This window comes from Lepidochelys kempii, chromosome 12 (genome assembly GCF_965140285.1).
Source record: "Lepidochelys kempii isolate rLepKem1 chromosome 12, rLepKem1.hap1, whole genome shotgun sequence".
NCBI classification, from domain to species: domain Eukaryota; kingdom Metazoa; phylum Chordata; order Testudines; family Cheloniidae; genus Lepidochelys; species Lepidochelys kempii.
This window is the reverse complement of record NC_136391.1, coordinates 34,017,381-35,146,102: the sequence shown is the minus strand read 5'-3', so window position 1 is coordinate 35,146,102 and position 1,128,722 is coordinate 34,017,381. Positions and strand designations below refer to the sequence as shown.

The 1,128,722-nt window shown below is 41.7% G+C and overlaps 2 protein-coding genes across 5 annotated transcripts; one reads left to right on the top strand and one right to left on the bottom strand.

Annotated features, from left to right (window-relative positions):
• Window positions 1-25,919: 25,919 nt before the first annotated feature.
• Window positions 25,920-27,699, top strand: LOC140896549 (uncharacterized). The gene is made up of 2 exons (XM_073308474.2): window positions 25,920-26,430; window positions 27,011-27,699. The coding sequence occupies exons 1-2, from the start codon at window positions 26,019-26,021 to the stop codon at window positions 27,424-27,426; spliced, it is 828 nt and encodes a 275-aa protein (XP_073164575.2). The 5' UTR covers window positions 25,920-26,018; the 3' UTR covers window positions 27,427-27,699.
• Window positions 27,700-233,354: 205,655 nt separating this feature from the next.
• Window positions 233,355-1,019,526, bottom strand: CDH13 (cadherin 13). 4 transcript variants are annotated; one of them, XM_073308069.1, is made up of 14 exons: window positions 1,019,389-1,019,526; window positions 871,777-871,888; window positions 757,942-758,150; window positions 717,107-717,226; window positions 656,539-656,691; window positions 564,552-564,696; window positions 468,370-468,548; window positions 371,623-371,763; window positions 325,891-326,073; window positions 325,214-325,467; window positions 285,397-285,539; window positions 261,237-261,470; window positions 259,037-259,255; window positions 233,355-239,074 (listed from the first exon to the last, which is right to left on the bottom strand). In XM_073308069.1, exons 1-14 carry the CDS (start codon window positions 1,019,431-1,019,433, stop codon window positions 239,067-239,069), a joined length of 2,145 nt encoding a protein of 714 aa, XP_073164170.1. In that variant the 5' UTR covers window positions 1,019,434-1,019,526; the 3' UTR covers window positions 233,355-239,066. The 4 variants fall into 4 exon arrangements, with proteins under 4 accessions (XP_073164170.1, XP_073164171.1, XP_073164172.1 ...); XM_073308070.1 differs by lacking the exons at window positions 233,355-239,074; window positions 259,037-259,255; window positions 261,237-261,470; ... (4 more) ...; window positions 468,370-468,548; window positions 564,552-564,696 and adding an exon at window positions 592,107-592,245; XM_073308071.1 differs by lacking the exons at window positions 233,355-239,074; window positions 259,037-259,255; window positions 261,237-261,470; ... (4 more) ...; window positions 468,370-468,548; window positions 564,552-564,696 and adding an exon at window positions 636,940-637,041.
• Window positions 1,019,527-1,128,722: the final 109,196 nt, after the last annotated feature.

Below are 1,128,722 nucleotides of genomic sequence, written 5' to 3'. Positions count from 1 at the left end.
AAGGAAATGCTCACCGTATGTTCTATTTAATGGGGCAATGGGCATGTCATTGGAGAGGTTTTAGTCTATTCTTTTGAAATGCAGCTTCATTGCTCAAAATGCAGGGATAACACCTCCCCCCTCCCAGTTTGTGGAACCTATTCTGAAGAGCACACAACAAAGAGGCTGTGATAAAAGCGTAGAACAGTAAAACTTGGGTCTCCTTCCAGTGTTTGTCTGACACTTGGCAGGGCACAGTTCTATCTTAGAATGTAAAAGGTAAATTTGCAGTACAGCGCCTCAGCAGCATGACTCCCGTTTGCTTTTGTCAGTTTCAGCTAGCTGCTGAACGATGATGCTTTTTTAATGATGATCTAGAAAATATTCAAAATAGAAACATGTATTGTGTAGCCATCGTAAAGACAATTTTCTGTTGACATTAAAATGCGATTGTAAAATCTCCAAATGACAGAGACCTCCTCCCCCTCAATATGAAAAGTAATGTTTAAAAAAAACAACACTCTGGCTTCTTTCTCCTTCTTTGGTCCCAAGCTGAGGAGTTTTCATGTGCTGTCCTTTTCTGATAGCCTTTTATGATGCTAAAACTCTCATTGGGCTGAAGATTTAAACACATGCTGAATGATGCACTCCTGCAGTAGTCATGTGCTTTTGTGTCCCAAGCATTTAACCTGTACAAATTAAATAAATATGTTCACCGCAGAACCCTCTGATGCAACACAATCGAGAGAATAATTGTTAGTTGTCAGTCTGTTCTCTACACACTCAATCCATGGCTTCCCCATGAAGGGGTCAGGTCCTGTAGTCTAGTCAGGGCCAGAGAAAGATGTATGTGGGTAGAGGGAGGGCAGCAAGGCAGCAAAGTGGCATTAGTCTTTGTATTTCCTCAAATTCTGGCACCAGGCTATTCCTAAATGGAAATCAGAGCAGACTTCAACTAATGCCTAGCTGCCTATGTCCTGGCCCAAAGGTCCATTGTTGCAGAACAGCATTCTGGCCCTGTCCTTTATACCACGCGCCATTGAAGGATTCCCTGAAAGGGGGGAAGTCACAGTAAGTTCGCTAAAGTACCTTTACAGCTGCTCTGGCACAAAGCAGACAAAATGTGGGTTGTCTGGTGCAAGGGAGCTAATGAATAGTGATTGTATTAATGGGGTATTTTGTGCATGTGCTCTAAACAGCTGCCCATGCTATACTGGATGGAGTCTACAGACTCATTTCAGCGAGAGCTATGGGCTGGGTAATGACTTTTAGTCACTATCATAATGAACTGGGTGGAAACCATTAACTCAGAGAGGGTTAATGCTTCTCTAAGGCTTTCCATTGCAAACTCAATTTGTAAACCATAGCTGGTTGTTTCAGAGAATATATTGCTAAATCTGGGCCTTTTACAGGTCCTCTATCAGCCCAAATACAGATTTATTTTAAGGGGGTGGGGCAGGGCGTAAATTGATTTTTGACATGTATTAGTCACAAATTTGCAAAAAATATTTTTATACACAGTTTCAGATGCTCAATTAAAAATAAACATACTGAGAAAATGGCTTGAATTTTACCTAACGCTTTATAGACACACACTCCTTAATGTGGACTGCTTCTTTTTGTTACTATCATTACCATAGTAATAAACAAACTGGTCTTGATGGAAGAACGCAAAGAACAGCTATCAAGCAAAGTTTGTCATATTTTTATGAATGGAAAATGTTTGAAAACGAGTAGATTTGTGTGTGTTTTGTAAAGTGCCTAGAACCAAATGGTCTGCAGGGAGACATGTTTTGTAGGTTGCTGTTGTAGACAAATATAAGAAACTACCTACACCACGGAAAAGGCAGCAACTTTATTCAGTTTCAAGAAACACTTATGGCGTTCTTTATAAAGGCTTTTGTGATGGCTCAGTATGTGCAACTTGTGTCTTCAGTGTCCTGTCTTACATTATTTGCACCTTATAAATAGTACATTGGAGTGATGTATGGACTGCCACCTATTGGGGACCCACATAAGAACACACAAGCTCCCTAAGTGATTCAACTCTCATGGAGGGAGTTGGACTTCATTTCAGTGGTGAGAAAAAGAGTGATGGAAGTGGATCAGAAAATGGTCCTAAGCGGCAAAGTAATGTAACTTGCCTTGATTTGGTCTCAGTAGTGGGGTGTAGCTGTGAAACTATGATGCCTTTGTTTTAGGTACAGCACAGTAGCTCAGCCAGCCAATGAACCGTTTCCTTGGCACACAGAAGGGGTGGAGGCCCTGAGAGAGGCCACCTGGACAATTTAGTGAGAGCAGAGGTCCAGGGAGGTGAAGCCAAGCTGCCTGGAAAATTCAACAATAAAACTCATGTTAAGAAATAATGGGTATTTCCCAGTATGAGACCCAGCTAGGTGTGTTTGCATGGGTAATAGGGTATTTCATGGCAGTAGAATAAGTTAATGTTGCCACACTGTCTAGTGTGTGGTGCTTTGGAATGTGGGTGCTTTGTTCCCTACTTGCTCCAGCAGACGTGAGATGCTGCACACATGCAAAAGGGTCCAAAGAGGAGGACGGTGTGGCAAGACAGTGAATGAGGTGGAAGAAAGCCACTGCCCCTCCATTAATTTATGGTTACATCGTTCCCATTATTTTTCTGAGGGACCAAGTAACTCCTGGCATGAAAGTTCAGCTCCTATGGACAGCAATGGATGTTGCACTCATTTTAACAGGTGGGTTTGGTTCCAGGAGAAATGCCAGATTGAGGCAAGTTACCCCAACATATACCAACTTCTGGGCTAACTTACAACTCATTTTGGCCAAGAGCTGTATGTCATACATGAGACTATTACGTTGAGCAAACCAAAGAAAAGTTTGTGCCAACTTGCCTTGTGCATCACCGGCTTGGTTAGGATGTCAAAAATAGAGATGACATGATGGCTGTGCTCGTTATGTTCCTCCAGTAAATAAGTGAAACGAAGCACTATTTTGATGATTATGCTGTCCGGATAGTGGCACTATACACTGCTGTGCAAAAAGTCACTGATAAAAAAGGAGTTATCGGCTCAGATCCTTGGGAGGTATAAATCAGTGTATTTCCATTGACTACAATGGAGTTACACCACCTTACACCATCTCATGATCCGGCCAGTAGTCTCCAAGGCCCAGATCCTCAAAGGTATACAGGCTCCTCGCTTCCCTTGAAATCTGTGGAATTTAGGAGCCTAAATAGTGTTGAGGATCAGGGCCAAAGGGCTTGTCAATACCAAAACTTGCACTGGTGTAGTGTAAACTCATGTTGACCATTATTTTGGATTAATTTAAACCTGTTCCAAATTGGCTTAAAAAAACATAAAAAGCCACTCAGACTAGAATAAGAGTGTGAAAACAGGAGTTTACACTGATGTAACTATATCTGGTGCTTAATTTGCACCAGGGGGCTTGGCAGTCCATAGCCACGGCACCTCTTAGCTTGCTGCATCAGTTATGAATGTAAAAAAAAATTGTGTCCTGGCACCTCTTTCATTACAAATGAAGCACTGACTGTATCTGTCTAAATTCACACCTTAGGTTATACTAGTACAACTTCCCTGTGTAGACAAGGGCTCAATCGTGTTAAGCACAAGAAAGAAGCCCACCAAGGCAAGGAAATACAGAGCAGAGAGCCTTTGCAATTGGGGACTGAGGCCTATGGATACAGTACTGCAGGGAGTGTGCGCTGGTAGCACCATACCTGTTCTGTGCATAAAGAGGTGTTTGGCACCTGATCGTGTGAGATGCTAATCAGGGCACATGCTTACAAGTAGTTCAGGAAAATTCTCTGGGACACTTCCATTGATGCAGGGATACTGAAACCTCATTGCTGATTTAAAAAAAAAAAAAAAAACAGTATGGAGACTAGCTACTGAATATGCTCTGTCATAGTTTTTCAAAGATAAATGTCTTCTAGACGTGTTGGTCTCCTCCCACCAAAATACCATAAGACCGCATGGCTCAATATACCTCACTGCATTTTAATTGGTGGTGGTATTATTATTATTTATTATTTATGATTTATTATGAACCACGTTAATTACAGCAGTGTCTAAGGGCCAGCCAAGAATGAGGCCACAGTGTGCTGGGTGCTATAGTGGGTAGTCCCTGCCCCAGAGAGCTTGCAATCTAAACAGGCAAGAAAGACTGGGTAAGAGAAGGGGTATAACATGCAAGCAGAGTGAAAATGTGATGGCAGCAAAAGGCATGTTAGTCCATGGTTTTTAAATTTTAATTTAATTTTATTTATTTGATGGTTTTACTTAGGAGGAGATAAGCTAAATGAACAAAAAAGGAACAAGAAGAGGGTAAGCGGGGCAGATGTGGAGTGAAACCAAAGTGAAGGAGGAGGAAGGTTGGAGCAAGGAGCCAATCAATGCACAGCGGAGAAAGTCCAGTCAAAACTAGAAAGCTCTCTGAATATCTCTGCTTTGGCTGCATCTGCCCCTACTGGCTGGAGTCTCTGGCTGGCTTCTCTATGCAGTTTTCTCCCAAGGCCACATGATGTGTGGGTAGGATGTGTGCACCACCATGTAATGCCCCCAGAGTGTGGGAGGTCTGTTTTAGATCAAGGAGGGTGCTGAGGGAAGGAGTGGCTGGGCCCCATTTTATCCCCTCCCCCATAGTGCAACGGTCCTTGATGGCCCTGTCTCAATGTGACATGGTTCAGAATTGTATTGACAATCAATACAAACCATTCCATGCTTCCAGCTTTCATCAGACTCTTCCCTCCTATGATGAAGATTTGAGGGCTGAAATGCTGCCTTACAATTTTTCTTGGTAAATCTACAATAATTATGGTCTGACTTCTGTGGGTTGTATTCAAACATATGACCATGGTAGTCGATGGGAGTTTTACTGAATTAAGGACCCCAAGATTTGGTCTGATACTGATTGTTTTGTAAATTGCAATCTGAATGTTTGGCGTTCAGATAAACATGGAGAGTTGAGCCACAGGCTGACAGGCCTATAACTGATATAAACAAATACCGATTTTCTTGTGTCTAAATACTTCTGGAGAGTCAATGGCTTGTGTACTGGAAAGTAACAAAGGTGTGCCTTTCATTTATATTACAATAGCATGTAGGAACCTCCATCATGACCCCTTTGTGCTGGACGCTGTACAGACGTAGCAAAGACATTCTTTGCCCAAAGGAACTAACAGCCGAGGGGTCCGAATCGACACAAGGTGTGGATGAAATAGACAAAAAGTGCTGCAGCTGTGTCGGCAGGATGAAATCAGAATAAGCCAAGTAGCCATTAGCAGAAGTGTCACATTACCACTTGCCTAGCCAATGCCAATTGATGCGATGAAATAAAAAAATTCAAAGAGAGCTCCTTCCATTTTCAAAAATGTCTGAATTGATAGATTCATTTTCAGCTACAGCTGTTCTATCTAATGAAAAAAAATTGCTGAAACCATTGCAAATATAAGGGGAAATGAGGGTAACTAATTTGCTGAAACAGGTACACCAAATTCCAACTTAGCGTGACTTTAAACCAGAGGACTCCTGAACCCCTGATTATTGGGATTACACTAGGAACACTAACCGAATCTTAATTAGAGCTGGAATTTGGAAAGAGAGAGAGAATCAAAATGACTTATCTTGTTTCTGCTTAATTTAGAGAAAAAGGAAATGATGTAGAAACTTTAAATAGTGGGGAAAAAAAAATCATTAGGCTCCTACAATCTGTATCTAAGATTATACTTAAGTGGAATTTTTGTTCTAGTAAAGTCTTTAAAATGTAATTAAAATATCAATGATATGTTTGCTTTTTTTTAATCAACTATTTTTTTCAAAGAAGCCTTTTTTTTCATGAAAATATCTTTTAAGTTTGAAAAAGGTTACACTGCGTTCTTGGAGGGTATTTTCCTCTATGGATGAGAGTTTGGTGGGAAAGGATGTAGTTATAAATATACTTCTGAGTATACTTCTAAATATGTTGAAAGTATACATTACACATTAGGCCCTTGCTTATTTTAAACTCATTAGCCAGCACCCTGTTTTATGAAATGCGGTCATTTCTTCTTCTTACGTTGGAGTTTTAACACATTTTAAATAAAATCTGTCATTTGGAAAAAGTACGTGAAATACTGAACATCCAGCTTGGTACTAGGATGTTCATGCTTGAATGTACATGCTTTTCTCATAAACTGGGGACTTCTGTATTACCACCTGCAACTTTATACATCTCAAAACCAATAGGATTATTTAACTGAAATGTTGATGTTCTCAGATGCAGGCAAATACGCGTTAACCCCACTCCCCCAAACATACAGAAAACAACATTAAAAGAATGTTAATATTGTAAGGTAAAGCACTCAAAAGTTAGGAAATGCCAGAATTAAGGTTGCCTATGTAACCTTAATTTGGGCCCTTGTGCATATGCATTTTGATACCGTCTTTAACTGCATGATCATAGACTATATTTTCAGCAGAACCTCATTCAGTGCACAGGATGTGAGTACTCAGCACTTATGCAAATCATAGGCTAGCTGTCTCAAGTTGGGCATGCAGAAATGAGGAACATAGTGTTAATAGCATTTGTAAAAAGTTTGGTTGAAGTGAGTTGCCCAGCATCATATAGGAACTCTGTGGCAGAGGCAGGGATAGACTCCAGGTCTATAGGATGGCATTCAATCTCCAACCCTGCTCTCAGAGGAGAGCAGGGTTGGAGATTGAATGCCATCCTATAGACCTGATTAGCTGAACATCCCAGTCTCCCCCTTTTCATCCCCCAGGCCTTGCTCCTGATTCCCCTATATTCCAGTCAAGCTGATTCATTTCTTCACCCTGCGACCTGGACACCAGGAGCACTGAGAGCACAGGGGCGGTAGTTCATGTGCCTTAGCTCCAAGAGAAGCAATGCAGCCCTTGGATGGAGCATGCTCCGTACAGATGGACTCTTCAGAGAATTTCGCTGCCAAACTCTTACGTCTCTACTGAGGCTATAATTTAGCCAAATTTGGGAAGAGTTTCATGGGAACAGCAAAAAGCACTTCGCTGTCACGGAGTGAGGTCCTTGCTCCAAAACCTGGAGGCATCAAAGCTGATCAATGAATCAGAAACTTCCCCCTAACCTTGTGCTGAGAAACAGCTGAACCGTTTTTGCTATAATTAAAAAAAAATATATTGTAAACCAGAGGCAGACGTCTGGCATAGAAAATTTCAGCCTGAGCAGTTATGTCTGTTAAAATTATTAGCCTTTTTTAATGGCTTATAATGAAAAGTGATGGCAACCCTTATCTACAGACTTCACTTTTGTATGTCACCTACATTGACCTGGCTCGCAATGTGAGATCTGTAAGCACAGCTGTAATTTATGACAAGTGATTATTTTGTGTCAGAGCAGCACGAGTTTATTTCCGTGTGTGTTTCTGTATGTATCTGATCAAGTAAGAGAGTTGTTAAGAAAACAGTTGAAATGGCTTCTGTAGCTGCAGACTGATCAGAGGACAGATGTTAAGATGGGAAAAGCATTAAAAAGAATGAATGATGAGAGAGTGGAGGTGTTTAAAATAGAACAATGGTGGGCTCACTTTTGAACAGATTTATCATTGCTTTTCTGGAAGGAAATGACACAGAGGGATTTGTGGATATTCAGGCTGAAACAAGTTGCTGTGTTAGGAGTATTGAAATTATAGGTATGCAGCGTAAAATGTGTTGAAATAAGACATAATGTGAGCACTTTGGGCTTCGCTGAAGTGCATATTTCAACACTTCTTATGTCATTGTTAAAATGATAGGATTCATCAAGAGGAATTGTATCCACTCTGGTGTGTGTGTGTGTGTGTGTGTGTGTGTGTATGTATAATATGAACACATACAGACTATCAACATGTGTTTTATAGGTTTTGATGTATATATAAATAGAGAATTGAAGGGAGAGAAAGCACTTGTGTATTATCTTGTTTGCAGAAAAGTCCTTAATAGGAACACCCTGAAATATTAACCTGTGATGAGTAAATGTGTGGTGGTATTGCTCATAGAAACCAAATAATTTTACTTCTGATTTACAAGGGATTTGTATGTAAATGACCCTTACTGAACTCTAAGCTTAATACAGTTTTGTGTAAGAAAAGAGATGTGTGCACAGGGACTGAGCCAAGTCTTGATTTAGCATGTTGCACTTTTTTTAATTCTCTCTGCTAAGTCCTGCCAAGCCTGCAGACTTTATTTACTAGCACTCCATTGAAGTCAATGTCAAAGCTCCCATTGATTTTGACAGCATCAGGATTTCAACCTATAGGTCCTGCAGCAGATAATGGTTTGTCTGTCATCTTCATCATTTGCTGTGGCTATCTTAGTCTGTCTCAGTTTTGCCATCCCTTCATGTGTTTATTGTTCTTAATGCAGTGCTCAGTGAAGCCCATTTAGGCATGTGATCTCCTCTGTTAGCTCTGTGGAGAGCTGGCTGTTGTACCCATGAATTTGTTCTCAGATAGATGTCTGTTGTATTTGAGCCTCAGTCTGGGAGGGAGTAATGGCTTAACACAGTGCCACGATGGCAAAACAGCTGTTTTCATGCAGTACTGGTGAATAGCATGAATCCCTACACACCGAACATGGGATATTGTTCAAAATGGGGACACAATAGACAGAGACGTGCTCAGCTCTGTGAAAATAATTTAGGAGGCTGACAAACTTTTTTTGCTGGTTTACAAACACTGCTGTTAGCTGAATCTTCCCATCGCATCTATCTGAGTCCATTATTTCTGATCAGGTGCTTTGTATGAGAATAAAATAGCTTTAGGGTTCATTCCAGTGCTCTTTTACCCTGCCAGTCTTAATCTCTCACAACCATTGCTTATTCCTCTTTACTTTAAAAGAAAGGTGAAACACATGCCTATTGACAGCTGAAAATCCCTGTTCACAGAGAACTAACCTCTGGTAGTAAAGCCAAAAGGACACCCAGATTTGTGTCATTTGCATTTGTAATGGAGAAAATAATCTTGTGGCTCAAGAAGTGAAGCCTGTCTTCTGCTCCATCAATGGCAAAGCAGACAGTTGTAGATAGCCAGAGACTGATCACACACATTGTAAATCCATTAGGTGAAAACCTGGCTTTACTGAAGTCAATGGGAGCTTTGACTTTGATTTTAATGGGGCTGGATTTCACTCACTGACTTCAATGGAATAACTCCCGTCTTACCTCATGATAACTGTGATCCGAATCAGACCCAGTGCATCTAGGGTATGATTGCAATGAAAATGATACTTTCTGTGTAGCCCATACAACCCCTACCCCCATATTAGAAGAACATTAGAGCTGCAAAGTAAAAAGCACAAGTCAGGAGACAGTATTTTAGGCTGGAATTTTCAAAGGCTCTCAAGGCATTAGTACTCTAATCTTACTGAAACAGTGGGAGCTGGGCATCTGCCTCCCTTAGGCTCCCAGTATAAGACCTAGATCCTACATCAAACACCCCACAATGGGCCTCCACCTCCATGCAGAGTCTTATTGACTTCAACAGAGCACCTTGCAGGAGCCGGGGTCCACTTGTATGGAGTCGATTACAGGAACGGAGTCTGAGGTTGACTTGCCTTAACTCTTTCCCCCGTGTGCACCTGCATTATGATACGGGCCCTGATTCTTAGCTAAGCTCTACCTGCTTTGCACCTCTCCATGGGTACAAAATGACCAAGGATTTCACCTACATAGGGAGATCTATTGTTGGTGGCACAGACCTGCTGTGGCTAGCATGGCTTTGGCTCCCCTGAGTTCTACAAGTACCTAGCTTCCTTTTGTCAATGGGGCTGATTAAAGCCCCTCAGGATAGTGGAAAGATGCTCTTAGCAGGCAGGAAAGAGTCCAGCTTGATTTTCAGATCCCGAGTTGAGTTTACAGGGGGGCATCTTTTTTCTGGTAAGCTGAGCCAATGGGATATGCACGTGCCATTGTTAGGTTATCACTTACTGTTCATCGTCATGCTACGTTTCATTGTAAAGGCCACACCTATTGAACTGGCTACGTAATTCCAGCAAGGGGACTTGTCAGGGGATCCCATTCCCCACAAGACAGAAATGCTACTGATAGCTTGGCTGAGCAGACACTTCAGATGTGTTGCCATCCCAGTGGAGTACCATGAGGAGTGCTTGAATGTGAAAAGGAATAAGCATGTAACTGTAAAGACATAATGAATGAGTAATGCCTATTTGTTGCTGTGCTAAGCTTGACTGAAACCCTAAGTGATAGCTCCCTGTTAAATAGTGTAATAAATTAGTCACAAATTGGTTATGACTCAGGGAGATCAAACTTTTTGCTACATACTGTCAGACAGTTTCATTTACAGGATATGCCAAAAGTGGTGAATTTTTTGTCAAAGACAATTTAGCCAGCTCCTACCTGCACTTGTATAAAAGCACATCTCAGTGACGAAGGGGTGTCAGGAACCAGGGTCTGCATCTGGGTCAGTCTGGAAGCAGGCCCTACAGAGCAAATCTCTGGGCCACCTAACGGGCACAAACAGTAGTGGACTGTTTGATTGGCAACACAGCCTGATTGGTCGGACGAATCAGCCGACTGGCTCGTAAGCCCAGCAGCAGATGTAGTTTGGTAGCTGCTCAAAGCACTCGCCCATGGCTGTGATAACTTCTGCATCTGCTTGTTCCCAGTCCTGCCCCTACCATGGACCCAGCCCCTCTCCTGCCTTACCTCACTCCAGGAAATCTGGTCCTGACCCTCAGCTCAAATTCCAGACTTTGGACTGCAGCTGTGACCTTTGGCTCTGGCACCTGGCCCCCAACTCAAGCTCTGACCCTAGGCACTGATTCCTGGCTACTGACGCCTGCTCTAAACACTAGACATGACTGCCTGTGTCCCAGTCGCTGCCATGGGAAGACTCTCACTTTCTCACATGCTGTTACAAGTGTCAGTCACGTGAATGACATTTTTTATTATAATCTCTGAGAGTATCAATGCCCTTAACATCAAGCCAAGACATATTATTGCAAACTTCCAAGGAATTGCCCTTTAAAAAACAAAGAAGCCTATGGTTACCTTCTTTCACTAGGGAATGCTTCCACATAGTGAGCAGTTCTCATACACTTGTTCTGTGTATGACACATACCCTATGGTGACAATAGCCATATAAGCAGGCTTGGAAAGTTTACAGTTTTACTGGTGAATGTAGGTAAATGTCAATTTCATCATCCACACACAAATCAACGGGAAAATATGCCCATTAATAATCTAAATTTAGATAGGAAAAGTAAGAAAAACTTTTTGCTTGAGAACTCACTAGAGTTTGACTTAAGGATATTTTTACAGCCTTGCACAGATACAAATTTATATCTGCAGATAATAAATTGGAATCTGTGGAACCACAGGGGTCTCCCGGGAACCGCAATGGCGAAAGGAGCAGAATGTGGGGCTGCTGCTCCCAGTGCAGCTGAACCGCCCCTAGCCTGCCCCGGTCCCTTCCACACAACTGTCTGTGTCTCCTGTTTTGGGGGCAGTGCAGCCATGCCAGAGGAGCTGCTGGCATGGGGCGCTGGCTTTCTGCTCCTTTCGTTGCTGCCGTTCCCAGGAGAGCCCTGCGGTTCCACGGATACTGACTTATATCTGCAGATATCCGCATCCATGGATATAAATTTGTATCCATGCAGGATTCTAGATATTTACTGTATTTTGACAATTTATGTCTGAACAGTTACAAAGCTTTAACTTTTTGAATCTCCGTGTCCATTGTCATTAATTAATTCTTGTCTGGCCCCCTCCCTCAGAATTTCCTGCAGCTGTGGAAAATTTAAATCAATAATGTTTGGGAAAGAAAATGCTTAAAACCCATAATTCTGTGCAACTGTAAACTTTAGATAGATAAAAAATGGGAAAAAATGCTTAAAAATAAAGATATTCTCTGTCAAAACTATAAAAAAAAAAATTGAATTCTGCCAAGCCTACAAGGCAGCATTTTGAGGGTTGTCATAAATATAAAGGGAAGGGTAAACACCTTTAAAATCCCTCCTGGCCAGAGGAAAAGCCTTTTCACCTGTAAAGGGTTAAGAAGCTAGGATAACCTCGCTGGCACCTCACCAATATGAGGAGACAAGATACTTTCAAAGCTGGAGGTGGGGGGGAGAAACAAAGGCTCTCTCTGCCTGTGTGATGCTTTTGCCAGGAACAGAACAGGAATGGAGTCTTAGAACTTAGTAAGTAATCAAGCTAGAGATGCGTTAGATTCTGTTTGTTTAAATGGCTGATAAAATAGTTGTGCTGAATGGAATGGATATTCCTGTTTTTGTGTCTCTTTGTAACTTAAGGTTTTGCCTAGAGGGATTCTCTATGTTTTGAATCTGATTACCCTGTAAGGTATTTACCATCCTGATTTTACAGAGGTGATTCTTTTACTTTTTCTTCTATTAAAATTCTTCTTTTAAGAGCCTGATTGCTTTTTCATTGTTCTTAAGATCCAAGGGTTTGGGTCTGTGTTCACCTATGCAAATTGGGGTGAGGATTTTTATCAAACCTTCTCCAGGAAAGGGGGTGTAGGGTTTGGGAGGATTTTGGTGGGAAAGACATTTCCAAGTGGGCTCTTTCCCGGTTATATATCTGTTAGACGCTTGGTTGTGGCAGCAATAAAGTCCAGGGGAAAAAGGAAAATAGTTTGTACCTTGGGGAAGTTTTAACCTAATCTGGTAAAAATAAGCTTAGGAGGTTTTCATGCAGGTTCCCTCATCTGTACCCTAGAGTTCAGAGTGGGGAAGGAACCTTGACAAGAGTGCTGGGGGGAGATTAATTAGAATTTATTTTGCCAAAGTGGCTTAGAAAAATAATTACACAGAACCTCTTCAAAATCCATTCAGGCAAACAATGAAAACGTTGCTGTGTTCTGGGGTACCACATTCAACAATACAATAAAAGTCTGAATCCAGCCTATGCAAGCTCCAGCCTAAATTGTAAGCAAGCTATTTTTATTCATCAGATGTCCATGTGCTGTATCCAAACGGCTGGTTTTGAGATGAGGCAAAGTTTCACTGCAGAAAGATCATGGTTTTAATATGGAAGCAGGGGCCACCTTGTAACACTTTATTAAAAGATCTCAGCAGATGTGATCATATGGGTACAGATTGTTAAAGAGCCCCACAGTCTCTATGGTAGCCCTTCATCTTCCTTAATACCTGCAATTTTCTGCTGTGCACAGTAAAGTATTAAATTGCTACTGTTTCTACCCAGATTTAGATAATTGTTTTATATAGTACTTTACATATTAAATTCTTTCAGTATAATGGTACAAAATGTCATTTTCTGGGAAATTAGCTACTCTATTTAATCAGCCTCTGGGGACAGCTACACGCTCATAAATAAGGAAATCATGGTTCATATTTTTAGTGATGTCTGTCTTTTTCTCCTCTGATTTAATCTCTATTTCTTGAGCATTTGTTCGGCCAAGTGCAAATGGCGGAAGTCTCAAGAAATAGCAAAAAGGCCTTAGAAACATTTGCCATTCAAAGTAAGAGAAAAAGTAACAGTGGAGAGGAACAGCAAATAGTGCTGGCTGAAGGGGACTGGTTTATTAGTAAAGGGATGACTTGTTTCACTTCGGCTGGACACTCCCAGTTTTACATATAATGTGCAAGGAGCTTCTTTGAGGACACCTAAAACGTCCCATTTTTTTCGTGTAAACAAAGCATTTGTTTCAACTACAAATTATTTGATTTAGATGTATTGCTACCACGAGTAGAATTTGCTCTGCATTTACCAGGAACACACAGGTCACTGGAATGAGCGATCAGTGTCATCAACGGTGTTTGGAGTGGAAAGTCAAATGGTTATAGTCCCTGTTGAAGCTGTCCTTTGCATTTGTTAACAATATACATTTGCTGTTTCACAAGAGACTCATCCATAGCACGTTCACTAAGGGGACTTAAGCATTGCAACATTTAACTCCTAGCCAAACTGCTGCCCAGCCCTGAGTTAAGTGTCCAGGCTCCCGTTGCATTATATGGGGAAATTAGGTGCCTAAGAAAGGGATTCTCAGAAGCCAGCAAGCTGAGTCGGGAGCCCCCTAAGCTAGCTAGATGGGACATGCAGAGGAAAGGGCAGTACTTAGGATCCAGATCCACAAAGGTACTTTAGGCGCCTAACTTTCACTGTGCTGTTATCTTTCGTAGAACTGTTTGATGACCCTATAATCTGCCACCACAGAAGTGTTCTGGTTTTTATTTTGAAAATACTTATGACAAAAGGCTAAAAATTTAATATGTACAATTTGTCAAAATGTTAGCTATTGGATGGAGGACCATGATGGGCCAGATTCTCAATGCAAATTGGTGTAATGCCATTGACTTCAACAGAGCTCTGCCAGTTTATACCCACTGAGGATCTATCCTGATAATTAACCAAACATGTTGACCTATTGGAGGACACTGGATTGTTATTCTTGCAATGCTTAACTAAATTGTTGCTATTTTGGGGGGAAATGAAGGTATCTTAAATGCTTCAAAGGGACCATGAGCAACCAGACACCAAAGTTGCCAAGCAAGAAAACATAAAAGAAACCTTCAACATTCAAATCCTTCTCTCTCTCTAATCGCCAGTTTTCCTCTCTCACATTCACTGTAATCCAAGTATGTCCCCTTTCTTTTTCTTTCTCCACTGTGGTGGAGTTATGTTTGTATCCATACATAGATAAATGTGTACACCACATGTTCATGTTTGTTTCTCAGTAGAGAAAGCAAATTCTTTTAAATCTATTTAAGAGATTTAACCAGCATATTAACATGAGCCAGAAGGGATAATGATATTATTCAATCATGGAATCCTTTAATATAAGGTAATAGGGTATACTTTATACCTCACCTTTGCTATATTTTATTATTTCCCTCTCTCGCTTGTTTCTTTGCTTCCACTGTGGAAGGCTAGCCCCAGTCTGTCTGTCTCTCTCTTCCCACATAGGATCACTAATTACACATAGGATGATAATATCCAGTATAATCCTGTTCCCTCAAACAGAAGGATAGATGGAACTAAAAACTCCATCATGGGACCCTGAGTTCTTAGGACTATAGGCTACAATACAGCAAGGTACTTGAATGTGTGTCTAACTCTACTCTCATGCTTAAAGGTAGACACATGCTTCAGTACCTTGGTAAATTGAGGCCTTAATTGGAGAGGGCAGGAGATGAAGCTGGAGTCAGCTTCCTTGGATAGCTGCCTCTCCATGCAGCTCAGCTAGTTCTCCTTTCCCCAGGCATTGCCACTCCATCATGAACCCCAGGTCAAGAACCCGTGTCCTACATAAGACTTGGGCCTGTCCACGCTGCTGACACTGGAGTTCTGAACTCGGCTGATGATGTGCTGTTGTAATTCTATGAGGAAACAGTTAAAACAAGGATGCACAGGTGTAAATCAGAGATTTGAAGGGAAAAAGGAGAGCTTCAGTATCCTGGCTACTCTCACATGTGTACACATCCTAATGGCCAAGCCTGGGTCAGAGCAAATCATTAGTACTGCAGAGCTGCCCCGTCTCCACAACGTATGTACAGCTGTACTCTGAATATCCATTCATCACCTTGTAAAGCTCTTTGAAATATGCGGAGTGTGAAACCAGAGGAAATATGCTGTATTCATGCCAATGTCTCTGAAAAATATTACCCATTATCCCTTGTGGCACTGGGCACACACCCACACACCCACACACACACACACAAAAGCTGGCCCTACCTGTACTTATCCCACCAGCTCCCAAGACAAAATGGCAACCTTATTTTTGGCTGACTCTTCCTTACCACCTCTTAGAGATTCTGCCCCATGTGTAGCTTATGCACCTTGTGTGTTCTTATTTCTCTTTCCGACGACGTTTCCTCCACTTACTAACCTTGCACATTTCCAGCCGACTACGCTGTATGAGCCCAGTTATGAAATGCATCCTTTCATTTAGTTTTACCTTTGATTGCTCCGCCCCACACACTTTTTCCCCCTTACCTTCTCTGTTACATTTCTGAATTATTTAAGAAGAGTTCTGTACAAGCTCAAAACCTTGTCTGTCTCTCATCAAGAGAAGTTGGTCCAGTAAAAGACATTGCCTCACTCCCTTTGTCTCGCTAACCTGTAATGCAACCTTTTCCTGTTGGACTTTTTCCTTTCCCATTCACACTTCTAAAATTCCCTCTGGTCTTAGTATAGCTGCACCTCTTCATCATTCTCTGATATCCACCCACTTTAATGCATGTACTCTTTTTTCCCACAGACCTCTGCGTTCCATATTCATGTTTATCTGGATAATATACGATAGGCATTGAGAGTTTGTATGGTATTATCCCTCTGCAGAGCAATAGCAGATGTGGAGAGCCTTGCAGTTCAGTTTTCTATTGGAAGAGAAATCAGTGACATTGTGTCTGGGTATGTTCTTAGGGTAAAGGGAGGGATAGCTCAGTGGTTTGACCATTGGCCTGCTAAACCCAGGGTTGTGAGTTCAATCCTTGAGGGGGCTATTTAGGGATCTGGGGCAAAAATTGGGGATTGTTCCTGCTTTGAGCAGGGGGTTGGACTAGATGACTTCCTGAGGTCCCTTCCAACCCTGATATTCTATGATTCTAAATTGTTTTATTTACACCAATCCTGGAACAGAGGTTGTCAAAAACAGCACACAGGCAATCCCCCACGCAATACTCAGCCCAGTGCCCATTTCCAAGTCATTGTACCCCAAGAATTGACTCCAGAGAGAGACTTTAAAGCAGAAAGCAAACTCTCTTACTGTTGCCACAGCTTCCCGCAAAGGAAACCACATCACAAAACTCAAAAATTTTTCAAAGTTTTTCTTCAAAGATCGAACACGGCTCACCCGGCTCCATGTGCTTCGGGGCCCGAGCTGCTACTTCAAAGCACGGTCTGTAAAGCTATTTTTAGCGTGCCAGCGTGAGCCCTGGTAACCCGAGTCTGTCGACCCGAGGTGGGAGGCTCTCTCTTGCTCGGCCCCAAATACTGTGTAGATGTACCCTGTGTCTCTCTCAATAAACATATAAAGTTAGATCATCTTTGCTTTCTACCTTTCTTTCCCCTGGCTGCATTTTTTCCCCTTTATGGCTCATCCCTGGAGAAGGATTCATGAGTGAAAAATCATTGCTAACTTCATTTTCTGCCTTCAGTGTGCATTTCTTTCCCAGTGCAATAATAAGGAGTAATAGGTAACACTATTTTGCAGAGCCCATAGTATGTAACAAATTGTCGATTGTTGTTTTTAGTTATTGTTGCCATATTTAACTTATTTGAAGTGTATTACTTTTTCTCTTTGTCTTACCAAGTTGTGCTTACGCTTACTGGTCCTTTCAACCCTTTTGGTAATATTAGGAGCCAGAATTTCCCTAATGATAAGAGCTGGGAAATGGGATTTGGGTCTTGAGTTTCTCCCACTGTCTTGCTATGTGAACTTAAAGTAGTTCTGAGGTTTCAAAAGTGGCTACTGGTTTGAGATTTTGGATGTCCATCTTGAAACACTGGTTGCTGGAGCTATCGGTGCAACTTCAACTGCAGGTTCTTAGCACCTCTAAAAACCAAGCTCATTGTCTCACAAGCTGAACCCCCCAAATCAGTGGCCATTTTTGAAAATCTTGTCCTTAACCCTTCTGTGCCTCTTGTCAGAACTCCCTCCCTCCCTTCCTGTAGTGCCCAGTGAGGTCTCCAATCATCACCTGTCTCTGGACAGGATCCTTTGTCCACTCCTTTCTGACTTGGGATTTTATAGCTACACAGCTCCCTACACTGTGATATACCCAGCAAACCCGTCTGCCTAACAGCCAGCATCTGTACTTTGCTCTCTCTCTCTCTCTGAGTGCTATGAAGAGTGCGTTTCCAGCAGTTAAAAGTTACCACACACAACTCTTTCTGAGGGCTACCAGGGTAAGTCAACCTAAGTTATGCTAGTTCAGCTACATGAATAATGTAGCTAGAGTCAATGTAATTTAGGTCGACTTTACCCTGGTGTCTTCACTGTGCTGCATGGATGGGAGATGCTCTCTGGTCGACTTGCAGTGGGGGAGGTTTAGATTGGATATTAGGAAAAACTTTTTCACTAAGAGGGTGGTGAAACACTGGAATGCGTTACCTAGGGAGGTGGTAGAATCTCCTTCCTTAGAGGTTTTTAAGGTCAGGCTTGACAAAGCCCTGGCTGGGATGATTTAACTGGGAATTGGTCCTGCTTTGAGCAGGGGGTTGGACTAGATGACCTTCTGGGGTCCCTTCCAACCCTGATATTCTATGATTCTATGATTCTATGACTTACCTTACTCTTTTTTGTTCTGGTGGAGTACCAGAGTCGACCTGAGAGCTCTCTGCTGTCGATTTAGCTTGTCTTCACTAGACCCACTAAATCAACCCCTGCTGCATTCTTTGCAGCAGCATTGATCTCCCTGTAGTGAAGACAAGCTGTAAGCAAGCACATTTATTCATAAAGTAACAGCATTACAGAGAAAACATACAAACCAATACAAATTTCTATTTGCATGCTAAAAGCTTACCAGAGGTCACTTGGAATTATTACTAATGTATTAATATTATTATTACAGGACACCACCACAACACCAATTTAACCAGACATGCCTTTTGTTAAATTCAAAGGCCAAATGGTATTTATACAGCTGCTCCAAACATGCTGTAAATGCCAAAATAACCACACCCATTTAATAACAAGCAGTTATAAGTATGGATCAGGTGCTTACAAGAGGACTAGATCTGGGGTTCTCAGACCCATGTTGTCTGGCTCCAACTTGGTCAGGCAGCTACTAGTAACAAACCCTTCAGGAGTTCACCCTTTTATACCTTACCTATTGGTCTCTACGTGACTGAGAATTTCTTTCTTTGCTTAAACCAGTTGGAACAACCCTTGGAAATTGAGGCCTCTTCTTCAAGGCCTTTTCCTCCTATCTTACAGTTACCTTCCAGGTCCAGTTTTTCCAGTGAAGCCACATTCTTTCCAGCAACTGCTAACAAGGCCTGCAGATTACACAAACTGCAAAGCATATATTTTCTTTAGTCAACCTAATTTTATCCTTTACATACCTATCTAATCCTACAGTTACCCATCAGTCTTATGGGGTCCTAGGAAACCAAATTCTTTCCAAACCTTCCCTCAAGAGTTGTGGATCCCTTAGACAGAAGGCCCTGTCCATTTGTCAGATCAGAAAGAAGGCCCAAAGTCAGTTTAAACACAGCCTTTTTATGCCAAAAGCCCTTTCTTTGCCTATTGGTCTCTGGAAAACCCATGTGTTCTTCATCATGAAAGTGTAGTTCTCCTCTCAAAAGGGACTCCATAAATAGGGCAGCATGGAGGTTCTATTATGGTGTGTGACAAAGTGTGAGCAGCCTAAGGCTGACCCTCCACTTTGTGCACTTGGCAAGTGTCTTCACATGGGCCAAACTGAGAAGACAAGTAGTTAAGGACTGCATGATTTACCAGTTAACAAGATGATTTAGCTAGTCAGTGGAGGACAGTTAAAAGAGAGATAGGAAGAGAGGGCAGACCTAGTGTTTTCTCCCAGTGCATGTGGATGAATTTCTTAGGCCTTGTCTACACTACGGGGGGAGATCGAGCTAAGTTACACAACTTCAGCTATGTGAATAACGTAGCTGATTATACTGCAATGTCTTGATTATACTGCAAATAATTGAAGACCTTCCCCGCCACCCCCGTGATGTCCGTGCAGGTTCGCTTTTATATCTAGAAAGCAGAATAGCGGCTTGTGTGGCTCATCCAACAAAGTGGCATTTCCAGGGCTGTACGGCTGTGGGAGGCAGTAGATTCTCAGAGAAAGGGAGAGTCAAGGACAGTTGAATTCAATCATCTAATGGCCAGAGCTGGAAGGAGGTGCTGTGTATTCTGGATTCTATTTCTGCTGTGACATACTGAGATCTGGAAATGAAGGATGCTACATAAGTGCAAAACACTCTTACAATTATTATCTTAAAACTACAAAGGGACAAACATAATGAAGGGTGGGTCCAGGTTTGGAAGTGGATTTCTCAAAAAATCAAAGGATTTTGGAGGGGAGTATTCCAGACTGGATTGTTCACTTCTCAAAACCCTACTGTATTGTACTTGAAATTTAGAACACTTTTGTACTTCATCCAGCAATGCCCAACAAAATGGTGCCATTCCTTGGACACCAGGGTTTGAGGGCTTCAGTTGGGCGACAGTATTTGATAAGGCTAGTCAATTGTATTTCTTGCATAGTTCCCATGCGTAGCTGAAAATATCATCTTTCCCTCCACCCCCAGTCAGTTCACGCAGTGTAGACTTTGACAGCAGTGCATTATAATGCAAATATAATATATAGCATTGACCTTGTATGAACTCACTATTATATTTTATAATCCTCTCCATTTCTACGTTTCTTTCCATAGCTGTGGAGCAATTTTCTTTCTTTTCTTTGTGAGTATTAAACATGCATTTTACTGTATTGATATTAAAAGCCACTTGTTTCATTGGCAATGTAAACAAAGAATGGTTGCTTTAAAAAGTATGTCATTTGCCGTTGGTTTCCCTGGTTTTCAGCTACCAGTAATCTCTCTTCTAAACTGCAAAAATATTCATAATTATCTTCTAAAAAGTTACACATGTCACCAATGTACATTTCTAAATATGATCTACATTTCTGCTGTTGCCGTGCTGATGGTTTGGCACACGTAATCATTTTAGAACTTATAAAACCATATGTCTCAAGCCAACAAGCACACAGCTGTTTAAAGCAGGTTTTAAATTATGTTCCTGGCCTGTAGCTAACATCATCCTTACAATATATAACAGTAACAGTAAATAAAAGGCAAATCACGAACTGGGAAATATAATCAAGAAACAAGAAAATAATCTCCCTTAATAAAAAGGAGATTGCATTGCATAGTCATGACAGCAAGTGCCATTAAGATATCAGCACTCCATTATCTACAGTACCCTGACTATTTAATTTGCTGCTCTGAGCGATCTTTAATATACAGAACAACAGGGCTCATGCAAAAGTAATTTAAATGTATTCCAAATCCTCAACTTTTAGTTTATTTATATTTTCTCATTTGTGATCACTCTAGTTTGGAATGTATTTTTCAACTGCCAGATTCTTCATTTATTTATTGTGTTCTTTCAACTACTGGTTCCCCTACTTCCCCTCTCTCTGTGAGACTACACCAAACTCATTACTTGCAAGTTGCCGCTAAAGGGGGGATTGCTGCCTTGTAAACAAAACTATTGTGAAGTCAGGAACTCAATCACGATACCACAAAATGTAAAATCTGGAAATTCAAATCAATAACAAAATATCCTAGCATGTATATTGAGAGCATGATTTTCTTCAAAGGCTCACTCTGGCAAACTCCTGGCTTGCATGTATATTGGGGGTTGCACATATAGAAGTGAACCCCTGAAATTCCAGCATATAATACTAAAAATAGAGTAAATGGGAAAATATTAGGGCTGTCGATTAATCAGAATTAACTCACGCTATTAACTCAAAAAAACTAATAGCTATTAACTCAAAAAAACTAATAGCTATTAAAAAAATTAATCACACTTTTAATCGCACTGTTAAACAATAGAATACCAATTGAAATTTATTAAATATTTGTGGATGTTTTTCTACAAACAAACAAAAAAATCCACATTTGTAAGTTGCACTTTCATGATAAAGAGATTGCTCCTCAGTACTTCTATTAGGTGACTTGAAAAATACTATTACTGTAACACTTCTCTATCTCTACTGGAAATACCTCTCCTGACCAGTCCCTGAGGAACTCCACTAGTAACCTCCCCGCAGCCTGACCGTTCATCTTTCAGTATGATCCATTGTAGTCTCCCCTTTAACCAGTTCCTTACCCGAATTTGGTTCTTGTACTAAACCCTATCTTCTCCAATTTAACTAACGATTTCCCAAGTGGAACTGTATCAAATGCCTTACTGAAATCCATGTAGTTTAGATCTACTGCGTTTCCTTTGTCTAGAAAATCCATTGTCTTCTCAAGGAAAGAGATCAGGTTGGTTTGATATGATCTACCTTTTGTAAAATCATGTGGCATTTTATCCCAGTTACTGTTTACCTCTATGTCATTAAATACTTTCTCTTTCCAAATTTATTCTAAGACTTTGCATACAACTGAGGTCAAACTAACAGGCCTGTAGTTTCCCAGATCACTTCTTTTCCTTTCTTAAATATAGGTACTATAATTCTCCAGTTGTTGTGTACAACACCTGAGTTTACTGATTAATTAAAAATCTTTGTTTTGGGGGCTTGCAATTTTGTGTGCTGGTTCCTTTAATATTCTTGGATAGAGAGTATCCAGGCCCCTGATTTAGTCCCATTAAACTGAGTTTGACTTCCACATTGGATGTGGTAATTTTGACTTCCATATCCTTGCTCCCATTAGCCACGCTGCCACTGTCCCGAAACTCCTCATGACTCCTTGTCAAGGTTCCTCCCCCACTCTGAACTCTAGGGTACAGATGTGGGGACCTGCATGAAAAAACCTCCTAAGCTTATCTTTACCAGCTTAGGTCAAAACTTCCCCAAGGTACAAAATATTCCCCCCGTTGTCCTTGGACTGGCCGCTACCACCACCAAACTAATACTGGTTACTGGGGAAGAGCTGTTTGGACGCGTCTTTCCCCAAAAAATACTTCCCAAAACCCTGCACCCCACTTCCTGGACAAGGTTTGGTAAAAAGCCTCACCAATTTGCCTAGGTGACTACAGACCCAGACCCTTGGATCTTAAGAACAATGAACAATCCTCTCAACACTTGCACCCCCCCCCTTTCCTGGGAAATGTTGGATAAAAATCCTCACCAATTTGCATAGGTGACCACAGACCCAAACCCTTGGATCTGAGAACAATGAAAAAGCATTCAGTTCTTTACAAGAAGACTTTTAATAAAAAATAGAAGTAAATAGAAATAAAGAAATCCCCCCTGTAAAATCAGGATGGTAGATATCTTACAGGGTAATTAGATTCAAAAACATAGAGAACCCCTCTAGGCAAAACCTTAAGTTACAAAAAAGATACACAGACAGAAATAGTTATTCTATTCAGCACAATTCTTTTCTCAGCCATTTAAAGAAATCATAATCTAACATATATCTAGCTAGATTACTTACTAAAAGTTCTAAGACTCCATTCCTGGTCTATCCCCGGCCAAGACGACTACAGACAGACACAGACCCTTTGTTTCTCTCCCTCCTCCCAGCTTTTGAAAGTAACTTGTCTCCTCATTGGTCATTTTGGTCAGGTGCCAGCGAGGTTACCTTTAGCTTCTTAACCCTTTACAGGTGAGAGGAGCTTTCCCCTGGCCAGGAGGGATTTCAAAGGGGTTTACCCTTCCCTTTATATTTATGACACTCCTATTAAAAAGTGAGGCAAAGTATTCATTTAGGTGGTGGCTATGCCTAGATTGCCTTTAATCTCCAAATCTTAAATGATGAGAGAGCAAATAATAAAGGAGTTCAGATACTTTACTTGTGCGGGTGTTACGAGGCTTGACAGAGGCCGCCGCGTATGAAATGTTGCAACTTCCACACACGACGATTTACATATGGACTTAACTTCAAACACTGTGACTAGTGCCACTAACTGCACCCATGACCCAATGCTAATTATTAATCAATTAGTATTTCCATAGCACCTGGATCCCTCGTCATGGACAAGGACCCCTTGTGCTAGGCACTGTACAAACTCAGAACCAAAAGATGCTCCCTGCCCCAGAGAGCTTACAGTTTAACTATAGGACAAGAGAAAACAGGTGGATACAGACAGACGGGAAAGCACAAAGAAACAATGAGACAACACCGCTCAGCATGATAAGCAGTGGTCTCTGGCAGCCTCTTGTCAATAATTTTGTAGATTTCACAGCACAGGAGAGTTTTAAGAGGGTTTTGAAAAAGAATCATGATGAGCTCCAGTCCTCCCAACTGAGGGGCAGCATGGGAGAAAGCATGAAGATGCTTGTTCGAAGTGAGAAATGAAGGATGAAAGTTAAGCAGCCATGTACTTTTTTGCAGGATCAGAGCCTTAATGCATAGGGCGATTTTGCTTGTATTTCTAATTATTTCTTTGACTTGTACCGGGCCAACTCTTATGTACTCAGCACAGTTTAAATAAAATTACAGATCAAAAAAATGTTTTCAAAAATCCTAATCCTGAAAAGGCAGAGTTTTTAAACTTGGGCAAGTGCTTAGCAAGCACACACAGGAGCAATGTTTGAAGAATTTCATGAAGATTTGTTCTGCTCAAAGGAAACTGTAGCTTTTGCTGCTTATAACCCATCTCCCCACCTTCTATCTATGCAGTGTCTTTGATTTTAAAAACATTTCCTGGTATTTTCTTGGTTTTTTTTGTTTTTTTTCCCTCTCCCAGTCATTCTCTCTGAGGCACAGTTGAGGAATTGCTACCATTAATATTTCATAACCCCTGGAGTATGTGCTAAAAACATGGAAATTTAGACACAAATCACATATTGGTGTTAATGTCATGTTTTGGTGTGTGACTTTCAGGTCTCTGAGAAGGAAATTTAGATGCTGTCTCTCTCGCGCACGCTCAAAAAAAAGAAAAAAAACTATCAGTAAAAATATATCTGACAAAAACACACTGAGAGTTTTCCAATGGTTTAAACAATTTTATCACATCCTGGAGTGACTTATTAGAAGTGTCTTCAACCTTTATATTTTCCAATAACAACCTGATGTCTTCACCATATCTTATGGAACTATAATTGGCTGAATCCAGATACCGGTGCCTGGAGGGCATACAGTCTTACAGACTTTAATGGCTCATTAGGTATTTATTCACTTTACCTTAAACAGCTCAGCCATTTGTGGAAAATGAGCCTTTAAAATAGAATTAAGGCTTTTTTCCTAAGCGTAGTGTGTTACCTGAACTGTCGCTGAATTTAAATTTCCAAATCTGCCGGTTTAATTTGGCTTTCCTGTCTTTCTTTTTCAACAGGAGTTATAGCTTTATAATAACCTCTTCAGCTTTAAGCTTAATGTCAACTAAATCTGCTTGTATGACATAGAATTGTTTCTTTGTTGTAAAAAAACCCACATTTTTGGTCCGTATTTTGACATGTATGTGTCGTTCATTTCTCTGCTGCTGACCTACACAGGTCATGGCTGAACTCTTTAATCATCCGAGAAATAAGGAAGGCAGGATTGAGACTGATGGGAGCTTAAGCAATGTGAATTTTTGCCATGGTGCTGGGTGGTTTTGCATCACCATGTAGAAGAATGGCTCAAACCTCTATGCACATGGTGCATTTTAAATTGGTTCCAGCAACATATGTTTATTTAAACAATTGCTTGTGAGTGAGGGAGACAGACAGAGCAATGAGGATGGGGGAGGCTGGGGCAAATATGAGCTGAATTGAATAGTGCCAGTTAAACTGTGCACTCTTCAGCAGGACCAATTAGAACACAATGAGGCAAATCCAGTTTCCTCTGCCTCTCACAGGCACAGAGGACCAGAGACAAAGCAGAAGTTGTATGTCTGATTCCTGGCTTCACGCCCCAGCCCAGTGAGCCCTGGTCTACACTAGGACTTTAGGTCGAATTTAGCAGTGTTAAATCGATGTAAACCTGCACCCGTCCACACAATGAAGCCCTTTATTTTGACTTAAAGAGCTCTTAAAATCGATTTCCTTACTCCACCCCTGACAAGTGGATTAGCGCTTAAATCGACATTGCTGGCTCGAATTTGGGGTACTGTGGACACAATTCGATGGTATTGGCCTCCGGGAGCTATCCCAGAATGCTCCATTGTGACCGCTCTGGACAGCACTCTCAACTCAGATGCACTGGCCAGGTAGACAGGAAGAGAACCGCGAACTTTTGAATCTCATTTCCTGTTTGGCCAGTGTGGCAAGCTGCAGGTGACCATGCAGAGCTCATCAGCACAGGTGACCATGATGGAGTCCCAGAATCGCAAAAGAGCTCCAGCATGGACCGAACGGGAGGTACGGGATCTGATCGCTGTTTGGGGAGAGGAATCCGTGCTATCAGAACTCCGTTCCAGTTTTCAAAATGCCAAAACCTCTGTCAAAATCTCCCAGGGCATGAAGGACAGAGGCCATAACAGGGACCCGAAGCAGTGCCGTGTGAAACTGAAGGAGCTGAGGCAAGCCTACCAGAAAACCAGAGAGGCGAACGGCCACTCCGGGTCAGAGACCCAAACATGCTGCTTCTATGATGAGCTGCATGCTATTTTAGGGGGTCCAGCCACCACTACCCCAGCCATGTTGTTTGACTCCTTCAATGGAGATGGAGGCAATATGGAAGCAGGTTTTGGGGACGAAGAAGAAGATGATGATGATGATGATGAGGTTGTAGATAGCTCACAGCAAGCAAGCGGAGAAACCGGTTTTCCCGACAGCCAGGAACTGTTTCTCACCCTGGACCTGGAGCCAGTACCCCCCGAACCCACCCAAGGCTGCCTCCTGGACCCAGCAGGCGGAGAAGGGACCTCTGGTGAGTGTACCTTTTAAAATACTATACATGGTTTAAAAGCAAGCATGTGAAAGGATTACTTTGCCCTGGCATTCGCGGTTCTCCTAGATGTACTCCTAAAGCCTTTGCAAAAGGTTTCTGGGGAGGGCAGCCTTATTGTGTCCTTCATGGTAGGACACTTTACCACTCCAGGCCAGTAACACGTACTCGGGAATCATTGTAGAACAAAGCATTGCAGTGTATGTTTGCTGGCATTCAAACAACATCCGTTCTTTATCTCTCTGTGTTATCCTCAGGAGAGTGAGATATAATTCATGGTTGAAATAGAGTGCTTTTCTTCAGGGGGCACTCAGAGGAGCCCATTCCTGCTGGGCTGTTTGCCTGTGGCTAAACAGAAATGTTCCCCACTGTTAGCCACAGGGAGGGGGGAAGGTTGAGGGGGTAGCCACGCGGTGGGGGGAAGCAAAATGCAACCTTGTAATGAAAGCACATGTGCTATGTATGTAATGTTAACAGCAAGGATTACCCTGAAAGAGTGTAGCCACTGTTTTATAAAATGTGTCTTTTTAAATACCGCTGTCCCTTTTTTTTTCTCCACCAGCTGCATGTGTTTCAATGATCACAGGATCTTCTCCTTCCCAGAGGCTAGTGAAGCTTAGAAAGAAAAAAAAACGCACTCACGATGAAATGTTCTCTGAGCTCATGCTGTCCTCCCCCACTGACAGAGCACAGACAAATGCGTGGAGGCAAATAATGTCAGATTGCAGGAAAGCACAAAATGACCGGGAGGAGAGGTGGCGGGCTGAAGAGAGTAAGTGGCGGGCTGAAGACAGGGCTGAAGCTCAAACGTGGCGGCAGCGTGATGAGAGGAGGCAGGATTCACTGCTGAGGCTGCTTGAGGATCAAACCAGTATGCTCCAGTGTATGGTTGAGCTGCAGCAAAGGCCTCCTCGCCCGGTATCGCTTTGCCAGGTTCCGGTGCTGCATATACTGCTGGATAATGTGTGTGGTGTTTAATGTGCTCCTAAGTGAGCTGAGCGGCCTCCATGCTTGCCTTGGTATGGCGTCCGCACAGAAAAAAGGCGCGGAACGATTGTCTGCCGTTGCTCTGACGGAGGGAGGGGCGACCGACAACACGGCTTACAGGGTTGGCTTCAGGGAGCTAAAATCAACAAAGGGGGTGTCTTTACATCTGCCTGCCTGGTAGAAGATGGTACAGTACGACTGCTAGCAATCCGTATCGCCTGCCTGCTCACCATAAGACGGTTATGCCAGGAGCACCTCGGACACAACGAGGACGACTACCAGTCATACTGCACCGTCTGCTGCCAGAAGGCAATGGGTTGCTGCTACTGTGTAGCAAAGCCGTACCGCGTCTGCCAGCACCCAGGAGACATAGGGTGACGGTTACCTGAGCGGGCTCCATGCTTGCCGTGGTATGGCATCTGCACAGGTAACTCAGGAAAAAAGGCGCGAAACGATTGTCTGCCCTTGCTTTCACGGAGGCAGGGAGGGAACGGGGGCCTGACGATACGTACCCGGAACCACCCGCGACAATGTTTTAGCCCCATCAGGCATTGGGATCTCAACCCAGAATTCCAATGGGCAGCGGAGACTGCGGGAACTGTGGGATAGCTACCCACAGTGCAACGCTCCGGAAGTCGACTCTAGCCTCGGTACTGTGGAAGCGCTCCGCCGAGTTAATGCACTTAATGCACTTAGAGCATTTTCTGTGGGGACGCACACACTCGAATATATAAAACCGATTTCTAAAAAACCGACTTCTATAAATTCGACCTTATTCCGTAGTGTAGACATACCCTCAGTCATGGATTAAAGCTAGAGCTGGGTGAGAAATGTTTTTCCCATTCAGCAAATATTTTCATGATTTCAAAACTTGTTTTCATTCTCCATCGAGACGAAACTGAGATCTGTCCATTTATTTTTGTGTAAAAAACCCGAACTTGCCTCTGTGATGTGGAAGACATGGGAAATTGATCCCACTAACCACTCTCTTTCTCTGGCCAGAAATAACCTCCTGGACCTTTTCAATGAAACTATCAGCTAAACCGCTCCTTTCCCGCAAAAACCATTGCTTAAATGGTTCCAAACTCCTCTAATTATACTCCACGGGGTCCATATGACTTAGCACTGGCAGGGACACAATTATGAAGATGCATCTGTTAAACCACATACCCCCTACCCCTGTTATAGGGAAACTGGGATATACTGACTGGGGGACTATTTTCAGAGTAGCAGCCGTGTTAGTCTGTATCCATAAAAAGAAAAGGAGGACTTGTGGCACCTTAGAGACTAACAAATTTATTAGAGCATAAGCTTTCGCGAAAGCTTATGCGCTAATCAATTTGTTAGTCTAAGTGAGCTGTAGCTCACGAAAGCTTATGCTCTAATAAATTTGTTAGTCTCTAAGGTGCCACAAGTCCTCCTTTTTTGGGCGGGGGGGGGGGGCGCGGGGACGGGACTATTGTGTCCCTGTGACTGAAACTGAGACTGTAGAGGAGTTCTTCTGCCACTTGGTGGCTTGGAGGAGTATCGACTCTGTTGCAGCCTCAACCTCTCTCCTCTCCTGCATTTGCAGACCTCCTCCATGAACAGCCAAAGCTACTAAGGCTGAGAGTTGGCCCTAATGTATCAACATAATGTACGTGTATGTTTGGGCGCATGGTAGCAAAAGTACATTTGCTTTCTGCTGTTTACTTGTGTGATGTGTAACTATGGAGACAATATTTGTATAAATACAATAAAGTTCGGTAGTTTCTTGAATCGCTGTTTGTTTGTTTGTTTGTTCGTTTGGAAATTCAGCTTATAGTTCAGTAAAATTGTAATGTATCCATGTCTTAATAATAGTATTTATTTGCAACAATTACTAATGCCTGTGAAAGCATGCATGCTTTGGGGACTCAAAGGAAGTTCATTTCTGTGATGTGGTTAGGTAACGTGGTAAGGTTGTTGTAATAATAATCAGTGGTCATTCCCTCACCCTCACCGTTGTTGCAAACACTTTACTACCCACATTGCCATACCAACGACAGTGTCTATATGGACATACACCGTGTAAAGGGAAGGTGTCAAATGAAGGTGAAAAGAGGTATTACTTGTAGTGTTTTTCTAGTTTTAAGTTTCCCTATTGATAACTTTTTCAAAAATGTACCTGACTTTATTGACACATCGCATCTTGCTCAACACCAAAATGGCTTGGTCTAGAAACTTTGTTTCTTTTGTTCTGCTAGCCTTGTTGAGGAAACATGCCATTTAGTAGGGTTTTGTTGGTTGTTCGGCTTTTGGGTTTTTTGCAGGACTTAGAGGAGAAATTGAAGAGATGTATCAAATACAAACTGCTTATGATGGGGTGTATAAGGCAGGCTGGGAAGAGATTAAAGGGAGTCATTTGAGCAGTGATAGAAAGAGGAGGCAGTGGAAGCTCAGGAAAAGGAAGTAGAAATGCTTGCCCTGCCCTGCATTTAGGAGGCAAGGAGGAACTGGGATACTCAAGGACTCTACTGCTTATAAGATAAACTGTAAAGGTAAGTTACTCATGTTCACTTACATGTAAAGTGGTAAATTAAGTATTGATTGTTCCTGATCCTCCCCTACCAGCTGAAGCAAACCATTTTCCTCTCTTCTCCTCCTTTTTCCCCCCGAGACAGGTTGAAGGAAACTTTGCCCTCACTCCACTTAGACTAGATGAGGGACGAAAATGCTCTGGCAGAGATGTATGTTACTTCCAGTGGCACGATGCAGTATTTTATCTTTCCCTCTCTTTCCTGTTATCTGTATGTGTATATAGAGCAATTTTTAAGTGTTTATAAATAATAAATTGACCAGCTACTGATTCCAGGCATGAGCAGATGTCAGGACCTGATGGCTAACACCACTGCTCTTAGGAAAAAGTGCCATGAGATATTTAATTACCACAAGCAGTTGGGAAGGACCTCAGGTTTTTTATCTCAGTTGAAAGATAGCATATCCAGTGCCAAATTAGGATATTGATTCCTTAATGAGTCAGGGAAGATTGCTACCTGCTGAACTGACAACATTACTTCTTACTGCACCTAGGTTTTCCTTGGAGGTCTTCAATCCAGGCCCAACACTGCTTAATTTGAGCTAACTGTGTTGACATAACATACGTAGACTTCTGCAATGCATTTAACTTCGTACTGCACAACATTCCGATAAAAAAAAATTATCACTGTACAATATAAATATAGGACATATTAAATGCATTCAAAACTGCCTAAGTGATTGCTCTCCATAGGTAACTGTAAATGGCGAATCATCATCCAAAAGGGGAGCGTCTAGTCCCACAGGGATCTGTTCTTGTCCCAATGCTAGTCAATAGGTTTATTAAAGCTTTGCTGATTAAAATTTGCAAATGACACTAAATTGGTGGAGCGGAAAATAATGAAAAGTTCATGTCATTTCTACAGAGCAATCTGGATGTCTCAGTAAGCTGGGCTCATTTGAACAACACGTGTTGTAATGTAGAAAACAACAAGGTCATACATCTGGGGGGGAAAAGAATGTAGGTTACATTTAGAGGATCGGGGATTATATTCTGAAAGCAGTCACGCTGAAAAGGATTTAGGGGTCCTGGTGGATATCCAATTTAACGTGAACTCCCAGAGCAATGCTATAGCAAAGGGGGCTAATGTTTGGCTGTTTATGCAGGGGAATATCAAGTGGGAGTAGGGAGGTGTTGTTACCTCTGTAATTTGTGAAACCAATACTGGAAAATACTTTGTCTAGTTTTAGGGTTTCCACTTCAAAAATAATGTTGACAAACTGGAATGGGTTCAGAAAAGAGCAAAAAAGACTGGTTCAGTGTCTGGAAAACCTGCCTTGCAGTGAGACTAAAGAAGCACAATCTATTTAGCTCACGAAGAAGAAGGTTAAGAGGTGACTTGATTGCAGCCTACAAGTACGTACATGGGGAGAAGATTTCTAATAGAGGGCTCCTTAATCTAGCAGATAAAAGCAGAACAAGATCCAAAGGCTGAAAGCTGAAGCCAGATAAAGCTGAAGCCAGGTTAGATATAAGGCACTAATTTTTAACAGTCAGATTCAAGGTAATGAATCATTGGAACAACTTCCCACAGATCTGGTGGATTTTCTATCACTTTAAGTCTTTAAATCAAGAGTGGATGTCTTTCCAGAAAAAAAAAAGTTTTATCTCAACCTAGGGCAGCCTCCATTATTAAACCAGACAGTCCTCTTTTTGAGAGGTTTGTCCTCCATCTGGTACTGGGACAAAACTGCACATGGTTTTGTCTGGTATCGGATGGGGATGCCACTCTGCCCCTTAAAATGATGCCTCCCCGTGTGATGTGACCACACACACACTGTCACACCAAAACGTCCTTATCTCAACCACAAGTTATGGGCTTGACACAGGAATTACGAGGTGCCATTTTCTGGCCTTTGTTATACAAGAGGTCAGACTTCATGATCATAATGATCCCTTCTGGAATAAAAATCTATGCGATGAGATCACAGCCCAAGATGTTATGGCTGACTGTTTCCCATGCATCACAAATGATTGAAAGCTGAACTATTATATGGGAACTTTCATGTGAGAGAACCATATTTTATGACTTATTCAAATCCCATGATAGTGGAAGAAACTGAATGTGAACTATGAGTCAGAGCAGGCTAGGAACCTGCTTTTGGAGTGTCTTTCTGTGACACTGATTTGACTATAAGGCATTCTTTAAATACTTATACAGGTAACAATTTTCTTGCCAGTATGATCACCTGGAAACTGCACAGAACATTTTACCAAGGTGAACATTTAGCTGAGGCCAGAGCAGACTGATGGCCTAAATGTCACCATGAAATGTGCCCTTTTTGTAATGTTAATGAGGGTGGTAATGACTGATGATGAGTACAGGATGGCTGTTGTTTGACCAGGTTGCTGATCTCAAACTGCAGGTGTTCACATGGAAGTTAGCAGTAAGCTTCAGCAGGCAGATCAAGCAATAGAATACTCACTCATTAAAGAGTGGGTGGGTGAGGTAATATCTTTTATTGGACTAACTTCTGTGGGAGAGAGACACAGAGCTCTTCTACTGGTCTGGGAAACTAACTCAGATTTTCCCAGATGTGAAGAAGGGTTTTGTGTAAGCTTGAAAACTTGTTTCTCTAAGAAATAGAAGTTTGTCCAATAACAGATATTACTTCACTCACCTTATCTCTCTAATCTCCTGGGGCACAACACTTACGCCTTAAAAACATTCTCACCTTCTCACTATCCAGATCAGTATTGAAGACCGAGGTGGGATAGGCCAAGGACTAAATTGACCTTGTCTTGTACCTGTGATGTGGTGACAAGAGCAACCATTAACTTTCTATTGTTGTCAATTTAATTTTTTAATGGGTACTAAATTCACTTTAAAATGAGTTTCTTGTTATTGTGTAGCTTCGGTCAAATTAACCCATGAATATCACATCTTCAAAGGTTGTCATGTTCTAATTAATGTAGCGATATAATGTCTTCAATGGATGCGTGATTTGCCCCAGGGTGCATAAAGAGCTAGCCAAGCAGTATTTCCAGATGTTTGATTACCATGTTGTTACTTAATGGGCTGCATGTGATCTCCATTAATTAGACCACGCTCAAATCTTGATAAAATGTGTGTTCTTATAGAATAGCATAATGGCTTCAGAAATTCCCTACAAACAATGATTAATTACAAGCTCGTCATGATTTTGGAATTCAAGAGAGAAGATTAGACACTTTTTTATGGCTATAAAATGGTTCTGAAAAAGAATCTTCCGTGAAGTGAAAGTGGGGATGGTGGTTTGGAGATGAAATGATTTGGCAGAAAAAAACAATTTCTTTATAGCTCTATTCAATGAACTTCAAAAACATTTGTAATGGCACAAAAACTCCATCACATTTATTCACATTACAGGGCCCAATCATGTAAATGGGGCCCTGTTTCCACTTCATAGAATCATAGAATATCAGGGTTGGAAGGGACCTCAGGAGGTCATCTAGTCCAACCCCCTGCTTAAAGCAGGGCCAATCCCCAATTTTTGCCCCAGATATGTAAATGGCCCCCTCAAGGATTGAACTCACAACCCTGGGTTTTCTGCAATTTGCATTTCCCACTAGTCATTGTTGGCTTTAATCCCTTTCAGTTCTAAGCTCTCCTCTGGATAAATGTTGTTCATGGTTATTTTTGATGGTGTGGCAATACTGTGTACAATCTTCAGGCAGAGGACCACACCTGTTCACTATGCAGATATAAGCTACTTGTCTACAGACACTAAAAGGGGCAACATCAAGATTAAAATAGAATATTAAAGAAAATTATTCAGCAATTGTGCATGTGAACATACCTGATAGTTATTTGTGTATGTGCAACTTAGATGCATAAGTGGGTGCTTAAAGCTTCTGACAACCTGTAACAGAAAATCGAACTTTTTACCACTAATGAAGTTTATTTGCTTTATTTTGCTCTCCCCTCCACTTGAACTGTGAAACTGATTGATCAGTCATAGTCCCCTCTGAATTTCTCTTTCTGTGCCTTAGTGCAAAGCTGTTGTGTTTGGTGCAGGATGCTGCAGGGGAATGTTCAAATGGGATAATAAATGATTTTATTTGACTAGTTACAAAAAAATCCCATCCCTTTCCCATGCATATTGGGCCAAACGCTCAAGTACTTAGCCCTAATTTAGGCAAAATTCCCATTACATTCCATAGGGTGGTGGTGACATGGTATTTAAGTTAAAGTATTTTCCTCAGTAATACATTGTCCACAGTCAATCCGCAGTGTTAAATTATCCCAGATTTATACCTGAGCAACACAGCACCGTGTCCCCCTGCCACAGAATGATGGATTATTGCACCAAGAGACCAACACAGCAGTCATCTTAACATTAAAATATAACATCAAAGCAAATCTGAGAGGATTTTGTTCATTTGTTGTCTATCCAAGTGATTTTTACAGTACTTGAAAGGCAAACTGCTTCATTTCAGGAGTGCGATTTCACTTACAAAACATTTTGATTAAGATATGTAGCAAGATTTGTATTTGCACATATCTTTAAAATAGTGGCTGATCATAACCATTTTACTCTAATATCTGATCTACAATTACCAAGGGGAAATGTAATGGTTGGTGGATAATCAGCAGAAAACTACATCCCCAAAAGAAGGTATGCTTCAGTAGGCTATGGAAACGGTAAGATTCTTTTTAACTCAACAGGAGTTGAGGGAACACGATATTTCTTGTAAGACAGCAACGAGAATCGTATTCAGCTTCCTTGAATCAAAACATCTTAACATAAATGTCAGTGTCTTGTAAAAATAAACAAGAGAAACTTTCCCTTTCTCTATAGAAACCAGCAAAAGTGAGGCAACACAACAGATTTCAGATTATTTTTAACATATTGGAATGTGGCCAGTTGATGGACATAGACCTAACTACACCATCTGCCTACAAAAGACAAGGAATGTTTAGTATTAATGTAAACCAAGCATGCGACAGGGAATTATCTTCTGTTTCCCATATTACAGGAAATACACGACAGCTAACAATAATATGAGAAACAGAGTGTGCCTGCAACTAGATGCATGAAGGCCGACAACTAATATGAATAAGAAGGAAACATTGAAGAGGATGGGGTGGGGGGAGGAGGAAGGAGTTAAATTTGGGAGGTCTTTATGTGCGGGGTAAAGTTCTGTACCAAAACAAGCAAAAGGAGCTGCATTTCCCCCCTTCCCCCGCCACTTGGCCAGTAGATGTCTCTGTTATACACATAGATACTCCTTCAGCTGTAACTTCCTTCCCCAGTTAAATCACATTTTGTCTCAAGTGAATCTTTCAGCATAAAATGTATGCACTATGCCTCTTTATTTTGGGGAGTAGTGTCAAACTTTTTCTCTTTTTTCCCCAGCCACCACATATAATTAGGAAATTACCATGACAATATAGGAAACTTTCACATTTGAGTTAGTACCTCCTAGCATATGGGATAAAGCAGCATTCGATAAGCTAATAAACCAGGTAATGCTTGACAGATTGATGCAGAGAGTTCTGCTCAGTTATCAGTGTCAAATATCTATATCTAATTTATATCTATCTCAGAAGGCCAGTCAAAGCCTTATGTTGAATGTACCATAGATGGTATATTTCTGCTAACAGAACAATATGGTATTGATGGATCTTGTCATTTTTGCCTATAAAGAGAGGTTTTAAATGCTCACAAATGCCTGCCAAGTACAGCAATTCTGTTCTACACCAAAGACCTAGATTAGTTTTGTTCGAGTTATAAAATGCATTAATTTAAGATTATATCCCTGTATGCCGGGGAACATATGTAGGTACAGCACATAACTGACAATTTGTCAGGCCTCTTTCCAAGCCTTTTACGTGAAGAATGGGATCCAATCTGGATCAGTTACAACTGAATAAACATAATCAACTCAAAACTATGCCTCTGTTGCTTAACAGTGCAAATTATTTTTCTGCAGTTCTCTTGCCCTGTGCCAGTGAGCCGAGTGTGAGTTCTAACTCCATCTGGCCCTGATCCACGGCCACTCCACATGTGGCTCTCAGGATCCTAATCTTTCCTTTCTGGGGATCGAGGCCAGTTTTTATCCTTCAACATCTTAAGTCTCCCCTATGCAAACACAAACATGGTTCAGGTTGTCAGTGGCCTTCTGCAAAGTCCAATGCTGTTACCATTTCATCTGTCATACAACAAAGGGTATTTGTTTCATGAGAGGCTATATTCCTTTCCCAAGCATGTAAGATCCAAATCTATGTCTTCTACAGCTTGCTGCATGGTCATACTTCAGCAGGTCAAGTTGTTGTTTTGGATCTATAAAACCATTTATAGTCTGAGGCCTGTGAACTCTGTATAGGTTCTTATAATGTGGTCATCCCTGTGGTATCTTAGCACCTTCCAGTAGTGCATTAACCAATGTTTCCAACATCTGTCAAGAAGTATTTATTCTCCCATCCTCCCCCAGGAGGAGAAATGTGTGCAGGGGAGTGTATTGTTTTCACTGGGGGTGGGTGCGTGTGTACACATGTTCTGTATATATTTGATAGAGAAGGCAGGTCAAAGAAAGGCACCTGGCACATGGAGCAGAAGGTGGTGAGATTGGTGATTAGTTCCTGTGTGAGTTTTGTGACAGACATGGCAATTTCCTGCAATGTCCTTGAAAGACCTTAGGGTATTAAGTGTATGTAGTGTTGTGGGCTGGGATTGTATGTCATTTCATCATAGGAGGCATGTGACAAATATTGCAACACCATCTTTGGGTCCGTTGGTTTAAATGAATGGTTTATGTAAGATTGGGTTTTACTCCATGGGGAAGGAACTCCTCCAGGAACAAAAAACATTGGCTGGTGATTAAGACCAATCAGCTAGATTGTAACGCCCTGGAGAGGTACACGTATACTAGTTTATACTAGATTCTCTGGAAACCAACAGACAAAGAAGGATTTTTGGATAAATAGGTTAAGTTTAAATCTACTCAGTGCATCCTTTCTGATCCACTAGGCGGTCAGGACCTTCTGTCCAAGAGGAGGTCCCAGTCCTTCCTGAGAAGGGTTGGAAGGCCTTTGGGCTACTGAGGCCTTATAAGACTGATGGGTGACCTCTGGTAAGATTTTAGCATGCAGTTAGAATGCTTATTGTTTTTCTCTGCAATGCTTTCACCTTAAGAATAAATGTATTTGCTTTTAAAAGTCTTTGTCATAACTTATTATTGTTGGCAATTACAGCTGTTCATAGTCTTCAAAGAGAAAGCAAAGCATGGCTTGTTGGAGAATTCACAGTGCAAGCAGGGAACTGTGCTGCCTGAAAGTAACCCCAGTAAGGCAGGAGAGCGATGTTAATATCTACCCAAGAGAGTGATGGCTGAGGAGACTGGACTTTAGAGTGGGTGCCCTCGAGGGACAACAGAGGAAGAATACAGGTGCAGTTGTACTGAACTGTGACAAGTTCATTTCACAGTCTCAGACCAGCCCTGGGAAAGCTCTGTCTCCTGCACAGCTTTATCCTTATGGTAGAAAGTTCATTGTGCCAGAGGAGAGAAGCTGTTGACCAAGGTCTTCATTCTGGATTTTTAGGTATCATGCACCCAGGCCATTGAGCACACTGAAGATACGGACTGAGACCTTGAGCATTGCTCTCTATGGCAAGCTTGTGTAGAGACCGGCGGACATGTTTGATGTGCAGCATTCTCTACTAGTTGGAATTTCCTAATGGTTCAAAGTGTCATGCCCAGGTATTAGAGATTAACTGTCTCAGGACTCTGGACCAGATGGAAAGCTCAATTTGACGGACCTTAGATTTAATCAACTGGGGGCACAAGGTCAGGCAGGAGAGAGATATTTGTGGAAGAGCCGTGACCTGGAAGCTCACTCTCCACTCTTTTCCATTGGCGTATGCTGCTTTTCCCAAGGGAGATGGCTCAAGAACAGAGAAGTTTGTGGTAGGAGCGGAAGTTCTTTGTTATTAATGAACTTACTGTATTGTTTTTGTCTGTAGAGGTCACGATAGATGTAATCTTATTTAGCAAAGGACCAGGGATAGATGCTACCTTCATATTGCTTCATCCTATCAAAATCTAGGGGTATATGACTATGTACTGTCCTTCCTCAGGAATAACTTGGAAAAGCTGCTCTACGGGCTACATAATATAAACAATTGCTAAAATATGTAAATCAGGAAAACTAATGATGTGTAATACCCCCCTGTTTTAAATGTCTTAATTTAGTTTGTAGACTAGCCCTCAAAAAGTCTCTTAAGGAGAAAAGCATCAATAACATGAACTCTGTGTTAGCTGAGTAATTACTTCTCAGAGCTGGATTCTTAAATATTAATTTGCTATATGCTATTCATCATGTGGAAAACTGCATCTGTAAAGGCAAAGCAAAACTGAGGCTCCAACTCTGAAGGTAATGGAGGAGAATGTTTTTTTGCGGCTAAGTTAGTGCTTGCTACGTGCATCTTTTCAACTTACCAATAGGTGCGTATGTGACACGTTTGCCTGTTGCCTTTTGCATGGCAAGTAGAAATGTTGCATTAGCAATGACAGATGCTATTCTACAAGCATTGCTGTAGTTAGTCACCCAGGCCGATCTGACTGCTGCAGGAAAAAGATGCTCTTTCCAGGCGTCTGACATGGCCTTGAATTATTGCAACGCAGTTTTGGTTCCCAAATAACCTGGCCAAAGAAATGCCATATGTGCTATTTTGCCCTCAGCCAAGTGAGTGCAGCTCCAACTAACTTCAGTCACAGAGCTCAGTGAATGGCTTCAAGGAACAGCACCAACATAAGTCAGGATTAGAGCTCACTTGCCCCTTTAGATCCTGGGCCAAACATAGAGGTGAATCTAAATTACTGTAATTCACACCTTCTTCCAGTACTCGCAGTCTGTAAATTACACCCGTTTAGACTTGGTTAGACTGCCTTAGTCGCTCCTGAACCAATTAGGAGAGGTTGGCTGAGTGTAAGGGTGTTAAACTGAGTGCAGTGTGGTGTAATTTACATGTTGTTAGGGGTTGGTAGTAGAGATAAATTGTGCCAATGTGGAGAACTTGGTGCAGGCTACTATCTGTTTACTGGAGTGGCTATATTTTGCTTCACTTTTACACTGTGTTGCTATGTTTATGCAGCTGTTGCTAGTTACAGTGGCTACTAATCTAACTGATTTTTGGGATGCACTGTGGCAAGCATCTGCCCAGTGGAACTCTCTAGTACCAAGGTCAAGGACATCACTGCAAGGAAAGTGTTGCCTAGTGCTTAGCCGGTGGGGGGTGGCGGGGAGAGATTTAATTCCTACTTTTGCGACACAGTGTGTGATTTTGGGCAAGTGATTTAACAACTCTGAACCTTCATTTCACCATCTGTACACTAGGGATAATAGCACATACCTCACGGGTATACTGTGAAGTTGCATTAGTAATCCTAACATATTTTGCAATCCCTGCAAAGTGTGATACTGAGCTTGTAAATGGAACTGTAAATCCATGTACCTATATTTGCAGCTGCCCCAAGAGGCTTTATGCAGCAGTGCTAGATTACGGTTCAGTGCCCCCGGTGGAAACTGTAGATATTTTTTATCCTCTGGGAGTTCAAGGCTATGTGTAAAATCCATGCAGAAGAAATGACTCAGCTCTTGGGTTCACTTTAACACCTTGTTGTTTTTCAGTCAAGACCCAGAACATGTCCACCTCCCCTACCCAGACATCCCTTCCTATCCCATGTCAGCAAGAATACTCCTGGAACATGTACATGCTAGGAATACACTCCTGCTTACTGAGGAGGAGATAGTTGACAAGCATGTATGTTCTCTCTCATCATCTCTGCAAAGAGCAGAGTCCCCCTGGAGGCTAGCCTGAGAGCCCTGCAGCATATTGAGGTATGGACTTCCCACCAGCTGGATAAAAGCAGATATGTTATTCTTACTGATAAGTATTAATGTGGCAACTAGGAGCCCGAGGCCTGGCTCAGGACCCCATGGTGTTAAAGTGCTGTACAAATATACGGGGTGGTCCTCCAGCCATTTCTTCTCTTCCCATTTTAGGAATTGGTTAGCTTTTAAAGTGAAATTTTAAATCAGACTTAATCGCAACAAAGAGCTTTCCTTTCCTCAAACAAATTATATATTTACACACAATTCTCTAATTGCTTACAGTATGTTGCCTTCCAAATGTAACACCTGCTTGGGGATGCTGTTAATTTAGATATAATAAGATAAATGCAAAAATTCTATATTGTACAAGGCAGGAGAGATGTAATGTCTTAAAAGTAAGTCATTGACATTACAAATGAATAGGAATCAAAAGAATTTTTTTTTCATTCACAGCAACCTTTACATCAATGGATTTCGGAGCACTTCACATTCACTTAATTCATTGTTGACTGGGGGGACTGTTTTAGCAGCCTAGCAACACTGCATGATGGTTTGGGCCAAGAAGTGAAGAAGAATCATGTACCGTATTTAAAAGGCATGGGGATTTGCAAGAGACCGAGGGTCTTGTTTTAAACATGAGTACATGCCCCACAAAAGTGAACATACATGGTTCATGTAAACAAACCCATGAAGGTGTGCCGGATTCTGGTAACAGTGCATGCAAGTTTGCTCCATGCATTTTGGCTGTGTGCAATTCCACATTTGCATCTTTGAAAACTCAGGGGAGATGGCGTTCTCTGCCTCCAGGAAGCATAGCTCAGGGCTTTCAGCCCAGGGGGAGTGGAGGGTATGGTGACTTTCTACCACCATTGTGCTTTCCTGCTCCTGGGCAGTTCTGGGGACTGGCAGAACCCAGCATCTGCACTAAACCTCTTTCCATTGACTACAAAGAGTTTTGGATCAGGCCCTAATTCCCTTTTAAAAAGATACTTCATTTAAATTGCAACAGAGACCAGAATCTCTATATCACTCTCAACTCTGCCCCTAACGCCTATCGCACAATGTCCTGCGTTGTCTTCAGCACCGATTTTTTTTATTTATTTATTTTTTGCGTATTTTTTTTTTCTCCTGCCCCGAGACATTTTTACTGTATTATTTTCTTGGGATCTTCAGCATAGCTATGGAATTCAGCTCTGACAGCTGGGGTCAGAGATTTCCTTCTCGTTTAGTACTTGTTTTGAAAATGGTGAAAGGCGACAATAGAACAAGCCGTCGCTTTTTGTTTGTGGCTTTTGAGCCAAATATTAAAGAGCAAATGAAGATCGAATGTGGAAGCCACTCGAGAGAAGAACTACTCCAGCTTGAATTCTGATCCAAGTGAGCCTAAGAGGATTGGAGAGTATAGACTGTGCGACAGTAAAGAAGCAGGCAGAACAAGAAAGCCAGGCTGAAAGCAAGGGAGGAAAAAAACCAACAGCAATACAAACCAAAGCAGATGGGCAGGCAGAAAACACCCAGCAAGGCAGTCAAGTTAAAAAGGGCTTAAAACAATCATATTATCACTAGGTTGGAAACCCCATCAATATATTTGGCAGGAGAGACTTATCTAGATATAACTTCAGAAATTCTCACAAAGACCCAGTTTGACATGCAAACGCCTAACATTGTCTATGAATACCCAGGTGGCTTTTGGATGCAACATGCTGTATAACAGAGGCCGTGGTGAGGGTCTCAGAAGCCACTGTCTGTACATTCATTTTGAGCCAAGTGCTCTGACAATGCGGAAGATTTGGGAAAGGCTGCTTGGCTAATGCTCGTTTTGTGAAACAAGATGTTAGAACAAAAAATCTGGATTTTTTTCATTGGTTATTAGAGCATCTCTTCAGTAGCATTCTGTCTACTGTTCTTAATCCCATAAATTACTTAATATAATTGTGGAAATTGAACCATTGCAAAATAGCCCTTGTTCATATTTGTATATATATTGACACCAGTGTCCAATTTGGTCTTTGGTGCAAGTTTCATTAGCGCAAAATGCATCAACAAGTCTCAAACAGCAAACAATTCTTCACTAATATGCCTTGAAGTGCTGTTCCACATTTCCATAAACGATTAAAAATCCTGCTCTGCTTATGCATCCAGACTTGGTGCAGTGCAGATAAAAGTGCTCCACATATGGTGTTTGCTAGCATTGTCTTTGGCATTATGGACTTCAGAGATAGGGTTCAGAGAACCATGCTAAAGTACAGCCATAGAATGAGTGTGCTTTGCAGAGAATACTTCCATGAAATGCCAGAACACTAGTCAAGAAAATAAATAATTTTCTCTTGTTTTAAGGAAGACAATAGCCAAGAAAGCATAAGCAAGTGGAGAAAAGGTTGCTTCATTTCTGGACATTGTTGTGTTTAGTTATTTGCAGGGATTCTGTGGCAAGAAAGGTGTTGGTGCTATTTCAGTGATCTACAGTTTGAAGATGTAGAGAAGGAAAGTTGAGGCTCTGTCACAAGTGAAGGACTGTAATGCATGTCTTCATCGAAATTCCACTGGCTCTGGCTCATTGAGCGTCCTCCTCTGAATTCCAGGGACTTAAAAATTAATGGTTGTATTGACATAGATATGAGTAATAGTGTTTATATTAGTTACTGTGGGTGTGTGGATGGTGGTGTAGATGCTGTGGTGATGGGGGTCCCAGAGTTAGGTAGTCTGATAGACTAGATAGGCCTTCAAGATAGTCAAGGTGAATATGGCTCTGGAACTCCAGGGGCCTGATCCAAAGCCCATTGAAGTCTTTCTATCTATATCAGTCAGCTTTAGCTCAGACCACAAAAGTAAGGAATTTATCCATCTATTTATACAGTCCCAATCACCATAATGCCAAGCACCTTTGCAGCATTTAAAAATACGTAGAGATGTCTATTGCTATTTTTCTTCCTCTCCGACCTATAGAAGAAATAGTTGGTTCATTTATACAGTGTTTGTTTTGCTTGTTGATATTGTTTTGTCTTCTTCCATTGCATCATTCTGCTGCAATCAAAACAGAAGGGCTGAGACCCTACAAGAAATATTGTTGCATAATACAATGGTCCATAATACTACTCAGTGTCAAATACCAGGTCAATTTAAACTTGAGAATCTTGGCTGTAATTTCCTTTGTGAAGACGGAAGGATGAATATGAATTTCTGGCTCTGACTAAAATATTGCTACACTACCCCTATAAAATACAGAATCTCCTCTCTGTCTGCCTTGCATTGCCACCCTGCTAAATAGAATGCAGTTAGGCTCGGCATTGTCAAAGATGTAAATCTAGTATATTCTCACATGGGACATGGTAATGTAGTAAGTCAGGAGAATTGCCAGTATTTCTGTAACATATTCTAAGATGCCTTTGCTCAGGATCCCTTTAAACTAACGGCTGCAGAGATGATAAACCTCAGTTAGGAATGTTGAAAGTTCATCTTGTGATATGGAACAGGGCACATGCCAGAAGACAAAGGTGGACTTCTACCACTGTAAAACATCTGGATAGTGATTGTCTACTCTTATGGTATGTCAGCATAAAACAGCAATCTTCAGGAGGGTTAAGCAGGGGACATTTTTTGTGTGATCTCCTGCACTAGAAATACTATGTGCTAAATGCTCTGCTGGAGTAAATTGATGCATCTCCGTTGACTTAGGCCAAGCTGCAGCAGTTTACACTAGCAGAGAATTTGGCCCTATTTGAGAACAAATGACTAAGGGTCCTGATCCAAAGCCCACTGAAGTTCATAGTGTGACAAAGTTCCTCCTCTGCCTTGGTGGGTCCTGCGCTTATTGGCGGATTTTCTCGCCTCAGAGGTTCATGGCAGGCCTCAGTTTGGCCACTTTTGTGGCTCAAATCTGTCATTCACTCAGTTAGCCTCATCACTGGCCAGCATGGGGAAAGGAAGAAGAACAATCCCCACAGTCTCTGCTGATCCACCTACTGGATCAGGGAACAGGCCACAGACCTTTCCCTCTGGTGGAACCCACAGTCCAGTTCAACTCCTCCGGTATCAAGTAGGGAGTTGGGGGAATGGAGGGATGGGGGGAACCCGTGCCCACCCTTTACTCTGGGTTCCAGCCCAGGGCCCTGTGGAATGCAGCTGTCTACAGTGGCTCTTGTAATAGCTGTGTGACAGCTACAATTCCCTGGGCTACTTCCCCATGGCCTCCTCCCAATACCTTCTTTATTCTCACCACAGGACCTTCCTCCTGATGTCTGATAATGCTTGTACTTCTCGGTCTTCCAGTAGTACGCCTTCTCACTCTCACTTGCACCTCTTGCTCCCAGCTCCTTGCACACACACCGCAGACTGAAGTGAGCTCCTTTTTAAACCAAAGTGCCCTGATTAGCCTACCTGTCTTTATTGATTCTGGCAGCTTCTTGATTGGCTGCAGGTGTTCTAATCAGCCTGTCTGCCTTAATTGTTTCCAGAAAGTTCCTGATTGTTCTGGAACCTTCCCTGTTACCTTACCCAGGGAAAAAGGGACCTACTTAACCTGGGGCTAATATATCTGCCTTCTATCACTCTCATAGAATATCAGGGTTGGAAGGGACCTCAGGAGGTCATCCAGTCCAACCCCCCACTCAAAAGCAGGACCCATCCCCAATTAAATCATCCCAGCCAGGGCTTTGTCAAGCCTGACCTTAAAAACTTCTATGGAAGGAGATTCCACCACCTCCTTAGGCAACGCATTCCAGTGTTTCACCACCCTCCTAGTGAAAAAGTTTTTCCTAATATCCAACCTAAACCTCCCCCACTGCAACTTGAGACCATTACTCCTTGTCCTGTCCTCTTCCACCACTGAGAATAGTCTAGAACCATCCTCTTTGGAACCCCCTTTCAGGTAGTTGACAGCAGCTATCAAATCCCCCCTCATTCTTCTCTTCCGCAGACTAAACAATCCCAGTTCCCTCAGCCTCTCCTCATAAGTCATGTGTTCCAGACCCCTAATCATTTTTGTTGCCCTTCGCTGGACTCTTTCCAATTTATCCACATCCTTTTTGTAGTGTGGGGCCCAAAACTGGACACAGTACTCCAGATGAGGCCTCACCAATGTTGAATAGAGGGGGACGATCACGTCCCTCGATCTGCTCGCTATGCCCCTACTTATACATCCCAAAATGCCATTGGCCTTCTTGGCAACAAGGGCACACTGCTGACTCATATCCAGCTTCTCGTCCACTGTCACCCCTAGGTCCTTTTCCGCAGAACTGCTGCCTAGCCATTCGGTCCCTAGTCTGTAGCTGTGCATTGGGTTCTTCCGTCCTAAGTGCAGGACCCTGCACTTATCCTTACTGAACCTCATCAGATTTCTTTTGGCCCAATCCTCCAATTTGTCTAGGTCCCTCTGTATCCTATCCCTGTCCTCCAGCGTATCTACCACTCCTCCCAGTTTAGTATCATCCGCAAATATGCTGAGAGTGCAATCCACACCATCCTCCAGATCATTTATGAAGATATTGAACAAAACCGGCTCTCCTGTAGCCATCTGGCCTGACCCTCTCACAATAGAAAGATTCCCATTGACCTCCAGGGGCTTTGGATTCGGTGCTAAGAATTGCTCATCACACCTGTCTTTGTGTAACTTTACCCTTATTATTAATTATTTTACTGCATACAAAATAACGCCGTATTGAAACAGTACCTCGCACAATGTGTGCTACAGCTGATAAAACATCAGCAAACTGGTTAATGAAAAGGAAAATGTATTTATTTTCCCTGAAGAGGTGGGCTGAGATGAAAGCCCCATTATCAGCCACCTCTTGGGGTAGGCAATTAACAAACAGCAGCATACTATTCACATTCGGAGCTTAATTCAGTAAATACATGCTGCATAGTCACATTCCACAATTAGTAATTACAGACAGATGCAATCAACAGGTCCTTTTCAACATCTTTATAAACCTCCGTGTGAAATGCTGAGAGACCTCAAACCGGAGCGAATTCAAAGGTACGCCCACGCCTCAAACACACTGTTCAGATGTACTGGCTTTTTTTTTTTAAAGTAAAGCCAAAACAGAATTGGAAAAGGCCTAGAGATAGGAACAAGAGTGAGTGGAGGTATGCAGCCAGGGTGGATTTACATGTGAGGAGGAGAGAATTGAAAGCCTCGGATTATTCAGGTTGGACAGGAGAGGTGAAAGAAGAGTCAGGGTCTATGAAATAAAGCATAGTCAAAAGTCCATTAGCTAATGGCTCATACCATGAGATAGACTCCTGCTGAACCTGAGAGGCAACAGCTTTACAATGGGGAAAGCTAAATATCTGCTACGCTGTATATAAATGACCCATGAGGTTGGCTGCCCTGAGAAATCATAAAAAGCAAGTTAGAATATTTTACAAAGGGCCTACAGGTGTCAGGCATCCAGTTCCCATAGGGTCCTTTGAAGATCCCATCCTGGATGTTTGTATGAACACAAATAAGGTTTTCAGTTACAGTCACAGAGACTTAAAACTCCTGGGGATTTCCTCTCCTACAGGGTGGATTTCCTGTAATAGATACATCCTGCGTACCCGCCAATTGTGGATACCAACGCTTAAGACACTTGGGGTCAGATTTTCACAAGTGCTCAGCCATCCGGCATGTCCCAGTGTGACACTTAACAGCAACGACTGTGTTGCAGCTTGTGGCGATTCCTTGATGTGAAGGCGATAACCCAGGAGCAGCCCTGAAAGCTATGAATGTAAAGCACTTGGGAAAGGAAATATAAAGAATATGTGCATGACCGTGCATGCAGGTTTGTGTCTTCCTTCTCTTTGCTGTCATGTGCTATTCAGAGAGCACTTACTTACTAGGGGTGGGGAAAAATGCAGATTTTTTTCATTACCCCTGGATATAAAGGAAATGAGGGGAGGAGGGAAGGTATGGAAAGAGGAAGGGCAGCTGTCAATCACTCCTGAAAAGCTCTGTTCCCACTGTCTTCCAGTGAATATCACCCTTCATCCCAAAGTGCTTTACAGTCTCTACAGCCATACAGGCAGCACCCCCATGACACTGAACCACGGCTAGGATGGAACGTGGCCACTGCTCTGCCACGAATAGCAACATTATCGAGTGACTGGCGGAGGGCCAGGCAGGGCATCCCTGAATCTCAGGGTCTGTTTACACTGCAATTAGACACTTGCAGCTGGTGTGTGCCAGCTGACTCAGCTCGTGGGGGCTTGGGCTAAGGGGCTGTGTAATTGTGGTGTAGATGTTTGGGCTTGGGCTGCCGTCTGAATTCAGGGACCCTCCCACCTTTCAGGTTCCTAGAGCCCAGGCTCCAGCCCTGAGCCTGAATGTCTACTCTGCAATTAAGCAGCCCCTTCATCCGAGCCCCATGAGCCAGAGTCAGCTGGCATGGGCCAGCCGTGGGTTTTTAATTGCACTGTAGATGTACCACATGCTATTATTACCGGGGAGGAAGATCAAGCTCTCCTAGAAATAACTCACACCGCAGTTCTCCCTAAATTAAAACACAGCCAACCAATGAAAGGGGTTTTCTTCACTGTTCAATGGAAGTGACCGATGGGCATCTTTGATTTACATTGTTTCAGAGTAACAGCCGTGTTAGTCTGTATTCGCAAAAAGAAAAGGAGTACTTGTGGCACCTTAGAGACTAACCAATTTATTTGAGCATAAGCTTTCGTGAGCTACAGCTCACTTCATTTACATTGTGACATTCACCAGGAGTGTTTCAGGCTTAGAATGATGAGGGAGTTTAGGGGGGAGATTCAGTGGTCGCTCTGGGCCAACATTTAAGGAGGAGCACTACAATTCATTGTCGCTGTAGGTTAAACCAAATTCCCATTTACTTTAATGGTAGCAGGGTGGGCTCAAAGGCTCTCATTTTGTTATCACTTTTTGCTGAGTTTTCTGCCTTCTGGAGCCACCTCTGGGTATGTAGCATTGACCCTAGAAGCTTTAATTTGCCACAGCTCATCTTTTCATGTTGGATCTGCATTTCCCACATCTCGTCGCCTTTGATCCATTTTGTTTCCCTTAATGCAACCAGCTGTGTGTTCATATACCCTGGTTTACTCCAACAAGGAACCTCTTAATCTGCGTGCTACAACAGCATTCAGCAAGCCACAAGAGACAATGATTTTCTGCACTGCCACTTCCAACTCAGGTTTCAGAGTAGCAGCCGTGTTAGTCTGTATTCGCAAAAAGAACAGGAGTACTTGTGGCACCTTAGAGACTAACCAATTTATTTGAGCATAAGCTTTCGTGAGCTACAGCATATGCATCCGATGAAGTGAGCTGCAGCTCACGAAAGCTTATGCTCAAATAAATTGGTTAGTCTCTAAGGTGCCACAAGCACTTCCAACTCAGCTTCTTTGCTCGCCAGCGCTTGGGCCAATTTTTTTACATCTTGAGGAGTGGTGGGCTGCAGAAGGAATAAAGGTGGCAGCAAGAGCAAACTGACTTTTTCCATGTTCCGCTTCCATCTGATTTTTGATTTTGAAATCTAAGCACAGTGCCCAGCTTGCTGCTTTTCAGCTCCGTGAGTTAATAATTTCCTTCTCTGTGTTGTCGCCAACAATCATGGGAGGATGAAAGGGAATATCTCCCTACGCTGCCACGTGCTTGGCAAGCATAGTAGAAGCCTTGCCTTATCGACGAAAAGGTGGCTTGTGCATCTACTTATTTTCAGTTACTTTGGCATGAGGATTTTCTTTGGAGAACAAAAAAGCAGTAAAATTTGCATCTATAGCATCCTTTCGAAAAGCAGCAGCATACTGAATTCTTCTAAATCTGAAGTGTGTTATGCAAACTGCTTGTCATGGTACTTACAAAAGCCCCTTTAGTAGCTAATCTAAGCAGTTCTCCGAAACATTGACATGCCTGGGTCAAATAAAATACTGAGCACAAGGGCTTATTTCATGTCCTAGCTGCACTGCAGCATTGGGTGGTATTTTCCCTTATGTGGAGACGGTGGTTATGATGATAGAGGCAAGTTGGAGAAATTTCCTTCAAGTAATAAAGTGTGTGGTTTAGGCTGGAGGGATCCGAGATTGAAGAGAGACTTAATTGTGTGTGTGGTGGATTAAAGGGGAATGAAATTTAGTGAAACCCTGAATAGTGTGTGAGGAATTCTGCCTCCCCCCACTGCAACTCTTCCACTCCACTGTGATAGCACAGAAGAGCCATAAACAGCCCACAAATAGCCAAGGTAGAATTCTTCATGCACAGCTGGGCTGTAGCAGGTGGCAAAATGCAAGCCTTGGCATAGGGAGCATGCTAGGAGCAGCCTGGGATGAGGCATGCTCACAATCCAGGGGCTATGGGGACTCTGGGCAGCACCAGACTACAGAGCAGCCCATAGGCAATCTCAGAGCAAATTAGAGCAATCCAGAATCCTGAGGGCACAAAAATGGTTCAAAGCATCTTTACCCTCCTCTCCCTAAGCTGCACCTTCTGTGCTGGGGGCTTTCTGGAAAATGCCAGTCCATAACCAGATAGCTGTCATGGGAAGAGAAAGAAAGAAAAAGAAAGAAAGGCCCTTGTGAGGGGGTGCCCACCCCACACAGGACTGGACCGGGTTAACATGGCTAGATGGGCTTATTAACTCCATAGGCTACACCTGGAGGAAAAGCCAAGAAGATGGCAATAGACAGAGGCTGCTGCTGGGAAAGAACAGTCACTCCCTGGGAAGAGGGAGGAGAGTTTGGAACTGGTACACTCAGGGCAAGGAGGGAAACTAGGAGTTGTAGGAAGCAGTCCAGGGAAGCAGCATTTAGGGCTGGAAGAGGAAAGCCCAGAACTGCTGCATTGAGGGTCCCTGGACTAGAACCTGGGGAAGAGGGTGGGCCTAGATTCCCTTACCAGACACCGAGGGCATGGCATAGACCGGTGGGGCAGTGAATGGGAAGACTGCCTGGGTCACTGTGGGAGTGACAGAGAATTGAAGGACTGTACCCCAGGAAGAGGGAAACGCTGAGTAACCTAGCTGGAGGACTGAGTCATGAAGAGAACTCTGCAGTTCCTGGGATGAGAGAGGAACTGCAGACTGAGAGAGACACAGTGTGAGGGCATGCAATCATGGGAAGGGATATCACCCTCGAGAGCTAATCTGCAGAGTGACCAGGAGAAGGCACTGAACAAGTGGTGAGTGGAGAACTCCTGTCATAGCCCTTGATATTCTTTGTGTTAGTGGCTTTCTATAAATTACGTAACATAGCTTTGGGGGAATTTCAAGGCCCATCCACCCCCTTGTAACACTTTGTAACATTGAAACAAACATGCAAAATTAAGGACCAACCCCCCCTCTCCCCAATCCATTATGTAATTTATGGGCAGCCCCATAGCGACACCAAGCTACCAATAGATGCTCTTCGCATGGTAGCATTTCTGAGTTTAATGATTAAAGATGCAAAAGTAGTTTTTTGTGAAAACCAGGGCCTCCGGAAAGTAAGGATAAATGGCTAGATCTCCAGGACTGTAATTTGAGCAGGTTCCAGACCACTGACCAGAAGAAAATTCAACTCCTGAACACAAAGACATGTTTGCAGCCATGCACGCCATCTGACAAAGTAACTAGATTATGTCAGATTTTGCTAACAGGCAACCGAATGTAAATAAACCTGAAAGATTACTCCGCAGTGTTTGACTGTAGGTGGTGAAAAATACCACTCACGAAGAATTATGGCCTAAACTATGTTTATGTTCCTACCTTTATGTTCCTAATCCGCTCTCAAGGCTTGCTTTGTGTCTTAAAAAAACAAAACACAACAACCTTAATATTTCTTATATGTCAGCTCAGACCCCCCCCCCTTGGGTTAATACATTACACAGTCTTGTTGTTTACTTCTCATTAAGCTAAATGTTTTATGCAAATCATCTGACATAAAGCCAGACGACCAATCTAGAAAGGCTGTAATTCCATTTGATGAGTTCATTCAACTGAAATCTGTACTTAATTTCCATAATTATACTACCCTATTCTCATAATGTGAACTGATTGCTGAGAAAACACAAAATAACTAAAATGCATTCAGATTTAAAATATGAAAATGATATGTCCCTTTGGGCATAAGAATTATGTTTTACAAACAGTTTCTCTATTTTCTTATTTCTCCCCCCTCAGATAATATCTCTTTATTTAAGGCTATGCCAACCTAATTTAAAGACTATTCAAATAATACCCATTTCTGATGCACTTTTGTCTTAACAGGGGGAAAAACACATGCCCACGCGTGCGCACGTACACACAAAACACAAGGCATTAGCAATGGTATTAATGTGTTATGCTCAGGAGCTTGAAGACTGCCATTTTCAGAGTCATGCAGCTTAAACCTAGAACAAACTGGTTGCGTTGCTGCTGACAAGTCTACGCAATTTCTTATTTATAGAATCAGCCAAATTAAGTCACCGCTGCACCAATCAGTCTGTAAAAGAACTAGCATGGCTGCTCCTCACAGGGCTTGAAGAAACCTAGGACCAAAGTTTTGAGAAACTTTGGTCATTTCAACTACATCTTTCTTGGCTCCCCAGAATTAGCAGACTGCTGGCTTTCATTTTTGCATTGTGTATTCTATTGTTCAGAGGGCTCTTACTATAATATTTGGTCATATTTATTCAGCATGCTTTATCCAAAAAGGATCCAGAAGTGTTCTACGCTATGGACCTAATGTAGTTCCCATCAAAGCCAACGGATGAACATGACCAGGGAGGATCAAGCCTTTTGGCCCAGATCGTCAAGGGTTATTTAGCCACATAACTGTCACAATGGCAGTTCCGTATCTAAATAGCTTTGGAGATCTGGGTCTCTCTGCGTTTGGGGATTTCAATTTTCATTTTAAACCACGACAAACCGATAAAGCAAAACAAGTTCTAATCTACCAGTGTCATTTCTAATGCCCACATCACCCTAGCAAAATTACAAGTTGGGTTAAGTGTGACCTTAAGGGACTCTGCTCTCCACCATTTCTTTATGCCTCATAAATAAGAAAAGACTTTTGGCAACTATAAGTTCCAGGCTTGGGCTTGTTCTGAAAACACTTGCATGAGTTTTGCCCTGGGCTCCACTATCCAGAATGTTCCTGTTGAGCACTGGGGTGCCTCATGAATGGAGAAGTGACCACTAACATAGCCATATCTTATCTCATTAAGTGCCTTTCAAGGTAAGGCCCCAGACAATGACCTTGAGGAATTATTGCTGGTACAGTGGCATCTTTGGAGCGTCTTCTGATGGACTTACTTTTTCTTCTTCTTGCTTAAAACATGAGTTGCTGTGTGCTGCACACCTTGGGCTCTCTCAGTTGGGATCCTACCTCAGAGATAGTCCTTTAAAAACAATAGCATCAGTCATTTACTTCCTATGGAAATTCTCTGCTGCAAAAAGTTTGCTTTTTATGCACAGCAACATCACAGGAACCAGCACAGGAAGGAGTCTGTGTGCACAAGTACCTAGCCCCCAAAGACACTAGGGCTAAAATTTTCAAGCCAGGGAACCTAATGTTAGACTTCATAACCACATTTAGGTGCCTAAATATTGCTGCTGATCCCACAAGAGGGCATTGCTCTGAGTGCTGCGGTAAACCAGTCCTTAGAAGTTTGGTAGCTTGCTGACGTCCCATGTGCTCAGAGGCAAGTGCTGTAGATCAGTGGTTCTCAAACGAGGGGCGCCGCTTGTTCAGGGAAAGCCCCTGGCAGGCCAGGCCAATTTGTTTACCTGCTGCATCCGCAGGTTCGGCCGATCGCGGCTCTCACTGGCCGCGGTTCGCCACTCCAGGCCAATGAGGGCTGCGGGAAGGGCGGCCAGCGCATCCCTTGGCCTGCGCCACTTCTCGCAGCCCCCATTGGCCTGGAGCGGCGAACTGTGGCCAGTGGGAGCCATGATTTGCCGAACCTGCAGACGTGGCAGGTAAACAAACCGGCCCGGCATGATAGGGGCTTTCCCTGAACAAGCAGCAGCCCTAGTTTGAGAACCACTGTGCTAAGGCCGTGCATTAGAGGGGTAGTTAGCCAGGATGTCTTAAGAAATAATGATAATTACACTTTGCAATGTCTCATTATATACACAGGAATCATGCCACCCACGTATGAAGTGCAGTCACCTCTGGGATGAAGTGCAGCGGTACTTAACAGCACATGGAAGTTGTATGCAATGGGTCAGGACAGCAGGTGCCTGATTCTGAGATTGTCTGATCACCCACAACTTACCATTGACTGTAGCTTGGTGAAATTTTTCTGATCACCCACAACTTACCATTGACTGTAGCTTGGTGAAAGTCGTGGGTGCTCATTCTGACTCCGGATCTGGCTTGAAAGGGAAGAAGGAAGCAGAGGAGGAATTTAGGCTGGCACAATGTAATTTACTAAGCAGGGTTATTGATCAATTTCCTTAGTGCACACTATCCATCCTTAAGGTGAACAGCTCACACACAGTGGTAGATGAGATCTTGTAATTATTTCCTGTACTAAGTGTAGGGGGAAATATGTTATCTCAGATACCACTGTATGATAACTGTTGGCAAATGGAGATGACAATGCAGATGACACATAGACAAAAATAGACATAGAACTCAATCTTGCAAAGGGTTGAGTGCTCTGGCTCCAATCCAGCAAAGCACATAAGTATATGTAAGCATGTGAGTATTCCCTTTGATTTCAATGGGATTCCTTATTGGTGGAAAGTTAAGCCCATGCTTAAGTACTTTGCTAGATCAGGATTATAATAACCAAGAATCATCCCTTTCCATTTGACCACATAGAGCGTGATCACAAAGAAAGCTGGATCTGACAAATACAGCACATCCACTATTTGGAACTAGGCATATTTTTATAGTTAATGCTGAGAACTTGTAATTTGTTTGTAATAAAAAGAAATCTATTTTTTTCAGTCTCCTGATTAAACTAGAACACTTTCTCCCACAGATGCTAAAAAATGGAGTAGCCACACTTGATAAAAGGCATACACTCCCTCTCTCACGTTATGGCAGTTTACCCATTAAGAGGAGGGCCCAAATTTTTCTCCACCATCCAGTATTGCCCAAGAGTTCTTCACTGTCTCATAACTCTGTGACCGCCCATTTTGCTGTCACCCCTAAATGTGTTACTAGGTCAAAGGTTTCCAGGGGGCACTGTTCCCTCTAAGCTGTGGGCATGTGCGCTCGCTCACAGCTCTTAAACCCTGCGCACATGGCAAAACACAGCGTGCGCTCTGGCTTTGGCGGGTTTTTGGTTGTTTTTTTTTTTGCTTCGGCAGCAGCACAGAAAAAATTTTTTGGGCACACGGCCTGTTAAAAATTAGAGGGAACATTGCTAGAGGGTATACATCCTTGATTTGTATCCCTGGAATAATCGCGAGAGTATCAAGAGACAGTTCAGCTTTGCTAATGGTGGCCACAATTCTGCCGTTTGAAACCCAGGCACTACCTTGAGTTTAGGAGTATTTTGTGTGTGTGTGTGTTACTCCTATTACATTTTTAAGCCCTCTAAGATGTTTTCTCTTCATTTAAACCTTCCCGTCATTTAAACCTTTTACAATTCGCTGAACTCTACACGCTCTTAACTTACATGGAACTCAAAATTGTAGTTCACTTGTATGAATTCTTTCCAAGGCTTGAATGTGTGGTAGACACTTATGTATGATTGACTGATGGTGAAGCTGGTTTAATATGCAATACCATGTTGAGTCTATGCAGTAATATTGCTCCAGGAGTTCTAGACAATGCAGTCACCCCTGCAGTTACCAAGATGGCCTTTCCGAAAAAAAGAAGCAGAATCTCATTACCGTTTTTTATAAAAGTAAGAAATAATCCTGTTAAAAATTCAAACTTTCAAATAAATCAATTTAGAAACTTTCCCACATATCCTCCTTCAAACATGCTAGTCTTTCTTCCTTGAAATGACAAATAGTACCACTGAGAACCATGCAAATGGTATAGTCTCAGTATGTTTGGCAACAAGAAATCCTGCTCAAATAGGGCCTGGTCAAACTCTTATTTGAAGTCACTGGGAGTCTTTTAAATTCGGTTTCAAAGCCAATTGGATCAGGCTAATACTTGGCAGGAATGGGTGAATCTGAAGAAGTTCAGGTTCCACTTTTGACCATGAAGTTCAACAAACTCAAACTTCAACCTTACAGGAGAGGAGTCCCACTCTAGTGTCCACTTCAGGGTCAGCCACCTGGAAGCTACCATCCCTCTCCCGCCACGGCACTCTGAGAATCGGACCCTAGGGCACAGGCTCTTCTGAATCACCTTTTAGCCTCATACATCATGGGCCCAATCCATAGCTGGTGTATCTGTGCCTTGCTCCATAATATAGCAGTGCGGAATTCAACCAGCGTCAGGATCTGACCCAGCAGAATAGTTTTGCAAAAAGCTCCTCCTCTCCCTTCCAAACCACATCCAAAATGTCCCCCCGCCCTGCTTCCCCAGTCATCCTTACTTTCCCGATTAACATATTCTATCGTCCCTCTTTGCTCTGCCTGCCTCAGCAACCCCTTACTTCACCTCACTTCTCTCAGCCTCTTTCATCCCTACTCTGCCAATCATAGTGAAACTCCTTGCTCTGTTCAAGTAAAGGTGAAAATTCCAAGGATATTAGGACCTTTTTAACAGGATTGTAAAGTCTCCTTTGGCATTTTTTGGTTTATTTGTCTGATTTACTAAACTGACATAATTTGTGGGCTTTATTGTATATATCAAATCTTTCATATAGTTCAAATAATTCATAATTGTGCCCTATATTGATATAATGTAGCACCTGAAATCCAAAAGATTCTAAAGCACTTTATTTAATCAGGGATCTAATCCCCATGTGGACCAGTAGCCTGAATTCTGCACCACAACAATACTGACTTGAAGCCAGTCACATTTTGGGGTTTGGAAGGTGGAGGGAGAATTTACATATGGACCAGGTAATTGCTGGACTTGGCATGTGGCCAAGGCATTGGGGTAAACACCCCAAACTTTGTGAGGCAGTGGACACAGGAGACACATGCAGCAGGAAAATTCCCTGCTGCATATTGGAAAACTGGCTCAGTACTGATTCAGAAGAAAAAGTGTCACTCACTGAATTATCAGCATCACTTCCTGTAGCAACTAGTTATTCCATAAGAATGAATTCTCACTAATTCAATTAAAGTAATGGACAGAAAGAGTCTAAAAGCTAAATTCTCATTCATGTTAGTTGAAAAGAGTTATTCAGCAAGTGAATACAAAGGTTGTTCACAGGCTTATAGATTATTAACTTCATACTCTGTAAACAAAACCCAGAAGAAAATATTGTCCTAGAACCAAAATCCTATTAATTTTACAGCTGAAAGAAGTCCCTTTAAGAAAGTAAATCGCCTTTTACTTGAATGTAGCTTACAACTATCAAGCTCCATTGAATTAATGTCTCATGGCAATGGAAGGGCTAATGAAACCTATTTGAGAGAAATGTCATTTGTTCTGAAAACTGACGGTCGTTGTAGATTTCTTCATCTGATTGAGAGAATGACCTAATTTTATAGAAGATGAGACTGATTGGGGAACCAGCAGTTTGTATTTGCATACACCAAAGGAAGCTGCTTTTTACTGTGCTTATTTGCATGAAGCAATTTAGATGCAGTTTGGTCATAAAAAGGTTCTTCTCTGAGTTTCAGTGGGTCTTTCTGAAAGGTAAAACACAGTAATTACTTAATGAGAAATGTAAGAATACTGTTCGATGTCTATAACTTCCTTGAATTGATACCAGCTGGCTAATTTAATGGCTTAGGGTCACTGAACATATTTCTAATGTCTCCCTCCACCTCCAATTCAAAATAGATCTCTTAAGTTTATCTAATTTTAGTTCACTTGAAATGTCCAAGGTTGCCAGAGTTGATTTACATACCAGCTGAGCAATAGAAACAGTTAATACCATTTTTATTAAGTGGCTATATAGCTGCTGAGGACTGTCGCTTTCACTGCTGTATGAATGCCGCAGCTTTTTTAAAATCTCTAATTACATTTTAATGAGATACATTAAATGTAGAAATAGAACTTGGTGTGACAATTATTTTGCTAAGATGCTCTCTTATCTATATTCAATATACTGGGCACGTTTGTATTAATAATGGCAAATGCCCTCCTGTGTGCTTCTTATTATTTGTTCTGTTAATTAATTTGCTGGATATCCAGGCAAAATAGACACAAAAATACAATAATTAAACATTGGGTCTTACGGTCCAGCTACAGATCCCCTAATACCTTTGGAAATGGAGCATTCCACGTGGTAGTGGGTGATTAGATCCCTGATTATACAAGTGATCATGGACAATACAACCCAAAGCAGGATTTAAAGTAAATCTGAAAACAGCCACTGAGCGACTTTGTTGGACCCTGTGAGGGGTGTTTAGCCCACACTTGCCCTGAAAGGATTAATGAAGAGTGAGAAGGGGGCTAGTTAACCCAACAGGACACAGCAGAGACAATCAGGTGGCTAAGCAATCTCCTGATTGAATGAGGGAGCCCAGCTGAGGAGGAATGAGCTGGGCTGGGACTATAAAGGCAGGAAATTGGCAGCAGAAAGGGGCTGCTAGGAAAGTCTGCAGTCACTCTCTGAGAGAAGGGAGGTGTATTTACACAAGCCTAGAGAGGGGAGGTACTAGGAGGGTAGGATGGGGCTCAGTGAAAGGTAGTAAGGCCTAGAAGGGAACAGACCTTGAGTGCTGGCTAGAGGGTCCCTGACCCAGAACCTGGAGTAGAGGGGGAGGGCTTGGGTTCTTTCCCATCCTTGAATGATATGGGAAAGACTTGAATGGGTGACTGCCACAGACTTTCACCTTGGGTAAGTTACTGAATTTCTCTAGCCCCCAATCCAGCAAATCACTTCAGCATATGCTTAACTTTTAAGCATGTGCTCTAGTCCCTTTGGAATTCAATGATGCTTATGGGCAACCCTTAATCTATAAAACCTTTAAACCTATGCTTGAGTCCCATTGGCATCAAATGGAATAGAGCGCCGTCAGAGGGATCTCCACAACTACAGAGAGATTGTGAAGGGCTGGTGGGAAAAACAAGGAAGGGAGGAAAAACGTTTAAAGCAAAAATAACTATTTTGTGTCCATGCAAATATAATTGTAGCTGCATTTATGGGGTATCACTTGTTGTTACTTAACATTTTTTTTCCCGCTAGAGTAGAATTTAATACAGAGCATAGTTTTAGCTGAGCGAGCTAGCTTTTAGGGAAGAAACAATGGAGTCCTCTTATGGGGAGGAAAGGAAGATAAATTTCAGGGACAATGGTTTGGTAACACCACTAGTTTTCAGACTTCATAATTAGTTCAAGAGATTCAGGAGACCTTCAGCTCCAGGAGATTCATCCCTGATTAAAAGTTTGAAGGGGAACAACACTTGATGAATACTAGATGAGTAATCAGAGATCACACCTTGACTACTAATTGGGTAGCTAATTAAAATACTGTAGCTCCTCCCAGAAAGAGATGCTCTGGTGGTGATTCGATGCAAGTTACCTACCGTGTTCACAGATTCTAATCAGCAAAGAATCGTGCAGTGCAAATATTGAGCATACAGAGCATGTTGCGTTCCCCTCTGCTCTGTCTCTAATATTACATATTCTGAATAAACTTGACTTTAATTTTCTCAATCTAATGTGGGAATCCAGAAATATTTACCATATTAAAGGGGCATTGTAGCTGGGGGTTTTATAATTAAGTTCAAATGTAGAACCGACATATTGGGTCAAAATTTCAAGCATCAGACTTGTGACCTTAGGCAGAATTCTTATTTGCACAATGCAAAAAAAGCATTTAAGCGCCCGCTAAATTAGTGCACTCTTGACTAACAAATTTAATAATATTATGATAGAAGGTGTAATATAAATGTAAGGTATTATTTGAAACAGTGTAATGAGTTTAGCCTCACAAATCTCTGAGTTATGAGATAATTGAGGCACAAGGATTTTCAGTGGGGTCCACCTGACTGGAGTTAGGGTCATACAAAAGGATGTGTGCAAGGTCCATTTTAACACTTTCATCTGCAGATGAAAGCTTCTAATATCTGCGCACAAGGATGATGGAATTTTCAATTGGACAAGATATGATGGTTGGTATTTGTTGTTGTTGATAAAATATCTTTTATATACCACTCTTCATCTGCAAGATCACAAAGCTCTTTACAAAGGAAGTAGGTATCATTATCCCAATTTTACAGGTGGGGAAACTGAGGCACAGAGCAGCAAAGTGATATGCCCCAGGTCACCCAACAGGTCTGTGGAAGAACCAAGACTGGGACCAGGTCTCTTGACTCCCGCTCTAATGCCAGTTGTATGCTCAGGCACAGCAAAGGCTGGGTTTTGAGTATTAGGCTCCTCAGAACAGATCCTCAGAGGTATTTAGGCACCTAAGCTCTGTTGAAATCATAATTACCTTTGAGGATCTCTACCCTCATGACTCCCTTAAAGCTACACAGGAAGTCTGTAGCCGATGCAGGAACACATTCTTTCCCAATTCTTACCTCCTCTACCTTCATCATAAAACCATCCTCCCTTGCCATGCCTGTTTTGATGCACAAATGTAGGTTTTGCATGCTCAGGTGGCCCACACACAAACAAAGAAATGTACGCCATTTATGTAAAAATGCTGTCCAAAGAATTTGAAAAAGTCGTGTGGACACTGCAACATTCTATGTTGCAGGAGACCACGTTCCTGTTAACTCACCCCCTTGGTTCATGGCAAGAATGATTGAATTATTCCTGATAGATCAGTGTCAAGTATTAGTCGGGGTAGCTCCAGTGATGGCCAATTCCACTTCTCCTCTCCGCAACTTCTTATATTGCTGAGCTGATCTTCCAGATCAAAAGATCTTCCTAATATACAAATGTTCTAGTCTGAAGCTTAAGTCCATTATTTCTTGTTCGGTACTGACTGATTAATGAGAACATTTGATCCCTGTCCTCTTTATGTAATCATGTCTCCTCCTTGCTCTAGGACAACTTTCACATCTCTTAAAGGTGCCTGCAAAGGCGTTTTAAAAAATTGGTTTGGGCCCTCTTTGTTTTGATGGTGTATAAAGAAAGTCCGAATATTCCTCCCCACACACTTTTCTTGCTGCTTTTTTACCTTAAAATTAACTCAAGAATATTGCAATGTGCAGGAATAAGATACTATCAGGTTAAATAACTGGTGAATCCTCCAGCGGTGCTCACCATGTTCCATGCATCAGGAACCTCTTGCAACTAGCCAGAGCAGCAGAATGTATATAGCTAGGCCTTACATATTTGTATATGGTTAGTAAATGTGGTTGTCTGGAACCTAGCTGGGCTGGTGGGTTTCTTATAACTTTTCTTAAGTAGAGAGCAAAGGACACAACAGATATCAAATCTGATCTGTAACTTATTATCTATTAAAAAATCCTAGCTCCTCCTCATGGTGGTTGGTACTCTTTATAGACTCAAGCCAAACTCCATTAAACTCAGTGGGAGTCTTTGTATAGTTTTCAATGAGAGTTAGAATGGGCCCTCTGTGAATGGTGGCTGTAGAGGGGGGGGAAATGCACCTTCCTTTTAATTGCTTGTTTCTGCAGATTTGGCAGTTATGCTTTGTAGGCTCACTGTCCGGTTCCATGAAGCTAAAACAAGGACATATTACCAAGTTTTAGCCAATACCCAAATTACCTTTTGATATGGTTCTTAATGATGCTTCATTCATTTGTCAAAGAACATTCAGCTGTGAGACTCAAATGAACAGGGTATTAGAAGCCAGAAATATTCCATTCTGATTTTCAGACAGATGACAAGCCACAGGAGGGCTGCGGGTGGCCGGCATGCACTGGTTAGTTACCAAATTACAGTCAGGGAGACGTGTAATGGAATCAGGTTCAAGCCAGGTCAGGACACCAGGAAGTCAGGGTCAGGCCCTGAGTTGCAAGCTGGAGTAGTCAGGGACAAACTGGGGTCAGGAACCGGAATCAAAGGTTCACAGTAAGAGGTGGTCTGCAGAAGCAAGCAAGCAGTCTTCATCATTGCTCAGACAGCTCCCTGTAATGGCTTCCTGGTTTATATACATTGGGGGGGCTATCAGTGGGCTCCGGGGGGCCACCACTCAGGCCCCGCTGGATGGTACTTCCTGCAGTGTCTAGCTTCATAGGGTTCCACAGTGGAAGCTCAGACTGATCTTCCAATGGCAATGCAACAGTGTTAACAGCCCTACACCTCCATGATCCATAGGCACTGACTCTGTGAGTGCGCCGCGGCTGGAGCACTCACAGGGAAAAATTGGTGGGTGCTCTGCACCCACCGGCAGCTCCCCCACCTAGCTTGCCTCCCCAACCTCCCTCCCCAGCTCGCCTCCTCCCCTGAGCATGCTGACACATCCTGCTTCTCCCCCCGCCCAGCGCTTGCAGCGCAAAACAGCTGTTTTGCGGCGCAAGCGCTGGGAAGGAGGGGGAACACGGCGTGCTTGGGAAAGAGGCAGGGTCAGGGCAGGGATTTGGGAAGGGGTCCAATAGGGGCAGGGAGGGGGCAGAGTCGGGGTGGGGCTCGGGGCGGGGGCGAGCACCCACCGGCACCAAGGAAAGTTGGCGCCTGTGCCATGGTCCCATGTTTCACTCTGGCAGGTGCTTATATCCCTTGTATAACTTGAATGACTCGAGCAATAAGCCTCTATAGCAGCCTATATTCTAGCTCTAGCCCACTGACAGTCTACAATATCTTCACTGTAATTTGGCTCAAACACTCTTTTTTTAATAACTTGTATTGATTTTACATTACTGTTCCTCTGGAAGGAAACTTAGTGCAAGCTTATGCCTCTGTTACCTATATACAAATGAATTAAACATATTCTTTTAGTTCTCCTTTTTTCTTTATTGCCTATCATGTCTGGATGCCAATCATGTATGTGTGTGTGTGTATGTGTATATATATATATATATATATATATATATATATATAAAAATATATATATATATAATGAATTGCATTGCTGCTTAGGATATTTTCAGTTGCTTGATTGCATCACTGATTTCTATTTATTAAAATATAATAAAGATGAATATTGAAAAAGATACTTTGCACCTCACAACTAGAAAAAAAATGTGAATCAAACAGAGTACACCGATTGCTGCATCAGTGGCTATAGAGATTTATTGTTGGTGTTAGCTCGTGGAAAAGGAGACAGTGATTGTATTGAGATTGTTTTGGTTGGTAGCTGTCATATCGGGAATAGATAACACAATGATTTCCTATGTAGAGGGAAGGTGTCATGGCTCTCTGAGGGGTCAGGGACCCAGCCTCCCTGTGCCAGTCTCTGCTAAAGAGAAACAGCCAACCACATCCTCGTGGGGATGATTAATTGGATAAGTAGCTGGATGGCAATTAATTTTTATAAGGAACCCCTGGCCTTATAAAGAGTTATGAGTGCTCAGCAAGAGAGGAAACTGCAGAGGAGAGAGACTGCGAACTCTCCAGGCAGGGAGGCCTGCATGACCTCCTGATTCAGCAGGGGAGAGACTGCAGAGCTCCAGGCAGTGGAACAGCCTGCTGACTTACAGCAGAAGGAGAAGGTTTGTTTACACAAACATTTGGCGGTTGATTAAATAAACTAGACCCCTGAAGGGGCATTGTTCACTTGTGTACGAGCCTCATTAAACTTACTGAAAACCCTCTAAGGGAAACTGAGCAGGAGATGTAACCACAGTTCCACACTAGGCCACCAGGGGGGTGTTCCAGGAGTGAGTGCCTACCATTACAAAAGGATTATGGAGCCTCTTAGGCCTTGGTTTAGAAAAGAGCTTATGTCCATGCGTAAGCACACGAGACCTCCAATTGACTTTGATGGCTCTATTGCATGTGTAAAGTTAGACACATGCTTAACTATCCTGCTTAATTGGGGCCTTAGTTGGGAGCTCACCCCTGGCTGTCACAGACAAGCCTTCCTCATGCTAAGGGCAGGTGGTAGGAAGGTGACTCACAGCCCTGGTACCCCTGGGAAACGCCACCATGGTTTGTGTGGCAGAACCTATGCCACCTGCCCCCCCCCCCATGGGTCACATAGGGGATTGGCTGAGGGAAAAGGAGTGTGGCTAGATCTTCCCTGCAACCCAGTGATCTCCAGCTGCCATCATAGTCCATAGGAACTATTGGAAGTTGGCATAATACAGAGCAGCTCTAAGGATGCTAAAACTGGTGCTGGCCACTTGTGTGGGCACATAGGCAGTCCAGGTTCAAAGAAGGACAAAGATGACTTAAAGCCACGTTGGCCCACCGCTTGCCGTGCTGGACTGCGTGCTCCTCAGCTGTAGGTTGCAGCTAAAGTTTGTGGTGTCGGTTAGTTTCTAGCAGTGGACCCTTTGATCCAAACAGATTGTCCTCAATTCCTGAAACAGTCCTAGAATTACAGCCCCAACTCATTATTTCATTCCCGCTTGGCAGTACCCAATCAAAAAATGGACAACCGCCCATCTGTGGTTCTGCTCCTCTGCGGTACAGTGCTATGCATCTAATCCTAATACACCGCATTACCTATCTTCTGAATGGGCTCACACAATACATACCTCAATAGGAAAAATGCATTTCAAAGGTGGGCTGAAATGCCAGACCTCCGAAATGCATTTTTCTCCTCTAATGCCATTCAATAACAAAACAGTCTTCAAGACTATCTTGTCGTGCTGGCTTTTATACCCTACAGTCATCACACTCCTCCCTTTCCCTGACCTCATTTTTGGATAGCGGCACTATAGAATTTAATTTTCAATCTTACAGAAGCAGATTCTCCTTCTATCACTGTGGGTTTCTATTAAGGAAACTGCTAAATATTTCTTTTTTTGGTAGCAGGAGACAAAATTACCTCATGCACAACCTGATGTTATTCCATCTAGTTGGTTTGACATACACTGTGTATTTCAAAGGATCACGCCTCTAAAAGATGAACCGTGTTTAATAAGGACCATAAAAATCTGAGGTCAAACAGTGCCATGAATTCAGCAGCGCAATGCTGTATCACAGCACAGACAGTTTCAGTCAGGGGACAGCATGCAGCAAGAAAACCCCAGAGACCTTTTTTGAAATTTCATAGAGGGCATGCCTGGTGATTTAATAATCATATTAAAGGGAAAGAAAGTCCTGGAAAGATAAAGGTAGAGACAATCCAGATCTGTATGGAAAAAGCTGTTTCCCCAGTCCCTTAACGCTACTAGAAAAGCAGATTTGCTGTGAGTGGAGAAAAGCTATGGTCCAGGCTCCATTTTAAGGGAAGCAAATTTAAAGACAGAATTCAGAGGAGCCCGTTATAGTCCACAAAGGAGACTAAGACCGAGTTTGGAATAGCCTATGAAGGAGGAAGGATTCTTGTCTTCCTTGACTTTAGCTCTGCCATTCCGTCAAAAAGCAAAGATCTGAGAGCAGTTAACATTTCACAGCAGAAAAGGAGAAGAAACAAGTTTAATGTAGCATCCAAGCACTGAGGAAATCTTTAACTGAAAAACATAGCGTCTCTGAGAGGAGGTGGTTGTGGAAGAGCCTATGAATGCATCCGATGAAGTGAGCTGTAGCTCACAAAAGCTTATGCTCAAATAAATTTGTTAGTCTCTAAGGTGCCACTAGTACTCCTTTTCTTTTTGCGAATACAGACTAACACGGCTGCTACTCTGAAACCCATGTACGTAGGGTACACTGCATAAGTAAAAGATGAAGAATTACACTTTTTGATATTGAAATGGCTATTTTAATTGGCTGAACACTTTGTTCCTGGAGCTGCATGGCATGGTAGTACTGAAGTAACATGCTTTTTAAGGACTCCCTTTTCATATGAAGAAATTTCAGCAAAAAAAATTTTGGAGGTATCTGGAGATTGATATTCTCTTGGACTTGTTATAGCAGACAGCATGACAGTGAAAGACAACAGATACCAGCTGTATAAATTCTTCAAATAATTTTCACAGAGTTTAAAGCCAAAAGGGACATTAGATCTCATCTGACCTCCTGTATGCCAGAGGACATAACCTTTCACCCAGTTATCCCCGTACTGAGCTCAGTAACTTGGGTTTAACTAAAGCATTGTACCAGAAAGGTATCCAGTGTTGATAAGAGATGGAGAATCCACCTCTTCCCTTGGTAGTTGTCCAAGTGGCTAATCACTGTCACAGCTCAAAATTTGTGCAGAATTTCTGTTTTGAATTTGTCTGCCTTTAGTTTGCAGCCATTGGTTCTTGTTATGCCTTTCTCTGCTGGATTAAAGAGCCTTTTAGTACATGGTATTTTTCTCCACCTGGAGGTAGTTGCACATTGTTGTCAAGTCTCCTCTCAACATCTTTTAGATTAGCTAGATGGAGAGACCTCTCAAAGTCTCTCACTGTACGGCATTTTCTCTAGCCCTTTAATCATATTTGTGGTTCCTTACTGCACCCTCTAATATTTCAGGTTTCAGAGTAACAGCCGTGTTAGTCTGTATTCGCAAAAAGAAAAGGAGTACTTGTGGCACCTTAGAGACTAACCAATTTATTAGAGCATAAGCTTTCGTGAGCTACAGCTCACTTCATCAGATGCATATCGTGGAAACTGCAGCAGACTTTATATATACACAGAGAATACGAAACAATACCTCCTCCCACCCCACTGTCCTGCTGGTAATAGCTTATCTAAAGTGATCATCAGGTGGGCCATTTCCAGCACAAATCCAGGTTTTCTCACCCTCCACCCCCCCCCACAAATTCACTCTCCTGCTGGTGATAGCCCATCCAAAGTGACAACTCTTTACACAATGTGCATGACAATCAAGTTGGGCTATTTCCTGCACAAATCCAGGTTCTCACATCCCCCCCCACCCCCATACACACACAAACTCACTCTCCTGCTGGTAATAGCTCATCCAAACTGACCACTCTTCAAGTTTAAATCCAAGTTAAACCAGAACATCTGGGGAGGGGGAGAGGAAAAAACAAGAGGAAATAGGCTACCTTGCATAATGACTTAGCCACTCCCAGTCTCTATTTAAGCCTAAATTAATAGTATCCAATTTGCAAATGAATTCCAATTCAGCAGTTTCTCGCTGGAGTCTGGATTTGAAGTTTTTTTGTTTTAAGATAGCGACCTTCATGTCTGTGATTGCGTGACCAGAGAGATTGAAGTGTTCTCCGACTGGTTTATGAATGTTATAATTCTTGACATCTGATTTGTGTCCATTTATTCTTTTACGTAGAGACTGTCCAGTTTGACCAATGTACATGGCAGAGGGGCATTGCTGGCACATGATGGCATATATCACATTGGTGGATGTGCAGGTGAACGAGCCTCTGATAGTGTGGCTGATGTTATTAGGCCCTGTGATGGTGTCCCCTGAATAGATATGTGGGCACAATTGGCAACGGGCTTTGTTGCAAGGATAAGTTCCTGGGTTAGTGGTTCTGTTGTGTGGTATGTGGTTGTTGGTGAGTATTTGCTTCAGGTTGCGAGGCTGTCTGTAGGCAAGGACTGGCCTGTCTCCCAAGATTTGTGAGAGTGTTGGGTCATCCTTTAGGATAGGTTGTAGATCCTTAATAATGCGTTGGAGGGGTTTTAGTTGGGGGCTGAAGGTGACGGCTAGTGGCGTTCTGTTATTTTCTTTGTTAGGCCTGTCCTGTAGTAGGTAACTTCTGGGAACTCTTCTGGCTCTATCAATCTGTTTCTTTACTTCTGCAGGTGGGTATTGTAGTTGTAAGAAAGCTTGACAGAGATCTTGTAGGTGTTTGTCTCTGTCTGAGGGGTTGGAGCAAATGCGGTTGTATCGCAGAGCTTGGCTGTAGACGATGGATCGTGTGGTGTGGTCAGGGTGAAAGCTGGAGCGGAAACCTACTGACCGCTATTCCTACCTGCATTCCTCCATTACTCATTTCTCCTATGTTTATTCATCCCAGGATCACATTAGCATATTTTGCCCAGCATCACACTGGGAGCTCATATTTAGCTCCCTGTTCAATATGACCCCTAGATCCTTTTCAGAGTCACTTCTTTTCAGGAGATAGCCCCCCCCCCCCATTCTGTAGGTATGGGCTGCATTCCTTGCTCCTAGATGTATAATGGTGGCTGAATTAAAATGCATTTTGTCTGAATGGGCCCAGCATACCAAGTGATCCAGGTAATTTTGTATTACTGCCCTGCCTTCATCATTATTTAACACTCTGCCAATCTTTGTGTCATCTGCAAATGTTAGCAGCAGCGGTTTTATATTTACTTTCAAGTCATGGATGAAAAGGTTGACTAGCATCAGGCCTCGTAATGACCTCTGCGGAACCCCTCTAGAAATACCGCCCCCTCCATTCAGTGATGATCCCCCATTGTCAGCTGCTTTCTGAGATCTATCAGTTGGCCAATTCTTAATCCATTTAACATGTGTTTTATTGATATACTAGAGTGCTCATTTTTAATCAGAATGTTGGGTGGCACCTGACAAAAGTTTAAGTATAATGTATCTATGCAGTTACCGTTATCAACCCAAGTTGTAATCTCATCAACGGATGAAATCAGATTTGCTTGACGAGGCCTATTTTTGGTAAACCCATGTTGAGTGGTGTTAATGATATATTCCTATCCTTTGTCACTTGAATTCCATTTCCGCTTTTCCATTGCTTTGCCAGGAAATGGTGACAGGCTGACACAGAGGGTTGCACTAAGAAACTCTGCAGAGGGGCGCGTGTCAAAGACACAACTAGCCCCGTAGCTGTGACAGTACTAAGTGAACATCCCATAAATTAATTGGGCATTCCCAGTATATAGGGACCTTCTCCAAAGCTGACTAAGACAATGGGCTTTACTTTACTGGGCTTTTGATCAGGTCCTCAGTGTAAGAAATTATTGTTATCATGTGGTTTATACTATTCCTTGAATTCAGACTGATGGCACCTCGGCTCCTGGGATTTCACAGGAAGAGCTTCAGGGCACAGGTTAATGGCTTTTAGCAAATAATCTCCTTTGAACTGAAGAGATCTCTACTTGATCTGTCCTGGGAGCATTTAGGGAAAGGAAAAGAGGCTCTTGCAGTGATGCATCATAATTGGTTTTGTTCCTGCATAGTCCTTCAGAAAGCTTTAAAATGTGCAGAGACTGTTTTCTGGATTTGGTGACAGCTGTCAACAGTCTCTCCATTAGCAAAAAGGTGACAAACACACGACCCTTATAAGAACAGTTAATGTAAATGTGTTTATCTATCTTCCTGCATATTATCTTTATTGAAATTCCAGATGTGCTTTCATTTCATAGATCTTATTACCTCCATCACCTGTAGGATTTGCACCACTGGGTCAAATAATGCACCATATTGGGTGGTCACACTTCAGGTGGCAAGATATGGAGGTAGGCTTGGCGGGTTTAATAGTCATCTCTGATAAGCAAATACGAACTGGTAAAAGGGCCCCTTTTCTTCTCAAAGGTAACTACAGCTTCATCATTAACATCTTCGTTAAACTTCAACTTGCATGACAATCCTGCTGAGGTTTAATACAGGACCGGAATTGGAAGGGAAACAAGGTTTGCTTTCTAATTACCCTGCTCATTTCTAGTTTATTCTCATTTATAAAGCACTAAAACAAAACCTTTCCCGAGCAAGTGCTTCATAAACCAACATGACAGCACTTAACCCTGCTCTAGCACATGTGTGTCACTCAGAGAGACATCGCTCTGAAAACCTGTGTAAGCAACTTCACTCTTCCATCAGAAACCTCGCTGCTCCCCAGTCAAAACAGAAACTTGGGCAGAATATAATTGTTATGAGAACTCATTCCACTGTCTCCACGCTGCAATGCTGGACTAATTTCACTGGGGAAGAGTGGTGTTTTTATGGGGCTAAGGGAACCAGTGTTCAAAAATTACTTGTGATTTATATGTACCAAACAGTACTTCTGGCAGCCTAATTATTCCTTGTTTCATTATCCCTGGATTCCTGGTAGCTGACTGATTCACAACTTTTACTTTTCCTTGCTGTAAGATAATAGTGGGAGAAGTAAAGCAGCCACTGTTTTCAGCAATAGCTGTCATGAGGGAAAATTCTGAGTACTGCCTAAGGGAGTTCTTTTGAAGAAAGTCTATTTGATATGCCAGGTTCTTTTGAGGAGTTGTAGAATACTTTGAAAATTGGTTTAATGATGCTTGCTGTTTAGTGGGAGTGACTCACTGAAAAATGCAGTAGCGGGGGTGCCTAATTCCCTAATTACTGTGCGGCTAGGAAATATGAACTGCTGGTGAAAGGCTAAACATATGGGCACTGCTGCAAACAGAGACTTACAATTTCAATGGCTTTCTCTGTAATAAGGTGAATGTATAGCAATATCTGTCATATTGGCTGAATTCTGCTCTGAGGTCTGTATCCATATTCACTGTACAGCTCTTAGCTATGTATTGTATAGATCTGAAGGCTGAGGTACAAACATCAATCTCTCATCTTCATTGGTTCTCTTGTGTCTACACTTGTGGTTTACTTGGAGTGGATGAAGTCCAGTGAATTAATTTGAAAAGGAAAGGCCCATCATGCACTAAACAGGTGTCTGCTTCGTGGAAATTGAAGGTGAGGAGAATGAGAATTTGCAGGAAGAATGAGACACTTGAACCATGTGTTTTATTCAGAATTCAGTGGGGTGTCATTGAAAAGAGAATTCGAGTCCAGGACTCCAGAGCTCAAGGAGTCCAGAGTTCATGACTGTTTTGCATTTTATGAGGATCTGGGAAGAGGAGGTTAGGAATGAGTAGGCTTTGGAGCAGCATGGTGTAAGTCATACAGTGAAGTTGGGAACTGCATGATAACCAATTCTGGTATGGGTTGAATGTAAGTTATAGGTCTCATGCTGGAATTTTTGGATGAGGTGCTCTACTCTGTGTCATGTAGGAGTTCAGACTAGATTATCATAATGGTCCTTTCTGGCCTTAAAATCTATGAGTGAGTTCTTGTGCTGTTTTGAAGTTGTATAAGTAAGATTTGGAAGACTGGTTAGATTTCTGTCATACATATAAAACTGTCATTCATGGTTGTCAGAACTCAGTTCTGTGTGACTTGACCAAGCACCTAATTTAGAAAGATTAACCAGGATTGGCATAGCGGTGATGTCAATTTTTGATGAATGCTTCTTTTTCTCAATCTTCCACTCTTTTTAAATCACTCCACTTTCTTTGCCAAACTGAGTTGAAAGGGGTTCAGAGCAGGATTCTTCTGTTTCGGGGAGTTTCTTCTCTTCTTGGGTTTCTCGGTGTTGCTTTCCATTTGCTTGTCGTGGGACAGCTGTAGTAGCTAAACTAGATTTTTAGTGATCAAAGGCATGTTTCTTTTTTAACATCTTGACTTGTCAGTAAAGTGGCAATAAGAACTGGTTGACAGTTTTCCATCAAATCATTTTATATGGACAATGCCTTTAAAAAAAGATGTTAGTAAAGATATTTTTTCATGAATCTTTTTTGGTTTTCTTAAAACTGATTTTTGCAGGTTTTTTGACAAAACTCCCCCAAAATTCAGGTAAAAATGTTGACAAAACAACAAAAGTAGTTGTCATGTACATTTTGTGCATGGAGAAATTTTTTCCCCTCAACCAACTCTAATAAAAACATTTCCCCAGTTCAGTAAAAGACTTTGAGATCCTCCAATGAAAGGTATTACTAAAAGGCAAATTATAACCTTATGGAGTTAATATTTTACATAATATTAATTCACCAAACACTGCTGGTGATCTACCGCGAGAGAGGCTACATGTGTGCTGAACAGTAAACACAGAAATTTAGAACCGAGCCCCTTAGCTCTCCCAGTGTTTTGGGGTCTATCTGATTCCCACCATCACCAAAAAAAAAAAAAAAAAAAATGTGCCAAACCTCTGCCTCTTCGTACATTAAGGATTCTCAAACTCGGATGAGGTCAATCTTCCCACACAGGCTTTGTCACCCTACTCGTTTTGGTTCTTGTGTAGCAAATAATGTTACTTAAAAAGGTAATGGGATCAGCTAGACCCCTCAATGTTAACTAATGGGAGAAATGAAAAAATTACATTTCCAAGGTCTGTGAGGGTCTCTTGAACCCCAGCCTTTTACAAAATTTTAAATAAAATGTGATAGGCAAACCACTGCCTATTCTTTCTTTAAATATTCTCAAACTATGATGAGGACAACTGTTAGCATTGGTTTTGTCTGCATACCTGTTGTGGTTTTAGTGAAGTGAAAAAAAATCAAAGTAGAGGGTGTCCGACCCCAAATAATTATTCCAGCATCAGATTATTTTTATTTTGAGGCAGCAGCTATATGACTATGTGAATCTTTCAGCATTGATTTTATCCTCATAGTTCCAGGTTTTTTTTAAATACACTTCTACGATCTTAGGGGGTCTCTGAGACCCTGGATAACATTTGCCTCAAGTATCATCACAATTAACCAGCAAATTGAGTTTCTTTGAAAATAACTCTGTCAGACTGATTTTCTGGGAAGCCTACACTTGCTAGCAAGAGTTTCTGGTAGGGTGGCCAGTCCTTCAGGATTGTCCTACAGTCTGCAGGAATTGAAGATTGTGTCATGTGATGAAACCTCCAGGAATACGTCCAACCAAAATTGGCAACTCTAGTTTCTGGGGAAGCCACAATTGTCAGATACATTTTTGAGCATGCCTGTGCTTGCTAGATGATGCTGTTGGGGCAAAGATTTGCTGTTGCATTTCACATGCACATTGCATCTCTGAATGCATATATCGTTCGGATTTTGTTGACTGGCACTTAGGATAATAAATCTTTCTCAGGGACCTGGGCACAGAAATAGCGCAGGAAAGGAACACTGCAGCCATTGCCTCAGGCTTCTAGGGAAGTAGCATCTAGTGTGTTGGATACTGATACTGAGCCTAAGAACCAGGGAAGATATTACATCTGTTCCAGAGAACAAGGCAGAAAAACACAAAAAATGTGGGAAATATAAAAATGTTGTATGCTCACAACACGTGTCTTGTATTTGCTCTGTTTGTTCAAAGGAGTAGGCCAGTTGCTGCCATTTTGCTGCATTTGTGCTTTCTATATCATTTCTGTTGCTATCTATTTTCATTGTCTAAACATGGGGTCAGTTAGACTTTGATCACCTATATAGGGTTTGATCATGGGAGTCAGTTAGACCCCAACCCAAGTACTGCGTAGCGTGCTTTTGAATCTAGGAAAATGTTAACTTGTTCAGAGCGTTATGGTTCGCTGGTTACAATCAAGTCAGTTTTAAATGCATCCCATGTGTTTCTCCCCCCAATTTTGACATAATAGGGGTCTCCAAGACCCCAAAACGGAAATAGTTGGGTGATTTTTGGTCCAGTTTGAGGGTTCCACTCTTGGTAGATTACACTGTAATTCATTAGTTAAATCCAGACTCTAGCATTTATTTTTTATGCATATCAATACTGTTAATTCTCGGTATATATAGGTGTGTCATCTTTTAATTACCAGAGACTGTCATGGATCTCTTCTTTCCATACTTCGTTTTTTTGTTGCAATCTTTGGAGCCATTGATTCCATGTGATTTACATTACAGCGATTTTTTTTTTTCAACCTGTAGTCAAAATGCTCTCATTGCTGATCAATAGGTAATATCAAGGACAAAACATCACGGGTATTCTGCAAGTTAATTTAGAAGTCATATGTGATTTCTATGTCCTCCGCTGCCTCCTTTCCACCCCCCCTTAAATGGGCACCTCATTTGTTCTCTTTCAATCTATATATTTTTGCTCCAACTTGTGGAGAAGTGTGTTCCCTTCCTCCCCCCACTTTGCACATTGTTATCTGCATATCACCTGTAAATAATTTATTCAGACTTGGACGGTTCTATTTATAGCCAGGTAAAGCTTCTCTATCACATTGTGCATCTTCTTTTTAAGCAAAAGGAAATTTTACATTTCACAAAACCCAGAGACTATATTATGGATGTACAACCTGATGAAAATAAAATAAGAATCAATAAGAGCTTCTGTTTGAAATTTGAAGATGAACCTGGAATGAACTTTTCTGGAGGTTCAGATATGTTCAGAGACCTCTTGTCTCCAATATTCTCCACCGTGTGCCCCTGAACTGCCTGCTTCTTGAAAGGACAAAGGGTGTGATCCTTAGAGCAGCCGAGCACTTACAAGCATCTCTGGCTTTATTGGAAATTGCTAGTGTTCATCTATTCTTAAAATTAAGCCCTGAGGATAAAGTTCACAACTATACAGACAGCCAGCACAATCCAATGCACTATTATTTCACCTAGACCCTCAAAATTGGACTTATATGTTCCGTAAGTGGTGGTCTTCTGCTCAGCAGTGATATCTACCCTAAAAGCAGAAATGCCACAAGGAAAGCTTTCTTCCTGCATCGGTAGACCAAACAGACTAGGCATTTTGAACTTTTATGGGGTTTCCAGCCAAGTTTTGTTTCCCCAAGAGATCTGGGTGGTTTGGATAAAGAGCTGCACTTTTATGAACAATTATTCTAATTGATTTCATTACACAATGCCATTGATATGCATAGTACCTTACAGAAACATAAGGAGACAACATCCCCGTGACAATGAGTTTACAGCCCAAATTAAATATAGTAACAACAGAACTCCCAGAACATTTGGGTACCTCTGCAAACTGATCCCCTCCAAATTCTATGAGGTTCACCCATCACAAGGCCACATGCAGTTCTTGTATCTGATCCTTGTCTTGAATGGTTTATCAAACTGACATCCACCAAGCTTGTTGTTGTTTATTGTTACTTGCCACTAGGGCTTGTTTCATGTGTATTGATTTGGGGCTTGATCCTGCAACCCTTACTCACTTGAGTATTCTTCCTTTTCCCTAGGTGTAATCCCAGTAGTTCCGCCGCTCTGAGTAAAGTTGCAGGCTCGGACCTGAGACTGCTAGAATATGCCACAGATACCTTCTGTGCAATAACAGTTTTCCCCAGTACGCCCTCTTGCAAAAGCAAAACCCAAAGACGTGTCGTTTTAACGTGCTGCTTAAATTACTTTTTAAAAATTTCGTTGAGATGGTTTTAAAAGGGTGTACAGATGTAATCAGGCATTGCCAACCCGCTCTAAATTATTCAAACTCCTGCTTAGAAAGGGAAGGGGAGGGGGAAGGAAAAGGATTTGCTAATGTTTCTGGTTTGTCTTGTCTCGCTGTGGAAATTATACTTTCAAATATGATGCGCAAGGACCATGTGCATAATTGATTGATTGGCGAATCGGAGAATGAGCTACCTGTACTTCACTAGTTAGGCTCTCGGAGTGTTACACAGCCAGAGAGAAGGTTTCAGAATGGCCCCAGGGCTGACAGACACAGCGTGATCTTGGAACACCCCTGACTCCGAGGGGAGATCTTTTCAGTTCCTCACCTAGAGGCAGTTGACAGGGAGCCATCTCTTTCTGGAACAAGTCTATTATTTTAAAGGAGGAAAAGCTTCTGTTTGTTTTTCTTTTTTACTTTAGCAAACTGCGCTCAACTTAAACCCCAACACACAACAGCCAAGCAACACAACAGATCACACAACAGCCAAGCAAAAATAAATAAATAAATAAATAAATAAATAAAAAGAATTGTCCAGGGCAAAGGCTTTCCAGCACATCGATCGAAAGTCTGACCTAAGTCAGTTCTGGGGTCACAAGAGTGGTGTCAGATACCTCTCCATAAGGGGAAGCGATGTGGAGACAGCTGGATCAGTAGCTAAGCCTAGGAAAGCAGGAAACAGCCAGCTACACCTGAAAAACTGGACTGGCTTAGGCATGCCTGGGCAGCTTTGTTATCTGGGCTTGATTCTTTTAGAAAGATTTGCTACAAATCCACAGGTGCACTGCCCTCAGCTCTTTCGTCTCCTTCCCTGCGCTCAGGGGCAATGGTTGGCCAATGGTGGAGCATCTGCCTTCCTTTTTCCCGCTAACCAATTACCACACAAGCCCAGCGCGCTCTGTTTCCTTGTAGACTTATGTCAAGGTTCCTCCCCCACTCTGAACTCTAGGGTACAGATGTGGGGACCTGCATGAAAAACCTCCTAAGCTTATCTTTACCAGCTTAGGTCAAAACTTCCCCAAGGTACAAAATATTCCACCCTTTGTCCTTGGATTGGCCGCTACCACCACCAAACTAATACTGGTTACTGGGGAAGAGCTGTTTGGACGCGTCTTTCCCCCCAAAATACTTCCCAAAACCTCGCACCCCACTTCCTGGACAAGGTTTGGTAAAAAGCCTCACCAATTTGCCTAGGTGACTACAGACCCAGACCCTTGGATCTTAAGAACAATGAACAATCCTCCCAACACTTGCACCCCCCCCTTTCTGGGAAATGTTGGATAAAAAGCCTCACCAATTTGCATAGGTGACCACAGACCCAAACCCTTGGATCTGAGAACAATGAAAAAGCATTCAGTTTTCTTACAAGAAGACTTTTAATAAAAATAGAAGTAAATAGAAATAAAGAAATCCCCCCTGTAAAATCAGGATGGTGGATACCTTACAGGGTAATTAGATTCAAAACATAGAGAACCCCTCTAGGCAAAACCTTAAGTTACAAAAAAGATACACAGACAGAAATAGTTATTCTATTCAGCACAGTTCTTTTCTCAGCCATTTAAAGAAATCATAATCTAACACGTACCTAGCTAGATTACTCACTAAAAGTTCTAAGACTCCATTCCTGGTCTATCCCCGGCAAAGACAGACTATAGACAGACACACAGACCCTTTGTTTCTCTCCCTCCTCCCAGCTTTTGAAAGTATCTTGTCTCCTCATTGGTCATTTTGGTCAGGTGCCAGCGAGGTTACCTTTAGCTTCTTAACCCTTTACAGGTGAGAGGAGCTTTCCCCTGGCCAGGAGGGATTTCACAGAGGTTTACCCTTCCCTTTATATTTATGACAATTTATTTTAAAAGAAGCCCCGCTGCATGCATCATTTAAAAGGAAACTGCACAAAACACTACAAAAGATCCTGGATGGAACAATCCCCCTAGCTTGGTCAGGGTGTGGAAGTGGAATATATGATGTAATACGGTGAATTTTTCCCATCTCCATTTGCTAGGACTGTAGGGATGAATCACAAGTAGTGGTCCCATAATTCTCTGTCCAAGCTAATCTATGCCTTTAGGAGGGCTTTTTCAAAGGTGTCTAACAGAGTTAGGCACCCAGCTCTTGCTGAATTTCAATGGAAAATTCACCCTTGTTGTACAGCACTGTCAAAGTTGTCCAGCCAAATCTGCCCCAATTCCCTCTCTCCCTACCATTAACCTCTGGGAGGGTTTGTCTCTTGTGGCCTGTGTTAGAGACGTTTACTGGAAGCAGAATGTTGGTTTGAGCATCTGATTCCCTAGCTCTTTAGATAGGCAATGGGCCAAATTCAGCCCTGATGCAAGTGGGTGCAATCCTGCTAACTGCAAAGGAGTTAACTTTGCCGACACTGGGAGCGAATTTAGCTTGATATCTCTTTCCCTTTGGACTGATCATATCCTGCCTTTTGTTCTTCTTTGATAGATTTATTTCCTGCTCTGGAAAGTAAGAGGCAGGGCTAGGTTATAATGAATATAAAAGGGTTTATATATTAAGTCTGCTGGACACAGATAGACCCTGCATTTCCACTTGGCTTTCTAAGCCGCTAGAATGACGACCACCAGCCAGTGCTGCATTGTGAAAACATTCAGAATCTCCCTGCATCTTGGCCAGGAGTTAGCAGTCATAGAAGGGACTACATACTTCTGACTGGCCTTGCTTCTGAGATTGAAGAGTTTCTAGTCCCTTATAATTGTTTTTAATGTCTCTTTGGGGATTTAATACATAATATTAAATTGAGTGTTTTCTTTTCCTCCAACTGCCAAGGATTCTATTTCATGGCAGCAATGGAAAATTAATTTCCACTTCAGAAATTGCTTTGAAATAGACAATACAGTACAGTATGATTTTTGGTAGACCAGTTTTCCTACAAACTGCATCCCAAAGCACTTTAGTGAGTTAAATAATACAGGACAACGGATGGTATAATTTATCACCCGCCTCCTTCCCACAGTTCTTTCAAAAGTTAGAAATAGCCCAGGGAGTTAATTCTTCTGACCCACCGTTTAGGGTCATTATCATTGCATCTTCTGCAAAGCTTGTAAAAAAACAGGCATTATCCTGTCTTAGCACCACTTAGAGAGATATAAACCACTACGGGGTTAATAACATAGAGCAGGATCTTGCCTAGCACAGACTTGATGATTTCAAGGTTACGGACAGAATAGTTAAATGACTCAGTTATACTCTCATCTCCATAAAAAGGGATTTTCATGCATTACTCCCAGCACTCTGAGATCTGAATGTACCTCAGTCTACATTTTAAGAAGTCCTTGAGAAAGTTTCCAATGATGGCCTGTTTCGATCTAAATGCAACAGAAATCCATTATACATCTATAACCACATGTAACAAAGAGACAAAAACTGTTATCCTTAAAGTTGATGAATATATTTTATGTATTGAGATGGCAGATCCAGCAAATGAGATCTCACAGGTAGCATCACTGTTGTCTCATGGTTAGAGGAGAGGAGCAGAAATGCTGGATTCCATTCTCTGACACTGACTTACTCTGAAAACTTGGTCATGTCACTTAACCTCTCTGCCTCAGTTTCTTCATCTGTTCAAAAGCAGCAGTACTATTTGCTTAACTCACAGGCATGCTGGGATGTGTAACTGATGACTTATCATGCCCTTTAAGATCCTCTAATAATGTCTGGGTGGGAAGCACTACTATTAACATTTCAGTCCAAAGCTGTTTCAAATTAAATTAAAGGAGTAAGAAAAACACAGAGAAAGGTATTGAAGAATTTGCAACTGTGCCGATAGCACAAAAGTGAGAATTAGGGTGCAAAGCTATGGGTAGGGGGAGACATAGGGGTGTCCTGTGAGGGGAAAATCCCAACAAATTCCATGATACTAAAAATTGAATGTAAAAGGATATCCTAAAATTGGAGCCAGAATGGTATCAGACGTGTAGAAATGGGGAGATCTCTTAATATGTGTATTCAAAGTGGGGAGGTAATTACAAGAGCAAATAAAACGTCTGGCTGAATAGCTGGGGAATTATTAGAGTCTGCATGGCTGAGGCTGCACAATGCTCTGGCAGACCTCAATCAAAGCGATAAGTTCCAGTCACTGCATTGCAAAACACATTACAGCACTTGAAAAAAACCCCAAACCCATAACAACAGAGGAAGGCACCGGTATTGTTGCCTTCAGCTTTAGAGGAATGAGTTATGAGGACAAGTTAAAAAACCTTAACCTTAGAAAAAAGTCAACTAAGGGGATCTAATTAAAGAGCTCAAACTCTATAACTAATGTCAGCATTATTCATAACTCCATGCAGAAAATTTGACAAAAGAGCACAAACGGAATTTAAATTAAAATAAAGACACAAGGGAGCATCTTCTCTGTTTGAAAGTAATAAATGTTTGGAACGAACTACCTAGCGAGGTTTTGGAGGTGATGACACCAAGGGCATACTCAAGAAGCACCTAGATTTTGCTCTGTGGAAACAAGGTATTAATATGGATGATCTGAGATGAGCCAAATGCTAATTCTCATCCCAGCCAATGCTGAGAATGCCAACAGCTGCTCGATTTCTAATGAGCACCTGAATGGCAATGGCAAAGGCAAACTGCTTCCCATTTTAGGATGGTGGCATGAGCCATCCAAGGGACAAAGGGCTGTTTACCTTGGATTGGCAATAGATGACTAATTTATTGTGATCTTTATGCAACTCTCTATGCCAGTGGTTCTCAAACTGTTGGGATCCCAAAGTGGGTTGCAACCCCCTTTTAATGGGGTCGTCAGGGCTGGCTTAGACTTGCTGGGGCCCGGAGCCCGAGCCCCACTGTCCAGGGCAAAAGCTGAAGTCCCAGACCAAAGCCCTAGGGTGTCAGCCCTGGATGGTGGGGCTCAGGTTAAAGGCCCCCTGCCTGGGTCTAAAGCCTTGGGCTTTGCCCCCTCACCACCTGGGGCAGTGGGGTTTGGGCGGGCTCAGGCTTCAGTCCTCCCTCCTGGGGTTGTGTAGTAATTTTTGTTGTCAGAAGGGGGTCGTGGTGCAATGAAGTTTGAGAACCGCTGCTCTATGCATTTTCCCCCCTCATTGGGACTGGTTTTCCACACCATTTTCCAAACTCCTGCACATGGTCCTGAAATATTTAGTGCTAGTGTAAAGAATTTCTTCCATTTGCTGAATAGCTGAAAATAAACAATTCACTGTTTTTTATTGATAAAACAAGTGGAGGGGGATGGTGTTGGGTGAGGTTTGCTGAAAGGCATTTTAAACTAATTGGTTTTTACCTTCTGTTCAGCCTTACTGAGATCTGATCTTGCACATCAGAGTTCATCATCAGTCCCAAATGAAGCTTTGCCCAGATTGGCATTTGGTCTGTCTCTTAAAATGAACACTTCTCTCATTCTTCACTGGTTTCTGGCTGTCTCTGAACTGATGGATCCTGTTCTATTTTTGAACATCCAGCCGTTGTTTTTTTTCCAAAGGAGGCCAGTGCTAAAGTTTTAGGAGGGTCGCAGAAGGAATTAAATTTAATATCATGTCAGAATAGTCATTGTTTTGACAACCTTTTGCCGAAACAGCGTAAATCCAATAATTCTGTGGGAAGCGAAGCGTCATCCTCATCCAAACAAAGTAGTGAAAATTCATAATTGTTAACCAATAATCCAGGAGCCAATGCCAGCCCCTTCATTAAAGGAACACATGGCTCACAAACAGGATACCCAATGTGTTCTCTGGATTCCCTAAATAGCCCTCTTAACCATTTTTAATCACGACTGGAATTTTTTTAAAAAAATCTGTTTCAGGAATTATTTCAGGGGAAGTTCTAGGGGTTGTGATATACAGGAGGTCAGACTAGATGAACACTATGGTCCCTTCTGGCCTTGGAATCTATGAAATAATTACAGTAGCAATACAGTAATACACAGAGAATGTGCGTCATGGGTACAAACTTTCAAACTGGATCCATGACTTTTGATTGCCTCCTTTTTTTGCAAGTGCAGATGCTTTAAAGGCAGCTGATTTTCAGAATGTGCATGCTCTGTGGCCCCTTTATGTGCCTCATGCTGGGCACCCAGACATTGAGCCATCCACATGACTGTTGAGACCATAGATACGCTCAGAGCCTGCTTGGGTCTAATGGTTTGGCAGCTATCCTGAGCCTGTGCCACATGATAGTCATGGTTGCTGGCCTCCATTCTATTCTTCAATGTCATTTTGCAGACCACTTAGCCACTACTTATATTCCTTTTTCCTCCCTCGCTTTTTCAGTAAAATCTCAACTTTCTGACCTGTTGAAGTGTGAACCCCTGTGCATGCAGTAAGATGCTCACAGGGCTGTCTAAAGTAATAATCAAAGGAGCTGACAAAGGAGGTGCTGTAGTCATAATGAACAGGTCTGATTATGAACAGGAGGCTGCCAGGCAACTCTCCAACACCACATTCTACAGGCCATTATCCTCTGACCCCACTGAGGAGTACGAAAAGAAACTACACCATCTGCTCAAGATATTCCCTGCTACAGCACGGGAACAAATCTACATGGACACACCCCCAGAGCCCCGACCAGGGATTTTCTATTTGCTACCCAAGATCCATAAACCCAGAAACCCTGGATGCCCCATCATATCAGGCATCGGCACTCTTACAGCAGGATTATCTGGCTATTTGGACTCTCTCCTCAGACCCTACGCTACCAGCAATCCTAGGTATCTTCGAAACACCACCGACTTTCTGAGGAAACTACAATGCATTGGTGATCTTCCTGAAAACACCATCCTGGCCACCATGGATGTAAAAGCTCTTTATACCAATATTCCACATGAGGATGGACTACAGGCTATCAAGAACAGTATCCCTGATGAGGCCACAGCACACCTGGTGGCTGAGCTTTGTGACTTTGTCCTCACCCACAACCATTTCAGATTTGGGGACAACTTATACCTTCAAGTCAGTGGCACTGCTGTGGGTACTCCCGTGGCCCCATAGTATGCCAACATCTTTATGGCTGACTTAGAGCAATGTTTTCTCAGCTCTCGTCCCCTAGCGCCCCTCCTCTACTTATGCTACATTGATGACATCTTCATCGTATAGACCCATGGGAAGGAGGCCCTTGAAGAATTCCACTAGGATTTCAACAATTTCCACTCTACCATCAACCTCAGACTGGACCAGTCCACACAGGAGATCCACTTCCTGGACACTATAGTGCAAATAAGTGAGGTCACATAAACACCACCCTATACCAGAACCTACTGACTGCTATTCTTACGTACATGCCTCCAGCTTCCATCACACGATGCATTGTCTACAGCCAAGCCCTAAGATACAACCACATTTGCTCCAATCCTTCAGACAGAGACAAACACCTACAAGATCTTTATAAAGCATTCTTACAACTACAATGCCCACCTGGGGAAGTGAGGAAACAGATTGACAGAGTGAGACGGGTACCCAGAAATCACCTACTCCAGGACAGGCCCCACAAGGAAAATAACAGAACACGACTGGCCATCATGTACAGCCCCAACTAAAACCTCTTTAGCACATTATCAATGATCTACAACCTATCCTGGAAAATGATCCCTCACTCTCACAGACCTTGGGAGACAGGCCAGTCCTCGCTTACAGACAGCCCCCCAACCTGAAGCAAATACTCACCAGCAACTACACACCACTCCACAGAAACACTAACCCAGGAACCAATCCCTGTAGCAACCTTGTTGCCTACTCTGTCCCCATATCTACTCTCGTGACCCCATCAGAGGACCCAACCACATCAGCCACACCATCAGAGGCTCATTCACCTGCATGTCTACTAATGTTATATATGCCATCATGTGCCAGCAATGCCCCTCTGCCATGTACATTGGCCACACTGGACAGTCCCTATGTAAAAGAATAAATGGACACAAATCGGACATCAGGAATGGTAACACACAAAAGCCAGTGGGAGAACACTTCAGTCTTCCTGGACATTCTATAAGAGATTTGAAAGTAGCTATACTTGAACAAAAAACCTTCAGAAACAGACTTCAAAGAGAAACAGCAGAACTAAAATTCATTTGCAAATTTAACTCCATTAATTTGGGCTTGAATAGGGACTGGGAGTGGCTGGCTCATTACAGAAGCAGCTTTGCCTCTCCTGGAATTGACACCTCTTCATCTATTGTTGGGAGTGGACTACATTCACCCTGATCAAATTAAACTGAAGAAGTGAGGTTTTTACCCACGAAAGTTTATGCTCAAATAAATCTGTTAGTCTTTACGGTGCCACCAGACTCCTTGTTGTTTTTGTGGATACAGACTAACATGGCTACCCCCTGATAGTAATAGTCGTTCATCAGTTGGACTTGAATGTTTAACCAAGACAGGTATCTCCTTAATGTAATCAGGAATGTAGATGGGAGCTTTGTAAGGTGAGCCTCACTGGTAGGAAAAGGTGATGGAGGTCCGGCAAGTTTGGACGAAAGGGGAAAGTTTAATCATTACCACTGGAAGTTGTACTTTTGGGGGATACTTCTTGTGAGAATTTTGGCATTAAAGATGGATGCTGGCCCCGAGGTGAACACGCAGGTACTCTACCTGGGGGTAGATGCTCAGCAGGTGTTCTTTGTCAGAGCTCCACTGAAATTAATGGTGTAAATTGCTGTAGTACTGGCAGAGAAGCTATTTCTTGATGCCTCTCTGAGTCTCCAGATCTCAACTGGGTTCAGATGCCCCCACAATTCTACCAGATGTTAATGGGGTGCATGAGAAGCTGTATAACTTCATCACACCAGTTTGCTATTGTGCTCTCCTACCATGTCCCACAGCTCTATTTTCTTTAGCAAAAGTCCCCCCTAGCCCTGGACTTTAACTTAAATTGTACCTTTGTCAGTTGGCCCCTTCAATTGTGCAATTTCACTGCTTTCGTAAATTTAGTCCTTACTGAAATCCTTGGAAGCTATCACCAGAGTTGGGGAGAGCCAGTGAGAGTAATAATCAGCTATTTAAAAAATCAACCTTTAAAAATAATTAACTCCCTGAATGCCATATTCATTGGGCTACTAAAGAACGCTGCCTCTTTTGCACTAATAAAGACCTCTTTAACAATGAAGACTTGCTAAATGAAGCTATTAACATCATGAAAGAACAACTTTCTTGATCTGGAGTTCTGTTTTTAACAAATTTCTGCTTCCAGTGTGTAGGATTGGAACTGCACCAGCAGAATTGGAGTTATGCCTTAAATTAAGCCAATTCAGTCATGCTAATGTATTCACATTGGCCTGAGCCAAAAGTACGGAGCTCTTTAATTAAATGATAATCTCACAGGATGAAAAGAACATCTTATGCACAAAGGATGCTGACTGTGATGATGATGATGATGATTATTTTATTTTTTTATCACCTTTTCTTTCATTCATGAGAGAGATTTTCAAAGCCACTAGAGTCACTTATGGGCCTTTCACACTGAGTAATTAAATATCCTACTTACTCTTCAGGGGCTCATGAGTCCCTTCTCCACCCTCTCCAATGTAGAGAGAGTGAGTGGCATCGCAACCTGGTGCACGGGGTTGCAGTGGCATTCAGGTTTGGCCAGGCCACAATGTGGTTGGCTCATGGCCTGGATGCCTCCCCCTGTGGCTCCATAGCCAATGCTCTTTAACAAAGCAAGGCATGCTCCTTACTCGTGTTGAGCAGTAGCTTACTCCACTAATATGTCCATTGTAGTCAATGGACAGACTTCTGCCAGTGTAAACTTGTATAGCTCCATTGCATCCAATGGAGTTACACCGATTTATACCAGCTGAGGCTCTGACTCGTTGGGATTACTTGTGGGGTATGTTGCTACACAACATGAGTAAGGATATCGGAACCTGCCCTTCAATGATGAGCCCCTATGCTGAATCTTGGCCCATGGCACATCTTCTCTTGAGGTATGTATGCTCTAACCTGCCATGAATCTCAGAATGTTCTAAAACCAGACTCCAAATCCTAGTCTCATCATGCTGGAGTATGGAAAGTAAACACTTCATGGAAAATGGTGATCCTTGGTTGGTACAAACATATTCCAAGCATGATAAGCTGGTACAGTTGCCTGAAAAGATTCAGAACCATAGTCTGATGCTAACCACTGAAACACAACTGCAGCCAAGATTTTGTTTAAAGAAAGGTTAGTGAAGGCTTGTTCTCTTTGGAGTTTTGTTTCTGAGCTGTATTGTTCATCTGACCACAGATATAATTTCACAGCAGAGAAGGAACAGTCACAAAAGAATGTGATAGACAAGATAACAGGCAATGTTCAGGGAAGGTTCTAATGTGCTTTGAAATACCATAAACAGAGAAATATGTGTCCCTTTAGCCCCACGGTAGCACAGGCCCCTGCTTAATTCATAGTGTGATACCAACTTGTTCTGTGATCACATTAACTAAACAGGGTTGAGCTAGCTCAGTATTTGGATGGGGACTTGACTGCTATCATGATGAGTGCCTTAGGATATGTCTACACTGCAATAAAAACCCTACAGGATTGAGTCTCAGAGCCCAGGGTCTGCTGACTTGGGATCACAGGGCTCAGGCTGCAGGGCTAAAACCTGAAGTGTAGACAATCAGACTTGGGCTGTGACCTCCGCAAGAGGGGAGAACGTTCAGAGCCTGAAAGTCTACACTGCAGTTTTTAGCCTTGCAGCCCGAGCCCCATGAGCCCCAGTCAGCTAACCCAGGCTCTGAGACTTGGTGCCATGGGTGTTTCATTGCAGTGTAGACATACCCTTAGAATTATCTTTGGTAGGCTAGATATAAGAACAGCTGGGCAGGCGGCATTCAGGCACCACTGAAGTGCTAGAGGAAGTGATGGTGGTTATTCAGTAGCGGGGCAGGCCATATTAAATTTCCAATAAAAGCAAGAAGGCATACCTCTTGACCTATCTGCCCTGAGCCCTGTGTAGATCTGTGACCACAGAACTCTCCAGGCCCCCAGGAAAGGACATAGACAGCTGTGATCCCCTCATCTCAAAAAAGATATACTGGCATTAGAAAAGGTTCAGAAAAGGGCAACTAAAATGATTAGGGGTTTGGAATGGGTCCCATATGAGGAGAGATTAAAGAGGCTAGAACTTTTCAGCTTGGAAAAGAGGAGATTAAGGGGGGATATGATAGAGGTATATAAAATCATGAGTGGTGTAGAGAAAGTGAATAAGGAAAAGTCATTTACTTGTTCCCATAATATAAGAACTAGGGGCCACCAAATGAAATTAATGGGTAGCAGGTTTAAAACAAATAAAAGGAAGTTATTCTTCATTCAGCGCACAGTCAACCTGTGGAACTCCTTGCTTGAGGAGGTTGTGAAGGCTAGGACTATAACAGGGTTTAAAAGAGAACTGGATAAATTCATGGAGGTTAAGTCCATTAATGGCTATTAGCCAGGATGGGTGAGGAATGGTGTCCCTCGCCTCTGTTTGTCAGGGGGTGGAGATGGATGGCAGGAGAGAGATCACTAGATCATTACCTGTTAGGTTCACTCCCTCTGGGGCACCTGGTATTGGCCACTGTCGGTAGACAGGATACTGGGCTGGATGGGCCTTTGGTCTGACCCAGTATGGCCATTCTTATATTCTTATGTATAAATTATGGTCTAGTGGATTGAATTTGGAAATTAAGAGAGCCAAGAAGTCAGATGAGTTCTATCTCTGGCTTTTCCACTGACTCACTGTGTGATTTTTAAGCAAGTCACTAAGGTCCAGATACTCAGAGATTTCAAGGGTTTGGGCTTTAACCCCTTTGGCCTTCAATTTCCCCATCTATTACATGGGATTAAGTGGCAACTTGGAAGAAAAGCATCATATACAGACAGAGCATTATTTAAATTAACATATGGGAAGAGTGAACTAGCCTGTGTGTCAACTTACACATTTTATTTCGGGTGGTGCCCTACAAAAATATCATGTCCAACAGGCAATTTATCTCCTGGAGTCACAAATTACTTCCCATAGAATGGATTATAAATCTCAAGTAAAGCCTAGTCAATTCTACGAATGATGTATTTCTATCATTACTGACCCGTTTATTGATGCTCTCTGTTTCATATCTATCTTTTCCCTTGGGCAGAGACAGTGCCATAGTGCATTAATACATTAATCTCAACAGCTAGTCTAACATTCCCCATTGTCTTTCCTTTTTGCATGCAGATACTTGAATCTAAACATTTTGGTCAATATTAGTTTACCTAGGTATTTAATAACATGATTCAATGACCTTAAAGATATTTAGAAGGACAGGTTCAACATTTTTGGATGAAACATTTTCCCATAGGAACATGAGCATTCATTCAAAATTGAAATCTTCCTCCAGAAAACATCAATTTCAGTTTTCAGAGTAACAGCCGTGTTAGTCTGTATTCGCAAAAAGAAAAGGAGTACTTGTGGCACCTTAGAGACTAATCAATTTATCTGAGCATGAGCTTTCGTGAGCTACAGCTCACTTCATCGGATGCATACCGTGGAAACTGCAGAAGACATTATATACACACAGAGACCATGAAACAATCCCTCCTCCCACCCCACTGTCCTGCTGGTAATAGCTTATCTAAAGTGATCATCAAGTTGGGCCATCTCCAGCACAAATCCAGGTTTTCTCACCCTCCGCCCCCCCCCCCCCCCCACAAACTCACTCAATTTCAGTGGAATTTTCCACCAGGAAAATCAAAGCAAAACATTTCAATTCAGGAACATCAAGATGCTTTGTTTAGATTGAAAATGCCAAAACAGAGTGGTTTGATATTTCAAAAAAAAAAAAAAAATTTCTAGAAACTTCTCATTCTATGAAAAGTTTTGTTGTTTCAAGTTTTCATCCTGACTCAGGATGAAAAGAGCGAAACTTTCCACAGCACAGAAAATTTGTTTTTTCTATCAGCTGCAATATTTACACAGCAATTTGTGACCAAACCAATCAGCTGCAGCTGGAGGAACAGTTTTTCCAGGCGTGATCAGTGTGTGCAGGTCAGGCCAGTCCATGCTTTTTTTTTTTTTTTTTGCACATGTCCATGTCCAGTGACAATTTCAGAGGCACTTAATAAGTGCAAACCATAGGACAATTGATCCTGAGGATGCATGTAGAGAACAGAGGTAACTTTACAGACACAAAGTGTTCATTACATTGTGAGTGCACAAAAACAAAATACACAAATAAATTGGTTAGTCTCTAAGGTGCCACAAGTACTCCTTTTCTTTTTGCAAATGGAGACTAGCACGGCTGCTACTCTGAAACACCTCTTAGTGGTTTGTATGTATCAGTTTAACAACCTGGTTTGCTCTTTGGGCCTGAACAATCTGAAGCTCACTGTAAATTAGATCAAAGGAGGCATTGAAACAATAGAAAGAGCCCAAACTCTGCCAAGCAGCAACATAGCTAAAGAAGGAAGAAGCCAAGATTTTAGTTCCAGGGTGTTCAGCCACTGTATGGCTTCTGTGTCATGGAAGACGACCCTGAGCCCTGCCTGGTGACAGGCAGTAAAGTACTGTAAGTCACTAATTCAGTCCTTACTGTTTTGATGTTTGAATGGAAAAATGTCAAGAAACAAATATATGAAGCATGCTATGCTGGAAAGAAACAAATCCGTCCTATACCCTCAGGGACTGAATGCAACTTACAACTGCTGAGTGAATAATTAGTTGTAATTAGCACTAGAAATTGATGCCTTTGGAGATAGTCTGCCAAGTTTTTAAGCACTTTAATACTAATGGATTTTTTTTTCCTCAGGAATAAATCTTTATAGAGGAAGCAAGCGCAAATTGATTTTTAAAGAGCCTGTCCAATGCTGAATTTATCTTTCAAAAACATTAGATTTAAAAACAATTACATTTACCTTTACTGTGTTTTAATGTGTTTTCAATGGGCTCATTTCTCTTTAAATATTTTTTTCTGTCACTTCTTGTCCATTTTCTTGGAAAACGAGCATATAGAATGCATATACATCTATAGAAGGTATTAGGATAAAATATGACACGAACTACCGCCATTTAGTTTCTGAATCATTTTTCGTTTATGAAAAAGTAGCATACTTTAGCAATAATGGAAGTATACTGACACTTTGAAGTATATGAGTAAAGTTCACTTCCTTTTTATAAAAAGAGTTTTGAGTAGGGAAAAGGCAAAGGTGTAAATGTTAAGAAAATAGTGTGCGCAATTTCATACCTACTCTGTATTTGTATCTTACAGATCTTAGCCATGCAAACTTAGAGGCAAGGCAATGGGAGTTTGAACCAATAACTTGGGGAAAGACCTCAGAGTTTAGTCCTATTCAATTGCATGAGCAATTGCAGCAATTGTGCAGGCAAATGACCAGTTGTACCAAGTATTAAACAAACTTTGCCACAGCTGGTGGACTGGACTTTGCACAGCTGGTGGACTCAGGTTCTGATCTTGCAATTGGCTTTGGGTGGAGACGGTGGTATGCTGACACTGAGCCAATTGCAGGGTCTGGGTTCGAGTGCCAGACTGGAATGTCAGAGATAAATACAAAACACTGATTTCTCAGGAGTGCTGAGCACCCTCCAATCACAACTGAAGTGACTGGGGGAGGGAGGTGTTTGAGGCTTCAGATCATCAGATCCCAAAAGGTGAAGATACTGTGTTTTGATTTAAAATAAATTGTTTATTTTTTTTGTGTTGTGGTAGTAGCTAGATGCACCACTGAGGAATCAGGGCCCCATTATGCAAAGCACTGTACAAAAATAATAAAAATGTGGTCCCTTCCTCAAAGAGTTTACAGTCCAAGTAGGTTGATGGGTGATGTGGATACCTCTAACATAGACAGATTCCATAGCAAGAGATACTGTACGGTAGCTAGAAGTCAGTGCACTAAATAGTGCAGCTATTTGTGGTTACTACCAGCAATAAAATGAAGATAAAATAATAACCATTACTGGAAAATCAGAGCTAAAAAACCCCAGTTTGGAACATACAAACATTTCAATATTAAATGCATTAACTACAACAACATGATCTATCTTTTACAACAGGTGGTGTGTGGACATTAGGATTATAGAAGCAGTCTGTTGTGGATTTTAACTCTGAATCATGTCATGCAGACATCATACAAATCAATTTAATTTCCTGCAGCAAGAAGGTGAATTTCCTGCAGCAAGAGAGTGGTCCTTTTTCACTGCCAGCTTGAGTGCCCAAGCATTTGTTCATGGCAGTGTAAATATGAGTGTGACATAATGTACAAAATTAGAAAGCAGACTCCCTCCATACCTTTGGAGTAAATATGTTTCCTTATGGGACCTGATGCAAAGCCATTGAAGTCGGTGAAAAGGCTCTCATTGATTTCAGTTGGCTTTGGATCAAGCCCTGTTCTGAGACTGACTACTCACCTCACTCTGAATCATCTAAATTCCAGGTACCTACTAAGGGGCCTAGTATTGTGCTGACATGTTACCGGTGCATTTCCTGTTAATACCAATGGAGCTTTCATGTGTCAAGTGTATAAACAGGAGGACAGACCCCAAAATGTACATCATGGACCATAAAAACCTCAGATGAAATTAAATTTGCAAGAAAAAAACTAAAAGACTTCTTCAAACCAATCCTCTTTCAAAGGACCCTGATTGAATATGCTAATATCATTCTGACAAGTACGCATTTTGGTTATGTGCAACCAGTAGGTGAATAGCATGTGTACTGCAACTTCAGGTTACATCAGTAATATCGGCAACATATAACATCATGCGAGAATGATGGCACAGTGAAGTAATATGACCAACAAATATGTGTTGTGGTGTGCTGGTTTGCTCATGGCTGCTCTGGTCTATGTGCTATTAGTAGTCAATGGCTTATCGACATTCACATCTCTGTGCACAATTTTAATTAAGAAATTCAGACATTTCCCAGGAGAACAGGTACTGTGGGTTCTGCCAAATTTATGAGATTTTCACCCCTAGGATGGAGGGAGCTTTCATATATTTCTGATGTATGAAACATGCAAAATCTTCAGTAAGTTTTGAGTTTTGAACATCTTGCATGGGAACATAGGAGTGGAAGGATCCACTTGAGTCATTGATTCCCGTCTCCGACTATCACATGAAACCACATCATATAATCCTGTTCTTAGATAATGGTTTCTATCCTATGTTTTATTTATAAGAAAGAAAGAAAGAAAGAAAGTGTGTGAAGTGTAAATGAATTATAAAAGATTTTTTAGCTGGCTATTCTCCCTCCCAAACAGTTTATGAACAGTAGAGATACTACTGCATAACTGCCTAGTGTCTCTTCACTATTCATTATTAGATGGTTCAGACACCTGTAGACAAATGACCAAGGTATAGTAGATGCATGCATGCTCACTGCTTTGCCTTGTGGTCTGGAAGGAGCTCGGCTTTGAACAAAGCATCAAAGTGAACAAAGAGTTGGTGCTGAATTACTTGTGTTTACAGCTGCTAACATCAAAGGCTAAATGGGGGTCATCAAGTCTTTGCCTGTAACTCTGAGGGCACCAGACCTTGTGTTGCAATGCCAACTGTACTTAGTCGTTCCTTCTTCCTAGTCGAAAGGAACATTTGTGCTCATTGCCTTCTTCCACACTGAATTCCTTGTTTTCACTTCACACACTACTCCACAGTGGCCTTTGCTTTATGGAAACAATGAGTACAGCATGTTTAGTTTGGAGGTTACATTCTTTTTCTTATTGTGTAGGGTGCAGTATCACTGTTCATTAGGGTATCTTTAACTCGGCACCAGTTACTCCAGTATTCAATGCTGGCTTGAGGGGGAAAAAGCAAGGTTTCTTTCCTCTTTCTGTTGGCTTTTGAATTATTGCCTTTAGTTGATTTCTGAGAAAGCAAAGCAAGCCCGCTTTCTGAGATAAAGGCATTTAGTTTGTGAGTTTTCTTGAAGGAAGTTGTTTTTGGTCTGAACTTGGTAGCGTGTTTTTCATCCTGACTATAAAGTAACTCACATCTATTTTGGGAAAGTACCAGTGTGAGTGAGATTTCAGGAGAAGAAAAGAACATGTTTTACTTTCTCCTTTCAACCGAGGTTCAATCCCCCAAAAGTCCCCATAATTGCTAGTGAAGGTACCAGGAAGGTGACAATATCCACTGCTGTTATGACGCTGAGCCAACCAGCAAGCTGAGTGACTGATAAACAATCTTTAAGGACATATTAGAAAAATATTGAAATGGTAAACAGGGCCAATCCTTGTAGATAGTTAGCAAAGCCATGTTAAGTAGACTAGAGTCCTTAAAATATAGGCCTCTATTGTTAGAGAATCAGGAATAGATACTAATTGTATTTGTTTGTTTACCTATATCTTGTTAGAAGTTTAACAATGTGATCTAATTAGTTTGTAGCTGCTAAACTTCTGTTCCTGCCTATAATGTTTTATTATTGTAATCTGTTGATTCAGAGATCAAAAGGGGATATTGCCATTTAGATGTGGTGCAATCATATTGTTGTCTTCATTTCTCTTTGAAATTTGTAGGAAACTACCTGTGAACTGTTGCCCTATGCTAATGAATGCAACTAGTTACTAGTGTATACTTAGGAAACAGATTAGTTTCAAAGCAACAATATACATTACCTATTCTGCAGCCAAGGAGGGCTTTCTCTGACCACAACTGAACTTCAGCTATAAAGAAAGTTTCAGGCCTGATCCTTGCCATCTCCGATCTGCTTAAACTCGGACAGGGAAAGTCTAAGTCCGTAAGATTAAGGTCTCCACTCTATTCTGAATTAACTGCTGCAATTTCTCATGGAAGAAACTCAGCGGGTGGACCCCGGACCCACACAGTGGATCCAGGGGGCAGCTTGGACCCCGCTGCAACCCAAGACCCCAATCCTGCTTTGTGGGGCCAGGTGGTAGCCAGGACCCCACAGCCTGACCCTGCCGGGCACCAGCCAGAACCCTGCAGCCCAACCCTGGACCACGACCCTGCTGCCCGACCCTGCCGCATGGCTGCTGGGACCCCGGCGAGAATGCCCACTGAATGGGAGAGAAGAGCCGTGGCAGAAGAGTGGAGCCCTGTCGCTTGTCACAGATGCAGGGATAGACGGCCAGCTTGGAGTACTTGACATGAAAGCCTGAAGAACCAGTGCTTCCGTTGCACATTTACTGAGTGTTCTGCACCGGGGCTATCCAGAACAACCCCACGCTTCCAGGGGGATGGACTACATGAACTAACAAGTGTGTTCCATTTTCCTGGTTCTATGTATGTTACCGATGTATTCCAAAGAAAGAAAAGACACACCGAGAGAAGCCTCATTAAAGGACTAGATCCACAGCCCATTGAAGTCTATTGAAAAATCGCCATTGACTTCAGCAGGTTTTGGGTCAGGCCTGAACGAGAGCAGCTATTACTCTTTCTATTTTCAACTCTCCTATTATGCCCCTTATCCCTTCACATGTGAAGAAAGTTATAATTCACTCCAGGATGCACTCTGCAGAGGCAGAAAAAGAGAATCTGGTCACAGCCGTGTTCCCCAGGTCACAGTGGAACATTAGAGTCATAACCTGCTGCCTGTTGATCTTTTCACTTCTCAGTAACAAAGGTATATGAATATTTCAGTTGTTTTATAGTTTTCTTTTTTCCGGGAGAGGTGGAGAAAGAGGCCGAGAATCCAGACAAGGCAGCCATTGTGGATTCATGCAAGCAAACTGGTTTTCTTAGCAACAGACGTTCTGTGAGAAGTTGCACACTTATATCTTTCCATTTGTGCTACATGCCTTACTTTGGGGATGGCCCACCACACTTAGGTGGACAATCTCTATTCAGAGACCTAGAGGGGAATTTTCAAAGCCTTGCATAGAGCATATCTAACCCAAAGGACACAACCTGTCCTTTGATGACTAAATTAGGATGTTCCTTTACTTTGAGGCAATCCGGCAGCCAGACCAGGGCTGCTCGCTCATCTCCAGAGCCTCAATAGGTGCACTGGCCCATCCTGTAACCACAGCCTGCAGTGACTTAGCCCTCAGGCATGCTGCAGAAGCCTATTACTGGGCAAGACCCGGGCCAGATGGTTCCCAAGCACAGGTATTTCACAGGTATCTCACAAGAGCTGCAAGCTAATCTATGCAACAGCAGTACCCGGCCAGGAACTCTCCTGCTGCCTTGCAGTGTTACAGACTCCCTCGGCTTCCAGCCTGTCCCTTGATCCAGTTCCTGTTCCAGCCCCAGCCTTGCTGAGTCCTCTTCCAACCTGCTTCAGCCTTGTTCGTGTCCTACTCCAACCGTGCTCCAGCCCTGAAGCCTTCTTGTGACCCCTAGACCCTTGGACTGCCTCCACTCTGGCTTCAACCTGACTACAATCCTAATTTGGCTTGTCTGTGGATGCTAACCTCAGTTCTGACCCACAGCCTGCCTGCTGGACTTCAGTTCAGTTCTGACTGCACGGCTGACTCCAATCACCAGACCTGACTGCGTGCAACACAGAGCCTGACACTGTCCTATTTTGAAGATTCACACACCTACCCGGAATGTAATTTTCAGAAGAACTGAGCATGCAGAATTCTACCTGGTGCCAGTGGAGGCTGCGGATGTTTAGTTCAGTGTGTATCAGTTCAGATGCTCAGCTTAGCACATCTGAAAATCAGGCCCCTACAAGCTAGTTCCCAATAGGAACACAACCCAGCTTCCTTTCGTACGGGCACAATTCTGTGCATGAAGAAAGCTATATTTGCACTTTTCAAGCACTAGCACCTGGAGGTAGAGTGGATAGATTCTGTCCATGCATGTCTTAGGACTTGAAAAGGTTATATTTGCATGTATGAAGTTGTATACGCACAAAGTGAATAGAGAAGCGTTATTTACCTTGTGCTGTGTATAAGAAAGGGAACCATTTATATCACTGCTGTTACCACTATTACCCAATTACCAGACATTTTGGATAAAGTGCATCATGTAAGGTGTCAATGAAAAGTTAGTCTATCAAATAATATTATCCTGGTTAAATCCATGTATCATCTTTGTATCTAAAGTTTTGAATATTGGCTATGATTAGCATCTCAAACATGTGTTTTGTTCCTGGGTGACACCCACCAGATTAGTGGCTGGGTCACTACAAAAAGTAATTTTCCCTCTGTTGATACTCACCCTTCTTGTCAGCTGTTGGGAATGGGCGACGTCCACCTTGATTGAATTGGCCTCGTTAGCACTGACCCTCAACTTGGTAAGGCAACTTCCATCTTTTCATGTGCTGTAATGTATATACTGCTTACTGTATTTTTCATTCCATGCATCTGATGAAGTGGGTTTTAGCCCACGAAAGCTTATGCCCAAATAAATGTGTTAGTCTCTAAGGTGCCACAAGGACTGTTGTTTTTACCCACCAGATAGATTTACATCAGGGATAGGGTGACTTTGTGATGATGGCCTATTAAGGACACTTGACTCTCACAATGGGCCATAGAAGAAACTCATCCTGCCCGGGTAGCTTTTTCTGTGGATGCCTCAGACAGCAAGGAGTCAGTGGCTACCCTTGTGATTCAGCAAATGATATAAGGACATGTGACCTAAGACTCCATCTTTTACCAGTAACTTTCCATGCTTATGTGACCCTGGACTCCATCTTGGGCCAGTAATTTTTCATGCATGTGAAAACTAACTTGCCGTTCACCAGGACCAGGATTTCCTCTAAGGTTTTTTTTTTCTTTAATTTGAACACCATCCCTAGAGAAACAGTGGGCCATTCATGCTAAATTGAAACAATGGTGAGCACTAACTATCTGGAGCATGTTAAAGCCAAACCCCTAAATTCTCCAGTGTCGCTAGCAGTGTTCCAGGTTAGACAGTGGATATACCATGAAGCTAATTACAGAATCTGCAAGTTGAAGGGAATTACATCTTTGTGCCACGAGGGGAAGAATATGATGTATGCAAAAAATTAAACACATTGGGGGAAAAAAGACAAATATTGAATAAGATATACCAGAGAAGTACAATTACATTTTTATTGATCAGAAATTTCCAGGCTGGGAGCCCTTTGTTATTGAGAGATGTGCTAGCTGAATTCTTTACAGTTTGAAGATTTTGCTGTGGATTAGTCAGCTGACAGTTTTTGGAAATCCCTATGAAAGCTATTTCCTGTGTTATGGGTTTCTCTGACACTTTCTACTGGTAAATAATATCCTGATGTGCTGCTTCTTTGTGCTAACATTTAAAGACTTATGCATGGAGTAGCTAGTAGTCAGGGACTGGGTAGAAGGATTGGAAACAGCTTTTTCAAAGATTAGGAATCTAGGCCCTGATCTTCAAATGCATTTATGTGCCCAACACTCATTGAAATCAACAAGCAACTGTCAACTAGTAGTAGGGGTGAAAGAGAAAAGGCTGAGGTTAAGTAGAGATAAGCAGTTGAAAGTATGCATGCTTATCTGAACTACACCATGCTATCCAGATCTTGCAAAATAGGGTTGGAAATTTCAGGAAAATAAGCTCCTTAGTTACAGTCCAGAGGTCCTACTACTGGCAATAACCTGAGGTCCTGAGTGCCTAATGAAAATCTAAGTGCTCAGTGTTGAGTTGAGACAATATAGTTGGAGGTTGAACTAGATGACCTCCTGAAGTCCCTTCCAACCCTGATATTCTATGATTATATAATTTTCTCATGCTGTTCACTGCAATGATCATAGCATAGTGATGCTTTCCCAATACAAGTGATTATGGCAAACTACGTTCATTGTTACTAGAACAATCATTCATATTATATTCTGATTCATAGCAGTCATTGACAGATTTCCTGCAGGCTTTCTTTTCTTTTCCCTCGGTTATAATCAAAATCAGCAATTCACGGCTCCCCCCCTCGCAAATTTTGTTATGGCTGTTAACACCAACACAGCACAATACCCACCTCTGCTTATTCTGAAGTGATCTTTAAAAGATGGTTATGTCCCCTTTTCTCCCTCCTCCTTTGATCATAGCAGGAAACAAGCCCTCCAGTGCGGAAGTATAGTTGTGACAATTCCTTAGTCTGTTGCCTCTACTGGTTGAGAGCCTGATCAAAAGCTCATTGAAGTCAGTTGGAGTCTTGCCACTGATATTATGGGATTTGGATCAGGCCCTGAATTTTTTTAGATTATGTCCCTAAACTCTCCCTGATGAGTAGGCAGGCTAGGTGCAGTGCCCAAGGTTTAATCCTGTATTAACCATATCGTTTGTAGGATTTAATATTTTTCCCTACATTTTGATATGTCGGGAGTGTTTATCACACAAACAGACAAATTACATTTTATTAGTCTCTCAAATGCCAAGACCTTTTGTGTTCTCTCTGCGTGCGTATCCAGAATAACAGTGCTGCAATGAGCAATGCTAGGAGACTAGCCAGAACACAGCTTTGATTAATACTATAAATCTATTCCTAGATTAAATATATTGAAAACATTTAATAATAACCTTTTTCCTGGATGAGATGATGTGCTTAGCATTTGATTCTTCTGTGTTTGGAGGCTACAGTTTTGATTTCTGAAGGTTACATTGGAAATGCTGCATTTCTCAAGCCGCACAGATGTGGGTGTTATTTCAGTTGATGAGCTGTAGAAATATCTATTTGCAGCTTTATTACGGAACAGCTATAGCAGCAACACAAGTTATTATTCACATAGTCAGATGGGGATGTGGTAAACATGACCATAAGTTACAGTTACAGAAATCCTTTGTGCAGATGCAGTTAGCTCCGGGACATTAAATAGCCTCTGCAAAAATAATATGCATTTCACAGCAACTAATCTAACTTGCGTAATTTGTATCATCACTGCAGTTCATGGCTGGCTTTCTTTCCAGTTGAAATACTCAGGAATATTACCTAGGTGACTAACAGAAATAAGCTCTTCTATTGTGTGCTCTTGCATGCAGCATGAGCCATGGAATTCCCTGATGCAGGGAGTCAGGTCAAATAATGTGGCTGGATTTTTCAAAAAGACTGGTTAATTTTATGACCAGAAACAATTTTGCAGTAAATGTAGCTAGTTAAGTGAATATGATAGGGTTAACTGGGAGTAATTATGGGATGGAGCCATGCACCACCCTTCTTTTATTTCCTGCTTAGTCATTGGGAGTTTTCTCCCTCACTTTCTGTGATGCAGTTAAATAAAGCAGCAAGTTCTCAGCCTGCAGTACTGTGAGTAGATTTATTTTTGTGGCACTGAGTGGTCCCTTTCCAAAGTAAGCATGGTAAAATCTTATGCCTTCTGATGTAAGTAGAGTACGTGAAGGTAAGGAATTTTCATCCTTGCACTGCAGTGCCCGGATGGAGAAGTGCCTTTATAATGTGGGGGACAGAATGCATGTAGAGAGTAGAGACCTATGACACTGTGAGCTAGGTGAATGCAAGGCTGTCTTTATTTCCTGTTGCCTTCTTACCTCCTTTGTATAGCCCCACTGGGGCCACACTAAACATTCACAACTAACATTACAATGGGACACATTGTCTTCTTCTGAATCATGAGTTAGGGCCCACTTTCAGAGCCAGAATATTGGACTTTAGGCCCCTATTCTGATTTGGTATGGCACATCAGTGGGAATATACTAGTCAGGAAGTCAGGCTGTTCCATTTATTAAATATTCTGGCTAGGCAATGCTGCTATTTCCTTTATTAAGTATTTTGGTTAATTTCAGATAGATGGGGATGTTTGTGTGTAATTCTGTGCTTCTAGACAATAACTCAAGAGACTCTCCTGCTAATTCCAAATCCAGGTAGCATGTGAATTTACCATTTCCATTCCCAAACCTTTTTAAAAATTTAAAATATTAGACAAGCCTAAACAAAGCAAGGAGTTCATGGATTTGAAATGAAGACTGGAACACTTGCTGGAAAGAAACCTTAACAATATTATTTCTTCACTGATAAGATCCCCAAATCCCTTGCAGTTGAAAAATTACAGAGGATTTAAAAGACTTCATGCTCCAGGTTATAAACCGACAGTGAGCCAGTCACTCTGAGGAGTTCTGTCTTCCAGGAACATCGAACCACTATTTCTTCAAGCTTTCTAATTCTCTGCAACCCGAACTTTGACAGATGACTGCAAAGAGAAGGCAGAAATGTCACTGTTCCACCCCCTATCATGATTTAATTATTTACTTAACTGCTTCCCACACCATCCTCCAAGAGAGAGGAAAGTAGAAGAAAGAACTAAAGGAAATCTGTCTTGAAAGGAAACTGAACTCCTTCCGAGAAACTGTTTCAGTGCACAATAGGGATGGCCTCTTAGTGGGGAAAAAAATCACCCAGATGTTGTAGTGATGGGGAAGCTGCAAAAGGTGGAGATCCTAATTTTTCCTCTTGCTTTGTATCTTGTGCAGTTATTTCCCTTGGTGAAAAATGATGGCAGAGCAGCTGTGTGGACTCCTGCTATGGTACAGCCCCTCTGTGTGCCCTCCTTTGCAAATCTTGCCTTTAAAGCTACAATCTGGCCCTAATTAATTACAAAAATGCTATTTAAATATCGAGTTTGTGGTAACCAGGCACTACTGATGTGTTAACAGTTCTTACTGATCAGTGTTGTCTAGTGGTTAGAGCAGGGCCTAAGAGTTGGAACTCTTGGGGTTCGGGTTCTGATTCTGGCACTCATTTGCTTGGTATCCTTAGGCAAATCTCTAGAATTTAAAAGTGTGATATTAGCAGGCTTTAGCTCATGTGTACAAACTAGAACGTTTGAAAAGTCCAGTGCAGAAACGGTCACACAGACTTAGGCTTTAAATCAACCAGTTCAGCACACATTAAAGGTAGCATGCTTTGTTGACGCTAGACTACAAACCCTGCTATTTGGCACGTCCTAGCTAACATGCCAGCATACCAGCTTAATTTCTAATCTAGACAAGACCTTGGGACCTGACTTTCAAAAAATGTGGGTGCAATTTTGTGCTAATTGGTATGCATAATTGCGTGGCTGCATGCATAACTTCGTATTTGTGCACACAAATGGTTTAGTTCCATGTGTAACTGGCCATATGTATGTGCTGCCTAATTTGTACAAGGCGATCATTATAAATGCCTGTGCAATTGCAAACACATGCACTTTTATGTGCCTGTGACGGGAGTCCCAGAGAGCCACACTGAGGTTACTCAGTTAGGGTAAACTGCAAAGAATGGGGGCAGACAATCCCCAAAGCTGGTGGATATTCCAATACTTAGATTTACTAAACCAGCACAAACCAACTTCTATAATACCTTACTGGTTACCCAGAAGCCAACAACACAGTTCCCTTAAAGCAACCCAGCCTTAGGCCTCCACCCGGCCACCCAAGTCAAATATCAGGAGGATTACTGAAAATCTTATTCATCATATAAAAAAGTTCTACCATTCCCAAAGGATTGGACACATTACCTTCCAGGTTCATGAATATTCCACATCTTACACAAATACATATTTACAGCCAATTCTTATTAACCAAACTAAAATTTATAAAAAAAGAAAAAAGAGAGAGTATTGGTTAAAAGATCAGTATATCTATAGACATGAGTACAGTTCTGAGATCAGTATTATAGTAGAGATGTTGAGCACTGTAGTTGCAAAGAATTCTTTCGGAATTATTCCATAGTCCAATGTTCATATTCAGGGTGATCCCGGTGGGACTGGAGATCTCAGTCTTATGACTCAAGCTTCCCTTGCATAAAGCATCAAGCAGATCTGACATGAAAAAGGATCAGGACCCAAGACACCTTCATACAGTTCCAGGCCTTCTCTTGACAGCTCGGAGTCCTCAGGCGAACACTAGCAATCATTGAGGCTTTGAAGTAGACCCATTTCCTAAACATCACTGGTAATTAGCTACAGGGATTAACATAAGGCAATTGCCCGTTTTCTACCATTCGCAGGTGATTTGCTATACATTTCAAAGAGAGATGAATACAGTGATATCACTACGTTTACACTATGTTTACAGGTTTCAGAGTAACAGCCGTGTTAGTCTGTATTCGCAAAAAGAAAAGGAGGACTTGTGGCACCTTAGAGACTAACCAATGTACTTATGCTCTAATAAATTGGTTAGTCTCTAAGGTGCCACAAGTCCTCCTTTTCTTTTTACTATGTTTACAGTTCATCTAAATGTTAAGATCGCCTTTTGACCTCTGAATTAACAGAATACAGCATGACAGGGACTATTTGATTTCATTGTTAACCTCTAGCAATAAACACACAAAACACAAACATTATTTACCAATAATTCCCTAAAGGTTGAATCTGGGTCAATTAGCCAGCAAGATGCTTAACCCATTCTGGCCATGTGTCACAGTGTCCAATTAAAAAAAAAAATAGCCTTAACCACTTTGGGCTCCCATTTCCCTATCTGGGATAGTAAAACTTTCCTACCTTATAGGAGTATGGTGAGACTTAATTAATTACTAATCAGAAAGGGCAAGATTCTTATCTCTGCTCCACGCTGGTTAAAGGGACTCTTAAAGCCCCATGCGATGCTAAGGGAGAGTTTCCTTAGTGCAGGAACTGAGGAAAACAGCCCTTCACAAACTCCAATGTAAGGAGTATGTCAGGAAGGGAGTAGTATTTTGAGAGTGGGGCTACAGCATGTAACATTGCAATGATTTTGGACAGTGCTGCACCTCATAGACAACCAGCGACAGGATGCTATTATGCCACAGTACTCTTTGGCCAGCAGATCACTCCAGAAATATGGTTTAGAGACACCTTAACCTCCCCACACACTGCCCTGTGAATTCTCTGCTGTGTTTCTTAGCGGCATAGCACAGAATCTCACCCAAAGTATTCTGGGCTCCTCAGACGAAAGCTAAAGTATTAAATAAAGTATTATCATTTTTTAGTGGGCAACTACCCTTGTAAATGCAGATGAAATTCACAGCTAAGTGGATTTACAATAGTTATTTTAAAGTGTTGCACAAATCTCTCTAAAGGTTCTTTCACTTCAGATCCCAATAGCTTTGAGAATAGAGTAAAATAGCTGGAAGAATCTTCCCAGACGTGAGGATGTTTTAAAATGATGTTTGGGGCTCCTGTTTCTCCTAGGAAAAATAACAGCCCAGAGCCAGAATAACTAGATCCATCCCTGCCTAAAAGAGGTCCCTACTGATGCGGGTTTTTGATCAGTTGCTGACTGTAGACCGGATCCTCTGCAGGTGTCAGCTGACATTCCCTTGAAGCGAATGGAGCTACGTTGATTGACGCCAGCTGAGAATCAAGCCAGATATGTACCAATGATTCCTTTAATCAAAACAGTGTCTGGTACAGAGGAGGAATGTGCTTTCTCTGGAGATGCCTAGAAACTCCAGTATGATCATTTCTTGCTGCAAGCATGGAGAACTATCTCATACTGCATCTGAATAGCAGTCTCGGAAGCACAGTGAGATCTTCAAGGTAGGCCTCCAGAGTGTTGAATCAACACATCAGAACCCATGGGTACACTATTAATCCTGTGCAAGAAAGCATAATTTAATGATGCAAAACTGCAGAGTTTTGCATCTATGAAAATGAGCCATACTAATTTAATGAACGTATGTGCTTCCAGATAGTTATGGTTCCCTCCCTGGCTATTCCTGTTGATATTAGCTACACTCTTAGATTGTTTTCTTAAGCTTATAATTATTATTATAAGTCTATCAGGACAATTTTATTCATAATTATTTTGCACTTAACAATTTCATGTGTATATAGGAGGCAAGTTTAGACCTCCCTAAGGATAATGAATCAAGGCATTATTTTCCTTTTATCTAAAATACTCTTTTTTTCCCCACATGAATTACCATCTAGCCCTAATCAGTTATCAGAAACTCAACTAACTCATAGCCTCAGTACTTCAGAAAATGAATTCAGCACAATGTGCTAGCACTTTTCAAGCCTTAATCAAGCTTGTGTGTTTTCTCCTAGCAGGGGTGTTTGGAAACACTTGGATCAACTAGTTCAAATACTGTTAATAACCTTCAGGTCATCTGTGGAGAATACACTCTCTAGCAGGGGTTCTCACAACAAAAAAATTGGTGGCCTCAGAGTGTGGCCACCAACTCTTGCTAGTGGCCGCTCTGACAATTTTTCCTACAATACTTAATTAACTTTAAAAAAAAAAATAAATATGCACTGTGACAGGGTTGGGCTGCAGATGGCTATAGGGGAGTAATAGAAGGCAGATATATAAGCCCCAGGCTAAGTAGGTCCCTTTTCCCTGGGTAAGGTAACAGGGAAGGTTTTTTGTTTTTTTTTTTTTTTTTATTTGAAACAGAAAGAAAATTTATTGGTAACGCTTACAGAATTACCAAAGGAAACGAAACAACTATGCAACAAAACAACGCAATCAGAAGGTATAACACAGCAGCTTTCAGGAGGGAGAGGTGTTCAGGTTAGCCCGGGCCCAGAGCGGGGGGGCTTCCTCGACACTCGTGGTCTTCCACCCCCTCGAGTTACCCAGTGCCGCGCCCAGTGTCACCGATCCTCCCCCTCCTGAGAGTGCCCGGTAAGATGGGCATGGCTGCGGGGTGGGCAGGTTAGGGAGGGGGGGGTTAGACACCCATGTATTGTAGGACCCCTCCTAGATGACAGGAATGATGGTATCCACAGCGGCAACGGCTGGGGCTGGCGTCTCTCGCTCTTCCCCTCAATCAAAGGGTCAGACGGAGGGAACCGGACGGGGTCACCGAGCAGAGAACCCCAGACAGCGCCCACCGCTCCTCGAAGGCTTCAAGGGAGTCGGTGGACGCCGCCCAGAGGAACTCCGCCCGGATACGTGAGTGTACTGAGGATCGAAAAACGGCCCCACAATCGCAGGACACTTCATGGGCCAACCTCCTCTCTCTGGTTTTATAAATGGCTGTTTTAGTCAAAGCTAGGAGGAGGTTGACCAGAAGATCCTGCGACTTTGTGGGGCCACGAATGGGAAGTGTATAGATAAAAAGGTGGGGGGAAAAATGAAGCCAGAAGCGTAATAAAATATTTGTGAGGAGCCGGAAAAGGGGCTGCAATCTGGCACACTCTAAATACACGTGCGCCAGGGTTTCCCTCACATTACAAAAAGGACAAGTGTCCGGAATGGGGGTAAACCGTGTCAAAAACACGCCCGTGCTCACAGCTCCGTGAAGGAGCCGCCAACTGATGTCCCCGACGGGCCTTGGGACCAGGGTGGAATACAGGCTGGCCCACCGAGGTTGCTCACCCTCCAAAGGTGGCAGGAGATCCCGCCACTTTGTATCGGGGCGGGACACCAGGGTGTGGGCGTGAAGGGTGTGAAGCGTAAGTGTATATAAGTATTTCCGTGGAGCAATTTGAAAGCTAACCGGCTGCAGTTCGTGCAGCCGGCTTGCAGTGAAAGGCTGAGGGGTTTGTTGGGATCTACGGGGTGGGGGCCCGATGGAAAGGTCCGGCGGGCCCGGGGTAAGGGATGGGCGGGGTGCGCCCTCGCACAAGGCTCGGCTAACATAAGCCCGAGCAGCGGGGGTCAAGGCGGCCTTCACCTCCTGAAGTACGCGCCGGGGGGTACGAAGGCTGGAGAGCCCCATGCGCCGAGCGAGCATCAGGGGATCCAGCCAGTCTCTCCGGTCGTAGTCCAGGAGGTCTCCGACCCTCGTGACTTCCGCCAGGACCAACCTCTAGCGCACCGAGCGGGACTCCGCCACCTGCACACGGAGCTGGGGGTTGTGTAGCAGGGGCTCCGTGAGGAGATCTGCCCCCACGGTGGCCGCCACGGACCTGGTTGTTAGAAACAATTTCCAGGTCCGGAGGAGGTCCTGGTAGAAGACCGGCAGCCCGGAGAGGTCTCGCGGAAAACCCCTCGGAGAAAGATAAAAGAGCTGCCGGTCATATCGAAACCCTTGGAGACGGCGCAGGAAGGCGTGCGCCAGTATGCTCCACGCCGAACTACTTGCACTATAAAAGAGCCTCTGCAGGGCCTGGAGGCGGAAGACGCGGACCTGAGTGTACAGACACTTCAGGCCCTGCCCTCCTTCCTTCAGGGGTAGATGAAGAACTCCAACAGGGGCCCAGTGCATTCCTGACCAAAAGAACTCTAGAATCAATCTCCGGAGATGGGTCAGGAAACCCGGGGCCGGGGCCAGGGTGTTGAGCCGGTACCAGAGCGTGGACAGGACTAGTTGGTTAAGCACCAGTGCTCTCCCTCGGAGGGAGAGACATCGAAGAAGCCTCGTCCATCTCCGGATCCGCTCTATCACCCCGCCCTCTAAATTTTGCCAGTTCTCCGGCGGGGAAGGATGCGTGGCGGAAAGGTAAACGCCGAGATAGAGCAGTGGACCCGCACTCCACCGGATGGTCTGAAGTGCGGGTGGGAGGGAGCTCACCTGCCGCCAGTCCCCCACCGCCAAGCCAGAGCTCTTGACCCAGTTGACTCGGGCGGAGGAGGCTGCCGAATAGATGGCTTGGCATGCCTCTACTCGCGCCAAGTCGCCCGGGTCCTGGACCACGAGAAGTACGTCATCGGCGTACGCCGACAGGACCAGCCGCAGCTCCGGCTCCCGCAGCACCAACCCTGTCATCCTCCTACGGAGGAGACAGAGGAAAGGCTCGATCGCCAGAGCATACAACTGGCCCGAGAGGGGGCACCCTTGCCGCACTCCTCGCCCGAAGCTGACCGGTTCAGTCAGGGTCCAGTTGAGCCTAACCAAACACTCCGCGGAGGCATACAGCACCCGGAGAAAACGCACAAACTGAGGTCCAAATCCAAACGCCTGCAGAGTGCTCAGGAGGTACCCATGGTCTACTCTATCAAACGCCTTCTCCTGATTAAGAGACAGGAGGGCGAACGATAGACCATCTCTCCGCCCGAGTTCCAAAAGGTCTCGGACGAGAAAGAGGTTGTCGAAAATGCTGCGACCCGGGACAGTATAGGTCTGGTCTGGGTGGACCACGTCCGCCATCACGGACCCCAGCCGCAGCGAGATTGCTTTCGCTACGATTTTGTAATCCGTGCTAAGGAGTGAGACGGGACGCCAGTTTCGTAGATCGCGGAGGTCCCCCCTCTTCGGCAGCAAAGCGAGCACCGCTCGCCTGCATGACAGAGGGAGGACCCCGCTCTGCAAGGACTCAGCCCAGACGGTGACTAGGTCTGGGCCGAGAATGTCCCAGAACGCGCGGTAAAACTCCACGGTCAGCCCGTCCATGCCCGGAGATTTATTGGTGGGCATGCGACGGAGGGCTTCCGAGAACTCGGCCAGGGTGAGAGGCAGCTCTAGTCGGTCTCGGTCGCCCACGCTGACCGTGGGGAGTTCCTCCCAGAGCACCTCGCAAGCGTCAGGATCGGTCGGGTCCGGGGAGAAAAGGCTTGTGTAGAAGTCACGGGCCCTCCCACACATCTCCTCCGGACCCGTGAGGGGGGTGCCGTCTTCCGCAAGAAGGCAGGTGACGTGTTTCTTGGCCCCCCTCGTTTTCTCCAGGGCATAGAAGAAGCGGGAGCCGCGGTCCATCTCCCGAAGGAGGCGGATGCGGGATCGAACGAAGGCACCTCGGGCCCGGTGGTCCTCAAGGGCCCGGAGCTCCTCCCGCTTCTCCCGGCACGCTCCGCAGAGGGACGGGTCCTCGGGATCGGCGGCCAGGCGCCTCTCCATCTCTAAGACCTCCCGTTCCAGCTGCTCTATTGCCGCATTTCGCCGTCGGCTGGTGCCCCGAGTGTAGTCACGGCAGAAGATCTTGGCGCGCACCTTCCCGAGATCCCACCATCGCCGCACCGAGGGAAAGGCACGCCACTGCTCTCGCCAGGCCAACCAAAACTCCCGGAAGGACATCACAAAGCTCTCGTCCTCCAACAGGCTGTTATTAAAGTGCCAATAGGCCGGCCCCGGTCTCTCTGCAAGGAGGGAAACCGTTACAGCGACTAAATGATGATCGGAGAATGGGGCCGGCCGAATGGCAGAGGAGTGGGCCTGTGAAAGATGGAAACGGGATAAGTAAATACGGTCCAACCGAGAGTGGTGTGACCGATGGGCCTCCACCCGGAAAAAGGTAAACGTGGAGGTGTCATCTGGGTGATGGTCACGCCAGACGTCCACTAGGGAATGATGGTCAACTATCCCTTGGAGAATATTCGCAGCGGCCGGACTCGGTTCGGCCCCTGAGCGGTCCCGTTCCTCGAGGGTGGTGTTAAAGTCCCCTCCCAGGACCAGGCACTCGTGCGAATCCAGGGTGCCGAGAAAGTCGGACACCTGCTGATAAAATTGTGGCCGCCTGGAGCTCATTTGCGGGGCATAGATGTTAACAAAATTAACCACGAGCCCCTCCATACGGACTCGAAGGTGCAGCACGTGGCCCGGCACGGCCTCATTGACCCCTAGCACCTCAGGCCGTAGGTTGGGGGAGAATAGGGTTGCCACTCCAGCCTGCCAGGTCGCAAAGTGGCTAAAGTATACCCCGTCCCCCCACTCCAGCCGCCACCTGTCCTCGGCGGCCGGGTCTGTATGGGTCTCCTGCAGGAAAACTACAGAGTACCTCCCCTCCCGAAGGTAAGAGAGCACCTGGGACCTGCGGAGAGCCATCCTACAGCCCCTGGTATTCAGGGTCGCAATAATAAGAGGCGTCATACGGAGGGCTGGGGGGGTGGGGGTCTCGTATTGGCGGGGGGGTTCAGGGCCCCCGGCGGGTTGCACAGCAACCCATGACCCATCCCGTAGGTGAGTAGATCGCTGCGGAAGCTGCGGGCTCGCTCGTAGGCCGCAGCACCGCGCTTTCCTTGCCCCCTGCCCTCCTTTATAAGGGCCTTTGTGGCCTGGAGGAGTTGATCAAAGTCCCCCCATAGCCGAAGAGCCAGCTGTGCCCTATCGCGGGCGCCACGGGAGTGCTCTAGGAACTTCCGTAGCGCATGCCGCAGCTCATGGGGGGGTGGGGTTACAATTCCCAAGGTATTCCCTGATGGGCCTCTTAATACAGCCTCGTGGTCCGCTAAGGCAGGTAGACAGGGTGCGGACCACCGACGGGGCGTCTGACAGGCTGGGGTTATTAAATTCACTTCACGCCTTGGGGTGGAGGGGGATGGCAGGGGAAAAATTGCCACTCCTAATGGGTCGCGACTAGAAAGTGCAAAGACTGCTCCCTGGGGGGAGTCTGCAAAAGGCGGAAAGGAAATAACCCCAGGGGCGGCATTAACATTGCAGGAGGAGGGACCTTGGGCAGGGGCAGGGGTGGGGGCAGGGGCAGGGGTAAGGCTCTGGGGTGCAGGAGGCGAGCAGCTAAAGGAAAGTGCCTCCTGAGCAAAATCAAGGGTTAAGGGGGAAGGGGAGGGGCTCCCAAGAATGCTAGGTGCTGGCTCCATGGTGGTTTTAGCGGTCACGGCATCAGGTGGTGGACCGCCTTCTGCAGGGTGCTCACCCGGAAAGGCAAAAAGGGGGAGGGAGCATGGGGAAAGGGAGGCTGGGGTAAGGCTGCCCAGCTCGAGGCCAGCCGGCAGCAAATCATCCCCTCCCTGGGTGACCGGGGTCAAATCTAGGGCCTCAATCTCCGCATACACGGAGGAGAGGCCAACTCCTGCCACCCCGGGGGCCTCTCTTCTAGGGCCCGCCTCAACGGCCGCCTCGGGGTCTGCGGGGGGTTCGGGTAGCGTCCAGGCAGAAGGGGTGTCCTCAGAAGTCTCGGAGGGGAGGGTTTCCCGTGGAGGGGGGATTCTGCCCTCCAATGCCAGTCCGTCTTCCCCTCCCGACACCGGTGGATGGATCTCGCTCGCGGCCGTGGCGGGAGGCTCGATAGCAGTGCCTCCTTTCCTGGTCTTCCGGGGGGCTTCCGCGTCGGGTGGATGCAGCGGAGCTCGAGCCTTCCGCTTGCCTCGCTTCCCCTGGACTAGGGTCCAGCCCTCCATAGCATCATCTGGGGGTTGGTTAGCAGGGGTCGTGTCGGGGGGCGGAGGCGATGGTTTAGGGGTTCGGGGAGGTAGCGGTGGGGCAACATAAGGGGCGGGGGCTTCTCCTTGGGGAGGGCCCTCTCTTATACCCGATAATATCCTTGCCACACCCTCCTCCATGGGCTCTATTGGGTTGGTACTAGCAAGGGTGGAAACCCCTTGCTCGCCCGGGCATTGTAGGGAAGATATCTCCTGGGCCCGGACGGGAGCAGCGATGGGTCGAGTAGGAGGAGGGTTGGTTTCAGGTACTGGGCAGCCAGGGGCGTCGGCAGCAACGGGGCCGATGTCCTGCCGGGTCTCGGGGGTTTCGGGTGCCCCTCCCCCTCGAGCCAAAGGGCAGTCTCTGCGGACATGCCCCGCTGAGCGGCAGAGGTAGCACCGGGCCTCTCCGGTAGAATAAAAGACCCGATAGCGGGCTCCCTCGTAGGGGACTAGAAAGGACCCCTCAAGCGCCTCTCCGTCACGCGCCCCTGCCGGTGGTAGGAGCTGCACTTGCCGGCGGAACGAAAAAATGTGACGGAGGGTGGGGTCCTTGCAGCCCAACGGGAGAGGGCTGATGACAGAAACAAATTTCCCCAGGGTGGAAAGAGCGGGTAACAGGGCAGCATTGGGTAAGAAGGGAGGAACGGAGGTAAGGACGAGGCGAACGCCCAGGTCTTCCAACGGTTCTAGGGGGACAAACACCCCCCCTACCGTCAGGCCCCTCTCCACCGCCTCCTGGGCGGCATCCTCCGAGGCTAAGAAGAAAACGACCTTCCCATACATCTTGGAGGCCGCCACAATAGCCGTGGGTCCCACCACCTTCGCCAACGCCTGCACGTATGTCTCCACGTGGGGCGAGGCGGGCACCAGGAGGCAACGGACGCCGTGCTTCCTGGTCAAGGCGGGGAAAGGGCCTCGGCCGCTGGTGATGGTGGCAGAGGCGGGAGGGGCGAGATGACGAGGCGGCAGGCAGCGGGGAGCCCGCTGCCGCCCGGGCATACGTCCTGGGGGCCGGGGGAGGGACAATCGCAGAGCTGGTGGAGGGAAACGCTGGGAGGGGCGCCACGGTTGATGACGAGGCCGCAGCGGTGGGGGCAGCTCCCGCCATGGAGGGCTCAGTGGTTTTAGCGGGGCCCTTTCCCTTCCACCCGCCCTGGCCCTTCTTGCGAACCGGGGGGGGGCGTTTCCTAGAATCTGGGGGGGTGGTGGGTGCAGCAGCAGCAGCAGCAATCACCCTGGTGCCTCCTGCTACCGGTGCCCCAGCAGGGGGGGTGGCAAGTACCTTAACAATAGTAGCAGGGGGGGGACCTTGGGGGTTGGGCAGGGGTGGTGGTGGGGAAGGGACAACTAATTTTAATAAAGCAGTCTCGCCCCTCTCGTTCCCCGCCATTGTGAGCAGGGAGAGACAGGGAGACACCGGAAGGAGAAGGGGGGAGGGGAGAAGGCAGAATAGCCCCTCCCTCCGCTGGCTGCGGACGGGAAGGGAAAAAATGCCGAGGGAGGGGGGCTGGGAGGAAGGAGGGAACAAAATCGGGGTCCAGTAAAAGGGGCAAATTGTAGGATAAGCAATCCGGGGGGGGGGGTGCAGACCCACACACGTTTGTCCAAAGAGTCTCGGTTGGTCGGTTGTTAGGTCCGGTCCGGAAGGCAAAGTTCAAAGCAAACAGCTGGATCCGAAGGGAGATGGCAGATTGCCAGCAGGGACACACTGCGGGGGGGCCGTGACAGTTGTAATAACGATGGGGGGGTAGGGGCACCGATGGATCGGGGGTGGGGGTCTCCACGCCACACCCCCTGTGCCGCCACAAACGCAAGTAATCACAGTCAAACTCCCCCCTACGAGAGTATAATTCAGAAAGTTACTCAGTCTTACGGCCTCCGTCACGATGATTTATATTATTTCTTCTGTCCGATGGAATCTCCGTCTCCGGCTGTGTTGGCTGTGTTCCAAGTCCTCCGGTATGTTAAGAATGCTATAAGGTCCGAGCTACTGGCGAAACGGCTGGGTCTGGGGGTTTCCACTCCCCCCTCCGGACAGCAAAATCGGCAATCTTCCCCCCCCCTCCTCCGGGGGCTCAGCTGAGGCAAATAGCTGCGCCCGAAAGCAGGCGTGGGGGGGGGGGTGGCTGGCGAAGGACGTAGACGGAAAAAAACACAAAAAATAAAAAGAAAAAACAAAAAAGCGTCTGGCCCGGTCGGGGGGGGACTAAGGCAGGTGCAAAAAGGAAGAAAAATCCGGGCCAGGGGGCTTTAGGAAAGAACAGAAAGCAGATAGCTGAGGAGCAAGCAAAAGACGTTCCGTTTCCTAACAGGGAAGGTTTTTTTTTTTTTTTTTTTTTTTTTTTTTTTTTTTTTTTTGAAACAGAAAGGAAATTTATTTGTAACAATTACAAAGAATACAAAAGGATAAAGAAAAACTTAGCAACAAAACAACGCAATCAGAAGGTATACAACAGCTTTCAGGAGGGAGAGGTGTTCAGGTTAGCCCAGGCCCAGAGCGGGGGGGCTTCCTCGACACTCGTGGTCTTCCACCCTCCTGAGTTACCTGGTGGCCTAGAGCGGGGGGGCTTCCTCGACACTCGTGGTCTTCCACCCTCTCGAGTTACCTAGTGCCGCGCCCAGGGTCACTGACCCTCCCTCTCCTGAGAGTGCCCAACAAGATGGGCACGGCTGCGGGGTGGGTGGTTGGGAGGGAGGGGGGTACACCCATGTATTATAGGACCCCTCCTAGAAGACAGTAATAATGGTATTCACAGCAACTAACGGCTGTGGCCGGCGGCTCTCGCTCTTTCCCTCATTCAGAGGGTCAGACGGAGGGAACCGGACGGGGTCACCGAGCAGAGAACCCCGGACAGCGCCCACCGCTCCTCGAAGGTGTCAAGGGAGTCGGTGGACGCTGCCCAGAGGAACTCCGCCCGGATACGTGAATGTACTGAGAGTCGGAAAACGGCCTCACAATCGCAGGACGCCTCATGAGCCAACCTCCGCTCTCTGGTCTTATAAATGGCTGTTTTAGCCAAGGCTAGGAGGAGGCTAACCAGGAGATCCCGCGACTTGGTGGGGCCACGGATGGGGAGTGAATAAATAAAGAGGTGGGGGGAGAAATGAAGCCAAAAGCGCAAAAGAATATTTGTGAGGAGCCGAAAAAGAGGCTGCAATCTGGCACACTCTAAATAGACGTGCGCCAGGGTTTCCCTCACGTTGCAAAAAGGGCAAGTCTCCGGAAGGGAGGTAAAACGCGTCAAAAACACGCCCGTGCTCACAGCCCCGTGAAGGAGCCGCCAACTGATGTCCCCGACGGGCCTCGGGACCAAGGTGGAGTACAGGCTGGCCCACCGAGGTTGCTCACCCTCCAAAGGTGGTAAGAGATCTCGCCACTTCGTATCGGGGCGGGACACCAGGGTGCGGGCATGAAGGGTATGGAGTGTGAGTGTATATAAATATTGCCGTGATGCAACTTGAAAACCGACCGGTTGCAGTTCATGCAGCCGGCTTGCAGTGAAAGGATGAGGGGTGTGTTGGGATCGGCAGGGTAGGGGCCCGATGGAAAGGTCCGGCGGGCCTGGGGTAAGGGATGGGCGGGGTGCGCCCTCGCACAAGGCTCGGCTAACATAAGCCCGAGCGGCGGGGGTCAGAGCGGCCTCCACCTCCTGAAGCACGCGCCGGGGGGTGCGAAGGCTGGAGAGCCCCATACGTCGAGCGAGCGTCAGGGGATCCAGCCAGTCCCCCCGGTCGTAGTCCAGGAGGTCCCCGACCCTCGTAACTCCCGCCAGGACCAACCTCTGGCGCACCGTGCGGGACTCCGCCGCCTGCACACAAAGTTGGGGGTTGTGTAGCAGGGGCTCCGTGAGGAGATCTGCCCCCACGATGGCCGCCATGGACCTGGTCGTTGAAAACAGTTTCCAGGCCCGGAGGAGGTCCTGGTAGAAATCCGGCAGCCCGGAGAGGTCTCGCGGAAAACCTCTCGGGCAAAGATAAAAGAGCTGTCGGTCATATCGGAGCCCATGGAAACGGCGTAAAAAGGCATGCGCCAATATGCTCCACGTCGAACTACCTGCACTATAAAGGAGCCTCTGCAGGGCCTGGAGGCGGAAAACGCGGACCTGAGTGTACAGACACTTCAGGTTCTGCCCTCCTTCCTTCAGGGGCAAGTGGAGAACTCCAACAGGGGCCCAGTGCAATCCTGACCAAAAGAACTCCAGAATCAATCTCCGGAGGTGGGACAGGAAACCCCGGGCCGGGGCTAGGGTGTTGAGCCGGTACCAGAGCGTGGACAGGACTAGTTGGTTAAGCACCAGTGCTCTCCCCCGAAGGGAGAGACATCGGAGTAGCCTCGTCCATTTCCTGATCCGCTCAATCACGCCGCCTTCCAAATTTTGCCAGTTCTCCGGCGGAGAAGGGTGCGTGGCAGAAAGGTAAACGCCGAGATAGAGCAGAGGGCCGGCACTCCACCGGATGGTCTGAAGCGCGGGTGGGAGGGAGCTCACCTGCCGCCAGCCCCCCACCGCCAAGCCAGAGCTCTTGACCCAGTTGACTCGGGCGGAGGAGGCTGCCGAAAAGATGGCTTGGCAGGCCTCCACTCGCGCCAAGTCGCCCGGGTCCTGGACCACGAGGAGGACGTCATCGGCGTACGCCGACAGGACCAGCCGCAGCTCCGGCTCCCGCAGCACCAACCCCGTCAACCTCCTGCGGAGGAGACAGAGGAAAGGCTCGATCGCCAGAGCGTACAGCTGGCCTGAGAGGGGACACCCCTGCCGCACCCCTCGCCCGAAGCTGACCGGTTCGGTCAGGGTCCAGTTGAGCCTAACCAGACACTCCGCGGAGGCGTACAGCACCCGGAGAAAACTCACAAACTGAGGTCCGAATCCAAACGCTCGCAGGGTGCTCAGGAGGTACCCATGATCTACCCTATCGAAAGCCTTCTCTTGATCGAGAGACAGGAGGGCGAACGACAAACCGTCTCTCCGCCCGAGTTCCAAAAGGTCTCGGACTAAAAAGAGGTTGTCGAAAATGCTGCGACCCGGGACAGTATAGGTCTGGTCTGGGTGAATCACGTCCGCCATCACGGACCCTAGCCGCAGCGAGATTGCTTTCGCTACGATTTTGTAATCCGTGTTAAGGAGTGAGAGGGGACGCCAGTTTCGTAAGTCGCGGAGGTCCCCCCTCTTCGGCAGCAAGGCGAGCACCGCTCGTCTGCACGAGAGAGGGAGGACCCCGCCCTGCAAGGACTCAGCCCAGACAGCGACTAGGTCTGGGCCAAGGATGTCCCAGAACGCGCGGTAAAACTCCACGGTCAGCCCGTCCATGCCCGGAGATTTATTGGTGGGCATGCGACGGAGGGCTTCCGAGAACTCGGCCAGGGTGAGAGGCAGCTCTAGCCGGTCTCGGTCGCCCACGCTGACCGTGGGGAGTTCCTCCCAGAGCACCCCGCAAGCGCCAGGATCGGTCGGATCCGGGGAGAAAAGGTTCGCGTAGAAGTCACGGGCCCTCCCACACATCCCCTCCGGATCCGTGAGGGGGGTGCCGTCGTCCGCTAGAAGGCAGGTGACGTGTTTTGTGGCCCCCCTCGTTTTCTCCAGGGCGTAGAAGAAGCGGGAGCCGCGATCCATCTCCTGAAGGAGGCGGATGCGGGACCGGACAAAGGCACCTCGGGCCCGGTGGTCCTCGAGGGCTCGAAGTTCCTCCCGCTTCTCCCGGCACGCTCCGCAGAGGGACGGGTCCCCGGGGCTGGCGGCCAGGCGCCTCTCCAGCTCTAAGACCTCCCGTTCCAACTGCTCTATCGCCGCATTTCTCCGTCGGCTGGTGCCCCGAGTGTAGTTGCGGCAGAAGAGCTTGGCACGTACCTTCCCTAAATCCCACCAGCGCCGCACCGAGGGAAAGGCACGCCACTGTTCCCGCCAGGCCAGCCAAAACTCCCGGAAGGACATCACAAAGCTCTCGTCCTCCAACAGGCTGTTGTTAAAATGCCAGTAAGCCGGCCCCGGTCCCTCTGCACGGAGGGAGACCGTGACGGCAACCAAATGATGGTCGGAAAAAGGGGCCGGCCGAATGGTGGAGGAGTGGGCCTGTGAAAGATGGAGACGGGATAGATAAATACGGTCTAACCGAGAGCGGTGTGACCGACGGGCCTCCACCCGAACGAAGGTAAACGTGGAAGTATCATCTGGGTGATGGTCACGCCAGACGTCCACTAGGGAGTGACAGTCGACTATGTCTCGGAGAATGGTCGCGGCGGCCGGGCTCGGCTCGGCCCCCGAGCGGTCCCGCTCCTCGAGGGTGGTGTTAAAGTCCCCTCCCAGGATCAGGCACTCGTGTGGATCTAGGGTGTCAAGAAATTCGGACACCTGCTGGTAGAATTGCGGCCGCTGTGAACTCACTTGCGGGGCATAGATATTAACAAAATTGACCACGAGCCCCTCCAGACGAACTCGGAGGTGCAACAAGTGGCCCGGCACGGCCTCAGTGACTCCTAGCACCTCGGGCCGCAGGGTGGGGGAGAACAGGGTCGCCACTCCAGCTTGCCAAGCCGTGCAGTGGCTGAAGTATACCCCGTCCCCCCACTCCAGCCGCCACCTATCCTCGGCGGTTGGGTCCGTGTGGGTCTCCTGCAGGAAAACCACAGAGTACCCCCCCTCCCGAAGGTAGGAGAGCACCTGGGACCTGCGGAGAGCCATCCTACAGCCCCTGGTGTTCAGGGTTACAATAATGAGAGGTGTCATGCGGAGGGCTGGGGGGGTGGGGAGTTCTCAGTGGTGGGGGTACTCATGGCCCCCGGCGGGTCGCGTAGCAACCCGTGTCCCATCCCGTGAGTAAGTAACTCTTTCCGGAAGCTGCGGGCCCGCTCGTAGGCCGCGGCACCGCCCTTCCCTTGCCCTCTACCCTCCCTCATAAGGGCTCTCGCGGCCCGAAGGAGTCGATCAAAGTCCCCCCATTGCTGGAGAGCCAGCTGTGCCCTATCGCGGGCACCACGGCATCGTTTCAAGAACTCCCGTAGTGCATGCTGCAGCTCATGGGGGGGTAGGGTTACAAGTCCCAGAGCAGTCCCTGGTGGGGCTTTTGATACAGCTTCGTGGTCCGCTAAGGCGGGTAGGCAGGGTGCGGACCGCCGACGGGGTGTCTGGCAGGCTGGGGTTATTAACTCCATCTCGTGCCTTGGGGCGGACGGGGATGGCAGGGGGAAAGGTGCAACTCCTGGGGAGTCGCAACTAGAAAACGTAAAGACTGCTCCCTGGGGGGAATCTGCAAAAGGCGGAAAAAAAATAACCCCAGGGGCGGCGGTAGCCTTGCAGGAGGAGGGAAACTGAACCGGAATAGGGGTGGGGGCAGGGGCAGAGGTAAGGCCCTGGGCTTCAGGAGGCGAGCAGCAAAAAGAAGGTGCCTCCCGAGCAGGGTCGGGGGTTAAGGGGCAAGGGAAGGGGCTCCGAGGAATGCTAGGTACTGGCTCCGGGGTGATCGTGGCAGCCATGGCCTCAGGTGGTAAACCACTTTCCGTGGGGTGCTCACCCGGAAAGGCAGTCAGGGGGAAAGAACATGGGGAGAGGGGGCCTGGGGTGAGATTGCCCAAATCGAGGCCGGCCGGCAGTAAGTCATCCCCTCCCTGGGTGACCGGGGTCAAATCCAGGGCTTCAATCTCTGCGTACACAGAGGAGAGGCCAACTCCCACCACCCCAGGGGCCTCTCCGCTAGGGCCCGCCTCGGCGGTCACGTCGGGGTTCATTGGGAGTTCAGGTGGTATCTGGTTAGAAGGGGCTTCCCCCGGGGCTTCGGAGGGGAGGGTCCCCCGCGGAGGGGGGATTCCACCCTCCAATGCTGGTCTATCTTCACCTCCCGACACCAGTGAATGGATCTCACTCGTGGCCGAGGCGGGAGGCTCAAGGTCGGTACCTCCCTTCCTGGTCTTCCGGGGGGCTTCCGCGTCAGATGAATGCAGCGGAGCTCGAGCCCTCCGCTTGCCTCGCTTCCCCTGGACTACAGTCCAGCCCTCCATGGCGTCGTCCGGGGGTTGAGTAGCAGGGGACGGAGCGGGGCGCGGAGGCAGAGGTTCAGGGGTTTGGGGGGGTAGCGGCAAGGCAACATTAGGGGCGGGGGGTTCTCCTTGGGGCGAGCCCTCTCCTGCACCCGGTAAAAGCTTTGCCACACCCCCCTCCATAGGCTCTGCCGAGGTGGTTACGGCAAGAGTGGGACTCCCGTGGTCGCCCGGGCGTTGTTGGAGGGGTGCCTCTTGGGCCCGGACGGGGGCAGCGGTGGATCGGGTGGGAGGGGGGGTGGTGTCGGGTGCCGGGTGGCCAGGGGTGTCGGCAACAACAGGGCCGATATCCCGCCGGGTCTCGGGGGTCTCAGGTGCCCCTCTCCCCCGGGCCAAAGGGCAGTCCCTGCGGACATGCCCTGCCGAGCGGCAGAGGTAGCACCGGGCCTCTCCGGTGGAATAAAAGACCCTATAGCGGGCTCCCTGGTAGGGAACTAGGAAGGACCCCTCGAGCGCCTCTCCGTCACGCACCCCCGCCGGCAGTAAAATCTGCACTTGCCGGCGGAACGATAGGACGTGACGGAGGGCGGGGTCCTTGCAGCCTAACGGGAGAGGGCTAATAACAGAAACAAGCTTCCCCAGGGCAGAAAGAGCAGGTAACAGGGCAACATTAGGTAAAAAGGGAGGAACGGAGGTGAGGACGAAGCGAACGCCCAGATCTTCTAGCGGTTCCAGGGGGAGAAACACCCCCCCCACCACTAGGCCCTTCTCCACCGCCTCCTGGGCGGCAGTCTCCGAGGCCAGAAAGAGAACGACCTTCCCATACATCTTGGAGGCCGCCACAATGGCCATGGGTCCTACCACTTTCGCCAACGCCTGCACGTATGCCTCCACGTGGGGCGAGGCGGGTACTAGGAGGCAACGAACACCGTGCTTCCTGGTCAGGGCGGGAAGAGGGCCCCGACTACTAGTAATGGCAGCGGAGGCAGTGGGAGGGCGAGATGAGGAGGCGGCAGGTGAGGGGGGGCCTGTCGCCACCCGGGCATACGTCCTGGGGGCCGGGGGAGGGATGGTCGCAGAGCTGGTGGAGGGAACAGCTGGGAGGGGTGCCGCGATCGATGACGAGGCCACTGTGGTGGGGGCGGCCTCTGCCACGGAGGGTCCAGCGGCATTAGCGGGGCCCTTCCCTTTTGGCCCGCTTCGATTTTTCCGTCTAACTGGGGGGGGGTTCCTAGAATCTAGTGGGGCAGGAACCAGAGCAGCAGTAGTAATCGCCCCGGTGCCTCCCACTGCCGATGCCCCAGCGGGGGCGGTGGCAGGGGTTCTAACAATGGAGGCGGTGGGGAAATCTTGAGGGGTGGGCAGGAGGGTAGATGGGGAAGGGGCAACCAATTTCGGTGGAGGGGCCTTGCGTCCCTCCTTCTCTGCCATTGTAAGCAGGGAGAGACAGGGAAACACTGGGAGGGGGGGGGCAAAAATCGGGGTCCGGTAGTAGGGGTAGGCTATGGGGTAAACAATCCGGGGGGGGGGGGGGAGGACAACCCACCACAAGTGTCCAAAGAGTCTCGCTTGGTTGGTTGTTATGCCTGGTCCAAAAGGCAAAGTCCAAAGCAAACAGCTGGATCCGAAGGCAGATGGCAGATTGCCAGCAGGGACGAAGCAGCGGGGGCCGTGATAGTTGTAATAGTGGTGGGGGGGGTTGGGGGCACCGATGGATCTGGGGGTAGCTCCCTGCTACACCCCTGTGCCGCCGCAGGCGCAGCTGAAATGCAGTCAACTCCCCCCCCCGAGGGTAGAAATTCAAAAGAAATCCCTCAGTCTTACGGCCTCTCTCCACGATGATTCATAGCTGCCCGGGAGTTCTCCGGCCTCTGGCGTCTGCTACAGCTGTTGGCTCTGTCCCAAGGCTCTCGGAAAAAGTCCAGGCAAAAAGCAAAACAGCTGGGTCTGGGGGGGTCCACTCCCCTCTCCGGACAGCAGGTTGGCAGTCCCCCCCCCCTCCTCCGGGGGTTTCAAGTAAGCAAGGAGCAAAGTCCAAAAGCAGGCATCGGGGGGGGGGGGGGTGCTGGCGACCGGCCAGCACACTGACGCAGCTCAAAAAAACGAAAAAAAACAAAACCAAAAAAACAAAGCGTCCGGCCCAAACGCGGGGGGGGAAACTAAGCAAAAGGAAAAGTATGAAAAATCCGGGCCGGGGGGCTTTAGGAAAGAAAGGAAAGCAAATAGCTCAGGAGCGAGTGAAGAACGATTCCGGCTCCTTAACAGGGAAGGGTCCAGAACAATCAGGAACCTTCTGGAGACAATTAAGACAGGCTGATTAGAACACCTGCAGCCAATCAAGAAGCTGCTAGAATCAATTAAGGCAGGCTAATCAGGGCACCTGGGTTTTAAAAAGGAGCACACTTCAGTGTATGGTGTGCGTGTGAGGAGCAGGGAGCAAGAGGCACTAGGAGCTGAGAGTGAGAACGCGGACTGTTGGAGGACTGAGGTGTACAAGCATTATCAGACACCAGGAGGAAGGTCCTATGGTGAGGATAAAGAAGGTGTTGGGAGGAGGCCATGGGGAAGTAGCCCAGGGAGTTGTAGCTGTCACACAGCTGTTCCAGGAGGCAGTCTAGACAGCTGCATTCCACAGGGCCCTGGGCTGGAACCCGGAGTAGAGGGCGGGCCCGGGTTCCCCGCAAATCCTCCCAACTCCTGGTCAGACACAGGAGGAGTCGACCTGGACTGTGAGTTCAGAAAAACGGCCAAGCTGAGAGCTGCCGTGAAGCTCCAAGGCGAGCAAATCTGCCAATAGGTACAAAGACCCACCCAAGGTAGAGCAGGAACTTTGTCACAGCACATATACAGGTCCAAATCAGTGTAATTAATTTATGTAGGGTTCTTTGCAGACCTAATAATAAAAATAATGTATAGTTGTCTGTTTTCTTTACTGGATCTAAACAGAATAGAAACACAAAGAAGGTACTTTGCATATTATTGTCTTTTGTACTTTTTTTGGTTGCTTTTTTATGACTTGCTAGCTATCAAGTCTGCTTCTGTGAAAAGTGATATGTGTATGTTTGTTAATATCACTTTTCACAGCAGCAGACTTGATAGCTAGAAGACAGTGAAAAGTGATATTAACAAACATACCACTTTTCACAAGAGACTTACTCAGCCCTGGCAAGCCCAAGGACAAATTAAGCCCTGGATGGGGAGGTGGGTAGGGAGACAGCGGGGGCCAAGGGAGGCAGCAGGATCCAGGGGCGATGGGGTGGTGAGCCCAGGGCTGGGACCAGAGGCAGAAGCTCCTCAGCCGTAGTGGAGCCTGCTGCCGGGTGGCCGGAGTACAGAGCCCTCCACCCCAGAGATGAAGTTGAAAGCCTGAACCCCTGGGAAGGTGGGAAACTCACACTGGCTGCCTGCTCCTCTGGAGTTTGTGGCTCCACTGCTTCCCCACCCCCGATCACATGGGCAGAGGGTATAATAGGCCAGGGGTGTTTGGGGGCCAAGTTTTTGCTTTATTATGCCCCATGCAGGTTCTGGGGTGGCTGAGGAGGCACAGACAGTCCGGCTGCCTCAGCCTCCCCGGAACCTGCATGGGCCATATCAAAAGTGTCTTCTAACAGATGATTTTCACCTGGGCGGGCTGGGTCTGGGGAGGGGTGGCACGGCGCAGCTGTGTCCAGCCCCAGGCTCCTCCGGCTGTGGGAGAAGGCTCAGGGCGGTGGCCAGCCCCGGGCTCCTGCAGCCGGGGGGACGGTTGGCCAGGAGTGGGGCCCTTGTGGCTCCGGCCATGGGGGTCTCGGGGCTCCGGCAACGGGGAGGGCATGGGCAGAAGGGGCGGATCTAGGGGCAAGCCTCCCCAAAGGGGGGCTCCACAGAGCTGAAACAGGAAAAAAAAACCCAAACTACTAGCCAAAGCTCTTTCAGTATGAATCTCTTTGTCCATTCTCCACCAGCCTTTCCTGAAGGTTTCTATTTGGAAGAGCAGAAGATAAAGTTGCTCATGGAGAATTCATGAACTAAAGCTAACCACTGAATATTCAGATTAAAGGTTTAAGATTCTGCAAAACAATGTAATGAGCTGAACAAATACTGAAGACATAGGTGCCCCACCCATGCCAATCATGCTCAAACTATGCTTAATTAAATTTATATTTTACATTTTAATGGCATCTCATTATTCCATTAATGGTCTGCAGCAGGATTATCTGTGTTTGTTTTCCACCAGCATTTATACATCATGGCATGTCTCAACAAGTATTAAAAAGCTGCGCGTTGCATGGAAACATGGAAGACTTGGGTGCATTCTACTGAATTCTTTTCAATGTGCATATTTAAATAGTAAGCTCCAATTTACGTCTGCTTTCTGCTCCTTTGGACTTCACTCTTTTAACCTCAGGCGTCATTTTAGTGATTGTCGCAATGTGTTTATTTCTGGGATATTCAGATGAAAAGAAACGGTGTTAATTACAACTATTACCATACAACAGGCTACATTGTCAACTATTATAAAACGAATATGTCACCAATTGATGTCAGTGAAACTATATTCTTTTACCCCAGCTAAACATCTGTTCCTACAACTCTAGGGATGCTTCAGTTGCCCTACATGGGTTTGGAATCCCCTGTACATGAAGCTACTTGATCCTTGGATAAGGCAGTTATTTCCATTGGTGATAGGTGAATAAGCTCAGGTTGGGTTTGGCGACACACTTAAGAAATAGAACACTTTTTCAGTACTGATTCCCAGGGAAGATCACCGTAGCAGTACCTCTTGGAGCTCTCTGGATTTTCCCTTGTGGTCTCCCAAGCAAGTCCTGACGCAAGTTAGGTTATGAGAACCAATAAGTTCACCAAAAGGCTGTCTGAAAAGGTACATGGATTCAAGTTAAAGTGTGATACCCTTGAAAATGTTTCCCAAGTGTGAATTCCCCTTTAGAAAGCATTTATGCTGACACATTTTGCCGAGAGGAGGGGAGGAATGAATGTATCTTGGGTGACCATTTCAACTCAGCAATGCTAATAGTTGTTTTAAGGTTGTCATGCTGTGAGACTTAAACCAGCCGGCGACCTTAACTGCTTCATTGTCATCAGACAAAAATAACTTGTCATTTCACAAAATAAGGGGCTGTGGCTTTTTCAGAACTGGAAAGTAGTAATGAAATATGACATTTGATAAATGGGTTTTATGTTGCATGCAATTCCTGTTTTCTCCACATCTTTTTTTGGTATCATTTACTGTTCCTGTTTTCTTTATCTGTTTCTCCTATTGTTCTGAATGTGCATTTTTGGCCAACTGTTAACCTTCTCTTAGGCAACTAGGGAGCTGAGACTTAGACGCAAAGCTCTCTGGGGGAAATGTCTTCTTTGCTATTCCTTGTTTGTTCATACCAGATTATTGCAATGTAGTTTTTGTGGGGCTGCACCATAGGTCAATGTGGAACTTCTGTTGGTGCAGAATGCAGAAGCCAGCCTGTTAAGCCGTGCACCTCAGTGGCAGCATGTGCAACCAGTGCTCCGTGATCTGGATTGAATTTAAGTTGCTGGTTTTGAGCAATAAAGCTCTACGTGAGTTGGGACCTTGCTACTTGAGAGACGACCTCTCTCCTTGTGCCACACTGCCACGGTTGGGACTGATGTAGGCACTTGAGCTGGCTCTCCATTAGTTTAAATAATCCGGGACACTTGGTAGAACATTTTCCATATAGGACCTTCAACTCTGGAACAGGCTTCCACCCTGGTTTGAAATGGCCCAAGTCTACTGACTTTCAGGGCATATGGCAAGATGTCTGTTTATGTGAACTGATGGCTGGGGGGACTTTAGAAAAAGCTAATCTGTGGGGGAAAGGGAAGCCTGGTGTTCTGCCAGTGAACTAAATTGTTTTAGTAGTATGTGGCAGGAATACATAGAGTCTTGAGTAGGGGGTCCCTTTATATTTTTTGTATGACTCTAACAGGAATAATTTCTCTCCTACACAGTGGAGTTCCTGTCCTTTATGGGGATTCCCAGGTTCAACCGTAATGAATGATTATACTGTGCTTTATGATCTCGCTCATGAACTCATTGTAAAAAAATTCTCAGTCACATCAGCCCAGATCATCTCGCCTTGATGTCGTTGGAAGCAAAAGGAGGACTTTGAAAGACTGGAGGGCCAACTTCTCAGCCAGCTTCTGAGTTTTCATGCCCATGTTTGTGCATGTGCCAGGAAATGTGGGTTCTTGCCAGAGCTGGTTGAATAGCCAAAACAAAATATTTGCAAATACCTCACAAATACTAAGGCTTTGGTTCTACTGAGCCACGTTTATGCTCTTTTGTATTCATGGAGCTTTGAAACTGGTATGCCTGATTCAGTCAAATACATTTGCCATTGAATACGTGTGTGTGACCCACTAGCTGTCAGGGTTGAGCACCTTCAGCTGAGCCTGAGTACTAGCCAGCTAGCCTCCAGGCAGATTAGTGAGCTCAGCTGTCTGTGGGAGGGCTGCCTAACTGGCTGAAGGGAGCCAGCAGGCCTACTTTTAAGCTTAGCAACAGCAGTGGATCGCTGGTTGCTCAATACTTCTAGCCACAGCTGCAATCAATCTTGTTCCTGCTCTGCTCCAGCCTTGCTCTGGTCCAGCTCCAGCCCTGCTTTCCCTTCCTAGTTCCTGGCTCCTGACTCTGGCTCCGATCCTTGTTTCTGGTTCCCTTTTTCTGACTCCAGTTCCTGACCCCCTCAGACTGGTTCTAACCACTAAGTTTAATGGCAGGTCCCTAGGATCTCCTAAGTTTCATGAATAACCAACAGGGTGTCAATTATCTGTGTATGACATTGATCCGATTTTGCATACCACGTTGAATAAAAAATAACAATATTGGGTTAATCTTCGCATGCAGTGACTAGTCTTCCAACAGCCCTTTTGTATAGTCATTTTGCACAATCAATTTGGAGAGTTGGGTGCTCGCTTCTATGGTTGTTCACAAACAGGGCATGCCTATTTAGCTAGCAAAATCAGCTGCATGTGGAAAATTAGAGGCCAAAAAAGGCAGTTCTCTTAACGAGTACCATCAAGTAATTAAGCCCCAGAGACGAATGTTCCATGAAGGGCTTCAAAAAACCTTGTAAGACTAGATATATTTCCTTTTTGAAAATTTGGATGAAAAGTCTATTGATTGTTCCCCTGAAGTGCTAGAAGCCCCAAATCCAGCAGTAATATGCAAATACACGAGAAACAGAAAGCAAAACTGATCAGCTGAGTTTCATTATGTAAGCTGAGTATTGTAGAAAAATAAACAAAATAAAAGATGAAAAGTGAATTTGATTCTTTCACTCATACTAGCCTGAAGGAAGGATGTGGGGCCAAAGTTAGTTGTATTCTCTAGCTGCTTTGCGTCATGCTGATGAACTTGGGTCAACTGTCCATCTAACCCAGGCATGGGGCCAATTTACTCCACTGGCGTGGAACAAAGATTGCAAACCCTGATGATGAATCTGGCTCTTGGTTTTTACCTTAGTAAAATATTTATTAGCAAATGACCTGTAAAATATTTGCACCAGTTTTTCCTCCTGTCATTTCACAGTTGTATCCTACAGTATTTTGTTCTCCAGATATGTCTAAATCCAGCTTAAAACTATTGATACTTTTCACCTCTGTGGCTTCTGACTAGTTTTTGGTAAAGAAATTCCATTGGGGCCTGGCCTTCCGTCATCTCTGCTCTTCTGTCTGAGAGAACCTCAAAGTGCTTGATAAATTCTGTACTCCCCAGGTGTATCTATAACAAGAGGAAGTAAGTTGGACAGCTCAGCGAAGAAAGTATAAAGTAATGTATTGGTGACAGTTAGCAGTAGTTAAAGTCTCACTTGCTCTTTGGATCAGTTCAGCTATTTCCAAAACCATGCACGAAGCACACCAGATAACCAGGTCATGGGTACTGGATGCTACGTTGTTTATGACGCCAACTAAAAATCATGGGACATTTTACAATTTTGTGTATCTATTTGTGGCACACAGACAAAATAGCCTTATGTGCACTTCAAAAATGAAATTGCTTTCCCTTGCACAGAACAAAAACTCTGAAAAAAGTTGTCTGTGCAGGGTAAAACTCTTGTACATCTTTACCTTGTTTCTTCTAAGGGTGCCTCTTCACTGCCAACTCCTTACAGTGGTATGTGGAGTACATTCGCTGCCTACTTCCCTAGCGTGGGTATAAATAGCAGTGTTGCGGGTGAAGCATTGCTGAGGGGAGTAAAGACACGCCTGAACCCTCTGTGTATGTCCCTGAATGGCTCTCTACATGCCAAACCACAGCTATTTGTAGCAGGGGAGTGTCCCTCTGCCTCCCCATGTCTGGAGTCTTTCCCTGTAGACTTTCCTTGCCACCAGAACCTTTCCCTGACTCGTGTAGCTATATACCTCATAGAATCATAGAATATCAGGGTTGGAAGGGACCTCAGGAGGTCATCTAGTCCAACCCCCTGCTCAGAGCAGGACCAATCCCCAACTAAATCATCCCAGCCAGGGCTTTGTCAAGCCTGACCTTAAAAACATCTAAGAAAGGAGATTCTACCACCTCCCTAGGTAACGCATTCCAGTGCTTCACCACCCTCCTAGTGAAAAAGTTTTTCCTAATATCCAACCTAAACCTCCCCCACTGCAACTTGAGACCATTACTCAGTGTGGATGCCGTTGCTTTTCCCTGCGTGGTGTAGCTACAGATAGCCTACATGCCGCCATCAGTGGTGTGCATGTAGACAGACACACCCCAAGACTGTCCCATTAACTCTCCCTTTTCTTCCTTTCTATCATCCCTTCTTTCCTTCTTCTTCTCCTTCTCTTCCCTTGCTTCTGATCGTTCCTCCCCATCTTTATGGCAACCGGAACAATGACTGGCCCAGAGGCTTATTTCTCTTGCTTCTAGAGTTGTGATCATTCAAAAGCTTCTTTCAGTCCAAATGGTCAAGTGGTTTAGAACACTGAGTTTGAGGGAGGGGCAGGATTGGGATTAGCATTGGGCTAGAGAGAGCAAGGATGACTCTATCACCTGGCTCTTAGCACATTCACCTGGGAGCCCCATGTCTAGTCTCCGCTCCAATGAATATTTAAGTAGTTATACAACATAAACAGCTCCTAAAGGAGAGATTGAGAGTGACCCACCCCAGAATACTCTACAGCCCCTGGGGCAGGCAGGAGAGCTGGGTTCAAGTCCCTGCCCCAAATCAGGCAGAGCAGGGATGCAAACCTGGGCCTCCCACATCCCAGACAAGTGCTCTAACCATGGGGACTCACCTCTTCCTTGTGTTGTGTGGGTTAGGCATGATGCCTATTGGATTGGGGTCCCCCAGGCAATGTAGGTGGCGGAACACCTAGTTTGTGACTCCTGCCAGGGCTTAGGTGTGAGTTAGGTGCAGAGAGTCTCAGCCGTGTCAAGAGTGAGGCAGCTATGTATATCTGCACTAACAGGAGTTTAGATGCCTATAAGATTCAGCAGCAGCTGAGCTGGGGTTGTGAGGATCTAAATTGTGGACTTTGTGGCTGTTAGGCACCTAACTCCCTTTGTGCATCTAGCCATCAGTCTGCTTGACTGGCTCCTAAATCATTTGGGCACGTTTGAAAAAATGTATCCCTTATCTCTTATGAATATCTTCATATGGGGCCTGATCCAAAGCCATAGAAGTTGATGAAAAGCCTTCCAGAGACTCTCAGTGAGTTTTGCATCAGGCCCATCGTGTTCTTTTATGGGTTGATCGGAGCAGGTTCTATAGGATTTTTAAAGCCAGAAGAGACCATTGTGATCATAACACAGGCCATAGCATTTCCATATTCCATTCCAACCATCCCATAATACTGTGGTGGAATTACTTCTTCAATCTCCCATTTAATGTATGAATGCAACCTAGCATTTTGTTGACTTTCATTTTAACTGCTATGAAGAAATGTTTAGAGTTTTATCTGCTTCTGCTCCCAAAGCTCTCTCCCTCCCAGCACTTGACCATTTGAGTTATCTTCTCTTCCTCCAAATTGTCTTGCTCATGCGTCTCTCCAAGGCTTCAAGCCACCTTCTTTGATAAAGAAAGAATATATCTGAGACACAGAGAGACTATTCTGGGATGGGAGGGGGACCAGCATGGGAGATGAGACAGAAAATGAGAACAAAGGGTGAAAAAGCACTTTCTGATTAAGTACAAAATTTTCATTGCATATTCTGAAGGAGTGGATATAGTTGATGGGTTGAATCAGAGGACTTGAGCTGAGGACTCCTGGTTTCTGTCTCTGGTTCTGACACTGACTTGCTGTGTGACTTTATAGTAGTCCCAGGAGAGCAAAGTCAAACAGATTCTTAGACAGCTCTTTTAAGTGATTCTTCTCCTTTGTAGATTTGATTTGTTTTACAATATTTCTGAGATTATTTAGAAAGGATCCAGAAGGCCTTTGCACAGCTGTGACTCAGTTGTAATAAGCAGTAGGAAACCACTAGAGAGGCAACTAAAGCAGGCACTACGAGGAATATCATGCAAATTACATTCATGCATAATTCCTATTGATTTTGATGGTGGTTCCTCACACAGAATGATGGTAGCGTTTGGCCCAATGGCCTGTTTATATTAGCTTTGGTGGTTATGAAATCCACGTTTGATAGTTTCTATAGTTACTAGAGCCATAACACACTTGTGCGTCACTCATGGCTTCATTCATTCCTTCTCCAGGGTTTTCTGATGGGTTAGAGAAGGTTCTCATCACCTTTCTACGTAAAGCCGCACTGACCTCAGAATCTTAGCTGACAAAGTTTGTGTTCTTTCTGGTATCAGTCAATCTGCCAGCAGTGTTTGGAGATTCTGTGACACAGTGGGGGATTTTCTTGTTTTTTCTTGTTTTTTTTTTTCAATGGTTTGCATGCAGAGGGGATGGGACACAGTTTCCCTGGGTGTTATTGGTTTTACCAGGTGATGGGAGAGGGATTTTGTTGTTACAGAGGACCAGCGATGGAACTTGGGACCCCAGCCAATGGCCTGGAGAATGGATACCCCAGCGGCTAGTGATCTGGTGACCGGAGGGCCCAGCTCAGAAGTCACAGCCAGTTCTGGCCAGTGGGAGGACAATGGGCTGTGAAGATGTGACAGATTTCTGTTACTAATCTGCCTGAAGTATCAGGTGGTCAGTCTGAGGCCACAGGATCGTTAAGGGAGGAGATGATGTAACACACCAAGTGTCTAAATTTTAAAGCTTTATTGATAAAATAATAAAATAACAGCAGAGAGTGATGGGTGCTTCCCATGTCACTCAGAGGAAGGAAGAAAGCGTTAGTGTCCCGAGCCCTAACCCACTTTCATACTCACACACGCACTATCCGAGGCTGGCCAGGCCTGGGTGTAACGTAAGAAGAAGAGCAGGGAGGGTGGACAGGAGTTCTGTCCTGTGCGCACAGGTCGTCTGGGTCCACTGTGATCTCCAAGTTGCTCCAGCTATCAGGAAGGTTTTAAGTCCCAGTCTCCTTGGACGGGAGGGGGAGTGCTTCGTTCAGGGACCTCTGCTCCTGGTGCCCTCTGTGCCAGTCCAAACTGGCTTTCCATGGTGTCTTCAGTATTCTCAAAACACCCCAGCTCCAGGGACGCAAGGCTCGGCTCCCCCGCTTGCTGTCTCACTGGTGTTTTCAATCTCTGCAGTCTTAGAACTTGTTTTCTTCTTTGCTGGCCTCAGTGCCTTGCTGGTCTGTGCTGCTGGGTTTTTCTTTCTCACGGCTGCTTGGGCACATTCACACCCCAGTCTTTCTCGGCTGTCCGCCAAGTCTCAGCTGTGAGCAGCATCCTTGGGCTGGGGCCAGCGTCTTATCGTTGGACTGAGCTTGCTAGCTGCAGTATTGAGTTAACCCGTTCTCTGCTCTCTTTCTCCTTCCCCCTTTGGCCTCTTGCAGCCTGCAAAAGAATCTTCCATTCCACACTTACTCACACCTTTGACCCTTCCCAAAATATCCTGCAATGCTTGCAATAACATTAGCAATATACAATGCTGATCTGCCTTCCCCAGGGGACCACTTGAGGGAGGGAGCCATCAGGGTGTGACAAAGAGAGGACCCCGGTGACCTGACCAGCTGGTTCCAGCCAGAGGGGAAGAAAAGAGGGCTGAGAGGAGAGGAGGCCCAGGCGACCCTGTTTATCTGGATAGAAGACAATAGACAGAGGCAGGTATTGGGGGGAAGGTGATATCAGATGCCCAGCTGGAAAGCACAGGGGCTCGGGACTGGAGAGAGAGAGAGCAGACAGAGCCCACCTGGATGCAGGAGTGACTTAGATCCGCTGTGCTGAGGGAGGCCAGGCCTGAGGGCCTTGAGAGTTTCCTATGCTGTGTTCAGACACTTAATAAACCCTCCTGTTTTATGCTGGCTGAGAGTCGCTCCGGTCTAGAGAACAGGGTTGCATTATTCCCTCTGGGAGTGAAGGCCCCAGGGGTCCAGAGCGAGTGGACTCCCTGAGGGGGCCCACAGCAAGAAACAGACATGCTAAGTCTTAGAGAGATATGGTTCCAGGTGACGTCAGGGCTTAAGCCCCGAGAGAGAGTGGACTGCAGAGAAGGGCTGTTGCTCTGAAGGGGATTCCCCCCAGGGACCATATAGGACCAAGAGTGGGCCCAATCTATGAGTCCGTGACAGATGCTATGATGTCAACTTGCCCAGAAGGGAAGGAAATGTTTTAGTAGAGCTTCTGGGAAATTTTCTGATGGAAACCAGTCAGGCAGAATGGCCAGAGTACCCACATGGATTCCTGCCAACATAGGCTCCTCTGGGCACCTGCCTTTCCAGGCTACCCAACTTTCCAGGGAGCTGGTAGCGTGGCAGTGGAAAGAGGGCACTGCAGGCAGCCAGAAGCAAGCTGAAGAATTTGGTATCGGGTACCCTGAAATGAAATTCTTCAGAATTCTCCTCCTGTGAAAAATTTTTAAATTTTCATCGTGATTCAGGATGAAGAGTTTAAAAAAAACAACCACCCATTTTCCACCCAGCTCTACATGTTAGTGTCACGGATAACTTATTTCCAATGCAATAAGTCAGACTGTACCTGCATGACAAGATTATCTGGAATGTTTTCTTGCCTTTTAGTGATAAGCCAGAAATAAACATGCATTTGTTATAGACATTAAGAAAGGATAAATCCCTCATGGAAATGTTTCAGCTCTGACACAACTGGACACAGTCATCAGCCAAGCCACTCTATTCTTTATAGCAGTGGTTATCAGACTTTTTTTTTTTTGCGGACCACTTGAAATTTGCTGAGGGTCTCGGAGGACCACTTAATGATCTTCCCAAATATTGTTTGTACCATTAGCTAACTATTGTAAAGCGCTTTGGATAAAAGTGCTATATAAAAGAAAACAATAATAATTAATGTTTTTTTGTTCTACGAATAAAAGCACACAAGTCATATTTTAAGATCAGTAGTCTTACCTTTCTAATGCAATGAATGTTCCCTCTCTCCCCTGCCGTGGTAGCCCCCAAGCTGGGGCTGGGAAGGAGCGGGGAAGGGTCTCTTCCCGGCAGCCGCAGCCCGGGAGCTGAGGAAAGTTGTTTCTTTCTCTGGCTGCCGCAGCCCTGCACATCCCAAATTCCCCCCACCCCCTCTTCTCACTCCATTTCCCCCTACCACCTACCCCGTATTCCCCCTAAGGCCACCACCTGACCTTACATGTGCATCTTCTCCAGGGTCCAGACTTCTAATTAGTGGAGCCATGCCTGTGTGGCTTCACTAATTATGTGGGTGGCCCTTCATTCTTTTGTGTGTAGCTGCCCAGGTGCACACTTTAGAGGGAACTGTCCGTGGACCCCCTGAATGGAGGGTCTATCGGACCACAGTTTGAGAACCTCTGCTCTATAGCAAGAATATCTAAAGCATAAGAATGTGAGCTCTCCCTTGTTTCAACTGCATTTGCAATGCAGATACACTCTGTTCCCTTCTTCCTTACCCCAAGAAGTGCACAGCAAAATAAACCACTTGAACCCCATTTCCCCGATGCAACATACATATAACCCTCTGAAGGCTGGTAGACCGCCTTTGTCACCATCTAAGACAAAATCGGCCATGCCCAGTTTAGTTTGCAGCCTTTACCTCAGGGCTGTGTATTCCTCAACACACACACATACACACAAATGTGGAGCAATAATAAGAAGCAACAGTCCTGTTCTCACCTGAGATTGAGGTGACCTCTCGCCTCCAGTAGCTTAATGGTCTCACCCTTCCCGAGCCTTGGGGGAGAGGGGGTTGGGATTGGGGGCATGGTCTGCAGGGTAAACTGGTCTGCCCTCTCATAGCATTCTGCTGCATCCACTGTAGAGTATACTCCCAGCCCTCTTTTGGAGCCGAGGTGGGGGGGATAAGGGGCTGCTATTCACAGCTGGGAATCATCCGACCCGATCACTAGAAGCTGTCCAGCTGGGTCAGACGATTCCCAACACCTGCCTTTTGGGATCCTCTCCAGAACAGGGTTGGCTGCGCCCCAACCCCCTTGAATCGCCAGACACCATGTCATGCCCTCATTGATTCCAGTGGAGAATAAACCCTGTTGTACAGACCTTCCGATCCCAGCTTTGTCAATTTGATTCTTCCTCAACCATTCCTGCTGCAAACTTTAACAGCCCCAGTCCACCTTTCCATTTCTTTGGCTGTGCTTTAAAGGAGTGTCTTGCATTCACTGAGAGATTATTTTTACCCATCAATTTGCCAAAAGTCCTAGAGAAGCTGTAAGTAAAGAGCACACCATGGGGTACTGTGGAATAATTCTACCCTTACCTCCTGAGTAAAGAAGTCAACGTAATTAATGACTTCCCTCCAATTGGTCACGTGCAAAATAGTAATTTGGGTACTGGCAAACCAGGACTTACTGTCAATTCACAAATCCACGCATGCCAGCACTGCAGTTCTCTACATCTCCACTTACAATGGGGATCAATACTGCACTCACAGCAAGCCCTTGTATATTTTATTTATGGCGCACATATTTTGAAACTTTTTTCCCCTCGGTTGTTTTTAAGAATTATTGCCGCAACCACACTTGATTTACACCAGTCCAATTTTATTCTCTTCTCTCCTGCAGCCAGAACAACAGGTGAGGGTGTGTGTTTGTGCGTATTCATGTGTGCGCACATTTCTGTGTCTATTGGGGGTGGGAGGAGGTGCATAGCTGTATGTGTAATGGCATATGTAAATCTGTGGTTTTTATTCTCCACTAAACTAAGGCCTCTTTACACTGCTCTGGAAGTATATTTGTAATTTGTAGCCACGTTTACGCTACAAAAGTAGTGTAAAATAGCCTTCGTCAAGTGAGGATTGGCTCTTGTGTACATAGGTGTGTGAGCACATTTCTATGTGTATGTCAGAATACAATCTATGGAACAGGGATAGGTTGCAACCAACCCGCCTTTCTGACCTACCCCAAACTTTGAGGGAGGTCAATGCCATGTCCAGACTCTGACATTATAACTCTGCTCTGGCTCTAGCCCTGCGCTCTTACAAGTTACACTTGCTGTTGTTGGTTATGAACGCTGACAGGTATTTACTCAATAAAATGAGCAGAGTAACTTCCCAATCCTACAACCTGTTATGTAGTTATTTCTTTGGTAGACTCCAAGAAGAGGTACCAGTTCTCTGGTTAGATAACAGAGGTTTCTGGGTCACAACAAAATGATAATGCACTTAACTGTAGCAGGTGAAGGAACAAGGTAAAACACATTTATTTTAAAGTCTAACATACAAATCCCTGGCTAACTATGTACAAGAAAATCAGGGAATTTTAATATAGAAGCTGAATTACATAAAGTAACATGCACAGTCAGACAGGAAAATAACATAGTGTTATAAAACTCTTCAAAAATAACATTTTTTAACCAAAATGATCACTAGTCTTTACGTAGATCTTGTTTCTATAAGATGTGTGGCCGCTAGTATCCTATAAAGAGATCACTCCGGAGTCATCATTTGGGTGTCTGTTTATGGGACTCTCAAAGCCCATCCCTCTATTTCCTCAGGCAGGTGAAGTTTAGTTCAAGAGTTCCCTTTTTAGTAGCCCACTGAGGTTGGGACAGCTTAACCCTATCACACCTTCTGCCACCCCAGTGAGTCACAGCAGCCAAATATCCTCTTTTGGTGGCTTCCATCTAGAACATGAAACTTAGAATTGACCCATCCCTTTATCAATGATATGTACATCAATCAGTTGCCATATGGACATCTTTTAAGGTTGTGAAGAACCTGGCTGTAACCCTTTGACACCACGTTGTGCCCTCCATCAGGAAATGGACTTTAACCACCCAACCAGTCTATGTTTGCTAGTGGACACACATCAGAGGATAAACAATATGGGATGGATTTGATGCCTTGCCATAGTAATGAAAGGCTCTGTAGTCCAGTATAGATCCCCTCAGCTATCCAGTCCCCCCAAGATTGGTACCTCTAATCATTATTGTCTGAATTCCTCAGTACCTTATTATTTCACTTCTCAATCTTAACTTTGGGCATGAACAATGTGGTGGTGGTGGTGTTTTGTGCAGGGAAGATAATTGCATTACTGCTGTCTGTATGGGAAGGACCATTGTTATTCCCTTCCATTAAATATCTGTGAAATCTCTTTCTGCACCATGGAAAGAGAAATAACAGCAGAACCAAATGCAAATCAGGCACAGTTGCACTTACTCTGCATTCTTTATAATTAATACACATTCGTTCTCCAGGCCACTTGCTTAAATGGTCATAATAACTGTGTTTGTATTGGGCTGCAACATCCCTGGAGTCCACAGAGCACTGTATTTATTTATTTTGACTTCATACTTGTTTAAAGAGACCATTTTTAAAAAACTGAACTAAGCAAGCTTTTTTGGGGTAGGAAACTGTTCCTCGGTTTTCAGTGTTCTATAAACCATGGACCATCAGTTTAATCGTTACCTAAAAGGTAATGTGATGGACGACTTACTATAGATTTGATATATTGCAGGAAGTCTGCATTCATGAATTCTGAGTAAGAGCAACAATTTTTCAGATATATATTGTCAAAGCTATTTTCTCTCCAATAACATTCCACATAAAATGTTACAAGTGTAATGGCTATTTTACTTGCAGTTAAAAAGCACATACCATTGTAATATATCAGCTGTTGTTAAGATGACATCAGGGAATATATGAAGGTTTTTTTTTTCCTTATCCTATTTGAGCCTTCTTTACTACCAGTGTTTCCCATTAAATAGACTAGTATTAATGAATTACTAGAGAGAGTATACCGCCTATATATTACTTTTTTGTTCTCAGTAGATTTTAGTACCTACACTTAACATACATTACTATATATTGAAGGGCACAGTGGCATCTCTTTATAGACTGCATATCTGATTTTACTCTAGGACTTCACTCACATCTGTCAAATAATTAATTTCGTAATCAGCCTACGGTTGTTTTGAATGGTGGCTTGTTCCCAAATTATATTTAATTGGAGGGTTGATCTAAGCTGCCAATCCAAAGATCACAAAAGTAGGATGATCATCATAGTTCAGTACACCTGGGTATTAACAGGCAGCCTGTTGGAATAAAATGACAGCCCTTAAACAGCATGTGTTCACAACTGTTGTAGAATTAAATAAAAAAAAATGTTAAAGAGTTCTATGGATCTAGCAAAGAAATCCAGAGTTACACTGAGATAGGTAAATCTGCATATTTATACACACATATGGTGAAATTCTGGCCCCGTTGAAGTCAATGGCAAAACTCCCATTGCTTTGGATAGAGACAGGATTTCACTCAGAGTGTAGGGTTTTTCAAAATTGCTCAGCAGGGAATGGGTGTTTTTCAATGGACTTCAGTGGGAACAGAAAGAAAAGGAGTACTTGTGACACCTTAAAGACTAACCAATGAGCATAAGTGGGAACAGAGTTAGGCTAAGGCTGAATGCTTTTGACCATCCCACTGATAGCTGTGCTATTAAGCAGAGCATATAACAAACCTGTGTGGCATTATGATGTTCCCTTTACCCATTGGAGGATTGGGCCAAAAGAAATCTGATGAGGTTCAATAAGGATAAGTGCAGGGTCCTGCACTTAGGACGGAAGAACCCAATGCACAGCTACAGACTAGGGACCGAATGGCTAGGCAGCAGTTCTGCGGAAAAGGACCTAGGGGTGACAGTGGACGAGAAGCTGGATATGAGTCAGCAGTGTGCCCTTGTTGCCAAGAAGGCCAATGGCATTTTGGGATGTATAAGTAGGGGCATAGCGAGCAGATCGAGGGACGTGATCGTTCCCCTCTATTCGACATTGGTGAGGCCTCATCTGGAGTACTGTGTCCAGTTTTGGGCCCCACACTTCAAGAAGGATGTGGATAGATTGGAGAGAGTCCAGCGAAGGGCAACAAAAATGATTAAGGGTCTGGAACACATGAGTTATGAGGAGAGGCTGAGGGAGCTGGGATTGTTTAGCCTGCAGAAGAGAAGAATGAGGGGGGATTTGATAGCTGCTTTCAACTACCTGAAAGGGGGTTCCAAAGAGGATGGCTCTAAACTGTTCTCAATGGTAGCAGATGAGAGAATGAGGAGTAATGGTCTCAAGTTGCAGTGGGGGAGGTTTAGATTGGATATTAGGAAAAACTTTTTCACTAAGAGGGTGGTGAAACACTGGAATGCGTTACCTAGGGAGGTGGTAGAATCTCCTTCCTTAGAGGTTTTTAAGGTCAGGCTTGACAAAGCCCTGGCTGGGATGATTTAACTGGGAATTGGTCCTGCTTCGAGCAGGGGATTGGACTAGATGACCTTCTGGGGTCCCTTCCAACCCTGATATTCTATGATTCTATGATTCTATGATCTCCCCACTGGTTGTTGCTTTCACTCATTGCATCAGCATTACAGTTCAGCCTTGATTTTGCATCGGAGTGTGTTAGAATGGAGTTTGGACATTGGGCCAGATTAGCAGATCTCTGATCAGGATCATGACTTTAGAAGTAAGCTCTTCAGCACAAGGGATAATGGTGTCTATTTCTTTATCTGTAAAGCACCTCACTTTGGGTGCTGTGCATTTATTAAACAACTCTAACAAGAATTTCAATATATCTGGAGTTTGAGTTCAATTTACATAAGCACCGAAAAGATGAGGAGTCCGGTGGCACCTTAAAGACTAACAGATTTATTTGGGCCTAAGCTTTCCTGGGTAACAACTCATTTCTTCAGATGCATGGAGTGAAAAATTACAGATACAGGCATAGATATACTGGCACATGAAGAGGAGGGAGTTACCTTAGAAGTGGAGAACCAGTGATAACAAGGCCAGTTCAGTCAGGATGGATGGGGTCCACTCCCAATAACTGATGAGGAGGTGTCAATACTAAGAGAGGGAAAATTGCTTTTGGAGTGAGCCAGCCACTCCCAGTCCCCATTCAAGCCCAAATTAATGGTGTTAAGTTTGCAAATGAATTATAGCTCTGCAGTTTTTCTTCGAAGTCTGTTTTTGAAGTTTTTTGTTGAAGGATGGCTACTTTTAAACCTGTTATTGAATGTCCAGGAGGACTGAAGTGTTCTCCCACTGGCTTTTGTGAGTTACCATTCCTGATGTCCGATTTATGTCCATTTCTTCTTTTACGTAGAAACTATCCGGTTTGGCCAATGTACATGGCAGAGGGGCATTTCTGGCACATGATGGCATATTGCATTAGTAGACGTGCAGGTGAATGAGCCCCTGATGGTGTGGCTGATGTGGTTTTGTCCTATGATAGTGTCACTAGAGTAGATATGGGGAAAGAGTAGACAATGGGATTTGTTACAGGGATTGGTTCCTGCATTAGTGTTTCTGTGGTGTGGTGTGTAGTTGCTGGTGAGTATTTGCTTCAGGTTGGGGGGCTGTCTGTAAGTGAGGACTGACCTGCCTCCCAAGATCTGTGAGAGTGACGGATCATTTTCCAGGATAGGTTGTAGATCATTGATGATGTACTCAAGAGGTTTTAGCTGGGGGCTGTACATGATGGCCAGTATGTCCCTTGTTGGGCCTGTCCTATAGCAGATGACTTCTGGGTACTTGTCTTGCTCTGTCAGTCTGTTTCCTTACTTTCCCATGTGGGTGTTGTGTTTTAAGAATGCTTTATAAAGATCTTGTAGGTGTTTGTCTCGGTCTGAGGGATTGGAGCAAATGTGGTTGTATCTTAGGGCTTGGCTGTAGACAATGCATCGTGTGATGGAAGCTGGAGGCATGTACATAAGAATAGCAGTCAGTAGGTTCTGGTATAGGGTGGTGTTTATGAGACCTCACTTATTTGCACTATAGTGTCCAGGAAGTGGATCTCCTGTATGGACTGGTCCAGTCTGAGGTTGATGGTAGGGTGGAAATTGTTGAAATCCAGGTGGAATTCTTCAAGGGCCTCCTTCCCATGGGTCAAGTTGTCCCCAAATCTGAAATGGTTGTGGGTGAGGACAAAGTTACTTGAAAAGATGCTTCTCCACCCTCATCTGCTAAGGATCACACATACAAGTTTTTTCATGAGTTACAAGTCAAAGTCCATATCTGGCCCCAGCTGGAAATGTTGTCAGAAGACTCTCTCTCATGGTAATCCAGCCACAACAGTTCCATCCCTGGCCAGAAACTAGAAGGAAAAAAAAAGTCAAAGAGGTTCAGGTTGAGAGTAAAAATATATGAAGGTTCTTATTTCATCTGAAATGGATGATCACTCCCTAAGTCTGCTCTTAACTCATGCCATTGTGCCTGGGTGTTGTACCTTGTAATATATCACCTGCTGTTCTGAGATCTCTGGAACTAGTCACTATGGAGTTGGTTAAGTATTTAATTCAGACCTGTAATATATTTTAAAAGCTTCTGTATTTGATTTCCCTAGACTTTCAGTAGTGTTTGACAAAATTTCTAAATGATTTGAAATATAAGAAAAAATATATAATGACCATCTCTAAAATCAGCAATGACCAAATATCTTTAATTTGATCATTATTTATTATTTACGAGACATTTGCATTGGAATTGATGATCTATATGTCAAAATGCAGCACATTCTAATTTTTCTAGCACAATGGCTGAAGGCAAATCACAGGCGAGGTATTTGTACTCTTACCCCCCAGATAGATGGTAAAAATACCTTTTCTTGTCATGCTTAGTCAAAGCACTTGACTTTTATAGCTTCAAATCCTGCTAAGATAGAAAAGCAGATGGAGGTTGAGGTAATGTTGAGTCAGGTATGTGCCACTAGACAATAGTTTGTCACTGACAGCATCCCACTGCTTGAGGTTTAATTGCTCCTCATTTTATCCTGCACTCGTCTTCTTCAAACTAGTTCAATAACACCAGCCGTTGCCATTAAAATCACACTCAAAATATGGTAGAAAGGAGCACAGCTGCAATCAAAGACTTGTGGGGTTTATTGTCTTTTGTTTTCCCTAAGCACAATCTAGGCTGCATTTGATAGTAAAATCGTGCGTACTGCAGTCAATATGAAGAAGCTGCTCTTGTTTCTGTGTCACAGTGTTTTTAAAGGTGTCATTTAAGAATCGAAGGGTGTTTTGCAAGGCTAGCTTTGAATAATGTTTCCTGCCTCTCAGAATGTCTGCAGGTGACGTACCTCTTCCAGAGCAATCCAAATTAAAATTGAGAAGTACATTTTTAAGCAATGAATGGCAAGCTCTTGAAGGGGCTGAAAGAACAATGCAATACATCTGACCACAATAAAAGCAAATGTGGGACGATGCCAACCAGCATGCTTGGTGGCACGGAAATTGTGGACGCTTACTGTTTTTGGGGAGATGTTTCTACGCTCTTGCTTGCCGCAGTAAGCAGAAAGCCAGCTCCACCTGAAAGGACTGAAGATAGCTGCATGCCTGATTTTTGTCTCGCGGAATAGCTTTTGGCAGAACCTGATGCCGTGCCGTCTCTCATGAATGTGGTGGTGCTTTAGAAGACAGAGTAATGAAACAGTGTAATGGATTTGACTATCCCATTAGGTCAGTGAGTACAAGGGCAGCAAACACAGTGACCTGTTTCTGATGCCGTCACCTTTTCAGCAAGTGTTAAGCAGCCTTTTCTCTCTCGTCACATAATCAGTCAGTCTAGTCTGCGTACTGTTGTTCATTGCTGCCACTCTTACTCATGATGAGTTGTGCCTTACTCTTCAGACAGTCCAACAGAAATCACTGGGGCTCACCAAGCTGTTAAATAAAGAGGAGTAAAGGTAGCAGAATCGGGCCCCTTGCTGGCTATCTTGGATCTTGTCATGTGCATTAATAAAATAGACATAAACTGCTAGCTTAGAACATTTAAGTCTTTGCCAAGGACTAAAATATATTGTGTAGTGTTGAGAGAGTCAATGGCAGAGAAAGAAAATCTATAAAGTAATAAGCATTTTAAAAGGTCGGTATTATATTACTTAAATAAAAACGAGGCCTGGATTTGTCCTCTAAGAAACCTTTTTATTAAAGAAAGAGTAATTGACACTCATTCCTGAGCAACTGGAAAGCAATAAGTCATTCTAATTTGGGACTAAATAGAGAGGATGCAGAGGGAGCGAAGCAAAAGGTCTGTTCTAAGCACAGCTGGGTTTGTTCACAGATGCTCCAGGAACAGAGGATCTGTGGGATAGGGGGGCCACAGATGGAGACACTGGGAAGTTTAGTGGTTTAGAAATCCTGAATAGCCTTTTCTCTCCCTGACCATTTCTAGGCATCTGATATCCTGCAATCTCCTTCACAAACAAGCCGCAGTCAACACCGTATTTTCTTGGAACCTTAATGCTCCCTGCCTTTGTTGACGAAGGTGCCATGTGTCTGACAGACTCTGTGTTGTGTCCTAATATTTCTGAAGTCAAACATCACATGTCCCAGGACTCTATCCGTAGTCATCCCAGAGTGCATTGTGGGTTCGAATGCTCACTCAGGAATGTGGAGGGGCTATCAGATATGTCCTATGAACTGTCACACTGTCAACAAATGTAGGCAGAACTGAGGGGAGCGGAGCGATTCTTTGATTAGCAACAGTTTAAAAACAGTTCAAGTTTGGTTCAAATCAGAGAGCAAGCTGTGGTTCAAACTGCAGGGAGACAGCATCCCGGCACCTCTCAAGAGCTGTTACTCTCCAGAATTTTAGCTTTTTCTTTCTTTCTTTCTTACGTCCCTGGCTGTTATGGTTGTAAGGAAACCTCTGAAATGTGAACTCCTCATTCCTCTCCATGAGGGATGACCTCAGATGCACATATTCATTTCAGCCTGGTTAACTCAGTATTCCTCATGTAAAGGGATGGTGATGGTAGATTTGCAAAATTTATCTCATTTTGCTGCTGTCCCCTGAAACAAGATGCCATGTTTATTATAATAACGCTGCCACAAACGGGTGATGTTTATTTCCCCTCTCCTCCCCTTGCAAGGGACCAACCCAAGGAGTGTGACAGTTCCTCTGGGCATATTCAAACCCCACTGACAGGGAGACAATCTCAGGGAGCATGCATGGTCACCTTTAGAACATCTACACCATCGACTCTGAAGTGGAGTTCCATTTTGATGATTCACCGGGGTGGAGCTTATTTTGTGGGTGGAGCTTAGAAGAACATGGCCTCCCCCCTCCACCCCAATTCTACCCTGGATTAGACCCCCTTGATCCCCTCCTTAATGCTGACTGACATTATCTGTGTAAGAGGAGAGCCCCAGAAAATGATTCTAGCATCCTTTTTAATGACTCACCACTCATTGGCATCAATTTGCTACAATACGGATATACAGGGCAGGGGAAGCGGGAAAGTAAATATACAATTGTGCCTTCTCTTTCCAGCAGAAGAAAGACATTTTAGTTTTACAAGAACTAACCATCTTCAGAGAAAGGAGAAAAAAAAAGTTCAAGTAGCTAAAGGACTTAAAATTATGCTATCTATCACTAGGAGGTAAAGCAGAGATGAGCAGGACATTTCCACAGGGAATCCTTGCAACAGCAACTTGTATTGCCAGGAAAAATAGCCACAACAAATCTGAAAGTAGGTTCTGGTCAAAGCAGAGTAAACACATACTTATGATTGAATACACATCCCGTGGGAAGACATGCTTAGGAAAGCATAAGAATTACAGACAAATACTAGGAGAGCCTGAGAGGCGTGTGCAGAAATTGTGATGCTGAGCTAGTAGAAAAGAAGATACTGCTAAATCTAACTGGGGACAAATGTCAAGTTGGCACTTTTCCTTTGCATAGTCTACAGACACCACCTGGGTCAATAAATTGCAAGGAGATAGTACCTGCAGGCATCTGTGGATGACTTGGGGTTCAGGTTCTGCCATTCTTATGTTTCTGAGCACTTATTCATAGAATTAGTCCTCTTGGAGTCAGTGGGTGAGTAAGTGCTATGCAATGTGAATAGGGCTTGTGGGATGTAGCCGTTGGGAATGAAACTTATTGGCCCAGAAGTAATTGCTAGATAATCTACACTCTGGTTCAGTAGTGAGGGATAACGATGGTTGATTGACAAGCTTCAGATAAAAGGGAAACTTCCCCTTTATATTTACTTGACAGAAATCAAATTCGAGCCTTTTCAGAGATTCAGAAACCTAAGGCTATGTCAATGCACCACTGTAGCGCTTCAGTGTAGACACTTACTTCAGCAATTGAAAGGGTTCTTCTGTCACTGTAGTAAGCCCACCTCTCTGGGAGGTAGTTGCTAGGTGGACGTGTAGTTTTATGTTTGTATTTTGTGTAATTTAAAATAAAAAATAATGTAGCATGTGTTAAATGTACTGGTGTATGATTTAATCACATTCTGCCAGCCACCTTTTTTGAATAGCAGAAAGGAATGGCCTAATGGGCCATTTGGGAAAAAGGCATCAGCTGGAATCTGTGTCTGGGCTGATTTCAAGGCAGTAACAGATGTTTTAAGGTCACCACTTTGTTGTATGTTTAGCATTTTAAAATTAGTAAAAGAATGCCGTGATTGTTTTCTTGTGCATTGCAACTTGATGTTCCTGTGCAAAATGTCTTGTGTAAATTAATTCTGTTTTGTGTATGAATAAAAAAATGTATGTGTTCAGAAATAAATGTGAAGGCTTTTGCTGCACTAGATGTACGAGGGAGGAACCGGAGACAAACGCAAGGGCACCAAGACAAATGCAACAGCCCCCTTCTGTAATGTCAAAGGAGAGCAGATTGACAACTCTAAAAATAAAACAGGCACCTATTAATGGGGACAAGATAGCTGTGATAAAAAATAAAAAAAAACAATTAAAAAAAACAAGCACTCGTCAAACAACAATTGATGACAGCATGATGGTGCAAAACTCATTGATCCCAGTAAAGAAAAATCACTATATAAACAGGGTGCCTTGCCATGAAACTTTGGGTTTGTCCTGCCAAGACTTCCCTGGAGTATTGTGTTGTGACCGACAAAGCCTGGCTCCTCCCTACCCATGATCAACCTAGTTGGCCACTAGATGGCTCCAAACTCTAGACTAGGAACTATAACGTTGACTGGCAAAACAGTATGTATGTAGTGTAATTAAATGCATATGCTAATTGTTGTATCTTCAATAAATGCGGCTTATTGCCTTTTCCCAGCAGGAGCGGTAAGTGTACAGGAGAGCTTTGGTTATGGAAGAGGGGAGGCCTCCTCAGAAGTGTTGTTGTCGGGGGTGGGGGCGCGGAAGGACCTCAGGGAGCTGAAGGGAATTTTGTAGCTGTGTAGAAGTCTGTGACAGTAGAACAGTGTGAGGGCTTTTGGCACAGAAGGCAAGGTAATCTGGGTTCTAGCCTTCTGTGTGGTTCTGGGGTGCTTCCTGACTGATATGAGGATTTGCCTGATATTGGTCAAAGGAGCTGCCAATATCACCCACAGCAGGCTGGATGAGTGTGGTGCAGGGGATGCTCTGTCTGCGGCCTTCTCTTTGTTTTTCTTCCCCAGGTTGCTTCAGGGTTCCCTGGGCAGTCAGGTAGAAAGTTCAGATCCTTGGCAGCAGTGTGACACTGACGGTAATGCAGACAGACATGAGTCTGCAGTATGAACATTCTTATTCAGCTTAGGATGCTACACACAACTCTCATGGGTGACTCGAGACTAGAGAGCCACCTGAACTTCACACAACAGCCAGCTGCTGGAATCACTGTCATCTACTCCCTGCTCCTAACGCCAACCTGGGGGCGCATAGCTGGCCCCAAGGACCCAGGATTCATCTTCTGCCCCTGGGTCCTGAACCAGCAGCAAGTAGCTGGTTGGTAGCAAAGAGCTATACACTTCGCTGTCTCCTGCGAGTTATTTCAGCATCAGGCTCACTTCTAAGGATTTGTGGCTTAAATGCCAAGATCCTTCCCTATTCCTTGCCTGTATCACTCTTGGCTACCAGCGACTAATAGTTAGTCTGCTAGGGAATCAGAGTGCTCGTGACTCAGATTAATAGATCCACACTGTTAGAAAGTTATAGTGCTCTCTAGAGGCTGGATGGCTGTCTCAACAGCTTTCCGGAACTTTGTAACATACAGAAATATAGATTGAGCCTATGGATTTTACAAGTTAGGACTAATTTTGCTTTTCACCTTGAATTGTTCCCTTTATTGACACTGGAAGCTAGCATGGAGTAAATACATTTCAAGATAAATTCTTCAGGGAGGTTTCTTTGGAGCTCTGGCTTGATTGGAACTGCGTGGGTCCCGGTGAAAGGAACCAGGAAGATGAGTGAAAGCATCTGAATGTGACTGAAATTGCTGTTGATGTGCAAAAGAAAGGAGTGCCAAAAAGGGCTCCCTGTGAAGGGGCCTTGTGGTTTGAAACTTTATAATAGGAGCCAAAAAAGCAATGCTGTCAAACCAGCCTTAAGGAACTGAACAAAGAAGGACACAAACATCTGTTGATTGGTGATCTCATGGGTGACTGGCCCCTTTAAGGGGATATGGGGCAAACCACAACTGTGCCATAATGAATTAGCTGCTTCCCAGCCTGCAGGAGATGGGATTGATGAGGGCCAGATGATAGAGTAATGGACACCTGGGCCTAATAAAAAGGTTGACTCAGTGAGACCAGTCTGAGAGTGGGAATCGGGGAGTCAGTAGGTTCTCATGGAATGCCCTGAGCCCAGGTCTGCAGGATGCTGGGTGCTTTGGGAGAGCAGTCTAAGGCCCAGTGCTCCATACTAGCACTGGGAAGGATTCAAGGAACAGAGCCCAGCAGGGCCTGAGAATAAGACTGCAGGGGAACTGGCCTGAGAGCTGAGTGCTCTAACCTAGAGCCGTTATGACTCTCAAAGTTAGTTCAGGAAGGGGTGGGAATAAGGCCTACAGGGTGGGCTGAAGAGAAACCTGGAAGGGCAGGGGAACCTTCTGGTTTGGGACTCATTAGGTGGACTTTTAACCCCTTCTGGGATAGCAAGTTTATTTGTGGTTTTGCTGGAAGGCTAAGCCACATCACCAGCACTGGCTTGTATGGAGAGCTCAGGAGACCCACCTCAGGGGGCGGGAAACTGAGGCAGGAAGTGCCAGCCATACCATGTTTGGCCAGCAGGAGCTATGGGGTGGCCACATCTCCTCACAGGTGACATAAGAAAATGTTCCATTAATTCAAAGCTTTTTCTGTTCTTAGTGACCTAGTACATTACTAGAATTCTCCAATTCAGTACTTGGTAATTCAAATACTTCACTTATCCTTCAGAGCTGGTATTTTTGAGTAGTCAAATACGTGAATGAACCCCCAAACTTATAAATTACTCCCACTGTATTTATTTTAAAAATATTGTCTGTATTGATTCTCTTCCCAGGTGATAATATCTACAAACAAGATGTGCAAACAAACAAAATATGTTTTATAGCAGTTGGGTGTACATGAATTATCTCACCAGTTGATTATGCAAGAACAATTGGATGGCTAACAGGGCATCAGTTATATGCAAATACTAGTTGCTTTAGAACAGGGCAAAAGCTCAGTGCCAAAGGTGTTTTTCCATTTCATTTAGATTGTTACCAGTTGGAGCAAAGCCACTATAATGAGAAATCTATTAAAGATAAACTGATAGTCACTGGATCCCAAGTCAGTTTCTACTTTTCAATCCCCTTTAAATGGCTCCTTTCAGTCAAAAGCATCGGGAGTCCATCCTCCTTGGCTGTCCTTCAGACAGGGTAGGCTGACAGCTGACTCAGAGATTTATAGGTTTGCCTTAAGTCATTGGGCTGGCAGGTAGGAAGGCTGAAAATTATGTGGTCATCATTCTGACTGCAGGAACTGGTTAAGGAGGGGACTTGTTTGGTGTGGGAGCTGGTCACATTGGAGAGAGGTCCTCTTACAAGTAAGTTATTATAAAATATGTGCAGATCCATTTGGGTGTGGCCTCTTAGGACAGGAAGTATTTGAATAAAGGTGATTCTTGGTATAGTTTCCCCTGGAAATAAAGAATCAGTTATATAGGAGCACAAGATGGAAGTATTATTTTGATGCCCCCTGGCACTGTGCTGGCTCCCTGCCCAGTAGTGGATCTGGTTTAAAGAACTGGTCTTGCTCTTTAAGGCCATGAATCCTGAAAGCCCTGACTATCTCAGGAATTGCCTCTCTCTTTCTCATTGATCATGTCATCTCCTCAGACACTGGAATTGACTGTGCCAGAAACATGTACCTGGAGAGAAAAAAGTCGTCTTGGCAGCAGGCTTGCAGATTTCCAGGTTCCTTCTAAAAGACCTTAAAATGACCACTTGCAGGCTGCAATATAATATCCATCTTGGATGGTATTTTTAAAGATGCCTAATGAAGTTAGATGTGTGAATCCCAGTGACATTTAATGGGAGTTGGGTGCACACCCTCCATAGGAACTTTCAGTTGAAAATGCCAGCCCTCTTCTAATTACTCATCCCAAAGATTAAAATACTTCTAATCATTTTAGTTTTCTGAGTGCACCAGGAGACTATCGGGAGAATTAGCCCAGGGGTAAATGGATATTTTCATAGTTCTGGTAGAGACTCAGTAATGGCTGTGTTATGAACAGAGGAAAAACCAAGACATTCTATCTTCAACCTCTCAGGATCAGGGATGGTTTTGGACTACGATGAGCACATTGTTGGTGTATAACAGATAATAATAATTAATGAATAATGGTAAAAAAATTAGAAAAACTGCTCAATTTTTTCATTCAAAAACACTTTTATTTGGACAGGAGCCTTTTTGTTCAATGATTTTCTGCAGAAAATTTTCATTTCATTCACAATTTTCTGGATTTTTGATGGAAAAAAAAATAATCTGTTCAGTTTTTGGTTTTCATTTTTCTTTTTCTCCCCCCTTTCTTTCCTTTCCCCATTTGGAAAGGAGGAAAGAACAGGAAAAACAAAAAATTATTTAAATTTTTTGATTAAAAAAAATCCACACAAAATATTCTCATGAAAGTAAAAAATGTCCATGAAACACAATGACCACTTTTCAATCAGCTCTAAAAGATAAATTGAATGCAGGTCTACACTACAGGATTAAGTTGACCTAAGTTACACGATGTAGTTTAGGTCAACTTAATCCTGTAGTGTAGACCTGCATTCAATTTATCTTTTAGAGCTGGTTGAAAAGAGATACTGAACTGGTGATCCATAAGGAATCTGACTAGCGGAGCATATTTGTGACCTGCAGACCTAGTTGAAACTCTCCCGTCAATTTACCTTATGCTTCTCGTTCTGATGGAATACTGGAGTTGACAGGATAGCAATCGGCGGTCGATTTAGTGGGTCTTCCCTAGACCTGCTAAATTGACCCCAGGTGGATCAATCACTGCAGCATTGATCCATGCTCTGAATGATGAGCAAACCCAGCTCCTCATCACTCTCTGCTTACAGGAGATCAGGAACTAATGTTTCCCCTTTACTCTTGGGAAGAGTGGCAACTTCTCCTTACTATTTTCCTCTGTTCAGCTAGGGAGCAGTAGGGAATGGGATAATCTCCTTGGAAGGCAGCATTTGGTACCTGTCTGCTAGGAGATAATTGCAGCATTCCAAGGGGATTAGCACAGTGGAACTTTATTATAGCAGAGTGAAACTGCACCGGCTATCACTCACCAGATGGATGTCAGACTGTTTGTCACAGTAGACTCCAAGCACAGAATGGAAGACATGAGGATGAGCTGCAGATGAAATGTGGCCTAAGCTACCCTCTCTGCTTCAGAAGTGGGTGCAGACTTTCTCACTCACTCGCTGCCTTACTTCAGAACTTTTTCTCAGAATTCTCGTGTATAACTAAGTTTCTTGAGGCTCAATCCCAGGCCCATTGAAGTCACTGGGAGTCTTTCCACTGACTTCATTGTAGTTTGGCTATGGCCCTTCCTGCCTTGTGGCCCTACCAACTTCCAATTAAATTCAATGAGAATTTTAAAAAACCCATCCACTGAAAAATTGAAGCTTCCCTATGAGAGGGGTGAAAGGCTGTTGAAATAAACTATGCAAACGAGGACATTTTGTCCAGTTCACTGCAATTACAGTTTCCCTGTAGTTGGGTTCAGTACAGGCAGGGGGTATTGTATTGTGCGTATCTATAGATTTAGATCTAACGTATGTAGAGAAAGAAAGGTAGAAATTTAGCAAACAAATGCAGAGAGGAATGTGCTCTGCAGGTCACAAATATGCTCCGCTAGTCAGATTCCTTATGGATCACCAATTCAGTATCTCTAACTGTGAGTGAACGAGCAAGCTGACAGTTAGTACTGTTGCAAGCCAAGTGTGTTCTGCAACATAAAAATAAAGTGGTCCATTTTCCTTTCTATAGGTCCAAAGGCAGAATCAAGCCATATAATGTGAGTGATGTAATTGTCTTGTAGAAAGTGCTGAATCTCATTCAGATGATCACTTACTTGTAGTGAGTGGGTTAGCAATGTAATGGAAAATATCCCCCAACTTTGCTCTTCTATGACCTGTCTGTCTTAAATTGGGAAGATCCACATGTGGCAGAAATTAGAAACTATTTAAAGTCTTGCCTGGCAGTTTTATATTATACTGGTGTTAAAAGTGGTGTGTTGGCATTTAAATCACACAGTGCGAACCTCTATTTAAATCATGTTTCCTGCTGTAGAACAGTTTTTTGCTAAATATAAGTGTGTGTTGAGTTTGTTAGAACCTCAAGCAGTGGAAGTTCATGGTAGCAAAAGAGTTCCACTAAAAAACAGTAAACATTCTTTCCCAGTGTTTGGTTTTGTGAAGAAGAAAGTTGATACAACACAGTATTCAATATGCAGTACAGTCATTTTAGTAACGGGAGGGGGACATTTCTCTAGGTCTTTTAATGACTTTTCTACTTTAGTTACTGCTTCCCTATCAGTACAGAGCTCTAATAATACTCAGAAGGCAGAACTGTGTCTTGATTTACAACCCACTGAAAGGATGTAGATCAGGAGAGAACTTCCCCCAAAATTTCTAAATTGACTGAAGACATTTGGCTGATGGTGGTGAAAAGCTGCAATTTGGTACAGTACACGTTGAATGTATTGAGTTTGAGGCTGTATGCGTGGTTTGGGCAGTTTACATCCAGCATGGCCATTCTTTGCACAATGGACACTGTTTGTAAGCTGCACACTATTTAGTCTTAGAAGAGTGCTCTCTCAATTCCCTGACTGTTTTGTGAAGCAGCTTAAAAGTTTGGTTGTTTCAGCACTGCTCAGAAGAACTTTACCGAACAAAATTGTTGCTTGCTCTAGTTAACTATAGGGAGGCAGAGTGGTCTAGTGCTAGAGCACTGCACTGGGACTCAGGAAACCTGTGCCCTGCTCCTGGGTCTGCTGCTGGCTGACTGGCTGACATGTCACCTCTCTCTGCCTGCTCCCCTCCTGTAAGCGGATATTTATCTCATTTGTGCAGTGTTTTGAGATCGACTCATGAAAAGTGCTGAGAACTGTGTACTACTGTCTCTTTGAAGAAGACGAGCCCCGTAGTAGCTTTGGACAGTCCTGGTCCAAAGTCCTAGAATTCACAATCAGTGAAGAATCGGGGATCTAATTATTACTGCTATTTGTATTACAGGATTATCAAGAGCCCCACTGAGCTAGGCACTGTACGTACAATTAGCAAGAGACAATCCCCGCCCTGGAGACCTTCTGGTCTGTTTCCCCTCCCATTCTTTATCTGTAAACAGGCATGGAACAGTCTGTGTCAGGTCACACAGCAGATCAGTGGTAGAGGAGCGGAGTAGGACACAGAGTGAGAGTCAGCTCAGTGCCTTAAGCATCGGACAGCTCTGCCTCAAGTTAGTAGGCCCTAAAAGATACAGTTTATCAAACACCTAATACGTTGAGGCTGATGTGAAATTTGGAACCCCCAAACTGAGTCTGAAGACATACCTGTAGTGGGGAGCAGAAGGGCTGGCACCCCTGAAATGGAGGCCTGGCTATGTTTCCATCCCCGTCTGGGGCCAGTGGAGGTTAGAGCGGGTCCCAGAGGATGGGCTGTAGTGGGCTCCACAGCTCAGGAGTGGCTGCCGGGAAACAGGTAGCCTTTCCTCTCCCAGACACCATGGGTCCCGGTGAAGATACCTGACCTGGGCCAGAAAGCATGTGCCCGAGCTGCTGGGGTGGGGGACAGGGCATTGGTACCTGCAGGAAAGACAGGTTGCCAGACTCCAAAATGGGGGGAGCACTGGGAAGCAGCCACCAATACGGGAACTGCCAGGATGCCACTTCCCAGCCCGGAGCCTGCTGCCTTCCCCCCTCTCTACCTGCCAAGTCTCAGTAGCTCTCATCCTCTTGATTCCCTTTCTCCGACCCCTGCACTCTTCACCTCCCCAGCAGCAGGGAGACACGGTATGTGTGAATGAGGGAAACACATAGCGCAGACCAAAAGTACACCCAGTACTTCTGAAAATGAAAACTGTCCTAAATCAGTAACATAGCAGTTAACATAAATACTTGACAAGCCTATTTACAGGAGAGAACACAGTGATTGCCATGACAAAGTTGTTAATTAGTAGTTAATGAGTAATTATTGTTACTGTAGTATTGTAGTATTGCTTATACCCTGACAACCCTAATTGGGATTGGTAATGGTACCCGCTCTGATTCTGTCATGCAGATACACATGTTGATGATTGTGAATACTCCCCTCCCCCCCCCAACCTATAGCCGGGAAGACACTTTTACTTCTTCTTTTATTTGGGCTCACTGTGAATGTATTTTATTTTCATGATTTAGCAACGTTGTCTGGAGACATCCATCTCCTGGAATCTCCTAATAAAAGACTGGAGTGATGTTGGCTCCTGGTATTGGAAATGAACATCCGTAGGTCAGACAACTGCCCTTTTTTCCAGCATTTCTTGTTGATCTTGAAGGAGAGGCTGTCTCTCCGTTCCCTGCTATATTATAAGGACCAGAAGAGCGTAACTAATGCGTATTGCTAGAGAGAATTAAACCTATAATAAGTTTGTGACACCTCCAATATCTAACAGTTCTACTTAAGCTACATGTAAAAGCAGAATCTATTATTGTGAGTGTAAAAGTAGAATCTATTACTGTGAGTGTAAAAGCAGAATCTATTACTGTGAGAATATTAAATGCTAAGTGCTTCAAATATGAAGCAGGTGGACAAGGCTTAGAAGAAAAATAATTTGATCTCTTTCTAATATGTGTACTCTGCACATTAGCTAAAGATGGAACATGTCAAGAATCTATAGCATTCCAGATACTTTTGAAATCAAAGGACAAAAGAAAAAGGAAATAAATAATAATAATAAAAAAATTGAAAGCAACATGCCTGCATGAAATGATTGTACCTATGTAATAGTTCTCTGTGGGCCTCCACTACCTACACTAAGTAGTAACTTACCACAAGCAGTTTCAATGGTTTCTAGGGGACTGTTCAAAGAGTAAGGTATTACTCAGTGTGAGTAGAAGAGGTGGAATCAATGTGATCAACTGGTGGACTTAAAAGGCAATTCTCTTAAAAAAATTGCAGATGGAGATACTTTGTCATCTTGTTTTGAATTGCTAGAGTCAGTCCAAAGGCTGTGCATCAGTAAGAGGAATGGTGTTTTGGTAGCCTACGTCTACCTGCTGTTGTAATGCTTGTGGAAGTATTATACTGCTGCTAAAGTAGAAATACTTCAGGAGTAAGTCTCCAGGGAACAGCTGGCAAAAAACCACAAGATTTACTGTATCTTAAATGGAACCTGCTGCTTGGTTGAAAATCAGAGGTAGTACAATTGTTGCTGATCCTGGGAACTTGGATGCAAAGATCTAGTCTCTCTCTCTCTCTCTCCTCATCTTATCCTGAAAGAATCTGATCAGACAAACCCAGAGAAGGGGCAAGACAGTTTTACATGGCTTTGTACCACCCCTGCCAGAAGATAGGGTGTGGGTAGGTAGTGGTGTATTTGATGTATCATAGCACGTGTTGAGATGTGTAATTACAGCAGTAGGTGAAAAATGCAGTTAGTGCTCTGGATATAAATGGCAAAATATGTCATTCTTAGAGTCTTCTAAAGTGAAGTTTTTTCTTGATATGATTAACCCTCTCTGGGAGAATGGAGTATCTTAAGGCTTGTCTACACGGTGCCACAGTCTGGACTATGGAGGTGTAAAGTGCAGAGCGCTTAATGTCTTGCATTCTAACTGGTCCATGTAGACCCTGCTGGTGCAGACTAAAAGGTACTTAACTCTTTTTAACATAGCCCTGGTTCAAACAAGATGACATCAAGGTGAACTAAGTAACTTTTAGTTTGCACCAGCAGGGTCTACACAAGCCACTTAGACTGCAATCCGTTGAGTGCTCTACATTTCACACCACCATAGTTCAGACTGTGGCATGATGTAGACAAGCCCCCGGTATAGAAAAATGGTTCTCAACCTCTTTCATAGTGGTACTCCTGAGACTCCCCTCTCATCTCTTTGGTGTCCATCTGGGTAGCAGATAGCAAGTGTAAAAAATTGGAACGGGGATAATAGGTGCCTATATAAGAAAAAGCCCCAAATATCAGGACTGTCCCTATGAAATCGGGACATCTGGTCATGCTACATCTAGGAATCCCCTCCCGTTTAGCAATATGGAAAAATTAGGGTAATCACAACCCCATAACCTGTTCATGACCTGAGAACCCCCTGTATGTCACAGGTTGTCTTTGCAGTTTTGTGTGACATGTAGAATTTGACTTCACCTTTTCCTTTAATGTAGAGCATAGGTGGTTTTGCCAAAGATTGCTCTTGGCATTTGCTCTACCCTTTCTCCATTGTGCAATTACTGGAATACCCTTTATGCATGGTTCAGGTATGTAGACAATTAACTTCATACCATACCTGGTTAAATGACTACAGCACCATTCCACCATTTCCATATGAACCCAAACAACTAGAAAATAGTGGATGAGCTAGTCATCAGAATCAGCAAGTAGAGCTTAGCTCTTTTATCCATGGAGTGCTTGCCAATGCACTCATGTAGAGCTTTCTGCTGTTCCAAGAGCCATTTGTGCATATAATAATTAAAGTTCCAATGATCTGGAACAGCTTGATTCAGCTATTGTTTTGGCAGGTGGTTGAGCCGCTGAAGCATATTCAAACCGTGTTAGCCTTGATAAAGTAGCCACAGATTATATGCATGCCTGAAATTTTGGTATTGTTACAAGCAGTGAGAAATCAAGGGCGAGTCCACCAGCTATGCATACATAGCTATCATTGACGGCACATATATTACTTGCATGAATGAGTGATGGGAATGAGGGGGTGTGAAATACGTTATTCTGCATTTAATTTATTATAGAAGTGGGATATTTAATCTTTCCTCTATATACGTTGACATGTAATATACCTAGTGTTATCCACAAACCTGATTACCTGTGGGACTGTGCTTTTTACATGAGTCTAGATGTAAACACATCAAAAAATGAGACAATATCTTTTTACCCAGAGCCCAGGTTTACCTAGCCTTAAAGACCTTCCTTATTTCTTTGATTGAATGTTCTGGGCCTGGATTTGCAAAGTTCCATGAATGGGAAAATTCAAGTTCGCCACTGGATGCCAATTAAGAACTAAAGAACTACATTGAGGTCTTAGGTCGCTTGCTAAATATTGTGGCCACTCTTATCTGAGCAAGTAAAGTTCCCACCTGGAAAGTTTTGGGGCTTTGATAGACTTGCCTTGAGCGGGTGCAGTTTTTCTGCCGGGTTGCATAAGTGGTGAAGGCATCCTGCAGTCCCTTGCCCAAGCAATCTTCCCTAAGGCCAATGGGAGTTTTGCTTAACTAAGGTCTGCCAGCTCTGACATGCCTGAATTCCAGACCTATTCCATGAGAGTTATAGATATGAGCATAAAAATGACTTTCTGATGGGGAAGCAAAGGGAAGCCACAAGTGTGGTCAAGTGCCCCGCCCCAGCAGTGTGGGTGCGTTGTCTCAGCCAGCAGAGAGATAAATAACTGTGGGAGGGTGAGGGGGTGGAACAGGGCTGAGGATGCCTCGGCTGGTGCCGGGTCAGATGCACTCCCCATGCATCTGGACCCTCCATACCCAGACCTCCCTCCCATACATGGAACTTTGCAAGTGGAGCCCCTGCACCCAGACCCTCCCTGCTGAGCCCTACCTCCTGCACCTGCACAAGGTAGGGCTGGGGATGCTGGCAGGTGGCTTCTACCCTGTGCCAGGTTCAGCTGCTAGTCCATAAAATTCCCCTGGCTCTGTATCCCCCCAATTTCCTGTTCCTATCAGTCATCCTGTATGGGGGGAGGGGGTCACTATATGGGAGCCACTCCCCTGTTCACACAACCCCCATGCATCTGGACCCCCCATATCCAGACCCAACCCCCATGCATCCGGCTCTCTCCACTGAGTCCCATCCCCTGTACTCAGACCCCCCCCAGTGAGCCCCACCCTCCTGCATCTTAACCCTCACCCCTGCACCCAGAGCCCCCTGCTGAGCCCTCTGCACTCAACCCCCCACCCCAACAAGCCCCACCCCCTATGCACTTGGACCACCCTGACAAATCCCCCAGCACCTCCCAGCTCACCACCCCACTGATCCCCATCCAGCTGTATGTGGATCCCGCACCCCACCAAACCCCTCTCCTCTAATACCCGGACCCTCTTGCAGAGCCCCATACTCCCACACCCAGACCCCCATGCTGAGCCCCAACCACCTTCACCTGGACCCCCCATCCTCATACCTGGAACCTCCATACATCCACATCCCCCACTGAGCTGCCCGCACTCAGATTGTCCCACACAGAACCCTCTCACCCCACATCTGGATCTCCCCACACTATGCCCCTCCACACTTGGATCCTGCCTGCCCTAGTGCTACTGGTGCAGAGGGGCAGGGCTTGAGGGGGAGGTGGGTTTCTGTGTCAGGCCCAGACCTTGTGCTCTGTCAGGATCGAGTGCAGCCTCACCACCGAGTCCATGTCCTGGGGAGGGGAGGGCTGCAGGGTGATCTCCCACCTCTCTGCAGCCAGTGGCCTGTGTTCCCCACCACCAGGCTGGAGCCTCCACATTTAAAGTTATTGCCAAATAAAACATGCAGAATTTTAAACTACTGTGCGCAGAATTTTTGTTTTTTTGGTGCAGAATTCCCTCAGGAGTTCTTCCTAATGTCACATGGGAAGGCTGTGATGGAGCAGGGACTTGAATTTTGGTCTCCCAAGTCCTGGGGTAGTGTCTTGACCAATGAACCATGCTCACTCTCCAACTCTCTTTAAATAGAGCTCTTTTGGTGATGATTACTGATTGCTGATGATGAGTGAAGTGGGCTGCAACTTATTTACAGTTGCCCTTTGGTCCGTCTTGCCTTGCTAGTATCAAGATGGCTTCCTGCAGAATGCGGATTGGAAATGCCAATGGTCATTGGAGTCTTTTAAATGACATTTTCTGCTTTTAACCCAGGATATCAAGTGTTTCTTATTCTGCAAACTTGGGTAGGGCCGGGCAGAGGAAAACAAGTGGAGATTTCCAGTAAGTCTGTTTGCCGTCTGAAAATAATAAAAATATAGCTGCAGAAAGGATTATTCGCCTCCTGAAATGACTATACTGCTTAACGAGGTCAGTCACATCTCGGCATGCAACTTACAAGATAAACAGAACTCATTTTACCGTTTCTTCTCTACAGTAAAGGAAGTCCCAAACAAGTAGGGCAGTCCCAGTGCAAAGAATGCGTGCACAAGCCTCTTTGGCCTTCGCAGAGGGAACCGTGTCTGAGTCATGAATCATGGAGAAAGGGCAGAGAGACAAAAGCAGCTATGCAGTTTGGCAAAATAATTTCTTTGCTTCTTTCATGAGGTTCGAGCCACCGTGCACATTGTCAATACAAATACGACACAAAGGGCAGCTGATGTTAGCAAGGAACAGAGCAGAAGAAAAGAGGAAAATGATGTCCAGTGAGCTGTAGCTCTGCATTGCTGCTTGATTGTCCGCTTGTACATGTACACTATCTGTGGTCCTGCCGTTAACTTCATGGCCTGGCGCCTGGTCTACACGTTGATGCATTTAATCACGTATTCTTGTTTGTGCCAAAATATTTTGATGATGCTATTTGGAACTCAAACAGTGCCACTCTGCTTGCTGAAATCGAGTGATACCGTGAAAGAGAAGAGACATCAGTCCAAGGTTATTATTCCTCTTGGTGCCTTGCTTAACCAGTGTGCAGTTGGATGATGTTAGTTACACCCGGTTACTCTTTGCAATGCTGCTTGCATGGCTATCTGCTTTTGATACAGTGTTGGCATTTAGAAAGGTCAATAGGGCAAAAGTGGGCAAGCTGTGTTTTTTGACACTGAGGAGAGCTGACACTCAGTATAGGGACTACTGCCTGACAGACAAGTGAGCATAGTGCACCCATACAGATCTGCTTGAGAAATTGCAGTGGGAACATACTGTCTTTGTTCACAAGGATATAGTAGGGCCTTCCTTTAATATTAGGACCAAATTGTAATATTAAAATCCTAGAGCTAGATCCTTGTGTACGGGGAGACTTTGGCAAACCAGTAAAGTGCCTGAAACACTATGGCTTATTGCTAAAAGCAGCCAAGTCAGCAGGCTGTAAATAGCCAAGTCAGCAGGCTTAGCTTAACCAAGGCAGGAGGAGAGGGAGGCTTTTGGGTGCCACAGAAAGGGCAGCTTGACCCCGCATCCTTCCTGATAAGAATTGTGTTGAAATGGCTGATACATGCATCTTAGAAGAACAGGATGTGCCCCAGGAATGTCTATTGGGGCCTCAAGGCTGCAAACTCTGGAAAAACCCACACCTGGTTAATCGATAATCAGAGCCTTTTGCTTGCCCATTGGAACTTCTTGCTTAACAAGTTTTCTTTAAGGCGCATGTCATTCTATTACTAATGTATAAATAAGGAGGGAAAGTTTGAGGTGGTGGGACTCTTCAGGACTGGACTCTCTCTCTGGATGCATCTTGTGTTTCCCACCGGCAGACGGGCTGCCGCTGTGCCACTTGAGAGCCACACTCAGCTTTGGTAATTATCAAGGGTTGGGGGTGTTTTACTAACCTGTTGCAGATGTGTGTATAGGTGCTTGAGACTAAGTAAAGTTTAGCTTTAAGTGAAAGCATTCTTGTGTTGTCCTGTTTGTGCCAGCCATCTATCGGTCAGACGGCCGTGTCTCCCCTGATCTTTTTCCTGACACCACCTCGCACAGAGTAAAAGTTACCAAGAGCTTTGGGTTGAAAGAACCCTGGGTAACACGTGGGCGTGCTGAACTCTGCTTTGTGTAGGACCAGAGGAGAGGGGAGGGTATTTTTGAGCTACCTTCCTGATCCTGGGGCCATTTTTCACCTGGCACAATTTAGAGCAACCCCCGTTGGGTACCTAAAGGGGAGCTGGACTCTTTAGAAAGGCTAGCTGCAAGCTGTGGGTACTGAGCATTAGAAAATCTGACCCTTAACTCTTGTAAAATCTACTACTGGTCAAACATTTTCTGCTGGAATGTTTTTCCATTGGAAAATGCCATTCTGTCAAAATCAGAAGCTTCCTCAGGAACATGTAGATTTTAAAGAAAAGTTATTTAAAAAAAAATCAAAACAAAGCATTTTGACATTGTCAAAATTGTCCGTAGCCTCATTTTCAAAATGGAATGTTTCAATGTTTTGTTTTTGAAATAACTTTTCTTTTCAAAATTTATTTTATTTTATATTTAAAAAATTGAAATCAAAATGAAATGTTTTGATTTTTATTAAAACAAACTGTTTGAGCCAAAATGGAATTATTTTGAAAATTAAATTTCATGGGAAATCTTGTCTTTTCATTCCAATTCAAAATGAAGAAAAATAAAAGAAAATTAAAGATGTTGGAATTTTTCCACAGAATGGAAATTCTGATTCCCAACTAGCTCTGGTAAAATCCTTTTTAACACAAAATCTGAGTACGGGGCTTTGAAACTAGTTGCAGGTTTCTTCTTTAATGTGGATGGATTTTTACGATCAAGGATAGATTGTCAATATTGTTTTGATAATTGATGCAATATTTTGGAAACTGCAGATTTTTCTTGAAAGCATAACAAGTATATATACACTCCTTATGCTTTTCAAAGCAGGATTCTAACTATTAATTTTTGATGCAAGGGCTGGCCTTGCTTTTGTTGAAATGCTCATTGGTGGAAGCCTTGGAGTGCTTTGTCTGTCTTTTGTCAGCACTTGTTTTACAAAATCTAGCTAGTATGTGACCAGATGATTTGGGCTGAGGCTGTGGAAATTTCATCCCCAAAGAAGTGGTGATCAGAGAAGTTCTTTCTTTATCCCAAGCATATGTATTTGCTATACATGGCTGCACATGGATAAACCCCTCTACCTTCCCTAAGGCTTCTGGCCAAAGAACTTGCTTCCTTACCAGGGACATAATTAGTAACTGCAGGGGATAATGGTAGTATCCTCTGTACTACACACATTTAATTTCTATTAAATTGCTACTTTCTTGTCTTCCTTTTATTCTGCCACAGGCGCCTGCCTCATCTCCGTGTCAGAACCATCCCTGTCATGCTTAGCTACCACTGCTGTCATTTCTCTTGCAATCACCTAAGGAAGTAAGATGAAGTTTAGGAAGTTAAAAAGATCAGGTCTCAGAGTAGCAGCTGTATTAGTCTGTATCCGCAAAAAGAACAGGAGGATTTGTGGCACCTTAGAGATGAACAAATTTATCTGAGCATAAGCTTTCATGGGCTACAGCCCACTTCATCGGATGCATAGGATGGAACATAGAGTAAGAAGATATAGATATATATACACATACAGAGAACATGAAAAGTTGGAATTAGCCATACCAACTGTAAAAATCAGGAGAACACAATCAGTCTCGCTGTACTGCCAGTGAGCAGGCAATCAGCAGGTAGCTTGGCTGGGTTGTTTGTCACTTAATGGAAACCTCTCCTGCCTGTGTTTTATATCACTAGTTGCTGTGCTGAAACATCTAGTAAGGCAGTTTTCATTTTAAGATAGGGCTTTTGGGCATAACAACCCCCCCCCCCAAAAAAAAAACCCAACTACCAGCTCGTTTCTCCTTTGATGATGCATCAGAGGAATTTTCATCACAGAGTGAATTCTATTTTCATGCGCTTGCTCATCCTACATTCCCTAGAGTGGGCTGTGCCTCACTTGTACTGTGTACAAATTTCTCCCTCAAACGGAAGAAAGAAATCAACTTTATTTGGAGCAATTTACTTCACACAAAAACAGTGCTTCATCCCAAAACCAGGGTGAGAGCATGGATTTGATTGTGACATAAAGAAAAAAAATATGCTTTAGAAATAGCAGAGAGGAACTGCTGTTAGGACTCACAGAAGTATGTTGCTGCGATTCCTTTTTTCCCTTTTCATGCCCACAATAAAGAGGAAAGAGGAATAAAGTTCTATCTCCGTGAAAAATGCAGAAGTCTAAAAAAAGATGCAAATTTAAATCCACAAAATACAAAAACATGAAAAAATTAAAGGCTTCATTGCAACATTAATTTGCGCACATATCTCTTACTGAGACACTGAATTGCAATGGAACTTGAGCCCATAACGCCTTCCAGCTCCTTGGAAAATCCCAGTGTAAAAGTACTACCTCTGTACAATGTGGGTGAATTAATTTTGGATTGAACAACCATAACCTTTCAGGGCCAAATTCACAGCATATGTAAGCAGGTGCAACTTCTGTTAGAGGTGATGGCACCTGATTCTGTGGTGCTAAGCTGGTGTAAGTGGGCATGAGTCTAATGCAGATAAAGTTGGTGTAAAGTTAGGGGCACAGTCAAATGTACCTCTTACTGTTAAGAACCTGTGTCACCTCTGAACTTTCAGTTGAAACTCAGAGAAGACAGTTAATACTGAACAATTGAATGAAAGAACCCCACTGAGTTATAATGAAATTCAACTTACAAGCTCCACCATAGTATTCTCCCAATGGATGCTAGTGGGAAACACCCATGTGCTACAGGTACTCTTTAGTTTGTGATAGTTTGCTACTTTGAATATGTGGGACGGTGAAGAATGAGGCCAACTTTCTGTAGTTGGTGTTCATTTATGTTCAACACAGTGATGTCCTTAGCCTAGAAGTGTGTTTAAAAGTGTTAAACTGAATATTTTTTCCCAAGAGAATTGGGAGGAATAGTTCTAAATTGAACAGATTGGGGGCATCCATTCTGACCGACCAGCACCACGACTCTGGGAAGTATGAGAGTGTGCATGCGGGGATACGGTGTGAGACAACGGGTATGTCAACAGAACATAGAAAAGCCTGTGGCTGGCCTGTGCCTGCTGACTCAGGCTTGCAGGACTTGGGCTGAGGGGCTGTTTTATTGCTGGGTAGATTTCTGGGCTCAGTTCTGCGATCTTTCCACCTTGCAGGGTCCTAGTGCTTGGGCTCCAGCTGGAGTCTAGATGCCTACACAACAATGAAAGAACCTGCAGTCCAAGCCCCACAAGACCGAATCGGCTGGCATGGGTGTCTAGTTGTTGTGTAGACATAGCCAAAGGGGTTTGGTGAAATATGGGGAGAGTACTGGTCTTTTCGCTATGACTGGGAGTGTGGGGGGCTTTTCCCCTTAATGGTGAAAATTGCTGGAGAGTCAGAGAAACCAAGTGCAAAAGGGGTTCAGAGCACATCAAGACTAAGGAGAGCACTGCTGAGAAAGGAGAGAGAGAGAGAGTCCTGCTCAGGGAAATTAACAACATCCCTGGAAAAATTACTGTAGGCGGCAGTTTTGGTCCATCTTCCTTATTTTGTTCAGCTGCTGAGGTTGTATAACATTTCAATCCCTTATTTCTGTTAAGAGTGAGACACTTTCTTTCAGGATTATAATGTGCAGCTTTATGGGAAATTTATGTGTCTTTACCGAAGTCTAACTGAGGCTTTGCTAGTGAGAGAGACAAAGATGTTCAACAATTACCTTTAAACCCCTTAATGAACTACTTTTGCCAAGCCAGGATTGCAAGCCATAGATGAGCTTTTATTGTTGAGACTGGCTTCTACAGCTGAGGAAGGAATGGGTGATTATATATACAGTTAGGAAATCAATCATGAAGAATAACAATTCTAGGAATTATTGTCTAGGTTCTCTGCAGACCATAATTATACCCTTTAATGCATGATCATGCAGACCTTCTGCAAGCAAATTTCCCATTAAAGTCAATGTGATATTTGCTTGCTCAAGAACTGCGACACTGGGCCATTAGCATGCATTGATTTACAGGCTTCATTCTGCACGTGTTAGGTACACATAGAATCATAGAATAGCAGGGATGGAAGGGACCTCAGGAGGTCATCTAGTCCAACCTCCAATCCCCAATTTTTGCCCCAGATCCCTAAAGGGCCCCCTCAAGGATTGAACTCACAAGGCTGGGTTTAGCAGGCCAATGGTCAAACCACTGAGCTATCCCTCCCCCATGTGATGTACAACATTTAGAAATGGTAGTTTTGAGCTTTCAGTGTCCAAGTTTGCCTCTTCCCTAGAGGTCTATCATTTTGGGGGTAAATAAGGGCAATGCTGCCTTGTTCTCCGGACCATTAAGATGAGTCAGCGCACACGGTTCCTTGGCTCAGTTCACCCACCCCTGCTTTTGAATGATCATCTTCAGAACCTGCTCCAAAGGAATATGACTTTCCTGGGGTAGGAAAGATCACCATAATGCAAGGTCCTAAAGAGGGAGAAGAGAAAGCAAATGTAGGAGAAAAAGTGCTGAGGTTCCTGAGTGTCAATCTGGGTGAACGGGAGAGATTGGGATGATCAAAAGCTTAATAGCAAAATGGATCAGATTATAGAGGCTGAACAGGAAGGACACCGTTGAGTTGTCCTGAATCTTTATATTCAGGCTTCAGCAGTTATTGAAGATTTTTACTACATTTGATACAGGAAGTGGATAGTAGTGGAATAGCAGAGGGGAAGTCAATAGCAGAGATAAGTTTTTGGCAAATATTCATTGGTTCACAAGTAAATTTCAATTCCACTGCTTTTGCCACTTTCTCCATGAATATCTGAGTAGGGCAGATCAAAACATTTCCATCTGAATTTTTTTTCAATGGAAAATTGGGGTTTCTGTGAAACACATTTCAGTGGAGAATTTCTGCTTTCCTCAACACTTTTTTTCATCAGAAAACTGAAAAATGGAACATTTGGCAGGATTTTGGTAGTCTTTCTTTTTTTTTTTTTTGATGAAAAGTTGAAATTTTATGTTGATGGTTTTGATGGGAAAAAAAAAGAAACAAACAAAAGTTATTAGTCCCCAAAAATTCCATGGGGGGCAGGGGATGAAGATATTTTCTGACAAGTGCTATATCTGAATGCTGAAGTTTTGCTAGCATAAATACTCAGGGTAACACAGATTTTTAGATTGAACGTTCAAATATTCACTGAAAACAAATTTCAGATTTGTGTATTAAGTTGTCAAAAGTGCAAGTTATGCCATGCTTAATTTGGGTCAGGGCTGTACCCTGACACCTTTAAGCTTGGCAGTTCATCGCCCCTGCATCTCTGGGCTTGCTGCATCAGTTATGAGAGCAAAAAAATTGCTTGAGCCCCGGCACCTCTTTCAATACAAATGAAGCACTTGAGGTTATGATTCATACTAAGTTGGTGCATATGGGTCACATGGACTATTTCTATTCCCTGACTGGATGGTGTCTATAACTAACCAACATATCACAACTTTCAGCTGATTAAAATGAACGTATAATTCAAAATTTGGGCTGTGCTTCATTACATAAGTTACAAAGTGAACTGTGTGTTTCCCTGTAATATTTGCAACTTGCAATTCAAATGATCTGCAGAGCCAAATTATTCATGCAAGTAACTTCCAAATAACTGTGAATAATGAATACATTCAACAAATTTGTGGTCAAAACATGGATGGTTAGCAAAGGGGAAGGAGTAGGCAGGATGCTAGAATCCTGCATGTGGGATGTTCACACCTGGGGCTTCTTCTGTGCTGTTACGGGAGTTGTGAGGAGGAGGCAAAGAAGGTGTAAAGCTTGGCTGGTGGATGGACAAATATATAGATTCCCTGGCCTCTTCCTCTAGCAGAATGTGGAAGCAAACCAAACTGAGGCTGTTTTAGTCTGGATGCTGCAGAACTTGCTGATGCACTAGCTTAAGGGTAGTGGAGCCAGCCTGTCCCCTTACTGTTGCTGAGTTCTCACGGATCAATCCCTGTATTTGGGCTTGGCCCAAGCTTTACCTAGGGCCTTGTCTGCACTCAGGACTAACCCCAATTCAGCAGTCTGTGGCCACCAGCTAGTATAGCTGCACAGGCTCTGAACTCTAATCATAGACAGCCACAAGCTGGGGTTAGCCGTGATTGAATTTACGGGGGTTTGTTCCACCAGTGCAGCTACACTTCTCTTGGTTACTGATTGCTGAACCAATGCGATCCTCCATCATAGACAGGGCCTTATTAGAAGAGTTTATGAATCAATCATTCCCATCAAACGTGCTATCTTGAATCATGTTGCTTGGTTGCTAACCATTCTGCTCATTGTATTGTCTCCACTTTTATGAAAAACGTGCTTTCACAATAACAAAACCCAATAAAAAGTAATTTAAAAAGTAAAATACACAGAGTATATATCTATCTGTGCAGCAATATTGGCACGTTTAGCTGTCTTGACTTTGCAATTCCCCCAAATGTATTATAGCTTAACTCTACTGAGCCAACCTCCTCTGAGAGCAAAAAGATCTTATTAAGGAATGCAAAGTTCTTGTGTTTAAATTGGTTTTAGTTTTAGCCCCTGGAGGAAAAGAGGCCTAATGTTCCCAGCTACCAATAAGGGAATATTTTCTAGTTCTACAACATGCCAACCCTTGAGGAGGAAAATAAAAATCAAAGCATTTTCTTGAAACCAGAGTTTCTTTTCCTTTTGTTACATTGCTTTGGTTGACCTTGACAGAGAAGGTTTTGACCAACCACTTCACCGGGTCAGGATCAACAACTGCTCCTATTACACAGCGAATGACAAATCTTAGGCTTGGCTGCATGGTGCTTTCGGGTGCACCATCAGGGGCGTACAGTCTAATTTTCACGGTATGTTGTGCACTTACTGGCCCATGTACACCCTGCTGGCACACGCTAAGAGTTCCCTAGTGTTTATTATTGTTGTACTTTTGAAACAAAAAGGGCTGCATTAGCTCACATTAAGGAACTTTTATGGTGCGCCCGCAGGATCCACATGGGCCCATTAGGGCACCAGACACTGTGTGCATTAGAATTTACATCCCTCTAGTGTGGACTAAAACAACGTGTAGGCAAACCATTAGTTTTACTCTTAACTCTCTCTCTCTCTCACGCACACACAATGATGCAGACACACACCACACAGGGGCACACCATACGTATAGACGTTGACACATACACATTCAGTGCCCACCATAGCACAGACGCTCACCCGGGAACACAGCCACCATAATCACTGACACAAGCCTGGGCACATACCCACAGACGTACGCCCTATGCACAATACGGAACAAATAAAGGACTGCGTTCTCTGGTATAACCCCTTGATGCCCTGAGGACAAGAGCATTTGGCCCATATAACACAGGATACATAGCTGTGACTTTCCATTTTACAGAAGACCTTCATATTGAACGTGCCTGGGACTGTCCCGCAGCTTGTGCTGTCTGTTAAGTGGTAACATTTTCAAAGCCTTCTCAGGCTTGGTTACTGTGCTATACAAGGCATTGCACAGAGGATGTTCACACCCCTGCATCCAGCCACTCCACCATCTGTCTGCTGCCAAGGGCTACAGATGAAGGCTCTGCAAATCCACTCTTCTCATTATTGATTTGTATTGCGGGAGCACTTAGGGGCCCCAATCAGGAATCAGGGCCCTATAATAAAGACTGTGGCTGCCTCAAAGAGCTTAGAAGCCATGGATAAGCAGATGTCTATATTGCAACCAGTGGGTGTGACTGCAGCTCAAGGAGACATACCCCAGCTAGCTGGCTCAGGCCCTGGATCAGTGAAGCCATGGAAGTACAAGCTAGGGTGATCAGACAGCAAGTGTGAAAAATTGGGACAGGGGATGGGAGGTAATAGGTGCCTATCTCAGACAAAGCCTCAAATATCGGGACTGTCCCTATAAAATCGGGACATCTGGTCATGCTAGTGCAAGCTAGCCCCATGAGTATTAACCCAGGATTCTGGGTGGGGTTCTACAGCCTGGGCTGACGTTCATGCTGCGGTGGCTTCACTGTTCTGGCTCAGGCTAGTGAGATTAAAGCTATCTAGGGTGTGTCGGCACAAGCTTCAATCACACACCCTGACTATAGAATAGACATGCCAGGCGGATACAACAGACACACAGGGGAGTGCAAGGTACCAGTGAGATGGTTATAACAGAATGATAAGTCATCACAGTACACCAGCCCCTTGTTTAAAGCAACAACTTTAAAGCATCTATAAGCTTCCCACTGCTATTCTGATTAAGCTTCAGTTAAAAGCTACCTCAACAAGTTGATTGATTTTTGTGGCTCCTTCTTATGGTCACTTACTGGTCTAATGTTTTCTTAACCTTCTATAGAATTTTAGTTCCAGTTCTGAGTGAAGGCACCTGTTCACATCAGGTCTAAGGGCCAGATCCTGTAACAAGATCTGCCCTCTTCTGCCCTGGCAGATCTGCTCTAATTATGTTTCCAGTTAGTGGAAATTACAACTTGTCAGAAGCACGATTAAAGTGTAAATAGATAAAGGAAAGATAATTTTTTAGCATGTCAAATTGGCCCATTAAATCTCTGTGTGTTAAGAACATAAACATAAGAGTGGCAATAGTGGGTCAGATCAATGGTCCATCTAGCCCAGTATCCTGTCTTTAGACAGTGGGCCGTGTGAGATACTTCAGAGGGAATGAAGAGAACAGTGATCCATCCCTTGTCTTCCACTCCCAGCTTCTAGCAGTCACATGGGGTTGTGTCCCTGATCTTCTTGGCTAATAGCCATTGATGGACCTATCCTCCATGAACTTATCTAATTCAGTGATACTTTTGGCCTTCACAATATTCCATGGCAATGAGTTCCACAGGCTAGCTGTGAGTTGTGTGAAGAAGTACTTTCTTTCATTTGTTTTAAACCTGCTGCCTATTAATTTCATTGGGTGACCCCTGGTACTTGTATTATGTGAAGGGGTAAATAACGCTTCCTCCACACTATTCATGATTTTATAGATCTCCATCATACCCACCCTTAGTGCTCTTTTTTCTAAACTGAACAGTCCCAGTCTTTTTAATCTCTGTACTTTTCTGATTCTAATATATCTTTTTTGAGATGGGGTGACCAAAACTGCATGCAGTATTCAAGGTGTGGGGGTACCATGGATTTATATAGTGCAATTATCTATCATATTATTTTTTCCTTTCTTAGTCATTCCAAACATGGTTAGCTTTTTTGACTACCACCGCATAGTGAGTAGATGATTTCTGTGAATTACCCACGACTCCAAGCTCCCTGTCTCACATGGTAACAGATAATTTAGACCCCATTGTTTTGTATATATATTGTTTTCAAATGAGCATTAATGTGCATTTATTAACACTGAATTTCATCCGCCATTTTCTTGCCCAAGGCAGACAAGGTGGTCACACAGTTTTGTGTGATCTCTGTAACTCTTTGCAGTCAGCTTTGGCCTTGCCTATCTGGAGTGATATTGTGTCATCTGCAACCTTTGAGACCTCACTGGTACCCCTTTTCCAGATAATTTATGAATATGTTGACCAGCGCTGGTCCCAGTACAGATCATTGGGGACCCCACTAATTACCTCTCTCCACTGTGAAAACTGACCATTTACCCCTATCCTTTGTTTCCTATCTTTTAACCAATTACTGATTCATGATTTCCCTCTTATCCCATGACTGCTTACTTTGCTTAAGAGTCTTTGGTGAGGGACCTTGTCACAGGTTTTCTGAAAGTCCAAGTACATTATATCCACTAGATCACCCTTGTTCACATGTTTGTTGACCGCTTCAAAGATTGGCAAGGAATGATTTCCCTTTACAATTGCCATGTTGACTCTTCCCCAATATATCATGTTAATCTATGTGTGTGATAATTCTGTTCTTTACTATAATTTCAACCAATTTGCCTGGTACTGAAGTAAGGCTTACTGGCCTGAAATTGCCAGGATAACTTCTGGAGCCTTTTTCTAAAAAATCAGTGTTACATTAGCTATCTGCTAGTCATCTGGAACAGAGCCTAGTTTAAGTGACAGATTACATACCACAGTTAGCACTTCTGGAAGTTCATATTTGAGTTCCTTCAGCACTCTTGGGTGAATACCATCTGGTCCTGGTGACTTCTCACTGTTTAATTTATCAACACCTCAATATGGGACAGTTCCTCAAATATGTCGCCTAAAAAGAATGGCTCAGGTGTGGGAATCTCCCTCACATCCTCACCAGTGAAGATGGATGCCAAGAATTCACTTAGCTTCTCCACAGAGGTCTTCCCTTCCTTGACTGCTCCTTTAGTGCCTCCATCGTCCAGTGGCCTCACTGATTGTTTGGCAGCCTTCTTGCTTCTGATGTCCTTAAAGTTTTGTTGTTGTTAGTTTTTGTGTCTTTTGCTAGTTGCTCTTCAAATTCTTTTTTGGCCTGCCTATTTATACTTTATAGTTGTACCTATAATTGCAAAGATCCAATTATCATACATTTTGTGAACGGAGCGATAAGGTTTCTGGATTAGAAAGTGATAAGAGATAATAATTGCTTAATAATTTCTCTTAAAAGCTATCTAAGCCAAATGTATGATTCTGATAAGAACTAGAGGCAGATGACTTTAAATCCTGATATGTCCAAGTAAACAACATGAAGAAAGAGCAGAGGTAGAAATGCCATCATTTGGTGCAGATGTTTTAAACATATAAGACCGTTACTCCTGACAGTCTACCCACACTCCTCCTATACAGTGTGTGACCAAGTTCCTGCTCTACCTTGGTGGGTCTTGCACTTATTGTCGGATTTGCTCGCCTTGGAGCTTCACGGCAGCTCTCAGCTTGGCCATTTTTCTGAACTCACAGTCCAGGTCAACTCCTCCTGTGTCTGACCAGGAGTTGGGAGGATTTGGGGGGAACCCGGGCCCTCCCTCTACTCCGGGTTCCAGCCCAGGGCCCTGTGGAATGCAGCTGTCTAGAGTGCCTCCTGGAACAGCTGTGCGACAGCTACAACTCCCTGGGCTACTTCCCCATGGCCTCCTCCCAACATCTTCTTTATCCTCACCATAGGACCTTCCTCCTGGTGTCTGATAATGCTTGTACTCCTCAGTCTTCCAACAGTCCACGTTCTCACTCTCAGCTCCTAGTGCCTCTTGCTCCCAGCTCCTCACACGCACACCACAAACTGAGGTGAGCTCCTTTTTAAAACCCAGGTGCCCTGATTAGCCTGCCTTAATTGATTCTAGCAGCTTCTTGATTGGCTGCAGGTGTTCTAATCAGCCTGTCTTAATTGTCTCCAGAAGGTTCCTGATTGTTCTGGAACCTTCCCTGTTGGGAAACGGAACGTCCCTCGCTTGCTCCTCAGCTATCTGCTTTCTATTCTTTCCTAAAGCCCCCTGGCCTGGATTTTTCTCACTTTTTGAACCTGCCTTAGTCCCCGCCGACTGGGCTAGACGCTTTTTTTGCTTTGTTTTGATTTTTTTTTTTTCGTCTACGTGCTGGTCGGCCCTCAGCTCACCGCCAGCACCCGCCCCCCCACCCCCACGCCTGCTTTCGGGTGCAGCTATTTGCCTCAGTTGAGCCCCCGGAGGAGGGGGGGAAGATTGCCGATTTTGCTGTCCAGAAGGGAGAGTGGAAACCCCCAGACCCAGCCGTTTTGCTGGCAGCTTGGACTTTACAACATTCTCAGCATGCCGAAGGCCTTGGAACACAGCCAACACAGCTGGAGAAGAAGATTTCAGAAGACAGGAGAAATAATCCAGGAGAGCTATAAATCATCGTGAAGGGGGCCGTAAGACTGAGTAATTTTCTGAATTATACTCTCGTGGGGGGGAGTTTGACTGTGGTTACTTGCGTTTGTGGCGGCACAGGGGGTGTGGCGCGGAGACCCCCACCCCCAATCCATTGGTGCCCCTAACTCCTCCACCCTTACTACAACTGTCACGGCCCTCCCGCCATCTGTCCCTGCTGGCAACCTGCCATCTCCCTTCAGATCCAGCTGTTCGCTTTGAACTTTGCCTTCCGGACCGGACATAACAGCCAACCAACCGAGACTCTTTGGACAAACGTGTGTGGATCTGCACCCCCCCCCCCGGCTTGCTTATCCCACAGCCCCTATTACTGGATCCCGATTTCTCCCCCCTCCCAGTCCAACCCCTTCGGCATTCCCCCCCCCCCCCGCCTGCAACCAGCAGGGAGGAGCGGTTACTTTGCTTTCCCCCTCCCCACTCCTCCTTCCGGTGTCTCCCCCTCTCTCTCTGCTCACAATGGCGGGGAATGAGAGGGGCGAGGCTGCTTCAACAAAATTAGTTGTCCCTCCCCCACCACCCCCCCCGCGCGACCCCCAAGGTTCCCCCCCCCCACCACTATTGTTAAGATACTTGCCACCCCCCACGCTGGGGCACTGGCAGCAGGAGGCACCGGGGTGATCACTGCTGCTGCTGCGCCCACTGCCCCCCCAGATTCTAGGAAACCCCCCCCCAGCTGGCCGGAAGGGCCAGGGCGGGATGAAAGGAAAGGGCCCCACTAAAACCATTACCCCCATCCTGGATACTTGCACTTTTTGTAATGTGAGGGAAACCCTGGCGCACGTATATTTAGAGTGTGCCAGATTGCAGCCACTTTTCCGGCTCCTCACAAATATTCTATTGTGCTTCTGGCTTCATTTCTCCCCTCACCTTTTTATCTATACACTTCCCATCCGTGGCCCCACAAAGTCGCGGGATCTCCTGGTCAACCTCCTCCTCGCCTTGGCTAAAACAGCCATTTATAAAACCAGAGAGAGGAGGTTGGCCCATGAAACGTCCTGCGATTGTGGGGCCTTTTTCCGATCCTCAGTACATTCACGTATCCGGGCGGAGTTCCTCTGTGCGGCGTCCACCGACTCCCTTGACGCTTTCGAGGAGTGGTGGGCGCTGTCCAGGGTTCTCTGCTCGGTGACCCCATCCGGTTCCCTCCGTCTGACCCTTTGATTGAGGGGAAGAGCGAGAGACGCCAGCCCCAGCCGTTGCCGCTGTGGATACCATCATTCCTGTCATCTAGGAGGGGTCCTATAATACATGGGTGTCTACCCCCCCCCAAACCGCCCACCCCGCAGCCGTGCCCCTCTTACCGGGCACTCTCAGGAGAGGGAGGATCGGTGACACTGGGCGCGGCACTAGGTAACTCGAGAGGGTGGAAGATCACGAGTGTCGAGGAAGCCCCCCCGCTCTAGGCCACCAGGTAACTCAGGAGGGTGGAAGACCACGAGTGTCGAGGAAGCCCCCCCGCTCTGGGCCCGGGCTAGCCTGAACACTTCTCCCTCCTGAAAGCTGCTGTGTTATACCTTCTGTTTGCATTGTTTTGTTGCATAGTTGTTTTGTTTCCTTTGGTAATTTTGTAAGTGTTACCAATAAACTTCTTTTCTGTTTCCAAAAAAAAAAAAAAAACCTTCCCTGTTACCTTACCCACAGGAAAGAGACCTACTTAGCCTGGGGCTAATATATCTGCCTTCTGTTACTCTCCTATAGCCATTTGGCCCAACCCTGTCACAAGTGCTGTATCAGTGACAGTACAACAATGACATTCAAGGCCCAGGATGTAAGAGAAATCATGTTAAATAGAAATCTTGCATTTAATAATGTTGTCTAGGATTGTGTGATCTTCTTTAAAGTAATTAGAAAACCAAGACTTTAACCTACCTTAAAATTCTTATTTTCTATTGGTGAACTGTCTTTCAGCTTGTAATTATCCTACAGCGATTGCCAACTCCATAGGAATGACTATTATGTATATCGAAAATGTTGAAACCTTCTATAAATTCTTTTACAAAAATCTTTGGGGCAAGACTGAGAGTTTTGGTCAAACCACAGAACAGTGGAAATGCAGTCCTTGGGCTTGTCTTCACTACGCGGGTAAGTTGACCTAAGTTACGCTACTCGTTATTAACATAGCTGGAGTTGACGTAGCTTAGGTTGACTTACCCCGGTGTCATCACTGCACTGCATCGACGGGCGACACTCTTCAGTCGACTTCCCTTACTCTTCTCGGAAAGCTGGAGTACTGCGGTCAACTGGAGAGTGCTCTGCCGTCGATTTAGTGGGTGTTTATTAGACCAGCTAAATTGATCCCTGCTGCATCAATTGCAGCAGCGTCGATCTCCTCGTAGTTTAAGCACCGGCTGGAGTTGGTTCTCCGGGATGGGGGTAAGGGGAGCCTCCCATGCTGCTGCTATAGTTCACAATGGTAGCTGTTTGAATATAGGTGTATTGTCTAATATTGCCATTCTTTTTCATCTAAATCTTAAAAGCAAGAGCTGGAGAGGCTTTAGCAAGCTTGAAATTCAATTTGCAGAGGGGTGTAAAGGTGAGAGATTGTGTGTGGCACCAATAATTTTGAGACATACATAAAAGAAATAAAAGGACAGCCTTAAGAACAGGAAAGATAAAAGGATTGCTGTTATTAAGCAGAACTTACTTCACAGAAAAACGATACTGAATTGCCTGCTATTAGCGAGAAGGGGAAAAGAAAGGGAATATTTTTTTTCTAAGAACCCAAGAGGTTTTATCCATTTTAAAACCAATTCAGTGCAAAATAAAGGCAAGCGAGCATATATATTCTAAATAGCACTTCAACCTCCCTCCAAAGAAGTCATCAGTGTTAAAATAGGAGTCGTTACTGTGTTCTTGCAGTCCGTGGATTGCAAATGACAAGCCTGCTTTCTAATTACTTTTAGAACTGTACGCACAAAGTCTTGCATGTAAAGTGAAGGAAGCCAAATGTGGCTGGTTGCATGCAATAAAATAAATTAAAAAAAAAGAAAGAAAGAAAGAAGAAAGAAATCAATTTTGCACCCATTATAGTTTTCACAAATTTGGCCAGAGACTAAGAAATCGTTTTTGGTGACTGAGACCAAAGTAAAAGACTTTTGGCTTCAAGAAATTAAAACGTGAGTCACAACCAAGGGAAGGTTGAAGGTCAAGGAGTTACAACTGCATCTGCTCTAATGAGTTCTTGAGTTAAATTGTGTCCAGGCGGTCAGCGGCATTGACATGTTGAGTTGTAAGATGGTGGCATATGGAACAGTCATGACAAAAGGTGAGTCATTTATTTCAGTCTTTATTTTAGGACAGACTTAGGGATTTTTAGGATAATGTATTTACTTAATGAACAGTTAATAATGTAAGTCCCAGTCCTGGAATTGCATCTGTACAGATGTAGGGGGTCTGCCTGGGCAGATCTACTTGTAGGATCAAGGCATTATGAAGTAAACACTGCTCTGATGCTTCAGTAATCAAACCTAGGTGTACCTTCTGTCTCTGATTATGTCTACACAGCAAAAGCTGTGCATGGCCTAGCCTAATCAAGTTAGCTTGAATCCAGCCAGCATGAGTAACATGGCAGTGAAGACAGCACGTTTCAGGTGGCAGTGAGGGTAATACAAGCCTGGCATAGGCTATGAGTAAGTATTTGGCTCACTATCCCTGTATGAAACCTGTGCAGCACAATCCTCTCAACTGTTGTTGCCTGCCCAAGCTGGATTCAAGCTAGCTCAGGTAGGCTAGCCTGTCACAACTTTGGCTGTTTAGACATAACCTCAATCTCTATGATTGGTTCCTCTCGGTGTGTGTCTGTGAGGGTCAACTGGATGCGTGGCACTGCCCAGCAGCCTGCAGGATGCGAGACAAAAAGGAAGAAAGGGTGAGGCCCAGCCCTGGTTGTTGACTGAAGCCTATTAAATGTGCAAAAGACAAAATTAAGCCCCACGCTGAGCAGAGGTCTGCAGTGGCAGTCATAACAAACCCCCTGCCGGCAATTGTTCGCTCATCTCTGAACCTCATGGTGGCGAGAACTGTGATTTTTTGCCATCGCTACACAGGCGCATATGAAAATGTGAGCTGATCAAAAAGGAAAAGGAGGTGATTAAAGCATTCTTTAGTGTTGCTAGGGAATCAGAGTCCTGATGTCAGTTGAAATAACTCTGGTGCATGTCAGGGCACTACAAAGACATTGCCATGAAGAAAAATAGTCCAGCATCATCATTATCTCACCACAGGTTGGTACCTCAATGGCAGTGCTTCTAAAATTATAGTCCAATGGGCATAATGTTTTTCTGCTTTGTTCTTGCAAATGTTTGTCCACTTCTCAAAGGTTAAAGTTATTAAGGGATAAATCCTATTATTTTTAGAAAACATAAGCCACGAGGCCCAAACCTTCATTATATCATTTAGCTAAGGAGCAGGAAGATCTGTCCACATTGGCCTACGACCTTATATGGAGGCAGCAGCTTGCAAAGTGGGTGCATGGGGCATTCTGCAAAAGTAGGTGAATTCACACCGATATCTGGCCCAACTTTTACTTTGGGTAAATAGATCCTGCCTACCCAAATCCCCTATGCAATTTCCACTGGATATAGTACTCTTCTTTGTTCTTTGCCCAAAACGGAGCCACAATATTGCAAACACACAATCATGTGCATAAGGTCAATGAGGTTACTCACATGAGTAAAGTTATATACCTGCCTAAATATTTTCACGACCAGGGCCATGGTGTGCCGTGTTACTGTATGCTGTTAATCAGCAATCTCATTCTGCTTTAGAGGTAGCTGCACTTCAGCTCTGGTGAAGTGATTTGTGTATTTGCAAAACACTGTGGGATCCCGGGGAGTGTGTGTGAAATATAAGATGTTAGTAATACAATACTAATAATCCATGCTCAGTCACAAGCATCATCTGGAACCTGGATCTGATTGTTAACAAAAGCCTATTAAATCTGGAGAAAACAAAACAGTCTGCAGTGACAGCCATAAGAAACATGCTGCCAGAGAAGACAAAGTAGTCTGAAATGACAGTCATAACAAACACAGCGCTGTAGAATAATACAATCTTTCCTAAGCAATTTTCAAATAAAAAAAACCAACAAGTTTACAGTAAAGCCATGCACTTTGGGCACACTTTTTTGAAACACGTTTTTTTCCGGGGGGAAGTGAAGGATGACTTTTGATCACATAAACAGCTCAGGCAAGAGGGATCTGTAGGGAAATCAAATATTCTTGCAAGAAGACAAAATCCTTTCCCTGAGTTGCAGTGGCAAAAGGAGGGCTTCAGAATTCTGTGTCATGTTAAATGTTCACAGCAGGAAGAGAAGCCAGGCTCTTGAACTGACATGATGGATTTCCTTCTCACCTGCTGCCTCTGTCTCATTAAACCAAATTGATTAAAGAGTTATCAAAATTTGATACTTCAAAATGACTGCACAGAGCAACTTCTTTTTATGAGAAGCCGTCCTCACACTATGACACACAAACACATACACACACAGCGCCTTTTAATTGGTTGGGAAAAGTAGTAAAAACTTTTGCACTCTTGAAAGCAAACAAGTGCTCTAAATGCTTGTGAGCCCGTCAGGCATATTTGATATTAAGCCTCACTGGGTGCAAGAGGGCAGATGGATGAGCTGTGCCGCCACCAGCCATATTAATTGCATGCTAAAGATTTTCATTTTTTTCAGATAGAAAATATGGATCGGAATTAGCGCAGAATTATTCAGATGGCTCTGACAAGCTGCGGCTTTAGAGATTTATTGAAATAAATTAGTTTCTTTCTTTCTTTCCGATTACTTTGATCGGATAGTGAATTCTGTCACCCTCCTAGTTTTTAACACTCTACTATGCAGGGTCTTCATGCTTGCAAATTGCACACACAGAACGTATACAGCACATTCCAATACATATGCAGGTGCGGCCCTATGCATGTGATTGTGTCATGTATGATACCTAGCTCTTATGTTTCGCTTTGCGGCAGTAGAGCTCAAAGCATTTCACAAAGGAGGTCAGGATCATTATCTGCTTTTTACAGATTGGGAAACTGAGGCACTTGCCCCGGTTATCCAGCCAGCCTATGGAAAAGCCAGGAGTCAAACTCAGGTCTCCTGAGTCCCAGTTGTCCTTCCAGTAGGCTGCACTGCCTCCCCATATATACCCCATCAGCCGGAGAATGGAATACCTTAGGAGAAACGTAATAGATAGAACCATGGCATTTTGGGATGTATAAGTAGGGGCATAGCGAGCAGATCGAGGGACGTGATCGTTCCCCTCTATTCGACATTGGTGAGGCCTCATCTGGAGTACTGTGTCCAGTTTTGGGCCCCACACTACAAGAAGGATGTGGAAAAATTGGAAAGAGTCCAGCGGAGGGCAACAAAAATGATTAGGGGTCTAGAACACATGACTTATGAGGTGAGGCTGAGGGAGCTGGGATCGTTTAGCCTGCAGAAGAGAAGAATGAGGGGGGATTTGATAGCTGCTTTCAACTACCTGAAAGGGGGTTCCAAAGAGGATGGCTCTAGACTGTTCTCAATGGTAGCAGATGACAGAACGAGGAGTAATGGTCTCAAGTTGCAGTGGGGGAGGTTTAGATTGGATATTAGGAAAAACTTTTTCACTAAGAGGGTGGTGAAACACTGGAATGCGTTACCTAGGGAGGTGGTAGAATCTCCTTCCTTAGAGGTTTTTAAGGTCAGGCTTGACAAAGCCCTGGCTGGGATGATTTAACTGGGAATTGGTCCTGCTTCGAGCAGGGGGTTGGACTAGATGACCTTCAGAGGTCCCTTCCAACCCTGATATTCTATGATTCTATGATTCTATGGCTGATTCCTGGTAAGTGTCATCTCAAAGGAATTAGCAACCTAGAAAAAGGGTGAGTTAGCGTTGACTCATCACAGCAGCTTGCAACTGGAATCTAGAACCTGTACTGTGAAACCGTTGTCTGACGCTGGCTACTTTGAAGAGCCAGCGTCACCACTGGGGAATAGTGTGGTGGAGCCAGTGAGTGGAGCGCTTGAAAACGTGAATAGCTGGGAGAAGACAGATCCGCTGGGGGGCAGGTGGCAGGGATGGAAATTCATTTGGAGGATTTTTTTTTCAATCTCCCAAATTAATAAAGCAATACTTACTGTACCAGATACTTGTCTTCCCTTAAACCCCTCCTGTGTTGTTTGAGTGGTGTGAAGGGGCCATAACGCTGCTTTGGGGTAGCAGCTGAGGGATATTCTAGTGCAGGGGGAATCCTGAGCTGGCCTGGGGCTCCCATAGCCAGTTCTCGGCTGGTCTCTCTTGTTCCCCTTCTATCTGGCATATGGAGTGGGGATGGGGCATATCAGGGAGTGGAGCTGGAGTGCAAGAGCTCTCTGGAGATCTTGGCCAGTCCCTTGAGGACTACTATTCACTGGCACGTGTTAGAGCAGCCCTGAGTTTGCCCCCGCCCCCGCCCCCGCCCCCGGTAGGCTTGAAGACCAGGGGGACGGAAAGATGGGAGAAAGTCACTAGTACCTTCTTATTTCCAAAGCTGTGCCTAAGGTCTGCTGGGAAATAGCAGTACTGTCTTTTCCCTCTACGGTCCATAATTGTGACGTATGGGCTGGTGTGTTTTCATTTAGAAATGTAGGCTCTGTAGCCTTATAATTAATTTGGGATGCAAAATGATTTTGTCACTAATATCAGGTTTGTTCTTTGGTGGCTACTTAGAGACTAATTAAGACAATGATTGGTGAGACACACAGAGACTTTGAGTTTTATTTCTATCATGATTAATGTAAGCAAAATCAGAGAACTAGAAAAACAAGACAGGCTAACAGCAGAATTCACATCATGCATACTTACAAATCTGCAGGACTGTGGGGGGGGGGGGCTTAAAGTGACATTAAGTATTAAGGTTTTCACCATCCTGCTATCCCTGTGAGGGTGGTGTTTGAGTCTCTTTTAATGCATCTAGTGCTTACACCTCCCTATTGCGCTGAGACCATGTTTGATTAAGTCTTGGTATCTTGTTCATGCTTGTTATTCCTGCTACCCATTTGTCTACATTCCTGTTACAGCAGTTGTCGTAAGCATTTGCACAGAGAGAAGATTCTTTATACAATGTGGTTAAGGAAGTCTGACTAAATAAAGCTAGGGTTGCCAGGCATCTGGTTTTCGACTGGAATGCCCAATTGAACAGGGACCCTGGTGGCTCCAGTCAGCACCGCTGATCGGGCTGCTAAAAGTCTGGTCGGCAGTGCAGCGGGGCTAAGGCAGGCTGCCTGCGGCTCCTGGAAGCATTCAGCATGTCCCTGCAGCCCTTAGGCGCAGGAGCAGCCAGGGAGGCTCTTTGTATGGCCCGCCCCCACCCCGGGCGCCAGCTCCGCAGCTGCCATTGGCCAGGAACTGTGGCCAATGGGAGCTGCAGGGATGGTGATTGCAGGCAGGGGCAGCGCATGGATCGCAACTGGCCATCCTTAACCCCGAACCCTCTCCCACACCCCAACTCCCTGCCACAGGTTGGAACCCCCTCCCACACCCAAACTCCTTTCCAGAACCCACATCTTGCACCCCTCTCCCATACCTCAACCCCTCGGCCCCACTCCTGAGCACCCCCCCCGCATCCCTCATCCCCAGCCCTCCCCCCAGAGCCCACACTCCCAACCAGAGCCCGCACCCCCTCCTACACCTCACACCCCTGCCCCTTCGGAGCCTCCTCCTTGCCCCCTGAACTCCTCATTTCTGGCCCTACCCCAGAGCCTGCACCCCCAGCCAGAGCCCACACCCCAACCCCCTGTCCCAACCCAGTGAAAGTGAGTGAGGGTGGGGGAGAGCAAGTGATGGAGGGAAGGGGTATGGAGTGAGTGGGGGGCAGGGCCTCAGGGCAGGGGCGGGGCAGAACAGGGCCTCTGGGAAGGGGCGGGGCAAGCGTGTTCGGTTTTGTGTGATTAGAAAGTTGGCAACCCTAAATAAAGCCTTCATAGTCCAGAGAGTTTATCACAAGATCTATATTACTAAATCTTCTAACCCAAGGTTACTTACTAATGCTAACTTTTATTAGACCTGATGTGGAGTTATGCTAACTATTATTACCACTAGGCCTCAAGCTAAATGCTAGACTTCTGGCTTACGGCAAAGCCTATTTTAAAATAATATTTAATTTTCTTTCTTTATTTCTACTTGCATTATAGCTCTAGTTTCATTTGCACTAATTTAGCAAATTAGCTGAACGCTTTCTAAGATGTACATGATTATTTGCCTGATCACCCGAGTTCAGGTCATGGGTCAGAGTTCAAAAGGTCCAATCCTGCATCACTGATGTCACTAAGATCTTTGCCATTGACTTCAGTGGAAGCAGGATTCATCCCTTAAACTACTATTTGTGCATAGATCTGTTCTGTCCAGTCACCCCCGGTAACTTACGACTGGCTGCTTTGTGTATAATATTTTTCCATTAACCACAGAGGATTTCCCAGAGATTAATAATAAGAGAAAACCACAGGGCTCAGAAGAGGTGAAAACCTCCTGCATAAAAACAACAGCCTTACTCAAGCCTGCAGCTCTGCTTTCATAAGCGACAGCAGCAGCAGCATTCAGTAATTCACATCAGTGGATAACAGAGTAAAAATTCAGGGAAATAATTTAAAACAAAATAGCTAGCTCTTTAGCCTGGAATTTTGCATGGTATTCACTTGTTTAAAAAGCAGTTTTGAAAATTAGCCCATTTATCATTATAAATTATTATTATTATTGATTTGTATTGTGTAATGTTTAGGAGCATCGAAAGATGGTCACTGTCCCCAAACGTATACAATCTAACTATAAGGTGAGAGACAATAGGGGGATACAGACAGATGGTGGAGCACAAAGAAACAATGAGAGAGGATCCGTCAGCATGATGGACAGTTTTCTCAGCATACCAGCTGCCTAACTGTATCAAGTTTTTTGTTTGTCACAGAAAGTGAAGGTTTTTAAGGAGGGATGATAATGTTAATGGTAACATTATTGACATCTGTCTATCTATATATGTTTAACAGATGGAGAGGCAGATTCTTATCTACATTCATCAGTGTAAAGCTGGAGTAACATTTTCAACATCAGCCTGAAGAAACGCCCTTTGTGCCTTCAATTTTTTTCCCTCCAGCAGTAGAATTGCTTCAGATTTACACAGTGTAGCTGAGATCAACATATGCACCTGCATTTTTGTGGGAGTCCCACAAATTATTCTTGGCGGGGCTTTGGTGAGGAGTGCTGGAGGGATGTTGTGCTACTTGATTTTTTTTAAATATCATTAAAATGCTTCTTTCCCCACCCACCCCTCTTCTCACTGCTCTATGTCCAAAAAGGGAGGATTGCCAACCCAATTTGATGCAAATATATAGAAACATTCACTTCTGAGATTCCCCTCAAGTACATTAGCAAGTCCCCATGACTATGTCATAGGTGCCAAGATGTTACACTTTTATTTATTCTCACTGCCTGTGAAGGAGACACAATAAATACTGTGGCCCAAAGACCTCATCAGGCAGTGCTGAGGCAAAACACTTAGTACCGTTATTCAAGCTATGAGGAAAGCATGTCAAAAGTCGAAGTAATTAAGTTTACTGAGTCAGAGAGAGACAGCAAGGAGTAGTCATGCTGATGGATATCTTTTATACATGGCCACAATTGAACAAAGTTTGTCACATGATATTTTTTTACCTGTGTCAAGGTTCCTCCCCCACTCTGAACTCTAGGATACAGATGTGGGGACCTGCATGAAAAACCTCCTAAGCTTATCTTTACCAGCTTAGGTCAAAACTTCCCCAAGGTACAAAATATTCCACCCGTTGTCCTTGGACTGGCCGCTACCACCACCAAACTAATACTGGTTACTGGGGAAGAGCTGTTTGGACGCGTCCTTCCCCCCAAAATACTTCCCAAAACCTTGCACCCCACTTCCTGGACAAGGTTTGGTAAAAAGCCTCACCAATTTGCCTAGGTGACTACAGACCCAGACCCGTGGATCTTAAGAACAATGAACAATCCTCCCAACACTTGCACCCCCCTTTCCTGGGAAATGTTGGATAAAAAGCCTCACCAATTTGCATAGGTGACCACAGACCCAAACCCTTGGATCTGAGAACAATGAAAAAGCATTCAGTTTTCTTACAAGAAGACTTTTAATAAAAATAGAAGTAAATAGAAATAAAGAAATCCCCCCTGTAAAATCAGGATGGTAGATATCTTACAGGGTAATTAGATTCAAAAACATAGAGAACCCCTCTAGGCAAAACCTTAAGTTACAAAAAAGATACACAGACAGAAATAGTTATTCTATTCAGCACAATTCTTTTCTCAGCCATTTAAAGAAATCATAATCTAACACATACCTACCTAGATTACTTACTAAAAGTTCTAAGACTCCATTCCTGGTCTATCCCCGACAAAGATCAGCATATAGACAGACACACAGACCCTTTGTTTCTCTCCCTCCTCCCAGCTTTTGAAAGTATCTTGTCTCCTCATTGGTCATTTTGGTCAGGTGCCAGCGAGGTTACCTTTAGCTTCTTAACCCTTTACAGGTGAGAGGAGCTTTCCCCTGGCCAGGAGGGATTTCAAAGGGGTTTACCCTTCCCTTTATATTTATGACAACCTGATTGAGTAAAGGAAAGAAGAATGAGTCCTCTGCTTTGTATAGAAAATATCGCCATATGTCGACCTTCCCACATTAAGAAGGCCAAATGATAGGGTTGATACCAATAGTGGGAGCAGCATGCATTCTACAATGATCTTTTCTGTATAAATATCTTCAGTCAAAAAACATGGGAGTATTAGTAGGTAGTGGGTGATGAAAAACTATGGGGAAGCCATGATTGAAAACAGGCACAACACAACCATGAGCGGGGATTCGTGCACATGTTCAGTCAGGGGACAGAAACTTTTTCCTGACCCTGCGATCTGGTGGGTGAGCAAATTGGTTTTGTTGACATTATTAGCTTTGTTCATTGAATGCATGTAGTACCAACGATGTATGTAGATTCCTATAGACAACTATGTGGACAAAGTCCCCGTCGGCATGGCTCTTACAGTTGAAGGGCTTGATCCTGTGAGGTGCTGAGGACCTGCAACTCTTATTGATTCAACACTCTGCCCCTATTAGAATTTCACACTAACAACAGAAATGAAGGGTTTGAGTCTCATTTACATGAACATCCCTTAGCATCATTTTGGCAGTGTAATGGAATCTTGAACTCTATGTAAATTATCTTGTACAGCTCATTAAATGTACACCAACCTTAAAACTCCTTTATATTGCCAGAGCAGCGGGCCTTACTAGCTGCAAATAATACAGACTAATGCTACTAATACAGACTCACAAAAAAGTTATCCACCCATTATATATTTTGGATGAGGGGGAATTGCAAATGGTAGCCAAGAAGATCAGGTGGCCACATAAAGAAGGTTCTCACAGTTTGCTGAGATTGTGGTCCTGGCATGACATAGCAAGACACCCATTTGCACTTCTTTATTTGCTTCACTCTAACTGAAATTGAGAATTCTCTGCCGCTAACTGGAGACCCCAGCGCACTCAGAGCCATTGACTATAAATATATGAGAGCGGTAGCCCTTGTGCACAATAAGGAACTGTACAGAAGCAGGGAGAATAACAGTGACATGAATATGCAAGCAGCTCTTCATGCCAACATCATAATCACAGATGTTGTTTCCATGCATCTGGGGTCCATCCCCGAGTCATTCATTTTGCACGAGTTCCAACTCCAGTAGCTACTCCAAATATTTTCACCCAATGGGGGATGGCTGATTGTTCAGCCTTTAGCACATTTTTCTGAAGTTTACTTTGCTAACATCTGTGTACAGTCATTATGGAGCTGGCACTGGTTCTGAGACACTGCTAATTTTCTCTATTTTGGTGACAGGGAATGCTGTCCCTTTCTAGCTCTTTGAATAAAGATAGATTATAAAGCGGTCCGTGCACACAGAAACTGTCATATGCTAGAGTTAATCCGTGGTGGTCTGAAGTGCTGAAAGCTACCTCCAGTAGCTGTTCTCCTGGGGGACAAAGTGGGTAAGACTGGCCCCGGAGGAGATGGGGCGAGGCCAGCTTGTACTCAACATTGCATTGACTCACAGCAGCTTCTGGGCAACCAGCACACGCGAACAGAATGTGCAGCCTTCCTCCTACACTGGTAGACCCAGAGAGGGGGAAAGTAACAGCACTACTGCCATTACGTTTCTCCAGGGGTGAACCCCCTCCGGCACATTTGCCACGCAGGCAAAGAGAACAAGGGGTTGAATTCCATTGTCTGTGCAGATGAGGGTTGTCACAGTTTGGGGGTTAACTACCCCAAAGAGGACAGGACAAGGAGCAGTGGTCTCAAGTTGCAGTGGGGGAGGTTTAGGTTGGATATTAGGAAAAACTTCTTCACTAGGAGCGTGGTGAAGCACTGGAATGCGTTGCCTAGGGAGATGGTGGAATCTCCTTCCTTAGAGGTTTTTAAGGTCAGGCTTGACAAAGCCCTGGCTGGGATGATTTAATTGGGGATTGGTCCTGCTTTGAGCAGGGGGTTGGACTAGATGACCTCCTGAGGTCCCTTCCAACCCTGATATTCTATGATTCTATGATTCTATACCTCTTTCACCCTGCTCCTGGTCTTCCTCAAGGGCATCCACTTAAGGATTCAGGCTTCTAGCCATTCCTTCCTTTGGGTAGAGACCTGCAGCTCTCTCTCCCTCCAGATCGGGGGTGTGTGGGCTTGAAGTTCCTCTGTACTGTGATTTCCCCAGCCAGTCTGACCAGGGTCCAGCACCTGTGGTTAGCCTTTCTCCAAAGGTACAACCAGCCTCCACAGAACAAAATACATGTATTCTTAGGGTAAAAGCATTACAGAGAACACATATAAAACAAACTGAAGTTATTCTATGTATGCTAAAACCTTAGTAGAGGTCACCCATCAATTCTAGAGAATCCATGTAAGCCACAGTCTTTCCAGTCCTTTCCCTCCCCCACACCCTGGACAGAAGGTCCTCTCTGTTTGCTGAATCAAAAGAAGGCCCAGTGGGAGTTCAAACTCTGCCTTTTTATAACCAAAAGCCCTTTCTTTGTGCGAGTCTCTGGAAAACCCAGTTTGAACCCGTATTAGCCTTTGCAAACCTCTCCAGGGGGTGGTAACTCTCTAGCGTTGTTTAGTCTCAGTGACTCAGCTCAGTCACTCCCCACTGTTTTTAGTTCCTGGCGGTCCCCAAAGATACTGCATGGGGTTGTAAGAGCTGTTACAAGGGTACATTTAACATGAGTATAAATATGTGTTGTTATATTGGGGGGGGGAGGGGGGAGGGGAGGAGTTTTTTTAGTGTCTCCTGGTCTCTGCCGGATTCCCTTCCAGACTGAGGGGTCAGCTCCTCCATCATATGGCACAGGTCAAGCTTATGGGAAATTATACCCATCATAGGGCAGGAGCCAGTGGCCACTGAGCCCAGAGGCTACTCTTAAATGGACAAGGCCATTGTGTTGCATCTGATATGGACTTGCCAAATAATGTTGCCTATTTGGAAGGCTAGCCTAAGAAGGCAGCTGCTAGTATTTGCCGTTTCAAGGAAATTGTTCTATCTGTTGTTCTTAAGGGTAACACTGGGTGGTTTTTTTTTTACATTTTTGAACCAGTGGCAGGAGGGGGTAGCTTCTGAGGGCTGCGGTGGTCTTCAAAATGATGATCTTGCTGAACTGGAAGTGTTAACTGACCCATTATATAGAAGTATATTGAACACTAAGTTATTAATCATTGTGACTAAAGCTTTCACAATCTGGTCCATAGTAGTTATCCAAGTATTTGCTTGGGAGTAGTTTTGCAGTCTGGAAAGAAGGCAAAATACTCAGCTTGTTTGTTATGTTTTATTATTTTTTCCTCATGAGTGATAACTAGTACTCAACTTCTTTCTCTGGGGGGTGAGTCATTTATTTTATAGTAAATTGATATCTGTTGATATATGAACATTACTTATATATTATTTATATGTAGATCTGCATCCTTGAACTGAAAAATGTAATCCTTTATTCTGTAATTTACTGTTTAAAATTTAATGAAATTTTAATTATATATATATACTCACATACACACACACAAGATTTATGTAGCACAAAACAAGTGCTGTATATTACTGCAAATTGTTCATGCTGAACAAATTGTGTCACAAAGGGAACAGGAATAAATTACTGAGCACAAAACAAAAGCATCTGCAGTTGGCCTATCAATCCTATGTAATATGGCAAGTGTTATTTAGAAAGATGCACCTGAAGACAGTGTTACTGCTCTTGGAGATGGCAAAGCCAGATGAATTGGTATCTATCTCTGCCTCTGAATAGGGCCCAGTGGCAATGAGTTTCTGGACTCTGCAGCATGCTCTAGCAGTCTGGCATTACATTGTTTCATATCCCTGTGTCGTTAAAAGTGTTTGAAAAGTTAAAATTGGGAATTTTTGGTTTCCACAATGCAGTTATACTATTTGGCAGTGTCCCGATGACTTTAGGTGGACAAAGTAATTGGCCTGAAGGCCCATGTTATGACAATGTACCTGAGGCACCAACTGTAGTCTACAAAAGACCAGCAAAGCCTTTGAATTGAATGATACGGGGGCAGAGCATTTTGTTTCATATACTTTTAGTAGCAATACTAAAATGCTGTGTTAACAACTGATTACACTGTGAGGCCTCAAGTCACAGTCATCGCTTGATTCTATATTAATGTCTTTGATATTACCCGAAATTTTGTGTCCTGAACTGAATGACATTTCAGACAAATAACTGTATTTCCTTAGACAGATAAATCACCTTATGGCAATAGCTACTATAATTTGCTGCCATAATTTCTTAAGGTAATTTATTTGAAGAATTGTGTCTATGCTCCCAAGCTGAAACCTAGATGATTTTTTCACATTTCTATTTTAAAAAAAAGGAAAAAAACCCAACTCTTGCTTGTTCACTTTGAATAGTTTTGGTCAAGCTAATTTTTTAAAAAAACATTTTGACTGCACTGCGCTTTAGCCTTCACAAAACGGGTGCCATTAGACTTTCATAGCTTCCAGCACAAGAATGGTAGTTCTATTTCTAATGTGCTCTGTGGCTTTATAAATGGCAAGGTCATGTCTTTGTAGGATTTGTGACAAAGATGAAAGTTCTCTCAGAGCCTCTTCCCTGAAAACTAAATCCACCATAAATCCAGGGCTTTCAAGATTTTTCTAAGATGGGAAATGCTGAGCATTCTGATAAAGATCATACTTTTCTCACTGTAGCAAATGCAAAGATGAATATATATGTAGAGCATCTATGAATGAAATCCTGCTGGGATTGTCCTGTAACTATTGCCTTCTTTCTGCAATCACTTTAATAGGCTGTTAATTTTACATAGCACTAGTGATCCTTCCTATGCAAGCTACACATTCCTGCCAGCTGTTCGCTGACTGAGTGATAATGAATACTCTGTATCTCAGAGCTGATGATTCTTGCAACATCCTTCAGTGCTTTTGATTCTTAACTGTCAGTTCTAGTTGCTGTGCAGTAGGCAATTGTAAAATTTATGGAATGAGGACAGATAATTCTGGACTGTACTCAAACAACTTCCTAACAATACTCTCCAAAACATTACAAGCAGACGTTCATCAAATCTACTAGTCATGTGTCCCTGTTCTTTCACCTTGTTAGAGCCAAAACTCCTTCTAGTAGTCCATATATCTCTGCATGTACCAACAGGTCCAATGTAAAATGATTGTTTTCGGATATTCCATCGCCCATGTAACAGGAAAATTCTAGCAGGGTCCCTAGTAATAATTCAGGATGATTCTCATTTACTAGGTATTTGAAAATATGAAGATAATTTATCTATATTTCCTCTTTGTTTCTGTGAACATCCAAGAAGAGTGATGAATGCCACTTTATTAAAAATATCCTGTCATCTAGCAACACAAATAAAAAAAGTTAGATGTCTTGAGCATTATGTTATTTTATATTTCACTAGCAACATACTAAATGTGTTTAATACTATTAAAACTGGTGTGGTAGGTAGAGCAGACACTCTTTCACTGAGTCCAATTCAGTGTCTGTAACTACAGCAGGTAGCTCTGGCCGTAACAAACACTGTCCGAATATAGAGTCTCCACAGATGGAAGCAGGAAGTCTTTCATTTGGGCATGCGCTCTCATGAACATGTTAAATTAATGTATGCCTTTGAATGAAGATGTTCAGATATTTTCTTACAGGAATGCCTTTGGGATTCTCTGTGGTTGTCGTAATATTAACAAGTCCTTTGGAGTAGACTGCTTGGATCAAACAGGTTTTTACATCAGCACATAAAACTTGGAATTTACGGTTTGCCATAAGGCTCACAAAGTGAGATTTCAACTCCCTGTGGTGCACAGCACATCACGCATCAGGAATGTCACTATTCCTTGTAGCAGCTATTGCTCTGACCTGTTGCTAAAATGCAATTCTAAGCTGTACTTGGTGTATCTCAGAAGCTGGAATAGACACAGAGATAGATATATTGCCTTGGGAAGATGGCATAAAGGTGGCAAAGCTCATCACTTTCCCAGTTTCCCCCCATAACATGGCCATTTCTAAAACCACTTGTAAAAAGCATAATTGCTCGGATATGCATAAACAGAACAAGCTACACTGAGGGACTCAAGAAAAGGCCCAAGATACTGATCTTAAATGATAAAAAACACATTTGTATGTGTTCCCATTAGCATAAAATAGAAACCGTAAAACTGATCACAAAATACAATGTTTTCACATTTAGAGACTATTATACTATGTCTCCCAACTGCCGTAAACTCAACTGACAATGCCTTCCATACAGCAGCAAACTCACTCTAACTTGGAAAGTGTTTGTCTACAGTCAGGTAGAAACAACCTTTGATACAAATGAAGGTGGTGGAAATACTTCATATATATTGCAGTCAGTACAGAAAGATCAAATGAAAATACTCAGTGCACTGATGGAGAATCCACCCAGCTCCAAAGAAAAGCTACGCACTCATAGAATCAGTGTGTCACCTTTCCTTGGGTCTGGTTTTATTAACAAAAAGGTAACACTAAATGAACCTCAGCCTAAGCCCTCTCCTCAGCCTTGGCTGTTCCTAAGGTTCCTTCCTGTAAGATTCCGCTGTTCCCAGGCCCTAACTCCCACTGGTGAAGAGCTATTGCTACTTTCCTGTCTATTCAGGGAGAAAGCTAATGAGCCCCACTTGCTTTAAAGAATGTGGCCCTGAGCAACAGTGTGCAACTCAGGAGAGCTGTGTTCAGTTCCCACCTCCCCTGTTGGGTCACCTTGGGCAAATCATGTTGCTGCTGTGTCCCTCAGTTCCCCAGCCCCATGTAAAATGGGGATAAAGATACTAACCGCCTTTGTAAAGTGCTTTGAGAGCTGTTGAGAAGAAGCACTGTATAAGAGCTAGGTGGTATTATTATTATTTATTAGAGTGTCAGCAGTAATTCACTGGCAGCTCCCTGCTGGATTCCAACACTTTCTAACAGGGTTTGGCAACAGGAGACTTCTTCCACCTTCTTGCAATGTCAAATACTAAAGATTTGACAAGCATTAATAATTATCCCCATATTACTACTTTTTAAATGACAGAGAAAAATGTATTTCACATCTCAATAGCATAATATGGAATAACTCTCATTATTTGTATGGTGGTAGCCAAATTCAAGGTCCCATTGTGTTAGACATTGCAAATGCACTTAACAGGAACCTAGCCACTGACCCAAAGAGTTCATAATCTAAGTAAGTGGCTGTCTGTTGCATTTTTTGTACTCTTTAAATATGTGAAAATTCTACTGATGATTTTGCTTGGGAATCCGGTGCTCTATACTGAGTCCTGGAAGTTTTAATTAGCCTCGATCTACATTTTCTCCAGAAGTCAAAGGTACCATACCCATCTTCTGAAGAGCCCTTGTGTTGGACTTTAGAGAGTCCTGTTTTTCTTGGATGAATGTCAGCCTTGTTTCATTTTCATTCCATGCACTGATCTACAATCGCTTATCAGATTCTGCAGGAGTATTGATTTATAGATACCAAATCCAGAAGGGACTATGGTGATCATCTAGTTTAACCTCCTATATAACACAGGCCATAGAAGTGCCCCAAAATAATTCCTAGAGCAGATCTTTTAGAAGAACAATCAATCTTGATTTTTAAAGTGTCAGTGATGGAGACTCCACCATGACTCTTGATAAGTTGTTCCAATGGTTAATTACCCTCATTTTTAAAAATTTACACCTTATTTCCATTCTGAATTTGTCTAGCTTCAACTTCCAGCCTTTGGATCATGTTATACTTTTCTCTGCTAGATTGAAGAGCTCATTATTAAATATTTATTCCCCATGTGAGTACTTATAGACTGTTATCAAGTCATGCCTTAACCTTCTCTTTGTTAAATTAAATAGAATGAGCTCCTTGAGTCTACCACTGAAAGGCATGTTTTCTAACACTTAAATCATCTCATGGCTCTTCTCTGAACCCTCTCCAATTTGTCAACATCCTTCTTGAATTGTGGACACTGTAAGTGAACACAGAAGTCCAGCAGCAGTCACCAAAAACAGAGGTTAAATAATTTCTCTGCTCCTCAAGATTCCTCTGGGATCCCCAAAATTTCAATAACCCTTTTGGCCACAGAGTCACACTGGGAGCTCATTTACCTGATTATTCATCATCATGCATTGGCAAGCCAGAAAACTGAATGACAGGAGAACATAAAAACAAAATCATTTAAAATGTTAATGCTGGTCATGATGACTTCACAATGGATGGCTTTGGGGATGGATAATGAACTATTCTTGTCAGCAAGTTAAGGAAGTGTGGGCTGGATGAATGCACTATAAGGTGGGTAGAAAGTTGGCTAGATTGTCAGGCTCAATGGGTAGTGATCAATGGCTCCATGTCTAGTTGGCAGCCGGTGTCAAGTGGAGTGCCCCAGGGGTCGGTCCTGGGGCCGGTTTTGTTCAATATCTTCATAAATGATCTGGAGGATGGTGTGGATTGCACTCTCAGCAAATTTGCGGATGATACTAAACTGGGAGGAGTGGTAGATACGCTGGAGTGCAGGGATAGGATACAGAGGGACCTAGACAAATTGGAGGATTGGGCCAAAAGAAATCTGATGAGGTTCAATAAGGATAAGTGCAGGGTCCTGCACTTAGGACAGAAGAACCCAATGCACAGCTACAGACTAGGGACCGAATGGCTTGGCAGCAGTTCTGCGGAAAAGGACCTAGGGGTGACAGTGGACGAGAAGCTGGATATGAGCCAGCAGTGTGCCCTTGTTGCCAACAAGGCCAATGGCATTTTGGGATGTATAAGTAGGGGCATAGCGAGCAGATCGAGGGACGTGATCGCCCCCCTCTATTCGACAGTGGTGAGGCCTCATCTGGAGTACTGTGTCCAGTTTTGGGCCCCACACTACAAGAAGGATGTGGATAAATTGGAGAGAGTCCAGCGAAGGGCAACAAAAATGATTAGGGGTCTGGAACACATGAGTTATGAGGAGAGGCTGAGGGAACTGGGATTGTTTAGTCTGCGGAAGAGAAGAATGGGGGAGGATTTGATAGCTGCTTTCAACTACCTGAGAGGTAGTTCCAGAGAGGATGGTTCTAGACTATTCTCAGTGGTGGAAGAGGACAGGACAAGGAGTAATGGTCTCAAGTTGCAGTGGGGGAGGTTTAGGTTGGATATTAGGAAAAACTTTTTCACTAGGAGGGTGGTGAAACACTGGAATGCATTGCCTAGGGCGGTGGTGGAATCTCCTTCCTTAGAAGTTTTTAAGGTCAGGCTTGACAAAGCCCTGGCTGGGATGATTTAATTGGGTATGGGTCCTGCTTTTGAGCAGGGGGTTGGACTAGATGACCTCCTGAGGTCCCTTCCAACCCTGATATTCTATGATTCTATGATTCTAATGAGACTGTTATACTATTGGCCAATAGTTCAAATTCATTTCAGGTAACTAGTGACCAAATCATGATTGTCACCATCTGGCTGTTTGATGCTCTGTAATGGAAGGACAGGGTGCATAATAGGAGTACAACTGGACAGGTATCAATGTAATAAAAATTACCATTGTAATTGTCACCCTTATTGGCAGAGATTCCACTGCAGAGACGCCAGGGACTGAATGGGCATGGAGGGTTGATTACCTTCTCAGGCCAATGGTGAGCCTGCTATGGTGGGACAGCATGGAGAAATTCACACTAGTACTTCTCATGCTGTGCTTGCCCTGTGACTGATCAGAGGATTTCAGTCTCCAGCATTGTCCACGCATGAACTTTTCAAGTGTGATAAATTCACCGAAAATAAACAAGATTTAGAATTAGTCACAATTTCTGTACCTCTCCCTTCACTGACCTGAAAGTCCTGGTCTCCCAGTCTAGTTGACACTGCTGCCTGCAGAAAGGTACCACGGGCACATGAACAAACAAATAAACAAGGCTTGTGTCTTTCTGAGTTGTGTGTGCTCATCTGCTAGTTTCCCCAGGCCACAAGGGCTAGTTTTGCCATGGCAGGAGGGAAGCTGTCTTGATGTAGGAGAAAAAAGAAGTGAAATCAAATTGGGGCGAGTGTTTGTAACCAAAGCTGCTCAGGGAAATCATCGTTACCTACATTTGTACAGTGCTGTATGCATGCATGGCGCTTTTGTATAAGCAGAAAGTACCTAACAAAGAGTAGGATCTCTGCATTGAAAAACCATGGCTTCAGTCCAGCAAAGCACTTAACACTAAGTACTTGAGTAGTCCAGCTTTGCTGGATCAGGTCCTACAAGCACAGATGTATTCAGCACAGTGCAATCTAGACAAGAAAAACAAAGGAAAACATGAGTATCTATCCTAGCATTTACAGCAGGAGTTCACAAAAAAGTGGTGGGTTCCAGGAACTATGCCCCAGTCCGTGGATGCACTCTGGATGACTCAGGGTCATCAGTATGTCTACAGTGCAAAAAAACCCACAGCGGTGAATCTCAGAGTCTGCGTCAACTGACTCAGGCTTATGTGGCTTGTGCTACAAGGCTAAAAATAGCAGTCTAAATGTTCCTGCCCAGGTTCTGAGACCTGGTGAAGGGGAAGGGTCTCAGAGTCCAGGACCCAGCCTGAGCGGGAATGTCTACACTGCTCTTTTCACACTGATAACGAGAGTCCCGCAAGTCCAAGTCAGTTGTCTTGGGCTCTGAGACTTGCTGGGATTATTTTGCAGTGTAAATGTGCCCTCAGCCAGGAGACTTCTGAGACCTTGGTTTCAGTAAAGCAGGTTTTATCCAACTGGGTCTGCGGACCCCTGGGGGGTCCAAAGGGAATCCAGGCAGTCCATGGGCCTCGCTGATCAACTCCTCCCCTTCCCTCAACTTCTCCCCCTCCCTCTTAGTGCCTCCTGCATGCCAGGGAAGAGCTGTTCAGCGGTGTGTAGGAGGCGCTGGGAGGGAGGGGGCGGAAAGAGGTGGGGAAGGGGCAGGGCAGGGATGTAGTGGGGGCATGGCTTGGGGCTGAGTGGGGGGCTTGGTGGTCTGCAAAACATTTTAAATCAAAATGGGGGGGTCCTCAGGTTGTTAAAGTTTGAGAACCTCTGCACAAGAGAAAAAGGTGTGTTCTTACCCCGAGTTTGCTAAATCAAGGTCTCTAACGTGGTAAAATCCTAGGGAAAATAAGGCAGGCTGAAGTTTTCACATGTTAGCAGGGTGACTTAAAGACTACTGCCTTTAACTCAGCCTGTGTAGTTGTGAGAAAACGCAAATTGCCTTCCCTAGGATTTTCCCCTCAGGTTAGTTACCTCGTGTTAAGAACACAGCTTTTTTCCCTAGAGAAGACACTGCCTGAGAGGACTGCAGGATTGTGGCTTTGAATACAAAGCATCTGAGACACCCATCTATCTAGGCCTTCACTTTGACTGGTTAGTGTCTGTTACCCAGCTGCAGACTGTAAACACACACTAATGCTAGCTGGCAGCTGAGCTGCAAAGCACACCAGCTTTGACTCTTGGGCTCAGAGTTCGGTAGACATCCTGATTTTATAGGGATGGTCCCAATATGTATGGGAATGTGCTGCTTTTCCTTTTCACTGGGCACAGTAGTCTTCTAAGGCCGAAACACCCATCCTTCCTAAGGGCCAATCCAGAGAGCACACTAGGGAAAGGCGTAGAAAGAAAGCTCAGATGCTCCCTGTATTTATTGTTTTATTGTCATTGCCTCAGGCTGAGCGGTGCCAGCAGTCACACGTGGCTGGACCCTTCCCTCCAGATTAGTCTCCTGCTCCCATGGGTGGAACCTGTTGCAGGTTGGGAGCTGATGATCTAGCCCTAAGAGTGGTGTGTGGTTATCGGAGCTGGAATGCCTCATGGAACAGGCATCATTCGAAGAGGGTCTAAATGAAGCCTAATTGCAACAGTACTAAGACCTTTGTCTGTAGTGTCCTGGGAAAGGAACGCCCTGGGGCTCCTGACGAATCCAGGCAGTGTTTTATACAAGGCCCACTTGAAGCGGAAACAAGAAGCAATCAGGCCTAAATCTCAGCAATACAATTGCCAGTTCTTTTCCCCCAGTGCAGTTTGCGGTCACTGAAGGGGCCAGCTGAGACACAACAAGAGTCTGAACAAAATACAGACTCACAGACATTGGAATACTGGGCCAGATTAATCCCCAGTCTAACTCCACCTATGAATGTGAGGTCGAGGGGGACTCCCCTTGCTGGTAGTTAATTCCAAACTTCCATCCCTTGGCTTGGGGTGGAGACCATTCCTACAGCCGGTGGGGAGGCAGGAATTCACCCAGAAAGCACCCAACAAATAGCAAACAGGCCCAGTTCACACCCTATCCCACCCCCAATACCAGCTCCTCAGTCCCTGATCAGGGCACCTCTTTCCCACTGGCAGTCTCTCACACGTGCTGCAGGCTCACTGTGGCCGCACAGACTGGCAGCTTGCTGAGCCTGTCCTGTGACCCTCAGCCCGCTGTGTCCCTTGGGAGCATACACATGCCATTGGCAAGCCTATCCTCCAATCAGAGGAGAGCTGGACATAGGGGCAAGCTTCCTGCCAGCTCTCTCGCCAGCCAAGGCTCTGGCAGGGTGGAGCAACCAGCTTCCCTGTCTCATTGCCACACAATCTCAGGTCACCAGGGGAAAGCACCTCCATAAAAGGCGTTATTAGTGTAATGAACATGGCGTATTATATATGTCTTCTTCTTGATGACATTCAATTACAAGGGCCAGAGCATCATAGCTCACATGTAGATTTTCCCTCAGGGAGCATGGATTCCAGTATCACAAGTTAGCAGTGAAGAGGAAAAGTTTCCCTATTGTCTACTATTATATATAGTCTCTCTTGCTCATTTATTTAGGCATTGACAAAGCTGGAGGAGAGACCGGTGTATCACAGTTTTATTATTTGGATTGGTTTCCAAGAGCAACATAATGGATTGAGGTTTTCTGGTAAGGGCAGCTGGTGTGTGTTATTGCAAGGGGATTTCAACTAGTTTCTGTACTGGCATAGCATTCTGCTGCTCACACAGCCAGCGACAGCTTCGGAACGGTGGCTGAGGAAAGTTCAGGAAAAGCAGTGCCTTTGTATTGCCCTGCTTCAGGGGCTGTTCTGCCTTGAAGGCTGCTTTTGCACATTGCTTCTGCTGATAGCCCAACAATACGGAGCTGCTCTCAAAGCTAGTTCCGCTTGATTTTCTTGCTTTATGGCAGTTTAGCAGTGCAAAGTGCCCAAAGAAACCCAGGATCAGGTCCATTTTATATCCAGATTGAAATATCAGTCATGTTCATATGTAAATGTTACTGTATAACATAATCTCTTTACTGGATAAATGAAATCTGCAATGATATGGCCACCCAGCCTTCAATGGGGCTATAGAGGGCAACCATCAGACCAAGCACATTCATTGACTCTTGGATTCACAGTAAAATCCACTCGGTTTATACTGTGAATTAGTGCGCTTGCAAACTCACCGCCAGCCTTGAGGCAGCACAAGATCATTGCTTTGGGAGAGGGTTGACATCTCAATGGTGGAAAGAGTCTATTGAATGGCTTGGCAACTTCTGCGGAGAATAATGACAAGTTCCCAGCCAGGTGAATGCTGCAGAGCGGGTTTTTTTTCCAGGAGACTGTAAACAAAACTCTTTCATTTGAGCAAGCTTCTATAAACACACACAAAGAGCAGACATCTTCCCTGAGGAATGGAAAGCTTGCAATGTGTTAATCAGTCAGCCACAGATATAAAATCCGCTGTGCAAGTGCTAGGGATAAGCGGGCCAATTTAGACACAATAAGAACCAGTCTGAGCCATCATCTGCAGCTCAATTCTCGTTTTCTTTTTGTTTGGGGGCAAGGGAGTTGAGAAAGTTTAGTTAACTCCCTTTTACGTCTCTTTTTTTTTTTTGGTGCGTATCTAGTGAATATCCAGAAATCAAATCTGGGACTCAGTTACAGTAAAGTGGGGGTAGGAGGAGCAATGGACTTAAGAAGCATTATGCTTGCAGAGGCTGAGTGTGTCTCCAGGGACGGTCTGGGAGTGCGCTCACAGGGCCTCAGTTCCCCAGGACAAGGACAAGAAACTCACTGCTGTGTGTTGGGCCAGCCAAGTCGCATCTCCTCTCACGTTCCACTTTGTTCTAGTGACGTCAGTATGATGGTGCATGTGACTTTGTGTCCTGGGCAATGGCACCTCCTGATGCTTTGTTCAGCACCTGTTTGCAGAGTGGGGTAGGGGGTCTTATAACACTGTGTCATTTAAAATTGGCCCTTTCAGCAAGCAGTTCCTCAACAATGCAATCAAATTCTCCTTTGCTTGTGCTGCAACACATGAGGCTTTTTAACATTCACTTTTGTCTACACCATTGAATAACTGGGGCTAATCTCGCCAGCTATTAGTATTCTGCTAATAGAATTTATAGCTCACTGTCATAAATATAAAGGGAAAGGTAAACACCTTTAAAATCCCTCCTGGCCAGAGGAAAAACCCTTTCACCTGTAAAGGGTTAAGAAGCTAGGATAACCTTGCTGGCATCTGACCACAATGACCAATGAGGAGACAAGATACTTTCAAAGCTGGAGGGGGGAGAAACAAAGGGTCTGGGTCTGTCTGTGTGATGCTTTTGCAGGGGACTGAACAGGAATGGAGTCTTAGAACCTAGTAAGTAATCTAGCTAGAGATGAGTTAGATTCTGTTCGTTTAAATGGCTGAGAAAATAAGCTGTGCTGAATGGAATGGATATTCCTGTTTTTGTGTCTTTTTGTAACTTAAGGTTTTGCCTAGAGGGATTCTCTATGTTTTGAATCTAATTACCCTGTAAGGTATTTACCATCCTGATTTTACAGAGGTGATTCTTTTTACTTTTTCTTCTATTAAAATTCTTCTTTTAAGAAACTGAATGCTTTTTTCATTGTTCTTAAGATCCAAGGGTTTGGGTCTGTGGTCACCTATGCAAATTGGTGAGGATTTTTATCAAACCTTCCCCAGAAAAAAGGGGTAAGATTTGGGAGGATTTTGGGGGAAAAGACATTTCCAAACGAACTCTTTCCTAATAATAATAATACCGGTGTTAGACGTTTGGTGGTGGCAGCGAAAGTACCAGGGCAAAGGGACTAGTTTGTACCTTGGGGAAGTTTTAACCTAAGCTGGTAAAAGTAAGCTTAGGAGGTTTTCATGCAGGTCCCCACATCTGTACCCTAGCGTTCAGAGTGGGGAAGGAACCTTGACACTCACTCTAACATAAAATGATGTAGGGTTGCTAATGATGATGTGCCAATGTTCCCCAGTTTGCTGCTCAAGCCGTTTGCTGTTTGCAAAGGTTTGGCTCTATTAGAAAACACATCCTTGAAAATAAGTAAGACAGCAATGCCGAGTATAACAACTGAGTCCTTGTTATAAGAGCAGGGGGAGAAAGAGCGGGGTTTTTTTGAAAGACATTATTATTCTTGAAACCCTGCACACATCAAGCTAAGCATCAGATCCTAGACAGCCTGCAGACCATGCAAGCAGGAGTGCCAACTCCTTCCCATACCCAGGTCTTTCACACAGCAACAGAAGCTTTGCAAGCTAGTGGACAGCACTCTCACCCTCGCTGAGCTAAGGCTGTGCACAGGGGATGTGATTTTAGGGCCAAATCATCCTCATTTTACTCATGCAACTGGTCCCATTGCCTTCCGTGGGACTACCCCTGTGAATAAAGCATGCAGGATTTACTCAGGGGCATTAGAAAGGTAGAAACAACTGCTCAAACTGTGCATCACTTCATACTTGGCTATAGCAGCATAACTGACTTTTCCCTCCATTTTACTAGCAAAATCTTGTTTGATACATTTAGTCAACATTATTGGTTATGCTCATTCTAATCAATTAATTCCAACCATCCAGGAATACAAATAAAGCCAGAAGGTCTCACATCAACAGCTGCAAACTAACTAGGTAATGCAAGTCAGCTAGAAACAGGCTCACATAGTCTGACAGCAATTGCTGCATGAGTGACATTTACAATTGCAGAACATTTCTTTCTTAAGTCCAGTGAATTCCATCATTCCCTCTCCTCTCCCTTCCCCTCCACTGCCTGTCTCCAATCAGATTCTGTAGATAATATTGGATAACGGATTTTTTTTTTATCTTATCAGTGTCAACCACAGTACTTTTCACTCTAGGGAACTGAATTTTTGTCTCCAGCCCCATTGGCATGAGGAATTTCATGTTGATTTTGTTAATCATTAACTAATATAACCATACTAATATAACTAATATAATCATTAACTAATATAATATTACACCGCCATATTCAGAGTTGTGTTTAACCATCCATTTAAATGGAAGGCTAGGGTCCAAGTTGTCTTTGTCACAGGACACATGATCTGCTGAGGAATGAAGCATCTCCCTGAACCTCCACACAAGAGTGAAAATTAGTTCATAACCGTATGTTGTAGCTCTAGGCGTGCAGGTGCGTGATGATCATTTTAGAATCTTGCGCTCACATTTGTAGGAATCTCCATTCAGAAACAAAAACAAGTTAGAAACGGGCTGTTTGCTAAGGGACCTGGCATTGATCATGGTTGGAAGACAGAATATTGGGCTAGATGGACCTTTGGTCTGACCTAGTATGCCCGTTCTTATGTTCTTATGATGTCAGCTACCTACCAAACTGATTTGGGTTTCATTAAAATAGCTAAGGCAGAGTCTGGTTTGACACAGGCCAAAACACACTGAAAAGGAACAAGGAAGAAAGTGAAGGTGATACAGCTTGCATAGGTGAGGAGTCTAGGCCTTGTCTATGTGAGAAAGTTGCATCACTTTCATTTAAATACGTTTAAAAAGCAATTTAGTTTAATGAGTGAAACATCTGTATAAACATTCTTATTTTGGCCTAAGAGTGGCTTATTTCAGTTGAGCTTAAGAATCGACATAAGCTAAACTGGTATAAACTATTTTAAACTGAAATTGGTATCTAAACAGGGTTTTGCACTGGTTTGATCAAATCAGTTTTAAAATATGCAGCTAGTTAAACCAATGCAAGTTTGTGAGAAGATAAGGCCCTAGCGTTGTTTTGGGTACTGCTATTAGTTGTCAATCAAATAAAATACAGTCTGAAAAGATATTGGAGTATGTCTGATCTTTCTTGTAGCCCATCCAGAAAGAAAGCAGTACTGGGAAAACGGTGTGGTCGGTGCCAGATTCCTACCTAGCATTTCTTATTCACTATTGAGAGGTCAATTTCCACTTTCCATTGGCCCATGATGTCAGTTTCCATTGCCCACTTGGTACATTTTCAAAGGAGTGCCTTTGTGCTTTCTCTCATGCTTGGGAGAATCAACCTGTGAACATATGCAAAGCCACCTCATGGATTTCCTTCAAATCCCCCCCTTACTACTCTCCTTTGTTATGGCGCTGTTAAAACACTGTTAAAACACTGGTCAACAGCTAGGCCAATATTGTCTCATTGTTTCCCTGTACTTCCATGTGTGTCTGTCTGTATGCAACTGTTGTCTCTTGTCTTATATATTGTTTGTAAGCTCCTTGGGGTAGGAGCTGTCCTTTTGGTCTATGTTTGTCTAGCACCTAGCACAATCAGGTACTGATCCATGAATGGAACTTTTAGGTGTACTACAATACAAATAATCAATCATAATATGGAATATTATTTTCCACCACAAGTACTTCAATTGAAATCAGTGGGACTACTCACTATTCAATGTAAGGATGGGAGAATCTGCCTGTCAGACATCAAATGGAGCATAGAAACATCAACTGCAGTTTAAACCTACATTCTACAGGTGTCAGGAATAGATCTGTGTAAGACTTTCCTATTGGAACACATAACCAGGTGAGTCAGCCCAGATTTGCCTCAGTACCAAAGGGTTCAGAAAAGTCCACAAAGCTGGGCTGAGTTTCAAGTGAAACCTGAGGGATGAAATGAGGCAACACTTTGCAATTTTCATGACTTCCACTTTGAATTTTGGGGTATGTGAACAAGCATGAAACTAAGAAAAAGTTTACCAGCTCAAGCTGGATCCACTGTTTAATACACAGCTCTAATTAGAAGTAACCTTAAAGCAGAATCACCTAATTTAGAGCCTGATTTCAAAGCCCTCTTTCCATTGACTTCAACGGGCTTTGTTTTATAATTTAATCAGAGAATGGGTTTCCATGGAACAGGCCATGTTTGCTAGTACACTCCAAGTAGTATTTTAGATGATTACATTGCTAATATAATGAAACTTTCCATTTCACAGTTGTTTAATTTAATTGAGTGAGAATCAGATAATCTGCACATGCTTAATGGGGTATATGTGTAAGGCAGGTGCAAAAAATACCCCTATGGTAAATTAAACTAACTCAACAGTCAACAAAATAACTATGCTGTGGGAGTTGCATTTCAATTAAAGCCCACATGGATATAGCCATCTTAACAGAGGTAATTCATTAGCTTTGCTTGCCTTCAGTAGGAAGAGAAGACAGTGTGGGGTTCCATGAATGCATGACTGAGTTTGATGTGAAAAGTGAAAAATTTGTTTTAATGAAAAAGAAACAATTTCTCTCGAGTGATTTCCATAGTAACTGTCATCAGTTATCCTAGCTCTAAGCAACCTATCTTGCCCTGACTCACATTCCACAGACATCAACTTAGATTTTCACATCACTTTTTATGAAGGCACCCCATGTGGAGAATGATCTGTTTAAACCTTGCCTCATTGCAGGCATATCAGAAACTACCAATGTCTAAGAAATCTATATAGGGTATATCTACACTGGAAAAAAAAAACAAACAAACCCTGCCAGAAGTGAGTCTCAGAGCCCGGGTCAAGTGACTTGGGCTTGTGGGGGCTCATGCTACAGAACTAAAAATACCAGTGTAGCTGTTCCCACTTTGGCAGAGTCTGAGACTCTCCAGCCCAAGCAGGAACTTCTACACCGCTGTGTTTAGCCTTGCAGCATGAGCCCAATGAGACTGAGTCAGCGGACTGGGTTCTGAGACTTGCTGCAGCATGGTTTAGTTGTTGGGTTGTTTTGTTTTTTTTTGCAGTGTAGACATACTCTAAGACCACAGACCCAAAGTATGGGCTGCTCCTGCTGTGCTTGCAGTGGGTGAAGGGGATTGATCTCTAATGGTTTATCAGGCATGCCACGAATCATTTGGCAGTGAAGGAGCCACAGAGGCTGCAGGCAAAGCAGAGCTGTAGGACCATACAGCCAGGAGGAGACTTTTGTTTCAGCTTAGCAGGGGTCCAATGAGGCTGTTGATTATGGCATTTTTCAAAGTAATTTGTTACAAGTGGGGCCACCAAAGACAGAATAAAAACAACAGGGAAAAGATGCACTTATAGTGCCATTAACATAGCTTTTATGGGTCAAAGTCCATTGAAGTCAAAGGGAATCTTTCCACTGAATTTGGGGCCAATCATCTCTTTGGATCTGACCCCATAGCTCTTTCCCTTGGTGATAATGTTCAATCCTTATATATCCCCCATAGATAGCTTGAGTCCAGTAGTAGTTCTCTCATCATCAAGGTAATGTTCTCTGAGTCTGTAATGTTGTGTAATGAACTTCTTCACTACTGTCTCCTTCTTTCTTAGATAATGATGACACTCAATTATTTTACATTGGTTTTGGTGGCTGCATTCAAATACTGACGCCTGTAAAGGTCTCTTGATCCATAACTGCAGAGATCCTTTTATGTGCCTCTGTGTTACTAGTGTACCTCCCATGTAGATAGCATAGTTTAAGTCTTTGCACCTCTTCACTAACGTTTCTCTCCGCTGGTTAGCTGTGTTCCAGTAGGTACTCTTTATCCCTCTTCTATTGCTCCATTATGAGGCAGGCTTCTACTGTGTCTTTCATGCTAAGATTTTGTCCAGAACATCTTCATAGATTGTTTCCCTGTTGAGTTAACCACAGTGGTTCTTATGGCATTGGTCAGTAATCTGTCATGGTATTGCTCAAAGTTTGTTTTTATGGAGACTGGTTACCCCTGGCCTTTCAAACATTAGCTAATGTATACTATGTTATTGTATGGACCTAGGATAAAATCCTAGTCCTACTGAAGTCAATGGTAAAGTCATTGACTTCAGTGTGGCCAGGATTTCACCACTAGTGGCCACGGTCAGTTTCCATAAGTAAACTTGTCATGCAGTACTCTGAATGTAGTTCAGTTCTGCATCTCTTTTCATCTTAGACAGAGCTAGATTAGAACTGTAAAATTTTATTAATAACAACAAGTAGGAAGAGGAAATGGATGGATGAGTGATCTTCTGGGTAAGGCACTGTACTGACACCCCTAAGATCTGAGTTCAATTCCTGGCTCTTCCATGTAACCTTGGGCAAGACAGAATTTCTCTGTGCTTCGGTTCTGTAAAGGAGGAATAATAATACTTACTTTGTCTGACTTGTCTATTGAGGTCTCTGGATTAGGACTGTCTTCATACATGTACAAATAGCATGTAGACTAATGGGATCCTCATCTTGGTTGGGGTCTCTGGCAGTACCTAAATATAACTAGTATTAATAAATAATAAGGACAGTTACCAGTTATCTCCTTTATCAACTGGAGAGCTTTTCCTATGTATACTCAATAAAGAACCAGCCAAACCTTACATTACCTGTCAGCTTTCTGATTTCTGGCATGCAAAATTTCTCCAGGGTTAACATATCCCCAAATACTTTATCAAAATGATGTTACTGGGTGCTCTTTCCACCTTACGTATGACTCCATAAATCAAAACTGTAAGGGAATTATTTACTATAAATCTCTCCCTGCAATAAAGTAAAATTGATCCTCTTACACGGGCCACAATGAGACTCTGCCATCAAAGGGTTACACATGTACATTGTCTTCTAACTCAATAAAATGAGAGAAGGATTGCTTTGCACCAGGGAACTAAATTGCCAATCAACTTATTATGGAGCTTGGAATCTGCTGTTATTTTGTCAACCTTAATGCTTATACACGTCAATTTACGTAGGATTATTCTTGACAATTTGACCTGTTATTTAGTTTATCAGTCTTTTTTGTTATAGAAATTACACTATACACCATAAACAATTATTTCTCATAGCTGACATGCCATTGTGTAAAATCTTTTGAAGGCTGCCCAGAACAGATGCTACCTAAACACCTGATGGCATTAGGTTAATGTAAATTTCCTTATTTTCTATATAGTCTACACAAATTGCAATATTTCCCACGCCTATAATAGTTTCATCATCGTGGGCATGTCAACATGAAGTAGTATATTTCAACACTGTAGGATACAAAATACTGAATTGCCAGCTTATACCTTGGAAAAGTATTGTACTTTCTTTGATGGTACATGATTCTTAATACCAAGTTATGCACGAGCCTGTTATTGTTTTTTAACGAGGCTTTTGTTATTTTACAAGTGAAACTATGAATCTCAGCAATTTTGGTGTGTGGTAGACAGATCTTTTGTGGTAGGTGTTGCTTCTTTTCTCAAAAGACATTAAGGCTATGTACTTATTATGTTAATAACTGACTTTCTTAATAGATGGCAGAAATAGATTTTAAAATATTGATCTAGTCTGGTGCTGTCAATGAAGCAAACTATTTTCCAGTTACAGTACTCGCAGAGAGTTCAGGAAAACAGGTGTTTCAGAGCAAGCATATCTCTCCTTGATGAAGTGCTTATTTTATAGCAAAGACATTATCTGTATTACATCCTTGTACATGTTGGGGTTTGCATAATTTCTAGCACTCTTAGTGTCTGAATTCCTCTCCATTATGCATTCTGCTGGTTAATTTATGAAGTGTAAAGAATAAAGCTGGTTAAAAAATAAAGTGACTTTGGTGATACTTAATCTTTTTCGCACAATGTGTGTGGTAATTAACATATTCAGCTGTACCAAAACCTAAAAGTTTCCTCCTAATCACCCTTCCATATATTACATTTGACATCTCAGTTATTTTCAGTGGCTTCTCCTGGGTACATGAAGTGATGAAAACATGCAATGAAATCTGACACTTTAAAAAAAACACCAGACCCTTAAGTACTAAAGAAAAAGATTAATTTGATTTTTGTAAAAATAATAGTTGAAAAGAATGTGATTTAAATGAATTTACATGGATAAAATACCATTTGCTAAACGCCACCGGTAGGGAATAAAATTTGAAACTTGAAAATGATTATGTAACCGTTTAGCTACACTGAGCTATCTCAGCATGAGTTAACTGTAACACACTGCACAGGCACATTAAATTGCATCTTTATAGGGTACAAAAGGCTTACAAATCACAAAACCTGCCATAGTTTGAAAATAAATGAATAAATATGCTGGTTTAATACAACACTGGGTCAAATTCCTCTCTCAGTTACACTGGCCCCAATCAGCTTAGTTTACACGATGGTTTGAGGCAATCTAGTAAGATTGATTGATTGACTGTTTTCTTACAAAGACAGCAATGTTTTTGGATTTAAACTTTCTCCTAAAATGTTGTGAACTCAATGACAGCAGCATTGTCCTAACACATGAGCACTACAGAGTGAAAGAGAGTACAAAATGTCCAAGCTGTGTGTTATCCTGTACAAATCCCAGGGCCTACTTTGCTATTTTGGATGCCACTGAGTTTTTGGTAGACAAATACCAGTTCATTGACACTGCAAGGAGGACTAGTCACTTTCATGAGATATGGCATAGTACACAATTGGCCAAAATAATATCATGGTTCATGCCATTAAGTCAGGGGCATTTAAAAGGAGTTGGAGAGGCAGGATGCTACCCTCGGGGGCAATTAGGAGCCCAAGAGAGTCATTCATGATCCATTTCTACCACCTTCTTTTAAATAAAACAGCATATTTATGACTAACAGAAAGCTAAAATAATATATCTGAGAATAGATATCCCTTTCTATGTTCATATATACTTTTTTCAATAGGCAATGGAGCAACTGGGCAGAGCTAACTGGACACTCAGATTCATTTATTTATTACAAAAAATCTTTATGGTCAATGTTCAAATGAGCTCCATAGGCAAAAGCATCACCTCATGGTTAGGGAAGTGACAGTCCTTGTGGGAAGAAGGACCCTAGTATACTGCAAAAAGAAAAGGAGGACTTGTGGCACCTTAGAGACTAACACATTTATTTGAGCATAAGCTTTTGAGAGCTACAGCTCACTTCATCGGATTCAGTCCCATGGAGAAGTAAACAAACCGGTGTGGAAACTTGTGGAGAAGAACAAAAGTGAATAACAAGGTGTAGGAAATTGATCATGGAAAATAATCAAAAGAGTCCAGGGGAGCAATTTTTGAAATGATTTAGGAACATAAATTCAATTTACTTTTAATGGAACTTGTGCTCCTAACTCATTTAGGTGCTTTTGAAAACCCAACCCTTAGTACAGCTAGTATTACTAAACAATGACAAAGAAATAATTGTCTTCAAGGATGTTAGTGCCAAGGACGGAGTGAAATATTTTCAGGGTGGGCTAAGGAACTAAATGGACATAACTCGGAAGAATGGGATGAAATTAAGCAAAGAATAATTTAGGCTAAGTGTAAGTAAACATTTCCTAACAGTGAGGTTGCTCTATATATGTAGATTCCTTTATGACCTCCAACACCGTGATATCTGAATACTCTTAGACAGCAGTCGTCCCCAGAGTGGACAGTCTGTAGCAATACATCAAGATCAGGATGTCTATGAAAGACTCGCTACAATCTGTTGAGTCTGAATTGGTACAACAATTACCACATTATTAAGTGGCTTGGCATAATAGACTGTAAACATTCCTACTGCTCTTTCAGTGAGCTTTTTTTGCATTAAAAGTAAACCGGAAAGATTAAATAGCAAAAAGAGAAACTGTTTATAAGATAAAAATAAGAAAATAATCAGTGTACAGACATCGAAGGCCTGGAATAGAATGCAAAGGAAGGGATTATTTCATTTTGTCTTTTTTTAAATAAGTGGGAAGAATCAAGAAAGCAGAGGTAGCTTGACTCCAGTTTGTGCGCATGCATACTGAAAGTATGCAAGCCCAAGTCACAAGCACACAGTACTCATGAGAGACAATCTGGGCCTAAATTACTTCATGTGCTAGATCCTGCATGTTCAAATTAGGATCTAATGATTTTGCATTAGAGTGTAGCTGAGAACACAAACTTAAATCAGGGACAGTAACAAAAGAGCAATTTCCAGGTGAGGCAAATTTAGCACAACTTTTCAGCCATGAGCAGCTGTCTTCACACTATGGTGGACCCAGATCTTCCCTATAGTAAGAATGTAATAATATACAAGATGCCCAAAATTCCATTTGGGACCTCTACTGTCTTATCCTGTTGCCATACTAACCTTCACACAAATAAAACACAACGGTGTTGTGTTGTAACCTGTAACTTTGTTGTTATACAGTGGAGGCCATAAGATATGTTCTTTTGAGCCCTCTGAATCATAAAAGAGGAAGTTTTCTTGCCATGGGATGTATAGTATCAGATAGTGCTTGAACTCTAGAGTTCTTCTGAACCTATTTGTACCTTTCATGTGACACACCTCTGGCTAAGATCCGTGTTAACTTTGTCTTTGTTGCAGATTACACGATATCACCTAGTTTTATAATCCCCCAGCAGTGTGAAAAATGTACCTCTGAAAAATATAGATCTGGGAAGCCATGTTTTAGTGTCATACTTCCTCTACCCCTCCCGAGGTATTTCCCAGAGTGAAGTCTTCTGTGAAGGCAAATCTTCCTACAGGTAGAAATACAAGCACCCATAAGCACAGGAACTAAGGGTGTTGGGGGTGCTGGAACACCCCCAGGTTTTATCCAGGGCTCTGCTGCTGGCCTCCCACCCCTGGATCCCAGGTGTCGGCTCCACAGGGGAGGGCGGACAGAGGTAAGGGGGCTGGCTTTCACCACCCCCACTACTCGAAGTGTTCCTATGCCCCTGAAGCACTCCATGTTTGGCTTGCAGTTACAGCAGTTGCTTGACTGGCATTGGATTCTCTGCTTCTCTGGACATTAGCATTTGAAAGACGCAGCAGCAACTATCACCGTTCCTTTCGTGGTTAGTATTTAAGTAATGACTGGACCAGAAAAGACAGAGCGGTCCAGGATTAGAGTGATTATAATTAAAGGAGAACAAAGAAACTGAGAACAAAGGTAAAAAAAAAAAAAAGACCTAGAAGTGGATCTTTCAACTTCACTTATCAACTTGGTTTTTAAATTATTTTTGACTTTGGGTGTCTCATGGTTTATTTATTTATTTCTCTCCCCCCCCCCACATTCCTTTATGAACAGAAGGCACAAGTTTTGCTCCATTTTGTCACAGAGAAAAATGTATTGGGATTTCCTTGTTATCAGCCCACCAGTCCTGAGAGATGTTGTATGTTTTTTTTTAAGGTTTAATCCCCATGCTGGCATTTTTACACCTTCCACTTGTTGGTGGCTACTAGGAAAACTGATTTCATTTGTAATAGTGACTGTGTGACAACCTGCACGTCAGATTCCAATGTGCTTCAACAACAGTTTAGCTACTGAAAAGAAAACTTGTTAATATTTAGTATTAGACATTTGGTTTAAACCTTGCATATCATCTGTTGTTACTGATCACCTGTAATATCCTTGTGTCAGGGTTCCCTTCCCACTCTGAACTCCAGGGTACAGATGTGGGGACCCGCATGAAAGACACCCTAAGCTTATCTCTACCAGCTTAGGTTAAAAACTTCCCCAAGGCAGAAATTCGTCCTTGTCCTTGGAATGGTATCGCTGCCACCACCAAATGAGTTAAACAAAGATTTAGGAAAAGGACCACTTGGAGTTCCTGTTTCCCCAAAATATCCCCCCAAGTCCCTTCACCCCCTTTCCTGGGGAGGCTTGAGAGTAAACAAGATGAGCACAGACCAGCCCCTTGGGTTTTTAGGACACTAAAAACCAATAAGGTTCTTAAAAGCGGAACTTTATTATAAAGAAAAAGTAAAAGAAGCACTTCTGTAAAATCAGGATGGAAGGTAATTTTACAGGGTAATCAGATTCAAAACACAGAGGATTCCCCTCTAGGCAAAACTTTAAAGTTACAAAAAAAAACCCAAGAATAAACCTCCCTTTTAGCCTAGGGAAAATTCACAAGCTAAAACAAAAGATAATCTAACACATTTCCTTCCTATTACTTACAGTTTGTAATCTTAGATGCTTAGTTCAGGTATGGCTTTAGGAGATGTTTTTTCCCTGTCCTGGTTCCTTGCTGTCCCGGAGAGAACACAAAGAAACCCCAAACAAAAACCACCCCCCACAGATTTGAAAGTATCTTCTCCCCTTATTGGTCCTTTTGGTCAGGTGCCAACCAGGTTATCTGAGCTTCTTAACCCTTTACAGGTAAAGGAGGGATTTATGCTATCCTTAGCTGTATGTTTATGACACCTTGTCATAAGATGGCTGCCAAGAGCATGGCCCATTGTAAAGGACACCAACTTGGGGGTTAGACAGTTCTAATCTAGGTTCTAATCCACCATCTGCTACTCAATTAATTCTCTGTACTTCAGTTTCCTCAGTTAACCAGTAGTGCTTTTTCACTTTGGACAGTGCTTCAAGATCCATGGGTGAAAATCATTCTGTAAGTGCCGTGTATAATGTTATTCTTACAGATATTCCAATTGCAATTAAATAAAGACATTCAACTGAATTCACAATGAGATGCTTCCTGGCTTTTAAACTCTCAGGTTGCTGGGTGGAGTTTTCTTATATCTCTTTTGCTAGAATTAAATTAGCAGCAGTAAATAGCCAGGCTGGGTATTTGAACAGATTTTCACTACAGACCAAATAGATGGGCTCATCCTTCTAAAACATACACTTTTTGCTTAGCATCTATACAAATCAAGACATTTCACTTCTAACCTCTCTTTAATTTACAATATATCCTGCATATATCAGTTGAAGGCCACTTGTTCATTATGGCTGAAATCCCCATGAAAAAAAGAAGTGGGTGACTTTCAGGAAGCATAGCCTGGGAGTTGGAAGGAGGAGAGAAAAAATATAAAAATCACCCACTTATTTTTATATGTACTTTCATTGATTTTTGCTTTAACAAGGGGGGAGATAAGTTTCCTATTTTGTTTGATTGTTTCTCTTTCTCTAGTTAATGACATCAAGGTTGGTATCTTTTTACTGTGGGCTGTCTAGAGGAACACCCACCAAGCCCCAGAGTTGGTTCTGAAATACACTGCACATCTTTGAAACATAGACTTTCAAAGAACATCAGAGACCTGCACTGCCTGAACTCTGGTCTCTCATTTGCATGAGGCGTCTGGCTTAACTGAGGGAATATTTTTGTCACACTAATAATAAACCCTTTCATGAACTGCAGAACTGATCCTTGATGAGAGATGGTTCAGCAATATTGGTGGTGACATGGCTGATCTGAGGTGGGCCTGTGAAGTGAGGACACTGTGTCACAGAAATATGTCTCCAGAGATAAATGCCCTGAGAGCAGAGCAAGATAATAGCAGGGAAGGAATTGGGCAAAGTGGGATGAAGGCCAAAAAGTCACAGAGGGAGCAGCCATCAGGTGTGCAGGGTAAGATGCCTCTTCCCTTTTCTAAGCAAAGAAAACAAGAGAAACTTCCCATCTGGGTTTTGCTATGCAATTTGCAACAACAACAACAACAAATTCTAATTACCTCTGGCTTAGCACAGGACACTACATTAGGAAATGACATAGCTAATGAAAGATGAATGTGCGAGCCAATTTCCTTGAGCGGGTAAAGAAAGAAATGTCACGCCACTGGTCCCCTTATCTACCTCCTTTTCCAAAAATATGAAGAGAAAAAAAGTCTTTTATGGTTACCCCTCAGATTGCACCACAATCTGGAAAGCTTCTCCCCATGTTAAGCAAGAAAAAAGAGATACATTCAAGCATGGCACTCAAGCAGACATGAGAGGAAAAAAGATCACCCTACAATGAAAGCAGAGAGATAATGGCAGAATGTCTGGCAGTGGGCGCAGATATGAATACTGACCTTCTGGCCATAAAGAATAACAATAACTTGGAAGTCGGAAGGGCAGATGCTCATTTGGCGAAAATCAGCATAGTGCCAGTGATTTCCATGGAGCTATGCCAATGTACACCAGCTGAAGATCTGAGCACAATGTCTTCAGGATGGAGACCAGTGCAGGCTACAACTGGGGAGTTTGCGTTGATTTACAGAAAAGAGTTAGAGTTGTGGAAGCTATAGCAATCCAGTGAAAACTGGATGGCATTGAAGACAAGGAGGGGAGGAATAACAAAGAATATCTGAATCTTCTGAAAAAATGTTTCCTATTGGATTCATCCAACAGCTATAAAAAGAAACATTAGATGTCCAAAGTGCAGATGAGTACACTATTGTGGTACACACTGTCCTTCAAATGCTGGTCAAAGACCAGAGGACTTTACAATAAGGCTTCCCTATTATTAGCCAAAAGAAGCTATCATAAAAAGGGCAGTGAAATGAGTGGATAATCTTTTAAGGAAATTAGGTACAGGTCATTTTGAATGAGAAGAGAATAAAATGGAGAAACAGTTTCTGTGGGGAAACAGAGATTTGCCACAATTGAGACAGGATCTACATTTTTCTTCAATATGCGCTGTACAGTGCCTGTGTCATTAGGCAACATTATCAGCAGGGTTTTGACATGCCAATAGTTGTCCTCATATTTCTTGTCTCGAAGGCTTTCCAGAAACCTGGCTATTGTAGGAACATTCCTACAATATTGTAAACTTGAAACAAGGGTGGTGGCAGTGAAACCTCAAAATAGGGGTCTTAATATGAAGAATGAAGATAAAGTGCAGGAATTGCTAAAAGATACCTCTGAAATTGAATCAATAGTTTAAAACTGGCAACTAACAAAAGCAAAATAAAGAAAGCTGGACAAAGAAATACTAGTACCAATAAGGATCAGGGTTCCCAGGATAAAAAGGAATCAGATGAGGAAGAAGAGTTGGAGGCCGACTGAGCACATGTGAACTTTGAAAAGCATTTTCTAACAAAGTGAAGTTGGATTTCAATTGCTGTTGCATTGATGGGTTTAGGATTTGTATATATGGCACTCTATATTTAGCAACGTTGTTTTAAAGTTAAGGTGGAAAGAGTTCTATGTTGTAAGAGTTTCATAAAGTAAATATATAAAAAATTTTATAAAAAAAAAGAATTGCATCAGTAATCTGAGTTGTTAAAATAGGAAGAGAATGGCACTCATGGGAGGTGTGAGCTAAATTGCTCATAACGTTTGAAAAAGAAAAGTATGGGAATAAAAGTAACTAAAAACATTTGTATTAGAGGAAGGTCTCAATGATGAAGAATGAAAAGTCCTTCAGAGAAGACCTTCATCTGAGGTAAATTATAGCTCCAATGCCTTCCATGGAGCTAAGACAACTTATACCAGTTAGGGATTTGTCCTCAAAAGTACCATGTAAGGGGGAAAAGAAACCTTTGCAGCACTAGATGTTCCAGCTCAGGGATAATTGTAATAGGATGGTAAAATGTACCAAACTTGAACCTGTTAATGAGGGTGGTATAACAAATACAGCTGGTTGAAAAAGAGAAAAACTCTTTCACAGGAAATTTCAAAATGGCTTTCGTTTTGTAGGCTTTGAAATGGACCCATTTTCTATTTTTTCGTAAAAATTTCTGCAACATTTTTACTGATATTTTAAACCAAAACTTGCATCAAAACCATGTTCAGAATCATTATCAAATGGTTTTATTGACCAAAAATGCATTTTTCAGAAAAACAATCATGTTCAAATTGTCATCAAAAAATTTCAATTACTGAAAACCCACGTAAGCATTCAGTAATGATGTGAAACAAGTTTTTTTTTAAAAAATTTTACACTGATCCCCTAAGCTCAGGGAATTCTCTGTTGGGTATTTCTAGTTTCTGGTTCCAAAGAAGCTTGATCTCAGTAGAGAATTTGAGCCTGTAGGTTTATATAAGGAAACCTCAGGTAGGGGATATACTCAGTGGCTGTTACTGTGAAAAATTCCCATTGCACAGGCTTAGCAATGAGATGCTTTGCCTTCAAATTTGGAGGCAACTAGTTAATTAAAAGATATAGAGTTGGCCAATGTTTGCCAATTGCTAGCCCTTTGTGCACAAGACCTCCATTGCTGTTTGTGCCAGAGCAAACAGGGCAGTTAAACGAGAGATGAAAGGTCCCAGGTTTGCAGAAGTAGGGACTGACTCTTTGCTACTTGTTGCTGCAGCATGGGGAGAATGCAATTTCCTTTATCCCAGAATACCCTTCTGGATGGGAAGAGATATAACGCTGTCTGATGACCTTGACCCAGGAGTTAGACATCAGCCTTCCATCTGGCAAAGAGTGGAGTCAGAGGCTCTGGTCCTTTTTCACCAAGAAGACAACATCTATTGAAGCAATAGGAAGTTATGTTGCAAGGCATGTTGGCGAGAGGTGATTGGATGAGACAGCTGGCCTGAGGCATGTTGTGAAGTCAATAGCTTCAAATGTCAGAGGTTTTTATGTGTAATTTTACTGTGTTGACACTGACATATTGAATCCTTTGCTATGGAGCTCTGCTCAAGCGAGACTGGTTCACTGTGTGTGCTGAGTCTAATTTGGCTGTGTTTATAATGGTGGGACTTGCATGCTCTTTTAATTTTGATCCACTCCCAAACCTAGAAGCAGGGCACACATTTACAGCCACAAAGGAGAGAGACTGCTTCAACTGCAGACAAACAGGTGCTCAGAGACTATGCTGCAGAATGTAATATAAAATGCATACAGATTGGTGGCCAACACTAACACCTAAGGTTATATGGCACATGTGAGCTGTCTGTCTTCTCCTTACAGTGTATATCAGTGGTGGACAACTTCTGGCCTATAGGCTGCATGTGGCCCATCAGGGTAATCCGCTGGCGGGCTGCGAGACAGCGTTTACATTGACTGCCTGCAGGCACGGACACCTGCAGCTCCCAGTGGCCACGGTTCACTGTTCCCAGCCAATGGGAGCTGTGGGAAGCAGCGGCTAGCACCTCTCTGCAGCCCACGCCACTTCCCGCAGCTCCCACTGGCCGGGAATGGCAAACCGCAGCCACTGGGAGCTGCAAGCGGCCATGCCTGTGGATGGTTAACGGAAACACTGTCTCGCAGTCCTCCAGTGGATTACCCTGACGGGTCATGTGCAGCCCATGGGCCGCAGGTTGCCCACCACTGGTATATATCCAATGCAGAGCAAGTGTTCTCTGCAGCATCTACCCATATAATACATTCAGCACTACTCTGACCACATATTTACAATAGTGGGAAGGGATGCTGGGTGGGGGATAAATACATTGGAATGCATTGATCATCAATTCTTCTATGCTGGGCTGTGTACATTGCTAAGCTTACCTATGCTTAGGGTGAACTGTGAGTTTTCTCTGGGAGCCTGGCTTACTTAGGTGCTGTGGGTGATGAAAATGCAGGTCTCTGTGAGCAACTGTGGACATTGAAATTTAGGCGGCCTAAAACTGTGCAAAAAGTTACTGCAACTACATGGGGATTTCATATGCAGATGATCAGTTACGTAGCTAAAGGTAAAGGAAAAAAAATACCCCTTTGTCAGGCCCATAGAGCACACTAGAACCTCCCCCATCTGGCTCAGCTGTCCCGTGAAGGACTGTATGAAGCTAGAACTCTTGCTGTTGCTGTCTTGTGAGTATAGTCTAATTTGTTTGGAATGGCATGTGCCATTTTTCATGCTAAAATTCCATCTCCTCAGTTTGCAACACCTCCAAGAATTGTTGAGTAGGATGCGTTTTACCTCCCATTAATCACTGTTAGAAAATATCGCACTTTATTCACCCTGAACCCAGGTTCTGAGCTCCATCATTAACTGTCATCTGCTACTCTGGAATACAGTTGTCCTCAGTCTTCCGCCATCTGAGTCAGGTAAGAACTCCAGAATAGCATTACTAAAATCAGAGATGACTCTATGAGGGGAAGCATTGTTGGAAGCACAAAGAATGGATTTTAAATTGTGGGTTAGGCTGTTTACATTTTGCAGCTTGGCTTTGTTTGCCAGTGGCTGGTAATGCTAACATCCATCATGTCTGGCCTGTCGTGTAGTCAGCAGCAGGCCCTGCCACTACTGTGCAGGCCCAGCCAGGACATAGAGGGACCCTATCTGGAGAGAGTAGGCGAGTCTGGGAGCTAGAGAGAAGCAAAGGGTCTGTCTGTGTCCAGCAGCCTCAATAAAGAGAGCCTTTTTATAGCCTTTAAAACTGAGCACTGCCTCCTCTCTACCATGAACAGCAGTCCAGAGATGGACTTCGAAGGTGCTGAATACTTCCAGTGAAGTTCTCAAGCACTCTCAACTCCCACTGGCGTTGAGGGTGCTCAGCTACTCACAGGATCAGGCAGCATCAGTAAATATTCCAGTGAACATACAAAGCCATTGTATCCAGTGCTTCAGGCTTTTTAATATTAATGCCGTCCCAAGAGCAGCACCTCCTAAGAGTTAATGGAGATTAGATCTCATCTAGAAATATAGCTCCAATTCACTGAAACTTCCTTAATAAATTTTAGTATAGACTTTAGTTCAGAATTACAGAGTAGGTCTCTAGCTATTAAAAAATGACTTATTGCCACTGGTGTAACTCAGTACTCGCTGACAGAAATGGCCTGAGCTAATTCCCTCAAAGATTACTCTCTGTTCCTGGAAGATAAGTGCTTTTGCCTTGTTTCCTTATGTTGGATTTTATATAGTAACTCGACTAGCACTGCATCATTTTCATTTGCATGTACTGTGTTGTCAATATCAGAGCAGGTGTTATATCACATCAGATTTGAGAAGACTTTGTGAAGGTGTTCTCGGCCTGCAGCGGTACCACTGCTGGGCCAGGTATAGAGCTGTTAAAATAACGTGTAATGAATAATGTATATTGAAAATTTCACCTCTTTTTTTCTCTGTTCATTAATTGCTTGGGAACAGCTCTCAGATTTCTCCAGTTCAATCCGTGTTTAAAGTTATTTGTTGAGTAATTTCTGCCAGTTGTTTTTGAACTGTAGGTCATTGGCGAGCCGTTTGCTGTATATATTTGACATGCCAAATTCAATTTGCTTTGATTAGACACACAGGCCCATATGCTACAATGTCTACCCTTGCAAGTGGCTTGGGGCAGGTCTACACTACCGCTAAAGTCAATCTAACTTGCATCACTCAGAGGTGTAAAAAAGACACCCCCGAAGCGACGCAAATGCCAGAGATCTAAGCGCTGTCCCCACCACTGTCCACTCTCACTGACGTAGCTTCTGCCTCTTGCTGAGGTGGAGTAATTTATGCTGATGGGAGAATGCTCTCCCTTTGGCATAGAGCGTCTTCACTAGACGTGCTACAGCAGCACAGCTGTGCCGATTTAGCGCTTTTAGTGTAGACCTGTCCTGAGTGTAATGTTTAGAAAATCATTGGGTTTAGAGGAAATACTCATGATTAAGAATTTGAAATGCAGTTTACACATGCAAATATGGTGAACAGTAAAATACTATTCTAAAATATTTGCAGAAACAAAACCACAAATGGGGCAAAAGATGAATTATTTTAAAAAAAAATATGAATAGGTATTTGTGGATCATTCTTTGTTGCATTCAACCAAATGTAACCAGGAGGAAATAATGGGATTGCACATGCTCTTAGAGAGAAAATATGTACGGAATATGCTCATCAGCAGTCTCTGTGCAAACATTCCAGCAGCGGAAGGTGCATGACATATAGTGCTGGTCTACTGCATACTCGCAGGTTTGTCAGAGTAGCTAAAAAGCTAATATTATGATGTTCCTTTTCCCTTACAATGTCTGCTTCCCCAGCTTCCAGGCCCAGAGCCTAATTCTGCTCTCACTTACACAGGTGCAGCCCAGACAATGGCATTTCCTACTTGTCAAGTAAGGGTTGGGAAAATGAGGGAATTTTAATGACAAACATTTCCAGTGTTTCATCTCATTTGTCAAAATTTGCCAACCAAGGCAGAATGTGGACTGCTGAATCTTTATTGCTGGAGATGAGGCTGCACAAGCTGGAAAGCACATAGCTTGACTTTCAGGTGCCAAGAAGAGATTGCAGGAATGACAGTTTTTTACTTAGAAATTGGAGGAAAAAATGATGAGGGAGAAAAATAACTTAGAATCATCCAATGCTGCTTTTACAGAATCATCTTCAAAGCCAAGCTGTATTTTATGCTTCAGTCCATTTCTGGTTGAATTGGCTTTGTTTCCACTCTAAAGTTTAATATTTTCCCTTTTTTAGCAATTTTTCTATGTGGTGGTACTGGTGTTGCAATCTCCTGTGATTTTATCATAAGGATCGTGATATTTGGTGTTTTTCTTCAAGCCCCAGCTCCTGAACTCGAGCGATTTTGAGAAAATCTCAGCTTTCATATTAAAAAAAAAGTGAGTTTCTAGTCATCTTGGTGCAAAGAAAAGCTTGAAAACATGACTTGCAATGACGCTAATGGCTCAGAAATCCAAAGGCAAATAAAAAGAGCCACATTTATTATTTGTTAAAATCTCATGGTTTTAAACAAATCACGTGATTTGGGGCAGGGGGAGCTGGCTCATGATTGTTGAATGCTTGAGGTTGGCCATACAGTACCTTGAGTTATCCTGCACCCAGAAGACTCTGAAGAAGTAGACTATTGTTATGTGGCCTGTAGTCTCCTGATTGACAGTCATGCAGAGTCCTTGGTGTAATGACTTTGGCACGAGCTCAGTTTAACAACAGAACAGCATCTGGTACTTGCTTCTCTTCTGGGAGGAGCCACGCACTCTAGAGGCTGCTTGCAGATGTGTCAACAAACACCCATTCACCCAACTAGCACAACAACTGTGACGTTGTTCAATGAAGATGCTGTGAAGTGCTCAATCTTCCTAAATAAGCATTTCTGGAATATTTGCACTTTAGACATAATCTTCTAGGACATGGTTCACTGGAGTTGCTCTGTGGTGTGTATATATATATATATAGGCTTGTTTGTGTCACCAAATTTTGTAAAGCTCCACTGGAAATAGCAATATCTGATGCCAAGTAGCTGTAATTTCATGGCAGAGACTATACTAAGGTAACTCTCTTCAAACAGGGCAGTAAAGATGCGTTGATGTATTCTTTTCATTCTAGGCAGCTCCATCTTCATTTTATTAGCAGCAGTTTCATAGTAACCTCTCCCCACTTAGGGTTTTGGATTTTTTCCCCTTTAGTTAAATCAGGTTTAAAGTTGTAAGTTGTACCTATGCTACAATGCATATAGTGTACTTAATAAACATGAGATTCATTAATTAACATAACCTCTGGACAAAGCTCTTAATCTCTGAGTCTGATTCACGGAGGGAATACACAACACAACCTCCATCATTTTAAGTAAACAGGAATGACAGTCATTTGTACCTTAAATTAAAAGGAATGATTTGTAGCCAAATGGTATTTAATGAACAACTTAGTGGAACATCAAGATAAGCTTCACTTAGGGCCAGGTTCTGCTGTCCTTTTTCCATGAAGAGTAGTACCATATTGGCAAGAAGTCTCACTGATTTTACAGATCGCAAAAAGAAAACCAGTCACCATCGGTACCATATATATCCTTAACTAGATGATTTGGGGAAACAGATTCCATTATTTAATTGTCCCACAGGACCCAGGATATGGTATTATATGCAGTCTCACTACCTGGTATCTACAGAATTTGACCGGACTTGAAATCTTTGCTCTATTTGGGTATGGTAGTAGCTTTTATCAATATTTTTCTTCATTCAGCTGACTACACTTGTGCCACTGAATTGCAGGAAAGACCTTCTCTGCTGAAAAGGAAGATCTCTGACAAACAGCTACAAAGCTAACAAACAACAGCTATTGTACAGAACAGAGGTTCCCAAATTACACTCCATGGACTACTGGTGAGCTGCAGAGTGCTGGCTGCACGTATGGAGCTGATTCTCTCATTATTTCCAGCGGATACATTTTCACTAAAAGACAGTGAAAAAATCCATTAAATGTTTTTCTAATAATGCCAGAGAAAAAAATACAATCAACTGCAATCAGCTAAGCCGCTAATACTAAGCATGTTCTCTCATAGATATTCCCGTCCCATCACATAAGAATCTGTTCTGATAGAGTCTCTCTCTTTCTGTCCTAGGTTTAGTGCTGAGCTGCATTCAGCCACAATATAGTCACTTTTTGCTACAACCACATACTTTCCCCATTAAAATTAGTAGGAGCAAGGGAGGTGATTTTGCCTCCATCTGTGGCATTGGTGAGAGTGATACTGGAATACTGTGTTCAGTTCTGGTGAGCACGTTTTTGAAAGGTTGTAGAAAAATTGGAGTGGGTGCAGAAAATAGCCATAAAAATCATTCAAGGGCTGGAAAAAATGCCTTCCTTTGAGAGACTTAAGGAACTCAATCTGTTTAGTTTATCAAAAAGAAGACTGCTAGTTAACTTGATTAAGTGTGCATATCTTCATGGGGAGAAAATACCAGGTACTAAAGACCTCTGTAACCTGGCAGAGAAAGACGCACTAAAAATAATGCCTGGAAGTTAAAGCCAGACAAATTCAAATTAGATATAAGGTGCAATTTGTTAATCATGAGCGTGATTAACCCCTGGAATAAACTACCAAGGGAAGTGGTGGATTCTCTGTGTCTTGATATATTCAAGTCAAGCCTGTATGCCTTTTAGGCTGTTGGTGTACTGTGACCGTTGTCATAACATGACATATCACATTGTGCATTGCTATTACCGGCATGCCACAATATGATAGTCAAAATATTCTATTGATTTATTTTATACTATTTTATTTTTAAACTATTTTTAAAATCATCAGGGACAGCTGCTATTTAGCATGGATTGAAACATCTTATCTTATTTTATGTCTCTTGTTTGCATTGAAATGAAACTGTTTGACATTTTGTCTCTGTGAACAAGAAAAGAAGATAAGCCCTCAGCCCCAGGTGAGAATTAGATGCCCAAATACCTTTGATGATCATTGAATCATAGAAACGTAGGATGCCAGGTCAGGCCAGCAGATGGATGCCTCCATCCCCCTTAGAAGCGAGTCACCGACTGCCACCACTCTTTGTTTCTTCTTGAGAGTGGTGACCGTGATCCTCCCAGCCTCGGAGATATGTAGCTTCTCCTCCACCACCTTTGAGGGAGATTCCTCATCCCCCATTCCCAGGGCAGCATACTGGATGGATGGAGTGCTGGGACAAAGATGGAACACTGCATGGTGCCAGAAGTAATCAGCAGCCAGCTTCCTCCCTGTGAAGGAGCAGTTCCCTCCTCCCCTGGTGATGCTAGTGCAGTCCTCTCCAGCTGGATGGTTTTCTCATCGGTGGAGGTCTCTGTACACATGTTTTCAATGAATTGCTGATGTGAACTGATGCTCCTCAGCCTAGCCACCTCCCCCTGTAGCTCTGCACCCTGCTTCCTGAGAGAGTCTACAAGTGGACACTTCTCACATTGGATGTTCTTCTCAGCCTGGCTTTTTAGGGCAGGAAATGAAGGCCACAGTCTCTGAAATCCACCCCATGACATGGGTAGAGGCATCCATGGTCAGGTTTTCAGTCTGGACACAGGTGCAGGTTGTGGTGGTGCTGACCTTGGTGATGTGGCATTTCCATACCATGCTGACAAACTCCCTCTCAGACTCCCCTGTTTGCTAACACCACTTGATCACTTAACAGCTGTCTTCGAAGCCCTTCTTTCCTAGGAAAGCCCTGCCCCCTCCTCAACCCACAGGGAAGGATGAGCACAAGAGTGATCAAAGGACAGGAGGCTAGAGCCTTGCCATGTCCATTCAGCAAGCAGACAGTAGGCCTCTGGCCCTCACTCTCACACAGTCCACACAGTCAATGTTAAGCAAGCCAAAAGAAAATCCAAGCAGACAAACAAGCGTGCTCCCTCACTCCAAGAATTAGTCCCCGCACCTTCTTCAGCAGGGGCTCTCCCTCTTAAACTCCCCTGTTTGCCTTGGTTGCTTAGTGTCTGGCTTTTAAGCCCTTCTGTCCTTTCCCCTCATTAACACTGGGCTTCAATGTACTAATGAGATGAGCAGCTGTTTTCAATGTCCTTGTGTTAGCATGGAATCATTTTTCTAGGATACTAAAAACAGCTGGTCCTTTAGCTAGTGCACTGAGTGCTTATCTTCTTTTCCAGATCCAAGTGTCAAAATGCCAAACTGTTTCCTTACACCACAAACAGTAAACACATTGTTTTCCAATGTAGGATAAAATGTTTCAATCACTACTAAGCAGCTGCATGAATGACCTGCCATGTTATGCACTATTACCAATGTGTCATGAAATAATGAAACAATATATAAAAGTAATCAAAAATCAAAAAATCAAAACAAAAAAGGCGTTTGGAAACAAAGTTTCAATTGTTTTCTGAATTGAAATTACTCAAAATGAAAAAAGAAATTTTTTCCCTTGGGAAATTTTGTCAAAATCCATTCAGTTGCACAAAAACCAATTGGTTTAACCAAAATGTTAAACTCTTCCAACGAAAAATATCCAACCAGTTCTGCATCTTACCTATTCCCACCTCTGAAGGAGAAAGGATGGTTCAGTTTTCATGTTTATTCAAATTTAATTATCTCTTCTGACACTGCCAACAAAAGTATAAATAGTCTGCATCACAGAACCAATGCTGTCGAGTCCATCAACTTACCTTGCATACCCCGCTTTATGACTGTCACACAGTAATGACTTTTGGCTTATCACCCAGCTGTGTTAGATGCTAACCAGCAATCTCAGTTGAATGGCTCAATATCCTTGAGCCATTCAGTCACTTGCAATCATAAATAGTCTATTCTTTTATCTTCAAAAAGAAGTTTAATATTGTGGCAGGTTTCTTTTTAACTCAAACATCAGAGAAGAATTTATCTCAGCTGCTTCGCAGTTTCATTTACTCTTCAGAAACGTTCTCTTTGAAGGTTTAATCTAACAGCTTTCAGAAATGTTGCAATAAACTTGTTCATTTGTAGATTCACCAAAAATAAAAATCTCTTTTGTTTTTTGCATTTCAGTTGACGTTCCGTGCTTGTGGAAGATCAACTAATTAGTTTTTAGGCAAATTAATCTTCAAGTAACACTAGGAGGTGAGAAGTTAATTCTCTTGCATTCCTAATTTCTTTATGACTACTTAATTATTTGTGAATGTTTCTTGGGCACAGTTATAGAAATGGAACTCAACATGGGGTCAAGCAGTGCCCCAATGGAGGGAGAAAGGTAAAAGCTTTGCAAATTTGACATGCGTGTGGGTTGCTTTGAGATTGGCATTTACTGCCTGTCAATACCATCTTTTGTTTGGTAATTGTAAAGTACTAATCATCAACAACAATTTTCTTTATAGCCCTGTACATTTCCAAAGAGTGTTACAAATTCAGAAGAAGACACATTCACTTTCGTAAAAGAACTTACAATCTAAAGGACAAATTTTTGCCCTGGCTTAAATCAGTGCAAGCTGCTGAATCAAGGTGAGCAAAGAGGCTGGGAAAATGCTGTCAACAGAAATGAGAATGGAGATGTCAGTAATGCAAGATTTTCTAGGCACTTGTAGATGGAGATGATTAAATTTCAGGTGGTAAGAGATAAGAAGCCATTGGAGGGATTCCAGCAGGGGATGTTACATGATCAAAGAAGTGAAAAAGGAACATGAGTTTAGCAGGAACATTTGTACAGTCTGAAAAGGGGAAAGACAAGGAAGCAGGATAGGTAAAAACGTATGCTCCATCCACTGTTTGTTGTATCCATTTGCTCTCATGTTGTACTAGGTTGTAAACTCTTTGGCACAGAGATCATCTTTTTGCTGTGCATGTGTGTAAGTTATATACATAGGTTTTAACTAGGACTAGTCAAAAAATCCAAATGATTTTTTGTGAAAAATTTAGGTCTTTGTTTCCTTGGTGTTTTGAGAATGGTTTGAGTTTTGAAGAACAAAAAATAAAAACATGGATAGACTCCAATTTTACAAACTACTTGCGGATGGAGTTCATCAAATAACGTTCTAAAGCTGAACATCTCAAAATTACGCTGGGCCCGTCAGTACAATGCACTGCAACAATTTCATCTTCTCCTTCAAACCACTGCAAAGCGATTCCCAATGCATTGAAGACATCAGCTGAAGGCTCACTGACTTGCTCTTAATCAACATCACTTTTATTACATGATTTTTTTGCTTCCAGTCAGGAAAAATGATTCCTGTGACTGGGATTGGTGTTAGTAAAAAATTGAGGTTCTATAGTAAAGCTAAACTAAATATTTTACTTCATTTTGTTTTATTTCAAATTCTATTTGCATTTAGGTTTTTGAAAACTAAAAAAAGGTTTTTTTAAACTTTGTTTTGTTTTCTTGGTTTTTATTCTCCCTTTTCGGTGGAAAAAAATTAAAAAGGGAGAGAAAGTGAAGCAAAACTCCCACTTCTTTTCATTTTTCGCATTGGCGCACCCAAGTCTCATTAAAGCCAATAGAAAGTTCCTTGTTAATGTCATTGGCAGCTAGATCAGGCCATAAATATGGAAGGAGGTCAAGAGCAAAGAGAACAGGAAGGAGAGTCCGATTGACAATGGAGACAAAGAAAAGCAGAGGATGGGAACTGGAGAAGTAGTAGAAACCCAAAGTAGGTGCTAAATTCATTAGCCACAAAACTCTTCACTATCATTGAGAAAAGCAGAGAAGCAGTGTTAGTCCTACTTTGAGCAGGGGGTTGGACTAGATGACCTCCTGAGGTCTCTTCCAACCCTAATATTTGATGACTCTATGATTCTAACAGCAGGCAACGAAAAGCCCTGTACCATTCCAATAAGGCCCATCCATGTTGAATTTATTTTTCAGACAATTGTATCCAACCAATTGCATCACCTTCTTCTCCTCTTGACAAAATAAAAGCAATATAGCTTTACAAAAAAGTATAATATGCCAGTGGTTTCTTGAGAGATTTCTTCTTGCAGTTATAGGTGTCATAGACAGGGAATTGATGTATCTGGCTTTCTTCTTTGCATGTTCTTGGTACCACAAGCTGTGAACAGCAGGCTTTCAATTAATTTAAACTAACTTTCCATCTGCTCCAACAAATGTAGGATTTGAGTGAAAGACAGTATGATGGAGTGACATGAAATACGCAAATAGCAAGCACTAATGTGAAAGGCAGTCTTCTGTGGAAAATGTAATAACCACGGTGCATTCTTTCTACTCTATGGCAAAGGCTCACTTTATTGAAAAATTATTATTGTTCTCAATATTTTCCTAACCAATACAAGAGACGAAAGCTTTCATGAAGGAGATAGAGATTTAAATTTTTTACATAGCATTGTAATTTGAAGAACAGGATATGTCAGATCAATTTCTTGTTAATTGCCACTTTAAGCAAGCTTTATGTTATGGAATTATTTCATTACCTTTCTGCTGTTAAAACAAAACAACACAAATGCCAAATGTGCTTAGAACTCTGACAGCTTGGGGCCTGTTATCAACTTGATCAGAATGCTGGTTTGAAGAAATACTATGCTCGCTCAGCAAATAAAAGTTCCAACAAAAGGATTTAAATTTCACAAGCAAAGGCCACCGTGAAACAGCTACAATTCAATTACACTCAAGTAATGACAGACTAAATTACAGCAAGTACATACAACAAAAGCCTTTTGCTAGGAGATGTACACATTTCTCAGGCATTATTGTAGTCCTCTTAGTATAAAGCAGCAACCTAACATTGATTCTGACACTAGCCTTTGAAGCAATGACTATTTAAAAGCTTGAGCTAAATAAATTCCACTGGAGGCTTGCTCCTGCTCCCACCAAACCCTATGGCAGCAGGACTGCACACTTGACTTCCAACTTTTATACAGTATGAGAATTTGCATAGCAAATCTTTTCAAATTCTGGTGCCTTCCCCTTAAATTGCTAGCTTTAAGATCTGTACTTTTCGCCTTGCTTTGACCATAGCGGCTGCTGGCATGGTTATCAAATGCAACTCGAATCAAGATTCTAGGCCTGGAGAGGTGGGTAAGGGTGAGGATGGTCCTAGCATTAATATATAGGAAAGGTGGTGAAAAAAGAAGGTTTTGATTCACATTTAGTCCCAGAATCTCAAAAGTATTTAGCAACCCAACCGCTATGGAGCTGGGCTTTAGTTCTTCACAAAATCAACCTAAATTTATACACACTCTTTCTAACTATGCATATATGGAGGCTAATTATATAGAAGCATAGGGAATACCATGCTGAATCACACCAGTTGACCATCTAGACCCATATTCAGTCTCCAATACTAGCTGCCTCAGCAGAAGAAATCTTATGGAGTAACCTACCCTCAGAGAAAGCTTCCTCCTCACACAAAATAGTTAGAGGTTGGCTTATACCCCAAATCTTGAGGATTTCCCATCTTTTCTAAAACTCTTGGTGTTTTGTAATATTTACTGTTATAAATCTGAACGTTCTTGTTATCCATAAAGGTGCGCAATCCTTTTTTATAGTTCTGCTAAGCTCTTCAATGATATCTTGTGACAATGAGTTCCGCAGGTTATTTCTACATTTTTCAGTGTTGCCTGTTATCAGTATTTAATTTAATACATTTTAATTTCATTGACTGTTTCCTACTTCTTGTATTAAGAGAAATTCCTGATTATATATATTCTATACGGTGGAGGTATTCTGAATGTATGTGAGTGTGGCAGGACTTCAATTCCCCCTAGACCATTAGATGTCGTAGGTCACGACATTTTTATTCAACAGGTAATAGTCCCCTGTTTACATATAAATTATTGGATTTGACCTCTGACCTAAGTGTCATGAGGTATTAGTCATTAGAATTTTCTGACAGTGTCCCTAGATTCCTTCCTAATGTCCACTTAAAATTAAAGAGCTCCCGAGCAAGGTATTTTCCTATAGAATACATCAGATCTTGTGCAGATCTCTGGCTCCCTCGGTGAGACTCATTCAGCAGGCACCATTCAAAAACAATAAGATTTGACAATAGTTATTGCATGGCCCATAGCCCAGAAACTAACAGCTACTTCTGACTGTACTGTGTGATAACTCTTCTGTCAAATGTTAACTTTTAAACAGTAATTATTGTAGAGTACAGCAATACTTGTTACCTGGATGTGACGGTGATAGCTGATTTAGACACAGAGATGAAGAACACAGAGATGAAAAGAGTCACTTTGGTCTCTGAAGGCCAGTTGCTCAAAGCCTTTCGCGCCTAACTCCCAATCAGTGGAAGTTTAGGTGCCTAAATACCTTTAAGGATCAGAACCTCAGTCCGTAAAGGAGCAATTCTTAATTCCCAACAGTCAACCCACTGTACGTTGTTCCAGAACCCAGTTGTCTTCAGTCTCCTCAATGGCCTTTCCAGTCTCAGTTTTTTTCTTTAGTCTTACAGATTCCCAGTTCCTCAAACTCCCTGAGAGATTCCTCAGGATCTCCTGAGCCAAGGTGGACCGTTTCTACCTTGCCTCAGGGCAAATGATCATATCCCTCATGAAGTATATTCTTGTAGACAAATATCCCGGCAGCTGTGGTGGGAAATAATTTAGTTTTCTTGTGACTTAAAGATGAATTTGTTCCCTACTCTCCAGAAACAAAATGCTGGCACATTTGACAACTGTATCACCTACTCCTTTCCCCTGTTATCTTTGTATTAACAACCATTTTTTTAATTTCACTTTCCTATTCCTTATTTTTTTGCATCTCATGTGTTATATCTGCTCTCTGAATTCATTACTGGGATGCCATGTTTCTTGTGCTCAAACAATTTGCTGTTAAAGATAAACATTTTAGCGCTCGCAATGCAGAACCAAGTCATGTGTGTCAGCCACGACATTAATATTAGCAGAAACATACTTTTATACTCTGCTTGTGTTTCATAATTTCACTTACTGCTACAAACAGATCAAATCAGGGTTGTGAAGTCTCTTGGTCAATTTTCAGTTAAAACTGTTACTTTTTTTTTTAAATGGATCGTGCTATGAATGTTTTACATGACACTTACACAGATACAGCAAATAATTTCTTAGAGAATTTATATGCTCACCCTGAAATCCTTGTCAGAGACGTGATTAGACAAGCTTAATTATAGGCAGAATGACAAAGTATGTGTCAGGAAAACTCAACTCTTCTGCCTGCATAAGCAGTTTCAAAGGACTAAGAATGCCCTGCCAATCACACTGATATTTCAGGTGTAGCTTGCTGGTATTTTTTAACCTGCATTAAAAGTGTTTACAAATGGGACTGTTTCATGCACAAGTTTAACATTTAATCAATATGTGTTGAATTTAGATACAAATTGAAGCTATGGCAGAGAGGGAAAAAAAGAATAAAAATGCATTGCCACATCAAGAAAGGAAATGTGAAAATGACAGATTAAGTAATTTAAAATGAAGGCCATTGAGAATGAATACGGGGGATATTTTATTTTATGCCTGAGCTGGATCATTGGTTGAAAATAATCATTTAGTGCAACAAAGACAATAATCCAGAACGGAGATGGAATAGTAAGTTAAAAGGGAAGGCAATAGGATGAGTAATAGAGTTAAGAGACCAAGAATGCAGCGATGCAGGGATGGTAATACAAGTTATTTAACACTGGGAACAATGGCAACTAATGTTAATTAGCACTAATGTGAACACATTTTCTCCTCATAAATCCATTCTTGATGTCAATGAGGGTTGCCTGCATGTAGATTCGGGGAAGAACATGCCCCTAAATTGGCTAGCAAGAAAGAAGGTAAGAGCACCACTGAAAGAAGAGGGCAGAAAGAGACAGGAACCAAAGAGGAAGGAGGAAAGGTTTCAGGGGGCAAATCAAGAAGGATGTGTAACTTACTGGGTAGTGTATGTTTCAGGTCTCCGCTGGGCCCAATCTGCAGAATATGTGAGTTTATCACAGAGCCTCTTAGAGAGCTTGAGTTGCAGCCGCTTGTGTGTTTAGCTCTGGAGGTTCCTGGTTCAATCCCTGTGGGTTAGCCAAGATGATGGTTGTCATAGACGCTCTTTGTTATGTGAAGGATGTTATGGCTGCAGCACTAGCTTCAGCAACTTGACCCCTGTCTGGTCTCACTAAGGGCACCCCCTCAGGTGTTAGGTGCCTGGCCTTCAGCTCCCTCGGCGGGCGGGGCGGGGCAATCTAGCTATTCTACCACTCTTAGACCAAGCCCTGGGCTACAGTATCCATGTACCACTCATTCAGCACCTGTAAATCTTCCCGTCAGGAACTGTGACCAGTGGTTAACACAGGTGACCAGACAGTTTTCTTAAAACAAAGTGTTGTTTTCTTTTAAAAGTAGGAACACAGCAAAGCACACCAGAAACAGGATTTTAACTCAATAAAATATCTATCTTACCTAAGGCTTACCATCCATCTGCAAGCTTAGGAAGGCTTAACTGCTTCAGATGCTCCTGCAGGATCTAGGTCAGTCTGTTCCTCATGAACAGCTCCCTGACAACTACTCCCCACTTCTGGACACAGAGAGAGAGGGGTTTTGTTTTGTTTTTTTACCATATACAATGCTTTTGATCTGGGTGTTCCCAGCATTGGCAAAACAGCTGTTAGCCTGGAAGTAGCACTTTCCTATCTAACAGACCAGGTATTCTTTCTTAACCTCCTGACCCATTTACCAGGGTTTTTTTTTCCCCCTGGTGCCATTGTGTTGTCTCTCTCTTTGTTTCATATTAAACTAAACCACATATGCATATAGTAAACATGCCAGTAACCCAATATAGCTGTACAGTAATATACCCAGCTCATATGTGGTATTCATCAATTATTGTAGATCATCCCCATATCCTTCACACAGGACAATGAGCAATCACATACCTAGAAGACAGGAAAGGTTATTCTGGAGTTTGCAGATGTAGCTGTTTATTTGCAGATTCTGTGTTATTCACTCATTAACTTGTGTTTGTTTGGAGGGGACTCCCCACAAAATTACTCGTGTGACCTCCTCCCGCTCACCCAAATTAGATATATGTATCAGTCCCGAAGAGGCATGGAATGGAAGGCACATAGGTGAGCAAAGCTTGAAAATGGCTCTATTCAAAAGTAAAATTCTTCTAATTTAATAGTAAGATACAAATATACTAAGCCCCTGTCAGGGTAGATTCTGGAAACCAGACAGTTAACTGCTTAGAAGAGCTGAGACAACGAAAGGTGGGTGAAAAAGTCAGCGCAGTTTGGCTCAGAGTGTGTGTGTCTGGAAAGTCCAACTTTTGAGTGAGCTCTCTGGAAGCCAGCTGAGAAGTTATCAGCCATTCAGGAAAACAAACAACAAACTAAGCTTCCAGCACACATGCCAGTAGCATGAGTGCATGGTGAACCAGCGAGCTTCTGGTTGATAACCCCCAATATGAACAAGTTTACCTACAGTCTCTGAGGTTCATTCTGTTTAGCCTGGCAGCCATCTCTAGACACTAGTGGGTCATTGTAATGGCTGTTTCCTCCCCACTTGGCAGAGCTACACCCCGTTCTTCTTAAAGGGGAAATACTCTTCAGCCTGGGAGAGTTACCGGAAACCTATGGATCTGCTGAACATTTACATTAAATTTTAATTGGAGCTTCAAATTTGCTGCAGCTCAAGCATTATGCCCTTAATCACAACGCGAAAGCTCCCCCAAAAAGGAAAAAATAATTTCTGCATCTCGGTACATTCTAAAGAACTTGTTCTCCAAAGGACTCATTCCATTAAATTCCCAAATAATTATTTTAAAAGACTGAAATGTTTGGTTAACCCCCACCACACACAGACAGATACCCGCCCCACCCCCGCACCTTTTGTAAAGATCTTAATGGTTCCCAGATCTAAAAATGTTGGCCATACATGTTAAAACTTCACTGCTTCAAGGTCTTTTTTTCTAGCACTATTTATTATTTCCTTTGGTTCAGCTTAGTTTCTTTCCAGTTTCTTATTTGAAAAAAAAACTATTCAAACCTTTTCTACAAAATTATAAAATCTCCAGATAATTATTCGGATTGAGAACCTGAATAAATAATAATGTGACTGCAAAAGATTTTGTTTTTAACTAGCAAGAGGGTCTGAGTTGAGAGTCAAATGCTTAACTTTTTCCTTTTCACATAGTTGAGGGTCTTCTGAGATCCTGACTTTTAAATGCCAAGTTATTCAGATTCTCTCTTTTTCATTAGTGGTAATTTTGCCTTGGCTTGAGAAAATTGGTTTTAAATTAGTAAACTGTTTAGCAACCCCTGTGACATGTCTTGGATGATGTGCAAGGAATCATGCTGTTCTATAAGACCTGCAAATTGAGTGTCACTTTAAGACTATTGCTTTTCGTTGTACAGGTGCCTTGGAAAAATACTTGTTATGTTCTGTGAACTTGATGTTATTGTTCACAGACTGTTAACAGGCCCCCCCAGGATCGTTCACATCGTTCAGTTCACACCTGGACTTTGCAATAGTTGCAACAATTCACAGAGTTCAAAAATGTCTAGAAGATTTAGACAGTCACACAAAATGTTAATGAAGAGAACAGAACAGAAATCTGAGCCAGGTTTAGAGTGTTGCCAGACTTCTTCAGTACTACATAATGTTGTCGTGAAATAACCAGGACTTTCATCAACCACAGGCCAACTAGGATTTTATTTTTTAAAACAAAAGTGGCAGACTGAAATACAAGGGAAAGTTAGGAAGAAACCCATTGTTTTAGGCTGATGGCATATGTCTTTCAAATTAACTGTTGTGCACCAATGGGTTTTACTTCACATAAAGAACTTTCATGACGTAATGATCCACCAGTAAGATTTGGAGCCTGATTCTCCATTGCCCTGCAGTCATTTACATCCATGCAAAGTGAGAGTAAAATGCTAGCAAATCAGAATGGTTGTGACTTGCACTCACTTTGCATTGGTGTGAGTTACTACACAAGAGGCAAGGCAGTGGAGAATCGACCTTTGGTCTTCTAAAACTTGAAAAACCCCTGGCCAGCCAAACCTCAGATCCAAAGAAGAATTTAGATTTAAAAAACGTTCAGTTCAGTACCTGGGATTTGAACTCACCCGTACAACTTTGGCTTCTGATTCAAATACCTAACCATAAGGTTCCCTTTTCTGGTTCTTATCTGGACCGCAATGGCAGAAATCTCATTAAAAACTGTGAAAGTCCATGAGATTCCCACCATTCAAGATGGCAGACATCTCACATGATCAGCATTTTTGTGAAAATGATGTATGAGTACCAACAGTGCCAAGAAATCAGATACAGAGCTCTGGTTGGGCTTTGAACCAGAATCTCCATCCCTTAGAGGTTTTTAAGGCCCGGCTTGACAAAGCCCTGGCTGGGATGACTTAGTTGGTGTTGGTCCTGCTTTGAGCAGGCGGTTGGACTAGATGTCCTCTTGAGGTCTCTTCCAACCCTAATCTTCTATGATTCTCTGATTCTATGAGCCCAAATAGTTCACCCTAGATTAAGCCTATCCTGGACCTGACTGTGATAGCTGTCTTTGTAGCCAATCTCTGGTTGGAATACTACCCTTCTGCTACTTAACATTTTGTGTGATGCTTTTACAGGAGGAAGTGAATAGAAGAAGCTCATGCTCTCAATTCATGATATGTCACCCTTCTTCTAGCAGGCTGAGTTTTGGATTAAGCAGTTTTGGAGACAGTATGTGAGACTGGAATTCCATCTCTCTGGAGCTTTGATAGGTTCTTTTTCCTCACAACTATCAGAAAGGTATGTTTCATAAAAGTCCAGTTTGTAACCAACAAACATCTTCTGAATCAGAAGAAATTGGACAGCTTGCAAGACATCTTCTTGAATCAGCGACCTTTACTGAGAACAAACAAACAGGGATCTCTCAAAGCTACAAGTTGCTACACAAACTGAGAAAGGGCCAAGAGGCTTGGGAGGCTGAGAGCTTCAGATTATTCTTCCTATTCCCAGTGTTTCAGATTTATTGGAGGGATGGAGAGAGCAGGAAGCCAAGAGATGTTCTTTTACAAAACCAAAACTGAACAAAGACTCGGGTTTAGTTCAGTGGATGAGTAACAGTTGGAGCCACTTTGCCCATCTCTGATTAAAATCCCCTATCAAACAAACAAAACAAAATGACCCCTCCAAAAAGCAAAATCAATCTTTGTCTAGCACTTCATTTAGAACCAAAGAACCAAGCCCTTTGTGTGATTCAGTGACTTGCTGGGCCAAAGTGTGATTCTGCTAGGCCAATGTGTGATTCTCTTATGTAATGACTTGCTGCCAGAAATCCCTGCTTCCATCCCAGTGTATGTCTATGAAGCTTCCTCACATAGCCTAATTCCCATATTAATTAGTGTGCAATGCAAATTAATTCCATTGTATTACTTTTTATTTTCCTAATGAATTGAGGTCTTACAGAGCACTCGCTATTTAACACTAAAGTAAAACGGGCCTCAAATTCTCCTTTTTGTGAAATTGAAGGGTATGTCTTTTCTAAAACTGTCTTCTTTGATTTGAATTACAATTAATTTTAATTAATTTATTTACGCTTGTTATAGATTTGTGATAGCTCAGTCAGAGGATATCATCTGAACTGCACATACTCCTCCCATTTAGAGTCAAAGCAAGAAAGAGAGGAGGGCACTTTTTGATTGTCCCATTAAAAAAAAAAAACAAACATCTTGGATTGCCCCAAAGGATGGAGCAATGTGCAGCAAAATGTTTTATTAGCTTCCTGTCCTCAGTGTTTATTTTACAAAAGAACAATGTGCAGAGTGCCAAGGAACGTTAATTAAGAGGCTAGGAAAGGGATGAAGACCAGGATCTGTGTAAATGGTCACAAAGAGCTACAATTAAAAGTAGGTTTATCTCTGAATTGATACAATAGCAAAACTCGCTCTTTAATGCGAAGGAATACAAGAAAAATTACTAGAAATCAAAGCACATGCATTAAATGTTAGGGTGCCTTAATGGAGAGGGAGATGGAAAAATCAGATAATTCTGTATTTCTTTTGGTGGAAAATATATGAACATATATTCAGCTCCAAGCTGTATTGATTGCTCACTAGCTCAGTATGTCAGGGATGGAATACCTATCAGAGCTAATAATCAGCAAGGTGGGGCAAAATTAGGCCATTTTTTTCCTGCTGTGCCTTGAAGAAACCATAGAAATTAGGGACTGAAAAGATTGATGTGGCCCATCTGTCAGAAAAATCCTATATTAGCTGGAGGATAGACAGGATGATCCAATAGGTTATTCCCTTTACAATCTCTATGGGCTGTACGCAAAGACTCTAGTTTGTCAAATGTTTATAAAGAATATCAGGAAACAGTAAACCTGGGGTGGGGTGGGTAGGTTCAAAAGCGCCTAAAGGGTGTGAGAGCACAAGTCACCTTGACTTTTCCAGGAGACAAAGTCAGTGGAACTTGTGCTCTTAAATCACTTAGGAGCCCAGGCTGAAGCCTGGTAAGTGGGCAAGGGATTCAGATCCCAACCTCCAGCCCGAGCAGGAACACTTACACAGTTATTCCTAGCCTGGCAACCCAACCCCCATGAGCCCAAGTCAATTGACCTGGGCTCTATGACTTGGTGCCGTGAGTTTTTCTTTGCAGTGTAGATATACCTGTAGGTGCTTTGGAAAAACACACCAATATTTTTTAAAATTCTTCATGTTTACCTTTCTTATTGAGGATATTTGTGTTGCAACTCTACCCCCCATCATTGATACCTGGCACATCAGCATCTAATATAGGCAAAGCCTCATGACAACTCAGATGGGTAAACAGTTATGGGCCGCCATCCTAGAATAAGGTCAGCATGGGTGATGTCCAGATGCTGCACAAAGCCTCATTCATTGTGACAGGCAGACATCTCTGCAGAGCTGATTGCAGACTGGGGTTTTGGTTTTCAACTGGTTCAAGATATCTCTTTGGTTGGAGACTGAGCCCTTTTCAAATTGAATAAAGCATTTGGTGGTACCTGGGATGAAGTCCTGGCTCTCCTGAAGGCAATGGCAAACTCAAGTTGACTTTACTGGGGCCAGGATTTCAGCCTTGATCTAGTTATTACAGTATGTAGTTAATAAGTATCAAATTGGGACGTATGAAAACACTGGAATGTGTTACCTAGGGAGGTGGTGGAATCTCCTTCCTTAGAAGTTTTTAAGGTCAGGCTTGACAAAGCCCTGGCTGGGATGATTTAATTGGGGATCGGTCCTGCTTTGAGCAGGGGGTTGGACTAGATGACCTCCTGAGGTCCCTTCTAACCCTGATATTCTATGATTCTATGCAAATGAACATATTGAGGCCTGTTGGGCTGTAACAGCATGACCTCCCCTGGGCTCTGTTTCCAGATTCTAAATATTTCCTTTAGCTTTTTAATTCCAATAATATGAGTTAATCTAATTACGAGAGTAGTGGTTCCCCAACTTGTTCCGCCGCTTGTGCGGGGAAAGCCCCTGGCGGGCCGGGCCGGTTTGTTTACCTGCCGCATCCACAGGTTCAGCCGATCGCGGCTCCCACTGGCCGCGGTTCACTGCTCCAGGCCAATGGGAGCTGCTGGAAGTGGCGGACAGTACGTCCCTCAGCCCTATTGTCCATTAACTTATGTAATTATTTTTTGAACCCAGTCATACTTTTGGGCATCACAACAGACCCTAGTAATGAGGTCCACAGATTGACTATGCATTGTGTGAAGAAATACTTTCTTATGTTTGTTTAAAATCTGCTGCCTATTAATTTCATTAGGCTCTTTTGTTACGTGAAGGGTTAAATAATACTTCCCTATTCAAATTCTCAACACTTATCATGATTTTAGAGCTCTCTATCATATCCCTACTTAGTCGTCTCTTTTCTAAGATGAACATTTCCAGTTGTTTTAATCCCTCCTCATATGTAAACTGTTCCCAACTCCTAATCAGTTTTTGTTGTCTTTCTCCACCAACAGATGCTTAAGAATAACCTTTGAAGAAAATTGGGAATAGTTTGCAAGTTATTCATTAACTGAAACAAGGGGCCAGCTCTAGTTTTCATTCTAACCAGGCCGTTTCAGCATGCCTTGCAAAAAATGAAGGAGCAACTTAGATTTGCCCTTCTAGTTTGGAAATGGTGCTGATTCCAGATCGAAGCCATGAAAAGTGCATCCATTTGCCATTATTAGGGGCACTCTACAACTGCATGTGATAATAGTGAAACACATAGTAAGTAATACATAATAAATCACAGCATAATGTAATGCTGAAAGCGTTGGGATATGGTGACTACTTCCCTTCTGTGCTTACAGGAGCATTGCAGGTCAGAGCATTTGGGGAAAAGGTTGTGTGTAGTTCAGCCAGAGGCATCATAGTTGAGGAAGACCATCTTGGTAGGAGGAGGAGGAGCAATGTCCCTTGTCCGATGTCTGCAGAGAAGGCCTTTGTTCTGAAGCCAGAAGACGTATTTATCTACTATTGAGGGAGAACTCTGTAACTAGCATGAGCAGTGCAAAGTTACACAGTAAAAAATGACGCCTCAGAGCAGAACTTCTAGATCGCTCCTATTAAGGGTGGTAGGGCAAAGACATCATTTAGCCTGATTTAAAAACTCTCAACATCCTCTACTCTCACTGCCAACCTTGTCCTGGCTTGTGTGTTAACCTTGCACTGTTTAAAACTGCTCTTTTAAGATACAGTATGCAGCATCAGCTTAGGTTAATCATAGCCACATTACGGGACCAAATAAAGTCAAGGGCAGGAGCCCTTTGTGGTGGCCTCCAGGTAATGGCCTTTTGCTAAATTTAACCTCAGTTTCCATGTGTTATTTGTTATTTGTAAAGAGCCCCATGCAAAGGTCCTTACTCACTTTATACGCAGTCTGCTCAAGTTCAGGTAGAACAAAAATTGAGGGTGAAAAAGCCAATGGGAGCAGGCCTGTGGGGGGTGAAAAACCACAGAAAGATGACTTCTGTGGTGTGCACTTGAACGTTTCCTTTTTGGAGGTGGAGTTTTGCTCAACCCCATAGAATAAGAAGTGGTTCCTGATGTTCTCTAAGATCTTTTGGACACAAAAGATTACTCATGTGGTGACCTTGAGACTACACCATCTCTACCTGCAGGGTGTAGTGTCAAATGCTTCCTCAAGCAGCAATGTTCCAGGGAATTCCACACAGGCAGCTGCTTCTGGATTCCCCCTTGAAGAGAGGCTTCCCCAACATGGAGCGCTTTTATGCAGAATGCAATACAGCCTGGTGTCTTTTGGATGGATTCAGTTTGGTACTTTCGCAAGAGAAGATGTGCATTCCACCTGACCCTTCCACTCCTGCTCTTGACCTCCATCCTATTCTATTATTACTATGATCTGTATTACTGGTCTTGGAACAGGCCCATCACCATGGTCTCAGAGCACCTGCCAGAGTTAGAAACCGTGGTGATTCAAGGCAGTAAAGTTTCCTCTTTATTCCACCCCACAGAGGAGTAAGTTGCATGAGAATTTTTTTTCTACGTGTGTGTTCCAGAGCGGTTTCTGGGTTATGAGTTGCTTTGTGGGAAATCAAAGTTACAGAAGAGAAGTGGTGAGGATTGTGAATCCTAATGTCCTGGGAAATCTGTTGTCATGCTCACATGAGGTTCACCAGTAATGTGGACAGTTCCATTGTTCCTGCTGTGTAGAGCGGTCAAGTTAAAATCCCAGTGGGTGTCCTGGGTCCAGAACATTGAAGGCCTAGAAAATCAGGACTTTAAATTTGGGGGTCTGATTTCTGAGAATCTCTGCAGTGGCATCATGGAGTTCTGGGGTGCATGGAATGATCTGGCTCTGAGAATAGGCCTCAGGAATGACCCCATACTAATAATCTGAACTGTAATTCTCTTGACGCATTGGCAGGAAGGATCCAGCAGAATTGCAGCAGGTTGAGCCCACTACCTTAACATTAGCATTTAAATATATCAGGCTAAGAAAAGATTGTGACGAGCAATCAATCCACATGGTGGGAGAGAACATCTAAGGGGTAGAGCCACTGTAAGGTAATTCCAGTATGGTAACTTTATTGGAAAACCCTTCCCTGAACCTCCCATGAGAACACAAGGTTAAACCATCAGTAAGATGCACATGGCAGAGCGAGTCTGAGCCCATCTCTTGCCAACTATATTATAGAAACAAAGGTCTGGGCAATTTTACCTTGGATGAGAATTCCCTTAGTTTTCTGGGTCATCTCTGGAGCTCAAGAGAAGCTATCAGTACTTGCTAGAGGACATCATCTTGGAATGCAAGTGGACTGGGAACCACTGCTGACACTCAGCACTGCACAGTGGCAGGAATCTAGTACTGCAGCTTCCCGTAGCGTTCACTGGTGAATCTTCAGGAAGCTGACTTATGGTTTTGTTGATCTTTTGTTTGGCATTTGATTTTATCATGGGTGGCTTCTCTTGGTAGCCCTTAACTGCCTGCTGATAGAAGAAGGTGATAAGGGCTAGTTGGCTGAAGCCAAAGGATGGTGAAGCCAAAGACCGATGAAGTTTCTTTGCGGCACATAGCCAAGAAATTTGGTAGGAGTGTTGTAACAAAACTTGGGCTTTGGAAGGCGTAATCCTTAACTGAGCTGGTGTATGCAAAATAATCCACTCACCACATTCTTATGAAGTCTGGTGAATGATCTCTAGATTTCTTCCATTCACTATACCCACCTAGTCCCACTCTATGGCCATTGTGTGACAACAAACAGCTCAATTCATTGCCTTAATCAGGGCAACTGGGGGAGGATCTTCAGGGATGACACCTGCCTCTTCCCAGTCAGGGGCCTGAGGTAGGCCAGACATAAAATTAGGTGGGCTATGCCCCCCCCCACTCACCATGAGGTCCACCCCCTCCATGGCCCCTCCCCATGGCCAGGTTGGAGGCTGAAAGCTGGAGCTGAGTACTGTGGGACGCTGGCTGCTCACAGCTAGTAAGATTTGCCCAAGTGGGGCGACCTGGCTGTGGGGCCAGCCGAGCCCTCGGGGAGTAGTGACCATCGGGGGTGTGGCCCAGGAGCCCCGGCTGGGTGGAATGTCCCTCCTGGCCAGTAGCTGCCGCTCTTTCCACTGTGCTGGAGAGCAGCAGCTGCTACAGGGTGGCTATGGCAAATTTCGGGGTGGCTATAGCCCTTGCAAGCCCCCTCCTAGCGCTGCCCCTGAGGCTCTTGCTTCTAGTTCAGTGTGGGGTGGGTTCAGACACCTGTGTCAGCCACAGCAGGGTGATTATACAGCCCCCTTGATTCATGCAATGTTGTTTCAGAAAGGTCTAAACCCAGACGAAAGGATAAAAGCCCAGACATCCTTTATTTGAGCATTTCACAAATAAATTACAAGTTTCTTTGCAACCACATCATAAATCAAAACGTTTATTTACACCTCAGAAACGGCAAGCAATTCAGCAATTAGGGCCTAAAGGAAACATTAACTGGAAAAGTAGCTGAATAAAGTATTCAAATCCAAACAAAAATTCCTGGTGATGACTGAAGGAGACAGAGTTCATTATGGGGCAAACGTGACGATACAGGAGGTTACCATTGGACGTTTCAATTAATCACACAGCATATCTGTACTGAATTCGCCACCATACACATTTTCATTTTACAATCCTAGTTCATGGGCAGGGCGCGTATGCATGCCCACGCATGCACTGTCCCTTTAGACTACATTCATTTAACCTCAAAACATCAAATACAGCCACTTATTAATGCAGAGGAGAAGCATAACTTTCAGAGGATGGGTATAGCTCCATATAGCCATCCTGCTAATACTGAAGAAAGTTAGGGTTCTTTCTGTATCCCCCTTCACACTGCTACTGACTTGCTGGTACATAGACAACTAAAACAAAAGGAGTCAGTAAACAAGTATGCATATCTTCAAATTATGTAAATCAATATAAAGAGCGAGAGAGCCGAGTGAGGCTTAAATCAATACAACATCAGAGGTGGGAATAAACTATTTATTTTCAGCAGTTTGGGTTGACCCTGCATAAACCACGCCCCTTCTTAAGTTGAATGTTCATCCATAATTCATAGAATTAAACTGCTTATTCCAAATCCCCATGCTGTGTAATCTCACTCTCCCCCTCTACATATATTATATATAGCTCTATATATGTATGTGTGTATCTCTATATATCTACATATATACACACACATAGCAATTGTGCAACTAGTAACTTTCACTGAGCATTTTTGTGTGTATTCATTTCATTTGGACATTGAGAAGTTAGCGATCATCAAAACTTGTGGTTAGGTAAAGTAGTCACAGCAATGGGCTGTACGTTTTACACAGTAAAATAGTTATCTGTATCTAGCTTTGTTTTCCAAAATAATTTGCATGTGAACTTCAAGGTTACAAATCACCAAGAGCTAAATGGGAAAGAATTGTTTTTGGTTTTGTTGTTTTGCTCCCTTTGGGAGATGTAGCACTTGGACAAAAGACGGTTCTACAGATACTGTAATGGGAATACATAATCCTATATTTTCCCTTGGACCTGCTATTCTTGAGCCAGTGTCATTTTTTATTGTCATTCATCTTTTATTCAACTTTTTTACATGAAATGAGATAAGCACATTTGGTAAGAATTTGGCTTCTGGACAAACAATAATGTGATCCGTGTACAAAACTCTGCTGTGTGATCAAATGGCTAAATGCATTGGTAGAAACCGAGGGGGCAAATTAGCAATCACCATGCTTTAGGAAACTAGTGATGCAAAGGAATGGCTAGTGGTAAAACAAGCATAACCATAACACACAGGCTTCTCTTTTTCTGTAACGGTAAAATAAAGCATTGAAACCAGGTCGCCTATCAACTGACTGGAAATCCTTAATTTAATAAATGAGTTTGTATTACAGTGGACCCTAGTTTAAATGATCACCAAAGAGACCAACAAGACTTGCTTGGCTAGAAGTGTGGTCATTCTAAATAAAAGTTAAACCAAATTGTGTTGGGGACCTTAGGGATACTTTAACGGGGTCAGCGAAGGAAGTGAGTCAGATAGACTTTAGGTTTCCCTAAGTTCAAGACAAACCTACAATAACAGATAAATGATTTCCAAGTGTCTTATGACAAGTTATGTTATTTTACTATGTACAGCAGACTGAATAAAGCAATGTGTTGAGAAATGAGATGAAATATCTCAAGGTATAGGGTCTTACGGACAGGCTGGATTTTCATCTTTCATCTCTGGTTAATGGAGTTATTCATGGAAATGTGATGAGAATCTGGCTCCATGGGTCTATTACCAAAACATCGTTCCACTGTAATCTAACTCTTATTTGATCCCCACCATGAAATTCAGCTGGTTTTCTTTTGTTTTGAGCTTCAGACCTGCAGTTACTGAACATAATGTACATTAATATATGCACATAGGCATAATGCGAGCACACTCATGAGGTGTATTGACAGGGCTTCAATTAGCAAGTACACTGAAAATGACACAATTACCCTGCTAATCAACACCATTCTTTGATTAACTCGATAATTGTCATATTGGATTCATGTTTTACCAGAAAATACAGGATTTTGAAATTAAATGATTTATACCGGCACTGCTTTGCGTATGCTTCAAAATGAAAATGATTAAATTCAGCGTCTTTCAAAATACAGACAACTTTGCATGTATTGCACACACATACACACAGAGAGAAATAAATGTTGTAGCAACTAAAATAGCTAAATTCATATAACTGATGGATTATGAAAATAGCAAGGCATACCTGAACAAGTTTTAAACTTAATCCAACATAAAAAGGAAGAGCAAAAGTTATGAGGTTTTTCTTTTTGGTCTTTTCTGATTTTGCATGACATGAAATGCTTCCAAATTCTGCTAGTTTCTGAGTTTCAGGAAATGACATCACTTTGGGCCTTTTCCCTCATGTAAGGAACCCCATACGTTTTAATGGGGTTTCTCTCTTTAATAATACTGTAAGATTTGCCCTATTGGGCTTCTTGATAGATGTTCTTTCTTGAATATGGAAACTTGGGAAATGAGGACAAAATATTAAGATGGCAGGTAGGTTTCCTCTTTTCGTGCCTCGAATGCCCAGAGGTTAACTCAAGCTGGAGCCTTCGGGCATATGAACAGGAGATGATGGGGACTGAGATTTCAGACCCTCCCACCCCAGTTTTGGATGAGAAAGTCAGGGAGGTATTGGTACCTCTGTGATCCAGAGCCTCCACTGGGGAATATCCTCATTGATAACCACCCCGTGTATAGGTCAATTTTTTTGCAATATTATTTGAGACGTTACTCTGCACTGTGGACTCTTATTGCACAGGTAAAGGGTAGGCAACTGGCTTTACCCAGTAGCTTGTTGCTAGGCCAGATTCAAACAGAAAATTTTTATTCCTGGATTTGGGCCCCCTTAGGAGGATCCATAATGTGCTAGGTTCTGAACAAGAAGCAGGGATAGCTTCTCATCATAACTCACACAAAGCCCAGTGAAGTCAATGGGAATCTTTTCACTGACAGACTTTGAATGATGTCCATATGCAGGGGGAGGAAGGATCCCATTAGAAAAATATATTTATGTGGAAGGATAGTCGTTGTTTCCGTTACATTCAAGTGAAAAGTTTAGTAGATCAAGGCATGGGATGCAATTCCTCTTTGGGAAAGATCCACAGTGTATTTAGCATTCATCTATTTTCCTTTTGCAAATTTTGCATTTAACGCTTGTTTATATATATAAGTGATTGGTGATTATAAAGCAGCAGCATTTGCTTACCACAATGCCTGGGGCAGACGGCATGGAATGGAAGCATGCCCATGTTCAGGTAGGAGTAACATTTGAGATCAGGCACTTCCTGCTTAAAGGCCTGCAGTTGCTTAATGAACCTTTCTGAAATTCTTTTCTAAAGAACCTCCCATTGACCTCTAAGTACTACTGTGGTAACTCAGACACCTATGACCTGTGAAAGAAGCAAGGTCAGTGAGAGTTTTTGCTGGGTGCGGACTTCAAGTGTTAAGCTCTCCGATTAAAAAAACCCAGCTTTTTGTGTCAAGGCAGTTTATATCTTATGAAGAAATCTAAAAATTTAGGGAAGTCCACAACATAAACTAACTTTTTTGCTGTCACCATTATTAATTATTATTATTATTACTTTACTTAAAAAGGACCTGTTGTAATATTTGGTATAATACAGGAAGTCAGAGAAAAGCTATTGTACAGCAATTTTTCACCACCAATACACATTTAATATCTAGTGTAACATCATGAAAAAAACTAAATGTGTGTTTGGAATTTATTTTTTATACTTCCAAAAAGCTTTAATACTGAAACATATACATGATGTGGAAGGTATGTGTATAATCTCACGGCAGTAATGACAACATACAGAATGACCCATAAGTACTGTAAAAACGCTAACCCAAAAACGCAGCTGTGACGATCTATTGCATAAGAAAGCATTGGTGTTTAAACTTTAAATAAGCAAGTTTATTAAAATATTCTAAGACATTTAACCTCACCCTAGTTACTGGCAAGCTCTAGTAAAAGCCACAGTCTGCCACTAGTATAATTTTTTGTGTGTGTTAATTTTATAAAAAATTTGGTGTGAGCTTTGATGGATCATTTACAATTTATTAACAGGATCATCATCTTGATACAGTTAGAAGTTTTTTGTTTACCTTACATGCTCACAGAATAAAAAAAGGATTAATATTCATACATAATGACACCTTTTAATTCCAGGTTTGCAAACAAGTTATTTCACACACACAGAGAAATGATCTTGTTACTTTTAATTGAAAACTGTGCGTACATGTATATGTATGTGTGTGTGTATATATATACTCTCCAAACTGTATATATGAATATATTTATACAATACAATTTCCTCACTGTGCTCAGGGACGTCAATGAGAGCTGTATGGGGACAGAGCGAGAACAGGCCTTTGTGGTCAGGGAGTCGAAAGAGAGATGATCAATGCATCTGAGAAATCCCTGTACTCCTACTATTCACACAGGCCTTCTGACACGTAAACATCTACCTATCTGATTGCCCCTGCAGATCAGGCACTAAGAAGTTTAAAATGTCCTCAGCTGCACCAGCAAATAATTATCGGCAGGAGCAAAAAGAGAGGCTGGGTTAAGGCCCCTTTAAAATCAAGCCCAGAGTGTCCCAATATTATATGAAATGACCCATAGTGCATTTGACTGCTTTCAGCCCCCTTGCAAATCACAGCCTCCTTATCTCCCAGGGCTGCTGTCATTGTAATGTGGAGTGAAAAGCTGCTTTCACTGCTGCTTCCTCAGTACTACCTGTGGCTGAAGGAAAGAAATCTTGATTGGAAATAGAGCACTGGGAATTTGCGTCTCTTGTACACTGAGCCTGAGGTAAATGAAGTGACCTTGTGGTATAGCTGGCACTACTGACATGGCAATTTTAATGGTATAGTTGCAGTTGCTCTCGTCTTTTGTGTTACACCATTGTATAAACAACATATACAATGGGTTTAGCTATGACAGGACAATTCTAACTCACCTATGGCCCTGTTACTCTGTCCTGTCCCTCCCCAGCTTCAGGCAAATGTCTCATAAAAGCTAAACCTATTGTGTATCTCTTCTCTGCATATAAATATATATATACACACATACATTCATACATATACAGATACCATCCCACAGACAAAAAAATTGTTTCTGAACAGTTGAATAGCAACAAGTCAACAGATAGAAAAAAATGGATTCATTCTATATTCAGCTCGCAGAAGGTCAAGTGGAGATGTCATGGTCTTTTAACATTCAGTGAAAATTCGCATAAACCTTGCATCTTGCAAGAGAAATCCATTATTGAACAACAGTAAGGGCAGAGGTTGCCAAACACTGACGTACAGTCGGATAGACTAAGTGAGGTTGCAAATTAAACTGAATCTGGAGCAACTGAGGCCTAGTAGTGAAGAACAGTAATTGTAAACTGCGATCTTCAGATTTGATGTTTTCCTTTTCTTGTTGCCATGGCAACTCGGTAGGACAGCTTCAAATGTCAGGAGTTCTTACAGACCTAGGTGATGGGAAATGTGTGTGGTTATTACTGAGCAGGATCACAGCATTCTCTAAATATTCCTTAAGGGAAAAATACATCAAATTCCTCATTGGGTTGTATGCATATTATTAAGCAGTTGCAGCTAAATCATCCTGGTTCGGAAGCAATTATTTGAAGGCAGAAATCTATGGGAGAAATGCCACTTCTGCCATTTAAGGATCTTTAACAGTGCATAGCCAAGAGGTCTGAGCTTAAAAGAGGAGACAGGAACTCCTGTGACCTGATCCTCTTGTACCTTGCACCTTAGTCAATTACACCCGTGTAAAGTGAGATCAAATACCAACCAGTACACTTTTTTCAACCAATGAACAGTGCAGGAAACCCAGGCAACTTTTTAAAGAACATGTACTTTAAAAAAATCATAATTCTATTGGCAGTTTTATGCTCCCTGCTACGGTTTGGAACAGCTGCTCTATTGATTGTGTGGTAGGACAATGGAAACAGAGGAATACAATAAGAAAAGGAGTACTTGTGGCACCTTAGAGACTAACCAATTTATTTGAGCATAAGCTTTCGTGAGCTACAGCTCACTTCATCGGATGCATACTGTGGAAACTGCAGAAGACATTATATACACAGAGACCATGAAACAATACCTCCTCCCACCCCACTCTCCTGCTGGTAATAGCTTATCTAAAGTGATCACTCTCCTTACAATGTGTATGATAATCAAGTTGGGCCATTTCCAGCACAAATCCACGTTTTCTCACCCTCCGCCCCACCCCCCACAAACTCACTCTCCTGCTGGTAATAGCCCATCCAAAGTGACCACTCTCTTTACAATATGTATGATAATCAAGGTGGGCCATTTCCAGCACAAATCCAGGTTTTCTCACGCCCCCTCCCCCCCCCTTTTTTTTTTCCCAAAAACCACACACACAAACTCACTCTCCTGCTGGTAATAGCTTATCCAAAGTGACCACTCTCTTTACAATGTGTATGAAAATCAAGGTGGGCCATTTCCAGCACAAATCCACGTTTTCTCACCCTCCGCCCCCCCCCACACAAACTCACTCTCCTGCTGGTAACAGCCCATCCAAAGTCACCATTCTCTTTACAATGTGCATGATAATCAAGGTGGGCCATTTCCAGCACAAATCCAAGTTTAACCAGAACGTCTGGGGGGGGGGGGTAGGAAAAAACAAGGGGAAATAGGCTACCTTGCATAATGACTTAGCCACTCCCAGTCTCTATTTAAGCCTAAATTAATAGTATCCAATTTGCAAATGAATTCCAATTCAGCAGTTTCTCGCTGGAGTCTGGATTTGAAGTTTTTTTGTTTTAAGATAGCGACCTTCATGTCTATAATTGCGTGACCAGAGAGATTGAAGTGTTCTCCGACTGGTTTATGAATGTTATAATTCTTGACATCTGATTTGTGTCCATTTATTCTTTTACGTAGAGACTGTTCAGTTTGACCAATGTATATGGCAGAGGGGCATTGCTGGCACATGATGGCATATATCACATTGGTGGATGTGCAGGTGAACGAGCCTCTGATAGCGTGGCTGATGTTATTAGGATCTACAACCTATTCTGAAGGATGACCCAACACTCTCACAAATCTTGGGAGACAGGCCAGTCCTTGCCTACGGACAGCCCCCCAACCTGAAGCAAATACTCACCAACAACCACATACCACACAACAGAACCACTAACCCAGGAACCTATCCTTGCAACAAAGCCCGTTGCCGACTGTGCCCACATATCTATTCAGGGGACACCATCACAGGGCCTAATAACATCAGCCACACTATCAGAGGCTCGTTCACCTGCACATCCACCAATGTGATATATGCCATCATGTGCCAGCAATGCCCCTCTGCCATGTACATTGGTCAAACTAGACAGTATCTACGTAAAAGACTAAATGGACACAAATCAGATGTCAAGAATTATAACATTCATAAACCAGTCGGAGAACACTTCAATCTCTCTGATCACGCAATTACAGACATGAAGGTCGCTATCTTAAAACAAGAAAACTTCAAATCCAGACTCCAGAAAGAAACTGCTGAATTGGAATTCATTTGCAAATTGGATACTATTAATTTAGGCTTAAATAGAACTGGGAGTGGCTAAGTCATTATGCAAGGTAGCCTATTTCCCCTTGTTTTTTCCTACCCCGCCTCCAAACATTCTGGTTAAACTTGGATTTGTGCTGGAAATGGCCCACCTTGATTATCATGCACATTGTAAAGAGAGTGGTCACTTTGGATGAACTATTACCAGCAGGAGAGTGAGTTTGTGTGTGTGGTTTTTGGAAAAAGGGGGGGGGGGGAGGGTGAGAAAACCTGGATTTGTGCTGGAAATGGCCCACCTAGATTATCATGCACATTGTAAAGAGAGTGGTCACTTTGGATGGGCTATTACCAGCAGGAGAGTGAGTTTGTGTGGGGTGGGGCGGAGGGTGAGAAAACGTGGATTTGTGCTGGAAATGGCCCAATTTGATTATCATACACATTGTAAGGAGAGTGATCACTTTAGATAAGCTATTACCAGCAGGAGAGTGGGGTGGGAGGAGGTATTGTTTCATGGTCTCTGTGTATATAATGTCTTCTGCAGTTTCCACAGTATGCATCCGATGAAGTGAGCTGTAGCTCACGAAAGCTTATGCTCAAATAAATTGGTTAGTCTCTAAGGTGCCAAAAGTACTCCTTTTCTTTTTGCGAATACAGACTAACACGGCTGTTACTCTGAAACGAGAGGAATACAATGTGTACCTCTTATTTTTCCTGTTAGCCAATTTAAAACCACAAATGTTTGCAGGTGTTGCTCCTTGAAGCATAACTCTGCCTTTTTTAGATTGTCACCCTTTACATTGTATCAGAGAGGTGCCTACACAAGACCCAAAGAAGCAGAGGCAAGTAGGATCTGCTCTAACACCCACTGGAGTTAATGGGAGTCTTTCCATTGACTCCATCAGGCATTGGATGCGTCCTTCACTGAACTGAAAATACTGTGTTTGCATTGAGAATGAAAGCACAAGGCTGTCGAAAGGATTCAGGTCAAACCATGCACGGTCCTGATCCTACAATAGTTGGACCCCATCTCAACAGGGCTCCAGGCAGAGGGAAGGATCTGCTTATGTGGAGATCACTGCAGGCTTGGGCCATGACGACAAATGTCATACACCCATGTCAAAAGAGATGAATGTGTTTACTGAATATGCTGTCTAACCTTTGTTAAATTTCTATTCCTTGATCACCTATTTATAATTTTGCCAGTTAACTATAAACACATGCAGTCTATTCAGGACACAATGGGTATTATTTAGATGCTGGAATACTATTTCTGTTTGCTTGTTTTTGATTATTTATTTTGTTTCTTTGAGGCAAACTGAGTTTAATATCAATTTTGGTAAAACTGATTTTGTTCTGACTAATTATTTGCTTGTTATTATTTTTGCATTATTTGAACTGAATTTAATGTTAAATTTCACTAACTAGGGAATTACATGCAGCACAACAAAGCAACCTGAAACAACAAAGAAACCTATAACAGCCTACCATCCCCTATGGCAAAATATAAATTATGCAATATATGTTTCTCTAATAAAAATAAGTGGAAGGAAATGAAACAAGCAAAAGAATCTGGAGAGAGGCTTTTGAGAACACACACAATCTCTAGAGCTGAAGAACCGAGTTCAGCCAGTGGCTATCTTCTGCTTGCCTTTGTATTCACCTTCCCCACTGCTTTCTCCTGAGTTTGCTTAGCTACCATCCATACTTGCTTATATTCTTTCCCAATTTTGAGAACACGCTGCTGTGTGATGTCTCCTAGGGCTTCACCTACCATTGAACTGCAGTCATTTTTGGGGTGGAATTTAACTGATGTATAAAGAGCACACAGTAATGCTACATACTAATACAGTGCAGAGAGGAGGATACCATATATCCATTTTAACAATAGAGTGAATTTTAGTTAGGAAGGATGCAATCACCTGAAATGGAACGTGCTAATGCCATCCCGATTCCAAACTACTACAGCATTTGGGATGGTTTGGTTTGGGTGTTCAGGTATGGTTATTAAAGGCAGAGATGCTAATTACAAAATTCTGATCCATGTTTGGATATGGATACTCCCTGAGCACCATCACCAGTGTTTAGATGTGTTTGGATGAGGGGTTCAGATTTGGGCCAATTTTTCATAAATACCTTGACCTACGGTGACAGTGAAAAACTTCTGGTTTAACTTGGATTTTAACTTGAAGAGTGGTCAGTTTGGATGAGCTATTACCAGCAGGAGAGTGAGTTTGTGTGTGTATGGGGGTGGGGGGGATGTGAGAACCTGGATTTATGCAGGAAATAGCCCAGCTTAATTGTCATGCACATTGTGTAAAGAGTTATCACTTTGGATGGGCTATCACCAGCAGGAGAGTGAATTTGTGTGGGGGGGTGGAGGGTGAGAAAACCTGGATTTGTGCTGGAAATCACTTTAGATAAGCTATTACCAGCAGGACAGTGGGGTGGGAATAGGTATTGTTTCATATTCTCTGTGTATATATAAAGCCTGCTGCAGTTTCCACGATATGCATCTGAAGAAGTGAGCTGTAGCTCACGAAAGCTTATGCTCTAATAAATTGGTTAGTCTCTAAGGTGCCACAAGTCCTCCTTTTCTTTTTGCGAATACAGACTAACACGGCTGTTACTCTGAAACCAGTGAAAAATAAATGTCACATCTCTGAAAGTCAGTTTGATGCCTCCCAGCATCAGGAAGTGGGTTTTATTCAAGCCTGACTCACAGGAAGTTGTGCTGCCTTTTGAATCAAAAATCTACTCTGAGTTTCTAGGAGTCTCTTGGAGAACTCCAAGCTAAGGATAGCCAGTCACACGTGGCAAATAAACAATAATCATAATACTCAATATCTGGATAATCCATAGGCTGAAATTTCTTCAGAAAATAAAATTTCAGGACACAATTATGAATACCCAACACAGTCAGGAAATTCATAGTTGGTTCATCAGCAGCTTGTGAACAAGAAATAGGGGATACATTTGTTGCATTAATCATTCATTATAAATAGGTTGCCCAGCTCTAGTTTTGACCACGATTTTTTCCACGCTAGTTTCTTCTATATTGGAGTCTAATACAACTGTGACATAACATATATTTCAAAACCCTGCTTCACGCAGTATTGACAGTTCCTACTGTGCTGTGCTCATGGAGAATAAAATATATAATTTTATGATGTAATGGTCATATTTTGAAAATTTTCTCTACCTGCAAACAAACAATAATCGCACAACCCCCCCAACCCCCCAAAAAAAACCCCCCACACCCCTCACCTTCTATTTCTGAGTGTGAATTCCCAGTGGACTCACCCATTTACCAGCTAGAATTTAGTTTTTCTGCTCAGCGACTCAAGCAGTATTTCCATTGCAATTTCAACCAAATAAAAGAAATGCATTTAAATGTGCCATGAAAAGTTGCATGAACTGCTCTTCCTAACTGGAATGTCACCAAACTGATAACAAGAGGAAGAGACAACAAAAGGTGGGATCCTGAACATATTCAACTCCCCTTGAAGTTGACTGGAGATCCCGGTGCTCAGCAACTCTTATGATCAGACTTACTGGAACGCTAAAAAGGTGATATAGAGATTATTAGAGAGTGCACATTGGCTTCAATTTAAGTGAGGGTTCCAGCTGAGGGCAAAGGTCCTGCTGTTTAGGGTTATGGAATTTAAGCTTCGATTTTGTGCATGGACACACACAGTCACAGACATACACACTTTTAAGAAACATTAGGGGGAAAAAAACCCTGCAGTTTTTCATCTAACTGTAGCAGGTGGAGATTCCATCTGTACTGGTTTTTTTGAGGAAAAAATAGACTTATTTTTTATCAAGAGAAATCTGTCAAGATTTTCAGTGGGAGTTAAGGTTATTTCTTTATGAGCCGTGTAGTCTATCAAATGAAACCCTGGCAACAGTGAGACAAAGAAAACTGTTCATTCCATAGGTTCCAGGGACAGCACAAATGATGTACTGCTTCATTCTCCTGGATTTTGATGTGACCAGAAGCCCTTGATGGGACTCTTTCTTTTTATCTTTTTTTGCAGGCTGTACACTTCCTCTGCATTTTCTGATCTAGCCTTCAAGACAGCCCTGTAGCCATCCTTAGCTTCAGCTGTGCAGATGACAAGGACAATCCTATTCTAAGCAGTGTTGGTTAGAGCAGCGTCAGCCATGCACTATGATTAATTGATTGACTTAATTTTGCTTCTTCTTCTGCATGTAAATTGCCTGTGAGCTGCTTTCAGTTCTCTCAGATGTATGTTTTTCCAAATTATGTGACAAACAATTTCTGCAAATAATTCTCTTCGGTATCTTGAGAGCAAGTACTCAATATTTGAGTGTCAGTTAATTTTGATTGCACACAGAGGTAACATGATCTGGTTTATATTCCCTGATTGAATTAACCCAACTCTTCTATTCCAGTACGAATATCAAAGTTTGCCAACTCAAAATTTGCTTTTCAAGAATATTCTCAAACAGTCACTTAAATGTAGCATTTTCAGAAACACTCAGGCCAGTAAAACTCATTTGCTAGAATATCTGCAGAAATTAAGAAGAGCCAAAGTAGTGGGCAAGATGCTCACGTGGGATAAATGGGTATAGACTCACTGAAATCAATAGTGCAATGCTAATTTAAATCAGCTCCCTTGCTGCAGACTAAGCCAACTACTTGTAGTCCTTCTTTTAGTGGACAGAGAACAATTGATCACCGTCCTCTTCATAACAACCTTAACATGGTTGAAGACTGTTATCACGTCCATCCTCCATCTTCTTTTGTCAAGTCTAAACATGCCCAGTTTTTTTAACCTTTCCTCATAGGTCAGGTTTTCTCATTTTTGTTGCTCTCCTCTGGACTCACTTCAATTTATCCACATCTTCCCTAAACTGTGGCTTCCAGAATTGGACACAGTACTCCAGCTGAACTCTTACATCTACATCTAACACTCTATCACTCTATCTTTAAAAGCGGGGATCAAGAGGACCTGGGGAATGATAGACTGGTCAGCCTAACTTCAATACCTGGAAAAATACTGGAACATATATTAAACCATCAGTTTGTAAGCACCGAGATGATAATAGAATTATAAGGAAAAGTTAACATAGATTTGTCAAGAAAAAACAACCAACCTAATTTCCTTCTTTGACAGCATTATGGCCTAGTGGATAGTGGGGAAGCAGTAGATGTGATATATCTTGATTTTAGTAAGGCTTTTGACACAGACCCACTTGATATTTTCATAAGCAAACAAGTTAAATGTGTCTAGATGTAATTTCTATAGGTGAATGCACAACTGGTTGAAAAAGCCATATTCAAAGAGTTATTACCAGTGGTTCACTGTCAAACTGTATCTAATGGGGTCTTGCAGGGTTAATATCTGGGTCTGGTACTGTTCAAAATTTTGATTAATTACTTGGATTATGGAGTGGAAAGCATGCTTATAAAATCTGTGGATGATACCAAGGTGTGAGGGGGTTGCAGCACTTTGGAGGACAAGATTAGAATTCAAAATGACTGACAAATTAGAGAATTGGTTTGAAACCAACAGGATGAAAATCAATAAAACTAAGTGCAAAGTGTTAAACTTAGGAAGGAAAACTCAAATGCAAAACTACAAAATGGGAAATAACTAGCTAAATGAAAGTAGTAATACTGCTGAAAAGGATCTGGGGGATATAGTGGATTACAAATCAAACATGAGTCAACGATGTGATGCGGCTGCGAAAAAGAAAAATCATTATCCAATCATAAGGGTTTGTCTAATGGATAGTTTTTAAAAACCAGCTTGCAAAAAGTAACAATCCATTTTAAACAGCCTACTTATGTGTCTGTGTTATGGATTTATACAATGATAGTTGCCACCTGTCTATTCCTAGAGGGTGAATCTCATGTTCACTGTATCTGAGGGTGTGTGATGGAAGAAAATGGCAAAAGAATACACATGCCATTCTTGAAGTCCAATATTTCAACCTGCCTTATCTTACCAGAAAAACCATACAGTTCATACCCTTGCCTCATTCACTACGGGCATGATTTCCAAGAGCTCATTGTCCAACAACTCCCATCTAGGTACCTCCAGCTTGTACTTATCACAGTGCTTTGGCACTGACTGCTTAACTTTGCAACCTCACCATTCTCATATCATGGCATTTTTCTGATGTCATTTCCTATTAGTTTTACTGTTCTGTTCTTTTTCTTTGAAACAAAATTACAGAATGCAGACCCATTTGCTAAACAGCCCTTGAATGCTTTGTTCCTCCCAAGAGACAAAATTCAGCCCTGTGCAGAGTGACAGCAGCACATGTCTTATACACCACTTAAGTCCCACTGAAACCCTCATGGGAATTAGTGGTGCATAAGCTTTGTGTTGACCCTCTGCATGGAGATGAACTTTACCCAAGATACGTGTTTGTACCAATTCTAATTTAACATATAGTAGAATCATAGAATCATAGAATATCAGGGTTGGAAGGGACCTCAGGAGGTCATCTAGTCCAACCCCCTGCTCAAAGCAGGACCAATCCCCAATTAAATCATCCCAGCCAGGGCTTTGTCAAGCCTGACCTTAAAAACTTCTAAGGAAGGAGATTCTACCACCTCCCTAGGTAACGCATTCCAGTGTTTCATACTGTACATATTCATAGTAGGATAGTTAATAAAACTGGATTCTAGAGTTCACTGCTCGCAAATGCCATTTTCTTCAGAGGGAAAGCTTCAATTGCCCTCTCATTGGAAACACTGAATTTAATCTTTGCATACTTAAAAAAAACACATTTACAACATGGGGTTTGTTGATATCTCAATACCGTTGCAGAGTTCCTAGGGAAATGGTATATAACATCAGAACCACAGTCACCTGACCAACATTCAGATAATTATTTCCTGGGTTTACCCTCTAGAAAAGAGCATGGATTAGATACATAGTTACTGCTGTAGCCTAAATGTAAATTATAATAATAACAAAACACCTTAGAAATTTTCAAATAAATTATTTGTTTTTTTGCCAGTGTCCCAGTGTGCATGAGTTTTCCAAATATCCAGAACTATGTTTTCTTTGAGCTTCCTCCAAATCTATTTCCATCAACTTCAATAGAAATTGGATAACACCCTTGGAAATTACTAATATTTCTCCAAGCACATAGAAAGTAATAATTGAATAGCCACTTCCTAGTTCAAATCTCAGCGTAGCAAGATATTCTATAAGCTTTACTGCAGGTGTCAGAAGATATAGGCTCCTGATCTTTGCCCAGCTGGCATTTGCTTTTCTTGGGAAAGAAGGGAAATATATTCCCCAAATTCTCACTAGACTTGGACAGATGAAACATCTGCCCCAGTTAGAAAATGTGTTTGCTCATCTCAGCAAGCAAGACACCTATTTTTTGCATGAGCCAGGAGTTGTGCCCGTTGTCAGGGAGAATGAGTGATCTAACTGCACATACATACAAGGGTGAAAGGTCTATCAGAAAGAGAAAGTAAATGATTTTTCAATGGAAAATATCCAGTTCACAGGTATACCCATGTAGTTAATTGTCATTTGCTTTAGTAAAATGACTTCTAGATCCTTAATGATTAAAAAAAAAAAAAAAAAAACCACAGCATGTAGTAATTCTGTATGCCTGAAGTGAATCTGTTGTAACTCTACCCACAACTCCACTAAAATCTTAAATACCAATGTCAATATTCAGTTTCATGAACTAAAATGACAGAAGTGCTATACAACTGGTTGAGACCAAGCTTGGCAAGGAAGTGGAGAAACATATCAGTTCAGGCTGATCAGCTACTGAAGGGCACACCAGGTCTTCCTCGGCTGAAATAATTTCCAAAGGAAAGTCTCTTTGGTACTATCAGCCTACTATAAAGATGTTTTCACTTGCACTGTGAAGTAATTTGTTAATTAAAAATATAAATTGGCCAGAACTTCCATTGGAGTAACACTACTTTACACTGGCTAATGATCTGGCCTTTATCTTTTTAACTCTTGTCAAGTTCCTCCTCCTTTGTCGAACCCTTTTTTCTTGATTTATTTGTTTGCTTTTATTCAATGGGCAATTCTTAGGCAGTGTAAAGTATGCATGTGACATCTACTTATAGCAAAACACATCAATCCTATCAGATTAGTAGTGATGCTTGTTTTGTGGTTGAAGGAAACTTTGAAATCTAGCCTTCAACTTTTTATTACCTAGTACTCAATGTGATTATACAGCTAGCTAATAAAGCAGGTTCCATAAACATCCCTGCTTATTGTTTGTTTAGAGTATATTAATTTGGGGACTATAATTCCTAGAGTAAAGCAGCAAACATATTCCAGGCCTTGGATATATTTTTTTCTTTAAGTAATACAGTCATGTCACTGTAGCTTTGATAGACAAAAATATAAAGCTGCACTCTCTTTCAGTTCAAGGGGGAAATAGGAGGAAAGGGGAAAATGTCTAGTAAAATAAGTACATAGGAAAGAATTCTCTCATGCACTGAGCTGTTAAATCCCACTGAATGGCTGAAAATATTCATTTAATAAAACAGACAAGTAAATATTTGAAGTAGACCAACTGAGTAGTTCTCTTTAAGTTTTCACACATATAGTACTAAAGTAAATGAAACATATCAAAGATCAGAGCCAGCCAACCTTTTAAAACAATGGAGACCTACTTAAGCAGTCTGGTCTCATCTTCCAAAGCAATGCAGCTTAGTTTGTGAGCAGTCTTGCAAAAGTAGAGCATGAACATAATTAGTCCAGGGACACTTAGGTCTCTAGGTAAACTATATCCCAACATGAAATATTGAGAGAATCCCTAAAAACTTGTTATTAAGATAGAATGCAAATGAGAGGAAAGTAATTTGCTCAGCAGCCATGGAAGAAAGTGAAATCAATTAGAAATTTGTCAGATTTGGCTGTGCTGATGCTACATATAGATAAATATTACTTTAAACTGCCCCTGAATTTTCATTTCAACCCTAAATCTTCAAAGCACTTTTGTACATGCCCAGTCTGTGCATGCATAACCCAAGCATGCACAGATCTTAATATGTGGACATGAATGATTCAAAGCCCCAATGGCTTCTTCAAACATAAGAGTTATCTTCATCCAATCAAGCAACACAGACAACACCATCTGACATTTGTGGCCAATCAAAACCCACCAACTCATCTTGAATTGTAGATACCACATACTGAATACCAGTAGCAAGTTGTTTACAATCAGTCTATATAGAAATAGATATGTGTTAGTAATTTTGAGGTACTCAGATACTATAGTGATTGAGAGAGAGAGAGAGAGAGAGAGAGAGAAAAGCATAGCTAGATAAAATAGCTGAGCTAGAGAAAACAGAATCATGATTTGTTGTGGACATTTTGTGAGCAGGAAAACAGCCTAAATTTGTCTAGTAAATTATTTTCTGTGAATCATTTGCTCAGCCCTCATTTTTAGGTATAGTCTATTTTAGAACAATTCAGAAAACTGTCTGAAGTTAGGTTTCAGAGTAGCAGCCGGGTTAGTCTGTATTTGCAAAAAGAAAAGGAGGACTTGTGGCACCTTAGCGACTAACCAATTTATTTGAGCATAAGCTTTCGTGAGCTATAGCTCACTTCATCAGATGCATTCAGTGGAAAATACAGTGGGGAGATTTATATACATAGAGAACATGAAACAATGGGTGTTACCATACACACTATAACGAGAGTGTATATAAATCTCCCCACTGTATTTTCCACTGAATGCATCTGATGAAGTGAGCTGTAGCTCACGAAAGCTTATGCTCAGATAAATGTGTTAGTCTGTAAGGTACCACAAGTCCTCCTTTTCTTTTTGTCTGAAGTTACACACCTGACGTTACAATGTTATCCAGAAAACAAACACGGTACTTTATATACCAACTATTTACCGGTGCAAAAAAAAAAAAAAGGGAAAAAGAAATTGTTCTTCTGAATGAACACCAAAGAAAGGGCTACTAGTTTAATCTCTTCAAATGTCTGTTTCACCTCTATGGAATGCCTGGTGGTAACACCACCACAGAGTTTAAGGAACTAGTTGTTTTTGTATTATCAAGTATTTATTTAACATTCCCAATACATATCTATCTATTTATATCTAGCTAGCTAGCTATATCTTCTAAACTGTCACATGTTTTTCAACATTTATTTTTCTGGAATCTTTAGTTTAAATATACTTAAAATGCCCTTTACCTATCCAAATAACTGTACTGATTCATTGAAATGTAGGCTAATGACTTACATTTTCATTAAGGTTAAGTATAAACTGTGGGTGTTGCTATTGGTCTTATTTATATAGCTAGGTATTAGGTACTGAACCTGCAATTCATTGTGTGTGGGCAGATTGCTGTGCCCATTCAAAGCCCTCTGACTTAATGTGTGCTCAGCAGTCAGTCTTCCCCCAATAAGTTGCAAGACCCAGGAGTTACATTGCCATTATTATCAGAGTATCTGAGCATCTCATAAACATTAATGAGTTAATTATGTCTCCAAGAAGTTGGAAAAGATGGAGTAAGTAAGATACAGAGATATTATATTTGCCCAAGATGTCTGCAGTAGAGTTGGGAACTGAATCCACATCTTCTGACTCCCAGTCAAGTGCCTTAAACATAAGAGCACTATTTTTCTACTAGAGCTTGGTCAATCAAAAATTTATGGGGCGCACAACAAAATGATTGTTCTCACAATACAGGTGGGCCTGTGTCTCCTCGCATTTCAAATCTAGGTATAATTATTAAGTAATTTTACAGCACTGTATGCCTATTGTCTTCAGTGGAAATATTTCTGATTTACACCAGTGTCAGAAGAGAATCAGGCCCTAAACAGCACTATTAAAAGTTCCTTTCATACATACAGTATGCATGCTGGAATATCAGAAAAGAGCCTTTGATGGCAGCAGTGCAAAACTGCTAATTTTCACATCAGAAGCATTCCTAAATTTCGAACGTAGTGAAATTTTGCTAATATATACAGCTCTATGTGAGGTCAATACTGAAATTCTATTTTTCTTTAAAAAATGAGTACTTGCCCTGGTAGAAATTTGAAACTTTTGCTAAGAAGTTTTGGCTTTTGTTTTCATTTAGCCAGCAAAATGTCAGTTCTCCTGTCTGTAAAACCTACTTATAAAAATAAAACCAGCCACAACACACCCTAAAAGCACTGAGTTGGGAATTATATATATTTGGTTTTGGCAAACCCAATAAAATGGAATGTTTTCTGCATAATTTCTTCCTCTGACCTCACAGAACAGAGCCAGATCTTTGCTCCTTTTGAAAAAAATATCCTCTAAAAATGAAACAAAAGTTAAACGATGAAAAGTTGTATAATTTGTCTGAGTCAACCTAAGCAAAGCAAAGAAATTCAGGGATAAGACTCAAAACTGTGCACCTACAGGTAACAGCCCTGCACTGGCAAAGGAAAAGACCAGAAGACCTCATAGGTCTTTTCCATCTGTAACTTCTGTTATTTGTCTTTGGTTCACACTAGATCGCATTGCCTGAATCTTCAGATGTTTGGTGTTCTTGCATAAAGTAGAATTTATATGCTGCAATTCCTTTGTACAATGAGGTGGGTTAAAAGTGACATTTCAGGTTTAATTCTGGCTCTCCACACTCAGGCAAGTTTAAATCTGCCAGTTAATATTATTTGAAGATTTTTTTATTGGTTTAATATCCAACATTTGAAATCCAGGGGAAAATAAGATGTTGTGTCTATTAGCCTTGAAGATGCATTCCTAAATGGGGATAGTGGGCAGCAGAGAGGAAAGGCTGTAGAGGTGGCAGTTACCATTTCAAAAGGAAGGATAGAGGAAATTAATAGGAGGTTAATTTCAAGGATCTCTCTCAGGCTTATCTGCAATCACAATAGAGGCATCAGTGCGCTACTCTTGTTTCTCAACACACAGAAGGATTTTCACACTTTAGTTTGACAAATGAATTTCAACACAGAGGCCACAAACTCATTTCATTTCTTCACAGCCACCTTTTTTTTGGTTTCTGTTTCTTTCTGTTCATGATCATGGAGTACTTTAGTTACATGGGCTGAAGTCATCTTTACAACTTTGTAGCCCACTTCCCAGACTGGATCAAAAAGAGAAAGGTTCCTATCATTTGTTTCCCATCAACTAAGACTTAAAAGGTTAAACATAGACATTTTCATTTTCACCTCTTTCTCATAAGTAAATTAAACCAAAATATTGTTACTGCTGTAATTAACTGAAGCCATCACGGTGCATGCTATTTGTTCTGGTTTTGACTATTGTGCTTTGAGGTCTCTCTTTTAATCTCTTGTTTTTAGTAGGCCTGGCTCTCATTTAGTCTTTTATGTTGATTTAACATACATTAAAATGTTGCAAGCAACCACCAGTTTGAGACAATGTACAATTATTTCAAAATCAAGTGAAAAGTCTAAATATTTAAATAATAATATTCTGGATAATGTGCATCTGGTCTTAAATCTAGAGCTGATCATACAGGATAGCTATATTTGAGTTCTTCACAGAGACGCCGGCTTTTGCCGTTGAGCTCACTGTGACTGTGAACACAGGTATGTTTTCTTCCTGATCCTCCTCTAAGCCAATGGGAAATAGCCTGATGGAGCTGGAGAGCATTTATACTTTACCCACTCTGTTGTGCATATATCCAGTCCTGAAGGTTCTTTGATGCATATCTGTGAGTGGGCTTGTTTTGATTAAGTTCATTGTGGAAACTCATTCTACCATGGCAATGAGAACAAATATTTCTATCAGGAGCAAAGTATCCCGAAAAACTAATAGTCTAGTGGTTAAAAGCTTGTTAGCGTTTATGTACACTGTCATTTGTTGTGAAATTAATAGTATTTAAAGTGTAATTTGTACAGGAAACTATGCTCCTTTTACTATCCACCCAACACCTGTGGAATGTGATCTACCAGACTGTCAATTTGTACATTGCCATAATGGGCTAATTCTTCTTCTTTTTTTAATCAGTAGGCCACTTTGTGGAGATCCTCTTAGTGGAAAGGCTGAGCGGTTTCAGTTAAAATGGTGAATAAGTCCATCATGAAATACAAAATGCTAAAAAATGTTTTGATCCCCTTCAGAATACCCCTCACATGGACTACATCAGCTCCCAAATTCAGATATTTTTACTGTGTGACATTAAAATGATAATTTTTTATCATTTTCCTTCTGCTGTAAATCTGACTAGCATACATGAGGGATACCTCCAATACAACTTATTTTGGTTTGGTGGGTAAATTAACATGCTGCATCTCTTTCCTGAAAGAAACAAATAGTTGACTGTAACTGAAAGGCCCTGCCTGGTCACCTGGCCAAATCAGAGCACTGAGAGACAATATGGTACCTTTAAAATGAGGCTTATGCGCATATGTGTCAATAGTGCACTCCTCCCTAGTCCTGCCTCCTTGTCCCAAGGCATTACTCTGTGTGACTGACATCCAACAGGCTTATTCCCCTTCTCTCTGGCTGGTAGCTGAGATCTATTTCTCTGATCAGCCCCTTCTCTTCACCCTACTGCCCGGAAGGAAACTCAGCTTCCTTTGTCCCACTCTCAATCAGCAATGCCCTTTTGACAGGCACCCTATTTCTGCTCTCCCTGATATCGCAGGGCCACAAGGAGACAGGAATAGCCAGACTGGATCAGACCCATGGTTGATCTTGTCTAGTATCCTGTCTCTAGCAGAGGTCAGCACCAGATGCTTCAGAGGAAGGTGTAAGGACACTGCAAAAGGCAGATTAGGAATAATGTGCCCCAATTTTAGGTCTCAACCTGGTCTCTAATAGTTAGAGATTGGTTTAAGACCTGAAGCATGAAATTTAATATCCCTTCCAAAATTTGTTAGCATTAACTATTGTAATCCTGGATGTTCTCGTTATCCAGATAGGTGTCCAATCCCTCTTTAATCTTACTAAGTTCTTGGCCTCAATGACTTCCTGTGGCAATGAGTTCCAAAGATTAATTATGCATTGCACAAAGAAGTATTTTGTTTTATCACTTTTGAAATGCCACTTTTCCATTCCATGGAATGGCCTTTGTTCTTGTTTTATGAACAATACACAAACCAGCAATCCCTGCTTTCCTTTTCTTGCCCCAACCATATATCTACTTATCCCAGGCTTCTGGACAATTGTATATTTCTTAGCCTGCCATTACTGAATGTACTCAGCAGCAGCTGAATATGCTGAACTGTTTCCTTTTGCTTGTCTTGAAGTTTTAATCAGGTCCTTCTGTTCTGCAGTCATTTCATTCAGAAATCTGCCACATATCACTTCTCCTGTGACTTACAGAACAGACATATTTTCCAAGTGTAGCTAATAATTGCCTTATTTAAAGATGTTTTGTACTGGCCAAAGATTCACACAGGGCATTTTTATGCTGAAAAGCTCTTTCATGGGATTATCCATCCTCACTCCAGATGTCAATTACAAAAATGAAAGATTTTGCCATGAACAGCAAAGTTCACCTGATTGAGGAATTTGCCTCCTAGGAATAAGAGCCTCATAAAACATAAGCACCAGGAGCAAAGTGAGCTACGTAAGGGGTTTTGCAAAAATTAAACCCATAACTTGACACTAGCAATGGGATATTTCATCTGTTCAATAAGCATTAAAGTTATCTGAGTTTTTATGGCACCATAATCTTTGATTACTCTGATAAATATTTGGACTACGCAAGACATTGTGATGGAACTAATGGTAGCTATAAAAAGAAAACCTACTTGTGGACATGAGTAGGAACCACCACTCTCCGCCCCCCCCCCCTCCCCCCCCTCCCCCCCATCGTCCCCTGGATATGACACCAGCACATTTTGCAAAAGTTCTGAGCCAGAGCCAAACTCCTCAGCTACCTCCTGGGCTTCATTCTCTACTGCCTTGTGTGGTCATGCACACCTGTGGAAAGTGATTTTAAAATGCTACCCGTCTGATTTAACAATGGTTTTCAGCCACTTTGTGCAACTATTAACGACTGTATGAGACACAAGACACTGGAAAATCAGGGTCCCCTCTCTCCATAATGGATTGAATCAGATTGAGCATCACTGAATTTTAGGAAAAAGTCTAAATTTGGTCTGAACACTGGCTGTCAGGCCTGTATTTGCCTGAGTGTACTTAACCCTGTTTGCTGAATTCATGCTCACATTCACAACTGTAGATAAAATCACCTAAATCTGGAACAAGGTGGTCTTTCCACATGTGTTTCCCAATACAGCTGGTGTTTCCCTGGCTTTTAATCAGTTGCCAAGACAAAAGAATGGAATATCTTTTCCTACCCAAACAAACCACACCTGCAAATCATAAACACATACATTATTTGTGCGGCTGTTTTGCAAAATTAGAGAAGAGGATCTATTTATAAATTTGACCCTTTATATTTTTTTGACAGGCAGCTTTTAAAAACAAACAAACAGGCTAGTATTTATGGGCTTGCTTGTGGCTTTTATGCCACAAGCCCACGTACGATGTGGTGCAGAGCTGCACCACGCCAGGAAGAGAGCCAGAGAGAGAGTGTGTCTTAGGTGGGTACTGTCTATCCAGAGCTGCACCTTGCATATAATGATGGAGCAATATGCTCCCTCCTCAGTATGCTGGCCTTGTTCTATGCCTTGGTATCGAGTAGTGGCAGGACCAAGCACCTACCATCTCCTACCCCTTCTCATTATATTGCTCCTTAGTGAGCGTTGGGCTGGGCGAGAAAGAACCAGCAGTCCCTGTCTTTCCCAGAATGCCAGGACTGTCAATGTGAATGGTTCTTTTGCAGCCACATAATGAGGGGGAATCTCACTGCACAATCCTTCTGTTCCTGTGCGCATGGGCCGTTCTCACAATCTGGGCCTATATATGGCTCACATTTTAACTAGTTACAGTAGCTGGGAAATGTACTCTGTGATGATCTGGATCCAAAAGGTAGAATGTTCCATTAGATAAACCTACTTCCCGTGATTCATTCCAAGGAAAAATGTGTTGACTTCTTAACCTGCTAGATAACAACCAGGTGGGTGCATTCAAAACCAAAACACTTAACCAAAAGATATTAAAACAATGCAACCCCTTCCTGTAATCACATCCTGTACAGACAAACCAACAAGAGTAAAGTTTCAGAAGGAATACTGAAAGCTCATCTAGAAATGCAAGGAGGTTCTCATAATGGGCCTGACTTATGCCTGGTATAATGCCATTAACTTCCATGTAGTTGCATCAGAAATGAATCTGAACCAATGAGCTGCATATTAATATACACAAATATGATTTTTAATGTCCTGCAGAATAGTTCTAGCAAACTAATAACTACTTAGGGCTGAATTCAGGGTGCAGGGTAACTGCACTGACGCAAGTACAGTCACTTCAGATGTCACCCAATGGAATCAAAAACAGGAATTTGCACTTAGCATTTGTACAGCTCTTTATCTTCAAAGAGCTTCACAAACATCAGCTAATTCTAAACTTCCCACAATGACTTTTATGCCAACCTTTGGGGATAAAAGTCATATATTCAAATAAAAAAGAAACTAATATGATGTATACTATATAACTCAAGCAGCCCCAAAATCCGATATGTGCAAAACTCTGCTATTCAGGCCTTTATCTCAGCATAATATCATATTGTACTTTACCCAGATTTCTAAGCCCTTTGGCAGTGCTGAGGTGTTAAATCCACCTATACAAAACCATGCATACATATGGTGACTGTACAAATTTTTTGGGACAAATAGTTTATTTGTCAAAAAAATGCAATTTTGGGTTGACCAAAACTATTTGTGAATTTGGGTTGCATTTGTCAAATAGTTTTGGCCCCAAATCCTCCCCCAGATTTTTTTTTAATTCAAAATGTTTTGTTACTACATGCTCAAACTGAAACATTTTGACCTTTCATTTCGAAGTGATGTTTTGGTTTTTAGAAATTTCGCCCGATTTATGTAAACAAAACAGAAAAAGCTAACACCCCCCCCAAAACCAAAACAAAAAAATGGGTGGGGAGAGGGTTTGGATTGACCAAAATATTTTGTATGACCTGAAATGAATTGAGGGGAGAAAGGGAAATGGAAATGAAAACTTCCATTTCAGGTCGATATGAAATTAATTTTATTTCCAGATTTTTTCGGCTCAACCACTGAACCGAAAAATTAATTATTTTCTCAGCTCTGCCCAAGACCATTAGAGCAAGCCAAGGGCAGAGCCAGCATTAGAACTCGGAAGTCCTTGTCCCCCCAGTCACATCACCTTTCAAGCATTAGTTTTGACTCTTAACCCTCCAAAATTAAATTGTACATTTGTAAGGTTTTTTTTTTTTTTAGAAACGCCTACTCGGAAGCATCAAAGAGAGACAATCTATTGAAAGTTATCCCAAGACATCAACTCCTGTTCTCTCTTTTGACTTGCAGTTCTCCAGACTATCATCTTAGATGTCTATACATTTAGATTCTTGAATGAATTCCCTGTGTACGGTTGCTTACGCACTTTATACGGGGGAATAGATTGGAGCAGACATGACTCATTTTCATAGTGACCCACAACAGCTGTGGTTACAAGAACACGTTTAATCTCCTGTTTCTGTTTTTGAATTGAATTCAGGCAGGGAGAGACGAAGGAAAATGAGTCACAAATGTGTTACTACTGCCCATGCTTCTAAGTTTATAATATCTCAGCTTTGATTTTCTTTGATTCTCCTTAAAACTCTTCCTGTATTTGCAATCACCTGGCATTTTCTACCCTTTTTCTGCCTACAGAATTTTTTTTCCCCATTCACATAGATATTTTCTCAAAATATTCAGATGTCACACTGTGGACTTTTAGATCACTATACAAATTAACTTCTGCTCCCGTGGGTAGGTTTTCTTATGAAGAAACACAAAAGATTCACTTCCAAGAACTTAGATAAATAATGCTTCACTGTTACTACTTGGAGTTTAGGAAAACTTACAAAATAAACTGAAGAGTGAAAAGAGAAGGATTAGGATCATGCTGATATGAAGGGCATCGGCTGCACTGCAGTCCATTTTGGATTTCTTGCAGGAACACACTTGTACTTTCAGTTCGGTATTGTTAGTCAGAGGTGGTTTTCCGGAATCTGTCACCAAGATTGGGATGTTGTAATTGGCCTTCTTCAGGTTTTGAAGCAGGCTGACCTGGGCATGAGTGTCTGCAAAGAATAAGGAGGTAACAATTAGGCAGCCACGGGGGGGGGGGGGGGGGGGGAGGGAAGGGGGGGGGAGAGATGTGGGAATAAAAAGGCACCAGTACGCCACACCACACATGCCACATGAAAATCTAGGGGGAAATGAGAGCACTCTACATAACTAGGCTGGAAGGATTTGTTGGTAAACGTCCAATTCTCAAACCCACAAAAAATTATTTCCATCAACAGTAATCAAAATTCACAGATAGGCGCAGTAAGAAAGTGCTTCTTGAGAATTTATGAGTTTAATATAAGGATATTTACTTTGTACATTTTGACAGGTGATGTGTTTTAACTATTATAAAAAGCTTTATTTACTTTTCTAATCTCAACATCTATTGTCATTAAATAACCTTTGTCTGACACCCCCTGCCCCTTAATTTTGTGGAACTGTGAACATTTAAATAGATAAAAGTAAAAAAAAGTGCTTAAAACTAAACATGACATTATCAGTCAAAATTCTAAAAAAATAGAAATGGAATTCTTCCAAGCCTATATATAACTGATTACAAAATGGTATTCAATCAACAACTCGGTCATAGGAATTCTTCCTCTTTGGCAGGAATGTAATTTCCCCCGGCTCTTTCTGCAATCCCATAAAAAAAATGGATTTTCCAGAGTTTATTTAGTTTAAAACTATGATTTGTCCGGCTGAAACAGGATGTGGGGCTGTTGTAACTTATCAGTACTCTATGTGACCTGGTTTGTGGCACAGTTACTGTATGGCTATATTGAATCATTGGGATGTTTCCTGTAAGCATATGTTGGTTGAGTTTTAATAGCAAGGCTGTTAGGAAGCAAGCAGGAAGACCACACAACGGCTCCAGATAAACAACCTGATAACACATCAGCAGGCATGAAGAGACAATGACTGAACCATTAGTTGTGAAGATACTGTTTGCAGGCTCCACCCAAGTTACAGGACTTGTTTTGTCAGTGCTGGAAGCCAATAGTCCAAAAGGATTTTAAAAGGCAGTTGAGAGGTAGGGGCAGTTGTCAGGGAGCTGTTCCTGGAGAACAGATAGCCACAGACAACCCGCTAGGAGATCTGAAGAAGCTAGGCCTTCTCCCAGGGGGATGGTAAGCCTTGGGTAAGACAGACATACATGTAGACCTCTTATTGTTTTAAAATCCTTTTTCTCTTATGTTACACTTTGTTCCAGCTATATTAACCACTGACCACAGGCTCCCGAAGGGTGGAACCACAGGTATCCAAGCCCGTTGGGACCTGCTGGAGGTAAGGCTGAGACTTGGTGTAAGAGTGGGAGAATTGCGGGATTCCACCCTGGAAAGATAAGGGCACAAAGCCTACCACCTGCTGAGCTTCATTCAGACAGGCCAGAGAAGGGGTCAGAGGAGCAGCTAGTCTGTAACCATGAAGGCCTACTACCTAAAATAATAGCACTTAAGGAGCTCAGAGGAGCACACAGGGAGGTCAATGGGGGGATTCCCTCATCCTACTTAACTGATTTTCTAGAAAGAAGCTATGGGGAAGTAGACAGTAGGCAGGTCCATGGCTCTGTATGTCCTAAGCAGTAGCCAAAGGAATTGCTCATTGGTATGCGGGGGAGTATGCCGAAACCTCTTATGGTGTACTGACCCCAAGGCAATTGGGCTCAGAGTGCTCCCCACCGGGGTGGAGATGGGCAGGAGGGAAAAGGAATGGCCCCATGCCACCCATCACAATGGGTTGTGCATTAAGAGTCACTGCAGTTTGTCATTCTGGGCTTTGGATCAGGCCTTAAAGGCACAATCTACTCATAAGTGATCTGTTCTAATCATCCAAAGCGCATAGGAGTACATGAGTGATAGTACACCTATCACATTATTATGCTCCTTGATCTCAGATAGAACTTATAGGAAGAAGGTTCAGAAGGGCAGTTAGGGAGAGGGAGAGACAGTCCGAAAGAATGAAGGTATAAGAAAAACAAATTAAAAGACTTACTGTTGATCTTGGCGATTTTCCACACTTTATCTGGGCCAGACTGTTTATTCAGTTCAAACTTGAATGGATCCGTGTTAGGGTGAAGGTCCTTATCCGATGCCCCCAAGATCACAACCCTGAGATCTTTTGCGTCATCACAGACTTTTGCCAATGTTGGATAAATGGTAGGGGCATTGTCATTGACATCTTCCAGAGTTATCTGTAAAGTTCCCGTGCCGGATGCAGGAGGGTTGCCTATGTGACAAACAAGCAAGTATTTATAAGCTTGAAATAGCATTGAACTTTCGTAATGCACGCTAGCCTCTAACAGGCACCCCTGGATGCTCACAAAAGGAGATCAGCGTCATTGACACAGTGCCCACTGCTTACCATCACAGGATGACCTTTGCCATTTTTTTTTAAACTCAAGGGTTACTTTTGCAAAGTTTTGATTTAGACACTATATTTTCCAAAATCCAGTAAGTGTGATTCTCTACAGTAAAGAGAGTAAATCTAAGCAAACCTCTGTTCAGGACGACTCTGTGTAGTACAAAGTGGGGTCAAAATTATATTAGAGTCCAAGTCTAAGTCTAGGGAGCAGCTTGCTGTACACAAAGTGAGCTGTAGCTCATGAAAGCTTATGCTTAAATAAATTGGTTAGTCTCTAAGGTGCCACAAGTACTCCTTTTCTTTTTACAAACACACAGTAAGAGATAGTCCCTGCCCCAGAGAGAGTAGACTCTAAATAAACACGACCCTTAAAGAATGAGAGGAGAAATGGAGTCATAGAAAAGTAATCTGCCCAAGGTCACACAATAGGTCAGTGCTTAAGGTGGGAATAGCACCGAGGTCTCCTGAAACCCTGGTTACTGGACGACTTTGGTTAATTTAGTGGAGCTTAAATCTGCCAGATTGAGAGTTTGTGAGAATGAGCTCTTTTATTTGTCCAGAGATGTACAGAATGAGCAATGGCAGTTCAAACTTCCACAAATTATCTGCATGAGCCTTGACCTAGAGGAATCAACTTTAGGGGTGACAGTGTTGTTTATTCAACATACCACCAGTACAAGCTTTAGCCTCTATTCTGTGACTGATGTACCACCTATGGTGATGGAAGCGTTTGAAATGTAGACATCTGGTCACAGGGATCAGGACTGAGCCAACCACCTCATTTTACAGAGGTCAATGAAAAGCTGACAGATGATAATATGTTTCAGTCACTACTGATTGTGTGCCAAAGCTGAACCAGAGACTTACTGTCCTGGTTAAAAGTTCAGTATCTCCATGATAGCTTTTGCCATCCAGTTCTCCATGATAGCTGGCCACAAAGGTTTTTAAAAGTACATCTCTTCTTTCATAGGCTGTTATACCTAATAATAATTTCCCAATCTAAAGGAAACACTTCTTGAGAGCCAGGTTTTCTTATTCATATCATAAATCTACCATCCCCTTAGTAGCAAAAATCTGAGATTCCTAAAGTCCATTCATCTCAGAACTCTCTGAATATAAAAAGGAAGCAAGGGGGTATGTTTAGCCTCTGAACTGCTAGTGTGGTTCAGCAGGAAAAGTGGTACTCTAATGTATAATTAATCTGCATACAATAACTCAATGAACTTGGGAATCACTGATAGATTGTGACACTGCATTCTAAGGAAGAAAGTATTCACCCCATGGTCTGGATCTGACAGAACTGTAACTGTAACATAATGTGATTAGTCGTTATAATGACAAATGTTACTAATAGTGACACTTCATCTGTTTCAGACACATACATGCATAACAAAGGCAGAATTTTCATAGTTCCCTTCGGTTGCTTTTCCTCACTCTTTTTGTCATGATGAGGGTTAGGGCTGAGTTCTTTTTAATTAAAAAGAAATTATTTTTCACTTTTTATTGGACTAATTGAATTTGCAGAAATATTCCAATACATTTTTTGTTCTTGATATATTATTAAGTAAAGTCATATGGCAGAATGGATGAAAAGACATTTGAGTATTTGAAAGATGATCGTAAAAGTCAGGCTTTCATGCACTTAATTAAACTGCTGTCTTTAATTTTGAATGCATTATTTCCACACTGGACTGATAATGTCTTGTGCATTGCCCTGCTTATCTTCCTCTGAAGTCAGTAATATTAAAATCTTCTTTTTGAAATTAAGAACCCAACAGCATTATGACTATACTGTTAATTGTTGAATGCAGATATGGCTACATTTGCTCCGCTTTGCTAGTTCTTCACTTTCTTCCTATGGCTTATGGATCAATCAACAATACACACAAAAAGAGAAAAAGAAAATTGCTTCTGTCCATTTCAATGATTTATTCTCAGACTGTTTTACTTGTAACTACTGTGACAAAATGTTTTGTTGATTTATAAAGACTTTCGAAAGAAGAATAGGCAAATGTCAAGGTCATAAATTGAAGCTTGTTAACAAGCATGCCATAAAAATGCAACAAAAAGCAAGTCAAAGTAAAATGGCTACAACACATCCATTGGAATTTTTATAAATTTTATAAATTTGATACTATTATGCCTTGGAAATAAGAAACATTCAAAACCCCATGATCTTTATTTGGCAATGAATTTGAACTAAAAGTCTCTCACTTGCATATTTTAATTCTAAAATAAGCCTTCCCTCAATCTATATTGTAAAATGTTGTAGCTAGAGGAAGAATTAATGCATTAAACAGATTATAAAAGGACAGTCCTACAAACCGTGGGGCAAGATTTGAAAAACTCAGCTTCCATTTAGGCACCTCAATGAAGTAGCTTGTCCCACTGGGTGCTGAAAGCTTTGAACCTTTAGGTGCCTGATTGGGAGCTGTTGACCACAGAGATTTTTGGACAATCCTGCTCTGAATCACGCTAGCTATATAACTGAACGTAATGGCACTATTCCATAAGTAATGGCTACTACTGTGTGTAAGAATTTGTGGATCGGGCTACAAAAGTTAGTTTAATTGTTTATGAAAGTGAAGAGAATAGCTATCAGATAGGGACATTACTATTATAAGGCCAAATCTTGAAGCCCTCATGAGTGATCTTCAATGAGACTAAAGATTATCCAAATTGAGTAAGGTTTGTGGGACTGGACCCTTCATTGGTAATAATATAAAGGTTTAGGCGAATATCAGATCATGCAGCAATGGGAAGTGTACGATGTACGTTAGAACCAATAATGTCTTCATAACCTAATATTAGTTTACATTAGAACATTCTGACAGCAGGTGTCACTGAGGCAATAGCTACTGCTGTTGTGAGATGCACCAGTCAGGAAATGGAATAGGTTGGGTAGTTATGTATCATACCTTGAGGAGGTAGATAATATAATGTATGACTAGGCCCCCTGCCTGAGAGCCTACAATGAAAGGGGCCATTACAATAAGCAAATAGTGTAAAAAGGTATTCTTAGCGAAAATAAGTGATTTGAAAATGAACAGTCAGGGAACATGTTTTTTGGACCTGTTTTTTGCTCTATCTTGCTACTGTATTCTAACTTAATACCATGCAGTATCATTTTAGTGCTTCTAGTCTAAAGCTGATTTTTAAAAAAAGTTATATTCAGCTACAGAAACCTTTTAGGTTAAAACTCAGCAAATAAGAGTTTAGGTTTTAAACATGTAGGCATGAATTTGGAATCTGGTTTCCCATTTTAAAGCCAGTCAAGTAGTTGGATACCTACCAGACATCAGGTATGCCTGATACAAAATTATGGACATAGAATGGGAAGACATTTTTAATATCAGGTCATATATAAAATGACACATTCACGCCCAGCCACTATCTTCAGATTGCTGGATGGCTGACCAATGTATTAATAGGAATGCAGAGTATTTTTTAAAAAGTTATTTTAGGGAAAACCTGGTCTCTGATTGGCTGAAGTACACAATAGCTCAGCTCACAAAACCATTGTGATGGCAGCAGGGAATAAATAACGATATTGTCAGCAACCGTCACTCAACTGTGCCAACATCCATCAAAAATAATAAATCTACATAAACAATTTTCTCTAATTAGAATGATGTTATTGTAATGCACCATTGTCACATGATCAGCGTCCCCTGCTTGGAAGACAAATGTTTTGGCTTGGCTTCAGTATTTATGTAGCTGGAGGGGATCATTATCCCACGATGAGATTCTATTCTTTTCATGGAATCATTTAAAGGGATACTGACAGAATAGAAATCTTATCACAAAATAAAATTCCTTTACTATCAATAAACCAAAAGGATTTTAAAATTCCAGGGTATTTTTTCACACTTCTGCCTTTATTTTACTTGGGTTCATTTGGTGTGAAGCCAGCAAGACAGTTTCAGTTTCTTGTTGTTTGCGTTCTCTGGTTCTCGTGCAGAAATGCAATGCTGCTGTTTCTGGGCTTCCAGCATGGCAGGGCTATGCTCAGATCAGTAAGTGCAGATGTTTGCTTGAAATGTCATAAAAATGAATAAAAACATTTTGACTCTGATTTGGATTTGGATTCTGTTATCCTCACGCTTATTCACTTTAAAAAAACAACAACAAAGCCTAAGTCTGGGACCTAAGCACACTATATGGGATTTTCAAAAGTGCCTAAGACAGTTAGAAGCCCATCTCCCACTTAAAGCCCTGGTCTACACTAGGACTTTAGGTCGAATTTAGCAGCGTTAAATCGATGTAAACCTGCACCCGTCCACACAATGAAGCCCTTTATTTCGACTTAAAGGGCTCTTAAAATCAATTTCCTAACTCCACCCCTGACAAGTGGATTAGCGCTTAAATCGACGTTGCCGGCTCGAATTTGGGGTACTGTGGACACAATTCAATGGTATTGGCCTCCGGGAGCTATCCCAGAGTGCTCCATTATGACCGCTCTGGACAGCACTCTCAACTCAGATGCACTGGCCAGGTAGACAGGAAAAGAACCGCGAACTTTTGAATCTCATTTCCTGTTTGGCCAGCGTGGCAAGCTGCAGGTGACCATGCAGAGCTCATCAGCACAGGTGACTATGATGGAGTCCCAGAATCGCAAAAGAGCTCCAGCATGGACCGAACAGGAGGTATGGGATCTGATCGCTGTTTGGGGAGAGGAATCCGTGCTATCAGAACTCCGTTCCAGTTTTCAAAATGCCAAAACCTTTGTGAAAATCTCCCAGGGCATGAAGGACAGAGGCCATAACAGGGACCCGAAGCAGTGCCGCGTGAAACTGAAGGAGCTGAGGCAAGCCTACCAGAAAACCAGAGAGGCGAACGGCCGCTCCGGGTCAGAGCCCCAAACATGCCGCTTCTATGATGAGCTGTATGCCATTTTAGGGGGTTCAGCCACCACTACCCCAGCCATGTTGTTTGACTCCTTCAATGGAGATGGAGGCAATACGGAAGCAGGTTTTGGGGACGAAGAAGATGATGATGAGGAGGAGGTTGTAGATATCTCACAGCAAGCAAGCGGAGAAACCGGTTTTCCCGACAGCCAGGAACTGTTTCTCACCCTGGACCTGGAGCCAGTACCCCCCGAACCCACCCAAGGCTGCCTCCTGGACCCAGCAGGCGGAGAAGGGACCTCTGGTGAGTGTACCTTTTAAAATACTATACATGGTTTAAAAGCAAGCATGTGAAAGGATTACTTTGCCCTGGCATTTGCGGTTCTCCTAGATGTAGTCCTAAAGCCTTTGCAAAAGGTTTCTGGGGAGGGCAGCCTTATTGCGTCCTTCATGGTAGGACACTTTACCACTCCAGGCCAGTAACACGTACTCGGGAATCATTGTAGAACAAAGCATTGCAGTGTATGTTTGCTGGCATTCAAACAACATCCGTTCTTTATCTCTCTGTGTTATCCTCAGGAGAGTGAGATATAATTCATGGTCACCTGGTTGAAATAGAGTGCTTTTCTTCAGGGGACACTCAGAGGAGCCCATTCCTGCTGGGCTGTTTGCCTGTGGCTAAACAGAAATGTTCCCCGCTGTTAGCCACAGGGAGGGGGGATGGTTGAGGGGGTAGTCACGCGGTGGGAGGAGGCAAAATGCGACCTTGTAACGAAAGCACATGTGCTATGTATGTAATGTTAACAGCAAGGTTTACCCTGAAAGAGTGTAGCCACTGTTTTATAAAATGTGTCTTTTTAAATACCGCTGTCCCTTTTTTTTTCTCCACCAGCTGCATGTGTTTCAATGATCACAGGATCTTCTCCTTCCCAGAGGCTAGTGAAGCTTAGAAAGAAAAAAAAAACGCACTCGCGATGAAATGTTGTCCGAGCTCATGCTGTCCTCACACACTGACAGAGCACAGACGAATGCGTGGAGGCAAATAATGTCAGATTGCACGAAAGCACAAAATGACCGGGAGGAGAGGTGGCGGGCTGAAGAGAGTAAGTGACGGGCTGAAGAGAGTAAGTGGCGGGCTGAAGACAGGGCTGAAGCTCAAATGTGGCGGCAGCGTGATGAGAGGAGGCAGGATTCAATGCTGAGGCTGCTGCAGGACCAAACCAGTATGCTCCAGTGTATGGTTGAGCTGCAGCAAAGGCAGCTGGAGCACAGACTGCCACTGCAGCCCCTCTGTAACCAACCGCCCTCCTCCCCAAGTTCCATAGCCTCCACACCCAGACGCTCAAGAACGTGGTGGGGGGGGCCTCCGGCCAACCAGCCACTCCACCACAGAGGATTGCCCAAAAAAAAGAAGGCTGTCATTCAATAAATTTTAAAGTTGTAAACTTTTAAAGTGCTGTGCTTAAAGTGCTCTGTGGCATTTTCCTTCCCTCCTCCACCACCCCTCCTTGGCTACCTTGGTAGTCATCCCCCTATTTGTGTGATGAATGAATAAAGAATGCATGAATGTGAAGCAACAATGACTTTATTGTCTCTGCAAGCGGTGATTGAAGGGAGGAGGGGCGGGTGGTTAGCTTACAGGGAAGTAGAGTGAACCAAGGGGCGGGGGGTTTCATCAAGGAGAAACAAACAGAACTTTCACACCGTAGCCTGGCCAGTCATGAAACTGGTTTTCAAAGCTTCTCTGATGCGTACTGCGCCCACCTGTGCTCTTCTAACCGCCCTGGTGTCTGGCTGCGCGTAACCAGCAGCCAGGCGATTTGCCTCAACCTCCCACCCTGCCATAAACGTCTCCCTCTTACTCTCACAGATATTGTGGAGCACACAGCAAGCAGTAATAACAGTGGGAATATTGGGTTGGCTGAGGTCTAAGTGAGTCAGTAAACTGCGCCAGCGCGCCTTTAAACGTCCAAATGCACATTCTACCACCATTCTGCACTTGCTCAGCCTGTAGTTGAACAGCTCCTGACTACTGTCCAGGCTGCCTGTGTACGGCTTCATGAGACATGGCATTAAGGGGTAGGCTGGGTCCCCAAGGATACATATAGGCATTTCAACATCCCCAACAGTTATTTTCTGGTCTGGGAATAAAGTCCCTTCCTGCAGCTTTTGAAACAGACCAGAGTTCCTGAAGATGTGAGCATCATGCACCTTTCCCGGCCATCCCACGTTGATGTTGGTGAAACGTCCCTTGTGATCCACCAGAGCTTGCAGCACTATCGAAAAGTACCCCTTGCGGTTTATGTACTCGGCGGCTTGGTGCTCCGGTGCCAAGATAGGGATATGGGTTCCGTCTATAGCCCCACCACAGTTGGGAATCCCATTGCAGCAAAGCCATCCACTATGACCTGCACATTTCCCAGGGTCAGTACCCTTGATATCAGCAGATCTTTGATTGCGTGGGCTACTTGCATCACAGCAGCCCCCACAGTAGATTTGCCCACTCCAAATTGATTCCCAACTGACCGGTAGCTGTCTGGCGTTGCAAGCTTCCACAGGGCTATCGCCACTCGCTTCTCAACTGTGAGGGCTGCTCTCATCTTGGTATTCATGCGCCTCAGGGCAGGGGAAAGCAAGTCACAAAGTTCCATGAAAGTGCCCTTACGCATGCGAAAGTTTCGCAGCCACTGGGAATCGTCCCAGACCTGCAACACTATGCGGTCCCACCAGTCTGTGCTTGTTTCCCGAGCCCAGAATCGGCGTTCCACAGCATGAACCTGCCCCATTAGCACCATGATGCATGCATTGGCAGGGCCCATGCTTTCAGAGAAATCTGTGTCCATGTCCTGATCACTCACGTGACCGCGCTGACCTCGCCTCCTCGCCCGGTATCGCTTTGCCAGGTTCTGGTGCTGCATATACTGCTGGATAATGCGTGTGGTGTTTAATGTGCTCCTAATTGCCAAAGTGAGCTGAGCGGCCTCCATGCTTGCCTTGGTATGGCGTTCGCACAGAAAAAAGGCGCGGAACGATTGTCTGCCGTTGCTCTGACGGAGGGAGGGGCGACTGACGACACGGCTTACAGGGTTGGCTTCAGGGAGCTAAAATCAACAAAGGGGGTGCCTGTACATCAAGGAGTATTTCAGGCAGGACTTCACGGAGGGTTCCAATAAGAAATGGTGCACCTAAGTTATCGTTCTTATTGGAACAAGGAGGTTAGCCTGGCCTCTGTTTGATACATGGCTAGATTTACCTCGCTGCACCTTCTCTGTGAGTGACTGCAGTGTGACCTAGAGGAATGAGTCCCCTAGACAGGGTAGGAGGCAAATGAGTACAAAACAAATCTGGTCTATTTCTTGTTTTGACCCACTCCATCTATCTTTTACATCTTTGGCTGGCAGCAGACGGTGCAGAAGGACTGCATGCCATCCACATCTCATGGCTGCTCGGCAGAAGATGGTACAGTACGACTGCTAGCCATCCTCATCTCTTGCCTGCCTGGCAGAAGATGGTACAATACGACTACTAGCAATCCTCACCTCTTGCCTGCCTGGCAGAAGATGGTACAGTACGACTGCTAGCAGTCCGTATCGCCTGCCCGCTTACCATAAGACGGTTCAATAGGACTGACTGCAGGACTAAAGAGAATGACCTGGTCAAGTCACTCCAAATTTAGTCCCTGCGCCCATGTCTGCCCAGGCGCTCCCAGCCGACGTGGCCAGGAGCACCTCGGACATGACGATGACGGCTACCAGTCGTACTGTACCGTCTGCTACCACAAGGCAAGGGGTTGCTGCTACTGTGTAGCAATGCCGTACCGCGTCTGCCAGCACCCAGGAGACATAGGGTGACGGTTACCTGAGCGGGCTCCATGCTTGCCGTGGTATGGCGTCTGCACAGGTAACTCAGGAAAAAAGGTGCAAAACGATTGTCTGCCCTTGCTTTCATGGAGGGAGGGAGGGAACGGGGGCCTGACGATATGTACCCAGAACCACCCGCGACAATGTTTTAGCCCCATCAGGCATTGGGATCTCAACCCAGAATTCCAATTGGCAGCGGAGACTGCGGGAACTGTGGGATAGCTACCCACAGTGCAACGCTCTGGAAGTTGACTCTAGCCTCGGTACTGTGGAAGCGCTCCACCGAGTTAATGCACTTAATGCACTTAGAGCATTTTCTGTGGGGACACACACACTCGAATATATAAAACCGATTTCTAAAAAAACGACTTCTATAAATTTGACCTTTTTCCATAGTGTAGACATACCCAAAGTCAACGAGAGTGAAATACCTAATTCCCTAAGGAACTCTAGCCCAGACCCTCGAAGATATTTAGACATCTTTGAGCATCTGGACCCCTATGTCTGTATGAGAGCTAGGGCTGATTTATGGTTCTATATACTAAGTGTAATGGCTGCCATTACCAGAGGGTTACATAAGCATGTGAAATTCTGTTTCTTATAGTTTCAACTTCAAACCTTGTGACATTGTCTGAGTTCGTTTTGAATTTTGGGGTTTGTTTCAAGCAGAGACTAAAAGAAACCCCAAGGAACATACTACTGTGTGTCTGTGCTAAGCCTGTAGTTTTTAGGTCTCTGAAAGTGTTTGCACCAATGGCTGGAGGTGGACCAACCCTGCAGGTATGACAGAACCTATAAAGACTTGATTGCACGAAGACTTTCCCATTAAAATACTTCATAATACTTTACTCTCTTTCTTTCAGGCATCCCTTCCCCATCAATTGATAAGCCCTGGGACAAGCCCAAGGCAGCTGAGAGCTGCAGAGAAAAGTTTCCAGATGTGCAAATAACCCCCGAGTATGTCTGCCAAAGTTTCACAAGCATATCCAGAGCTTTGTAAATAAACAAATTTGAAATTTAAACATAACGCAAAGTTGGAGTAAGCGTGAAGTTCAACTTGCATCTCTTATAGGCTGGGCTCTCTGGCTGGACTAAATCTCCCATGAGGAACACAGTCTCCCCTTTCACCAGGTGGCATGGTTCATCATGAGAGTCACTTGTTTGTAGTGCATCATGGGAGATATAGCTCAGACAGGGATCCTGGCCCAAATGGGAGAATGGGAGCCTCAGGTACCCGAACTACAAATCCCATGAGGCAATGTACCACTATAGGAAAATCCAGCTTAATCTTGTACAGACTTGAAATGAAACACTTCAGAATCAATTTTTTTCAGAACTTTTTACTCCAAGAAAAATTAAAATATTTCATTTTTTGTCCCAATTCGGGATGAAAACAAATGTTGAAATTTCAGAATATCCCATAGTTTGGAAATTCCAATATTTACTCAGCTCCAGTGTAACCAAATGAGACAAAAGCCAGGAAATTCAAAGTTATGGCTGAGAATGTGTTCTTTGCTAATTTGATATTGTCAGCTTAACTTTGACCTTGCTGAGTTTTGACAGTTTTTAACACACTTTGAATGCAATTTAAATGCACTTTTTCTTGTTTGGAATTAGGCATTTACACAATGTTTTTAACTAGAGGATTTCAAAGCACTTTACTAAACTAACCAAACCAGTTTGGACAAAATAAGAACCTTTGCTCAATTAACAAAGTGAATCAAACACAAACATTATTTTTTGTATTTCTGAAAACCAATGGGGGAAAAATAGAAAGAAAGAAAGAAACTAAATACATTTTATGTCATGCTGTATGGGCATTGGGCCAAATCCCAAGTGGTGTAACCATCAGTGCGATTGATATACAGGATATGGCCCAGAGAGTCTATATGTTAGACAATAGTATTGGGAATTAAAAGTGGAAAGATTTAAAAAATTAAATAAAAGGGAGATATGTATATTTATCAATACTTGATATCACATGAGAGGAGCAAGTTGTGTGGTGAAGACATCGGTACAATGCAAAAGGTATTTGACCATGTTACCATAGGCTTTGAAAGTTGGATGCAGCTGTAAATAATATAATTTGTTTAGTGGGATAGCTGAGGAACAAAGAACAGATAAACAAGACATAATCAATTTAAGAGGAAAATACGAGACACACAAATCAGAAAATGTTAAGACTGGGAGACAAGTTAATTAATGAGACTGCATATTTTTGCTTAGATTTAAAAACTTGTGATATTAAAGCACCAAATATATAAAATCTTCATTATTAGAGACATACGTTTTATAGTCTACATTTTTGTCATTATAGGTATGGAACATTTTTCTAAGTCCCTTCAAAAACAATTTATCAGTGACAATTAGAATAAAAGAGAACTTTACTGCTGAATTATATTTCAAGCCCATCTCAGACCTGTGCTCTGGAACTGCTTATCAAATTCACTGTCATAAACGTACAGCTAAGGGTAGCCTAGAATTCCTCCTTACCTGTAAGGGGTTAAGAAGGTCAAATAGCCTGGTTGGCACCTGACCAACAGGACCAATGGGGAAAGAAGATACTTTCAAATCTTGGGAAGGGGAAAGGTTTTGTTTGTGCTCTTTGCTTTGTGTGTGGGGGTTCTCTCTTGGGACTGAGAGGGGCCAGACAGAAATCCATCTTCTCCAACCCATCCCAATCCAAGTCTCCAATATTGCAATCCATATAGGGTACAGATGTGGGGACCTGCATGAAAGACCCATGAAAGCTTATTTCTACCAGCTTAGGTTAAAAACTCCCCAGGCACAAATTCTCCCTTGTACCTTGGGTTTAAGTAATGCTGCCACCACCAAGTGATTTCACAAAGAACCAGGGAAAAGGACCACTTGGAGTTCCTCTTCCCCCAGCAATCCCCCCCCAAGCCCTTACACCCCCTTTCCTGGGCAGGCTTGAGAATAGTATCCTAACCAACTGGTTACAAAATGATTAAAGACCCAAAACCCTGTGTCTTGGAACAATGGAAAAATCAGTCAGGTTCTTAAAAGAAGGATTTTATTAAAAAGAAAGAAAGGTAAAGATCATCTCTGTAAAATCAGAATGGAAAATACTTTACAGGGTATTCAGACTCAAAACACAGAGGATTCCCCTCTGGGGAAAACCTTAAAGTTACAGAAAAAAGGAATAAACCTCCCTCCTAGCACAGGGAAAATTCACAAGCAAAACAAAAGATAAACTGTTTTACCTATACTGGTTGCAATATTGGAGACTGGGATTGGGATGAGTTGGAGAAGAAGGATTTCTGTCTGGCCCCTCTCAGTCCCAAGAGAGAACCCCCACACAAAACAAAGAGCACAAACAAAACCTTCCCCCTTCCCAAGATTTGAAAGTATCTTCTTTCCCCATTGGTCCTGTTGGTCAGGTGCCAACCACGTTATTTGAGCTTCTTAACCCCTTACAGGTAAGGAGGAATTCTAGGCTTCTCTTAGCTGTATGTTTATGACATTCCCAAAGAAACTTCAGCCACTTTGGAGGATCTGACTATTATACAGGTCTCTAAGCCATAGTGTTGCCTGAAGCCAGAACCATATCAGGAACAACAGAGCAGAAAGAGTCTCACATCACACTGACATTACAAATGGTAGAAAGACTTGTGAAGTTATTTCTTTTGATTGCATTATGTTTACAGGCCTATCAAGTGAATCCATTAGCTATGTCCTTTTGTGCCACCATGCAGAAATTACAAAGCCATTTAATTCTTAGGACAAAATTCTCTCCTCCTATTGCAATCAGTGAGAGCTATTAACATGCATCTGAGGGCAGAATCTGGCCTTTAAACACAGATTTTCTTTCAAGCCAACAGGCTTAATACTCAGCCACTCATTTAAGTTTCACCAACAATGATTTCTTTCTCAGAAATTAGAGTATTTCTATCACTTCCTTTAAAAAGTCTTTTTCACCCATAGTTTGCATTAAACTGTCAACACAAGGCCAAATTCTGGACTCGGTTGCACTAATTTAATGCAGCTATAATTCTACTTAAGTCAACAGTTGTACTGATGTAAAACCAAAGTTTTGTACATCCCCAAGTGTTTGTTCACTTATAATAGTAAGAATTAACATTCTTCACATGTAAGCAGTAAAAACTGTAGTGATTTTGAAGTCAATAATTCTCAAGACAATTAACTTTCCATCACCCTGTCACGAATAAAGTTACTAAAAGCTGAAGTATACCTCTTTAAACACCTATGGATGAGATTCTTATCTCAGTTATACCAGCGTAACTGAAGGCAGTAGGGTTACTTGGATTTACACCCAAGTAACTCAGGCATGGTCTACACTGGGGAGTGGGGAAGGGAAGATCGATCTAAGTTATGCAACTTCAGCTATGTGAATAACATAGCTGAAGTTGACCTACTTATATCTACTCACCACAGTGTGTTCACTACGGTGAGTTGACTGCTGACGCTCCCCTGTCGACTCTACCTGCACCTCTCGCTCCGATGGAGTACTGGAGTCCACGGGAGAGCACTCGGCGGTCGATTAGATGCAATAAATTGACTAGACGCGATAAATCAACCCCCGCTGGATCTATCGCTGCCTGCTGATCCGGCAGGTAGTATAGACATACCCCAAGAGTACAAGATAAGCCTGAGTTGGGCTCTTTGACTTTGGGCTTTGACTTGGACTTTTCACCAACTCACTTGTGTATTCTTAGCTTCCGCTTTGCCTGAAAGGGAGGGTTTTGGAAGGGCTTACAAGCACCACAATATAAGCTCCCTGGATTGCTTTAATATATTCCTCTTGTTGCACTTAATATTTTCAAGAAGGGAAGAGAACAGAAGAATGAAAGAAACACTTCAAAGGTCCCAGAAGTGTTCGGTGTGAGCCAGGCAGTCACACAGTGTAACCTTTGGATGGGCTAAGTAGCACATTCTCTCTGAAAAGAGGATACTGCAAATTCTGTTTTTGAAAATAACATTTGAAAACCTGCTGTAGGACTAAATGACTTTGAAAGTTTACGGCAAACATTCTAACTTTCCTCTTGTTGCAAAATTCTTTACCAGCCTCTCTCATCAATATTCGGCTAAACCCTGCACAATACGAACAAGAGATTCTCTGCAAGCTGTTTCTCTAAACAAGAAATGTGTGCAGGTCAGGTGGTTTGGCACTGACCTACCTGATCTGCAGGCACGAATCCAGTTCACGGGCAAATTCTGTTATTGCCATATGCGGGCTCATATCTACAAATAACCCACTGAAGCCAAGAGGACTTTCTGAGAAGCAACTCTTCACAAATAAAGGTATCAAATCTGGCCACACTGGAAAATCTGGCCCATAAATGCAATCCTCTGTCATTTTGCAAAGAATAGCTCCCAAGGTCTCAATGAACAAGAATTCATTTTTTGTTTTTTTGTTACATTTCTCTGGTACACAGATATATTCTTTCATGATATATGGAAATAAACAGCCCATAAAAGTTATAATCCTTTATTCATTCCAATATTCTAAGCAGATCATATTTTTGAGTAATTATATTTCAGAAGAGCAAAGCTCTGTCAGCATATCAAGTTGCTACTGACATATGCATCCGTCTTAAATATTGTTTTCAGCAATTTAATTTCTTTTTCTAATCACCAGTCCATGGTGACAAATTTAAATAATATTTTGTGTGCAATTTATATTTTATTGAAATTTAAAATGGCAAGAAAAGGACAAGTATTAAATTTATTTTCTCTTCTCAATTAATACAGCAATTAAGATAAGAGGTGTAAAACTGGCTTAATTGGGTTGCCATAGCAACTAATAGTCTTATTTCTTCCAAAATAACATGTTTTAGGTGGAATCAATTGGTGGTAATTTAATTATATACATCATGAAGCAAGAAGACAGATTAAGATACATGTAAAGAGAAATTTTAATTGCAAATTGTCACGCATCCCTTTGTTACTCCAGTTTTTCCTCTCTTCTGGGTGCTGTCTGTTTCTGTTCATCATCAGACACAATACTGAATAATCATTTTTCTTTTTAATGAATGAGAATATTGGCCCTCTGCATGTATTTTGGGGTTCATTCAATCTGGCCACTGTAAACACTGAAAAGGTTGTAATTGGAACCTTCTTCATCATTTCTGATTGATTTTAGTTTGGAATGTTCCATGGAGAAATCGAAACTGTGCCATTCAGCTCACCTGTATATACATAGAATCACAGAAATGTAGGGCTGGAAGGGATGTCAAAAGGTCATCAACTTCAGTCCCAAGCATTGAGGCAGGACTTAGATCATCTCTGACAGGTGTTTGTCCAACCTGTTCTTAAAAACCTCCATTGATGGAGATTTCACAACCTCCCTTGGAAGCCTATTCCAGAGTTTAACTACCCTTATAATTAAGGAGCTTTTCCTAATATCTAACTTAAATCTCCCTTGCTGCAGATTACTTCTTGTCCTACTTTCAGTGGACACAGAGAACAATTGATCACCATCCGCTTTATAAGAGCCCTTCACAGATCTGAAGACTGTTCTCAGGTCTACCCTCAGTTTTCTTTTCTCAAGAGAACACATGCCCAGCTTTTTAAACCTTTCCTCACAGGTCAGGGTTTCTAAACCATTCATCATTTTTGTTGCTTTCCTCTGGACTCTCCCCAATTTATCCATATCTTGCCTAAAGTGTGGTGCCCAGAGTTGGACACAGTACTCCAGCTGATGCCCCATCAGTGCTAAGTCGAATGGGACAATTACCTCATGTGTTTTACATATGACACTCTGGTTAATACACCCCAGAATTATATTAGCTAGTTTCACAACTGCATCACGTTATTGACTCATTTCCCATTTGCAACCCACGAGAGCCCCTAGGACCCTTTCAGCGGTACTACCACCTAGCTATTTATTCACGGCTTTGCAGCTGTGCATTTGATTTTTCCTTCCTAAGCACAGTACCTTGCACTTAGTTGTATTGAATTTCATCTTGTTGATTTTAGATCAATTCTCCAATTTGTTAAGGTCATTTTGAATTCTAATCCTGTCCTCCAAAGTGCTTGCAATCCATCCAAGCATATTCTCCACTCCATTATCCAAGTCATTAATGAAAATATTGAATAGTACTGGACCCAAGCCTGACCTCTGCGGGACCCCACTAGACACACCCTCTCAGTATGACAGTGAACTACTGATAATAACTCTTTGAATATGGCCTTTCAACCAGCTGTGCACCTTACAGCAGTTTCATCTAGACCACATTTCCCTAATTTTCTCATGAGAATGTCACGGTGGGACTGCATCTAAAGTCTTAATAAAATCAAGAAATGTTTTGTTTACTGCTTCCCGCTATCCACGGCCAGTAATCCTGTCAAAGAAGAAAATTAGGTACACTTGGAATGATTTATTTTTGATAAATTGTTGCAGGCTATTCCTTATAACCCTATTATCCTCTACAAATTGATTGTTCAATAATTTGTTCCAGTATCTTCCCAGGTATCAGATAATTCCCTGCTATAATTCCCTGGGTCCTCTTTGTTCCCCTTTTTAAAGATAGATACTATGTTTGCTCTTCTCTTGTCTTCTGGGACCTCATCAATCCTCCATGAGTTCTCAAAGATAATTGCTAATGGTTCTGCGATTGTTTCAACTAATTCCTTAAGTACCCAAGGATGAATTTTATCAGGCCTTTCCAACTTGAATACTTCTACATTATCTAAACATCCTTTAACCTGTTCTTTCCCCATTGTGTCTTGTATTCCTTTGTTAATATTAAATTGTGTTGAATATTTGGTCACCATTAACCTTTTTAGTGAAGACTGAAGGAAACAGGCATTAAATCTCAGCCATCTTGATGTCATCAGTTATTAGCTCTCCTTCCCCTCTAATTAGAGGACCCACATTTTCTTTGTCTTTCTCATCTCCTAATATATTTCTAGAACCACTAATTATTGCCCTTTATATCCCTGGCTAGATGTAGCTCACTTTGTGCCTTACCCTTTCTGGTTTTGTCCCGACATGCTTGTGCTCCTCTTTTGTGCTCCTCTTTCATAGTTCATCCACACGTCCACTTTTTGTAGGGTTCCTTTTTGATTTGGAGGCTACTAAAGAGCTCCTCATGCTGCCATATTGGCCACTTACTATTCTTCCTGTCTTGCCTTCACATCAAGACAGTTTGCAATTGTGCCTTTAACATTGTGGCCTTGAGAAACAGTCAACTTTCCTGATTTCCCTTTTCCCTTAGATGTTCTTCCTATCAGACCTTACCTCTACCAGTCCTCTGAGTTTGTTGAAGTGCGCATTTTTTGAAGTACATTTTCCAAATTTCTGGTGCTTTTATGCCTTCTTTTCGTTAGAATCATGAAATCTATCATTTCATGGTCACTTTCACCCAACTTGTCTTCCACCTTCTGATTTGCTACCAATTCCTCTGTCTTGGTCAGAAACAAGTCTAAAATGACTGCCCTGGTTACTTCCTCCATCTTCTGAAATGAACAGTTGTCCCCAACAATTCCAAAACCTTACTGGATATTTTGTGTTTTCCCATATTATTTTTCCAATAGATGTCTAGGTGGTTAAAGCTCCTTGTGACTTCTATTTCTTTTGTTTTGGATATTTCTGTTATTTGTTCTAGAAATGCCTCATCCACCTCCTTTTCCTGATTTCATGTTTTATACTAGACACTTACCAGGACATCCCTACTGTTTTTTTGCCCCTTTTATTTTTACCCAGGGACTTTCAACTGGTCTGCCTCTTCAGCTCCTCCTGGACCTCAGAACAAGTGGATAAATTCTTGATGTCCAATGCAACAACTCAATTTTTAGCCTGCCTCGTCTTCCTGAACAAGCTGCACATGTCTATACCAATATTACAGTCACAAGACTTATCCCATCAAGTCTCTATGATGCCAATTAAATTTAGCTTATGTACTTATAGTCTGAGTTCTTTATGTTTATTCCCCATACTCATTACATGCGTAATTTATCACAATGTAAATACTGAAATCACATTGGATTTAGAGACAGTTCTACATAGTCCTACATGTTCTTTCCCCCTTACCACTGCTTATGGATATTTGCATAAAAACAGGGCACTCCACCTTGTTCCGTTGATGCAGACCCTATACTAGTTAAGTATCAGTTTAACATAGCCCACTCCCAATACTCCTCCTACCATGAGGAGAGAAGGGACAGGAACTGGTACACTTGCACCAACAGAGATTTTCTCTCCAATGGGGGAATCCTCTGCTGAAGATTTGTGGGCAGTGTTCAGCCCCTTTGCTTCTCCTGAATAGCACCTCATGAGTAATGCCAAGGGGCTGGAGCTTCTTACAGAATCAGCTCCAAATCAGAAGTGATGACTATCTGAGTTTTGTGCGCCTCATCGTGGCACCTACATCCCTGAGTAACAAAAGGGATATTCCACATGATATTATACTGACACATGGTAACTAGAAGCCATATTTTTAAAATAGACAACAAAAATCACCATACTTGAGAATTCATAGCACAAAATAACAGAACTTTGTCATTCCACAATCACACTGATAACGTCCTGCTTATTTTCTGGGCTGGGAATGGAAATTTCAAAATCCAATGAGAAAGATTGTACTTACAGAGTTTTCAGCATGAGCTAAAACAGCCAGCTGCTCTATTTTCTGGTAATCACCCAGAATACTCCAGTTAATAATAATGTCTTTGGGATGATTATTGAAGGATACTGCAACATATTCAAACAGGAAATACTAACATTTTCTTGAAAGTTTGTTCCAGCCCAGTTTTGCAAACCCAGTAGGCTTCTTGCCCTTACACAAATAAATAAATAAATAAATAAATAACAGTACAGCATCCTACAGTCATGGTGCAAACTACCACATTTTACAATAAGGACACTGCAGTGTCTGAGTGATTACCGCAGCATTTATTTCAATAAGGGGGCATCAGGAAGAAGCCTAAGATGTTTTCCAGGTTTACCTAAATCTGTATATTTCCCATTATCAGCCTGCTCTCAGATTAAACACAGTTCACTCCACTTATGTTAACTCTGCTCCAGGATCTTTTCCACCAGCATTTAATTTCTCCTTTGATAGACCAGAGTCTCTATGTCCACACAAGCCCTTAATAAAGAGTTCTCAGACTCTAAAGACACGGTCTTGACCTTTACAGATATCAAAGGAGTACAAAGAAAATTAGGATGTACATTCCAAAAAGTGAAATTTCTTCCACATAAAAGGTCATATTTTTTAATCTATAAAATTAAATACTATGACCATCAAATTCATTATTATCTATGTTGTTTCAATAAGTCCTGGCAGAGATCAGAAGGGCTGTTTACAACTGGAAGAAATCATTTCACACTTAACCAAATTTTTCCTTCTGATACAGTTATAATGTTCAAGAAGAATATCCTCAAGATATCTGACATAACTATTAATTATTTTTTTTCCTGCAATGAGAATGGCAGCCACAGCTCCATCTACTAACATCCTGTTGTTAAGAGCATCTTTGTGGTGGGCTGAAGAGAAGTGATGCAGATGAAGGTGTGGCTGACCAGTTTATGCACAGAACTGCCAATGAGAAATTCCTGAGTTATATTCCCAGCTTGCGACACACTCTATTTTACAGGTTGGGAAAAGTGCCCTTGTAGTAGTCATTAGCATTGTCAAATGACCTCAATCTAGTGCCCACTGGATTCAGTAGGAGATTTTCTATTGACTTCAGTGGGCACTGCTAAGAGGGGCAAAACAAAACAAACCTATCTCTGTGAATTTCATTCCTGTCATTGTGAATTTGATTCCCATTTCACCCCACCTTCTTACCCATAATCTACACAACAGATAGTGAAAGAACATGCTGGAATAACTGTAACACATTCTGTAGCTAAATATATCCCAGGCACTGTGGCTAGCAATGGTAACATTTAGGCTTCTCAACCCTTTATTGTATGACTAACTCTGATATACAGCATATTAAGGACAGGCTTGAGGACTCCAATTCTGGAGTCGAAGCACTACGACTGCCTTCTAATTGAATGCCTTAATTAATCATTAGTTTTGAATAAGGAAAAAAACCAACTTCCTAGAGAGTGGATAGCTGTAACCTAGGTTTATTAAACTCCAACACTATTAAAAATCAGAGGAAAAATCTACAGGTGCCTTCCCAAGGCATGTATTCAATTTCTCAGTCTTATTTTTATGAGCTTAAGGCCAGATGTTGAAGTCAATGAAAGTCAGTCCACTGACTTTAATGGGAGCAGGATCAGGCCCTTAATATTGGTCATAGGGGCTTGACTGAGAGTCTTCTAAATCCATGAAAGGCAAAGTCTGCAGCAGTTCAAGCTTCCCCAAGTTGATACGGATCAAACTTGACTTGGAGGTGAGAAGATAGTTCAAGTTCCACCCAATACCTAGTCAAAGCCAGAATTAAACAGATGCTACTTTTTAGGCCATATCAATCACAGAATAAAGAACCCTATGATGTGTTATTAATAGATCGAGAACATGTTTGCATTGGCCAGGCTGAAATCCACATTTAATGAAGAAGATCTAATAAATATCTGTTCTCTTTTCCTGGCAAGTGGCCACATACAATGGCTGGAGAAAAAACCTACAGCTTGTGCCAGAACACAGCCTTTGGATAAAAGACTCTGTGGTTGAGTATCTTTTACCTCTCCTTGCTCCAAGACTCTTGGCCACATGCATAATTTGAACTGGCTGAAATAACACTATGTTTTCAATTTACCACCCAATCTGTTTGGTCCTCTTTTAATCTTCCAAGAATAGCCACTATCACACATCATTCTAACCTTATTCACCAATTTCAACTAGAATATATTCAGTAAACTGAAAAAAATGACTTTTCCCTTTGGAGTTTATGGACACTGCAGCTCTCAAAAAGAACATATGGAGCATATTTTAATTTAACCTTCTTTTAAAGTCCTGGAAGAATTTTATATTCATTTTAGATTATTCTACTACCAAGCTACATATAGTATTTAGCCTGTAGGAAATGAAATAAACCTTTTCAAACTGGGCATTAGAGTTAATTGGCTAGAAAAATCGAGCAGAATCCAGCATGGCTGGTTAGCACTTTTTGGTGACCCATCAGTAGGGGAAAGAGGGGAGTAGTTGTGCCTCACTGGCAGCATGGACATATCAGCACCCCAGAAAAGACCGACTACCCAATGCAGTGCCCACTGAAATCAACGGAAACACTCCAATTGGCTTCACTGGCCATCGGATCAAGCCTTTACAGACCCTGGATTAACACTATACCCCTTTGACTGCACATACATGGTGGGACAACACTTGCTATGGCTAAAATGGAAACAATCAAGTTATAAGTCTATTGCATATTGTTGTACAATGAAGTCAGCAGACGCATTGCAGGACTTCCCAATAACATCAATAATGTACTCCTGAAGGCAAAGGGGCCAGCATTTCTCAGGCAAGGGTTGAGCCTGATATTAATGATATCAAAGTATCATCCGCTTAACTGTATTTTCATACAGGTGGTGAACATTCTAAATTAGCCATTCTCTCTATGATACACTTGCTGGCATGTTTATGAAGATGCCTAAGAATAGAAAAGTAAGTAGTTATGTAGACACTATCATGCAACTCTTAAGAGACACATATGCATATTACAATAGCCTTCTTTGGAGCTGATCAGCTCAAGAGTGAAGCTAAGGTATTATAGGCTTTTGTTCGTAGAACAGGGCTTCCTGGAATTCTGGTTCATTCTGCATGATCTCCAGAACAACTTTATGGTTCCGCACAAAACCTCAAGGAAACCTCCAGCATATCAAGTGGGGTCCTGTAGGGATCAGTTCTGGGTTGGTTCTGTTCAATATCTTCATCAATGGTTTAGATACCTCAATGACAACATAACTCTCTATGTTGTCATTGAGGTATTCAGGTGCTTCATAGCTGGGTGACCTCACTCTGTACTGAGGCCCCCAATTCCAACTGCCTTCTAGCATATCTTATTACCTGCACATGTTTGAAAGATGTTACTGATGAAGTTAATTATAAAAACAACAACAATTGTGCAGTGGTCTGTACAATTCCTTTTGCACACAGCCATGATGCTCAGATACTGCGACATGAGAACCTACCTACTTGTAGAATAGGAGAAAACAATCACTGTGACTGTGCCCGCATTCGCTAGTATCTGCACCTGCATATTTTCAAATGTTTTGCTCCCTCATTTCTCTCTCTCTCTCTCTCTGATAATTGGTGAGACAATTTCCTCCTGCTCCTGCATACAATTCTAAGCCTCTGCTTCCTGCCTCTTGAGTGTCTACAGCTTTGCCTTTGATGCAGACACAGCGGCAAAATGAGGACAGACACATGGATGGATTTTTAAGAAGCAGGCTGCAACTACTATTAAATTTAAATAGAGGGAAGGGGCACTACCCGCCCATCATCCATAATGTCCTATACCAATCATTTAATTGGTTCCAGTTCAGAAGTTACAGGGTTCTTACCATATGGCCCCCACTCCAGGTTAGATCCTGGGAACTGAGGAATGCTGGCCAATCAGTACCCCTCCCCTCCAATTGACCAACCAGTGAAAGAGACTCCTAGGGGAGAGGAAAAGAGCTATCCGGTGTTCCTCACCAAGTGTCTCCCTCCCTTGTTGAAGGGCTGTTCCCTTTCACTGCTGGCCCCGACAAGCTCCCCTACTCACTGAGGCAGGTGGGTGGGGTTTCTGAAAATCAAACCCTAAGTAATTTGATCCCAGTTTTCCTATTGGCTCAACATAACATTACAGGGGGGCCCTGGTATACCCACTTATCCGTCGTTTCATATATCCGTTGCTCATCAATAGGGGACTATGCCTGATTCACGTCGGTCCCCATCCGCATATCCGTTGCTTCACCTTTTACCTGGCTCTTCTTTGGGTGCTTCCCTCAGTGTCCAGGAGGCGCTGGGAGGGAGGGGAAGAAGCAGGGATGGGGTGCGCTAGGAGGAAGGTGCAGAACTGGGTGGGAAGAGGCGGGGCAGAGGTGAAGGGGGGCCGGGAAGAGGCGGGGTGGGCCACTATTTCTTATGGGAAAAATTCCCCAGTATCCGTTGTTTCAATATCCATTGCCCTTTTCAAGAACGCAACCCTGACAAGTACCGGGGACCCCCATACCTTTCTGATGCTATTATAATTAAGATACATTTTTCAAAAATGATTAGCCAGCAAACATAGGTAAAGGAGTAGGGTTAGAGCCACATTTCTTTTATGGACATTACACTAAGAAAGAAACCATTTATGAATATACAAGTAAATCGCTTCTGCGGAAGATTCTTTTTTCCTTTTGCACTGAAGGAGATGATTCCTTTTTCTTGTCAGACCTAGCAAATGTTTCCTGAGCCAAGTCATGTGATGCAAAAAATGTAAAATTAACCTCCTAAAAAGAACATTTTACAATTTATCACCAGGGCTAAAGCAGCTGCAGCTATGGGAAAGGGTTAGCATATTAGCTGTTATATTACATACAAAGCCTTTCTTTATTTTGTGCCCTCAGCTCTAGAGATTTGCAGGAATGTTCAGGATTTTCACTACATTTTTATGTGCTACAAAAGTCACTCGTAGTGAATTTTTGCAACATACTTTAATTTAGATTATACTCGACAGAAGAAACTTTAATACACTTAATATGTAAAAATATTGCGTTTTAACAAGGGGTTTTAATTATGTTTTTATTGTCACTGTCATTATGTGTTAAATAGGATAGAATTCACCATATCCAGGATGAGTTTGCTATTGGTGCCTTAGGCTTCATAACAACTCAAATATTATGAAGAAATTAACTCTGATAAAGATGATTTATTACTACCCAAGTACATTCATCACATGCATTGTTTACTATTAGCAGTGTGGGCTCTGTAGGATTAAATGTTTCCAGCCTGCCCCCAAAACCTATGCCATTCTAAGTTTGAAGTCTAATTTCCTCTCCACTTACTTTTTGACTCTATTTGTTCACAAATATCTTAGACACTTAGGTGCCGATTTAGCAAATTACTTAAGCCCAGGCTTAACTTTATGCCTGTGCTTTTTTGAAAAATGGGCTTGAAGGGGTAAAAAATCAAATAAATTATCAATCCAGTAGTGTTATCAGCAACCATTACTCACCACTGTCTATTGCCAGAAACAGTGCTGTATAGACGTTGTTGTGGACATAGGGTGATTCACGATCCAGGACAGCAGTGGTGAAAATGGTACCATTTGTAGGATTAATTTCCAGCCATCCTGCTGGATCCTTGTAAACAGAATACCTAGGCAAAAAGATAAAAGCCATCAACTGATCACATATCTAACCTTGAACTGATTATGTTATTGCAAAAGGAGAGCCCTTTGCACGGACTGCCTTTCTTAGGAGAATCTCTTAAGCACTTTCACAGACAGTTACTTCTTTGAAATAGGTGATTATAATTAGATTCATTTTACAGATGGAGAAACAGACAGAGAGAGGTGAAGGCCAACAGTTTCAAACACCTAAATCAATATTTAAAACACAGGCAACCTGGCTCTCATGGGTGCTGACTGCCTTCTGCTGTCTATCTGAGGGCTTTAACACTACTGCCCATTATTGTAGTATCAGACCGCCTTCACATAAAACCAATAACAATAGTGAAGCCCCTAGTGAACTTTACTGAGTCTCTGGCACTGTTCCCTTTTCAGGGTCAGAACTCTGTGGGGGGGAAGGATAGTACTTATTTTGTTGTCTTTTTGTTGGATATTTTGGATTTTATTTTATTTTATTGGTTGCTAAGGGGGTTGGAATTAGAAGGGAATTAGAAGGGTGTTTTAAATGCCATTCTTATGACGGCAAGGATTTTTGGAAGAGGAAGGTTTTGCAGTGTTTCCTAAAGATGGTCCGATGCTGGATCTGCTTGATCTCCTCTAAATGTTCGTTCCATATCCAGCTCCCCTCCTCCAAGGATGCTTTGTCTTCAGCTCTCATATGCTTCCTTCTGGGCTTTGTGATCTGCACTGTTGTGCTTCCAAGCTGTGGGTGCTCAGACTCTCTGAACAATCAGGGCACTTCCATAGTCACCTAAAAATATATATAAACTGTTGCCTTCTGGGAGCCCTGATACATACTTCACTACTGTAGACTATGCCTCCTCTTTATCATGATCATTTAGGTCCTGATCCTGGACAGATTTAGGCCAGTGCTTAACTTTATGCATTATGAGTAGCATAACTGAAGTCAAATTACATGTAAAACTCTTTGCAGGCCTAATTTTGTATGCAGTTAAATACATTGAAATAATCTAACCATAATGTGTTGAAATAACTGACACAAGTTTCCTTTTTAATTAAATATTTTAATGCATCAAGTCTCCAACTAAAGTGCCTATTGCACAATCAATATGCACTTTAGTGAGATGCTTATCTGCTTGAAATGGATTGCTTTATAGGTCATAACAGTCAGCAAGTCTACCATAGGTATTTTGAATCACTATCAATTGACATGAAGCCTGTTTATTGTTTTATGAGTATCTGTGAATAACCAAGTAATTTAGAGTGGCCTCCATTTAAAAGGTGCATTAGGCAGGTATTTCTGCCAAAAAATCATCTACCCACTGAAGGAAACAATCTAAAGCAGTGGATTGGCAAGAAGAAAATAGTGCCAGAAAAGAAAAAAAAAATGAATTAATGGTTAGCAGCCTAAAGAAGCGAGCACACTGAATGCCTGTTTCAGAGACTTGTCTTGGTTTCAGGTAACTGAGACATTCTATTTATTTCAGGTACTTATATGGAAACCATTGCCACAGCATTTGAGCACCTCACAATCTTTAACGTATTTATCGCCACAGTGAAATCCATTAACTTCAACCAACTTTGGACCAGGCAAAGGGCTCAGACTAAATCCTATCAAAGTCGATGGAAAGACCATCATTGACTTCCACAAGAGGTGGATCTTGCCCTAAATTCTGTCTTCCCAGCCTATATGAGTAAGGCCAGATTCTAATCTCATTTACACACGGTTAGCTCCATTGACATCAGGGAAAGTGGTTCTCATTTGCACTGGTGTAAGTGAGATCAGAATCAAACCTTTATTCTGATGGCACAGGAAATGGAATTTGCTTTTTGATCTCCAGCTTCCAGACCTACTAAGCTATAGCCTGATCCTATTCCCATTGAAGTCTATACATTTTCATCCTTGGCTTCTCTTGGAGTCCAATAGAGAAAATGTAAACAAAGAAATGGAAGCAAACACTAATGAACAGTGAGTGGTACAGTCTATCAAACGTGTATGCACTTCCACTTTAATAACCATTCAAACATTAATCAATAGTTGAGCTTTATCTCCCATAAAAATGAGTTGCTAGAATAGTAACAAGGCTGATAATTATTTCATTGTACTCCTTTGTTTTTTCTTTTATTGTTGTTTTTATAACATTGCAACAAAGGTATGAACAAACAAAATATGGAACCAGGGCAGTCTAAACAATTCCCAGTCTATTGTAAGGCAGCAAATTCTCAATTAACCCTGAAACAATTTAAGGGGATTCAACACTTTTAAAGTAATGAGAATTTAAAATGGATTTTTATTATCTTCCCTGATTGCTCTACAAAGCACTGTTGAATGTACAAATAATAACAATAATAAAAAGAATTGTATAGTCCGTGATTTGGCTTAGGATATTGTAAAAGCAGTACTTTGTCTTTTCCACCAGATGTTTTACATATTGTAAGAATATACTGTGGTATCGTTCAGATGATTGTTCTTTGTTCCTTTTTCAAAATAAGGGTTCTACTACCAAAAGGCTTAAACTAGACACTCATTAAGAAAAGCATTATATAAAACCATAAAAATACAGAATACAAAGACTGACTTTCTCCCCCTCTGCTGACTTCAAGGGTACCCGCTGGGCATTCAGCAGTTTTGAAAATCGTGCCATATATCCAGGTGCCTAAGTATGGACTTAGCAGCCTAACTTTAAGCACTGAATTTTGTAAGTCAGAGGCACGTGCATGTCGACACATTTACTCACCTACATATAAATGTAGGCCCATATTTTGTGCTGTGTCAAAGACCTGACTGCAGCTTGTTCTTGTTCTACATCAGCACTCATGAAACTTAGAGCAGCCTCAGTTTGTTCTAATCTGTGCCAGCAGACTGTGCCCCCGCCCCAGCATGTTTGTCAACGGGGATCACTGGAGTATAACCCATTTGGCTGTGCCTCTTCTCCTAGTGACATGCCCCTCTATGCCAAGAGCTGCAGGGAAGTGGGAGAGAAGCCAGCTACACCACCTCCCTTAGCTGGAAAATCCTCAGCTGAGAAGAGCTTCATGGTTTATGGCATCTCTGGAGAGATGTAGCAGAGTTAAATCATGGGAGAGAAAATCTGACTTAATGTGTGTGTGCTGGGGTGCCTGGCCCACACTGGGCTCTAAGGGGTTAATAGAGCCCTTGGGAGGCTGCGCAGGAGGCAGTCAATCAGAGGGGGCCTGCAAGGAGTAGCCAATCAGGGCCAGGCTGGCCCATATAAGAAGGGCTGCAGAGCAGAGCAGCTTCAGTCACTTCCTGGAGCTTGGGGTGGGGAGGCCTGCCTGCCTGCCTGCCTGGCAGGCTGAAGGCAGCATGCACCCTGGACAGAGCAGTGCTGCAGGCAGGGACCCAAGAGCTAAAGGCAGCTCATGGCAGGCTGAAGGTGTCTGCAGGCTGAGGCCCTGAGGCAAGGGCAAAGAGGGTGCTGCAGCTGCAGGGAAGTGGCCCAGGGAAATCTACCAAGGAATCAGAGGGGGCCCCGCAAGCAGCAGCCATCTTCAGGGTCCCTTGTCCCCTCCTCATCCCCACTCGCCACTGAAGAAGTGGCTGGACTAAGTGACTGTGATATTCCCCCAGAAGGGGGGGAGTACAGAGTGTGGTACAGACAGAGGGCTGTGTCCTGAAGAGGATGCCACACTCCTGGGAGTGACATGGGTCCCAGGAACAGATGTGACGGTGGCAAGACGCCACCAGAAGAGGGCACGCTGGCTAGCAGAGCTGATCCCCGAGACATCTAGGAGGGGGCGCCGCAGTGGTGAGTCCCTCCCCGTCACAAGGTGCAATTGGCTTACATGGCTAAAAAAACAAAACAAATTAAAATATTTGAAATGGCTTCATCTTTAAAGTAGTGTGTATGTGTGTGTATTTATATACATATTTTCTGGAAAGTATTCAAAGTCTTCCAAAGAACAGCTCCCAAGGATGTTTAGCACACACAAATAATATCTGTGGCTGGCAGCTGATTAGGAGGGAAGATCATTATACAAAACAGTGGAGACAATATGGACATGAAAATCTAATCAGTGTCACGACCCTGCACTTGCCACATAAAGAATTTCATAGCTAGGAGTGAAGTAGCCAAGGGGTTACAGAAGAGCAGCCAGGCATCTAGGCACAGACCCAGCTACTGCCTCTGGCAAACCATTCCAGAGCTTGGTAGCTGCCAGACACATCCCATGTGAGTAGATGGGTCTTAGCTTCTATGATTGAACAGAACGAGAAGGAAGGCAAAATGAAGCATATTGAGCATACTGAGCACCACCAGTGACAGAAGAAGGCCGTGCCAAATTAGCACTGAACTAACATATACGTGCCAATTTGATGTTGCAGCTCTTTTGCTAGGGTACATTTGAAGTTAGTAATCTAAATGAGCATGCTGGGATATGCATTTTTCTGTTACAGGAATCTGAAGTTACAACAGAGGTTACTCAGATCGTATTGCACAAAGATTGTATAACCAACAACATGCAACTGCTGGGAGGACACTGGAACAAGTATTGCAGTCTTGAGTAGCAAAATATCAGTTTGGCTGTGCAATTCAGCTCTGCTATGACAGCATGTTCCCAAGAGCGGGGGAACTTAGGCCCTGAAGCCCAGATTTTTAAAAGGATTTAGGTGTTGCTGTGTTCAGCATTGCAATGCATAACTGATTTAGAAGCCTAAATCTCATTTTCAAAAGTGATTTACGCTCTTAGGAGCTTAAATCCCAACTGTCAATGAGATTTGGGCTCCTAGGTGCCTAAATCCCCTCTGAAAATGAATCTGTTAGGCTCCTAAATCAATTGGGTGTTGCAATGCTGAGCAACTCAATGCTTAAATACCTTTAACAGTCTGGACATGAGCCCACAATATGATGGGTTGGAATGTACCTGTGGCATTCTCTAATGGGGAGGAATGACAGTCCAGTGCTTAAGTCACTGGAGGGGGACTTCAAAGACTTGGGTTCAAGTCCTGGCTTTACCAAAGATTTCCTGTATGGCATGAGACATTTCATCTACCCTGAGTCTCAGTTTCCCATCTGTAAAATGGGGAGATTAATCCCTACCTTGAAAAGGTGTGGCAAGGATAAAATCTATAAATGAATTTTAACAATAGCCTTTCATTGTTTGTACAAACTGAATTTGCCCCTGAAAGTATAGGGGCAGAAGTGCATGTGCATTCATCCAGTTAGGTCACAGAACACACCCAGGTGACTTATGTAAGCAATCAGCTAGTCAATAATGAATCACACTGAGGGTAAATAATGGAAAAGATGCAGTCACACCGATCTCAGGCCTGAGCAAAGCATTTTGGGTCAGATTTTTAAAGTTAAAGATGCAGCTAGGTCCTTTATGGGATTTTCAGAGGCACCCAAGTGCCTATGAGAGTTTTAAACCCCTTTAAAATCTGGCCCTTTATAAAAAATAAGACTAAACACAGTTGGGTTAAATTGTCATTATTTTCCAGACATGTGATTACTGGTTCTAAAAGTGCCTACCATGGATAAAAGCCATTTTTGCAATATTTCCACCCGAACTGGTAGCAAGAAATGTCACAAGAAAGTCTATTCATATGTTAGATTTCCACACTACATTTTCTGCCTTTAAGGGGTGAAATCTGGCTTACTGAAATCAATGGCAAAATTCTCATTGACTTTAATGGGCCCAGGATTTCATCTTAGAAGTTCAGCTAAGTGTTCACCTTTTGGGGGGGCTTATCCAAACATCTTGGAGGCTTCACCCATAGTTAGGTGAAATTCTGAAACAACTGTCTGTCCTTATCCTTGCTGGACCTACATTACATAAAGGCAGCTTCAGAAATTCTTCTCTGCACTTTTCACAAACTGTTCAAGTAAAAGGATCAGTGGGGAATGCAACTCCATATTTTCTGTGCTTAAGAATTCAGTATGAAAAGTTCCTTTTGCCCTTGAATGAAACATTCTCTAAAAATGGATATTATATGATCCTTGAATCACACCAATATACATTTCATACTATTAGATGAAGTACCCTCAAACAAAAGACCACAACTGCCTCTGAGAAATGCCTGTAGACATGTAAAAGAGACAAGTGTGGTAATTATAGCGGAGAGATATTTGTTCCTCATGTTTGAAAAAATGCAAATAGGTCAAGACAGTGAATACAAGATTAAATGTTTGGGCTGAAATGATAACTAATGCACATTGCATTTCGTGTGCTTTACCTTTGGGTCGCATAACCTAGAGCTTTTAAAATCGTAAGCTGCATGCCATCATATTCTCTGCTTCCCACTGTGCCACCGTTAGCATTAGACTGTGCTGTTTACTGTTGATAGTAGGTGATCTATCAGCAGTGTAATAGCCCTCAGTGTCCTGCAGCTAATTTTAGATTTTCTAGACGGCTCAGGGATGAGCAAATACAGTACAAGAAATAATTTATATGATGCATTTACACTGTATTTCTGCCCATGGAATAACTGCGAATAGATAGCAAGCTAAATGAATTTCTTTGATATCCAAAAGCATTTGACAAATTATTTTGTAACTTTTGTTTCTTTTTAAACTGTATGGTTTGATCAGCAAATATTTGCAGTTTGATCTGTGTTGGCTAATGGTGACCAGTTATAAGTTACATTGCACTTTTTCTGCTATCTGATTGGATGAAGGCAAAAGCACTTCCACCTGAATACTGTCTTAGATTGTAAGCTTTTTAGGGCAGAATCATTGAATCATAGAATATCAGGGTTGGAAGGGACCTCAGGAGGTCATCTAGTCCAACCCCCTGCTCAAAGCAGGACCAATCCCCAATTAAATCGTCCCAGCCAGGGCTTTGTCAAGCCTGACCTTCAAAACTTCTAAGGAAGGAGATTCTACCACCTCCCTAGGTAACGCATTCCAGTGTTTCACCACCCTCCTAGTGAAAGTTTTTCCTAATCTCCAACCTAAACCTCCCCCACTTCAACTTGAGACCATTACTCCTTGTCCTGTCCTCTTCTACCACTGAGAATAGTCTAGAACCATCCTCTCTGGAACCACCTCTCAGGTAGTTGAAAGCAGCTATCAAATCCTCCCTCATTCTTCTCTTCTGCAGACTGAACAATCCCAGTTCCCTCAGTCTCTCCTCATAAGTCATGTGTTCCAGACCCCTAATCATTTTTGTTGCCCTTCGCTGGACTCTCTCCAATTTATCCACATCCTTCTTGTAGTGTGGGCCCAAAACTGGACACAGTACTCCAGATGAGGCCTCACCAGTGCTGAATAGAGGGGGACGATCACATCCCTCGATCTGCTCACTATGCCCCTACTTATACATCCCAAAATGCCATTGGCCTTCTTGGCAACAAGGGCACACTGCTGACTCATATCCAGCTTCTCGTCCACTCTCACCCCTAGGTCCTTTTCCGCAGAACTGCTGCCTAGCCATTCGGTCCCTAATCTGTAGCGGTGCATTGGGTTCTTTCGTCCTAAGTGCAGGACCCTGCACTTATCCTTATTGAACCTCATCAGATTTCTTTTGGCCCAATCCTCCAATTTGTCTAGGTCCCTCTGTATCCTATCCCCACCCTCCAGCATATCTACCACTCCTCCTAGTTTAGTATCATCCGCAAATTTGCTGAGAGTGCAATCCACACCATCCTCCAGATCATTTATGAAGATATTGAACAAAACTGGCCACAGGACCGACCCCTGGGACACTCCACTTGACACCGGCTGCCAACTAGACATGGAACCATTGATCACTACCCGTTGAGCCCGACAATCTAGCCAACTTTCTACCCACCTTATAGTGCATTCATCCAGCCCACACTTCTTTAACTTGCTGACAAGAATACTGTAGGAGACCGTGTCAAAAGCTTTGCTAAAGTCAAGAAACAATACATCCACTGCTTTCCCTTCATCCACAGAACCAGTAATCTCATCATAGAAGGCGATTAGATTAGTCAGGTATGACCTTCCCTTGGTGAATCCATGCTGACTGTTCCTGATCACTTTCCTCTCCTCTAAGTGCTTCAGAATTGATTCTTTGAGGACCTGCTCCATGATTTTTCCGGGAACTGAGGTGAGGCTGACTGGCCTGTAGTTCCCAGGATCCTCCTTCTTCCCTTTTTTAAAGATTGGCACTACATTAGCCTTTTTCCAGTCATCTGGGACTTCCCCCGTTCGCCACGAGTTTTCAAAGATAATGGCCAATGGCTCTGCAATCACAGCCGCCAATTCCTTTAGCACTCTCGGATGCAACTCGTCCAGCCCCATGGACTTGTGCACGTCCAGCTTTTCTAAATAGTCCCTAACCACCTCTTTCTCCACAGAGGGCTGGCCATCTACTCCCCATGCTGTGATGCCCAGCGCAGCAGTCTGGGAGCTGACCTTGTTAGTGAAGACAGAGGCAAAAAAAGCATTGAGTACATTAGCTTTTTCCACATCCTCTGTCACTAGGTTGCCTCCCTCATTCAGTAAGGGGCCCACACTTTCCTTGGCTTTCTTCTTGTTGCCAACATACCTGAAGAAACCCTTCTTGTTACTCTTGACATCTCTTGCTAGCTGCAGCTCCAGGTGCGATTTGGCCCTCCTGATTTCATTCCTACAAGCCCGAGCAATATTTTTATAATCTTCCCTGGTCATATGTCCAACCTTCCACTTCTTGTAAGCTTCTTTTTTATGTTTAAGATCTGCTAGGATTTTACCGATAAGCCAAGCTGGTCACCTGCCATATTTACTATTCTTTTGACACATCAGGATGGTTTGTCCCTGTAACCTCAACAGGGATTCCTTGAAATACAGCCAGCTCTCCTGGACTCCTTTCCCCTTCATGTTAGTCCCCCAGGGGATCCTACCCATCCGTTCCCTGAGGGAGTTGAAGTCTGCTTTCCTGAAGTCCAGGGTCGGTATCCTGCTGCTTACCTTTCTTCCCTGCATCAGGATCCTGAACTCAACCAACTCATGGTCACTGCCTCCCAGATTCCCATCCACTTTTGCTTCCCCCACTAATTCTTCCCGGTTTGTGAGCAGCAGGTCAAGAAAAGCTTCCCCCTATTTGGCTCCTCTAGCACTTGCACCAGGAAATTGTCCCCTACGTGTTCCAAAAACTTCCTGGATTGTTTATGCACCGCTGTATTGCTCTCCCAGCAGATATAAGGAAAATTAAAGTCACCCATGAGAACCAGGGCATGCGATCTAGTAGCTTCTGCGAGTTGCCGGAAGAATGCCTCATCCACCTCATCCCCCTGGTCCGGTGGTCTATAGCAGACTCCCACCACTACATCACTCTTGTTGCTCACACTTCTAAACTTAATCCAGAGACGCTCAGGTTTTTCTGCAGTTTCGTACCGGAGCTCTGAGCAGTCATACTGCTCCCTTACATACAGTGCTACTCCCCCACCTTTTCTGCCCTGCCTGTCCTTCCTGAACAGTTTATAACCATCCATGACAGTACTCCAGTCATGTGAGTTATCCCACCAAGTCTCTGTTATTCCAATCACGTCATAATTCCTTGACATCACCAGGACCTCCAGTTCTCCCTGCTTGTTTCCAGAGACTGTAATTTGTAATTCTCCCTGCTTGTTTCCAGAGACTGTAATTTGTTCTGTATTTGTACATTGCCTTGCACTAAGATGTACCACAATCTAAATCAGTGGTGGGCAACCTGCAGCTCATGGGCTACATGCAGCCCATCAGGGTAATCAGATTGCGGGCCACGAGACATTTTGCTGACGTTGACTGTCCGCAGGCATGGCCCCCCGCAGCTCCCAGTGGCCGCAGTTTGCCTTTCCCAGGCAATGGGAGCTGCGGGAAGCAACGGCCAGCACGTCCCTACAGCCCGCCGCTTCCTGCAGCTCCCATGAGCCAGGAACAGCGAACTGCAGACACTGGGAGCTGCAGGGGGCCATGTCTGCGGACAGTGAATGTCAGCAAAATGTCTCGCGGCCCTCAATCAGGTTATCCTGATGGGCCGCATGCAGCCCGTAGGTTGCCCACCATTGATTTAAATGATAACAACAACGAGAATAGTTTTACATGAGAATTTGGCTTTTTATAATTAATCTTACATGAAGTTTTGACATTTGCACCAGTAAAATATGATTGTCAGAAAGTGTGTGGAAAACAGGGATGGTTGGAAAATTTCAATGAATAAATGGAAACGAACAGTTTCTCTCTCTCTCTCACTCCTTTTAGTTTTCCAATTTTCCAGCAAGCTTTGGTGAATAAAGTGAATGTGTTAAAACATATGAGTGAATAGACTGGTTGTACTGCATTACATGCCCAGATGTAAAGCCACTGTAATTTAATTCTCTATTGCAGTCCTTTAAGTCCATACCTTGTCTGTGCCATACAGTTCAATAGCAGAGCCAATTCTTGGTCCCTCAGTTTAGCATGATGCAGAGTGTGTGCTGTACCAGTAGAGATGAGACAGTACTAACAATAACTGAATTCTCCATTTCAACAGAAATATTAGTGATGAAATATGGAAGCCACGGATATGACCCGTATTGTAACTTTATCACATTAGTCGACAGGATACTACTAGTAAGCAGTTCTGGGGAAAATCAGTAATCCAAAAGGGCTTTCATATTGCCTTTCAAAACCCCTGCCTGATGTGCTTTCCCATTAGGATACATAAAAGCCATAAAACCCCTAAGAAATAAAAAAGGGACTATATATATATTTTTTTCTTTATGTCTCCTGAACAGCTCCATCTTTTATTCCTACATCCATACAGCAGGATGTTTTTACATCCTCTCCTATGTACTGAACTCAGAGGCTGGTAGCTTGCTGTTAAGTTGATAACGCTTGGATATAAATCTGCATGTGACCACTATGGTGTTTCATACCCTGTTGTCTACCTCTGTTGCTCTGTAGTCAGAAAAAGTGCGTGAATGCCAACTGCTGGACTCTGATACAGCTTGTTTTCTCTGCTTCACTTTTCCATGCCTGCATTTGTCCCTTTTTTTAAAATGAGCACACGTAGTAAGAGCTGCAGTATTGTCAGAATGATCTAATTATATATTATGCTGTGTAATCTGATGCACGAATCATTTGAGGATAATTTATAGTCTGCTATTGCTTAGGCTGTTTTGCTAAGTACATGTCTGTGTGTACAATAAATCCAATTTGAGTCTTTTTTCATAATTTATTAGCAATTCACATAAAATTTGTCCAAAACAATACAATGTCAACAGTTAAGTGGCCATATGTTAGCAGAAATGAGGACAAAAATTGTATCAATATTGCCCTTTGTGCATTCACGTATAGCACTGGTGTCAGCAACTGGATGTGCACCGCTGACCTGCACTGGCTAAACCCAATAACCCAAATTTCTTTCAACAACACTCCTTCACCCCATCATATTTTATGGACCTCATGCTTTTCTGATGTGCTCACTGATCAGTGTGGCAAAGGCAGATTTTGCTGTATTTATAGACATATTGGCTGCTCAGTGTACTGTTTGTACCAAATCCATGGACTTCATACAACACAACAGATTTAGTTACTGGTTAAATCACATACCCATGAGATATTTGGAGAGCTGAAACTAAAATTTGGGTGTCCTTAAGCTTCATACACACAGGCCTCTTCTGCCAGAGCTAATGGAGATCTCTTCTGGGTGGCAGTAGTGGTAGGCAATTATCCACCTTGTAGGCCAACCACTAGAGGGGACACCATTACAAGTACACACACAAAACTGGAAGATTGCATTATGTCTTTAACTGCACAGTGTGCTCCATTTCAACCACGTAACATAAGCCACATGAGAAAGCATTTGGATGACATGCAAGGGATGACAAGCAATCAGAAAATTTCACTTTATGGATGATACTCAGATCAATTGCTTTAGCACGCAACATTAATGAGTCAAAGCTTAGGCATTTTTTCTACTTGGCCCAAAAATCACAGTTCAAGATAGACATGTTACCATAAGGAGTAGTAATGGTAAACATACTGGCATCCTTTTTAAGGCTTGTGCATATGGTCTACTGCATAAAAGAACCACCACCTGGATTACTGATCCGTGAAGTCTGTAGGAACTCTATTGTATAAATCTGAGTGTGTGATTTTTATGATAATATGACTGTTGGTCACAAGACCCACTTGGAAACTTCACAATATCTGGATTTTTGACAGGAGCCCTTACATTCCATCACGTCAGAGCCCTCTTACAGGTACCTAAATTTGTGAATCAGTGGCAAGATTCTGCTTCTCCAAAGGAGCAATTACAGCCCATCATGCTAATACATCTTTAAGTGCTTACACATGAAGCTTGTGTGCTAACTTCTTTCAAAACATCTTTCATAAGAAATGTTACGTCTGAATGGTAAGCAATTTTCTCAATGAAATAACTTAGAACCATAGAATCATAGGGTTGGAAGGGACCTCAGGAGGTCATCTGCTCAAAGCAGGACCAATCCCCAGTTTTTGCCCCAGATCGCTAAATGGCCCCTCAAGGATTAAACTCACAACCATGGGTTTAGCAGGCCAATGCTCAAACCACTGAGCTATCCCTCTCCCTTACTTGCTTGTTGTTGTTTATTTAATTACATATTACAATCCCACATATTCTCACCAATTTTCCTTACCCTTCTTGGCTAACTTTGAAACCTGGATCACAATTATACAATCCTTCAGCCGAGGAATTCTAAATGCATGTTGTTTCTGCTGGGATGCTGGCCAGGGGAGAACCACTCAAAAAGAAGGTTCTTTTTTCCCCAGCATCTTCTAGTCTATGGACCAAGCTCAGGACACAACTTGAATCCCTCATTTGGTTAAAAACACCAATAATAATCCACCGGCAGCCTTCAAAATATGCTATTTAAAAAGTCATGTTTGCTCCATTATATTTTCACTCTTCTCATATTTGACTTACGTTGTTCAGGTGGGGAACTAAGAGTGGTGGACAAGCTTCTTTAATTAAACGTTTGACGATACAAAATGCATAAGTATGTATTTGGATGGAAATGCTTTTACCAAACCTATTATTATATGCTACCAGTGCGGCAGACCATAAAACACCTCCTGTAGTGCACACAAATTCTGAAGATACAAGCTCAAGCGGTCATGCTCTGGTGGATTCTTTGTTAAATCCATAGCCTTAAAATGTAATTAGGAAATTTAACCTAAATACGCTATTCTTTAATAAGAACAAATATACTGGTAACAACAACATAAAGCTTACTTAAATTGCCCTTTCTGGCTACCAAGGGATAATGTTGAGAGTGCCACTGGGTTAGTTGGATTTATAAATTGACTGCAGCATAATTGCATTGTAGGTACAATATAAATTGTATCATGTTGATATTGCTTTTGGAACAGTGTGCGCTTTCGAGGCACAGGCCCGCGTTGAATAGAATACAATACCCTCTGAGGAGTGCTGGGAAGCATTCAGCAGGATGCACAACCATCCTGGAGCCCTGATTTGACAGGGGAGATCACACATTGCTTAGGAGGTGTTCACTTGTGTGGCCTGCCAGCTCTGCAATCATGGATCAGGACCACACTTTACTAGGGGCAGTATAAACACAGAATGACAAGATGATCTTTTCCCCAAAGACCTTGAATTTAGACACCTTGCTTCCACTTTTTCCTTTGAAAATCTCCTCTTTAGCCACCATTCCTGCTTGAGGCAGAAGGAATAGAAAATACAGATTAAAAACAAATATCTTATCAATACCACATAGATTCATATGCCTCATGCCATGTTCTCCAGCTAGTATTTGTCAAGGCCATGCTAACAAGGGCCACAGGTAAAGCTGGTTGAAAAATGTATAAACAATTTCATACAAATATTTGAAATTTTGAAGTTGTTTCTGTTTTGTAGGATTCAAAATGGAACAATCCTTTTTTTTGGAAGAAAAAAAAATTAAGACAGTGCTAACCGAATTTTGAAATAAAATAAAAAACCTATACATCACTCCTGTTTCTGAATTCAAGGACAAGGAAACGGGAAATAACAAAAATCTGAAATTATGAATATTTTTCAGTTTTCAAAAAGAAAATGATAATTTTGGCTCAATTCAACAAAAAGAAAAATGGTGTTTATTTTTGAAATTTCAAGTAAAAATGGGGGGGTGGGAGGAAGGGTCAAAATGACATTTTCCGACCAAAATTTCATTTTTGACAAAATCTGTTTTTGGCAGGAAAAATTTCAAAAAATGTTGACCAATCACAAGGAAAATGTTCAATCCCCCTCTTGGCAAACTGGTATATGAATAATACTGAGTCTTTCCCAAACCCCCTCTTATGGCCCTCAAACAACCTGCCCCCAACCTTGTCAAGCTCATCAGAAGCAAGCTCCCCACAGACCAGGACCCACCAACTCAAAGCAGCACCAGACCCTGTCAGAACAACAGATGCAAAACCTGCAGACATATCTCCATTGCTACAATGATCAATATCTCCTACAACGTCATTGGGTCCTCCACATGCCTATCACCACATGTGGGGTACCTCATCCAGTGCATTAAATGCCCTAATAAGAACCACATGGTAAAACCAGACAATCCCTACACTCTCGAATGAACTCACAAAGAAAAATGATAAAAGACAATACTACCATGTTGCTGATGGGCAAACCCTTTTCACAAAATGATCACTTTATATCTGACCTCTCGTTCCTCATAGGAAACCTGCATAACACCTTCAAAAGGTGAGCCCGGGAGCTTAAATTCATAACTTTGCTAGACCCTAAAACCATGGTCTTAATAAAGATGCTGGATTTATGGCTTATTATAACAATCTGTAACCCATTAACCCTCAATTTTTGTCCTTTTACTGCAGGGGTGTTAACGGGCCACTTCACATTCATCTACTAGAGTAAGTGTTAACTATTTATGCTAAACAACCTGTTCCACTTTATATATAGTTGTGATACTCTGAGTACCTTTCCCAGACCCAAAGAACTCTGTATGGCTCAAAAGTTTGTCTCTTTTATCAACAGAAGCTGGTCTGATAAAGATATTACCTCACCCACCTTATTTCCCTATAAAACAGACACTTCTATGCAGAACAGATGGGATAATAAAATTCAAGGACTGTGATTAGGAATTCAAACCACTGTGGTAGCTGTCCTAACACAGGGTTCCCACTGGCTTAAGGGGTCTTTATTGCCAATGACAGATCAATAATATTCACCCAATATTTGCTCCTGCTTCTATTTTGATCATGAATGAGAGTGAGCCAGGTACATCAATTATACACAGCATAATGAAAAAAACCATGTTAACACTGTTCTAACTCATGCACTATGAGGGAAATTGGTCACTTTGCTTATAAACTAGAGCACCATTTTTGGTGCTCATGCGCTGTACGGGGAGACTTTGGCAAACCAGTAAAGTGCCTGAAACCACGATGGCTTATTGCTAAAAGCAGCCAAGTCAGCAGGCTTAGCTTAACCAAGGCAGGAGAGGAGGGGGGGTCTTTGGGTGCCACAGAAAGGGCAGCTTGACCCCACGTCCTTCCTGATCAGAATTGTGTTGAAATGGCTGATACATGCATTTTAGAAGAGCAGGATGTGCCCCAGGAATGTCTATTGGGGCCTCAAGGCTGCAAACTCTGGAAAAACCCACACCTGGTTAATCGATAATCAGAAGAAACCTCTTGCTTGACCATTGAAACTGCTTATTTAACAAGTTTTCTTTAAGGGACATGTCATTCTATTACTAATGTATAAATAAGGGGGAAAAGTTTGAGGTAGCTGGACTCTTTTTGGACTCTCCCTCTGGATACATCTTGCAGTCCCCACTGGCAGATAGAAGATTTGGCCACCGGAAGCCTGCCGCTGTGTCACTCTAGAGCCATACTCAGCTTTGGTAATTATCAAGAGTTGGGGGTGTTTTACTAACCTTTTTGGACGTGTGTAAGTGCTTGAGACTACGTAAAGTTTAGCTTTAAGTGAAAGCACTCTTGTGTTGCCCTGTTTGTGCCAGCCATCTATTGGTCGGACGGCCTGGTCTCCCCTGATTTATTTCCTGACACCACCTTGCACAGAGTAAAAGTTACCAAGAGCTTTGGGTTGAAAGAACCCTTGGTAACAGCACCAGCCACGTAACCTGCTCCATCTGGGCTGAGCCCTATGCTTGCATGGAGCAGTTTGTTGGCTGTAGAAACCTATTTTGTTCCTTTTGCATACAGATTCTGTAGACATCTTTTGTTATGCATGATGCCATGCCATGAAAGTGGGGACACTTATTTGTTAGAGATTTATGATACTTGTCACGTTAATGATTTAGAAAACTAGCCTTCATCACAATGCTGTATAATATGATCAAAACACAGCAAAAAGAAAAAAAAAAGTCAAAATTCAGCTTGCCTGTCCCTTGCTACTGAAATATATGAGTCACTAATTTATTGCTTGTGTGCAAAAACAAGAAGGAAAATAACTGATAAACTTCAGGGAAGAAACTGAAGAGTGATTGCGTGAAATAGGTGCTAAGCAGAATAACAACGTTGACCAATCAAATTAAAATACTATAGTGGTTCTCATCAGGTTGTTGAAGAATTCTATAATAGTGCAAAATATTTTATATTAGCTTTATTATATGGCTTTCCAAAAATTTCTACATTCCAAAATGTAATGTTCAGTTAGAAGTAATTAGGGCTATGGTTAAATAGGCCCAGAGGCTGTGACGATTTGTATTATTCCTACAGCCAAAGAATAATACATCATATCTGGGAATAACACACTAGCATAATCAGGATGTTACTGTTGGAAGATTTGTCGACATATGCAAACCAGTAAAAATGCTTTAACTGTAGTAATTGTGTGTCAGAAGCTAATCAACACAAGAAGAGCTGGAGGTGCTTTTATGAAGCACTTAGAGGAGGTTTGGGCTGTAAAACTCTATCAAACTTCTGCACATTGCAATTATTTATATCCATCCTTCCAGCTGGATCAGCTTTTCCTGCTACCTGTCCATTTGCTGGTTTTCCATTCCTTTAGTCAGGAGCCATGCAGTCTTAAAAGATGGAGGAGTTTTGATACGAGTCTAGCAGATTCACAACTACAATCTCACTATAAAATAAATAATAAATGACAAATTCTAGGACTGAAAAGGGAGTTATGGGGTTTTTTTTCCAGGGGGCAGGCAGAAAAGAAATGAGACATGGCACACTACTGCAAAGTATTGTTCCATTTGGATCAATAGAACTTCCAGAAGGTCAGCAGCACTTGCTGCTAGAAATCCAGTTGGTACCAGCATGAGATCCCTTAAATGAGCTGCAGTAAAAGCCTAAACTCTACCACGGTCTCTTAGAAGGTCCAGTCCTGCTCCCACTGAAGTCCATGGCAAAATTTCCATTAACCTCAAGAACAGACTCAGAGAGGCAAGATTAGAAGGGAATTAATATATTTCTATGAGTCCATTTGGGAGATGAAAGGGTAACTACTAAATGTAAATAATCATTTAAGTGCAATTTATGGATTGGGGTATATATTATAATGCATATTTAAGATCTGTGCAATATGCTCTTCATTCAGTAGAGATTAGCTGAAATTAGTACATGTTCCACACACACACAGGGCATTTTTTTTACTTTTGTGCCAGGCTTGCATTTTTCCTATTATGTTATTTACCACTGCCCTTTTTGCCACAGAACTTTTCAAAATAATTACAGTCCGCCATACATTTAGGAGACAAGGAAACTATTTTATCTTGGAGATTGGCGAGTACACAGATAAAAAAATCAAGTTTATAGCTGTTTTAGATCTTTCCCCTCACTGTCAGAGAAGCAAACAATATCAAGGGCAACATTTTTAAAAGCAGTTCCTGAGGATTTAGATGAATTATTTCCTCTGACACTAAATGGAGTCTTGTGGCTTAAATGAGTGCCACTTTGACAATTAACTTGAGATGTTCTTCGAGAGGTGAAGAACATTAGTGAATGAAACAAATGCGAAAGAAAGTGATGTTTAAATTCTGTAAACTCTTTCAGAGCATAAACAGGCAGAATCACTGGTATTGTATCCTCCAGCTACTCTCAAGTTCCTTGGCATTCAGAAGTATTAAGGGCCTGATTTTTCTCCATCTTGCATCTTGGGTAGTCATTCATTCCCATGAGAAGTGGATGTAAAATGCTACCAACTGCTCAAAGGATAGTGCTGAAACTAAGACTATTAAACATGGATGAAGTCAAATTCAACCTTTTCTTGCTTTATATGGTCTGAGTATTACATGGGAAGCAAAATAATTTACCAGAAGAAGTCTGAACTACTGTTACTCATGGGAAGAAAACTGTCTCAAACAGAAGTATTAATTATGATGTATATAACTGCAAAAGTATAAATTATGATGTATATATAACTCCAACTGTGGAGATGATGCCCCTTACCATTTTAAAAAGAGATCAGGGGGAAAATGTGAAGTTATTTCAGCTTCTTAATACCACATACAAGTGTTTACATACAGTGCATCCACCTGTTGAAGTATGAAATGTGCAAAAAAAGAGAATGAATTATAAAAGAGGTAGGAGAGTGAATGAAAGGAGAAAAGTCTATTAACTAAATAATCACACTCCAAAAAATCAATAAAACCAAAATCTTTTAAATTTTTAATTCTGAACCGAAAGGGACTGTTAGCGGCACTGAATGCAAACAGGTGAACATTACCTAATGTCACAGAGATCTGGAAAAGTATTAGAAAACAGCATTCATTTAGCATTTCCATGAAGTCTACGAAAAACTGGGATCATATCCAGGGCAAGAGAAAATATTCACAAAATGGACCTTTCTTAGAAAGCAAGTGATGGAATCACAACATCTGTCCCCCACACCAGCAGAAGACATTAGTTAAAGCTACAACAGAGATGCTATGAAGGTAATCTATGTTCAGTCTGTCAATTCAAGGTCAACAAAGATGGAGTGAAGAAGTTCTGGAGAATGAAGAGTGAGCAGCTGAGGGCTAAACATGATTAAACCTGGATAAAGCAGAAACTACAGTTATCCCTTGAAGAGGAAATATGGTTGAAGCATCAGCTATGACTGGATCAGGGTTTGACAACAGGCAAGGACAACCAGAGTGATTATTGCCTATGGAAGGGATATCATAACAACAAGTGAAACCTCCATTTTCTATAAAGCTACTGCAGTTTGCTCTGAGGGCTAAATAAAGTATTTCAAGCTATTCCAGATAACTTGGAATTCCCAGGTGATTCCATTAGACTTTTCTTAAGGAGGAAACACAATTTTAGGAATGCAAGCAGTGGAACAGCAGTCTGAGCAAAAAAATAAGAAATGGTTACTTATTTCAGTGACCCAGCACATTTTGTTGTATTCGCCTATTTTTCTTGGCTTCGCAGACAAAAGAACAAAAATCAACAACAAAAAAAACAACTGTAGAAAGCACAGAACTTAACACACAACATGTAATAACTGAAAAGAAAAGTCTGTAAAGAAGCTGATGTTGCCAAAAATTGCAATAGAATTAGTTTCCAATGCTGACTGAACTGGAATACGTCTAAGTTGTCTGAACTGACAAGGGACTCATTGCTAGGAATGAGCTATATACAAGGGAAACAGACAATACAGCAGGAGGAAGTGGAATAAGTATGCTATTCTCTTGACTCAGAAAGAGATTCTACATAGCTCAGTTTTTCATTTATAGACTTCATGCAGGTGAATGCAACACATTAAGAGGTAACACTAAGAATGATTCTGTGGCATGCCCCATTCCAGCTTGGTTGGCAGTTCTAATACTGACTTCAGTGCGAGTAGCATTAGGTCCCTGATTGGTGGTCTGAAAAGAACCAAATCCCAAAACACTTGAAACCTGCTCATTGTGTGAATATAAAAAGTTTACATATGATATATAGCTGGTGGGATTTCCCGCCCCCCTACCCAAGTTATATGTTTTTGTTAAATGCTGAAAGGCACAATTCCTGAACCAATGTCTATAATGGCATTTGTATGTGTTGGTGCTACTCAGACCCATGCCTGCAAAGTTCCAAGTTAGAATCCAAACTTTCCCAAAGCATAAGGGGAACACTGGTTTGGAGTTCTGTAGAAATAGGTACACAAGTTGTGAAGTTTGGATTTTCCAAAGTTTAGTGCAAGGCAGGGGCATGGGCATGGGCAGGGTGGTGGGTCTGTGGGGGTGAAGAGTGGAACATGTTAGCTTATATGTGGAGACTGTGTCCTTCACTTTTGAGTGTACACATTCTTGCCCAGGAAAAGTACAGGGGATGTGATTACATGCACAAAATCTATTTGTCCTCCTGGGATATGTGCATGGAGATTCTGTCACCTACACTCATAGGTGATGGACTCTATCACCTGGTGGCATAAGTGTTAGTGCTGGAAAAGTGTGCATGCAGGTACATGGAAATTAATGCTGGGTTGATATTGACAACAGAGGGGAGAGATAGTTAGTGGTTTGAGCATTGGGCTGCTAAACCCAAGGTTGTGAGCTCAGTCCTTGAGGGGGCCATTTAGGGATCTGGGGCAAAAATTGGGAATTGGTCCTGCTTTTGAGTAGGGAGTTGGTCTAGTTGACCTCTTGAGGTCCCTTCCAACCCTGAGATTCTATGATGTCCTAATAAAAAACAGGCCCCAATATTTAAATTCATATCATTTGTGTGTGTTCTCAGCCTTGATTATCTTCTGGCAGACAAATATGATAAAGTGGATTTCATGTCATCACTACACAAAAGGTGCTTGCCAAGTTTTCTGATCTTTGATTAATCGCCTGGCTTTATCCAGAGGAGTTGGTAATTCTCAAAGTGCTTCATGAATAAGTGGAAAGACAGCAAATGAATAAGATTGTTTCCATAGAAATAGATTCACTATCATGCCAACCCTTGAAAATATGAGAGTCTGGCACTGTGCCAGGAATTAAGATAATTTTTGGTTCTGTTTGTTCATTTATTTTAAATTTTGTTATTTGGGATTTTTAGCAGCAACACTTGTACTAGCTCTCCTTTTCTCTAAAATGACTTCTAGTTCCTTGAGGATGATATATGACTGCCCAATGCACCCTTTAAAAGCATCAAGTGAGTGAGAAAATCTGGTGGAAAACAAAGCCATCTTGATGCACTTAAGCATTTATGTAGCCCTGAGGAATACGTTCTATCCTTGTAGCCAGCAATAACAGAAGGTAAGCATAGGTGAGAAATTCAGCAAGACGTGATGACATGATGATATATGGTTCTAGAAAACCTCACACCAGAATTTAGTCAAAATATAACAAAAATGGAAAAATGTTCATTTGTATCTGATAACAAAAAGTGGGGAATACACAATGGAAGAAGCTGAATTATAGGGACTAATTTTGGGGATATGGTGCACCATATAGGCTGCACTTCTTGTGCCACAGACATCCAATGCTTTTAACCAACTCTCTTCTCCTTTTTCTTATTGTGACAATAAGTAGGCAAAATCCTATCAGATGTTTAGCTGACCAAGTCCATCCCAACATTCTGTACAGAAAACTGCACTAGGTTTCTATTCTAAATATTGTAGGTGCCCACATGTACAATGTCCTGCCATATCTTTTCTCTGACTTTAGACCAGTTGTCTTTGTTTGTCTAACTCACTATCTTTTTTCATTATGAAAATTGAAAAGGAAAATGTGATTTACCAATTCTGATCTGGATGAGATTCCCAGATATTCAGACAATTCATGCACTCCCTAAAAGACAAGCACTTACCATCTTTCAAGTTTCTGTGTGTCTATGTTTTAGCTGTTTTATTTATAATGTTATCAAGTCTAGTTTGTTATATTTGTTATTGCTTGTTGTGCTGAAAAGATTGCTTTTTCTGATTCTGCTGTCCCTTTTGGGCCTGTAGGAAAATTAAATATGGCTTCCCAGAAGTTGAACAAAAGTAGTCAGGGCCAGATTTCTACTGGCAGTTACCTTGGTGTAAGTTTAGAGTGACTTCCATTACTTTGCCGGTTTATATACAAACTGAATTTGATGCTGCATGTTTAAATATTAATGAAGAAGAATACTAATATAATTTAATTTCTGTTAGATTTGCCAATGGGTAAAGGGGCACAAGCTTTACCCATGGTGTGGGTTGAGAACATGGCACTTTGTATATTCCACAGCTATAATATACAGGCATTTCTGAACAAAAAATGTGTTTTTTTTCAAAAAAAAGGACAGGATATTTTCACAAGCAAATGATCCTTTGCAAGGGAGTGGGTACTGAAGACTTTAAGCACTGGAATAAATTGCCTAGGGAGGTTGTGGAATCTCCATCATTGGACATTTTTAAGAGCAAGTTAGACAAACACCTGTCAGGAATGGTCTAGAATAATTAGTCCTGCCACAAGTGCAAGGGACTGGACTAGATGACCTCTTGAGGTCTCTTCCAGTTCTATGATTCTATGATTCTCGCATCCTTCTAGCAGTTACAAAGTTTGAGAGTGTCTCACTTGTTAGCTTAAGTACACAGTGCAGTCATGAATATAGATAGGCTATCTCCGTTGTGATGCCTGTAAGAAATTAACTAATCACTGACAGCTGAGTAGAAGGGGGTGGATGGCGATATCTGACACTATTTCTTTTATAAATATGTAATTGCAAGCATGTATTAGTATGCTACATACTATTTCTACTGTGTTAACAGAACATAGCAAAATCAGGCACTCAGATGATAGGAAATGAGTGAATTAAGACTGCCTGTTCAGCTTTAATTTGTCACCTTTCTGCATATGCCTTATGAAACAAGGTGAAATCCTGGTCCCAGCTGAGTCAACTGCACAACTTCCATTGTCTTCTATGGGGTTAGGATTTCACACAGTCTTTAATTACAGGACCTCTTATTATTTATTTCACAAGAACCCTGACTCATTCAGTGCACAGGATATACGATGCTCACTGAGTGGGTGACTATTCAATTCTATTTTTTATCCTCATCATTAAATATCCAGCCTTGTTTACTGCACATTAAACCCTGCACTGAATACAAAATTATTAATTTCCCGATGGGCTTTTCTATTCTGGTCTGAACATAGTACCTGATTGCTTCACAAACATTAATGAATTTGTGCTCACAACACCCCTGTGAAATGAGGGACTATTATTGTCCATGTTTTATACATGAACAACTGAGACCTCAAGACATTAAGGCCAAAGCTGTCAAAAGTGCCCGCTAATTTTAGGTACGCAACTCAAGACACATAGGGCCTGAGTTTTTAGAGTATGTAGTATTTTTCTAGCACTTTATATCTTCAAAGCACAGTTAAAATTGCAAGATCAACGCAATCCTGGCATTTTCTAACTTTTGAGTGCTTGATTTTGCAACTTTAATGTTATTCTGAACATTTTTAATGCAAATTGTTTTTATTTTTTTTAAAAGTACATTAAAAAAATTGAAATACTATCAAGTGAAATCCTGCTGGCCACCACAGGGGCCATCTTCAGTGCTGAAACCATTAGATTCACAACACAGTCCATTAGGTAAGAGGAGTAAGAGGTAGCAGAAGACTGTTGTATTCTATGTTGGTCTAGCCACTAGAGGGCAATGAGACACACACTTTCCCAGTGGGTTTCACAGCTATTTGTTAGACAGCAGAGGAATGTTGAAACTCTGGAATCCTGGGTCCAGTTTCTGTTCTGGAGGGGAGTGTGCTTTATAACCCTTCTCCCCCCATTCCTCCCAGCCTTACCCTGTTCCCTTCTGCTTCTATCCACACTCCTGCTTGGTTCCTATCCAGCCCTTAATAACCTCCTATCTCTGCCCCAATTTGTTCCTATCTTTCCCCTACCTGCATCAGCTCCTCTCTCTTTCTTCCTTTGCTATTACTGTAACTCCCTTCAGGTCCTGTCCCAGAGCCCACCTCCTGGTCCCTATGCCCTCCTCGCCTGTCCACAACCCCGACCGCTTCTTGCTCCTGTCCTTAGCTCTGCTCATTTCTCTGCATTTGAGGGAGGCTGTTTCCTTCTTTTTCATCAAAACTCCCTGAGCACCAGCAGCAGGAGCACTCAAAACACAGGAGAGGCCATCATCCCAATTGTAATTTAAGTGTCTGGCACCCCAGCAGGCCCAAGCAGCCTGGAGGAGCAATTGCAGGAAAAGGCCCATATCTCTGCAGCCCTGGGATGGCATATGCTCTGTCGCTCTGTAGATGTAGTGTCCATTGCACAGTCCATTGAAACAGGAGCATACCCCATCCTCATTCATCTCCTATGCACTGGGCACGCTCCATCCCCATACATCTCCTATGCTCAGTGCATATGGAATCTTTAGAGACTAATGCTGCCAGTCTCCACCACACCTCGACTGACCATGTGCAAAATGAAATTTTCAGAGCCTTATAATTTGGCCAAATTTGGGCAGATTTTAAGAGGGACACTGTATGTGCCACATTTGTTACAGAAAACCTATTTTAGGAATGTTTTAAAGAGGTGTAAATATTGAATTGAATTTCTTTCTATATCCATTCCCCCATAAAGTCAAACACCATAGTTACCAGAGCCCAACTCCAACTTTACATGGCTCAAAGGAAGCTATGGAAAATTGTTAAAAGTACTTAAGATGTAACTCCGATCCTTCCAGGGCCAGAAGCAAGTGCTGTGTGTTCCATTGTGAAGCTGAAAGCCTCCTGTTCTGACAGTATAAAGTTCCTGTTGATAGCCCTGCAGAGTCATGAGGTAAGAAACTTTAAATCTGCAACATTTTATGTATTAAAAACAAATCTATCACTAGCTCAGGACTGAATCTCACCCAACCTGGGGTTTACGCTGACAGAATTATGTAGGAAATATCATATTTGCAAGGGAAAGGATGTAGCATTTATCTGGTGAGTTGATTGAAAAAAAATTGAATTTTTGAAATGGCCCCAGTGTTTAATAGGCCCTGAACACGCGGATGACTAGCCAGATGTGCATAATAGACACCATTATCATATGACTCTGCAAACAATGTACCACATGGATATTAATTACCTACGTGTTCATGGATTATGTCTCTGTGTGCACAGCAAAGTTGGTCATAAACCCACAGAAAGTTTGATTCATGGGTGAATTCTGTTTGAGCCAAGTGTGGAAGTGCAGAGTTGCCACTGCTTAACAAAGTGCATAATTTCACTTACATGCCAAAACTATTTTACGGAAACTGGGCCCCTTATTACTCAGTTAATAGGAAAATTCCAATTCAACTCTGCAAGATTTTTTCTATTACAGTAACTTCAAAGAGCTCTGTTCAGTGAAAAATGAGTGCTAAAACCTTCTACCCATTTCCTAGCGGAACTTAAATTCCATTCTAAGAATAGCCACATGTGATTTTGAAAGAAGATGGGACGCTTGATTCTGAGAAGTGCCCAGATCAGGGTGATTCATGGCTGATCAGCACCTGCAACACTAGCAGCTATAGTACTGTGTGCAGCATTGTGGAAGACCTGAGTTTCGGAACGGCTCTTTTCTAGACACCTGAGACCCGGCCTCGCTGAACTCAATGGGAGTTTTGCCATTGTTTTCCAAGTGGCTAAAATTTCAACCCTGACCTCATGGATACTAGACATGAGTGAACCCACATTTATCTGAAGGATATTGACACCAGCTGAATCTCTTGGATCTTCAAACCAGGCCAAAGAGATCTGCAAGAATTCCAACACACCTTTTGTGCACCTAGAACATGAATACCAGAAAAATAGCTACTCTTCTGTTATAAAAATTCTGATTATGGATCTGGTCAAAAGAAGGCAGTTGAGAAGTACACAATGATGACAAAGGGCTTATTGCATTTTTCTCTGACCACTGTTGGAAACAGTATTCTGCACTAGACAGACCATTGGTCTCATTCAGTATGGATGTCCTACAGCAAACTCTTGTTCAGGTTTTTGTTTTTACTATTACAGCCTGGCCTTTGCTTTACAATAACAGTGGTCTCGTGAGTTATCTTCTATACTTATTATCACACAAACACCTTTCCTTAAGAGCACAGTGGAAGTGTTTTAGAACTTTTCAACTATAATTTGGCTGTGTGGAACTCCAGAATTCAATGAAACACGAACTATTAACTGCAGTATATACCACCAGTTTCATAGTGACCCAACCACCTCACACAATGTCCCTACATTTAATATCCAAATATATAATAACTAAGATACTTTTCACCTCAGTGTCTTTCTATTCTTTAACCGTCATAAAATAATGACAAAGTGAGTTATTATCAGGATCTAACTTGCACGATAGGCATAACTTGTGACTTATATATCCCATTGTTTTATTTCTCTAGAACAGTATTTCCCAAACTAGGGCCACCGCTTGCTCAGGGAAAGCCCCTGGCAGGCCGGGCCGGATTGTTTACCTGTCGCATCCTCAGGTTTGGCCAATCGTGGCTCCCACTGGCCACGGTTCACCGCTCCAGGTCAATGGGGGCTGCGAGAAGCGGTGCGGGCCGAGGGACGTACCGGCTGCCACTTCCCGCAGCCCCCATTGGCCTGCAGTGGTGAACCGCGGCCAGTGGGAGCAGCGATTGGCCAAACCTGCAGACGTGGCAGGTAAACAATCTGGCTCGGCCCGCCAGGGGCTTTCCCTGAACAAGGGGCGTCCCAAGTTTGGGAAACACTGCTCTAGGAGAACTGCAATATTGTTTAGTCAGTGACATGAAAAATGTGCCCTATAATTTCATGGTTCAGAGCAATTTATTTCTCTGCACTGACACATTATGTGAAATAATGCTGTTTTGTGGGGGAGGGGGGAGGGTCTAATTAGACTCCCCTTAAAATGTTACATTCATCCTTGTTAATCAAGAATTTGGAGCTCTTAGGGAAATATCAGGGGAGGTTTATATTGGTTTTGATAGCCATTCTGATTACATGAAAACAAAACACATTCTCAAGTCTATCATCTGTAACTTTAACAACACATTAAATATGTTTATAGGCAAGGTAAGGCCGATTTCAGATTTTAGGAATGTAACTCTTCTGCCAGGTGTTACTGGCAGCAACAAGGGCTGAGTTCAAATAGCTAAGGGTCTCTCTTAAACCTAAAAAAAGATCAGCAGCTTCAACTCCCCCACCCACAGAATTTCTGGGATTACCGAACACTTTCTGTGGGCATGCTTAATAGGCAATGCTTCCCCACTCACAAGCACTAAGTCTGCATATGAAACAAGGACAACTTTAGTAGAGGGGAAAGGAAAACAGCATCAACCTGGGAAAACACAGCAATGCCATATCTAAATGAATGGTAAGTAAAACATTCCTCCATAGAGACTTTGGCAATAGTCCGTTAGCTTGTTTCCCTGCCTACCAGTGTGACTGTCCCATAGGCACATGTCTGTTATCACATCACTTCTCCCTGCCCCATCTGCTAAACCCCACTCACAGTTTGGTGTCAGTGGGTAGCATAGTCCCAGGGTCCTGAGGTGTGCTCAGGTAGGCCTGTCTCTAGTCCCTTTGGAAGTCCTGCCTGGTCCTGTCCTGAGGCTCTACCACCTAACCCAGCTATCATGATCTCAGCTTTATTTAGTAGCTGGTTACAAGGGTCCTCCCTAGAGTGCTACTGTCCTCTGAGGCTTTAGTGAAGAACTCTTCCTGCATTGCACCTCATCATGGAGCCACCTCTGCATCACCTCTCACAGTGAAGTCCCTTCAACAGCATAGGATCCTCTGGAGATAAACAGTAGTATATAGCACTCTTGAACAGAGTTCTTGCCATTACAGGTATACTCCTTGCCATAAGATAGGGATCTTTCCCCCTTTGCTCAGTCCAATTCTATTATCCAACCAATTCTGAGCTATTGTACCATTATGGTGGCTCTAGAAGAATTCTGGGTTAGAAAGTTGATGTAAATGAAGCTCTCTGTAGCTGTACATTCTCCCTGCTCACTCACAGCTGGGAACAGATTGCTCTTTCCCCTCTGGAGCTCGTTCGTCCACCTAGAGTTCTGGGTATATATCTTATGCAGATGAAGCAGCTCTGCAGCTGTTCTTCACACTGTTTCACCAACAGATGGAAGCAGAGAACTCCCTCTGCAGCGTTCATCCACAGGGCTTACAGGAAAGCAGACTGTGAGCCAGATCTTCTGGTTCACTAAGCCAGCTTTATGCTGCTATCCTGCTGGAAAACTGCCCTAAACCCAGTTTAACTACCACCGGAGGATTACCCTTCAGCATTGGGTGATCCTTGGCTGACAAGGAGCCACTGTGGTAGCTTCTGCACCATAACTGTGCTCATTGTAGCAAGTGCATGGGGTGTGGCCAAGGTAAAAGGGGCATAACTGGGGAATCTTTGTGCTCATAAAGGCCTGGTGCCATATCAGCTCCTCTGCTGCTGCTGTTGTTTGGAGCCCGGGTAAGACTGAAGACTGCTCTAATCTGCACACAGTGCAGAGCAAGCCCAGGATTAGGGAAGCTCAAAGGTGCACCCCCACCGCACCTTGACTTGTGCTGAGCACTGGTCAGTGGGACCCCAGGATCTGGCCCGCACTGCATTTTGGCCAGGGGCAATTTTTTCACGCATCCTTCTAATCCTTAGAGCAGATGTTGTTCTCAATTCCTTCCATGCTACTCATGAGGTAACTTCAGAACTTCAAGCCCGTTGTTTTTAAAGATACAAACAAAGAGGCCAAGTGGGTATCTGAGTCTGATCACCCCCTTCCATGGAGGAGAAACCAGCAAGGGTGGAACGGAGGGGCAGGCCATCTCAGAGAGGAGATGTGGAGTCTCTTGCCAAATATTCCCACAAGGGACTTGAGGCCCTGTGGAATTCAGATAATGTGAAGGTTCCCAGTCTATGAAAGAACCTTCCAGATCTATGAATCCTGCCTCTGCTACTGTCCCTCACCACTTCCAATGTGGCTCCATCCAGAGCCATGGTACCATCGGCTGGTTCCCCTCATGATTTGTCAGAAGCATCCATGGAGGAGATCCAGAGCAGCATTTATTCCCGCTTTGGCTCATCTTCATTGGAATCTCTGCAGCAAATGGCAGACAGAAGCCTATCGTATGTTCTTCATCATCTTTCCTTTATCCCTGGCTTACAAGCCCACAGAACATCCATAAAGGAGTACCCAACAATGCTTCAGGGAGTGTGGAACCACGGCCTCATTTTCAGGGCATGACAGTACATTGATAAACACAGGGCAATCTTTGTTTCCACAACAAATTATTCGTTCCCTTCTTGCAATGATTTAACCCTCAGAGTCTGGCTTTTTATTTGTCTGATTAATTAAGACTGCTTAATCCTTTACACTCTTGCAGGAAAGAGACTCTCATGCACTTGGGGTGAGATTGCCTCATGCACTTGGGGTGAGATTCGTCTCTCTGGTGGAACTTATCGCTTTGTCCAGCTCTAAGGTTGAGGAGAATGTCTGATGGTAGTGGTGGTGTGTGAAGTGCAGATGACATGTCCGGGTTCCTCACCTGTGTGGTCATTTTCAGCCTCCTTTCACAGCTCTGGTAGGACTTGAATTCCAGATCCGGCAGATTTTTAAATTCTCTCCATCCTAAGGATTTTACTCCAGCCATTAATTCTCTTCAGTTTCATTTCACTAGTTTGTTTCCACCAGAGAGATTCTCTTGCCAGCTTTTCCTCACAGTTAATTCAAAGTGTGTGATCTCTCCAGGCAGTGCCAGCCAAATGCCCCGTAGCTACAAATAATTCTCAGAACAGGAGAAACACTGATAGATATTGGACCCAATTTTCCTCTCACGCCTCATAACCCCACTTCAGTTATACATGTAAAAGTGGTATGTAAAGAGAATCAAGCATACCCATCCCTTTCTAGAAGCCGCTCCAATCTGAATATCTTCACTCCTTTTCTCATTTTACTGTTAGTCTAAACAGTTTGTTACACAGGGAAAGAATTGTATATTTATCTCACCACTTAATAAATGAAAGACACATGCCAGTTCATTCAGATTACCAAGGAGCAATGAACATGAATCTTTCATTCAAAGTTTCTCCTCTCTGAGTATTAGTATTACAACAATACCACAATACATCTCACTTATTATACTTACACTGCTACTATAACCACATACAAGAAAAGGTTTTCAGTGAAAATGCTGTTCTGAAGGGTGGTCTGAAAGAATTTCCTCTCTAGCATGAAGGAATGGGCAGGACTGTTTCTTTCAAAATGAGGTGATTCAAGCCTCTTCCACTCCCCCATCTCTGGATTCCACTGCTACAATTAGCTTCTCTGGAGGCAATGCTTTGTGTTTCAAAGATCATGGCAGGAAGGGGAGCATAGGAATTACTTGTACCTTAGGCCAAGTTTTCATGATTTCGCTCTCCATCTCCATTATTTTTAAAGCAGTTTGTACTCCCCAATATACATCATCTTCAGATTTAGAGATGCGCTCCGAATTCCCAGGGTGTGGATTTTGGACAGGCCATAAATACAGCTGCAGAGCTAACTCAAGATGCTCTTGGGTATAACTTAAAATGAAAAACCCTGGTGCTGCATACTGAGAGTATGGCTCAGCCATTAATTTTTAAAAATAAGATCTATTTTTCTATCTGTATAAGGAAAACAATCTCCTGATGTTAGGGGTCCAAAGACAACACTTTCTGACTCTAGAAGACAAATTTAACAAGGACTGCGTGTATTACTTCATAAGCATGCACTCTTAGCTTGAGACTTGCTGTCCCTCTCTCATTATACAGTACTTCCTTAAAATGACTGCAGTGCAACCTAAAGCAAGTTTATTGACCCGTGCCTACAATAAAAGTGTGTCTTAAAAAGACTCAGTATGCATCAGAGTATGCAAAATTAATCCCTTAACAGTTGGCGAGGAATGTTGTTTGAAGTCTCATCATTCTTGGACATAGGGTGCTCAGATTTGCTTGAAAAAACCCAACTTGCAGAACAGAATGAAATACATTTCTTGAATTAGTTTAATGATGCATGGCTTCTGATTTCACTACATATAAACTAGTAACTGGCAGCACAAATGGGAATAACAGATGTAAATCATTTCTTACTTTATTCCACTGAATTCTGCTTAGTTTCTCCAATGTTTGGGAGTCACGATGAACTCACCGAGCTTGCAGATTTCACATTTAATGTAATCTCAACACTATCTTACAGGCCTTTAGGAAACCACTCCATCTTTTCAAAGATGAAACATGGCAGTTTTCACTTACACCAGCATAACTCTGGAGGATCTCCACTGACTTCAGTGGATTGCACTAGGCCCTGACTCTAGGTTTCTGAAGATGGAACAGAGCCAAATCTGGCTCACTTCTAAAAGTAACCACCAATGGACTTAGTAGATACTACGCTGCCCGGCTGCACTTTGAACAAAGATATTAAGAAATGAGTATCATTCTTTAACTCATTGTCTGAGAAACTCAGGACTTGTCAACACTTACAGCACTGCAGCTGTGTAGCACTTAGTGAAGATGTTATGTGTGCCAACGGGAGGGCTTCACCTCTCTGAGAGGCGATAGCGATGTCAACAAGAGAAGACCTCCCATCGACCTAGAACTGTCTCAACCAGGAGTTTGGTTGATATCCCTGTGCTGCGTAGGGGGATGGGTTTTCCACATCCCTGAGTGACGTAGTTATACCAACATAAGTTTGTAGACCAGGGCTCAGCAATATTACTTTCACAGTCTGTTATTCAAGAAAGAAGCCCCATTAGAATTTGTCAGTGTTTTGCTCTAAGGCTCAAGTCCAGTATAAGAAGTAAAACAAAGTCTGTTTTACATTTCAACATAGACAGCTGTTGTTTGGAAATCATGCTATGAACTGCAAGTACTGATTATGATCTCAATTCCACTAATATAAATCAGGAGCCATACCACCAAAGCCACTGGAGATATTCTGGTTTCATATTGGTGTATTTCCACTGACTTCAAACGCATTGTAAGTGAGATCAGAATCAGATCTTAAGATTGTTAACATGTCAAATTTATTGTAAAATAGCCACATTGCCTTTCAACGTAATGCAGCTGAGACTTCCTCAATATTCTTCTTATTTATTAATTCATTTGTATTATTGTACTTAGGAGCCCAAGTTATGAATCAGGACCGCATTGTGTTAGGTGCTGTACAAACTATGACAGTGGGCCTTCAGCTATCTATTCAGACTTCCTTGATATTATATGGCATCAACTGGGATTGACTACAGATGAGTTGCCAAAATTACTGCATATAATTTTGACAAAGTTTCCATTCCTATGAGCCTCATTCTAGCATGGGTTCTATTTCTAAGCACTCCAGCTTCACATACATCTTTCAGATAGGAATTAAAGCCATTTTAATGTTGTTATTTAATTAATTATACATGCTGTATTCCATAAACTATTTTTTTTCCTGGAGATGTTTCTACAGCAACCAGTCACATCACTTACCAAGAATGAAAGTTGCAATAATATACTTACATAAATAATTAAAAATCCTAGAGCAGAGTAGGTAATAAAAATATATTGCCATGATAAAACATGAAACCAGAGAGCATTGCTTTAATTAAAAATTATAAGTACGCTGCAGTAAACAACTTATTTACACTTAGTTTGAAGTCTAACTATGGTTATTCCGGAACTTGTTGAATCCAAAGAGCAAAGAAATGACAAAACTTGATCTCTCCATGCAGACAAATTATTAAGGCTGGTAACTATGTTTAATTAAGATCTACTGTTAATAATGGATTTCAGAAAGCAAAGCTCTTCTTTTAATTTCCCAAGATAGAAAATGTTATTAAATTTGGCCTTTAACTTTGCATTGACACATACCCTTGAAACTTCTGATTAAAATTTCAGAGGTGGGAAAGAGGCACCCAAAATTAAACTCTTAAATCTGGCACAAAAATAACAGTAATCCCTGATTAAGAAATCAAATTTGAGAAACTTCATTATCAGTCTATTAATAAGTTGTTGGATTATAATTAATAAGGGGGCTTCTGGATTTATTATTATTATTTATTATTATTGTTATAAAAAGTTGGAAGCTGTAGAAGGAACTGAATACTTCAGAAGAAAATATAGGTTAATATAGGTTAATCAGTCTTAGAATTTCAATTGTACGTTAAATGGTTCCATTGCTTTCTCCCTGTGAACACAGAGGGACAAAATTTTGCTCTCAGTTACATTAGTGTAAATGGGGAGAAACTCTGTTGGTTTTGTCTACCGGTTCTTGTTTTGAGGGCTTGATTCAAATCCCACTGTACTCAAGGGGAGCCTTTTCATTGACTCCAGATCAGGACATGATTGTCCAAGGCCTGGCTTGAAATTAAAACTACTCTAGATCTAATCAGATGTAACTAAGGGCACAATTGGACTTGGATCCTGAAGTGTATGGTTGTGAGTTTTAGTTCCCAGTATGATGTTTATAACTCTAATAACTTCCCTTGAATGTTAATGCAGGTGCACTGCTAACCATATGCATACTGACATCTAGACCTACAGGTATATGGGTTTTGATTCTTGCAAATACTTGGAGTCTTTGAATACTTCAGACTGAAGAACTAGAAGGAAAATTGTCTCAAAAATACAGATGCCTATAGGAATCTTTATAAGGCAAGCTACGTTTTCCAAAGAGACAAGTCATTTAAATCAGATTCAGATATTTGGTGCTCAAACAATAGATTCAGTTTGATTTGGAACCATGATACAGAAATGTTTCTTTGTGTTATATTCATGGTTTTTAAAGTGTAGTTGTTACACTATGTTAGTGGTCATTACTAATAGCTACCAGCACCTCCTAATTGTAGGTACAGCAAATTGAAAATACCTTTTTGGCCCCGAATGGTCTCATACATTAGTTGCAATACACTGAAAACAAAGGTGGGTGACGTGAACAAAACTCCTCATACCTCTATCTGTACAGACATACATTTTGCAACTGACATATGTATTTTGTTGGGAATAATGGATGCATGGATCAGGGATGTGGGCATACGGTTCGCACAGACACATATGGATCAGGGATGTGGGCATGCACACACAAACTGAGACTTGCACTTGTCCACTAAGGCTTACTAATCACTATCCACTCTCGGCCCTCTACCTCATTGTTGTGCTTTTTCTGGATGTTCAGCATGAGAGAAGAAAACATCTCTTTTGGGTAAAAGAAAATTCCAATTTTTGGCAGTGCCAATATTGTCCACATTAAGTTGTGGGCTCTGGGAACCTTTCATTTAGCTTATGAACTATTATTATTCAGAATTTCAGGAGTCCTCTGCTGCAGGTTTTGACTAGTGGTAGATTGCAAAAAGATTTATGCTGTTTAGCTGCCTGCATACGCTATTTGAAAAGCAAACTAGAATTCCCAGTGATCCACTAATACCACCTATAATTTTCATTCCCAACATAATCATTAAAAAAATTGGCAAAATCAGCAAGTCTTGTTCAGAAGTACAGATAACAGATTCAGGATTATAAGAAAAACCTACTGCATGATTTTCTTAACCCATTTCACGTATACTCCCTATTCTCTTGGGGCTGCTCTCTTAGCAGAACAAGATCAAACATTGCAAATAATTAATGAGCCTTTTCTTATCAAATAGCTCCCATGAAAATACTTAAAACTGTCAATAAATTTAGCCCTGTATATGCTAAACTCAATACCAACACCAAAGGGAATATGGGACTTTTTTTCTACATGAGTCAGGCTTTGAATAATGCACGTGAGGGTCATATTGCTGAATCTGACGTGATAGAAATTCCACAGCTCTTTTCCATCCATCAACAGAAAGCTATGACAATAGTGAATGAAATAAGAATTCTCCGGAGCAAAGACTAAAATGAAATGAATGGCTAAAAATGCATTCAATAAATAAATACATTTAAAAAACAGGGGAAATGACATCAGTTAAGATCTATCCTTCAGATAATCTGATTTTTAAGTGACAACGTTTACAGGTACTCTTGATACAGAAAAACAAAATATTCATAGTCTATTAACTAGATGTTTTTGAGATGATGCAGGGAATTGAAATCTTTAATTATATGTGTTACCTTTCTCCCCTACATTAAATGTTGAGTACTCTTACCTGTTTAAATTCATCTTCACATCATTTTAATCCCCACCTCTCAGTCCAGTCCTTCACAACACTATGCTGATACATGCTTATTTACACTGAATTTCATTAATGACCCATAGACTCATTTTCCGTAAGAAGTGACCAGTCACTTCTAAACAACTCTTGTGATGATGGACAAATCCACACATGGATTGGCATTGTGGTCTCTACAGGTACATAAGAACATAAGAATGGCCAAACTGGGTCAGACCAAAGGTTCATCGAGCCCAGTATCCTGTCCTCTGACAGTGGCCAATGGCAGGTGCCCCAAAGGGAATGAACAGACAGGTTAGCATCTAGTGATCCATGCCCTGTCACCCAATCCCAGCTTCTGGCAAACAGAGGCTAGGGACACCATCCCTGCCCCTCCTGGCCAATAGCCATTGATGGACCTCTCCTCCATGAATTTACCTAGCTCCCTTTTGGTAGAGCCTGCGTGCCTGCCTTGCAATCACTGGGCACTCAAAGATTCAATTGACTTTGCCTGGAGTGTATGGCAAACAAGGAATACAGGAGCGGGCCAACCCCCTTGAGCTACAGAGCTTATCCATGGCCTTGTTGCTCCCTCTCATGGAAAAAAAGGAAATAGAGAAGGGTAAAAAAATGACTTCTAAACCTCCATGAAGTTTATCATAAAGTCAAAACTGCATTCTTCCTTCATGCAAATGGTGTTTGCAACCTCATGCGGTAAGGACTCGGGAGAAGGGGTCACAGACTGCACTGCCCAAGAGAATCCATAGGGAAATCAGAGCACAATGTTTCTTAATCCCTCTTACATTATTCTATGGCACCTTTCTGCCATTCATTTTCAATGCCCTGCAACAAGGCTCCATTTCTAACTGGAAATTCTTCTGGGAAGCATATTACAAAGAGTGGCTGCTCACTGATTTTTCTCCTCACATGCACCCTCTCAATCTTTAATAACTGACAAGGCAGCTGATCTGTAGAGGGACTCCCCAGGCTACAGCCTCTGGTCCTCCTTTCTGCATTCTACATCCTCGCTCCACCCAGTTTTGCTTCCCTCATCCAGCTCAAGTGTCTAAGCATCTGATTGAAACTCCTCCTCTGATATGCAGGAAGGTAGAGTTAACGTTATTTCAAAGAAAATACGATTTTGAGACTAACATCATTGTATGACTTGTGTGTTCTTTCTAAATTTTCATCCAGTTCACCAGAGACTCCAGGAACCGTTTTTAACTGTAAAAATAATCTGCTTTTTTGGGCTGGAAAAATTATTTCCCTCTTTCCACACGAGCCTTCCCAGAACACTGGTAGATCATCATCATAAGCTGCCTAATATAGGCTGTGGTCTCAAGAGATTCAGACCAGAAAATAGCAATCAGATGTCATAAAATAGCTTTAAAATTGATTCTCCATTTTTAAATATGAGAAGATGGCAGCACTTAATAATAGCCAACTCTGTTCCTCAGAGACAGAGTATATGTATGGAATTATATTTCTATAGTACAGAAGACATCATCATGTGGCTGGTGAGAGGAAGACAGCTAAGGGAGTTAGCCAGCTGCTGAATATCTCAGGGGGTTTCTGTCTTCCTGCTATTAATTAACTTTGATGGGGAAAAAATTAGCACTTTTCTGTGCTAGGATCTTGTCATCCAGGTTAGTAGGACTCTGGGTTAGTTTACTGGTTTGCTGTGTGGTTGAAATCTAAGCTCAGTTGCTGACTGTCTGGGCTAGATCACCCTGCAGTTAGGTGGGTTAACACCTGAATACAAGTGGGGCTCTTTGAAGTGAGGGCAATGCAATTTTTTTTTTACTAGGCCAGAGATTATGGTGGCTGAATGAGAAAGGGTGAGTCACCCATTCCATTTGAGAGTGCATGTGCGGCCCAAGCTTTAAAAAGCACACAAGTTCCCTGTGGCTGGTAAGATTTAGCTGCTGGGATGAAGGCCACTGGAAGACTAAGGGAGTGAACCTGCTGGGTTCTTCAGCAGAAAAAGGCAGAGAGGTAATGGTTGTTTTTTGTTTGTTTGTTTCTTTAATTTGCAGATACTGTCAGGTCTGATCCTGAGCACATCATCATGGACTACAGGGCTCTGGGAGCATGGGTGAAGGAGGTGGGGGTGCAGATAAGTGTCTCTTCCATTCTCCCAGTTGAGGGTAAGGGCCTAGGCAGAGACACATGCACCCTGGAGATGAGTGCAAAGCTGTACAGATGGTGTTGACAGGACGTCTTTGCCTTCCTCGACCATGGGGTGCTATTCTGAAAAGGAGGACTGCTGGGAAGAGATCAGGTCCACCTGACCAAGAAGAGGAAGAGTATTTTTGGACACTGACTACCCAACCTAGAGAAGATGGCTTTAAACTAGGCTCAAAAGGGGCCAAGTGATAAAAGCCTACCAGTAGGTATAAAAAGGTGACCTTGATAGAGGGCGAGAAGATGCAGCTGGAAGGAATGAAAAATGACAATAGTGTCATAGAAGCGACAAAATGGAAGAGTGGGGGAATCTGCTTAACATCTAAAAAGTCTACATGCAACTGCAAGGGGTATGGGGAATAAACAGGAAGAACTGGAAGGCTTAGTACACAAGTTAAATTGTAACTTAATTGGCATCACTGAGACTTGGTGGGGGATAAACCTCATAACTAGAATATTGCTATAGAGCCATATCGCTTGCTCAGGAAGGACAGGAAGCGGAAAAAAAGAGGAAGTGTTGCTTTATACATCAAGAATATATAAAGTTGTTCTGAGGTCCAGGAGGAGGTGAAAGGCTGGCCAGTTAAATGTCTCTGGGTGAAGATTAATGGGGAAACTAAACATGGTAAGGGTCTATTTGAGACCACCAAATCAGGAGGAGGAAATGGATGAGGCATTTCTAGAACAAACAACAAATATCCAAATTTAGTAAGTAATGAGGGGTGAGGGGCATTAACTACTCAGACATCTGTTGGATAAGAAATACAGCAAAACACAAAATCTTTGGCAAATTCTTAGAATGTATTGGGGGCAACTTATTGTTTCAGAAGGTGGAGGAAGTAACCAAGGACAGCCATTTAAGACTTGATTCTGACAAACAGGGAGGAACTGGCTTTGAATCTGATCTTGGAAGACAATTTAAGTGAAAGTGATCATGAAATGATAGATTTCATTATTTTGAGGAAAGGAAGAAGAACGGAACAGAACAATAAGGAAAATGAACTTCAAAAAAGCAGACTTGAACAAACTCAGAGAACAGGTAGATAAAGTCCCATATCTAAGGGAGCATATCTAAGGGGGAAAAAGAGTTCAGTTTTGCAAAGAGACAATATTGAAGACACAACAGGAACAAGCTTCATGTGAAGGAAAGGCAGGAAGAATAGGAAGAAATGAATATGGCTCCATCAGGAGCTTTTTAATAACCTGAACATCAAAAAGAAATCTTACAAAAAGTGGAAATATGGACAATTTACTTTGGATGAATACAAAAGAATAGCAGAAGCATGTAGGGACAAAATCAGAAAGGCCAAGACAAAAAATGAGTTACATCTAACAAGGAACATAAAAGGCAATAAGAATTTGTTCTAGAAATACACTAGGAGCAAGCAAAAGACAAAGAAAAATGTAGGCCCACTTTTTAGGGGGATGGAGACCTAATAACAGGTAAAGGCTGAGGGGCCTAATGCCTATTGTGCTTCAGTCTTCATTAAAAAGGTTAATTGTGACCAGATGCTCAACATAATATTAACAACAAGAGGGAAGGAATGCAAGCCAAAACAGGGAAATAGCAGGTTAAAGAGTATTTAGATAAGTCAGATGTATTCAAGCCAGCAGGGCCTGATGAAATTCACCCTAGGATGCATTAAGGAACTAATTGAAACATTCTTGCAACCACTAGAAATTATCTTCAGGAAGCCCATGGAGGACAGGTGCGGACCCAGAGGACTGGATGAGAGCAAACATAGTACCCATCTTTAAAAAAGGGAACAAAGAGGACACGAGGAATTATAGATTAGTGTTGATTGGTTCACTGTCAAACTAGGACAGCAAATCTTGTAGGCTCCCTTAGATGTCTGTCCTGGGTCTGAAACTATTTAATATTTTCATTAATGACTTGGATAATTGAGTGGAGAGTATGCTTATAAGATGTATGGATAACACCAAGCTGGGAGGAGTTGCAAGCACTTTGGATGATCGGATAAAAATGCAAATGGACCTTGGTAAACTGGACAATTGGTATGAATGAAATTCAATCAATACAAGTGCAAAGTACTGCATTTAGGAAGGAAAAATCAAATGCACAACTACAAAATGGAGAATAACTGCGTAGGTAATATTACTGCTGAAAAGGATCTTGGGGGTTATAGTGAATCACAAATTGAATATGAATCAACAATGTGATGCAGTTGCAAAAACGGCTAAGATAATTCTGGGGTGTATTAACAGGAGTATTGTATGTAAGACAAGGGAGGTAGTTGTCCCACTCTATTCAGGTTCGGTCTCAGATGGAGTATTGTGTCCAGTTCTGGGTGCCACACTTCAGGCAAGTGAAGAAGTGGTTTTTACCCATGAAAGCTTATATCCAAATAAATCTGTTAGTCTGTAAGGTGCCACTGGACTCATTGCTGGTTTTGTGGATACAGACTAACATGGCTACCCCCTGATACTTGGAAGACTATTGCCACCTGCCTAATGTAGATCTTTGTCTTCATGATAATGAAGCTCTTCATTCTGAAAAAGAAATCCTCACTTCTTATTATCCGGATCCCAAATTAATTTAATTTAATGTGGTACTAACAGCCAAGCTCTTCAGGCACAACAGACATTTATATTCACTTTTTGGTAGACTTAGAATATTGCACTTACCGAATCGTCTGGTGTTGCAAGGTATCTGGATCTGTGGCGTTTACTGTTAACACAACACTGCCTATGGGGCTGTTTTCTTGTTTGGTTACCGTCATTGGGTCTGGGTGGAAAACAGGGCCTTCATTTACATCCAAAACAGTGATCTGAACTGTTGCTGTCGAACTGGGGCCGTAGGCTATGTCTGGAACCAGCGGGTCTTCGTTTTCTACTTTGATCAGCAGTGTGTGGAATGCTGAGATCTCGTAGTCTAAAGGCTGTAAGACACACCAAGAAATCAGAGTACCAGATGCGAAGAGCATATATAACATTCATCCAAGCTTGTAAAAGTGACAGAATTAGCCACAAAGGACAGCACCTCCATCACCATCATTGGATACATCCTGCTGTCTGGTCAAAGTTCAGCAACAGACAAGTTGTGTGGTCTCTGTCTCATATTTTGTGTATATATAGCCACACGACAAAACTACAGCATGTACTCTAGCATAGTAGCAGAGATACTAGCTTTCAGTAAGCAGGGTTATTGTGTTATTGTAACACAAAAGGAGTGACATGTATTGCCTAAACTGAACTGCAAGCCAATAATATACTTTCGACTTGAGAATTCCAGTAGTTGGTCCTTTTCATGTGTAATGCACCTCACAGTAATAATAAATTACACAAAAGAAAATTGTCCTTACTTTGACAACAGAGAGCATCCCCTCATTGGTCTTTGGGTTGGTATGGATTTCAAAACTCTGTCCTGGGTTTCCATTGATAATGGTGTACACAGCTCTCCAGGCTCCTGTTGCTGGGTCATCTCGGTCTTCAACAGTTAAATTCACTATCACTCCTGTGACTCCTTCTTTTACGGTGGCTTGGAACTAAAACAATATTTGTTATTAGTACTATTAACAATAATAATAGTTACTATTTTCTAGTAATGACCACACAATTTTTTTTATTCAAGACAGCATTCATTATTTACATCAGAAGAAAGATGTAATACTTGAGTGAAACTCAATTTCATAGGCCATAAATAATACATTCCCGGAGCATGAAAAGTAAGGTACTATATCATTACTGCACTGCTTCTGTTCTTGATAGATTGTAGATAAGTAACAATGTGATAGAAAACACCCTTTGAAAGCACTTGACTAAGAAGAAAAAAAATCATCTAGTAACTTCAGTTAATGCACTGCAGATAATACACAGAGGTGCAGAAGTGCACAACTACTAGAAAAAGAAATATTCAGAACTAAGAGGGTGGATGGAACATGATTCATTCTTCTTTTAAGATTCTTGCCTTTTGATGTTTTACAAACAAACCCCCGCTTAATTGCTCATTACAGTGGTCATAAATAAATAAAATATTTGACTTGTGTCCCTTAACTTGCTTTTTCTCTGATGAGTTTCTCTGGGATAGAATAATTAGGGTTCATTTTACTACTTAGTTCCCATACCTATCATGCATTACATTCTCTTTTCAGAGGGAAGAACTGTCATTATAGGAAGTTGCCCCTATTTTACAGGTCAATTAACCAAATCTTACCTGGGTAATCTACAACTTGATTATGATCCAATCAAACTGTATATGAACACTATTCTCACTTAGCAGGGGTATATTAGGTAAACCATCACAGATGCACATGAATTTCAGACACAATAATATTCCTCAATTCTAAAGCACTGGCAGCTGAAGCACTTTATATTAATTAATTTAATGAATACATCTCTCCATGGTTTTGTGGTGGGGAAGAATTTTGATAGATTGATTTTATGGATGGATAAACTGAGGCTCAGAGATAGATTCAAGGCCCAACCTTGAGAACTACAGATCACCTGCAGCTCAATTTTAGATCATTAGGAGCTGGGAGATCTCAGCATCTCTCAGGATTAACCCCCTCAATGGCCCCAGCCTGCAAACTTCACTAATGTAAGAAGCCCCCATTCCCCAAACTGGCTTGCCTGTTCCTGCTTTGTCAGTGGCTATACTGTTTTTTTATTCCCAGGGACAAAATTCATCCATTGTGCATCTCTAGCGGTGTCAATACTTTTGCCCAAGGAGTCGTGATGAGAAGTCCTTTGCTCTATCTTATCAACCTCTGTCAAGGTTTCTTCCCCACTCTGAACTCTAGGGTACAGATGAGGGGACCTGCATGAAAAACCCCCTAAGCTTATTTTTACCAGCTTAGGTTAAAACTTCCCCAAGGTACAAACTATTTTACCTTTTGTCCCTGGACTTTATTGCTGCCACCACCAAGTGTCTAACAAATATAACCGGGAAAGAGCTCACTTGGAAACACCTTTCCCCCCAAAATCCCTCCAAGCCCTACACCCCCTTTCCTGGGGAAGGCTTGATAAAAATCCTCACCAATTTGCATAGGTGAACACAGACCCAAACCCTTGGATCTTAAGAACAAGGAAAAAGGAATCAGGTTCTTAAAAGAAGAATTTTAATTAAAGAAAAAGTAAAAGAATCACCTCTGTAAAATCAGGATGGTAAATATCTTACAGGGAAATCAGATTCAAAACACAGAGAATCCTCTAGGCTAAACCTTAAGTTACAAAAAGACACAAAAACAGGCATATACATTCCATTCAGCACAACTTATTTTATCAGCCATTTAAACAAAACAGAATCTAACGCATATCTAACTAGATTGCTTATTAACTCTTTACAGGAGTTCTGACCTGCATTCCTGCTCTGGTCCCAGCAAAAGCAACACACAGACAGAGAGAACCCTGTTTCCCCCCCCACCCCGCCTCCAGCTTTGAAAGTATCTTGTCTCCTCATTGGTCATTTTCGTCAGGTGCCAGCGAGGTTATCTTTAGCTTCTTAACCCTTTACAGGTGAAAGGGTTTTTCTTCTGGCCAGGAGGGATTTAAAGGTGGTTAGCCTTCCCTTTATATTTATGACACGCCCCCCAAATCACAGATAGGGTGAAACGCTGGCTGTGATTTCTTCCTGGAGCTCTAGGAGAAAATAGAGTTAATAAGACACATGCACCTCTAAATATACTACCAAGTATATAAAGACTAACAATATTTTCCACATCTCAAGGACGATTTTACCAGTTGATTCTGGGAAACTTTCACAGGAGAGTGCATCAGCCACTTTGTTAGAAGCTCCTGAGATGTGTTGGATGTCAAAATCAAAATCTTGGAGAGCTAAACTCCACTGAATAAGTTTTTTGTTATTTCCCGTGGCGGTATGAAGCCACCGTAGTGCAGCATGGTTGGTTTGCAGGTGGAAATGCCGTCCCCAAACATATGGGCGTAGCTTTGCCAGAGCGTAGACAATGGCGTAACATTCCTTTTTAATGACTGACCAGTTGCTTTTCCTCTCAGACAGTTTCTTGCTGAAAAATACTACAGGGTGGAATTCTTGATCCAGTCCTTCCTGCATTAAAACTGCTCCCACACCACACTCGGACGCATCTGTGGTTACTAGGAACGGTTTGTCAAAGTCTGGGGCCTTAGCACAGGGTCAGACATGAGTGTCGCTTTAAGCTAGTTAAAGGCCTTCTGACACTCTTCGGTCCTCTGAACAGCATTTGGCTGTTTCTTTTTGGGTAGGTCTGTCAGTGGGGCGGCGATTTGGCTGTATTGTGGTACAAATCACCTGTAATATCTGGCCAAGCCTAAGAAGGATTGGACCTGTTTCTTTGACTTTGGGACAGGCCACTTTTGGATAGCATCCACTTTGACCTGTAGGGGGTTGATAGTTCCTTGACCCACCTGGTGTCCAAGGTAAGTCATTCTGTTTAGGACTATTTGACACTTCTTAGCCTTAACAGTTAGTCCTGCCTCCCTTATGAGCTCGAAGACTTTTTGTAGATGTTCCAGGTGTTCAGCCCAGGAATCCGAAAATATGGCCACATCGTCAAGGTAGGTGACTGCATATTCTCCTAATCCCACTAGGAGACCATCTACAAGTCTTTGGAAGGTGGCGGGTGCATTCCCCAGCCTGAAAGGGAGTACATTAAATTCATACAGCCCGACATGTGTGGTGAAGGCTGACCTTTCCTTGGCGGATTCATCTAGTGGTACCTGCCAGTACCCCTGGGTTAAGTCCAAGGTAGAGATGAACTGGGCCCGTCCCAGTTTCTCTAATAGTTCATCTGTGCATAGCATTGGATACTTGTCTGGGCGAGTTACAGCATTTAGCTTATGGTAGTCCATGCAAAAACGTATCTCCCCATCTGGTTTGGGAACTAGAACCACTGGAGATGCCCATGCATTGCCAGAGAGGCGGATTACCCCCATCTGTAGCATATCCTGGATCTCCCGTTCTTTAGCAGTTTTAGCTTGAGGAGACACCCAGTAAGGTTGGACTTTAATTGGGCGAGCATTACCTGTGTCAATGGAGTGGTATGCCCGTTCAGTCAGTCCTGGGGTGGCTGAGAACGTCAGCGCATAGCTAGTGCACAGCTCCTTGATCTGCTGTCGCTGCATATGCCCAAGGGTCATGGAGAGGTTCACCTCTTCCACGCCACCAGCACTTTTCCCTTTGTAGTAGACACCTTCAGGCCACTCAGCGTCATCGCCTCCCTGGGCTGTAAACTGACAAACCTTTAATTCTCTGGAATAAAAGGGCTTTAGAGAATTAATATGGTACACCTTAGGCTTTCGGTTGGAGGTGGGGAATGTGATGAGATAATTAACAGCTCCCAGGCGCTCCTCGACCGTGAATGGCCCTTCCCACGATGCTTCCATTTTATGGGCCTGGAGCACCTTTAAGACCATGACCTGGTCCCCTTCTTTGAAGGAACACTCTCTGGCATGTTTATCATACCAGGCTTTTTGCTCTTTTTGAGCATCCTTTAGGTTTTCTTTAGCAAGGGCTAAAGAGGTTTGGAGGGTGTTTTGTAGGTTGGTTACAAAGTCCAGAATGTTAGTTCCTGGGGAAGGTCCAAACCCCTCCCATTGCTGCTTCACCAATTGTAATGGCCCTTAACCTCGCTGCCATATACAAGTTCAAATGGTGAAAACCCTAAACTGGGATGTGGTACAGCTCTGTAGGCAAAGAGCAACTGCTGCAACACTAGGTCCCAATCATTGGAGTGCTCATTTATGAATTTACGTATCATGGCCCCCAAAGTCCCATTAAATTTTTCCACCAGGCCATTTGTTTGATGATGGTAAGGGCTGGCAACCAAGTGATTCACCCCATGAGCTTCCCAAAGGCTTTCCATAGTTCCTGCCAGGAAATTAGTTCCTGCATCTGTGAGGATGTCGGAGGGCCAACCTACCCTGGCAAAAATGTCTGCTAGTGCCTGACTCATACTTTTAGCCCTGGTGTTGCTTAGAGCTACTGCTTCCGGCCATCGGGTGGCAAAATCCATGAAAGTCAGTATGTACTGCTTTCCTCTGGGTGTCTTTTTCGGAAAAGGACCCAGAATATCCACAGCTACTCACTGAAATGGAACTTCAATGATGGGGAGTGGCTGGAGCGGGGCTTTGACCTGGTCTTGGGGTTTTCCCACTCTTTGGCATACCTCACAAGACCAGACATAGGTAGAAACATCCTTGCCCATTACCCCCCAGTGGAATGACCTCCCCAACCGGTCTTTGGTCCTGTTCACCCCAGCATGGCCACTAGGATGATCATGGGCTAAGCTCAAGAGCTTGACCCGTTACTTAGTTGGAACTACCAACCGTCTCTGAGGATGCCAGTCTTCCTGGTGTCCACCAGAGAGTTTCCTGGTATAAAAGTCCTCTTTCTGCAACAAATCTGGATTGATTAGAAGAGCTGAGAGGCAGTGGGTTGCTCTGTGCTGCCGTCCAAGCTCTCTGGAGGTGTTCATCTGCTTCCTGTTCAGTCTGGAACTGTTCCCCTGATGCTGGAGACATCAGTTCCTCATTGGAATGTGGACCTAGGCTTGGTCCCTCTGGAAGCGATGTAGGGGATGGGGCTGTTTCTGCTGACTGTGAACCGCTCTCCGCTGGTGCACTATGTTGGGTTTCAGGCTCCGGCTGAGCCTCTTGTGTAGGGTTATTGGCTGCTGCTGGTTCAGATTCGGTGGGGCCCTTTGGTGTTGGGGTTGCAAGTACTGGATTCAGTGCTGGCAATGGGTCTGGTGCTGGTTGTTCCACCAGTTCCGGTTCTGGGACTGGCTCTATCTGGGTCTCTGGGACTGGATCCACTACTGCTGTTACAGACGCTGGCATGGGGTCTGGTTCCATCACCTCTGACCAGGTCCTGGTAGAAGTTTCTGGAACAGAGCTAGGCATGACAGCTTGCTTAGCCTGGCTGCGGATGACCATTCCCACCCTCTTGGCTAGTTTCACATGATTGGCCAAGTCTTCCCCCAACAGCATAGGGATGGGATAATCATCATAGTCTGCAAAAGTTCACATTCCTGACCAGCCCTTGTCCTGGACCGGCAACTTGGCAGTAGGCAAATTGAAAGAGTTGGACTTGAAGGGTTGAATTGTCACTTGGATCTCTGGGTCAATTAAATTGGGGTCCACTAAGGAAGCATGGATAGCCGACACTTGCGTTCTGGTGTCCCTCCACGTGGTGACCTTCTTCCTGCCCACACTCACAGTTTCCCTCTGCTCCAAGGGTATCTGGGAGGTATCTGGGCCTGAGGACTCTGGTGTGATTCCGGTGCAATGAACTGTAATCTGTTGGGCTTCTTGGGGCAGTTGGCCTTCACATGCCCCGGCTCGTTACATTTAAAACATCGTCCAGCTGACGGGTCACTGGGGCAAGGTGGGTTGCTGGAGAATGGTGTGGCAGGACAATAAGGTGTCTGGAGTATTCCTTGGTGTGTAGTTGGGGCCTTGGGCTGCCCCTGGTAGTAGGATGTGGTCTGAGGGTGTCCCTTCTGGTATCTGCTCCAACTGCGACCAGGATTGTTCCTCTCTCCTCCCTCCACCCATTTTGTTCTGGCTTGCCCCACCTCTCTGATGGTCTGGGACTGCTCATATCGATCAGCATAAGAAGCAAGACTTTCTGCTGAGTCCATTTTCTTATACCATAAACACTATTTTATTTCCTCCTTGGACATATTCAGGAATTGCTCCTGAGCTATCAAATCACACATTCCGTCAAAGCTAGTGACACCCCTTCCTTGGACCCATTTATCTAACAGATCCTTCATCTGGTTTAGATAAGCCACATAAGTCCAGGCCCTCTCTTAAGGGTTCAAAATTTTACTCTGTACGTTTCAGATGTAATTTGAAATTGCTTTAAAACCAAATCCTTGAACTTATTATAATCAGAAGCTTCATCAATAGGCATCTTATTGAATATGTCCAGAGCTCTTCCAGTCAATTTTGCGACCAATGTAGTCATCTTGTGAGCTTCAGGAATTTTATGGAGTGCACACAGTCTGTCAAAGGTGAGAAAATATTCAGCAATATCACTGGATTCATCATACTGTGGACACAGTCGCTCCCATTTGTGGATTGTTGGGGAAGGATTGTTAGGGTTATCAAGTAGATTCTGCTCAGCCCTTACCTTCTCCATCTTCAGTGCATGCTTCCTCTCTTTTTCCTTCTCCTCCAGTTCTTTTCCCCTTGCCTCCATTTCTTAGTCCTTTGCCTCCACAGCTCTCCTGTGGGCAGCCTCTAGGGCTTTTTCTGCCTCTCTCTCTGCCTCCATTTCTTTGTCCTTTGCCTCCATTTCTTTGTCCTTTGCCTCCATAGCTTTCCTGTGGGTAGCTTCTAGGGCTTTTTCTGCCTCTTTTGCTGCCTCCAGTCTGGTTAACTCCAGTTTGTGTTGTGCCTTGGTTTCTGCCATGTTAGCCTCTCTGTTTTTAACTAACTTTACACCCGAGAGTTAGAAAGAAAACAACAAAACAAAACAAAAAAAAACTTGGCTTGTCAAAAAAAATAGGTTGTACTGTAACTGGATACTTATGTTCTCTTATAGTGATTGTCAGCCTACAGAATAATCCTTTAAAAAAACAAAAACCTAACACCTTTTTCTCCAGGCAAATAGACACAAAACCCCTCTAGTTGCTCTTAGGTAAAAAAAACAAAAACAAAAAAACCTTCAGGTCTGTGAAGACTTGTGAATTTCCCTGCAGGAGGTTAACTACCCTGCCTTTAGGTAGAGAAAACTCCAGCTCACAAAAGACAATTACCTTTTGTCTCTGCTCTGGCCCCTAAGCAGAGACCAAAAAAAACCTCTAACTGCTTTCAGCTTAAAACCTGCTTTCCAGCAGCCCAAAGGGGGGAAAAATGTCCTTTTTTAAAACCTGTGCTTCTGGTTCAAAAAATCTCAAATTGATCTCAAAATGATTTCAAGTTAATCCCTGGTCTGCCACCATGTCAAGGTTCCTTCCCCACTCTGAACTCTCAGGTACAGATGAGGGGAACCGCATGAAAAAACCCCTAAGCTTACTTTTCCAGCTTAGGATAAAACTTCCCCAAGGTACAAACTATTTTACCTTTTGTCCCTGGACTTTATTGCTGCCACCACCAAGTATCTAACAAATATAACCAGGAAAGAGCTCACTTGGAAACGTCTTTCTCCCCCAAATCCCCCGAAACCCTACACCCCCTTTCCTGGGGAAGATTTGATAAAAATCCTCACCAATTTGCATAGGTGAACACAGACCCAAACCCTTGGATCTTAAGAACAAGGAAAAAGCAATCAGGTTCTTAAAAGAAGAATTTTAATTAAAGAAAAAGTAAAAGAATCACCTCTGTAAAATCAGGATGGTAAATACCTTACAGGGTAATCAGATTCAAAACATAGAGAATCCCTCTAGGCTAAACCTTAAGTTACAAAACGACACAAAAACAGGAATATACATTCCATTCAGCACAACTTATTTTATCAGCCATTTAAACAAAACAGAATCTAATGCATATCTAACTAGATTGGATTTCTGACCTGTATTCTTGCTCTGGTCCCGGCAAAAGCAACACATGGACAGAGAGAACCCTTTGTTTCTCCCCCCACCTCCAGCTTTGAAAGTATCTTGTCTCCTCATTGGTCATTTTGGTCAGGTGCCAGCGAGGTTATCTTTAGCGTCTTAACCCTTTACAGGTGAAAGGGGTTTTCCTCTGGCCAGGAGGGATTTAAAGGTGGTTAGCCTTCCCTTTATATTTATGACAACCTCACTCCCCCATAATAACAGAACATTTGAAGAGGTTACAGGGATTTCCAAATATTACCCAAGATAGAAGATCTAAACTATAATCTTATTACAATATAGACTTTGCTTTCTGGTTACTTGTAGGTACAATTTGATCCCCTATACTAAAATATAGGGGAGGCAACTGTGTCTTTTTCTGTCTTCATGTCCTCTTTTTTATTTCTTCCAACATACTTGACTTAGGTTCTCAAGCCATTTTTGAATGTATCTGGAGAATCTGAGTGCATGCATTAAAATTAATTTATTTCAAGCTCTTCAGCTTCAGACTTGATTTTCTAAGAAGGGCAACATTATTGATTATCTGTTTCTATTGTCTTCAGTACAGTTGGCAAGGAATTTAAAGATTCTTTTGATTTTGGGAGTTAATACATAGGTTGTTATTGAGCTTCAGTTCAGGCAGATCATTAAGCTCATTTACAGCTTAATTAACGTGAAATAATAGTTTAACAATATGTTAACTTGACTTCAAATGGATCAAAAGAAAATACAATATTAAGAACCTCAGATATAATGGAGCTGTGGTTACCAAGAAGGTGCTCCACACCACATAGAAAAGTGCTGTAACTTACAAAGCACACTTGTTCGGGTCTCATATTTTGAAAGAATCCACCATTTCTTGTAGCATTTAGGGCCTGAATCTCAGAGGTGTGAAGCACCTGTTGAAATCAGCTTTCCAAGTTCAGTCCCATGACTGATTTGTTCAATTAGCAAGTGATCCCTCTCCAGTCTGTTAACAGTTTAAGTTCTGCAGCCCTGCAAAATTTATCGGATATTGACCCAGGAACAATGGGAAACATACACTGGAGTATGGTTAAATATGGAGGTCTGAAGTTTATTTAAAACTATTAATAAACTGGGTTAACACAACCTCACACTACCCAGCCGGGTTGTTCCAGTACAGACTTCAACTGGCAAACTAATGGCCCCAGGGGCAGCAAACATGAGGGTGAGTGTAAAGGCCATGCCCCCTTTATGCCATCTGGCCTGCCCAGGGACCCTGACAGGAAGCAAGAGTCCTGCCCAGCCTCCTTCCTTCATACCAGAGATACGTTGAGGACAGCAACAGGCTCTGCAAGACAAGGAGGAATATCCTCTCACCATGCATTGCTGTACTCAGGATCAATGCCCAGGCAGTCCACTGGGTCACAGGGACCTAAAACCAGAACTTTTTCTAACCTAATATCACGCTGCCTCATGATTTCTTAGAGGTAGGTCGCAACTGGCACCAGTGGCCCATGTAGACTATAAACCTGAGGATGGGTATCAACACCACGGGCCCATTACACACTCAGGCCTGCCTGAAAACTAGCATCCCAGCCCACTTCCCTCCTTCATGCTGGTGATAGCAGAGATAAGATGAGGGTGCTCTAAGATGTGCAAGACATTGGTGCAGACCCCCTCAGCATGGATAGCAGTCCTCATGGCCACTGTAAAGGGAGGCCAAAAATAGCTATTTGCCTGGGCAGCAAACAGCAGTCACTTTCCTTTCCCTCCAATTTTCCCCTCCTATTATCACACACCACTGACCAATGGCTGCAGCAGTAAGCAGGTCATTCTCCAGTGCCGAGAGGCAGCATACAATAGCTTTTCCCTTCCTGAGTCCTGCAGTACGGGGGGTGGGGAGAAGGGAAGGGGAAAGAAACAACTGCCCCATACACATATTGAAGGCAAGGGAGGTAGGGGGAGAAGATTAGGACGCATGTGGCACATGGCCCTAGTTGCTCCTAGTTGAGATTTCATGCCCCCGCTCCCACTCTCAGCGTGCTTCCACTTCTCCCAGACCCACTCCAGCCACAACTCAGTAGCAAGATGAGCATTTACTATTGACATTTTTTACTTAAAAAAAAATGAAGAGATCAGCACATTCAATATTTTAAGCTTTTTCTCAATCTTGGTTCTATACAATTACTAGCCATGCACTGCAAAGGCCAGATTTTCAAAGGTGTTCAGGACCCAACACCTCCCATTTAGACACCTAAATAGATGGCCAGATTTCAAGAGATCTCAGCTCCTATTTAAGTCCCTAGGCCATGATCCTGTACCATTAAAATCAATGGGAGCTTTGCCATTGACATCAACAAAGGCAGGGTCAAGGCCCAATGGAGGAATTTTGACTCATGCTCCTAATTCACATAGGTGTTTTTGAAAACGCCACCCCTGAATCAAGTGGACAGATTTTTCATATGCACTCAGTACTCCCCTACAGCTCTCACTAAGAATACAAAGAGCTGGTGGGTGCTGAGCACTTTGAAAATGTGGACATGTGTCATTAGGTGCCTAATTCAGAGCGGAGTCCTTTTGAAGATCTAGCCCTTAAAGTAAATATAGAAGAACAGCCCAGTTATGATGCCAGTCTCTGATGGAAAGTCTGGCAGAGGTTCTAAGGTTTTTCAGCCATTTCATGGAACATGAAAGTCAGTTTAAGGACATTTGATTTAAGAATATCTTAAATATCTTAGGAGGATGGTTCTCCTATGCAATCGGCACCTCTTACCTACTCCTTTTTCAGGCAGAACACCCAGTGGCTTCAATGATAGTGAGTTAGCAATTCAGAAAAGGGCACTTAGACCTGGTGTGGCCAGAAACCTTCAGAACTTATGATACCAGCAGGTCAAGTAACTGAAACTCCCCTGGAAAAGGCAACAATGTTAAACCCGATAAACTCCAACCTTCAAGTTATATTAACCATAGCTGTCCTGCAATTTACAAGCACTTTAGATGACCATCAAAGCAAGTGACTATTTGAAGCTGTTTAGAGTCTGGAATGTTAGGGCTTGTCTACATGGGGAAGTTAAGACACAGTAAGCTAGGATGTAAATTTAAAGCATTTTAGCTACTGCAGACTCACTCCCTGTTAGGACACTGACTGTGCACTAAAGTGTGCCCCCAGGCAAATTAGTTTAGCATACTTCCAAAGTGCATTAAGCTAATGTGCTCAAAGGTACCCTTAGTGCGCGGAAAAAGCATTCATATCGGGTGTTAGTGCGGAGTAGTTACATGCACCAGCTCATGCCCATCAGCTACTGTGGGTTTTTCCCCATATAGACGAGCTCTTAGACTAAATCCAGGGAAGATGGATTAGGAAGCAAAGTGATCAAATGTGCATGATAAATTATCACATTGGCTCTGCAATTTAGTACATGGATAATGTGAAGACTCTTATCACTCATATGAGAGTGTGAAAGAAGGAGCAGAGAGAGAGAAATTCTTACTATGGAAAAAAGTATAGTACATGTTATACAGAGGACAACCTCTGGTGTCATTCTAGTCTGGAGGGCCCTTTTATACACAGAACAAATTCCCCAGTGACTAGAAAAAAATGTTGTAGTAACAATGGTTCCCCTTTAAAACCCATAAGCAGAAAAAGGAAGGGTTAAAAAAATGAACTCAGAGCTCAAGCTAGTTTTGGAAATGGGGGAAACAGAGTGATAAGTTCCTCATCTCTCAAAATGCAAGATTTACACTCTGAAGGCAGGGTGCTGAATAGGGAAAAGCTACTGCTGTGCTCTAAAAACCCCCACAGTGGCTAACACCTATAATTAGATCGCGAGTTAATTGATTTTACTCATTTTAAATATTCACACATCCCCAAAGCACCACTATAAATTAAGAATAAAATAGATGAGTTCAGAACTTTATTTAAACGGCTGCCATCAGCACCCACATTAAAAACAAAACGATTTATAAACAGAACACCTTGAGACAGATGCTCAGCTGGTGTAAGTTGCCATAGGAAGTCAATGGAGCTATCTATGCTCCTTTATTACAGCTGAGAATTTGGCTCTAAGTTTAACTCATTCAAAAGAGTTGTGTGCCTTATTTCTAGAAATGGGCTCAAACCAAACATTCAAATCTAACTCCCTTGCCCTGGAACTGGGAAGGCAGTTCTAAGTTATATAAAAAAAGGATGATAAAATAATAAAATTTAAAGTTTTGGTTCCAAAGCAGAAAGGGCCTAATTTTATTGATTCGGTACAGTTCAAGATGGAAAAAATATCAGAGGAACAACAGATCTCAGGGGAGTTCCACCATTTGGAGCTGAAATCTTAAGAGATCAGCTAACAGGACTGCAGCACCAGCAAATTTAAATACTAGCCCTTGATCAAAACTCCACACTCTACCTTAAACGATCTGAAAATTGCCTTCTTGGCCAAAATTGTAACAAAGTTTCTGTAATAGGTGAGATTTTATTTATGATGTGTCCATATGATACATAATAATAAATGACCTGGGGTACCGTGCGTGATTAGCATCCAGACAATGAGCATGAGCATGAAGATATGCCCTTTTGTAAGGCCATTGAGCAAATTCTGCCTTAGACTAGGACACCAACCCAGCCTGAAGTAAAGAGCTGCAGTGAACAGCAAATGCAATGTGAGAAAAACGTGCTTGAATTGATGATCTGTACATCAAGGCTCATTAGGATTCCACACACTGTCGGCCCCACTCAAGAACCACCACATTAAAACTGCAAGTCAGTTTTCATTAATCAGAACACCATTCCACTGAAGGTGTTGTGTGTGTTATCATCGTGGTGTTTGTTTTCCTTGCTAGATCTCATGACTGATGAAAAATGATGAGATACATTAATACACATAGCTCCATAAGAGGATGTAGAGAGAGCTCCCAGAGGGAGATCAATCCGCTATATTCCCCACCACCACCCGTTAGAACCGTCTCACATCTATTCTTTCCCACAATCCCTTGTATTTAAAACATGAGTTCTAGATACACAGGTTTTTGCAAATTAGGTTTATTAAAGTACCGTATTTTATATTTTTTATCTTTCCATGCTGCTATTCAGTGGCAGCCATGAGATATGCATATACAGTATTTATGCATTTGTTTGGTAAGAGGCTAGTGGGTTTTCTATGGCATTATGACTAGCATACTTCCCAGGATACATGGATCTTTGGTGTGATCATACAGGTTTGCTGTGTCAAAGAACCCAGCAGGGAGAATCTCATGAATGTCAATTGCTGACATTTATAGTGGAATTCACTTGGAGACACAAGCCAGACTTTCTAGCCAATGATAAGCCAAATCACCTGGCATTATGAATATGATCCCATCAGATGTCTCAAGCTTGCCAGATAAGAGCCTGGATAGAAATTTTCAATTAACATATGTGTGCTTCACAAAGTGATTTGATCACTCTTCCTTCTGAGTCCAACAGTGATCAAATGTCCTGGCATGGTGTTAGGGGGCACAGAGTGCAATGTAAAACAAAGGACATGACCTGCTGTGACAATTAAAGATTTACTGACCTTTTCATGAGAATAAAGCTGTTGTTAACCCTGTGACCTTGCCAAATTGCAGCTTGGAAAATTATATTCTCCCTTCATAACTCTCTCCTGTGTTGTTGTTTTGTGGGTTTTTTTAAGACATTTACTGTCTTTAAATGGTGTGGAGCCTTCACTGTGCTCACACAGACAGTTGCTGTTCTTCACCCTAGGGGCAGCTGTATTACAGTAGTATATTTAAGGTTCTCCTTGCACAGTTTGTACATTAATATATGAAGCACATCGGGAAGCATTTAGATGAGAGGTGCTATGAAAATGTAAGCTATTATTATTACATGACCAGGATTTGATGATGTAAACTAGATGCAATATCCTGTTAAAGAGGAGAGTGCAAAACGTAAATCACTTGAGTAGCCTTCAGTAATTTTCACTGTTTTACTGTAATAGTTCAGGCTGTTGGGTACTTTATTTCTTATAAACTGATAATATTTCTTCTAGCTGCTTCCTTATTTTCTCTTAATACAGAATATTCTCAAGGAGGAAGGAAGAGATCATAGAAAATAATTGAACAGTACATTAGGAAAGATCTTCCTGAAGATATGAAATTGATCATCATCATTTTGAATGCATTTGTACTTTTTTTTTTTTGCTATTAAATGGTTACAATTCCTATCGACTGCAGTAGGAATTGAAGTGCAGAATTTGTTCCCCCTTACGGAAAAACTCTGAGGCATTTTAATATTGCTAATACTGCATATGAATGATGATTGAAAAGAAAAAGCAGGCTAAGATTGTGGTCTGCATATTGTAGCAGAGGAATGTCGATTTAATGGAAGGGCTTGAGATTTAGGGGATTGAGAGAGAATCTGCCCAAGTGTCCTTGGTCGATGATCTCCTCCTGGCTATGGTAAAGGAAATGCATCCATGCTGATTTTATTGATTACGTGGAAGGTGAGGAGTGGGGGCATTTGCCGTGGACTTAAGTGATATAATGCAATTTTTTGTTGTTGTGAAGATTATGTTTTGGAAGGAGTGCCCAGAGCGTGTGAAGGGAACATCTAATGGCTGTTTTTATATACATACCAATACATTGTGTTTCTGTATGGGTGTATAATGACAAATCAATGAAAGAAAGAACAAACAAAAGACTATTTCTGAATGTGACCAGGGAGCAAACTTTGCCAGCTAAAATTCTAGTTTGATAAAGGTCATATGTATAACTACTGCCACAGTCAGTAGTTAATGTTCTGTGAACCCATAATTTCTGAATGGATTAAATTGCATCTGTTGCTTTTTAAAAACATAAATCGGCTTGCCACCCCTATTTTGTGGATTTGAGCTTTGAAAGATAAGTATTGTACTTCTAAATATATTAATAAGTATGTTGCTAGACTTAAAATGTATTAGGACTGAGTACAGATCTGGATAGAAAATAAAATGTCAAGAAATGCACTCTTACAAACATAGGAGATGTAATAATTTCAACATGACTGGTAAAGAACTTCAAGCTGATGATCATTCAGAACTGAAAAGGAAATTATTACTTGATGAAAGGATAATTTGTTGCTATTTTATTTAACTCTTCACTGTGGAGTCCCAAACACAGTCACATAGTACATGTACTTGCTACTAACACATTGACAACAAAAATAAAGTACAGGACATTTTTGGTCTGATTCTCCTGTGTGACTTCATCCTAGAAATCAAACAGGAAAAAATATTCATATCTATTATGCTAAGTATTGAGAAAGATCTGTCTAAGCCATATACATTGGGTCAAATTATTCATAAACTCTGAGGCCAGAAGGGACAATTAGGATAATCTAGTCTGACCACCTGGCTTTTAGAACTCTACCAGCATTGAGCCACACAATTTATGGTTGAACTAGTGTGTATTTTGAAAAACATCCGATTCAGATTTAAAGCCTTCAAGACAGCAGTATTTTACCACACCCCTTGGAAAATTGTTCCAATTGGTAATTGCTCTCATGGTTAATAGTGCCCATGTACACCTCCATATTTTATATAAGCGAGGCAAGATCTTTTTAGCCTCATTGAACAATGAACAGGTTTATTGATTCTTCTGGCCTAGATCCCACCTACATTTTAATTACCACCATGTTGGAATGACTATTTGTAACCAGGTTTGCAATACAGGCTAAAGCACAATTTGATTCTGTAGCATAGATAGGACTGAATCATGTTTTAACAATTCTCCCAAACTATGCAATACCCTGCAAAATCCAAGGAAATTGTAGTACAGCCTTGGACTTTGTAAAGCTGTTGCACACTTTGAGTGATGCAGCAAAAAACACTATGATCCCTTTGACACTGCAAGATGGAAGTGCATTTTAATCCTGCTGAGAAGTTGCAATGTTGCACAGAGCTCTCACCATGGAATAGAAATTACAATGTAAGTGAGATCTTCCCCAAGGCAGAATCCTTGGGATAGATGAGAAAAAGAAGCTGAATAATAAGATAAGAAGTCTAAGCATCCTATCTAATATCTTGTCACTTTTTGCACTGACAGGACCTCTCAGATGTTAAAGAACCAATTTCCCAGTGAAGATGATTATTCACAGTGCTAACTTGCAGCTGATCACAATCCGTGCTGCCAGCAGCAGATGTTTCAACAGTGGTTAAGCCTCTTCCTGTGGTCCTTGGCGAGCACGCTACATGCATCAGAACAACTTGTATCACTAGAATATTTTAGCAATGAAACTTAATCAATTCCCCAAACTTCTGGCATTTCAGAGAGTGCCAACTCATGTGGGTGAGATGCCCTAGATTTACAAACCCCTCCAGCAGAGATATGTATGAAATTGGCCCAGTCTGAAAACTCTTTTTTGGAGTCAGTTAAGCACTAGGGAAAGTTTCATGGTGTGCCAGGAGGTGCAGATGGAAGGAGGTAGCTTTATGTGCAATAATACAAAATTTGTTTTAATTTTGAAACTGAAACTTCTAGCTAGTATCCATTTTCTAGGGGAAGTGGGAGGTGAAGGGGATGGAAATTCTGGCCAGAGGTACAGTATTTCACACTGTCTGCACATAATAACTCTTCCAGGCAAGCAGAAGACTCTCTTTTCTCAAGCTGATGAATAAAGTCTATCATACGCAGAATTTCAGAGAGGAAGTCCATGAGTTTCCATCAAACTATCTGTCATATCTCCTGTTTGTGCAGCATTCACTGAATGGAAATAGCAGTGGTATATGAAAGTGCCATAATATAAGGAGAACCATTTAAGTATCATAGTAAGAGAACTTTCATGATTAGTGATTTCTTTCTTTTCTTTTCTTCTCATGGGAAGGTACTTTTTATCATATTGCTAACAGTCTGAAGAACACAGTGCTATCATTACGCTAATAGGGAACAGTTGGTCTATGGGTCTGCAACTCCGTCAGCACAAAAAGACTCCCTTCCCAAGGTCAAAAAGGAGAAACAATAATAGATGTAATGGAATCTCAGCAACCTTGTGACTTCAGAGTGATGCGAGCCTTCTTGTATAGCACTGTGACGGCAGCGTTCAAAGCAGAGTTTGCAAGGAGTTCTCTTGCAGATGGTGCATGCACAAGGTGAAAGTGTGTGAGAATTAAATGTCGACTGGAAAGTGCTGTGATGGGGAGTGATTGAAGCATGGAGTGAATGGATGTACTAGCTGAGGTTGAGTAAAAGAGAGGTAGGTCAGGAAGAAAGTAAAGATATGCTAAATGGAGTCTCTCTTTTCTGTTTTAAGGGAACCTGTATTCTCCATCCCCCATTGTCCAGCTCCTTTCTTAGATGCTCATTTCATCTGTACTTGAAAGAAAAGTATATAGTGAAAAATGAAAGCTAAACATCTCCTTTCTGAGTGACTTTTGTGGTATTGTTTTTTCTTTGCAATGTGTGCAGAGGGAGCATTCAATGCACTTTCATCTTCTTGCCCGTAATTTACATTTTCTTAACAGTGCGTTCAGAAGACACACAGCCTAATAGAACACAATCACTTTTTTTCCCCATCACCTACCCAGCACATGTTTTGATGTGGATGGAGAAATAATCACTTGAGTGCTTATACATAAACATGAACAAAGAGCGTAGCTCCAGAATGACATAATTACTTACATACTTTCACATCAAAATCTATCTAAAACTATCCAGCATACTACAGATACTTGTAGACGTAAGTACCAAAGGACTGACGAGGCTTTTTATCTCTCTCAGTTTAATACAATAGCCAATATTTACGCATTGCTGAGAATAAAAGGGGATGTTCTATTTGTAGGTCAGGGTGACAAGCATTGGAAGGACCATGAGGCCTACCCAAAGCCTATTTGCATCAATGCAGGCGGTGGGCATGTGTGTCCTCTGTTCACAGGCCTCAATGTACATTAGGTCTAGTTTTGGGTTTAGCGTGCGGGTGGTATTGATGGCTTGTGATACACAGGAGGTCAAGTTAGATGATCTGGTGGTCCTTTCTGGCCTTAAACTCTATGACATTGGATCAGGACTTGTATGAAGAAAACTTGCTTACTAAACAGTTATGCTATTCCTGCTTTTGAATGGTTCTTTCCTTCCTTCATCTGTAAATCTATCTTTATTCTTAGTATTTTTGCAAACTATTAATAACAAACACATCCCCACAGATAAGTACATTCTGAACCTTTCCCAAGCAAAACCATGCAAATGACCCCATTAATAAATATTTTGGATCCTAAGGCACAGTCCCATATGGAGCACTTCCAACTGAGCCTGCCAGTTCTTTGGCAAATGATGTTAAGGGACAATAACCATCACTTTATTTCTGTATATAGTTATATGATACTCTGCAGCCAGCAGTTCTTTCTCCCTTTGAAAGTGAGAATACTGCTGCATTAGCAGGTAGGCAGAAAACTATGCCAGTTCTTGCCTCTGAATAAGCTCATAACGAGAGAGGTGAAACATGAAGAATGATTTCAGTGGAGCCAGAAACCCCAACAGGAAAATCAAAATCTATTTGACGTTAGAACAAAATCTTTTTTAATCTGGCTAATGCGGCTTTTGTGCTGATGCGGATCGGTACATTTATTACTGAACAGTGGGATGTTTGAAAGCACAGACACCTGACTCCAACACTTCCTAAGAAAGTAATAATTTTCAGGTGTTCGGCTTGGTGGTTAATATATAGATATATAATTTTCAGCATATTAAGCAGTGTTTTATCAGTCTTCTGATCTTCAGGATTTATAATCAAACCTTGATGACATCCTGATTAATGCTGGTTTAGGCTCTCTGAACACTACAGTATTTCTGATCATTTGGAGCTCAGCTCGTGCCAAGATAATTAGCCTCCTGATTATTCTAAGTAACCAGGGGTCAAAGGTTAGCTAGCACCACAGAGCACATTTAATTCAATCAATTTAGTTAGTGAAGCAGTTAGAGAAATGTATTTCTACCACTGCATTAGGAATTTTTTTTCTGAATTCCTATGCTTTGGCTGATGAGCATTTTAGCTTAATTTCTAATTTGATATTCTAGTGGGGTTTTCAACTTCAATTACTCATGATATTTTCACTCATAAAACCAGGAGCGTCTGTGTGGGGAGGAGAAGGAACTGTCTCACTGAGAGACAAAAAAGCACTTTGCTGTTAAGGTTGGGTTTTTTCTGCTAGCACATTCTAGAATGGGCTTGGAAAGAACTTTGCCGGACATTGTATGTGAGTGTGTTTTATTGCTTTGTTGAGTCTAATTTTAGATGTCTCTCAAGCAAAGGGAGTTTGGCCAATAATCTAGGGACAGACGTTATTCCGTGGTAGGAGGTTTCAGAAATCGTGGCAGTTTAGTTCATGCTCAGAGGTGGGCTTGGGTAGTTTACTAACAGCTCCAGTATTATAGTGCTAAGTGAACATCTTTTCTCCCAACCAGTTTTTTCACAGAGAAATGCAGATTTGGGATAGCCAAAATACTTAGTTAATCTGTATTGAATTTGGAGAATTATTTTGGTCAAAAGGAAAAAACACTGAGAAATGTCTAAACTGTGTTGACATGTCCATTTTGGGGGTTAGATTCAGGTACCGTTCACAAAACCATGGGTAGTGACCTTTTACCCAATAGCCTAGTGGTTACAGTACTTACATAGGATGCAGGAGACCAAAGTTCAAATCTCCACCCTGGAGCTGGACCCTGAACACAGGTCTCCACCCTCCTAGATGAGTGCCCTAACAATCAGGGGATCGGCCTCCCACAGTCTCTTCTTTGTATAAATAAGTAAATGTCCATTGGACTAGGGATTGAACCCAGGTCTCTCCTCCAACAGATGAATATGCTAACCACCAGGCTAGAGGGTTATTCTCACTCAATGGCTCATGCCCAATGATTATTTCATCCACACTTTTGTTTGTTTGTTTGTTTCAGAATTGGCAGAGAACTGAAAAACAAAGTTCATCACTCAGCTCCAGAGCAGGATGATTGGGAGTGCCATGTTCCAACAAGTACTATGTTTGGCATGAGATGTAGAATGGATCCCTTAACTAATTCTGTTCCATAAAGGTTCCCTGGCACTTCTTACAAGAATAGGAAGCAGTTTTGCTCAATTCTATCTGGATAATTTTCCATTTTGATTAGCCAAAATTCACATCTGTCAATGCATCAGGAATTCTCCATTTCTTGTTCCTTAGCTGTTGGAGAGTATTGCTTCTGCCATTACACCAACCTGTTACTGACACCCCTGAGATGGATTGAATTTTAGTTTCAGAGTAGCAGCCGTATTAGTCTGTATTCATAAAAAGAAAAGGAGTATTTGTGGCACCTTAGAAACTAACAAATTTATTTGAGCATAAGCTTTCGTGAGCTACAGCTCCCTTCATCGGATGCACAGTTTTAGTTGTGAGAGATGAGTATCTATAATAAATAGATAGCACAGATAGCAAGAAAGATGTCGGACCTAATTTCCTGTAACTCATGCTGGCTTCTTTCCCCATAAGGTACAGGACCCCTGACACGTAAAATTGCAACATTTGGGATGCTCAATGTATCTGTAACTTCCTCTGTCTGCTAAGGGGGCCTAAAGGTTTCAGTACTGCCCTGAAAAGGGTACTGCTGGTTGGGGATCTGTTGTGACCAGGACAGCTTGGAGATGTTCTGAATAGGGGATGTCCTTAGAAGTGTCTACTAGCAAGACTCCTATGGAAATTAAAACTGCTGCCCGGGGCAGAACCCCAAAGGTTGGGGGGCAGTGGAATCACTGTCCCCCACCTTGGAAATAAATTCGTTTCTTCCTACAGTTGCAGAGTTGCAATTTATACTACCTTAAGTCAATGGAAATTAATCTGTCCCACAATCTGTACACTACTTTGAGGTCCATTGGGATGAAAAGTGCTATACACGTGTAAAATATTCTAACGAAGGTGTCTCTGAAGTGACTATTTGTTTGATGGGTCTCATCCTAGATACCTGTGGGTATCTGCCCTCTGTACAAAATTTGACAAATATGTCAGGCTCTCTCAGCTCAAGAGAAGTCCAGAACAGGAACTGCAGGGTAACTGCACGTCATGAGTTAGGTGCATTAGCAGCAATATGTGAAGAACACTGTCAAGGAAGCCGAGTGCCTGCCTATTCTATGTAGGTCACTAGGCAGTGCTAAGAGTCTCACACTTTCATGAACATGAAATTCCTTCAGCCTGTTTATATAACGAAAACCAAGAAAACCACCTATACATCATATCGTTAAACCCTGAGTCTTATCTACAGAAGAAAAAAACACAACACCAAAAAAACCCTACAAAAACAGAACGCTACTGCACATACAATTCTCCCCGAGGAGAGATAAGAGAAAGAAAAAACATACTTGATAGATGTTAGTTATGTCACAACGTACAACTGCAAGGCACTCAGGTATTGTGGCAATGGTACCCACAATATAAGAGCATATATAGACTAGAATAAGACCCCATAATAATAAACCTTTTCACGATTGTATAGCATCATTCAGAAGGTTTGACTTTATGAATGATCATATGTGTATTGTCTTTAATGAAGCTTGTAGCTTGAACTCCAAGAAAGGAAAAGGCTCCATGCCAATGAATAAATAAATAGGACTGAACCACAAAATGTGAATTCAGGTCTCAGACTGCCCCCCCACACACACACACACAAATTCAGCAGTGTTTTGATCTGGGGTTTTGGTTCTGTCCATTATAGAAATAGGGATTGACTGCAAAAAGCACATTTGCTTTTCCAGCTGCAGATGAAAGATGAGATAGAGTTATATTTTCAACATTTCTTTTCTTAGCTGAAAGTATACTCTACTGCCATGAATATGCAAAGGAAAAAACCCTCTCAAGCCTGAATTGAAAGGGAGGGGAGTGAGATATTCAAACAATCATGCTGGGACAGACTGTGAGGGGCCACTTGGAATGAGGTGTGGGGGAAGAAGTAGCTTGTGTCTCTGTTACATAATTCAGCCACAGTTACAGTCCCTATGCTCTCTTTAGTATATTTACAGGCTTCCACCTAGCACTCCTGTGGGTGCAAAGTATTCCAACAGCAGCAGGGAGGGACAAAGAAGAGGCAGAACCGTGCTCCCTCCCCTTCAGTGCACTGGCTAACAGAGTTGTCTGAGTATGAGAGGGGAGCAGGCTGCAACATCCTAAGGGATGGTACCGGGGCATATGTGCAGGGGAAATTTGGAAGAGATTGTGCTTCCGGCAGCATCATATGTCCCCCAACTCCTCATGGGCTGGTGTGTCTTGGCACCACCTCCAAAGTAGAGATTTTGCCAAAAGTCACAACTGAGCTCAATTGTTAAGAATTGCCCATAAATTGCTGTGCACAAGAAGAAGTTCCATTAGTCCTACGGGAATAGAGCTGGTCAAAAACTGGAATTTCTTTCCTGTAGGCAGTTACGATATTTTAATATTTGTTTTTGGCTCAACTCTAGCCAAAAAGTAAAACTATCAAAATTGTTGGCAGAATGGAAAGTTCCTAAAACGTTAGATTTGGAATGTCAAAACATTTCATTCCAGTTTGTTGAACAAAATCAAAACATTATTTCAACATTGAACTGCAGCCACCGCGATGTCTCACAGGAGCTATAGATCAGGTGTTTCAGCCCCATTTTCCTCTACGGGCCAGGCTCCCTGGCTGGACTACATCTCCCAAGACCACTGTACAAGTTCAACTGAAGGGGAAGAAAATTGGGAAAACTTGTGTAAAATTTAAAAAAATTGACACTGTAGAAACTGCATTTTCTGTAAAACAAAATATCAACAGAAAATTTCCAACCAGCCATACCCACGAAGGGAGCTTCATATTCTTGATCCCCATTTACTGGCACGTTATTGACTAACAATTTGCATATGTAAAGACATCTCTCTCATAATATGTATAGCTTTGATCAGATTAATAGGTTGCTTATTGTCCTTGCCTTTAACCATTCTAAGGCCATTTACTGTTGTGCTTATCACCATCTATAACACATTCTACTCATATCTGTATCATGCTTACAACATTAATCTATGATATGGTAAACCCTGAGGGTTTACGGGCTCTAGGGACTGAGTTTGTACAGCACCTAGCCCATGGGATCCTAGCCCATGATTAGGGTTCCTAGGTGCTACGGTAATACAAATATTACATTCATAAAAGGTAACCTTAATATAAAAGGCAACCAACATCTCATTTGGAGGATGGTACTTTATATAGTAGAACATTCTTTTACTTCTGGCAGGACCAATCGGAAATATCATGAGGTTGTAGCTAAGAAATAGGTTACTTTTATCCCTTTGTTGCTAAGATTTATGAGGCTTTGAATGCCTCTATTTGTTTATCTCATACATATAAGACACCCACCACTATGGTGTCTGGGTGCATTTATACACTCACACTGGATGAATTAATATTTCCAAATACAAGGAGTAGATGATTTATCTTCTCTTGTAGACCAGAACTCTAAAGTCAACACATAAAGAGAGACTTAGCCATTTAACTGAGTGTCCAGAATTTCATATATTGCATTATCTCAGAAGACACTGAGCCCTAAAAATCTTTCTAAGCATGTCCAAACTTTAAGGTTTTGATATTTCTCAGGTTCCCCCCAGTATCCAGTCCTCCATTTCGAATGAAATGGGAATTATTTTTGGACTAATATGATCTATGGCTTTTTTTTTTTTCCAGCAAAGCACTTACACATATGCATAACTTTGAGCACATGCTTAGCCCCACTGACTTTACTGGGCCTATATTTAAACAGATGCATCAAGACCTATCTTATAGGATAGACTGCTGCACTGTCTCCATTATCCACAGACCACCAATCAACTGGAAGGGAATACTGGATGGAAAGTGAGTATTGCACATGTGTAAAATTCATTTTCTGTAGGAAATTGTGCTCATTTTTGTGTGTTCCTTTAAAAACAACAAAAACTAGGTGATATTCCTAACCTCTCCTGCAATGCAGTGTTTAAATTATGGATCAGTTACAAAGTGAATAAAGCAGATTGTTTCACATTCTGTACTCCTCTGGCCTTGCCAAAACGATTTTTATAAAATAATAAAAAAAAAAAAAACACATTCACAGGCCGAGAACTCTGATATAACTTGCAGCCTGTAGCACATTTTTACTGCTCTCTTGCAACATAAACCCTTAGAAAATAGGATTTGCAATGGAAATGTGGCCAGAACCTCAGGGGCACATTGTGAACAAGTGCAAAATGTTGCCTGCCAACCTTGCCAAACAAGTAAGACGGATGATATATTGACAGTAAATGGTCTGGAATTTTGATACTAATTTTTCCCATGGCAATGGATTTGTTTAATGCTCTTCATGACTATGATTTTTAGTCCTTAAATCTGTGTGTCGTCTTGTTTTGTTTGTTTATTGCTTCCATGGAGCACCTACAATGGCAGTGCAGTCTGGTGCTATATAAATAAAAAGCATCATTAATTACTGAGGCCAATCAAAAATGCTCCTATTAAGTGCAAATTTAGTTACAAAGATTAATATCTATACCATCACCACATTATGGTACATCATTTGCCCCTTCCTGGGTTTCCCCAAAATTGGCTGCTATGGAAACAAACTTGCTATTAATTGTATACCCTTCACTGTCATTACAGGTGCCAGCCTAAAAGATTAAATGCAGTTGTGTACCACCTCATTCTGTCAGAGAGAACAGATAATCTCAGGTAACTCAATTTCTCAGTCTTGAACATGTGGGGCAGGGAGATTTACAATTGGATCCTGGGTGTTCTGTTGCTTGGCTTTTGCTGAATAGCCTTGAAGAGATGGGGTTTAAACTATGTCAAGGATATTAGTCTGAAGTGATTGGAGTGAAGAGTACACTTCCCGTTTATATCCCCAGAGTGATAAATGTGAGAGCGTAATTTTTTTTCTAAAGCAAAGAAAATGGGAAGCCAACAAGGATTTTAGACACATGAGAAATAGCTTATGAATTTAGATGATAGTTCAGCAGAAATAAATTGTACATCTGTTCATTCATTTTAATAAAGTGGGGGAATGACATGTTGCTGCAGCCCTTTGCAATTTTTAAATTATGATCCTATAATAGTACCATTAACATTTGTAATGCAGCCCATACTCTATGAATTTTAGAAAAAAATAAATTCATGGAATAAGAGAGCATCCATCTATAGTTTGGCCTTCTGGCAATTAAGAAGGGAAAACTCAATGTCTTTTGACCTATTGAAAAAGAGTCCAAAAAGGATCTTACAACATCTTGACCGTGTAACCTATAACTCTCTGTGTAAGTCTGTTGACAAAAAATGCAGCACCGTTCTCAAATAAAAAATACAGGTGTGCAACATTCAGCTGGCTAGATTCATGTCTGCTGACTAAAGCCTAGTCTTTTTTGTACTCACCAACAATAGCAGATTTCTGCTGTTATTTGAAGTGTGTCTTCAATGTAACAAACAAGGTGTTCTTTCTCAGCTGCATTGGTGGTTAGAAGTGTATAGCAAATTTTTCCAAAATCAGGGAGGAGCATGTCATATTACCCTTGTCTCCCACCCACTGATAATCCAAATGAGAGACATGCAAAGTGTTCTGAGTAGGGCACAATTAGATCATTGCTTTTGTGAAATTATTATGCTTTACAGAGATGATAATGGCATGTGAATTTAAGATATAATCAAGCTGGGCTTCAGCAGACAACACCTTTTAAATCCAGTGTTTTGTTTTTCAAAACTGATGACTCATGGGAAATGATAAATTAACGTTTCAATAGTAGATGTCATGTTTGCTTAAAAAGCCCAGTTGGAGGTATCATTACATTTTCCCTTAACTACTTGAAGAAGTGTTGTTAAGCATACAATTGTTATCGGGGGGGGGGGGGGGGGCAGGGGGAGAAGGAGTGGGAAAGGAGCTTTTGAAATTGGTTAGTTGTTCGTGTATTATTCCATTGATCAACTGATAAAGTCTACGTGTGGGAAAAGGGAAAGAGGAAACACTGACAGCCCTACAACCATGTGAAAAAAGCCAAAGCTGGACGTCAGAAGCTGTGAGCTGTTCCTGTAATCCATTCTGCCTTGCCTCCTACTACCACAGCAAATGAATCTAGACTGCATGCTTAAGCGTTTAATCTTCCAAAAGCAAAGATTTTTCTAGTGGCTATGTCTGATCCCAATATTGGAAGACAGTTGCGTTACTGCCTTACATTTTGCATTAGCCATATATATATTTTAAACATATGTATATATTTCTCACCACAGCTCCAGCAGGTTGTCAGAAAACAATCTCAACAGATAGTCTAGGTAAACAAGACTTACTGGAACTGGTGAATTCCCCAATGAATACTGAAGAATAGAAGAAAATAAATATCTCTGGGGCACAAGGCCCCAGGCAAACACTTACCATTGACAGAAACCATACAGATTTATTGATCGGAGCTGCATTTTAATCATATGGCTGGAGGAAAAAAAACAGTTCCTAGAGTCTACCCGACGGCCCCAGCATGGGGTATGATAAAACAATTTCTACCACTAATATCAGGCAGCAGATGTAAAAGGACTTAGGAGAGTTCAACATCTGCAAGACAAGCTGGATTTATTACTCATGACTTCAATTATTATTTAAGCTGGAAACTTTGAAAAGGTCAGAACTACTAACTTAGTAAACATGCCCTTCACATGTCTTCAAATAAGCACTCCCCCTCCCCCCCAGCTGGCAGTATAATAATCAATTAGCCAAGTACAGTGCTCTCTCTCTCTTTGTTATGTTGCTTGTTTGGTTACCAACAAACAAATAAAATACCCCAAATACTAATCCTTGAAATTTCAATTCAACCTGCAGCAGAAAATTCAATTTAAAGGGACATTTTAAGATTGAAAGGCATGGGCCTCAGTTTTAGGTAGGCACACACCTGTGACCATGTACATCTATCGGTACGCCTGCACAAAACCAGGATTTGCATATGCACATGCCTAAACTGTCACTTGCAAATATGATCTCTCACACACACTTATGCACATGAGTTGTCCCATTGAACTGATCCCTCAGAAATGTTTTCTTTGATTTTTTGGGGGGTAATATTTCAATAAAATCAGTTGCATATTTGGATTAATACATTCATCTGCAGTGTTAATTTTTCTCAGAAAATGAAACTGACTGTAGACAAAAGTGAAACTGACTTGTCTATTTTCATTATCCATGCTGAATGAAGTACAAAAAGTAAACAGAAATCATAAATGTAAATTTTTTAAAAAAGGGTTTGTACAGTTCTATCATTTATCTTTATCTGAGGTGTTATTAGTAACAAAGAAAGGAACTATGTACTAATGTAACCATGTGTATATGCAAGTTAGTGCCTGGATATATGCATGTAAATTAGGTGAGCATTCTATGCCTGAGTGAATGGGAGTGGCCACTGCAGATAAACAAAGTGAGGAGGATTGATGGTTTAGGAGGAAAGATGAGAGATTCAATTTTAGACATGTTTAAATTTAAGGAAACAGTGAGATACCTGGGAGTGATTTGAGCCGGGACAGAGAGGGAGAGGGAGAGAGAGTAGCTGGGGTTCTGAGAACTATCAGCATACGGCTGGTAATCGAAGCCATGACAACTCTTTTTGGAGATAACTGGACAGAGAGGAAAGGAGGCTATGAATAATGGTCTCCCAGGAGACATCAGCAGGGAGAGGAAAGATGATACTCCACCAAAGGTAACACCGACGTAGTGGTCAGTGAGGCAGAAGAAGGATAGGAAGATAGAGTCTCAAAAACTTAGGTCTTTAGGAGAACAGGGTGGATGAGGGGAATAAAGACAGCAGAGACCTTGATAAGAATAAAGATGGAGGAGAGGCCCTTAAGCTTAAGCAGGAAGAGGTCATTAGCTATTTTGGTGAAGTGAGATTCGATGGAGTAGAGAAGATGGAAACCAGAATGGAGGGGGCTCTAAAGGAAGCTGGGAAATAGGTAGGTCCTGGGACTAGATGCCACAGTCAGGGTCTTGCAGATGAAGAAAAAGAATTAGAAAGTAGGTGGGGTTTAGAAAAGGTTTTATATCGTTTGGAGTAAACACCATGCTTGAAGGTGGAGAGACAAGAGCCAGGGAGGAGTTATTTAATGATGAGGGAGTTAGGAGGAACCCTCCTCCATGAAGATGGGAGACCTCAAATTCAGACACATGGAAAAAGGAAGGCAAGATATCAAGAAGATGGTAACATGTGATGCTGTATGATTGAAATATGACCATTTATATCATTAATATTGCCACAGTTAGGCAATTGCAACAAGTCTTGCACAAAGTATATCATGTAAGGTGTCAATGGAAGAGTTATGATTTGCTAAATATGTTTATCCTGTTTAAATGTATGTATCATCACTGTATCTGAACTTATAAATATTGGCACTATATATCTGTATCCCAAATGTGTTCTTGTGGTAACACCCAGCAGATAAAATCTACATTGAAACCAGACAGCTTTGTGTGGATGGCCCATTAAAGGCAATTAACTCTCACAATGGCCCAGCAAGTATTTCCGCAGACACCTTAGACTCCAAGAGGCCAATGGCTGCCCCTGTGGGTCAGCAAGCCATGTAAGGACATGTGACTTGCTCACGTGACCCTGGACTCCATCTTGTGCCTGTAATTTTCCACAAACAGTGCTGTGAGCTTTGTTTTGGAACAGTGAAATTCCAAGCACCTGGCAGATGGTATAAAAGACTCTTGAATCATCTTCATGTTGCCTCTTTCCTGCTCTGATTCTCTGGACTACAGACTTCAACTAAAGGGAGCATTTTCTAATCTACATACTGAAGACCTTCCAATCTTTAGGAAGTTACCAGAGACTTTACAGGCCAGCAGTTTATTTAATCACGGCTATAAACCTGATATAAGAACATTGCAATGATTATATGAATATAATCTCTGAACCATTTTTAACTCTCTTCATCTTTTCTTTCATTAATAAACCTTTAGATTTTAGTTAGTAAAGGATTGGCAATAATGTGATTGTTGGGTAAGATCTGCGTTACATATTGACTTGGCGGTGTGGCTGATCTCTTGAGATCAGAAGAACCCTTTGTTTGATAAAATTGGTATTCAATGACCGCTCATCATAAATTCTAGTGTCTTGGTAGTGAAATAAGGGCTGGGATGCCTAAGGAGACTGCATTTTTGACTTCTTGTTAAACCAGTGAGGTTAGACAGAAGTTTATTTTTGTTGCAGGCTTGGTTTAATCTACTGATAAAATAAGCACCAGTCTGGGGTGAGTCTGCCCTATTTCTCAGCAGTTTGTCCTGAATCTGGTATCTTCAGCTGTGACTCACTGAGGCATGGTGACATTTGGCATAGTTGGCAGGATCCACAGAACCAGGCCAATTAAGTTTTGGCTCAGAACCCCTGCTATTCAAAATTTGAAATTGAGACTGTTAAGGGGTAAAGATTCCTTACAATGGGTGGAAATGACAATAAAGCTATGTTTAGTCAAGTGAATATCATAACCCACCCACAAGGAAGATATGGATGTGTTTCATCTGTATTACCTGTTAGCAGTGTGGAGAGTAGTGGAAAGGAGGGGAATATTCCCAAGCCTTTATCGATCCCATTCTCCAAGTATTTGTCCATACTCAGCAGCGAGTGCCAGGGCAAGGGAGAGGATATCTCCAATTGTTTGTCTGTTGTGAGGGGCAACTTGCTTGTTAAGAAGCTGTCCCTCTCTCCTAGTTGTCTGTTCGGAAAGACAGCCTGACTGGTGACAGTAAGGGAGGTTGTGAACAAACAGGGAGTGTCTCTCAGCTTAAGCCAGCTGAGAATTTGTTTGAGGTGGCTCTGAAATTGGATGAAACAGAGGAAAAAATTGTTGCAGTATGGCAAAATTATGTTTCATTAGTTAAGGCTATGGCTGATCCTTACATTCAAGTCCCAGCTGGGGAGGGCAGAGGCACATCTTGTATGCAAGTTGAATTGCTGTTCAGAGAAGCTCCTGAAAAGGGAAAACAGCCTCATTGTGGATTTTGCAAGCAGCTTGCAGCACCTGAGGGGTGTGGAAGTGATTTGATTGAGTTAGTTCAGTATGAATCACTGTCTGTAGAAAGCAACAGTTTATTTGTTGAGAGACTTTTCAGTTCCTAACTGTCTTTCAGATGTGTATGGATCCACTGACCTTGCTTTAGACAGATCCAGTGTGGATAGCTTAAAGGAGGTTTCAGATGGAGTGAAAATTGTGAGGGAGTTTGAACAGCCCTATAACCAAGTGAGCGTGCTTAGCAGGTGCGGCGAGTTATATGGGCCCGTGGTGCCCTTGCTCCAGCAAATTCAGGCCATGGGGGCCTGGATCCACCAATGTTCAGGGCCAGGTCTCTCCCCCGGCCCCGCCTGCTGCCCTGGAGCATCCCCCTGTGCCCCAGCCTTGAGCCCCCTCCTGTACTGTGGACCCCTCATCCCCGGTCCCACCCCGCAGCGCCGCACCCCAACCCTCTGCCTTAGCCCTGAGCCCCTCCCAAAACCCTAATCCCCAGGCCCAGGCAGAGCCTTAACCCCCCCCTCCTGCACCCTCTGACCAACCCCTGAGCCCCTCCCACACCCCAAACCCCTCATCCCCAGCCCGAGCCTTCACCCTCACGCCCACACCCAAACCCTCTGACCCAGCCCTGAGCCCCCTCCCACACTCCAAACCCTTCGGCCCCACCCCATTAATTTTTTTTTGTGCAACAATATGCAGGTGGGGTGGAGGGCAGGACTTGGACCCATTCTGGGCACCACCAAAAATTATACAAACCTGCCGCCCCTGTTGCATAGCCAGCATTTTGGAGAGATAATCTTGTTGGAACATGAATGTCTCCATGCTGATTCTTTTAAGTGAACAGTTTGTGTCTGAGGTTCAGAGAGGAGATTGGGTAGCTGAATCTGCAGAGCAGAACAGCTGTGCAGTTACTGTCTTGAGAATGCAGGGGGTGGCAGGCAAACTCTCACCTCTAGAGACTTTGGATATGTCTTGTAGTCTTTTAGTGGATTAGAGTACATCTGGTTCCATCTGGAAGCAGAGATTGGTAATGGAAGGACATCAGAACCCTGATTCTGACATGCTAGTAAAAATGGATGGTCTTTAAGACAGAGTCCAGCCTTGGAATTGGTAAAGATGAATTTGAAAACTAGTAAACAAACTAGTGTCTGTGTTGATGCAAATTACCTCCCCAACAGGGAGGAGCATAGCTATTAGCACAGAGGACACACTTGGCCAACCAATGGAATCTGTTAAACAAGAGAGCCCAGATTTCAACCCTCCAGGAAAGGGAGGAAGAGAAAGACTGGATCCTGCAAATGGAAGCCCCCACAGGTTAAGCCTAAAATACTACAACCTGAAAGATGAGAGGAGGAAGGAAGTGATGGAGCAGAAACAGCATCACTCAGCCTTGGGTCAGGAGGGTAATGACATTTCAAAATTCAGGCAGCCAAAGCCTAGGATGGGAGGGTGAACATGGGTGCACAGTGCTGTAAAGTCTGGGCTGTGCACAGCATGGGATTACGCTTTTTCCCCCCCATGACATATGGCCTGGGAACATAGGGAAAACATTTGTACAAACAAATAAGTATTAAGTGACTCAGACAGCCGGTTAGAGAAAAGGACTAGCCTTTAAGAAATAAGCATCTGGGACTCAAAGGCAAACAAGACATGGAAATAACATACACGGATCTGAATAAATTACTTTGCTGAATCATCTTTCTCAAAAGATACCATAATTGCAAAGAATTCTTGATGTAACTCCAAACCTGCTTGGTTTTTTTTTTTTTTTTTTTTTTTGTTTTGGTTGTTAAACCAATCGACAACATTTTCATTCCAGTAAGTTCAACAGATGATCAGCCGTACAGAACTTTATTGCCTTGCAAATGGGATTGTTTCTTAGACATTTACCAACAGTTTTGCTTGAGTAAATGTATGGCTCTTTTTAGCATGTTGATTTTTATCAGTTCACTATTTTAATGTTCCAGAGCAGATGGAAAAAAGATATTTTGTCTAAATAATCCTGACACTTTGATTCACACACACAGCTGCTTAGCAAATTTTGCAGTAGCCAAATCAGTTTTTGTGTTGCTGATTGACTTGTCAGTGAAGAAATTGAAAAACTGATCACAAAAATAAATTAAAAAAAAAAACCTCTCTGGAGCAATGACCTAAGGAGTCAGATAACTGTTATTTTTGTATGAACGTTCTGCAGTTTCATAACCCCTTTCTGGTCATATAAACTACAAGTACTAAGCTAACTCGCACATATTGCTATTAAATAGGGTTTTGTCTGGCGCAAATTGAATATGTTAAGATCTATAGTGGGTTATCTTGTTTAATCCCACTGATGAAGAGAAATTCTTACAGATGCTGGAGGTTTTTAGGTTGTATGGGTTTTTTAACTCATAGGATTAGTGTGATATTTTGCCACATATCTAACAATTCCACTAATAAATAATAAAATCTAATAAAATCAGCCATGACAGTGTCAAATAAAGATAGAGTTCTTAGCATTTTTGTTTAGTGCAGATTCCACATTTTGGAGACGCAGTTAGAGACAGGGAATCATAACCTTTTCAGTACATCAGTGTATAACAAGTGTTTCCATTAAGCTATAAAATAGTTTTGCTGGCAATATCTCAAAGCCAATAGAGTACTTAACAATTTGCCTTTGCCACCTATTCCACTTATTGATCCCACAGTCCTTACTCCCAACTATAAGAATAATATAATAAACACTTAGGCCACAAACCTACAACGACCTCTGCATGGGAAAACTTCTGCACCTGCACACTGAACCATTGACGTTAACAGGGCTGAGTGGAGGGCCATGTCTCTCTCCACAGAGAGGTCACGGCAGTTTATGGGCCTCAAAATATAGTACTTTCCATCTGTGGATCTCAAATATGCAACAGGTAGAGCCAATCAGATTTTTTCCTCCCTGTCTTTAATTTTGATTTTTTTTGGCAAAAGTTAGAATACTGAAACTCTGGCTGAAAACCTAAATATCTCAATTCAGAAACGAGGCTGTGGTGCCTATTGGAGTTGGAGTTTGGGTTCCTCATGCTTTCATTGTCCTCTATGGGCCAGGTCAGGCTACATCTTCTCAGACTCCATCTTCCATCATAAACCACATCCTCCACTCTTGGAGAATAGAGAAGGTACATTATGAATCCCTAATCATGGTGCATCATGTGAGATGTTGTTTGGTCAGAGAGCCCAGAAAATAGCAGAGAATGGGGACATAAAGCAACTAGAATTATAACTCCCAGAGGGCACTGCAGCAGTATATTCAAATTGAAATACAGTAGAACCTCGTACAAACACCAGAGTTACAAACTGACCAGTCAACCACACACCTCATTTGGAACTGCAGGTACTTAATCTGGCAGCAGCAGAGACCAAAAAAAAAAGAAGAAAAGAAAAAAAGAAAAAAAGTCCAGTATAATAGTGTGTTAAATGTAAACTACTAAAAAAATAAAGGGAAAGTTTAAAAAAAAATAAAAGATTTGACAAGGTAAGGAAACTTTCTGTGCTTGTTTCATTTAAATTAAGAGGGTTAAAAACAGCATTTTTCTTCTGTATAGTAAAGTTTCAAAGCTGTGTTAATATTAAATCAGTGTTCACTTGTAAACTTTTCAAAGAACATCCACAACATTTTGTTCCGTTATGAACATTTCAGAGTTACGAACAACCTCCATTCCCGAGGTGTTCGTAACTCTGAGGTTTGACTGTATTATGGTTTTCCGCCAAAATACTTCCCTTTTCAGGTGTTCAATTTTTCAATCAAAAATCAAAATTTCCCACAGAAAGCAGATAGTTTTCAGGAAAAAATTTTAAATTTAATAAAAAATCCAAATTTCAAATGGAAAAATGTTTCAATGGAAAATTTTTGACCAGCCCTAGTAATGAGCGCTAAATATAAGATGGTATTGAATCAGACATGCAGAGACAGCCCTGGACTCTGGCCAGTCCCTTTAGCTTATGCTTGTCTGGTTGACTGTTCTTAATTTCCTTTTCTTTTTTTTAAAAAAAATCTACTCGCAAATTATCTTCCCAAATATATTTCTGCTTGATTATTTTCAAAACTGTTACTGCTAACTGTTTCCTTTCTAATTCCAAATTTAATACCTATGGCAAAGTTCACACTTCACAGACCATGTTGAGGAAGCATATGAAGCTTCAGTTCTTGGAGAAAAGAGCAATAAATTGTGGATTTATGGCTTTTTGTTTGGATATTTGCTCTTAGTTGAAGCAGATGGAAGAAGTCTTCAGGGGATATTCAGCATTGGAATGGTTTAGTGGTGAGAACTACCAGCTGTAGTGAGAATTGCTGTTTTTACCACTGAGTTGTTGTTGACCTCCCGAGCATAACCAAATGGTTAGCAAAGACAAGGACTCAGACATTCATATCAGGACTTCTCAAATCAGCTGAACATGGCTAACGAAGGAAACTAGACAAAGGACAGGAAGGTAAAATAGTCCTTTTGAAAAAGGACTCACAAGAATACAAGGTTTTTATGTGCATTGACTCAAATTATAAGGAGTGCAGGGAGAGAAACACATCTGGAGAAACAGTGAAGTGCTTTTGTGTCTGTCCCTCACCTCCCAATTTAATACGGTTTGAACAATCATTTCTCTTCTTAGAGTCCTTCCTGTATTTATACAAGTGTTTTTTGTCTGCTTTCAGATAAAAAAGCATGCACTGTGTTGTTTCTTGTACCACTGAAATGAGTTTATCTGTAGATTAAATAGACAACTTTGTGTATTTCATGACCTTGGTGGAGAGAAACAAAGCAATGAACTCACCCTTCAAAAGTGGAGATAAATGTAAAACTCTGCTGCCTACTGCGATGCAGTATATTCTGCTCTAATTCTGTGATAAGTGGATGGATTCCATGTTGAACATAATTTGCAGAAATTCCTGAACAAAGTGCTGATACCAGTTATACAGATAGCTAATGGAAAGCCACATGAATACAAATTATTGTGTATACATATGAATTTGGAGGAATACGAAAAGCACTGATCTTTTCCAAATGTGATTTTACACTATGTTCCTCTTTGTTTTACTCAATGCATAGAATAAGTATTGACTGTGGTCAAAGAATTGACTGTGGTATTGACTTTGGGCCATTATAGCTGAATGTTTGTCACTGTGCTCATTATGGGCTCAATCTTGTATGGCACGGAGCATTCCTCATAGGTAGGGGCCATTTTCAACTCCTCCTGATTCCAAAGGGAATTCAACACCAAGGTTGCTCTTGAAAATCCCACTAGACCCATGCATAGTGAGGTGCCTAAATACCTTTGGAAATCTGGCTGTAAGTGCCGAAGTCACTTTTGAAAATGAGAATTAGACTCCTAAGTCACGTAGATGCGCTTGAAAATTTTATCCAATGGCCTGTCAATTGCACTAGAGATCAGCATGCAAATTAGGAAAACCCTTAATTCTTTGGACTTTAATACTTACTCCACAGAAAAGGCTAAATATTAAACAAGACAACAAATACTATAGTTTGAATCAGACTACTAACATTAATTTAAAATAAATGTAGGAATTTTTTCTTTTTGTTTTGCATTGAGTTTATAATGCATGCATACTTAATTTAGAGAAAATATGTTAATCACAATTTAGGTGTTACTTTCCTTACACAGAGATCTGATAAACAGCTCTCAATGTGACTAATAGGCACTTTGTAAACTAAACTAATAGGCACTTTGTAAATGGAATCTAGCTACAACGCCACGTATACATCTGCAGCTTTGCCCCAGGCATAGACATGAAAGAACACAAATAAACCAATTATGGGACTACCTAATCTCCTTTGTGTTCGACACATTTGTTGCACAAAGGGCTGTGTAAAAATATTTGCAGCACAGGTAAAACCAGCAAAAAATTATGAAAAGAAAAAGAAAAGGAATTACATTCTGAGCCGTCAACATGCCTGCCCCATCAACAATCCTGCCTACTCATGGCAACCAGGAGATCAACATTTGACAATTTTACCTATATTTTTCCTTCCAACAGATTATAAGTATTAAATGTCAGGGACTAAAGTCAACATAAAAGCAAACTTTGGTAGGCCATGATGTTCTAGGAGGGGGTTTCCTGACATGCCCAGTGCTCACAAGGATCTCCAGAAGTCGTGGAGATCAGGGTAGAATAAGGAAGGGTAGACTTCTACCACTCCTTGTCCTTTTGGGTCCTGCTTTGAGTGCGGCTTGGTTGGACCCAAAGATGGGAGCCAAAGTGGAATTACATTATGAAAAGTGACTGCATAAAAATGGCACCTCCTTACTCCACTGACTTGCTCCATGTGTGTATTCAGAGCCCCACCTGATTGTTTTTTATACTCCTGTAGTCCCTGACAAGCGAACACAATGGAGGGAGAGGGTCCTGGATTCCATTCCATCTCCCTTATCACCCACAGAATTGCTAGGTTCCAAATACAGAGCCTTACTTACCAGCACAACCTTCCCCTCCTTCTTTCTTCTCCTTTTCTTCCCTGCCCCCAAAGAGAATGGGTTTGCATGGGTGTGATTAAAGGCAGAATTTGACCTGCAGAATCTTTATTACTGTTGACAACATGCACCAGGCTTGATTTTTAGATCTGAACTGCGTTTTGCAAAGTGAGGCTTTTTTCATTTGTCAACTGAGCAAATCTGATCAAAGTCATAGACCCCCCCGCCCCAACAGACCTAGAACCCGATAATGTCATGGTTCAGAGTGTATTTTTTTCCCCAATCTAAAGCATTTCTGTGGAGAGAATTTAATTATAATCCATTATCTCTATCATATTTATTAACACTGCAGGAACAATAATGATAATGATACTGATATATTTCGTTTAACTTCATCTTTTACTTGAAATGCTATCCTATCCATTTAACCAATGAGTAAATGGAGACACAGAGAAATTAATTGACTTCGTTTATCCCGAACTGTGTAAAAAAACCCCAAGATTCCCAACTCCCTGTCCATTGTCCTAACCGCCAGACTGGGTTTTCAATCCATTCTGAGCAGACAGCTAAACTAGTTAGCAAGATACCAAGGGACCATGTCATGAATCCATCCTGAGCTCCACGACATCTATCCAGCAAAATGGGATATAAGGAGACTTGAGACACCATATGGAAGGTTATTTTGTGCTTTCTTCAAAGAGATATATCAAATAATCAGCCACACTTTAGATAAGGTTCCACTTATAAATGGTTTCAGAGTAGCAGCCGTGTTAGTCTGTATTCACAAAAAGAAAAGAAGTACTTGTGACACCTTAGAGACTAACCAATTTATCTGAGCATAAGCTTTCGTGAGCTACAGCTCACTTCATCGATGAAGTGAGCTGTAGCTCACGAAAGCTTATGCTCAGATAAATTGGTTAGTCTCTAAGATGCCACAAGTACTCCTTTTCACTTATAAATGGTTTATTAAAAGGTTAATACATGATTTGTGGATGCCACAAGCATGTTGTAGAGATGAGTTGTATGTGTCACAACAGGTTATAGGTGTGATGGCTTCCATCTTGGCTGACATCAGAGATTGAGGAAGAAACTTCCAGAGCTGAAAGCATGAATATCTAAAGCTTGAGCTAAAGAACCAGGCTCTCTGAGTAGAGCTCTACAAGACTGATATACTCTGTGGATCAGTGATGGAGGGAGACATGTAACACACTCTCACCAATGCATTACCATAAGCACATAATTATGAACCGTTATAAATCATGGTTATAAGCAACTGATTGACTTAGTGGAGTCTATGACAATTGATTAATCATTTATGAAAACATCATTTATTAACCCTTTATAACCTATTTATAAATGGATCTTTAATCACACCTTTAATCCAAGGTGTGACCAAATCTCTCTCTTGGAGGCTCAATTTAGTTAACAGGGATTTGTCACAGTGGAAATGTTTCAGTAAAGTTAAGGAGAGATTTACTTTATTTGTGTTTGTGCATGAGTTGGGAAGGGATATAGAAATCTCTCCCTTTATTTTTTTTTTTTAACATGGACAATTTATTCTAAAGACAGTCAATTCCAAAGTTGAGTCCCCTGATGCCATAGAACTCTGAGTGTTTAAATGATTTAACATTCTGGAAATTGAGTAAATTGAAGGGGGTATTGGAAGGGGGAGAGAGAGAGAGAGAGAGAGAGAGAGAGAGAGAGAGAGAGAGAGAGAGAGAGAGAGAGAGAGAATATATATGGAGGAGAGCAAAGAGGACTGATCCTCACTTGGCCAAAACTTCTATATAAATTATCCCCACAAGGTCTATGTGTAGATTTTCCCGCTGCCATATGCAAGTGGTTGTGGGCGGTAACCTCACAGCAGATGCCAGCTCTCCCCAAGGTCCTGCAGAGGGCACCTTGCTGTTTCCAGAACTCTGTGGGGGACAGGATGGGTACTGGGTGGTCAGCAGCACATTGTTCCCCCCACCCACCCCAGAGCTTATGAAGGAAAGCTAATGCAGCCTTCCCATGGAGTGCCCTTCCTTTAAGAAGGTGCCCGAGACAGCAGTAGGCAGAGGAAAGCCTTGGCAATGTGGTTCCAATGGAATCACACTACTGCAGAAGCACAGGGACATCTGTTGATTCCTTGGGATCCATGGGAGGTGGCTTCCACACCCCATTTTCTTAGGAGAGGGAGAACAAACCCTTAACACCACTTCTGCGGTGGAACAACCTGGGGCAACGCTCCTTGATATTTCCTCTACTGACTCTCTGGGCAGCAGCAGGCTGACCTCTTGCCAGAATCAATGGTGTTAGAACAAAGACATTACAGAGATGAATTAGCCTGCTTATAGCTTTGTAGCAGATGTTTCACCGCTAACCCCTTATCACACACTACCAACAGGGACGCGAACCATAGGCTCGCACGCATGCATTGCAGGTACACAACGTGATGCAGTGCTCTGTCACCAACTGTTACAAAGTGGCTCAGAAAAAAAAATCATGTATTTTCTGAATGCACTGAGTATATAAATAACTCCCAGCACCATTAGCAATCACTCAGCCTAAGTAATGCATTGCCAAGCTGTTTGAATATCCTACAGTAGGCAAGGAAGTTGTCAGATTTTCCAAAATGATCTATTCCTGCGCTTCCCTTTGGTTCATTATTTACTTTCAGACTGACACTCCCTTGGTACGACTCAAAAGTTGAGCCCCATATCTTAAGTTTCTTGGGGAAAAAAGGCCAAATGTTCTTCATGACACAGAAATATATCTTTGTGTACAGTAATAACTCTCCAAATTCCTTTTTTTAAAAAAAATCCACTAATATTAAACAAGCAGAGCCACAGTGTTTCAGAGCTCCCAGGAAAAAAATCACCACAAAATCCGCAAGCACTTCTATCTATATGCACTATTATTGTGCATATGGGCAATCACCTATGAAACTGGCGAGCAATTAAAGGTCTTGTGTACACATCTGCTACCTTGTTTGAACATTTTGGGAGAAACTTCTGAAATTTTATCCTTAAGTTTCCGGTCAAGACCAAATACCATTTACCTGCAAAATGCTATTTTTAGGCATTTAAATTGCAGTTAGATAAACCTATGGAAAGTATGTGTAACACCAACAGACCCCAGTCATCGGCTGGCGGGATCGAACCTGGGACCTCTGAAGCATAGTGCATGAGCCTCTACTACAAGAGCCAAAAACTGTCTGGCTGTTAGCTAAGGCTTCTACAGCAAACTCATTTTACTCTCTCTCTGAGAGGTCTCGGTGCCACTAGATGGGACAGAACACCACGCCCAGAAGGTGTGTGGGTTACATATGCAGAGGAGTTTGAGAGTTTGCTGTTGAATAGCTACATTTTGGGCCTACATTTCTTGAGTGTCTGCCACTACTGCTCAGACACAATAGTGATCAGCAAGGTATAAGGACATACATCAAATGGAATAGGTTGCATACTTTAAGATAGCTGTTTTTTGAGGCTGGATTACTGATTCATAAGCATTTTCATTTTTGGCTTGATCTCACCAAGTGCTGGGCAGTCAGAACCCAATCCATTAAAGTATCTGGCACATGCTTAACTGCAAGGACTTGACTTGTCCTACTGAATTCAATGGGAGCACTTTTCTGGATCAGGGCCAGGATGGTCAGCACCTTGCATAACTGAGCCCTAAAAACACCATTAGGGCAAACACCAACATGCTGCCTCTGCCCTCCATAAACATTAAGGCCATGACGGCAGCAGGAGGGCACAGTTCTCTGTCTGAGGAATCAGCATCCACATCATAGGGCATTTAGGGAGGAGCCACGGGAGGAGCCAAAAGAATTTCATCTATCAGATTTACTGGCTAAAACACCCCAGGAGCAGGGAGAAAATGACTGTGGTGGCTACTGCAACATTGTATGCACAGTAGAGGCTGAAGAAGTTAAAGTAGTATAGATTGGATGAATGGACGATAAGGTGGATAGAAAGCTGGCTAGATCGTCGGGCTCAACGGGCAGTGATCAACAGCTCAATGTCTAGTTGGCAGCCGGTATCAAGCAGAGTGCCCCAGGGGTCAGTCCTGGGGCCGGTTTTGTTCAACATCTTCATTAATGATAATGGGATGGATTGCACCCTCAGCAAATTCCCGGATGCCACTAAGATGGGGAGAGAGGAAGATATGCTGGAGGGTAGGGATAGGGTCCAGAGTGACCTAGACAAATTGGAGGATTGGGCCAAAAGAAATCTGATGAGGTTCAACAAGGACAAGTGCAGAGTCTTGCACTTAGGATGGAAGAATCCCAGGCACTTCTACATGCTGGGGACCGACTGGCTAAGTGGCAGTTCTTCAGAAAAGGACCTGGGGATTACAGTGGACGAGAAGCTGGATATGAATCAACGGTGTGCCTTGTTGCCAAGAAGGCTAACGGCATATTGAGCTTTGCTAGTAGGCGCATTGCCAGCAGATCCAGGGAAGTGATTATTCTCCTGTGTTCAGCACTGGTGAGGCCACTTCTGGAGTATTGCGTCCAGTTTTGGGCCCCCACTACAGAAAGGATGTGGACAAATTGGAGAGAGTCCAGCAGAGGGCAACAAAAATGATTAGGGGGCTGGAGCACATGACTTATGTGGAGAGACTGAGGGACTTGGGGTTATTTAGTCTGCAGAAGAAAAGAGGGAGGGAGGATTTGATAGCAGTCTTCAACTACCTGAAGGGGGGTTCCAAAGAGGATGGAGATCGGCTGTTCTCAGTGGTGGCAGATGAGAGAACAAGGAGCAATGGTCTCAAGTTGTGGGGGGAGGTCTAAGTTGGATACTAGAAAAAACTATTTCACTAGGAGGATGGTGGAATCTCCATCCTTAGAGGTTTTAAGGCCCTGCTTGACAAAACCCTGGCTGGGATGATTTATTTGGGGTTGGTCCTGCTTTGAGCAGGGGGGTTGGACTACATGATCTCCTGAGGTCTTTTCCAACCCTAATCTATGATTCTATGATGATGAATCTGTCCAGCCAGTCTACAGTAAGACTACTGAACAAAACCCAGTTTAAATGTGATTTGAATAGTTGTCCAAAAATTGGCTCTTAAGGAGTAATTGCAAAACTATCACTATTCAAGAATAGTTACAAAAACACTATTTGTGACATATACTGTAAAATCAGAGCTTATCAGGGGGCAGGGGAAAGGGAAGAGATGCCTCAGGCATCAAAACATAAAAATCACCTTTAATGAACAGACAGACTCAAACAAAGCTGAGGTTATTTTGCACTGGGGATTTACAGAAAATATCTGTTAAGTGATCTAGCACATCTCAGAAACAGGAATGTAAACACTGGTTTCCAACTTGGGGGAAAGCAATAAAAATCACTGGACTTCCAGTGAGACAGCAAGATAATAAAAAATGAAAACATTTTAAGGAACACTGTACAATCTTCCACTTTGTACCTACACTGGAGAACCTAGCATTGCACTAATGCAGTGTCCAGACTTTTTATTAGGTACACAACAAACAACATTCACAACCAGATGCATCTATGGTATAACTCCAGTGACTTCCATTGTGTCAGATCAGCAGTGAATCTGGCCCTCATAATTCACCAATGGAAAGTGAACATTTAAAACATAACTTAATAGAGCTACCTTCATAACACCATGAAAAATAAAAGCAAAAGCTATTTTCAGTAGAAATTATGTTGTGAGAAGATAAAGCAGGCCACTAAATATGTATTTGCTTCATAAAAGAGAAAGGGGACTGTTAGAAAATATCTATAAACAGAAGGGAGATAGTTTGAAAAAAAAATACATCAATACTAAAAGAACCCATATAAAGCAGCCAATCTCAAAGTAAATAAAAGATGATAGCACTTCTAAATCAAATCATTTATTGTATTTGAGCTTTCTGCCTCAAAAGCTATCCTGTAGAAGCTATCTTTTCTTTTTTCCTTTCTCTTCTTTTAAACATTATTGTGTCAGCGGTGTCTTTATACACAGAATAAGTATACCACAGGCAGCAGCCATGCAAACATCTTCACACTACCCACCCCAGGCACTTGCAGAGGAATCACACGGGTGAGAAGTGCGGTTTGGTTTCTGGCTTAGATTTGCGAGAGCAGGCTTGCGGGGACTTGGGCAGGTACTTCAGTTCCACCCTGTCTTAAGTCAATGAACGTTCTGCACATCCTTAACAGCAAGCACACGCTTACGTGCTTTTCTGAACCAGGGACTCTTTGTTGCCATTTCACGCCTGGTTTTTAAGACTGACTAGTAGATATAAATGCGGTGTTGCTTGATGGGATGGTACATTGCTAGAAACTGGAAAGAGGCCACCAAAAGCCACTGAATTCGGAAGGAAAAAAATACTTTCAAGTACTATTAAATATGGACTGCATCTGAGCAGTAAATCCGATCTACAAATGAAAGCGTCTGACTTATGAATTACAAATATTTTTCTGAGCCATCCTGTCCACTGGCGACATTTACTGACTTGAAATCCTGAAGGCAGCAGGTTGAAAAATCCCAGGATTGTGCTTGTTTTCAGCACTCAGCTTTACCAAAGCAGAAGATTTTTGATTATAAGCTACTATTTTAAACTATAATGAAAGGGATCAAACCAGGATACATTGCAAAAAATAAAAATGAGGACAACAGGACTAAATAGGGAAATCAGGGAAAAGCATTTCAGATAGAGTGTAACAAACATATAATCTAAAGCCAAACTTTTCAAACCTGGGTGACTAAAGTTAGCTGCCTAAATTTATAGTTATAAAGGCAAATGGTCGGGTTTTCATTGAGATCAGGTCCCACTGACTTATATGGAATGTGTAGGTGTTCAGAACTTCTCAGAAACAGACTGTTCATTCAGTTGGAAATGTTGGCCTAAACTACCAAAGAAGATTATTAAAGCTAACCATAAAAATGATTTCAAGACAGACATGTAGTTAATTCTGGAGAAGAGGAGGATTGAGGGAAATGGTAGAAATTCAGGGAAGTAGGCATGTGAAAGCCTAACTGGTAGCAATGTTGAATAGAATGGCTTCCTATTTTTATCATGTTGAGTCTTCTTGTGTACTTATAACTATCAATGGGGAGCCTATGGTTATACAACATTATATACCTATTTTAACTAAAAGTCCTAATGAAATAGCTCTTACAGGGTTAAGGGCCTGATCCAAGGACATAATTCTAACAGGATTAACAGCCTGATCAAAAGCCACTATAAATTAAAGGAAAGGCTCCTTTTCACTTCAATAAGATTTGTATCAGGCCCTAGAAACTGTTTGTGGTATTGTTTAGTGGTGCTCTGGTAAAAGCACCCTGCTGAAAGCAGCTAGTGTTGTTGGCATTTAGGACCACATTTTTACTGCCAAGAAAAGCTGTTCTGAATCCTTGTTTTTCAGTCTGGTCCCTCAATCTTCAGTTGCTGACAGAATAATTATTAGAGTGAAATTGCTATCACTCTTTTGAAAATGAAACACTGCCAAGTGGATAAAATTAAACAGGGGAAAAAACAAACAGCAGCAAGAAGAAAATAATCGTTTAATAATACAATTCCCCCCTCCCTTTCAAAGTTATATTATATTCAGCATCTCTAGTGTTCACTTCCTACAATCTGGAAATATTCCTGTAAACTGCAGAACTTTGTGAAACTTTTATAGCCAAATCTGAAAACAGGTGGTTTTGGGTGTCAAACTGACTGGTGAAATTAACCAATGCTCCCAGGAATCTTTTGCCCTTTTTGGACAACAGAGGTGGGGGGCAGAAAGGGAAGGATTTGGGGAATGGTTTGTCTGAAGCCAAAGAGCTTTGTCATGACAGGGATACAAGCTTAAAATGCCATTGTTCTACAGACAGGTGATGTCTTTTGTGTTTGTTTGTTTTCTTCCAGGCACTCAGTATTGTTCAATAGAATTCATCTTGTGGGGCAGAAAATTATCACACAGAACAGGTGAAATTTAAAAGGCATCAGGACCAGAGTTTCATTACCAAACTCTGAAAGCTGGCAGGTCTCAAAGGTAAAGTGCTGAAATTCATTGGCTTCTTGACAAAACATGTTGATTTCAGCTGAGTGTCATATTATCATATGACCCAGAGCTAGGTTTACAGTGATGGGACTCCCCGCTACGGGAGAAAGGAGGGAAATAGCTCTGTAGGCTTAATTTAGATATTATCATCGCCTGCAGCCCATTTCTGTGCAGTACTTTATGTTATAATGTTTGGGGTTTGGTTGTGTTCTGCCTTTGGAAATTATATTAAATGGTGTATGGAAGTGTATTGATGTAAGGGAGGGAGAATTTATTAGATATATCCCCCAGGGAAATTATGTCAACCTGAGCCCAAAAGCAGTAGGGTACAATGAGCAAACTTCAAGAGGGGAGAAAATGCTGAAGGGTTCAGAGACCGGGGACTCTGTCCAAAGAGCCAGAACACTGTCCAAGGATCCTGCAGTGCTCTGAGTTTTGTTTCCTGTGTATCAATTTCCTGAAATCCATGTAAGCCAAAGCTGACTGGTTTTGCATAGGCAAGGTGGGTTAGGTAATATCTTTTATTGGACCAACTTCTGCTTGTGAAAGAGACAAGCTTTCACGCTTACACAGAGCTCTTCTTCAGGTCAGGTTTTGCTTAAGAAGATATACAAGGTAAGAAAACAAATGCTTTTGATCACCGCTTTTCCGATAAAAGTTTGTCCTGGGCATGATGTTAAACTCCATCCTCCACTGCCTTGTGCATACTTCTTGGCTGAAGAAAGGCTAAGGATCTCACCCAGATAGAAAAGGTGCTCATGCTGAAGTGATAGGCAGTTAGCAGCTCTGTCTAGGTTGCTCTCTGGCAGAAGCTACAACCTCTATGTCACTGAACGTCCAAACTCGCTTTGGCCTTTGGATTCTGGATCAGTGGTTTAAAGGGCAGACGACAGGTTTATGGTAGCTTCCGCTCCTCCATGACTTTGCCTTGGCGTATGAGCCTAAGGTCTTGGCAAGATGGTCGCAGGGATCTGAGGGAGGTGCATGGGGTAGCTACCAAGATTTCCAAGCAGCCCTGTTTAGGAATGGCCTGCATGCCTCGTGTGAGGGTGCCCCTAGAAAAGGTGGGTCAAAGAAGCTGAAATAAAGCCGACTAAGTGTTCCCCTCCCTCATAAAATAATGCTATTTTATATTCAGAAACAGAACTAAGTACAATTGGATGCAAAGATTAATAGAAGAAAACTGGCAAATTCTTACCTCTTTCTTGGTGAATTCTGGTGGGTGATCATTTTTGTCATCGATAACAATGGTAGCTGTTGCTGTGCCAGTTAATCCCACATCAAGACCAGCCATGTCCTTCGCTTCTATAATAAGCTCATACTTAGGGTTTTCCATCGTCTGGAAAAAAAAATTGAGAGATCAAAAATTCAGTTTCCTCTACTTCAGACATCAAGAGCAACAACAACAAAATACAATTTGGTCTGATACAATATAGGCCAAACATTTATTTGAGTTACTGCTTTACTGAGAGAGTGTGGCTCTCCCCTGGGCTCCAGGGACTGGGATGACAAATTTTATCTAAAATACAATATGAAGCAAGATATAATGGGTTTATGTTTGTGAACAGTGTATAAGCTACACAATTATTCAACTGTATGGTGAAATGGGACAGAAATTAAAATATTCCCAGGTTTTATGGGTAGAGTTTCACTTCAATGCACCAATATTTAGTCACATGATGTGTTAATGTTATGATAGTTATATAATTAAATCCTAAAGTCACATACCGAATATAAACTCACACTTTATTGTATTAAGCCTAATGTCCTCTGCACATAGTATTTTAAATGGTAATCCAAATATTCAGAAGTAATAGAAGTAGGAAAGCAATATCTTTGCACAAAAGAATTAGATATGGTGACATTAGCGCATTAGATCTATCTAACCAACCAGTTTTTATGCCATGCTCATCATCTGAGTACCTACCCATCAAAGAACTAGAGAGCAGCAGGTCTCCATGCTCGTGCTGCAGCACAACCCGTTCTCAAGTCCCATCCCATCCCACCTTTCCAATGCTGGCCATAACTTAAAAGCCAAAATGGGGCCCAGAGTGAATTCCACACTGGGGCATCCACAGTGTTCTCAATTCACCTTTTGTGCTGGGCATGGAAGCATAGATGGTGGCCTGCCAGAGAAAAGGTTACTGTTATATATCATCAAATGGAATTACTATTTGGTGCCTAAACCTGCTCCCATTGAACTCATAAACCATTTTAACAGGTTTCAAAGGGGTAGCTGTGTTAGTCTGTATCAGTAAAAACAATGAGGAGTCCTTGTGGCCCCTTAGAGACTAACACATTTATTTGGGCATAAGCTTTCGTGGGCTATAACCCACTTCATCAGATGCATGGAGTGAAAAATACAGTAGGCAGGTATAAATAAACAGCACATGAAAAGATGGGAGGTGCCTTACCAAGTGGGGGGTCACTGACTTCACTGAAGACAGGAATGGGCCCTTCTTAAAATGAGTATTTTCCCTACTTGTATGAAAGCCCTGGCTGGGATGATTTAACTGGGAATTGGTCCTGCTTCGAGCAGGGGGTTGGACTAGATGACCTTCAGGGGTCCCTTCCAACCCTGAGATTCTATGATTCTATGGTCTCATGTGGGACCATCTATCTATCAACCATAGGTGTTGCATTGTCCATGGAGAACAAAGATGGAGAGGTGCTGTAGTCACCTTTAATGTTATGTAGTAGAAATATCTTGCATGCTCAATAGCTGTGTTCAAACATGTATCTGGAGTGCTGTCATAAAGGGAGCCAATTGGTGCTGAGTTCCATGCTGCAGAGAAAACAAATGTGTCCCCGAGCCCCTCCAAATACCATCACTGCCTCACGCAGCAGAACTGTAGCGCCTGGGACACAATTTGTCCCCCAGCAATTAACCCCCTGCCATTTAAAATTAAAAAAGCCTCTTTGACTATCACTTAACAAGCCAAGCTCCCAAGACAGCCTCTTTGCAGCTAAGAGCTCACTGCCGGGGTCCTCCAAATTACACACTGTGCAGCCCATTTTATAAAAAAGACAGCCTTTCATGGGGATTTTCCCTTGCCAAACCCCAAAGCACCCATGTTTTGGTTCTCAAAACATCTGCAGGCCACCAGGAAAGGTTCCAAAGGCAACTGGTCAATACCATGGTTCAGTAAGAATCTTGCCGTTCAGGCAGCCCAAACTAGGAGAGATGCTAAACACTGAAAACATAGTTTTGTAGAAAACCTTCAGCTATTAAGCCTTAAAATCCCACCTATCCTGCAAGAGGTGTGTGCCCTTTTACATAGAAACTAAATGTTATTGCATGCAGTTCATTATGGACGGCAGAAAATCCCCTACTGGGATTTTAAGGCTCCAGGACAGTATATAATTGTACATATAGCAATATCACTGCAGTATCCATGACTCAGGGAATGATCCTGGGTATAAGTATAAGCCTTAGCTGGGCAAAATTCACAGAATTTCATTTTAAAAATGTTCAGTTGTTTCTTTTCAGGCTGTATTGGAAACCCTACCCTCCACTCCCCCCTGCAAATTTAGCTTTCTTCATTATTTTGAAAAAATGGCTATTATTGCATAGAAAACTTGCAAAATCATGTCTTATTGCATGTTTTGTAAGCTGACTTAACTGGAAAAATAGGCCTATTTATGCTTAAAATGGGTCATTTTTTTTTATTTGAAAGCTGGCCCATTTTCCATTGAAAAGGCGTCCATTAGCGGTAGGAAATAGTGCATGTCTCAGCAGATATTTCCAAGACAAGAGTCCAGTGTTCAAGCTCACATTGAAATGTGTAAAACATTGAGCTTTGAGTCGCATTTCATATTATTATGAATACTTCACACTTCTCTGCAGTGCAGCAGTTTATGCATCTAGTCCTGTCACCCTGCTGTGTTAGAAAAAAAGCAACTCCTGGCATATCCTACCCGAGAGAAGAAGTGTGACCCAATTAGATTCCCTTTACACTAAAATATTGTATTTGAGGTTCTTTTCAGCATTTCTCATATTTCTAGAATTTAATAGCTCAACTCACTAGTTCGTACTTATTAGCAGTTAACTTTGCCTATGTGATTGTCAAGTATATTTAAGAGACATCTTTCTTTTTCTCTCTCCATTGAAAAGTCCCTTTGAAGTTGTTAAGGACATTGAAACAAATAGTAACACTTAGCTTCTCTCTAATAGCTTTCATTTGATAAGTGCCTTGCAAACATTATCTAATTATAAAAAGCCCACTAGTGTAGGAGGATCCTCGGCTGGGAAATCTGGTTGATGTAAGACCCTTTCACCGTGTGGGAGTAAGCCACAGCATAGCTCTGAATCAGGACCTATATTTTATGCTGTTCAATAATATGAATATAACCAACAGAAATCAATTCTGTGTGGGCTCTGGCAAGACAAGTAAGGGGAGGCCTTGAGAGCCAGTAAGTTCCAGAGCATCACTCTCCTGATTTCTGAACTTGTCAATGGTCATTTATAGGACATCTGCATAATTGAGGAGGAAGAATTGTTCCAGGTGCTGCAGGGAGGGCAAACTAGGAGCAATTACATGAAGTTGTGCAAGGAGTAATTCAGCCTCAGATGCAGGAGAGGAGGGGGAAACAAACAAACAAAAACAAACCCAAAACACATTTTGCAGTACGAGTAGTCTGACTATGGAACAACCTTTTCATCTGTGAAACTCCATTGCTGCAGATATTCAAAGATGGTCTAGGTAAAACATTTATGAATATCAGCAAGGACAATAATTGATATTTGTGGGGGTGGATGGGATTATTATCCATTTCTGTGTGATTATATGGTTTAAAAGATATGGCATTCCAGATGGCGGTCTTAACAGGAAAAAAATAATTTTTCTAACCCTTTTCCAGCCTTTATCCAATAATGTTTATTCGTATTTCCTTTTGCTTTTTATAAGCACAAGTTATACCTTCACTCCCTTGGTTGAATCGGCTTCATTTGGTGGTGGGTCTTGAATGTGCTTAGCTCTGTCTCTGTTGCCTATGTTAGTCCTCATCAGCTAATAACAGGAGCTAATTAATCAAATACTATTGTTCTGGCAAAAACAATGCATTTATGATTGAAAATGACAATCTGTAAACTGCATTAAGAACCCAAAGAACACTTGAGAAAGACAAGCTGCTCAGTACACTTAGTAAATCCTAAGAATGTCATCATTTTGCCATTCTGTCCACGTATGAACTGAACAACAGATGAGGTACATCACTCTGAACAAATATTTACAAAAAAATTAGTACCTAGTATAGCTTTGCAGGAAGGTATCAAGATCAGGAATTCCAGAGATTTTTTTGTACAAGATCAAGTTTTGCTCAGAACAACGTTTAAAACCTGAGCAACCCATAATGATCAGATAGGAAAATATATTACATCAAATATTTGTTAGAAAAATCAGTCACCACCAGGATGTTGCCTCATTCAGAATAAAGTACTTGCATAGCAAGGGCATTTTATTGGAAAATATCTCACCAATATCAGATACATGTAATCAGCAAAGTGATACTAAAGGCTAAAGATTTGAGTTTAAATGTTGTATTAAATACTTTCAAACAAGGGAGATGTGAGGTCCCAGTGTATCCAACCTTCTCCAAAGTTTGGGCGTACAAGTACACATATGTGAAAGGTAAGTTGCACTGACGGTAACTGAATTTCAATAAGAGTAATACAGGAAGAAGAAATTCAATACACTGGATAATTGCAAGATATGTATCAATTGGAAACATCTTAACCTATTGAAATAGGTCATTTTGATTTAATCATTTGGGAAGCGATGGTTGACTTTTAACAGCTTCAAATGGTTGCACCACAGCAGGTTCCATTTTGATAAGCCAGTAAAAGTAGAATATTTATCTGAATCTTGGAGTCTGACAAAATGGGCCTTGTAATCTAAAGAGAAAAGGTTCTCTTGTAAAATTTCTACACTGGGACCAGTAAACGCCGTGACATTTTAAATATTCCAGTACTTATGCAGTTGGGCCTTTTTTAGAACTTGGACGTTAGGAGACATTGCAATGAATAATATTTTTGACACCCTTTTTTGAATCTGAGAAGATTTGGTTATTATTATTAATAAAATAAAATAATAATAATAATAAAATTGATGGCACTGTAATTTTCAAGATAGAATGGAACTTCTTGACTACATATAGAAAGATATGGACCAGAAGATAATTTAAACCCAGATCCAAACCTTCTTCAAGAAACTGTTAAGTGACTTACCTAAAGTCACAAGGTAGCAGAACTGGGGCATTTGGAGATCATCTTTTGTTCATATACAATATGCAAAATATATTGTAAAAATTCCTAGAATACTATGAATCAATTGTTCTCAACCTTTCCAGACTACTGTACTTCTTTCAGGTGTCTGATTTGTCTAGGGTACTTCAAGTTTCACCTCACTTAAAAACTAGTTGCTTACAAAATCAGACCAGCTAGCTTAATTTCAGTACCCGAAAACATAATGGAGCAAAGAATTAAGCAATCAATAAGGTGATAAGTAACAGTCAGCATGGATTTATTTGTCAAGAACAAATCATGTCAAACCAACCTAGTAGCTTTCTTTGACAGGGTAACAAGCCTTCTGGATAGATGGGAAGCAGCAGATTTGGTATATCTTGGCTTTAGTAAGGCTTTGATACTGTCTTGCATGACCTTCTCATAAACAAACTAGGGAAAAACCACCTAGATGGAGCTACTATAAGGTGGGTACATAACTGGTTGGAAAATTGTTCCCTGAGAGTAGTTATCCATGGTTCACAGTCAAGCTGGAAGGGAATATCAGTTCTGGGTCTGGTTCTATTCAATATCTTCATCAGTGATTTAGATAGTGGTATAGAGAGTACACTTGTGGAGATACCAAGCTAGGAGGGGTTTCAAGTGCTTTGGAGGATAGCATTAAAATTCAAAAAGATCTGGACAAAAGTGAAGAAATGGTCTGAAGTAAATAGGATGAAATTCAATAAGGAAAAATGCAAAGTACTCCATTTAGGAAGGTACAATCAGTTGCACACATACAAAATAGGACTGCCTAGGAAGGAGTACTGCAAAAAGCAATCTGGGAGTCATAGTGGAGCTAAATATGAGCCAACAGTGTAACACGGTTGCAAAAAAAGCACACATCACTCTGGGATGAATAAGCTGGAGTGTTGTAAGCAAGACACGAGAAGTAATTATTCTGTTCTGCACTGATTTGGCCTCAACTGGAGTATTGTGTCCAGTTTTGGGCATCACATTTCAGGAATGATGTGGACAATTGGAGAAGGACAGAGGAGAGCAACATATATGATTAAAGGTTGAGAAAACATGACCTATAATGAAAGATTTTAAAAATTGGGTTTGTTTAGTCTGGAGAAGAGAAGATTGAGGGGAGACATGATAATAGTTTTCAAGTACATAAAAGATTGCTAAAAGGAGGACTTGGAGGGATAAAAATTGTTCTTATTAACCTCTGAGGATAGGACAAGAAGTAATGGGCTTAAATTGCAGCAAGGGTGGTTAAGGTTGGCATTAGGAAAAACTTCCTACCTGTCAGGGTGGTTAAGCCCTGGAATAAATTGTCTAGGGAGGCTGTGGAATCTCCATCACCAGAGATTTTTAAGTGCAAGTTAGACAAACATCTGTCAGGGATGGTTTAGATAATACTTAATCCTGCCATGAGTGCAGCGGACTGGACTAGACGACCTCTCAAGGTCACTTTCAGTCCTATGATTCTATGATAAAAATACAAAAGTGTCGCAGAACACTATTATGGAAAAATTGCTGACTTTCTCATTTTGTCAGTATGAAATTTTAGTTTGTACTGACTTCGCTAGTGCTTTTTATGTAGCCTGTTGTAAAACTAGACAAATGTCTATATGAGTTGAGGTATCTCCTGTGGACCCCCAGGAATACATGGACCTTTGGCTGAGAACCACTGCTATGAATGATTCTTAGGAAGTGAGCTGTAGCTCACGAAGCTCATGCTCAAATAAATTGGTTAGTCTCTAAGGTGCCACAAATACTCCTTTTCTTAGGAAGCTGAATCCTGGGGATCAAATATCTGAAGTGGCCCTTAAATTTTATTTATATAGGATGCAAAAAGGAAACATGCCTATCTGTGCAGCTCCCTCAGAATCTCCCGCCCCCCAAAAGAGAAGTAATTGTTGTTATTAATTATTTATATTGCTGTAGTACCTGGAAACGCCAACTGAGATCAGAACCCCATTTTGCTAGGTACTGTACAAAGAAACCTAGTAAGACACAGTCCCCACACTGAAAGTGTAAATTAAAAAATCATCAAGACAAACAAAGAGCTGTAGGGGGACACTGAGGCACAGAGAGGCGCAGTGCCCAATGTCACACAGCAGGTCACTGGCAGAACCAGGAATAGAATCCGGGTCTCCAGAATTCCCATTTAGTGACTTAGCCACTGGACCACTCTGCAGCTCCAAAATCAAATCACTCTGCACAAGGATACGCTGACGATGTAAACATGCAATGGTTTCAAACAAAGTTTATCCATAGCCAAAAGGGGTAATGATTTTAATTGATGAACATATAGTCGCTGTTTGTCTGGGGTTTTATTGATCAGCTCTGGCTACGTGCACCATAGCACTGTGAAGAGACTTTGTACCATTACAGCAGGAAACCCATTCATTTCCCCATAAATTTGCACTTTAGTCATTTAGCCCACTGTGGGGGTGATGTTGGCAAATGGTTTGGCCTGCAGTCAGTCTGACAAGTTTGCATTCTACAGCCCACACAATGCCACACTCTCCAATATGTGTCATTAGTATCAGATTTCCATCCCCTGCTCTCTCAGCGTCACTGTTTCATCACTGGTAGGCAATGAGAGGTAAGAGAGCTCACTTTTTGAGATTATTGGCTTGCTGACAAAGCCAGCAGGATATGATAGTAGCAGAGGGAAACAAGTAGCTCAATGCAGTTACATATAGTTAGAATAAACCCAGTGATAACGTCTAGGTAGGGGACAGATATGACAATCCTATGCCAAGGTTAATTCTTTTAATATTTTCTTTATAGTTACAGTAAGAAAACTGTCAGTGGTGTAGAAGCCATAAGAAAAGTGATCCCCAGGAGTCACACTTCACATCACAATCACTAACAGAGGCCTCAATTTTGCTAGGTGCAGAGTGCAAAGCTCCCATAATACCCAGTGAAATCCAGGAGTTGACGATTCTCAGCACCTAAAATCCCAAATTCAGAAAGACTGAAGTCAATGGAACTGCTGGCACGTTTAAATGTAGGCACACTTTTAAGTAACTTGATGAATCAAGGCCTAAGGGACTGATCCACAGCAGAACAAAACTAACAGGAAGACTTTAGTGGATTTTGATGAAACCATAAATGTTTTTTAGTCTCAAATAAGCACAAGTAGCAGGACATGCTTCATCAAAGATTCATGAACAGTAAATATAGGGAGCAGCCAGTTTTTTCTACCACTGGTTTTAAATTCCACATTCATTCAGTGTTTTTAATATTTTGGGGACATGCAAAAATTGTCAGACTTTCCAGGCAAAGTTCATTCTCTGGACTCCCAAGCTAATTAATAAATGTACAGTATGTTAGGTTGGTGTTGCAATCTGCTAGAACTTTACTAAACTAGATAAGACTGAATAAGCAGTAACTATATAGAGGCTATAGTTAGAGTTCATTCTGTTAGAGATATTCCCAGTTCTGGAGATATTGGCTATAACTTAACATTTGGAATCCAGCCTGGCTCAGTGACATGGCTGACCTCAGAGCTGACTAATGACTGGCATTCTGCAGAAGGGAAATGCCTGAACAATTCAAAGCAACTTGGGCTGCATTTTAGAGGTCTATGATTACTGCAGATCCTGAAGATAGATGTGTTGCTTCCCCTTCCCCCGAACCCTTTATCTTAAAACCTCTTTATTTACTTTGTGTATTATGATGAATCTGGAATATTTTTCATTATTTTTTCAAAACAAACTAATAAAAAGTTGGAATCACTAGAATTAGATTGAACATTTTAAAAGTGTCCACTGTGTAAGGGTGAAATCTCATAAATGTGTGTGTGTACATATTTCATTGCTTTGTTTTGTTGAATTTTTCAGAGATGGCATGGTTCATTTAATCCTCCATAAATATTATTAAATTCAAAATTATATTTTGCATCACATGGTATCTTTTACATGAGAATTTAAAAGCATTTAACAATCAGTCATTAAAACTCACAACAGCCTTGTGGTCTTGCACCTATTTGAATAATAAATTAATGGAGGCACATATGGAAAGAATTTTAAATGGAGTTAATGCTGAGTGGCATTTTCAAAACTACGTAGATACCAAATTCCTACTGAAGTCACTGACACTTTGAAAATCCCATTTGGTGACTATCTGCATCTTTAGCTGCCTAATATACTAAAAAACCTGACTCTTAGGCACTTTTGAAATTTTTACCGTTAAATGGTTTTGTCCAGGTAACAGAGAATTAGTGGCAGCATCAGGAAGAGATCCCAAAAGGTATATCTACACTGCAAGGCAAGCCCAGCATTCAAACTTAGGCTCAGAACGAATCCCCCTCTTGTCTGCACAAAAATTGTGCTAACTGGGACTTGTACCCACGGTCCCAGGACCCCTCGGGGGCGGAGGGTCCAAGCCTCACTCAAGCCAGGACCTAGGGTTCAAGCCTTATTGTTTTGCAGTGTTGATGCCTCCCTGCTGGACTTATGCTCTGGGAGTCTACCCAAAGTATGCCACAATCCCACAGGCCAATTTTTTGTCCTCTGAACAGTCACATATGGTGGACAGTAAAGGTTTCCCACACTGTCCCAAGAACAAAGGGCTAGAGCGGCCACATTTGGGGAGGTTGCTAGGAAGTCTGGGATATGGGTGGTTGGACTCAGGACTATAAACTGCAGTATAAATGCTGGAACCCCAGGGTGGGATTCAGGGATCAACAATTCCTAACCTGGGGTTACAAATGAGTGAATATGCTCAAGCTCTAGGTTAACAAAACCAGAGTCTGCTAACTTGAGTTCTACTAATCCTGGGCTCACATTAAGGTGTAGACATACCCTAAGAGTCCTGACTCCTTGTTTTACAAAATTATCCTATGACTAATTAATGATTAATACATCTAGAATGGATAGACTGGGTAATTTTATTAAATTCTTTGGGTGTTAGAGGGACTATGAACAAATACTAAATTATTTCATGGTGTTGCCTATTCCTAGAGTGTGAAATTCATGTTGTATGTCACAGAGAACAAAGAGTCCAAATTTGCCACACTCAATCACCTGAAGCAAGGCACCTAAATCCATATGTAGACACATAAATAAACGAGACCTGATTTTCAAAGGTTTAGAGCATTTGTGGCTCCCGCTGACTTTGAATGAAATCGTGAGTGCTCAGCACCCATAAAAATTTCGGGTGGGGGGCACCTATTTAGGCGCCTAAATAGAAATTGAGGTTCCTAGTTTTAGAGGCTGAAAATTTTGCCCAGACAGATCATTTGAATATAAAACCAATTCCAAGCAAGCAATAAGAATTCACATGAAAGATGTGAATAATGAACCTCTTCATGAATAGGCTGTAACAAAGTCCCCTTTTTGTCATTGGCACCTGAATAGACTGTGGTTGTGAGTAAAATGGGATAATCAATGAAGTTGACATATGGATTGCTGGCATATTCAAGGTGCCCACACACTTGACTAAACACTGAATCTTACTTGCTATTACAGTAAGCCAGATACAGTATGCAATGGGAAGTCTATTTCCTGGAATTAGGCTTTCTGTTTTGTTTTTCAGATTCAGCTAGCTCTGAACTGCTTATTTTCTGGGGATTTTTTTTTCCAGAAAATGTTGATAAGTTATTTCCTGGAAAGATACACCAGTCGGTGTGAATATATTTTATGTAGCTGAGTCTGCATTATACAGAGTTTGGATTCCAATTCAAACTTCTTCAAAGTGTACGGGTGGATGGAACCAGGATTTGGGGCTCATCAATAATTTGGGCTTTCTAATGCAAAATATCTTAAAAAGAGCTCATGGCTTGTTCTTGTAGATACTTCTAATACCAGCTTTAATCTACTGGAAACAACCATAAGTAGATGATTTGGAAAAGGAATTTGGCGATTTGTCATATTGCCCTTGCATATTTGCCCACATCAGCAACCTGCCACCCAACCCAGCTTGTTTGGCAGGTTCTCCTCTAGTAATCTTGAGCAGGGAGATTTTCAAAGGCACAAAGGGCAGTCAGGCACCAGCTCCCACTGACGTTCAAAGACACCTGACCCCCCAATATGCCTTTGAATGTCTCCCGCTAGAAATGAAAAAGCAAAATCAGAAGCTGGGAGGTGCATTGGCATAGATGCATCAGGGAAGGAGAATTATTTTGGGGCCCCTGTGCTGCTATGATAGCAGCCTTCAACTACCTGAAGGGGGGTTCCAAAGAGGATGGAGCTGGGCTGATCTCAGTGGTGGAGGATGACAGAACAAGGAGTAATGGTCTCAAGTTGCAGTGCGGGAGGTCTAGGTTGGATATTAGGAAATGCTATTTCACTAGGAGGGTGGAGAAGCACTGGAAAGAATTACCTAGGGAGGTGGTAGAATCTCCATCCTTAGAGGTTTTTAAGACCCAGCTTGACAAAGCCCTGGCTGGGATGATTTAGTTGGGGTTGGTCCTGCTTTGAGCAGGGGATTGGACTAGATGACCTCCTGAGGTCCCTTCCAACCCAAATCTTCTATGATTCTATTCCCTCACTTTCATGTGTTGGACCAAATCTCCTGACCCCCAAAAAAGTGTAATTAATGTGTTGCATCACCAATATGGTGCTGTCTTGGTTCTGATCAACTGATTAAGGATTCCTAAGATGTAGTTCCAGTCTGAAAGATGACTGTAAAAATGGCATTGTGCGGTTCCTTGTTAAAAGAATGTCATTGACTTCTGGAGCAATTGCCTCAGTTTACTAGTAAAATATGTCTGTATTTTTTGCTACTGCCTTGCTAGAACTTAGTTAGAGAGACAAGGTGGGTGAAGTAATATCTTTTATTGGACCAACTTCATGAGGGACACAAGCTTATGAAAGGTATTTCCTCACCCTACTTGTCTCTCTAATATCCTGGGAGCAACACGGCTACAACTACACAGCACACATACTAGAACTTAATTAATACTTTCACTGAATGTGTGAGAGCCCTCTTGAGATCAGTTCACTCTCTGATATCTGTATGGGTGTTGTCATGCTAATAGGAGCAAATAATAATCTCCTCACTCTTCTATAGTACTTCTCATCCATAGATATCAAAGTGCTTCACACAGGAAGCCAGTATCATCATCGTCATTTCATAGCTAGGAAAACTAAGGCACGTGGAGGGAAATGACTTGCCCAAGGTTACCCTGCAAAACAGTGGCAGAGCTGGGAATTGAACCCAAGTCTCCTGAGTCCCAAGCTAGTGCCCTAGCCACTAGGCTGCTCTAAAATAAATAACTATCACTTGGAATGTGAACCTCTACTGAGTAAGAAAGTTCCATCTTTCATCACTTGAACTCCAATCCAACAGTGAGAACTACAACCCTGTGAGAGGAAGACCAGTCCTGTAGTTAGTGTACTAGCTTGGGACTCCGGAGACTGGGTTCAATTCCTGCTCTGCAACATACTTCCTATGTGTCCTTTAGCAAGTCACTTAATCTCTCTATGCTTCAGTGTCCCATCTGTAAAATGGGGATAATAGTACTTCCCAGGCTATCATGGATGCTGTGAGAATAAATACGTTAAAGATTGTGAGGCGTTCTAATGCCGTGGTAAGGCGTGGACACAAAAATACCATAGATAGTTCAAATGAAGACAAACAGCAACTCAAAACTTTTAAGTGTTTTTTAAAAGCATCCTTTTTGGTCCTATTAATTCCTCATTCACCGACATTTCACTTACTGTCAGTAGACAGAAAATATTATTTTGTAGAACGTTAACAGTATTCTCTCTAAAAACTAAGTTTATTCAAAATTCTGTTTATAAGCTACATATTTATAATCTTATTCATAGTGTATTACCATATCACATTTTTTATTTACACAATTATAACATAAGGCTCAACAATAAGAAAATCTCTTAGGATGTGAATAATTTCACTTTGTGCGGAATAAAGGCTCATGTTCATTTTTGAGGAAAATTGCACGCACAAAGTATTGAATTTGTCCTATTAAAACTTTTTGAATCTTTTTGTTGATTAATGCTATCAGCATTCAGTCTATCAGTGTTCCAGGGTATGCTGCCAGAATTTTGACAAAAGCGGAATACAAAAACTGAAGCAATAGGACTATTAACACAGAAAATTTTTAAAAAATTATAATCACAATCTTTTCATTAGTTCTAAATGCCAATTTTGTCTGTGGGGAAGAGGTAACAAAGGCAAGAATTATATTCAGAGCTTGAATTACAATTTCACGAATACAAAAACCAAAACAATTTTGTAATGTAGATCCTCTATCTCATCAATTTCCAATTCTTAGGTCTTAAAGGAAGATCTGCAGTTTAATCAAAGTAATAAGGAGGTATTTCAGTTACGAAGAAAATCAATATCCATTTACTACCCACAGGAGAGAGAGAGTTCATAGCTGCAAGGGGGAGTAATAGTGAAACTAAATTTTCCCCTTCTGAGGCCAATGTAAAAGAAAAAATACGTGGCTCCAAGATGCCTGACACAAACTACGTCTTGGATTGAAGGACTGAGAGCTCTGTATCCCATTGAAAAGAGAACTGTGTTAGGATATCCAGGCCTGTCTGTAAAGGCCTATACATCACTTGGCTAGTTATAGAGGTATAAAAGAAAGAATCAAAATCACTGTCTGCCGGTGTAAGAGCCTTCTCTTACTGTGACAGTCTGAGGCCCTGTTCTTAGGCTAAGGCTTTTGGCTAAGCAGCAGAGGCAGCCATAAACTGGGAAGCGAACGGTCACATCCTCACATCCTCACATTCCAACCTAGTCACATTGAAATAAGGTGCTATTGGGCTGTTAGGATACAATCCTGTCCTGATAATGCCTATCGCCTCCAGAGAAAGGGAAGTGCCTAGAAGATGTAAAAGGAAACTTAGTTTGATAGCATCCTGTCTGGCAAGAACTCACTTATCAATAGCTGGGATGTGAAATCCTCATTTCTTAGTTGTTCTCCCCCTGTAGTCCCCATTTCCCTATTGTTTGTCTGTATAATCTCTGTCTGGTTCTTTGATTGTTTCGGTCTGTTATATAATTAATTTTGCTGGGTGTAAACTAATTAAGGTGGTGGGATATAATTGGTTAAATAATCACGTTACAATATGTTAGGATTGGTTAGTTAAATTTCAGTAAAATGATTGGTTAAGGCATAGCTAAGCAGAACTCAAGTTTTACTATATAGTCTGCAGTCAACCAGGAAGTGAGTGGCCGGGGGGGGGGGAATGGGAACGGAATGGGGGTGGGAAAATTGGAATCATGTTTTGCTAAGGGCACGGAATGGGAACAGGGACACAGGTGTAAGGCTCTGTGGTGTCAGAGCTGGGAAGGGGGACACTAAGGAAGGAAACTGGAATCATGCTTGCTGGAAGTTCACCCCAATAAACATCAAATTGTTTGCACCTTTGGACTTCGGGTATTGTTGCTCTCTGTTCATGCGAGACGGACCAGGGAAGTAAGTGGGTGAAGGAATAAGCCCCCTAACAAACTGCAGGGCACAAAGGCTCAACATTTTAATTATCAAAAATGCTGGCACGATTGTATGCCCAATATGCATATACACTTGCTGAACTTTATATGCAAATACAGTAATTGCATTTAAAAGACACTAATTAGATGCATTTGAACATACAATTACCAGATTTCGCACAAAATGGTGATACTTGTGCATGCAAATTAGGCCTGGGAGTTACAAGCTGGCAATCGGTACGGCCCTTCTTGGGTTCAATTTCTGTGAATACTGAGGCATCACAAGGGCCAATGCTCACAGAAAGGACAATTTTTGCTTCAATATTCACTGAAATACCGTTTAAAATTGTATATTTGCTAATAAAATGTGTCATTCATCTAATGTTGGTTAATTTGATCAATCAGACAAGGTGAGATTTGGTGTTGTGCCCCAGGGGTTTGTCTGCACGGTACGTTAGTCTGCACCAGTGAGGTGTAAAATTCTAGTCCTCACCAGGGTGTCATGAGGCCAGTGTGAACCATGCTGGTGTGCATGACAAGTTCCCTAGTGCAGTTAATGTAGTCCATATCAACAGTACTATATTAACCCATGCTAGGGGACTTTTAGTGTGTGCCTGAAGGGTCCACATCAGCCAGTTAGTACATGACAAACTGGTGTGGACTAGAATTTATACCCTTCTGGTTGTGGAATAATTTATCATGTAGATAAGCCCCAAGAGGAACAGCACAGAACTCACAAGCCCATGTGATGTGGGGGCAAAGGCAGCTTTAAATCACCTTGGTACCCTCTTGATTATGGGTTGGTCTAGGGGCTGCATAGGCCCCAGGCATTACTTAGACAGTCACAAGGGCCTGTCTAAACTATGGCATCCTTCCCAGGCTTCCCTATAGGCTGCAACATGCCTGGAATCTCCATAGTGAAGCATGGTATAGTCCTGCCACAACACATCCCTCCCACCCATGTCACGTTGGTTCTTTACCATGGTACAAAGGGGCCAGAGTGGGTGATGGGGAGTGGCAAGTATTTGATTTTTGGTATTACTTCTGTTCCCTGACTGGATGATTCATGGAACTACCAAACACAGCAGAAACTGAGAATACTGAAACTGAATACAGAATTTGAACTTCACTGTGTGTGTATTTATATGAGTCAGTTTCATACTCACATAAGTACCATCGTTAGCTGTATATTCAATTATAACAATCACTATTAGCAGTTCAAACACTCTGCTGGCCTAGAATTATTTGCTGGAGTCATTTTTAAATAATTCTGAACAATTAATACTTTAAAGAGCTGTGCAATGTGCTTTTCGCCAATCAGTGAAGAGAAAAGGAGGGCAAAGTTCCTCTAATAAATTATTAGGTGCACATCATTCACTCATTGCTAGTCCGTGCCATGGCACAGGTCTGTTTAAATCCAAACATTTAAAAGGAGAGACACATTTCTTCAGCACAGTAACCTATCGTATGTATCAGTGCAGACAGCTTTTTCAAAGCTATGTATTAAAATAGGTCTGTCAGGAGACTTTCTCAGGACTATGAAAGGTGTAAAGGTTATAGAAATGTAATGAGGAGCAGCACACAGACATGAGTGAAGGTGTTGGTATGACATATATGAGAATTTTCCTTTAATATCCTGGACAACCTTACTGAATGAAGTTAAACCTTAATGACAAAGGTTTAGGTATTTGGAAGTTCATTGTTTATGTATTAGTGGGGAATAGTATGTAAAATCTTTAGGGAGGCGACCTAATACAAACACTGGGAAATGTTATAAGTCTCAAAGGACTATTTGAAACAATGAAACTTTTAAAATTAAGTGGGTTTCCCAAGAAATCTCTAGGAGAGAAATGCAAATGTGACTCCCGTTATGCAAGAACTCCGTCTTTTGAAGCTTTGCCTTACAAACCTGTGATCACAGAAAAAGCTCTGGGTGGGGGTTGAAGGACTGATCATCTGACAAAGCCCTTACTGGAGCTGGGGTGATCTCTGGTAAGGTTATTAGCATGTGTGTAGGTTCTTTTATTGGCTTAATGTGTTTTCTCTGTGATGTTTTTACCTTAGGCATAAATGTGCTTGCTTAGAAAGAGCTGCGTGGGAATGTAACTGTGACAATTACCTCACCTCATCTCACCCAGGGCCACAGGGATGTGGTGCCGGCTGCTTCCGGGAGCTGTGCGGGGCCAGGGCAGGCAGGGAGCCTGCCTTAGCCCCGCTGCACCATGGGGTTGGCAATTCCATGGGCTGGATTGAAAGCCTTAACAGGTTAAGGATTCTCCTCCATTTGCTTTCAAAACAATGTGAAACTAAATATTTCATCATCATCATGACCGTGTTTTCCAAATAAAGAAGGTGTGAGGATCCCTGAAAGCAATGTTTTCTTGTTCATTTTGCAAATGTGTCCCAAAATTTTTGTTTTTAGTTTAGAATAGAAATGCAGAAGCAATATTTCCTCTAATTATTGCAAAAGGCAGAAATCATTAGAACTAAAGGAAGTCCGGCACATTCATAGTAATAATAGGTTGTGCTTGGATACATTTAGAACAACAGGATTGTGATCCTCCTTCCAGGCTGAATGTGGAAGCTCCAGGTACTTAGCCCATGCAAAATATCTGACATTTTTCAATACATGGACTAAAATACTTTGCACAATAGGAGTAACACCTAGGTGATCAGCTTTTTTTTTTGCTGTTTATGTGATACAAATTACCTGCCTTAATTGAATAGCAGCCAGTATCAAGTCATCACTGATAAACACACATTATCTTCAGCCCAACAGTATAGGAATCTCTCACTGAGTAAAGAAACAAAAGGTTCCGTCAAGCATTCCTATCCCTGCTTGAATCCACTCCATCTTAACCTGGCTTCAAGCTGCATTGAAGGATTCTCTGAAAACTTCAGGTGAGGATGTCGCACAGCAGGGAAAGCTGTGGGTCTTGCTGCAAACAGCTTGCCAGTTTCCTTCCCTTCACAAGAATGCAAACCTCCTGCAAACAGCTGGGAGAAAATGTTCAGGTGAACCTCCCTCCCCTGCCACCAAACAATGTACTATTTGTATTTCACAAATTTGAGTTCAAATTACAGAATTATCTCACAGAAAAGTTGACAGCTTTTGTTCTGATATTTTCAAAACTGAATATTCGACTTTTTGATTAGAAACGACTTATTTTCCTTCAATTCTATTAAAAAAACTGTAAAGTTAACAAAAGCAACCAAACATTGCAGGTCAAACAACTTTTTAATTTGGACCCTAAATGATTTTTTTAAAACTTTTGCAGTGTGCCAAAAATAATTGTGGGTTTTTTTTTTATTTTGGGTTGACTCAAAACTAAATTCCCTCTCCCCCCATTTTTTTTGGTTTTGCCATCAAACCAAAACATCGGCTATTTGCACAGCTCTATACCAACCCACCAAAGACCCCTCCACAAAGCCATCTTGTGAGACAAAGGAATGACCCTTCTCCAGAGACTTTTGGGGTGCAGGGTAGTCTCTTCCAATACTTTCTATTGTTAAGGGGGGTGACTGATCCTCAGTGCCAGGGAGTGCCCTGGGCAGCAAGTAAAGTTGTTCAGTAGGTACTTGCCCTAATCACCTTCCTGGAGGGCAACATGGCCTCTCTTTCCCTCTGAAGCTAGCTATGCACTAAGCCACACAACCAAATAATGCTCTGTAAGGCATAGAGCAGTAGCTAGGGATCCCTCAAGTGCTGCTCGGCCTCTATACCCAAGACTGGGCTTTACTTCGTAGAGCAAAGTGAGACACAACAGCAGCAGTGGGTCTAGCTCCACCTACTCCCACATACTGCTAGTACCACTGGAAGTGACAGGGCAGTGATCTCTGGGCACTCTGGAATATCTGAGAACAGACATGAGAAAAGGAGAGATATTTTCTAAATTGTGAAAGTGAGGCTGTGACTTCTTCCTCAGCCCCTCCTGTCGATACAGAATGCCACTGGGATCGAGGTTGCCAAAGGTTGCATCCTTGACAGGGAAGAAGCTCTCAGTCCCCAGTCCTGTTACCACAACCTTCACCACTGCCTTCCTGAGTGGTTTCCACTTGCCAGACATTACTACATGGTAAATAGGCTTGGCAGAATTCAGGTTTTTTAATACAACTTCAACAAATATTGATGTTTATTTTAAGCATAGTTTCTATTTTAGAAATCACTTTAAAGTTTCACAGTGGTGGAAATTTTAAGCATTAGATTTTTATCCATTTAAATTTTCACAGTTGCAAACAATTATGGGAGATCAAACATTAGTTATTTAATGACACTAGATGGTGAGATTCAAAAAGTTAAAGCTTTATAACTATTAAAACTCAAATTATCAACATTATGTGTCACATATACAAAGTAAATATCCATAAGTCAAACTCAAATAAGTTGTTAAGCAGCATGTTTGTTACCTTGCTTATCTATATATTTCAATTATTGGTGGAAATATTTTTTCGTCTGTTTGTGTGTGTATGGCGAAATCAAGGTTTACCAACATTTACCGATAACAATCTAATCCTTTCAAGTCTAATGGGAAGGTATATCTCCCTTCCCCACCTCTCTTTCAAAGCAGGTAAAAGCAATAGAGGTACCGTGACAACACAGACACTTATTTCAAGTAAATGAATATCTGATGCAATCATCTTTTGATTGGGCTTACTCCTGCCTGTAACTATCATAATTTCCTTTGTTGTTATGCCACCATGCTTTCACCACACCCTCCACTACACCAGGAACCCACTGTTCCATCTCCTCCCAGTCCCAGGTTACAGTTCCAAAAGGTATCCAACAGACCTGCCTTTCCCATGGCACTTGGTGGCCCAGATAACGGGTCCTCCACTCAGCTCATACCATGACACAACCCACCACTTCACCTATCACAGTTCAAATTGGGAAGAACTGTTTGAGGAAACAAAACAGACATAAGAAACCAGATTCTAGACATCGAAGATACTGTGCACGACCACTACATAGGCATGGGTCAAAAGCAGACAGCAAAGCAAAACAAACTACAACTGTGTCAATATCATGGACATGAGAACCCACCCACAATCTTGGACAGACCATCAGTTTATTCAAGCAGTGGTCAGAGCTCTTCCTGCTCCCAGGCAAGAAGAAAGATCCATGAATCATAATTGGACTTAGAGGAGCGGACTCACCCCTGCGGCATCTCCTGCTGGTAGTCATTGGGAATTAGCTCACCAGGCGTCGGAGCGCCCTCTGCAGGTCGGTGATCCACCTTACTGCCGGCCCCTGTGTCCCTCCCAGGACCCAATGCCCCTTTCTCTGGGGTGCTGCCCCCCTGGCAGTACCCCCACACTCTCAGGTTCTGGGTCTCCCCACCCAGGGGAACCTCCACCCTCTAACCCCACCTCACCTCAGTCTGAGCTACTGCCAGTCCCCATCTAGCCCCACTCTCTGGGGCAGACTGCAGTATAAGCCACTCATCACAGGCAAGGGGGTTCGGACCTGCTGCCTCTGCCTACACATGGGCTGCCCCTCTGCAACTCTGCACCTATTCGGCCTGTAGTCAGGCCGGAGCTCCCAGCCCTGCTCCAATCTAGGTGTCCTGCCCTACAGCCAGGCCCTTCTCCCTCTACAGGCAGAGGGAGACTGTCTGGGCTCCTGGCTCGCAGCCTCTTATAGGGGCCAGCTGGGCCTAATTGGGGCATGGCCACAGCTGAGCCTACCTTCGCCAATCAGCCCAGGCTTCTCACCTCAGCCACAGCCCTCTCCGGGGCTGCTCTAAGCCCTTCAGGGCAGGAGCGGGTATCTACCCACTACATGGACTATGAAGACTGATGGACTCCATCAAATTCCAAAGCCTGGTAAATAACAGTATTCTTCTCACAGGACAAGGAGTCAAAGACCTGGTGAATTGTTATCATTGCACACTAGCCTCAACCATGAACTCAATGGCCACCAAACAGCCCATTCCTCCCCATCGCCCACACAGGTCTCCTTAATTTTCTGGCATCCTGCACCAGATGAAGGGAGAGAGGCAGAAACCTGAGCACCATAGGCGGAAAACAAAGGCTGATACTGTATAAGACAAAACGCAGTGAATTCCTCCATGTCTATGCCAAGGCTGTAGCACAGCCCATGAAAATCTGTCAGCCTCCACTGAAGCTACCAAGGAGCAATCCTGGGTGTTTACAGCAGCAAGCCCTCCAAAGAACTATCAATCTACTTTGCTGGAAACATCATGTGTGTTTGGGAAGGATTCCCAAACAACCTGGATCTGCTTTGCCTGCACCCAGTAACCCATAGCCTGCCTGTAATTCCAGAATTCAGTATATTCACTCATCCAACATTTCTGGATACCCTGAAAAAGTCTTGACTGAAGACCTGTGAAGCCAACCCATGCCCTCCGTGGCTTGTGAAACAGAATTGTGAGCAACTGGTGTCACTCATGACTGATATAGCCAATGCCTCATCCAGGGAAAGAATCTTTTCTTCCTCCTTCAAACACACAATAGTATGACCAACACTGAAGATACATCAATTCTAGTCAACTATCATCCCACATCAAACCTCCCATTCCTGAGCAAGTTGACAGAAAAGCTAGCCAAAGGCCAACTTTGAGATCATCTAATTGAAGCTAATATCCTAGACCCAGCACAATCTGGATTTAGGCCAGGAAATGGAATTGAAACTGCTTTAGTAAAACTGATGGATGATGTCCTGCTGTCAGTGAATTAAGGGCAGACATCCACTCTCATCCTTCTGGGCCTCTTTGAAACATTCAACAGTGCTGACCATAAGATATTGCTGTCTTGCTTGAGCCTTAACATTCCTGATATTTCTAGGGTAAAAATATAAAGAAAGAAAAAATGGGGGAAAATAGTACAGGCCTTCTTCACATATCACAAAGAAGCCAAAGAAGGCACAAGTCCTTATTCTTTTTATATATATACAACCTTTGGAAATGATCCTTAAAGCTCTGCAAGTTAATCACTTCAAAGAGCAACTGATGCATACAACTCCCATGACACATGATAGAGATAAACAGTTTATTCTGATGCCCAGATGAGCCGGAAGAGTCTGACTGAGGCTGTCTGTTAATCGAGGCATGTGACAGAATTGAGAAACTGATGCTCTTGCAGACCTCGCACACTTGCCGAAAATGAAAGTTTTCCTTGATTTGTTACCATCTAAAATAATATTGTCTGCCTCAGTAATAAAAGATAATATTTTTTTTATGACAACTCCCTTATGTCAAGTCTTTACATAATCAGTTACAAATGAAGCTGACTGTGGGTTAACGGCAGATAGCTCATTTTTACAAATTAGGTGCACTTGGGTTATATTTCCCTCCATATACACTCCCATTCCACACCAGAAAGTAATGTTACAAAGATCAGGATAGAGATTGCATTCTGCTATGTAGTTTGTTTTGCAAACCTGTACCAGTGGTCAAAATGCTCAGGAAACTCAATTACTGACTTGCTATGGTAACCATTCATCAGCACGCCAAGATGAAAGAGGTTATTTCTAAAATTAGTGCCTTAATGCAGAAAACACAGTTTGCAATTCCAGTTTTACAATCTTTGCCTGATATTTATATTGTTAAAAATTAATGGGAGCACTGCCTATTATTTCAGGCATTTCATCAGGAACTTAAAACTCCTGTTAAACAGGTTCACTTCTCGTTGCAGTTAAAAAACCCTTCCTATCTGTTTGACCCTGTTACTATGTAAACACAATATTCTAATCAATGTAGCCATCAAATGTTAGTTTTAATCAGTATTATTATTTTCCCTTTAAGTTTAATTTTTTTATGCAAAATTTAGTTTAGTTTAGTGTCCTATTGTCAGTAATAATTCCAGGTAGCTGTTGAAACAAAGCACCCTGCAGAGAGTATAATGAATCAGCAAATGATAGGAGCTTTCCCTATGGACAAAAACAATTCTGGTGGCTGCATTTATGCTCTCATTGGATTATGCTCCTGGAATATAAATTGATTTAGTTCCAAATCATCTGAGGAAAAATCATGTAAAATGGATTTCAATTATATCATTGCTGCTTTACAAAAAGATTTAATACTCTATGGGGCGGGTGAATCAGCACCTCTATAGGATTCACTTTCTGATGAAAGAAAACAATTTTCCATTTATTTTTTCTCCAGTCACTGTGACTTAACTCTAAATATCTTTTTATCAGCTTTTCTTCTGCCTTATTTGATAAAAAAAAAAATTTGGGATTCCTGTATTTTCTGAACAGAGAGACAAGTTTTGTTTCTCTTCCCCTTTTCTGTTCCGTTTGGCTGTGCTGCCTCAGCCTGAATCCACTGATAATGGTTGTTCAATCAGAAAATAACACAAAGCAGAACCTTAGAAATTCCTACAACAAAATCCTGACATTGAGTATTTCCCGTAGTCTCGCTTTCAAGCAGTAAGGCTGTAATACAGACACGGGGCCTGATTTTCCACTGCCTTGACCTTTTGTGTTTTCACTTACACCTGTGCAAATTTCTCTCCCCGAAGCAAAGACTGTCAATCAGCAACAGGTTTCTCCTATAGTGCAAACTCTTTTAGCTTATCTATTACAAAATGTCAGTTTCTTTGCATAAGCTAATTTTGTAGAGCTTTTCACATTCACTGTGGAAGAAGGATTACAATCCTCAATCACTGTTATAAATCTAGTTACACAACCTATTACAACCTCTGACAGGGAGGGGGAAGATAAAGGGGAACAACACAAAACAAGTGGAACACAAAAAGTATTTTAAAATCTCTTTTTGCAAGAATTTTGCGTCACTGAATAAACCTAAAGGTGTTGTGTTAGATGTCTAACCTCACTAAAGGCAGTAGTATCATAGAATATCAGGGTTGGAAGGGACCTCAGGAGGTCATTTAGTCCAACCCCCTGCTCAAAGCAGGACCAATCCCCAACTAAATCATCCCAGACAGGGCTTTGCCAAGCCTGACCTTAAAAACTTCTAAGGAAGGAGATTTTACCACCCTCTTAGTGAAAAAGTTTTCCTAATATCCAATCTAAACCTCCCCCACTGCAACTTGAGACCATTACTCCTCGTTCTGTCATCTGCTACCACTGAGAACAGTCTAGATCCATCTGCCTTGGAACCCCCTTTCAGGTAGTTGAAAGCAGCTATCAAATCCCCCCTCATTCTTCTCTTCCACAGACTAAACAATCCCAGTTCCCTCAGCCTGTCCTCATAAGTCATGTGTTCCAGTCCCTTAATAATTTTTGTTGCCCTCCATGGGCTCTTTCCAATTTTTCCACATCCTTCTTGTAGTGTGGGGCCCAAAACTGGACACAGTACTCCAGATGAGGCCTCACCAATGTCAAAGTAGAGGGGAACAATCACGTCCCTCGACCTGCTGGCAATGCCCCTACTTATACATCCCAAAATGCCATTGGCCTTCTTGGCAACAAAGGCACACTGTTGACTCATATCCAGCTTCTCATCCACTGTAACCCCTAGGTCCTTTTCTGCAGAACTGCTGCCTAGCCATTCCTTCCCTAGTCTGTAGCGGTGCATGGGATTCTTCCATCCTAAGTGCAGGACTCTGCACTTGCCCTTGTTGAACCTCATCAGATTTCTTTTGGCCCAATCCTCTAATTGGTGTAGGTCCCTCTGTATCCTATCCCTACCTTCCAGCATATCTACCTCTCCTCCCAGTTTACTGTCATCTGCAAACTTGCTGAGGGTGCAGTCCATGCCATCCTCCAGATCATTAATGAAGATATTGAATAAAACCAGCCCAAGGACCGACCCTTTGGGTACTCCACTTGATACCGGCTGCCAACTAGACATGGAGCCATTGATTAACCTGGACTGAGATAGATATTTGTCATCATCTAGTTAAAGGTGCTCAAATAATAAGAAACAACAGCGGTAATAAACTTGAATTCCTTCCTACATATTTCTGCATTTGTGTTTTCTTCCAAGTGTTTAACACTACAGTTTTGCTGGAAACTACCAAAAAAAGTGTTACTCTATGCTTTGTCTCAGTAAGATAAACTGTGCTTTATTGGCAGTATGTTCTAATCTTTCCACTCCAATGCTGCTGCAGCACTTGTCAAAAATTTTGCTCAAACCAACAATGTTCCTACAGTGCAAAAATCTTCAGCTACATGTCTCACTTTGTCTGTTTTCCTCTATTCATTATTATCAGAAAGAATATTTGGTTGGTTACTGAGAGACTGTTAACCCAATAGCACATCGATCAGGAGGCCTGACTAGATGAACACCAAGCGGTTCCTTCTGTCTTGAGAATCTATGAATCAAGCCAGTGAATGATCTATTCCACCAGGAGCACTGAAATATGGCAAATAAAGAAGGAGCCCATTCAGTGAAGTCAGTTGAAAGGCTAACTTTGGCTACAAAAGGCTTTGAATCAGGTGCTATCATCGGAGGCCAGATTAAATAAATATTTCCTCTTTGAATCAATGACTCAATTGGAAAAGATCAATTGAGCTGCAGTTTTTCTTTGCTAAAAGAACAGGAGGACTTTTGGCACCTTGGAGACTAACAAATTTATTAGCACATAAGCTTTCGTGGGCTACAGCACACTTCATCAGATGCATAGTATGGAACATAGAGTAAGAAGATATATACATACATACAGAGAAGGTGGAAGCTGCCATACAAACTTTAAGAGGCTAATTAATTAAGATGAGTTATTATCAACAGGAGAAAAAAACTTTTGTAGTGATAATCAAGATGGCCCATTTAGACAGTTGACAAGAAGGTGTAACATGGGGAAATAGATTCAATATGTTTAAATGGGCCATCTTGATTACCACTACAAAAGTTTTTTTCTCCTGCTGATAATAGCTCATCTTAATTAATTAGCCTCTTACAGTTTGTATGGCAACTTCCACCTTCTCTGTATGTATATAGATACATAGATATTAAGATCGGAAGGGACCACTATGATCATCTAGTCTGACCTCCTGCACAATGCAGGCCACAGAATCTCACCCACCCACTCCTGCAATAAATCTTCTTACTATATGTTCCATTCTATGCATCCAATGAAGTGGGCTGTAGCCCACAAAAGCTTATGCTCAAATAAATTTGTTAGTCTCTAAGGTGCCACAAGTACTCCTGTTCTTTTTGCGGATACAGACTAACACGGCTGCTACTCTGAAACCTTTTTCTTTGCTGTTACTGTGGCAGAGGGGCTCCCGATGCTTAAGTCTACCTTATGGCAATAGATCACATCCTAACTCTTGTCCCAGATCCTCACTGTGATGTATGAATATCAGTCTTTCACTCCCTCTAGGCAGTCACTAAGTAACATTGAGTCAACTGAAGCAGCATCTCTGAGGTTTCTATATTCCTAACCCAGCTGAGACCCGATAGCCTCCCCTCATTCTGCAATGCTGGTCAACGACCAACTCCCAAGTTGGTTTGAAAAGTCCATGAAGGATGAAGACTCTCACTGGAGATTGAGAACTTCTCATCCAGGACATTGCTAGTCATAAACCAAAAAGGCAAAGACACTAAGCAGTCTCCTGCAACCAGGTTTCCTCTGCAATTAATTATTTAACCAGCATTTGTAATAATCCCTTAGTGCAATTTTTTGTATCATTTAGAAAAAAAAAAGCTCTAAAGATTAGTACACTCTATATAAACCAATGCAATTAAGGATATTATGAGCTCGGTCTGCCACGGCGTCCTTTGTATCCAGGGCCAGTATCCAGGGCCAGTATTTTATTATCTTTCCAACATGCTATGCAATATCAAAGTATTTAGGGGCCACTTGTTACAATGCAAACCAGCTTTCTACAGCACTCCTTTATGAAAAGCTACCAAAAGCACTTTACAGAGGAATTCACTGTTAAGTCAGAGTGGCAGAGAAGGGCTTAAGACAAGAGGGAAAGGGTAAAGAGTCACTAGTTTACAGTGAGGAAGAGAAAATTCCAGGCTGATGGAGAATTGCAGAGGAAAGAATGGTTTCAGAGTAACAGCCGTGTTAGTCTGTATTCGCAAAAAGAAAAGGAGTACTTGTGGCACCTTAGAGACTAACCAATTTATTTGAGCATAAGCTTTCATGAGAAATTGGTTAGTCACTAAGGTGCCACAAGTACTCCTTTTCTTTTTAGAGGAAAGAATCACTCCCAGTCATGTCTCAGTAGAGGGACAGTAGAGGAATAGAATGAACGGGTGGGCGTGGGAGTAAGCTGAGGTCAGAGAGGCAGGACGGAGTAAGTCCACAGGGAGTTCTGAAAACTAGGAATAGATTTCTGGACAGTTCTTTGTAGATTAAAAGATAGCAAAGGTAACAAAGGATGGGGTGATGATATGAGAGGTACACTTCTAAGAGTGTAAAAGCAGTCTGACGGCAGAATTCTGGACATCCTTGAAGATTAGAGAGCAGACATTTATAACAATATTAAAAGAAAAACTTCAAAGCAAGAAAGGGCTAGATTGTAACTCTAGCCATGGATCTGAGAAAGGGCAGTACCAAAGCTGCACCATCCCAGGAGTAATCCGGGAGGCATTGTGCCATACATACACCTTTCTAAATCACAATTCCTCCCCTGATTTCTCCTTGCTCTGCCCACTCAGTTATGCTGCAAAACTCGGCCAAATCCCCATCCACTTACTCTGGAGGGAATAAATAAGCATGCAGCACCTGCTTACTCCTGCAGGCTCAGAGCCAAGGTCTAATTGCCTGAATGGAGGTGTAAAGCAGGTCTTACTCCTTCTTATTTCCCTGCATGGATATTTAATCCAAGTCCCAATCTAGCCCAAGGTTATTAAAGCCTGGTAAGGGAAAATTCTACAAGGTTCCAGTGTGGGTGATAAGAAAATTTACACACAAGTGAGGTGAGGTTTTAAAAGGAGCATAAAACAGATTGGGCTAAAATACCTAGGTGTGATTCACTTTAGATACACAAAGGTGAACTGTCTTGAAACAGCATCTTGTCTCTCAGAGCGGTTTCTGATAATGCCAAAGAAATGACTGATGACCCTTTCAATTCTGCAAGAATCTCAGCCATTTGAATGAATTTAAATCTAAATCAGCAAGACCTTAATCAGATACTTAAAACTGACCTTAATCAGATCAAGATCTAACTCCCCACCTCCCACCCCTCGAGGTCAAGGACTAAAAACGCTTACTCGCACACCGGGTTTCCCACTGAAGCCAACACTGTAGTAAGTGGTGTAGCTTCAGGCCCGTGGCTTAGAACTAGTTATACACAGACACATCTGTAAAAAGAAAGAAAAAATGTGCATGTGTGAGTATAATGGGGTTTGAAAAAATTAACAATGAACACTGAAAATGAAGGTGTGTAATCAAAAATGACAAATCAAGATTAACAGACTGGCACAATAATGCAAGTATTACAAGCTGTCCCCTACTCTCATTCAACAAAAGTGTCTGGAAATCTGGTGCAGTACAAATCCACGATTTGAACAGAGATTAACAAATGTTAACATTATAATTTATAATAAGACTATCTGCATAAACTTTACTGAGATGAAGAAAAGGAACCGAGAAATTGTAAATTCACTAGCAATAAATATAAAATCGCATTGCATTTTGCACTACTTTGAAAATCTCACGATCTAGGTCACTAAAAGTAAAAGAAATTTCCAGATTTTTTTTTTTTCAAAATGCTGAGCTAACATAACAACCACCAGAACTCAAATGGAAGAGAAGCTCAGAGGCATAAAGAATTAGTTTAATAAATACACAGAGAAGACACACTGGAAAATGACTGCCTTTGTTAAATGTTTATCATCCTGTTCCTAATCCTGGTTATATCCTGCTTATCAAAACTGGAATCCAATTATTAATGGGAAAGTAAAATAAAATCAATAACAGATATGCATTAATTTACTAAAGCAAAACTATTATACACAGATGAAAGTACAGTAGAAAATATTAGCATCACTAAAAGAAAAGGAGGACTTGTGGCACCTTAGAGACGAACCAATGTAGCTCACGAGAGCTTATGCTCAAATAAATTGGTTAGTCTCTAAGGTGCCACAAGTACTCCTTTTCTTTTTGCGAATACAGACTAACACGGCTGCTACTCTGAAACCTGTTATTAGCATCACTGTTTCTCTCTCAGGGAATTCAAAGGCTTGCAAAATATTGTCAAGGCAGCATCGTTATCTCCAAGTATTCTCCATCCCTCCCCCCATCCATCCCCACCCAAGCTCTGCCATTCCCTGCACCTACTTCATTTGAAAAATAATCCAAAGACAATGGGAATGAGAAATTCACATGTTCAGTAGTGCTCCCTGTCAAGAGGGATATTGCAAGGGTTGGGGTGGGGGACAAAATTGAGCAAGGTTTTCTCCCTCCAGGGGAGTGAAAATGTCTTTAGTTCTCAGGATGTGACATGGAAATACTGAATGAAATGTGGGATTTTCAACTAATAATATGTGCAGTGCAAATAAAAAATGAGTAAGACCTGAATGTGAACTGGACCATAATATCTCCCAGAGGAATCAGAACCAAAGTGTTACACTATTCCAGGAGTGAGACATGCAGCTGAATTATTTGGCTAAAAAACTATTTGTTATTGAATCAAAGTTAACTTTGCAGTAGTACAATGTTCACGCTGCAGGACTGCACATTTGAGAACAAAGGAGAAGTGCATATGAGGATTGCACTGCTCAGTCCCGGTGCTACCTTGAATGTCTATAAGCAGTTATAATAAAAAATTCTGATTTTTCTTTCTAGGAAAGAAACCGAGTAAAGGGAGATTCAGGAGGAGATGAGACATGGACCACTATTTCTTTGCAATAATTTTTGAAGAGAAAAGACTACCAAACTGCTGGTGGTTTGTAAGTATAAGAAGTACAAATTAATTAAAAATTGGATGTGTGGGGCGTGACTGTGTGCTTGCACACACATGGGCATGCTTCTGATTCTCATAACATTTTTCTGACTGTACATCCACAATGTGGATTAAACCCTATTGGCATTTCTCTGTTCTCAACACCCCCAGTAACTGTCTGAGTCTAGGACCCCTATCCAGGAAAGTGCTTAAGCATTTCCTTTAAGTTCCACAGACTTCAGTAGACGTTAAGCATGTGCTTAAGAGCACTTCCCAAATAAGGATGCTTTCCGGAATCAGGGCCTAGAAGAGCATATAACTTGCTTTCGAAGGCGAAATTCCCAGCATCCTTGAAGACAATGGGAGTTTTGCCATTGACTGCAATTGAGATAGGATTTCACCTAAAATATTTGCATTATGGAGCTGGTATTATGGATTCATGGTACGCAAATTAATTACGCAGCACATTCTCATTTTCAGCACACAAGGTCTGATCCTGTCAGGCGTAGAGCACCCTCAAATGTCACTGACTTTAATGGGAGTTCAGATCTTTCATTTTGCTCAGGAGTTGCTCAAAACATCAGAGGATTGGGCCAGATAGTCAGATGATAAAAAATACCCCCTTACTCTGTGGGCAGGTTGGGGCATAGCACACCATGGAAAATTTGATACATATTTTTAAGAAAGACGTCATAGTACTCTGCACAGGCAGAGCCTCAGTTTTTAAGATGAAAGGAACCCTCTTTATCTACCTTGGAAGAATAAAGGGTTGGATTAAAGCCATCAATATTTTAGATTGTGGTTCCAGGGAATCTAAGCATTTCAAGTCTGAAGCTTGGACAGCCGAGCCACTCCCCAACTGATATTCAAATTAGGCAGCTGACCAAACCTGCTAGGAAGGACAACAATTAGTCCTAAACCTCCCCACGCAAACAGAAGAGCCAAATTCTGCCCTCACAATTCTGTTAAAAACGCCACACTTACATGAGGGTAAAATCTGACCCTCACACCCTTCAGAATAGTATTTCATTGGACTACAACTTATCTCCTCATCCATTCATATACATTGGGGGAAAATTCCAAAGTAGATTTGCTGCTTGTAAGCCAACAGATCACACAATTCCTCCACTAACTGAAATGATTATCCCCTAATAAGGATATCTCCCTGTCCCTCCCTCCCTTCAGGAGATACTATTGCAACCAACGACAGCTCAGAAATAATTTTTACAATGCATCTTCGTTACGTCGGGCAAAAACCTCCAATGACTGTGGATGGAACCTGTGTGGTTGTGCTGCAGGATATGGAGAGCCTGTACAACGAACCCACAACTCCGGCATGCCTTAATGCCGAGCTTTGGTGATGCTCCATTCCCTCTAATGCAGAGGGTTGGCGTGGTGAGAGGCCAATGAATACATAACTGGTTTTCCCCATCCCCATGCCCAGGGAACTGCAATACTGGCTAAGGTGTAGCCCCACACCCTGAGTGGGGAAGGATTTCATCCCCACCACAGAAACTCCCTTTAACAAAGATTGTTTGTCCAGGCTTTGCACTGGCAGGAGGATTCAGCCCTTAGAGGACAATAAATCCTTTATACACACAGACAGGAAGAAATGTGGAAAACTACAGACTTCACATTTCACAAGTACCATGATACCCTATTACAAAATAAAGTATCATACTGACCAACATATTATTCAAAGCAGTGACACAGCAGCATATTTTATAGTAAATGTCGTGAGCAATTTAAATGGTTTTTGCTGTCTTCTCTCTTTAAGCACGTGTCATTTTAAGTAGTAAATAGAATGCAATGTGCCTTTAAACAAATCTAGATGACCAGATTATTAACAATATTAATTTGCAGCTATCTCGTGTCTTTCATATGAAGATCCTAAAGCCCATTACAAAAATTAATTGAGTCTAGCAACACACTGCAGGAGAGACAAATACCATTATACCCATTTAACAGATGGGTGAATTGAGCCAAAATGGCATGCCTGAGGCCATATGGAGAATCAGTCAAGTATCAGAGGGGTAGCCATGTTAGTCTGTATCCACAAATACAATGAGGAGCCTGGTGGTACCTTAAAGACTAACAGATTTATTTGGGCATAAGATTTTGTGGGTAAAAAACCCACTTCTTCAGATGCATGGAGTCATCTAGGAATAAATCACAGGCTCCAAACTTCCAGTCCACTACTTTAACCACTTCTGCTTTGTTAATTACAAATGAAGAATAAAACCTTACTGCAATTTTCTTAACCGATCTTTGTGTAACATTTGCTTGCTTCACAAGGTAGATTTACAAATTCCCAGTATTTACAGCATTCCTAGTATGCCTACTAGCCTGGCTGATGACCTGCAGAAAATCTGTTATTGTGCTCCACAGCAGCAAAGTGAAATTCTGCTTAGGGAATACAACACATTATCTTTGTATCTGGCAGGCATGATTCCTGTGATTCAATGCCTCCCCCCTCCCATGTTTACCCTTAAAAACTTTAGTGTAACTTAGTTTTTAAAAAACAGGCCTTTGATTTTTTTGAGCTGAAGGAAGAGTAGATTGTATTTTATTAGTGAGAGGATTCAGATGCAATGCTTGGATCTGGATTTTGAACACAGAAAGTACTAGGGGATGTCTGCACCCATACTTTGGTTTAGTTGTATCTCTATTTACTACAGCTCCTGAGAAACCATCATTCGCATGCTCATTTCTCGGAGTCTCTGTTTGAAGTTCTGCACATGTCTGATGAGTATTTTGTTCTTGCCATTTAGTTTCCAGATTTTATTTGCTATGACAGAGATGTGTGATGTTCACATGAAGGGTGACATGTTCGTGTATTGATTGATGGATTCATGTCTCTTTTTGACCCACTCTGTTTTCTGGAGGAAACTGCATGCCCTGGGCCTGAGCTTCCTTGAAACATAACAGTGGAATTGCATGCAAAGTCAGTACTTAAGTCACTGGTATAGTATCCCCATAAGTTCTCAATGGCTAAGTGATACATGACTTTTTTCTAGAGGAAGCCATAAAAATTGTATTTAATGTTAAATAGATTGAGACTAAAGAATCACACCATGTATTCTTGTTGAAAAATATTGTATGTGTCAACCTGTCAAGGCCTAAGGAAAGAACTCCATTATTCATGCTGTTGTAAGCTCTGTATACATTTCAGTTCTTTATATAGAAAGCTTAATGGCCAGGGATTATTTGCCTCATTGGTCATGGTGCTAGGAGATAAAACAATGGAAAGTATTGGTTATAACTTTCCTATATTTAAACTTCTAATGCATTGAACCATTAAAACAAACAAGAAAGAAATTATTCCTAAAATTAGCAAAATTGATCTTTTTTTCTGAATGGAATTGATAAAGCATGTCAGGCTCCTTAATGCCACTTTTTTTCTCCTGGTTGGTTGTTACATTACAAGTTCACGGGCATTTCTGTTTAGTATACCTTTATTCAACAGCTTCTCATTCATCTTCATTGCTAGGAGGGAGAATTGACACAAATCTTGAAGAAAGCAAGCAAGCAAGAAAAAGAAACTAGTACACTAAACTCATGAGCACATACAATAGGATACAGGAGAATGACGTTGAGTAGTACATTTTCTATGTGTAGTCTCACAACACTAAATTATATGCTTCTGTGTTTTATTAATAAAGTCAGTCTTTTAGGATTAGGTCAACTTCAATCCAGCAAGCGGAGCTGGCAAATTTGAAGACAATAATTTGTAAATTCAGTATATGCTGACTAAAGGGCTAATTTCAGAAGAAAAGAAGGGGGCAGAAAGCTATGGCTTAGGCCTATCATGTTGAAACTTTGGTCTAAACTCTAGTTAGCAGAGCATCTGAATGGCAGTCACACCGCTAAATACAGTGTCGACAAACTGTAGGAGTCACACGATCTAACCCCTACTATTCATTTTTCTTTTTAAGCAACAAAACAGACACTCTTAAAACTTACTACAGTCAAAAGGTTGGAACTTGAAGGTAAGATCACTGAACAAAAACCAGAACCACTTTAAAGACATAATTCCCTCCCTCATCAGCCAATGGGCTAAAGCTTGAGTAGGCAGATAAGTTTGGCACCCTTTCCTGATGGTTAGCAAGCTTGGGGTTGTGGCCAGTCGAAAAAGAAGCAAATTCCAAAGTTGAGACCCTCCATGTAGAACTCCCACCCAGCAACAGATATTCAAACTTAGGAACGGTTAGTGAGAGCACATCAGACAATCTCACTTGGCCAGGAAGTAGGATATAGGGTAGGATATAAACCATATAGGGCTATATACAGCAATATCAATACACACCTTGTGTTGCACCTGGCAGAGAACATGAAGCTGGCATAGTTTATGGAGAACCGGTGTAATGTGCTGTAGCCAATCCCACTAAGCAACTGGGCTACCATATTCTGTACCAACTGCAACTTCAGGATGGGTTCCGTGGATGGTCCCTTTAGAGTATGATGCAAAGCATTACAATAGTCCAATCTGTCAGCCACAAAGACATGAAGATCCAAGAGAAATGGTCACAGTTGTCATGTAATATGCAGATAGAAAATAGGCACTTCTGGTTTCTGCAGCGACCTTGGATTCTAACAGCAGATGGTGATCCAAAAGCGTGCCGGCGTTGCGGGTCTCTTAACAAAAGGAGGGTGAAGAATCACTTCTCTACAGGAAGCAGTCACCATCACTGCTATGCTATCAGAAAGCTTCTGCCACCCAACCAGCATCAACTCAGACTGATCTCTATGAGGTCTCAACCAGTTCACTCTGACATTTGCAATTTGGCCTGACCCTGGGAAAGCATTGTGGGTCCAATAAAAAAGAGTTGTAAAGCTGCATCTCAGCAGTATACCAATGCAGCTGCTTCCCAAACCATCACACTATCTTCTCCAGTGACTTCACACACACATCAAACAGAAGAGACACCGGAAAATCCCCCAAATATTAGAATTAAAATGAACCAGCCTTTTGTCCACAGATAGGAAGATATCAACCAATTGTCAAACAATGAAACCAGTGCAGTCCCCTAGTTATAATCAGGCATAAAACCAGACTGACAGTTATCAAAGAAATCTGCAACTCCAGATGGTGGCAGAGTTTCCTCACTGCTGCCTTTTCTACACATTTGCCCCCCAAAGGCAGGTTAGAGGACAGGCAATAATCTTCAAGCTGGTCAGTGTCAAATGGATTGCTTTTTTTGAGCAAGATAGTGTCAGTTCCCCAGCAGGTGTACACCAATATAGTTCTATTGACTTTACTGAAGCTACATTGATTTGCACCAGCTGAGGATCTAACCCTTAGGTCCACAGATTTGTGAAATGCAATATTCAGATTACCAGCTGATCATCAGAGAGGACTAAGGTAGGCGCTTAAAGGGAAGTTGTTTACCTCCATTTCATAGGTGCTGGATGGATTTAGTAGAACAATGGTAAATGATACATTTAAAAGTTAATCTAATATGAAATAATTTTTTTTAAATCTGCAATGGGCCTTCGTTATCTATCAGCTTTATTACATTAGCAAGTAAAGAACAGTGATTTTTTTTTCTTTTCTGTTCCACTCAGGAATGGAATGTATTGTATTTGCTCTCAGAATATGTAACTGTGGTAACAAAGAAAGCATACATCCAGATATAATAAATTAAGAAATATCATGTACAATAGGAACATCTTCCAAATATTTTGACAAATTACTGAAAAAGTATCAAGTTACTATTTCAAGTAGTATAAAATATTGGAATATGATCTTACATTATTTCGTAGTGGGGATTGTAAATTCACTAAGATACAGTGATTTGCTGCATGGAATTAATAGGAGAAAACATGTATAGGGTGGTAATTAAAGCCTTATTTAGATAAGAATAGCCTTTTGGTGGCGACTTGTGAAAAACACACCCTAGATATAACCGGACATTAACCGGCAGCCAAATATTCATCAATTATATTTTTTTATTGTCACAGGTAGTCCTACTTCCTGTCAATGCAACATTGCTTCTGTTGTCAAGCAATTCATAAATACTGCCCTAAGTCAAAAGGGGAAGTGAATCTGCTTAAGTCAGTAAAACTGACAAATAAGACCACTGAAAATATACCACCTTAAACCTTGGTTAGTACATTTGATGACTGGCTCATTAATAAGAAAGCAAAAACACCTCAGGAATTTATTATGTTTGGAAGACCGAGGATTACCTCCTTGCAATTCTTTTTTAAATTTAAGGGTGGTAGGAAAGTGACATTTGAGATCTGGGAAGAATGATAGAGGCTTAGTCTAGCTTGCTCCTTCCTGAAGATAAGGTGACTTTTTTCCCAGCATTCTGCTGTTCATCTTTAAAATAAATTAATATTTTTAAAGGCCAACTTGTGGTTTCATTTTTCATTTTGACAGCTCCTGAAATGCAGACAGATTTTGCCTCAGATGTTGTTTTTTCTCTTCTTTTGGTTCATTTTCACTCTGCTCCAGCACCGTTCTACTATCCAATGACTTTCCAAATGACCCTGTAATAAGGGAGAAATCAGAAAATAAAGCTGGACACTCAGCCAAGTGTTTTGCTTTCCTGCCTCTGGAACGTTGATATTTTCTTCAAACAGAGGCAGGTATTTGCAATATTTACTAGAGCGAGGTGAAAAATTCAGTGAAATCTGACTTCTGAGTGGCATAATGATTGTCATCTGGGCATCAACAGGGATTGAACTGTCAACCTCCGGAGCTAGAGCATTAATCTCTGCAGATTGAGCTAAAAGACTAACCCCCCTAGCTGGCTGTGGTAGCAGAGGCACACCCTCTGGAAACCTGGTACAGAGGGCCACATATGGCACATACTGAACAATGGGCTACAGCAGCACAGACACAAAGCCAGATCCTCAGCTGGTGAAAATCAACATAGATCCACTGAAGCCAATGCTATTTCACACCTGCTGAGGATCTGACTGCTGTCCACGTGCAATTTTATGGACATCACTCTAAGTGCAAAGTTGTTCTTGCTATTGTAAAACTTCTCGTCTTACTACCTAAAACTCCGAAGTGTGAATAATTGGGATAATTGAAGGTCAAAGTTGACACACAGTTGGATGTGTTACCGTCCTCTCATTGTCCCAATGTCAGGGAAAGGAGGTTATTGGGAGAGAAGAGAAAAACCTGTCAATGACACTGAGTACAGTTAATTAAAAGCAGATGAAAGAAGCTCTTTCTGCTTCTGAAGTTTTCCAGTGGTGTCACAGTACAGGGAATTCACTGAAGTAGTCTAGGAGGTAAAAGCCTGGCTCACTAAAGTCAATGGAATTTTTGTGATTGATGTTAATGGGGAGAGTCCCCTCTCTCAAAAATGGCACAGGGCAGGGTGGGGCGTAGAAAGTAGGAAACAATTCCAGCACCCAAAGTATTTATTTTCTATAGGAAAGAGAGAGAGACCTCACCTTCTACCTCGCTATCTACTCATGGGCTGGATCTTGTTGTGCTTCGTCCTTTATAAAACAGGTCTGCAGAGAGGAGCAAAGAGAAACAGCAACAGCAGCAAGGGGAAATTTGAGGAAAATAAAATGTCCTGAGAAAAGAAGGAATAGAGCTGCTGTGGTCAGTGATTTAGGGCTCAACCCTTCAACTGTTAATCATATAGCAATTTTTACTTCAATGGGTCTACACGCATGAGCAGGGACTGCTAGTCTCAACGAAGGATGGAGGATCTGGCCCCCCACCAACTCAATACAGAAGGGGAAGCAGATGCAAAATGAGGTGGTATTTAGAAGATACTGGAATATTTGGGGGGTATTTTATACCCCCAAGGGCTATCAAAGCAAAGAAAACCTAACTTGTTTGTTACAGAAGGGTCAGAGGAAAGCACATTTCAAACACCTAAGTGGGAGTACTGATTACAGAAGGAAACTGGGACTAAAAGAAAAGCTCTTCAAAGATAGATGTAAGTACCATTAGTGGTGAGGAAGGTGCAGGGGAAACATGTATCATTGGCAAGGAGTTTGAAATAAAATCAACATAGTTGATCTGTGGATTTTTTCCTCTCTCTCCGGATCAAAAGCACAATAATGCAGCCTACCTTTTTATTGTAGGGGAGAAAATAAACTCAGTAGAGGAAGGAAGGAAGGTCACACACATAAACTATCTGCTTTAATAAGCCTTTTAGAGAAATAACGATTGCACAGGAATATGACCAGCATGCAGGAAACAACCAGCAGCGAAATGAAGGTGAAGAGGATGCTACAGGAATGAGGGATCAAATTAAAACTTAAAGTAGGTAGCATAAACCAGGTACTGAGTAAAATAGAGTTGGTCATTCAGAAAGGGGCATTCTTCCCATTTTCTCTGGATGATGTTGAGGAGGGGGGTGGTACTGTGATGTCATACCTTCCATTCTCTGACACTAGGAACTTTACACTAATTAAACAAATGAGGTGTTGGAAGCTGTGTGATGGAGCGTCCACCCCACACTTGCCCTGAAGGGGTTAGGGTAGGCCAGAGGGCCCATTAACCTATTAGGAGGCAAGACTGAGAGAAAAGCCCTATTAAAAGAAGCTCACCTGGGCAGGAACAGGTGGGACTTCCATAAAGCCAGGGAGCAGGCAGCAGAAAAGGGCTGCTGGGAAAGTCTGCAGTCATTCCCTGTGGAAAGAGAGGTGCATTTGGGCTGGCAAACTCAGAGAGGGAGGAAGGCAGGAAAGGAATCAGGAAGAGGCAGTAAGGTCTAGAAGGGAACAGGCTTTGACTCCTTGAGCCAGAACCCAGAGTAAAGGGCAGGCCCGGCTTCCCCTGCCAGCCACTGAGGGAATGGCACTACAAGGCAGTGAATGGGAGGACTGCCTAGGACTGCTGAAGAAAAACCTTGATACCCTGGAAGGGAAAAAATGCATAGAGTGACCTGGCCAGAAGACCGTGTCATGAAGAGGCAGCAGCAGCTCAGGGAGCAAGAGAAGTGCTGCAGACCCAGAGAGAGGTGGAGAGATGGCGTGCAACCACCGGAAGGGGTGTTGACCTTGCGAGCTATTCTCCAGAATGACCAGGAGGAGGTGCCATTTTATCAGTGAATGGAGCACCCCGTCACAAGCTGCGTTAGACCCCTCAGCCCACAGAGAGACCAACTAAAGTCAACAGGGCCCCAATCAGGGCCACAGTCAAGACACTAATTAAAAGCAAACACTGATGTTATTTTAAAGAGTAGCCATAATCAAACATAGCCTCAGTCAGTAGGCAACAGGCCAGACAAATGATGCATTATTGACTTCACCACCAGCTGTTGACTGGGACTGCACATGTGCTTAAAGATAAGCATGTACATAAGTGTTTTGCTGGATCAGGACCTGAGTGCTCAGCCCACGCAGGATTGAGCACGAAGCTCTGGTTTTTCCTTCATCAGTTCCCTTTTTCAATTGGTTCTCGGTGACGATATTGGCATGTTGGGCGAGCAACTGAGGCAAATCTCTAGTGCAGAGGTAGAGGCATCTGGTATAGGAGTTCCAAGAAGCAGAAAACAGATCGTTTAGTTTGGGGGCAGGAATCCTTCAGTTTCTTCAGAGCTTCAGCCACGATTGTCTACATATCTGTCATGACTGCCAGTTACATTCATATACTGCACCTCTCCCAGACATACATCTGTGCAGCAGAACGTTCAGTGGAACTCAATTTAAACAACAACCCATTTATTTGAAGTTTGCTCTTTGGAGGGGGAATGAGCAGTGGGACCATCAATATTATTCAGTCAGATGAAAGGTTTTCTCTAACTATGGTAATGAGCGAGAGTGCAGATACACCTTCTGGTAGATGGGAGTTGTGTGCCTATGTCAACCTGCGTTTGCTCCATGCTTGTTCTGACAGAACTTTTTTAATTGCAAAGGCAACAAATAACAGCAGATGCATCTTCATTAGCAAGCCCTGAGCCACCTACTGGATCATAACTTTAACGTTTGAGAGGGATTTGTTTTTTTACCACCACTGTAGACAGCTGTTTTAATTTTTGAGGGAGCATAAAGTTTGAATAGCAATTGTTGCCTTACAGCTGTCTGGAAGTCACTTGAGTGTCCAACAAAAGCTCTATACAAAGATGGAAGTCAACACAACCCTGCTGAGAGACCGGAATTACACATGGATTCTGTAGGTTCTTCATGAGTTTTATGCAACTGTCCTGCTGCATGAGAGATAAAACAAACAAAACAAGCCTGCATGTATAAGTGGACAGTAAAGCAGGCGAGAGCCCTGAAATGATGAAAAATACCATTATCGTCATTTTAAAGTCTGCAATACTACAAATATGCTTCGGTATGCAGAATGTATATTTTCTTGCTTTTATAAACTATCAGGAACTGTTATATTTGCTCTTAACACCATAATTTTGGTTTTAAATTAGCTATTAAATTACAAAATGTGGTTTGCTAAACAGCAATTAAAATTTAATTTTATTAATTTTGTTGATGTTAATCCACCACAAACTCATTTGTAGGAATTGAATGAAACAAACTATATAACTTGACTGCTTTGAAATCACTCCTTTTTTCAGTTTCTTCTATGGGGAACTGGAAAAAGCCCCTGTATGTATCCAACGGTTCTCAGCATGATTTATTTATGAGAAACTAACACCATATGGGCTCCAAGAGCATACTCCATAATGGTATTGGACACAGGCCTATTTGTCTGTGCTGCTGCTGTAGACACTGAGGACATGAGGTGAATGCAGACACCTGACTATAGGTATCAAAGTGATGGAGCATTACACAGTAAGACAGAATGCTTTTTATCAAACCCACAATTACCCAAAGATGTATTTTTCTACAGAGATTTTAAACTACTGTAGTGAAACCATAAGATGACGACACTAGAGGTTTAAACAAACTATAACGGTACAAAGAATGGGCCAGATCCTGCACCACTGAGAGCAATCGGCGATGTGTTATTGACTTAAATGGAAACCAGAATCCAGCCTGTTTCTGCAAACTTTGATTCACTTGAGTAAGGTATACCAATGTGCCCCTCACTCCACCCCAAGGCAATTCTCACAATGCAAATTAATAACGCAGAAATATTTCCCAAGTATTGCATGTAGTTCCAATGTATTCTTGAACTCCACATTAAGAAATGTATATTATTTATTTATTTAAAATCAAGCTTATTGCTCATGTACCATTTCAAGAGCCATTCATTCATGCTATGTTGCTAAAACCCACTGATGCCAGATATAAGAACACAAAATAGCTAGTCTAAAGACGGACATTGTAAGAAACTTATCTTTGGCTGAGTAAAGAACAGAATTTTTTGGTTCACTGGGAATTCTAATAAAACTGAAAAAATCATTATGGATCAAACCAACCCCCCTTCCCCAGCCCTGAAATGTTCATCAAATTGAAAAAAAACAACCACCACCGTTTTGCTTTGGATTGAAATAAAACATTTGTTTGCTCTGCAATGAAATGTTTACTTTCAATGCTGAGCATTTTCAAACATATTTTAATTAAATAAAATGGAAAGGAAATTTCAAAGCACAAACTCATTTTGAATCACAATGGGAACAATTTCCATTTCAAAAATATCAAACAATATATTTTGAATGTTTTTCAGGGTTTTTTTTTTTTTTTGGCAAAATTGACATGGATTTATGAAGTGTTTTGGTGTGCCAAATCTGATTTTTTTTTGCTGGAAATTGTTGCAGCCAAAATGTTTCCCCCAACTCTACTTACATTAGAGCAGGAGGAAAATAAAGCACAGAGTATGTTAAGTGTTTTTCCCCATGCCATACAGCAAACCTGTGGAAGAGCCAAGGTGGTGCTCAGACATCTTAAATCACAGGATTATGCTCCCTCTGCTAGGATGGCTTCTGATTGCTGAGTCTAACATATAATGACTTCCTTTTGTTTTATAAAGAAGAATGTCTCATTTTCATTCAGTTCTATTAACTGCTCTGTTTATCACTTAGCTCTATGCCAGAAAAGAGGCATGTGGTGGGGAGCCTAGGTTTGGAAATAGGTGAATAGAAAAATTCCCTATTTTCTCAAGTTAAACTACTCAAATTACCCCTGTGAAAGCCTTAGACATGTCATGCAAACTGTGTTATTTTTTTTCTCTTTTAAGCTATCCAAAGTAGAGTTACTTTAATACATTTGACCATTTGGCTATTAATTTAGGAATATCACCAGAGAGGAGAATGAGACTAGTTTTGTGTCACTATTTGATGTGACTGATTGCAAGAGATTGAACCTCGTGTTCCATAAAGTGGCTACAGCACAGTCACAGTATGTGGTGTTACAGCCAGGAAGGCTAGGGGATTGTTCCCAAGACAAATGATAACTCCCACATTGCAATTCTTGGCAGACAATCACATTCTTCCATTGATCCATGTCAAGGATCCATGTCCAGGAAATATGGCTTTCATGTGGCCTAGGAAAGTGAATCAAGACAACACAGGGTTGTCTCTGTAAAAACACTTCTTGTACTGTGTACTCTACTAATAGCTAGAAAGATCTTACCTTTGCCACTACTACGGAAGACTGTACATTGATTTTTTTGTTGCTGTTTAAAAAAAGGAGGTGTTATTATCTGATCGCCTAAACGAAACTGTGACCAGTTCTCTGACAAGTGGTGTCCCCATACTGCGGCAGTAGAAATGTGTGAACATGCAGCTCCATGCATATTCATAGATCATGAGGATCATCTAGTCTGATCTACTGCATAGCATGTGCCATAGAATTTTATCCACTTCAGACAGAGCCAGCTGAGTGTTTGGGGTTATATTTGGTTTTAAAGATCCCAGCTTCATTTAGCATTAGCTGCCATTAGACATGTAATGATGTGACAAGTGCTGGGTTTTCATCTTTAAAAAAAAAAACAAAAAATTCAATGGCATAAAGTCAAATGCTGAGAGCCACAGAGATCCAGGATATATACTGAATTTAAAAAGAATAAATTATGTTCCCTATGCTGTAAATGATGGACATACCCTTCCTGTCTATTTCTTCTCCTGTGCATTCCCACATCCTGCCTCCTAATTCCAATCTATTTTCTTTGTTTTGTTGCCATGTGGTGGCTCTTCCCTACACTAAGGTGCATTCTTTCCTTCGGAAACACTGAAATCTCTATGTTTAGTTTCTTTTTCTCACCATCCATTCACTTTTAAGAGGGTGAGCTGCCTGGGGGACATAATATAATAAGAGTCCTTTACAAAGCCTAACTGGTGTTAATAGAATTCACTAGTGATGCTAACTGCAGCCAATGCTGAGATAAGAAAGGCAGAGACTGTTTTAATGTGACAAACCCAGTTTACTAGTTAAGGCAGGGATTCAATAAAGAAGGCCCCTGACTACAATGTTGGCCACATACGCCTTTTATTTAGTTGACTTTGTACATATTTAAAGTAAGGATTTGGTGATGCAGGTTGTGGGAAAATCCTTACAATTAATTATTGACTCTGTGTTTGTCATTTTACAACCCAGGGCCTAAATCGGCTCTCAAAGGGAACTGTACTTTTGCCATTAACTTCAAACTTAACTTTTGCTAGTACAGTCAGAGAAGGCCAAAGGAGGGTCTAATATACTTCAGACACACGCAAACCTGTTTGGATGACAGCAGAGGACAGCCAGTGGCTCCACCAGCAGGCCTCCAACCCATCATTCTGGTTAAGATTTCATAATATACCACCTCAGTTACCCAAGTATTAAGTTAATGTCAAACTAACCAGAAAGATCTGCTGGCTGTGGTTCCTTCATAGCAGGTCCGGGTGATGTTTACTGAGACTTTTCTGAATATTTTCCTGTTACTGTCAGTTTCAATTACATGAATGGATTTGAATCTATATGGGTGTATAGTATCTTATTTTAGCCTGCAGGTGTGTTTTGTTCTGTTTTCGTCCTGTTTTCCCATTGATGCTCCTGTTTCACCAAAATACCTTAACAGAACTACACCAGAAAATAAACAAATGTAAGGAAGCAGGTCCTCGGCTGGTATAAATGGCTAAGTCACACCAGCGAGGATCTGGCCCATTCTTTCCAATACCAGAAGTGTCTGCGCTACTAGAAATGTCTCAATACACTGGCTGTTCAATTAGAATGGATACCCTCATAGATCCTATAACTTCAGTCCCTCTTCTTCTATATTCTTGCCTTTCTTAGGGTGACTATACGTCCCGTCTGGGCCAGGACATTCCCTTTTTGAGTCCCTTTGATCATCAGTTGACAAGAGCAAATTGGACACATGCCCAGTTTTGTCAAAAAGGTGGGGCGGGATCCCTAGCAGGGAGGAACATGCAGGGGGGAAGGGGCAGGAGTGGCAACACCAGCCCTGCGCTGGAGGGAGGGCTGGGGAGAGTTGCTCAGGCCCGCCAGCCCACCCTGTGTGCAGTGGGGAGAGGGAGGCCTCAGGCAGCCACATGTGCAGGGGGGGATGGAGGGGCTCAGACCACCAGACGCATGGGCAGCGGGGGGGCTTGGACCACCAGCCCCGCATACAGGGGGAGTCACAGGCAGTGGGGGGCTCACAGAACCAGCCCCCCCCTCCCCCGCGCAGGAAGGCATGGACCAGCCCCATGCACACCGGGGAGGGGGGTAGCGGTGGATGGGCGGGGGGGGGCTCAGGCCAGCCCTGACCGCCAGTGGGGATGGGGACCTCAGGCTGGTCCAATGACAGTGGGAGGCAGGGAAGGCTCAGGCGGCCATGTGCGTGTGGGGAGGGGATGCTGGGGTCAGCCCGGCGGGGAGGTGAACCTTAGTCTGGCCCCATGCCAGTGGGAGGCAGGGAGGGCTTGGGCCCGCCCCGCATGGAGGTGGGAGAGGGCTTGGGCTGGCCCTGGGCAGGGGGGCTTGGGACAGCCTGGGCGTGTCCCATTTTCCCTTTGGGAAAATATGGTCACCATACTAGGCTAGCAAAGAGATGACCCATAACAAGTTGATTTAAAATGAATAAAACCTTATCAAGAACAGAAAAAAACAAACATGGATAAGAGCGTCCCAAAATCATGACTACACCTGTAGCCTAGGGGTCCATCTCCTGAGGCTACCGCATAAATACAGTCTTGTCTCAGATGATTTGCCTCACTGACCCGTCTAGCAGAAGTCAAGCTCAGGCTACTGCTTCAGGACTTTTATCCAACACAATTCCCCCATCCTGCCTTACCTCCTGCTGCATCTGACTCTGACTTCGAGAGCACATCTCACTGTCACATCTATGACTCCCAAATTAGAGACAGTTGGGCTGGCCAGGGCTAATGGCAGCTTTTGACAGGTAATGATTGATTGCTTAGCAGATCCAGCATTTCATGTTGAAGAAAAATCTATTGCCCTATGTAACACCGACACACCTGGTTGTCAGTGGCTGGGATCAAATCTGGGAACTCTGGAGCTTAAAGCATGAGCTGCTGCTTCCTGAGCTGAAAGATGTGTCTCTTAAAGAAGACTGCAGCAGGCTCATCAATCTCCAGCTGGTCTAGATGCCACTAGAGGGAGACAGAGTGCCACACCAAGCAGACCTGGGTTCCACACTCTCCCCTAGGTAGGGAAGAACATCCTGAGCTTCAGAGACTTCCCAGTTGAAATCCCGGATGAGATCCCACTCGTAATGCCCTCGTTGCAGGTGGCTGGGATCAAACCTGGGACCTCTGGAACTTAATGCATGAACCTCTATGGTGGTTCCGGTATTTCAACTGGAAAGACATCACTGGGCCCCTTAAAGGGCAAAGGGATGGTTTCCTCTCTGCTCAGGGGAAGAGCTGGAAAGGCAGAATGCTTCAAAAATTCAGAAGACATACAGAGATGTATGCATGAATGCACACACCCACCCATGGCTCCTAGAATTGGGGAGATATTGTAAAACTTAGTGGAAACATATCAGGAGACAGCGTGGGAAGAAGAGGATGGCGTGAGAAATTAAAGTCTCTCTCTCTCCCCTTTCAGGTGCTTCACTCTCTTGTTTGCAAGAAGAGCTGTTCTTTGCAAAGCAAGTTCCCTAAGAGCTCCCTTCCCTGAAGAAGGGGCTATAAAGGCTGGGTGTGCAGAGGGACACAACGTTAATTTCAAAAGGTAAAATACTGGAGGCGTCTGAGCACTTAGAGAAATCGGAGAGAATTCTGATTAGTATGCAGACATGATGAAGGTGTTTCCAGCTCCCGCACAGCTTTGTTGCTATAATTCAGCTGTAGCAATTCTGCTCTTTGTCTCCGAGTCTCCTGTAAACAAGGACTGGAAACCATGCCATGCTGCTACAATTTTGTAGCTTCCTAATGTAGACAATATCCTGATAAATACTAGATTGCACCACAATTATTTCAACTGCAACCCAAGCCAGATTTGAAGCCCGGGCTGCAGAGGTAAAGAACAAACAAAAAACCACCTAGTGCATTCATTTATTGAACTCCCTTACACTCACTCTTGCACCCCTCTCTATTTAAATGACTTTCTACCAAATTGCTCAGTAGCACATCTCCATTATGGTCTTCTGAATATGTATGGACACAGCAGGTGACTTAAAAATAGCTGCTAGTCTCTCAGAGAAAGGTGTGGAATGTATTCAGCTTGTTTAGGGAGAATTTTAATGACAAACATAACAATTTACAGCAGACTTTTTATATTTCTAGAATGCAAAACTACCCAAAAGGAATTATCTTGTTTATCATTGAGAAAAGGAGAGTAAGGAAACATACTAACTTAGAGTAAAATTAAATTCCTGTCAAGGCAGTGTTCAAACAAGAACTGTCTCACTTACAAGATGGTCAAATTAGACGAACGTACGTTAGACCATTAAAACATAACAGTAATAACCCAGTTTGAGTGCATTAGGTTACATTCATTATATCTCAGTGCATTTTCCCACTAAATAGTAGGAATAGTTTTCTTCACAGGATGTCATACATAGCTATCACATTTAATAAAAAATACAACCACTCCTTAAACCTGATTCCTAGTAATATTCAACAACAGACTTCCTCAAATAAAAATTGAAGCTTCCTGAAATATATGTGTGTGTTAATATAACATAAAAACTCTTCCAAAAAGATATGTAATAAACAAGAGAGAACATTTCTTAACTGTGATTCTCATTTTTAGAAGCTTATTGGACTCAATCCTGTCTCTGGCCAGTTCCAAGAGCACCTGTGATGCTACAATACTATATATAAAGTAAATACTAAAATCACCATTGCTGTAACTTCTGTCTCCATGGTTTCAGCAGGGGACTGGCAGATATCCCATCCATTTGAAATCTAAAGAAGACAAATCAACTCACCACAAGCTGATACCTGTTAGTTCCTGCTGAGGCGGTAGAGTGGCTCTTATTGGTACAGGAGTCTTAAGTGGTTCTAACCATCAATTCCTACCACTTCCACCAACTACCATTTCTAAATATTACTTCAAAACACACCCCCTGCTCTGCATAGAAGGTGGGTGAGTGAGTGGGAATCTGCTAGAATAACAGGCCTCCAGAGAACAAGGGTTACACTGTGTAATTTTTTTTGTCTTCATAAGATATTATTCTAATACAGCCCCAACCATGGTGAATAAATAGCTCTAGTGACATCCCTATAAAAAGGCTAATGAGTTCGTAGCAAGAGATGCTTCTACAAGGCAGAAGACACAAGGCAAGAGTTTCAAAGTGGCAAAGATATGGAAGAGCAGCAATAACTATAGGTTTAAATACATAATAAAATGTCTCAAGCATGAACCAACTAAGAAGCTATAGAGGTGTACAGAAAAAACATTAATGATAAAATATCTAGTGTTGGTACTTTCCCAGCTGGGTATGGGGATGAGACTATTTCAATGTGAGTTGGGTGCCTAACTCTCTAAGAGTATGTCTACATTGCAAAAGAGGTGGTTCTTAATTTGGATTAGCTAACCCATGTTAGCTAACTCAAGTTAAAGTAGCAATGAAAACCTGACAATTTGGCTTTTAATTCAGGTTAGCAGCTCAAGTTCAACTCCAGGCTCCCACACAGGCCTTAACTATAGCTGCTAACTTGAGTTAAAAGCTGCATTGCCAGGTCTCCACTGCTATATTAATTCAAGTTGGCTGACATAGGTTAGCTACTGCATGTTAAGAACACACCTTTTTGAAATACAGACATACCCTATTCTCCTTTGAAAACCCCAGTCCTAGTTTGTCAACACTTATCCAACAATAGGACTGAAGTGGAAAGGCCTTTTGGATGATGTAGGTATGAAAGAGGAACCTAAAGAAGAAAAGGTTGAAGGCATGGTACACCGGGGCAGAATAGGGAGAGGGTTCCATGCAGAGGATATCATGTACATGGACAATTAGAAGTGTGGAAAAAGGATATGAAAGGTGTTCACCTCGTGGGAGCCAGAGCACACACAGACCACAGGGTTGTTCTAGTCTCTGGTGGGTTTGGTTTTTTGTTTTTTGGGGTTTTTTTGCTATCACTGAACCCTTGTCTGTTTGGGTAACAATGTTAGGGGTTTAATGGGGATAAGAAAACTTTGTTGTGACTTCAGTTCACTCAGCGTTGGTGTTATATAGTGATGTCTTGGATCCGAGTATTGCCTTGTGTGCTTGATTCTATTAGTAACTTCCCTGCATGTATCAGGAAGAGCAATACCTGAGAGGATATAGAGGCTGTTGGCCTGGCCATTTGTAGGCCTTGCTGGAGCCCTAGGCATAATTAAGAGTGTGAACCAAAGTAGGCCTCGGCAGTTGCATAACACACCAAGTATTGGCTAACCAAGTAAGCACATTCCTGACTGGAGAGGATGGTACATGAACACCTGGAGTTTTCAAGTAACTATGTAACCAAATTCCCCAGAGATTGTACAGGAACACATAGACCCCTCATAAGATAAGAATGGGATGACAGGATAATGGAGGAGGATGTTTTGTTTGAACTAGCATGTATAAGGTATAAGGGTGGTAACTAACGATGTCTGGAGAGTACTACGTAACTTGTTTGTAACTATGTATAGAAGGAAAAGTCATAGGAGGGGCATCTTTTATTGGTCAACAGGACAGCATCATGTTATGTTGACTGAGACTTTACCTTGTCATGGGCATACATTAGGGTTGCCAGGTGTCCGGTTTTCGACCAGAATGCCCAGTCAAAAAGGGACCCTGGAGGTTGTGGTCAGCACCGTCAGCCAGACCATTAAAAGTCTGGTCGGTGGTGCTGCGGGGCTGAGACAGGCTAGTCCCTACGCTGTGCCCCGGAAGCAGCCAGCAGGCCCAGCTCCTAGGTGTGTGTGTGGGGTGGCGCACAGGGCTCTGCGGACTGCCCCCGCCCCAAGCACCGGCTCCACACTCCCATTGGCTGAGAACCATGGCCAATGGGAGCTGGGGGAGGCAGTGCCTGAGGGCGAGAGCAGCGTGTGGAGCATCCTGGCCCCCACGTCTGGGAGCCGGACCTGCGGCTGGCCGCTTCTGGGGTGCAGTGTGGAACCAGAACAGGCAGGGAGCCTGACTTAGCTCCGTGGTGTTGCTGACCAGGAGCTGCCTGAGGTAAACCCGCACACCAACCCCGAGCCCCAACCCTCTGCCCCAGCCCTGAGCCCCCACAAACGCCTCATCACCGGCCCCACCCCAGAGCCTGGACAGACCAGAGCTCCCTCCCACATCCTGAAACCCTCATTTCTGGCCCCATCCCAGAGCCCGCACCCCCAGTTAGAGCCCTCACCCCCTCCTGCACCCCACCCCCCTGCCCCAGCACAGTGAAAGTGAGTGAGTGAGGGTGGGGGGATGTAGTGAGTGGGGGGGTGGGGCCTCAGAGAAGGGGCGGGGCTAGGGTGTTAGGTTTTGTGCGATGAGAAAGTTGCCAACCCGAGCATACATGTGTTAGTGTCCCCGTGACCCACTGGACAGGGAGCTAGTGCCATACTTTGCTGACAATAAACCTGGCTGAGCACCTTCACCCCTGAACTGAGCCAGTGGTCTTTGTTTATGAATAACACCATGACCCGTTGAATCAACATGCTGCTCTCTCTGCTAGTGCAGCTAACACCAGCGCTCCAAGAATAGCAGGACTAGCCGCATTAACAACTCTGCAGCATCCCCAAAGCTCCGTAGCACTAACAGCAGCATCCGGTAATACAGCCATAGGCAGTGTTAAAAACAAGGTCTAACTTCTTTGCATGAGAGTATGCACCGGTGCATTCAGCAGAGCAGTAGCAATATGCCAGTGCTGTTGATTGCAGAGTGGACGGGTCCGCCCTCCACTTTGTTGTAACCAGCTTGCTGAGAATGTTGTTTTGCATGCTAACCTTGGCTTTCGTTTTCTCAATGTAGGCTCTAAAGGAAAGTGTGTGATCAAAAGTAATACCGGGGTGTAAGGGATCTGTGGAATAAGTAAGTTTTGTCCCAAGCTAGATGAGGTTTTGAGTTTGCATTTGGCCTTTCAGTTTTTGAGGTGGAATGCACTGTCTTGCATTTTTGCTGGGTTTGCATGCAGTGGCTAGCTATGTTGTGCTTGTCTAGGGTGTTAAGTGCATGCAGCAGAGCAATCTCAAAAATGCCAAACTCCTTGTGCTGTGTGGAGGTGCACAGATTATCTGAGCAGATAAAGCACCTTGGGCCAGAGTAGCTTGGCTGGTCGTTTGTGTAGATATTGAATAATGTAGGTGCTTAGATGCTGCCTTGTGAGAAGTCATTCTTCTGTTGTTGCCATCAGCTCCATTTGCCACCAAAGTTCATAAATCTTCTCTTCTCTAGTGTGGTCTCTATTAACTTCACATAGTGTTGGTTCTTTGTTAATGTTAGTATCTTGGGAAGGAGCCCACAATGATTGACTGTATCATATGTGTCAGTGGGTCAAGAGAAAAGAGGCATGCGGAGGGCCAATGTATATGTGACCTTTCAGGCAAAGAGCAGGAGATTATCTTTGATGTGGAAGGCAAACTGAATCCAGCAAAAGGATCTGAAAAGGAGATAGGCATGACTGATGGACCCAGGGCCAGATGCTCTTCGAAAATTGCTCACAAACTGTGTATCAACAGCCATTCCCATAAACTGGGGATGTTGGCAGGTGCAGAAGGAAAGAAAAAGGGAAAGTATCAGAGTGAAGAACAAGGCTGACTAGGAGCCTTGGAGAGACAGAGTGATGCTGTTAGAGACACGTGAGAATCTGAAATATTATGTCCTTCATTAACCAGCTGTATTTTGCAAGTAGGTCTGAAGAAGGACCGGTAATTACTCCATTCACTTCGATAGACTTTTTCCTGCCTTCACTCCAGGAGATGGTTGTTACTGGGAACACAAGCAGAACGGTACCCAAAGTGCAAGAGGACAAGGTGGATGGACCCACTTTGTGTCTCTCATATCCTGGGATCAACATGACTACAACACTCCAAAGTGTAAGTCAGACATCTTGGTTCTAATGAAACTTGTGCTGTTGTCATAGACCTGTTATAATCACAGCTAGTGGAAAACACTGTATTCCAACAAACAGCCTTAAACCTCTCCCACTATAAAACACATGCCTACAATATGAAATCACTCATGTAGTCAACAATGACAGATGGAACCCATTTGTACAGTGCTTGGAAGACAAGGGCCTTCATTTCATTTGTGCATTGCCTCTTATTAGTTACAGGTCATTCAGTCAAAAAATGTTTCTAACACCTAACACAAACCATTTATGACAGTGCTTTCTACGTGAGAATGAAAGTGTTATAGTCTCTCTGTCGAGCAGCAAGTATTGGTAAAGAGATCTTGATTAATATGCAATTTGGCCTGATCTGATTTGTGCATGGCAGAGCAGCCCTTGTTTTGGATTTTGAAAAGTAGGCTGTAGAATCTCCAGAACAGTTCTCATTTCTGAAAGTGACAGAAGTATATAGTGTTCCTGAAAGGATGAACGCAGGAAGCCTCTATTCTGTTTGATGTGCCATCTTATGTCTGTTTTTACTGCATTTAAAAATTCCATTTCATTATGTTCATAAAAGCCAAATCTATCACACTGCGGAGCCTAACAGCTGTGTTGCATATAGATATTATACCCAGAGGCAAAACTCTTTTATAGGGCATCTCATGGGATCAGAAAGAGAAGCTTCCAAATGTTACAACTAAACAGTTGGAATGACAAATAAATATTTGTGACATAGACATGTATTCAGACTTTTCACTTTTTATTTATAAATTAAGTCTATAAAATATGTAGGTTTGCTTAGACTCAAATTTAGACTTTGTACTGCACAAACCAAAATGTATTACCTTCCTTTTATAGCAACACAATAATCTGTTAAAGCAGACAATTTAATCCACGTTTGCATCAGAGTATTGTAAGGTTAGGTTTAATATTTATTATCCTTCCTAACCTGAATCTAAAGTAACTGCAATTCCTGGTCCCTTATACACTGGAAATTCACATGACATTTGGTTGTGATCCCTCATGATTTGAATTTAAAACAGCCTGCCCAATTTGTATCAATCAAAAAAAGTGATCTTCATCTTCTCCCATCTCTTGAAAGGAGGTTTCCATTATCTCCTTTTGCTCCCTCCACATTTCCTGGACTCAGACTGGACAACGGTTTGTGTGAATTTCTGACCCAGCTAAAAACATGAAATGCCTGAAATCTCACAAGAAAGTTTTTTTCTTATGAGAGTTCCAAGGCCGGTTTTCAGCTGGTTGCTGTGGTGCCTGGTGGTTTACAGTGAAAAAGACAAATTTTAAAAATGGTAGCCTCAATTTTGCAAATGCAGTTTGCACCATCAAATAGAAAAGTGAAAATGTACCCCACAGTAGCTAGTTTTTCACTGCTGTTGGCTGCTTACATTGTTTAAAAACCAAATTCAACAGTAGAAGTAAACATAGAGATCACCGATTTCTATCCATGTTAATTAGGCCATTAAACATCTGTAGTGCATTAAACAGAAAAAACTAAACATACACACATAATGATATGGAGGCTAATATAAAATGTTAAATAAATACATATATGCTTACTTATGTTTTTGCAATTTTTCCTTTTATTTTAATAATTAAAATTAAGTTTATTAATTCAGACAGACTTCTGATTTGACTTTGGGCAGATCATTTAAAATCATCATATTTCCATTTACCTGTCTGTAACATGGGAGTAAATAAATATTTACTGATCTGACAAAAGTGCTGTGAGGCTTAATTAATAGATCTAGGGACCCTATCAATCAGTTCAGGCACTGCCTTTCAGTAGTGAGACCTAGTGATCAGAGTGGAGAGCAAAGTCAGACATAGGGTTGGGACTGGGATAAGGGTTGTACTGGTACCGAGATCTGGGGACAGGCCAGGGTCAGAACCAAGATCAGAGTTGGTTGACAAGCCAAAAACAACTCTGTAGCTGGGATCCAGGTGCAGGCCAGAGGTCAAAGCTGGGTGGTCAGAGGCCATGAACAAACCAAATCAGTACCATAGTCAAGAGTCCAGGTACAGGCCAGAGGTTGAAGCTGGGTGGTCAGAGTCTGAGAGAGTCAGGAGGTGGAGGCAAGGCTGGAACAGGTCTGTAATAGGGCTGGAGCAAGGACAGAGTATGGCAAGGACAAGACTGGAACAGGGCTTCGGCAAGGCTGGGGCAGGAACAGGAACTGGACCTGGAGCAGGCTGGGAGTTGAGAGAATCTAATACACTGCAAGGCAGTAGGAGGGTTCCTGGCTTGGTAGTGCTGTTACACAGTCTGATCTGCAGCTCTGGCAAGCTTGGGAAAATAACTGAGCCTTGGGTTCATCTGACCCAGGCTCTACTCAGGGATGGGCTGCTGCCACACAGATTCATAGAATCACAGAAGATTAGGGTTGGAAGAGACCCCAGGAGGTCATCTAGTTCAACTCCCTGCTCAAAGCAGGACCAACCCCCACTAAATCATCCCAGACAGGGCTTTGTCAAGCGCGGCCTTAAAAACCTCTAAGAATGGAGATTCCACCACTTCCCTAGGTAACCCATTCCAGTGCTTCACCACTCTCCTAGTGAAATATTTTTTCCTAATATCCAACCTAGATCTCCCCCACTGCAACTTGAGACCATTACTCCTTGTTCTGTCATCTGCCACCATTGAGAACAGCTGAGCTCCATCCTCTTTGGAACCTCCCTTCAGGTAGTTGAAGTCTGCTATCAAATCCCCCCTCATTCTTCTCTTCTGCAGACTAAATAAGCCCAGTTCCATCAGCCTCTCCTCATAAGTCACGTGCCCCAGCCCCCTAATCACTTTTGTTGCCCTTCACTGGATTCTCTCCAATTATCCACATTCTTTCTGAGGTGGGGGGCCCAAAACTGGATGCAATACTCTAGATGTGGCCTCATCAGTGCTGAATAGAGGGGAATAATCATTTCCCTCGATCTGCTGGCAATGCTCCTACTAATGCAGCCCAATATGCCATTAGCCTTCTTGGCATAGAATCATAGAATCATAGAATATCAGGGTTGGAAGGGACCCCAGAAGGTCATCTAGTCCAACCCCCTGCTCAAAGCAGGACCAATTCCCAGTTAAATCATCCCAGCCAGGGCTTTGTCAAGCCTGACCTTAAAAACCTCTAAGGAAGGAGATTCTACCACCTCCCTAGGTAACGCATTCCAGTGTTTCACCACCCTCTTAGTGAAAAAGTTTTTCCTAATATCCAATCTAAACCTCCCCCACTGCAACTTGAGACCATTACTCCTCGTTCTGTCATCTGCTACCATTGAGAACAGTCTAGAGCCATCCTCTTTGGAACCCCCTTTCAGGTAGTTGAAAGCAGCTATCAAATCCCCCCTCATTCTTCTCTTCTGCAGGCTAAACAATCCCAGCTCCCTCAGCCTCTCCTCATAACTCATGTGTTCCAGTCCCCTAATCATTTTTGTTGCCCTTCGCTGGACTCTCTCCAATTTATCCACATCCTTCTTGAAGTGTGGGGCCCAAAACTGGACACAATACTCCAGATGAGGCCTCACCAATGTCGAATAGAGGGGAACGATCACGTCCCTCGATCTGCTCGCTATGCCCCTACTTATACATCCCAAAATGCCATTGGCCTTCTTGGCAACAAGGGCACACTGCTGACTCATATCCAGCTTCTCGTCCACTGTCACCCCTAGGTCCTTTTCTGCAGAACTGCTGCCTAGCCATTCGGTCCCTAGTCTGTAGCTGTGCATTGGGTTCTTCCGTCCTAAGTGCAGGACCCTGCACTTATCCTTATTGAACCTCATCAGATTCCTTTTGGCCCAATCTTCCAATTGGTCTAGGTCCTTCTGTATCCTATCCCTCCCCTCCAGCGTATCTACCACTCCTCCCAGTTTAGTATCATCCGCAAATTTGCTGAGAGTGCAATCCACACCATCCTCCAGATCATTTATGAAGATATTGAATAAAACCGGCCCCAGGACCGACCCTTGGGGCACTCCACTTGATACCGGCTGCCAACTAGACATGGAGCCATTGATCACTACCCGTTGAGCCCGACAATTTAGCCAGCTTTCTACCCACCTTATAGTGCATTCATCCAGCCCATACTTCCTTAACTTGCTGACAAGAATACTATGGGAGACCGTGTCAAAAGCTTTGCTAAAGTCAAGAAACAATACATCCACTGCTTTCCCTTCATCCACAGAACCAGTAATCTCATCATAAAAGGCGATTAGATTAGTCAGGCATGACCTTCCCTTGGTGAATCCATGCTGGCTGTTCCTGATCACTTTCCTCTCATGCAAGTGCTTCAGGATTGATTCTTTGAGGACCTGCTCCATGATTTTTCCAGGGACTGAGGTGAGGCTGACTGGCCTGTAGTTCCCAGGATCTTCCTTCTTCCCTTTTTTAAAGATTGGCACTACATTAGCCTTTTTCCAGTCATCCGGGACTTCCCCGGTTCGCCACGAGTTTTCAAAGATAATGGCCAGTGGCTCTGCAATCACAGCCGCCAATTCCTTCAGCACTCTCGGATGCAACTCGTCCGGCCCCATGGACTTGTGCACGTCCAGCTTTTCTAAATAGTCCCTAACCGCCTCTATCTCCACAGAGGGCTGGCCATCTCTTCCGCATTTTGTGATGCCCAGCGCAGCAGTCTGGGAGCTGACCTTGTTAGTGAAAACAGAGGCAAAAAAAGCATTGAGTACATTAGCTTTTTCCACATCCTCTGTCACTAGGTTGCCTCCCTCATTCAGTAAGGGGCCCACACATTCCTTGGCTTTCTTCTTGTTGCCAACATACCTGAAGAAACCCTTCTTGTTACTCTTGACATCTCTGGCTAGCTGCAGCTCCAGGTGCGATTTGGCCCTCCTGATAACATTCCTACATGCCCGAGCAATATTTTTATACTCTTCCCTGGTCATATGTCCAACCTTCCACTTCTTGTAAGCTTCTTTTTTATGTTTAAGATCCGCTAGGATTTCACCATTAAGCCAAGTTGTCGCCTGCCATATTTACTATTCTTTCGACTCATCGGGATGGTTTGTCCCTGTAACCTCAACAGGGATTCCTTGAAATACAGCCAGCTCTCCTGGACTCCTTTCCCCTTCAAGTTAGTCCCCCAGGGGATCCTGGCCATCCGTTCCCTGAGGGAGTCGAAGTCTGCTTTCCTGAAGTCCAGGGTCCGTATCCTGCTGCTTACCTTTGTTCCCTGCGTCAGGATCCTGAACTCAACCAACTCATGGTCACTGCCTCCCAGATTCCCATCCACTTTTGCTTCCCCCACTAATTCTACCCGGTTTGTGAGCAGCAGGTCAAGAAAAGCACCCCCCCTAGTTGGCTCCTCTAGCACTTGCGCCAGGAAATTGTCCCCTACGCTTTCCAAAAACTTCCTGGATTGTCTATGCACCGCTGTATTGCTCTCCCAGCAGATATCAGGAAAATTAAAGTCACCCATGAGAATCAGGGCATGCGATCTAGTAGCTTCCGTGAGCTGCCGGAAGAAAGCCTCATCCACCTCATCCCCCTGGTCCGGTGGTCTATAGCAGACTCCCACCACTACATCACTCTTGTTGCACACACTTCTAAACTTAATCCAGAGACACTCAGGTTTTTCTGCAGTTTCGTACCGGAGCTCTGAGCAGTCATACTGCTCCCTTACATACAGTGCTACTCCCCCACCTTTTCTGCCCTGCCTGTCCTTCCTGAACAGTTTATAACCATCCATGACAGTACTCCAGTCATATGAGTTATCCCACCAAGTCTCTGTTATTCCGATCACGTCATAGTTCCTTGACATCACCAGGACCTCCAGTTCTCCCTGCTTGTTTCCAAGGCTTTGTGCATTTGTATATAAGCACTTGAGATAACCTTGATATAAGCATCAAGGGCACACTGTTGATTCATATCCAGCTTCTTGTCCACTGTAACCCCTAGGTCCTTTTCTGCAGAACTGCTGCCAAGCCATTCGGTTCCTAGTCTGTAGCAGTGCATGGGATTCTTCCATCCTAAGTGCAGGACTCTGCACTTGTCCTTGTTGAACCTCATCAGATTTCTTTTGGCCCAATCCTCCGATTTGTCTAGGTCCCTCTGTATCCTATCCCTATCCTCCAGTGTATCTAACCACTCCTCCCAGTTTATTGTCATCTGCAAACTTGCTGAGGGTGCAGTCCATGCCATCCTCCAGATCATTAATGAAGATATTGAACAAAACTGGCCCCACGATCGACCCTTGGGGCACTCCACTTGATACCGGCTGCCAACTAGACATGGAGCCATTGGTCACTACCCGTTGAGCCTGACGATCTAGCCAGCTTTCTGTCCACCTTATAGTCCATTCATCCAGCCCACACTTCTTTAACTTACTGGCAAGAATACTGTGGGAGACCGTATCAAAAGCTTTGCTAAAGTCAAGGAATAACACGTCCACTACTTTCCCCTCATCCACAAAGCCAGTTATCTCGTCATAGAAGGCAATTAGGTTAGTCAGGCATGACTTGCCCTTGGTGAATGCATGCTGACTGTTCCTGATCACTTTCCTCTCCTCTAAGTGCTTCAGAATTGATTCCTTGAGGACCTGCTCCATGATTTTTCCAGGGACTGAGGTGAGGCTGACTGGCCTATAGTTCCCCGGCTCCCCCTTCTTCCTTTTTTAAAGATGGGCACTATATTAGCCTTTTTCTAGTCTTCCGGAACCTCCCCCAGTCGCCATGAGTTTTCAAAGATAATGGCCAATGGCTCTGCAATCACATCCACCAACTCTTTTAGCACCCTCGGATGCAGTGCATCTGGTCCCATGGACTTGTGCTTGTCCAGCTTTTCTAAATAGTCCCGAACAACTTCTTTCTCTACAAAGGGCTGGTCACCTCCTCCCCATACTGCCCAGTGCAGCAGTCTGGGAGCTGACCTTGTTCATGAAGACAGAGGCAAAAAAAGCATTGAGTACATTAGCTTTTTCCACATCCTCTGACACTAGGTTGCCTCCCTCATTCAGTAAGGGGCCCACACTTTCCTTGGCTTTCTTCTTGTTGCTAACATACCTGAAGAAACCCTTCTTGTTACTTTTAACATCTCTTGATAGCTGCAACTCCAAATGTGATTTGGTCTTCCTGATTTCACTCCTGCATGCCTGAGCAATAATTTTATACTCCTCCATGGTCATTTATCCAATCTTCCACTTCTTGTAAGCTTCTTTTTTGTGTTTAAGATCAGCAAGGATTTCACTATTAAGCCAAGCTGGTCGCTTGTCATATTTACTATTCTTTCCACACATCAGGATGGTTTGTTCCTGTAACCTCAATAAGGATTCTTTAAAATACAGGATTCTTTAAAAAACAACAGTTGTGTTGTTCTTTAAAAAAAAAAAGTTTTGTTGAACAAAACCAGGACAGACCCATGGGACACTCTGCTTGATACTGGCTGCCAACTAGACATCGAGCCTTTGATCACTAGCCGTTGAGCCCGACGATCTAGCCAGCTTTCTATTCGACATTGGTGAGGCCTCATCTGGAGTACTGTGTCCAGTTTTGGGCCCCACACTACAAGAAGGATGTGGATAAATTGGAGAGAGTCCAGCGAAGGGCAACAAAAATGATTAGGGGTCTGGAACACATGACTTATGAGGAGAGGCTGAGGGAGCTGGGATTGTTTAGCCTGCAGAAGAGAAGAATGAGGGGGGATTTGATAGCTGCTTTCAACTACCTGAAAGGGGGTTCCAAAAAGGATGGCTCTAGACTGTTCTCAATGGTAACAGATGACAGAACGGGGAGTAATGGTCTCAAGTTGCAGTGGGGGAGGTTTAGATTGGATATTAGGAAAAACTTTTTCACTAAGAGGGTGGTGAAACACTGGAATACGTTACCTAGAGAGGTGGTAGAATCTCCTTCCTTAGAGGTTTTTAAGGTCAGGCTTGACAAAGCCCTGGCTAGGATGATTTAACTGGGAATTGGTCCTGCTTCGAGCAGGGGGTTGGACTAGATGACCTTCTGGGGTCCTTCCAACCCTGATATTCTATGATTCTATGATTCTATCCGCCTTATAGTCCATTCATCCAGTCCATACTTTTTTAAGTTGCTAGCAAGAATACTGTGGGAGACCATATCAATTGCTAAAGTCAATATATATGACGTCCACCGCTTTCCCCATATCCACAGAGCTAGTTATCTCATCATAGAGGGCAATCAGGTTGGTCAGGCATGACTTGCACTTGGTGAATCCATGTTGACTATTCCTGTTCACCTTCCTTTCCTCCAAGTGTTTCAAAATGGATTCCTTGAGGACCCGCTCCATGACTTTTCCCTCGACTGAAGGCTGAGTTACTGTAGTCTCTGTGGGAAGGGCATGTTAGTGCAGCTGGGTTGTTGCCACATGCCTGAGTAGTGCTTCACTGCAGCTCTTTTGGAGGGGTACCTCTTGAGGCTCTGGGGATGTAAAGGGACCCCTCAGCCTAAGGGGAAGAGCCACTGGATCCAGGCATCAAAATATTATGGGGGACAACAAATGAAAAACAGGGACGGGAGGGTCACAGGTTCAAAACCAGAGATCCAGAAGGGGACACCAAGCAGAGAACCCAAACAGTACCTACTACTCCCCAGAGGTGTCCAGGGACCCAGTAGACATTTCCCAGAAGAACTCTGCCTGGATCTGTTGGAGAGGCAGCTGGGCGAGCAGCCCTGGTTTGGCTGCGGGTTTGCGCCACAGATAGTGAAAGTAATATCCTAATTTTAGCTTAGCTACTCCTTCTGTCCCTTCCTGTTAGTTTCTTTGTTAATGGACCATTGCTAGAGAGGACTGGAAGTGAACAGGAGAGTAATCTGCTAGTTAGAGTTCAAGACAATACAGGTTATATTTTCAGTGTCCGATACAAAACATCACAAAAAGAACACAAAGAAATATAGCCATAAACTAACTTCAAATGAAGGTTAAAGGGGGATGAAAAGTCAGCAAATGACCCACTGGTTCAAAAGGAGGGGGGCAGAAAGTTCAAACCCTTTATGGGATAGGGTAAGTGAAAGATTGAGCCCAAGATGCAGAGTCATAGGGAGAGGGCAGAGAGGAGGTCAAGCGGATAGAGCGGTGGAAGGAAGAGGTAGAAGGCAGGTTACGGAGGTTGAGCAAGTCCCTGGAGAGCTTCTAAACCAGGAGTACAATTTGTAATCAAATGCAGTTCCAGAGTGTTTGAAGAAGCTGATAGGGGTGATGCTGACCTGCTCCCCTGATAATCAGAAGGATGGTTTCCTTTGGTAGCCAGGTACAAATCCAGCTGTGGTACGCTCACACCCACCATCTGGGAAAGTAATGAGCTTCAAGCCACAAATTCCACTCTGACGTGATGATCCTATCTCAGGGCAAAAATTTAGCCTGTCTTCCAGGAGCGTGCTAGTGGGGGACAGAGACCATAGACAGCCTCTGCCTCCTTAGCTCAGGTGCAATATAGGATATTCACTCCTGCTTCCTTTGAACACTTGGAGGGCTACTACCAAGACACATGGGGGTGCTCCATCGTTCCAAGGGGGCACAGTCACCTGGCTTGGAGGTATAAATGGGCCCTGGCAGCCAGCAGTGGGGAAGGCAGATGGACACACCATTGCTTTTCATAGCAGCTGTAAGCAGCACAGTGAATGCATCACCCCCGAGCTCTCTCTGCCATCCAGAATTTGGACCCATTTAGAAACCTTGTTTAGAAATATAAATTCAGCACTTATCCAGGCAGCTGCTCGGGTATGGAACTAATTTTTTCCATAAGATTGACAAATCACATAGATTCACATCTTTTTCCAAACACAATTGCATGAAATGCCAGTTAGAACTATTCTATTTATCATAAGTTATTGCATTACATTATTTCAGGCAGCCCCAAAATACCCATCCTGAATACAAGAACCATGTGGGAAAACCTGCTTGCTGGTGTTTATTTCTAGATTGTGGCCAATTATGCTGATCCCGAGTGGGTATTCCTGATACAACAACTCAAGGATTCTGGCCCAGATCTTATACTGGTGTAAACTGCTATTAGGGTGACCAGACATCCCGATGTTATTGGGACCATCCTGATACTATGGGCTTTGTCTTATATAGGTAACTATACGCTTCACCCATGAAAATAAGTGTCCTGATTTTTCACACTTGCTATCTGGTCAGCCTAATTGGCGTAGATCCATTGCCTGTCAACTATCCACTTCTGATATTTAAAAATGGCATCACAGTTCAGTTATAAAGCGCCCTTGCTATGTTCAGCTTATGTCTGAGGATAAGACATTTCACAAAAGTGGTGTGACTGAGTAGGGTGTTTCAATTATTTTAAATTTGTAACTGTCTTTACCTTGTGGGAAACAATTTTCTTTCAAATGTATTGATACAGAGACAAATATCACTGATCAGCTTAATTTCAATGAGGAGAGTACATATATGCCCACCAAAATGACAGTATTTCTCTAGTTCGAGCCAGCTAACAAGAAAGCGTCTCTCGACAAAAATCAAATGGTCTGGGAAATGCCTACAAATAATTTAAATCAGACTACCAGCACCCAACATGATGAAGTGTGTGTTTCTCAGAGCTAAGAAAATGAACCACCCACTGAGTTCTGGTATATCTACTTACTACAGTCAATGTGGGTAAAGTTGGTATTGTAACCAATAGGTCAGCTGCAGCTGAGTAGCAGCAGTTGCGGAATCAAGATCCAGAGAATCTTTGAAACTGAAGATACAGTACGTCTACTCAATATACAAAGGGTAAAAAACCTATAGAAAAACAATGTGTAGAACATTTACCTTATCACAAAACTTGCCATTTGTTTATTAGGGTATATTATACAATAGTCTATGTTTAATTTTTGTATTAAAATGGCTGCATAAAAGCTTATGTTCTTACGGATTTAAAGTCCTAATCTGAAGAAGCAGCCCTATAGTTTGCACCCACATCTTACAGTACTCAGAAATTTAAATACCTGACACTGTACCTCATCAAAGTGCTAACAAAACACGGCTGCAATTATTTTCAGGAGCTAAACTGGAGACAAGCTGAGGTGCTATTGGAAATCAGAACCTTAATCCATAAAACATATATTTTAACAAAGGAAATAGCTAATTATCTAATTATAATCAGAAATTCAAAAAGGACATTATTCAAATTAGAGATCGAACAAGTATAAATTAAAATATCTCTCCGTTCTTTGAACCAGATTCTGATTTCATTACACTAGTGTAAACCTGCAGTAATTCCACTGATGTTAACAGGTTTACTCCATATATACACTGCTGTAAAATAGACCAAAGGCTGACTATACATAACTATTGAAATAAGCACTGAGTAATATTAAATAGTATGTAGAAAACTCTGTTATGGAGAGTCTCCTCTAGGTGGACCTAGTTAGCAATGTGCATGTAAATAGCCATTGGACTTTCAAAGGATGTTATGAGTCTTGCTTTGAAAGCAGTCACTTCCTAACCAAATTTAAATGAGGCACAAACAGACTATTTAGCCATCACTCTGCATGTTACTTCTATTCGGTGTTACTCATCACTGCAAATAAAAGCAGAATAAAGAAGATTTAAGTGCATTTCTACTTGCAAAGTGGATAAAAATTGAAACTTCTTACGCAACAAATCTGCTGTTTACCCCAATATTTGCTTCATGCCACTGACAAAAATAATGTTTAGTCCTCTTAGCATTGTACAGGCAACACAACAACATGAGAGTGTGTTGGAGTCTTTTCTGGTTCATGCTTTTTTAATGGAGTCTAAGCTCCAAAGTTAATGAAGGTCCAATTACAGGCACAGATATTACCTCTAGTTACACTTGCGCAGCCTCACTGAATAATTGGAAAAATAGGCTTAATAATTGAAGGCAGAATTTAACTGCAAAATCTTTAGCACAGCTGCTGATGTACAAGCTGAAAAGAACCTAGCTTAACTCTCAGAACACAAAACAGGATTGCAGGGCTAGCAAATGTGAAAACCCCTTGTCAGTTTAGCAGATTTAATCAGGAGTCACCGGGAAACAACATGGAAAGGCCAAGATGCCATTTAAAGAGTGGCTTTTTGGAGTTTAAGTGTACTATAAGTGAAAAGTATTATTTTTATTATTGACTAGATGCACATATAATAGTTAAAAACCTACACATAATAGTAATAAAAAATAGATCCCCAACAAGCAAAGTCTTTAACGTACATTTATGGCACTTCTAATTCTTGGACTTATTTTTCAAACAATAAAAGTGATGATGTCTCAACTGTTATTACTTCCTGTGCTAACAGTTGTCTCAAAAACGTTTTGATTGCTTTTCTGTTGTACGGGGTAAAATTACTAGAAAACCACATGACCTAATCAAAATAAGGCCAGCTTGCAATCTTGATATTTTACTCAGATCTCTTTCTATGCAGTTAAATAAATCCTAGCATATTTTTGTGAAGGGGAGAGTTATCTGTGCACCATTACTATCCAAATGAGAGTTTGCAGCTGTGTACACCCTCACCTCAACCTGCCTTTAGTATTTGTAACAATACTATAAATAAAGGATGCAGTGGCAGGCAGCAGCAGGAGAAGATTGAAAATGTTTATAGTGGATTAGCTGCTTCATAACACACCATTTTCTATCACTTCATTTTCATGAATCAACATTTCTAATACCAATCATTAACAGAGAAGAAACAGTAAAAACACAACAGGAACAGAAGAACATTTATGTCTAAAATGAGTGATGTACAGTAGCTTGTAAAGAAGTTTAGTTAACAGATGGTGCTCTGGAGACAAGAAAAACGAACATAGACTGCGCGCGCACACACACTAGTCAGAAATGCCAAAAACTGTGGGCTAGATCCTGAAGCTTTCACTCCCACTACCCTGGCAAACACTCATTGTCATCAATGAGTTTACAGTGTGAAACTTCTATCATTCTGCACATCAGTACACATATCAGCTGAGGCTGTGGGCTAAAAATCATGCCATGTGATTAATGGACTACTATAAATTTAAGGAAATTATTTAGATTTTGTCGAGTGAATGTTGATGTGTTTCTTTCATTGATAATTTGTAACATAGGCCTTGTCTTCACTTGGAACAAAAAGCTGTGTTCTTGAGTTAGTGAACTTCAGTTAATTCCAGGTAAAATCCTTGTAAAGACAAGGTGTACTGTAGTTTGTGCATGAGTTAGTAGATTGAGTTAAAGATTAGGCTCTCCCGTAGTCTTGAACTTGACCCGAAAACTTGTGCATAAGCTACAAACTGCCTTGGCCACACTAGGTTTTTGCCTAGAGTTGGCTAAATGGAGTTAAGAACATGGCTTTTTTTCCCTGTAAGGACACAGACAAGAAACTGGCACATGTTTATTTGAAGAACTCTTCATTCAATGTAAGATTTATTCAGAGTACACTATACAATATCCATTTACATTTCATTTCTTCATTGCAGTCCTCTTTCACAAATCTGGAAGATGGACAGAAAGTGGTGGGTACATATATTTCCTATACTTTATTTTATTATAATCCCCCCAGTCCTCACTCCACTCCTTTCAATGTGTAAGGATTTGTGTGCATAATTCCTATTACCATTAATTTGAGGCAAGCATGTGAAGCCCTGCACAGCCTGATGAATACACATCTAAATTGGTTTCTGGGATTTCACTGTAATTGGCTGAAGGGTTTGTTGACATTGGGTATATGTTCTTCTCTTACCTTGAAACCATTCTCACATCTCTGACAGGCCCACCTAATCCTATGGTTGAAAGAATATCCTGACTAGAGAAACTCCTACTCAAACTGAGAAGCTCCTAATTCCTAGTCTCAAATATTGGGGTACTTCAAAATGATTCCTCTGCAATACAGCAGGAAGTCTTAGATCCACTTACCCAGCAACTGTAATAGTTAAACAGTTTAAGTGTGTTAAAATGAAGTGGGATTTCTGTATATATTACCAAATAACAGGAAATTCTTCAATTTTCCTCATTTTATATGCTATGAGTGTAGTTATGAAACAACTTAATATCATTAACTCATTTCTAGATAAAAATAAAACCCTGTTTTGATTGAAAAATTACAATCTAACATATTTTGCTATTCTTCAAGAAAAGAATCTCTGTTCAGGAAAGAACTAAAGCACACACTTAAATCCCATGGTCTTCGCTGTAACTTAAATGTGCTTAAAGTTAAGCCTATGATTAAGGGTCTTCTTTATCAGAGCCTAACAGAAAATGCAGTTACCCTTCCATGCACTCAAGAACAACTCTAATCTGTTCTAATAGTTATAGACAATTGTTTACGCGTGTATATAGAATTATATTTGTACAAGAACAGAGCTTGTTTTTTTTTGTTTTTAGTTTTTAAATATCTCCTTTGCTATAAGCAAGTTATTTATCTTGTCTCACTTCTAGCCTCCATGTTTTTATTGGGGATGTATGGGTAGATCATAATAGATCACAATGGACCTGTCAGAGCTATCACATAAACATGTATCCTGACACATTTTAAAATTTACATTAATTACTGGATGGCCAGGGTAAATCTCTCATGTCATTTCATGATACAGGCTGTCATAAGGTTCAAATGGGATACATATTAATAAAGTTTTCATGTGGAACATGCACAAGGCATGCTGGTTTTAAAATGTAAATAACTTAGCTTGTTTGGAATGGTGAAAGGTTGCTCAAGGGGCCTAGTCTAAATTATAGCCAAGAATTCTGCAGTATTCCATTTAAAAAAATGGTTTTGAGTTACAGGACCAGAAAAAAATGGTTTGTAGCCAATGGATGCACATTTCTATACTGCCCTTATAACAGGCACACTCAGTAAAAAGACTAAGTAACGTTAACACTGAGGATGCAGCATGCATCACTTTCTAGGTCAGAGACCTCCTGCTTATACTTCCTGGGCTACACTCACTTACACACTTAAACCATTAATGGCAGTGCTAACCAGAGCAGTGCTGCCTGGAGGTGAAATATCCACTGGAATGGGACAGTGGTGGTGAGGTAGCTGCAATATCCCATCCACCGGCAACCACCCCAGATCAGTGCGCAGCAAAGCACTTCCTAAAAGTCCTTTGTTTTGTTTTACTCTTCCATTCAATCCCTTAAAAGCTTGAAACGGTTATTTCCCTGCTGGTTTTGCATATTTGAATTGGGCAAACATGTATTTCACCCCTCAGCCTCTTTATTTCACCATGGCATCCTCAATGTTCTAGGAACAGGATCCACACATTTTCTTGGATGAATTCCCAGCTCCATTGAAGTCAAAGAGATTTCACCCCTTGTGTTCCCTCGGTGCTGACATGTCAGCTGAGGGGGAAAAGAGGCACATGAGGAATGTCCCTATACTATAAGTTCCAACTGGTGCTTGATGGGAGACCTGCTTACAAACAAGCAGGAAATGACAGGACAACATGTCCCACACCAGCAAGAGAGAGGATCATCGGGGCTTACTCAGGTGTCAGAACTATCAGCTTTCAGATCCAGGTAAGTGGACAGAGATGAAGTGGAGACAAGGCCCACAGTGGGGCCACAAATTCAGAAAACCTGTTGATACTAGTGCAGAATGCACAGGTACGATTGTGCACAAATTGTAGTAGGAGTAGATTTTTCACTTATATGCACCTGTTGAAATTGTCCCTTAAACTCCAGAAAACTCCCATCTTATTTTAAGAGATACATTAAAGTCTGAGGCTAAACTACTTAAAGTGAGCCAATATGAACAAGCATACTAGTCTATGAACAAATCTGAAAATGTCATTTTCTGAGCTAACTGCCTGGAGCAATTTCTGAGACAATTTCCTACAACAGAGCAGAAACTTGCATGACTCAAAATATAAAACAATCTGGGTAAACTAATGTTTCAAACCTTTTCTTGCTTCCATTCTTCTGCCATGCTTAGGTCTGTCTACTTGCATTTTTTTTCTGAAGCAGCCAATTTATACCTTTGAAAAGACTTTAAAAAAATCCAACTGGGTCTGGAAAGGGGAAAAACGTTGCTCCAACACTTTTTATGCTTAAAGTAAAATCGCACCTCATTATATGAACGTCTGGGATACTCAGAAGTGAACTGCTTGGATTCTTTAACAATAAAATTGTCAGATGACAGTTCTTCATTGAAGTCATCACAGACTGAACACATTTTCCCAGAAATAACTTTTTCTACATCAGTGAGTCTTCTCACCTGATTTATTTTTCCATCATATCTACTGAAGAGCCCCACTGAGCTGGTAGTCCATAATCTATTGTTTGTTCCATATTCCAGATTTCTTACCCAACTTTTCTTTCATTAACCAAAATCTTTCCTAAATCTTAAAAAAATTAATTGATTTGAATATTTTTGAGTGGTTAACCTAGGCGGCTTAAATTCAAATTAAAAAATTAAATAAAGCAAAAATTGTTAATAAAATACAAACCAATATATTTCTATTTTAATACTCATTTTATGTTTTTCCTCTAAAGTTAAAATGTGTCATTAAAAAACTCCTGTAAAAGCAAATCAGTAGAAATTAAAGAGGGGGAGAAACTATTATTTTATCTTGGCCATCGCCTGCCTATGCAGAATTGCCCTTAAAACTGGATGTTTGTCCTCACTCTATTTTTAAATGTCTCAGCAGCCTTGGAGATTATTTCATTGTTTGTACTCTTGATAGGAAATATTCTCTGGTATTTTCTTGTGTTCGGTTTCATTTAATTACTCTTAGATACAGTACATTCACTTGAATAGCCCCAAAAAATCCAACTCATCCAGGCATTTGTTGGAATATGACTGTTCTCAAAATATTTCTCTCCTTCTGAATATCTGCAGTCCAGGTTGTTTTTCCTTACAGATTTTGTCTGACGTGTTACTGAGATCTAAACTAAATCCAATTCTGTTAATTATTTCAGGATATGCCTAACCCCTCTCAGTTCCTTTGTTTTATTTCTCTAACCTCACTGATGTTTGAGGGGAAAAAAGATATAATTTTCTTAAATGTCTTTGGCTCATTGAGAACAAGCAATCTGCCCTGAACTGAAAAAGCCACTGAAAAGATATCATAGGGTATTAGACTGAAAGACAAAAAGGGACTAGAAAATAGAGACAGAGAAGGAACCATCTGCAAGATGAATACTCAAGAGCCCATCTTTATTCTCTCACCATCCATGCAGTCATCTGTTTCCCGATATGAATTTGTAATGTGCTATCCACCATAGTGTCTAGTTGCCAAATACAAGGGTAAGTAGAAGCACAAACTGGTGTTGTATTAGGACAATATTCTTTTCCCCTCCCAATGAGACAGTTAGATATATGAAATATTATTTGCAGAGATGGGTTACACAGGGAAAAGAGGAATGGAAGAAGTGCCAACTGGCCATTTGGGATACTGCTCAGTCATGGGAAGTCTTGAAAAAAGTGGTGTGTCCTGCATGTGCCTATGAGATTCTGTCAACTGCAGCATCTCTGGTGATTGTAGAATTTTGGGAGACGTGTGGGGAGAAAGATTACAGTCAGCTAGGTTCTAGCCCACATTTTGAAGTAGGTCTTATGACGTATAGAGAGAAGGCATAGAATGTGGACCTGCAGACAAATATGCTCTCCTTGATTTATGTTACTTAGGATTTAGGCTGCTGCATGCAGTACAGATGAAACTTCCTTGAGGCCTTCACAGCCATCCCAAGTAACAAAGCCATGGGCTATGTCACTATGTGACTAGTTGAAAATGGAAAGTCATTCCTGGCCACTGTTGCTTTCTTATGCCTGTGACCGATGTATTCAATAGACAGTGAAATCTCTACACTACAGAAATGAAAACCTCAGCACTTTCCAAAGTTCTACATTTCCGCTGAATCTAGGGATTAAAGGGAAGCAGGAAAAAAACCTGCTATCATTTAGAAATGTCACCTAGAAATAATGTGAGTGAGACTGGGGACGCAGCTCAGTTATAACTGCATACAGCTTTGCTAAGTGATAGAACTGTTGTAGAGCAGTGTTCCAGTGAACAGAAATGGTTACGCCAGATTATGTTTAGTCTGTTTCTCTATTTTACTTGCTCTTTTCCTTTGCCCTTTCTTCAGTGGCAGATGGTGATAGCATCCACTTCCCTCCTGGATGCAAGAGGAGGCTTGTTGAGACAACTGAGTCCATAACTTTTGCCTGCTTGGGACTTAACCATAAGAAGTAAGTCAAATTATTTTCAATAATGAATGTTATAAACAGGTGTAAGAAAACTAGAAAGAGAATGAATTACTCCAGACAAAAAGGTCTACTGATATAGCTCAAGGATCTGTGCTGAGTTGGACTCAAAGAAAAATCTGAGAACCCTTTGGCCTTATGGAAATGGATTTAATTAGTGGATGAAATAATTAGGTGTGAACCTTAGATGGCGATACTATAAGGTGATACTATAACTGGTTGGACAACCATTCCCGGAAAGTAGTTATCAGTGGTTCACCATCAAGCTGGAAGGGCATATTGAGTAGGATCCCACAGGGACTGGTCCTGGGTCCAATTCTGTTCAATATCTTCATCAATGATTTAGATAATGGTATAGAGAGTACACTTACAAAGCTTGCAGACAATACAGAACTAGGAGGGGTTGCAAGTGCTTTAGAGGATCAGATTAAAATTCAAAATGATCTGGACAAAATGGAGAAATGGTCTGAAGTAAAAGGATGAAATTCAATAAGGATAAATGCAACGTACTCCATTTAGGAAGGAACAATCAATTGCACACATACAAAATGGAAAATGACTGCCTAAGAAGGAAAAGGAGTACTTGTGGCACCTTAGAGACTAACAAATGTATTTGAGCCTAACCTTTCATGAGCAACAGCTCACTTCATCAGATGCATTCAGTGGAAATACAGTGGGGAGATTTATATACACGGAGAACATGAAACAATGGGTGTTACCATACACACTGTATCAAGAGTGATCAGGTAAGGTGAGCTATTACCAGCAGGAGAGCAGGGGGTGGGAAGGGACCTTTTATAGTGATAAGATGTTTCATGTTCTCTGTGTACATAAAATCTCCCCACTGTATTTTCCACTGCATGCATCTGATGAAGTGAGCTGTAGCTCAGGAAAGCTTATGCTCAAATACATCTGTTAGTCTCTAAGGTGCCACAAGTACTCCTTTTCTTTTTGTGGATGCAGACTAACATGGCTGCTGCTCTGAAACCTGCCTAGGAAGAAGTACTACAAAAAGGGATCTGGGGGCCATAGTAGATCACAGGCTAAACACGAGTCAATTGTTCAACACTTTTGCAAAAAAAAGCAAACATCATTCTGGGATGTATTAGCAGTAGTGTTGTAAGCAAGATACAAGTAATCCTTCCACTCTTCTCTGAGTTGATTAGGCGTTAACTGGAGTATTGTGTCCAGTTCTGGGCACCACACTTCAGGAAAGATGTGAATAAATTGGAGAAAGTCCAGAGAAGAACAAAAACATTTAAAGGTCTAGAAAACATGACCTATGAGAGAAGACTGAAAAAAATGGGTTTGTTTAGTCTGGAGAAGAGAAGATTGAGGGTGGCCATGATAACAGTTTTCAAGCACATAAAAAGTTGTTAGAAGGAGGAGGGAGAAAAATTGTTCTCTTTAACCTTGGAGGATAGGACAAGAAGCAATGATCTTACGTTGCGGCAAGGGAGGGTTAGGTTGGACATTAGGAAAAAACTTCCCGTCAGGGTAGTTAAGCACTGGAATAAATTGCCTAGGGAGGTTGTGGAATCTCCATCATTGGAGATTTTTAAGAGCTGGTTAGAGAAACACCTGTCAGGTATGGTCTAGATAATACTTAGTCCTCTTGAGGTCCCTTCTAGTCCTATCATTCTATGATTCTAACTATGTCATCCACTCCTCCTACCATTTTGAGGTCCTTAAAAGAAGACTTGGAAAAATCATCATGGCATCACAGCTCAACTCGCCTCAACCCAGCTCATCTCATCTTCTCTGATCCCAAGATATAAGGAGCAGAGCAAACCAAAGGATTTTCTTCCCAAAAGGAAGGCTGTCAGGGTTTGCTCTTGTTTAAGGAACGTTGTTTTTCATTTGAGAGTCCTGAAAGTCATGATATCATCATGACATCCAGCCTTCAGCCCACCAGTGTAGATAGCTAACTGACAGTGCCTCAGGGGCTCCAGTCAGATGCATTTAAGATTTTGTTCCATCTCCCTTCACTTTTTGTGTTGTCAAAGGGAAGGAGGGAGTGGGTTATAAAACCAGTTTCCAGGCCACTCTAGTTCTGAAAGTTTTCACTAGGAGGTCCACTGCTGCTAATGCCTGAAATTATTAATGCTTATTACTAATCGCCTATTTGTTTTGATGAATAATGTTCAGTCCATGGGTTGATGATTATCTGTGGCTCATTCCAGTCAATAGTCATTATTTATTATACTTCTGAAGTGACTGATCCCCTGAATCACATAGTAACATTTCTGCATGCTGTCTGAAGGCTGAATACTTTAAATGATGGATAACAAAATTCTGGTACAATTTTTGCACAGATAAATATTTGTGAGAAAATTTGTGAAAATGTAAATGGTTGTGTTCAAATGCTCGCAAAAACCTCATAATGGGAACCATGGATCAGAGCAAAACTAAAATGGTGCATTTATACGTGACCATCTCTAACTGTGACACTCATTTTTCTCTCTCTCTCCCCTCTCCTATCACTACCCTTTCCCTGAAATCCATAAGTGTCTGACTTTTCTTATTTGTTTGTTGCCCTTCTCCATGTTCCATTTTCAACACGGGTTCTTTTTTCTACTTTCACATCTCAGAGAAGCTATCAGATCTTTGAGTGGTTGTTATTCTGTCACTATCTGAATAGGATAAATATCTGTATGTAAAGTGTTTCAAAATATTTCCCCTGACTTCTTCTAAATAAAAGAAAAAGTTTTAACTGGGTGGAAAACATTGTCAACAAAATTATATAAATATTTTAATAGGTCTTTCCACATTATATCTTACAATTACTTTTAAAGATACCGTCTATTATTTTCCAAGATGTTTTGCACAGAAAAGGAGAAAGTGTTTAAAAAGTTACCTCTCTCATCACTGTTTACTGCAGCAGGTAGCATATTCTATTTAATCCATTACACTTATCTATAATAGTTTAAATTATACTATATAATTTATCTGTGCTGAAAATGATTTGTAAAGATGGACTGTAGTCCAACCAAGGCACAAGGCATTGTATGCTTATCAGTTTCCTCAAAATACCATCTAAATTCATCATTTATATTCCAAAATCTGTGTTGGCTTTCTGTTTCCATCTCATGAAACAAAAATTAATATTTCTTTCTATCATTTCAGAATGAAAAAGAGAAATATTTATCTGTTGGAAACACCCTCCCGGCAATTTAAATCCCATCTGTTCAAGTAGGAATAACTTACCAAGTCACCTAAGATCAAACTCCTTTGCCACCCACAGATAATGTTGACATGCTGGGTCATGTAATCAAATCCCATCTGCCACATATGAAGTCTGATTAACTAAATATAGTGTGTAAACTGGAAAAACACAGATTATACTGTCGGATGGGAGTGGAAGTTATCCAGAGGGAAGTGTTCTTCTAAACTTTTTCTTTGCTACTTGGCATTCTGCTTTAACCAGCTCTAGAAAGAAGAAGCTGACTGGCTTGACAGTGAGAAAAAATGATCTGCTGAATTTACACAGCCTTAAATGTTTACTTTGTTTTAAAACAACTACTTCCTCTCCTAACTTAAGTTGTTCCTGTCCCAGTTTGTTGTTGCCTTACTAAAAACCTGGTTTAACTGAATCTACATCTTTGCAGTGTGATGTAATTGACCTTTTGACACGAAAGTTCTTGTAGAATTTCTGATAGTCAAAGCCACAAGACCAATGAGCACAGTTCTCTAGGTGTTACCATTTTAAATTAAATTTATGCTGGTCTCTTTAGTAAAATGTTGTATAATGAAAACTCCATGCAGGATAAATATCCATCTTTCTCTATATGGTTTGCAATTATTTGTTGAAGGACTTTTGAGATGAGATGTGTATTTCCTAGCAATTCCATGCCCCCACCCCCAACACACACACACATACACACACACAGAGTCTCACACACCCTTCCGGTGGTCAAAGGGGAATTGATTCGAAAGGATTCTTGTGATCTGAAGGTAAGCTAGGGATAAAAGCTCAGGCCCCCTTAATGAATGAGGGGAAATACAGGGCAACTAAGTGTCTGGAGGTTCCAGTTAGTAGAAATTTTATCATGTAGGGACTGCAAATGCCTTTCCTTTTTCTCCAGGGAAGAAAGGGAGCACAACGTATTGAGGATGTTGACATACGGCTGAGAGCATTTTTTTCTCTAAAGTGCAGAATGCCTTTATGTGTTCCACTATATACCTGTGAGAGAATCAACTCACCTTAGAGGCAGCCATAATTCTGTACCATGAATTAGAGGAGGTAGTCTGAGCAAAGCTGCATTACAACAACTAACTAGTCAGCTGCAAGGGTTTCACCATTCATATCAGCCGTTCAGTTGCTGTGTTCAGTGAAGAATGCAAATGTTTATGTATTGCTCCCTTTTGTAATAAAGCTGGGCCACATTTTTTTCAAAAACAGGACTCTAAAGTCCATATTTAGGCTCCTAAATAAGCCCCTAATCCTGCAACTACTCACAGGCTTAACGTTATTCAATGAGTAGTCCCCCTGAAAAACAAGTGAGGCTGCTGGTAGTAAAGCAGTGGTGGAACTGGTAGTTAAGCACATGGTAGTAAAGTTAAGCACAAATGAAGGTGGGGTGGATAATCAGATGAACGTGATTTGCCAGTGTGATGCTGTGTTCAAGAGGGAGAATGAAAGCCTTTGATGCATAAATAGTGGAATCTCAAGTAGGAGTAGAGAGGTTATTTTACCTCTGTATTTGGCACTGATGCAACCACTGCTGGAATACTGTGTCCAGTTCTGGTGCCCACAGTTCAGGAAGGATGTTGATAAATTGGAGAGGGTTCAGAGGGGAGCCATGAGAATGATTAAAGAATTAGAACTATGCCTTATAGTGACAGACTCAAGGAGATCAATCAATTTTGCTTAATGAAGAGAAGATAAAGGTGTGGCTTGATTAAAGTCTATAAGTATCTACACAGGGAACAAATATTTCATAATGGGCTCTTCAATCTAACAGATAAAGTATAACACAATCCACTGGCTAGAAGTTGTAGCTAGAAAAATTTAGACTGCAAACAAGGCATACATTTTTAATAGTGACTGTAATAAACCACTGGAACAATTTAGCAAGGGTTGTGGTGGATTCTCCATCACCGATAATTTTTAAATGAAGACTGGACATTTCTCTCAAAGATATGATTTAGGAATTATTTTGGGGAAGTTCTATGGTCTGTGGTATAAGGGAGGTCAGATCAGCTGATCACATTGGTCCCTTCTGGCCTCGGAATCTAGAAAGTTTTTGAAAGATTAGGAACTAAGTGTCTTAGTTTTCAAGAGGGCTGAGGACCCAGCAGTTTCATAGAATCATAAAATATTAGGAGACCTCAGGAGGTCATCTAGTTCAATCCCTTGCTTAAAGCAGGGCCAACACCCACTAAATCATCCCAGACAGGGCTTTGTCAAGCGGGGCCTTAAAAACCTCTAAGGATGGAGATTCCACCACCTCCCTAGGTAACCCATTCCAGTGCTTCACCACCCTCCGAGTGAAATAGTGTTCCTGATATCCAACCTAGACATCCCCCCCTGCAATTTGAGACCATTGCTCCTTGTTTGGTCATCTGCCACCACGGAGAACAGCTGAGCTCCATTCTCTTTGGAACCCCCCCTTCAGGTATTTGAAGACTGCTATCAAATCTCCCCTCACTGTTATCTTCTGTAGACTAAATAACCCCAGTTCCCTCAGCCTCTCCTTGTAAGTCATGTGCCCCAGCCCCTTAATAATTTTTGTTGCCCTCTGCTGGACACTCTCCAATTTGTCCACATCCTTTCTGTAGTGGGGCGGGGGGTGGGGGGAGAACGGGACCAAAACTGGATGCATTACTCCAGATATGGCCTCACCAGTGCCAAGTAGAGGAGAATAATTACTTCCCTCGATCTGCTGGCAATGCTCCTATTAATACAGACCAATGTGTCATTGGACTTCTTGGCAACAAGGGCACACTGCTGACTCATATCCAGCTTCTCTTCCACTGTAATCCCCAGGTCCTTTTCTGCAGAACTGCTGCTTAACCAGTTGGTCCCCAGCCTGTAGTTGTGCATGGATTCACCCTCCCCAGGACTCTGCACTTGTCCTTGTTGAACCTCATCAGATTTCTTTTGTCCCAATCCTCCAATTTGTCTAGGACACTCTGGACCCTATCCCTACTCTCCAGCATATCTACCTCTCCCCCCAGCTTAGTGTCATCTGAGAACTTGCTGAGGGTGCAATTAATTCCATCATCCAGATCATTAATGAAGATGTTGAACAAAACCGGCCCCATGACCGACCCCTAGGGCACTCTGCTTGATACCGGCTGCTAACTAGACATCGAGCCTTTGATCACTACCCGTTGAGCCAACAATCTAGCCAGCTTTCTATCCACCTTACAGTCCATTCATCTAATCCATATTTTTTAAACGTGCTGGCAAGAATACTGTGGGAGACCATATCAAAAGCTTTGCTAAAGTCAAGATGTATCACATCCACCACTTTCTCCATATCCATAGTGCCAGTTATCTCATCATAGAAGGTAATCAGGTTGGTCAGGCATGACTTGCCCTTGGTGAATCCATGTTGAATGCTCCTGATCACCTTCCTATCCTCCAAGTGCTTCAAAATGGTTTCCTGCTCCATGATTTTGCCGGGGACTGAAGTGAGGCTGACTGGTCTGTAGTTCCCCGTTCTCTTTCTTCCCTTTTTAAAATATGAGCACTATATTTGCCTTTTTCCAGTCATCTGGGACCTCCCCCAGTCACCATGAATTTTCAAAGATAATGGCCAATGGCTCTGCAATCACATCAGCCAACTCCCTCAGCACCCTTGGATGTATTAGATCTGGACCCATGGACTTGTGTATGTCCAGGTTTTCTAAATAGTCCTTAACCTGTTCTTTCACCACTGAGAGCTGCTCACCTCCTCCCCATACTGTGTTGCCCAGTGCAGCAGTCTGGGAGCTGACCTTGTCTGTAAAGACTGAGGCAAAAAAAGCATTGAGTACTTCAGCTTTTTCTACATCATCTACCACTATTTTGCCTCCCCCATTTAGTAAGGGTCTTAAAGGCGTCTAAGTGACTTGAGAGCAAAAGTCATGTTGCCCTTCAGTGGGGCTTGTGCTACAAAGTCACTTGAAAATCCTTCTAACTGAGAACTGTGACCAGGTTTTCAACACTGTTTTCAGTGAAACCCAGGAAAATGAAAATAATATAGATAACAGGATCTCTATTGATAAATCCAATACTACTTTATCAATGAAAAGCAGAGTGAAAATATCAGGACAACTCTTCCCCCTGCAGATGATTTTTCTCCCCTTTTCAAATGCCAAGTCCCAGTCTAAATCCTCCCTTTGTTCTTGTCCATTTTATGGGAGCCTCTTGTTACTCTCCTGTCTACTCTATACTGTCTACTGCTCTGCTGACTGGCTGGCTTCCTAGTATTTCCCTTCTGGTAGCTTCAACAGGTTGGTTGTCAGGTGATGGCTGTGAACATTCACTCATTTTGATTCATATAGAGCTACTTGCACCCTTTCTAATGATGTGTACGGATGTCTCAGTCCCTGATCCAAAGCCATTTGAAGTTAATGGAAAGATTTCGTTGACCTCAATAGGCTTTTTGATTAAGCTCTCAGTGGGAGAAATTCCCAGGCAGAAGGCCTGGAAGGTGTAAATTAGATTAGATTGGGGGTTACTTTAATTAATATCTTCGTTTAGCTCTCCAGATTGTAATTTAGACTCCCTTACACATTTGTGGAATGGGTGAATAGGTCCAAAGGAGTCTTAGTGAGGGTAAGGTAATGAAATGTACATGAGGTTATGCAGCAGTTCAGAATTCGGCTCCCCAACTTTTCTCAAAGCTTTTCAGGGGAGGAGCTACATAGATGCACACTCACTGAATCATACAGTAAAGAATTTCACAATAGCCCTAAATTATAATGGCAAGTACATCTAAACTCCTGCCGTCTACTTACTCCTGATGTCATATCTTTTGTTTTTTCACAATTAGGTACATGTCAAGGTTCCTTCCCCACTCTGAACTCTAGGGTACAGATGTGGGGACCTGCATGAAAGACCCCCTAAGCTTATTCTTACCAGCTTAGGTTAAAAATTTCCTCAGGATACAAACTTTGCCTTGTCCTTGAACCCTATGCTGCCAAGCGTGTTAAACAAAGAACAGGGAAAGAGCCCACTTGGAGACGTCTTCCCCACAAAATATCCCCCCAAGCCCTACACCCCCTTTCCTGGGGAAGGCTTGATAAAAATCCTCACCAATTTGCATAGTTGAACATAGACCCAAACGCTTGGATCTTAAGAACAATAAAAAAGCAATCAGGTTCTTAAAAGCAGAATTTTAATTAAAGAAAAAGTAAAAGAATCACCTCTGTAAAATCAGGATGGTAAATACCTTACAGGGTAATTAGATTCAAAACAAAGAGAATCCCTCTAGGCAAAACCTTAAGTTACAAAAGGACACAAAAACAGGAATATACATTCCATTCAGCACAACCTATTTTACCAGCCATTTAACAAAAGGAAACCTAAGGCATTTCTAGCTAGATTACTTACTAATTTAACAGAAGTTCTGAAGAGCATTCCTGATCTGTTCCCAGCAAAAACATCACATGGACAGACAGAGCCTTTGTTTCCCCACCCCCCTTTCCAGCTTTGAAAGTAACTTGTCTCCTCATTGATCATTTTGGTCAGGTGCCAGCGAGGTAATCTTAGCTTCTTAACCCTTTACAGGTGAAAGGGTTTTGCCTCTGGCCAGGAGGGATTTTATAGTTCTGTATACAGAAAGGTGGTTACCCTTCCCTTTATATTTATGACAGGTACCCATAACAATGAGCTAAACATGAAGTATATCTGAAGGTGCTGAGTTATGGGGGAAAAACCATTAGTGTTTTACCTCTATTCTTTTAATTGTTTAGCCTTCCTTAAAATTGCCAGTGCAGCTGTCAACTATTTAAAATTTCTGCAAATGATTAATTTACTACAATATTATGAAGGCACTAAACAACGTCTGTACACACACATAGAAGAATCCAAATCCTCTCTGAAAACTGCAATCAAAAATAATTTCCAATTAAAATACTTTCTGTCAGAAGAAGAAAATTAATTTAAATTTTAGCTCTAGGACGAAAGGAGAACGAGCAACGTCATGTTTCATTTTCTTCAGTGCGTGAACTGTCACTTCAATTCTCTTTTGAGAAGGGTTTATTTTGAGATGTTATAATTAGAATCCTGAAATGGCAGTTTTAAATATACATGACAGATGTTTATTAAATTGCCATACATCCAGAATAAAATTTCTTACCCCCACCCCATTTAACTACAGCAACTATCGACAACAAATTCTGATCTCCAGATTTCTGTTGCACTGGTGTATATCTGGAGCAACTTTATTATTGTTAATGGAGTTACTCCAGATTTTCATTGGGGAAACATGACCCAGTATACCACCTTTCATCACTGGGGTGAAGATGTAGCCTGGACTATTAAAGATAATCTAATATATGTACAAACTTCATGCAGATCAATATCCTAAATTACTTTCCATAAAGGAAAGTGAAAGTTTCCATAAAGGAAAGTTAAACTCAATGGGGTGAACAAGGTCTCAATCAGAACAGGATTTGGACCATTATCATGTAATTAGGTCAGTAGTGTGAAGCGGTACCATACAGTCATTATGGGGTGCACATTAGGAGAAAAGTACATGCATAAGTTGTGACATTAGTGTACCATTCATTTCAACAGGGATTTCAGCTTTTAAAATGATGGTGCAATTTGGCCCTAATTTTATATTCTACAAAACACTTTTCTAGGTAAAAAATATCTTCCTGGACATAAGAATGGCCATACTGATTTTAATGGCCATACTGGTTCAGACAAATGGTCCACCTAGCCCAGTATCCTGTCTTCCGATAGTGGCCAATGCCAGGTGCTTCCGAGGGAATGAACAGAACAGAACAGAAAATCATCAAGTAATCCATACCCTGGCATCTACTCCGAGCTTCTGGTAATCAGATTCTAGGGACACCCAGAGCATGGGGTTGCATCCCTGGCCCTCTTGGCTAATAGCCATTCATGGACCTGTAAGAGTTACTTTATATATGGTCCTAAGGGATTTAAATGTACAGTTTCCTGGAAGGGGGATTCCTGCCATATGAGTTTCTATTGAATAAAACTGAGATCCTAATAAAAAAGATACATACTCTCCAACCTGCAATCCAGGTAAAATATAAAGGCTCCAGGAGTATACTATAAAATGTAATCAGAAAACCGAATTACCTGCATAAATAGCTAGATCTTGACCACTGAGATACCACTCTGAGAGCTTCCAGAGGGTTGAAAAATCAGTCATGTACAAAATATTGACACGCATCAAAACACAACACAATATTTATATAGAGAAAACACCAGCCTCTCAGTGGTAAGGATAGTTGTTTTCACACTTCAATGGTCACCTGTATAGTTATGCTACTGTTGGCTTGTTCATTTTATTGTTTAAAGTTTTAAGCTTTTAAAATCTCTATGTATGCAAATTATGGTTTGGAATTGTTGGATTTATTTAAAAAATAAGTCCAACAATTCCAAACCAAGAAGAGTTTGAGTTTTGCAGTCCCATTTTAATTAAGACTCCAAAGCTCTTCACTTTGCCTTGCATGTGACAGTGACAAGTACTGAAGTAAGCAAAATGTTGCATTAATGTGTTATAAATAATTCCCTAGTCGATTTGATATATTCTGAGAAATTCATTGGTCCAAGAGCCAGAAGGGGAAGAATTTGATTGTCATCCCGCATTGGTTTATGTTCATGAGGTTTTAATCCAACAATTTATCTCTATCTAATTCTCTCCAAAGGGACACTTATTTGTGACAAATATCTCTGAATATTTTATTAAAGTAAGAATTTACAGGGTATATTTAAGTAAAATACATATTGTATTATTTATATATACCCCTTCTCAGACTGCCTTTTTATTGATTTATCAAGTATAAAAAACAGGTAAAAGAGGAATCCAAACTATCCCATACTCTCCAAAGAGGTTTTTTCCTTTGAATATGTTTTGTGTGCTTCAACAGCAAAGAATCTTGGTGCTTCTAGATGTTGACATTATTAAATGAAAAAGATGCTACGTGAAGGTTCTTACATAAACCAACAGAGCTCAATTAAATTCAGAGCAAAGGCTGTCACCATTCCTTTCTTAATCCATGTCATTGTGATTAAGTATTCCAGCACATCGGACAGGTACAATTGTGCAGTATTCAGAGTTGAAGAGGAATTTCTTGGTTGGACTTTAAGAGGAAATCTTTTAAGGAATATTTTAGATTGTCTTTGTGGCATTGTTATGAGAACCCTAAAAAATACAAGTCACAACAGGATGTGTTAAGAATGAAGGGCTTATCTCAGTTATACTTGTATGAATCAAAAGAAAGTCTACTAAAATTAATGGGGGTTACATCACTGCAGAATCAGTGTGAAATCAGAATAAATTCCCTTGGTATTACCATGTTAATTTAGAAGCAGGGCTATAACAGGTTTTTGTGTCCAGCTTCTTTTTTTTCTTATTAGCAGTGAACACAAATGAAGGAATAACACTTTCTTTTTAACTTCCCATTGGGAGTTTATCTTACGCAGGGATGCAGCATGAAATTATTTTTCATGGCACTGACTCGATCACTCCCTTAAGATGACAGTACCAGACATGAACACAACATATTTTTATTGTGTTTTCAACTATTTAAAGGGAAGTCATAGAAAAGTACATGGAAAGTCATCAGGAGGATGACGCTTCGGTGAACTGAGTCCTGACAGCACAAGCCAAATCCCCCCTCAAGAGCACATTCTGAACTATTCTGAGGTGGAGTAATGACTCTTCATACTTGCAGAAGCATATCCTCTTTTGGCTGTGTACGTTCTGTGTGGGTCAACATGGGGGCGGGGTATACTCTACATATTAGTCTGCCCTTGGGACAGTAAAAATGCATGGTCAGATACTGCTCTGGATAGGGAAAGCCTACAGATGCACAGAAGAGTAGGCCGACTAAATACATTCACAGGGATTCCCTTTTTTATGACTATATGAAGAAGCAACACAAAGCTCAATGCATTGAGCATGCTGCACCCTACTTAGTGTTCTGTTACAAAGAAGCATGGTAACAGCTTTTTTAGCATTATCTATTGATGGCCATGTTCCTCATGCTTATAATTTCAGTCCTTGAATCTCTATAGTCACCAAATTATTTCCTTCTAGGTTCCAAGGACACTCTTGAAGGGCAGGAAACTTCATATATTAATATTCCTTGGAGATCATCAATTTACAAACCAACTACAACTTTATACGTTGTTTATTTTTCTAATCCATTGCATAATATTAGGATAGTGTTGCCCTAGGCTTATAATCACTGCATGTACACCACATAGAATTCTTCTTTCACAACACATTAGCTATGCAGAAACTGGTCTCAGAATTACTCCCAATATTCCTATCCCAAACAAGAATTTACATAGATACAAACCAGGGAAAAGATCACATACAACTAATAGCCTACAAGACATCAGAGGAGATGCCTATATAGGGGATTCCAATCGTACTATGCTGACTCCTAAATCCCTTTGAGGGTGGCACTCAATGGCATCTTCAGGACTACAAAAAATATTAGGAACTTTGTTACTGATACAGTCCTGTCTTTCCTTCCAAGTGGAAGGCAAGTATACCAATGGCCAATAGCCTTTAGGAGTGGCCAAACACATGATGTCCAGTCCTTCCTTATAGAAAATGGAAGGGAGAAACATTGAAAAAATAAGTAGATTGCATAAATATCATTGTTGTATATATATTTTATTTGGATTGTAAGTTCCTTGGATCAAGGACCATGCCTTTCTCTGTGTTTTGTACAGTGCTTAAATAGGTTATATTGTATAAACATCTTTGGTGATCTGTAACGTGTATGTTAAATTGCAAGTCTATGGGGTGTTTGGGGTTCAGTGGGCTGGCAGTACTTTGACCTCATTTCGACACTGTGGCAATTATCCATCACTCATATAATTGGAGGAGAGACTATTTCAGATCACCAGGCACTGTCAAATAATCAGCTATCACTCTCAGAGAATATGTGGTTTTCTATTTAGATTGTATCTCGAGTCCAGCCAAGTCTTGCCAGTTAGTGTCTGGGAGTGGATTTTCTGAAGACTGGTTTGTCTGTGGAAAAGGAAATGTGCTTCATGGATGACTTAGCTGTCCCCCCCCCCACCCAACATATACACACAAAACCAGCCAGAGACCTGGGATTTTAAAAGGAGCCTAAGTGAGTTTAATGAAACTCACTTAGGCCCCTTTTGACGTTTAATGAAAAATGGGTGTTTTACTCTGTTAGGCCTCTTTGAATGTCCCAATCTAACTCCACAGGCAATTAGTCCAAACAGAGGAGGACCTGAAGCATTTTCAAGAAAGTCCAAAATGTGATAAGCCCATGTCCACTGCTATCTCATCACGAGAATCAGACAGATCTTCACAGATCTTCACCATTACAAAAGATTGTGAATAAAATTTATAGAATTTAGAATAGAATAGAATATATAGAACTCTATATATAGAATTTATAATATTGTTCCCTGATATAAGTGCATTTGTTCTTTCTTCTGAAGTGGGCAGGTGAGTAATCAGGGCAAATGCCAAAGTGATTTTCACCCAGTAAACAAAAGGATTTCAAAGTCTTGCTTCCCTTTTCAGGCTTTTACCGGCATTGAGAATAGGAAAGAACTCTCACATTTTTTTCAGCTGAAATTCTCCTTGCAGTACAGCAAGTGACTGAACTAAACAGGTAGACAACCGTTACAATTCTCTAACCACCACTTTTCAGCATTTTCAGGGAGACCCATTAACTTTAAGTTCTTAATATTAGTGCTTGGAAGGACTGAAGGGCACTCTGTGCCAACTGTTTCTAGTTACATGCCAATCGAAGGCTAAATTGGTCTCCCTGAAGCACAGAGAACTCTTCAACCTTCTCCCTAGGTGCATGGGAGCCTCAATGATGTAATTAAGAGCATGTAGATGGCCAGACTTCCTATTCCTTTCCTTTCAACGCATCTTGGACTCTATACAGTGCAATAAGAGATACCTCATCTTGCCCAGCCCAAGAAACATGTCTGGGAACAGGAATCTCTGCAGAGGAAGGAGTGGGATCAATCCTACTCTCAGATCATAGGCTGCATTGGGGCTGATGCACAGAGGCCTACTCTATCCTAGCAGTCAAAATAGCCCATGTGGCTGAATTCCCCATATCTGAGGAAGGAGACGTGTGGATCTTGTGGAATCTTCCTTTCTTTTGCCCATCCAACCCCCCCCTCAGGCGAAGCCCTGAGCGGGTCAGCATACATGCAGGGGGTGCAAGCTCCTGTTGTAATAACTGGATCTGCAAATTCATCCTAATTTGAGTTCAGCTGTAAGAAGTGAATGGAAGTTCATAACGTGTCACAATAACCTACAACAACAAATGCTGGTGGGAAGAGTTACAGAAGGAAGACAGAAAGACTGAATTAATCCAAACCAAAAGGCTTACTGATATAAATCAAGGACTGTGTTGAGGTCATACTTGGTAAACAGAAAAGAATGTATGACTGAAAGTCAATGGACTAAACTTGGTGTGTTGGAAATTAGGCCGAATGGGTGGACAAAGTAATAAGAGGATGGACTATTCCTCCTATCACCCCATTTTGGGGTCCTTAAAAAAAGAGACTTGAAGGGGAGTGTGTGCTGACTGAGGGATTCCTGAAGGACGGGGGGAAGGCCTTCAGTCCCCCATTTTGCTCCAGGGACTTTGTCCTCCACTTGTGAACCTTGAGAGTCATTACATCATTGTGACACCCAGACCTCAGCATAAGAAGGGGGTTCCTGGCCATCACTGCCACACCAGTGGAGACTGCAGCTGGAGATATGTGAGACTGACTGTATCTTCCCTTCTCTTGTGTGTTCCTTTCCACACTATTTTTCCTCCTGTCCTCTGTTTCTCTCTGCTTTTCATCTTATCCTGAGGTCAACTATACCACATGGCACCAACATGGCAGATGAGATGGCCCATCCAGCTCTTCCCAGCCTGAGAGAGACTGGTAAGGGAGATGGCTCAGACCAGCCAGATGATGTCCTAGCCTGGGAAAGCAAGCCAGAACCCAGAGCAACAGCTGCAGTGGCCAACCTGCCAGCTGACAGCATACATATGTGACTGTTCTGCTGCCCAGAATTGTGAGAACATCAACAAAAGCTTATATTTCCCCTACCGTTAGTATCCTGTCTCTTCACCCCCTGGTGTCTGTCTGTCTGTCTGTCAAAAAAGCAGGGGAAGTAACCATCACATTTTGGAAACTAACCCTTTCCTTCTGGGCATACAAACCCCACACCAGTAAGGAAAGGGTTATAAGCAGCTGCTCTGGGCCCATGCAGCCCAACCCAACCACCAAAAGAAGAAAAAGCCAGCTCAGTAGGGCAGCAGACAGTGAAGATGAATGGACCTACCTTCTGAACTCCTGGGAAGGAGATCAGCAAGAGCACTAGCCAGGATGATGGACCTGGTGCCTTACATCCATCTCTCGCTTTTAGATAACAGATATCTAGTAGATATCAAATATTGGGAACAGAGCTGGCCAAACATTTTTGGCCTAACTTTTTTTGTGTGTGTGTGAAAAATGCCGATTCAATGTCACCTAAACATTCACCTGAATTCATGTCCGTTTTGCTGAAGTGTGAAAATGGACAAAAATATGAACAAAAAACCAGAAAGCTTTGTTTTGATATTTTCTACGTGAAATGTTTGTTTTTCCACTTTAAATGACTTTGAGTTTCAATATTTTCTTTAGTTTTATTTGGAAAAAACAATAAAACTAATGTTTGAAAATGGGCCGAATCTAAAGTTCTAATTTAGATACTGATGAAATTAAATATTTCATTTGACCCAAAATATTTCTCTTCACTTTTTGATTTGTCAAAAATTTGGAGAAAAAACCCTTTGACCCAAATTTTTTTAATTGCCAGCAAATCCATTATTCACGCAGCTCTAATAGGAATCTTTCCAATATTCAGCTGGACCCAGGGTTGCTAGAACATATTTTATTGTGGGGGTGCTGATAGCCATTGAAACAAACTGTAATTCCTGGATATGATGGAAACCACTTCAAGCCTGGGGTATGTGGAAGCACCCCAGCATCTCTTGTTCCAGCACCTCTGGCTGGACTTGCCTAAATGATTCTGCTTCATACTTGGTGTCTACATCCTTCAAATACTTTGTATATAGCTATTATCTTCCCCTCCCCTTTCATGTAACCCCGTAGTTATCATGTAGCCAAGAAATATATATATGTTTTAGTAGTCTTTTGAAATACTAGTGTGGGGAAGGAGAGGAAGCATTTTCTAAGGTTTTGAAGCCCAGGGTGGGGAGTCAGGAGATCTGGATTATATTCCTAGCTCTCTCAACAAATTTCCTGTGTGGCCTTTGGTAAAATCACTTAAACCCAGATTCTCAAAGGTATTTAGGCATCTAACTCCAATGGGCGTTAGACCTTTGAGGTCTAGGCCTTAATCTCTCTGTGCCTCATTTCCCCCTTTGTAAATTGACACTTAACTACCTTAGAAGTGGGCTGTTCTGAGTTTAGTGATGGCATATTTAAGCACATACTTAAAGTTAAGCACATGCTTAAATGCTTTCCTGAACTGGTCTCTATATAAAGCAATACAAAGAAAAAAAAAAGCTGTCAATACTTTGTGTACCAAGTCTGTTTGCCATTGTGTTTCTGATAAGAAAATGTGTAAGCCCATACTCATATTGCCAAAGAAACTTTTCCCAGAGGGGTAGAAAAGTAAAGGGGATGGGTCAAAATATAAGGGGTATCATACCATAAGGGGAATAATAAGGGTTCCCATTGCAGAAATTCTTCATGGAAAAAAAAAACTAATTTGTATGACCATAAACTGGCAAACCTCTTCCAAATCTTTTATGTTATAGTCATCCTTTTTAGTTTCACATACTCCAACAGGTAGCTTAATAGTCATTCTGTACATATATTTAAAAAGACTGACATTAATAGGAAGTAAATTTTCTATTCCATTAAAATCTTTGATGGCTGAACAATATAACACACCAGGAGCATCATAAATGGCTGTTCTATCTCAAGGACACTCACTGTTTCTGGATACAGAATACAATATCAAAATCACAAAGCATAATAAATTGCTGAATGGATTCCTTTAAAAGCAACAACAACAACATGTAAGATCATTACAGATGAGCAAAATGCTACAGGTGAGCACAGATATTAGCTTCCTTTTTTAAATTAAAAAGTTCATCTACATCAATGCTAGAGCCAGATACTAGACTGCGATAAGCCTGCATCTGGCTGCTCCAATGGAGCTATGAACCAACATGACTGGTCACTAGGAACTTTTATTAGGAGAATCCTTGGATGGCATAGAGCTGTCTTATTGATTTCTACCAATCACCTCTTGACTGCTGGTATGGGGGCAGGACCATGAAACATGTAGTGGATGTTTGTCATCCTGCCAGTCCCATGCACCCACTGGCAACTGGTGTAAATGTACATCAGGGACAGGACCAGTGGTTTATTAGTCCCAGTGTCTGTAAAGAAGAAAGTACTCCTCTGTACTCTCATTCCTAACACCACACACTCGTTTGCAACTAAACATTTGGCCCCTACAGCCTGATTCTCCATTGCCTTGAATTTTCTGTCGTTGTTTACCCCTCCCAAATCAGTCTCTCAGACAGAAGGTAACATTTTATACCCACTTCATATTCAATTTGCATAAAGGCAAATGACTGCACAAGCATTCAAGGCAATGGCGAGTCAGGCTCTTAATAGTCCACCTACCTTGCGTATTCCACTGAATATCACTGAGTTCCTGTAAAACAAACAAAGACACTCCACTAGCTGCAGAATAGCTGGACTTTTTGAGGATGGAGACTAGTACTGGAGAACTCTCAAAAGCCAAGAGTTTAATGGCATTCACGAGACCATTTCCTTCTCTCTCTCTCTCTACAATTTATTATGATGTTGAAATAAATCTCTCCTGGGGCCAATTGACTGCTTGTCTGCCATCTCTTCCTAACTCTCAGACAGACATTCCAGGGGCAAGGAAAGAAATCTGTTTTCCCCTTCCCTCATTTCTCTGGGTCTCTGACATGCCAGGAAGAAGAAAGTACTTATGTGTCTATCCTAGACCTCAGTATGTTCTTCCATGCTACTTCACTGACTCTTTCCATTTCTCTAATGCACAAGTTTCATCTTCTATACACAGCAGAAACTAAGAGACGAAGACCCTGAGCAAGTGATATGGCACCGAACATCATCTTAAAAGGATTCCAGCTTCTCCAGTGGCCCATGTCTTTGGTGTAGTTTCAAATTTTCCCAGCAGCACAGTGAGTTCATTTTTCAAAAAGAACAGGAGGACTTGTGGCACCTTAGAGACTAATGAATTTATTTGACCATAAGCTTTCGTGAGCTACAGCTCGCTTCATCGGACGCAGACTAACATGGCTGCTACTCTGAAACCCTTCATTTTTCAAGCCACCTGTCCTGGTGTGCTGTATAAGTGGCTATTAACGTGCTTACTAGCATGGGATGGGTCTGGCTTGTTGGGCACCACTTGCCGCAGATAGTTTGCAACCTCTCTGGACATGATGCTTGTCTAAATAAAGCAAGTTTCTCTGCCACTGATGTATTGCTGAAAGATAAAAACCCAGTTATCTGCAAGGCGCTGACAGAGAGCTACTCTAAGCATGATAGCAGCTGTCTGTATATTCTGAATAAATGCTGATAGCTGAAATGTATTCTCTTTTGGGGCTACAGTTACTTTATTAAAAACAAAATACAAGAAATATTAGCTCTGTGCCAATGTAAACATTAAAAGCCCTCTGTGAAAAATGGCTCTCTTGAATCAATAAATAAGGTGTTTATAATAATCCCACCAAAATTTTCAGTGGCAGATTCATAGAATAAGCCAGGTGTCTGGCTGCTAAATCCAGTTGCACCCTCTGCTAGTGCATAGAGTCCAGTGGCTAGTTCTGTTACACCAGCAAGCAATAGGATTGAGAAGCCACAAAGGGCATTGTATTAATTTCAGTGGAATAATGGGCCCAAAAAGTCAAAGGAGTTAACATGATCCTGTCACTGCACAACATTAAACAGCCAAGCAGGGTGCGGGGTTTGGTATCCGGAAGCCTCAGTTTGCTTGGTTTCATGGCAAACATACTAAAGAAGGAACATTTATTGGTTGGGGTATACACGGGGAAAGGCATCAAAACAAGGCATGAAGCACTTGAGTGATTATATAGGACAAACAATCAAAACCTATCAACGTCCCTTTTGAGAGAGAGGATATCATTTAGAGTCTTATTTTGTTGAACAGCCTCTCTTGGTGGGGGAAGGAGATCACTCGCTGCAGGTGCCACTCAGTGATTGGGCAGGGCATGTAAGGTTCTTTTTTTTCCTGGCTCCCCCTGTTGACAGCTGCTCTGGTCCCATGGTGGTCTGTCTCTTCTGTGATTCAGCCCTCTAGCCAGTCATATATTAATGTCCATCCCTTCTGGGCTACAGAAAGAATCCAGCAGTTGGTAAGTCCTCTCGGTAAAGTCAGGGGCTCCTGGGTCTCTATCTTTTTAGATTGACAGATAATGCAGTGTTTTTATTTAAAAAAATGGAGCTTAGGAAATGAGATCCAGCTGTAATATTTACTATCTTGCAAACAAAATAAAGGGAGGGTGGGACTTTCAAGCTGTAGATAAGATAAAATGATACAATCATTCTAATTCAGAGCTGAATCTAATTCAAGTTATAGTTTTCCCTAAAATTATTGTAAATATGAATATTCTAGAGTGTAATACAAAGTTCAAGTGTGAAATACATTTGCTGAAACCAGTAATTTTTTTCATTAAAAATGAGAGCATGCTGTCAGTTCAACATTTAGAACGAGAAAGTAAGAAGTGTATGGACTGCTTAAAGATGCATATTGCCAAAAAAGAAAGAGAAGAGTACAGAGGGTAGTGTCCACTTGAAAATGTGGTCAGTAAAATAAAGCAAAAGCTTTGTATTATGTACTGTTGCCCTTTAGAATGGCAAAGTATTATCAACGGATGATTTAATGATTCACGGTCAGAAAAAGAGCTGGCTGAATATTTCAAAAGTCATGCATGCCAACATTTGTCCAAATGGTTAGTCCTTCCAAGCATGCTTACACATCTTGGTACTGTAGAATATGCAAGAACATTTGGTTTGCATGACTTCTTAGGTAATAGCTTCTCTGAGTATGAATATCCACCAACTCATGCATAAGCAAGAGTATTCACTAGTTAGCCATCATTCATCCTTCTCTTGTTTCAGATGTTTCAGTCATGCAATCAGTAAGAAGAAACAATACTAGATGACATGGCGATTGACCCCACTTCACAAAAAGTCAAACTGAATAGCAACACAGTGGGCTGGAGTCACCCCGTATTTATGCAACCTGAAGGCATAAATTCTTTAGCTCACAGGTAGCAGGTACAGAATGAGGGACCAGGGTGCCGGGATACACAGCAGATGCAACCTCAGTGTCACTGGAGGAGTGGGCAGTACTAGGTCAGCACAGTTGACAATGTGGGGGGCACTTGTTGGAAATATGTAGTGGCTAGCCAGGGTGCCCTGGAGGTGAATTTCCAGAGTACAAGAAACTTAACTTTGCTGAACTTGGTCCAGTGTCATATATCTGCATTGATTTTCTTTACAGATGACTCCTTTAAATATATAGTGTAATATAACAGAACATAATACCTATCTCTAAAAAGGAGAACAAAGAGGACCCAGGGAATATTAGACCAGTCAGCTTAACTTTGATACCTGGACAGATACTGGAACAAATTATTATACAAGCAATTTGTAAGCTCCTGAAAGATAATAACGTTATAAGGAATAGCCAGCATGGATTAGTCAAAAACAAATCATGCCAAACCAATCTAATTTCCTTCTTTTGACAGGGTTACTGGCTTAGTGGATGCTGGGGGGAGGGGTGCTAGATGTGCTGTATCTTTTGATATACTCCTACATGACATTCTCATAAGAAAACTAGGGAAATGTGGTCTAGATGAAATTACTAAACAGTGGGCGCAAAACTGGTTGAAAGACCGCACTCAAAGAGTAGTTGTCAATTGTTGGCTGTCAAATTGGGAGGGTCTATCTCGCAGGTGCTGCAAGAGTCAGTCCTCTGTCTGGTTCTATTAAATATTTTCATTAATGACTTGGATAATGGAGTGGAGAGTACACTTATAAAATCTGCAGATAATACCAAGCTGGGTGGGGATGCAAACACTTTGGGAGGACAGGATTTAAATTCAAAACAACCTTGACAAATCAGAGAATTGGTCCGAAATCAACAAGATGAAATTCAATATAAATAAGTGCTAAGTGCTACACACACGAAGGAAAAAAAATCAAGTGTGCAACTACAAAACGGAAAATAAATGATTAGATGGTAGTACTGCTGAAGGGGATCTGGAGGGTATAGAGGATCAGAAATTTAATATGAGTCAACAATCAGATGCAGTTGCAAAAAAACCTAATATTCTGGGGTGTATTAACAGGAGTGTCATATGTAAGACATAAAAAGAAAAGGAGTACTTGTGGCACCTTAGAGACTAACCAATTTATTTGAGCATGAGCTTTCGTGAGCTACAGCTAACTTCAGTAATTGTCCTGCTCCAGTCAGCACTGGTGAGGTCTCAGATGGAGTTCTGTATCCAGTTCTGGGTGCCACATTTTAAGAAAGATATGGACAAAATTGGAGTCCAGAGGACAGCACAAAAATGATAAAAGGTTTAGAAAACCTGACCTATGAGCAAAGGCTAAAACATCTGGGTACATTAAGTCTTGAGAAAAGATAGCAGTCTTCAAATATGTTTAAGGGCTCTTATAAAGAGTATGGGGATCAATTGTACTCCATGTCTCCTGAAGGTAGGACAAGAAGTAATAGGCTTAATCTGCAGCCAGGGAGATTTAGGTTAGATATTAGGGAAAACTTTCTAACTATATGGGTAGCTAAGTTCTGGAATAAGAATAAACTTCCTAGGGAGATGGCAGAATCCCCATTGTTGGAGGTTTTTAAGAACAGCTTGGACAAACACCTGTCAGGGATATTCTCAGTTAACTTGGTCCTACCTTAGCACAAGACCTGGATTTGATGACCTCTCAAGGTCCCTCCCAGCCCTACATTTTTATGATTCTATATACTACAGCATTTTGTAGATATTTCAAACTATTTTAACTATATTGCAAATTAAATGCAGCAGTTCCTAGGAGGAACAAAAAGCAAATTATTTATTCATCAAACCATATTAGGAGTAGAGTGAACAGCATTTTACTTGGATAGAGGTAGCACTAGCTTCTATATACCCCTCAATTCAGACAAGAACTGATATTTTCCTCCACAAAGCTGATTCTGTAACACTTGCAAAAGAGCACAGTGGGTAATGGATAAAAATTATTAGTGCTCTATCAAAGAGGTTTAAGAGAACTTGATTCTATGAAAGTACAGCTGCCTTTTCTAGTATTCACATAAGAAGCATTATTTCTTGCTCACTGCAGGCAAGTGTCACTTTGAAATGGATTTTTTGTCCCCTAAAATACAAAACTGCAGACCATTTACACAACATCAGATTATTTTTTTAGGTGAAATTCTGCTATGTTCTATTTAGACTGCACACTTTGGTACAGGGCATCTTTCTGCTCTGAATCTATGAATCAAAATGTCTTCTCCAGTGGATGTTTGGAGGTATAATTTGCCCCCTTATGCTCTTCAATCTTCATCTCTGGCACATTCAAGGATGCTCCAGTCCCACGAGAAAAAAATGAACATAAATCTTCAAAAATATGTCCTTACATGCCTTCTTAAAATGAAAATGGATCTTCTTCCATAAATTATTAGAGTTTGCTGCAAACTCTGAGGAACATGCACTTTTGGAAACAATTTGGAAACTCAAAAATACATAAATAATATAAATGTTGATAGATTTAGGGCATAATCATTTTTGAAATTGCTGAACACTTCCTCTGAGTTGCTAAGCACCTTCAACTCCCATCCCCAAAAGTGAATGGGAGTTTAAAGTGCTCAGCTGTTTGCCAGATTGGACCTTTCAGCTTACTATATATGCCTTATTGTCATTTTCCCTGTAAACTGAAGAAAATAACCTTTTCTATCATTATTTTTTGCACGTGGCCATGTGTTACAGAAACAGGTCCAAGCTGAAACTTTGGGTCCTAATCTGCTTTGAACTTTGCAGTTAGAATTTCACTGCAGTTCACATTACAGATGAGTGAATCACAGGGGGTTTTTTCAGCTCAGTGGTCAAACCAAATAATCTGAAAACATTTTTTTAGTGCCACCCAGAAATGGAAAATTATTTTTTCTCATCATTAAAAAAAATGCTTTAAACTCATCATTTTTTTCTACCTGAGACAAAACATTGTGTTTCATTTTTGAGAGCTTATCTCTGGTTTTTAAATAAATCTACCTACATTTCTAACCGAAACCTCATTTAAAAATGAAAAGTTAAAATGTTTCATTTAAAAAATGTCAGAAGGAAAGGTTTTGACTTTTTTTAAAAATCCTTTGTGGGAGAGGCTGGGGACATGAATCTATTGGCGGAATTTGACATGAATTCACAAATAGATTTGGCTGAGCTGAAACTGCGTTTTTTGGCAAATAAACTATTTCTCAAAAATAAATCCCCAGCTCTAGTACATATCCAGGCCTGAACTTAGTGGCGGGGGTGTTATACTGCTATATTCTAACTCCCCCTAATACAAAACAGAAAAAAATTATCTGACAAACAGTATTTAGGCAAACTAGGCAGGAGCCCAGTCCAACTCACACTGAAGTCAATGGGAAAAACTCCCATCAACTACTACAGGAGTTTGATCTGGCCCTAAATTCTGGCATATGATACTGTTTAATACTACAATATTTAGTTACTATTGTGTCATATTTTCAATATTTTCTGAAGATTGAGGCTATCATAGATGTAGACTTCCTCTCTATCCGGGGGGGTACTCAACTCCCCCACTACCCCCCAGACCCGCCAGCACTCCACCTCTTCCTCCAAGCCCGCACCCTGCCTCTTCCCTCCCCCATTCCACACCTTCCCTCAAGCTCCATCTCCCCTCCCTCTTCCCACCCCCACTCCACCCTGCCCCGCCTCATCTCACTCTCTCCCCTGAGCGCACCCCATCCCCACCTACTCCCTGCCTCCCAGTGCATTCTGCATGCCATGGAACAGTTATGGGGAGGCGGTGGGGGGAGGGGAAGCTTGGCTGCTGGCGGGTGCTAAGCACACGCTAATTTTTGTTCCACAGGTGCTCAGCCCTGAAGCACCCACGGAGTCAGCACCTTTGTAGCCAGCCTGGTGTTCTAAAAGCAGACAGGTAGTGCAGGAAAACTCGGCTCACAGTGGCTTCAGATCTCCTTTCCCCCCAGGTAGCGGAAGAAGGGAACACTGTGGCTACTGCACACTTGACAACGATAATGTGACTGAACAAATTCTTCCTGATAACTGATCCCAGAATTGCTCATCTTCAGAAGAGGACACTTAATGTTCCTTCTCACCTACCTTTGTTCACACTCTAATATAAGGGCAGGTTTTCCAGTTGTAAGGTATTTAAAGGCAGTCCAAGGAATCAAGATTCTGAAGGTTCTTAGGAATTTATCTTAACTGGTCTTCATTTAGAGGCAAGTGTGGTTAGCCATAAAAACTGCTCAATTGCGTGGGAGGAGCAGATGGTAGGTTGAGGCTCACAAAAAGCAAGTTACATATATATTTTTTTAGTCAAATAAATGTCCCTTTAAATATTTCTTTTACTTCCTAGAGAGTTACCAAATATATGTGGGCGGAGGGGGGGGGGGTTGGTCTTAATCTCATTAAAAACAATAACCTCAACATTTGTCTTTCCATTCGGAACAACCAGTCCTTCACCTGGGTGTGTTTACTCATGTGTAAAGTCTGAGCTACCTAGCTCTGATGATTTTGGTTGGTTGGGGGTTAGTACCTAGATCTTGAATTTCTGCATAGAAACGACTCCCTGAGCTGTCTCAGAGCAGCTCTTCTTAAAATATAAAAGCATGAAGAAATAATATGGGTTGCTGCTTATGTTCAAAAGGGAAATCAAAAACTGCCAGATGCCTTGTACCTCTCCATCTCAATACTCCCTCTTGGGCAATATTTGCAGCTTCCCTATGATACACAAACATGAAAGAAACTAAACTTGAAATAAAAAAGTAGCAATTTACATTCTGTCAATTTAGCTCAAGTCAAGGGGAAGGCTTCACATAAGCATCTGCAGCTACTGAATGACTAAAATGAATAAAAGAGCTAGAAAACATGGACTAACTTTGATTATCACTTTAACACAGTTGCTTTAAAAGCATTTATATCAACTTCCAGTGCATTCACATTTGAATAATAAGAGCCAGATTTTTTTGGCAGTTTAGCCTACCTGGTATGTTTCACCTTAAACATAGCCACAGTTTCCTCAGTTGGTTCCCTTGTTATTCAGTGAACGTACACAGAATAATTAAGGATAATACCCGCTTGATTGGCAATTGTTTTTGTGTTTCAAGAGAAAATATACAGTAATAAAAAAGGACTGGTAAATAAGACCGATTGGGCTGACTGCAACTAGGGCTCACATGAAACTGCTGTAATTTTGGTGGTCAGAAACAGCTGGCTCAATTTGTCTGGTTTCATGGTTCACCTGAAACTTGGAGGCTGTGCAAGCTTGGACACTGTGTGTCAGTTTCAACAAGAAACTTCCCTGTAGGACTTCCTTCTGTACATTCTGGGGTTATCTTCTGAGACTACATCATATAGTCACTTGCAAACCCTGCCTCTCAGCACCCATAATCTTTGGAGAGGGGCTGGCTCAATTTCCTCTCCCTCAAATCATGAGTGCGGGGATCTTTGACCCATTCTTCACAACTAAAGTGACCTGATGTCCCAATTTTATAGGGGCAGTCCCAATATTCAGGGCTTTGTCTTATATAGGCACCTATTATACCCCCCTGCCTTCCACCCAGTCCCGATTTTTCACACTCAATATCTGGTCACCCTATTCACAGCTAGCACCACATAGGGGCAGCAAATAGGACTGCTTCCTGCCCATCCCTCTCCAGCATCCTGGAAGACTTCCTAGGAGAGAAATGCATGTGTATGCCTCATTATTAAGCAGCAGTGGAACTGAGATATGCTACTCCAGTCTCATCCTGGGCCTCTGCTAATCCCCCAGTCTGGAGCCTGAGACACCCTAAAATAGTATTGTGATGAGAGATAGGAGTTCCTTTTACTGTGACTTGACATTATAGAAGGGGAAGAGTTGGCATAACCATGCCCACTTATAATTATTTGTATTATGATAGTGCCTAAAGGCCACCAGCACTCAGGATGGGGACCCCACTGTGTTAGGTGCTGTATAAATACATAGGAAGATAGTACCTCTCCTGAACCTAATTTTCCAGGGCTATTACAAGCCTTTGCCTATGAATGGATTGCAGTCAGGCTCCAAAGTTCCTCTGATGAAGTGAATCCAGGCTCAGGGGAGGCAGCGGGCCTACTTATTGGTCCCTAGAAGATGCTGGATAGGAGCAGCAGAACTGCTGGATGACTACAAAAGTGCCAGGTGGCATGATGGGTAAGTGGGCTAGTTTACTGCCAGGAAGACTCTGGAAGGAAAGGCGAGATTGCAGGCCACTGTGTCACCCCAAAAGACACATGAAGGCAAGTCACTGGGGGTCAGAGCCTGCGAGAGAGGGAGAGCCTGGTATGGTAGAAATGGAAGGGACCTGGGTTAGCCCGTATTCTCAGCTAAAAGTTAATTATAGAACACATTTGAACCCAGATAACACTGGGTTTCAGTGCTAAAGGTTTGCACAGTTCCAATTATAGCTGTATAATGCTTTCAACACAAGCAGTAGCAACAAAAACCACTTTTGCAATTTTGGCGAGATTAAATGATGCCACCCTACTTTCCACACAAAAGTATCAAATCAGCAGTTAATAGGAAATCCTGGGGAGATCAAGTCTTGCTTTCAGCACACACTGTGCAGTAGCAATAACAGTTCAATCTCAGACAGATTTCTTGTATGTAAATAGCATCATTATTTCATGTATTACCACTGACCTTTGGCGCATACTAGGCAAGGTAGGGTTGTTCATCACCTTCCATTGATTTTTCAATTTCCAGTAAATTGGTTTTATCTTGAGGTTGTTTACGTATTAGGAATAAAAAATGCAGAGCCTGACTTCAGAAAACAATAACAAGGTTTTGAACTGGAGACCCTGTGGTTAAAAAGGAAACTTTTGCAAATATTAGCATTTGCTTCTGCGGGACAGAGGATTCTACTCTCAGCAATACCAGAAAAAAGGGTTGTCAGTGGAGTTGCTCCAGGTGATGTAGCTGCCAGAAAAATCTGGACTTTCACAATGTTAAACGTCAGTTACACATTCCAAATATATATATATATATAATTGCTGAATTGCTCTCCTTTACCAACAAATGTAGAGACAGTCTGGCTCTTTAAAATTCCTTCTGGCTTGCAGGAAGGGACTGGTTTTTGTTTTTTGATTATAAGAACTAAGCATTACTCAATTAACTTTGTCCCCACAGGCCAGGAAACTCCCTTTAAGACCAGTGGGTATTTAAAGAGCCAGACTAACACCCAGCACAATTTCATAAAAGGTCAGATAGGAAATCATGTCTGCCTTTTGTTCCAAACCAGCAGACAACTGCTGTTTCAAGTTCTAAAAGTTTATTCATTCCAGTGATTTTATGTCCAGTGTTATGCAATGAAAAATTCCTCCGAATCCAATGCCAAATGCATTGTCTATCAACCCTGTGGTACCAGATTCACAAATGATGGGCATGGTATACAAACTCTGACACCAACGTCAAATGGAAAGCTCTACAATACAGTGCTTCATTGAGCAAATTTCAACATCTGAACATTTCTGAGCCTCTGTTCATGTAACATAAAAATACTATCAACAAGTATGCTCAGCTGCTATGTTGAAGAGGCCCACATGGATGGAAGGACAGTATATATATTTACATAGATAAATTATTCACTTACCTCACGGTCCAACAATGCAGGTGATACCACTGTGACAATGTCTCCTTTCTCTGGATCAATGAAGAACATATTTGGAGATGGTTTGTCAGGAGTCTGCTTAAGGATATTATACCTCAAAAGAGCATTGTCTGTACCAGGGTCATCAGCATCAAAGGCCATCATGCGCATCACAGTGCTTCCTAAAGAGAAGGTGGACAAACAATATAACGTGGTTACCAGTGTAGACTATGTGACAAGAATGCATAAAGCTCCTCTGGTTCCATGTGTGAGCATCACTAAGCTGTAATCCAGCGTCAGCTCAGGAAAACCAATAAAGAATTTCACCTGCTATTTAGTCTGTCAGTTTACTTCTCCTCGGGCTACTGATTTCTAGGTTGGTAACAACAGGCACATGTGTCTACCCTGCAGCAGACAAGTGTATCTAAACCAAACATGGCATCTTCCCCAGGTGGCTTTCATGGGTGGTGGGACGGGGCAGAGTGGCCCCAGACTGGTACCGCAGGGGTTAACCCTTCCCTCCTAGCAGAGGAAGCCATGCCCCTGAGGCTCTGCTGGGCATGCTTCAACTGGAGAGCCCGTATAAAAGCCTGCAGAGCTGCTCAGTCTGGGCTGACTGCAGGAGGGGAAGGAGGTATACCACCAGCTCCTGAAGAGGGACAGCCTGCGCACCAGGATCCAGAGGCCAGCCAAGCCAGGGCGCACCCTGATGCCCAGACGGAGTTTGTCACTGGAGAGGAACAGCCCGGAGGACCCCCCAAAGCGGAGAACCCAGTGTTTATGGTAGGAAGTGATCCGGGGAACTTTAGAGGCAAATGGCATTAGAGCCGCACAGAAACTCGGCATGTTATGGGCAGATCCCCACCGAGCTGATGGCAAGGGGAGCTTGCCACTACCAGGGCCCTGGATTAGGACCCAGTGGAGAGGATGGGCCCGGGTCCCCATACCACTCCCCAGCACCACACCGTGTGAATCCTATGGAATCTGGCCGCTAGGCCATGCTACCCTGTCTGAGAGGGGGATTTTATGGATGTTGGCCATTGGGCCACACTGCCCTGACACTTGGGGAGAGTTACATGGATGCCAGTCACTAGGCCACACTACCCCACTTGCGAAGGGGATTGTACGGACTCTGGCCATTAGGCTGCACTGCTCCAATGCGGGGAGTGATTTATATGGACCCTTGCCATTGGGCCACACTGCCCTGACACTTGGGGCAAGTAACCTGGACTCTGGCCACTAGGCCGCACTAACCTGACCAAGGGGCGATTGGGTGGAAGGAGGCCATTAAGCCACAACTGGCTGCGCACAGAGAGGCGGACACGTGAATTTAGGAGTGGCGAGGTTCTGACACCCCACCCTGCCCCTGCCACAAAGGGCCAGTACGGTGTCAGGCCCACCACAGGTGGTCACACCCACATGCTTGCATATAATCACTTTTTCATTTTCACACCATGAAAATAAAGAAATTAGAGTCTAGGATGTCTTCCAGCTAATAACAGATGAAAGAAAAAATAGGAAAATAAAAAATGCAATACTTAAATGAGAGAAGGGTTTCAAAACTCTTTAGTACTCAGGCTTCTGAGCTTTGAGTTGATCAGAACTATTTGTTAATTTGACATGGATTTGCTGAATAATCCCCCTCACTCCAATTTTTTACATTGCAGTTGTTAGGGCACTATCCTGAACTATTCTGGGGTGAGCCTTTCTCAGTCTCTCCTTTTGAAGCTGTTCTGCTGCTGTTCACAATGATTCCAAATTCAAAACCCTACTCCAAACCAGGCGGAGGGGGGACTTGAACCCCGGTGTCTCAGATCCCTAGTGAGTGGTCTATCCTCTGAACTAAAGGGGCCACCACCTCTTCCTGGTGTTCTGGAAATGGTCTTTCCTCTGGTTTTTAATAAAAACAAGCAGTTCAAAATACCTCGAATAGAACAAAATATTTTATTTTGGATCAAACTAAATGTCCGACCCAAAACTTATTTTTTGTTTCCTTTTTTTGGTTTTACCAAGTAAACTGGAAAGTTTTCATTTTGAGTCAATCCAAAAATGACATGTTTTCTTTCAATATTTTGGTTCAGCCAACAAATGGAAAAAAATCATTTTTTGCACAGCTGTAGACAAGATACCATATAGTGATGTTCTGCAAATCATGTTCTCACTAGTGGACCAATGACTGGAGAGGCCTAGTCTCAGAACTCTTTCTCAGTCCCATTGCTCCTTAATGATGAGGTATGCACATGCATCTCCCTCTCAAGAAGAGTCTTCCAGGATGCTGGAGAGTGATGGGCAGAAAGTTGTCCTATTTGTTGCCCTTGTGTGGATGCCAGTTGTGAAGAACCGGCCAGTGGTGTCCCACTGATGAGTTGAGAGAGGGGAAATTATGTCAGCCCCTCTCCAAAGATAATGGGTGCTGAGGGGCAAGCTTTGCAAGTGACTGTATGATGTAGCCTCAGAAGATACCCTCAGAATGTACAGAACAGTGTCCTCCTTTCCCAAAAAATTCCCCAGTTCCTAATATAAATAAATAAATCCCTCCTCCCATCACCATTGTCTCATCCATGCATTGAAACTCTGTAGGTCTGCCTGTCTAATTGGTCCTGTACATGGAAGGAGAAGCATTACGGAGAATGTTACCATTGAGGTTCTGGACTTTAATCTCTTACCTAGCAGCCTCAATTTGGCCTCCAGGACCAATCTCCTGCCTTTCTCTATGTCACTGGTACCCACATGTACCACCAATACTAGTCCCTTCCCAATACTGCACACAAGTCTACTTAGATGTCTCAAGAGGCCTGCAATCTTTGCATGCATGCAGCAGGTAATTCACCCTGTGGCTCTCCCAGTCATCGCAAACCCAACCACTAATAATCAGATCCCCCTATTACATTTTGCAATACTGGGAAACATAGCAAGGCGTCAAGGGGTAACTTTCTTCTCTCAGAGCTGTCTGACCTTTAATCACTGGTGCACGAAACCAACATGCTGTCAGATCTGTTATATTTCTCAAGGGGGGGTAATTGCCTGAAGTGGCAATGAAGCAAAACCTTGGAGAACTTATTTTCAAGGTCACTACAACAAAAGGCTCTGTTCTGTGCTCTGAGAAATACAACAAAAGAGAAGCAGGAGAAAAAAGCACATTTGACCAAGAGAGTTGTACTGTTTGTTTCACGGTGTGCTGTAATGTTACATCCACCCATAAATGCAGTAGCCTTTGTACTTTCTGTTTGATTTCTAAGGGCTTGTCAACATGGGGAGCTATTCTGGAATAGCTATTCCTGATTAACTCCGTGTGTGGAACTCTTAGAATGGAATAAAATTGCCTTATTCTGAATTAGATTAATCCATTTGGGATGTGAATTAAGCTGATTTAGAATAAGAGCATCCACAGAAGGAGTTAATCAGGAATAGTTAATCTGCTTTGAATTCACACCTGACCCTAGTCTGGATTCGTTTTCATGGGTGGAATCAAGGCTTGCTCAACATGGAGGTTTAGTGCACAGCAAGCCAGGGTGTACATCTAAAGCTCACAAGCCTGCTGCATGCTTACTGGCTGCATGGACCCTGCTACTGCACACTAAAAGTTTGTAGCGTGCTTTGACCTACTGCTGTTTCAAACAGCAGCACATCAATGCAAACTGAGCAACTTTTGGATTGCGGTAGCAGAATCCAAACGGTTACTTAGCGCATGGCAGGCTAATGAGCTGTACCTTCACACCCTAGCTTGATGTGCATTAAGTCTCCAGGTAGTCAAGCCCTCATCGAATCATAGAAATGTAAGGCTGGAAGGGTCCTCAAGATTTTCAGTCAGAGTGGCATGAAACTCGTGTGATACTAAGGGCTTGTCTATATTACCCGCTGGATCGACAGGCAGCGATTGATCCAGCGGGGGTCGATTTATTGTGTATAGTCTAGATGCGATAAATTGACCACCGAGTAATCTCCCATTGACTCCGGTACTCCACCAGGGAGAGAGGCATAGGTGGAGTCGATGGGAGAGCGTCAGCCGTCGACTTACCGCAGTGAAGACACCATGGTAAGTAGATCTAAGTACGTCAACTTCACGTAGCTGAAGTTGCGTAACTTAGATCGATTTCCCCTCCCCACCCCAGTGTAGACCAGGCCCTAGGAGCGATGGTACTCTAACCCTTTTTGTGAACATTGCTATTTGCTATGCATGATCTTGAAAGGCATGGACAGAAACAATATATTGTGAAGTAATTTCCACTGTACAAAAGTTACTAGTTCCATATGGTAGCATTTGGCAGTCACTCTGTATAGGTGTGGATGCTTAATATAGGTGGAGAAGCAGGTCCATTTTTTTCTGCCTTCGCTATTTCTAAGGTGTCCATGCCACATAAGGCACAAGTAACTCTACGTCTATGAGTCTCTATAACCAAAGAGAAAATAAACGTAAACGGATGAGGTTTTCTGAGGTTCAGTAATATCTCATACTACTTATGTCATTACAAATCATCAGTGCCTGAACATTGTTGTGATATCTGTCACTTGTTCATACACATATACACACAGAGAAAAGCAACTCTTTAGATCCAAGATCCCCTAGCACCCTCTGTCAGAAGAGCTGTGGAATCCCACTGCACAAAGAGAAGAGTAGCTCTTCCAATGGGACCAATCTGAGTGTGAGAAAGGCTTGTCTAGCCTAACTAAAAATGGCCTGTGTTCAAATATATACCAAAACTAACATGAAAGCTCATTGCTGCACATTTCACACATGCACACTAACAGCACAGTAGTAGCTAGTATATATTCAAAGCCATTTTAAAAAATGAAATCTAAATGTTTTACAAAAATAGCAGGCAAGTGGTTGCATTTCCTTCCTCAAACAACACAGCTGCTTTAAATTAAGAGTTAAACACAGTCACTGTTATATATTTGTGCTTTATAATAAGTTAAAGATTGGACCCCAGTCAAAAAGAGCAAATTCAGATCTGCATTTCCTAGAGATGCAAAGATGTGAAGATCAATGGTTCTGGTTTGGGCACACGTACTGCTGCTAGTATTTCAAGAGGATCTATAGCGTAGACTTCAGTGCCAACAAGTTTAATTTAAGATACATACATCTTTGGCATTACTCCTTCATCATAAAGTTTTATTCTTCATAAAAGATTCATTTCCCCAGACTCATAAACTGACTTCTTCTAATTCAGTGTCATTTTATAAAAACTTCCATTCCTGGTATCAATCAAATGCAGCTGGCTTCCAACCCACAAAACAGCTTGCAACATTATCATGTTAAACAATATATATTAACGTATCAAGCTGAGGAACAAATGTCTGCAAAATTAGCAACTTTACAGTTCTGCCCATGATTTGGAGATATTCACTTTAGGCTCTCTTCCTTAGCAAAGGTATAGGAGCTGCCATGCTATATTTCAATGTTTGTTACACCTTCTGGGCAGTTTTGTTATTGTTATAATCACTGGAAACCTCTACTTGCACCTCCCAAAGTTGCTCATTGATTAAATATATATTTCACCAGCCAATTCATTGCTCCAAAGGCTATAGCTACCAATCTGCTGATTGTTGATTTGGCCTACAATTTGCTTTAGAAATATTAGTGAATATCTTCCCTGAGGCACCAGAAAGCAAAACACAACGCTTGCACAATCTTGTCGCAAGTGGAACAGGTGGTTTCTTGGGAAAAGCTCCTTGGCATTTTGTAATTTACCTTTCAATAACCTTTCTTTCTTTGTCAGATGCCAAGAGAGTATCTGATACATTTGAGCTGACAGAGAACTATTAAAACAGAATTATTTTAGGTTCAACTACCAGATGGGTTGAGGGTCTTTTGCTTCATTACCTGTCATCTCCATTCGCTGTTACCTTGGGGGTCATTATTATACATCTTGCCCTAATCTATATATGCAGTTACGGTATTTTATCATGCATTAGTTAAGGTTACCGTTAAGTAGTGCAGTCAAGTGAATGCTTTATACTGCATAATGAAATTTAAAAAAGGCTTCCTGAGTGATATAGGCTTCAAAACATGAATTGCGCAATATCTTATTAAGGTGTTATTTACGAGTTCTTATTGCAAAATGTATGGAGATGGGTTAAAGTGTAAAGTATTACTTTTAAGGAATTATGGTTTTACAGTGAAGGCACCGGATCAGAAGGTTGTAGAAATGAAAGCTTTTCCCAGCTGTCACAGACTTCCTGTAAAAACCAAATCACGTAGGGCCACAGCTTCAAAAATGGTTTCTAACTTTGGGCACCCTATTTTAGGAATCTAGGACCTGCTTTCAGAGGAATGGAGGCCAAATGGAGTTGCAGCACTACAAAAAAACAAATAAATAAAAATCAGGCCCAAGATGTCTCAAAAGGGCACCAAAAATGCTGAGACACCCAAAATAAGAGCTCACTTTTGCAAATCTGGTCCTGACTCCCCCTTGTTCCCAGGTTTCCCCAGTCTGTAAAATAGGAATTGTATCAGTAATACATGTCACTAGGTTTCAGAGTAACAGCCGTGTTAGTCTGTATTCGCAAAAAGAAAAGGAGTACTTGTGGCACCTTAGAGACTAACCAATTTATTTGAGCATGAGCTTTCATGAGCTACAGCTCACTTCATCGGATGCATACCGTGGACACTGCAGCAGACTTTATATACACACAGAGAATATGAAACAATACCTCCTCCCACCCCACTGTCCTGCTGGTAATAGCTTATCTAAAGTGATCATCAAGTTGGGCCATTTCCAGCACAAATCCAGGTTTTCTCGCCCTCCACCCCCCCACACAAATTCACTCTCCTGCTGGTGATAGCCCATCCAAAGTGACAACTCTCCACACAATGTGCATGACAATCAAGTTGGGCCATTTCCTGTCATGTCACTAGCTTAATTCATAATATAAGGAATGTTACAATATTATTAACACATCACAAAAATCGACTAGAAATGTATTACTCTGCAAAATATTTCTGTGTAAATGTTGTTTTGGCATTTTCCTTCCTTGCTGTTTATTACCTCTGAGGACATTTTGTATGGAATCAGGGAGCTAACCTGGGCCTTTTAACCACAGCATGTATTAGGATATGATGCAGAATTTGAAAGCCCAAGTAAGCTCTCCCAGGCACGTGAAGCAGGCAGACAAAATTCCTCCTACAGCCCAGGGGGAGCGTGTGTGCTGCATCATACTTTGAATTCTCATCACTGTATGCTAAGGGAAATGAAGCAATATCTGGACTTAGAGCTGACTGGCCTTACACAATACAGGGCCAGGTTCTCTTTTACACTAAGGTCCATTTGCATTGCTCTGACACTATCAAAGGGCCTTAAAGTGAATGTAAATTACATGCATTCCCATTTAAGGCCCCTTTGTGCTACCACAGTGGCATAAAGGGGCCTTAGTGTAAATGAGAACCTGGCCCACAATCCTTTGCTGATTTTGAGCCTCATCCTGCAAACACTTAAACATGTAAGCAGCTAATGAGATTACCCATGCAAGTGTAACCACACATCTCCTGGGGGTGGTGTTCTGTCCCATGTAGTGGCACTGAGACCACGTAGAGAGAGAAATAAAAGGAGCCTGCTCTACAGCCTCAGCTAACAGGAAGTTGGCTTTTAGCTCATGCAGTAGAGGCTCATGCACTAAGCTCCAGAGGTCCCCGGTTCGATCCTGCCCACCAACGACCGGGGTCTGTCGGCATTACACAAGCACAGTTTCATATGTGCTGCCTTTGCAGCATCTTTATTTGCTACTGCTTAAAATAGTCCTGAATGTTCATGTTCCTTGGCATGTGTTGCCCTGTAGGTTCTTGTGTGGGGTAGTGAAGAGAAGTATATTTTAGTAATTAAAGACTGGATAGGTGTTGAACCGCTTGCTGACAGTGAAAACGGCTTCTTTTCACATGCTTTAGCCTGTTACTTATAAATTAAGATAGGCGTCTCTCTGTATCTAGGACAGAAAACTTCCAAGAATTAGGGCTATTTCAAGAGAAAGCTAGAACAAAGAAGAGAAGGAGATAGGAGGATAAAAGAGAAAATCCAAAGAGTGACAAACATCTCATCTCTTCGACATTGGTGAGGCCTCATCTGGAGTACTGTGTCCAGTTTTGGGCCCCACACTTCAAGAAGGATGTGGATAAATTGGAGAGAGTCCAGCGAAGGGCAACAAAAATGATTAGGGGACTGGAACACATGAGTTATGAGGAGAGGCTGAGGGAGCTGGGATTGTTTAGCCTGCAGAAGAGAAGAATGAGGGGGGATTTGATAGCTGCTTTCAGCTACCTGAAAGGGGGTTCCAAAGAGGATGGCTCTAGACTGTTCTCAATGGTAGCAGATGACAGAACGAGGAGTAATGGTCTCAAGTTGCAGTGGGGGAGGTTTAGATTGGATATTAGGAAAAACTTTTTCACTAAGAGGGTGGTGAAACACTGGAATGCGTTACCTAGGGAGGTGGTAGAATCTCCTTCCTTAGAGGTTTTTAAGGTCAGGCTTGACAAAGCCCTGGCTGGGATGATTTAACTGGGAATTGGTCCTGCTACGAGCAGGGGGTTGGACTAGATGACCTTCTGGGGTCCCTTCCAACCCTGATATTCTATGATTCTATGATTCTACACTTTATCGCTATAGAAATAAAGCAACTCTCAGAAAACAGAACAGAGAAGGGTACTCTGCTGCCTGCTAAACTCATCATAACTAATTACATGTTTGACTGTCAATCTGTACTTTAAAGAAAACAAGCCCCAGGGAAGCAAAACAAATGTAAGAAGAAAGGTCTATTACGTCTCCAATCAACTACATTTGAATTGCAACTGCAACTATTAACTTATGGCTCTTGTTAAACTCGGAGGCATTACTCAATAGAGGAGAGGTTTAGTGAGAATTAATAAGTTCAGGCTTTTAGCATATTTTATATTTTTGTAGGCCAATCATTTCTAGCCCTTGCTTTATGTTGTCTATTTAAATAGTGGGCAAACACAGGACATTTTAAAATTCAGAGTGTGTTGTCTCCACAGTGCTAAGCAGCACACTGGATCTGACCACAAAACACAGCCAGTCAAAATGGCTAGATGAAGTGGTGAAGGTTCATTAGTGGGGTATGCTATAAAACCATGGCTCTTGGTCTGTGTGGGATTAGTGACAAAAGTAGATGATGATAAACATGAAGTGAATCCTGGCCGCACTGAAGTCAATGGGAGTTTTGCCATTGCCATGGAACATAATCAAGGATGGATGCTTTCGCATCACAGGATATTCAAGCTACTCTAATTTCGTTCAAAGAAATAAATGAGTGGCTGCTTTGTGCATGCAGAGTGAAATTCTCTGTGCAGAGGACCAGCACAGATCCGATGCACCACTGAAGTCTTACTTAAGCCCCGGACATCAGTTGTGGCAACCCACCCCCCTGAACCAAGCACTGAAATTGGCATATGCCCAGCTGTAAGACTGATGCCATAGAGTATCACATAGCCAAATAATCAAAATCTGATCACTCATGCCATCTTTGTCATAAACACAAGAAATGAGTGAGATTTAAAATACAGAGGAAGCCTTGTTAAGAACTTCTGGTACCTATGGAATGATAGGTCCAGAAATCTTTTATCAATGGAAGAGGAAATAACAAGACATTATTTTTTAATTGAAAGCTATGATAAACTATGCACACAGTGAAGATCTACAATTGCAGAGTTTAGCTGTTCTGCTACTTAACCATTTTTTTCCTAGAAAGCATTATGGATGTTTGATTAGAAGATTATTCATGCACTGGTTTACTTGAGAATGTGTTATGTACAGTATTGTCCATAGCAATATTGCAGGTGAGAGTGCTGTGTGGCTGAACGTTAAAATATGTTAAATGCTTCCGAGTAACTGACTGCTCCAGGCAAGACAGCGGAATATGAAATGCCTAAGAGTTAGGATGTGAATTTGCATTGTTTGGAGGCATATGACCTGGACACTGCTCTGGTATATTGTTTTGTATGCCTCTGCTGAGATGAAGACTTCTTATTCTGGAAATGTTGATTGCTCACTGGCTGAAAATGCTGGGTCCAAATCACTTAGCACATGTATGCATGACCCAGATATGAGCTATATACCTGAGTCACACATACGTGATGACTGCCTTGAAATAACATTGCTTATAAAAACAATGCATTAGATTAATAGGTATTGCAACAATGTTTTCATGTAAACAACTTGCTTTCCATCTGATGCACGCACATGGTATTGTGAAACCAGTACAATGAAGATAAACACCATCATTATACTGAGTATACTATCCCTCTCTGACACACAGTACATACATGGATGAGTATAAGCTATTGGTCCAAACACCCAGAGAATGCAGAGATTGTGTGTGTGTAAAAAAAAAAAAAAAAAAAAAAAAAAAAAAGTCCCAGATGTCTAGATTTAGATTTGAAATGTGCTTTATTGAAGTTAGCCAACTTTCTATTGCCACATACTTATGCAGGCTGAAAAGCAAAATCTATTTTTCAGCTAAGGGCAGCAAAAATACTAGCATGCTAATAGTCTGGGTTTTCACTAGCTTGAAAAATACTTATTATAGTTTTCAAGGAATCCACACACAGATGGACACCGAAACACACACCCACATCTCTATGTAAGTGGAAATAATGATGGGGTCCAAATCCGAGGCTGTGCTTCCATGGTTATTTAGGGCTCATGAGCATCAAGAGAAGAGCTGGTTAAATGTTGACAATATTGTCATTCTCCCTCCGTTTTACAGACAGCTGCAGCGCTGCTCAACGGTTTTTGAATTTCAAAATAAAAACCTTTCAAATTTCAAAAATAAATGGGTGGAAACAAAGTTTATACATTTTCCTTCTCTTTCCCCAAGAAGCTCGGCTCAATAGTTTGCATAAATATGGTGCCCCCACCCAGGGCTGCAGTATGCCTCCCCCAATGGAGTTGCAGTAGGGAAGAGGATGAGACCACAACATGGTCCTGAACCATTTTTTATCTGCTTTTTAATCTGGGGAAGAGAGGACTGAAGGTTTGTCGGAAGGCAGGCTGGTGACTGCTACTTTCCCTCATTGCCTTTGGAGATTTCATTGATCAAATGAAATCTCCACCATAGCCAGTCTAGAATTCTCTCTTCAAACTGAATGGTCCTTTAAGTTGGCATTTGCTAGGCAAGGATTTTGTCCTTAACTAGGAGTCTGCCTAAATGGTGGAACCATAGTGCAATATGCTTTACTGGAGTTTCATGTCTTTCCCTTTTTACCAGTAAAGTCTATTAAAAAAGGTATGAATTACTTCTTGAATCATGACCACAAGCTAAAAGATCCCACTGTTCTAGTATGTCAACTGAAAATTCATAACATGTTTCAGATAACATAATTTACAATACAATATAGCATGTTTCCTTGAAATAAATGTTTTAAAGTAAATGATTGAACAGCTTGCAGTAGGTAAATATGATATACCACCAATCGCCATGCCTACTGTTCGTTAGGGAGTAGTCAACCAACCCATGTAGGGTGTCTCTATGCTGCAGTTGGCCTGGGTGATTGGCACTTGGTCTGGGCACTTGGTTTAGCCTCATTCTAGTATGAGTGTTCCCACAGTAAATCCCACCCTGTGACACCTGTGTCCTCACTATTTCTGCACTTGCTCACATGCATATCCCCTGGGTCTTTGTGCTGAGATGCTCTAGGAATCTTTCCCAGTCAATTGCTGGAGAACTTGTCTGTTACTCAGAGTGAATCGTTGGAAGGTCATTGGAGACTCAGATGAGCTTACCTGCATCCTCACTGCATAGTTGGTGGATCCCAATCTGAACTAAAGCACAGCTTGGTCTTTAACCCAGACCCCTAGCTGTGCAAACAAGTATGGGTTCAAAACACAAACAAGCATGTGCTTGAGTTTTGTATGGGTGGATGGTAGCTGCAGTGGGGGAAGGATGTATAGGAACATGGACTAGGGTTATGGTGTAGCACACCTTTAGGTCAAGAGTCTGCCCTGGGCACCCTCAGGTGGGGTATAGAGGGGCCACAGCCGATTCTCCCTACAGTAGTTCTGCCTGACTTGGCAAGAACTGATGCTGGGAGCTCTTGAGAAATGTGTGCTGCAGTGGTAGGTCCTCTCCTGCCAAGAAGATAGCACATGCTGCATCCAGCCAGCTATGTTGTCCATGCAGAGGGCGAGATGGAGCAATGGCCCTGATCCAATTTAGGCAGGTAGTGAAAGTGTTGATCAGCAGAAAGTACTACACTCCCTAAGCAGGTTCTGGCCATCAACTGACCAGGAGGGTGGGGGGAAGGGATCCGCATTTTGTGCCCTCCCCACACCATGCACATCCATACGGCAGGACAGAGTCTGGCCCATGCCTTGATAAAATCTATTCCCTGCTCTGCCTAGACTGAACAGGTCTCTCAAGGTCTTTCAAGCTGAACTATTTTACAGCTAACACATTCTATCATAGGTGCTTCCATCTCACAGGATTTGCCATGTTTTCTCCGTTTTTGTGGCAAATTAGAATTCCCTGCACTAATTCAAATTTGATTTTGGACATTTGTAAGCGGGTTAAGTGCGGATGCAAACTTTATAGTCTAAGTGAAGAGCTTGCTCCAAAAAAATATGTTCTGCTCAGTTTTCTTCTTAACACTGGTTAGCAATCCAAATGTTTTCTCTAGCTCTTCTTGGACTTTTCTTTCATATTTTCCCATCCTTTTTCTCTTTGCCTATTAACCAGGCATCATAGGTCCTGACCGCTGCATTCCAAATTGCTAAGAGACAGCAAATTTAAAATTCTACCAAGATATAAGCCCTGCTGTAAGTTTCATATTCACAAATACCTGTGAGAAATTATCTTGTAAGGGTGGTGAGAAGGAAGATTCCCCCAAGCCTCAAGATAGAAAATAAACAGGACAAAATTAGATTAATTTAATTTGCTTTAAAAAAAACAAACAGCAGCGTTCCTCAGTTTCACTTGGTTTCTAAGCTGGGAGAAATCTTAAAGCAAATGGAGAAAAGAAAAATATTTTAAAGAGTTTAGGGCTTACCAAGCATGAGAGCCAACAATTAAATCTCAAAACTTGAGAGCTGATAATTAGGGCTCATAAAACTTGAGAGCTGATAATTAGGGCTCTACAAAACATGAGAGCCGATAATGAGGTGCTTTTTTTTTGGATAACTGCCTCACTCAATCATCTGCCATCCTCTTCCCACTCTAGTTCTGTGGTGAAGAGTCACCATTTTGCATATTTAGTGGATGAACAACAGGAACAGTGATGGGGTCTTTCTGTTTTTCCCCATTAAGCAAGCAAGTCACCACATTTTCTCTGCACTCAGGTGAGGGAAGGCTTAAGGGTGACCAGAAAACAAAAATTCTGTTTCACAAGAAAAGTTGAGGCTTTGACTTTGGTTTCCATTCTTATGGAAGACAAACACGAACTTCTGAATTTTTCTTTTTCTTTTGTGAGGAGAGAGAATTGCCCAGTATCATCCAGTGGTTAGTGTACTCACCTAAGATGTAGACCCAGATTCAAACCCTTGCTCTGAATCAAGCAAAGCAGGGACTTGAACTTGGGTGTCCCACATGAGTGCCCTAACTAAAGGGACATTGGTGGCTTTATTTTCTAAGGCCCAGATCCTCAGAAGTATTAAGGCACCTGTCAAGGTTCCTTCCCCACTCTGAACTCTAGGGTACAGATGTGGGGACCTGCATGAAAAATCCCCTAATCTTATTTTTACCAGCTTAGGTTAAAACTTCCCCAAGGTACAAACTATTTTACCTTTTGTCCCTGGACTTTTTTGCTGCCACCACCAAGCGTCTAACAAGTATAACAGGGAAAGAGCCTGCTTGGAAAAGTCTTTCCTCGCAAGCCCTACACCCCCTTTCCTGGGGAAGGCTTGATAAAAATCCTCACCAATTTGCATAGGTGAACACAGGCCCAAACCCTTGGATCTTAAGAACAAGGAAAAAGCAATCAGGTTCTTAAAAAGAATTTTAATTAAAGAAAAAATAAAAGAATCACCTCTGTAAAATCCGGATGGTAAATACCTTACAGGGTAACCAGCTTCAAAACATAGAGAATCCCTCTAGGCTAAACCTTAAGTTACAAAAAGACACAAAAACAGGAATATACATTCCATTCAGCACAACCTATTTTACCAGCCATTTAACAAAAGGAAATCTAACACATTTCTAGCTAGATTGCTTAATTAACCCTTTACAGGAGTTCTGACCTGCATTCTTGCTCTGGTCCCGGCAAAAGCCACACACAGACAGAGAGAACTCTTTGTTCCCTCCCCCCTCCAGCTTTGAAAGTATCTTGTCTCCTCACTGGTCATTTTGGTCAGGTGCCAGTGAGGTTATCTTTAGCTTCTTAACCCTTTACAGGTGAAAGGGTTTTAACTCTGGCCAGGAGGGATTTAAAGGTGTGAACCCTTCCCTTTATATTTATGACCGCACCTTATTCCCATTGATACTTCTGAGGATCTGGGCCTGAGAGTCTCAGAAAATTTGACCCTAATTTTCAATATTGTGCACTACAAATCTGGCACCCTACTCACCTCCCTATGGCCCCCAGAGCCATTAAGACAGCCTGGGATCACAGCAGTGACCTGGACACACTTTTACTCCAGGCAAGGGATTGGGAAAGGTCTGGCAGAGCAATGTTTTGACAGGTCTTTGTCAGTCAGGTTTTTTCCTTACACAAGAGGAATCCCTAAGGAGGCTGACAAGCCATCTTTGTGGCTGCATTTCCAGAGGCAGCCAAACTGTAAGTGAGGATCAGGACTTGTGAAATTAATTCATGACAGTAATGGGTAAAAGGGGGGAATGTCAAATGTGATTTTCATTTTTTTGGGGGGTAGTTCTTTCATTTTCTTTAAAATATTTGAAAAGAAAACAAACAAAAGAGTAGTTCCTTCGATCCCAGCAACTCCTTCCTTCAAAAAAATAAAATTAAAAATCTAGGAAATGAATCTGTTAACTCTAACACTCAGATTATTTTATAAAACACGGTAAAATCCAATTTCTTGATGTTTTCAATGTTGCTGTAGTCTTGCTGTTCCCAGGACATGAGAGAGACAAGGTGGGTGAGATAGTATATTTTATAGGACAACTTATGTTCATGAAAGAGACAAACATTCGAGCTCCACAGAGGTCTGGGTTTTTTCACTTTCTTGGTGGTCTATTTTAGTAAGAATCCCAAGCTACATACATACTATCCTGTATGTGCATACTTTGCACTAGAGCTGGGCATTTTTCAGGGCACCAAAACTAATTGTGAATTCAGCAAATAGTTTTAGCCAAAAAACCCCCTAAAACCCTGTAAAGCAATGAAACCAGAAATGTCTCAATGGTTCAGCATTTCATTTTGAAATGATTTTTTTTCCCATTTTTGCAAGAGAGAAAAAAGAAATCCATTTGGGGTCCAACCTTTTTTTCTGTATTTTTCAGTTCAGCAACTGAACTGAAAAATCAGCTATCTACTCCGCTCTACTCTGCACTCCAGATTTTTTTCAGTATTTAGGACTAAGCCTTGACATTCCTCTCTCCCCCCCAAAAAAAAACTTTTTTGGCGAAAAATGCAGATTCAGCAACACTGAAATGTTTTGTGATGGTTTGCACCAACTAAGAATCTGGCTGACTGGTGCATGAGATGTGATTTTGCAGCTTTTAGCAGAGAGATCATTACGTTCTCATTGTTCTCCTCTTACCTTCCTGATCATGTTTGACCTCATCACTCATCTTATTTTCTTATGATTCTCTGTTTGATACCCTTTTCACTTAGAGGTGCCAATCAGCAAAAAATCCACAGTTACACTGTTTAAAATTAGTGTACTTCAAAGGGCAATCTGACCTCTTCATTTAGAGGTGAATCCTCTCCTCATATCTTCCGGTCCTGTTTCCTGGAATCTGGGCACAATTTTACTCTAAATTATCATTTCATCCTCCTATTGATTTCACAGTCAAGTCCTGTTAATCTGATCTGCAAAAGAACATCTAAAGTTCATGTGCTTGATACATGACAGCCACAATCCTTGCGGATGTCCTGGCTTTTTTTCTAGTTGAACTACTTATTAGTCTTTTTGCTGTCTCCCAGCACCAGCCCTACTGAAATTGTTAATCTTATTCAAAAAGCTAGTTATCCAGTTAATTTTCCATAATTTTATTTTTTCTCATGTGCCTGTATTGTTTCAGTGACTTCATTGTTTTCCAGGGCTTTTGCATTTTACAAAGCCAGTTTAAGGTTCTTACTCTAGCATTTAAGCTTTGTTGTGTCATTTGGGCTGACAAATTTAGCTTTGTTGTGACAATTGGGTTCACAAATTTACCCTAATTGTGAGCTCAGTTATAAAAGTTTGTAAAAGATTATATGATATAATAACCTGTAATAACAATTGTTGATAGAAAATAGGTCAAGTTGCTTTCAGTAATGAATGTTATGAACAGGGGCAAGAGAACCAGACAGACTATCTTAGTCCAAACCAACAAAGGCCACACTGATATAATTCAAAGACTATGTTGAAATCCTACTTCTTTTCTTCATCTTTTATAAAAGGTTAAAATGATTTTTGATCTTTTGTTTGCCATGGTGCTGAGCAGCCTGAGGTCTGTATGCCAAACCCTGAATCTTGTTAACAATGTTTAATGTTGGACTATTAACACATTTGACCCATTTGCTCCATCTAAATTCATACAACAGCTCTTTCACTATAGCTTGCCATTTTACCTGATGAACCTGGTGCCTATGAGAGTTACTTAGTTATATTTGCAATAAACTAAACCAATGGCTGGGCAAGAACCTAGTTATGCCTTCGTAAATTACCATGGGACAGATGGATGCATCTCTTTCTTTTAAAGAGAGTGAAGCTGAATGCAGGTTAAACTGAGCAGGAGGAACTTTATTAGATCCTGTGTTCTCCTCTGTGGCTTAGCAGCTTTCACCCTAACTCCCTCCACTCCCTCTTTTCCTAGTGTTTCATCAATAACACTCCTTTGACTCCAGTTCTACTGATCATGATACAGCATCTAGACACAAACCAGCAGGGGGAAGGAGCAGACAGTGTTGCCTGTTCCCTGCACTGTGTCTAGAAAGCTCCATAGGTTGGTGGGGAGGGAGGCATGAGCCAGGCACGTGCATTGCCCTTGCCCAGGTAAATCTGTCCAAAGAAAGCAGTAGTTCTTGTAACCTTTACTATATCTCTACACAAAAGGGTGGATTTTAATTTTGAAGCATTACGCTTACATTCTCACACATACTATTAGGCAATTTATGTGGAAATAGGACAAAATATTCACTTGGCACCTAGCCTAAAAACACCCCCAGATTCTTAAGAATAAGGCTCAATAATTTCCCAGATCAGAAGAGGTCATGGCAACAAGAAGAAACACAACCAGCCATTCGGAACATCTCCTGTTTGAATTGGTCCACCTCTACACCAAAATCACAGCCCCAGCTCAATCCCTTAAAGTATTTGGAAGCAGCAGATGATTTAAATGTTTTTCAAGCTATTTCTCAGCTGAATAACTGAGGTTTGTTTGGAGGAAATCTGCATGTTGAAGTCTCAACAGCGCTGCTCTAGTTCCCTCGCATTTTGGTGGATTTTTATTTTAAAACCATTGACAGTTTCAACCTCAGTAAATACTTCAGCTATTTAAAGAAGATGCTGTATGATTTTTAAAATAAGTCTTTTAAACTACTGTATGAAACGCAGGGTTCAAAATACACAGATGTGTATATATAAAATGGATCAAGTCTGGTAAGTGGTAAGTCTCTTCTCATGGAAGTGTCCTGATGTTCTCTCGTGTATGGAATCACCCTATATACAAACCCTCTGAATCCAGCAAATGTAGAGTCAATAGGTGACCACCCCTGCAAAGATATGCAACAAGGTCACAATAAAATGCTTTGCCAACATTGTTTCTTTCCCATGACTTGGTGACTGAAGCAGTTCTTAGGCTCAGATGATGGCAAGAATAGAACTAACACAGAGCTATCACCCTAAAGGAGTGGAGAGGAAGAGGGGCCCACCCAACTCTTCACAGTTGCCATACTGCAGAGGGGAGCATAGACTGTATCCCAATAAGAAGAGTTGCAGATGCCACTTCCTCAGCTTTGCTCCAAGCGTCACTGTGCTCTGCACTGATACATGTCCCTGTAGAGACACAATACAGTCCCTATGTGGCACTGAGTAATGGCAGAACACAGCAGCGGCATTCTTACTTCCTTGGAAGTGATGCATCTTGTGAGTTAGGGGCCTTAAATAACAAATCAAGCTCCTTTAACTTAGCTTGGAATTGATTTACTCTTTATGTCCATGCAGAGAAAATATAGGCATTGGAAAGACTCTGCATGTCATAAAATATCTATGCTATTGATTATGCAACTCCTTAAAATAAAATTAATAATTAAACACAGAACTGCACTATATATCACTGAATGTTAGGAGGCAGTAAGAGATCAAAGTTGTGTACAATTAATCATTGTCTGGTTTAAATAAACACACACACACAGTCTTCTGGGCTCAGGTCCACAAAAAGTATGTATAATTAAATGCTATAAACTAGCAATAAGAACAAATAGCAATAAACAGATAAAAATGCTAAATATTTATCTTTTCATTGATTTCAGCTACCCATCCTTCTCTACCTTGTCTACATTTAAGTCCAAATTAAAGTCTCAGTTCTTTTATGCTGCTTACGGTGAACTGAACTGAACTGTGTATGAGAAATCCCTATGTGTTCTTAACCTTTTCTTAGCCTCTGTCCACCAGCCAGTCTGTCTTTAAACTGTAAGTTCCTAATGGCAGGGACCATCTCTTCTTGAATGTCAAGAAAGCATCTAGCACATCATGGGGCAGATCCATAATTGATATTAACTGTCCTAGTTTCATTGACTGGGGTCCAGGAAGGATCTGACACATAAATTATGCCAGCTCTATGTGAGAATCAGACCGCCAAACAAAAAACTGACTTCATTATAACTTACACCACCTGAGGATCTGTCCTGTGAAGCACAAAATAAATAGGCCTTAATCCTGCTTCCATTGAAGAGAATGGAAAAATGGAGCAGAATCAGATAAATAATGAATAAATATTTTCATTTCCTCTTTCTCCTTTCAGACTTAAGGCAATGTGAAGTTCTTAGTAATATATGCAATAATTTTAAAGACAATATTTCATACAATTTAAGTATTAAAATGTGTTCAAGCATATCCTTTCAGACTATATTTGCTCTCAACTATAGATCTGATGGCAGCCATATGAAACACTCTATTCTAGTTTTAAAAGGTATCACATTGCAGGATCAAATCCATAACTATTTGAAAAAGGGTTTTTCCATGCAAGACCTCAGCTAGAAAAAGCAGGGACACTATACATTCTTGTGATGTATTTGTTTCTTTCCCCACAGGCTTATTTGAGATCTTGTGGCTTGTGAATTTGAACTGTAAGCCTTCAAACTAATCATTTAAGTAACTCAAGGTCAGAACTCAAGTATCTCTCTTTGCCTCTTAGATACTTGCTAGTAGTATCTTTCCTTGACACTGTCATGCAATTAGATGAGATTGTCTTTGTCTTTATCCTTTTGACATGAGATTTATATAATTCATGAGACGAGGAAAGGAAGGTTTCCATCAGAACAATATTATTTTGGTGTCTGACTTTTCTCACCATAACTTCCTTCAGAAAAATTGAACCCGATAATTTTTAAAAGTTACTGACTTTGATAGACTTTTAAACACAATTATTTTATGTCTGTTTATCAAAAAAGAAGAACCAGTGACAGTTATGGTATAATAGTGAGTCACAATGATTTATATCTATGGATTAAGTGTCACATTTGAAAAATAGCAGTTTAAATCATATATTTATGTCAGACTTTGAAAACCGAGGTGGAGATATGCCAACTAAATGTACCAAAGTCAAATGAAGCTATCCATACATTTTTGCTATGTTACAAAAAACATGCATTAAATTGCTCTGTTCAGAAACTTTTCTGAATTTTATAATATTTTATTCAAATATACCACTTTGAAGAAAGAGATGTAATAGGGCTAATTTTGATTTCCTTTGCACTGTGTATATCCACTGACATAAACTGAGTTACTTCTGATTTTCAGCTGTCTGAGATCAACAATAAATCACACAGTTAATTTGCATTAGTAAGTACAGTAACTCCTCGCTTAACGTTGTAGTTATGCTCCTGAAAAATGCTACTTTAAGCAAAACAATGTTAAGCAAATCCAATTTCTCCATAAGAATTAACGTAAATAGTGGGGGTCAGGTTCTAGGGAAATGCGTTTCACCAGACAAAAGACATTTTATTTATATATATATATATTTACACACACAAAGTTTTAAATCAACAATTGAATACTGTCCACAGCACTGATGATTGTGAAGCTTGGTTGAGGTGGTGAAGTCAGAGGGTGGGATATTGCCCAGGGAATGCCTTGCTGCTAAATGATGAACTAACACTCGGCTAAGCCCTCCAGGATTAACACATTGTTGTTAATGTAGCCTCACACTCTACAAGGCAGCACGGACAGAGGGAGGAGAGACAACAGACGCATGGCAGTGGGTGCAAACATTCCCTGCAGAAACTGAACATGATGATGAACCCGCACTCTCCCACTGGAGTGCACTACTCCCTCCACTTTCCAAAGTGCTGGGGGGTGAGGGGGGTGAGTGTGAGTGTGTGAGAGAGAGAGACGCATTGCCCCTTTAAGTACGCTGACCCTACTCTAAGTACACTGCCTTTTAAAGTAGATCAGCAATTTGAGACAGCAGCTGCTGCCAGCAAGCTCCCTCCATCCTGAGCCCTGTCGTGTCCCCCACTCTGCTCTGTGGAGATGGGGTACAAAAGCAGGGGGCGGGAGGGGAACACCCTGACATCAGTGCCCCCCCATCACCACCCTCTGCACAGCAAGCAGGAGGCTCCTGGGAGCAGCTCCAAGGCAGAGGGCAGGAGCAGCACATGGCAATAGGGGAAGGGACACTGGCACTGTCCAGCAATTGATAGCCTGCTGAGCAGCTGCCACCCAGGGAACTTAGGGGAGCTGATAATGGAGCTGCCGCCTCCTCTTCCCCCCCCCCGGTTCCAAGCCCCCACCAGCTCGCTCCAAGGAACTGCTTTTCCTGCAAGCAGTGGACAAAGCAGGCAGCTGCCAAACTAAGATATAAGGGAGCATTGTGCAACTTGAAACAAGCATGTTCCCTAATTGATCAGCGACATAACAATGAAAGGTTTCAGAGTAACAGCCGTGTTAGTCTGTATTCGCAAAAAGAAAAGGAGGACTTGTGGCACCTTAGAGACTAACCAATTTATTTGAGCATAAGCTTTCGTGAGCTACAGCTCACTTCATCGGATGCATACTGTGGAAACTGCAGAAGACATTATATACACAGAGACCATGAAACAATCCCTTCTCCCACCCCACTCTCCTGCTGGTGATAGCTTATCTAAAGTGATCATCAAGTTGGGCAAAGTTGGGTCTCTAAGGTGCCACAAGTACTCCTTTTCTTATAACAATGAAACAACTTTAACCGGGATGACGTGAAGTGAGGAGTTACTGAGTTATTGTAGTGGGCAGTAAATTTTAAAAGAATTTCTCAATCATTTTGAGCAAGCTTTCCTGGCATGAAAGCCCCCAATTAAGATAGAATAAAAACAAATGAACCCAAGAAAGTGTCAGCAAACTATGTTTATTCATAGTAGGGAGAGTTTTTTTTCAGTAGCCAATTAATGATGAGGTGGTAACGTTGCCAAAAAGCAGAAAAATGCAGCTGTCAACACTTCAGCACCGTGTGACATGTTACTGTGTGGTGTCATCACCCTAAAGTAAGCACTAAAGAAGACGCTGACCTCCTGATTTTCTACTGTAAGCATGATGCCGAACAAACACATTCCTCGATTCTAGTTTTCTGGCACGAGAACTTTAGTTAATAAAGCCCCACCCAACTTCCCTCACACCCCTGCAAACCTTACGGCTCTGTGGAGACTATCATATCTTGCTATGTAAAAGACTCAAGGGCTAGGAATGGCTTCATTCCTTGAGAGGATTTCGTCTGAGAGTGGGAAATGTCAGCTTCTACTGAAAAGTAACAGGTGCTCTATAATTTTACTACGACATTTCAGTAATGGAAAAGCAACTCTTGTGATTCAGCTTGCATTTGCATTAAACAAATTAAGCAGCTTTTGCCAATACGCAACTTTAGCATTACGTTACTGACCTCCATACAACACTAAGGTTACTCCCTCGGTCTCATGTACCATGAAATATCCTCATCTCCTAAGAAGTAGTCCATTCAGCTACACTATTGAATCAAACTCACTAACAGAAAATAAAATGGCTGCTCATAAATTATCTTAAATAGAAGTTGAGCTTGTGCAGCACCTTTCAGTTTCAGGCCCCAAACAAATAATACTGTAGGCTTATTTTATTCCACTCACCTCCAAAGATTTTACTGTGCTTTAAAATATTAAGCACCCTTCAGATTTTCAGATCATGATGGAGCTTGCTTTTACTCATAAGTGATGATTACAAAATTATTACTGTTATGATGGTGAACTATGATGCCAAAGCACTTGCCTCTTTTGCATTGAACTTGTGCAAAGAAATATAACATGACATGAGAGTTGCTAACAGAATATGTAAGTTGCCTATGTCATACATGCATCATGATGCCTACAGAACCGTGCCTGACAAAATTCTCTTTTTCCACCACTTGGATAATGATTCTGCTGATGGCAGAATTAAGTGAAGTGTTACAACTACAGTACCCACCTGCGGAAGTGAAGAAACAGATTGACAGAACCAGAAGAGTTCCCAGAAGTCACTTACTACAGGACAGGCCTTACAAAGAAAATAACAGAACGCCACTAGCCGTCACCTTCAGCCCCCAACTAAAACCCTTCCAATGCATTATCAAAGATCTACAACCATCCTGAAGGATGACCCAACACTCTCACAAATCTTGGGAGACAGGCCAGTCCTTGCCTACAGACAGCCCCCCAACCTGAAGCGAATACTCACCAGCAACCACATACCACACAACAGAACCACTAACCCAGGAACCTATCCTTCCAACAAAGCCCGTTGCCAACAGTGTCCACATATCTATTCAGGGGACACCAGCACAGGGCCTAATCACATCAGCCACACTATCAGAGGCTCGTTCACCTGCACATCTACCAATGTGATATATGCCATCATGTGCCAGTAATGCCCCTCTGCCATGTACATTGGTCAAACTGGACAGTCTCTACGTAAAAGAATAAATGGACACAAATCAGATGTCAAGAATTATAACATTCATAAACCCGTCGGAGAACACTTCAATCTCTCTGGTCACGCAATTACAGACATGAAAGTTGCGATATTACAACAGAAAAACTTCAAACCAGACTCCAGCAGGAGACTGCTGAATTGGAATTCATTTGCAAATTGGATACAATTAACTTAGGCTTGAATAGAGACTGGGAGTGGCTAAGTCATTATGCAAGGTAACCTACTTCCCCTTGTTTTTTCCTAACCCCTCCCAACCTCCCCGTTCCTCAGACGTTCTTGTTAAACCCTGGATTTGTGCTGGAAATGGCCCACCTTGATTATCATACACATTGTAAGAAGAGTGATCACTTTACATAAGCTATTACCAGCAGGAGAGTGGGGTGGGGGGAGAGAAAACCTTTTGTAGTGATAAGCACCCATTTTTTCATGGTTTTTGTGTATAAAAACATCTTCTGTATTTTCCACAGTATGCATCCGATGAAGTGAGCTGTTGCTCACGAAAGCTTATGCTCAAATAAATTGGTTAGTCTCTAAGGTGCCACAAGTCCTCCTTTTCTTTTTGCAGTCTATAAATCGGGACTTTCTTTTGTAAAATTAGCAGACAGTAGATGATACACATGGTACTGCTGGAGTTTCTCATTTAATTTATCACTCCCAATGTCAGTTTGTAATATCACTTATTTGCAGCCCACTTATGAAACAACCCTGCTATGCTAACTCCAGCAGGGTGCATAAAAGAACTAGAAGAAAAAATTCCAAATGTTCTACTTGCATTTTACTTTATGGAATCTAGTGTATGAATCTGCATATTGTGCTTCCTCTACATATAACCACACTTTTCTACTTTGAACAACAATCCTCAAGAGAGCAGAAAAAAGGTTGTACCATGAATAATTTAATGGGATTTGACTTATTATAGCTTCTTTTGAAAATACTGGTTTTAAACAAGGTATTGGGCATTGGGAAAAACATGCCTCTGCACAATATCCTGTAGTAGGCACGTGACATTCCATTGTGACTTGATGGAACTCCAGGGAAATGGTATTCGTGCACAAGGTGCTAGAATCTCGGTGAAAACAAAAATGAAAACAAATATGTTCACGATCTGATCATATTTTATATAAAGGTTACATTTATACATAGTTTATAAAGGGTGAATAAGTGATTGATAGATGCTATAAACATGAGTAGTATATATTATAGATGGCAATTAGCAAATCAGTTGAACATGATATAGATGCTTATAATCTGGCGACCTCTTGGATTCTATAATAAATAATAATTTATTAACCATTTATTAACATCTATCACTTACTTATTAAGCATTTATAAGCTATTTATCTCTGAAACATTAATATAACCTTAATATAAAGCGTGACCCAGAATTCTCTTCCCCTGGCCTAATTGTTCAGCCAACTCTACTAAATTGATATTCGGATAAAAAACAAATATAGAGTGATCACCATTAGAAAGTCAACATTTACTTGTTGTCTTCTGTTTTAAATTCAACATATGGAAACACCTGTCAGTATGTGAGATTATAAATGTTGATTTTAATGGTGACCACTGCAATGTGAATTGTGCTGCAATAACATTAAGTAATCACACAGGCAAGTTAATAATTTAAGGGTTTACCATATATATGAAATTAAAGCAAAGATTTACTTGAATGTACTGTATTGAAGCAAAGATAAGCATATTTGAATAAGTTGTCCATGTATTATTCTGTGACATGATTGCACTCCGTATAATGCAATGTCAAAATGCATTGTAGGTAATTTCCAGTTATAGGGATATGAGTGATCGTATCTGATATATATTTATCTTGGAGCAGATTCTGATCTCACTTCCATAGATTAATTTCACATAACTGTCAATCCATAACAGTGAAGTTATTTCTGATTTACACCAGTATAAATGAGATCAACATTAGGTCTTTTGTTCACACTGATCTTTATACCTGCTGCAAATCCACGCTGGCTCTGCTCCCTCCATTTGTACTATGCTAACTAAAAACAACAATGGGAATAAAAAGGAGGTACATAGAATACAAAGCCTACATTGATCTCTTTTTGTTATAACCCATGTCAATACATCTGCCCCTTCTTGCCTGTGCATCCCCTATACAACTGCCAGGGATGTGGTTTTATCATTTTATCCTCTATAAAGTGCCATATAAATCTATGGTTCTATAAAAATAAAATAAAAATCCTGCCCAAATGCTGGTATCTTCTGGTAAGTCCAGTGGGGTTTTTTTGTTTGTTTTTTGCTTTTAGTACTTTAGACATTTACTTTATTGTCAATATTAAACATGTAATTGTCTAGTGATGCAAAGAACAGTTACAGAAATAGACACTACCAATGCAAGTTGCTCTATACTGGACAGTTTGATTAACTGTTCATTACCTACAACATATTTAACACCTGACCAGGCTGCCAATTATGATAGTATGGTTGGTTTTTTCTGAGGGAGATTCTGGGAGCTGATTTGAGACCACAAATTTATTTCACACAGGCCAACAAGCAGCCATTGGAATCTAATCAGTATTGACATGGGATGGATTTGAACCAGCAATTCTAGAGATGAAAGGCTGTACAGACTATTATCAATTCTCTGTGCCATTCAATCACCCTACAGATTCTCTTCTAAGTGTAAAGTATACAACTTCATCCTAACTGAAACACGACCAGATTTTTCATGGAGCTACAGTACAGCATAGTAAGCATAAAACATTCAAAGAAATATTAAATACAGATACAGCACTTGTACTATTCCTTTTATGCTGCACTAAAAACAATTAGAACAACAACAAAAATGGTTCTGCTGAAAGATATACCATAATTATTACACAAAACGTGGAGCAAAACATCATTTTCTCTGCAATTCTGAAAATAGAAAACAACTAAATTGTAAATGCTGGATGCTGATATGTTATTGAAACATACAAATGAAACTGTTATGCTAAAATGGTGCAATATCACAACCATATTGTATAAAAGTGATTGCATGGTTTCTTCACACTGTTTACTGAAGTATGTATGTGTGTGTGTTCTGTGTGAGAGAGAATGGCAACAAATAACTATAAAACATTAGCTATCTAGGGTCCAAGGCATTACAACTAGTGTAACTAATATTGCCATTCTAAACTTTAACACAGAAATGTTTACAGAAAACTAACAAATACTGGAATTCAAAAAGGGTTAGTTCATCTGATTTCACCAATTTACGTCAAGCAGGCAAACCAAGAAGATTTAAAGTCCTCCTCCCCCATGGAAAACTGCTTTGTTCTTTATTTTGCAGAATCCTGTACTATTCTAGCATGCCTTGTTATCTTGGAATGTTTTCCTGATCAGTCAATTTCCTGTAGCTACATAGAATGTTATGTCATTCTCAGTAATGAAACACTTTTTAACCAGAAAATGAGAACTTCCAGCATAAGTATACCTGTCACCCAGCAAAATATGTTTTCTTTGCTTTAAACGCTGTCTGTGTCGTAAGTAATAAATTTATGCTTTTGTAACAGAACAAGTGAGACCTCCTAAAAGAGATGGAAACACTTATTTATCTCCTTTAAATGCTGCTTAGACTGTCTGGCTGAAACTGTAAAATAAATAGCCAGGGTCACTTATTTCCAATTTGCACGCTATATAACCAAGACCCTCCAAGGTATTTAGGCTCCTAACTTCCACTGATTTCCATACCATGAGGATCTGGACCAATGTCAGTATGAAAAAAACACACAGCCTCCAAAATGGGAGTTAAAGAAAAGAAGAAAGTAACTAACCACATGCTTGTCCCATGCTTAACAGCCCTGTCTATCATACGTGTTAAGTGTGTTTTGCACCCTCCTTTAGTGTCTGGTCCACATAGAAAATAACATTCCACTACTGCTGCCAGCAAATGAAATTATTCCTTTAGCTCAAGTGGGAGAGACCAGTGCTGTGGTGGTGAATACGTAACCCACACACCTCCTGGGTGTAGTGTTCTGTCCCATTGTGTGTGTGTATGTGTGTGCGTGCTCTACAGCCTTAGCTAGCAGCCAGTTGCGATAGAGGCTCATGCACTAAGCTCCTGACGTCCCTGGTTCAATCCTGCCTGCCGCCAACTGGGGTCTGTCGGTGTTGCAAATATACATGGTGCTAACCCTCCAGGTGACTGGCTAAACTTGCTGCTAGCCGCACACAGCTCTGCACTTATATAGGACTTGATTCTGCATGCTGAGTGGACCTTATTGCTTTTATGTCAATGGGAGTGTTCCTATGAGTAAGAGCTACTCCATGGGAGAAATCCTAACTCCATTGAAGCTAATATGAACTGACTTCAAGAGGGCCAGGATTTCACCCATTGGCAGTAAGGATTGTAGAACTCCATCCACAAGTGGGGCCAGCAAAGCAGGATTGCACTTGCTGGATGGGTATGGCTATGGTATTTCCTCTACCTGTAAATTAAGTAGCAGTGGGAAAAAAACAACCAGCATTGTGGCCCTGGGTGTTAGAGCATGTCCCATAACTCTGCATTTGTCTGTGGTGCATCGGTGAGATACAGACCTCAATTTTGATGCAACCATGGTATTAATAAAACTACTGATGTGTTTTTGTTTGGTTATGGCAAACCTGTCTGAGTCTTCACTGAATATTAAAATATAGTATGTTGTAGCCAGGCTGCTTGAAAATGTATCAATACCTCTTAGCTTGTTATGTTACAAAAAGAAAATCAAAGAACTTGCAGGAGGTTTTTGTTCTGTCACCATGGACAAGCAAATGTCAGGAACATAATTCTGCTTAGCAATAAAACTGTGTTTATGACCCCTATGAGTGTTATACAAACTCAGAAAAGCTGCATTTAAAAACTTTACCTTGCTTTAATGTTTATGCTATTTTTCTTGTGCTATATTTAAAAGGTACGTTGCTTATTGCAATTTGTACTTTCTACAAAATATTTAATAGCAGTTCAATTTCTGAAATAGACAGATTGTAGCTCTAAGAGTCTTGGATCAAGAGACAAACCCCTATGAGTGTCTTCTCTAGACTAGGACTTTTCTCTTTGTAGTCAAGGCAAGTCTGATTCAACTGTAATCGCTATATCAAGAATACAAGGTATGTACACATTCATGTTTTAGTGTAAAGCCCTGTGGGGTGTGTTATCTAAAAGGTAAACAAATCTACACAAACATCTAGAAATATTCTTATTGAAATAACTTACAATTACTCTGAAAACTTTGTTCAGAAAACCCGCTCGGAAATGTGTATAGTTGGAAATATTTAAACCTTTTATTTTTTTCTTAAAATCAGTGGTTCTCAAACATTTTGTATTGGTGACCCTTTCACACAGAAAACCTCTGAGTGTGACCCTCCCCCCTTATAAATTAAAACCAAGGGCTTTTAAGTTTTTGGGGGCTTGGGGCTTACAGTCCCCATTCATGGCAGGGCTCACGACCCCCACGTAACCACCTTGGGGTTGCGGCCCTCCAGTTTGAAACCCCTGCTTAAAATCTTAGTGGAATGCATATTTGAAAATAAGTTAGCTAAATGCAAATTTCCTAATAATATTGCTATGTGAATGGTAAAATGCATTAAGTACCAAAATAAAATCTAATGATCTTGCTAAACTACTTACTAATTTAAGAAGATATTTAAGTATAGAATATTTATATTAATGGAGGGAATAAATGAATGACTGGCCGTGCTCAACAATGCCTCATCCAACTCAGGAAGATACACAGAATCATTCCTCCAAAAATTGTTATAGAGAATCCCCAACTTCTTTAATAACTATATAAGCTAAAGAGTTTTTAAGGGTTATTTAATGTCAAGAGACTGTTTTGAGAACAAAACAAAAAAAATGAGGAATAGGAATGTTTTGACTTTTTGAAAACAGAATTTCATTTCCTGTTGAACTCTAATAAAACTGAAGGAATGCCTAAGAAAATGAACTCAATAAATAGAGTAAAAAACACAAAACATCTGTAAAGATGTTCTAAGAATCTCCCACTACAAACACAAAGGAACTATAACCATCAAGAGAGAATTATAACCTTAATGAACATATGTATTAACAAATTACATATTCATAACACGGAGATGCTCCTACGGACATCCCCAAAGTCATGGAGCCAATGAAAGGGCGACAACAACAAACTATGAAACTAAACAAGCTGAAGAGGTGTTTTCTCCTATAATTTCATAGAAATAGGAAGGAGGAGACTAAAAATAAAACAACCCAACACCTCGGAAGTGAGCACCCCCACACACACATTCTCTGCTACCCTACTTAAACCTTAAACATTCATCAACTATTCCTGTCCATCTCTACAAGCAAGCTGCCACAACAGCTAAGAAAAACAGAAAAGCTTCAAGAAGAAACCAATCCAAGGAAATTTCCCCAAGACTTCAACATGGATTGGGGAAAGAACGTTAACTAAAACACTGCCAAGGGATAAGATTTAACACTCTAGTCATTATTTTAATCGGAAAATGAAAATGTTTCTGTAACTTAAAATATTAACAGCTTCTCTTGCCAATCATCAAGTGATTAGACTATGTATTCCTGGAGAAGAGGTAGAGCTAAATGCTGGTAAACAGAGAAACAGTGGGATTTAATTGGATTTAAGATTCTTAATATCGGTTAATTGGTCTGTCTCAAGATAGAAAAAGCCATTTAAGAACGCAGTAATTAATTTAAATATTTTTTTCAATTTCATCCGATTTAGTTAAACTTGCTTAACTTGCTCAGTTATAAACTGGATGGCTATTAATAATAACCAACTGGATCCACCAGTCCTTAAAATTCTCTTGCCCATTTACAAACCTTCTTAGTTATCTAAAGATAGATTAAAACCGACTTTATGATCATTTGGGAAACCAGATTTTGGTTGCAATTTTCCCAGAGAAAAGTGCCTCACCAAAGGTGGGCCTACTCTCAAAGGTGTAATGTCTACTAAAAGCTCCGTATTGAGAGACATACAGAAGAAGCTATAACAGAAGTAATCATTTTATCATTTGTGTTCTGTCATTTGTTTCTATTTTTAACGTTTTCTTTCTCTTCCTTTAATAATTAAACACCCATAGTTAATATCTTCTAAGGTAGGTAAAAAACACCTGTGTCTAAAATAGTTGGAGTCACACTCCTACATTGATAGTAATAGAATTAATTAGTAAGAAATGGCTGACTATATCTTGTTTCTCTAAAGTACATAGCTTTAGTCATTTTTAAAATAAATTATTTAGCATCTAACAATTTAAAATTACTCCCTTTACACCTCACAAAGCTCTCAATTGTTATATCTAAATTCCCCCATACAACCGCCAAGAAAACTGAAAATGGAGTGTTCTCCTCATACCTTTAGAATTAGGGTGAAGAAAGTGATCTCCAAGTCTGGAGGGAATTTTTCTGGAGGTAGGGGTCTCTTCCCAAGTCCATAGAGAAAGTTGATGAGAAGGGGCTGGAGGCAGTTGCATGCACAGACTGGAGTGTGTTTATGGCAGAGAGAGCTGTTGAGAGTGGGGAATGTGAGCTGACTTGCTAACAGAAAGCCACAGAGCATGCTCAAAGATTCTGATCCAGCAAAGCACTTATTCATATGCAGTCAAAGTCAACAGGGTCTGTATTCCAAGCAGAAAGGGCTATAAGGTTTTGAGTCAAAGTCCCCTAGAGTCGAAGGGAGTGAGGCTCTATGTGCAGAAATACTGTGAAGACTGATGCAAGCAAAGTTACAAGCAGGGACACTGAAACTGACCTCCTTAAAAGAGCCAATGATTTTATTGTTTTTTTGACAGTCAAAATTATTTATTCTTGCTTAGGTTTTATAGGCTACTTCATCAGATTAAAAAAAAAGGAATGCATGAAACATGGTTGATGTGATCAATTCAAGAGGCATGCAAAGTCATACTGTACCATGAACCACTGCATTCTAATGTATCGTGTGATTGGGTATTGGTCTCTTAATCTAGAATGGCTGGAGTTGCACAAAATGAAAAATGTTCACTTCATTCTGTGCACCAGGCAGGGGGAGACTAGGTCAGAGGCTTTAGAAGGAAACACAATCCTCTTCAAATCTATGAGCATGAAACCAACAGACAAATGAAACAGTTATGGTCTCTCTTACCTTTGGACATATGGAGAAGGCTGTTGCTTTGGCAGGTTTCAACCTCTTCCTAATAAAGTAACTACAAAAAATATCCCACTTCCCAAAAATGCTCATAAGTAAGGTTTTGTCATGGTGCCACCTCTCCTGACATGAAGTAAATTTCTTTCATTGAAGGAAGGATGGAACGACAGATGGAGAGACTGAGACTCCAGTTCTTTGGGGTAGGGGCTGAAATGTTATATATGTTTATACAATGCCTAGCATCATTGGGCCCAACCTGGTGCTACAGAAATATAATTGCTAAATAAATACTACTATCACTATTAATAATAATGCCATACCCGGATCGTTATTCTGATTAGTTTTTGATGATTATATATATAATGTGGTTTCATCAATAACTTTGTTCTTTTCTAATTTTCATTTTATTCCATTGTTTATTAGAACTGTGCACTCTTGAAAATGGTACTTAAAAAAATAATGGAAGTTAAAGATTGATAAAACTGATTAGATTATCAAATGTAAGCCCGTGTTTTTACTAAATTATTCTCTTATTCTGTCCAGTTTCAAAGGGTGGGAACTTGCAGTACTTCCTTTAATAGATATTTCCATTAGCAACAACAATGTCCTATTCAGCCAACATTTTTCTTGGCTTATTCTCACTTAAGTAATAAATATAAGGGTCCATGGGATTAGATCCCAGGTTTGCAGTGCCTGGGACAGCTGACATTCCCACATTGCCACTGGGAGGTTCCAAGGAGCACTCTGGAGATTGGGTACTGCAAGAAGAGCTGTGTCCAGAGCCAAAGCATCCTGTGGTCTTCTGATTGGCCACTGCTCACTATTTAACCCTGGAGGATGCCCCAGGAAGTTGTCTAGGCAACCATGCAAACGTCTGGCTTGCTGCAACTCCAGACCTGACCTTGCTTTCTGATCTCTAGTTCCTGACCCCAGCCTGACTCTGACCCTGACTCTTGTTTCTGATTCCAGCCTGGTAACTATCTCTGATCTCCCACTCTAATCTGACTCACTGATCCCAGCTCTAGCAATTACTCTGATCCCTGCTTGCTGACTACCACCATGTGGCCATCCTTGACATGTGGACACCATCACAGCCACGACTGCTAAGCCAGACCACCTATTTCCAGGTCCCTTACAGTGAGGAAGGTATTTTTGAGTAGCTAGTGACTGCCTGTGAAAGCTGAGGTCCCAAGGCACAACACAGGTTGCCATGTGAAACCACTCTGTCTGCTTCTTTTCCCCCACTGTTTTCTTTTTCAGGAAAGTTGCAGTCACTTGCACTTCAAGTATGCCATAAATACTTTATCCTTCTTCCACACATGAGGATTGTAATAACCGACCCCATTAAACCACACTCCTTAGGTGCTTTAATTCTTTAACATTTGTTTACTGGGTTGGGCTTTGGGTATGTGTAGTTCTGTGCTGGAGGGGATGGCAAACAGCTCCAAGGATCATATTTGCAATACTTAGAATATTGAAAACCAAGGGTCAACTCAGAACTTCATCCAAACAATATAGATGCTTTGGCCTCAATCCTGAGCTGCACCAAGTTGATGCTCAGGGCTGCGAAAGAGAGTGGGCATGTGGATGGAGATAGAATGGAACTACAGCACCCATTCCAGCTCCCCAGTGTAAGTTACCACAGTCAAAGGGCTGCTCTGAAAGCAACCGCATCTGGAGCTCCACCTCACTCAACTACCACCTTTGACACATACCCTATGCTGAGCAAAATGTGCGAGACAGAGAGCTGGCTACATCAACCTTACACAAGGATCCCCCTACCCCAGAACAGAATCTTCAGCTTTCAATCCAGGGAAGCATCGTGACTGCTTTGTGTTACCTCAGCCTCTGTAAGACTTTAATAGCCAAGGTCCTCTCCAGCCTGTTTGGGAATGAAAGAACTTTTTTAAAACAGAAGACATTTGCACCAAGGTCTTCTTTAGCTATGTCCCATCTCTTCACTTTGATGCAGTGTCCTATCTGTTGACTGTACACCTGGCCACTGCCCTTCAGCCTAGAGGTTGCAACAGTATGGTAATGTCTGCATTTATCTAATGTGTAAATTGCTGTGATGTACTATAGTAAATAAAAATAAGTTATTCTGCAGAGTTCCCTAAATATCTTTCAATAAACATCTTTCTGCCATAAGAAATATCTTATCTTCTGTGGATTACAGGAAAACTTCAGAGTAAGAACAAATAAAATAGGCAATACAGAAAGAGACAAACTGGTCACAGAGAAAATTGTACCCTCATGTTCCAGAGGATGGACACCTGGGACTAAATCCAGACACAGGGAAGAAAATTTGGATGTCAAAGATGTTTGTCACCCAGCTCTCAATCTATCCCTGTTAGATATATAGGCACAACACGGTTCTCTCTAAGCACGTCACCTACCATGTAATGGCGTGCCAAGAGGTGTTTGTTCTACGCCAGCCAGAAGGTACTTTCAAACTCCTGAGTTTCATTTCCTAGGAGCAGTGGTGAAGAACATATCAGCACTGATATAAATATTATGCTTCCTATGCAGAGCCAGGGCAATCCTATGAAGGCTCTGTGGCTAAAACCACCGAAATTAAATTTTGATCTGAATATATAACCCAAATAGAGTAGAACACTTTGACTGACTGCTGGCTCTCTGTGCTCCTTGTAGTTAGCTGTCTATGAGATATAATTTAGGGTCCATCTACACTGTATCTAGGAGGGAGCCCGTGTTCACAGACTTGTGGTAGCAGGGCTTCCACTACCATGGTAAAAATAGCTTTGTAGGTGGTGCTTTGATATTGCAGAGCAGGCGGGAGCTCGGGCTGTGACGCTCCCCCCGCCATGTTTCAGAGCCCAAGCTCCAACATCTACACAGCTGCACTCATGTGAGCCCCACTACCAGAAGTGGGTGGACCTTGGCTCCAAGGCTCACTCCCAGACACAGTGCAGACACGCCCTTAAAGATCAGGGGAGAAATAATTAATATTGTGCTCATCCAAGCCCTGGTCTCTTTGTTCCTATACAGAGAGCAGTCTGGTGTTGGATGCTTGGGAGTGGCAGAACATCTAATGCCATATGTGATGAATTGCTGAAGATCCACACAGATGGATGCTTTTGTTACACTTCCTGCATTGTCTCTAGAAAAACTGTTAGTATAAAAGAACTATATATTTTTTCCTAAGGTTGATTAACTAGCTTTTTTCCAGTAAAATGACTTCCCCGTAGGAGAAGATTTAACATTTCTTTAATGCAGTCTTCATCCTTTCCCATTGATTTTGGCTTCATTAAATATGAAAACGAGAGTTTACTCTTTACAACAGATATCACTTTTTTGCATAAGTGACTAAATGTTTGCCTCTGTGTGCTTTGCTCTGAGGGAGAAGCATGAACTAATATATACTTTTATACAGTAGTTTGAAAGAAAAAAAAATCACATGTGGCAAAGGAACGATAGACACAATTCACAGGGAAAATACACTCCAGTGACATGGCGAAGGAGCAGCAAGAACAAAAATTCTGGCAGAAATCACTATGGCAACCTAGGTTTCAGAGGAACAGCCGTGTTAGTCTGTATTCGCAAAAAGAAAAGGAGTACTTGTGGCACCTTAGAGACTAACCAATTTATTTGAGCATGAGCTTTCGTGAGCTACAGCTCACTTCATCAGATGTTTACCGTGGAAACTGCATCCACGGTAAACATCTGATGAAGTGAGCTGTAGCTCACGAAAGCTCATGCTCAAATAAATTGGTTAGTCTCTAAGGTGCCACAAGTACTCCTTTTCTTATGGCAACCTAGGTAATTTTCTTGCACCAAGAGGTTACATGCAAGGAAGTGTTTGTTAGCAAAATAAACTGATCAATCAGATGCAAACCTTCCCTGTGCATGAATCAATAAGCTAAGAAAGGTGTGGTAGAAGACAAAAACACAATTCAGTATTAGAATACAGCTACCTGGCTAATAAGCCTTATGATGAAAATTGGTCTGTGGCTGGTACAATGGTCTCAGCTAGCATGAAATAGCCATAATTGGGGGGGAAACAGCAAACAAATTACAGAAGAAAGTTTTAAGAGCACTTAAGCTGCGAGAAAGATTTAAAAAATACTTTTCTTATTATTTTAGTAGGGCTTAGTGAGCTGTCTAAAACAGAGAAAACATTAGAAGAAAAGATATTAGTTACCCTAATTAACATACGGGCCACTATCAATACTTAGCACATGAAGATTTGAAATGTTAAGTTCAATAGCTCAGCCTTGCTGGTTGGGTTGCCAGTTACCTGGTGACCAGGTCTTGTACTGGCTTCTTCAAATAACTTGAAACCCTGCCTCACAGTGTAATGGGATATTTCGAAGATTACATTCAAGTTCTCACATTACAGCTTTTGCACACACGTACAGAAAACTTGCTGAAAGTGGCATTCCCAGCTTCCCCATTTATCAAGCAGATTTTTTTTTAAAGGGCCATTCTATAACCTGAGGGATTGATTTAGGCAAAGCACATCAGATCAATAAAGTAAAGAAGAGAAAGGAAGAGGGAGGAAAGGCAGGGAGAGCGAAAAAGAGACTCTGCATACATTCCCTTTGAAAGCAAAAGCAATTCTTATGATTAGATTTCACACTTGGCTTCACTGCAAAACAATAAGCAGTTTGTATGGTTTTTTATATGTAATACAAATGCAGCTTGTTATCTTTCCATCAAGGAGCCACACACTGACTTGCCCCATACAACTCACAACAATTTCATTGGTACAAATTCAGGTGCTGCTTGCAATTTACCAAAAGGGATGGGCCAAAACTGATCCGAAAAATGTGGGTATGTCTAAGTAGGGCAGCAGTGTACATTAATATCTGAAAGAAATGCACAGCAATAATAAACGACTTTTACCACTGAAGTGGTTAAAATAACTGTACTGCTGGCAATACAGTCATGGCATCATACAGGAGATTTCAGACTTACATAATAACACAGCAATTCACATAGGGTCTAATCCAATTCCGACTGAAAGCAATGGGAGCCTTTCCTCTGAACTCAAAAGAAGTTGACTGAGGTCCTTAAGCAGCAGTAGAGGTATAAAGCATATTGTGGCCTCAAAGCTCTGTGGACACATTCATCAACTAATCTGCACAAGTTCTAAGTAAGGCTGATAAGAAAGCATATATTACCTTGCATGCTACCTAGGATAACTACTGATGATTCAGTTAGCTGACTGCCCATTCAGAGAAGCATCAGTGGCGCTTAGAGAGTAAATAAAGGTTTTGCCTCTTGTCAAAAGTCACTCACTTTGTCATGGGATTGCTCTATGACTTTCTAGCACAGTCAGAAGACATTTCAGGCTCCCTCTAATGTGAGATAGGTGACATTTTGCCCTTGGAATGAGATGGAGGAAGAATAATTTGCAAGTCTGGAAGCATACAGCAAAAAAAGCTGTATTTCTTTTTTAAAAAGTCATCATTTCAATGTAGCGTAACACATCTTGCTTGAAAGGGAGGGAAGTCTAAAAGAATCCAACTAGTTGATTCAAAGAGTAGCTCTTCTGAAAACACAACAGCATAATACTGGAGTAATGCAGTAGAGAATCAGGCCCACAGCAGTTTTAACAACAAAGATAACTGAAAGGATTTTAAGGGTGACCACTGTAAGTACATCAGTAACCGTGCATGGCAGACGTTTATTTGGTTTAATTAATCATTCTAATTCTTGAACTAATAGCCAACATAGATGGCCAACTATTAAATTTTAATTAAAGTAAAATATTTTGATTTAAAAACTAAAACGATGTAAAATTAACATAGTGGACATTAAATGGATTAATATCTGGCGAATTGATAGCCTCAAAATGTAACTATGCATGGGGAATCATTATGGAGTTATGTATTTCTAGTGGGTTCCTGTAGGGATGAGCTCTTGGCCCTACACTATTCACAATTTAATATTTTTATCAGTGACCTGGAAGAAAATATAAAATGACTGATAAAGTCCTCAGATTACATAAAAATTGAGAGAGTGGTAAACACTGAAGAGCGCTGATCAATGATACAGAGCAATCTGGATTGCTTGATAAGCTGGGTAAAAGCAAGCAATATGCATTATAATATGGCTAACTGCAAATGCATTCACTAGGAAAGAAGAATGTAAGCCATAATTACAGGATGGGGGACTCTATCTTGGAAAGCAGCGACTCTGAAAAAGATGTGCAGTTCGTGGTGGATAATCAGCTCAATATGAGAGTCTAACCTGACACTGTGGCAAAAGGACTAGTGAGATCCCTGGATGCATAAAACAGGGGAATCTTGAGTAGGACTAGGAAGGTTATTTTACCTCTGTATTTGGCACTGGTGCAACCAGATCTGGGATCCACAATTCAAGAAGGATGTTGATAAATTGGAGAGGGGTCAGAAAGTAGCCAGGAGAATGATTAAAGGATTAGAAAGCTTGCCTTACAGTGATTGTCTTGAGGAGCTCAATCTACTCATTTTAACAAAGAGAAAGTTAAGGAGTAACTTGATTACAATCTATAAGTACCTACAAGGGAACAAATATTTGACAATGAACTCTTCAATCTAGCAGAACAAGGTGTAGCCCAATCTAATGGCTGGAAACTGAATCTAGACAAGTTCAGATTGGACATAAGGTGTAAATATTTAAGTTAGAGCAATTAGCTATTGGAACAATTTACCAAGGATTGTTGTGGAGTTTCCATCACTTGAAAGTTCTAAAATCAAGGTTGGATGTTTTTCTAAAAGATCTGCTCTAGGAAGTTTTTGGGTGAAGTTCTATGGCCCGTTTTATACAGGAAATCAGACTAGATTATCACAATGGTCCCTTCTGGCCTTGGAGTCCATGAATCTACAATGTTCTAGCTCCTTTTTATGCATTTTTTCTTTTGAGAGCTTTTAATGTTCTCTGCATAAGTGTTGTTTTCAGCTGGTGTAAATCAGCAGAGCATTCAATGGGAATACTCTGATTTACAATAAGTGAGGATTTGGCCCCAGCAGGGTAGACACCATACAAATACCTGTGATAAAATATACTTAACACACATCTCACTGCAGGTGAAATATCAATCATATCATTGATGTACATCTCTAGGTAAAAGATTATTCTCATAAAGGAGCGATTCATTATGTCCCAACTTGTTTCCTTATATCTGATGTTAGGATCAACATAATCTGAAGTATTTGAATAAGGCCCAATTCAGCAACAAACACCTAAACACGTGCTTAATTTGTAATAGCTTTAGCAAGCTGTTGAAAGGAGGCCTTTTAACTATTTAGTTGTTCAGGAAGCATTTTAATACATTGGTTTATTGCTATTGGGGATATCCTTTTACAACTTCGATACAGTGAATCAACAATGACTCAAATTACAGTGTACCCAGTATTTGTCATAACATGCAACTAACTTCAACCTACAACACCCAATCTATTCAAGTTCTAGGCCTTTCCTGAGCAAAGAATGTCTATTGAGCAGTATAAAGAAATGGCTATCACCTGAGATTGAATTTGAACTCAGACCCCTGTAGGAGAAAGGAGAGTACCCTATCCTACCACATAGGCCTCATAGTTTTTCCTTAAACACTCATATCCTATTGGATTTTTTTGTCTCTTCATATATATGCACAGCAAGCAGCACCGCACATTAACTGCATCTCTCTCTCCTTATTCCATCTCGGCAATGGTCAAGGGCTTTCTCATGTGCTTCATTTTTCACAAAGTGCTGCAGTGAGGCCATAAAGTCTGGACATGGCCTTAACAGAAAGAAAAGAAAAAAGAGAAATTCTTTATTCTTGCTACATCGCCCTGTGCCAATCTGGACTCTGGGGCCATCATTTCCTTCTGCCAGCAGGCAAGTGAGAAAAAAAAAATTCTCTCAGAGCTTTGATAGTGTCACATATCCAGAGCTTGAGGTACTGTCTTATCCGACCTCTGTTCAGTTCTTTTTTCTGGCTCACAGCAGGCAAGATCAGAACACGTTCTAGAACTACCTTTTCAATTAATTACTTTTGAGAAGGATAGCAATTTCCACTCTATTGCACGGTGCTGATAGGTCGTTATTGAAATGGGACAACTGACAACAGGAAATTTAAACACATACACCCAAACAGCTTTTCCCACATTGTTTGTCTCTGTGAGTGTCTCTGAAGTTCTTGGTAAAGAATAATGAGAAAAGTAAATGTAACCCCTTGTGATGGGGTTTACAGACCCCACACTAAACCATGGAGCAATGCAGGGCCAGGGATGCTCCACCCCTCTACAGCTACAGGGCATGCTCCAGGAGAAGGGACAGTTTAAAAGGCACTGGTGGCCTAGGGAGAGAGGAGAAAGAGTTGCAGAGTGCACCAGGAAATAAGGATGATGCGTAGTGCTGTGGGCAAAGTGACTTCAACCTTGGCAAGGCCACTCTGGGAGCAGTGATATGTATTTCCCCACCTCCATCCCCCACTATTTTGGAGCTGAAAACCCACAAGAGGCACTGAAGAACGGGCCACTGTCTCTCTGCAGTTGAAGCAGATTCTACTGAATGGAAGAGTCATAGCCCAGTAGGAAGTGACCCACGGCAAACATAACTTGGGGCAAACCAACGAGTGGTGTGAACATTGCAACACCCATTTAGAGCCTTGCTTGCTCTCCCCTGTTCCCCTTCCCTCTGTTGTGACAGAACCCCAAGGGGGTAAGAGGGGACACACAAAAGAGACTGAGTTTTGCCATATATGAATTGGCAGGGCCCCCTCCAGGACAGTCAGACTGAAAAGAACTATGAAGCCACTGCCTAGGCCAGCTGACTATTGGACTGACCTGCTACACCCCAACATAATTAAAAGCACAAAGACAGATACCAACGGGAAAAGGTTGATATTTTGGTTAATTAAGTCACTGAAATGGGAATTCAGAGATCTGGGTTCAGTTCTCAGCCCTGCCACTAATATCCCATGTGACTTGGCCAAATCACATAATCTCTCTGTTCCTGAGTGCCCCATCTGTAAAATGAGGATGAAACTTGTCCATCGCAAGGGGATGTTGTGAAGCACTCAGATACCGTGGTGACAGGAACCTTACAAGTACCCACAGAGACGGGTATGGTGATGTCCAGAACTAGTCAAATAACTTTTTAGAACTTGGCCATAGTCAACCCATAAGGTCCATGCCCTGAAAATAATAATGATAAGAATTCAGACCCAAGAACTGTACTTTGAAGAAAACAGTGCAAAAAGGATATGGCCGTTAGGATAGTTCATTGAACTATTTGCTGCAAAGGCTTTGTTTCATAAATTCATCCACTATTTCTGTTTGGTGGGAAATCTGGAGAAAAAAACAGACCTACATTGTGAAAAGTGACTAATGCTTTTGGAAAAAGAAAAGGAGTACTTGTGGCACCTTAGAGACTGTTGCTCACGAAAGCTTATGCTCAAATAAATTGGTTAGTCTCTAAGGTGCCACAAGTACTCCTTTTCTTTTTGCGGATGGAGACTAGCATGGCTGCTACTCTGAAACCTGTCATAATGCTTTTGAGTGCCTCAAGTTGTTTGCGACCAGTTTGAAATACCTCAAAGGAGGTTGTTTTTCAAGTAGTGCTGGGCATGTACCCCTTGATAATTGAGTTCCTTTAAGTGTCTCAAGTTGGGAACCCAAAACCACTCTTCACTTTTGAAAATGTAGGCCCCGCTCTGCAGAAGGACAATGGGACTGCATCGTGGACTGTCCGTGAACAAATTTAGGCTGGAAATTAGAAGGTTTCTAAACATCAGAGGAGGGAGGTTCTGGAATAGACCTTCCAAAAGGAGAAGTGGGGGCAACCAACCTAACTAGTTTTAAGATGAAGCTTGATATGTTTATGAGCAGGATTATATGACAAGGTTGCTTCCACCAGCAATAGGGGACTGGACTCAAGGACCCAGGCAGTCCATTACAATCCAATGTTACTTAAAAAATTTCACATTCAGAACTTCCATGGACTTCAGTAGGGTCTAAGTTTGGAATGGTAGCATGACTGGGCTCACAGTATGTATTAATTGTTAAAACACAAGCTTTCCTCTCCTGTATCTTTCCATGTTGAGGTTTTTCTAATTTATGAGATGCTGTGGTTCATAAACGGATAGACAGGTTATTGGAAAGGAAAACACTTTAAAATCTAACTGGGTTTTCTAACTGAAACTGTTTTCAACAATGGGGTCTGAGAGGTAGACAAGGTTAACACAAATCAAAATGCAAGTAGAAAGGAGTACAGGATAAACCACATAACCCCTTGAATTAAAAGTCAAAAAATCAGTGCCTAGCCAAGATAAAAACAAAAACAAAAAACCTACCTTAGCATCCCATGTAGTACACACATTGAAATTGTTGTATGTACCTTATTACGGTAATATGAGAGTACTCTTTTACTATCCTATATTACAGTAAATTATAAACACTTATAATTTTAAAGATCAAGGTCTAAGAGTGTTTGCTTTTTCCCTTTCTCTTTCAAATAAATCCAGAAGAAAAAAGGAAGTTGTGATCAAACACCCTGCAAGAATGTCATTATTCATCATCAGCACAAAAGCAGTACAAAGGTTTCAGTAAACATCACCTAAAAGATGGAGACATAAGAAATCAAAGTAATGAAAAATTTTGGAAGGAAAGTTTGAAATCTCACGTGAGTGTCATTCTCACTGGAGTTTCAAGAGAAATATACATTTACATTAAATTATTATTTTCCTTGGCAAACAACATACCCAGTTATTCAATCCAGCCAGATGTTGAGCACTCTTAATTCCCACTGAAATCAGGGTCGACACAGGATTGGGCCTTAAAGCAACAAATAACTATGGGTTTGGAATAGTTCTAATTGCAAATGGAGAAGAATAAAGTATTTTAGCATGGAGTATTTACCAGTGTTCTCAGGGCACACAGCTGTTAAAAATATGGAAGGTTCTAAAGGAAGAAGAAACTCTTTATTGACAGTTCTGGTTTGGCTGCAATAATTGACAGACTATGGGACTGATCTTGCATGTAATGCTCACCTAAAGCTGTCACAAAAAGGAAGGCATAGCATTGGATAAGTGTCTTATGAGCCTAAGTCCCTTTTTTCAAAGTTCCATTTTCTGACAGTGCACCTACAGAGGTAACCAGAAAGGTCATGAAAGTCAGTGTCTCTTAGGCCCCTAAATCACTGAGGCACTTGCAAATTTTACCCAATGTCTCAGTCTTCCCCATTAAAAAAAGTCACAAAGTCTGAGTCTCCTACTCCTATGCTTTTTCCTTCTACCTGTCCAACAAACCATGGGTACAGGTAAGGATATGTGTGACTTTTCTGATTACCTCAAATAACGATTTTGATCTATCTATAGTTATAAGCCTTTATTAGATTATTTCTTGCATTTGGTGTAATTTTCCTGAGCACAAAACCTATAAATTAGTCACATCTATCAGAAAATGCAGCCACAGAAAGAGGTACTGAAAATGCCTGAGTATTTAAACACCTTGAATAAAGGAAGGGGAGAAAATGAGAAGAAAGTTAATGGAATGACTAATAGCATGGTAGGTGTTATATTAAAAAAAGTGCACTATAAAATGAGATAAAAAACAAGCTAGTAGAAATTTATCCCTGGTGAGTCATAAATTTTAAAACATTTGCAGAAACCATACAATGGAATTAGAATTTAAAACACCTAATTATTTAGACCTGAGATGAGTATCCTCCTGCTGTATCTATTCAGAAAAAAAGTTATAGAGATGCCAAAAAAGCAGTTTAAAATATAGAGTAATAAGAAAAAATATCTTTTTTGTCATAAAATCCTTGATGAACAAATTACCATTGTATGAAAAAAAAAATCCATTAAAGCTTCTTAAATGCTGAAAATTTCACACAAATCTCATGGAAGAGCTGCTTTGGCTAACCTTGTATGGCAGACACGTGTGACAGTTTGAGGCAGAAAGAAAGCACAGAAAAAAAGTCAAAATATCTAGATAGCCACAAGTTTTCTACCTAAACCCCAATGCGATGCACATTAAATTCAATTGAGACACTCCCACTGACTCCAATGGGAGGTAGATCAGGCCCTTAGAAAGAAGAGATATATTCTTGCAAAATATAATACCGAATTGCTAACATGCCGCCTGTGTTATTTTATTTCACAAATATTATTAGGAAAGGTTTCAGAGTAACAGCCGTGTTAGTCTGTATTCGCAAAAAGAAAAGGAGTACTTGTGGCACCTTAGAGACTAACCAATTTATCTGAGCATGAGCTTTCGTGAGCTACAGCTCTGTAGCTCACAAAAGCTCATGCTCAAATAAATTGGTTAGTCTCTAAGGTGCCACAAGTACTCCTTTTCTTTTTGCGATTATTAGGAAAGGAGTGTTGGCCATCTCTGGCTGTGCCATACTCTTGGGCCAGAAGAACAACCACAAGCCCAAAATAGTATTATGGCACCTATAAGCCAACAACAGTCCTATTGGCCAGTCTCAGTGCTTTTAAGAGACACTAAGATTGTCCACTAAACTGTACATAAAAGGTGGTGCTAGGCAGAAGTGGACTCCTTCATACTCTGTCCCAACCACCCCAAATATTGTACATTGCCTCACTTTAGGTTGGCTAATGGTTGCATGGGTAGCATCAAGTTCCATTGTTGTTTTTGTCTGTATGGGGTTATGTACTGTGCATCAGGTTGTTGTGGTATTTGCTAAGATCATCAGTTTGCAGAGAGTACCTCTGGATTTGCCGGGTTTGTGTCAGCAGGCACAATCTACATGCTGCATGAGTGCAGTTATAGTAATTCACTTGATTTTATTATTTGCTTCACAGCATCACAGCTTTAGGATGTATGTCCTGGTTGAAGGATTTACATTCTCTTTGTTGGGGTTACAGTCATTTGAAAGGTGTAGTGCTGGCTCACCCAATCCTACATATGATGGGAAAAAGACGAAAATGGCCTTCCCTACAAAAAAGGGATTGACCATCAATTTTTGCTGAAGGAGGTCAAATGCACAAAGGTGCCAAAGTTCTTGTGAAGAGGTTCATGGCACTGCAGGCCTTGGAACTGCCCAGGCCATCATGGTTTAGGTGGGTTGGTTAAGACTTGGATGGTTAGGTTGCTCAGGATCAGAGCATCGAAAGGAGAATGAGCCAGTAACAACTCAGAAAGAAGAACAGGAGTACTTGTGGCACCTTAGAGACTAACAAATTTATTAGAGTATAAGCTTTCATGGGTTACAGCCCACTTCATCAGATGCATAGACTGGAACATAGAGTAAGAAGATTATATACATATATATATATATATATATATATATATATATATATATATACAGAGAAGGTGGAAGTTGCCATACAAACTGTAAAAGGCTAATTAATTAAGATGAGCCATTATCAGCAGGAGAAAAAATCTTTTGTAGTGATAATCAGGATGGCCCATTTAGACAGTTGACAAGAAGGTGTGAAGATACTTAACATGGGGAAATAGATTCAATATGTGTAATGACCCAGCCACTCCCAGTCTCTATTCAAACCCAAGTGAATGGTATCTAGTTTGCATATTAATTCAAGCTCAGCTGTTTCTCATTGGAGTCTGTTTTTGAAGCTTTTCTGTTGCAAAATTGCCACCCTGAAGTCTTTTACTGAATGGCCAGAGAGAATAAAGTGTTCTCCTACCGGGGTTTTGAATGTTATGATTCTTGATGTCAGATTTGTGTCCATTTATTCTTTTGCAAAGAGACTGTCCGGTTTGACCAATATCAGAGGGGCATTGTGGGCACAAGATGGCATATATCACATTGGTAGATGTGCAGGTGAACGAGCCCCTGATGGCGTGGCTAATGTGATTAGGTCCTATGATGGTGTCACTTGAATAAATATGTGGACAGAGCTGGCATCAGGCTTTGTTGCAAGGATAGGTTCCTGGGTTAGTGTTTTTGTTGTGTGGTGTGTGGTTGCTGGAGAGTATTTGCTTCAGGTTGGGAGGCTGTCTGTAAGTGAGGACTAATCTGTCTCCCAAGATCTGTGAGAGTGAGGGATCATTTTTCAGGACTTTAACATCCCTTCTTTTCCCGGCTGCCAGGCAAGGCTGTCTTGTTTGTTTTTTAAAGTAATAATCAAGTTGCCACTACTTGGCCAAAATTCTCATGTTTGCCTCTGTCCTCCATGGCTACCTGCCATTTGCAATCTGCCCATCAGTTTTCAAAACAATACTGCCCTATTGCCCCATGTATGGTTATCAACCATTAAGACTTTACTCTTGAATATATAACACTGGAGTGTCCATTTGCCTTGTGGCTAACTATCATTAGGAAGGAGGTTTAGTAATTGGCAGGTGTGAATGGCTGTAATTTATTTATTCCATATTTTATCCCTTAACCAATGTCAATCAAAAACAGATTCAACCTCAAATTTAAACTGTTAGAAATAACAAATATGCTCCACTAACTGAGGAGAAAACATTTTTCCCCTCAGGATTGGAGTCAGTAATGACATTAAATCTTAAACAGCATTATCCTGCTTTGCTGTTGATGTGATACTCAGAAATGGTTAGGAAAAATCTGAAGTGAAGCATCAATTGTCAAAGCAATGATGCCATCCAATGAACTTCATACATCATTAAAGGCCTGATTCTGCATTCCATGGAAACCCAAAACTGTCACTGACTTCAGAAGAATACAGGGATCCAAAGAATACAGTATCATTCCCTGAATATCCAAAAGGTAGATTTTGTTATTTCAATGCTATACAGCATGATACTTATGAAAATGAATTCTTAAAAGTATTGGGAAATGCTGGACAGGAAAAAGTCTCTTGGCTTAACAATGCTGTTCACTTTATATTTAATCTTGATATCATCTTCTTCTTTGATTACTATGGACTTAATTCTGTCTGGACCTCACGAAAAGCACAATGAGGAGATGCAAGGAGTTCTCCCTGTACCCCTGCCGACAGTTTGGATGTGGTGGAGGGGGCAAGGAATATTCACTGCTACACGAAACACATATAAGAACACAAGAATGGCCGTACTGGGTCAGACCAATGGTCCATCTGGTCCAGTGTGCTGTCTACTAACAGCAGCCAGTGCCAGATACTTCAGAGGGAATTAACAGAACAGCGCAATTTCAAGTGACCATCCCCTGTCATCCAGTTCCAGCTTCTGACAGTCAGAGGTTAAGGAACACCCAGAGCATGGAATTGCATCCCTGACCATCTTGGCTAATAGCCATGTGATGAACCTATCCTCCATGAAATTATCTAATTCTTTTTTGAGCCCACTTATACTTTTGGCCATCACAACAGCCAATGGCAACAAGTTCCACAGACTGACTATGTTTTGTGTGAAGAAGTACTTCCTTATGTTCGTTTTAAACTTGCTGCTGATTAATTGTATTGGGTGACCCCTAGTTCTTGTGTTATTTGACAGGGTAAATAACATTTCCCTATTCACTTTCTCCACATGATTCATGATTTTATACACCTCTATCATATCCCCTCTTAGTCATCTATTTTCTAAACTCTGTTTGTTTTTTGTTGTTGTTGTTGTTTTCTAAACTCTATGTTTGTTTGTTTTTTAATCTCTCCTCATATGGAAGCTGTTCCATACTGCTAATCATTTCTGTTCCCCTTCTCTGCATCTTTTGAGATTTTAATGTATCTTTTTTGAGATGGGGTGACCAGAACTGCATACAGTATTCAATGAGTGGGTGTACCATAGATTTTAAAAGTACCATTATGATATTTTCTGTCTTATTATCTATGCCTTCCTAATTGTTCCTTTCATTTTCTGAGGGGTTTTTTTTGGCAGTGGGGGGTGTTTGTTTGTTTTTAATGTCACTGCACATTGAGTGGATGTTTTCACAGGACTACCCATGATGACGCCAAGATCCCTTTCCTGAGTGGTAACAGCTAATTTAGACCCCATGATTTTGTATGTATAGTTATGATTATTTTTTCCATTGTGCATTACTTTGCACATATCAGCGCTGAATTTCATCTGCTATTTTGTGGCCCAGTTTAGTGAGATTCCTTTGTAACTCTTTGCAGTCAGCTTTGGACTTAACTATCTTGAGTAATTTTGTATCATCTGTAAATTTTTCCATGTTGTTGTTCATCACCTTTTCAAAATAATGTATGAATATGTTGAACAACACCGAACCCAGGAGCGGTCCTTTGGAGACCCCACTATATACCTCTCTTCATTGTGAAAACCAACCATATATCTCAACCCTTTTTTCCTGTTTTTTAACCAGTTACCAATCCATGAAAAGATTATCCCTCTTATCCCATGACTACTTAGTTTGCTTAAGAGTCTTTGGAGAGGGATCTTGTCAAAGGCTTTCTGAAGTCCGAGCACACTATATTGACTGGATCACCCTTGTTCATGTGCTTGTTTACTCCCTCAAAGAATTCTAACAGATTGGTCAAGCATGATTTCTCTTTACAAAAGCCACGCTGACTCTTCCCCAATATAGTGTGTTTATCTGTAGCAGAGAAAGGATTGGATATGAATCCCTGAATCTGTTCCAGCATCTCCAGTTTTGTTTAATGGTTGTGTTCTGGTTCCAGTTCAGGTGTGTCCAACATTCTCATGAGGTTTCAACCCTAACTAGTGCAAAAATCACCAGATTCCTTTACATTTCCACCATTCAAAAAGCAGATAGCAAGTGTCGGTGTCATCAAACCTAAACCCCTGCCGTTATTTCACCCAGACTCCAAGTCTTAGACTAACTCACATTTAAATCATGCCAACACTTCATTGACTCATCTCTGTTTTTCTCACACTTAGTTGATTTTCTAACTCTGGGCTCAATACTGAGAGTAGCAAGGCACCTCCAGCCAGGTGCTGAACACCCTCTGCTCCACTGAGTGGAGTAGGTACTTTTCAGCACCTCGCAGGATATGACTCGCACATAGATGGCAGAAGAAAACTGCAGTAAAATGAATTATTGGGATTTGAGGGCATAAAACTTCCTCAACAGCAAAAGCAATGAATACATGACTTTAGACTGTCCTGATAATGTGGATACTGGTGAACTTTGTCTCTTTTCAAATCCGTGAAAGACACAGACACTAAAGTCCATTAACAGTTTGGCAGTTTGAGGTTTAGTTTCAGCTAGAAAAAGTGAAGTGACAAGCAGAAGCTAAGCTCTTCAGTCCTGCTATTTGCTCACAAGATTTGTATATGGAACCTTAAGGCACTCTCATGTCCCATACTAGGTGTGGCCTGAAGACAGCTCCTTCAAACAGCAAATAAAAGGGTCTCTCTGCCCCTAAATATCTTTCAGCAGCATCAGTGTCTTATTCTGATGCATCAGAGCAACTTACAAAGGTAACCATACATGTGTCAAAGCAAACATACTGTCTGCACAGCAGGACATACTTAAGGAAATGGTAAGAGCCACATATCCCATCAGCACATGTGGAGAGAAAGCTGAGCTCAAGCCAGGCAACATCATGTTATGCAAGAATGCTGAAGGAAGGAAGGAAATAAATATCTTGTCTCTATATAAATAAGAAAGGTAAGACTCAAACTGTTTGGCAAATGATGCTCTGAGGTAGAAAACCCAGCAGAAGCCAGTTAAATCTTAATAAAATGGAGGAAAAGAGCAATCTTCATTCTGTCCTTGAGAGGTTTTGATTTTTTGTTTGTTTGCTTATCCTCAAAAATGTCTTAATCTTTGTGCAACTGCTGAGTGTGCTTCACATTCATTCTTAATAAGTAGGAGAGGATACAGTCACTATTTGATGCATGCAGCCACTAAAAATGATCGAAGTTACATGCAGAACTGGGCAAATAAGAGTTTTTTCAGTTTGATGGCAGCTATAAAAGAAATCAGGAAAAAAATTGGCTCTGGTCAAACTGAATCTGATTTTTTTTCAGAATTTTCAATGAATCAAAAAAGCCTGGTTTCTGTTCTAGAGCAGGGATTTGAACCTGGAATTCCCACATTTCCAGTGAGTGCCCTGACCATTAGGATAACGGTTACTGGGGAGGGAGTGGAGTGACAGCATCACCACCATGTTTCCTTCCTCGGGACATTTTGTGAATGGAGGAAACTATTCATGCCAAATTAGTGAATAGTTTTGTGTTGTCTAAAACTGCACTTTTGAACAAAAACAATTTGTCAACAAAGTTTTCCCAGCTCAGCTTACATGTAGGTCCATAAATATAGGGCCCAATCTTACATTTTCTCCAGGTGCAGCACTCCTGCTAAAATCCATAGGAGTACCATGCCGGAAGGATTTACCAGACTGGACTCAGAGAAAATAAGATCGATCCTATTGCTTTTTAACCACGGATCATAATCTTACCCAATGGGATAAATTTTGCCCTGAGATACAGGCATAAAATTCACTAAAATCAATGAGGGATACACCCCTGAACACAATTTAGCCAGTTGTACATTGTCAACATTTTATTATTAAGCTACGCCTTTGTCATGTTAATTAACTGTTGATGTACTAAATATTTAGTAATCTAGTGGTGGATGTAATAGTAAAAATGGTGGCTCAGAGGATGGCAGCTGTTTCTGAATAAGAGCTTCTGTACAGTGATTCATAGCAGGGTAACTGAGGTCCACTTGTAGATCAGGAATAATGGGCTGCCTAATGGATTGCAATGAGTATCATGTTTGCTGCAGCTGCTACAGGCAAATTTTGAGTAGTTTTTACTCCCAGTGCCATTAAGAATTTCATTTAAAATGTGACTCTAAGGAATATGGTCTACCACCTCTTTTAAATGTTTTCCAAGTTGTTGTATTGTGCAACCAGTTCCTGAAAGAAAACAGGAGTTGTTCAGCTGAATTCTTTATTTCAGGACTGGGTTTTAAGCAAGTGATGTTTAAAAATATAATAAGGAGATGCACATTGCTGGAAATTTAAGCCCAACAGGTTTAGGACAATGGTAAAATAATGTCAAAGTGTTACAAGGACTAAAGTCAGCCACTACACCCATTTGATTTGCAAGGTTAATGAAATCTGGGGTCAAATGCAGCCCTAGAATAACCAAAGGACATTCCCATTACATTCAGAGGGGCCAATATTTGGACCACTGATTGCAATGGGAGTTAAAGCACTAGGGTCATATTAGAGTTATTCTCCTCAGGCAAAGCTAACACAGAATGAGATTAGGGAAAGATCTATCACAGCGATGTTTGTTGTTTGATCACACATGTAAGGTACATTAAATGCACAACTCAGGAAGAAAGTGGTTACTGCAAAACAAATAATTTCACTATAATCTCACTATTTCAAAATCGGCACCCCTGAGCGACTTAGTTCTACCTACCAATCCCCCCCTGTAGCCTGCACTATGTCAGCAGGGCAGCTTCTCCCACCGACATAGCGACCACTTCTTGGGGAGGTGGATTAACTAAGCCGACCGGAGAGCTCTCCCCCATCAGCCTACAGTGCCTTCATTAAAGGGCTACAGCAGCACACCTGCAACAGTGCAGCTTTGCCAAAGCAGCGGTTTCAGTGTAGACATGGCCTCACTTGCTGTGTGACCTTTGGTCATGTGGTGTAGCTGTCGCCATGGCGGTCCCAGGATATCAGAGAGAGACAAGGGGGAGGGGGTGGTGATGTCATTTCTTTTATGGGACCAACTTTTGTCAGTAAGAGAGACCAGCCTTTGAGCCAGACAGAGCTCTTCAGGTCTGGGACAGGTACTCACTGTGTCGCAGCACAATGCAAGGTGGTTCAGTGTGTTTAGCGTAGTCAGAGCATATGGTAAGGGTCCATTCAAGATAGAGTGGCCAGTTAACACCTCTGCAGTGAGAGGACAAAAAGAGGGGGTTAGTGGGTTACAGATTGCTGTAATAAGCCATAAATCCGGTGTCTCTGTGCAGTCCATGATTTTTAGTGTCTAGCAGAGTAATGAACAGAGACACCGGATTTATTACAGCAATCTGTAACCAGGGGTGCTGGAACGCCATGGCGCCATCACTTTTAAAAGTGGGAGGGCACCTTTCACTGGCCATAAGGACAAGTGACGGGGGGAGGGGTGGAGAGGAGCGAGCGCGGGAGGAGGTGTCTTGGGGGGAAGAGGCGGCATGGGAACGGGGCCTCAGGGGAAAAGGCAGCACAGGGGTGGGGCTTCACGGGAAGGGGCAGTGCAAGGGCACGAGCTCGGGGAGAAGGGTGGCATGAGGGCGAGGGTTGGAGGGAATCGGCGGTGTGGGGGCAGGGCCACAGTTAGGAAGCCGGTGGCCTCCCCACTTTCAGGGAGCTTCTGCCACTCCTGTCTGTAACCCACTAACTCCCTTTTTTTGTCATATGCCTGCAGAGGTGTTAACGGGCCACTCTACCTTGAATGGCCCCTTACAAAATGCGTTAACTATTTATGCTTATGTTCCCTCTTGCATTTTGCTGTGCAGCTGGGATTCCCTTTCCCAGAGCTGAAGAAGAGCTCTGTGTTGCTCAAAAGCCTGTCAGTCTCACCAACAGAAGTTGGTCCAATAAAAGATATGACCTCACCCACCTTGACCTCTGGACAGTAATTAATTCTGGCCAGAAGCAGCACACCCCAGAGCATCTGTAAATGAGGAACAACGTCGAGCAGCCAAAAAACAAAGGAAAGAGGGACAAAGATGTTTTTATGACTTTTTTTCCCATTTTTGTTTCCATAGAGCCCAGTTGTGTGTTTTATGGGTCACTGCATGACTCTCCAGTCAACTGGGTTCTTAACATGGGATGGGGGCAAGTTCTGTGTTTCTTTTATTAAATGAAGTGGACCAGAGACTCCATTACATGAGACATTTAACCCTTCCTGTCCCTCATCAGATCCCATTAAAAATGGGTATAGTAATATTGAGATGGCTCAAACTTGACACCTTATTCAAACCCACCTTCTCCCCAACCCACCAAACTTTGTGAAATGCAGATTTGGATATGAGTCCAGATCCCAACTTTCCACTCCTACCATCTCTAAACAATACCTGCCTATATGACAGGGCAATAGCAAAGACTGGCTAATGTTTTTACACCATATTAGCAACATTTGTTCCAAAAAAGCTATGTAGGAGCAAATCATTATTACCGAGTTTTATTAATTTTTTTCTTCTTCAACTTGATAACATCAAATAACACTCAGCAATTATCTGAATTTGCCTTCTCAGTAATGTGTCCCCAAGAGCACCACTGGCCACATAGAGAGCCAACATTTTTCCATAGGTTACATGTATCTCCTCTTAATTCATCTCACTCTTTAAAAAAACAAAACACATACCACACTAAAATAGTCATCTCTTTCATGCATTTTACTTGATATCTTCTTAACTTTTACTTAATCACTTTCTAACTGACTTTTCAGTTACCATAGTGCCCTTTTTTCTGTAATCAGAGACAGCGAGGGATGACAGGAAAGCTGCTCATTTCAAAGGCTTACTGCAAATTGTTCTCCTGCAAACCTATTCTTATGATAAAAGGAGCTGTATACATCTGTTCTGCAATAGAGAACTCATTATCTTTTTGAGCTTCTATTAACTACAAGCTGTGCAGCATATTTAAAAAGTGGCTGGCCATTTGTAAGTGAAGTAGGGGACCTGTCATATATGTTTAGGTAGACATTTCAATTTTCCTTTTTATGTTTGGGTACCTACCCCAAAAGGTTAAAAACAAGAAGGGGTGGGGCAACAAAAAATAATATCCCTCTTGCACTTGTCTGTTTAGATGAAACTGTTGGAACAGTACTTATAAATGACTGAGATTTCCTTTTTTTTTTTTAAATATAATTGTTCTGTACCAAAATAGCAGGACTGGGTCAATTATAATGATCATGGCAACAGCATTCTCTTGAACTTTGAGGCCAGTGGATAGTGCTGTGTCAGCAAATTTCAGAAAGAGAAACAGTCCTGTTGCATTATGAGACACCTTAAGTGTCCCAAGTCCACATTATATTAACAAATGTATTCCAGCATCCAGAAGGACTCCTCTGGGAAACAAACAAAGAATGTGCTGAATCCATAAAACAGAACAATTACAAAGCTTATAGAGAGCTTTAATTATCTGCAGTTCACTGGCAGCCTTAAAAAAAGAATGTTAATGAGACATAAGAATTCAGAAAGGGATATGTGTATATATTAGGGAACCCCAGAATCATAAATGTATATGTCTCCATCTGGTTTGCTGTTTTTCCACTTAAAGAGACACAACATGCAATGTTCATAGTAGCACTTGCTTATTTAATAGACTGAAATGATGCCAGTTCTTGAATATCACTACTAGGTATCCCCCCTCTGGAGGACTATTTCACAAGATAATTAAATTTATTCCTAAACTATTCCTAAAAAGTTATTAGTACATCAAAGCAATGAGAAGCAAATGAAGAGAAAATTCATTTTTGTAGAAATCCTGAAATTCATGTACTGTGCCTATGTGATTATAATAAGGTACCATCTGTATAAAAAAAATGGTGAAAAGGAGGACACAAAGAAACAGTAATAGAGGCAGACCTCTTTCCCTGGCTCCTGAAATTCAATTACAATCAAAGTAAAGGTGCATTCAAAATCTCAGTGTTTTATAGATTGGCAATTGCAATCTAAGTTTTTCAAAGTGTGTGTTCATTCAGAACCAACATCAAACTGACTTGTTAGCTACAGGCTCAGTCCTGATCCCATACAAATCAGTGGGTGGGGAAAAAAGCAGCCATTGCAGAATGAAGCTCTAAGAGGGAGAATGACATTGGTCTCTTTTCCTCCTCGATGCTCATTAAAGTTAATAGGCTAAATTCATGCCTGGTGCGATTCCACTGTCATCAATGTAGAATTTAGCCCAGCGAGAGTTATGCCCATGCCTGGGTAGGGGAAAGTTGACCCTAATATTTTGGTTTTAAAAAGAGTCCTAGGATGGGTAAGAAAGGAAACAGTCAAGAAATGAAACATGGACAATTACAATCGAATGACAAAATAATTCCACTCTATGAAATACAGATCCCAATAACTTCACTCTCTCAGTGCCACAGCTGCAAGTCTTGTTAACAGATCTCAAGGAAAAAGAGTTCCAGACCATTGGGCCTTTTATGTCACTTTAATGTTTTGGGAGGCAGCTGGGGAACTATATTAGCTTATGCTCCAGTATTCATAGTGGATAGTTTATGGGCGAAATGAAGGACCAGGTTTCTTTTTTTAAATGGCTACCTGCAAAACTATTTCCGGAACTGGTGTGTAATTAAATTAATTAAACTAAAATATTCACTAAATTATACATTGTAACACTAACTTGGCAGCAACCAATGAGGCACATTAGCAGACCTGTCTCTCCAAGCTAACTGTCTGCTGGAAAGAACATTCACAAAGGAGACAGGCGGTGATATAGATTCATTCCAGGGCTTGTGGATTTTAAGATTGGACGTTGTTTCTTTTCATGCAAAATGTAAACATATCTGCAATTGCTTCTAAGAGAAAACTAAGTGCTCATAAACTATGATCAATATGGCCCACTACTGTACTAAGTAATTTTGTTATTTTTTCCTTTCAACTGACACTCAAATTACTCCACAGAGAAGATTGTCACTGTTCATTTCATCTGAATGAACAGAGATAAGAAGGATTGGCAATTGCCTATTTTTATACCATTATTCTTTTAAAGTAAAATAGAGAAGCTGACAAACTACAGGGTTTTTATCTTGCAACAAGAAAAGGGAGTTTGATGACTAATTTCTATTTTGCAGTCTGATACACACTTTAATGAAATAATTTTGTGAGTTTAGGGGTTTTTTTAATTCCAGATTTGTTGATTGATAAGAATCTAGAACATCATCAGCAAAATAATGATATCATATAATACGCTTGTGGGTCAGACCAAGAGGTAATACTATCTGCACTAATAGTAAAAAGACTCTGTACATCAGCAGTTCATTTTACAAAGAGGATCTCAAAATGCCTTAAACATTAGTTAACTTCAGTAAATTTCTGTACTTCATAATACATAGATGGCTAAAATGAGGTACAGGGAAGTTAAGCAATTTACCCAAGATGTTACAATAATGGGCCAGCTTCTCAGCTGGTGCAAACTTTCACAGTGACGGTATGTCTACACTGCAACTGGGAGGTGTGATTGCATCCCGTGTAGACACACCCAAGCTAGATTTAGCATGGGTGGCAACATTTGAGAATGTACCCAGGGTCCTGGGCAGTTGGGGCTAGGTCATGCAGCCATTCATGCTGCTAAGGATACCCTACGGTGAGAGCTAACGAAATACACCTCAAGAGAGGCCTCACTGTAGAGGGTGGAGCTATGAGGACCAGCGACATGTCTGACTGACCAAACCTGTGCTAGTGTGGATGAAGCAAAGTAGGTACATTAATAAAGGAACCACTGACACGTTTTACAGTGCTGCCACAATTTGAGTGCTTAAGCAAGAGGTTTAACTTTACTCCACCTTGCTGCATCAGAAGCTGGAATGCACCATGCTCAGCACACATGACAGCCGTTTAACTTATTCTAATTTCTACTGCATGACTGAGCCCTTTCTGAATATCCAGATATTGAGGGGGTGGGAGGGGATTGTTTCCTAGGCATTATTGACCTGATCTGGAATTCCTTCCTCAGGTCTTCTGCTTAGATTTCTCAGATCCCTACAGTATTCATATTAGATTTGAGTTTTCCCTGAGAGATTGTCTAGAGTTACTAAATATGGCATGAGGTTTGAGATGTTACCACAGTATATTTTTTAAAAGATAGGATCTACTGGGTTACATCCCCAGCCGGAAATAAATAAATAAAAGTGCAATTTTGGATTACCACATCAGTATTCTGCTGAGGTTTCTCATAAGAGGAAGTGGAAAAAGCTAATTTCATAGAGCAGTTTGCCTTGCCCATTGAGCTCCCAATACAGAAATTAATAGAAAAAGCATGTTCCCCAATGCAAACTAATTAGGCTAAGAATTCTTTGTTCTTTTATAATGCCTTTACAGTCCTTTCTCTATAGAATTATTATTTATAGCCTGTTATTTTGATTACAGCAGGCAACTTGAGTCAGGATTCATGGGTTCCATTCCCAGCCTACTTCTAAGTCAGTTTATACTTTTGAGCAGGTCGCTCAGGTGTTGACCTTGCAAACATTTCCATCTCAACTTAACTTGAAGCAGGTGAGTAATGTCACACTTCATTGGGACTAATCATCTTCTTAAAGTTAAGCATGAGTGTTTGCCTAAAAGATAGGACTATCCTTTCCTTTCCCGCAGTCTCCTGCCTCATTTGCTACACACTTTCCAACTTCTGCAACAAATGATAGACAAACAGCCTCATCCACCATTCAACTCTGATTCATTCCCTGAATACCCTCTATGCACAGATCTGCCATGTCCCCTGCAGTGCTTTGGCTAGTGGCTGATCATACATTGGGTTCAGGAAGGAATTTTCCCACATTGCAGGTTAGCATGAGCCAGCAGGATTTATTCCACCTTCCCCAAAGGGTCGGGGGGTGGGGATTCCAAGTGCTATATTGGTTAGTTTGCTGCTACTTTGTGGAAGAGGTGTCCAGTGTGCAGTTTTTTTGAGCCAGTGTATCATTATTACACCCTCATACAAGCCTTTGGTTTAGGCCAACTGTGCAGCATTGGGATAAGCTTGGTGTTGACTTCAAATAGTTGTATAGATTGAAGTACCCTTCCTCCAGACTCTAAACTTTTGCAGGACGAAGAACTAGGGTCTCTGGCCCTGCACTGAGTTCCACTGCCTAGAGTGGACGGGTGGCTAAGGGTAACTTTCCTGATATGATGGGACCAATACACCCAGAGATTCATACTGCTCTTGGCTGGGATACTGACTCTGTATCTAGGTTGTTATGTTCTAACCTTGTACAGCTATTGATGGTTATTTAAGCAGTTAAATAAAGTGCCTACCTGCCTTTAAGCTTACCAAATGTATGCTACATTTAACTCCTCTGTAATGTCCACATCAAGTTCACATGCCCTAAAAGTGACTAGCAGAAACCCTACTGTGACGGGGGCTGGCCCTCTGACCAGGTCACTAGTTGAGTTTGCCCCCCTATGGAATAAGAGTCCAAGTATATATATATATAATATCCAACTTCCACACAGAAGAAATGGTTTTCAGTCCACCTCTGGGGCTCTTGTGGGTGGCACACCTTTGTCTCAGGTCTTGTCTCTATTCTCAAGTGTGGCGGGGAGAGGTTTATACTCCATTCATGAAAGGGTGGTTTGTAGGAGAGCCATGGCCTACCCCTTCCACCAGGTTCCAACCCAAGATCATAAAGGAGGCAGCGATAGCAAACACCTTTGCGTTCTGGGAAATTTCCTACCACTTACTTTCCTAGTCCAAGGCGTGGTCAAAAACCTCACAGATGATCCACCAAAGCTAGAGAGAAGGGTTCCCTAGCCCTAGGAAAAGGGGCTAGTGCCTCTTCTAGGCCTGGGATAGCTGCCGCTTGCAGACCTCTCCCTGCAGCCAGGCCTCCTGCTGTACCCTAACTCAGGAGCTCCCAGGATCACTCTCTCCTCCTCTCCTGATTACCCCGCTTCTGGGCTGTCCGGCTCTCTTTAAAGCTCCCCTCCTCCAGCTGAAGCAGGTTCTGCAGGTGCAGCACAGCAGAGTCATCTGGGTCCAGAACTGCTTCTGAACCCCTTCTGGCCCAGTGTAGGGTTTATACAAGCCGACCACACATCTTTTCAACGATCGTTATACTGCACATGGATTTACCCTCGCACCATATAATGGACATTAAAAAGGTTTTAAACTAATTGCCAAATGTTACAAGAATGCCCAATGGATCCAGTTTACCTAAAAAAAGCCCCTAAGAGCATAGAGTTTCATTTTAAAAACACAAAGCTGTTCAGTGTGAAAAAGAAAACTGTGAAAAAAGGACTGCAAGGGGCAACATTCTATTCTTGGATGTTCAGGGCAGAATTTGACACCAAATATCCTACTCTCTTCATTGAGTTCTGCATATATAGGGAGAGCTGGAATTCAGAGTCAAGTGAGAGTTGTGTGCATAGAGGGTGAAATTCACCCCTGTCCAGAAGAACAGTATAAGTATCATGCACCACCTGAGACTTACTTAGTGTTATTTTGGGGACGATTTTAAAGTCTTATAGGGGACTTAGGTGGTGCATGGGACTTTTGCTGGTCCTCTGCACAGTGGTGAATTTCTCCCATATTAAACTGATTTCTATTTGAAAATGTGATTAATATAACTTTAGAATTTTACATGTTTAACTTCTGGGATGAGATCCTGATCTCACTGCAAGCAGTGGCAAACTTCCCATTTACTTAATGAACTCAAGATTTCACTCTGGAATAGATGGAAATTTTACAGCTAAAAGACGAACTGTGACACATTTCAGATTTAGAACAGAGCTAAAATAAAACAAGCCCTTAAATCTGAATGATACCACTATAATAATAATGGATACAAACATCATTGTTTCACTGTTTCTCACAATTTTAAAAAGTAACAAGCCTTAAAATTCATTCATCAATACATATAAAATTCCACCCACCTCCAATAATTAAGGGGAATGATGAACTGTTTTCTTTCATAAATACTCTATGTATTATATAATACGAATTATGGAGATTGCATCTGGCTCCATATCATTCAGCATTTAACCATATAATTTAGTTAGTGTAACTATTCGGGTAGGCTTTAGAATTTTAGGACAAAGGACTTTTAAACTTTAACAGTTCATGTCTTTGAACACAAGGGTATTTATTTATTACACAAGGCTATGAAAAGCTGCATTATTTCTTAAAGTGCAATACATTAATAAAGTAAAATAAAATATAACATAAAATGGCCCTATCTATTTTTTTTAAAAGCTTGGAATATTCTTCTAAAATTAGTTAAGAATTCCAAGTGGGTCTATTTTATTATAGCAGTTTATAGTAGTTCCTTCTGTAGTTAAATTGACTAAACAATCCCCCGTATAGATCCCTTTTTACTCTCTTTTACTTTTTACTTTTTACTTTTGAAAGAATTTTCCTTAGGGATGCAATTTTTCACACTTGTTCGGTGCTCATAAATATATTTTGTTTTGGAAAATTTCAACCATTTATGAGTTATACTCCTAGAATAGCTTATCTAGTGGAGAGAATCGACAAAAACGTTGCTTCCCTGAACTTAATGTGTAAATGCTCTTAGTTGACATTGTAGTGCCTTGGCTAAATATTAAACAAAAAAATCATTTGAGTTCATAAAGTTATGAATGATTAGAAATAAGATTTGGAGACAATATAGTGGAAACAAATCTCTTAACTCTGCAAGTCAATATTTATGCCTGATCTATGCTTAAAATTTAAGTTGATATAGCTAAGATACTCATGCATATGAAAAATGCATATCCCTTGTCCCGTAGTTCTGCCACTTCCATGTAGATGCAACTAGTCGACACAAGAATGCTTCAGCCAACCAAGCTACTGGTGCTCAGGAGGTGGTGTTCCTATTGTGACTGAAAAACTTCTGATATTAGAATGCCCACACATGCCCAGCTGTGTGAGCATATAATATACATGCGTCATGATTACTTTGACATCAACCAAACTATTCAAATATTTGCAGGATTGGGCTCTCCGACTATTTGTAGCATGTGACAAGCAGAGCACAGTGGGATATGGTTTTCCCATCCTGTGAAAATTTTGAACAATTTAAAAATATTTCCTATTCCAAATTGGGACAAAAAGTCAACATCTGGAAAAATTATCATGAACCAAACATGCAAAAAAATTCAGCTTGGCTCAGACCAAACATTTCACTTTGATCATTTTGAAACATTTAATTTTGATTTGACCATTTTTTATTCTTAACAATATTTTATTATAATTAGCTTGAATTAAACTGAAAGGCATTTATAACGGAAAACCCAGAATTTTTCATTTCAACAATTTTGAAAATTTTTAAAAACGTTTTTCAAGTCAAAAATTTGCTGAAACTGACCCTTTTCCATGAAAAGTTTCAGTTTTGACAATCCAGCATTTTCTGATGAAAAATTCTCAAACAGCTTTAGAAAGTAGTATTTTAAGTCTCATGGTATTTGTTCCTGTTCTTGTTTTGCCAGCCACATATGTTCAAAAATCATTAGTTAGGCCCCCAAAATTATGAGATTGACTTTAAAACCCTGATTTGGGGCGGGGTGGGGAATAATAATTTTGATTTTTTTTTTTAAATATCTTCTGATTTTACAGTTCTCACAGTGCACTGAGGTCACATTTGCAAATGTTCCTCTGTAATCATAGAAACATTTTTTTAAAAAATACATGAAAGCTGTGATTTTCACATAATTACTTGCCTCCAGGAGGTGGAGCTTTAAGTAAAACATCAAATATCTTTAGGTCTCAGAGTAGCAGCCGTGTTAGTCTGTATTCGCAAAAGAAAAGGAGGACTTGTGGCACCTTAGAGACTAACACATTTATTTGAGCATGAGCTTTTGTGAGCTATAGCGTCTGATGAAGCGAGCTGCAGCTCACGAAAGCTTATGCTCAAATAAATTGGTTAGTCTCTAAGGTGCCACAAGTCCTCCTTTTCTTTTGTAAATATCTTTAGATTTGCAATAAAACATAAGAGTTGACAGCACTAATGTTCTCTGACTGGATAACAAACTTCTAAAATGAGAAAATAGACAATTATTTCTGATGAGTAGCATCTAACAAATAATGACAGGTTTCAGAGTAGCAGCCATGTTAGTCTGTATTCGCAAAAAGAAAAGGAGTACTAGTGGCACCTTAATTGGTTGGTCTCTAAGATGCCACTAGTACGCCTCATCTAACAAATAGCATCTTCTTGTTCAAATGTAAATGTGCATAATACGTAAAAATCACTCTTGTGCTGAAAGTCAGCACAAGGACTGTGCACCACTTATGTCTCACTTAAGCCCCTAGCACAGGATGTTCAGTGGTACATAGCCCCTTGTGCTAGTCCTCTGGATGAGGCACACATCCATGAAGAACACCCCTTTCCCAGGCATTTATGCCAACCAAAACCAAAGCATTCATGCTGATGTTTGTGAATAAAAGGGGGCATAGACATGGTCAAACCAAACATCTGTTCAGAATACAATAAATGATCACGGCATTTGACTAACTATAGTCAAATAAACTTCTCTATGAAGGCTGCAATTTGTTTTATGAAAATGAAATATTAAGTTTTATTCTCTGTAGTAACTGTGAGACCATACATTATGGACTTCTCAAGGGGAACCTGAGAGGTAATCTTAAAGGTAATCTTTAATGAGGGATCAGTAGTGGATTGTTTCCATGTTCCAAAGACCTCATAAAACTTCTTTTCCTTGTCATGCTTCAAATGGAGTAATTCATTCTTTTACAGCATATTATCTTAGTTAATGTCTCCAAGCTGCAAGCTTCTACTTGACATTCCTTATAACCTGTCCCCATGCACCTTCCCAAATCTATAATAGCAAGTAATGGTCTAAAAGACTATAGATGACTCGTCACTGAATAATGCATCTTTTATAAAATGGTCATGCTTCTTGCAGATTAATATGCGTCTCAAAAGTAACTCCATACTTCCTAAAAGCCGTATTAGACTACAAGAGATATGCACCCATGAATTATGGCTTTTTTCTAACATTCTGTTTTTAAATGATAGTATCTTAACTTCAGCTTACCTCAAGATACAAGTAATAATAATAATAAAAACTCGGAACCACAAAACATATAGGTGGGAATCAGAAGATTCTCCATACCATATGACATGAAACACTCTCTAATTTATGATGAAGGCAGAATTTTCTTGACAGTTCCCTATTTAACTTATAAACCGCTAGTTCTCTCTTACTCAGCCATCTCTGTTATTATCCAAAATGGTAATGTTTAAGCAGCGACCTTCAAAATCTCCATCAACGTAGAGCAGTAACTTTTATAGTGCATAATAATATTAAAATCATGACAGAAAACAGAGTGGTATTTGTACAAGCCGAAATGGAAGCTTTATTTAGAAGACCACTTGCATATCTAACTTTTGCTTAAAAAAATGACATCTCTACAAGTCAATTGTGTACCATAATTTTATCAACCTAAGGCAAGTAAATAAATATACATATTGCATGTGCAATACGAGTATGTAGGAACATCCTCACTCTCCTTATGGCTGCAGAGATCTTGGCAGTTGCCAGGGCATTTTGGAGTGTCCAGCACAGCCATTTCTGTACAAACTCAGATCCAATAAAAAATAAATAAAAAGCAAGAAATGCGATGTGTGACGAAGTGGGGGTTTTATCCGTCTTGCTTGTGTGTGTGTGTTACTGTCCTGTACTAATATTGTGTGTACCTTAGTTTCCCTGTGTACTGCACCAATACTTAGGTGGAGGGAATTGTGCGTGTGATTTTGCTGAGGCCCTCGGGGCAGGTGAGACTGCCCAGCTATTTGCAGCTCTGTAAGCTGAGACCTAGGAGGGGAGTGCGACCAGGTGACATCTTTGGCCCAGGAAGCAAGACAAAGGGAAGGAGAAGGGGCTACAGGGGGGTGTCGGAGGTCGGGTGGCTGGAGGCTGGCAGTCTGCTTGGGGTACTGGAAGGAGAGGGTGGGGGGAATCCAGGGTGTCTGGCCCAGGATTCCCAAGATACACTTGGCTGAAAGTCACTGATGTTTGTAATAACAAGCTCTGCTCTATGCTGTAGTCCTGTCTACGAATAAACCTTCTGTTTTACGCTGGCTGAGAGTCACGTCTGACTGCGGAGCTGAGGTGCAGGGCCCTCTGGCTTCCCCAGGAGCCCCGCTGGTGCGGACTCGCTGTGGGAAGCGCACGGTGTAACGAGGGGATGCTGAATGCTCCGAGGTCAGTCCCAGGAAGGCCGAAGTTGTGTAAGCTTCTTGCCCTGGAGACAGTATGTAGTGCTTCCCCAGAGTCCCGACTGGCTTCGTATGGAGTAGTTCCAGAGCATTGCCCGGTGACCCCGTGACACTAGGTATGCTTCCAATGAAGTGAGCTGTAGCTCATGAAAGCTTATGCTCAAATAAATTTGTTAGTCTCTAAGGTGCCACAAGTCCTCCTTTTCTTTTTAGGTATGCTAAGAAGCACTCATGTCAAAAATTAAAAAGAGAATCATTGGCCCATAGATATGATTTATGATAAAACACAGCTATCAGAGGCACCCATCACAAATGCTGTGTAGAGGAGTTGCATGTAACAGATATAATTGTATGTCTGAGAGTATGGCTAATTGAAAGAGTGCCATCTACTGAGACATAAGAATATGTAACATTGTTCATCAGTATGTAGTAGCAATAAAGTTCTTGCTGAGTCTTGCAAATGGCTTCCTCGTCAGACAGCTCCTAGCAGGGCACTGAGAAGGCTAAAGTTCACAATAATTACAGAACTCACAGTAAAGCTGAGCATTTCAAAGTATGTGGATGCTCAGTTTCTATAATCCCTCTTTGTTTTAACAAGACAAAATCTCAGATGAACCTGCTAATTATATTACCATATAAGAAATGAATGAAATAAAAATAAGCTAAAAATACATCTTCAGCCTCTTGTGATTTAGTGCATGGCAATATACACAACATTTGCAATGCAGGCAAGTTAACAGTGCCCTGAGGAATAACATTTTCAGTTCTTGATTTGTATGAATGTAAGTCTGCATCCTTAGGACTCAACTGTGCCTGATGCTTCTGTTTCCCAACAATCCCCCATGGGAGAGGCAGGGCAGAACCACACTGGCTCAGGAGATGCTCAAGGAACCTTTCTACCTCAAGCAGGTACAAAGCTTCCCAGCGTTCTCCAGTGCAAGCACAACTGCGACTACTGTGTGGCTGGTATTGAAGGGAAGAGAGAATCCATGAAATTTCAGGGATGCTCAGGTGAGTTGAGGAACAAAGAGTGTAGGCCAGTGTTTTTTCAAAGTGTTGGTCATGACCCAGTAGCGGGTTATGGCATGTTAGGTACTGGGTCGCCTTGTTCTGATCAGCACCGCCGACCAGGACATTAAAAGTCCCATTGGCAGCACTGACCAGCTAAGTGCCTACCATTTTCGACACCATGCTGGGCCCCGGAAGCGGCCAGCAGTGGGTCTGGCTTCCAGGCAGGGGGGCCACGGGGCTCCACGTGCTGCCCCCACCCTGAGCTCTGGCTCCCCACTCCCACTGGCTGGAAACCAGCCAATGGGAGCTGGTGGGGTCAGTGCCTGCAGGCGAGAGTCTCACAAAGCTGCTTGCGTGCCTCCGCCAAAGAGCCGGACCTCCTGCTGGCCACTTCTGGAGCACAGCATGGTCCATGGCGACAGGACAGGCAGGAAGCCTGCCTCTGCATCCCGGCTGCGCCGCTGACCGAGGTAAGTCCGCACCCCAACCCCAATCCCTTGCCCCAGCCCTGAGCCACCCCCAAACCTGGAACCCCTTCCTGCACCCCAAACCCCTCATCCCCGGCCCCACCCCAGAGCCTGCACCCCCCAGCCCAGAGCCCTGACCTCCTCCCACACCCCAACCCCCTGCCCCAACCCTGAGCCTTCCCCAAACCTAGAGCCCCTCCTGCTCCCCAAACCCCTCATCCCTAGCCCCACACCAGAGATGCACCCCCAGCCCAGACCCCCTCCTGTACCCCAACCCCCTGCCCAGAGCCCCCTCCCACACCCTAAACCCCTCATTCCCTGCCCCACCCCGCAGCCCTCACCCCCACACCCCAACCCTCTGTCCCTGCCCTGAGCCCCTCCCACATCCTAAGCCCCTCATCCCCCGCTCCATTGAGTCATGGGCAGCAACAATTTTCTTTAACTGCATCCCCAGAAAAAAAAGTTTGAAAACAACTGGTGCCGGCCATGCTTACAGGATGAGGGACTCTGTCCTGAAAAGCAGCGAAAAAGATAGGGGGGGTCATGGTGAACATGAGTTTGCAGTGTGATACTGCGGCCAAAGCGAGCTAATCCGATCCTGCAATGTATAAATGCAGTAATCTCAAGAAGGAGTAGAAAGGTTATTCTACTTCTACATTTGGCACTGGTGCTATCACTGCTGGAATACTGTGTTCACTTCTGGAGCCCACAATTCAAGAAGGATGTTGATAAATTGGAGAGGGTTCAGAGAAAAGCCATGAGAATGATTAAAGAATTAGAAAATATGCCTTCTAGGAACAGACCCAAAGAGTTCAATATATGTAGCTTAACAAAGAGGGTGGGAGTTGATTACAGTCTAAGTATCTACATGAGGAACAAATATTTAATAATGGGCTCTTCAATCTAGCAGAGAAAGGAATAATACAATTTAATGGCTGGAAGCTGAAACTAGACGAATTCAGACTGAAATAAGGTGTAATTTTTTAACAGTGAGAGTAATTAGCCATTGGAACAATTTACCAAGGGTTGTGGTGGATTCTCAATCACGGACAATTTTTAAATCAAGATTAAATATTTTCTAAAAGATCTGCTCTACGAATTATTTTGGGGAAGTTCTATGCCTATGTTGTAGAGGAGGTCAGACTAGAGGATCACAATGGTTCCTTCTGCCTTGGAATCTATGAATATATGAATGCAAATACTTTAACTGTGTCAGGCTCCTACATTGGAGTTGGGGCAGAAAGGTTTTCAACCAAATTGGAAAGAGTCCTGCGGAGGGCAACAAAAATGATTAGGGGTCTGGAACACATGAGTTATGAGGAGAGGCTGAGGGAACTGGGGATGTTTAGTCTACGGAAGAGAAAAATGAGGGGGGATTTGATAGCTGCTTTCAACTACCTGAAAGGGGGTTCTAAAGAGGATGGCTCTAGACTGTTCTCAGTGGGAGCAGATGACAGAACAAGGAGTAATGGTCTCAAGTTGCAGTGGGGGAGGTCGAGGTTGGATATTAGAAAAAACTTTTTCACTAGGAGGGTGGTGAAACACTGGAATGCATTACCTAGGGAGGTGGTGGAATCTCCTTCCTTAGAAGTTTTTAAGATCAGGCTTGACAAAGCCCAGGCTGGGATGATTTAATTGGGGATCGCTCCTGCTTTGAGCAGGGGGTTGGACTAGATGACCTCCTGAGGTCCCTTCCAACCCTGATAGTCTATGATTCCATCTTTGCCTCCACAAAGGAGCCACACACGATAGCCATTAGTGTTTCTCTATAGCTGGTCAGAAAAAACTGAAAACATTTTTGCTTTTGTTTTTTCAATGGGAAAACAAAAACAAAAACAGAATTCATTTTGTCAGAAAGTCATTTCAATTGACAAAACATTTCAATAGAAAACTTTTGACTAGGAGTCACACATGTTTTAAAAATACCTCTAGCTTTGTACTGAGATGCAAGTGTATCTTCTAAAGAAAGTCTTGTGGGCATTTAGCTTCTGCATTAGTTCAAAGGACTAATGAAATAAGGAAGGTTGTATTAATTCTACTGGGCATGGTTCATAAAGGAATCCATAGACTGAACCCTGCTGTCTGGTTTTTCAAGCACTGGAAGTGAGCAGGAGTATCATAGTACCAGTAATGTCTAGGTAAGCAGCATATTGGTGGTAAAAAAACCCGTCATGCAAATTATGCATCGGCATAGAACCGAAGCCACTGAACTGAGCATTGAAAAGATGCCACTATTCACTGCCCACAATTGATGACATCTTGCCAGAACTCTCCAAAGCCAGAATCTTTATGGTTTGTGAGGTGAGAAATGGATTTTGGCACATAAGCCTGGATAAAGAATGCAGCATGTTGACAACTTTTGCAACACCCTTTGGTCACTGCGGAAGGCTATGCATGCCAATTAGCATAAGCCAAGAAGCAGAGGTGTTCCAGAGAAGACTCACCCAAGCACTGGAAGGACTGCATGGGGTGAAAATAACGGAAGATGATATCCGCATTTTAGGTGAAGAGAGCAATGAAAAAGAAGCTGAATGAGACCATGAAAGAAAGCTATACACTTTTCTATAGCAACACAGGGACAAAAATATAAAACTCAGCCCCCCAAAAATGTGACTCAAACAGCATGAAGTGACATACATTAGACATCTGCCCACAGCAGAGGGCCTGAAAGCAGATTCCCAACAAGATCAAGCTCCAGTGGATGTGAAAGAGGCACCATGCTTCACCGTAACGATGCATTTTCTGTTCCAGTTCTGTCCACACTTGGCTGCAGTAGTATAACCTGTATGTTAGCTCACAAGGCAGAATGTTGGGTGGGATTGGGCAGGTCCTCAACAGCAAGCATTTGACATGCTGAAACAAATGTTAATGGATACTCCTGTCCCAAAGTAGAGGAAAGCCACTGATATTCCAGTGTGATGCACTGGAGAGAGGAATGGGTGCAGCTATTTTCTGTTTTGCCAGAGCAGCTGGTCACTTACATTAGCAGACCCTGTCAGAGACTGACTGTGGCTGTGGTATTTGGAGAGAAGTAATTGCATCAGTACACCTGTGGCTACTCATTAATAGTGTGATCAGATCACAAACCTCTAGAGAGAAGAATGGCAAAGCCCCTTCTTAGTGCTCCAAAGAGATTCCAGTGCTTGTTGATGTGCCTACACATTACCAGATAGAGATAAGATCTTGTCCAGGGTGACTACTAGTGTTAGCATCAGCGAGTTGAGGGAAGAGATCAGGACACTGAATCCATTAACATGCTGTGCTATCTCCTAGTGTAGAGGATGGAAATCAAAGAGGCTACAGAAAAGGATGTCCAATCTCTGGAAGCCAAGAGAGCAACAGTCGCAGGGTAGCTAGAAGACAAAAGCCAAGTACCCGTAGAAGCAGAACCATATTTTCAAATTAAAGATGAGCTGAGTGTTCAGGATGGAGTCATATTCTGAGAAGAAAGAGCTACTGTCCCTGCCTCATTACATGAGGATGTCATGCAACAAAATACATACCCCACATCTGGGCATTGACAGCTGTCTTAGATGGGCTCAATAGTGTGTTTACTGACTGAGAATGAATACACAACTCCACTTCTTGATAAAAGGGTGTGACACCTGCCGGTCATGTGATAACTGCCAACAGAAAAAGACTTACCACATGAGCTCCCCACCCAGCCATAGGAAAAGGTGTACTGAACTACAGTAGAATACTACTCACATTTTTGGGCGGTTGATGCCCTGCCTGATACAAAAAGCAAGCCAGTGATTAGCATACTTCAGGCCCTCTTTGAAAAATATGGCATTCTGGACCATCTATTCACTGACAACAGACCCCAATTTGCCTCAGAAGAATGCAAGGAATTTACATACAAATGGGAGTTTGACCACCACCCTACCTTGCCAGCATACCCTCAGAGGTATGGCAAAGTGGAACCAGCTTTGAAAATAGCTAAGAGACTGTTACACAAACTTCCTTGTTCAGACAACTTGTTAGCGTTTCTGGAACACAAGAATACCCCAAAACAGGGGTGCTAAAACAGTCCAACACAGGCACAGATGGGAAGAAGGACCCAAACCCTGCTACCAGTGAGGAGTTATCTACCTCAGCAAGAAGGACGGGGACACTGTTGAGAGAAGATGACCAATCATCAGGGAAAGCAGGCACTAGAGTATGATAGGTCAGCCAAGGACTTACCAGCCCTGGAGACAAGCACACCTGTGAGGATCCAGCCATTAGAGAGACACCAGAATGTGTGGACTAAAGGACTCATGAGGGGTGCAGTGGTACTCAGGTCATGAGATGACTACTCAAGAGGAACAAGTGATCTGAAGGAACAGGAACTTACAAGCCAGAATGGAATGCAATCACAGAATGGAAAGACAGCGAACCACCCAGAGGCCAACCCACAGTGAGGGAGGAGAGTTTGCTAAACTCTGAGACAGGTGACAGGGAAACAGAGATAGGTCACTCCGAGTGTGGTCACTTGCTGAGAAGATGAGACTATCACCAGCTGAGTCTGTGGTAAAGACAAGCTTCTCACTTGGCTATGCGCTAGCATCCTATGGCCAAAGGGACACCAGGTGGGGCGGGGGAGTCTAGCCATAAATTATTTGTTCAAAATGTTTACAGGTTTGTAAAATAGGGAAGGTGTATCATGGTCAGTGGAATTGCTGACAGAAGACCCATGCTCCCTGGAGGGACTGTCACTGAAGGGAACACAAGTGGAACAGGGAATGTGGCGTAGTAGGCTAGAAGCATCTCAGCCACTTGGACAGAGCAGCCCACAAGGCTTAATAAAGTTCCACTTGTTCAACTTCACTTGCATTACACTTCACTCTTTGCCCATGAAACACACAACACCAGGAAAACAACTTTTCAAAAAGTGTTAGATCCTTTGCTTCCATTCACTCATAAAAAGAAAAAAAAGAGAATGAACAGCAGCAAACCGCTGCACAAGACTCGTGCATGCTGTCAAAAAGAAGAGTCTAAGGCTGCGGTTCTCAAACTTCATTGCACCATGACCCCCTTCTAACAACAAAAATTACTATATGACCCTGGGGCGGGCGGCGTGGAGGGGGACCAAAGCCTGAGCACCGGCACCCCAGGTGGGGAGGGATGGGCCAAAGCTGAAGCCCAAGAGCTTCTGCCCTGGGTGGGGGGCATATAACCTTAGCCCTGAACAGTGGGGCTCATGCTTCGGCTTCAGAGCCAGGCAGTGGGGCTTGGGCTTGAGCCCTGGACCCCAGCAAGTCTAACACCAGCTTTGATGACCCCATTAAAATGGGGTCACAACCCACTTTGGGGTCCTGACCCACAGTTCGAGAAACCCTGCTCTAAGGGTATCTGCTGGCATCCACAACGAACACTTCTGCAGGCAAGATCATATCAGACAGCCTTGGTCACTACCTCGTGTCACCCCAAGACTCATTAGAAAGGTTTGAGGGAGAGTATGCCTGGGCACAGACTTAGGGAAAAGGTAAACAAATCCCTGTCAGCAAAGTTCTGAGAGAAATTGTATCTAGTGTCAGGAGTCGCACAATGCATCACTCTTCAGTATCAAGCCATTAAAACAGTCAGCTGCAGTGTATGCAACTGGCTCAATGATGACCCACTTTCGTGCAGTCTATTTTGTTTAGAAAAAGTTCAGAAAATCTTGAATATTAAGCCTCTTTTCAAGCTATAATGATCATGGAGATTAGCTCTGATCAGCAGTTTTAGGCCATATGTAAATTCTGTGTCCCAAGGCATAGTAGCTGACTATAAAACTTTTCTTTCTTTCTCTCTCTCACTTTTTTTTTGGTGTGTGTGGGTGGGGGGGGGCAGGTTAGCTGTGATAAGGATACTGCCTCATAGAACCTCATTACTATTGGTCCATACCATCTACTTAGCATTCAACAGGTCAGAATTCTTAGAGCATGTCAAGGACTAGCCTTCAGCTATGGTTTACTAGCTCTGAAAGAGACTATTATTTAAGCATTAAAAAAAAATCTAATTCTGGTTCCCTTAATTAATCCTTTTTTATGTGTTCCAGCTCTTTGGCTTCTGCAGCCTGAGCTAACTTAATAGCATTGCAATAGACTGTCCCCCTGTCTTTCCCACCCCTTCCCCCATACTTGCTGATAAAAACATTCCAAAATGAGAACTTGAGACAGCAGGGGCTTGGAGGGGATTCCTTTCCTTTTTTTTTTTTTCTTTTTTTTTTTCATTCCCACCTCCAAGGAAATAATATTTAAGGCCCTCAAGACTGGCCACAGTTCCCTCAGACTCACCACTCATAACCCACTGAAAACAACAATGGTCTTCTGTGGCAACACAGCTGCTTGCTACTCCTCAGGGTGAGCCTGGGTGAAGTCACTCTCTGTTGAGGGTGCTGTAATGTGGAACCTCCTACTGGATGAGGTGAATACTGATTGACTCACCATTTTGGAAAAGCTTTCCCATAAAACCAAAGACATGAAAATTCAGTAATGAATACCACAGTAAACATAAGAACATAAGAATGGCAATGGGTCAGACCAAAGGTCCATCTAGCCCAGTATCCTGTCTTCCAATTGTGGCCAATGCCAGGTGGCCCAGAGGGAATGAACAGAACAGGGAATCATCAAGTGATCCATCCTCTGTTACCCATTCCCAAACAAAAGCTCCTAACCTACTACGGGCATTTCTGCATGAATCTTGGCACCTGTATATGGTGCTCAGATACTATGATGAGGGCGCTCCAGAAGTATAGTGGATAATTCCTAGTATCACTGTGCGCGGAAAGAGCACCAAAATGAAATGTTTCCCCTAATGACTGTAACACGTTAGCAGCCAAAATGTAAGCAGGGAAATCAATTCTTAAATGTAGTGAATAAAAGGAAAAGTTGCAAGCTTAATTCTAAAAGGCTTCCTCACACAGAACAAACTGGGAGGAGTTAGAGTTCTATTTAATAATGATGAAGTCTGAAGTTGATCATCTCTGCCCTCAGTTATTGGATGCAGCTGTAGCAATGAGAAAATAAGAGCCAAAGAGTGGATAACTTACATTATCTTAACTACCAAGGACAATACTTTAAAAATATAAAACCGAGGTGGAAAACTGCTGATTCCTTGAAGATCTCTCTCTCTCTTTCTTTCTTTTTTTTTTTTGGCGCTAAGAGCATATTATCAAATTCATAACTTGTGTAAACTGGTGCAGCTTCTATGAAGTCAAGAGCAGTGCCAATTTACACTAGCTGAGAATCACTGAATGAGACTCAAACTATAAAATATGGCTATGGTCACCTTTTATCTTATCAAGGTTACCAATTTGTGTAAAAAAAAATAACCCAGAAACCATGATATTTCAACTTGAAAGCAAAAGGCAAAACTTTTTAAATTAAGAAAGAAAGAAGTTTGCAAAAAAAAAAATGTTTGCAAGCATGTCCAAATAGTAATTTATACAATTTCATGACCCATTACACTTTCTGCAAGAAATGCTGAGGGACCAGTATTGCTTTTGTTGTCAGTAGCTGTGGTCCCACTGTTTCTCACACTTGGTAATTGAATGCTCATGGAAGACAGCTTTTCCCATCCCCACTCATCACTAAGCGGATCTTACTATAATCCCAAATGGCATAAGACCTGTAGGGTATGTCTACATTGCAGCTGGGAGGTATGATTCCCAACGTGGGTAGAAAGACACACGCTAGCGACTAAAAATAGCAGCCTGGATATGATGGCATGGGTCAGCTCAGGCTAGCCACGTAAGTCCAAGCTCGTCTGACTCCCTGGGTCTAACCTTGGGTAGCTAGCCTGTGTTGCCATCTATTCAGTAACATCCACGCTGCCATTTTTAGCACACTGATTTGAGCATAGCTAGGGCAAGCACGGCTACCTGTGCTGGAAATCACACCTCCCAGCTGCATTGCAGACATACTCATAGACTCTTTGAAGTCCACTAATGACTTTGCTTTGCCAGTCTAACGTGGAAGGTGCTCATGTCCAAGAGTGACGGGCAGCAATATAAAACCCTAAAACAGAGAGAGATTCGTGTTCATTCACACAAGTGGTCCAGCACAGGTACTTTAGGTGCAAACTTCCCCATGACACCCCACTAATGTGCTTCAGCACTACAGCTGGTCAAGAATTTTTTACTACATGTTTTTCATTTAAAAATGCAGATTTGTCTAAACTGAAACTTTCTGTGGGAAAGGGTCAGTTTCAAATCTGTACTTAAGAATTTTTTGCATAAGTTTTGAAATTGTCAATCCATCCCATTTTGATATTTCCAAAAATGAAATTTTTCAGTTTTCTGGTTTGGAATGATTTTTTCTTTAGAAATGTAAGCTAATTATTGTACAATTTAAAAAAAAATCCAAAATATTTCAAATAACTGTTAAACTTCTTATATGGTTAAAAAAATCCCTTAAAATACACATACACACATAGTTGGGCTATGAAAAATTTTAAAATGTTAACTTTTCCACCTAATTCGGAACAGGAACATTTTCTAAAGTCTTGAAAATGTTATCAGGACAGGAAAACCATTTCTTACCCAGCTCAATTCAGCAATGTCCAGGAGACACAGTTATCTACAGAAGTTTGGTTTCTAACTGACCTATGTTTAATTGGCCAACAAGAGCTCTGTTGTGGCTTTCCGATGTGGACAACTGCCTCATAGGAATTGGACAAGAGCCATCCAACTAATTTCATGCCATGTACTGAGAAGTCACCAGATGGTAACACTTTTGTTCATTGGCCAGTTTGAGCTCAACAGGAGAACTAGATGGTGGTTTTTAATATGTCAACAACCATGCAGGTTTTTAGTTAAAAATGAGACTTTCAGAAGCAGCAATTTAATTTGCTTTGTGCAAAGATGTCCTTCATGCTGAAGAAACTCTAGTGATCTAAATGTCCAATCCTGCTAGACACTGACTACTGAAATCAGCTGCTCAGCACCACAGTTTCTAAGTATAATTAGATATAACATAATTTAATAGGAAGTCTTTTTCTCAAGAAGATGAACTGCTCTCTGTCAAGGGAGGAAACCCAAAGCAAGTGCTGTTCACACAGCTCAGTTTCTCTTTTCTGGCTTTTGCCAGCTTCAGTCCAATAAAAAGACCAACCCTGTAAACACTTACTACTGATTGCCGTCTTTACTACCTAACCTGAATAATCTGTAGGATTACAGGCCGGATCCTGCAAATGCTAACAACCACAGCGATTATGGTTGTAAGTAATCCCAAAATCTACCAAGCACTGCTGGATAGCAAGGACCCAATCTAATGTCTGGTGAAGCCAATGATTTTTATGGACAATGGATTTGGGAATAAGCATTTCCAGGATCAGACACAAGTGCAATTTAGTCTTTGATGTGATATTTTACAGTATTGCACAGTATTTTAATTGAAAGACATGTACTTTCTGTAATTATATTTTATAGCCTATACCGCACTCCAACAATGTTTGAGGAGGGGGAAAGTGATGTGGGAGCTTAGAGACAGAATTCACTGTGGGGGTTTTGGGGGAATAAATCAATACTTTTATTCATCAAGGTCCCCAGCAAAGATGCTGTGGGCGCTGCACAATTAACAACTGATTGCAAGAAAAAGTAACATTAATTAAAGCTCTATGCAATACAGTATGAAAGAAAAGTAACATAGTAAGTTAATTTCATAAGGAAAGCTCTGGACAGAAGCCATTCAAAGTCCTGGAAACTTTGTGGACCCTTTGTGTGATACCCTGCCACCTCGATATTCACCACTGTCATGTAATTAGGATATGTTTTGTACAAAGTATGCCTTCTGAGGTATCATTCTAAAAGTCTTGATCTAAAAGACATTAATGTCTCATTGGATTGTATGTGTGATCGTCATATGTGAAGTTATGAAGTTTGGTGATGTGTGGGTTACTGAAACATGTTGTGAGGTTGAAAACACCCACAAGCAGCCTTTCAGGTACAACAGTAAAAAGGCCAAATAATGTTAATGGCTCATTGAGGAAATGCACACAAGCACAAGGATTACCCCAGGAACTGTATACGATAGAAACCTCTTGGAGATAGCACTACACAATGGGAACTGTTTGACACAGGTCACAGCAAAAGAGCTTTCCAGCAAGTGAAAAGAAGATATAAAAGGGGGGAAATGACATCATGATGGTACCTCTCTCTCCCTACAACAACATACCTGGAAACAACTGAGGGGCAAGGACTGAACTGTGGGAAGTGATGGTCACAGGCTAGAAGGATTTTTAGCCTGTGTATGAAAGACCTGGGAAGCCAAGGCAACTTGTGCCTTAAGAATCTGTCACCCTGTTTATCACTCAGAGTGAGAATTTGCTAATTCATATCCATCCTATCTAGCGTGTTAAGCTCAGTGTGTGGCTTTGTTAATTTACTAAGATAATCAGCTTTGCTATGTTTGCTATCACTTATAATCACTTAAATTCTATCTTTTGTAGTTAATAAACTTGTTTTTGTTTTGTCTAAAACTGAGTGTGGAAATTATAACTTGCAACAGAAAGCTGTTGCATCTCTCTCTCCACATTGAGGTAGGGGCAAATTTTACGAGCTTACGCTGTACAATTCTCTGTGCAGTGCAAGATAGTATAATTTTGGGCTTACACTCCAGAGGGGGATGTATGCCTTAGCAGCGGGGAGGTGCCTTAGCTGTATAGCCTAACCATGCAGGGGTTGGTCAGAAAGCCTGTTTGCATGTCACAACAGCTGGGTGTGTCCCTGCCTGTGTGTGTATGCTGATTGAAAGAGCAATCTTAGAGAGTTTAGCAACTTGTCGCAGCAGCACAGTGTGATAGGGAGCCCAGGCTGGTGGGTCAGGCAGGCTCAGTGGTACCCTAGTTCCAAGTGGCACCTCAGGGGGAACACATCACACCATGCATGTTGTAAGAATGGGTTTGAGGCAACTGGAGCTTTCTCCAAGAACTTCTCCATGCTAGGCCTCATCTTCAGTCTCCAAAGATTGCCCTTCCCCCAAAAATGGATCCACTGCTACATGGAACACCCTGGCTATAACTCTCCTGCATGAATTTTACCAATAATTCAGCATCACTTTGTTTAACTGTACTCTACTCAGGTGGAGCAAGGATTGGTCACCTGACAAGAATGCACTCCAGGATATCAGCTCTCCTGTTTATCAAAACCCTTTTAATCTGAATGTTTCAGATGCCTCCCAAAATTTTTGGATACATGGATGGATGGAAAGATATAGTCAGACAAATTAAATAATACAGTAAGAACATTTAAAGGATTACTTCCTCAACATCAATAGATGTTTGAAGTAAGAGAGCACAAGTGCCTTTGCTTTAATGAAAGCTAATGGAATGCTTGTTCAACAGACTTTTGTAACCTAACATCATGGAATCCAGACTATAAAACTATACAAATATATTGATCTCGGGCAACTGTTCTGAAGCCCAAGGTTTTTGTTTGACACGATAAGATGATAGATTACTGCTTGAAGCTGCAAATCAATGGATCTTTGAGTAAAGTTGAAAAAAATGTAATCAAGAACGTTCGACAAACTGAATTCACTTTTTACCCCTCTCAACAAAAATCAACCACCCGTCTAAGGTCAAGTATAATCTGGCCTTCTAAAACCTAAAGCAGTGAAGCCAAGAAATACTGTTTGACTGTGTACTTGATAGCATTATCCCCTAGCGTGCTCTCAAAGATTATCCATAATGTATGTTCAATGAAGGAGTAATCATATGACCCTATGGACAAAGTCTGTACTGTATATCAAATCATGTAATTAGAATAATTCTGTTTTAAAAAGAGAGTGTCGGGTTAACAATCATATTAAAAAAAAATCCCTACCAGTGCTATAACAATACCTTTGATAATTAAAATGGAAAGATATTAAAATGTTTGTTTTTTTCACTCTGTATGCTAAGTTCATGTTCTGCTTTTCCCTTAGATGTTTGGGAGAGAGAATAGACTCTGGGTCAGTTTCATGTTTGATTGTAGTCACTTTAAAGTTCCTCTTTTTCTATCATGATCCCATGCACTAGTACAATGCTGAAATGTTTGCGCTGCAAATACTGCAGGAGAATATTTACTTATTTAAAAAAACAATTTCCACTGAATTACATTTAAAAAAAATCATTACATGTTTCTATTGATCTTAGGTTAGATAAGGCTGTATTTACAAAAATCTAAAGTTGGGGCCACATCCCCTGTAAGTGTCCTGTTAAGAAGCACATTCCTAGTCATGGTAGGAATGTCACGGGGATATTCAGGGCTAATGTAACGTAAATCACCATAACACTTGGCTGTTATAGCTGGTAGCACAAAGACGGTGCTTTCCATTTGCAAAGTGTTTTACAAACATAGTGAGTAAAAATGTCCTGTTTACATTTTTTTTATGCAAAATGAAATTCTGGGATTTTTTTTCCCCACAAAGTGTCTGCTTTCTGCAGAAAAAATTGACTTTATGACAAACTGAGAGGCAAAATCTTTCTAGCTGAAAACATCCTAATCATCATTTTTCAGCACTGGAAAATTTTAATGAAAACTCGTTTTCATTTTTGTTGAAATTATCTATGAGGGAAGAAAAAAATAATATTTACCAGCCAACTCCAATAACAAGCCAGATCCTCAGCTGGTGTCATATTGGCTCCACTGTAGGCAATGGAGGTTTTCCAATTTACACCAAATGAGCATCTGGCCCAAAGAATCTGACTTGGGGTGTCGCATGCACTGACCCTGCTATGGCAATGTCTGTGAGAACTGAAGTGCTGAGCACCACGCAGGTCATAAGCAGTTAAACCCAAAACACCCATGTGAAGTAGGTAAACAAGGGTTATCATTCCTATTTGCATACATGGGACACTCATGCTCAGGAGCTACATGCCTTTGCCATAAAGAAAATCCTTGTCTAAGTCAGAACTTGAGACTTCCTGTCTACTATTCTTGTGTTCAATCACACTTCTCTATAAGTGACACAGCCTATTCATCTGTGATTAAATCTGAAAATCCCTTAAGAAGCAGAGACACTAGATGTAAGGCTCTAATACCATGAATTAGTAGGGTAAGTTATTTTATTGCAGGTGTTCTGAAATCCCCAGAATGATATGCTACAACTTGATTTAAGTAACTATTTGTCTATGGAGAACTGGATAGTCCATATATAATGGATTTGTCTCTTGTTTGGTAAACAGTCATTGAAGTTAATCAATATAGAAACATTTGAAATTAGCATATGTTATCATAATTGTATGAGAAAAAAGGGTTGTTAGTTATGATTGTGCAATTGAATACTACTCCACCAATAAACAGTTTCAAAATCTAATGAGTGGTTGATGCTTTGAACAATACTACAATAATTCTTGGCCAAATTATCAACTGATGTAAATAGGCATAGCTCCACTGAAGTAGAGATTTACATCAGCTGAGAATCTGAGCCTTTATACATTCCCTGACTAGCTCTTATACATGAATGAGATTCGTAATGCTTTGTCTCATTATACTGACTTTGATATATACATCAAGGCTAGTAAATGTTAGACCTAAATAGGCTAATATTGTCAGTTCTAAACTCCCTTTAAAAGAGAGCTGCCAATCCATTAGGGAAATCCATGAGAATCAGAAATCATTAGCGCTATAAAGATAATGCTATGAAAACAGTACATTTGTTATTATGGTTTCATGTACAATAAGCAACCTGTTAAGGAACAGAGTCAAAGACTGCTTCTGACCTAACTTACACTAATATAAATCAGGACTAACTCTTCGAAAGTCAATAGAGAGTATAGGTGTAAATGAAATCAGAATCAAGCTAAATATCCCTGGTAGAGCTGGTTGGAGAAACTGTGACAGAACCCTAAAGTATGGGACTGTATAGTTCTATTGAAAGTGAAATGCGTTGCAAAATCGGGTTGCTTCTTGCCAGAATTTTGTTTGCAAAGAAAATTGAAAAAAAAAAAGTTCCAATGTCAAAACACGCTGTTCCATTGGTTTTGGAATGAAACATTTCATTTTTTGTTTTGACATAAATTTTCATTGAGAAATTTTTAAATGTATTATATGATCATACATCCCATTCAAAATGAAGCCAAATTTTGAAATCATGCATTCCTTTGTGACATAGAACTACTGTCCTCTGTATAGCCCCAGTACTTAGTAATAAACGATTTGCTCAGAAAACTATACATAAGGCTTTAAATGTTTTATTTGAGGCATCTGTTGATCTTTAATAATATATAAAGTTGATGTCCAACAAAATAGTCTTTGCTCCTAACACAGAGGTAGCTGGAACAGATATATTATTTATAATATCACTACACTAACACTTTGCCCTTATTTACCACTTTCCATTAAATATGTTATAGGACACCTACATTAAGTAGAACCATGGACAAATTGCTAAACAGGAGTACAAAAGAATGTAAGGACAAAATCAGAAAGTTTAAAGCACAAAATGAATTACACCTAAGATGGGATATAAAAGGCACTAAGAAGAGGTTCTTTAAATACATGATGAGCAAGAGAGACAAAGGAAAGTATAGGTCCTCTACTTAATAGAGAAGGAGAGCTAATAACTGATGACATCAAGAAGGCTGAGATGTTTAATGACTATTTTGCTTCACTCTTCACTAAAAAGGTTAATGGTGATCAATGAAAGTTTATTCAAAACTGGCACATTTCCATGAACAATTTTAGTTTTGTTAAAATGGCATTTTCTGACTAAAACACATATAATCAAAAAACTCCGAAGCAGCTCTAATCACACCCTTATTTTACAGATGGGGAAACTGAGTCATAGAAATTAAAGTGAGATCTCATGGTGACACAGGTGAACAAAACCTAGATCTTCTGACTCTTAAGTTAAACCAAAAGGCTTTTCCTTCCTCTTTAAGAAATTTTAAACATTGTGTAACTTGGAACTAATGAACAATTTGTAAGACTTCCTTTGGATATCAATCACAAAAGTGATCAGTGATAGAATATTTCATTGCTGTAAAGCTAATACATTGTATTAGATAACTATCAGTGTTTTATGTTTCCATAAAGCAGAATCATTGCATTCGGTAATGTCCCTCTCTAGTCTTTCAAATGCTTCTTTAAAGCATACTTCTTACCAGCAGCTATCCACCAGAAATAGATGGCAAAAAATCAAAAATTGCATCACTTTGAGATTCTACCTTCACCCTTTCTGGCACGTCTTCTGAATTTGACTGTCTGTGCTTGATTCAGAACCTGGTGCTGCATTCTTTGCATATCCAGTACATACACGGACAACAGTGTAAAGGGTAGCCAGGCAAGGAATATAAACTTAAGCCCTTAGTTTGTTTTGCAATATTCTTGAGGTAAGGAATACGTCTTCGTCAGTGTTATTTATGCAGTGTAAAGCACAACTGGTGGCGCTCACTTAGTAACAAAGGGCTTGATTTTCAAAAACACATACAAACAAGAGCATGCATATGTTATTTTCCATCTCTCTTTGATGGATAATTGTTGAAAGCCAGCAGACAGAAGTGAGTTTGCACCTAGTTTACAAACATAGTCGCCACAATTGTGTGCACAGATTGAAAATTTTCATGCACAAATGGACATTTAATACACCTAAAATTGCACATGCAAATGAGTACATTGCATGGACAAATTAAAGTCCAGTTCTATGCCTCAATTCTAGACTGTTACCCGGATTCATGGTTCTGTGGGGGTCTCATGTGCACCAAACCCCTGTTCCATGAACATTTCAAACAATGTCTCGGGGAAAAGAAAGGAGGGTGGGGGAAAGGCCAACCCCATTTTTTTTTAAAATAGACATTCATAATTTTGGATCCAACGAGAAACTGCTGAGCTTGAATTAATATGCAAACTAGACACCATTAACTTGGGTTTGAATAGAGGCTGGGAGTGGCCGGGTCATTCCACATATTGAATCTATTTCCCCATGTTCAGTATCCTCCTCACACCTTCTTGCCAACTGTCTAAATGGGCCATCTTGATTATCACTACAAAAGTTTTTTCTTCTGCTGATAATAGCTCATCGTAATTAATTAGCCTCTTACCGTTTGTATGGCAGCTTCCACCTTCTCTGTATGTGTATATAGATATATATCTTCTTACTCTACTTTCCATTCTATGCAGCCGATGAAGTGGGCTGTAGCCCACGAAAGCCTATGCTCTAATAAATTTGTTAGTCTCTAAGGTGCCACAAGTCCTCCTGTTCTTTTCTCTTTAAGACAACGTTAGAAAACTCAGAGTAACCAGCATAGGAATAAATAATCCTGTCATTCTCAAACAATCCACTTTGTATTCAGGTGGACATGTTCTCTGATCATAAAGGTAGTGTGGATCTCTCTGTTGATGGATACTAGCACCCCATGCTAGGGCAGACTAATCCCACCTGCACTGGCAATTTATAGGCCTTTCTCAACCGAGCATTTGGAGTACTGACTGCACCATAGTATTACTGTCACAGGAAATGATGTTCTATTGTTATAATGCCTGGCAACACAATAGTAGGATTTACATCCATTTAAGGGGGAGGACAGCACAGGGGCTAGACCCACATCTAATGTATCAAAGCTCATCAATCTCTGAATCAGATCATAAATTTATGGCACATGATTGCAAGCTGTTCGGATTTATCACCTTCTGTATGCACACTAAAGGACTCAAATGAAATACAGTTGTGTGGAAGCTGACAGTCGACTGACTTACAGTACAGCTCACAGAGCAGCCTGCAGGGCTGGCATCCTGCAAACAGGAGATGGAAAGGCAAAATATAAAACCTGTAACTTACATCTATATAAACAGGAAAAGACTGAGATCTGGTACAGCCAGTAGCATAACAAAAAGGAACGAGATGCCATCCTATTCTGGAATATGTCATGCATGTAAATATGTTTCTTCAGGTTCATTTTCTTTGACACTGTCTAAACTATGCTGAAGCACCTTTCAATTAACTGATTATATGGATGAACGATATCTCTTGTGTTCAAGTCATTTGAATCTTTTAAGCCCACCCTGCCCCTCAGAGGGCATACAGACAGATGCATAAACAGATACATAAAATCCCTGCTAGCTGAGCTAATGCATAAATTAAATTCCCTGTGCAAAGAATTAGATACAGAATTATACAAACAAACTTGAGTCCCTGATCTTCAATACCCAGAAGGGAGTCCACCACTTCCTTAAAAATTCATTTGTTCTTTAATTAAGAAATATGCTTATTTCTAATTAATAAACCAATGGTATAATGTAAATATATGCCAAGCAACCAAACATCGCTGCTTTGATAGTTCTATGCCTGGAAGTATATTAAAGTGAAATTATTTTTCTACATGAAATGCAACAGCATAAAAATGGCATGTGTTCTGTATCCTGGGCAATTAACAATGTTCAAGTCAGGTGCCTATTACTGTTGGTATATTATTGTGTGGGGTAGAGCTGCAGGAGAGGACAGGTCATTTTAACCTTAGGTGCAATGAACAAACAAATAATTTATTCACAAAAAAAGTTAAACAACAAAGGGCTTTTTGCAATTTCTTCAGTTCTTACACACAGCCTTAAATACTGACCTCTGCTCCTGAGGCAGTCTGGAGTTTTCCCTCAATTTAACCTATTTCTGTGGAGAGCCAAGCATAATTGAACCCTGGAGTGAACCACTGACTACTGCTTCCAGTTTTTTACATAGCAGTTCTTTTAGCTGCAAATTGCTACACTTAAGATTATTTAAATGTGCTCAAGATGGACTGAGCTGAACACAGTGGCTTGGCTGGGCACTTGTTAGGGACAGGAGGCTCTAACAGGTCTTGCCCAACTCTAACATCCATGATTTCAAGACAGATTAAAAAACAGGAATGATCTCTGTATCTAAACAGTTATCACGTCCACCTACTTGCTGTTTCACCACCCTATATTATTTATATGCACACATACTTATTTTGACTTCGTTGGAGGTTTGGGATAAAGGGTGATGTTATTATATGACTGCTTACAGGGACCCGGGTCATAGACCAGGGCCACAGACTATTGTTCTAGGCACTATACAAATGCAACAAAAGACAGTCCCTGCCTTGAGGAGTTTATCATCAAAGTAACAAATAGATATATGTTACTAGGCACTCCTGCAATACAAGTTAATTATTAATTAATTATTATTATTATTAATAGTAGTAATAAAATAATTAGTGTTTGAAGATTAACTACTTCATGGCCTGTAGAAAGATACCACAAAAGAGATACAGCAAGCCTAATTATGAGTGCACAAGAGCCATCCTTAAGGCTTAATTATGTTCAAAACAAAACTGACTGACAGAACTGCTCCCTGAATGCAGACTGTGTTCTAAAAAGGACAGAAAATGGAGCACGTGCTGAGCGCCCGCAGGAGCCTGGCTGGGAGAGAATATATGAACAGACACAATGAGGTCGCCAAGTGTCTGCATTGGAGCCTCTCTGGCAAGTATGGATTTAAATGCATCATGTGGGATTATGACCAGAAGATTGAAAGCACTCTAGAGAATGAAGAGGCAAAGATTTTATGGGATCTGGCAATTGTCACAGGCCAAATGGTGCAGGCTACCAGGCCGGATGTAGTTTTTGTAGGAAAGAAGACAAATAAGACAATGTTAATTGATACTGCCATACCAGCAGATGGAAATATATATAAAAAAAAAGAAACAAGAGAAAAAGATGGCAAAGTCTAAAGAACTCTGCCACAAAGTGGAACAATCAAGGAAAACTAGATCAGAGATGAACCCAGTGGTTGCTGGAGCACTTGGAGTGATCCTTAAGGGTCTGAATAAGCAACTCATGAACACACTAGGAGTTCAAGGTATCATGAGCAGTGACCTCTAGAAGACTCTTGCGCACTGTGAGAATTTTCAGGCAAGTCAAAGGAGAACAAGTGCAGATGAGCATCTAAAATGCAGGAATTCTGCAGAGGGTTTAACAAAACTCCTGACTACCCAAACGTACAGAGTCAGTTCCTGATCGGGATTTATTGGTGCCTCAGAGGGATTTTAGACAGCAACATTCCCCTTTTTATACTTAGAGATCGTGTATGTTGTAAAGGCTGTTTGTTTAAAAAAGGCAGGGTGTAATAATAAATAAACAAATAATAATAAATATATACAATCTCCAATATTTCCTGAGAGATAGAGTCCTCCAACTATTGAAATAGTCCTCTGTGATTATTCTATTGGCTTCTGGTTGGCACCTGTATTTGAAAAACAGAATATCAACATTACAAATGTTTGGGGCCTGGCCAGCTCTTATATTTGTCTGAGCAGATACTGACTGGCATTTGTTAAGATACCTTAGAAATCTAAAACTGGTAAAGCCACATAAGAGAGATTCTACTGTAGGTTGCACTTTTTCAGAAATATTTTTAGTCCTAAGTGAAAACAAGCTGTCTGGTCCTGATAGCCTATCCACTTTCCAAAATTTGTGCCCTCTTAAGAAGCTCTGGGACAGCCAGATATATTACACAAAACAGTGTTCTTTACAATCCTCATCTGGCAAAAAGAACAAATAAAACACAATTGTTGGGGCTTGATAATTCTTTCACTTACACCAGTGTAAACCCAGGAGCAGCTCCACTGAAGTCATTAGAGTTAAATTAACGTGAAACAGGAAAAGTGAAAAGAGAATCACACTTTTCGCTTCTGGGTGTTGGCAGAACATGACCTTTTAAATTGGGACCAACCTATGTAGATGGACAGAATCAATTATTCTATTTACAACATGGTTAGAATCTTACAACTGCAATTTATTACCAAGAGCAATATTTTATTTTTCACTATCTCAATATATTTAGCAACAATCCTTCCCCGTACAATATATTCCTACAGTGGAATACCAAGGCGCTAACTTCTACATTAGTTATGAAAATTAAATCTACCTTTTTTGGAATCTTCCTTTGGAATTCCATCAGAAATACTCCTGTCATTTTCGTGAACCCCTAGAGGTATTCATTGTGATTCACTGTATCACAAGTCACATCAAAAGAATTCATAACGATTTGATTTGCATTATAAAATCTTAAACACAGAAAATTGCTTTTGATGTTGTCTTCAACTTGTTCTTTCATTGTTTTAATATAAGACCATCATTCGTATCAGCAGTACTTGAACTGTGTAATTTCCTTAAAGTGACAGTTTAAGACCGACCAACAATGTTTCTTTATTGCTTCATTTATATTTTCTTCAGTTCTTGATTCACGTGTTTCAGATTTTGTTCTCTCATTAGGGACATGAACGATCTATTGTGAAGGTGTTGACTTACTGCTGCCGGCGCCTCCCTGTGGCAAAGTGTGGCATAGCAGCTCTCTCCTTGCTGGGTGGCTCCTGATGATGGCTGCTCCGCCTCTGTGGTGACCTGCCTCTTTCTGTGATTTGACCTTCCACCCAGGTTACTTCAAAGTTTGTCTCATTCTGGGGTAGTTCATGAACAGAAAGCAAAGGGAATTAACACAAATAAGCAGAGTTAAAAAGAAACAGAGGGGAATGATTCCCTGTCAGGGTGTGTCAGAATCTGGCCCTCACTTCCCTCAGGGAGGGGCCTTCAGGCAGTGGTTGTCTGGGAAGCTCCTGCCTCCAGTCAGCCCTTTGCTCAGGAGCTGAAGGTCTGTTCTCTCCCCTGATCTGCCAACAAGTGTGCTGTTCTGCTTCCTTATAAGCTCCTCCGGCAGCCTGTTCATGCCTTGCAGGTGTCGCAGTGCGGCGTTGCCTGCGCCCAGAGCGGCTCATTAACCCTTTGTTGTCCAGTGTGGGGTTTAGTATACCTCATCACACGCTATTGAAAATGGTTTTAAAATTACTGACACCAATGTACTTTGTTGTAGGCAATATTCTGTTCAGTGAAATGTTTCCACAGAGTAAGTTTGCCTCTCACCAAAAATGACTGAATATTTTCCATAACTGTGTATCACGAAAAAAATGGCAGATTTCCCAATCTCACTTGGAATGAAATTATCCCCCAAGCAGAGAACCAGCATAAGGAGTATGTGCCACTTAATTCCCGCTTGATCCCTATTTTGTGGATTTAAGAGTTGCACAGTCCTGTGCTTGGTGTGAATTTCTCCCTCTTGCACTGAGTTTATGTGGTTTTGGGTCTGAAATCGAGAACTCTTCCATTATTTCAGTCTTCCAGGAGGAATTTACTTATTTTCAAAATACAGTGGAAATGCCATAAAACTCCACAATCCATGTGTGCAGAATGTGAGTAACTTCTGTGATTGAAGAATGCATGAAAGAAAGAAAAATGTGGTCTTGACACTGGTGGAAGGAGAATCAGAGGCCCTTAGAAAATACCTAATTCCACTTTTTCCTGGTTTCACCTAGTCATAAAGAAACAATCCTTGAATTTTCTCCTCTGCTGGAAGCTCTTTATAAAAATTGTGTCTTTTCTAACAACTGGCTGCAGGAAAGCTCTTAAGAGAACCCCTGTAGTTTTTCCCCATGTTGTTGGAATCACAAGTCAAAGGCAAGAAGCAAGCCTGCGGAGCTCACCAAATTCAATGCAATTTCAGTCATTTTAAAGCTTAAGTCGTCCTGTTTTTTCCGCACATCAGCAATGATCACAAAGTAAAAAGAAATACACTGGGGGGGAAATATTTTTATAATCCTTGAGACATACATCAAACAAAGATGATTGCAACATTTGTACAGGGAGAAAAATCATCTAACTTATTCTGCCAACTTCTCCAGATATATCTTCATGCAGTTTACCTTTGCAAATGTCTTTTGATTTTCATCTTCCGTATGCAATCTCATTAATATTCATTTCTGCAGCAACTTTGTTGTTATTAGGCTAGCTGAAAAAAAGGCAGCCTTGCATGCTGTATTTGATAAGAGGAAACTGTCTCTATAACCCAATTTTCATTTGTCTGAATGATAGCAACATACAATTATATAGCATGTGGCTATCAATAATACATGCTCAGTGATCTAGACCCTTCCTCATGCCTTATCCATTTTTACAAATTATTATTTTATGATATTGAACATTCCTCTGGGCTATTGTGCTTAATGTCATCCTGTGTGCCACTTTAAATGTCCCTTTATTTCTAATAATTATTTACAGACATCTTCTATCCGTTCTGCTTTAGGGCTCCTCAGTTGGAATGCAATGTATTCAGGCTACTGTGCTTAATGGAAAACAAGTTGTTGTTTTTAATGCAATTCACAAGCAATTTCCCCTCCCTGTGTAGTTAGGCTTTTAACCCATTGGGCTTCTAACATATTGTTACAAGTTGGATAATCAAGTCAAATGTGTTCAGAATCATTTCTGCCAAATGGCTCCAGCGAATGAAATGAGATGTCAGCTTAGTTCATTTAACCAGCCCAAAGTAAAAAAATAAATAAACTTTTCATCAGCAGGAAATTGTCAGAAATTTCCAGATGACCACTCTCCTGCAATCCATAAGGCTATTGACCTAGGTTTTGCCGTAGCAAGTGGGTTCTCAATCTGGTGGCTTGTGACCAGGTCTAGGGTGGTAATGGATGTGCTCCTTTCTTAATGGGTGCATGGGACAGGGTCTCATGGGAAGAGGATCTCAAAACTTTTCCCTGCTGGAACACAAGGTTGCAATATGGAAAAAGGTTACTTTAGTATAAAGTATAACACTTTATAGCAGTATAAAGTATGCTGAGCTTGATCTAAAGCCTATTGAAGTCAGTGGAAAGACTCCTATTGACATCAGTGGATCAGGCCCATATATTAAATGCTAATGTTACATACGCTCAGTCTTTTACGGGAACTAGGGGCAGTAGAAATCAACACTCAAACAAAACAACCGAAAGAGATAATTTTTCAAGTACAGATTATCCTGAACAGGCAACCACTAAACTTCCAGTATGTCCAGGATTGGACACTTCTAACGGAAGCCAAGTTTTCTATGACTTTTAAAATTGCTTTGGTAAGATTTTGACAGTTGGCTAGTCCCAAGAAAATCATCACTCGGCACAACACCACAGGTATCTTATGTTACAAATTAATTCCATGCAAGAAAAACTGATAGGGAAATATATGTGTATAGCACCTTTCATCCAAAAGATCCTAATGCACATTACAAACTAAATGATAAATGGTCCTGTTTTGAGCAGGGGGTTGGACTACATGACCTCCTGAGGTCTCTTCCACCCTAATACTCTATGATTCTATGATAAGCTCTGGCTCAGGTTTTGAGAAGTGGCTTCCATTTAATGTACGCACAATTTTGCATTCACAAATAACTAGACCCAATTTTTTGCTCCTTTAGTAAGATGAAGACACTAACATTATAGAGGCTTAAACAGCTGTTTGTGTCCATAATGCATTGTGGTTTCAAAATAGAAAGCGCAATTATTAGTAAGGACAAAATTGCACTCCTTCCGCTCCACCAATCCCCAAAACATGGAGGGCAGATTGAGGTCCATTTGAAAATGTGGCCTTAATTACACAGGAATCACTTCATACACCACTAAAATACAGCCACTTCTGGGATTAAGCATGGCAACTCTTTAACAGTGTATAATCATACTAAACAAATAAAAATACATATAAACTTCTAGTTTAAATATATCATACTTGGAAACCTTGCCTTGCCTTCAATTCAGGCACAGCATAACAAGGTGTGTTTGTCCTTATTATCACATAAAAACAACGATATTATACTACACTTCACAATAGATGCCAGCTTTCGCATTGTAAAGCAATGTGCTCAGTCCTTCTTCACCAAGTCTTGTCCACAAACCTCTTCTCTACAGCCTTTCAGTTGAGTATTTAGTACACCATTTTGTTTGCAGAATTCCACTTGTGATACGCAACAATAGTTTAACACATTGCAATTCCTTTTTCCTCTTGAATTGACCCATAAATTTGAAAATACAAATACAACTCTTAAGTTCTTTAAAACCAATTATACTAATCCTATTTCCACAACTGCTTTGATCTTTCAGAAACTTGCTATGCAAACTTTTGCAAATCTACTCAGCTATGTATGAGATTCATGCTTCACATGACTTTTAAAACTTTTAAGCAATGTAATAATTTTGCCTGACAAGTTGCATTTATATCTAACTCTTTCCTTTTCAGTATAGACTGTCAGCCTGGCACTTTTTCATCAGTTCCCTTGACTCCAGTCTCAGATTTCAGGATTGTGTCTAGGTGCAAGATATATTACACAGTGCATTATTTTTGCCTGTGCCTTGTTATGTGCTGGCATTCTGAGATCTTTGACCTTGTGACTCCATCAACAGGTCGTCACCAGTCACGCCGCTCCAAATTTCTGGACCTAATAGTTCCATAGTTTGCCCTGAAGTAGTATACAATAATATCCTTATGGCTCTTAAAGTGAGCTAATGGACCATATTCAATTTTGATCTTCAACCTCCATTACCTTCCTGGGGCAAAAGGTGTTGTTCATCTTCTGTACACCAAGATGGTTGCATGCAAACTTCCTTCTTCATTTTCTTCTGGTTTTATGTAAGGAGGACAAGTTCTATGGTTCTACCAGCTTCAGGATTCTAGCTTTGATTAAGCCCACCTGGATAAGCTCTAGTCTTCATGATCAAAGCTTCATCCTTTAATGCATAAGGCATCATCCTTAAGCCCTCCTCTGTCAGAGCAACAAAGGAAAAATGGCAGCCCCTCCTCGCACTGCCCCTTACCTAATCCACGGAATGTGTGACAGTTGGATGTGCTGATCTGTTGATATCATTGACATAAAAACATAGGAGGTTTTTTTCGGTTAGACAGCAAGTTTAATTAAGTTGGGGTACACAGTGCGTTTTGGTACCTGTTGGAGGTAGCAGTAAAAAAGAAAGCCTATGGAATACTGAAGCACACTCTTGTCATTCTGAAGGTGTCAAGAAATGCACAGATCTTTTCCTTTAACTTCTTATTTCCAGACTTTTCAGGTTTCAGGTGGATTGGCCTGTCATGTCATGATGCAACCTTACCTGCTCCTAAGCATTTTGTTTGCTAGTCTAATAATGCTTGCATCCTTTCTTTTGAATATCTTTAGCACCAAAATGGGGGGGGGAGGGCTTGATCATTGAAATTTGCCAAGGAAATAAACCTCACTGAGGAGAAATGCCATGGAACACTTGGATGAAAACTGGCTTGGTTTTGACCAAATTAGCACTTGTGAAAAAGGCATGTAATGAATGCAAGTTTGTTTGTTTTTTAAAGCAACATTAGTGGGGTTGGTGGTTGTTTGTCTCACCTGTACCCTAATGCTAAGATGGAACTGCTCATGGGCACATGGCAAATTTTGCTTCATATTGAAAAGTTTCTGAAGGTTTGTATATTGAAACAGGCAGGGTTCCAATGGATTGCTAAAGCAACACGCTGAACTGAGGGGGTCTGCAGGAACTCACCCTAATTTGTTACAGTCTCTTAAAATAGGCATTTACTGAGTTGGGGCACCATTGGAATGCTGACTCATCTAATGTGATCTCTGTTGGATACCTACCTCACTCAGCACTCAGGCTGACTACCTCATATTGTTTGGTTATATTTTAGTTTATTCTGATAGTTTTCAATGACATCTAATGCTTCACAGCCTTCCACTTATACACATCTAGACTGAGTTGTGTTTTCTCAGCAGGATGTGAGGTTTTGGCAAATATAAGTTACATTCATAGTGAATATAAGAACATAAGAACAGCCATACTAGGTCAGATCAAAGGTCCATCTAGCCCAGTATCCTGTCTTCTGCCAGTGGCCAATGCCATGTGCCCCAGAGGGAATTAACAGAACATGTAATCATCAAGTGATCCTTCCTCTGTCACCCATTCCCAGCTTTTGGCAAACGGAGGCTAGGGACACCATCCCTGCCCATCCTGGCTAATAGCCATTGATGGACCTATACTCCATGAACTTATCTAGTTATTTTTTGAACCCTGTGATAGTCTTGGCCTTCACAACATCCTCTGGCAAGGAGTTCCACAGGTTGACTGTGTGTAGTGTGAAAAAATACTTCATTTTGTTTGTTTTAAACCGGCTGCCTATTAATTTCATTTAGTGACCCCCTAGTGCTTGTGTTATGAGAAAGAGAAAATAATACTTCCCTATTTACTTTCTCCACACCAGTCACGATTTTATATGCCTCAATCATACCTACCCCACCCCCGTTAGTTGTCTCTGGAGTCATCTCGAAGCTGAAAAGTCCCAGTCTTATTAATCTCTCCAAATATAGAAGGCATTCCATGCCCCTAATAATTTTTGTTGCCCTTTTCCAAACCTTTTCCAATTCCAAAATATCTTTTTTGAGATGGGGTGACCACATCCGCATGCAATATTCAAGAGGTGGGTGTACCAGGGATTTATATGGAAGCAATATGATATTTTCTGTCTTATGATCTATCCCTTTCTTAATGATTCCCAACATTCTGTTTTCTTTTTTTGACAGCCGCTGCTCATTGAGTGGATGTTTTCAGAGAACTATCTACAATAACTCCAAGACCTCTTTCTTGAGTGCAACAGCTAATTTAGACCCCATCGTTTCATATGTATAGTTGGGATTATGTTTTCCAATGTGCATTACTTTGCATTTATCAACACTGAATTTCATCTGCCATTTTTTGCCCAGTCACCCAGTTTAGTGAGATCTCTTTGTAGCTCTTTGCAAGTAATTTACCTTACTTCTCCTCTCTCTCTGAGATCTGAAAGCTTTCTTGTTCAAATGCCATGGTTCTGCAGCTGCACTCAACACTTATATTAGGGATCACTGCACAACCTATAGATAAAAGTAAAGGCATTCTCTTGTCCTACGTGACAAGACAAAATGCTAACAAGGCATGTCAGGACTTCAAATAGCTGAGGAAAGTAATTATAGAAACATGAGATGGGAGATGGATTGGCCATGGGGGTCTTCCACACCAAGTCTAAATCATGACCCTCAAGAAACTTGTAAGGCATTGGCATGACAGAGACCACTGTCTATCCTGTCAACCAGTATTGTATCCTTGTATTTCCACATCTGTATCCTTCTCTTGTCTTATACTTAGATTGTAAGCTTCTTAGGGTAGGGACCTTCTTTTTGTTCCATATTTGTACAGTGCTAAGCACAATGGGCTCCATCTCTTGTCAATATAAAACTGCTACATGAGTGCACTGGCCATTCTAATTTAATGTAGGTTTTTAGAGTAGCAGCCGTGTTAGTCTGTATTCGCAAAAAGAAAAGGAGTACTTGTGGCACCTTAGAGACTAACAAATTTATTTGAGCATAAGCTTTCGTGGTCTACAGCTCACTTTATCGGATGCATTCAGTGGAAAATACAGTGGGGAGATTTATATACATAGAGAACATGAAACAATGGGTGTTACCATACACACTGTAACCAGAGTGATCACTTAAGGTGAGCTATTACCAGCAGGAGAGAGGGGTAGTGCAGAACATTTTGTAGTGATAATCAAGGTGGGCCATTTCCAGCAGTTGACAAGAACGTCCTAGGAACAGTGGGGGTTGGGGGGGATAAACATGGCAAAATAGTTTTACTTTGTGTAATGATCCATCCACTCCCAGTCTCTATTCAAGCCTAAGTTAATTGTATCCAGTTTGCAAATTAATTCCAATGCAGCAGTCTCTCCTTGGAGTCTGATCTTGAAGTTTTTTTGTTGAAGTATTGCCACTTTTAGGTCTGTGATCGAGTGACCAGAGGGATTGAAGTGTTCTCCGACTGGTTTTTGAATGTTATAATTCTTGACATCTGATTTGTGTCCATTTATTCTTTTACGTAGAGACTGTCCAGTTTGGCCAAGGTACATGGCAGAGGGGCATTGCTGGCACAATGGCATATATCACATTGGTAGATGTGCAGGTGAACGAGCCTCTGATGGTGTGGCTGATGTGATTAGGCCCTATGATGGTGTCCCCTGAATAGATATGTGGACACAGTTGGCAACGGGCTTTGTTGCAAGGATAGGTTCCTGGGTTAGTGGTTCTGTTGTGTGGTGTGTGGTTGCTGGTGACTATTTACTACCAATGTGATATGGGTGATGAGTGAAGTGGTGAAGCCCTATCACATGGAGTTAATAATCAATTAATTATGGCACACGTACAATAGATGTATCCAATTAGCTGCTCCTGAGCCAGAGGGTCAGGAATTGGAGACATCAGATGATAATTTAATGGGCACCTGGGCCCTATGAAAGAGTGCACTCTGAAGAGAGGAACCACAGAGAGAGGAGGGACTCCTGTAAAATTGCCAGAGCCGGAGTCTGCATGTGAGCAGAGACCTCAGCGAGACTCATTCTGAGGGGCCAGTCCTCAACATCAGAACTGGGAGATAAAAATCTGGAGTAACAGAAGGAGATTGAAGATGGAGCCCAGAGAAAGGTAGATTTGTTAAGAGACTCTGATTACCAGTTTGAGCTTTTGTCGTCCCCAAAGGGGTTGGACTTAGAAACACCTCAGCCAGAGGAATAAACTGCACACAGATAACCTGCAGGGTGGGCTAGAGATACAGATTCCTAGAACATCATACCCTGATGCAAGTGAGCGCTCTAATGATGAGTGTGCACACTGAGAAAGAGAATAATTATCAGAATGTAACCTGTGTAGTGATAAAATTGTGTCTCCGGTATCAATTACTTTTGGTGTTTATTTCTGGAAGTTAAAAAAATTAAATAAAAAATTATCCTATTTTCCCCTGGCTGAGGAACTGAGGGAAAAGAATCTTCAGGATTTATTTTTAAAGCTAGGAGTTTGTTTGTTTGTTTCCCCCAAAATACTATAAATATGGATTAGCAGAAATTTGCTTCCACTGGTTCTGGAGTCCTTGCCATCTGATCTATTTTCAGAATATTTAAAGGCTTTGCTGGTATGTATGTTTGAAATCAACTGTGAAGGATATTGGGTTGTTGTTGTTGTTAACCCTGTGACACCTAAATAGCACAGAACTGTCTGTAGAAAGTAATGGAAGTCATTAGCAGGCATTGTGGATGATAGATTTAACTATGCATACTCAGAAACTCCTTATATTGCAGTTTAAATTAAAAAAATGCATTTGAAACTGGTCACTCGATCTCATTAGGTAGTCATACCCTGTTATGTACTATTGATTAGTTTGTACAAAGGAATTTCAGAGGAATTCGGACAGCCATGCATGTGCAGTCAATAGTTATGAAGTTCTTGTTTTATTAGGTCCATTACAAGGGGATGCAGGAGGAGGGGAAAGTAAAGGGGAACTTTTGGGAAGGTTTGTTTTGGATTCTTTACAGTTCACTAAAATCTGAACTATACACAAAACAATGTTAGAAAATGGTTGATTTTCCACTTGGATAACTATACTATACTTCTAAACAGGACTCTAACTTATCTCTGGTTAGAATGAAAATATGGCCATTTTTTTAAAATTGTCCTGTTGGTTCTTAGTCTGCTTGTTAAATATTGCAATATTCAACATCACACATTTATCTTAATACCTCTCTGTGTTAATCTTATGGGATAACAGCTTATAATGCAATTCAAGTCCAAAGCCAAGCAGGGAAGCATAACCATGTGCTAGTACATATAATTGCTGATATGGTCAGATGATTCCTAAAAGCTCCACCAATGACAAAGTTTGAACAAAGATGAATATATAGGCTTACCAAAGGTTTAATACATTAAAGAGGGAGTACAAAATGATTTTCTCTGTTCACACTAAACGCAACACACCCTATATAGAAGTGAAATTAATATTAATTGTTCATAATGGTATAATAGGTTTAATTTCAGTCTTCATCCTGAAAGATTCTAGTGTGTTTATAAGCAAATCTCTTAAAACATAGGACAATCCTGCAGTCTTCATCCAGCCACAGTGTTAGGATATAGATATTCAGGCCTGCCTGTAAAGGCCTATACTCTAAGAATTTAGGTGTATTCTTATCACTTAGCTAGTTAAAGAGGTATAAAAGAAAGAATCAAAATCACTGTCTGCAGATGTAAGGGCCTTCCCTTCCTGTGACAGTCTGAGGCCCTGTTCTTAGGCTAAGGCCTTGGGCTAAGCAGCAGAGGCAGCCATAAGCTGGGAAGCGAACGGTCACATCCTTACATTCCAAACTGGGCACATTGAAATAAGGTGCTATTGGGCTGTTAGGATACAATCCTGTCCTGATAATGCCTATCCCCTCCAGAGAAAGGGAAGTGCCTAGAAGATGTAAAAAGAAATTTAGTTTGATAGCATCCTGTCTGGCAAGAACTCACTTATCAATAGCTGGGATGTGAAATCCTCATTTCTTTGTTGTTCTATCACTGTAGTCCCCATTTCCCTATTATTTGTCTGTATAATCTGTGTCTGGTTCTGTGGTTGTTTCTGTCTGCTCTATAATTAAGTTTGTTGGGTGTAAACTAATTAAGGGGTGGCGGGATATAATTGGTTAAATAATCATGTTACAATATGTTAGGATTGGTTAGTTAAATTTCGGTAAAATGATTGGTTAAGGAATAGCTAAGCAGAACTCAAGTTTTACGATATAGTCTGCAGTCAATCAGGAAGAAAAGGGGGGAATGGGAACAGGGAATGGGGGTGGGGGAATTGGAATAATGTTTTGCTAAAGGGGGGACTGGGAACAGGGAGACAGGCAATGTTCTGTGGCGTCAGAGCTGGGAAGGGAGACATGATGGAAACTGGAATCATTGCTTTTCACCCCAGTAAACATCGAATTGTTTGCACCTTTGGACTTCGGGTATTGTTGCTCTCTGTTCATACGAGAAAGACCAGGGAAGTGAGCAGGTGAAGGAATAAGCCCCCTAACGCACAGCTCCCACTAAGGACTACAGGATGTAACTCTTTATTTGATATATGTATATATCTATATCAATACACATATAGGCATACAGATGTATGGCCCAATCTTAATCTCACACCACTGTCACTCCAGTGATTTTAACAGGCATCTCCCCTAGCTTGCACTGGTTTCAATGAGATCAGAATTAACTCGTTTATATTTGCTGATAATATAATTATCATTCACAGTTGAAGTGGGGATACCTCTGCACTGGAATACAACAGCTGTTGAACAACTCACAGCAACTTTGCACAACATCTGACAGCAGGAACTGAAGAGAAATAGATTGAGTTGTAACTGCAGGAAGAATTTAGATAGAGAGTCTGGGTATCCTAGTTGGAATTTGGCAAGGACATCTGTTCTAAGACCCCCTAGTTTACAGAAAATGCCATGAGAAGCACACGTGAGCATCATCAAATCTACATTAGAAATGATCAGAAAATGTTCATACTGGCTCTCATCTACACAGTCTATTTTTATTTGATCAGTGTTCAAATATGTTCAATATTGCAATATCCCAACAAGCCCTAAAATATGAGAATATTTTTCAATACGCATTCGATTTATTCTTGTCATTTACCTACCATAGGCATTGCATACGCAAATAAATCCTGCCAGCAGCCAATCTGACTGAGAACAGGTAGAGTTCCCACCTGAACTGAATTGATATGGGATGTATTCAGTCCCAACCTTAATCCCATCCTGCAGTTCATCTCTACTGATAACTCAGATAAGAACAACAAAACATAAACCTCAGACTGAGCTTCCTTCTCAAACTATGTTGTTTCTAGGGTTTCCCTGCGGCATACCAGAGACAATTACCCTCTGCCCAAAAGGCAGGCAGAAGTTAATGAGCCACACCCATCACACACAGTCAGCAAATATCCTTCTGCAATGGAACAAATGTGCAGGTATCAGAAGGCAATATATGGCCTATAAAACATACAGTAGTTTACAGCAGCATGAATGATGTCACATACCTGTAGGTGACCCTTCCATGACATGTCCAACGTACGGCCCTTCCCGGAAGATGGGTCTGTTGTCATTCTGATCAATAACAATGATATCTAGAAGGACTGGGCCTTCAATACTTTTGCCGCTGACATCAGTGATCTCAACCTGCAGCTGAATGAGCAAAAAGATAGGAGTACATGAGTTAGTTCATTATCATGACATAAGCAAGGAGCAAGGAACAGAAAAGCTTACATCAGCATTTTTGCTGGAACAAGCCACTGGAAGACTTAATACTTCAGTCTCAAGGGAGATTCTCTAGGACTGGGCTAGAAGCAAAATAGTTTTGAATGGAAGCAAGAGAGATTCAGACTATCCTTGAATAGTCTGTAACTGATTTGCTAAATTTACTAAAGAATGCAGTGAAGGGGAGAAAAAAAGAATCATAATTTGATACTAATGAAGTAAATATTTGCTTAGAATCAGTCTATTTCCTTCAAAGGGAAACATACAGTACCAGGTATAAAATAAATTGCAAGATCCTTGTTAACTGAGTATTAGAAGATATAAATAGGGTGTTATAAGAAAAGGTAAGAGTAGCCCTTTTGTAGAGTAAATAAATTCCCTCCTTGATGAGGGAGTGGAGTAAATCAGCACAACATTTGATTCAATCTCTGTGTATTTTGTCCTGAAAAGAAAGGTAGAGAGGCAATAGCTCTAATGATAATATTTCAATTATGTTATGTCGTGACTTTCATGCCAAGTCGCCCCACCACTGCTGCCTTCAACACTTCGTATGTCTCCTCTTTATTTATTTATTTATTTATTTTTATGTAGCAGCAATGGGAAATTGTGAAATTGGCAGCCACTATTTCCTTGACATGTCAAATTCAACAAAGCACACCTCAAAGTCATGATGCAGCAAAAACCTGAGGCATGCAATGCAAGAGACATTTCTTCCCCTTTCTGTGGCAGGTGGCTTTTGTTCCAATGCTATGAATTGCTATGTCAGCCATAAACACAGAGAGACAGTAATAACAAGGATTCATTGCAATCAATGACTATTTCTACATCCAGAGTATACGAGTACTAAAGTCTTTTGGCACAAAAAGCTGGGAAAGCAAAAGGAACCATTCAGATCTGGTTGGGATTTTGGCTAAGAGCATTGGAAATAATGCTGTGTTAACTAATTAGAATTAAAACACAAAGTTTTAACGTTTGGGATTTCTAGTGTAAATTTCTGGAACAGCTTAAATAGCCTCAAAAGCTAAACAACAAGTATTCTGTCAGGGGGGAGAGGGAATCTAAAAAAATTGGTCCACTGTGACCATAGGCAATGGTTATTGAGCAAAACAAGTGGTTTTTGTCCAAATGGAATGATGCAAATATTATAATAGAAAACTACACATCTGATGACCTTTACCTTGAAGGGCATTGTGTGTTTATGAATGTGTTTGCTTAGCAGCTGAGGGTTGATACAGTGCATATCATACACCGTGTGGTAACGAATTGTGCCGTTTTGAAAGGTTCCACTCTTGAATAATAAACATTCGTCACAAAACCTTAGCACCTCCAGCACTCAAACCTACCATTTAGGTCCATTTTCAGGTTTTCCTTTCATATCAACTCTGCTTAACACACACACAAATCAATCAGCTGTTACTAGTATGGCAATTCTCAGAAAATAGTATGCCTGTGTTCATGTTGTGGGCTCTGGGGTACTAACTGGATTTTCAGTTGACAAGGTACAGTTAAAATAGTCTGCTTCTTGGTGACATTTTTCATCAGAAAGTGTTGCTGTCTTTTGAGAACAGACAGCCTGCAACAAAATTAAAAGAAAAGGATTGGGAATCTTTCTGGTATTACCAGCTATATTAGCTAAACTGTGCAGGATGGTAACTTTAATGCACAGCTATTAATTTCATTGGCTGTCCCTGGTCTGTCGTCACTTCCTAATACAATTTAAATTTGATGCTAAATTCAGCCCTTGGTTATATCACTTTAACCAAGGGTGCAAAAGCCTCCACTGACAAAAAAAAATCTAGATCATGCCTGGGGCATTGATCAGAATTGGGTCTGATTCAGCACAGTCTTCACTAATGAGTGTCCGACAGAGTCTTGGCCTGAAACTAAAGTTATCCTCCGCAGTCACAACCCCATTGCTTTGATGAGAATGGTACCCACTCCGCATTAGAGCTAAATCTCATTCCACTCCTTTGCACATCTCACCACAACCACCATCCTCTGAATTTTTAAAAAAATTCTTTTCCAACATGCTGAAGATTTACCTAAAACAACAGATCAATACCACACTTGTATCTCTGGTAAATTCATGTAGTATTTACATTGACAGAAGGAGATGTTCTAATTTATGAGTAAGTGAATATTGAGGATCTAATTTGTAGCAACTGCATGCATGGGCAAGCAAATTTACTAGTTGTCTGCCATATAGTCAAGACTTGGGCTCCAATCCTGCAATATCTGTGTACTGTCAATTGGGCCCTGCATGGGAACAGCAGTCTACCTACCTGCAGTCAAATGTAGGATCAGAGACTGAAATGAGGACTGTTTTATAGCATGCTCATTTTGAGCTGAACCACTGATCTTGAAGTTCACCCATCACCTCATTATTAACTATTAAAATAAACAATAGTCATTTTAACAATCTAGGAGTTACTGCTATTATTAATACTAAACATGTAATGTTTTCAAAGCATTGTACACATATTGCTTAGCTAAGCTCCTCAGATAGACTTGGCCAAAACTGCTGAAAAGGGTCACATGATGTTTTTCACAAACTCACATCATAGGGATTTTGAGCCCACAATGATTTTGCTTTCAGGGAAGCATTTGGGTTAATTTGTCTTTCCACAGATCCAGATCTGTTTCTAGCTTGAAACAGCACATTTCATTCCTTGCCTCCTTCAGTCCATCATTGCCAGTCTCCACAGCCTCTTCATTTCCTTCTCCCACACTTGTTTCATGCTTTCCGCCTTGCTTCCGCCCCATGTGCAATCCCAATCTCAGTCTGCAATGCCCTCAAACTCAAAGTTAAGATTCACACCCTCTGTAAGGCCCACAGAGTCTCCCCTAGATCAGTTAATCATCCCGTACCCTCCTAACATTTTAGAAACAAAGCTATAAAGTGAACAAAAATACTAAATTATCATCTGGTCTCTCTGGGCAGTCTATTTTATCTGTCTATCTCTTTTAGATTATAAACTCCACGGGTCAGGAATTGTCTATTGCGTGTGTTCTGTAATGCCTGAATGTATTGTCAGTGTTACCCCAGAATTTAACATTCCTGCACGTACCCCAGAACTTGACAGTACTGCAGACAGCCATTTAGTATGTTCAGCCATGGCCAGCTGAAAACCAAGCATCACATAGCTAGGAAATCTTAGGCCTTTTTGAGACAAGGTCAGACAGCTGTATACTTTCAGTTGGTTAATTAGAAGGGGAAGATGGGACAGAAAGTTATGGAAGAGTGAGTGAATAGCGCCCTTGGTTTTAGGTGCCCCTGACATATTGTTGTTTTGGCTAGAAATACTAGAAAAGTTCTGAGACAATGAGTAGTTTGAGAATTGGTGATCCAGTAGAGGTTATTATGCTGACCCACTAGGAGTCACTATAGATTATGTGCTTTGTTAGAGTTAGCTATATAAGATTAAGTAAAAGTAAATACCTCACAGCCGTCCGAGGAAGCTTTTCCAAGGACAAGAAGATGACATCTAAACTCCCCATCAGCTGGATGGAAAGAGGCACTCTGGAAGCCTGGCTGGTGATCACTTGAAACCATCTCAGACTGTGGGTAACTATATCTGGGATGTCCTAAACCTATTGTGTGTGTGTTTGGGGGGAGAGGGGAGGAAAGACAGCTGTTGTTACAACTCTGTTTTCTGGAACCCAGGAGTAAGATTTGTTAACCCCCCATTTCTTGCGCTCTTATCTTGCTTGTTTTCTTCTCATATGTAACAAGTGGTATGAACAGGCTTATTGAAGTCTTTCATGCCCCAATGATTTTAGAATTGTCATGGTAAAGGATGAATAGGTAATAAAATGTAGATGTGATAGGAATTATGTTAAGTGAAATCGAGTGTGGTCGCGGATGGATGTTTGATGGATAATAAAAGGTTGAGGTGCCAGCCTTAGAATAAGAAAAACAATTATCCAGGACCATTTGGCCGAAGAACATGTTGGGTGAGAGAGTCCAATAACCCTGAGGGCACCCACAACTGTCCCAAGGACAGGGGGCCTGAAGAACCAAAGAACAAGATAACAAGAAGCCATCATTGCTTTGCCATTTGCATGATTGACTATCACTTCAAACGTGAGAACAATGATTGATTATCACTTCAAACATAAAAACAGCATGACGAAGCAAACCCTGTAGACTTGTATGAGGATAAATCCCTATAAAAACAGACCCTGAAGACTGAGGACTTTGGGACTGGTTCTGCAACCAACTTCCAGGAGCATCGGATGCACATCTGACAAGGCCCTGATCCACCCTTGTGTCCAGGCTGCCTGTGAGTGTGACTAGCAACTTATAGGCTGGTAACTATGACAACAACTGCAGAACTTATGTGCCTGTGTGAGTGAATGTGTGAGTACATGAAATGTTAGAGCTATAACCAATTGCTTCCTCTGATTTGTTCTGTAATCACAATAAACGCAGCATATTGCCTTATCCCCCGAATAAGATCCTGCTTGTTTTCATTTTCTAAGTATAACGTGTGTGTGTGTGTGTATGCATACACGTAATATCTAATAAATAGTAGTTTTAGATAAGAGCATGCTTTCTTCTATCAATCATTTATCAGACGGAAGCACTGTGTTCCCATTGATTTATTCCTGACACCGCCTGGAGAGAGAAAGAGTTAGGCTACCACCGTTTTGGGTTCTGAAAACCCCAGGTCACATCTGCACTATACAAATGCATGAATGCTAATTAATAAAAAAAAACTTTGGCTTTCTTGGGGTATGTGCAAATAAGACATGGAAGGATATAGTACTAGATGCATAGTTATACACACACAAACAATTTATTACATATGCTGACACACAGAAATGCCTAGTTCAGGTCAGATCGTGGCATAAGCAGCCTGGGCCTTACGTGTTTTCATGCCTGCTCCAGAAACGGCACAGCAGTCTATACCAGGCCTTGAAATCTCCAGCCCACAGTCCAGCCAGATGAGGAGCCATGCTGAGGTAATGAAGTATCAGAAGCCATAAGTGGGAGATAGTCAGACCTTACTACTGGGTGGAAGAAGATGGTTGTCCAGATTGCAGCCACCTTCTACCTGCGCATGCCCTGACATTAATTTCTCTCTCCCTCAACACGTCCAAGATGAGAGATTAGGACCTCAATGAGGACCATAGAAAGCGAGCTACTATCTTCACCCAATCTACTTCTCCCTGTGTAACTCTTCTATGAGATAAACCAGGAGGAACAAGGACCTGAGTACAAAAGTTACCTTCACCCTCTCAGTTCCCTCCCAAGAGATTGCAATAGCAGCAGGGGCCTGAGAGCACTTTGAGTGGTTTGTTTATTCTGTTAATTTATTCTTACTCATGGCGCCTGATATTTATAAGTTATTTATATGTTAGCGATGAAACCTTTACTGGGCTAGGATTAGGTCAGAATTCTAATTCATTTGTTAAGATGGATAGCTTATTATCTTATCGCAGTGCATTCTGCTATGCTTGTATGCACATTTCACTTTATATTGTACTATGATGGGTGTGAGTGGGAGAAGCACAATATTTATGCTTTGAATAGACTATTTGCTCCCACAAAATACTACAAAGACTCTGAGCACTGCCTCAGTCCATTTTACGGGCCTCTGTTATCCCAGTCTTGATTTGGATGCCCTCTTGCTTGATACCATTCTTGTAAAACCCTGCCCACTCTCCCTATGATTTACAATATATATCGTTTAGGGGTCTAGGAGCCAGAAAATAGTTCTGGCATGTACACATCTCCTGGCAGCTGGTGCTTCATGGGCTGCTTTGCCCCGCTGGCCTATGCAGAATGAAATGTTTCATAGAGAACATTTGATCCTCACTCTCCAAGACTTGTTTAACATTAGTCTCTGAAGTCAATTTCATGTCACAGGGTTATTAACATTTTCTATACCCTGACCCATATTGTGTTACTGGTGCCATTAATTACAGTTCAGTCTTATACCTGCACTCTGCACTGCTGTGTCACAATGCCACTGCATAGAGCTAACCCAAAAATGAATAGTAAATGACATGTCCCTGGTTGCTTTGGAGCTTCAGACTGATCCTGACTCTCAGCCATATTATTTTTCCTCTCCCCTGCCCCTTTTCATTTCTGGCAGTATGGGTAGCTTATTTTATTAGATTAAAAATGTTTTGCAAGCAATTGCTGGTAGTCAGACAATGTGAAGGTACAGTGGTCATGGGTCATACTTCTGGAAAGGCAACAGTAGGAGGAATCTGATAAAAATCAGTTCCTACGTGTGTAATTCCTTTAACATGATCCAATGGCTGGAAGTTGAAGCTAGATAAATGCAGACTGGAAATAAGGTGTAAATTTTTAACAGTGAGAGTAAGTAACCGTTGGAAAAATTTAACAAGGGTGGTGGTGGACTCTCCATCACTAACCATTTTTAATTAACACTGGATTTTTTTCTAAAAGATCTGCTCTAGAAATTATTTTTGGGAAGTTCAACGGCTTGTGTTGCATGGGATCTCAGACTAGATTATCACAATAATCACTTCTGGCATTGGAATCTATGAACCTTCAAAAGCTAGGTACCAAATGGCTCTTAATATCAGATCTCACAGTGTCAAGAAAATAAATAAGTCAGTGGAAAAGGCAAGTGTTAAACTAGGTTGATAAAGAACCAAGCCTCAGCTGGTTTTATACAAGAGACCACCTCACCAACACAGAACATGGTAAGCTTCTTAGCGCATGGTTTTTAAATGTTGCATTCTTCACCAATTTTCAAAAAGTAAGGAGAGAAAGAGAGGGTTGTTATTTTTGTTTATAAACCACATCCATTTCAAGGTTAAAGCAGAGGATTGAGATGGTTCATTTTAGTAGAAGGATCCCAGCCAGGTTGTGAGGTCTTGCTGGTCAACATGTATCACCCATATGAAACCCAACAGTTCTCACCTGACTTCTGCTTGATCTCATGTACAAATCATGATGGATTTCTTTACTCTCTTTGTACAGTACATATCTTGATCACCAACTTACCTGTTGCTTTTGTCCCCTCATCCCCTGAGGTTGCTTTCTAAAATGATAGACTATAGCACACTGCTTATGACCCATTGTTACCATCACTCTGTACACATGGCGCTAGTATTCCAGAGAGTTGGCCGTCCAACTGGTGCTTAAACCCAGCCTTGGCTGACAATGAAAATCATACACTGGCTATTAAGCACATATAGAAGCCTTCTACAAATTGTTCATTCAGATCTCAGAGTGATAGTTAGGGTATAAATGCCTAGAGAGAAAGACAGATATGCAGACTGTCAAGCTCCCAAAACTCCCACTCGAGTCAGTAGGAGTTGTGGGTGTTCAGAACCTCTAAAAATCAGGTCCAATCAGTGCACCTTTGCCCAGAATACTCACCTCCCTCAAGACTGGGAATGCTTAAAGCTGTGGTTCAAGATACATGTACAACACATGACTTCCAACAGAATAACTCCTTGAACCAATGACCCTTGTTAAACAGATAGGCAGGCTTGCCCAAATCAGCAAACAGCCCCACGGCTCTCTAAAGCTATTTACATTATTACAAGAAAATCTGGGAAGAATAACTATCCTTTGGATGTATGGACTTGAAAAGTCATTGAACATTACCTTCATTGTGCTCACACTAGCAAGCTTCTCTCTCAGACTCTCAGAAAGAGTCAAGCATAGTCCCACGGTCTCAGTGTTAAGGAAGATATAAGCAGACCACATTCAGGGCAATATAAAGTCAGGAGTGTTTATTAGAAACATGATAGCTCACAGGCTTAAGGTACAGATCCAGTTTTGGGCTAATGTTCCCAGCCTGGGTGAGAAATGCAGGGCAGAGTTTAGTAGACCGATAGAACAGGTAGAGGTTTAGAAGCAATAAAGAAGATGTAAATCTCAGGCAACAATGAATTTTAATCTGAGTTTTACAAGACAATTTCTTCTCAATACTTTCCATTCCAAACAGGACTGTTTAATTTGCTTTTTAACTTCTCATCAAACTTCACTCACTATATCTGAAGTGAGGGTCTCTCAGGTTCAGAAGTAAAAAAGATACCCAGGACAGCACATCAAAAAGATCCAGATCTGTTTAATTGTGAAATTAATATCTTTGTGAAAGTGCTGCCACTCAAAGTCAATCCATCATCCTGATTTTAATAATTCCTGTATTACACAGGATTTATAAAAGGTAGATACTCACATAACCTCCATGGGATGTTAATCTCATGAAACCCCACATCATCACCTTTCACAGAGTATAGAAAAACGCTCTTGACTATGGTGAGCAATTGTTTATATTTACATTTGCATCTTGGTTTCGGAGGAATCTAATTGACTTCATAGAATGTTTGCAGCACCCATCAAGTTTGCCCATGATCCTACTCTTGTTTATTTTGTGCCTGGAACTTTTAGTTCAGTTCATCAAACAACACACGTCTATTCATGCTTGTAATGGAGATGGCTCAGGCTATGAGGCCTCTCTACTATATTTTCATCTCAAACTCTCAGTCAATTGCAGTTCTGCTCCAGTAATTTACACAGTATGGCTGCATACATTGGAAAGTCAACCGATGAGGCAGTTACATACCCCTTCTTGACCTTCCTCTTCAAAAACTCGGAGACAAACTTAAATACTTTAGTATCTAGATAATATCCTCCCTACCATTGCCTTTTGAATACAAAATTAAAATCAATTTGCTTCAAAGAATCATTCTGATAATTTGCCTTAGGTAGTTAAATCCCATTAAAATGGAAGTTTGCTTCACTTACTATACACATGCCAGCAGCTACATATGAATATAGCCCCCCCCCCTCCTCCCCCCCCAAAAAAGATAAAAAATGTAGCAGGTTTACATGACAGCAGCATATACAACAGATCTGTCTTCAGTGTACTATTCTGTTCTATACTCTACAGGTCTAAGTAGGTCATTATATAGGTTCTTATATTGTGATGATCAGCATAGTATCTAAGCACCTTCTTCCCAAAGTGCATTAGGCAATATGGCTAACATTTAAGGAACAGAGAGGCTTCATCCTGGCCAACATGCAGTACTATCATTAGGCTTCCTATATATGTTATCTCACAGCACGGTTGTTACAGGTCACTGACTGTACTTGGCTTCCCCTTTAGCCTGAAGTGTCTGTGTTGTCACATTGTTTCCCCTTCATTTCTCTGCATACAAGCATCAGTGTCTCCTGTTGGTGCTGCCATCCAAGCTATGACCTTACGGCAATATGATGGGGTCAGGTCAGTTGGTCTTTATGCTTAGAAGTCCTTTTTCCTTTTTCTTCTCAACCTTTTCATTGGTAACCACAATTTTCCTTCATCCTCGGTTAGAGCTAACTACAAAACAAAAGCTTGTTATGGGCTCTACTCCGTTCATCAACTGTATTCCAATGTGGACTTCAGGTCTGTTGCTGATTTACACATTTTGCATAGACTTCCCCCAGTTGACTCACTGGGTGTTTTTCAGGGGTCATTGTCTCCCAGCCCCATGTTCATTCTTCCAGACAATGCTGTCCATCTTCACCCATCAATGAAAGGCAGCCATTTTTGAGCTGGAGTGCAAAAGCTGTTTACATCAACTGGAGCTGGTGCAAAACGACCACACTGAAACTACAAAGGGAATTAAGTTGGCAGAATCTGATCAGGAAGATGCAGTTAAGAATCGTAGTCCTGTAAAAAAGCACCAAGGCATCTGTAGGCCATAAGAGGCTACATCAGCATTTCCAGCAGCAGAGTGCACTCAAGCATCTTAATGGAGCATTACTTCCAATACTAATGTAGTACTGAAGAATGACCCCTACTGAATCAGTAACACTGCTACCTGAAACACCCTCCATTTCCTTGGAGGATATGTATACTAATGCTGTATTTATTGAAAGTCTACATCGGAGATGTTTGTTAGTTTTATTTAAAATGACTTGCTAAGTGCAGGGTCAGAGTGGAGAAACTTTGTCAGACTCATCTTCAGAGTGTTGGTATATAGTACTCCCCCACTAGGGAAAACCACTTAGCTACCAGTGGGTTAGGGAAAAAAGTGATAAAGAACCACTCAACACTTTAGGGCTCTATTTAAAAGGAGTCTGCATTATCTAGAGGAACAGTTCAGGGAAAATAACAGCCTGGACACAAAGAAATAAGTTGCTATAAATAACTTTTAACAAATAATTACTCCAGCTTTTCTACTCTACAAAAATATAAAGAAAATACTAGCTGTTTGTTATACAGTATCAAGAAAAATAGACTAAAAATCATGCTAGTAAGCAGCATATTTAGATAGCGTGGACCACATTTTTCCCCTCAAGGACAACTGTGCCACCCCCTGACAGTTCTATGGTGGCTCAAGTAATTTCAGAGTGGTGGCACAATTGTCCCCAATGGGAGAATTTAGCCCAATTTTCAAAGCCCACATTTAGTGTTCATTTACACTGCAGCTGGAGGACTAATTTCCAGCTTGGATAGACATACACGCAGTAATTCTGCTGAAGCTAGCTGCAGTGGCATGGGCAGCAGGAGGGGCCAGCTGCCTGAACATATACCTTGTGTCTCAGATAGGATTGTATTAGGATGGCTAGCCCATGCTGCCACCCATGCCACCATGGCTATGTTGCTATTTTTAGAATGCTTAGCTCAATCAAAGCTAGCGTGTGTACATTTACACAAGCTGGAAACACACTCCCAGCTGAAGTGTGGACATACCCTTAGAAGTTGACATGGATAGGTACAACAGGGACAAAATGTCTGTTGGTATGCCAAACCACCCTTGTGAGCATCCTGATGTGGACTTTGATCATCTTGCTATTTTCGAAAAGTGGGTTCCCATCCATAAAAAAATTGCAAGGCTGCTGGCCTGTTTCCTCAGCCTAGGAAGACCTCACTGCCATACCCAAGTCTCTTTCCAAGCACAGTTTTATTATTCAAACATAAAACTTAGGCAAAATACACACAAACAAAAAAGTGGTTCCTCTGCCTACCAGGGATTACAGCTCCCAGAGGCTGTTCCCCTCTATGCCGAAAGGAGAACACACCCTTCCCTCCAATCCTCTTGTTTCAAGGCCTACTGCAGGAGCCCATCTCCCACCTGCAGCTCCTCACTCAACTGAGCCATTTGCTGGCTTTTATAATTCCTTTTCCCCTTCCCATCTGGGCTTGCTAATTGACCAAGACTGGCAGCTGCTGGGACCCTGGCCTTCAAAGGGGAAGATCACCCTATTACATACATATTCAATTTATTTGTCCTCTAGTGGACACACACTAGGGACTGAGTGGCTAGGCAGCAGTTCTGCAGAAAAGGACCTCGGGGTTACAGTGGGTGAGAAGCTGGATATGAGTCAACAGTGTGCCCTTGTTGCCAAGAAGGCTAACAGTATTTAGTGCTGTATAAGTAGGAGCATTGCCAGCAGATCGAGGGATGTGATCATTCGCCTCTATTCGGCATTGGTGAGGCCTCATCTGGAGTACTGTGTCATTTTGGGCCCCACACTACAAGAAGGATGTGGAAAAATTGGAAAGAGTCCAGTGGAGGGCAACAAAAATTATTAGGGGGGTGGAGCACATGATTTATGAGGAGAGGCTGAAGGAACTGGGATTATTTAGTCTGCAGAAGAGAAGAATGAGGGGGGATTTGATAGCTGCTTTCAACTACCTAAGGGGGTTTCCAAAGAGGATGGATCTAGACTGTTCTCAGTGGTAGCAGATGACAGAACAAGGAGTAATGGTCTCAAGTTGCAGTGGGGGAGGTTTAAGTTGGATGATAGGAAAAACTTTTTCATTAGGAGGGTGGTGAAGCACAGGAATGGGTTACCTCGGGAGGTGGTAGAATCTCCTTCCTTTGAGGTTTTTAAGGTCAGGCTTGACAAAGCCCTGGCTGGGATGATTTAGTTGGGGACTGGTCATGGGTTGGACTAGATGACCTCCTGAGATCCCGTCCAACCCTGATATTCTATGATTCATATATGATAAGTTTTTGGTTCCACTTCAAGCTATAGTCACATTATTGGTGCATTTCAACTTCACAAATTGTCGCTCCTTGGGAAAGTGTTTGCAGTCAACCTGCAAGGTGCTGAGTGCCTGAGTCAATAGGAATCGAAGGCTCTGAGCATCTCTTAGGGAACATAGTATCTGGCAGATATAGTCTACTTATGAATTAATGTTTATTATAGAAATTAGAAGTTGTAAAGCAGAATATTGGTGCTAATTATAGATATGAAATTCCTCTTCTCTTTCCTACATACATACATTTCCTTCTCTTTCATACACATAAAGCCTAAAAGGCTCAAGATAAAGGGTTTTGCTTTTATTTTTAGAAAGGTTCTATCTTTATCATGCATGTTTTATCTCCAACATGTTTTGCTGGAAATAGATTCTTTCAACAAAATGTTAAGCACTAGAGCGTTATCTGAATGAAGACTTTTCTGAATGTCTCCTCTAAATTATAGATCATTTTTTCATAACAAACAATTACTATAGATCTTCAATCTGTTCTCTTTCTGACAGTTCTGACACATCTATCTGAGATGTTAAAATGATCTTTCTTGCTTTCTTCAGGTTATGAAATGCCAGAGAGGTCTTCTTAGGAGAAACACCTAACAGTTTTGATTTGCCATCTTATCAGTGAGGACAGAATACCTCATTTTAATTGTTACTTAAATTCTGCCCTGGATAATTAAATCACAAATTATCTTTTTTTAATCTACTTTTCTTCTTTACTTTTTCTTGAGTAATACCAAAGTTATACTGGCATAAGTTGATGAGTTATCTCACAAATAAACCATTTGAAAGCTACTGTAACTAAAAGAAAGAATAGGAACAACAGGATAGTCTACAAATGGCTGATTAAAATTGCAGCCAGGTTTATGGAAAAACTAGTAAAATTCTTAGGAAAATATATATAGTAAAAGATATAAACATTTAATTTTACCATGTTCATATTATGACTGTTGTAAGTTTTCATAGTATAAATATATACATAGCTGTCATCTTATGCACAGATGCTTAAATTTCCCTGTTGCAGGGAAAAAAAGGGTTTAGAAACCTTAATATTTATCAACATCAATAAACAGAAACTTCTAAAGATTTCAAAACTGTAAGGATTTCACAGAATTAGGAAAAACTCATTAAAATAACAGAATAACATTGAACCTGCTGTAAAGGCTTCAGTTTAAAGGTTGGTCTCAAAAACATTGTAAGTTGGATTTGCAGCCTACATGATGAAGAAGGTATTATTAAAGGCATGACAAATGAGAAAAGGTTCCAAACTAATCATTCATTTAATAGCTTATCTCTCTCTCTCTCTCTCTCTCTCTCTCTCTCTCTCTTTTTTTTGGGGGGGGGCGCGGGGGTGATTTGATCTGTGTTAACAAAAGAAGCAGAAAAAACAAAACGAAAAATCAGCACATAAAAAAGTGCAGGGTTTGGAGCAAAAAGGTGGAGGGTTTTTTGTGTGTTTTGGACATGCTAGAATATATGCAGTACAACTGGTATTCAAAATATTCCATTCACTGAACAGGGCATAAGGTACTGAAACCTTGGCTGACTTCCATAGTAGCATCAATATCCATGTCTACAGAGCAAGCCTGAAGCATGCTAGTTCAAATTCAAAAGGGAAGGTTGTATACTTAGAAAACTAGATGATATGTGTGAGAAGCCCACAAACCGCATCCGAAAACTGGAAGATTATGTGCGCAGACACCCTCTCACCACCGCTCACATGTGCCTGCGATTGTTGGGCCACGTGGCGGTCTGCACTTGCATGGTCCGGCATACGTGGCTCCGCCTCAGGCCCCTGCAGGCGTGGCTGGTGTCAGTCTATGTCCCCAGCAGACACTGTGTGGACCGTACGGTCAGAAAATAATTGTGGAACAAATTCTACACCCTCTAGTCAAGCAAAACTCCTCAAGTGTGCCAATGTCCCATTTACAATATCTGGCCCCACAGTGCTATATAAAGGATAGGATTTTCAGAAATTGTTGTTTCTCTTAACACAACTACATTTTAACTGTGTGTGTAAATTAAGAAGAATTTCAAAAGAGACTGATGACTCCCAGTAGAATTACACAGTAATTAATTCTTTATTAGGAAGAAATTGCTTCAACCTCTTTGGAACATCAGGCACAAAGCATTGCTGACCTGTGAGCAGAAGAAGGAATTTAACAAAGTCGTGATATAAATAGCCATAGACTCCAATTCTTCATCAGTTCTGATGCCCCCTCTTTTTAAATAATTCAGATCATTGTTCAAGTAAGGAGAATAAAAGGTCACAGCCAACATCAAAGCGGGTCTTGATTCCTGAAGTGGTGCTTAGCATGAACTCCCAAGAAACTAAGAGTAAATGTTAAAATGATATTCGTTGCTCCCTCTAATTTCACTCATTGAAAGTGCGGGGACCTATATGTACACATCTCTAAAGCCCCACTAGATTTCAAGGGTTTTTTATTAATTAATTAATTATTATTCTCCTCTTTTGAATTGCTATGAAATGATTTTTTTGGGTGGAGCTGGGGAGCTGGGACGGGGCGGGCAATTAGAGTGGCTTCTTAGCAAGTGAAATGCAAGATAATGGGCATGTATTGGAAGAAGTTGTGCTATCATATAGATTATATTTGAAGTTAGATGCCATTTGACAAAAAACCTATATCGGGGGGAGAAGGGGGAATGAAGACCACAGGACAAAATAATACGACAGTGTGAAGGAAAAGGAAATAATGGAGAATATCAAAAGCCTTTCTTAGATAGCCTTATCTTTGTTAAGTCAAATCCACTAATAGTTTCCAGAATTGATCTCACTCTGATTCCCTGGGGTTCAAACAAGAGACTTAACTTACTGTTGGTAGGAGTGGTCTCAAAGTCCACCGAATATAATTCTGTCTGGTTCCTTTACCTACATCCTTCTCAGTTAGAATTACTATACAGTGATCAGAGGGGGAAAAAAGCATCTATGCCCAATCCATTTTGAGGTTTTCATATTGTATTTATTATTATCCAAGCAACATTCAGCTGAAAGAAAATGAGTCGGGGGGTTTGAATGAACTTGGTCAAGCAAGAGACCTAGCTGATCATGATTTTGTATGGCAGCCTGAATCCCAAGTTTCATTATGGTCAAACTTATATAAAAGCAAAAGATGATCAAATCCATACAGATACTTTGATTCAATTATTTACTTATTTTACTGTTTATTTACCACAAAGATTTTTACACAGCAAATAGCTTTACTCACAATGCACTACTGCTTGGCCTTCCTTGAGGTGAGAACTGCAGGAATGTTACCTAGCCAATAGCTCTTGCATGCTTTATTTTCTGTAATGGCCCATTTTACAGAAGTGCTGAGCGCTTGCATTTCCTGTAGCCTTCAGGTAGAGTTAGGAATGCTCAGTTCCTCTGAAAAATCAGGCCCCAGTTCTCTTTTTTTGTGATAAGAGATCTCTGCTGCATCCAAAGCAGCAACAAATTCAGGGACTGTTTGTTTTTCCTCTTTTCCAAGAGGTGGAAGTACACAAGTGCCAAAAAATGCTGTCCAACATCACCTCCATAGTCCTTTCTACGCTAATTAAAATGGTACTCCAAGCCACAGCTAGTCCTGGAAACCTGAAAGTTCAAACAAACAACAAAAACACCCTTAACAGAAACGTTCTAGTGTATTTGCTAGTTTGAAACACACTTTTGCCAAGTGGGGATTTTTCTACCTGGTAATTACTATAAGAATTGCCAAAGAGACACTAAGTTCTGACAGACTAATCTTCCTTACTGTTAGCATTAAAACAAATCTTTAATGATGGAATATAACTCTGTAACTATGGCCTGGAGAAATCCAGGTTGTTAGATGTCATAATGGGAACACAGAAGCATAAAACAGTAAATGTTCTAACCCACCAATGCCCACTCATTCTAATTTCAGGAGCTCAGTTGTGGGAAATATGCCGACTTGACCCCTACAGATACAAGATGATCAGTGCTATAGAATAAGACAAAAACTCTCAGGGTCCCTGCTAATAAATTTGAATATGCTAAAATGTCTGCCTGACTCTAAATTTGGTGATCAAGACTCTAATTACCTAATCTAATGTAGATACTTCAATGCTATTGGTGTCCTAGTAAATGCATTTTCGCCATCACCATATGTTCCTCTGAATCCAAATTTTGGGGTGGGGGTGGGGGAAGAAATACCATTTTCCCTTGGAGTCCAAGGTTAAAGACTTTTTTTCTTTACTGTCAGCATGAAAAGGTTCTTTTCTGTGAACTAGATCACAGTGTAGAAAAGCATGTTAAAGAATTATAGAGAACAATGGCGTGCATTTCAGAGAATAGAGTACATTAAATACGAACGACTAAATCCTAGAAATCTTACACTTAAATGAACTCAGCTTTTGCTACAAGACAAGACTAACCTCTTTTTTTGTTTTGTTTTCTTTGTTTTGTTTTGTTTTTGGAAAAATGCATTTTGAGGTTTTCAGCTTACCAAAGAACCCAACTAATGCTGGGTTAGTCAAAGTTTGGTTGTTTCTTGGAGGGAGGGTTGTTGTGGTTTTTTTGAGTCCATGGAAAAACTCAAGGTGGGAAACAATCTGATATTTCTATCAGTTACTCCTAGAGATAATTAAAGGTGTTGAAAGCAAAACTAGATTACTAAGTAATAAATGATGTTTGGTATCATACAAAGATAGGCACACGTATTCCATTTTGGAACAGATAGAACTTTACTTTAACTGCAGTTATTTGGCTATGTTTATAACACTGATCACATACAAGATATATTTAGCACTTGTAGCCCTAGCCTGTATTCCTTGCACACAACACATTCCCACTGATATCAATACAGAATCAAGTCTTTATACATAGGATCACGGCCTTGTTTGTGGTGTTTCACATCTTCAGAGCATGTTACATACATTAACTAATTAACCTTCAGAAAGTCCCTGTGAAAAAGACATCCTCCCCATGTTCTGACAGAGAAGTAGAGGGAAAAGGATATTCAATGAGTTGTGCAAAGTCAAGCAATGAACAACTGGAATTCTCTACTTTGCATTATTGGGAAGCAGCGGGAACATATCTATTCCTCCAGAAGAATAGGCAACACCTGTATGGTGGTGATAGTCCAAAGAAGTCTAGTTGAGAATAAAAGAGTACAAGTGCTGGCAGTCAGGATCAGTGGGCAGGCATCTAATCTGGCCTGGACACAGGTCTGGTTTTGGACTGTGCTAGGAGACTAGATGAGTATTTTTGATAGGTTTAGAAATATTTGGTGAATCAATCCCCCACAAGAACCCTATGAAATAGACATGTTTCAGCACCCCCATTTCACTGGTGGGGAAAATGAGGCACAGGGTAATTAACGATCATCTCTATCATTATTTTAATATTAGGGTAGAATTGCGGAGCCCCAACTGAAACTGCAGCCTCATTTTGCTAAGAATAGTACATACAAGTAGTAGGATGGTTGTCACCACCTGTATCCCTATGTTCACCCTTTTTATAAGGCTATGATGGATTTTGCACAAAATATGCCTTGTATTATTTGAAAACTCATAGTTTGCTGATCATTATTGAACTGGTAAAATATGTGTGGCAACATTCTATGTAAAGTTATAAGATTCTACTGTATAACATTACTGAGATATGTTCCAAGTTTATAAAAGCAGGCACAAACCAGTTCCTCAAAGACAAAAGGCAAACTAACACCTGAGCCAGGTGTCAACAAAATCAAATGGACTATCACCTGGTTAAGAGGCCATTCTTCAACAGGAAAAAGGGTGTGTGAGAGACCCCAAAATATGCCTCCCTTTCTCTCTGCCCATGGTATCAATGACACCTGAAGGACAAGGAAACACTAAACAGAGGGAGGGGTCCTGGCTGAAAAGAATCCAGCCAGTAAGATTTCTTAGCATGTGGTGAGAGACACCTTTGCTTTGAATTCATTTAGCTTGTTAAGTTAGATATTAATTGCATTTTATCTTTTATTTTCTTGTAAGCAATTCTGACTTTTATGCCTCATTACTTGTAATCACCTAAAATCTATCTTTCTGTAGTTAATAAACTTGTTTTATTGTTTTATCTAAACCAGTGTGTGTCTGGATTGATGTGATTTGGAAACTCCATTTGAGACAACAAAATTTGTGCATATCATCTTCTATTATTGAAATGATGGACTTTATATGAGATTTTTTTGTCTAGGAGGGAGCTGGGCGGTACAAGACACACATTACTGGGGGAAGTCTGGGACTTGGAGTTTGCTGGTGTTACCCTGCAATGTAATTCATGAGTGGCTGGCTATAGCACTCATACAATATAGCTGGGATTGATTTACGTGCTGGAGCCTGTGTGTGGGCAGATCAGGAGTGATTGCTCTCACAGCAAAGCAGTGTAAGAGGCATGCCAGGTTGGAGAATTGAGACACCACAGCTGTCCATCTGTCCAGATTGTACCCTGGGTAATGTCACAATTGTCATTGCCCCAAAAGGGTTAAAATAAAAATAGACAAGACAAAGGCTGGGAGAGGATACAGAAATGAGATGACTGTTGAAACTCATATAGATGGTCAGAATCATAAACCAGGATTAGACCCTAAGTAGCTTGACTTTCTGGCACCAGTCTGACAACTGAACCATAATACATGTCAACCAAGTCATTTGGGGTACCTCTCCACAGCCCATAGCAGTGAGCTTCCCAGCCCAGGTCAAAGATTCGAGCTTGCAGGGCTCATGCCAGCACTCTAAAAATAGCTGTGTAGACAGTTGTGGCTCAGACTAAAGCCCACCCACTTCTCTTGCCTTCAGATCTGTCTACACAGCTATTTTTAGAGGATTAGAGTGAGCCCTGCAAGGATAGGTTGGGAGGCTTGGTGCCAGGGGCTGTGTAGCCATACCCCCATAGGGTCAAATTTTCCAAGGTATTTAGGTGCCTAAAAGTGCAGATGGGCATGTAGTGGGATTTTCAAAAGTCAAAAGCAGGTTAGTCACCTAATTCCCATCCAAATCAAGCCCCTATATACCTTTGAATACATCAGAAGCATCATATGACACATTGCAGTCTTTTCTGTGATCACTTTGTGCTGCCCTAATTTTATTATCCTTCCTCCTTTAGGCCTTTTCTGTAAAGAGTTCTCTCTCTCTCCCTTTCGCTAGCACATTGGCTGCCATGGTACTGTACTCTACCATGTCCTGTTTTTATCCATGTTACAATCTGCTTCTGTTTTGGACTATGCTAGGTAATATCCCAACTCTCTACTTTCCAAGAACCCTATTCAGCCCTCCTTATTTAGGAAAACTGGATCTCATTTTTCTCAATGTCTCTAAAGACAAGAAAGAGAATTGAAAACCATTCTTGTCATAGAAAGCAGCACAATTCTAGGGACTGTTCTCACAAGCTACAAACAACAAAAACACTTTTAAAATCATGCATCCCCTTAAATGTTATCTAGGAGTTATGGACACAGAGAAAATATGCTCCAGTGTCCAATCCCAAAATAACCCTAAGGAGTATTTCAAATATAACTCAAATCTGTATGGTTGTAGAGCTCTTCAAGTGAAGCCATGTGTACTTTAGACAAACAGAAAGCATTATGGATGATCATATAAATACTATTTAAAATCTTCCCATATCACAAGAGAACACATGTTGAGGCCCTCAAAAGAGAGGGATAGAGGATATCAGGATACACCAAAGCAATCAAGTCTAATCACCACTAAAAAACATGAAATTAAAGGAAATCAAAAGAGGAGGAACTAGGACTGAAATAAAAGCATGAAAACAACAAGCACTGCCAGCCTTTTTAGGCTCTGTGCTGCACAACAAAACCAACAAACACACATGCATAAGAACAGACGGAGAATGGCAATACTCTTTTAAATCGCCCCAAAGAATGCTCAAGTCCTGCTCACTGTTCTTACCACTTGAAAAGACAGTGCACTAATGAGTGTCATAAAGGGAATGACAATAGCCTCAACAAGAGTTCCATCTCAGAGTGAGATTCCAGTTAAGAGGCAGTGGGGTTGCAAAACTTAATCAGTAAAAAATAAAAATAAAATCAAAAGTAGAGCAGAAACAAGAGAACCCATTTAAGCAGAAGAAATAAAGGTCAATGAAAAAGTTAGGGATATATCACCATGTGTATATATGTTTTATGTCATATTACTATGTTGTTCAAAGTATCTGTTGGTACTAGTGGGAGGAAGAAAAAAAGGACTTCCTGATATACATTCTAGGAAGTCACTGGTTTGAGCCAGTTTTGTATCAGTATTAGTAGGTTTTTTTTGTTTCAGTGGAGGAAAACAGCACTAAAACACAAACTTTTCTACACTTTGCAGGTTACAAAACGGATGCAACCACTCCATTAAATAGTGCCTTTTAAGGAATTGTTTAATTAAAGTATATGAACAAACTTTTCTCCATTTTCTTCACTCTGTTCATGAATGACATTGACTGAGAACCCGGCTGAACTTAGATTCATGAGTGCTGTATGTCCTTAAAAGTTCATGGGAGCATCAGAAGCATCAAATGACCCAACTCGCTACTTTCCAAGGTCCCTGTTCAGCACTCCTTATTCAGAAAACTCCTACGGACTCAAGTGTATGTTTTGCCTGCACATGGAGTATCAGTGGAACCTGAAGCATTACATCATTCCTAAATCTCTCTTGCAATATCCCTCTGAGCCTTCTCCCCCCTAAAAAAAAGTGGTCATTCGATCTCTCACAAACATAATGCATCCTGACATGCCCACCCATCATCTGGGATCTCCCCACACCCCTGACCACCATGTGTTCTACCTGACTGTGACCACAGGAATATCCTTCCTCAGCATGGTCTCCTCCAATAAGCATTCTGTGCTGTTTTTGAGCCTATCCAGTATGCCTAAGTGAACATATTTTCAGTGTTGACAGCAAAGATTGAGTTATTGTAGCTCCCATCTATATGGTTTGCTGTGAAGCTGTGTTTAGTTATGTTAGTTATCCATAAAATACAAGAGCTCTTTTATTGATTTTCTCCAATATCCGCATTCACAAATAAGAGGTTGTCAGCTCTGTTATACTGCTAAGGTAAGATTTTGACATTTGATTGGCTAAAAATACCATAAAAGTTTTCACAGTTGTTCAAAGTTTTGATTTTATTTCCCCCCTGTATTCTTTCCCTGGCCCTAATGGTTACAAAGATGTATGGGAAAGGTGGTAATGGTGCACTTGTTTTTCTTTGCCTTTTACTTTCAACTAAATGAGTTTCTACTGATTTTGTCTACAGTTAGCTTTATTGAATTTCCTGTTATGCCCAGTTGTTTTGCCAATAGAATGTCTATGGGACGTATTTCACAATCCTATCAGCTGAACTTATTGGTCTTTAAACATATTAGTTCATGTCAGGTCATAGACATTCAGCTGCTTTTCCTCATACACAATGTGGAATGGTTTGAGCTTCTTTTTTTGGTAGTTTTTCTAATGAGAAGGCTACATACAAAAGAGAATGCCTGACTTTGGCTCTACATTTTATTTCAGGAAATATAGTTACTGAGGTAAATATAATGGAAGTGGATACAGAAAGCAGCCTGTTCCGGTGCCTCTAGTTTGAGCTAGATGTTGTTTCTGTGAAGGAAAAATTCAGTGGACCCAAGTAGGCCTAAATTTCCCAAACAGGCCTAAATCTTTGGTAAAGCTAACTGTGTATATAAAGCATAAGAAAAGAGTGAGGTAAATTCCATTAAGGGGCGATTGCAAACAGCACAGCTTAAAAAAATGTTACCATAACCACTAAAAGTTAAAAAAAAAAAAAAACCATTAACCGCAAAGAAAACACCTGTCAATAACAGGAAAAGCTTGTTTTTGCTAAACTCCAAATAAGGCAAAGCTACTGTTGAAACTTGCACTATATGCCAAATAAGGAAAATGCTGTTAAAGGAAGTGGGTTTAACAAATTGTGGTTTATAGCAATATAAGCTCCTGTATTTTCTGTATACTGCGGGGCAGCTACTTAGAGCTGTTACCCCCCTGCGCTTGTAATCAATAAAGGAGCCTCAGGCTTGTTCTGATCCAAACACAATGCGTGGTTAATTTTTCCATGACATTTCTGATTTCTGTTTGGTTCCAAGACAGTTTGGGTACTTTTAACAACAAGTGAGTGTTTCAAAGCTGGCAGCCCCAGAATCAAACCACCTTCCTCACCACCACCACCTCGTTATCTGTGCCTTGGCCAGCAAGTCCTAATTTGGAAACTCCTTATAATTGTTTTAATAGAATCAGTTACTATATCAATACATGAGTCTAGCTCTCAACCCAAACTCCAGCCCTTTGGCTGGTTAGGCATCTCCAGGTATTTCTCAGTATCTTCTCTGCAATGTCCTGCCACCATCTCTGTGATGTCCTGCCACTAGTCTATCTCCAAAATTGAACCTCTTCTCTGTCTTCCTGCTTCTTGTCCACTCGTGTCACATCTTTCAGGCCCACAACATCCATGTAATCTTTTCTCTTTCCTCACTCTTTCTCCCTTATCAAGTCTTTTGCTATTTCCTATTGCTTCTTTTTAAATATTACCCATGTGATCACATTATGTCTTTTCCTCTCTACCTTCACTCCTGACCATGTTTTTATTTCTTGCTCTGTTTGGTGCAACTTCCTCCTTCCTGGCCCTACTGCTTCTCATCTACGCATTCCCCTAAATCCCTCCCACATGAGACTACCCAAAATAAAGCTTCTTCAGTCATTAGCTTCCCTTGATGATCGGACCATTTCTCCCCTTTCCACCCTCACTTCTTGAGCCCCATTGTTGGCTTCCTGTCTCTTATCACAAATTCCCCATCCTTGCAGTCAAGTTAACATCGTTGTGGCCTCACTTACACATCTACTTCTCTCTCCTCCCTGTGCTCTTCTTAACGTTTGCTTCTCACTTTCTTCCTTAGGACTAAAACCTGGCCCCAAGAAAATCCATAACAAATTCCCAGACTCAATTTACTGCCTTGGTTGCAGTTTCATTCATGATTCCCCCTGTGCTAGGAACAGTTCTCCTTAACAGTTCTCTCCCCTTAAAGCCTTCTTCCTCTAGGAATCCTTAGTAACAAAAGTCTCTCCACATTCTCCCTTACCGGAAGTGTTGTTCCAATTGTTTGGTCTTTGTTTTGTCTATTTTAGCTGAAAGATCTTTGTGGCAGGAAAGTATGATTACTACCGTATAAAAGTACTTTACTATATTAATTAATAGTAATAATTAGTTAAGATGGACACAATTTTTGGATGAATAATTTATTCAAAACCCACCCAGGCATGTGCCCTCAACATTAGATTAACAGACATGCATGTACGTTTTCTGCAGCTGATTGAAATGAAACATTTCATATGACCCAAACTGTACTTTTCCAACTTGCTGACAAATTCCAAACATTTTCAAGCCAATCAAATATTTTTTCCCCTGATTTTTCAGTTTGCTGGCCAAATAATTTCCCCAGCTCTAGAATTAATTTATTTTATGCAATGGACATGCTTATTATGTAGAGATGTTAGTTTTGTTTTTTTTCAGCTCTCTAGTTTCTTGCTGCTTACTCCAATCAAAAATTAGACTTAAAGGAAAAAAAAAGGGTATAATTCAGCTAGAAAGGAGTTACCTGAATGTCAAAAGTTAATTACAATGACTCGCAAAAAGTTAACCACAAAACTGTCTAATGCCACCTACCCCAATAATTACAAATGAAAAGAACAGATATGTTGAACTATACAGCTGAAAATTTGTGAAACATTTCTTTCCAATAAATAACTTGCGCACGTAAAAGAAACAATCACAGAACACATGAACTTCCCAATCGCACCACAGGAAGTATAGCAGTGAAACCTGCTATCCATGTTGAAAAGCCACAACTGAAACAACAACAAAAACTCTTATCTTTGAAACCAGCAGAGAAAATCACTAAAAGAACAGGAGGAAATGACATATTAACAAAAAGAGAAAATTATACCCTATTAGACATTAATAGCAATTAGGAAAGAGGTAACTAATTTCAAAGAAACAGGGTCACCACAACAAGACTTGATAATTAAAGTAACACACAGTAGAGATAAACATACCCACAAAATAGAGGAAGCAGTTGAAGCCTTACAATAGCGAAGCACTGGACTGTTTTTACACCCTATTTGATTAGAAAAAGAAAAACCTTCAAGAAAAATCTCTTCACTTAAACTTTTAAACGTAAAAATGTCTAGTTTCAAGGGTGTCCCTATTTTTTTTGTCCGACTGGGGACACCTGATTTTCGCAGAGTGCTGAGCATTCCCAATATGAAAACGAGGCCCCTTTAATCTGGCTCAGGTTGGACATGACAAAATTGAAGGATCCAGATTCACTAGTCACTTCTGAGTATTTAGGCCTAACCATGCTGAAATTTCTGATCATATTTCAAGTATAAAATATATGAACAATATACCCCTGTTTAAATGAAGTGAGAGTTATTTAGTCGCATCTAGTGGATATCACTAACAACTTCAGCCACTATCAACCTCAAACCAGTTGTCCAATCACTGACGAGCACTTATTCATACAAGTAGTCCCAACTCTGGTAGCACCAGCATTCCCCACTCCCCACCTAGCACAGAGGAAGTTGGAGTTGGACTGCATGTGCATTTCCACTGTGAGAAGTCCTTCATCGTGGATTAGGCATCAGAAGACGGTGTCATCTAGAACTGAATCTGTGTCTGTGTGTACAATATACTGTTCATAACTACTTGCAATATGCAATACATACATTCTATGCAATACAGCACATGATGGGGATAAGTAAACAACCTTCATGTAAAAGAGCATGATGAAAATTGTACAGAAGTTCTCAGTTCATTCTGTGTGCTACATCACTGTAGCTCTTTTGAATATCCTTTTGTTCTTTTGACTTTGCAAGGATAGTTTCCAGCAACATGCTTACAATGGATATGGAAACTTTTTCTTTTTTGGAGTTATCTATTTATCACCATTAAGTAACCTGCTGCTTATTGTGAAACATAGAAAGAAATTCACATCCAATCTATACCTACTGTTTGATTCTTGTGCTTCAGTCAGTAGCAACACATCAGTTATACAGACATTAACACACAGAGGAAAACTGTTCTATATAGAAATATTACTTGGGAAGGAGTTCTGCAAAACTGAATGCTCACTACTATAACTGTAAATAGATTCAATACTGGATAAACAATTTAGGAATAAATTCAAACTTGGGTAACAATTCTACTGACATTGTAATATATTATATTTACAAGAGGTACAATATTAGTAAGAAATGCAGAAGGAGCAAGTAATAAATGACTGTAACATGAAGGCCAGAACACATATGCAATCTGTTCAACAAACTCAAGGTTCCAATTTCTCCTATGGAGCCTATGCAAGTACCAAGTATATTGAAGAAACTGCTGTCAGAGATCATAATCCCTCATACAAACAGTGGGGGGAGTGGGATAAGGAAAAGAACAGTACATTGTGAATAGGACAAACATAAAAGAGTTAGGGCTAAGACACAAAGGGGCATCTCATGCCAACAACAAGATCTGCAAAGATTTTGTCAAATTTAAAAGTAGATAAAGAGCCAATTTAAAGACTCTCCATGTACCATCCCAGGAAACCCAAAGGAAAAACATCTTCATATCCATAATAGGATGTGCTAATCATCTTGCACATATGGCTGTCTCATTTAATTCTATAGGAAGGTTGCAGGATCACAGAATCATTCAATAGATGGCACTATAGGTCCTCCTAGAGACACACTACATGCCATTAAATGGAGACAGCTGGGGTAGAGTTATGACTGGGAGTATATTTTATTATCTCTCCTAATTTTACTACACACTGGTTTTTTAAAAAATCTACTTACTATCAGAAGGCAGATGGACTTAATACCACACAATGTTTCAAAGGAACTGGAAGTTTCAACTGCAGGAACATGGCTCGTGAAAATGATTTTTAATGACTTTTCAACAATTTAGCCCTCATTTCTCCCACAATGAATCAACAGTTGCTGAATATTCACAGACACTCAAAAGGTCAAGTGAGCAGACATGTCTATGAATTGCCTCTGCAGGCAGGAACCAAAATGGCACAACAGTTAATAGTTCACTAAGGAAGAAGGGCTGTTCGAAAAGTACACATCTGCTGTTTAGTAGTAGGGGTGGAATGACTTATAAAAATGCATAATAGTAGAAAAAACTTTCATAATTCATTAATTCCTGACATGTTCTTGGTTATGTCAGTGACAGACTGCATTACTTCAAATGGGGTTTGACAGCAGGTAAATTACAGAGTCTAAGAGTTTAAGAAAGTTACTCAACAAAAATGTCTTGATCATGAACAGCATTTGCATAGTGGAAAACATTTTATTACTAATGAAACAACGAATTTGGTAAACTGACATTAAGCTTATTTTTCTGCATCATGGTTCCATTGCTTTAACTCGTTGATTTTGCTAGCAGAAGGTTGGTAGCAAATAGAACTGAGTGAACTATTTGTTGCATTTGATGGTTTAGCCTTTTTCTGGTTACCTGTGGAAAGACTTCAAATTTTAGAAGGGCATTCATCATTCAGAATTGTTCAACAGTGATTATAAGTGAACATATTTCAGCCTTTAGATTGTTTGCAAATTGTGTGCTGTGACTTCTGCCTTGAGTAGTTGCTATTTGTGCTGTGTGATTGATCATTTCAGTCATATAGAGTTGTTTCTGCACTCTTACTGGACCATTTTTTATAAACAGGTGAATGACTTGAATAACTAATTTCCAGTTCAGCACTCCTTGCACAAGATTCTGAAAGACCTCTGCTTCCCTGAACATTCAAGCAAACTAATACAAAGTCCCTTATACTAACATTAGCAGAATTTGAATGTATGAATTAATGCATGAATGGCCATCAGTGCCATCAGAGAAAATATGTGGCTTTTATCCAAATTAATTATATATATATAATATCATTTCAGTATTCATTAGGATAATGCCATTTGGGGTATTATCCACAGTTCCCTTTCCAGAGGGTCAATACAAAAGATGCTTAGCAAGTGATAAATTATTTAGCTAGCTAATCCATAATCTGCTATAAAACAAGCTAAAAATGGGCTTGGATTGAAATATACAGCACACCAGCCTACCTATGGTAACTGGCAATTGCTGACAGCTGATATGACCCATTTGCTACCTGAAAAATTGCCGATTAGATTATTTCGTTGTTGGAAATTATTGTTACATGCCAACTGCCAAACTAAATTGCCACTGAAATCAATAGGTGAAAAGAGAAATCTGCTAAACCTCCCAAGTCCGTTACTATATTGTACCATACCTCCTATACCACACATCCCTTTTGCTTTTCATTTCACCTTACAGCTCCTGATCCTCTTGTTACTTCTTCTCCTTTGTATTATAGATGTCAGTTCTTTAAAAGGGACACTGTCAAGGCCAGTAGAGCCTAAAATCAGATCTTAATAGTTTTCTCTTTCTTTCAGGGGAACGCAAAGTGATTATGCTCATGTCATGTTGTCCTGCTGCTCCACCTGTCCGCTGTAGCTGTGTGGCCTGTTAGAGGAAGTAGGATTTTTGTATAGTTAATAAGACCACCACTTAGTTTTCCTGCAGCACAGGGGTCGGCAACCTTTGAGAAGTGGCGTGCCAAGTCTTCATTAATTTAAGGTTTCGCGTGCCAGTAATAAATTTTACGTTTAAGGAGTCCCCTTCCCTCCCCCCCCCCCCCGACGGAACCCCAGACTGGCAGCGGGCTGAGCGGGACTGGCAGCTGGGACCCCGGCTGGCAGCAGAGTGCCACTAAAAATCAGCTCGTGTGCCGCCTTTGGCACGCGTGCTGCAGGTTGCCGACCCCTGCTGTAGCACTTTTCATCAGTAGATCTCAAAGTGCTTTGAGAGGAAATAAAGTGATACTTGGCCAGCTCAGAGGAAGAGAGCAGCGAGGGAAGCTTAAGATTCACTGTCAATCACAAAGAAACCCAGTGTCAAATGTCTGTCCCTGACACGTCTCCTGGTAGAAGTTGGTATTTTCTTTCCTTTGGTGTTGAGATCATAATTCTGGACAAATTGGTTAAGATCAAGAGGTCAGCTAAAAAACCCCACAGTTATAGAGTCTGAAAAATCTGAGGACACAATGAATATATTACAGCTATGGATGCCTCAAAATCCCTCTCTAATTTTCATCTGATCTTGGCATATACACTCCTGGCTTGCAAAAAATGTCATTCTCGCTCACCAAAGAAGATTTGTATATTTATTCTTCAAGCAAGTTTATCTACGAGTCTTTGTGCACTTAAGCATGTTATTTTATCAGTAGCATTTCTAGCATACATTTCCTGTTTCTTTAAGCAACAACTACAGAAGCTCATTTGCCTTATGGAGAAGGTAATTAGTAGGTATCGTAGCTTGCCATTTATTTGACAGCTTTCTCATTTTCTCAATTTTACGTAATTTGACAGGGACCATTATAGATCCATAACTAGTCTTTCAGAATGACTTTCACAAGGTTAGTTCACTTATTAATTGACCCTTAGCAATGGCAATTTAAGAAGCATATTAATCTCGTCTGTCAGTTCTAACAAATAGTAGATGTGGAAAATAATTTGTCATTCGCAAGGAGCCTTGCAACAGAAATGAAGTGTCTGAATTTTTAATTAATATGCATATTCTTTCAACAAATGAGAGTTCGGGTTGGGGGGGTACACTTATTTTCAGTGATTTTCCTTTATTGCCCCTTTAAAGTTTTTGCCATTTTCTTATTATGAAGATAAACGCTACTACAGTGATCAATACATCCTATGACCGGGATAATCTTCTACAAAGGACACATTGGTGCTCACAACAAGGATCCATGAAACTGACAGAAGCATGAACAAAGCATTAAACAGTAGTGTTACCATTACATATACAGAAGAAAAGTTTCTTGCATTCAGGAGGATTAATCCAGTAAGAATATATTAGACAAAAGATTATTATTCAGTGACTGAAAAAAACAACTAATATCAGATGCTTGATGCTGCAGCCCTTTAAAATCTGCCCCTATAGCTCTTCACTAGCTTTGCAGAATGCAGATAGTTCATCTTAAAGTAAGGGCTACCTGTATTGAATTTTTAATCCAATATGCTGGTAGAGATTCAGCACCTGTTCTCCTCTTTTAGTTCTATCATTAACTAAATAATGGAGAACAGTTAACGACAAGGGGGAAAAGAACTCTGTTGAAAGAAATAATTCTTGACCTTGTGTAGTTGTATTAGTGTCTCCTTTTTCTGCAATTTACCTCAGGCTGACAAAACCCACACCCAACACAAACAGATTAAGTGGTATATTCATCTATTGAGGAATTCACACATAATTCCCAGAAAGATTAACACAGGCTTTGAGGGAGACTATAACCTCCTACACTCTGAATTTAAATCCCCGAAGGCAAGGAAGTACAGAATTAAAGGCTGAGTTGCCCCTTGCCTCCTGTCTTCCTATTGTGCCCAGATAATAAAGAAATATGCTAACAGCGTGATCTGAGACAGAACAGGTACTTAAGCCTGAGAACTATGCTATGTAAAGCAGGCTGTGTTAAGCACTATACAGAATGTTTGCCTTATTTCTACATACCCTTATTGACTGGGATAAGGCTTTTTCTGTTTTTTATCAGACTTTTACTAGTACCAGGTAGAATTCTATCTTGAATTCTCAACATAGGCAAATTGACTCCACGTGCATTAGGATCATGCCTACAATATGTTAAGATGTAGTTCTCATTGTTCTTATTTTAACAGGTTAAAACACATTTCTCAGGTAACTGTAATAGAAAAGACACAAAGAATGATGTTACGGTCTCATATTTATTAGAAGCTAGCCCAAACCAAAACTCCAACCACCAAAATTTAGGTGATTCAAAATCTCGATGCAGCTCTAGATCCAAATGCCACAGCTCTGCTACTTACAGAATTTCTAATATGCATATCAATAACCACTTCCTTGCAGTCATTGTGCTGGATAATATTAGCATGTATTTTAGCCACTTAAAAAATATGAACCATCTTATTAATTGGCTATCCCATTACAACACCTTCCCAGCTGTTGTGGTTTGCTGCGTAAACAGGTATTCAGGCAATTAAAAAAAAAAACCCACAAATTACATACTTGATAGAATGCAGTGTCTCTTTCAGAGCCATTAGTGTCAATCATGCGAATACAAGTTTTAAGCAATGTTTGAAATGCATGCCGTTTAAACAATAGATCATAGTCTGGAACTACTGCAACAATCGTACAGGTATCTCGGCATTAGTAACTCAGCCATTACAATGCTATTCATATTATGTTTCTCTTTGATAATGTTTCATGGTAGAAGAATAATTCTTATTTATTTATTTTTTTGAACTATTAAAAGCACCCTATGTTTTCCTTTTTTTAAAAAGGAAGATGACCATAATTTCCAAAGACACAGGTGATTGGATCTAAGGAAGAACTGCCCTTTGAAAAGGTACACAGTTCTTGTAACTTCACTACGTTTGTCAATGCCCTCATCACCGAAAAGTAGGAAAGATGGAGGCCATGCAGAGCAGACTTCTGTTACCATATCCCCTCCTCTTTTTTTCCTCCTCAGACAGGGCCTAATCCTCAAGATGATAAATTCCTTCAACACTTGTTGAAGTCAGCAGGAGTTCAAGTGACTCTTCTCTGGAGGGGGACAGCTGGCATGAGTCACCCAGAGAAGTCACATTGTACTGTACTGCATGAATGGATTGTTGAGAAATTGCCAATAAAAGTAACCGATTTTATGTGGTTCCCAGAACGCAAGGCCAGATTCTTAGCCGGTGAATATGGCATAGCTCCACTGCTTTCAATAGAGTGACACCAATTTACACCAGCTGAGGATCTGACTGCCACATCACTTCAGTAGTGATCCAAAAGTAAGAATGACACTTAACTAATATCAATGACCCAAGTACAGAGAGAAAAAGCTTTCCACTCTGTTGCACTATATAGTACTCTTAGCAGCTTATAATATAGCCACAAAAATTAAAAATGACCTGAACTACTGCATTACACTTAGCCACTGTTACAGTAAAGACAGGTAAACCCCAGTGTAGTCTCTGCCCCAACAACATTGCTGCTGTTAAAACAGAATTATAGTCTGGAGTTGGCTGTTGCCAATCTATTGATCATTTTAAACAACTAATCAGAGGATATCTGACCAATTTCATCCTATTGAAGTATTCTTGAAGCTGTTTTATATTTTCAGGGCTACGTTCTAGTGTCCATGACACTGATGTCACCTCATTAGCTTCAATGGAGTTATTATAGATTTACATTAATGTCTATGAAATGGAAGCCCATCCCACAGATGGAAAGCAGGCACAAATTCAAAAAAATTTATTCTCATTCAGACATTATAGGAAAGCCATAAAAAAACCTAGGAACCAATGTTTCATTCCTTATATTTCTATTTCCTATTTTCTGGTGACTGGTGACTCTTTGACTACCACCTTCTGTAGGAGTACTTGTGGCACCTTTTCTTTTTGCGAATACAGACTAACACGGCTGTTACTCTGAAACCTTCTGTAGGGAAGCTTTATTTTCAGACAACTTTCCTCCCCTCAAATGAATTCCTGCATGGTTTTGACTAGTTGCAACTTTCAATACCCACTTGCCAGCAGGGACAAAACAAAACACTAACAAAAGATTTAAGACAGCCAAAGAAAGGAGATGATCGAGGGTTTAATAGGGTTGTACAAAAGATAAAGTAAGCACTAGACTGGTGCAAATAACGAATGTTTTGGTTCAGTCACCAAACTGAAAAATAAAATAAAAAATAAAACTTGTTTCAGATCAACATAAAATGAATTAAAAAAAAAAATTCAGTGAACTAAAGAGAGCTGGTTTTGGTTTTTTAAGGCCAAGGTTGAAGGAAACATTTCATTTGATCAGAAACAAGATGTTTCATTTTGTTTTCAAGTTCTTTTACTTTTAAAAAAAAATCAAAATGAAGTAAAATTCAATATTGAAAAGTCATTTCCAATTGAAAAGTCAAAATATTTTATTTTGAAAATGGCAAAATAAAATGTTTTCACTTTATTGGGATTTTTAGGGTTTTTTCGATTGAAACAATTCAGTGAATTTGACATGAATTCACAAAAATGTTTCAATCAACCCAAATCTGAATGAATATATATGGCAAAAAAAAAGAGTCATTCAAAATTTTTTGCCTAGCTCTAGTCATGATTCTTCCCCCGCACACACTCTTTTGCTAGTATAATAAGATCCCCTTGAAACCAAATCATTTCTGGGGTTCAAAAAAGGGTTGTGCACCTCAGCAGTTTTGATTTCCAGTTCACAGAAGAGCAAAAATACTTCAAGAAAACTAGCAGTAAGTCCGAGCTGAGTGCATACAATATGTATTTTGCAGGAAAGTATGTTCTTAAGAGACTTCAGGTCCAGGTTTGCAGATCCAAGAGGTTTGTGTTTTATGCAGGGCATGCTGGATATTCATATGAGGCGACTCCATGCTTGTAAAATTAAAGTGGGTCTTCAGTAAGGGAACTATTTACAGAGATGTTGCAGCTGCACCTAGAATTCAGCAACTGTGCACACAACACAAAGCCTGCCTTTCACTGAGATGAATCCCCAATAGTTTATAGACTGGTGTGCAGGGACAGTTTAATTTATGCCTCCCTGAACCAATGAGGATGAAACAAGCCCCACAGAAGCACCTGAATGTTTGGGGGTTGATCTGAACGGAAACCAGACTCAAAGCTTTTGATGTGATCAGTCTTCACTTGCATTCCTGTTTTAAAAAATGACCAGAAAAAAAATAATTGAACACTTTTTCATACTGAATGTGCTTCCTGAATAGCCATTAGTCAAAGAAAGTAATGGAAAAGAATGTAACCCAACCATGAAAGTCTTTTTTTGACGAGTACCGAGACTGCAGAAAGTCATAAAAATCAGTATGGAATACACCTAGATTAAATAGAATTCTCGTTTAGGTTGCTGGAAAACAAAGTAGATACCAATTTGATATGACTGCAGTCACAATACCATGGGTTGCTTGGTAACCGACGTTGACAAATATGTCAAGAAATCATTTTAGTCCATTGTAAAATTTGTGGGATCAGGATGTTTGGAAATGTTTATGTAATCAACAGTATAACAGTAATGTTACTGTCCATTTGGTGCAGGGACAGAGTGTACATCTGCAGGGATAAGCGGAGCAAATTTCTGAAAATCCAGCTGTGTCTCTGTAATGAATCAAAGCCAGTTTTGCAAACTGACCTTTTAAAACATAAGCTTCCCCCTACCAGCCATCGTTTAAATTGTCAGAATCTTCACAAAACACAAGGACTTACTTATCTCAAATGGCAGCTGCCCAAATTAATTGACATTATGGGTTTCCATTGTTTCATTATTATTATTTCTATTTCAGTAATGGTGAGAACCCCAAACGACTCAAGGCCCCATCAGTCTGGGCAATATGCAAATATTTGGTTATAGACAGTACCTACCACAAAGAACTCACATCCAAGTTTAAGACACATAAGTAGTGTAACAAATATGCAGCGAGGGCAGTACAAATAATAATGATAATAGTAATTGTGATACTAAGAGAAAAGCCGTGTGCAAAATTACATCCTCCTTTCTCAAAAGGAAACCATCCTATGTTATCTGCATGTTGTTACAGGGCCATGATTTAGGATGGAATGACATGCATGCCACAAACTTATATACCAACGGGATAACACTCCTCTCAAATTCCCATAGACCTTGCTGCTTCTCATTCCGTTTTTTTATCAAAATTCTTCACAGTCAACAGGATGGCGCTAAATGCAAGTTAGCCAAATGAAAATGCCATCAAAAAGGGAGAAGTGGTGTAAGAGAGACTCCAATGGCCTGTCTATATCTAATGCCACTTTGTGGATAGCTAATGCAGGCAGCACTATCTTCCAGGTATCATAGTAACTGCCTGAAAGAAAGCAGCACTTGGTTGAAAATTAGTGGGCTAAAGAGAAATTCAGATTAGATGAAAGTGATGCTGATGGAAAGAAGGAAACACTGTAAGTCCCTACCCACCACCACCACCATCGACATAGACTTCAGAGTACTGTCAGGCAGGTTTGCCTAGACCTTTAAACTACAGCTCCATGAAAGCAGCCTGGAGCTATATCACCTCAGGCTCCAATTTCTTCAAATTTACAAAGACAAGCAGCATTCAGGCTTGAGTAGCCCCGAATGGAGACAGTCAAAGGGGAAAAAAGGCCATTGTGAGAAGAGATACTGGTGACTCAGCAAATGGAACTCTCTTCTTTGAATCAGAAATGAAACTGTGTACCAGTGTTGTTATAAGACAGTGTGCGTTTTGGGCTGATACCTCCTAGTGGAGATGCAAAGTAACTTTCTGTTCATTTCTCATCATTAAAGATCCCATTAAAGGCAGGGATCATCTGCCCTGATGTTTTGACCATAATCCAATATGGGCTATTTCAATTTCCCTATCTTTGTCCTCTTGTTGAGTTAACAGAACAAAGGTACTGTAGTTCTCTTAATCTCTGAGCTATAGACTGTTGGGTAGTGCTGAAGTGTCCTCTCACCCCAAATTTGGTTGAATTTCTGTGCTGTTTGATATTAATTGATTTATTTGACACACACTCCACCACATAGAGAACTTTGTTAAAAAAAGTCAAAGTTGCTGAAGTCCAAATCCCATTAAGTTAATCTCTCAAAATCAAGGAAATTAACAGGTAAGACAACAAACAATGTGTGAAATCTTGGCACCATTAAAGTCAATGGCAAAACTCCCTTTGACTTTGGCATGGCCAGGATCTTTAATCTACAAACATTAGAGTTCCTATAGTTTGCTAGTGACCCATCTATCATACACAGAAATCTTCAGTCCCGCTCCAATACACTCCAAACCAGAGCTGGTCAGGAAATTTCGACTAAATGTTTCTTCATTGGAAAATGAAGATTTGTGAAAAATGAAACTTTTTGCAGAAATACACTGGTTTTGACAAAATTTTCATTGGGAAGATTTTGCTCTGGTCCAGGATGAAATTTTTGGACAGAGAAAAAGAGCCCCCAAACAGATAATAGACTGGTGGTTAGGGCACTCACCAGTAATATGAGAGATCCAGGCTCAAGTACCTACTCTGCTTGATTTGGCAGTCTCTCTTTCTGACCCAATGAGTATTAAATCAAAAGGAGAAATTAAGTGAGAGAGATTGACTATATAGACTAGTTGTTAGGTTACTCACCTGGAGCATTGGACATCCGGGTTCAAGTCCCTCTTCTGAATTAAGCAGAATAGGCATTGAACCTGAATGTCCTACATCCAGTGTTAATGCCACTGTCAACAGCTATGGGCTGTTCTGGGTGGTCTACTGTAACTTGGGTTTAGTGAGCAGGAAGTATGGAATTTTCACAGACAACAAACACTGCCTGCCTGCCTAAATTCAGTGATTATCCCTTTAGAGAATGCCTTCTTTAAATAATAAATGTATCAGTGTGTGAAAATTATTGCTTCAATAACTATAACATCAGGTGCAGTGCTCATTACTCCTTAGCAATTGGCTCTCCTGTTTGTTCAGCGCTCTCAGTTCACTGGGGATACTTAATTACTAATGCAATCCATTATCTACTAGTAACAACCACCATATCAAGCATTATTACCTAATTAGTCAAATATGATTTTAAAAATCATGATTGATTGGCATTTTCAATGCACAGGATAACTATGTAGGGTATACGTGTTTGTTCTACAAACCAAACTGCATCAAGGTTTATGTCTATTCAAATATTCCTATGAAATCGGACAATAAAACAGTAAGTAACTGATTAACCATGACATGAATTTTTCAATTCCATCTCACTTGGAAAAAAATTAAATGATTCATATGCAAAAACTCTGTTTTTAGATCTTTAAGGTTATGACAGAGTGAAAAACCAAAGACATTCAAGGTTAAGACCAACACTCCCTGCTCCTTCCTTAATAAATACCTCTATACACTTAGGACCTAATCCAAAGGCCACTGAAGTCAATGGAAGCCTATTATGGGAGTCAGTATGACTGCTAAATCATCCTGTCTCACTGCAGTAAGCAGTTGATCCAAAACCATCAAAAGTCTTTGGGATTCTTTCCATTGATTTCAATAGATTTTAGATTAGGTTCTTACTGTAGTGAGACAGCATGGTCTAGTGGTCATGTAGGCTATGACAGATATTGCAAACCCATGAAGTATCTCTGGGGACCACTGTATTAAATTTATGAATGGTTTATCCATGATAGTGTTCTATTCCCTGGGGGAGCCTTGCCACAGCTCCTCTAGGAACTAAAAACAGTGGGGATGGTTACCCTGGGGATTGTAAACAACTCTGAAGAAGCATCACCTGTAGGGTTCAAGGTTTTCCAGAGACTCAGACAAAGAAAGGGCTATTGGTATAAAAAGCAGAGCTTGAACTGATATAGGGCCTTCTTTGTGATCCAGGAAATGGACAGGACCATCCATCCAAGGGGAGTCCCAACCCTTGTGGAAGGGATGTGGAAGACCTTGGCATACTGAGGACCATAAGACTGATGGGTGATCTCTGGTAAGCTTTTGTCATGTGTATATTAGAACTTTTATTGTTTTTTATATGTTTTGTTCTGTAATGTTTTTGCCTTAAGAATAAATGTCTAAATAAAGAAAGAGCTGTGGGGTAAATTGTAATTGCTGGCAAGACACTGTTCATAATTCTCAAAGAGAAAGCAACGTACAGGTGTTGGCCATTAGGCAGACTGGCTTGCTGGAGGTATCATGTACAAGGCATGGAGCTGTGCAGCCTTAAATATCCCAGTCATAAGGGAGAAGGATATGGGTCCCTGCCCCGAGACAGCTGATGGCTAGAGATATGACTGGGAACACCTGGAGCAGACGACGGGGCAGAGGTAGGGGGTGTGTGTGTGTGTGCACGCATGTGTATTCAGGTGCAGTTACCCTCAAACTGTGACACAGGAATCCGGGAGTCAGAACTTGAGTTCATGAAACTTTGCCATTGACATGCTGTTTGGTCTTAGACAAGTCACAATCTCTTATACGTTTTCTCTTACCTTCTTTAAAAAGTCAATCATCATACAGACTCAGTATCATCATGCCCTGATCTTAGTCCTGTAGAAACGACATGTGAATGCCTAACTGACACGAGGCCGGATTCTGAAAGCCCCTTTTCTATGGGTTCATTAGTACCTTACTCAGTGACAAACTTCCACTGATTTGAATGGAACTATTCAGCCAGTAAGAGGCTTCTCAATCACAGCAAATGTGACAAACTCTGGCTTTTAAATGGGAGATGTGTGTGTGCAGAGGGATGCAGTAGTTGACCTCATCTGTATTTTTCAATACTGTCTTCCCAATCGCAGCAATGTAAATAAAAGACCACACAAATGGTGGCACAAGACCCGTAAAACTTTCCAGGAGTATATTTAAAGTTCTTTAATATCAGCGCAGCCCAAACCTGTTGCTACAGTATGACACACATGCACGCACTCTTTTTTTCAAAGTGAATGAAAGCAGGTCTTACTAAAACAAGCTACGAGACTCTTTGAGATCCTATTCCTGGAAACATCTGTTATATAGTCAGGTCATATCTATGCCACATATTGTGTGTGTGTACGATTCAGTCTTATTTACTGCATGCACAAGGGGGGGGTGGTTAGGAAATCTGAGTAAAAATCAATATACTGCAGGCTTTGATCAGTGTTCCTCCGCTCTCCCAACAGAAACAACAAAAATACTGCATTGTTGTCAAAAATACCACACAGTGACACTTACGTTTTCTTTGTGAGATATCTGTTAATGAAGCACTATGGCCCATGAGCACCTGATAGCATATCACCTCCAGACAGCGGGCTCGTTTCAGGAGCACCAGACCCTGAGCTTTTGTTGCTAAGAAAATATATTCTGTTACGTTTGAAATATATATTATGAAAAGGTGCAGCTTTTCTTCGTGAAACGAATATGTTGCCAGGCTGACAGCCCTGGAACCAGCCACGGTATTCATGTGTTCTTTCTTGCAAGGTCGCACCAGTATTTCCCAACCATGTTCTGATGCCTATTCAATTGTTGCCTTGTGCTGAGACGACCACTATGATCACATCAATTAGCTCCACATTCTGTTATATAGACACTTGGCCATTAGATTGATGCCCATAAAACAGTCTGTATAAGCAATCAGACAGACAGCATATGACATATACCACTGTTCTGTACCAGATTTAAAGTAGAGACTGTGAGCCCATTGAAGCCAATGGCAGAATATCCTTTGACTTCAATAAGGCCAAGATTTCATCCCTAGAGATAAAAAATCTGAATCCTATTTCTACCTCCTGAGCATTGGGGAATTGCCCCCAAACTGCACCTTAAATTGTGGCGTTCAATATATAACTCCAGATGAATATTACAAAGTCAAAAAGACACTTTGTTTTTGTAGATACATAATGTTATTGCAAATTAAGGCTGTGTCAAGTGCCTCTCTTGAACCTAACATTTTACAAATAAAATTCAAAGAGTAGGAAACATCTTAGTTTTCAATTGCTGCTGAGACAGAAGCACTTTCTGACAGCGCATGACTGTTGTTCAGGAAAAAACAAAATGACACATTTGTAAAGGTTAATTAATCGTAATTTTTAAAAAATATGGACAGTGCTCTCTTTTTAATAATGCTCCACCATATTAAACTGCACCTCATTTAAATGCAATTGAAAAATACAACTCTAACCTTTGGCTCCTAAATGTATTGAATCCCTATAAAATTATTGTAAAGAGTATTCATCTTCCTTTCAATGATAAAATCTTTATCCCTTAGCTGTAATGAAAGTTGTTAGGTCAATAGTCGTAATTCGCCATGTTGTGCCATTTCCTTAAGTACTGTATTAGCATTTATAAGAAGTCCTTCCAAATGAAAGTTCTTCAAATATTACCTCTTTAAATAATAATTAGAGTTGAATTACACCCTCCTGCACTGGTGACGTCTGGTGAATTGGAAGATATGATAACTCCAAGGCCCTATTATGTTGAGTGTTGCTATTGTACTTGTGCACCTAATATAGTTGAATTAATATTCAGTTCACAATAGAGGGTGATTAATAATATACTATGACAGAGCAGTGAGAGGCCTGTCACAGAGCTGCACATATTTAGGTATTTAAATCAGTAGCATTTATTCAAAATACATGGTGTACCCTAAGGTTAAACTGCTTCTGATTTTGAATAGTGGTGGTTTGTTCAAACTGATGCTAAGTCGTGTCCTTTAATAAAATCGTATAGTTCCTTTTCTTTCCAAAGAACAGTGCAATTACCAAAAGAAATGGACAGAGGGGATCTTGTTGCCAGAGGCAAATACTACCAAAACCAAAATAGAGAAATAAAGTAACTTTCTATTTTTAAGTGAAGCTGAGAGTTATTCTTTGTTTACTATCTGATAAATTCTCCCTTTGTCTTCTTTACGAAGACACTATATCAAGGGTATCAAAATAATGATAAAAAATGCACACTATTTACCTTGGTACCTGCAAGTCACATTTCTACAGAAACTCTGCCCTCTGAACTTGCTTTGCAATTTAATTGAACAAAGTGCTGGTGAAAGGTGCTGAGTTAAAGCCCTGGGGACTCAAATCTTCCACTTATCCACAGATAATGAACATCACAGGCAGTTTACAATTAAAGTGGTCATTTCATTTAGCACCTTCTATGGGGAAAAAAACCTACAACCCGTAATGAGAAAACTTACTTTTCTTCCCTGAGAGATTTGAGTTGAACATTTCCTGAATTTTACAGACAAAAACTGAGGGAGGAAACAGAGAATAGGGACTACAGAGTTTTTGGTCCTGATTCTCATTTACATTAAGGCCTTTTTTACCACTTTCGGAGTGTAAAAGGCCTTTAAATCGACATAACTTATAATTTACATCCACTTTACGCACGCTTTATAATGCCATGTGATGTAACATACCCTTACTATAAAATGAATCAGGCATTAGGCTTTTTTTTTTTAAAGTCCTCTACAGCTATATGATAGGATAAATGTAGCGATAATTAACACAAGAAAGCTTCTCAAGGTATTTTAAAATATAAATACTGTGCGTACAAAGAAATTTCAAATTTGATACACCACAATGACTGTGCTATTGAGAACTCTCCTTTAGCTGTCAGCACAGAGCCATCCAAGAAGAGTGATGATACATGGTTAGAAAACCTTTGCCTCAGTTAAGCTGAAGGCAACAGGATAAGAGTCTGGAAGAAACTCACTGCAGCAATGAGCGTGCCAGCTTTTGATTCTTGTAGCTATTCTGCTTAACACCTCTAGATACTTTGTAAATGTGCATGAAAATAGAAAATTACTGTATTTGAAATTGTACCCTTTTCTTTCTCTCTCTCTGTAGTCCAAGTCCAACTGTCTATCAAAACAATTAGCATTCATATCCCTGGAATAAAGACATGGACAATGGAAAAGATTAGTTAGAAAAATGTTAAAAAGTCTTTTATTTTTCATTGCTGCTAACTTTGGGCCTTATCCCCTTTTCAATGAATTCAGTGGCAGCTTTGTCTCTGTACAAAATGAGAGCAGGATTAGGCTTGCATCTATAACATAAAAGCGCAACTCAAAAAAAAAAAACACCTTAGCATGAATGAAATGTTAAGGCTAAGAATTCAAACACTCAAAAGTTTGTGTTCATTATGGTTTAAAATATGGTTTTCTTTGTGTAGATTAAAAATTAGTGAATTACTGTCAGAAGCTGGTCAGAAAACAGAATTTCCATCCCACAAGTAATCAGATGCACAATACTTATCATGAGTTAATCTGATATCTACCCACAACTGGGGTGCTGATCAGCATTTCAACATTTGGGGTTTTTTTCCTAATTGGTGTAAAAACAAAAAACAAAACAAAAAAACAAAGACCTCAGATAATTTTTTGTTTGTAAATGTGGAAATGTCTAACTGACATTTTCAAGAGGAAGAAAATGCTTCGACATTTCAGAATAAAATTATCTTCAAACCTAAACATTTTGTTTCAAAACGTCAATTCAAAATGAAAATGTTCCTTTCATGGTGACTTTTCAAATTTTAAACGACATTAAAATAACATTTTAAACTGAAGTGTCAGTTTGAAAGAAAATGTTTTATTTCAAAATGCCAGCTGGAAATAAAATGTTTCATTTTGAAATGTCATTTCCAAAAATTTTAAAATGTTCTTGAAATCAACGTTTTCCGGTGAAAAAAATCTATTTTGACAAAATCACATTTTCCATTTAAAAAACTGTTGGGAAATTTTCCATTAATTCTATTAACATATGCATTCTGGATTTTCTGGTGTAACCCCTTTTTTATAATATGCTACAAAACAATGCACAGAGTGTATTGGTTTATGATTTTCCAGACTTAATGAAATCCACTAAAATAATGCAGATTTGAAACCAATCTTTTTGGGTAGTTTTACAGTTGTGAATGTTTAAAGCTGAAAAACCAATCATCTATAACATTACTAGCCAACCTAATAATCTAACCACAACTGGGTGCTGATAATCATATTCACAGCCAGAAGAGTTATGACTAGAGAGAAAAATCAGCACTAAATTATTCAGAATCATTAAAAATTATCGAGCAAGAAAATCACACTCCATAAAAAGCACCAGTTGGTCTCAAATGATTTGGTGATACATCATATGGAGTCTCTTCTTAAAGTCTGGTTTCAAACACTCCTATCTAGAAATCTGCCATTCACTGATGAAATCATTGCAGTCTACTGGAAAGATCATTACATTGTATTGGTCAGGAAGCTATTTACATTCACACTCAAACACACACACTATCCTTCTCTTCATCAAGTTTTCTAGATCCTCTCATTAATAATATAAAACAGATGGATCAGGACTATTGATTTTTTTTAACTCTACAACAAGGATCATACTCTTAGTCATTTGCTGATGATGATAGTAGAGTATAAATCATTCACTGAAATATCTGAGGTCATATAGTTCTGTTTGGTCAATTATTATCAAATCTTAATTAAAACTAAAAAAAACCCCTGATTTGAAAAATGTGGACAAATAGATAACAAATAGGCACTATTTGCTTCTGTTTGCACCAGATGGTCTCTTATTAAAGAGGAGCGGTACTAACTTCTTAAGGTCAAGCCTTGGAGGACTTTTTAGGCAGATTTCAAGCTAGATAGGAAAGGTTGAGAAGAGGATATTCCATTGACATCAAATGACTGATGTGTATTTCCAGCTAGACATGGACACAAACTGCAAAGTTCAGATCTGGATCCAAACTTTGGATGTGTTTGGATCTCGAATTTTAGTTCAAGTCATTTCTGTTTCCAATACATAAACTGAGGAACTCATTCTCCACTAGAATCAATGAGAAATGCCTCCACTGATTTTATGATAAAGTACAGGCTTTATGGAAGAAGATGGAGTTGTATTGAGTCAAAAGAAGAGTAATTAAAAGTTTTAATTAGGACATTAAGAAGGAAAAATATAACACTAAATATCAAGGAAAACTTCCAGACAGTCACTTATAGAATTTGCAGAACTAAAAATCCCACAGGAGACATGCACACCCCATAATTTGATGAAGTAGAGAACTAGAAGAAGTGTGAAGTGAAATGTACTGCCAGGAATTATTTTATCACTAACTTATATGATTCTACAGTATATCTGTGTATTTATATGGCTTCCATCACCATGGTATCAGCTCCTCCCAGTACTCAAGGTTTATCCTAGCAATATCACACTGAGGATATCCCCATTTTACAGATGTGGAAAGTAGGCAGATAAAAAATAAGTAATTTAAGCAAAATCAGACGGGAGGTCAGGGGCAGAATTCAGGTCTCCTTAGCCCCAGTCCATGATCTTCACCTCAAGATCATCTTTTCTTCCCTCTATCATAGATCTTATAGGAACAATATATAATAGGGACCTGCATATTCTTTCTCAATTGAGCTTTGGTCATGAAATACTCTCAAAGAAAACAGAGTGATTCCCTGAGAAACATCATAAATCACGTGCCACGCACTTACCACTATCTGACTTATAAGGGCATGTGATTTGCTTGTGCTAACCTTTTAATCCACCCTTCAAGAAAACTTTGTTTTCCCTTCCTTCTTCTTCCTCCATAAGTATAACTATCCTCCCTAAACTATGAAGATCAAAGTTTCATTAATCATTCTTCATTTATGTCAGTATCAAACTCCCTTTTAATACCATATATCCTGTGCGCAAAAGCTCAGCATATTAATGAGGTTTACTTACTGAGCTTAAAATGGTCAGCTTTGGTACAAAGTGAAAGATCAGCTTCAACATAACTCAGCACATATATTAATTAAGCCATTTCACATTGCCATATGGGTTCCATTTGGAGAATGGGGGGAATGGGGTAACAAAGAATAATTCCAGTGATTGCTCTCAAATTCGGTGTTCTTAAAAGCTGCAATGATAAATCTTAACATTTCAACACCTGCTGCATTTTTCTCCCTTCAGTCCCTAAGTCCATCACCGGTGACAGCACAACAGGGATGAGATCTGCTATGGTGACATTTGCTGCCAAAGTCAGTTTTCCTGTTGTGGGGCAGACAGAAGCTAAGAGAGCAAAATGTGGTTGCAATTGGAGTGGAGCAAAATGGTTTCTCCTTCCTAGTCAGACCATTCAGGTGGATCTCTGAGCCCAAGAGTTGGAAGAAATCAGAGAATCTCTATTGTAGGGATAAAAAGGAGATTCAAGACAAGGTGCGGGAATATGTGAGATGGAAATGCTAGTTGATATGACTCCTCTATGCACTTGGACTGTTCTGTAAGCTTCTGAGTATGTGGGAACAGCCATGAATTTTGGTTATTGCAATTTCCACTGAATAGGTAAACCTGTTGCAAAGCCAGAATCTCCTATTGCTGGAGCTTACTGATTTAAAGTGAAATCATACACCGTTAGGACTACTCTGGTAAGCTGCCCACAGACAAGAACCAAAACAGCAATCTGGCAAATACAGATCTGAACAAGCCTTCAAAGGAGGGACTGGTGGTAGTGCTTGAAGGTCAGAAACTTTATTTTGTGTTCAGTTCTTTAATTAACCCTCTGGGGAAAAAGGAGATTCTGGTAAGAAATGGTTGAGGAAGGTAGCCGCTTAGCACCTCGAGGTGCAGGACTTAGCCGTCCGACCTTTGGGCTATGTATTAGAGGCAGGAGGAGAGGCTGGGCCCTGGCTCCCCTACTAATCTCTACAGAGGGGACAACATGAGGAGCCAATCCCTCAGTGGGGAACGCAGATGGGGAAGGCCCTGAATGCACAAAGGTCTAGATCCCAAGTCCCTGACCAAAGGAGAAAGCCCTGAAGCCCTTGCAGGCATCTGAAGACTGTCCCATTATTGCACTCTTTTTGTGTGCCTTGAAAGGTATGGACTGCGATTCATGACCCTTTCGGAGGGCCAAGTCACAAAAAAGGGACAAACTACCACATGACAGAGCTGTAGGGAAAAAGGATCTGTGAGGAAGAAAACTTGCCCTGACATAAGAACTGACAAACATCTCTTTCTAGGCACTCATTAAAAGACAGCCAATCTAATTAAAAATATTGCAAAAATGTTTTGTTTAAAAAAAAATCAATGGACTGAGAAGTCTGACTTCAGCCTGGAGCAACTTTCTAATGACTTAGGTTGAAACGACTGAAAATACTACAGAGTTTTATAAAGCAGAAGACAGCAGACCTTTCAGCTTCTCAGCACTGAAAAGCATTATGATCACATGCATTATTTTAGAGATCTTTATGCTGAGATGTTACTGCCTAGTTTTGTTTTGGGGTTTTGTTTTGTTTTGGTTTGGTTTTTAGATGGCAGGAGTGGCTGGAAATCAAGGATTGTCTTTATGGGGTATTTCTGGAAATAAGGGGAAAGAAAGGTTTCCCACAACAGATGCTGGAGAATGCTAACTCTGTTATAACAAAAGTATGGAACCACCCACAAGAATCAGTATATAAAATGCACTTTTAAGTCCACCTCATCAAATACATAATTGTAACTATCACTATCAGAAAGAAACCCTTCCTGATCACACTCAAGTTTGAGCCTACTATAAGTACACAGCGTACTGTCAGATCCAAAATAAACTGCATGTACTTTTCTCTCCCCCTCAGCACTTGACAAAAGAGGCCACAGGACCTACAAGCACAGCAGCTAAGTTCAGTTTAACTTTGCAAGCTACTTGTATTTGTATTGTTAGCATTGCTTATACAAGGAACTTTTACATAGGTGGAACCAGTAGGTCAAGAACGACATTCCAAACCAGCATCTCTGTACCAACCTATTTTGATGTTGCTTTAATATTCACTGAGTGAATAATACCCAACATGGCAAGAGGAGGATTTTTATGGCTAAGGTTACAACTAAATAGGAATGTTAAAGAGGACAAATAAAACCAAAAATTAGAGCTATTTCCCAAACCAAGGGATCCTGATGCTTAGATGTCACAGCAGGAGTAACTTGCCTGGTAAAGGGGGCTATTAGTCTCTCTTACAATCTGAAACATAAATGATCCATCAGAGAATGCATTGCATTTCTGCCTGATGAAAACAACAACCTATCTAAAGAAACTAAACCTCTTTGAAATGCTTTCTGCTAAATTTTCTGAGTCACGGAAGGGAGTGTCAAGGGAATGGAAAACCATCAGGAACTCATGGAATCCAGGAATGTAGTAAAAGGGAAAATTTTACTGCTTAGTAGAAGCAGAAGACAAAACACGGGAGTTCCTTAGCAACTGTTTCCCACATTCTGCACTACTTTATCCAATGAGAGCCAAGCAATTGACTCATCCTCTTGAAGTTCATCGAAAATCTTCCCATAAAGGACAAGGGAGTTACTGGCAGTGTGGGTATCACTTCAAACGTGTTGTAAAGCACCTGGCCTAATCTTAACATCAAAGAGTCAGAATTTAATCTATGGATTTTTTTGTTTTTAATTTAACTCAGCAGCTATATACATATCATATATACATCACAGCCACCTGCTTGTGTTCTTCTTTGCTCCTCACAGCCAATATTCTGATAAGAATTGATAAGCAGAAGCTACAACCAGAAAAAGTGGCAAATGCAGATTATGGGAAATATGCAGATTAGAAGAGCTATCATATCAGTCACACAGCAAAAGGTAAGACCAAAAGGACTAGACAAATCCTGGAGATCTGGTATAATCACTAGCCAACCTCATTAGAACTTAGAGCAGACAAATGCATCAGTTAAAATGGATAGGCCAAGTTTTCTGCCGAGCTATATTCTGCACAATCCTTTGGATTTCAATAAGACTGAAATGGTATAAAATGAGTGAAAAATTTGGCCCTAGAAGGATAAGATAATGATGCTTGGAGCACTTCCAGAATCAGAAAATCTATATCTTGGGACCCAGCATAATCATTAAGGGTAGTGGATCCTTGGGAATTCTTTTCCTGGAAACATTATTTATCAAAGATTTTGTTTTTAAATGTCAAAGAGAATCCTGTTTATATTGAGAAACCCTATCAGGTTGCATTGAAGTCCACACCTAAAGGTACTGAAAGGGCTTAAATACTCATACTATTGGAGGTTCACGACATGGACAGAATCATAGAAACTGTGGGCAAAGAGGGCAGAGGTGCTCTGTTAAACCGAAAGAAAGTATTAACTATAAAAGCTTTATAATATAAAATCCTGAAAAAAGGGTGGAGGTCATAGTACCATTCCCTGCAAGACTGAGGTTCAACGTATATTTTCTGGGACATAACAATAGGCTAGAAAACGTCTGTAAAAGATTTGTAAAGAAAAGCTTGCTGGGAGTTAAAAGCTCAGGCCCTATTTTCAAACCTGTGTACCTAATGTTAAGTCAGCAGAGTTAAATTAGGTTAAGATAAACTGAATTAAAGCCACTTTGTATCTGAATAAGAGTGTCCACAGAGGGGTTTAATGCAGTTTAACTATTCCAGGTTTAAAACACACCTCCCCGACCTCTGGCCTGTGCTTCAGAAGGGAAATAGGCTGAAGTGCAGAAATACAAGGATTCTATTAGAGAGTTATACATCTTACCTCAGCACCATTTAATCCATTTTAGTCGGGAATCGGTCCTGCTTTGAGCAGGGGGTTGGACTAGATGACCTCCTGAGGTCCCTTCCAACCCTGATATTCTATGATTCTATGATTACAAATAGAACCCACTACCCATCATTGGCTGAGATAAGTCTTTATTCACCCAGCAGGGGGGAAATATCATATTATTTTACCTAATCTTTTGAGCACTGCATGTTACAGGCCCATTGGGAGATTCAATTCTTGATCATCCTAGAAGAAAAAAAAGTAACCATGATATAGAAATGATCTTTGAACCAATAATGTAAATGTAGATTGTTGTTGTAATTGGTAGAGAAGTTGTGTGTATTAAAGTGAAAAATCAATACAAAGAAACGGAAAAAGAGGGGTTTATTATTATTTGATGCTAACAGACTATAATTATTAGTGTAAAAAAGAAAAGATATCCAAATGTATAGCCAAAAGTTCTAAATGTTACATTATCCAATATAGTCTGAGAAATACATTAAATATACACAGCATTGAAGACCTCACAATGGACCTATGGGGCCAGGTAAAACAGGATATTGTAAATTACAGCTTACTAAATTGCAGTTGTACAGCTAATAAAAGGCTACAGTTCTCAGAGGAGCTGACTGACAGTTAATTTTCACAAAGAATTTATTACAGAATTTTCTTATAATTATCAGGAGTGAACAATACTAGTCAAACAGTTTGGCGAAAGAGAGAGGAAATAAAAAGAGAAGTCCTTGTGAATATTGCTTGATTATAATAGCTGGATTCCAGCCCAAGTATCATCAATTATTTCACCATTTTCCTTGAGAAACCAGGAATAATATGATTGATGGCATTTTATGATCTTTGGTGCCGCATTATGTCATCTTTTAGACAGTTACTTCCATTTGCAGCATTTTACAAACTGACATTAATGGTCTACAGTGTTGTAATGAGCCACAAAATGGCAAACATACTTTCCTTTCCTTTGTCTGATGACTGACCTTCTAGATTTTTTAAAACGCTACTCGCAACCTTTGGACACGCCTCTCTTTATAGCGAGATTTCTCCATGTCTTATGTGGTAATAGACTGGCACAAGGGCATCCAACTGCCACGCTTGTTACAATATTTTAAACAAACCCAAGATAAATAATCTAAAACTACACTTCATGAAGTACTAGAACTCTGACTATGGGGAAACATCCTACATTGGCAGGAGGATGGACTAGCCCTTCCCATCCCTAATATCTACGATAGGAGAATTAATTTCTCACGTTTACACCTCAGGAAGTATCAATGCATTTTTTGATCCCCTCATACCGAACTGCAGAATATTGGGAGGATGCACACCGTAATCTTGTTCAGCAGAATTTTGAACCTGCAGAGCCTAGGAGCTTCTAGAATTCTAGTCCCACCATTGAAGGCACTTGAACTCACACACAAGGCTTCATGATCAGACCATAGTTCTCCCAAATGAGGAGAAGAGCATTGCTGCTCATGAATTAGCGAAAAGGATTGTTTGCAGAGCGGCTCTCTCCCTCCCACTGCCATGGATTCAACAGGTCACTTCAACAGTTTTTCCAGATGCAGATTTCTCTGAATTCTAGCTGCTGACGTCCATAGGTTCCCATGGTAGCACAACATGCTAATTAAACTACCAGGCTGGTAGTTGAGAAGTTAATAATCATTTCAGAACATGTGTGTATCTTGTTCTTATAAAGTCAATGAACTGATAAAACAACTGATTATTGTAGTCATCTTTGGATGGAGTTCAAATTAAACTGGTGTTAAACCAGTGCCTCTCTACAATGATGTTTCAAGTCCAACTAAACAGATTTTTTAAAGAAACAAACAAACAAAAACTATCAGTAATGAACAAAGAAGGGAAACAAAAACCTGGAAATATTGGCCTTTTACACCTAAATTTCATGTTCTCATCCGTTTATCATGACCCTAAATATCAGGGTTGCCTAACACCTTATCCACGTACTTTAGAACTAAGAAAGGGACCTTTTAATCATGAACAGATTGTAAAAATGTTGTAAATGTTAATTTCAGAGTGGCAGCTGTGTTAGTCTGTATTTGCAAAAAGAAAAGGAGTACTTGTGGCACCTTAGAGACTAACAAATTTATTTGAGCATAAGCTTTCGTGAGCTACAGCTCACTTCATCCGATGCATTCAGTGGAAAATACAGTGGGGAGATTTATATACATAGAGAACATGAAACAATGGATGTTACCATACACACTGTAACCAGAGTGATCACTTAAGGTGAGCTATTACCAGCAGGAGAGCCGGGGGGAGAAAGAGAGAAAACCTTTTGTAGTGATAATCAAGGTGGGCCATTTCCAGCAGTTGACAAGAACGTCTGAGGAACAGTGTGGGGGAGGGGGGGAGAATAAACACGGGGAAATAGTTTTACTTTGTGTAATGACCCATCCACTCCCAGTCTCTAGTCAAGCCTAAGTTAATTGTATCCAGTTTGCAAATTAATTCCAATTCAGCAGTCTCTCCTTGGAATCTGTTTCTGAAGGTTTTTTTGTTGAATTGCCACTTTTAGGTCTGTAATCGAGTCACCAGAGAGATTGAAGTGTTCTCCAACTGGTTTTTGAATGTTATAATTCTTGACGTCTGATTTGTGTCCATTTATTCTTTTATGTAGAGACTGTCAAGTTTGACCAATGGCAGAGAGGCATTGCTGGCACATGATGGCATATTTCACATTGGTAGATGTGCAGGTGAACAAGCCTCTGATAGTGTGGCTGATGTGATTAGGCCCTATGATGGTGTCCCCTGAATAGATATGTGGGCACAATTGGCAACGGGCTTTGTTGCAAGGATAGGTTCCTGGGTTAGTGGCTCTGTTGTGTGGTGTGTGGTTGCTGGTGAGTATTTGCTTCAGGTTGAGGGGCTCTCTGTAAGCAAGGACTGGCCTGTCTCTCAAGATCTGTGAGAGTGATGGGTTATCTTTCAGGATAGGTTGTTGATCCTTGATGATGCATTGGAGAGGTTTTAGTTGGGGGCTGAAGGTGATGGCTAGTGGTGTTCTATTGTTTTCTTTGTTGGGCCTGTTGGGCTTAGTAGGTGACTTCTGGGTACTCTTCTGGCTCTGTCAATCTGTTTCTTCACTTCAGCAGGTGGGTATTGTAGTCGTAAGAATGCTTGATAGAGATCTTGTAGGTGTTTGTCTCTGTCTGAGGGGTTGGAGCAAATGCAGTTGTATCGTAGAGCTTGGCTGTAGACAATGGATCATGTGGTGTGGTCTGGATGAAAGCTGGAGGCATGTAGGTAGGCATAGCGGTCAGTAGGTTTCCAGAATAGGGTGGTGTTTATGTGATCATCGCTTATTAGCACCAAAGTGTCCAGGAAGTGGATCTCTTGTGTGGACTGGTCCAGGCTGAGGTTGATGGTGGGATGGAAATTGTTGAAATCATGATGGAATTCCTCAAGGGCTTCTTTTCCATGGGTCCAGATGATGAAGATGTCATCAGTGTAGCGCAAGTAGAGTAGGGGCATTAGGGGACAAGAGCTAAGGAAGCGTTGTTCGAAGTCAGCCATAAAAATGTTGGCATACTTTGGGGCCATGAGGGTACCCATAGCGGTGCTGCTGATTTGAAGGTATACATTGTCCCCAAATGTAAAATAGTTATGGGTGAGGACAAAGTCACAAAGTTCAGCTACCAGGTTTGCCGTGACATTATTGGGGATACTGTTCCTGACAGTTTGTAGTCCATCTTTGTGTGGAATGTTGGTGTAGAGGGCTTCTACATCCATAGTGGCCAGGATGGTGTTTTCAGGAAGATCACCAATGGATTGTAGTTTCCTCAGGAAGTCTGTGGTGTCTCGAAGATAGCTGGGACTGCTGGTAGCGTAGGGCCTGAGGAGGGAGTCTACATAGCCAGACAATCCTGCTGTCAGGGTGCCAATGCCTGAGATGATGGGGCATCCAGGATTTCCAGGTTTATGGATCTTGGGTAGCAGATAGTATATCCCAGGTCGGGGTTGCAAGGGTGTGTCTGTGCGGATTTTGTTCTTGTGCTTTTTCAGGGAGTTTCTTGAGCAATACAACCTATCCTGAAAGATGACCCATCACTCTCACAGATCTTGGGAGACAGGCCAGTCCTTGCTCACAGACAGCCCCCCAACCTGAAGCAAATACTCACCAGCAACCACACGCCACACAACAGAACCACTAACCCAGGAACCTATCCTTGCAACAAAGCCCATTGCCAACTGTGTCCATATATCTATTCAGGAGACACCATCATAGGGCCTAATCACATCAGCCACACTATCAGAGGCTCATTCACCTGCACATCTACTAATGTGATATATGCCATCATGTGCCAGCAATGCCCCTCTGCCATGTACATTGGTCAAATTTGACAGTCTCTACGTAAAAGAATAAATGGACACAAATCAGACGTCAAGAATTATAACATTCAAAAACCAGTTGGAGAACACTTCAATCTCTCTTGTCACTCGATTACAGACCTAAAAGTGGCAATTCAACAAAAAAACCTTCAGAAACAGATTCCAAGGAGAGACTGCTGAATTGGAATTAGTTTGCAAACTGGATACAATTAACTTAGGCTTGACTAGAGACTGGGAGTGGATGGGTCATTACACAAAGTAAAACTATTTCCCCATATTTATTCTCCCCCACCACCCCACACTGTTCCTCAGATGTTCTTGTCAACTGCTGGAAATGGCCCACCTTGATTATCACTACAAAAGGTTCCCCCGCCCCCACTCTCCTGCTGGTAATAGCTCACCTTAAGTGATCACTCTGGTTACAGTGTGTATGGTAACACCCATTGTTTCATGTTCTCTATGTATATAAATCTCCCCACTGTATTTTCCACTGAATGCATCGGATGAAGTGAGCTGTAGTTAACAAACGCTTATGCTCAAATAAATTTGTTAGTCTCTAAGGTGCCACAAGTACTCCTTTTCTTTTTGTAAATGTTAATGACTCTTCCAAATACTGGATGAAGAATTACATTGCCCTCTAAGATGATAGGCGAATTGTATTTATCACTAGACTCATTAACTCCTTCCTAATTAGATAGATGTTGTTTATTTGCATACTTTGGGCCTGATTCTTAGGCTAAAATGCTCAGATATAAAATACCACCAGATTAGGGGATAAAACACAATGGGAGAATCTGCACTGCTTTCTCAGAATGACGTTATGTGGTGGGCCTCTGCAGATTAGGAAATCCAGGAAAGCATCAAAGTGTAACTTTGAGCCCATGACTATGTAACACCGACAGACCCCGGTCATTGGCGGGTGGAATTGAACCTGGGATCTCTGGAGCTAAGTGCATGACCTAAAAGCCACGTGGCCTTTAGCTAAGGCTGTAGCAGATTCATCACACTGTATGTGGTCTCGGTACCACTAGATGGAACAGAACACCACACCCAGAAGGTGTGTAGTTGCATACTTCCCCTAGCTGAGGAAACACGTCCCGAGCTACAGAGACTTCCCAGTTGAAATCCTAGACGAGCCCCAACTTGTAACACTGACAGAACCCAGTCGTTGGCAGGCGGGATCAAACCTGGGACCTCTGGAGATCAATGCATGAGCCAAAAGCCACATGGCCTTTAGCTAAGAAGTAGCAGACTCATTAATCGCTCTTATAGTGGTCTCAGTGCCACTACCTGGGACAGAGCACCACACCCAGGAGGTGTGTGGGTTACAAGTCAATGAGCACATAATGTGAATAGGGAATCAGTAGGCATATCCACTTCTTATGCCCAGCAAGCAAGAAGCCCTGGGCCAGCTGGTACCCAGATGGCAAAGCCCTATCATACTTTTCCTGCTATGAAAACGTTTATAAACTTGGGCTCTGCTCATTTTCTCAGGGTCGGGCCCACAATTTTTAACAAATCATAGCACAAAAGGGCATTTCGGCTTTAGGAAAGGCAGCAAATACTTGTGTTATACTGTTTTTAATTACATGCTGCCTTTTTTTTTTAAGCTTATTACAATAGATTATGGCTCTGCTGTGTGATAGTATATAAAGACACAGCAGTAGATCTCACTGGTATATTATAGAAATAAAATTCCTGATACTACTCCCGTAATTAATTTCCACAGGGAAACCAGTTTAGTTTAGTAAAGAGATTAATGAAAATGTTGCCCAGGATACAATTCTCCTAGTGAGATGCAAAACATTATTATCTCTGAGTGGAAACTATAGAACGATTTTAAATGAGTATGTCATCAACACCGGGTATATCTTGTCTTTTTTAGGTCACTGGCTTTATAAAATGGAGGATTTTTTGAGAGCTTCCCAGTCTGCAGCAAGTAAAGATAATGCTGATCATTTCACCTATATCACAGTTATGGTGCATGGATAAGAAAGCATTAACTTACTTAAAACTGGTAGATCAAGAGTGAATTGGTAACAGCAACCCTGTCACTGTCATGGCAATAGAATAAATTTCCTTTTCAGCCGCTGACTCAATGGGCTATATTAAAGGAGTTCTTAGCTCCGCCATTAACTAGGTGTTGTCTTGTGCAAGTCACCTAGCATTTCTATGCCTTAGCTTGCCAATCTGTATAACGGGGATAATACTAATCTGCCTTACATTCACTGGACATCTACACACTAAAATGCTTGATTTGTGTATGCAATCACAACACTTGTGAATGCACATTTTAAAAACTTTGATCTACTTAGCTGTGCTCAAACAAAAATAATAAAATAGAACTACACAGTATTTTGGCCTATGAAACTAACCAGTTTATACTATTATACACTATGAGAAAGAGAGCCTTTTAGACCACTTCTGATACTAGATACACTGTATAACTTCTATTAACGTTACAGGCAACTCCACCAAGGATTTTGAAATCAAAGAGGACTTTTTAGTTCTTGATTCAGGTGGGATTTGGACCGGTTTTCTACCTTGGTTAGAATGGTTGTTAAGGTCCAGAGTTCTGGATCAAGTGCTACTTAGTGCATTTGATGATGGACAAGAAAATAAACCTGGGAACAGTCAAAAACTTTGGATACCCAGCAACAGACTTTTTAGGCAAGTGAACGTTTAGATTAATTTCCAAACATAATAAGAGAGAAATATTCCATTTTTAAAAGGTGCTAGATCATTTATATGTCTCCTATGGTAATAACTGACATTGGCTTTCTAGCTGCCTATTAGTGCTGCTATACTTTCCCTAGACACACATCATTCTTGTTAATGTCAATAGAAGTCTGGACATGAACAGGGAGAGGAGAATAATGTGATGGCTGGTAGTAAGTAACCACAAGTCTAGACATAACACCTATCTCATTATGCCACTTCTGACATCCACTCAGGTTTGTTCAAAGGTGCCAAGATAGATAAAGAAGGAGCTATACATTTAGGAGTTCGTTGTCAGGTGGTAAGTGTCTCTCCGTCTTTTATGTTCCAGACTGCTGAACTCAACTACAAAGGAGAAAATCAGAGCCAGAAACACGACTTCAGAAAAATTACATTTACAGATACTTGACAGCAGCCATTTTGGTGCCTAGCTAGTCTTACACTGTACCCAACACCAGAGTAGCTGAGCACCTAATCACTTACATCTTTCTGGGCTAAGGCCAACTCAGTTGAATATGTGTTGTAGAATTGCTCAAATGAATTCTTCCTGTAATATCCCATTGACATTGCTAGTTCACATCAGCTAGTGAGCTCTACCTGGAACATTCTCCAGCAGTCAGTCAGATTAAAAAGGTAGTGCTAATCTATTGTGAAAACTGACAGTGTTCAATAATACCCATTAACTTCCCTCTTGAGAAAAACAAACCCGGAGGAGATTTTGTACTACTTGGATTTCTATGAAACATGAAGACACGTAGTGGTAATTTCTAACATCTTAAAGGAATTTTTTGTAACATACCAACAATAAAATGCAGAGTTGTATGCATGCCTCTTCATCTGGAAACAGGTCTGGTATTCTGCATTTACCTCATATTCAGAAGAAGGGGGAACAGTTATTGTCTGTACTTGTGGGCCCCATTCATTTCAATGAAAGGTCTGTGAGTAATTGGTTTGGCCAATGTCTCTCTGAGGTCTCCCTGCATGAAGAATGATCCCTTCTCCCCTGGCACCTTCCTGCTGCTCTTTCATAGAGCATCAGCCCCTTTTATAGCTTGGCCAACTAAGTCCCACACCTACCCTTCGGTGTGGCACACTGAGTAATCAAGGTTGGCTAGCCTTAGGCCCACCAGCCCATAAGGGGCAAGCTACTCTGTTGCAAAGACATTGCTCATTGGACAATTATTATGACATCACAATGGTGACTCCTGATGAGGGTTTTGAGGAGGAGAGGGCAATGACCTTGTAGACTAGCCAAGAGGACATTCCACACACAAAGGAAGAGAGCAAAGGGATGTTTGTGGGAGGCTGGAATAATGAGCAGAGCAGTGAGGGTGAAGAGATAATGCAATGACATGATAACACATAGGTCAGAGGGGCAGAATTGTGGAGGGGCTTGGAACTAAGGAGAAGAACTAGCACTTGATGCAATGGGAAACAAAGAAGCTAGTGGAGGGGTTGAACCAGGGAGTAGGATTTGTCAGTGACAGGCAAGGGAGCTTATTTTAGCAGTTGCAATTTGTATGGGCTGGGGACGGATGATGTCTGTTTCCAGGAGACCTCACAGGAGGATACTGCAGTATTCAAGATGTGATAGGATGAGAACATGGATGAGAATTGTAGTAGTGTGGCCAAAAATAAAGCCAGGACAGTGCTTAGCTGTTATGGAGGAAGACGTGCAAGATCTGGAAATGGCAGGAATGTGTGGAGCAAGCAAGGAAGGGGGATAATTCAAAGAGAACCCCCAGGATGTCAGCTTCAATGATAGGAAGAATGGTGGTGGTGTCAAAATTGAGATAGAATTGGGGAAGTGGGGCCAGTTAGGGACGAAAGGTGCAGAGTTCTGCTCTGGCCTTAAGTTTGAGTTGAAAGCAAGACATCCAGGAGGAGATATCAAAGAGACAGCTTGACATGTGGGACCAGATAGAGGGAGAAGTCAGAATAGAGAGAGAGATTTGTGAGTCGTCATGGCGGATGTAGTTAGAAGCCATGCAAGCAGATTAAAGTTACCCAAAGAAAGGACAGGAGGAGACAGCCAAGCACACTGCTTTCCGGGACTCCCAGAGAGAGCAGGAAAGGGGAGGACACTGACTCACTAGAAGAGATATTGATAGAACTGTTGAAGAGATAGAAGGAGAACCAGGAGAGGGTGGAGTTACAAAAGCCAGAAGAGGCAAAGTGTGATCAGCCATGGCAGAAATTTAATCCTTTCTGTAAATATTGTTTCTTCATTTTGCCAATATTTTTTTCTAGTAAAGTCAATTCTGGCTCTAGCAAGGTGCTCAGGAACATCATTTGTGATATTTACAGTGTGATATATTGCACAAACCTGAACTTTTTAGTTGTTTTTTTTAACAGATCAAATGTGTGTACCTACCCCATCCCCAGACAAAAATAATTGATGTGAACAAAATTACGATGCATTTCAAAAGTGCCACTGCGTGGCACAGCAATCGAAAGGACCATTTAAACAACAATAATATGGATATGAAATATGCACTCATAGTTGATAACAACATGATGTGCTATATACCATTAACTTTTAATTAACTCCAATTTTGCCACAATTAAACTCAATTAGAGCAGAATGTCTGACATTGCAATTAGCTGTATATAAACGCGCCAGTTGGTGTCACATTGAATTAACATCTCCTGATGGTGGATTCTCTTTCTAAAGATAATGGATTTACCATCATAAGATTTTTAATGGGCCCTACACTTCATGTGTTATGTGCATCTAAGACAGGTAACACCAAACAGTTTTCTACATAAATGATTGTCAAAACTATTCAGATTTCAAACACATGAACCTTCATTGCACTTCAAATTGTATATTTATTTATGCCAGTGTAAATTGGGTATAAATGCTACATTTTCGGGTGGTGGCTTTTTACACTCACTTTGTACTGGTGTCCACAACTATGCAAGGGGCAGGGTGGCACAGAATCAGTTCCATAATGTGTGTAAGAATAAACCATATTGGATACTCATCATGATACAGCAGCCTACCTTCTTTATTGGTACTGTTTACTTTGAAAACCAATAATGATCCAAATCTATCACCCATATTCACATGAGTACCTCACCCTTACTCCATGAGTAGGCCTATTGGAATCAGAGGCCAAGATTGTGAACCCCTTACTCTCAATTGCAAACAATTATATAGATGACTAGCCCCATTTACATCAATGAGGCTACTCATGTAGTTTATATGCCTGATATAAAGCCCTTTGAAGCTGGTAAGATGACTTCCCCCATTGCCTTCAATGGGGTTTGGATCAGACCCTAACTGCTCACTAATGTTGACTAAAAGGCCCACAGTCTAAACCTAGTGAGAAAGCTCACAGCGGAACATAATACTTGTGTAAGTAGAACATAAGTAGAACAAGAATCTCACCCTTACCTGGCAATACTCAAAGATTAAGGTATTATTCAACATGAATAAGGGTGGCAAAACTGAGCCCTATATCTTTAAGAACAAGACTTTGTAAATACTTCACATTCTCTACTACATTAAGTGGTGTCTTTTGCTGTTAGGAAAAAAAAAGTTTAACTAGAATAAAATAAATGAAAGTTGGTGTGATTGGAAAAAAAGGAAAAATGAATGTATAAATCCTCAGATAGATATTGTACTGTAACAACACTTATATGGCGCTACTGCAAGCACAATGCAATATCACATGAAATGCCATGGTAATTGGGAAGATAATGTGTGTCACTTTTTAAAAGCAGTACATATGGGTCTTCTTTTCAAAAGCACTGAGCACTTAAAACTCCAACTGAAGTCAACAGATGTTTTCGAGTCACTCAAACCCTGAGTGTTTTAGTATCTTTTGAAAATGACACATTTCATCTTCACTTTATAAAGGTATTTCTGTCCTTTTACCATCACTTTTTGTTTGCTTTATGATAAATACACATAAAACAACCTATTCAGTAGTTGGTTACGACTGCATGCAACCTCTCACCAACTGCTGAGCCTAGGTTTGACTATGTTAAGGACAACCCTCTCTATACATTGCATCACATGTTTTGGGATTGGCTTGGTTACTCTGCAGGAACCAATTCTTCTAAGCATGCTCTGTCCACATGCTGTCCAGCTACAACCTACACTTCACCTTCTCTTTACCTTGCTGGCGTATCTTGTCCACTCTTACTTGATTTTTAAAAATGGCTCCCTCAGTGTACCCTCTCTTATTTTAGCTAGTTCAGATATTCTGTCTCTTAGCTTATTGACCCACTTACCCATCTTAGTTAGCACAAATATTCCATTTTGAGCCTGCTGATATATTTACTTCCCTAATCCTGTCTTCCAAGAAATGAGGCCTCCCCCATGTCCAATTACTCATGTCAAGCCAGGCCTAAAAGCAGATGTAATGATTCTGGTGCCAGAGCTCAATCATAAGCTTTGTGTGCATGTGTTTGCTTTTCTTTGTGAACAGATAGAGAAGGTTGGGATTGGAGAATCAAGGCCCAGCTCAAGAGTTTTGTGCTTTGTTGATCTTATACTATTTACAGTTGTAATGAAATCCAAAGGGATGCCCAAATGGATAAAGTAAAGACTATAGGGACTCAGTACCTTGTTGTTCATCTCATTCATAATGATGGGTATCTCCAGCAGCACAGGACCCCTCAAGAACAGCTGAGATTTTGTTTCAGTTAAGATGCCAAGGGAAGAGTGATATCTGTTAAATGATGACACTACTTCCTGCAATGCTTAGATATTCTCTTATTGTCTCCCATTCAACTACCAACCTGATTCAAATTTGCATACCCTGAAAGACCAGATGAAATCATAACACCAAGTTCTATAGCTAGTGGCCATGGAACTTCAGCCGAACAGATTTGGAAGAACCACATGTGAAGATCAAACAGGATAAAATAAGGTAGAAAGAAATGCAGAAAGAGATGAATGGAAGGTGCTCAGAGATATTAATTAATATTGAAGAGAAATCTACAGCTTATCTACAGCTAAGCGCATTAGGAGTAAAACCAAGAAAACGAAGAAGAAAAAACCCTAAACAGAAAAATATTTATCACCCGAATGTTTGTACACATACATACACACATTTAAACAGGAACGTAACTCAACCATGATGATTGCCAATTATAGGAATAAATGCGTGTATAAATTCCAGCAGTCCTTAACATGTTATTTTTTTATCGTGGAAAAGCAAATCCCTAGGTGCCTTCTTTTTAGTCTCAGATACAAATATACACCGGACCCTTGCTAGAACGCGCATCTATATAGTGCGAATTTGCATATAACGCAGTCGCGGCCATGGATCCCAAATGTAATTACTTTAATTGCAATTAATTATAAAGCGGTCCCGCGTTAACGTGGTACCGCGCATGGATCCCAAATCCCGCGTCCTAGCGAGGGTCCGGTGTATGTATGTCTGAGCTATACCCTTATACAAGTACAATGTATGTCTGTGCACTGTACATATTCTATTAATTTTAACTGAAATGAACAAATTCTGCACAAATCAGATCCATAGCTTGACCATCAAAGTATATTGGCTAAGTTAAATTATGTCACAGATGTAGGCCTTGCTGGAGCCCTAGGCATAACTAACTAACCGTGTGAACCTAAGGCTGTGAACCAGAGCAGACCTGGCCTTGGCAAAACAATGACACACTAGGTATTAGCTAACACCAAGTAAGCACATTCCTGACAGGAGAAGATGGTACAAAAACACACAGATTTCTCAAGTAACTATGTACAAGAACACATCGACCCCTCGTGAGGTAAAGAGGGAATGACAGAATAATGGATGAGAATGTTTTGTTCAAACTATCATGTAGAAGGGTGGTAACTAACAACATTTGACGTATAATATGTATTTTGTTTGTATCAATGTATAAAAGGCGAAGTTATAGGAGGGGCATCTTTGTATCAGTCCAGTGGACAGGATCTGAATGTCCTGACTAAGCCTTTACCATGTCACAAACATAGATGTGTTAGTGTCCCAGCGACCCACTGGACAGGGTATTAGCCCCAGGTTTCGCTGACAATAAACCTGGCAGAGTACCTTCGCCTCTGAACCGAGCCTGTGGTCTTTCTTTACTAAGAACGTCAAGGTGTGAATTGGCAAGCTGCACTCTCTGGTAGTGCAGCTGACATCGGCACTCAAGTAACAGGAGCACTTGGCAGCCTTATCAATGCAGCAGTAGCAAACAACCTACCGCAGCACTAACAACAACTGATAGTATTTGTTTGTCATTATTTTCAATGAATCAAACCGTCAGTCTTTTCAATAACAATGGAACTTCCCCTGCAAGCAGAAAAAATATTTCTATTCTTTGTTGCTACTGCTATGAGGATTTGCATAAACAGAAATAAGTTATTGGATGAGTTTTATCCACAGTACAATCCTCCATCAGAAGCCAATAATCTGACCACAATACATGGGTGGGAGGGCGGTTTGCAGCTTTTCTAACAAATACAAATTCTCCTTTAATGGTAATTTTTATTCAGAAGTCCACTGATCAATTCACTGATCCCTCTGCCTTGGATTTAGGAATCAATTTACTTTTTAGGTTTCACCCCAGGTAGATCTGCCAAGAAGAGACTAGGGAAGTGATTTATATGCTTGAATTTAGAAGTTCAAAGTGTGTTGTATTGGTAGTAAGCATAGTATTGATCAATAGCTACAACTAAAGAAAAACAATACAGTGGGACACACGTCCTTGAATATCTTAGTTCCTTAGCTTTTTTCCCTTAATAGACTATATTGTCTATACTCCACCTGCAAAAAGGTGTAAGTCATAGTTTATACAGGAACTCAAGTATTCAATATTAGTATTATTAAGTGATATTTGCATCTTTTACAGTTCAATGTTAACATTCAGTATTAATTTTTAATTTGAATCACAGTGCATTTTTCACATTGATGTACTGTTAATTTATTAAAGGTTACAACTGCAGTTACATTTTTCTTCTGGTTATGTATTGCCACAACTCTATTCTGCAATGATGAATGACTATTAAATTACATGTTTGGGTAATCAGCTTGCTGGCTTCTAAAGTCTATATACACAATGTATTGCTACTTAATTTACTGGTTCAATGTATAGCAGTTCCATGCATCAATAAGGTCATTGCCATTAGACATACCCCTCCAGAGAACAGCAAATGTAGTGTACAAATTGTTTCACTTCTAAAATCTTGAAGTTAAATGTAATTCAGATTGGTCTACTACTGAAATTGTTGCTTTTCCTCTAAGGCTCTGTTGGAAGCTATAGATTTCTAACTGAGACACCAATATTGCACTCTTTATGAAGGTAAAACTCCATTTGATGGGATTAAACACTGTTGGATTTAGATCTTAAATCTTTTTGCTCTTCAGTTTACTACCTTCAGGAATGTTGGGTGAAAACCTGACCTCATTCCAGTCAATGCCAAAATTCCCATAGACTGAAATGGAGGCAGGATTTCACCCAGAATGGATATGAGAGAATAGCCTGAGATCTTTCCAGTCCAACTATTTTATCAATAATGATAATAAACAAAAAATAGAAAAGAAAATAAAGTATCTGTAGAGCTGGTTAATGTTTTTCAAACAATTTTAGTTTTGTCAATACATGGACTTCTCATGTAATTGAAAATTTTTACTTTTTCCAAAATATGGTTTTTTAGACTTAAAAATTATTTTTTGTTCATCATTTTTCCATCCCACCACTGATTTATCTTCCTCTTTTTATTTTTTCCTTCTTTTGTGGAAAAACAGAGAAAAGAGAGTAAAATAGGAGAGAAAATGGAAAAGCAAAATTTTAAAAACATCACTCGTTCTGAAACCCGTAAAACAATTTTTTAAATTTTGTTTTTTCATTTTTCGAACAGCTCTAAGTAGCAGAGTACTCTTCAGGAAAACCAACCCAAATCTATAAAACTAGTAGGAAAATATGGATAAAAGAACACTTTTCATAAGTATACACACTTGCAAATAAAAAAAACCAGTAACCTATAATTCATTTAAATTGTGTATACATAAATCTAGCCACATCTAAGCAAAAAAAAAACAACTTTTTTTTTCTATTTAGGTGTCAGCTGAGACTGGGATCAAGTTCTATATGATACAGTGTATTAACAGGTGTATCATGATACAAATATGGTGCACCCCAAAGACATTTGAATTACAGCTATGTAAAAATAATACACTAATTACAAACCTCAGAGGAAAGTTGTGATTTTGCAGTGTTCATAACACAATATAAGTATATTCCTTTTTAGTCCCCATATTATGAGGAAAGGTAGAAATTTACAAGTGGGTGCTGTGTTGGTAGCAATCCAAATATACACTGTGGAAGACCTAGGCTTTGTAGGCACAGACCAGAAGAAAATCCACCTCTTTCTCTCTCTTTCATTATATATATCTTCAGATGGAGGAGCCCAATTTATGGTCAGTTTTTCAGTATTCCCCCAGATCTCATATTCATTCTCTATTTTAAAGTCCCTCGATCCCAGATGGACTTTTTTATGACAGCCTTCATGGTAGCCATGAAGATGAATGGAGTAGAACTTCTAACAGGCTCTGCTTATGTCTACAGTCTCCGAAACTTTATTTAAACAAATATTTTTAAAATAATGCAAGCTATCTATGTTAAGAACTATCCTCTGGAAGCTCATGTATGCAGCAAGTGAGTTGCAGAAGTTCTGTGAAAAGAATCAGAGTATTCTAGATTCCTAAATCTCTCTCAAACCATGATCCTTCACTTGGCAATGGCCACAAACTCTTCTGTGTATTTATACATGAGAGAAACCAATACAAAAGATGTACTTATATAAATCATAGTCACAGTGAAGTAAAAAACTGCCATTGATTTTGATAGGGTCCCAAGATTTTGCCCACGCCATTTTACCTCACTTGACTTAATTAGTTCATATCTCCACCACAAGGAGCACTGGTGACAGCTGCAAGGATCTGTCCCACTCTTCTACCTCTCCTTGGTTAGCCAAAAGAAAACATATTCTAGGCACGGTTCTTACAAACAAAAATCCCCTTCTCTGAGTCTGAGCACCAGGAACCCGATCTGCTGAAAATTCTAAAATAACTCCCACCTCTTGATTGCTGCAAGTTTCTCATTAATGAGCTACTGGAAGAAAAGCAGTCTCACCAGACATAATTGCCTGGTTTTGAAGAGTGTGAGTGTGGTTTTGAAGAGCATGATTCTAATATAAAAGGGGGAAAAATCAATAATGGCCAAGATAAATCAGGACAAACACCTTCAAACACAGCAAGGCTTGTGTCCTGGAAATATGAACAAAGTGACTCCACCAAAAGCATCTGTGATACTATATGAGTTCTCTCTGTACCAGGCTTTTTGCATATTTATAGCTGTAGCCACCCTGACACTCTCTCTTTCGCTCTCTAATTTGTTCACATATTCTGGAAAGAAAGAAAGAAAGAAAGAAAGAAAGAAAGAAAGAAAGAAAGAAAGAAGTTTTACAGTGGACAGGAATAATTCCTTTTCATAATTGTTTTCACTATGAAAGATTTGTGAAGTGAAAATGCAAGAAGTTCTCACAGTTCCCATTGCCACAGGTACTGCTGCTAACTCTTGCAATTTTACCACAAGTTTCATGATATTACCTGTTTTTTCTTAAAACCCCAGCTACTGCAGTCTTGTAATATGTGAGAATCTCATTTGAAAAAGTAAGTTTCTAGCATAATAATTGAAGAGAAGAGACTGAAAACCCTAGAAGCTCAAAACTGAGAAGGCAAATTAAAAAAAAAAATCTCAGACTTTCTGAGGGTGAGGGACTTACAGGTTTTCAATAGTTGGGGTGGCCAATGAGGCATAGACTTGAGCTACAATGCATGAATTCAATGTGACTGGGATGTCCTCCAAAGCAACTGGAGAGTGTAGTGACTATAAAGTGATGACAATGCACCATGGGTTTGATGCTGCTGAGACGAGAGGCATGATTTCTATTTAACTAGAGTAGAAAGACAGATTGAAGTGGAATTTAAAATATTTGGCCAAACAGGCATCACTCCTACGTTAGGAAAAAACCTATTTGCATTTGCTGGGATTTAGAATGATTTTTTTAAAAATTAGAAATCAGGAAGTAGCAGATAAAAACAGGCAGCACATACAAATATATGTGCTACAGCCCCTCGGAACAGGAGTGCAGACAGTGAGGATATTGTTGAGTAGCAGTTAGGGCAGACATTACTGGGGAAAGGAGAAGTCAGAAAGGACAGTAGCAGCAGCTGAGATACCCAGGGAGCTGAACACAGGAACTGCAGTTGTATTGTGAAAAGGGAATACGCAAACAGAGCACCTTCTTCCTCAATGTATCTTCCCTGTGTGTGTGTTCAGAGCCAGGTCTGTCACTTGTTTCACAAACATGTATTTGTTCCTACATTTGACTCCTGGTAGCACTGCAGAGCTCATACTGCTATGCAGAATAGAGATAGTTAACAAATCTGTTGATGATGCATGAGAATAAATAGAAACTATGCTCCTGTGTGACAAGGCTAAATGAAAAGTAAAAAATTAATTCAAATTTCAGGGTTTTTTCTAAAGGGCTGTAGGGGGAGATTGATATGCAAACAGGACAATTCTTGGTTTAGATTCAGTAACACAGAATGTGATTGTTGCAAAGCTAGACAAAAGTACCAGGCTTTTTGCATATTTAACCATTCTACTTCAGTATTTAAGTAGCACTAAAGTGATGCCAAGGAGGAGATGATCATAAATACTTTGAATGTAAACAAACAATATTTGAAAGAGTATGGGAACTATAAGGTATGTTTATTTAAACAGAGTAAAACAATGCAGACGAAGGAGGAAACAGTAGCTAAGGAAAGTGTTTAAGGACAAGTTTATGTTCACATAAGGGTGACGAATGCCTCCAGCAGTGCCGTTTAAAAAAGGCATGAAACAAGATAGCATGGCTGAATAGGGAAACAGGCAGTGAGAGTAGGAAAAATATCTACAAATGACATAAAACACATCAAGGATGACCAGAGAAGTAGAAAAGATAGAAAATGAAGGTAAGAAAGTGCAAAAAAAAAAATGAAGAAGAAGAAGAAAAAGTGGAGAATGAAAGGAAGATTGCATAAGAGGATAAGATTGGTATTCTGATTTTCTTCAAGTACATAAGGAACTAGAGGTCAGTGAGGATAAGATTGGTATTCTGATTTTCTTCAAGTACATAAGGAACTAGAGGTCAGTCAAGGAGACAGTGGGGCCCACAGGAGCTGAAAAGAGTAATTTATTGACCCCAAAATTTAATAAATTCATTGCCTCGGTTTAGGATAAGGCCTGTGTATTTCACAGGGGAGATTGAAGAAATATTAATGGAAATCAGGTCCCTGCAAAACAAGTGATTACAAAACTAGGTTGTCGGATGTTTGACCGGACGGAATCCTTTCCAGAATTTTGATGGGAACAACAGAAGAGATAAGGGAACCCTTAGCAGATATTCTTAAAATCGTTTCAGCTACACGGCGAGTTACTACAGGGCTGAAGAGATGTTAATTTTAAAAGGTTAACACCAGACGTCTAAGACCTTGACTTGAGCAGTGGAGAAGGTATTGGAAGTAATAATCAAGGACAGCTTGAAAGATCTATTGCTTAATGAGGACCATCCACATGGGTTTATAGCAATCAGATCATACCTGTACATTTGATAAGATATTTTAGGATGTAATTAAAACAAGTGCTGACTTGGGGAATTTGGGGCTATCATTTTTGGATCTTTAGGAAAGCTTTTTTTCTATAAATTAATACAGCAATCTACAAGGTCAGAAGTACAGTATGAAGAGAAACTGCTTTCACAAACTGAAGAACAACCCAGCTAAAAGATTTTGGTGGGGTAGGGGAAAGAAGAGCAGAAAAAATGATATTTTTCTTTTGAAATTTCATCCAAGCAAACTGAAATTATTATTCATGCATGTGTCAAGGTTCATTCCCCACTCTGAACTCTAAGGTACAGATGTGGGGACCTGCATGAAAGACCCCCTAAGCTTATTCTTACCAGCTTAGGTTAAAAACTTTCCCAAGGTACAAACTTTGCCTTGTCATAGAATCATAGAATATCAGGGTTGGAAGGGACCCCAGAAGGTCATCTAGTCCAACCCCCTGCTTGAAGCAGGACCAATTCCCAGTTAAATCATCCCAGCCAGGGCTTTGTCAAGCCTGACCTTAAAAACCTCTAAGGAAGGAGATTCTACCACCTCCCTAGGTAACGCATTCCAGTGTTTCACCACCCTCTTAGTGAAAAAGTTTTTCCTAATATCCAATCTAAACCTCCCCCACTGCAACTTGAGACCATTACTCCTCGTTCTGTCATCTGCTACCATTGAGAACAGTCTAGAGCCATCCTCTTTGGAACCCCCTTTCAGGTAGTTGAAAGCAGCTATCAAATCCCCCCTCATTCTTCTCTTCTGCAGGCTAAACAATCCCAGCTCCCTCAGCCTCTCCTCATAAGTCATGTGTTCCAGTCCCCTAATCATTTTCGTTGCCCTTCGCTGAACTCTCTCCAATTTATCCACATCCTTCTTGAAGTGTGGGGCCCAAAACTGGACACAGTACTCCAGATGAGGCCTCACCAATGTCGAATAGAGGGGAACGATCACGTCCCTCGATCTGCTCGCTATGCCCCTACTTATACATCCCAAAATGCCATTGGCCTTCTTGGCAACAAGGGCACACTGCTGACTCATATCCAGCTTCTCGTCCACTGTCACCCCTAGGTCCTTTTCTGCAGAACTGCTGCCTAGCCATTCGGTCCCTAGTCTGTAGCTGTGCATTGGGTTCTTCCGTCCTAAGTGCAGGACCCTGCACTTATCCTTATTGAACCTCATCAGATTCCTTTTGGCCCAATCTTCCAATTGGTCTAGGTCCTTCTGTATCCTATCCCTCCCCTCCAGTGTATCTACCACTCCTCCCAGTTTAGTATCATCCGCAAATTTGCTGAGAATGCAATCCACACCATCCTCCAGATCATTTATGAAGATATTGAATAAAACCGGCCCCAGGACCGACCCTTGGGGCACTCCACTTGATACCGGCTGCCAACTAGACATGGAGCCATTGATCACTACCCGTTGAGCCCGACAATTTAGCCAGCTTTCTACCCACCTTATAGTGCATTCATCCAGCCCATACTTCCTTAACTTGCTGACAAGAATACTATGGGAGACCGTGTCAAAAGCTTTGCTGAAGTCAAGAAACAATACATCCACTGCTTTCCCTTCATCCACAGAACCAGTAATCTCATCATAAAAGGCGATTAGATTGTCCTTGAACCCTATGCTGCCACCACCAAGCGTGTTAAACAAAGAACAGGGAAAGAGCCCACTTGGAGATGTCTTCCCCCAAAATATCCCCCCAAGCCCTAAACCCCCTTTCCTGGGGAAGGTTTGATAAAAATCCTTACTAATTTGTACAGGTGAACACAGACCCAAACCCTTGGATCTTAACAACAATGAAAAATCAATCAGGTTCTTAAAAGAAGAATTTTAATTAAAGAAAAGGTAAAAGAATCACCTCTGTAAAATCAGGATGGTAAATACCTTACAGGGTAATCAGATTCAAAACACAGAGAATCCCTCTAGGCAAAACCTTAAGTTACAAAAAGACACGAAAACAGGAATATACATTCCATTCAGCACATCTTATTTTACCAGCCATTAAACAAAAGGAAATCTAATGCATTTCTAGCTAGATTACTTACTAACTAACAGTTGCAAGGCTGCATTCCTGATCTGTTCCCGGCAAAAGCATCACACAGACAGACCCTTTGTTCCCCCCCCCCCCGATTTGAAAGTATCTTGTCTCCTCATTGGTCATTTTGGTCAGGTGCCAGCGAGGTTATCTTAGCTTCTTAACCCTTTATAGGTGAAAGGGTTTTGCCTCTGGCCAGGAGGGATTTTATAGCCCTGTATACAGAATTCCCTTTATTTTTATGATGCATGTCAGAGAGGGGTTCAGAAGCTGGGTGTGGTATTCTGATATCTTTCATTTGAGCACTGAGAGACAGGGTGGGTGAGGTAATATCTTTTATTGGATCAACTTCTGTTGGTAGGAGAGACAAATTTTCGAACACACACAGATCTCTTCTTCAGGTCTGGGAAATGTACGCAGAGTGTTTCCCAGACCTAAAGAAGACCTTTGTGTAGCTCGAAAGCTTGTCTCTCTCACTAACAGAAGTTGGTCCAATAAACGGTATTACCTCACCCACATCGTCTTTCGAATATCCTGGGATTGACATGACTTCAACAACATTTGAGCTCCGAGACTGTTTCAGAGAAAGATTATTGTCAATGGATCAAGTGATATTCCCTGTCAGTCCATCCAAGAAAAAAACCTCATGATCTCTAGACATGGCTTGTTGTCACAATGCCCATGTGTCAAAACAGGTACATCCAATATGTGCGTCAAGTGGATTCAGCTGAAGAACATGTCCCAGCCAGGTTGTTTAACAAAGGTCAGACAGGAAGATTAGTATCACCTTAGTTCTAAATTTTTAATTCTTCAGAACAAATCTGAGATTCTAAACACCTGCATTTATATGCACAGCATCTCAAAAGTGCTGCAAATTTTGTGGCAAATGGATGCACAGAATTTGTGTTCATAAGGCTGCAGGCATCAAACCAGAGCCCACTTTTTGACATGTCTCTCAGAAATGTCCACCCAAAAGTAAATTGCTATAAGGAGTTGGAATGCAATCAAGTAGCACCTATCTACTTGGTACAACTGGGTGCAATTTTTTTTCTAATAGACTGTAGATGGCTACTAGGGAAATAGAAATTAACCACAAGGTAAACCATTCAGAAAGCTGCTGTTATTCTTACTAGTAGTAGTAGATACTGAAGAGCACAGGCAACATAATGTTGCTTGTACCTGCAACTGAGTGATGCAGGTCTAATAGGTATGGGCACTGTGTTCTTGCTGACCTTGATCCAGAGGTTATGCATATATCGCACTGCTCAGGGAGGCACCGAACCACAGAGACACGCATTAATGCACAGTTCCTCAGCTGTGCACATTACATTTTGCAGGGAAGGGGAGTTATCTGCTACAACCACAGACAAAGCACAGCCTGATCTCCCACCATGCTTTGAAGAACACAAGCTCTTTGGAGAAGGAGCCACGACTTCTTGTGTATTTATACAGCATCTAACACAATAAGACCACAGTCCCAAATCGATGCTTACAGTACTGCCACAATTCAGACAAACAGCAATAATTATAGTATTAGAATAGATTAAGGCATGCAGAAGTATCATGAGGACATTTAAATGCTTAAGATGACAATTAATATATAATGGCAAAAATAGCTTCACAGACTATTAGCATGATATGACAAACATGTCATTAGCTCTAACTTGCATTCCCATTATTATTCTTTCCAGCATTGCTGCTCCATGAGAAAAATCAAAAACAGAAATATCCTCATTCCCTCCTTTCTCTGTGAGTCAGCTTTGATTGCTAGGATGGTAGTTTAACTGGAGGAGGGAGTTGCCTCCTCAAGAACCTAAGCCTGCTGCTCTGTCTGAGGTGATAAGTTATAACCAAACCACTGGTAATCTCTCACTGTAAGGAAACTTCACTCTATTTCTCTTAGCAATAACATGGACATGGACCAGGCAACTATGACAAATCCATGCTAGTGTTGAGATCTGAAAACAAACCACAGTAACCATTGACTTTAGGTGCTTCCCAAATAGATGAGACCAGCATGCCAGTGGTTGTGAAATGAAAGCACAGTATCCTGCTGATATCACATAACATTAAGACCTACAGTATTCATTGAGGAGTTTATCTACAGTAAAAAATGAACAACATATGCAAAATTATGGAGTTTATAAAATATGTATTTTGTATATACAGAGGATAAAACTGACTCATTCATAGAAAGCCCATTATTTTAACCTCTGCTCTTCTGACAGTTTTTCATTTTCTCTCTCCAAAAAAATGCAGTGATACTGCACCTGTAGATACTCTGGGAGACCCGACACTCCATTGACTTCTGAGCTGTTAACAACTATTTCAGGCTCAATTAAAAAATGTGTGTGCAAGTCTAAGCTTATTGCACCTCTAATTAGCATGTGGAAATACTTGATTTGCATGAACAATCATGGCAATTGCACACACAGTTTGGTGTGTGTAACCAACACTTACAGAATAGCTCTCTGTCCCCCTCTAGTGTTGGTGGAATTGTACATATGCGTTATTGAAAATCAGGCCCTTCATTTAAGAAGTGGTAATTTTTCTGGATTCATAAAGTAAGAACCCTTATTTTACAGGTTACATGCACACTCTTTACCCATATTTAATGAAGATAATTGACTTTTTTCATTTCAAATTCAACTGACCATCTTAAAATTACAGGCCCAAGTGCTGGCACCATGTATATGAGTAAAGTGAACAGTTAAACCATAGTAAAGGAAGATAGAGGCTCATTTATGTGGTAATGAATATATAAGCTTTCATTTCCAAGTCACTCGTTCAGCATGACAAATCTAATAGCTTTCCGTAACTATATGAAATGAGTTGATAGTCTCAGTTCACTTCCTGATGGACAGGTGTATGGACAGGTGTATGGACACTCTCTCCCCACCCCCTCGCACCTTACCCAAACTGACAAGTTTGGTGGCACTCATCACAGAGGCCAATGAATGAGCTGGGAGAGGGACTGCATGAATGACCCTCCCATTCAAAGAGCTGGCTCCTTAGGAAGTAGGTTAAAATATAGTGACAAGACAGAGTGGAGAAGCTTGAATGTCTGATGCCTAAACCACACCTGTTTGTGAGTAAACATAGGATTCTGGTCCTAAGAGCTGTCTGCATGATAACTTTCATCAGTTCAAGATTCACACAAAGGAAAGGTATAAGACACTGTGTCCCAGTGGGGGCCAGCTGTGGTCACTCAATTAGGGTGAACTGCAAAGAATGGGGCAGACAATCCCCCCCCAAAGCTGGTGGATATTCCAATACTTAGATTTACCAAGCCAGCATAAAACAGTTTCTTTATTACCTCACCAGTTACTCAGCAGTCCAAACAACATAGTTCCCTTAAAGTGACCCAACCTCATGCCTCCATCCAGGTACCTAAGTCAAATATGATGATTTCTGAAAACTTTATTTCATCATATAAAAGGAAAGGTTCTACCAATCCCAAAGGATCGGACACATTACCTCCCAAATACATCTTATCCAAATACACGCATACAGCCAATTCTTATTAACTAAACTAAAATATATTAAAAAACAAAAGAGACAGCATGGTTAAGAGATCATTATACATACAGACGTTAATTCAATGAGGTTCAAATTCATAGCAGAGATGGTGAGCATTGTAGTTGCAAAGAGTTCTTTCAGAAATAGTTCATAGGTTATAGTCCAATGTCATTGCAGGGTGTTCCAGTTTAGGAGTGGGCTCTCAGTCCTTATGGCCTAAGCTTCCCCGGTATGCAGCCTTAAGCAGATGACAGAATCAGGGCCCAAGGATCATTTATACAATTTCATGTCCTCTTTGACAAGTTGGGAGTTCCTCCGAGAACAAAAGGTAATTAGGATGATTTTGAAGGAGGATCATCATTGGTACTTAGGTATAGAATTAACATAAGGCAATTTGCTTGTTCCTCCACCATTCACAGTATATTTCGAAGAGAGATGAATACAGAGATATCCCATGTTTACAATTCATTTAAATACTAGGATGTTCTTTTGATCTCTGAATAATCAGCATAGAAAGGGACAGTGGATTACATTGTCGACCCTACTCGTACTTATATAAATACGCAGAAACACAAACATTATCTCCCCACACGTCTTCTGAAGGTTATTTATTCTGCAGGATGTTTAACCCTCTCTGGCCATGCATAACAGACATTCTACCTTAATTTTGGGGTTAGTAAAAGGATAGCTCAGAAATAATGTGGAATCCTTATGTCAAGCATTTATTTATCACTACTTCAAACAGTGCATTAAATATTAAATCCAAATTCAATTAGCTATGAACAATACATGACTGTTACAAGCAACTGACATACTCTGAGCCATAATTAGATTGCATGAACTAGTATAGTACATGCAACATGAAGATGATTTCAGGCTTTATGTCACACGAAGGGGAAAAAACTAGACTGTTTGAAATCCAAGTTGTCCACACAAAAAGAAAAAACAGAAAAAGAAAGACTCCAGAGGAAAAAAATGTTCCTTGCATAGCTGTTAGACATGATTATTAACATGTTAGAAGATAATATATTTAGGCAGCATATTTAGATAAACTGATTGAATAGCTAAAAATTCTGGTTCCAGAAAAGAGCTATATAACTTACAATAAAAATACATATTTGCACTAAATTATCCATATTTCAACATGCCAGCCAAATTCAAAGATAGCTCATTTGAATTACTTCCCCTTGAGAAAAAAGACATGAAATCTGTCTTCTGCCAGTGAGACAGAACTGGGTATTGAATCAAAGAGCACTGTTAGGTTGCTAAAGGGCAATATTACATGAAATTTAGCTAACTTTACTACGTGGACTTTTCAGCATGGGGTCTGGTGATAATGTTTGTGGAAGATGAAAACTAATCACTGGAAGAAAAACACGAGTCGTAAAATGCAGGATCAGGCAAGGAAGTGAGCACCTCTTACATAGTGCTGAGGTCCTTCATTTCCCAGGGCAGTCCATGGAAGAGGAGGGTGCTCCAAATCTTGGAGCAGGCATAATATTCTCAGAGAAGAAGAGAGTCTTAGTTTCAGTGAAATGCATTAATTTGACTATTACATCTGCAATGGAATGGATAAAGCCTGGGTCTCGCTCAGAAAGTCCGTAACATTGTATCCGATGAAGTGAGCTGTAGCTCACGAAAGCTTATGCTCAAATAAATTTGTTAGTCTCTAAGGTGCCACAAGTCCTCCTTTTCTTTTTGCGAATACAGACTAACACGGCTGCTACTCTGATCCCTAACTTCTGTGGGTCAGATCCTGGTAAAAATCAGCTTAGCTTCAGGCCTGGTCTACCTTAGAAAGTTGTGTCACTTCAACTCCACCCATATATTTAAAGCAGAACAGCCTCCCTAGTGTGGACTTAATTATATTAATATAAAGATGTGCTACTCCAATATAAATATTTCTATGCAGGAAGGAGAATAAGCTATACTGGCATAAAGTACTTTTATACGAGTAAAACTGTGTCCACACCCAGGCTTGCACTAGCATAAACTATAGAAGTTAAAATTCATACCCTAGCCAAAATAGTTACAACAGTGCAGCTCTCAAACGTAGACCAGGATGAACTGCCTTCAACAAGGCTGTGCAGACTGACATCAGAATCTAGCCCTTTACAGCTCCAGATCTCTCTAACCAGCTTCCCGTTGCCTCTGCACTTCCTGATAAATACATATAGTGGCATTATGCTACAGTAGGCACCTGCATCTTGCAGGATTGAATCCTGGGTTATGATAGCATTCATTTTATATCAATACTGCTTCTAACCTGATTACCAAGTACTTAGTCTTGCTGCTACTTGCTCTCATCAATATGGGGCAGGGGGAAAATGAACTAGATGAATCTAGTCAGCCTAAGGACACAGAAATATACCCTTGTGGGGCTGTTTTGCTTGATTTTTGTTGTGTTTTGATCTATCATGAATCTTAGGGTATGTCTACACTAGAACTTGAAGGTGTAAGATTCCAGCTCAAGGACACGTACCCGCACTAGCTCTATTCTAATAAGAGTGCTAAAACTAGAAGCATAACCACCGCAGAGCAAGCAGATGGAGGGGCAAGGTGCCAAAAGACCAATACCCTAGCCACGTGGTAGGGCAGCTAGCCCCTTCTGCTGCTCCCACCACTGTGACATCTAATTGGTCAGAGCTAGCGCGGGTACATCTACCCATGCTGGGATTTCCTTCGAGCTTCAGTGTAGACATAACCTTCAGTCCAAAGTTTATCGGGAGGCAAGGGGTCTGTCCCACACAGAGCTCCCTTGCACAAAAGTCCCTTTACTTAGAGCTTTGCACAGAGGAGATGATTTGGGCCTAAGAAGATACGATTTCACAGTTCTAAATATCTGTCTGTGTAGGATTCAAATATTAAGAGGCAATACCATGGAGTGAATAATTTATGGCAGGCATTGTTCCAGCAGACGTTTTCAAGGGTAAAAAGGTACAGGTACCATCTACAGTACTAGTTAAGAAATATAGCAAATTCCCCCAGCTGCTGGCTGTGGTTGTCTATGCATATATGTCTGAAGACTGTAGATCACCAGAGCAATTCCTCATACCATACCGGATCCAATATTCTGAGTATGTAAAACTGTTCTGAACTGCACTGAACAGGTCTATATATAAAGGACAAGTTATTCCTCCTTTCATAATGACATAATTTACAGCTGGCACCTCAACAGCCTGCTGCTACATTCATATATTCAAGGGCATTTTGACTCGTAGTTTTCAACTTGCAATTTTAGCAGAAATAAGTAAGTAAATAAATAAAAGACAGAAGGGGAACAACGATCAGGCCCTGGTAATATTATTTATTGTATTGTAGCAGCACCCAAGACTCCAATAAAGATGTGGACCAATTGTGGGAGGTGCTATAAAAACATATACACCTGATTAAGATGAAAAAACATACCCAGGGAATTAAATATTTACTCCAACCTATTGTTTGTTTCTGTATTTGTTTTAGAAAAGTGTGAAATAAAGACATTATGCAGTAGAGGGCACATTTCACAAACCTCTAACTTTGCACCTATTAGCATGTTCATGTGCAAATCGCTTTCATACAAGAAACAATAGGCATAGATTTTCTTGTGCCAGGGACCATGGCAAAGGTTTTCAAAAATAAGAGACTAACATTTGTACATCTGTCCTCAGGAAATAAACGTCCTCAGGACCCAGCAACTCCCATTGTTCTAAGAGGGAGCCAATAAGCATTTTTTGAAAATCTGGCTACTTCTTTTATTTGCTTAATTGAGAGCTTTGGAATATCTGATCCTTAAATTCTTATATAGACTCCTAAATAAAGTGATCTGAGCATTCAGCAGGTCTTACAGAAATCAATAGCACTCAGCCTTTTAAAAAGTCAGATCACTCCTCTAAGAGCCTAAGTAAGGATTTGGGAGCCTAACATTAGGTTCCTGTGTTTGAAATTCTTGGCCTGGGTGTGCAAGACTGCAGAGGCCCAAGCCAAGGCCAGGCTTGGGAATGCTGAATAGTTCATGCAAATAATCACTGTGGTCTGCTCTAGTTTATGTGAGGGACTGCAATAAGCACAAGCTAATCAAGAAACCTCCTGGAGCCCAGTGTGTCTGGGCTGGTTTGGTAATTAAGTCTGGCTCAATTTCTAGATCTAAGACATCGAGGAACTCATATGACCTCCATCGCTCAAGTAGCTAAGCATGTGCCAAGTATTTTAAAACTGTAAAAGAATTACAATCTCTCTCCTAGTCCTCCTTAGCCCATTGGGAGAAACAGTTTTATTAGTTTATAGATTATGTTGTTACTGTTGCTGCTTACCTATGTTGATTAATTAGTGAGTGTGTTGTGAGCCCCTGTGTATAAGGAAACAGCTATAGGTACACTAAGTCAAAGACATGAGTTTTGCACTTCATTCCAATAAATATTTCTTCACATACCGAGGGCAGACAACACATCCACTAATTAATCAACATAGGAAAGAAGCATAATTTCTCATGGACAAAACAGTCCATGAACTTTTAAAAAAGTAATAAAGTTTAGTTGAAGTTTGGTTTGAGTTTTGGCCAGAGATTCAGATTGTACAAACTAGTTCACTCATGACTTATTGCTAAATGCAAACCCCACAGCACTGACGAGAAGCACCGGATCTTTCATGTCTTAAGCATCAAGATTTAAAAAATATTTAGGCACCTAACTCGTGTTGATTTCAATGTGAGTTAGAGGACTATATTCCTTTAAAGATCTGGCCCCAAATAATAATGTGCCAGCTAGGCAATGGGTAGTCTCCATTTGAGCCTATCCAACCTTATATTAGATACAGCAGTCAAAGTCCTTTCATAATTGCTTTACAAGTCTGAATAGATATGGAGGTAGAAATAATCAGACAGAAACGGATGCTCTGGAAGCGTGAAACAAAAAAGCAAGATAAAGGCACTCAACAACAGCTTGCAAATCAGAGTGGTGACAAAATTTACCTAGACAATTTGAACTGTTAATGAATGAAAGTGAAGAGTTTGTTTTATTTATTTTTTTTAAAAAAGTGAAGGGCTTTATTTGTTTTAGAAAATGTTTATCATGTACAAAGTGTGAAATCAGTTGTAGGAGCTTTTAGCTTGTTTTCTGCAGTGACAGATTGGCTTCCTGTACAAGGATGCCTAGACTTTGATAATGACAAAACAAGAAAATTCAAACAAATTATATTGGCAGTACTGCAAAGGAAATCAGGAAACACTGCTGCCTTTCTGGGTCAGATTTATTGCTCATGTTAATTGGGATAATAACCAGAGCTAAGCAAATGATTGGGTTAAAATAAAAATAAGTGACAAAAAAAGCTCAAACCAGAGATGGGCCTGAACAAACCAGTCATGTCCAAAAAACCCTAGAACAATGGGGAAGATCAGATCCATTTCCAAACCCTTCAACTGGCCCCTATTCTCAATGGAACTGAAAATGCCACCCTTACTCACACAGAGTAATTGTGGAGTAAAGTACCACCCATCATGATTATGGGTGGCAGAATGAAGCCCAACATTAGCAGAATCAGACCCTTTGATCTGAATGTCACCTTAAATATTAAGAAAGTTTAGATTTTGAATTTTACAACTGGCCCCTATTTTCTACACTAGCTGAACCAAACTCCTTTGGGTAAACTCTTGTCCTGAGTAAAGCCAATGGCAAAACTTCCAATGACTTCAGTGGGGTCAGGATTTCGCCCATGGGTCCTAACTACCAAAACACCAAACAGTACAACTCAAACCCATCTCTAATTCAAAATGACCCTCAACTAAAAGATTTTTAAAAACTAGAAAGATATGATTTAACTTGTTCTTCCAATATTATTATCTCGAATGTCTGCATGTCTTTGTTCCAGATGGGACAAATGCTAGACATGCCTTACTACCATGAAAAAAGGCTGTTCTGTTCTACCTTAATAAGCAGCACAAAGTATGGCTACCTAGTGAGAGAGATGTTTCCTGAGATTCATATTCCTCTTTTGCAGACTCAAGAACTCTGGAATTTTTGGATACTCAACCACATTTATGGATGCTTACCTGAAACAAAGGAGCTACTGGGTTCATCCCTCAGAAATCAAAAGATCTTTCTTCTTTTTTAAAGAGACTTGGTCTTAAACAGGTTTCAGAGTAGCAGCCGTGTTAGTCTGTATTCGCAGAAAGAAAAGGAGTACTTGTGGCACCTTAGAGACTAACCAATTTATTTGAGCATAAGCTTTCGTGAGCTACAGCATCCGGTGAAGTGAGGGGTAGCTCACGAAAGCTTATGCTCAAATACATTGGTTAGTCTCTAAAGTGCCACTAGTACTCCTTTTCTTTCTTGGTCTTAAACGTCATTGAAGCAAAACAGTTATATCAAGGCTTGTCATGTTATAGAGGTGGCCAAAACCAGACCCTCATGACAAAGCCCGTTCAAATGTAGGAAGTGTGTGAATGCCCAGATCTGAATATGTCCCTGCTGTGTCAGCTGTGTGTTGGATCCAGTTTGGATGCCAAACTTGAGACACAAAAAAGTTTGTGAGATGAGAGACGTCTCTGAGACATTAAATTCAAACCAAATTCCTAGCCACTATTCCACCTTGAAATCAAACTGTGACTGCAAACACTGTTGGGCAGAGCCCATGCCTTCATAAAGCGTTTGTATCTGGGATGCCAGGTCCTGACTGGGATGTCTGGGCACTATTATTAAATACATAGTAACTATTATAAAGCTAATGTGGATCTAGATTGGAACTCTACCTCCTTAGTCAATCTTTAGTTATAATTAACACTCTTCGAACTGTTACATTCATTACCAGATGCCAGGTGGTGCTCAGAACAGGTCTGGCAGTTTTTCCTGCCTTTCAAGCTATCAGAGAACACGAAGACACTATTTCTGAGCAGATTCTTACAACCAAATGCCTCCCAATCATAGTAAGTTAGGGGCAAACATGTCAACAGCTGCTGGGAATTTCCTTTGGTAAGAAAGATTTCATCAGTATAGTCCAGTAGACGCTATAAACGGTGATTACTAAAAAAAAATTCCACTGCATTGGCTTTGGATTTTGTTGTCACTCCAAACTTTAACTGACATTTTCTCAAGAGAAGCCATCATATTTGCAAATGTATTAGTGACTAACAGAATTAATCATTACTGACACTAAAATTTTAGGTAGGATTTTACACACTTGGCCATCACTTATCTAATTCCAATAAACAGCTCACAAATCAATCAGATAAGCAGTAATAAAGGTTTATGGGACCGAGATCATTAAGGCAGCAGCCTTTAAAAATACCATTAATCCTTTGCCTAAAACCAAATGAAAATGGGGTGGAAAAAAACCTGCTTAAGGCAGCAAGGGATTGTGAGTGAAGTCATACATTCAGCTCTTAGAGTAGATCCTAAATGTAAAGGTATAAAATATTGCAAATACCATGGATAAGTCAGATACAGCTGAGGCTTAAGTGGTGCATAGACCATGTACTGAATCTGTGAGCAGGGGGCAATTTCATGCTAAGTCAGCATTCTCCACAAGTATATTTTCAGGCAAGCAACTTGCACCAGCAAAATATTGACTTGAATTTTTGCAGCTATACTTGGATTGCAGGTGCAAGTTTGGGTACCTGCACCTTCAACAAACTGATTGCAAGTGGAAACCAATTAGAAGGGAAAGTACCACAGATCTGCACCTGTAGAACATGAGATGTGACTCTGCCCTAATACATATATGCCTCCAGAAATATGCATCAAAACAGTGTCTGACTTGCCCACGGTATTTACAGTATTTTATGTATTTAAGAGGGAGAATTTCTAAAGTGCTCAGCATCAGTCTATCTCTGCTCCCATCCAAGTCAATGGTTAAGGAGTGCTTTTTAAAATCCCACCCTTAACTATGAACACTACAGCAAATTTAACTGCTACAGAAGGTAACGCTGGTTTTCTTAATTGTTTGCAGTGTTGTTGATTAAGCCATGTTGCGCTCTGGGTATAAGAGACACAAGGTGGGTAGAATTAGTGGGGGAAGCAAAAGTGGATGGGAATCTGGGAGGCAGTGACCATGAGTTGGTTGAGTTCAGGATCCTGACGCAGGGAAGAAAGGTAAGCAGCAGGATACGGACCCTGGACTTCAGGAAAGCAGACTTCGACTCCCTCAGGGAACGGATGGCCAGGATCCCCTGGGGGACTAACTTGAAGGGGAAAGGAGTCCAGGAGAGCTGGCTGTATTTCAAGGAATCCCTGTTGAGGTTACAGGGACAAACCATCCCGATGAGTCGAAAGAATAGTAAATATGGCAGGCGACCAGCTTGGCTTAATGGTGAAATCCTAGCGGATCTTAAACATAAAAAAGAAGCTTACAAGAAGTGGAAGGTTGGACATATGACCAGGGAAGAGTATATAAATACTGCTCGGGCATGTAGGAATGATATCAGGAGGGCCAAATCGCACCTGGAGCTGCAGCTAGCAAGAGATGTCAAGAGTAACAAGAAGGGTTTCTTCAGGTATGTTGGCAACAAGAAGAAAGCCAAGGAAAGTATGGGCCCCTTACTGAATGAGGGAGGCAACCTAGTGACAGAGGATGTGGAAAAAGCTAATGTACTCAATGCTTTTTTTGCCTCTGTCTTCACTAACAAGGTCAGCTCCCAGACTGCTGCGCTGGGCATCACAAAATGCAGAAGAGATGGCCAGCCCTCTGTGGAGATAGAGGTGGTTAGGGACTATTTAGAAAAGCTGGACGTGCACAAGTCCATGGGGCCGGACGAGTTGCATCCGAGAGTGCTGAAGGAATTGGCGGCTGTGATTGCAGAGCCATTGGCCATTATCTTTGAAAACTCGTGGCGAACCGGGGAAGTCCCGGATGACTGGAAAAAGGCTAATGTAGTGCTAATCTTTAAAAAAGGGAAGAAGGAGGATCCTGGGAACTACAGGCCAGTCAGCCTCACCTCAGTCCCTGGAAAAATCATGGAGCAGGTCCTCAAAGAATCAATCCTGAAGCACTTGCATGAGAGGAAAGTGATCAGGAACAGCCAGCATGGATTCACCAAGGGAAGGTCATGCCTGACTAATCTAATCGCCTTTTATGATGAGATTACTGGTTCTGTGGATGAAGGGAAAGCAGTGGATGTATTGTTTCTTGACTTTAGCAAAGCTTTTGACACGGTCTCCCACAGTATTCTTGTCAGCCAGTTAAGGAAGTATGGGCTGGATGAATGCACTATAAGGTGGGTAGAAAGCTGGCTAGATTGTCGGGCTCAACGGGTAGTGATCAATGGCTCCATGTCTAGTTGGCAGCCGGTATCAAGTGGAGTGCCCTAAGGGTCGGTCCTGGGGCCGGTTTTGTTCAATATCTTCATAAATGATCTGGAGGATGGTGTGGATTGCACTCTCAGCAAATTTGCAGATGATACTAAACTGGGAGGAGTGGTAGATACGCTGGAGGGGAGGGATAGGATACAGAAGGACCTAGACAAATTGGAGGATTGGGCCAAAAGAAATCTGATGAGGTTCAATAAGGATAAGTGCAGGGTCCTGCACTTAGGACGGAAGAACCCAATGCACAGCTACAGACTAGGGACTGAATGGCTAGGCAGCAGTTCTGCAGAAAAGGACCTAGGGGTGACAGTGGACGAGAAGCTGGATATGAGTCAGCAGTGTGCCCTTGTTGCCAAGAAGGCCAATGGCATTTTGGGATGTATAAGTAGGGGCATAGCGAGCAGATCGAGGGACGTGATCGTTCCCCTCTATTCGACATTGGTGAGGCCTCATCTGGAGTACTGTGTCCAGTTTTGGGCCCCACACTACAGGAAGGATGTGGATAGATTGGAGAGAGTCCAGCGAAGGGCAACAAAAATGATTAGGGGTCTGGAACACATGACTTATGAGGAGAGGCTGAGGGAGCTGGGATTGTTTAGCCTGCAGAAGAGAAGAATGAGGGGGGATTTGATAGCTGCTTTCAACTACCTGAAAGGGGGTTCCAAAGAGGATGGCTCTAGACTGTTCTCAATGGTAGCAGATGACAGAACGAGGAGTAATGATCTCAAGTTGCAGTGGGAGAGGTTTAGATTGGATATTAGGAAAAACTTTTTCACTAAGAGGGTGGTGAAACACTGGAATGCGTTACCTAGGGAGGTGGTAGAATCTCCTTCCTTAGAGGTTTTAAAGGTCAGGCTTGACAAAGCCCTGGCTGGGATGATTTAACTGGGAATTGGTCCTGCTTCAAGCAGGGGTTTGGACTAGATGACCTTCTGGGGTCCCTTCCAACCCTGATATTCTATGATTCTATGATTCTAATATTGTTTATTGGACCAACTTCTGCTGGTAAAAGAGACAAGCTTTTGAGCACCACAAAGTGGAAGAAGAGCTCTGGGGAGCTTGGAAGTTTGTCTCTTTCACCAGCAGAAGTTGGTCCAGTGTAAGATAATACCTCACCCACCTTGTCTCCCTTGATTTTCTTAATGACTCCCACTGTTGGAGATCTGACACTTTAAATGTCTTTAATAATACTGTGTCGTCTCTCATTCCTGTTTTGGTTTTATTGTAATTTATTTTTTCCATTGAATGGGTTATCAGGTAGAAACTTTTGAGTTTAGGTCTACAGCATGTTTACATTTGGATACTTTAACAGGAGTGAAAACAGAATACAAGTATTTGAAATATATACTTGAATAATTGCTGTGTATGTTCAGTCCTGCTGATACAATTGTACGATTATGTTTGTAAATGAAAACCAATAAAAATAAGATGGAAAATAAAATACTGTACAGATAGGACATCAGGGGGTCACGGTTTATTAATTTCATTTTGTAAGGTTCTATTTTAGCAATTTTTCAGATTTGTGTGTGGGGGGGGTTCGTGGCTTTCTTTGTATATACTGTAAAGTGTAATGTATTGCAGTAGTATATACTGTAATGAGTCATCTCATTGTAATGTTCCCTAGTGCGCTTTAAAATACAGCTGTTTCAAAAACACCAGCTGGGTCTACATAGACCAATTAATATGCAACACATTAGTACGCTTCAGAAATCACATCCACATAGCCTGCATTACTGCTCTGTACAGACAAGCCCTTAGAGCAGGGATGGGCAAACTTTTTGGCCTGACAGCCACATTGAGTTTCTAAAATTGCACAGAGGGCCAGTTAGGGGCGGCTGTGCCTCCCCAAACAGCCAGGCGTGGCCCAGCCCTGCCCCCATCGAACCCCTCCTGCTTCTCGTCCCCTGATGGCCCCCCCGGGACTCCTGCCCCATCCACCCCTCCCTGTCCCCTGACTGCCTCTGGACCCCCCTGCCCTGACTGCCCCCCGCCGCCCCAGCCAACCCCCCTCTCATTCCTGATTGCCCCCCCAGGACCCCTGCCCCCATTCAACCCACCTGTTCCCCACCCTCTGACCAGCCCAACCCCTCTCCACACCCCCGCCCCCTGACCACCATCCCGAACTCTCCTGTCCTCTATCCAGCCCAGCCTGCTCCTTTACCGCGCCGCCCAGAACACCAGGACAGGCAGCCGTGCCGCCTGGCTGGAGCCAGCCAGGCCACTGAGCAGCACAGAGCACTGGCTCAGGCCGCGGCTCTGCAGCTGCGCTGCCCGGCAGGAGCTCACAGCCCCGCTGCCCAGAGCATTGAGCTGGTGAGCTGAGGCTGTGTGGGAGAGGGAACAGCAGGGGAGGGGCCGGGGGCTAGCCTCCTGGGCCAGGAGCTCAGGGGCCGGGTAGGAGGGTCCTGAGGGCCGGATGTGGCCCGCAGGCCATAGTTTTCCCACCTCTGCCTTAGATACAAGTAGCCATTTCTGGTGTTTATTGGATAAACACCAATTTAATTTCTTTTGTACCAGGGGTATTTTATAGGGTGTTTATCCGTTAAAATAAACCATCAGAAGCCCCATGCACATTATTTATCATTCCATTACGTTAAAATCAGATAGGTATTTAAACTGATTTCTTAAAGATTGGTCCAGGTGGGGGGGTTCATTTTCCTTTTTATTTTTCAGGCTGTACATTATTTTATCCTAAGATTTTCCTGGTTTCTCAGCAGCAGTCTCTAGAATTCTGTATTCTCATTTCGCATTGGAGGAGACCTAGACAACTTTTTCCGAGTGTATTTACATGAACATTTGTTGCCATTTTAGGTCCAGCTACATGCAACTTTTCTAAATATCCCCGGACGAACTAATTCTGTGTTGGCGGCTTCTCCCAGGCATTACTCCCACTGTCAAACATGCTAAAGAAGTTATTGTGAAGGATTTCAGTCAAAGCCACTCCAGTCAGCAAGGCGAGTCAAGTACACAATCAGATCCAAAGTCCACCTAGAGTTGATTTATCTGAGATTTTCCAGGTAAAGAGAACACCTCCCCCCATAGTCACCACACTTTAAGAGATTTGGCTTGACAAGACCCCCTCCCAACGGTTCTGGTTGGGATATAGCAGCAGTAGCTATTTGCTTGGTCCTCCTGTGTCTAATATGTATTTGAATACCACATGACAATGTTAAGGGGACCATGAAGATTGCATTGGTTAGCCATCCAAAAGTCAACAAATGCCATATTTTAGGTTGCACATATAACAGAGGTAATCTGGGGGGGAAAAAATAGCTCAGTTTTTCAAAAGTGGCTAGTGATTTTTGGCTGAATTTTTGGGTGCCCAATTTAAGATGCCTTTAAAAGGGCCAGATTTTCAGAAACTGCTTATCACATACCTCTGAACAGCAGGACTCTCTAGCTGAACACCAAAAGAATGAGGCCTCCAAAAATCCCTTGTCACTTTTGAAAATCTTGGCCACTGTGGCTTCCTTTCTTCTTTACAATGCATAAAGAAGGGTGAAAAACATACTGATGGTTACAAATATGAGGAGCAGCAATTCCTAACCTCTCCTCGTCTTCGCCAGAGGACTCACTGGAAGTCTCAGATACAAGAACAGTGCGTTTTCTCAATGCTTGTTTAAAGGATCACAGGCATGTTGAATCTTTAAGAAAGACATTATCTCGCAAGTGTGTCTCATCCATTTCAGTTAAATAGGGGTTAACAAAAACAAACGAAGAACAAAGTGTTTAAAACGGTCTGAGTAGAATTCATCACCCTTTTTTGTTAATCAGATTTCTCTTGCATGAATATCATACAGCTTTTCCAGTAGTCCTTAGAATCTTCTAGAAACCACAAAGTAAGGAAAACCTGAATTTCAAGTGTTAAAAAAGAAGCAAAGAAAAAACCTTCTTTATACATGATAAAGAAGGGAAAAGGGCATGATCCTTTTTTAAGGCCTATGAATGTCCCCTTTAATTCTCCTCCCTTATGTATGTAGGACACACACTGACGCGCTCCTCATGCACAGCTTTACCTTTGCTGCACCATTTTTATCTGCTATACTGTATGATGACCTGAAAAATATTCATACTTTTTTCATGGAAATTTTTTCTTTTCTTATTTTCCATGTGCACTGTACTTTTTGAAATAATACAGGGGAAAAAAAGCCACAAACCTAAGAAGCTTTCCAGCCATTCATCTTTTAGTGGTTCAAGAAAGCCACAGAAGAAAAAAAACCCAACCGCCTTCCTGACATAGTTTCAATGTAGATGAATCACTAACTCATTGTTTTTTCAGACTGACTAATCAAATTAAGAGCTCGCCTACAGAACTTTTCCACTACAGTTTGCACAACAGGATTTCAGTGACCATGCTGAGCAGAAGAATTTTATAGCAGGTCAGATAGAAAGAGCTACAGTCCATTAAAATAAACATTTGCATTGCTCTGGATAATCTACTGCACTGCATTATTTTTATGTGATTTGCGTTGCTCTTCTAGGGAAATAAAGTTTGTCCATAATTTAACACATGCCCCACCAGATCAGATAGGGACAACATTTGAGGTTTGAGATTTAAATGCATTAGGCTGGAAAGATTGCTATGACTTTCCAGGGGAAAATATTTTGAATGAATTGAGGGGCAAAAAGGGGGCCATTTAGGGATCTGGGGCAAAAATTGCGGATTGGTCCTGCTTTGAGCAGGGGGTTGGACTAGATGACCTCCTGCGGTCCCTTCCAACTCAAATATTCTGTGATTCTGTGAAAGGAAGAAATAGCTGCAAAAAAGAAGATGAGAAACAGTACAAGGTGAAACTGAAGGGTTTTGTTGTTGTTGCTTTAAAGAAAAAAATGTTTACCATAAATCCTCTATGACTTGGTAACATAAATCTGAATAGTGAGTCCACAGTGTGGCATTTACCGGGCAGAAACCGCAATCTGGTGAGTTTGAAGCAGTGCTATTTAGCAAATATGGATATTCATATGACTGGGAAACCCCTTCCAAATGACAAGAGACAGAGAAAGCTTCTAAACAACAGATATTGATCAGCACATGCTGGGAAACACAGTGGAACAGCTTGATGGTAATGAGCAGAACTGTTAGCACAGAATGGGTACATCATGCTTTTGGAACAATGAGATTTTCACTCTGGATGAGGCCACAGAAGGCAATTGCTCAGGCCTGCAATAAGAAGTGGCAAGGTGCAAATTTGCTTGCCTCTTCGGGTTTTGATTCCAACTGTTAATCTATATCAAAGTAACCAAATACCGGTTATAGTATTATATTAAAGCAGTGGTTCTTAACCTGGGGTGCACGCACCCCCTGGGGGTGCAAGATGCCCTTTTTGGGGGTGCGAGACAGGCCAGATTTTTTTAGAAGGTAAATCATCAAAAACACAAATTAAGCACAGGCAGGTAAGTACAGCTACTTTGTTTCATCAAACCTATGTATTTATTAACATTATACATTTAACGATTACTGTAATATACAAACAAAAAATATATCTAAGTTTAAAGAACTGACCTACTTCAATGATTTTTGATAAGGGGTGCGAGAACATATTTTGATTTTTGATAAGGGGTGCGAGAACATATTTGGAGAACCGAAGGGGTGCAGGCTGCAGTAAAGGTTAAGAACCACTGTATTAACATAACCAAATACAACCAAGTTCACAGTCAAAGTGGTAGAAAGAGCATGTGAAATAACAGATCCCATGTGGCCAAACCACGTATGACAAAGAATTGCTGTAAAGTTGCTATACAGATTTTTTTTAAAAGTCATTTGTTTGAATTTCCATAGGGAAATTACGGACCAGGTGGTGATTCTGAATTCCTTCCGAGTCTTTTCTGTCAAAATGATTACTTACACCTTCTTGTAACTGTTGTTCTTCAAGATGTGAAGAGGAGGCCACACATGTGCCCTGACTTCCCTCATGCTCTGAGCAGAGGATATAAAGGGAGGAGCCTGGCTGCTCACCCTTCAGTCCTTCATAGAATCATAGAAGATTAGGGTTGGAAGAGACCTCAGGAGGTCATCTAATCCAAGCCCCTGCTCAAAGCAGGACCAACCCCAACATTCATACCAGAATGTAATTGGAGAAGGTGAACATATGCAACAAATCTCAAGGAACAATAGTTACCAGAAGGTGAGTAACTGTTTTTTTCTTCTTCAAGTGATTGCATCTGTCCATTATACTGTAAGTGACTCCCAAGCTGTTATCAGCGGAGGTGAGGCTAGGAGTCTCATCAGAATAAGGGGCGGCTTTTCACACATTCACACCTTCCCTTGGTGCTGCAGGAATTGCATAGTACCTAGCGCACATACCAATGTCAACAATAGGGGTGTTTCCTACAAAAGCAGTGGAAGTCGAACGCACCCGAGCTGAGCGAGCTGCCAATTGTCCAGGTGGTGTGATACCGTTAGCAGTACAGCACAGAGCAATGTAGATGACAATCCACTGAGAGAGCAGTTGTGCAGTAACCGGATGACCTTTCCTTCTTTCTGCATAGGACACAAAGAGCTGTCAGGAAAACTAAGAAAGTTTTGTTCTATCCAGGTAACAGGCTAGAGCTTGGTGTACATCTCAACTATGGAGCATGTTGATTTTGCAGGGCGGGAAAAAGGACCAGTCAGAATATTGCCTGATTGAGGTGAAAATCAGATACAACTCTGGAAAGAAAAATAGGGTGTGGGCTAAACTGCACCTTGTCCTTGTAGGATATTGTATTTGGAAGATCAGTTACTAGGGCCATGCAACTCCCCCACTCTCCTCACAGAAGTGATGGCTACTAAAACGGTTACATACAGCAAGAGGCTAAGGACTTGAATGGAAGTCCCATAAGAACTGACAGAACTAAATTCAGGTCCCAAAGAGGAGATGGATTCCTGATAGGTGGGAATAGACTACCTAAGACCTTTTAGGAACATGTTTGTCAAAGGACTAGAGAAAACAGTCCTTTCACTAACTGGGGATATTTCCTGTTCTACTGAGTTGTGAACAAATTCCTCCTACTCAAAGCTATGATCTTAGAACAGCCGTACTGAGAGACGTTCATGATCCACATTGAATTATCTGCTCCAGCAGTCTGCCAGGCCATTCTGAGCTCCTGGCAGGTATGATGCTTTGAGAGTTTACTCATTCAGTATGCAGAAATTCCACCGCCTGGCTGCCTCGGGACACAGCCCATCTGAGCAGGCATCCCCGCTGCTCGTTCACATAAAACACTGCTGTGGTGTTGTTAGTGAGCACTTTCATGCTCCTGCCCTGGATGCATGGCGGGAACTGCTGACATACTCTGGATAGTGCACACCACTCAAGAAGAGTTATGCATAGTTTGCCCTCATGAGTAGACTACAGGCCCTGAGCTTGCAGATGGCCCAAATAACACTCCCACTCCATAGCAGAAGCAGCTGTCCCCAAGATCATAGAAGGGAGAGTCAGTGACCCTGCAGGCCTTGTCTTGGTTCATCCACCAATCCATGTGCAACAAGACCTTGGCTGGGATGCACACTAACTTGTCCAGATGTCCAGTTGGGGTGGGAAAGGTGGGTCGCATAAGAACATGCCACCATGTGCCCCCAGAACCTGAGACAGTTCCTTGCTGAGGTCTGGGGATAGATTTTGAATGATGCACAAAAGTCTCATAGGAAACCATAGGAACTTTAATCTTTTGATGATGTTCACATTCAGAACTCTAGAATGGGCCCAAGACCCCCTCTGGCTTTGGGTATTAGGAAGTAACAGAATAAGAACCTCCTGCTCCAGTACTAAGGAGACACTTCCTCTATAGCTCCCAAAGAACATAGAGACTGCACTGCTTGTCATAGTACAGACTTGTGAGATGGGTCCCTGAAAAGGTATTAGTAGAGTGGAGTGGGAATGGGAGAGAGAAAGAAACTGTAGGGTAAATCTCCACTCCACCATGCTTAAGACCCACTTGTCTGTGATGATGGTTTCCCATGCACTTAAGAAATGAGACAGCCAGTTCCCAAAGGTAGGGAAAGGGCCAGAAAAATTTGACCTGGTAGTATGCCATCCTCGATGGAGGAGTCAAATAAGGTGCTTTGAGGCCTGTGATTGCCCAGATGAAATGACGGAGGAGGCAGATGGTGGAGGCCTCCTCCTTTGTTGTCTGTGTGTGCCTGGACTGTTCCAGCTCTCTGGAGAGGTAGTGCGGCTTGGCTGGAAGTGAGGATGAAAACTTGACCGTTTAGGGGCTGGTGTATAATGAGGACTTTTTCACTACCTGGAGTCTTTCAGTGTATGTAGTGCCTTATCAGTCTTGGAGGAGAACACCACATAGCCCTCAAAAGGGAGATCTTCAGTCATCTGCTGTATCTCTGCAGGAATCCCCAATGAATGCAGCTATGGCAATGTCACATGGTCATGCCATCACCATGACACTTGTAGCTGAGTGTGCAGCATCCAGGAAAGCCTGCAAAGCTGACTGAGAGACCAGATGATCCTCCATCAATAGGGACTGACACTCGCCCTGGAGTCCTTAGGCAACCTGTTAAGAAATTTGATACTGCATCCCTATGCCAAGAGAGCCTGGCAGTTGGCTATGCAAAGTTGCAATCTCATAGTTGAATAAAACTTTCTGCCAAACAGGTCTGGTTTGTTTACATCCCTGCAAAAAAGTGTGGAGTGCTGATAGAACTGTTCAAAACTGTGTTATTTATGCTCTACGTGCTTTGCCATAGGTGTAAAAGAGGATGGGTTTTGTCAGAACAACTTGATGGGCTGCATTATCACCTCATTTATGAGAAGGGCTACTTTTCCAGCAGTTGGTGGCTGCAAAATGTCTATATGTATATGAAGATTCTCCTCCACCAACTCCATCTGAATATCAAGAGATGAAGCCATTTTTTTCAGAGCTCTCGGTAAACCTTAAACTCATCCAGTACCAGAGCCTCATCCAGTGTTAAGAATGTGTTATGAGACAAAGCATGACCATCATGAGCCCGGTCTTGTACCACTGAGGTAGACATTTGCTCCGAGCCAGCCTGAGGACTGTCCCACAATTCAGTGCTGGTGGCTGTCCAGTACCGACTCTGAGCGTCCTGGGTAGGAAAGCCTCCCTTCTTGGTGCCCCACTTCTATGAGGAGGTGAGGATATAGATCTGAACAGTGGAGGTACCCTCTCCAAGGCACCTAGTATGACCAGTGATTGGGTTGATATGGTACCAGAGGTCAGTCATACCTAGCCCAGGCCCCCTAATTGTACTACCTACTCTTGTCAAAATAGTGAAAGGCACCCTGGATTCTCTGAGGTGGGAGAGACAAGAACTCATTTCACACTCTGATGAGGAGAAACAGTTCTTTGAAGGCCATATTGGTGCAGTACCTGAAATGTCACTGGAGAGCGGGATCTACACCAAGGCTGCAGTATCAGCAGAAGCATCGGAGGCTTCCTGGCTATTGGTATTAGGTGTTGAAGTGGAGCAAGCACTGGTGATCTAGGTGATGTAATCAAAGAGTGAGGAAGACAGTACTTGACCTGATATGGGCGCTGTAAGAGACGCCAACATTGGTGCTATAGTGGAACGGGGAGCCCGCACCTTGAATTAGTGGCGAAGGCAGTACTGAGAGAGAGAGAGAGAGAGAGAGAGAGAGAGGCCTCTGATTTTGTTGGTACTGATGCAGCATGCTTTCCCACCATAAGCAGGGGTGACCAATTCACTGTTGTCATTGATAAAGTAACTGGTCTTGATGTTTCCAGGGTAGGGACCAGAGTCAGTGGCTTAGTCCTAAGAGAGCCACTCTGGAATGGTACCAGGGAGCAGCACATTGAAGGGCGCTCTCTACCTTCAGTACTGGAGTGTCTTACCTTTGCCAGAGAAGAGTCCCACACTGTGGATTCGAGGACATCCAAGCCACCCTCTTTTCAAGTTTCAGAGGCCAAGAGTGCTCCAAGCAGTTATACTCTTTGGAGGACTGCTCTGGTGGAGATCTCTGTGAGCAGGCAATGCTGGGAGATCATTCCTGGGAGGAGTGGTCAAGGAGCTCCCTTGCCCTAACTGAGCAAGCTCCAATGCTGGGCAAAAAACAACTTCCCAGGGGTGCAGGAATGGGGGGGGGGGCAAGGAGGCCATGGACCCTCCCACTTTTTACCAGCCATAAGGGTGAGAAACGGAAGGGAGGGGGTGGAGAGGAGTGAGCAGGAGGTGGAGCCTTGGGGAGAAGGGGTGGAGAGGAGTGAGGCAGAACTCCCACCACTCCTGCTTCTTCATTCTTGTTCTGAAGGCACAGCTGATCAGACACCTATCTCTGATGTGACCCTCATACAGAGAGAGCGTGGAGTACTAATGGGGACAGAGACATGAGGACAGTAAAGCACAGTGCATTCTCTGACCTCTGACAGTAAGAAGGAAATGTAGAACGGGCAGGATGGCTCCACCAGTTATGGTATCAGCTCAGAGTGTGAGGGAAGCCAGACTGCATGTGTGACTGTCCCTATGCGTACAGCTAGGGAAAACGCTCTGGCAGTAGTGCACAAGATGCGCACAGACCAGCTCAACTACTTGAACAAGAAAATTATTATAATATATATAAAATATTCTGAAGAATTCTACCTGCCAAACACATGGATATATGCTCCTGTTAACAACATTTTTGATAGCCCGTTGGACAGAGCTCCATGATTAGAAAGTAGAGCTGGATAATATATTGTTCCATGGACAGCTTGAGGAAATAAGAAGAGAAGCATAGAACTGGAATTAATCAATGTGGTGTGAAGAAAGTTTAATTGGACAGAAGGTTGTAAAACAAAGGAGGATTTGATAATACTTCCACTGCAATGTTCTCAAAGGAGACCTCTTTTTGTCCAAGCAGAACTTTGCGTTCATAAATCAACTTCATGCACAGTTTTCACAAACTGTCTCTAGGAGACACAAAGGATAGACTTTATGTAAACAAAACACAAATATTTATGTGTTGGTCTGACTCATAGCTCAGAAACAGGAAAGAAAAAGCAAGCGTTAGGAATCTGGATCTCCTCTCATTTAGAGATAATAAATATGACTGATTTGCATGCATGTGGGTGGGTATGAGAGTGTGTCCAGAAATTGCACGTGCAAGTGTTCATGTTCTGAAATTTTTTATACAAATAGTAGCATGCAATATTAATCAAAACACTGAACCTGTTGTACTCTCAAAAAGCAAACCTGAGCCACAGAAAAAAAGATACTTTGTGAGGAAGGGGTACAGGCCATAATGCTAAGACTACTCACTTGGTAAGTGGGAATGGCTTCTCTATCAAGGGACCGTGTCACTGAGATTTCCCCAGTGTTCTCATTGATTTTGAATGCTCCTTTTGGCTCTTGATCCACTCCCTTTCCAGAAAGTCGAAACTTTGATCCCTCTGTTCCGTCACTGTCGATAACCTGTTAGGTGAAAGTAACAAGTTAGGACCCAGCTCGACTGAACTGATCAAAACTCATATAAATGTAGTAATTCAACAGAAATAATTTTAAGCCTTACCCTAATGTGAAACTATATAATGAATTTCTTGACATTAAAAATGAAGCCATATAAAAAAAACAACACTTTAAATCATCCAGAAAACAGAGTGAAATTTTAGTATCTAAACCTGAAAAAACTTGATGTCAATAGGATTAGGTTAACTGTCAGTTAGTTACTAGCCTATCCCTCCCGCCCCCCGCAAGAGGAACTCCAGTTATCCAAGCTACTGTTATCCTGCCTATCCTATCTACTACAGCACTTGCCCACCAGCTAGGGGTGGCTGTGATTTGATTTTTCATTTAAATGGAAAAAAAATCAGAGACCTATTCCATTTAAGTGGGACAAAATTTGGAGACGTGATTTCCACTCTAAATAGTTAAAAAAAAAATCTCAGCAGCAACCGCCTACCACACAATGATTCCTAATTCATTTCAAAACAATCTAAAGTGAGACTGACATTGTTCCAGGCACACCCACCCCCAGGTTTAAAGCCAGGAAAATACTCCTAATTAAATATTTGGGTGCCCCTGCCATACATCGCTTAGCCATACAGATGGAATTCTTGTTCCTTTTATGTGTCTATTCGTGGATAACACTCCCTCTTTTCTCCATTTGAGAGAATGCCTAAAAATCCTTTTTCAAGTGTGTTCCACATGAGTGGTGGCACCATGTGTACACTTCTAGAGCTATGTGAAGTTTCTTACAAGCTAGAGGCTTTGCAAACTTGTATTTATACACAAGAACCTAAAAGGATTATAAACTAATCTTGCCCTATTATGCTGACAGTCTTGCCAAATCATTTTTTCCTATTGCTGTTTTCATGTTATTTTTGTTTCTACCATTTCGTTAATGTTTCCACAGAAACATTAAGTCAAATATTTATGTGCTGGTCTGAATCACAGCTCAGGAAAAAACAAAGGAAAAGTATTAGGAATTCTGGATCCACGCCCACTTAGAGTTAATAAATGCACAGATTGTTAATAATGTCCCTGAGGAAATTCATGTTTGTTGCCCTGTTACTGTGGGTTCAGCAATGCCTGTTTGCAGGTTATTGGGCAGTATGATTTTTGGTTAACCCAAACAATCATTATTCAATTTTTTAAATTTTAATTGAGTGAAAATTTGCCATAAGACAATACCCTACAAGAAAAAGAATGTCAGAGATAAAGTTTCTCCTCTCAAAAAAAATTTTTTGTGGGGGTGGGGAGGGTGGAATTTCTGTGTTATAAATCTGTTCCACCTTCTTTGTCTTCTCCTCCTCAGAACATAAATGGATTCCCCACTACCCTCATCCAATTCTGAATATGCCAAGGCAAAACACAGAGTCAGGATAGGTTGCCCCTATTCAACCAACAATCAGGCAAAACTCGCTTGGTGTCATGGTTCTTCTTCCATAGCAGGGCCCTTGGATCCCACTTTTGTCATTTCCTTGGGAGAGGGGAGAGCTGCTGGCCTGCTGGTCTCTACACGCTCTCTTCTGGGGCCGGATTCTGCCATCAACTCAACACATGCAACTTACACTCAAACCTACAAAACCAGTAAGTCTTTTATCTGCCCTCCCACCCCCTTGCAAATGCTAGTCCATCCTAGAGCACATCACGCCAACAAGCAATCCCTGCCAACAAGACTAGGGATCAAACTGCCCACATGCTATCATGGTTCTCTGAGTGTGCAGAGCTAACCTGGAGGTGAGCGGTATCAGAGAATAAGGATACATCTCAGAGGCACGTGCTTGATGTAGCGATGGAAAGCATGGAGCACCCGGAAGCCTGAAGTATCAGTTTCGCCTGACTGCTATTGTTTGGGACTGGCAGCAACAAGACTTTAAAAAAGTCATTTTTTAAAGTTTTGGTTTTTTAATGTTTAATTAGCCACAAGAGGGAGCTACTACATGCTCCCAGGAATATAACAGGACCATTAACATCTTCTAATTAAGATGCTCATATAAAGCTTCCATAAATCAAAGAAAGTGCATTTCCCAGTTCACACTAAGCTCAATACAGATGAAAAGTTTAATAAAAATCAGCCTTAATTTGCCATATGTTTCAGTGCTTCAACAAGAATAAGGAGGAAAGAACAGGATGACTGTCTAACATTGCTACTCATAAACGTGTTACTAAGACTAGTGTCTTAAATAGCACCATTCATGCCAAGATCTCAAAGTATATCACAAGTTGGGTGTTGTGATTCCCACTTTACAGATGGAGTAACTGAGGCACAGAAAACTTAAGGCTAAAATTTTCAATGCTGGGTGCTCCTAAATAAGTGGTCTGATTTTCAGGGAAGCTGACTGCCTGCAGCTAAGAATGGGCCACTCATATCAGGAGCCTGCATATGGATTTAGAAGGTCTGAATTTAGGTACCGTAAGTTGAAAAGTGTGGCTTAACATCAGGTCTCTTGATCATTAGTCTCCTATTTTATCTACTAGCTCACACTGCCCTGGGTATTTAAGAGTTCAAACACTATTTGAGTATAATGGAAACACAGCATGTATTACACTTTAGAAATTAAAAACTTTCTTAGCAATAACTTATAAGAAGCCATATAGAGCCAGGTTTTGCAAGGTGCTGAGTTCCTCTTGTGAGGTGCTAGTCACCCTCAGCTGCCATTAATTTCAATAGGATTTGAGAGTTCCCAAATCCATGCAGAAGATCCAGATCTCAGTTCATAATCATAGAATCATAGGACTGGAAGGGATCTCGAGAGGTCATCTAGTCCAGTCCCCTGCACTCATGGCAGGACTATGTATTATCTAGAACATTCCTGACAGGTGTTTGTCTAACGTGCTCTTAAAAATCTTCAATGATGAAGATTCCACAACCTTCCTAGGCAATTTATTCTAGTGCTTAACCACCCTGACCATTAGGAATTTTTTCCTAATGTCCATCCTAACCCTCCCTTGCTGCAATATAAGCCCATTGCTTCTTGTCCTATCCTCAGTGGATAGGAAGAACATTTTTTCTCCCTCCTCCTTGTAACAACCTTTTATGTACTTGAAAACTGTTATGTCCCCTCTTTTCCAGACTAAACAAACCCAATTTTTTCAATCTTCCCTCATAGGTCATGTTTAATCATTTTTGTTGCTCTTCTCTGGACTTTCTCCAATTTGTTTCACATCTTTCCTGAAATGTGGTGCCCAGAACTGAATACAATACTCCAGTTGAGACCTAATCAGAGCACAGTAGAGCGGAAGAATTACTTCTCATGTCTTGCTTACAATACACCTGCTAATAAATCACAGAATGATGTTCGCTTTTTTTGCAACAGGGTTATACTGTTGATTCATATTTAGGTTGAGGTCCACTATTACCCCCAAATCCCTTTCTGCAGTACTCTTCCTAGGATGGCAATGGGCCACCTGCGGCCCATGGGCCACACGGGGCCCATCAGGATCCGCTGGCAGGCCACGAGATAGCTTGTTTACAATGACAGTCTGCAAGCACGGCCTCCGACAGCTCCCAGTGGCCGCTGTTCCCGGCCAATGGGAGCCGCGGGAAGCTGCGGAACGCCACTCATTATGCCCTTCCAGCATGACTGTGAACTACTGATAACTACTCTCTGGGAATGAAGAAAAGGAGTACTTGTGGCACCTTAGAGACTAACCAATTTATTTGAGCATAAACTTTCGTGAGCTACAGCTCACTTCATCGGATGCATACTGTTTTGCACCCACCTTATAGCAGCTCCACCTAGGTTGCATTTCCCTAGTTTGTTTATAAGGAAGTCATGTGAGACAGTATCAAAAGCTTTATAAAGTCAAGATATACTACGTCTACCGCTTCCCCCTATCCACAAAGCTTGTTACCCTGTCAAAGAAAGCTATCAGGTTGGTTTGACCCAATTTGTTCTTGACAAATTCATGCTGACTATGACTTATCACCTTATTATCTTCTAGAGGTTTGCAAATTGATTGCTTCATTATTTGCTCCATATTTGCTTCTGTCTGGGTACGGAAGTTAAGCTGACTGATCCGTAATTCCCTGGGTTGTCCTTATTTCCGTTTTTATAGATTGGCACTATATTTGTCCTTTCCAGTCTTCTGCAATCTCTCCTGTCTTCCATGACTTTTCAGAGATAATTGCTAATGGCTCAGATTTCTCCTCAGTCAGCTCCTTGTGTATTCTCGGATGCATTTAATCAGGCCCTGGTGAATTGAAGACATTTAACTTGTCTAAGTAATTTTTATCTTGTTCTTTCCCTATTTTAGCCTTTGATCCTACCTCATTTTCACTGGCATTCACTATGTTAGACATCCAGTCACCAGAAACCTTCTTGGTGAAAACCGAAACAAAGAAGTCATTAAGCACCTCTGCTATTTCCACATTTTCTGTTATTGTTTCCCCCCCACCCCATTGAGTATGTACATAGTAATAATGTTATAGTAATACTTGTTCAGCTGGCCCTGAAATCCCAATGCCTTTTGCACACAGAAGACCCAAAATATGGCTATTAATTACACAGTGTACTCTGGTTTTGAATTGTTTTAAAGTTTAGAGTGAATTTCAATCCTTAAAACAAGGTATTGACAAGGCTGTATGTAGAGTATGACTAGCCTGAAGGGGAAGGATGGTCCAGAGGTTAAGGGACTAGAGAGAGACCGGTGCTCTATTCCTAAATTCACAACAGACTTCCTATGTGACCTCGGGAAAGCCACTTTGCTTCTCTTGCCTCAATTCCCCATATGCAAAATAGTGATAAAAGCACTTCTCTACCTCACAGAAAGAAAAGGAGTACTTGTGGCACCTTAGAGACTAACAAATTTATTTGATGCATCCGATGCATCCGATGAAATGAGCTGTAGCTCACGAAAGCTTATGCTCAAATAAATTGGTTAGTCTCTAAGGTGCCACAAGTACTCCTTTTCTTTTTGCTAATACAGACTAAACCCACCTCACAGAGGTGTTGTGGGGGTAAATGCATTTAAGACTGCCAGGTGCTATGAAACTATCATTAAGGAGGTCATATAAGAAGCGCCTTTGATAGACCAAAAGGAAAGACACTTAAGACAAAGTACTTGGCATCATGATCACCACTCTGTAGAAAATGGAATGTTACTGAGCTGGTAAAAGCTGCCTCTTGGCTGAAACATATTTAACCAACATGATTTTTCAGCAGACTGTGTGTCCCATCCAGCTAAGCTCATTTCAACAGTGTGATCCCTCAGTTGTTAGGGGCTTATCACAGCAATAAATCAGAGTATTCTCAAAAAAGGGAGATAAAAGCAACACCACCACCACATCCCCCAAGAGAGAAATATTTTTATAGTTCCGCAACCACAGCAATTCTGCCATCAACAACATTTATTCCATGTTAGTAAGCATGGAAGTGTCATTACTTAATAGCAGTTCACATGAAATATTTCCTGAATTTCTAAATCTTTACCACTGGCTCTCTGTATTTCAGAGATGTATCATTTCAGTCCTGCAAAGGGGCTCTAGCTCAGCTCCCAATGTGGTGCCCATATATGGGATGAGATTTTGAAAGCCATCTAAATTAACTAGACTGCTTTGAATATCTGGACCATGATGCTTGCACCCGTAACTCAACTAGGCCAAATTCTAATATTTTTGCCTGCAGTTTAATGTAATTTTTGCCTGCAGATAACCCATAAAACCATGTGCTTGCAATTAAAGGGTGAGAAATTGGCCCGTAACATGAATACTTGACCCCAGACACCAAACCAACTCTTGTGAAAACCCAGGAATGAAAGAAAAGGAAAATGTCAAGTTAATGTTTTTTCAGTAGTGTGGCAGGAACTGGGGAATACTGTACTTTCTTCCTTCTTCGACTATCTGCGATGCTATAAATATTTTACCTGGTTTTGTTGAAAGACTTAGTAAACACTTCTCTGTATTTCTTTCAGAGAAAGAATAGTTTACACAGTTAGTGAACAAACAGGCACATTTGAACTTCGCAAAGAAAACTATAACTCGGTTATTTTAATTTTAAAACTACATTTCCCTTTGCAAGCTTAATTAGATTCTCAGCCTCTACTCAATGTCACATCCCCAAGGGTCAATTTTAATTGGGAGAAACATGTGACTGGAGTGTGTTCTAATTTCACACTTTCAAGTGTATAATAAAAAGGCAATGTCTATTGGGCAAAAGCTACTTTTCCAAGATTAGCCATTCCTTTTTGGACTACTTTGGGCTACATTTTGTATTGGTTCTTTTTGCTACTACCTAAAAAATAAAAGTGACTATTGGGTAGGCTTTTCTTTGCAGCTTAAAGACAACATGACACAAACTATTATATTGCATAATGCAGATGAAAACATTTTTTGGAAATTGAAGTCTGCTTTACAGATAAATAAAAGTGCTAAGATATGCCTATACATAAATAAATTTGAACTTGGGAACTATTTTTTCTAGCTGTCATTACAAAATAGGAATGTATCTCTTTCTTCAATATTGCGATTATCTGTTCATAAATTTTGTAGAAATTAAAACGAATTATGAAAATAAAAAGACACAAACTTGTTCCCAATGTTGTATTTACACTCCTCTAATTCTGAACCTGTTTGGCATGGAAGACATCTTTGGAAACTAAGATCTAGTGCGCATGCTAAGTGCCTCTTGAGCAAGCTGCATATGTGTTTGCAAATCTGATTGGGAGAGAATTTATAGAAATCTTATATAAACATCTCCAGCACCTGCCAGATCCAAATGGAGAATCTAATTCATAAAGGCAATTATCATGTATCTGACTTTAAGCCACATGAAGTGCATCACGTGCCATATATCAACATCAAAGCGGCATTTGATTCAGTTGACGGGTCAGCACTTTAGCTCACACTGAAAGGAGATGGCATTCCAGACCTTCTGCTAACTCTGGTACACCGATCTTCACACCTGTATCGAATGAGAGTATGTGTTGGTTCATGGTTTTCAATGTGTTTCTACACAATCTCTGGTGTGCAGCACGGTTGCATTCTCGCCCTGGCACTATTCTGTCTAGCTATCAGCTGGATATTAGGACTTGCCCTTCACACATCAGAATCCAGGTTGGTCAAGAAGCATTCACCAACCAAGACCATGCAGCTGATGGTGCCCTGCTTGTGGAGAAGTCAGAGAATTTCGGCCCTGCCCTCCAAGATCTCCAAGACATCACCCACACTATGGGGTTAAATGTCTCATGACAGAAGACCAAGGTCCAGAACTTCAGAGCTGGGCCACCAAAACCCCCAGTTCAGGTGAGGGTGAGATCTTGGGGAGCATTGATGAGTTCCTCTACCTAGGCTGCAAGCAGAGTTCAAACAGTTGCAGCAAAACAGACAGACATTCTTTCACAACTAGGTCTTGCTGCCTCCTGCATTAATCCCACGCTTCTTCATCCATAAGCATGATGTCTTTGTCTCTGTGCATATTCAGGACCTATCAAACTTGTGTACTACCTGTATTGCTGTACGGAAACCTGGACCCTCTTACAGGCAGACATGGAGCAGTACTGACATTCTATATGTCCTGTCAGCATCAAATCCTGAGACTAAAGTGGTTTGATTTTGTGCAAAATGTCATAATTTCTCAGCAATCTGGCCTTCCTTCCATCACTCATTATATTCGAAAGCAGCATTGTATGATTTTTGGCAATGTTATCTGGATGGATAACAACACCCCAGCACACCATGCTCTCAAACTTTCCATTGATGCACAAGGGGATGCGTGCCCTGACTCCCTACCATCACCAGACCCAAAGATTTGTGGATTTGGAAGATTTAGCCAGATCTGGGAACTTTACAACACAACGCCTGGTATGACACCATCAACCATGGTTACTCTGGATGACACAATAATCATCAGTAAGCTATGTGTGTTTGATAATTTTAAGCACATGAATTCAATGGGACTATACACCTGCTCAGAATTAGTCACATGCTTAATTATGTTGCTGAAGCAAATCCTGTAGCTGGAAAACGGGTCATTACAAACATTAAACATTTTACTTTGAACAGGATTCATCCTCATTTGTGAATCTGAAATTTACCAAGGCAATTAAATTCACAAACCTTTCAGCAAAATGACTTGGTTGGAGTCCCAATCCTCTAGTAATCATTTTAACAAACTCTTGTTTCTAAACAACCAGGCCCTTCTTTTCAAGAGTGTCTTTTTGGTATAAATCATCTGAAGATCCTCTTTTGAAATGCAGCCAAAAAGTATCTTCTGGATATAAGGGCCATGAATTGTAATAGGGAACATACCACAGCAGAGGAGTTAAACCAAGAAGAACTTTGAATCAAGTTTGAGTCAGAGACACAGGGTGTCACAAATCTGTCCTTGGCAGAGCACCCGTTAGGAGCTACATGGAGAACACAAGTGTGAGGATCCAAAATGGCCCCACTCCAACAGTTCCTGCTGGCTGTGTTAGTCCAGCGAGGCTGGCGCTCTACCCTCTGGCTAAGGTCTGGCGACTGTCTTTCCCCCTCTCAGGGTACTAGGGAAACAAATGAAACAGTCCGCAGTCAACAAAAGAGATTAAATAAAAGCACTAAGGAAAAGAAAGAAAACCTGTAGGCAGCTTCAGTCAGGATATTGGCCTCTCTTACTGCAGAGAGCCTTGGAAGCGCTACGGCGTTCACAGGGTCTCCAGCATAAGTCTCAGTCTCTTTCTCCTACTTAGCCCAGGGGATCCAAGTTTTCCTGTGGGCAAGGGCAGAGGTTCTGTTGGCTGTCAGACCTCTCCCTGGGAGCTAGGGAACCCAACAGCCTGTTCCCTTGCCCGGGTTGCCCCCCTCTGAGTAGAGTTCCCTCCTTTTAACTCTTCCTCCTGTCCTGACATGATTCCAAGTGCAGAGGGGTGGGGCCGCTCTAGCCCAAAGCAGCTCCTTAACCCCTCCATGCTGCAGTGGAGTTTGTCTACCCCACCACAAGGGTCCACACACCAAAAAAGAAAAAGAAAAAGGTCTACTCATTCACACACCTACATTAATACATTAAGGCCCTGAACCTGCAACTGACTCCTCATGGGTCGACCCCTTTAACTGGAAGTTTGTTGATGGGGCTCTTCATCAGTGCACGGGGCTTGCTTTCATAGAATCAATTGTAGGATTGAGGCCTACAGGTTTCTCCTGCAGTTACTGCACATGTCATGCAAACTGGGGATTTAACTATACAAATTAGCATTTTGACACTGAATATTTGCATACACATGCAAATATGGTAACTGAATGCACAGGTGAATGCTGACTTTTTGCAATCTCCTTTTGCCTTTAATTTATGAGAGGCAAGAAGAAGATTCCCTGATTGTAAGCAACGTTTACTTGACCTGTGGTTTCAAGCAAACTCTGGAACTGACAAATTCACAACCGCTGCAGTAGATTATTATTATTTCATTGGTCTGGATTTGCTACACTACAGAATATATATTGACTATTTTGACTGGGCAGAATTTATAGCCACAGAGTTTCATGTTCTCAAAGGAATACATTTGGAGTTATCATCAGTGCCTGGATTTTACACTGGTTTACTTGGCCTTTCAATTACCATAGTCTAATCATTGTTTAAGTTTACTAGATTTACTCTGTCCATTGAAGGAAGATTGCACTGCTTAAGAGAATTTGAGGATTGATGTCTGTTTAAGTGACAAGCGGCTAGAGTAGCTCCAAATATGTAGTTAGCTGTCAGGAAAATTTGATTAAGTGACAAATATTTTTTTAAAAAAATCTCAAATGAACTCTTTAAAAAAAGGGGAGGGGGAGGGAGATTTTTCCATACAAGGAATTATATGGGATTTATGGAGATGATTTATTAAAAACCTATAATTGTGATCTAAAAGGCAAATATTCAGAAATAGCATTTAATGGTTTCTCATTGGCGGGATTCAGGATATGGGATAGACCAGACAATATGCAATCATCATGCATGTACCTAAGAGATTGTAAGTAAATGGGAGAATAGGAGTAAATATCTAGTTCAGTATTGTTTTCCCAATATTATCTTAAGTATTATCTAGTCTAAATATGCTGCACTTTCTTTGTAATAGTTCTTAACCTAAGACTAAAAAATCCCTTCAATTACATTTATATTTTGACATTCAATAGCCAGAATGAACCATAAGTGACTCTCTAGATTCTGCATTCCTGATGTAACTCCAACAAAATCAATCCAGCAGTGAGTGTGGCTAGGGTTGCAAACCCTCCAGGATTGTCCTGGAGTCTCCAGGAATTAAAGATTAATAATCAATTAAATATTATGTCATATGAAGAAACTTCCAGGAATACATCCAACCAGAATTGGCAACACTAGGTGTAGCCTGCTTCACACAAAATGATAAACAAACTTTCCTTGCAGGTATTAATATACTGAAGACTGTACTCTGAAATATACAAGCGCATAAACAAGTTGTTGCGTTTCCCAGAGCTCCTGCTAGAGTGCTATGATTGCACTGCCCCCCCGCCGCCGCCCCACACATTTAGCTGTCATGATTACTAACGGTAAAAGCTCTTCCCCCTGTGCTAATATAAACACAGGAATTATTAAAACACAAAGGTAGAAAAAAATCTCTCCCCACCAATGCTGTTTACTTGTTTGATGTTTGTTTTCACTTGATGCTTATGTAACCCACCATGGCAGCATTTTATACACACTTTGCACATGTGTAAATGACGGCACCAGGTGTGACGCAGTGGAGACTCACCCCCAATATATTTAGCATTCTGCTGACTTTCCCACACAGGCACACGTACAGCTTGAAACCTAAGTAGCAGCTTTTCCCCAGCTACAGCCATGTCTGATTTTGAAATGGTCTCTAGAGAACATCACTCTGGAAAGCAAAACCCAGCCTGGGGCTAAGAAGAGTCAGCTGCTAGCTTCTCACTTTTGGCTACAGTTGCAACCACCACACCAACCTGTCAGCTACAGTCCCCAGTCTTTTGGGCAATGCCTCCAGGGGAAGCAAAAAAAAAAAATGAATCAGGATTGGGATTAGGTGGAAACCACCAATGGAAACAGAGCTGCCGGGATTATGGAATAAGAATTGTGGGTAGAGGGATCCAATTTGGGACTGAGTAGGAGTAGCAAAGTGAGCCCCACAGGGTACATGAATGCAAGAGGAGTCTTCCAGCCAACCTGACCCATCCCTGGAAATGAATGTTCAGTTTGTATTTAGAGAAAGAAAAGAAAGATTGTGCCGGATTTTATTTTGATTTAACCAACTGCCCAGCCCAAGTCTCTTTCTTTGAGAATACTGTGGAGTTGAGGGAAGACTCAGAGAAAAAACATTCAGGCTGTACCAGAAAAATGTAGAAATATTTTTAACTGAACATTTTCAAAACCAGTGAGTTGCTAACAAAGTTCTGTGTAAATTTGGTTTCATAATATTAACCCGAAGACAATGCAATTCTTCTGGATGTTTTTAGAACCTGCTTAGCACCCAATTCCGATATGTAGCAAATAACCCACGGATCTAATTATAGATTTTTCTCAGTCACTAGTTCCCTAGGAAACAAATCCATGACTCATGACTTGCACATGGAAGGTCATAGTAGGAAGATAAATATTTTAATGTGTATTGAAACTTATCTAGAGGTCACAGGTCTGCATCTCAGCAAATGTTGGCACTTCTGTCAAGGACAGAAGGCTGCTATATTTGATGGCTATCTCAAGTATTTAATACCTTAAACATTTTAATCTAGTAAAGCACTTAATGCTTTAATGATAAACAATACTTCATTGTTTTTAATGCAATAAACAAAGAATTTCATGCTTTCTTTTTGCAAGTGCATGTTATTGAATATGGCTCACTTCTCGACTTAGACATGAAAAACAGTCACACGACAATAAGAAACATCTGGAAAGTATCTGAAATATGTCAAAAAGTGAGACAGAAAATGGAAGTATGAATGATACTTCAAAGTATGAATGATAAATAAAATGTAGTGTTTGTCCTGAAATTTGCTTCTAAAGTTAGCATAAAATGTCAGAACAAACTGATCCAACAACTCTGTCAATAAGATTGTAGCTGCACTACTAGAATGAAAAAAAATGTGAGAAGTGGTGCTTCATTTTCAACCAGTATCACAAAAGAAGCTTAGAATATAATTCATGCTGAAACCAACCCATGTGTAAATGAAGAACTAGAGGGGGATAGGGGTGATTTGGGGGCAGCAGGGAGAAAACAAGGAGTGATTTAAACATAAGTTCCTTGTGTCACGGTCGTCCCCATCCCCAACTTTGAATGGTTCTAGTTCTGGCCCACATACAGTAACAATAGGTAAAATCTCACTGTACGTAAGAAGACAAAAGTCCTAGTCACACTCCACATGACAATCACCCTGGTTCAATGTGAGTTAAATGATGCATAGGTCTTGTGCTGGCCTCAGCAGAAGGGTGAATTTCAAAGTATGTAAGGATTCTAGGATTTAACTATTTACACTCATAGGGCACATTCTCTCTGTGTGTATGTGGACAGATAGATTACACAGATAATCTAATTTTCAATATTTTCAGTTTCTCGACACTGCTTTTTTGGCTCTGCCATCTTGATCTTCTGTTTTCACATTCTTTTCTCACCAGCTGTTTTTCCTCTCTCCCGTGACTCTGCTCCTTTCCTTTCTCAAATGCCATCCACTTGTGCCAGCGTAGCTTTTGCCCTTTTGTCCCTAATTGACTGACTTCTCTTTAGCTAGAAAATAACAGAAAAAATGAACTCAGCCAAAATGAATGTTACCAACAACCAAATCACTCCTGAAAGCAAAACTGTGGGTTTAAATTATTGCCCAGCTCTTATATTGTGCTTTACTTCCCTAACTCCATCTAATCTCCTCGTTATATTTTCCCTGTCTGGATCTCACTGTTGGATCTTATTGTCTCTGCTTGACCACTTTGTAACAGAGGAAACAAAGAGAATCAAAGACAATGTGTCTGAACTCTGACCTACAAGGACCACATCTCCAGACTGGTGAGTAACCTAGTATCCCATCACATTCAACCATTGTCCTTTCTGCTGAGAGTACCAACAAGATGACCAATTACTGCCTGTGGCAGTGGTGGGTTTTGACCTAGACACACTTGTCTACTAGTAGCTGGGAACAATTTATTTCATACAGGCTACTGAACCACATCTGGATGGCAAAGAAATTCAGAAACAACCACAAGAGCACGATAAGAACCAGTGACATAGCCGTGCAAGGCTCTGGGACCAATAATGGTCCCTCCTGACCTAAATATCTATGAATCCTTCAGCCACTAAAGTCAGTCCAGGATCCAGCCCAACATCTATACTTCATTTCCAATCCCTGAGTCTTTTAGCTCTCCCTGAAAGATACTACCTGAATATATAAATTTATTATCTTAATGGACCAATATAAAATTCTCATTATATATGTGTAAACTAAATAATCACTCTCTCTATATGTATTATACCTTGACTCAGTCTCATTTTTAAGATAAATAAGTGTTTGTGCTGCTGCCCTTAAACCTAATTTAATTTACACAAGAGAAATACGCGAAATAAATGTTTCCTGGCCTAAAAGAGCATTAAACCAGTAAACTCGTTTACTTTGCACATCAGACTGGCTTTAGTGAATATTAACACACACACAGAAATCTGCTTCTGGATTTTAATGCTATTATTTACTTACACTAATGGGAATGATTATATTGTTTATTGTGTTGCATATTAAATACGAGGAAATATAGGTCTTCAGTTAGAAAATGGGCGTAGGATGACTAACTCTAGAGGAAAATGGGACTTTTGTACACCAGTGGAATTTTACCACACAATATGACAAATTTATTTTGTATGGCATCTTCTATACAACTTGAATCATAAAATACTTTGGACACAATCTTGCTCCCAGGGAAGCACATGGCAAAATTCTCATGGATTTCAGTGGGAGAAGGTAGGTTCAGGTGCTTTCTGTAGTTAAAATGCTACAGGACTTGCAGATAGGGAATCAATCATAGAATCATAGAATATCAGGGTTGGAAGGGACCTCAGGAGGTCATCTAGTCCAACCCCCTGCTCAAAGCAGGACCAATCCCCAACTAAATCATCCCAGCCAGGGCTTTGTCAAGCCTGACCTTAAAAACCTCAAAGGAAAGAGATTCCACCACCTCCCTAGGTAATGCATTCCAGTGCTTCACCACCCTCCTAGTGAAAAAGTTTTTCGTAATATCCAACCTCGACCTCCCCCACTGCAACTTGAGACCATTACTCCTCGTTCTGTCATCTGCTACCACTGAGAACAGTCTAGAGTCATCCTCTTTGGAACCCCCTTTCAGGTAGTTGAAAGCAGCTATCAAATCCCCCCTCATTCTTCTCTTCTGCAGACTAAACAATCCCAGTTCCCTCAGCCTCTCCTCATAAGTCACGTGTTCCAGTCCCCTAATCATTTTTGTTGCCCTCCGCTGGACTCTCTCCAATTTTTCCACATCCTTCTTGTAGTATGGGGCCCAAAACAAGACACAGTACTCCAGATGAGGCCTCACCAATGTGAAATAGAGGGGAACGATCACATCCCTTGATCTGCTGGCAATGCCCCTACTTCTACAGCCCAAAATGCTGTTAGCCTCCTTGGCAATAACGGCACACTGTTGACTCATATCCAGCTTCTCATCCACTGTAACCCCTAGGTCCTTTTCTGCAGAACTGCTGCTTAGCCATTCGGTCCCTAGTCTGAAGCAGTGCATGGGATTCTTCTGTCCTAAGTGCAGGACTCTGCACTTGTCCTTGTTGAACCTCATCAGATTTCTTTTGGCCCAATCCTCTAATTTGTCTAGGGCCCTCTATATCCTATCCCTACCCGCCAACATATCTACCTCTCCTCCCAGTTTAGTGTCATCTGTAAACTTGCTGAGAGTTCAGTCCACCCCATCCTCCAGATCATTAATGAAGATATTGAACAAAACTGACCCTTAGGGCACTCCGCTTGATACTGGCTGCTAACTAGACATGGAGCCATTGATCACTATGCATTGAGCCCGACGATTTAGCCAGCTTTCTATCCACCTTATAGTCCATTCATCCAGCCCATACTTCTTTAACTTGCTGGCAAGAATACTGTGGGAGACCGTGTCAAAAGCTTTGCTAAAGTCAAGAAATAACACGTCCACTGCTTTCCCCTCATCCACAAAGCCAGTTATTTTGTCAAAGAAGGCAATTAGATTAGGCAGGCATGACTTGCCCTTGGTGAATCCATGCTGACTGTTCCTGATCACTTTCCTCTCCTCTAAGTGCTTCAGCATTGATTCCTTGAGGACCTGCTCCATGATTTTGCCAGGGACTGAGGTGAGGCTGACTGGCCTGTAATTCCCCGGATCCTCCCTCTTCCCTTTTTAAAAGATGGGCACTACATTAGCCTTTTTCCAGTCATCCGGGACCTCCCCCGATTGCCATGAGTTTTCAAAGATGATGCCCAATGGCTCTGCAATCACATCCACCAACTCCTTCAGCACTCTCAGAGGCCAGTGCATCCAGCCCCATGGACTTGCACTAGTCCTTTTCTAAATAGTCCCGAACCACTTCTTTCTCCAGAGAGGGCTGGTTACCTCCTCCCCAGGCTGTGCTGCCCAGTGCAATAGTTTGGGAGCTGACCTTGTTCATGAAGACAGAGGCAAAAAAAGCATTGAGTACATTTGCTTTTTCCACATCCTCTGTCACTAGGTTGCCTCCCTCATTCAGTAAGGGGTCCACACTTTTCTTGACTTTCTTCTTGTTGCTAATATACCTGAAGAAACCCTTCTTGTTACTCTTAACATCTCTTGCTAGCTGCAACTCCAAGTGTGATTTGGCCTTTCTGATTTCACTCCTGCATGCCTGAGCAATATTTTTATACTGCTCCGTGGTCATTTGTCCAGTCTTCCACTTCTTGTAAGCTTCTTTTTTTGTGTTTAAGATCAGCAAGAATTTCACTGTTAAGCTAAGCTGGTCACCTACCATATTTACTATTCTTTCTACACATCGGGATGGTTTGTTCCTGTAACCTCAATAAAGATTCTTTAAAATACAGCCAGCTCTCCTGGACTCCTTTCCCCCTCATGTTATTCTCCCAGAGGATCCTGGCCATCAGTTCCCTGAGGGAGTCAAAATCTACTTTTCTGAAGTCCAGGGTCCGTATTCTGCTGCTCTCCTTTCTTCCTTGTGTCAGGATCCTAAACTCGACCATCTCATGGTCACTGCCTCCCAGGTTCCCATCCACTTTAGCTTCCCCTACTAATTCTTCCAGGTTTGTGAGCAGCAGGTCAAGAAGAGCTCTGCCCCTAGTTGGTTCCTCCAGCACTTGCACCAGGAAATTGTCCCCTACATTTTCCAAAAACTTCCTGGACTGCCTGTGCACCGCTGTATTGCTGTCCCAGCAGATATCAGGGTGATTGAAGTCTCCCATGAGAACCAGGGCCTGCGATCTAGTAACTTCTGCGAGTTGCCGGAAGAAAGCCTCGTTCACCTCATCCCCCTGGTCTGGTAGTCTATAGTAGACTCCCACCATGACATCACCCTTGTTGCTCACACTTCTAAACTTAATCCAGAGACTCTCACATTTTTCTGCAGTTTCACACCAGAGCTCTGAGCAGTCATACTGCTCTCTTACATACAATGCAACTCCCCCACCTTTTCTGCTCTGCCTGTCCTTCCTAAACAGTTTATATCCACCCACGACAGTACTCCAGTCATGTGAGTTATCCAACCTAGTCTCTGTTATTCCAATCACATCAGAATTCCTTGACTGTGCCAGGACTTCCAGTTCTCCCTGCTTGTTTCCCAGGCTTCTTGCATTTGTGTATAGGCACTTAAGGTAACACGCTGATCGTCCCGCTTTCTCAGTATGAGGCAGGAGCCCTCCACTCTTGTGCTCTCCTGCTTGTGCTTCCTCCTGGTATCCCACTTACCTCAGGGTTTTGGTCTCCTTCCCCAGGTGAACCTAGTTTAAAGCCCTCCTCACAAGGTTAGCCAGCCTGCTTGCGAAGATGCTCTTCTCTCTCTTCGTTAGGTGGAACCCGTCTCTGCCTCGCACTCCTCCTTCTTTGAACACCATCCCATGGTCAAAGAATCCAAAGCCACCTCTCCTACACCACCTGCATAGCCATTGGTTGACTTCCACAATTCGACAGTCTCTACCCGGGCCTTTTCCTTCCACAGGGAGGATGGATGAGACCACCCCTTGTGCCTCAAACTCCTTTATCCTTCTTCCCAGAGCCACGTAGCCTGCAGTGATCTGCTCAAGGTCGTTCTTGGCAGTATCATTGGTGGCCCTGTAGGCATACAGTCCAGGGATTCTTAAACTTTGTGATAGTGTGACTCACATCTTAATGGAGAGATTAGGCATCTACATTGGAAAATATTGGCCTAAATTATTTGTTCTTCAAAGCATTTCAGTAAAGTGCGTGAACATCTTAAGAAACAGTTGAAATGAAGGAGGAGAGCCGTTAGCATGTGACTTTCCAGCAGCAAGTAATCTACAGGATGCCAGGGCTCCACGGACCATGGGTTGGGAATTGCTGCTCTTGCCCACACTCTGGTAGGAAAAATTATTCTGTTTGCAAATACAATAAACTATTGTACTATTGTTTTAATTTCTTTCCCATTCCCCTCCCCTCTGTGAAAATGTACAGAGGAGCATATGTCCCTCCAGAGTTAATGGGGCTACTCATGTAAGTGAGAGCTCAAATATGCGAGCAAGGGTTTCACAATTTAGACCCCACGTGTGTGTTAGATGGATTCACTTTTTTTTGCCAACAATTTGCATGCTATACATACATCTCCTGATATACTTCCACCACAGCCTCTCCTGAGGGAGAATCAGAAGATTGAAAAGAAAAGAGAAAAGGTCATTTTTTGAATGAGCAATAAATTATCTTACCCTTGTATGTTTAAGAGATTGCATTATCTGTGAGGGTATTTGCACATTTACCCATTCTTCACTTTTAATTTCCATACCTTCTCAGAGGGTTTGAGGGCTTTTTAATGGTGACATTCCTTGGCATATCCATGTTTTAACAGTAGCAACGTTAACTCAAAGTTAACGACTTTTGTTGGTGATTTGATATTTGACTTTCATCTCCCCTGATGAGGTTCAGCTTTCAATTTTATTCAGTATTTGGGCTGTGAAATTAAACTTTTTTCCAAGTGACAGAACTGCCAATAAGGTACACTGAGATGTACTGTCACTCTGTGTAAGTCTGATTTTTGCCCAGACTGCTTCTAAAAAAAAAAAAACCCTTTTATTTAAACTTGTTTTGAATGAATGAGAACTCTTAAAGCTCTACAGCATCCTCACATTAGGGTTTGGAATAATTGCTCAGTGCAATAAACAGCTCACTCTCTCCTCTTCTTAATTCCTTTCTCCAACTTTCCCCAGAGATAAGGGTTCAAAATGCACAATAAATCTCAGGATTATTAGCAACTCTAACGTGAAGGTAAAATGTTGTTCTTTGCCATTGTTCGTCTTTGCTTTCACTCTTTAAAAAAATCAATATTTTACCTTAATGAATGTTTATTCTTGGTAGAAGTAGAAACGTAATGGCTCAAACTACAGGTTCCAGTGTGCAAAACACCTCTATAACATAACAATTAGCAACAGAGTTACATTAGTCTCTCAAGAAGCTTTCAGATGACTAGATGATAATTGCAATGCAATTTTACTTTCTTCTGTATATTACTCTTCATGCAGTCATACTAAGGAATTATAGACTCAATCAAAAGTTAAAATTAGCAGCAAAGCATATACAATTCCCAAACTAATCATTTTCAAAATACAAAACAGCAAGTCTAAGCTTGGTTTTTAAACCCTCAGAAGCTAGAAAGGTCTCCAGGTTCAACTAACAACTAGGCCACTATAATTTATAATGACTGACAGATGACAGATCCCACCTTGACAGTGGCAGCAGTTGCCTATCAGTTCCATTGTTGATGGTATGTAACACTTTTTATGAAAATGTAATATTCATTCAGTAAGTTACAAAGCCCTACACCTGGATTTCTATAATCACATTACTTGGAATAACACGTGGAAATAAGAGGACCAATATTTGTCAATCCAAGACTATAAACAGAACTGTTAAATCTATTAAAGGAGAAAATGGAAGGCAGTGAAATAACTTAGAAAATGGAAGAGCAATTTTATAGTCAAAAGCTGCTTAACAAAAAGCCAGCAAAGCAACAGTAGAGTGGGAGTAAAGTACTCATGTAACTTAATGTACCTAAGTAATCTAGCCTCGCACTAGAGTTCTATACCTAATTAACTTGCCAAATCCTGCATCACCTAATCAAGAGAGCTAGTCAACTTGCACAACTCTTTTAGAATCATGTCCACAGAATTATTTTACAACTGAGCCTTATTATTTAAAAAAGGATTAAGGAAAAGTAAATATTAGCCTATATGCATCTGATTACAACTGGGCTGATTATTACATCCAAATTCCTGGGATTAACATATCATCATAGAAATCATACGGAAAAGACAGATTCTTAGATCTTCTCTATTCCCCTCCCAGTGTAGGATTGTTCCTATCAGCAGTGCTATGTCTTCAGTCTACCACAATACATTTCACTTTCAGGATTTTTTTCCCATTTCAAGCTTAAGATTTTCTTTGTTTATTTTCCTCCCTTAGCTGTTAACTATAGTGCCTTGGACTATTTCATAAAAATGGCTCTCCATTGCGGATTCCAACCTTCTAATACTTGTGTACACATATACTGTACACAATCAGTCGTATAGCAAAACTATACATATTTAGGGACAGATACTCAGCTGATATAAAACACCATCTGAGGAGCTGGTCCATAATAGTAACTGAAATCTTCCTTTACACTGTAAGTCAATTTCTCCATCCCATTCATATGTTCCCCCGACCCTGCCTTTTGTATGTCCTACAATTTGTTCACATTCTTCTGATTGAAAGGAACTGAATTTAAACTGGGGAAGATTAAGTAAGCAAAGGAAACCATATACAAAAATTGATTTTGAAATATTTGCCAAAACTCTGTAATACATAATCTCTTTTTTGCATTAACACATAAATCCTGATTTTTTAACTAATCAGCTAGAACCTTGAAAATAAATTGATCCTGACTTGAAAAAAAATTATCAATACTTTACAGAGCTAGCTACATTTCCCAGTAGGCTGACTTGGGGAAGTGCATGGGTGAAATCCTGGCTGTACTGAAGTCAATAGCAACACTTCAAATTTTTCCCCCATAGTCACTGTGACCCTCACAAATGCAATAGGAAAATGCAGGGTGAATCTGTGCTTCCCAAAGTCTTGCTGGATTTTCCACTGTCTGGAAGATCATCTTGAAGGATCGTGGGAAATGTAGCTATACTATTATATGTCACTCAGAATTTTTGCAAAACTCTTTTTGGACCAAAGTTATTTTATCAATTTGTTAAAGGATATTAAATGCTTCAACAAACAGATACAAAATACAATAGCTATCACAGCTATATATTTATAGATAGCTATGAAAGGAATAAATAAAGTTTTAAGAGGTTGTAAAAGGCTATATACAAGGGAACCATAAAACCACAAACAAACAAAGGCCCAGAAAAGCCTCTAAATAATACAATTCTGTCCCTTTCTCTAATTTGGATGGCTTCATGAGAACATTAAGGAGCAAGGTATCTTTGGTACATCATAAATGCTGAAGAATTCCTTTGGTTACACTCCATAGGGAGAAAAGATTGATGCATTTTTGTGGCATTTCAGACTTGTGCTTGCACATTGAAATTGGAATAATTAGGTGGGTTGGCATTGTTCTATTTTGTAATATGTATGAGGGTGAAATCCTGGTCCCACTAAAGTAAATGAGAAAGCTCTCATTGACGTCAATGTCGTTAGAATTTCACCCAGGAAATTTGCATTATATCAAATACATCAAATAGAGAAACAATGCTGTAAACATGGTTGCCTATTTTGTTTTAATGTGGAACATTAAAGTTAATTTCAGCAAGCTGTTTTCAGTTTGGTATATTATACATTAGCATACATATCTGTAATGGCCTGATCAAATGTCCATTGAAGTCAATGGAAAAATTCCTATTGACTTCTGTGAACTCTGGGTCATCTGAGGCCTTCACTGTTGATGATTTAGTCCGATAGTACATGTAGAGATGGAGTGGAAACCAATGACAGATTGAGCAACGTCTCGTAATCAAACCTTGAAATATTTTTTTATATACCATGCCTAAAACAGCTGTTTCTGACAAGAAAGAACAAAACCAGTCTACCAGAATTATAACATGAAATGATCAAAATGATTAAAACAATTAAAGTTAGGGAGTTTTTCAAAAATGTTAACACAAGTTGTTAAATGCTAGTGCAACAAATATTCATCATAAGATGGGAAGAGAAGGTTGTGTGCACCAGGGAGAGCAGAAGTAAAATACCTGTCACGTTTTCTGCCAAGACTTCTCAGAGCAGCTAATGAGAAAATATGTTCATCTGAAACTTGCAGCTTAGCTCTTTATGGTGCTCAGTGATAATAAAGACACAAACATACTTTGTTCCACGTTAACTCTGCACTTCTATTGTTCAGCTCTTTTCTATTCATAGCCATATATTTTGATTAGTGGTAAAGATATCCTAAAGTAGAATGGCCTGAAATAAGACAAAGTATTTGGGCTATGCACAGCCAGTGTTAGTAAATGAAGCTTGGTACCTTAGAGGTCAACAAAGTCCAAGGGTAGATTTCTGGCTCTGATGGAGTCAGGGGGAGTTTTGTGTTTATTTGACTAGACCATGATTTCACCCAAAGAATTTTCAATACATGAATGATCTGTATTAAATAAAGTCAAATACACTTATTCTATACAGCATATAGTTTGCAGAACAGGAGCCAGTGAATAAGGAATGCATGCTATATTCCACTCGTGTTCATTGGCTAACATATGAAGCTCTTTTGCTTTATTGAGCTATAAACTATGAAGAGTAATTATTTGTTAAAACACACACATGCACACACAGCAGACTAACTTTATCCCTGACATAAGTCTACTAAAATAGGAAAGGTTACAACAAGGAAGCATTTGGGACAGCCTTTTCTCTTATTACTCAAACTCTTGCTCATTGAGTGACTTAACTTTTCTTGACTGATACATGGATTTATTTGAATCAACTTGATTTGCAGCTGCCAAGTGCCAAGAAATTTCCAAATATCATTTAGAACTGAAACATGATTTATTTTAAATAAATTGCATCATTCGGGAAATTAAATGCAAAAATGGTTAAAAAATAATCTGTTTATGTTCCAAGTCTTCCAGAATTGTTGTCTGATGGATTATTAATGAGTTTCTGAGAGAGTACGTATTTTAGAATGATAGATGATTTGACTCCAGAATTCAAGTAATGATTCATTGAGTTTGACAGACTTGCAGCAGATTTGAACTTGTTTGGAAAGCCATTTCCTCTTCTGTCTCACAGCAAGTAGATTTCCTTCTGATTGCTCTAGTTGAAGAATGCCTTGTTTACTGTTTCCTCATACAGACACCAACCATTAGGGTCTACATTTATGTAACTCACTCTTTCAACTGTGCTATTCTGACCACAGGGTTAAGTTAGGGAGATAATATCTATTAATGTGAGGGCTTACAGAGATAAGAGGGCTGATCCGGTTCACTCCCAGTTCTTCTGTAGGTTACTTGTGCTAATTGTAACTGTAAACAAAATTATTAAAATATTAGCACGATAGAAAAGCAACTGAAATGCCGCTAAAACACTGAACTCCTTGCACACCTATGGAAAGGAATTAAATGGTTGAACAAGGAAATATAAGACAAAGATGTGTGAGTATACACTTCTGGTCATAAGAGGCTTTGAATTATTTAAAAAAGAGCCAAATACTTATTGTCCAATTAGTTTCAGAGTAACAGCCGTGTTTGTATTCGCAAAAAGAAAAGGAGTACTTGTGGCACCTTAGAGACTAACCAATTTATTTGAGCATAAGCTTTCATAAGCTACAGCTCACTTCATCGGATGCATAGTGTGGAAAGTGTAGATCTTTTTATATACACACAAAGCATGAAAAAATACCTCCTCCCACCCCACTCTCCTGCTGGTAATAGCTTATCTAAAGTGACCACTCTCCTTACAATGTATATGATAATCAAGGTGGGCCATTTCCAGCACAAATCCAGGGTTTAACAAGAACGTCGGGGGAGGGGGGTAGGAAAAAACAAGGGGAAATAGGTTACCTTGCATAACCACTTAGCCACTCCGAGTCTCTATTCAAGCCTAAGTTAATTTTATCCAATTTGCAAATGAATTCCAATTCAACAGTTTCTCGCTGGAGTCTGGATTTGAAGTTTTTTTGTTGTAATATAGCAACTTTCATGTCTGTAATCGCATGACCAGAGAGACTGAAGTGTTCTCCGACTGGTTTATGAATGTTATAATTCTTGACATCTGATTTGTGTCCATTTATTCTTTTACGTAGAGACTGTCCAGTTTGACCAATGTACATGGCAGAGGGGCATTGCTGGCACATGATGGCATATATCACATTGGTGGATATGCAGGTGAACGAGCCTCTGATAGTGTGGCTGATGTTATTAGGCCCTGTGATGGTGTCCCCTGAATAGATATGTGGGCACAGTTGGCAACGGGCTTTGTTGCAAGGATAGGTTCCTGGGTTAGTGGTTCTGTTGTGTGGTATGTAGTTGCTGGTGAGCATTTGCTTCAGGTTGGGGGGCTGTCTGTAGGCAAGGACTGGCCTGTCTCCCAAGATTTGTGAGAGTGTTGGGTCATCCTTCAGGATAGGTTGTAGATCCTTAATAATGCGTTGGAGGGGTTTTAGTTGGGGGCTGAAGGTGACGGCTAGTGGCATTCTGTTATTTTCTTTGTTAGGCCTGTCCTGTAGTAGGTGACTTCTGGGAACTCTTCTGGCTCTATCAATCTATCTGTTTCTTCACTTCCGCAGGTGGGTATTGTAGTTGTAAGAATGCTTGATAGAGATCTTGTAGGTGTTTGTCTGTCTGAGGGGTTGGAGCAAATGAGGTTGTATCGCAGAGCTTGGCTGTAGACGATGGATCGTGTGGTGTGGTCAGGGTGAAAGCTGGAGGTATGTAGGTAGGAATAGCGGTCAGTAGGTTTTCGGTATAGGGTGGTGTTTATGTGACCATCGTTTATTAGCACTGTAGTGTCCAGGAAGTGGATCTCTTGTGTGGACTGGACCAGGCTGAGGTTGATGGTGGGATGGAAATTGTTGAAATCATGGTGGAATTCCTCAAGGGCTTTTCCATGGGTCCAGATGATGAAGATGTCATCAAGATAGCGCAAGTAGAGTAGGGGCATTAGGGGACGAGAGCTGAGGAAGCGTTGTTCTAAGTCAGCCATAAAAATGTTAGCATACTGTGGTGCCATGCGGGTACCCATAGCAGTGCCGCTGATCTGAAGGTATACATTGTCCCCAAATGTAAAATAGTTATGGGTAAGGACAAAGTCACAAAGTTCAGCCACCAGGTTAGCCGTGACATTATCAGGGATAGTGTTCTTGACGGCTTGTAGTCCATCTTTGTGTGGAATGTTGGTGTAGAGGGCTTCTACATCCATAGTGGCCAGGATGGTGTTATCAGGAAGATCACCGATGGATTGTAGTTTCCTCAGGAAGTCAGTGGTGTCTCGAAGGTAGCTGGGAGTGCTGGTAGCACAGGGCCTGAGGAGGGAGTCTACATAGCCAGACAATCCTGCTGTCAGGGTGCCAATGCCTGAGATGATGGGGCGCCCAGGATTTCCAGGTTTATGGATCTTGGGTAGTAGATAGAATATCCCAGGTCGGGGTTCCAGGGGTGTGTCTGTGCGGATTTGATCTTGTGCTTTTTCAGGAAGTTTCTTGAGCAAATGCTGTAGTTTCTTTTGGTAACTCTCAGTGGGATCAGAGGGTAATGGCTTGTAGAAAGTGGCGTTGGAGAGCTGCTGAGCAGCCTCTTGTTCATATTCCGACCTATTCATGATGACAACAGCACCTCTTTGTCAGCCTTTTTGATTATGATGTCAGAGTTGTTTCTGAGATTGTGGCATTGTGTTCCGCACGGCTGAGGTTATGGGGCAAGAGATGCTGCTTTTCCACAATTTCAGACCGTGTATGTCGGCGGAAGCACTCTATGTAGAAGTCCAGTCCGTTGTTTCGACCTTCAGGAGGAGTCCACCTAGAATCCTTCTTTTTGTAGTGTTGGTTGGGAGGCTTCTGTGGATTAGTATGTTGTTCAGAGGTATGTTGGAAATATTCCTCGAGTCGGAGACATCGAAAATAGGATTATAGGTCACCACAGAACTGTATCATGTTCGTGGGGGTGGAGGGGCAGAAGGAGAGGCCCCAAGATAGGACAGCTGCTTCTGTTGGGCTGAGAGTATAGTTGGATAGGTTAACAATATTGCTGGGTGGGTTGAGGGAACCATTGCTGTGGCCCCTTGTGGCATGTAGTAGTTTAGAAAGTTTAGTGTCCTTTTTCTTTTGTAGAGAAGCAAAGTGTGTGTTGTAAATGGCTTGTCTAGTTTTAGTAAAGTCCAGCCACGAGGAAGTTTATGTGGAAGGTTGGTTTTTTATGAGAGTATCCATTTTTGAGAGCTCATTCTTAATCTTTCCCTGTTTGCTGTAGAGGATGTTGATCAGGTGGTTCCGCAGTTTCTTTGAGAGCGTGTGGCACAAGCTGTCAGCATAGTCTGTGTGGTATGTAGATTGTAATGGATTTTTTACCTTCAGTCCTTTTGGTACGATGTCCATCTGTTTGCATTTGGAAAGGAAGATGATGTCTGTCTGTATCTGTACAAGTTTTTTCATGCAGTTGATAGATTTCCACTCCATACGGCTAAATGCAGTGCCTTGCATAATGACAGGTTTCAGAGTAACAGCCGTGTTAGTCTGAGGAGGTATTTTTTCATGCTTTGTGTGTATATAAAAAGATCTTCTACACTTTCCACAGTATGCATCCGATGAAGTGAGCTGTAGCTCACGAAAGCTTATGCTCAAATAAATTGGTTAGTTTCTAAGGTGCCACAAGTACTCCTTTTCTTTGTCCAGTTAGTGTTTCCTAACATAATAGACACCATTGAAATGGCAATGCCTACCAACAATTCTCTCAGATACCTTGGTGAGGTAACTGTTGAAACATACTGATTGATTTTTAAGGGTAACCAAATGTAATACTCCGTGGTTCACATCACCCAAGTATACAGGAACCACCCACTAACTTTAAAGAACACACTTAGAAGTTATCTTTAAAAACAAAAACCTTTTCAAGTGGTGTGCACAGGGTGGCCTGCCCCTTTAAAAGACAAAGACCTGGGGTCAGACAGCCCTGGTCAATTCCCAGACCCAGATGGGAAGGGAGTGATAATAAGAGCTAGCAAGAGGTCCAGTTGAGGGGAGGGGACCACAGGGAGAAGCTGCAGGAAGAGACAGTCTCTTGCAGTAATCCCGGAGGAAAGAAGACTCCAGATGGAAAGCCCTAGGAATCATGGCTGGAAGTTTTGTTTGCCTCTTGGGAGTGTGTGGTCATTTGGACCATAAATGGAGCCCAATAGAAAGGGCTAAAGTCCAATTTGATCTGGTTGATAATTCCTCAGATGGGTGAGGAAGCCGACACCTTACAGGGTATATAAAGTCTATATTTTTGCCTCTTGTTTTAATACATGGCTTCCATTTGATTTATGAAAGAAATTTAACAAACTCTGCTTCAGGATATATAATATAAAGTAGATCAAAACACACATGTCTTGCCTAAACTGAAATCCCAATCCAAAATATGATATAGATGAAATATCTACTTTTATTGTAAGCTCCACTGCTTGAATGTTTACATCATATCTGTGATTAAGAAGCCTATCTAGAGCCATTCATGTTTTCAAGACTCAATACCTTGTTCATTTTAACAGATTAAAAAGGCGGTTATAATTTAAAAAAACATGGAATGATCTTGAGCGATCCAGAATCCCATAAGACATATTCTGCTATTAATGCATCTCTTGGAAATGGGATAGCCTGATTACACTTTTAGCCTTCTGAAAAATTTTGGATCCTGCCGATTGCTCAGCCTCTCTTCTCCCTATTTCCTAAGAACAACAGATTTTGTCCACGTCTCCTCTAATTCTTCATCCTTCTAATTCTGTGCATGTATAAAGGTGGTTTCTTCTTTCTAGTAGAATCACCATCTGAAACCCCAACAAAATTCTCAGGATCCCAAAAGCAGCAGAGTGCGTCAATTGATGTATCTGAATAGTACACATTTGGCCCTACACTAAGGTGGTCAAAATGCCCATGAAATTGTCCCCAGTTACTTCGAGTCTGAATTTAGCCTATGACTTGAGAGTCTAAGGTCACACACATGCAACTTTACTTTTTTTTTTTCTTAAGCTCCTTTTTAAAAAAGGACACCTAGTGTTAACAAATAAACATTCTTTTGTCTCATCCTACTTGTAATATGTAAACCAATTTACCCTATAATAAAAGCAAGCTACAATCCCCATGATCTATTGCCCGTTCTTTTGAATAACTATCACAAAAAATGTAAAAATCTGACAAATCCGAATTTATTAAAAACCCAAAGTTTATCAAAGGGAACCAAGTTGGTGCTAGGATATGAGAGCAACAAGGTGGGTAAGAAAACATCTTTTACTGGAAAATGAAGAAGAACTTTGTGTAGCTCAAGAGCTTGGCTCTCTCACCAACAGAAGTTGATCCAATAAAAGATAGCACCTCACCCACCTTGTCTCTCTATTCTCTTGTTTTGCAGCTATCACATTAGAGATAGGCCTGGATCTGAATACAAGATCTCAAAATTCCAGGAGGTTCTGATACCATGTTCTGGGCTGGGCCCATCACTATAATACATATTCTTAAACTATATTTTGGTTAGAAAAATAACTGTCTAAGTAACAACATGTTTGTTACTGACACCACATTCATCATTATAAAAAAGCATGATTCACCTCTTTCATCTGCTTCAAGAATGGTCTATTTTATCATTTATCCTTGTTTTTGTCTTGTCTATCAATCAGGTTTTTGAACTGATATGAAGCCTATTCCATGAATGTATATTTAAATCTTCTTTTATAACAAATACTCCTTCGGAAAATGACAATATTTAATCACATGTAAACCCACAGACAAAAACTAAAATAAAATCATGATCCAATAACAAAGGATCGGTTTTCAATTTGCATAAGCCTGGAAATTCAGATTCCAATCCATCCTCAGCATAACCCATTGTATCTAGGTATTTCTAATATACAACAAGGCATTGGAGCATATGACCACACAGTTTTAAAGCCTATTAACATTAGAAGAACATAATTAAAATAGAGAGCACAGGACAATGAATTAAAAATTGACTTTCTATGATCTGAGTTTCTTGACCATTGACATTATCAGCATGTATAATTCTTTGTGATCCCTCAGTTTTATTTTTAAATACAGAAAGGAAAAATAACCATGCATACCAGTAAGAATGTGATATAGTTTCAACAATTACTAAATCTGGGTATGATTTCCATGGGACAACACAAGGGGGTAAACTTTCTGCCCCACTCCACAATTTTTATGTTACGCAAGTGATGTACATGGGGTGGAGACTGGCTGCATTACTTTTTCTGAGGGTTCCTGTGGCTTAGGAATCTCTCCACTGTGTGTATAGCTGGGATAGCTGACTCATACACCACCCTCTTCATAACCCCTTTTGCTGGGGAATGGTGAAGTGTGTTTCTGGGCAGGAGGGCAAGAAAGAATGGGAACCAAGAAGTGGCTGCAATGCATAGCACTGCAGTTGGTAGATGGTCCTTTGACATCTGTGGCCAGATGGCAGAGTTTAGAGGCAGGTGCCAATCCAAAGGTCAGAACCAGAGAAAGAGTCTGGAGCCAAGCAAGGGGTCAGAGTCAGTGTCAGAGTTAGGTTGTAGGAGCAAGGACCTGAAGCAAGGTAGGAAGGCAGGAACCAGGAACAGATGGGGGTCTGGGATAAGGAGGGCAATCCATAGCAGCAGCCAGCTAGGGACCCAGGCAGAGACAAATGCATCCTGGAGGTGAATGCCTAGCTGCAAGGATGGTGTCACCAGGAGGGCTTCGGCTTCCTTGACCACGGGATGTTGTTCCAGGAAGAAGGACTGCTAAGCAGAGATGGGGTCCACTGTTGAGGAAGGGGAAGAGCATATTTGGAGGGCTTTAAACTAGGTTTGAAGGGCACAGGTGACCAAAGCCCACAGGTAAGTCAGAAACATGGAGACCTGGGAGAAGGGTCAGAATCTGGGGGGTAGCCTGGCTTGTTATAGCAGGGATAAAGGAGAGACAAGAAAGAACTGGGGGGGGGGAGGGGAATCAAATCAGTATCTTAGATGTCTGTATACTAATGCGAGAAGTATGGGGAATAAGCAGGAATAACTCAAAATGCTAGTAAATAAACACAACTATGACATAGTAGGCATCACAGATTTGGTGGGATAATACACAACTGAAATATTGGTATAGAAGGATACAGCTTGCTCAGGAAGGACAGGCAGGGAAAAAAGGGAGGAGGTGTTGCCTTATATACTAAAAATGTATATACTTGGACTGAGATTGAGATGGAAATAGGAGACAGACTTTTTGAAAGTCTCTGGGTAAGTATACAGGGGTAAAAAGCAAGGGAGATGTCATGGTATGGGAGAGGCTATTCTAGATTTGATTTTGACAAATAGGGAGGAACTGGTTGAGACTTTGAAAGTGGAAGGCAGCTTGGGTGAAAGTGATCATGAAATAGTAGAGTTCATGATTTTAAGGAGTCATAGGAGGGAGAACAGCAAAATAAAGACAATGGATTTCAAGAAGGAAGACTTTTGCAAAGTCAGGGAGTTGGTAGGTAAGATCCCATGGGAAGCAAGTCTAAGGGGAAAAACAATTGAAGACAGTTGGCAGTTTTTCAAAAAGACATTATTAAGGGCACAAGAGAAAGCTATCCCACTGTGTAGGAAAGATAGGAAGGATGGCAAGAGACCACCCTGGCTTAACCACAAGATCTTCAAGGATCTAAAAATAAAAAAGAGTCCTACAAAAAGTGGAAACTAGGTTAAATTACAAAGGATGAATATAAACAAATAACACAAGTATGTAGGGACAAAATTAGAAAGGCCAAGGCACAAAACAAGATCAATCTAGCTAGAAACATAAAGGGTAAAAATAAAATTCTACAAATACATTAGACGCAAGAGGAAGACCAAGGACAGGATAGGCCTGTTACTCAATGAGCAGGGGAAAAACAACAACAGAAAATGTGGAAATGGCAGAGGTGATTTATGACTTCTTTGTTTCTGTTTTCACCAAGAAGGTTGGTGGTGATTGGACATCTAATGTAGTGTATGCCAGTGAAAATGACACAGGATCAGAGGCTAAAATAGGGAAAGAACAAATTCAAAATTACTTAGACCAGTGGTTCTCAAACTGTGGTCCACGGACCACCAGTGGTCTGCCAGCTCCAGTCAGGGGGTCCGCGGATAGTTCTCTCTAAGGTGCATGCCTGGGCAGCCGCATCAGAGAATGAAGGGCCACCCACTTAATTAGTGGAGGCACACAGGTGTGGCTCCACTAGTTAGGTGCCTGGACCGTGGAGAAGACACACATGAAAGGTGAGGTGGTGGCCTTGAGGGGAATAGGGGGTAGGGGGCAGTGGGGTGAGAAGAGGGGGTGGGGGGAATTTGGGACGTGCAGAGCTGTGGCATCCAGAGAAAGAAGTGACTTTCCCCAGCTCCGGGACTGCAGCTGCCGGGGAGAGACGGCCCTCCTTCCCAGCCCCAGCTCGGGGGGCTGCTGTGGTGGGGGAGAGAGGGACAGACCCCACTCCTTCCCAGCCCCAGCTCAGGGGCTTCTGCAGCCTGGGACAGAGGGCACATCCATCACATTAGAAAGGTAAGACTACTGTACTGATATTAAAATGAGATGTGTGCTTTTATTTGTAGAACAAAAAAAGTTTATTATTAAGTTTTTTAAAATTATGCTTTTATCCAACACACTTTACAATAGTTAGCTAACGGTACCAAAACCATTTGGAAAGATCATTAAGTGGTCTGCTAGATCCTCAGCAATTTTCAAGTGGTCTGCGGAAAAAAAAGTGTGAGAACCACTGACTTAGATGTCTTCAATTCACCAGGGCCTGATGAAATGTTTCCTAGAATACACATGGAGCTGACTGAGGAGATAACTGAGCCATTAGCGATTATCTTTGAAAAGTTATGAAAGCTGGGAAAGATTCCAGAAGACTGGAAAAGGGCAAATATAGTGCCAATCTATAAAAAGGGAAATAAGGACGACCCAGCTTAACTTCCATACCCAGACAGAAGCAAATATGGAGCAAATAATAAAGCAATTTGCAAACCTCTAGAAGATAATAAGGTGATAAGTCACAGTCAGCATGGATTTGTCAAGAACAAATTGGCTCAAACCAACCTGATAGCTTTCTTTGACAGGGTAACAAGCTTTGTGGATGGGGGGAAGCAGTAGACGTAGTATATCTTGACTTTATAAAGCTTTTGATACTGTCTCACATGACTTCCTTATAAACAAACTAGGGAAATGCAACCTAGGTGGAGCTGCTATAAGGTGGGTGCAAAATTGGTTGGAAAACCATTCCCAGAGAGCAGTTATCAGTGGTTCACAGTCATGCTGGAAGGGCATAACGAGTGGGGTTCTGCGGCCACAGAGATCCGTTCTGGATCCGGTTCTGTTTAATATCTTCATCAATGATTTAGATAATGGCATAGAGAGCACACTTATAAAGTTTGCGGATCGTACCAAGCTGTGAGGGGTTACAAGTGCTTTGGAGGATAGGATTAAAATTCAAAATAATCTGGACAAACTGGAGAAATGGTCTGAAATAGGATTAAATTCAATAAGCACAAATGTAAAGTACTCCATTTGGGAAGGAACCATCAGCTGCACACATACAAAATGGGAAATGACTGCCTAGGAAGGAGTACTGCAGAAAGGGATGTGCTGGTCACACTGCACTACAAGCTAAATATGAGTCAACAGCGTAACACTGTTGCAGAAAAAGAGAACATCATTGCATTGAGAACATCATTGGATGTATTGCCAGGAGTGTTGTAAGCAAGTCACAAGAAGTAATTCTTCTGCTCTACTCGGCTCTGATTAGGCCTCACCTGGAGTAGTGTGTCCAGGTCTGAGTGCCATATTTCAGGAAAGATGTGGACAAATTGGAGAAAGCCCAGAGAAAAGCAACAAAAATAATTAAAGGTCTATGTAGTGGGGCAGCTGCCCCACTACATGAGGAAAAGGGCTAGAACAGGCCAGAGAGTCTGCACAGACCAGCAGCAAATCAGCAAGGGCCTGTGGAGAGCCAATCAGGGCAAAGGGAGAGGCAGCCAATCAGGGCCGGGCTGGGTCCTACATAAAGGCTGCCTAGCAGAGGAGGAGGACTGGCTCCTGAGGTAAGGTGGTAGCACCTTGGACAGAGCAGTGCTGGGCAGGCTTGGAGGAGCAGAGGAGAGCTCTGGCCCAGTTACCTGCCAGGCTGCGGCCCCTGCTAAAAAGGGTCGAGAAGGTGCACGGGGCCAAAGGGGAAGTGGCCCAGGGAAGATAGATGGACAAGAGGGAAGCGAAGGAGGGCAGAGAGAGGCTGCTGCTAGAGGGTCCCTGGGCCAGGACCCAGAGTAGCGGGTGGGCCTGGGTCCCCCGCTTCCCCCTTACACTGCACCTGGCCACAGAGGAGTGTGACCGAGACAGACTGAAACTTACCCCTGAGGTGAGGGGCTAGACTTTGGGGCTGTGGTTGGCCACCGAGGCAGATGTTAGCCAAAGGACTGTCGTTATCTTCCTACCCACCCCCCGGAAGGGGTTAAGAACAGAGTAGGGGGCACTGCTGGAGGGCAGTGTCCTGAAGAGGATGCCACTGAGTGGAGAGCAATGTGGGTTCCAAACCATCAGAGCAGATAGCGGGTGAGACACCATGTGCAGAGGGTGCTCTGCAACGGACAAGAGCTAATTCCTGGAGCAACCCTCAGGAGGCGCCGGTGGTGGTGAGTCGTGACTCCGTCACAGTCTACAAAACATGACCTATGAGGGGAGATTAAACAAACCCAATTTTTTCAGTCTGGAGAAGAGAAGACTGAGAGGGGACATGATAAGTTTTCAAGTACATAAAAGGTTGCTACAAGGAGGAAGGAAAAGAATTGTTCTTTTTAACCTCTGCGGATAGGACAAGAAGCAATGGGCTTAAATTGCAGCAAGGGAGATTTAGGTTGGACATCAGGAAAAACCTCCTAACTGTCAGGGTGGTTAAGCACTGGAATAAATTACCTAGGGAGGTTGTGAAATCTCCATCATTACAAATTTTTAAGAGCACATTAGACAAACACCTGTCAGGGGTGGTCAAGATAATACTTAGTGCTGCCATGAATGCAGGGGACTGGACTAGATGACCTCTCGAGGCTCTATGATTCACCTACTTGTTCAGACAACTTTCTCTCTCTCTTTCTGGTTTAAGTATTGTGTCCCAGCTAATCAGTGGGGCTGGACCTCCCCCAAGTCAGGAGCTTCATGGGAGGAGGCCTTTTGTGATCTAGAGCTTCACTAAGCTCTCTTCTCTACAGTGTCAGAGAAGCTGCTGAGGGGTAGTCACCGTCTGCGGACTACCTGGGGACCTATGAGCACAGGTTTGAGGCCCATAGTCCCTCACAGGGGCTCAGAACCAATTCGCTGAAGCCCACCTCCTCTGCTTCACAAAATTTATTTCTGGTGAAGCAGAGAACCTGAGCCAATAACTTCTTACCATCTGCTAGTAATTAAAATACTAAACACCAAAACTCATGGACTTAATAAAGACACTGGATTTACAGTTTATTACAACAATCTGTAACCCAGTAATTCCCTTTGTTTGTCCAATGACTACAGAAGTATTATCTAGCCACTTCATCTTGAATGATGACCAACTCTTACAAAATGTATTAACTATTTATGCTCATCTGTTCCACCTCGCATTTAGCTGTGACACTTGGAATCCTTTCCCAGACCTGAAGAAGAGCTCTGTGTAGCTCAATAGCTGGTCCAATAAAATATATTACCTCCCCCATCTTGTGTCTCTAAAATATCAGCAAGCATTCAAGAAAGAACACATGATATGAGGAAGATTTATGGAGAAGAACAGAAATGCTGCTCCTGAGGCCTGAATATGGGCCGTGGAGTGGGGAAGGAGACATCTGAGAAACTTTCAGAGGAGGGACCTAGAGAGTAAATACATAACAGTTCCTATAATAAAAGGCTAGGTTTTACCTAACTTGTTTGACAAATATGTAGATGTACTTCAGAAGGTGCACTCATTTTTAATGGATAGTTTTTTCTTCTTGCTTTCAGGCAAACTGCCCCATTAGCGTCAGCCTGTAAACTTATGCATTATCAACATGTAAATCTTAATTGTTGTTGTTTTACAATTAACTACATTATTTTTTCCAAAGAAACAAAAATAGTTGCAGGCTTTCTATTCCATTTAAGAATAAATACAGGAAGCTTTCGCCTAAATGAGAATTTCCAGTCACACGTAGTTGCTTAACAAAACATTGTTCAATGTCAAAAACTACAATTTAAGGCAGTTAATGGTAAGATTGTGTGAAAGTTTGAGCAGTTAAATTATTAAACTGTGAGATGCATAACTCTGCCGGATAATAGCTGTGCATTCCCCAGCTTGCAGAATGTAAATGTAGCTATTAATGAGGGGAGAAACTCAGTTTAACACTTCAGCTAGTTTAAAAAAAAATAAATAAGGGCAATCAAATAAGCATGGCTGAACAGACCTCAAACTTAAATGTAGAATACTTGTTTTAAGTAGGCCAAGATTTAGGAAGAAAATCTATCTACTGTAGCAATGTCAAGTCTTGCTTCTATTCTGCTTAGTGGGGTTTGGTCTCGCCAAGGGGCCACTGGAACAGGACAAAGGGACCTTCAACCTGTCCCAGATGAGTGGTTCAGGAGTCTATGTGGAGTGAATCTTCATCTGGTATAATTTTTACTTCCTTGTCCCCCCACGCCCTTGCCATAAGGGGTGGGGCCATAGTGCGCTGTGCTCTGCCAGTCCTCATTGGTGCAATGGATCCTATGGGGCCATTTCAATTCTACAGGCTGCAGCAAATCCTTAAACTTCTCTAATTTGCACCCGAACTGGGTCACCCCTGAGATGGAAGGAGATGGATAAGTGGCTTTCAAGCACCTCTACACCTCCTTCCTCTACAGCTAAGGTCATTTTAGAGGTAACACGGTGGCTACCATTAAAAAATAACCATTACTAAACTATGCTATCAGACATAACAGTTGGAAACTGCCGAATTTTAATGGAGATTGTTGTAACTGATTTTTAATGGTAATCATTGTAACTGGACCAAATTTTGTGCTCAGTTGCACCACTGCATGAGGATATACCAATGCTGAATAGCCCAATTGGGTCCAATGCCTTTAGGCAATTATTATTCATTCACTGTCAACCAGAATATTTTCCAGTTGCCTTACAGGTTTTAAAAAAAAGGACATGAGCCCCGTTCCAAAGAGCTTAGTAGGTAAGAAGAGTCACCAGAACACAAGGGAAGGAAAACAGTGAAGTGGGAGAGGAATGGAGGCTAAAGATTACAAATACAAGACCATGAGTTATCTTAGTGATGTTACAATAATTAGGTTATTTGGACAGTAGGGTGGTTTTTGTTTTTATTTTAAATACACATTTATGATGATCTATTAATTCACATTTTTGGCAATTTCATTGTGGTATACTTAAACATGTAAATTATACCATTGCAAAATGGGATTATGATTGGTGTCCATTTAAAAAAAACAGAGTAACCAATTAAACTATAGGCAGGCAGCATATAAATACCCAATGGAAGTTTAGCCAGAATACTGGAGCCAGCTTACTACACTTGTAAAGAGTAGAAGGGATCTATAAATGACCACAGCTGTTCTAGACCGAGGTTTTATCTCTCATTCAAAAAATGGCTACTCCTGAAGCATTGTGCTTTTGCCCATAATGAGATATTAGCTCACTATTGACTCAAAAAGAAGACAACTTGATGATATGGTTTAATTTCAGGGTGGGTCAATGTTCAGGCCAATTTTTGTTTCATACTAAATAGTTTAGTCTCAGCTAGTGAAGCAGTCTGATTCATTTCATGAAGGCCAATGAACACCAGATTTGACCCGTTATGCAGGTGTAAATATGTTAAATTTATCTTAATTGGGATCACTCCAGATGAGGCACTTTAAAGGATATCAGTCTCAGAATTTCAACACTTGACAATGTTTTTTGATTACTACCATATTTATGTGGATTAGAATAGGTGAAATGCTGTATGAAATCAATGAAAGGGTCAGTAACCCATTTCCGATCTCATGAGCCATTGTCTCCCTCTACTTATCTGTATTTACACAAAAACCAAAATTTCCAAAGCTAAAAAGTATAGTTTATATGTAACACTACAGAAAGCTTTTATTCTGTTTGATGTAATAATCATGATACAATTATGAGCAAAATTAAAATATGGTCTTAGGCCAACAACAGTAGGATCTAAATATGATCTTCCAAAAAGTTGAGGCATTCAGATATAGGTTTGAGTCTCCTGCAAAAATATAATCAAAATATTTTGTGGTTCTAATTAATTTGTTAAAGATTAACCTAACAATCGATAAAACCACACAAACATACATAAAGTACTCAGCAATGTAGTAAATGAATCTCTGATCTTTTTATATATAATTTGAGAGATCTGTAAGCAGGCTGACAAAAAGACACTGGAGATGGGCATTGGGGTAAGTCAAGCCTTTAGGTTAATAAAGCAAGCTAGCTTCCTGAGAATCAGACTTTTTTCTAATTTTTACTGAAATGTAAAAGCTGGAGGCATACTATCAAAAGTCTCATAAAAGGAACAAATGACTTAATGACATTAGCAACACTACTTAGTTTATGGAAATGAGACAAATAACACATCTTAGCCTTTTTTAAAAACTTAACTAAATTTATTAACTTTCTTAATAATGAAAATTTTAAGAAGTGTTTCTATATGTACAATTGTGTCCATAAGGGTATGTCTACACTATGGAATAAGGTTGAATTTATAGAAGTCGTTTTTTTAGAAATCAGTTTTATATATTCGAGTATGTGTGTCCCCACAGAAAATGCTCTAAGTGCATTAAGTGCATTAACTCGGCGGAGTGCTTCCACAGTACCGAGGCTAGAGTCGACTTCCGGAGCGTTGCACTGTGGATAGCTATCCCACAGTTCCCGCAGTCTCCGCTGCCCATTGGAATTCTGGGTTGAGATCCCAATGTCTGACGGGGCTAAAACATTGTCGCGGATGGTTCTGGGTACATATCGTCAGGCCCCCGTTCCCTCCCTCCCTCCGTGAAAGCAAGGGCAGACAATCGTTTCGCGCCTTTTTTCCTGAGTTTCCAGCACCGGAACCTGGCAAAGCAATACCGGGCGAGGAGGCGACGTCAGCGCGGTCACGTGAGTGATCAGGACATGGACACAGATTTCTCTGAAAGCATGGGCCCTGACAATGCATGCATCATGGTACTAATGGGGCAGGTTCATGCTGTGGAACGCTGATTCTGGGCTCAGGAAACAAGCACAGACTGGTGGGACCGCATAGTGTTGCAGGTCTGGGATGATTCCCAGTGGCTGCCAAACTTTCGCATGCGTAAGGGCACTTTCATGGAACTTTGTGACTTGCTTTCCCCTGCCCTGAAGCGCATGAATACCAAGATGAGAGCAGCCCTCACAGTTGAGAAGCAAGTGGCGATAGCCCTGTGGAAGCTTGCAACGCCAGACGGCTACTGGTCAGTTGGGAATCAATTTGGAGTGGGCAAATCTACTGTGGGGGCTGCTGTGATGCAAGTAGCCCACGCAATCAAAGATCTGCTGATATCAAGGGTAGTGACCCTGGGAAATGTGCAGGTCATAGTGGATGACTTTGCTGCAATGGGATTCCCTAACTGTGGTGGGGCCATAGACGGAACCCATATCCCTATCGTGGCACCGGAGCACCAAGCCGCCGAGTACATAAACCGCAAGGGGTACTTTTCAATAGTGCTGCAAGCTCTGGTGGATCACAAGGGATGTTTCACCAACATCAACGTGGGATGGCCGGGAAAGGTACATGATGCTCACATCTTCAGGAACTCTGGTCTGTTTCAAAAGCTGCAGGAAGGGACTTCATTCCCAGACCAGAAAATAACTGTTGGGGATGTTGAAATGCCTATATGTATCCTTGGGGACCCAGCCTACCCCTTAATGCCATGGCTCATGAAGCCGTACACAGGCAGCCTGGACAGTAGTCAGGAGCTGTTCAACTACAGGCTGAGCAAGTGCAGAATGGTGGTAGAATGTGCATTTGGACGTTTAAAAGCGTGCTGGCGCAGTTTACTGACTCGCTTAGACCTCAGCGAAAACAGTATTCCCACTGTTATTACTGCTTGCTGTGTGCTCCACAATATCTGTGAGAGTAAGGGGGAGATGTTTATGGCGGGGTGGGAGGTTGAGGCAAATCGCCTGGCTTCTGGTTATGCGCAGCCAGACACCAGGGCGGTTAGAAGAGCACAGGAGGGCGCGGTACGCATCAGAGAAGCTTTGAAAACCAGTTTCATGACTGGCCAGGCTACGGTGTGAAAGTTCTGTTTGTTTCTCCTTGATGAAATCCCCCGCCCCTTGGTTCACTCTACTTCCCTGTAAGCTAACCACCCTCCCCTCCTCCTTTCAATCACTGCTTGCAGAGGCAATAAAGTCATTGTTGCTTCACATTCATGCATTCTTTATTCATTCATCACACAAATAGGGGGATGACTACCAAGGTAGCCAAGGAGGGGTGGTGGAGGAGGGAAGGAAAATGCCACACAGCAATTTAAAAGTTTACAACTTTAAAATTTATTGAATGCCAGCCTTTTTTTTTTTTTGGACAATCCTCTGTGGCGGAGTGGCTGGTTGGCCGGTGGCCCCCCCCACCGCATTCTTGGGCGTCTGGGTGTGGAGGCTATGGAACTTGGGGAGGAGGGCGGTTGGTTACACAGGGGCTGTAGTGGCAGCCTGTGCTCCAGCTGCCTTTGCTGCAGCTCAGCCATACACTGGAGCATACTGGTTTGGTCCTCCAGCAGCCTCAGCATTGAATCCTGCCTCCTCTCATCACACTGCCGCCACATTTGAGCTTCAGCCCTGTCTTCAGCTCGCAACTTACTCTCTTCAGCTCGCCACCTCTCCTCCCGGTCATTTTGTGCTTTCCTGCACTCTGACATTATTTGCCTCCATGCATTCATCTGTGCTCTGTCAGTGTGGGAGGACAGCATGAGCTCGGAGAACATTTCATCTCGAGTGCGGTTTTTTTTCTTTCTAAGCTTCACTAGCCTCTGGGAAGGAGAAGATCCTGTGATCATTGAAACACATGCAGATGGTGGAGAAAAAAAAGGGACAGCGGTATTTAAAAAGACACATTTTATAAAACAGTGGCTACACTCTTTCAGGGTAAACCTTGCTGTTAACATTACATACATAGCACATGTGCTTTCGTTACAAGGTCGCATTTTGCCTCCCCCCACCGAGTGGCTACCCCCTCAACCTTCCCCCCTCCCTGTGGCTAACAGCGGGGAACATTTCTGTTTAGCCACAGGCAAACAGCCCAGCAGGAATGGGCTCCTCTGAGTGTCCCCTGAAGAAAAGCACTCTATTTCAACCAGGTGACCATGAATTATATCTCACTCTCCTGGGGATAACACAGAGAGATAAAGAACGGATGTTGTTTGAACGCCAGCAAACATACACTGCAATGCTTTGTTGTACAATGATTCCCGAGTATGTGTTACTGGCCTGGAGTGGTAAAGTGTCCTACCATGAAGGACGCAATAAGGCTGCCCTCCCCAGAAACCTTTTGCAAAGGCTTTGGGAGTACATCCAGGAGAGCCGCGAATGCCAGGGCAAAGTAATCCTTTCACATGCTTGCTTTTAAACCATGTATAGTATTTTAAAAGGTACACTCACCGGAGGTCCCTTCTCCACCTGCTGGGTCCAGGAGGCAGCCTTGGGTGGGTTTGGGGGGTACTGGCTCCAGGTCCAGGGTGAGAAACAGTTCCTAGCTGTCGGGAAAACCGGTTTCTCCGCTTGCTTGCTGTGAGCTATCTACAACCTCATCATCATCATCATCATCTTCTTCGTCCCCAAAACCTGCTTCCGTATTGCCTCCATCTCCATTGAAGGAGTCAAACAACACGGCTGGGGTAGTGGTGGCTGAACCCCCTAAAATGGCATGCAGCTCATCATAGAAGTGGCATGTTTGGGGCTCTGACCCGGAGCGGCCGTTCGCCTCTCTGGTTTTCTGGTAGGCTTGCCTCAGCTCCTTCAGTTTCACACGGCACTGCTTCGGGTCCCTGTTATGGCCTCTGTCCTTCATGCCCTGGGAGATTTTGACAAAGGTTTTGGCATTTTGAAAACTGGAACGGAGTTCTGATAGCACGGATTCCTCTCCCCATACAGCGATCAGATCCCGTACCTCCCGTTCGGTCCATGCTGGAGCTCTTTTGCGATTCTGGGACTCCATCATGGTCACCTCTGCTGATGAGCTCTGCATGGTCACCTGCAGCTTGCCACGCTGGCCAAACAGGAAATGAGATTCAAAAGTTCACGGTTCTTTTCCTGTCTACCTGGCCAGTGCACCTGAGTTGAGAGTGCTGTCCAGAGCGGTCACAATGAAGCACTCTGGGATAGCTCCCGGAGGCCAATACCGTCGAATTGTGTCCACAGTACCCCAAATTCGAGCCAGCAAGGCCGATTTAAGCGCTAATCCACTTGTCAGGGGTGGAGTAAGGAAATCGATTTTAAGAGCCCTTTAAGTCAAAATAAAGGGCTTCATCGTGTGGACGGGTGCAGGTTTACATCGATTTAATGCTGCTAAATTCGACCTAAAGTCCTAGTGTAGACCAGGGCTAAGAAAGCTCTTAAGACATTTGTAGGATTATCAACTAATATGAGGAGCTCAGGGGGTTTTGAAACTGATATTTATAAAGAACAGTCAGGTCTTTCCAACTACGAAGCACTCATTTTAATTTAGCTATAAGAGTCTATGGATGAGAAGACAGATCTCTTGTCAATTAGGGTTACTTCTATGGGTCTCCTTTCCCTCTCTGGAAGGTTTTGAGAATTTTACAAGACTATATAGTATATTCATCCCCTAATCTCAACATACAGCCTAGTATATCAATTTTAACTGATGACATGTATCCAAAAATTGAAATTGGCTGCTCCTGTAAAAAAAAATAGCGTCAATTTACAGTCCATTCAGTAGATGCGTTCCTATGACAACTGATTATGATTTGTCATTTTACTACAATACTAGTCCCATTTAAAATTTTAATAGCTTTTCTCCAAATAAAAGCACTGATAGAATTTTTTAAAATAGTACTTTTGACGTACCTGGCTATCACACACTAATTAAAAGCAACTTCTTGTTGTTTACTTGATTTAGCATTAAGGTATATATGTACAATAAACATGCTCAGACAGCTACTTTCAACTCTTTATCTATTATATTTCTTTCAACTCTTTATTATATTTGACATTTTATTGACAGGTTCATTACTACAGTCTTCTCACTATTCTACATGCATGCAGCATATGCCTAATCCATTGATTTTATTTGGAGGCGAATTAGGCCTTACATGTATCTATTGTGTATCCATTAGAAAACTCAGCACTCAAATTCAGTGCCTCTCTCCTTTTATCCAGAAGATAGTCCAGCAGAGAAACAAATGAAAATGAAGCCTAGAGACACCCAACAGAATATCTCCACACCTATTCAACTTGTGTGATACAGTCTATTTTGGTTCACTTCAAATGTAATAGACTCAGCTACTCTACCTTAATACAACCATATAACTTTAAAGCCACAGATATGAATACACATTTAATACCATAAGCAGTTCATAAATATTGATTCTTCTCTGAAGAGCTAGCCATCTGCTGCTATCCACAGTGTCTTCTTTATGCTACAGCACGTTAATCAAAACTCAAAGTCAACACAAATCATTAGATGAGAACACAAAATACGTCAATACTTCAGATAGTTTCCATTATCAAGAAATATTGTTTTTTCTTCTCAAGTCTATTTCATTCCCCTGGTATATGAAAAGTTCCAAAATGAAAATGTGAAAGACTTTGACTGAAAGGCAGTATATAAGTGCAAAGACATCAAAATGGTTTGAAACCTAAGATGAAATAAGCATCAAAATATCCCTACGAGCTAGGTAAGATTTATTATACCTGTTTGACAGCTGGGTTACCTGGGCACAGCAGATTACTCCAAGACCCCATGGGGCTAGTTCCTATCCCCTACTCACATAGAGTAGTAACTTACTTTGTGAGCAGTGCAATTGAGCCAGATTCTAATACCCTTATACATCTAGAGTAGCATCTGACTGCAAAAGATGTCTCTTTAAAGTGATTAAACTTCTCATGGAGTAACTCTGAGGCACTATTCTGTCAGTAAGGGCATAACAATCTGTCTCACAGATTTTAACATTTAGGGAGTAAGGTACTACTCAGCATGAGTAAGGGTGGCCCATACAGTGTCAGTGACAGAGCCATGCATCCTAATAGCTGGGCAATATTTCCCTGACTATCTCATAATTAGAGAAGATGGAGATTGACTGGAAGGTAGAAACTTCTCATGATCTTACAGTAGTTGAATAAAAATAATGAATTAATTTTCATGGTATTCTCCACCCTTTCTATGTGCTTTCTGGGAATATTTGTATGAGATATTTTATTTGCAAGGATGTTAGTGGTCTTGTGAATACTCCTGTCAATATGTGATTGCACAGGAAGTCTTTGTGTAGCCATCCTGAAAGCTCTTTGATTTCCTTCCTCCTTGTAAGCTGCTGGCTTGTTTCTCCAACCCAGGAAGGACTCACTGTCAGGCTTCAGAGTAACAGCCGTGTTAGTCTGTATTCGCAAAAAGAAAAGGAGTACTTGTGGCACCTTAGAGACTAACCAATTTATTTGAGCATGAGCTTTCGTGAGCTACAGCTCACTTCATCGGATGCATACCGTGGAAACTGCAGAAGATATTATATACACACGGAGACCATGAAACAATACCTCCTCCCGCCCCACTGTCCTGCTGGTAATAGCTTATCTAAAGTGATCATCAAGTTGGGCCATTTCCAGCACAAATCCAGGTTTTCTCACCCTCCGCCCCCTCACACACAAACTCACTCTCCTGCTGGTAATAGCCCATCCAAAGTGACCACTCTCTTCAAGGAAATGGCCCACCTTGATTATCATACACATTGTGAAGAGAGTGGTCACTTTGGATGGGCTATTACCAGCAGGAGAGTGAGTTTGTTGGGGGTGGGGGCGGAGGGTGAGAAAACCTGGATTTGTGCTGGAAATGGCCCAACTTGATGATCACTTTAGATAAGCTATTACCAGCAGGACAGTGGGGCGGGAGGAGGTATTGTTTCATGGTCTCTGTGTGTATATAATGTCTTCTGCAGTTTCCACGGTATGCATCCGATGAAGTGAGCTATAGCTCATGAAAGCTCATGCTCAAATAAATTGGTTAGTCTCTAAGGTGCCACAAGTACTCCTTTTCTTTTTACTCTCAGGCTTAAGTCTCTTTCAGGACACAGTTTTGTTCTTCAGCATAAACACTTGGGAAAACATCCAAACAAAAAGCAGTTCCTCTGCATACCATGGGCTACAGCTTCCAGAGGCCCTGAAGGGAGGACATACTGTTCATTCCCCCTGCTTCAGAACTTATTGCATGCAACCATCTGGTACCTTCAGTTCCTTCTCAACTAAGTCACTTTCTGGCTTTTATAATCACCTGCTTCCTTCCCAGCTGGGTCCAATAACTCAATAAGACTTGCTGGCCCAGGGCCCCTAAGAGGGCAGACAACAAAGGCGATCAATTGCACACCCCAAATAATAAACTTTTGAAAACACTGTAAAAGCAAATAGCTCACAAACATCCCTTAAAGTCAAATATTTGTGTAAAATGTTTGTTGACTAAGTATGAAGAACAAAAAGTTGTAAAAAATCAAAGTATGTTCACAATATATTTTCAGAAAACAAAGCTAAACTAATCTAATAAATTATGCGCTTTGAAATAATCCCCCCAGCTCTGCATCACAGCCCTTTCTCCTTTTCAAAAATCCTGCTACTGGATATGGGTCTACATAGTTCATTACTCAATCAATAGGGAGTCACTCCTCAAGAGGATCAAGAACAAAAAAATGGCAATTTAGATGTAGTTTTCCTCCAGCTCTTGATTTAAAACCCTGATAGGAAAAAATCAGCCCTATCATAAAATATAATTAACTCTGACAGTCAAATAAGAATTTTAGAAAATTGCTCTTTTGTGAGGGGGAAAAAAATCTTTGGCTCTTTTTCTCTGCATTGTAAAAAGTGACTATTGTACTGGAGCATGAATCAGAGCAGTATACAAACCTCCATCTGATAGCATAAACTCTGTCTGGAGTAGACACAGAATAAAGGTTTATGATGGGGAAGGTTATGGACATAACCAAATGTTATCAAGCGTATTTTCATGTCAACAAGATAAAGGATCAGAGCACATATTCAGCAACCAAAATGTGCAAAACTTTCATTAGATGGTTGTTAACTGAATGTGAATGCTTTTATCTGCACTTTGAAACTACCAACCTTTAAAAAAACCCTTTAAAAAAATCTATTTTCCACTGCTTAAAAAGATTGCCCTTCCTCAGTTTGTATACATCTTTAACTTCTTCCCTACAGGAAATACTGTGCTTGCTTCTTAAGATTTCACAGTAACAGATAATAATAGTATTTGGTGGGATTTGTGTCTCACTATTGTGTTCCACTCCTTTAAAAAAAATCATTTAAGTGATAATTGCTCCTTGAGATTGTCACCATAAAATAAGTTAACAGAATTCAATAGTATAACTGGATGCTTGTGTAAAGAGCCCAAAATGAATTCAGACATGAATAGATTCTATTAATTAAAATTAATTTTCAGGTTCCAGTGCCCTTAGCAAACTCAAATGTAACAAACCCCAACAACACAGTAATATTAGATGTTGATTTATGTTTTCATATTTACTCAATTTCTGCATGTGCTGTATTGTTCATTAATTTTTATTATTGATAAAATTCACATAGACCTTTTACTTTTTCTTTATATGAAGAGTGAGTTCCCCTAATGCATGTACTATTCTCTGAAAAGATTACCACTGGTACTTTGAATTTAATCAAGCAATAATTCCTCTGGTAATTTGTATGTATTTTGTTTTACCTTATGAAGAATAAAATGAGTTAAGGAATTACTGTCAAACTATAATATATTTTTCTATTATATCTTTAATCAGGTTTAAACATGAACCTCCCCTCAAAATAATAAAGCCACTGACTTTAATTTTCCTCATAGCTGTATCCATACTTCTTCAATTCTTGCAATTCTAATAAGTAAAAAAAATATTAGTATATGTTATTAGATTATAAGGATTGCTGCTGCTTTCAATTTCTGGACTTCATCGCTGTGCAGATTTTTATTATCAAAATCCATTCAAGTCTCTGGCAAGTACTGAGAAAGCTCAATTGAAAATGTATGCTTAATAGTTTCTTGCATGTGTTACAAAAATGAAAGGCAAAACTTCTAAAGCAATGAAAAAAAAACCTAATCTAGTGAAACTAGACAAATTTGAGGCTAGATGAAAAGCCCATTTTTGCCAGATGTACTTTCGAAATTTTTGCTCGAAGAAATGAAAAAGCAACAAAACCAGCTATGTACATGTCAAGTTTATTTCACACTTGCTTCAAGTTATCAACCCAAATTACATTCTGTTCCTACTAAAACATCCAAGCAGTTGGGCCTGATTGAAAGGAAATTGAACTTAATGGAAGCTTTTCCATTGGCCTCAGTAGGCTTTGGATCAGGCCCTTGGGCCCTGACTCAGCAAAGCATAGCCTCTTCTAACTGACATTAATGGGATAGAAGTGTGTGCTTAATTTTAAACACATGCTTAGAAGATTTGTTGGAGCTTCTCTCTCATTACATTTTTACATCCTGGCCTGAAAGGCACCAAGATCATTTCCCTTCCATGTGGTAAAGCCTAAAAGGAACATTTGAAAGAGATTTTCATGGATAAGGTTGCAAACTGTGTGGCACAGGTGGTTAATGAGAATTTAATAATAAATGAGAAAGATAAGAGGACCTGGCCCTTTGTGGCCAGCTGGAAGAGGCTGGAGAAAGTTGTTGGAAAAAAAAATTGGAAGGCTTATGAAAGAGAACCACAGCAGACAGCATGGAAGTTAGAATCATACTGTACATCCGTCCCTTGATCAGATTATCACACAACACTGTAAAATAAAGAAGGGAAAGAAAATGCCCTTCACATGGGGCAAGACTAAGAGTGAACACTGATGCAAGTCAAATAACCCTGGATGAACCCAGAGATGAAAAATAAACCCTATTAGATTACACAGACCATCTTACTATCAGTGTACAATGATTCCCTATTTCAAGTTTACTAGTGTCTTTGTCCACTCTAGTTTTAAATGTCCCAAGTGAGGTGGCCTTCCACTGCTATCCTTGGGGTAACTCTTCCACAGAACAGTACAACTTACTGTGAGGAGATATTCAGCTTTCATTTTGTCTCTTATTATTGTCCCATTACTCTGTTACATCACCTTTTATTATTCTAAATAATCCCTTTCTCTCCTTGGCATTCACATCCTTCACATTTTTCTATAATGTAATCATGGCCTTCTTTAATCGTGGCCTTCCTTAATCCTTATGCTTACCCAAGCTATGACCCATGGGTGAGTATGTCCACAGAAGTTTTCCCAATCAACTGACAATGGGTTGTCAGAGAGGAAAGAACTACAGACTTTAAGCACCAAAAGCACTGATCCAGGCCATTCAGCTCAAAGATTAACTGCCTTAGTTAGCAGCAGTATTATATCCTTAATTTCAGCTATCAGAGAGGACACAACACTGATAAACTTTGTGGATAACATAAAGATTGGGGAGTGGTAAGTAGCGAAGATGATAGATCACTGATGCAGAGTGATATGGATTGCTTGGCAAGCTGGGTGAAAGCAAACGTGTGTTTCAATATGGCCAAATATAAAGCCATACATCTAGGAACAAAGAATGCATGCCATACTGACAAGACAGAGGACTCTATCCTGAAAAGCAGTGCTTCTGAAAAAGACTTGGGGTTCATGATGGATAATCAGCTGACCATGAGCTCCCAGTGTGACTCTATGACCAAAAGTGCGAATGAGAAGCAACAGGAATATTAAGGAGGAATAGAGAGGTTATAGTACCTCTGTACCTGGCACTGGTGTGATGGCTACTGGAATACTATGTCCAGTTTTGGGTTCCACAATTCAAGAAGGATGTTGGAGAGGGTTCAGAGAAGAGTTGCAAGAATGATTAACAGATTAGAAAGCATGCCTTATAATAGTCAAGGAGCTCAATCTGTTTAATTTATCAGAGGAAAGGCTAAGGAGTGACTTGATCACAATCTAAAAGTACCTACCTGGGGAACAGAAAATTGGTATCCGAGAGTTCTGCAATCTAGTAGACAAAAGGTACAACATGTTCTAAGGGCTGGTAGCTGAAGCTAGCTAAATTCAGACTTGAAATAGGGCACAAATTTTTAACTGAGAGAGAGTAATTAATCACTGGAACAATTTATCAAGGGTTGTGCTGGATTAGGACATTTTAAAATCAAGACTGGATATTTCTCTAGAAGATATGCTATACTTCAAATTGGAATTAATTCAGGGAAGTCCTGTGACCTCCCTTATGCAGCAGGTCAGATTAGAAGATCACACTGTTCCCCTCTGGCTGAGATTCTATGAAACATACTTGACAAGTGTTACAAACTGCTCCCATCAGGAATGCTCAGCCTAACCTTCTGAAGCTTGCAGAAGTTCAAATCTCAACCTAGGGGAGCTTTACAAATTATAGCCTATTCTAGGTCATGAGGAGTGATTGAACTCAGGACCATAAACACCAAAGCAGAGGTCATCTTTGGCATTGGAGTTAAAATAAATAGCCAGCATTAGCTGGCAGCAATAGTGAATTCTTATCCTCTGGTCACTAGAGTGGGACATGACAATCTTACCTAGCACTAGGTTTACAACAATGTCATGTTTTGCAATAAAAATGAAGCAAAAAATCAATCCTTAGAAACACCAATAAATTAGATTCTTTGAATATTCTTTTAAATAATTACATTTCAAAAGTCAAATTCAGCTCTCCATTACATCAGTGAAAACCTAGAGTAACTGCATTGACTTCACTGAAGTTATTCTGGATTATACCTGCTCAAAGGAGATGAGAATTAGGGCTGACCTGAAAATGGAATTTCTGTCCCCTGGAAAATGTCAAGGTTTTGGAAAAAATGTCACCACAATTCAAAATGAAAAGTAAAACCTCTGAAATTCTCCATGGGGCAGATATTTCAAAAGATTCCATTTTGGGAGATCCAGAATGGAATTTTTCAGCTCAGTGGCTGACCACCTGGAAGGCTGTTGTCAATTTCACCTTCTTCCCCAGTAGGCAGAAAATGAAATTGACAAGAACCTCCAGGTGGGCTTCCACTCCCCTTGCACTGGTCTCCCCACCTTCTCCCCAACCTGGTTGCCTCACTGCACAACAACTGAGTTGGCAGACAGCCAGGGCACTCATTCTTCCTGCCTCCTGCCCATCCTGACCCTGGCTTCCTGCCCTTCCCCCCCCCCCCAAAAAAAGACAAAATTAAAATTTTCCCAAAGAAAATTTTGATTGTATGAAAAGGGCATGTTTCATTTAAAAAAATCATTCTGACAGAAATTTCCCAGCCTGCTCTAATCAGAAGCCAGCCCAAATGTAGTTTATCTGTCTATAACAAGGTAGGTAATGTGTCCTATTTTACGACTGTGGAAAATGAAGCATGAATTACAGTAACTTTTTAAGGTGACATAGCAAATCAGTGGCATATCGAGGAGTAGAACCCAGGACTCGCAATTAGGTGTCTGCAGAAAGTAGCATTGCTCTCTGATTAATGGATGTAAGGAATCCAAATGCTCAGCTGTGTTGTTCTACATGTGGCATCTCTCTGTATTAGATCAATTTCCACATTTTAATAGGCTACTACAGGAACCATTTTTCCCCTTCTGTTAATTCTGCTCACATATTTAGTCTTGTTCAACTGATGAACACATTTTTCTCTCTTTAATATACGGTTATTAAAAAAGTCACCATTAATTACTTATGATTAAAAGAATTTGGCGGTCAGTCAGAAGGAAAAAAATCCATCATCTCCTGAATCATAGATATTTACGTTACTTTGTAGAGGACGCATATGCAGGACACATCATCCTCTTCCTTTTAGAAATAATCTACCAGTCACCTTTCCTTAATATCAGTTTAACAAGTGATAGCTAATGAAAATGACTGTCTTAGGGCCAGTCCACATACTGTCTTCCTCTCTACTGGACTTAACAAACCCTGTCAGCAAAATAAGTGCTCAGAGTGCTAACATGTTTTGGCTTGTACATATGTGGGGATAAGTTAGTTTTCTTCTAAAGCACCATTCAGTCGATCTTACTTTAAATCATGAATAGCTACTGCTGAAGAATTATTTAGAGGGGTAGAAAGCCTAAAATGGTGTAGCAGGAAATGGGATGAATGAAGATGGTGGAAATGACTGGGCAACAACAAGATCAAGTCTTCAACCATGCTGGGTCAGTCCATCTCTATTAGATAGTTACATGGATATAAATGTGTGTTAGTACGTTCGCACCATAGGCCAGATAGAAAGCCCATTTAAATCAATGGGAGCCTTTCCATTGACTTCAATGCACTTCACATCTGGCCTCTCATGCTTGTTATATTTCAGCCTAGCTATACATATGGATCACTGAGTAGCTCCTTTTGCCTCTCATAATCCCACTTAAAGGAAGATATTACTTTAAATAGGTTTATAGGAGGCAATTTCACAAATTAACAGCAGAGAGATGGGCACAAACTGAAATTCTGGATCTAAAGATGCCTAAACTTTTGGGAGGTTAGAATTGGAGGTGAACTCCCGGTCAACAGTAAAAACACCAAGACGGAAGAGGGATTGTACAAGATGATTTGACTGAGTGGGAGAAAGGGTAGGAGGTGTTGACTTGAAATAACTGAATTAAATTGAGACATGACAAATTTAAGATGAACATCAAGAAAACTTCTCAATGGAGTGATTAGACAAGTGAATAATCACCTTGGGAGAAATGCATAAGTCCCATTACTTGCCATACATGAAATGGAGACAAAGAATTTAAAACTGGACTGAAAGGAACAATCCTTCATGAGGGACAGGGAAGCATGATCAGGATGAGAGATTGTTATTAACTCAGGCACTTTTCATCCCTAAAATGGCTAGATATCTTTTATTGGAAGTCTTTCCAACTCATAATGTCAATGGGACTGTTTGCTTAAGTGGCAGAATCAGGCCCTATGTCTGATTTCTTGGAATGTTGTTTTCTTAACTCAGAACTCTTGCTCCTGAACAAGCCCATGGTATCAGCATTTGGGCAGATACCACTACGGAAACAAATTAAAATTTTCAGTTAGGTTCATTAGGTAGGGCAGCAGAATAGACAAAATCTTTTTTAAAAAAGCATATTTCATTCATTCACTTTCTTATTTCCATTTTAAAAACCTGCCACTTTTTCTTCAAAAAAGTTAGCTCCCAACAGCATAACAACTAAAAAGGAATTGTTAGAGTTTTGCTCTATTGTGGTTATCTCACATGAGCAATTAACTAGCAAGAGTTGCAGCATATCTATTAGAAATTCTTTCCCATAAAAGAGTTTTAAGATTTCCTTAAATTCAAAGGTTAGGTTAATACAAACAACACAATAGTTAATCTGTAATATACTTTATTGAATAGCTCCAGAGCTTGGACAAGGTTATATCTCTTTGGATCTACCTCTAAGGTCATTAACATGATTTATTATGAAGCTACAGGAAATTAGGTCCTGGATATTTCAATATTAGGCAGAAAATTTTAATTCCATCATTGCCATAGAGCTACTGTATCTCCAACCAAACTTGTTGCCATGGTAACTAGATTAGCAAAGTATTCCTTAAATCTTCTTTTCTCCTTATTACCGTCACAAAACATTGAAAACTGGAGATGAATTATTGTTAATTGTAACTGAATTAGTTTTCCAAGCTGTCTGATTCCAACTGCTCAACGTTGATTCTTCTGAAACATTTTAAGTAAACATAACTGTTTTAACAAGACTTTTCACCGGGACTCTGTTAGTTTAAACAGAACATATTTTACTCTAATTGTTTATGTGACTATCAATATTTTAAACAGGACGAAAGTTTGAAGAGAGCCCTTCAGAAAACCAGATACAGCTGGAGTGCCGTTTTTGACTTAATGGGTTCATTGGGACATCAAATATAGATCCTTTATTGAAAATTAAAATGTCAGTTTAATAACTCACGTATTAGCATTGAAAGCCTTTATTTGATTGGAGGGCTGCTCACTTCATCAAGAGCTAAATAAATGGGCACAATTTCATTCAAGTCAGTAGAGTCGGTTGTCCCCTTATACCACTCATAAATCTGATCTCAGATTTCAAACTACATCATCAGATTTCAAACTACATCATCTTCAGTAGGTCATTTAGGCCCCAACTAAACTGTCCCAATGGCACAGCTCCGCTGCTGAAAGATAGGCATGTGATTAAGAACCTTGATGTATGGGTGCTTTATTTATGTGTAAATAAGATAATCATCCAATCAGTAAGCATGCAGTCCATGTTCTGGGTACCCTTAAAACAAAATACACATCTCATGAGAAATTTTCCTATAAATTCATATAGTAACATTATGGACTCTCAATTTCCCTGTGACTGTGTAGGATCAATAGCAAACGCCTAGATCCAGCCCAGATAAAACACTAATCTTCCAGAGTATTTCCTCTCCAGATGCCTAGCAGCATGTCTAGAAAACTGACCACTTGTGACTACATTTTTTAGACCCTAAGCTCTTTATTAGTATAATGGTCACACTCCAAATAGAAAGCATCATACAATGTACCGCTACTGTTAAAGACTGACAAGAGGCAATCACTAAGTAAATAGAACCACCACTCTTAGTTTGTCATAGAATAAATATCCATAATTTTATGGAGCACTGACAAATAACCCATCAGTGTAATTAAAGCAGAATTGTATGTCCCACTGCTTTGTACTTCATTTCACTTGATGTGGACAAATAAACGGGAAGAGTAACATATGGAGGGACACCAAAAAATTGAATATAATATCCCTGCACTTTTACCATCAAGAGCAAAAAGAAACACATCAATAACAGTCAACATGTATAGCCCAGACCATCTGGACACAGAAGCTTGGGTTGCCAAGAGCGTATTAAAATATTTTAATCTCATTGTATTCCCTTAGGAACGCAAGCTAGTTTGCACAAGCACAGGATCTGCTAAACCACCAGAATTCTCATCGTAAATGCACAGTATAGGTATGATCGTTATTTAATTAAGAGATACCAAGGAAGGGGTTCTCAGTTGACAAGGCAATAATCCTGTTCCTAAGTAGACAGAGTAGGAGGTCAATAATGTTACTGAGCAGGAGGTCTACATTTATTGCTTTACTAGGCTACAAATTGAATTAAGATTTTGTGTTTAAAAAGTGACAAGTTTCCCTCTCCTCCCATGCAATATAGTTATCTCCTCCCTGTTTTAACTCCCAAAATTTCAGTGACGCTTAATGGATATTGTCCTCAAACCCTTGTAGTTTCCTATGTTGTCATGATTTTTTAAAACGTTGAAATAAAATTATTTCCCCCTGACTCTCCTGTTTTGTGCTATTTGTCCTGCTCCCATCCATGGTCCAGCAAGGAGTTTGGCTGTTGGCTTCTGCCCTTATTATCTCCATGCAACCATGTGCTTCTCTAGGAAGCACAGAATTAGAGTGGGCCACAAATATAAGCTGGCTAGTCAGGGCAGCCAAATAAACTAAACAGATGTGCTGATGGAGCAGTTGGAAGGAACAAAGGAGGGTCAGCGGAAGGACTGTATAGCAAAATGTTCTTGTCAGCGTGATGAGCACCAAGAGCTAGGAGCATCCGAAATTATGTCACTATCCCAGTCATCTTACTGAGCCAAGAAAACGCCACATAACTTGTAAACAGTATGAACAGAAAGATGAAGCAAAACGTTGTCATTCAGATCACTGATTGTCACATAGGGAAGGACTTGGGTGTTTTGTTTTCTGATTTTCCCTTGTGGTTCTGTATTATGGAAGCATCCTTGGTTCTTAATTCCTTTTATTCATATACCGTATCATCAACAGGAACGCTACACTCTCATCAGTCACAGTGGACAGTCAAGTCAGCTGCAACCCTGCTGAATTAAAAAAAAACATTAGGTTGCTAGTGAGAGTTTGAATCAAGGGGCGATCCTGAATTTTATTGGCACACAGATCTGAGATACAGGCAGGGCTACAAGAGAGGAAGGAGTTTACAAAAATCCAGCGTGACTGCGAATGAAGAAGCAGAAACGTCTAAAAAATGACTGTGGCCTTTTATTTTTCAGACCGTTTTCAATATCTCTTTTATTACATCCTCAGCCGTGTGTTATATGGGATGACAGCATTTTTAGGAGGAATGGGCTTTTTTGGGTGACTAGCATCTTTTCCTTATGAAGAAAATACTACAATATTTCTATAGCAGATGACAACACAGTAACATCAGCATTGTAAACTGTAGATGAGAGTACTGTTAATAAGAGCCTGCATACTATTCCTTGATCAACTTCATAATACAACATACGGTGCTTCTATACTCACCTATAGTTAATCAGGTTCCTTTCTTTTCTTAACTGTAGGTAGAGCCACATCAGACATTAAAACAGCAGCAGTCAGAAACAACAACATGGGAGGCTCTAAGTGAACTGCCTCACCAAAAGAATGGCCTCTAACCATCTGGCAGGTGATTTGGGCAGCCCACGTCTGCCCCAAGTCACATTTGGATCACAGCCCTAGCTGCAGTCACACAAACTGTATAGTCTATGACAAGAAGTTTTTTCTTTCTTTGTTCCTTGCTTTCATAAACACCATTTGTTAACTACGCTTCTGTTTCAGGCACAAATCCTGCTAGTGACTTTCCATAGTAGGAACTGTTCTGAAAATGATTGCATAGAGTTAGAACTAATTCATTTTTTCTTCTCGGGGCCCTGCACTATAACTCGTTATAACTTTTTATCAGTTGAGTCAGCTGTGTTCATCCTTATGAGGAGCAAATTCAATAACATTTAATATTATGTTTTTATTACACCTAGACTGTACATGCTTGCTTGAATTTTGTTGTTCTCCTTCCTTCTGAGATTTCTACCAGCAGAGACACAAATATAAGAGGGTAGGGTTACCAAAACATAGTATATATACAGCACCTATGCATTTAAATAAAATGTCCTTTCTGTATGCTATAATATACATAAATAGTGACCAATTTTGAATAAAAGATGAAACATCCCAAACTACAAATCAAAAGTAGACAACTATTGAAACCTGAAAACATCTATTTAAGTATTATTTTCTTCTTTACCTATTTTCTTTTTCTCATGCCTTGAACTTCACGTTTATGTCTGGCCAAGAAAGGAGTGTGTCTAGAAACAAGAAAGGAACAGAAATCTCACAAGAAAGCATGTTCTTGTAACATCTCCCGACCAATTCTACAGACCCAAGACATCCAGATAATTCAAAAAGATTTGGACAAGTCCCCACATCGTGGCGTGCTTGGGCACACAGTTGGCCAAATTCAGTCCAGCATTTCTGGTGGGTTTTGAGAGTAGAAAACCAGTTGCAGAAGATGGTGGCTGCAAAAGAAGTGTCCACAGCCTCCCTCTTACAACATTCTAGGACTAACCAAGGAGGACGAAGGGTCCAGTTAGCCGTGGTTGTGATGACTGAGCCTACTGTAACTCTATGGGGACTATATTAGGTTTTAAAGCTATTCTCCTGTGTTGGATGAAAAAAAAAGAGAATGTAGGTTCTCTCCTGGTTCTCATGCAGTAACAGATGCTACTGTGTTTCTCTCTCCTGGAATGTCTGAGCCTCACAGGAAGCAGAAAGAATCAGAAATCTGAGAAAACTGCTTCTTGCGAAATGCAAAGTCACCTTTTCAGAACTCATGAAGCTGCTCACAGTAAGCATTTGTAGCTTAATCAGAACACCAGGCTTCCTGAGGTTTGCCCATGACTGGTAACAGGAATGTAAATTCGACTTCTCCATGATTTTCTGCCAGAACTAGTGCTCCGATGTTGACATTTTTCCGAAGAGCATAGCTAATGCAGATGTTTGAGCGAGGCATCCAAAATGGAAATAAAATCAAATGCTTTCATTGTCAGCACTGATCCTTATTGGATTTGAAAAATATGAAAGTATACAAATTTCCTTCCCCGCCACCAGTACTTTAAGAATTAGAGCCTTTTTAAAAAATGTATCCTTTATTTACAATGTTTTATTAAGTACATTCTGGCAATTCACTGCTGCTGCTCTGAAGTATTTCATTCTCTTTATTTGAAACACTGCTGATATTTTCCCCTGCATTTTCAAAGAAACATACAAAATCTACTTTGTTTTCAAATGAGACTGGGGCAAAATGTTCAGACCTGGGTACTTAAATTAGACACTGTCACCCTGCAAGGAATAACTAGGCTAGCGGAAGCCAGGATGAGGCCTTCTGCTTGTGGACAGGCTACTGCTGGTAGAGATCTGCACAACACCAAAGCACCCTGAAGCTACAGGGCAGGGGTGACAGAACCCCTTATTCGCCTGGGTGGTCCCCAAAATATCACAGACTCGGTGGCGCTGGAACCCTTTTAATTGTGCGGGTGCTGAAAGCCAGCCCCCTTACCCCTGTCCACAACCCCCGCTCCCAGCAGCTGGGGCTGGGAGCAGGGCCGTGTCTCCGTGAGGGGGGGACCCAGACAGGGGTAAAGGGGAAAGACTGGGGGTTGGCACGGGGCCAGGATTGGAGCCCCGGGCAAGGGGCCAGTGGCCAAGGGGCAAGGCCAGCCCCCCAAGAGCAGAGCTCTGGGTGTGGGGCCCCAGGCACAGGGCCAGCAGCAAGGAAGTGGGCCAGCAGCTGGTAGATGGAACCTGAGTTGGCCTGGGCCGGTGGCCAAGACCCAAGCCCTGGGCTGGGGTGTGAAGGCCTGGGCTTGCGGCCAGTGGCCCCACATAAGACCTGGGTGTGCTGCAGCATCCCACACCCCCCACCCTGCACCCCTACTTCCCACGCCTATGCACAGACTCCAACTGAAAACCTATATTTAAGTGTTTTTCGATAAGTTCCCCAGTATTCAAAGGCGCTGAGCACTTGTGGTTCTTACCGCCTTACATGGCAGGGGCAGATGCTTAGCACTGCTGAAAATCAGGGTAATATGTATGTGCCTTGGTATGGATTTCTGTCCTAAGTTTAGGCATCCACATTAGAACTGTTATTTAGCTATAACTATAGATTCCAGTGAATTTTTGCACAGAGTTGTGAAGTAATTTATCCCATTAGCTTGAAATCGCTCATTAGTCTTGATTCAAGACACTGAGCAGTACGATCAATATTGTTTCTAACACATTTTGCTCATTCAAAACTCTCTTTAAACTCTCCTTTTCCATGATGCTGACAAAACACTTGACAACACCAAGGCTGTTGGCATGCTGATATCGCTGCTGATCATGTTAACCAATACTGTCTTATTGTTTCCTTGTACTCTCTTTCCTGTCTGTATCCATCTCTTGTCTTTGGGGCAGGGACTGTCTCTTTGTTCTAGCATAATAGGGACTAGGGCTCTTAGGTGCTACAGTAATACAAATAATCTTCTTCTTTCATATGGCGATAGCAGAGAAGATGAGAACCTGCTTGTGGTCTCCGCTGCTACATGGATAAGTACAACGAATGCCATCAAATTGGCAACTAAATGTCTTGAAAAGGCCTTCCAGTCAACAAAGTGAAAGTAATATAAATAATAATGCTGTCAAGCTACTGGGATACTATATGGATGGACACTTTCGCAATAGAGGTAAAAACGTTTCTATCCTATCTCACTATTTTGAATGGTGGTATTATTTGGCAGTTGTTTGGAGACCTACATAAGGTGAGATGGTGAATTTCAGACTAGTTTCTCATGATATGCAACTCACGACACCCTCCAAACTACTAGCCTTAATGGTATTTTGGCAGAAAGGCCCATGAATGAATGGAATACTAAAACAAACCAAATTCTTATTCCCTAGATTTAAACCCTCCAGATGAGAAGTTAGACTCTGTGAAGGTCAGTACAATGACCTTTATGATCCAGCTCCCTTGTGCTGTGCCTGTTCCATTCATGTTGCAGTTTACCTCTCCTCTTCCTCTTTACCAAGCAGCCTGACCTCTGAGCCCCTACACATGCCTTCTCTACATTTGATTGAGTGGTGTAGTGCGCTGGGACACAGGGTCACAGCACCACCAAACTTTGGCTAGGATAAAGGCTGTTGCCCAGATGGCTGTCCTGGCTCCATGGCCTATGTGTATACTGTAACCTGCCAGACAATTATAACAATTGAACTTTTTAGGGCTCTTTCTGTTCCTAATACAGAGCACAGGCTTCCCTGTAGATGGGGGTGGGAGGAGCGGGGGGCAGACCTCAGGAGAACTGGCAAAAATTTTGAATCGCCCTGGAAAATAACATGGGCTTCAACCAGCAGAAAGAAAAGTTTGCAAGTTAAACTAATTTTGGAACCTTGACGTAGATCGTGCTCCACAAGGTTTCTTAAACACTCTGCCGTATTTTTTGGTAACCTGGGTCAGCAAAATACTTGTTTTCCAACCAAGAGATTCTGCCAAGTACGATTAATGAATGAACATATGATAGAAATTAGAATATATTTAATTCAGGATTAAGACCCCCAATCTATTTTATTCAGTCAACATAAAAGGATGTTATAGGGATTAGCATATTGAGGCTGGATGTGACGAGGTAGTAGTTCATTTGCTCCTCCAGCTATTTATCTGGTAACGTTTACGTTTTACAATAAGTCTTGGTTATTATTTCTACTCTAGAATAATTTGTCACTAATAACAACCTTTTCCGGTGATTCCAGGGGGAAAACATCACTGGCTTTTTCAGTGCTGGAATGAAGTTGCCAGTTAAAATTACATCATAGCAATAGCAGAAATGGTTCTAACTCAACCGCTTCCAAAAGAAGAAGGGAGTCAGGATTGGACCATGGATCCAGATCTGAATTTCAAGGCTGGGCTCTATTTCTGTAAGTGCTGAATCAAATTCTCAGAGATTGAAATCCAGATCGGCATCTAAATTTTGTGACTTGGGAACCATCTGTTGTTAGTTGATATTGGGTTTATGGAAAGGAATAAAGGGATCTTTTTAAAATATATTATTATTATTATTATTATTAGATAAAAAGGATTTTGTGGTGGATGGATGTACAGCCTATGAAAGACATCTCAAAGGGCTTGCCCTTCATATTTAATATGAAGGTGACTGAATACATTTAAAAAAACCCAAACCAAACTTCTACCTACCAGATCTGTATATAAAATAACTTTCTTGTTTGTCTCAATCACTCACATCTGAGAACTCGACAGCTGCCATCTTCTCTTTGAAACAGCACTATGTTAAAGCACACTAGCGAACTTTTAGTGCACACCAACAGGGTCTACATGGAACAATTTGTGTACTTTAGAAAACTCACATCCTTACTACACATTGCTGCACCATGTAGACATTAAGATATCAAATATTTATTGTGCCCATGTTCAAAAACCGCTTACCAAGTTATTGGTTATTTTAAACAAACAAAGAAAAAGCTTAGCCATGGTGGATTTTTCACAATTAAACAAGACTTGTACTTAAAAAAATTCAAGTCTGCCCCAAAAGAAAAGAAATCTTCTGATGAGATCTGTTTAGTATCAGTGTGAGGAACAAGGGCAGGGAGGAGGATAAAATGCTAGAGGCTTCAGGGTTTTGCCACACCCATCCCAGAAAAGGAGCAGTGGAGAGGTCCTCCAAGCAGCCTAGACTGATTGTGAGGAAGCACCCAGAGGGACCACTGGAACAGCCAATCAGGGAGCTGGGGGGGGGGCATATAAAAGGAGCTGCAGAACAGAGCAGCAGTTAGTTGCTGCTTGGAGCTGGAGAAAAAAGGACTAGGTGTCTGGTTAGAAGAGCAGCAGGACCAAAGACAGTCTGCTGGCAGGGACCAAGGCAGCAAGAGGCTTCTGGCTGGCTGCTAAGACTGAGCCAAAGACAGTTTGCTAGCAGGGACCGGGGGAGTATTGAGGGAGCTCCTGGCTGGCTGCGGGGACTGACTAAGGACTAAGCCTGGGGAGGGCTGCAGGAAGATAGTATCTCCAGGAGGAATGCCTGGGGATATGGCCCCATACAAGGGCTGGACTACTAAAAATCAAAGTCCAGGGAGGGCTAGAGAGACAGTGACTATATACCCCAGAAGGGGTCTGTTCTGGTTAACATGAAGACAATGTGTGTGACGAGGGCTGAGTCATTGAAAAAACTGCCTAAGAACCACCAAAAGGGGTCACCAGAACTGAAAGAACACAGACACACCAGACCAGAAGGGGGCGCTCCCGAGAGGTGAGTGCTGACCCAGTTACAAGCCCATATTTCAGAAATGCCCATGTGCAAAATATGTCCAGGCGGTTATAACAAATGATGCCTAAATGACTCATTTGTATGTTCAATTATTGTTGCTGTATGAGCAATATTGCCAAATGGATATGCAAGTTATATGTGTGCAGTTCAGAAAATCTATGCATAAGAACTGCAGGGGTGTGAGTGTGAGTGTGTGTGTGTCTACAGAGATACACAAAATAGGGTCTTGTTTTGAAAGATCTATACAAAAAAGCCACCAGCTACACATGGTCTTTGGGTACTGTAGATTGATTAAAGGAGTCCAAAGCCTTGTATGCATGTCAGTTTTTGGGTGCTATAGCCACAATTAAAAACAAAATCAGACACCAGATATCCCATCCTGAGGGAATGTACTGTTCTCAAATAGAACTTCATGACTTGTCATGTGGACATCAATACTGGACAAGCACATTTGTTAGGTGACTGTTACTGTGAAGTTTGTGCCGAGGTTAAAAACATACCACTCTGATAAACCCGTTTTATCAGAACTGATCCCGTTCAAGTAAAAATCCAACATGCATCAAAATCATGCTCCTCTGTCCCAAAAGGAAAGAGAGAAATCACCTCTTTCTGTCTGGCTTCCATGCTCTTTAATTTTGTCCAGCATATATCTACCACTGTGATAGATGCTACAGAAAAACCGAAGAGAAATGGATGAATTACTTAATATCGCAATTTGATGCTCTGTTTTGTCAAGACTTACCCTGCCCACGACTCTGGGGAATGGCGGTCTCTGATTTTCTGGAATTAATATTGCTGTTGCCACAATGGCCCTTTTTTGTCTTAGAATTCCAAGACTGCCATCTTCAATCTTAAAGATTTCCTAAAAAAAAAAAAAAAGAGGGAAGTAATTATCCAAGACCTCCAGGACAGCATGAATTTATTATCCCCATTGCATAGATCTTAATTTCTGACTAGAAAATTCCAGGTGCCGGGACCTTGCCAATACATCCTCTCAACCCTCATTAGCAGGAAGAGTATTGTTAGTTCAAGACTTGAACCATTTTTGTGATTAATGATTATCTTTAAACTATTCAGTCTGATCTTCAGGATCATTCCATTTATGACGATGCCAATAATGATTTATGCATGCACTGTTCATCTTGCATTCCTGTAGCCTAACTTTCAGCCTAAGTAGAAAAAATGGCCTAGCTTGAAAGCAACCACAGTAGCTCTATAAATCTTCACCTCTGACTGTGCTACCTTCCCATCTGATGAACCTGTTGAATCTTAAAAACCAGATGAGATCTGGCCAGCTAAGTGCTTGGGTAGGAGACCTGCAGGTAAACAAACATACTGGTGGAAGTGGTGTTGGTTAATTCTACCAGTATCACATTTCCATCCGAGTCAGGTAGAATCAAAACCTGATGCTAAGCAATTTCCGTGTATTTAAGATGTTGGTTGGGGGGATCAGTTGTGAAAGTGAGGTAGGTTTTGATCATTTATGGTCATTAAAGATCTCATGACAGTTTTGCGTGATCACAGTAGCTATATCCATGGGAGAATCTCGGTAAATTTCAGCAGGGGTAATTACATTCTACATTCTCCCTCTCTTCTGGACCCAAACTGCTGTATACGGGTATTGTTACAATAGCTGCTGCATTATATCCCAGAGGTGGATGCATTTCAATGGTGGCTGATGCAACACCTTTGTCATTCTGTAAATGAGCTTTCTAAAAGGCACGATTTGTTTCTGTCAGGAAACAACCACGGGCTGTTCCTGCTGCTATCTTGCTAGTGCCTCCGGCTAATATACAGTCTGCAGTAACTGAAAACTGTTGCCTCAATTGGTTTTAGTATGAATTTTCAAAGTGGACAATGAACAGAAAGCAGGGGAAACTCAGGCCTGCAATAGTCAATTCCAATCCTGCTGAAGTCAAAGAGGAGGAAGAACTATCAAGAAAATCTGTTTTCAGCCTTCATTACTTTGAGGCCCACCCTAATAATATTTTCCCCTCCATCCTATGCACATTGCCACCTCTCTTTAGTCTTTCAATATGCAAGACACTTGGGTCCGTGTTTTTGTTTTGTCTTTCAATTTCTCTCCCAAATGAATTTTGCCTAATAAAAATTCATGAGAAAGTTGAAGACAAAAACATTGAAAGTGTCAAAATAAAAAAAGCTGAATTCTACCGAAAGGCAAATGTACAATACAGTAAGCTTTCAAATTCACTTCTGCTGTAAATACAGGCAGGAGCTTAGGTTGCCATATGTCTATGTGACGTGGTTGAGGAGCATGACAAGGAATGAACGTTGAAATGTCCAAAATGAAAAGGTTCCTTTAGTCAGCTTAGAACAAATAGAACTACAGTGATGACAACTTTGATCCATGCTGACTCCTAGTCTCACCAACCCCTCTGAGCTCATGAAGTGCTACATTACATTGAAGAATAATCTCCCAAAATGCCTTTGCAAATGAACAAGGCAACAGAAATTGATTCCTGCCTGTAGTATGGATCCCTGTGTTCAGTTCAGTGGGAGGCATTTCCAGATCCACACCACTCAAAGGCATGGTCAGCGTTCAGCAATAGTCAGGCAATATCTAGTACCAGATTTCCATATGTACTGCTGTATCACAGTGTCTTGTGTCTATTTTTGCTGCCAATACAAATTAGGACTAGCTCTATCTGGAACCCATTTCCATTAGTACTGGAAGACTTGAGTCATGAACAATTATTTCATACATTTTCCCACAATCAATCATCATTAAACTTTTTTCAGATTGCTCCCCTCTTGCAAAAAACCAAAGATTATGCAACTGGTCACTACCTCAGTCCACATTCATTATCACAAAGTGTTGGAGGTGTCAAAGGAGGTAGGAAGACTAGAAGACCTTACCTCTGCATTATGAGCAAGATATTGGAACAATAAAGAATTCTTCCAGGGTTTTACAATGAGTCCAGTGCAGGGTGGGATGGGGCTTTGGTAGTTCAGTCAGAGATGTCTGTATACTCATATAAAGTAAATTTCATTCCTGTACAGATGACTGTGTAACACTTACATCTGATTAGTCACCTCTAAAAAGTCAACATTCTCTTTCTTGTCACCTACTGAAATTAAAGGGATGCTTGCCCCTCTGCACAGGGGTACATTTCACCCACCACGCAGATATGACTAATTAAGCTAGTAGCCTATATACGTCACTATCAAGTTCACATAAACAAAATTGGAAAAAGAAAAGGGAAGCAGAAGAATTCTGGACTGGCCACCATTAAGACATCAACATTTACCAATATATATATATATTGCACAGTTACCACATTACTTCCTTTTCTAAGTAAAAGGAGAAATTATGGTATGTCAGCTAACACTGTGCAGTAGCAGTTGGCAAATGCTGACTTGTTAATGGTGACCAACACAGAAGCCAGGATTTGGGAATTCTATGCTTACACACAGCCTGACCTAATGAAGTCACAGAAAAGATTTGCATTGACTTCAATGCATACTCAATCAGGCCTGTAGTTTGTATATGTAATCACAGTAGCTGGGTGCACCTTTTTCATTTCTTGGAGCACGGTGCAAAGATTATGAAATCATTTCAAATGGCACAAGTTATACCTTTTGATAATGTTGTAAGCTACTGTCTCAATATCACTTTAATATTATTATTGTATTATAATATTAGCATCTCTTGGAAGGCTGTGCCCCACCCCCCAGAAAAGTTGTCTCAGCAATAGGATTTTGTTACAGAAATTATAGAAGCAAAACTCTGCCACTGATAACTGGTGAGTAGTTACCAATTAAACAATGGGACTCAAGCTTTCTTCATGCTGTTTGTGCAGAATGCATGGCTAGGATTGGGCCAGAGAGCTCTAGCAATCCAATTAAACTTAATAAAGGCAACGGAAAGATTCCCACAATATTAGTACAAAGGAGTTAATTACAGGTAGCTGTTGAAAGAGTTCAATCTCAGATCTGCCATCCTATTTAAAAGATGGGAATCTTAACTCCATTTATACTTTGCGTGGAAATTGTGTTACAAAGTTTTTCTTTATTATGTTTCTCCTTTTCAATAAACAAGGGAGTAGGAAGTGGAATGAGCATTGTTTAATTTTAACTTTTTGACAGAAATATTTTGCCTCAGCGCTTACAAGGATTCAGCTACTGTCTCCCTAGACAACGGAGAATCGGGCCGGCATCCAACTCTCACTTGACTATCTGACTCACCACTTCACCACAGGCTTTGCATCAGGCCTTTCACTTTACTGAGTGTCATTTTTAGATACAATACCAGTAATTTAATTTAATTTCCTAGTCCCATTACACAAGCATCAAGCCCGGACGAGGTTCATTTTTCTAATATTTAGGCATGTGCTAAAAAAAAAAAAAAGACTAATCCAAATAACTGCAATGACCTTGAGTTGATAGAGGTCAAGTCTACATAATCTAGGATGTTACACAGGTTCAGACTTCCCTAGTTCCCTCAAGAATTCTCAATTCAGCTTCCTCACCACCACCACCGTGTGGTACGAGTCTTTTTGAGGACTTAATACCTCTTGAAAATTTGAATAAATAGCCAAGCCACTTTCCAGTAACAGGCACCATTACTCTTGGCAGAGAAAACTTCATTAGAATTTGTCAGGGGAATAAGTTAGATGTCCGAACACTCATCAATTTGTCACAATAAGGGTTGGAAATATGACTGGAGTGGCAATCTGTAACCCATTACAGGTGACCAGGAAAGCAGTTGTGTTTCTTGTCATTTAGTTGTTTTTTATAAATTAAGTTTGATGGTGTAAGACGGGGTCAATAGCAGTTTCCATCACAAAAACACAAACAGAGTTAATTTACTTTTTAATGCAAGCAACCTGACCCCCTCCCTGAAATTGCAATTTAATATGGCATTCTCTTTCACTCCCACTGTTGTGTAACATGGCTGTGTGATGTAAAAGAGCAGCTGGAGGTGGCTGCATATCAGTGTTGGGAGATATAGTCTTCTCTATATCTATCCCTTATTTACTGTATTTCAGAGAGGGTGTTTGATTTATTTAATGTGTGTTATGTGCTGTAAGTGCAGATTATTATAATAATCATCACTACCTGGTGGTTACCATCAACAGTATTGAAAGTAAATTTTCTAAATGTTTGCCAAAGCATCAAAACACTGGCATTTATTAATACTCTGGAAAGACCCAACTGTATTCATGAGCTCTTCATAAGTAAGTTTAAGAACAGCTGTTTAAATAAATCATTAGATCAATTAATAAAATTAAGAATTTTAGAGGCCAGTGATACACAGACACCTACTTATAAATAGTCTCTCTCTTCATTCCCTGTAAATCCCACCATACAAATTGTACTGTATACTTTAAAAGCTTAAATCTAACTAGAATTCAGTATACTAAGGAGAATCATCTATCTTTGAACGTATGAGATTAAAAGTTTCTGAAGTATGCACAATGGGGCAGCATCTGGAAATTGTTAGTGGAAAAGTGAATTTAATTGCGTGGGTGTTTTTTACTATTATAATTGTTACATACATAGACAGACAGATCTTCAGATTACACAAGTTGATCGATTCATTGACTTCTCACCAATTCATGACATCTCTGACTGCAGATTTACTAACTGTTTATTTAATGAGGGGCTATCATTTTTTTTATGGGGTATTGGATTTTTTAGCCTTCCTGACGGGTAACATACATTTTGTTTTACATTATTACAATTCTATATTTTAGTACCCTTGTAAATAATAATTATTTTATAAATGCATTAAAAATAGCCAAAGGTACATCTTCCTATTTTTAAGCTGTATATATGAATACCCAAGACTATTCCAGAGAAAACCATTTCATTTCTGCATTGTAGAATTATTTGCTCTATGATTATCTTGGACTTATGCATTGTGAGGCATGATGTAAAAAAATCCTCTGTCTACATTCAAGTGTAACTTTAATGTATCTGAAAGCTCACCTTATTCTATGTCAGCAAAAAGTATTTCTAAGTCAAAGCTGATAATGACTGAATGCCATTAGCTTTCTCTTTCCGCACTCATTAACCATGGGAGTTACTTATTCTGGGACTAATCCAGAAATGACAAAGAAATGTTACTTTAAATTAACATTCTAGACTTTTCCCATCATTATTTACTGTAGTGGGTGTATTTTCATTTAAACCATATTGAATCACCCCTCTAGCAGGAATGCTCACATTGGCTGCACACTGCTCATTAAATATAATAAGGTATCCCTTCATGGATAAACAACTAATTAGGCTCTGGCTGACTGCACATGTCAGATAACATTGCAAAATATGGGCTTTGGGAAACTACTGTTTTGACCTTATGTCTCAAGTTTCACCTGGACACATTACTAACTCGCATTACTCATCACTGTGGAAAAAAAATCTCCACTGGCATGAAGCAAACAGAAACAAGTTGCTTTTATAGCAGAAGGCAGGAGAACTCACCTCAATAGAGAGTATTCGTCTGATATCCTGGATAATACAATGCCACTAAAGATGCCCCAAAACCTTGAGATCCTCAGTGTGTTCAACCATATTGTAAAGAAACAGACTAATTTTCTTTATACTCACTGCCCTAATGCAATGAAATATAACAATGCACAGATCATGAAGGTACTGTGCCTAATACAATGGAGATTTTTCTCCCGCACAGTTTCTCTTTACCATGGTATCAAAAGATTGTGGGGTTTCTCAAACTGAAGTGTTTGGATCTGTAAGTAGCCCTAGAAAATGTGCATATAGTGATTTGTTTGCCCACTTTCTTATCATCAGATGGGGCTGTTTGACTAAACTTTTTTCCTGCAACCCAAAAATTACTAATAAAGGATTATTTCTTCTCCATTGGAACTCCCTCCATGATGGTGAAAAGTGACACTGAATGCATTTCAGGAGAACTCTCCTCATGCATCATCTTCTAAATCAATGTTTCTCAACCATTTTGATAGAGGGAACAGACTTTCAGCCTTTCTAAACAGTATCAGGGAGATCTCAGGTACCAGTTGTTGAGAAACACTCTTCTAAATTACTCAGTTATCTTTCTTTATATTTTCAGTTACCTATTTCAACAGAGCTGAACAGAAAATGTAAATTTGTCTTTTAGAACCATCTGCTTTTCTAAGTTTCTGCAATTATTTTTCAGACCTGTGTGTAGATTTCCCTAGGTTTGCCCAAGTCACTTCAGGTATGAAGGTAGTGTCATAGTTTGGGAGATTTATAAAATCAGATCTTTAATAGGTGTATTGATGGGTAAGAGTTTAAATTATGTCATGTCTGAAATCTGAAACTGCTGATATAAGTGAGTATATATAGTCTACTCCCAGCTGCCTATAATCTCAAAGGAAAATACCAGAGGCTAAATCGGAGACAGTGGGAAGTGTAGGGACGAGAGGGCTCATTGACTTCCTATTTTATTTTTGTGCATTTTGAAATAATGATGGTGGTTTTGAGCCAGCAGTTTGTGTTTTAGTTTTTGTAATATTCACAAGAGGCACTGATTTCAATAGTGTAGCTGGAAAGGCTGTTCCCCCCGATCCCAGCCCCCTTTCAGTCTGTTTGATATTTAAGATGGGCTCCCTTTGATGAAGTTTGGGAGAGTCACAGACATATGTAAGGAAAACATCCTACCTTCGAAGGAGATCTGAAACATTCTGAGGAAATTGTCCAGGCCACGCTTGGGAAATGTACACCAAAACCCCCATTTTTGTTAATAATTCTTTACAAAAATCTACCCCACTGTTAAAAGAATAAAAGGCCCTTACACAATAGAGGAGTTTTAAAATGTGTAATATCTAAATATTTCCCATTAATTTCTAAGGTCCCTTGGTGCATCTTAAGGTGCCTAAATACTTTTAATGATTTGGCTCTAAGTGATTTGTCCAGGGTCACACAGGAAGCCCCAATCAAATGTCTCTGTGCATACAGGTCCCCAGCAGTGCAAGTACCCTCTTTTCCCTCCATCCCGCAAAAGGCTCAACATCCCTCTTTCCCCAAACATGCCTGCCTTCCCCTCCCAACAAATCTTCAGTTTTTCCTCTCACTGCCCATGAGCCTCTCAACCTTCCTTTCCCTTTCCCTCCAACCCCTGAGCTCTTCACAAACATCCTTAGATCTCACCACTGTTCCCTCAAATACCCCCATCCTCCTTGCCATCCTTCCCCAAACTCTGCACCTCTCCTTACCCTCTCCCCATAAACACTGCCTCTACTCCTTCAGCTGAATCTCCCTCTTCCCACCCCCTTCTTCTTTTTCACGTGAAAGCACCACAATCCTCCCACCCTTAATCCCAGTCTTTTCTCCCTCTTCTAATATCCTTCTGGGACAGATATGGCAATTCCCTGCAATACCTTATTGCATTAAGTAATATGTATTATTATGGGCTGGGACTGTATTTAAACGCTCTTTGGGGGAGATGTAATAGATGTGAGACCTGGGAGTTCAAAAGACTACCTTGAAAAGGTGCCAGACAAGTATGGACTTTTGGGACAACATGTGTTAAATGGATTTCCTGGGGCATTCCTGGGGAGAGGTTAACGCAAATTCCTTAACCCTGGTTATGCAAAATCCCAGCCTTTTGAAGCCACGGAGACAGTCATTATCTGTTGATTACCTACTACAGAAGGTCAAGATCAAAAGCCCAAATAGTGGCTGGGCTGCCCATTTTTCATTTTGGTTCTGGAACTAAAATGGATGAACTTGTAACCACTGGAAAAACCCAATTGTCGGTTTTGAAGGACTATAACCTAGTTTGGAGTTGGAGAAGACCTCTGTTCAGATTTGAGCATGCATATAGATGCTTTGATTGTTTTAATATGATTTCACTGGAATGCTTTTACTTTAAGAATAAATGTGCTTGCTTAGAAGGAGCCATGCAGTAACTTATCATTGCGGCAAGACACTGGTCATAGGTTTTTCAGAGAGCGAAAGCAAAGTGCAAGTGCTGGCCATTAGGCAGACTAGCTTGCTGGGGATATCGCAGTGTAAGGCAGGGAGCTGTGCAGCCTTAAAACACACTCAGGAGTGAGTGAGCTGCAGGTTGCCACCTAAAAGAGGTGATGGCTAAGAGCTGGAGCCAAAAGAGGGTGCCCTTGGTGGACCACAGACCAGGAATGCAGATTCAGTTGCCCAGAACCTGTTACACCCCCTTCATTTTGATCCTTCAAGGTCACTGTCACTCAATATTGTTCAGCAGCCAAGGTCACGCTAAACTGATGTCCTCTGCCCCCCAAAATGCCTACTTTTCTCTGTCAATCACCTTGGCACATGCTTCCTTTGCCCATGAACATACCTTTTTGCTTTGCCTCTCCCCAGCTTCCCTATCTTCACCCTTCTTCTCTCTGTCTCCCCTTTTCACCTTCACTCCCCCAATGCCAGTATTGGCAACCCAAAAGTTCAAAAATCCTGGTGGATTCTGACTTCATGAGCCAGGACCAAGGGAGGAACTCTTCCAGAGCAGCCTTTCTGTAAGCCAGATAGAGAAATACCAGTGGGACCTCTCCTTTGGCTTTTAGCAGATAAATAGGAGCTGTTTCCTCACATCCCTCCACCTCTAACCCCGGTTTTCAAATTTGTTTATGAAATCCACTGGGAACTGGACGCAGCTCATGACACTGCTGCCATAAGCCACAGAATAGCCTTCATACAGATAACAACCTAGAGATCAGAGATGCAGGGCTTCATTCTGTTGTCCTGTACCTTGCGCAGCCATTCATGCCAGTGCAACAGTGTGTGTAAAACGCTAACCAGTCAGAATAGTAGCATTTCCAGTCCACTTTACACAGTGCAAATAGCTACATAGGCAAGGCAGCAGAGGAGCAGGCTCCTTGTACCCTATTTCCAAGCTTTGAAGTATCCAATCTCCCAATTCTGTCATTTTGAATTTGGAATTTGTGTGGCCTGTTTTAAAATACAACGCTAATTCATATGCTCTTTCAACTGAAAACAATTTGGGGCACACAGATCTGATTTCCAAGCTTCCTTCTCCCATGTAATGGCTAACTAGGTACTCGTGTGCAAAATTTGCCAGTTATCCCACACCAAAAAATGCATTGCACAAAGTGGAGAGGGAAGGTGGCTCTTTCTCGGGGCTGTAACAATGTGCTGCATTAGACTGCAGGGTGAGAATGCAGGGTAGATCTCACAGATTTGCTGTGGACTGCACAGCATGCCACAGAGACAGGAGACTTTCCAGTACTCTTTACTATATAGGAATGACGTTCTAAAGAGTTTAAGTTCCCCCTGTTATTACAGTTCTATGCTTTTCCTAAGCAGAGGCTGCCAGTACTAACAAGTGAAGTGGTGGTCTGTGATGAAGACAAAATGCCCAGTTAGAACCAGGCTGAGGCCAAATTCCTCCTTTTCCAAGCCAGATTTGAACTGGGGCCTAAAGAGCTGAAATGTTAGCATATAAATCTGCTTCACAATTCGGTCCTTATTTCTTCTACTCAGTCCAAATTAATTCACTGGCATTATCAACTTGATCCTAAGAGCTTAATTCAGTTGTGAGATACAAACAAGGATGAGTGTTGACAAGTACCCTGGGTACAGATTCCTACTACAGTCAGAATGATACTCAAACATGAAAATAATGGACCTGATTTTCCATTGCCTTACATCAGTTTTATACCAATGACTCAGCTGAAGGCAAAGGACTCACACTGATGTAATCATAGAAGATTAGGGTTGGAAGAGACCTCAGGAGGTCATCTAGTCCAACCCCCTGCTCAAAGCAGGACCAACCCCAACTAAATCATCCCAGAGAGGGCTTTGCCCAGCCAGGCCATAAAAACCTCTAAGGATGGATATTCCACCACCTCCCTAGGTAACCCATTCCAGTGCTTCACCACCCTCCCAGTTAAATAGTTTTTCCTAATAACCCATTGGAACTTGAGACCATCACTCCTCCCACACTGCAACTTGAGACCATTGCTCCTTGTTCTGTATTCTGCCACCGCTGAGAACAGCTGAGCTCCATCCTCTTTCGAACCCCCCTCCCCTCAGGTAGTTGAAGGCTGCTATCAAATCCCCCCTCACTCTTCTCTTCTGAGGACTAAATAACCCCAGTTCCCTCAGCCTCTCCTCATAAGTCATGTATCCCAGCCCCGTAAACATTTTCGTTACCCTCCGCTGGACTCTCTCCATATTGTCCACATCCTTTCTGTAATGTGGGGCCCAAAACTGGATGCAATACTCCAGATGTGGCCTCACCAGTGCCCAGTAGAGGGTAATAATCACTTCCCTCAATCTGCTGGCAATGTTTCTACTAAAGCAGCCCAATATGCCATTAGCCTTCTTGGCAACAAGGACACACTAATGGTAATGTAGATACTGGAGAATTAGGACTGCTCTGTTTATAATCCATTTACTAGACTACAGATGGAAAGCTCTCGAAGAGACTATCAAAAAGAGCCATGTAACTTTTCTGAATGCAAGAGTTTTTATGTGGATCCTAATTTAGGTAAGAGATGGTGAATATTTATATGTACAAAGCCAACTCTCAAATTACTGCCATTGTTGTACCTAAGAGCACTTGATTCTATCCAAGATTACCATTAATTTATATTCAATTTTAACTTCCAAATCCAACTTTTTCTGTAGATAATAGAAGTTAGTGTTGTTTGGAGCTAGTTCCACCTATTTTGGGTCAAATCTCACCCCCTTTGGAAGAATCTTCCCATACAGACATGGAAGATGCAGATGAGAATAACCAGCTTTTTCTAGAGGATGGGATCCCAGTCAATTCTTTATTAGATGTAGAATCCAGAAGGCCCCCTTACTTGCATACTGCAAATAAAGTATAATTTAGGGTATTCATAGTGTGGATCTGACACGATCAACAATCAGGATAAAATAATTGCCCTACTGGAACACATCAATGAACCATGTCATCTGGCTTCATGTTCCTGACAGTGGTTATCACTGAATGTCTCAGAAGATGGAAACCTAAATGTATGCACCTAATTGAGCTCGAGTTCCTGACTGTAGCTGAGTGATCTGTTACCATGAAACATGAGGTTTGATAGTAATCGTAATTTTAACACAGCTATCACAACATCATGCACAATTCTAACGGATGTGTGAAATCTGACCCATTGTCCTTAACATGCAACAGTCATGGTTACATAAAAACATTTCTTTTCTAATTTACATGTGTTGCCTTTTAAATGAGTGTCCTTCAAGAGCAAAATAGTCACCATCTGTACAACCCCTAAGCAGGCAGGCTTTGTGCAAATTAATTAAACTAGGGTAAGGTACATTGGGTTTCTGGTCAGTGGAATCATATAAGCCATGCTATTTAAAAGGAGGTAGGATTTTCAAAAGTGCTGAGCACCACATAATTCCTGCTCATTACAGTGGCTTGCTTGGAAAGGAAGGATGGTCCATTGGTTAGTGCACTAAGCTGGGACTTGGGAGAGCCAAGTTCAATTCTTTGCTCCACCAAAGGTTCCTGTATGACCTGGGGCAAGTCACTAAGTCTCTCTGTGCCTCAGTTTCCCATCTGTAAAATGGGGGTTGTGGTATCACAGGGGGGTTGTAAGGATAAATATGCTAATGATTATAAGGTGCTCACATACTTTGGTTCTGGGGGGCCAAATAAGTGGTACCCCATGAATAGATACATGCTCAGCAATTTTGAAAATAAGGCTATTTTATTTAGGGCCCAAATTAGGATTTAGGAAGTGAATTCACCCTTTACTGAGCACATGTCTTCACTGGGCTGTTCAAACATCTCCTAGATCATTTTTTCTTGAAAGGTAATAAGCAATTCAGGATCTATTAGTGTATATGAATAGTTTAAATTGTTCCTTCCAACGTGCATTACCTTTACCTTGTACTCATCTATGGCAAATTTCATCTGCTATCATGTTGCCCAATTACCTAGTTTTGTAGGTCCTTCCGGAGTAACACTCAGTCTTCCCTGGCCTTGATCCACCTAAATAATTGGGTGTCAGAGGATTCTGACACCTTGAAATGTGTGAAAAGGATTATCCTTCATCTGTGCAGTGTACAGTATTTCACAAAGAGAATCTGTATGAGGGCATCATGCAATGCTAGCAGGATATGCAATTCTTTTTAAAGAAAAGTGTGTGAGATTATGTTATAGGGTATGTAGCTCTTGTATGAAATAAATTTTATACTCAAACTGTTGTCCCAGTTATTAAAGATATTATTAAACCTGATGTCATTTTAAATCCTCATACTTGGAAACAACACTAGATTTTAGAGGTCTCTTCCCTAAATTTAGTTAACTTACCCTACCCAGCATCCACAGGAGGCAAAGCAAATTTAAAGACAACCTGAGTAAGCATACAGATTTTAGAGCTCTTTAGGGTATGTCTACACTGCAATTAAAAGCGCATGGCTGGCCCGTGCCCGCTGACTCAGGCTCGCGGGACTTGGGCTAAGGGGCTGTTCAATTGTGGTGTAGACGTTCAGGCTTGGGCTGGAGTCTGGGCTCTAGGATCCAGCAAGGTGGGAGGGTCTCAGAGCTCAGACTACAGCCCCCAAGTCCAAAAGTCTACCCTTCTGTAATGATGAGGATAAGAATTATTATGAATTAGCTGTGAGATTCACATGCTTATAAGAATGGCATATTAACAATACCCTTATGTTTTTCTCTTCTTAATCTGCTTTGTGTCATATTCAACACAGTAGTAAAGAAGAACTCTGATATTGATTTGCACATCATCTTTTGCATTTCACTATGCTTCTCAGAAAGGAATGGGTGTTGACAAGTTAATGAACTCCAGCTACTAACACATGGATAAGTCAAGGGATGGGTTTAGCACCTGTCTTGTTCTAATCATTTGAAGTCTTGCTTAGGTGAACCTTTCTTGATCACTACACGAAAACTGAAACAGTCTTCTTTTAGTAATCATGAGTGCCAACACTATCAGAACAAGTCACGTAATGTGTGGCTGCTTGTAGACCCCCTATTAGTCTAAATGAATCAGTTCTTGCACTCCTAAACCTTTACTTTTTTAACATATGGGATGTAATAATCTATGCTAAAAAGTCACCGGGGCCTAAGTCTTCCAAAAATGTACTTTTCTAAGAGTTTACATAACTGTGTTGCTCCGTTTTCAAATGAAATTCCTTGTGCAAATAGCTGTTAATTTCCAATAGCATAGAACATGGTCAAGATAGCTGAACTACCTATTCATCAAATCCCTACTTAAACCCTTGTTTGGGAGCCTGCATAATACCAATGTACATTAACGTACCATCAATGAATATATTTTCTGGCTCAAAAGCCTCTTTGACCTCTGTCCTGTATGCATTTTATATCCACTTTATCAATTTTTATAAGACAGATACATGGACTAGGTCATCTCTCATCTTCTGCACTTAGCCATGATCGAGATCTATGGGCTACATTTGCTCAGCACAAAAGAGAAGGTGAAGGTGTCAGGAGCCAGTTCTTGTTCCTTGAGTCTTCAGAACAGCCTTGACCCCATGCAACTTGAAGCTGCTTCCAGAAAGGAAGAATGTGGTGGTAAATTGACCTATGACATGTCCCTTCCCACCTCCAGTGCTGGAAAAAGAGGACAAAGGCACAAGGTCCAGCTATGGTGCAAATAACAGGCAAATCTCCTTTACCAAGAGAACTCTCTGCTGGGCATTTGCTACTGGATCCCCAGTAGTACAGAGGAACTGTAACCCGGTGAGAAAATCTTGCCATCCATCTAAATCTTTGAATTAAGGAGCTGTCTTCAAAGTCTCTGCACTAGTTGAAGGGCCATGTTCCTTGGTGAGGAAGTACTAAGACACTACCTAATAGGGGCTATATAGGTGGTTAGAAGGACAGATTAGATATCTGGATGGGGGAACAGCTGTGGTGCCCTTAAAAGGACTGGAAGTTGGAACAGTAGTTTTCATACTTTCCATCACAATTTCTCCTTCCAGAAGTACAGGGTGGAGTCTGTAGTGGCATGCTGCCCTGAATTCCATATGCTATGCCTTGCCAGGCATTACTGTGGCAATGAGAATAAACTATTGTTTCTAAGGAATAAACCGATGCAATTCAGCCAACCAAGTGGCACAAACAAAAGTTTAAAAAATGTGTTTTGTAAGCTGTGCCTGCACTGTGTCAGGAACCTGTTATGCTGCGTTGCTGTGCTGACAACTCTGACATACAAAAACTTTGCTCTCTGTTCTGTGATCCTAATAGCAGGTACCGACGTTTCAGATCCACAGAGCTAGGTAAATGCTGCAAGCAGCAGTGGAAAACACACTACATATATATCTAAAGAACAATGACATGAAAAAATACCATTTACCAGAACAATAAACAGAAACAGCCTCTTCCTTTTCCAAAAGATGGGTAATTTATTTTCATATTCATAGGCCCATGATCCGCATGGGCAAATGAGATAGCAGGAGTGGGCGTCTTAGTTATTTTAGCCTGACAATATTTTCCTAATGATATTATTTGAATCAATAAGTAGAGAGGAAAAAAGGAATAGTTTAAATAAAATAAAGATTGATCTGAGCCTCCATCCAAAACTTGAACTTAACTTTGAACCTTTTTTAAAGAGGTCTGAAAAATGCCCAAGTAAATATGATGTGTTTTGTTTATTAGTTAAACAGATTCCATTTCAGGACTACGACTGGGAGTTAAAATGTCCACATACCATAGGAATTTTCTTCTCACCGGGTTTTAATTTGCATCACAATCAGCAGAGGCTTCCCAGGATGACCCATCTAAATAATCAGGCTCACCAGAGTTGGATTATTCAGATTAGGTTTGGACAAGCGTCCAGAAATTGCCAGCACTTTATTCAAAGTCAAACTCCATATGTTTCACCTAAAAAGTCCATTCTGTTTTTAGAGATATTACCAGTTCCAGTGATATTCACTCTACTTACTACTAGAACCCTAACGTTTCTAGAATTGGCATTTTAAAATGCATCTACTGCACCATGCAAGTGCACATAAATACAACAAAACAGGTTATTGGTATGACTCCACAGCACTATTAATCATCCCTATGGCGTAATATCTAACTTGTGGTGTTTGTGATTCAGAAAAGGGAAATGTTATCAAAAACTGACCTTTCATGTTTGTAATGGACAAAACAGCCTCTTAATTAGAGATCCAGAGGTCTGAGTTAACCCATTATTAAGACAGAGGCCAAATTCTGATCGAAGTTTGGGTTTCAAACAACTTCAAGATTTAAGGGTGTTTAGATCAGAAGTTTTGGTCCTCGCCTTTTTCTGCTTGTAACTACATTGCAAATTCCTAGTTTATTGTTAAACTGTACTCTTTATCAAAGTTACTTGGGCTAGGTAGGTGGCTCATCAGAAGCTGCACTCGAGAAGCTTTGGATGAATTCCTGTCACTGCTCATCATTTCAAGGCCCATAACCATGGTAGAAGCAGAGTTTCCAGAATGTAACAAGCTAATTAGTAAGGGCTACTCTTCAGACAGATTTCCCAGGGGAGGAAGGAGAGGGAGGGGTTGTTGTAGTAAAGCAAAAATTGCTGTAGAAAGATATCACTGAGAGAACTGGAATTAATAGGGAGAGAGAGACAGAAGAGGTGGGGAGTCAGGGGCTGGGAAAAGGGAGATACATGATGTAAAACTGAAGGAAAAGGATAAGAAGAAGGATTCTTGCAAGAAGTGTCCCCCTCTTTTTGTGTTTCTCTTTTCAATGTGTAGTATGAGTCACATAAAACTTCACACAGATTATAATGCAATACCTTGGCACCAATCACTCTTGTTTATGTGGCCATTAGTTCAAAGCCACAGACAAGCAATTTATTGGGTATGAAAAATGTCACCTATGGTACCCTAATTTGCATCTGAAAATTGATTTTTGTCACACTGGGATTTTAGGACAACCTCTTTTGGCAGCCAACACTGCCACAAAGCATAATAAAAATAATTATGTGGCCACAAAAGCATGTTAGGCTCACTGTAAATTTTAAGTCTCTAAAGGATTGTACTTGGCAAGGCATTATTGATGAGATTGTGAAAGAGTTACCTGCGGCAATCCTTCTTGATGATTTAATATTGACACCTAAATTTAAAGCATAACTGATGATTGCTAGCTAAGTGTATAACATCATAATGGTCCTTCATTATGCTTAGTCAAACACTCCTGCATGGTACTGGAATATTAGAAATGTCAGTCAAACCACCACTGGGATTTTTAAAAGTGATAATTGCTGAGCGACGTCGTATTTCGTGAAGATGATCACAGTTAAACCATGTCACCTATTAGCTTGGCAATTTTGCAATTATTAAATCCACCTGTTCGTTTTTCACTTGGTGGCATACTGGGCTCTTAGAATCTGCCAATTTCTATCCGCTCAGTCATGAGGCAGTTAATTTGTATGGGAAGATGTCATCTGCCACTGTGGTTCTGAATAATCCTATTAATGATCAAAATGCTAAGTTGCTCAAACACTTTCGTTAGTTATTTTGGCAAAACAGTTCCCCTGAGTAAGTTATATTTATACTCCAGAGGCTTCTAAAACTGAATTGACTATGTGTAATTATGCAGATGAGTTTCCTCCCTCAGAGAGATATTGTTTTAGAGCAGTATTCTTTATAAGAAAGTTCTTTTCCTACCATTGTATCTTTTTATCAGCCCAGAATAATCTACAGCCTCAGTTTCAGTGCGGGAGAGACTTTGCTCTCTATTGTGAATAAAATATTTAGTCTTGGCTCTGGATATTGTTTCTTCCATTAAAAAGTCAGGTACAGGATGGCGATTTAGAAAAATATATACCTTTCATGCTAAGTTTTGGAGGGTAGGTGTTTGTGGGAGAGGAAAAGGTAATATTGAGAATGAGTTAACAGATCCAGACAATATGATCTGACTCAAACCTTTCCTCAAAAAAATTAAAACCATTTTTTTTGTTATGAAAGTAACTTATAGAGGTCTATAGAGGTGCAGTTGGGGGTTTGTTTTAGACTTGTGGGGAGAGTTTCTATGAGAGCAGAATTCATCTTTCTAATGAAGTTCATATTTAACATCTTGTCGCAGTGTAAAACTACTACAGCATTGTACTGCACTTGAGAAAATTGCTACAAGAGTGTTACAATATTTGAGGCTACTTGTGGGAAATACTGAAGTCATATCTTTTTAAAGGGCAGTTGCCTTCCATAGGATTTATTAGCTACATTCTTACATGCTAACCAAGAATTGTGTGTATGTATTTAGGTGTGAGCTGCTATGGTGCAGTCTGGTTCTTCTCTTTTCACATCCGCTCAGCCCTGGTCTAGCTAGCAGAAGGATTTGACCCTGACGAAGAATTCCAGGAACATTTGGAAAATGTTTGGCCAGAATTTTAAGCAACTATTGTGCTTGGAGACATACCTATGAGGACTACCTGAAGAGTTTCTTTCCTCTTGAAAATTTCTATCAGTGTGCTATTGCACTGTACATTTTTTTTTATGTGGAATAATTGCTTTGCAACACACAAAGAAGCTGGACACCTGGTAGCTTCAGTTATCTGGGGATTCCTGAGTAGCATAGAGCTGGGATAGCTGGCTGAGCACCCTGCTTATTTGCAGCCCTCAGTTTAGGAGTTGTGCCTGGAATGCTGTTATTCTCCAGCAACCCACAACTTGCCAAACAGCCTCCTGGGTGCTGGTGGAATTTAAAAACAGTGCAGGTCTCAGTCTAAGTTACATCAGGCTGATCCAGCAATGAAAAGCTCTGGATAATTGGGGATGTAAATCACAGAAGATTAGGGTTGGAAGAGACCTCAGGTCGTCATCTAGCAGGACCAACCCCAACTAAATCATCCCAGAGAGGGCTTTGCCCAGCCAGGCCATAAAAACCTCTAAGGATGGATATTCCACCACCTCCCTAGGTAACCCATTCCAGTGCTTCACCACCCACCTCGTGAAATAGTTTTTCCTAATAACCCATTGGAACTTGAGACCATCGCTCCTCCCACACTGCAACTTGAGACCATTGATCCTTGTTCTGTATTCTGCCACCGCTGAGAACAGCCTAGCTCCATCCTCTTTCAAACCCCCCACCCCAGGTAGTTGAAGGCTGCTATCAAATCCCCCCCCCCTCACTCTTCTCTTCTGAGGACTAAATAACCCCAGTTCCCTCAGCCTCTCCTCATAAGTCATGTATCCCAGCCCCCTAAACATTTTCATTGCCCTCCACTGGCCTCTTTCCAAATTTTCCACATCCTCCTTTCTGTAATGGGGGGCCCAAAACTGGATGCAGTACTCCACATGTGGCCTCACCAGTGCCAAATAGAGGGGAATAATCACTTCCCTTGATCTGCTGGCAGTGCTCCTACTAATGCAGCCTAATATGCCGTTAGCCTTCTTGGCCACAAGGACACACTGTTGACTGATATCCCGCTTCTCGTCCACTGTAATCCCTAGGTCCTTTTCTGCAGAACTGCCCCTTAGCCAGTTGGTTCCCAGCCTGTAGCAGTGCATGGGATTCTACCGTCCTAAGTGCAGGACTCTGTAAAGGTGGCTTAAAGACATTTTCCCTTCCACTCCTCCTCAGCTTGGCTGAGTCAAGCTTTGAGGCAACTGAGTATCGGACTCTGTTTCTATATTCTAGTATAGGACCCCAATCCTGGAAAGACATATGTATGCATTTAACTTTATACTCTGCAAGTAGCCCCATTAGCCATAAAACTTTGCTGGGTCAAGTCCTAAATAGTTAATAAAATAAAGCAAAGGTTACATATTCTTTGGGAGGAAGCCAGAAAATGTTTTTTAAAGTCATTTTTCAGCAGTGCATGTTTTTTTAACCTTTTCTCTTTTAAATTTATGGATTTTGTGGGCCTACATAGCTTTGGCTATGCTCTGAATGTATGTTTCCACAAGCAGCGCAGACCATGGTTTTAGATTTTACTCAGTATCATACTTTGTCCATATATGGCTCACTCTAGCTGAAAGAAGCAACATTTGCTAGTGGAACTCTATATTTAGTTTTGAATGATGATCTTGCATTTATAAATCATTGCCTCCAACAGAGGAGGAAATTATTTATAATCAATGCACAAACACTGAAGCAAATATGACTGCTCAGCTTTCCTAACAATGCTTATATCGTTAAAAAAAAACAATTGACAAAAATATTTTTCACACTGTCAACACAAACAAGAAAAGGACTCCATCTGGTTTCCAGTGCTAGGTCTACAATTTTATATAATCTATACTGCAGTATTGACCAAATCCATCTCATCTTACCTACATGACTAGTCCTATTGATTTGAGGGAAGGCCTTGTTAACATGACTAAGATGAGCAAGATTTTTTGTTGCTGCTCTTCCGGGCTTATTCAAAATTTCTAAATCCTGATCTGAACCACAACATTATATTTTAGAAACAAAATAACATTCTATTAACAGTGGAAGGCCAGGCCATCCTTTCACTGTAGAAAGCAATCAAGTAACCAGACCATGCCCAGTGCCATTAGCAGGATTGTAACATGCCCGGAACGTACAGCTTATTCTTTCATAGCTTCATATTGCTGGGAGTGTTCTTCTCATCCAGAGAACCTTCCAAGGCCCATTTCCCCCACTACTTTTACATCATGTAATCCCACTTCTTTCCCCCTTTGTAAATTTAAGTCTCTGTTTTCCAGGAATTATGTCCTCCCTTCTCAAATCAATTGGATCATGGAGATGACCTTTTTGTTTTCACCTTCTTCTATAAAATATAAATCAAATATGTGCCAAAAGTAAACTAAGCTCAAATATTTACCAAAAGCAAATTCTTTAAATAGTGTAGTCTGTTTTAAATTTGCATTTCATCCTCTGTTGGTTATTTATACAAGCCATGCAAATCTTGATGCAGAAGTAATATCATGTAAATCACATAACTAACACAGGTGGATGTTTTCTAGGAATGGTCTGTGAACAATCTTCAGATCAAAAATTACTCAAAGAATTTCACACATAGCTGTGAATAATTTGTACAGTCACAAATGCCAAAGTCTGTTCACAGGCAGTTTGTGAACAGAAAGAAAGGCCAAATGTATCAAATATGCACTGCAAGTTATTTAACGGTCTCTGTTAAACAATCAAATGCATCTAGACTGAATTAAGACACCCTGCTACACTCAGATACTGTATTGCAGCCAAACTAGTCCTCTCTCAAATGCTCGAACAGTAGCAGCCGGTGTCACATGCACGACACTGATTGTAAAAAGAAAAGGAGTACCTGTGGCACCTTAGAGACTAACCAATTTATTTGAGCATGAGCTTTCGTGAGCTACAGCTCACTTCATCGGATGCATACCGTGGAAACTGCAGCAGACTTTATATATACACAGAGAATATGAAACAATACCTCCTCCCACCCCACTGTCCTGCTGGTAATAGCTTATCTAAAGTGATCATCAGGTGGGCCATTTCCAGCACAAATCCAGGTTTTCTCACCCTCCACCCCCCCACACAAATTCACTCTCCTGCTGGTGATAGCCCATCCAAAGTGACAACTCTTTACACAATGTGCATGATAATCAAGTTGGGCTATTTCCTGCACAAATCCAGGTTCTCACACATCCCCCCCACCCCCATACACACACAAACTCACTCTCCTGCTGAGGGCCAGAGCCTTCTTGGCTCCATACTGTTTCTTCACTCCTTTAGACTTAGTGTTGGGTCTGTAAACGGTATCACATACACCCAAACAAACCAGATGGTTTAGTGGCCAGCTTTGCTGTCTCTCCAGATGCCATGCAGGGTTGCCAACACTCCCTTATTTTCTCCTCTCTCTACAACAAGATGGGGAGTTGCTGAGTGCTGCAATACCCCTGGCGTTCAGTAGGTGAGTACTGCTAATTATTATTAATAATAATAAACAACATCAGGAGAAGGGGTGGGGCAGGAGTGCTAAGAAAACAGTCCCATACTTTTTTAAAATTCAATGTTGGCAACCCTACTTTATTAAACAAGCACATTTATTCTTCAGGTGAATACATTACTAATGGAAACATTAAAAAAACCTACACGGATACTATCCCCAACTCCAATCAGGGCTCTGGAAGGTGATAAGTCCTTCAAACCCTTCACAGGGCTTTTTCTGTGGTTACAAGTTCATAACTGCTTAAGCTCAGAACAAGAACCACCATGAATAGTTCATTCTTTCCTTTATACAGCTTGGGCCTTTGATCCTGTCATCATGTAACTGGCAATCAGCAAACAATGCTTCTCTTCTCAGGGCACAGCTTCAGAAGGTTGGGTCTTTGCACCACCAGAGAAAGGATTTTGCATTCCTCTCTCACCCAGGTACTTCCTAGGAAACCCACTTAACTTTTTTTTTTGTCCCAAAAGTTCATTCTTATCTGCCACATTGTTCAAAATAGTCCTTTGACACTCCTCACTCTTCCCAGGATTTGCTTTGGTCTCGTCTCTTCCCTAGAGAAGGTACATACAATTCCACAATACATAAATTGTGCATTTGTAATACAACAGATCCCAAAGACTTAAAAACTTAATTCACTAAGTTTTTTCAAGGGATGGCAGGAAATTGCCATGTCTGTCACAATGACTTTGTTAGTTCTCAACCATGTATTTTTGCTGGATCTGGATCTGCCCTCTGCAGGGCCTCGCATGTCAGGTCCCTGTTTTCTAATCATATCTTCACTTTCCGTGTTCAATATAAAGAGCTGAACAGAACACAATGGGCTTTTTCATTTTCCACTGGCCCCAGAGTCTCCTGCCCCTTGCAAAATGCAACACGCTGTGTCGGAGCAGGGATGGCTCATGCTGAGTGCTGAAAGAACATGGAAGTTCAGGTTGGGATTTCAGGCTGCTGCCTCAGCAGCATCCAGCTGAAGATCTCCTGAAGCTAATGGCATTAGAAGCCCTATGAAGGAAGCACTGGAAAGCTGGAGGCTTACACAGAGCCCCTTTCGGCACATATTAGCATTGGTGAGCGGGTGAATCCTGAGTCAGGGGGCTTTCCCAGTGCCTAAAGGTGAAGACTGAGCCTGCAATTAAGACACTAGACTGGGATTCAGGTGATGTGGATTCAAGTCCCAGCTCTGCCACAGATCTTAGGAAAGTCAGTTCCCTATGTGTGAAACAGGGATAAACACCACTTACTCCCACCCCATGTGTGTGTGTTCTCTATATCGACTGTAAGCCCTTTGGAGCAGGGGTTGTCTTTTATTATGTGTTTGTACAATGCCAAGGGAGCCTCAACCTTGCTACTGTAACAATAAATATTAATGCTGAATGCTCCTGCTCTCTCCCTTGTAGTTTTCCTGTATTATTCTGGTCACCCTTTCCCTCCCTCTACACTGTGTTAATACTTACATAGCTCTGTGCATTTCATATGCAAGACCTTTATATACCCTCAAAAAATACCAATATTTATGTACAATTTATTATTTTATAAATGCATATCACATGGATTAACACTGTTTAGCAATGGCTTCCTACACAGTTACATATATTACTGAACGACATATTGTCTAGTGTCAAGATTAATTTTCCCCCTTGTTTTCCCATTCTACACTTTTAAAGACAAAGGCTTAATCAAGTCACTCATCCAAACCACAATCATCCTAAACACATTTTCAATTAATAAAATGACCCACAACGCAGCCTAATGCACTTTGAGTGCTCACTAAAAGAACAAGGTTTAATTACCAACAGCCAGTTTGATTCAAGTCCACCAAGCGATTAAAAAAGAAAAAGATAGATTGCCCCATATTTCTGGTTTGCGAGGCGGTGAAGTGATTTTGTCCCTGCAGTAAAATCAGCTCCTTCTGTACCCAACAGGAAAATTATAAGGCCACCTTTCCCACCTACACTACAGAGATACTTCCCATTAATTTTGTCCTAATGTAATTTAATATGATACTCTGAATCAAGAAACATTTCTTCTGTATAAGTAATCCACTGGAAAGTGTGTGTTACAGGTCGCTCTTGGTATCTAATCCAGAAAAGATGAAAGTCTGTTAGAGCCTTGACTAGAGAACCATGGTGCTTTATGCTTTTAGCTCTAGATGATCCCAGTTCAGTCCCTGGTGTGTCAGCCAAGATGGTGGCCATCACACATTTGACTTCAGTTCCCTTACTGACTTGAAGACAGGTCAACACATGCAGACACAAATGTAGGATTCAGTGGAAGCAACTGAAGAAATATAGACTGGTTGCAAGTGAAGTGGAAATTGGAGTAAGCAATATTATCCTCATTAAGGCCCTCTGCCCTACATATCAACCCAAGGAATTAAGGAGGCATAGTGTGAACTAACTGTATTGCCAGTCTCAAAATAATGGGTGAAGGTATCAAGGAAGAGCAGGCTTGCAGGACTGCAAAACCCCTTCTCACCCATGCAGATGGGCATTGGGTAGATAGACAGGAACAGAGAATAGCCTTGATTCCCCTCTTCCCCCCCTCCACACACACAGTCCCAAGTTTGTTGGCCAGAACTGCTCAACTCCTTTCCTGCTGTGCTTTAACTGAGCTCCACCCCTTACTGAGGGGCTAGGAAAAAAGTGACAATATAGCCCTAATTTATTCACTACTCTGTAGAGGGTGCTTCTTTAATAACATGGGATGGAACAGCCTATCATTTAACAAGAAGGCTTGGATACTCACTACCTAGCAGGAATATTTCTGCACTCAAAAAGTGCATTTAAAAAGTTGATCTGCACTACAAACTACCCATTTCTAGGACGACAGCAAAATTTTCATCCCCTGTATCTCTTCAGAAAGTCATTCTAGAGTAGTTAGGAGTCAGTGCCTGTAAAAACAAGTAAACACATGATTTTATTCTAGGCAGCGCCCCTGCTGCAAAAGATTGGCTGTACCAATGAGAGTTTCAGCCATTCCAAACCAAATACAGAATACTGTGACACACGCTTCCTAATTTAGGCATAGATTGTAGCATTTCTTTGTAAAAAACTGATCCTAAAGGTGACATAGCTAGAAGGCAGAAAATAGAAATTCTATAAGTTTTCTCAACATTAACTCCCAGGAAAAACCCACACCCAACGGTAGAGAATAGTGTATGCTGTTTTCAGTTCCTTGTTGGGAGATATCACATAGATGAAAGGAAATGATTTAATGCAGATGGCCTTGACAGTGTCTCTGTTTAGTCACGATGTCTTTTGGATTGGTCAGGAGTTTTCCAGCAAGCAAAAATGACTGCCTTTATGCTTTACATCAGCAGAAAGCTTTGAGAGTATCAGAATATTATTCCCACACAAAGAGAAAACTATATTATTCTACAAAAAGAAAAGGAGTACTTGGGGCACCTTAGAGACTAACAAATTTATTTGAGCATAGTCTCTAAGGTGCCACAAGTACTCCTTTGCTTTTTGGAAATACAGACTAACACGGCTGCTACTCTGAAACCTATTATTCTACAGAGACTCTACCTTCACATTTAGTGTTTATGATCCCAGTGAAGTCACTGAGAGTTTGGCATGGAGTTCAATGAGCGTAGAATCAGGTTGATAATACCCCAAATGAGATAATTCAACTGCCTTACTTCATAAGTACAGATGCCATAATTCATAAGTACGCTGATGAGCTTGAAAGAGAGCCTTTATGTTTTGATGTGGCCTTTTAAAATATTCAGAAATGTTGTGCTTCAAAAAAAAAAAAAGCCATTGGGACAATTTCTGTTGACAGTTACACCGGTGTAAATCAGAAGTTATTTTAGTGAAGTCAGCAGAGTTTTGCAGGAGGAACCAAGAACAGAATTCAATTCCCTAGCCTTTTGGGTTGTGAGTATGTGCGGGATGGTGATGAGGGCTTTCTGGGCTGAAGTTGCATACAGAGGGGCCCAGAATCTCCCAGGGCAAGCTCAGAACAACACAGGATCAAGCCCTTGAAGCTCATTGTCAAGAATCAGGGTCTGCAGCAGAGACAGTCTCTGGGCAACCTAACAAGTCCAGCTAGCCAGTAGTAGGCTGACTGATTGGCTACACCACCTGATTGGTTGGAAGGATCAGCAGACTGGATCTTAAGGCCAGCAGCAGCAGTTCAGTGGCTGCGCAAAGCATGTGCCCATGGCTGCTTGTTCCCAGACCCTGCTCCTGCTTGGTCTCTCCCCAGGTAATCTGGTCCTGACCCTGGGCTCCAATTCTTGACCTCTGACTTTGGCTCTAGTCTGACTGTAGTTCTAACCCTGGGCTCCAACTCCTGGCTCCTAACTCTGACTCTCACCCCTGACTCTGGCCTCTAACTTCTGACTCCAGCTCTGACCCTGGGATCCGACTCCTGCTCCAACCACTAGGCCTGACAGCCCACATCCCAGGCACTGACACACATGTAAAAAAGGGTGGGCTGATAGTCCAAATAAAGGGATGGTGCAGTTTATTGCTGATAAAGTACTGCCACTGTCTGTCTCTTTCAGGTGATCTCATGGTAGATCTTTATGCAACATATTAGCCTTGAACAGTTTAAAAAATAATCAGAAATGAATAAATTTTCTACCAAGATGTTTACATGCTATCTCAAAGGCAGATTTGTGTTAGGAAAGTAAATAAATAAATTTTAAATTGCATGTAGACAATCACTACTTAATCTTTTGCAAAATTTATAAGTCCTCTCTCATTTGAAGGATATGCTTGTGCATGCCAGGCTTATCCATTTCAAAACATCAGGGGCACATGCAAAATGCATGGTACTGCACTGATTCTTATTCGCAAAGTCCTTAAAGCTATGGAAAACCTTGCCATTTATATAGTGATATAAATAATTTGGTGATACAGTTCACAAAACAACAACAGACTAACTATTTCCATCTGTGAACACACAGGTCATGTCTGACTGAACACTCAAAAGTCTTCTTCATCAATAGCGCCTTAACACTAGCTGTAGAACTGGGTACTTGGCCACATAAAATATGCAATAGTTCTCTAGTGTGATTAGTGCCATTATTTAAAATGCATTTGTCTCTACAAAGTTAAACATTTAGCCCATTTTGATTGGTGATGCAAAGCATGACCCTTTTAAGTAGCAAGAACTATGGTATCATGCTGAGATCATAAAGTACAGTCCATGAGAAGGCAATACACTAAGTGCAAGAGCCATGTCTCATTTTAAAGGGATTATTTTCTAGCCCCTATCTGAAAAAGCTGCACGTACTAGATCTGTAATTCATTTCTCTCAGAACCACAAAAGTTTAAGTAATTCTAGAGACAGAAAAGAAATGAAAGACAAAATGTTTTAAAGGTCTAAGAGATGCCAAATCGTTCAACAAAAATTGGACACCATAAAACCCAAGTGTACCTGCTGACTCACAGGCAGGTTAATACATTTCCACCTACAGGAGTCTGAACATTTGCTGATGAAATGATTTGTGTTGCCAAAAGCTGAATCCAGCCATTTCACTGTAGCTGGTCTCAAATAAAATATTTTAAACAAATCTATTGTCATCAATGAGTTTCTTGTTTGTTACTATGCAGCAAAGTGTGGCATTCTTGGAACTTCACGGTGACAGCAGGAATAGACCTCATTCTCCTGCTCCAACACCACATACTTTTGGCACTTGTGCTAAATGGAGATCTTGTTTAGCTCTGAGCGGTAGAGATCACACCTCTCACCATTTATGAATTCATTGAGTGGAGAGCCATAGAAGCTACGCATGCTATGCAGCTCGTTATTTAACGATAATAGAATATATTGAGAATTTTTGGTGGCGTCAAAAAAAAAAAAGACCAATGGCAATAACTGAGTCCTGACAAGGCAGGACTTTACAATGATCAGGTGTTCTTTTACTCCACTTGTACAGATTCAGCTGCCTCGTGGTTGATAAAATGGGAGGGCAAATATCTAGATCAGTGATTCCCAAACTTATTCCGCCGCTTGTGCAGGGAAAGCCCCTGCTGGGCCAGGCCGGGCTGGTTTGCTTATCTGCCGCATCTGCGAGTTTGGCCAATCGCGGCTCCCAGTGGCCGCGGTTCGCTGCTCCAGGCCAATGGGAGCTGCTGGAAGCGGCGCAGGCCGAGGGACAAGCATCCAGTAACTGAGGAATGTGATGCTTATTGTGATTTTTGAATTTTGATTCTGCCACTCTTATGATGAAAAGGACCTTGCTGTGACAAGTAGTCCCTCTTACAGCATAAGAATACGTGTAGATGAAGGTAGAGATGAATGTGAGTAATGGTGACAGAATCAGGTCATCACCAGATAAGTTTGCCAAGATCCAGAATGAACTCCCTGTCTTTGTGATAGCAGTATTCTCGGGTGAGGACAAATGCAGAGTATTCTTTGTTTGTGATGGTCACTGATGCTGGAGATGTTTGCTAAGATAGGTGCTATTGTAATAATTGTTCCTTTTGGCTGCTGAAACATGGCAGTGTTGGGGGTAATTATTAGACATGATTATCGATGCCTCCAAAAAGAGAAACTACTATACTCAAGAAATCATCTTCTGACATGAATAATTAGTCTAATTATTGCCCTGTTTCAAATCTCTATTATCTGGGGAAGTTTATGGAATAGACGGTGGTAAGACAATTCCAACAACATCAAGAATCCTCAGGACTCTGTTCTCAGAAAATTTTACTTTGGGTCAGAGCATAATCGATGCTAGGAGATCATCAACTAAAATCTCATTTATGAACTACAGAAGTGATTGTAGACTACAACAAGGACTGATGGGATCATTCTTGAATGGCTTGGCTCCTTTCTGTCTGAAAAGACCAAAAGGAAAGTAGTGGACAATTCATCATCTATTCCAAGGTGCTCTCTTGGGTTCTGCAGGGTTCTAGTCTGTCACTTCTCTTGTTCAGTCTCTTTACTGGGCTACCTAAAAATATGTTTCTGTATGGATATTAAAGATTTCATGGCAGTTTTAATACTGAGTGGGGGGTCTCTGTGTCCTTTTCCAAAATCCCCACTATAAAAGCAACTACATTTCAGTGATGAAGTTATACATCACTTATACATTAATGTATACTAAACAGATCCACCTAAATACTTCATATTATGCAGATGTTTGTATGTAGATAGACACTAGCTACACTTATGGATATGCTTTAAGAATCTTAAAGGATGAAAGCTGCTTTATAAATATGACATTATTACGTATCTTAATGGACATCTTATCCTTTATGATCTCTTTTTACATTCTTGTAAATCACATTTAGCCTACTGCTTTCCCTCCAACATCCCCCAGTTACTGGAATGAATTTTAAATTTAAGCTTTTCTCCCAATGAGTCCTCTGCATCTTCTCCACATCTCTGGAGCAGATTTCCTCACAATGTCATTATAAATCTTAGCAGCTCGACACATCATGCCAGATGTGCACTAAGACAGACAAGGTGTCAGAGATGGGGTTTAATTAGGCCACAACTTTTATTAATTTAACTCATCAAGGAACTCTCTCAGTCATTCATACAATGCAGACCACCATTCTGTAATCATTTCCACCTGGTGGGTGTCTGCCATCATCCCACCACCCCTCCACACCTGGTCTCCAACCCACTGCTGGGACCCCACCACCTGCCTCTTGTACAAGGGTTATGGGGCTGCAGAAAGGGTATGTGTATATATCCTTCCCTGGGTGCACAGGGGCCAATGGTTACCTGAGCCCCACTAACCTGCTCAGGTGCTACCCTCTCCCCACTCCCAAGACCCTCCTTGCAATCCCCAAAGGGGTGACCCTTAAAGGAGCTGTCATAAATATACACAGGGCAACTGTACTGAATTGCCTTACCTGTAAGGGGTTAATCAGTTCAATTACCCTAGTTGGCACCTAACCAGAAGGACCAATGGGGAAAGAAGATACTTTCAAATCTGGGGGCGGTTGTCGGTGCTCTCTTTGTTTGTTCTCTCTCTGGACAGAGAGAGAAGGCAGGAAAAACATCTCCTAAAAACATACCTGAAATGAGCATCTAAGATTACAAAAATTGTACGTAAGGCAAGGAAATGCATTAGATTATCTTTTGTTTTAGCTTGTGAATTTTCTCTATGTTAAGAGGTAATTTTGTTCCTGTTTTGTAACTGGAAAGCAGAGTCAGAGGGGAATCCTCTGTTTTAAATCTTTTTATTTACCCTGTGAAGTTACCTTCCATCCTTATTTTGTAGGTGTGATTCTTTTACCTTTTTTTTTTTTTTTTAAATTCTTTAAGAACCTGATTAATTTTCAGTGTCCTAAAAACCAAGGGGTTTGGTCTGTGCTCAGATTGTAACCAATTGGTTAGTAGATTATTCTCAAGCCTCCCCAGGGATGAAGGGGTTTGGGGGAATATTTGGGGGAAATGAGGACTCCAAGTGGTCCTTTTTCCTGAATTTTTGTCTAAATCACTTTGTGGTGGCAGCAATACCGTCCAAGGACAAGGAAAGGATTTGTGCCTTGGGGAAGTTTTAACCTAATCTTGTAAAAAATAAGCTTAGGGGGTCTGTCATGCAGGTCCCAACATCTGTACCTCAGAGTGGGGAGGGAACCCTGACAGGAGCCGCTACGGATTTTCTTGACACTCCACAGAATGACAGCCCCCCTCTCCCTGAAGTGGCAAGGGGAGCTATTTATTATCCCAAACCATAAAGGGGAATTTCATCCCTGTGCAAAGAAGCAGCACAGGGCCTATGCTCCACTCCGATCCCAATACTGCCTCATGATAATGCTTCAGAGGGACATAAATGGAGCATGGGTATTTTCCAAGCCTTCTGTATGGGGATGAATTTTACTCCAACAATACAATCGTTGAACAACCCTTGCTCCCACTGACATAATGGAAGCTTTGTCAATCCAGTGGGCACAGGATTGGCCTACATGCATTTAAAAAAAACAGAGTATTTGGTTACAGTGCAGGGATTTAATCTGGGCTTTTTCATTTCACCTGTAAAGAAACCACATGTCCACACTAACAGCAGGACAAGCGGCTGCCTATGTTACAGTGAAATAGATACATAGACAACATCTATTCTTCTTGCAAAACACAAAATTCTATACTCAGGTCCTGGCTGGTGCATAAAGGGAATTGTGATTCTTAAATACTTTATTCTGGAATATGTTCTCTTGTAATTTTTCAGTCTACCCAGTTACTCTGTCACTGATCGTGACTCTTTAAGAAATAAATACAAATAATTATTTATGATTTCACTTCAGCTTTAACACTTAAAACGTTCTGTGCTGACTGGATTCTGTTTGCTAATGACAAGCACAAAGTCCTTCTCCTAGGATAAGTACATCTCTAGTTCATATAAAATCAGAATGTAGATTATTCACCTAGGAAAGCACAGAACATGCAGTGCAGCCAACAGCTTATAATTTCAAAGTGAATTATTCATGTTTCCAGTCGATAAGACCATTTTTCTCTCCTTAAATAACTGACTACTTCTCATTTACATGCTGAAGTTGTGCATCGAGGGGAAAGGGAGCAAAGTTAGCTAACAAGATTGGCACCAACTCCGTTGGTGCTCCAGGGCTGGAGCACCCACGGGGAAAAAAAAATCGTGGTCGCTCAGCACCCACCAGCCACAGCTGTTTGGTGGCTGCCACCAATCAGCTGTTTGGCGGCTGGGGGAGGTGCTTGAGGACGGGCAGAAAGCAGGGAGTGGTGGGCGGATGGGACCTTGGGGGAGGTGTTGGAGCAGGGTGGGAAGAGGCAGAGAGAGAGGGTGGGGCCTCAGGGGAGGGGCAGAGTGAGAGCGGGGCCTTGGGGCAGAGCAGGGGTGGAGCAACCCCAGGGGCAAAAGAAAACTCGGTGCTTATGGCTAACAACATTTGATCTAAGCATTTACACATACAATGAGAGATGTTACTAGAAATACTTTGCTCAAAGATGGAATGTAAGTTAATCAGAATCATCAGTGGATCATGTTCTTTACTCTGCCATTCAATACAAAAGGCAATTGCTTCTATAGCAACTGCCACATCTCTTGGCACCATGATAATTCTTCAATCAATGGTACATTGTTAGGGCAGATTCCAGAACCAATGGATGTGAAATCTGGATTTGTTCAGCAGCAGAAATCTGCAGGGGAAATGCACTCAAGTGCTGAAGATCTACACCTGGCTATCAGCACCAGTGAGAGCTGATGCAGTGATGTAGCTGAGTGGATGGGGAACTCAGGGATGGGGTGTACACAGTGGAGTCTCTTTACTTCAAGTACACTGTTAAGAGAATGTCTCTGTCAGCCATGAACGGCTTGCCAGGCGGGGGACTGTGAGCCAGGAGAGAAGCTCTCAGAACTACACTTACGTGGATCTAATAGTTCAAACTCCTGCATAGAAGGTCTGATCCAAACCTGACTGAAGTTCACTGGACTTTGAATCAGTCTCAGGGAGCAGAGGACCCATGTTTGGCTGGGGTTTTGGGTGCATAATGGTTTGAGTGGCTAAGGAGGATTTAGAGAGAGCTCTATGTTGTATAATGATTTCACAACACAGAGAGCCGCAATGGGGATTTTAATAAATGTACACAGAAATAATTGGAACACGTTATTGACTCACCCACTGATGGCAATGAGGTATTGCATTCATGGACCTAAAGTAAAATGTGATTATGTAGTTATAGGGATTTTGAAGGTTATCTCAACTAAAAATGATTTTCACTTAAATCATTCAATGGGTGGCCATAAAAAGGAGAAAAGCTATTTAACAAAATACTATCCATATACCAACACCTATGGCTTCATGTGGATGAAGTTTAAAGCCTGCAAACAAATCTCATACAGATTCGTACATTAGTGGAATAATATGACAAACATTTTGTTTCCGCAAGTATAGAAATGTCATATTTCATCTAATCTTGGTGTTTGTATCTAAACTTTACAGTATAATAGAAACAAAGATTTTTGTGTTACGGATTTAAAATAAACTACGTGTTTTTGAAAACCTAATGGACCCTTTTTATGTTGTAATATGAAATATCTCAAAGTTTTCTGAAAAGAAGCAATTTTCTATATCAGATCTTTTTGATCAGCATAAGAACTCATAAGTATATTATCAATATTAATGGAGCACTGCGACTTTAGGAATAGTTTTGTAGTCTCTTGAAATGATATGTAAAATACAGCATTGGACGTACTCCTCTTTGAAGCAACTGCTGCTTGTAAAATCTAATAAGATGAAAATCAGCAAATCTATTTGTCAATTTCTCATATGAGAGTCCAGTTCATACACTTGTAGGGTCGTTTTCAGCCCATTTGGAATTTTCCTCCAAACTGATATGTTGAAAAAATCCTAATTTTCCTTGATAGGACCAATTACTGGTTATAGCATAGTGGCTGGTACTTTATGATGTTTTCAAATAACCTACAGTAGTTGTACTGCAAAATGACTCAATTTACGTATTCACTTTTCTCCCTATGATTTTTTTCTTCTATTATAGAATCATGATTTATAACAAGAATATTGATCCTTTTTCATCAGTGCTAAGATAGACAGACAGTCACTACGGTCTAGGGCAGGGCAAACTTTGTGGCTCGAGGGCCACATCATGGTGCGAAACTGTATGTAGGGCCGAGTAGGGAAGGCTGTGGCTCCCCAAACAGCCTGGACCCCGCCACCTCCCACTTCCCCACCCCCTAACGGCCCCCCTCAGAACCTCCAACCCCCTCTGCTCCTTGTCCCCTGACCTCCCCCTCACAGGATCCCCCACCCTAAACCACCGCCCCCCTGGGACCACCCCCCCATCCAACCTCCCTGTCCCCAACTTCCCCCCCGCCCCCATCCACACCCCCGCCCCCTGACAGGCCCCCCGGGACTTCCATGCCCTATCCAATGCCCGTTCCCCATCCCCTGACCACCCCCCCACCCCCCAAGAACCTCTGCCCCATCCAACCGCCACCTCCCAGGACCCCCTTACCATGCCACTCAGAGCAGCAGGAGCTCGCAGCCCCACTGTGCAGTGACGTAACTGCAGGGGAGGGGGGACAGCAGGGGAGGGGCCGGGGACTAGCCTCCCCGGCCAGGAGCTCAAGGACCAGGCAGGACGGTCCTGTGGGTCGTCTGTGGCCCATAGTTTGCCCACCTCTGCTCTAGGGCCTCAGCATTTCTCCTCCGCTATAAACAAAATTTTGCAGCCTTTTTGTATTACACTGGCAGAGCAGACAGTGAAATCCAAAAAAACGTGCTGCAATTTGAACCTATGGCACGATGATGCCAATCACAGAAGGGGGGGGGGCGGGAGGGAACTTGAGATGTCATCTAGCCCAGTTCCCTGTGCTGAGGTAGGACCAAGCAAACCTCGACCATCCCTCACAGGTGTTTGTCTAACATGTTCTTAAAAAACCTCCAAATTATGGGGATTTTACAACTTCCCTTGGGAGTCTATTCCAGAGTTTAACTACCCATTGAGTTAGAAAGCTTTTCCTAACTGCTCATCTAAATCTCCCTTGCTGCAGATTAAGCCCATTACTTCTTGTTCCACCATCATTGGACATGGAGAACAACTGGTCACCATCTTTATAACAGCCCTTAACACTTTTGAAAATTGCTGTCTGGTCCCCCCTCAGTCGTATTTTCTCAAGACTACAATGTGCCGACTTTTTAACCTTTCCTCATAAAAGATTTAGAAAACCTGATTTATCATTTTCGTTGCTCTCCTCTGGACTTCCTCAAATTTTCCACAGCTTTTCTGAAGGTTGGGGCCCAGAACTGAACACAGTACTCCAGCTGAGACCTCACCAATGCTGGGTGGAGCAGGAGAATTACCTCCCATGTCGTACTTATGACACTCCTATTAATACACCCTATAATTATATTAGCCTCTTTTTTCACAACTGAAACACATTGTTGACTCATTCAGTCTGTGACCCATTACTGTCAGAATCGCTGGCTGAGACAGGAGCAGATGCAGGCTGGAGCAAGGACTGGCTAGAATGGCAGCAGGCAGGGGCTAGAGTTGAAGCAGGAACAAGGCCCAGCTAGAGCAGAAGTACAAGCAGGAGCAAGGGCTGGCTGGAACTGAAGTACAGGCAGTGTGTCAGAACTACCAGACAATGAGAACATTCCCAGCCAGGTAGTGATGGTGAGCAGACCAGAGAAACTTCTCCCCTTAGGAGTCTATACATTTGCCTTGGGATCACATGAGCGGGCTCTGGCCTGAGGATTGGCTAAACCCTGGTTGAACGGCATGGGGCCTATCACAAGACCTGCAGGTAATTGCTGTGGATGACACATCATACTCTCTGGCTCAGGGATGACTCATCAGGCTTGGGCAGGCTCAGAGGTAACTCATGGACGACTCATCTCAACTATAACTTCTAGATCTTTTTCAGCAGTATTACTGCCTACCCAACTATTCCCCACTTTGTACTTTGTCTCATTTTTCTTCCTAAGTGCTGTACTTTGCACTTGTCCAGTGAATTTCATCTTGGTGATTTCAGACCAAAATATAGCACACTTTCATAATACCACCTAGTTCTGATATAGTACTGTCATAAATATAAAAGAGAAGGCTAACCACTTTAAATCCCTCCTGGCCAGAGGAAAAAACCCTTTCACCTGTAAAGGTTAAGAAGCTAAAGATAACCTCACTGGCACCTGACCAAAATGACCAATAAGGAGACAAGATACTTTCAAAGCTGGAGGGGGGAGGGGGAATAAAGGGTTCTCTGTCTGTGTTGCTTTTGCCGGGACCAGAGCAGGAATGCAGCTCAGAACTCCTGTAAAAAGTCAGTAAGCAATCTAGTTAGATATGCGTTAGATTCTGTTTTGTTTAAATGGCTGATAAAATAAGTTGTGCTGAATGGAATGTATATTCCTGTTTTTGTGTCTTTTTGCAACTTAAGGTTTAGCCTAGAGGGATTCTCTATGTTTTGAATCTGATTACCCTGTAAGGTATTTACCATCCTGATTTTACAGAGGTGATTCTTTTACTTTTTCTTTAATTAAAATTCTTCTTTTAAGAACCTGACTGCTTTTTCCTTGTTCTTAAGAACAAAGGGTTTGGGTCTGTGTTCACCTATGCAAATTGGTGAGGATTTTTATCAAGCCTTCCCCAGGAAAGGGGATGTAGGGCTTGGGGGGATTTTGGGGGGGAAAGACGTTTCCAAGTGGGCTCTTTCCTGGTTATATTTTGTTAGATGCTTGGTGATGGCAGCAATAAAGTCCAGGAACAAAAAGGTAAAATAGTTTGTACCTTGGAGAAGTTTTAACCTAAGCTGGTAGAAATAAGCTTAGGGGGTTTTTCATGCAGGTCCCCACATCGGTACCCTAGAGTTCAGAGTGGGGAAGGAACCTTGACAAGTACCTTTCAACCATAGGTCTCAATGTGCTTTACAAAGGGCTAAGAATCACTATTCTCATTCTATGGAGGCACAGGATGGTGAAGTAACTTGCCACAGGACAAGTGCCAACAGCTGAGCCAGGAACAGAACCTAGCTCTCCTGAGTCTCAGTCTACTCTCCTCAACATTATATGTAACAAGCATATATTACCATAATGTTGAAAACCAAAACTTTAAAATAGGGAAACTGCAGGCGGTGTAGAATACCGCAGGGGTAGTCAGTTAAAGTGAATGGTACAGGGCAGCTTGACTGCAACAAGTTCATTCCCTGCTTTCTGAGCTACTAACAGAAGCTATTTTAAAGTTCTGCTCCTACATTACATGCTGTCCAAGGGTGCGCTCCTCCCTCTTATCTCTTCTTTTCTTTTCCCATCTGGTGCCTGAAAAGAGTCCTGAGGGGTTGACAGTTTCCGTTTAATCATTTCATCCTTGTGTATGGGAGAATCCTGGGCACCATGTGGTACAGCTACTCCTCGGCTAGAATTTGTGACTATCCGCCTGTCCCCTTATCTGCTTTGGAACCCGGCTCTGGGTATCTTGCTTTTATTTTTTCAGTGTTTGTGTTTCTGCAAAGAAAATTTCTAAGTAATTCCTTTTGCTGTGAAAAGGGGCAGAGTTTGTCAACACACAGAAAAGTGCATTGCCCCCCCCCCAAAAAAAGAAGAATTTTTCCCTGTGGGGAAAGGAGGTGGAATGGGGATGGGAAGGGGGCAGGGGCGGGTCGAGCACCCACTGGGCAGAGGGGAAGTCGGTGCCTATGCATGCTATGACACTTTTGTATTTCTAGGGTTGATTTTCTAAGCAAGTAGTTTTTAAGTGAGGTGAAACTTAGGGGTATGCAAGACTAATCAGACTACTGAAAGGGGTACAGTAGTTTGGAAAGATTGAAAGCCACTGCTGTAGAACACCCTAAAACAGACAGAAACCAATGTCACTAGTCATAGTTATAGGGGAGGTGCTAACAACAGGACTTAGAATGGAATCTGGTTACAACCTTAACAATGAAGGGATTTCTGTCCCTCCATAATACACAAATATATGTATGTATTACACAGACACACAACCTCTGAAGTAAGTTTCAGAGGAAACTTGATCTGAAAAATCAAACTACAATTTTTGCTTCTTCCACCTCTTCTAGTCAATAAAAAGTCTAATCAGCATCTAATTGGCTATCTTCTTGATTATGCTGGAGGCAGAGTAGCATCCATCTTGCTAATATGAATCCGTTGCCTCTGGAGAGCTAACAAAAGTAAAAATGTTTTCCGACAGGAAAATAAGCAGATATGTCTCAAAGACACAACAAGCAGAACCGCTAAGAAAGAAGGCAATATCTTTATAATCACTGGTGATGTTTTAGCTATGAATTGAATCACTTAATTAAATCACTCATTAATTGAATCACTTAGGACCTGATTCATCTCCCACTGAAGTCAGGTGGAGTCTTTCCACAGGCTTCAATGGGAATTAGATCACTAGAATCCAAAAACTTATTTAGAGGACAACTCTGGAGAATATATCTTCCCAGTAGCCATCTCAACTCTGACTGGGAGCAATCACCCTTTCTAAAGGTTTATCGTTTACTTAGTCTCTCTTCAGGCTCACAGCTAATGTTACCTAGACTGCCAGTCACTGTATTAGTCAATTGTTGTCAGTCATTTCTAAACATGTTGAGATTCTGTAATTAGAACCATTAACAATGGGATTTCACAGATGTAGATTACAAGCTTTCAAAAGAGAAACTGCAGACACAGGCAGTGGGGAAATATTTAATAACTACTTATCCTCTAATTAAACAAGGTACGGAACTCTAAGTACTGCATGCTAAGCACTGCTCTAGCATATGCTTATCGTAACCCTACAGAATTATACTAAAATGCTAAAGTTCCAATCAGAGCTATTCTTAGCCAAGATCCATCTCACACACAGATGGAGCAGTTTTGCTGTTTCCATGCTGACACATTGAGATTGTAGCACGAAGGTTTAAGTTCAAATTTATCATAAAATCACTTCAGATAGGACAATGTAATCTTCAAATTCTACTTGAATTTGACACACAGAAAGACAAAACAGACTATGTTGGACTTAATATAGGCAAATAATAACTGAACTGTTTGCTAAAAAAATACAATCCTCCTTAGAAAGACTTGGATTAATCCAGCAGCTCTGGGACTGATTCTCTGACATCACTGGGGAATGCTCAGTAAACACAAGATGGAAGGCTGGAAAGATTCTCTCCACTGTCACCAAATCCTGATAAAAGAAAAAGAGGACTTGTGGCACCTTAGAGACTAACACATTTATTTGAGCATAAGCTTTCGTGAGCTACAGCTCACTTCATCGGATGCATGCAGTGGAAAATACAGTGGAGAGATTTTATATACACAGAGAACATGAAACAATGGGTGTTACCATACACACTGTAACGAGAGTGATCAGGTAAGTCCCCCCGCTCTCCTGCTGGTAATAGCTCACCTTACCTGATCACTCTCGTTACAGTGTGTATGATAACACCCATTGTTTCGTGTTCTCTGTGTATATAAAATCTCTCCACTGTATTTTCCACTGAATGCATCCGATGAAGTGAGCTGCAGCTCATGTTCAGATAAATTTGTTAATCTCTAAGGTGCCACAAGTACTCCTGTTCTTTTTGCGGATACAGACTAACACGGCTGCTACTCTGAAACAAATCCTGATGTTGCTCTACACCAGGATAGTTTCCCAAGACAAGGTTAAGCAGCCACAAGTTGCCAATGTCCTTACTACAGGCGAGGATTATCATTTTGAATGGGGACGCTGGTCACAGCCCTTTCTCCCAGTCATGTCCCCTATACCAGCAGCTGTAAAAAGGTTGATGGCTGCAGGTGTAGGAGATGCTACAGGTAGCTCTACACCCTCTGAGGATCCACCTGTGTGGGGGAGATCAGCCAACAGTTGGATCTGCAGATTTAGGTTGGTTTTCTTCCACTAGAGCAGCAAAAAGTGGCCAGAACAGAGCCCAGGACCAGAGTTCATATCAAACGTTATTTATGAATAAAGTGAAGTTGATGGCTTTTAAACCTGTCCTGAGCATTAATCAGTACACTTGGGAGTCTGAAGAAGAGAATCTCACCACCTGAATAGCAGTTGAGGACCAACGTGCATTGATAGATATAGTTAAGTGCACGGCACAAACATGCACATAGATACCCCATGCCAACAGTCTGTTTTTCTTCTCAGAGAAATCTCCCCTTTCTCACAAAAATAGTGGTTCAGATCCTGAGGTCATACCTTTCACAGGAAACCTGCTATTGAAGACAATGGAAGGGCTGCCTCATTCAGGAAGACTGAATAAAAATTGAGTAAGAACTTCAGGATGTGGCTCATAAAGAACAAGACTTTCACACAGGGACTGGGCCCCAAAGATTGGCTCCAGATCTATCAGCAGCATTCAGGGCTGTTTGGATCTGGGCCCATCCCTCATCTCACAATTAGAGCTGACTAAAGGGCACAATACCATTTCACGGCAAACTTCCAGGTTTCAACGTTTGTTTTTTGTTCCACACTGGAACAAAATGTTTTGAACACTTTCACAAAAATGGAAGAGTGAGTGTGTGTTATAGCCTGTTCTGTGATGCTGGAGACTCAGATTCAAGCCCCTGCTTCAGACCAGAGAGTTTTCCTCCAAAAATCACGCTGAATAAGGTAGAGCAAGAACTTGAACCAGGGTTTCTCTGATTCCATGCCAGTGCCCTAACTAGCCAGCTATAGCATGTGAGAGAGTCACTCTTGCTCTTGAGGTGACCTATGGTACATCAACATGGCAAGGAGACGCTCACAGCAGTGAGTCTCAGAGCCTGGGTCTACAGATTCAGGCTGCAGGTCTCGTGTCTGGGCTTGGGCCAGAGCTCAGGCTCTAAAGCCTGAGCCCAAATGTGTACAACAGCTATTTTTAGAATTGTAGTGCAAGCCTGAGTCTGTAGACCCAGGCTGCAAGACTCAGCGCCACAGGTTTCTGCTTGCCTTGTAGACATATCCTTAGTTGAAACGGAAAGGCTGACAAAATTTCCTTTAGTTGAAAATGTTCTAACCACCTCTACTCATGCTATAACAACTTTCTGATGCCATTTGTTTTCCCCGGCAATCTATATTCACATTCAATACAACTTAAAATGCAAATCAAAACCTTTCCCTCGGCCATTGACTTTTAAAAGTTTGTTCAGCCTTTGTTAGCCCTACAGCTAACCCATTTTTTTAAAAAAATGGAAGATTTAAGTTAAACTACTATAGCTATTGTCGGAAATATAATGAAAGTGCTCCCAGCCAAAAGTCTAAATACTGAAATAAGACGCTGGATCAGTCACTCTTTATAACCCTCCTCATTATGGCTTCTTTGAGTTTCTTTAAATTATAGGTCTGTAAAGGTACCGGGCTTAATTATCTTGTAAGTCACTGTCATGCCTGCCTACTTGCTGAATGCCATGGCACAGAAACGAAGGTTACATCAGTTTTTCTTTTGTTATTTTGTTGCGTATAAAGTAAACATTTCAATCAATTCCCCCGCCCTCCACCCCATCATTTTAGGATTATGTTGAAATTGTATGTGAAAAAGGAAGGAGACACTATTCTATGGACAAAGTGGAACAAAAATCATTGGCATGTAAAGAAGAGACAGCAAAATGTGGGGTAATAATTGGTACAGGCATTGATGTACACTAGGACATAGGAGACCCATATTAAAAAATTTAAGAGCCGTAGGCTGGAATTCATTCCCATGTCACTCTTAGATTTCTAATGAATGTTAAGGATTTGTAGGACCTAAATTACATGTTTACAGTAAGTCTTCTCAGATCCTCAGTAAGGGCCACACCATGGCTGTCTAGCCCCATTGGTTTGCACCAGTAAGGTTATTAGGGTTCGGCCTCTTATGAGCTACCCTCAACAAAGCTGATCTGTGTCCTTGCAGAAGGGCTGTTTTGTATGAATGGTTCTTTTGTTAATATCTGGCCTTCATTGGCATTATCAATTCTCTGTTGGTGCCTAGGAAATATGTAGTAACTCAATATCATACAACAGCCCTAATTTCAAGAGTTCAGAATATTAAAATACTTGGACTATGGGTCAATTAACGGCTATTAGCCAGGATGGTCAGGCACGTAACGTCATGATCTGAGTGTCCCTAGCCTTTGTTTTTCAGAGGCTGGAAGTGGAGGACAGGGGATGGATCACTCGATTGCCTGTTCTGTTCATTCCCTCTGAGGCACCTGGCACTGGCCACTGTCAGAAGACAGGATCCTGGGCTAGATGGACCACTGGTCTGGCCCAGTATGGCTGTTCTTATGTCTGATGACATCTCTCTTTTAAGGAGGTAAAGCTGTCTAGTGTTTAATATGTTAGTTACATTGAAACGGCAACCCTCCTTGACATTCTCTTGTGAACTTTGGTCTTTTATTACCTTTAAAGAGCCATGATTGTCTTTCCCTCCGACAACTACAACTTCTGCCATATCTTCAGCCTGGGCAGACCGGGCATGGATGAACAAAGCTCTGCCAGCTTCAGTTATATTTTTCAGTGCAACTAAAGATCCATTGGGTTCCACCTTAAAATCTGGGTTAGAAACTTCAAAGTTCAACTTGTCATTCCCCTTGCAGTCATCAAACACCACTGGGAAAGAAGAAGAAACAAGAGTGTAAGTATTGGTCTGCACACAAACTTCAAACATTTATACATGATTTGCTTCTCCACAGATATCATACACAACTAGTTCAAACTATGGAGCACATTTTCAAAGTGGTCTCCAATCAAGCTCTCTGTTTGCATGACCATCACTTTGTGGACAAGCTTGTGTGTGTGCAGTTTTGGAGGGATGCAAGATTTGACCAGGAAAATTGGGTAGCTAAGACATGAATTAATAATTTCAGTCATGGGCATTTTGTGACTACTCAAATCAAGATCACACAAACAGCAAATACATACCTAATTGCACATACTAGGTAGTATCTACAGAATACTTATTATGGAGTTGTTCATGTAATTGGACCTCTAGAGTCTTTAAGGCTAACCAAACAGTTAAAGGTAACCAGTATGTTGCCTTCATGACTGGAATTGGTTGTTTTTAACCTGTGTACATATTCTATTGTAAAAATGTTATATGACAGAAAAGTGTGACAGAAAGCATACTACAGTTTGAAAGTCACTATTAAGATATCTGGCAAAATGTATGAATTCCACATTAAAACTAACCCTCCTTATTGTTTAAAGTTGTAAATAGAAGATAGACAGCCAACTTCCACTGATTCGTCAATGGGAAGTGAGCACCTACCTGCTTCTTATGTTTTTAAAAATCTTCCCCATAATTGTAACAGTGTGAAATGTAATTCAAAATACTGTAATTGTGAGTAGTATGGACTTTGTGTTTGCAGGATGTTTATCTTATTTATTGATTTGAGATCCTTTTATAAAGGGCTGATGATCTATGAAGGTGACTATTTTAGGTTATATAGAATTAAGCAAGTAAGGTAGTTATATTAGCCACCATTTAAAACACAGCTATCACCCAAATACAGGATCCCAGTTACCATTGTGTGGGCACCGTATTTAACAGCAACCATCAATGGAGCAATATAGTTCTTTGTGTTTGTCAGACTTCCACCATTAATAAAACTATGGGGCAGATCCTCATCCTGGTCAAAATTGTCATAATGCCATTGATCCTCAGCCCTAGTATAAATGGTCATAGATCATTGAGAGCACACCAGCTGGGGATCTGCCCCTATATATCCATAGATAGAAAGTGTTTATGCTACCAAGAAACTGTTTTAAGCCTTGTGAAGGTAGACAGTGTTGCTCAGATATACATGTTCTGCATACTTGCTATTGCTCTGCATCTTCGGGACTTTATTTTAATATATTATCATCTTTACCAACAATTCATTACAACACAATTCTTCTTTAAAGAGATCTCTAAAAAAAACATACAAAAGGGAAACAAGAGATTGATGGTAATTAAGAAAGATACTGTGATGAATTACATTAATTTCAAGTGCACAATCAGCAAGCTACTGCAAGTTGATAAGTTATGGGGTGATACAAGTATCTATCCCCATTTCTTTTATCTTTCTTATTTCACAATACAGTGAAAATGTATGCTAGATGTTATAGGTTACATTTGGTAAATGACAGGTTTCAGAGTAACAGCCGTGTTAGTCTGTATTCGCAAAAAGAAAAGGAGTACTTGTGGCACCTTAGAGACTAACCAATTTATTTGAGCATGAGCTTTCGTGAGCTACAGCTCACTTCATCGGATGCATACTGTGGAAACTGCAGAAGACATTATATATACATAGAGACCATGAAACAATACCTCCTTCCACCCCACTCTCCTGCTGGTAATAGCTTATCTAAAGTGATCATCAAGTTGGGCCATTTCCAGCACTAATCCAGGTTCTCACCCTCCGCCCCCCCCCACACAAACTCACTCTCCTGCTGGTAATAGCCCATCCAAAGTGACCACTCTTTAAAATGTGTATGATAATCAAGGTGGGCCATTTCCAGCACAAATCCAGGTTCTCACCCCCCCCACTCCCCTCCAAAAACCACACACACAAACTCACTCTCCTGCTGGTAATAGCTCATCCAAAGCGACCACTCACTCCTGAGTGGTCGCTTTGGATGGGCTATTACCAGCAGGAGAGTGAGTTTGTGCGGGGGGGGAAGCAGAGGGTGAGAAAACCTGGATTTGTGCTGGAAATGGCCCAACTTGATGATCACTTTAGATAAGCTATTACCAGCAGGAGAATGGGGTGGAAGGAGGTATTGTTTCATGGTCTCTGTGTATATATAATGTCTTCTGCAGTTTCCACAGTATGCATCCGATGAAGTGAGCTGTAGCTCACGAAAGCTCATGCTCAAATAAATTGGTTAGTCTCTAAGGTGCCACAAGTACTCCTTTTCTTTTTGGTAAATGATGAGTAACGCGAGTTAATTCAGATCATATAATTCAGTACATGTAGAATGGGTTTTTCTTGAGCTGTGTGAGTCTCCTTAACCATTACAGATTTATACTACAGACAGTTTTGCCCCTAAAGACCTTGGAGATTTAGCAGGTGCTCCTAGCCTTTAAATACTGTGAATACCATTGCCTGCAGTAATTACACACTTCATTAAAATGGAATCTCAGTTACATCATGTCAGCTTTAGACCTCATAATAAACCATGTGATTAAGAAGTCTTCACCACAAACTTGCAGTTGCACCGTAAATCTTTTAGGTTTCTCCAGTTGAGAAAGATGGATTGCATGTGTTTAGTGTGGGGTTTGTTTTTTTTTAAAAGGAGATCCACCCTAGATTTCCAGATTGCTTATTAAGCTGCTGGTACAGTGAACTTCTTTTAAGTTCATTGTGGGTTGCTTGCTGTTTTGATCTTGTTTTCCCTTCTGTAGTGGATCTTTAAAAACTGTTGTTGTTTATGGCTACAGACAAGCACCCAGAAATTATAGAAGATCAAAGGCATTAGAGTTATTAAAAATAAAGCAAGCTTCAAAATGATTAACTGGTTAAATCCACTGTTGAGATTATCCTGTTAGGTTCAGTTGTTGTTTTTATAGTCAAGAAATTCCTAGATTCTATCACAGCCATGACCAATACTGGAACCAAAGCTGTGGTCTCAGATACAGAATAATTTTGTACTGTACCATGACTGGACACACACTACAGAGACAATCTACAACTGACTGGCATAACAGACCTGCAGGTAAATTTCTCATATGACCTCATTCCACCAATGCTGTGGATTAAGCATATATTCACAGCACTGCAGTTCTGGGACCTGGGCTGCCAGGGGACTGTAGACCTAGTCAAATTTCCACCTGGAAATCCACTGCATTTGAACCCCACCACCAGAAAATTGCAGAGATGGGAAATCTGTGGCCCTTTGATTCTTCAGTTTGAGTGAAGCTTGTTACCATGTGATGCATTGTGGAGTGCGGCCTAAAATGCACACTAGGGCTGATTTTCAGAGGCGATGGTACCCACAACTCCAACTGATGTCAATGGGAGTGCAGGTGCTAAGCACCTCTGACAAATCAGAACCTCAGATGCTAAATTGAACCAGAAGCGGCTGCAAAGGGCAAGTGGTTACAGTATGTGGCAGACTAAGCACTAAGGCATCAGACTGGTTAAGGAATATCAGCTTGGACAATACCAGGGACAATACCAGCCCCTACCCTCTCAGCCAGCCTGGTGTACTGGGAGAACATAACGGCCATTCTGGGTCAGAACAAAGGTCCATCCAGCTCAGTATCCTGTCTACCAACAGTGGCCAATGCCAGGTGCCCCAGAGGGAGTGAACCTAACAGGTAATGATCTAGTGATCTCTCTCCTGCCATCCATCTCCACCCTCTGACAAACAGAGGCTAGGGACACCATTCCTTACCCATCCTGGCTAATAGCCATTAATGGACTTAACCTCCATGAATTTATCCAGTTCTCTTTTAAACCCTGTTATAGTCCTAGCCTTCACAACCTCCTCAGGCAAGGAGTTCCACAGGTTGACTGTGCGCTGAGTGAAGAAGAACTTCCTTTTATTTGTTTTAAACCTGCTACCCATTAATTTCATTTGGTGGCCTCTAGTTCTTATATTATGGGAACAAGTAAATAACTTTTCCTTATTCACTTTCTCCACACCACTCATGATTTTATATACCTCTATCATATCCCCCCTTAGTCTCCTCTCTTCCAATCTGAAAAGTCCTAGCCTCTTTAATCTCTCCTCATATGGGATCCGTTCCAAACCCCTAATAATTTTAGTTGCCCTTTTCTGAACCTTTTCTAATGCCGGTATATCTTTTTTGAGATGAGGGGACCACATCTGTACACAGTATTCAAGATGTGGGTGTACCATGGATTTATATAAGGGCAATAAGATATTCTCAGTCTTATTCTCTATCCCTTTTTTAATGATTCCTAACATCCCATTTGCTTTTATGACTGCCGCTGCACACTGTGTGGACATCTTCAGAGAACTATCCACGATGACTCCAAGATCTCTCTCCTGATTAGTTGTAGCTAAATTAGCCCCCATCATATTGTGCGTATAGTTGGGGTTATTTTTTCCAGTGTGCATTACTTTACATTTATCCACATTAAATTTCATTTGCCATTTTGTTGCCCAATCACTTAGTTTTGTGAGATCTTTTTGAAGTTCTTCACAGTTTGCTTTGGTCTCAACTATCTTGAGCAATTTAGTTTCATCTGCAAACTTTGTCACCTCACTGTTTACCTCTTTCTCCAGATCATTTATGAATAAGTTGAATAGATTGGTCCTAGGACTGACCCTTGGGGAACACCACTAGTTACCCCTCTCCATTCTGAATATTTACCATTTATTCCTACCCTTTGTTCTCTGTCTTTTAACCAGTTCTCAATCAATGAAAGGATCTTTCCTCTTATCCCATGACAACTTAATTTACATATGAACCTTTGGTGAGGGACCTTGTCAAAGGCTTTCTGGAAATCTAAGTACACTATGTCCTCTGGATCCTTCTTGTCCACATGTTTGTTGACCCCCTCAAAGAACTCTAATAGATCAGTAAGACATGATTTCCCTTTACAGAAACCATGTTGACTTTTGCCCAACAATTTATGTTCTATGTACCTGACAATTTTATTCTTTACTATTGTTTCAACTAATTTGCCTGGTACTGACGTTAGACTTACCAGTCTGTAATTACCAGGATCACCTCTAGAGCCCTTCTTAAATATTGGTGTTACATTAGCTATCTTCCAGTCATTGGGTACAGTAGCTGATTTAAAGGACAGGTTACAAACCATAGTTAATAGTTCCGCAATTTCAGATTTGAGTTCCCCTCTTTAGTGAATACCATCTGGTCCCAGTGACTTGTCACTTTTAAGTTTCTCAATTAATTCCAAAACCTTCTCTAGTGACATGTCAATCTGTGAATTCCTCAGATTTGCCACCTACAAAAGACTGCTCCTAGGTTTGGGAATCTCCCTAACATCCTCAGCCATGAAGACTGAAGCAAAGAATTCATTTAGTTTCTCCACAATGACTTTATCGTCTTTAAGTGCTCCTTTTGTATCTCGATCATCCAGGGGCCCCACTGGTTGTTTAGCTGGCTTCCTGCTTCTGATGTACTTAAAAGAACATTTTGTTATTACCTTTGAGTTTTTGGCTAGCTGTTCTTCAAACTCCTTTTTGGTTTTTCTTATTATATTTTTACACTTAATCTGTCAGCGTTCATGCTTCTTTCCATTTACCTCACTAGGATTTGACTTCCACTTTTTAAAAGATGCCTTTTTATCTCTCACTGTTTTTTTTATATGGTTGTTAAGCCACGGTGGCTCTTTTTTAGTTCTTTTATTGTGTTTTTTAATTTGGGGTATACGTTTAAGTTGAGCCTCTATTATGGTGTCTTTGAAAAGTGTCCATGCAGCTTGCAGGGATTTCACTCTAGTCATTGTACCTTTTAATTTCTGTTTAACTAACCTCCTCATTTGTGAATAGTTTCCCTTTCTGAAATTAAATGCCACAGTGTTGGGCTGTTGAGGTGTTCTTCCCACCACAGGAATGTTAAATGTTGTTATATTATGGTCACTATTTCCAAGCAGTCCCATTATAGTTCCCTCTTGGACCAGATCCTGCGCTCCACTCAGGACTAGATCGAGAGTTTCCTCTCCCCTTGTGGGTTCCTGTACCAACTGCTCCAAGAAGCAGCCATTTAAAGTATCGAGAAATTTTGTGTCTGCATTTTGTGCTGAGGTGACATGTATCCAGTCAATATGGGGATAATTGAAATCCCCCACTATTATTGAGTTTTTTATTTTGATAGCCTTTCTAATCTCCCTTAGCATTTCATCGTCACTATCACTGTCCTGGTCAGGTGGTCGATAATAGATCCCTACTGTTATATTCTTATTAGAGCATAGAATTACTGTCCACAGAGATTCTATGGAACATGTGGATTCATTTAAGATTTTTATTTAATTTGATTCTACATTTTCTTTCACATATAGTGCCACTCCCCAGCCCTGCAGGACCTGTTTTGTCCTTCTGATATATTTTGTACCCCGGAATGATTGTGTCCCATTGATTGTCCTCACTCCACCTGGTTTCTATGATGCCTATTATATCAATATCCTCCTTTAACACAAGGCACTCTAGTTCACCCGTCTTATTATTTAGACTTCTAGCATTTGTGTACAAGCACTTTAAAAACTTGTCATTGTTTGCCTGCCCTTTTCTGATGTTCACATAAAGAATCTGACACGTTTCTCATCTTATCTGGCCCATACTTTATCCTCTTCCATCCCTTCCTCCTGACTAAAACCTAGAGAATCTCTATCAATAGACTCTCCGCTAAGAGAAGTCTTTGTCTGATCCACATGCGCCTCTGCAACAATCGGCTCCCCCCTGCCCATCTCTTAGTTTAAAAACTGCTCTGCAACCTTTTTAAGGTTAAGGGCCAGCAGTCTGGATCCACTTTGGTTTAGATGGAGCCCATCCTTCCTGTATAGGCTGAGCCCATCCTTCCTGTATAGGCTCCCCCCATCCCAAAGGTTTCCCCAGTTCCTAATAAATCTAAACCCCTCCCCTCTACACCATCGTCTCATCCACACATTGAGACTCTGAAGGGCTGGCAGATAGCTACTTTAGATTTGATTCTGACCAACAGGGAGGAACTGGTAGCAAATCTGTAGGTAGAAGGCAATTTGGGTGAAAGTGATCATGAAAAAGGAAGGAGTGAGAGCAGCAGAAAAAGGATAATGGACTTCAAAATAGCAGACAAACTCAGAACTTGTATGCAAGGTTCCATGGGAAGAAAATCTAAGGAGACAATATTAAAATCTCAAGGAGACAATATTAAAGGCACAACTACAAACTATCCTGATGCAAAAGATTAGAAGAATAGAAAGAAGCCAATATGGCTCCACCAGGAGATCTTTTATGACCTAAAACTCAAAAAGGAATCCCACAAAAAGTGGAAACAGACTAATTAGTAAGGAGGAGTACAAAAGAATATCAGATATATTGGAACAAAATCAGAACTTGCTAAGGTACAAAATGAGTTACACTTAGCAAAGGACATAAGGCAATATGAAGACGCTGTAGAAATACATTAGGAGCAAGAAAAAGATGAAGGAAAGCATAAGTCCTTTACTTAGCAGTGAAGGAGAACTAATGAATGACGACATCAAGAAGGCTCAGGTGTTTAATGCCTATTTTTTTCCAGCCTTTACTATAAAGGTTAATGGGGACCAGATACTCAACACAATTAATGTTACCAACAAGAGGGAAGGAACACAAAGCAAAAAAGAGAAAGAACAGATTAAAGAACATTTAGACTAGTTAGATGTATTCAAGGGGTAGGTCCTGATGAAATTCATCCTATCGTACTTAAGGAACTGGTTGAAGCAATCTTGAACCATTAGTAATTATCTTTGAGAACTCCTTGAGTATGTGTGAGGTCCCAGAAGACTGGAATAGAGCAAACATAGTGACTATCTTTAAAAGGGGGAGAAAAAAGGGAATTATAGACCAGTCAGCCTAACTTTGACACCTAGAAAGATACTGGAACAAAATTATTAAATCAATTTGTAAGCTCTTCGAGGATGGACTGTTATAAGGAATACCCAGCATGGATTTGCCAGGAACAAATCATACTAAACCAACCTAATTTCCTTCTTTGACAGAGTTGCTTACCTAGTGGATGGGGGAAGCAGTAGACATGATATATCTTGATTTTATAAGGCTTTTCACACAGTTCCACAGGACATTCTCATAAGCAAACTAGGGACATGTGGTCTAGATGAATTTACTATAAAGTGGTAAATTTACTATAAAGTACTATAACTGGTTGAAAGACCATACTCCGAGTAGTTATCAATGGTTTTCTGTCAAACTGGGAGGACATATATAGTAGGGTTCCACGGGGGGGGCAGGTCTAGATCCAGTACTATTCATTAATGACTTGAATAATGGAGTGGAGAGCATGCTTATAAAATTTGTGGATGACACCAATATGGGAGGGATTGCAAACAATTTGGAGAACAAGATTATAATTCAAAAACAACTTTCACAACACAGAAGCTTAGCCTGAACTCAACAAAAATAAGAGCAAAGTACTACACTTAGGAAGGAAAAGTCAAATGCACAACTACAAAATGGGGAATAAATGATTAGGGGATATTACTGCTGAAAAGAATCTGGGTGTTATAATGGACCACACATTGAATAGAAGTCAGCAATGTGATGGAGTTGTCAAAAAGGATAATATCATTCTGGGATGTATCAGCAGGAGGTATTAGTTGTAGGTAAGACCCAGGAGTTAATTGTCCCACTCTACTCAGCACTGATCCAGTTCTGGGACCCACACTATAGGAAAGATTGGATCAAATTGGAAAGAGTGTGCAGAGGAGAGCAATGACAATGATAAAAGGTTTAGAAACCCTGACCTGTAAGGAAAGGTTAAAAAAACTGGGCACGTTTAGTTTTCTGAAAAGACAACGGATGGGGGACCTGTTAACAGTCTTCAGATACGTTAAGGCAGTGGTTCTCAACTGTAGTCCACCACTTGTTCAGGGAAAGCCCCTCGGCCTGCGCCCCTTCCCGCAGCCCCCATTAGTCTGGAGCGGCGAACCGCGGCCAGTGGGAGCCACGATCGGCCAAACCTGCAGAAGCGGCAGATAAACAAACCAGCCTGGTGCGCCAGGGGCTTTCCCTGAACAAGCAGTGGACCACAGTTGAGAACCACTATGTTAAGGGCTGTAATAAAGATTACTATGATCAATTGTTTTCCATGTCCACTGAAGGAAGTAGTAGTAATAGTCTTAATCTGGAGGAAGGGAGTTTTAGGTTCGATGTTAGGAAAAGCTTTCTAGCTATATGGGTTGTTAAATGCTGGAATAGTCTTCCAAGGGAAATTGTGGAATCCCCTTCATGGAGGTTTCTAAAACAGGTTGGACAAACACCAGTCAGGGATGGTCTAGGTTTACAGGCCAGCCTTAGCACAGGAGGCTGGATTTGATGACTGAGGTCCCTTCCAGCCTTAGTTTTCTCTGATGCAGCACCATGAGGGAGTGAGTAAAAAAAGAAGTGTCCAGGAGTAAATGGAGGAGTCAGGATTGAATAGATGGGGGAATGGAAAGTGGATCCTCAAAAATGTTTTCCCATTTTTGCATAGGTGAGCATAGGTGCTAGAACTAGTGGTCCTGCAGCACCACCTGGCTTGAAGTAGTTTCAATTATATACAGGGTTTACGGTTTGGTTCAATGACTCTTAGCACCCCCACTATAAAAACTGTCCCAGCACCACTGCAAGTGAGAGGAGAGAAAGAGGGAGACAGTGAAGGGGTAGGAAGGAAAGGAAGCAGTGAGACACTAAATTTTGGGAAGAGATACATTAAGGGGAAAGATAGAAATGAAAATATGAGGGAAGGAGAGAAAAAACACCACTGGAAAAGGAAGGCAGATAGAGGTGGCGGAAGAAAGGAGAAGAAATCAGACACATGAAAAGTGGCTAGAGGAAAGAAGGATACCACTTATTGGTGAAGGAATGGAAGGAAAAGAAAAGAGACAGAGGATCAAAAAGAAATGAGACATACTGCCCCAAATCCTGCTTCCATTTACTCTAAATTAGCATCACTGTCCTCAGTGTAACCTTCGACTGACAGTTGTCTAACAGAGCAGAATTGGGCCCAGCAGGTTCATTATTTCACTGAATAAAGGTTAATCCAAAATGGTACCATAAATAAGACAAAAGCCCCTGTTGCCCTTGGCCATCCCACTCCCTCCAGATGAATTCTCCAGCCTCCCCCTACTCCTCTCTTCCCCATCCTGCAGGCCCCTGCCAACCAAGTCTTACACTGCAGCAGAGAAAGAACACACTGACATGGGATGTGCTGCTCCAAACAACCTGACAATAATAAGGCTGTATGACACATCAGAGCCAATGCTCTCAGAGCACTCTGTCTGTTAATTGAGACCATGGAGCACTGGTGGTAAGATTCATGTAACTGCAGTTAGGTCCTGATGGAAAGCTCTGTATTAGCCGCCTGCCCTAGTACCAAAAGCACCATATGAATGCAACTCCTGACGATGATACATGCCAGGCATTTTAATAGCCACACAGAAATCTCATGGTACCGTCAACTTGCAAAAAGGCAGCTCCCCCCCACACACACACACAAATTGTGGGGATTAAAAACTGAAATTTTTCATTCAGTTGCTTGATGCAGATCCCATCCTGATGGAGAGATTTTAAGTGGATCCTTTTGCATAAAAGCCGCCCTCCAATAATAAAAAGCTCCCGGCAATTTACTAATGTATTAATAGTTCACAGCTGGTAAAGTTTGGCAGCTGCCACTTCGGCAAGTTAAGTGTGTCAGAAGAGAGGAGTCTCCTAGTAACAGTTTAAAAAAAAAAAAAGCTGAACAAATAGGGAAAGTTTTCACTTGAAAACAGATCACAGTTCAGACCTCTAACGTCACCAAGCACAGCACTGTTGGCTACATTAAAAAAAGTTATGCTTCCCAATGGTTCAAAAAAAAAAGAGGTTTTAGACTTTCTAGTCGTGCATTTCTCCAGCAGCGCTATTCAGCATTCACCAGTTTCTAGATTCCTGCATCGCCAACATCTGTGAGCATTGCAAAGAAACCCAAGATCTCATGCTGCTTGGACACATGCAATCAGAAGAGATATTTGGATGTATATTTTATATTCACTTGGAGTTGTGAACCTGTCATTTCAACCCCCTTCATAGTCTGCTCCTCCATCTCTCTGGCTTTTACGAAATTGGCACTTTTTCCAACTGGTGGAAAAACAGGGCTGTATGAAAAGTGGAATGCTACTTCCTTGCCATGTTTCAAGCAAAACACCGATGCCCTAAATTCCCAGTTCCACCACAGAATTTGGCTCTGATCTCAGGAACAGAAGATGTGAAGATGATGGTGGAAAAGAAAGAGGGCAGGCAATGAAAAAAGTGTTTTGGGAAGGGATATGAAGGAGAGAGAAAGAAGCAGTGAGAATCTGATTGTGTGTAGGAGTGAAACCAAGAGTGAATGGGAGGAGACAAAGGGAGCCACACGAACACAATATGGAGGAATATGAGGGCCCAGCAGTGATAGAGAAGTAGGTTGAGCAAAACTGTAAAGAGTTGAAGATAAGTATGGTAAATCTGAATTTCGGGAGCAAACCCAGCTTTTCACCAGAATCGTTGTGATTTCTCTGTACAAAGGAAAGGTGGGAATTTGGTTTTAGGTCTTGCACAAGAGTTCTGCACCATCCGTTCTGTGCTCACATCACAGGGGACCAAGGACAGAGGATATTCCATTGTGCAGGCATTCCTGTCCTACCGTTCAATCAGGGGATACTGGGCTATGGCAAGCTACTTCAGCTAATGCAGTCTCCATGGAAGAGTCCCACAGCTGTTCCACAACTTTATGGTAAGGATTCATTTCCCTGGCCCAGGCTGTGTATTCCCAAGCTGGCTGTATATTGGGTCTATGAATTTGGGCCTTAGTTAAGAAAGAGAAAGGAAAACACTGAAATGCCACACAAGTACTGCTGAGTCATACTCAAAGTCTAATATCCTACCTGGATCTAGCTGAATCAAAAGGGGCTACAGGCTCTCTCTCAAGAACAAAGCAAACTTGGGTCTGAGCCAGAGTCTTAGGAACAACCATACCTGGGTGGAAAGCTCAGGCTGAAGCTTGGTTGGTTGTTATCTGCGTTACCAGTACAGTCAAACTTCAAGAAGGGGTAAGATTGGATTTTCCTAGAAATGGGAAATCCCTCCTGCTTGCAACAGGTTACTGTCAAAGTGCAATTAGAAGAATCTATTCATCTCAATTTTCTCTTCTAATTTGGCCCTAAAAAATAGTCCAAGTAAGTGAAAAAGATGTCCGTGAATAACCTAAAATCAAAGTATGTCTGCAGGATAGTGCATGTTTTAAATAGTCAAAAAAGGTTGTTGGAGGGGTTGTGTGGGCGTGGGAGGAAGAAGATTTAGTCATTGGACCAAATCCTCTAATAGTCTGTTTACAGCAGAAGAGAATTTGGCCCATTATCTGATGTTTAGGTGTTCAGATATGATGAAGCGGGTGAAAAACAGACAGATGAGACGTGGTGAATATTACAAGAAATAAGGACAAAAGACTCAGTGCAACTGCTCTCACATAACAGACATGCATACTGTATAGCTGGGATTTAACAGATCAAATAAATAGTAACCTGCTTAAAAGGGAACTCTCACACTTGAAGTTTAAAATAAATGTTCACAGGAGTAACTTTAGTTAGTGCTTAAGAAGTTTAATCAAATTAGACTGTAAAACTCCTTAGGGCAAAGACCACCTTTTTTTGTTCTCTCTTTGTATACTACCTCGCACAGCAGGCCATGACTGAGGATCAGAGGCGCTACTGCAATAAAAATAATAATAAATCATTCAACTATTCTATAATCTACACTGCTGGAAATCACATACCAGTCATGATTATAAATGGCTGTGTCCAGATAAGAAGTTATCAGGGAATTAAAATATAACCATCTAAGTTTTATTTACACGAAGGCAAAGTTATTCATTTATTGATGCCTTCTGATGTTCCTTGTCATGCCCCCACTGCCAAGTGAACATGTTTATTGTGTTTAATATGCCATATGGTATGAAACAGTCTCCAAAACCCTGTGCGAGCCGAATGGAAGCACTGCCAACCATCTCCCAATGAAAAACAACATGTATGTCACTTCTCTCTCTGTTCATTTCTCAGCATTAGGCTCTCCAGCCTTTATTTTTAAGAAAATCTTTTCACCATATGTATTTGGTATAATATATATGCCCACTAACTAAATTAATCAGAGTGTGTGTATGTGTGGTTTTAATCATAGCCTTCCATCAGCAGAGGCAACTTTGGCAACTGGAGGTTTCTTGCATGGGATCCCAAGCCCATTACTGTAATGATAGGGAATTGAAGGTGTGACTGGGAACGTTACCTTTTGTAGATCAGAACAAGGAATCTGAGGTTTGTGGGACTCTTTTCCAAGCTCCTTCCCTCCTATCCACCCACCCCACAATTATGATGGGTAACATATGTGAGGCTTTCACACCAGTGTGATAATGAACCACAGATGTTTTAATGAATCCAGTTTTAAAACAGGAAATGTTTAACTCCTGGATCCTTCCTGTAAGCGGTACACTGAGAAAACACAAGCTGCAGCATGGTTCTTACATGCCGGAGTTCGTTATGCTGAGATGTTTCTATTTCAAAGCCCCATTTTCAGGGTTTTAACACTCAAATGCTTCAATTTGCTTTGAGCTGAAGTATGGGATCCACAGTTCTGAGCCTGCCTGTTTATCATTTGTCTAAAATTGTTTGAGAACTATTTTGGACTATTAAAAAAAAGGTATGAAAGCACAATATATATGTGCATATTCTGCAGCTGCGTGCATACATAGAATTCTGATAGCTAGCCAGCTAAACAGACAGACTTAATATGAATAAGAGCTTATATTTAGAAAAAGACCCTTGTAAACACTCTATAAAGGCATCACTTCACACAATCACTGGAGTGGGCCTGCCTCTTTGGTGGAACAGCTGGTTAAGGGTACCCAGCAACAGTTTATGATAGGGACTGAAGGATACTATATCTGATTGAAACTACAGGGGAAGATTTAGGCAGGCAGAAAGTAATTATCCAACTGGAATCTGGCCAGCAGACCAGAAGCTTACAAGCTTTCTCATGCAAATATTGCCATCTTTAATATCCAAAAGTTTTAGAATCCCAGTTTTGCATCTCCTCTGAAAGACAAGCACCTCCAACACCATGCTAGGGGACTGGACTCCTTAATGGCAAGATCAGAGCCCGTAGTGGTGTAGCTGGAGGCTAAATAAATAAATAAAAGTAAGCTTGAAAAGTAGCTACAACCCATATGTACTTTCTGTTTAAGAAAACATTTTTTAATCAGAACCAAAGGATAATTCTTTTCATACAGAAATAATGCCTCTCTGTCCATTGGTGCAAAAGTGAAATACTCTCACCTGCAATGCACGGCATACCCAGTTTTTTAAGATTGATTTTCACAAGGGACACTTCAATTCACACTGTATTGTGCTCCTGAGTCCAAGTCAGCTAATCAATTTCAATCTTCGCCATTTAGTTTGAAGGGAAAGGCTGTGGGTCAATGTACTAGTAAACTAAAAATTTCTGAAGTATTTAAGTGTGGGTGTTATCAGCGTTAGGTTCTATAGCATTATGCCAACTTTAATAGACAACTTTAATAGCTCATTCTGTGGTTGCAATCTTAGCCCATTGAAGCCAATGGGAGTTTTGCCTCTGACTTCAGAGAGACCAGGATTTTAGCCTTTAGGTTTATTCATTCAGTTTAACAGTTAATTTTAGATCATGTTTTAATTGTAACAGGACTTGATCTCTCTTACAGAGTTCAGTTGGATCAGGGCAGAGGGGTGAGGTGGGGGAGTCTGGTGATGAGAGGTGAGGAAGCAGCAGCTACATACAGAAAGCAACTGTTAAACTCCCAGCTGGCACAGAACCCATTGCTCTGAAAAGAATCCAGCCCTGCTCAAAGAATTCAGCAATACAGGCAGGGTGGGTAACCTGAGCCCTGTTAGCTAGGCACAGAAAAGCGAACAGCAGCAAATGCTATTGAGAGCTCTTATTTTAGGACGTTTGTAATGATTCATAGAACACCACAACCCAAGTCTAGTAAGCACTAAAGAATGGAAGTGGGTGAGGACAACGGACAAACAACTGGGGAGATGGCAGCAGGCCAGAGAGTACATTCTAGAGCCAGACCTAGAGCGTGGGAGGCAGCTGCTCTTGCAGCTCAGGGCAAGAGCAGCAAAGCAACAGAGACGACTCAGTTTAGTTCTCTGCCCTTTCCCCTGGACCAGCAACAGGAATGAGAGACTCTTCTCCCTTCCTCTGAGCCTTCCCCCAACAGCAGCTCCAGGGCATTAGTTTGATGGGGGGCCCCCCAAGCCCAGGCCTGAGTCCACACAGGGCCCTCTCTCTAGCAATGGACAGTAGTTACCCTCCTTTATTGACTCCCTTGGGAGCTGGACAGCTAGCCAGTCTCTCTCAGACATGTAGAGTTCAGTGATCATACTGTGTTTATGGAGCCTGCAAGAGCTCTGCTTTATGTCGTCTCTAATTCCAGCCCTTATAATCACAAGTCACAGACACACCGCCTTGCTGAAGGCCTAGGAGGGTACCCGGCTCCGAACATAACAGCTGTATTTCTACTTCCTACCCACTTCTGACAGAAGAGATAATGGCTCAGCCCCTTCCTACCTGATAACTGCTAAGACTCCAGAGTCCCTGCTTCCAAGCTTCTCCTATGGGTTTCTGTTCTCTAGGGCAGTGCTACTCAAAGTGGTGGTCCACGGACCAGTGCCGGTCCGCGAGCCATCAGCTGCCGGTCTGCGCGCTTATTGGGGAAAAAATTGCCGGTCCCCCACATCAGATAGCTTGAGAAGCACTGACCTAGAGCAGGCTCCCTGCATAGCAACAGAAACTTGCCTCTGTATATCTGCTCCTTGCATCCTGACCCCTTTATCATTAGCAAACTTCTACAAATAAGGCAAGATCCCTTAGCACCCCATATTGAAGCTAAAAATTAACTGATAATAGGAATTGTGTCCTGACTCTTTAGAGGCTTTAAAAATTGGCAGTTGCATGGGAGGATGGGAAATGTATTACTAACAACTGACAGATCTAATGGCTTCTGAAGGTCAAACAGTTTTCTTTAAAAAGATACGCAATACAAAAAAGTTATTAAAAATCAACGTGTCTTGTAGAAATGATGATTTGTAGCCAGGGAAAACTGTAGACGAGGCTGAGGGTTCTTTCATGGAAAAAATTCCTATAGAATTTCACAGAAAAGGATAATCTTTCTGAAGGATATTTTTAACCATCCTATAGAATTTAATGAAGAATTCTACCTCTGCAGTGGATTTTCCTGGGGATAGATTAAAAAAAATACCCTATGGAAAGGTTATCATTCATTATTGTATTCTTTAGGTCTCTTCCATATGTATGTATGTAAATTCTGTATATAGCTCATAAAATTATAAAAACTGTTTCTTCGCATATACTCAAAGATTGAGGAAATGGGAGTGACAGCAGAATGTTCAGCAAAATACAACAGGAATAAATAGAAAAAAAAAATTATAATTTAATTACTTTGGAAAAGCCAGGCCAAATTTCATACCATTTAGCCCTGGAATTTCATGTCCTTCTGAAGCCCTAATCACTGATACACTTGCAATGACTGTTATAGGAGCAGCAGTGATTTGTATGCTCTGTACAACCTGTATGTTCAAAAGGTCTGTTACACCTTCCCCCTCCCTTTTGTCTCCTCTCCCTCTTTGAATACCTGTGAAGTGGCTTTCCCCCTCCCCCTCCCTCCCGGAATGCTTGTGCTGCTTAAACAGCTGGAAGAGCAGCAGAGCTCCCAGGTAGACAAGGTGTCTGGAACTCTAATTAGGCAGCGATCACACACCCAATGCACGGACACCATCCAAGATGAAGTGTGACCAACCACATGTGGCCAAGTCATCTCTAGTCACAGGCCATGAGGAGCAGGTCCTTAAAAGGGGAAGAGGCCATGTGATCAGGAGTGCACTCACAAGCTTGTACCTCCTGGCCAGTGGTTCACCACCTCGCATTCCATCATGCCTCGGGAAGACTTATCTTCATCGTACCATCCATCGCTGTGCTGTGGGACACTTACCTTGAAGGATCCTGACATCTCCAGTGCCATGCCTGTCCTGGGACTGTGAGTATGAGAGTGTGAGTGTGACCATGAGCCCCCCACCCTTCTTTTGAGCTTAGCTATCAGTATAATAAAGGTGCTGCTTTCTGCCAAACTCTGGTGGGTCATTTGTCCTCCCTAAGCTTACTAGCTGGCCCAATTTCGGGTCACAATGACTGCATGCACCAATTCAATAATTGCACAGGCAAATGTCTGTGTCTGATTGCATCTGCATTCACCAAATTTGTGTGTGCAACGCTGTGAAATGCATCCACAACTCTCTCACGCAATTATGTGCTCATTTTGCACATTCAAGTGAGTGAGATGCTGGCCCTCAAAGAAAAAGCTTTCCACACTGTTCCTGGTAGCTATTAACGTTAGCAGGTTTTTCTTCCATGTGTCACATAAATAACTATATAAATAAAAATGCAGAGCCCAAGAGAGGTGGGATAGGCTTACCATAGATAAGGAAAGAGAACAGGTCATACAATGCTGCTTTACGGGGAATCCAACACAGCTGATGCAATGGGTGAAATTTCAACTGTCTCACTCTCCTGCTAGTCTTTTCATGCTTTTTTCCCCACATTGCTCCTCCAATGCCTGAAATATCACTTTTTATCCTGGGCATGTGTGTTCCTCAATCACATCTTTGGAGTGCTTCCTAGAAGCTCACTTCTGCCAATAAGTGACTACCAGCCTCCATTTGTATCAAGTTATTGAAAAAACACAAGCACTAAAATACAATTCAGTTTCACAAAGAGGAGGTTAAGGGATGGCATGATTGCAGTCTCTAAGTATTTAGATGGGAAACATTTAATAATGGGCTTTTCAAACTATCAGAGAAAGGTATAACAACATGATCCAATGACTAGCAGTTGAAGCTAGACAAATTCAGACTGGAAATAAGGTATAATTTTTTAATAGAGCAATTAACCACTGGAACAATTTACCAAGGCTCACGGTGGATTCTTCAGCTTTGATAATTTTTAAATAAAGACTGGGGTTTTTTCCCCCCTAAAAGATTTGCTCTAGGAATTATTTTGGGGAAGTTCTATGGCCTGTGTTATACAGGAGGTCATACTGGATGATGACAATGCTACCATCTGGCCTTGGAATTTATGAATCTATGGGTTCAAAAAAGAAAAAAAAATAAAATTTCAAGCCAAATTACATGATTTTGTCACACATCCTGTTTTGCCTATTGCTATATTTATGGCTAGATCTAGTTTTTACAGTCAGATATAGCTGGAGGGGCTAGAAGGGCTACTTCAACCTTTTCCCTCCCCATAGTTTTCCCAGTGATTGAACCAGAATTCCTTCTGGAGCTCCTCCGACCATAGGAGAGGATGCAGCACGCCCAATGCTGTGCACCCAACAGAATCTGCTGTCTGGTCCGAGGGACAAGGTAGGTCTGAGGGACAAGGTAGGACCAAGGGCCTGCCCATTACCACTAACATACCCATTACTTTAAAGAAGCAGCCACCCACAGGAGTCCTAGCATAAAACTTGGTTTGTGGTCCCTGATGGAATAGTTGCTATCCTCAGATTGGAAGTGCAAGATGGGGGAAGGAGGACTGGCCACAATTTGGCTCAAGGTCTCAGAGTAGCCTGTTCCAGAACCAGAACCCAGTTCTGACTCCCAGTCCACTCAAACCATGTTTCCTCTCAGAGGAAACCTCAAAGCCATGCTGATTCTCCTGGGCAGTGGGTATCATAGGCTGGGAGAAGCTGTACCTCCCTAAACAGCCAGGCATTGCCCCGCCCATGCTCCACCGCAGCCCCGCCCCATGCTGCTTCCTGTTCAGCATGGCTCCAGTCCCCCTGTGTGGAGGCGCCGGCTCAGGCTGGAGCCATACCACTCGCACTTCTGGGGTGAGGGGGCTGTGGCCAGGCCACCTGCCCTTCCAGTGCTCCCCCAGCCTCTGGTTCACAAACCACCCATGCTGTCTCTTCAAGTAACTGCTCCGTGACATAAGATAAATGGAAGTCTCAAATCTTGTCAAATAGAAGGCCCCGTAATGATTTTTTCCCCAACTTATATTAGAACAGACATGATCTGACTGAGCACTTAGGCCAGATGCAGACCGTAAGGCATAGTAATATTAGAGGTGGTATTGTAACTCCTGGACATCAGATGCAATTCCAATGAAAATGTGATGTCAGTAGAAGTATGTTAGGAACTTTCAATGACATTCTGTCATGGCCATTGATCTTTTGGATACAACACACAGTACAATTTAAAAAGAACGGTTATGTGATTGAAAACGTAGAAGACACCTGCATTGATATTATGTTGAATTACATTGGAACCTTCATGTCAGTGGAAGAACAAGAGATTTCCCTATTAATATGGATTACAACCTGAATGATTCAAGTGACCCAAGAACCTAAAGCAGTATCAAGAAAAGGATTTTTTTTTTACTCTTTTGTTTCAGTGGAAGTGTATGCCATTGAAATGCAAATGGTCAATATTTTTTTCCTTATGGGTTTATGTGACCTCCATAGAACATACCATACAAAGATTTTTTAAAAATATTAATATGCTAAATCTAAACTACAAACTGACTGAATCAAGGGAATTTAAAATGTATTTATCATATGGTATTGTTGCAAATCACTCCAAAAAACTTCAGAACAGTGATATTTTGAAAATTCTTATGAAAATAATGAGTTTCTTGGTCTCAAAATAAGACTATGAAATTTTTCTGTTAGTAAAACAGAACACATCTCTTTACTGAAAGAAGAAAAGGAGGACTTGTGGCATCTTAGAGACTAACACATTTATTTGAGCATAAGCTTTCGTGAGCTACAGTTCACTCTAGCAAAGAGAAAGCATTTGAACTGCAAACAAAATTAAAAAACAAAACAAAACAGCTGTAACTCCAGATCATCAGTAGTTTACAGTTGGATTTTAATAAATTACGCTGTACGTAGATACGCTGGAGGGGAGAGATAGGATACAGAAGGACCTAGACAAATTGGAGGATTGGGCCAAAAGAAATCTGATGAGGTTCAATAAGGATAAGTGCAGGGTCCTGCACTTAGGACAGAAGAACCCAATGCACAGCTACAGACTAGGGACCGAATGGCTAGGCAGCAGTTCTGCGGAAAAGGACCTAGGGGTGACAGTGGATGAGAAGCTAGATATGAGTCAGCAGTGTGCCCTTGTTGCCAAGAAGGCCAATGGCATTTTGGGATGTATAAGTAGGGGCATAGCGAGCAGATCGAGGGACGTGATCGTTCCCCTCTATTCGACATTGGTGAGGCCTCATCTGGAGTACTGTGTCCAGTTTGGGGCCCCACACTTCAAGAAGGATGTGGATAAATTGGAGAGAGTCCAGCGAAGGGCAACAAAAATGATTAGGGGACTGGAACACATGAGTTATGAGGAGAGGCTGAGGGAGCTGGGATTGTTTAGCCTGCAGAAGAGAAGAATGAGGGGGGATTTGATAGCTGCTTTCAACTACCTGAAAGGGGGTTCCAAAGAGGATGGCTCTAGACTGTTCTCAATGGTAGCAGATGACAGAACAAGGAGTAATGGTCTCAAGTTGCAGTGGGGGAGGTTTAGATTGGATATTAGGAAAAACTTTTTCACTAAGAGGGTGGTGAAACACTGGAATGCGTTACCTAGGGAGGTGGTAGAATCTCCTTCCTTAGAGGTTTTTAAGGTCAGGCTTGACAAAGCCCTGGCTGGGATGATTTAACTGGGAATTGGTCCTGCTTCGAGCAGGGGGTTGGACTAGATGACCTTCTGGGGTCCCTTCCAACCCTGATATTCTATGATTCTATATATATATATATATATATATATATATATATATATATATATATATATATATATATATATATATATAGACACACACACACTCTACGGCTGCAATACCTGTGTAAGACTGGCCAACACCTTTAGTTGTAAAAGAATTCCTATTTGAATGCATTGGGTGGAGGGATAGTTTCAGCTGAGTAGGGGCTGAATAATGAATCTGTGCTGCATTGAAAAGTGTTTTAAATTTGTGATCTATCACTTTAAATTTTCAGAGTAGAGGGCTCTGTAGGGAATTGAACCATCAGAGTGAGTCGGCAGCCAGCCAGCATGGGTAAGATAGGGTGAGTTTAGTCTCTCTGTTTTAGGGAGCAGCCTGCTGTGTCTCTCTGTTTTTTGGTTTGGGTGTGTTACTTCGAATTCTAAGAAATCAAGTAGTCTTCTGTTGCAACCTTCCAGCAAGAGTATTTTATATTTTTTTTTAAATCTTACTTCTCTGAATGCCATGAAATAGAACAGAATACAAGATTTGGAGTGGGATTCTTGGTGCTGAATTTCCTTCTCAGTGTGGATCTCAGCCTAAAAAACTATCCAAGACTACTCTCTTTACATCTGTGATTTACTAGAAACTGATCTGTTCAGTTACATTTGACACAAGAAACCAGGGTTCCAGGAGGCTTAACTATGTAAATAAGTTGTCTGTAGTTGTCAAAAAAATAAAGACAAGCAATCACTCTCAAGAAATGGCTAGAGCCAAAACCAAAAAAAATACAGGCATGAACCATTTTTTTAAATAAATGTCTCCAGGTAACAAATTAATTTAGAAAGGGTTTTCATTTAACCAGGCAATTAGCTGCAGGTCATAGGATTTTTTTTTTCCCCCTACCTCAAGTTCACAATTAAAACTGTTTATCTTCAAGGTCTGTTTGTTATAATTACAGTGATCTGTCATTTCTTAATGTGATCTGTCATAACTTTGTTGCTTTTTTTAAATGGCAGACATTTTTCTAAGTCCTCTTTTTAAAAAAAAAACAACTTAAATTCTAATTTCAGACAAACCTTAAATGAAATGATGTGAGAGCCCAGCTTACTGATAAGCGAGGAAGGAGTTTGCTACCAAAAGGTGAGCACATTTCTGCTTGGCTGGACCCTGGGTCACTAGGAAGGAGCTCAAGACTATTGTCCATAGAAGCTGCCTATAGGATAGAGATGAAACACTTGATCTCTTTAAGGCAGTGGACTATGGATCTGCTCTCACAGCACTCCTATCTTGTGCATGGACCACCCTGGGAGTTTGACTTCCACCTGAGAAAATAAACCGAACACTGTAGTGATGGGAGGCCGGGAGAGACAGAGAGAGATTCCCATTATACGGAACTATACACCTAGAACTTTCATCTGATACCACTGTCAGTACAGTCATTCCCTACCCCCAGCGCCTTGAGACAGAATTTTTTCAAAAAGAGAAGGGAAAATTGGATGGCATATTCTCTCTCACCACAAGAATACATTGAGGCAAGAAGCCAAAGCCAGAGACTTAGTTATTTATGTGTCTGATAATACAACAGAGGAATGCACATGCCCGGCTCCAACCTCACCACCCCAACAAGAAGGAAAATGATTAGCTGGTATATGCCAGGAAATGCAAAAAAGGAAAGAATAAAGAAAATCAATGGAAAACTCTTTGCCTGAAGTGCAGTAAATTTATCTTAAAAGCTATCACCAGAAATAAATCTTTTGTCTCTTCCCACCTTCAGCGTAAGCGGTACCAGCACACAGTTCCAGAGTGCTGTTGAGTGGTATGAGCTTGTTTTGGAGATAGAGGATGATGCATTGGTTATATACATTAGAGGAAATTAGAGTAATAAGTCCACTATGTAATATTTTTCTTAGAATATGAATGCCCTTGCATCTTTAAAAATACTATTACAATTAAAAGCCATTCTTTGTATCAGAGACAATCTAAGGGCTCCAGAATACCTTTAGCAAACAACTTTTCATTTCAACACTGTGCAGTTTGTCGCTAATTCTATGTTTTGCTTCATTTGAGGATCCCATCAATTTTATGTCACAGACATACAAATCACTCCCTAAGCTGGAGAAAAGCAATCACTTAATTACAGTCTACCAAAGTGCAAAACATTTTGGAGATCACAAGTAATGCCTCCTCGCCAAGCCTCTTAAAACTCTGCTGGGTTTTCAACCTGCTTAACTGTTATCTTGTTTAGACAATATCAGAGCCTGACTAATGGTTACAAAACTGAATAACCTTCATTTGAATATTGACTCTCATACGAAGATCAGACAAGTGACACTGCCGAGAACAATATAATTAAAACCAAACCATGTAATCTTGCAGCACACAGCCATTCCCAAAGCAGTTACTGTTCACATCAAGCATAGCCCTTAATACTTCACATAAAGACAAGCTTTGGCATCTTCCACTAAACAACTGCCTTGGGGGCAAGTAAGTTGTGTCAATCAAGACCATTTAGAAGAAGCCTGAAATTTGTTTGTACATATAACACAGAGAAAGACTGTCAGACGAATAAAGTTTCCCTCTCCCCCATTTATTAATGAGAAAGTAATGTGTTTAAGTAGACTAGGTAGCCCAGAAGTTGCAGTCAAGGTTCATATTAAATAATCTTTGTAATTTTTACTGTTAAACAGCTGGATTTGCTATGACCGAGGCTTCCAGTTAAACAAGCAACATTAAAATAAAACTTTAAAATTAATGACTTGACACATTCAACCTATCCAAGATTTTAGCAAGTTGTGATCATTAGTGTCATTCAGATATCTACTTGTCTCTGAAAGCAGAATGGGATTGCACACAAATTTAATTTAACACTAAGCATGCAATGGCATCACATAACTCCCATCACCAAAACCAAAGCCAGCTGAAGTTGATGGGAGTCTTTCATTCCAAGCCTTTCCATTGATTTCAGTAGGCTTTAATCAGGCACATCATGACCAGGACCTACAGACACTTTCAACTAGCTGTGGTCCTATTGGCCAGAAATAAGCACTTTTGGTATTAAATACGAGGCCCTATATGAAGATATTATAAAGACTGGTCTGAGCCAAAACCCCAGATCTGAAAACCCCTCAAATTTTTCTGGAAAGTTTGGCTCGAGTTCCAAATTTTGCATCTTGGAACCATTTCTCATACAAAATGAATACTATTAAAATGAAAAAGCAGTCTGTATTGCAGACCATCTAAGGGCTCCAGAATTTCTTTTGCAAACAACTTTTTATTTAAAAGCTCTTCCCAGTCTGCCTCTGGCTTTTTCTCTTTCTTTTCATTTGAGGGACACATTGGATACAGGATACACAAGATACTGGCACGTTGGGCAATTATTACCATGCAGTGACATGGCAGCCAAGATGTACGTAAAATGTTATTGCACAGCTAAATACTCTTTATCCTTTGAAGGATAAATAAATTCTACCGTAATCCACACTCCCGTGTAACTCCCATGTAGTGCTTTAGCTGCTACACTTGAAAATACTACCAGTCCCAAAATGATCTTGAGTGATTTAATGGCAAAGCTACTTCCACTAAGACTTCATTTAACGTATTTATTTTAACATAATGTCTGCTCTCCTTTCTGCATTCCAAGTCATACAGATGTAAAACAGTGACTTCTCACTAACCCTTAGATTCATTATAGACACCATTAGTTATAAATATTGCAATCATGCTGCTCTGGGGATTATCAATATAGATTTCTTGAGCTACTACCTGACCTTAGTTATGGCATTAGACTATAGAACCCTAATAAGAGTAATTGTTTGAATATCATCCTTTTTTGTGCCTTAGAACAATCATGATTATTATGCTTAAGTTTAACGAGATAATAATCAGACTTTACTTTTCTCATAGTTATAAACCTATTACAAAGTATAAATCACTAAATCTGTACATTTTCCAAGAGCGTGTCCCTTTCCAAATCAGCAGTCTCTTATGGCATCATAAATCGACAGCCCACTGTATATTGGTAGATCTCATGTGTGTTGCACTTTGCTACTGGCTAAAAAAGATAAACAAATTGACAGCAAGTCATTTACCATGTGACTGTTTTCAAATGACACTGTATAAATATATTTATATACGTGGCCTTTTAGCAATTTTGTAGTCCCTTCTTCTTGGGATCAATTTGAGCCATAAATTAATAATGACACCATTCTCACTTTTTTTTTTTTGGAAGGGTGTGGAGGGCTTGGGGGAAAGAGTAAAACAGTATGCAAGTTAGATGACTAGAGGTTTAAAAATAGAAATGTGATCAAAGATGCCCTGCCTGGCCCTTTGCAAGAAATTGTAAACACTCTTGCTCTCGCTGATTGGCAAGTTAATGTTGCAATGATGCCTACAGATAATTAAAACTTTGCTGAGTGCTTTGGTAGGCTCTAACTTTCCAGTTTATCCTAAAGCAGAGAATTGCAGTTCACCCATCAACAGATGAGTAAAGCGCAAAAGCTGAGAGGAGTTTGAGGAAAGATGACAAAACAGAAATGCTGTGCACTCTCTTATGACTGCCAAGGAAAATCAAATTATTATACAATGCATATAAAAGCAAGGTATAGAAGGTGGGGCTGAATACATGACAGCCACATAGACCTGGAAACCAATGTGGTTTTCACACTACAACTTCAGTGCTGGTTTCAGTCAAACAGGTCTGACTCACACTATACTGTCTTACACATCTCACAATGAGATTATTCACTGAAAGTGAATGGCAGACTAGAACTCATATCGATTAGTATAAACTAAACAAAATTAGTTTTCAAATGGCACAGCATCCGTCCAACAAGATGGCCAGATAATTCTCTGGAAACAAATACTATTTTGCATAAGTACCTCCCGGACCATTCCTATTTTTGTCTAAAATTAACGCAGCATGGCAGCACGCTGGGCAGTGTTCATTACTTCATTGCCTACAGAGCTATATATATATGCGCAATATTAGCATAAGCAGTGTAGACCTTTTAGACTAGGCTGTCTCTTATTATTTTAAAAGAGCAAAAATACTACTTGTCAGTGCTGAGACTTCTGCTCCTTGAACCTCATTATTAAGAGCATTCCGTACATATCTGGAGACTAAACAAAAGAGGACTGCAATGCATCCCTGGCATAGGTCCATTAATTTAATTGGAGTTACACTGGAGATGAATCTGGTCCAGATCGTTCACCTTTAGGGGGAGGGTGTAGGGAGGGGGAAAATAATCACACAAAGGGAAAATATATTTGAGGGCCAAATCCTCGGCTGGTGTAAATCACTGTAGCTCCACTGATGGCCTACCAGGTTACGTGGGGTTCTCTAGATGTATTCCAGCCCCATCAGCTCCTTAAGTAAGATGGGAATGGTGGTCTTACAGAAATGGCAGTGGAGGGCCTGCTAATTCCAGTTTAGGCTAGAAATCTGTAGCGAAATCTGGACCACATCTTGCAAATATTCAGCCAGACACTAGGAATCCAATTTCCTCTGTTCTTCAAGACCCCATTCCTCTATTAGGTTTGCCGGTTTATGTTATGTTCCATGTACTGACTCCTCCATTATCATTGTTCACTTCTACCCCATCCACAGGAGGTTAGATAGGAGAAATTACTGTTGCTGTAATCACCAGGACACTGTTCTGTTAGTCTTAGTGGCCTTTTCCAGGGTTCCTTCCCAACTCCGCCCCTCTCAGTAAGGCCAGGCCAGCATAACAGCAGAAGAGAGAACAACAACCAGAATTCCATTTTACTTTCACACTTGCTCTTCCAGGGGGAGATTCCCTATCTTTCTTCATTATTTCTTTAAGCAATTCTTCGATATTACATGAAATTAAGTCAACTTGATACTAAGTTTTGGGTAACGGTGTGAGTTACTGCATTAAGTTTCCACTTCAAGAGATCTTGGTTCCAATAAAGACAATGGATTATTGTTATTATTAAGGGCTTATGTGGCATTTTTCCATCCATAGATCAAAACCACTTACAAAGAAGGGTGAATATTGTTATCCTGACTTGACATACTGGGAGTTTCAATGGTTTACTCAAGGTCACATAACACATCAGTGGTAGACAGCCAGGAACAAAATCAAGTGACATGAGTATCATGATCTAAATCAGTACCCCTTGCACATGCAAACACAGATATGTTAAAGTTAATACATGGCCCATTTGGACAGAAGTTACCATTTTTCAAAGTTTTTGACAAGTTTGCATAGAAATGGTTTCAGAAGAACAGCCATACTGGGTCAGACCAATGGTCCACCTAGCCCAGTGTCCTGTCTTCCAACAGTGGCCAATGCCAGGTGCTTCAGAGGGAATGAACAGAACAGGTAATCATCAAGTGATCAATCTCCTATTGTCCACTCACAGCTTCTGGCAAACAGAGGCTCAGGACACTCAGAGCATGGTCCCTGCCCATCCTGGCTAATAGACATTGATGGACATATCCTCCATGAGCTTATCTAGTTCTTTTTTAACCTTGTTAAAGTTTTGACCTTCACAACATCCCCTGGCAAAGAGTTCCACAGGTTCCCTTTGCATTGTGTAAAGAAGTACTTCCTGTTTGTTTTAAACCTGCTGTCTATTAATTTTGTTGGGTGACTCCTAGTTCTTGTGTTATGTGATGGGGTAAATAACTTCTTTATTCCCTTTCTCCATACCAATCAAGATTGTATAGACCTCTATCATATCCCCCTTAGGTGTCTTTTCCACACTGAAAAATCCCAGTCTTTTTAATCTCTCCTCATATGGAAGCTATTCCCTACCCCTAATCATTTTTTTTGCCCTTCTCTGTACCTTTTCCAATTCCTTTTTTTTCAGATGGGATGACCGGAACTGGACACAGTATTCAAGATGTGGACATAAAATGGATTTATAGAGAGGCATGATGATATTTTTTGTCTTATTATCTATCCCTTTCCAAATGGTTCCTAACATTCTGTTGGCTGTTTTGACTGCCACTGCACATTGAGTTGATGTTTTCAGAGGACGATTCACAATGACTCCAAGATCTCTTTCTTGAGTGAAAACAGCTAATTTAGACCCCATCCTTTTGCATGTATAGTTGGGATGATGTTTTCCACTGTACATTACTTTGCACTTAACATTGAATTTCATCGGCCATTTTGTTGGTCAGATACCAGCGTAACTCTTTGCAGTCAGCTTTGGATTTAACTCTGAGTAATTTTGTATCACCTGCATATTTTGCCACCTCACTGTTTACCCCTTTTTCTAGATCATTTATGAATATGTTGAACAGCACTGGTCCAGCACACACTGATGGGGATGGGGGGGTGGGAGGGACCACTATTTATTTCTCTCCATTTGGAGAGCTGCCCATTTATACCCTTTGTTTCCTGTCTTTTAAACAGTTACTGATCCATGAGAGGAACTTCTTTCTTATCCCATGACTGCTTACTTTGCTTAAGAGCCTTTGGTGAGGGACCTTGTCCAGTAACAGTTTAGAAAACTTTTTGGCTACTACTTGTGAAAAGTCATATGCCTTCTTTAAAAAATGGATGCCATGAACTATGGCATGCAGATAGTGCCATAGACAGCACATAAGGAGTAGTCATAAGGTGTCAGAAAACCCACATTTGGATGCTCAGATTGGTACTTAAAATCAGAAAAAGCCACTTCAAGTCCACAGTTGCCAATGTGAGCATCCAAATCTAGAAAGTGGACATCTTATCATTACGTCTATATTTGACAATTATGCTCCCAATATGGTAAACTGTATAAAATAAAATAAGGATTAAAATCCAATTGAGTGCTTTGGAGTCTTTTTGTTGTTGTTGGTTTACAGAGTTGTAATTTGAAACATTTTCTCTAACACAGAATTATTCAGGACCTGTACGGAATTAGTCAGCCATGCATGTAAAGGAAAAAAGCTATCTATAAACAGAAAGTTGGTGGACATTTTTCCAGCTTTGATTGTTCAAGAGATGTTTTAAGATATTCCATGGAAAAGCAATTGACAGACCACTCCCTCAGTTTGGCAATCCGACGAGGCAGCTGCAGTTCCAGAACATAATGGAAAATGCTGGTGTCTTCCTAGTTATGGCTATTTTTTTTTAAATCCATGAAAGAGTGCTTTTCTTCATAAAGGTTTTGAAACAGGATCGGTTTTAATGGTCTCTGAGCCTGATCACAATTACACCACTGTAAAGCAGAAGTAACCCCAGGAACGTTACATAGGGGTCTAATTTGTGTAAGTGACATCAGAATCAGGCCCCTTTAATGATTCATCTTTAATAAACCATGGAGCTGAAAGAATTATCGAGCGTATAAAAGCAATGGTGCTTTGTTTAAAAAGCTCCAATATTCCAATAGGTAAAACTATTTTGTTTTTGGTCTTTGAAATACTGGAGTATCATGTAGTCCAGAAACACAATTTACAACAGTTACGGTTACAGGCTGATCTGCTAATTGTATGAAATGGAACATAAACGTACTGGTGCTGTGTAATTCCACCCCCGGCTTATTAAAAAGGATATCACAGTCCCCAAAGGCACAGTAGGAAACTGAGAATTTCTCCTTTCAGATGTTACCTACCCTATAAATCTTAAAGCTTTACCCAATGCATCATCTTTGAATTAATTATGTATCACTCACCATTATACATAACCTTTCTCATTAAAGCTACACATTTTTAAATTGAAGTTGCTGCATGACAAATGTTAAGACCCTTTGACACAAGTTGTTTTATGTCAGTGTATGAGATTCACATAGTTTTTCTAATACCCAGGCAACTCTCTGCTATTCAATTATCTCCACCACCAGCATTTAAGTAAAAGTGACAAAAATATACTTCTTAGTAAACATCAGAGCTGAGAAAATGACTTGGAATGAATCATTTATTGGGTTTTGCCAAGTATTTTTCTATTCACAAGCAGATTGCTAAATTTTTAGAGGTAAATTATTCATGCATTTCTGTCAATGTTTCCTCCTATTTGAATAACTGAAATTTGGTTGTGAATATTGAAATTTCAACATTGGCTCTGTCAGTTACATAGGGTTTTGGTTCTGCTCCTGACTGGATGCAGTTCGGCAACCTAGAGTGCATTTCAAATGTTACTAGCAAGTATACACTTCAAAATTCACTTTCAGGCCAGATCCACACAAGAACATTTTACACAGGGGCATGATATTTTCAGGACATCTCCATATGGCAAAAACCCTAGCATAGACACACTTAAAATCAGCATAAAATGTTTTTGCTGGTATACCTTATTTTTCCTCAGAGAATCAGTATAGGCTATATGGGCAAAAGCACTCTTATTGCTGGTATACCTCCATCTCCGTTAAGAGAGTTGTGTGTGTATACTGTATACTATAACAATAGTGTTATAGGCCTCAGTGAATGTTTGAGCTCAGAAGCTTAAAATATCCTATTCACACTAGAAAAGGCCAACCACTCAAAATGCACAAAATAGAAAAACAATAGTCTGAAATTCTTTTTCAATTCACCTGAACATTTTTTGAAAACCTGCCCACTACTTATGCAGCTGCAAGAAACATATTTCCAATGAAAGCTAAACTTCTGCTGACTGAACAAAAGCAACTGATTTAAAATGCAACCTTTATGGGAACCGAACAACATTCAGGTTTAGAAGATTACAAGAAGATGAATTTTGTCACACAATGAAATGTGAAAAAAATCACTCAGCAAAAGAGATCAGGTTTCCTAATCATCAGTATGTAAGTTATTCTCATCAGTATGAGAGTTATTCTCAGCAGAAATGTAAGTAAGATTGTAGCTACAAAGAGAAGTAACCTCAACCATTCTCTACCCACCAAGAAAGGGTTCAAGTTAAAGAAGTGGAGGTAAGTGCCACAATTCATTTTTAAAGTTGGTGCAAAATTCAGCTAATTGAAGGTGGTCTTTTTTGTTCCCAGTTCTCATGGAGTCTCCTTGGTTTTCCTGTGTGTTTCACAGGTTCGCCTGAAAAAGTGGAATTCAGTCAAACCAAAACAGTTACAACCTCAAGTGACAAACTCCTGGATTTCATCCAAATCTTGGCCCAGGTTCCTTCAAAATATCTGTGAAGCTTTCTGAGAACCTAGACCCTGTATCATATTTTTGAGAACCTTCACCTGGCATGGTCTATTTTTAAATGCTTTCACACCAAATGTGGCAATTCAGTGTGCTCTAGAAGTCAGATTCTGCTTTCAGGTCCATCAGTACAACATGACTTCACTTTCATAGGGTTGAATTAATGTAACTGGGCATCAGAAGTGTCTGAATGAGTGAGATCTAGACCATGGACAAGAAGGACACAAGAAGTTTTTCAATATTTCAGCTCAACATTCTCTCAAACTTCCAATAATGTACCTCTCCCAGAATTTTTCAGGACACTAATGGGCTGAGTTTTCTTGGAAAAGACTCATGGAGATGGAATCTCCTGAGTCCAGCAGTAATGCATTTTGCATTAAGAATCCCGATTTCACTTCACAGGGTTAAATACTTGTAAACCAGCAAAACCACATTTCTTGTAAGTAACACGTTCCCCTTTAAACAACGCAATAAGCTCTGCCAGTAATGGAAAAGGTGCTCAATTGAAAACTTGCAAATAAGAAAGCACCATCACATGAAATACAGGAGCTAGATTGTTTATTTCTGGAATTAAGGTTTTGTAACTAATGCATGTTTGCTAACAATGTGTGTGCTTCTACAATGGCACAGAGATAAAATGCTGTCAGAGATGCATCAGTTTAATCCTCAGATTTACCTAAAATGACATTAATGTATGTTGCTATGGAAGAAATGTATTGATTTATATGAAAAAATAAAGAATCCCCTGCTATTAACTGCTTCGCTGCTGACACTGGGCACAGTCCTGCCCTGGTCAGAACAAAGGAGGACAGAGGTATCTTCGTGAATCCCCTCCAGGAATCCTGTTAGTACAGAGTCCTTAAGTAATATGTTGGCCATTTTGTCTCTCCTCTAAGCAGGTTCAATATGTGCATCAAGGACCTGATCCAACAACCACTGAAGTCAATGGGGGCCTTTCTACAGGTGCTAATGAGTTGGGGAACCAGACATAGAATCATAGAAATGTAGGGCTGGAAGGGACCTTGAGAAAACAAATCCAGACCCCTGCGTTGAGGCAGGAGCAAGTAAACCTGGACCATCCCTGGCCGGTGTTTGTCTAACCTGTTATTAAAAGCTTCCAAATGATGGGGATACCACAACCTCCCTTGGAAGCCTTATTCCAGAACTTAACTACCCTATGCTCAGAACGTTTTATCCCAAGACCTACCCTAAATCTCCCTGGCTGCAGAGATTAAGCCCATTACTTCTGCTCTTACCTCCAATGGACATGGGAAAAAATTGATCCCCTTTTAACAGGCCTTAACAGTTCCCCCACCCCCAGTCTTCTTTTCTCAAAACTAAATACGCCCAGTTTTTTAACTTCTCTTGTAGGTCAGGTTTTCTAAACTTTCATCATTTTTGTTGCTCTCCTCTGGACTCTTCCCAGTTTGTCCACATCTTTCCTAAAGTGTGGCACCCAGAGCTGGACATAGTACATGTATGACACAGTCTGCACCAGTGACAAGTAAAAGCAGGACAATTACTTCCTATGTTTCAGAGTAACAGCCGTGTTAGTCTGTATTCGCAAAAAGAAAAGGAGTACTTGTGGCACCTTAGAGACTAACCAATTAAGTGAGCTGTAGCTCACGAAAGCTCATGCTCAAATAAATTGGTTAGTCTCTAAGGTGCCACAAGTACTCCTTTTCTTTTTACTTCCTATGTGTTACATATGGCACTCCTGTTAATACACCCAGAATGATATTAGGCTTTTTCACAACTACACCACATTGTTGACTAATATTCAATTTGTGATCCACTTTAACCCCCAGATTCTTCTCAGTACTTCTACCACTTAGCCAGTTATTCCCCATTTTGTAGTTGTACATTTAACTTTTGCTTCCTAAGTGAAGTACTTCGCACTGATCTTTATTGAATTTCATCTTGTTGATTTCAGACCAATTCTCCAATTTGTCAAAGTCCTTTTTAATTCTAATTCTTTCCTCTAAGGTGCTTGCAACCCCTCCAAACTCGGTGTCATCTGCAAATCTTATGAGCATCTCTCCACTCCATTATCCAAGTCATTAATGGAAACACTGAATATCACCAGATGCAGGACTGACCCCATTATATAAACATCTTCACAGTTTAACAGCAAAGCATTGCTAACAGCCTCCAAGCCAGTTGTGTACCTAACTTATCATAATTTCATCTAGTCAGCATTTCCCTAGTTTGCTTATGAAAATGTCCTATGGGGACTGTGTCAGAAGCCTTACTAAACTCAAAATATATCATGTCTACTGTTTCCACTAGACAAGTAATCCTGTCAAAGAATCAAATTTAGTCAGTTTGGTATGATTTGTTTTTGACAAATGCATGTTGGCTATTCCTTATAACTCTTATCATCCAGGTGTTTACAAACACTGTTTAATAATTTTAAACACAGAAAGATACTGGAACAAAATTAGGCTGACTAGTCTATAATTCCATGGGTCCTCTTAGTACCTGTCTTTAAAATTGGAAACAATGTTTGCCTTTCTCCAGTCCTCCGGGACCTCACCCATCCTCTAGGAGTTCAAGAATAATTGCTAACAGTTCCGAGATTGCTTCAGCTAGTTCCTTAAGTACTGTAGGATGAATTGCATCAGACCCTGCCGACTTGAATAGATCCAACTGATCTACATATTCTTTAACCTGTTCTTTCCATATTTTAACTTGCATTCCTTCCCTCGTTGTTAATATTAATTGTATTGAGTATCTGTTCACCATTAACCTTTTTAGTGAAGACTGAACCAAAATAGACATTAAACACCTCAGCCTTCTTGATATCACCAGTTATTAGCGCTCCTTCCTCTCTAAGTATAGGACCTATAATTTCCTTTGTCTTTCTCATCCTCCCAATGTATTTATAGAACTTCTTCCTATCGTATTTTCTGTCTCTTGCTAGGTGGAACTCATTTTGTGCCTTCATCTTCCTAATCTTGTCCATACATGCTTGTGCTATTCGTTTGTACTCCTCTTTAGCAATTCATCCACGTTTCCACTTTTTGTAGGACTCCTTTTTGATTTTCAGGTCATAAAAAAGTTCCTGGAGCCCTATTGGCTTCTTACTATTCTTCCTATCTTTCCTTTGCATTAGGATACAAACCTGTGGCAATATGGTGTATGGCCCAGAGTGTTAGCTGGCCACATTGCCCAATGCATTGTTAAATTACCCAGCTTGTTTTCCATGGACTGGAGGTAAAGACCCTGCCTATACCCCACTCTCCTGCCTTGCCCACCATTGCAGCAGAAGGCAGGATTTATGTGTAAAGGTACCCCAAGGAAAACATGCCACCAGAGTTGCCTGACGCCATCTTCTCCAGGGGCATTGAGCTCTTCCATGATTATTTCAATAGCACTCTGGAAGATCAACTTGAATGCTTTTGCAGCACAGAGGCCCAGCAATAGAATAATAGAATATCAGGGTTGGAAGGGACCCCAGAAGGTCATCTAGTCCAACCCCCTGCTCGAAGCAGGACCAATTCCCAGTTAAATCATCCCAGCCAGGGCTTTGTCAAGCCTGACCTTAAAAACCTCTAAGGAAGGAGATTCTACCACCTCCCTAGGTAACGCATTCCAGTGTTTCACCACCCTCTTAGTGAAAAAGTTTTTCCTAATATCCAATCTAAACCTCCCCCACTGCAACTTGAGACCATTACTCCTCGTTCTGTCATCTGCTACCATTGAGAACAGTCTAGAGCCATCCTCTTTGGAACCCCCTTTCAGGTAGTTGAAAGCAGCTATCAAATCCCCCCTCATTCTTCTCTTCTGCAGGCTAAACAATCCCAGCTCCCTCAGCCTCTCCTCATAACTCATGTGTTCCAGACCCCTAATCATTTTTGTTGCCCTTCGCTGGTTGCCCTCTCTCCAATTTATCCACATCCTTCTTGAAGTGTGGGGCCCAAAACTGCACACAGTACTCCAGATGAGGCCTCACCAATGTCGAATAGAGGGGAACGATCACGTCCCTCGATCTGCTCGCTATGCCCCTACTTATACATCCCAAAATGCCATTGGCCTTCTTGGCAACAAGGGCACACTGCTGACTCATATCCAGCTTCTCGTCCACTGTCACCCCTAGGTCCTTTTCTGCAGAACTGCTGCCTAGCCATTCGGTCCCTAGTCTGTAGCTGTGCATTGGGTTCTTCCGTCCTAAGTGCAGGACCCTGCACTTATCCTTATTGAACCTCATCAGATTCCTTTTGGCCCAATCTTCCAATTGGTCTAGGTCCTTCTGTATCCTATCCCTCCCCTCCAGCGTATCTACCACTCCTCCCAGTTTAGTATCATCCGCAAATTTGCTGAGAGTGCAATCCACACCATCCTCCAGATCATTTATGAAGATATTGAATAAAACCGGCCCCAGGACCGACCCTTGGGGCACTCCACTTGATACCGGCTGCCAACTAGACATGGAGCCATTGATCACTACCCGTTGAGCCCGACAATTTAGCCAGCTTTCTACCCACCTTATAGTGCATTCATCCAGCCCATACTTCCTTAACTTGCTGACAAGAATACTATGGGAGACCGTGTCAAAAGCTTTGCTAAAGTCAAGAAACAATACATCCACTGCTTTCCCTTCATCCACAGAACCAGTAATCTCATAAATTGGTTAAACTTAAAAAAAAAAAATCTTTGTACCATGGAAGTCTGTGCAAGCCACAGACACTGCAGAAAATTGATTTTCCAACAGGTTTTGCGGCTTTGCGTTGGCTTTTGAAGCATGGAAGCTAGATATATTTTGCTAAGTATATTTCTCTGAATTAGGGTCCATAACTGTTTAGTATTTTCCTGCACATTTTCCATTGATTAATGTTATGTTTACAGAACTCTAAATATGGAATGTTGCCTTGCTGTTGGAGAATTAATTCTGCCTTTCTTCTGTATTTTTATTGGTTTTGCCATATACATTTTTTACCATAATATTCAAACACAAAATTATGAATAGATCCTTGAGCTATATCTTATGAGGATTTTCTCTGCTAATTGGCAGTATCAAAGGAGCTGTATCATCCTTCTTTTGTAAAAAGATTACTTAGATGGTAACTATGTTCATGGCACTTCTCAGACTTCTCAACACAGCATTAATTATGCAATAATGCACAAAATAATTGTGCCAATTAGATGCCATAAAATTTTTTTTAAATAGCCTTTGCAGCTTTGCTTCTCTGTGGCCTTACCAGGATTTGTTATAAAAAGCATGCTGCTTTCTTTTGATTGTTTCAGAAGGTTAAAATTCAGGACACCTGGGTTCCATTGCCACCGGCTCAGTTTGTTAACTTGAGTGTCTATGCCTCCATTTCCTCCATAAAATGAGGATAATTCTTACTCTCCTTATAAATCCTCTGATCTCCTTTGATGAAAGCCACTGAGAGTCAAATCCCAAGTCTATGAATATCATCAGAAGTCTTTTCTCTGATCTAAATAGACTTTGAATCAGGCCCTACGTAAGTGCAAAATGTTACTATTGAATAATTGCATCAGCAATACCAGTTTGCAGACAGATACTGCTCCTTTTAACCCTTCTTCATTTTCTTAATCATACTATGGTAGCACCCACAGGTCCCACTGAGACTAGAGCCTCAATGTGCCAGGGGCTTTACACGCAGAGAGGAAAAGACGGTCCGTTTTGGCCACACAGTGTCATGTATATTCTTGAGTGGATTGTGAAGCCCAGTGGCAGAACAAATGCCATTCTTCAAACTTCAAATATATCACTCTGCTGTAAGGAACTGTCTTTGCTAATGATTTTACTGATTCAAGCCATGGCTTCTTTCCAACACTTATTAAATAACAGCTAATTTCCCATATCTCATTTTGACATTTTCTACATAGCTCAGTACTTTCCCCCGTGCTAAACATTCTGTATTTTGTGTTGTGTATGGCTTATAAACAATGGTAAAATTAATTTGTATCTCGTGCATTCAGCTTCACCCCTGCTTAATCATCCTGCTGCATGTTTACTTAGATAAATGCCTGCTGAGGCTGTTGACACTACAAAGGATATAAACCATTTTCTTTATGCACATACATCAGCATTGCACATATTTACCCAAAAACGCAAAGAAGGATGGCATCAGAATAATCCCGGATTAATCCAAATTCTATTTCCCCAAATTTGCAAGCGTTGTTGTACAAATGTTTTACTAAATGATAGCGTTCAATGTTCCAAACAGCCAAGGACAGGGTTCTGTGTTTTTGTTCTGTGTTTGTACAGCACCTTGCACAATGGGGTCTTGGTCTGTGACAGTGCTACTATAATACAAATCATCATCATCATGGTTTGTTCAGGACCATTTCTGAAAGTCATTAGGATGGATTTCCATACCTGCCCACAGTCCCATATTTGAGGGCCTTCACTCATTTAGTACCAACTTTACCTACATTCCATGCAACCGTGATGCTTTGATTGACGACATTAATTTATATGAGAAATAAAGAATCTTGAAACTAAGGTTATAGGTTTTGGGACTAAAGGAACAAATCCCTCTGCATCATTATTGTGTATGTCCCACATTTAGACCTTAAAACAGGGGTGGCCAACCTGAGCCTGAGAAGGAGCCAGAATTTACTAATGTACATGGCCAAAGAGCCACAGTAATACCTCAGCAGCCCCCCCCTCCCCCATCCCGCTCCCAGAGCCCGCCACTCACTGGCAGCCCCGCCGATCAGAGTCTCCCCCTCCCTCCATGCACCTTCCAATCAGAGGTGCATGACATGCAGGAGGCTCTGGGGGTTGGGAGAGGCGGAGGAGCGAGGGCACGGCAGGCTCAGGGGAGAGGGCAGGAAGGGCTGGAGTAGGGGTAGGGCCTGTGGCAGAGCCAGGGGTTGAGCAGTGAGCACCCCACAGCACATTGGAAAGTTGGCACCTGTAGCTCCAGCCCCGGAGTCGGTGCCTGTACAAGGAGCTGCATGTTAACTTCTGAAGAGCTGCATGTGGCTCCGGAGCCACAGGTTGGCCACCCTGCCTTAGAAAATTGAGGGATTCAAAGTTTCATAGGTTCCAAGGCCAGAAGGGACTGTTGCGATCATCTCGTCTGACCTCTTCTATAAGAGACAGGCCATAGGACTTCCCTGAAAAAAATTCCTAGAGCAGATCTTTCAGAAAAGCATCCTATGTTGATTTAAAAGTTGGCAGTAATGTAAGATCCACCATGACCTTTGGTAAATTGTTCCACTGGTTAATTACCCTCATTGTTAAAAGTGTACACCTTGTTTTCTAATTCAATTTGTCTAGCTTCAACTTCCAGCCACTGGATTGTGTTATACCTTTTCCTGTTAAATGGAAGAGCCCATCATCAAATATTTATTCATGTAGGTATGTACAGACTAATCAAGTCACCCTTTAACCTTCTCTTTGTTAGACTCAATGAGCTCAGTCTATTTAGTTTATCACTATAAGGCATGTTTTCTAATCCTTTAATCTTTCTCATGGTTCTTCTCTGATCCCTCTCTAATTTATCAACATCCTTTTTGAATTGTTCACCCCAGAACTGGATACAGTATTCCAGCAACACCTACACCAGTGTGCCACAGAGACGTAAAACAACCTCTTTACCCCTAGTCGAGACTCCCGTTTATACACACAAGGATCACATTAGCCCTTTTTGCCACAGCATCGCACTGAGAGCTCATATACATGTCTTTGGAAAACTTATGAAACTCCACTTCATTGTGTATCTTACACAAACCATAATTCCTTAATAGAACTAGTCAATATTTTTTGACAGAACATATCACTCCATCAAAATTTGAAAGTTTGAAATCTGTCAATTTCAAAACTATTCAAAATCAAAATATATTGTTATGACTCATTTTATTTCAACTTTACTAGTTTCATTCCAACATCTTTATTTCATTTAGACTTTTAAATTAGATTATAAAATGTTATATTTAATATTTTTATAATATATTAGGTTTCTAAATTATCCAAAGGAAACGTCTCAACATTAGCAAAATGAAATATTGAAAAGGCCATTTGGAGGTTTCTGAAAGAATTTTTTCTTCAGAATTTCCATTCTGTGAACATTTCAAAATGTTGACTTTTCATCCCAATTCGTAATGAGAAAAAATGTCAGAATTTCCTACAGGACAGATATTCTATCATCTGACCAGCTCCATGCCTTTCCAAGGATCTCTTTGGGACTGTGCAAGCCCCAGAGGGGAGATAAGGATAAAGACAAACAGAATCAGTCAGCAAGGAGCAATGAAAGTTGGTGTATTAATTAAAAAAAAAAATCACAAAGTTGAGTGTTGAACACTAACTAGCTACTCAGGCTTCAAAGCTGACATCCTCGAAAACATCAGCAACACTTACATGACTTAGCAGCATGCAAAGGTAATTGTCTGACACTTATCTGACTATGTGAACGAACAAAACAGTTCCTGTATAGCCAGTGATGACTTATTGATGATACCTTTCCTGGAGTGTATTGAAATATGCCCACTCACTGCTAAGACATGCCTAGTTGTAATAGAGCTCTCTGGTCTACATTTGACATCTGGGTTATCTACTAAACACGGGATCACCTCCAGCAATTACCAGAGACTGGCAAGCAGCATAATATTTTCTCGGATGCTGATGAAAATCAGCAATAGAACTGTAAAAGCTCTAATTACAGAAATGATAAACTGAGGCAGAGAAGCTGGTGATTAAGTGGCATGCCCCCAGTTACACAGTAAAATAGAGGAAACTGCATTACCTGGAGGAAAATAAATTCTATGCAATTCCAATGGCATGTGCTGAGTGGGACAAAGACGACCTGGATTCTTTACTTCTATCAGCGTGCTCGGTGACCTGGGCAAGTCATTTCACAACATTGTCTTAGTTTCTCTAACTGCTACTGATCTCCTTGTAAATCCCTTTGAGATGCACTGATGAAAAGCTCTATAAGAGCAAGGTATTATAATTATTACTTCAGACCAGACACAATAGCCTGTGTCATTTACACCATATTCAGTTTTGCCAACTAACAATATTGGTTTAATCAGACTTGTGCCACTATTTGTGATGAATGATTGTGCTTCTTGCAACATGAAAGGGCATGTTCTTTCAGGTGAGAGCAACTTCTTGGCATTTATGCTCAGCTCCACAACTAAGGGCTGCAACTGACCTCTTCATAGGGGAAAAGATGCACTTGGGTAGATTTGAACCCAATTTCGCCTTGGGACATAGGGCAAATCACCGAAGGCCAAATTTTCCACTAATTCTGAGTGCTTCAATCTGTGGGTGGAATCTTGCCTTGAAATCAATGGGAGTTTTGTAATTTACTTGAAAGAAACCAGGATTTCACGTGAATTGTCAAAACTTGATGGGTTCTTTTGAAAACATGACATAGTCTTAATAAGTCTAACTTTTCCCATCAGTAAGTACTAAAATTATACTCACTTACCTTGCAAGAAGGTACTGAGCCACAATTTGCAGTATGCTTATAATTACTTTGAGACCCTAAGATGAAGTAATTTACTCTTTCCACTAGTATCATAACAGCCATGATCCAGCAATCAGGTCTGCATAAGCAGATCACCACGTCTATGTAAAGCCCCTTTAACTTCAGTGGGTCTCTGAAAGAGGGTAGAGAGCTGCATGTATGGAGGTCATCACAGGACTGGGTCCTTCATATGTGTTTTCACATACATTACTCTTGGAATCAGATCTTGCTTACCTTAATCCGGTGAGTAGTTTGAAAGTAAGGAGACTATGGACAAAGAAGATCAGGATTTATCCCTATGCAGTTATCACAATATACAGGGATATGGTAGGTGCAACTCACCCTGTAATACATTTAGAACATTTCTAAATTACTACACTCTTTCCTTCTATTTGGACCACTTTCAAAACTATATACTCTCATCTATATAGATTCTGAAATGTAGAATTTATTAAGAGATAGCATACAGGAGTTCCTCCATGATCTGTCACTAAAGTAGTATATAATCCAAGATAATTTTCCAACTCACAGTCTAACGAGTACAAGGTCTAATATTATGGGCATTTCTGCAAAGATATTGCAATAAATATTAATACCACGTGCTTCACTCAAAATGTATCCCATGTTTAATGTATTCTGGATTAATTGCTCAAAGTTTCTGTGGACATGCTGTCAGAGTGACAGTCACAGTTCTTATCACCTGGTTAGGACCATGGACCAATTAGACAATTATCTGAATGAGTAAACATATGAATCAGGTGTGTTCTGCTTATCAGTGACAGAAGTAGTAAGAACTCTCTAAAAAGATCTATGCCCTCAAAAGGTTCCTTTATTACAGATATGAGAGTGGACACTGTAGTTGAGGGAATAATAAAATGATGCATCAGATTTATTTATGCTTGAAGTGTAAACACAGATGTTCAGAAATGTGCAGGAGCATTTGATCACTTATGACCTACTCCAGCTGCCACTGAAGTCAATAGAAAGACCCACTGAATTCGACAGGACCTGGATCAGGGCCTTAATATGCATTAGTCGTGTGAACGTGTGTGTTTACCACATCTATCATGAACACATGAGAATTGCATTCACATAGAGTATCAGGGTTGGAAGGGACCTCAGGAGGTCATCTAGTCCAACCCCCTGCTCAAAGCAGGACCGATCCCCAATTAAATCATCCCAGCCAGGGCTTTGTCAAGCCTGACCTTAAAAATATCTAAGGAAGGAGATTCCACCACCTCCCTAGGTAACGCATTCCGGTGTTTCACCACCCTCCTAGTGAAAAAGTTTTTCCTAATATCCAACCTAAATCTCCCCCACTGCAACCTGAGACCATTACTCCTTGTTCTGTCATCCGCTACCTCTGAGAATAGTCTAGATCCATCCTCTTTGGAACCACCTTTCAGGTAGTTGAAAGCAGCTATCAAATCTCCTCTCATTCTTCTCTTCTGTAGACTAAACAATCCCAGTTCCCTCAGCCTCTCCTTGTAAGTCATGTGTTCGAGTCCCCTAATCATTTTTGTTGCCCTCCACTGGACTCTCTCCAATTTCTCCACATCCTTCTTGTGGAGTGGGGCCCAAAACTGGACACAGTACTCCAGATGAGGCCTCAACAGTGTCGAATAGAGGGGAACAATCACGTCCCTAGATCTGCTGGCAATACATCCCAAAATATACATACATCCCAAAATGCCATTGGCCTTCTTGGCAACAAGGGCACACTGTTGACTCATATCCAGCTTCTCGTCCACTGTAAACCCTCGGTCCTTTTCTGCAGAACTGCTGCCTAGCCATTCGGTCCCTAGTCTGTAGCAGTGCATTGGATTCTTCTGTCCTAAGTGCAGGACTCTGCACTTGTCCTTGTTGAATCTCAGCAGATTTCTTTTGGCCCAATCCTCCAATTGGTCTAGGTCCCTCTGTATCCTATCCCTACCCTTCAGTGCATCTACCACTCCTCCCAGTTTAGTGTCATCTGCAAACTTGCTGAGGGTGCAATCCACACCATCCTCCAGAATCATTAATGAAGATATTGAACAAAACCGGCCTCAGAACTGACCCTTGGGGCACTCCGCTTGATACTGGCTGCCAACTAGACATGGAGCCATTGATCAATACCTGTTGAGCCCGACAATCTAGCCAATTTTCTACCCACCTTATAGCGCACTCATCCAGCCCATACTTCTTTAACTTGCTGACAAGAATACTGTGGGAGACAGTGTCAAAAGCTTTGCTAAAGTCAAGGAACACCACGTCAACTGCTTTCCCTTCATCCACAGAACCAGTTATCTCGTCATAGAAGGCAATAAGATTAGTCAGGCATGACTTGCCCTTGGTGGATCCATGCTGACTGTTCCTGATCACTTTCCTCTCCTCTAAGTGCTTCAGAATTGATTCCTTGAGGACTTGCTCCATGATTTTGCCAGAGACTGAGGTGAGGCTGACTGGCCTGTAGTTCCCAGGATCCTCCTCCTTCCCTTTTTTAAAGATGGGCACTACATTAGCTTTTTTCCAGTTGTCCGGGACTTCCCCGGATCACCATGAGTTTTCAAAGATAATGGACAATAGCTCTGCAATCACATCCGCCAACTCTTTTAGCACTCTCAGATGCATCGCATCCAGCCCCATGGACTTGTGCACGTCCAGCTTTTCTAAATAGTCCCGAACCACTTCTTTCTCCACAGAGGGCTGGTCACCTCCTCCCCATGCTGTGCTGCCCAGTGCAGTAGTCTGGGAGCTGACCTTATTCGTGGAGACAGAGGCAAAAAAAGCATTGAGTACATTAGCGTTTTCCACATCCTATGTCACTAGGTTGCCTCCCTCATTCAGTAAGGGGCCCACACTTTCCTTGACTTTCTTCTTGTTGCCAACATACCTGAAGAAACCCTTCTTGTTACTCTTAACATCTCTTGCTAGCTGCAACTCCAGGTGTGATTTGGCCTCCCTGATTTCACTCCTGCATGCCCGAGCAATATTTTTATACTCATCTATGCATGCAGTTCTGAGAATCTGGGCCTCCGTATTTGGGAGTCTTTAAAACTCCTCATTTTAAACCGCAGGCCTCCAACGCAACAGGTTGGGAAACCAATGCACAGAAATGAGACTTTTTTCCTCTCTCCCTATTTGAAATACTGATGCCACACATGCTAAGTTGCTTGAATCTCAAATAAGGTTGAGGGTGCTTATCATTCAACCATGGAGTTACACGGTGAATTTAGGGCATTAAACACACATCAGCTTGTTACTCTTATGTAACACTGTCAACAAGCAATCGTGTGCCAATAAAGTCCAGAACAAGACAGCCAGTTCTGAATTTACAGAGCACTCCTAAAAACGGTTGCTATACATTGAGCTAATTAATTGTAACTCAAAGGAACAATCAAATCTGGCTGATTTCAATCTTACATTACAAAGAAAAGTGAGGAACAACATGTTTGCACATTTATCACAGGACTCTGTGATGATAAAAAAGGACAAACTCTGAGCTGTCAATTCGTTGTCATGTTTTCCCATTGTGAGCTTTCCGTAAGCTTTACACGAAGGAAATATACTTGGTATCTTTACAACCATACATTTGCACTGAGCGGCAGTTGTTTATAACAGTGTTATTAACATGGATTTGCATTTAATATTATTTCCCCTTTTGTGGAGCGGTCTTATAGAGAAAGGAGCTTAAGAGAAAAAAGGTGTCTTGTTTGCAGTGGGGGGGGGGGGGGAAAAGACAGGAAGGGACTAATAAAAAGGGGCTGAGAAGCAAGGAAGGACAGAGTGGTGCCCAGATTATATAAGGCGCCTAAGCATGTGATTAGATCGGTTGATCTCAAGGGTGACTACTCACACGCTGAACGTTAAGTACATTGCTGGATCCGGGCACAGGAAAGGAACTAGCTGTACAGACAGGCTTGGAGAAGAGAAGATGGACCTGGGCACTCTCTGAACCTTTTGTGACAAATCTGGTTGCCATTTTTCCCCCACTTACTCTGCCCCATTGACCCTCCTTTCAAATCCCCAGTCCTAGAGATAGAGGTTTACTTAAAACCTACTGGCTGCAGATGGTGAGAGCGTGAGCCCTAGCCATCCTGGCAGCTCTCCAGTCTCCCTTTTTATATGAAATCAGCTGAGGCCATTCATTGGTAGCCTTCTTCAAGGTGCAGGACCATTACCTGACACCCACGATGCAAGGGGCTAATTTCAGTTAGCTTCTTCCAATGGCACAAAGACTCAGCGCAAGCTTGGAATTCAGAGGGGAGAGAGGACTTCTGAGCAAGCACTACCCCAGGCTAGGGCTCATAGGAGGGAGTTAAACAGTTTTAAAGTAATTTACATTCTTGCTCTAAATGCTAATCCATGAGGAAAAGAACTTGGTGCCCATGACTTGGTTTGTTGTGCTGAGTCACCGCACAAGCTTACACATCCCTCCTGCATCTAAATTTCAGTTCTCTTCTCAGATTGCTCCACCGCTGCAGTCTGCGGTCTTCCCCTCTTGGCCTACCTGACTCCTCAAAGCTAACGTCTCAGACCATCTCCTCTCCGCAAACATTTGGAGTCTTTGTCTTAAGAGCACAAGATACAATACAAACACTTGTTTTGTATTTGAAGCAGGTATACAGTTGAAGTGTATATGTGTGTTCTGAAAGGAAAGGGGAAGAATTAAATAATCCTGTGCGAAACACAGCCCTGCAATGAATTAGGATACATCAGTAGGATTCCAACTCTTGCTTAGATTGTAAATTATTTGGGAGAAAGGCACTGTATAGACAGACAGACAGACACACAGTCTAGCTGGCTGGGTTCCTTAGATGTTAGCTTTTACGTATAATAAAAACAACAAAACTCCTCTGGGACTCAGCTCATCCAAAAGAGATAGACTTTGATATTTGCTACTTTTATTTTTAATGCTTCGGGGTAGGAATTTCAAAAGGAATTTAAGGGAGTTAGGCACTGAAATTCCAGGGGAGTGGTGTGGCTAACTACTGTAGGCACTTTTGAAAGCCTCTAGTTAATCTAGAGTAATTGCCCTTCGAAAACACTACTGTTTTTCCAAATATGTAAGACTCTTCAGGAACACAGACAGCCCCCCCCCTCCCCCCCCCCCCCACGATACAATCTTTTCTCTCCCTGCATTTTAACGTAATCTCAATTTTGGATGCATTTTCTTACCATTACCACTTTTCTTTTAAACTTTAGCCACATTTAGAGATGGCCTCTGGCTCTTATTTGCATGTATTTGAGCCCAGTGGTGTGGGAACAGAAGGTGTCTGGAACTTCCATTTAAGCTATTGGTTTTAGTTTATGCTTTAATTTACACAATTTCCAGAAAAGGAGCCTTTTTGGCCTTTTTATTGACTGCAAAATAGCAGGATAGTTTCAAAGTAATAGCAGCCATTAGGAGAGAGAATGGGAAATAAAATAAACTTTTATTGCCTGAGTAGCAGCCTCGGGGTTTAATCCTTCTGTCCTTGCTCAGACAATTTTCATTGATGTCACCGAGGATATGAAAATCAGGCTTCCTGTACCTTTTGCCTTCTCTTGCCTGTAAAGATTGTTTGCTTGTTTGATTCCCTCAACCCCAATTTGTAAAAAAAGAAAATTGGAGGGACAAATGCTTGAAATTTTAATCATTTAAGAATCCTTGATCTCTAGAAAGGTAACAGCACGCACTGTAAATTGTAGGAAAAAAACCAAACCAAAACAAAAAACAACCACATACACACAAAGTGAAATTTTCCATCAGTTAATTTCATTCTGCCTACAGCAATTATCCCATAAAATATACTGCCACAGGAAAGCATAAAATGTCAATGTGCTCTTGCAAAAGGCAGTATAAGATGCCTATAAATGATCCAGCAACTGCTAAGGGGTCTGCATTCCCCCTTCTATTTTTATTTTTAGTGCAGATGCTTACATTTTAAGTGCATTAATCAGAGGGTTCTGCCAAACACAAAGAAAAATGTTGAAGAGCATAAAAGTACCATTTCCACTCACATTTGAGTCAGGAAAAACTGCTTATTAAGCTTTGGAAAATAGAGGCCTTTGAGACCAACTCACCTTTGAAGGGGAGCTATAAACAGATAATGGGCCTGTTTCTGTTCCCTTTTAATCAATGCGACTTTTTCCATTGACTTTGTGATCAGGCCCCACATCAGATTCACCAACAAAAGCATTTAAGTCACCTAAGGACCAGAACTCTTTAGTAAAGTACAGCATTTGGCCAACAATTTAGGGTCTGATTTGAAATGGTGCCTCACCTAGACCCCCCCAACCTGTGCACAAGCTAGTGTGTACCTATTTGACTATACAAAATTGAATATGTGGAACCCATTGCTGGGCCAGTTACAACCCCAGCTACAGAAGCTGGCTCTTTAGTTCACAGTTTAAAAGCCATGTGTTTTTAAACTCTGGAGGGTCCTGGATCAATTCCTATTGTTGACCAATTTGGAAGCCATCACGTATGCGCTACCAGCAACCAGCTTTTAAAAAAAAAAAATCAGGTCTCTATATTCCTATTTATGCAACCTGCTTCCTTTCTCATTTACACTAATGCCATTACCTCCTACTCAGTTACTCCTCATTTACATTCAGTGATTAAAGTAGATTGACCGCATCTGGCAAGAAAGGGAAGCTGTAGAGGGGTGAAGCAGAATAGGAGTCGTGTTAGAGCTTAGCTTTTCCAAACTAGAGGCGGAGCTCTCCCCTCAGCTTTTATCACAGGAGGGAGGAGCTGTGCTCTCTTACCTCCTCTTTCATGCTCCCCTTTATACTTCAACATCTGTTTATACTGCTAGAAGAGAAGAATCAGGCTGTTTTTCCCCCATCAAGTTTCTCTCTCTACGGGGATTGTGGAGCTAATGGAATTCCATTGTTTTAATTAAGGTGAATCAATCCCAGTTCTCTGGTTTTTTTGCTTGCGGGAGGGCACAATGCCAAGGCTGATATTATGTGATTTCTCAGTGTAAAAATTGGATGCATTTTCCTTGATAATAGCAACACAGAAATAATAAAAAGGCCAATCTACTTGCGCAATCAGCAACCATAATACAGAAAAGTGTCTCGGAAACCCTTCTCTTTCCACCTGACAATGATGCGTATTGATTTACAAAATGCAGCTTAAGTGCTGTTTTGTGCTGGCCCTCTATGCTGGGGTGGATCCTGGCCAAGGAGGACATCATGAAGGAGACCTTATTCGTTTTACAAATCATGGAACAATAAATGGATATTATATATTGACCGACCATAAAGAGTTTTAAAAAAATTGGTAAGAAACGCTAGACCAAGATTAGTACTTAGGCCCACTGTTTTTCTTCCATTAAACATACTGGCAACGCAGTGTTGGAAAACTGTGTAATGAATTGTGTCAGGTATACTGGTATATGATTTCTGTATCTTACTTTGTAAAATCTTTGGTCTGTGTAAATAGCAAGATGTCTCATAGACTTTATGGTCAGAAGGGACCACTGTGATCATCTAGTCTTACCTCCTGCACATTGCAGGACACAGAACCTCACCTATACCCTCCTGTAATAGACCCCTAACCTGTGGCTGAGTTACTGAAGTCCTCAAATCATGGTTTAAAGATGTCAAGTTAAAGAGAATTCACCATTTACACTAGTTTAAACCTGCAAGTGAGCAAGGCATAAAAACTCCAGGGTCTCAGCCAATCTGACCTGCGGGAAAATTCTTTTCAGAACCAAAATATGGCAATCACTTAGACTCTGAGCATGTGGGAAGACCCACCAGGCAGATACCTGGGGAAGAATTCTCTGAAGTAACTCAGAGCCCTCCCCATGTAGCGACCCATCTCCAGCCATTTTGGATTTTTGCTACTGGCAGGTGCTGAGGGGCTAAATGCCATCATAGGCAGTCTCATCATACCATCCCCTCAAATGTATCAAGCGCAGTCTTGAAGTCAGGCAGGTTTTTGCCTCCAAGACAAGCTAACAAGCAAAAACCCAAGGCCATAAAAACAGAATAGTAAAATAAAAACAATTGGATGGAGCCAGTGGGATTAACGGCAGAGGACAGGACAGATAAAAGTATGTTTTAGTAGGATAAGCAAAAATAGGTTTAGGTTACTTATTGTGATTTATGCATAAAAATGTTTGAGTTTAGAATGGACAGGTACTCAGGTGAGGTGACTGAATAACAGTGTGTGAAGCTACAGAACAGGGTATAAAAGATAGGTGATTGACAGTATGAATGTGGAGAAGACAGGGGAAGAATATAGTGGTGACACATGGCTAGAAAGGGTTAAACATCCTGCAAAATAAAGAACCCTCAAAAGACATGTAAGGAGATAAGAATTGACTGTAGCGTGTATTTGGGTAAGATCTGAAACATTTTTTAACCCAGGAGGTTATGTGTCTGATCCATTGGGATTGGTGGAACCTTTTCTTTTATATGATGAAATAAGATTTACAGAAATTTTCATCATATTTGACATGGGTACCTGGATGGAGGCCTGAGGCTGGATCACTTTAAGGGAACTGTGTTGTTTGGACTTCTGAGTAACCAGTAAGGTAATAAAGAAGCTGTTTTATGTTGGCTTGGTAATTCTTAGTATTGGAATAGCCACCAGCTTTATGGGGATCCTCTGTCCCATTCTTTGCAGTTCACCCTAATTGAGGGACCACAGGTGTTTCCTCACTAAGACCATGGTCACAATAGCAGAGGCCAGAGATTTGAAAAAATAAAAATAACCTGTAGGAGAAGTAACTTACTTTTCTTGCCTTACCTGTTTTTGCATGTATGTTAGAGAGACAAGGTGGGTGAGGTAATAATCTTTTATTGGTCCAACTTCTGCACCGCTCCATAAATTTCTTAATAGTGGATCTAGACACTTACATACTATGTCAGCAGCTCTTTCAGTGTAAGAAAGGCTGCTACATTCTCACATGGGTTAGGGACAGAGGCAAATGAAAAAATGTTAAATTTATGCTAAAGTTCTAATGCTACTCCAAGCATGATTGAGGCCTGCCCTGCCCACCTTTTGTACTGATTTAACTCTTTCGGGCAGGGGTGTGATTTTTCCTACAAAAATAGTTAATAGTGCAGCCTGTTGTGTGGAACGCTGGTATAAAAAGGTGATTTATTCCTATAAAGTTACCAGGCAGCTGCACAACTTTCACTGTTCCGATTTCAAACCAGTACAGTTAAAAAAAGTATTACAAAAATTTATGTATAGACCAGTTTTGCTAAACTCCCTGACCAGGCCCTCAACATTCCCTGATTGACCCGCCCTGTTTCCTGTGCCTTTCCACCCACTATGGAGCTCAGCTCCTCAGTACTGAGGAAACCATGGAGTCTGTTTGTTGACTTTTCTGTGCCCACTCACCATGCAATGACATAGTATTTTTGCCCTCCAACTGATGGGAAAGGAAAGAAAGATTTCATCCCTTGGGAAAATCCTCATCTCAATCTAAGAAACTGAATTGGCAGTGGAAACTGTGCCTCTCCACTGTATGGGATGGCAGGAGGCAGGGAGTTTCCACACAATATGGCAGCAGGGAGGAGTGTCTGGAGGCATGACAGGGATAGAACAATGGCATGACTAAAGATCCTCCAGCCGAAGCTCTACATAAAAGCAGCAGGGTGGCCATATAGCAGGATCGAGTAATCAACCCATAGCGAGTTGTTCCTGAGATACAGACTCAGAAAGAGCATTTAGCTAGCATTAGCAGTGAGAAGAACAGTGTTTTAAACCTGCTAATAAGATATCACGTAGGTCACACTAAGAAGGCCTATCTTTAATGATAGCCGGGATCAGAGCATGTTGGAAAATGTGCCCCGAATTGTTGTGGCGGTGACTTTGGTTCAGTAATCTCACTCATGGATTGGGTTCCACGGCTGGGACCTAGCTCAAACTTTAAAACCTGCCTGTAATCCCCGAAGAACCAAAGTCAAAACCAGCGGATTAAGAGATCTCCATCACAGCAAGGTGAAAAAGCCATCAATCAGGAATAATGGTTAATCCATCTGTTCAGCAGTAGGCTTTTTTTTAACCACCAAAAAGCGAGGGCTCTAAAGAAACCACAGGTGAGGCCTTAGCACAAACAAGATCTTTATTATAATACAACCAACCAACCAGGGTACATATTAATCAGCCTTTACAAGTACAGGGAGCTGATTAGACCAACAATGCCTCTCTGAGGCACCATAATTAAAACAGAGTGAAAATATACACAGATACACGCAAGAGGATATACTGTACAACATGTCAGCTGCAGTTTGGTTAATACTGAACGTTTGGATCTCAGAAAGTTTGCAGTAGTTTACTGGATTATTAATTTTGAGGCTACAGTGGTGTCTGTGTTAAATAAGTCTGGCCAATTGTGTTAAATAAGTATTTACAATCAAGATATTTTCTATGGAGGAAATAAGGGGATGCAAGGGAATTCTGCAGATACTGGGGTACAAAGGATCATAGGAACTGTCAAAATGGTTCAGACCAAAGGTTCATCATATCCAGTATCCTGAGGCCCATATCAGATTTTTCAAATGAAGGGGTGCACGTGTGAGTGTGAGAGAGAGAATATATATAAATATAAAAGTGACTATATCTTGATGCCCCATCAGATGCTATCATCTGAAAGTAAGCAGAGGGAACCACAGAGCTGGTTTCATGGCAGTTCCATCTGCCATTAGATGTACGTAATTAGAAGTCTAAAGATTTCTCATTCTTTGCTAATGAATACCTCCCAAACTCATTTCCCCCAGCAATCCTTCAGGCCCTTATTCATGTAACTGATAGCCCCACGGGGCCAGGTCTCATTAAATAAAGTAATTCTGCAGTTCTCAAGAGGTGTGTTTCAGTCACTGCCTCTTGTGTTATACTTGGTCACCTTTAAAGGCAAAAGGTATTTTGAATATAAAAAACCCAGAGATGTTTGTTCAGTTCTAGGATTCTTATAACCAGTTCCTGCCCCCATTCCAGATCTACCAAAAGCCTCGTAACCTCAACAAATAGTAACATTTAGTTTGACAGAATGCACCACTCCACTATTTGTCTTTTTTTTTAATTTTTGCATCAAAATGAAACTTGGCAACAGCCTGTTCTTATGTATACAGTATTGCTCAGCCCCTCCACCCTGGCCCCCTTTCAATGAGGATGCTATCCAATCCTAATGGGCCACTTTAAGCAGTTCAACAAACTTGCTAGAGACTCCTCATTGGCCAAGCAGTTAGAGGGCAGGGCAGGGCTGGGCAAGACAAGACCACAGAGAATATTTCTGCACCACTGTGAACCTTCAGAAATGATTTGACAGGTTTTCATGCCCCCTGGGATTTCATGGTTCACCTAAGTTTTATCTTGCACTCACACTTTGCACTCTGGGTAGGTGTCTCATCCGATAAACATGGTCTCTGTTCTTCTCTGCAGTCTGCGTATACTCCTCTGATCCTTCCCCTATTGTTGGCTTCAGAGCCTTGTTCCCAGCAGTTGGAATAGATGGCATCCTTTCCCCTGCTCTTTGCCTCACTGTCTTTCTAGCTTCCCTCCCCCCACTTAATTTTTCCTCCCCCTTGTCTGCTCCTTTAATTTCATTCTCCCACTGCTACAAGCCTGACTGATTTTTTTTTAATTTGTTCACTGTACAATGTCTTTCAATTATAATTTCCTTTACTTCTATAGCACCACATGCTTCCTTATATTTAATTCCATCAGGTGCTTGGGGATCGATAGAGGCATTCTACAAAATGAAGTGTATTTCTGTATTATGTGGTGAATGAACCTCGGAAGGGAATGCCAATTTTGCAAAATGTAGATCAGAATGTTGCGTCAAACTATATTTACATTTAAATGAATGTAAATCAGATGAAGGTAGGTAATGGATGTCCCAACATTAAGATCCCTTAGCCATTAGGATACCCCCTCCCCCTCTAAATATAAACACAATTGATGTAGACACAGAAGCAAAATGAGAACTGACATTTATGGAATTAAGTGGCAGGCCACAACTTTTATTAAACTTTAATGCTGGTGAGGGGCATTACCTGCCCATCACCTATACTCTCCTATACCAGGCATTTAATTGGTTCAAGAGCTCCTTACCATATAACTCATAATGCAGGGTGTATTTTTCACAGCCTACACCCCAGTACTCAGCTCTCAGAGTCCTAGCACCCCTCTACCCCATGAGGGGGACAGAGTGTGCGCAAGGTGACAATGGTCTGTCACATGAGCCCAAGGCCCATCACCAAAATCCCAGGTCCTACCTCTGGGAACTATTCATTTTATTTTCTTAACCACTCTGGAACTGACCACAACTGACAAATACCACCACCCCAGTTAGGTGTGAAGCACTTTCCTACTTAACCAGCTGTGGCTTGAAGATGCTGTAAGGAAGGCAAAACACTCCTTGGTCCTCTGCCAATTGGCCCATGAGAGAAAAAATTCCTTCCTGACCTCTTAAACAGGCAATTAGCTAGACCTGCAATATCTGTCAGGCTGAGTTCCCATTCCTAGTTCAGCTGAGCTGGATGGGTTGCTGGAACAGAGCTGAAAGAGGATCCAGACAGTCCCTGCACTGGGCTAAATCCTGAGAGCTGATGAATGCTGGCCAATCAGTCCCCCTCTGTCTCAGCTGGCCAATGGGTGCCGAAGATTCACAGCAGGAGCTACCTATTGTCCTTTGGCAAGCAATATCTGCCACTCATTGATGCGGATGGGTGGCATTTGGAACACAGCAAAAATGTAAGAGTGGGGGCTGGGGGGGAGGAAGAGGAGAAATCCGTTCATAGACTAAAGTAACGCTCCAAATATTTTAGAAACTAGAATGAGTTGGCAAAACAAGTAGTTTTCTCCTGGCTTGCCATGATACTGGGAAAGTAGCATTTCATGGGGAGTGGAAACTAAATTAGCCTTAACATCATGTACAAAATGTGCCTATTTTAAAGTGTTTCTCTTTCACAGGATTTGGCTGCCTAACCCTAATAGGGAGAAATGCTTTAAAAAGCTCTATGCTTTACACAGCATTCCATTTGATCTGTTTTTTACATCAGCACAATTTTGTGTTTAAAAAAAATAGATAAAAAGGGACCTCTGTAGGTGGAAAAAATTTTAGCCCAAAAGTTTAACTGACCTGCGAGTTACTAAAAGTGATGCCTCTTCGCAGGACCCTCCAGAAAATTTAAATTTCTATTTCAAAGAACTGGTGCCATCAACCTGTTTGTCACCATCTGTTATACAAGTGTAACCTGGCTGAAAATGAAAAACTGGCAAAGTCTCCAGCTTTCCCTGTATCGCTCTCTACTTTGCAGTCCTTAAGCATCACAGAGTGTTTATTTCTCAAGCCCTGTGCAGCAGAAAAAGTGCTGCAGTATGATCCTTTCACAAAATGAACAAAGTTCAAAGCCAGCTATGAAGTATGCAGTAAACGGGGCAAAAGGACATTCTTCTTTTGCAGTCTTGAGATCTTGGTGTAGGTCTGCAAAATTAAGTCCTTCTTGTTTAAAAAGATTTTCCTATTTGTTTCATTTTGGAGACATGGAATACTTTCAGGCACTGTTAGGGGCTGGCAGTTATGTCTCCTGGCTCGGTTCCCAGGACTGTCCATGAATTGCTGGAGATCTTGGACTTCGCACTCTGTGCCTCAATTTACCATGTTGCAGCTGGAAACATTTATCTGAACCACAGGAGTGTTGGGAGTGGAGCAATGCAAACCATGAACCCACTTGAATTGACCTTGGATGTCATCAGGATGAGTCCAAGTCTGTCTTCAACACAATATACTCAAAAACCATCATGAAACATTAACCTCAGCTCAGCTTCTTCCTTAAACTTGATTATCCCTGGGTCTTCCCTCCAGAACTCTCTCTTTCCTACTTCCCTAGCTCCCTTCCTCTTAAGGGCCACTCCCACCTCTCTCATCCCACAGCAGAATTGACGAACTACACATGTCACTATGAGTCAGTAGACCTTTAAACACTGATATGCAGAGTTCTGACAAGAGGAATCAATAGAAAAATCCTTCCATCCCATTGCTGAGTTGGGACACTACGTTTTTTGAGCAGGAAGTTCATATGGCAGGGCTGCAATTCAACATCCCTGCTCAAACACCCAGTTCCCAGCCCGCTGGCTGCCCTCTCCTGCAAGTCAAAATTTCTCTTTGATCCAGATCTATCCTACCCACTTCCTGACATCTTGACTGTGAACCAACAACTTCCTTCTATTGATGCAATATTGAGGGATGGCTCTAGATAAGGGTTTCCAGGAGCCTCACTGAGATTTGCACTGATTTGTACATTGTACAATTTGCCCCACTCTGTATTCACTGCTTGGCACATGAGGAAGTTCTGTGAGTCGCCACTGAGGCCCCACGTTCTCATCAGTGATCTCAGGGCTCTCCCCACAAGATTAAAACCATGCATGATGCTCTTCCTGGAGTGCTGCTCTTTGTCTCTGAAGGATGATGTAAACTCTGAATTTAAGATCACCCTGTGTGGACTAAACAATGCACATGAAAGAGAGGAAACAAAAACAAAGACGATCAGCTCTGCTATTTCTCCCACTTCTGCCATAAATTAGACTTCTGGTGCCAGAATTCTCAGCTCATGTAATTCCATTGCAGTGCAGGGAATTCAACCCCTTATGTCAGGAGTAAAGTCAAGAAGGAATATGAAAAAAGCACTTTAAATTGGAGACGGAGCCAGAGAAAACCCCAAACCAGGCACTCTAAATCCCATGGAAGTTGAAATCTGACCTAGATCCAAACCGTGCAAGAGAAGTTAATACAGAGGCAGAATCGTGAGTTTATTGCATCCTGTGTCACTTGTGATATCACAAGTGGAGTCAGGTCTCTTTCCCCAAGCACTAGGACATTTAGATAGTGATCTTTGACCAATGGGTAGCTACTAGATTTGCATGATCTAGAAAACCTTCATTCCTATCTTTTAGGGGTACAGTGATCAGCATTACAAGGTTAACATTTATCTGCAATGGTCACCTAGATACCACAGTTAAGGCCAGATCCTCATATGGTATAAATTGGTATAGCTCCTCAGATGATTGTATATTGGCATAGGACATCAGAGGGTCTAACCCTTAAATACTACTCTTTGGAAATGTGGTCTTATTTAAGATATTGTATGGTAACTATGAGAGCGGCAAAGAGTCCTGTGGGTACCAGGTACCTGTGGTACCCACAGGACTCTGCTGCTTTCACAGATCCAGACTAAACATGGCTACCCCTCTGATACTATGGTAACTATGGATATTGTCTTTTTTATTAGTGGCCACTCAGTGCAGACTCATTTAAATATTTTCAACAAATAAGTTGTGCTCATAAATCAGGAAAACAATATAATTCAAGCATCAAGAGGATAATGTAGCTCTCTAGTCCTGTTATCTGGGTGTCAGGTTCAAATAGCAACCCAGAAAATTTTCAGAAAACTCAGGTTAGATTTTGAAAAGTAGAATTTTGCCTAAAAATGGTATGGCTCAAGAAAATCAAGAGGAGGTTCTTAAATGCTCAAGCTCTGGCATGCCTGTTGAATAAAACAGACATGAAACATTAAGAGAGGCAAACTCTTGCAGGGAAAGAGCAGTAGGACTTGAAAACCATTGTTTTTTCATTTTGATTTAGCCAGAGATTCAGAGCAGTTTTTAATATTTATGACTCGGACTCTAGACACTACAAGATATATTCAGTAAATACCTAGACTGACAGAAAGTCCCCGTTGTACAGAGATTTACTTGGAACACAACTTTGGTCATCCATTCAATCCCAGTACATCATGGGAACACAGTACCAGTAGATTTCTACAAAATTCCCCATTAGCCACCCATGGAAAATAGCTTTGAATATCTCTAATGACACTGTTCCATTACCTTCCTTGGTAGGTATTCCACTATCTAATTGGCATAATGTTACTAAAGGGTGAGACTATTTACCCTATAATCTTCCTTTTCTTGAACTTTAGGCCATTACTTCTTGTTAAATCTGCACTGACGACTGAAAAAGCTCCCTGCCTCTGTTTTTGTACAAACTCCAGACTAGGCTTTTGTATATAGTGTCATCCATTTGAAGCCATTAGAAAATAAGCACAAAGGTGCCTACCCTCAAGCATCCCTTTAACAAAATACAAAGCTTTAAAAATCAGCAGGTGTGCTTGGAAAAAAGGATAACTCCTCTGCTGCCCTGTGCAGACTGCCTGTAGTTTTTACATCTATGCTTATGAATGCCACATCTCTAAACTGAGAGCTCTGCTGATAGATTTGCGCACATTCTGTTCTTTGCTAAGCAGAGCTGGCCACAGAATGTAGGAAGATAGCACCTCCTAAATGCTAATGTTTTTGCAGCACATCGCAGTATTGTAGCGAGTCTGATGGGTTTCAAACAGTAGTGGAGGACATGCTTATTCCAAGCTAAGCGTTTCTTCTTAAAGGATTTCGCTATAAGCTGTTTGTACCATGTCCTTATTTTAAAAGGTTTGAGGCAATGTCAACCTTCTACAAAACTTCAAGAAGTTTAATTCTGAAAAAATAGGTGTAAAAGTATTTCAATGAATTTATACAAATAAAGCTGTGAGTAAGTGGAAAAATTCCACAGAAAATCCATTTTAGTGTATAGATTTAGGACTAAGAATTCATTTACATTTAAAAAGAAAGGTCAGTGGGGTCTGTTGTGCCATTGATTTTTTTTTTAAACCAGAACTACCCATTTAATTCAACAAGAGAGTTCTGCTTGAAAAAACCAATGCTACAATAGGATCTACTGTATTTAGAGCCAGATCCTCAGCCGATGTAAAATCAGCCTAGCTTCATCTTCTCAAATAGCTCATGTGAAATCTTGTGCTCGTGCCAGGAAAGGATGGTGTGAAATTGAAACAAATTTTGAGAATGAATTATTAATATGTCAGTTGTGATGCTGTCAATTTGTGAGCCGATATGCTTTTAAGCTTAATTAGTTGCAATTGAAAGTTACATTGTATCTTCACTTTGTTTTGTTTTTGTTGAAAATCTGTTTTGCAAAAACAACTCCACCTTAATTTTCAATGTGACCAACTCCTGCTTTATCACATGACGACTCTCCCTATGCATGTATGACATGTAATTTAACAAATCTTTCTGATAATATGGCAAAAGAACAGATTCAGCTTCTTATTTATCAGTTTTATCATATCTGCTGCTAATAAAATTCATGGGAAGTTGACAGAATTTCAAGTACATTTCAACAGAATTTAATCTAAGAAAAATAAAGTAGCCTTAATTTACATGCACCTTTCATGCAAACATTATTTATCCGTGTTTATCAAGTGCTTGGTTTTCTCTCCTAAAATAGACAACTTTGAATGAACAATTAAGGAAACATCAAGCGATTACATAGCATAGCCAAATCTTGCTCACTAAGCTAATAGGTATCTTTCCCTTAACGTTAGTCAGTGTGCTTTGGATCAAAACCTTACAGTTGTGTGAGCCAAATGTATGGTCTACTCACATGAGTAAGATCAGGATTTGGCTCTAGAAGAGAGAGTGTCTGATTCTGATTTCAGAAGGGCTACATCTACATTGAGAGCTGGATGGGACTCCCAGCTCCTGGACATATACTTGTACTAGCTCTCATCATCCTAGCATGAGTATAAATACTCGTATCTGTAGTAGCATGGGCAACGGTACACAGCTTAGCCAATTTCAGGCCGGTTTGTACACACCATGTCTCAACTATGCTGTGCTGCTGTGGCTACCTTATTATTCATGCTTGTGCTAGCTCAATGAGAGCGAATGAGAGTATACGCGTACGATCTGGAAATCGCACCCTTGGTTCACAGTGTAGGTGTAGCCCTTAGTCTATACCAGCTTTAACCTCACTGGAGTTACTCCTGATTTCATCTGCAGTTAGGTGAGATCAGCAAGCATGATCCTGATATTACAGTGAAAGGTGTAACTAAGTTAGAAATGTTAATCCTAATAGATCTCTCAGTTCATGATGTTTAAAAAGAAATTTGCATCCTTCAGACATGCATGGGCACACCCACCCCAAATAGTTTTTCAACTTGATATTTGAATATTGTGGCATATCTGTATTTTTCGACCTTTATGCGCCACCATATGCAAATATCATTTGGAAATCAGGATGGGAACAACAATTTTCATTTTAAGATAAAAGGCTGAACCTAGATCTAGAATTTGTATTTCCACGTAGTTCTGTTATATAATCTGATAATTAACTAGAGATTATAGTGGGGAATCAGAATGAATCTACTCACAGATTCAGCACAAATATTTCAGCCTATGACCTCCCCCCTTACCACTTTTGTCTGAAACAAGTTTTCTGGTAATGAGTAAAACAACAATGAAGGGAACAGCAAACTATTAGAACTATATCACCCCCTTCATTAGAAAGTTGGATAAGAAACAAGTATGTGAACAGCAGCATTCGAGAGAGAACGGGTTTAACAATTTTCCTATAGTAATTTCTGCTGCCCGTTGTAAAAATTTTCCAATACAAAAATTCCAGCTGGGTCTAATTGAAATTTAAGTTATTTTAGCCATGCTCTCGTCGGCGCTTCACCTTTCAGACTCTCCATGAATTACTTCATTTGAGCAAGGAAAAGCATTACTCCCGAGAGGGTTTTGATAAACTGAAATCCATCTTTAACATATGTGATAGTTTCAGAGAATGATTAGTCTCTGCTCTTGATCACATCCTGTTTTGATTGATCGATCAAGAAGAAACAGTTGAACTCCGATAAAGAATCTGCTTCCTACTGGTCAAGGCTGTTTGTCCCAATGACCTCCATCTCTGCCATGTTGCGGGGAGCAGTCTGATGGAGACTGAACTTTGAAAAGTCCGCAGGAGTTCATCTCATCTCAAATAAAGGTTTGCCTAACATTGCCCATCTGTGCTGAGTCAACTACTTGTAGTAAAATCCCATCTTCAGTACAATTAAAACGTCTTCAGTTAAGCTAAGTATTCTAACCTTAGAGTATAATGGAATATTAAGGTTTAATCTGCTGTTGGGATTTAAGGTAGGTTTTTCCAAAGGGCTCATCATTGGATTAACTCTGCTTCCTACTGAAGTCAATAGTAAACTTGTGTTGACTTCAGTGGGAGCAAAGGTTGGTTAATACAATTCCTTTGAAGGTTTTGCCCTAGATTTCACAAGTTTAACTAAAACCAGAATTTGGTCCTAAATGTATATTTTTTCCTTTTTCTAAATATGCTTTTACATTCCCCTGCCCCCCAATCCCAATACAGAAAGAGGAGGAAAAAAAAGAAAAAAGATATACTATCATGTATTATACATAATTCATGTGCAATCAGAAGATTATGTATCCATATATACATACACACCACACAAGTGTACACAAAACCATATATATGGTATATATTGCCTATAAATATGTCTCACTCATTATAGGGTGTATGTACACACACACACCAATATAAATTTAAATAGATTCATGCTTGCATCCCAAAACTTCCTTTTCTAAATAAACCAAACCCTTTTAAACTTATGGCTGTCCATTGTCTGCCTGACTAAGTGACATAAGAGGTGCATATCTGATTAAGATAGCCCTCCATCCTGAAGCATGGGAAATATTTTTCTTATGCTGTTGAATTGGATAAGGACAATATCCTTTCAGCTACAGAGGGATTTGTCCCAAAGAAAAATAAGACATCTCAGAGAGAATGAGCTACAACCAGAGGTGAAAGTAAGCTGGTACGGTCCAGTACAGAGAACTGGCAAGAGCCAGTACGCTGTGCTGAACTGGACTGGCTTCCCCAGGCTGGCGCTTTAAGGGGGCCCTGGGCTCCCCGCAGCGGCTAGAGACCCGGGTCTTGTAAAGCGCTGCCCAAGCCCCGCTGCCAGAGCCCCTGGAGTAGTGGCAGCAGGGCTCCAGTGGTGTTTTAAAGGTCCCTGGACCCCGCAACCGGAGCCCCTGGGGTAGCAGCGGCAGGGCTCCAGAGGGGATTTAAAGGGGCCAGAGCTCCGCTGTCTAAGTAAGTGGCCAGTTTCTTAAAAATGATTGATATAGGTTAAAAGGAAAAAATGGCCTTAAAAATTAGCTTTCTAATTGGCCTGGAGAAATCCTCACAATAGGCTTGAAAGTATTCTAATAACAGAAATTAGAAAAAAAGATATTCTGTAATTTTACAAGTCTTTGTTTGAAAGGCACTCAAAATTCCTTCCTCAAGACTAAACTATGTTGTAGTACAACTTGATTTAGAAATGAGTAGAATTGAATCAAGGAATGTTATGATTGGTTTTCACCTGTTTCTTTTTATTCTAATACTTAAACTTCACCATTTAGACCAAGGTTATCAGCATTCTATGTATGCCATCACATCTAGGATATAAAATACATATGTTTCATTAAACTAGTTTAAGAACAAACGTTACATATTAACTATTTGTCTGTACAAGACATTCAATATCAGCATGTCTCTATTCATTTTGTAGGCGCGTAGGCAGGGTAAAAGGGGTATGCTTCGGGTCAGTAATGACAAAGCAGATTTTCTGGGCACCTGGAGGGGGGGATGTTTTGAAAAAAAATTAGCACAAAAGGAAAAAATCAAATGTATAAAACTTTTTAGTTGTCATATTTTGCTTTCATGTTGTTGGTCCATTACTGTTTGTCTTTTCTACACAGACCCTGATTCAACAAGATACCCAAGCACAAGCCTAACTTGAAGCATGGACTATTTACATTGACTTCAACAAGAATACCCAATTGTTTAAAGTTAAGTGCATGCATAAATGCCTTGCTGAGTTGGGACTTTATGTTGTAAGTGCTATGGAGCAGGGCTCTATATTTCTGTGCAGGGCAGAAATGGGCCTTGGCCTTTGTTGGGTACTGTTAGCATTAAAATAAAAAAAATTAAAAAACAAAATCCCAGCAAAACAGATGCGTGCACGGTTAACTGAAGACGATATTGCTGTTTTTACTGGAATTGATCCACTAACCTAGGATATCCTTCCTTATATCTAGTTAGCTAGCTGAATTGAAGACTGTCATAGTTCATGTCATGTCACATTTTGACATAATCATAGCAAACTAGCAATGTTAACACTAACTTCCCACAGGGTAATTTAATAAATCATTCTAACCTATTTATTGAGAGCAGCTATCAATATAGCAAACCAAATGGCCTCTAAAAGAGTGAGCTGCCTGCTGATAGCCATGTGGACTGCTGATAGCTAGAAACTCCTCCTCTATTCTGGGTGGTTTATAACCGCCATTTTCTAGAGCTGAGTGCAAGGAACAAATTTCATCTTGTCGAGGCATTGTCATTGCGGAGGCATTGTGGAGGGAAATCATCTTTAGGGCCATGCAGATATATTTTTAAACTCTCATGGAGATGGTGTTTGACATATGGAACAATGGCAAAATGTCTCCTTGTATAATTCATGGAAGCTATAAAGCTTCTCCAGAAGTTGCTGCCCAAAGAACAAGTTTCCTTATTCCTAGTAGTTTGGTGGGATTTCAGTAAAGTTGTTTCCACAGTCATTTGCTTAACTGAATGCCCTTGGCTCTAGACTATACAGGCATTGGAAACCTTTAACCTAACTAAAACCAGAATCTACATTTTCATCACTTTGGGAACTAGCCTACTATATCACAGGTGTGGCAAGCTTTTGTTTCACTGCTTTTGTCAGTAGATGTGTCAAGTTCATACTCCTATTGGGAAAATTCCCAAAGATAATAAGGTCACTCGGTGCTCTGATGTCCTCAGCACCAGCTGTTATGTTGGTTCCTACAGAAACTGTAAATCTGTTGTGCCCAAATTTCTACTCTTCTCTTGGACTGACTACCCCATACTAAACCTGACCTGAAGTTTCACAGCATAGAGAATGCTCCAAGAAAAACAAACATCTTGCCCAGCAATAAGCACAATGGGATAATAGGGAGCTGATTTTTCATAGCAGACAAGTGATGTTCTAATTGTTTTAGGATGATCAGCTTGCCCAGCACAGCAGTCCTTCCCTCAGAACGTTAGTAATGAGTGCTAAAGTATTGCACCTGAAGGATGGCATGTGATCTTCAAGTCTTCTTCTGTTGGCCATATCAAAACCAGTGTTCACTAGAACACTACAAAGCTTCTGGCACATTTCTGCAGAAAAAGCTATTTGCTTACTAAAATTCAGCTTTCCACCACTGATGTTAATCTGCCTTTATGGAAGTATCTTCTGAAGTTCTGTGATTTGCAACCGTTATTTCATTCCCCTGTGCTGTTGCAAGGCAATTTTACCTGTGCCCATGACCATCTCTGTGTTATAGCCATTCAGAAAAAGTTGCAAGATTTTTTTCTAATTAGAGAAGTGTGTGTCTTTCTATTCTCCTTTTGTATTTAAAATGCTGAACAGTTTTCCCCTCCCCCTCAATCTTACACACACACACGACTCCTTCAGACAGAGACCACGTCTGGAAAGTTTGAGCCCAACCCAAGTGACAGTTCAAAAAGTTACAAGCAACTGAAAAATTATATAAATGGAAATAGTCAATGTCAGCTATAGCATTCCAGTCAGACATCTAATCCACCTGTAAAAAGCCACTGGCCTTCAGCATTAGGGTCCTTTCCTTGTTCTGTCTTTTGAGTGTTTGAATCCCAAAAGCTACATATTTTTCTTCTGCTTCACATTTTCAGCACATGCTATAACAAATTCTACTCTCTTCACCTCCGGGTATTCTATATATAGCTATAATAGTTGTCTTTTAGACAAACAGAATTTTATTTCATCCTCTAGCAATTCCCTTCTTGTTCCAAAACTCTGTTCTAATAAAATACTGCCTTTTTTGGAGCATTTGGGAGATCTGAAGCAGAAAGGAGGAATTTCAGTTCAGAAATTACTGCAGCCTTTAAAACAGCAGCCTTACAGCAAAAGAGCCATCCACTTTCTTTCAAGGTCACGAAGTTCTGTAGTACTTTCCCTAAAAATGCAACAATCATATTTAGGACAATAAATCCTGCCCCTGAATTAATAACTGCCTACTTCTAGCACCTTTACTCCTGGGCCTAATCCTTAATTGTGTGAATAGTCCCAGTGAAGCCAATGCAACCTACTTGCATAAAATAGAGTTGCAAAATTGGGTCCTGTGTTATAAAAATGATCACACTGGCCAGATTGTCAGCTGGCATTAACTGGACCAACTCCAATGACAGCGATAGGACTTTGTCAGTTTACACAGAGGTTCTGCAGAGCGTTTAAGCACATATTTATCTTGCTTTGAAATCTATGGGGCTATTCACATGTAAAGCATTAAGCACGTGCTTTGTTGCATCGGGGCTTGATCTTGTAAGTTACTAGTGAGCACTATTTCCCCAGTCCAGCAAAGCACTTAAGTCCATGCTTGACTTTAAGCAAGTGAGTGGTCCTACTGAAGTCCAAGGGTCTACTCTTGTCCTTAAAGTTAAGCACGTGCTTAAGCGCTTTGCAGAACGTGTGTGTAATTTGGCATCATTCAAGGACAGAATGATCATCTTGCAGAATTGAGTCCTTGATGTATAGCTGAGCATCTGGTCCTCTAATTTTATATTTCCCTTTGCACATCATTTCTAGAAAATGAGGTAACCTTATTTTTAAAAAAAAGTTCAAGGGATCAGTTCCACTATGAAAACTTATTTTTCCCATCTTATGAAAGGTAATCTTTTGAAATAGTTTTATCATTTAAATTAATATTTAAAATGCAATACATTTAGCATATGAGGATTTTAGATTGGAAATTGTTACAGTGATTACACAGTATAACCCAATTAAACACTCTCTTCCTAGTTCCTTCTAGATGTCATTAGACACATCTATGCCCAATAATAAACATTATCTAGCCATTGTTATACATTGGGTTAACTGATTAAATTCATGCAATCTATAGGATGGCTGCAGTTGGCTGGCAAATTTATTCCACCAAACACTCCTGCAAAAAGAGGAATGTTATTGCAATTCTTTTGACAGAAAAGGTCAAAGTAATCCAATCGCTATTTCTGAAGGTGACTAATGGTCAACTTTTTTAGTGATGAATCCAAATACCATCTTTGAGAGAAAAAAATAAAGTATTTTTTTAAATGACAAACCCCACATTTTATTAAATATTTCCTTCATTCTTGAACAAAGTTTCCTATATCTTTGACGAGCTCTAAAATAATGATTTGTTTTGTCTAGAAATAGTTCTTCCCCAAGGAAGAAGCGTAAACTTTTTTCCAAATATGTTCAACAATGCACATAAATGTCAAAGAAAATAGACAACTAATGTACATGCCTTTTTTGAAAATTTTACATGAACAGCAGAAATGTCTGCCTTAATCTAAGATGAAACACCTGTACAGTGCTTGGTTCCATTAGAAAGTCAACATTTACAAACCAGTGTCTGACAGTAGTATCTGAACTACCACAATGAGGCCCTTATTCAAGTTTTTCCATTGATTTCAGTAGGCTTTGGATCATGACTTTGATCTAGGTTTTAAGTACCTGGTAAAACGATGGTACAAATATGGACTTTGTAATGGTGATTGATATAAACCCATGAAATACCGTTACAACACAGCTGCTCAATGACAGGGAAGAATCCTGGGTGCATTAAAGTTAACAGAGAAATCAGGCAGAAAATGTACAGCAAATTAAATGCGAGTTTACATTCTGATATGGCACCCCAAAAGGCAACACATTTTGTCTCCAGATATAGAAGACCATTACTTCCTGATGCAGGGAGGTAATAATCCGACTCCTTACAACTCGGACGCATTGGCACCTGGAATACTGCATTCCACTATGGGCTTTCTACAAGGAAGATATTGACAAATGACTGAAGAGAAACATGGGTAATCAAAAGCCTAGAAAGACTGATCAAAAGGGAATGATTGAGAGAGCCAAATATGTCCAACTTGGGTAAAGGAATTATTTAGGACTGTATACAGAGCTATTACTAATAGCTCTGTAGAGTAGAAAAGGAAAGTTAATGCTAAATGCCCTGAAAAAACTACCTGGCAGGAGGCCTGATCATACCCCTTGCACAGGTAAATCCATCGGCTTTCATACCAATGGGAGCATCAGCTGTGCAGCAACTGTGAGAGGTGGGGGAAGAATCAGGCCACTAGCTGACAGACTAGGTCAAATTAATTGACTGTCTCAAAACCATTTAGCTAAGTGCACAGTGGGCCTATGTAAATTTCTTCTCACTGTTGCCTTCTCTCATTTTTTTGCATGGCTTCCTTGGAGCCCTGACAATCCAGCAAAGCTCTACTCCCACAGTTCTGAAATGTAGGACAGGTATGGGGACCACATAGCAACTGTGAAAAAATGGGATTGGGCGTGTGTGTATGTGGGGGGGGGGGGGGGAGTAAATAGGCACCTATATAAGTCCCAAAAAATCTGGTCACCCTAAGGTTAGGAGAAGGAATCTGGGAACTGGTATGGAGGCACAGACCCTCTGTGATGCCCCACCAAGACTTTCCTGTCTTTCATCTCACATGGTAAACGTTTTATTTATAGCAAACTTTAAAACTTTGAACCCTAAACTGAACATCTGTTTTATTACTGTATCCAGTATCTATATCGGGAATTCGCCTTGCTCATGCAAATTCACCTACAGTAAGAACATTTTTTAAATGAGAAGCAATAAAGGAAAAATGTTCATTTATTAAAACGATTCAAACTGCCTCCTTTGGAAAGCTCAACATTTTCCCCTGCATTTCTGGATTTTGACAGAAGATTAAGCTATGAAAGGCTGGCTTTATTAAACGTTATGTGGTAAAGCTTTGCAGTGTCCATTAAGTAACACTTGCTACAGTAAATGGTAAATTACCATCTACAAAGAAATACATGCAAGTTCTATATGAATGCCAAATTAGCTGAATATGGTCAATGTTATTACAATAAATATCAGTGGAAATCAGAATGATGAGGCACTTAAAATGTCCTACCTCAATTGTCCTATCATGAATTCATTACTGGATAGTGATGCCCACTTATTTCAAAGCTTGTTTTTCAGCCATTTGTGCTGAGAGATGGAATTTAATCATTAATTGTGAGGCTGAAACTTGGCAAACAAACACTGTGACAGGCAGGAAGCAAGCATTTTTCTGCTTTTGAAAATATTGAAGACATAATTTGTCCATTTAAAAATTATTCAATAGAATAAATGGAATGGAAATAAATAGAGGTTAAGGTGTTTTTTGTGCTCCCGTAACTCAAAACAAGCTTTGATTTTGCAAAATCCTTCAACACATGATCTTCAAATGTCTGGGGCTGGCAGTGCTGGCTATTGAGCATCCTCATTTTCCATGGAAATCCCATCTCATTTCAGAGCCCTCTCAACATCACATGATCAGGTTTAAATCTAGCGGTTAATCTAGCCAGATTTTGCAAAGAGGAAACCTGTGCAGACAGATGATCTTTTCTGAATAACTTTTCAGTAGGCACCTTCCAGTTTGAGCAAAAGACGCAGAGGGAACCTGGGTTCCAATTCCAGTTAAGACACTGACTCATCATGCTTTGAAATTAGGTCACTCATTTAATCTTCTTGTACTTCAAATCAACCCGAGTTAAAAAACTTAAGTAACCTTAATTGGAGGGGAAGAGGAAGCGATCCTGCATTTAAGCTGAATAAGCAGTATTTAAAAAAAAATAAGAAGAAGTCGTCCAATACTCCCTTAACAAGGCACCAACCATTAAAGGGCTGCATGCCACCTGCAAGATCCTGTGTGCCTCCAAATCCTTGTGCTCAGATACCATGCTAATTTTCACCCTAGAAATAGGAGAGACAGCTGGAAGTTGCAGAGAACTGTAGGTGCTCAGCATCTCACAGTGAGCACTTGGTACCTCAGAGAATTAGACCCCCCGTTTTTGAAAACACGGGACCAGATTCTCAATGGCTGTCAATCTACCGGCTTCCATGGAGGCATGCTGATTTCCACCATAAAATCTGACCCAGATTCTGCTTTTAAACTTGCTGATTAAAAGACAAAAGAAAAACATTCTCCCATCTAAATGATGTCCCAAAAGCTAACATGATTCCCACACTGATTATTATTATTTTCACTCATAGCAAAGACTCGTACGTCTGAGTCAACCAAACACATGCCCAACTTCAGTGCACAGCCAGCTGTTGCTTTTATAGACTTGGTGCATTTTCATAGTATGAAAGACATTTGCTTTCTGCAATGAACCAGGTCTTATGTGCTTCAGCTTGAAAGTCTGTTTTCTTGAGGTACAAGTAATAGTAGTAAAGAATTGAGTTTAATTATACAAGGGAAGGATTTCAAGCAAAGCCCTGACAAATCAAACTTTATCCTCTTGCAAACAAAGCAGAATTCCTCATTGACACAAAGTATTCAGCATCATCATCCTTCTGTGCTGCCAGTGTTTTAACAGGGGCTCTCATAAGCAGTGATTAGTCCTTCATTCCCATACCAAGGGCAAGTGCTTGATGAAAGGGGGAGGGGGGGAGGAAGGTAGAGAATCTCCCATACCAGCCCATATGGAAGATTCTCACAAATGTAACCAAGGAGGAAAATGCATCACTGCGAAGAACAAATTAACGTGAACCCAGACTTTGCAAGAAAGGTTTATTCTTTGCTCCTGAAAAATGCACTAAATACTTGTACTGCAATTGAGTATTTAACTTGTGAGATTTAAAGTGAAAGGTGTTGATCTTCTTTGGTGGAGGAAATCTGGGGCTCTTTCCTGTCAGGCGAGTTTGCATGTTTGAATCTCTGTACTCTTGATTCAATCTGGTTCATTCCAAAAACCAAGAGCTTGCTCTGTCAAGTAATGTTATCCATTGGAGGGATAAGTCATCTCAGGCAGGGATAACTCAGCAGCATCCAGAAAGGAAGTGACTCCACCAAATGCAGGGAAATCTTAGTTTCCCCTTCTGGTGTGGAGATGCAATTTTAACATGTGGCAACTGTTGTGAACCAGCATACTATTGGCTCTACATTTGTGTTTGGTTTTTGTAACTCCGACTGCTGCCCCAAATGGTGACAACGGAAAGTCTGAAGTAGCAGCAAATGCTCCTGGGACAAATGAAAATGAGTTTCTCCCCTTGTTTTTATTTTGTGATACACATTGATTACGGAAAATTATGAATTTAGTGATTATTCATGACCAATAACCAATCAGCAGCCAATAATTGATGAGAATTCTTGGTTAGGATTATCCATTTAGTCAGTAATTTTCTTTGAATTCAAATTTGCTTAGCAAACCTCAGATAAGTCCGCTTTAATTGGACTTATTAATCACACAATTAGTAAAAGAAGCACATACACAGACATAATTACCAACAGCTTGTGGAAGACCTTTCCTGTAGTTTCTAACAGTCTACATCCAGCCTGTGGATGGACTTACTTCTCTTATGATTAAGGGGCAATTATACTTGTTATTCTTACTGTGCATCAATCTGGTCCTTATTTCCTCTTTTTGGGTACACACTTGTCTTTATCTTAGGCTATTGCCAAGGTTCCTGTTCCATTACAACTTTCCAACTGTCTCAACATTTGGTGGTTAATCAGAGTTTATGCCCCTTTTTGGATAATTTCATCCATTGTACATCTTGCAGTTAATATACTATAACTATATCTTAAAACAGTTTTGAAAATAGGTTACAGGTGATTGCACAGTAACACTCCATTCTTCCTTAGATATCTTTATCTTAACTGCAAGGCACCCTGGAGTCATGCTCCCAGGCAAGACTTAAAAATCTTTCTTGGCCTATCTTAAGTGTCAACATATTGACTCTTCCCTTGTCTTACCATACAATAGGAGTAATCCTTGTAGCATTGCAATATGCTCACACCAGGATACGTGAGAGTTATCAAATGCCTCAGCTTCACTCTGCAGTTGAATCACCTGCAGAAGCTGGTTATTGACTCACACACTCCTTTGCTAGGAATTAATTAAATGTGACTATTTCAGATCGTGCACGGAGCATACAAAACCATAACGCTTCCCCGAGATGCAAAGAAAATAAGTAGGCACCTCTATTACAGATAACACTTGAGTTGGCTTAGCTTCCGTTTGGGGCTATTACACCATATAGCCAGATGGGTTGCTTTGTTTCCAGGTAAAAACAAAAATCAGGAGAGAGCAAGGCTTTCAAAACTTGGTGTGAAAAAGAGCATTGGTCTGCATGTTGTACAATAATCCTCCATTCATCATTGTTAAGCTATACAGAAAGATATCTTTTGCAGCAAGAGAAGCTAGATACCGTATAGTAAGATAAAGTGCAATACCTCAGATAGGCTCATCACTCGCTCATCGTACTGGGAAAAAGAAAGGTGAGGACTGTCATTGCCTCTGAGATATTAAGCATATTATCCTCAACTCTAATGACAGTAATGAATTAAATGCTGGCTAACTAATGTATTTGCTTCATTCAGCGGCTAAAGGATCAGGAGAAAGAAAGCTTAATCACAAAACATCCAATCCAATAAATATGCAAGCAAAGCTTCCATAAAGCAGCGGACAAAGTTGCAGAAGCTTCAGAAAAATGAGTGGGGGAGAGAGCCATCATGTGGCATTATTATTTTTGAAGAAAATCAAGTCCTTAATGTGCTGCTTGAGTGGTGCATATAGTGGTGAGAAGAGCAGCACCCTTTATACCAAGCCACTGACTAAGAGGTTTACTGGAAGTCCAATATGGAATGTAAATGCTTTCTCCACAAGGCCAGCCATTCCCTTTGGCTTCAGTAAGGTTGCTCATAGTAGCGAGGCCACAAAGGATTTGGCTCAGGGTCAATGAAGTTTGCTACCAAACTGTAGTAAAATATAGGACATCAGTCCCTAGCACTCTTACAGGAGATCACTTATTTCACTCTCTCGAAGTAGATGGAGCCTAGATTCAAACTACAACAGCAGCCAAGCAGAACGGCCTCAGATGTATTAATTTGGCTACTTGCAATGCAAATTATCTCAAAGTAATAACTTCTTTCAACTGTCTCAGTGCAATTTCTGAAGATAAGATGGCTGTCTTCAAGGCACTATGCTAATGTTACAAAGAACCAATGGTTTCATGACACACAGTACTACACAGCTCCTTTGGGGCACAGGCTTGCTCCCATTGAAGTCAACTGGACTTTTGCCATGGCTTCCATGGGAACAGGATCAGGCCCTTAGAAACAAGGCTACCAACCAAAGCGAGAAAGAGAGGGCTAACAAAGCTAAGCCTCGAGGGCTAGATCTTTACCTACTGTAGGTCAGCATCGCTCCACTAACCTCAAAGCTGCACCAGTTTGTACCAGCTGCGGATCTGGCCCCTACTTATTCCAGTCTAATGAAAAGAGCTAAAAAACCAAACCCTAATTTCATCCAAATATACAACATTTACAGTTTCAGAGTAGCAGCCGTGTTAGTCTGTATTTGCAAAAAGAAAAAAGGAGTACTTGTGGCACCGTAGAGACTAACAAAATTATTTGAGCATAAGCTTCATGAGCTACAGCTCACTTCATCGCATGCATTCAGTGGAAAATACAGTGGGGAGATTTATATCCATAGAGAACATGAAACAATGGGTGTTACCATACACACTGTAACCAGAGTGATCACTTAAGGTGAGCTATTACCGGCAGGAAGGGGGGGGCACGAAACCTTTTGTAGTGATAATCAAGGTGGGCCATTTCCAGCAGTTGACAAGAACATCTGAGGAACAGTGGGGGGTGGGGGAGGAGAATAACATGGGGAAATAGTTTTACTTTTCTGGAATGACCCATCCACTCCCAGTCTCTATTTAAGCCTAAGTTAATTGTATCCACCCTTGCAACAAAGCCTGTTGCCAACTGTGTCCACATATCTATTCAGGGGACATCATCATAGGGCCTAATCACATCAGCCACACTATCAGAGAATCATTCACCTGCACATCTACCAATGTGATATATGCCATCATGTGCCAGCAATGCCCCTCTGCCATGTACATTGGTCAAACTGGACAGTCTCTATGTAAAAGAATAAATGGACACAGATCAGATGTCAAGAATTATAACATTCAGAACCAGTTGGAGAACACTTCAATCCCTCTGGTCACTCGATTACAGACCTAAAAGTTGCAATTCAACAAAAAAAACTTCAGAAACAGACTCCAACAAGAGACTGCGGAATTGGAATTGATTTGCAAACTGGATACAATTGACTTAGGTTTAATAGAGACTGGGAGTGGATGGGTCATTACACAAAGTAAAACTATTCCTCCCCTTTCCCCCACCTCCCCCCGTTCCTCAGACGTTCTTGTCAACTGCTGGAAATGGACCACCTTGATCATCACTACAAAAGTCCCCATCCTCCCCTCCCCCTGCTCACCTTAAGTGATCACTCTGGTTACAGTATGTATGGTAACACCCATTGTTTCATGTTCTCTATGGATATAAATCTCCCCACTGTATTTTCCACTGAATGCATGCGATGAAGTGAGCTGTAGCTCACGAAAGCTTATGCTCAAATAAATTTGTTCGTCTCTAAGGTGCCAAATATACTCCTTGTCTTTTTGCGAACATTACCAGTTGTAAGTGATTCTCCTCCCACCCCACCCCTCCCATGGATCTTTGGTTGCTATCAATTTCAGTGCATGAATATGAAAGAAAAACAATATTCTAACTCTGATACTTTCTTGAGCTTATGTACCCAGAACAATCTTTCAGCAGCAATAAAAAAAATTCAGTGTCAATAACTACATGAAAAACAGGCCTCTGAATTTACAGCTTGCTTGGACTAAGTGTATGAATCCAATGGTCTTCATCAATATTACTACATTTTGCATTTCCCCTGCGGTGCTTCACCTTACAGTATAAACAAAAACTAAACACTTTCTTCCACCTGGATAATACAGCTCCTCTACTACAATGGCACTGGAAAAAGGTAGTAAATATTTATGACAAGTTTATTATATTTTGCAATGATCACATATATATTAATGTCATCAAATGCTGGACTATTAAATCAAATCTATAATTACATCATTTAAGATAAATCTGTAATCAAGAGCTATAATTAAGTAGTTATGAACCACAAGAAATCCTTTGAATATAGATCTAATAAAATATTTAAGCAATAAGTCTGAAATATATTCTTCTGTGAAGCTAGAAGGAATGAAAACATTTGGTGTCAGAAGTGGTAACTATTACTAAGGTAGCCAGCAGCATCAGGAATATCAAAGAATTTAATCAAATCCTGAAGAGATTGATAAGATATTTGCTACAGTACAAACAAGCATGAATCTCTGATGAGTTTAACTTTAACATTTTTACATAATGCAAAGTAATTCAAAATGTGGTCACACATTTTCATAAAAAACAGATACCTTTTTATCTTATCCCAGCCTGTGGAGTGATACAGGAGATAAGAAAAACACAAATCTTAGATTTCTTTAGAACTCTGGTTTAATTTAGGGCTGTAGAATTGAATGTTGTAGACAGAAACTTGCAAAGCGTCACTGGTGAAACATAAAGAATGGTATAGCATACAAAGGAGCTGTCAGAGCTTCCAATTTCCAACCTTCTAAGAGGTTAGGGCAAAATCTGAACAGTCTCAAAATAGCAATGTTTCATATGCTAATCTCATTAGAAAGAATTATTCTGATATCCGGAAGGTTTCATATGGACCACAAATGAATCCTTTAAGCACAATACACACTTCCTGTCTCCAAAGCGGACTCTCTCTCTTTTCACACCTCCCAGTGATAAGGAACAGCATCCACCGGAATATCGCCACAGATTGGAGTCAACTGTGTTGTGGAGAATAATCCCCCCACCACCCAGATCAGTCATAAAATATCCAGCTTTGCTGACCTGAAATAGAGTGGCTTGTGAAAGCCAAAGAGTCCCCATTTCTGTACCTCCCAGAGTTTGGCTCCACTACTCTTATACTAGTACAGAAGAACTTGAGCATCAGCAGAGCCACATCCAACAATATGACACCTTGTTCCCCATTCTGTGCATTACCATCATAGTAAAATTGATCATCAATGTGTGTAGGGTTTGGGGGAAAATGAGTAACATGATCACACTCAGCTCTTTATAAACAAAGGTTAAGATTAATCCTGGTACAACCTGAGAACTTCAGGGGACCTGATGCAGTAGTTATAAGTTAGAATGTGTGTTTCATTTAAATTAATAGTGTACTTAGTATATTTAGGGTAACTATGTGTGTGTTTAAGAACTAGATGGTGTGCTGGGATTGGACTTTCCTATGACCTGTCTCTAAGGTTTGGAATTGTGCTGAAGAGGTCAGAAACATGCAGTGAGCTGGGTGTGGACAGGAGGAGAGCTGGTGAGTAATTATTTTGGTTTGACAGCAGTTCCAAGAAAGAAAAAAAAAATCAGTTCAGGTCAAATCAAATCTGTCTTTTTCCAGAATTGTCGTCGAATCAGAAGAGTCTATTTTGGATCTGTTCCAGAGCAGGGATTTGAATCTCAGGTGAGTGCCCTAACCACTCAGCTAAAACTTTTAAGGGGGAGATAGGGTGGTGGTAGCAGCTTCTTCTTCTTCATTACTTCTTCCTTCTCTGGACATTCTGAGAATCTGAATTTGACAGGAGTCGCTTTGGCCAAACTGTTGATTTAATAATTATCTATCTATAAATATATTAAAAAAGGGAAGTTTCAGTCACCCCAATTATTCATAAAAAAAGGTCATCTGGTAGTTGGTGGGGTTTTTGTTTTGTTTTGTTTTTAATTATGACAAAAGTTGAATAAAGTGCCCCAGTTTTAAACAGCACCCTGGTGTGGAGGTTGAACATTGTGACTGCTTACAGGGATGACTTTAGCCCAGTATCCAAAGGTGAGCTTAGAAATATCATGTAACAGCAGAAACATTTATACCGCCCCAAATAATAAAACTAGGCTCCTATTTTGTTAACCATTTCCAAAAGATTGATTTAAGAGACAAGAAACGAAACAATAAATTAAGTTCCATTTTTCCAAACCACCATACCACACTGGGGTCTGAAACATTTATAAGCACTGGCTGGGTGCGGGCGCTGGTCCCAGAGGCTGGTGTAACAATGGCTTCAGGATTCTAGGCTGTCAGGACAAAACAAATTGCCAACGAGAAACTTATCCTGTAAAACACTGCTTCTGTAGTTTATTTAAATTTGAATCTGTATTTCTGTTGCTGGCATGTACCATTAGTCATGACTTAAACTGTAGTAACAGAACCACCCACCACCACCATCCAGAAAACAATGCAATAATAAATGTGACTTGCATACCAGCACAGAGCCGGGGATTTTTATCAGTTTATTCTAAAATGTTATTTGTAAAGATAAATAAAATCATGAGAACTAAATAAAATGTGCCACAGTTGCCAGTCATTTATCGAGCTCATGGAGCGGCTACAGAAACCAGAGTACTAAAAGCTGCAGTGAGTCCGTTGCGTTGATCTTCATGCCAACATGCCTGGCGTGGGGCTACAGCATCGGCACATGATAAACCACAACAGATTAAGGATGGCTTGCATTAAAGGGATGAAAAGATTGGGGCCTGGTGTAAGCCATGCCATGCCGGTTTTAAATGTCTCGGGGATAGTACAACTTAAGGTGCCCTGCCAGGCTTTGGTTTATATCTAGATGCATCCATGGAGTTTAAATAATCTTATGCAGACTGATACTGAGAGGGGAGCGACCATAACTTTTAATGACGTGAGCAGAGGTTTGGAGTGTTCAGAACCCTGCAGGAACAGGCTTAATCCATGTAATGGCATATCCAGTTTGAGAGATGGTGGGAACAATGGACTGGCTACCACAGGTGTGAATATTTTAGTTGATCAGTATTTCTCTTCCAGGAAGGGTCAAGTCCTTCCCAAACTTTTAATACATTTCGGCTGTATATGACGTAGAAAGCAAGCATGCAAAGGTAGGACAGCAGCTCTGAAGATGAAGTTGCAATTGAATGCCATTGAGCCATCTTCCACAGTCATACCCGCTTATCCTCCATGTCTGTCCATGGCCCTCTGAAGAAGAGGGTCTGGTTTGACCATCAAGGAGAGTTAAGATGAACATTACAGTCAGTTATATTACAACATCAAGCAGGTGGATCTTGAGACCTGAAATAGCATAAGTTGTTCACTTACCCTCCTATTTGTAGCCAACAGGGCTACACTTATTTTTTAAAAAATCATAACTTTCAGCCTCATCTGAGGGGAAGAGGGAAGAATCGACAATTCAGAGCCATCATACAAGATCCAACACTTTATGGGGGATGTAAGTGTCCAGTGATAATGATCCATACTTGGATCATTCTGCAGCCTCTCTTCTGCAGCCAATAGAATATTGATCACCTGTCTTGACTGACCATTTGAGATACCACAGGGCCTGTAGGAAAGGAGACGATTGCTTATGTAACATACCCGGGACAACAGTAGCACTTCACAGCACACTGAAAGCCCTTTCATGGCCAACTGAAAACCTCTCTGGTGAAAAGTAACTTACAAACATTGACTGAGCAGCTGTGGGATACTTTGCACCTAAGACATGAGCCACAACAGACACACCAACATGATAACTCTTTCACTTCAGTGAGATCTGTGCAAATAGACCTAATTTTTTTTTTATTTCCCCCCCTTATTATTTTAGGGGATTTTTAAAGCAAAAATATCACAAACTTTACTGAATTGACAATGATCAAAAGTCAATCATTTGCAACTAACATGCTCTCCATTACTGCATTGACAAAGCCTATTCTGGAGGAGGACCAAAGCTCATGGCAGCCAAAAAAACACTTTAGTAGAGATATCAGCATGTGCATACATTTAACACTGTCTCTGTTCAACAGATGTCTGGATCTGATAACTTCCCCCACAGCCATATGCACACAGAGATCAGCAAATAAATTAAAGAACCAAACACAGAATTTAGAACAAACTTTGTCAGTTAGTGTCCAGCGATCCAGGAAAATGGTTGAGTGAGGATGGACCCATTCAAAAGGACAGATGTGCACTGTCACTGTGGTGTTACACCCCTTTTTCTCTCACCTGAGTGTATCCCTTTGGGGGACAGGCCTTGCTACCTTTCCCACTTTCCGGGGGAGGGGAGAACCACACAGATCAAGCACTTGGAAAACAGGGGCTGCCAACAAGAGATGCAGTCTCCAACCATGTTAACCTGACAAGCCCAACCAGTTTTGGCAACTGTAAGTTTCCCTTCGGGAGCCCGAAACAAGGTCACAGAAACAGCATCTTCTGAACAAAGTATTATTTATTCTTTCACCCAAAGGCAAAAAAGCACACAGAAACAGGGTAGAAGCAAGTTACCTCCCATCTGTGGCCTGGGAGAAGCAGAGAGCTTGCTGCAGTTTGTGTGTCACTGACACTCCCTGGGAGCAGCTCCTCCCATCCCCTTAACTCACCCAAAATGCCCCTCTTTTTTCTAGGTCCCAGGTTCCTCTAATGGTTTACCATCCTCCTTTTATCTTAAGCTTAGCCTTGGGAAGACTAAATCATTCTTAGTCTGGATGTAGCTAGGTAGGGGACACTCCTGTATAAACAGCTGGCGTCTTTGTTTCCTCAAGGACTTTTATTTGTGTTATTGTATTGCCTTTGGGGATTAGTTCCTTTAACAATGCCTTTGATTTAAAGCTGTGCATTCAGGAAGGATAATATACAGGTAGCCAGCAGGCCACATGATTTTTATATAAAAAATACTACATGTAACTCCCTCAATCCCCAGAATAAATTTTAGCCAACTATCTTTATCTAGTGGTTAAGTTATTAAGCAATTTAAATAATAGAGATTCATTAAGGTTTTGCTGAGGCTAGAAAATTCACTGGAAGAAAGAAAATCATAGTATTTATAAGAAGATAAGTGAGAATGCAGAATTTGAATGACAACTCTCTGGGATTTAGCCAGAACAGATGTTCCAAATTTCAGATATTATCATTCTCATCTCATTTGGGAAAACAATTTTTCCCCTAAAGTGCAATAGTTAGACATGATAAATAGTCTGCTGGAAGATAACAAGCAGAGGATATTTTGTACACAAATAGCAAATTTGATCACAACAGACCTGTAAAGTTGAACAAACCCAAACATTTATTCTGGCATTTTAAAAACTGTTCCCCTCACACCCCCGCCACTGCTTAACTTTAGATGTTCAATTAATTAAAAAAAACCCAACCACCACTTCTGTGGGCAGCAACTATGTCACCTAATTTTTTTCCATGCACCTTTTACTATGTTTATTAGAGAATAATTACCAACCATCTTTTATTGACTTCCATTTGCAGCTTTGAAGAAACATGTCGCTTTAATACAGTATCAAAATGAAATGTGCCATCCAAAAGCAGTGATAATTATTTCAGGAACCTTGATCAATTTAAAACATGTGGATCTGCTTTGAACTATTAAGAGATACCTAAGCAGAACTATTAAGAGTGTGGTATAGATATTCAACAAAGGTGACTGACAGAAAACCAGAGAAAGCTTCAAGAAGAGGGGAAAATCTTTAATCCTGTGAAAATGGGATTAAGCAACAAATGTATTAAAAAAAGAATTAAATTCCTAATCCAACAAAAATGAGTTTGAGCAATCGTGTTACACTATGTTCCCAATCTTAATGTTTTGACAAAGTACACGTTGGGTTGATTGTTTTTAATAAACATGAAATTAAAATCCAACTGTTTTGTGCCAAGCAAGGTTTCAAAAATATTAATGTGATTGTTCCTGAAGTACAAATGTGAAGCAATGATTACGGATCTGATTAACAAGGTGAGAACCACAGATAAAACAATTAAAAAAAGACATACAGCTGTGAAGATTATGAACATGACTCACATTCAGATCAGCAGCCAATTGCTCCAGTTAATTGTCTTTACATTGGGTCCCCATTAAGTTTCATATTTTATAAACATCACATCGCTGACATTTGAAATGCCATGTGCATCAGTTTTTGATCATCTCAACACTCTTCATACTTATTATATACCATACCATTTTAGGCTCTTAGCGCAACAAAAAACTTTACTGGAGTTAAGTGTTCACCTTTTCTGTTATCCTAAGTACTGGGACCACACCCCCATTCGGTGTGAGAACAACTACATTTTCTAGTTTTAAGGACTTAATGTGAGATTATATTTCATTTAGTCAAAAGAGCAAACTGAAAAGCATCATGTGTGTATTTCTTCAGTCAAGAAGAAAATGTTATTCATATTAGTTAAAGGAAATCCAGCCTTGATAGACGGCCGGAAGAGGGACTAAAAAAGATTGACCCAGATCCTCAGCTGTTGTAACTCCTATGGAGCTATACCAGTTTACATCAACTGAGGATCTGGCCAAGTATCTTGATCAAAAGATCTGTGTTTGCGCGGTGTGTGTGTGTCCTTAGACACATACTTAACTTAATACAATAATCTTTTGCTTTATAACAGTTTGCAGTCCAGAGCCATCACACCTAAAGGAGGGCGAGATGAAGTCTACTCATGCTCATACAACATATGTCAAATGGTTAACTAAGTCCCAATTGCAAAAGCTTTATTACTGAAGATGCAAGAGACAGAAAGAACAGAGCTTGACATTCAGGTTCTGGATAATAGCTGTTGCAGCTAGAACCTTCATGTCACTTGTAAAATGTGCAAGTTTGAGATAGGGACAATCAATGTGGAACAGCCAATTTCATAGTCACTTTTTAGGCTACAGTCACATTTTCAGATTAGATTTCTTTGTACATAATTTATATAATACAGTCATGATTGTTTCATGTACCACATGGCAGGACATAATGAGGAGACTCCCTGTTTCTAAAAGAAAACTGTTTTTTTTTTTATTAAGAGACCTATTTACCAAGGTGCTACAACCCCCAGCTTGCATTCCAACCACATGCACATAGATAGGCTGTCTGGTGCCTTCTCTAAACTCTTCCCTCCTGCAACCTGTGATCCTCCCTCCCAAGTTCCATGCAGGATGCTACAGTGACCCCATAAGCATTCTCTTTAAGTAACCTGGGTGACAGTCTAAGGTTTCATCACAAGAAACTGTTTTTGACCATTTAGAGATGTGTTGTCAGCATGGCAGATAAATAATATACATTTGATATGTGGAGGCAACAAATTTCATAAGTGCCACCACATACAGGCACTGTAGAGTCCGGTAATCTATCCAGAAGCATATGATCTGGTTTAACAATCCTGCATTTGTTTTATAAGTATAGTGAATCACTGTTAATTAGTAATTATTGCAAATGGTTGCTTGTATTACCCTCGGCTCTTGCTCCCTAGATTAGTCAACAACAGGAGGACTTGTGCGCTTCTGTAGATAAGGCATCCTGTGACAACATGGCTTGGAATACACATCCAACAAGATTTTCTTAAGTCTCCAACTATTCCATTGCAAAAAAGCCCTTTCCGTGACCGTGCAATGGCAAATTGTCTCTCTTGAGCCACAAAGGTCTGGGGAAAAAAATATGAGACCTTCACCCCTGCTCTTGATCTCCTCTGAGCTTCTTAAGACAATTCAACACAATTACTTGGAAATAAGTACTTTCCCCCCACCCACCCCCAGAACCTTGTAAGCCACATCTTGTATATAAATGAATTTCATGGACTCTTACTTTTCTGCCATTCACAGAATAGTACATGGTAATTGAAAATTCCACCCATATACCAAGAGTAGGAGAAACACTAAGTGTGATCATGTTATTATAGACCTGTCACAGGGTACACTCACCACCAGGGTGCCTCCTCCTGGCTGCTCTGGGGATTAGCTCCTTCCAGGTCCTAGGCCTGCTTCTGTTATTTGTTCATGAGCCCCATAGCCACCCTATCTCTCTGCAACTTAGGGTGTTCTCTCTTCATGGCTTGGAACCTCCAGACAGGTCACTATAGTGCTCCCCTTCCTGGGTATCAAAGTCTCTCTCCCTTCACTACCCTGACTATGCCACTTCTCCACTGGCTTATAGGAGAACCCAGGCCTCCCCTCTCCGCTGGGTTCCAGTCCTAGCAACTGTGGTCTGCTTTCTCCCAGACCTTGTCATTATTTTTCTGGACTTCTTCCTATATTTTCTGGCTCTCCTCTCCTAGGGATGGGCTGCAGACTATTTAATTCCCTGACCCCAAAACACCTCCCTTTTCCCAGGGAGTGACTACACACTACTTCCCCTACAGCCCCTTTGTGCTCCCAACTTTCTGGCTTTATACCAGCCCTGCCTGTTCCTTCTCAGCTGGACTCCATCATCTATCAGCTTTTCAAGCCCTGGCTCTCACCCAGGTGCATCCTATCAGGTTAATTAACCTAATTGCACCTGGTCTATGTTGTGGTTATGGACACCCTATCACAAGACCATACCTATGAGGAAGTAAAGCTGCATGCAACCTTAACGCTGGCTTGTTCTGAGTTCCGAAGTGGGCAAACCTGAACAGTCTCTTAACACATGGGACATTCCAGGAGTTTTTTTAAATGAGATTTTCTAGGGTTATTTATATTTAAAAGCAAAAAAAAGAGAGTTAGTTTACAGCTTCTTTTCAGCTAGACACAACTAAAATGCCACGCCCAATGCAGGAGCAAAACTCTGCCTATAACTTTATCACTTAATCTGCACTTTAACACCGAGTGTTACCACCTACAATAAGTAAAAGACACTGCCCAACAAAGTTAGTCACACATGCATGCAGAGCACTCCCTGTCCTCGTTACAAGTGTTGATAGAAAACACACTAATGTTGCTAAATATGTACTGCATATGAGCAAATTGTGATTTATTTATTTTTTAAGCAAAGTCTCCTAGCTTGGCCAAATCAAAACCAATTTTCCACCTGACTACTCAAACATAATTCTCTCAAATGAGAAATATTTCCCTACTTTCTTCCCTCGCTATTTGAACCTCAGGTACAAGATATATTTTTCTTTATTGGAGAAAGGGTCTTTTTATTGCCCAGACTCACAAAAAGCTGAACCATTTTTGCCTGAGCTTTCCAAAATAACTAAATACAAATGCAGTTGCTGGCACAAACCAGAGCTGGGCAATTTAGCACAAAAGGATTGAAAACCTGAAGTTAGAAAAGAAATGCGTAGGCAACCTAAACTTTACCTATAGCTGATATATTAAGCTCTCCAAGGTACATTAAAACTAAAAATTACAAGTTACAATCAGACAGCTACAGCAAGCTTAGGAACATTTTCCACAACTCCTTGCTAATGAAACCTTAACCGTTGAATGGTTGCCTTTCTCAGAGCTGCTGTTCTCCAAACATGTCAAATTCATTGTGCCCTCATAAATTCTGAAATGCACCGTTTAACAACAGTGCCCTAGTATGTGAAAGCAATCTTCCACTACGTGTGAAAGACAGTTTTCTTGAGAAGGTAGAGTATATCTTAAAAGGTTAATTTTTTTTTCCTTAATATACTGTAATATCTTCTGTAACCAGCTGAGTATTTGGAATGAAAATAAATGGCTCTAAATAATTAAGTAGTTGCACTGAAGAGAAACATCACAAACCTATCAGTGCTGATAGAAAAAACCTTTAGACTATAAAAATATTTATGAAGTTCAGCTTAGCGTAATTTTTCTCTCTGGATACAGCTTGGCACTCTAAACATTCAGCTTTAGAATAGGTCTTGGCCTCACGCATAACAATGATGCTTTCTCAAAAATAAAAGAAAGATGGATAAGAACATTCTTGGGGACTTTCAAATTTTATAACACATTCCACGGCTTCCAACAGTGTCAGCAGTTCTTTCCTACATAAATTTTGAAATAAAAACAGCAAATTGGAAAAAAAAAAAAGCCTCACAATATCTTGATCTTCTATTTTCCTGACCTTCAGCTTGTAACTTCCCATTTACAATGGCCCTGGTAGCACAGATGGCATGCATCTATCAAGATTCATAAAACAAAGAGACATTTTGACACATAGTTCTGCTTTTGCAAACTCCAAGCAGAGATTAACAAGTACCAGCATTCCATTACCCAGTTTGCAAACACAAGTACTGAGGATGCTCTTTCATTAAACACAGTTAAATCATCAGCAGCAACTGAGTTTGTCTTGGCACCTCCATTCCAGAATCCACTTTATTAAAGATTCCATATGTAGATTATCAAAAAGAGAGACCTATGTTTTGTTATAAAAAGAAACACAGAGGCAACCATTGCAGAAGTTGACAATTTCTTTTCCAAGGATTGCAAATTAAACTGTAGCCTGGGGGTTGAGGTTGACATCTTCAGCTAAGCAAAGTTAATGCTGGAGTATTCTTCAAGTCAAGATTGACCTTTGAAGATTTATGTGCCCGATTCTGCAAAGATAAGGATGTGGGTCACAGTGGCTGATCCAAAGCACACTGGAGTCAATGGGAGTCTTTCCATTGACTTCAGTGAGCATTGGATCAAGCACTTAATGCTGTATATTTTAATACTATGGGTCTTTTTTCTTTCTTACCAGGCTCAGGCTACAAGGAGGTCCTGCATGGATTATTTGTAGCTAATAATATATTTCATTAATTTGGACCCATTTTCTGTTTTTCAATTATCCATGTACGGACTTTGCTTTTAACAAGCGTCCTTTGAAATTATTCATCAAATGATTTCAGTTAACATATGTCAGCCTATGGACAAATGGAGGACTGTTTGCTCTGATAGCCATTCACTGTTCACACTTAGTGGTCAGCTATGACATTATATTGTTTCTACATTGCATCTAGCTCAAGCCCAAATCTATTCACCACTTTGCAGTCCTATAGACTGCCTAGGGGATGGTCCTTAAAGTTTTTTAATGGCCTCCGAGAAGCTCATCCTTGAGTCCTTGGGGTCTGCTCCCATTTGGCTATTATTTTGAAAAAGATCTCTGGAAAACGGAACCATTTCAGTGGGAATGGGTGGAATTTCATTTGTGTTTCCCATGTAGATGGGGTGGCAATACGGTGGGGAATAGCTTTGCAGTGGTGGTTTCCTAGACACTGGCTGGAACAATGGGTTCGATCCTGCAAGGTACTGTGTGCCTTCAACTGCCATTGACTACAGTGGTTTTTGAGGGATCTCATGCCTTGACTCCCCATTATAGCATTTTTGGAGGGAAGAGGGAAAATAATAACACAGTCATCCAAGGAGTTGCACCAGGGATTATGCAATTACGTCTTGTCTATTTATTGTAAATAAGTGCTATGGTTTAAGCAGTTTCTCTATTTTAATAAAGTCAACAGTCCAGAGCGGTGATTAATAGTCAGTGAAAGTACAGAACCCTTGCAACAATGGATACACATTTTACAAATGAACTCTCTTTGATCCTCCATACTCTGTGAAGTGAAAAGACATTTTACAAATATTTTCAGCTAGAAGATAAAGACAACGCTTTAGATCCTTTTGAATTGCCTGCTGTTTTTTCTTTTTTTGATATCTCTAATTACGTTATAAATAATTAGCAATATCAAAGCGAGATCTGATTGACGAACTACCAGAAAGCCCTCTGCATGCAGAGAAAACCATGGAAATTATATTGAAATTTCACATGTTCCTTTAACACTTAACATGCACAGAGCAGAATTTAGCGTTACCAGCTCTGCCTTGGATAAACGCCAGATGACGAGTATGACAACAAAAGCTGTGTTACAACTAGGAAGGCCTCAGTTCTGTCGTCCAGTACAACGATGGAACTCCCATTAAGTCGAGCATCAGGATATACATTGAGGAGAATTTGCAGTCATTGCTCACCTCTAGGAGTACTAGACAATATTCAAAGTGTCTTTCATTGTAACTACCACTTGAAGTCCAACTGGGCCCTCAGCTATATGGGCTCAAATTCCATACAATATTGCGTGGAGAAACAGACATAAAGGAAAATCCCTCCAGCACAGATTCAAAGCACCGAAGCATGTGTTTAATTTTAAGTACATGCTTAAATCACATGGAAATAAATGAGATTTAAGCATTTGCTGAAAATGAAGCATATGCTTAAGTGCTCTGCTGAACCAGCACCTCGGTGCTTAACTACCTGTTTAGTCTTGTGTTTACACTCTGGCATATGCCAAGATAAATTCAGAGCAGAAATGGTCAACATTGTTCTATTTTTTTTTAATTAAAGATCATCAGGAAAAAGTTACTCTCTCTGTTCCTCCCAATCATAGCCCACATGTATCACCAACAAGACCTGCATCAGAAGCAGCTGAGCACATCTGATTTAGATTCTCTCCACATATCACACAAGAGCATTTACAGTATTCTGGGGTTTTAAAGGTCAAAGAGAGATTTCTGAACATCATCAAAGTACTTTTTCATAAACTCCACCGCACTCTGTTAGCTCTTCTGAACACATGGTCGTGATATATGTATGGTAGAGGTGCAGACCCAAATACTGAGCTGATGCTACAATGTAGCTCTCACAGTTCCATTTTTCTTGCTGCATAATATGCACTCGATAGGTACACCGTCTTGTCTTTGTGCTAGAAAGCACACCTAGGGCTTGACCAGGAATACAGTCAACCACACACAATGAATACTTTAGCGCTGGAATCGTTACACAGCCCCTGCTCTAATGTATTCTCTGCAAGCCTTGATCCCCAGTCTGCAAAGGAGAAGGAAGGATTGGAGAATCCTAGCAATAAACCTCTCATCACCACCCTCTGCTCAGCCTACCATATAAAGTAACCCAAACGCTCTAGGCTTTTTATTTAGGGTTTCTGTTAGTACATCGACCTTCTCCTGCCCCGTGGCTGACAGGGGAGTGGAGTGGGCAGAGTCAGGCTTCAAGGAACAGGGTTTCACAGGACTCCATCTCCACAGCCATGCCTATCCCTGCCACACAAATGGCGGAACTCTTGCTCTGCAGGTCTTGGTTCGTCCCCTTGCTGCTAGTGAGTCACTGGGTGCAGCCTGTGACTCCAGTGGGGGAAGTCACACTGTGCATGGAGTTAGCAAATGTCACTCTGAGGCAGGCATACAAGCTGTTCTGCGGAACAGGTAGGGTGACCACCTTTTCAAAATGCAAAAACATGCAGGAGCCCCGCCTCCTCTATGGCCCTGTCCCCCTTCTCCTCCTCTTCCCACTGAGGCCCAGGCCCCTGGCCAGGCTGGAAGCCGGAGCCAGGCAGTGGTAAAAGCTGCCCAAGGATCCCAGGCTACTGTGGCGAGCCCCGGACCCTGTAAAGTTAAGGATGTGGGTCATAGTGGCTGATCCAAGAGCAATTCCTAGCCCATGTTCCCCCCGGGGCAAGTGGAGGGTCCAAGACCCTGGAGGTCCCCTTGGTGGCCCGGGCTCCTTGGGCTGCTCTTATTACTGCCTGGCTCCAGCTTCTGAACTGACCAGGGGAGGGGCTTCAGGGGGAAGAGGAGGAGCAAAGGGGGGGCCTTATGGCAAGGGGGTGCTAAGGCCCATATAACCTCCCTCCGACCACCAACAGGAAGAGGCTGGCACTGCCTCTGAACTTTGGGCAGGCATGGAGCAGTGCCACAGGGAATCCAGGACAAATGGCTGTCCCAAAGTCATTCAACCTGGGACCAGGACTTGAAATGTATATTTTGGGACTGTGCCATCCAATTAGGGATGCCTGGTCACCGAGGAACATGCCATTTGGTATGGTTCCTCCCTTACTTCTCCCCACACTTCCTTGCTGTGGCCTGGATAGCGTGGCTTAACTGTGTAGGGCACTAGAGCAAAGAACAAGGGGAAACATCACACACAGCCTCTTCTCTCGGAGCACCCCATTGCGGGTTTCTTCCCACTGGTTTCCTTCCTCTGTTTAAAACCACTGAGAGAACATTAGTGTCTTGCCCAAGGCTACTTAGCAAGTCAACAGGCAACCCAGGTAAGATTACAACACCCAACCTCTTTGCTCTCCCAGACTCAATTCTCTAGATCACATTACCTGCCACACTCTACATACTGTACACAATCAGTGTTGCAAACAACAGATGACAGCTAAAGTAGCAGTGATCAGAGCCAGCCCAACAAACAAAAGTGAGCAAAAAACAAAAATGAGCGCAAAGAATTTGAGTGGGCTTATGCGGTGACAACAGCTGAGGACCTCCACCCAGCTGAGGACCTCCACCTCCACCCATCACCCAGGCCAGTCTCTATAGAATGGATCCAAAGCAGCAGACCAGTTCCCACTCTAACCTTAAGCTTTAGGGACCTTTGGAGACAGATCCCAACTTTGCAGCCATAGCTTATCTCAATCAAATTAAAACCTTGTGTCCACCATTAAATCATTTCATTTCAAAGACAGAAAATATTAGAACCACTGAACATATTTTGAAAAGGTGTTGTTATTATCCAAGAAACCCAGAGAGTGCCTGGGAAATGTACTCTTCTCCATTTCTTTCCATCAGCAATCTACTGAGATTCTTGCTAACAGAAAACAGATGGAAGGAGAGTATTCTATGCCTCAAAGGTCATATTATTTCTAGTAACTAACATTATTTACAGCCACTGCATGCTGCTGAGTGTTGTGTAAACGGGATGAAATTTAGATAAGCCAACAAAAAATAGCCTGTCTTGCCACGGGTTCTGTATCATGCTTAATGGAACAGAAGGGAAGTGCTGTTTGCTGAAATGGTTTGGCCAGATCTGAAACTACGTGGATGATATTTTTTTTCCCCTTCTTCTTTATCATTAAAGCTTGGGAAGGGGAATTTTGAGAGCTTTGGCTTTGGGAAGCCAGTTAGAGTCTAGGATCTAGCTTCATCATCCGTCTTATCATCTGTATTAATTTCAAAAGGCTGCATGCATGTGTGAAAGATGTTTGGCTCATGAAGCTAGTTTAAAAAGCTCATGGAGGTAAAATCTTCATGGGTAGGAATAAAGGGGATCAGTTAATAAAATATACCATACTTGTATCAGCTGTGTCAATGGGAAGTGATGTGGAGTCAGAAATGTTGTAGTTTCCCTGACTGAAAAGAAGGGACAGATAGAAGAAGTGTACATATGCTCTGAGGGTGGGGAAAAGATGAGAGGGTAGGAATGAAACAGGTTAGCATGCCAAAGGCATAGACTTGGAATAAAGTCAGCTAGCTGCCTGTAGAGAGGGAGGAATGTTTATGCCTGCTAAACATGAGCGATGTGATGAGAAAGGAGTAGGATATAACCATTTACTGGCCATATCTTTCTGCCTTGGAGCAAATCACAGCCCTGCTGCATTCAGGAACCTAGCAATCACAGCCACCCGACACAATGGGGGAGCAATTCCCCTGTGAGAACTAGGGTTATCACCCTACAGTGAAAGCGGAAAAACTTCAAAAAATTAAATTAGCACCTAGAACGTAACTCTTATGGGCCAAATTGTACCCTCAGTTACAGGTGTGCTACCCTCCTGACTTTGAAGCAGGCAAGGAATACCATGAATCAGGGCAAGCAATTCCTCTAGAATGGGATAAAATACCAATCTCTTAGTGGGCTTCTACAGCCCAGCTGATAATCAGTTTTTAGGCTTTTTTTAAACCAAGAAACAACAACAGGTCGTATTCTCCTCACTTATAGCAAAGTAAATCAGGGGTAGTTCCACTGAAATGCATATAGCTTGCATGTGCCAAATTTGTTAGCATTTGTCACATACAGGGGTTAGTGAAATAAAGCACACACACAACCAGTAACTGGGTCCAGGTCTCACTACATTTCAGGCTGTGTCTTAACTGAAAAACAGTGCACTCTTTCCTCAAAATAGCTGTCTTGATGTGAAATCCTAGTGGAGACAAGCCACATGTTGTTTTTACCTCAGCATAGGTAGTCCAGGTCAAATCCATACCCTCACCTGGGGATTACCTTGACTAGCTGCAAAGAGGTAAAAACTAGCTGTGCTTTGTCTCCTGTAGGATTTTATATCAAGACCGCTTTCTTGATATACAATTTCCTCCTCTTCCCCCCTTTTATTTTCTGTGAAGACATAGCCTCAGGCAAATCACCTGGCAGTTGGTGGGTTAAAAATCAAACTCTAGTGATCAAATCCTCCTGGCTCACCTATTAGTTCATTCACTCTAACATGCAGCTTAGCTAATTAATGCTTACCGGTAGTTACATGACAAGGTCACTTCATTTAAATATGCTTGAGAATAAACAAAGTAATGCTATTTGTTCGAGAACCAGGTGAGGATTATGGAACGTGTTACATCATTATTATTGAGAAAGTCAGAGAGTGCCATCAGACATTTCTCAAAATCTTCCTTGGAACGGATCATACAATTTACTAGGGCCTCTGTACCACTGATTTAAATATATATATATATATATATATATCAAACACACACATGCATTCAAAAATATAATCAGGGATTCACAAAAAATAACCCTCACCCACAGAAGAACATGCTACAGAAACAGTAAACAACCTTGAAGCACTAGCATTATTAAACCGAGAAAGTACTTTGTCCTGCTTCCTTCCTCAGCTGTGCCCGCAAAGCCTTGGGGCACATCTCTGGGTGTGGTGAGACACAAAGGTGCCCATTGTACTTCAATACTGATGCTGAGCTGTGCTGAGCCAGTCCCACAGGTACAAGGTAGAGCATCCTAAAGGCTGCTCCCAATTTGCATGATCTGCCATAGACCCTAAGAACCCATCACAGCAAAGTACCACAAATGCAAAGAGAAAAGGAGGACTTGTGGCACCTTAGAGACTAACAAATTTATTTGAGCATAAGCTTTCGTGAGCTACAGCTCACTTAATTGGATTCAATTTTCCACTGAATGCATCCGATGAAGTGAGCTGTAGCTCACGAAAGCTTATGCGCAAATAAATTTGTTAGTCACTAAGGTGCCACAAGTACTCCTTTTCTTTTTGCTCCCTATGAAGTGTTTCCAGCTTGGCACCTAATTCACTAATCACCCAAGATTCCCCTCATGCTGCAGAGATCCTCCAGGCTCCTGGTCTAGGCCAAGTAGAGAAGCACAAAGTGTCTGGAGCACATTCTAGACTCAGGGCCATTGTCTGATCATAAGAGCAAGAAGCAGATGCCAACTAAAAAAAGCAGAAATTCAGCAATATGTTTGTATAATCACAAGACTGAGGTTAAATGAGCAAAACACATCAGATGTGAAATGGGTCAATAAGTCCCAAGAAATGGAATTAAAATGAGAATTAATCCCTGAAGTGTTGAGCCATGGTATCTGCATAGATCAGTTCCCAGAACTCTTTTTAATTGCCTTCCAAAGGCCACTTTGTTCTGTTCAGATGATCTTCAACAGGTTCCAGGATTTTTTACCTACCCATGTATATCTTGTGTACAAACAAACAAACACATTAATCTTTCATTTATTTTAGGAAACAAAACTCCTGTTATTCTTCCTTCCTGATATTTTAATCCTCTGCTTTTGGCAATATAAATAACGAGAAAGACACCAATTAAGCTGCAAGTCTCCTTCTAAGCAATGAAAAATGAATAACACAGGTGAGAAAGCAGCAGATAGAGTTCGGATGACAATTTTAGACGTATTGCTATTACCAAGCAGGCTGTAAACTGTGACAGGCCCAGAGGGACTAAAGGTGAATTGGGGCAATCAAATGTGTCAGCTTTAGCGAGACAGTCTGCTCCTCTCCCACTCTTCTTTACTCCCTGTATAATAGGTTTCAGAGTAGCAGCCACGTTAGTCTGTATTCGCAAAAATGCATCCGATGAAGTGAGCTGTAGGTCATGAAAGCTTATGCTCAAATAAATTTGTTAGTCTCTAAGGTGCCACAAGTCCTCCTTTTCTTTCTGCAGATACAGACTAACATGGCTGCTACACTGAAACCTGTTATTAAACTTTGGAACTCTGGCCTAGGTCAGATGCCCGGGGCCAGATAATCTTTCAGTTTCTTCCCAGTCTTCCACAGTGTCACATGGTGTCAGAAATCAATTCAGTCTTACCCCCAAATAGTGTATTTTGAATCCCAAAGGCTGGAAGGGAACCTGGCAGAAAATTAGGGGGAAAACAGCGGCAGGGCTTCCAAATTAGACCTGGCTGATATTTCCAATTTTGCACGTGGTATCCTCCACGCTGCTAGATGTGGCAGGCCTGCAGGCACTGGAGAACTACAATACACCAGGACCATGAAAGGGATTGCAAATTCATTTGAAACTGCTATTACACTCCTGATAAGAAAGGCCGTAGCCAATACTGAGTCTCAGCCTCTTCTCAGTGAAGTCAAAGGGAGTTGTGTCATTGAAATCAAAGGAAGCATGATTGGGTCTACACGGAAGCACATGCAATGCTGTCTTTAGAAGCATACAGGAGTTATTTTTTTTCCCCCAGGATGACATTTAAAAGCCTATATTTTCTTTCAGGAATTCTGCAAGTAAGTTATTATACAACCTGGCATAGTGGAAGCATTATTATGAAGGATTATTAACACGATCTCAAAGAGTTTAGGCACAGAAAGTGAGGGTTTTTTAGCAGGTATAAATTACCATAGTGTGATTGAAGTCAATGGACCTATGCTAATTTACACCAGCTGAGAATCTGTTGTAGATATTCTACTTTTAAGAGGTGTTCCAACCTTTAATTACCTGGTCAGTTTTACATGGAATTCCTCAATACGTAACATCCTTATTAGTTTACAATATATTTTTAATTCTCAAAATTAATTATGTTTTTTATGGTGAGGTCAATTCCTGCTTTACTTTTTCATAAAGTATTTTAGGAGAATGCGAAAAAAAACCCGCATCTCTGGATTTAGATTACTATATTTACTTTAAGGAATGCAGTTATTGATAGTATCCATCACAATCCAGCACTCTTCCGAAAGGGCTGACAGAAATAGCAGATGGCTAAATGTTGACACACACACCATAGCACCTCCGTGTCAAAGTTAATCTGCAATAGATCTTAGTTTCCAAAGGTAAAATACAGCTGTTTGTAGTAACCTATGACTGGCAAGTCTAACTCCAGCAATCAATTTGCAATACTTTCATGACTCTCAAAATATTTCATGACTACATAAGAAGAGTTTTCTATTGAATCCTCATAGAATCAAATAAAAATATATCCCATTATTTTTCAATCTTCTCTAAAGAGAATTAAATATGTCACATTTTTCACTGTCTTTCTGATCCTACTTTAACTTAAATAGGTTTCTAACTAAAAACCAGAGAAAAATATGCAGGGGGGTATAATTGCATTCATTAGTGAGCATCAGACTTTGGTGTACTTGGATTTTGATAGGAGGGAAATTGATAAACGCTGTTCACATCCTAACGTTGGTGCATTGGAAAAGAAACTTTATTCTTAATTCAGTCTATTCCAGAACAGGTAGGATATTGTTAGTGTCTTTTGTGCTGAGTATTTTAGTGTTTGGCTTTGTTGCCTTTTGTTAAAAAAATAACCAAATCATATCTGTTAGAGTTCATGGTGCTGATATTCTTGTTATGTGTCCAGGTAAAATAGTGATGGGACTAGTATAAGAACCTGGATAGAACAGGAATTCTATTTGTATGTTTTAGGGGTCCAATAGATTAGATCATTTTTATTAAGCTTTTATATAACATCTGTCATTACTTTGGTACTGCATAGTTCCAATCAGTCCCAATCCACTATGAATGTTTATCACAGACAATTAAGAATACCAAATCCAACTGAGACTACAAAATACAAAATTCTACAAATACATTAGAAGCAAGAGGAAGACCAAAGACAGGGTAGGCCCATTACTTAATGAGTATGTGGGGGGAAACAATAACGGAAAATGTGAAAATGGCAGAAGTGCTAAATGACATTTTTGTTTCAGTTTTCACCAAAAAGTTTAGTAGCAATTGGACTTCTAACTTAATGCATGCCAGTGAAAATGAGGTAGAATCAGAGGCTAAAATAAGGAAAGAACAAGTTAAAAATTACTTAGACAAGTTAGATGTCTTCAAGTCACCAGGGCCTGATGAAATACATCCTAGAATACTCAAGAAGCTGACTGAGGAGATACCTGAGCCAGTAGCGATTATCTTCAAAAAGTCATGGTAGACGGGTGAGATTCCAGAGTACTGGAAAAGGGCAAATATAGTGTCAATCTATAAAAAGGGGAATAATGACAACCCAGCGAATTACAGACCAGTCAGTTTAACTTCAGGACCTGGAAAGATAATGGAGCATATAATTAATCCATCAATTTGCAGATACCCTATAAGACAATAAGGTGATAAGTAACAGTTAGCATGGATTTATCAAGAACAAATCATGTCAAACCAACCTAATAGCTTTCTTTAACAGTGTAACAAGCCGGGGGGTGGGAGGAGAAAGGGGGAGGAATGTGGTAGATGTGGTATATCTTGACTTTAGAAAGGCTTTTGGTACTATCTCACATGACCTTCTCATAAACAAACAAGGGATATACAATCTAGATGGAGCTACTACAAGGTAGGTGCATAGTTGGAAACCCCTTCTCAGGGAGTAGCTATCAGGGTTCACAGTCAAGCTGGAAGGGCATATTCAAGTGGGGTCCCACAGGGATCAGTTCTGGGTCTGGTTCTGTTCAATATCTTCATCAATGATTTAGATAATGGCATAGAGAGTACACTTATAAAGTTTGTGGATGATACCAAGCTGAGAGGGGTTGCAAGTGCTTTGGAGGACAGGATTTTTTTAAGAACAGGTTAGACAAACACCTGTCAGGGATGGTCTAGATCAGTAGTTCCAAAACTTGTTCTGCCACTTGTGCAGGGAAAGCCCCTGGAGGGCCGGGCCAGTTTGTTTACCTGCCGCATCCACAGGTTAGGCCGATCATGGCTCCCAGTGGCCACGGTTCACTGCTCCAGGCCAATGGGAGCTGCTGGAAGCGGCGGCCAGTAGGTCCCTCAGCCCACACCTCTTCCAGCAGCTCCCATTGGCCTGGAGCAGTGAACCGCGGCCACTGGGAGCCGTGATCGGCCAAACCTGCGGACGCGGCAGGTCAACAAACTGGCCCAGCCTGCCAAGGGCTTTCCCTGCACAAGTGGCAGAACAAGTTTGGGAACCACTGGTCTAGATAATACTTAGTCCTGCCATGCGTGCAGGGGACTGGACTAGATGACCTCTCAAGGTCCCTTGCAGTCATATGATTCTATGATTAAGATTAAAAATGATCTGGACAAACTGGGAGAAGTGGTCTGAAGTAAATAGGATGAAATGCAATAAAGACAAATTCATTTCTATTTAGGAAGGAACAATCAGTTGCACACATACAAAATGGGAAATTGCTTAGGAAGGAGTACTGCGGAAAAGGATCTGGGGGATCAAAGTGGATCACAAGCTAAATATGAGCAAGGCTAAGATTTAGTCAAGGGTATTTTTAGTATAAGTCATGGACAGGTCATGGGCAATAAACAAAAATTCATGGCCTGTGACCTGTCCATGACTTGTATTATAAATACCCCTGACTAAATCTTAGGTGAAGCCGTCTTCATCTCAGTTTTCCCCATCTGTAAAATGGCTATAATACTTTACTTTGCTATCTCAGAGGAGCATTGTGCGGGCTAATTAGTAAATTTTCACAGAGTGCTTTGAAGATGAAAATGGCTTTGAAGATGCTTAAGTACCATGTGTAACAGACACTAAGACACTTCACTGTATAACCGCGGTTACACACTTTCTACTTTGAAGTGATAGTCGTATAATCAGCATACAGTAAAATGTACTTTGGCAAAAATCAATTTTATTTCAGTTAATAGTCTTAAAATAAAAAAACTGCAATCTAAAGCTCAGTTTACTGTAAAGAACAAAACCTGCATTTTGTAATAATTTAATATTGCTTATGTGGCTTAACAATTACTAATTTTACAAGAAATGCTACACATTACCAATTGCATGCTCTATGCAAATGGATCTACTCACACAAAATAAATTCTTTCAGTGTACAGCATTCAGAAACTTGTTTATTTTTCATGATACAATTACGTCTCTAGGGACATTCATATTGCAGGAAAAATATTTATACATTTTCTTTTCCCACTGGTTCCAGTGGGATTCAATTTAAAATGATGCTATCTTGAAATGAATGTTTATATTGTTATCTTAAGTTTCCTTAAAACTCAATATCATCTTTCCCTAAACGTTAATTGCTTTCATGGCTGCTTAGTTATTGTTGCAGGTTGCTCAATATTCATGCAACCAAAAGAGACAGCAGTTGCATACGTTGAAATTTTGACCTGTATGTAGCGTTCTGTATGCCTGCTTCTTCAGACACTTTCAGTAACAGGTAACGTTTTAAATCACAGAGAAACTTGGTCAACTTAGCCAGCTATTACCATCCCCACTCCACTCAAAAAACAATTTAAATACTAATTTGAATACTAATTTAAATGCATCAAACACTTAACTCCAGTGAACAATCACTGATATTTTTAAAATAATTTATTTTTTAACCAAATACAGTTTTGCAATATTTGTCCCCAAAATGGACTGAGCCTTTTTATTTAATTTAATTAATTTATTTATTTAGGTAATTTGAAGATACAAAAATGGCTAAGACATTTCAGTTTGGGAAATAACTACTGAACATAGGGCATGGATTTTGTCCCAGTAGGAAATCTTGTTAAAAGAACTGGGATGGTAAGTATAGATGGACACCTTGTTAGAAAAGTGAAATCTCTTGGAATTAATTTTGTGATGACAATAACTCCCATCCAGATACATGGGAATGTCCCACCTTCATTTTATCGGATCTTGATGTGAGAAGAAACACACTATACATGTTTTTGCAATTAAGCTACATAGCCAACAATATATGAGTCTAAGACATTTAATCTTTCAGGAAGCCAAATGCTGAAAGGTTCTGAGCACTGGAAACTCCTGATGAGGTCAAAGATGTTGCAGATGCTCAGCATTTCTCAGGATGTCCATCAATGCATCCATCCAAGTTTTTATGCTGTGTCCAGTTCAGTAGGATCTGAGGTCTTCACAAAGAGTTCATAGCCAAAAAAGGGCAAGCAGACCCTATTTTCCCGTTTACTTCCCTCAACATAGGGTAAGTCTATTTTTAGTTCTTTTGCAGCATTGTGAACTACAAGGAATTGCATCAGAATATTCAGTCCTTAACCTCTTGAATTCAGACTATGTTAATAATGATCAAAAACCATTACCACTTGACAGCTAGTCTGAGGAATATGATTTAACTATCTCAGGTGCAGTTCCTAGCACACAAATACATACATCAAAGACATGACCTCAAGTGGCACCCTTTTATGGAAATTGGAACTAGGTGTAGACACTCTCAACAAGAGGTCAAGGATGGAATGAACCGCAGAGACTGAACTAGCCCCACACCTATGGATCTGGTCTCTCCCTATCAGGAAGTAAAACATATTGGCCAGATGTTGTGGGAAACTTACACACCTGCACCTTTCTGTGGCTGAATAAATAACATCTCTTGGCAATGCTATCAATGAAAAGCATTTCATGGGGTCCATAAAGTGAAGACTTTACACAGTGAAGCTAATGGGACTGAAGCATGTGCTTAAAAATAAGTACTTGCTTAAGGAATTTGCAAAGAAAGGGTAGACTTAAGCATATGCTTAAGTGTTTGCTGAATTGGGGCCAGGAAAAGTTAAGTCAAGGGTTAAGTCAGTGTAGACTATTCCCTTTGCTTGTTCTCACAAGTCATTTTATTTCAGTTAATTACCAATGCAAACTATGGTTAGTATCACCCTATTCTGGGAAGTGATGTTGATGTATGAAAACTGTAGTCAATGGCTACTGTTTCCAGAAACATTAAGATTAATAGATTTATTATGCAAGTGTTAAAACTTCAATATTTCAGAATCCTTTTCTAGCTTTATTAGAGAACCCATCACAGACTGAGTGTCTCAGAGAATAAAAATAAAATCCCGCACAGCAACAATCTCAGGATTGGTGGGCGTTTTTAACAAATGTTTTCATAATTTATAAATTACAGACTCCATATCTTATCCCCTAAACCACTGCTCACCTGCATGAAATGTCAATAATATTTTCTTACAATAGATGCACCTAATTTATAGATAATATTTACATTTTACTTTTTTTTGGATTAGTATAAGAGACAAAATTGATCCATTACAAGATTACTTGATTTAAAGGATAGCTTTAGACAAGATTATTTCTTATTAAGACACAAATGATCATTTTGAATATTCAGATGAACTGACCTTTTAATTCTCCTATAAGCTAGCGTTTCTATGTTTGAAGCTGTGAATATAAAAAGATACCGTAAGGTGGCTATAGACCAGTACTGTAGGCAAAAATATTCTATTTCTTCAAATTAAAAGGCTCCTAAATCCATATGTAGGCACCTAACAAAGCAGCAATGTTTCAGCAATGTTGAGAACCAAGAAGCTCTCAAAGACCGAAAGTATTTTAATGGAGATTTTCCAATTGTCTATAGGAAGCCACTCTGCACTGCACATGCTTCCACGGATAAATTAGCTCTGTAGTGAACATATCCTCACCCTCATGCTGAGTCCTGGCTTGTGACTTTGACTAAACACCTATGCAGAAGGAAGAACCCTCTTAAGATGCTGTCTGGGCTACCCACACCTTGTATCCAGGTTTGCAAGGGAGTACAGCACAGCCATTTACTCCCAAGCAGAGCTGGTGAGTGTGGTGTTCAGTAGTCAGTCAGGTGTTTAAGGTGCTGCTTAATTGTGTGTCTGGCTTCAGCTGGCTGCACCTAACAAGAGCTTCACAGCACCCCATGCAGCCTATATGAGAAGCTCAGCTCTTAACTGCATAGTCCCCAGTATCACAGAGGACAGGAAATAGGTAGAGCACTTGCTCCACCCAGTCTCAATGCACCGGCCAGCAGCAAATTAATACACCTCAGCCCCCATCAACCATTTGGGGCAAGTAGAAAACAGGGGGAGAGGTTTGCCTCAGAATCATGCAACCTCCCAGAGATACTTCCAGAATGGTACTGATTACACAGTCCCTTGCTCAAGACAGAGCATTCCTAAATAGGTCAGCAATCCATAAGACCCTTTCTTCAGTCTTTGCACAGTAAATTGGTCTTTCATTAAAAGTCCTGTAATCTTCCTTCCTAGAGACATATTTGTACCTTCATTAATTTTCTAGTTGATCTGATACAAGCCAAAATTTATAATAGAGGAAGATACATCTTAATAGCATTGGTCAGCTGTGATATAGCTTACTGTAAAAATAAGGAATGGAATTAAATGCAGATAGGTAAGACTGAAACTGAACAAATCTATCAAAAGAATGGCGAGATAAAGCATCCTAAGCAATGAAATGTGAAAAGACTTCCGGTCATATAAAGGCAACTTCTGGCCTTGGCATTCATGAAATATCTTCTTCAAGTTGTACTTTTACTGTGGTCAGTAAACTTAAAAAAATAATCTCATCTGAAGCAGGCATTTGTTTACAACTTTAATTTAGTTTCACAGAAAAGGAGCTAAAATTGATTGCTTTGCAGATACTCAAGACAATGGAAACCTTGTATCAAAGGTTATTAACCTTTCAAGGCATCCTTCTGTGACCACAAAACTGCATTTTTAAAAATTCCTCCTGTAACATATCATAGAAATGTAGGGCTGGAAGTTCACCTCGTCCAGCCCCCTCTGCTGAGGCAGGACCATATATACCTAGGCCATCCCTGGCAGGTGTTTGTCTGATCTGTTCTTAAAAACCACCAATGATTGGGGTTTCATAACCTCCCTTGGAAGCCTATTCCAGAGTTTAACTACCCTCAGGGTTAGAAATCTTTTCCTAACATCTAACCTAACTCTCCCTTACCGCAGATTAAGATCATTACTTGTTGTCCAATCTTCAGTGGACATGGGGAAAAATTAAACACAGTCCTCTTTATAACAGCCCTTAACATATTTGAAGGCTATCAAGTCCCGCACATACTTCTTTTCTCTGGACTAAACATGCCCTGTTTTTTTAATCTTTCTTCATAGGTCAGGTTTTCTAATCCTTTTTATTATTTTTATTCTCTCTTCTGGACTTCCTTCAATTTGTCCACCTCTTTCCTAAAGTATGGCACCCAGAATTGGCCACAGCACTCCAAATGACGCTCAGTAGAGTGGGACGATTACTTCCCATGTCATATATATAATGTAACACTCCTGTTTATACACCCCAAAATGATATTAGCCTTTTTCACAATTGCATCACATTGTCGACTCACATTCAATCTGTGATCCACTATAAATCCTAGATCTTTTCAGCAGTTCTATCACCTACCCAGTTCTTCCCTATTTTATAGTTGTGCATTTGATTTTCCATTTCTAAGTGAAGTACTTTGCATTTGTCTTTCCTGAATTTCATCTTATTGATTTCAGACCAATTCTCCAATTTGTCAAATTTGTTTTGAATACTAATATTGTCCTCTAAAGTACTAGCAATCCCTCACAGCAATAGTATCATCCACAAATTTTATAAGCTCACTCTTTACTCCACTACGCAAGTCATCAATGAAAATGTTGAATAATACTGGACCCATGACAGACCGTTGTGGGACACCACTAGATACACCCTCACGGTTTGACAATGAACCATAGACAGCTACACTTTAATTTCATCTAGGCTACACTTTCCTGGTTTTTTCATGAGAATGTCCTGTGGGACTGTGTCAAAAGCCTTACTAAAATCAAGAAAATCACATGTACAGCTTCCGCCCATCTACTAAACCAGTAACTCTTTCAAAGAAGGAAATTAGGTTGGTTTGGCATGACTTTTTCTTGTCAGATTCATGTTGGCTCTTACTTATAACCCTATTGTCCTCTAGGTGCTTACAAATTGATTATTTAATCATTTGTTCTAGCATCTTTCTAGGTATAGAAGTTAGGCAGGCTGCTCTATAATTTCCTGTGTCTTCTTTCTTCACATTTTAAAACAAGATAGATTCTGTGTTCCTTCTCCAGTCCTCTGAGACTTCACCGATCCTCCATGAGCTCTCAAAGATAATCTCTAACAGTTCCAAGATTGCTTCAGCTTCTGCTAGTTCCTTTAGTATTCTAGGCCTAGGGTAAATTTCATTAGGTCTTACTGACTTGAATACTTCAAACTTCCCTAAATATTCTTTAATCTGATCTTCCCCTATTTTGACTTGTGTTTCTTCTACCTTATTGTTAAGTATCTGGTCACAATTTAGCTTTTTAGTGACAACACAAGCAAAACAGGCATTAAACAACTCAGTCTTCTTGATGTCATACGTTGCTAGTTCTCCTTCCCCACTAAGTAGAGGACCTACTCTTTTCATCATCTTTCTCTGCCTCCTAATGTACTTATCGTAATTTTTCTTATTGCTTTTCATGTCCCTTGCTAGGTGTAACTCATTTTGTGTCTTAGCCGTTCTGATTTTGTCCCTACGTGCTTGTAATATTATTTTGTACTCATCCTTAACAATCTGTTTGTGTTTCCACGTTTTTGTAGGATTCTTTTCTGATTTTTAGGTCATTAAAGAGATCCTCATGGAGACATATTGACCTCTTACCGTTTTTCCTCTTTCCTTCACATGGGGATAGTTTACTGTTGCACTTTTAATATGGTCTCCTTGAGAAACTGCCAGGTCTCCTAAACTCCCTTTTCCCTTAGATTTTCTTCCCATGGGACCTTACCTACCAGTGCTCTGAGTTTCTTAGTTTGCTTTTTTGAAGTTCAGTTTCCTTAATCTGCTGCTCTTACTCCTTTTTTTTCCTTTGAATTATGAAATCCATCATTTCATGGTCACTTTCAATACAAATTGCCATCAACCTTCAGATTTGCAATCAATTCCTCCCTCTTAGTGAGCATGAAGTCTAAAGTGGCCCCTTGGTTACTTCCTTCATCTTCTGAAACAAAAAGGAGGGCAAGAGGGGGATCAGGGGTGGGGCAGGGGGTTGGGGCGTGGGGGAGGGGGACAGGTTCCGGGCAGAGCTTACCTCAGGCAGCTCCCAGAAGCAGCGGCATGTCCCTCCTCATTGGTTCACGGCCAATGGGAGCTGCAGAGCTGGCATTTGGGGTGGGGGCAGTGCGAGGAACCCCCTAGCTGCCCTACGCCTAGGAGCCAGAGGGGGGACATGCCGCTACTTTTGGGAGCTGAGTGGAGCCACAGGAGGCAGGTCTGACCCAGTATGGCCATTCTTATGTTCATGCACATAATTTCAGTTCTTCATAATTCCGCCTGTGTTCTGTACCTATCTCTCAATTTATTCATTTTCCAAAGGGTGAACTTTCTTTTTTGTTTAATTTTTTTTATATTTTCTTTTATTGTGGCCAAGTTTATAATTCTCTTTCCCTACTGTGTTATTGTGTGAGTTCAGGAAAGAGCTGGCATTGTAATTAAAATTTCAACTAAATAAAGCCTGCGGGAATTCCAGTTGCAACCACAGGGTTATTTGTTTCTGTATCAAACCATGGAGCATTTTCTACAGCCACTTGTTCGCTGGTTCACAGTAAAAGCTCACCTAAATGCTCCCCACATGTCATGATGCATTCCATAAATGCTCATTGTTTCTCTCTGAATCTGTACAGAAGACAGAATGTAAATACCCTGCACTGAACATTTCAAAAGTGCCAATACTGAACAATGCAACTGTCATTGTTTCAATACAAATTGCTAAAAGAAAGGAGGACAAGAGCAAAATACAGTCTGATAAATTCTGAGGTCCAGCTGAAATGCCAGTGGCACAACTCAGGATGGTGGTGGGGGCAGGGGGAATAAAGGTGGCGTACAACTCGCTTTTGAACAAACCGGCCTTGAACTCATTGTATGCACGCTGCTTCCTGTTGTAAATTAGAACAGTTTTATGCCATCTGACCAATGGCCAATTGTCAGCTGAGTTTCATTAGTGAGACTGTTCTGGCCATACCCGTTTACTTAATGCACATCCCCAAGCCAGAACAGGAGTTGCTTTGGGGTAATCCACTCATCGCCAATTCCATGGCTAGATTCTATTAGAGATGGCTCACAAAGCTACTGCCGCCCTGCAGTACATTGCACCCTGAGATATGACAGATTATCATCATTCTAAAGTCTGAACAAACAGGGCTGACGGTCCTTGTATGCAGGAGTGGCTGGAGGCTTTCAAGAAAGCTGTGAAATCTACTGTGACTGAAAGAAACAAAAAAGGGACATATTGCAAACCCTGGTGTAAATCTAGAAAGCACAACTCAGAGAAAGATTTTAGGGTTGGAACATTATGCATTTGTTCCTGTTACCTGTGGATATAAGGAAGAATGCTTTCTTCCAGATTTGTTATGTTTTAGTAAATTTTGCTAAGCTTTCCCAGTGGGCTCTTAGAAGGGCAATTTTTAGCTGTAACTGTAACAATCCCCTTAACATGTTGACCTTGGTAGTGCTTTGTTTCCCACATTTTGAATTGATCAGTTCCTCTTCTTTTTGGAAACCTTAAACCACTAGTGAATCACATGAATGGCATGTACAGTAGACTGTAGTTATTGGCCAATGCTACCATTCCTGGGAATATTGCTGTTTTATTTATATGGCCCCTCAAAAATTTATATGGAAACAAGGCCATAATACCCAAAGTTTTGCCTAAGAGGATTCCCCCTTCCCTGTCCCCGCCCACATACACACATGCAACCAACCTGGCTGACGGAAGTAATAAAGGTGTGATGCGTAGGAATGCTGCTAAGAGAATTTACTTTATTCATTGGCCTCAGGCATTTGACAAAAGACTCCAAAGGTTAATACTCCATGTTGTGTCTTTGCTCTCCAACTCTTAGGCACTACATGAGGGCTAGTCAAAAAATTCCCATCAAAATTGAATTCAATGGAATTCAATGACAATTTATTTATTTGGCAAAGTGCTGGTTTTCATCAAAAATTTTGAATTTGTCAAAACTTCAGCTGAAAAATTTAGAGTTTTCCCCCCAAAAAAGTCAAAATTTCTCTCAAGATTTTTTTTTCCTGACCAGCTCTAGTTCATACCAATGTCACATAATAAGGTTCAGTATGCATTGCTTATTGCTACGCTAGCCCACCTTCAGTAAACTACTGTACCTAGTAAGTACAGATGGGTATAAGAGATATGCTAGCATTCAGAATGGCATACCAAAGTGGCTCTGTTTTTGAAAAACAATCTATAAAATTCTGCCTGTTTACTCTTCCCTGCTTGTTACCAGATGGCAAGTTCAGAGGGGATGGATGAGGTGTAGTGTCTTACCTCCATGGTATGAACACCGGCTTGCAACAAGAAAAAAAATAAGTGTTCAACTTAGTGAATGTCAACAAGGACCCTATGAAATTCCTTTCCCAAACATAAATCAAGAGAGACAGAAAGTCAGCTAAGTGACACATATAGAAACAGGAATCCTGTTTCTGGATTGGGGAATGTATGCACTAAAGAAATAACAGATCTTTACAGACAGAGAATGTCCTGTCCAGGAAAGCAGATTGTTGTGGTTGTTTTTAAATGTTGGCAAGCTGAAAAAGGAAAGTTTATTTTAAAAGGAAGGGATATTTTTGAGTTATTTTAAATTTAAATTTAATCATCTTAGAAAAGCCAAAGATGATCTCAATAATTTGTTTTGGTTGAGCAGAGAGAGATCATAAACAAAGTGAACTAGATGATCACTATTATTTCTGAGCACCCCAATGTGCCTGAAAATATTGTTAACTTTAGATGAGGAATCATGAAAACTCCTATATTTACAGAGGGATTCGGCATCAGAAACTCCCACTAATCCCTGTTAAATCTCTGCACACTGCTTTGAAAATTTAATGGAAAGTCCACTATCTATCCACTGGTTCCTTTGAAGGGTGAATTTACAAAAATCCTAAAATTAAAATATCAGAGATATCATCTCCAGAAATACAAAAACTATGAGTTGTGGAGCTTCAAAAATTGACTTAGCAGAGCCAATGGTCTTTGCATACCACAGCTAATGTCTCATATGGCAGCTGAACACACCACAGTGGGACAATCTGTGGTGGGACAATCCAGTGGGAACCATCATGTTACAGTTCATAGTACTTACGGGAAATGCACCCGGCACCGTGAAATACCCGCCTTAGTCCATGAGTATCCCAACAACACCTCCATACTTGAAAGGAGTCAACATTTTCTGACCGTTTGGACCAGATTGTTGGTAGATGAATTCTTTACAATTGAGGAAAGAGGCCTTCTTCCCTCCCAAAGCTATTTTTTTATGCTAGTCTCTCTCCCATGGTATAGTGTCTGTTGGACAATCCCAGTGCTACTCAGTAGCCCTCACCAATAGATGCTCTCCTAATAAACAGGGGATGCAATTGGCTAGAATGTGGAAGGACACCACCTGCACAGGCGTAACCCAGCCTGAGGGACCCCACCGTAAGACCAGGCTGATGTCCCTTTTAAATAAGTTAGTTTTTAGGCTAATTGTGTCCGATAGTTTGCTGGTCAAATGATAAACCATATACATTTCTACAAAGGCTACAAACAATTTGGCCTTTAGATATGTCCTATTTACCTAGAGAGGAAGAGCCTGCAAGATACTATCAGACCCTATGCGGCAAATCAGGTTGATAATACTGGAAATCAGTTTGGTGGATAACATAAATTAATTTGATATTTGATTTGGAAGTGCCAACTGGACATAAAAAGAAAAATCTCCCATTAGAAGTACCTTAAAACATAATTAATATGAGGTTTCCACTGCACTGAGCAACTGACGTACCTGCTAATATGGAGCAGTTGGTCATTGATTTAGGCTATTAGAACAACAGCTGGCCTACTTCAACCAACCAAAGCCCTGAAATATTTCACGGAAGTGTTATCTACAAATGAGGATGATTCCTGCCAAGTCTATAGAAACAAACTTCATCTCAAACCAAGTAATTTACTACCTTGCATTCATCTAAATTCATAACCCAAAGGTTAATGGAGCACTCTGTCCCAAACAAATCACCTTTATTTATGCATGGGTTGTGGGGTAATTGAGAAACAGGTGATGCACACATTCTGGTTTATGGTTTGATTTTGTGCTCCTCACAAAGATTATAAAACCTGATGAAGAGATGAAAAGATCTCATGTTACTATATAGAGCTTTCTCTCGGTTGTTCGTCAATTCAAGAGCTGTGTTGCTACTTCCAAAAAAAAAAAAAGCAGTGACTATACCCCTGTGAGGTTTTGACTCAACCCCAGAGCTGGTTTTCAGCGACTAATTAGTTCTTTCACATTGTTCACAATTATATGCTACCTCCTTTTTGAACATTCTTTTTTTAGTTAAATGAAATGTATATGCATAAAAATCAAACAAAGTCTATATTAAAATTCATTTTCCCCTAGGCCCTGTTAATAAGCTGACATGCACAGTTGGGTAGGCAACTGTCTGGCCACCTGGCAATCACTAGTCATATTATCTTTTGTTTTGATCATGTCTGAAGCCAGCTTAGAAGATGATACAATATTTTTGTGCACTTAAATATAGATCTGTCTCTAGATACAGCTGTACATACATACAAACACAGATTATTTCTATTTTACTTATATAGAGATATATGTATTGTCCTCATATACATTATCCACATCTATACATTTGTTATACAGTCCATGTCAAAAGGACAGACTGTTCTTTCAAAGGCACATCCACAGCAGTTAGGCACCTAATGCCCATTGAAAGTAATAGGAGTTAGGCAACATGTATGTAGACAATTTGGAAAAATATGGCATGGTCACTAGCGGGTGGGATGCTCTATCTATATACGCTGCCAATTGTCCCATTATAGAACCTGTATGGAGATAGCAGCCACATCTTACCCGGTATAATGAACATGCCATGTTTTTCCATGTTTTCCACATATATCTTCAGACTGTAATAAGTGAAACTAACATTCGTAACAGTTCACATATAGAGTTAAAAAGAAATGCTGTCATATAAGTCTAAAGTGAACTAAACATCTGTTATTTGGCATTCAGATGTAATTTACATATATTTGTTCCACCATGGCCTGATTAGTTGAATTTCTTGATCATGTACAACTCTGCAGACAGTTTGCTATGTATGAAATTGTTGGCCCAAATTGTTCTTTCATTTGCAGTGGTACCATCTCACTGAAAACCTCCTACTAGAACTACAACTGCTGGTTCTGGAAATCACTAGGAAATGTTCTGTGGTGGCATGAAATCAATACAAGCTGCGTCTCCATACATGGAATTACTTCAATAACAGGGATGTTCGTCAGTGCTTTTCACTGCTGTAGGCAATGAGAATGTCACCTGAAACTTGAACGACACATGAAACCTCGCTGAAAGGGGCAGCTTTGCTGAACTGCAGACACACCTTTAAGTATCTATGATTAATTGGTTAATAAATCTCCCACCATATAAGTAAACAAAGCTAAGAATGCCAATGCAGATGGAAAGGAAAGTTTCAGTTGGAATGAAAAAGTGCCTGAATATGGACAGACAAAGCCCTGATCCTGAAGTATCCCAAGCTCTGAAAACATGCAATCCATCATGCAAGAGACAGAAGAGGTCAGCCATTAATTAACATCCAAATTAAATCTTTTCAAGTAAGGGTCAACACTGCTTTTGTTTTGACATTTAAATCACTACCAACGTATTTCCTAGTTTAGCATGCAAGGCACATCACCCAAAGCCTCTTTCTTAATTGCCTTCATTTTTCATGTGTACTATTTGATTTATTGTCCATTAAAAATACCTCAAAAAAGCCACGAGTCATGTATGTGAAGTATAAACATGATTAATGTAACACAATTACATTCCACATATGATGGGGCTGGTTAGGAATCTCTGTCATCACTGCATGATGGAGCATTGTCACTGGCAGTGACCTGCCAGCTCAGCTTGACTAAAAAAGAGATTGCAGAAGGGAAGCATTTGAAGGCCGCAAATGATCCAGCAATGTCTAAATACTGTATTTAAAGTAAAAAGAAAAGGAGGACTTGTGGCACCTTAGAGACTAACAAATTGTCTCTAACATGCCACAAGTCCTCCTTTTCTTTTTGTGAATACAGGCTAACATGGCTGCTACTCTGAAACCTATTTAAAATAAGTCACTTATCACCTGATCAAGGAAAATGCAGTCTTGCCTGTTTGATAGCAGAGCATTGTCCTAGGACATTGCAACTCTCCTGATGTTATCTGAAGAACAGATTCACAAAACTACAAAGAAAACTATCAATCGATGGTATTGCCCAGTAAGGTGAGCATCTATCCACCCAGTTCAAAGTAAGACTAGCATTCTAGCTCAAGTTATGGGCAAAAGCAAAAAACAACTGTTCAGTATTATATCTTCAGTCAACTATCATTATCCATGTAGTATATCTGTGCTTTTTAAGGACTCAGTTGTGGCTGAACCTACACAGACACCGAGCAGGAGCGGAGGGAGTAAGTTATAAGAGTTCGCAGTTATGACTTCTGAAGAAACTCACCAACGAGAGTCCAGGGCATAGGTGGAACCCTCCCACCCAGGCTGTGCCCCTTAAAGTGATATAGCAGTTTACTTCCCCTTCAGTGTAACATGTTGAAGGAGAAACTTCCTGTTATTCAACTGGGCTCCTCATCGGCATGCCACGTGGGACCACACCTTAGCCCAAAATATGCACAGCGATTCCTCAAACCGAAGTATGAACAATGTGTCAGATGGTGAATTTTAAAAACACAGCCAATGTGGACTTAAGAATTGCATTCTAATATTCTCGTCCCCACTGAAGCAATTAAATAAACCACATTTCCTGTGATCAGAAAAAAATGAAAATCTGGCTAAATCAAACTCTGACCCAAAAATTCACCCTGAGGCTGCCTATGGAAAGTCTTAATCTGAAATAGCTATTTTTGCCAAAGTTATGACTCTTTGAAAAGTATTTTTTCCATTATGCTACAGATGCTAAAATATAAAAATCCCCTTGAATTCATGCTGAACAGAAAGTTAGATGCAATGTTTTGAACACGACAGCGTCTTAAAAAATGATCTTAAGAAAAAAAGGATAGGGAAAGAGGGGAGTAGAACAAGGGATACTTAGATACGAAGGAAGAGAGATTTAGGGTTTGATCAGAAACAGTTCTATAGGAATAAAGAAAAGGAGGACTTGTGGCACCTTAGAGACTAACACATTTATTTGAGCATAAGCTTTTGTGAGCTACAGCTCACTTCATCGGATGCATGCAGTGGAAAATACAGTGGGGAGATTTTATATACACAGAGAACATGAAACACCTTGAATATCACTAGAAAAGGTCCCCTCTTCCCCCCGCTCTCCTGCTGGTAATAGCTCACCTTACCTGATCACTCTTGATACTGGTAATGATAATGGTAACACCCATTGATAATGGTAACACCCATTGTTTCATGTTCTCTGTGTATATAAAAATCTCCCTACTGTATTTTCCACTGCATGCATCCGATGAAGTGACCTGTAGTTCATGAAAGCTTATGCTCAAATAAACGTGTTAGTCTCTAAGGTGCCACAAGTCCTCCTTGTCTTTTTGCGGATACAGACTAACACGGTTGCTAATCTGAAAACAGTTCTATAGGAATGCGTATTGAATAAAAAACGGGGATTAGGAAAACAAAAAGGTGTAAGGAAGGGTGGAGGTGGCCATTAAGTGAAATGTAATGATAAAATCAATTTAAAAAAAAACAGTTCCACTGGAGTACAAAGGATGACAGCTAAGAAACAACAATAGGATCTTCAGGAAACTAATGGAAAGGAGGTCATGGGTATGCAACAGAACATGTGTAGTAGTTATAGTCAATGAACAAAAAGTTGAAAGCAAAATTGTTTAGGAAAAACAAGCCTGCTGCCTAATCCTAGGGGCAAATGATAGTCTAGGCACAAGTCCACCTGGTTTCCTCAGAATAGGAAACAAACTGATTTCTTTAGTGAACCTTAAACAGCAGTTTGAAATGGAGACAGCAGTGAATAGGGAAGTAGGAAGCAATACAATTTCAGTAGGTCCCTAGCTTGTCTGATCAAAGAAGTTCCTACAGCTACACTAATTGGCCTGTTGTGTCCATTTTTTACTTCTAAAATCATGAGTGTTGTCCACCCACCTACCTAGAATCATGAGTTTTGTTTTTTTTAAAAAAAATCAGTTTGGTTTCTTTTCATTTGTTTTTTGCGGGGTTTCTGAGCCTTAACAATGAATTTGTGTTCCCGCTTTTCTCCAACACGGAAGGGTAGAAACATAATTTGTTGTTTTAATGAAAACTGAGTTGGACGTAATCCCAGGACTCCAGGAACCTGGGGTTAAAGAAAAGCACTAAATATCACAAGGCTCACAATAAAATTGTGAGAACTGGCAGCACTAAACCTCCTTCCCCACCCCCCAACCCCCTCTACTACTGGGAGGGGAGAGTGGATGGGTGCTATGCAACATGCTTCCAAAATCCTGCCTCCATTGAGGAATGGGAGGGAGAGTAAAGCTCAGCTATTCAGCTATTGTCAGCCAGTGGCTTCTTAGGCTACTCATCGGCATATGTATGCTATAAGCTAGGCGTGTGATTCCTAGCTCTTATCAAGCTAGCATGCTATAAACAGTAGTGTAGCCAGGGTAGCATGGGCAGCGGCAAGCGGTGGCATGAACTAGCCATGCAGAGTACAAACGCTCCTGAACCCCATGGGTACGTACTCAGCACACCTAGCCCGTTCCACTGCTCGGTGCTGCCAGTGTGACACTGGCTACACCACTGTTAATAGCATGCTAGCTTGATAAGAGCTAGCATGAGGAGGCCTATGCGAGCTGGGAATCACACGCCTAGCTCCAAGTACAGACATACCATACGCTATCATTTTTAGTGCACTAACTCGATGAGAGCTAGCATGAGTGTGTCTATGCAAGCTGGGAATCACACCCCCAGCTCCAAGTACAGACATACCATCACTGTCCAGCACATACTAATCTCATTATCAGCTGCATGCATGTATATATCTACTCTGCCTCGCATTTTTCCTGACTGCAACCCCCCTCCTTCTCTCACTGTGCCTTCCATTTATAGCTTCCATACAGCTCTTCTTCAGCTCATTTCTAAACACAGCAACTTTGTATTCTACACCAATGGTCAGAGCAAGCTAATGCAAAATGACACACAATAGATTTTCACTCATAGGATCCAATGCACGTGGAACCCCTTTAAGGGTGAGAAAGGGGTTTGGAATAACTTCTTGAACGCCCTGAACTAGACCATGTTGTCTAATTCATTGTTATCACAAAACCTCAATTATTCTTATTAGCCATTTGCATTACAGAAGGATTACATCAAGGCTGAATTTGACTCGATATATTCATATTCAAGTGTTTCTACACATTACACCCACTGCCATGTTCTCTGGGCATGCCATAACGAAAATGAACACTAAAAATATTTGTCTCTATCGGAACACTCACAAATGACCAAAAAAATGCTAGCATCTGCATTGATGGTAAAAGATTTCTAACTCGAGGCCTCATTGAAGATTGAACTGAAGAATTTTCAGGTGTACCCTGAAGTTGACCAAACCCAGGCTTTGGTGAAACTCTGGAAGAAGCCCGTTCCCAAGGCCATAGGAGCTGACTCCATGGGTGCTGCAGGGCTGGAGCACCGAAGGGGAAAATTAGGGGGTGCTCTGCACCCTCCGGCAGCCAAGCTCCCCTCCCCACCCCACTTCACCTCTGCCTCTTCCCCTGAGCGTGCCACGTCCCTGCTCCTCCACCTCCCTCCCAGCGCTTGCTGCCGCAAAACAGCTGTTTCTCAGTGTAACAAGCTTCAGGAGGGAGGGGGAGGAGCGGGAATGCAGCACACTCAGGGGAGGAGGCGGGGAAGAGGCGGGGCTGCAGCGGGGATTTGGGGAAGGAGTCGAATAGGGGCAATGAGGGGGCAGAGTTGGGGTGCAGACTTTGGGGAAGGGGTTGGAATGGGGGCAGGGCAGGGCAGGGGTGGGAGGGGGCGGGTTGGGGTGGGGACGGGGCCAGGCCAGGGGCAGAGTGGCGTCGAGCACCCACCGGCACCAGCAGAAGTCGGCACCTATGCCCAAGGCAAGAGCCCCGATGCTCCTATTGATTTCAGTGGGGCTAGGCTTTCGTCCCTGCACTTTTCAGGAAGCCTGATTGCAACTGAGGAACTGCTACCAAGAGTAACCCTTCAGATCTTATCTGCCACATTTCCAGAAAATCTCAGTGTCTCTTATTCCTGCCTTCCACATCTTCCTTAGAGTAGGGTATTTTCTAAACATTATTTTTGTTGAATTCATAATAAATTCTAAGGCTAGAGTGGATTCACCTAGATTAGCTGCAGACCAACCCTAGAAGTCTTTGCCGAGCTCTGTTGATCTCTCCATTCCACGTTGCCTTTCATTTGTCCTTGGTTCATCTTTTATATATTCTGTATGTAAATATACTTACCTTTGTCAACCTCCTAAAATAGTTCCCACGTAGGTTGAAAGTTGCAGTGGTTCTTTTGTTGTATATTATTTTCTTCAGAGTCCTATGCTTCAGTTGATTGTATTTCTTCACTGAAGGTATTTAAAGGTTTGCTGAATATGTGAAATAACTTTTTTACTGCCAGAACGCATGCAAATAAAAAAAGAAATAAATGGCTCTCGCTTTGGTCTCTTTTTTTTCAATAAGTTTCATGTATAATGAATATAGCTGCATTTATGACCAACTAGTAAATACATACGAAACAACTATAACCCATATTTAATTACTGGAGGAAACACTGGCAATGGAATATACAGTATGTTCTTGTTGAAATTAAAAAGATCAAAAAAACAAATATGATTGTTTCCCTGCTCTTCAGTGGAGAATTAAAATCGGCTTGGTTTATTGAAGACTACAAAAGCAATCACCGTTATAGACCTGCTTTGCATACTGGCTCTATTAATTTACATACTCATGGTAGGCCTCACATTCAGATACAACTGTTAAATTATACTGCTGTTGAGTAATGCGTATAAAAATAATGCAACAGCATGCAAAGTGTATTTAAACAGGCACAATTAAAAATATTGATTCCACTGAAGACAAGACTGAAAAGACTATGCACAGGTTTAATATTGTCACATCCAGGACACACTGCTTATGAGTGATTGAGTTCGCTAGACTTGCACATTGACAAGCTGTCTTTGTCGCATGTTATGTATTAGGCCAATTTAGCATCTGATTATTAAAATAATTTAATTCCCAAGATTGTTTTGAGATGGTTTTCCCTCCTGCTCTTCCCCCTCTTAAAATTAATAATGTCTTAATTATTGTGTCAGTTTCACACCCGTGCAATTTGCTGGGTGACCACAATGTAGTCAAATCAACAATGGCTTAAACAGTTTGTCCTTTATGCTGCTGAACAGACCGAGGACAAATCAGCAAGAGATTTGGACAGACATGCTAAGGCATCAAAGTACTCAGGTACAGCCAAAGAGAGAGACAATAAAAGTTATTTGCATTTAACTAAATTTTAACAGGAGAACATTTTTATCCTTTGAGGCCATGAAACCCCCAACATTATGTGCTTAAAACACATGCTGTCTGGCTGCTATGTCTGTTCAACAAATTGCTGGTCTTCTTTTAAAGAAAACGAACAACTGAACTCTATGGAATCCAAAAGGTGCTTAGCACCTCTGAAAATCTGGCAACACATTTTAGTGCATAATGGCAACATTTTCAAAAATGCCTAAGTAACTTAGGATGCTATGTTCCAGCTTCAACTTAGGCACCTAGGAGCCCAAATCACATTGAAAGTCAATACAATGTACTGCCTACGTCACTTTTGGAGATGGAACTTAGGGACCTAAGTGCTCAAGTGCTTTAAGTCTCCAAAGTGCTTTAGAAAAGGTGACCCTAAATCTGGATCCAATCCAAAGCTCACTGAAGTCAATGGGAGTCTTTCCTTTGACTTCAGTTGGCCCCGGTGACAAAATTGTAGTACATGTTGCAGTAGAAAGAGAGCCTGAGACATAAGCCCTTGTATCACAGGCCTGGTATGAGGCAGGACCTGCTCACAAAATCTGGCAAGAACAGGACTGATATTGCAGAAGTACACATTCCTAAGAGGTGCTAAGTACAGAGTATTGACACAAACACATCCCACTATCAAGTGGTATCAGAACATCCCAATATCAAGGATGGTACATTCCCCAAGGATAACAGAAACACACCGACCCTTCCTAAAACATAAGGTCAGGCTGACAGTACGTAACTTGTTTATATCAGGGTATAAAGATGTATCTCAGAGGGAGTATCTTGGCCAGCCATGGAAAGTCCCGCCACTGACTGAGCTGCGTCCATTGTCACGGGCATACATGTCTTAGTATCCTCGTAGAGTCTGCCAGGTGCTAATACTATGCTTTGTCAACAATAAACCTGGCCGGGTGCCTTCGTACCTTAACGGCTCTTGTGGTCATTGGGCGGTTCGCTCAAGGTCTGCTGTGCCAACTGTCTATGCAGAGCTGGGACAGCACACAGGGAGAACAAACACATGTAGCCAAATATTTAACCACACGTGTATCTGAGTTTTGATATAAACTGCAAAACAGAGCAAATACTTTCACTCACAATATAATCTTAAATAAGTAGGGGATGGAGAGAGAAAAGGTATTCCTTAAATTGAATTTTATTGCTTTGTATTTTTGATCCAAACTCTGAACCTTACTTTCACATAAATGTTATTACATATGAACTGTTAATTTCAGCTCTTGAACCAAATGTGGTCACATGAAAAGGCTACTAAACAACATGAATTATGTGGGGAAAACGCAGGTTTTTTCACAAACCCTGTTGAAATTTCTTTTGAAAATTATCAATATTTAAAGCTCACTTTAGGTACCATATTAGGCTGACAGCCTTGAAGTCTCACATCCTCAGAACAGGTCCCACTACATAATGAACAACAGCAGTGCAAGCGTTGCAACATTGCATCATTAATGTACCTGGAAAGACAAACTCTTGAAAGAAGAGTTATATCTCCATGGCCCATTCAATTTTCGGCCTGTCTGCGTAGAGTGTACGATGCCAAGAATCAATGCCAGCTCAGCTCTGGTGGTAGTTTTTGTGATATGGACACCTGTCCATTGGAAAGGGGACTGGACCACCCAGATCAACTGCTTAGATCACAGAAGAGATGGTAATAACTTTTTGAAACTCAGGCCTGATCCAAAGCCTACTAAATTTTATGGAAAGACTCTCGTTGATTTCAATGAGCTTTGGGTCAGGCTCCTGGGATGGATGCACACCAGGGAGGAAGAATGAATTTATACTGAAATGCCAATCAAGAGCCTTCTATATAGTCATGTACTGATACAGCAGGAAAGGCAAAGAATGCAGGAGGTGACTCGTTCATAAAATCAGAGGATGATCCTGAGCTTCCATGTAAATATTCAAACCCCAACAGATAAATGTGCAGAATTTTGCCAACCCTCATTCATAGCAAAGTTCAAAAATCTGTATAAATAAAGGATTTTAAGGGGAGGGGAGGAGCTATTGTAGTACCCAGGTGGAGGCTGTTCCTGGAATCATGTCATAAGGAGAAAGAACTCTGATAAATTCAGTGTGATACAAAAACACTCAGACTGCGGTTAATACAGATTTTTGCAAAAATTACATATGAAAATTACATTTCTTACAGTTCAGAATTGGCTGATCCTCTGTGAATTCAGATGGCTGTTCAATATGAAAAACCTTTTGCTGGAATCCAGGGATGCATTCTAAATCTTCTGCAAATACAAGCAACAGCACCTGAGGAAACAGAGGGAACGGACTTTTAATATCCACTTGTTCACCAACCTTCTTGGCTTTTGTGAATGCTAGCAAGTTTGGACTCAATGTTCATTTAAAAAAAAAAAAAAAAAGCCACCCACACATCCAGCACATCACAGCTTCCCTTTACAACTTTCTAACCATTGCTTTGCACGAGAAGTTTCAATCAGCATATACCCAGGCAGATATAAAGGTTGCAAAAAAAATAATATGTCTAAAGACACATCTACACTGCAGCTGGTGCGGTAAAGCCCAGTCTGGGTAGACAGACATACACTAGCACTGCTCAAGCTAGCATACTGAAAATAGCAGTGTGGCGTCATGGGCTAGCTGCCTGAATACAATACTGCCCAACCCTGGGTGCATATACGTGAGCAGTTAGCCTGAGCCACCATCCACATTGCCCCAGGCCAACATTGTGCAGATGTACCTAAGATTAATAATGTTCAATTCAGAAACACACTTAAGCACCTGCTTAAAGTTAAGCCTGTTCTGAAGTCCTTCTTAAGTCATGGGACATAAGCAAGTATAAATAGGGCTGGAGTATGCTTAAGTTATTTGCTGACTCAAGGCCTATAAGCTCAGATTAGTTTAGTAAATCTCTGAGATAGTGAAGAAGTCTTTTGTTCAAGGATAAAGTTTCATGTCACAAAAGTTTCCTTTGTATAAACTCTTGCAGCAGATGGAAAATGTCAATTCCCCACCCCCCACAAAGCTACAGTTTGTCCGGTTTCTCCACAATCAAAAAGTTGTTTACCCCAGTGAAAGACTGAAAATGGAATGTGTACATCATTCTGTAGATGGATCTGAAGGGTAAAGTTAAATACAGCTTGTGTCACTGTTAGTATGTGATCACCAAAGCACCTTGTCACCACAGGAACATCTGGGCAGCGGAGGGAGGGTAAAAGCAAAATAAAATTGACATTGTACCTATTCCCAACCAATCTCTGTTTCAGAAGATTTGTGTTCTATCACTGAATAGAGACAATGAGCTGAAAGGCTATTTTCTTTGGTGGGCTTTACATGGCAGAGGAGCAAGTAGAAAAGTCACAGAAAGAGTGGAGAAGAAAAAAAGGCACAGAAAGTTTAAGGGTTAAATGAAGCACAAGAAAGACGAGCCAGATCCAAGGTAGCAGGCAGGATAAATCTACTTTTCCATACCCAAATATAAGCATCCAAATGCATTTGGGGCCTCCTTTGGGGGATTTCCTCTGGTCCTGATATTCAGAGATGCAGAGCACTTACAGCTCTCATTAGTTTAAACACATGCCTAAAATGCCTCCAGTTGGACACCCAAAGGAAGACCAGAGAAGGGCAACAGAGTAACCAAAGAGAAAATGCTAAGTTTGACTTTCATTAGTACAAAAAGATAAATGTTGACATGCTCATGAAAGAGCCCTTATACTCAGTAGCTACCTACTATGCTTGACCTGCCAATGAGAGATAAGCTCATCATTTTCAGTGATCTAACACTATTTCAGCAAATAAGCCTCCTCCCTATAGAGTAAGAACAGGGTCCTCCAGCATATCACCTTCAGTGCTACCTTTGTTAGATAAACCTCTTTGCCATGTTGCTCTGTTCAGAGGACAGGTGATTATTATTATCAATCTTAGGCTAGCATGCTCCCCGCTTAGCCATCCCTTGTTTGCTCTTGTCAAAGAAACAGAATGCTACCCAGGTTTTCTTTCCATACAGAAAATCCTGGTGCACTACAGAGTCATTGTTGGCTTTACATTACTTGGTCTTTCAAAGCACAGGGAGGATGGTATCCCACCTGGTCTTATATCAGTTGCTCTTATTGAAACTTGATTCTCGGGCAGTCTATTTCACATAAACACTTGCTGTAAAAGGCCAGCTAGACACTGTGTGCAATAGCCAGAACGTTTCGTGACAATCCAATTGGCAGAGTGTGGGCTCACTTCTCATCCCTAATGACATGCACCGCATTTGCCCCTTTGTTCAAGTAAGAAACCAAGAGAGAGCACAAGCAAGCAGAGTCTAAGCCACTTGGCAACACTGTCATGTCTCCCATACGATTGCTGCTTCCCCTTCTTCTCTTAATAAACAGCAACCTGCAAACAAAGGGCAAGATCCTCAGGTGACAATCAGCATAACTCCATTGACTTTAAATTTACCAATTTACACAGCTAAGAAATTGTCCCACAGTGCCTCACTCTGCCCTCCAATGTCCTTCTGTACCAAGGATTCACACAGTAACGTCCAGATTTTCAAAGCCTACACTCAAAATTGCAAATTAGTTATTTAATTCATAGAAGTGGCCAGATATGCATGTAACCAGCCGTTTGCATGTGCAACTACTCCATCCGGATGCAAATCCACAGTAATAGTGTGTGAAAATGAAGCATGTAACCCATGCCAGCTTGATGTAGATAAAGTGTCACACGTAGTAACACCTAGAACAACTAGAGAGTGATACGCCTGCTACAGCCTTGGCTAATAGAAATGTGTCTTTTAGCTCATGCAGAAGAGACTTAAGCATTAAGCTCCAGAGGTCTCAGGTTTGATCCTGCCTGATGACGATCAGGGTCTGTCGGCATTATAGCTTTGCATATGCATTTTCTGCAGGGAGCTGCAACAGTGTATTTTTAAAGATTAGGCCCAGTTGGCACATGATGCCAACAAATGGGCTTGCACACAGCATGAATTAGTGCAGAATAAAATGTGCCACTCCTTCCTGTACTCCCGTGTCAAGACACAAACAGTGAACTATACAGTGTTGCAAAACCAGCCCAGTTTGGCAGAATAGCCCATAAAGTACATATATTTTCAACGATAAAGATAAAATTAATTACAAACATGATTTTGTTGCTAAAAAAATACATGGTGGTGGACATAAAAGAGGCAGTACGTCCTAGCTTGATCGCCTAGCCTCTAGAATCTTGAATTCTAGTTTGTAGCCTAGGAAAACATAGATTAGGATTGCAAAACTGATTTGGATATGATCTAGGTCAGTAATCTCAGACAATGTGTGTTTGCTGTGAAATCAGGATGATCTAAATATGCCATGAGTTCACTTCTGAAAGTCTAGTATACAGGACTCATGTAATGTCAACTTAACAAACAGAATGTGACCTTTAATCTCTTTGAAATAATTATAAAATGCAGGCCTGGCCTTGCTGTGAAATGGAACATTTTATTCTAGCTGTGCAATTCCAAACACTTTCTTCTCTTCCAGACATTAGACAAGATGTCAAGTTTGTCATCACATGGAAGGTTTTTATTAATTATCTTTTAGAAGCACAGTCCTTCTTGTAACTGTATTTTTCAGGCAACAAAAATTCTTCTATTGAACTAAATGTCTATCTTCTTAAAATTTTGTCTGCTAAAGGTCTTCACTTTGAAAAGCCCTGGCAAAAAAATAAACCAAGTACAGATTTGCGTTGAAAGCAAAAGAGAATATTGTTTAAAGCAGAACATATTCTAAATTTCAGCACCATACAGAATTCATAATTGTGTGTGTCCAAAAAGAAAAGTTTCCTGGATCATTAACTGTTTAAAGAAAGTAGAACTGGCATCTGAATGCTTACAGGTATCTTCTCCCAAAGAAAATATTTTATTTTGCATATAGGAGATTTTAAAACACTGTGAAGGTACACAAATGCTGTTCATACTTACAAATTAAAGGGCATATGTGCCTCCAATTCAGCAAACCCATCCCCTTTAGCAAAGCACTTAAGCTGGTGGAGAATTTTTTGGCAACATGTTTTTACCAAAACCATCAAAACTGAAACTTTCTGCTGAAATACATCAGTTTCAATGAAACTTTCATTGGGAAGGTTTCTTAGGTCCAGGATGGAATTTCTGGTCAAAACAAGAGAAGCACAAGAGAACCACCCAAAACAGCCAATAGAACAGTGGTAAGGGCACTAACCTGGAATGAACATTTCAAAACATGGTTTTGTCCCCATGCTGTATTAACTAAATGTTGAAACCTCAAGATTTTTTATGAAATGGGATTCTTCCTTCCTTGCCTCCCTTATTAAGCACATGCTAAAATGCTTTTGACTTTAGCCAATGAGCTTCTTATAATATTTAAGAAGCAAAGAGATAAGAATTTCGAAAGCTAAAAGTACACTGCTCTATAACTGAGAAGGGGTCAGTCTCCCATTCTTTTACTGAGAAAAATAGTATCTGCAACCTTCAAAGACTGAACACCAAACACCATTTGCTCATAACAACCTAAATCAATTTGGAAGTGAACCATTCCCTGCAAAGCAAACTGCAGGGTTCAATCACACAGCTCTAGAGAGCCCATGGACTCATATATACAACCAAACCGTCTCACCTGGTGCAATTTACTTGTTAATAAAATGTGAAGATTGAAGAGGCAATTTTTAATATCCTGACAGTTTGTCTATGCAAACTTACTACTGGTCTTTATAAGTAAATGTCACTGGTTCAGCTAGCTCCTAAGTAAGCTTGGTCATAAGGTCAGTAGATAAAGCTGTGTTCCCCATGGTGGTACTAGGCCTACTAAACATCTTAATAAAACAACAAACATATTCTAGAGGTCGAGGTTGATCTCAGTGTTTGCCCTGAAAGCTGGTCACACAAGAACCATGGAATGGAAAGCAGAAGGGGATCTCACTTTTTTATCAGAGCTGACCAGAGGATAACAATTCCGTCTTGCAGCAGATTTTGAGGGTCTGAAATGAATGTCCATTCCACATTGGGACAGAAGAAAAAAAACCTACCTTTCTAATGTTTTGGTGAACATGGTGGCTAGGGTACTGCCGTGGGACATGGGAGGCCCAGGTTCGTGTCTATATACTCTGCCAGATTCAGACTGAGCTAGGGTGAACAACTCTGCTCTGGATCAGGCCCATCCCAGGCCATGGCTGTAACCACTCAGTACAAAGTCTCTCAGACCCCAAAATCCTTCCCTGGGAAAGTGTTGTGGAATCCCCATGCTACATCCCCGTGAAACAACAAAACAGCATTTTTCACCAAAATTGCATTTAAGCAAAACAGTTCTGACAGTTTTTATACCTCTCCCGCAGCAGATATTCATGAGGAACCTGAACTGAAACCCTTTGTACGTGACTTCATCTCAGAACAGGGTTTCTCTGCCTCTCTGCAATTGATGGAAAGTTAGCCTCTAAAACAAGCTCCCAAATAGAACATAAAACGAGATTTTCAAACCATCAGATCTCTCTGCTTGTTGTACAGGAATTCCATTCAGATCAGATCAGCCATATCTCAGATTTGGAAGTGATGTTCTCAACCTGTTCTACTGTAATCCTTCTCGAATATTTGTCAGCCTGATGTGTAATCGATCAAGTCCCAATTATAAAAAACCCTAATCTTCAGAATGCCAATTACATCTCACATTGTTCTTATGGGTTGAAATTCATCCTTATGCAGAAGACTCACACAAGGCATATCCAAACAGGGCGTAAGTGGGGCATAGGCTAGGGTGAACTGTATCGAATATAAATACAAAGAAATCTCAGATTATTAGGATGATAATATTGTAAAGTTGGAGGTCCCCATTTTATCTCTGGTTCCATGCGAGCAATTTTAACACTAAGAAATCACCATAAAACCCTATAAAGTTACAGGAAAAGTTAACATGGAAAAGAGACTCAGGCATAAGTGACAGTATTGCCAACCTCCAGACTTCAAAAATCAGGAGTTAGTCCCAAAGACATCATGTGATGTTCAGAAAATTATACAAGTTTAGGTTTTATTTTCTCCTGCTATTTGCTTTGTTTTAAGGTCTGGGGTACACCCAGCTCATCTTTTTTAGCTTTTCTCTGGCATCATGAGAGCTAGAAACCAGTTTTGTTTTGTTGTTTTTCAAATTAAAGCTCAGGTTCTTGCATATATTCTCTCATAATACTATGACACCAGGGGCTGTGGAGTGAGAAAAAAACTCCAGACTGCGAGAGTTGGTAACACTGAGTTAATCTCAAAATGAAAAATCAGGGATGGATACGTTGTTACACATATTAAACTGGCTAAGTTGCTACTCCAAATCTAAAGACCCCTTCCTTCCACAGGTGCTTCAAAAATAGGGCCTCAACATAAGAACGGCCATACTGGGTCAGACCAAAGCTCCATCTAGCCCAGTATCCTGTCTTCTAACAGTGGCCAGTGCCAGGTGCATCAGGGGGAATGAACAGAACAGGTAATCACCAAGTGACCCTTCCTCTGTTGTCCATTCCCGGCTTCTGGCAAACAGAGGCCTATTAATTTCATTGGGTAACCCTGGGTTCTTGTGTTATGAATAACACGTCCTTATTTACTTTCTCTACACCAGTCATCATTTTATAGACCTCTATCATGTCCCCCCTTAGCTGCCTCTTTTCCAAGTTGAATAGTCACAGTCTGTTTAATCTCTCCTCATATAGAAGCTGTTCCTCATCATTTTTGTTGCCCTTATCTGTACCTTTTCCATTTCTAGTACATCTTTTCTAAGATGGGGTGAGCAGAACCGCATGCAGTGTTCAAGGTGTGGGAGAACCATGGATTTATATAGTGACATTATGCATTTTTCTATTTTATTACCTCTCCCTTTCCTGCAGAAATATTTAGTAAGAGGGTCTATTGGAGAGAAAAAATGGGTATAATAGCAATAAGTAGCATAGCCTGACAGCATTCTACAGAAGGAGGGTGAATCCTGGCCCCACTGAAGTCAGTGGGAGTTTTTCCATTGACTTCAGGATTTCACCCATAGCATTTTGGATCAGGGAAATAGTTACATTAAATTAAATTGTCACAGATAGTTACCATAACCGAATAATGGAAATATTCTTATGAATTAAGGGCCTGATTCTGAATCAGACTGGACAATGGGATTTTTGACACTGCCTTCAAGTAGCAGATCCTCAAACAATTGTTTCACCTACCCAGATACAGGCTACTTGACGGACATTTTTGAACATCCTCACTGAGTGGTTTTACAGCAACTGGCACAGAAGGAAATGATCCAAAAGCTAGCAGCGTACATCCTGAAATTGGTGTCATTAACAAAGGCATTATAATACTGTAAAACTACGCACTGATTTATACTTCATTATCACAGCACCACCAAATTCACCTATATAGGCTAAAAGAAATGCAATGCTGTTTTTTGGAATTCTATCCTATTGGTGGATTGCGTGTGGTGTGTTTTGGGTTTTTTTTAAATATGAGGGGAGGAGGGGAGTGAGTGAGTCCGTGAGAAAGAGAAAAAAATAGGTGTTAACCTTCTTTTTTATCATGAGATGGTTCAGAAAAGCCTATTGAAAACCTCTACAGCTCTACCTCTGAATCTGATAGTGAATTCAAGTCATTGTTGTAAGAAATGCTATTAAGATTTGGCAATAAGATTCTTCAAGGATGATAAATATCCTTTTAAAGGGTCTGCACATCCATTTACTGCATAGTTCTGTCCTAAAAATGAAAGTCACACTTGGAGTACTGAAGGGTGGGTTATGAAAATGCAAATTAGAGTGACTTTATTGGCTCAAATGAATTCAGTTCTCTTGTCACTAAGAAGTATGACTGTAGTAGACTTCCATTAACTGGAATCAGAATATGACAAAGTCTTTAGGAGGACTATCTAACAAAGAGAACTTTCAAAAGGAAAGGGTCAGAAAATAATGAGTGTTTATTATGAGAGTTGTATCACACATTGAATAAAATGTGTATCTTCCCCGACATGGGAAATCTTGTTCATTTGATTATTTAAGAAGTGATTTACTGGTAAGTGTTTTTGAACAGGCAGGTACTTTGCTTCTCAAGTTTAAGTTCTATAGAGGAAGTAAAATAAGGCTGTTAAACCAGCATCAGAACCAGACTTTTCACATGGACCCCTATATACATGCAAGTCCCAATAGTACCCTGGAGTCCATGCTAGCTGATTGTTTATAATAAGACTGGAATTTTAGGTCAAAATTTACAAAATTTTGTAAGCATAGGCTGCTAAATAAATGGACGGATCTTCAAAAGTGCTGGGCACCTAAAAGCTGTCACTGAAGTCAACTGATGTTCAGCAGGCTGGTATAACCGAGGTCTTAGTTGGATACATAGGTATAGTGAAGAAACTCTGGCCTAAGGCCTGAGTGTAAGTTTTGCTACAACAGTAGCAAGCAGTTTTTGCAAAAAGAATCAGGATTAGCCTTTGTCCAAACCCTTACATCCATACCAAAATTATCATCCATATTAATTAAATATTCTCAGGGGCTAGTAACAAAGAGCAAGATTCTGGATACTTGTGATGAGGAGTGCTTTTCTCCATGAGTAGTCCCATTAAAATAAATCATCTGCTACTAGTCATACCACCTCGCTCTTATATAGTGCTTTTCATCAGTACATCTCAAAGTATTTTAAAGGAGGTCAGTCAGTATCATTCGCCCCATTTTACAGATGGATCTGGTAAAGTGCCACTCATCATCAGCAAATGAATCTACTCAACGAGTAAAATACTACTCAGTGTGACTAAGGGCAGTGGAGCCTGGCCCCAAATCATTTTATTTGGGTTATTAAAGGTGGTAACACGTTTCTGTGACAAACACAGACACCAGCAGAATGAGATTGCAATTGGTTAGCCTATTTAGAGGAGGTTGCACAATAAATATAGTTTACAGGCAACAGAATAATGCAAATGAGCCATTCTGTAGCACTATTGCACCAGCGAAAGAGGCATAAATAAGACACACAGAAAGTCAAACTTTCCTTCTCATTAAATGCAGCATATGGAACTATCCAAACCTAAACCGTATTGCGACAATAGCCTGTTCCAAGGTCTGTTTATATAGAACATTTTAGTTATTTATCATCTAATGAACCAGTTTCATGCTATTTTCCCATAGTTATGGCTCCATGAAAAACATGAAAATTTTAATCTCTATAAAAAAAAAATTAAGAAATTCTTAAACATAGTTATGCCACTTCATATCCACTTGCATGGGGGAAAAGTAATTATTCCATACAGAAAAATATTGATGTGGCAGAACCTATTACAGAAAAAAAAATTAAGTCATATTTCCTACACCAGATAGCACTTTCAGATGAAATTTCTTGCAACTATACTGAATATGATATATGTATAATTTCCTAACAACATGATCGTTATCGGAAAGGTATAACCTTCCATCTCTTGCTTTCTTTACATTCCATAGTGTTATAACACACGGCAATTATTACTAAATCACAAAACTTAGCTTAGTGTATAACATTGTATATCTGTCTTTCAGGTATTCTGCACCAGGAAGCTAAAACCAAAACAAAACTTGCTAAAATAGACCTTTAAAAGAGCACATGGATTCATTTGCTATGGTAAAGACAAGAGCGGTATTGTGAGCCCCAAGCATTGAAAAAAAATCAGGAATTGAGCCCCAAAAATATTTCATAAAGAATATTTCACAAGGCCCAATCCAAAACCTATTGAAATCCCAGGACAGGTTCCATTCAATGGGGCTCATAATCTTCGGCATAAGTATGTGAGTTAATTTGAGCTCTGTTACCATAATTAGATTAAATTACCTGTATTATCTTGCCACAAATTATTCGCAGTGGAATGAATATAGTATTTTATGGTGGGGAAAACCTGTAACTTGCAATGATATCTGGTGGCAACAATAACCTGTTGTAGTACAGGCATAAAAAGTGGTTTTAATGGTTTAATATTCATTTTCATAATTTCACTAAATACAAAAAGCTGGGGTTCAGCCAAAAGATTAGACATCAGATGAAAGACAGGGAAAAGGTTTTCTATTCCACCAAAAGAGCCCCCTTGTTTTTTAGTTGTACAAGTGCAATCAAAACACTTCTGTGAACTACCAGAACTCAATTTTTTTCCTTTCATGCCTATTAACAGGCCATTGGTTAACAAGTGACCTAGATCAACTAGGTTCTTTTTTGCTATTGAAAGTATATAAATAAATAAAATTTTGTACATTGACGCCAATGCAAACATATTATTAATGTCCGATACTATTAGACATTAACTACCAGGTATAATTGAAATGGCAATTCTCTTAATGACCTAGTTAGTGACACATTTTGTTCTGAACTCTCACTGGCTTTAGTGAGAGTCACATGTGCATATGTCAGGGAAGAATTTGGCCCCTCATGCATAGTTTTAATTATACTTCCATAATATTGAGTCATTTAGAAGGCATTTTTAAATTGTATGATTAAACTTCTGGAGCATGCTAGTGTCTGCGAAGAGACACGACATAAACCTACTCTCACTTAAATCAGGGGGAGTTTTCTTATTGGCTTCATCAGGAGCAAGACCACAGTGTGTTCTTTTAATCTGCATGAGCAATCTTTTTATCGGCTTGGTCCAGTTTATGGGCTCATGATCAGTGCAGCTGCTTTATATATTATTCTTTAGCAAGGATATGGTAAATCTTCAGACAAAAGGAATTACTCTCACATGAGGTGGACTGAGAAAAGCTTTGTTCTCTTTATCATTACCAAGAGATAAAGAAATGGATGAATGCACTAGCTATTGGGGGCTTGTTGGTCAAGGTAAGGGCATGAATCATATTTCAGCAAGCAAGCGGAGGCTAGGAAGTTTCTCGTGCTAACTCAGTGGGAACTAGAATGTACCATGCCCTTTATAGAGGAAGGGGAACTGAACTCTGAAATTAGTGAGGTATTGCTGAAAATATGTATCAGGGACTGCACAGTTTATGCTGACCTTAACTCACAAGGGTGTCACAGTTAGCATGCAGATGGTACCCTTTCCGTATTTGGGAATAATCTATTGAGGTAACTGGGATTAGAGCCCGCTATGCTAGACAGTATAATATACTTGGACACATTATCTAGCTGCTGATCAACTCACAAAACTTACAAGCTAAGTCATAGAAGGGAAAAGGAAAGTAGATTTGTTACTTGTCTGCTCACCTTTATCGGAGGGACATATTTTTACAATTTCTTCTATAAAACATGTGAAATCAACTCACTGTGCTAGCCTGCATAATTACTCTGCAGTGATGATAAATTAATTGCAGTCCTTTTATGCTCCTTCTTTCTGAGTGTGTCTATCAAAAAGAGTAAGTACTGACCCCAGTGAACCCCAGATGAATGATCAAGAACTACATAAAGTTATCATAGTTTTAGTGAAAACTAATATAATTGATCAACTCTGAAATAACCAGTGTAGAAAAGCCAGGTGCTTAAAGAGAATTGGAGGTGAGGGGAATGCAACTCCTTAATTGGCAGAATCAGTATCTGGTAGATTCAGAAGACTCGTGGTATAATTTATATTAGTCAAGAATCCAATTCCAAAACTACTTATAAAGAAAAACGTTTAAATAATTTTAATCTTGGTCAATACTGTGCCTTTTTTAAAAAAAGTTTTTCTATTCACAAAAGATTGGTAGCTTTAACTTATTATAGGTACCCTCTGCTGGTATCAGCATATCTCCAATGACTTTAACAGACCTAGGCTGATTTATACCAGCTGAAAATCTGCCCCTACATACATACACCTTATCACAGTTCACGGAACTAACCGGGCCTTGCACATGTATTCATAAAACACAGCCCTTTTCAGGTGTTTCTTCATCAAGAAATGTGACCTTTTTTGGAAATAAAAGACAAGAGAGAACAACTAAAAGAGCTAAATTATTTTTGCCAGTTCTTCTGTCTCTAGAAGAATTATGTCCTGGGGGAAAGACAGCAAGTAACAGAACATTTCTGTGCACATCACAACATAGCAAACTCTCTAAAGCTTACAGGCCCTCTGTTAACAGTGACATTACATCAAGAATGACCTTTACAAAGAAATAAAACCCATTAGTTCTAGGAACACGATAACTATTAAAGATCAACACTTAGGAGCCGAAGCAAAACCTATATCTGGTAAATTAATTAGAACACAAATTATATGAAACCAAGACCTTGGTCTATAACCTCTCTCTTATAATTACTTGCCTTTTAAAAGCTGAATGAAATCTTTTATGTATGAAGATGCTACTATTGACCCTAAATGCATTAGGATTCAGAAAGAAATGTTTCATATATAGAGAACGGGATTTGACTGAATATTTGAACGTACTTTAGTGACTTCCTACTGAAATCACTATTTGTTTTCACTCATTGACAATAGATACAACTAGTGAATCTTAAAATTAGTTGGAAAATATTTTGAGAGTGTTTTCTTTTTAAAATAGAATATTACCACACGTACACACACCAAAAATTCAGGGAAATGTAAGTTTGAACACTTTTATGAATGTGGCAGTTTTTTAATATGATCAAATAAGGCCCCAGTGCTGCTGGACATGTGTATCTTTACCTATGCACATATTCCAATTCGAAACAATGGCAGGACTCACATGAACTTCAGGATTTGTGATGAGGGCCTGAAGTCCAGGCTAGTCTGTCCATTGATTACCATGGGCTTTGACTCAGGCCTTTAATTTCTATTTCCTTTCGATTATACTGCAGAATACGCTTCCACCTGGGCAAACAATGACTATATTCTTTCCTTAAAATGTGTTCACAGTCATTTAAAACACCTTTTATTAATTTTTTTTATTTGTGCGGGGGTAGAAATAAAGGAGGGAACAACCACTGCCGAAAATATCAACTGACACACAGCAGCTGTAGGAAAATCTGAGCCCTAGACAGCTGATGTTTTGATTTGAAACATTTTATTCCCTGGCCAACTGAGGACCCAGGCAAGAGTTACTAATACATTAGGGGGAAGATCCTCGGTTGGTTTAAATTGTCATTGCATCATTAATTTACACCAGTTGAGGATATGCCCCAACAAGCATAACAGAACACCTTAGCCCTTTTAACCCCAGCAGTTAGCCAATATTTAGGGTCTTGTGGTTTGTTTCTGTTAGGTGAAGAAATTGATGATGAAATCAGGCTTTTCTTTGACATAATACTGAATGTATGTACATTTCTGTTTACCTTAAAACAGTAGGAATCAAACAAACAGTAGGCAGCTTCTCTGTTCTTAGTTCCAAGCCTCTTTCCAGCCAGCACTCTGCCCAAAAAGTGCTCTCTCTCTCACTAGGTTCTCTCTCAGAGCAATGCCTTGAGTCCTTTTCTGGCTCTCTCCTTGGCTTTCTTGCTGCCTTCTCTGTCTGATCCTGGCTGCTTTGGCTCAGGCATATATACAGCTCCATCAAATAACAACCCGTTAAACCCTTCCATCCACATAGCTCAGTTTTTGACAGGCCTTGCATGGGGGTTGTGTTTTGGGTGGTGGCTCCTATTACTTCAGTTATCTTACTCCAAAAAGTAGTTTAACTCCTTCTTACACCTTGTCCACACTTAGGCCGACATAACTACGGTACTCAGGGGAGGGAAAAATCCACAACTTTGATCGTAGCTACGTCTACCTAACCTCTGGTGTAGATGCAGCTAGGTCAACGAGAGAGTGTTTCATTGACCTAGCTACTGAGGGAGGTGGAGCTCCTACAGAGATGGAAGAACCCCTTCTGTCACTATGGCACTGTACGCTATGGCACTGTAGCATAGACAGAACCTTACAGTTATCCTAAATAAATGTCCATCAGCTTCAACAAGGTTTAACCCAACCGCAATCACCACATTGCATTTCTTTTGGAAAATGATGACTTAAATTAAAAGGCAGTAAAATTCTGTGGAACTTGAAAAATTGTTGTGAACTCCCATATTTAAAAAACACTATACTATCCACAGAAGTTCTTTGAAAAGTATCAGATTCCATCATCCCTCATATTTACTGAGTTTGCTTTATTTTTATTTTAGAAAAAAGATGACCCCAAAAGCTGTGATCAAAACTGAAGATGTGGACAGCAGCAAAATCTATGGTCTGAACCTGTATCTAATATGGGTCTGAATGCTCAGAAGGATTGGGAGAGTTCAGATCTAGATTCCAGACTCCCACTTTGAAAGCGCTCATAGTCAAGCTTCTGTCCTGCCCATTACAGAGATACAATGCTCAGATCAGATTCACTATTGGGTTTTGGTTTGGGCCTCTCTTTAATCAGAGGCAAGAACAACTTCAATTTTCCCGGCAATTTTCACCCATGCAAGACTGACTGTGTATTTTACCTGACCTCAGTGAGAAGGGACAGTCTTCTTTTGGAATTCCTCCTGTTGGGTTTATATTTGCTCATGGGATGTCCTAACACACATTAAAAATAGTAGTGATAATTTCATTTGTTCGTTGTGTTCAATTTTTAAATGAGTTTGGTACATTCTGAATCGCAAGACCAAGTAAATCTGCTCAACTTACTTGGACTTTTAAAAGAGTTTTTATGATGTTCGAGTATCCAATAATTTAAAGGCACTTTTCCTTGTACATAGTAATTTAAAATTACTGAAGCACTTCATTTTTTTCATAAATGCTTCAGCCTGGAAGTGATTGGGGTTCTGCTCTTGCACAGTGTAAAGCAATTTAAAATTATTCGAGTGCTTCAATTTTTATAGGCGCTTCTATCTGAAAATGATTGGGGTTCTGATTATGTGCAGTATTGCACAATTTTAAAGTATCCCCCTCCCCAAAAATTGTTTTTCTAATCAATTTTTCACGGTTGGGACTGAATTCCGGAATAATGTAATATATAAAATAAGGCCAGATAAATTATACATGCATTTTACATTTAAGCAAACTTTCATCTCCTAAATAAAAATTTCAGTTTGGAAGGGTGAAGCCCTCTCATAACCATGAAGCGTTACACTTTGAAATAAATCAGGATTATGCAAAATCAGAACATCAGTATCAGTTTTTAAATGTTAGAACAGATCCTTTCTAAAATCAAGTTTCCATGTCTACTATGTACTGTAAAGTAACAGCAGTTCAGAAGCTGAACTTCTTTTTCTGCTGAAGACAACCGTGTGTGGAGGGAACAACCTTGTTGTTGTTTTTTTAGTAGATTACGGTTTGAATCCCACAATAATTGAGCCTTTCGGCTTATTCATATGGTTACTGTTAAGTATATGCTGAAGTGCTTTTAGAATTAGGGCAAGAGTGCTCAGCACCTTGCAGGTTCTAGCTCAACAATGTTAATTAGTATGTCGAATAAGTCAGTGGCACTGCTATGGGTACCCGCATGGCCCTACAGTATGCCAGCATTTTTATGGCTGACTTAGAACAACGCTTCCTCAGCTCTCATCCCCTAATGCCCCTAGAAGTCACCCAGAAGTCACCTACAGGACAGGCCCAACAAAGAAAGTAACAGAACACCACTAGCCGTCACCTTCAGCCCCCAACTAAAACCTCTCCAGCACATCATCAAGCATCTACAACCTATCCTGAAGGACGATCTCTCACTCTCACAGATCTTGGGAGACAGGCCAGTCCTCGTTTACAGACAGCCCCCCAATCTGAAGCAAATACTCACCAGCAACCACACACCACGCAACAAAAAACACTAACCGAGGAACCTATCCTTGCAACAAAACCTGTTGCCAACTCTGTCTACATATCTATTCAAGGGACACCATCGTAGGACCTAATCACATCAGCCACACTATCAGAGGCTCGTTCACCTGCACATCCACCAATGTGATATATGCCATCATGTGCCAGCAATGCCCCTCTGCCATGTACATTGGTCAAACTGGACAGTCTCTACGTAAAAGAATAAATGGACACAAATCAGACGTCAAGAATTATAACATTCAAAAACCAGTCGGAGAACACTTCAACCTCCCTGGACACTCAAGTACAGACCTAAAAATCGCACCTATTCGACAAAGAACTTCAAAAATAGACTCCAACGAGAAACTGCAGAACTGGAATTAATTTTCAAACTGGACACCATTAAATTAGGCTTGAATAACGTCTGGGAGTGGATGTGTCATTACAGAAAGTAAAACTATTTCCCCATGTTTATTTTTCCCCCCTACTGTTCCTCACATGTTCTTGTCAACTGCTGGAAATGGCCCACCTTGATTATCACTACAAAGGGGTTTTTTTCTCTCCTGCTGGTAATAGCTCACCTTACCTGATCACTCTCGTTACAGTGTGTATGATAACACCCATTGTTTCGTGTTCTCTGTGTATATAAAATCCCCCTACTGTATTTTCCACTGCATGCATCCGATGAAGTGGGCTGTAACTCACAAAAGCTTATGCTCAATTAAATTTGTTGGTCTCTAAGGTGCCCCAAGTACTCCTTTTCTTCTTGCTGATACAGACTAACATGGCTACCACTCTGAAACCTCTCAGGATAAACTTTGTTATTGTAAAGTTTAGAGTTTCAAAATATGATTAACTGAGCTTTGTGTTGAAACTACAGTGTAGCAACTCAATGCTTTACTGATGGATCTCACCCATTAAATGGCCAAGAATATTCATGGTCTTCTTAAACCACTCCCCCTAGAAGGGAAGGGAAAATTGAGGACAGGCAGTTGGTGGATAGAAATTGGCAAAATTATCCATGTACCACCGGTGGTCTCAGAAGCACTTATTGGTGTTTGTGACAGAGATGGGTGGGCAAAATGGTGATGGCTCCTCTATCTTATTTCCAGTTGCTAAATTCCATTATAAGGCTGCCAATGACACATAAATACTCTACTAAATCTATTGTTTTTCCATGGAAGCAGTTGCTACAGTAGCCACAAGAATGTTACGAAAGCATGGATGGCAAGTATCCATAAGATAATCTTGGTATTAAAATGTGGTCCACAAACTTTAGGATTAAACATGGCACTGTAGAAAGAAACAAATTAATAACGTCTAATCCTTAATTCTTCCCAAGAGTTTGAAGATATTTATTTCTTTGCTATTAAAATGAGCCACAATGAAAACATAAATTCAATTAACCAAAACAGTAAAGTAATTCGGTGTCATCATGTACAGTGAATTGAAATGATAGTGTCTAGTCCTGAAAGATATTTTACTGGCCTGGCCTGCCAATCAAGGCTTTTGAAATTCTGTCTCTTCAATTTCAGTTAGTAAGTAAATACTGACATCTTGAATTGTACTGTATAGAGCTACTTTTTATCCAGAGTTAATCTTGTTCACTGCATCTATTCCCTAGGCTGAGGTTTCAGAGTTCCCAGTTCCTGTAAATCCTTGGTATTACATCTTTTGATTCAGAAACAAAAATACTAACATATCTTATCATTCAGAAACACATGTCTTGGGTTGAGGAAGGACTGTGTTCTCCTCTTTCCCCATAGTCATCTGCTGTGCTCGCTGCATACAATTAAATTGCAAAGCATCACTGAACTCCTCTGAAATATTTTGCTTAAGCAAAACCTCAAATTATTGTAATTAAAGAAGCTGTGAAGAACCCCAATTAGACTGAGTGTCCAACAAATATTAATCAGTAAAGTAGTATTCTATTATTAAAGAACAGCTATTCACAGTAGGTGCTCCTCTTACAAGAAACAAAATTAGAAATCAAGCCAAAAGCAAACCAGAATGCACAGCAAATGAGGCTATTCCGTGCCTAATTTTAACTACTCAGTGCTCCTGCCTGGGTGGTATTTTGTGTTTTGTTTCTCTCTTCCCTCTCCTCCCCCCCCCCCCGCCCCTGCTGCTCCCCCATAGCAACAGAAGTTCTAGTGGTGAAGAGGTGACATCTTACAGAACATAGGACTGAGAACCAGACCTCAGGATGAAATCCTGGCTCCATTGAAAGTCAATAGCTAAACTCCCATTGACATCAAAAGGCCAGGATTTCTCCCCTTGGTTCTCTTCCCAGCTATATAACTGACTCCCTGCAGTGGGCACCATGGGCAAACCACTTAGCCTCTCTTCAGTTTAATCATCTGTAAAATGAAGGCAATAATACTAATGTACTTCTGAGAGAGGCTGTACAGCTTAATTAATCCAGTGTTTATAGAGTGCTTTGAGATCCTTGAATGAAAGGGGCTATAGAATGTAAACACCTATTCTAAGAGAGATGGTGAAGAGCCCAGTCCTGCACCCTAACATCAATTGGTGGATTTTTGCGCACCCAGGGGTACCAGATTGTGTCCAAAAAGAGGTGCACAAGCAGTCCTACAATTATGAACATGCTGCACCTCTCTTTTCAGCTTTTTCTCTACTTGTGGCTGTCGCTTACCCTGCCCTGCATGCCTGTTTAAAAATGATGACAGTAGGCTCATCATGAATCTCATCTTAACTTCCTGAAACCAGTCCCCCTGCAGCTTTCTTCCTCTCATTTAAGTCGATTTTATACTGTTATGTATGAGCACGAGGCACACCACTTTTTCCTCTTACAATATAAAGGAATAAATGTCAATGGTTTAAAGTAGGAAATATTCCTGTCTTTCAGTCAAGTACAGCATGGCTGCCAGAAACTAAGTGATTTATAAGGCACCTTGGCAAATATTTGAAACACTAGGAGATTACAAGTTTACTTCTTCAGAGAAGGCTCTCTAATAGAATAGCTTATAGGGAATGAACTAAGATATCTTAAAAGCAGGTCTATAGACCAGTTAATCACAAATCTGTCCCTTCTCCTTAACGGTTACCTTATATAGATTTTAAGGTGAAGCAGTACATTGTGCTAATCCAGTTCTCTACTGCTGTCCAAAAAGAATTATTTTTGTTAACGGCACGGTAAATCAAAGACTTGTTAGCTGAATTGTACAGAAAGTGGGTTTCAGAAATGAAAGCTATAATTTGTCAGGTATCCAAAACTCTTATGGGAACCAGCAGTGCATCTATTACATATTTGTTAAATTGTATTCCTGTCACATTTACGTTGCCTACGGCAGGAGATTTTTAAGCTAGGGGAGAGAGAAATGTGTAAATCAGAAGTAAAAAAAAAATATATTGATTGACTGCAAAAAGGTAAGTTTTCTATAATTACTTAGATATGCAACTCAAACAAACGTAAAGGCAGATATTTTAGAAGTACAATGATATTTTAACTTATAAAAGTGATATTTACAAGTACAACCTAACCAAATTCCAGCTCTCCAAAGTCCAGCATGAGCACTTCATACTACGCAGAAAGCTCTGTAAGTACATCAAACACATTGTCAAACAACTGTACTCAGTTTAAAATTGCTGTGTTATCATTAGTTCTTATTTGTATTGTGGTAGCACAAACGCCCCCAATCAGGGATCAAGGTCCCTTGTACTAAATACATTACACACTTTAAAAAAAAAAAAAGGTAGTCAAGAGATCCTAAGGGTGTTAAACACTCAACTCCCTTTGACTTTCAGTGGGAGCAAGTTGGATACTTAACTTCTTCAAGCACTTTTGAAAAACCCACCCTGAAGGGTTATGTCACTACAGACTTGTTAATACTCTAATATCAGCAGAAGCTTTACTAGTGATTCACATCAAAGCAATGTTAATATTATTGAAGAACAGATGCAAGGGTTTTATACAGTATGTGATATGTTTAAAATTCACTCTCCTGAGACAGTAAAAAAAAAAAGAAGTCTGATTTTAAAAGGCTGATCATCATTATAGGAGACCATGAAGATTGTGGAAAAAAATATAATACTAATGAGACTGTTATGTTCACTTCTGCCAGCAACAAAAATTACAAATTCCTTATTGTACCCGGCAACCACAGAAATGGAAGTCAAGTGGAACAGGAATGAATATTAGATACAACAGATGGAGAATGACAAAGCATCTGGCTGAATGGCAAGGAAACCACTATATCATTACTTCTCAAGATCTTTCCAGATAAGATATTACTGGACAGCAGAAAAAAAATTAGTTCTGGTAGATCTAGCAATGGGTAAGAAATATTGGAGAAGTTCCTATGGAAGACAACATGAGTCTGTACTTTATCTCTTAGTCTTCTGTCCTAAAGCTGGAAAGAGGCAGGAATCATATTTGCCAATGCACTGAAACTTCATCTTTGGCACTGGGCGACTATGCACCATTTCAGCAAAGCATTTAAGCACTTGATTAACCTAAACATATGCGTGAGTCCTATTGAAGTCAATAGAATAGAGTCACATGCTTCTCTGTTTTGCTTTGTTGAACCTTGGCCCTAGATCTCTGTTTGCTCTAAAGTGCACATCAGCTGCTTCACTAAAAAAGGTTTCAGAGTAGCAGCCGTGTTAGTCTGTATCCGCAAAAAGAAAAGGAGGACTTGTGGCATCTTAGAGACTAACACATTTATTTGAGCATAAGCTTTAAGCATAAGTTACAGCTCACTTCATCGGATGCATGCAGTGGAAAATACAGTAGGGGGATTTTATATACACAGAGAACATGAAACAATGGGTGTTACCATACACACGTAACAAGAGTGATCAGGTAAGGTGAGCTATTACCAGCAGGAGAAAAAAAAAACCTTTTGCAGTGATAATCAAGGTGGGCCATTTCCAGCAGTTGACAAGAACATGTGAGGAACAGTGGGGGGGGGGGGAATAAACATAGGGAAATAGTTTTACTTTGTGTAATGACACATCCACTCCCAGTCTCTATTCAAGCCTAATTTAATGGTGTCCAGTTTGCAAATTAATTCCAATTCAGTAGTCTCTCGTTCGAGTCTGTTTTTGAAGTTTTTTTGTTGTAATATTGACACTTTTAGGTCTCTAATCGAGTGACCAGAGAGATTGAAGTGTTCTCTGACTGGTTTTTAAATGTTATAATTCTTGATGTCTGATTTGTGTCCATTTATTCTTTTACGTAGAGACTGTCCGGTTTGGACACAAATCAGACGTCAAGAATTATAACATTCAAAAACTATTTCCCCATGTTTATCCCCCTCCCCCCGCTCCTCCTCACCCGTTCTTGTCAACTGCTGGAAATGGCCCACCTTGATTATCACTACAAAAGGTTTTTTTTCTCTTCTGCTGGTAATAGCTCACCTTACCTGATCACTCTCATTACAGTGTGTATGGTAACACCCATTGTTTTGTGTTCTCTGTGTATCTAAAATCCCCCTACTGTATTTTCCACTGCATGCATCCGATGAAGTGAGCTGTAACTCATGCAAGCTTATGCTCAAAAAAATTTGTTAGGCTCTAAGGTGCAACAAGTCCTCCTTTTCTTTTTACTAAAAAAGTGATACTAAGTCGGAGTACCCCATGTTAATCAAAGACAGCTAAGTGATCAGTGGCAAACGCAGCCTTGACAAGGAAACTCTGAAGGAGAAGAGGACCCCCCTCAAAAAAGTGCTGGTGTTTCTTTGGCAGGATCTGGGAAAATGTTCCATGACAGTGCTCCATGGAATAATGAATGATAGTGCAAGCCTCATGTTTTATCTTCACCACTGCTATATGTCTATTAGTGCTATGACTTTCTTACTTTTTTCTTGCTTCAATTGTATGTAATTTCTCTTTTAGGAATTTAGTTGGTTTTGCTTTTTACTGTCTTAATTCTTCAAAATAACTTAAAAAAAAAGAAGAAGAAGGAAAGAAGAATCCCTGTCTTCACAACTTCCCCCAGCTCGGACCAACAAAAATTCTCCTGCCAACCGCTTTGGGTGAAATACTGGCCCCACTGAAGTCAATGAACATTTTGCCATTTACTCCAGTGAAGCCAGGATTTCACTCCATGTATTTATTATTTAAACTCTATGCCTCTGTCTTTGGTGATTTGCTTCTTGCCATTAACTGCTATCACGTGTGCTGGATCCTGGTTCTCCGTTCTCCCTTTTGGCTCATTTCTCCTTCCTCATCCCAGAGGCTACTGTTATTATTGGATAGTTCAACATAAAGAAATTCGTTTCATAGCTATAACAAAGACTGAGGCACCCATTTCAGCTGCAAATGGTGAAGAGGCAGGTGGTCTGCATGCCTGTTGTGCACAGCTTCAGTGATGAACACATACTAATGTGTGCGCCACCAAACTTGTCAAATCAAGTTTACAATATACAGTCTGTCTACCAGACAAGGAATAGAAATATGTTTTATGCCTCCCACTTTCACCGTAGTATTAATGACACACATTACAGAAATCCAGTAAAATCCAAAGGGTTAGACATTAATAACTGAATTATGATATTACTGAAAACCCATGTTGAAATAAAAAAAAACCCAGGGTGGACACAGAGAATCAAAATGTCGACAGCTCTTGCTTCAGTTAAAAGTAGCAAGGGAAAACTGTCAGGGAGAAAATGTCTTTGAATAACTGATGTCCATCTCACTGCCTGTGAAAAGCCCATGGAACAAACAATAAAGTCAATAACCTTAAGGCAGGTCAATATTAAAGCACTGTGAGAGGAGAGCAGAAGGCAGCCTGAGACTAACAAACAGTAAATTGGCAGTGGGATTTATATTAAACTTGTCTTTCCTAAAGTCAAGCACGAAGATGTAGATCAAAACACAAACTTGTTTTTTTCAATATAAACTACCCAATTGCTGTCAGTTTGCACGTCTTTCCTGTACGTGTAATTCTTTTGTGGTCTCCTGCTGCATAACTTTTAGATCTAGATGTTTGATAAAGCTGGTTGAAAATGGGAATTTCCATCCTGTGGGAAATTCTAGTATTTTGTGGAATGAAGGGAGTCCCATATTTGGACAATTTTTTTTTCAGGCGGGAAAGCACTGAAAAAATTGGATTTTTAAATGTTGAAACATTTTGTTATGATATTTTCCGTTGTTATGAAATGTTTCAACATTCCCAAATTTCTTTGAATAACTGATCTATGTCTCACTGCCTTTGAAAAGTCCAGGGAACAAACAAACTCATTAATCTTAAGGCAGTTCAATATAAACTGACAGCAACTGGATAGTTTAATTTTTTTAAAAAAGTTGTTTCACTTCAATTTTTCAAACCAAATCAAATTGTTTAATTTCACCTCGGGTCAACATTGAACGGTATCTGCATCAGCTGTTGCACCATGGGGATTGTAGTTTGGCTGCCTAATGACTCCATTCTCTTCAGTGGGATGGGCTCCCTCTCTGGTCTACATCTCCCATGATGCACCATGATGGGACGATGAGGCGGTTAGGGACTATTTAGAAAAGCTGGACGTGCACAAGTCCATGGGGCCGGACGAGTTGCATCCGAGAGTGCTGAAGGAATTGGCGGCTGTGATTGCAGAGCCACTGGCCATTATCTTTGAAAACTCGTGGTGAACCGGGGAAGTCCCGGATGACTGGAAAAAGGCTAATGTAGTGCCAATCTTTAAAAAAGGGAAGAAGGAAGATCCTGGGAACTACAGGCCAGTCAGCCTCACCTCAGTCCCTGGAAAAATCATGGAGCAGGTCCTCAAAGAATCAATCCTGAAGCACTTGCATGAGAGGAAAGTGATCAGGAACAGCCAGCATGGATTCACCAAGGGAAGGTCATGCCTGACTAATCTAATCGCCTTTTATGATGAGATTACTGGTTCTGTGGATGAAGGGAAAGCAGTGGATGTATTGTTTCTTGACTTTAGCAAAGCTTTTGACACGGTCTCCCATAGTATTCTTGTCAGCAAGTTAAGGAAGTATGGGCTGGATGAATGCACCATAAGGTGGGTAGAAAGCTGGCTAAATTGTCGGGCTCAACGGGTAGTGATCAATGGCTCCATGTCTAGTTGGCAGCCGGTATCAAGTGGAGTGCCCCAGGGGTCGGTCCTGGGGCCGGTTTTATTCAATATCTTCATAAATGATCTGGAGGATGGTGTGGATTGCACTCTCAGCAAATTTGCGGATGATACTAAACTGGGAGGAGTGGTAGATACGCTGGAGGGGAGGGATAGGATACAGAAGGACCTAGACCAATTGGAAGATTGGGCCAAAAGGAATCTGATGAGGTTCAATAAGGATAAGTGCAGGGTCCTGCACTTAGGACGGAAGAACCCAATGCACAGCTACAGACTAGGGACCGAATGGCTAGGCAGCAGTTCTGCAGAAAAGGACCTAGGGGTGACAGTGGACGAGAAGCTGGATATGAGTCAGCAGTGTGCCCTTGTTGCCAAGAAGGCCAATGGCATTTTGGGATGTATAAGTAGGGGCATAGCGAGCAGATCGAGGGACGTGATCGTTCCCCTCTATTCGACATTGGTGAGGCCTCATCTGGAGTACTGTGTCCAGTTTGGGGCCCCACACTTCAAGAAGGATGTGGATAAATTGGAGAGAGTCCAGCGAAGGGCAACAAAAATGATTAGGGGACTGGAACACATGAGTTATGAGGAGAGGCTGAGGGAGCTGGGATTGTTTAGCCTGCAGAAGAGAAGAATGAGGGGGGATTTGATAGCTGCTTTCAACTACCTGAAAGGGGGTTCCAAAGAGGATGGCTCTAGACTGTTCTCAATGGTAGCAGATGACAGAACGAGGAGTAATGGTCTCAAGTTGCAGTGGGGGAGGTTTAGATTGGATATTAGGAAAAACTTTTTCACTAAGAGGGTGGTGAAACACTGGAATGCGTTACCTAGGGAGGTGGTAGAATCTCCTTCCTTAGAGGTTTTTAAGGTCAGGCTTGACAAAGCCCTGGCTGGGATGATTTAACTGGGAATTGGTCCTGCTTTGAGCAGGGGGTTGGACTAGATGACCTTCTGGGGTCCCTTCCAACCCTGATATACTATGATTCTATGATTCTATAATGATCCTATGATGCACCATGGCAGTTCATCAGAGGGGATACGTTGGTGTTTCATGGAAGATGTAATCTCACTGCGGAGCTTAGCCTATAGGGGAGAATGGGGCCATGAGTCATCTGAACTACAGCTCCATGGGGTCCCACAGCAGCTCAGGCATACACAGATAATATCAGACTGACCCAACACACAACATTTCAATTTCATTTGGCGAAATACTTTGATTTGGGTCAATCCAAAACAAAAATATTTCATTTATACATTGAACTAGACATCTTAGTAAGAGACAATCCTTGTCCTGAGGAGCTAACATGAAAACAGATAAGACAGATAAAGAGTAGGAGGGGAAACTGAGGCACAAGATGGTAAAGAGACCTGCCCAAAATCGCACAACAGGTCAGAAGCAGGCATTAATCTTTGGCCTATAAATGTATCTTGTTCCCAGGGACCCAAAACAGATATACTATGAGTTCTGACAACTCTCATTGACTTAAATGCATTTCAGGTTTTCAGGGTCTCTCTATATTGGATACCAAGTTTGGTGAATGTTATACACTGTTTATGAAATGGAGTTCTCATTAGTAAGACATATTTATTTAGCATTAGAATGAATTAAAATCTTGGGCCTTTTTATATTCAAACTCACCTTCAGAATTTCAGTCCAACTGTAAATATTACTAATAATATTTTCCCACTGTAGAAATTAGTATTTTATTAGTAATTTGGGGTCAAATCTTGAAGTCCTCATTCAATTTTTATTCAGCTCATTCCTCAGGCAAAATCTCCCATTGACTCAATAACAAACTGCTAGAGAGTCCAGGATTTGGCCCTTTGTTTCTGCAATTATTCAGTCACAGTGTGGTTACAGCTTCCTCTTGATCCAGGAAGGAAGAAAGATGCAGCAACCTTTTCCCTGGCATGGCTTACTTCCCCTTCTCTGCCAGCGCAAATACACTGGCCAGTGAGTTGGGGTTGAGCTTTGGCTCCAACTCCAGTCTCCACCCACCTATGCAAGATGGGTAGCAGCAGCTACTTTCCTTACCCCAAGTTGCTATCCAAAATACAGGTAACAAGCAAAAGGGTGTAATGAGGCACCTTATTCCCCGAGTCCCTGCACGAGCATGCTCACACTCTGGCCCTACATGAATAAGGATTACCCTAGCAAGGAAGCACTCGGTCCACGTTCCGAAAGGGGCACCATGGAAGCTGCCCACACACAAAACTTCCAAAGCACATTACGCCAGACACACACCCTTCTTACTGTCTGAGTTGGAGGAGAGCCATCCAACCATGCTAAATTGCATAGTAGCTTTGCGATGGGGATGGCTGGTATGGAATTTTACAAGATAATATCTTTTTTGTTGAAAAATGCTAATTTCATTGAAATGCCAGAAACATTTTTGCTGAAGTATTTTGGTTTCAAATAAACGTTCATCAGAAAGGTTTCTCAGGTGATGGAGTTTCTGTTAAAAAATCAAAAAGAGAGAACAAGATCCAGCCCACAAGACCGAATAGCCTGATTGTTAGGGCATTAAACTGGGATATAGGAAATGTATGTTCAAGGCCCTGATCTGGAGCAGGTACTTAAACTGGGTTTTCCACATCAGTGCCCTAATCAATGAGCTATTGGGTCTTCTGCAGTAAGAGTTTCTTTCTCTCTCTTACACACACACATTTTATTGTCCCCCTTCCTCCCCCCCCACCAAAAAAAAAAAAAGGTTGTGTCATTTCAGTGCAGAATGAAAACAAATTTCATAACCTCAAGATTTTTTGCAAAATGTAATTGTTGTTTTTCAGCCAGCCCTAGTCATGGTCACCAACAAACTAAACTTTTTTTCATTTGCGACTCAAATCCAGTATTGAACTCAGACCTACAGAGGCAGAAGAGGGGAAAGGGTAAAATACTAAGCCTCTGCATCACCTAGCCTCATTTCTACATAGCTAAAGGTGCAAGCCACCCTTTGATTATGCTCAAATGGAAATGAATGCTCAGCAAAGAATTCAGGCAAAGTGGCTGTAATACATGAACTCCAAAAGCATTGCAGGATGCCGCCTTCCTTCTTTACTGTCTTGGTTAGTTTGTATTCCTAGTCATCTTTACGGTTCCCCACGGTGCCATAAAGAAAGGTGAATCTGTCTTAAGCATGAATTAATGTGCAGTGATATTATAGCAGCTTCTTGCTTTCCCCTCTGAATTCACTCTGCAATGCTTCAGTTTTAGTCATGCAGTAGTAGTTTTGCAGTTACCTGCTGGTCTCAGGAAGAAAGTTTAATAGCAATTAATCGAACTTGCCCTTTGTTCTCTTACTTGGTATTTGCCTATGGCCGAAGGCACAAATATACAACTGTCATAAATATAAAGGGAAGGGTAACCACCTTTCTATACAGTGCTATAAAATCGCTCCTGGCCAGAGGCAACATCCTGTTACCTGTAAAGGGTTAAGAAGCTCAGCTAACCTGTCTGGCACCTGACCCAAAGGACCAATAGGGGGGCAAGATACTTTCAAATCTTGGGGGGGGGGGGCTTTTGTTTGTGCTCTTTGTTTATGTGGTTGTTCTCTCTTGGGACTGAGAGAGGCCAGACAGAAATCCATCTTCTCCAACCCATCCTAATCCAAGTCTCCAATATTGCAACCAGTATAAGTAAGCCAGGCAAGGCGGATTAGTTTATCTTTTGTTTTATGTGAATTTTCCCTGTGTTAAGAGGGAGGTTTATTCCTGTTTTCTGTAACTTTAAGGTTTTTCCCAGAAGGGGATCCTCTGTGTTTTGAATCTGAATACCCTGTAAAGTATTTTCCATCCTGATTTTACAGAGATGATTTTTACCTTTTTTTTTTTTAAATAAAATCCTTCTTTTAAGAACCTGACTGATTTTTCCACTTTTCCAAGATCCAGGGGTTTGGGTCTTTGATAATTTTGTAACAAATTGGTTAGGATATTATTCTCAAGCCTCCCCAGGAAAGGGGGTCTGTAGGGCTTGGGGGGATATTTTGGGGGAAGATGTCTCCAAGTGGTCTCTTTCCCTGTTCTTTGTTTAAAACGCTTGGTGGTGGCAGCATACTGTTCAAGGACAAGGCAAAGTTTGTACCTTGGGGAAGTTTTTAACCTAAGCTGGTAAGAATAAGCTTAGGGGGCCTTTCATGTGGGTCCCCACATCTGTACCCTAGAGTTCAGAGTCGGGAAGGAACCCTGACAACAACTCAATTAAATCTAGTCCTCTTGTGATAATATACATAAAAGTGCCATGAGGGAAGCTTTGCCATGACACTCCTTGTTGCATTTCACAAGTTTATTCAAAAGCATATATTTCAGTGGGGAGGCCTGTCATTCGAGTCTTGTCCCGTATGTGAGATGAGCTAATGCAATGTCAATTACCTGAATAGAAGGGACCTTGCTTCCAGATTTTCCATTGTGCTCTGCAGATGACAAATGGTGTAGGACTGGCACCAAAAGAGAGAGAGGGATTGTGAATAGCTCTTAACACTAGCTTCTTCTTAGCAGAGGTTTACAATTTCATTGTTGATTCCTCTAATTTGGATAGGCACAGTATAAGCTCGTATAATGCTACCCATCTATAGGTCTTTCATATAATAGCAATAAAAGGGGGCAATTGTAGCGAACAAGGTGGTTAACTTAAGTTACTCTAAAACTAGTCAGAGAATTGAAATAATGAAATAAGGGAGGTTGAATCAATTATTCAAGTCTGTGAGAAAATTGTAGACCATTTGTGGTTCCAGGGATCCAGACCTCAAACTGCAATGCTCATCGACTAGTGTTGCTTATAGTGATTAGCGATATAGCAAAACTGCAGGAACATTGCTGTGGGAACCACAGGGACATCATTAATTTTTGAGAAACACAAGGAAGTTGGAGGATCCAAATAGGTGCAACTATTGCCAACAGCAGGAGGGAGGGAGCTGGAAAAAGACACAAGTAACATTTGATGGCAGTATAACCCATGGTGGTGTATACCCATTTGCTGCCATAATGAAATCATAAATAAACTGAAAAATACAAAAAGTACCCATAAAGAGACCGTGGGCAAATAATATATGGGAAACAAACAATAAACTGATTTATTTCATAAACAAATTACTTTTCCCAAATCAGAATATTGTGCTTTTATCCAGTCATTCACAAATTTTAAATAAGACTAACAACTTCTCTGGAGACTATAATTATTAGTAGACCACATTTTCCAGAATGACAAACGAAGATGCAGACAAAGTTGCCCAGCAAGTGATGAAGTCAGAATAAGAACCCAAGAGTCTTTAAGTTCATATGAACAAATAATTTTAATAGAATTTGAATTTAAATTTGGTTTTACTCATTAATATCTGTGTTAAATTTCCTGATATGTTGCTTATGGTAGATAGCAAAAGGTTTTCTGCCGTCTCTTTGTACGCATATATATGCAATATTTATCTAGATAGCATGCCTTTAACCATGAGCTTCTTCTAGAAAATAAAATGCTTTCATTGCCATTTGCATAGTGTGATTATAAATTGTTCCAGAGTTGAAGGATCAGATTCAGACGTGTGTTTAGTATCTGCTATTCTCTTTAAAGTCAATAGGAGTTTGGGTTCTCAGAGCTTCTCAGTGGTTCAGGTTATGTCCTAGGACCACAAATGGAGTGGACAGCAAACACTACCCCAAAAGGCTATATCATGATCTCTTTTGCAAAAATGCACCATCCTGAATTCACAGCAGTTGTGCTCAAAGATGCTTACTATATATGCATTAAACTGACTAAGGTGTGATATTCATACTACACACATCCACTCAGACACATGAGCAAGCACTCCATTCTACCTTTGCTAGTATGTCACTGGTTGCCAAAACTGGGAGAAATCAGTCTTTTCCTCATCTTCCCCTTCACACAATGAACTGTTAAAACCCCAAGATCAAAATCTGATACAAGGACAAAAGGATTTCCCCTTCTTCTGAAAGAAAGAAAAAGTTATTGTTTCTGACACACTTCTTATCAAAGTACAATGACCCATCCCTTCCACCAAACTTATGTTATGATGGGCATACATGTCTGTTTATGAATGTCACTTCTGATCCACATGCTACCCTCTTTCGTAGTGTTTAGGGATAGAGACCAATTCATGACAGAAAATCCATAGCAGAAAAAGGAAGCAAATAATAATAAGACAGGGGCACTGGTAGCTAAACAGTAATAGAGATGTTCTTATACAGACTTGACCTTATTCTGCATAGCCTTGTTCAGCTTGCCAACGAATATAGACCAGCTAACCACCTGCTCAGCATTGAAATTCCTTCTTAAACAATTCTCCAGAAAATCCTTTTGATGTTAATCCACTACTTAAAAAAAAAGAGCACTGCTTAAAAAAAGACAAAGGGAAATCTGCAAAACCTTGAAATGTAATTGTCATCTGACGGTGATCTGGTGCTGTACTTGTATAAATGAATTATACTGTTCTCTAATTCAGACTGTGAAAGGAGGGACAGTCTTGAGGGTAAGACACTGTACTGTGATTCAGGAGAACTGGTTCAGGTCCCAGCAGACTCCCTTTCAACTTTATCCAAAGACTTTAGAAGTCATTGGGAGACTTCCCATTCACTGCAGCAGGATTAACATCAGGCTTTTAAGTGACTTTGGGCAAGTGACTGAGGGTATGTCTACACTACGGAATAAGGTCGAATTTATAGAAGTCGTTTTTTTAGAAATCGGTTTTATATATTCGAGTGTGTGTGTCCCCATAGAAAATGCTCTACGTGCATTAAGTGCATTAACTCGGCGGAGTGCTTCCACAGTATCGAGGCTAGAGTCGACTTCCGGCGTGTTGCACTGTGGGTAGCTATCCCACAGTTCCGCAGTCTCCGCTGCCCATTGGAATTCTGGGTTGAGATCCCAATGTCTGATGGGGCTAAAACATTGTCACGGGTGGTTCTGGGTACATATCGTCAGGCCACCCTTCCCTCCCTCCCTCTGTGAAAGCAAGGGCAGACAATCGTTTCGCGCCTTTTTTCCTGAGTTACCTGTGCAGACGCCATACCACGGCAAGCATGGAGCCTGCTCAGGTAACCATCACCGTATGTCTCCTGGGTGCTGGCAGACGTGGTACGGCTTTGCTACACAGTAGCAGCAACCCATTGCCTTCTGGCAGCAGACGGTGCAGTATGACTGGTAGCCGTCATCGTCATGTCCGAGGTGCTCTTGGCCACGTCGGCTGGGAGCGCCTGGGCAGACATGGGCGCAGGGACTAAATTTGGAGTGACTTGACCAGGTCATTCTCTTTAGTCCTGCAGTCAGTCCTATTGAACCGTCTTATGGTGAGCAGGCAGGCGATACGTATTGCTAGCAGTCGTACTGTACCATCTTCTGCCAGGCAGGCAAGAGATGAGGATGGCTAGCAGTCGTACTGTACTATCTTCTGCTGAGCAGCCATGAGATGTGGATGGCATGCAGTCCTTCTGCACCGTCTGCTGCCAGCCAAAGATGTAAAAGATAGATGGAGTGGATCAAAAAAAGAAATAGACCAGATTTGTTTTGCACTCATTTGCTTCCTCCCCCGTCGAGGGGACTCATTCCTCTACGTCACACTACAGTCACTCACAGAGAAGGTGCAGCGAGGTAAATCTAGCCATGTATCAAACAGAGGCCAGGCTAACCTCCTTGTTCCAATAAGAACAATAACTTAGGTGCACCTTTTCTTATTGGAACCCTCTGTGAAGTCCTGCCTGAAATACTCGTTGATGTAAAGCCACCCCCTTTGTTGATTTTAGCTCCCTGAAGCCAACCCTGTAAGCCGTGTCATCAGTCGCCCCTCCCTCCATCAGAGCAATGGCAGACAATCGTTCCGCGCCTTTTTTCTGTGCGGACGTCATACAAGGCAAGCATGGAGGCCGCTCAGCTCACTTTGGCAATTAGGAGCACATTAAACACCACACGCATTATCCAGCAGTATATGCAGCACCAGAACCTGGCAAAGCGATACCGGGCAAGGAGGCGACGTCAGCGCGGTCACGTGAGTGATCAGGACATGGACACAGATTTCTCTGAAAGCATGGGCCCTGCCAATGCATGCATCATGGTGCTAATGGGGCAGGTTCATGCTGTGGAACGCCGATTCTGGGCTCGGGAAACAAGCACAGACTGGTGGGACCGCATAGTGTTGCGGGTCTAGGACGATTCCCAGTGGCTGCGAAACTTTCGCATGCGTAAGGGCACTTTCATGGAACTTTGTGACTTGCTTTCCCCTGCCCTGAGGCGCATGAATACCAAGATGAGAGCAGTCCTCACAGTTGAGAAGCGAGTGGCGATAGCCCTGTGGAAGCTTGCAATGCCAGACAGCTACCGGTCAGTTGGGAATCAATTTGGAGTGGGCAAATCTACTGTTGGGGCTGCTGTGATGCAAGTAGCCCATGCAATCAAAGATCTGCTGATATCAAGGGTAGTGACCCTGGGAAATGTGCAGGTCATAGTGGATGGCTTTGCTGCAATGGGATTCCCTAACTGTGGTGGGGCCATAGACGGAACCCATATCCCTATCTTGGCACCAGAGCACCAAGCCGCCGAGTACATAAACCGCAAGGGGTACTTTTTGATAGTGCTGCAAGCTCTGGTGGGTCACAAGGGATGTTTCACCAACATCAACGTGGGATGGCCGGGAAAGGTACATGACGCTCGCATCTTCAGGAACTCTGGTCTGTTTCAAAAGCTGCAGGAAGGGACTTTATTCCCAGACCAGAAAATAACTGTTGGGGATGTTGAAATGCCTATATGTATCCTTGGGGACCCAGCCTACCCCTTAATGCCATGGCTCATGAAGCCGTACACAGGCAGCCTGGACAGTAGTCAGGAGCTGTTCAACTACAGGCTGAGCAAGTGCAGAATGGTGGTAGAATGTGCATTTGGACATTTAAAGGCACGCTGGCGCAGTTTACTGACTCGCTTAGACCTCAGCGAAACCAGTATTCCCACTGTTATTACTGCTTGCTGTGTGCTCCACAATATCTGTGAGAGTAAGGGGGAGACGTTTATGGCGGGGTGGGAGGCTGAGGCAAATCGCCTGGCTGCTGGTTACGCGCAGCCAGACACCAGGGCGGTTAGAAGAGCACAGGAGGGTGCGGTACGCATCAGAGAAGCTTTGAAAACCAGCTTCATGACTGGCCAGGCTACGGTGTGAAAGTTCTGTTTGTTTCTCCTTGATGAAACCCCCTGCCCCTTGGTTCACTCTACTTCCCTGTAAGCTAACCACCCTCCCCTCCTCCCTTCAATCACCGCTTGCAGAGGCAATAAAGTCATTGTTGCTTCACATTCATGCATTCTTTATTCATTCATCACACAAATAGGGGGATGACTACCAAGGTAGCCCATGAGGGGTGGTGGAGGAGGGAAGGAAAATGCCACACAGCACTTTAAAAGTTTACAACTTTACAATTTATTGAATGCCAGCCTTCTTTTTTTTGGGCAATCCTCTGTGGCGGAGTGGCTGGTTGGCCGGTGGCCCCCCCACCGCGTTCTTGGGCGTCTGGGTATGGAGGCTATGGAACTTGGGGAGGGGGGCGGTTGGTTACACAGGGGCTGTAGTGGCAGCCTGTGCTCCAGCTGCCTTTGCTGCAGCTCAGCCATACACTGGGGCATACTGGTTTGATCCTCCAGCAGCCTCAGCATTGAATCCTGCCTCCTCTCATCACGCTGCCGCCACATTTGAGCTTCAGCCTTGTCTTCAGCCCGCCACTTACTCTCTTCAGCCCGCCACCTCTCCTCCCGGTAATTTTGTGCTTTCCTGCACTCTGACATTATTTGCCTCCATGCATTCGTCTGTGCTCTGTCAGTGGGGGAGGACAGCATGAGCTCGGAGAACATTTCATCTCGAGTGCGTTTTTTTTTCTTTCTAAGCTTCACTAGCCTCTGGGAAGGAGAAGATCCTGTGATCATTGAAACACATGCAGCTGGTGGAGAAAAAAAAAGGGACAGTGGTATTTAAAAAGACACATTTTATAAAACAGTGGCTACACTCTTTCAGGGTAAACCTTGCTGTTAACATTACATACATAGCACAGGTGCTTTCGTTACAAGGTCGCATTTTGCCTCCCCCACCGCGTGGCTACCCCCTCAACCTTCCCCCCTCCCTGTGGCTAACAGCGGGGAACATTTCTGTTTAGCCACAGGCAAACAGCCCAGCAGGAATGGGCTCCTCTGAGTGTCCCCTGAAGAAAAGCACTCTATTTCAACCAGGTGACCATGAATTATATCTCACTCTCCTGAGGATAACACAGAGAGATAAAGAACGGATGTTGTTTGAACGCCAGGAAACATACACTGCAATGCTTTGTTGTACAATGATGTTACTGTTGTACAATGATGTTACAGTATGTGTTACTGGCCTGGAGTGGTAAAGTGTCCTACCATGAAGGACGCAATAAGGCTGCCCTCCCCAGAAACCTTTTGCAAAGGCTTTGGGAGTACATCCAGGAGAGCCGCGAATGCCAGGGCAAAGTAATCCTTTCACATGCTTGCTTTTAAACCATGTATAGTATTTTAAAAGGTACACTCACCGGAGGTCCCTTCTCCGCCTGCTGGGTCCAGGAGGCAGCCTTGGGTGGGTTCGGGGGGTACTGGCTCCAGGTCCAGGGTGAGAAACAGTTCCTGGCTGTTGGGAAAACCGGTTTCTCCGCTTGCTTGCTGTGAACTATCTACAACCTCATCATCATCATCATCTTCTTCTTCGTCCCCAAAACCTGCTTCTGTATTGCCTCCATCTCCATTGAAGGAGTCAAACAACACGGCTTGGGTAGTGGTGGCTGAACCCCCTAAAATGGCATCCAGCTCATCATAGAAGTGGCATGTTTGGGGCTCTGACCCGGAGCGGCCGTTCGCCTCTCTGGTTTTCTGGTAGGCTTGCCTCAGCTCCTTCAGTTTCACGCAGCACTGCTTCGGGTCCCTGTTATGGCCTCTGTCCTTCATGCCCTGGGAGATTTTGACAAAGGTTTTGGCATTTCGAAAACTGGAACGGAGTTCTGATAGCACGGATTCCTCTCCCCATACAGCGATCAGATCCCGTACCTCCCGTTCGGTCCATGCTGGAGCTCTTTTGCGATTCTGGGACTCCATCATGGTCACCTCTGCTGATGAGCTCTTCATGGTCACCTGCAGCTTGCCACTCTGGCCAAACAGGAAATGAGATTCAAAAGTTCGCGGTTCTTTTCCTGTCTACCTGGCCAGTGCATCTGAGTTGAGAGTGCTGTCCAGAGCGGTCACAATGGAGCACTCTGGGATAGCTCCCGGAGGCCAATACCGTCGAATTGTGTCCACAGTACCCCAAATTTGAGCCGGCAAGGCCAATATAAGCGCTAATCCACTTGTCAGGGGTGGAGTAAGGAAATCGATTTTAAGAGCCCTTTAAGTCGGAATAAAGGGCTTCATCGTGTGGACGGGTGCAGGTTTACATCAATTTAATGCTGCTAAATTCGACCTAAAGTCCTAGTGTAGACCAGGGCTTAGTATCTGCATCTGAAAACAGGGGAAAATTATTTCCTTCCTCTGTCCTTTGTCTTTTCTATTTAGATCCTAAACTCTTTGGGATGGGGATCACCTTTTATTGTGTCTTTGCAGCACATAGCACCATAGGACCACCCACCTCAAAAGGGATGTCTAGGCATTAAGATAATAAGAAAACAATGAAAAAAGAAAGAAAAAAAAAAGGAAAATAAATTTCTTGGCCCTGGGTCTGGTTGTCTCTCTGTTTCGTACAGCACAGAGCACACTGATATGACACAAATTTTGACAAAGTTTCCTGCCTAACTGGTGGAGTGAAAATACTTAGGACAGTAGCGTATTTACACCAGATGTGAACATAGGTCACTGAAAAATATTTCAAAGCAAAGTAGATGGAGAGTCGGTGAGGCACAGAATGGTAGGAAGGTGTTTCTGGATGACAGAAGCTGCAAAGACCAACAGCTGTTATACCAACAGTGACAAGATTGTGGAAGTAGATAGAGATTCAATGGGAGACCATCTATGGGGTGGTTAAGAGCTTTCCTTTCTACAATAGTAGGAAAGATTTTAGTATGTCTTGTAGTGAAAAATATCATAGGGTGTCTTCCAAAGCCCGTTGGAATTGAAGGGAATCTTTCCAGGGACTATAACTGGCTTTGGATCAGACACATAGTAAAGAATTCCCTCATTTATTAAGCAGTCAGATCTATACGATCATGAAATGAGATTGTAATAAGCATCCTAATATCTGTCACAACATTTGTCATGGGGCTTCATTGCATACTTGACTTGGGGTTTATACAATTCTATGCCAATGTGCAGTGGAATTAGGCGTTTGCTTACATCATTCTTCTCCACAGTAGGAGACAGAGGAGAAATTATTATAAGGGATAAGAGATAGTAGCATTTGGTGGTGAAATAATAATTAAAACTGCTGTGTGATTTCAGAGGTGAGATGGCATAACAATATGAATCAAACAGCTGGTTTCTTGTACTAAATGCTTATTTATATACTTTAACATATCCATATACTTCATATGAACATATACTTCACAGGTAAGTTTCAGAGTAGCTGCCGTGTTAGTCTGTATCCGCAAAAAGAAAAGGAGGACTTGTGGCACCTTAGAGACTAACAAATTTATTTAAGCATAAGCTTTCATGAGCTGCAGCTCACTTCATCGGATGCATTTCCTACAGAAAATATTTCCTTTTGATAGCTCAAGCCCCATTCCACAGTAAGTCAGCTAGAGCTGGGCAAACATTTTTGGACAAAAAAAAATTTCACTGAAAGATACAGGTTCAAATTAATCAAAACTTTTCACAAATTTGTGCTGATTTGTTTCAGCTACAAAACAACAATAAAAAAGAGTTGAAACATTTTGTTTAGCCAATTTCTAAAATGAAACATTTTGACTTTTTGATTCACAATGCTGTTTTGAATTGTATTTGAAGTTTATTAATAAAAACTAAAAGGATAAAAACTCTTTTTTTTTTAATTTTTCTGACCCAAATTCTGTTATTCTCACAGCTCTGAAGTCAGCTGGCATACAGCAGAGAATTTACCTTTTGTGTCCTCCACTTACCAAATGACACTTTGAGAACAAAGTAGGCGAGATAATATATTTTTATTGGACCAACTTCTGCTGGAGAGACAAGCTTTCAAGCCACACAGAGCTTCTGGGAAAAGTAACTCCCAGTGTCACAAGTAAGTAGTTGACATATATTATAATAGACCATTCAATGTGAAGTTGTCTATTAACACCTCTGCAGTTCATAGGACACAAAGAAGGAGTCAGTGGGTTACAGATTGTTGTGAAGGCTCCTGTAACCCTCTAACTCCCACTCTACCTTGAATGGTCCCTTACAATATGTGCTAACTGCTTATGCTAAACAATCTGTTACACCTTGCGTTTTGCTTTGATGCTGGGAGTTCCTTTCCCAGGCCTGAAGAAGAGCTCTTTGTGGCTGAAAAGCTTCTCTCTCTCACCCACAGAAGTTGGTCCAATAAAAGAGATTACCTCACCCACCTCATCTCTCTAATATTCTAGCACCCACATGGATACAGCTACATTGCACTCTTTGAGAACGTGCATCTTGCAGAGAACGTTTGTACTCTCTCTCTGCCTCGCTATCCCTTGCCTTACCAAGTAAATGGTGGATACTCCAAAACATTCTCATATAAAAGCATTTTACTTAACGGAACAATCCTGCAACGGACAGGGGAGAGAGGATGGGAACCATATGAACTTGTTGATCTTTCCATCTCTAATTCCTATGACTACACAATTATTTCCACTGCAGCTTTACACAAACAGTCAGTCAAGACAACAGTAACCTTATTCCCCCCTAAGAAGGAGCAGTTCTGTTCTTTGTAAATGTAGTTATGCCATGAGCAGTGACAACCATGGCATATTTCAGAGTAACAGCCGTGTTAGTCTGTATTCGCAAAAAGAAAAGGAGGACTTGTGGCACCTTAGAGACTAACCAATTTATTTGAGCATGAGCTTTCGTGCTCTCTCTTTTATGCCCTCATCCAATGTCTAATGACTCCAGTGGACTTTTGATCAGGCCCTTAAATTTCCTGAGTGCAGAAGAGAGTTCTATCTATCCTCTTGTCATCAGAATGTTCACATCCTATGATTCCCACTGAAAGCCCCCTTAATCTCTCCCTCCACCCTGTCTTCTTTCACAGTATTAAAAAAGGACTTGGGGAAACATCTCTTCTTATTGCAAGCACCAGCAGCACCGCAGTAATCTACACAAAAGGCAGAGAATATAAGGAATAAATCAATGTGCCAGAGGTGGCTCTGTTACTATATTTGGTATAAAAACACTTATAGGGTGTTGACTTTTAAATGATGCAGCTCAGCAAGGGTTTCGAGAGTATGAGGACAAGCTGACATCCACATAAGAATAATCATTCAGGAGAACAGTCTTTGAAACATGAGGCACTGAACTCAATTGGATAATGAAACACTGGAATCTCCACAGGGAATATTTTTCACCTCCATAAAGAACATTATATTAGATGACTTTTTCATTTAGACAGGGCATTTTTTTTTTTTATTAACAAAAGCAATGGATGTCTTTTTGGCTCAGGGTCTAAACATTTTTCTTTTCCTCCCTTGCTACTACTTCCCTCTCCGTGTTCAATGATATGAAGACGTGCAGTATCAATGCAGTTTGATGGAAAAATTTCCTCCTTGCCTTAAAAATGGTCCCTAGACAGACACAAAGGCCATGCTGGTAAGAATCCAGCAGCTCGAAAAGCCCTCTATTTCACTCAGAATTTCCTTAGTTTTACAATATGGGAAATGTTGTCTTGCTGAGTTAAAGGATAAAACAAGAACTTTTGAGTGCATTAGACAGCCAGTGTCTTCAAATGTACCCATCCACACTGCTAGACCAGTTTCCCAGATGAGCTTCCCAGCTGGCTATCTCGTTCCATGGCCGCTTCTCCAGTCCTAAGGCATTGTAAAGTGAAAGGGATCACCCCTCTCTTCTCGTTCACCTGCACTATCCCATCCCCATTTAAATATACCAATAAGGCTCCCATTTGGCAAACCACAGGCGAATCTGCCAAAGGGGAAATAAACAGAGCTGCAAACTGTACATCTCAGCCTTCTCTCTCTGGTTGTCCTGCTGGTAGAAGGGGCTAGTACCTGGGGAAGAAGAGACCTGCAACCAGAATGGCTCTGAGGAGGAGAGCTGGCAGCTCCACTACGGAGACAGCTTCTCTGTCAGATGAAAGAAAAGGAGTACTTGTGGCACCTTAGAGACTAACCAATTTATTGGAGCATAAGCTTTGAGTTTCCTGTGGTTTCCCAAGAGGGAGCCCCATTATGACCGATCTTTCTTAGTGCACTGGAATTGGATGCCCAATGCAGAAGTGTTCCACATTTGAGTGTGAATTAGGTTATGGTTAGAAGGGAGCATTTAAGGAGAGGGTTCGCTAAAAGGCTTTGATCCAGCAGAAAGACAAAGCAGGAGCACGAATGAGGCAGTTTCCAATGAAGTCCTACTGCTCCTCCAGCACCTGGGGCAAACAATAGGACGGTTATGACAAGGAAGCCAAATTCCAGTTTGCCTTTGTAATTTCCTTCCCTCAGAAATCTCTTTATGCTCAGAATGCTAAAGTCCTGTGTGACATAGAAAGTTTGTGGCTTCTGAGACTGCTATATGGAAGAGGGGTCCAAAGCAATGTTAGAACTTATGGGAAAGCTGCCAAAAGAACGATTGTAAATCTTTTAGAATTCTGCAAAGTCTCTAAAGTTTTGATGGATTTTAAAAGTCTGAAGGACCATTATGCAGGACTGGATATTCATAACATAGGCCAAAGAATTTCACCCAATAATTCCCACGTGTAGCGCTATAATTTGTGCTTTGTGCTAGTGATGTGAAAAGTACTAAGAAAATCAGAGATTTTCCTCCTTGAAATAGCCTACATTTGAGAACAGTTTCACCAAGGTATGCAGAAATAAGGGTTCTATACCCTCCTGTTAGCGGAACCTTCAACACAACCATAACTATGGAGGCACACGGGTTGCCTCTATGCTACTACATATGAGCAATAAAAATACAAGCGAGATGCCGATAGAAGCAGACTTGATACTACGGCGTTTCAACAAACAGACCCTGTAGTGGACAGTAATTATTCTTACAGCCTCACACTGTAACCAGCTTGCAACACATGAAAACTAGAAAGTCCTGTTTCCCCTTTTGCCAAACTGAAAGCCAAAATGCAGGGCTCAATGGGGCACTTCTGTTTGGAATGAGAAATCAATGGCACGGAAGCAAGGTAATCTTTGATGTGATCTAGTTGCTTACAGAAATATACCCAAAATCCTGTTTCTCTGAAGAGCTGAAATATATATTTTCCTGAAATCCCAAGCCAGATGGCCTATCCACCACCATCCCTAAGAAGTGCTGTCTCTCATTGCTGCTTTTCAGCGTCACACACAACTGCCACTTCTCATTCACACAGCAGCACGGAAACATCAAATAGCCCCTGCATTTAGAATCTCTGGGAAAGCCTCTTAGCCACATTTGTTGTGCAGCATCATGGCTGACAAGGTAAACTAAACCTCAAAGTTGTCCTTTAATGAGCCTCTGGATGGCTACCTGCTTGTATACATCCATTCAAAAAAATCCCTCCCATCTTAATGACCTTTAATGGGACCCATTACAGCATTTTCACTGAGAAGTTACAGTCTTCACTGCTGCACATGACTACAGAGAGTGCGATTTTCAAAACCACTGGCATAACTCTGTTCCCAGTAAAGTCAACTGGAGTTTTACCATTGACTTAGGCTGGCCTACAAACAGCTTTTGTATCTGTTTCTGTGAGGGGCATGATGTTTACCGAAGTATTTATAACAGCACAACCCATTGTGTGGACATCACCATATTGGTATAAAGCTGCCTTAGACCAGAATAGCTTCTTGCCCTAAATTTACTAGGAGTTTCTACCTCTTATACTAATTTCAAACCAATATAGTTAAAGGGGCACAAAATCTATGTGCAGATCAGCCCTTAAGGGGTTAGCCTTCAAATTGGTGCGGACTGTGCTACTTTACAATAGCATGGTTAAGGTGGTACAAGTTGTGTGTGTAGACAAGGCCTTAGATGCAAGCACAATTAGGCCAACGCCGAAAACTTCCTTAAACCCTGTTTAACATTTAAGGTGGAAGCCTAAACAATGGCAGTAGTAAAGTCATACAAAGTAACAGCAGAAGGAAGTAGTAAATGGTAATCAAGTCTTCATGAGACTATTACAGACAAGGCCATAATCAAATGAAAAGCAATACAATACATATGCAGTCACACAGCTCTTACAAAGCAGGAGAGCCACTCGGTTACCCTTACCACTGTGGTTGTTCCAATTGCAACTTCGGCTCCCTCCGACATTACAAGTGGGGAACACATGTAGATCCACTAATGCCATTTCATTAATTTGATGCAAATGACAGTACCTGGGTGCTGCACCTTAGATCTGTACGATTTTTACCCCCTTCCTCATTGTCATGCAGCACTATAATGCATCTTACTCTGATGTGCCTGGCAGGAGACAGTGATATTAACTGTGAAGTCTGTAGGCTTCTGCCAAATTCACAAATGCTGGCAGCAGAGCCTATAGAAGGGGCAGACAGGGCTTGGAAAATGAGGAGTAATTTAATGCAAATGTTCTGTGCCGTTCCCCAGGCTCCAAGATTAGGGATGTCAAAAAACTTAAGTGCTCCTTCTGGTTAATAGTATGGAGAACTAATTATTACTTACTGTACTTAAGGTTTTCTAAAATGACTGTATTCATCATTTTTCCCAAGCAAGGCTCTTGTTGTTTTGTGCGCTGAAGTGTATTTTGCCAGAGTGCTCAGTACTTTTTCCCCCTCAAAGTGAAAGTTAATTGTTAAGTTTGATTTTTAGCCATGATTTCCTTTCACTTAACTTATTTTTACTCCCTGGTGTAGTAGCTAATGGTATATGTTTAAAGAAAGACAAGGATTACATTTTCTAATGCAGGTAAGCACACCTTATGACAAGGGCTAGGGCTGTGTCTAACACATACCCTCTAATTTTCTAAGAGAAACTCTTAAAAGCATGTTTACAGATTGCTTCTGAAGGTGAAAAATGCTTGCATGTGAAGAGAGGGGGAGGGCTTCTTTTCTATTTGCCCAGCTTTCCGAGTGCTGTAGAATATGCTCCTACTGGGGCACTTTGATTCACTGAACTGGATATACCTTGCAGTCATATTTCGGTAATATAAATAATCCTGATTCATTACTGAAAGATTCTAGATTAACAGCTGTGCTTTCATGCACAGCTGAATAGTTCATTAGAGAATTTAAGCTAGCTGCAATCTGTCTATCCCAAGAAGAGTAAAATAGTACTTCCTGGATCATCTTAATGTATAACGAGATGAGCATGGTCAGCATTTATCTCTAAGCAGACTAAGCAGCCGTCTCCTTACTTATGAATTCATTTTGGTTTATGTGGGCTTTACTTATTTTTAAAATATTTTATGGCCAAAATATGACTGATATTCACCAAATTCACAACCCTTTTGATTTACAAGCTTTTAATAGTACGTCCAAATCAGTGATGCTTTAAATGGTAGATTTCAGAGAAGCAGCCGTGTTAGTCTATATCCATAAAAAGAAAAGGAGGACTTGTGGCACTTTAGAGACTAACAAATTTATTTGAACATAAGCTTTCGTGAGCTACAGCTCACTCATCAGATGCATTCAGTGGAAAATACAGTGGGGAGATTTATGTACACAGAGAACTGAAACAATGGGTGTTACCATACACACTGTAAGGAGAGTGATCAGGTAAGGTGAACTATTACCAGCAGGAGAGTGGAGGTGAGGGGACCTTTTGTAGTGATAATCAAGGTGGGTCATTTCCATCAGTTGACAAGAACGTGACCTGTACCTCACAAAAGCTTATGCTCAAATAAACTTGTTAGTCTCTAAGGTGCCACAAGTCCTCCTTTTCTTTAAATGGTAGTATCCAAAACTCTTCTCTCGGTCTCCTTAAAAATAATAATCTCCTGTCTTCTCAAAGACTGCATTTACACATAGAACATCCAGTCTGACCTCCCCCCAGATATGGCTTTGGTTTTGGTATTTAAGACATGTTCAGTGCTCAGACTGGTGTTTTGTTCTATAAGTATCCTGATACCATTATAGCGTTAACTACACTAGTAAGACGATGTAATTTTAGTACATGCCTATGGAAACGTGTTGAGCCTCTGAGCAAACCCAGCAGCGTTGGGTGAAATAATGGAATTTGTTGTTGTTGTTGTTGTTCACTTGCAATTCTGAAAAATACATATTAAAAAATAGTTTTGGGTTGAACAAAAAAAAATTCAATATTTTCAGTGAATCAAAAAGATGTTATGGGTCAAAACAAAATGTTTCATTTCAATTCTGAGCAATTAACATTTAATTTAAAAAAATTAAAGGAAATTTCAAAACCAAAAAGGCATTTTGAATTAAAAATTCAACACACTTCATTTCTAAACAAAACATTTCGATTTTTATGGATTTCTTCCTTCCCAACTGAAACAAACTGGTGAAACGGACATGAATGTGCAGAATGTTTTCATGCTGATGAATCTGCTTTTTTTTTTTTCCCCAAAAACGTTTGAGTTGAATAATTTTACCCAGCTAAAGCACACTCTGAACAAACATTTTCTGTAAGTAGCTACTGGTTTTCAGTGCCTTGCTTTTCGGTTGCCCAAGTTGAGGTACTTATTTTCAGACATACTGAGCATCCAGAATTCTGACTGATGACAACAGGAGTTGTAGACATTCAATATCTCTTAAAAAAATCACACTCAAAATGTTTGAAGTTGGCCAAAATGAGTGGCCACTTTTGAAAATTTGGTAGCCTTTATTTCCGGACACTTGCATCGACTGCATCTGATCTGACGGCTCTTTCAGTAAATAGAAAGCTCTCTGCCTTTATTTCAGACAAACCTGATTCCTATGTTCTCATTAAACATTACTTCATATATCAATTCAAAACCAGAATTTGTCACAAAAGACTACTCGGAACTGTTTTAAAAGATATATAAAGTATGGATATTCTTCCTGTCTATGTTTATTGAAAATAACTACCAGGACACTCAAGTTCTTTTTTAAACGTTTTATTTCTAACTGCAACATAGCCGAAGGAAAGGGACTGCTGGAATGAAGTACTCGTTATTCATTGGTACATAAATATATGGGAGACACGAGTCTATGTTTTGGTTGAAAAACAGGTCATTTACTGTTGTTCGTTTTCCTTCAAATCAATCCAAGTCCTGCACATGGTGCATAGTAATTTGTTCCATTGCCAAGTTCTCTCTAAACAAGATTAAAACTTTTTATGTCAATTTGTGAGCAAAGGGGGTTTGCTGATTACTGAAATTCTAGAATAAAATGTGAAATTAAAGACAAACAATTCACAAGACACAGACAGTTTATGTTATTAGAATCAAGAGTATGATTAATTAGTCACTTACTTTGAGTGCTTTACTCTGTTTCTTTCTCCACTGGTGTTGCAATTGCCTGCTGTGGACATCAGGTATACTGCTATGCTATGCATACTAATACAACCAATAGAATGATACACCAAAGTTGTCTCTGCACTGGAATTTTACAGCTCATTAAGTTTTTAAGTCAACAGAACACTGGAGTCCAGTGAATAGGTCAGAAGTCAAATGTCACCAGACACTACAGAAAAGTAACTAACCCAGGGGATGAGTTCCGCCATTTGACAGTTGAAGTTATAGGGCATTTGCTGACTTCGTTTTCACATGATTTTAAACTTGCAATACCGCACCCATGCCCTGAATCAGCAAAGCACACACGTCCCTGCTTAAGTCCCATTGAAGCATGAGCTTAAGTAACTTTATTGAATAGGGCTGGGCTTAACACATGCTCAAGTGCTTTGGCGAACAAAGGCCAAAGAAAGGATTGTCAGTTAGAGCAGAGTAGGAAATTGTTTGCTCATCTTGTGAATATTTTTGAGAGTTTGAAATTTATTCCTGTCTCCAACTGGGACAAAAAGTAAAAATATCAAAACATTGTTGTGAATCAAAAAGAAAACTTTTTTTGCATTTGGGTCAATTAAAATGTTTTGTTTTGATTTCAACCTTTTTTTAAAACAATCTTATGTCAATATAATTAGCTAACATTTTTAAACAAAAAGACTTTGAGAACTGGAAAACCAGAATTTTCGAAAAATGTTAAAAAAACAAAAATATAGGGACAAATTCAAAAAAACATTTTTCTCAGCTTTTGAATTGGGAAATTCATAGACCCCAACTGGTTCTGCGAACGTTTTTCAGTTTTGACTAATCAGCATTTTTGACCAGAATGCAATTTGTCAAAAATTCCCAACCAGCTCTTTTACCTATACAATGTTGTGCCGAATAAAACCAAAAAAACAACCAAACCCTCACCACAGAGCCTTCTAGAACTGAGATTTTTCTAAAGTTTCTTTGCCTTTAAAGAGTTTTAGGGGAGAGCAGCTCTTCCTATCATAAGAACATAAGAATGGCCATACTGGGTCAGACCAAAGGCCATACTGGGTCAGACCAAAGGTCCAACTAGCCCAGTATCCTGTCTTCCGACCATGCCAGGTGCCTCAGAGGGAATGAATGGAACAGAGAACAATCCATCCCCTGTCGCCCATTCTCAGCTTCTGGCAAACAGAGGCTAGGGACACCATCCCTGCCCATCCTGGCTAATAGCCATTGATGGACCTATCCTCCATGAATTTATCTAATTCTTTGTTGAACCCTAAAAAAAAGAAAAGGAGTACTTGTGGCACCTTAGAGACTAACAAATTTATTTGAGCATAAGCTTTCGTGAGCTACAGCTCACTTCATCAGATGCATACAGTGGAAAATATAGCGGGGAGATTTTATATACACAGAGAACATGAAACAATGGGTGTTACCATACAGACTGTAACCAGAGTGATCAAGAAAGGTGAGCTATTATCAGCAGGAGAGCAGGGGGGCAGGGGGGTAACCTTTTGTAGTGATAATCAAGGTGGGCCCTTCACAGCATCCTCTGGCAAGGAGTTCCACGGGTTGACTGGGTGTTGTGTGAAGAAATTCTTCTTTTTGTTTTAAACTTGCTGCCTATTAATTTCATTTGGTGACCCCTAATCTTGTGTTATAAGGGGAAGTAACTAACACTTCCCTATTTACTTTCTCCACACCAGTCATGATTTTATAGACATCTGTCATATTCCCCCCGCCCCCTTAGTGGTCTCTTTTCAAAGATGAAAAGTCCCAGTCTTATTAATCTCTCCTCATAAGGAAACTGCTCCCTACCCCTAATCATTTTTGTTATCCTTTTCTGAACCTCTTCCAATCCAAAACATCTTTTTTGAGATGGGGTGACCACATCTGCACGCAGTATTCATGATGTGGGCATACCATGGATTCACATAGAGGCAATATCATATTTTCTGTCTTATTATCTATCCCTTTCCTAATGATTCCCAACATTCTGTTCGCTTTTTTGACTGTTGCTGCACATTGAGTGGATGTTTTCAGAGAACTATCCACGACTCCAAGATCTCTCTCGAGTGGTAATAGCTAATTTAGACCCCATCATTTTATATGTACAGTTGGGATTATGTTTTCCAGTGTGCATTACTCTGCATTTAACAAAGTTGAATTTTGTCTGCCATTTTGTTGCCCAGTCACCCAAAGTCAAATATAGAGGAAAGGCTCGGGGACAAAGAGACTCCATTGAGAATTTTTTTCATACTCCATAAGCCACTTTGCTTCATTCAAGCTGGGAGAAAATTCACCTAATACAGCTGTGGAAACTACTTTTAATTGTAATTAATCCAACTGGATCATTAATTGAAATAGCCATGTCACAAGAAGGCTGATTCTGTAGCTGACGTTGGTCTAGCTCTTCTGTGCCAGAGCAGGGGCTCCCACTTGGGCCCGGTAAGGAGGCAGGGCAGAATTGAAGCCCCTAATGTTGACTGACCCCACCTAATTCGGGTGATTAAGGAAGATGGAGAAGGTGACAGCAGAAGCAGCCAGCTACATTACAGTGGCAGCAGGAACAGCAGCAACAGATCCAGGCTATACTCTTGCAATTGATGGAGAGCCTCCAGAAGCAAGCAGAGGCACAATTCACCATTTAGCAGTGGTGTCAAGAAGCCCACCTCCAGCAATAGGAGCGAGTGCAGAATCCATTGAGGCCAAGGGTCTCAGGGGAACGTGGTTGGTTCTGGAGAGGGAACCTTGGGCTGGCTGGTCCCTGGCCTGGCAAAGCTAGGGTCAGATGTTGGTCTTCCCTCCAGACCTTCAAGAGAGTGGTGAGTGCAACGGGCTGCGATAAAAATCGACTTGGGCAGCCTGTATAGCACTATTCCTGATGCAGCCTACTGACTGGGAAGCAACAAGCAGGCAGGCTCCTAACCTGTGGTGAAGTTTGCCATCTTAGATAGACTAGGACTGACTCCAGAGACGTAAAGGCACCGGTTTCAGGTTGCACCATTCTTGCAAAGGCACAACCCTAGATCGTAACTCAAAGATTATGGGATCTCATTGCTTGGTGGCTATGCCCAGAGACCAACTCAAGAGAGAAAATCATGAACCAACTTGTCTTGGAACAGTTTTTGAAGGTCCTGCTTATGGGAGCCCAGAGCAGGTAAGGTTATTTCAGCCTGCCTCAATGCGGGAAGCCTTCTTTGAGACTGAAGGGGGCAGAGTAGACTGAATGGTGTGGTCAAAGTGACCCAACAGGGAACGTTACAAAACAAATTCTCACTGGGGAAAGACCCTGTATAGCCCAAAACAGGGTGGGGGGAGTGGGTGTTACACAGGACCTACTAGTGACCTGGGAAGTCCCATAATCCAATGGAGGTACTTCTGAAGGAATCCAGAGAAGTCTGGTGGTGTGCTTTAGATGAGGCAAGCCCGGTCATATTAGGTGAGTATCCCTGATAGACAACTCAGGTAATCACATTCACAATCATTACAGCTGGCTCTGTTGCCTAGGCTCCACTCTGAATGACTCTGGGGCTCAGTCTGTAATCTTGGGGACAGAATGGCAGAGTTTCCCAGCCATAATGCAGGGGAAAGTAGAACAACAGTTTAAGACAGGAAGGACCCAGGGTCAATTTGGATACAGAGGGATACAGAGGGACCTAGACAAATTGGAGGATTGGGCCAAAAGAAATCTGATGAGGTTCAACAAGGACAAGTGCAGAGTCCTGCACTTAGGATGGAAGAATCCAATGTACCGCTACAGACTAGGGACCGAATGGCTAGGCAGCAGTTCTGAAGAAAAGAACCTAGGGGTTACAGTGGACGAGAAGCTGGATATGAGTCAACAGTGTGCCCTTGTTGCCAAGAAGGCCAATGGCATTTTGGGGTGTATAAGTAGGGGCATTGCCAGCAGATCGAGGGACGTGATCGTTCCCCTCTAATTCGACATTGGTGAGGCCTCATCTGGAGTACTGTGTCCAATTTTGGGCCCCACACTACAAGAAGGATGTGTAGAAATTGGAGAGAGTCCAGCGAAGGGCAACAAAAATGATTAGGGGACTCGAACACATGACTTACAGAGAGAGGCTGAGGGAACTGGGATTGTTTAGTCTACGGAAGAGAAGAATGAGGGGGGATTTGATAGCTGCTTTCAACTACCTGAAAGGTGGATCCAAAGAGGATGGATCTAGACTATTATCAGTGATAGCAGATGACAGGACAAGGAATAATGGTCTCAAGTTGCAGTGGGGGAGGTTTAGGTTGGATATTAGGAAAAACTTTTTCACTAGGAGGGTGGTGAAACACTGGAATGCGTTACCTAGGAAGGTGGTGGAATCCCCTTCCTTAGAAGTTTTTAAGGTCAGGCTTGACAAAGCCCTGGCTGGGATGATTTAGTTGGGATTGGTCCTGCTCTGGGCAGGGGGTTGGACTAGATGGCCTCCAAAGGTCCCTTCCAACTCTGTTATTCTATGATTCTATGAATTTGGAAAGCAGGGTTGCCAACTTCCTACTCGCACAAAACCGAACACCCCTGCCCCGCCCCCTACCCCGCTCCCGCTCTGAGGCCCTGCTCCCCGCTCATTCCATCCCCTGCTCTGTCGCTCACTCTCCCCATCCTCACTCACTTGCTCATTTTCACCAAGCTGGCTCAAGGGGTTGGGGTATGGGAGGAGGTACAGGCTCTGGGCTGGGGGTGAAGGTTCTGGGGTGGGGCCAGAAATGAAGGGTTCAGGATGTAGGAGGGGGCTCCGGGCTGGGGCAGGGGGTTGGAGTGCGGGGGGGGGGGTGAGGGTTCTGGCTGGGGGTGCAGACTCTGGAGTGGGGCTGGGGATGAGGGGTTTGGGGTGTAGGAGGGTGCTCCAGGCTGGGACCAAGGGCTTCAGAGGGCGGGAGGGGGATCAGGGCTGAGGCAGGGGCTTAGGGCACGGAGGGGAGCTCAGGGATGCAGGCTGTGGGCAGCGCTTACCTCAAGCAGCTCCTGGTAGCAGCGGCATGTCTCTCCTCCAGCTCCTACACAGAGGTGCAGCCAGGCAGATCTCCGCACTGCCCCGTCCACAGGCGCCGCCCCCGCAGCTCCCATTGGCCATGGTTCCTGGCTAATGGGAGCTGCAGCGGTGGTGCTTGGGGCGGGGCAGCGTGCAGAGCCCCCTAGCTGCCCTTATGCATAGGAGCCAGAGTGGGGATATCCCGGCTGCTTCCTGGGAGCCACGTGGCACAGAGGCTAGCAAGGAGCCTGCCAACTCTGCTGCCCAGCGCTGCCAACTGGACAGTCAACGGCCCGGTCAGCGGTGATGACTGGAGCCACCATGATCCCTTTTAGACCGGAGGAGTAGAGGGAGCTGGAAGCTCTAGTAAAAATGTGGAGTGGGATCAAGAGCAAGCCCTTGACAATCTCCAGATCCTGCAAGGTCAGCTAAAAAGACATCAACTTTTAGTAGTAGAGGAGCTAAGCACCTAAGCAGAAGATCGTTGGTATAACTGGAAATGAAATTTGCCCCTGTTAGGGTGGAGGCAGACAGTGGGAAACAGCAGGGCTTAGTGCTAGAGCAGGAGCTGGCCAGGCTCCAGACAGAGAAGGGACAGGGAACAGAAACTGCTGGCAAAGTCAGGTCAGGGTTCAGCAGGGACCCAGACAGCACCTCTGAGAGGGGTGCAGTGGGGACCCACACAGGACCTTGAGGCTGACCAGGGACCCACAGGGACCATTGATCCTCTGTGGGAGGCGAGTCAGAGGACACCTGTGTTATGGCTTCCATCACGAGGCTGGGGGACTGCCAAAGTGACTGGCAGCTGCGGAATGTGAGCAGCTGTCTGAAGAACATCAGGCCACTCAGGAAGAGAGGGGCCACCTGATCCTAATGGTCAGTGAACTTGAGGAAGAATTAGAGACTCTTGTGCAAATACCCTTGATGTCCCGGAGAAGAAAGAGAGATTCTGTAGACTGACTGGGGAAGACATCAATTGTAAGGCTTGTGGGGAATATGGATATATCTGAATTTATATGTATGAGTTTATATGGAGTCTTCTGTGTTTTGGGTTGGGGGTGGGGGTCAGAACAGTCCAGATGGGGCCTCACAGGTCATGGAAATAACCTGCCTGTGAAAGAGGCATGTTTTCCTGTCTGGGGGGGGGAGATATGCCATGGGATAGCTGGCCCTGTAACTGAAGTAGGTCCAGTTCCCCTGGGCCAGAGTTTGATGTGCTCCCAGGTGGGCCAGTTAAAGGGGTGGGGCTGCACCTGGGACATGCAGAGTTACAGGGTTCCAGTGAGGGGCTGGCTGTGAGAAGGAAGTGGCTGAGGGAGAGTGAGCAAGAGAGAGGCAGGAAAGCAGGCCTGCCTGAGCCCCAGGGAGGCCTGACTGTGAAAGCCTGAGATGCAAAGGGTGAGCTGGGAAAACTGGTTGTGTTTGCTAAGTCTGGTCAATAAAAACTGCCTAAAAAAGAGCCTATGGGCATGGCAGTGAAGCCTTGGCAAGCTAGGGAGAAACTCTGCTGTGCGACAATACACTTAATCACAGTCACATAAACTCGGGTCCAGTCAGCTGGATGAATACACTCAGCAGGAAAACCTACCCTCAAGAACATACTCCATACACATATCACTTGGCTGTCTATGCTCCTGGTTTCCTGGTAGAAAGGTATTGCATTTGCTCATAAAGTTGATCAAAACCATTATGCTGGGTAACAGTGGGCTTGGGTGGGGTAGCCCTGTATAACACGAGGGGTGGCATTCCTGACATAGGAAAGGCCTGATCGTCAGCTGAGCTAAACCAGCATAGCTCTATTGAAGTCAATGAGTTACACATAGTAACACCAGCTGAGGATCTGGCCTGAAACATTGCTTCTATGCCAGCGATGAAGTAATAGAACTACATGCTTGATTACACCAGCTGTTGATAATCATCTGTTTAAGAAAAGAAAGGGGGGAAATGTAGCACATTGTGAAAGAAAAACATGGAATACCAAAGGAACTTTCAGAAACCAACTGGTGTGGCTGAACTGCAACTGTGGATACCTTGAGTCACAGTAGGAGTGAATTTGAGCTTCTCAGTGAAATCACACCTGTAGTGCACCAGGAGACAACCTGAGCCATAGATGCAGTCCAGCTAGACTTCATATGGTTGCACTCACAAGTGTGCATAATCCTGATTCATCACCCACAGTGCAGAAAATGTCCCTTCACATGTGGCTAATGCATTTCAGTTTTGCTTGATTGATACCCTTGACCATCCAGGGACATAATCTGCATGGCATAAGAACTTGCAACTGTGTATAAATGTAGACTGATACAGAGGGTTATTGTGATCATCATGAGCCAGCATCCAGAGAGGCCTAATAGCAAGGAGCAAAAAGGCATTCAGGTAGAAAAGTATATGTTTCCCTTTAAGGATGATAGACTCCAGCTGCTGCCAGTATGCCCCTGAAAAACCTGTTCTCCTTTGTGTAGAAATAAGTGCTCAGCTCACACACTGTAATAAGACTTGACCACCTTTCCTGTCTGGACCATATAAAACTACCTCTTTTGTGCTAATCCAGGAAGATTTAACAGAGCTCAGAGTCAGATTTTCACTGCAGCTGTGCAGGAAAGAACTTTTGATTTCCGAACTAAGCTCAGCAGTCAAAACACTAGTTTTTGTGCTGTGCTGCCAAAACCACAAAATCCAGATTTGTGTCCTATTAGAACCCATCGTAACATAATCACCAATCAGTCCAATTTAGCATAATGTCTGCAACAACTGATTATGGCTGAATGTTACCATTTGTTCTTTAAAATTTGAAAACTAGTTCCATACCATCAAAGACAATATAGCTAATTCTGCCGGTATGTTGGTCTGAGGTACAGAAGCCAATGACTCATGAGATGCCTAAAATAAATGAAGTATATTTACAGCACCCTATCAAAGGTCAGCAGTCATCCACTGCTCCTGCAAAACTATCATGTAAAGAGCAGTTGGAATCGGTACCCAGTTGCACTTTGGGATTTTTGGCTCTAAACCATCACTCCTAGAACACATGCTATGACAATACAAATAGATAACGTTTGTTACAGGGATTGCCAACTACAGGCTGCAAATTTTCATACCTGCAAAGATAAAAGGAAAAATAACTGTGTGCTACACAGCAGCAGGAACTACAGAAAGAAGGGTGTAATCCATTGTGAAACAGAACTGCATTTGTGGTTCGTGAGTGCAATGTGACACAAGAGCTGGCTAGACTCAATAAGAGGCTGATTATAACTGTGCAAGGTACTAATACAAAGATACTTCGGTTTGTTCCTTCTCAGAAGACAAAAACATCAGCCGCTGTTCAGATTCAGAGGACCCTGAGAGATCCTCCTGTTTGAGAATACTTGGGTTTGGGGTGTGGTGGGGAGTTACCATGGAAATTTCAGAGGTAAAATATAAACGATGAGACACCGAGGAAAGAGCCCAGCATCAGCTTCACGAGAGCAAGCACATAGAACTTAGAGATTCTCTATTTTCATTGTGAGGGTCCATATCCTTTATGAGATCATCCTGGCAGAGAATTGTAAACAATCACGGGTGCCTAAGACACAACAACAAAAATGGACCTGGCTAGAATCTGGGCAGGCACCAGCCCTCCCCAGCTCTATGTGTGGTGTGCATTAATGACACACCACACATAGTGTGTCTACCTTTTGCTATGAAGTCAGCAGCAGAGACTGAGCACCCGCCCTTCTCTCAGTTTCTTTCTTCTTTCCTGCTGGGTTGGGGAATAAGGAACAGAAAGATAAATTGTTTTTTTCTTCTCCACAAAAGGTGGAATGAAGAGAAAAGTACTTCCAAACTAGCACTAAAAACTACTGAAGAATGACTGCAAGGCATTAAGCCACATAGGTTACATGACAGAGTTGAAATACAGCTACTGATTGGCTAGAATGTTTGCCCTATTACAGGTGAGCTCTAGAAGAGACATAAGTCTGTATGTAAATAGTTAAAGTGCCAGTAGATGCTGCTCAAAAATATGCAGCATCATTTTCTGGGTTTTGGAGAACTAATAAGTCCTCTTGTCATCATGCCCTGCAAATGGCTTTTTGTGTGAAGTTCTTTATCTGCAATTCCTAACACTTGTAGCCCCATGACTAACTCTTAACCCCATTTGTTGTGTTCACTCCTGAACATCCATTCACAAAAATAATTGATGTAGCAACCTACATGGAATGTGGAGGGAGCAGCACAAGTTGAAGGTGGGGAAGAGTATGGAGGAAGCACCAGGAAGCCAGTCTGTGAGCACATGTCTATAATGCTCACTGCAGAAACCTGTCATCTCTATAAATAGTTTTCTTAATAAAGAGCAAGCCAGGTTAGTTTTACAGATGTGGAGTCTTCTCATATTATTATCCAGCACATGGTACGTGAAACAATAACTGTTTAGTTTTAGGTTTCAGAGTAACAGCCGTGTTAGTCTGTATTCGCAAAAAGAAAAGGAGGACTTGTGGCACCTTAGAGACTAACCAATTTATTAGAGCATAAGCTTTCGTGAGCTACAGCTCACTTCTTCAGATGCATATCGTGGAAACTGCAGCAGGCTTTATATATACACAGAGAATATGAAACAATACCTATTCCCACCCCACTGTCCTGCTGGTAATAGCTTATCTAAAGTGATTTCCAGCACAAAACCTGGATTTGTGCTGGAAATCACTTTAGATAAGCTATTACCAGCAGGACAGTGGGGTGGGAATAGGTATTGTTTCATATTCTCTGTGTATATATAAAGCCTGCTGCAGTTTCCACGATATGCATCTGAAGAAGTGAGCTGTAGCTCACGAAAGCTTATGCTCTAATAAATTGGTTAGTCTCTAAGGTGCCACAAGTCCTCCTTTTCTTTTTGTTTAGTTTTAATCTAGTTTTCATCTCAAAGCTGATTAAGCATTATCATTCCCATTTTACAGATGGTAAAACAGAGGCACAGAGAAGTTAACGTAACTTGCTTAAGAAGTACATAAGTGAATCAATGGTGTAACTACAAAAAGAACAAAGATTGCCTAATTCTAAGTTTAGGCCTTTATCTGATCTACCAGATCTGCCTTTCTAGCATCTGAATATTTGCTGCATTCAGTCCCGGAAATCGAGCAGACTGATATTAAGAAATATTCACCTCCTTGAGTATGGTTATTTGTGCTATATGTCCAGTTCATTGTTTGATCCTCCTGTCCTTAACTGGAAACATAAGTGGAGGCTGCTATCCTTCCATATGTTTACTGCTACTCCAGAGTTTTGGGAGACGGAAGGTTCCAGTTTCAATGACTGTTCTTTGCAGGCCATGGTGAATTCTAGGAACACTCTTTTAGGCAAATAATTCTGCTATAGTTTGGAGCAGAATTGCTCCCTTATTGAAATTTGAGCATTTTGCCATTGGCGTTCATGGGACCAGGACTGAGCCCACACTAATTTTCTCCCTGTGCAATGTTTTACTATGTCTACCTGAATTTTATGGCCAAATTCCACATGTTCCTTACACCAGTGGAGACACTTGACCAGCATCACTGCACCAGCAAGGACTCCAGGTTTATACATGCGGGATCCTGCTCTGTCTTCCATTCTCTCCTTTATACCTTTCCATCCCCCACTGTGTTCTTCCTATCTTTTTGCTTTCTCAGCTTTTCACTTGATCCTGAAATCAAATGCACTGCACGTCACCAGTGCAGCAAGATGAGATGGCCCATCCAGCTCTGCTCACCTCAGAAGGACCAGTGAAGGAGAGGGACCTGATCAGACCAAACAGATGGTGTCTCTGACTGGGAGGCCAGCTGGGCTCCAGAGCAACAGCTGTCGTAGGTGAGCTGCCAGACCAGAGCAACCATCCATGACTGTCAGCTGCCCTGTACTCTGAGATCAACAAAAATGGAATTTTCCCCTCTTTACTATTCTTTCTCTTTTCTCTCTTCTGTGTCTGTATGTTTTGTCAAAAACTGGAAAGTGACTATAACTCCAAACTGAAAACTGAACAGAACTAATGCTTTTTTCCCCAAGAAGGACTTTGACAGACTAAGAGACTAATCAACATTCTCTCTCTCTCTCTCTCTAAAAAGAAACTTTGACAGGTTTTAATTGTTTGTTTTCCATAATCACTCAATTTCAGTTTCAACGCTTTTTTTTTGTGCGTGTGCCGTGTTTGGAGTTTTTCCTTCTGCATGTTTCAATCAATACATTTCTAACTTTTGCAATGAATTCCTGGTGTTTGCTAATAGGTGCTAAATAGGTGACGTCTTTGTACAGCAAACTCCAACCTTGTTTAAAACTTTTTAGTGTTGGACAGTTACTGGGTCAAGTTTCCAACTTTGACTCTTTGGGCTCATAGATTCCGTCAAAATTAATACGACAATGAGAGGAAAGATTTTAGCATCTTCACCACCTCCCCTTGTTCGGCTCACACAAAGGCCAAGCAGAATTGCAGACTTGGTTTCAGAGGGTCAGGGAGGGGATGAGAATATGACTTTTCCTCACCCCCAATGTACAGGTCAGTGGAGCTGACCTTCAGCATAGGGGTAAAGAGGACTCCCGCCTCAATGAGGTATAGCAGCAGGCATGGAGCCTGTGTATGTATGCAAGCACAGGCAGGTGGCTTTCTTCAAAGTGAGTCCCAGTGATCCTTCTAGAGTGGTCCTTTACTACTCTCTTTGCTAATTGAACTATCCAGCCTATAACTTTCTATATATACACCACAGCACAGAAGCGTGACCGCAGAAATACGGAGCGTTCAAGCAGTAGCAGTGAAGCACAGAGGGACTATCCACAGCTATCTTCAAACCCGGAGGCTGCTCCAGAAGAACCACCCTGCTGAAAATGATCTTGGGACAGAGAAACTTGGCAGCAGCTGTGATGCATCATATAAGCACATTTTCTTTGACTTTAGATCTGCAAGCCACTCCTACACCAAAGCCACTGTTACAGGCGCTATAGAAATAAGGTAATACGTCATTTCGCTAAATGGAAAAAAATAGGCCACAATATATATGGGTTATACTTTATATTAAAGGTATATCTACAAATACTTTGTAAAGAGTCCATAAATAAGAGATATTTTAATAAATAACTTAATCCTTACTGATTGTTAGAATGCCCAACAAGTTGCTTATAGCCATCTATATTTTCTTCTACTGAGGTGTTTATAATGATCAATAACACATACAGTTCACATCTTTAACATGCTTATAACTAGAGCTGGTCAGGAATTATTTAAAATAAAATGTCGATTTGTTAAAACTGAAACTTCTTACTGAAAGGTATCAGTTCTGAAAAAACTTTCAACAAGAAGGTTTCTCAGGTCCAGATTGAATTTCTGTCAAAACCAGAGAGACCCTCATTCCAGAATAACTAATAGCCCAGTGGTTAATGTCTCAACCATCAAGCTATTGGCTAGTCTCGAGTACTCTTTGTCTCTGGTTGTTCATGAAAATTTTCAAAAGATATCAATTCCAGCCCAATATGGAATGGGAAAATTTTTGAAATCTCAAAAATTTTCATGGAATGTGAAAATCATTTCCCACCCAGTTCTACTTATAATATCAATTAACCATTCATTAACTCTTTATAAACACCCCCTTAAAATAAAGTGTGACCTGTATGGGTATTGATAGCAGCCCAAACAGCTTTAAATAAAAAGAATATATACCAAGAACATTATATTTTAGTATTTTTTTTTTAAGGAGGAGTCTCATGAACATTTATCGTGTCTTCTGGTTGAAAACAGAACTGGCTTTCCTTATCAATAAACCAACCCTACAATGATGGATCTCAAGGTCCATTTTCTATTATTAAAATTAGTCTTTTTTAAAAAAAAGATAAATAAATATTAGAGGAAAATGTATGCCTCCGGGCCCAGATTCTGATCTCACCACTGATATTACATTAGCATATTGTCACATCAAGTTACTCCTGATTAACACCAGGGTAACAGAGAATAGAATCCATCACTGTTATTGAGTTTTTAATCATCCCTTTATTTTGTGATTTGGAATGCAAATGTCTGTTCACTGTACCACACAGCTGAAAATTGTGAGAGGAATCAGTGAAATAGATGGAAGTTGCAAATAATAGTGATTGTAGGACCACAGTGTGATCTTTTTAAGTATATGAGATCCATTTATATACCTACACAAAATGACAGAGAACATACGAACGGCCATACTGGTTCAGACCAATGGTCCATCTAGTCCTAGTCTTCCGACAAAGGCTGGTGCCAGATGCTTCCGCGGGAATGAACAGAAAAGGGCAATTATCAAGTGATCCATCCCTTGTCATCCAGTCCCAGCTTCTGGCAATCAGAGGTTTATGTGCACCCAAAGCATGGGGTTGCATCCCTCTCCATCTTGGTAATAGTCATTGATGGACCTATCCGCCAATTTTTTTTTAACCCAGTTATGCTTTTGGTCTTCATAACATCCCCAGGCAACAGGTACCACAGATTGACTGTGCATTATGTGAAGAAATACTTTTGTTTGTTTTAAACCTTCTGCCTATTCATTTAATTGGGTGACTCCTGGTTTTCTGTTGTGTGAAGGAGTAGCTAACACTTCCCATTTAGGATTTTATAGACTATCACATCCCCCCTTAGTCATGACTTTGTTAAGCTCAACAGTCTGTCTTTTTAATATATCCTCCTATGGAAGCTGTTCCGGACCCCTCATCGTTTCAGTTGCCGGAGAGAAGAGTGAGTCATGTAACTGGGGTTTGTGTTTTTATTTCTGTTTGCCAATAAAATGCTGTAAAGGAAGAAGCCCTGCCTTATCTGATCTGCTGAGAAGACATCGTAATGAGATGTCTACATTGCACTGGCTTGGCAGCTGACACATGTATATCCAACTCCAGAATTAGCTCTGCTGTTCTCCAGCCTTGTCATGCCATTTGATTTGTCTGTTGGCACTCAAATATGAAATACAAACCTTTCCCCTAAAAAAAGATTGAATTTTAATAATGCTGAAGTTGTGACAGAAGACAACAAAGCCAGCGTTCAACATTAATGCCAGCACACCATCATTAATGCAAGCTGTTTTGAAATGAGGAGAGACAAAGTGCAGAGCTATAACTTAAGAACAAGTGTTAACATTTCCATTGCAGCAACACCAAAATTTGCTTGGTGCTGTGTGGACACGTAAAATGACACAGTCCCTGCCCTAAAGATCTTATAGTCAAAGGTCCAGATGATCCTGCAATCGAATCCACATGGGAGACACAAGGATCCACATAGATGCTCTCATAGGAATGCTCTATATCTGAAAATATGTAAATAGTTAATGCATAAAATACCAGTAGGTAGCACTCAAGAATAGACCAGTACAACCTCTTGGTGTGCACTGCAAATGGCTTCCTCTGGCAGATCTTTACATCAGTTTATAACAGACCCAGCAATGCATCCATGGGATCCCACTGCCAGAAAAGGGACAAAATCAGGCTAAACAATACCAGCTTTTACTCTGAATTAGCCAGGCTCAATGGTTTACGTCCCAGCTGTGTTTTATTAATCATTGTTTTGGCACAATGAGATACATACATGAAGCTGTTAGTCTATGGTGGCAGGGGTACTGGATAAAGGGACAATAATACAATAGGAAGAAAGCCATGCAGTTAACTTTAAGACAAGTGTGCCACTGAAGAAATGCAGAGAAAGGCCAGGAGAAAAAAACATTCAACCCACTCTTAAGAGGACCAGCTTCAGCACATCTTTCATTCATATTTGCCATTATTCTTATTTGTTTTACTGCATCCAATAGTATGCAAACTTAAAACAAAGATAATTAACCACTGGAACAACGTGCCAAGGGTTGTGATGGATTCTCTACCACTGGGATTTTTTAAATCAAGATTGGATGTCTTTCTAAAATGAGACGCTCCATTTCAAACAGGAATTAATTCAGGAAAGTCTTATGGCTTGTGTTATACATGAGGTCAGATGAGATGATCAAATCGGTCCCTTCTGGCTTTCTGATCTATGACTGTATGGGACAGGGTCCCTGCCTCTAGGTGCTTACCATATAATTTCACTTGTGCTTCAACATGGAGGCTTCCACACGGGAGCGGGGGGCAATGAAATAGTAAGTAGAAGCTGGAGAAAGGTTAAAGTAATAAGATTACATGGTTGACCAAAATAATAATACTTTTGATTTATATTTCCTCTGTGGGGAGTGCAATGCTGCTTCCCTGGAGGGAAGCTTAAAGGTACAGACCAGCATATGACCACAATGAAACTCCCCAGTAAGAAAGTGCTCTACTCTTTGACCTCCAAAGTTCTCAACCAACAAGCGGCTGTGCGCGGGCAGACTCCTGGGCCCATGTCTCCCTTGGCAAAGGCAACAAGGCTGGATGCAGACACAGGGGTCCGGGCGTGTGGAACAGTTTGCAAATGCTTGCAGGGGCTTCCGACCCCACCTCCAGGTTGCAAGCAATTTAATTAGGAAACTCTTCTGGGAAGGGAATGAGGCTTCTTGTGTGTCTGCAATGTACCTTGCACAACAGAGCCATGAAGTAGATTGGGATTTTTGCCCCACAAAATAACTAAACAACAATACACAAAATTTGAGTGACAACTGGAAGAGTATCTATGCACGGGCCTCCATCCATTAAAAAACACTACCACCCTCCTTCCAAGAAATGTTCTGTACAATGCAAGGCTCCAAGAAAATGTGAACTGAGAACAAATCACACTGAATAAACACAAATGATACAAGGAACGACCGCACAATCAGGGATGAAAATGGAATCCGCATGCAGATCGATATGTAGAAATTAAGAAAACAAAAGCTATTCACAGGACTAGTTCCAGCAGGGTGGGCAGACTGGCAGGCTGAACTGCAGCTTGCTGAGCCACTGCTGGTAATAGCTCACCTTACCTGATCACTCCTGTTACAGTGTGTATGGTAACCCCCATTGTTTCATGTTCTCTGTGTATATAAAATCTCCCCACTGTATTTTCCACTGCATGCATCCGATGAAGTGAGCTGTAGCTCACGAAAGCTCATGCTCAAATAAATGTGTTAGTCTCTAAGGTGCCACAAGTCCTCCTTTTCTTTTCGCGGATACAGATTAACATGGCTGCTACTCTGAAACTCGTCTAAAGCAGGAGCATTGCTGGCTTTTGTTTAGTTATTTATTTTAAACTGGCTGGCTGATCCTGTGGTGCTGGCTTCTCTTCCCTATTTCCAGCTGCTAAATTGCATTAATAAAGACCTAAAAATACATGAAATGCTTTCCCAGTGTTAGCTTCCCATGCTATCAATTACTGTAGTTACAGCAGGGATGCGCTGTGCCTGAATAAGCAGATGGGGGGAAAGTTGGTCTGTGAATGGGGAGAGGAGATCCACACAAGATAATCTCTGTATTAAAGTGTTGTTTACACAAGGAACATTTCTGGGAACCCCTGCCTGTGTCAATCCCCTTGTCAATGCAGAATTAGATAGCATGTGCCACATTTTCAAACATGGGTACACAACTGCATGACTTCTTTGTGTGTGCAGTTACCATGATCGGTCATGTAACCTGGATGGGTGAGAGCACAATTCTGCCCATGGCAATTCACCAACTTGTATATGCAAAAGGGGTCAGAAACTGCACATACAAGAGGTATGCAGTTGTGTGGCTAATTTACTTGAAAACCTGGCTTTGCCTCTAGTAACCTATCTGATCCTTTAAACAGTCCACAAAGCAGTACTTCCATTGTTTCTACAAGAATAATAAACCTTGCTGTTAGGGGAAAAAATGAAAACCTCTCCTTAGACCAGGGATCAGCAACCTTTGGCACACCAAGGTAAGCCCCCTGGCGGGCCGGGCTGGTTTGTTTACCTGCCATGTCCGCAGGTTCGGCCAATTGCGGCTCCCACTGGCCGCGGTTCAGCGTCCCAGGCCAATGGGGCTGTGGGAAGCGGAGCAGGCCGAGGGATGGGAACCACGGAGCAGGCCTGGAGTGGCGAACCACGGCCAATGGAAGCCACAATCGGCCAAAACTGCAGACGTGGCAGGTAAACAAACCCCAGCCCAGCCCACCAGGGGCCTTACCCTGGCGGGCAGCATGCCAAAGTTTGCCGATCCCTGCCTTAGACCATGAACTAAGATTACAGAGATTATTCAACAGCTGCTAAATCATAGCAACTTTTAGTCACCACTGATTTGTGTAGGACTCAAACCAGTGATCTACAGATGGAAGGTTGTGAGCGCTCTTACCAGTTGTCTGAAAGAGAAGATAGAGGGTTGTGAGCATGTGTTTGCGTAAGTGTGTAAAACAACAGAGATGAAATGTGAAAGCAAGATGACGGCGTTTCAAAACAATGTAATGCGATGTAAAGGAAACACAGGTGTATTGAACACAAGAGAAACCTGACATTTCATTAGGCACTTGCACATGTTCCGTTTTAATACTTTCCAGTGTTAAAAATAAGATTCAGTTATTCAAAGCATAGCCCTTAATGTAACACAAACAAAGTATATGGCATCTCTTTGAATCTATGTCAGGCCTGACAATTGCACAAGTGAGCTACTACAGGGGTTTGAACATTGATGGAATTAATGCTTGAGGGTAGCCAGGTGGAAAGAGAGCCAAAGATAGAAGTAAACAGGGTCTCCAATTAAAGCTGCACTTACTCAATGTCAGAATCTAGATTTCTTCTCTTTCTGCAGATACATATTATGGGCTGAGTTCAGCCTACAGTTTACTCTCCATCAACCCCAGTGTGGTAGCAAGAGTGAAAGTGGGTGCAGAATTTGTCCCCACAACATGGATTAGCCACTTGCCACAAGAGCTGGCCAAACAATGACAATTCCATGTCACAACAACTTTCAAGAATTCAAATGTGTTTCATGCAAACGGAACTGTGTCAAAACGTCTATTTTCAGATCAAACCTCAGGGCATATGAGTGTCCCCCATCCTGGTGGTTTGGGCACTGGTTGATTCAGAGCAAAGACTTTCATCCCAGGTCAGGCAGAGCAGGGACTCGAACCAGGATTTCCTACATCCCAGGCCAGTGCCCTAAACACCGGACCATAGACTCAGTCTTTGTGTGTCCATCTACCTAGCCAGCCATCTCCTGCTCCCCGCTCCTTCCTGACAAAAACTTAGTTGAAACCAATACATTTAAACAAAACAGCATTGTAAGCAGTTCCACTCACCACTGTAGCACCTCCTCTCATCAGGCCATGGCATTGCATGGGTGCTCATCTCTAACAACCCCTGTTGGCCACTTCCTTGGCTCCACGATGACCCATCTCCATCCTCCATAGCCTAGCCCTCTGGCCAGGTCACCTTTCAGTTCAGTCCCCTTATGGGGTAACAAAAGTCAAATTAACCAGCCAAACAGAACACAGCTAAACAAAACACGTTTCTGTCTCTCTTGGGCTACGATGAAGTTCTCTGCTCTTCACCCTGCTCCTGGGGAATGCAGATTTCCTTTTCTGTTCCAGTGGCTTACAACTGCTTCCCTGGGCTTTTCCCTTGAGGCCCTTCTTCCTAGCAGATTTCCCCACTGCTTCCCCAGCTGGAGGACTCTGGTGGCTTTTCCCAGGGACTTCCCTGCTTCTTCCAGACCTCCCTATCTCCAGGCCTCCCATAGGATTGTAACTTGCTCCCTGTGGTTCTCTCCAGGCTGCCTTCACCAGGCCCTTCCCAGAGCAAGGAACCCCCTTGCTCCTCTTTCCCAGGTCACCTTCCCTGACAGAGCGCTTCTCTCTCCCTATGTAGTCCTCGCTAACCCTTTCACAGTTGGGATCATCAGTAATACTTAAGTCATCAGATCAGGATCAGCTACCAGACAACTGCTGGTCACAGGCAGGGCAGAGCTGACTCCCCTTAAAGGGCCAGCCCCTTGTGACAAGCATATTTCCAGGAAAATCTGTTTCAACAAAAAATGTTCTGACCTTGCCACATCATTGGCATTATGGTCATGCTTACAGGCCCCCCAAAAGAGATGAGTGGTCCATCGTACTAGGTGTTGCCAATACATAGCAAGAGACTGTCTTTGCCCTGAAGAGTTTACAGTCGAAATAGACAAACAGACAAAGATGTAAGAAAGGAAGGGTTCTTTTTCCCCAACATTTTTTTTGTCCAGGTCTACAAATGGGAAAAAGGTGCTTGAATCTTTTTGTATTAAGAAAAAAAATGCAGGTAAATATTTGTGCTTTAAGTAAGCTTATGCTTAAAGCAGGACTTATCTGCCTTGCACCTGCAACTTGTACGTGGTTCCTTATCAGTCATTAATTCCGTCAGTTCAAACCCCTATGACAGCTCAGACATCCCATAAGTTATTTCCAGCACTGCCACAGCATAAAGAGCATTTTATATCCTTCCTTCATATCACATTTCTAGCTCAATGGCATAGGTAAAAAAATAGAAAAGAAACCATCTCTCCCTGTCTTTTTTGCATGACCTCATTTACATTTCATTAATATAATAAATATTATATGGGAACCTCTCGCAATATATTTCCGATTACTCCATCTAGCAATCTATAAACTAGGATATTGGGAGGCCATTTCAGGTATAAGCAAAGCTAAGGTCCTTTCATAAGTCAACTAAAGCTGGCAAAAGCCGTGTTTGCTGTGAAATGACAGATCACTCGAATCTCTACATGATTACATCATCTGCCAGTTATATTTTTGCCCGAATAAAAGGGTTCAGTAATTCAAAGGAGTATTATGACACTCATGAAAAAGATATCACCAAGAATGAAACAGGATCCTTTTAATCATGTTTCTGCTTATGGCAACCCATGTACACTTTATTACATACCATTTAAAACCATTTACATACTTTTTTTCCCCACAGGCTGCACTTTGCTCCAGAAATATAGCCGATAACCTTTCTGAAGTTACCTCTGCCATTATGTTGGCGAAATATATTTACTCCAAGCTGCAGAAAACTTAAAAGGGTTTTGGCTCTTACAGAAACAAGGCAACACAATGTCAGAATGTTTTCATGTGTGCAGGGAACTCTTCTGATGTGAAGGCCATATATTAGTGCACTCACGCACACACACACACATATCCCCCTACACAATTTGCAGATGGCACCCTCATATTGAAATGTTTTGCTCCCCTAAAACACGGATCCTGACAAGTTAAACAGCTCAAAGAAGAGCTAACTCTTTGGGACCAGATCCCCAGCTGATGTTAATCACTGAATCTCCATTCACACTACACTGTGGATCTGGTCCATTTTCAGTTATTTGTAGTAACTTACATTGTTTTTCTAGGTTTCAGAGTAGCAGCCGTGTTAGTCTGTATCCGCAAAAAAAAAAAAGGAGTACTTGTGGCACCTTAGAGACTAACAAATTTATTTCTAGCACTTTCACTTAGTTGGGTCTCCTGAAACTGCCAGATTTCCTCACACTCCCTCCACTTTTGGGGAGTTTGCAGAGGTTTTGACAGTTATCTCAATAGGAACATATGCTGCCAGTAGTTAGGGCAGCAGGGCAAGCAGAAGGTATCTAGAATTTTACATCAGAAGTAATTTGCTCATTGCCCCACAAACCAGAATTCAACCCATATATAGATTGAAGCCAGAGTGAAGTACAGTAGACCCATGGCAAAGACCTGACAGAGCACCAGCCACAGAGAAATCATTAACATTTATCTTTGGTAGGGTGATGAAACGATACGGGTGTGAAGAGATACTAGAATTAACCAAGGGCAACAGCATTGGCAGAGATGTGATAATTTTGTAAGTCATTGCTTTCTGAGTGGCCCTTTAAAAATGTTGGCTTTACTGAGAGATGTGCTCAGCTCGGTGAAATTGCCAAAATGTACTAATTTTAAAAGGAAAGCCGCTTACTTTTTGGATGGTGTTCAAACGACTTTGAAGTGAAAAACCCAGTCAAGAAAAAATGGCATGGCAGTCCTAAGAGGTACCTGCTATCAACTGAAACAACACCTGTGCCACCCTAATAACCCTTCAAGAACATAGGACAGTTACTGTACATCTGTTTACTGCTTTAGCCTGACAGACTAACTGAGGAGGTCTTTAGTGGGCATATTGTTATTGTAAAAGTCAGCCTGGCAGCTTTATCAGTAACCCTGTTCCTTCTCTCAGCTTGTTCCCTTAGTGGGAGCAGTAGCACCAGGTGAACTATTCTAAGAGGAATCAGATTGTTCTCTGCGCAACCATTTTTAATAGGGTTGGAAGAGATTAATTATGGGGAAGGACTTGGTACATGCAGGTTCTATAACCTTAGCGGGGGAAGAGATATTGGGCAGGGTAGAGATAATTTCTTGTGTTACATATGTGAACTGGTTTAGTCGGGAATTAATTTAGGCCATTAAGAATTAGGGTTTGGAGTCTATTAAAGAACTTTTTACAAATCACATTGGCTATGGATATATGTTTTTAGCCTTCATTGTTAGCTGGACTACTTAAAAACTGCATGCATTAAAGGACCATATTTGAGGTGAAAACAAGTTAAATGTAGTGCCAAAAAGAACACGGTAGAGCAATTTCCTCTGTCTGAACAGTAGATAATATACAGGCAATCAATTCTAACTCCATAGAAACCTCAAGAATCTCACCTCAGGTAACTGGCTGGAATAAGAAGCATCCCATTGCACATCAGACCAGCAGCTTCCAAACCAACCTGTTGAAGAATGAACTAATTTTTTTCAAATATCGTGCACGTCTTGTTGGAGCTCATCTCTGTTCTTCCCTCTGTGCGGAAGAGCAGGCTATTTTCTAAAGTTTCTCATTAAGAGTTTCTCATCTGAAATACATATCGGGTTTGTCTACATGGTGAGTTAGTGTGCGGCAAGCTGGTGCTTTGCCCAGTCACGCCTTGGCTTGCCTCACACTAACCCATCATGTGGACACTTCCTTAGTTAGTATTTTATTTTTTATTTTCATTAAGGCACTAGTAATGTAAGGGGGCCATAAAACAAGAATAAATGTAATTTACTTCCAGTTTAAGATCCCTTTACACTGCCAGAGTGGTGTACAATGTCCTTATTATAACTGAGAGCCTGTTCCTTAGGAAGGAAGAATGGTCTTGTGGTTAAGACACTAGAATGAAACTGAGGAGATCTGGGTTCAGTTTTCAGTTCTGAGACAGACTCACAGCATGACCCTGAGCAAGTCACTTAAACTCTCTGCGCCTGGGTTCCCTATGGTAAAATGTCAGTTGACCATTTAGATTATCAGCTCTTTGGAGCAGGGCTGTCTCTCATTGTGCCCAAGAGAAGCTCCTGGACCATGTCCCTGCTCCCTGGAGCATGCCGCCCAGGGCATGTGGCGGGTCCACGGCTCCCCACAGAGGCTTGGGCTCCCTGGGGGGCTCTTACTACTGACTGCCTCTGGCTTCTGGCCTGGCCGGGGACTGGGCCTCAGAGGGAAGAAGAGGAGCAGGAGGCAGGGCCATGGAGGGGGTGGGGCTCCTGCATATGTCGCGTTTTTGCATTTTGAAAAGGTGGTCGCCCTAGTTGGAACCCCCACATGGTCTCCATGGTTTGGTCACCCAGGTTTCTCTTAGGTCATAGACGTCCTTCTCCATCTTCTTTGGCAAGGAAGACATGCTTGGTTCCCGGTGGCTGCCTCAGACAGTGGGCTAGTGATCCTTCCCTCAAGTAGGGAGGCCGCTAGCTCCTGCCTTTTCGCCAGGCTCCTCCTTTTCTCTCCCTTCCAGGCCTGGCATTGGCTGCAGGTATAATGCAGTGTGGTTAGCTGGGTCCAGTGGTGTCATAAATATAAAGGGAAGGGTAAACCCCTTTGAAATCCCTCCTGGCCAGGGGAAAGCTCCTCTCACCTGTAAAGGGTTAAGAAGCTAAAGGTAACCTTGCTGGCACCTGACCAAAATGACCAATGAGGAGACAAGATACTTTCAAAAGCTGGGAGGAGGGAGAGAAACAAAGGGTCTGTGTGTCTGTCTATAGTCTGTCTTTGTCGGGGATAGACCAGGAATGGAGTCTTAGAACTTCTAGTAAGTAATCTAGCTAGGTACGTGTTAGATTATTATTTCTTTAAATGGCTGAGAAAAGAACTGTGCTGAATAGAATAACTATTTCTGTCTGTGTATCTTTTTTGTAACTTAAGGTTTTGCCTAGAGGGGTTCTCTATGTTTTTGAATCTAATTACCCTGTAAGGTATCTACCATCCTGATTTTACAGGGGGGATTTCTTTATTTCTATTTACTTCTATTTTTTATTAAAAGTCTTCTTGTAAGAAAACTGAATGCTTTTTCATTGATCTCAGATCCAAGGGTTTGGGTCTGTGGTCACCTATGCAAATTGGTGAGGCTTTTTATCCAACATTTCCCAGGAAAGTGGGGGTGCAAGTGTTGGGAGGATTGTTCATTGTTCTTAAGATCCAAGGGTTTGGGTCTGTGGTCACCTATGCAAATTGGTGAGGCTTTTTATCCAACATTTCCCAGAAAAGGGGGGGTGCAAGTGTTGGGAGGATTGTTCATTGTTCTTAAGATCAAAGGGTCTGGGTCTGTAGTCACCTAGGCAAATTGGTGAGGCTTTTTACCAAACCTTGCCCAGGAAGTGGGGTGCAAGGTTTTGGGAAGTATTTTGGGGGAAAAGACGCGTCCAAACAGCTCTTCCCCAGTAACCAGTATTAGTTTGGTGGTGGTAGCGGCCAATCCAAGGACAAAGGGTGGAATATTTTGTACCTTGGGGAAGTTTTGACCTAAGCTGGTAAAGATAAGCTTAGGAGGTTTTTCATGCAGGTCCCCACATCTGTACCCTAGAGTTCAGAGTGGGGGAGGAACCTTGACAAATGGCTAATCTTAACCCTTTCTGTGCTGGTGCGTGGTTTCTCTGCATCACCACAATGCTACATGACAAATAAATAATAATCATTCAAGTGTCAAGTGTGCCTTTCATCAGATTGATTTTCTGTTCCTAAAGTTTTAGCCTGACCTATTTACGTGTCCAGAGAAATGTGCAGTGTATTCCTGAGACAGTCATAGTCTGCACCAGATTTTCAAGATTACACATACTGTCCCAGGGTAGTTTGCAAATTCATGTACTGCTAAACTACAGATTACAGTGCATCCTCACTTCATTAGTGAGGTATTGCTCTTTAGATGCACAGAAGAGACTAAGTTAGTGCACATGGCAGTGATCATTTCAGCTAATTAATTTTAGCTGAGATGCTCAAACTGACAGTTGCTAAATTTGTACATCTGTGGGCTGGAAGATGCTCTCTCAGCGCAGATCCCTTTACTCTGTATTGTCTTCCTTCACTTGCTGTATCCAGACTAGCACATTTTTCTTGAAAATTCCCCACCGATGCTAGCACCAGGCCAACTCCATAGATGTGCACATGCTCCAGTTGGCCTACGGTGTTTAACGATCATGTCATCCAAGCCTCATCAGGGAACGTGCGGGTGATAGGATGCTAAATTGACAGTGATTGCAGATGTCTTGTCTACACTAGTCAACCCAGCACTGCCACCCTGATGCAGCTGAACCTGTGATAGAAACAGTGACAAGTTATTTTAGGTGTAGACCAAGCCACATGGGCAGAGTTTTTCAGAAGTTTATACATTATTATACTCGTGCTTTACCTACATATGGAAAATGGTTCAAAGGGCAAGGTCTCAGGTGAATGTGAGGTTTGGCAGAGGTGGGAAGGGTACCTCTTGATGACATGTTGCTTAAGATTTTATTGTTTCATGTGTTTATAAATTCCAACATTACAAAACTCTGTTCAACCCAATTACTTTGCATTGGGCCTAGAAGCTAAAAGTGTTACTCTTAGAAGCACTTGAGGCAAGTACATGAACTGCCAGCAGGGCAGTTTAGCTGTAACCAGTACTTGTCACTTACATCATTTGTGCTCTAAGGCTTCCTAATGGCCACCCATATGCTTTAGAGCAATAGTTCTCAAACTAGGGCTGCTGCTTGTTCAGGGAAAGCCCCTGGCGGGTCGGCCTGGTTTGTTTACCTGCCGCATCTGCATGATTGGCTGATCGCAGCTCCCACTGGCCACGGTTCGCCGCTCCAGGCCAATGGGGTCTGTGAGAAATAGCACAGGCCGAGGGAGGTATTTCCAGTAGGGATAAGGAGGTGTTAGTACCGTTATACAAGGCACTGGTGAGACCTCACCTGGAATACTGTGTGCAGTTCTGGTCTCCCATGTTTAAGAAGGATGAATTCAAACTGGAACAGGTACAGAGAAGGGCTACTAGGATGATCCGAGGAATGGAAAACTTGTCTTATGAAAGGAGACTCAAGGAGCTTGGCTTGTTTAGCCTAACTAAGAGAAGGTTGAGGGGAGATATGATTGCTCTCTATAAATATATCAGAGGGATAAATACCAGAGAGGGAGAGGAATTATTTAAGCTCAGTACCAATGTGGACACAAGAACAAATGGATATAAACTGGGAACCAGGAAGTTTAGACTTGAAATTAGACGAAGGTTTCTAACCATCAGAGGAGTGAAGTTTTGGAATAGCCTTCCAAGGGAAGCAGTGGGGGCAAAAGATCTGTTTGGCTTTAAGATTAAACTTGATAAGTTTATGGAGGAGATGGTATGATGGGATAACATGGTTTTGGTAATTAAATATTCATGGTAAATAGGCCCAATGGCCTGTGATGGGATATTAGATGGGGTGGGATCTGAGTTACCCAGGAAAGAATTTTCTGTAGTATCTGGCTGGTGAATCTCGCCTATATGCTCAGGGTTTAGCTGATCGCCATATTTGGGGTCGGGAAGGAATTTTCCTCCAGGGCAGACTGGAAGAGGCCCTGGAGGTTTTTTGCCTTCCTCTGTAGCATGGGGCACGGGTCACTTGCTGGAGGATTCTCTGCTCCTTGAAGTCTTTAAACCACAATTTGAGGACTTAATAGCTCAGACATAGGCGAGAGGTTTTTCGCAGGAGTGGTGGGTGAAATTCTGTGGCCTGTGTTGTGCAGGAGGTCAGACTAGATGATCAGAATGGTCCCTTCTGACCTAAATATCAATGAATCTATGAATCTATGTGCTGGCCGCCCTTCCTGCAGCCCCCATTGGCCTGGAGGGGCAAATCGCAGCCAGTGGGAGACACAATTGGCCGAACCTGCGAACGTGGCAGGTAAACAAACCAGCCCGACCCATCAGGGGCTTTCCCTGAACAAGCAGCGGCCCTAGTTTGAGAACCACTGACTTAGGTCATTTTATTTAAATTGCTTTGTGTTGTTTTTAAGTAAAGAGTGTAGCCCTCTTCCAAACTGTGTATAGAAGCTGAAGAAAATTATCTGTTCAATCATTCATAGAATCATAGAATATCAGGGTTGGAAGGGACCTCAGGAGGTCATCTAGTCCAACCCCTTGCTCAAAGCAGGACCAATCCCCAATTAAATCATCCCAACCAGGGCTTTGTCAAGCCTGACCTTAAAAACTTCTAAGGAAGGAGATTCTACCACCTCCCTAGGTAATGCATTCCAGTGTTTCACCACCCTCCTAGTGAAGAAGTTTTTCCTAATATCCAACCTAAACCTCCCCCACTGCAACTTGAGACCATTACTCCTTGTCCTGTCCTCTTCTACCACTGAGAATAGTCTAGAACCATCCTTTCTGGAACCACCTCTCAGGTAGTTGAAAGCAGCTATCAAATCCCCTCTCATTCTTCTCTTCTGCAGGCTAAACAATCCCAGTTCCCTCAGCCTCTCCTCATAAGTCATGTGTTCCAGACCCCTAATCATTTTTGTTGCCCTTCGCTGGAGTGGTGGGTGAAATTCTGTGGCCTGCGTTGTGCAGGAGGTCAGACTAGATGATCAGAATGGTCCCTTCTCTCCAATTTATCCACATCCTTCTTGTAGTGTGGGGCCCAAAACTGGACACAGTACTCCAGATGAGGACTCACCAATGTCGAATAGAGGGGAACGATCACGTCCCTCGATCTGCTCGCTATGCCCCTACTTATATATCATAGAATCATAGAATCATAGAGTATCAGGGTTGGAAGGGACCCCAGAAGGTCATCTAGTCCAACCCCCTGCTCAAAGCAGGACCAATTCCCAGTTAAATCATCCCAGCCAGGGCTTTGTCAAGCCTGACCTTAAAAAACTCTAAGGAAGGAGATTCTACCACCTCCCTAGGTAACGCATTCCAGTGTTTCACCACCCTCTTAGTGAAAAAGTTTTTCCTAATATCCAATCTAAACCTCCCCCACTGCAACTTGAGACCATTACTCCTCGTTCTGTCATCTGCTCCCACTGAGAACAGTCTAGAGCCATCCTCTTTGGAACCCCCTTTCAGGTAGTTGAAAGCAGCTATCAAATCCCATTCTTCTCTTCTGCAGGCTAAACAATCCCAGCTCCCTCAGCCTCTCCTCATAACTCATGTGTTCCAGTCCCCTAATAATTTTTGTTGCCCTTCGCTGGACTCTCTCCAATTTATCCACATCCTTCTTGAAGTGTGGGGCCCCAAACTGGACACAGTACTCCAGATGAGGCCTCACCAATGTCGAATAGAGGGGAACGATCACGTCCCTCGATCTGCTCGCTATGCCCCTACTTATACATCCCAAAATGCCATTGGCCTTCTTGGCAACAAGGGCACACTGCTGACTCATATCCAGCTTCTCATCCACTGTCACCCCTAGGTCCTTTTCCGCAGAACTGCTGCCTAGCCATTCGGTCCCTAGTCTGTAGCTGTGCATTGGGTTCTTCCGTCCGAAGTGCAGGACCCTGCACTTATCCTTATTGAACCTCATCAGATTTCTTTTGGCCCAATCCTCCAATTTGTCTAGGTCCCTCTGTATCCTATCCCTGCCCTCCAGCATATCAACCACTCCTCCCAGTTTAGTATCATCAGCAAATTTGCTGAGAGTGCAATCCACACCATCCTCCAGATCATTTATGAAGATATTGAACAAAACCGGCCCCAGGACCGACCCCTGGGGCACTCCACTTGACACCGGCTGCCAACTAGACATGGAGCCATTGATCACTACCCGTTGAGCCCGACAATCTAGCCAACTTTCTACCCACCTTATAGTGCATTCATCCAGCACGTACTTCTTTAACTTGCTGACAAGAATACTGTGGGAGACCGTCTCAAAAGCTTTGCTAAAGTCAAGAAACAATACATCCACTGCTTTCCCTTCATCCACAGAACCAGTAATCTCATCATAGAAGGCGATTAGATTGGTCAGGCATGACCTTCCCTTGGTGAATCCATGCTAACTGTTCCTGATCACTTTTCTCTCATGTAAGTGCTTCAGGATTGATTCCTTGAGGACCTGCTCCATGATTTTTCCGGGGACTGAGGTGAGGCTGACTGGCCTGTAGTTCCCAGGATCCTTCTTCTTCCCTTTTTTAAAGATTGGCACTACATTATCCTTTTTCCAGTCATCTGGGACTTCCCTCGTTCGCCACGAGTTTTCAAAGATAATGGCCAATGGCTCTGCAATCACAGCCGCCAATTCCTTTAGCACTCTCGGATGCAACTCGTCCGGCCCCATGGATTTGTGGATTCATGGATACATAATGAAGACTATGTAAAGCGGAATTTAGTCTAGTCAATAACAACTTTTAGATCCTTTGGTATACCACTCCCTCCTCAATAAAATGGGCTGTAGCACTCTATAAAGACAAAGCTGAAAAAATATACTGAGCTAATATCGGAAGTTCAAGCCTCTTAGTATTAACATATCTGAATATGTTCAAAGACCTACAGCACAAACCAGTAGCTGATGCCATCTTAAATGTCATCCTCATTGGTGAACGGCCACCAAATAAACTTCCCAAAAATGACGTTAAGCATCCAACACTTTGGGCCCATTATGTTCCATTATTCTCAGAAATGTCACTTGATGCACAGAATGAAAGGCTGATTTTTAAATTGGCAGTCTGCATTTGCATGCCTTATTTGTGCACGGAATTACAGTGATTGCATGCTTAATTTGGGTAATTGTGCATGCACAACTGGCCAGCTGCATGCACAATTGCCTGATTTGCACATGTAGCCTTAATTGCCACTTGAATCATGACATTTTACAATTATGTGCAGGCAAATAGGAGCGGGAAAAGGGCTTGTTCTGTAAACAAGGCATCTTTCACTGGTCTGCAGTCCCTCCTAGCTAATCAGAGTACTTGAGGCCATTTCTGCTGGCACTTGTAGCCCTAGCTGTATCCTCAGTTTGATATACTGTACTACACTGAGGGACGTTCTCCTGAACTTTCATAAATAAGGTGAAGGCAATAGTGGGAAACTATAAATCAATGGAACATGAGTATCTATTTATCATTTAGGAGCAAATCACTTCCTTCTGCTTCATTCTGAAGAGCTCTGCTGTATTCTTTGCAGTCATTCTGCATGTTGAACCTCCACTGGTGGCAATAACAGCAAATAATCGTTTGCACTTCTAGACTGTTTTACCAGAGATCTCAAAGTACACCAGAAATACTGAAAGCCACATGACAGCAGAATTACGCAAGAAGGATCTACAGCGCAAACAAGCAAAGAGCAATTAGGACCTAATTCACCAAAGCTACCCATGTGGGAGGACCTCCATCTTTGTGCAGATGGAAATACACAGAACTAGATCCTCAATTGCATCAGAGAAGAAAACAGAAAATCTCAGGAGCAGGATGCAAGGACAGCATACAGTTTACCTTTAAACTCGCTTGACCCTGGACCAGCAGTGTGTACAGCCAGTGATCCAGCATAACTTAGAACATCCTTAGGGCTATATATTATATATGTATCAAGACTCACCTTGTTCAGGAAAATTAGCACTAGCAAAAGGATATACTCCATTTGGGACAGGAAATCAATTTTAAAAGGCCTGGTGAACATATGAATGGCAACCAATGGCCCCAAGAGACTGAAACATGAGGCATAACAGAGCCTTGGCCAGGCCCTGAAACTGGCAGCGAGGAGGGGCAGTGACATAAAATCTGCCATCTGAGCTCAAATCCTTTAAAAGATTCCCTAACACGGGGGTGATCCTTCTTCGGCCAGCTGCAATCTGCCTCATGAAGCACTGCAAAGGCAACCACAATGCAGAGGAGAATCCGCAGCAAAGTATCTACCCAACCCTGACAACCAACACCAGCAGCAGCAACATCGCCACGAGTCAAGATTCTTTTATTACAAGCTATGTCATTTGGCACTTAACACTCCAAGAGCACAACACCTAAGATCACGTGTCCTCCGATCCCACAGGCTGCAGAGCGAGAACAGAAGGTATGGCATTAACATTAATTTTAGTCAGACCTTGACTAAATTAGTCATTTATTTATTATAGGAGAGAATACAGTAAACAAATATCATTTCCAGCTTGGTACTCGCAGGAATTAGTTATGCAATGACTGATAAGAAAAACAAGAGCATCATGCACCTAATTCTGCTGCTGCTGAATAGGTATTCTACAGTGACCTTCACTGCTCTTGCCTCCCCCTTCTCTGAGTACATCTAAGCTGAACTGAGAGCAAGCCCACCAGGCAGTGTTTTAAATGTGAAACTGAGTTTTGAAATGTATTCATTACACAACTATTGCTATACTATGCTTTATTTGGAATGGCTGCTGTTTGAAATTGCTGGTTACTACATTGTCATTTCCTCCATGGTTCTTGTAGTTATCTATATTTGATCAATAAGCCCACAGAGGCCTATTTCCCTTATAGAGGAACAGATCTGGCAGCAATGCCCAGAGACTCAGACATGTTGCTTTTCACAGCTGAACATTAACTTCTAAGAAGAGCAAAGCAGCACGTTAGTTTGGCACGTTATCATAGAATCATAGAAGATTAGTGTTGGAAGAGACCTCAGGAGGTCATCTAGTCCAACCCCCTGCTCAAAGCAGGACCAACCCCAACTAAATCATTCCAGCCAGGGCTTTGTCAAGCCAGGCCTTAAAAACTTGTAAGGATGGAGATTCCACCACCTCCCTATGGCCATCCTCTTTGCCAAAAAAAGGAAATCTGCTTACAATGGAACCCACTGAGGGCGAACGTGGAGAAGTGAAACTCCATCAATATAGAGGGATCTGCAACCCATATTCTCATGGCTGAACAAAACTCCCAGTTGCATTCTGGGAAGACAATTATGCATACCAGATGGGGGGGGGGATTTCTCTACCCACTTTTGCACACTGCATCTGTGTTCTTCTCCAGCTCCACATATCCACATAGCCCACTATGCAAGGAAGCATTTAAATCATGGCCAGGGGATTGCGCGGATACTAATCACCTCCTTGGCAATGCAACCTGGAATAGCATTTGTGGAGCTCCCTTCACTAATCCACAATTTGTCGGTGGGTTGGGAGCTGGGCTACAAGCCCAATGTAGATCCTTGCAAAAGGGCTGTTTACTCAGGTTTTGTTTTAGGGAGTGAAGGCAAATCTCACACTCCTTAGGAAGTAGAATCAAAGTCCTGAATTATTTCCATGTGTTTCAATTTGTATCCCCTGTTGTTGTGAGCCTCCCACTTACAGCAAAGCTCCTTCTGTGAAAATAAATGACTTCCTAATAAGCAGGTTGTAGCTGATTTGTAGAAGCATATTTTAAATGACAATACACTGGGGAAATATTGCAGGAAATATGTCTGTACCCTTCTGAGGTCAGTTGCTACCAGAACACCTGTTTCTGAGTAATAAATTATTAACAATGTCTGAAGGGATGTGCAGATTATGTTTTGATTTTGATTTTCATGTCTGTCTAGGTACTTAAATCACTGCAATAACTGGGCACCTCGCACAATTAATGAAATGTGGTTGGGAAGTTTTATCGTTGTGGTATTCAGTGAGCTTCACGGCACCCCACCCAGATTCTGTTTGGAAAGCTCAGTCTTTAAAGGCACAGCCCCAATACCACAATCCTCATTTTAAAAATAAGTATCAGAGGTACAGAGAAACTAAGTGATTTGCCTGAGATCACACAGAAAGTTGGTGGCTCTGCTAGGATGTGAACGCAGATCTGACCATCAGTCCAGCACTCTATACACAAAACCACCCTTGAATATAGACCAGTAATATGTAAACAAAAGCAGAATACTCAGATTCCTGCAATAGTCACAGAGCTGAAGTTTTCCTTTCCATTCGACTGAATCTCTTCTCATTGCAGTTATAGCATCACTCCAATCACCAGCCTGTCACATGCCGAAATAGCTATATATAAATTGTATCAGTAAATCTGCAGTCCTTTTCTGAATGACTCCGTAAGTAAAAGAGGCATACCACTGGCTCTAACTGAATGAGATATTTAGAAAGGGAAGGGGGGAGGGATAGCTCAGTGGTTTGAGCATTGGCCTGCTAAACCCAGGGTTGTGAGTTCAATCCTTGAGGGGGCCATTTAGGGATCTGGGGCAAAAATTGGGGATTGGTCCTGCTTTGAGCAGGGGGTTGGACTAGATGATCTCCTGAGGTCCCTTCCAACCCTGATATTCTATGATATTCTATGATTGACACACCAAGGTTCCCATTGCTTCTTCATATACAATAATCATGCAAACGGCAACTCTTCAGTTTGACACAGGACAAAGAAAAGGAGGGTAGGAAGGAAGAAACTTGCATTTTACATCAATGAAATAGTCTCTCTCTTGGGAAAAAAAGTAAATTATTTTTCTTATCTTCTGCCATACCCACCCCAAAGGCAGCTGATGCAGTATTGTCAGATTTAAGGAAGTATGGAGGTTTTATTTAGAGTATATGCATGAGAGATTAACAGCTTTAGAGCTAGAGAACAGTGTCGTTTCCATTTGAGCTCACTGGGTTTATTCTTAGTTTCTTGTGTGTTACACTCATCTAGGAAAGGTCAATCACAAAAAAACTTCATTTTGGATAGATTTCTGCCAAAAATGGGTATTCAGCCAAAAAGTTAGTGTGTGGTTCATGAAAACGGGAGGGGGGGTGGCCTTTCAGTTTCTGACAGTCAATATTTTCCATAAGGAAAAAAAAAAAAAACTAAACACCATCCAACCAGCTCTACAAACTAAGCGGTGAAGGCCCAATTAGCTTCAGACAAGTCTTGGGACTGTGTCATCCAAGCGGAGGCTGATCCATCTCTTGTATTCCTCATGTTTTGTGTAAACACATTGCAGTTGTAGGCTTTTCTCTTGTGAGTCATAGCACGCAAATGTATTTCCTTGCTGTTATTGTTAATAATTGGAATAAAGACCTTGCTTGTTTGTTGAATAAATTTGGGGCAGGGTGGTAGGAACAGCATATCAGTAAACACATTAGGTTGGGTTGTCAACCCTGAAATTGTCTGCCGAGGTTCTCTAACCTGTATTTGTGTGTGACAAAAATGTTTCGTTCTAGGGGCAGTCCTAGAAAATCTGTGTGTGATAACCTCTTGTAGTATAGCTAAGAAGGCTGATTCTTCCATCCGCAAACTTTCAAAAAGAGAAAATCTAGTTTGGTATAAAATGTGCCATCCTGTGAAATTTAAAGTGGATTGGTTTAGTTTTGAAGAAGCTTTTGAAGAATGGTGGGGAAAAAAATAGGCTTAGAACAGATGTCTCGTCCATGTTTTCATCTGTTTGAAAATCAACTTCTTCTGGCGTGGGGAAAATGCAGAACTTCCATTGACCAGACATCCTTTGGATCCCTAGAAACTACAGCCACCGTTCAACTCGGTCTTTAAGAGTATGTCTACCCTGCAATTAAAAACTTGCGGCTGGCCCGGGCCAGATTATTCAGGTTCACGGGGCTTGAGCTAAGGGCCTGTATGATTGTGCTGTAGACATTTGGACTCGGGCTGCAGCCCAGGCTATAAGACCCTCTGAGGTGGAGGTCAGGAGCTCAGGCTGCAGCCCGAGCCTGACCATATACACTGCAATTAAATAGCTCCTTAGCCCAAGTCCCATGGGCATGAGTCAACTGGCACGGGCCAGTCAGGGGATTTTAATTGCAGTGTAGACAGACCCTAAGAGTTTTAGTACCAGCTAAAAGCTTTCGAAGTGAGTTTTTTCTATTCAGAAACAGCAGAATGCCGGACAATTAGGCTAATCACAAGTATATAATCTCTGGTGCCCCAGCATCAATTGCCTGCTTGAAATGGTGGGTAAATGCGAATGAGATCTCAGATACCCTCAGTGGTACTGAATGCATTTGTCAACAGTAATGTTAAGAACCCTAGACCTTCCCTTCCTAATTGCGAAGGTGTCATTTAAATGCATTTGTAGCCACTCCAAACAAATGTATTGATTTCATGTGAACACTTTACATTTAAGAAAGGGCCATATGGCACTGTCACCTGCTCTGTTCAAGTGGCTCATGGACAAAGAGTGGAGCTTTCTGCTTCCCTCAGTCACTCATAATGAAAATGCACTATTTTCACACAGGGAAATGCTTTAATGTATTCAATGGCAGAAATTATGTTTCTCCAGTATCCTGCACATCTTTTTCTTTGAGTAGCAAACATCAGCAAATGGACCTTGGCACTCTGAGAGGACTCCCTCTTCATGTTGATTGTATTGTGGTTCCATTGTTCTTTGTACCACACATTTCTCTTGAAAAATAGCCTGCATTAGCCATCTGAGCCTCAAAAGAGCTTGGGAAGTTACTTTACCTCAGGAGAGGCAATTCCTCCCAGAACATCCTCTTGGAGGCTGCAACTATACACTACTACTGATTTTGGGATGCATCTGAATGGCAAAATTCAACCCCTCATTAGTGAAAAACAAAAGTTAGGAATCGAGGTGACTCATCCCATCTTTGAATCCCTATATAATCTGTTTCCTCTGTTTTCCAACTGTCATTTATTTCAAATTTCTTCCGTATAGCTCTGACTTTCCCATTTCTGTAAAACAGGAAGGTCATTACTGTAGCAGTTTTTTAATTGTTTATCACAAACTGCCATTGTGTCTCTCAAACGGAGCAAATTTACGGCCCAGCCATGTCCCCTCATGGCTGGGCATGGTGGGGCACCCAGTTTCCTCCATCAGACAAAAGTTTGGGGCAGTGACAGTTGGACTTTTCTCATACCTCTAGCTCTCTAATCAGGTGATTCATAATCTCAGTCCTTCGGAGAAGTACAGAATCCTAGAGGCTAAAAGGTCCCATGACCCTGTATCAGGCTGTGAGCCCCAGCCCTTGTAATCCTTACCCTCTCTTCCTCAGAGAGGGTTTCTATCCTGGTTTCCTGGGGATGGTAGGGGAACACAGGCCCACCCTCTCCTCTGGGTTCCAGCCCAGGGACCATGTGTTTAATCAAAACAAAAAGTCAGATGATACAAAGCGGATACACGTGGATTTGCAGGGCTCTACTTATGCTTTTAGTGCTGGAAATCCCAGTGCTAGTTGCCACTGATAGACCGTGGAGGTGTTTCCTACGGAAGTATTTTCGGTCCTCAGAAGACCACCCAGGCCTGCAGCCCTACTGTCAATTTGTGGGAATGAAACATCCTGCAAACCAAGCAGTGCCAATGTCGCTGGTGTTTCTCAGGACTCAGGAGTGTTTTCCCATGAAAACCGCCCCATTGTATGTGGTACTCTTCTATTCTTTCTAGTCCCTAAGGACCATATTCTGTTCTATTTTACATTTGCGCCATTCCACTGCCTTCAATAGGAGTGCACAAGTGTGACTGCACATATAAATAGGAAATATGCCAACAATAATCAAAAGCAATCAACAAAAAATACCTTGTTCTGAGCTTATACAGATGACAAAAATCAATAACAGAGGTGGCCAAGTTCTTCAAAGCCAGCATGGTGAAAACATTATTTTCGCTTATTGGAAGCTACTATATAACGAGTCAGACCTTTAAAGTTGTGTACAAGAAAATGATTGAGGCATCCAATATGTGAAGCTTTTTACTGAATAAAAAAATGCCATATACACATAGACCAATATGTGGGTAGAGTGGAGGGCTTATTAAAAGGAGAAGAAACCATCCATAGAAGGGGAAGAAGAGGCACAGAACTTTGCTGGCAGGGTGGGATTTGTGTCGGGATAATGGTGGATCAATTATTTTAGGGTTGTAGGGCAACAGAAGAATAAGTGAAACAGGAAGTAATCAAATACTGGTGGATATGAAGGGCAGCCTTCCTCTCTCCTCCCCCCGCCCTGGAAATTAGAGCAAAACAAAGGGTTAAATTCAGATCTGCTGTAAAGGCATGCAACTCCATTTATTTCATTGGGCCTACATGTTTCTCTCCTTTAGGTCAACACAGAGTGACATGTACCCATCAACCCAGATGCACTGTGGGATTACAAAACCTACACATCCCCATGTTGACATGTGTCAATCAAGGTTAATGTCAGTTTGATGAGTGCCACCTATCTCCTGCTATCTCATACAATTTTGTACAAAAGGAAGTTTTGCTACCCTGTAGTAAGCCCTCATTTTAAAGTATAAAATATACATGTATATCTTTGAATTATATATGAAATGAAAAGAGTTTAATAACTGTTCTTTCCAATTTCTATTTTAGAAAGCCAATGTGAACTGTAGGTATATGTGGGTTTCTTATTATTATCCCTTTCTGTCACTTACCCACCTTGGGTTTCAATGTTAAAATTTACAGTGCTGCTAGAAATCTGACATGCATAGAAATACAAATCTAATTTAAATAATATGCATTTTTATCATCATGATTTTAAATTTGATGACCATTTGCTAAAGAGAAGGATTTATTCAAGATAAGAGTATGAGTTGCCGCCGATTATTTCGTATTATTATTGTCCACTGAACTTGCAATTATTAGCTTTATGCATTGGGAAAAAAGACTCTACATGTAACTGTCTCTTACAATTTATTACAATATGTCCTGAAATTAAGTCAATCAATTTATTTTTAATGGACTCCTACAAGAATTTTTAAGTACATTCCTCAGAATTATTGTAGTTCACTAACGCTTTCTTTCAGCACATGATGGATAGTTTCCATTTTAAAATATGGCATTTGTTGTAATGTAGTTTAAATTACTTTTCTTCCTGGAACATGTGTTATTCAGAGTTACCATTATGTGGTAGGAAATTGTACATTATGTTGCAGCTTTATCTCCTTTTATAGCTCACATTACAGTTACATCCATTCAGGTACAATTACATTGGGGAAAATATGATTTAGTATTTATATTAAGAACAATCCTATTTAGTAAATTTATTTTAGCTTTTGGTTAATTACCAAAGTGGAGTGAGAACAACCCAAAACAGCCAGAGGATATGAACTTCATAATTAAGTAAGTAAAGCATATTTTTCCCAGGATAAGTACACATAGTAAAACCTATTTATGACCAAATATTTATAGACAATGTTATATTAATTCTCGTTTATTCTATAAATATACTGTAATGTGAGAGCATCTTGCTTAAGAAAAACTGTCTCCAGAAAAATAAAGAAGGCTCAGTTTTTAATATAACAACTCTATACATAAATTCACTTCTCACAAAATATTTATTTCTGTTACTTCCTCATCCCAGATGTAGTACATCTTTCAGCAGTAATTTCACTGGGCAAGCACACACCCTCATAGTATATGTGTGTAACAACATAATTTGTGGTATATAACTATAAAATGTGCCGAGCTTCTCAGATTGTTAGAAGTTGTCATGTTGTTATATAGGAACTAGGTAGTGGTGGTGAATATTCATTCTGAATTAAACCATTAGCTTCTTCTACATGCAATATAAATCCAGGAGAGTTTTTTTTAGGCTTGACATCGAACTTAATATAATATTAAATCTGTTGATATGAACACTAAAATATATGCTGTACATTAGAATATCTATTTTGTTCCTGTTGCTGGTAAGGGGTTACAATTTATATATATTACACACACACACACACACAGAGTGTAAACTGTTGGACAAGTACAAAGACATTTTAATCAGGATATAATAAGTATTCTTACTCTGTTCATTAAGATAAAGAAATGTTTGGCAGGAAAATGTTTCATCAGGTTGTAATTTGCTTTGATATGCAAATTATGATGTAATTAGTTCTGAATTTCTGAAGAGGTAGAATCTATGTGCTAGACATATTTTCATGTGTGTTAAACAATGAAAGTTCAAGTATCATTTTTCTTTTTAAAAAAATAGAAAATTCATACTCGCTTTGTGTAAACACAGGTAAACATGGGAGGTTTTTTGCACATTTGCCTCACATTAGAGAAGACAGTTTTTGTCAATTTACTTATGAAACATAAAAGTTACCTGGCAGGGCTGCATTTGAAATGATATCTTTTCCTGTTTAATTCCATTCTCTTATGCTAGAAACTGTGGGACAGATTCACAAGAACTGTAAATCAACATAACTACAGCGGCTTCAATGCAACTACACCAATTTAAAGTAGCTGAGGATCTCACCCAGCATGCTGTAAATAGAGTTTGGGAATAAAGAGAGTAGCATATTAAAATTGTAATGATAAAATTAATCTTAGGTATTTAGCAACTTGCTAATTGCTTTAGTGTTTGCAGAGTTCAAGGTATTTTCTGTGGTAAAATATGAGAAAGTACAAGGAAATACTGCAGATACCAAAATAACTATTTATCTTAAATAAAAGTAGTACATTTTTCTATAACACCACAGTAGATGAGTACGGACTAATATGTCTCAACTATGATAAATATCAGAGATAGCACACAATAAAACAGATCCTTCAGGATATTGGATACTCTAAATTGTCATCCTCAGCTCTTATTAAGGTGCTCAGCATATGGCAGGATTAGATCCTAAGGCACAAAGGACCGAATGCAATAATAATGATATCACCTGGTAGTCATGGTATCAAGCAAGAAGAAGTGTAGTGCAGGCATAAACAATGCCCGTAATCAGATTAGAGGTTCAGTGAACTTCGCTGCTTGTGAAATCTGACCTTTGGCACTCCCGTTAGTATGAAGAACCATGGTGAAATCCATGGAAACATTTCATGTTATAAATGTGTGTCAGGAGTGGAACTATGCTGGAAACAGCCAAGACGCAAACATTCTGGACATGAACTATTTACTCTTTTAATGCTGCGGATTTTAAGTGCAGTAACTCAACTATATTATAGCCACTTACTTATCTGTTTCAAAGGATTAACCCTTTGTAGACATTTTATAAACCCTTTCTGAAACATTCATTTGTCTGGAAGCCTAGAAATTGCAAAGGGCTAAAAAATTGTGTTTAAATGCAATTATACTTCACTTTTAACTGTACTAATCCGTTTGGAATAGCAGTTAGGCAGTTGTCATCACCAATGGCTATTTTGTTAGAGAATTAACTGTCTATATCTGTTTTCTTGGGAGAGTTTCTAAACAGACAGGTCATTAATTATTGGAGCAATTATTTGGGGAATTATTTCTAAGTTAATGTATCTCCTGTGTTTTTATTGTAATACTCCTAGCCATTGTCAAGGTACATCTTTTAGTGGGACAGTCAACATGATTAGCAGAGTAAAGGTCTAATGTAGGAAAGAACACGTTTCACATTAAGCACATAAGTAGTCTCACTGAAGTCAATGGGACTACTTATGCGTCCAAAGTGAAACGTGTGCTTAAGGTCTTTGCAGGGCTGAGGTCCACATCTGTTAATTTCAGAAATCACCGTTGGAGTCAAAGCTGTATTTAAAATACATCATAACAGCCTGCTGGACATGGGGCCTAATTTACACATTTTACTTCAATGGAAGCCCTGAGCATTCCAACTGCCTGAGCTGGTTGATTAGAAAGCAACGGCTGATTGCAGAGTTATCCAGAGGTAACAGCAGCAGCCATGCAATTAGCCACATCATCGCCATTGCTTCCAGTTGGCAGATAGTTAAGCGACCTTGTCGTATTGGTTCTATTTCATGGCAACTATGCACCAAATCACCCTGAATGCCTAGAGGTTTGGTGGGGCTGAAAAGGGCCCAATCTAGCCAACAAATATTGAAGAGGGGGGAAAAGCCTGTGGATAGAACATACTCTCCACCTCCCTTCAGTGCTCTGTAGAAAGAACTGTTGGCTGGGGCACTGTATGTTTCTGGGAGGATTTGTAAGGCAAAGAACGGTGAGAGGTAAAGCACAGTGGTACTCACTGCACATGAATTTTTCCCGGGAACTGAGGACCGTCACAAACCTCTCTACCTTTTCACTACAAGTGCAATTCCCACTTCTTTTCCCTACCTCCTCTAACATAAATGCATAGCAACACGTATATTTATATTTTATTTAAAGAAAGACACACTACCAAAGCAAGGCACTCCACTAAATATGGTTCCACATATTTATATTCCACTAAATATGGAGAGGATGAGAGAAGAAACATCACATGACAATTTTGGTGGCCCTTTGCTGCACGCACCACTGAAAGGTGCTCAGATTCCACAGTGATAAGTGCAGTATAAAGACTTATGCAGAATAGAATAGGACAGGATTAGGACTCTGTCTAACGAGCCTGCTTTGCAAAACCGTGGAACTCCTGATTTCCAGTCTAATCAATCACCCACAAGAGCATCGTTCCCGCCTTTAGCCTCCAAAGCTTCAACCTTAACTGCAATCTCTTCCTCCTCATTTACTTTTTTGGCACATTAAAACCTGTTCATTCAGGGTTGGACTTTCAAAAGCATTTAGAATTGGTCTAACAACCACTAAAGCAAATGGGAGTTTTACCATTGACTTCAATGGGAATACGGTTAGGCCAATGCTGAGCACTTCTCACCCCTCAAGGAACTAATTTTAGCAAGAGTTTATCATGAAGTACTCTATTAAAATAGTCATTATCTGGTCTCTAGTTTTATACTTAAAGTTTCACAATGCTTAGATGACAGTCTAGCTTAAAGATTATTTAATTAGAGGAACGATCTGCATAACTATGTGATGGATTCTTATTTCCGTGGCTAAAATATAGCGTTACTGACAGTCATGGCAGAGCTATTTACAACCTTAGCAGCTGAGTTTTAGCTGTAGTGCACCTGTCAAGCCCATGAACTGGATATTTTGCGTTTTCATATGCAGAATCTTTTCAATACGTACTTTCAAAAGAGAATGTCAAAGATATTTAATTGACTATGACATCTCTTTCCTTTTAGGAGGTTTCTGTAACTGAAGCAGAGCTGCAGAAATCTATAGTCAAGTGCTTGAAGTATAACTCAAACACACACGATTAGTGATATGAAATGCGCAATTTATGTTACAAATGCGATCCATTGAGCCAGCAGGGAAACATTAATTGCTGCTATAATACAGGGGGTGGAGGGGGAGAGATAATATTCGCTTTTAATTCAGGCATGGATAATTTTCTTCTTATTTTTGTTGTAGAACATGGAATCTAATACTTGCTAGAATAGAAAGAATGATTTAAACCAGTTTTTGTATATGTTTGGTTTTTGTTTTGTTTTTTTAATCGAGTCTAGTTTCTCACTTTCATTAGATGTAAATCTCTGAATGTTGTTTGTTTGATTGATAGTGAATAATGGGAGAGTAAAACCAAAACACAAACTGTACATCTAAACAGGAGAGGGAGGAACAAATTCAATAGCATACTCTAATCCACTTTTAATTTAGGTTACCAAAATAATTTGTAGCACAACATGATTCTGAAGGAAAACATGGGAATAGATCCAAAAATGCTTTCCGACAGCCTGAATCAGTCAACTTGGGACATACCAAGGGATGCGGTGGATTTTACATCACTTGAAGTAATAAGCTGAATGGCCTTCTAAAAAATATTTTCTCGAGCTCAGCCACACGATATAGGCTTGATGCAGGAATTACAAAGAGAAATTCTGAGATCTGTGCTATTTCTTCATAGGTTTCAAGGACAGAAAGAACCATTATGATCATTTAAGCTGACTTCCTATATACTGCAGGTCAGAGGATTTCACCCAATAACGTAGGAGATCAGACTAGAACATAATGATCTCTGCTGGCCTTAAAACCAGTTATTAAATCAGCACTTGATCCTGCAAGTGCTTACTGACAGGTGTGGTGGAGTAGTCCTATTGAGTTCAAAGACGGTTTGCAAAGTGCTTGCGCAAGTGGGCCCTTAGTGCCTAATCCTGCAAGGTGCTGAGCATTTCCTAAGAGCTAGTAAGCATGCGCTAATCAAGGCCTTTCAGCAACTCTCAAGCCTTGTGTGCATGGGAAACGGTTTTTGCTAAAGTGGTAATTTAAAATCACTATATCTCACACACCCCATAAGAGTGCCTTTCTTAGTTTAGTTCAGCATTTCTCAAATACGGCCACCAGCGGGTTTCCGTGAAGCCACCACAGCTTCCTCAGCGGTGGTGGTGGGGAGGGAAGCAAAGCATTGGCCCCTCTCCTCTCCCTCCCAGTTCTTCATGGATACGCAACCCTGCACGGCCCCTGGAGACAGGTGGGGCACCATGCTGCAGGAGCACTGTGAGTTCTCTACGTGGAGGGAGAGGAGGCTATGAGGCTCGGGACCTGGCTGTGCGGAGCAGGGCTCCAGCCATGGGGCTTCAGGTGCCAACACCCGGCTCCGGCTGCAGGGTTTTGAGTGCTGACCCCCAACTCTGGCTACGCGGCCCTGGTTCTTCAGCCATGGGACTTCAGTTCAGGCTCCAACTCTGGCCACACGGCACCGGCCACGCGCCCCAACCCCGGTAGCAGCCGCTGGCCCCAGGCACCAACCCCCAGCCCTAGGTGCCAACCCCCAGTCTTGGTCGGTGACACCGGTCACCAACCTGTCGTCCCAGGCCCATGGCAATGGGCACTGGCTCTATGCACCAATCCCCAGCCCGGGCAAGCAGCAGCAGGTGCTGTCCCTGGGTCTTGATCTCCAGCCCTGGACATGCAGCAGTGGGTGTTGGCTTTGCCCTCCTGGTGGCAGACACTGCCCCGAGATCCAGCCCCGGGCTCCAGCACCCAGCTCTCGGCTCTGACTGCATGGTGGGGGACACTGGCCCTGGGCTCCAACTCCCTGCTGTGCAGCTCCTCCTCTGGCCACAGGCACTGACTTCCAGCCACATGGCAGTGGGCGCCAACCCCCAGCTCCAGCTGCACAGCTGTGGTGCTCACCACCCATTCTCCTCTCTCTTGGCCCCGCATCCATGTTCCCCTCCCCATCACCCCTGGATCTCACTGACTTCCTGGCCCTACATCCACTCCTCCATTGCTCCAGGCCTCCACTGCCTCCCCCGGTCCACATCCAACCCACCATGTCCCACCAGCTTCCGCCTCCATCCCCCTCATCCAGGGCTTAATTTGTCCTGGGACTTGCTGAGAAAAGTGATATTAACAAACATGCAAGTATCACTTTTCACAGCCTTCCAGATCACTATTAAGTGTCCTGTGAAAAGTGATTGATATTAACAAATGTACAACTATCACTTTTCACAGAAAGATTTTTACTATCGAGTCTGCAAAAAACCCCTACATAAATAAATTGCAATGATATGTATATGTGATATTTATTTGTTTTTCCTAAAGTTAATCAAGTATTTTAGGAAAAATTATCAGTCCTGCCACCAGCAAGAGTTGCTGGCCGCACTCTGAGACGACCAAAAAATTTGTTGTGGGAACCCCTGGTTTAGTTTATGTCACTTAGGAAGCTAAAGTGAAAAAAGCTACTCTTATCCTGGAATAAGAATATTCACATGAGGGATTATGCCTGTATAATTAAATTACAGTGGTATAATGGTAAACCTTCCCATGTAGACAAGGCCTTAGGAAGCACTTAGTACTTTGGGATTAGGCCTTCCAATTTTACTTGATCTGATTTTTAGTAAATAATGTACTTCCAGGTCAGAACTGTCACTCTATTTGGAGATAAAAAAAAATACACTTCTCCCTACCAGTAATTCATGTATTTTGCCCCCTAACGTGCTCCCTCCTTTTGCCTCGCCCCTTCCTACTTTCTCCCACTTCATTGCAGTCTCACTCCTGGTGGTTTGAGGCCTTCTCCTCTACGGTTCCTGCTTCTTGGCATTAGCCTGATCCCTTAAAGTATATTTTATAGGAAAGACACTATGTAAAATCAAGGACCTGATCCTGCACACACTTACTTGTCAAAGGTACTATTCACTGTGCAGAATGGGCTCCGATACTCTTTGCAACACAACACATTCTAGCAGAATTTTTTTTTTAAACGTTAAGGGTCAGATTCCAGTACCTTTACTCAGGTTTAGTAGCACCTAAAGCCAGAAGCACAGGTAAGGGGCAGCATATACTCATGTTGCCCAGGAGCAGACAAGGAGCCAGTCGTATCCTTAGTTCCCCTCTTGCTCCAGGGAGGTAGTAATCTGCACCAGTCACATGTTTGGCATTGAGTACTTCGTGCAAAGGCTCTATCCCCACTCCTAGTTTTGATCCTCTACTTCCCTACCCACCTATGTAGGAAGAGGAGTAACAACCCCGCAGAGGTTTTGGTCCCTCCCAGAAATACAGAGAGAAGAGTGAATGGTGGGGTTTTTGAGTGAGATGCTATTAAATGTGAACAAAGGGATCTAGCCTTAAATAAAGTTTAACTATCTGCATTAAACGTGTGCAGCATTTGGCTAAGTTGCATATATGTACAGCAGTCACAAGATTCTAATGCCCACAATGTTTTCAACTCACATGCTTAATTGATAACGAAAAAGAACACTCAGCCTTATTGATCTTCAGGCCATGGATAAGTGCTATAATGTTTGAAGCATACCAAAAGAGAGGAATTTTTTTTTTTGTTACGTTATCATAAACTTTGCAAAGCATTTTCCATTATTTGCCATGTTGGTGGGCTTTTCACCTTGAAATTGTTGACAGCAGAGCAGAATGCTGCGTCTTGGCATTTTTTTAAATCTCTACTCAAATATACATCTGGCTGTTTTTCACCCTGTCAAGTTAATCCCTTGAAAGTATCATAACATAGTAAGCGAGGTATAAAACAGTGGAGCTTGTGGACAGAGCTCAAACGTGCCACACATCATGCTGAATGTTTTGTCTCACCGAAAATGGCGAAATAATTTCGTTTAGGTTTTTTGTTTGTTTGTTTTAAACAGAGAGTATCAAATATAATCCTTGCAAATGTAACGTGTTGCCTTTGCAATTCCTATGATCAAGTATATTTTTGCTGCATGTTTCTATCTCAGTTTCACAGCCTCTACTGGCTGGAATTTTAATTATAAAATGTATAAGGGTTTATTTAATGCTTCCACCCTTGTACTTCTTGTCACCTGTGTACTGAAATGTTCATAACCCCCTTATTGTAAGAGAAATAAGATAGGAAAAAGCCTTTGAGAGTGTCTGCACATAAAACAGATTATATCACAGGACAACGATCAACTGTTCTGTTCCCATGAGCCTACATTTGAGAGATCAAAAGAAGCTTTAAGATTATGGTCTCTCCATGGATCCATAGAGAAGAACAGATGAAGGTCACTCACTGTTTCATATGAGAAATATACAGGACACTGCAATCTTAATTCATTCAAATCTCTCTCACACACACACGGCACATACGCATACATGCTTTATTGTCAAGACTTCTCCAAAGCAGTAAGATTTTTTCCCCTACAATTTGTGATAGGCATCCTACCCTTTGATACATCAGATTTCAAGGGCACCTAACACAACCCCTGCAGGTGAAAAGTAAAAGTAATTGTAAAGGTTGCCATGGTTACTGTTGCTCAACTATAAAATATGGGGAGAATTTGGGTAAAAAATTGGCAAAAAAAGAATGTATTATTCAAAATATTTTAAATACAAGCAAGGACAAACAGGGACTGTTTATCTGATTGTCCACTGCTCATCACTACAGACCACTTTATTTGTTCATTGTTTCAGTAAAGTTAGTCTAAGAAAAGGGGGGAACAGTTTATACCAAGATTCAGTCTATTCGTTCAGAAGGGCATGCATGGAAAGCATGAGCTCAAATCTAACAGATATCCTTTTACAACTCTTTTTGATTATTTCTGGCAATTGTGTGGGTCTTGTATAACATACTGGCTATAATTTCCAAGGCAGCTAATTCAGTCCTGAACAGATCTGGGAGTCACACAATGGACATTACAGAAGACCCAGGCATATCATCCCCCGAGTGAACGTCTGTGGAAAGACCATTGTAGGGGCAGGGAGGTAAAAGTAACTTGAATGGGGACTCCCAGGATAACAAAGGAGAGCAAGTATGACATGACAGACCTATTACTGTATGGGAGAATACTGTTATGGCAGGAGTCACCAGATGGTGCTGTTACACATATAATTCTGAGCAGGGTTTAGTCTTTGAAGAAGTGTTGTATTGTTAGTTTTTATGATTCAAACTTCTTTAGGTGAGCTGTAGACAATAGCAAAAGAGTTGGCGCTCTGCCTTAATCTCTCTAATAAGAGTAAATTCTAGAGGCCAAGCAGATTCCTGGGTATCAGGCATCAGTGTTTCAGTGGATTTTTCCTGAAAACGAGGATTACTTGTTGCTGTTTGTGACTGTAACCAGTATGCCAATTTCCTGCAATATCCTTGAAAATCCTGACTGAATTAAGTTTAAGTATCTTTGCAGTCCATTGTATTAAATGCAAAGGTTACATAGTATTGTGAGCCTGGATGATCAAAAGAATTATATTTAACAATGTGGCAGATAAGAATGGTTTTGGGGACAATACATATGAAGTGGGTTTCCTGGGAAACACCTGGGGGGAGGTGAATGCAACTCCCCTCTAGTCCCGTAATGCAAAAACCCAGTCTTTTGAAGCTACGCCCTGAGGAGAGTGCCTTTGCCACGTGAGGCCAAAATGCAAGGCCCAAGCTATATAAAGGAAAGACTGAACTATTCATGGTTTTGCAGGTTTTGAGCTATCAATTTGTAACCATAGAAAAATCCCTTTGTGGAATTTGAAGGACTGACTCCTACCAGAGCCCTTGTTGGAGCTGGGGGGTGATCTCTAGTAAGCTTATTAGCCCTGGACCCTGCTCTGTCCTGGGCAGGAGGCTGGGGTGCCCAAGAGCACCCACTAGCCCATGTCCCCCACTCCTGGGGCATGCTGCCCAGGGCAGGTGGAGGGTCTGGGCCTCCCCACAGCGCCTTGGGCTCCCTGGGTGGCTCTTACCATGGCCCAGATCCAGCTTCCAGCTGGCAAGGGGGCAGGTCCTCAGGGGGAAGAGAAGGAGCAAGGGCAGGGCCATGGAGGGGACAGGGCCTCGTGTCCCCCCCCACACACACACTTCTAATTTGTTTGTACCTGTGTATAAGAATGCACACCTGAGGAGTTGTCTTTGTCCAGCCTAGGGGGCAGTGGAGTGTCCCACCACTGACTGAGCTGTGTCCATTGTCAGGAAGCACATATATACTAGCAGAACTGTAGACATCAGATCCGGGGAGCTAGAGACTGTGCTTTGTTGGTCAATAAACCTGGCCAGGTGCCTTCGTACCTTATTGGAGTCTGTGGTCATTGGGGGTTCTATTGGGGTCTGATGTGCCAGCTATCTGTGCAGAGCCGGGGCAGCACAGAGAGGGAACACACACACGCAGCCGACTGTATCAACATTGGATAGAGCAGGGCACCACACCGGTGGCATCTGACAACATCTATGTTTAATTATTAGTCTAATTTAGAACAGTGTTTCTCAACCAATGAGTTGGGACACCCCTGGGAGTCAAAAAAGGCAACCATGTAGTCATGAGGTATTGAAAATTGTATTACCATCTAAGCAAAGAATCTCTTGCCCCCAACTCCCTGCAAACCTTTACGCTTCAAGGGCCAGCATTCTCTGTCAACCTCTCAAAATACACAAACAAATTATATTAGGCTTATCAGGTAAATTAGCCTGGTCTGCCTTGACAACTCAACACCAATCATGTAATTAAACCATTATAATAGACAGCATATATTTTGGTTTTAATTATTTAAACTTCCTTATTCACATATCCATGACTAGAGTAAATTAAATGACTCTATAAATGAGGTTTAAATACCACTTAATATACAAAAAAGTCAGTGTTAGACCGACAATCCACTGGATTTCACTCAGTTTCCCAAAGAGCGTACTGCCAAATGAGTGATGGAAGCCAACACTCTATTTTCTTTATGCTTTATTTGCCTCTTATTTTTCAAAGATCTTTCATGTTTTTAGTATCCATTTCAGTTGCTATGGAAGAAAAATTTGGGTTGTCTGCTCTTTTTTATATTTGTATATTCACATACGCCATCATACTGAAACATGCTAAGACCAACAGGATTTCCTAAAATTCAGTGTACCTTTATCACAGTAATAGATTTGAATTAATGTTCAGTTTATCACTTGCCCTCTAGTTTTGCAAAAGATTACTTGTGAGGATTAAGAGGCACCCTATATTGTATTCAAATAGAGTTGCTTTTGATATAGAGACTGAAAATAGCAAAAATCCTTGACTGCCGGGGACTGTGACACTAGTAGACAACGATCTTAGGACTAACCTGAACAGGATGTGTAACAATGAAATGTAATACATAGTGAGAGTGGAAAATTCAAGTGGAACATTTTCAAAACATGATCTGTTCACACTAGTTTCTCTTGATCATCAAAGGGCCTGACCCAAAACCCATTGAAATCAATAGGATATTTTTCACTGGCTTCAATGGGCTATGGATGAGAACCTATATTTTGGAACAGAGCAATGGTTTTTTTGGTCAAATGGTTTATTTTCTCCATCTGAAACTGACAATGGAACGCAAGAGAGATATGGAGCAAAGTAATCCAATAGAGCCTCTGCTGACATTTTTACTAGGAAGGGTCAATGAATCCATCAAAGGATGAACGTCAAAGTAAAAATGGAGTTAATCGCAGATTTGTGTACTCACATCACCACTACTGATGTTATGGCAAACACAGGGCACAGGAATAAAGTTTTATGTTAGCTTTTAACCCTTCCCCCACCCATCTTCTCTTAGAGTGCCACGCTGCTGCCTATTACCAAAGTATCTGAGTGCCTTCCACAAAAAATCAATATAAATAACCAAGTCCCTAGTGGACTTCATAGCATCTCTAGTAGTTCTCCATTTTAGGGGTAAAAATTCTCCTTGGGGGAGGGGTTTTGACTTTTTAGATTTTATTAATTTAAGGAGGGGGTTGCTCAGGGTTGTTTTTTGTCTGGGTGGGTTGGTTTTTTTTAGCTGAAGGGGGTGTCAGTATCCCCTCTTTGAAACATACTAGTACCTACTAGTTCACTTAAGATAGGAGAGAATAATGCATGCTTGGTCCAAGTTTTCTCTGATGCCTTTGGTGAGCCAAGTAGTATAAACATTTTTCCAAAGCAGCTAAGGTGAAGGAGGAGATTTCTCAGAAGTACATTAAAGCTTATTCCTGTGCGGTATGAAACTCATAGACTAGTTAATGCCGCATTCTGTCTTTGCTATGCACACCCAGCGCATCTAAGTACCTGTTTACATTCAGTAAAAAAACAAAAAAATCTGGGTTTAATCCCATTTTAACTTGAGCTTTATAGTTCTCCTTTGATTACCTATTTTAGTTTCTTTGCGGAACTGCATGAGCTGGTATGTTTATCTCTGTTGGCCATCATAAGACAAGCTGAAACCACAAAGCTTGTTTCACTTAAACCTTAAGGTTAAATGAGCACCATGAACCTAGAAATAGAAGCTCAGGCCTCCATTTAAGCCTGCCATCATTTCTGTTTAAAAATAAAATAAAATAAAACATTCATGGCTGGTTTAGACAGATATAAAAACGTTGTTATCTTTCCAGTGTATGATCAAATATTTATGGTTCTACAAATTTCTTGTTGCACTGTCAGCTCCTTTTTGTGATATCAATCATGGAAGGTGAATCAGGCTATGGGTTGAATATCAGCAGAAATTAGAAGAAAAACAAAATTTGGGAGATACAAAGAAATCAAACTGTAGGCAGAAATTCATTTAAAAAGGCACTTCAAGACCTTTGCCACCAAATAAATATTTCATTTAAAACACACCATGAACACCAAAGACCTACAATCTCTCCAACAATTGAATCTTTAAAAGTTTTCTTGAAATAGGGGTGAAATAGGGCAAGTTTTGTTCTAGTTGTACATTATGTGAATTTCTTTCATCTTGGTACAGTATAGATTCTCTAACAGAACATTTTAATTTCAGGTGTCTATGTTGGAAATTATTCTTGAGATCATTTTCTAATGGAAGCATGCCTCGGAAAATTTCATCACAAAAGAACGTACTATTCTTGGCAAAATGTCATCCTGAATGGTACCTTCCCATTGTTATACCTCTGAAGGACTCCTTGGAAGAATTCATCAGCAGAGAAGATGAAGTTAGGGCATGGGAGAATTTCATGTGTTGAAGGGTCTTTAGAAGAGTCTCATACTGAGAAGAAAGAAGTAAAGTAAAAAATCTGCCACAATCACCCTCTTTCATTGCACTAAGAATCAAAGTTACAAACAATCTCTACTTCTGTGTCACTGTATGTAGATATGACAGACAGAGAGGAAATGGAACATAAAAGCAGCTCTATGCCTGTACAATATCACTGGGATGGACAGTGAATGTCCTCCTGCTCCTGCATTTGGTGAGGGGGTGATTTTGAAGCCTGCAACATCATTAAACTTTTCCCCAGGTTATTGTCTGGTTTGAGTTACCCTGTTATTCCACTACCCTGCTGAGATGTTACAGTTTCAGTGAAAAAATGATAGAGTAAAAGGCTAGAACTAAGCTATGCAATGGAGAAAAAGTGCTACCGTGACCTCAGTGCAGCAGTTCCTATGGATATAGATATATAGACAGAACTGACAAGATTCATTGTCCTCATTGTTCTGTATTTCCTACTCATTCTGGGCATTTCAACTGCTTATGCTGAGATCTCTTTAGCTTATGCAGGGAAGTGTCAGCCTGCTAACTATATAAAGACCAAATTACAGATTGAATGTAGGTCCCAACCGTAAACAATAAGGCTGCAACCCTATCATAGGTTACCGGTGTTCTGCAACATCATCATGGAGAAAGAGGCCATTGATTGAAAAGGCAAAGGAAAATGGGTTGTGATTATTGTAGAGGGGCATTCTCACAACTAGGCAGGGCTCTGTGAGTCTCCCATTCCCTTTGGGCTGTATAGCTGTTTTCCCTTTGCTCTCTGTGGTTCTCCATGTTGGACTCCCTTGACTTGTTCTCTGGTGGAGAATCCTCATGGGAGAGAATTGTCGTTCATTTCAGGCAGTGGATTTTGTTGCACCAGTAAGCAGATCCCATCTGCCCCTTGTGTTTCAAATACCCTGTACCTTCTAACTAGGAGCTGGGAAGTTCATGATGTGATTTTTTTGGTTATCAGGAAAAGTGGGTTTGCTTGATTGGGATTTTGTGGCCCCTCTCCCCCATATGATTACACAGTACCTGCCCCAGCCTGCGGGGTTAAATTACAAAATAGAAGGGTCACAATTAAGGGTCCCTAAATAAACTGTTAATACAGGACCAGTTCTTTACCCTGGCCAAACTCCTGTGCTTGAGAGGTAAAAGGGATGTAAGGAGTCACCTTACCCTCTACATGAGCTAAGTGTTTCAAGGCAGCCACATGAGAGATTGGGGGAGCAGCTGTCTGCATGGGGTCAGAGCCAAGACCAGCACAGCTGAGCGAGCTTGGAAGGGGAAGTAACCATACCAGATATAAAGGCTTAGCCTTCCCACTTCCTCCTCACTCTCACAGCCACAATTCAATCCCGGTTTTATCCCCTAGGGCTGCACTATGTGTTGCTCCTTCTTGAGGGAAGATTGCAAGGCGCCAGTCTGGCTCCTAAAGATTATAAACATCCACCAGGGACAATCGCTATCCATCATCATGGTGAAAAGTCTCACAAGCACAGAAATTATTCAATTGACTTTTATGTGTTGGCCAACACTGATGGGCATCATATCTGTCTCAGCTTCATAAAGGTAGATAACAACTCTGTTTACCTTATGCCTACTGAGTAGTGTTTGTGAAGGATACTGTTTGCTGGTGATGCTGCCTAGTGGGTAGTTAGGCCTCTGTTGTCCCCGCTGCTACTCTTTCCCCAAGGCAACCTTTCATGATCGCTGGCAGTCTGTCTTTTATTGGGGTTTGACTTGAATTCAGAGCGATCTTGATAAATTGGAAAACTGGACTACAGAAAGCAAAATTAAATTCAAGAAAACACAAAGGCGCTACACTTATGGAAGAAAAACAAAATGCACAAATACAGCATGGGGTTAACTGGCTTGGCAGGATCACGGCTGAGAAGGATCTGTGAGTTGTGATGGATCACAACCTCAACACGAGTCAACAATGCAATGCTATTGCAAAAAAAGCAAATGCAATTGTAGGTTACATTAATAGAGGCATAACATGCAAGTCATTGGAGGTGATAGCACGGCTCTACTGAGCTCTGGTTACGCCTCCGCTGGAGTACTGTGTCCAGTTTTGGTCACCGATGTATAGAAAGGATGTGGAGAAACTGGAAAGAATCCAGAGGCAAGCAACAAAGATGATCAAAGGGATGGAATGCAAGCCATATGAGCAAAGGTTGAAGGAAGTCTGGTATGTTTAGTCTGGAAAAGGGAAGATTAAGGCGGGACATGATAGCAGTCTTCAAATACTTGAAAGGCTGCCATAAAAAAGATGCAGAGAAGTTGTTCTTTTTTGCCACAGAGGGCAGGACAAGAGGCAATGGTCTCAAACTACAGCATAGCAGATTTAGATTAAATCTCAGGAAAAACTTCCTAACTGTAAGAACAGTAGGACAATGGAACAGATGCCTAGGGAGATGGTGGAAGCTCCTTTACTAGAGGTTTTCAGAAGGAGGCTGGAGCCATCTGTCTTGGATGGTTTAGACACAACAAATCCCACATCTTGGTTGGGAGTTAGACTAGATGATCCTTGCGGTCCCTTCTAACCCTGTGATTCTATACCCTTCTGGACAGGTTACCACTCAATCTTCTCTCCCTCCCCTCCCCGGTGTGATTGGGTTCCTAGGAAGATATGAGATTCAACTATTGACCTCCAGGAGCGTCCAGTCTCACTGGGGTTCAAAAGGTATTTATCCTTTCCCTCCTTCCCCTCATGGGGAGTCTAGAAAGTGTGGGGTTTTGTACCCTACTTAATGTGGGGGAGTGGATTGGTAAGGGAGCCGAGGCCTTCCCACTCCACCAGGCTCTAGGCCAGGGCCCTATAAAGGTTACCACATGCCTTAAGACTGCCTCCCAGTGCCACTTCCAACCATTCACTCTCTGCCAAAGTTTTGCAGTTTGTCAAGAAGTAGTAAGAGAAAAGGTACCAGCTGAAGCTTCAGCCCCTCTGGCTCAGCAAGCAGGACCTTCCAATCCAGGAGAAGGGTTCTGCATCACACTTTCTCAGGACAGGTCCCTCTCCCTCGCTTCTCAGGCCCCTTTCTGAACTGTCTGGCTCCCTCTTAAGTTCCATCTCCAGCAGGAGCACACACTGAAGTTGCACTGGGCAGCGCCTGGGCCCAGCGCTGCTCCTTAACCCCTCAGATCTAGTGCAGGGTTCATACACCCCATCACAGTGCTATCTTCATGGAATACATGCAGAAATTTAGAATAAAAAAAAACATTTATACTCTTCCTGAAAGGTTGCAGTGTAACACTACTTTATTTGCTGGACTCCACAATTCTAACACAGCAACAACCAATTACAAAGAAAGAGAGACAAGGAGGCTGCTCCCTAGGGGAGCAAAGCAGGACTCAGCTGCCAAAGAGCCAAATCACATGCTTCACTACCAAGCCCCCAAGCCTGCAAGAAGGACCAGGAAACCCCTTGTAACTTAAAGTGATAGCTTGTCATTTTAACAGTTTTCTATACACCAGAAGTAGTACCTTACCACACAAATAGTCCCACTGAAATCACTGTAGCTATTTGCCTTGTGCTTGTAATGCACCGCTCAGCACCAATAAGGGTGGCAGAACCGTGCCTTTATTTAGCACAATAAGGAACTGTTGTCAAGTGCTGGCCAAAGTTAGACTTTCAAGTACAGTGTCTATGCACAGGACACAGTTCATGGTGGGTAAATGGGTTTTATACAAAATCTCCATCCTGCTTTTACTACCAATCTGTCCATTTCTGATTCAGTAAAGTGGAATGAATGTATGGAATAAAATTACATGAAGTTTCCTGGAATATGGACAAGAAAACAGCGTGTTCCAGACAATTATTTAGTTTTTAATTAGGCAATTGCAATCCTAGATGAAGATACTAAAATGCAAATACAGAACCTAACATCTCCCTTTCCTTCTCCCCAAGAAGCTTAGATAAATGCAAGAAGTTAAACAAAATTCATTTATATTTCGTCCAGTGTGTCCAATGCATGCATGATATGATACACACTTCAGTGACTTTAGATTCATGCACAAATTTCAAGAATATAAATAAATTCAAGCAAGGAAATATTCTATTATCAGAGAATGTTCTTCCAACTCCCAGTAACGTTAAGAGGTTTTCACCTGCTCTAACTGCAGAAAGGCTGGGAGAATGGAAAGAAATGAACAGCACACCATGAAAATGGAATTAGGAAAACTAGCTAAAGGGGAACCCCTCCTTGCATACAGGTCTAAAAATCCTCAATGCGTAAGAAATTTATAGGACTAATTCCCACTGGCACTAATTGAATTTACACTCTCTAACTCCCATTAGCATTAACAGGAGTCATCGCCTTGAACTGACAGCAGAGTAGACCCGACAAAATGAAGAGCAGGAAATTGAGGGAGAGACAGAGATGGCAGAAAGACAAATGAAAATCAATCCCAAGATCAAAGTCTTCTGTAGAGGAAAAGCACAGCATAGTAGAGTAAAAAAATATAGGCAGTACCTTATAGAAATTTGATATCTGAAAGCAAGACTCCCGTTATTTTTTCAGTGAACTGTCGGCAGGCGTTAGGAAAACGGGTTGGGTGGATGTGAGTATGAGTACTGATGGCATTCATCATTGGGAAATAATCTCAAAAACATGCCAGTCAGTCACTTTGTTTCAGCAGCAGAATCGAAACATGCAATATCTATTCCAATCCTGAAAAACCATCAGACAAACAGCTTTATTATAAACAGAAATTCACAGCCTCAGCTCTCAGTTTAATGCCTGGTTAATTTTGCTAAGAGGATTATTGTTGTGTATTTGGTAAAATATCTTCCACAGTATGATTACAATAATGTATGTACAATAACATAATCTCTATTGTTAATATTTATAAAGCATCATTAATGCACATAGCCCCATAAGCATATGAAATTTCTATCCTGCTCCAAACACAGCATATGCACTGGATATAGTCCAAACTTACCAGTTTCCTGGTTTTGTCTTTATTGTTAACATTATAAGGCTAAGCCTAAGTTTCCTCTGGAGCGTGGATGTTCCTGAGCACTTTTCCTTTCAGAACCACCTTATTCCCTTACCTTAATCCTATCTGCCTCAGAGACATTTAAACCTTTTAATACTATGTGTTGTAGCAAGTAAGACACAGCTGATTTGATACCTGAGTGAGTCAGGAAAAATAACTGCATCTTCATGCAGCATTCCAGTATGGGGACTCATCAGAAAATCTGGCATTCCAGTGTAAAGTCCTGTAACCTATACTACCTATTACAAGTGCTTTACAAAAAACAATTTCACAATACCTGTTTCAAGGGGCATACAATCAAAAACAGTAAGCCAATACGCTGCAACAGGTTAGGTGCAGCAGGGTGTACAGACAGCATTGGTGAGGAGACCGGTGCAGGAAGTACTCAAGAAAGAAGCTGGTTTTCAGGAGATATTTGAAAGTGGAGAGAGAAGGTGTTTGATGGGCAAGTAAAAAACCATTCCAGTTACATGGAGCATTCAGCTGTGCATGGTAGATGGATACAAAGGGAGCAATAAGACTAGAGGACGGGGAAAAGCATAGAGGACAAGAGAAAGAGCAGATGGTAGCAAGGATGTTGGTGGAGAGAAATTCTGCAAGACCTTGAAGGTGACGAGTAATATTACTGAATATATATTTTGGCTAATGATCCCAACCCACGTGAGCAGAAGGCCAGACTGTAACTTAAAACCCCTGGTTGCACTGGAGGCAGGGTGAAGAGAGAGCTATACAGATTCAGAGACCCCAGACAATCAGAGACGGTCTTCATTTCCCCAAAGAGACAGACAATTTATCTGAGGGAATACCTATTTGGAAGAAAGGATGTTGCAATGGTTGAAGCACTGGCCTAGAACATAGGAGACCCAGGTTCTATTCCCTCTTCCACCACAGACTTGCTATGTGACCAGCAGCAAGTCATTGAGTCTCTCTGTGCCTCTTAGTTCCTCATTCACAAAATGAGGATAATAATATTTCCCTACCTCACAGCGGTTCTGGGGAGGAGACAGGTACTCACAGGAAGAAAGCAACCACCGACTGAAACTTCATTAAATAGGATGCCCTAATGAGCAACTCAGTCAGGGGACACACACACAAACATAATACCTACTTGAACAGAAGCTGGGTCTCTGAAAGTGTTCTGTGTGCACCCCCATTCTACCCTGGTGGTTCAGGGGGAAGGAGACAGAAGCACTGATTGTCCCCTCCTCTCTGCTCTTCTTGTCCACACTGGAGTGTCTAGCTCAGACCATGAGGTTAGTGCAGTTCCTGCACGCACACCCCACAGTCAGGTTGTGGCTGGCCCCTGTACAAAGTGTACAAGACGACTTCAACATCTCCCGTCGCCTGAAAATTATGCATCTCAGGAGCCGCATCAGACAGATCACTCCACCGAGACAATCTCTTTCAGAAACACTCATGCAGCAGTCTGTGCACACAAACAGGTATTCAGGCCCAAATGCCCATTTGCGTGCACAACATGATCAGCTTTCAGATGTAGTGGATTTAATTCAACAGACAAACGCAAGCAACCAAATGCACATTTACCTTTGGACTCACTTAATGAAAATCTGGCCCACAGAAATCTCAGCATGATAGCACAGCAGGCGCACAGGGAGTCATTTATAAAAGCTGTAAACTAAATCGGGAAAACGGCACTCTTGCATTGGCAAAAAGCAATTTTAAGCCAAGACAATGTAAGGTGTCCCAATAACTCATGCTGTGTATAGTTCACATACCTATTTCTCATCTGATAGAACATGCCCCGATCTCCTGCTCTGCCTCTTGTAAGGTCAGGGATAACCTTCTGAGCAGGACTGCGAAGTTAGGCGTATGAGAGATTCAGGAGCCTGCCTAAAGTCACAGACAATTGCTCTATATGTGATTGGTCACAACTTGAATAATTGAATAAGTATTTTTATATTGTGACCAAATTAGACAGCACCTGATGACATATTGGCCAAAACTCATGACTTGTCGAGTTGAAAAGAGATTTATAATTTTTGGCACATCCATTTGGATTGATATTTAAAATAGTATGTAGAATATGCGTCATCGTAAAATCACAGACACGTAGGGCTGGAAGAGACCTCAAGAGGTCATCCACTCCATCACTCCACACAGCGGCAGGACCAAGTATCCCTAGACCATCCCTGACAGACGTTTGTCTAACCTGTTCTTAAAAACCTCCCATGATGGAGATCCCACAACCTCCCCAGGTAATCTGCTCCAGTGCTTAGCTATCCTTACACTTAAAAAGTTTTTCCTAAAATCTAACCTAAATCTTCCCTTGTTGCAAAGTAAGCTGATTCTAGTTCTACCCTTCTTGGCATAGGCGCCGACTCCATGGGTGCTCTTGGGCTGGCGCACCCACGGGAAAAAATAATGGGTGCTCAGCACCTACCGGTAGCTAGCTCCCTTCCTCCCCTCCAGCGCCTCCTATCTGCTGGCAGCCCCACCGATCAATTCCTGGAGTGGATCAGCTGTTCCACGGCGTGCAGAAGGTGCTGGGGGGACGGGGAGGACCAGGGATCGGATGCACTCTTGGGAAGGGGTGGAACTGGGTGGGACTGGGGTGGAGCAGGGGTGGGGGCAGGGCCTGCAGCAGAGTGGGGGCAGGAAGAGGCGGGACAGGGCTGGGGGCTTGGGGAAAGGGGTTGGTGGGGGTGGGGCCTGGGGCGGAGCCAGGGTTTGAGCACCCCCAGGGCCCAGAGGAAGCTGGTACATGTGCTCTGCGGACATGGAGAACTGATCGCCTTCACCTTTACAAAATCTTTTACATATTTGAAGACTAATGACCCCCAGATGCATTTTTATATAAACCCATACCAGTTCAGCATGGTGCTCTGTCCCCCTCTAGTAGTAGCTGAGCCACATAGATTTTGAGGACCCTGCCACAGCCTTGTTTAACAGGTCTGGTCTCTTAGTTCACATGGTAGATGCTCATGCTTTTAGAGACAGAGGTCTCAGTTTCCATCCTCACTGATAACCACCCACAGTCTCCTCTACTCTGAACCTTGCTTCATCTTATCTAGCCACATCTAGTTTCCCCCACATAATGACAGGTTTCAGAGTAGCAGCCGTGTTAGTCTGTATTTGCAAAAAGAAAAGGAGGACTTGTGGCACCTTAGAGACTAACCAATTTATTTGAGCATAAGCTTTCGTCAGCTACATGAAGTGAGCTGTAGCTCACGAAAGCTTATGCTCAAATAAATTTGTTAGTCTCTAAGGTGCCACAAGTCCTCCTTTTCTTTTTTCCCCCACAGTTACCCATACCATGCTCCCTTGGTTTCAAACTTCACCCATGTCTCTCTTTTAATATTTAAACATTCAGTACAACCTCGTTTATCCGATCTAATTAGGGCTGGAGCCTGATCGGATCATCAAAAATTCAGATAATCCGACGAATGGGCAAGTGAGAGGCTGCAATGCTGTCTAGGGGCCACAGGAGAGATCTCCCACTTCTGAACCTGTGTGTGCTGGTTGGTCGGTTAATACAGAGAGGTGGATAAGGAGGGGTCAAATAAATGGGGTTCTACTGTACTTGGATCAATTCGATGTGTGCATAGAGGGAAATGTGCCAGTGTATCTGAGGGCAGATACGCATATTTATCTCTGTTTAAAGACACCTTTAAAAGAAATTTGTAAATACTGATATCAATGCTTGCAGTTAAATTATTGCCAAGCCACCAAAGTAGCTATCACAGACAACAGCCCGGTTCAGAAGTGACCTCTTCTGTCTTGGTCAGCACAGATTTGACATCACATGGAGGTGGTTTGTCAGCCTCCTTGGAGCAGTGGCTCCCAAACTTTCTATTAAGGCGATCCACCAATTGCCTTTTGTATTTTTGTGATCCACCCAAAGGGTTGGGAGCCCAAAATCATAGGCCAGCATCCTTCTCCTCGGCTGCCACTGCCTCCTTCTCTTCACCCTGCTGAGCAGATACTGACCACTAGCCTCAGCACCCTCCACCCCAGCACTGTAGCCCTACACCCAGCCCACTGAGGGAGGAGGCCTGGGGGAAGGAAAGGGGTGAGGGAAGGAGCCCACACTCACTCCGCAGCAGGAACTCATGTTCTTGCTCTCCACTTTGGGCATTGTGACCGGGCATGCGGGGTCACAGTGCCACTCAGGTTTGGCTCGGGCAACCCTCCATTGTGACATCAGAGTAAGTGCCACGTGGACAAAGAGTGGAGTTGTACACTTGCATGGATAAAAGCATGTGAGCAAAATCGATCTGCCTTTCCACACAAGGGATCCATTTAGCACATCACATCTAATTTTCATGTCTCCGAAAAGGCATATCTTTCAATAGAGCATAGAAAAGGCATATCTTTCAATTTGTCAAGGTATTTTGGCAGAAAAATTAACATACCTCAACAGCAGTCACTCATCTAAAAGCTCTCGCCTTTTGGAATCCAAGGTATTATTTATTCTCCCAACAGCTGTATGCTTCACCCTCCTACACTAGGCCTGGAATTAGTGAAAGTGAACTAACTTGTTTGTTGTTAAGCTGCCTGAGTCAAGTGTCTTCTTTTCACCTGAGTTAATTTAAGAGGAAGTATTGGTGCACTGGGAAATAAATACATCCTTGGATACTGGAGGACGAGGCTTTCTGCACAGGGCCGCTGTCAGGCATGGTCAGGTTTTATGGCTTTAGTACCTGACAGCATCTCTTTAATCAGGTTGTAAGATACAACAAATATCTTTCTTGCACAAAGGACCCAAATCCCTGTAAGCATCAATTCTTAGCCCTAAAGATTAATGTTAAAGATTATGGAAACAAATATTGGGCAGATCCTGAGGATCTTATTCAAGCACAATTCCATTGACATTTTGGTAGCAGTTTGACTCAGGAAAGACCTCAAGGAAAGGGGTCTGGCTATATACGCAAGTGGTGGATAAAACTGCAGTGGGTTGAATCATGCATGAATATTTTAATCAAACTTTTTCATTACATTTATAAATATGCACAAAATATTTGTGAATCATTCTCTGTCCTGACTGAAAGCCCCCTGAAATCAACTGAAGGACTGTCATTCACTGGGCCCTGGATCAGGTCCCTAAAGCTGGAAGAATAATGAAAAGAAAATATTAATAAAATACCTATTTTAAATAATATTAAGAAATTCAGTGACTTATTCAACCTGTTATTTCTATCAGCTGTTATCCATATGCAGATTTATAACAATATCTGTCTTTCTCTCGCACACACTAAGTCACCAATAATCATTACAATTTGTTACATTTGACTGAAGTCCACTGGTTCCCATTTAGACATTGCACATTTCAAGGTAACTAATGAAATATTATCCATCAGCTGTGAGGTCTTGTACATTCCGCTGACGTCTGGCAACTACTCTCCTTGCTGCATCTATCAGCAAGTTAGCACGCTGAATAAATTCTGTACTGTTGGAAAAACAGCTAAAGTGCACTTAAGAGCTAAGGGTGCTACAATAAACAGTCTGCTAATCCTCCAAACGGCAAATAAAGACTCACGTCCAAACAGCCTATGTCTGTGGACAGTTATATGGCAAATGCATTTATAGGCCTTCCAAATGCTAACCACTTATGACGTGATTTGCATAACCATACCTTTTACTAATTTTTTTCTTGTGTGACTGCAATAGAGCTTGAAGTAGCTTAAATTGTATGATTTGAACTCCTGTGTGGCTGCCAAACCTGCCCATTTACTCATGTTTAAGCCCACTCAACATTCATTTTTTCCAAACGTACATCATTTTCCCACTGTTCCATAATTGCAGTCAGAGGGGGCTTGCCCATACCGGCAACAAAGCTATACATTATGGAAGTCAAATGTGGCAGTTTTGACAAGCTGTAATAAATTAAACAAAATTGATATAAATTTGAGACATCCAAGACATTCGCTTAATAACCAATCATGCATTTCACAGTTGTAAGCCAGTATTAAAAACTCTGATCTTGGCAATTTATACAAAGACATATGTCGCCCAAACCATCAAAAGACAAAACATGCTTCTTCTTCTTTTTTTTTTTTTAAAGATATGTGTAATCACATTTATACTCTGGATGTTGCAGTTGGTTTGATCAGTTTTGCTTCCATAGTTCTTATATGAAGGAGACAGAGGTCAGTCAAATGAACAGAAAAGCCGTTCCAAAGAAAGAAGCCTTTCTTCTGATACCTTAAATGATTTCAAAGTTGTTGTAAGGAAAGCACTCCTGAGTCTTCCCCCCCACCCCTTAAATCAATACAGTTCTTCATTAGCTCCGACAAATGAACGATGGCCCTGAAACTAAAATGAAAACTTGGGAGTTAAGAGAAGTTGATTCTAATCCCAGCTCTTCCAGAAATGCTGCAAAATGACCTGGCTGAAGTTTTGCGGGGCATGATCCAAAACCCATGGAAATCAACAAAAAGACTCTCATTGACTTCAGCAAGCTTTGGATCATTCCTTGAAACTCCTCGAGCCAAATTCTGTTTTGACACATGCTGGAGTAAATCCTAAGCGATTCCATTGATGTCAGTGCAGCTACACAGGATTTACAGTGGTATAAATGAGAACAGAATTTGGCCCTCAGTGTCTCAGTCGCCATTGTGGAATAGTGGTAATGATGCGTCCCTATCTCCATTTAGGTGCTGCAAGACTTAACTCAATAAAGTTTGTAAAATGTGCTGTGATCTGCAGATGGAAAGTGCTACAGAAACTAACATATTGTTATTAAACATATAGTGAATCTAGACAGCCAAGGAGGGCGAGGTAATATCTTTTATGGGACCAGCTTGTGTTGGTGAGCAAGACAAGCTTTTGAGCTTCCACAGAGCTCTTCTTCAGGTCTATTCCACCTGCCTGCACACAAATCTCTTGCCAGAAATAACAGAACATCATATACCAAGTACTAACAGACCGTAGGAAAGAGGTGGGAAACAATTAATTTAATTCCATCCTCCCCTCCAAGTAACTCAAACATGGAGAACTTCAGATTGCTAGCTCAGTTTTACCATATTCTACAGAGATTTTCCACTTCCAGTTATTTTGTCATTGAACTCTCAGTTTTAGGAAATAAATCCATGTTTTAAGAAAATGAAAGTTTAAAATCTGGAAGTTTACTTGCATATGCTAAAAACAATTATACACACACACACGCACATGCACACACAAAACCAATATACAAAAAAAGGTATATATTGCTAATTCATTATAGGTGGAAAGGAATTAATGGAGCCAAGAGAGTGTTGAGAAAGGAAAGTGATGGCAAATACCTGGACACACTGTGCATCCAATCACCCACCTCTGTCAAAAAGAAAAGAAAAGTAGGGAGAGGAAAGGAAAAGCAATAAAAAAAAATTTTAAAAAAACCTCTCACTCTATTACAGGCCCTCCTGCCACAAGTAACCTAGGTTTAAAATGATTAATGTGATTAGCTAAGCAGGCAAAAATATTCACTTTGAAAATCATTGTTTCATTCTGATCTTTTTGAACTTAATCTCTGCTTCCTCTGGCATGCTGTCTCCAGAAGTATTATTTCATTCTTTGGGGAGAGAAAGGTGGGTAGCTCTAGCAATTAAAAGAGAGAGAGAGCCAAAGATGTAACATAAAAGACCAAATCTTCAGCTGGTGCATGTTAACTTCAGTGGAGCTATGTACATTTACACCTAGCCCAATAGCCCTACATATTTCATTTCTCTAATTAGGATAGAGCTAAAATAGTATGACTTTTTTTCCTTTAATTGCAGCTCTACAAATTCCACACTTGCCTCTCTCTTGTGTATCCTTGCACAGCACTTTGTTTCTATGTTTGTATATCTCAGTTGGCCTGTTTGGTAAGTGATTCCCTTTGTTAGGTTATTTCTTTACTTGGCTCATATTTAGCCTTTACATTATTCATCAAATAATCCTTTAGCAAGTTTCACATATTTTCCTACCCTCACTGGATTCTCCAAAACAAATTCAGACCATTTCCTTTCAATATGCGGCACAGGAAATTAATGTGCCACTACTAAAACATTTAAAAGATGTCTCTTAATGCGGTCTGGGATGGAACAAGCCTTTTATGAATATAAAAAGAGCTTCATGCAAGCTGGGTCTACCTTCAAAAAATTCATAAGAGCAGACCATTTTTCAGGGATGTAAAATTCAAATGCCACCTGTTTATTTTCATATTGACCATCCTAACAACAGGTGTAGCAACATGAAGCATAATATTGCACATAAATGTGTATCTGTAATCCCTATTTTTACAATATTTGAGCTTAATCATAGATTCATAGATTCATAGATATTTAGGCCAGAAGGGACCATTATGATCATCTAGTCTGACCTCCTGCACAATGCAGGCCACAGAATTTCACCCACCACTCCTAAAAAAGACCTCACACCTATATCTGTGCTATTGAAGTCCTCAAATTGTAGTTTGAAGACCTCAAGGAGCAGAGAATCCTCCAGCAAGTGACCCGTGCCCCATGCTACAGAGGAAGGCGAAAAACCTCCAGGGCCTCCTCCAATCTGCCCTGGAGGAAAATTCCTTCCCGACCCCAAATATGGCGATCAGCTAAACCCTGAGCATATGGGCAAGATTCATCAGCCAGATACTACAGAAAATTCTTTCCCGGTAACTTGGATCTTACCCCATCTAAATACCCATCACAGGCCATTGGGCCTATTTAAATCAATTGAGGCCACATACAATAACCGCTGGTGGTCTCAGTGCATAGAAAAATCATACTCTTCTCAAAGATCTTTCTAGTTTTCTTTTGAAAATCTTCCATGTGGATGTTCTTCCACAGGTTCAGATTTTATTTTTGGGGGGTGTTCCCACCTAATGATACCTCGCATGATATGTGCATTTTTATCTCATTTATTCATTTCCTGCTTAGTTAATTGAATGTATTAGAATAAAATAATTTGGGTTAGACTGTCACAGCCACAGCAAGGAGTAAATAGAAGTAAGGCTCCCCCTTTCTTGGCCTTGCTCACTCTTTGACTGTCTATGGCAGGGGAGGGAAGGGGCAGGAAAGTCCAGCCGACTTGCCTAATACTCCCCTTTGCGATCAAATGGGTGGTGAAGGTCAGGAAATGGGAAAAGCCTGGGCTCTGTCCCTCTTCCTCACCAGCCAGAGGAGTAATTTACAGCCTCCCGCCAGAGTAAGGGAGGAGTGTGGTATAAGGGGAAATCGAGATTCCCTGCATCATAATTGTTTCCCTGCCATCCTCCTGGCTGGGCACAACTACGAGCCACCACTGAGTTAGGGCAGATAGTGAAGTTACAATCTAGCCCTGTGTCCATCTCAAAGCCTTTCCTCCCTGTAGACCTATATTTTAATTCCCATGTGTATTAAACCAGTGTCACTTTAAGAAGTAAGTACTATGGTTACTTCACTCTGTTCCTTTGCTTAACAATTATAAAATGCTCCAACTCCTAGAGGTTGGTAGGATATTATTTTGTCAGCACTAAGTTAAGAAAAGTCTATAAATAGCTGTCAAAGTATCATTTAAACCCTCATTGTTTCCGCCTACAGAGCTGGAATATCAAAGCAGCTCATCTTAGACATCTAGGCACCCTGAACACCTGGGGCCTGATCCACAGCCCATTGAAGTCGATGGGAGTCTTTCTGTGGCCCCCAATGGCCAGCTATATCATGGCAGACTTGAGAAAATTTGTGGTGTTTTGGGGAAAATCCCTATGACTTGAAAACATCAGAAAATTATAGGAAGAACTCTGTCTATAATATCGGAACATGTTCTATTTTACACTTCAAACAGTTCAAACAATTCAAAAGTTAACAAAGGCCGACAACAGACTGAACTTTTTCCACAGCTTGGACAGATGTGATCTATATGGGTTTAGGAGGAAATGAACAGTGGTTTCTACAAAGCATGAAGAGGAAGTTATTAAAGGAGAAATATTAGATAATGGGATAAGAACAAACTGTTCAAATCAGGAAAGGCTAGGACACACATGTCAGACTAACTTGCCTGGCACTGAAGAAAAAAACAAATTCTTCAGATAACTCTAGATCAAAGTACGCTTCTGTCAAGGCTTTCTACAGTCTTGTTAGTCATCTATGGATTGACTAGTGATCTTTATCCGTCCTTGAGCCTCATTCCCTCATTAAACTAATTTCCTTAGAGTTACGAAATATCTTTCAAAGACCAAAAACACTAAGAACATGCAAGAAATGATCAAATTGTGTTTCTTGAAAAGAGACAATGAGAAAAAGGAGGGATATAGAAGTCTTAAGGCATCATCCTCATATAGGACGCTTTACAAAATAAATCCAGAGTCACAAACAATAGGGCCTGGTCCTGAGAGGTTCTGAGCCTTTGCAGTTCAGAGGGAGTTCCTGGTGCTCACCATTTGTCACAGTCAGTCCCAAAATTAACTAGTCACAGATTACACTGCAGGAGAGAAGCCAAGACCTTGAACTACAGAAATTCGTATTCCCCTTGAAATAAATCTGTGGTGGGTTTACCCAACCCATATACAAGGCACTTTGGAGTCATTTGGGGGCAAGGTAATAATTCCCATTTCTATAGTATTTGAGAGCCCATAAGACAATACATTTCATAGGTGCACAGAGTTTAAGGCCAGAAGGCAAAATTAGATCACCTATGTATATCATAGGCCATTTTCACCAAGATACCTCTATATTAAGTCCAGACACTGAAGTTAGCATTTCAGTCCTCAGAAGACTAAATTGTGTGGCACAGGGAAAGAATTGGAAAGACCAAGTTACCACCAATGCCCAAGACCCCTGCAATGGCAGGGAAATGATTAGGGGGGATATGCCCAGATGATTCCATCTGATGATCCATGCCCCATGCTGCAGAGGAAGGTGGAACACCACCCTAAGTCCCTACCAATCTGACCTGATCTGCCCCACCAAATCTGGCCATTAGTATGACCCTGAGCATGTGAGCAAGACACACCAGCTAGGCATCCAAGAGGAGGATTCTCTGCACCACCTCAAAGCACTGGGCCACTCCATTCCGTGTCTCGTCTTCATCCAGGGCCAATCCCTGAAGCTTCAGAGGAAGGCAAAACATTACATCTAGCCAATTGTACATCGGGAGGAAATCTTCCTTCCTGTCCCTTGCAGATGATTGGCTGAAGCCCTGAAGCATGATATTTCATTACAGTCATTATCTTAACACAAAGCTGCAAGGGGTAGGAGAACACTGAGCACTATGTAGGCAATCCCAATCTTCCCATGGACATGAAGGAATGGGGGAATCAGAGAATCACAGATTCCAAGGCCAGAAGGGACCTCCATGCTTGGTATTCAGAATTTTCATAGCTGAAAATGTACAGATAGTAAGATTTGCAGCAGTTTTTACAGTACAGTATGCATAAAGATATAAGAATTAACCCTTTACTGGGTAAGCATTATGTCATCCAAGCCAACAACTGTCACAACATCATATTCTGGAGTGTGGCATTCATTGTACAAGTGAGGTTAAGAGAAAATATATATATATAGCACAATTTATGATACAATGCAAATAAGGAGTGCTGAATTTGGTCATCAGAATGTTTAGCTGTGTATACATGAATACACTGATCTACAGGGAATGCAACACAGTGAACAATACAGGCGAACTGCATATTGGAGGTATCTTTTTCCATTTCAGATGGGCAAACAAAACAGAAAGCAGTAATTTCTCCTCCCTTGCTGTAATGCTCCCTTACTTTTCCTTCCATGACAGGCAAAATTATGCTAGCTTTGCCACCCCAGATTTACTGTAGCACACCCGCAGACACTTCGCATCTGCTATCAAGCATTCAATCAATCAATCATTTATTGATAGCAAATGTGTCGCAGACAGGTCAAAAGCCAAGTTCGTGTGGGTGTTCGTTGATTTGGCACATGAACAAATACTTAGCAGGGATGCCAAGAAACCATTGAAATACATTGTCAAATAAGCAGTTAGTGCCCCCTTCTCCCCAAAAAACAGCTATTAAACTTCTTGCTGGTGAGATCTGAGCAGAGCTGTGCCAATGGGATTGCAGATTGCAGTGTGTTCCTTGGGAGGACATGAGAAGAAAGTGATTTATAAAGCATGAGGACTGTCAATATTTGCTAGCAGATGCTGCACTGTTATCACCGGGACTGGGCAAATGACCGCCCGCCCCCGTTCACAATAAATCAATTGCACATTTAGGGCTGGATTGTGGCTTGGGTTATACCCTTCACATGGAAGTAAGAAGCCCCCTACGCCCCTGCATGGGCTACCCAGAGCTCAGGTCCCAGAGTAAGTGGGCACTATGCTCCTTTGGAGCAGGTGGGGGTGGCCACGCCCCTACTCGTCAACCAGCGTAGTAGAGCTGGCACAGGGGAGAGAGAAGAGAGACAAGGGCTCAAAATCTACTTCAAGTAGAGGCCAGCAGCACATTACTAGCCCCAGTGCGGTGAGGAAGCATGGGAGGAATTGAGACCGAGAGGTATGTCTCTGAGTCCCAGTGCCTTCAGGGGTCATGTGCAATACACGCTACTGCTTACTACTGGCAGAGTCTAAAATCAGCATCTGGTTCTGTGTGATTTTTCACCCCTTATGAATATTTTTATTGCATTCTCCATGTTCTCACCCCTTTCATTGTTTTGGACAAGCAAGCAACGTTTTGTACAAGTGCATTTCTTGCCTGTAGCTAAAATTCAGGGGTACAGGAGAAAAGGAGGAAGTGGAAAGGAGCCAAGCCCACCTCCCAGTAGGCCCGATTCTGAAGCCTTTACTCACTCTGAATAGCACCTTTCTCCAAAAGTAGCCCCACTGACTTTAATAAGATTACCCAAGTTGTGTAAGGGTAACAGAATCCAGCCCAGAGATTGCAGGGGCGAAGGCCTCAAACACCTGCACTGGCAGGTAAGCCAAGGCCTAGGATGCTGGTGGAAATAAGGGTAGGCCTCTCAGAACTGTGGGATCACCTCAAGCAGCCAGCTCCAAGCCCTGGTGCCACTAAGGTTGGCCCAGTGCACACTAATGGATATGTAATCAATGGCTTGGCCGCTGCTGTGTGTGTGGTCAAGGGGACGCTCGCTCCCTCACAGTTCTGCAAGGCATGTTGTATCACAGCCTGCAATGCTCAGTGCAACTTCAGCACAGTCTCTTTCCTCTGAAAAGATTGGTTTGATACTAGGGAGTAGCAGCAGTGATAGGATCTTGGAAACCCTCACCCTACGCAGGGCAGAACTGGGATAGGTCACATGCTCAGCACTGTTGAATGGATGACATGCCTTAATATGTACTAAAGCATTTTTGGCCTCTCTCAGAGCTCTCAGCAAGGGTCTGCTATTTTGTCTGTGATCATATAATGCCTGTCACAACCAGCTGGAGCGGGGAGGCACTGCTCTTGCCCTGATACATGGCCTGGCTGATTTGTGTTGAGAAAGGCCCCATCTCCATATGGGCCGTGCCGCTGAGCACACCCTTTTATCCCTTGCTGCATACCACACTGTGACACAGCTTTTTGCATCTGATGGGTGTCAAATCCTCATCTGACCATCCGCCAACATCTCAAACATGTCCCAGGGGGTCCAGCACGGCTGACAGTTGGAAACACTCCCATTATTTTTACCTTTGGCAGATGACGGCAGGTTCTGCCTTTTGTTTTCCTGCAGCTGGTGACAGGTTGCCATATGACTCTCTAGAGGTAACGGCAGCCACTTTCAATGAACAGTAGCAACTTAGGCCCATATCCTCAGAGGTATTTACGCTCCTAACTTTTTGACCCTTAGTCCCTGAGTGGGAAAAATCAGGCCTTTGGGCCTCAGAGTTTACATATCACAGGATCTGGTTATTCCCTAGTATACAGGAAGCCCTACCAAGCTGTTACCTAAAGCATATCCTTGCAGCCTATTTATTAGGGGAGGGACACCCTACTGCACATAGAATCATAGAATATCAGGGTTGGAAGGGACCTCAGGAGGTCATCTAGTCCAACACCCTGCTTGAAGCAGGACCAATCCCCAATTTTTGCCCCAGATCCCTAAATGGCCCCCTCAAGGATTGAACTCACAACCCTGGGTTTAGCAGGCCAATGCTCAAACCACTGAGCTATCCCACGGGCGGTGGTAGCAGATGGAGACTGGCGGCAGTGCATACAGTGCGCTATGGGTCCCAAGCTGCTCACATGAACCCTCATAATTTTCAAAACAGTTAAACTGATAAATGTTTTCATTATATTAACAACAGTGCAAGGGATGAAAAGATTCACACTGACTTAAATGGAGCTCCATGCAAGTACAAGCACTGTAAGTACCAGAAATTGTAGGGTCTTAGCCTCAGAGAGTATAGGAATTCAGGTAGATGCAACAGGCTAAATACAGCCTGAGGGTTAATATCGCTTCTCCAGTAAAGCCAATAGAGCTTTTCCAGCTCACACCTGGGCTGAGTTTGACTCCCTCTATTTCGATCAGTCCCCAAATCAGTATGTTACTTGCTGTGTTTGAAGTCCCTGATGGATAACGGCATTTGAGACCAAGAAAGAGGGAGGCAGTGTAGCACAATGGATAGAGCCCTGAACTGTAACGCACGAGAGCTAGGTTCTATTCTTAGCTCTGCCAATGACTTGCTGGGTGATGTTGGGCAACATGTCTCTCTCTGCCTCGGTTTACCCATCTATAAAATTGGTTAACAATAGTGATCTCTTATCTTTTATAAAGTTTTTTGAGATCTCATGAAAAGAGCTATCTAAGCAGTAGGTATTATTAAAATCAGGGATTCTGACTATTAGAAATTATAAAGTACATATGTATACCCATTGTATATAAAGTATCAATACTCTTGATTTTAAAGGACGGATAGTCCATCGCACGATGACAAATTAGTTTTTCCTCCTTTCTTTCTCTATAAAGCACATTGCTATCCCAAGTCACAAATCTGGATTTAAACTATTAAAAACAAACACATAAGTGAAAAACATAGTAGACAACTCTCCAGGATTCAATGCTGTTTTGCAATCTGAAAAATTCTGCCTCTACTTGGTGTTTTTAATGCCTCCACTTTGACCGTATGTGATTAAGTTGCAAACGAATGGATGCACACAGCATTAAAAAGCAGGCTGACCTCTTTGATCTATTAGCTGGAAATGCATTTTGCATCATAAAAGCAGAATAATTGATCGTGTCTTTGAGAATGTGAAGGTAAAACTTGTAAATGGCAAAAAAAACCCAAAAAAACACATTTTAGCTCAATTTTTTTCAATTTAAAGGTAAAACAGAATTGTTGACAGTACATGTTCCTTTCTTACATAAGCCATAATAAAGAGGGACACAGGGTATGAAAGAAAAGAGAAGACCTGAAGTATATGGGATTCACTAAGTTCATATAATGTTGTTATAAAAGTCAAATCAATGATTAGGTGTTAATCAGAGAGACAAGGTGTTTGAGGTAATCTCTCTTACTGGACCAACTTCTATTGGTGAGAGAGACAAGCTTTTGAGCTACCCTGAACTCTTCTTCTGGTCTGAAATGATTCTTCCATTGACCGATCTACCACCTCTCAAAGAGGTGGTAGAACTACAGTGATGGAACCCGCCTTCTGCAGATGTAGGAAGCGTTTACACTTCAGCAGCACAGCTGCAGCACCATCGCTGTGCCACTGTACTGCAAACGCAGCCTTAGTAGCATAATTATTTCCTAATCAGGAACAATATCCCTACAGCGAGAATTTCCTCCCCCCGTACTGATGAAATGGGCTGTGGTACCAGAATTACTAGTGAGCATATCAGTCTCTGATTAAGTTCAATTAAGCAGAACATTTCTCATGCATCCTAATAGAAATTTGGAAAGGTGGGGCAGGATAGTCACATGCTTTTGCTTCTCTGAGGTCCATGCATGGAGTGGACTCAAGGGCTGTCATTTTGTCCTGTGCTTGTTGACTGGGGCTTCTAAGCACTACTATAATGAAACTTTAAATAACCATCAGGCTCTAACCCTGGCCCAAGCAGCAGAAGAGCATCATCCCCCTTCTTGACTCAGCAGCAGGACTGTGCTGCTGAAAAGGCACTAGTCTAACCCCGAACTCCTGCTTTTTCATTGCAATTATGGAAAAACCCTGAGGCTGCAAGTGCAGGAGACATGCCTTAGTTCAGCCAGACACCTGCCTCTGAATTAGCATGGCACATGCCATCAATGTGCACAAAGCTGTCTGCCCCCATCAATCGTGTTCGCTAGCATCCTGGAAGTTTTCTACATCACATGCTCAGATTTGTTAAATTTTCCAGCAAACGCCTTTGAAGTTTCATTATTATCTGCCTGAACTTGGCATGTAAGGACCCCAGTCCTGGATCCGGACCACAGTTGCCAACTTTCACACGGTAAATAAGCACCCCGACTTTCACAATAAGCCCAAAATCAAGCTAATCCCATTTCAAAACAAGGCCAAAACAAGCCAATCCCTAAGAACCTCAACACTCTATGTGACTAGATCCCCCCAGTGTGCAGTCTGGGACTGTGGTGGGCCTGCTGTGCACCCCTGACTCTTCCCCCACCATGCCCCTGCTTGCCCTTCCCTTGTCCCTGCTTGCCAGGAGCTGATAAAAAAAAAGAAGCTATAAGCCAAACAAACAACAAGCTATAACCAAAAACTAGCCAACAAGCAACTCACCAGCCAATTAAGCCAAAAACTAGCCCAATTTCTGCATTTTTTTTCCACAGGTTTGGCATGTCTGATCGGGACCCCTCTGTGCTGGACACTGTACAAACACAGAACAAGAGGACAGTCCCTGTCATAGGATGAGAGATAACCAGTGGATACAGACAGGGAGAGCACAAGGAAACAGTGAGATAATACTAGTCTGCATGGTAGGCAGCAATCTCAGCATCCTACCTGTCTGATAATTGTCAAAAGTTTTATTTTGGCATCACAGCCCAGGAGAGTTCTAAGGAGGGTTTTAAGGAGGAGAATGAGGTGGCTTCGCAGATGTTTGTGGGGAGTTGCTTCCACATCTGAGAGGCAGCGTTGGAGAAAGTATGTTTGAAAATATAACAGATGATGAAGGCTAGCATTGTTGGTAGAGCAGAGATGGGAGCTGATATCTCAGAATATGAGAGAGCAGAAATAGGGTAGGAGGCAATATATCTTATTGAATAGACCATTAGACTGGGACTCAGGAGACCTGGGTTCTATTCCTGGCCCTGCCACTGACTTGCTGGGTGACCTTCGGCAAATCACTTCTCTTCTCCGTGCCCCAACTGTAAAATGGTGATAAGATTCCTGGTAACGCACTTTAAAATCTACTGCTGAAAAGCATTATACAAGAGTCATTCCTCCTTGCCTTCAGCTGACAATAGCAACATACCAACTTTTGTTTTATAGCAATGCAATGATACTCACTCTCTAGCAACTTACAAGGTAAGCAATTTTTGTCTTTCCAACTTTAAAATATATAATAAAATCCCACAGCAAATTGTTTAGGTACTACACACTTATAGAGGGTGGGGGACAGGCATTTGAGGGTGGTGCTTCAGAAAGGTCAATATGATCCATAAAAATGTTACCTTGGCACTGTTATGCAGCACAAGTTCCATGCAGCAGTACGAGCAATTATAGGTAACAGATTCAGCAAACTCTCCCCATTCAAATGACTTACTAGCTTACAAGAAGAGCTTTGATTTCTTTAGCTGAAATAGACTATGAATCTGTTGGAAAGGAGAAATGCTCCTCACAGGATTGCACACAGCATTGCATGGGTTGTATACAATGCTGTATAGTAAAAGCACATGGTCAGCACTTTGCTGGCTTCCGTCACAGATTTGAAATAAAACCTACAAACCAAGTCACAACCATGGGTAGTCATTGCAGACGTATGGCTTTTCCTCTCCACACGAGAAAGGGTTGTAAGTAGTCAGCTTCCTATGAGGGCAATATACATTTGTCATACCCTACTTACTTACCCCCTGCAGGGGATAAAATAGGCATCACTTCCCAAACTGTTGGTGACGGTGCCTTGCTTGCTGTTAAAATAATTACTACATCCCACCCCAGCAATAGCAATCATTCAGCAGGGGGGGATGTATCATGTATACACACATAGGCACACTTACAATTATGCAAAGATACGGCAAATACTTACTCATGTGAGTAACTTTATGCATGCGAGTATTTCCATTACAATTGAAGTTTTATTCATGTGAGTAAGCAATTGCAGGATCTGAGCCATACCACATATAGAACTTTGGGATCCTTCAGAATGAAAGATACTACGTAAATGTAAGATCATTATATAATTAGGTAAGATGTCAGTAATAAAAATAATTAAAACATGGAAATCTTAATTACACACAAAGGATGTAATCCTGGCCCCTCAGAAGTTAGAGGGATTTTTACCATCAATTTCAACAGAGCAAGGATTTCACCATCTGGGTGGAATATGACCAATATGAAATTGTTATTTAGCATCATTCTGCCTGAATCTCTGGTTCCTGTAAAATATTTGCACTTGAACGCTATACTGCATTCAGCTTGGAAATCAACTTACAGGTAGATGGCTTGGATTTTCCATAAAAATGTAATTCCACAGTAAATAGAGGGTGAGAAAAAGCAGTGTGTCTAGTTAAATGTGCCCAAGATAAATCAGAAAGGGTGTTTGCCCAGCCATAGAACCACTTTCTCTCTGACAAATATATTTAGCTCATAGTGGGCACTGATCAGAATGCTGGGGGAGCGACTTTTAATCATTGTTGGAAATAGACATCAAAAGGAAAGTAGGGCTGCACCCCAGATATAGAAATAAACCTCATTGTACTCCCGGTTCCAAAAAGAAGTCTCTATTGTCCTTACTAGGCAGCAAAAATAGCCATTGTCACAGCTAACGGCATACCGTCATCAAGACTCCTTATAGATACTACAGAGTGAGGAAATTCTTTTCTATTCATGTGTCAGAAAGCATCAACTTTAATCCATCCTTAAAGTCAGATATTACTCAGTGCAGGCCTGGGCTGTTTAAACAGGACTACATCACTTGATTGCTAAATTATTGTCTCCCAACTAGGATTCATGCCCCAGAGGAATCCAGAAAGGGGTGTGGCAGGGAGGGAAAAGAAGAGCCGTCCTCACAACACTTTGCTTGTCAGTCCCCTTCTGCTCTGTTTCTGGTTCTGATTCTGCTCCCGCCGCTTCCAACAGGGATCTTCTCCTTGATTCAGCGTGCACGGGATCTGCCACAAATCGATCTGAGCTCATCGAATGCCGTCAGCCCGTTTGGATCTCATCTCTATTCTTTGAAGTGACACATTTAAGGAACTGTTTTTTTTACAAACACGTAAAGCAAAAACTATTATTTTAACTTGCACCTCCAGCCCCAACCCCCAAATCGCTGCTCCTATTGCCATGGAATGTCTCAAATCCTGGGCCAGACCTTGGGATGGCCTAAAGGGAGTTTAGGGCTGCCTTAAGGAAGTCAATAAGTGAGGATTCCCCTGTCAAAGAACCACCCTCAGCAGGCTAGCCAGCCCTAAGCCGCCACCAACATACATGGTGTTCTGGGGAAGGAAGGGGGAAGGGCCAGAACACGAAGCTTTCCAGCCACGACCATCAGCAGAACAGATATTTGAGAGCCCCTGTCTGCTAGGATGTAAGCTACAGCAACCTGAGGGCTGGCCTAATCTGTTCCCCTAGGATCTGGGACTGGAAAGGTGGGGTAAAATCACGTATCTCCCCTTCTCCTCCCCAGGTACTGACTGCTCACCTGCAGATCTAGCCCATGGTCTGTTTCTCTTTTGGATATGAAGATGCTATAACATGAGAGTAACATATGTGTATGAACTGGAGAAACCATGATGCTATATCCTCATTTTTTACTCATATTTGCTCCCCTCCCACACATGAAGGAGAGAAATGTGATTAAGGAATATCCCTTCTACACAGGAACCCCACCTATTTAAAGCACTGGGCTACATTACTTCTGAAGGGGGAGGGGGCAGAGGAAGGTGTGTACAATTTTTATCGGTCTTGAGCTGTATTGATAGGATGCACTTCAGTGCTTCAATCCCGAAGCATTGGTGTAGTCTAATCCTTTAAATATTAAGGAGTCCGGTGGCACCTTAAAGACTAACAGATTTATTTGGGCATAAGCTTTCGTGGGTAAAAAACCACTTCTTCAGATGCAAGATTATCTGAAGAAGTGTTTTTTTACCCACGAAAGCTTATGCCCAAATAAATCTGTTAGTCTTTAAGGTGCCACCGGACTCCTTGTTGTTTTTGTGGATACAGACTAACATGGCTATCCCCTGATACTTGGCACCTTTAAATATTACCATCTTCTCAAAATTCTTTTGTAAAGATTTCTTTTTATGAATGAATGTACCATTACCACCTCTATTAATCTCATCCACTCTTCTGTAGATCCGTTGTTTCTACTGCTTGAATTAGATGGATTTTTTTTAATTCTTTCTAATGACCAGATATATTTCCTAGTGCACCTATTCCAATAACATTGTACTTTCAGGAAAATTAACAGTGACAGCAAGGGATAAAATCATGTTTTGTTTATATTTCAGGTACTAAACAGCTGCTGCTGGATATTGCTACCAGATGTTCTAGAATTATATGCAACATTATACTCAATTTTAACTTTTACAAAATTACATGCTAATAAAAGATGACACAGCGATAGTCAATGATTTATTAAAGGGAAAGCCATTAAGTTCCTTTTAAGCTTCACACCCTACTACCTCAAATAACTTGCCATTATACACCACTGAACAGATGCAATGTCTGTCCCATTTTGAGAATTCAGTGCTACCAATATACTAATTGTAGATCCATATGCCTTTTACTCTAGCAGCCCCATGCACATTTGTACCTCTTAACCTGAATATATACAGACTGTTCATTACATAGTTAAATTACCTGCAAGACAAAGGAAGTCTATAGGTTTTAAATGGTTCTTGTAAGGTCTGTCTTTCCCTTTTCGCTAGCAAGTATGTACACAGAGAAGACATTTTATCCTTTTCAAAGCAGTGCTTTGAATCTAAATGCCAGAATGATTAAGTAACAGGATGTATAAGATGTTGCTATATTACTTTCAATTCCACATAGGCACCTCGCTTTGCAAATCATTTAGAATATTGGAGACCTTGCTTTCTACAACGAAGCTGTATACCCCGATGGCAATCATAAACTATGCGTTTTATTTTGTTCAATTCTCCCAATTAAAATCACAAAGTGACAGAGAGTGTCCAAGCTAGCAAACAGCCTTTCCCACACACAGGCACAATAAACATAACTAACATGAAATGGGAGTGACAGGCACTAATTATGGAACAAGAACTGTCTTGGATGTTTGTGTGCCGACGAAGCCAGTGACAAACGTGGCAAATCTGAATGGCTTTCAGTCGTCTAACAAAGAAACATACACATTAAAGGAGATGCACAATATTTTGAAAAAGTTCTGATAAATCTGCTGCCAGGAGAGCAAGTGAAATATTGATCCTGATTCTCCTCTCACTTACAGTGCCATAAGATCCTCATTCCGCACCACACTTAAGCACATATAGCTTCAAGAATGGGAGTCATTTATTGGCATCAACAGGTCTACACGCTTGTTAGGTCTCTTGCTGAATCCCTGCCTAAGCCAGGAATAACTCCAGTGAAGTCAATGGAGTTATACTGTGTAAAACTGACGCAAGAGAGGAACATCAAACCAATTATCTACCCAAGCCAGCTCCAACTTGATTTCACAGGAAATTCAGAAAATGCTTAGCTGCAAGAGTTAAAAATGTATTGGCACCATCTCACAAAGCTATGCTACTGTAAGCAATCAACCCTGCACTTACCCCCTCCCCTCTCCTCCACATACATCTACCAGACACAATTATAAATAACTCCAAATCTGCAGTTGGTGTATATCAGCATAACTCCACTGGAGTAACTGGTTCTACAGCAATTTACACAGGACAAGGATCTGGCCATGGTTAGTTAACTGTTCAGGATTCTAGTGGGCATCCTTGCCAAGCACAGCTCCTCCAACTAATCATGCTAGAGGTAACTGCATCTTAAGTGTGTGGTTTTAAATTGAATAATATTACCATTAATAACAGTGCCTAATTAAGACATCTATAATGTTTTTAATGAGAAAAATTGAAAGTCCTTCTGGAATTTTTCCAGTCAAATTAATTCTGAGGACTTTAGACATTATTATAAGTAATGTTACAGGAATTAAAATTAGGTCTAAATTAGAACGTGTCACTTTATTAAAAAAAAAAACAACAAAAAACTTTGCTCTGTAGATCTGTGTAGTGTATTTTCTCCTTTATTCACGCAGTTCTGCCTTGCAATGTTCTACCACTGATCAGTGGCAATGCAAAATTAGTTTTCTAGTCTGCTCTAAATTGTGCTGTGTACAGCTATATTGTATTTGATGCATCTCTTGGGTTTGCAGCTTCTTTGACGCTTTGCTTTTCCTTTCCGTCTGTTTTTCAACATCTTCTGATCAGTATCCTCCTGGGAATAGGAACTACCAGGATCTTAAGATGTGAATTTCCATGTGGTTCATGTAGGCCTAAATCCTTTCAACTCTTACTCACATGACCGATGTCTCAAATGACCAAACCCTTTGAGAGACTGCATACATGAGTAGGACTGCTCAGGTGAGTAAGGATCACAAGATCTGGCCTGCAAAAAACTGTTCAGTAAAGCTAAGTACAGAAAAGCCAAGATACATGGTTCAGAATGGCACTGTCTCTTGAATAACATCGAATAGCATCAAAGGCCAGCTGACCTGACAATGAACCTTAATTTGTATTTCTAAAACGCCAGTCCTGTAAACACCTTTCTCCAAGCACATACTCGATTTACTTTGCCATGTTCCTTGTTCACTACATCACTGCCACTTTGACTTTACTTTCACTGGGTTCCCAAATTTTACAGCACTCGAATGCTGGAGGACAAAGCAGGTTACTTCAGAGACAGCTACGTACAGCCATGAGGAGAAATTCCACCGCTGCATTATTTGAGCACTTTTTCCATCCCAAACCACATGAGTTTGTACCTGTCCCAAGAGACAAATTTAAATGGTTCCAAAATCTCAATGTGAAAACTCAATGCCAAGTTTCACTCGGTTATCGTCTCAAAAGAGCGAGAACCTGACTTTTGCACTGTTTGGAAACAAAACCCTAATTCAGTCCAAAACTCATCTGAAGGACTTGTGAACCTATTGATGGATAATGTCTAAGTTTGACGTTCGTAACATAACAGGTGAGTTATGAGCAACCTGTACTCTTTGGGTCAGATCCTCATGTAAGTTGTTTAAGGATGTTGGTATCTGGCATATGAGGCTATGCTTGCCCTATATCAGAAGCAAATACAGTCTGGTCTTATCCTTCTGCTGTTAAATGCTTTTGACCACACCTTTATTTTTCAATTGTGCCAATCAACTATCAAAGAACAAATGCTTCCCTCCTCAAAATTCACTCCTCCTTCGAAACCCAGATATTAATCACCAACCCACCATGTCTTATAACAAAACCAATGTGTGTTTTGTGTGGGCTGGCCAACTAGATTGCAAGTTCTTGAGGACAGGGATCACTCTGCTTGTCAGTGCTTGAGAGAATATTCTGAATTAGGCTGCTGCTTTTTACTATTAGAATTGTAACAACAGCAAGGTCATCCAGACAGATGCATAGACCCCTAAAGAGCTGTAGTAGACTTGCTCTCTTTCAGCTCGAAGTTGGCTTACAAAATGGGTTCTAGCTTAATTGAATCGTAAGGATGCCTCAGATAATGGGATTTTATTTTATCTGCCATTAAGTGAATAAGCATAAAGAACGGAAAGTGTAAATAAAATGCTTGAGTGTATTACTACCATTTAACGCTGATATGCGTTTTGTGTTTATTTTTAAATAAACCATATTGCCGTCACTGTTCTAAAAAACATTCTGTCAAACTAATGGCAAAGTTTAAAACTCAACCATTCCTATTCAAGGCCTTGGAGCTTTTTATGCTGCATGCTAGCTAATATAAAGAGGCCTAAGGACAAAGAATGCTAATATTGAACTAACATATGGATATGGCTGTCATTAATGCAAATGTATGCTTAAATTATGTAACTTTTTAATTGGACAATATTACTTTGTTCCTTACTCAGATATTTCACATGTAGGAGAGTGATGGAATATATTCAAATGACTACAGCACTTTACTTAAACTACTAGGTTTAGCCTCTGGCGCGAACCGCACTACAAACAGTGATCTAGTTGCTCATTTAGCCATGTGGTCAACTATAGATTAATTATTTGATCTGAGATGTAATGTAGGAACATCTAATGGAGAAGAAATGGAATCTGGATACACATTAGCTAGTTTTACCAGATAATTTTCCTGTTATAGTAATAAAATATTTTCATGGAACATTCGTAGGGCCCACCATATGGGAGAAAAGCACTTGAGTGGGGGATGTGTGTGGCAGTAAAGGGAAGGAAATGACTACAGCCAGGCAGAGGACAACAATTCCATTTTGCAGAAGATTTTGAGAATTCAACAAACCCATTTCACTCCAATTTGGAACCAAAACTAAATATCTGAAAATTCTCTGCAAAACAGAATTGCCATTCTCTGCACAGCTCTACTGGGAGCTCGGGGGCAGGCTTGCTACTGGGCTGCACCAGAGCCAGGGACCCTTGGAGCCCTGGGAGCTCCAACTCCAGGGCAGTCGGCCAGACAAATGATTTGCGCCTCCCCAAGCTCCCCCTTCACTCAAGAAACTTACCATTTGATGATTAATGCCATTTATAATAGTACTTTGTACTCTATGTGGGACTTCTCATTATTAGATTTCAAAGTACTTTATAGATGGGGAAACTGAGGCAAGAGAGTTGTATTTATGGCTTGTCTACACAGAGCAGCAATATGTGCACTAAAGGCAGGCCCAGATTAACCAGTGTGCACTTAGTGCACTTATACAGGGCCCCCCACCTCAGGGGACCCCTGCCCTAATCTCTGAAAACAAAAAACCTGAGTGGTAGTGCAGCTCCATTCAACGCCACTCACTCAAATTTGTCCTGGCCACCCTGATGTCTTGACAGCAGGGTGGCCAGGCCAAACCTGAGCAGCACTGCAAGCCTGTGCACCAGGTTGCAAGGCCTCTCCTGTGGCCGGGGGGAGGGAGAGGCAGGGCACAATTTCCATGGTGCCAAGGGGTTCAAAATTCTTTTATCCAGCAATGACTACAGGGGTGTGATGTCTAAAGCTCACAAATGTGTTGCACATTAGTTGGGCTGTGTAGACCCTGCTGGTGTGCACTAAAAGTTCCCCAGTGTGCTTTAATATAGTATTGTTTGAAACAATGCGAGGTTAAAGCGCATTGGGGAATCTTTATTGTGCCCTAGCAGGATCCACAAGGACTAATTAATGTGCCAAATGTTAATTCACTCTAGGGGTATGTCTACACTACCAAATTAGGTCGAATTTATAGAAGTCGTTTTTTTAGAAATCGGTTTTATATATTCGAGTGTGTGTGTTCCCATAGAAAATGCTCTAAGTGCATTAAGTGCATTAACTCGGCGGAGTGCTTCCACAGTTCCAAGGCAAGCGTCGACTTCCGGAGTGTTGCACTGTGGGTAGCTATCCCACAGTTCCCGCAGTCTCCGCTGCCCATTGCAATTCTGGGTTGAGATCCCAATGCCTGATGGGGCTAAAATATTGTTGTGGGTGGTTCTGGGTACATATCGTCAGGCTCCCGTTCCCTCCCTCCCTCCGTGAAAGCAGCAGCAGACAATCGTTTCGCACCTTTTTTCTTGAGTTACCTGTGCAGACGCCATACCATGGCAAGCATGGAGCCCGCTCAGGTTACCATCACCGTATGTCTCCTGGGTGCTGGCAGACGTGGTACTGCATTGCTACACAGCAGCAGCAACCCCTTGCCTTGTGGCAGCAGACGGTACAATACGACTGGTAGCCGTCATCGTCATGTCCGAGGTGCCCCTGGCCACATCAGCCAGGAGCGCCAGGGCAGACATGGGTGCAGGGACTACATTAGAAGTGACTTGACCAGGTCATTCTCTTTAGTTCTGCAGTCAGTCCTATTGAACCATCTTATGGTGAGCAGGCAGGCGATATGGATTGCTAGCAGTCCTATTGTACCATCTTCTGCCAGGCAGGCAAGAGATGAGGATGGCTAGCAGTCCTATTGTACCATCTTCTGCTGAGCAGCCATGAGATGTGGATGGCTTGCAGTCCTTCTGCACCGTCTGCTGCCAGCCAAAGATGTAAAAGATAGATGGAGTGGATCAAAACAATAGACCAGATTTGTTTTGTACTCATTTGCTTCCCCCCCTGCCCCGTCTAGGGGACTCATTCCTCTAGGTCACGGAGAAGGTGCAGCGAGGTAAATCTAGCCATTCATCAATCAGAGGCCAGACCAACCTGCTTGTTCCAATAAGAACAATTACTTAGGTGCACCTTTTCTTATTGGAAGTCCTGCCTGAAATACTCCTTGATGTAAAGCCACCCCCTTTGTTGATTTTAATTCCCTGTAAGCCAACCCTGTAAGCCATGTCGTCTATCGCCCCTCCTTCCATCAGAGCAATGGCAGACAATCGTTCCGTGCCTTTTTTCTGTGCGGACGCCATACGAAGGCAAGCATGGAGGCCGCTCAGCTCACTTTGGCAATTAGGAGCACATTAAACACCACACGCATTATCCAGCAGTATATGCAGCACCAGAACCTGGCAGAGCGATACCGGGCGAGGAGGTGATGTCAGCGCGGTCACATGAGTGATCAGGACATGGACACAGATTTCTCTGAAAGCATGGGCCCTGCCAATGCATACATCATGGTGCTAATAGGGCAGGTTCATGCTGTGGAATGCCAATTCTGGGCTCAGAAAACAAGCACAGACTGGTGGGACCGCATAGTGTTGTAGGTCTGAGACGATTCCCAGTGGCTGCGAAACTGTCGCATGTGTAAGGGCACTTTCATGGAACTTTGTGACTTGCTTTCCCCTGCCCTGAAGCGCATGAATACCAAGATGAGAGCAGCCCTCACAGTTGAGAAGCGAGTGGCGATAGCCCTGTGGAAGCTTGCAACGCCAGACAGCTACCAGTCGTTTGGGAATCAATTTGGAGTGAGCAAATCTACTGTGGGGGCTGCTGTGATCCAAATAGCCCACACAATCAAAGATCTGCTGATATCAAGGGTAGTGACCCTGGGAAATGTGCAGGTCATAGTGGATGGCTTTGCTGCAATGGGATTCCCTAACTGTGGTGGGGCCATAAATGGAACCCATATCCCTATCTTGGCACCGGAGCACCAAGCCGCCGAGTACATAAACCGCAAGGGGTACTTTTCAATAGTGCTGCAAGCTCTGGTAGATCACAAGGGACGTTTCACCAACATCAACGTGGGATGGCCGGGAAAGGTGCATGATGCTCGCATCTTCAGGAACTCTGGTCCGTTTCAAAAGCTGCAGGAAGGGACTTTATTCCCAGACCAGAAAATAACTGTTGGGGATGTTGAAATGCCTATATGTATCCTTGGGGACCCAGCCTACCCCTTGATGCCATGGCTCATGAAGCCGTACACAGGCAGCCTGGACAGTAGTCAGGAGCTGTTCAACTACAGGCTGAGCAAGTGCAGAATGGTGGTAGAATGTGCATTTGGACGTTTAAAGGCGCGCTGGCGCAGTTTACTGACTCGCTTAGACCTCAGTGAAACCAATATTTCCACTGTTATTACTGCTTGCTGTGCACTCCACAATATTTGTGAGAGTAAGGGGGAGACGTTTATGGCAGGGTGGGAGGTTGAGGCAAATCGCCTGGCTGCTGATTACGCACAGCCAGACACCAGGGCGGTTAGAAGAGCACAGGAGGGCGCGGTACGCATCAGAGAAGCTTTGAAAACCAGTTTCATGACTGGCCAGGCTACGGTGTGAAAGTTCTGTTTGTTTCTCCTTGATGAAACCCCCAGCCCCTTGGTTCACTCTACTTCCCTGTAAGTTAACCACCCTCCCCTTCTCCCTTCGATCACTGCTTGCAGAGGCAATAAAGTCATTGTTGCTTCACATTCATGCATTCTTTATTCATTCATCACACAAATAGGGGGATGACTACCAAGGTAGCCCAGGACGGGTGGTGGAGGAGGGAAGGAAAATGCCACACAGCACTTTAAAAGTTTACAACTTTACAATTTATTGAATGCCAGCCTTCTGTTTTTTGGGCAATCCTCTGTGGTGGAGTGGCTGGTTGGCCAGAGGCCCCCCCACCGCGTTCTTGGGCGTCTGGGTGTGGAGGCTATGGAACTTGGGGAGGAGGGCGGTTGGTTACACAGGGGCAGGAGTGGCAGTCTGTGCTCCAGCTGCCTTTGCTGCAGCTCAACCATACACTGGAGCATACTGGTTTGATCCTCCAGCAGCCTCAGCATTGAATCCTGCCTCCTCTCATCACGCTGCCGCCACGTTTGAGCTTCAGCCCTGTCTTCAGCCCGCCACTTACTCTCTTCAGCCCACCACCTCTCCTCCCGGTCATTTTGTGCTTTCCTGCACTCTGACATTATTTGCCTCCACGCATTTGTCTGTGCTCTGTCAGTGGGGGAGGACAGCATGAGCTCAGAGAACATTTCATCATGAGTGCGTTTTCTTTTCTTTCTAATCTTCACTAGCCTCTGGGAAGGAGAAGATCCTGTGATCATTGGAACAGATGCAACTGGTGGAGAAAAAAAAAGGGACAGCGGTATTTAAAAAGACACATTTTATAAAACAGTGGCTACACTCTTTCAGGGTAAACCTTGCTGTTAACATTACATACATAGCACATGTGCTTTCATTACAAGGTCGCATTTTGCCTCCCCCCACCGTGTGGCTACCCCCTCAACCCTCCCCTCTCCCCGTGGCTAACAGCGGGAAACATTTCTGTTCAGCCACAGACAAACAGCCCAGCAGGAACGTGCACCTCTGAGTGTCCCCTGAAGAAAAGCACCCTATTTCAACCAGGTGACCATGAATGATATCTCACTCTCCTGAGGATAACACAGAGAGATAAAGAATGGATGTTGTTTGAACACCAGCAAACATATACTGCAATGCTTTGTTGTACAATGATTCCCGAGTACGTGTTACTGGCCTGGAGTGGTAAAGTGTCCTACCATGGAGGACGCAATAAGGCTGCCCTCTCCAGAAACCTTTTGCAAAGGCTTTGGGAGTACATCCAGGAAAGCCACGAATGCCAGGGCAAATTAATCATGCTTGCTTTTAAACCATGTATAGTATTTTAAAAGGTACACTCACCGGAGGTCCCTTCTCCACCTGCTGGGTCCAGGAGGCAGCCTTGGGTGGGTTCGGGGGGTACTGGCTCCAGGTCCAGGGTGAGAAACAGTTCCTGGCTGTCGGGAAAACCGGTTTCTCCGCTTGCTTGCTGTGAGCTATCTACAACCTCCTCATCATCATCATCTTCTTCGTCCCCAAAACCTGCTTCCGTGTTGCCTCCATCTCCATTGAAGGAGTCAAACAACACGGCTGGGGTAGTGGTGGCTGAACCCCCTAAAATGGCATCCAGCTCATCATAGAAGCGGCATGTTGGGGGCTCTGACCCGGAGCGGCCGTTCGCCTCTCTGGTTTTCTGGTAGGCTTGTCTCAGCTCCTTAAGTTTCACGCGGCACTGCTTCGGGTCCCTGTTATGGCCTCTGTCCTTCATGCCCTGGGAGATTTTGACAAAGGTTTTGGCATTTCGAAAACTGGAACGGAGTTCTGATAGCACGGATTCCTCTCCCCATACAGTGATCAGATCCTGTACCTCCCGTTCGGTCCATGCTGGAGCTCTTTTGCGATTCTGGGACTCCATCATGGTCACCTCTGCTGATGAGCTCTGCATGGTCACCTCTGCTGATGAGCTCTGCATGGTCACCTGCAGCTTGCCAGGCTGGCCAAACAGGAAATGAGATTCAAAAGTTTGCGGTTCTTTTCCTGTCTACCTGGGCAGTGCTTCTGAGTTGAGAGTGCTGTCCAGAGCGGTCACAATGGAGCACTCTGGAATAGCCCCCGGAGGCCAATAGTATCAAATTGTGTCCACAGTACCCCAAATTCGACCCCACAAGGCCAATTTAAGTGCTAATCCACTTGTCAGGGGTGGAGTAAGGAAATCGATTTTAAGAGCCCTTTAAGTCGAAATGAAGGGCTTCATCGTGTGGACGGGTGCAGGTTTACATCGATTTAACGCTGCTAAATTTGACCTAAAGTCCTAGTGTAGACCAGGGCTAGAACTCACACCCATGTAAGGCATGTTACCCCATTGTGTAGACAAACTCTTAGATGTAAAATGCCTCGGGGGCGGAGACCAGCTTTTCATTCTGTGTTTGTACCACACCTAACACAATGGGGTTCTGGTGCATGACTTGTCCACAGGACTGCAGCTGCTCCTTTAAGAATCACACCATTAGCCTACAGGGTGCTAAGCCACATTGGTAAAAGGGGATGGTTCTTAGTGGCTCCTACAAGAGCTGCTTATTTCTGTGTGGCTCCTTATGTATTACTGTCACATTCTGTAACGTCAAGTAAGTAGGTGAATATTCCTTATAGCCAGGGAGAGGCTAATTCTTTCAAAGCACAGTCAATCTTTCAAGAGTCAGGATGAACTATTATTTGCTTATGTCTATGAATATCGCAGGGCACCTCCCATGGAATCTATGTTCAACACTTTATCGAATTGGCAGCTTTTGGCACGGTCACTGCCACATGATGTGAGCCAGGCAAGTTTCAAAACATTCCCATAACATTGCATAGCCGGCCTGAAAATATCTCTGCCACCCCTAGGGAGATGAGTGATCCCCTTGGAAAAGATTTCTGGAACTGTAAGCTAATGAATCACTAACAGCTTGGAAGTAAACGCTGTATGCTGCAAAAAAAGAAGTGTGTCTAGCGCTGCGGCCCTGAAGAAAATTTGTTGACAGCACTTCGGTAAATACTCCCAAAAAATCAAGTTGCTCAAGGAGGATGAGGTTATAAAGAGAGAAAACAAGTTTAGGACGTTCTCACACTAGTTCTCTTTATGCAATGCTGGTGGTGTAAGAGTCAGACCTCCTGTATCTCATACTGCAATGCAGGCTGTAGCTAAAAGGGAAAAAGATCAAATGAGACAGAATGCAGGATGAAGCCTGGAAGAGGACAGTGGAGCAAAGGGAAACGCTGCTCAGAGTTTCAACAGTCTGTATGCAGAGGTGCTTCCTTCCTGGAGTACAGTGATCGGAATTGACTGCCTTCATATTTAAGTCTCTTGGAAGCTTGCAGAGATGAATACACTGCAGGAGTGTTTGGTCCCAGTACATCAACCCTCTCTGCCAGGAAGCCTCCACAGGTTTTACATTATAGCTGGTGACAAGGAATGGTTGACCCAAAATATGGAAATTCCAAGTGGTGGGGGAAAAAGTACATTCAGATTGGTGGGGAAGTGATGCAAACGAAGGAAATGCTGCATTCTGCTACCAAGTGAAAAAGGTCTTGGTCCAGGGGCAATCTCTTGAGTAAGACCAAGTGTTGCCAATGCTTGAGATAATTGGTGGCGAGGTGACAATCTCAGCTGTCATTTAGAAAAAAGTTTGTGGGGAGTGATAGTTACAGAAAAGAGCTTGAAAGCATAACCCCTAAAGGTGCAAAACCCAGAAGGCAAAGAAAAGGACCCCATGTTGATTGTGTCTGGGTTTTTATTTGATCATGATTTTAAGCCAATCTCAGGATATTTGGGAGCTTGACTCATGGTTTGGGGGGGGGGGTTGTTTGGTTTGGTTTTTGAATGCCTAGCATTGGCAGTATCAATCCCATTTCTAAGGAGTCTAAACATAGAATAAAAAGAATGGGGGATTAGTTTCTGGCCACTAATGTTGCTACCTTCCCAAACTGTTGAGAAGCCATGAACTACTGGTGGGAGGAGATGAAAGGACACACTCTCCTTATTTAAGTGAATTGTTTCAGATTCACCATTGGTGAAATTCACTCACCTCTAGAGACGTAAGGAGAGTAGCTGCCCCGGAATTGGTGGGGTTCTTCTTTTCCTCTGCACTGGCCTCGAGTAGGCCAGCACACAGAGGGAAGACTGAGCCAAGGGGAGGCTAAGGATTCCCAGTTACACAACTCCTGTACCTAAAACCTCAGAAGGGCAGCAGTCTCTCTTTCAGTACATAGCCTGGAACAGCAACTGTGGAAGGGCTGAGAGATGGGCGCATCCCTTCCCCCAGCCCCTTGGACACAGAAAGCATGTTCTGGCTTTGTGCAGGAGAGGGGAAATTCACTCTATACACAGAGAGTTCGCTGCACGACATTGCATCTAGCCTGGCACAAAATGCAGCGTGCAGCAAGAGATGTGCTGTGTCCTTTTGCTTCTGCTTTCTAAGATGTTAGAACAGGATGAAGGAGCTTGGAAAGAGACAACTTGGGGGGGGGGGGTGGAATCTGTAGTTGCATTTTTTGTCCTACAAACCTCACATTCCTTTACATCCATTTAACACACAACCCTATAGGTGAAGTCAGCACAAGCGCCATAGAAAGAATAGTCCCTACAGACAAGGCCTTTGCCTCCGTATTGATACTACTGATCCATGAAACCAGTTGCGGTAGAGATTATATTTGAGATTCAGTCCCCCAGTGCCCATCCATTAGCAAATGGACCAAGACCCATCACAAGCACAACCATGAACTGGTAATGTCTCTTGGACACTGTGGTCCTGAACTACATTCCAACCAGTGACCTGGAGAAAGCAGAGTCAGACCACCTTGTAGTTTGTTGGGCCATTTACACACAATGGGTGTAACACACAAATCTGAATGTTTGTATGATGACCCAAAGAGCAAAGCAGTGGAGGCTGGGCCCAGTATCTCCTTATCACCGGTCCCCTGTGCTACCCAGTCTCTTTGACAGAAATTCTAAGGAACGGCGCCTCATTTGTAGATCTCTCTACAGGATAAACTGCGATGGTTCATGTGACTAACCAATATTTCAGTTGTTTCTTGGCAATAGTAGAAAAGGTCAAATATATTTGAGCTCTGCTGTGTTCTCTCTCTTTTATTGGCACTTAAACTCTAGCACTGCAAGATGAATCAGATGAGTCACAAGCAAATACTGCAAAAACCTCAGTCTCAAAAGCAAATTAATAGTTTACAAGTTGCATGCCTTGATTTTAATTTGTTTTTAATACAGCCCAACTCCGGACAAAACTAAAAGCCTTGAAGAGAGGCAGTCACAGTGCTCAGCTTGCCAAAAGCCAGATATCTTTTCCAATTTCTCCTCTTTGAGCTTTAAGCTGGCCTTTCAGAAATAGCAGCCAAGGAAGGGAAGTGGATTAGGTGAAGGACTGATTTACAAGTGAAGTTACTGGGTACAGGACACACAAATGGGGCCTTCAGGCCCAGACTCAAAGCAGACCCACTACACAACTCTAAAATAATCTGCTTTTCACTTCAACCACCTTAAAATGCCCACTGTACCTTGCATCACGGACCAGTAGGTCTGCTCCCCTCTTGAGAACCCAGCTCCCAAAGACTATGATCTCCCAACTGGCTCTGGTCCTTTCCCCACTTTTCACTTCCACCAGGGTTATATCTATTTATCATACGTGCTCTGTGTGGCACAAAAGCATGCCACTGCCCGATAGTCTCTTGGGTGGGCTAGTGATGGTCTCGCCACAGCAAGCCAGAGACCCCCCGGCTAGTGACTGACAGATGGGGGCACACAGCATTAAAGGAACTGCAAGCTCCACCACCCCCTTTCTCAGTGAAGTCTGATTTAGCTTCTTATCCTATCCCCAGCTTGTCCTTTCCTGTTCTCTCCTCCACTCCCTGCGTCCCTGCCCTGCAGGGAGCTTATTTCCTCTGCAATTGCAACAAGTTCTCCGAAGCATTGCTAGGGTGAGATTTATGCCCATGCACACAAAGGTTTCAAAGCAGCAGGCAGAGATAAATATTGTCCATTAATACATAGAGCAAATGGTAATGAAAAACACCAAACCATAATATATAGAAGTGAAAAAAGTACATTCCTTCACTGGGCAGTTAATAAATGTTGGAAGCTAGGGAACAGATAGAGGCGGGACATTTTATCCCTTATAAACTATCATCCCTCAGTGCACTGATGCTTGCACGTAAAATCACTGGGATAATGCACTGACGTTTCTCATTGCAAACTCAAGTTCAGATTTGGATCTACTCCCAGCACAAGTGAAATGAATCTGTTAGTGTAAACACATAAGGTAGATTCCCTGCTTGTTTCACTGGGATTTACCTGTATTAATTCACATACATCAGGGCCAGATTGCATCCTGTACTCCCATCTCAATATGCAACAGTGAGGTCCAGCAAGGATGAAAAGGGCTATTTTCCCACCTGCCAGTGGCCTCACCAAAATTACAAGGCATTCAATTCTACTTTGTTTTCTTGCTTTCTCCTTTCCGATTTGGTGTGTAGGAGTTTGATCTTCTTTCTCATATTCCCATGTCAACACAAGAAAAGGAACGTATATTCAACAACTATGTCAACAAGAAAATTACTACTAAATTACTATATTGGTACTCTTGACTTTTCAGGAGCTCAAGAACTTTAAACTGTTAATGGTATAGTCCAGGGATCAGCAACCTTTGGCACGCAGCCCGCCAAGGTAAGCCCCCTGGCGGGCCGGGTTGATTTGTTTACCTGCCACGTCCACAGGTTTGGCTGATTGCGGCTCCCACTGGCCATGGTTTGCCATCCCAGACCAATGGGGGCTGCAGGAACTGGCGCGGGCCGAGGGATGTGCTGGCCCCCACTTCCCACAGCCGAACCTGTGGACACGGCAGGTAAACAAACCGGCCTGGCCCACCAGGGGCTTACCCTGGCAGGGCGCGTGCCAAAGGTTGCCGATCCCTGGTATAGTCACAAGACTTAGCACAAAGTCTGGAGATTGCCTGCAAAATCCACTTTACTGTAGGTGCAGCCAAAATGCTAGAATAGTTTGGGAAAAAATAAAAAAGGTGAGTTTGAGCCACAAGGCTCAGATCTGAACTTTCCAAAGTTCCTGGGTATTTGGACTCAGGCTTTAGTTGGGGAACCATCTCTAACGTCTATACTTCCCAAAGAAAACGAGAGCGACTCCCATGAAATCTGTACTCACTTTTCTCCTTGCAAAGCTGCTGGTGTCTGTGGTAACAGGAAAAAAAGTCTTCAAATATTAGCAAATAGCATTTTGATCACAGTTACAATCAAAAACAAGACAGAAAAGCACGAGATTAAATCACTGTGATTTGTATTTGTGAACCAAAGGTCAGATTTGCCAGCCACATTAGCAAAATACTATTATTTGACACTGAAGTAATTCTAGCAAATCTGCAGGTTAGATATGAAAAATAACTAATAGCTGTACAACGTACTAGGAGAATCTGACTTTCCTCCAATATATCTGTTTTTCTTGCTGTACGGAGAACTCATCTTCCAAGTAAAATAGCAATACATTCCAAACATAGGGTCTGAGCCAGAGCCAAAGCCAAAGCCAAACCTCAAGGAAGTCAGTGAAAGTCCTTCTACTGACTTCAATGGACTTTTGGTCAAGTCTATCCCCACCTGACACATACACGGGATGAATTATTCCTTGCAAACAGGTCAGTTCGTCAGTTGTTAGGAGTGATGGAGATAGATTTAGAGGTTTAGTGTTGATAAACACACAGAAGAACTCTCTGACCTTCCTGTGGCCTGCAAAATGAGGCAGAAAATTTAAAGATGATTTCTGATGCTTCTGGCTTCCAGTCAGGCTGGAGATAACACAAGGGCAGCTTCTCTTGCTGTATATTGGCACATCCACTTCAGATCCTCTCTGGAACCCATAAGTGCAGAGATACACAAAAATGAAAACTAGTGAAGAATAAAAGCCAGAAGAACAGCTTGGATTGGGTTCAACTTGAGCTCTAGGCAAAGAATCAAGTCAGTCTCTACTTTATCCAGACTGGTTCAGCCATTCGTAATTAATGCATGTGTTTAGCTCCCATTAACAGTAATTAAGAAACAGGTTATATGTATTTGAAAGGAGGAAAAAAGGCACAAAATAAAACTTTTGAGAAGCAAATGCAAGCAAACTGAATCCTCATCTGAAACACACATCAGGCATAGGAAGAGATAAACATTTAAAGTGGCCATTCTAAAATCTTTAGCTCTGAATTTTCCATGCCAGTCCACAAACTAACTACAAAAAGGGTCCTTGAATTTGAGTGCTAATCCCAGCTGTGACAGACACCTTCAGTGGCCTTGGGCAACTCACTTACACTCAGATATCATTTAGGTTATCACATTAGTTTGCTTATACCTAGAATAGCAGATCTCTAGGGTATCTGTGCGGTAATGACAAGGAAGAGTTCCCTTGTTAATAGCTCCTACTGTAAACCAAATGCAAAATGGCATCAACTGAATGGGTAATACTTTGGCCAATCAGGACTGATTATATTTTTTAAAAAGCATAGCAGACTTTTAAAAAAATTAGGACCTTAACTAGCTTCTGATTGACCTAGAAAGGGAATTTATTCTGGGCTTCAGTCAATCAGAAGTAATCTTTGGTCAGTACAATGAACTGTCACTACTGAATCAACATCCGGAAGTAAAAACGACAGCAGCCTACATCATTAGTCAACTAATATAATAGTGCTAAAGTCAATGGAACAGGCAGATGGCGAAGACAGTCTCCCACTTCAGAATAATGTTGCCCGTCACCTCGCAGCATTTATTTTATGGAAGTGAGGATACATTCATTGTTGTTTGCAAGGTGCTCAGATAGCATGGTAATAGGAGCCATATAAGTACGCCAGTAGATGCATAGTGGAAATATGTAATGTTGATAGTAATTGCACTTTGTAAACACAGTGGCCAAGCGTCTCAGCTGGGGTAAATTGGTATTGCTCCGTTAATGACAGTGTAGTCAATGGAGTAATCCCATGTTACACCAGCTGAGAATCTGGCCCAGCATCATTAACAGAAATGGTTGTTGCTAAGTTTAAGAAACATGTGATGCTGAAAGTCACCTCCACTAAATAACAGCTTATTCGCAGATCATAGCTGTCTGCCCCCACCCTGTTCCGGATATAACGAGGGTGGCTATGAAAGTGATACCTGAAAGGCTGCCTCTCTTTGACACACTGCAATAATCAATATCCCTACTGTGCAGAATATTGAAATTCCTATGTTGTTAGTCGACTGAACACATCCCACAAATAGAGTAAGTGGATTTAAAACTAAAGATTGTTCTGCTCTTTTCCTTTACTGTTGTTATTATTAAAGTGTCATGATTAGAACAGCAGCATAAAATAGAGATTTAGCACAGCAAACTAAGAGCATGTCAGACCACTATCCATCTCGTAACAGAAGCATTTCAGATATACATCCCCTTATTTATGATCATTATTAGGGTTCATTCTGACACCCTTGCTAACCCCGAGGAGCATCTTACTCCCTAGTAAGGTACTACTGAAAATGTATAAAGGGTGGTAGAATCCAGCCCTGGGAGTTTTTGTATTCAAAACACCAAAATCTATACATTGACAGGTTAATAAGGCTCTTGGTATTCAAAAGGCAGAGTTTATGGAGTTCAGAGCATCAGCTAGTTCCATCAGTACATCAATTATGAGAACACAAGACATTTTAGGAAGAGAGAAAAGCCACTCGGACCCACACACTATCCAGCCCTCTGGTACTATTGTGATATAAATGTCCCCCTAGACAGACAGATGCCTGTTTCACAAATCTTATCCATTTACTTTAGCCACAGCCGTCAATCCCTCCCTTTTTCCTCACATATGTAAATTTCAAGGAGGACCTGTTTCAGCAGGTGCCACCTGTGTCTCTTTTGACACATGTAAGGCCACAGATTCTGTCTCTGCAAGCAGCTAACCGTGGTTACATTTGGCTAGTAGTCTAGCCAAATCAACCAAAACTACAGCTGAAAATTTGGACCACACTGGGCAGAAGAGTCAAAAAGGTCCCCATTTCTCATTATGCGGCTCCTCTGAACTTCCAGGTTTTTGACTCAGCAAAACCCCAGCCATGGAAATAACAAATGTAATTTGATGGGAAATGCCTGTCAAATCCTGATGGCTGAGCCTGTCCCATTTACTTAGACACAGATGCTTAGGATTTCCTGCTTCATCAGTGAAACAGCCGTGATATGTCCAGCTTTCAGAGCTCCAGATATAGTGGTGCATGATTCAAAAGGATCTTAGTTCCCATAGTTTATTTTATCATTTGATAAAATGTGTTCCTTAGGGCCATCTAGAGGGGCTGCCTCTGGGAAAATTGTTAAGTTTGTCTCATGAGGCAGGAGGGGAAGCATTCAGATCCAGGAAAGACACTGGTCCTGCTCAAGCTGGCGTGAGAATGCTGCTCAAGAGCCCCATTTCTTCTGGGGAAACTTACTAATGCTAGACTCTGGGACTCTATGTGTGCAACTATTGCATTTCAAAGATTGCTGTTGTACACTGGGAAAGTTGAAATCATCAGTCTGCTGAGGGGGAAAAAGCAAGCTTGACAAACAGTAAGTCTTGAACTCTACAGCATTCCCCGCGTGTGTCATTTTAGCCAGCAATGTACATTTATATACAATGAGCCAGATTCTCGCTGATGCACGGTCGCATAGCTCCTCAGTAGATCTATGCCAGTTTCACCATCAGAGAATCTTGGCCCCACGCATGTGGACAGTGATTTTCATGGTAGTGAAAGCTCTAGTTAAGGTGACATCAGGACACTGAATTTTCATGCACTCGTAACATTTGTAAAAATTCCCCTGGGGGCTCAATATCCTCCACCTCAGAGAGGTCTTTTGTATTCTGAAAGTTTGATCAAAATCCCTTCTGACATGTTTAAATTATGCAAAGGTGATGTAAAGCAAAGGGTAATTGTGTATAAATCAGCCAGCCTGATATTTTCCACAATTTCAGTAAATTGCCTTTTTATTCATGCATAATACAAACAGCTGAACATTACAATATAAAGACCCCCAATCCTGTAAGTTGTTCCACAATGCCCGATCTCTCCTCTTGCGCAGGTCCCACATCAATGGGATTTATCTACGTAGGAGAACTTGCAGGACTGGGGCCACTAGTTTCCAGCTTTCCAAGTCCTCACCAGAACTAGCATGATCATTCTTTTTCCATAATAAACAGCTAAAAGCTTTAAGAAATCTAATTTCTCTCTCTGCTCATGCTTGCCAGCAGGTATCTCTCACATACCCTTAGAGTTCAAAATAATTTCTCCACCCCCCACTTTAATGCCTCACCCTATTTGAAACCTCTTAAAGCTGTTCTGAGGACTGTTTCTAAGAAAATTAATAGTGCAAAATAGAATTGAATATTTGATATGGTAATGGGGGACATGAGTTCACTCCACAAGAAAAGGAATAAGGTTTTCTGAGCAATCAGATCCTTTTGCTAGAAGAGATAACACAATCCATACCACAAGTCTACGCTATTATCTCAACAGTAGACTAAAGTCTGATGACATGGTCAATCAATGGTGCTTCATGGAACAGAACAGAATTTGGTGCCTAACAAGGGAACCAACAATCTTGTAATTACGTTCTTTTTATGTGGCATCTAGTGTCCTATGACCTCTATCCACTAACAACATTATGGTGGAAGGACAACTAAAGTGCCCTGAAATCAGACCACTGGACAGCTAACTATATGCTTAGGAACGAGTTCCCCTCTTAGTTGCACAGGTGACACATTGTGTTAACTGGAGTTGCAGTGATGTAAATGAAAAGAGAATTTGGCCACTGGCATTTATCATGGTGAAGTGGGGGTGGAGGAAATCAGAAGAGGAAAGCTATTATCCTAGCATTTCTGCTTCAAATCCTAGCCTAGGGAAAGAACCCTTAAGAAAAACACACATGTCTCACGCTGGCCTAACAGTTCTAAGGCCTGAAGCCAAAATCCTGACCACAAGAGGGTTGCCTCCAGCTGCTGAAGACAAGAAATGCATAAATGAAAAAAATCAGTCCCTTGACAGGGGGAAAGATTATACCATCACACCTCTGTTTTCTTCCTCTGTCTTCACATGTTAGAAGGAAGAGAGCCAACTTGTTTGGGTAGTTATAGACACTCCTGTACAGGGCTGGCCTTACCATGAGGCGAACTGAGGCGGCCGCCTCAGGTGCCAGACTGTGCGGGGCACCACTAGGACCCAGAGTGTAGAAAGTCGTGAATGCTGCTGCTGGTGCATCTGGATTCTCTGCTCGAGATGCACAGAGATGGGGGAGTGCTGTGCAGGAGGAAGGAGGGCACAAGAGACAGAACTGGCAGGCAGGAGAAAAGGTCAGAGGGAATAACAGAAAGCAGCAGCAGCTGCAGGGAGAGAGAGGAGGAGGAGCCTCTTATGTACCTCTCTAGCACCCCCAGGAGCCTGGACTGATTAACACCAGCTTCGCAGGGAGCGTCCTGTTTCCTGCTGCTTCCCTGAGCCCACTTGAGGAGAACAGGCAGTCAGCTGAAATAGTAGGAGCCAGTTGGGCCCTTAAGACGCTGATAGCTCCCCTCCCTCAGGCCCTGCTACCAGCCTGCTTATTTGTCCCCTTCCACTGAGTGTGGAGAGCCACTATAGCTGGCACAGAACAGCAGCCCTGAGTGAAAGAAGAAAACGCCCCTCTGGGGCAGCATTCAGAAAAAGAAAGAAAGCAAAGGAAGCTTTTCTATCTAAGCAGGAAGGAGCTCTCCTGAGATACATAGACACAAATGTTCACGGTGAGCCTTCCGGTCCCAGTGAGGATGTGAGTGGTGAGGAGATGCCTGATCTTCCAGTTAGTCAGAGTGCAGGTGACCTGGCAGCTACTGCAGCATCCATATCTCCATCTCAAATGGATGTAACCATGCACATTCCTGAAGAAAAGTGTAGATCAGAGAAGAGAGTGGTGGAGGCGCAAGAAACAGCTGCTGCTGAGTTTAGTTCCTTCAGTCTAGATGATCCAGGACTGTGCACCAATTGAGCAGTAGCCTGAGGGACTTCCTTGTACTGCATGGACCACAGCAAGTGAAAAACTTCATGTTCCCCAAAGACAATGAAAATAGACATTTCCATCCAACCCATTACTGGCGTGAAATCCCCAATGATGACAAAGTGGAGAGCCATGGCTTATGTACTCAAAAACCCAGAATGCTGCATACTGTTTTTGTTGCAAACTCTTCCAGTCTAATATTCCAGCCACATTGGGTTCTAAAGGAACAAAGGACTGGAAGAATCTGGCTAGAAATCTGGCATGCCATGAGAAGGCAGCAAATCACCAGAGCGCATTCCATAGGTGGAAAGAGCTTGAAATAAGACTAAGGTTAAAGGCCACCATAGATGATCAGCATCAAGAGAAGATTGCATAAGAGTCTCTTTACTGGCAAAATGTTCTGAAAAGGCTCATTGCCATTGTGAGAATGCTTGCTACCCAAAACCTAGCACTGTGTGGCACTTCAGATCAGCTGTATGTGCCAAACAATGGAAACTTCCTTAAAATTGTGGCGCTGACGGCTGAGTTTGATGCTGAACTCCAGGAGCATCTAAGAGTCGTCACCACCCAAGAAATGTACACACACCACTACCTTGGAAAAACAATTCAAAATGAGATCATACCGTTACTGGCAACAAAAGTGAAGAGAGTTGTCACTTCGGATGGGCTATTACCAGCAGGAGAGTGAGTTTGTGTGTGGGGGGGTGGAGGGTGAGAAAACCTGGATTTGTGCTGGAAATGGCCCAACTTGATGGTCACTTTAGATAAGCTATTACCAGCAGGACAGTGGGGTGGGAGGAGGTATTGTTTCATGATCTCTGTGTGTATATAATGTCTTCTGCAGTTTCCACGGTATGCATCCAATGAAGTGAGCTGTAGCTCACGAAAGCTCATGCTCAAATAAATTGGTTAGTCTCTAAGGTGCCACAAGTACTCCTTTTCTTTTTTTGAAAAGTCAAACAGAAGATTGTGGCAGATCTGAAGTCAACAAGATATTACTCTGTTATTCTGGACTGCACACCTGACATCAGCCATATGGAACAAATGACTTTAATGGTGCGTTTTGCAACAAAAAGAGACCCTAGTGAAAATGTCCCTGCAATGGTGACTGTTAGAGAGCATTTTCTAGAATTTATTGACATTGATGATACTACAGGAGCTGGTATGACAAATGTGCTTCTTAAAAAGCTGGAAGATATGGGAATTGCGACAACTGTCATGAGAGGTCAGGGCTACGATAATGGTGGCAACATGAGAGGAAAGAACAGAGGAGTGCAGACACAGATCCAAGAGTTAAACCCTCGAGCTTTTTTTGTCCCATGCAGTTCTCATTCATTGAACTTGGTAGTCAGTGATGCAGCATCAACTTCTAGTGAGGCTGCTGAATTTTTTTATGTAATTCAAAGCATCAATGTATTTTTCTCTGCTTCAACTCATCAATGGCAAATTTTGAAGCAACATGTGGGAAAATCCTCTCTGACACTGAAACCACTGAGTGCCACACGATGGGAAAGTCGAGTGGAGGCAATAATAAAGCCTATCAAACACCAAATTGGGAAGATAGATGATGCCATAGTTGCCATTATGGAGGATAATGCTATCACAGGAACTGTTCATGGGAGAACAGTGGCAGAGGGAAATGGAATCACCAGACATATACATAACTTCAAATTTCTGTGTGGCTTAGTGTTGTTGCATGACATACTGTTTGAAATAAATGTTGTAAGCAAAAGACTCCAGGGTGTTGACCTGGATATATCTGGAGCAATGGAACAACTGGACAAAGCAAAGTCATACCTACAGTCTTACCGGTCAGATGAGGGATTTCAAAACGTTCTGAGGAGTGCACAGAAGTTGGCAGAGGAACTTCACACTGAAGCTATTTTCCCACCCATTCAAGAATACAAGAGTCACCGAAGAAGAAGACATTTTGATTACGAGGTACAGGATAATCCCATAAGAGACCCCAAAAAACAATTCAAAGTTGAATTCTTTAACCAGGTGCTAGATTGTTCAGTACAGTCAGTTGAAGAACGTTTCATGCAGCTCAAGGAACACAGCAGTATATCTGGGATGTTGTATGATATTCCAAAACTCCTCACTATACCTGAAGAAGACCTACACCAGCAATGCAGGGCGCTAGAAACAGTGTTGATACATGGTGACATGCACGATATTGATGTGAGTGATTTAGGTGATGAACTGAAAGCCCTTTCAAGATACATTTCTGCAGGATCAACTCCAAAGGCTGTTCTGGAATATATGTGCACAAATAAGATGACCACCCTCTTTCCAAATGCTTTTGTTGCTCTGTGCATACTTCTAACACTTCCTGTCACAGTTGCTAGTGGAGAACACAGCTTCTCCAAGCTGAAGTTAATAAAAACACATCTACGCTCGACAATGACACAGGAGAGGCTGGTCGGCCTTGCAACCACCTCAATAGAGCATGAGCTGGCCTGTGGGCCTTCAGCAGGAAGCAGTTCAAATCTTTGCAACCAAGAAGGCAGGGAAAGCATCACTTTGACTATTCAAACAGATAAAAATGCCAGTGTTTACTTTGCAGACAAGAAAAGTTACATTTGCTGTTCAGACGTTTGAAAGTTAAGGGTTACTTTTTTGAACAAGGCGTTTTAAGTTGTTAGTTCTCCTTTATTGGGGTAGGTAACAGAGCAGTACCATGAGAGGAGAAGAACAGGAAGAAGGCAGAATTGAGACCTTTCAAAGTTTTGGCCCAAGCAAGTGGGCGTGGGGGCGTCATTTGAGCTCCCTGTCTCAGGTGCCAAAATGTTGTGGGCTGGCCCTGTTCCTGTACCTATCTGCACAACATTAAAAGCTCCTGTTGCTTCCGTGGGGCAGAAGTCACTAGAGACTCCTTTCCAATGCATTTTGTTTCTTATTTGACAAATCAAAATTACTCCAATATTCATTATGCAGTGAGAGGTTGTAAAGTCACCTGTTGTTTGCCACACCAAAAGCGCTATGCACAATAGGACTTAGGTGAAAACTAATTTCATCGTCTTATCCATGCCACTAAACCCTTGAATAAACTAGATATATCTCATACATCTTGCAGAGAAGGAAAGTATGATCCAGCAATATTTTCTGTGCTCTGCTACAGCTGTGCCATTTACGACACTGCAGATAACATTGTAGCAGCATTTCGATTATCAACTGCCACACCATTTCTGCCTGTGATTATTTCAGATCTCACATGGCCAGAATTGTTGGGTCTGGTCAGATCCTGTGCAAGGGACCTCTAAGCAAAACCCAGAGTTGCTGCAGGTAGCATCATTGATGATTCAGCAGGGGGCATGCTTCCATCTGAGCCAGTATTAAACCAGTGCCACAGCATGATGCTACAAGGCACTGTATTATTTTGAGGTACCATTCTCTGAGTGAGATGTTAAAGATTCGTTGGCGCTGTCCACAGAAGCAGGGGTGTTCTCCCCCTGGGTCAAGTTCACAACACATATAAGCAGGTACAACTCCACTGATTTAAAAAAAATAATCCAGATAACATTTGGCATGGAAGAACAAGGCCTTTTTATAAAGCGACATTTGAAGAAAATTGTCCAATCATTATTGTGCTATAGCATGCAAAAGTAAAGTACTCAGCGAGTAATTCAGGGTTAAAGTCCCAATTACAACTACACGATACATACATTTCTCTATGTAGGCCTCTGATATTATAAGTAACCCTAATTGTGCCATCAAATCAGATGCAATAATAAGACAAGAAGGAAGGAGACTAAAACTTGAGCAAAATCTTCAAAGTTATTTCAACAGAGTTTCTATGTGCGAATGAGATTCTTCTTTTTCCTGCAGCTGCTAAACTTCCAGTGCTTTTCAGATATTACTTTTAACTTTCATGCTGTGCATGGAGCCCTCTTCTGGAGAAATTTGAAAAATAAAGGACAGCTGAATAATTCTTACACCTGTATTGGTGTGTATGTATGAAGGATGTGTTCTGGAACTAGCTATTCAATATATATATTGATAACTAACTGATAACAATACATGCAGATATCACACTGATTCCAAAAATTCTCAAACACTGTAGCTTCCTTATATTGTAAGCTATAGCAGAACAATTATCTATATAGCCTACTGACAGCCATTTGATGGTTCTATTAGTTTCAAATATGATGATAAACTTGGATTCAATTGTCCATATTTCAATGTAGTACATAGACATGCCAAAGCAACCCCTTTGAAGAATTATATTTTCCTACAAATAAAACTTTTGTATGCAATTAAGTTTTCTATGAAAGGAGAACTATTTAGAGATCTATAGGTATTTACTCCCTATTGTAATTTTTATGATTAAATGCACAGATGCAAGTTACCAGCAAACCTTCCAAATTTTCACTGTCAGCTTCAGATTGATTAAATTGTACAGTGCACGTATCCCTGCAAAATCTTAAAGATTACCATGAACTGATGGGCTCCCAAGAATATGTCCTCCTTAGCCACTCAGACTGAGATACTGAAGAACAGACTTCCTCTATCAAATTATGAAAGACATAAATGACAGTAAAACAATCCCATCAAGTAGACTAAGTCTTTTGGGTAGCAAATTAAAATCCAGTGATCAATCAGCTTCCTAATATAGGTTAACCCTCACCAAACAAACCAACTCATAAAGTACACTTGCCCAATGAGGATGACAGTATAATGTCTGGAAAATTGGCTTTTAGCCTGCACTTGTCAACCACTGACTATTTAAAAATGTCAGTTTCTGTTTTAAAAGACTGATTTTCTTTTATTAATTACTTTTGACCTGAAAAAATAAAAATATAAAACTTTCATCTCTGCACATTTAATATTCTCATGGCCGGTAATGTACTCTGCAGAGTATAGATTTGCTTTGTTTTCCCTACCCCAAATGTATCCCTTGTTGTTTTGAAAGTGAATTATGCTTTTCCTCCACTGTCCCCCAAAAGTATTGCATTTACTGATGTTTATTATTTAGAAATCAGCTTATCAGGATTGATTTTTGCTAGTTCCACTAGCATGAGGTTACAGAAGTAGCTGTTGCTACTGCTGGGAGGAGAAAAAAAACACCTAACAAATATGTGTAACAAACACTACCACTGCCAGATGGCTACATTTGTTTAATATGTTGTTTCTCCCATTCTTCTGTTTACTCCTCCTGTCACATGAAAGTTCTGTGTGCGCATTGAGTCTAAGAGGATAGCTGTACAGCTTTTGAATAATTCCCCTTTGCCCTCCCCCCGTCTGTGTCTCACCAACAATTAACATTTTACCCTGACTATATTCAACAAAACAGGTTTATTTATGTACACTTTCCTATTACCAATTGAACTGATTTCCTAATGAATTCACTTGCTGACATTCTGTGGTGGTTGTTTTTTTAATCAAGTACATTTAAAAAAAAATCACTAAGTAGACTGCCTGCTAAATCTTCCCATCCTGATAAGAGAGGATGGATCACAGTTTGAACAACCTTCAACACTGGGCATTATGAAACACTAAGAACTCAGTCCTGCATTATGCTCAACACTCTGGCCCCAACTCAGCCAATCACTTAAGCAGCTACTAACGTAAGCATGTGAGCAGCCCCAGTGACTTCAGTGGGGCTACTTGCATGCTTAAAGTCAAGCACGTGCTAAAGCGGTTTGCAGGATCAGGTGTTCAGCACCTTGCAGGATTGGGCACTAATAGACTATGAAGTGCTTGGCCAACTCTAAAATGCAAGCTGCTTTTTCAACAGGCCATTGGTGGAGTGTGATTGAAAGGGTGCCTTCCTGTTGCTTCTTGACAAAAGAGGAATGTTTGAATAAGACCAGAAGCCTGAGCTGACTAATTTGATGCATTGAAAAACCCATAAGATGGAAAAGAGCCTGAAGTCACGGAGAAAGCAGGATGAAATGCAGTGGAGATGGCAGTCCTCAAGTCTTGGGTGAGGAGGTCAGCTTAGTACATGCGCCAGGTTCCCACTGTGGCGTTGGGTGTTCCCAGACCGCACCCCCTCTGGTTGGCACCTGTTCTCTCCATGCTTCAGCCTTTGTTGGCAGCTGACCTTGCCCAGCTGCCTGCATGTTCAGTTGCAGCCAGCCCTTGAATCTCAGCCCATTCTTGCAGCTTCTCCAACCTGATGCCCATGCGGGCACTGCCAGCCAGTCCCAGAGCCTCAGGCCATGCCAGTCGCAGGCAGCAGCATGCCCATTCTCCCATATGTGCTGCCTCAGCTAGCAGCTCAGCTCGCCTGGCCCCCTGCCCATTTTCATGCCCACCCAGGCAGCCCATAGAGCCTCAGTCTATGCTGCTAGCTCTGTTTATGTGGCCTCCCATATACACATCCCCAGCGTGTGCAATCCTAATGGTCCCATCACTGCAGTATCTGGGCCCCAGGGACGTGACCTAGAACAGCAGCATTTACCCACAACTTATAGAGAACCAGACTCTGCACCATCCCTCTTTTTCTGTTGCTCCCTTTAAGGGGGACTATTCTTAGTGCACAGGCAGTCGAACCCACCCATCCACTCCCTCAAGACACCAATTCGCACTCTGTACCATACTTTCACCAGCCACCCACAGGCAGGTTGCACTAGCAGCCAAGCATGCCCACTCTTGAGCCACAGCCCACATGCACTCCATTCATCCAGCTGCCTTCTGCTCACAGACCCTTGGCATGCCTCCCCTCGGCAGCAAAGCTTCCCCTGCACGAGCCCGCACCATTCTCCCTCAGTCTGTAAAAGGAAGCTTCAAATCCGTTTAGAGACTGCAGATGCACACAGAGACTCAGCCTCCCAAGCATTAGCAGTCCAGAACGCTCCGGGCTCCTACGGGTTAACAAAGCTGTTCAAGCCCCAAGTCAAAAAGGAATTAACTTTTATCCCAAGGGGAGCCGACGATGCTTTCCCTCAGTGGGAGTTTACAGAGCTACTAGGACAAAATATATAAGTGTTTCACACCGGACAGCAATAAAGAAACCTCAGACATCACACGGTGCTTTCAAAACTAAACGTATAAAGGGGATATCGGGGGGGAGGGGGAAAGAAACCAAAGGTAGAGAGAAGGAAGAACCCAGCTAGTTCCTCTGCTTTGAGTGACAGAAGCAGCAGGACTGGAGCAGCCCCCTGGGTTTCAAGGCTGGGTGTTTTTTTCTGCTTTCTGGCAGAGGGGATCTATTACAGTTAATAAGAGGAAAGGCTACATAGCAAGTCACTCACATCGAGTACTATACATGTCAAGAGGGTGGAGGGGGGAGCTTCTGCATGCTTTGATTTTTTTTTTCCCTCCACATCTTTTTTCTAAAAAGCAATAAATAAGGTGAGCTAACAGACCCTTCTAAGCGGCACAATCCACAGAGGAAAGAGGCATATCAAAGTTGCAGGATTTGATATGACAAAATATTGCTGCTGCTGCTGAATACACTTCAAAGATCACACACACACACACACACACACACTCCCCCTAAAAGGGAAACATTATTACATATCGCAGAGCAAATTCGTTGTAACTGTAAGTCAGGGAGGTTCGAGATTCTACATTCTTGGCAACTGCCTTATAACAGAGAGCTTGCGTCCTTCAACAGTAATTCAAGCAATGTCTAAAGACTCCGAAATCAGACCTGAATCACAAATACTTCCAAATCCAAATGCAGAAGAGAGAAGATGAATGAAAGCAAGAAAAAAAAAACATCCCATTTCTTACCTGGGATAGTAGAAAGGACAGAGTAAGTTGAGTTTTGTGCTGCATTTTGCCAGACTAGAAGATACCGGAGGCTTTTTCATTCATGCACTCGGCTGCACTGAGCATATTTTCACTGTGAAACAGCCTTTGAGAAGAGACTCTGCCTTGAGAGCCAGCCAACTTCCCAAATAGATCAGCAGCATCATCACTAAAGCATTGGATAGAGTCTGATGACCAGAACCAATAGCTTTACAAGGATGATTTCTTCACAAAGCATCCCCATTTTGCATCACACATATTGGGCAAGCACCTCTCACAAACACAGCACCTTTAGAAAGCATTTGGCTTTGGTGAATTTGTGTGTTTAGTTTCAGTCTTACAAATCATGCTTTATGGATTTCATTAGTATTTTGCTCTTTCAGAGAATGGAATTGCACAGGGGGAAATAACAGCAACTCAGAGCACCGGGGCAAAGAGATTCTCTTTATTAAAATGTTAATAAGGTGTGCTTTATTTTCAATAAATCAAAAAAATGACCGCTGCAGCTTTAGTTACTTGCAAGCCCTGGAAAAGCCATATAGTGGAGTTTTTCAGTGCAGCAGAAATCCTGATTATATTTTGTGTTTTCCCTCCATCTCACAAATCACAACAAGGACAGATCAATTCTAGCCTGCAAGAAAAAAAATCCATCATAGGGCGATAGATTTTATTAACTGCTCAGGTAATGGGCGGACTGGCTTTCGACTCAATGAACTTGAATCTAGGACTAAGTTTCTCAAGTCTGTGTCCTTCAATTATGGGAACTTTTCTTGTTTGGAAAAGGATCTGATATTATAAGAATCAAATGGTGGGGGGGGTTAGTTAAATTATTATGTTATAATTAGCAATGTAACATTACGCAGGTGGGGCCCCAACCACAAATTTAGTGTCTCCTTTGCACAGTTTTCCCCTATTTCTGCCCCCTCAGATGCATCCAATTTCTTTATCCCCACCATGTAATCTCCAGGTGGTTTTGTACCTGTAATCCTGACATCCCTTCCTCCCCACTCTTGTCTCACTGCCACCTCCGGCCGCCTCCCCACCACTAACTCCTCAATGGCTCTAAAAATCTCAGTGTCCCTGGTGTTTCTGCTGCTAGCTATTTCCCATGTTCCTCAGCATCAGCAGGAGCTTCCTGCAGAAAGGGACATGATTTTGCAGCATTCCCAATGCATGCTCTTACCCTAGCTGCTTACCCATAGACCACTCAGAGATGGGGAATGGAGCTGTCCTAAGAGCCTGACCCTTCCCATGAAGTAGCAGCTTAGTGCCACGTGGACTCATAAGTACCCCAAATAATGTCAGGGATATGTTTAGGCCCATGTATGGATCAGAGCTCCAGCAGAAAACAGAACCAGCACTGGCAGTGTTCATTAAGGTCTTTACTGCCCTAGACAAAATGAAAAAATGTTCACCACTCCCAACCCCCAGGTGCTCTCCCTAATACCAGATGGCTTCCTGCAGAAGGCCTCTACCTGCTCTGCCCTTTTGCTCCCAAACATGACTTCCCTTCTCTGAGGCATGAGGCTAGCTTGCCAGGGCAAGTTCTGTCATGTAGTATATATCTTTGGCCACTTGAGAAACAAAGAGGGTGATTGATCTTTGGCGGGCACCCATCCTCCTCGTCTCTTTCCAGTGCTGCATTTCCACTGGCTGCCCAGCTCCACCTCAGGGTCAGCCGCTCACTTTCTACTCAAGCAGTATGAATGTGGGGTGGAGGGCTCAGAGCACAGCCTGAGATCATAGTGGGGCAGGAGTAAATCCTTGCCTCCCCACTATGTGACTTTCAGAAGAGGATGCTTGTATTTCGGCCCCCTCTCATTCCCACCAGCCAGACACAGAAGGAGATGGCACCTTCCTGGGAAAAGCAGGAAACAAAAACATGTCTGCAATAACCATACATGCAGAAGAGACTGATAACACAGATAATGGTGTGTGCTGGGGGAAGAACATTCATTGCACGGGCCACCGGAACAGAAGACGCAAGCAAAAATTGACAGTTGGTTTCTGTTTAGGCCACATTTACCATGGGCACCATCTAGCCCAGTCTCCTCATCAGCTCGTTTTTATGGAGGATGGTTATGTTGGAAGTGCCTCCAATGGCAGTCTAAGTAGCTGACCTCTATGGGAGGGGCCTATTCTGGTAGGCAGAAGCAGGATCATATGGATGATAGTCATTTTATAGCACTCTGCCCCTAGAGGAAATGCTTTCATTGGTATAAGACCCCACTGACAAGGTGTGATTGAAGGGTGGACCTGCTGGTTCTAGCTCTTTCCCATATTCTTGAAACTTGGAACCAACAGAAAGGATGGTTTAATCTCAGAGGGGTTTGCCATTGAGCTTGCTTGCATGTATTTCTGCAAAAGGTGAGAGTAGGATACAGTTCTTCAGCGTTGATAATGCCAACGCTTTGCAGCCAGACCTGTGAATGATTTCGGTTCTGGACAAGTGAACCTTGTGTGGAATCCTCTCCCTGGGCTTTTAGGGTACCTGTCCAATAGTAGCATCTGGGACCATGGTCCCTGATGTGGGTTTAGCCTTACAGGCCCTCTGTTATGCCCTCACCATGTATATGAGTATTCTAGTTATAGGATTCAGAGTAACAGCCGTGTTAGTCTGTATTAGCAAAAAGAAAAGGAGTACTTGTGGCACCTTAGAGACTAACCAATTTATTTGAGCATAAGCTTTCGTGAGCTACAGCTGAGATTGGTTAGTCTCTAAGGTGCCACAAGTACTCCTTTTTTCTGGTTATAGGAACAGGTGATCTAATGCATTAGATGGGGAAGGGTGGTCTTATGGTTTTGGCACAGGACTGGAACTCAGAAAACTTGGGTTCTATTCCTGACCCTGCCACAGGCTTCCTATGCGACACTGGTCAAATCACTACACTGTCCAGTGCCCCAATTTCCTCATCTGTGAAATGGGGATAATACCACCCAACCAACAGAGATGCTGTCAGACTAAGTTAATTAGAGTGTGCAATGTTCTTTGAAATCCTCTGATGGAAGGTACCATTCCTAGCACCACAGTTTTCCGTTATAAAGCCTTAAATAGGCAAGTTACCTTGCAAACCACTTTTTTCTCTGGTTGATACCACAGCAGTGGAGGTCAATGCTAAGCTTGAGTTAACAGCACTCTGTCTGCACCCTAGTGGGTCGGATGCAGGGTGTTTTCAGTGAGGGACTCATCAGAGAAGGGGCTACAGTGGTCCTTTCACCTCTTAAGTTGCCAGTCACTAGGCACTTGTCTATATCGTGGGGCGATGCACTCTATGGGCTGGGGGAGGAGAGTGATTTCTAAAGTGCACTAACAAATTGTGCATTAATTGGTCTGTGGAGACCCTGCTGGCACACTTTAACATAGTTGTCTGAAATAGTACTATGTTAAAGCATACTAGAGAACCTTTTGTACATACCAGGAGGGTCTACACGGGTCCACGCTTTAGAAACCACACCCCCATAGAGAGTGTTACCCTACCATGTAGACAAGCCCGAGATCTGTTGACCTTCTTGTCATGGTGTAGAGATTAGCTGTTCTCCCAGGCAGTGGAGTAGATGGAGAGACTTATATTTTGTAGGACTAGGGACAGGCATAGCCTTTTGAATTTTTAGTAGAGATTGCATGTGGGCCCAGAGCCCTGGATGGGAGAAATGGAATAAGCCAAATTCATTCAATGAACAAACATCTGTACAAAATATTATTGTTGTCTTTCTCTTGTTATTTGGAAAGTCTAAATATACTGGGGCCAATCACACTCATGGTGTAACTCCACTGAGCTTACACCAGAGAGGAGTCTGACCCATTCCATCCTAACTTCAGCAGTTCATAGTCCTACCATCCCATAATGCAGCCACAGCCCTGAGTATGAGGCCAGAAAGCAGGCACCTGATGGACAGTATATAGCCCAGCTTTGAAACATATGACAAGGCATCCAGGACAAAAAGTGAGACCAGCTGCTTTCATCCACTGGAAGACTTCAGACATGAAGGAGCGAAGTAACTGGAGGGGAACAGCATTTATCCGAGAGGGCAATGATTCAACATACTGCGGGTTGGATTAGTAAAGAGATAAAGAATGTGTTTCCAAGGTCTGGCCTTGTGTGTTTGGCAGTGCTGCCAAGATGGGTTTGTAGAGGCATTCTTAGTTCTACCACAGCTCCCAAATTTTGGGAAGCAGTCTTAAAAACAAACAGAAGTTGAAGTTTGTGGCTCTGGCAGGGGGTCCACTCTCTTCGCCATGAAGTCATCACATGACCTCCGCCAACACTTCAAACTCTGACCAGCATTTGCTATACTAGGGATCTCCCTTCGTTATACTAGGGGTATCCTCAGCCACAAAGGGATTTAAATGGGTCTGATGATTAAAGATTAAAGACTGCACCTAGAAGGCCCTGCCCAACACCAGCAGTCAAGCCTTTCATGAGGAGACATTATACGGTCGCTGCTATGGGACCTGAAGAAACAAACACACTGTTGTTTGGCAAACAGTGTTTGAGATGGGTCATGGGAGTGGAAAACAGGGATAGCTAACTATGCCTGTACCTGCAAGAACGACGTGGTGGAGAAACATGAGGCCAGACCGCTGGGCCAAGATTTGTTTGAGACTCTGGACCCCAGCCAGGAGAACCCAAATGATTCAAACAAAGGGATGTATGGAGACGAGATACAGGTATGTTGTATATAAGAACGTTCAAGGGATGGTTTGGCAGGGACCTGGTCACCATTGCTCGGTTGGCTAGAGCCTTTTGGATCAAGCCTGCACAGACACACATTGCATTTATTGTTGTTTTTAACAGCTGCATGCGGAAGGGGTCTCTTGACACACACAGTGAAAAAGGTTTTAAAATCATGTTATGAAAAAGTACAAAGATGCATTACACGTAGTTCTTACTGTAAATATTTCAGCAGCTGAGCAATGGTTCTTCAGAGGACTTGGAGGTTCTGGATACCGACAGCTCCGAAAGGCCGGTGGATTGGGCCCGATCTGTTTTTTCCCAGACTCAAAACCAGATGCTCAACAGAATGGCGAAACAGAGGGGGATGCTTATTCTATAGGCCTGTACTATCTAAAGTTGAGGGAGAAATTCAGTATTAAGCCTGTGCGAGTTCATAACCGTAAAACCGTGATGTGTGCAATTGTGCGAGCGGCTTTGCATGGAATTATCAAGCACTGCCTGAGAGAGAAACAAAATGAGGATTGTTCTGGGTGCACCATAGATGCCCCTGATCAGAGATATCACGACTGCGTGTACTGGTCTTTAGATGATCTGAACTGTAAAAGTAAAGAAATTAGTGGTAGTTTGTGTATGGAGAGTGCGTTAAATATCATCTTCACATTGGGATATGCGCTGCAGTGCCTCTTTTTAACCCAGGAACATTTAGCTCTAGGGGCAGAACGGGGGACAGAGGTAGAGGACCCAAATAGCGTTTTGGATGAAATCATCAAACCGACAGAGAAATGTTTAATGCAAAATGTTGAACGTCTTCCTCATTCAGCAAATTACTAAATCTTGCTAAGAAAAAGCACTAATACACTAGAGCGTGTTTTGGGAACAAAACAGGGTAGGTTGTAAAATAAAATGTCAGTTGAAAATATCAGTGTGAGGCATGTTTTTATGGAGTTCAAGGGGTGTGGGGTTTGTCAAAAGGGGAAGTAGGTTGCCCCCATAGATTACATGCAGTTAGGTTACAGTTTGTCAACAACTACAAGAGGTATATGAGCTGCCTGTTCCCAGTCCTGGCACTTGTGCATGAGGGATATAGGCTGTTGGACCATCTGGACCATTGCAAAGCAGCCCCACAACCCCTCTTAAATCATACCGTCTTCTGCTTCGGCTGTACCTTTTCATTTCCCACCCCAGGCCCTCTGCATTAGGACTTAATCGTGACCACTCTGATTTCAACAATGTCTCAGGTCTTTCATCTACCGGTTCATATTATTTAATGCGATACAGCATCTAGGGTTATAGTTCGCATAAAAGTGTTTTATAAAAACAAATCAAAAAAATTTTCTCTAGGGGCTTGGACAAGATAATGATCAAGAAAATTGTAATTGTTGCTTTGCAGGCATTGCTACAACGTATCTTTAAGTTTGTTTTTGTTAATATTTCTGATAGGTCGTAGGATGGGGGAAATAATACCTCATAAAGTGGAAAAGTGCTTCTGACTGACAAACACTTGCCCGTGCTAAAGCATAACAACTAACACAGCATAGCTGCCGACAAAACTGTTTCACTAAAAGAGTTATCAACATTCCCCCTAAAACTCAGGACAGCTTTCTTACGCCCATGGCCTGATCACTATGGCTGTGGCTTATTTTTAAATTTTTTTGTCTTCAGTTTAGATTTAAAAAACATTTAAAAAGATGAAAGGTGCGGGGGGGGAGCAGATTCCTGGTCTCTGGTAAAAAAAAAAACAAAAAAACAGCAAACTTTTTTACATAAGCTAATTTTTTGTTGTGTTTTTTGTACAAATCCAAACTTTAAAAAGCAATTTTGTGTATTTTTTTGTTAATTTTGTTTTTTTTTAATTAAAACACATATGCAAACTCCCCTCAATTGCCAGTTTTCTCTGGCAGTGATCTGCTGTTTTGGTACTTTAAAAACACTATTTTTAAAAGGCTAAGCTAGTATTTTGAGCCTTTTTAGTTCACTAAACCTCTAAAAAATATCCCTAAGAGTGGCCTTGTTGTGTTGCAGCTCAGTCAATAATGCTTTTTCATGTTAAACTTTTAAAAAACTAACAAACATAATGCTTCAAATAGGCCTCACTGCATACAGAACATCCTTAAAAAAGGTCATGTTATATTACATCTCAGTCAATGCTGTATTTTCATGTTAAATATAAAAAAACCCTTTATATAATGAAACACTGCATGTTTAGCAAGCGTTAAAAGTATGGGAGGAAAGTCCAGGGGTGGGGTGCTCTTCAGATAGGCGATCTCTGAGCTTCATGCAGTCACAAAGCGATGGGTTTTGTCTTTTACAATGAAATCTACGGACCCAAATCAAACACAGGAGCTTGTACCTGTCTCTCAGCACACGGGTTGAAAAACATTTAAAAACAAAGACATTCTGATAATGCGACAGAAAAAGTCATATTTAAATCTGAAAGACCTAAGAAAATGAAAGCTCAATATAACTTTCACATGGATTTGTTAAAAAGTGGGGAGGAAAAAAACTTCTCTCTGATCTACTGGATTACAGAATCCAGCTGTTAAACTAGCTGTTACTAAGGTTCTGTGGTTTTAACTCTGGGATGTTTCTGCATACTCATTCTTTTATTGAAACACACCTGTAAAAATGTTAAATAAAGGGCTGTGTCTTCATATAGGCTTGTCTTTTAAAGTGTTTATATTTACAAAACTTAATATAACTTTCACTTGTATTTGTTAAAAAAAAGTGGGAGGAAAAGCAGTCTTCTTATCTCTGATCCACTGGCGTACAAAGGGTGTTTTTGCTAACCATGGCTTTGTTGCAAAAGCATGCTGCTTCAGATTGTCCTGACTAAAAAATGACCAATGTTAGTCTAAAACATAGGGGGAAACTTTTTTTATCACTATAAATTACTTTTATAAACAGGTTCTCTGTGTTTTTAACCTGGGGTTATTTCTGCATGCTAACTTTTTATTGAAACATATGCAAAAGTGTTAAATGAAGGGATGTGTTTTCATATAGGCTTGTCTTTTAAAGTGATTATTCCTTGACAAGACCTAATTATAACTTTCACCTCTATTTCTTAAAAAGTGGGGGAAGAAGCAACCTTCTGATCTCTGATCCAATGTCTCACAGACACTGTTTTTGCTGCAGCTTCAAATTGTCCTCACTAAAAGCATAGGGAAAAGCTTTTAAAAACTTTTTGTTAGTAAGGGTTTGTGGGTTTAATGCTGGGGTGCTTCTGCATGCTTATTTTGTATTGAAACACACATGTAAAAGTGTTAAATGGAGGGATGTTTCTTCAGATAGGCTTGTCTTTCAAAGTGGTCTTCTTCTTTTCTAATCCACTAATTTAAAAAAACTGCTTCAAATTGTCCTCACAAAAAAATAACCAATGTAGGCAAAAGCATAGGGGAAAACATTTTTATTACTATAAATTAGTTTGATAAACTGGTTGTCTGGGGTGTTTCTGCATGCTCATTTTTTATTAAAACACCTATAAATAATGGGCTGTTTCTTCAAATAGGCTTGTCTTTTCAAGTGATTATAAAACAGAGCTTTATTCCTCTACAAAACATAATATAACTTTTACTTGCTTTTGTTCAAAAGTTTAAAAAGAAACAAACTTCTTATCTCTATGTTCTGGACCTCTAACAGCCTTCTTTATCTCTAATTCACTGGCTAACAAGGCTGCTTTTGCTGTAGCTTCAAATAATCCTCACCAAAAGCATAGGGAAAAACTTTTAAAAAACGTTAGTTAATAAGGGCTTATGGTTTTAACCTTTATTAAAGCACCTATGTAAAAGTGCTACATAGTGGGAAAGATGCTTGGGGTCTGTTTTTTTAAATAAGAATAAGGCACTTAAAGGGAGGGTAATGAGGGGAGGGGAGGGAGATGGCTCTTGTTTAAAAATCTTGGGACAATAGGATTGGTTCAGGAAAATGTATTCTATGACCCAGCTGTAGAACAACATCTGATTGGTTCGATCCAAAGGTAGAGATAGCTAGCCTGAGGGGTTGTGAGCTTTGGGAGCTCCCTCTTTCCCCAGGAACGGTCGGTCGTAAGGGTAAGATCTCTCTCTCTGACTCAACCACGTGCCGCCTATCTTTGCCCTTTGTTGAGGGGCTTTCTTTTCCCTTTTCCTGCCATGTTCTCTCTTTTAACCTATCTTTATATGTTTCTCTCTTATTTATCTCTTTTTAAATGTTCTCTTCTTAACCTACTCTTATATTTAATATTTTAAATGCTTCTTTCTTAACCAACCTTTATATTTTTATCATGTACTTACTAAACAGTGTCCACTTTATAAAATTCCTTTTTCTGCCATGTGTTCTTTTTAACCTAACTTTATATTAAATAAATGTTTTAAATTTATTTCAATTTTTTTTATTCTCTAACAACATGCCAAACTAGGCCTTTAAAATCATCTCTCCTTACTAAACCTAACCAAAAATCTTTCTTTTCTTTAATAACTTGCCTCTGTTCTTTCAAACTGACCCTTTAAAAAAATCTTTCTTTTTCTTTGTTCCCTCACTCTATTCTTTCAACCTTTTTCTCTAAACAAATGCAACATTCTCTCTCTTCAAACATAAAAAATAATAATAAAAAAATTCAAAATGGCCAATGGCGCCAAACCTCGACACCAAAGGAAACGGGAATGGTGGGTGGGACATAAGCCCTAAATGGGGCATGGAAACCTGTCAAAAATACATAGTGATGAATGCTATTGAGCCGTATTCTACTTTTACCAATGGAAACTTAGGTGACTGGGGGATTTAGGTACAAGGTTAAGTGGCAGCTGAGCAGGGGTTTTAAAGAGCTAAATTTTGGATTTAGGTGGGAAAGTGGGATAATCGGTAGGGGGGTAGGGAAGAAGGAAGACAAACGTTAATAAATATGCCCGTGCGAACAGTAGGAAGTGGGTCAGAGACCGAGTGGCAGCTAGATCAGAATGTGTGGCAGTTTATATCCACTGAAAACAAATGGGATGGGTTGTTTTATTGTTTAAAGAGGATTAGCAAAGATATGGGGAAATTGGGGACAGATGTTTTATTTAAAAATAAGACCATAAGAATGGCCATACTGGGTCAGACCAAAGGTCCATCCAGCCCAGAATCCTGTCTACCAACAGTGGCCAATGTCAGGTGCCCCAGAGGGAGTGAACCTAACAGGTAATGATCAAGTGATCTCCCCTCTGCCATTCCTCTGACAAACAGAGGCTAGGGACACCATTCCTTACCCTTCCTGGCTAATAGCCATTAAGGGACTTAATCTCCATGAATTTATCCAGTTGTCTTTTAAACCCTGTTATAGTCCTAGCCTTCACAACCTCCTCAGGCAAGGAGTTCCACAGGGCCCTGTTAGATAAGAAGGATGTGGGAGGTGTTCTGGTCCACTTCCCTTTGACTCATTGGCTTGTAAACTCATCAGAGCAAGGAAACTTCCTGTACATTTTCACAGCTCCTAGCACTCTAGGGGCCCATTCCTGTTTGGGGCCCTTCAGAACGAATGCAATACAAGGGACACCATTAAAAACAAATAAGAGATGTTACAACATTCTATAGAAATGATCCAAAATGCTCTCATCCAGTCTGAGCGGTGTGTGTGCTGGACTGTTATTACACATGCTGTAGTTGTAAACCCCCCACGTGGAGTTTGCCAGCTCCTAGAACTCTGAACTGAGCCTCTAGGGGTTCCTACCCTTTGAACACCACCACCAGAGCCCTCTGACAGCACACCCAGCATGCTTGGAGTCAGGAGTGGGGACAGAATGGATTAGCAACTTCTGATGAAACCAGTAAGGAGGCTTCTGCATGGGTTGCTTTGGATGAGCAGTCTGCTGGGCCAAGGATGAGGCCAGGCTCCTCAGCCCCTCAGTGAGAGGGAACAGCCTTACAAAAAGACTAGTTTTATTTTCCATGTTGAGTTTGGAAGCAGCTCAGAGAGAAGCCGAACAGCTCAGGGAGTCTCTGATTAACTTCCCCTCCACAGTGAAAGTCTTTGAACTGCTGTGGGATCTAGTATATGGGTCAGCCAGTTCCAGACCTACAACGACCAGTCTCCAGAGCGGCAGAGATCAAACCCAGCACCAGCTACTGAGAGCCAAGCAAGACCTCTACAGGACTCCAGACCAAGGAGTCAGAAGAGGACACTTCCCCACCCAGGTGTGGAGACACAATAAAGTGATCCTTTCCATTTAAGCCAGCCTGTGTTCACAGCATCGCAGCACTCACATCCTGACTTACCCTCAGTATACCATCTGCCTGGGAATCTGCCATGTAGGGAGCTGGGAGTTGGGAATGTGTTAATATGTTGATGTATTAGCATTTATTAGTTAACCTAACCATTTACTTCCCCATCTCCTATTTCCCTGTTCCCAATAAAGTTCCTCTTTGTTACATTAGTTTTGGGTGTGTCATTTCTTTGCTTAGGTGTTGTCTTGATGTACTTTGTTGTTTCCCATCAATGGGTTTTATCCCCCATGCCAGCAGGGGTACCATTATTCATTTTCTCAAGGGACAGCACCCCCTGTGTCTTGAGCACAGTGAGGAGTCACCTTGTGCAGAGGCACCAGCTGTCACAAAAAATAACCCAGGACCCAACCCATGCAAGTTGAGAGGAGAAGCCACTCTGATTAACACGCACTAGGAGGAAGATTGAGCCACACCTTGCGGGAGGGGGCTACATGATATTTTTAAAGGAAGTCAGCCCCAAGAATCATGATATATTATGCTGCTATATGAACACCTGCCATTTGCAAATTACTAACCGGCATACATTGGCAGAAGAACACAAGGCAGAAAAAGAAGATCTTAGATGGATGAATGTGCTGTCTCAGATGGCTCAAAAAGACTATTCATCCACAAACAGATTAGCATAGGGTTGTACAGAAAGTGTTACTGAGGCTGCAAGTCTCCACTACTGGAGAGGTCATGTAAAATCCACCATCTATTAGTAAAAAGTCTAGCACAGTGAGTTAATGGACAAAAAATGGAAAATCCACATAGACTGTAGAGTTATCACCAATACTAGCCCCAGGAAGCGATTACTATCTAAGTAGAATCATAGAATATTAGGATTGGAAGAGACCTCAGGAGGTCATCTAATCCAATCCCCTGCTCAAAGCAGGACCAACACCAACTAAATCATCCCAGCCAGGGCTTTGTCAAGCCGGGCCTTAAAAACCTCTAAGGATGGACATTCCACCATCTCCCTAGGTAACCCATTCCAGTGCTTCACCACCCTCCCTGTGAAATAGTGTTTCCTCATATCCAACCTAGACCTTCCCCACTGCAACTTGACACCGTTGCTTCTTAGCTAGATAGCAGATAGCACGGTCACAGATGGACATACAAGTATCTATCCAACTTCCTCACAAGTTCCTCTGAAGCAGGGCAGTGCTCTTATCCCCATTTTACAGATGGAGAATCAAGGCACAGACACACTAAAGCCCAGATTTTTAAGAGGAGGAAGGCACTGCAGTGCCTAAATACCTTTAACAATCTGACTTGCTCAAGGACAGACAGCAAGCCTTTAGTGGAGCTGGGAACAGAGGCCTACGTTAGTTCCCTAACCACTGAACTGTCCTTCCTTTACGAAGATCCCTGGTCAGAATGAGCCTCACTGCAGGACCTTGGAGTGCTTGCTGCGATTGCACAAGCCTGCAGCTAGGATATGGTTGACCATGACGAGGCCTTTTTGGCTGGCCTACCTGTATCCTCTGCCTCCAAACACACCCCCTCAACTGGTGTTCCTGGATTAAATTCAGACCTCTCAGAAGCAGATGCAATGCCACTGAAGGTCATGGAGTTTAAGGGCTTATACCAGGGCAGAATACAACATGTTTCCTTACTTCCCTTTGAACCGCATCTTATCCTGTACAAGTGAAATAAACTCCTTTGTCTGAGCAGGGGAACTACACTCACCAAGCTCCCAGAATTCTGAATCCTGTTCATAACTTCAGATCAGAGTAATTAAATTAAATGAATAAATGCACAAAACATATCCTCTTCCCTACTTTTCTGTGGCAGCCCTACCATGTCAGAGTCATCATTTGAAGATTCAGCTGACAAAGTTACTAAAAAAAAAAAAAAAGTAATACAGATTTATATATACAGACCAAGATAATCATGTATCCACTGAAAACAGTTCAGAAAACACACAGAGAGAGCAGGTTTAATACACTGGTTGGTTTTTGAAGACATATCCAAGATCAAGACATTCACCATGAGTTACGGCAAAGTTAATATTGTGGAAACAAATTAAACACAGAATGTTGCATTTTAATAATGTTATGATTGTATGACAGCTGCCAAAGTCCAACCAAATGTCAGCCAGGAAATTCAAATTTAAGGCTGATATTTGGTCTTTAAATTCCTGCATTTATGGGTTAAAACGAAAAAAAAAATCTCTTCTCAAGAGAGAGTATTTAAATATTCCACCATGTATATGCTACTTACTAATGGTGAACATGCTTCACCACCTTTATCCAGCAACAATCCCGCTTAACCTTTCATCTTTTCACAGAAGAACAGCAGATGCGTAAGTATAGCTTGAGGTGAACAAGATATGAGACAGAGAAATAATGTGTCAGTCTGTGAATATCTGGGTGTAATGGGCTCCAGCTGGCACACAGGGCCACAGCAGTTGTAGCATTTATAACACAGGGATGACTAGATTTGGGATACACACAAATATGCTTTCTGCGTCTATTCTTTTGTCTAATGCTAGTAAAGGATAGCCATGGACGAAACCTGTCTGAGCTAGACAGCTAACTGTTTAGTGACTGACAGTATATGAAGCCAACTGTTACTGGTGTAGTGTCTTCAGACATTAAAGCAGGAGGACCATGTTGTGGGAGAAGGGACCCCAATAAAGTGCCCCTTTACACTTCATACAAACCTTTGTGGATATCCTGAATATGTGCAAGCATAACCCACCAGTGAGTGTTTGTTACATGCCCCGCTCTGTGCTAATTCACAGAGGATATGAATTGCTGGATATCAGATGAAAGACTTGGTGCTCAAGCAACTCACGCTTTATAGCTCTGGAGGTCCCTGGTTCAATCCACATTGCCATAGCCAAGATGGAGACCATCACACAAGCAGAACACCAAGAATGGACTGGTGCACTAGCGACCCAATGCTACAAGTTAAGGGTGCATGATGGGAGTGAAATCCTGGCTCAGTTGAACTTAGTGGCAAAACTCCCACCGACTTCACAGGAGTCAAGATTTCACCCCGGTCCTTATGTCCTTTCCACCCCATTTAAAAAATTGCAGTCTAGTCTCCATGTAACCATCAAGGCCTTTAAGCAAATAAATATCTTATGTGATCCTCAAGGGTCTTGTTCACTATTCAAGATATTTCTGGTACAACCACCTGTTATAGCAATGAAGTCCTTACTTTACATGTTTGGCTTCAAGAGGAGCTCAGAGAAGAATTGATTTCAGGACACAACATCTTATCACCTGAGAATCTTCAGAATTATTTTCTCCCTGACAGTAAGTTTCCAAATACACAACAATTAAGAATGAAGTAAGTAAATTAAGTAAATAAATTAAGGAAGGAAGTAAATTAAGGAATTTCCCTACCCTCTCAGAATTTTCTAGGTCCATGAGATTCTGTGTGACAAAGCTGCCCGCCCTCAGGTCATCTACCACGATTAACATTCAGGAAATTTACCTCTGTAGGCCCACCGTACTACACTTTACAGTAGAAATAAACACAGATACTTCCTTATCACAGGAAGAAAGAAATAAAATTTGGAGGACCAAATGTCATGCTAATGACTTACATCCTTGTAATTAACCCTCTTTTTTTCCCTCCTGCTTAAAGCACTTCAGGACTCCAATCAGTCTCATAACAACTCTTACTGGTCATGCTGCGTGACAACTAGTTATTCACCTCCTGTTCCCACGTCCCATAGTTCAATTATTCTAGAACCGAGCTACTGATATCTCTCAATGAACAGCCAAATTAAAAACTAGTTTTAAACATGTCATTAATAATCTTTACATCAGTCAAGTATGCAAATTTAACAGAGGAGGCAGGTATTTATAGCAAAAACTATTAGATATAGTATTAACCTTAGCCATTAAAATAATCCTTCAGGAATAGAAGGATGCTACACAACTTTATATAAACCACTGTATCCATTCCATATTCTGTGAAATATAAAGCTGAGAGATATTGTGCTCTGACACATAGCAAAATGGAATCTTTCTTCAGCCTTTGGATATCTTAAGCTGAATATCCCACTCAAAGCAAACATCTTGAGTATATACTGTAAGTACGTGATTCTTACTCCATTTTCTTTCATTAATTTGAAATATTATTGTGCATGAATTCTTGTGTCATTGGATATCTTGGGATCTCTTCATATTTCTTTGTTTGTCTCCAACTTTATCTTCATTATGTAAAATTCATTAAGGCTTTTTAAACATTAGAAGAAACCTGTCACTTTGCTTCCTCTTTTGGGATTACCTTGCCTTATGGAGTGCTGGGAGTCATCATAATCTTTTTTGGGCCTAGTTTTACTAACATGCAAAGAAGTGGACTTACCCATATCTTCTGCTAGATTGTGCACAATCCCCTAAAGTAAAACTAAATTAGGCCCCAAAGTACACTCTTGCTGTTCCAGCCTGGAATCTATGGGTCAGATTCCATCCCCCAGACTGGTACAAGCAACACAAAGGGACCAGAATCCAGCCACAGCTGGCCAGCTGAGAATTCCCTCCATGGAAGGAACTCTCAGTTGACATAAAGCTGGTGTACTCAACCCTTATGCCAACAGTACAGGGAACATGTCAGGCATCTGCATTCCTCCAAGCCTCAGCTGCTGTGCAGAACCACAGCCCACTGGCATAAATTAGAGCCACCTAAGGCCTGTTCGGATTCAAGCTGAAGTCAGCACAGACTGGCTAACTGAATGAGAAAACTATAACCAGCTTCCCAATACTCCTCCCCGCTGCACTGAGCAGATCAAGGTGTGAGAGCGAATCTGGCCCTATTTCTTTTCTATAAGAAACACTATTTCTAGACACAGAGAACTAAACAAAGCTTACTGCATTGTGGCAGTTCTAGCCTGAAGAACCCACAACCTTTCTTAGTGCCTTCTCACATTGCCAAGCATCTGGTTGCAAAAAACGGCGGTCACTAGCTTCTCCCTATGTTGTATGGGCAACTATCCTGAACATTCTGGAACAGAGTTCCCATCCCAGAATATTTAACTCTGCAGCTAATGCATACAGATGGTGAGAGGTGCCGGCTTTCAACACTTCAGTGGCCTGCAGACACTGAAGAGTCTAGTGGCAGCTACATCTGAATTGTCAGTAGAAAGCTCAGGCAGGAGCATCTTGGTTACTAGAACATTTTCTGGACAGGAAGGGCTGAGAGAATGGAGCAGGGTGAGAAGAGGGAAATGTACTCACATGAAAGCAGGTCTTTGTACCAGGCCAAATTATCCTCCCTGGAAAGGAAGGGAAGGGGAAATGGGGTAACTACAGATATATTGTATAATTGGCTCTGTCTCATCCATCGCTGTAGTTCAAAGGACATAAGCTGCTGTAGAATAGGTAAACACTCCACATTAACTCCCACAGCCGTAGGGCAAGAAGCCAAATTCTGAAGGTCCAGGGCCCTGTCTGGCCAGGAGTGGTGCTGAGATTTGCTATTATGACAGGGAAGGGGATGAGAGGGAGATGCTGTTTTGCAGCCTCTCCACATCTTATTTGTATTTCTTTCCTTTAAAAGGCATGAAATGAGGCCTTTTTAAAAAGCCTATCCAAAGAGAGGCTAAAATAAAACCCTGGACATAATGTACATATGAAAACATTGCTTTATTTTTGGAACTGAGGCTCATGGGAAAGCTGACTCAGCTATAAAAATCACAGCTCCCCTGATTAGCTTCACTTTGAGACTGGAATTCAGGCAGTAAAGTGCTAAAGTAAGATGTATTGAGCTGAATGGGTACAGCTGAGTTTTGTGGGTAGTGAGTTGCACTTGTGACAGTGAAACCAGAGTAGTGAAAATAAGCAGCGTGGTTAACCCTTTTAGTGCACTGAACAGTTAATTTATCTATAGATCAATTCATAAACTAGCTGAGATTACTAAGATCCAAACAGAAACAATAAGGAAAAGGATCCATAGATCCCAACATCTCTATGAATCCTTTTTCTTGTTGTTTCTGTTTGGATCTTAGTAAACTCTGCTAGTTTATGAAATCTGCATTAGAAAAGCAAATTAGGCCGGAGGGATAGCTCAGTGGTTTGAGCATTGGCCTGTTAAACTCAGGGTTATGAGTTTAATCCTTGAGGGGGTCATTTAGCGTTCTGGGGCAAAAATAAGGGACAGTATTTGGCCCTGCTGTAAAGGCAGGGGACTGGACTTGATGACCTTTCAAGGTCCCTTCCTGCTCTATGAGATAGGTGTATATCTCCATATTAAAATGAAACTGAGGGAATTTAACTGATGATTAAAGTCATTTCACAGGCCTCTGTAAATTTACACAATGTTCGCTGCACTGGAGAGCTTAAGAATTTAAGGGCCTAATCCTGCCTGTGAGTAGTCTTACTGAACTAGTGAAGGAATTACCTCTGTTCCCAATGCCGTAATCAGATCCACTGGGGCAGACCCCTGACTTAAGATACATGAAACAGCAGTTCAGGGAAGCAGATTGTTAGTGAGGAACTGAAGAAAGGAATGATTGCTGGAAGAGTGGGATGTAAAATAATATCAATCAAATGTTATTACACATGCCAATTGGCTTCACAAATAGACCTATACAATCAAGTTACAATAATAAAACAGAAAAAAAAATTGACTTGTGATTAGATCTGAGTCAAAACAGATGCAAAAGAAACCAGTCAACTCAGCAGAAACAATCCTCAAGAAATCTACTCATGCCAGAATCTAATTAAGTTTGCATAATATGCAAATTGACGAACTCCAAAGTGAATGTCAATACAATCTGAAGCTAGCAATCAGATTGCCTGCTCTTGGGGAGACATAATCATGTTATACATTTACACAGTACCTTTTATTCCATGGCATTTCAACCATGCAACTATATTGTTCGTGTGATAACAAATATCGACCACAGATGTGCAGACACCTCTGGTGTGGAGGGCAATAGCGATTCCACAGTATGCTGTAACGATACACTACAATTTTTGAGCATAGAAAGCAAAGAAGAAGAATATTGGCTCCATCTTAATAATAATACCTAGCATTTTTCATCAGTAAATCTCAAAGTGCTTTAAAACCTTTAATGTATGTATCCTCCCAATACCCTTGTGCTATTATCCCATTTTATGGTTGGGAAACTGAGGCACAGAGAAGCTAAATGATGTGTATGTGGCAGAGCAAGGAATGGACTCAAGGTCTCCCAAGTCTTAAGCCAGTGCCCTAACCACTGGACTATCCCTCCACCAGTTCAGCTAGGCAGAAATGAATTAAACCAAACTAGAATGCAACCAGGGACCTGGAGAGGCTAACTCAGCTGCACGTAGAGAATGCCCAGGAAATATTTAATGACGATTTGTCATTAGAACTTCAACGTACCAACTCATCTGAATGATGGCACATTGTACACACAGGACCCATAATGCAATGGCAGGGCACTGGCTCACTGCTGACAGACAAATGAAACACCAATACTGGTCCCTTCTGTGACCAGGGTTCTTCTTGGTGATTGGTCATTTATAAGCCCTTTAGGCAGGAGCTATATCTTTGTATGGGAACTTGATCCTGTTTGGGGCATCTGGGTACTACTTCAATACACATAAGAGTAATAAAACTACTGGCTAGCAATGGCTCTAAGGTCAGATGAGTTTGCAGCTCGAAGAAGCTGCACTAGGAGAACAGAGCAGAAGAGAGCATTATGGCACTGAACAAAGGCCCAGTGAAACAGCACACGAATTATCATGCACAGGCTCAGAGGAAGGGTCTTGATAATCTGGAGATGGTGCTGAAAGAGCGCATGAAAAATACTAGATGTCTCTGAGTTCTGACTAAGACTCCACCTGATATCCCTGTTTTGGCTGCTTCTGTTCCTGCTTGCACTGGGTGGGGAGAGGGTAAAATGGGGCCCAGGTGGGGCTACTCCTCTCCCAACATTGCACTGGACCCTGATCTATCAAGGTGAGATACACACACCCTTTATTATGAGGGCATTAAGACTCAGAGGGTGTCTCCTCTCCATCTACCATGTGGCCTGGGTGGAAAACTGCAGAGAGGAGTCAGCCATTAGGAAGAGAAGCAGGGACCTCTGCATATTCCCGTCAAAACCATGGAACGCTTTTTCTCTTCCCTGTGCTGATTGGCTGTTTGCTCCAATCCTCGTTCACAGTCTCTTCACTTCTGCTGCCCTCCAAACCTGCCCCTCTGACTCTTTCCTCACTTGCCCTGTCCCCCCGTAACCCCCTTCTTTCTCCATTTAGCAGATTGCCTCCTAATTAAACCCACCCCAGTCCCCTAAAAATGGGGACCTAACATGCCATTTGCTGCCATCACATTGTTCCCTCTGCTTGTGTGTTCCACCCCTTCCCCCACGCTGTGGTCTATTTCAATTGTAAGCTCTTTAGGGCAAGGACTGACAACTACTCTGCTTGTACAGTGCCTAGCACAATAGGGCCCTGGTCCATGATGGGGGCACCTAGGGCCTATTGTAATACAAATAATAATAATAACAGGATAAATAATATCGTCCTTTCTTCCAACAGCAGTAACCTGTTCTGACTTCAGTGTTGTCCCTTTGCAGGTCAGCTTCCGCAGTGGAGGAGAAATCAGTGACATGGAGGCTTTGAGCTAGTCTAAGTGTAACATGCTTTATTTTCACATCCACACCAGTCCTGCAATGAGGTGGTCAAACAGCATGCAGGGCAAGCCTTTCCCCCAGGAAGCTCAGCCCAACCCCAATATCTGATTCCTGGGGAGCAACTCCACCTCAAGAATTGACTCTAATAAGAGCCCAAAGCAGAAAGCAAACTCTCCAGCTGCTTGCACAGCTCCCTCTCTCCTCTTTCTGCCTTTACACAAAAACTTGGCAGAACCTAAAACTAAGAAGACCACAGTGTGTCTTTTCACGGGTCAAGGCTTGCTTTCAAAGCAAGAAAAAAGACCTTGGAAGTCTACATGTATCAGCACCACCTGCTGACACTTGCCATAACTACATTTACATTCACTAGTAAAGAGTAGATGAAGAGGGCCTATTATTGAAGTACATAGCAAATTATGAGAGAGCTAACCAGAGAAGTCAAATGCTGTAAAATTTTGGCACCATGATTTGTTTGTTATCCATCAGATTTTCTTGGTCTGCTTGTCAGGAGACTTCATGTGGCTTCTGCAAGTGGAAGCGATTAGACACCCATCTCCAACGTGAGTTGTGGTAAATACAATAGTCTATACCAAAGGGAACTGGGAAACATTAAGTTCTGCGCAGAGCCTAGAAGAGACATGTAAACCACGTGAAGCCACTTTGCATAGTTATGTAGTCAGGTACCAGAAAAAGAGTAACTGGAGAAATAGCGAAGCAAGAGTCTCATCTTGCTGTGACCGCAGCTGCTTCTCTCTTTTCCGAGCAGACGGTGATCAAAAACCTGGAATCTTCAAGCTGAGTAAAAGCTGCTGCAGAGTTAAAGCCAGAGGCAACTGTTCTAGAGTTAGAGTAACAGTCCTGTAGCTGATGAGAAGTCACTGGAGAGTGAAGCCAGTAATTGCAGGGCCATTATGCATCTCTTGGGTCCAAATGGATATCATTAATGCAGTTTCCTTCTGCACATAGATCTCAAAAGATTTCCATTGCTTTGTTTGAATCAGCTTGGAGGTGAACTTGGCATTGTATCCTGAATTGCTCACAGAGGGCGTTCCAGGCATTTATCATGGCTACTAATGTCTCTTGTGTGCTTTGCTTCATGCAGGCCCAGAGTAGGATGCAGAAGTTGAGACAATGCCATTGCAGAAGGCTTGTATTTGGAACATCTTTAATACTTGTAAACAAAACTGAAGAAACATTAAAATGTTAAGAATAAGTTATTTGTCTTTTTGAGTCTTCATTTACAGACTCTTATCCTGCAATGAACTCCATGCAGGCAAACCCCCCCAGGATCTGGGTTTTATAGTGCAACATACACAGGCTAATTTTATTCACTAAGGGATGAACTGTCTAGTATCCTACTATTCATATCATTATTTTTAATGGGGATGTAAATTAGAAGCTCCCTGAGCATGGAATGAGAGATGTGACAGCGTGCAAGTAGCCTTAGGCTGATTGACCACTCTGGTCTTTTGTTAAGTATCCCCACATGGGGAAAATCAGGGAGATAGTTGGCCTAGGACTGAATGATTAATCAGTTACCAAGGTGGCTCAGCTCATCAGTGGAGGAGAGCTCAAAGAGAGACAGGAAATGGAGGAGAGGTAGGTTAGAAGGATGGGCTAGAGAAGCCCAGAATCTCAGAGAGGTGAGATCTCTCCCCCCTGTGCCTAGGGAGAATGTAAGAACCACAAGCTGCTGGGAACTTGTTGATTATATTCACACTGTAAATAAAGCATTGGGTGTTGAGTTTGCCATGAATGCTGTGTGAGGACTGGTAGCAGTAAGGAATCCAGGGTGAGCGGATCCCACCTTGTAATAGGAGGCTATTGACTTAATACCAAACATCTTTCCAAAGTAAAATAAATAAAACCCTAACACTCTTTGTTGTGCCTCTGTAGTGAAGTTTGTTATATGATGATAAAAACAAACTGGTTTTTCCACAAATTGGCAGCAGTACACTGTGGAACCTATGATGTTCCGCCTGTGATTGGCCTTTCACACCTACTTTTTGTCTCTGGAGGAATACAGCTCCTTCCAAAGTGCAGTGGAAGCGGCTAGCAGCACATGGTTTGTGTGATGGGATGCCATTTTCCAGGTTGATTGCAGTTGCTCTTCCTCATATAATTATCAAGGGGTGGGTGTGGTTACACAAGAGGTTTTGCACATTGGCTCAGCGACCTGAAAGTTCATTGTTGTACATCCTTTGAGGGCAGAGTAGACACAGAAGTGCTGGCTTTGATATTGTGCATTTCTTACTTTGCTGAGGAAGGCAGGGACAACAATTCTCGCACAGATGGAGAAGATTTCTGCAGGGAGAAAAAAACAATGTTTTGGTTCTTAATGCCATCCTCTGGTGAGCCCTTGGCTTCTTGTTTAGGGTTCCTGAGACATCATTTTGAAGACAGAGAGACACTTCAGGGTGATTTATTGCATGAAAACAATCAGCAGGAGCAGAGGAATTCATTGAGCATGCCATCTTGTTCTGGTCCCAAATGTTCCTGTCCCCAAGTACGTATGTATAAAAACTGTATTATTTAAACTGTTAAGCTAGAAGTAAAATCTAACCACCAAATGCAGTGGTTGCATAAAAAAAGTATCACTTTTTCCTCTGATAAATAGAGGTTATCTGAACATTTGCAGCATTCCCTATTCTTACTCTAGAGAACACTGGGAATACTGAGAGAATGTTATTTATTTGGAACAAATGATGCATTTTTACTGGTGACTACTGTATTTACCAATACACATAATATATGTCAGTCATGCTGGTCACAACTCTCTGATTCTTCCCAATCATTTGTATCGCATCAGTATAGAGAGAGGGGCTTATTGTGTTAGAACAGTGATACAGATCTAAAAAACTCTCAAATGTGGAACTCAATGTACACATGGCAATAGTGTTTCCAGTGGATAGTTCTGCCATCATTCTTCTCTCTTGTAGGAGTGAGTCTCAATAGTCAAGAGGCTGGATTTGCAATGTACAGGGAGAGTTAGGCACAAACGAATGGCATTCACAGAAGCCAGCACTCTGAGGAAGCAGCCACCTGAGTTAGCCAGTAAGAAGTGCCAAGGGAGTTAGGCACTTAAGGCCAGGCTGGCGGGAGGCATCAATCTTTGATTGGGATTCACAGACATGAAGCCGCTCCTTGGGTGAGGCACCTAAGCCAGATCAGCCCTTTCTCAAGAAGAACAAATGAGAATGAGGAGGAAGTACTCACCCAGGATGTGGGAAACCCAGGTTCAGATCCGCACTCTGACTGATTCAGAGCAGTGACTTGAACCTGCGAGAATGTCCTAACCGTGGGTAACAGGATATTTGGAGACAAATCTCTCCTGTTGAAGCTGCTCCACTTTGTATTCATTGGGCCAGAGAGATTGTGAGAATGGCTCTACAGCCTACCGGCTACCCTACCCACCTGGGAAGGCCAGGTTCGAGATCGGCTCTAATGAAGATGTAAGTATTTGTGTCTGGATGTGAGCTAGGCCCTAAGCATCAAGATTTCACATCTGTATGCAGGCCCATCAACAGAAACTTAGGCCCCTTGGGAATTGAGGTACCTACAGGTTAGGTGGCAGCTGAACTCAGCTTTTAGGATCTACAGTTTGGACTTAAGCATCTAAAGTGGCAGTTAGGTACCTAAGTCCCTTAATGGATCTAGCCCTACCTGTCTATCTGCATCTTTAAGCACCTAAATACCTTTGTAAATCTGACCCCAGGGTCCAGGTCCCATGAAAGTTTTGTCTCCTGTATTTCTGAAACTCCCCCTGTGGGTTGTCGGTTTCAGTGATCCAATGGTATGCAGATGTCCTAGGATGAGCTCCTGATGGGAGAGACAATTTCTTAGGTAGTGGCCAGCCCGTGGAGGGCTTGGAATATCAGGACACAAAACTTGCTTTGGACTCTGTAATCAAAGGGGCGCCAGTTCAGAGAGCCGAACACGAAGGTGAGGTGTTCAGAGACCCATTTTATTGAGTAGACATTGTGCTGCCATGTAAAGTGCACAAACCTGACCCAATAAGATGTTCCTATGATTCACAGAAGGTGTTACATCAAATGCTCATAGCAAGTGTTGACGCAGTTCTCACAAATATCTAATCACAGTCCTCCAAAGCAGTTCTTAGCAATGTACTGATTCATTTCTTCGTATTGATCAGAGCCCGCTTCTCAAACATGGATGCCTAACTTCATTCACCTAAATCCACATTTAAGCACCTATATGCCTGGTTTAGGCACACAAATTCTGGGGCTCCTAAATCAGCACTTGCCGTAGGTGCCTGGAATGTGTATTTAGGTTCCTAATTTCAGACATTCAAACTGGAAAACTGGGCCTTGGGTTACGAGACATTTCTCTGTCTCTTTTCTGGTTTATCTCCCTCTTTTTTAAAAAAATGGTCTTGTAACTGGTTTTTAATAAAAGAACAAAGATCTTAACTAATGAAAAATCAAAACAAAGATCAGTTATGTTTTAGGTACAGTTTTCCTAGCATGTCCTAAGCTCTTAAAAATGTGAATTTAAGTGTGGTCTGAAATCAGACCCACATCAAGCAGAGAGTCTTTCAGGCTTAGCAGAATGTGAGCAATTCATTGAAAGGAAAAGTTTGTAAAGAGATAGGTAGCATTTAAGGTTGCTTCCTCCGAAGTGTTATTAGCTGACACTGATAGAGGTTTCTGAGAAGGAAGGGGAATATGTTAGCCATGAGACCCACTGATTTTTCTTTCTGATACAGCCTCTCATAAAAATAATATCACGTTGATAGATTTTTTCCAGAGTAAAATATTGTTTCCAGGCAAAAGAAGCAGAATATTTCCTAAAGTGTTTTAACATTGATCAAGAGTTTATGGGGATGAGGTGGAAATCATTGTTCCACATTTGTGCTGGGATGCAAAGAAACAGTTGAGACCAAAGAGCTGCACTTTATGCGTGCACCCACACATCTTTATTATTATCACAAATGGACAAAAGTTTGCTGGCCTCAAACAAATTTTCAGAGCTGACTTATCAATGTTATGTTAATATACTAGGACTTCTCAGTGGAAAGGGTTAGATATATTAACTCCTGGAATTTGATTTAAAACGATCTTTTTCTCTTTCTCTGTTTTAATACTGTTGTGCTCAGTTTTCACTTAGCCCTTTTCAACCATATATCTCAAGGTGCCCTACAAGTATCACCATCCCCATTTTACAGAGGGGAAACTGAGGCAGGGGGACGTGAAGTGACATGCCTACGGTCATACTCTAGGCCAGTGGTAGATTGGGAATAGAACCCATGACTCTTAAGTCTCAGACCAGCAACCTATTGCAAGGTGGCAATAACTATAAAAGAGACTGTATTCAATGATGTCTAGGGATCATAAATAGATCAGACTAAATCTTAGAGCCATACTCACACGTCATCTCCGAGTGAAGCTAAATAAACAAACATCTGGACACCTTTACTGGTAGCTTTCTTCCTCTCTCGCAGATATGCACAGAAGTCTTGGTAACCTAGGAACACAATCACTTCTATTTGGTTCGGACTCCCCCTCCTCGCAACCACTGGCTTTGAGCAGAAGTTCCCTCTAACCTTCACCCACAAGTCCAGTCCAACTGCACCTCAGTCAGGTGGGCACCCTCCTCAAGCGTGGATTTGTTTCATCCTGCTGACACTGGATCCACCTTGCCCTCTGCCCAACCAGATCTTCTCTGACTCACAGCTCCCAGTTTCCATCCAACCTGCTGCAGCCACTTCACCAGTTCAGTTCCCTTGCCTCCAGGTCACTGATGGAATCCAAAACAAAGACAGACCCTTTCCTCTAGAGACAAAATAAGGCCTGAAAATAAACCCCACATCTTCCCCATATAGTTTGGGCCTGATTACCCACCTGAGTCCCCTTCTTTCCGATCACTTTGGCCCATTGAGTAACCCGAATGAATGTACACACTTGCACATTCTTTCACATATATGCAATTTACACAGTTCAGGAGAAATTCCAGATGATACAGCTTTTGATGCTTTATGGAAATCAACAGAAGCATGTGCAAGTTATATCGGCCAGCCAGGAAGCCCCATAGTTTTTCCTTTTGACCAATAAGAGGAGCCAGAAAGCAGTAAATGCAAATTAGCCTAGCATCAGGTAGGAACTCAATTCTCCCATTTCACCCACAAAGATCAGCCAAGGACTTAGGTTCCCAGAAACTTGCTAGCCCTGAGGCTTACCAATGTTTGGGAACATCCAGTGGCAGGAATAGTTCAGAATCACTGAGCCTGTACACAAACTCCCTGGAATCTGTGTGCTTTCCTTGTGCATTGCAGGAAGCTTTGAGTTGATACTGATGAAATTTCATACCTGCTGCGATGGCTTTTCATATGTAAGGAACAATGTGAACCTCAGGCTAAAAAATCTAGCCTCTGCGTTGTTGTTGTTGTTTAGGAACTTTTCTAGCTTTCTGTTGTGCTGATTACTCTTGTTGACTAAGAATTGGGGTAAGAGAATTCTGATGAAACTGCTTCTCAGTTACTATCTTCCTTGACTTTGATTCAGGGCTTCTTTCTTTTGAATCATTTAGTATTGGAGATAACTTATTGGCATGAATCTGTCACCTTTGTCAAGAGTTTATCTATCATTTTCCTGCAGGACAACCCCCTTGACTAGCTAATCTTTCCTTTTGACTCAGTCTCTGAACCTTGGAACCTTTATTTTTTTGCTGCAGCTGGACCAGTTCAATCTCTGCAATGGGTTTCCTTCAATTCAATAACCAAAAGTGCCAAAAAATGCTAATGATGGTTCTCTCATTTCCCTATAATGCTGGAATAACTTTATTGCTCTATGTCCTAGGGTGATTGAGAGGAAGGGTGGTCCAGTGGTTAAATACTAGACTGAAAGTAGGTTTCAGTTCTGGGCTGGGACCTTGCTCAAGTAATTTAATTAGGGCTGGTTGAAAATTTTCCATCAAACCTCTTCTTTGATTGAAAATTCGGTTTTCGACAACAAATTTTGTGCAAAGTGTCTACTGTCCTTGAAAAATAAATATATTTTTCACCAAAAACCAAACAAAGCCCACACCAAATTTTAAGTTTTCAGTTGCTGAAAACAAAACAAAATTCTCACAAAAAGTCAACATTTTTCATGAACCTTTTGACAAAAAAAGAAATATTTTCATTGAAATTTTCTGCAATCACGTTTTCCAACCAGTTTAAACTTGACCTCTGTGTGCCTGAGGTCCTCATCTGTAAAATATGGATAATAATACTTCCTTTCCCCTCTGTCTCTCTTCTCCATTTAGATTATAATCTTCTCAAACCATGGACAGTCTTAGAATGTGTTTGTACACTGCCTAACACAATAGAGCCCTGATCTTAGGTAGGATATATAGTTGTTACCATAATACAAACCAAAATTAATATGTGAGCAGCAAATTTCTGTCCTTTTCCCCCTGCACAGTTGATATGCCCCTGAAAATCCTGTTGGATTTTTTCCCACTGCTGATAAAGAACACTAGATTTTAGTATATTACCTATAACTGTCTCCAAGTTCCCACCCTGAGAGTTTAGCCTTATAATTATTTTTCATCCCCAACTGCATTACCTGATACTTTCCAACATGAAAGTGCATCACACATTTGCCTGCACATAAACCTAATTAATCTCAAATTATTTTTAATTTGTTGGTTTTGTTCCACCACATTTGCTGCTGTCCTTCCCTGATACCAACAAGTACACTTGCCTCCAGGGTTTTTTTAAATCTAAAATAGATAAAAATAAGCCCCAAGCTACCCTTGGCCGAACCAGCCCAGTGGTCTCATTTACCCTGTTGAAATGAGTAAAGCCTTTTCATTGATCTCTTTTTCTTCTCACTAAGCATTTGCTGGATCCACAGGAATATACTTCTCCCTACGTACCCCACACACTGACTTTGTAGATTAACCTCTTGTGCAGTACATTTTTAAAATTTGCATCATTTATATCAACTACTTCACCTTTGTCTGCTAGTTCACTAATGTATTCATCAATTTCACACATATCATTCAACAGGAGGATCCTGGTGTCCAGGGTACTCAGCTCCATTTGTCTGATGGGAAAGTTCCTAATTTCAGTTGAAACAGCTCCGCTGAAGATAGCAAATGATGTGAATACTACTGTACCTCAGCACAGGAGGAAAGAGCAAGGTGAGAATACTAACAGAGGAATACTCAGAGGATGGATATTTCTATGAAGAGGTGGAGGACGTACATGTGGGAGGATAAACTAGGGACAGATGAACCAGATCAAATATAATGAGAGATGACACAAACCATTGATCCAAAATTGAACAGAATTTGGACTGAAGCATTTTTAAGAGATGCTCAGAGGACATTTGTTGTGATTCTTTCTCTTTTCTCTGCATTTGCTGCAGGCCATGAAAGAGATGGTGTTTTCTATGCTTCTGGCCAGATCAGAACCAGGAAGAACCAGAAATCTCAGTAAGGAGACTACTTTTCGGGGATTCAGAGGCTGGTTTTGCATCTGCAAGAGCTGAGCATCTGCTTCTCAGATGCTTTTCTCAACTGGCCATGTGAGCTTCTCCAAGCACAAATACAAACCTCCCAAGAAAGAAGAAGGGAAATTAAGATAGGACATAAACACCAGGCTGTAGCTTGTAGAAAGAGGGAATCAATTAATAAGCTTTCCTGGGTTTATTCCAAGACAAACTTAGCAGCAGCATCTTTGCAAGCCGCTCATAATCATTAAGTAATGGTCAAGACTCCCTAGACAATAACAGATTGTTGTGTGTGGGAATTATAGACTTTAGCATTGAGAATATAAATGATGGACTGGGGCAGTAGTGCACATATAGACAATGGAAATCCCAACTTCCAAGTTCCCTGTACAGTACTGCTTTATTATGGTGAAACTATCAGTGAAATGGACCAGATTAGTCTCTGAAGTAACTCCCTTTACATGGCCTAATTTCTAAAATGCATTGTCTTTCTGCAGGACCTTTATACTGTGGCAAGTATAAACATTGAATAGTTACCATAGCATGTTGGTTTGTGAGTGTTAGGAAAATGGAACAATCTATCTTGTGAGTGATGAGCCACTATGAGAAAATCCACTAGGATACATTAGGAAAATACACTTACATGATCATAGCCTTTAGAATCAAATTGAGATACTGCAGTGTATACTTAGAATGCAAAATCTGATCCTGCTGCTGAGGTATCTGTTGGTGAAGGATGACATTTTAAACAGCAAATACTGCCCTCCAACTGAGATGCAACCAAATATCCTCAACTGCGAAACATTTTTGCTTTACGGACTGATTAGTTCAATCCAACTTCCGAGCTGTAATTAAAGGTAAGCACATGCATGAGCGTTTGCAGGAACAGAATTTGTCCAAACAGTACATGGGATGTACTTAAGGATTGTGGCATGCTAGCAAATCTGAGAACTAGCTCAGAAACCATAAATGATGTTCAAATAGCACTTTTGACGCAAGTGGTTAGCCAAAAATGTGGGGTCTTTGGTGTGGTCCCAGTTAGGAAGAGAAACTGATGATGGGAGTCAGATATATTTGATGCAATCCTGTTTACTTTCAAAGAATGCCCAAAACCCTGTTTCCCTGAACACATGAGGAATCAAAACAGCAGAAGATAGTTTCTTTGCTGACATTTCCAAGCCCCTTTTAGCCAGTACTCTTCCCAAAAAGCTCTCTCTAGACTTCTCAGTACCATGTCCTTGGTGCTTCTTCAGGCTGCATGTAGTGCTTTGTTCTCAGCTTCTCTGGTCCTTGTGCTGTTTCTCTCACAGACACACTAACCTTTACAAAACAATAGCTAATGAAACCCCTCCATCCTTGCATGTGTCTTTGCTTTGGGCAATAACGTTTGCCTGCATCTAGGTAGGAGGTCACTATAGTTTAAGCTATCCCTTTTCATAAAGGAGCTTAATGGCATCTTACAACTATGTTAAATGAAGGGTAGTTGTTACCCCCTTACTCCCCCTTCCCATTTTAAAGTGGTTTAACCCAACCCATCACAATAGATTCTAAAAAAAATCCTACAGATTTCCTATCAGTATAGAACTGCAAAAGTAGAGGAGGCTGCTTTATTCTGGTGCCGTTCGGCACCTCCAGGATTTGCAAATATAAAATCCTGATTGTTCCTCAGAAGTGCGCTCTGCAGTTGTAAAAAAATATGTTGCTTAAATGGTGGGGCTTGGGGACATGGTGCAAGTGAATGGTGGGATTCTAATGATCCGTTAAAAAAAGGAGAGGTTATACAAAGCTTCATCTTTGCACATCATGTCAAACAGATCAGTAAAAGGAATCCTTTTTTCCCCAGTGTATTCCTACCCTAGGTGGCAACTGAACCTAAGCCATAGATAGTTCTTCGAAGGATATATAAATATATGCACACCTCCTCACACCAAGAATCCCTCATCGTACCATTTCTCTTTCTTAAATATCTGTTGCTGAACAACGACATCCCCTTGTGTAAATAATCTCATTATGGGATGATCTTGTTATGGGATGTCCCCTTGACAGGTTAATCTTCTCGGTAGCCTCCTGAAGATTTTTGTATCTTTTTAATCTGGAATATGATTGGATCCCATTTACAGATCAATATGTTCTTTGTAGTCCTGTTCCAGAGGCTTTTGATAGCTGTTCTCCCATGCAGTTCAAATGGCTTATTAAAGTTTTCTCAGGCTAGAAAGTCTCATGCCTTCAGTTGCTATATATTTGCAATGCTGTTCCTTCATTCAGCAGAGTTTTAATGTGAGCCATAATCGCTTTTTCTTTCTCAGCGGAAATATATCTCCTTAAAATATTCTCAACTCACCACAACAGAGCCCCTATAAATTGTCAACAAGTAGTATATTCATTTGAACAAGCTTTACATGAGTTAGATACTGGACATTTTTTATGATGCTTTGTCACATTTACTGCACATTTTCAGCATTAATATGGTCTCTTCTCATTTGTTAGCCTTATGTCTCTAGCAATAAACTAAAATGATCTATCGATCTCTGATTTGCACTTTGTGCATCTGATTTTTAACATCATTGTATTTTAAAGGGGGTGGGGGGAGGGGGGTTGGCTTGCCTGTTCTGAAATAGCATGACACACAGAGTAAGACCTTTGAAATTAAATTAAGGAAAATGTGATGTCGCATGTTGAGTGTGCTGTGATTTGTACACGGCCTTAGTCATTAAGAAGATTTCTGAGGGTATTCACAGAAACTATTCCACACGTGCTGCCTATTTAGCAACACTGATAAGGGCATTAATATATGCTAAGAGGCACACCAGCTACCGCGGCTGAATGCTGTTCTTCATAGTGATGAATTCTGGTTGCAAAGATACAGTGAGTAAGCCAAGGAGACATTTCCCTTTTGGAGGCAAACATCATAATGACAAAAAACAGAACAGACATCCTTTAGGTGATGTATGGAAAAGCCTGGCCAAAGATATATGGAGGAATATGACTGATGCCGAATGAGTGTTTCACTCACAAAGCAGAACAAAATAATGATTTGCAGTCTCTCCCCTTTCAGAGATAAACACCAGTGATTAAGAGGCTGCGCCTGTACTCCACATTCATTTACACAGCCAGGTGTCGAGTAGGTTTGCAGATGCCACATGGACACAAGTTGATTTGCTTCCTGATTGTGCTGTAACTATGTCACTAGATAGTTGTTGTTAGGGGTCCATTGGAAAGCTCTAGTTTTAATTTCTTCCTTTTGACAGTCGTTTAATGGTAGCACACCGAAACGGGCTAATTGCAATTAGAATATTTTTGCTGCCAACAAGCTGTATCTTCACACCGTATGCTTGATGGTGCAATAAAAAGGGCTTCAGACATACGGTATGCATAGGTAGGCAGTAAACAGTTTCCTATGGATAGAAATACCACATATGCCATATTGGTCATACCATTGCATTTGGTATCCTGCCTCCACCATTGTTTTATACCTGATGCTTTGGCGGAAGGTGGAGACAAAAAAACCCCCATCTCTAATTCATCTAGAATATCCAGTTATGAGATCTCTCATATTGGACCAGATCCAAAGCCCACAGAATCCCCTGGAAAGAGTTCCCCTTGAGTTCAGTGGGCTTTTCTCTCTGCTATGTATGTTACCTTGCACCACAAGGGGTAGTAGATCCATGGTCTACACTTAATGTGGATCGACACTGAGGCAATCGATCCACCGGGGCATGATTTAGCGGGTCTAGTGAAGACCTGCTAAATCAACCACAGATCACTCTCCTGTAAGCATAAGGTAAGTCGACAGGAGGGTTTCTTCCATCAACCCAGCGCAGTGTAGACACTACAATAAGTTGACCTAAGCTACATCAACACCAGCTAGTTGCGTAACTTAGGTCAACTTAACCCCATAGTGTAGACCTGCCTTGAGTCATAATAATAATTGAATCAATCTGGACACATGACATTTGCCCGTTGCCAGTGTTAAACCACTGACCAATGGAATGAGCAGTCTCTGACTAAAAGCCAAAGGACATCAGAAGATGATGCCACAAGTGTCTTGCTCCCACATTTTCAATAATCTTTCAAATAAAATGGCATGGAGACAGGATAATGGTTGGTAAGATGGTCAGTGTCAAGAGAAAGTATCTTCAACAGCGGCCTAATAAACATTTACTTGGTACCTTGCCCTTCCGTCCCCTAGGAGCACTGCTGAGGAGCCATGCAATATAGGAAAATATTCCTAAAAAGCACCATTTAAAAACTAAGCTTTAAAGTCTAATGAAATAGAGGGTCTAGCCACACAGGGAGGTTAAAAGAGTTAAAGTCAACTTAATCCTGTTTGAAAATGCTTGCATACACACCACCCAATCCATGACAGTGCACTAACTCTGCACTTATCATGAACTCTGGAGTGGTCTCTCCAAGTGACCTAACTTTGCTGTGGATGGTGTTAGTTCAGAGTGTTGTTCCTGTGCACACAGTGCTGCTGCATGTTGCTTTGGCAGGCCTCCAATGGCTGCCCAACATTGCTTTGTGGGCAACCGTTACTGACCTGCCTGTGTTACTGACCTCCCTGCTCTGGTAACCGGATGCCCACACCCACATTTACAAGCTAGTATGGGACCAGATTTTGCCCATTTGCTCCTGGAATGGAGTATGTCACAACTGCTGCAATATTACCGCAAAAGCCCTACAACATGTCTCGGGCAGTTGCTTGGAGTTGTGCCGGGACCCTGGATCTCATTGCTTCTCCCCAGATGGCATCGATGCAGGAAACGCTGGTGGCCAGCCATGGGAATAAAGATCAGTTTGTGCACTTTGCTAAACAGATGACCGCAACGAGTCACAACTGGGATGCCGACCAGTGTCAGACAAAGAGCAAACAGCTCAGGAGGACCTACATTAAAACAAAGGATGCCAGGAAAACATCCACAAGGGGCATACACACTGTCCATTTTTATGGAGAGCTGCACAGGATTTTGCACAAATATATGACCACCAAACCAAGTATAATTGTGGAGCCTGATGCCTGCTCTTTCCGCCCCCGAGCCCCAACAAGATTCATGGGAGGAGGGGACCATTATTGGTGAATAACTTGACAGCCTGCCTCACAGAGCTGCCCTTTGCCTCTTTTGAATAAGGCCATTCTCTGCCTCCTAGTCACCTGCCTTAGTGTAACATCAAGAGTGAGAGCCTACAGGGGATGTAGAGGAGATCACTTTCCAGCTTGCCCCCTGCTGAGCCCTCTGACACCCACATAGGTTCTTCCAAGGTACATCAAAACTGCAAAGCCAGACAGGGAACAAAATCCACACACACACACCCCACCACCACCACCACACACACACGCCAGGAACATAATTCCCAGCACACGCAGCCTCCAAGGCACAACCAACATCTCCTGCACTGACAAAAAGCCTAATGTCACCCTTCTGGTGCACACTCCACTTACCTGCTCAGAGGTTCCCCCAAGACTGGGAAAAAATTCTGGGAGGTGAAGTCAGAAATGCACATTTTTAAAATGCGATCGCAGCCTCTCTAGAAAGTGAGTGTTAAAACAAATGGAAGTTTTTACTCCCACAGCCCTGGCACTTACACCAGCCAGAACCTCAAGGATGGGGCCTTCATCATTGGCTGAGTGGCTGTCTAACCTAAGAAGGAGAAAATGGAAAAGTTTTCATGAAATGTTCAGGGACATCGCTGCAGAGGTCCTCTCCATCCTCCAGAAATAAAATAAAGAGGAGAGTTGGAGGCTGTATTTAAGGATGGCGAGAGAACCAGGCAGGGAGCTCTCCAGAGAGATCACATCCCAGGGAACTGCCTGCCACACTGTCCTTTGCCACTGCCAGCATCATCACGGCCAAAGACTGACAGGGAGGGGTGGGGCCACTCCAGACCAAAATGCTCTGCTGAAACATGTGTCGCTGTTAGGGCAGCAGGCACTGCAGTGTTGTAAACTGGGACTTAACCGAGTTCAGCAGTCCCTGCACAATACAGGATACTGGGACCACCAGCAGTGTCTCCCCACTGTGCCCCCACAGCTGGACTCCCAGAGGCCCTCCCCTTGGCAGAGCTAAGCTCAGGGCACTGAGAACAATCGCACCTGAGAGTCCAGCTCTTTTGAGCCCTGGTAACTTCAAACCTGGTCACTCAACACCAGAAGGCCCCTGCAACAGGGTGGCTCACCCTTTAATGGTTAGAGGGCCTGGGGCTATCCAACCCTGATTACTGAAGGAGATTCACCTGTGAAAGAGCAGCAGGTGGCTGCAGTGAATGGGGGTCTAAGAAAGAGTAGCTGACTTGAAGCAACAGCAGCTGCTGCTGCAGGCCCCAAGCCTGGCTCTTGCAGAAATGAACTGTGCCCAGCTTTGGGAAAGAAATCTGGGTACCCCACAACTCAGGGGGGAGAGGCATTGGGTTGGAGTTGGGGTCTGGAGGGCCAGTATATATTTGAGGACTGAATAAAGTGGACTCCAGGTGAGGAAATGTTTTAATTTCCTTTGAATTGTGTTGAATTTGAGGAGCCCTGAAGAAGGGGAAAACAAAGGCAGGAGGCCATAGAGAAACCTCTGTTCACAAGGGGGCACTTGGATGGTCACTGATCCCACGATAGCCACCAACATGAAGAGGCAAAGTCAAGGTGTACATACCTGTGACTCTAAGCTCCCCCCTTGTGTTATGCCCTGCATTGCATTGTTGCACTTTGAGGGTTTGCTTGATTATTGTTTTAAATTAAAGTTTCTTTGCCATTTGACAGTAGGTTGTTAAATGAATTGTTTCATAACTTAAAAATGTTGTTTCACATAAAGGTTTATTCTTGCTTGTTACCTTGTTTAATAATTAAAACATTGAAAAATTTGTTTGTGGGGAATCAATGCATTTAACGCAGAAATGTATTAAGCTGTATATAATTCATAAGGTTTTATGAAAGTATGTAGGCAAAGACATGCGGTAACATAAGGTTTGCCACAAGGTTGCATCTCTACCACCCATAAACATCACTGAACTGCTCACAGTCCATCCCACCGCTGCTACCCATCCATAGGTTAACAACTGGATGTACAGCTGCACAGTTCCAGGTCCAAGATTCAAAAGGAAGAGCAGTAGATATCCCTAACAAGATTGCCCTGGCTGTTTCCATTTCACATTGGACACTTGCTGGTTGCTGAAACTGCTCAACCCATCTCTGCACCTCAGCCTCCCACCCATTGTTAAGGCTTTACTCTCACAAATATTGAGAGAAATACAACCTGCTGCTATGGTCTTTGGCGTGTTGTTTTTTCTGCTGTTCTCAACTTATTCCACAAATGGCGCCACCTTCCTTTCACATGGCCAAATGCACACTCCACTACCATTCTACAGCTACTGAGATGGTAGTTCAACAGTTCCTTCGTCTATCCAAGTAGCCTGTGAATGGCTTCATTAACCAGGGAAGCAGAGGATAAGCCAACTTTCCCAGGATAACCAGAATCATATCCAGACCATTAATGGCCACAGTGTTCCTGGGGACAAACTTCCGTTTCTCCATTAAGCAGATAGACTAAGTTTCAAATCATCCTAGCATTGTGGACACGTCCAGCCCACCCTGCAGTTATGTTCGTAAATCTGCCATGGTGGTCAACCAGCCCTTACATCACTATGGAGAAATACCCTTTTCTGTTTATAAATTCTGATCCCTGACTGAGGGAGCTGAGGCAAATAACAGGCAAATGGGTCTCATCACTTGCCCCAGTACAGTTTGGGAAGCTCATCTGTGCAAAGCAATCTGATCACTGTGCTTTATAACCCAATGGCATCACACAGCAGCATGTGTGGCCCCAACAGTCGATCTTCCCATTCAAAGTTGATTGACTAGGGACCAGTAGCATCTGGGGGTGACCAGATTCCAGACAGTGGCCTGCTTGTCAGCAGGTGAGGGGGACCACATGTTGGCAGACTGCCAATACAGCTCCAGGGTTAGATCAGCACATATCTCTGTAAAGGTTTCCTATCCCATCCTGAAATTCCTCCGCCACTGCTGGTCATCCCAGGTCTGCAGAATGACCTTTCCCCACCAAACCACACTGACTTCCTTGGTATCCTCCTCTCCTTTCTTGACCTTCGCCTACTTTCTCTGCCACTGAAGTTCCTGCAGGAGCCATTGTTGCTGCCATATCATGTACTTGGTGGTGTGGCAGGTGGACTCCAAAGCCTGGTTTTTCTGACTCTGAGTGCTGAGATACGACCCAAGCAGCAGCATTGTTGGGTACATGCTGGCAGACAGCAATGTGAAAATGGCCCGAGCTCATCCAGAAGGCAAGTATGGGGGGGGGGGGAGGCAGAGGAAACATGGGAATTGGGAATTTTTAAAAAAATGGTTTTTGCTATGTATCCCACAATGCCCAGGGAGAAGAAACCCAGAAGGTACAGTGCTCTGCAGTGAAGCAAAGGACTATGGGATACCCTCTGAGAACTCCACACTTAGTATGCAGCAAGCAGTTACCAGCTGTACACACTGATGCACGTGGAAAGAGGGCACCCTGTCCTGAGCGCAAGCTACTAGTGCAGCTCACATATTGTGTGTTAGCTGACGCACATCAAAAAGCTGTGGATTGAACCTCCCCCACCTCCACCATGAAGATAAGCCTTTAATTACTGCATTATCATTTGTAAAGATATTGATTACACACTGGAAAGCTAGAGTTACAGGAAACATCTCAGGAATTAACTCTGTGCTAACTTGTGCTAGTTCAGACTGGTAGCTTTATTCCGTATACAATATGAGTGTTGGGTGAGCATGAAATTCATAGCAAAGGTGCCGTTTCTAGTTATTCCTAACAGTGCACTCGGCAGAGTTCAAACAGCTCAACATTTAAACTTACCACTATAAATATGGCCCTTGAAGGGTCTTTAGTTCTAAAGCATCAGACCATTAACTTTACAATGTCGACCTATTCACTCTTACACCCATTTAATTAGTGAACAACATAAGATGTAAGAGTCAACATCACATGAGCAAGTACAAGAATAATTGCTGGCACCTAACTGATGAACTTAGAAATGCTCCGTAGGTATTAACCCAACCCCCTACACACTGCATACACACATAGCCACAGCCACAAACATACATAAACCCAGCAGAAAGAAGCCCTAACATTTGGAGGTTTTAATATTCAACTGCCAGGGTGAGCATGACTGCATTTGCATACCTTTACTGCCTTCATTTTATTTTTCCCCCAAGGGTAAAATAAGAAAAATAAGAGATCAGAAATGGATGAGAAGATGCTTTTCATGCCACAGAACAATTTTGGCAATGTGTCCAAAACTAATCCATAGTTATTTCAGACACGTGTACATAACAATATACTTTCTTAAATAAATAGGGATAGCCACTAATTAATACATTATTGTGCATGAAGAAGCAGCTGATTGCACTACAGCCCTGGCTTTTAGCATCTCAGACAAGTTATCAGCCACTAAGCCACAGGAGTGGCTTCATTGGTTCAAGCAGCAAAGAATCTTTTGCACTTCCAATTAATCCCCGAAGGAGGAAAATCTTTTGCGTTTTGATATATGTAACAGCACAGTGTTAAAGCAAAATGGATAAGAGTGACACTCAGCAAATGAAGACTTTACCATAGCCAGAGGAAAACCTCTTCTGTCATTGATTTGGCTTCTAAAATTCTTTTTCTACCCTAGGATTCCAATGACATTAAATCCACTTTTTGGAAGCAATAAGATCAGCATTCCTGTTCTTTTCTTTCAGTTTTAACCGGCATCCAAAGCTCTCAACATCCTTTGTCAGGATCCCAGCAAGGGCAGCCATGGCCAAGGGTCAGAGCCAGAGCACACTTGAGGCGAGGAGTAGCTGAGGAATTCACAGTCAGGTCCAGGCCGCGACTGATACCAAGGGTCAGAGTAAGGAAGTGAAATCCAAATCAAGTGAAGGTCAAGCCAGGCATTCAAGAGCAGGAGAAGTCATGGCAGCTACAGAAGAGATACACTGTTGCCTGGACACTTCATGGAATGCCCCTTGGTTTTATATAAGGCAGAGTGCCAATCAGAAACCACCGGGCTGCTGTCTGTCAAACCCTTGAGGTGGTCTGCATCCACAGCAGGTCGTGGGAAGTGTGGTGCAAGCTAGTTATAGCTGCTGCTAGGTGGCAGCTTGGAGCTGCCAGCTGCCTAGTAGCTCTGCAAGCCTGGGTTCTTGAGCCTCGCATTCAATGGCTTTGCACAATAGTGAAAAGGATCCTGAAGGATCAAAATTATGAGATGATCAACACTTCCTGCAAGAGGATGAGCACCCCCAACTCAATGGGAGACAAGGACAATCAGTCCTTTGCAGAACTAGTACCTCTCATATAGGTTCTCTATCTTAAGGTCCAGCGGGTTGTAACCACCCTTTCTTTTTAATGGGCAGACAGGAAGTGGAGTCCAACATTTATTTTTTTATTGTAACATAGAGTCATGGTATGGAATCATTGCCCTATAAGAATTTTCCATAGTCTGTCACTTCGGCTAAATTTTTTTTCAGATCTCTCCTGCAAAACCATGTTTAGTTCTCGTCATCCAGTCCCCAAAAGAATATATCAGTAACAGAAGTGGTTCAGAGATAGGCAGTGAAAATGATTAGTTGTCTGGTGAGACTTCCATTGAAAGTGAGGCTGAAAAAGAAGAGACTGTTTAGTTTAGAGGGAAGACAAATAATATGGAACATGATACGGAGGTATGTAACTGAGTGACATAGAGAAGATATATCCCGTGCTTCTGTTTTTCTTCTCATGCAAAGTGACAATGAATGTAATTGAAAGGCAAGAAATTAAAAACGGATAAAAGAAAATGCTACTTTTCTCACAGCATGATTCACCTGTGGAATTCACTGCAACAAGATATTGAGGACAAGAGGATGACAGATATGGCAATTTCCTGCAATATCTTTGAAGATCTTACTATATTAATTTTATGTGTCATTGTGGGTCAGAGACTGTATGCAATTCCTTGGGTGAAGGTAACCACAGCTGCTCTCATGGAATTAAAAACTGGTGTTGGGGGAAGGTGAGTTATTAGGCATATTAACTCCAGTTGTACCACCATCTGGAGAGACTCACATATACTAGTTCAAACTGGATTCTCCAGAGACTAACAGACAAAGAAAGATGTTTGGATAAATAGCCTGAGTTTAAACTGACCCTTTCTGATCCAGCAAATGGATGGGATCATCGTCCACGGGGGGGCCTCAATCCTTTCTGGGAGTAGTTGGAAGGACTTTGGCCTACTGAGGCCCCACAAGACTGATGGGTGACCTCTGGTAAGCTTTTAGCATGTGTATAGGAACCTGTATTGTCTTTATACGTTTTCTCAGTAATGCTTTCAGGATAAATGTGCTTGCTTATAAAGAGCTGTGTGGTAACTTGTGACTGCTGGCAATTACAGCTGTGCAGATCCTTCGAAGAGAAAAGAAAACATGGACTCTGGCCTGCTAAGATTGTCTGGTTTGCTGGGGGTATCACACGGTAGGCAGGAAACTGTGCAGACTGAAAACACCCAGTCAGGAGAGAGCGAGAGAGACGTGGGTCTCTGCCCAAGAGAGGTGATGGCTTAGGAGTTGAGATCCTAGAATGGGTGCCTGGGTGTTCCGTGGAGGGAGAAATACAGGTGTTGTTGCCCTGAACTGTGACAAAGAGTTCGGTAGGATTCAAAACATGTATGTGGATAACAAGAACTTTGATCGTTACATTAAATAGAATAGAAACACTACTTATTTTATTCCTAAACGGTAAAAATAATCCTCATGATATAGTTTATAAGATAGATCAGCGGTTCTCAAACTGTGGATTGGGATCCCAAAGCGAGTTGCTATTCCTTTTTAATGGGGTCTCCAAGGCTGGCTGAAGCCTGAGCCCCACCACCCAGGGCCAGAGCCCAAGCCCCACCAAATGAAGACGAAGTCCCACCAGCCAAACCCAGGGCTCAGGTTATAGGCTCCCTGCCAGGGGCTGAAGCCCTTGGGCTTCGACTTCCCCACTTCCCCCCTCCTCTGCTGCCCAGGACTTTGGCTTTGGCCAGGCAGGTTCAGGCTTTGGTCCTCCCTCCTGGGGTCGTGTAGCAATTTTTGTTGTCAGAGAGGAGTCGCGGTGCAATGAAGTTTGAGAACCCCTGTCCCTGAGCTAGCTGCTTAAAGAGTTAGGAAGAAACTTCCCCTAAGGTCCTGTAGATAGTCTGGTATGGGCCATTATCAGAATATTGGACCAGCTAGCCTATTGATCTGATCCAGCATAGCAATTCCTAAATTTTTATTCTACCAGCCCCAGCTATAATTTTCACATATATACTTATATATTTCCAGGTATCATTGTATATGGGAAGGCACTTCAGCCCCTCTCCCCACCCCATCTCCTTGCCCCTTGCAAAATAATATAGAACAAATAACAGATTACAAACATCAGTCACAACTGCTCCAAATTTGTAATCATGCCTACTCTAAATTGCTGTCCATACAGCAATCATGTCTGCTCCAAATGGATAACAAAATGTCAGCAGTCATCACGTTGCTATTTACAATGTGTGGCATGTGAAGTTTTGCACTCTCACTCTGAACTGGGAGTATTTGAGTTTGTGTAACAAGGCCAGTTTACCAATGGGAAGATTTGGAGTCGACAAAGACAGCAGCAGTTGAAATGTCCATTCTTTGCATCTTCCCAACATAATTAGGGTACTTTTTTAATTTGAAAATAATCTGGTTTTATTCCAGCTCAGTTATGTATCTGAGACTACATTTAAGTGAGTAATACTCAGGACCCAGCAAATACATTTTATTCCCGCCAGGCTTGCTTTCCCAGCATTTCTTAGATCAATGGAGTCAGGATGGCGTGTCCTTACCCTCACCTCTGAAAGCACAGATGTGTCAAACCATAGCTGATCTAAGGGCGGCTGGTAATAGGGAAGGATTGTAATGTGGCACCATATTTCTTCTCCTCTTCTTTCTATATTTTGCACTGATATAATGTGATCACTGATGCTGTAGATAGATTCAGACCTGTCGTAGTCAAGTTTTATAGTTTCACAGCTGGAAGTGAGAAATGTTCCAGAGCTGACTTCCTGTGTGCATGGTACCAAGAGATAGTTTAACAGTTCAGATAGTCTAAAGAGGTTGGATTTTTTTTGTGTGTGTGTGTAAACAAAAGGAGGAGTGGAGCAGAACTGTAGTTGCTCCTAAAGAATTTAAAGGATTACACAGTGCAAAATGTTTATGGAGTGGATGAAGAGTTTAAAATAGCACGGCTCGTGGGGAAGCACTGCTAGTCCTTGGGAAAGTTTCAGGCTTTTGTTCTTCAGTCTGGACTTTAAGCCAGTTGATAATGAGATCTATTTATAAACCAGATGTCAAAGGGCATGTTAGAAGTATGGGAATTTTTTGCAGTGGGGAAGGATGCTTGTTCTTTTTTCTTTTTCTTTTTTGACCTATCTGGGTTTTTTTAAACATGTGTTCCAATGCCTCAGACATTGTGAAAGGCCAAGAACTGAAGAGCAAAGGACAGTAATCTACCCTCTACCTCTATCAGATATTCCTTCACAATAAGCCTGAGGTATTTTGGCATAGAATAACTGAGCAGTGTGTACTCCTACTGCTCAGACTGGATACAGGAATGTGCCTTTGCAAAGCATACTAGAGAGGATTCCAGTCTCTAGGGAGCTAACCTGGTCCATGAGCACCACGTTCGTTTTTAAAAGAGACACTTGTTGTGACATATGTCGTTGGTGTTTTGAAGCCAGACAAGCGTAAAAGCCAAGAAATACAGTATTGTATAAGTAAGCACCATTTCAATGGGCCAAATGCTTTCACCTATACTGTCTGCTTGAACAAAGGATCTCAGGAGTTGGCCTGGTATCTAATGAAAAAGTTTTCACAGCCTTCCCCCATTTCTGTACCACTCACTTATAAATAAATTGTAACCTCACACTGGGGAAAAAAATAATCTTGGAGTTGGTCTGTCAGTCAGAATAAGAAACAGTCACAGCTGCTAGGTGAAGGGTTGAAACTCTGGCGACTTAATGTAGCTTGGAAAGGTGTAATGGTAAGAGCACAGGTTGTGGTTTGTCTACACTGCAGTCAGAGGGGTGGCTGCCATACAAGTTAGGGTGACCAGATAGCAACTGTGAAAAAACAGGAGGTGGGGGGTAACAGGCGCCTATATAAGAAAAAGTTCCAAAAAACGGGACTGTCCCTTTAAAAACAGGACATCTGGTTACCCTAATACAAGTAGACATACCCAGGCTAGCTAGCTCCAAAGACAATAACAGCACCGTGGGTGGCAGCATGGGCTAGTCACTTGAGTACATACCCAGAGTGTGGGCAGAGCAGTATATAGATGTATAGTGGCTAGACAAATCTGTACTGCCCCAGCTTCATTGCTATTTGAGCTAGCAAGGTCACGGGTAACTCAGATATGTCATTGATCTGGTAATAAGGGCAGTAACTTCTGTGACAGGGGCACTGGTAAGTCATTTATGAATTTCAGGCAAATGTGCAGTGCTGTTACAAAAGAGAATGTTGTTGCTTCTGGAAGGAAATCCTGTTTCCGAGTGGAGCCCCATCTGTTCTTGAATACAGATAAGAGGCAATGTTCTATTTCTACCTGGAAGGCAAGCCTAGGGACAGAAAATAATCATTTGTAATGAGATATTTAGATAACTATCAAAGACTCTCACTTTGATAATCAGCTACATCTTGAACTACTAATTCATTCCACTTTAGTGGTTTGGATTCACGACAGCAGACTAATCTTTAAAAGGATAGATCAGTGCCTGATTGTGCAAGACTGATCAGCTCCAACTGTTGCTCTGCTCTGTTCAGTTGTCCCTGTAGAACATACACTCCTTAAGTCAGCTGGTCTCATTTTTTCATTCAACTAAAGCAATGATTACCCCTGTCAGTCAGTTGAATTTACCCTGGCCTCTGTGATCTAAAGAGAAGCTGACTATTTATTTTGTGTAAAGACATCAGACTCTGCCTAGCAATTGTACTTAAGAAAATGGTGGACTCCTGGTCCCTGGATTCCCAGGGAGCTCAACTGAAGAAAAGAATCTGCTGCCAACTATTCTTATTTTTCAGCATTGTAAATCTGAACTTCACGGCTCTGAACAATAATGAGGTTCACTCCCAGCTGAGTTATGGGAATGTAGCAATAATTTCAGGGTTTAAGAAGGGATGAAATAAAACTTGGTAATTCTATGCTGCCTTTCATAAAAGCATGTTACCAACTCACTAATTAAGCCTCACCCTATTCTTGTGAAAGCAGGTTTTTTTTATAGCTATTCTTATAGAGGTCTAACACGAGGCATCCCAGAAGTGAAATATCTGAGATCACACCCTCTGTAGAGCAGGGTAATTGGTTGGGCTACAACTTCAGAGTCCTGGTTGCTAGTCTTTGGAGCTAACCACTAGACCATGCTATCTCTGTCAGTGAAGATGTTGCTCTGGGTCTGTCCTTTCTGTCAGCAGGTCTCGAATTTGTGGCCCTTAATTCCTTTAGTGGTGGTCAGCAGAATGAAAGCTTTTGAGAAACAAACAACAGAGGGTGGAGTGAATGGACAGGAGATGGACCATCAGAAAAAAATCTCCCCTTAACAGCTGGCCAAAAAAGCAAGAGAACTTCTGCATCAGAAGGAGCTGCACCATGCCCCAGGGACCGAGCAATCTGTACCTTTCTCAGTAACCTACATCTCTGAACGTTAGTCATTTGTCTCTGGCAATGTGCTCTCTGCAATGTAGTGTGTTTACTGCTTATTAGATTTGCTCTGTCCCAATGCACCACTGCCATTTGAGTTATCTGAGAGACATTACAAAGTTTAATTACCCATGCCAATAACTATTTTGCCTGGAGGAAGAAGAGGGTCACTCCATTTCATTCTTCTTCCCTTCAGCTGACTGAGCAGGACCTGGGACATCCCTGCCTGACTTCACAAATAATAGGATTCCTTCAAACTGGATTCCAGCGAGTTTAAGTGGAAGACAAAATATTTGGTTTCTGCAAATTAATGAGTACAACAGTGCATGTTTTCTTTGTATGTCAATTAGCAGCATATGGTGTAAGACTTGCAAACCACCCTAACAATAAAGAATGGAAAGATATTTCTTTTTCTTTCTTACCAGCTAAATATAGCACATGATGCTAATTTTACAGATTTCCCAAACAGATTGTTGGAACACCTGCAATCATATGGGCTTCCCTTCTCTGTGTACACAGTGTGTTTGTTTCCCTATATAAACTAAAAGAACAAGGTGTACTTGTGGCACCTTAGAGACTAACAAATTTATTTGAGCATAAGCTTTCATGGGCTAAAACCCACTTCATCGGATGCATGCAGTGGAAAATACAGTAGGAAGATATATATACACACAGAGACCATGAAAAAATGGGTGTTGCCATACACACTATAATGAGAGTGATCAATTAAGGTGCGCTGTTATCAGCAGAATGAAAAAAACACCTTTTGTCGTGATAATCAGGATGGCCCATTTCCAACAGTTGACAAGAAGGTGAGAGTAACAGTGGGGCGGGAGGGAGGAAATAAGCATGGGGAAGTAGTTTTACTTTGTGTAATGACCCATCCACTCCCAGTCTTTATTCAAGCGTAATTTAATGGTGTCCAGTTTGCAAATTAATTCCAATTCAGCAGTCTCTCGCTGGAGTCTGTTTTTGAATTTTTTTGTTGTAATATTGAGACTTTCAGGTCCGTAATCGAGTGACCAGGGAGATTGAAGTGTTCTCCGACTGGTTTTTGAATGTTATAATTCTTGACGTCTGATTTGTGTCCATTTATTCTTTTACTTAGAGACTGTCCAGTTTGGCCAATGTACATGGCAGAGGGGCATTGCTGGCACAAGATGGCATATATCACACTGGTAGATGTGTAGGTGAACGAGCCTCTGATAGTGTGGCTGATGTGGTTAGGTCCTATGATGGTGTCCCCTGAATAGATATGTGGACAGAGTTGGCACAAGTACTCCTTGTTCTTTTTGCTGATACGGACTAACATGGCTACCTCTCTGAAACCCATATTAACTGTTATGTCTAAACTCATTTAAACATTTAGAGCCCTATTTATACAATAGAAAGTCAGAGATTTTCCATTTGTTTTTCATAAAAATTATATGGGGAGAATGAAACACATTTCTGTCTTTTATTACTCCCTTGTTATTTACAAATTTTTCCATCTGTGTAATATCAGAGAAGTTAGAGATGGGAGTGGGGGGAATTCCTATTCATTTACCTAGTCTGGCTTGCTACAAATGCAGCAGTGTTTTGAACAGTACTCTATGTTTTCTAATGCTTTCCCCAGTCTAATTTCAAATGTCCCATTCGGTACTGTGTCCACCACTTCCCTTGGGAGCCTGTTCTTCATCAGCTGGGAAGGCATTTCCTGTTCCTAGTCCCACTATCAAGTGGGATAGGACAGCAAGATGGCAGCTGCCTCTGGATCAGAAGCAGATTTGCAGCAGGGCTTCCAGGCTGTAGCTGGGAAGAGAGAGGAGCTCTCTCTCAGAGGTCTGTATGTATGGACTCCTTGAAGGTGGAAGTTCTAGGACTAGACAGGCAAAGGAGATAACAGTGGCCTGGAGCCCTGGAAAATCAAAGGGGGGCGGGGACTGGAGAGAAGGCTGTGGCAGAGATTGCTGAAGGAGCTGCTATGGAGGAAAGGAGATGCTGGAGCAGTGACATGGAATACAGAGTCTGTGACGAAACCTGAAGCTGCTGGATTGCAGCTCCCTTGGAATTTGCTTCCTCAGGTAAGCTGCTGATCCCCAGGGGAGGAAGCAAGAGAACTCTGTGTAAGGGTTTGCTGGGATCTGGCCCTTCTGCGATACTGCAGCAGTTGCTGACAGCCGGGGAGGAGGTTTGAAGCCAGTAGAGTTGGGGAACCTGCTAATCAGTATATGTTATGATCCATAGAGGATACAAGTGTGGTACATTTCCTGTCTCTAGAAGCTGGCTGTTTTGCTCAAGCTATAGGTACTCATGTGTTTAGCCCTGGAGGTCCCTGGTTCATTCCCCAGAGCAGACCAAGATGGTGGCTGTTGCAGAGGCAGGCAGGACTGGGAGTCTGGAGCAGGCAGTGACTCAGCTGGTTCCTGCAATGATTGAAGCCAGTCTGAGTTGTTTTGTTTGGCAGCTGCTCTGAGTGTAATTGTATGTGTATGCATTTAGTTAGTCAGTTGGCTCTTACTGCTAGCTTGAATTACTCAGATGTGGCTACACACGTCTTTCCTCTGTACCCATTTACTCTGCAGCTGACACAGGCTTATTTCCATTATGTTTTTAGATATTCTCTTCTGTTTTGCTCTTATGGCGAAAATGGCTTTTCTTGGACTTCCTCAGAGAGAGTTTGATTTTGAAACCGGGTCTGTGTGCCAACGAAGCAGAGTGCTGTGTATTGCTCACTTGGCAGGCTAATATCTATTCACGCTGCTGTCTTGAAATAGTATTCAGGTTACTATTGTATTCTTGTGGTGTGTAGACTAAACACTCCCTTTAACATGTGGGGAATTTCCACACTGCTATTGTCGAGTGAGAATACTTTTAATGTTATTTATAAGCGGAAACAATAACCCGTTAGAGGTTGCTGGGTTTTGTCTCTAATCCACTTCTGGCATATCTCTTCCCCTTTCTGCTGATCGGATTTGATTTCCCTACCTTCAGAATTCAAATTTAAACAAGTGCAATGAAGAGAAATTTGAGTCCACACACACACAACGTGATGCAATAACACAAGAGCCTTGTCGCACCTGCTTGGAGCGTATGTCAGCACCACTGTGTTCTGCAGCGGGTCACTGGGCGCCGGTGCAGCGTTCACGTAACTGGGAAATACAAGTGTGCTGCTGTCCTGGCTCTGCTGGGCCTCACAATGCTTCCCGTAGTGCTCCTGGCACTACGGGACGCGTTTTGACAGATCTGACAATCTGTCTCTGTCAGGTGACCGCCCCACATGCACACAGACACACACCAGCGGAAGCAATACGTTGTGGCAGGCACTGGGAACCCGTTACCATGGTTTCTGCAAAATGAGTGAAGGCCCCTTATGGCACATGCTCAGATCCTTGTGCATGCCAGAGCAGTCCTGGAACAAACAAACAGACGGCCTATATTATAATATGCCATAGAAATAGGCTCCAGGAACCATGGAATAGGTGGAGGAACTGACCGTGGGGAGCGCTGCGTGTAGGTGCAGGGACGCTGAGGACCTGAAACAGTATGATTAGTGTGGCTGACCTGGCACCCAGTCAGTCGTTCTGAAGCAAGTTGTGATGGTGCAGTTGTTTAGTGCTGGCAAGCCTTAGTGGTCAGAAGTTAGTTCAGACTCCAGGGTCCGTGCTGCCCTGTGTACCTGTGATAATGTTGCCAACAAGGCGATATCCGCACTGAAGAAAACAGGTGTGTTTCTTACACTGGGATACCTCAGTAGATGTGAAATCCTAGTGGAGAGGGAGCACAGGTTGTTTTTACCTCAATGTAGCATGTCCAGGTAAATCCCAGGGGAGGGATGTGCAGTTGATCTCGACTGGCTACATCAAGGTAAAAACCACCTGTGCCTTGTCTCCCCTTAGGACTTTACATCAACGTAGCTATCTCGATGTAAAAACACACCGGTTGTTTATTTCTGTGACTTGTCCATTAAAAGCTAGCCCTAGCCCAACAATTTATTTACATCGGCCACCAACGACCCATTAAGCAGTAATAGCTTTTAGCCACCACTTTCCTGAGCTGGATTTGAATGAGTGATCAAGTGGAGATGGCTCTATTGCTCATTGCCAATCCTCTGAGTCACCCAGTCCCGCAATCTGATTGCTTGAGCCACACAAAAGACTAAATATTCCTATTTAAGCATCATGGGTTGGGGGGGCATATTTTGTTTTGTTTTGTTTCTTACAAAACCAGAAATAAAATTCCTTCCTTCTTTATTGTACCATGAAATCTTTCTTTTTCTAATGAGTATATGAACCAGTCTTTTCTCTCTTAATAGGCCACTTACTGAATTTGATGGCGGAGATAATTAAATGTGACAGATATTTGCATACATCTATCTTAAATCTAGCACTCAAAGATTATAAAAGCTGTAACATTCCCTTCATGAAATATAGCTGAACATGAGCAAAACACATTACAATATATCTGAAAACAATTGCAAAAATGTAAAGATGAACATTAGCACTTGATAAGCCTGAAAGGGTTGATTTTCTATAGCAGTAAATAAAGACCTGCTTTGAAATAGCTGATAGTGGGGGGTAAACTTCTTTGGCACCCAACCAAGATAGAACTGGACATTTATGAGCCCATATTAATGTTCAAATTATGCCTATTAAAATGAGAGAGTCTTCAAAACTTTCAAAAAAAGATTTCACAACCAATCCATGTAGACGGACCCTTTAGAAAGCTCATTCCTTACAATGGCCTTCAAACTTGCATCTTACGTGCCTGGGTCATGTTAGGCAGTAATGTAAAGCCTATAGGAAGACTAGCTGGATCCATACGTACTATCATTTTCTCCTTCCTCCCTCTAGTGCTGCTTCCTTTATCCAGCTATGTTCTTTGCATGTATATGTAGTCCATTTAAATAAAAAGGACAAATAGATTTTGTGGGCGGCAGTGAGATCATTATAAAAGGATGCTTAAGTCATACAATTGGGGATGTTCAGAAAGCTCACACGAGGAGCATATTGTCAAGCCACCATAGGTGTGCACCTATGATCAAGTGCCAATGTGATTGGGAAAGGAAATGTTGGGTTAGTCTGTATTCAGAACTCTTCTCTCCCGGAAAGAGCTGGAGCCTCTGTTATATATTTAGGTATTTAGGGGAAGAGATGGCCAGCCCTCTGTGGAGATAGAGGTGGTTAGGGACTATTTAGAAAAGCTGGACGTGCACAAGTCCATGGGGCCGGACGAGTTGCATCCGAGAGTGCTGAAGGAATTGGCGGCTGTGATTGCAGAGCCATTGGCCATTATCTTTGAAAACTCGTGGCGAACCGGGGAAGTCCCGGATGACTGGAAAAAGGCTAATGTAGTGCCAATCTTTAAAAAAGGGAAGAAGGAGGATCCTGGGAACTACAGGCCAGTCAGCCTCACCTCGGTCCCTGGAAAAATCATGGAGCAGGTCCTGAAAGAATCAATCCTGAAGCACTTGCATGAGAGGAAAGTGATCAGGAACAGCCAGCATGGATTCACCAAGGGAAGGTCATGCCTGACTAATCTAATCGCCTTTTATGATGAGATTACTGGTTCTGTGGATGAAGGGAAAGCAGTGGATGTATTGTTTCTTGACTTTAGCAAAGCTTTTGACACGGTCTCCCACAGTATTCTTGTCAGCAAGTTAAGGAAATATGGGCTGGATGAATGCACTATAAGGTGGGTAGAAAGCTGGCTAGATTGTCGGGCTCAACGGGTAGTGATCAATGGCTCCATGTCTAGTTGGCAGCTGGTATCAAGTGGAGTGCCCCAAGGGTCGGTCCTGGGGCCGGTTTTGTTCAATATCTTCATAAATGATCTGGAGGATGGTGTGGATTGCACTCTCAGCAAATTTGCGGATGATACTAAACTGGGAGGAGTGGTAGATACGCTGGAGGGGAGGGATAGGATACAGAAGGACCTAGACAAATTGGAGGATTGGGCCAAAAGAAGTCTGATGAGGTTCAATAAGGATAAGTGCAGGGTCCTGCACTTAGGACGGAAGAACCCAATGCACAGCTACAGACTAGGGACCGAATGGCTAGGCAGCAGTTCTGCGGAAAAGGACCTAGGGGTGACAGTGGACGAGAAGCTGGATATGAGTCAGCAGTGTGCCCTTGTTGCCAAGAAGGCCAATGGCATTTTGGGATGTATAAGTAGGGGCATAGCGAGCAGATCGAGGGACGTGATCGTTCCCCTCTATTCGACATTGGTGAGGCCTCATCTGGAGTACTGTGTCCAGTTTGGGGCCCCACACTACAAGAAGGATGTGGATAAATTGGAGAGAGTCCAGCGAAGGGCAACAAAAATGATTAGGGGTCTGGAACACATGACTTATGAGGAGAGGCTGAGGGAGCTGGGATTGTTTAGCCTGCAGAAGAGAAGAATGAGGGGGGATTTGATAGCTGCTTTCAACTACCTGAAAGGGGGTTCCAAAGAGGATGGCTCTAGACTGTTCTCAGTGGGAGCAGATGACAGAACGAGGAGTAATGGTCTCAAGTTGCAGTGGGGGAGGTTTAGATTGGATATTAGGAAAAACTTTTTCACTAAGAGGGTGGTGAAACACTGGAATGCGTTACCTAGGGAGGTGGTAGAATCTCCTTCCTTAGAGGTTTTTAAGGTCAGGCTTGACAAAGCCCTGGCTGGGATGATTTAACTGGGAATTGGTCCTGCTTCAAGCAGGGGGTTGGACTAGATGACCTTCTGGGGTCCCTTCCAACCCTGATATTCTATGATTCTATGATTTGTTTATGGGGAGTTTTAGAAATACCTTGAGGAGTTCTACCTGTCTGGTGCTAAGGAATAGAGACTCAGCTGTAAGAACCCTCCAAGATAATATCTGCTTAGAAGCAGAATTATAAAGTAAGGAATTGTAAAGCATTCTCTTCCTTCTTTACATGTCCTCCATGTCTTCCACTTTGATCACCATTAAAAGTCAGCATTGGCTAAAATCTACCACAGAGCGTTGTCTGGGATACCACCGTCCTCCCGCTATGATCCAAATGTGACATCTGGTCACTGCTAGCCTATGTTGACCACTGGACTAATCAGCATTCCTGCTGAATTGCCCCCTGGATACCCGATACCAATTTCACTTACCCTGGTCTAAATCAGAAATAACTGAAATGAAGTCAGTGACATTGTACTAGCATGAGATCAAAATGGGTCCCAAGAGGGTTTAGGATCCTAAGCTCATGCTGCTTTCTATTCCATTTAATTTAAAGGAATGTTTAAAAATGCAAACAAAGAGTAGGGGGGGGAACAAAGCTTTATTGGTCCCTTCACATACAAGGGATTTTTTTCCCTTCAGCATACTGATATGAGGAGACTAACGTGTCTCTATAAAAAGAATGTGGCACTCTGCCGGTCTCTCACAGAATACATTACTTAAATTCTCCGTATGAATTTATGTCCTTTTCCTGAAATGTAGTTTGGCACTTAGCGGGAAATGAATCTTCAATATTTTGAAAGTATAATTTGACATCTCAGCAAAATCCTGAATTGTGAATTGTGCTTTATAGAAGCTCTAAAGGATAGTTGAAGCCTACTTTAATAAGAATAGAGAATTATGCCTTTACATGATACTTCAGCTACAGATGAGTCTCCCCTAGTAATTAGTTATCTGTTTATCCATTTGTAGCACTCACTTTATAGATTTCATTTTGAATGACATGTTATTTTGCCTAATGTTTCATTTTTTAGTTTAAAAATATATAGTTTTTTCTTACTGAATAATTTGAATCGAATCAAAACAAATCCATGCAAACCACCCCCCCAAATATCAGCTTTGAAAGAGAGAAAAACAACTTTGTATGTACACTTGATAATTTTTGGAGGCTCTTGTATCGCATGGAGATTTAATCCCTGTTAGAACTTTAATAGACATCATACTTCCCATCTGACTCATTACAGTCTGCTGCTACTCACGATAATTCTCCTTTCACTTATATCAGGTTCACACCAGTGTAATTCTGTTGTCTTCAGTGGACTTGATCCTGATTTCTGCCTGGGTAAGTGAGAAAAAGAATCAGTCCCACAATGTATAAGGTAGAAACCCGAAGGCTTCATTTTGAGGTTGGAAGTAGCACCAGCTGTCATGTCACCATTCATGTTTATGCTAATCCTATCCCATAATATGTCTTGTGTTTCCTCTGATACAGAAGCAATATGAGGATGTCCTTGGTGATTTATTTCAGAGTAACAGCCGTGTTAGTCTGTATTCGCAAAAAGAAAAGGAGTACTTGTGGCACCTTAGAGACTAACCAATTTATTTGAGCATGAGCTTTCGTGAGCTACAGCTCACTTCATCGGATGCATGCCGTGGAAACTGCAGAAGACATTATATACGCAGAGACCATGAAACAATACCTTCTCCCACCCCACTCTCCTGCTTGTAATAGCTTATCCAAAGTGACCACTCTCCTCAGTGGTCACTTTGGATAAGCTATTACCAGCAGGAGAGTGAGTTTGTGTGTGTGGTTTTTGGAGGGGGGTGAGGGGGTGAGAAAACCTGGATTTGTGCTGGAAATGGCCCAACTTGATGATCACTTTAGATAAGCTATTACCAGCAGGAGAGTGGGGTGGGAGGAGGTATTGTTTCATGGTCTCTGTGTATATAATGTCTTCTGCAGTTTCCACGGTATGCATCCGATGAAGTGAGCTGTAGCTCATGAAAGCTCATGCTCAAATAAATTGGTTAGTCTCTAAGGTGCCACAAGTACTCCTTTTCTTCTTGGTGATTTACAACTTTTTGCAGACCTGAATATTTTAAAAAAAAAAAAAAAGCGATTTTAAACATTTCAGGGTTCCAGAATAAGAGGATTCACTGGGGAACATTTGATTTGAGCGTTTTGTAATCTGTGGCAGAATAGTATGCTCTCAGACACTTGGTGCTTGATATTAGGTGGAATCGTTATGTTTCTTATCTTAGAGCCTGACCCATGTCTGTTAAATTAATGGGCACTGGATTGGGCCCTTTGAGAATTGAATAGTTTAGATTTTATGGTTTTAATGCAGTATTTATAGCTATACTTCAACGAACTCCGGTTCAGTAACCTTTACAGTATACGAATCTATTATTTTCCTATGCAATTCGCGAACATCCTCTTACCAGTCATCTAGGCCTTGTTTGCAAAAGGTCTGAAAAACCCATCAGAGTGCTCATTTTCTGCAACTGTGAAATTGATACTAGTTCTCATTCATACAAACATGTTTTCCTCTTAAATCCAGGTAAGTATGTTCCACAGATTAATTATACATTATACAAAAAGCTAATTCTATTAATTCTGTTTTAATTTTGAGCGTCAGCTTTTTCTTCTGTCACGGGAAAGAGTAAATAGGAGCACTTGACTGGTCTTCTCTGTGGCATTCATTACTTGATAAGATGACTTCCTTTTGTTTTTTGTCTTCCTGAGGTGAATCGCTCTGATAATCTGTTTATTTATAAAAGCTCCACCTCCTTTTAATGCTTGTAATCATTTTTGTTGCCCTTCTCTGGCCCTGTCTATTTTTGCTGTGCTGTTCTGACGAGATTTCCAAAATTACATGCGTGGCATACAAGGCCAGGAGAAGTCTTACACCTCTCTTTCGCAGTTATGCCTCTGCCACAGTCCATCTGTGCTGGGTCATGAACTTTCCCCTTCAGGGGAAAGCTGAGCTTCTCTTTACTCTTTCTAACCAGCCAGTCAACCATGTGCTCTTCACGCTCCTGTCCGCTGCAGCTCCCTCCTCTATGAGATTGTTGTGGCTGAGTATTCGGTTTTAGATCTATGCTGATCACCCTTCAGTTTAAATCTACTTTTTGGCCTTTGTTTTTAATGGTGTGACTCCCACCAGTCCTTTAAGATGAGTCAGTGTCAGAGTTCTGTGATTTATTTTTATTTGTGCATCAATTTTTGTGAACAGAATGCCCTAGTCAAGAGTGTGGTCTCTTTTTCTTCCTCCAATACGAAAGGGAAAGTTCTGAGAGTTGACATGGGATGACAGGGAGGGAGATATTCAAGAGTCCCCAGATCAAAAGAAAATATACACACTAATGAGATGAATTTCAGCTAGAGAATTATTTCTGCATCTCTCTTTTACAGCTAAAAAAGCAAAAAATATATGGGGAAGAGGGAAGAAACAAGTAATGAGTGAAGTCTGGGTGAAAACATCCTCATAATTAGGATAGAATTTTGAGTTAATCTTCAGTGATAATTAGAAAAAAGCAAAAGGCAACATAAGAAAGGTGATGTCAATACAAAGAAAATGTGAAGACTGATCCAAGTTAATGGGTCCAGTGTTAAAATCAGAGCCAGATTCTTCACCTCCTTGGTCACACTGAGTAGAATTTACTGAAGTGAGTAGATAAATGCTGTTAAACATGCATACATGTTGAAAAATCTGGCCCTTAGAATGTAGGATTCGGTATATGAAAAATGCTGCTCATTGGAAGGAAGAGTGGCATTTACAAATCCCAATGGACTTTTTTTTTAAAATGCTTTTCTAATATATTAATGCATTTTTTAAAATTTAAACATTCCCCTTTGGTGTCATGCACCATACACAGTGATATGATGCCAGGGTATGAGAGCTAGCATGTGAAACTGAATATAGATTGCAAAGCCTTTAGGCGATGATTGACCAAAGATGTGAGAGATTATTAAAGTAAAAAGACTCAACACCTCTTCCAGACTGGATTCATCGGTTTGTCTTTAACATGTCATGATCAGTATTGTCTGTGTCTGATTTAGGTCTTGATCCTGCAAGTTGGTCCATGTGGGCAAACATGCACTCTGAAGTCAGGGACAACTTGCAGGTGTGTCCATCCATGTGGTTGTTGGTGCAAAAATAATCTTAGAATCCTTGGTGCAGGCCTGGCTTGACATGAGTACTTGGACATGAGTGAGGCCTCATTTTTGGGAGAGAGGATTAGGGAGGAAAATGGATCTGCAGGCTGGAAACAGAATGTCTCTATTAGCTAACATAAGAGGGAACCCCCAGGAAACAATTTACAATGGACAAGATAACAATGGATAAAATAAGCCTGGAACATAAGAGGAGGTAAAGAGTAAGTCATGCATGGACAAAGCATTCTGTATACAGATTGGTTCCTACAAAGTGATCAAGCTAATTCCAAAACATGTGATGTATAGTAAATGCAACGTAATGTGTACAAATATTTAAAGGAAGATGTAACTTTTGATGTGTGGTACTCCCCGTATCCATGCCCTATGCTTGAGTCTGATTAACTTAGCATGGCTTTGCTGTATGCCAGATAAAGGAAGCTGAGTGATGAGACTGGAGTTGGACTGACTTGGGGAACCAAGTGGAAGAGGTCTCAGGGGAACTCGAACACTTGGTCCTTGTGTTCTTTTCTGTGACTTCCCCACCCCCGATCAAAAACAAAAGCTAGTTTCACTGTACAGGCTGAATAAAAATGGAGTGGGGGGGGAATCACGCAGAATACAGTGGGTCAGCGTTAAAATGTCACTATCTGCTCTTGCATGTACGCACCTTCATCCTGCCAGTGTATGATACAAGCCTCAACGTGTATAAAAAATGGCCACAATGTGAAACACTTCTTCCCCTCCCCCCGCCATCCCACTTCCTCTCTGTTTTCCCCTTTGCCCTCTTATTCGCAAATCTCTCAGCTACTTGGAACGTAGACACATTTTGAATGTAGGCTTCATCAGGCTAAAGATGGTGTTGGTGGCAGGAGTAGGTGCTCACAGCTGCTTCCCTGTGCCGGCCAGCATTAGAGTGGGTGTGGCTTGTGTACAGTGATCATGTGCATTCAGGGGGTTATGTCACGCAGGCATTCCTTTACCCTCTTCCCTACCAATTTGTGTAACCCCAAGCAGCATAGATGTGGAACACTGCCTCAGAAAGCAGAATTGCAGGACAGGGAGTCAGAATCAGCTCCAAACCATGACAGGCTGTGAAATGTTGTACAGCTGAGATATCTAGATCTCCACATAGCATGAATAAAATGCAGCCACTTCTGGGTTGGAACATGGCAATCAGCCAGCACGCTTCACAGCAGTGTGACAGAGCGGAAATTATGGCCAAATACACAGCATCCTTTCCAACACAATGGGATATTTAATGTCCAGACAGAGCAGATAAAACTTCTTTTTTTATAAAAGCCTCATCACTAGAAGGCATGTGCTGTGTTCAGTGCATGAAACTACCATATCATATACCTTGGAAAGATGAAGGACTGTGTCAACACCAGCTAGGATTTGAACAAGATGTTCTCAGGGATCTGCTTATTGTAAACCTAATGTTCCAGACCATGTTCCAGACTTTTTTTACTTTTTACTTCTTGTCATAAATATAAAGGGAAGGGTAAACCCCTTTGAAATCCCTCCTGGCCAGGGGAAAGCTCCTCTCACCTGTAAAGGGTTAAGAAGCTAAAGGTAACCTCGCTGGCACCTGACCAAAATGACCAATGAGGAGACAAGATACTTTCAAAAGCTGGGAGGAGGGAGAGAAACAAAGGGTCTGGGTCTGTCTGTATGCTGCTCTTGCCAGGGATAGACCAGGAATGGAGTCTTAGAACTTTTAGTAAGTAATCTAGCTAGGTATGTGTTAGATTATGATTTCTTTAAATGGCTGAGAAAAGAATTGTGCTGAATAGAATAACTATTTCTGTCTGTGTATCTTTTTTGTAACTTAAGGTTTTGCCTAGAGGGGTTCTCTATGTTTTTGAATCTAATTACCCTGTAAGATATCTACCATCCTGATTTTACAGGGGGGATTTCTTTATTTCTATTTACTTCTATTTTTTATTAAAAGTCTTCTTGTAAAAAACTGAATGCTTTTTCATTGTTCTCAGATCCAAGGGTTTGGGTCTGTGGTCACCTATGCAAATTGGTGAGGCTTTTTATCCAACATTTCCCAGGAAAGGGGGGGTGCAAGTGTTGGGAGGATTGTTCATTGTTCTTAAGATCCAAGGGTCTGGGTCTGTAGTCACCTAGGCAAATTGGTGAGGCTTTTTACCAAACCTTGTCCAGGAAGTGGGGTGCAAGGTTTTGGGAAGTATTTTGGGGGGAAGGACGCGTCCAAACAGCTCTTCCCCAGTAACCAGTATTAGTTTGGTGGTGGTAGCGGCCAGTCCAAGGACAACGGGTGGAATATTTTGTACCTTGGGGAAGTTTTGACCTAAGCTGGTAAAGATAAGCTTAGGAGGTTTTTCATGCAGGTCCCCATATCTGTACCCTAGAGTTCAGAGTGGGGGAGGAACTTTGACACTTCTACACTGCAATTAGACACCCGCAGCTGGCCCATGCCAGCTGACTCAGGCTCGCAGGGCTTGGGCTGAGGGTTTAATTGCAGTGTAGACATTCGGGCTCAAGCTGCAGCCCAAGCTCTGGAACCCTCTTACCTTGCAAGGTCCTAGATCCTGGGCTCCAGCCGAACCCCAGCATCGACACCATAGTTAAACAGCCCTGCAGCCCGAGACCTGTGAGCCCAAGTCAGCTGACACTGACAATCTCTGGGTTTTTAATGGCAGTGTAGCCATACCCTCAGGCATCCCTATGCAGCTCATTAGGTCTTATGACCACGTTGATCAGACAGAACCCTGGAACACCATGGGGGAAGTTTTCAAAGATCAGGACTTTTTTTGCATCTGAAAAATATGCCTAAGCAAACACGTATTCATGCATTTAACTACCAATATGCAAATGCTGATTGTTCACATGCAGTGATTGTGAGCAAAACTTAGGTGCCCAGGTTGTCTCCAAATTTATAACAAACAAAGCTACAGTTCAGTTAAGCACAAGTAAAACAGAAAGGCCTTAACTGTGCATCCATTCCAGTGGAAAGTCTTTATGTAGGTTCTGTAATTGATGTCATTGATGAGTGGGCCCATGTAGGTAAGTGCTCACCACTATGAGTAGAGGTTACACAGTTGGGCTCATAGAGAAGAAACCAATCAAAAAAGCTTTTTCCTTGCTATGGTGTAATTCTAGGGTCCTAGGTGTCCAACCTTCTGAAACTCGTCACAATATGGCAGGTAAGTAACAAAACTACCAACATGGGGGCTAGTTGCAGTGTCAACAAGATACAGTGTGGTTACATTAATAATCAGGAAGCCACACTTCTTTCACTGTTCAATATCCTTTTAACTAGGTTCAAAATATAAAATTTAAACATTTTGGGACAAATTTCCAAAAGAGCATAATGGAGACACAGACTAAAAGCATAAATGCCTACTGGGTTTGTGCATGCAAATAGGTAATTGAACGTGCATATTGGACAATTGCCCACCTAATTTTCTAACTGTGCGGGCAACCCTAAGCAAACAAACACCTTGTTCTTTCCTTTGAAAAGCTGGATTTTTGTTTCTCCTAAAGTGTGTTTGGTCAAATGGAGCCCATAAAATGAAGAAATTGCTAACACTCACACAATAACAAGAACCTACTCTCTTCAACAAATTCTCTGGCTGTGTTATACAGGAGGTCAGACTACATGGTCTAACAATCCCTTCTGGCCTTAAATATCTATTAATCTATGAACAAAAAAATCACCACACAGTGGCAGCTGTTTGCCTGGTATTGGTTATGTAAAAGTAGGTCTGTTGGGGGGCAGGGGGTGGTGATTCCCAAACAGCACCTCTCTTGTAAGGAATAAAGGAAATTCAATTCTGAAGCCTGTAACTGATCAAATACAATATTACAACAGTGGCATCCAGCAGTGGCATAGCGGTGAAGATTCTGAGAAGGCTTAATTCATAGCTGAGTTATAATGCAACCACAAAGACTCGAAAATTCATACGCCGGATCCCAGCCTAGGGACCACTTTTTTTTTTTTAACATTCAATTTAGTTTACATTGTGTGGCCCATTCTAAAGTTATAGGTCAGCCGGGACAAAACAAAACAGAAGCTCGTGTCTTTTGCTAGTTTTGTGCCACTTGCTGTTCTGCACATTGGCTGAGCAAAGGCCATAAATTGTGTCCTATTGACAGGCTAAACTATCCTATCCTACAAATGGAGAAGTCACTTTTTTTTCTTTTCAAAGTTTTTTTTAATTAAAAAAAATAGTTAAAACGAATCAGTTCTGCTTATGCCTATTTTGAAGCTGCAAACACGTCATTTAAGCTCAGGCAATAATTTATAAAGCTATCTCTCAATGTCCTCCCTCCCTTCCCCCTAGAAACTAGCATCATATCAGCAAATACCTCTCTGATGTACTTCCTGATGACTTTCATACACTAGGTGAACCCATGTACCTTTGACAAATCCATTAAGTTATCAACAGTAATATATAAGGTGACCCTATTGCATAAGCAGAAATACAGTGCAACCCAACACACTGGAAATAAGTACATCAACGAGGGTGTGAAAAAATTAATGGGGACATAGGCAGAGTATTGACATGTAGAGCTTACTGCTGATATGGTCAATATAATTTGGTAATAGATATTTAAAAAATACATGTCCATTATATGTGGTTCTTTCCTATGTTATTAGAAGCAGAGAAGTCCTGTGAGCTAAACCTTTTAGATAGTGTGTTTGCACTATTTTACTCCTCAGCAGTGCATGTTGCTCTGCTTTTATATTTATTGCCAACAGTTTACAGGTTTTTTGAGCGGAGAAGGGGGTTGGATTAGTACGAGCCACAGCTGAAATGTCTGTTACTGACACAATCACTGGGCTCTTTGTGTTCAGCAAGCTGCAGAGATTAGAAGCTGGCAAGATAGCTTTTGGCATTTAGCATTTGCGAGGCTTTTCCATATTAAATGTTAGATTCAAGTGTATTTATAATCTTCCCCCCCCCTTCCCCTTTACAGCCAATAGTTTTTGGGTTTTTTTAATTGCCATTTCTCTAAGCTTTGAGTCTGTGGAGGGCCAGATATTTAGGACTGCCCTTATGAAAATCCATGCACTTAATATGCATGTGTGAGTACCCCTATTCAATGGGTAAGAGTGGTACAGTAATTGTACCAACAAAGCATGAGCTCGGTGTCTGCCTGAGCCTCGAACCAGGCAATTACTGCTGGCTGGGGTAGGTAGGTTTATATCCACTTTAGTTAGCACAACTGCCTGGGCACTTTTCTAAAGATGGGGCCCATAACTATGTGCAGTCTGGCAATGTATATAACTTAATATGTTTGACTAGTAAGGCGGAATACCTCACGGAACATATATCTCATTATTTGTGAGGTATCATGGTATTACTGGCAGGGACATTCATTCCAAGGCTCTGAATATTAGGTAGGTGTATCTCTTTCTTAAGCAATCTTTCTTCGAGCCCATCATCCTATACACAAACTCTTACCTGTTGTGAATGAGGAGTGGTCAGACGGGGGGAGGAGGGAGCAGAGTCTAGGCAACGATGCCCCCATACAGTGGACAGCACAGCATAGCTGGAATGGAGAGGAAAGTGAGCTGCACCATGTAGAGGGTTGGCATAGCTTCCTTGCTGTATTTATCAAGGGGGAAGCAGAGACGCTGAGTCGCAATTCAGCCCCTGCTCTGCTCTTTCGCTGTGACCCTTACCCACAGGGTGTGGTAACTGCACATCCTCGGTGTTAGGAAAGCTGAGTGCATGTCCAATACCGGTGCATACATATCTTTCTCAGAAGCAGTTTTATAATGGAACTGTCGCCTTTCTTTGCAACTGTATCAAAGCCAAGTCTGCCAGACAGTTTTACAACCTAGTGCACAGACTTTTCCTTTTGGGTCAGTTCTAGAGATTAGGTACTACCGAGGTCATTAAAATCTCCACAACCATTGGAGCACTTGGCAGACAAAGTACATAAATGATTTAGTAGCCTGGCCAATAAAGAACTGGTTACTTTGTTTTGTTTTGCCCTCTGTGAAATGAGCGTAAGAAGGAGGGATAGCTCAATGGTTTGAGCATTGGCCTGCTAAACCCAGGGTTGTGAGTTCAATCCTTGAGGGGGCCATTTAGGGAACTGGGGCAAAAATTGGGGATTGGTCCTGCTTTGAGCAGGGGGTTGGACTAGATGACCTCCTGAGGTCCCTTCCAACCCTGATATTCTATGATTCTATGAATGTACAGCTTCTTAGGGCTCCTTGCTTGATCAGGACTATACAGGGGTGCTGAAACAATTTGTATACCGGGGGTGCTGACAGACTTGAACCAAACTGTAAACCCTGGATATAACGGAAATCACTTCAAGCCAGGGGGTGCTCCCACACCTCCAGAACCTCTAGTTCCAGCACCTATGGGACTATATACCTAAAGATGCTGTCCGTGTTTGGTTATGGTGTGAGAGGTTTATACAAATGTTGACTTTCACCCCTGCTGTCCCAGGGATCGCTTCCCCATGAAAGGCAATCTCTTGGACTAGAGCTGAGCTTTTACTCTGAAACTCTTGGAGATCAATGAACCAGAGCGATCAGACAACTCTAAAAAAAGAAAAGGAGTACTCGCTGTACCTTAGAGACTAACAAATTTATTTGAGCATAAGCTTTCGTGAGCTACAGCTCACTTCATCGGATGCTTGCAGTGCAAAATACAGTAGGGGGATTTTATATACACAGAGAACATGAAACAATGAGTGTTACCATACACACTGTAACGAGAGTGATCAGGTAAGGTGAGCTATTACCAGCAGGAGAGAAAAAAATCCTTGATTTCAACAATTTCCATCCCACCATCAACTTCAGCCTAGACCAGTCCACACAAGAGATCCACTTCCTGGACACTACAGTGCTAATAAGTGATGGTCACATGAACACCAACCTATACCGGAAACCTACTGACCGCTATACTTACCTACATGCCTCCAGCTTTCATCCAGACCACACCACACGATCCATTGTCTACAGCCAAGATCTACAATACAACTGCATTTGCCCCAACCCCTCAGACAGAGACAAATACCTACAAGATCTTTATCAAGCATTCTTACAACTACAATACCCACCTGCTGAAGTGAAGAAACAGATTGACAGAGCCAGAAGAGTACCCAGAAGTTACCTACTACAGGACAGACCCAACAAAGAAAATAACAGAATGCCACTAGCCATCACCTTCAGCCCCCAACTAAACCTCTCCAACGCATCAGCAAGCATCTACAACCTATCCTGAAGGATGACCATCACTCTCACAGATCTTGGAAGACGGGCCATTTCTTGCTTACAGGCAGCCCCCCAACCTGAAGCAAATACTCACCAGCAACCACACAACAAAAACACTAACCCAGGAACCTATCCTTGCAACAAAGCCCGTTGCCAACTGTGTCCACATATCTATTCAGGGGACACCATCATAGGGCCTAATCACATCAGCCACACTATCAGAGGCTCGTTCACCTGCACATCTACCAATGTGATATGTGCCAGCAATACCGCTCTGCTATGTACATTGGCCAAACCGGACAGTCTCTACATAAAAGAATAAATGGACACAAATCAGACGTCAAGAATTGTAACATTCAAAAACCAGTTGGAGAACACTTCAGTCTGTCTGGTCACTCGATTACAGACCTAAAAGTCGCAATATTACAACAAAAAAACTTCAAAAACAGATTCCAACGAGAGACTGGTCAATTGGAGTTAATGTGCAAACTGGACACCATTAAATTAGGCTTGAATAAAGACTGGGAGTGGATGTGTCATTACACAAAGTAAAACTATTTCCCCTTGTTTATTTTCCCCCCTTACTGTTCCTCATACGTTCTTGTCAACTGCTGGAAATGGCCCACCTTGATTATCACTACAAAGGGTTTTTTTTCTCTCCTGCTTGTAATAGCTCATCTTACCTGATCAGTCTCGTTACAGTGTGTATGGTAACACCCATTGTTTCATGTTCTCTGTGTATATAAAATCTCCCTACTGTATTTTCCACTGCATGCATCCAATGAAGTGAGCTGTAGCTCACGAAAGCTTATGCTCAAATAAATTTGTTAGTCTCTAAGGTGCCACAAGTCCTCCTGTTCTTTTTGCGGATACAGACTAACATGGCTGCTACTCTGAAACCAGACAACTCTTGAGGTTTTCAGCTCCTTTTGGATAGTGCACTTATGTTTCGAACCCACCTTAAAATGTGGTTTTTCATACATAATTCAAAGTCCAGATGCACCCAGTCGTCTTTTTATATATCTCTTCTTGTTTGCAAATGTTTCTTCAGCAGCTTTCATTGTCCCTGTGATAATAAAGAAAGCTTTTTTATATGCATGGTAGGACCTCCCAAGCTGCATGTATTAAGCAGAGAGGTTTTAGATCAGGTCAATTCTTTGTTAAAACAGGCACTGACATTTCCAAGTTGAAACCTTCCTCCCTGAGGAGTTCACTGTTATTGGGCATTAATAAGAATCTAGCTATAAATGCTTACTTATCTTGTAATACAGATGGATTTTATGTAAGAGGGAAAAGTCGTTTTGTCTGATTGTTTTCATCCATATGGTAACTGGTAATTTTCTAACTTTAAAGAAAATTAAAATGGTGATTTACTAAGGTCTTTATCCAATTAAAAAAAAGTGATTTACTAAGGGGCCTGATCCAGTAGGGCACACAAGCACACGCTTCTTACCACAATGCCTACTTGCATGCTTCAAACTGAGTCCATGCTTAAGTGATTTATTGGATCGGGGCCCAAGTATAAATATTATCACAAAAGATTAATGACTGGAAGCTTCGGTTATTTTAACATGGGTCAAAATTTCCCATTTACTTGCCCTTATGTTGGGTAGGAGGTAATCATGGTACCACAGATACCAGTGAAGGTAAATGTTTTTAAAGATGATCGCTGTTTTTTATCCCACTTCGTTCAACACATGATGAAAATATCCTTTCTCCTCTTCTTGCCTACTCTTCACTTTATCTGGTTCATAAAGAAATGCAGTTCTTGAGGTTCTGGAAACTAAAACCCACACAATTAATATCTGTGCTAGGTGTGACAAGAAAAAGTAAACAAACTAACCATAGGAGCCATATTCTGCACCAGCATAAATCAAAACCACACCATGGTTTTCAACAGAGTTTCTCTGGATTTACACCACTACAATTAAGAACAGAATTTGGCCTAATATACTGAAGTCAGTGGGAAGCATATGCATCTGTAGGGAGGCAAGACGTAGCCCATTCAGCAGCCCTTCAGAATTCCTTGTGTGCGCTCTCTTTTCTATGTTTGTTCTTTTCCTGCTGTCTTGCAATGATTGGTTGTTTTTCCCCTCCCACCTGCAGCTTCTCTACTCTCTAGCTCTTGGGGACTCTTGCATTTCACGGTGTATACAGCATTCATTATAAGGCATTTACTTTAGGACCTGAGAAAACGTTTAATGTTAGTGCAATGCTGTCTGCAGTGACTCAAGAGAATGAATATCTACTCCAGGGCAGACTGTTAAGAACCAGGGCACAAACCCCAGATTGACTATGAATTTTATACATAGATTTCGCCAACCAATGATCAGGTGTAAACTCCTCAGGCACTATAACAGTCTAAAAATTGAGTCTCAAACAGCCCCCTTGGCTACTCCGATCTATCTTGACACCTAGAGTGAGCGTACCTTTGCAATAGATGATCCCTTACACCAAGAATCACAGCAGTATTCAGGTTAGTGCCAGCCCTAAAGGCCAGTCACTTACCCCAGGTCAGTTGCACCTTAGATCTCACACCAAAGACAACGCCTGTAGTCAATCTTATAATAAACTATATAAAGAGTTATTAAATAGGAAAAGGAAATGAGAGTTATTTACAAGGTTAAAGAAGGTAAATATATATACACAAATGAGTTACAAACTTAAGTTTCAAAAGGTAATAGAAGTGTCTATAGTAAGCAAGCTCTATATGTCCTTTATGGTTAACCGAAGCTAAGCCACTGGGAATCTCTTGCTTATGCCTAGAAAACCTTGCTCCCCAGAGTCCAAGCAGCACAGAGATAATGTGTTCCTTCAGTTTGGGGTTTTTATCTCCCTCCTGCCCTGTGCTTTGCGTTGCAAACTCAGGTGGTGGGAGGAATCAATTTGCATGACCTATCTTCATGGGGGGAGGACAGAACAACCAACATCTTTTGTCCTCTTTAATGTCCCACAATAGTCCATCTGGTGTTGATGGACCTTTCCTGTTGGAGATCAGCACTTCATATTAGTTAATGTCTCTCTACTGTCTGGTGATTCACATAGTCACAGAGGCTCAAAATACAACCACCCAAAGGGTATGTCTACACTACGAAATTAGGTCGAATTTATAGACGTCGGTTTTGTAGAAAGCATTTTTATACAGTCGATTGTGTGTTTCCCCACACAAATGCTCTAAGTGCATGTAGTCAGCGGAGTGTGTCCACAGTACCGAGGCAACTGTTGACTTCTGGAGCATTGCACTGTGGGTAGCTATCCCACAGTTCCCGCAGTCTCCGCCGCCCATTTGAATTCTGGGTAGAAATCCCAGTGCCTGATGGGGCTAAAACATTGTCGCAGGTGGTTCTGGGTACATATCGTCAGGCCCCAAGCATGGAGCCCACTCAGCTGTCACCGTATGTCTCCTGGGTGCTGCATTGCTACACAGCAGCAGTTTATTGCCTTTTGGCAGCAGACAGTGCAGTATGACTGGTAGCCATCATCGACGTAGTCCTGGATGCTCTTTTAACTGACCTCGATGAGGTCAGGGGCGCCTGGGCAAACATGGGAGTGACTCAGCCAGGTCATTTCCCTTTTAAGTTTCGTCTCATGGCGATTGAGTCCTACCGACAGTGCACTGTCTTTTAATCAGCAGCCAGCAGAAGATGATGGCCAGCAGTCATACTGCACTGTCTTCTGCCGAGCACCCAGGAGATGACGATGGCTAGCGATCGTACTGCACAGTCTGCTGCCAGCAAGGTGTATAAAGATAGATGAAGTGGCCCAAAAGAAGAAATAGACCAGATTTGTTTTGTATTCATTTTCTCCTCCCTCCCTCCGTGAAATCAATGGCCTGCTAAACCCAGTTTTGAGTTCTATCCTTGAGGTTTTCAGTTCTATCCTTGAGGGGGCCATTCAGTTTCTCACAAAGCCACCCCCTTTGTTGATTTTAATTCCCTGTAAGCCAACCCTGTAAGCCATGTCGTCAGTCGCCCCTCCCTCCATCAGGGCAACGGCAGACAATCTTTCAACGCCTTTTTTCTGTGTAGACATCATACCACGGCAAGCACGGAGCCCGCTCAGATCACTTTGACAATTAGGAGCACATTAAACACCACGCGCATTATCCAGCAGTATATGCAGCGCCGGAAACTTGTAAAGCAAAACCGGGCGTGTAGGCGACATCAGCGCGGTGATGAGAGTGATGAGGACATGTACACAGACTTCTCTCAAAGCACAGGCCCTGGCAGTGTGGGCATCATGGTGCTAATGGGGCAGGTTCATGCGGTGGAACACCGATTCTGGGCTCGGGAAACAAGCACAGACTGGTGGGACCGCATTGTGTTGCAGGTCTGGGACGATTCCCAGTGTCTGTGAAACTTTCGCATGCGTAAGGGCACTTCCATGGAACTTTGTGACTTGCTTTCCCTTGCCCTGAGGCACAATAATACCAAGATGAGAGCAGCCCTCACAGTTGAGAAGCGAGTGGCAATAGCCCTGTGGAAGCTTGCAACGCCAGACAGCTACCAGTCAGTTGGGAATCAATTTGGAGTGGGCAAATCTACTATGGGGGTTGCTGTGATGCAAGTAGCCAACGCAATCAAAGATCTGCTGATATCAAGGGTAGTGACCCTGGGAAATGTGCAGGTCATTGTGCATGGCTTTGCTGCAATGGGATTGCCTAACTGTGGTGGGGCCATAGACAGAACCCATATCCCTATCTTGGCACCAGAGCACCAAGCTGGCGAGTACATAAACCGCAAGGGGTACCTTTCAATAGTGTTACAAGCACTGGTGGATCACAAGGGACATTTCACCAACATCAACATGGGATGGCCAGGAAAGGTACATGGCGCTCGCATCTTCAGGAACTCTGGTCTGTTTCAAAAGCTGCAGGAAGGGACTTTATTCCCAGACCAGAAAATAACCGTTGGGGATGTTGAAATGCCTATAGTTATCCTTGGGAACTCAGCCTACCCCTTAATGCCATGGCTCACGAAGCCATACACTGGCAGCCTGGACAGTTGTGAGGAGCTGTTCAACTACAGGCTGAGCAAATGCAGAATGGTGGTAGAATGTGCATTGGGAAGTTTAAAAGCGCGCTGGCGCAGTTTACTGACTCGGTTAGACCTCAGCGAAACCAACAGTCCCACTGCTTGCTGTGTGCGCCACAATATCTGTAAGAGTAAGGGGGAGACATTTATGGTGGGGTGGGAGGTTGAGCCAAATTGCCTGGCTGCTGGTTATGCATATCCAGACACCAGGGCGGTTAGAAGAGCACAGGAGGGCGCGGTGCGCATCAGAGAAGCTTTGAAAACCAGTTTCATGACTGGCCAGGCTACGGTGTGAAAGTTCTGTTTGTTTCTTCTTGATGAAACCCCCAACCCCCTGGTTCACTCTACGTCCCTGTAAGCTAACCACCCTCCCCTCCTCCCTTCTATCACCGCTTGCAGAGGCAATAAAGTCATTGTTGCTTCACATTCATGCATTCTTTATTAATTCATCACACAAATAGGGGGATAACTACCAAGGTAGCCCAGGAGGGGTGGTGGAGGAGAGAAACACCAGGAGGGGTGGTGGAGGAGGGAAGGACAAGGCCACACAGCACTTTAAAAGTTTAAAACTTTAAAACTTATTGAATGCCAGCCTTCTGTTGCTTGGGCAATCCTCTGGGGTGGAGTGGCTGGGTGGCCAAAGCCCCCCCCACCGCGTTCTTGAGAATCTGGGTGAGGAGGCTATGGAACTTGGGTAGGAGGAGGGTTGGTTACACAGGGGCTGTAGCGGCGGTCTGTGCTCCTGCTGCCTTTCCTGCAGCTCAACCATATGCTGGAGCATATTGGTTTGATCCTCCAGCAGCCTCAGCATTGAATCCTGCCTCCTCTCATCATGCTGCCGCCACCTTTCAGCTTCAGCCCTCTCTTCAGCCCACCACTTACTCTCTTCAGCTCGCCACCTCTCCTCCCGGTCATTTTGTGCTTTCCTGCACTCTGACATTGTCTGCCTCCACGCATTTGTCTGTGCTCTGTCAGTGTGGGAGAACAGCATGAGCTCAGAGAACATTTTATCGCGAATGTGTTTTTTTCGCCTTCTAATCTTCACTAGCCTCTGGGAAGGAGAAGATCCTGTGATCCTTGAAACACATGCAGCTGGTGGAGAAAAAAAAAGGGACAGTGGTATTTAAAAAGACACATTTTATAGAACAATGGGTACACTCTTTCAGGGTAAACCTTGCTGTTAACATTACATACATAGCACATGTGCTTTCGTTCCAAGGTCACATTTTGCCTCCCCCCAGCGCATGGCTGGCCCCTCCCCCCTCCCCATGGCTAATAGCAGGGAACATTTCTGTTCAGCCACAGGCAAACAGCCCAGGAGGAACGGGCACCTCTGAATGTCCCCTGAAGAAAAGCACCCTATTTCAACCAGGTGACCATGAATGATATCACTCTCCTGAGGATAACACAGAGAGATAAAGAACGGATGTTGTTTGAACGCCAGCAAACATACACTGCAATGCTTTGTTCTACAATGATTCCCAAGTATTTGCTACTGGCCTGGAGTGGTAAAGTGTCCTACCATGGATGGAATAAGGCTGCCCTCCCCAGAAACTTTTTGCAAAGGCTTTGGGAGTACATCCAGGAGAACCGCAAATGCCAGGGCAAATTAATCATTAAACATGCTTGCTTTTAAACCATATATAGTATTTTAAAAGGTACACTCACCAGAGTTTCCTTCTCCGCCTGGCGGGTCCAGGAGGCAGCCTTGGGTGGGTTCGGGGTTCTCATCCAGGTCCAGGGTGAGAAACAGTTCCTGGCTGCTGGGAAAACCAGTTTCTCCACTTGCTTGCTGTGAGATATCTTCCTCATCCCCAAAACCTGCTTCCGTGTTGCCTCCATCTCCATTGAAGGAGTCAAACAACACGGCTGGGGTAGTGGTGGCTGAACCCCCTAAAATGGCATCCAGCTCATCATAGAAGCGGCATGTTTTGGGCTCTGACCCGGAGCAGCCGTTCGCCTCTCTGGTTTTCTGGTAGGCTTGCCTCAGCTCCTTAAGTTTCACTCGGCACTGCTTCGGGTCCCTGTTATGGCCTCTGTCCTTCATGCCCTGGGAGATTTTGACAAATGTTTTGGCATTTCGAAAACTGGAACGTAGTTCTGATAGCACGGATTCCTCTTCCCATACAGCGATCAGATCCCGTACCTCCCATTTGGTCCATGCTGGAGCTCTTTTGCGATTCTGGGACTTCATCATGGTCATCTCTGCTGATGAGCTCTGCATGGTCACCTTCAGCTTGCCATGCTGGCCAAACAGGAAATTGAAATTCAAAAGTTTGCGGGCCTTTTCCTGTCTACCTGGCCAGTTCATCTGAGTTGAGAGTGCTGTCCAGAGCGGTCACAATGGAGCACTCTGGGATAGCTCCCAGAGGCCAATACTGTCTAACTGTGTCCACAGTACCCCAAATTCGACCCAGCAAGGCCAATTTCAGCACTAATCCCCTTGTCGAGGGTGGAGTAAGGAAATCGATTTTAAGAACCCTTTAAGTCGAAAAAAAGGGCTTCGTCATGTGGACGGGTGCAGGGTTAAATCGATTTAACGCTGCTAAATTCGACCTCAACTCCTAGTGTGGACCAGGACAAATATTACCTTACAATATGGTATACAGAGCTTATAAGTGAGATCAATGCATGTAGCAACTCACAAGCATTCAATAAAGTCTAAACACATTCTTATCATTCTAATACCTGTTTTAACAATACCAACACACAGCTGAGCCAGACTGATTCCAGCTCTGTGTTTGTCAGTGTTCAGTTGAGACATGGGGACTTTGACATGAGCTGGCGCCTGGTCTGCCAGCATCACAGTTAGATATAAATATATAACCGTGCTTATATACAGCATGTAAATGTTTAAACTAAATTATGAACATTTCTCAAGTTTTTACAGTTAGACCTAAAATCCCACTGCTCCAAACAAGGTCATATCCCACAGCGTATATTGTATTTTTTTTCTGGGCTAGACTGTGACTAGCCAGAGCATGGCTATGCAGGAGACTAAGGAGGAATAATGATCCACACAGCTGCTTGTGACTTGCCCACTCTGTCATGTTGGTGCTCATGTAAACACAAGGCCTGCGTGAAGATGCTATCCCTACCCCAGGAGCACCCGGATGGGGGGAGTGGTCCAGTAGTTATCGTGCTGGCCTGAGATTCAGGACATCTGGGCTTAATTCCTAGCTCTGCTACAGAGCCTCTGTTTGATGTAGTCTCTCTGCACCTTAGTTCCTCATCTGTAGAATGGGGATAGTAGCACTGTCCTGGGGATAGTAGCACTGTTATAAATAGATGGGATAGAATTGATAGTAGGTGGAGTCAAGGCTCTGCTGCACTCAGCACCAGCCAGTAGAGCGAGCAGGATGTGCGGGGAGGGAAGGAAGGAAACTTCCCCCAGAGAAGGTCTGTACCACCTACTTTTCCCCTCTCCTCATTGTGCCCCAGGCGGAACTGTCTCTGTCTCTCCCACAGCCACCCACAGGGCAGGACAGTTATACATCACTCCTTGCTCAGGGCTGATCCTAACATCTACCTTTCATTTTTTATTTCAACATATAAGTATAGTGGGAATGCTTATCCCAGGCTCCAGGTGGCCTGGACAGATCATTTAAAATACAATTCAGAGAGAAACAGTGGTAGAAAACCAACAACTTTCCTCTACAAAGAAGCCAAATCCCAAAAGCAAGAGCGCATATCCCAGCTCCCCCAAAACCTCCAAAATGGAAAATCCATCCTGCCCTATCCACATCCCCAGTACTACCCCCAAAGGACAAGCTTTGCAGTGTACAACAAATGTGACCTATTTGTCACCAACAGGGGATACTTAGCTGATTATTAATTGTCTCAACAATTCTCTCCATTGTCCACCATACTAATTTACCTAGATTACAGATGTGATTCACCTGGGAGGACCCTCAGTTTTCTGTTAAGTTAATGTTCCATTGAGATCAATAGGTGCTGAGAGTGCTTAGCATCTCAAAAGAGGTACGGTATCTTGCAGGATCCTCTTAGTCATCTCCCACACCATTCAGGTAATCAAGATCTGACTACATTTATAACAGTCATCTGTATTATGTGGTGATTTTGTTCTGAATTATGTTAGGGGAATTTATTCTGTTTTAGAATTACCTCAGTATCCCATTCCAGCTGATGTCATGTTTCCAGGAGTGTGAGTGCCCAAGTACAAAACTACCTAGGTTTCATTATTTATTAAAGCTTGAAAAAACAGAGTTATCTGCTCATAAATTCATGGGTAACATCATTTAATACTGCAGTGCTTTTATCACGAAAGGTGCAAGTACAAATAAATTGCTTCTGGGAGCAAGAACGCATTTACAAACATGACAGAGGCTACAGGCAATACTGAGATGAAGATGCAGTGTTTTTAGATCACGAAATAGAGTGATACTGAAGATAGTCTTGAAATAGGCAATATTATAGTCAGTGCAAGGTGCACTCAGAAGAAACAATGTGGCACAGTCTGCACAAAAAGCTGAGGGTAAAAAATAAATGCAATGACAGAATTCTAATAGGCAGCAAGCAAATAAAAGCAAATAAGCATCTGAATATTCATAAGTCTCAAATCAGTAACACTTTGAATTAATACAAACTAGGTTCACAAGGAGGACAGTACTAGGCCTATCAATAAAATACAGTGCTAAATCAGTAGTTGCCAACCCATTTGTGTGTGTGTGTGTGTGTGTGTGTCCCTGAGTCTAGTTTGCTCGGTAGTAACACATTAGAAGTAATGAGTTGAATAGAGTTTCTGTATTCTTGCTACACAACACTCTATACTTGTCTCCCATTGGGAATTGTTCTCCCAGCTCTCGTTTGGAAATGATACTCTCTTACTCTTAGAAGTGGTGATTTTTATCCTTCCATGTTGATTGTTGCACTGAACTTAAGAGTCCATTTTCTTCTCTGTAAACAGGTAATTAGGTTTGTCAGTGTACGTGCAGAGATAAAGATTACTGTAGAATGAGTGAAAGCAAGAATAGATGAATGGATTGCATTTCTAGAGAACATTGCACAGTAGGCATATCTTAGTGCATCACTTCTGTTATGCAGGCAGCAGTGACACGCCATCTGTACCCAGGACCGGCTGTGTCTGGGGGATGAAACTGTCCAACCCCAAAACACACATGGAGTATGCCATTTTGTAGCACAAAATGGCATCCTCTGCAACACGTGACCTCACAGGCACTGCACATGTGAGGTCACGCTTTGCTTGCAAGTGTAGAATTGCAGGCCTTACTGAAAATGTCATGGCACGCACTGGTATACAGAAGTATATATTGATGTACCCGTCTGTTCCGGGGTTCACAATAGAGGGAAACAAGCTTTAAAAAACCTCCAGTTTCATTGTCTTTAATGCTCGTGGTGTCATTTTGTTTTATTTAGGAGCAAGAGATTTGACACTAAAATGCGGAGATGTGTCAGGTTCTCACAAACTAAAACAATACTCATCCCTTCCTTCAGATCACACACTAATCTGCTTGAGTATTGTAATTATAGCAGACTTCTGAAGGTTTTCACCAATGAAAAGTCTCATTTTGGATGTCATCTATAGAGCTTTTGGAAGTGGTGTTCTCTCTCTCTCTCTCTCTGTGCAATATAGCAGCCGCACACAAAACAGATTGCACAGAGTCAATGTGGTTGAAATTAATGGAGTCAGACTATCCACACAATTCTTTTCAACCAAAAAGACTATTTTTTTTTTTCAAAAAAAGAACAGGAGGACTTGTGGCACCTTAGAGACTAACAAATTTATTTGCACATAAGCTTTCGTGGGCTACAGCATGTGTATATATATCTTCTTACTATATGTTCTATTCTATGCATCTGATGAAGTGAGCTGTAGCCCGCGAAAGCTCATGCTCAAATAAATTTGCTAGTCTCTAAGGTGCCACAAGTACTCCTTTTCATTTTGCGGATACAGATTAACACGGCTGCTACTCTGAGACCTTTTTTTTTTTCCTCAGTGATTCGAACACCAAATGCATTTTGTTTCTCAAGAAACGTAGTTCAAGTTAGGGATAAAAAGTAGAAATCGGTGAAGAGCAAAGCCTGCTGTTTAAATCAAAGCCCAAGTTCACCTACATTGGTAGCATTCGAGGCTTGTCACGCAATTCTAGTGAATAGCGCCGCCCTCTCCCAATCTTGAAAAGACTTAAACTGAAAGAATCAGCCTTTCTGGTGGAGGAAGAAGGTTATGTTTCTATGCGTATTCAGTTTTGTGTCTGTTTTCAGATGGGTCACCTGGTCCAAACCACTTCTCTGTGTGTGATAATACTACATAGACCCCTCCCCCCTCATCTTTACGACAGATTCATAATGAGTGTGTAACACTTCTGATGAATCCACACATAGGACTGATGACACAGCTAAGTAGTCCTTACAAGCAGTCCCACTGATGTCAAATGGAATGAATGCAGGAGTAAGCATCTGTACAATGAAACCCTGGCTGACACATGATTTACAATGGTAAACAGAACCAATTACAATACAAAACCTGATTGACACCTGGTTTACAATGGTATTTAGGTGCCTAAAGATCCAGTCAAGTGCCTAGCGGGACTTGCAAAAGGATATGTCCACTTAGGGTGTGTCTATATTGCAATCAAATACCCATGGTGCAGCTGTGGCTGCCTGGGTCAGTTGACTCAGGCTGGGGCTGTGGGGCTATAAAATTGCACTGTAGACATTTGAGCTTGGGTTGGAGCCCAGGCTCTGAGATCCTGCAAGTGGGGAGGGTCTCAGAGCCTCCGAACATCTGCACTGCAATGTTTAGACCCGCAGCCTGAGCCCTGGGAGCCTGAGTCAGCTGACTTGGGCTCTGTGACTCGAGGCTGCAAATTTTTTATCGCCGCTTAGACGTAGTGCTTGATGCTTTTGCAAAGCCCACTAGGTGCCAAAACACCTTTGTAAATTTGGTCCATAGCTATGATATACTTTGTCCTTCCCTGTGAGTAACACAATTATCAGGATCTAACCTGCTGTCTCGCACAGCTGTACCGTACAGGGGGGACCATCTACTTGTCTTTACCTGAGTTAGCCAATTCTTCTCTCTCCATTGGCTCTGTTTGAAAAATGTCCCAAAATGCATTGCACACATAAAGCAAGCGCAGTGCTCCAGCCCAGCACTTGTATGGAGTAGCTGCCCAGAATGCACAGGCAGACTCATGGTTGTGCAATGTGGAAAATATGGACAGTTGACACATGGCTTTGTCTTGAAAACTTCTATTTGGATGTGCTACGAGTATCCATGACAAATGAACATAGAGTCTGGTTACACTTAACATGGTTTTATGGTATACAGCAGCGGTCAAACTTTTGTACTGGTGACCCCTTTCACATAGCAAGACTCTGAGTGCGACCCCCCTCTTATAAGTTAAAATCACTGTTTTTATATATTTAACACTATTATAAATGCTGGAGGCAAAGCAGGGTTTGGGTTGGAGGGTGATAACTCATGACCCTCATATAATAACCTCATGACCCCCTGTGGGGTCCTGACTCCCAGTTTGAAAATCCCTCGTATAGAGCCTTACATTGCTGTCACAATACTACAGAAACAATGTGTGTATTCTTAGCAACAAATTATTATTAAATAATGTAACTGAGCATTGTTTTTTCTATTCAAAACTAGCAAGAAGGAGGGACAGGAAATATGAAATGTGGTAATAGTAAGGATGAAATTAGGAAAAACAATTTTAGTTGAATATCAGGAAATGCTTCTTAACCATGAACTATGGTAGAAACAATAGAAACCCATTCTCTAGCTACTTCGTGAATCTACAATTAACAAAGCACTAGAAAACACACTGTAGGCCACAGTCTTGTACGGGCAGAGAGAAGCACTAGATAATCTAACAGGTCTTTTTCCATCTCTAATGTATATAATTTGATGATTACCAGGTAAGGCCACTCACATCAAAACAGAGGGCAATTATTGACACTACATTTGGGCTTATGCGTTGACATTCCCATTTCTGAGAGACATCTAGTTATGTAATGTCATTTCAAGTGTGTGCATTCTCTGCTTTTTTTCTTCTCCCCGACACAAGTTTCTAAAAAAAAAAAGCCCATTAACAGAAAACGAAACTACCTTTCACTGATATTTGGGATGGAGTTTTATGATCATCCAACAAAAGCAGTGAGCCTTATATCCATATGCTTTCAGGCTGAGAACATTTTTATGCTCGTACACTCCGAAACTGCAACCACCGTGTGGGATTTATTGTGTTTATTTAAAAACAACAAACATTTTCAATTATTTCCACACTGTTCAGGGAGCATAATTTACTTAATACTCTGAGCAATCACATTTCTTGGGGATTGGTGCGAAATGTCACAACTAAAAGATGACTCCCTCATTGGCAACTGAGAGCCCCATTTCCATTTTTCATTTTTTATTTTGATTTAATTTTCAGACAATTCAACTTCCCCACCATGCATGAGTAACTAAATTCATTTCACATGTCAGAAGAGAAAAATTTTCATAATTAAAATCTAAAACAGGGGTGGCCTTTCCTGAGGTGACCACATATTTCATATCTGTTCTATTTTATTTATTCCCTTTTTGTGGTTTGTTTGGCTTTGGACGTATTGTGGTTTTAAGCTGAGTTCTGTTCTGAACAGACAAATGCAAACTTTGATTAGTTTTACTGGATTTTGGATGAACTTCAGGCTGACAGCTCTGGAGATGGAAGTTCTCTCTTTATCCCCAGTAGGGAAATTCACGCCTTTGCAGAGAGCCAGCTTTTTGTGGGTTGAAGTGAGGCATAGGTTTTGAGTTCGACCTCTGGACAGGAGTGAATTTCACCCAGAACAAGCATGGCATGATCAGTAGCAGTGCAAGCATCCCCTCAGTCTGTCTCTTACCTACCATGCTGCAACAGGGCAGGGCAGCCTCTATGACCATTTCATCCTTGGTCAATCTACTGTGGCTGCCCATTCCTGCCAATTGTGCTGCTGTTTTCTGTGTGCCGTAGACATCTGTCCACTAATTGAACTGAGTCCATCAAGTCATTTCGCGTAAGCCGCCAGTCAGCCATTACATGGTAATAACTTTTATTCTTTTTTATTGACTTGGACTGCAATCAAGCTGGTAAGCTTCAGGTGACAAACTCTGTATCCCACCACCAGTCCAGGGAGCCATCCAGTTCTGCTTAATTTAGTTATTCTTTTAATTAGAGATGGGTCTGAACTGAGAGGTGTGGATCTGAGTCTGAACTTTGGAGGAGTTCAGCTTTGATGTTTCAGTTTGGTTTGTTATCGAGAGAGGCTCTGAGCATATATGTACTGTTTCTTTAAACCTGTAGTGGGGAAGCAGGCAACGTGGCTGGGAAAGGCGGTAGGTAGAAGCCCGACAGTGAAGCAGAGGCAGAGAGACTGTTTAGGGACAATGGTGGCTTCCTTGTTATAATAAAGCTCCTTGCTCAATGATAGAAGACAGAGATTCTATGAAAAGCTGAGGCAGGTGCTGCAAGGTTCTGCTTTAGGCACTTCTCTAATTGTAATGTTCTCTTTACAGATCAGAAAATTCCTGTCTTTCCAGCGTTCTGGCTCTTGTTTGGGAAAGCACACTGGCTCTTTTCCCAAAGGTTGGGCTACTTTCCATTAGGAAACCATGAATTGTGATCCTAATGCATTTGCCACAAAAACCTAAAGCAAATAATTATTACAGCTAAGCCATGGTCATAATTTCCATTTCACTGTGGTCAGCTGTGTTTCAATTTTAGGATTAGCTGCTGCTGATGTAACTGGCTTGTGTTCCTCTTGCAGGGTGCAGGTTGTTAATTAAGCACTGATCTAGAACAGTTGTACCTGCTTTAGGCTTGCCAATAGCAAACATGCCTTCTTTAATCAAAATCCACTTCTTGAGATTTGGGGGTGGGGGAGGAAATAAACTTTAAGTAACTCCAGGGACAGCGTTCTGTCAAAATAGAACTGATACGGTCCTGCGCTGCATGGTGTTTGTGCTGCCTTTCCTCTGCCCTGCTGAAATAAATGGTCCCTGGAAAGTGTAGCATGGGGCATGCCAGTAGGCACAGAATTTCAGAGGTTAATTAATCTTCAGACTTCTCCAAGCATAGCTTGAAAAGGATTATTTCTCCCTTCTCCATCCAGCTGGTTGTGATTTGTCTCAATGCTGTATACACCTTCTCTACAAGCGCAGTGGATGTGTTTGCCGTGCTACCAGGAAACATGTGTTTTAAAGCACCGGTGTCGCAAAGCCAGCCGCGCCTATGTTGACGCATGTATGTTTCTCTTTCATGTATCTGAGGTTAAAGAACTGGAACCTGGGAGCCTTCAGCTGCAACTTAGAGGGAAAGTGAGGCTTAATTGTAAGATGGGCTGCACAGAGAGGGTTCAAAGCATGTGTTTAAGTTAAAGTGTATTGACTGATTACCGTCAGTCTGCTGGGCACTGCACAAACAGAGGAAAATATTATCCTTTCCCCAAGGGTCTATACACAGTCTATAGGATCTGCTTATGGCTATCACAGCATGGAGTCATATAACTTGCTCCCCGTCCATTATGTGACTGCAAGTGCTGAATATTCCAAAGGGGAAGTAGCTCGGGCTGGGGGCAATGACAGCCCCCCAGAAAGGCATTGGCTTAGTGTAGATAGGGTGATGCCATGCCCACCCTACCTGTGTGCAGGAAGGCACCACAAGGGGGCAGAGCACTGTGCTTATGTCCTCAGTGCCTCTGCAGGCATCAACCCTTTGCCATCAGATGCACTGGGGGTGGGAGGAGGGAACATGTTCATCCAGCCTCCACTTAGGCTCTAAATTTAAGCATATTCAACTGTGTGTAGTCACCTCAAATGTGAACAAATCAGGGGCCTGAGCCCCTGTGTGTGCAAACTAAGAGGCCACTCTATGAAATATTGGTCCTCGTAGAAAAGAATTACTAGAACCCAGATTTTTAAAGGTATTTAGGCCTTGCTGTGCTCCCCGTTGCAATGCCTAAGCCTCGTTTTCAAAAGGAATTAGGAGGGTCACGGGATTTTGCCTCCTAAATGCCTAAATCCCTTTTGAAAATGAGATTTAAGCTCCTGAATCAGTGAAGCATTGCACCACTGTGGGCAACAATGCCAAAATACCATTTAAAAATCTGGGCCTTAATGCCTGGATCTACACGGTTTTTGGCTTTTTCTCCATATAGCGACATCCTAAGACATATTCAGCAATGAATTGGCTTCGTTAGTATGTTCTTCCAACATTTCCTCACCCCCATTGATCTTTTTCAATGGTTTCAAAGTTCCTTTAGTGGATCCTAATTTTTTCCACCTGAGTTAACGAGCAAGGGCCTCTCCGTTGCAATGGGGTTCTGGGAGCATTCTCCCTGTATCAGACTGTGAAACTAAAGCAGGCTTTTTGTAACTGCCCCTGTGGAGAGGGAGTAAAGGAACGGCCAGGCACCTCATCCGCACCCTCTTTGTGCTGGCATGAGTGCTAGTTGGGAATGTATCTGGTGCCCGTGCAGGAGTGAAAAAGGAGAGGAATCCTTGGGCCCCTTCCAGCAGTTGCAATAGACTGAAACAAAAGAGGCCACCACAAGCCAAGAAAAAGTAGGGGAATCAGTGGTGGACCACTGCTACCCCAACCCAAGGAGAAGAGTGGGAGCTCTTCCTCTGCACTCCCATACACAGCCTGTTACTATAACCCTGAGTCCTCTCACACCAAGGCAGGCACAATCTAGCCTATCCAGTGTGTTGAGGAAAACACAGACATGGTAACTATTAGATCCATGGAGTGAAATCCTAGCCCCATTGAAGTTAATGGGAGTTTTGCCACTGATTGCTATGAGGCCAGGATTTCACCCATGATTTCCATGAAGATTTCTTAGAAATAGGGTTGCCGACTTTGGTTGGATGAATTCCTGCAGGTTTCATCACATGACATTATCTTTAATTAAAGTTTAATCTTTAAATCCTGGAGACTCCAGGACAATCCTGGAAAGTTGGCAACCCTACTTAGAAATAACAGAATGCTAAAGTCCTGGCTCATTTGATCCAAATCGGCTTTCTAACTTCCTTCTTTGTAATTCAGAATGCCAAATCTGTTCTATACAGCATCTTCAACTGGAAGAATCGTTACCCTACTTAAGTAAACTGCATCCCCAAAACATATAAACAACCTCATTTCTAAGTATCCTCCAGATTTGACTCAGACATATTTTGTATGCTAAACCATTGGAAATTAAAATACTTGATGGCAAGAATAACAATATTTAGCACTTACATAGTGCTTTTCATCTTCAAAGCTTAACAAACATTAGCTGATTAATAATTTAACTAATAAATGATGTATTTTAAAGTGTAACTAGTGGGAATGCAGGCCCCACTGGGGAGTACATTTTGATTGGACTTCTCAGACTAAAGGACTGGGATTTCTTTTTCCTCCAAGTCTTGGTGTAAAGTAGATAATTATTTGAGCAGCTAAGTTACCGTGTGATATTATTTAACTAATTTACTCTAAATTGCAAATGTTAGTACACTCCTAAATATTATAAAACCTAAGTATTTAAAAATCAAGAATTTCATTTTTTTTCTTTTGTTTTTATGTCTGGACCAGATGATCAATAAGCAGGTGGTTGAGAACTAACAAATTGTTACATAAATAAAAAGCTACGGGACTGTCATGCTAGCTATCAGACTAAACTGCATTTACAAATGGCATGATTTCCATTTGGTGCTTGTAAAACAAATTAGGCAGAAAAGAACCTTATTCTAAAATATGGTTAACCACTGGCTCATCAAGAGAAAATAGATGACACATACGATCTTTGAAGTAGCAAATGGTGCTACTAAAAAGAAATCATTAATATGCACACTAGCAAAAATTTGACAGGCTCTTGTGGCTGTTCTTCCAGACATCTAACAAGGGTTGTTTCACAAAGCCAATCAGATTTTGCTAAAGCTCCCTTTGTTAATTATTTGTTACTTTGAGTGCAGTGATAAAAGCATGTTAATATGAGTAGTAGTCTTTTTTTCCCTGGCCTAATTAAGGACAAATGCATTTTGTAACATAAAGTAGGTATTTAAAAATATAAAATTGTTTTAAGTTTGTCGGTGTCACCTGAGTTCCTTTCCCAGACACTCACTAGGCTCTAGGTGGCATTAGAGCACTCACCCAGGCCACTGCTCTGCAACATCCAGCTGGCTTTCCCACTCCAGGTAGTCCACCCTTTCTGGAGTTGTCAGTGGACAAAGGGGATTTCACACAAATGAATCACCCAAAAGCTGGGTTAAGGCTCTCTTCCTTCAGAGGACTCTCAGCAGGCAGTGGCAGCCCTAAACTAAGTTCTTAAGTAGATAAAGAATAGTCCCCTCTCAAGATGAGTCAGCACTGGGCCCTCCCTTCCCTCAGGGAGGGACATCAAGCAGCCACCATCCAAGGAGCTTCTGCCTGCAGTCAGCCCTCTGTCCAGGAGCTGAGGACTGAAGGTTTGCACAACTCCCTGGTTTACCACCACCTGAGCTAGGTTTCTCCCTTTTAAGCTCCTCCCTCCACTCCTGACATTTCTCACAGGTGTGATAGGGAGGAGCCACCTGAGCCCATATTAGCTCGTTGACCCCGTGTTAGCTTTGTATACCCCACCACACTAGGATTACTAGTTCTTTTTTCTTTTGAATATGCTTCTGTGTTTCCTTTCATTATTACCAGGGAATGAACCATCTGCTGATTAGAGTTGGTTGAATATTATTATCGATTACATTGGTAAATATATATTGCCATTCTTCTCCACGGCTAAGATGTTCGAAAACACAGCACAATGTTAGGCCCCTAAGTTAATATCTGCGGGTAAATAGGCATAGGCCTATTGACTTCACTTGGCCTTTGATAATTTATATCAGCTGAGATTTGCCTCTCAGGCTCCTAATTAAGTGGACTGTGCAATCAGTGGGAGCTGCTGGGTAAGCATTATTTTTGCAAATCAGGCCACTTAAATATTTAGGAGCCTATAAATAGACTTAACACTATAATTTAGGATTCCTGTGTTTGAAAATCTTGGCCCTAATACTTTACTTGAGTGAAGACTTTTTTTTATCTTGACTCCTAAATAAGTGGACGGAGCACCCACTGAGTTTATTGAGATCCTATATATGGCCTCATTTCAGCAAAGCATTTAAACACATGCGTAAGCTCCACTGAAGCACATGCTTAGTACTAAAGATGTGATTAAGTACTTTGCTGAATCAAGACCTTTAAGTTGGTTAACAGTCTTCTCCTCGATGGGTGTTTAAGAATTTTAAAAAATCCTCCTGTTGATCACCCCACTTTTCACATCCTTACTGTATCCCTTCCCAGTGGCGGGACGGAGGGGGCAGTAACTGCTAAGCCACTCTAGGTGCCCCAAGGATCTGTGCTGTTTTTCACTCCATTGTGCATTGAGCTATCTGACCTTCTGGCCTGTATAGGCTTCTCATGCCTCTCCATGCTGCTGTAGAGTCCACCGATGGGGGTAACCAGAATGCAGTGCAAGAGTCTTCTCTTTCCAACCCCACTTCAATGGTGAGACTCTCCCTCTTCATCACTCATAGCCCCTGCCAGACCCTGGAGTCTAATCGTAGGACTGAGCCTTCTACCTGATCATTTTGATCCACTGCTAGACTTCTATTCCAGTTCCTCCTTAAACACTCTGCTTACCAGGACTAGTAGGGTCTCTTTCTTGCAGTCTCTCCAACTGTTTCTTCAAGAGTTTACTTTTTCCCCCACCATCTATTTTCTATGCATTATAAAATTCTAATCACTATACTCCTTAGAGCATTTCAAATTCCCTCAAAGTCAGTTTTCCCAAAGAAAGAAATGTTTGCGCTGTTCATGTCCGTCATAAATGTTACAGAGCTACTGAAAACGCCATCAGTTGGTCCAAGACGTTCAGCTTCAACATCTTCCCAATGGGGGCATGAAGGGTGTTTTGCTCTCCAGCAATTTCCCTTTAGGGGTCTTGAACAGTGAGCTTTATTTCTACTGCAGTGAGTGAAGGTGGTAACCAGCTTTCTCTTTCTGTCCTGCAAAACCATCGGGGGTTGTTGAATAGTCACAATCATTCCACATCAGCTCAGCGGCAGCCCTTTCCTTCCAGACTCCATCCCTTGTTTGACTAAGGACAAAAAAGCAATCTTCAGAAGTTCCATTCCGCTCGCCTCCAAATTCCATTCCTCTCGCCTGACATCTCTGCTTGACTTCTTGTCAGCTGCTTCTTGTGAATAAGGAGGGAAAGATTTGTCCCTAGATAGACAATAACTATTGACAGTCATTAAGAGTTTAGGTGTTACTTAAGGCTGGAAAGTAAATAAAAATGAAACCAGTGTGATTCATGATTGTCCCTCAGTAAAACAGTCCTCAGTGTTTCTATGCAATCAGTCTCAGCGCATATGGAAAATTAATTCCCATTATGTTTAAAAATAGCATTTTGTCAAAACCACAAGATTGCAACAATGTAAAAATAGTCTAAATGGAAAGATTATATTAAATGTATGGAAATCTTTTGCACTGGCTATTTAGGTAGTAGGAAGAGGAAAAGAAGAGCAAAAATTCAGTATTGATAATGGAATTATAATAAGTAACAGCTTTAGAATCTAATGCTGCCTTATGGCATTTGGATTTGAATACGGAAGGGTCAATACCTAACTAGGATGAAAGGGGAAGCATGGGCTAGTAGTTAAAACAGAGAAATAGGAGTTCTACATTCTATGCCGGGCTTGGCCACAAACTTGTGTGACTTTGGTCAAGCAACTTAACTAGTGTCTGAACCACTGGGCCAGCCTTCCTTTCAGCATAAGTCCCACTGTAGTGGTACGAGCTGGTAATGGAGAGGGAATTTTGCATCTCCTAGACATGGCAGAGCAATGGTTTGGCCATTCCATTGTGATTTGACCATATGATGAGGCAAAGTGTTTCTGTCCCTCCCGCAAACTGCATAGTGTAGTTTGTCATACAAAATCCATTTACTTAGGCTTTGTTCTGGTCCAGGCAAGGGGATGTCTAGGGAGGGAGGAAGAATTTCCCCTTATTGTTTAAGAATCCTTTGGATATCTTCACTGGATGGCACCATAGAAGTGGAAAGGATGATTATTAATGAATTAACTAAATGATTAATTTAGTTTTAAAAGCTAAATTATTTAATTATTCATTACATTAGCCCCAAACTGGCAGCAGTGATGAGACAAGAAATCCATCTGCAAAGCAATAACATAACTCACATTAAAGAGTGTTTCTCAATTATTGAATGAATTAAACCATAGGTTATAAACAAGTTGGCCAACAGACTTTCTCAGGCATGCTAAGAATGATGCCTCTCTGGTGCATCATTACAGATGATAGCAATGTGGGATTGAAGGCAAGATCAGGTCATATCTAATGAAAAACAGTTTACACTTTTAAAATGTGGTCTGTCCAAAACAAATGAATCCTTTCCTTAGAAACTCAAGCTTAGGTGAACCAAGGTGCGTAGTTTAGAGGAAACATCCCTTAGGAAGCAAGGGGGAATTTCTCAGTGCTAGAGAGGCTTTCCAATACTTGTTCAAGTATTCCAAACAGCATCACATTTAATCGAGAGATATTGGGCCAGAGTTATCCCTGGTGTATAGCTCCACTAAAAACACTGAAGTTACATCAGGAATGAATTTGACCTACTTGCTTTTAATGGTGTGACTGAGACAAATTTTAAATAGTTCCCATTGGCAATGGAGGGAAGATATTTAAAACAAGGGATAGGGATACTTTTACTGTGTACTTATTTGTTGTGTCTATAGGCCCCAAATGAATTCAGGTCCCTACTGAGCTTGGCACCATACAGACACAGAGGGTATGTTTATGCTGGATCTGGAGGGTTAATTTCCAGGGTGGGTAGACATACCCACACTAGTTCTGATTGCGCTTGCATGCTAAAAATAGAGGTGTGGCCAGAGAGGCATGAGCACCAATATGGGTGAGCCACCTGACTACGTACCTAATGTATCAAATGGGATCAGGTGGCCAGCCCATCTCACTATGGCTGTGCTGCTATTTATAGAGCATTAGCTCAAGTAGAGTTAGTTCAGGTATGTCAACCCAAGCTGGAAATTACTCCTCCTGCTCCAGTGTAGACATACCCCATAGTAATTGATAGCCCCTGCCCCAGGCAGTTAATAACCCAAATAAACAAGGCAGACAAAGGGTGAGATGGAACACCAAGGAGAAGTAACTTCCTAATGTCACCCAGTAGGTCAGTGGCAAAGATGGGAATAAATCCCAGTTCTCCACAGTCCCAGTCCAGTGCCCTAGCCAAAGAGTTAAATACCTTCACTGTCTGCTATTCAGGAGTACGTGGAAATGCCCTTGACTATTTTGAAGAAGGATCTTTAATCTATCCTTAGGCACTGCACTCCTTCAGTGGGAACTATAAAATCTATTCTGGATCTACCTTATTCCTTCTAGCAAGAATGGATGGAAAATCAGACTTCCAAATCATCACTAACTTGAGGTTTTTTAACAATAACAAAGTAACATCTTTATAAAAATAGAAAACCTGTTCTACTCAGTTCTGCCTTTCTTTTCCTTTCCAGTTCTCTTTTGCAGAAGCATGAATGCAACTTGGCACTGTGCTTATCATCTTACAAAGCAGAAGTCAAAAGTGTTTGGCACCAGATACTTGGCAAATACTATACACTCTGCTATTTTAGATGTCACATGAGCCACTGGATCATAGGACTTGATCTTGCAAAGTTTTAAGTACATGAGTAAATGTACATGCCTGTACATAGAACATGTAGTTGTTCTATTGAAATCAGTAGGACTACTCACACACCTAGTTATCTATGGGCTTAAGTCATTACAGGATTAGTGTCTTATTCTCTGTAAGAATTCAGATCGAATAGGATAAGGCCAAAACACTCATTGAAGTTCATGGGATCTCCACATTCAAAGCAGCTGTGGGATTGGGTCCTGCATTTCTTGACTATTAATAATTCTAGTTTATTTGTGCTACAGAAATATCTAAGAAGCTTCAGCATTTTTTTTCCAGCTCCATAGTGAGATTCTTGAATTAGATTTTGAGACATCTTGTTTCACACATACTGCAGAGGCGGAGAATGGAGGCAAGTTGTCATGCATGAATGAAGATTCTGTGAAGTAGATAACAGATATTTTCCCACCTCCTATAAAAGTCACAAATGACTCATCTGAAATGGGGGAGATTAGACATGGCCAATAATCTGCGTACCGCTTTGCTGATGGCAGATGTTGTGAACCCTTGTCAGCAGAATGACCCAAGATAAAGTTTGTGTTTCACCTAACAGCCCAGGAAACCTGCCAGTTTCGTGTTCACAGAAGCTCTTATTCTAAAGCTTTGAAACGGTAGTTTGGGATCTCTCTATTTCTCTCTCATCTTCAAACTCGCAGATTCTTAATTCTGAGAAGGAATTTAGAGCAATTTTTCAAAATCTGCTCCTAACACAGGGACTGACAACTTATAGGAGATACATTTCACCAAATAAGAAAGAAAGAATGGCTCAGGGTTAGGGGCCATTCAAAAGTCACCTAGATAAATCAGAAGCCTTAAACTCAGAATCTTAATAATAAAAATTAATGAAGCCCACTTGCAACAGTGGGAATTAGGAAAACAATCACCAGTAGAGCGTTAGCTTCACTAGAACCAGGGGGACATTTTGGAAGCATTAATTCATAGAGGCACTTAAAAAGGCATCGCTTAAATGTATCTTTGTCATGAATTCTAGCAGACAAAGAGTTACTTTAAAGTAATTTACACCATCCATCATAAAATATGTCATCAAAAGGAATGATTTCAATTTAACACAGGATTGTAAGCTCCCAAGGACTTTTGGACAGTGAACAATGAGCTCAACCGCCCTCTTGAGACATCTGCTTGACGAGCAACCTAGAGAGTTCTTGAGGCTAGAGGCTCTTGTATCTCGCTATTTATAGCCTCTATGATAGCTCACGTATCTGATGTGTTTGACAAGGTGTGGGTCTCCAAAAGCGAATAATATTGGGCATGAACGTCTAATTCCTGAAATATCCAGTACCCAAGGCTGAGGGTTTTGTGCTTTTGCAGAAATCCTTGAAAAGGGAAATTACTCTTGGTAGCAGCACGGATTCTTCTGAATTTGTGAGCCCCTTGCAGACTGCAATGCTTAAACTCTCATAGGTACACAGTGAATCTCACCCTGCTTCATGTTTTTTCTTAAAACCTCAGCGATTGCATGAGAATCGCAGCTTCCATTTTTTAAAAGTACATTTCTAACTCTCATAGCTGTAGAGAAAAACCTGAAAATATATGAAGCAAGTGCACCCCAAAGGCTCAGTAACCAGAAAGCAAATGGAAAGAATGTAACATTTAAAAAAACATATAATTTTAAACTAGTCTGGATGATTTTTTTCATGATTTTGACCACTTGCATTTGGCAATAGTGAATCTGGTTTAGGGTTAGGCTTGAGGCAGGGAAATATATGGAAACTGAATTGGTCTCCTCCCCATGGTGGGGAAATGTAAGGTGTAAGTGTTGATTGTTCAGAGTTGTCAGTCCATACTTTCCAGTGGGTTAGCCAGATTATAGCCCGGAGATTTTTTTCTTGAGCAACTTTCTCTTCTTGATACAAGAGGACAATACCCAGGAGAGTAAAACACCTTCCCCTCCTTATCAGGAAACATACCTCCCCTCTCCCCCCATCCCATTCTAATGCCTTTACCTGGATCCTTTTTACACAGCTGCAAAACCTTTTCACTTCCGAATCCCAGACCAACCAGTTCTACTCTTGAGCTATTTTATAAACTTAAATCATCTGAGCTGAGGTTTTCCACAAGCAGATGTAAGCTTCATAGTATATTTAATGGAAGCGATTGAAGTGGAGACGTTGACATGACCAATATATTCATGACACAATGAGTTATTTATTAGCTTCCCTGATTCTGAATCTTTACTCTGGAGAGACCAACAAAATGTATCTCCTTTGAAGAACTAAGGGCAAGATGTCACATCAGTGCCTTCATGAATATGTCGTAGCTTTTAACAGTAAGCTCTTTATCCCCTGCAGATACATATTCACACATGAAACAAAAGGTAAAGTAGAGACCCTTCACGGTTGGACATTTGTGGATATTTCATTTTTATTATTTTTCATTACATTAAGAAGTTGATTGAAATTGGGATGAGTAAAGGAGAATAGAATATGGAGTGTGGTGGAAATGGGGAGAGAAGGAGAGATCAAGAGCCCAGAATATTTTCCTCTCTTCGTTCTCCTGGAAGAGGCAATACCTTTAATTGTTATACCAATAAATTAAAAACCAGCAGGATCTTATTAAAGGGGAAAAGGCAAAATACCACATTTATTGTGAATACAGAAAGAATCTTAGTAAGCAGTTAGTTATAGCTATAACATTCCATTCAATCTCATATTTATTCACACGTTCATTCACACACACACACATACACACACACACAGGTTCTGCAAGGTTGTTATCATAGTTACCAGCCTTAGAGTTGCTCATGCCAAGCCACTGGCCAGGTGGCCTGGACATGAGGAGGGAGCAGGGCCTTGTCAGATGCTCATCTGATGCTCCTGGAAGTTGGTTTGCAGAATCAGACCCCAAAGTTCTCACTTTCTAGAGTCTATTTTTATAGGAATTTCTTCCTATGCCAGTCTATGGGAATTGCTTCATCATGCTGTTGCTGAATCAATCAGCAGATAGCACATTCCTGACGGCTCCGTGCTGCTAGATGTTATCTTGTTCTTTGGTTCTCCCATTCTTGAGGCTGTTGAGTGGAGTCCAGTCTGCCCTCCGGGGGTCCTCTGGTTATTTCCACTTGACGCCTTCTTCAGCCGATGGACACTGGATTCTTAGGCTGGCACCTCTCTGATCATTCAGTTATTCACACCAAGCATCCATCCACATACATCCTCTATCTCTATTTTAATCACAATTGTTAATACAACAAAAGGGCGGGGAGTCTCTGGGTGCTGTTTCTGTTGTTACAGAGTATTGCTTTGAGTCTCTCTCTGTGTGACTTGCTTTGAGAACAAATTCTGTCTTAGAATGTACTAACGCAATTAGCAGCTTGCAAGTTTCACACATAGAGGGAGAGAAACAGTACCAAAAACCAAGAGACCTCTTAATTAGTAATACCCTGGAATTTAAACTCTGGGGAATCAAACTCATTTGTGATTTTAATACAGAACTTCTTTAATATGATCCAACATAATGAGTTACTTTTTTAACAAACCGTTAGCTGCCTAGGAACTTCGCAGCTTTTACTATACTTCACAAAATGGTCATTTCCATCATCTTGCTGGCAGTGGGACAGAACTGAGATGTACTTCTCCAAAAGCATGTGCTCCTAATACTTTGTGCTACTGGAGAATTGCTGTTCACACTTTGTCTATTGCAATGTTGTTATAGCCATGTTGGTCCCAGGATATTAAAGAGACAAGGTAGGTGAGGTCATATCTTCTGTTGGACCAACTTTCACTGGTGAAAGACACAAGCTTTTGAGCTACACAGAACTCTTCTTAAAAAGCTTAAGAACATGAGAATGGCCATACTGACTTAGACCAATGGACCATCTAGCCCAGAAACCTGTCTTTTGACAGTGGACAGTGCCAGGTACTTCAAAGGGAATGACCAGAACAGGGCAATTATTGAGTGATCCCTCTCCTATAACCCAGTCCCAGCATCTGGCAGTCAGAGTCTTAGGGACACCCAGAGGATGGGGTTGCATCCCTGACCATTTTGGCTAATAGCCATTGATGGACCTATCCTCCATGAACTTATCTAATTCTTCTTTTGTACCTAGTTATACTTTTGGCCTTTTCACAACAAATTGTCACAATGAGTTCCACGGGTTGACTCTGTGTTGTGTGAAGAAGTATTTCCATGTGTTTGTTTAAAGCTGTTGCCTATTAATTTCATTTGTGACCCCTGGTTCTTGTGTTATGTGACAGGGTAAATAAAACTTCCTTATTCACTTTCTCCAAACCAGTCGTGATTTTATAGAGCTCCATCGTATCCCCCCTAGTTGTCTTTTTTCCAAGCTGAATAGTCCCAGACTTTTGAAATCTCTTCTCATATGGAAGCTGTCCCATACCCTTCATCATTGTTGTTCTCTGTGCCATTTCCAATTCTAATATATCTTTTCTGAGAGAGGCGACCAGAACTCCACACAATAGTTAAGGTGTGAGCATAGCATGGATCTACATAGCGCCATTGTGATATTTTCTGTCTTCTTATCTATCCCTTTCTAATGGTTCCTAACATTGTTAGCTTTGTTGCTGCTGCACATCCAGTATCACTCCAAGATCTCTTTCTTGAGTGATAATAGCTAAATTAGACCCCATCATTTTGTATGTATATTTGGGATTATGTTTTCCAATATGCATTACTTTGCATTTATAAGCATGGGATTTCATTTGCCGTTTTGTTGCCCAGTCACCCAGTTTTGTGAGATCCCTTTTTAACTCTTAGTTAAAGCCAAAGATGACAACAATCTTGACTAATTTTGTATCATCTGCAACATTTGCCACCACCCTGTTTACCCTTTTTTCCAAATCATTTATGACTCTGTTGAAAAGTGCTGGTCCCAGTACAGATTCCTGGGGAGACACCACTATTTACCACTCTCCATTCTGAAACTGACCATTTACTTCTACCCTTTGTTTCCTGTCTTTTAACAAGTTACTGATCCATAAGAGGACCTTTCCTCTTATCTCATACTGAAGAGCTTTTGGTGAGGGACTTTGTCAAATGCTTGCTGAAAGTTCAAGGACCCTATATCTACTGGATCACCCTTGTTCACGTATTTGTTGTCTACTTCACTGATAGAAGCTGGTCCAATAAAAGATATTATATCACCTACTTTGTCTCATTATTGCCTATGACACACAACTGAGCAGTTCTGATACAATAAAGCAAAAGGCAATGGTAACCAGAGCGGGGACAGACATGAGTTTCACATGCCATGAGAATGTATGATATGTTGGGGAAAAAAATCCTACCCTGAGTCTGGATGAAAAGTCAAAATCTCAAAAACTTTTGTGAATCAGAATATGTGGGGGGGGGAGGGAGAAGGAGGGGAGAAATGGTTTGGGTCAGTCAAAGTGCTTTCGTTCCAGTAACTTTAAAATGCTTTCATGTTTATTTCAACCATCTTTTATTTTTTAATGTTTACTATAATTAGCTTAAATTTCAAACAGTTTGAAGAAGAAAATGAATATATTGTTTTGAAAATGTCAAACATTTTTTCAAACTGTTTTTGAGTCACCTTTTTTTCCCCAAACCAACCCTCTTCCATAAACAATCAGTTTCAACAAATTGGCACTTTCCAACAATTAAACATTTCAGTGGGAATTCTTAGCCCGCTCTTTGGTAACAAAAAAACTAGCTCACTATGATACTATTGTCTTTTTTGTCCAGGAAATTCAAATTCTGACTGTTCCCTTGGCAATATTGCAAATAAAAAAGCCAGAACCTTGGCAAATATTTTACATCTTATATAGTGCCCTTAATCTGTGGCAGAACCCCCAATTATATCATTGATGGTTCTTGGGTCAACTTTAAGCCTGGAGTTACTGGTAGTTGCTAGTGTTTTCATTGTGTAAAACATGGGTGGGTTATTCAGTAAAAGTGAACAATTCATACAGTTTCTTCATATTAACTTAATGATGTCATTTCAACAGGCTTTCTTTCATTTCCCAAATTTTTACCTGCAACCACCTCTAAAAATAACCAAAAGAATTTTTTTTAAAATAGGTAGGGAAGGAAACCAACAGGCTGGCTCTGACAAGTAAAATCTAAATACTATGTGTAGTATCTCAACACAAAATGCCATTAACAGTAACATGAATTGTGTGTCTGATGTATTATTCAGAGCAATGAAAATGTACCCCTTGGTTCCTACATGCCAACTAAAATCATAATCGTAAAATTAATATGACAAGAATACAGCTGGTCCTTTAAGGGCAAGGTTTTGACCCAGACTGCAACTATATAGGAGAGTAAGAACCCTCCTTACTCCTCTGTCTAGGCTACACTGGCAAGGGCTAGGATTCTCCACACATGCTTGCTTCCCTTTTGGAATAAATAGGCAGATACAGGTGGGAAGGGAGTAAGAATTGGCAGAAACTTGACTCTGCCCTCTTTCCTTTGTGTCAGCCAGCTGAGCTCAGTCAGCATTAGAATGGGTAGAAAAATTTCCACAGAAATGTTCTTTGATGCAGGATTTGCTATTTGGCCAAAATGGAAACTTCTGCAGGAAATGTCTTTTCAATTAAAGGTTCCACATTTTTATTGAAAAAGCAAAGATTTGAAAACAAATATTTTGAAAATCATCAGCTTTTCAACAAACACCTGAAAAAATGTAAACATTTCCCCCTCGTTTTTCTTCTTCCAGAAAAAGGGACATTTCTCAACCAGTTCGAGTCAGCATCTCTTCTGTAGTAGTTTGTGGCTAGTATAGGTCAGTAGTAATTGACAATCCTTCCTGAAGCAAAGGAGTAGCAGATAGCAAACTCCCCTTATGACAGGACATCAAGAAACCAGATCATGATGATTGGGAGAATGGGCTGACAGTAATGGAGTGTGCCTTGCACCTGGAAAAGAATGTGAACCAGTCACTCCTTGATCTGCACAAGCTGGCAACTGACAAGAATGACCCTCATTTGTGTGACTTCATTGAAACTCACTGGTGGCTCAGCAATTATTTCCTCTTACTATATTCTGTGTCTGTGTGACACAATTGAGATCAAAGTGGTTTGATAGCTTCATAATGTTAAGGCCAGAATGGTCCATTAGATCACCATTAGATCATTCTATAGCCTGGTAAAACACAGGCCACAACATTTTATCCAGGTCCTCCTGTATTGAGCCAAATGGTGCTATTCAGATATTACAGAGCAAAATTATTTCCATGAAAATTGTTTTCAAAGTGTGGTTCTACTCTGAAAAGTGTACCCCCCAGATCTGGTCTTCGTCTTCAAAGTCCTGTCTGTTCACTGCAGGGACCAGAATGGATTTGTCCTGCTCTTGCTCCTCTGAGCTCTGCAAAGCAAATGCTAATGAAAAAGGGGGACTTGCATTTTACGTCTTTTTGCACACAAAAGAGATAGGCTTGGAGAAGTGTCCCTGAGAGTCTAATCTGGCCTGTAGAACCTTAGTTATTAGTAAGTGCAAAAAGAAAGAAAGAAAAGAAACCAGCGTGTGCTTCCCATCCCAGGTTGTATCTGCAGGACTGGTCATCAGAGAAACTTTGCCATTGACTGCAAAAATAAGTTAGACAAAACTCTCTATCTCTCTCTAAGGTATTTCTGTAGTTTGGCACTATCAATGGTGTCCTTTTTGGGACATCTGTGCAGTGTTACAGCTAAGAGGGAATAAAACCAAGAGTCAGCACTGGAATGCCTACAGCAGAAGAGCTTTGGTTGGCTATATTAGGATAAGCTTCCTAAAAATGGGGCTTGTTAAACTGTGGAATCATCTCCCAAAGGAAGTGACAGATACTTCAATGCTTGAGACACCGGACAAAGCATTAAAAAGTAATGCTCTGGCACTGGCCTGTGGTCTCTGGGAGGATCAGGAGCAAGGGATGGACAAGATGATATAGTAGTTCTTTTCCAGCTGCAGTTCTTATGGTTCTAGGATACCCAATGCTTAAATAATTCACACTAACCTAGCAATCTCAATCAGTTCTCAACTCTCCCTTTCACACAATACGCATGTATTATATTGCTAAAGGACAGTGTATTTGGCACTTCACCCATGTACCTTCGGCTTGATCTCCTTCACTGAGTTTTTATTTTTGTGGCAGGAAAAAGTCTTCTGGGATCTGTTGCTCAATCTTTCCTTTATGCACGGCCTAATACGTTACAGCTGTAATAGGCAGTAGGAGCCTGATTTTTCTTAACGGCATGAATGCAAGAATACATGTGCATTGAGGTACCTAATTTGCATAGGCAATTTCAGTGATTGTGCAAGCAAATCATGTAATTTTACATGGTATATGTCTGACTAGCTCTTTGCATGTACCGTTGCAGTAATTGTACACATAATTGTGCATACACTGTTTAAGAAAAATTGGCTCTAAATGTTAATATGTTTACTTGTGAGATTCAAATTTATCTTTGTTTTACCTTTTTTTACTCACTCTCTGATTGACATCTATTCAGAAAGCTGTTTCTTTAGGCTGTGTTTATATTTTCCAGGTTGACATGTATACTGTCTCTACTAAGACCTTGTGTTGTCTGTCACATCCGCTTGCATTTTATTTAATAACGTACCTGTCATTTTGTCTAAAACATGACTCTGATTCTTTGGTTATTTCCCCTAAACTCTTCCAAAATTCGACTTTCTTAAATCATAGCCCATGTTCTCAAACCAGCCTTTAAATCTGCACCAGTAATCAACTACAGGTGCAATTTTGTGAATGCAACAGATTACAGTTGGAAATTACAGAACTTAAACATCCAGCAGGTCCCTTATTTGTAAGCACAAACAGCAGGTATGAACGAAATCAGTGGGAACTGTAAAGGCACAGCCCCTCTTGCAATCAGGTCTGCTGTTTGCATCCACAAATTAGGTACTAAGAAATCAAATTTTACCATTTGTACCATCAGTTGATTGCAGGAGCAATAATAGAGCCGAGGATAAAGTCCCTCTAAAAATAAAGCCCTTAAAGTTCTCTTGTGGTTTTCATATAAACATAGGATTTGTCATGCACAGTCGGATAATTAATCTGCCTCATCTAGTGTCCTGCCTTCAGCCGCAGACTGAAGCCCCATGCTTCAGATGAAGGCAAAAAGAAAACATAATCTAATTTTAATCTACTGTGTATGTAATGCTAGATATGGGGAGGAAGCCACCGTGGGCTTGTCTCCTCGGTGCATCAGACCACACTAGAGGGTTTGTAATATTCGCTTGTAGAAGGCAGGAATCCTGTTAAATTCCGCACCCTCCTCCCCCCAAATTAACAACACGACAACATACAAGACAAGAGTTTAGCAATTAGATATGGATATATCACCCATCTACCAGCAGAGGTGCTGTCTACACTGAACATTACAGGGTGTAAATTCTAGTGTGCACTAGGGTAGACATATAACTGGCCCATGTTGGCCCTGCTGGTGTACCCTAGCAGTTCCCTAGTTCTGTAGATAACTTGTAGTGCATGCCAGCAGGCTCCACACAGGCTAGTTAGTGTGCAATACATGGTGCAGTAGAATTCACATGCCTGTAGTGCAGACTAATTCACCTTGTAGACAAGTCCTGTATGTTTGTGCAACATCTAGTATGGGGGGGCTTTGATTCTGAGTGAGGTTTCTGTGAACTACTGTAATATCTATGATAACAAGCTGGGTTTTTCCGTCTTATTCTGATTAGTTAAGACTACATGAGACGCACAAAAGAGGGATGGTGTTGTGGTTAAGAAACTGAACTTGGGCTCAACAGATCTGGCTTTAATATGCAGCTCTGTGTGACCTCATGAAGGACCTGCATAAGGTCTGGAGCCAAAAGAAGGTGAAATTATATACAAAGGTACAGATTTATCAAACCTGTACAAAAGTACAGATTTATCAATCCTCTAATGTGGCTCTGAAACATGGAGGTTGCTTAAACAGGCATCAGGAGGCTGGATGCTTTTCATATGCATTGCCAGCAGCGATTACTGGGCAGAAGATGGTTTGATTTGTTTATTGAGGACTGGCCTTGAGAGGACTGAAGTAATCATCGGTTACTGCCGGCTGGCACTTTTGGGTCATATAGCCTGCACATAGAGCCCTGAAGATCAGACTTAGGAGAGAACTTTGCCTGGCCTTGGACTGGCCGATGCCATGCGGTCGTCTGTGATTCACCCAGCTGCACCAGATCAGTAATTACGCTGTGAAGCTTTTAGAAGTCTAGAATAAAGCTGTGCAATGGGGCCATGGACACTTGGTGCTATGGACCTTCACTCTTGAAGCTGCTTGTTGTTGTAGCTGTAGCCTCAGGCACATAACTTCACCTATCGGTGCCTCAGTTCCCCATCTGTAAAATGGGGATAATAATCCTTCCTTTCTCCCACCTTTTACCTGCCTTTCTATTTAGCTTTTAAACTCTTTGAGGCAAGAACTGTCTCCTACTATGTATAGGCACCATGTCGAAAACAATGAGGCCCCAATCTCAGTTGACCTCCAGGTGCTACTGTAATATGAATAATAAATGGTACATACTCTCTGTGCGTGCTTGTTTTTCTTTCTCAAGTTGATTTAGTTGTTTAAAATGTCTTATTTAATCCTACTCATGGTTGGGAAGGGAAAGTCAAACCCAGCCATGTATTTTGTACCATTAAAGGCTCTTACAATTTGGTCTGAAAAGCAATCATTGAATACTGAACTACCCAGAATTTTATATCTACATGTATCTCGAGGGTTTCCTAATGTATACTTAGTAGTTTGAACTCAACCATAATTACATCCTTATTATCTTCATAAGATTTACTTATCTCATTATCAACTCCTTTCTGTGTTGGAGGTCAGTAGCATATCCCTTTTATTAGCCATTTAATCCTTCTACCCAGTAGCTCAATTCTGATTGATTCACTTACTATACTTCTCTACAGCTAATATTTCTGACATTTAATACTAACCTCTCCCCTTGCCTTTTACTCTGTCCAAAATAATCTCTACTCCTAACATGCTTGGTAATAAACTCAGGATCTATAAGAGTGCTGTAGGTCACCAATAAAATGTTTGATTTTTGCCTTTCCAAGCGCGTGTATTGTGGTGCTGCAGTAATATTAATTGTTTGCAAAGCAGCTTGTAAAGACTGTAGTGGTAATGGTGGTAAGCTATAAGGACCAGATCCTGCTATTGGTACAGAAGCTGGTCCTAACTTTGCAATCCTTATAACAGCACTTATCCATTTTCTTTCATTTTTCAAACACATTGTGCTCCTGCTACCTCTACTAGTTTGTTTAAAAGAGAAAACCTTTACTTGTTTTATTTTTTCTTTTATTGATTGCATCTGAGTTCTATGTTTCTTCTTTCCTTTCTCTTATACTGTCATTCACAGATAGCTGCTTTCAGCTTCAGTTCTTGTTTACATTTTCTTCTAGGTTTCAGAGTGGCAGCCGTGTTAGTCTGTATCCGCAAAAAGAAAAGGAGGACTTGTGGCACCTTAGAGCCTAAGAAATTTATTTGTTAGGCTCTAAGGTGCCACAAGTACTCATTTTCTTCTAGGGTTCTCTTTGTAGACAGGAATTCTTCAGTCCACGCAGCAGTGGGAGGAGAAAGCCTACCTCTGACAAAGCTTTCAGCTACTTTCCCAAATAGATTGTTTCCTGTACATTATCTTGAAATGGCATTAGAAAGTGATTTTTTTCTCTCTCTCCCTTATCTGGTTAAACGAAACTTTTTTTTTTTTTAAACAAGGTGACACTTATTTAATTCTGAATATATTCCAGCTCTTGGCAGACTTAAGCATATAGCTGATTGCATACTAAGTCTAGCAAGGATAATTGCACCAACTCTGATCTTTTAGAACACTTACGTGGACCAAAACAGTTTTCAGTCACTTCTGATTGACTCTGCTTTTACTTGGATTTACATTTTGTAAACTTCAAATATTAGGACTTTGGTAGGATGGTTAAACTCTCCTTAGTTATGTATCATGTGCAGCCTTAGTGTCTGCTAGGCCGTTTCAGAATTAAAACAGTGTGTGGGGTTCTTTTTAAAAAGCATGGTGATTTGGGGGCAAGGTTTACAGCGATTTACAGTAGTGTGGCCGAAAGCGCTCATTGCAGCCCTGAACAAACAAGAAAGAAAAAGGAAAAAGCAAGCAATCACGGGGAGTATGGAGTTCTGGTCCATGACTAGGGTTCGTTGGCGCTACTAGAAATAATATTGCACAAGGCAATGTACAAACCACAGAACAAAAATACGGTCTCTGCCCCAAGGAGGTTACAATCTAAGTATAAGTCCAGAGACTACAGATAGATATAGACAGGGGAATGAAAAGACACAATGAGATGAGGCTGGTTGACTCTGTGTTGTGCGCGCGCACGCACTGGGAGGAGGGGGATTTGGGAACTAGCAGAAGATGGGACCTCCATCTCAACTTTTCTCTACCTTACTTTTTTCGTCCAAGCCTCCAAATTCCCTCTCTGCATTAGTCATGCCCCTTTTGATAAGACTTCCATCCATTCAGACTCTCTTCAGAGGCAGGTAGAGTCCCCCCCACAGACACACACTTGGTCCGGTCTGTCTTTTTTCTACACTTGGCAACACTGGAAATAACGTGTCACACCAATGAGATCTCATTGAATTGAACTGAACTGACTGCCATGAAACCACATTTACCAGTTTCTGAACTCTTATTTATTGACGCTTGTTGGGCCTTAATTATGCGGGGCAAAATCAATCCCTAGCACAAGTTAAAGAATTCGCCAAACTCCTCACACATGAATAGATTTCATTGTTCACTTCCTTTGCACCATCATACCTTCACAGTTTGTATCCTTTCCAACACCATGCTCTCACGTAAAGTCCTGGCAGCATCTGTCTCAGTTTCTTAATTGCCCCACCTCACATTTAGGGCCCAGCCTGGCTCCCACCAAAGTCAATGCAAATATTTCATTGACTTCAATTGGAACAGGATAAGGCTCCATCCCTGTAACTCTTCATCTTACCTGCTTGTCACTCAGCTGGATCATCACGCTCTCTTAGTGCTTGGTCCTGTGATTGCTGAGCATCGTCAATGCCCATTGAGGTCAGTGGGAGTGAAAGGTGCTCAGCCACTCGCAGGAGTGCTCTTCATCTTGCAGGGTTTAACCTTTAGGCCTACAAAACCACCATCTTTGTTCACTATTTCTCCTCTGCCTCTTCTTGCTTTGCCCAAGCCCTTCCAAACCCAACGGGTGCCATGCAACTCTGGTGAGATAGCAGGTGTGTTCAGCTCCGAGGCACCTCAGCATTTAAATTGTCTCAAAAGAACTTGCTTGCTCCCAGAGAGTTTCAAAGGGGGCAGAATATTTGATGGAACTGAAATTTCCAACAGTTCATCTCCACAGGCATGTTGCAAGCTCACCATTTTCTGGAGCACATTCCTCTTCTCGCCCCTAATCAAACTCTCTTTGAGTGGAAGGTTATTAGATCTCTATGAACAAAGGAAAATAATTGCTCCGTAGAGCAGTACTGTACAATTAGAGAGAATGCCACTACTCCTCACGCATCAGCCCAGCCCACTGTATCAAGGCTGATGGGGTGGCGCTTTGCATCCCCGGACTACAATGGGGAAATGAACACCGAAAATACAAAGGAAGAAAATTAAGTGAAAATGCTCGCTAATCAAGTATAAAATCAGCCTGAATCTTTCCGAATAATCCTTATCAAGCCGGCATAATAAGTCAGTTTAACCTCTCTGAACATTCTCATTTTCTGTTGCTAATATAAATACCAAATAGCTCCCAATCCTTTATAGAAAATACCCGCATCATATCCTGGAACCAATCTGTACTTTATAACTACCCACCACAGTCTACTATAGTAAATGTTACATGTTTGGCTCCACTCTAGTATTAGGGACAGTTGTTCAATTACAATGGTTTATCAAGAACAGATGTCATGCAATGTATTTAAGAGGATTCTTACTTCTGTTTTATAGGTACACCCCTGAGCCCTCATGCTGGATAATAGGATCAGTCAGAGTAGCATTGTGTTATTAATTATACCAAATGAGTGAGGGCTCAGCATGAATATTTTAAAGAGAGTGAATTGGAAAAATAATTTTAACACTTTAATTTTTATTTATAAATGCATCATTTGAATACAATGGCTATGCCCATAAGGGGCATAGATAGATCGATATTATCTTCAGCTTTGACATTCTTTCTTTGCATTTTATATCCTTGGTTTCTGCCCTGTGGGACATGCTGAAATGCCAACAGTTGCTATAAAAGACATTCAGTTAATCGGAGTGAGTTATTTTCCACCAACCAATTTCCCTATTAACCAAATAATAGTGAATCCCAGACAATAAAATTGTCATTAAGGTGACAGAAAGGCACTTTTATTGATAAACCAAAGTAAATTAAATGAAGAAATACTTACAGACATGTAGCTTTAATACATTTCAAGGGAGAATAGAGGTAAGGAGGCTTTCAAAGAGATTTCCACTAGGAGAGTCCAATTTAGCATACTGTTTAGTTCCATGAATCATTACTACTATCCTCACATTGGGAAGAAACTTACTCTATAAGCAGGGAAAAGTTTGATAAAGTAAGTGCAGCCTTCATGAGCAATGGGAGGCTTCCACAACTGGGCACAAAGGAGACAAGAGGCCTATGGAGGTTGTGTCATAGTTACAGGGCTAGCTGCACCTATGTCTCCTTCATGGTCTCTCTGAGTTCCCCACCACATCCTGGAGTATTCTGTAATTCTCCCATTCTTAGACTGGGACCTGGGCTCCTGTGTCCTGTGTTCCCACCATGTTTACCCTATAGAACTGACTGAGTTCAAGCACCTGTGGTTCTTCTCTTTGGAAGTCTGGGACCAGTTGCCTATAGAGTGACCAGATGGCCTTCTTAAACTGAAGTCTTGTTTTTGACAGTTGGAACAAAGCATTGGAGAAGAAGGATTTTAAAACAACAAACAGCCTCCATACGTGTTTGTCTTTCCCAAAGACTTCACATCCCCTCCGATGGTAACCTAGGCAGGACTAACTTCTTCAGACATCGCTAATAGGGTGCTTCTGTCTCAGCCCCAAACAACTGCCTGTCTTTTGAGAGAGGAACACCTTTTAAATGCTGCTGTAGCTCTTTTGTTCTTTTGTTATCGTGGATTGTGACCCATGTGGTCAAAACCAGTTGCATAGGCTCAGAAGGAGATCAGGCCAGATTTCTCAGAGCCATTGTTTGTGGCATTGTCCCCTAACAACTCTCAAGGGTTTGCTGAGAGGTGGCTATCTTGAGCCATTCTTTTGCTTGCTGTCTGTTTTTCCAGACAGTATGCTCACAAGTTAAACCAACAGAGCCATGTAGAAAACACCCCAATAACCAGACCAACATACTGGATTCATAAACCATTACAGGGCAACTCTGAATCATCACAGGTGGTATTTTTAAAAGCCCTCAATGTTGGCCTCGTTGTGCTCCCATAGAAGTCAATAGGAGTTTTACCATCTCATTTCACTGGGAGCAAAGTTCAGCTGAGCACTCTTGTCAATCTCACCTGAACAGTACATATGGAATAATCATATTATTTTATAGGACATAGTGAAAGCGAATATATAGGAGGTAGTCTTCCATTAGCTCATAATGGATGTTCCATGGATGCCAGATTCATTACGCTTATAGGTTGCATGCTGTGTCTATAAATACAATGGACCAAATTCTTCCCTGGTGTAACAGCTCTAACCTCAATCCAGTGGCACAGGGATGAATTTGGCCAGTTCATGGAACAGGACAAAAAGAGGGTGAGAAAGTATGTGAACAACATGGCAGTCGCCGAGCTGTAAATGGCTTGCCCCAGCAGTGCCATATGCGACCCAGTATTATATTCAAGTCTCTAGGCAAAACTACGGCTAGCATTTAAAAAAAAATACCAAACAGTGAGGAACATGGCTGATATGTAGCAAATTGCTGCTGGGAACGCAGATACAGGCAGGCTTAGACCCAGGAGATCTGCAGCACAAGGGCCAAATGCTGTTTTGATTTAGGGACCTAACTCAAACTAGAGAGACTTTGCATTTAAGAGCCATTTTAAAACATATTTTAGGCAATAAATGTGACTTATGCCTGGTGAGCGAAGTCTGATTCTCCACCCCTTCATTGGGGCAGAAACAGAGATGAGAATCCAGTAAGGTCACATGGAATAATCTATAAATTCAATAGTTCAGTGCAAAATTATCTCTGCATTGTCAGCTCACGGAGCTGGACTTTTTAAAAAAATCTCTCCTTCTAGCCTCTGACTAGCAAAGCACCAGCAAAACGATTCATAGGTTGCTATCTGCAGCATGTGAACCTGCTAATTTAATGCACAACTTCTTTAGCAACTTCAGCCCAAGGACCTCAAAGCACTTTGCAAACCTAAATGAGTTAGGCCTCCTGGCACCCTGGGAGGTCAGGTGAATAGTATCCTCTCCATTTTACAGAAAGGGAAACTGAGGCACAACAGAGCTTGTTTAAGTGATTTACCAAAGGTCACATAGGTAGAGTGTGGCAGAGATGGGAGTAGAACCCAGTTCTATTGATTGTCACATAAACCACTGATGGAGCGATGAGCCCAATAGGCTGGTCCCTGGAAGACTCCTATTGACTCCAGAAGAACCTACATCGGGTTCCTAGATACTATAGTTATGGGTGTATCATTGTGGGAGATTCCCTAGCAACCATGTGGTAGGGATCATGGAGTGTCTGTACCTTGGAGATCATTCAGGAATGATTCTTTTAGACTGTAAACTCCCTGGAGCAGGATTTTTGCTTTCTTGTTTGCTTGGGATGCACCTAGCACTTGTGCACTCCACCAGAGACAAATAATAAATCACCATACAAAAACTTCATTTCTATTGAATCACAGTTCTGTTCATTCTGTCTCATGAAACTCAATCATTAAAAATCTGGCTGGTGTAAGTTGTACAGACTTAATGTTGACTCTCTGAGACACTGTATGAGTACAGAATAGCTGCACCACCGTGTTCTCCAGCCACAACTCCAGATCAGCTGTTGAGGGAGTTGGGGGGCCACCCATAGCCATTACACAAAATCAGTACTCTGCAAAGACCCATGACAGGTGTATTTGGAAGAATCAGTCTGTGCTGAATTGGAATTAATTTGCAAACTGGATACAATTAACTTAGGCTTGAATAGAGACTGGGAGTAGATGGGTCATTACACAAAGTAAAACTATTTCCCCATGTTTATCCCCCACCCCCACCCACTGCTGTTCCTCAGACGTTCTTGACAACTACTAGAAATGGCCCACCTTGATTAGCACTACAAAAGGTTCCCCCTCCCCGCCCCCCGCTCTCCTGCTGGTAATAGCTCACCTTAAGTGATCATTCTGGTTACAGTGTGTGTGGTAACACCCATCGTTTCATGTTCTCTGTGTATATAAATCTCCCCACTGTATTTTCCACTGAATGCATCCGATGAAGTGAGCTGTAGCTTATGAAAGCTTATGCTCAAATAAATTGGTTAGTCTCTAAGGTGCCACAAGTACTCCTTTTCTTTTTGTCCTTTTTCTGCTGCTGGAATCTCATAATGGAGCTGCAGTGCGAGGTAGGACTGAGGTGGAGTGCAGCTTCAGTGACACTGCATGAAAATATGGGACAAAATCATGGACATGAACACTGAATGAGAAAAAAATATAAGTAATGAGCTCTATTAGAGGGAAGTCCTGATGATCTTGTGAATTCATGTATGCGCTATACTCTACAGGATCATTAAAATTAAAATGCTCAGCCATTACCGGCAGGCAAGAAGCCTATAATACAAAGTCCCATCGTGCTCTGTGAGATGCAGATGTCTTTATATGCAACATATTCTAATTTGAATTGACAGAGCTAAATACAGCAACTGTCCGTAAAACACAATGTCACAATAACATCCAGGGTGGCTGCAGGTTTGCATTGATTTACCATAGGTTAGCGGTCGCACTTCATTATTCAGTGCTATTGTAATATTTCTTCTTTGCAATCATTGTGGATAAATGGTTTTATTGATAACTTGATGGATGTTCAGCTCAGCAGGTGTTTAGACTCGCCCTGCACCTCCATTCTTTCCTTGCGTGTGTTGGACTACAGTTTACTTCAATACCAGGTGCTGTACTTTTAGAAAATGCATCTCTAAATGTTGTTCCAAGGCTATATTTGGACATGCACAGAACAACTTCACTGAATTACACTAAGAACTTGGGAGACATTATTATCTAATGTTTGCATTTGCAGTAGCACCTAGAGGCCAACAAGATCAAGGCCATGTTGTGCTTAACACTGTCCAAACATAGAGTGAAGTGCAGTCCTTCCCCAAAGAGCGTACCATCTAATCTCTGATCCTTTAAAGACCAACTTATGTGCTTAACTTTAAAAATAATAGGATGTGCTCAGTTCTTAGCTAGTAACATTATAGATCAGGGGTGGCCAAGCTGAGCCTGAGAAGGAGCCAGAATTTACTAATGTACATTGCCAAAGAGCCACAGTAATGCGTCAGCAGCCCCCCTTCAGCTCCTTGCCTCTTTTCCCCCACCCCCAGCTCCCAGGGCCGCCTGCCCACCGGCAGCCCAGCCAATCAGCACCTCCCTGTCCCTCCGTGCACCTGCCGATCAGCCGTTTTGTGGTGTGAAGGAGGCTCTGGGGAGGAGTGCACATTGGAACATTGGAAAGTTGGCGCCTGTAGGTCCAGCCCCGGAGTCGGTGCCTATGCAAGGAGCCGCATGTTAACTTCTGAAGAGCAGGTTGGCCACCCCTGTTATAGATGCATCTGAGGATATGTCTACACTACGAGCTAAGGTGCGATTCCCTGGCCGTGTACCCATCTTTGTGCTACCTCGACAGGAGCTAATTAGCTCCATGAGCGCTAATGCGTAGCCGCGTAGCCATGGTAGCCGCAGCAGTATGGCTGAGCCATGCGGCGTGTAAACCCGTCTGGAACGGGGGGGTGTGTCCTGGGCCCGGGCTCTGCCATGCCTCCGCTGCGGCTGCTCACGCTACGGAGGTTGCACTCCCGATAGCTGGGTGAGAGCTAGCGCAAGTCCGTGCACGCAAGCAAGAGAAGCAAACGCCTAGCTCAGAGTGTGCGCACGGGCAAATCTGGAGTCTTTTTGAACAAAGTGAGTCTGTATAAATAAGGAGCAAGAAAGAGCTTCAGATGTCAACTGCTGTGACTTGCAGAGACGCTTTTTAAAAACTCCTGAATACCGTAACACAAAATGCATTTTGTTTATTTCATAGTTTACTAGAAAGTGAAATGTAGGCGACTTAGTAAATTAATTAAATCTTATCCCTCTGAGGCCTTACTTCAGCCCTTTATTAAATATTCGCTTAGGGGTAGGTGAGGCTTCCAAGCTGTTGGAGAGCAATTACTGAGTTTGTGATTGATCAAACTGTAAACTGCAAACCTGATCTAAAGTCCTTTGAAGTCAGTAGGCATCTTTCCATTTATTTCACTGGGCTTTGGATCAGGCCCTGTGTGCACAATTGCAATTCAGACAACAGGCTATTGCAAATGTTAGATGCACAATTTTCCATGCTTCTCTGCATGTTTTGACATATTGTGCAGGCTTAAACTTCTCCCCTATAAAAAGTAAAATTAAAAACAATATTCAATGGCTCCCCCTGAAAGGCAATGCTTCCCTTTGGAACATGGAGAATTTTAAGGTTCCATTATGGGAGGGAAACTGAGGCACAGCAGAGCATGTTTAAGTGATTTACCAAAGGAGTGTTGAGGACAATGTCTGGCTGTACATACAAGTTTCCCTGTGTTTTATTTTTTTAAGTCAGTTGATCTCCAGCCAGTCTAATGGATGAGGAATAGTTTGATCATATCTGTCCCCGGTGTGGCAAATGTCACTGGCATGTCATGACAAATGTCATGGCTCTCTTGTTTCACAGGCAAACGCATCACTTGAACCTTGCCACTCAGATGAAAACTAGCAACGTATATTAATGCATACGTAAAACTGATTTTTACCCAGATCCGCAATAGTGGAAATAAAAATGCCAGTGCATTCACTCGGTGGCAGAAATGAAACCCAAGATCAATGTCTTACTCTTTTTTAGGTCTGATGTGCAAGGTAAAACTATTCTTTCTCTCTGCAATAATGTCAAGCAGAGAGAAATATGCACCTAGATAGGTCAGTTCAGAAACCAAACATTTTAAGAATAAAATACCTTCATATATTTTGTGTATTTAAAAAAAAAGAGAAGGATTATGATATCTGGCTAAAATTTAAAGAGCAGGAGAATTTATGGTTTGTTTTTACTACTGAGATTGTTCTCTACTTGGCTGCCTGAATGTGCAAGCCTTTTGGTGAAGACAAATAATGTCTGCCTATCTGACACATTGATTTGCATGTCATTGCCAACTGTGTTTTGTGATATGGCCCTGTATGTTTCCTAATGTTTACAGCAAGAGAGTGAGAATGAAAAATTCCTGGACCAGCTATTGAGAAACTGGAAACCACAGGATACTGTACTCATGGGGAGACTGTAACAGCTCAGACATCTGTTGGGTGATAAACACAACTAAACATAGATCATAAAAAACATACTGATGTTACACAGAGGACAACTTCCTGATCCTGAAAGTTGAGAAGACCGCCTGGATTATGAGAGCAGGGCCCAAACTAAAACCTTTCAGGTCCAGAACTGGATCAGAACTTTTGAGCATTGTCCCATCTCTACCACTTAGCAATAAGGAATGACTGGTGGAGAACAAGAGAACTAATGCTAAGGACCATGAGGTGTTTGAATTCAGCATGCTTGTGGCCAAATCCTGACTAGTCCTTGTGCCTTCCTGCCCGGATATGCTGAGTCCAGTAGAACCGCTCTGGTTCTGTGGAGATCTAGTCAGGATTCTGGGAGCCTGCACCGGGATTTGCACTTCGTATGTACTCTGCTCCCTTGGAGGAAGAATCAAAATCGTGCATAGAACCACAAGCTACCACTCTCCCACCTCCAGCTGGGGGTGCAGGCTCTGGGGTGGGGCCGGGGATGAGGGGTTTGGGAAGCAGGAGGGGGCTCCGAGCTGGGGCCAAGCAGTTCAGCGTGCAGGAAGGGATGCGGGCTCTGGCTGGGGGTGTGAACTCTGGGATGGGGACAGGGAGGAGAGGTTTGGGGTTCAGGAGGGGGTCCAGGCTGGGACAGGTGGTAGGGAAGTATGGGGATATGGGCTCTGGGCTGGGGGTTTGGGCTCTGGGTGGGGCCAGAAATGAGGGGTTCAGAGTGCGGGAGAGGGCTCTGGGCTGGGGCAGGAGGTTGGGGGGTGGGGGGAAGGGGGAGGACTCCATCCGGGGGGGAGCCAGGGATGAGGGATTTGGGGTGCAGTAGGAGGCTCCGGGCTGGTGACGAGGGGTTCAGAGTGCAGGAGGGGGTGCGGGATCCCTCTGGGGTGTGGCTGGGGATGAGGGGTTTGGGCTGCACTAGGGGGCTGGGGACCGGGGTTGGGATGTTGGGGGGTGTGGGCTCCAGGAGGGAGTTTGGGTGCAGGAGGGGACTCCAGGCTGGGGCAGGGAGTCGGGGTGCAGGAGAGGGTTTGGGGTGCGGGGTCCTGGTTTCGCTTACCGCAGCTCCTTGGAAGTGGCCACCAGGTCCCTGCAGCCCCGAGATGCATGAGCGGCCAGGGAGGCTCCACGTGCCACCCCCGCGCCCACAGGCTTCCCGGACACTGGGAGTTGCAGAGCTGGCCCTCTGGGTGGGGGCAGCGTGCGGAGCCTCCCTGCCCACCCATGTGTCCAGGGGGTGCAAGGACCTGTCGGCTGCTTCCAGGAGCCATGCGGAGCCTGCCTTAGCCCTGGACCCCCCTCTGCGCCACCGACCAGACTGGAGCCGCCAGGGTCCCTTTCTGATCAGGCGTTCCAGTCTAAAACCGGATGCCTGGCAACCCTAGATGGAAGAGTCTTTCTTCCAAACAACCCATTTGGAATGGACAATCAGGAGGTGATGAGGTCTTTCTAAGTCTATTTGTTGATAATAGGCAAGTACAGGAATATTTTGAAAAATTGAATATATGAAGTTCTAGGTGATGTTCACCATGAAAGTTTCCTTGTGGTTAATTTACTGACCCACTGGTAATGACTTTAAATCATGGAGACTGGGGAAATATCAGAACAAATGCAGTAACAATATTTTTAAAAGATCAAGAACATTGTTCTGAAAAATATTAGCCAGTAAGTCTAAATCTTCAGACCCTACTGGAATAATGGAACAAATAGTCACACACAAAAAATCTATACACACCTTCAAATCTGTTAAAAATAAACAAATAAAAGAACTCTGACTCAAAAAAATTGATTTTATATATCTCAGTATTCAAGGCTAAAATTCTATGGTTAGACCCCTAAATGTGCTTTTAGTTTATTCACCTAAATATTTAATTAAGGCATTTAAATGGGCATTTACTTGGATAGTAAACTTTTCAGGGTAGGGATTGTTTTTTTGTGCTGTGTTTGTATAGCGCCCAGCACAAGGGAAATCAGGTCCATGACTGGCACTATCATAATACACCTAATAAATAATGTACAACTCCTAGCACAGCGAGGTCCCGATCCATGACTGGAGCTCCTGGGCCCAGATTTTTAAAGGCATTGCAGCACCTAATACCTTTCCATTCTGGTCTCTGGGCACTACTGCAACATAAATGACGATAATAATAATAGATGCCTAAAATGAACATTTAGGTAACTATATACAGATTAATTCACCCCCTTTCGATGCCCAAATTTGAAAATTGGATCCCTTCAAGGAGAAAACTATGCCAAACCTTTGTCAGTTTGATTGCTCTTTTTTATTCAAATTATAAAATAAGTAGTTGAAGGGAAGGCAGTACATATAATTTAGCTACATTTTCTCAACAGCTCTGGCTCAAGTGCCTCACAAAATCCTACTTCGAAAAGTAATTCAAATTGAGTTGGCTATCAGCGTGGTCACATGGATTGAAAATTGGCTGAAGTTCAAGCAGCAGTGTATCAATTTGGAGGGAAGAGGCTGCTAGGATACTTCGGGATTGGTGTTAGGCCTTCGTTTATTTAATGATCTGGAAGATGGGGTAAACTGCAGATTAATGAAAGATTATTCCAAATTAGGAAGTGTTGCAATCACTAGGGAAATAATAATAAAAAGGGATCTAGAAAATGTGGAACTATAGAAGCAAGATGCTAAAATGAAATTCAGTCTGCAAAATGTGTGCGAAAATATCTGGGAAAGAAATAATCCAAACTGTGGATATTCAGTGGGAGAAAGCAACTTGGAAGGCAGTAGTGACCTCAGCTAACAATAGACAGCAAATTGAGTCTGATCTTGCAATCCAGAGTGGGGGAGAAAAGAAGCCAGTGTGATTTTGTGACATTTCTGAGAAGCATCGAGTCATGTAGCAAGGAGGTGCCTCCTAAATGGCCCGTCTGAAGCCAGGACTAAAATACTGCCCTGAGTTCTGAACTGGAATATTCATAAGTGCTCTGTACTCACCAAAGGCTGCTTCCATCAAGCTTCAGATATTGAACACACATTTTTTTGCCCGGTAGACTTACTCTATGTCTATCTAGGCTGAGCGGGTATGGGCTATGGTGAGTAGCTACTTGTCTGAAGAGTGTAACCAACAAAGAAGGAGAGGGATCAAGTACAGTAGTAAACAGACATGGAATGAAATGGGAGCAAGGGAAATTAAGGTTAAATATCAGGAAGAATTTCAACTAAGGAATATTCTCCAAAGGGAAGTGGTAGGGTCCTCGTTTCTGGAGATATATTTAACTGCATTGGACAAAGCACGTAAGAATATAATGCGCAGCACATTCCTGTATTGACAAGGGGTGGACAAAATACCCTGATCAGTTTTTTCCCCCATTTCTAACTTCAGTTACTTTATGAACATTAATTGTAAGCTTCGTTGGAATAGGCATAGGGCATTACTTTATGTTGGAGAATGAAAAGACAATGCAATCAGAAACAAAGGAGCTATTTGACATATTTTTTCATCTCTAAATCATTCTCGAAATTATTGTTGTCACTTTGTCATGACAGTGGCTTAAGAGGACAGTAGTGGCTACATTTCTTTTGCCAACTAGATTGGCAATAAGTAAATGCCTTAATCATAAGGAGACAGGAGTGCACTTATTTTTTAAGTAATAAGATCTCATCTGCTATTGTGAAGAGTAGTAGATTTAATACGGCCATATCATGCCGTATTAAAATGATTGGAAAGTTTAGAACTAACATTCATCTGTTGAATAATCTTTGAAAGTGACCTTATCCCTCATTATAAAGAATGACTAGTCATTTGACCAACACAGCAGAAAATGCAGATACAGAGCAGCTGTATTCAGTTGTTTAATTTAGCCTTCACTAGGGCCTGCTAATGGACACTTTGATAAAATATGGGATCTTGGATTTCTCTACAAACCACAGTATGTTCCCAAATGCTTTTCAAAGTTGGTTGTCAGATAATGCTTTCCAGTGCGAAAGGATGTGGAAAAGGAAATGGAGAATGATGATCTTAGTGACACCACATGAATGCTGTGTGTTTGTGGCAGAAATTGCTTTCCACCAATACTTAATTTATAGATTGTATGAGGACATTCTGGGATAATTTCTGAGACTTTATTAAGAAGTAAACTAATGTATTAGTTAAAAGAGATGAGGATAGATCCAGAATGGGTAAATACAACTCAGGCTTAATTCTAAATGTCTTGTTTTCTCCTGTGTCTGTACTGGTCTTGTCTTATATGTATGTTTGTTTGATGTTAATTGTGCTTAATTTGTGCCAGGGCTTGCCAGGTCTGAGCCCCAGCACTTCTAGGTTTGGCAGTTCATAGCTCCGGCACCTCTAGGCTTGCTGCATCAGTTATGAATGTAAAAAATTTGCTTGAACCCCAGCACCTAATTGCTTGAGCCCTGGTACCTCTTTCATTAAAAGTTAAGCACTAATGTTACTCATGATA

Coding starts and splice junctions, on each gene's coding strand:
- LOC140896549 (XM_073308474.2), top strand. CDS start 26,019: ATGAAGGACAGAGGCCATAACAGGGACCCGAAGCAGTGCCGTGTGAAA. Junction 26,431..27,010: donor AGGCGGAGAAGGGACCTCTG/GTGAGTGTACCT, acceptor TTTCTCCACCAG/CTGCATGTGTTTCAATGATC.
- CDH13 (XM_073308069.1), bottom strand. CDS start 1,019,433: ATGCAGCACAAAACTCAACTTACTCTGTCCTTTCTACTATCCCAG. Junction 564,697..656,538: donor AAGCCATTCCCACTTACCAA/GTGAGTAGTCTT, acceptor TTGCTCATTCAG/CTGCAGGTTGAGATCACTGA. Junction 285,540..325,213: donor TTGCAACACCAGACGATTCG/GTAAGTGCAATA, acceptor CTTTTTGCCTAG/GTATTCTGTTTACAAGGATC.